The following is a 1,153,433-nucleotide window of genomic DNA, read 5'->3' on the forward strand; positions in this document are numbered from 1 at the left end:
ATCTCCTGTCAAAGGAGGGAAGAAGGTTGACGCCTGAACGAATTAAAATAATTTCTAGCATGTCTGTCCCAACTACACAGAAGGAAGTCAGAGCCTTGATAGGAATGGCTTCTTACAGTAGGCAGTGGATCCCGAACTTCTCGTTAACGATTAAACCAATGTTGGCTTTGACAAAGAAGGGCATTTCTTTGCCATTGCCGTGGAACTTGGAACACCAGCAAGCATTTGATCAGCTCAAGACTGCACTGTGTTCAGCACCAGTTTTGGGCACACCAAATTATCGAAGGCCTTTGTGTTGTATGTGCATGAACGTGATGGATGTGCTTTGGCTGTATTAACGCAGGAACATGGAGGGAAGAATAGGCCGTGCGGCTACTTTTCTTCCTCCCTTGATCCTGTTGCATGCGCTTTGCCAAGATGTTTGAGAGCTGTCGCTGCTAATGCTGCATCTGTAAAACAGAGCGAGGGTATGGTCCTAGGCCATGCTTTAACCCTGATGGTACCTCACTCTGTAGATGTTTTTTTAAACCAAACACAAACGCAACACCTCACCTCAGCACGATTAATGAGATACAAATTGATTTTGTTCACACCGCACATCAAAATTCAGAGGTGTTGTGTATTGAATCCGGCTGAACTTTTACTTTTCCCGCAAGATACTGATTGCAGTGACGAAGCGTCACATGACTGCCTTTACACCACAGAGCAAGAGACTAAAGGCAGAATCGATTTGAAGGATACTCCTTTCAATAACCCATAAGGGGAGCTGTTTTGTGATGATACATCCACGGCTGCTTATGCAATTACCATGCTAAGCACGATTGTGGAAACTAAAAGAATCACGCATAACTCTGCGCAGGCCGCAGAGATTATAGCATTGACTCGAGCTTGTGAACTTTCCGAAGGGCTTAGAGTAAATATACATACTGATAGCCAGTATGCTTTTGGGGCGGTTCACAACTTTGGTAGACTTTGGGCTGAACAAGATTTCTTGACCTCGCATGGAACTAGATCCAATATGGCTCCTTGATAGTATGGTTACTCTCAGCGCTTGCACTCCCCACTCAGTTAGTGATTATAAAATGCACAGCACATCAGAAAATCATAGATGATGTGGGTAAAGGGAACACTTTCGCTGACCAGATAGCCAAACAAACTGCTACTGATCTCTATTCAGAAATATATACTTCAAGTCACAAATGTTTGTACTATGGATTAGGGGATTGAATCTATAAAGAATATTCAATCTGATGCCACATTAGAAGAAACGAAGCAATGGGCTGAAGGTTTGGCAAGAATGGATGATGACGAGTGTTGGGTGGACAAGTTAGAAGGAAAATGGTTGCTGCCAGATGCGCACATTACAATGATGGTCGCAATGGCTCACTGGCCCACCCACATTTTTTTTTTTTATTTTATTTTACATTTATAAAGCGATCACACAGCCTGCAGGCATCGAGGCGCTGTTACAGGAATTGGTTGTTTTTCTTAGTTGCATATTTTTTTTTGTCTTAGTTACGTATTTATAACGCGCTTAAACACCCAGAGGTTTCTAAGCGCGGACCCGGGGATCGAACCTGTTGTTGCTTCGTGTCGTCTTGCTTCCAAGACGCGCACGCTGCCGCTGAGCTATCCTCCCGGGACAATCTGTGCACGGAAGGTTTCCAAAATGTTACAAAATGTCTGGGTGAATTATAAAATCTCCAAAAGAGCTGAACGTTTTGTTCAGAGTTGGATGATCTGTCTACAGCATAATATGGGAAAGTGCACTTCGACACCAAGGCATAGTTTTGGTCCACCTTCTGTCCCCTTTGAGGTCATCCACTTTGATTTCATTGAAATGGAGCGTTGCAATAATTACCAGTATGTATTGGTTGTTATTTGCACCTTTAGTAAATGCGTTGAAGCCTTTCCTGTTAAAGATGCCACAGCAATGACAACGGCGAAAACCATGCTTAAGGAACATTTTCCTAGGTTTGGTTTTCCAAGAGTCATCTGGTCGGACAATGGTCCACATTTTATCACTGCTGTAATTCTGCAGATATGCGTGGGACTACAGATCGATAAACGGTTCCATTCGGCTAGACATGCTCAAAGTGCTGGTTTGGTAGAGAGACACAATGGAATCTTGAAAAACAAACTTGCTAAAACGTGTGTCAGCAACAAACTGAAATGGCCAGACTCCTTACCGATCATGTTATTATCAATGAGGACAACCCCACAGACTAGGACTGGGCTCTCCCTTTTTGAGGTGGTTATGGGTAGGCCAGCTAACATTTGGAATCTACCTAAGCCTAAGGCCTTGCAGGACATTGAACATGTACTTATTTCTGATTACTGTGACCGGTTAACTAAAAATCTGTATTTGATTTATGAACAGGTGTGAGAAGCCCCCCCAGTCAAGTACGCGGGGCCAGGTCACAATATCCGGCCTGGTAGCTGGGTGCTGATCAAATCATTCGAAAGAGCATTCTGACTCACACCGCGCTGGAAGGGCCCTCATCAGGTCCTACTGGCCACACAGACAGCCGTACGATTGACAGGACGAAAGCACTGGATCCATGCTTCGCATGTCAAGAGGATTCCCTTCCCTTTGCCACACGATACAGAAGATACAGAAATTCCTACCTGCTCTGCTCCTGAAGATCACTCAGCATTGAGCAGCATCGAGAGTGCTATGGAGACTCTCCCTGAGCCTGTGGGGCCTGGGGAAACAGCCACTTCATCTCCACACTCTCCCACAGATCCTTTTTCACCATTGTTAGGTTCGATCACAAATCCACCACTTCCATCAGGAAGCAACGACACGTTGTTCGCAGATCACGCAGTACCAGGAGTCACAAGGTACGATCTGCATCCATGGAGCTAGATTTACTGCACAGTTCGCTGTGCCACCAGAAAAAAATAAATATCATCGTAGGGCTTGTCTTTTGGCCCTGTTCTTTTGCACATAAGGAATTCTGTTGACTAGGGTTAGGGAAGGACTAAGAAAAGGCACGATCAGGAGATCGCAGCAAATAAACTCTGGAGTATTTCGTTTGAAGAAACAATGCACGCAATCGCTCTCACTCGTACGGAACAAATAAGTGACTGTGTTACCGATCGTAACAATGGACAATCAAATGCATGGTCTCTTAAAACGTATTGTTGCCTTGTAATCATGTTAAGCGGCTTCACAATAGTAATTGCTTTGGGATTTTGGTATTTGGAAGAAGTACATCCGCTTGAAATTCTTTTGCCCACTGAAAATGTACCTACTGTTTCTACACTTTTCGTGCATCTATCTCCTAGAGACTCTCAGCACAGACAGAGTTACCACAATATTACACTACTATTCATAATGAATGCCACAAATGCCATTTTTAACAAGTCTAATTGTTGGGTCTGCTCTCATTTACCGCAACATGGAGATAAGGGGTTGGGCTAGTATATTCAGGGTACTATTTTTAGGCTGATGGAATGAGAGCATCTCGGGGAACTTTGATGGGACAAATTTGAACGATTTTGAGAAATGAGTTCTAACACCCCTGGGATGCTCGCTTTTTGCAAATAGGAGCAAGCTGAATGTTGCTTCTATTAGGCCTTCTGATAGACTTTCTCGTCCTTTTCAATCTTTGATCTCTTTCAAGATGGCTCCTATAGGCAATAGGAATGCCACGCCACCTTCCTATACTGTTACCCATAGCCCTGATTCAGTTTCTTTCTGCATACAGAGGAATGGTACTCAGTCAATGGGCGATTTCAAGGGTTGCACCAACGTTGCAAACTTGACCAGTGAGAACAGACCTTTGTATGTAGGCGAACCCGTCTATTTCGTTTGCGGTAATGCAGCTTTCCCATGGCTGCTTAGGGATTGGCAGGGAACCTGTTATTTAGGAATTCTGTTGCCCGGGATATTCATAGCAAGCACCATAAAAATCTCTAAGACTCGTCCAAGGCGGAACGAGAATGGCAATACTTCAGCACAAGTCCTGGGTGACGTAGCAAAATCCTTTGTACCATTTTGGGGGCAAATGTTAAACTCTGACGATATCAGAAGACTAGCGAGAGTACTGGAGAGGACCATCAAACAGACCACTGACATACTCTATAACATGACTTTAGGACAGAAAGCGATAAGGTTAGTGGCACTTCAGAACCGGATGGCATTAGACGTCATCCTGGCTGAGCGTGGTGGAGTATGTAAATTAGTGGGGTCCACTTGTTGCGTTTTCGTGCTAGATTCCTCCCCAACCATCTTTAAGGCTATAGAAAATCTGTCCGTTCTTAATTCAAAGGTGCATGTTCCCGAGGGAAACTGGTATCTTGGTGCTTGGTTCTGGGACTTCTTACGATCTTGGGGATGGAAGCTACTTTCAGTCTTGCTGATCATCTTGGGTATTCTGTTGTATGTCTGTTGCTGTATACAGTGTCTTCCTGGCATATGTTCGGTGTTAGGAGGATGTTGTGCACAGACAATGGGACCAGTAGGACACAAGGTACGTTCCCCGGAGAGAATGACAAATGAATTTGTGTTGAAAGAAATGTTGGTTTTATTATGGCGATCGATATCTCTGATGATTGTGATTCAGGGTGTATGGACATTGCGATGTGGAGTCTCTCGTAAAGTGACTAAAAGTAGTTTAGCGCTTGACTTAGGCCAAAAGGAGGGTTTGTTAAACAGGAAATCATATTGTGCCTCCTTTCTAATATATATTGGCCTAAGTCTAGTCGCTCTGTGAAGAAAACCGCATTGCAAAGTTCCAATTTTAGATCGACTTCGCTGCCATTTTAGGATCATCCACCATTTTGATTTCTGTTCATATGTAATTCTGTGTTCTAAAATGGTGGACTGTGTTTCCAACTTGTAACAAGCCTTTCTGACCTTTGTACCCAAGTTAATGGTTAGGCTGTCTGCGGGCCGAATGTTTAGACTAGGTAATGAGACCTTGTCCCGTACATGACTTGTGGTCCTAGGATTGACTGCACCAACAAGCCTCATCCACGAACATACATCAAAAACAATGTAATGCAAATGTTGAGCGTGGACACTGGCTGTGACACATTGTAAAGGGATAGGTGCTAAGGTTTACTGCTAAATCTGGGAATACACTTTGCCATTGTAACTTGTTTTAAATGTAAACCAAAGTAATCCATGAGCATATTATTGTATGAGTCATAAGTGAACTCGGCACAAACTCTAGACCACAGATTATTAACCTGCAGAGGGGCTGGACATTATTGCTGAAGTGTATAAAAATGGAAATGTCCAGATGTCTAGTATCTCTCACTCCTCACACTGAAGGGCTGGTATTCATTGTGATGTATTGAGGGTCAGATAGCTATCTATGTGTTTCTTTGCAACTGCACAGTAGAATAAAGATCTGTGAATCTTTATAAGCCTGTTTTTGGTGTATTTCCTTTTGTGGTACTCAGCCTCAATATTTCCTTTTTCTTTTACAATGTCCTTCTACTTGTGGTTACCCACTTAATCAGCAATTGTGATCCTGTGAAAGAAATGGCTACCTTGTGTCTAAAAATCATCTCCAATCTCAGCTGGTTTTGCCATGGCAAAATTGCACAGTGAGAACTCCAACTGCACCACAATTTTCCACTTCACAATCCAAAGAGCCCAGGCACCAACTTTTTGAACTCTACATTGGATATTCTTGACAGGCTATGTGAGAAGTGCACTGCTATCATAGACTACTGCAAAACTCGTAACAGAACATTCGTTGTAGCATTGTCCACACTGGGGCATGTCAGAATGTCTTCTACCTGTGATGACCTTTTGGGGAGGACACAAACTGGGTTTGATATCACAACACATACATGAGTGAAGGTCTCCCTCTGGTTTACATGCTTGAACTCAACCTGAACAACATGGCAAGGACACCTGCCTTGGTAGGTTGTGGATACAGCACTGTGATGAGTTGCCAGGTTTCAAATGTGTGTGGTGATCAACAGGCAGTTGGATTGAAAGTTAACATTGAAAATGTGCTAACTTCCTTTGTGGAGGGACATTTGAAAGTAAAAGTGGCTGCATTTCATCTAAATGTCTCTGGGAAGGGGGACTTGCATACTGCCTCGGAAGGAATAGGTGCAACAACGCTTTGCTGCAATGCTTGCCAAATCAATTGGAGAACACATGTAGGAGGCTGGAAGAACACCAACTAATCTAAACCTTGCAAGTTACACTGTGCAGGCAAAGCTAATTGAAGATGGTGTTATCAAAAGGCAGTACATCACTGACACATTTTGAAAGCTGTTCAATCAGTGTGGGTGAAGCCTGTGGAAAGGAGTATCTTTGAGACACCCTCAGGCATTTTGAATACAGATAGGTGATCAAAAGTTTTAGAAACCAGGCAGTCAGCCTAAGAGATTCCTGAAGTCTATCGATTGTGCACTTTACCCATGAAAAGGGACGATGACCTATTACATTATGTGTACACCAAGAAATAGACTTGGCACATGGCACTAGTGTGAGTTGCTTTAAATTGTTGTGCAGACCCTCACATACTAGCGAGCCATCCAAGAGTGTTGATGTTTTCCTTAAGCCCCCACCTGACCCTCTTTCCACAGCACTCCAGTGTACAAAATGGTCCTAATCCAGTACACTGTCAGCTTTGTTTGGGGGTTGAGGTCACTGCTACCTGTGGATCATACAGGAATGCCTTTCTGCTCCATCATGGCAGGAACAGGGAACTGCAACTTTACTTCCACATATTCCTCTACTTCCCCCCTCATTCCCTTTAGGTAGGTCCACAACCTGCTGCTGCAGTAGCAAGGTTAACCTAATGTAATGGGTGGAAACACCTTCCTCCTCTATGTCACTCACCCAGTCAAGAGCCATCCCAAACTCCTCTGCCTGGGTGATTGCTGCAGGCCACCCACTCCTCACACATGAGGCACATTACCTCCTGCTACACCAATGCTCTTGTGGGGAACTTTTCATGAGGCTTTGTCTCTCCTGCCTCATGGCAAGTGTCCACAAGAAACACTGCCTACCCTTTCTCTGTGCTTATTGTCACTGCTGGTGACTCCTGTGATGGCCCTGCCTTCTCTCCCACTCCAAGTCCCAAAAGCCTCCCACATTTTCTCAGCTTCCCCCATGGATTTAGATGATATGTGATGCTTAGTAGCATAGGCCCACGGACCAGTCTGCTCACAGAGCATGAGGTTCCCCCTCCTTGTCAATCATGGGGAAATCCTAATGCTCCATTCAGTAAGAACACTGTTTCTCCTCCTTCCTAGCATGCTTCCCCTCCCCCTTCCAGCATCAGAGGTGCACTATGACAGCAAAAAATGGCACCACTGATAAGCATGATCATGTGCTCCACCTGAGAGAGAAAGCAAATGATAGTAGACCCAAAACCAGAGTGAAATACAGCACAGCCCCAAATGACCCACAGCATGTGAACAAATAAGGTAGGAAAAAAATATATTTATTAAACGTCCATTATCAAAATCCATACATCTAACACTGAAGCTAACAACAAATGGGAACTCTTTAAAACTATAACTCAAATGAAAATACTACTCAATACTAATCTGGTGACTCTACTTCAAAACAATACAAATATGTACTTTTTGTAAGGGAACACAAAAGGGGAAATACTCAAGATAAAACAAATGCATTGTTTATTTGTATTAGATGGGGAACCTAATAAACACATTATCACACACTTAAAAAAAGACCGTAACACTTGTGTATGGGCATGTTATACATGTTTTATCATATCATATCATATAAAGGGTAAGACAAAAGGGCACACAAATGGGGCTTCAAAAGCCCACTAAACACCAAAAAACTGCATAAAGGACCAACAACAAACAGAAAAAAAATCTCTGAAGTCCGACTAAACACCCTCCAAGTGTACACCTCCCCTGTGCAATATCTTCTCTTGCAGCCTAGTAAAACAAAATAAAGGAACGGGAATAAGGATACTCCTTACATATGGAAATATGATTCCTCTGAAGAATTGTGTGCTTTGTTAGGGTGAAAGAACTTGGACCAATTTGACCAATCACCAAGTGAACCCTGATTGGCAAAAGAAACTCAATGAACTAACCTGTTAGTTGTCATGAGATCTGCCACTCCTGATTGGACAAGGAGTCATTATGCAAGACCATGAAGTCTGCTGCAAGTGTGTTGGGGATACATCTGTTACATAAATCATTCTTGTTCCCACGGTAGGGGCTATTCTTCACTAAATGATTTGTCTTGTACCAGAGATCATTTTTTGGGGCATTTTTTCAGACTTATTAGTTGCCCACGGTCCCCAATCTGCTCAACCGTGGGACCACAATTGGAATTGGTATGTTTCCCAAAAACCACTCCCCCACTGCCTAAAACTCAAGCCTACCAGTGCATTAACATGTTTCAAAACAGGTTTTAATGGCAGCGCGTTTCTCTGTGACAAATCAAATTCCGGGGTACCAGAGGCCAGGGTTGAATGTCGGTTTCTAAACCATCAATCAGCCCCACACATCTAATTCACCAGAATGGGGCTGAACAGATTGGAATAAACCACCATACAACGACAATGAACCTCCTTGTCCAATTTTGGTAACGTGGGTGGAACTGCAGGCTTACCTCCTTTAAAGGTTCTGGTTAGTTGCAACACAGCAACAATACAATTATCACCAAATGATAAAAGGAGTGTCCATTCAAATATCTATATTATTATTATCACAAAAGACAGTCTAACAACACTACAAAATACAACCCACCCTTTAAAGGAATGCAGAGGATAGGCATTTTCTAAGAAGGAAAAGGGATGCACTCTGGATACTGACAGGAGGATATTCGGTATGGTTAATAATCACAACAGTTTGTTAAGGTTTCTTGGTTTCAGCACAAAGGGGGCAAAGGGTCTCTAGGGGCCTTCTGGGAAGGACCAGGGCACAGAACCACAATGCACCTTTTCATGCTGGTATTCTCGGTGCTCATCAGGTTTGAGTGGGCTTCAGGGCGCTCTACAGGCTTCTGTGACAGAGTTTGAGGCCGGATTCAGCTGAGGGTATCAAGCGGCTGCAGAATGGTCTAGAGTGCAGCTCAAGATTATTAATTGTCTCAGAGCTGATTGGTGGTTCTGAAGCTCTGGTCGAGACATCTTGGGTGTCTTTAAGCGACTGCAACCTGACAACAGTCAGCGTTGCAGTTGGTTGTGGATCGAGGAACTCAACTGTCTAGAAAATGTCTTATAAGGCGGACAGTGTTAGATGCTCGTTGCAGCACTTCTCCCAGCTTCTTCCCAGCTGTGGAGTGTGTTCCAGGCAGCTGCTTTGTCCTTTGTTTCAGGTCCAGAGACCTTCTGTCACTTCCTATCCAGGAAGCTTGGTGCAGAGCGTAACGAAGCATGCTTTGTGCTGACTGGGGACCTGTTCTGGAGTGGCTAGAGGTCCTCTGAGTTCTTTTTCTACCTCTGTTCCGTTGGGAAGGTTTAGGGGAAGGATCTTCCACCCCTCTTTGGATAGCCTAGCTTTCCTTCACTGGCAGATGGAGTAAAGGAGACTGTACCTTGAACCAGGTTCCAAGGTTGAGCTCTTCTTTCTTACTTTTTGTGATGATTTCAGGTGATTCTTCAAAAGAGGGCCTCAGCCCTCTTTTAAAGCCAAATAGCCCACATTGATTGGTGTAGGCTAAGCCTACCTTAGTGTACAAATCCTGGAGTCTCTGACAACAATCTACTCAATGTGTGAGGTGATAACCAGAATGTTTTGCCTCATAAAACATAAAGGGATGAAAACAGGAAAAAGGTGTGCCCCAGAACTAATATGACAGAACATTTCAATTAACAGAAAGAGCTCTGGGCTCATTACCTTGTGCTATTAAGCCCCACCCATCTTCCTGTCTGTTGTGTTCAAAGAGTGTATTTGGTTAATGGTCCTCCCTGTGTGGTTCCTGTTAAAGTGGCAATTCTCCCCTAAAGCTGCTGAGAGACCAGGCTCTTTGGCTCCTGCAAATGACATTCCTGTACCTATGAAAGGGGTCCTCCTAGCATGGTGACCTACTGTAACAACAGACCCAGACATACCATTACTGCCATCAATACTGAGAGTTGGGAGCTGGCTTCAGGTTGACATAGTTATATGCAACGTTGTTGGGTTTCCTGTCTCCTTTGTTATCCTCTGCAGTCAGGCCCCATGTGGGCCTGTTTGAAATACCCCTAGTTGCTTTGATAACAGATGCCTAAAGCTGCAGGGCCTAACAAAGGAGCAGGGTGGTTCAATGAAGCCTTTGTCAGTTAATCAGGCTGACCATGGCAGGGGGACGGTTGGTCCTCTCCCTTCCTGGGGATGACATTGTGCACTCACTGGCTGTCATATTCCAACTAAATATAACAGGGCTGCCTGTGTCTGTAGATGTCTATGCTTTGTTGTGGTGGCAGCATAGAAAAATCAGTGTGGATTAGCCCCACACATTTTCTTGAGGTCGGTCTACCATCATTCCATTTAAAATACAAATTTCAACAAAGTGCTGGCGAGCACACGCCAACCACGCAGATGATCAAATTCTTCCCAATCTCTAAATTAGTTTTGATTATAAGAGCCACTGCAGGCTTTTGTATCTGAAGGGCACCTCACATCTCCAGTTAGCTATCAAAATCGGTGTCCTTTACTTATGAAAATTGAACAAACTGAAATAATAGCCCGTTCCCAATTCTTAAACTCTCCAGGTAATTTCTTTTTATTCTGTTACTTGTATATATCCTCCAAAATGGGGAACATATAGGTACAATCATACTCGCTGTTCCTTAACATATTTCTATAAGTATTTATATATCTCTCAGGTTGGTATTTTTACTAACCAGAGCTCAAAATATATGTGGTCAGTCAAGGACCTCAATTATAGACTGGACTCAAATGCTATTTTTTTTGTAACTTAAATAAACATATGTTAGCTTGGGAAAATTATGTTCTCTTACTAACAACATTTTGAATCTGTAGACATGATTCAGTTTGCATTGTTTTCACTGGGGTTCCCCTTATGTTTTCAGGCTCATCTCTGTTCTACACTCTTGGACGGGAAAACTCTATCCTTCTCTCCCTCTTCACTTTGGTGCTCCTCAGGAGCTTTTGTGTGGACCTCTTTTGTTTTCCCTTTAGACTATTCCTCACTCATCTTATAATTGCATCTTTTGATCTTACTGTCATTTCTATGCTGATGACTCCCAGATATGTTTCTCTTATCCTCACCCTTTTACCCCCTTTTGACTCCATCTTGGTTACTAGGCCTCACTGCGATAGTCCAAAATGCTTCTCTTCCCTTTTTCGCAACGGCCAGACGCACAGGGCACATGGCCCACACCATCGTTCCCACTCTGACTGAAAAACTCTGCAACTCCATTCTCACGCTGAAGCCGGAGGTACTTGCAACAAATAATAAATGTAACTCATCACTCTTCCTCTGAGATCACTGTCCTGCAGGTGAACCAGCATGAGCTAAGCACATAGCTCATTCTTCTCCACAAACGTGTCATTGCCCTCGCACCCTCGCCAGCGGAAACGTACTGCCATTGTGACCTTGTGCCCCTGCAAGGCATTCCTTTCATGTGCCAGACCGTTGACCACAGCATGATGCCCACCCAACAGATCCCCAACTAACATTAGACCCCTGCTGCAGTATATCGTTGTCTACCACTAACAAATGTCACATACCAGAGATTCTTATGAACACAGACCCTCACTTCAGCCAGTGTATTATGGTGGACAAGGCCCCTAACCTAAGGCCTCTATAATCTAATGTAACTGACATTATAGATGTACGTGTGACGTTTATAGAGACATGATTAGTTATTCAAAGACTTTGAACTATTGTTATTTAGTGCATACATTTTTGAGAATATATTATGTTAGCTTAGTTAGTGACCACCCTGCATCACAGCGACCTGACCTTCACCCATCCGGAGCACAGATGCCTGACGTCCATCCTCCCGCCAACCAGGCAACCAACCCAGAGGAAGAGATGCGGCCCATACCATGGGCCCCACATGGACTGTCCAATCCGGGACAAACATAGTACCCTATGTTAGTTGCGTCATTTGTCCTATAAAATGTATTGTAACAATAATTTTGGTCAGAGCGCTCTCAGAGATCTTTGAATGCCATTTACTTATATAAACCTTGCCTTGAACTCTCCCAGCCTGCTCTCTTTGCCTCATTCCCTGTCAGGGGTGTGTTAGTTTTATTCTTTTGCATGAGAAAGACGGGGTGGGCACAAACATTTGGTGACCCCGACGTGATTTGGAGAGGTACCTCGAGGCCTGCACCGTGCGGCGAGATCCGGGACCCCCCCAGCAAAACCATCACCTCTGCAGCCGACCAGCCTGTGCGCACTACAAGAAAGGGTCAAGGGTTCCTGGTTGATGAATACCCAACTGAAAAAGCTGCTCGCCGAGGCAGGCCATGGATTGGTTGGGGTGCGGACCTAACTGGGGTCCGACCGTGAACGGTGACCCTCGGATTACCTGACTGAACACTTGAGTGCCAGTTGCGAAGGTTCCTAAGGAAAGGGGGAAAATAAGGGAACAGGGGAACAGGTGATAGTGGGTTAAAGCCAAGAGTAGGGACTGTGTGAGTGATGCTGAGGCTTTTCTGATCTGTCCTTTATATAGCCATTAGGTTTTGTGAGAAGTATGAAGAAGAAGAGAAGAGGTATCCTAGCCCGAACGGGGTAGAAGAGGCGCCGCATAGCATTGTCTCGTCCAGTGCAGATAAATGAGTGACGATAAAGAGAAAATAGTATGGGTCTCATATATTGAGTAAACTCGGAGTAGTTATTTAGAATATTCTTTTTCTGTGTAAGCAAGAATTCTTGGGAAAGAGTAAGAGGGTGTAAGAGGTGGGGAGTGAATGAGAAGAGTAGGCAATAGGGAAGGATAAAAAGTGGGTAGTAACGGGAACAAGGGGGAGATAAAAATGCACAGCTAGTGCATGTTATGTGTTATATGTCTTTTTTGTTCATTGTTGTCACGTATGTCAATACGTTATATGTGATCCGTCAGTAAGGAGTTATATATGCAAAAGTGAAATGTTGGAATTGAAAATGCAATAATTGCAAAGGTGATTTTGAGTATTGATGCACAATAACTGTCAATAATTAAGACACGCTTAATATATTGTTGACCTGTAATAAGGGGAAAGGTGGTTGAAGGGTGTGAAATTGAGAGAAGATAACAACTATTGCACATGAGATTAGAGGGGAACCTCAGGTGCAAGGGCGTACACAAGCAAAGGGAGAAACATCGTCATGGGAGGAATAACACCATTTGCTCACATTTGCCAGCACCTCCCACAATATAGTGACAGGATACAAAAATGCCACGATCAATGGGTGACGGAGATAAAAGGGGACAGCGTGACACCAATTTAGCCAGAGGGAGGGTCGTTTGACAAAAGGGTGTTAGATTTAGTGTCCACACACTTATTGGCGAGATAAAAGGGAAAACAGTTGCAGAAAAGAAGGTAAATGTTGGACCTGTGGTGAATGTTCAAGGAAGTTACCCCTACAGCAGAGATAAATACAGAAAAAACAATTGAAAATCAGAAAACACAGGAAGAGGTAAGCTTAACACCAAAGGGTGAATGCACAACGACCACAGCTGAGAATGAGACAACCAAAATATACCCCTTAATGACAAGACCAGCAGTAAGATACAGTGAGCCCCTGTATATACCAGCGTGCCCCACCCAAACTCCCTCAAATGGAGCGGTAGCCACAGCGCCACCACCATACGACAAAGGAGGCCTTTATGGCCCAACAAGTGCGCCCCCAGCAAATTTAGCGCGATTAACCCGAGATTTATACTGCCAGTTAGCGCATGCACAGATGGAAATAACATGGCTAAGAGCACTGTGTGACAGGGGCCAAATGCTGCCGGGCGGAGGGGAGGTACCACCATTGTCCGTAGCAGATCTCACACCCCCTCTAAGTGTAACAGGGGAGTCAGCAACAGCCACACCAGGACCAGTGCAGTCCGTATTGTCTCAGGGAACACCCACATCATAGGGGCGAGAGAAAGAATGGAGATCGGGAGAATTCCTGTTCCATCTGAATGATAAACCAGTGAGAATCATACGCCCAGCCACCCCAGAAAGTCAGCGAGGAGAAGAACAAGAGGAGAATGACAAGAAAGAAGAAGAAATAAAGGAGGTGTGGGGTGATCTGAACGAATACGAGGAAGGAGTAGCAGCTGTAGGATCCCCACTGCCACATCATTTCGATGACGTAGATCCACGATCACCCCCATGATGGCAGGGTAGATTAAGGCGGTGAGTAGGGAATATGCTGGTAAGTAAGACAAAGAAAGGGACGGTAAGCAAAACAGGAAATAATCATAAGTTGCAGATGCCGTTGATACACAAAGGAGCAGGTAGGCCACACTGTATTCCGTGGGCCCAGATGGACAAAAACAACCTGTTGAAGCTCCTCCCCCCACTTGCGGGAGGAGCAGGGAAATGGATACATGCATTCGAGAAGAACACGGCAGGAGTACCGTTAGTGATAGGTGATGTAAATGTTTGCTAGTGTCCGCCGTGGGGGTCAGGCAGACGCTGTGTGGGAAAAGGCGGGGTCCCTGGGAGAAACAGTGAGTTTTGACTGCCACGATGGATCGCCCTTCAACAATGTTCGAGCACAAGTATGGGACGCATTGCGGCACACATTTCCAGATATTCCAAAATTTACATTTAGTAATGCAATGTACCATGGAGGAGAACGAGGATCCTACGCAATTCTTACTGAGGGTGCAAGACTTATGGAGAAGTGAAACTGGTACGCGTGGAACCAATCCACCGCCTTGTTCTATTTTGTAATCAAGAAAAGGCTCCCGAAGGAGATACAGAAGGCCTTGGACAAGATAGCTTCGATAGGAGCCAAGGGTTGGCCTGAAATTCAGAGCATAATTGTGCACCACTGTAGGAGGATCAAAGGAGATAGCACAAAAAAGGCTGGCAGACGAAGCGAAACTGGTACAGAATAAATTAGTGAAGGTTGCCCCCATAAACGCCAACGTAGCAACAGATAGAGAGAATGAAGGGGATGAAAGTGGGGGAAGCAGGCCACTCGGAACAGCAGTACTGTGGGCAGCAGGAGAACAAAGACCGTGGAATGGAGAGGAGCCACACAGAGGACCATAGTGGCAAGAAAGGCCGGCAAGAGGATGAGGTGGGTACAGTGGCCAGAGAGGAGGGTTCGGAGGAAAGGGGAATAGAGGATTTGGTGGCCAAGGGATGAGAGGAGGACAGCAAGGGTGATGTTGGAAATGTGGGAGATGGGGACACTATTCAAGAGATTGCAGAATGCGGCCCTCAGGGTATTTCCAAGGGCAACCGCCCGTGGACAATGAACAGGTATGGGGATGCCAACACCCAGGTAGCCCCTATGGATTACCAATGGGAGGGGGAGGACCACAAGACCAATGTCATAACAAACTCCAAATGCAGCAAAGACAACCACCCTCACAACCATATCACAGTGCATGCTTGCACCATTCCGTGGCGCCACAGTAGTTGGAGGCAATATTTTCTCAGTACCAGGACAAGAAAGTTACGCAGATTAGGACAGCCCACAGGGAGCACTTGCGTGTCCAGTCCTATCCACCACCCTACGTGCAGAAGAGGAACCACTAGTGAGGGTAGAGATAGGAAATACGCAGTTTATCTTCATGGTAGGCTCAGGAGCGGAAAAATCATGTCTTATGGAAGGGCGGTTTCCGCTCTTAGGCAGGAATTTGGAAACACAGGGGTTCTCTGGGGCTATTTTAAAAGTTCCTTACACCAAAGATCTTGATATAACTGTGGGGGGTAAAACAGTGCGCGCACCCTTAATGTACCTCGAAGACACGACAATCAACTTGCTGGGCAGAGATTTGCTAAGTAAATTGAACATGACCATTTTGTTTACCGAGCAGGGAATAGTGTGTTCCACCCCAGGAGTATGCCCAGTGAGAGCAATGTTAATGATTAGTACGATGATGAATAAAGTTGTGGTGCGACGGATACCGATTGATATAGACATGTTTATCTATGGCATCAAAGTGTTAGCCCGAGTAGTACCTGAGATAACGAGAAAAGATTGGAGAACACCATCAGACTTCATATTACGCCCAATTGTAAATATGGATGTCGTGCCAGGCACTATAATGTCCATAGACATCGAGGCAGTTCAGGTATCAAGCAAACGTATTGTGGTCATAGGCTTGGACACGCATGAGTGCGGGTGGATAACTGTGTTATGTATAGATCCAAACATAATGCTAAGAGACCTAACTGATGAAGGATTATTCACTGTCAGCGAAGATGATGGAGAGATAATAATGTAAATAAGCATACCGTGTGACATCATGATCCAGTACAGAGAGGTACACAACCCACTTATGGTTAGTGTCAATGCCCCACCAACAATATTTGAGGAAGACATGGCAAAAGTAGCACCAGAAATTTGGACCACAGGCCCACATGATGTAGGGTTACTACATGAAGTAACACCAATAAAGATAAAACTTAAACCAGGTGCCATACCGCCAAGAGTGAAACAGTACCCAATATCAAGAGAAGCAGAGGAAGGAATTAGAGAGACCATAAATGCACTCCTGAACCAAGGCATAATAGTGCCATCAAACTCCCCATGTAACACAGCCATCTTTCTAATTAAAAAAGCAAAAGGAGGGGCGTGGAGGATGATCCAAGATCTCCGCCCACTTAATGACGTCATTCAAAAAGAGTTCCCACTAGTACCTAACCTGGCCTCAATACTGTGCAGCATACCTAAAGAATCTACATGTTTTACTGTGGTTGACTTGAAGAATGCCTTCTTCTCTATACCACTTGACCCAGGATTGCAGTACCTCACAGCATTCACACTGGAAAATAACAGATATGAACATCACAGACTCCCACAGGGATATTGCCAGAGCCTTAGTATTTTTAACAGAGTATTACGTGAAGACATTGGAAATATAGATGTAGAGAGCACCATTATACAATACATAGACAATTTACTCGTCTGTAGCAAAACAGAAGAAAAGTGCAGAGAAGACTCTATAACACTGTTAAACGTGTTAGCTACCAAGGGGTACAAGGTTGATAAAGGGAAATTACAATATTGCCTTGCCGAAGTTGTATACCTCAGACAGTTGATATCGAAAGATGGAAAACGAATACTCCCTGATATGGCAGCGTAACATAATAATACCAAAAACAGTGAAGGACATGCAAACATTTCTTGGCATATGTAACTATTGCCGAGCATGGATCCTTGATTATGCAGCATACAAACGCCCGTTATTACAAGCATTAAAAGAAGTGCAAATTAGAGCCCCAATAAAATGGACACATGACATGATGGCTCAGTACTTCAGACTGAAAGACCTTATCGCAGAGGCCCCAGTCCTCGCAAACCCAGATTATGAGAGTGAATTTTTCTTGTTTTTGCACTGCAATGGAACACTGATGACCGCAGTGCTGACACAGAAAACATCATTAGGCCACAAACCATTGGCCTATTACAATGGAACACTGGACGCAGTGATGCAAGGTCACTTCGCATGTGAACAGGCCCTCGCAGCCGCGGCCTTGCCATTGAGAAAAGTGCCACAATTGTAATGAGATGTTCAGTAACGTTGTATGCAGAGCATTCATTATTTGCGATTCTTGAGCGGTCAAAATCAACACTGACAACACACAGAGCAACCGCGTATGAGATCATAATTTCAAGCCCCAACGAGCATGTGGTCAGGTGTAAAACAGTAAACCCAGCAACATTCATTACAGAACCATGTACAATGGAGGAAATGCAGGAACACGACTGTGCCACCTATGAGGGGGAGGATGATGATATTCCCAAAGCAAGTGAAAATGCCCTGAAGGAAGGAGAAATATATTTCATAGACGGTTCAGCATCAATAAACCCAGAAACAGGAGAAAAGCATGTAGGGATGACAGTAGTGCGAATGGAGGAAGATAGCTATGAAACAATCATCCAAAAGCGTCTCCCGTCGCATTACTCCGCAAAAGCGGCTGAACTAACGGCATTAATTGAAGCATTACATACAGCCAAAGGATGCACAGTGGCTATATACTCGGATTCAGCATACGCAACTACCACTGTCCATTCAGGACTATCGCGCTGGCGTAGAAGAGAGTTCAGACGAGCAGATGGCTCACCCGTACAGCACGCCACACTACTGAATGAATTAATAGATGCATTAGCAGAGCCATCGGTAATGGCAGTGGTGAAATGCGAAGCCCATACCAACAACACAGATGCAATCTCATTGGGAAACGCGGCAGCTGGCGCAGCAGTGAAGGAGGCCTTGTATTTTAATGTAACACCAGCGGTTGAGTGCATTGTTGAAACCGCCGCCGCAGAACCACTAGAAGAAGCATATAGTAACACGCCCATAACACAGCTAATAGAGTTACAGAGGAGAGCCCCACTGGAGGAACAAGAATTATGGAGCAAGCGGGGATGTAAACAATCGGCCACAGACCTCATTTGGAGGCAGGAGACAACGGAAAAGGTAGTGATGCCGGTAGAATTACTAGAATTAGCATTCCAACGGCTGCACTTTCCAGCCCATGTTGCGAAACAACACATCGCCGCAGACATCCAGGAACATTGGTTTGTCCCCAACCTACAGGAACATTTGTCAAAATTTATCATAGATTGTAAAACATGTCAAACATACAATTCAGAGATGACATTGAGGACATTGCAAGGTACTTTGCCACGGCCGTCAGGGCCATTCACGGAGCTCCACATAGACTACTCCGATATGGGAGAGAGATGTAATGGGGCGAGGTATCTAATTGTGGTAGTATGCCCTTTTTCAAGGTTGGTGGAAGCGGGTCCATGCCCCCACCCAGACACGAAGTGCGCAGCAAAGTTTCTAGTATGAGAAGTGTTGTCCCAGTGGGGAATATGTGATGTGATACGGTCAGACAATGGCACACACTTTGTGAATGACCTCTTCAAGGAAGTAACGTCACTTCTAGGGGTAAAGCACAAGCTGTGTTCCATTTATCATCCAACGGCTAATGGAGTGGTGGAGGAGATCAACGGTCTGCTCAAGAGTAAGCTATCAAAATTGTGTAATACATTGAAGAAAAACTGGGTGTATTGCTAGCCTCTAGCACTGTTCCAACTAAGAACGTAACCATGTAAGGACCACCATTTGAGTCCCCATGTAATTGTAACTGGGAGGCGAATACACACACCACTCTCCCCGATTTGGAGGGCATCAAATGCACACAGCGCTGCCACAGTGCTGGGGGAAGAATTTAAGGAATACTTGACTCAGATGACGCGCCCAGTACGCAGCATAGCGTGACACATAGCACCGCCTTTTACTGAAACTACGGCAACTGATACTACCATGCCAGCTCCAGATAGCCCAACTGGGCCGCTGATGCCAGGAGCACAGGTATATGTGAGGAGTTTTGTCAGGAGATGGAATTCACCAAGATTTCATGGCCCTTATGAAGTGATTTCCAGTACGCCCACTGCAGTGAAGGTAAAGGGACTGAAATATTGGGTGCACCTCTCAGATGTGAGGAGGGCACGCGATAGAACACTCTCTCAGAGCGAACAGGAATGTGCAAGTGGTACTACAAATGAGGTTGAGAAGCAATGACGAACTGATCAAGTAAGAAAAGGGAACTTTTAACGGACAAAAACAATGATGCATCCTCTGATTTGCCTTGCCCTACTTCTCTGTCCTTCTTCCTTTCACACTCTTTTCATTACTAAATCTTCCTCCTGCTATAAACATGCACAGTAAAAAAGAGGATATAAGTGAAGCGGATAACAGAAAAATGTATAGTAATAAATGCAGCAACCGTAAATAAACGTAATGAGTAAATATGATGTGTAAATATATATAAATTTACATATTATGGTGACTTAACAAATTTGGATCGTCCCTCCAGGTGACAAAATGGTCCAGCAAAGCGAACTCGCGGAGAACACGCTAATGTTAGATAGCAATAGGGATGCCATTAGGGCTAATAAGTTTAGTAATGTTGAATGTGTTTTGAAATGTGCTGCAGTTTTGCTTTCTGTGATGTTGTTCTTCATGGCCTGGTATCATACTCTCTTATCTCTGGTTAATGACATGCACAAAGGGGGGAGCGGGGCTAAGCTGATACGAGAAGGGTCAAGTCTAATATGGACTGGAGTAAAGACAATATGGGGAGAAACATATATCATTGGTATTAACAATACAGATGTAACACAAACTTCAGAGCGCACCCTTGACGATACAACAATTGTCTCCTTGTTACATCCTGGTATAAATATAAGTAATGATTATGAATTAAATGAATATGATGGCGACTACTATTGGCCGAGCAACATAGCCAACACAAGTATGCATGCACAGACAACCATAGAACCTACCTCATATTACGCTGCTGCTACTAACGAGTAAACACATGCCATATTAAATAGCAATGATACTGCATGGGCTGGAATTTTCCCAATACATTACCAAAAAGTGAGAAGCTACAAGGAGGGAGGGAAAAAAAGAGAAAAAAGGGGTGCGGGAAGGAAAAGATACGACATTTATCATGACCTGGGATTAGATGAAATAGGAGACCCCTGCCACCCTGATCAATCTAACAAATGGTATTCAGACATGAGTGCCACGGCAAAGCAAGCAACAAATGAAAGTGGCTATGTCTGTTCACTCATACCGCATGCATCAGGGACCCCCAAAATGTTGGTTCCACAGGAAGTGCCCTTGTCGGAGGCTCAATGCTTGATTCACTTAGTTCTGTGTAGGATAAAAAGCACCTTCCAGGCACACACCATAACTATGGAGAGGATGGAAAATGAGAGAACATGCACGAGCCGGCGTCACAGAGTAATTTGCCTCAGAGAGCCATTTCTTGTCATCAAAGGGACGAGGTATGCAGAGAACAAATGGCACGATGAAACTATCGAATGCAAAGCAGAAGCACTCGAGGACTATCTGAGGACACCTTCCAATGGATAAAGGAAGTGTGTTCCCCTATTTGGTCGCAACACATCACTAAACTAACATGGATCACAGCACTGGAAAAGCCTATAAAAATACAAAAAGAAGTACCGCATGAACTATGCTCTCATGGGGAAGGAAAAGTGAACATGGGTGAGGCAAGGGAATACAATAAGACAGTAATCATACCTGATATGAAGAAAGGCACTGCAGCCCTCATGGATATGTACCGGATTTGAGGCAAACAAGCCTACCTGCATCTACCTGCACCCTGGAAAGGTACTTGCGCCTTAGCCACCCTCCATATGGCCCTGATGGTAATACCCCAAAGTCATATCCAAGGAGCAGCAGGAGAATCAGCTGGCAAATTGGCAGCAGGGCAATCGGCTGAGCCATCGACAGTGCCCCAACAAGTAAAAACAGAACCTCCAGCCTACGAACTGTTGTCAGAACACGAGTTGAAAACATACTTATCACGAAGTAAAAGATCATCCATCTATATTTCGTCTGGATCATCAAAACTCCTTGCTGAGATCCCTCCGAAGTACAAGCTCTTCTCATCCGCAGACACATTTTTTGCATCGCTCCTAGAGCCAGGGCTCCAAGCACGAGCAAATGCCAAATGGTTACAAATAGTGTGCTGGAAGCTAATCCAACTGGCTAACGCAACTGAAGAAGGATTCAACGTTATAAAAATAGAGCTCCGTGCCTTGCGCCTAATGAAAATGCAAAACCGATATGTTCTAGATCTCCTCACAGCGATGGACAGTGGTGTTTGGCAAAAAATCGGGGGGGCGTGTTGCACATTCGTGCCATCTGAACATGCAGATAACGGGACACTCTTGCATGTGATAACAGCAGTTCACAACTTAGGAGAGAGGATGAGAACAGAGGGTGGAGCAGAAGAAGGCACATGGTTTGACAACATGTCCAGCTGGAAACCATCATGGGTAAATTTAATGATGAAAATACTCGTTCCTGTCAACGTCTTTGTGTTGCTGTTCTTCTGCGTGTGCCAATTAGGACTCCGGTGTTGTGCAAAAAGTATGCCTACCTCAACTATGATGATGGTAACAATGGGCCGACCGACAACGGTAGCAACTATGATAGATGCACAAATACAAACAGGGCAACATAACACTCCAAAATACAGGATGACTGCCATCTACAGGCAATATGGGGACAGGGTTGATAATTTATACCACACCACAATCAAGGAACCAACAGAATTGCAATGGTATAATGAAGTATGGGTAGACCTGGATGGGGATGGTGTTATTTACTTAACATGTACACCAGACGAATATGCAAGTAGAGGTAATAGCTTGAGAAGTGTATGCAGAGCATGGATGCCAATAAAAGGTACCTCAGCCTGGGAGGAAGAAGTTGCTGAAGCTGAGTACTACCAAAGGGAGAATGAAAGAAATAAAGTGTCATAATTCATTACTTTAGATGTAACGAAAGGGGGGAATGTGTGGCAGCGAGGGACCATCAGGCCCCTCGCGTCCTTTACTTTCCAGTACAAAACTCAGACCAAGTGCCTCCGGTGATGGGTTTGCCCCTCGCGATGGGTTCGCCCCTCGCCCATTGCAATGTCAACTCTGATTGACATTCTCGTAGATGCGACCACTGTGCAAGACAAAGGGCATCCATTTTTGTACCCCCTTTCGACTCCATCTTGGTGAGTAGGCCTCACTGCGATAGTACAAAACACTTCTCTTCCCTTTTTCGCAACGGCCAGACGCACAGGGCACATGGCCCCCACCATCGTTCCCACTCTGACTGGAAAACTCTGAAACTCCATTCTCACGCTGGAGCCGGAGGTTCTTGCAACAAATAATAAATGTAACACATCACTCTTCCTTTGAGATCGCTGTCCTGCATGTCAACCAGCATGAAATAAGCACATAGCTCATTCATTTCCAGAAACGTGTCCTTGCCCTCGCACCCTCGCCAGTGGAAACTTACTGCCATTGTAACCCTGTGCCCCTGCAAGGCATTCCTTTCATGTGCCAGACCGTTGACCACACCATGATGCCCACCCATGAGATCCCCAACTAACATTAGACCCCTGCTACAGTATATCGTTGTCTACCACTAATGTCACATACCAGAGATTCTTATAAACACAGACCCTCACTTCAACCAGTGTATTATGGTGGACAAGGCCCCTAACCTAAGGCCTCTATAATCCAATGTAACTGATAGTATAGATGCATGTGAGACGTTTATAGAGACATGATTAGTTATTCAAAGACTTCGAACAATTGTTATTTAGTGCATGCATTTTTGAGAATATATTATGTTAGCTTAGTTAGTGACCACCCTGCCTCACAGCGACCTGACCTTCATCCATCTGGAGCACAGATGCCTGACGTCCATCCTCCCGCCCACCAGACAACCAATCCAGAGGAAGAGATGTGGCCCACACCATGGGCCCCACATGGACTGTCCAATCCGGGACCAACATAGTACCCTATGTTAGTTGCGTCATTTGTCCTATAAAATGTATTGTAACATTAATTTTGGTCAGAGCGCTCTCAGAAGCAACAGAGATCTTTGAATGCCATTTACTTATATAAACCTTGCCTTGAACTCTCGCAGCCTGCTCTCTTTGCCTCATTCCCCGTCAGGGGTGTGTTAGTTTTATTCTTTTGCATGAGAATGACGGGGAGGGCACAAACACTATCATCATGCAAAACTGTCCTCTCTGCCCCTCGCTGCCAACTCCATTCATCCCACTGCTCTTTCTTTTCTTTCCCATCTTTGCCATTCTCCATTTCCACTTGTAGTCCGGCTGTCACTGTTAACCCTTCTGTTTCTTGTTCTGTTTACATCTCTAATACTGCTTGCACCTGTTGTGTCTATCTTAGTAGTATCTGCAAAGCTTGTTCTTACCTTTCTTCTAATGTTACTATCTTTCCTACTTCTGCTCCTCTCTCTTAGTTGGACTCCCTGCCACTCATCTCCCACTCCTCATTCTGTATTGAATTCTGCAATCTGCATTATTTTTATTCTCCCTCGGCCTAGCAATAAAGGTGCAAATTCAGCGCTGCCAAGGGGGGCGCTCCTATCAACTAAATAACTGATGGGTGGAAGCGGGGGCGAAGGGGAAAGGGCCTCCTGAGGGTGAGGACATCATTGACAGCTGTTCTGTGTAGCATATGTGTGGGTGTAGCCTGAGAAGTCTGTGGGGAAGAGTGGGATTGGGGGGAGGTATTGAGAGCGGCACGCATGAGTTAGTGATAAGGAGCAGGGGTAGTGGGTAGAAAATGTAGTATAGCACGGTGTGTGGGACCAACAGATACTTTTGAGTCCAGCAAGCTAGACACCTGGACACTCAATGGGAATTTGAAGGAAAGCGAGGTACATGGTTTTAAGTTACCCCTTGGCAGATGGTCATGTAAGTAGGGCTGGAGGGCGAGTAAACGAGCGACAGGCAACCAATAACAGGAGAGGTTTGCATGTCCCTAGTGTGCAAAAGGGTTGTGTGTCCTTGCTGATGTCTGTAGGCAACTCATTGGTTAGATGCCGTATTAATGTCTCCCCTGTGCCAATCTCTGGTTGTTTTGTGTGTTCAATGGGGGCTGACCAATGGCAGATTAATAAAGTTCCAGTGGTCAATACAATTGCATAATATTTTAAAACATAATTATGGGGTGGTGTGGGAAGGTTTATGACACCACAATGGGTGGTGCTGGACAATGGGGGCTGTATGCCTTAAGGGAATCACGTAGTCCCACCATTCAGCTTTTTTAAGGTGTTTCAAAAATGTTTAAAGTGTGTGTATGCAAATTGTGTCATTTCTGTTGACAGTTCAGTTCCACAGGGCTGTTTGAACTGTGCTTTCTCAGTTGTTTTCTGCACCTAAATAAATTGCATTTCTTCCTCCTTGGTGTACACCCGTTCTTGGGTTACTTTGTGTTCCCGTCATTACTTGCCTTGGAGGACCCCTACCACACTCTCATCCATCTATCACTCACCCACCCTCACAATCTGTTGACTCCCCTTTTAAGATTGTCTCCTTTCCCACTTTCTATGCGTTCATCCTGTTCCTTTTTCTCCTATCGACCTTTGCGCTCACTCCAATATCACTGTCAAATTCTTCTCTCTGCTCCCAAACCATGTCGTGGTCCATGTCACTTCTTCTTGCCCCAAAATCTTTAAATAATCTACCCCTCCTGCCAGCAGATCGACATCTTTTGCAAGCGTCTCAAATCTCATTGGCTGTTCATTCTTTCTGCCATGATCCTGCTGTGTATTTATCTACCTTGCCTTTGCTCCATTGTATTGTGTACTATAGTGTCATACTGTGCAACACGTTGGTGAAAGCTCTATGTAAATATCAATGAAATTACACATACAGTGTATGTTTTTAAATAAAACCCCAAATCACAGTTTTAACAGACTGCAATACAAATATTTGACCATGTGTAGGCACATCAGACAGTTAGTTGCTACTTCTTGTTATATTCCTGATTGTTATAATTAATTTCTCATTATGCTCTGAACCATCAAAGGCTCATCTGCGACATCGCTTTTCTGTAATTTCACTCCATTCGAATTAAATGCAAATGCGTACATTAGAACGTTCAGACACGTTTTGTCGCACAGGGCTTCCTTCTTCACAAATCCTACATCCGACCCAGCCACAAACCCTACAATCCACACAACCGTTTGCCTTGTTTGCAAAGCGCGCCATCTCCCTAAATGGGTTGTGATGCTGTGCAGTTCTGCCTGCGATCCGGGGAATCCGCCCAGGAAGCCAGTTGGCTCTTCTTCAAATTATCTACCAAATTGCAAACTAACAGATACATTTTGATAAAACGAGCCGCTCCTATTGATCCGTGGAGCCCGCCTGGCTCTGCGGATGCCTCTGCCTGCCATTCCCAGGGCTGCCAGGCGGCAGGCAGCCGCGCCCTTTCATCATCATAATGAGGCATTCCACCTGACACAAATGCAGAGTTGATTAACCTTAAAAGAGCTGAAACGGTTTGGCGCTAGTTAGCGCAGGCCCCCTGACATAGTATAACTCATGTTAACATGAGCGGCGGCGCACAACCCCAGCTCCTGTGCTCCCAGCGAGGCCGCCACGTCAGGCGCTAACACTCAAGCAGGGCGTTTTACGAGCCCATTCCAGGTAAATGTGCCATAAAAGCACAGGCTGCAGAGACTTATGGCCCCCGACTCCCCCAGAGGCTTCTTCATGTGCCCCAGCAGGTATACATACTGCTGCTGAAAGATGATGCAATGCTCACGCTGGACAGCCCTCTTCTGGCGCACCACAGGAGGGCGGATACATGCAGCCCTCGCCAAAATCAATAATTTCCCAAAGGTGGAGTTACCAGATCACTCCGCATCAGGATTTACAACATCAATGCAATGGATTTAACAGATATTCTCACGAAATCTTGCGAGGATAGCTCAGTGGCAACGTGCTCGCCTTGGAAGCAAACTGATACTTAGCAACAGGGGTTCGATCCCTGGTCTGCGCTGAGAAACCTGAGAGGAGTAAGCAAATAACTAATCATAACGTAAAACTAAAATAAAAGCAAGGCCATGCATAACTGGCGTGATAGAGTCATCTGGTAACCACACACAAAGCCTAGAACATTCATTATCCACATTAAAACTCCACCATCCAGAGTCAGCCTTGAGCACGAGATTAGGTGGGTGGGTCGAGGTAGCCTAGGAATGCGAGGAACATTCAGGCGTGCGTAGAACATGACATGATGTTTGTATACAAATGACACACTGGTAGCCAAGCACCCAGGACACTTATGTATGCAGCACCAGTCATCTTGTTTGAGAAGAGGGGGGGGGACAGCTCATCGATCACGTGTGAGTTTCCGAATGTTAGCCAAGGAATGTTTTAGCAACAATTATTCCAGGCAGTGGACTGAGCAGGATGCTTAGGAAAACAAAGATGAGTGCCCAGAACAAAAAAGAAAAAAGAGCTGTAGAGAGTAAACAGACACTGATGTGTCTGTACAGGATAGGCCGTCTCAGAAAACGACTGGAGCAAGGAAAGAAGTCTACCAAAAAAGAGACATACTGTTTCAGGAGAAAATGTGAAATGTGTCAAGTAGACTGTGCATAGAAATAAAACAAGCATTGTCAATGCCAATAGTTCTGAATTTTGTGTAGGCTTGGGAAATGCACTTGCCAGGCACTGTTGTAGTGGCAACTAACAAGCTATTGATGGCAGCAGGTGCTAAATGATGTGAGCACATGTGCATCTAAAAGCAGAGCCTGGCAAATGCCTAGTACCTATAGACACGCCAAAACTGTTGGCTTTGCCAATGCCTGTTTTTAACAGGACTACAGTGAAGGACATGCACAGTGATTATAAATAGATTGGCTGAAACCAGACCTGGCTAAGGCATTTTATTACACCAGTAGTGTGTTTACAACGCCAATTACATAATTTACTCTAATGACACTAACGCTGCCTCCGTTGAAAATTCTATCTCTCAATTTGGCTTCAAACAATGCATCAATGGGCCCACCCACAACAAGGGCAGAACTCTGGATTGGTTGGCAGATCTTAACTGTACACCACATTCCTTAATAATGAGACTAGTGCCTGGTCAGACCGCCACTGTATCTCCTTCACTGTAAAGGAGAGTGCTCACCCTAATACCAGCAAAGCCCTTGCCCCACAAACTATAGCCAGAAATAACCAGAACATAACATTAGATAACCTACAACCCCTACTACACCCTATCATGGACCTACCAAAGACCTTGATCTGGACCCATCTAAACTGGTTGACCTGTATAACGGTCCTCTAGAACAAGCCTTAAATAACATTGCCCCTATCAAACTAAGAAAGGCTAAACCTGCAGCTCACCTAAATAAACGGTTCATTGCCAATCTAAAAATCCTCTGCAATGCCAAAAGAACCGCTGAAGCTGCTTGGAGAAAATAACTCTCAACCCCTAACAAGGAAATGTTCGCGTCTGCCGCTACTATTTATAAAACTACCATCCTCAACACAAAAAAGGAACCTACAATGACAGAATAATAAATGCAAAATCGGGCATGAAAGAGCTCTTTAATATACTAAGGAAACTGGAGTCCACAGCATCACCAACAAAGATGCAGCCTGGTGTGCCAATATACAGAAGGCCTTATCTGACAAAATAACATTGCTACAAGCCAAAATAGAGACTACAAAGAATAGCTTTTCCTCAAGCATTAGCGCCAGTATCTCATCTGACCTCCATTCTCCGCCAAGCCTCCCTTTCTACTGAAAAACATTCTTGGCCTAAAACCCTCAAGGCGCCAGGGAGATATCTGACCCGCCTAAGTTATTAAGGAAGGAGCTAAAGATCTAGCCCCATCCATTGCCGCTCTGATTAATTCCTCCTTCAATAGCAGCTCGGTCCCTAACAATCTCAAGGAGGCATGGACCATCCCCTCCCCCACACCTTCTGTTCATCTGTTGTCCCTGCACGTGTTTGAACTACTCCCTAATATCCCCACCCCCTTCCTGGGTACTGCTCATCCAGGATGCATGATCTGTTTGAGGGGGGAGCAACAGTTGGGCAGTGATGACCTGTCCATTAACTGTTGTGTCCAACAGGGAGTTGGTGGATGGTGTATAGTCTGGACTGGGGGTGGCACAGCCTTATTTGCTTGGATTTCTGGGTTGCATGCCATGGTGTGTTGACCATTTTGGTTTGGTCATGATAAGTCAAGGAGTCTATTTAGCAGCTGGCCTTTGTTTCCCGGGTTTCTGTTCACCCTCACTCACTATTTTCCTACCTCACCGCAACCTGTGGTATTTTTCCATCATTGTGCCTCCCAGGCTCTCTGACCCTGCTGACTTTCCTTGTCATTCTCTTTCTGTCTTTCTCTCTTTGCCTCCTTCTCGCAGCCCTCACCCACTCTAATGGCACACATTTCTCTCCTAATCACCCCATCAGTTAAACTCCTCCTTGCTCCCTAATCCCCCTCTCTCTCCCTCTCTGTCTGTATCTCTCTCTCTCACCATCTCTCTCTCTGCTCTGCAGCTGTTCACTCTTCACTCTGTCTCCTCTTGCCCCCTTGCCCTTTTTCATCCTTCAGATCAGCTCCCCCACTTGTACTTCCACTCCGCAGACCTTCTCCTCTTCACTTGATGAACCCCCCCACAGAATCCAAGGGTGACCCAACGGCACATGTGACACCTGATGGTGGATGTTCTTGACTTGTATCATTGCAATTGATGGCCCAGCGTGTGCTCGCATCCCAGGGCATACTGACCTCTGTGTCCAGTGTGCATAGTGTGGTCTGGTGGTAGATTGTTTGCTTCACTGGCAGGTATGGCTGTGTCAATGAGTTCAGATTCAGTTTGATTCATTGGTGCTCAGACTCTTTGATGTGGCCATCCATTTTGTTGACACTGGGTGGGACATGGATGTCAACTTACCTTGTTACATAAGGGACACCTCCTGGCTGTCCTGTTTCTTTAGTTTGATGCCCTGTATGTCTTTGCAAGCAGAGAATGTTATTTCTTGTGAAATTCTGTAGATGTGAGCCAGGTGTCTACCTTGTGGAAGTAAGTTCAATGCACTCAGAGGGGCACAGGGTGTGGTGTCATTGGTGGGAGGGATGATGTTACTGTGTGGGGTATTCTTCATTGCATTGGACTCAGGTGAGCAGGTTCCTCTGAATGGGTACTGGGGAGACATGGTGATGGGAGGCTGGCGAGTCATTGCTTGCAGTTTTTACATGTGTCATGCCCGCTGTGCGACAGCCCGTGGACTCACCTTTTCCTGGTGTGAATATCCACACTGGCAGTCCACTCCTGGTGCTTCTGCTCTGTCTGCGGGTACGCTCTGTAAGGGATTTCAGTCAGGCACACACCCAGGTCTCGCCTAGCAATGTAGTGCGCAAATGAAACCCTTATTTTATTTTTGTCTATAAGTTCAATATTGTGAATGATATACAACTCAGATCACACCCTTCTCAAAATACCCCCCAGGTCACACTGAACCAGGAATCAGACTAATTTGCAAAGGTAAATATTCATTCATGTACTTATTTTAATATTCAAATCACACATAGGTTTACTATATATATATATATATATATATATATATATATATATATATGGGGCAGCAATCACCCAAAGGGTGACAATACAATTCAGAAATAAGCAAAGCAATTGAATCCACTTATAAGAAGGCAAAATAGAAAACAAAGGGAAAAAGAACAGTTTGTTTTGCACACAGATAGCGTTTAGGTTAATGTTCCCCCTGCAAAGTTTTGTTTAAATATAAATGAGCAGTCCTACACCAATGTGAGTAACCAGCAGGTATTCAGGATTGGAATACAATGTCTAGAGTTATAGGCAATCTTTCCTCCCTAAACAAGATAGGAAAACCATTTTGGCAAATGACACTTTGAAAATGACAGGTGAAAATGGCTCTGTGAAATACTGCAAATGGTCAAATGCTTAACTGGAGGTAAATTCTAAAGAAAGCAACTCTAAACAAGCCCTAACATACATGAGTTATAATATAAACAGCAATACACACTTCAGATCAGGATGGGATTGAAGAAGCACTTTGAAATGGGCAAAAGACACATGTAACTTTGACTAAAATTTCAAATTCACGGCAAACTTTTACTATGTGATATTGAAGAAAAACGGGTCAAATACACGTTTCTATCTTTAAAACTGAAGGAGTTACAGAGGTTTTAGTGAGAGGTGTTTTCGTAAAATAGGCACGAAAATAAAAACAGAAATGAGCTTTTGAAAATGACAGATAGGTTTGATTACACTATATTATGACTATGAAAAAGAGAATGCCATATATGGATCTTACAGTCACGTGATCAGCGTAACCCGTCCCGTTGTGGATTCTCTACTTCTCCCTGGGATTTACTTTAGTTATTCAGAATCACTTGGGAGTTATGGATTGGAACACAGGTGAGACAATCAGAGCAAGAAAGATTCTAACAATACTGGAGTTCTGAAATAAAGATGCGATGGGTTGAGATAGGCATAATACAATGCAAATATATTATGGGTCACTGTTCTTCCTATTGATATTTACAGAAGAAGTTATTATTTTGGACCGTCAGCTCTGGTTAATGAATTGGATCTGGTATACCCGCAGTAGGGCACCTCTAGCGGGATTGGATCAGCAAGGCAGTTCTGGTCAATTTGAACTGCACCTCAGCCTGGATTTGGAAGTGCCCCTTCTGGTTACTGGACACGGTAGATAACAGGATGCAAGTTTTCAGTGGGCAAGCCTTAATGGTAGCAAGCCAAGCTGAATCAGAATTAAATCCCTTCAAGTTTGGGATGTTTGCAATTGGATCAGGCTAGCAATAATGTTGCAATGCTAGGGTCTGGATTCTGCAAAGAAATCTGGAACTTTAAAAGAATTCTGGAGTCAGCTACAAGATATATAGTTCTGCAATAAGGTGCTGCGCGGACATCTGGATGGGTTCTGGAAGCAGTCTTCTGGAAGCAGTGTGTTTTGGAAGCAGTGTGCATTCTGGAAGCTGTCTTCTGGAAGCAGTGTCTATGTGTAGTGAAACTCATATATTTATACATTACAAAGTTGATGGTCTGGGCAGAACTTCAAAACACACCCCCATGGTTGTGAGTGGCTACAGGCATGTGCTTGGTCCTGGTTGGAAGTCTACACAGAGCTGTCATCTTATGACAGGATTTAGGAACTCCCACCTGGAAGTTTTACCCAAAACATACTTTTGCACAAATGTACATTTCTAACATTATGTACCCTCATAAGATTGGACACATATACTTTATATTCGATTGTCTACATTTGCATTCACTTTCCATCTTTGTGTCAGCTATATTGGTCATTCTATGGATTTTTATGAATTTTACCGATAACACTTTGGATGAATCATTTCTGATTTGATACATCTCGGGGCGCTTATCAGTGGATCGTGTACATACAATTATAAGTTTGCAACATTAATAGTTTTGCCACAATCAGACATTTTTCATAACTTTGGTTCCTTAAAAGGTACGAGTTTACAGAATGGAAAGACGATTTTCTATGAGTGAAAAAACGGCACTCACAGTAAACTAAACAGTATACAGTGTTGCGGGGATCTGGAAGGTGAACTCATGAAAATATCACCAACAAGACGCTTTCCATCGCCTGCACCCAATGTCACCCTTGGCATTCAGTGACAGCTCCCTTGCATGCTACAAACACACCATACCTCCCTAGATGGCCTATATCATCACCACCAGTCACTCCCAAAGTCTGTCACCAGCCAGGCAGCAACCTTACCCTGCCTGCCAGGACCACCCTAAGAAACCATGTCTGCAGATAGCCAGTGACACTTAAATGGCAGCAGCCTACTTAAACCCTTAATCCATTCAATGCATCGTTCTACTGGCTTCATGTCATTCATCCACATTCTAATCACTGTACTGATATGCGTTATTACCCAGAGTAATGGTACTCAACGTCTCGACCTCAGAAGGATGAAGGATCGAATCAGCCCTGTCAAGAGGCAAAGGTGTCCTGCAGACTGACCATGGATGTCTGAAGCAAAGGTTGAACTCGCTGAGCTACCATGAGTGTGCATGCCGCCAGCCAGTGGTGCATTGCATGTTTGCATCAAGTGTTCCTGTAACCTATACATGAACAACTTGTCTTTATGACCCAATAATGCATGTATGCAGCCTGATAGTGACTCATGCACGTATGAATCATATGATCCAGTAAAACCTGCGATGCAGCCTGACAATGACACCTTGTATATACGCACCAGGTATTCTCTTATGCAGCTTGCGATTGACCCCTTTTATGTTTGCATTCTGTGTTCCTGCAACCCATGCTGACATATGCAGTCATTTAGGTAGCACCAACTTGGAAGTATCTGATAGCTGTATGCCCCGCGTTTAAACAGGCCGTGCCACTAGTGTCCTCCTATATGAACACCCCAGTTCCATTAACTTCTGATATAGACAGTCACCCGCTCTCCACATCCAACATACAGCATATGCCAAGCATGAATCATGCTCCCAATGCTGCCAGAAAACTCACCTGTGTGCTCTAGTTCGTGCCCAGGCCTCCCTCCGCAGTGCCCGGGTGCATGGTGGTGTGCAGAGTGTACAGCAGGAGTACGAGGAGCAGTTCTGCTGACAGCCACAGCATTTTCCAGAGCCTCCTGGACTAAGGGGCCCACCTCACGTCCAGAACCCCATCCTCCTCATCTGCAGTATGGCCCAAAGAGGGGCTACTGCTGCCACGACAGCAGCAGCAAGAGGGAACCACCGCAGCGCAAGAGCGGACACAGCCTGCTGAATCCGAGAACAGCACAACTAGATTAGTGAGCAGCCAGTGTGTGGATGGTGTGGGGTGAGCACCTACAGCATTGGCAATGGCAATCCAAACACATCACTGCAAGTTCGAAAGAATAAAATATCACTGAAACATAAACACAAGTTGGTTAACTTGTAATTGAAGTACTTCACAAAATGTCGCTGAAATATACAAAGAAATCTGCTATATTGAAATAAAACAAGCCCCCGCAATGAAAATTACTTTATTTAAAAAAAGAGTATAGTCATATGATTCAATGTATCATTGTATTTGTAAGATGGATGGTATCTTCCCTATTCAAAGATGGCCTCTAGCGTTGCCTTGTTTACAGAGAGCTTCCACAGAGCTTCCAAGGAAGAGCTCACAGCTCAAAGAGTTCTGATATCGGCAGGAATGGGTGGGATTAGCCATAGGGATGAGCATGACTAGGGGCAGGGAATGGGGGGATTCAATATCTGAACAACTGTGTATCCCTCCTCAAATGCCATTCCCATTGAAAAGCATTACAGAACCTCATTCAAAGCCCATATTTGAAGCTCTTAGGTTAAAGCTCTTGTTTTAATGGCAATAGTTTCTGCTTAAAGGTAATGCTTTCAGCGCCACCTAACAGCCCAAACTAAACATGTAAAATAGGAAAGGAAGGACATAAAATATAATAGATTGGATAGGGTAAATTGATTTAGTAATAACACACTTAAAATCTAAGAATAAATAATCAACATTGTAAAAAGTTATGAATTCAAGAACAAATGTCTCTTATTCAGAAAGTTGCATCTTACAAGTGGTACAACAATGTCATCCTCGGATACCTCACGCACAAAAAAAGTTATCCAATTCACATGATAAAAATGCACTAACATTGAAATCGCCATTCATGGCTAGCGGATACAAAGAGTACTGTTTGTCAATCCAGAACATCTCCTGCTGTGACAGTTTGTTGGACATATCACCTCCCCTTAGTGGTGTGTGTACAACTGCTAAAACAACACATTTCAGCAGTGCTATATTGTGTCTGTCTTCATTGAAGTGTCTATAGGCAGGAGATTTAATATTGCATGTACAATTATTTAACTTTGTTTCCGTCCAACGTTCTTTGACTTTGCAAGATGTCTGTCCGATACAATAGCGGCCACATGCGCAACAGAAGCCATAAATTACTTTGCATGTCACAAGTTAAAAGTGTTGTAGTGTTATCCTGCGTCCTGTTTGAGGACTTCTTATAGAATCACCCTTTATGACGTTATTACAGTTAGGACAGCTCAAGCATAGAGCTGGGTCAGGCAGCAGTGTTGTGCCATGTTGGGAACCCTGTTCTGCTGCTGGTATTTTGTTTGTGACTGTGGATTTTTGATCCAGAGTCTTTCTATAGTTTCTGCACTTCCTGCTTTACATTCGAAGCGAAATAGCCTGCCGACTCGCGGAGCGACGCAGAGTGAGGCAGGAGTGTTGTGCTGTGTTTGTAACCCTGTTCTGCTGCTGGTATTTTGTTTGTGGCTATGGACTTGTGAACTGGAGTCTTTGTACAGTTTCTGCATTCCCCGCTTTACATTCACGGCTAAATAGCCTGCCCACTTGTGAAGCGACGCAGAGTGAGGCAGGAGTTTTGTGCTGTGTTGGTAACCCTGTTCTGCTGCTGGTATTTTGTTTGTGGCTATGGACTTGTGAACTGGAGTCTTTGTACAGTTTCTGCATTCCCCGCTTTATATTCACGGCTAAATAGCCTGCCCACTTGTGGAGCGACGCAGAGTGAGGCAGGAGTTTTGTGCTGGTTTCTTGGTTTCTGGTCCTGGGTCCTTGGATTTGCGGTATCTAATCCTCGCCTTTGCCTAGTAAATGCATTGCAAACTCATTGCGAGCTCACCCCACAAAAGGCATTCCATCACTTGGTGCACTTACCCCAGCTGCTATCGAAGGCGAGCGTCACCTGTGATTTCAAATTCTGTATCTGGTTGCAGCTTTTCTGAACTGGTTCTGCCCCTGGCCCAAGCGCTGCAGCGACCTCAATGTGCTCAGCTAAACATGGTTTTGCAGTTGCATACATTTTGTTCTTTCCCTCCCCCTTTCCTCCTCCTCCCTCGCCCCTCCTTTTATTCCCTTTCTTCTTTTGATTTAATCCTTTTATTTTACTTACCTTTCCGCTGCTAATCACCTTCTGCTGGCATGACGGGTAACATGCAAAACCGCGCTAAGGCTCCTGCTTGCCACATTAAGAAGCCCAACGGTCTGCGCACCGGAAAACTTAACGGCACAAGTATACCTCCTGTGGAGGGTGGTGGTCAGTGTGCCACTGCCAGGCTCCCGCAGTGGAGATATTGCCTGCACGGAAAGTTCCTATGGATGCCTACTTCCCTATCAAACAACCTGGGGCCCTGGCTGCACCGCCGTCACCATTGGATGACGGCAACCTTTCTTTGGACGATGATACTAGCTCTCATCCACTTGATTTGGACAACGATTCTTTGTTGCAACTGTGCTATGCCCTCCAAGGAAGCACTTTGCCCCCTTTGGCTGTTGGTGAACTTGGAATACTGGCTTCTCTTTGGAGGCAAGTAGCTGAACTATCTGATACTGCCCCCGGCTATGAACCGGGGTGGCAGCAGCAGCTATTCCAAATAAGGTTGGAGCTTTGGGCGTTCCCCTCCCTTCTTTTTCTCTACAGGTTCCTCTCCCACACCCTGCTCTCCCTCCCACTCTGTTGCCTTTACCAAGTATGCCGGCCAATCAGAGACTTTCTGCTAGCCCTGATTTGCTATATGAGTCTGGATCAGTGCACTCGGACTCAGCCCTTGATGCTTATAGCACACATGAAACTTCAGGAACTCTGCAAAGTAAGGGTGTATCACACTTTGCTGTAAATATCCTCTGAAACTCTTGGGGGCAATGCATGAGGTACTCAGAGTGCTGGGGCCAATGCTGTCAGTAATGCACGACTTACTAAACACTTACAACGTTGACATGCTGCAACCCACAAATTACGAGGAGCAATTAAAGTAAGATAACATCCGGCCAGCAACTGCACTTTCACCCTCGTCACTGATCCTGATTCCTGCAGAGACACAGGCTCACGACATCGAACCCTTAAATATGAGTGTCACAGAAGTGAGCTCTTCGACGTTTTCTCCTTCAAGAAAACAGCTTAGACTTGCCAAAAAAACTACAAGTAAAAGCCGTTAAGAAGGCTAAGTGAAAATCTGTTCCATCAGGCCAGAGTCTTTCTGTGGAACATCCACCTCTAAATTCTACCCTTTGCCCAGAAACCAACATCATGCCGAAGAAACAACGGAAAAAGATGGCACGACGCAAGAGAAGGTCAGCACAGATTGTGGGAACTTTGACAAGCTGGCTGGTGGTGGAGGCTCCAGCAAATTAATTAACCGTACCTGAAAAGCAACTTGCTCCTCCTCTTAGTGGCGTTAATATTTATAAACCTGAAAACAAGGTCATGGAGAGTAATGAAATTAGCTCTTCCCTTCCTGCCTTGCATGATCCTGGTACACAGCAAAGCCCTAGAAATGACCCACCACCTGTGCTGGATGCAAAAAAAGTTAAAATTGCTCCGGCGGTCCAATCCAAATGGTCTTGTCAAATTAATTGATCCACTTTACTGCCGCTGTTTAGCAGGATTCCCTCATTGAGGATTTTGAATTCTGGGGATTCTGATTTTGTCGAATCCCTCCAAAATCAGCGTAAAATAACTACGCACCTCCACTGTTGTCTGCCGGAGACTGCAGCTTTAATCCGGCTGCATCAGCCATCTTTGGTTCATTTGGGCTTTCTGCTAGACATTCCAGCGCAGGTAGAAGAGAGCCCTCCGTGCTGTACAGAGTGTAGGTGCACACGGGCAGGCGCAAAAACTTTTATTCCTCGAAGTCCCTCTCAAGATGCTGCTAAGTTTGATGATGCTCAAGAATGTAAATGGCTACAAAGAATGATTCCTCAAAAGAAAATGAACCAGTGAAATAACTCCATCCTATGCTGGAACACTAGGGGATTTAATCATTGGTTACACCAAGTGGGGTCTCGAGACATCCTTACCGCATGTGAAATCTTTGTGCTGCAGGAGACCTGGGTAACTTTTGATATTGACATAGATGGTTATTTTATTTTTCAAACCCCAGCAGCAAAGGGTGCGCACGGACAACCAGCCGGTGGCTTATTGATTGGAGTGAAAAACAACCTTATTCCAAGACTTGTCCAACTAGGCCCTCTGGGGGGGCAATATATTGGCTGTGGTAGTATTTCTTCGTGAAGGTGGAGGGCCACAAAAACATATGCTGGTAGTTATCATCTATGATCCGCCCTGGTCATTTACACCAGAGGTTTTGTTTGACGACTTGGACTTCTTACTGTCATCTTGAAACAATGCTTCACCTAATAGCTTGGTGGTTCTCTGTGGAGACTGGAACAACAAATGCGTGGACAAAGAAGGGAGTGAGGTACACGAAAATGTATTTGAGCACTGTGTTATGTTGAGTCTAAAATCCAAAGACAGGGGAAGCAGTGGTTGGACATCCTAAAATAATGAATCCTAACCGTATTAAATGGACACACTACCGGGGATCAACCTGGTTGTGCAAATTGGTCAGTTGGTTCAAGAGAGTCAACATTGGATTATATGGCTGGTTAAGCCTGTTTGCTGGAGTGTGTGGCATGTTTAAAAGTAACCCCCATTTACTATAGTGACCATGCAACTCTTATGCAGGTGGTTATGTCATCCGCTGATATTGTGGAGACACGGTTGTGTGGGGATGTGATCCCCAACCATGCTGGGAATAGAATCCACTGGAGCCAGAGCAAAATAGATAGGCTGTGTGACTTTGCCTTCCCTTTGGTGTTTGTGGATGGGTGTAGCCTTAGAGGTAATGATCCGGAGGCTATTGAAACTTGGATACATAGGCTAACCCACACAAATGCTAAGTGTGACACAAAACCTTGCCTGGTTGGGAGAGGTAGGGACATTATTCCCTTTAATATAAATATCCGAGATCCTAAGCGCAGGATGTGCAGGGAGATCAGAGCACTTAGAGCGCATGACCAGTGCCAGGGCTCGGTTTTCTGGGTGCGCCGGGCTATTTTCTGGGGAAAATTCTACACTTGGCTAAAACACTACTGGCTGACAAAACAGAGGGCTGTTTGGCAGCACTTTGTCCAGGTAGTGACAGCACGGGACAGCCAGGAAATATGGATAAACCTGACAACAGTTAGGAGTGGCAGGTTGTCCAGGATTAGAAATGCCATATCTGGTGCAGAATGGGCGGCATATGTTACTGCAAAGTTCTTTACTGATAAGGTATCAACTCCTGTTGTTTATTCCCATGAACCATGCATGGCATTTACCTTTGAGCCATGGGAGGTTGTCCGATGTCATCTTGAAACTTAAGTTTTCAAATGCTCCAGGTCCAAATGGATTGGCCAATACCGCCCTGAAGAAAGATCCTGCTAATTGGTCCCAGGTATTGTTGATCCTTTTTTCCTGAGTTTGTAGGCAACGTAGGATCCCATCCTCATGGCAACAGTCAGTTCTCATTCCGGTCAACAAAAAAGGGGACCGGTCTAATTTTAACAACTACGGACTGCTGTCCATGTTGGATGTGACTGGAAAAATCTTTGCATCCTTCGTATTAAAGGAACTACAAACCTGGCCCGTTAATAACAACATTCCTGCTTTCTTCTTTCTGCACTACAGAGGCTGTATTTTTCCGCTCCTGCAAACTGCACTCCACCTTCAAGCCCCCTGATTTTCTGCACATAATTAATCATCGGTAAACCCTGCAAGTTGTGCTTTTAAAGCACGTGTTGCGCTCATCACGAAATTCACACTAAATTGTGTTGGGCTGTGGGCATTATGAAGATTGCACATGAGCAATTGTTTTGAGCTGATTAAAAACCCATTTTCTGGGGTTTTCGCATTGGGCTTCTCCATTCCTCATTACCTTCCACATGTTTCTCAGCACTTTCAACATGGCCGATCTTGCCGAATTGCTGCTGCCTTTCTACTTGAACTGGCTCCCTCTCCCATTGGTTGCTGGGCCTAGATAGGCCAATCACAGCATCCAGGAGGCGGGAGCCAGACCACACAAATGCCCTTGTCTGCTCCCTGTCCACTTCAGTTACACCCCCTGAGCGCCTGTGATGTATTTGTGTATGTATTTGCCCTCTGATTTGACTTTGCATCTGTGTGTTGCTGCCGCCCTGCAATATGGGATAGGCACCATGTACTTGGCCACTGATTTGACTTTTGCATCTGTGTGCTACTGTCGCCCTGCAATATGGGGTAGGCACCAAGAATATTCCCATTGCTGGACTTTGACTTTCGCATCTATGTGATGCTGCCCCATGGGGTAGGCACTGTGTATTTGCCCACTGATTTTACTTTGCATCTGTGTGCTGCTGCCACCCTGCAATATGGGGTATGCACCATGTATTTTCCCACTGATTTGACTTTGCTTCTGTGTGTGCTGCTGCCCTGCAATATGGGGTAGGCACCATTTACTCGCCCACCGATTTGACTTTCACATCTGTGTGCTGCTGCCGCCCGGCAATATGGGGTAGGCACCATGTATTTGCTCAAAGATTTGACTTTCGCATCTGTATTCTGCTGCTGCCCTGCTACATGGGGTGGGCACCATGTATTTGCCTGCTGATTTGACTTTTGCATCTGTGTGCTTCCGCCGCCCTGCAATATGGGGTAGGCACCATGTATTTGCCCACTGATTTGACTTTGCATTTTTGTGCTTTTGCCGCCCTGCAACATGGGGTAGGCACCATGTATTTGCCCACTGATTTGACTTTGCATCTGTGTGTTGCTGCTGCCCTGCAACATGGGGCCAGGCTCAATGGATGTGATCACCATGTACTTTTCTTTTGCACTTTGCGTATGATGTATTAATTTTGCATGTTGCACGATGTTGTAATTCACCTCTTAAGCTTCCTTTTCTGTAACCCGAAGCACTGAAACAAATCTCTTAAGTGTAAGCGCCTAAATACCTCAGGGCTGTGCACGCTATGTAAATAAATAAATAAATACATACATAAACATCCTTGATCCTGCATAGACCAGTTTTTCGGCCTGGCTCTCGCAACTTCTCACACGATCAGAGTTTTAGACCAGCTCATCCATACTACGCAGAGTAGAAGGGATGTTACATTGTACATTGCTTTCATTGACTTCAGATGTGCTTTTGACCAGCTGACCGGTACCATAGTTCCTGGACTGGCAAACTTGTAATGAGGCCCATTGTCTACTTGATCATCTTTGAAGACATTAGAAATATTTACCTACCATAAGGATTTGGCTGTCTCAGTGTTCAGGGGATGGGAATAACCTTCATTGTAGGATACTATTCCTGATCACTTTTAGCATACAATGTGCCAAGATTGTTTTTTCTCCTCTGTGCTTACAGTTTTCGAAATAATATATTACCATAAGTTATGTATCAATCTTAAAGTCGGTGTGCTTTGAGGACCTGTTTTCTCCAGATATTCCATTAAGCCAACCTTGGTAGAATCTATATCTGTATAGGATTGATCTCCATTTGCTTCCACATGGCTTGAAGGGTGACCGTATAAATAACACCAAAAAGGCAAGTGAAAAGCATTGAATGGTTTTGATTTTGATCATACCAATGATGCATGGATGTTTTGTACATATGCAGACTACTCTGGGAAGGATCTACTGGTAATATTGCCGTTTTCCTGTGATGCCCGCATTTCTTGTCTTCATTCAAGGGTCTTGATAGATTACATGTGGTTCCTTGTAAAATGTATAGAAAGATGCCTAAACCGAAGATAGGCGGATGTGCTGGGTTTTCCATCTGTATTCAAGAAGATGATGCATAGGTTTTCAAATGTTGCCCTGAACACTGTAGTGGAAATAGAAATTAAGCATGATTATGATCATTTTGGCAGCAGGGTTCATAGCTCTTCCTTGCAAACTAAGAACAAGATCTGACTGATTAGAATTTGGTTCTGTTTGCTGTATGCAAATGTTTATTGTGCAATGGAAAACCTTATTGTATTCTTTAGAGGAACAGTTCACATATGACCTTTGTATCTGACCTGGCAGCCTCTGGCATACATGTCCTGTCATGCAGGACTTATTTGTCCGCCATTGCGTCCTACCTGTCACAGCTGTTGTTTTTCATTGGCTAATCCAGTCATCAAGAAATGTTATAACCCCTTTGAACCTATGGCTACTACTGAACTTAAGTACCTATCCTGGAAGGTGGCTTTTTTGATTGCGGTAACATCTGCAAGACGTTTGGTGAGCTTCAGGCTCTCTGTGGAACATCCGTTCCTACCTTTCCGTAATGATACAGTGGTGTCTCACACCCACCCTTTGTTCCTTCCGAAAGTGGTTTCGGAATTCCATTTAAACCAGTCTATATCTCTGCCGGTCTTCTTCCGGAATCCCGTCTCTGATGCTGAAAGGGCTCTGCCCAACTTATATGTCAGACGGGCTCTGAAGTTTCACCTCGATAGGACCAGCAAACTCAGACGCGCTTACCTTTTCGTCACATTTGGTGATCCAAATGGGAAAACCTGCCTCAAAGGGATCCATCTCCCGCTGGGTTGCTTCGTGTGTTTACGAGGCCTACAATGTTCAATGCCTTAAAACACCTAAAGGCATTCATGCACATCTCATTGATGCACAAACTCATTGGCCGAACCGCCTACTCCCAACTAAATGCTTTATCGAAGCCAACAATCTCCTAGACCCCGCACAATCAGGTTTCAGAGCCCATCACGGAACCGAAGCCACCCTAACCTCAATCTGGGATGACCTTAAAATGACGGCAGACTCCGCGGGATGCACTGCATTAATCCTTCTTGACCTATCTGCCGCCTTTGACACAATCAATCACTCAATCCTCCTAGACCACCTCCACTCCCTAGGAATTCGTGGAACCGCTCTTAAACGGATAGCTTCATTCCTCAAAGATAGGTACCAAATAACGATACTCTCCACCTATACCTCCCAAGCCCGACCAGTCGACACGGGAGTCCCACAAGGAGCATGCCTATCTGCCCTCCTGTTCAATCTCTACCTGATCACCCTCCCTCCAATAATTAGTTCACACAACACAACATCCTGTGTTACAACTACGCCGACGACCCTCAACTAATTCTAAAACTAATGAACTCAAATCCCAACTCCCAACTCCCGACCTGACTTGGCCTCCTGCCTCCTCGACAACTCTGGATGACCCAAAGCCACCTCTTGCTAAACCCCTCCAAAATGGAAATCATGGTATGTGGCAACTCCGAGCTCCTTCCGCATCCACTACCCTGGCCATCCGCCATGGGCAGCTCACCAACCCCCTGCAACTCAGTGAAAAATCTTGGATGCACCCTTGACTATGACCTAACACTCTTGCGTCAAGTCCACAACATCTCAAAATCCTGCCATTACCACCTTAAAACCCTTAGGCGTATCTTTCCATATCTCTACTTTCCGAACAGACTCTCCGCGGTCCAATCAATCGTTATATCAAGACTGGACTATGCAAACCCCCTATACCTCGGAATCCACGCGTACCAACTGAATAAACTTAAATGGGCACAAAATGCAGCAGCCAAAATGCTACTTGCGCTCGGCCCAAGAGACCACATCTCCCCAGCCCTGAAGACGCTCCACTGGCTTCCAGTAGCCCAAATGGTGACTTTCAAAACCATATGCATCGCCCATCGAGCACTGCATAAAACAGGACCTCAATATCTTCAAGACAAACTAAAACCCTACCACCCCCCCTCGCACCCTAAGATCAAGCTCAGCTGGCCTCCTAGTTATACCTAAGACAAACTCAGTCAGATTAGGCGGATCATCATTCTCAGCCTTGGCCCCCACCCTGTGGAACTCACTCCCACCCCACCCCCGCCAAACTGAGGATTTAACATCTTTACGCAAACTGCTGAAAACCTGGCTCTTCCCCTAAAACCAACCGGTACCAAACTAACCCAAACAGACAAACAGCATCTCAACGACACCAACCCAACAAACTACCTGATGCGATAAATTGACAGCCAACAACCCCAAATATACACTAGAAAGATAAATAGAATTAAACGAGTAAAGTAGGTCAAAATAGTGAAGTGGATAATAAGAATAAATCAACTGCTGAAAGGCACATAATGCATGAGGAGGGAACGAAGTGAATGGCGTGGATGAAATAGTTAGAATGGATGAAGCGTGTTGAACAGATGAATGCACTGAGTGAAGGAATGCATGAGTGGAAGAACAGATGACTATATCGATTGAATGAGTGTGTAAATCGAATGAGTATGTACATCGGATAAGTGTATAGAATGGATGAACATGTTAAGCGGTTGAGTGTGTAGAGTGGTTGAGTGTAAACAGATGAATGCACTGAGTGGAAGAATGCATGAGTGGAAGAACAGATGACTATATAGATCGAATGAGTGTGTAAATCGAATGAGTATGTAGATCGGATGAGGGTATAGAATGGATGAACATGTTATGCGGATGAGTTTATAGAGTGGTTGAGTGTAGAGCAGACGAGCGTGTATGGCGGATGAGTGCATAAACACAGAGAAGCGAATAGAGCGCAGGAGCGTGTAGAACTGAGGTATGCACAGACCGTATGAGCGTGTAGAGCGGATGAGTGTGTAGAGCGGATGAGTGTGTAGAGCAGATGAGTATGGAAGTGCAGATGCGTGTATAGAGTGTGCAAGTGTATAGAGTGGATGAGTGTAGAGAGCAAACAAATTTATAGAACAGGATTACTGCGTATTAGCGAATGACTCTAAGGGCCTGATGACTGCATATTAATGTTGAGTGCGGGGAGCGGATGAGTGCGGGGAGTGGATGAGTTGAATGCTTGGAAAGCACGAGTGCGGGGAGCGGATGAGTGCGGGGAGCGGATGAGTGCGGGGAGCGAATGAGTGCGGGGAGCAGATGAGTGCGGGGAGTGGTTGAATGCGGGGAACTGGTGACTGCGTAAGGCGAGTGAATGCGAAATGCAGGGGCAGACGTGGAGTGCATGAGTCCGTTGAGCAGACCAGAGTGTGTAGCAGACGGGGACGCACGGAATAAATAAAAGTCCATAGAACGGACAGGAGCGCATAGAACTGCGCGACGTAAATGGTATGGTCTGGAATGCAGGGAACGTTTGAAAGAGCATGTAACCCATCATATCACACCCCACACTTACTCTCTTCATTACACCACCACTCAACTAGAACACAGAGATACTATGATACCATTCGGTATAACTGTTCTCATACCAACATCTCCCGCTCACTCCCCATCATTCTAAGTAAATACTGCTGGTTACACACCCCCCAGCCAGGTGTTCTCCTCAGGCACTAACGCAGCCACAGTCGGTCTGGATAAATCCTGCCAGAACGAACACATACCCCTGATCTCAACCACCACACCTACCGCTAAGAAGCAGCTATTACACGAATACCACACCAGCTGCACACATAACCGGTGCGCACACGCGCCGTTAAATCTCCCTACTCTCTCTACTGTCCAGAACTTTGGTTCCCAAGGGCATTCAACCTACCAGCGCCTTCAGACCATACCAATGGTATATAAGGCGCTATATAAGTGCAAAATAACATAACATAACATAACATGTTCTTGTATTTATATGTGTATTCTGGGTATTTGGTTGACTTTGGTTAGGTGTGCTGTATGTATTGTCCTGTTTTGTGGAATGTGCTACATACAATCTCTTAATGTGGTATGGTCTACATTATAAGGTCACTTTAAAAAGTGGTGTACCTCTATCATTTGTCTATATCGCAACTGATCAATCGATGTACCAGCAGAATAAGTTGTTAAAGATGCAAAAGGTCAGAATCCATGATTTTGGTGAAAATGTCCTGCAGCATAGGAAACAACCACTACAGACAATGAAGTAAGAAACTCTGAACTCTGTGGGTTATACTAACTGGTATAGCTCCCAAATTTAGACAAGCATCATAGCAATGCTCAAGGAGTCACATGTGTAACTGTCAGCACAGCACTCCCTCACTTTGAAGGAACAGCCCTGGGGCATTTATCGCTCGCCTCCTCACCCCCTTGCCACCTAGGCTGCATCTGACAGATGCGGCCTGGGCACCCCAAATCCCACTCTACTTAAATTGGTGGTATTATCCATGTCCCTCCCAGCTACTGCATGGTTTGCCCGGCTCATCTGCCATATGCGGCCCGGGGATCTCCTCCTCACTACCAATGGACTGCCACTCCATTACTTTGAAGGGCTGCACCCGGAAAATGCGGCACAGCTGTGTTGGAAGCCCCACTCCCTCCTCTTCCCTCAACACATGCATGCTCATTAGCATGTGCGCCTTATCATATCTTAGATCCTTAGCATGAGGGGCTAAAGTAAAACAGTAATGTCTTCGCCTGCTGGTCAAAAGACTGAAGATGTTCAATTAGATCTTATTTTCAGGCTTTTGACTAGCAGATTTAGACAATCTTTTAAAAATATATGTTTTTTTAACTAAGAGGGGTGCACTAATTGCCTTATACAGCATGCCCTTGGGCCGACCCTGGAATTACGGCCCTCTACACTGTGTTAATGCCCTTGCTGCCCTTGTACCTTTATCTTAGGTTTCAGAGTCCATAGGTCGCAGTTCAGCCCAAGAGCTAGCTATATAAGTCTAAATTAACTTTTTTAAACGTGTATATCCTGTTTATCATGGATACTCATTATGTTTCCTTGCAGATGCTTTGGACTACAAGTCACTGCTAAAATGGCTAGGGTTCATGGGAGTTGATGTCCAAAATGTCTGAAATGTCATGTAATGAGTAACCATGCTATAAAGTATCAAGTGTGACAAGGATTATAATAACATTGCAGTCCCCACATTTGAACCGTTAGGGGTGATATAGGCCCAGAACTCTTGTTAAACACCTGGCGTTAGGGCTTTAATGATGTCTTCCCTGCCCATGACAAGTGGTACGGCCCTCAGGCAGTAAAATCATACCTATAAACAACACTCAGAGGTACACTCTCCTTGATTCATTGCATTGGAAAACGTCTACTGCATCACTAAAGGAGTTTCAGAGAGCAATGTAACAGAATCATTTTTTAATCGTGCAATGGTCAGTTCCTCTAATGCCGTGCTCAAATGTTTAAAGAAGATGAGCGCAATGACTCATCCCCCAGTGAGGAAGCCGGTACATCAATCCATGAGTCACCCATTGTGTTGTCATCTGATGACAACAAACCACAAGCAGACCAGTTCTAGTTACACATTCACCACAGTACATCAAAATGCAGGTCACCACCCCATTCCGCCGAGGGAAAAGCCTATCAACAATGCTGAAATTACGTGTTTTTGTCTTTTGGCTTTTCCAAAGAACCTTACAATACACTATGTCTGGATGCATGTCTAGAAATCTTCTCCATGTTGGAAACTTTTGGTACATCTCTGGTCATAACTTACAATTAACTGGTTCATGCCACAAAAAATCTGAAAATCAGATGAGCCAACCTGGAGATAAATACATGTATTATACACTAGTATATGTGAAGTAAGAGCATAGTATTAACTATTCAAGCTTTTGAAAATGACATACGTGCATAGAGGCACATGGCAGGATCATGCCATGCCCAACAACAATACGCTTGAACTATCACCTGCATAATACAATTCTGCATCATAGAGAAAAGCGTATATCACACAATATTTCCCATCAACATGTTTGTAATATCAGGTGACACACATGTTCCCTTTGCCCCAATAAAAGACCTGCTGCCTCCTCCAATAACATCTGGCTGATATGCTTCTTTATTTCCATTGCTGATAGGCCAAAAGAGAAACTAATGTAACCTCTCCCTTCTCTCCATGGAAACTGCAGTGTCCCTGTAGAACGTTTGTCTGAAGCAAGTGCATGGTGACATATGAGGATGTATTTATTACTCTTCTACGTGTTTCATGCTTTTAGTGTTGGTAGTACAAATGTTGTATAAACTTTATTCGAACTGTACAATGCAAGTCATTAAAGTAAAAAAAAATACAACGTACAGGCATTTAATTAACTTAGTTAAAATAAAACAGACATTACCTGAATCAAACATAGTGATCCCATGTACACCATGGTAGTGCCTTAACCTCACCTATGCACAGTCGCAGAACCCTTTGTACAAAGGTGTTCACAGTGGATGAAACCCAAGGTTCATGATAGGTTATTAAAAGGTTAAAAGTAGGATTGCATTTCCTAACATTACAATATATGAAACTTAGAACCAGATAATAAGAACAGAGTTTGCCATATTGGGGACATAAACCTAAACAATGTAAGCTTGGTTCCTCCTTGTTTGGGCAGAAAGGACAACAGATTTCGAATCTTACATCAAGATTCTTCCAATCGGCAACGCAAGAGTTTGAAGGAAGTACAATGAAGGGAAGCCTTTTTAAAGGCCAACGTTCAAACATGTACATATGGCCTGCCTAAAAAAGCCTAAATTCCTTAGTTGGAAAAAAGTAGATAATCTGTAATCATCAAAGTTAGGCAGCATCGATCTCTCTAAACCTTGCGGTGACACTTCGTTTTGAGATTGACTGTTTAATTTCCATTTTAGAATATCCAAAATTAATCAATGGGCCATAAATTAGTGGGTTGAACTGCAGCTAATGATTGTAAAACACATTTACAACAAGGGCTCTTCTCGAAAGAAGGCGAGAGGTAAGAAAGTCCAAATTATGTTTGACAATACTGCTTTGGAATTCAAGCGTCTTGAAATCCACATTTTAGGTAGTGCTCTGTACCAAGGCTAACAAAAGGGCAGAGTGGCTAACTCAATATATACTTTGTAGCCCGGGCACAATTTGGAAGGCCCCGTTTTGTCTGTCACAAATAGTTTTCAATCAACTGCAACTGCAAGTCTTCAAAGCCCCAGAGCTCAGTTCCATATATCCTTAAAGCCTTACTCTGGCTTGATAAATGCTCCTGAACATCGGGACTGATTGGCATCTGCAAGTTTTAATAACATCCTTTACTGCACCACACTTTGGGTCATCCATTTGGCTGCAGTGCTAACATGGTCAAGAACCCTCACATTTTCGGAAAAGGGTACTCCAAGATCGGAGAACGAGTCCTTCTCAGCCATCATTTCTCTGATTGTTTGGGGGGATGAAACTGATGTAGTAGCATTCACTGTTAGCCAAACTTTGCCCTAGAACTTATACCGTGCACATGTGCCCTTGCACCTGTGCAACGTTTCTGTAATTTGGCCCATGGAGGGTCATTAGCATTCTTATCATAATTTTCAGGAGACCCTGCTGAAGCAGCACCTCAACAGAGTTAAAACATGTTGAAAGATCAATTAAAGCCACAACATGGGTTACTGCTTAATATAAAAACATTTAGCAAGAATCAGATAATGGTTTAGGACCTGATTAGCGGTGCCCATTCCATCCCTAACAACAAGTTGAGAATCTGGCAAAATATCATTAGTCTCAACCCATTCAATTACATAAAACAGAAACATATGGGCAAATATTATTTACAAGCTATCTAAAAGAGAGTGTGCGTATATGAGGCGGGAAGGGCATGATTAATTTTGTTGTAAATTGTGAACAATAATACATCCTTCCAAGAGGAGGGAATATATTGAGAACTAGCACGGTGTTAAAAATAAAATATAAATGAACAGCCCAAATGTGTAGATCGTATTTAAATAGATAAGAGGGTACCCTGTCCAGGAATGGGGCTCCACCTCGCCATTGGAGATAAAATGCCTCAACCAGTACATAAGCCCATGACAAAATCACTTTAACATTGGTGGGTTCTTGTAAGGATATATAGGGGGATTTTACTGCCAGTATGCAGTATGCAGTATGGAAATGTAGCCAGGCCAAGTTTTTCAAACTGCAGGAATTATTTGTAAAATCAATTAGTCTGTGGACAGTATGCAATATCTAAATTCAGCCATTTCAAAATAAATGCACAATAGGTGCACAGCAGTTTTCAGTAACAGCCAGCAGGCCATTTTTTCAGAACATTTAGTAAAAAAAAACATGTTAGCACAGTGTGCTGTCATTTTAAATTGAAGAGGTACACAATTTTATAAATTAGATGTTTTCATGTGTGTGAATTGCATTAGAAATACAAAACTAATTAACCTCGTACTAACTGCCTTACTAATATATTATTAATATTATTATTAATATATTAATTTCAAGCACTCTAACATTATTAATGCAGTTTTGTGCACAATAAAATGCATTCTATGTTTTTACATGCACAGTTTGAAATTCACTTTATTTTCCATGAAGACACTCAGTTCATGTGAGCGTTTTTTCTTTTTTTTTTCGTGGAAAGCTCAAATATGCACCAGCAGGAAAGGAAAATGACACAGTTATTTTGCTGGGCTGAAGACTTCATTGTTCTAAACAAGTGAAGAAATAATGCAGCACATTCTTTTATTCTGATTGGTAGGAATTGGAGGTGGATGATCCACATCAATAGAGGGCTGACCTAGGGGTGATAGGCAGGAGGAGTTTTCTTAAGGAATAACCAGGGGGAAACATTCAGATTATGCTTGGACAGAGGTACAGACGGTGCTTCAAAAGAAATGCTTCTGGACTCTATGTGGGTGTGAGCGCTGGCTACAAACTACAAAGGAGTTCTTAGCACTGGGTCTGCAAAGCAGCAAGATAAGATCCTGACAATGAGAGTTTCAGACTTCACTGGCCTAGGTGAATTAGTGCCAAGTGAGGAAAAAGTATGAATGGAAGGTGACATAATTTGTTGGCAGTGCAGGTAGTTAAAAAAAATATTGCATGTTCATATTTCTCTATGTTTAAAGTGCCGAACACCAAATTGTTTTTTTTTTTGTTGCAATGTGCCTGTTTGTTTTCTGTTCTCGTTTATATTTTGTAGGTGATGCTGTGATATCATGTGGTAAGATGTATTTCTGTTAATAATTGTTATACAATGCAGAGTGTATAAAAAGAAACTAAGATGGGATTTTGGTGTCATTCCTGCATCTGTGAATCATTTCTATACAGGGGAATCACACAGGTTTGATGTTTATACCAGAGCGGTAAAGCATTTGCTAATGTATCACTGTAGCTAAAACAGCAAGCAAGGAAAAGTGAATGAATACCTGCAAGGTAGGAAGGTGTGTGTAGGTGTTGTGAGTGATTCCTTCTTTGCATGCTGAAAAGAAGGCAGCGTCAGATGAGACACATAGATTACTGGATGTACATAAACCAGTAATACCAGCCACAAACCATAGATGGCGTTCTGAATGAACTCATTGCGTTCTCTGAAAGGTGATAAGTTTGTGAGGGTTCTCTACAGGCAACCAAAAGACATTCTAATAGAGAGGAAAGATGTGTTTTATGATGGGGTTGTAGTATAAAAACCATGCTCATCACTATACCACAAAAATAAGGTAATTCTGAAAATACCACAAAGTAAGATACCACTAAAAATACCACCAACACAAGCTTATATTATATACTCACCAAAATAGAGTAATACTAAACTATCTCTAAATGTAAGGCCAGTTTACCACCAAAATATCACAGTAAGAACATACCACCAAATCCCGAATTTACCCCAATAAGACAAAACCTCCTACAAAATGGTGCGTTGGGCCTGTGGGAACAGACTGTAGAGCATCTACTGAGCATGGCAAGTGTGTTCTACACTGCCATACGTGCATTAAAGGGAACTCATTTTGTGATAGCAGTGTGACACTGAAAGTTAATCTCAGAATGTCTCAAATTGATGCCACATTCCCAGAGTTGGTGAAATATTTGGAGGGAAAATGATATGCACATGGAACATGGTAATCAAATAATGCCACAGAGTGGCATGACCATATCTATGGGGAAGTTCAGAAAGAACCACTGGACAACATTTTTGAAGAGGGTCGCATAATTCAGGTCTGTCTTCTAAGATTATTAAAGGCTGCTGACAAACCTGCAGAGAAAGACTGTTTGATACGGCTATGTTCAAAACACAGTTCATTTTAAATAGGTGTCTGTGAATGCAAGAAAATGATGGCAAGCTAATTAGCAGACTGAAAGTTGAATTAGATGGAGCTAGTGAACAGGAGAAAAAGTTAAGAGCAGAACTGGAGGTATGTCAAAAGGACATGCAATCAAAGTGTAAACAATTCGATACTCAATTGTCTCAAAGGAGAAAACTGAGGACAGTGAGCAAGAATTAAAACACTTGAAAGGATTGATAGGTCACATTAGACTAGATAAAGAAGGGGCTATTTTGGAGATGCAAGTTTTACAAAGACAGAATCCAGCTAAAGAAGGTGAGCTCCAGACTGTCGAACAAGAGATAGCTAAAATGTATCAAGAAAGGGACACGCGGGACAAAGAGTTTAATGAATGTCAAATGCAGATGAGTGATATGCAAAATGTGATTAATAAAATGAGTGATGGAAACACATACTTGCTTAAGGAGGGCGACCGACTTCTTAAAAAGTGCAAGGATTTGGAACAGCAGATATGCGATTTCAGGTCCCAAGACAAGCGACAGGGCACCACATTCAATGGGATTTAGGTGAATTCCATTTCTACATGGGGAGATGGCACCCCAGTGGCTGTGCCGGTGTCCTGGCTTGGTTGCAGCGCCTTTGGGAGGTTTGACTCACCCATTGGGGGTTACCACCAATCCCATACACCTGGGACAAGGGTTGAACCACAAAGTAATGCAATTCCAGATATAGCGCCAAGTAGCCCTATCAAGATAATGAAGTCAATCAAGGCCCTGATCAAACCATTCAAAAACGAAGGGGAGTGCTACATAGAGGACCACTTAGAAGCGGTGCACGATATATTTAAAGCCAGTAATACCAGCCACAAACCATAGATGGCATTCTGAATAAACTCATTAGGTTCTCTGTAATGTGATAGGTTTGGGGGCTCTCTACAGGCGACCAAAAGACATTCCAATAGAGAGGAAAGGTTTGTTTTATGATGGGGTTGTCGTATATAAATCATGCTCACCACTATACCACAAAAATAAGGTAATTCTGAAAATACCACGAAGTAAGATACCACTAAAATTACCACCAACACAAGCAAATATTATATTATCACCAAAATAGAGTAATACTGAACTATCTCTAAATGTAAGGCCAGTTCACCACCAGTTTACCTCCAAAATATCACAGTAAGAAAATACTGCCGAATACTGAATTTATCTCAATAAGACAAAACCTCCTACAGTCCTGAAAAATGTTCTGTTATGGAATTACCTCGGGAAACTGGTGTGTCAATTTTGCCATAGCTAGGTGGAAGCTGTGGATAACTTGCATATGTTTCCTTACTATTCCCTACCCAGACATCAGCTGGAATGGTACGGGCAAATTCATGTCAGGCACTCTGGGCACAGAGACATCATTTAAGGTTCGCCAGGGGTCCTCTGTGGTCTCCCATGCTACTCGTAAAAAAAAAAAGAAAACTTTTTTTAAAAAATTTTTTAATAATAGGTCCTGGCTATGGCCAGGACCATGTGGCTCTTTGCTTCTGGAGTGGCTAGATTTCTTGGCCGCTTAAAAAAAATAATAATAATAAGGGTTTGACAAATCTAACACTTTCAGCAGTGACCCTATATAAGAAAGAATAGGAGTACCAAATAATTTGTCTTTCTGGAATTCTATACAATAATTGCTAGACTCATTAAAGGTTAATTTCAAGCACACTCGAGGGGGTAAGTCACTGATTTAGTCTGTTCTTAAACACCTCGAATCAGCCTTTTATCCTTCTGAGGTCGATAAATGAGTACCAACACAGGCAGGGTGATATTGTGTATATATTTGTTCTATATAAAGCACTTAAGTGTAAGTGATATATCATTCTCATTTTACCTTGGGCATCTGCTTGCATTCACAGTCATTTGGTAATATTAGCCAATACACACTCATCTGAATGATACTTATGGAGATCCATTCTTGTATGAAATGTACATTACATTATAGTGATATTGTAACCATATTTTTTGTAGTGTCCTTAGGAACAATGGTATGTGATGACAATTCCTGTTTTGTCAAGGGGTGAACGGTTGTGTTCCATTGCTTCCCATGATATTATTTTGGGGTGGCGTCAACTGACATCACTTCCTGTGATATCATATGAGGTCAAGGGTCATGTGATGTCACTTCCGCTACCCCTGGCATTTTTGTGAAATGACATCCCTGTCCGGGCAAAGGACAAATATTGACCACCTACCAGAATTCTTTGCTGTCCTTTGCATGGGAAACATCTAAAAGTGTGCACCATACTGTGTCAGTAAGCACACGTTTTCTATTTTTAATCACACACCAGTATTCACACCTCGTCAGTGCTATATAGCTTCAATCCATTGCCTTTGATTTCAGTCCTGCCAATAAGTGATTTGTTTTTGCTGTCAAGTATGGTTGAACCAACCCATCTTGTGGGCACCTTCTTCCTAATTTTGATCTCAAAGAAAACTGAGAGACTGAAGAAACTTTCCAATCTCTTTATGACAATCTATCAGGTGGGGTCTATCTAGGGTCTCCACATTTACCAATATCTGTTGAAGAGTTCTGTGATCAAACACAACCTTTTCAAAGGTGTAGGATGCATTTATTGGATCCCAGGGTATGCAGCGCCTTTTGGAAATAACATACTCTTAACGTGATCCGGTTTGCATAGCTATTGACCCTTTTAATAGTAAATTTCAGTGGCCAGTGGTCACTCTCTGTTTCGGCTAAAAATGCAGCGCATTCGGCATCGGGAAAAAATGAGATCCCATAATGTGGAATATGGGTTGCAGGGGTGCCACCCAGCTCCCCTTGTTCGACATTATGGGTTTGGGGATTACGGGGGTGTCCCCCACTTCCATTTCATAGAAAGCGGGCACAATAAAGAAAAAGAAAAGAAAAAAGAAGAAGGGACCCTGCGACAGAAGTTCCGGTAGATGGAACTGACGTTGCAGGGAGAAGCAGGATGCAGGGACCAGAAAAAAAGTAAGTGGGGATATTTAGATATGGTTTAAGGGGATAAAGGGGTGATGGATAGAGGGAATAAGGGAATTAGAGATGTTCATTATTGTGAAATATCCCACTTTGCATTTTCAGCTGTGTTATGCGCCGCAAATTAATCACGTAGATCTGTCACTGTCAAGTCTATCAAAGATTATGAAATCAATCATATTGGGCCACATAGCAACAGGAATGAAAATATAATCGATAAGACTCTTACCTAGATGGTTCACAAAAGTCTGCTTGTCAGGTTGATCTGAGGGAGTACGGCCATTTACTGCTCTGAGGCCATGTTCAATCAACCATAGTCAAAGGTGCAAACATGTTTAGAAATTAATTTCATAATAAGTAGAAGCCATTGGAACTGGATTCAAATCCAAACTCCTTCAACACCTATTTGACTTGACCTTGTTGCATTTTACGTTTTTAATTTTGTTTATTTTTGGCAAATATAACAAAATATACATTATAGTGGCCTGGCCAAGATGGCTGATGGAGCGGAGCACTAAACACAGGATTTGAGCCACCATTCCCTAATCTAATAATAAGACCCCTGATCTGCACCGGGGACCTGAGGATACTCTGGTGCACCCCACTTGGTGAGCTAGTGAGGAGCAGAGCTGCACATACAGCCTAGACCGCCTGTGAGCTGACATGCCAAAGGAACTGGCTCTTGTCGCCTGGCATTGTGGCTAATATGGTGGAGTGGGAGAAGGAACCGCTGTGGGTCCTGAGACTGGGACTCAAGATGGCGGCGCAGACTCACTGCTGCAGCCTTATGGCCTGGTACAGCAGCAGCAGTCAGCCCAGACCGCCTGTGAGCTGACATGCCAAAGGAACTGGCTCAGGTCTAATGAGAGACCCAGCACTGATAAGAGTTTGAACTTGACAATTTCAAGTCACGCTTACCACTAGGGAGCCTAAAGGGCCACGCTGCATGATAAGCCCTGAGGTGAGATCCAGTACAGTCATGCATGCAGCGGGCCAGACTATACAGCGATGATGACCAGGGAGCCAGAGCGATGCGCTACAGACTGTTCCCTGACAGGGATTGCAGCACAGCTATTGGATCACTGGTGTGGAACATCCTGAGATGTACCTCTCCACAGGAGCATTTATACACAAGTAACATCTCCATAATTCACAAACACAAGTAGACTTTACAAATGAAGGCACAGTGAAAATTGTTTCAAAGGCAAGCCCCACAGCACACGCCAGGTCAAGGACACAGAGATGGGCTCCCCAGAAGACCCACCTTGCGACTGCAGCCCGCTTGCATAGGAGGAAGAGGCTAGGAGTTAGCCATCGCAGCCAGGAGTAACCGCCGGGTTGCTGATTTGGCAGCCCAGTAACAGGAATGTTGCATTTGAGCACTAAGCTACTGGTAAAGAGAGCTAAGCAGACAGAAGAGGTGGCCAGTATGGCAAAGTCAAATAAACATGTGAAGGAGTTGATGCTCAAAGCCTTTCTGCGATTCAGCCATGTGGCGAACAGACAAGAGCATGCAAGGAAGCTAGCTGAGGGCAAACAAATGGCTGACAATCCGTTCGCTCAGAGAATGAGGATATCCATCACTGAGCTCAAAAAGGACATCTCTACTCACCTCAGATTAGAGGTAGTTTCCTTTAAATATGAACTAACAAGAATGATAACGGTCAATAAACAGGAGATCGGGGAACTAGGAGACCAATTGTCAGCTAATGAAATGTCTAATACAAAGATGGAGACAGCCATTGCCCAGGGTAAAGAAGATCTGCAGTCCTTGAGAATCGCTCCCGTCGAGACAACTTGAGGATCAGATTTGTAAAAGAGGGAACAGAAGGATATGAAATCTGGAGCTGCATTCTTGAGCTGTTTTGGATGCTCGCCGACAATTCTACAAGTATCTGGATAAGGATTGATAGAGTTCACCAGGTGGGCATGAGGAGGAATCGAGATGATATGCCTAGGAATACCTTGGCCAAGCTGCAAGACTTCACAATGGAAGAAGCTCTATTTTGGGAGGCTACAAAATAGGATCCCATTGATTTTAAAGGCTCTCAGGTGCAAATATTGCAGGATGTCACAGAGCTCACCGGTTCGTTCCATGTGATAATATCTCCTCAAAAATGTCGTCATACAGGTTTTTCTGCAGCCATATTACCATATGGACCCCGCAGGGGACACCCTTAAACCCCCATATTTTTTTTTTAAAGGCACAGAGGAACAAAACCTGCAACCTCACTCCCATTTACCACATATATTGTCCCCACAAATAATGTGGCCTATTCCGTTTCCCGGTGACTATATGTATGGCAACATTATTTATGGGGATAATATTACCTGATACCAGCTCACTCTGACAAAGAGTAAAAGTATGAAGCCAATTATAGAGAAACTACCAGAGATGAATATCAGGTGCCAATGGACTAACCTATTTGGCCTCCAATATATGTGGAAGAAAAAGTGGTTAGGATATTCAAAGTGGAGGAGGACCTACTGGACCTTGCTGTGGCAGAGAACGCACAGGGGCATGGCTTCAAAAGCTCTAGTCAGAACAGAGAGTGGACAGCAGATGGAGAAGAAGGCAAAGGGCAGACTGCAGTGAGAAATCATGTTAACATAAGTTGTTAAATGTGCTGGACCACTTCATGACTGTTGTCTGATATAGGGCCAAGAGACTACTGGCCAGGACAAACTGAATGTGCCATCAATACTTGAGTACTTAACCTGCAATGAACCGTTTAAAGCCCTTGATGGGGGTGAGGAGGGTTTACCGACCTGTTCTGGTGCTGTTTACTGTTCTGAGTTATGCAATGGGACACTATGGGAGGGAGGGGATGGCTACATGGACGTTTTTGAATGCAATGGTGATTATTGGCTGTGTGAGGGAATGTGGAGAGTTCACTTGTTCTTTCTTTCTGGAAGGGTTTAGGGGCCGTTTGTGTTGGGGGGGCAAAGGGGGCCATCACACCATCGAAGAGAAGATCACTCTTGCAACAAGACACAATAGGTGAAATCCCCATGCATGGCCCAGCTAAATGACGGGCTCAGGCTCTGGTCAGGGAATGTAAGGGGGCAATACACTCCAGATAAAAGGTTTCAGTTTTTGAGTGGGTTGAAGAGGGAGGGAATGGATATTATGGCGCTATTGGAGACCCACTTGCATTTCCAAGACTAACCACAACTAAGTAGCAAGGCTTTCCCTATACAGGCTCATTTGCACACCTCCTCCAAAAGAGCTGGGGTGGCAGGTCTATTTCATGAGAGGCTCAATTCCACACTGCTGGATACTACAAGAGATAAGGAGGGGAGGTATGTGATGGCAATGGGCTTGTTTGGGGGTCAGGTGGTGATTGTTGCCTCAGTTCATGCACCAAATAGAGGGCAAGAGCAATTCCACCTTAATTTTCTGCAAACATTAGGTGGTATTAGGAAGAGGGAATGCCTCATACCTGAAGACTGGACATTAATAATGGACAGGAACAGGATAGGTCGTCTACATCTAAGGTTCCATTAGTGGGCACATTTTCAAATAACGTTAAAGAGGGCCTTTCTGAGGCAGGCCTGATAGACGCCTGGCCCCACATGCAAACAGGGGTCTGGGCCTACACCCACTACTCAGCAGTACACAAGTGCCATTCCCGCATAAATAATGTTTTCCTACTACCATCCTCACACTGTGATGTAGTTGATCTGGACATAAGAACTAGTACAATGTCTGACCAATCTGCCCTAGTATTGGAAGTATGGATAGAAGGGAAGAAGTCTGTCTGGCCCAAGTGGAGATTGAATGAGATAATACCACAGGACCCACTGGTGAGGGACAAGCTACAGAAGCATTTGCGTGATTATCTGGATATCAATTATCTGGTCGATAGCTCATGGAGAAAGCACAGGGATACCCTAAAAGCAATAGTGAGGGGAAGACTAATAGCATCTGCAGCAGCCCTCCACAAGATTAGGAAGCAGCAGGAGAAATAACTCCTGTCAGAGGTTGAGGATCTAGAACAACAGTAAAAAAACAAAGCAAAACAGGCTCACATGGAGGAAACATATGGCTAAGAGAGGGGACCTAGACACACATAAAGTAAACATGGCAGGCAGATTCTGCTACGGGTCAAACAGAGATTCTACGAGAAAGGGGGAAAGGCCAACAAGATCCTGGTTTATAGGTTGAAAGCTAGAGAAGACCAGCCTTCATTCAAAGGATTGTGGATGAACAGGAAATAGACAGGGGAGAAGCATACAGAGGGCTTCCCAGACATTTTAAAAGGGTTATATAATTAGAAAAGGATGCAGGTAAAATAGATTACCTGGCATCGGTGCAGCTCCCCAGTATTCAAGAGGCAAACAGGTAATGGCTGGAGAGGCCAATACAGGCCCAGAAAATAATGCAAGCTTTCAAAGGGATGGCTCCTGGTAAGAGCCCAGGAGCAGTGGACTCTCAATAGCCTTCGATAAAGCTATGGCACACAACCTGACTAAGCCGCTGTTCGCCTTATTAAATTAATTCCGGGAGGAAGGAATGGGGTTATCTACCTAAATGATGGAGGCTCAAGTGGTTCTTATACCTAAGCAGGGTAAGAATGTAACAAGATGAGCATCCCTTATTTTGTCTGTTTTGGATTATTGAAATACTTTATTTTCGGGTCAGCCTGCCTACCTTATTCATCGGTTTCAGGTCTTGCAGAATTCTGCAGCCAGGCTGGCCACTTTGACACCTCATTATTTCCACAGCACCCTGGTCCTCCGTCGCCTGCATTGGCTTCCTGTGGCCAAGTGGATTTCTTTGGAGTTCCTTTGCCTGGTTTGCCGTGCCTACTATGGGATTGGCACACAATATATACAGTGGACATTTTGTCACTACATTCCTGTGCAGGTCTTTCACTCAGTTCAGGCCTGCTTATTTGTGATCCCATGTGCCAAGTATGCACGCATTTGTAGCCAAGCTTTTTGTGTCATCGCTGTTAGGCTGTCTAATTCAATCATGCTCTCGCTTCGTACTACGAAAGATCATCTGTCTTTGAGGTGTTCCCTGAAAACAAATCTGTTTTAAATTTGCTCGCATCTGTCCTAGTGCTGCTTAGTGCCAAGATGCACTTTGGTGAATTTTTCACTCTATAAATACCCACAACAAACATAACATAACATAACATAACATAACATAACATAACATAACAGAACAGAACAGAACAGAACAGAACTTTACTAAATGTTGAAGCAAATACATATACTACAATTATCACAAATAGGCTATCCTTTTTATGCAAACAGGTGGGCTTTGTGTGCAATAGATCAACTGGAGGCAATATAAGGAAAGTGGAAGTGTTGGTGGTGAGAGCTAATAAATGCAAGGACCAGACTGTACTTATCTCCCTCTATGCCGAAAAGGCCTTTGATCAAGTGGATTGGTCCTTTATGAGGATGGTATTCATTAAAATTGGTCTGGGCCCGAAAATGATTGCCATGATCATGGCAAATGATACCTCACCTAAGGGCAGAATTTAAAGTAAACCGGGTGTTCAGGAACATGATCCACTTAGAAAGGGGAACAAGTCTAGGGTTGCCCAGTGTCCCCCCATCTTGTTTGCCTTAGTGTCAGAGAATTCACAGAAAGGATTTGCCAGTTGGACCAAATTAGGGGATTTGGGTAGGCAAGGGCGCAAATAAAATAAGCCTCTTTGCAGACAATGTGATTCTCTCACTCACAAATCCACCGGACTTAGTCACAGCTGTAATGGAGGAGGTACACGTTTTCAGAAATCGGAAATCTTACATTTTACGGCAACAGAAACCATACTTAAAGAGTTAGTCCAGATTGCTCCATTCAAACAGGTGGGGAATTTACTGTTCTATCTAGGAGTTAATATAACAAAGAAGGGGCACACCTGGAGGGAGACAATTACCCCCTCTCTTTACAGAGATCCAAAGGTACTTACTTAAATGGAAGGGTCTCTACCTCACATGGCTAGGAAGGTTATCGGCTCTCAAAATCAACATACTACCAAGACTTATATTTTGTTTAAGAATGTGTGGGAACGATGCTCAAACACATCCAACAAGCCATTTGTGATTTTTTATATGGGGGAGCAAAGTCTAGAATAGGTAGGAGAAGGATGATGGCTTCTAAGGCGATGGGGGGAGGGGAGAGGGGGTTAACTTGCCCTGATATACTAATCTACTACCTTGCTGCCCAGATAAAGATAGTGGTGGAATGGCAGCATCCAGTGATGGAGAAGCGGTGGTTATTTATAGAACAAGCAATTTTGGACCAACACCTCTGGAAACAACTGTGGCTTACCAGGCATAACAGAGCTAAGGGGCTAGAGAAAAACATCATTTCTAGAGGCACTATGAATGCAAGGGACATTGTGTTTAGCAGGGGGAACCTAGTGATGCTCCCTTCCACCTTAACGTCAATCCACGGAAATGAGGAGTTTATCCCGGCTCTCAGAGATAGCTGCTTTCAGAGGTGGCAGGGGGAAGTCAGTAGGAAGACAGCAGACATGGTACAGGGAGACGAGACAATCTCATTTGAAAACTTCAAGTGTAGAATTGACAGGGATTTTTTGAACGAATTTGGTTGGGAATTTTGTATATTTTAACTAAATAATAGGTGGGGGTGGGGTAAGGGTATTAGTTAAGGCAAAGGGGTCAGAGGGATCTGGGGCATCTCCACCGCATTATCAAAAAAAGTGAAAAAAAACAAAAAGTAATTTTTGTTTTCCTACCATTAAAATTCGGTAATTTCTCCTTTGGTTTTTGTATTTTCGGTTATTTCATGAACAACCCTTTAAACAATGCTTCCGGGTTGAAAGATTGTGAACGTTTCCAGTATCAACAGCTTAGGCACTGGATACAAGACCCTAGGATAAAGAAGGGAAACACAAGGCCACTCACATCCCTGGAGAAGGAGCTCCGAGTCAAAGAAGGCATGAGAGGGTTGATTGGAAGAGTCTACAAAGGTGAAGCAGATGTTTCAAAGGAGAAGTACTTACCATTCAAGTGTAAGTGGGAGGAAGAACTAGAAAGGCCCTTCTCACCAGAGGAGTGGCAGGGATGTCATTTCACCAAAATGCCTGGGGTAGCAGAAGTGACATCACAATGCCAGGCCCCCAAGAGTGACATCACAGGAAGTGATGTCATTTGAGTCCACCCATGTGACATATTATGTTATGTTACTTGGCATGTATATACTGCCTTATATATCATTGGTATGACCTCAACGCGCTGGTAGATTGAACGCCCTCGGGAACCACAGTTCAAGTCAGTAGAGAGAGAGAGTGTCATTTGGTGCGTGGGCGCACTGAATATGTGTGCAGCTGGTATGTTTGTTGCATGATAGCTGCTTCTTAGCGGTAGGTGTGGTGCTGAGGCAATCAGTTGGATGTGTTCAGTCTGGAGGGTGGACACCCAGACTGAGTTCTGGTTGCGTTAGGCCTGAGGAGATGCCTAAGCTAGCCGGAATGTTCTCAGCTAGCTTTGTTTTATTAGGATGATGAGGTGTTTGTGGGGTCATGTTAGTATGAGAACAGCAAGCCTGAATTTATCATATTCTAGTTGAGTGATGGTATATAGGAGAGAGTAAGCGTAGTAGTGTGATATGGTGGTTATTAGTAAAGCGCCTGAGACCAGGTACGAGAGCAGGACAGAGGGGCGTACATAGCGGCATATGTATATAAAGCGACAGGGTGGATAGGGGTAAACATGTGATACAGATAACATGGGGATACAGGTACAGAGCATACATAGGAGATACAGATATGTACCATCTGCTGCAGCATCCATACCATCTGCAGCATCCTCATCATCCGTACCATCCGTAGCATCCGTGCCATCCGTAGCATCCGCACAATCCATAGCATTCGCAGCATCCGCACCGTCCAAAGCGTCCGCACCATCCGAGGCGTCCGCACCATCCGAGGCATCAGCACCATCAGTAGTGTCTGCACCATCCGTAGCGTCAGCACCATCCGTTACATGCACTTCACCCGTTCCATGTACTCCATCGGTTCCATGTACTCCATCCGTTCCATCAGTTTCATTTGCTCCATCCGTTCCATTTGCTCAATCCGTCATTTGACCACGCCCCCATGTGACATCACAGGAAGAGGCATCATAAAGCATTATCCCTCAGTACACTAAATATAATATGGTTACAGTATCACTTTATTGTGACATTTCATACAAGAATGGATCATCATATGTAGCAGTGTATCAAGGCCCATGATGACATAGGAAGTGTATGAACCCAAATCCACTCGTAAAGTAGATCCGCCCTGTTATTACAACAGGACTACAGAGCGAAATTCCATTCTGGAGAGACAGGGGTGGATAGGCGGGTATAGGGATAGGGGAAAGACAGGATAACAGGGGAGAGGGAGAATACTTTACCAGAGAATATGCATTCTTCTAGTAGATGGCATCCACACTCTTCATGATTTTGCCACTTACCCCATTTTCTTGTGATTCGACAAGTTACCTTCAGTGTTGTGTTATACTGTTTGCAATTGTTTCATGGACTTCATTATTCCTGCACAAAACAGCCAGACGTCTCCGACTTTCATCTCCTTCATAACCTAGTGCTAAGTTTAAAATGGGTTTGATTAGTGCATTGGCAAATACTGCTACCTGATCATCTTCCTGTATCTCTTCAAAGTGCTTGCATAACTCAAGAGGAAAAAAAACATTCCAAGTTTTTGTTTCTATACATTACTACCATCGCACTCTCACACTTTCAAAAGAAGTATCATTTGTTTGTTTTGGGTACACATCCTATCATACAAGGTCTGCAGAAGCTTGATGTGAGAAAAGAGTGAGATTTCTAACATGTAAAGCATGTTCTTCTCACTGTGCGGCTCCTTTTACTGGTGTCATAGTTTTAACAGTAGAATCTATTGGAAGCAATTGCTAGCTTTGTGTAAGGTTCCCCAAAATGGCTGAATGGCTGAATGCTAACTGCGTAGTGCCTTTGATTTGCCCCTGTGAAATATGCATCTCTTCCATCATTTTGCTAGATCCCAGATGGTTAAAACAGCTGTAAAACCAGGCATGAAGTTCTGCACATATTGTAACCCTCAGGGCATGTTCATTTCTTTGGCAGGCAGAGACGGTGCACCGTTTGAAAGTAACGTTTTTAATTTTGATGCTGGCCTAGCATCAATGCAAAGAATTCCCAGGCACCTGTTCAATGCTGGCGTATTCCATAGGATTCAATGTTAATGCCCCCAGCTATGGCTATATGGTAGGGGCATTGATTTACTCTTGTTTGTACTGCAAAGTGCAAATAATGAAGGTAAAGCCGGGGCCACCCAGAGTTGCATTCATGCATTGGGCTTTGTAGTGCAAACAACACAAATTGCATGAAGGGGACTGCAGGGCACATAAGGGCACACATATTGGTTCCCCATATCAGAGTTATAAATTCTCCAGTCTTACTTTTGGAGGAACCCCAGAGATCTGGAATTATGCCTCAAACGTTGTTGGGGCTCCTCCAAGGTAAAGGCTGGGTCATGTTTCTTTTTTCTTGAAGTTGGGAGGTAGGCTTTTCACCACCGTGAAACCGTGGGTTTGTCATCCAAGGATTTTGGGGGAGTTGTGATGGATGCGTTGTAGGGGATAGAGGACCATGTGTATAGTCCTTTAGCCTCACCAGGAGAGGTGTCAAGTGAAGAAGACTGGAGAGGGGGGGGGGCTGTTAACTTCTATTGGCCATTAACCCATATGGGGTACCTGGAGGGGTCACTGCACGCTCAATGAGTTTGACACTTTATGGGGATGCTGCAGGGACCACTGACCTCTCACGCATGCAGGAGCAACTCCAGCCACCCCCTTCCATCACACAGGGGGGCGATCGCATGAAGCAGGATCCTTACCTGGCTGGGTAAATCTGCTCTGCACTGTTGGACACCTGCCACTGGTATGGTATCCCTGGAGGCGGTGGGCCTGGCATCTAGATACAGGGTGGCTAGATCCGGGGCAAGCGGGGCTAGCATCCCCCAGAGCAAGGCGCGCTGCCATGAAAGCATGGCGGGAGCACCGGGGGCCCAGCCCAGGGTGGATGGAGTCATGGAGAAGTACCCGCAGCTCTGGCGAGCTCCTTTCCTGCAGACAGCAGCCTCAGGCCCGGCTGAGGATAGGCAGGAAGAGGAAGAGTGTGCAGGTGAGGGCTGCAACTGCAAGCCAATACTGTAGCAATCAGAAGTGCTCCTGAGGCCGGCAGGGTGGCAACTGCCGCAATACTTCGGCCTGAGCAGGAAATGTGCCTGCTGCATGAGCAGCTGCAGCACCGAAACGATATGGGCAGGAGTTCTGCCCGATGCCGGCATGCACAGCCACGAGGAGACAGAAAAATATGTGTGCTGTGCTGCTGTGAGTGGACAAAATGGAGGAACCCTGCGCACACGGCCTTGTGTGCATGGTAGCTGTGGCCACGCCCCACAGGTCACAAGAGATTGACAGCGGTTGCCAGCCAATCAACAGAGGTCGCTCTTGTGGCCTCTGGTGACCCCTGAATGACGTCCCTGAGGAGTGGGGAGATGTATACCAAACAGCGCATCAGGGATCCATACCCACGCAGCATAGGGAACAGCAGATCATAATTGTGCAGTGCTGGTATTATACACCCTATAAAATACACAGATGTTCAGCTGTCTGAAATTATCAGGCCTATGGTGGGATAACAGAAGTGGTAATTCTTGAATTGGGAGTCCACCCTATAACATTTACACCAGCGTTCATCCTATTGGAAATACACAGTAGGGAAGAATGGAAAGGTTTAGGGGTACAAATCAGAGTGCTCCATGCCATGTTGTTAGCTGCTAAATTGTTGATAGCTTTGATGAGGGGCAGAAAGGACCCTCTCTCAATGGCCCAATGGCCGAACAGACTCTGGCAGCTACCTGCGATAGAGAAACCTGCGGCCCTGAACAGGGGCACATCAGCAGAATATGAAGCATAATGGGGAGTCCTGAATCATCACTTATCCTTGACAAGCCTGACTTGCTTTAAACTCAGAACTTTGAGGGTGATCTTTCAAATGGCCACCGATGGGCCTGCATGATGGTTCTGGTCTGGCAAGGGTCATGGAGTAAATCTCTAATGCTGGTGTGGAGGAGGGAAGGTAGGGGAGCATGGGATTTGTAATTTGTCCAATAAAAATAATCTTTAAGAAAACAAAATACAGGTCACAAGAGATTGACAGCGGTTGCCAGCCAATCAACAGAGGTCGCTCTTGTGGCCTCTGGTGACCCCTGAATGACGTCCCTGAGGAGTGGGGAGATGTATACCAAACAGCGCATCAGGGATCCATACCCACGCAGCATAGGGAACAGCAGATCATAATTGTGCAGTGCTTGTATTATACACCCTATAAAATACACAGATGTTCAGCTGTCTGAAATTATCAGGCCTATGGTGGGATAACAGAAGTGGTAATTCTTGAATTGGGAGTCCACCCTATAACATTTACACCAGCGTTCATCCTATTGGAAATACACAGTAGGGAAGAATGGAAAGGTTTAGGGGTACAAATCAGAGTGCTCCATGCCATGTTGTTAGCTGCTAAATTGTTGATAGCTTTGATGAGGGGCAGAAAGGACCCTCTCTCAATGGCCCAATGGCCGAACAGACTCTGGCAGCTACCTGCGATAGAGAAACCTGCGGCCCTGAACAGGGGCACATCAGCAGAATATGAAGCATCATGGGGAGTCCTGAATCATCACTTATCCTTGACAAGTCTGACTTGCTTTAAACTCAGAACTTTGAGGGTGATCTTTCAAATGGCCACCGATGGGCCTGCATGATGGTTCTGGTCTGGCAAGGGTCATAAACACAATGGAGTAAATCTCTAATGCTGGTGTGGAGGAGGGAAGGTAGGGGAGCATGGGATTTGTAATTTGTCCAATAAAAATAATCTTTAAGAAAACAAAATACATACATTCTGAAATATAAGGTTGAAGCTCATGTACGCATTGGTCAGAAATTAACCTCACACCTTTTTGGTCAAGGGGGAATGCTGCTGCATGTGCAACAAAGCTTAGTCCTAGAAGTAATTTCTCCATTGATCAAAGGGCACAGATCTTGAACCTATTGACATCCAACAGCTTTATTAATTGCCTCTTCGGAAACACATGTTTAAATACTACACAATTAATCCCTGGAGGAATAGTGGCAGCTGCATAGTGAGCGCTGCATTATATGACTGTATGCACAGGATGTTGGGAGCTATATACCAGGATGCAAAGCATGCTGGCTACTGTAACCCTGGGACTGAGCAGTAGGGCAATAAGCATGCTGGGTGCTACTACCCTGAAATTGAGAATTCACGCAAAATGTGTATAATATATGTATATATATACATAACAAACACATGATCTAAATCATATTATAACTAAGGGAGATTCAATCACTGCATGTATGTATGCATCAACAGTAATGAACTTATAAGGTTTTACTGCTCCATACCGTATGCATACATAATGCCATGTCCCAGCGTCTCTACGCACACACATATGAGACATCAAGCATCATTCATTCTTCTCATGTAGGTCGGTTTCATAGACCTTCACATTGCAACCACCGTTTGCTCTGGCCCATGCTGCACACATTCACACTATCGCCCAGTTAGGTGGTATCAAGGGCAGTTTAGCCTCCACAATCAATCATACTCGAATAACAGCCAGCAACATAGACAAGATAAACCCTCAGATGCAGCTCAGCCAAAACACTTTGCACTCAATCTCATTTAGATCATCAACGTGAGGAACATAACCTAAAATATAGGGCAAAAAGTCAAAATCTGCTTGACGGTCTCCAATTCATTGGCATTTCCCTTGCTAAACCCATTCACACCCCTGAGTTTCTAGGACGTCCAGGTTGTTAAACCTGACTGGCATGACTATCATTCTCAATTTAGGGGAGGGGAATTGATAAATATATTTCTGAGCTCTCTTCTAGGGAAAATATAACTCGGCAATGGAATGCAGTGATTTCTACCTCTCTAAGTATGTACGGCTATTTGCCCAGTCCCATTGTGCTGCACATTTCTTGAACGATTTCAATAGGGAACCCTGTCCTTCATTCCATATGGGAGTCCATTGGTTGAAAGAAACTATCATTTGCCTTTTTAAATTCCCTCAACCCTGAAGACATACCATCTTCCAGGGCTTTTTTAAGAATCATCAGCAACAAAGTATCTCCTTCCGCTGTCATGATTTTAATGTAGAGCTTACCCCTATTGGTCTTTAAACACAGGGCAAGTGATGTAAGCCTCAGCTCAATTCTGATGGCTTCAATCATAGTACTTTTTGTTAATCCCAGTATCTTCCGCCAGATAGCACCCGCAAGGGCTTTGGTCCAAGCATCGCAATTAGACACTAAGTCTTCCAGCGCATACAATATGGCTGCTACGAATTTCTGTTTATAGATCTCAATAGTTTTTTAAAAATTATTTGTATTATTTTAATTCATATATGGTGCAATACGCACATAGGCCTCATTGCGCAGAAATATAAACATGAAACAAAAACAGGAAGCATAACAAAACACACGGAGGAAATTATATACGATCCACAATCAGAAGGCATATTAAGAAAATGATTACAGTTTGACAAAAAAGAGGAAGATTACTGTGGCCACAGCCAATAACTACACAGTCTCTGTTAGTTTTCATACACCACTTGTCTAACTTAATCCTACGCACTAATTTCAGGTCCAGGCTCATGACAATCTCTGGTCCTGTTCTATCACAAAACCAGGCCATCACCATATTTCTAAGGGCCTCTCTGGGTTCGCCCTGGAAGATGGCATAACGTTGGTAAAATTAACATTTCATCAGTCCATAACTAATTTTCTCAATGTCTTGTCTGCAATATATGGCATATCGGATTTACAAAGGAGAGAAGTCCCAAATGGGCTAATGTTAGTTTTAATGCAAACTTTGAGGGTCACAGAGGATAAGGATGGGCCCAAGTCCATACCCTCACCATTTAGCCTTCCCTGACTATGTTCATCAGTTGGTGTAGCAGAAGACAATGGTAAAGAGATAGAATAGTGCTGCACTTCATTTTCAAGGGTCAACAGCTTCAGGATATTCAAGGCATAAGGCACAGTTTGGCTACTTTTGTCTTCAATTGCTGCATTTTCAAGGGCCAAAGAAAGGGCTCAGGATATTCAAGGCATCAGGCTCAGTTTGACTACTTTTATTCTCAATTACTGCACAGTCAGAGTCCTGCAAAGAAGTTTGGCACTCAACAGTAATCATATCAGTGGCCTCGATGTATCTGTCTGACAGAAATTATCTATCGAAATGGGGCTTATCAGTGTTGCAGCTTTGTCCCATAAGTCAAGCCATAAAGCAAAGTCATAATAGTTTCTGCATGAAAACAGATCGGCAGCAATTCTTTCCTTTGCTAGCTGCCTTTGGGCAGAAAACAATTCAGGTTTGGGAGAGTGATCCTTATTTGGTCCCAGACTTTCCATTCAGTGAGTACTGCTTTCCTCACAATTGTGGAACAAGTTTGAGATGGAATAACTATCCCTTAAACTGGCATCTCAATGCTGACACCCGGGACAGTAGATGGCTCAACCACCATTTGGCTTATGTTTCCCTGTTCCTCATCCTGCTTACTAGCCTGCTCTGATGATACTTCTCCGAAAGCAATCTCGGGGAAACTTAGCTGAGTGGTATGAGATGTTTTCTCCTGCAGGCACTAGCGGCTCGCACCTCTGTTAAATTAGTTTTTTGGGGAGTTATAAATTCACCCACAGTGACATGTCTGGTCTGGAACATGTCATAAGCATATGTGAAGGAAAATATAAAATGCCAACCCAATTGTAAGAGAGGAAGCTCTCTACTTAAAATAAAGCCTGCCTCCCCCAATGGTAAAGCATGAATATTTTAGGGCAGGGCAAGTGTATTATAGGCAGCTCGACACAGCAAGAAAAGCCTGCACTGCACTCACCATCAACAATACAATGCATCCCACCACAGATTAAAGGTGGGTTTCCGTATGCAGCATGGAAGAGAGTAGCAAGCTCCACCAATCCTCCTGCTGCCAAACTCCACACAGCACCCCCACAGCAAACCCAGCAAGGCAAAGTCTCAACAAACGACAAAGGGGAAAGCAGCCCCTCCAGACCGAAAAACTCTGTGAACGTCCTCTATACACACACGGCTAGAGGAAAGGACCTAGAGTCTACATCTGAATCAGGCAGCACCGCCAGCAAATGGCTGCCTCCGATGCAGATTGGCCCACTGACACTTTACCAAACAAACTATAACCTGCAGATCATTGGGCCCATTTCTTAATTAGCAGCATAGTAGATAATCCCTTCAATCTCAATTTCTGCAGCAGCCCCCCTCCCCTCTCTTCTCTTCAATATCAGACCCCAGATAGACAACGTTGCTGACTCTCTAAATGCTAACTACGCTCATGTGGATTGCTTGTCTTTGCCTCGTGGGTTTTCCAAAGCACATGAGCTTGGTTTTGTGCATATTGACCACCATCTTATTACAAGAAGTACATTGCATGCTATCAACCTGAGAATGAGAATTAGAGCAAGACGCATGCGGGACAATCTAACCATGAGTTTGGTAGGAAGGATAGTTGGTTCTTCGAAGGAAGTGGACCACACTGTTTCTATTACTTTCCCTAGTGCATTCTACCTCATGATCATAACACTGAGAGAAGTGAAACTCATACAGTTATAGGTCACCCCGAGGTCCCATAAACTGTCTATTCCCAAACAATCCTGATTATAATTATACATAACCGGAGAGACAACATTCTTTTGATGCATGTTTTATTTTATTGTGTATCTTTACAGAGTCTGCATACCAATAGAGACCTGAGGGATTGTTTATCAGGGATTGTTCATCAGAATTATCTGTGGTGGAGACAATGATGATATTGATGTGGAGGCAATAATGTTATTGATATATGATGAAAGCGAAACAAGCAGGCTATAACCATAAGTTATCTGACAAGTCTAGCTAATCCACTCCCATTAGGGATGTAAAGTCAATTCAGAAGCAAGAGTGAAGACCCACTTCCAAAACCTAATTTCATGCTTGATAGTCCTGGTCTAGGAGGCAACTTTGGATTGTTTGGTGCTTGGACTAAGAGAAGCATGATGTTGCACACTGAGACCCAGGTGCAGTGGGTCTTCAAGGTGTTACATTTTCAATTCCATATATAGCATAACAAAAGCTCACAATGTTTTACCTATAGAAAAAAATAGATTAAAATTGATTGACCTATCTTATATCTGCTTTGAGGCATGCCCGTGAAGGTCAACAGAAGACCACACTTCCTGGATGGGGAAACCACGGGACAAAGAGGAGAAAAAGAAAATGTTTTCATCCCACAAAAATGTATACTTCAAACACCAATGGGACATGTGAATGAAAGAGACATCAATCAGTGGATGAGCCTGAAGCCTCTAAAAGCCTGATAGAATTCTGGAGGCAGAAGAGAGAACATTCTGAGCCTATTATACTCTAAATGTTTCCTGTGAGACTGTACTGGAATTGATTCTTGAGATGCTAAAGGGTAAACCTCTGAATCCCTAAACATGGTTGATCCACCTGCATCAGCAAAGAACGCCATAACTGGAAGCACACTAGAACAGAGTTGAACCCACAACATGTTATGAAGCAAAAAGGGAGAAAACCCAAGATTAGTATTGAACTCTGAAATAGCAATGTATACTGAAGACGAAGCGAACCCCAAAAACCTTTATGAAGCCAAAAGGTACAACAACTCCAGTGAAGTCCCAAATTGGAGGAAACCTTAAAGAACGGGTGACCTCAATAGCTGTTGTGAAGTCAAAAGCATAGAGAACCCCACAACAGACGTCATTCCTGGAAAAGGGAAGCAAACCTGAAACTTAGTTTGACCTCAAAACTATTATGAATTGCAAAGATGGAACTAACGAAGATGAAGAGCTCGATCTCTTAGATCCCATTGAAAAAATGTCCAGTAAAAAACAACCGCCGAAACGCTTATTATCAAAACTCAAAACATTTACTTTACTCTTACACAGAACCTTTTCCTGCCGTCTCCTGAACACTTTTTCCTTTCAGACCAAGGTGAAGAAAACATTTTTTTTTCCACCAGATTAGAGAATTGTTGGTTTGTAAGATTAATTCACTCTCTGGCCCAGCTTTTTTTTTAAATAAAACCTTTAAAAATATCAGTTGACACATCATCATTTAGCCGGCATCGCTAAAGCAATCTTCTCTGCACAGTAATATATATGTCCCATTACCAACACAGGAGGGGTGGCAACTATTAAGTTACTAGAAAATGCAGGTCTTATGAGTGGTTACATGTGATTATAACTAACCAATACATAACGAAAACCACTTTATTCTAAACATTTATAATGAAAGAAATATTGTTTTGTTTTTATTTCGGGTTTCCCCCTAAGTTCCCCGTTTTGCTTAGTTAATAATCTCATCCCAACTCCACCCCACTCGTTTGAACCCCTAACCCCACCCCCCACATATATATTTTTAAAAAATCAACATTTTGTTTCCTTATAAATGTTTAGATCAAATTGCTGTTTGTTATTTTCAATGTGTTATAATCACTGCATACCATTATTAGCTAGTTTGTGCTGACGGATGGCGCTTATCCTACTGTCCAACATCTTCTAAGATGCATGCTCCTGAGCACCCACATTGGCCTGTTGATACCCTCCGCTCCCTTCCACAATGACATATAAACAAACTTTCAATGACATGCTGCATCCTCTACCTCACCAGCTGCATCTCCTCCTTCAACCACTTGCCATATGCGCTCCATTTTCCTTTTTCCTGCTTCTATTTTCTTTTATTCTTTTCTTTGATAGAATATGATGCATTCAGGCTGCGCATAGCTGTTTCCCAAAAGCTATTAGCAACCCAGATAGTAGGCCAGTGTGCTAATTCCCATAATGCAGTGTTTTGAAAGCCCTAAAAGCCAGTTATGGCACTTAGCCATCCCACAGAACGCAGCACTATCTCCTCAAAATGTCGACCAGGGTCACTATGCTTTGATGTTCAAATTCCCAATAGTTGAGTTTATGTAGCACATTGATGGTGAAATTAGGATTCAAAGAATGTAATTACACCCATGAAAAATGGTCACAAAGGCAGATATGTCATCCTAGCATTTCCAGCCATGACTTCCACTATCTGTATCAAGAACCCTCAACTTTTCCTTACCAACATTACCCCCCTAGAACTCCTGAGCAAACAGTGGCATCTATTATCTCAATATGGGTAATCATGTATGCTGCTCATATACTGCCGCAGATATTCAAACCTTTACTGTTCTACATGTCCTCATAACCAAGTCCACCATGATGCAAATGTGCTGCTGCCCACATATCTCTAAGATTATGTCGCTTGCAGTTACTTACAGTTTTACTTTTTCATAGCAGTGCCCTTTGCTGTTGAGACAAGGTTGCCTCCAAAGCGGCTGACATATCCAGATGTTGACTCCTGTTCTTTTCAACGCTAAATGTTCCCCTTCTTCCCTGTGTATCTAAATCACTTCCAATTAATACAACCCTTAAGCCCTGTGTGGGAGTGAGGGGTCGTTTGGGCCCCCCTTGCACATTCTTCATGTTATGGACCACTTGCTCGTGCAATAGCGGGTGGGACGCCTCCATCGTGTAATAGATTTTGTCTTATCGGGGTAAATTTGGGATTTGGCAGTATTTTTCTTACGTAAACATTTTGGTGGTAAATTGGCGGTAAACTTGCCTTACATTTAGAATGGGTTTGGTATCACTCTATTTTAGTGACTATATATTGTTAGCTTGTATTGGTGGTAATTTTAGTGGTATCTTACTTTGTGGTATTTTCAGAATTATCTTATTCCTCTGGTATAGTGGTGAGCATGTTTTTATATTTTATTTTTATACTACAACCCCATCATAATCAAACCTTTCCTTTCTATTAGAATGTCTTCTAGTCACCTGTAGAGAGCCCCCAGACTTATGACACTTCAGAGAACCCAATGAGTTTATTCAAGACGCCACATATGGTTTGTGGCTGGTATTACTGGCTTATGTACATCCATTAATCTATGTGCCTAATCTGGCAATCCTTCCCCTCCGCATGCAAGGAAGGAATCACTCATTACACTTACACACACACCTTCCTACCTTGTAGATATTTACTTACTTGCTCTTTTTTGCTATTTTAACTACAGTGGTAAATTGGTAAATGCACTACTGCACTGATATAAACATCACCTATGTGCCTCACATATATAAATGATTCATAGATGCATGTATGACACCAAAGTCTCTGTTTTTCCGTTTTTTTTTTGCACTTGCTATTACATGAAAGTCACAAACCGCAAAACATCTTACCACATGATATTTACAGCATCACCTGCAAGATATAAAAGAACAACCGAAACAAGCAGGTATTTTGCAAACACAAATTTATGTTCTCACACCTTGAACATAGAGAGAAAAATAAACATACAATTTTTTCTAACCTCCCTGCACTGCCAATAAATTCTAGCAACAAACGTACATCATTCTATTGTTTTCCTCACTTTGTACTAACTCACCAAGGTCGGTGAAATCTGAAATCCCTGCACGACCTTGCTGTCTTCGCAGACGCAGACCCCCAGTGCCAAACTACCTCGTATGTATAGGGAGCTGCCAGCTGATTACATTAGTAGCCAGCGCTCAAGCCACTTTGAGTTTAACAGATATGGCACCGTCCGTCTCCTGGTCCAAGCATGAACTGCCTCCTCCCTTCTCTTCATTTCTTAAGAAAACTCTCATTCAGCCCTCTGACGTGGCTTATCCACCTACAATCCCTACCAATCAGAACAACAAGAATGTCCTCTGTGCAGCCTTCGTTTTTCAAGACAATGACAACTTCATTTGTAAAGCAACTGTTTCATTTTCCTTCCTGCATTTTGCATAGTTCTGCTCTCCACAATACGAAGAAAAACAAATGCTAGTGTGCACTTCTTCATAGAAAAATGTATTTCAAATTGTGCCCATAAAACATAGACTGTATTTCATTGTGCACAGAAGACTGCATTATAATGTTAGAGATGTTGAAATTAGTACTTTAGTAGGGTTAGTGCAAGGTTAATCAGTAATGTATTCTAATGCAGTTTTCACACATGAAACATCCAATATAAAATTGTGCACCTCCTTATTTTAACCTGGCAGCGTACCATGCTAAAACATTTATTTTTTACTAAGTATTCTGAAAACTTGCCTGCTGGCTGTTACTGGCTATTACTGAAGTAATGCCTGCAGTTTGAAAAACTGAGCCTGGCTGTATTTCTCTGCTGTATACTGTATGCAGGCAATAACATGCTGTACATTGTCTGCTGGCAATAAAATCCCATATATGTCCTTACAATCGCCCTTATGCTAACATTAGCATAACTGGGGCTATTGTGGGATACACCTGGTGTCTGTTTTGTATGCCCTCGACTCCATCTTTAGACTAGGCCTCGCTCCAATAGTATGAAAATGTTTCTCTCTCCTTTGCAGTGCCGCGCACAGCGCACTCATGGCCCCCACCTTTTCCTCCTTGTCTGAAAGCTTCACAACTCCCTTTCTCACGGATGCGCCGGGGATACTTGAAACAAATAACAGAATGTATCATATCACCCTTCCTCTGTGATCACTGTCCTGTGTCTGAACCGGCTCGAACCATGCCTTGTAGCTCATCCATCTCTGCAAACCTGCCCCTGCTCCCTTGCCGCAACTGTTGGAAAAGGACTGTCAATGTAACCCTGTGCTCTCCTAAGGTATTCTCTTGATGTACCAGAAGTGTTACCCTGCTGGGCAGCCCACCCCACAGTGCCCTAATAAATCCAGACCTCTGTCTCAGTATATTGTGCCCTAAAACCAACACATGTCATTACAACTCCACACTTGCCTTGATAAGCTAAGAACCACCCAGTCGCCCAGGTTATCACAGAGGACAAACACTCTATGCCTTGTACCCCATAAATGTCCCAATGAAAGATGGTGTAATGACATGCATGCAATTTATAGGCTTTCTAGATTTATTCAAAGGTATACTAATGATTGTTGTTTATTATATATTGAATGTATTGTTTCTCATGCCAGCTTAGTTAGTCTCAACTCTATCTCGCCGTGACCTAACCCTCACCCCTCCCGGACACATGCAGCTGGACCTCGTGACACTCACCCTCCCGCCATCTGGGGAACCAATTCAGAAGAAGCAGCACCTACATCGATATATGTGTCTTTGCCTTCCAGCCAATCCCACACTGTTGTAGCAAACTATGTTAGTTCTGTCATCTATGACGCTGTTTTCCTTTATAATTCTCTGTAATTGTATTGTTTGCCAGAGCGCCCTCGAGGCATTAGAGTTCTCTGGATGCCAACTTTATATAAACAACTCTTCAAGAGGTGTAGAACACGTACTTGTGCTACTCATGTGTAGAGGGCAAGGCACAAGTCATACTTATCATCCCACCTAATCCTCCATCGTTCCTGCAGTAGAAAGTACATCAAGTCTCTCTTTTGCTATATTTTACAAGGCAAAGTTTAACTAACTCCTCCAAAAAAGAGGAATGCAGGTTAATGTATGTTTCCTGACATTCTAACAACTTAATTAAAGAGGGAAGCACTAAGTGCAGAGTAAGCCTGGAAGAACCTCCCCGAAAGTGTTGTAACAATATTTGTAGGTCACGTTTGAGGGTGCAACCCGACTGCCTACAACTCTTAAGCACCCTAATCTCTGCCGATGCCCCAATGTTCTGCAGACCTCCCTGTCCCAACATATATAAGTAGTTTTTTTTTTTCGAGTCTCCTGTGCAAAGGCACTGAAAATGGAAATATTAAGCTGCTCACTGCCATTCATTGGACTAAAGGATGGCAGTAGGGCCATTGTGAATTTTATAAGGCCCTGTTGTGGATGACAAAACTCCAGAACATTTTGAGAATTTAACAGGAACAACGCATACCCAAAACCGTGTGATTCTGTGAATTACTGAACATGTTAACCAGATGTATTGCAAAGCATTAAGAAAGGTGGGTAGAGGTGTGGATTCGATAACCAAATCATGTGCTAGTAATATAACTATGAATGCATTATAGGGTGCCCGGTCTTGCTTAAAGCCCTGTACAGACCATTGTTAAGTCTATGGAAGTCCTACCATTGATGCATAGATGTTAGCGATAGGTTAATACCTTTACTGTAACCTTCAATTACAGAGTATGCCTGCAAAGTCCTACCTGGTCTTCGGACTCACAGGAGCATCGTAGACACGTTTGTTGTGATGGCTGCTGATACCCATCCACCCCACTTACTTTACCACTAGCTGAGCTAATGTAGGCAACCAAATGAGTGCCGAAGAGAGGGATAAAGGTTGTGCTGAGGTTGTGTCTTGAGGTTGAATGGCTCTCCTGTTCTCCGTTTATTTTTATTATTTTTTTTTTTCTGTAGCTTCCCCTCTATGGTAAACTAAAGAAAAAGCTTATTGTCTCCCCTTCTCCCAGTCAATCCATGATATGTTATGATATGATAGTTATAACGCGCCTATGCACAAGTGTTTCATCCTGTCTACTATCATCCCCTTCAACCCTATGTGTACCTGCTATCAGGGGGTGCCGAAAACCAAACACCATCGTCTCGGCCAGCAATGACGTTAGTGAAATGAAACTCAACTGTTTCTTTTCCCCAATGTCATGTTAGTAGTTATTGTAACCTCAGAGATGAAATATGTTCTCTTTGATCCGGACAACGTGTATCTTGTCTAATCCAGAATACGAGTGCGTGCTCTGTATGGCCTTATGCTTTAATGTCTCATATTTTTCTTACTTTACAGTTACCGGCCCAATAAGTGTGGGCACTGACGTGGAAATGGCAGGCGGGACAGTACAACCCCCACCGGAGGTTAAACAGAACAACATCCTCTAGGTATGCGTGGGTGAGTGGAGAGTGGCATAGTACTTGTTCGGTAATCATGGTAAGAACACATTTGCTTCTTGTCTGGAAAGCAAATCCTCCACTGGATCTCAACAAAGCAAGACCCTAGGGGTAAGCGTGGGTGAGCAGAGCACATCATAGTACCGGTTCGATAAGTGTGGTACATACCATAATTGTCTTGTCTTTTCTTTCTTTACAGAGAGTGAACCCACCGTAGCGTGGTCAATGAGAGACCAGGAGGGAAACAGTTTGCGGTAAGTTCTTCTTTCCAGGCAGGCAATCTGGAATAACTGTCACTACGTGCCAGTGGGTGGGGCCTTACATGGGAATTTGCACGCATTCACATGAGATTTCAGTAGTCTCGCAAAATGTCTGAGGAACTGTCTCCCCAAATGCTGGACTTGCCTGACCCCGAGACAGAGTATTTCCTGTCATTCATTAACCAGTGGTGCATTTTTGCCGCACATTCAGACATATAGTTCTTCAGTCTGCATCTCCAGTGGGCCATGCAAATCTGGGGAAGGAAAATACCCCCTGCCTTGCATAGTCAATTGGACATATGCACTGGGGAAAATAAAGTTTTCACTTTGGCAGTTTTGGATGAGCCGCCACTGTAATGCCTCAATATAGACATAACTGATACAAAGGTGTTGACAATATTACTCTAATTTCCCTACACATCCATACATTGTTCCTCATAGCATTGCCAGTTATTCTAAAAACCCTTCCCTATTCAACTTAAGATACCGTTGTCCTATTGCCTTTTTTCAATGAGTATACTGGTGATTTTTGCCGCCGCTGATTCCTGTTTGATCACATGACACGTGTTTCCAATTCTGGCAAATGTTAATGTCACTGTAGGGATAGGCAACTTTTCTCCTGGGCCTACAATCTGTTCATTAGCCTTATGCTTATAATATGTAGTTCTAAGACTCCTATTAACGTGTATTCCTGATGAACAAAAGAGCGGCTTCACGCGTGCACACTTGGATTTAAGTCTGTGCTTTTTTTATATGAATGGCGTACACATTTAAAATGATGTGCACATCCTAACTTATCATGGTTGTATTCCATGTATGTGGATGGCTCCCGTTGTTATAAGGATGCCAGCGTTTTCCTTTGTTTTTCTAATTTCTTAAGGAAAGCCTGTAATGTTCATTGTCCTTGTCTATTTGTATATGTAGATCAGTGAAAATACTTTGTTAAAGGGGTGTTATGGTTACGTTGCGCTACTAAAAACCTATGAAATTCAGTGAACAAACTTTGTTAACGGGATGTTATGGTTCCAAGTAAAACCGAAAAACCCCTGAAATTCGCAAGTTATGGTAAGCTAAGCAACCATAACTCGCGCCACCACCGTGCACTGCTAAGACTACCACCCAGGACATCATAGATGACATCACAAATGTCATTGATGACATTACTGATGACAGCATATGTCTAGCTACCCCTTTTTAGTTTTACTAACATATCTAGGCCACATGGTTTTCTTCAGTACCAGTCAGGAACTAAACATTGAAAAGGTACTCTATTTGTAGACTTATCCTTCAAGTATGTTCTTACAGTAATTCCCTTAGGGTCCAATCACATGAAACATATACATAGGGGAAGACACAGGATTGAAATACAGCAATCCTTTCTGTGCATGAAGATAATCAGTAGAGTTATCAGCACTTTCTGATAGTTCTGTTGTTTTTTTATTACTGTACTTTCCCTGTATATGCTCATATTTGTATACATTGTACTCACACTACTTTCCTTAGGGTCCAGTCACATCATGTGATACATATACATTGGGTAAGTAGCAGCTTTGAAACAGAGCAATAATTTCTCTGCATTAAGATAATTAGTTAGGTTATGAACACTTTCTGCTACTACTGCTGCTTTTTTGCTTACTTCACTTTCCCTGTATAAACTCACATTTCTATGTGTTGTTGTCTCTTTTTGTTTTGTCTGTAATACTGCAGTTATGTAGTAAGTGGTTTTTATTAGCTACTTATCACATGTTTCACAGTACGCAAAACTTTAATAAGAAAGCAGTTATCATTGCTCTATTCAACATAGCAACATTATGAATATTGCACCTCCATCATGTATGCTGCACACAATGCCTATGTTTCTACATGAGTAGCTTAGTATACTGGATAGAACTTCATAATAGAATGATATTCATATCAATGCATTGCTTAATGCACTAATTAGCACATGATATTTATTCCAATGATCCTTGACACTTTTTTTGTCAACATTATAATAACAATCCCTTGTAGAGAATTTTCATGAAAAGTAAATGCACACGGGATGTCATAAGTGATGTCATCAATGACATTTGTGATGTCATCTTTGATGTCCTTGGCGGTAGTCTTAGCATTGCACGGTGGTGGCGTGAGTTATGGTTGCTTAGCTTACTATAACTGGCGAATTTCAGGGGTTTTTCAGTTTTACTTGCAACCATAACGTCCCGTTAACAAAGTTTTTTCACTGAATTTCATAGGTTTTTAGTAGCGCAACGTAACCATAACATCCCTTTAACAAAGTTTTTTCACTGAATTTCATAGGTCTTTAGTAGCGCAACTTAACCATAACGTCCCTATAACAATGTTTTTTTTACTGAATTTCATAGGTTTTTATTAGCGCAACTTAACCATAATGTCTGCAAACATCTGACTTCATTGCACACCTTCCGGAGAATCCCACATGACCATATGCTGGTGCACAGCATGATTACTTGTCCAAGAACCCGTACGCACTTCACAGTAACATCTGTGCTTCGTAGACAGTTTAGAACTACATTTTCTACTGATGTAGGAACTTGCAACTTCAACATTTCCCTTGCACAGCTCCAACACCTATTCGTACTCATCCATTAACAATCTAGTACACAGTACATACTTTTAGCAAAACTGCTATTTATGTTAAAATGATATCAGCTAAGGCCATCCCTCCTCCCCAAGAAACACCACCACTGCTGTAATTAAGGAGCATGAGAAACACTGCCCCCTACCTTAGAAATAACTCATGCGCAACATTTCACCCTTTCCACCTGCCCCTCCATATTATTGTTTGGTGCCTCTTCCCTCATTTCCCTCCCCACCTTTCGTTCGTAGCTCTCCTGCAAAAGAAAATCCATCCAAAAACAAAATAAATGTTCCTTTAGGAACCACCTTTCACAGTTAAAAAATAGAACTAAAAAAAATGCATAGACTCCATCTACTTTGTATTTCTCAGTAAAATGCATAGACACAATAAGATTTTTCAACATTTCCATTTGCATTTCGTGTTATAATAACGGTAATATCGTAGCGTTCATGTGCCGTTCCGGTGGATAACAGCCCAGTAGCCCAAGTTATCAGCCCAAGCGAAGCGAGGGTGGATAACGAGGTCTCTGGACCCTTACCCCCCATTTCAGCCCCTAAAATATGGGATGAACGCCATTAGCAGCCTAGGTTTCCAAAGCAGTAACCCGTGCTACTACAAAACAGGATTTTTCGTCCTATACCGGGCGTCCTGGTTTAGGAAGGAAAATCCTTTTCCAAAATGGCCACCATGGAAAGGGAAATGGCCAGAACCACAAAGGGCCCTATTCGCTTTCCATGGCAGCCTCCAAAAGGCAAAAAGAAATAACTCTGACCATATTAAAATAAGCACATTTTTTTGCCTTTCAAATCTATTCTAATTTCGAATACCTTTACCACAAAGCCACTCCCAGGTGGTCATGACCACTTTAATCCTATGTTTTGTCCCTTCTGGTCATGGGCAGTAGCCACATTCTCCGGATCATGACCTTATACTATGACCCCGACATTCTGGCCTCTGCCCATGGCTACAACCTAACCCTCAGGCACTAAAGGTATACCGCTATTTTTTTAGAAAACACAGCCTCATTTGCAAAACCATGCTTTTCAATCCTTGACAATGAGCTTTACACAAATTTGCTGGAAATCCACCCATGTTTTATTTTTTCAAAACTGTCAAAAGAATGCACAAATGATTCGTCATATATTCTGTGCACAAAATCCCAACAAACTTTATAAACTCATTCGAAAGCACATCAGAAATATTCTACCCATCATCATCACCCCTCACCTCCCCAAACATTATTTCATAAGTTTCACAAATGCAATGCTCAGAAAATATTATTGTGCCGAGGGTCAGACCATGTATTTTTGTACATACGTTGATCTATCGCAAACATTTCCAATTCACCTTACCTAATTTTTCCTCTTTTAGAAACATATGAAATCTGACAGCAGGGCGTGCCCATCATGTACTATTGTTAGCCATTGCTGCATCTGCCTAAGGTAAACTGGCCTGACGTCACTAAATCATATGCCCCGCCTCTGACCCTCAAATCACCAACCCTAGTGATATTCTACACCTTTCTCTGTAACGTTCCTCTTCAGCGTAGCCAAACGCGCTCATAATCACCTCCGTGACGTGACACATAACCCGAAAATCAACACACATCGACTAACAGCATAGCATGTCACAATGCAAAATATTAAACGGATCTTTAAAAGAAAACAATAACACTGTACAATTTGTAAAGTACTTTTTTTCACAATAAACTCTCAGAGAACATCGACTATTCCCATGTTCAATCAAATTGTAAATGTGTCTCTTCTCTCGTGATCCAAAATGTTAATCGTGAGGCACACATTGTTCTTTTTTCATACACAAAGTTTTCGTTTTCGATAAAGGAACCGCTTGGGTCACACAGTAAATTCCAGGGCTTCTGCATCAACGTGTGCCTAGACCACCATGAAAGATGTTATGTTAGTCCTAATCACTAGTGCAGCATGCGGGCACACAGGCCCTGGGCGATCGTCCCACAAAACAGTCATGGTGATCCAGCCGTTGACAACAACGTGCACCTGCCTATTGAAGAAGCCATCAGTTGGCATCTGGAATCGATGGCAATCGCAGTAAGGCAGCATGTAGCTATTTGGAAAACATAACAGAAAATATGTATCAATAACCAACCTTTATTACAGTATATCTATTGATTTCTTAATTTGGCATAGAGTTTAAAGTAGCAATTAGCACACACATCAAACAATCTGAAAAAAGACAAAAACAACCTGGAAACTGATACACAATTCAATATTGTCATACGTGACATTTTAAAGAAATAGTAGCGTTGAACCTGGGTGAATCTAGTGATAGTCTACATGCACATAGATTCTGCACTCCCCATAATCACATAAAAAAGACAACTACACAGAAATATAGTACTTGAGTTACATCGTCAAAATTAATCTGCAGATAATAATAAGTTAAAACTCGTTCCGGTGTACAGTTGTCAATTCAAACTTACAGTATATTCACCTTTTCCATTTTCTTGCCGTAACTCAGACCGTAATGCTCACTGTGCTCACACCAAAGAATGGCCATGAACTGATTTTACATGTTCCTTACACACTTTTGAAATGCATAACCTTATCAAATGTTCATTATTACAAACCTCCTCTCACTGCATTCCTAACGGAATATTCCCTTGCTCTCAAGGTCAAAAAACAATTGAACCTTATACTTTCTGTCCCAAGCATGGGCTTCCTGCCGCAACCAAAAAATCAAAGCTGGTGACATTCACTCAGAATCTAAATACATTCTCAACGCAATCATGAGAACTCGTACTCGCATGCACGTGCAGGACCGCTGTTTCCATCAAACACTGCAGGTGGTTGCCTCAGATGCCAGACTCTAGGGGGCACCAGTCTGACTCCAATATTATTTGAAATACATTGTAACACAGACACATTAGTCCTTCGCCTGTACTTTGCGCACATTATATTGTGCAACACCCCCAAATGTACCGAATGACTTTCGTGACAAAAAAACACATTTTTTTGCTTCTTGCTGCCACATCCCATCCCATCCTCATCAAACCTCACCTACCATGACAGTATTTGATACATTTAACAAGTGCAATGTTGTGTTTTTTTCTATGTGTTTGCAGCGATGTCCGCAGACACCAAAACACGGATGAAAGATGGCAGGAGCATCGGAACAATCTGACGCACTTCACGCTCTTCAACATCCAATGAGCGAACGCGTCACATGTCCGCGGACATGACGCGACCGATTAGCCAATCGTTATCTTGTCCACGGAGCAAACAGGGAAGTACTTTTTGATTGTTTAAAGAAAAACTACTGAATGGATTTTCACCAAATTTACAAAACACACTTTTGGGACCAAACCGCTGCTCCTGCCACAAATTTGGTTAAAATCTGTCCAGCGGTTTGAGCTGTAGCCATGCGCAAAGTTTTTCCCCCATTCAGTCTATGGGAGAAAAAGAAATTTTGGGACCCCCCTATAACTTTGCCCCCCTGGACCAAACCTCACCAAACCTTGCAAAAAAAATCAGAATGGGCCATATACATTTTTTGCAAAGTTTTGTGAGGATTCGTCCAGGGGAAACGAAGTTATAAGCCGCCCAAAAAGTGTTCTTCCTATGGGATTAGCAACTTAACCATAACTACACGGCCACTACCGTGGCCGTGTAATTCAGAGAATGTTATGTATATCGTTTCTTCAAGTAGAAAGGGAAACTTCCAGGCACATGCTATCTAGCAACTGTCTTTCTTTTATTTCCAATGTTAGCATGTGATAATTATCAATGGCTGCTATATGTGTTATTTTTGTACTGCAAATATGTACTAAGTATGTACTTATGTATGGAAACCAGGTATATTGATTAATTTTAGACATTTTGCGGGTAACACCATTTTGTACAGTGCCATTTATTTTCAATGCTCATGCGTATTTATTTGGTTGTGATGGTATTTTGCCTCCCATTTCTTATTGTGGCGTGGGAATACAATTCTAATAAGTATCTAAATGTGTTTCCCCGCATTCTGAGATGGTGTATGTGCTTTTCTTGGTCTTCTACACTATGACGCTATGTCGAGTTAAGGGTCTGTTATAACCTATGACTACTTTCCTTTGCAGACCATTACTGAGACTAAGGATTGAATCATTATCATCGCATTTATGTGAACATATACGTGGGTGGTTGGGTTGGGGTATTCATTATTGTGGGGGGGATGCGGAGAGGGCTGCAGGGGGTCTGCCCCACATCTATTTTTGCATACATTTGTTGTAAACAATTCAAAGTTTCCGCATTTGCAGTCATGCGTAGTTCCCTGGTATCTTATGCTCCATACCAGTGTAATGGCATTTATAATTGCGAACGTTCAATATGGGTAGCACCTTTTATTTCTCTTATGTGTCTATTTAGAATAACAGCATGTTACATCATTGTTTCTTAGTTGGTTACAGGCAATCGTAGAAAGGAGAAACTGAAGGATAGGAAGCAGTATCTACACGAATCTAACATTTCTGAGCTACATCGAGCCATTATTTCAGTGCACTGGGGTGAATCTGGGAGTTTCTGGTTCTCTTCTAGTCAATGCATAGTACCTGCTGTCTTCAGTGACAATAGCAGTTCCCACCTGCAGCAGCACCAGCCAGAACCACTGCACAGTGCATTTTAGAAACGCATATTAGCTCATATTTACCATCAAAGCATTGATCTGAAGATGTAATGGCATATTCTACGCTCAAATGTAAAGTAGAAGTGTTTTTGTTCATGTATTTTCTTACCTCTCATAACATTGATGGTGTTTGCATTATTGAAACATAGGATTTTCAGCAGCATAGATCTTCTTATGCCGCTTTTGTAGGTCCTGACTCCTTGGATTGAGTGGCCAGGTATTGCAGTCAAGGTACACATATTTTATACAGCTCTGGTTTTAATTGATGATGGTTTTGGCATGTATTTGTGTTTAATGCACACATAATTAATGATGGGCACATGATCATATCGATCACAAGAGCAGTGTTTTCTGCCCACACACCGATTGCATATTGCAGTTCGATGTTTAACTCCCGTCTTTGTTATTTCTGTAGGGTTGGTGAATGCCCCTTCTCCTGATTGTTGGGTCGCATATATGTTTGCTGCTTTTAAAAGGAAACAGCACAAACTTGCTCTTAGTACCATTCAAAGGGTGCCAATATTTCCTGTTAAGCTTTAGTGTCCTGCTGATGCCATTGTTCATTGTCCAATATACATTGTTGCAGTACTTAGCGTGTCATAAAGGGGATACAACCTGAATCAAACAAATCTTGAAATTGAGTGAAACAATCTTTAGTTTAAGTGCTGTTATTGTGTCGATGTAATGCAACAGAACTCCTGAAATGCGACAGATGCTGTGAGATACTTCACCTTAACTGTGAGGCCCACATTGCGCAGCCCATCACAGAGGACACCATGTTTGCGCTGCGCAGTTTTAATTTCACTTTCACAACGACTTGCACCTCAGCCACTAAGAAGACCTGAGCTGCGAGGACTGGGGCTTGCATTCTTGGGAGGGGCCACAGTGTGGAAAAGAGATGCATTCTGAAAATTATTTGAGTTTGGATCCACTTTTTTTCCTCTAGGGTTATAGGGACCACCCCCATTGTTGATACCTCTCCCCACTCCTCCAGCTGCAGTCGTTTTTTAATTGTAGCCAATTCAGACTGACCAAATCGCATTTACATGCATAAGCCACTGGGACCTCCACACCATCCTCACCCACGTTGACCCTGGTACTAAACCAGTATAAGGGTGCAAGGGTAGGAGGGAGGTACAGTAGGGCAGATTGATACCAGAATTGGAGCCACGTTGACCCGTGTTTGATCTACTTGCGTCAGAGTTTTCCTAGAGACCCCATAGTTTGTCTTACTGAACCCCCTCTATGCCCGCCCTTCCCTTGGGTACTTTCATTGACATTGTGGTCGGGCTTGATTTGTTCTTGCTGTTTCCATCAGTATGTTTTGCCCCCCCTCAATCCATATATAGCGGTCCCCAGGGACCCAAAGGGGCTGGTGGTGTCAGTTTTAACAGGTGGAGACTGGCTGGGAACCAATCTGGCGGGTGGTATGGTGCTCAAAATAATCATTGGGGCTTCTTGAATACCTTAGGTACCATTGGCCTGTTTTTTTGGGCTTTCCGTGCCCACAGGTGTACAGGATTTTTCCATGGGCATGGGCGTTTTGCAGAGCTGATCCCCAGGCATTGTTTGGCTAGCCAATGTCGTTGGTAGGTCCTCAGAATCCCATTGCACTGGTCTGCTTTGATCGTCCATGACCCTTTGGCAGAGTATTGGTCATAGTTAAGTACCGTAGTGGGCGTGGCATCATTAATGGCCTCCTTTCTGACATGGTCCCACCATGGGTCTAGGCTTACGGGGATGTTTGTATTTCCCAAGAACTGATGGATTTCACTGATGAGGCTATTTGCCTCCCCCACGGATCTTGCTGAGCTACTGGGCGTATTCCTTTCGGCATCTGATGGTGGACGGGGCAGGATGTATTATCCTCCTCACTGACTATATTTTCCATTTGTGGGAGGGTGGGGCATGTTGAACGGAATGATGGGCAGATTCACTAGCTGGGTGACTAGAAAGTTAGTGGACAATTAAGAGACAGACTTTGAGTTTTTCACAGTCTTTTGAAAGTCAGCTGCAATCCTGATATGGTCATATAATCAGAGTTTGATAACCAGCAGGGGCGTTGATATGGGGGAGGGTGGGTTGAGGGGGCTATAGCCCCGGGTCTTTTGGTTGTAACCCCGGATAGAAGCTCAGGTGCTACAACCAAAATGCTAGCTAGCCCCGAGTCCCGCCAGTCCCGATATTAGCTTAGCCCCTGATCTTTTCCAGACCTAGCAACACCCCTAATTGCTCCTCCCTCCTAAACTGCTCGCCTACTATGATCTCACTGGCACTCGCCTCTCTGCACGCTCTTTGTTGGCTCTCCTGGTTAGATGGTTAGCTTCCGTTTTGAACTGTGTCAACTCTCTGCAGGTTCAAGTGGTGCCCCACTCGCAGCCACCAAACACCCCGTGGGCAGAAACACCTGCACCCTTTAACCCCCACAGGCTTCTCCTTCGCAGGGGAGGGGAGGAAACTTTATGGCTAGTGGGTGTGGCTTGGAAAACGGCATCAGCAGTAACGCTGAAGTTGAAAGAAGGTTGCAGGTAAGCAGCACTTCCTCACACACTACGGGAAGAAACACCAGTGGACTTACCCCCCCTCCCCCTTGCAGGCTTCACCCTTGAGGGGAGGCCAGGTGACTTTATGGGTTAGTGGGCAGGCCTTGGAAAATGGTGCCGGCAGCAACGCTGAAGTTGAAAGAAGTTTTGAGGTAATCAGCACTTCCTCACACCCTATGGGCAGACACAGCCAGACCCTTGACCTCCTGTGGGCATTATAATTATATTTAATGATATGTTGTGATGTTACCCAAACAAAACTGCTCCTTTTTTAGTACTTTATAAGCCCACTTCTACATGTGCTGAACTTCAGTGTTTCACTGACTAAATTGCACTTATCTATATTTGCGTTGAACAGTCATTGCTTTTATTAAATTTCTGAACACCAAACAGTATTTTAGCTGCTATTACTACCTCTAACCTCACTGTCCCTTCACATGCTTTACGTTCCAAGATAGTTTGTATCTTTTAGTGGCTCACCCCTTACCGGTTAGCTGTGTGCACTGCTGATCCTGTTCATTTTGACATTAGTGCGCTATTATAATCTTCAGTAAAATGTCCTTTACATGAAATACTCCGGGTAAGGTGCTTGTGAATAAATAAAGGCATACATAAGTAATGGTCTTTTGTTTCATCTTGCTTCAATGCTGCCTGAGCTTTCCCTGATTCCTAGACACCCCACTGCTCCTTATATGAGTGGGTAGCTGCACAACACTTTGTAAGAGTAACAACAACCGATTTCACGCATGTTAAATGGGGCACAGCGTGACATCGGAATCAGAAGAAGATCATGCTGGCCTCAGATTCAACTAGGTTTCTCACACTCAAGTGAAGTTCCTAAACCATTTCTCCACCATGCATACACTCTTCTTCTGTTCATGTCTGCGTATTAACCCGTTGCCCCTAAACACATATTAAAGCAAGAATTATTTTCTCTTGTCAATTTGAAATGTTTACCTTTCACTTCTAACATTATATTTCGTACTGTGCATTGTGCATTTTGTGCAACATGCAAAGTATTACATACACTCACAGAGGATCACTGGGCCAAATGAGGCAACGGTGCCCTGAGACCTTCATCCATAAGAAACGTATATAAGTGCAACCAGCTGAGCATTTGAAGTCCCCCACACTGTCATACGTGTACCAGTACAGATGCGTGAGGATGAGGCTGCAAAACACAGATGTTGCTAAAAACAGCTACATCACAGAATGCAGGCACTCGCTTTGTAAACATGCCATATATACCCAGGGATGTCATTTGGGGGTCGCCAGGGGTGGCAGCCACAACCTCTGTGGTCTCCATTACTACCCCTGAATTAAAACAAAATGGAAGTTTCTGGGCAACCGAGTAGCACCCCGCCCACCCCACTGCATTGCCCAGATGTTTACATGGGGGCCCCGCCACACCAGGTCTTGGGGGGGCAGTCTAGACCTCACCCATCATGGTGAAGGCTGGGCCAGGGATTGCAGTGCAAGAAGGAAGCGTTCAGTAGGGGTTGGTGTTGACCGTCACAGGTGGCCTGTGTCACATGCCACATTCAGCTCCAACACCTTCTCCTCCAGCTTCCTTGCGGAACATATACAGGAACCAGGAAGTTCTCAAAGCTCCCTGGTTCCTGTTTGTGAGCAGGACGGAGGGGTTGATGATGGCCTGGAGTGGCAGACAGAAGCTGGAAAAACAAGTAATAAAGTTTTAAGATGTGATTTGTGTTTTGAATGTGCAAAGTGCATGTCAGATGTATATATGTATGTATGTATGTATGTGCTATGGAACATTGAGTGGTGGGTGACTGAGAGGAAATGTGATAGTGTGTGTGATTGCATTTTCTGGTTGGTTGTGTGACTGCGTGGAGAAGGCAGTCAGGGTGTATTTGAGAGAAGGTGTATCAGTGAGTAACTGGTGTGTGAATGAATATGAATGTGATAGTGTGTGTTTGAATGTTCTGGGTGGGTGTGTACCTATGTAGAGAATGCAGTGTGAGTGGATGTAAGAGTTGGTGTATGAGTGAGTGTCTGGTGGGTTAATGAGTATGCATGTGAAAGTCTGTTTTAATGTTCTGGATGGGGATGTGTCACTGGGGAGAAAGCAGTGTGAGTGTATGCAAGAGGTGTATGGGGGAGTGAATGGTGAGTGAGTAGGAATGTGAGTGTGTGTGTTTGAATGTTCTTTGTGGGTGGCTGCATTCCTGTGTGGAGAATGCAATGCAAGTGGATGTGAGAGGTTTATGGGGAGGGATTGATGAGCAAGTAGGAATGTGTGTGTGTGTGTGTGTGTGTGTGTGTGTGTACATGTTTGTGTGGGTGGGTGCCTGTGTGAGTGTATGTGAGAGAACATATATCGGTAAGTGACTGTGGGTGAATGGGTATGAATGTGTTTGTATGTGTGTTTGAATGTTCTGGGCGGATGGGTGCATGTGTGGTGAATGCAGTGCAAATGGAGATGTATGGGTTGATGAAAGAGAAGAACTGTGATAATGTGTGTGTTTGAATGTTCTGGGTGGGTGTGTGCCTGTGTGGAGAATGCAGTCAGAGTGGATGTAAGAGAAAGTGTACACTCGAGTGAGTGACTGCTGGGTGAATGAGTATGAATGTCATAGTGTGTGAATGTTCTGGGTGGGTGGGTGTGTGTCTGTGTATAGAATGCAGTTACAGTGGAAGTAAGAGAAGGTGTATGGGTCAGTGAGTGGTTGTTGAATGAGTAGGAATGTGATAGTTTGTGTTTGAATTATCTGGGTGAGTGGGTGCATTCCTGTGTGGAGAATGCAGTGCAGGTGGACACGAAATGTTTATTGGAGAATTAATTCGGAATGAGTAGGAATGTGAGTGTGTGTGTGTGTGTGTGTGTAAATGTTTGGCTGGGTGGGTGCCAGTGTGAGTGTATGTGAGAGAAGGGTGAGTAGCTGGTGGGTGAATGGGTATGAATGTGATTGTGTGTATGCATGTTCTGGGTGGGTGGGTGCATGCCTCTGTTGGTGAATGCAGTGTGAATAAATCTGATAGGTGGTGTTTGGTGCTTGAAAGGGGGTGACTGTGTGTGTGTGTGTGCTGCATGTGTGTATGTTTGTGTGGGGGAGCATGTGTCTAAGGCCCTGGGAGACTGGGGATCACTAGAACATGTTTGACACTTCCTTTATTGACTTTACATGTTTTACTGATATTTTCGGGCAAAGACTAGTTGACTTATTTCATTACCTGGCTAGACTGGCATTTTGATACAGCCCGTCTAGTCATTTCATACTGTACTTGACATGTATTACTTGGCATCTTTGATAAAGCAAGCATTATCAGTAGCATTACATCACTTGACTGACACTTTGTATATTTCTTACTGTAGAATGACTTTTTATTAACTGAGCATCTATGATGAAGCATGGATGATAAGTGTTCTTATGGGACTAGACAGGCTTACATTGGAACCATTTTGGGACATGTTTTCTTATCATGACATGTCACTTTTAATGGCCAAACCAGCAGGAGTAATTTCTTACATAGGAGCACATATTGGCAGAGCCAGCTTTGTGCCTAGTGCCAGTAATAATACTGTAAAAAAAAAATCTCAAAGCGAACATGAATATGTTCTTTTATGGGAATACAAGCATATGTTGATGCAGATTGCATGGAAATGTATGCGCACAGCCAGCATAAACATGTTTTTTATACTGGCATGTATTGCAGGTGCTGGCATGACAATGCATTGGAAAATGTGCATGTGCACTTTTGGTGACTTTCTTCTTTTGTACATTTTTCATGAGTTACCCTAAACCCCACAAAACTGATTGCAAACTGGCTGACCTGTTACCCTAATTTTCACAGAAAGTGTGCTGTGTAATGCACCATTTAGCCCATTATTCAAAGCATTTTCTTATGGGAGGGGGAACAATCCCCCGCACACCCCAAACAACATTTCGTTAGGTCGGTCCACCTTGCTATGCTCGGTCGCAATCCCATATTTGTGACAAATACTTTCACCCTCCAATAAAACAACTCACCAACCACCACTGGTGGCTGGTATATTTGGGGACCAGGCACCACCGTCCTACTCTCTACTCTAGGTGAAACATTTAGGCATTGATTAAAAAATCATATTTACTTCTTTCACTTGGAGTAGTGCAATCCAATGCAGAAGCATAATCCTCATGATCATTTCAAACACGGTGTGGTCCGTGCCGGTCCGGGGTGTGGTGTGCTTTGTGTTTTGTTAAGTAGTTTGGGGGGGGCACACTTTGTGCTATGCCACTTATTGGGCTCTGCTCACCTTGAACGTGTTCAAGTATGATGTGAATGGTTGAGAAGGGCCGTAATCTGGTCCAGGATCCTGCTCTGGCGCAACACTGTTTAAGAAAATAAATTCAGGACACAGAGTCCCATAAGTGAGATAGCGATGGAGTGACCTACCCCTTCCCACACAAACTCCTTATTTGAAAGGGCCTTGTGGAAGCTTCATTGATGGGCTTGTCCTGGGTGTTGGGGGGGTCATTGAATAATGCACCTCACACATAGAACTCAGAAAATTGTAGATGCATGGACCCCCAGTATTGATGGAAGTGCAGGAAAGTGCAGCCCCCCTCCCCGCACTTCACCCAAAAAAAATAAAAAATGTTGAAGACGAGTCATCTATCAAAGCCTAGGACACTAAGGTGTTCTTTTGGGCTCTGTGTTGTGGGGGACAAAATGTGGATGTTTGTCACATAACTTAAAGATAAATGCACACAAAGACAGATGGCCTCAGCCTTCACACGCACAATAGGATTCTTCTATCATAGTGATAGCTGACTCATAGATGTATTCATAACCAGGGAATTTTGTTGATATCAAATCCTGGTCAATGGTGTAATTTTCAAGCCTTGCTTGTGCAGCATTTTGCCTCTGGGTAAGTAGACAACATGTTTCTCCCTAGGTCAGTGCCTTTTTGGCTTGTATAACACATCAATGCCACAGATAATGAGGACTTCTGTGTCCATTGATCTATAGATCTTTCATACACTAGCTGCAGCCTGCGTTAGAGATTTTGGTTACCCTGTTCCAAGCACTTCATTATGTATGTTCTACATATAAGCTTCACGTCGAATCTGGAAAATGACTTTCCTCAAATGTGTGATCATGGACAAATCATGCCTCCCTCTGTGCCTCAGTTCTTAAATCTCTCTGAAATGAGATATCCTTGAAACAGAGGTGTTAGATGCATCTGAAGGATGATTGCCACCACTTCCTGTGATGTCACATGAGGGTGGGGTCAAATGACATCACATCCTCTGATGACATCAGATGTCAAGGGAAATGTGAATTCACTTCCGCTGAATATACCTGCTATTTCACCTTGATTTTTTAGAGTGGGGTGAAACCTGATAATTTGGAAGCCACAACAGTACATTTATTTATTTATGTATTAATGTTTACATTTATAAAGCCTGCTATGCCCTGAGGCACCAAGGCGATGTTCCATGATCGGTTACATGGAACCAAATCACTTACTTTCGCTTCAAGAAAAACAGTGATCCTAAGAAATGTGTTTCATGAGATTTGGTGAGACCACCAAACTGTGTACTGTATAATATTCAGAGTCACAATGAAATACAAGATAGAAAATTATGACAATGACACCGGAAGAAGGCATGGGCCAATAATAAAAACCGAAATTCATGCTCAAATTTAGTGTGTAATACCAACATGTATAGGGACAAATATACTGGTTACATCAACCACAGTGGGAAAAGATTTCAAGAAATGAAAATAAAACTTGTTGGCCCTCTTTAGGCATATTTGTTTATCCTGAGTGTTGTTTGAAACTATAAGCTAGGGAGAAATTGTGTTGTGTGCATATGAGACAATATTTTGCTAACATATGCATAAAATGGTGGAGACATGTGTCGGTGAAGTGTTTTAGAGTCTGGATTGGTGCAATCCTATTGTTGGTAGTATTAGAGAAGTGGGGTATGAATCCACTATAAATATACATTTTTATGAAAGCATTGAGAAATTGCATTGAACTGATTGGTTGGGTGCTGTACTGGAATGTGTAATTGAGAATGAGAATCACATTGTGACTTCAGACAGGAAAGTACAGGTCTCCCTATTTCAAACAATGGGGCTAATGTTTGAGGTCCACGTTGTGGACCTGTTAGGTTTACACTTTTGTGTAAGCAGGTCCCTGCTGTGTGATTTTTCTCATTTGCATGGCAGTGTGCAAAAGGGGGGTGCAAAAACGTGGTGTACCCACTTATATGTTACCCTTTTGCACTCTGCCATGCAAATTGATTAAAGGCATCCTGCCACAAACTCATGACAGGTAGTGTTTACAATTGATTCCTATGGAGTCTGCCTTCTTTGTGCTGGTTTAGAAATCAAGTGATCACCATATGGAGCCACAGCATTTGTTCCAGCATGAAAATACATTCTGGTGCAAATGTGTGGAGTATTTGTACGACAAAGAGGAAGGAGGTAGCAGAATTGTAACATACAATCTGCCCCTCCTCTCTGCCATAAACATGATTGAAAATGATATGAAACATGAATTCAAAGCATACAAGCCATACACATGACTTTTAGACATTTAACTTAAGTTCAGATTAGAGTAAAATGAGTTGCAATGTGTTCATCTTTGGTAACATGTCTTAGATCAGTGTGAACACAGCAAAGAAATGAAGGGTGAGCATGCATTGTCATCAGATGCCTTTGTACAGGAAGGTCCGATGCCCTCCCTATGGTGTTGACATCTCTGGATCAGGAAAGACATTCTGGAGACCAAGTATGAAAAGAGGCAAAGACTCAATCTGGATTTCAAAGGCTTCTTTATTCTTCAGGGAACAGCAAGTTAGGACACAGCAGTCACCATACTTCAGAACTCCAACAATTATCAACCAATCTCTGAATTCTGCCCCCTTATATGTATTTTGCATTTGGCACAGCTCTCTATTTCATGATGCAGTTTGCTCCTATTGGTTTAAACACTCAAAGACAAGCCTTTTCTAGGGTTGGTTGACTGAACTGTCACTCACCAAACACCCATGTCATACCTATGCATGCAAATAATTAAAATTGTGGGTGATACACTTGACCTTTACAATGAATCCTTTGAGATTAGCAGGCAGCACCACGCCTCCCTGTCACAGGACTCCAAGTATGGGCATCAGCTGTTTGCCCTCTCTGCAAACCCAAAAATTGTTGCTAGTTTGAAACAGCTGCATGCACTAATTGCTATCTTTACTTGAACACTACATGGCTCCCTCAGACCGTCACTGTCAAGATTACTGCCGACAAGTCCAGACAGTATGTTCTCTTCTTCTGAACCTTCAATGAACTGCTTATGACAGAATGATATAATTGTTTCTGACATGACTTGCAAAAGTCCACCATCTTAGAAATTGTCTGACTATGGCTGGTTATCACAAAATGGTGGACCAAAGTATTCTTGATCAGAACTTGGTACCTGCTCAGATTTTAATCTAGATTTTTAGTTCCTATGATAAACATGTACTACTTGACATACTCTCTACTGTGCAAGACATTTGGACCCCCAAAAATGTGTGTCGCCCTACAATGTGTTTTCTTGCCCCCTTAAGCCCTAAAAGTCTGATTTTTGCAAATTCAGAAGAGATCATCCTGAAAAGTTATCTGCTTTTGGTTTGAGGGGGTTGGTGTCTATCTCCAATATATTCAGTTTGAGGGGGAGGGGAGTTTACCTTCTGTACACTTCCACCTCTGGATTGTATTTAGAAACATACTCAATACAAACCACTACTCCCATATCCACCCTCTGCAATTTTAAGTCTACCTACAGATCTCTGTTCTAATCACCCTTTTCAGTGAGACAATGTATCTGAGAGGCATCCTAAAACATTTCTATGATGTCAGTACTAACACATTATATTCTCCTAATCTAAAGATGTATGTGTTCCTAGAGAATACCTGTGTTTACTTTTATTTGAGTTTATCTTCATTATCCAATTAACTTTAAACTAACTATATGCCAATTTTACAGCCATTATGAGAATTTGAGAGAGGGTCACGCTTTGAGGTAACTCACCAGCCCCTTTTTCACACATTGTTCATGTGTGGCATATACTCCACATTTTTTTTTCACTCCAATTTCACAACATTTCCTGATTCCCCATTGTCTTCCCCATTTGTATTATAACAAGTTCATTTGCTTTTTCTTCTTTATTCATTGTGTATTTCTTCCGCCCGCATCATCGTGGTTTGGACTTCATAGATTGTCTGTGTCTGGTTGTATTTTTCCATTTTTAGGGGTGCTTTGCAGCAAGTTCCTGGGTCTTTCAATGCATAGGCCACTTAGTCCATCATTTTTCTCACTTAGTATTTCTTTTATGACAAAGTACTTTAATAGTTGCAAGGAATGGGTGCATTCAGCCACTTCTTGGGGGATCAAAGGATAATTAAGTTTTTACAGGGAAATGGTCCGCTGTCACAAGTGGACAGCAGAAACATCTGTGTATGTGCATCTAATTAGGTCCCTCTACCTTTCTTTCCGCTCATAGGTTCAAATGCAGCTAATTCTCAGAGTATATCTGTCCACCTGTAATATAAAACTGTATGAGTTTCCTTTGAATAATCAATATGTCTCTATCATCAATACTTTTCTTTTCCACCCAACCATTTTAAACCCCTTTATGTGTTACCTTTAAATATTCCTTCCTTATAAATAATCCCCATTACTTTCAAACATCCCTGCCTTCTAAACAAACTACATCATATGTTTTTAACAGTTTCTTTCTCTGGGTACATATTTGCTTTCTCTTATGTGCACGCTGTCTAATGCCAGGACCTGGTGTGTTTTCAATAACACATTCACCTTTGTCTAGTAACTGCCCTCATTTTTCTATAGGTTTGTCCTTTTATCACAAAATTGTATGTTCCTGGAGAGGATTTTTTTTTTCCATTAACATCGACATTTTCATACTTAAGGATAAAAAATAATCAACAAATATAACAAGACTGGACATCTTTTTCTTCAGTCTTTTAGGTGCATCCGTAGCAGAAGAGGACAATTGCTGGTAGGGATCTCTGTTCTCTGTAGAAAATCAAAATAGAAACAAAAGTCATTTGGGGACTGGCAAGGGGGTCAGGTTTCTTCCAAATCATAAACCCTTTCTCCTTGATGCTAACAAAAAATGTTTGATATAATTATTTTGCACTACTTTCAGCCCATTTAACGTATAGGCTTTCTTTAACTTGTTGGTGCACATAAGAGCAAACTTGTTTATTGGACCTGTACAACCTTTAGGCATATACTTAGTCTTTTTCTCTGCTAAACTGAACGGTATTTGTCTGCTTAGCCGAACATGCTTCTTCTGCTTTGCTGCGTGTGCTTCCTCAGCTTTGCTGAACATGCTTCTACTGCTCAGCTGAATGTACTTCTACTTTCCTTTGCCATCTCCCTTTCGATCGCGTAGGACCCCAGTCATTTCCTTTCCGTGCTGGGTTTTCATCCTGTTTTCAGACACAATAGACACTTAGCTGCGCATCGTATCCTTTTTTACCGCACACTAATCTAGTCTACCCCTGTTTTGCTACAATCTGGCACTGATTCTTACTATGTGTCTTCACATTTTATCATGAAAATACATTGTTTTGTCTATCCTAAATGTTTCCTATCTGTTTGCCAAATCTACCCTTTTTGGCAACCTGCAACTATAGAACATGTAAAAAAATTACCAACTATTTTTATTTGACGTCATCTATGTCCTGAGGTGGCCATGCTTGCATCTATATGCTACTCTTATGCTCACACCTGTTTCACCTATATCGGGGAAAAAGGCTATATAATTGAAACACTATATGCCTAACTGCCTTTTCTTTTCTTTCTGTACTCCCCTGAGTATTCTTGCTCCTAATAATGATCAACGGTGTGTCCACACCCTGTGGTGTGAACCCATACTCAGCTCTTTTCTTCTCTCCCTATTTACTTGCACTAACCTTTGTTGTAATATACTGTTTCTTCCCTTATTAAGGCCATGCAGTCATCCCTCCTATGCTCAAGAAAGTTCCATGATCTGCATCTATAAAATGTAAACCAACACCATTAAATACATTTAAATTATGTTATTTTACGTACCCTTGTATGTTGTCTTGAATTGGCTCTGTACAACATTTTCCTTGTATGGTTAACCCAATTTTGGTCAACCATACCCATTGGTCCTTTATTAATCCCATCATTCCTTTTCATTGAAATGCACAACATTTTTCAGTTTTGGCCACCAACCTTCATTGGTGCCATTTATTATTATTTTAATTTTTTTTGATTTATTATTTTAATGGCCAATCACTCATTCATCCATTCATTTATTTATTCATTTTTCCTTTTATTCATTTTATTTATTTATTTCATCCAAATGACATCAATTTTGTCAATTTTGTAAACAGAGCTTCTTATTCCTATACTGTTTAAAGTGAATTATTTATTTTCATCTTCTCCTAATTCATTTTTCTGGATCCATGCCAAAAAGACCCATAATCCACCTGACATGTTGGCACTCTCACCAAGTCTTCCTAAAATTATACTAAATGCTGCTAAATTATTGCCATATGCAATAAGATGTTTACTTTTCTTTCTTTGTCTAGTGTGTGATGTTCTTAAAGAAAACACCACTTCATACTTCTTTAAGCCCTATCTAGATATGTCGTCAACAGTGACATCAATCAACCTAGATCCTTTTATGAGAACCATTACTGTCCTCAATGGCCTGCCCTTTGTTTGTCTATTTCCTTTGAACATTGCATTTTCTCTTATACTATGGCTGCTTCTAATTTCATAGGGTTCACCTGCCGCCAATCCATAAATATCCATTTTCTGAAAGTGAATTCATCAGATATTCTCACCACTTTCCTCCACTAGGCTACATAGCTATGTGCAACACTATGCTTATTTTATATCACAAAAACCTCTGGTTTCACCAAAAACACCTCACATGGCCTCTTGCCCTGTGCATACTACTATAAATTAATCTGCATTCAAATGGTGCATTCCAAAAAGTGGAACACTCTGTCCCTAATTCACTAAACAAAATCATCATGTTTAGGCTTTTATCATCCAATCCTTTCCTCAAAACATTGCCAGGTGCCTGTTGCAAATATAACAAAAATGTGTCATAACACACTCTCCTCCAGAGACTATTAATTCATCACTAGTCAAAAAAACTACATTTATAGTCTTCAACAAAACCCTCAATCTTCTGATATACAATGAACTCCTTTCTGCCTTTATTGCATAAACATGCAGTCCCAATGTTCATTAATAAAACAAAGATTTTTTTTCTCCCCTGCCATATCAATTCTCAGCACTTCGTGAAGCCTAGTGCCGCTAACAATTCTAAACACATCAGGCCGCTCGGTGAGCTGCTTTACCATAACTGTATGCATACCTCTGTTTCTAAAAAATGATTTCCTTTTTCCAAAATGGTACCTCCTATCCTGTGTGTCGCTACCTATTCTGTGTTTGCACATCACTAAATCTGCATGAGGCTTACTACAATTGGCCCCAGCAGTGAATCCATTTTACATCTTTTCTTGCTGCTGTGCCTGATGCACTCCCAGCGCTCATGTCTAATTTAATATCTGATCCTGGACAGTAAACCCTTCCTTCACTTGTGAGCTATTTACTATGGGGTGTGCTATCCCCCCTCTTTACTAAAAGGTTGCCTTTTTAGGTTGGTCTTCACCACGTCAGAGGCTCTGGCGTCCTTGGTCTAGGTAGGTCTAGGTACGACCGTCCCACTTCGGGATTACATGCACCAGTGCCCTACTCCCCTTGAAAGGTTTTCCCTTCTGGATCTGCCATCTCTTTTCTCCAATAAGTGTGACTTATCATCTTTCTAGTCTGTGTTTTAAATGAACTTCTCCACATTCAGGGCTCAATGCTTGAGGCAAAACAAGCCTCCTGTGTCTCCCCTTGAACGGTTTCTCCTTCTAGGTTTGTCATCTCTTTTCCCAAATAAGTGTGACTTATCATCTTTCTAGTCTCTGATTTAAATCAACGTGTCCACAGTCAAGGCTCTGTGCTTGAGGCAGAACAAGCCTCCTATGTTTAGATCTGTCCATCCTGCATTTTCTTGGCTTTCAGATGTGTGTACAATGTGCGCTTTGTCATATCTGCATGGGTGCAGGCTGCTGATTTGCAAAGCCTGCTGTGTTTGTGGTGCTTGTATCTGATGCACTGTCTGATCTCAGGTGAATCCGTCTCTACTTAGTAGACTATATGCTGGAGGATGAGCTGTCCCCCTTCTTGAGAAATGCCCATTCTGTACATACCTTTATATCGGACATGTTCGCTCTATATGCCCTGTCACACTACATGCCCAACATACAGGAGGGAATCTCCTGATTTGCCCATCCTACGTACTTGATTACTGCCTTGGCTATTCTGAAAAGTCTCCTCTTCCTTGGCCTACAAGCCATTTCATCCTCCAAAATTGGTCCCCTTGCTTTTTAGCATACACTCATCCCTTCCCTAATCCACCTGGCTTTTAATTATTTTCCCATGGCATGCCTACTGAATGCCGCATTCTCAACTTTTTTCTTTACCCGTCAACATTGCCTTTCCTACGGCATGTATTTTATCATAATTTTTTTTTTTTGGACTTAGCTTTGACTTTTGCAAGCTTTTATTCATTCTCTACAGAATGTGCGATAAGTAATGCATTCTTCTCCGGGGATATCACTATTACTCCCACTTGCTTCTCAAGCCTTCATAGCTATTTAAATAGCCTTTGACATACACTATAGTAAAATATAATTACTGTTCCCACTCTCGCTTTTTGTTATTGACAAAACATCTCAACATTTAAAAATAAACACACACTTTCTGTACTTTTTATCATTTTTAAAGGGGCCACCATATTCTTATTTTCTGTGTCAGCTATCATTTTATATGTAAAACAAAATCATTCTCTGTGTGTATGCGTGTGTGCAAGGATGCATTGTCTTTAGTGTACTAATCACCTATACTTCCATAAAATCATGTGTACATATGTCTGTGTGTGTGTGTGTGTTTGCATGCTTGCATCAGTATGATTTTGTGCTTGCATTTTCTCCCATGTCAGTGCATCTTCATGACTGCCTGCCCATGTTGGTACAGCTTGCAAGCACTTCCTTCAATGCTTACTGCTTCCTTAAGCTAAATAAAACCTTTTTCCATGTTTGTCATGTGTCCCAAAAATTCTCACTGTGCCTGGTTCAAATAACATTCACTAGTAAATTGGTCTGTTTTCTTTGCCGCAATCTGGACTCAAAATCATATTTTTGAATCTCAGATATCCTTGTGATCTCGGACATATTTATTTTTAAAATATTCTCTGAATGTCTCCATACTTCCCAAACATGATGTACAGTGAAGAAAACATTATTCTCTTGCTTGGCACATTTCCAGTGTACTCTGAATTTATTTGGTGAAAGTTTTTAAACTTGCATGTACTGCACCTATCTGCCTTTCTGTGATTTTTTGTATTTAATCGTCTGTCTCTTTTCTCTTCATGGCACATTCAAAACTCATCTTATTCAAATAAATAGATGCCTCATTCTCTTCTCATTTGCACATCTATTTGCCACACATAAAATCAGCAACTAAGTTACCACTTCTTAACATGTGCCCAATAATAAAAAAACATTCATCAATATTTCATCAGGATGACTTAGCCAATCTTGTTACACAAAGAAACAGATTCTATAATTCTCAAACAATGTCTCAGTGTGGACTTCCCTAACCTATACATGGCTTAACCGCTGTGCACATCAATTAATCACAGAAGCAAGAGGCTTTGAAACAAAATCTCAACCATATAACCCTTAACTCCTTTAAAATACCCACCACTTAAGGCGTTAAATTACTTCATACACTTCAATTCATAGACAAGGGCTTTCCTCAACATCTGTTTATTTCATCATTATTTATTGTCATTTCTTCTCAGCAAACTGGAAACTATTCCTGTGAATTAGCCTTTGGCATATATCAGCATATCTCTTAGTCCTTTAAGAAGGACACTGTAGCTCTATTCAAAATTAGCTTCAAAATCATTTATCTACTGTGCGCTTCTCTTGGCTGACTGCCAAACTACACATTTCATTTAAACAAAAATATCTCTTTTTCTGCACAAGTGATACCCTTAAGCCCTATATCACATCTCAGTTCTGTTCTCCAAGCAAGAAAAGAATGTACTGGCAAATATACAACCTTTTTTTCTTAATTATGCAGTTGGTTTTAAAAGAAAGACTCAGTCATTTTTCAACTCTTGTCAGCTTTTGTCTCGTCTTTGTTTGCACTGGAACATGTGCATTGTTTTTGTCATGTAAAGTTATTTAAGCATCTTAATCTGTCTTTTTTTTTGGAAATGCAACAATTAACCCCGTACTTACTACATTCTGGTTTTTATAAGGGTTCAAAGAGGACCACATTTTCTAACCTTATATAATATCTGTTTCATCACAATTTAAATAATACACAGAAGTGCATTCTCATCCTCAGCTCACTTTTGCATCCCTCTTTTTCCCCTATTGATCACTTTATTCTTTTGGATTGGTGCCAAGTTTCCTCAAATGAATAAACATATATTTTCTTGACTCTTTATCATAAAAATGCATGCAAAACATAACACATAACACACACTACATATAGACAAACTTGAAAGACTGGCCGGCCACATCAATCATCGCCTATGCTCCTCAAAGCTCTCTGCCAATGATTATCGTGGCTCTGAGCCCCTAAGAAATACCCTGATTGTGATGTGAATTGTTCTCTTTAGACAAGTCTTTAAACAAGTCTGTAGCCTATGCCATCCGCTAATGGGATTCTAGATACGACTCCTTCTGTTACGTGTTATGACGCAGGACTCTGGGCTTAATCTCTAACTGTCCCACTCTTTGTCTCACAGTTTCTTAATTGCTGGGCTCCTTTCCTCAAGGCAATTACTTAATAACTTGATGCCCATCGTCTCAAGTTAATTACCCCAACCCCTGTTACTTTTTCTAAACTACCGTATTACACTCTAAACTATGGATTATCCAAAATAATGAATAATGTTTTCTAAACACCCCCCAGCAATAGCCTTTCAAAAATGCTTAATGTTTCTAAAAGGGGTCCCCTAAACTTTTCTAAAAGTACCCCACAAAAATGGCCCCCCACAATTTTCCAAAGGGGGTCCCCCACAATTTTCCAAAGTGGGTACCCCAAAATAAATTCCTCCCTACCTCGGTCTACCCAATACAAGCCCCAATCCACAGGTGCCAAGGTGCCCTTCAATGCTATCAGTTCTGGGAGCACCCTCCCCTCAATGATGTGCAGGCATCTGCAGTTTGCCCCCGCATCTCTCTCTCTCTCCTAGTCCTGTCAGCATGTACCTTATATCTGGGTCCTTGATCGTAGAGCGAGGGTCCGATCATCAGGATCATCAGTCCTCAACTCAGGGCCCCATCTGGCGGTGCAAGATGTACATAAGGGTCCAACATCCTCTGTAGCGTCTTGGTTTGTTTTTTGAGTCTGAAATCAGCACTTTTCAGGTGGGATTCAAAACCCGGGATTTCTTTAGGAACCAAAATCACATCTAACTATGTAAATATGAAATATGCCCTGATTTGAAAAAGGCTCATGAGGAGCTGAAACATGTGTCATCAACAAGGGCTCTCCTTTGGGAGATTGGTGATCCATACTTATAAACCTTTGTGAACCATAACATTTGAACTTGAAATCAAACTAAACATCTGTGGCACAGTACATGTGTGAAAGCAACATACCTATGCTTTACCTCGGAGGTGCGGTAGTGGTTCCTCTGAACACCCTTTCACACACACGCAACACCTCTATACCAATTATTAAAGAGGTTGCGAGGCGGAAGTATTTGAAACCCCAAAAAATAACCCCCATCAATCATACTCCCTAGGGTCTTGACATCTCTGTATCAGGAAAGACATTCTGGAGACCAAGTATGAAAAGAGGTAAAGACTCAAACTCGATTTCAAAGGCTTCTTTATTCTTCAGGGTACAGCAAGGCAGGACACAACAGTCATCATACTTCAAGGCTCCAACAATTATCATCCTAGTTTTGAATTCTGCCCCCTGGTATATATTTTGCATTTGGCACAGCTCTCTATTTCATGATGCAGTTCACTCGTATTGGTTTAATCACTCAAAAGAAATGCCCTTTCCCCTTGTATTGTTGGTTGACTGAACTGTCACTCACCAAACACCCATGTCAAACCTACGATTGCAGCTAATTAATATTGTGTGCGATACACTTGACCTTTACAATGAATCCTTTGAAGTAGCAAGAGAGAACATTTCTGACATCAGCACCATGCCCCCCTGTCACAGGAGCCCAAGTATGGGAATAAACTGTGTGCCCTCTCTGTGAACCCAACAATTGTTGCTAGTTTGAAACAGCTGCATGCACTAATTGATATCCTTACGTGAACACTACATGGCTTGCCCGGACCGTCACTGTCAAGATTACAGCAGAGAAGTCCAGACAGTATGTTCTCTTCTTCTGAACCTTCAATGAACTGCTTATGACAGAATTATATAATTGTTTCTGACATGACCTGCAAACCTTTTCTTGATTAGAACTGCTCAGATTTGAATCTAGATTTTTTAGCAACTATGATGAACATGTACTACGTGACATACTCTCTACTGTGCAAGACATTCTGACCCCAAAAAATGTGTGTCGCCCTACAATGTGTTTTCTTACCACCTTAAGCCCTACAAGGCTGATTTTCACACACATGGAACTATTGATCATCCTGACCAGTTATCTGCATTTGGTTTGAGGGGGGTGGGGTCTATCTCCAATATATTCAGTTTGATGGGAAGAGGGGGTACGTTCTGTATACCATTCACTATGCTGACAATGATATTAGGAGCCACATACTTGATAGGTCTGCTCTTGCAATAGTTTCTAACCACATACAGAGTTAGCAATTAGGAGTAGCCCTTGAGCTTTGTGGTCCATTGTTACATGGTAGGTAGCTTGCTGTGTTTCTTCATGTAATCAGACAGTTCTAAGACTCTAGACATTTTCAAATTCTTGGGGTGAGCAGGAATTCAACACAATACTTATCATTTTGATTTTGAAGCATTTGTGTCTGCTTGCTCATCCCACACCCCTCCCTTCCTTGGACTAATTACTATATTGGATATGGCTGCATGGGCACAGGTGCATCATTTCAAGGACCATGTGATATCATCCTGCATGCAGACACTGGCAGGGACAGCAGTTTATCCTAGCACACTGACAGAAGAGCTACCCAGGCATGTGTCTTCGATATTCAGGTTATCTATATTTTCACCCCACAACCCATCATAACTTTTCAATGTGTCAAGATGTCCTCATTCTTTATAGCCAATGCAAGATTCATGTTATCTTACCAATGTGTGTCCATGTGTGCTTGCATGTGTGTATGTGTGAGTGTGTGAGAGAGAGAGAGATATGCTGTGTGATGGTCCATATAGTATTGCAGAGAGAAATGGCCTTATTCACAGAACAGGTTTCAACGGGATTGTGCCATTATAATACACTTCTGTGAATCAGACACACAGTGTTTTGGGGCATGCCAAGTGTGATGTTGTTTGTGGAATATAGCATATGTGAGGCTCAGAACGAGAGTGTGCATAGCCTGGCAAGCCTGAACAGACTGTGCTGAAGGTGTGACCTGTGGCCTGAGGATTTGTGCAGAGTTGGCCGACAGTTCACAGAGGGGGCTGAGAATGTACAGGGAAGGTCAAAGGTGCATAGCTAGGCTTCGACTGTTCAGATCAGTCTATTTGTGTGTAGAGCAAAGCTGGAGATGTCGAAAGTGTGCTTGAGTGCTTGGGGAGTTCAAAGTGCGCAGGCCGTATGTGTCAGTACCACTGTTTTGTTGGCTGATTAATGTTGATTTAAGCTCATATGACATCAGCTTCCAGGACCCAGTGGTGTACCAACAAACCAATCTAAATGTCTAATAATTTAGATGGTAGATAGCAACTTCAACGCATCTGCAAATGGCTGGAGACAAATCCGTTCAATAATTTCACTTGATATGGGCAACAATGCCCAGGGGAGCCCCTAGTTGCAGCTCCCATGTTGACAGCCTTATAACAAATCACACCACCTCTTTAATTCAGTATGTTTAATGTGGAATTCACATTGCACACCTTAAAGGCTGCCTTTACGGGAGCCCTCTGGTCATCATGTCCCTCAGACCGTGAGTGTCCAGCAGCATTATTATCACGTATGTTGCATGTTTACGCCGGTGTGTGTTACACCTTGCTGACAATGAGAGCCTAATAGCTTTTCAGTTGAAATTTGCAGCCGGATTCTAAAAACGTTTTGGGGCATAAGTGAGTAGATGAATGAGTGCATCTCAAGGGCCAATTCACAAGGGGTGTCTGAATGAGCGCATCACAGATACGCTCATTCAGATACTTCCCCCGCCCCCTTTGTGCATTTGCACAAATAAGGTGGCGTGCCTGGGTATATAAAAGTGCATTCCAAATTCACACGCGGGATTATTAAATACCCAGCAATTAGGGCCATGCCCTTTTGACTTTTGAAACAGGTGCAGGACGAGGCACGTATCATGGCAGGGTAATTTCTGACCCTGTCATTTTTCTTTTTTTACAAATGTGTCAGCCGTGGTTTAAACTGTGACTGTCACACATGCATTTCCATCCACCAAACAGGGACTGAAATGTTTATTTTTTTTACTCAAGCATTTCACCTATAGAGGTCAGGTACAGGTCATTTAACAGCCCATCTCTGTGACATGTATCCTAAACATGGACTGTAAGCATCTGGAATTACTGCCATGAACTGCATTAAACATCTGTTTCACAATCACAACGGTTATTTCACCAATAATAGCTTGTAAATCACTTCATGCTGATTTCTTCCCACTTCTAAGTGCTTTAATAACAGCATGCTCTCCACCGCAAAAGAATGAAGTACTGCTTTGGGGCATTAGTGAGACACATACTTGTGAAGTGAAGGCTTGCCCAATAAGTGAGGTAAACAGTTAACTTGTGAGCTATCCAGCAAGATGTACACGTGTTCGTAGATGCCATGGGCTAAATCATGCATGTGTGTAATAATTCCCCTGGTGACAAACATGCAAGTTAAATATTCCAATTATCTGCAATTGTAGCATAATTAAGCGTAGGTAATGAAGGTGTCTCTTGACTGTTTGATGAGTATGTTTCCATATATATAATAAAACTGGTGCTTAGTAACGTATGCAGCATCCTAAACCTCTAGTATGCCGTTGAATGACGCATGTTGATAAAGAAGAAATGCAGCTATGCAAACGATAATATAGCATTGCGTAAAGCCTGTCCTTTTATGCAAGGCATGAACACTGACACCCATCATCTGCACACCCATGACAATGCATATATCATTATGCAGCATTTTCAGAAACCTTTCCACTGATCCATCAGTTTCCCTCAGTAGATGTGTAACACAGCACATAGAGCCATGCGCGGCATTATTGAATGTGCATTCGAACTGCTATAATTATGGTTCCATTACCTGGATAACTCAGATGATGTGCCCTTATACACTCTGCCTCAATTGTGCAATTTCACTGTAGAGTGTTGCAATTTGCACACTATTGCGATTAGCTCCCTTCCCCCAAGCCCCCCATCCTCCTGTTGACATTCAGCCTTGGCTCCACCATACCCTGCTTCTGCAGGGGTAGCACACAGGGACGAGTAAACGAACATGAGGGGTCATATATTGGATACATTGTCTGAAGGCTTCTCCCTGGTTTGATGCAGGACACTGATATCTGGCCAATGTTTCTATGAGCAAGGTTGGCCTTGTCTTGTTGGCATCCTCTGGCATCCTGTGACATTGTAAAAATGCCACGCAAGATTGTTGCTGCGATGTGTCACAAGGTTGAGTGATCTCAACAAAGGGGCATTACAAACTTCCAAGTTAACAAAAAAAAAACATGTTTTTATGATGTATTAAACAGAACGAGGATGCTAATATGCATGTTCTTTTTGCTTTCATTCTGAAAATGGGAAAACATGTTTGTGAAAGGTTTAAATATGTTCTAGATCCAAAACACAATAATAAAATATTTATATATGTTTTTCAGGATGTTGTTTGTGCTGTTAACCACCTGTCAGCATAAGGGTCCTGGCTTGTTTCCCACTAGCTCTCATTTTCCTTTTCATCGTCTCAATGTAAGCTCGCTAATTAGGGGCCTTATGCTAACTACCTTTGTTTACTAACTATTCCTATGCCTCCTTGATGCTCTGATACATCCTCCCATCCCCTCCCATCTCTTTCACAAACCCTATAGACTTGAACGTTTCTCTCTATTCACCCTCTAAACTCCTTGCAAACTGCCTGTCCCTTTGTGCACTCCCTCCACCCCTACAAGTATGTATATTGTCTCTATCTCTCTACTCCTTTTCTCACAACCTCCACAGTTTGCAGTACCACTGAAAACCGTGACTCCTGCCATCACCTCATTCTCTGTGTACTCCTCTGCATTTCCCTTCATTCCCTTCTCCTAAGATCTTACTCCCTCGTAAACCTGCTCTGCTCTTGATGTATTCGCTCCCTCTGCATGGTTCTCCCCTCGCCCCCCTTCGCGAATAGAATTTCCTCTTCCTGCTCCTTTTCTCCTCCTTTCAACACAAACCGCCTTCTCTCCGGCAGCCTCCGTTTTCTCGAACAGCCCTCATACTCGCACGTTCTCCTTCTCCCAACACCCAAAACTGTGCTCTCTTTAGACTTCTTTATGTATGTTCCTGCCCCCTCCACCTGGGCCAGGTTCCCGTCAGAGTCTGCACTTGTTAGAAATGTGTTGTGTAAGTGTGGGATCGCACAGGGGTTAACACGTATTTTACTTCAGGTGTGTGTATTTGAGTAATACTGGTCTCCCATGTCCTGTGTAATATGTGTTCTATTTTTCTGCTCATTTCTACTGCGCTGGTAACTCGCATGTAGCTGTATAAAGCCAGTCTGTTGTTTTGGGTTCCACCATGGAGTCTGAATAAAATGGCCTGCATAGATTGTATTACTGTCAGTGATTCCTTCCTTACTAGGAGCATGAGAATGAAACATTGGGCCTCATTACGACCCTGGCGCTAAGTGTTTAACGGCGCCGTAAAAGGCGCCTGATTACGAGGTCCCTTTGCGGGACCCGGCCTTAACGGCTGGTTTTACCAGCCGTTAAAGTAGGGACCCACAGAGGTACCTTGGTGCTAAGTGCGGTACCCCAATTTGAGGTACCGTACTTAGCGTCTTCCCCATTCCCATTGAGCCCTATGGGGCAAAAATGGGAATGGGGAAGGGCCATGGAGGAAGGGGGAATTACCGCCCCGCCAACCTTGTAATGGAGAGGTAATTCCCCCTTTCTCCATGGCGGAGTCGGTAAGTTACCGGCATGGACCATGGTGCTATTAGCTCCATGGTCCTCCGCCTGGGTCGTAATGAGGCCCATTGTCACAAAGTCCAAAGTCCAAAGTCAATGGCACTGCAATATAATATCCAACTGCCAGTGTATCATAGTCCTATAGCTAACAAACCAGACGGGGTTCGCATGGCCACAGACACACATACATGTATGGGTGGCTCAGTGACTTCATTGCAGTTGTTTCTATGCCAGTGATACTAACTAAGCAATCAATGGAAACATTCTAATGTCATCATATAAAGGAATCCAATTGTCAACAGCATGGATAAGGTGCCAAAGGCAATGCAAAGTTAAATATAGGTATGGCAATATGACGAATGTGTATTTGTGAACTACAGTATCTGCAGAAAAAAGTACACATTCATATGTCCAACACCACGCATACATGCAACCAGACGCAACACAATTTTCGTGTATGCTACACAACAGTAATTTGCATGCAAACGACTGCTATATGTGAACATTTTAAAGCTAGTAATGAAGAAAAAAAAATACCCGCTTTTCTGACCCAACCACTTTGTTGACACTCTTATTTCACAAAAAATACACATCTATCAATAAAACACTTTATTTCGGCAAAGTTGCAATGAAGGTTAACATAAAATAATATTTTTTAAAAAACATACCCACAAGAGCAGAACTGTGGAGCGAAAATAAATAGGGAACGGGTCGACCATATACATTGCTTGTACTTCTTGAACAATGATGCAAACGAATAACAGCATTCATAAGGTTATTATGAAACAAACATACATGTGTTGACACAGATCTCATTGTTAACACATATGTTGCTGCATGCTTATAGTTTAATATTACAGACCTACGAGCATAATATTTCATATTTGATATTTCAGACCGGGTATTGCCCAACATGAGATTGTAACACATGAGTTATACTACTTTCAAAACGTAGACACGCCACGTGAAAGACGACGTCATTTAGTCACACGTGTGTAGTCCTCACATGGCACAGGCGTGCAGCATGTAGCTAGACACAACATGCAAATGAAGACATGGGCCTATGAGGGTGAGCCTTGTCTTCCATACCACATCCGGAGTACTCCAGTTATCCTCATCCATTGCCTTAAACTCGTTACCATCAATACATCCATGCACGTCCCCCACTTCTCCACCAGACTAGAATAAGCTATCACCTGCAACAACAGCAAAACACATGCTCCAGCCACCCTGCACTGCTTTGCCACTGACTGCTTTTGCTCCTTCATCCCTTGTTCCACACCACTGCTGACCATTACCGTCAGGAACCAAACACATTCCCACTTCAGAGGCTCCCCATTTGCTCTCAAGAACTACCCATTTCCCCTGGAGTGTCAGCAATTTCAGATCATTCCATTAGAACCCCTTGAAAACTCCTTTTATGCAGGTGACGGTGTATCTGCACATGGTTGGACATGTTAGCAATTTGAGATCCCGTATTTCTTATAGTGTTGTGGCATCCCATATACTGTCCCAAACAACCTACACATCACAGTTCAATATGTGTACACGACTTTGTTCATGTCTCTCTATGTAATGCTTTCAACAATGTCGCTTTTCTGACGTTCAACATGCGAAAACAATATTTCCGTTTGTAGTACTCTTCTTCTCCTTAATCAAATATATAGAAATACAAATACACGAGAATTCAGTACTTTGACCCATGCTGGCACTCGTAGCACATTCAAATATTGGCAAGGCCTACAAGGTAAGCGGGGCTTCCAGTGATAAGTGTGTTAGGGAAGGAAGTGGGGCGGCTCTGGGGGCCTGTTGATGTTATTCTGCTGGTCTTAATTATGTCTGGTACAGTGTCCTGTGTGTAAAGTGAGCTTACGCCGTGCATACGTGTCTTGCGTGCATACGTGTCTTGTTAATAAAGCGTGTTCAACATGAATTTTTATTCTGGCTCAGTCAAATTCTGCAGATTTAAAATGGTTTACTCGCGGCAGACCTGTGAGCTGTTGTCAAACAAATGTAAATGTCCGCCCGTCTTTCCCTATTAAAGATTTGTATTAAAATAAAAAATAAAAATAAAGCGTGTTCCTCGTTGGGCTGATTCTGAAGCGGTTCCAGGCTCATTCAACAGCAGAAGGAAAAGCGCAGATGTTGTTTTCAATGTGTAGTGTATTTGCTGGGGTTATTAGGAACTAAGTGAAGTGCAAGTAGGCCTCTAAATGACCCTGGGACACCTTGGGATAGGAATGCATTTATCTCGGAAAGGAAAGTGCGTGATAACGCATGATGGGAAACATTGGAGCGGGCGGCGGCGGCGGGAGAGTGGCGGTGCTGGAATCAGTGGAGTGGAATTTGAGCTGATTGACAGACCAGAGTAAATGTTCCTCTCGGTGTTTGCATACACTGCACTGAGCGATCACAGATATCCGAGCTGACATCTCTCATCTTCCACACACCTTAAGTGACAGCGGAGTCAATAAAACTTCTCTTCCATTTGTCCACATGTCTTACTCCCCTTAACGATCTCAGATATGAGGCCTGACGGTTCTCTGCTCTGCCTCGTGATGCAGGAATGTCTGGCGGATGTGTCCATCTTCCGACCTAATGATTGGAATGTCGAGCTCCTGCAGCTAACACTTGTACATCCAGTAGCACATGTGTCCCCGCATGGCATGCCTGCAGACAGCTACCTAGGTCCAAAAATGCATGTTTCATTTTTCTTCGGCTCTATATTGTCAAGGGTTTTGACCCATGTTGAATTATTAGACGGGTAGATGTGGGGATGAGCTGTCGCCGCCCATCATTCTATCCCAGAACAAAACTAAATCAATAGACTGGGTGGATGTGGGGATGAGCTGTCGCCGCCCATCATTCCATCCCAGAACCAGGAAAACCGCGCGGTTGTGCGCACACCAAAATGGTTGTCTAACCTGCCACCCACCAGTGCCAGCATGATGGACCGGAAGCGCCAGGGGTGAAAGGTGGTGTCAAAGGAAAAATAACAGGCCTGATAGCTTAAAAGCGCTTTAAAATCACCTTTGTTTCCCTGAATGCAAGCTCAAAATGCCTATTTTAAACATCACAAGATATCCAAAAATCTCAATGAACACCAGCAGACATTTGGCAGAATGTATTCTTGTGTGCATACAAAATCTGGGAAGATGAAGAGCCCAAAACAATGTTTATAACAAAACTGGCTGAGCTGTGGATGTCAGCAGCTTAAGTGAAATTGGACTAAAACCACTAAAATCGAAATGTTTAAATTAAATGAGTGACCTACTTTTGAGTGTCACATAGTTTGCAACTGTTAAATGTCATGGTTTTGAACTTAGAATCAGCATTCTAGCTACATGTGTAAAAATTGTAAGTTTGATTTAAACTGGGAACAAACAGGACATTTAGCTGAAGCTTGGTTTAAAGAAATTGAATTCTGCCTGACAACTACCCCCGACAGGAGTTGAACTGGCTCAACAACTCTTCCCAGGCCTGGCTGCATCCTGCTGCCCCCACCAAAAGGAGATCACACCTCTCTGATTGAATTAAGGGAGGGGTACCTGCAGACTGCAGGAAGTTGAACACAGCCCTGCCTGGGCTCAGGCAAATGTTATATTGGGGGGTCGTAAAATGGCTTCCTCTTGGGAGAAACTGGGAGGGGCAGTGCCTGTGAGAGCCAGCTGAGCTTGGGGGAAGTGGATAAACCAGTTATTCCACCATGTGATGTGGGCAGCCCCACCCCTTTTTGACCAGGGCATAATTTTAAAAAGATAGATAACTCATAGTGCGGACTGGTCAAAATTATATAAATAATATAATTATTCTTGGGATTTTTCCGTGCACATTTTAAGAGGTGTTAGGACCCTGTGGTGTATCCTGGGGGGTTGCTAGCGGAAAATAGGGTCTTACTCCAAATGTCTGCATGTCAAATATCTGACACTTCATCAATTAATGTCCATACTCCTTGCGCACATTTGTGTAATTTTTGGTAAATGTCCGATATTGGTAAACCGACCAGCTCGCAGGAACATGGGGCTTGAACAGAGACCTGTCTTAATTCATCTGTAATATGTACATGTAATGTCAACCACTTATGTATCTGGGAAATATGTATTTGAATCAAATATAGATTTGTGGGCAAATTGACCAGGGGAGGATCCTCTGGCCCATAAACAGACCTCATCATGATTACAATCCATTTCCTTCCCCCAATCATGGGAGAGGGGAGAATTGGGCCAATGACAAGTAGAGAGGGGCAGGCTCAGTTATGCCATGCACACACCCACTTTCTAAACACATAAAAGCAGACAGTGCAGGACAGGTAGAGACATTCACTTTCCACTTTTTTGCGGGACGCTTTGCCGGGAGACTTCAGACTTCACATCCAGAGATCCAGACTTCAAACCCATCAATCTCCAGAGAGCAGAAATTAACTCCAGAAATTGTAGCAGAGAGGCCTGAATCCACACGCTGAATCCTCTTCAGCAGGCCTCAACACCAACCAAACTATTCAACAGCCGGGTGAGCTGTTTGAATTTTTTGCCAATAATTTTTGCAAGAACCTGTAGCAGTATCCAGAAAGCAGTGCTATATCCGGAACCAGAGAAAACCACAAACCAGACCGTTGTGAGCAGAACCGGTGCTTGACAGACCCAGCGAGCAGAGCTGACCCAGATAGCCGGGACTTCAGAACCACCCGCCGGAAGTCCCGTCCAACCTGACCAGACCTTGACGGCTTATTTCAAAAATATAGTGTGAGTACTCACTTTGCCAAAACCAATCTCTTAGTTTAAAATAATCTAATCCAAACTATTTTAGCCTATTAGAACTGCCTCCTAGAATCGTGTCATTCTGTCATCTTTAAAACTGAAAACTGTCATCTGTCATTTTGAACTTTTATCTTAAAGCTAAGATTCTAGGCTTTCCAACGAACCTAGAACCGACTTGCTACTACTTATAGTGCCTCCGTAATTACGCTCTACGCGCGCGATTAAATTTGCCGCGATTTGACATTTGCACAATTTCAGCCACGTGTAAAAATCAGCAGCTCCCTGCTTTCCTTTGCTGTAATTCGTTTTAACCTGCTAGTAACTCATAGAGCATTGCTAAAGTGAGCCTGAAGTAATATAAACTAGATATCACCCACCCTGAACCTCTTGAGGGAATTAAAATCAATTTTAGCATCATTTCACTTCATTGCCACCACATTCAAAGCATTTTGGGCCTGTGTTTTAAAATCATACCTGTTTTTCTCTATGCTTGCTGGGGGGGAACTGAATTTCGTATTGTATTTGATTGCATTCCTGAGAACTGTGTGCTCTGCTTTCCATCTCCTTATATTGCATAAAGGGGGGAGTGAATTGTCAAGGAAAAGTGATTACATTGACATATCAAGTTTATTTTCTGTACTGCGTTTTCATTCATCATAGCATTGTCCTTGAAGCCATAAAAGCATTCTCAGCTACTTAATCCTCTCTATATCACTTCTAAGCCATCAAATAGAGTGTACCACTGTAACATTATCCATTGTTGATCACTATCATCTTCCCAAGTGTGCGATCAAACATTAATTTCTTATAAAAGTGTGATATATATATATATTGTTTACTTTTCAAATAAACCTTTTAAATTTGCAAAACAAACCTACTTCTTGGCTCAGCGGGGTTGTGGGGATTCTGAGAGAGGGGTGTTATACAAGGGTTCATCATCCAGATTATAACTTGCCATAAAAATATATAAATAAGGGCTTCCCTTGGGCATCCCTGACAAGGCACTGACTTAGTGGGATTGCTTGATTGGAGTCACTTACAAGGTGGGGGCTCGTAGCCGGGGATTCTGGATTAGACTGACCACTTGTGCAGCTTAATACAGTGTGCCAACTGACCGCATACACATATCCGGTTAGATCACCACGCTGCTTTACACTGTGAAAGCACTCCTCAAAGGAGCGCTCTAAGGAAACGGTCTGTTTTGCAAAATAAAATACAAACTCTGTAAGTCAGGAAGGAACTCAAATCTCCAGAATGACGACACTGGTAGACATCAAAATAGCTAGAGAGCACTTCTTACATAAGCTATTTGTAAGAGGTGAGTGGACTCATCAGGACCAAACGGTCTGGTTGCAGGCAATCGCGCAGCAGGTCACTGAAACAGGGTCAGATTTATGAAGAGATCAAGGTCCATTACATGTGGCCCTGAGTGAACTATATATGGCCCCTAAGGCCAAAGATGAACACGACAAGATGGTTAGGATAGCGGCATATTTGTATCTATATATGGGAGCCATGCAGGACAAATGTGCTGAAGGCCAAGATCTGGCAAATAGGCAACAGATGGCGTTAGAAAAGGCCCAATCTGACCTGGTCTCTTCTGAGCAGAGGCTGCACAGAAGCCAGGAGTCAGAAAACGAGAGTAGACAATACATAATTAAAATGAAGGAGGATATGGATATCCTGCAACAGGAAAAGGCTGACCAGGATACCAGAATTCTGGCTTTGCAGAAGGAGCACCAAGACAGTTTGGACTCCTTACTGCAGAGCCAGAAAAAGCTGGAGCAACCGATAGATTTCAACAGGGCATGCACAAAGCAGGTAGCCACCCTGCAAAGCCAATTGGATAGAGAAAAAGAGGAGAGCAATACACTGATTCTGAAAGATCTGGACACCCAGACAGAATTTCAGGAAGAGCGCCAGAAAGCTGGTGCCTTTCAAAGGCAGAGGGACGACCTGGCGGCACAGATGCAGGCTCTTAGTCAGGGAAGGGACACCTTAGGCCAGGAAGTCTGCCAATTAAAAGAAAAAATTGAAGAAAATCACCTGGCCCTCCAGGGGCTGGGTGACCTCCAAAAAGAGCATCACGACTGGCTAGAGCACACTAGGAGGGTGGAGGAGGCTCTGGCAAGAAAGGAGCAGGTCAGTAGGGATGGGACTCAGGAGGTAACCCTCCTGCAGCAGAGACTGGCCCAGTACTCCAGGACCAATCAGGAGGCACAGAGAGAAAATGAGGCTCTCTGTCAGCACAATGATAGGCTCCAGCAACAGGTAGCCATGCAGGAGAGACTGATAGAGTCTAGTAAGGCCTTAACTGAGGAACTGAAAGCGCAGGCTCTTGCATTGCAGCAGGGAGCAGGGGCTGACAGAGATGAAGTTCGCTGGGAAAGGGAAACACCTGAGCATAACCTCAGAAGCCCTAGTACCAGAGGCCTTCATCTCTCTCAGTCCCTGGACTCTGCCACCCCATGTCCCCTGGCGCACATGAGCACAGGGCCACAGGGATGGCAGATTACTATCCAGCCAAATGTATGGGGCTCATAGGCCAGTACCACCCAGGAATGGAGGGGTGGGCATCCAGGTATGGGCACCCAAGCGCAGTCCAATTTAGTGGGGAACCCCAGGAGAGTAGGCCCATTAAGGGCATCCTGAAAACCTCTGCCCAGTTAGGTCAGTGGGGGGGGTACCCATCAAATCCTGGCAGCAAGGAGGGATCTGAAGACTCCTCTGCGCGTTACAGGACACAGGAGACCAGGTCCCCACATTCTGCCAGCCATTCCCAGGCTCGCAGAATCCGGGAAAACCTGGAAGATCAGACGGGCACCTCTGGGAGCAGTGCTTCTGAATCAGAGGATGAATGGACCAGGGTTACCCGAACCAAAAAGGCCAATAAGGTGAAAAGGGCCTTGCTTAAGGACCCCTTAAAACAGATTAAAGCAATCAGGAGTGTCATCACGCCTTATCATAAGAACGCCAAGTATTCTGTTTGGGAACACTTGGAGCTCTATGAGCAAATGATGGAGACTTTCCATTTGAAGGACAGCAATAGCTGCATCCAGTACGTCAAATGGACATTCTCCCCTGATTACTCCAGTTTCTTTGCGGGGCTGGAGGACCAAAACCATTCAAGATGGTCCACATATAGGGCGGCCATCTTGAAACATTTTTCTGTACATAGAAATCTCCAAGAGGCTCGCAAGGCAGCCTACAATTTGCAATGTGGGGAGGATCAGGCCCCACAAGAATTCGTGCGAGAATTGAAGCGTGCCTTTGCGCAGACCACCAGAAGGGTGCGCATGGACAGCAGAGAATTCATCAACACATTTTTCCATGCTCTTCCCAAGTACATAATGACCCAGCTCGTGAGAGATTTTCACGAGGAAAGATCTTTAGACTGGGTCATTGATCAAGCCACGCATCTATGAGGTGCAGAAGCCCATAGAAAATAAAAGTAATGTGCAGAAAAACCCCAAAACCAACAGCACCCCTGCTGCTGCCAAGGTGGCAGAGGTAAAGGTTGCCCCCATTTTAGATTTGGAGATGGGGGGCCTAAAAACCTGCCTGCACCAAATAATTCACAGCCCAGAAGGCCCTCGGGCCAGTCACAGACAGGGAGTCAATTAGGTAGTCCCACAAATGGGGTCCCCCGCTCCCCTGACTATGTAAGTCCCCGCTACAAGGGAAAACGACCAATCCTGGCTTATGTGTGGACTCCTCCAGCCCAAGGGGGGGAATCCAGCCAAGCGCCTAACCCGGGGAACTTCCCACCTAACTTCCCCCAGGAGGGCAGAAATTCACTAAATCCTGGGCAGAACTTTTTCCCCAGGTATCCACCCAATTTCCAACCCCAAAACCATCCATCCTTCTTTCCCCAATTCCCTGAGCCCAGACAACCTAATCCGGGAGAGGGGAGGCCAAGGGTGGAGGGGTACCCAAATTTTCCCAATCCGGGGTATTACCAGAGAAGGGATAGCTACCCTTCCCGGGATCAGCCCAGGGGAGAAAATAGAGCCCTGTATCAGCCTGAGCGGGTTTCACAACTTGAGCGCCAGGTCCAAAATATGGCACGAGATCTGGGTCACATACTGAGGGCTCAACAGAACCCTCAGATGAGCATGCCACCGCAGAATACCCCAAACTCTGGGCCTGGTGCTCCAGAACAATGACGGGGGCAGCACCCCGATAACCCACCGGTTCCCAGGGAGGAGGCACAAGGGGAAGGGGGGTGTAAAGCCTTGGATAAAGCTTCCTTCCCAACTTGTAAATATCCCCTGGAAAACCAGGAACCAGAAACAAAATCTCCTGCCCCTGAAAGCCTGCCTCCCAAGGAGCAGAGGGGGGGTAGGAGAAACAAAGGACCCAAACAGACCCACTTTGTGGAGGAGGTACAGGTCTTCCAATTTGAGGGAGAGGGATCCTCAGAAGATCCTGGGAAAAGGATCTTCTCCTTCAGAGATGGGGGAACTCCTCCCAAGGAAAAATGGGTCCCAAGAGATTCCAATCCAGACTGGGGAGATGTGGGGATTGATCTTTAGCTACCCATCATTCTATCCCAGAACCAACAAAACCAAAATCCCATGGGTCAAACCCATCCTGATGACTGCCTCCAAAAAGGGGGGGGGGGCGGCCCAGAACCCGAAACCATTTCCAGTTGCCAACTTTTTCTTTCAGATTCCCTAGGCTCTCCACAGAATTCTGCCCAAATCTCTTCGCTAGCAATGTCCAAAACCAGAAAATTAGCCCACCAGTTGTCCAAAAATGTGCATTATCTGTGCCCCCTTGAGGAGAAGGAGGGAAGATACTATGCCCCGGTAAAAATACAGGGGCAGGGTACAATTTTGGCACTGGTGGACACTGGATCCCAAGCTACCCTTTTGTCCAAAAGGGCCTTTGATGAACTAAATGCAGGAAGGGGGGAGAATTACCGTATTCCTCTCACCTCTCTTCCTGGACAACTGCAGAACTTTGACGGGAAGGAAATTCCTGTCGAGGGGACTGCAGATTTGGACATCAAAATTGGGCGACACAAGGTGAAACACCCGGTCATAGTAGTGACTCCAGAGGGCACCCCTTGTTTACTAGGGAATGACCTCCTGAGAAAGTTGTCACCCCTAATAGATTGCGTGAACAAGGTCCTCTGGACCCAGACTAGCCGACCAATAAAATTAAAACAGAGTGTCAACCATGTTAGTTTAAATGGCACCTGCCACATGGTTGAACAAAAATCTGACCAAGTAGAATTTCACTTCCAGAACAACCAAATTCCAGACGTGACAGTAATAGCAGTAGGACAGACTGGAGATGGGGGGTCCTCTCTATTTCTGAAAATCAACCTTCCTTCCAGTTTAAGGTGGTATTCCACACTGGAAGGAAATACCCTGAAATTCTTTACCAATCCACAATCAGCCACTCTCACTCCTATAGTCCAGAAAGATGTGAAATCAGCTCAGAGCCTGGCTGATAGTATCCAAATTGGAGAGCAGTTGTTCATCCCTGTTCAGTTAAATGATGGGAAGGACTCTGTTCTCGCTCGAGTGTGTGTGAAAAACGGTAAGAGCTTCATCAGCAAATCCATGTTCTGCCAACTCCCAAAAGATTATGCAATTCCCACGTTCAAACTGATAGACAAATGGGAAATGGACCTGGAAGCACCCAAGTCCAAACATCTCCTGCCAAGCAGGTGTATGCTCAAAATCTCCATTGGCAACAAGAGCATAGTCCATAATTGTTGGGTCGTGCGAGACGTCACTGCTGCCTTTTACTTAGGTAGTGGCATTCTCAATCGCTTTGCCATTAATTTGGACCTAATAAACTTCAAAGCTTGGTCCCGGTTAGCGGATAATCCCATGGGCTTTAATGATTCAAAAAAAGCATTTAGGTCAGCTCAATTGCTAACTTATGCAGTTGAAATTCAGATTAAAGAGGAAGTCACCATCCCAGAAAGGACCCGACAATTCTCCCTGGAAGTGAAAGTTAAAAGAGGACAAAAATTGAAAAACCCTGATGCTTATATTCATCTAAATGCTTCTCTCCAACAGCAAGGATTAGGGATAAACCCAACACCATTAGTCAACATAGAACATGACACCATTCCAATAGAGGTGGATAACAGCGACTTACAGAGTATTACTCTAGCCGCAGGCACCATTATTGGAATGGCGGTTGATGACCGACATTGCTCTATTGATTTAGGAAATGAACGGTTAGGACCAATCCCCAAGGACTGCTTTGACAGTGACAGTGAGGACAATACAACACCAGACAGGATTTTCACTCGGCATGGGGGGGAACTTCCTGGTGTACACTTCTTGCCCTTATGGTAAGGAAGATTTGACTTGTGACTTCAGGAGGGATGAGGTGATTTTCCAGGTCCATGAGGGCTGCCTTTCCCACCTGAAGCCTCCAGTCCAAATCAGCACTCTGCCCAGGGACTTCTCCACCCAGCTGGAGGAGGCCACTGAGATAGCAAAACCAGAAGTCTTTCCAGGCTTCAGGCAGATGGTGGAGGAGAGAGTCAACCTGGCTGATGCCTGCGTGACTCTGGAACAGAAGCAAAAGTTGAAACAAGTTTTCTTGGATTTCCAAGATCTCTTTGCGGTAGACTCATATGACTGTGGCCGCACCGACATCCACACGACAACAATTCCCACGGACCCTGGAATGACTCCAGTGTTTGTGAAGCAATATCGTTTGCCCCTCGCATCCATGGAGTCCCTATCATCCGCCACCACCGCCGTAATTGGCGGCTTCTTCCACGTTGGTGACTGCAACCCGGACAAAAGGGTTTTTAGTCCTTCCTTTGTTTCTGGTCCGGACCCATTGGCCGGACGCAGGGCTGCCGGGTGTTATCTTCTCCCTCTACCCTGAAGTCGCTGCGTTTCAACCTCTCGCTGACTTCGCTCCAGCGCTCCTGGTTCCTCCGCTCCCCGGGGGCCCGCTTCATCCCTCCGCTTGCCTCTGCTTACGAAGCGGATCCTGGTGCTTTCTAGTTTCGCTCTCCTAGCGATACTATTTTCCTGTCTTTTCTCCTTCCTCTGCCGCTTCCTTCACGGTTCCCTTTCTCCCGCCGCTTCCCTCGCTTTTGCTGCCTCTGCGGCGTGCATTTTTCTTTTCTCCCTTCTCTACCCTGGCCGCTCTCTCTCTCTCTGCGGCAGTAAAGTTCTCGTGCTTCTCTTCCCGCTGCCTTCTTCCTTTTCTGGGATCTGTTCTCTGCCTTCTTCCTTTTCTGGGATCTGTTTTCTTTCCTTCACTGGGCCGTGTTCCTCGGTCCACGCAGTGCCTACTAGTCGCCTTTTCACAGCAGCCTGCTCCTTCTTCTTAGGACTGTCTCGCCTTCCTCCGGAGTACTTCTCGACCCTTCAGCTACCTGTCTCATCTTCGTTGGACTCCACCGTACCTGCATTTTGGACTGTGTCTTCTCCAGCCTTGTCTGCGTGGATTTTCCAGACTGCAACGATCACTCTGCATCCTCAAGGGTTTTTTCCCCGTGTGGGTTTTTCCCTTTTTCCGGCTTGTTTCCGGAAAAGGAGTCCCGGAACTGCTGTCCATTCAGCGGTAACTGTGGCTTCCTTCCGTGACAGGCAAGTGCCCCTAAAAAAGGAAAGAGACTACCTGAGTCGGCGGAACCTACAAGACACAGACAACTCAGGAAGTTCAGGTGAGGAGAGTGTGGAGGTAAAGGGGAGAGACGTGGTTCGACAGCAAGAACAGTCACAGTCCCTTACTTAAATAATTAAGAACATTGAGTCCCGGGGAATAATCCATCCAGTACACAGCACCTTCAATAATCCGGTGCTGGGAATATTGAAGCCAAACGGCCAGTGGAGAATCTGCGCCGACCTTAGGGAGCTCAACAAACGGGTCCATACTTCCCGATGGCCTCTGCCCTACATTGACCAAGGGCTGGTCCAGATTCAGGGGTCACAGGTATTCACAGCAATAGACCTGACCAATGGATACTGGACCGTGCCATGTCAGTAGGGAGGACCAATACAAACTGGCTTTTACCTTTGGGGGCCAGCAGTACACATGGACCCAAACTCCTTTCGGATACCTCAACTCCGGCAATGAATTCAACATTTTCCTACATAAGGCCATGCCCGACCTGGATGCGAGGGGTAACCTGGCTTATGTAGATGATGTCCTCATCAAAAGTTCATCTGTGGAAGAACACATAGTGGAGATCCGTTATGTTCTGACACAGTTGAGGGCCGCCGGAGCAAAACTTTCCTTTCAGAAAGTACAGTGGTGTAGAACCCGTGTTAATTTCTTGGGGCATGAGATTACTCCTCAGGGTCTCTCTCCCCAGGAAAAGAAAGTGGAAGCACTTCAGAAACTGAAGGATCCCACAACTCTGCGGGAACTAAGGAGCCTCCTTGGACTGACTAATCACAGCAGAAAGTTAATTGAAGGCTACGCATAGATCACTAGACCTCTGATTCATCTCTTGAAGGGGGGGGTCAAGTGGGAATGGGGTCCAGAACAATCCGAGGCAGTAAGACAACTCAAGAGAAGCCTCTCACAAGCGCCTTGCCTAGCTTACCCTGTCAGAAACAAGCAGTTCTTCTTGGAGACAGGGTTCTCTAATACGTGCTTGACGGCAGTATTATACCAAAAGCATGACAAGGTCAATAAAGTAATCTCCTACGCGAGCAAAACTTTATCCTCTGTGGAGGAAAAATTCAACGATTGTGAGAAGGCACTCCTGGCAACGGTGTGGGCATTGAAGAATTACCGCCCGTTCACCCAGGGGTAACACATCATAGTGGAGACTCCACACCAGCCTCTGCAATATCTCCAAAGTGACAGAATTCGGGCCGGAAATGTGAGTAATTCCTGAATTACTTCCTGGATTCTATCAATGCAAGGCTTTCCTGTGGAGGTCAGATATGGCCAAAACAAGAAGAATCCCCTCGCACAAGGTCTGGCTGACTTGCATGATTGTGCCAGAGAAAACTGTCTCGTGGACGAAAGTCTAAAAATCAAGGACAACATGGAGACATACCTTAATTCCACACACAAAGTCTTTGAAGAAGACATGTGCGAGGGAATGCCCACTGTCTATGTGGATGGATGCTCTTACCATGTTGACAATAACGGGGAAAAAGAACTCGTGGCCGGCGTAGGGAACGCATGGGTGAATGAGTCCCCAGGACCCTCCGCTGGATACAAAATTGGTCCCGAAGTAGTCAGGTGGCAGAATTGATGGCTGTGCATCAAGCCATCCTCACTGCTGTCCAACATCAACTCCACGAACTGGTCATAATCACAGATTCGGATTATGTACGGAACGGGTTCGTGGAGCACCTGGTTAACTGGAAAACCAGAGGCATGCTATGTGCTAATAACAAACCCTTGAAACATGGGAAGTTAATTCAAAACATTGATGATCTGGTCACCTCGAATGGGATGACCCTCTACTGGAAGAAGATCAAGGGTCATTCCAAAGAAGAGGGACCAGACAAAACTGGAAATGATTTAGCTGATCAGCTGGCCAAAACCGGGGCCATCCAAGGGGATCTAATAGAAATAGAGTCCCTGTTGGCGGAAATCCAGGTCTCTGCTATCACTAGGTCCCAGACAAATGCTCACAATGATCTTTCAACTGCACAATGGAGTAAGGAGACCCCTGATGCTAATTTGATTACAGCTCAGAAGGGGGATCCAATAATTGGTAAGTTTTACCAACACATTGAGGACCCTGAGAACTTTCCGCTGACGGATACCAATTACATTGGGAAAGAGGACCTAAGAGTGTTGATGAAATGTCCAAAAAGGTTCTGAATCCAAGACGGTTTGTTGGTAAGGAAATCCCAAGCTGGCCATGATCAGTGGGTGGTCCCTACCTCATTCCGAAGCCTGATGTTAAGTCACGCCCATGATGCGGCCACCGCCGATCATAGGGGGTTTCACACAACACTGGAAATCTTAAGAGAGGTTGCATACTGGCCACATATGGGGCAGGACCTCGACCAATACTTGAAGGGGTGTCTTGTGTGTGCACAATTTCAGCCATCATCCCTCACACACCGTGCGCCTCTCCAAAAGAGGGGGATGACACTGCCATGGTCAGATTTGCAAATCGATTTCGTAGGCCCTGTAATTCGCTCGTCTAGAGGAAACAAGTACATGTTGACCGTCACATGCTTGTTTACCAATTGGGTGGAATGTCTCCCGGCCCCAAACTGCAAGGCAGAAACAGCAGCGGCCCTGATGATTAACCCCATCTTTTCCCGTTTTGGTCTACCTCAAAGGATTGAGTCAGACAGAGGTAGCCATTTCACCAGTGAGGTAATGACGAAGATGGGGAGATGCTGGGGGTCAAAAGGAAGTTACATATTGCCTACCGGCCAGCTTCTTCGGGAGCAGTAGAGAGATACAACCGAACCTTTGTGAGCATCTTAAAAAAGTTTGTGGCAGATTCTGGGCCAAGTTGGGATATCCGACTACCTCTGGTCCTAATGGCCATCAGATCTACCCCTTCATCTGCAACTAAAATGTCAACATTTGAGTTGATGACTGGAAGCAAGATGGTGCTTCCCCAGCATTTGCTCTACAGAACCCAAGAGCAAACGTTGATAAATGCCTCCACAACTCATGAGTATGTGGAGAATTTAAGGAAACACCTTCAACATGCTTTTGCCTATGCTCAGCGGAATCTAGAAAGATCAGCTGAGAGCATGAAAACGCACTATGATTTGAAAACCACCAGGAAGGAATATGATGTGGGAGACCGGGTCTATCTATACAATTTCCAAAGGAACCAGGCCAAACAGCGAACATTTTTGCCTACATGGAAGGCACCGTTTGAAATTATAGACACGATCTCCCCTGTTGCCTACAAAATCTGCATCCCCAAAGGTAATTTGACGGAAGGGGAAGATAAGTGGGTCCATATTAATCAGCTGAAGTGTTGCCATCCCAGGCACACTCTGCAACAACTGGAGGAATCCACTGGAATCCCAGAGGGGGCCGCTCCAGAGTAATTCAGTTCCAACCCTAAAATATTCCACATATAGCATATAAAATTCTGTGATTCTTGAATATATATGTTCTTGTCTCCTAATTAAAAAAATAAAATGTATATGTTCATATCTTCTGATTTATAAAATGTATATGTGCGCCACACCATTAATAGTGGTGGAAAAATGTCTAGGAATGTGTATTGCCGCTTTGCTTTATCATCCTAGGAGAGATGAAACCATGGAGACTGACCAAGGAGAACGACCCAGGGACCGGGAGCAAAGATCCGAGGGGCCCGGGGTACCGCCCAATATTCCCATCAGGACCGGCGAGGAGAACCGATCGATCCAACCGGATGGAGGAAAAGATGCAGAACTGTGCCATCTACAGAATTGGGAGAAGATGATGCGGACATACCAGCGTGTGGATCAAAACATTCTTTGCACCCGACTCCCCCTCGACTCAAATTCAAAGTGCATTCGGGCGGGGGGGTTTGTCAAGGGTTTTGACCCATGTTGAATTATTAGACGGGGTAGATGTGGGGATGAGCTGTCGCCGCCCATCATTCTATCCCAGAACAAAACTAAATCAATAGACTGGGTGGATGTGGGGATGAGCTGTCGCCGCCCATCATTCCATCCCAGAACCAGGAAAACCGCGCGGTTGTGCGCACACCAAAATGGTTGTCTAACCTGCCACCCACCAGTGCCAGCATGATGGACCGGAAGCGCCAGGGGTGAAAGGTGGTGTCAAAGGAAAAATAACAGGCCTGTTAGCTTAAAAGCGCTTTAAAATCACCTTTGTTTCCCTGAATGCAAGCTCAAAATGCCTATTTTAAACATCACAAGATATTCAAAAATCTCAATGAACACCAGCAGACATTTGGCAGAATGTATTCTTGTGTGCATACAAAATCTGGGAAGATGAAGAGCCCAAAACAATGTTTATAACAAAACTGGCTGAGCTGTGGATGTCAGCAGCTTAAGTGAAATTGGACTAAAACCACTAGAATCGAAATGTTTAAATGAAATGAGTGACCTACCTTGGAGTGTCACATAGTTTGCAACTGTTAAATGTCATGGTTTTGAACTTAGAATCAGCATTCTAGCTGCATGTGTAAAAATTGTAAGTTTGATTTAAACTGGGAACAAACAGGACTTTTAGCTGAAGCTTGGCTTAAAGAAATTGAATTCCGCCTGACAACTACCCCCGACAGGAGTTGAACTGGCTCAACAACTCTTCCCAGGCCTGGCTGCATCCTGCTGCCCCCACCAAAAGGAGATCACACCTCTCTGATTGAATTAAGGGAGGGGTACCTGCAGACTGCAGGAAGTTGAACAAAGCCCTGTCCTGGGCTCAGGCAAATGTTATATTGGGGGGGGTCGTAAAATGGCTTACTCTTGGGAGAAACTGGGAGGGGCAGTGCCTGTGAGAGCCAGCTGAGCTTGGGGGAAGTGGATAAACCAGTTATTCCACCATGTGATGTGGGAAGCCACACCCCTTTTTGAGCAGGGCATAATTTTAAAAAGATAGATAACTCATAGTGCAGACTGGTCAAAATTATTTAAATAATATCATTTTTCTTGGGATTTTTCCGTGCACATTTTAAGAGGTGTTAGGACCCTGTGGTGTATTCTGGGCGGTTGCTAGCGGAAAATAGGGTCTTACTCCAAATGTCTGCATGTTAAAAATCTGACACTTCATCAATTAATGTCCATACTCCTTGCGCACATTTGTGTAATTTTTGGTAAATATCCGATATTGGTAAACCGACCAAAAAGCGCAAAATGTTGTCATTTCTTAATCCCAGCTCGCAGGAACATGGGGCTTGAACAGAGACCTGTCTTAATTCATCTGTAATATGCACATGTAATGTCAACCACTTGTGTATCTGGGAAATATGTATTTGAATCAAATATAGATTTGTGGGCAAATTGACCAGGGGAGGATCCTCTGACCCATAAACAGAACTCATCATGATGACAATCCATTTCCTTACCCCAATCATGGGAGAGGGGAGAATTGGGCCAATGACAAGTAAAGAGGGGCAGGCTCAGTTATGCCACGCACACACCCACTTTCTAAACACATAAAAGCAGACAGTGCAGGACAGGTAGAGACATTCACTTTCCACTTTCTTGCGGGACGCTTTGCCGGGAGACTTCAGGCTTCACATCCAGAGATCCACACTTCAAATCCATCAATCTCCAGAGAGCAGAAATTAACTCCAGAATTTGTAGCAGAGAGGCCTGAATCCACAAGCTGAATCCTCTTCAGCAGGCCTCAAAACCAACCAAACTATTCAACAGCCGGGCAAGCTGTTTGAATTTTTTGCCAAGAATTTTTGCAAGAACCTGTGGCAGTATCCAGAAAGCAGTGCTATATCCGGAACCAGATAGAACCACAATCCAGACCGTTGTGAGCAGAAACGGTGCTTGACAGACCCAGAGAGCAGAGCTGACCCAGATAGCCGGGACTTCAGAACCACCCGCCGGAAGTCCCGTCCAACTTGACCAGACCTTGACGGCTTATTTCAAAAATATAGTGTGAGTACTCACTGTGCCAAAACCAATCTCTTAGTTTAAAATAATCAAATCCAAACTATTTTAGCCTATTAGAACTGCCTCCTAGAATCGTGTCATTCTGTCATCTTTAAAACTGAAAACTGTCATCTGTCATTTTGAACTTTTAAATTTCAAATCCGAAAAACTACCTTCACAAAATTGTCCGTATTTCCGGAACCGTTTGTGCTAGGAGCAAAATTTAACTTTTATCTTAAAGCTAAGATTCTAGGCTTTCCAACGAACCTAGTCTCTACCATCGCGTAGTTGGCCACAGTTTTCTGTGTGAGCACCCACATGGTGCCGGAGACCTCTGTTGCAGGTTTTCCCCTCTTTCTCAATAGTTCCTTTAAACCTTTCAAAGTTCAGATTAGCTGCTTGCTACTTTTTGTTCAACTCAGTTCAGTTTCTTATCGACTCTTCCCTCTACTCACTGCCAGTGATGAACCGCTTGGCTTTCTTCTCCTTCGAGTCAAGGTTGGTACGATGGAGACAGTGTTTCTCCCCAGCTTGGTTATCAGAGGAGGATGGTCTTGTATACTATTGACATCTGCTGCAATTGACACTGATCTTTGTTTGCAGTCTTATGTTTCCGTCTGCAGAGGTTTCATGGGCCTTGATTGGAAAGGGCAAGGTCACTACTCTCCTTGCCACCCTCTCGGTATTCGTTGCCTTTCACCTCCTCTTGATCTGCCGTGCTGAATTAGCTCTCACATTGTGCAGTCTGCCTTCCTTGTCCTGTGCTCTTGTGCTCCACCTTTTATCCCTGTGTGAAAGGGAACAGGCCATCAGGTGTGTGTAATTCTGGTCAATTGACTGACTTTGTCTGACCCGTCTATTGGGACATTCCAGGTAAATGGCTCTGGTGTTAGTCTGTTGTCTTTTGTGTTGTGCGAAAAAGTTTGTGTCGGAAAAGAGGGGCAGTATTTTGGAATATCCTACATGGTAGAATGGGGAAAAAGGTGTTGAAAGAAGGGGTTTACTGTGTCTCACCCATTGGTGTCCCTCTCCCACTCCCCAAGGCTTCCCATCCAGGTGATCCTCCCTCACTGGTCCACCCCCAGGAACTGTATCCAATAGCGATAGCCATGTCCTGACCAACTGGATGACAATCCCCAGGGACTAGCTAGGGAAGACACCTTCAAGTTTCTCACACTTTCTGAATGGCAGGAGGTTGGGTGTATGGCAGAATGTAATGTGGAAAGTGTTCTAAAATGTGCTGTGGAAATATATGAAAGCTGTCTGCCTTTTCTGCATCAGTAACTAGTAGATCACTGCAAGGGTCTTGATGGTGAAGTATCTCAATTATCCATGGATTCTCCATCGTGGGAAGTGGTTAATCATGGATTGTCCTTGCTCTTTCTCATAGTTGTCCCACAGAACGATCTTTATCTGTCGGTGTAGACGAGCTACAGCACCCACTTTTTTAATGGTTCAGGGTCCCTTGGACATTCAAACATTTTGGGGGAGAACCCTGCTAGGCACCTAAACCATGTGGCACATGTTTCTCTCCCTGCTGTCCTCATTCAGGCAGCTAATTACACATGCTAGGTCCATGGTTGTGCACCTGTGCAGCCAATTGTTAGTGTTCTGTTGCATGGCTTCAGGGACAGCGTCTCTAGCCCCAATGACACTGACCATTCCTTTTTCAATGAAGGTGTGGAGTGGGCTGTGTCCTAAGCCCAGACCAAGCCACAAATTGTTGAATGTGGAAGCAGGCCATTATTCCCCTTCCCCTTTCTCCCGGTAGACCTCCTTTCACGTGCTGCTTTTATATAATGGGGCCATATTGTGAACAACGGTATTAAAATCACACACACATTCCCTAACCTTGCACCATGCCATTTTTCATAAATGTCTCTAATGACTTTCAACTATGAATTTAGCGCTTCTGCAAATTCTCTAAATTGGGCTGAAAGCTGTGCCTGGAACTTGTAGCAATATATTACGGAGACCACCCATAATTAAGGTGGCAGACAACATATCTGTTATTTTGATTTTGTTCAAGCTAGCCCTGTCTATAAATCATATAGATCCATGTAGATCCCTCCCCCTGTGCCACAATGAGTGGAGAACCAGGCCAGGGTAAAGAAAGAATATATATTTATTAACTAATAGGTCCCTTGAATATTTGCACTAAACGATTACACACACCAGCTTCAATACAAAACTCATGTTTTTCTGATTTTACTTTTGTCTCATGTACATGGAACACAGGCCAAATTAACAGTTCATCCTGTCCCACGAAAATCCCTGAATATGAAAACTAACCATATCTTGGAATATTACAAGATCATGAGCATTAGCATTCCTTAATAAGGTTTAGATTTAAAACAACTGCAAAATGTTTCTATATGTTTAGTTTCCCTGCACATTTGAAAATGCTAGCAGTTTTGAAATCACAACAGACTGTTGATACTAGTAAAAAATGGGCTGGGTCTTGCCCTCAAAACTTTTTAGAATGTTGCATTATGTTATGAACATCTTCAATGAGGCTGCAGCCTATTATTTAATGTTAAGGGTTATGAAATCAAGACCTCTGCTCTTTGTTGTTTCATGCAGAGTTGGAACTAACTTTGTATCGGACTACGCATATGGTCTGTGAGAAAGACTTGCTAATAGATATATGCTTCAACTCCACATGCAAATTATGGACAGGGTACGTTATTATGCTTTTTCACCCATATTTTCACATGTTTATTTATCAGGCACTTATTAGTTGCCTTTAAAATCTTGTTTCTAGGATTTGTTTGCTTGATAAAGACCAAACCGGTGAGTCTACTAGTGACGTTTTACATATTTGGTAACTTACACTTATAAGATATAGTATATGATGATACAACACTATATATTGTGAAGATTTATTTTGGGATCTTAAAGTACACTTTACTAGGGTGAATGTAATTGGTTATCCAACTATCTTTTCTTTACGTTATGAAGACTGAACATGGTGCATCACTACTTACTCACCATTTGTTACTTACCTTCCGGCATTATCATGATGGGATTGGCAAATATGGGGCATCCTTTTCACTATAATAAGATGTACATTCATATTACTTTGTTAACACACTTGAATTTCCGGGAACAGGGGAGTTCCACCAACTAACCTCAGAGATAGAATGCTGAGCATCTAATATAAATACCTATGTTTTTTGTTTTGTTTTGCTCGCTCCTGCAATACCTCTCTTGTGACACTTTCCAATGGGTATGTATTCATGATGATATTATTTGATTTCTGTGAATTATATATGTCACTCAACATTTGGGGGTGAATTCTAACCACATTTTTAATTGTTTTTGTTTTCATACCTGCTGTGTAAATATATGCTTCATTGGTTTGATTGGAATATGTTAAACATGTGTCCAATGTCAGCCTTGAGGACAAACTAAAGGGTGGAAACATGTATCGGCTGAAGAAACTTTTTGGGGACAATAAAACAATCTAAAACATGTGCATATTATGTCTGAAGCACTAAATTAATCTACTATATTGGATCATTAGATACCATTTGCATAGAGTGCTGATATCCAAGACCCAGCCCATTTTTTACTGTCAATTATATATTATGTCATTAGGGCCATATCCCCTTCTGTTGGATCATACCTGTATGACTGTTGATACTACTTTGGATTGATATAACCCTTCTGCCTTCTTCACTCCAAAGCAATAAACACATGTTCTTCTTTCAGGGTCACTTCTTATTCTCAGAAAAGATTGTGAATTTTTCAATTCGAAATTACCCTTGGTTTCATTTAACACATCACTTCTCTACCTGGCACCCAAAACCTTAACTTCAGTTACATTCAGCACCCCCCTGTTTAAAGGCGAGGTCTGGGTTTTCTCTTGTTCCATAAAGCCCAGAGTGATGTTAAAACTGGGTGTTCCCTTGCTCTACGTGGGATGGCGTCCCAGGGGGCCCAGAGCCATTCTCCCATAGTTACTGGGGCAAACAACCCATTCTCTGGAGCTACCCACGGCTTGCTTTTAGACTCCCTAATGTGATCTACTAGGACGCGTAGCAGGGCTGCAACATAATAACTGTGGATGTCCGGATAGGGGAGGCCCCCTTTCTCTTTTGCCAGGATAAGAGTTTTATATGCAATGCAAGGTTTGCTCTTGTCCCAAAGAAATGATAGCAGGGTTTCTTTGACTGTGTTCAGAAATGTGCTAGGGAGTGGGATCGGAAGAGATTGGAAAAGGAAAGGAGTTGTGGCAGGACATTCATTTTAATTGCCTTTAGTTTGCCAGCCCAGGAGTGGTTGAGCTTGCTCCATTGCCAATATCCTGTTGGATCACTGCCCATAGTATTTTGTAATTGGACTGGAACAGATCTTGAAGATGTCTTGTTTTCGTTATCCCTAGGCATTTCATGCTAGTATGCGACACTTGGAACCCCCATGTTTGTGGGGTAGCCACGGGGGGTGGGTCTGGGTTTTTGAGGGAGAGAATTATTGTTTTATTTCGGTTCATGTGAAAACCCAGATTAGGCACCATATTCCAGTATTTCACTCAGGAGGGCTTGGATCGATTGCTCAGGGTAGGTTACATAGGCCATTACATCATCTGCAAACAGCGCTAGTTTATACTTGACGTCATACCTATGGAAGCCTTTGATCCTGGCGTTCCACCTGAAGTTTTGGGGCAGCGACTCCATGACTAAAACATAGACCAGCGGAGAGAGGGGGCACCCCTGCCTAGTTCCCCTGGTCAGACTAAACTGCTGTGATGCAACCCCATTTACTACGACGTTGGCCCAAGTGTTCTGGTACAGAGCCTTGGCACCCCTGATCCATTCTGGGCCCAAACCCGCTTTATGTAGGATGTCCGACATGAACCCCCACTCCACCCGGTCAAAAGCCTTTTCTGCGTCGACTGAAATCAAAATGGGCTCTAATTCCGATGCCGGTATGGAGGCTATGAGGTCCAGGGTTTTACAGAAGTTATCCGAGCCCTGCTTTTCCGTGACGTACCCAGCCTGATCACTGTGTACCAATTGGTGAAGCACTCCGCTCATGTCATGGGCGCTACTCCCGAGGGGCCAGGACTGGCCCAGCACCCTCGGAAGCAGACCCGTCTTCCACTACTCCGGACCCAGCAGACCCCTGCAGGGGCCCTTTGGACCGTGTCCTGGCGCCTTTGGCGCCAGGCTCATGAAGGATTTCAGTCCCGGCGCCATAGGCGCCGGGCTCATATTGATAAACAGTGTAATAATGCTTGGGTGGACTTACCTGAGGCAGATCATGCTGCATATTTACCCAGAACAATCCAGTCTGGTTGAAGTCCCCAGCCATCAGGGCTGGGAGGAACTATTCCCTCCATTCAGGAACTCTTTTCTTACCTGGGTGGAACCGGTGGAAGAACACACACTGGAAGCACTTCTCTGCTATTTAAACCACACCCGATGGAAAACACGTGCTTCGCATTATTCTGCAGCAGCAGCAGGACGCTCACCGAGTCGGCTCCTGCATTCCAGGTCCAGAGTCATCTTCAGCTTCCGCGCAGCAACCTGTGGATGAAGAAAGACACAGAACAATACTTACCAGATCCCGGAATCCAGTCACCGGCAAAACCTGCAAAGAATAAACATAAGGTTAGAAAAATGCAACTCGCTCGCAGCCGCGCCCGCTTACCTGATCCATCCGTGATTGCAACGGAGCTAACCGCGGCCTTCTCTTCGGCAGCTTCTCTGCACCTGAAAGGCAAAGGACATAATTAAAAAGGGGTTCGGGTGAAGGCAGTCGCATTCATCTTAACTTACCAGTTTTTTGCACGCGCAGTAGCGGCTGCATCAACCTCAGCATCCCGGCACCTGAAAAACAGGAAAAAGACATTATTTGAGGTGCCATTAAAAGCGGCCAACGATCATTATACTTACGTGCATCGGCACGTGCAGTGGCAACGGATATAAAGCCTGCAGCATCCCGGCACCTGAAAACTAGAAAAAGGACATTATTAGAGGTGCCATTAAAAGCGGCCAACGAACATTATACTTACGTGCATCGGCACGTGCAGCGGCAACGGAAAACTACGCCCACAGCATCCCGAGGCCTGAAACAAAGGAAAAGGCACATTATTGAGGTGCCCATCTTTTAAAGCCTAAAGACTACAGTATACTTACAGGCATCCGCTCGTGCAGTAACGGCGGCATCGCTCTTCGGCATCCCAGCACCAGTGCCACAACTAAGGCCGCAAAAGACTTGAGCCTCAACACTGAACTCATCCAGTGACGTAACTGGAATCCACGCGCCCCTGCACCAGACGCAGGATGGATAGTTCAGCATTTATACACCTAAGGTGAGAGCTCGCCGAGACAAGTAGAAAGCTAGGCTGTGGGAGAAACTGGCGATTGGTGGGAGAAGAAATCCCATCAAACGGTGATTAACCCTTTTTCTTCGACCTGCAGAAAACTTACCCTGCAACTCAGACATTCGATAAGAGGAAGCCCAGTCCTGAGAGTCGTCCGAGCTCTACGCTTCTCAATTGAAGAAACGATAGCAGCCCAGCCGGGATCAGCGCCTCCGTGGGAATCAGGTGAGCGTTACAGAACACGAAGCAAATCAATAACCTCCTACCCAGGCGCTATGGAAACTTCTGACACAGACCAACTGGCCCAGTTATTAGGGGAATTAAGAGCTGAAGTTCATGCTGCCCGCCAGGAAACAAATGCCCTTAGGAGGGAATTGATAATATCAAAAGAACAAACTGATGATCTCGCCAGACAGTTATTACAGACACAAGCGGGGCAAACCCTGCTACCTAATTCAGGAGGGAGCTATATCCCAGCGGCTTCAGCCAATCCTGTTCAAATCAACCTACCCGGAAATGTGCCATTGGCACCGCCTGAACGCTTCTCTGGTGACCCTAAAAGGTTTGCGGTGTTTATAAATCAATGCCGATTGCACTTTCTTTGTAGACCTGCAGCCTTTCCGACTGACCAGACTAAGGTAGCCTTTGTGCTTTCGTATCTTAGCGGCAGTGCCGCTGATTGGTCGATCCCTCTGGTTACACAGGATGATCCGATCCTTCGTGATTTCCCGACCTTCCAGGCAAATATGGAAAGACTTTTTGCAAGGCATTCCCAGGGGCAGGCCCTGGACAACAAACTCCTTTCCCTACGACAGGGCAATCAAGATCCTTTGGCCTACATTGCATCATTCAATAGGCTAATCGTGGAAACCAGATGGCCTGAGGACAAAAGAATCACGCTTTTTCACAGGGGTTTGCGTGGCGAACTCAAAGACATCCTTGCCCAGGTAGTGAATCCTCCTCAGGATTGTTCAGAGTACATTGATTTGGTGGTCCAATTGGATCACAGACTACAAAACAGAAAGGCGGATCGATCCAGGTTTGAAACACGAGTGTTCCCTAAGCCTCAAAGTCACACCAAAGGAGTTGAAGCCATCAAACCTATGCAAATTGGGGTTGTAAAGGGTCCCTAACCCAGAAAGAACGCGACAAGAGACGACAAATGCAACTATGTCTCTATTGTGGAAATTCAGGACATTTTCTTCGAGATTGCCCGGTGAAACCACCTAAGAAGACAGTGGGAGCTTCTGATAAGAGTTCTGAAAAGCCTGAGCCGGGAAACAACCTCGCCCGACAAGTGTAGAGGTCCGCTTGCCGAGCGTAAAAACCAGTTCTTTGACCTCGCACTTCATAATGCCAATGGTCCTCGTAAACCCAGAGCAACCGGATCGTTTGCATGCAATTAAGGCATACATTGATAGCGGAGCAGTTGGAAATTATGTGGACCGCGAATTGGCTTCCAGGATGAATTTACCTCTTTGTCCAAAGGTGGTTAAAGATGTCACTACCACGGTGGATGGGACGGAAATCGCCTCCGGACCAGTGACCCATACCACTATTGAAGTGACGATACTAGGTCAAGACGGGCATCAGGAGGTAATTGTGTTCGACGTGATCAAGGCTCCTCAATTCCAAGTAATTCTAGGGATTCCTTGGTTGGAGAAACACAATCCTCAGATTGATTGGCGAGAAAAGACGATAAAGTTCCCAGAGTGCACACCAACTTGTTATCCACGACCCAACATTGGCCTAGCGTCAGTGACGGCTGACGGTCCACAATTACCTCTAGAGTATCGAGAGTTCCAAGATGTTTTTCAAAAGGAACAGGCTAACACCTTGCCACCCCACAGATCATACGATTGTCAGATAGATTAGCTACCCGGTGCAACTCCCCCTTGCAGTAGGATTTACGCCCTTACCGAGCCTGAGAACCTTCATCTGCGACAGTATTTAGACCAGTACCTGGCCAATGGCTTTATCCGTCCGTCGAAGTCCCCTGCATCCTCGGCTCTGTTCTTCGTACCAAAAAAAGAAGGTGACCTCAGAACCTGTATAGATTAACGTGCTCTGAACCAGATAACAGTAAAAAACCGGTACCGCTTACCTCTGATCCCGGAACTCCTTGACCAGGCAAAAAACGCCTGTATTTATACTAAGCTTGATCTCCGGGGAGCTTATCACTTGGTACGGGTCAAGGAAGGAGATGAATGGAAGACGGCCTTTCGCACTAAGTATGGGCTATTTGAATACCAAGTGATGCCCTTTGGACTATGCAATGCACCGGCCGCCTTCCAATATTTTATGAATGATGTCCAAAGAGAGCTCATTGATGTCTGCGTTGTCGTCTACATAGATGACATTCTTGTGTACTCATCTTCAGAAGCTGACCATCGAAATCATGTTAGGGCGGTCCTTGAAAAACTTCGCCAACATAAACTTTTTGCCAAGCTCGAAAAATGTGTTTTTCATGTCACTGAGGTCGAATTTTTGGGATTTTTTCTGACACCCAAAGGAGTCCACATGGACTCGAGAAAAGTAGACGCTATCCTCAAATGGCCGTCTCCTACTTCCGTGAAAGGCGTTCAAAGCATACTAGGCTTTGCCAATTTTTACCGTAGATTTATTCCAGAGTTTTCACGAGTGGTACAACCCATCACTGCCCTCTTAAAAAAAGAAAATGCTTTGAATGGTCCGCAGAAGCAGAACAAGCCTTCCAAGAGCTAAAGGCTAAATTCACCTCGGCGCCAATACTGAAACACCCACGCCCGGACCTCCCTTACATCGTTGAAACCGACGCCTCCAACTTAGCAATGGGAGCAGTCCTATCACAAAGAGATCCAGAGACTAACCAACTGCATCCTGTGGCATTCTGGTCTCGGAAGTTCTCGGCGCCTGATATCAACTACACCATCACAGACAAAGAGCTTCTAGCGATTAAATCTTGCCTTTAAGGCATGGCAGCATTATCTCCTCGGGGCCAGACACACCATCACATCGATCACCGATCATCGAAATCTGCAGTATCTGAAAACCCGCCAAGGCTCAATCCTCCAGACAGCTTCGCTGGGCTGTATTCTTTGCTGAATTTGACTTCGTGATCACTTATTGCCCCGGCAACAAGAACGGCAAAGCAGATGCTCTTTCCCAAATTGGAATGGGAGATAACGTTCCCAATCCAGAACCTGTACCAATAATTCCTGAACAAAAGATCGTGGGTCTGATTTCTTCACAATCCATTGAGGATATTGAAGAAAAAACTAAACAACTTGTAACCTCACCAGACTTACTGAACTGGTTACAAAAAGGAAAAGATTTCACCGTAAGCAATGACTTGCCTTATTTCCAAGGACGATTGTTCCTACCACACGTCGATTTACAAAGACAGGTAATCTCCTGCTATCATGATTCATTAATTGAGGGTCACCCTGGCATTACCAAAACCACAGAAAAGGTGAAGAGACACTTCTGGTGGCCTTTGTGGAGAAAAGACAGAAAGGAATTTGTGATGTCCTGCGGTGTGTGCGCTCAAAACAAGGGTCAGAAGAAGAGGCCGGCTGGTCTTCTGCAACCATTAGACATCCCACCGTATCCCTGGCATACCCTTTCCATGGACTTCATCACAGACTTACCCTCCTGTTCCGGGTACAACACCATTCTTGTTATTGTGGACCTGTTTTCTAAAATGGCCCACTTCATTCCGCTAAAAGGCTTACCTTCAGCATCAGTCCTAGCCAAAGTATTTCTTGAAAACATCGTCCGGCTACACGGCTTCCCGTCAGTACTAATCTCAGATAGGGGGAGCCAGTTTATTTCCCACTTTTGGCGTAGCTGTTGTCGATTAGCTCAAATCGATGTAAGACTTTCAACCAGCCATCATCCCCAGACCGACGGGCAAACCGAGAGAACAAACCAGACGCTCGAGCAATATTTACGGTGCATGCTACAACAGTCGGAGAGTAACTGGAAGGACATCCTTTGGATAACTGAATATGCTTACAACAATTCAGTTCATTCGGGTACCGGGAAGTGTCCCTTCTACATCTTGTATGGGATTCATCCTCGAACCTCCAACCTTGATCCACCTCAAGACCTTGGAACACCCGCCGTGGATCAATTGCACACCGTTATTACCCAAGCTTTTAAGGAAGCGACTGCACATCTACAACAAGCTAAAGAGAGGTACAAAAAAGGAGCAGATGAACACCGAAGCAATGCCCCTCAATACCAGGTTGGGGATCAAGTCTGGCTGTCCACCAAACATTTATCGCTTAAAGGGCCTCGCACCTTCAACCCCAAATACCTAGGACCATATCCAATTACGGCCATAATTAATCCAGTGGCCGTTAAATTAGAATTGCCAACCCATATGAGAATACATCCTGTATTTCACGTTTCTCTTTTGAAACCCATGCAACCTGGAACCAGATTGACCAATCCTCCAGAACCCATTCAAGTGAATGGGGAGCCCGAATTTGAAGTAAAAGACATTTTGGACTCTAAAATCATCAGATCGAAGCTATTCTACCTAATCGACTGGAAAGGCTACGTACCTCAGGAAAGGTCATGGGAACCCTATGACCACGTCCATGCTCCTTGTCTAGTCCAGAAATTTCACCGAACCTTTCCCGATAAACCAAAACCCCCGGGGAGGACAAGTTTGGGAGGGGCCTTGAGGGGGGGTGCTGTCATGGGCACTACTCCCGAGGGGCCAGGACTGGCCCAGCGCCCTCGGAAGCAGACCCGTCTTCCACTACTCCGGACCCAGCAGACCCCTACAGGGGCCCTTTGGACCGTGTCCTGGCACCTTTGGTGCCAGGCTCATGAAGGGTTTCAGTCCCGGCGCCATAGGCGCCGGGCTCATATTGATAAACGGTGTAATAATGCTTGGGTGGACTTACCTGAGGCAGACCATGCTGCATATTTACCCAGAACAATCCAGTCTGGTTGAAGTCCCCAGCCATCAGGGCTTGGAGGAAGTATTCCCTCCATTCAGGAACTCTTTTCTTACCTGGGTGGAACCGGTGGAAGAACACACACTGGAAGCACTTATCTGCTATTTAAACCACGCCCGATGGAAAACACGTGTTTCGCGTTATTCTGCAGCAGCAGCAGGACGCTCACCGAGTCGGCTCCTGCATTCCAGGTCCAGAGTCATCTTCAGCTTCCGCGCAGCAACCTGTGGATGAAGAAAGACACAGAACAATACTTACCAGATCCCGGAATCCAGTCAACGGCAAAACCTGCAAAGAATAAAAAAAATAAGGTTAGAAAAGTGCAACTCGCTCGCAGCCGCGCCCGCTTACCTGATCCATCCGTGATTGCAACAGAGCTAACCGCGGCCTTCTCTTCGGCAGCTTCTCTGCACCTGAAAGGCAAAGGACATAATTAAAAAGGGGTTCGGGTGAAGGCAGTCGCATTCATCTTAACTTACCAGTTTTTTGCATGCGCAGTAGCGGCCGCATCAACCTCAGCATCCCGGCACCTGAAAACTAGAAAAAGGACATTATTAGAGGTGCCATTAAAAGCGGCCAACGAACATTATACTTACGTGCATCGGCATGTGCAGCGACAACGGAAAACTACGCCCACAGCATCCCGAGGCCCGAAACAAAGGAAAAGGGACATTATTGAGGTTCCCATCTTTTAAAGCCTAAAGACTACAGTATACTTACAGGCATCCGCTCGTGCAGTAACGGCGGCATCGCTCTTCGGCATCCCAGCACCATTGCCACAACTAAGGCTGCAAAAGACTTCAGCCTCAACACTGAACTCATCCAGTGACGTAACTGGAATCCACGCACCCCTGCACCAGACGCAGGATGGAGAGCTCAGCATTTATACGCCTAAGGTGAGAGCTCGCCGAGACAAGTAGAAAGCTAGGCTTTGGGAGAAACTGGCGATTGGTGGGAGAAGAAATCCCATCAAACGGTGATTAACCCTTTTTCTTCCACCTGCAGAAAACTTACCCTGCAAGTCAGACATTCGATAAGAGGAAGCCCAGTTCTGAGAGTCGTCCGAGCTCTACACTTCTCAATTGAAGAAACGATAGCAGCCCAGCCGGGATCAGCGCCTCTGTGGGAATCAGGTGAGCGTTACAGCTCAATCGTTTGGCCAAAATGCTAGCATAGACCTTTGTGTCAACATTCAACAGCTAGATTGGCCTGCATGAGCCACAGTCCAAATTGTTTTTCCCTTCCTTGGGTATGACTATGATCCTTGCTTCTGTAAAGGAGGGCGGGGCAGTGCCAGACACCAGAATACTGTTAAAAAGGAGAGTAAGGAATGGGGTTAGGGCATCCTTGAATCTCTTGTAGAAGACATGGGTGAACCCGTCTGCTCTCAGTGCTGAGCTTGCTTTCAGGCACGAAATGACACGATCAACTTCTTCCGTGGTTACTGGGCCATTTAGCTGATCCCGGTCTGCACTCGATAGTGGTGGGAGCACTAATCTTGACATGTATTCGTCGGTGCTTTCAGGGGAGGAGGTGTATCTGAGGCATAGAGCTGCTCGAAGAATTGAGCAAATCGGGCTGTGATATCAGTGGGTTTTTTCAAAACTGAATTAGATGATGACCAAATTTTCGTGACTGCCCTGTCTGAGCATTTCTTTTGGAGTCTTGCCGCTAGCAATGTGTGGGCTTTATCTCCCTTCTCGAAATATTTCTGCTTAGCAAATCGCAGACTTGTCAATGCCTTGCCTTCCCATATATCTTTTAGTTCTCTTCTGAGGATTCTGATTTCCGCTCTGATCTCTGTTGAGTCCCCTTCCTCCTGTACAAAGGCCTGCTCTTTCTCCCGTATAAATTGTCTAACCTGGGTTTCCCTTAGTTGTTTCAATCTTTTGATCGAGGTGTCTTGAGCAATTATGAGACCTCTTATGGTGGCTTTTGCGGCTCCCAGACAGTGGGAGTTGCAATCTCGCTGGTATTGTTCCTTTTGAAGAAGTCGCGTATCTCCTCGACCAGGCCCTCCCAGAAAAGCTTGTCTTTGAACAGCGTATCGTTGTACGTCCACCGTTTGTCTACCGGTGTGCTGTGTCCTACGTCCAGGTTGACTGTGACCATATCATGGTCTGACGATCCTACCACCTCAATCGCAGCCTCTATGATCAGATGCTCCAGTCTACCTTACAACAATATGTAATCTATTCACATGAATGTTTGGTGTGGAGGTGAATAAAATGTGTAGACTTTTCTGTTAGGGTGTGTTGTATGCCAATCCTCTATTGGATGGTGAGCTGAAATCAGATGCTGGAAAGTCCAATTGTCGGGGGGGATTTAGCACCAGAGCGGTAAGAATGCCAATCTAGCGTTGGAACGATAGTTTGATTAAAGTATCCCTCACAGACAAGAGTGCCTACCCTCTTCCCCTCCAGCATCACCAGCAGGTTCCTGCAAAAATATAGTTGCTGAGTGTTTGGGCGTATACTGAGCACAATGTGATTGTGGTGGACCTCAATGAACCATGCACAAATGACTCACCCTGGTCTCTGCGTATGCAAGTAATTTTGAGTCCCAAGGAGGAACGATACAGTGTGCCTACTCCTCCCTTTTTTTGTGGCCCCAAGGCCCATAGCGACCCTCCTATGGTGCCCTCTTTTACCTCAAATTCCCCAATTTGTTTGAATTTTGTTTCCTGGACAAACAGAATATTGAGATTGGTTTGTTTAAAAAGTTTGCCTCAACATAGATCTTGTCCCTTCACATTGAGTGACCCTATTCTGATTGCATCAACCCCCATCATCACTCATATTGAAGCTTACTGCCTGTTTCCTGATGCATTGCATCAATGTCTGTTCCCTTGGCTTCTCGAAATGTGTGGTTGTGTCCTCTGTGGTCTGCATGGTTAGGTCAGGCCCTGACTTTCCCTCCCCCCTCCCAACTCCAAGAAAGATTAAAAGATAGTAAAGGAAGGAAAGAGATAGAAGTGGGTAAATACATTCACTCCGTAACTGCAGAGATGCCCCAGGTGTGAACATAGGACCCCTGGAACCTTTCAGCGAACAACCAATCTATGACTACTTAGCGTCAGCGAATGCTCAACATCAACTGTCTTTAGTGCCCAGCCCGGCTCTGGTTCTTGAATTCTTTTCGACCTGCGTTATCTTCTCTTCACATTTCTTGTAATGGGGTGTTTAGTCTCTGAAACGTTTTGCCGCCTTTGGTCTTGCTTTTTTGCCTCCGGTGGGCTTTTGTGCTGATTCTGATGATGATGGTGCCTCTTCTCCCTCGCCTGCATTTGGGTCTGCTTGTAAGCCATTGAGCACTCCATCAGCATCATCTCCCAAGGTAACCCTGTATTCTTCATTCTCATAGGTGAAGACCAGGGCAAACAGGTGATTCCATCGGTATCTCGTGCTCGTTTCACACAGCCATAACATGAGGGGGCAGCATGCTCTTCTCTGGGCCAAAGTAGTGGATGAAAGATCCTGCAAGACTTTGACTTTGGAATCTTCAAAATTAATTGAGTCCAGTTCTCTCGCCCTCTGGAGGATGTCCACTTATGCTTGTAGTGGTGGCATCTTGCTAGCACTGGTCGTGGCCCACCAGCTCGGTGGAGCCTCCAATTGGGGTGTAATCAGGGGGGAGGATGGAGGCTATGAGATCTTTAACTCTTCTTTCCAACGATGCAGGTGTCTCGCTAGGGGATTTTCTAAGGCCTTGTATTCTGATGTTCGCTCTTCTCTCTCTATTGTCTAAGTCATCAACCTTGGCTTCCAGGCCTTGGTTTTTCTGTTCCACTTCTTGAAATCGGCCCTCTGCACTCATCTCTGTAATATCCGCGGATTGCTGGTAGTTCTCCAACACCTCGACCTTGTCCTCTATTTTGTGAATCTTGTCCTGTAAGACACTGACCGTGATGGTCATGCTTGTTCTGAATGCTCGGATTACCCCAAGCTGGAGCCGGATGTCGGCTTTGGTGGATAGTTCTTGGTCTCCCCCTGGAATCAGGGAGTCCTCTTGGGAGGAGGGAGGAGCCATTGGTGCAATCTTCCTATGGAATTTCTGCAACTTTTGGACTAATGAGGCCGCATCACTGATCTGCATGCAGGGTGCACTCTTGGTTTCTCTGCCAGAGTGTTGATTGTTGCTCGTGTACCGAGGACCTGCCCCTCGCTGCTTCTTTCCTGTGTAAGACTGTGCCGTCTGTCCCTGGAGGAGACACACACCCTTGGATCGGTTTCCATTTTACCACTCTCTGTGTGGCCAATGATATTTGCGCCCCGCTCTCTGATAACAACTAGGGGCGTCGCTTCTCTTGCCTTTTATTAAGGAGGGTGGGTATGCTGCGGGCCCTTATTCTGGGTGACACTTTCGCCACTGGTCCTAAGGCGCGTCCCTTGTTATGAACGTAGGTGAGGGATTCACTTGCTGGTCCCCATGGGATTTGTAGAGGTGGTCGGCTAAGTGCCTCTTAAGCTTCCTCTGGCACCCGTTCACTTGAGTTATCTCATTTACCACTAGAGCGGAGGGTTGTTTGGCTTTGGAACAAGTACAATTGGTGCAGGTCCTTTTGTTTCAGACCAGGAGAGGTGGTTTTGGCCACCAACTGGTCCTCCTGTTGCGCGGGCCTGCCCTTTTCAGAGACCTCCTCCCGCAACATGAGCCGGAGGGCTACTGCTCGGTTGACACTCCACTGTTGAATGCAATGATACTCTCAGAAGGTCGGGGTGGCTGTCTCATGTCTTGTTTAGGGTGATATGAGTGCTTTTTTCCTGCACGCTGACTAACCACGTGCCCAGAATGAGGAGCGCGGGTGTGATGGGACCCTTGGATCTCTTCCAGAGCACTGATGGTGCTCGCAGACCAGTCTACTGTCAGTGGCCCTCCCGCTCTCTTTACCTGGCCTTTGTGTACACGGGCACGCATGGCTGTCCACTGAGGGTACTGGAGTCTGCTGGGCACCCTCTAGGCCGGCGCGACCCCCTGCTTTCCGACCAGACCTGATCAGGGGCCCTGCAGGTAGAGATTGTAGACAGTGTGCACCCAGGGGCCTCGTACACAGAGGCGCTGATGTCTGGTCAAGGTGACGGTGTCTTCCGGTCACTGCAGTCTTACGTACTCTGAGGCTCACTTCGTACAGCAGAGGGGCTCCGTTACCTTGACTGCCGGCAATCTTTTTTGCAATCCAATCCCAAGTTGGAGGGGCTCCGCTCTGAGCCTGCGCTGCCTCTTCCTTTCCAACTGCGAGCGGTTGTGGCGTTCAAGGGTCTCGGGAGGAGCGCGGCTGCTCAGGATCCACCTCCATGGGCCACCACTACAGCGGCTGCAGCTTCGGTCCTCGCTCTGAGATATCTGTTAGTGCAGGGGTTTGCCCCGACTCCCACAGCACACCGGGATCCCAGATGCGTACTGTTCTGTTTGCTTTGCTTTTGGCTGCTGCCGGTGTCGCTCAAGGCTTCTTCTGGGCACCACACTGCCCCCTCCGCTTCAGGCTGTCACCACGACTGGATGCGCACTGGGGTGCCGGCTCGTGCTGGAAATCACTTTGTTTGCAGCAGGTTCCACAAGGTCTTGGACGGCGACCGTGCTTTCCACTTTACTCTGTGCCTCTGCGGATTCCAGGGAGGGAGCGCTACTTCTGGCTCAACACCAATATCGCCAGTTGCAGAGTTCCACATAAAGTGTGTCCGATCCCGTTTAGACTCCCTTCCCTGGATGGCTCTTTCCTGGGCCCTCTCTTGCAGATCTGGATGCCCTCAGCCATCTTAGCTCAAAAACCGCTCTCTGCTGCCAGAGGCCTTCACACTGGCGGTGGTGGGAGCAGTTTTGCTGGCTGCGTGCTCTGGGTTAACCTTCTGCTCTATGGGCGATAAGTTTCGATTGCTTGCAGGCTGGGCATGCTTCAAAAATGTGCATTTAGCCGGGCGTTTCTAGGGGAGCTTGCCAATCAGGCTTCCATGCAGCCTGCACCCCCTGGTGGTCTCCTGTGATGTCATCTTTGATGTCCTGGGTGTTAGTCTTAGAAGTAATGGTAGTGAGGTTGAGTTATGGTTTGTTTATTTGTTTGTTTGTTTGTTTGTTTAATCATTTATAATGTGCACCGGACCCAAAGGTATCAGGGCGCAGCAGTTAAAAAATATGCAAAGCTTAAGTACAGGTGTTACAGGCGTAGACAAGGTAGTACAGATAACAGGCGTGGATACATCAAAATATACAGCCAGGATATTATATACAGTTTATATACAGAGTCTATTTCAAATAGATAGTGAGGGAGAAAGAGTGAGCCTAGGCAGGACTTACTGATCTATAGACTTGAGCCAGTTAGTGTAATTAAGTCTGAAATTCTGGTATGGTTGGACTTCTCTGATAGGGTGTGCAATGGAATTCCAGAGTTGGGCCGCTTTGACGGGGAAGATGCAACCCCCAACTTTGGATAGCTTAAATCTTGCGACGGAGAGGCAGTTGGTGAGAGATAGTTTGTTTTACTTGTTACCATAACGTCCCTTTAACAACATTTTTTCATTGAATTTCATAGGTTTTTATTAGTGCAACTTAACCATAACTTCTTTTTAACAAAGTTTTTTTAGTGAATTTCCTGGGTTTTTACTAGTGCATGCTATTTTCATACAACTTACTAATATCATATTTACCCAATTCAGCAATAATTGTGTTCAGTTTACAAAGTGTCACCTTAAAACTCTGACATTTCCCACCGTCTAGAATCATTTGTAACACTTCTATACACTTTGCAACTATTTCAACTGGTTTTGCATCCATAGATGTCTGTGAACATCTTACTTCATTGCGGACCTTTCGGACAGTGCCACATGACCATACGCTGGCGCGTGGCATGATGACGTGTCCGGGAACTGGTCCGCACTTCACAATAAGTTCTGTGCTTCACAGACAGTTCAGAACTGCATTTTCTACTGATCTAGGAACTTTCATCTTCAGCCTTTCCCTTGTACAGCTACTACACCTATCCCTACTCATTATCCATTAACAATCTAGTACACAGTACAGACTTTTAGCAAAACTGCTATTTATCTTAAAATGGCATCAGGTAATGCCATCCCTCCTCCCCAAGAGCCGCCACCACTGCTGTAATCAAGGAGCATGAGAAACACTGCCCCTACCTTAGAAATAACACACGCGCAACATTTTCCCCTGTCCACCTTCCCCTCCATATTAGTGTTTTGTTCCTCTACCCTCATTTCCCTCCCCACCTTTCGTTCTAAGCTCCCTTGCCAAAAAAACAAAAAAAAATACATCCAAAAACAACAAAAGACATTTCCTTTTAGAAACCACCTTGCACAGTTAAAAAATAGAACTTAAACAAAAAAAAAGTATAGACTCCAACTACTTTACATTTCTCAGTAAAGTAAATAGACTCAGTAAGATTTTCCAACATTTCCATTTTCACTTTGTGTTATACTAATGGAAATATTGTCGCATTCATCCCCTGTTCCAGGGACTGAAAAGCTGGATACCGGCCTGACAGTCCAATTTATCAGTCCAAGTGAAGCGAGGGTGGATAATTAGGTCTCCGGACCATTATCCCTCCATTCCAGCCCCTGTAATGGGGGATGAAGGCCATTAGCAACATAGGTTCCCAAAGCGGGAACCCAGGGTTCTAAAAAAAGGATTTTCCAAGATGGCCACCATGGAAAGGGAAGGCAAGTTCAATACAGGGCCCCTGTTTGATTCCCATGGCCGCCTGCAGAAGGCAAAAAGAGAACCCTACGACCATATTACCACAAGCATATTTCTTCCCTTTCAAACCTATCCAAATTTCGAATAACTTTACCACAAAACCAGTCCCATGTGGACATGGCCACTTTAACCCCATGTGTTGTCCCTCGTGGTGTTGGCCAGAAGCCAGATTGTCTTGGATCATGACCTTATTCCATGACCCGGACAATCTGGCCACTGCCCATGGCCACAGGCTACACCTCAGTCACCAAATGTATATCACTATTTTTTCTACCTACATTATGACACTTGTCAAAAAATAAAACACAGCCACATTTGCAAAACTATGCGTTCAGGTTCTTGCCAATGCTCCTTACACAAGTTTGCTCGAAATCCATTCATGTTTCATTTTTTCAAAAGTGTCAAATGTATGCACATACAATAATGATATAACCTAGACCCTACTTGACAAAATCCAGTCAGACTTTATGAAAACATGTATTTATAGATCTATAATGTTTTTGCAAACCTTTGTGTAGATTTCTCATATAGCACCACATTTATAAGCCTTTACAATATTTTGGGACCCCCCCCTCTAATTTTGCCCCTCTTGACAGAATCCCACCAAACTTTGCAAACTCATTTGGAATCAGGTCAGGAACATAATTGCAAAAATCATGCTGTTTCATTAAGTGGCTCCAAAGTTATAAGCGATCCAACAACTGCTTTTCACCAACCTTGTAATACAGAGGTGTCCGTGAACTTCACAGGACCGTTTGCTGACTTTTACAGCGCAAACCACCCTTTTTTTGCTTTTTGCAACCATATCCCATCCCATCCTCATCACCACTCACCTCCCCAGAGATTATTTGATAAGTTTAACAAGTGCAATGTTGTGTTTTTTCATATGTTTTTACTGCGATGTCCGCGGACAGCGGGCAAAGTCTGCGAATCCAAAATGGTGGGCGTTTCCAAAAATCTGATGGAATTTCACGCTTTTCACCATCCAATCAGTGGCCGCATCTGCTGTCCACCGACAGTACGTTGCCTTCTAAGCCAATCAGAGTCCCGTCCACGGAACGGGCAGGGAAATGAGTCCGCGGACCGGCCCCAGATATCACTAATTTGTTTGGAACTACTTTTTGGTAATTTAAAAAAAAAATACTAGACGATTTCCACCAAATTTACAGAAGCATGCTTTCGGTATGAAGCTGTTGCTCTTGCCTCATATTTGGTGAAAATCCGTCCAGCGATTTGGGCTGTAGGCTTGAGCAAACTTTTTCTCCATTCAGTCTATGGAAAAAAAATAGGGACCCTCCCCTATAACTTTGCCCCCCTGGACGAAACAAATATTCAGAGCGGGCCATGTACTTTTTTGGCAAAGTCTGGTGAGGATTCATCAACAGGGAGCGAAGTTATAAGCTGCCCAAAAGTGGTCTTCCTATGGGTTAAGCATAGCAACTTAACCATAACTACACGGCCGCTACCGCGGGATGCGTAATATATATATATATATTTATTATAGGGTGGTGGTCGGCACGCTATAGTTAAGGGGAGTCAGAGACACATAGAACCCTTCAAAATCCTATTGTTAATAACTGTAGATTTGAGTAACGTATTTGGATGAAATTTCGGAAGTGATTAAAAGTCTGAGGGCCTCCTCAGACTGAAAAATGTCATAAAGATTTGTTAAAAATTAAAATGTTTTTTAAGCGTCAACATTTTTTTTCTCCAAAAGTGCGACCTATTTACTATTCATTTTCCCATAGACAAAAAAAGTTCAATATTTGCCAAAGCGCACAGCCTAAACCACTGGACGGATTTCGACCATGTCTGTAACAACTTTGGAACGAAGCGTTGACTTGCGATCCATGAATGGTTTGGGGTTATTCCATGCTGTAGTTATTTTAAAATTTGATGGAGAAGGAGTTGTTCCCTTCCCCAAAAATTATAGTTATATCTCCCATGGTGCATTGCAGGATCATGGTTTTCAGAAATGAAATGACCACCATCTTTTTTTCACTCGATTCAAGAGATATTTGCAGCTATAGCGGAGGTTATAGGAAAATGAAACACAGTAAAAAGCTATGTTCAGGTTAAAAAACATAAAAATGCCATTGGGGCAGAGGTGGGTGGATGGCTAGAAAGCACTGAGTACAATTTGGTAGTTGGACGGGGTCCAGGGACTGGGTTTGCAACACACAGCTTTTGGTAGACTCGAATATAGCCAGCATCTGCTATCTGCGTCACAGAATTAGCGTGTGCTTTGGGGTGAAAAGGAGAGGTGAGAAGGCCATCTGGGGAGTGAGAGAAGCTGCCACAGATAAGTGGGGGACTTGATGATGAAGGAAGCAGGAGTGAAAAATCACTTACCAAGGCCGTAGTGACTCAATTGCCATTCAAGTCTCCCATTCATGCAGTAACCAGGACAGACTCTGTTTAGCATCAAAGTGTGGAAGCGCCAGTCTCCTCATGCCATGTTGTCTGATAAATGAGGTAAACTTACAAGACCGCTTAGAGGAAAGGGCCACTCTTTTTCTTGTTTTGAAGCTATGCAGTGTCAGTCCTGCTTAATCCATGGATGGCCGAACGAATGGGCATCTGAATTATTTACTTTTTTAAAACTCAATTCGGCAAAAGGCAATTGTTTGCCTTTTGCCGAATTGAATTCTGGTATTTGTAGTCTTCCAGTCACTAATACAAAAAATAGGTATTTTTACAGCAACAGTGGGTTTCACATCCCTGCAGTAACTGGACGAACCCTGCATGGTTTCAAAGTGAGGAAGGGGTCAGCCCACTAAGGCCATTTTGCCTAATATATGGGCCCCACACCCTTAAAAGAACACTTAGTGAAACATAGCCTAAAGGGGCTGGATCCTTCCTCGCTTTGGAACTAAGCAGGGTCAGTCCCGGTTACTGCATGGATGGCAGACAGTCTGTGGTCCTGAATGCCCTGTGATTTCTCTGTTTTAAATGTCTTATAACACACAACATCGCTTTTATACAAAACAGAAAAAATTAAATTACAAACTCACATTTATAAGGAAAACTGCTAACAGAGTTTGAGAGCACACTTAACCATTATGCTAAAATTATGTTTTTGTTTGGATTTTCACAAGTTTCATACCTAGCCTTTTAGCATTGAACACATTAAATTATAGGCTAGGTATGAAATGTATGCCCCAGGAAGCACCGAGCCATTGTGGTCTAGTTGTTAAATGCTGGGTCTTGAACTCTGGCACACCAGGGTTCAAGGCTGTATGATTTTTTAATTTAATTAATTAAATGTAATTAAAAGAAAAGCAACACATATAGGAGGTGGAGAGGTTTGTTCAGGTGATCTTACATAGCATGAGGTTATTTAGATGTGGCTGCAATATCAGCCACGTTCAAACATCCTTTGTGCACAAATAATGGGGCCGAAATGGCTTTTGCGCCGAAAAGGGCACACCGAAATGGGCACTGCAGCGGAATGCCCATACCAAATCGGCCCTGTGGCACAATTATGGTGCCGAAAAGGGGTGTACAGCGTGTAGAAAGCTGCTTAACCAAAGTGTGTGCTCCATGGCTTCACTGCGCATTGCCTAAAAACATTGTGAGTTATTAAAGTTTTAAATATCTCATAACACACGGCATCTGGACTATTTTTTTTAAATTGTGCTACTGTTAGTCGATGAAAGTTTTGCACCCGTTTTTGTTTGTTTGTCTGTTTGTTTATTTGGTATTGCGCGCCAAACCCATAGGTAGCCGGGCGCAGTAGAGGTCAAGACAGCTTAAGCTTGGTTACATAATGTGTACAAAGAAGCATATAATATACAAAACAATTTGAAAATAAGCTGCCAGGATAGTTACAGTGGCATACAGAAGGAAGCAGAGACATGCAGCAAAGACAGTAGTGCAAGGTACCGAGAAGGTAAGCTAACAGTCATTCGTTCGTAGCCATTTAATTATATTGAGTCTAAATTTAGGATATGGTTGTTCCTTTCTGAGGTCAAGCGGTAGTGCATTCCAGGTTTGTGCTGCAATAACTGGGAAGCTAGATCCTCCAGCTGTGACACGTTTGAATCTAGGTGTTTCCAGGGTATGGGCATTGGCTGTTCTCGTTGGGCATATGGACGATCTTCTATTTATCCTTTCAGCAAGGTAGGGTGGGGCCAAGTTGTTTAAACATTTGGAGGAAAGGGAGACTGTTTTTAGAAGTATCCTGTCAGATATTTCTAGGCAATGAACCTCCCTTATAGCATTAGAAATGTGATCTCTTCTGGGGATATTTAGGGCTGCTCTTAGGGCGTTATTTTGCATTCCTTGTATTTTGTCGATGATATTTTTGTTGGCGCCTGAATAGAGAGCGTTACCATAGTCTAATCTCAACATTGCAAGGGCATTGGCGAGGGTGATACAACTCGAGGTGGAGAGAAATGGTCTGCAGGCTCGGATAAGCTTACAGGTATAAGCTGTGGATGATGCAAGTGAGTTGGCTTGTTTCTTAAACCAGAGAGTAGCATCAAGATAGAAGCCGAGTGTTTTGACCACTGGCATCACCTTGATGAGATTGTTGTCGATATTGAAGGCGGTATAGTTAGGGCTGAGTTTTTTTATGTTGGTTTCAGAGCCTAGGATTAGTATCGCAGTTTTATCGTCATTCAGGCAGAGGCCATGAGATGCCATCCATGCCTGAATGAGGAGGTATACTTTGTTTACTAAGGTTGTGTCCTCCAAAAAGTTGCCCGAAAGGGAATGAGGATCTGGGTATCATCTGCATAGTTTGTGTAGGTGATACCCAGTCTGTCCAATTTGTCGAACAAAGGCTTAGTAAAGATGTTATGCATAGTCGGTGAGACACAGGATCCTTGGGGTACTCCACAGGAAATTTGAGTTGGGTCAGCAGCTGTTAGCGGGGAAAAGACTTGCATTGTCCTGTTGGCCAGGAAGGATTGGACCCAGGCTATAGCTTCCCCTGAGAAGTGCGCCACTGACCTAAGATGGTTGCATAAGACTGCATGATCCACTAGGTCGAACGCTGCAGAGAGGTCCAGGAGAAGTAGCATAGCTGTTTGACCCTTGTCCTTCAACTCATCAATTTGAGTCTTAAGGTCTAGCAGGGCAGTTTCAGTTCCGTGAAGTGGGCGGAAGCCAGACTGTCGTGATCCTAGTAGGTGATTAGCTTCTAGGTATTCCTGAATTTGAATATAAGCTACTCTATCAATAATTTTAAGTAGAAAGGGGACAGTGGTAATAGGTCTATAATTGGTAGGGATGGTAGGGTCTAATGTTTGTCTTTTAAGCATGGGGAGGACCCAGGATTCTTTGAGGTTATTAGGTACTGTATTGGTTTTAAAAGAGGTGTTTATGAGCTTGGAGATGAATGGGGCAAGGTCTCTAGCCGCATCCTTTATAATTTGCGGTTAGATGGTTTTAGGGAGAGAATGATTTTTTCCGTGTCCAGAATAGAGATGTCTTTAAAGGTAAATGGTGTAGTTGTGTTACACCCTATGTCGCCTATGTCGGGGGTTGGTTGTTGCTCAGAGGAGGGCAGAGAGGCTTTTTTAATTGCTATTTTCTGTTGGAGTGTGGTGATTTTGTTTAGGAGGGCTTTTTAAATTGCAGTGCACCATGGCTTGTCCTTCGGGACAGTGTCTGCCGGTGGAGTTGGGGCTTCCAGTTCGCGGAGGATAGAGAACAGTTCCTTAGTATTGGAGCTAGCTTTGGCAATTCTATCATTGAATATATATATTTTTGTGTTGGTTATTTCTTTTTTGTAGTATTTGGAGAGTTCTGTTAATTTAGCCTTATTGACAGTAGTCGGGGAGTGGTGCCAGATTGTTTGCAGTTTTCTTTTCTGTAGTCTTAACTCTTTAAGTTGAGGTGTGAACCATGTGTTGAGGTGAGATTTTTGTCTGGCTTTGCACATTTTTAGTGTGGCGGTGGAGTCCAAGGCTTGGGACATGGCAGTATTGAAGATTTCCACTAGAGATTTAGGGTCAGCATTATTGTTGATATTATTCAGAGAAGGGAGGAGGTGCGGTAGTAGTTTTTCTGCTGTGATGTCCTTTTTACTTCTTGTGGGGAGTGGGGGTGCCATTTCAATAGTTTTAGGACTAAGGAGGTCGAGTGTGGCTGAGAAAGTAATGAGGTGATGGTCAGACCATAATTGTGGTACATTATCTGTAATAATAATGTTACAGTTCGAGTCAGCCACCAATCCAAAGTTCTACCTTTGATGTGGGTCGGGGATAGGACTTTTTGTGCAAGTCCATAATCTTTGAGAAGTGCAGCTATGGCTTGGGTGTGTTTGTTTCCGGCCTTATTGCTACTTGCAACCATATCCCATCCCATCCTCATCACCCCTCACTTCCCCAGAGATTATTTGATAAGTTTGACAAGTGCAATGTTGTGTTTTTTAATAGGTTTTTACCGCGATGTCCGCGGACAGAGGACAAAGTTTGCTAATCCAAGATGATGGGCGTTTCCAAAAATCTGATGGAATTTCACGCTTTTCACCATCCAATCAATGGCCGTGTCTGCTGTCCACCGACAGTACGTTGCCTTCTAAGCCAATTAGAGTCCATTCCAAGGAACAAACAGGGAAATGATTCTGCAGACCGGCCCCAGATATCACTAATTTGTTTGGATGTACTTTTTGGTTGTTTTAAAAAAAGATACTGGACGATTTCCACCAAATTTACAAAAGCATGCTTTCGGGACGAAGCCCCCGCTCCTGCCTCAAATTTGGTGAAAATCCGTCCAGCGATTTGGACTGTAGGCCCATATATAGGATATATATATATATTAAACAAAAAAAAGGACTGAAATCCCGTCTGGGGCACAACGGCACTCCGGCACTGGTTGTACTGAAAAACTCCATCACTGCTCATCAAATCCACACACAGACCACATTTGCTGTGCAAACAGGAAGTCCTTTATTTATAAAAGTATATGGACAAGGAAGGCAGCAGCAGCATAGCTCAAGAAAAGAATGACGCGTTTCACCCTACACCCTACACGGGCTTCGTCTGGTATGTGTAATGGAGAAAGGACTGCATACTTATAGACATGTTGCTTTTTTCTGTGAGTCCATCTTTACTGTTTAGGACTTTTGCTTGTTAGTGTGGTATCTAACTTCCTTATAAGGTAAATTCCTTATAGAAACATGCAGCCATTTTGTAACGTTTTTAACAATACATTCATTTAGTTCAATGACTGTCGGTAAACAATGCAGTTGAATGGCAATCATTTTGCATATACAGTGAATTTCACAATTTGTTACAGGAATGAAATACTAAATGTAACAAAATAGCCGTGATTGCAATTTAAACACCTTTTAGAGCACAAGAGCACCTTTAATATATCTAATTTCATTATGCAAATACCTAATTTCAAGGATAAAATACATAAGAAAAAAATATGTTTTAAATTGTTTGACGGGATTTGTCATCAATATCTTTACATGACCTTATCTTGACACACTCATTTTTTCTTTCAGTGTTCCCTTTACACTCTATTTTCAAATGAAGTGCACAATGCCTCATTATCCCAAGTGTGTTGCAAGTATAATTAAGTGCTGTGTGCTTCTTGATGAAGTCCTTTGAATAAATCGAATCATCAGAGGATTCATATTAAAAACAAAGTATTATCATTGAAGGGCGTCTTTATAAACTGGTTATTATATCCCCGATATATACTTAACCGATGTAAAGTGCATGGTTTCTTTTTGTCCCAGTTGGACTACTAGCTAATAAGGTGCTGTATGCTATCAATGAAAACATTAAAAATCATTGAATAGATGACTTGTTGGAATTCTGTGTGTTTCCCTTGCGGGTGTCTCTACAAACTAACTGACCAACATTAATTTATACATTTAAAAGTCATTAAATAGATGAATTGTTGGAATGGGAGACTGTCTGATACCCTTGCGGGCGCCTCTATATCCCGCTTGGACTACTAACTAATAAAGTGCTATATGCTTTCAAAGAGAACATTAAAAATCATTGAATCGCAAATTATAATTGGAGACTATGTGTTACCCTTCTGACACCCCTGTAATTCGTTTGACTCTCATTGTCCCAAATCGATCACTTTATAATAAAGTGTTTGAAGTACTGAAAGTGCATAGTGCTTTGTAAACGGGTCACATATTAAGACCAAGGGATTGAACATAATAAGGTGCTTGAAGTACTTGAAGTGCATAGTGCATTGTAAACAGGTCACATATTAAGACCAAGGGTTTGAACATACTAGAAAGGAGGTCTCCAAAAGTGGATTTGCCATGTCAAGGAGAAACATGTTTGGTAAGCTGGTCATAGTTTTAAAATAACATCAAATCTATTCACATTGCTCGATGTTTCTGCGAAAGTCACAATTATTAAATTGTGGAACACTGTCATCCTGCAAATACAACATGAATTGTCTAAAAATGCACATTATTCTCTCCTATTTATAAGTGATAAAACAATAATTAAAAAAACATTTTATGAAAATCTTATGAAAAAAGGGGGAGCAGATGCTGCAGCTAGATGCATGGACGTCTAGTGTGTACGTAGTGTACATTTATACTGGGACCCTGAAGTTTTGCACAGAGAATACAAAAAATTGAAATGTCTAAGAGACTCACTGTCAAACCAAGGAGAAACAGAGTGTATACCAAATAAAAAATAGAAATTAAAAAGTGAAGAATAAGGAATAAAAGATAAATGTTACATATGCACTGCCTTTTTACGCTGAACAAATTACTCATAATGCATTTCATTCATCTTCTTAGGATCTTATTATGCGAATATTGTAAGATTCCTGTGTTCATGATTTCAAGATCCCAAAAATACATATAACTCTTCGTCACGATTGTGAGCTACGGGGAACTTGGTATGTAAGTCCACTATGTATCTTGATTCGATTTGTCTCAATTTTCATAACCGGTCCACACCTCTCAGGTGTACTTCCACTCAGTCAATGATAAAATATTTGAATGATCCAATGTCACTCTGTGAATGTCCTCAAAGTGTTTAGCCAGTGGAAAGGACATGTCACGATTCTTAATTGCACGTAAATGCTGTAAAATTCGTATCTTGGCTTCCAGTTTTGTGCTACCAATGTACCACAGATCACATGCACATGTGATTACATAGATGACAAATTGCATAACACATCTAAGTTCTTGTTTAATCTTGATTTCCTTTTTAGTCTGTGGATGTAGAAAAGCGTTGGTGTTCATTCCATATCGACACGCTTTGCATTTGGCACATGTGTTGAAACCTGATGGTCTTTTTGTTAACCAGGTACTTGTGCTCTGTATTTTAGGTAACTGAAACATACTCAAAGACAGTTTTGTTTGTATTGATGATGGCTTACTGTAGGTTATTGTGGCGTGGGACTGCAGATGTGGACTAATGTCATGATTTCGCTTCAACAGCTGCCAATGCTTATTCAGAATTTGTTTTGTTTCTTTTGCTCCAGAGTTAAAGGTGGTGATGAATCTAATAGTTGACTCTTCATTTTCTTGTTCTTTATTCTGCTCTCTAGGCAAGCTCTTTTTAGCTAGAATCATCTCACGACCTTTATTGCATCTACGATCGTATGCTTTGCTTATGATTCCTTTCTTATATCCTCGCAAAATGAATCTTGTTGCAGTCTTTTTCGCATTGCTCTCCAACACTTCATTCTCACTGCAATTCCCTTTAATCCGTAAAAACTCACCATATGGAATGCTGTTTTAATGTATTGTGGATGGCACTCGTCGCATGTAGAAGTGTATTGGTGCTTGTTTCTTTTCTATGTAACTCTGTAGTTATATTATTTCCAATAATTTTCACTTCAATGTCTAAATAGACTATTTCTGAATTATTCAAAATCTGTTAGTTTTGGTTCAAACTGTGAAAAAAAACTTGTCCATTCATTTGCCGTTCCATTCCAGATTATAAATAAATCATCAATGTATCTTTGCCACATAATTATTTTGTCTGTATGTTTCTTCTGGTTTTCATTGGAAAAAAGTGCGTCCTCCCACGCACCCATAAATAGATTCGCAAAGGTTGGGGCTACTGCTGTGCCCATTGCTGTTCCAGAGATTTGATTATAATACGTTGAATTAAACATAAAAGAATTGTGGGTCAGAATAAAGGACAACATGTCCAAAAGCATACTCGATAGCTTAGCGATCTGGTGGACAAACATCTTTTAACCGCTTCTATACCTTTGGAATGTGAAATGCAGGTATATAGGGAGACTACATCCAATGTAACCAAAAGGAAGTCCTGTTGCCAAGGAATGTGGGCAATTTGGTTCAGAAAAGCTGTAGTATCTTTGGTGAATGAGGGTAAAGTTTCCACAGAAGGGAACAGAAAATTGTCTACATATTTCAAGGTATTTTCTAGTAAGGAGTCTATTGATGCTACAATTGGTCTTCCAGGTGGTCGGGACATAGACTTGTGAATTTTGGGTATGAAATGTATGATTGGAGTCTTGGGATAGTTTTTGGTTAAAAATTGTTTCTCTTTGATTGTAATGAGATCCAAGTTGTACCATTTGTCCACCATAGTATCATACTGCACTTTATATTCAGGATACTGATCACAAGTTAATCTGACATAGCTACTGCTGTCTTTCAATTGTCTTTCTGCCTCTCTCTGATAATCCTTGGTGTTGAGGACTACAACATTGCCACCTTTATCTGATGATCTTATTATGATCGATTTATCTGCTTGTAAATGTTCCATGGCTGTGTGTTGTATTTTGGTTAGATTAAATTTCAATTTGATTGTTCCAGACCCAGCTGCCAATTTATTAAAGTCATCCACAACTAGGTCCTCAAATAGATCTATTGTGGGGCATAGGATATTTGAGGGATTGAATTTTCATTTATTTTTCATTCTACTTGGAGCAGCCATGCCAGTGTCAATTTCTGTTGGTAATTCTATCTGCCACTCATCTTGTGCTTCGAGGAGAGAAATGTAAGTAGTATCCTCTTGTCATAGCATTGTTACGTTTCTTATTGCTGGTATGTTACAGATTTTAAGATCTGAAGGATTTATCTTTTCACTTGGAGATTGTATATGATCCAAGTTAGCATGGAATTTTGTTTAATTGCGAAATGAAATAATAAAAATCAATTCTTGCTTGCGAGTAATCAAATTTGGCTGTAGGACAAAAAGAGAGGCCCTTTTCTAATACTTCATGTTCATGTTCGGTTAGATTTCTGTCTGACAGATTAATCACTTGCATTACATCTTTGACTGTGTGTTCTTCTTGTCCCGTTTTCCTCCTTTGGCCCAAGCACCCCTTGTTGTCCTCCTTTTCCTGGCATTGATTTCTGGAATTGTTTGCCTTTGTTTGAATTTTGCACTTGTGTTGTTTTGCCCACCTGATGTAATAGTCTAATTTCTTCTAAAAAATGTAACCTAATAGGGGTATCTTCATTGCTAGAAATTGAGACGTCTGTGGAAGTGCTGGTGCTTTCCTCTGTGTCCGATTCAGTAAGAATTGTGATTTCATCTTTAGCATCTAAAATTTCTTTTGAATAACTTTGCGGACATTATCATATTTTCTCGCAAAAGTATAGATTCGACCTGTAGCGTAATCTTCCTTATCTCTCAGGAATTTTCTCTGTTTCCGTTCTTTTATTTCTTCTTCATATTTGCCTGTATTTGTCTGCATTTGAATTTTGATATTGTCTGTATCCGGACCATTGTACACATTTTGTTCAAGTGCTTAAATTTCCTTAAGTGCTTTAGTTCTGTCACTTTTGGCATATTTGACTAAGATTGTCAGCATTTTAAAAGAACATTCACTTGTTGCTTCCCCCCATTCATTCAACATTGCAGGATCTGGGTCCTCATATGTTGGTATGGTGAAGATTCTAAGACCTCTAGGTATTCTCCGATTGTCCCGATAGTTTTGCATGGATTTTATTTCCCACCACTTGTTAGTTTCCGTTTTGTGTAATTTCTCTAATTTAAACATGTTCTATTGTATAGTTCCCATATGCTGTGGTTGTGCATTCTCTGCTTGTTTTGGCATAAGCTGTAAGGTTTCATTAAATAAAATAGACACTTCTGCATCTCTACTGCCTTCCTTGTATGTCATTTTTATGTGTTTGTATTGCTGAATAAACAGGCAAACACACACGGTGTCGAGGGATGATGACTGCATTTTTCTTCTTCTATACTTCAAATGTGACTACTGATACAGGGTAGTCCAATGTTTATGTTGGGAGGTAAAGAGTAGATTGCCACGTGTTATAAAAGCTTTTAAAACACACTATTTTTGCTTCGCCGTGTAATGTTAATGACAGACAGAAACTAATATAACTGTTTAGGTCAGGAAAACTGCTGCCTTACCTGTGTTGTTCGTGACCTCTGACCGGCAGTAAAAGTCCATCCCATGGCGAGTTTAAAGCTTAAGTTGCATTTTGGAAACAGGGCTGCGTGCGCTGCTGAAAGTTCTCCTTTCAAAAAGTGTCTGGCTGGGTCGCGTCACGCTCCTGCTGCAACTTGAAAGATTCCTCCAATGGAATCCACATGGGTGCTTGTTGTTAATATATATATATATATATATATATATATATATATATATATATATATATATATATATATGTATATGTATATATATATATATATATATATATATTAGGGTGGTGGTCGCCGCCCTATAGTTAAGGTGAGTCAGAGACACATAGAACCCTTCAAAATCCTATTGTTAATAACTATAGATTTGAGTAACGTATTTGGATGAAATTTCGAAGTGATTAAAAGTCTGAGGGCCCCCCCAGACTGCAAAGTGTCATAAAGATTTGTTAAAAAATAAAATGTTAAGCGTCAACATTTTTTCTTTCTCCAAAAGTGCAGCTTATTTCCCATTCATTTTCCCATAGTTAAAAAAAAGTTCAATATTAAAGCGCACAGCCTAAACCACTGGATGGATTTCGACCACGTCTGTAACAACTTGGGCACGAAGCATTGGCTTGCGATCCATGCATGGTTTAGGGTTATTCCATGCTGTAGTTAATTTAAAATTTGACAGAGAAGGAGTTGCCCCCTTCCCCAAAACATATAGTTATATCTCCCATGGTGCATTGCAGGATCATGGTTTTCAGAAATGAAATGACCGCCATCTTTTTTTTCTCTCGATGCAAGAGATATTTGGAGCTATTGCCGAGGTTATAGGAAAATGAAACACAGTAAAAAGCTGTTTGCAGGTTATAAAATATAAAAATGCCATCAGGGCAAAGGTGGGGGGATGGCTAGAAAGCACTGAGTGAAATTAGGTAGTTGGAGGGGGTTAAGGGACCAGGTTTGCAACACACAGCTTTTGGTAGCCTCGAATATAGCCAGCATCTGCTATCTGTGTCACAGAAGCAGTGTTTGCTTTGGGGTGAATGGAAGAGGGCAGGGGAGGTGAGGAGGCCATCTGGGGTGTGAAGGAAGCTGGCACAGATGAGCGGGGACTTGATGATGAAGGAAGCAGCAGTGAAAAATCACTTGCCAAGGCCGCAGTGACTCAATTGCCATTCAAGTCTCCCATTCATGCAGTAACTAGGACAGACTCTGTTTAGCTTCAAAGTGTGGAAGCGCCAGTCTCCTCATGCCATATTGTCTGATAAATGAGGTAAACTTACAAGACCGCTTAGAGGAAAGGGCCAGCCCTTTTCTTTCTTCGAAGCTAAGCAGCGTCAGTCCCGCTTAATCCATGGATGGGCGAAAGAATGGGCATCTGAATTATTTACTTTTTTAAAACGGTGCTACTGTCAGTCCTTCAAGGTTTTGCACTCAGAGACAATTGTTTGCATTTTGCCAAATTGAATTCTGGTATTTGCAGTCTCCCAGTCAATAATACAAAAAATAGGTATTTTTACTGCAACAGTGGGTTTCACATCCCTGCAGTATCTGGACGAACCCTGCATAGTTTCAAAGTGAGGAAGGGGTCAACCCACTTAGGCCATTTTGCCTAATATATGGGCCCCCCCCCTTAGAATACCACTTAGTGAAACATAGCCTAAGGGGGCTGGATTCTTCATTGCTTTAAAACTAAGCAGGGTCAGACCCGATTACTTCATGGATGGCAGACAGTCCGTGGTCTTGAATGCCCGGTTTCAAGGGTCTCATAACACACGTCATCGCCTTTTTACAAAACAGAAAAAAATTAAATAAAAAAATCACATTTATAATGAAAACTGCTATCAGAGTTTTAGAGAGCACTTACCCATTATGCTAAAATGATGTTGTTGTTTGGATTTTCACAAGTTTCATACCTAGCCTTTTAGCAATGGACACATTAAATTATAGGCTAGGTATGAAATGTATGCACCAAGCCATTGTGGTCTAGTTGTTAAATGCTGGGTCTCGAACTCTGGTACACCAGGGTTCAAGACTGTATGTTTTAAAAAAATTAATAAATAACGAATTAAATGTAATTTTAAAAAAAAGCAACACATGTGGGAGGTGGAGAGGTTTGTTCCGGTGATCTTACATAGCATGAGGGTATTTAGACGTGGCTGCAATATCAGCCACGTTCAAACATCCCTCGTGGCAAAATAATGGGGCAGAAATGGATTTTGCACTGAAAAGGGCACACCAAAATGGGCACTTCATCGGAATGCCCATGCCAAATCGGCCCATGCCAAAACGATGGTGCTGAAAAGGGGTGTACCACTTGGAGAACGCTGCTTAATCAAAGTGTGTGCTCCATGGCTTCACTGCGCATTGACTAAAAACATTGTGAGTTATCAAAGTTTTAAATATCTCATAACACACGGCATCCAGATTATTTTTTAAATTGTGTTACTGTTAGTCCTTGAAAGTTTTGCACTCAGAGAGCATTTTTTTGCCTTTTGCTGAATTGCATTCTAGTATTTGTAGTCTTACAGTCACAATGGTGGGACTAATACCACATTTGTGCACTTTTACATAAAATAGTTCTATACGGATTTATATATTTGAGTGACATTATGGTATGTGTACTTTTGAAGTTAGTTTTATAAAGCAGAGTATTTTTGAAAGACAGACTTGTTGGTGAGGAGGGAAAATTATAAGAAGGCAAGTGAGCCATGAGTATTTGCCCACAATGCGGCTAGAGAGTTTGCAATCCTGGACACTTGTGCAGTTATTTTCCCCTGATTGTGGTTGCAATTTAGGGCACCAGAAAAGTACATGGGTGGGTGGACAGCGTAACTTTTTTTCAGACGGCAGGTGCAACCCCTTAGGTTTTTTTGAGGTTGGTAAGCTTGCTTGGATACAAGGATTTTACTCAGTTTGTCATGTTCCCAGTGCAGACGCCTACTTACAAGGCCACAAGCACTTGTTTCATATTGGGATTTATTTTTCAAGGGAATATTTCATGGCGGATTGCTGGATTTAAAAAGTGAGCACCTTTTTATACTTTGCCAGCATATTTATTGAAAGATTTCCACTCTCAGGTTATATTTCTGGTGTTCATTACTTTTTTTTAAATGGCCAATGCTATTTTGTCTTGTGCATTTTCTTCAAAGGAGAAAGTCAATTGAACTACATTTGTATTTTCACTTTACAATATGAGGCCGCTTACTGTGCGTATATTCATGGGTGCCAGCTTTTGATTTTCGCTATTGGAGCAAAAGTTCCCGGGCATATGTTATTCTTGCAGCCAGTCAGTTTTTACCCTTTTCTGTGCTACCTAAATGCTGGTAGGTTGGGTTGTGCAATGTATCAAAACAGTCATCAAGTGTAAATATTCAAGGGTGCCAGATTTTGATTTTCAGTGCACATGGATGAAAGTTGTGACCACTGTTCATAACTGAAGGCCTTGACTAGTACCCATTCATGTATTAAAATATATTTGGCTATGCAAAATGACCATGGCTTAAGGTCATGCTTAATGCCAGTTACTGTTATAATGTAATCTGTGATGTCATCAGTGATGTGATCTATGATTTCATCATTGTGGTCATAGTCTGCACACCAAGGGGCACGAAGTTAAGGTGGCTTTAGATGAATTTCCAGGGTTTTGTCACATTAAGTTCTCACCTTAACGTCCCTGCAATAAAAGTTTATTCCTTGAATAACATGGCCCATGGTAGTGGCCGTGCAGTTATGGTTAAGTTGCTAGACCCATTGGAAGAGCACTTTTTCAGCTGCTTATAACTTCACTCCCCCTGGAGGAATCCTCACCAAACTTTGCAAAAAACAAATATATGGCCCAATCTGAATCTTTCTGCAGAGTTTGGTGAGGTTTGGTCGAGGGGAACAAAGTTATAGGGGGGTCCCAAAATGGATGTTTTTCCCATAGCACAAACTTCTGGATGGATTTTCACCACATTTGTGGCAGGAGTGCCGGGTTTGTCCCGAAAGCGTGCTTTTGTTAATTTGGTGTAAATCCATCCAGTAGTTTTTTTTTTTTATGACCAAAATGTAAGGAAAAAAAAGTAGTGATATCTATGTCCGCTCCGCGGTCACACTTCCCTGTTCGCTCTGCGGACAAGACACCGATTGGATAATCGGTTTGCATCATGTCCGTGGACACGTGACGTGTTGTCTGATTGGCTGAGATGGGCGTGAGGTGCGTCAAATTGTTTTGATGCACCCGCCATATTGGATGCGCGGACATGTACTGGAAGTGAGCATAAATCCAATTTTGGGAGTGTGTTGGTGTGTATGAGTGCTTGGAGAGGGTGGGGGAGTAAGAGATGGGTCAAATGCTGTATGTGTTTGGGTGGGAGAAGGCTGTGATGTGTTTGCGGTGTCCGCCTTGACCGTGGTTGTCCGCGGACATACTAACACTAGGACATACTAACACTGGACGGAGTACTGGCTATTTTACTTTAGTATGATGTTGTTTTTGGGTCGCTAGAAGAGCATTGGGTGAAGAGGGTATGTATTGAAGAGTTTGTACGTTGGTTGTAATTATTTTTTAGAATCGTAATTGAAGTGGATAGTTTTGAGGTTATGTATTATGTTATTGGGTTGTGGCCATTTGGTAGGTGTTTGTTTCTATGGGTGTGTCATGCTGCAGTGGTTGTGGCCAGGGCCTAGAGTCTTGGGTGCATGGCGAAGGCTGTAGGCCGTAGGCCATGCACCCAATACTCTAGGCCCTGGCCACAACCACCACAGAATAACTTTACAATGCTACCAAACATTTTGATAGTGGTATGTGAGCTGCTTAGGGGATATGCTTTCAAAAATGTGAGTATGAATTTCTGTGGTACTTGGAGATGGGAGAGTCTGAAATAAAGTAAGGGTTGCAAGGAAGGACCTGGTGCTTGTGTTGCAGACTGAAGGGAAGGGGTGAGATGTTGTATGTCTTGCTTTACAAGACTGTACATAGTTGTAGATGATGTGATAGATATAACTGCACCTTTGCATAGTTGAATGTTGTTGTGAAATCTAGACTGTATGTGCAACCAGCAAGAATGAGAGAGCCCATCTAGATTGGAAGAACAGTTGTAGAGGCAGTGGTGTTGTTTCAGCTGGGAGCCTTTGAAATTATCTTGGCTATCTGTGTGCATAAATAAAGATGCATGTACTCATCCTGGCTGTGTGTAATTTTATAACACACTAGAAAGCATGTTTCCATAATTATACTGTTATTTCTCACATCTTTAACATGAAATGACACTTTGTTAGATAGCTGTGTGTGTTGTGTCTGATTACTAATATAGTCATTTGTAAAGGAAGTTGAAATGATAGAATGTATGTGAAATATGCAGAATGTGTAGAAAGGAAATTGTATGTACATCATATGCACTATAATGCATTAAATGCTATCATGGTTAAATGTGGTTAAATACATGGCAGTGGTTACAGAAATGATAGAATGAATGAAGAAAATAACAATTTGCACATTGCAGTTATTAATATGGGAAAATACAAATGTGGAGAGCAGACAATTTTGCAAGTCACACTTCATCATAGCAGATGGGAGAAAGGACAGTAAGATTGTTTCACAGGTTGCACAGGGTAAATGGCAGTTACTCTGTTTACATGCATTTATACAAGAGATGTACATGTACCATACATGCCAATCCTCCTCGCCGAAAATACATCTTTGCCTAATGCATTCTAATGACACAAGTGCCGTCTCCCGATTTTGTCCCTTCCAGGTGGCTCAGAATGTTGTCATGTATGATGTACTGTGCAAAAAATAACCACACCTGTACTTTGTGCTCATGCATGTGGATGTGCATGAATCTGCAAGTAGAAATGTTGGAGAGTTTACTGGTAGTTGCTGTAGGTGCTTTGCAGTCACAGCGCAATGGCACTCGGAGTGATCAACAGTACATCTAAAGTGCTGAATTGTGATAATGGAGTTAGATGTAGAGGTCTTGCATGCGATTGGTGGATGCTTGTGTGACTGCTTAACAGTAGCCAATGAGGGAATGGTGCAGAGAGTGAAGTGGAAAGGGTAGAAAGGCTGCCCCAGTGTTACTTACGCGCTCCACGACTGTTTGCAGACAGGACATGCCACATCCGGGACTTCCGAGCATGAAATGGGTGTGTATTTTGAGGATTAGCCAATCAGGAGTTGAGGTTCTGCTTCATATTGAGAGAGGCTGTGTGTAGTGAAGATGGTGGAGATTGAGAAAGTCAGGGTGGTGGTGCTTGGAGATATGTTTGTGAATGGTTTGGAGCAGTATGCAAAATGTAGGAATGTGGGAAACAATTTTGATGTAAAAGGAGTGGAGGCGGTGTGGAGCACTGTGCCTGGTTTCAATTTGTAGGCAATGGCAGAAGTTTGCCAAATACGGCTAGTGTAAACAGTCCACATGTGGTTGTCTTGCACTGTGGTGCTTTGCATTTGGGCTGTGTCAGCGCCCCTACTTTGTTAAAAGATCTAGAAAACTTGGTTCAGGCAGTAATGAAACTAATTCCAAATGCCATGGTAATTTTTTCTGGTTTGGTACGTAGGGCAAATGGGACAATAGTTCTGTTTTTTTTCCTCAGCAAAATATTGGTAGGTGTTTAATCAACAGAAGCATGTTTGCTTTTATGCTTAGAGCTGGCCTGTTCTTTTGCAACAATGACACCATTGAGTCTGGTAATGTTGATTACCTTAAAGAAGATGGCATGTCTTTATCTTTTATGGGAAATGCCATGCTATTTTGGAACATAAGGGTGCTTTGGAGAAGGTAATGTGAAGATTTTTGGAGGGAAATAAGGAATAACAACCCCAGAAAATACAAAATAAAAGGTGTTTCTGAAGCATCTGCAAAAAAAAAAAAAAAAAGGTTCTTTTCAGAGCCAACCTCAAAGGGGAAAAGGTGCCCACTATTTCAATTTTAATTCCTCACGCTCATAATTTACAATATGTCCACGTACACTGCAGTTTGTCCACGGACAGCATGTATCACATACAGGAATTTTGAGGTTGAGTGGGATGCAAATGAGACGTAGCACAGCATGGGATTGGGCAATAGGGTTTACTGGATGTGATGTGTGAGCAGAGAGTTTGTTAGAGAGTCTTTTTCCTGATATGCGAGGAGATAGCTATGGCTGTGTGTTTCATAAAGCAGATTGTCTGGATTTTGGGAGATTCGTGGATAAATTGGTTGGAGGTGCATGCAGATCGCTGCAGAGTGACTGTATATCTTGGATTCCCTTATGTGGAAGTGCCCTGGCATGGAGTGCGTGGAATGAAGTCGCTGGATTTGGTACCTCTTTGTGCTACTTTGGTGAAACAGTGTCATCCAGACATTATTATTATTATTCATTGTGGAGGGAACAGTTTAGAGCATGTGTCTGGAATCTCTTTGCAATTTGCAAGGAAAGAAGGACTTGTGAAAGTCATGGACATGTATCCAAACTCCAGAGTAATTTTTTCCCGTATTGCGCAGAGACAAATGTGGCTGCGTTCTTCTTCATTTGCGCTACAAATGGAGGAAGCAAGGCACAATGTTAACAAGGCTGCTGTGCCTTTTTGAGGGATGTTGGTATGTCCTCTTTTCATAATGAAATCATTATGTTTCGTAGTACACACATTTTTCACAGAGGTTGAGTACATCTTACTTATGCCGGCAATCAGATTTTTCTGCGAAATATACAAAATGCTTTGCGACCTTTGTTGGAATTACAGCAATCCTTTTTGCAGTAGGTGTTGACCATTTGAAGTTTTCAAAACACAAAAAAACCCCACAAAAAGGCTATTTTCAGAGCCACCACTTCCTCCCAGCAAAACGTGAAATGGTTGTGACAGAGCAGCATCACAAATAATTTAGAGGTCCACGGACAGTCCGAGGACTTCTAAGAATGCACAGGGCCCTGCGCATTTCATTGACACTTCTCTTTTTGAATTGTGAAAGGCAGCTCTGAAAAGAGCCTTTTTGGGGGGGGTTGTTGTTTTATATTGTTTTTGTTTTTTTAAACATGACACCACAAGGAAAGGAAGGGAAAGGAGGGTAAGGAAGGGACACCAACCACAGGGATAAGAAAGGGCAGGTGGAGAGAGGAAGATGTAGGGTGGGCCTAATTCATGTGGGTAGAAGTTCTTATCATGCTCCTTAACCACAGTCTCGAAAGCACTTTGAAGGGTCTCCCACCTGCAGAGTACTGTGTGCAGTACATGCACAATACTGTGACCCTTGAAAGTTAAGGATCAACAGCATCATGTATGGCCTGCGAGGCAGCTGGAGGGATGTCCTGCCCCACAGGAGTGTCTCTTGTGGTGGCAGGAGCGGAAGTGGAGGATGCTGCAGGGGACCTCAACCTACTACGTTTATCGTAAGGTACAACCTTATGAATAGCCCTACTGTGGAACGATTTTAGGTGTTGCTTCATTGAGGTAGTACCATAGCTGTACACACCCGGTTTCCCATGACTCAGCACCATTTTGCACTGTTTGCAGGTCACCTTGTGTGCACATGCGTTTGGTACTCCATCAAAGGTGGTAAGTAACCCCCACACCCAAGATTCACAGTGAGCACTAGTAGTAGGGACTTCCATTACCTCATCCTCTTCATCACTCTCCTCTGTATCCTGATGCCTGTTCCCTCATGCAGGCCCTCTGGGGGGTGTTGGTGGTGGAGGGGATACTCCTGAGAAACCAGTAGCACCAGCAGCAGCTGCCATCAGGACAGCTGTTTCAAAGATGTCATCAATGATATTTGTGATGTCATCTTTGATGTCCTGGGTGTTAGTCTTAACAGTGCACGGTGGTGGCGAGAGTTACTGTTGCTTATCTTACCATAACTGGCAAATTTCAGGGGGTTTTCGATTTTATTTGTAACCATAACGTCCTTTTAACAACATTTTTTTACTGAATTTCATAGGTTTTTAGTAGTGCAACTTAACCATAATGTCCCTGTTTTTTTCATTGATATATATATATATATATATATATATATATATATATATATATATATATATATATATATATATATATACATACATATATATTACACAGCCACGGTAGTGGCTGTGTAGTTATTGTTAAGTTGCTAATCCAATAGGAAGAGCACTTTCTGGGCGGCTTATATAATATGATATGATATGATATGGCATTTGTAACGCGCCTATACACAAGTGTATACAACTTCGCTCCCCCTGGACGAATCCACACCAAACTTTGCAAAACATGTATATGACCCACTCTGAATTTATTTGTCAGGTTTGGTGAGGTTTGGTCCGGGGGGGGGCAAAGTTATACAGGGGTCCCAAAATTTATTTTTTTCCCATAGACTGAATGGGGAAAAAACTTTGCGCACACCTACATCCTACATTGTAGGCATTTCTTCTGTGTGGCATATTACAAACTTTGTGTGTAATGTTCTTTTTACCGTCCAGATGGGCAGGCCAGCATTGATATGCATGTAGACCACTACTCAGTTCTCCAAGGTTCAACGCTAATATTTCATTAAAATGTCATGTATGAGCAAATAGAATTGTAGTGTCAGTTTTCGTATCGCGTTTAGAGTTGATCATACTACATAGCAATGTTCTCGGAAGCAAATTGTAAAAAAGATAGGCTAGTGAGACATATTTCTATTATATTTCTGAAAAAGGTATATTTTGCCATTTTGCGATTGTCATAGATTCCAGATGCCAACTGACGGATTGTTTAATCAGCAGCTCCAGCTACTTATGAACAACTGGATGTGTGTGACAGTTTTGTGGGATGATTGGCAGGGGCAGAAATGATTTTACGCTGTACTAGATATTAGGTGCAACATAACATCCTTTACGGTGGTCTAGCCTCAAGTTGATGCACAAGCCCTGGAATTCACTGTGCGAACCAAGCACTTCTTTTATCCAAAACGAACACCTTGTGTATGGAAAAAGAACAACGCGTGACTCACGATAAACCTTTAGGATCACAAGCGAAGAAAGAAATTTCAAATTTGATTGAATATGGCAATAGTCGGATGTTGTCGGATAGTTTATTGTGAAATAAAAGTACTTTACACATTTTACAGTTTTGTTGTTTCTTTTTAAAGTACGGTTTGGTATTTAGAATTGTACCGTGCTGTGTGGTGAGAAGTTGTGTGTTGATTTTCGGTTTGTGCGTCACGTGGGTGATGACTGGGCACATTTGGGTATGCTGCTCAGGAACGTCATCGAGAAAGTCAGACAATATCACTCCGTTTGGTGATGTGAGGCTCAGGGGTGGGGCATATGATTTAGTGCTGTCAGGGCAGTTCATTTTCGGCCAGTGCTCTTCAAATTTATTTTGGCCGGGGACCCCCTGAGCAAAATTTGGGCAGGTTGGGTCACCCTAGAAATGCCAAAAGGACAGTATATATTGTGCTATGTCACCTGCTCCCATCACAGTTGCTGGGCTCCCTCATCCCACTCCTACCCATCACACACCCTGGGCTCCCCCCACTTTGCTCCCACCACTATCCCATGGTTCCCGCCCATTGTGCTCCCACCACAGTACATGGGTTCCCCCCATCCTGTTTCCAACACAGTCTGAGGGTCAGTTGCAGCTGGTGATTTCTTTAAGTGGAGGGGCATAACTATTCCCCTTCTACAATGGCGGTACGGTAGCAACGGTGCCGGTAGCTTACCGGCACCGTTGCTACTGTACCGCCATAGTAAAGGTTGTGCTCGCGGATGCCTGACAGCCTGCCAGGTCTGACCTGGCAGGCCGTGCGGCACCCACCACCCGCGACCACAGCTCGTCAGATGCACCGGCACCGTTATTAACGGTGCCGGTGCATCCAAACTCCACAATCCCATTGAGCCCTATGGGGCTGAAATGTGAATGGGGGATCTACCAGTACCGGCACCCCCGAAAGGGCAATTATCAGGTCCGCCTAACTCGGCATGACCCGGTAATTGCACATTTGCGGGTGCCAGATCCGGATGCAACTCTGGTGGCAGCCGTACCAGTTTTACCGGCACAGCTTCCACCAGGGTTGTAATGAGGCCCACTGTTTCACTAGTAACCAAGGGGGTGCTTTGTGTTAAAATTTAACTAAATTGTGATATATTCAGCAACAATGGTCAAAATTACTAACTGCATAGTTTAGTAACTCATCAAACTGGTCCACATTGGCCAAAATGATGGCCCATTTTGACTGGCCCACACTAGCATTTTACATTTGTGGTACAGGCATTGGAGGAGCTAAGGAGCCAGCCCAGTGAAACAGTGAGCACTACCTCAGCTGCTTTTTTCCAGCTGATGGAGTGCTCCTGGGCTAGCTGGACTGTCAAAGGTAAAATAGTTTCCCTTTGACAGTTCAGTTTAATTCCCCAGCCACACGTGCTCACTGAGCCATACAAGTGCTCGGGCGTTTTGCTTAGCCAGCATTGCATAGCTCATTGAAAATGCTGGCTGGGGCATTGCATGTCTGTATGTCCGAGGAGGAGCGCCTGCGCCTCCTCGCACATACGGACAGAGCAGCCTGGAGCAGGGTGTTTCAGCACCCACACGCAGGCCAATACAGAAGGTACGTTTATGTTCATTGTTTTTATTTAAACATGTGTATGGATGTGTGTATGCTTATGTTGTGAGTGAATGTATGGTGATGGATGCTTGTGTCAATGATAGAGTGATTGCTGTATGAATGTGTATTGAATAAGGTCATGATCCAGACAATCTGGCTGCTGGTTATGACCACAAGGGAGAAAACATAGGATTAAAGTGGCCATGTCTACCTGGGACTGGCTTTGTGGTAAAGTTATTGGAAATTAGCATAGATCTGAAAGGGAAGAAAAATGTGCTTGTGGTAATATGGTCATAGGGTTCTCTTTTTGCCTTCTGCAGGCTGCCATGGAAAGCGAAGAGGGCCCTGTATGCTTTTCTATGGTGGGCATGTTGTAAAAGGATTTTCCGTCCTATACTGGGATGCCACAGGCGTCCCGGTGTAGGGAGCAAACTCCTCTTTTTCAGCACCCCGGGTTCCGCTTTGGGAACCTAGGTTGCTATTGGCTTTCATCCCCCATTTCAGCGTCGGTCCGCGGACATACGCACATTCCACGGATATCAAAATAGCTAGCTGGGGGTTCAGCATGTTATATGTTACCTGTATATAAAGTAAGGGAATCCTAGTAAACATACATCAAATTCACAGTATGTATATGTATATTCAGTAAAAAACCTTTGTTAAAGGGACGTTATGTTTAAGTTGTGCTACGAAAAGCCTATGAAATTCAGTAAAAAAACTTTGTTAAAGGGACATTACAGTTCAAAGTAAAATCGAAACCCCTCTGAAATTCGCTATTTATGGTAAGGTAAGCAACCATAACTCGCTCCACCACTGTGCACTGCTAAGACTAACACCCAGGACATCAAAGATGACATCACAAATGTCATTGATGACATCACTGATGGCATCAGATGCCTGTCTCACTCCTTTTCCCTTTACTGACATAACTAGGCCAGTAACAGCCAGGAACTAACAATTCAAAAAGTACTATATTTGTAGACTTATACTTTAAATATGTTCTTACAGTAATTCACTTAGGGTCCACTCACAGCATATGAAACATATACAAAGGGGATAACACAGACTTGGAAGACAGCAATGCTAGCTATGTATGAAGATGATTAGTAAGGCTGTCAACACTGTCTTATAGTTCTGTTGTTTTTTTATTTCTGTACTTTCCCTGGGTATGCTCATATTTGTACACATTGCATTTACACTACTTTCCTTAGGGCCTAGTCACAATATGTGATATTTATACATAGGGAAGTAGTAGCTTTGAAGCAGAGCAATCATTTCTGTGCATGAAGATAATCAGTTAGGTTACTTCACTTTCCCTGTATATGCTCATATTTGTATGTGTTGTTGTATGTTTGTGTTTTGTGTGCAGTAATGCAATAATGTAGTAAGTGGGTTTTGTTAGGTATTTATTAAATGTTTTACAGTATGCAAAACTCTAATAAGAAAGCATTTATAATTGTAGTATTTAACATGGCAAGATTATTAACATTGCATCTCCATCATGTCTGCTGCACATTATGCCTATGTTACTACACGTCTACCCTCGTATATTGGAAAAAAACTTGATAATACAATGCTATTTGGATATATCTCATGAAATTCATTACAATGATCCTTGACACTTTTTTTTATTAACATTACAATAAGACTCCCTTGTACAGACTTTTTATGAAAGGTAAATGCACATGTGATGTCATCCGTGATGTCATCTTTGATGTCCTGGGTGTTAGTCTTAGCAGTGCACAGTGGTGGCGCGAGTTATGGTTGCTTACCTTACCATAACTAGCGAATTTCAGGGGGTTTTCGGTTTTGAACCATAACATCCCTTTAACAAAGTTTTATATATATATATATATATATAGTTTATTAAAACATGTAAACTATAATTAAAAGAAACACAAACATTAATAAACACCAACCAATGTGGAAAGAAAACAGAACATGCTAATCAGGCAAGCAACTTCAGCAATGCCACTGCTCAAAAGCATACGTCTTTCATGAAAATGAGTCAAAATGGGGCTGACAAGTCAATATGGTCCCAGAAAATGCACCAGAGGGACATGACCTCTTTTCAGTAACTTATTCTTTGTCGTAGGTAGTTCAACAGCATTGTACTCAGCTTCTCTGAGTTTTCCTTGAGGTCAAGCTCCGTTTAAGATGCTCTAGTTGGATTGATCCAGGCAGCGAGTCAGCGTCGAGATGCGGATCTGTGTAGTATGAGTCAGTGTTCGAGGCAATGCAGAGTGAAGGATCAAAATTTTTTGGATCTGAGGTTGAGTTGGTTCGAAACAATTCATCCGCTGGATTGAGTCAGTGCATGACCCAACAAATCTAATAGTTTGAATCAGTGATTGTGAGTTCCTGTTGGTTCCATGTGTTGCTTAGAGATTCCAAGGCGTTGGCAGTGGTGAGCTGCTGTTAAAATCGATCTGAGGATGAACACCACTGCTATGAGGTGGTTTTGTACTGGTTCAACGATGCCAGTTAGCAGTACCGTTGGTCCTATATCTTCACCTATATGGCAGAGAAGTCTGGATTGGACTAACCTCCCAACATGGATCCAAAGTTGTATTTTTCTTGGTGTCTAAAGATAATCAGGAATAAGTGGGAGGTCCCTTCTTTGAAAAGGTAAAATGTCACAAGGGCTATGACAAAGGCTAGCCTGCTGTAAGCCGTCTAATCCCTATTGCTGTACCAAATGACCATTGCATTATCACATAGTACCCAGGGTGCCTTTTTCTGCAAGAAAGGAAGAGAGGCCCAACAGAAAACCAAGGTGATGGAACTACTTCTCAGGTCAACCGTTCCCTCTGTGGATACTTTACCTATGCCCCCTTCATAAGGCTGTGGTTTCAAAGACCCTTTAGTGTGCAACAACCTATTGTTGGGCTAAACTTTGTTATGTGAGTGCCCCTTGAAGCTGGGTTCCCAGAAGACCTCTTAGTGAAAGCTGCTGTGTCCTGAGGGATGGTGTTACCCTTCTTCCTCCCAAGGAATCAAAGGAAGGCAGCTCCCGAAGAATGTCTCTCTAGCAGCAATGGAGGCAAACAGGATAGCCATGATTATACATCTCTTTGACATCACTGGCCTGGGCTCACAGATTTGACACCTGTATGATTTCCAGTTGTTTTGATTTTAATAATTGTCTGCTGATATCAGTCACCATACCATACCAGATATGGCATAGTTTATAGATTACACTGCTAGCACACTGATAAGCTAAACATTATTACATTTTTGATCAGAGGTGCAGAAGGTAAAATATCATCATTAACTAAAGTTACTTGAGATCACAGCAGCTGTCAGGAATGCACATGTAACTTTTGAACCTGCCCTGTGCTGCTGAAGAGCAACTGCTGCATTTTTCAGCAGACTGGTGCAGCAAAGACACAAGTATGTACTATGCTTTTAAAATGGAACCTTTTCTGAAAACGTTGTCTGTTTAAAATGCATCCCTTTGAGAAATAGAATTGCACAAATAATTGTATTGATTAATACAAATTAAAAAAAGAGAGCTTTCCCACCCTCTGCGGATTTAAATCTGCCACATGGACATTCTCATTTATCACATGAACCTTTAAATTCAATGATTGCCAGTATCCAAAACCACATTTGCTGGAGTGGTCAGACAGGGTTGTGAGCTTCAATACTCAGTCCTCTGCTTGCCACACACATCCAAAACAAAGAGTTAGAACATCAGTCATATCTCATTTTCTACATTGTCAAACTTTTCAAAAACTTCAAACTTTAATTGTGTATTTTTATCTTTGTCTTTGCTCATCAATCTAGGTAAATTGAAAAAAATAAAATAAAATCAGATGACAAAAGGGTGAGTGTAAATAGAAAGGAGATGTAAATAAGGACAAGGGCACGAGGGTTTCCTTTTGCTAATAAATGACAATACCTGGAGGCAAAGACTTAAAATTAAAGATGTTTGAAGAAAGGACTACTTCTAAAATTGCATAGGTCCATTTAAAGTACCTGATTAAACAGAAAAAAGTGGCAAGGATACTCCATTGAAAGCCTGTCACACAAAATCTTGTTTATCATCTAGGAATGGTTTCTGCATTCTTGGAGGTGTTCTCCTCCCATGAAAACCTCACTCATACTTTGCACCACTACACGCTCCACTAAACCACATTAATCTCTGTCTCTGTCCTATTTTCTTTTTTGGTATTTTCATTTTTGAAAACAAAGAGAAGGTAGTCCTTAGTAGATAATATTGAAGATTTATTTTTATATGAGTATACCAATGCTAATGTGGGTAGTCCTTTCATTATGTTTTTAACTGACTGATCACAAATTAAACTGAGCTAAAGATGGTGTGATACTTGCTTACTATTCCGTGTTCTTCATGTGGAAAATAAAACATACATATGCTGCTGATCATCCAGTGTAACACAATGCTGTACCGCCAACCAGAGGAGGCCACCTTTGGTTATCTGCGGTGATATAGTGCCTGATCTGGCTAATATGCCTGGAGGACAATTGTTTATCTATGTTATTCATCATCTAAAAATATGCTTTCTGCTCCAGCCAACAGGCCTTTCAGCAGCACCAGCAACATGAATTAGAACATCTACCATTCTCCCCATAGACTAATCGGTTTCTACTATTCAATAATCATAATATTATTACTATTTTTCGAGTATGGACCTAGCTTCTGAAAGCAATAGAGCACTTTAAAAGTCATAGAGGCAAGTGAACAGTAAGGGAAGCAGAGATGAGAGACAGTGGAGAGCTGGGGAGTGGGCAATTTATCAGCAAGGGCTCTACCAGCAATCAAGGGTGGAAACTGGGGGGAGCCAATCACCCAGTTTCTAGTTAGGTGGATGGTGTCTGGACTTTGTTGTTAGGTAGCAGCAATTCCTTAAACAGGAGGGTCATTAGCTACTTCCTGAAAAGTAGAAGCAGAGGGGTAAGTCTCATGTTACTAGGGAGGAGGGTCCAAAATCTAGAGGCATATAACATAACGTTTCTGAGCTTCTCAGTGAGGTAGCTAGGTTGCTTGAGGACAGCAGCCTTGTAGTTGATGCAGCAGGACTTGAAGGTGATTGTTTTGTGTGGTTGAATCCGGTATGAAAGGGACATGTTGTAGTGTAATCCTGTCTTGTCATTGGCCTAGGTGTTTGCTGTTAGAATGTTGGTGCATGAATGCAGCTCAGGAGAATGTTGAGTGGATCTGTGTGTGGATGTTCTGAGAGTGTCAGTTGGGAGCCTGAGCTGGGGATGGTTGGATGGCCAGTGGGTCCACTCCTTTGTTAGTTATATTTATACCCATCCATGTCCTGTCAGTGTCTATAAATTGATAACATTTGTTCTCAAGCTCCACCTTCAAATCCTGCACTATGTTGAGTGGTTAGAATGTAGACTCAATCCCAGATATTTTACACTTTTCTCCAATTGAATGTCTTTGTTATCAAGAGACCAATAAAGGTTAGATGTCTTTTTGAGTTGTTGTTCCAAACATAATTATGTTCGATTTAGTAGGATTGATCACCAAGTGATTTTCTTTGGCATACTCTTCAACAGCATTTATTAGACGCTGGAGATCTATACGAGTGTTATCTATCAGTGCTATATCATCCACATATGCCTGCAAAAAGAGCTTACACTTGTTTGTGATGGGAGAAACAAAGGTTGAGTGCTCTAGAAAAGCTGGCAGGTCTGCGAGATATAGGTTGAAAAGAAGAACGGCCAAGAGACATCATTGCCTTACCCCTTTGGGTGTAGATAACGACATGGTTAACTCGCTTGCTAGGTTAATTCTAACTTGGATTGATGTATGCTCATGGAGCACAATGATGATTTGCACCAGGCCCATTGGGATATGCCATGATTTGGTCCAAATTTTGACCTATTGATAAGGTAAAACACCTTTGACAAGCCAATTAAGGCAATGTAGGTGGGTGATGACATTTTTGGTTGAGATTGGGCTTTGAGAATATTAATCGTCAACCTGTTCAAAATGGTTGATCGCCCTTTCTGAAAAACCAACCTGAAATTTAGAAAGTATGTGGTTACTTGTGACCAATTTTGAAGAACTTGCTAAACTAACCTGGCAAAAGAGCTGACTGTCGCCATCCATTAAGGTGATTGGCCGATAGTTTGCAGGGTCAGATTGTTCTCCTTTTTTATAAATTGGGATTACAATAGCTTGTTTCCATGACGTACGTATATTTTTAGAGTCAATAATTGACTGCAAAAGTTTACTAAATATAAATGTCCAATTATGAGGTTCACAAGTGAATATTTATTTGGTTAATCCAATAGGGCCGGCTGCACGAGATTTGGATAGTTGTCTATTATTACCAAAATATTATGTTCTACAATATTTAGCGTTCATGGAATATTGTGGTCTGCATGTGTAATCAAGTTGTGTTATCTCCAATTCAAGTATCCCACACAACTGCTGGAATAGTAGTGGTTTGTTGGGCCATGTGAGATGAATTTCTATGATTAATGAAAGCCAAAAATGTTTTGAGTTGGTAAAAGGGTTGTGAGCATACACTGGCTTTCATGGATGTTACACAGAATTCTGCTACTGCAAAACCAGTGTTTGTTATTGTTTTTCAGTTAGGTCTTTATGATGGAGTAGGTATCTGGGGTCAGACACTCTGTTTTTAAGTCTCATAACTTTTGGTTGAGAATGTTTTTTTAAGTGATTTCATCAAAAGTATGGACATAGTTTTTTTTTTTCCTGCAGTAAATCTCGTGGGATGTAAGTCTCTTATAAATTCAACAAAAGTACCCAGAGAACAAAGCATCTCAAGATCACATTCACATTCATACTGTAGTATGAAATCCAGTTTGTTATTTAACTTACAACCTCTATATATAAAGTGGGTAGTGCAATTACCATATGCATTAACAACCAATTTTGCATCATATTTAGTTTTATAGACTTGAGAAACAAAAGAGAATGCAGTTTGCAAACATTATGATCACTATGCAACATTGGAACTACATTAAACCATAGGCTTGATGGAACAATTCTGGACTTGTACTCAAATAATCTGTTATGGAAGTGCTTTTCCCATTTGACCAAGTCCAGGCCGGCGGACAATCAGAATCAATGTTTCCATTAAAGATATTTAGATTCCAATCTGCAAATAGTTGGTCCCAGGTATCACCTTGACTATTCTTGGCCTTTGATATGGAAGAAAACCTGGCAAAGGGGGAGCTACATGCATTGAAGGCCGCTCCAATCAAAAGAAGATCATTAGGGAAACACATTTTCTATTCAGTCAGAGTGTCTGAAAAGTCTTCAAGAAATTGATTCACTTCACTAGGTGCAGGGTACCAGCATATATTGATTAATTGGAGACAATGGATCTTCGAGTGCCATCTAATTTGGCACCTAAATGCGAGGATACCAGGAATGTCTTTATTGAAACAGGACTTCAAAACCAACAGTATTGCGTAATGCGGGTAAAAAACCGCCTGAAGGGTGCCAGTGAATTGGACTTGTTGCTTGATGACGAATAACGGTAAATCCATCCAAGTACATATCACTCCGAGACCATGTTTCCTGAAGGAAGACAAAGTCAAAATCTTGAAAAATGGTCTGACTGATATATTTATGCCTGAATGCAAAGGGACCCCTCGTGTTCCAACTCAGTAAATTGATTTTTTCTTGTACCTATAGTTTGGTTTCTGTGACAGTGATGCGATTAAAGACTTCAGTTATTTTTTCAGGAAGTAAAGAAAGCAATTGTGTTTTGTCTTTAAGAATTTGATTTGTACTTGATTTTTTAGAAAAATGTCCTCCCAGAGCCGACACTTGACCGGTATGTGATGATGATGTCTGTGCATCCAGACTTGGACAGGATACAGAAGTTTGGCGAGAAACTTGGGTTAGCGGAGGAAGGGTCAAAAGTACCTCGATTCCTATAATTTTCTTTTGCACATGCTAGCAGTGCACTTGCTCCTTTGTTTGATTTTAAGATTATTCTCCACGATAGGATTGATTTTATCGTAAGGAATTGAAAGTCTCTTGATATTATTTGACGAGAATAAATAAAGTTCAGGGATCCATTTGGTATAGGATGACACATTACTGCGATTAAGTGCCATTTGACCTTATTTTAGGTTAACTTGTTTGGAGTCATAATTTGTTTTCTGCAAAGGGCTTGTACGATGCAACAAAATCTGAAATATTGGTAATCTTTAGAGGTATGTATACAGAATTGACATTAACCTCAACAGAATTTGTAGGCACAGTTTGCATATGAGAGGGGTCAGGTATTATAATAGCGCTTTAAATGTTCCCCATTTGTTTACGTTCAATTATTTTTGCAAACAATTGGGGCTAATTTCTAAGGTTTGTCTGGAATAAAACATTGACAGGCCGATTCATGGAATAAATGTGCGCCGAAAATCCCGGCGCAGAGGGGCCAATACGTGCGCTGCGCCGAAAATCAGCGCAAAGCGCAGGGAAACCAGCGCATGTCGATTCATGGAAGTCCCTGCGCAAGAAAAGCAGAGGACGTGCGCGGAAAAAACGCGCGGCGCAGGCCGGCGCACAGGTCAACCAACGTAGTGCGCCACGGGCACTGCGCCATCACTCCGAGCGCAGCGCACAGCTCTAAAGTAGGCGGGACACAGGGCGGGACACTCGGAATGGGGAATAAAATGGGGCACAACACTCGGAATGGGGAAGAATGTGGGCGGCACGGGGAAAGTTTAGGAGGCAAGTGCGCGGAACGCCCACACGCTCGCATACAACACGTATTCATGGAATAGAATAGGGCAAAAAAGCGCACGCTCAAAGCAGCGCACAGGCACAAACAGGCACAAACACGACCGCCACAAGAAAGCAGGCGGTAGCGTCTCTGCGCCTGCAAGAAATGTGCGCTAAAAGGTGCGCCAACAAATAGCACCTATATACAGACATGATCAATGTCCAATACTGTGGCCCTCCAGGACAAAAGACGTACAAAGGGGTACCCACAAACACACACACGCGCAGAGAGAAAAAATAAACGTGTGCGTGCATACCGGGGTGCGCGGTAAGTTGCACACGCGATATGGCCGGGTACGTGGATTTCAGGGGTGCGCGGGAAGTTCCACACGCGATATGGCCGGCTACGTGGATTACAGGGGTGCGCGGGAAGTTCCACACGCGATATGGCAGGGTACGTGGATTACAGGGGTGCGAGGGAAGTAGCACACGCGAAAAGGCCGGCTACGTGGATTTCAGGGGTGCGCGGGAAGTTGCACACGCGATATGGCCGGCTACGTGGATTACAGGGGTGCGCGGGAAGTTCCACACGCGATATGGCCGGCTACGTGGATTACAGGGGTGCGCGGGAAGTTCCACACGCGATATGGCAGGGTACGTGGATTACAGGGGTGCGAGGGAAGTAGCACACGCGAAAAGGCCGGCTACGTGGATTTCAGGGGTGCGCGGGAAGTTGCACACGCGATATGGCCGGCTACGTGGATTACAGGGGTGCGCGGGAAGTTCCACACGCGATATGGCAGGGTACGTGGATTACAGGGGTGCGAGGGAAGTAGCACACGCGAAAAGGCCGGCTACGTGGATTTCAGGGGTGCGCGGGAAGTTGCACACGCGATATGGCCGGCTACGTGGATTCCAGGGGTGCGCGGGAAGTTCCACACGCGATATGGCAGGGTACGTGGATTGCAGGGGTGCGCGGGAAGTTGCACACGCGAAAAGGCCGGCTACGTGGATTACAGGGGTGCGCGGGAAGTTCCACACGCGAAATGGCCGGCTACGTGGATTTCAGGGGTGCGCGGGAAGTTGCACACGCGATATGTCCGGCTACGTGGATTCCAGGGGTGCGCGTGAAGTTCCACACGCGATATGGCAGGGTACGTGGATTGCAGGGGTGCGCGGGAAGTTCCACACGCGAAAAGGCCGGCTACGTGGATTACAGGGGTGCGCGGGAAGTTCCACACGCGAAATGGCCGGCTACGTGGATTTCAGGGGTGCGCGGGAAGTTGCACACGCGATATGTCCGGCTACGTGGATTCCAGGGGTGCGCGTGAAGTTCCACACGCGATATGGCAGGGTACGTGGATTGCAGGGGTGCGCGGGAAGTTCCACACGCGATATGGCCGGCTACGTGGATTCCAGGGGTGCGCGGGAAGTTCCACACGCGATATGGCCGGCTACGTGGATTGCAGGGGTGCGCGTGAAGTTGCACACGCGAAATGGCTGTGTGCTCCCAGGCATTACCTGTACACCCTCCACGGCCCCTGCAGGCAGCACACACCACAGGGAACTACCCTGCACACCTGCTCATGTCTCCCACCACCCCCACCCCCCATCCACCAGGGACACCCTCCACCAGGCCCCCACCCATGTCTCCCACCACCCCCACCCCCAGCACTGTGGGGAACCTGCCAGCAGGCCCCCACCCATGTCCAACCCATGTCTCCCACCACCCCCAACCCCCATCCACCAGGGACACCCTCCACCAGGCCCCCACCCATGTCTCCCACCACCCCCACCCCCAGCACTGTGGGGAACCTGCCAGCAGGCCCCCACCCATGTCCAACCCATGTCTCCCACCACCCCCAACCCCCATCCACCAGGGACACCCTCCACCAGGCCCCCACCCATGTCTCCCACCACCCCCCACCCCCCATCCACCAGGGACACCCTACACCAGGCCCCCACCCATGTCTCCCACCACCCCCACCCCCAGCACTGTGGGGAACCTGCCAGCAGGCCCCCACCCATGTCCAACCCATGTCTCCCACCACCCCCAACCCCCCATCCACCAGGGACACCCTCCACCAGGCCCCCACCCATGTCTCCCACCACCCCCACCCCCAGCACTGTGGGGAACCTGCCAGCAGGCCCCCACCCATGTCCAACCCATGTCTCCCACCACCCCCAACCCCCATCCACCAGGGACACCCTCCACCAGGCCCCCACCCATGTCTCCCACCACCCCCCACCCCCCATCCACCAGGGACACCCTCCACCAGGCCCCCACCCATGTCTCCCACCACCCCCACCCCCAGAACTGTGGGGAACCTGCCAGCAGGCCCCCACCCATGTCCAACCCATGTCTCCCACCACCCCCAACCCCCATCCACCAGGGACACCCTCCACCAGGCCCCCACCCATGTCTCCCACCACCCCCACCCCCAGCACTGTGGGGAACCTGCCAGCAGGCCCCCACCCATGTCCAACCCATGTCTCCCACCACCCCCAACCCCCATCCACCAGGGACACCCTCCACCAGGCCCCCACCCATGTCTCCCACCACCCCCCACCCCCCATCCACCAGGGACACCCTCCACCAGGCCCCCACCCATGTCTCCCACCACCCCCACCCCCAGCACTGTGGGGAACCTGCCAGCAGGCCCCCACCCATGTCCAACCCATGTCTCCCACCACCCCCAACCCCCCATCCACCAGGGACACCCTCCACCAGGCCCCCACCCATGTCTCCCACCACCCCCACCCCCAGCACTGTGGGGAACCTGCCAGCAGGCCCCCACCCATGTCCAACCCATGTCTCCCACCACCCCCAACCCCCATCCACCAGGGACACCCTCCACCAGGCCCCCACCCATGTCTCCCACCACCCCCCACCCCCCATCCACCAGGGACACCCTCCACCAGGCCCCCACCTATGTCTCCCACCACCCCCCACCCCCCATCCACCAGGGACACCCTCCACCAGGCCCCCACCCATGTCTCCCACCACCCCACCCCCAGCACTGTGGGGAACCTGCCAGCAGGCCCCCACCCATGTCCAACCCATGTCTCCCACCACCCCCAACCCCCCATCCACCAGGGACACCCTCCACCAGGCCCCCACCCATGTCTCCCACCACCCCCACCCCCAGCACTGTGGGGAACCTGCCAGCAGGCCCCCACCCATGTCCAACCCATGTCTCCCACCACCCCCAACCCCCCATCCACCAGGGACACCCTCCACCAGGCCCCCACCCATGTCTCCCACCACCCCCACCCCCAGCACTGTGGGGAACCTGCCAGCAGGCCCCCACCCATGTCCAACCCATGTCTCCCACCACCCCCCACCCCCCATCCACCAGGGACACCCTCCACCAGGCCCCCACCCATGTCTCCCACCACCCCCCACCCCCCATCCACCAGGGACACCCTCCACCAGGCCCCCACCCATGTCTCCCACCACCCCCACCCCCAGCACTGTGGGGAACCTGCCAGCAGGCCCCCACCCATGTCCAACCCATGTCTCCCACCACCCCCAACCCCCCATCCACCAGGGGCACCCTCCACCAGGCCCCCACCCATGTATCCCACCACCCCCACCCCCAGCACTGTGGGGAACCTGCCAGCAGGCCCCCACCCATGTCCAACCCATGTCTCCCACCACCCCCAACCCCCATCCACCAGGGACACCCTCCACCAGGCCCCCACCCATGTCTCCCACCACCCCCACCCCCAGCACTGTGGGGAACCTGCCAGCAGGCCCCCACCCATGTCCAACCCATGTCTCCCACCACCCCCAACCCCCCATCCACCAGGGGCACCCTCCACCAGGCCCCCACCCATGTCTCCCACCACCCCCACCCCCAGCACTGTGGGGAACCTGCCAGCAGGCCCCCACCCATGTCCAACCCATGTCTCCCACCACCCCCAACCCCCATCCACCAGGGACACCCTCCACCAGGCCCCCACCCATGTCTCCCACCACCCCCACCCCCAGCACTGTGGGGAACCTGCCAGCAGGCCCCCACCCATGTCTCCCACCACCCCCAACCCCCCATCCACCAGGGACACCCTCCACCAGGCCCCCACCCATGTCTCCCACCACCCCCCACCCCCCATCCACCAGGGGCACCCTCCACCAGGCCCCCACCCATGTCCCCCTGGCCCCTGGTCCTGACGATACACAATAATGGCAGTAATGGCCAGCATACCCAGCACAAACACCCAGGCAAGGATTGCATGCACCCACATAGTGAATGCAATCACATGACACAACCCCAAAGGCAAGTATGCAAAAGAACACATGTCCGCCACACACACATACACAACGGGTGCAAGTGAATGTCAAAACCCATATCATGACATGTAAGAAACCAAAGAAAAAATGACACAAGTGTAAGATAATATAAAAATGTATTACAAAAAATATCAAGTAAACTAATACAACTATCTGGCAAAGCAAATAAAAGGTCCATGTCCGGGAACAAAAATGAGAAACCAAAAAACAAAGGATAGAAAAATCAATAGATTTTGTCCAAAGTAAACACATGTAGTATGAAATGAAAGAAAAACCATTACGACATGGTGTAAACAATATGAAAGTAAAAAAATGTACCTCCCAAAAAATAACAATATATACAGGATTGTTCAAGGGTCCATGAGCCCAACACCACTAATGAAACCTAATACTAACTAATTAAAAAAATATGTACAAAGAAGTGGCCATTGTCCAAGCGGTCCAAAATAATAAAAAGAAATAAAGGAAACCTAGCACTAACTAACTAAAAAACTATATACAAAGGCAGCGGGCTAGTCCTGCGGCTCACTTGGTGATGCTGGCCAGGGCATCCTCGAACTCCATGTCAATGTCCTGGAGGCGGGACTCAGTCCTGGCCCCGAGGTCTCGCAGGGACAACCCCATGTGCTCACCAAATTCCCTGCGAGCCTCCTCGAGGCACTCAGCCCGCCTCAATGCCTGATGCATGGAGATCTCCGCCCTGGCCATGGCGAGCCGCTCCTCTTCCGCCCGCTGCCGCTCCGCACCTATCCGCTGGCCAAACTCCTCCCACACGGAACACACTGCCATGCCAGGGTTGCCCTGCCCTCCGGCCGATGCCTGCCCCTCCGATCTTGATGGCCCTGAGCCATGATGCCTCCCACGTCGAGCCCGCTGCTGCCTCCGACGCCACTGCCTCTGCCAGCACGACGGCATCCAGGCTGATGGTAACCACCGACGCCGTCGTGCACGTGCCCTGCCCGATGATGCCGGCACATCTTCCATCTGCTGGGGTCCACTTGCTGTGTCGTCCACCCCTGCTGGACCTCCGACTCCCAACTGCGGCAGGGATGGGATCCCCACCGAGCTCGCTGCATTGGTCGGGGCAGGTCCACAGGGGGCCATGGTGGCATCTGGGCCGGAAGACGGCAAGGAGAACGACCGGTGGATAGCCTGCACAGAGGAGGAGAGGGCCGTCAGATTGGCCAACACATGCAGGAACCCCCCGAACATGGCCGATCCCAATTGGGCCACGTCGGCACGGTGCACTTCGTGATGACGTGCGTGCTCCTCCCGAGAAGCACGCACGGCATCACGAATCACAGCCGTGCGCATCGCGACCCCAATCAGGACCTGCTCCACGCGGCCAGGGGTTCCCACGGCCGCAGGTGGAGGGGAGTCAGTTGACATGGACATCCCCTCTACCTGCGGACGGGCCTGGGACGGGGCATCCCTGCTGGTGCATGGTGGTGCACTCACAGGGTCAGGGACAGCGACATGCACAGGCACCTCCACGGTGACCTGTGCTGCCTCCTGCCCCTGGCCCTGGACTGCACCACTTGCACCAGCAGGGATGCTCCCACCAGGCCCCATGTGTGCACCAGTGTCGGCCTCCTCCTCCTCTGTGCAAACCACCAACATGGATGGCTCCTCACCGTCTCCCGCCGTAGCAGGCCCCTGTGGGGGCTCACCCACCCCTTCCGCTGCAGCCGTGGGGGCATCCCCGCCGCCTTGCTCCACAGCGCCGTCTCCGCCCTCTTCTTCACTAGCCGCTGCGTAGAGGGAGACAAAGGACACAAGCATCAGGCTACTGTACAATGGTCCCCTAGACAGGAAGCAATAGCAGATGAGCACCCCTGTCAAAGTACACTTCCATCATGTCCCTCCACAACACATGGGTCAGTCCAGGCAAAACACACACAGTAACAGGCATGGTGCATGCCATGCACATTTCCATGCATGTCCAATTGACTCTTGAAACATTCAATGATATGTAACTCACATGCATCATGGCTCATGCATATCACATGCACACACTTCACCTCAGTCACATCCATCTGGCCCCAATCACACCGAACACAGGCAAAACAAGGGTAAGTTGGGTGCGTCACTGAATCTGTGCATTGTCACACACATGAGTCATGCATCCATGGCATGCACAAGTCACAGACATGCAGGTCAGGCACACAGACATGGCTACCATATATGTACCTGGCATCAGCACCCATCCTTCACCCCCATCCATGTCCAGGTACAGAGACTGGCATGCTCTCATGTCCCAAATCTGCATAGTGCTCCCCATGCCGCATTTCAACACATGCAACAACCATGTGGGTCACACATCACTGGTCGCACATGCATTACCATGATGTCCCAGCACACATACATGCATACATGGCCCATGGCACACATACAGGCAAGTATCATAGAACCAGCACACCGCAACATGCCCTGTCTCACACAGTGATGCTTGGACACTTACCGCTCAACTCCAGACGGGTCTCCCTCTCAAGGATCTGGGCGTGGAGCGCTGGGCGTACGCGTTCCAGGACCCTCTTCTGGATGGAACTCATGTGGCCCCGGCCCCCCTCCACGAGGCGCCGGGCCTTCACAAGGGTCCTGGACCTCAAGTCCTCCCAGCGCTTCTTGATCTTCAAGACGTTGCGGGTTGCCACCCCCTCCGCGTTGATGGCAACCACACAGTCGGCCCAGATCCTCTCCCGTCCTTCCTTGCTGGCGCGGGACGATCCAAAGAGGGCATCATACTGCCCCAGGACATGCTCCACCAGGACACCAACTTCGGTGGCAGTGGAGCTGGTGCCCCTCTGCCCCTCTGGCCTGGGGTTGCCACTGGTGCCAGATGTAGAAGTGCCCGACATGGCAACCCCAGAGGCAGGTGTGGGTGGGCAACTGGGTCCTGGGGCTGGGCTGTGGAGCGATGTAATCCCAGTTGGGAGTCTTCAGTTCCAGCAGGGGTGGACACAGCAAGTGGACCCCTGCAGATGGCTGATGTGCAGGCACCAAATGGCAGGGCACGGTGGCAGCAGACAGGCAGGCAGGCAGGCAGCAGCAGATAGCACGTGGGAGGCTGCTCAGGGCACTGGGGGGGCAGTAACTCGGCCTTCGGGGCAGGAGCGTGGTGTTCCGTGTGTTTTCGGGTGGCCAGCTTGATACGGAGTGATTTGGCACGTGAAATTCCTGCACGTCAGCGTGAAATCCGAGGAAAGGCCCTTAGCGCGTAAGTGCGTCAGCACGCATACGCGATTCTATTGGACCAGAGTCCCTCATCGCGTAAGCGTGTCTGACGTGATCCGCACGGGCGTTCCCCACTCAGCACGTGAAGACGGAGCACACGTGGAAATACTGCACGTCAGAGTGTCATCGCGTGTAATTGGCCAAAAGTGCGCGTACACGCCATTGGCCTATGTACGTGTATTTCATCGCGTGTAATTGGCCAAAAGTGCGCGTACACGCCATTGGCCTATGTACGTGTATTTCATCGCGTGTAATTGGCCAAAAGTGCGCGTACGCGCCATTGGCCTAAGTACGTGTATTTCAGGGGCGCGCGGCCACTTACACAAGCAAGTACGTCAGCGCACCTGTATGCCTGCTGCGTGGGAATTTCCACACGCGATTGGAGTGGGAACTCGATTCCAGGGGTGCGAGGCTCACACGCTCGCCTACAACACGCGCAAGGCATTAATTTGCGCACTTTTCAATAAACAAGCCAGATGCCAGGATGAACATACCGTTCCTAGCAGCAGTGGCAGTGGGCTACCAAAGGAGGAGGAGGAGGAGAGTCAGGGCCAGAATATTCACACCCAGAACCAGCCTATTCGGGATGCCTGATGACCAGGTGTATGGGAGGTACAGGTTTCCAGCACACATCATACTGGACCTGGTCAGTGAGTGGGAGGATGACCTCACATCACCCACCCTGTGCTCCCAAGCACTCAGCCCCCTGCAGAAGGTCCTGAATGTACTGCACTTCTTGGCCACTGGATCCTTTCAGCGGACAAGTGCCATAGTGGGTGGTGTGTCACAGGCCACGCAGTCACGCTGCCTACACCAGGTCTTGAACATCATCACTGCACGGCCATCAGTCCGCAGGCACATATATCTCCCCAGGACTCATGCAGAAAGGCGGACGTGCATCCAGGAATTCTACGGTGTGGCTCAATTCCCCAAAGTGCTTGGTGCAATTGACTGCACACATGTGGCTCTACGTCCACCCAGGGCAACAGAGCACATCTATAGAAACCGCAAGCACTGGCATTCCATCAACGTGCAAGTTGTATGCAATGCCAAGGGAATAATCACATCAGTATATGCCAACTATCCAGGGTGCACCCACGACAGCTTCATCTACAGAATGTCTACCCTATGCCGGGACCTAGAGGCTGGCCAGCATGGAGATACATGGATGCTTGGTGAGCATGAATGCCACTGCACATGCATGCATGTCAGATACTGGGTCATGACACAACACCACTAATGATACCCATCACCACCTCCGCAGGGGACAGTGCCTACCCTATCAGCCCCCACATGATGACCCCAATCCGGAACCCCACCACGCCACCCCAGGTAAGGTACAACACAGCCCACATTGCAACACGGGGCATAGTGGAGCGCACATTCGGAGTGCTGAAGTCACGCTTTCGCTCCCTTGACCGTTCTGGCGGGCAGCTGTTATATGCTCCCCGAATAGTGTGCAGGATCATAGTGGCAGCATGTGTCCTGCACAACGTTGCAACACGCCGGGGCCTGCCCGTGGACATGGTGGTGCCCCCACATCCACAACCACATGCACGCCCGCTGCGCATGGGAGGGGAAAGGGCACGGGGGGAGGCAGCCCGTACGCAACTGGTGGCCAACTTCTTCACCTAGGAATCACAGTGCTGGCTAGTGCACACTGCTCTGGCACATACCATCTGACAATCAATGATGACACTACCTGACAATGTCTGAAAATTACTTGACAATAAACAGTCAGATACACATCAGCCTGAGATTGTTAACATGGAAGTGTCAATATGTGTGCACCCCTAGCTACACATACACCAGCAATGCATCACAATGCAAAGACACAACTCCATCAATCTAATATGCATTGCCACAGGCGATTCACTACATGACAACATTGCCATGTCAACCATTCCCTTCACAGTCCCGCCACTGAGGACACCATGTCATGGTATGTGACAGCAAACAAACTGGCCATCACAACATGACACCAGTGTCACAAATAGCAGTGCCCCAAATGGAACATAGCCGCACTTGAGCAGCTAACCGCCCTGGAGCCACTACTACACACCTGTGTAAGAGTATTTTCAATCAAATTACACACCAACCCACCCTGAAGCCCACCCAAACAAGACACAATGCATGTAATCAATGGTAGTCTCATTACCTGATTCTGCTGGTATGTCCTCACCGTCCAGATGTACAGTGATGGCGCCATGCAAAAGTGTCAGTGCACATCTACCGACATGTAGTCTGACTCCAGAGAGTATGCCCTTGTGAAGATCTGTGTGAAATACCTGCAAAACATGAGCAACATATGTAAGTAGAGGCACATATCAAACCATCATGCATAGTTAGGTGCAACAAAAATGAACACTATGAATGTCTACACAGTATTGACTATGGACTGGCCAACAGCTCATGGGAGTCCAATGTCACCGTGTAATTTGCTGTCACTTGGGCACACCCTTTGCAAGCCCATGGAAACGGAAGCAGGAGGGGTGTGGATGTCTGCTACCCAAGCATCGAAACCAAACTCAGGACAAGCCTGCATGTGCCCAGCCACAATACAGTGTATGCCCAGGTACCCACACAAGGCAACACTCTTGCAAAATAAAAATAAAAATGAGAAAAAATGGCCATGAAAGGGCCGGCGGGGGGGGGGGGCCACCTATGAGGTCCGAGGACAGGATGCACGCCACAATCCACCTGTGTGGATCATGGGAAAGGAAAACACCCCATAGGCTCGTGGCCCACACGGCTACTCTGTTGTGGGAGATGAGTCGCTATGGCTCTGGCCAGACCCTGCAGCTGACTCTGGAGGTGGGGGAGCTGCCTCAGAAGATGGTGTGACAATGGGAGGCAGCCCACGCAAAGCACGAGTTTGCTCCTCCATGGCTGCAAGCAGGCGGGTCTGGTAGTTCTGGTTCTGGGTTATAATCTGCGGAGGTCCCCATGCAGTAACTCCCGGGATGACCTGACCTCCGCACGAGTTGCCTGCATCTCGGCCGAGAGCGTCCGTGTCAGACGCTCCAGCTGCTCCTCTGTCCTTCTATGGGATGAAGCCTCAAGCTCTAACAGGGTCGACCTGAGGTGACGGAGTTCTTCCCTCAGGCCTTCCCTGTGGCGCTGGGACTCCATGGAAAGTGATTCCCGCAGAGTCGCCAGTGCCGCCCGCCTGTCCATGTTGGACGCCAACATATCCTCCCTGTGTGCCTGGCAGATGGACTCTGTAGCCTGCTCCAGTCGCTCCATCAGCCTTTCTGGGGGGACAATGGAAGTGGCCACCCTATCCATGGCCTGTGCAATCATCTCGGATGATGCTGCCTGTTGGGTGGCCATACCGTAGATGGATTGCTCCCAAACGGTATTGCCAGGTGGCATACGGCCACCACGTTGACGGGCACCACACCTGCCTGGGGCAAGGCGGACTGCGCCTTGCTGTGCCGGCAAGGCCTCAGGCTGCAGGACTGCATTCCCTCTCTGATCTGCAGCCCCAGGAACAGGATCAGAGATTGGGTGGTGTGGCCCTGCATCCGTAACCACCGGAGGCTGATCTGCCGACACTGACATCCCCATTGAGGGCAATGGCCCGGCTGCAGGTGGGTCGGACAGAGGAGATTCTCTCCCAAGAACACTCACCTGCGACTGCACATAGGTGTCATCCTCCGAGTCTACACCTGAATACTGCTCGGGGGAGGAACCCCCAGAGACACCCCTCGACAGCACGGCCTGCAGCACTTGTGGGTTTTCACCCACAAACACACCACGTCCCTCACTTGTGGTAGGTCGGCCCGGGTTGCCCTCCTGGGACGGCTCCACCACCACATCCCCAGCATCAACAAGTGCTTCGTCCCCTGCAAAGACATGAAAGAGAAAAATGGAAACAGGCATTAGCACCATGGCATGCACCAAGGGCTGATGAACAACAGAGGCAGTAGTTCTATGACACATGTCCAACATGACTGGGAGACCTCCTATGCATTCACCATCACTGGGTCTGTAGGGGAGGCTCAGGGCATACAATGTACAGATTGGAGAGCAACGCCTGCTCACCTTGCTGCCTAGCACTGCCATCACACATTGGCCGGTGATTGCCATGTCAAAGGCACATGCCATCACACACATGGCATGTGACATAGCCACCAAGTGAAGAGGGAGAGGAGGGCTACTTTTTTGGATTTCAACCACTCTGGTCCTGACATTGCATCGTCACATCCATAAGTATACATGTTGTACATGGATCTGCTAGTCCAAATTGGCAACGATGCACAGTGCCTTGTCTACATCAACAAAATGCAGTAAACAATGTGATTCCACCTCCCCATCACCTGTAAAGGATTCATATTGCATTCGTGAAGCACCGGTCAAGTAATGTATGAAGGTACAGCGGAGCACTGAGGGGTGGTGGGGCAGAAGGGGATGCCAGTCAACAATCCTACTGGTGCTGGTGTCATTCATGTCACGCAAGTGCAGGGGTGGGTGGCACAATGAAGTGCAAGGGGAAGTGGCGGCTGGAAGTGCTGTACAAGGTAAGTAGGACTTGACGTCAAGGGCAGATGGTGTTAGGCGCAGACAAGTGCTGGGGGGGTGGCCTATAGGGGTACAGAGACAATCATGCAGTGCTGTGGGCTCGGAGGGGACAGGGGAGGTACACACTGCTTCTGGCTCGGCAAGGTCCTTTCAGATTTCTATGTGTCCTGCAGAGTTGTCACATGCCGCAGATATGTGCCCTTGGATTGGGGATCTCATCTTGGTGAAAAGGGTGAGGCGCTATTGCCTTTGGAGCATGTGGCAGGCCAGTTTGCCAGAGGATGGCCATGATGCAGGACATTCCCTCTCTGCCACCCGGCACCTGTGGTTTGGGTTCACAAGATCCGAGTCATGCCAGGACTCTGCATTGGCATGGGGCTTCAGACAGGTGGTCATGACCGTGGCAAAGACATCCAGTGTACCTGACATGGAGTGGAGCATGGAGTGGGCCCTGTCAGGATGGGAGTGAGCCTAAGGGGGAGCTGGATGGGGGGGAGATTTTGGCTGCATGAGCCTCGACTGACACACACTTCATGGGTCGGAATACCAAGAAGGTGTGTGACAGTGGTGAGGGTGGCTTTGCCTGTGGGGTGGTGAGGGTGAGCTGGGAGGAGAGGAGAATGTGATCACTCCAGGAGAGAGGAGTGCAGAGATGGACGGAGAGGGGAAAGTCAGATGAGATCAGAGCATCAAGAGTGTGCCCTGCAGAATGAGTAGGGACAGACGGGAGTCTAGAGGGTGAGAGGGAGTTGCTGAGGTCACAGAAAGGTCACGTGGGGGCGTCAACAAGCATGCAGGTGGATGTGTACAGCACCAAGGATGAGGATTTCTGTGTCTGGGGACATGAGTGAGGAGGAGAGGTGAGGACACTCAGAAAGGAAGTAGTACATTTGACCAGTTTTCCCAGACACAGTACGCACTGTTTGAGAATGTCAAGGTGTGGTGGAGAGAGACCTCACACAAGCCATTCCAGAGTGGAGTAGGTCTAAGTAGGAGTGACAGTGGCAGGAATACCCTCAGGGAAGCCAAGGGCACACCCCCCCTGCACAGTAGTGGCGGGCCAAGGAGAGGGTCAAGGATGCAGACAGAGCTGGCCGTCAGACATGTTTCCATGAGACCAAGGATGTCAAGGTGCATAACCTCATGTAAGTGACAGATATCGGAGGAATGCCTGATGCAGCCGCAGTGAAAGGAGTGTAATTGTGGAGGAGGTTGACAGCCTTGTAGGACTTACGGGGAGTGCTAGAGATCAGAGGTGCAGCATGTGTAGGAGTTGGAGTGGGAGGCGGAGAAGGTTCATGGGAGGGTGCAGGGAGGCAGTGCAGGATTGATGAGGAGAGAGGAGGGGGGACAGCAGGAGAGGTAAGGAAGTTGATGAGATGTGGGTAGCATTTCTCAAGGAGATTGAGGTTGGCCTAAGGGCCTTGGACCGAGACGCTCCCATTACCATGCACATCAATAGTGGCCTCTGAGGATTGGAAGGAGGCCAGGAGTACACCCCAACGGGTCCCACCAATGATGGTGGAAGAGGAGCAAGGAGAGAGGACAGGGACCATGTGAAGGGTCTATGGGACAGGCAAAGGCATGTATGAGCAGATGTCAGTGAGAGTTAGCTTAGAGTAGGCTCAGATGCACTGGTCAGCAATAGGGTGGGTCGCATTGGAGGGCAGGGTGCCCTCATTTGACTTTTGGCAAGCAGGTGTCGTGAGTAGGGCACGATGGTCTGAACTGTAGGAGTCATGGAAGATAGACCATGAAGAGCAGCATGGAGTGTGAGGGAATGGGGCTCGAAACCAGACGGTACCAAAGCCCACAGGTAGGAGGTGGATGTCAAGGCAACATCCACAGTATGACAGCATGTTGGTTGGCATTTATATACAGAGGACGCATTAGCATGTGGTATCATTGCATGTCAGGCATGTGAAGATGAAACTTTAATGGCTGGGGGAAAGGATAGGAATGGTATGTAAGACATCAGATGAATAGACAGGGGAGTATGAGCAACAATGTAGTGACAAAATGACAATTCAAGGGCAACTTCCATGGTGTCGGCCCATATGTGCACTGTTGCCAGTAGGGATAGTGCTGTGGCCAGATGGTGTTGCACTGAACATACTGGATGAGGCACATGGGTGCCACTATCAACTCTGCCACACACCCCCTTGACAGGCACCCAACATGAATGCTTCACACACACACCATGCACATGGATAATACACACATGCATGTGCACTCACCGGATGATGCCTCGTAATCAGGGAGGTCTCCCACACCTTGGAGTTGTCCCTCGGTGACGTAGGATCCAGCTACAGACTCGTGTGGTGTGAGTTCTATATCCTGTGCTGGGGACCCACCTCCAGTCACCAAGGTTGCGGCATGACTTGAGGCCAGCTTATCCTTTGCCCTGCGCTTAAGGTCATTCCAGCGCTTCTGGCAATCACTAGCTGTGCGCCTCACTACTCCAAGGGCACTTATTCTGTCAGCAATGGTCTGCCAGTGTGCCTGGCGTCTGGCATGTGTGGTCTTGGACCCTGCAACGATGACCATTTCCCTATCATGATCTGACACATACTGAACAAGTGCATTCAGTTCGGCGTCTGTGAAGCTTGGCTTCCTTGATGGGCCGGACTGTGCAGCCGTGCATGGGGCATCAGCCTGTGCCGGACGTGCACTCTTCCTCTTGCGCTTGGAAGGGGGTGGGGATCCAGAGTGTCCTACGCCGCTGTGGACACTAGGGGCAGGAGTCGTGGTGGACTCAGTACTGGGTGTGTGGGATTGCCCACTCAGCATTGGGAGTAGGTGCAGGCATTGGGGGTAGTGGGATGGGGTCAGGCCTGATCTGAGGTGCATGAACTAGGACCGACACAGTCTTGGCAGGGTGTATGAGAGGTGGGGTGGATGGAGCCACACCCTGGCTACGGGGGCCAGCAGATGACCTATCTGGCATAGATGCGCGTGCCCTGATGACACCAATGTGCACCGGTGCACGTGCAGTGGACCTGCTGACCTGGATGTCAGCGATGGGATCACCCTCGGACAGGTCTGGTGCCACAATGGCCTGGTCCGACAAGGGCTGATCAGGGTTGGTATCAGCCACATGACTCTCAACTGGGGGGGGGCATGGGTGTCCCTGACTGGTCCTCCAGACTGGGGGGGACAGGGGCACCCTGCAAGTCACAACCACGTCCCCTAGTGGATCCTCCACGGCCACCACGTGTGGCTCGGCCACCTTTGCCACCCTTACGGCTTGCACGCCTCCCAACCATGGCACTGATGGTATTGTGCGTATGGGAGTCGGTGTGCACAATTGTCCTGGGCAATTGGGTGTCAAAGGGGTTGGGTACCAGATGGTATTCGTACCCTAGTGCAGTGGCAAGGCTATATGACACCCCTGGGGAAAGATGACGGGTCACGCAACGCACAGGCACCCCAAAAAAGTTAAGGAACGTGCACAATACCCCTCCTAGACCACGTGTGCTGATGGAAAACCCTGCACTACGCTGTGGCATCCAGTAACACAATGAACGTATGCGTGTCACACGCAGCCTAGATTGACCTCTGAAGGGGTAGGCTACACACGGGGCAAGCACAGATGTTAGATACGTGCGTGACTCACCGTCTGCCAGGTAAAAGAGCGTGAAAAATGAGCGCTTTTGGTTGGCAACACCCCCGCCAAAAGAAGATGTGTACGCTGTCTGAGGAGACAGGACAACAGTAGAAGGGGACACTGTTTGAGGGAACAGGCCCAGGTAAACCAGTACAAGAGGAAAAAGAGAAAAAGCTGTCAGAGGTAACAGGGAGTACGAACTGGAAACGCCGTGAAGTAAATCGCGTGTGAAACGACAAGAAGTACAGAATTCACCCACTCGCTCTCCACGAAAAGCACGTACAAGGAAATGGTGTTCAACACTACCTTTTATACAGGCCCACACGTACAGCGTCACTTACGGCGTGTACGTGCTTGGCCCATGTTCACCAATCACACGCTTTGTCACTCCTGCGTATGGATCCTTTTTCACCAATCACACGCTTTGACACTCCTGCGTGTAGCTCACTTTTCACCAATCACACGCTTTGTCACTCCTGCGTGTAGATCCATTTTCACCAATCACACGCTTTGACACTGCACGTGCAGGTAACTATTGACGCACATATGCTGGTGACGGGTTTTCGCGCGATTCGCTGAGTGTGGGGTTTTCACGTGCAAAATCACTCCCTATCAGGCTGTCCACGCGTTCAAACACGAAAGACCAGGCTCCTGGCCAGGAGGCCAAATTTAAGTCCCCCAGAGCCCTGAGCACGCTCCCACCTGCCATCGGCTGCTGCCTGACTGCCTGCTGGCCACGTGCCCCACAGTGCTGGTGGGTGGGGGTGGTGGGAGACATGGGTGGGGGCCTGGTGGAGGGTGCCCCTGGTGGATGGGGGGTGGGGGTGGTGGGAGACATGGATGGGGGCCTGATGGCAGGTGCCCCTGCACTGCTGGGGGGTGGGGGTGGTGGGAGACATGGGTGGGGGCCTGGTGGAGGGTGCCCCTGGTGGATGGGGGTGCAGGGGGACATGAGCAGGTGTGCAGGGTAGTCCACTGTTTTGTGGGCTGCCTGCAGGGGCCGTGGAGGGTGTACAGGGTACACCTGTGAGGGCCCACCCAGCCTATTTGCATGTGATAATTCCCACGCACCCCTGTGATACACGTACCCTGGCCAATCGCGTGTTGAACTTCCCGCTACCCCTGTAATACACGCACCCTGGCTGTTCGCGTGTGATAATTCCCGCGTACCCCTGTGATACACGTTCCCTGGCCTATCGCGTGTTCTACTTCACGCGTCCCCCTGTAATACACGTTCCCTGGCCAATCGCGTGTTGAACTTCCCGCTACCCCTGTAATACACGCACCCTGGCTGTTCGCGTGTGATGATTCCCCCGTACCCCTGTAATTCACGTTCCCTGCCTAGTCGCGTGTAGTACTTCCCGCGTACTCCTGATTTGAAGATTGCCCACTTTTCTTTCCTTGTTTGCCTGCCCTGTGAAGTGGTCCAGGGTTAGCGCAGCCCTTAGCGATGATTTAGCGATTTTGATGGCTTTTCCTTGCGCGAGGGCGTTCTTGGGGGCGTTACTGGCGCTGCTGCAGGCTCGCTGCGATTCTCTGCGCCACGGCTGGTTTGGGAGCTTGAAATCCATGAATAAGCTGTGCGCGGAAATCTGTTTTAGCGCACGTGCCTGGCGCAGACTATCGCAGGCGCACGCTGTGCGCCAGCCGCGTGCGCTACTTGTGCGCTGGATTCTATGAATTAGCCTCTCAGATTTTTGATCGTCAGTTTGCGACACTGTGGTCGTTTTAGATATCTTGATATTGGAGTCGAGGCATGGCTTTGGTTCTGACATTGGATCTACTGGAATAGGTCCTTGAGTGACAGGGTTGACGCCAGATTTTGAGCCTTTTGCAATCTTAGGGCTTTTGTCAGTGTCCTTGCTTATGTTGCCTAGGGCTTTGAAAAAGTTTCTTTTCCATGCATTTTTCCGTTTCCCACTTTGTTGGCTCTGCTTAGATATTTGTGGTTGAGTGTCCTCATCACTTTTCTCTTGGGCACTCTTTTGCATTTTTTTCTTTGTCTTCTTTTTATTAGATGACTCCATCTCATGAGGCTGAAAGTCTTGCTCCGGTTCAGAAATTGAAGTGGCTTGAATAGCATTTTCGACTTGAGGCAGGCCCACTTTTGGTGGTGGGTGAGAAGTCAAGTAGGAAGTATTATGAAGTTGCTCAGGCTTACTCGAGGGTGGCACTTCAGTCTCGATATGTAGATCCACCCTCTGAGCTAAACTTATACATTCTTCCATCACTGAGGCAGAGAGTGGAGTTTCATCACCTCGCAATGACTCATGGGGAACTGGTTCTATTTGACCTATTATGCTGAGATTCGCAGTGTTTAAGGCCAAGAAGGAAGTTTTTATGTCAGACCTCATGAGATTGTTTTGAGTCGTAAGTGACTTTAGGTCATTTTTTATGTTTATCATGCATTCCATATGATCTTGTTCACTCATTTTGAACTGGTTTGCAATTCGTTCAAAGTGGTGGTGGAGAGCTCCTTTAGGACCGACCAGTGAAGAGTAGCTATTGCTCACTACCATAGTTAGTTTCATGACAGTTCCTGAGTCGGTATGGACTTCGTCTTTTAAAGATTTGAAAACGTGCACTAGGGAATTCAACACAAAGCTTAATGCAGTTAGTGTGGGATCTTGACATCGTAGTTGGTCATTGGGACATTTTTATCAGGTGAGTTTGTAGCTTGTCCCCGTCTCTTCTCAGTCTGCTTTCCCAAGACTGTTTTTGTAATAGGCATGGCTGAGGGGTGGGGATTTTCATTGTGTTGAATAGTTAATAGAATGGTCTGCATCATTGTTATGATGCAAAGTCTCATGTATATCACTGAAAGAATGATTGAGCCTGTTTGATTAATTTAAATGAGCTTTATGAGTAGGTTTTGTCGAATTGGATTTACTGAGCAAGAGATTGCTGTGTGTTCAAACTATGGGATCTTTGTTTTGTTTCAATCCAGTTATTAATGTGGTGTTTAATTGTTGAGGTCGAGGCAGTAAATTCCAGATTCTGATTTAGCATATTTTTGACTAAATGAGAGGAGGTTGATGGCAGTATTGAAGACTCCACCGTCTCAATTAAAGGCATTGCTAATGATATGCATCCAGGGATGACATTTTTGGGTCTATTTGTGTTGTATCTGGTGTCTATTATATCCTTTGATGGTCGAGAGCAATTGGTTAAAGCCATGTGATGATTATCACTGCATTCCAGATGGCTATCTATTTAAGGGGCTTTTAGGTCATCCCTGAAAAGAGTACTATGCCAGTTGTATATTTCTGTTGCGTTCAGTTTGCAATAAAAAAATAGGTAACACACGCTTGATAAGCCTACTAATAAAACACACGGTCAAAACGTGTAAGTCTGATGAACATGATCGCTCAGACGCGTTCGCAAAGTGATGCCGAGGCTTCAATCAAGAATGAAGGGGACCGAGTGAGACGCATTGATTTATGGACACAGGTCTCTTGATGGTCGTTCAAAGCTGGGGAGTTTTACAGTGCTGATGGTTCGTGCCCCTGCATTGAATAGAACAGACTCTGATGTGTGTCAGTTGTGAAGGCATATATTCAGTGGAAACTAAGGTTCCCATACAGCCTGGAATTATTTGAGAAAGAAAAAAGAACAAAACTCAGAGGCGATCTGGGAATACTCGGGAGTAGGAATTAAGCTCTGCCAAAACGAGGTTTTTCCTAGTACAAAGCTCAAGTCCAACCAGGATATTGTGCTTATCCTGGCATGGGGGATTTGAAAAGAGGTGTCCACCATCTGAAAAGAAATTGTCTGTCCTGAAGAAGGCCGTAAAAAGTATTGGTTGTAGAGACACTAGGGATAGTGTTTCATTCCCTAAAAATGGCCGAAACATGTCGACACTTGACAATAGACTAGTCAAATAATATAGTCTTGTTTCTGTAAACCGCTGAAGTGCTTACAGTGTTTTTCTACAAAGGCAACAAACCCCATAAAAAACATATGTGTTTTTAAGAAGTGAGCGAGAAGAATATGTTGATGTACCAAGATTAATGTTTACAGTGTTGATTTGTTCTCTCTCCCTGTTTTAATTGGTCTAAAATGGTCCTAACATTTAATAAACTAACGTAGACTTATTGAAGAATTGATTTTGTTGGTGTGTATTGATTGATTGGAATGGTTCTTTTTCCTTTTGTTCTTTGTCTTTTTGTATAAAGTTGTATGAACATGGCTTACTAAATTAAAAGGTGAAAGCCAATATCACAATAATTCTGTAGATCACCATGCCAGCCATGGTTGGATATAGAGTGGGGTAGCCAGTTGTTCTCAATTTTGTATTTGTCTGATGAGATGTGCTACAGGTGAGGGAAAAGAAAGAAAGACAAAATGTGTTTGCCGTGTACGTGGTGGAGGAATAGAATACATAGCAGCTACCGCAACTTCAATCAATGATCTCTTGCTCAAGGTTTATACTGAGATGTCACTCAGGGGCTCAAAGGCAGTTAATGCCTGGAGTCACCCCAGTGATGTGCTTTTTCATTTGAGTTTTGAGTCTGCTTGTAGATAAAGTGTGCCTCGTGCCGTCTGCAATGCGATTCCTCAGACAAGCACAGAGACACTGGGTCTTGTACCACAGTCAGTGTTCAAAGTCATACACCCACATTCATCCCGACTGATCCCGACAGACAATGACTCTTTTAAACGTGTTGTCCGAGCACTATCAGAAGTGCAAGCAGAGGGTTTCACATGCCAGTTGCGTCATGAGGAAGTACCGTGTGAAGTGCCGCTTGGCCGCTGAGGAGCTCTGATTCATGGAACACTGAAAAGCTTCAGTTTGGACACTTTGAATCTCCTGTGTGGACTGTTCCTTTAAAAAAGATTATGTGTTGTGTGTGGACAGGCCTCTTGCTGGTGACGCTTGGTGTTTCTCCTACATAGCGAGTACACATGCACACCCGTGCGTGTACACTCGTGAGGAAGTACCGTGTGAAGTGCCGCTTGGCCGCTGAGGAGCTCTGAGGAGCTCTGATTCGCGGAACACTGAATATCTTCAGTTTGGACACTTTGAATCTCCTGTGTGGACTGTTCCTTTGAACAAGGTGATTACTGCAGCAGGAGGGACAAGACAGGACTGTACGTGCTGCAAGCACAGTCATTGAAATTTATATTTGTATTTCTATTAGATTACGTGTTGCGTGTGTACATGCCTTTTGCCGGTGATGCTTGGTGTTTCCCTACATAGCGAGTATGCACGCGCACCCATGCGCGCACACTCGTGAGGAAGTACTGTGTGACGTGCCGCTTGGTCGCTTAGCCGCGAGGCAGCAGACAGCGGCCATACCTCTTATATACTGGTATTTTGGAAGTTTTTGTTTCCTCCAAAGATTAAGTGTGCAGAGACGTTTGTAAGCAGGTGTATGGCAGGTGTATGGCAGGTGTATGGCAGGTGTATGGCTCTCCCTCTTTACTCACTGAAATCCAATAGGCCTGAACATTTAAACTCATCTGTAATGACATCTACGATGTGGCATGTCTTACACGCTTGTCTCACAAATCCATCATGCTAACTCCTTTTAGTTCCCCCAACACTACGAAGCGCGGACACATTACCATTTTTTAAAATGTATCAGCCGGATGAAAATATTTGAGAGACCGCGAGTGGGCAACACATAAATACCGGTGCCTGCTTCCTAGCTTTGCCTTCTTGTATAGTAAGCTCAACACATAGGCGGTCCGTGGCTATGGCCCATCCAGTCGAGCCCCACTTTCTTTCAGACCACACCATCCTTCAATCTTCTGAAAGCAGGACGCCCACTAATACGGTGGCTGACTTGGTGTCCCCAGATCAGCACTCATCCCCTAGTTGAGTTGGCTCTGACATTTCCATATTCACGAGTCAATGCAAATCACCCATTTCTATATATAGTGAACACACCATTTGTCAATAAAAATGTTCAATAGACTCTTCCATTCGGTCAGTATCTTTATCCTATGCTCATCCAACCCCACGTCTTCGAAACAAACTTTAAATACTTTAAATACTGAAATGACCGACAACAATATAACCATTATTGTATTAGCACTAGCTGCGATTAACATGAGCCTTTTCAAACTTTTTGAAACATTAGATGCTAAAGTAGCAAAACAATCTGCCCGAATCAATTATCTTTCCCAATGGTTTGATTCTAACTGCAAAGGTCCACAAATGTTTAATAAGTGTGATTCTAACGTAGTGACTCCTTCTAGGGCTATGGTCTCTATCCCAGATACACACTTATCCTTAGTAAAAGAGCCAGCTGCGTCTTTTCCGACATTCTCTGGCATTATACGACCGGCCTGGACACTGTTACATGTCAATCTTTGCCAGAGCATAACGAATCATGGGTAAGCGTGGAGAATATTGCAACACATCCCGCAAAGCTCATGATCACTGATGCTCCTGCAGCACGGGACAAAGGGAATTCAGGTGAGACACGCACCAAAAAGACATAAAAAGGGCTACACAGTTTTAAAAATATGGCAGTCAGTAAAAATCCTAAGAACACTCTAAGTTCTTTCTTTCAAGCCATTACCGCGTCCTGAAAAAACATGACCATTCCAAAAAAAAAGGTGAAGCTCCAATTGTCTCTACAGGAAAAGGGGTAAATGTGCAAAATGTCATTCTTACTAAAAATTCTGTGGCTGGAACAATAGATTGCTCAAACCAAAGTTCTAATGGTTACGCTATGACACCCAAATCACCTCCTCGGTAAATGACCTACTCCAATTGATACAACAATCTGAGCGAAGTGATCCAGTGGTGACCACAAGTAAAGCAATTGAGCCAGCGGTTAATGTCAAAGTATTAACAACTAAATCTGTCGAATCACTAGACCGACAATGATGTTCTCAATGGAGAACTGAAGAAAAGCAGTAGATGTATATTTACAGAACTGACTAGTGACATGACCCGCCAAAATAGCTCAACAGACAACCATCCCTAGGGCACAACATGATACATTGGCACAGAGAAACAGCTTACACACGAGTCACATGAGAGTAGCTGGACACTTGGAAATCTTACTGACACAAAGACTAGCCAATAATCAAGAAGACCTTTTTGTAAATCCTATACAAGCGACCAATACAGTTAGCCAGCGAGTTGAAACTACCAAACCGCTGGCATTCGATCAGAGAACATTGGGTCATGCCCAGCCCTACAACTCTGCTTGTCATTCTCTAATCATGAAGTGCAGAGATGGTCCGTTTAAGCCGTATGACCTTAATAGGTGAAGAGTGCTTAATATCTTTAGCAATGCGGTAGAGCTGGAAGACATCACCTCGTAACAAATAGACCAGATTGAGTTTCTATCAGATACCGTCTCCTTGATTGTGAGGTTATGATCACTTCTGGTGTTGTATTAAACACCATTTGGAAGGCTAAAATGAGGTTGGTTGGGATGCGATTCCTAATTGCGCAAGACCCTGAATGGTCAGGAGTGAGAGCTGAGTATATGAGCTTTAAATCGAGCAACTATTCAGGGAGGTCTACAGAGATGCGCACATATGCTAGTGTACTACATCCAACTGTGACTTAACCATCAAACCAGATTAATCAGTACTCTTTTGCCATAGCCAGTTGGAAAACAAGAGGACATACGCACCTTCAGAAATCTATAAGCAATTTTACTACTAATTATGATGTAATAGCACTCCAAGAGACGTGGCTCACTCGGATTCCCACTTGGGATAATAATGAAGTTGCACATTTACCAGCGATTTCCGCTGAGAAAGGAAGACCCTCCTCTGGGCTCCTGGTGGCGGTCAACATGAGACAATGGATATTCCATCTCCCCGTGGGATTCAGTGAGTTCCTTTATCCAACTAGTGAAGATTGCCTGCCCCCAGCACAACATTGCATTGCTAAATCTATACCGTAATCTGGCGGACCTAGTAGATGAGGCATTTTACACAGGGATAGCACGATTATTAGATCTATTCCTTATGAGCCAGGACATAATAGTCACTATGCTAGTGGGCGATTTAAACTTAGACTGTTTGAACACAAAGCAAAGTTGTAAATTAAATGATGTCCATAGATGGACCTCCTTTATGACAGAAAGACATTTTCATATGGTCAACGGATCTGTTTCTGGTGACATCCCTCCACAAACAACGTGGCATAGAGAGTCTTCTAATAGCATTATTGATCACATTTATGTTGATTCAAAAAATAAATTGAAATTACAATCGTTCAAAATTATTATGCAACATCAAAGCGATCAAAACGTATTATCATTAAAAGCGTTGTGGACATCCAATATAGTTGACAGGCATAACCATTTGATGTGACAACAACTAGTAATGAACAATGCTAAGTCTCCCTTTTGTTGGTCTGAACCCAAACTAGCAGCATTTAGCCAAGTCATTAATGGCAATGCAAAGTTAGAGTCACCGGAACAATATTCTAATTTACTATTGTCGTTTAAAAACACGATCATCATTCCTAGAACAAGAGCATTTAGTCGTGCTCATGCATTTGATCCTGAGCTCAAGGCCAAAAGTGCTGAATATCGAACAGAAAGGAAGCTTATTCTTGCCTATCAAAAGCCACTTCAGTTAGCGGTACTCAAAACCTCAAAATACAGATACAAAAATTGGATAGGGGGGGGGGAAGCCCTGTTATTCCAAAATTATAGTGAAAATATGCTGAAAGCAATGGCTAATAAAAACGTGGCTGAAATGTGGGCTTTATTTAACAACCGCACATCCTATTTGCAAGCAGAAGCACAAACGAATAATGTGCAAGAACATCAATGGGTTTCCCATTACACAGATTTCTATTCTGATGTGAATTTTAATAAACTGACCTATATTCAACAATCAATCGCTATTTGGTATGTTGAGTGTTCGCTTGTCATTATTGAAGACTTGATTAAAAAAGCCAGCTCTTCCCGTATGGCAGGCCCTGATGGGCTTAACAACATGATATTCAAATCCAACTCCCATTTATGGGCGTCTATTTTGAATAAGATCTTCCACCAGACCTTTATCACTTGTCTCATACCTCTATCCTGGAAGACCTCCCTAATTATCCCAGTTTTTAAAAAAGGAGATTGCATGCTGCCACAAAATTATTGGACGATTGCGTTATTGAACGCGCCGGGCAGGGGCGTTGCTAGGTTTGTAAAAGATCCGGGGCTAGAGCCCATTGCAAGTTTGGACGTCACATAAACTACATGATATGAACGCACGCGCCGCATTGCGATTTCAAGCATTAATATTGCCAACTATACTGCTCAAAGTGCTCATACTCATTTGGGAGATTTGCCACTCCAAAACCTGAACATTTATCCAGCAGTGCTATGTAATACTTTGCAAGGTTAGATAAGACAAAGAAAAGCCTTTGGACAGGACAGCCAAAGACTTGGCGTGGATTGAGAAATTATATTTAAGCAGCAACTGGAGAGTTATCTGTTTGCTACATTAACCATACCATACATGTATTTATCCAATGTAGCGAGCGAGCGAGCGCAGTGAGCGAGCCTCAACTTGATCAGGGTGGTACAGCGGGAGCTTCTCTTCCCCCCACACCCCAACAAGAACATTTTTGTAAACAACGCTGTCAAAATCACACACATTTCAGCATGATTTTTCCAAAATAACCAGAAAAGTACATATGTTTCTTACTGATCTAAATGGCTGCCGAATACTGTACCGCTAATAAGCTGCAGCAAGCAGGTGCGGTAAAAATACCCAGTATAACATAACATAACTAAGAAATGAAAAGCATTTTCAATTTCCAACATACCTTTTTAACCAATTAAATGTGTGGCTTTATTGCATTTGCATTTGCATTTAGTTGCATTTGGTAGAAATGCAGTGTGGACAGAACATACTGCAGTAAAAATGAAAAATAAATTTCTAATTCCAACGGTTGTTAATAAATTTAAATTCAAAGATACATAATACAAAACAAATATGATCCTTTTCAATAACTGAACTGTAAATAGATACTGCATTGAGTTCCGATACAAACCAATTTAAACAAACCATGTGATATATGATTGAACAAACTGTGTAATATCACAATCTCAAATAGCTTCATTTAACATTTTGACGAGTTACAGTAATTGTGCCTCCTGTCCTCCTGCTCTCCCGTCCTCCTCATAGTACTTAGTATATGACAGCTAAATGCCTTTGTAAACTAAGGACAGTGCCGAGCCAGTAGGATTAAGGACTGCCTTTCATAATATGGCATTCTGTAGCCACTGTCCATTTACATAGGTGTAAAAACAACATGTAAGCAATGTTTCTGCCCTCTGCCTCTCCCTCTGGCACCACTGCTTTCCCCACGGTAGTTTCAGAACCTCTCACATCCCAGACTACATCCCCACCCTGTGACAAATCAGACTCTATAAGGCAAAAAGTTAAGCATTGGACTTGAACAGATTTCGGGGCTCTTTTTATTTTGTCTGCTAGATGAGGGGACAGTACTCCCCCCCTTTATCCCAGAAGTACTTGAATTAAATTTGTGATGAGAAGACTGTGGTACCACAGTGGAGAGATGTTGGGCAGTCAACAAAAACCCAACCCTTTTGAGGAGATCAAATGCTGCCCAACATAGATAATTCATACTGACTCTTCTGTTACTGTTTCGGAGTTCGAAGTTGTGAATGATGTTTATGGACATATTGTGGGCTGGCCCTCGTGACGACCAAAGTGTCATATTTCTTTCTGTATGTTCGATGAAATGCTAAGAGCTCATTGCCCACGTTGAGACTTTGGGAGGCTTGTAAGTCAGCATTCATTAAGGGTCAGTCTGAATGACTTCTGGCTGTCTGACAGGACCCCACTCCAAGGGACTTTCAAACAATATTTGTATATCTATAATAATCGTGTCTATTATAGCGTTACGTTCACATTGCTAATAAATGTGTAGTTATCACCAGGTTGCTTTGCTCTGGGTTGGGAAAAGGATGGCTGGCTGTTTCATGGTGCTACTATTTGGGGAGTTTAAGAAACACTGAACCTGATTCACAACATTTTTCTCAATGGGAAAATCCAATTGAAAAACGCTTTATGAACCAGGCCCAAGTATCCATTCCCTGAGCTACCGACTTGAAAATGTACATCATTTCTTGCTGTATTTATGTTTTGTTTATCTGACAGTTGGTTTCTTTCAATTTGACATCTCTGAAATAAGGGGATGGGGCAGGGGTGAATGTGCAGAGACCCCTATACCTGAGAGCAGAAAAATGACGCATAGGACATCTGCATGGTCTTCCACTGGTGTTCTTAACATAGGTAAATATTCCTAATATTTCCAGAGATTTGTCATTGCTATAAAAAGGAAATATAAAGAAGTGAGCAGCCCTTGCACAGCAGACGATGGAATGGGAAATTTAGTACATACGAAGATGATAATTGAATCTCCCTTAATCACTGGTGCACAGTTTCAAGTGCACTGAAACCTTTGGCATGTTTAGAGCATAAATGGTAACTTTGGGGACCACAAATGTACAGGGACATGAGACTGGAAATGTCCTGTGTAAGTAGATGGAATTTTATTCAACATCCCTGTGTATCATGTTCTATAAATTATGCAGCACAACTTGTGGGTATGTCACGCCCCACAGAACAAATAAGGTGCCAAAGCCCAAAGAGAACCAAGAGTCCAACATCTGATCATTCACCAACAGCATAGGTTTTTTGTCTAATGGGAGTTGGAGTCCTAGCTCTGCCTGATGCACGGATATGATGTTAAAGCCCGACAGAACAAATAAATAAATGGGAGGTGCGCTCCCAGCCTAAGAGTACTGCCTTGTGGCAGTTGTTGCTCTCCCACTCCGAGTCCTCAACATTTAAATAGGGCACAGAAGCCCAAAGGGGGAACCAAGAATCCAGAGTGAGCTGCCACATGTCATTTGTGGTTCTTTCATCAGAATTGCTCTCATTTTCTGTTTCAATGAAACAAGCCTGGCCAGAAATATATCCATTTTGCTTCCTTTCGGCCCTCCTGTCTAAATGCTGGTAGAAGACGCACAGAGAGGGCAGGGACGTTGGATGGAACATTGAAGGATTTTGTAGGCAGTGGTCGAAGTGTACTAGGTTCTGTACTGGCCTGCCACCGCTCACCACAAACCCCATAACAACGCCCCCCTCCCACGCTCAATCCAAACCGTCAAACACATGCGCCAGCTGTTTAAGGGAACTTTCAGTGCAGTGCATTGAAAGTGCAAGTTTCAACTTCTTCCTGCACTTTTATTTTAAAAACGAAATGATTCTCGAACAGTTTCTTTTTAAATAAAAAATATAGGAACAGTAAAACTTGAGAAAAAATAAGAAAGGTAGAGGAGCTTGCAATTGTTCCCACCCACTTCCACCACTGATTGTAGAGCTGCTTAAATGAAATACATTTCAAATAAAAATATTACTCCACAGATTAGTTTAATAGTTACACCAAATAAGCCAAAGTAAGTGTTGGAATATTTCAAGATTTCGTTTCAATTAATTTGATGTCCGAGATACAAATTTGGGGCGAGATTACAGGAATTGGTTTGGGTGCTGGGCAGCTGTGCAGTGATGCCAAAACACTCGTGTATAAGTGCGTCATAAATGCCATATCATATCATTTTGCTCTGACAATTGGACCGACAGACTGGTGAAACATGTTATCTTTCCACATCACTATTCTTTGTTATACTGGTCGGTCAGTGCAAGTGTCAGTTCAAAGCGTTTCTGCACCAGAGCTAGTATTGGGGCAAAACTGCCCAGCACCAAGAGGAATTACAAAACCTGCCGGACGTGGTGCAATGTAAGATCTTTGAGTAAAATTGCATTTCTGAATTGTTTCACTTCTACTTTGAATCTACCTTGCTTTTTCTCGCCAAATCGATTGGCTTGTGAGAAGCAGCACTTCCTACTGCAGGAACAAATTCGTCCCTACTTGAGCCAGGACAACCGTAGCACCAGCGAAAGACCTGAAGCAGAAGCTAAGATCGATATTTGCACCAAAATATATGTTGGACTTCCCCAAGGTGTCTTGGCAAAAGTTACAAACGCTCCAAAATAATACTGCAAGGATCGTCATAAATGCTATTTTGGAACTACAATTAAGTTAAAAAAGCACATGGATGCTCGCACCTTTGAAAATGCGTCACATTATTCATCCAGCTGACTGTAAACCTATGTGCAAAAATGCCCTCTCATTCCAATAATGTGCTCTGTCTTGTGCCGCCAAGGTTTACCATAACCTCTAACGCGGGTGCTGACGCATCCCCAAAAACTGTTTCCAACTCCTCGTTCATTCATATTTGAATGAATCGGTTGCTTGTTCGATTTTCCTAACATCTGTGCGCCCCATCCAGTTTGCATCCCCTACTGGCCTACTATGCTCTTGCATTGTACTGCTACACCACGCAACAGTCACTCACCACTATCCTGCCTTGTATTTTTAATATTGGCTATTAGGTGGCAGTGAAAGTGATGCCTATATGCCAAAACTATTGCCATGGGAAGCACAGATACCAGAGAGATAATGTGAGTAGGGACACACAGCTGGTGGGTGTTGTTTGACTATTTCCCCACTCATTGACCTCCCATGGCCATATAATTCCCCATGGTCATTCCGACCCATTACCAGCCCTTCCCTGCCCCAAACACATTCCCCTCAGATTTCTTTCAGATAAGCTCTGTGCATTCTGTGCAGCCGTCTGGAAGATAATGGCTTAATTGCAGCTATAAACCAGCACTGGCTGTGATAAAACTGTTGTTACCAAGTGTGCGTCCTGGCACTTGATTTATAAGTATTATGTATGTCCCTGTATCTGTTCCTTGCACTGAATTCCTGTTAAAAATCACGCATCGGAAAAGCCCACTGTGTTGGGTCTTGTGTGGGCATTATGTAGACATTGGCCAGGCAGTGCAATAATATGCCCAGGTACTAATACCATTTGCAGGTTCTTGCCATCTCATGGTCAGGTAGGTAGTGTCATTATGGCAGTGCCTGAGAATCCCCAAACTACACAAAAGCCAAAGCCATTGGCTTTGGCATGCTTTTTACACTCCCTTCAAAGAGTATCCACACAAGGTGGACGGACCTATTGGAATGCCAGCGGGTGCAATGTTACCGCTCACAGGAGGCATTCAAGCAGCAGAGCTTCCAGGTGGGCCAAATACCTACCTGTGCTTAATACCCCCTCGTGTGGCGACTGCCATTTCCTAATATAGCATTGCTGCTTCTCAAATAACATTTGAACAGCAAGTTCCAGAGCTATATCAATTGAACAACTGCTGTGGAGGGTATATTTTATTTTAATAGACAGCACATCCACATCAAAAGAAGCCCAGTCCAGTGGCGCTAAGTGCCTATAGTCTTTTACGCCACCCCAGGCACAGGAGATGGTAGCTGTGTTTACTTTCAGGGTAGTATTAAGCACTTCCAATAAAACACCCTTCGTAGACATTTCACCGCAGCACAGAGCTGCATTACACAAAATATAAACAAAGGCATTCATTAGCAAAGTGTGCAGATAAAGACATTAGCAGGTTCAACTGCCCTGCCAATAGTCCAAGTCACTGTTGCAGCCCAGCCAGTTCTTCTGGCTGCCGTGGTGGTAGTGCGCCGGGTTGGCATGGGAAAAGGTTGTTTGTTTACCACTCGGGAAATGTATCTGCAAAAAATACAATGATCAGCCCCAAATAATGCCCCTCCCGCAACTCATTGTCTATGGCGGCCACCAATGCGGACGTCTAGGGTTCCAGTGAGAATCTCCCCCTGGCCTGCTGGCTTGCTCAGAGCAGCTGTGCGAGGTCAGGGAATGGTACACACGTCCAGTGCAACATCCCCCAACATTCTAGACAATTTCCCTCCATTGAAAGGCACCTCTGCGCCTGCTCGTGGTACTCTGGTGAGCCTGTCCATATCGGATCCCCATGCGATGGAGGATCGCGTGTTGTCATTCATCCGCATTCCCATTTCCCACATTCCTTTCTTTGTAAACATCAAAGAAAAGTTAATTCTGCTGTCCCACAGACACCAATTCTGCCAGCCTGGCTGAAGAGTGATTATTAATTTCTGCTTCGGCGCAGAGCAAGCGGACGGGAAACTGGCCTTAATCCACTCCCCAATTCTATTGAGAAAGGTATGAAACAATTGCGAGGGAGGGAAGAAAAGAAGAGCTGCAGTCTGCAGACCAGTTGACACCTGGCCTGCAGGCAGATCTTCTTTCCTTCCCCCTAAATGGCACATTGGCATTTACGACCTACCTCCTAGGTGCCTGCGCATGGGTGGGTTTTAGCAGGCTCTTAAACTTGTAACACGGGGGCCCGGAGCGCCGAGGGTGGGTCACACAGACAGGTCATGGTGGCAGCTCGGAGGAGCTTGCAGAGCGGCTTGCACTGTCTGTGCACAGGCACGGCGGCACGGGCGTCTCTCACAGCTACTGGCTGCGCATGCGAGAGAGCTCAGGGCACGTGCATTTGAGGCCCGGGCGGTGGCTCCGTACAGTGCGCAAGTACAACCAGCCACAGACAGCAGCAGCAGCACGAGTAGATGCAGGCCAGCCCAGGAGGCAGCAACGTGTGTTTATTCCCATTTAATTTAAATGGAATGTAATCGCACGAACGTTGCTGCCTCCTGGACTGCATCTACCCGTACCGAGGATAAAGGATAATTCGAAGCTATTCCAGCGGGCACGTTCGGGGCTAGCCTTTGAATCTAGCCCCCTGATTTTCATCCGGGGCTATAATCAAAGGATCCAGGGCTATAGCCCCCTCAGCCCCCCCCTAGCGACGCCCCTGGCGCTGGGAAAAATCTTTGCGAAGTTAATCTTGCGAGATTTCAAATCATTGACCCTGACCAATCAATTGCACAATCCCCAACAAACGGGCTTTGTAGCAGAAATGGGCACCAATATTAATTTGTTGTGTTTAAATGCAATAAAATCACAATGTCAGACAATAAAACACTCTTTTTTTTGCGTTTGTAGATTTACATTCTGCATTTGATTCCATCTCGCACATGATTCTCATGTCAAAATTAGCTAGACATAATTGTCGGTCAACGTATGCTCTTCATTCAGATTTGTCATTTCGTATTCACTTGACATTAGATGGTTTATTGTCTGTCACTATACCCACAGTTTCGGGGCTCAAGCAAGGGTGCCTGCTTGAATCTGCAATCTTTAACTATTTCTTACATGATGTAAGACAGACATTCGTAGCAGTTTGCCCAGATTCGCCTAAATTCAATGGATGTCCTATTAAAACTTTAATGTATGCGGACGATTTAGTGCTCATATCCAAAATCCCAGTTGGCCTTAAAAAACGATTATCCGCCTTCAGTTCTTACATCGAACAAAATGAGTTAAAAATTAATACAAACAAAACCCAGATTGTAATCTATTCTCCCATCAAGATATGTCGTAATACATTTGTGTGGTCTATTAATAAAACAAAGTTAGCAATCGTTCCCAGTTATAACTATTTGGGTATGATTTTTGAAGGGTCGACCCATGCTAAAAGTCAGATGGAGAGTGTGGAGCACAAATTAGACACTGCTATTTTGCAAACCAAGATTATAATACATCACTATGGCAAATTTACGTTGAAAAGCCTTAGTGTACTGGAACCAGAAGGCCGCACCATGTCTATTATATGTACTGGAAACACAAGTGATCCTGGCAAATCATGTGATAGATAAACTTGAAGTGAAATTTTGGAGGAGGTCCTCCATCTACCTCAGTGGACACCTGGGACTTGGGTCCATTATGAATTGGGTCTTGTTTCTCTCCATGCTCTCTATCACTGGCAAATATGTTCTTTGTTTCAAAATTGTTTGATATCGACTGAGCGAAATGTCATCTTGAAGGTATGATCTTCTTATCTTTTTTCTACACAACATGTCTTTGTACATGCCTGGATGATGGAAGCGTATCGTGTACTGGCCAAATTACATGTCACAATTGAAATGTTGATATATAATCCAGTTAAAGCGAAGGGTAAAATCAATAGTACTGACTGGATTGAAACTAGAAAGTTATGTTTGCAATATTAAAACATTGATGTCCAGAGATTTCACCAAATGTGTTCGCACCATGGAGCAATATCACCATCAGCAGAGTATCAATCATTCATTCTACGCATGCGCTTTAACCTTGGGCCCACTAGGGATGCTTGGGCCACACGAAAGTTGATACCGAGTTATCAGAACTTTTGTCGCTTTTGTCAGAACATTGACTGCAAAGAAACTTTAGAACATCTAATCTCATCTTGCCTTGCTCTAGTTGGAGCTAGAATTACTAATTTCTCGAAATATTGTATATATATATATATGAGCTCCTTGAATGAACAGCAGCGATGGTCATATATTGTATGTTCTTCTTTTGTTCCGATAAAAATTGCTTTGATACATTTTTTAAAGATGTTAAAGTTAGATTTGTAAAAATGAACCATATCATGTTAAATGATGAATTTTATCATGTTCAGATGTGATTGATCTGTATTGTAAGATGTTGATATTTTTCAAAGTATTTATTTTTGTACAACTATTGAAAAGTTGATTCAATTCAGCGAAATCAATAAATAAAAAAAGTGCAGCAGAGGCTTTCACGTGACTGTTGAAGAGGAAAGATGTATGGTTACGATTTAAAGTTTCATGAGTAAGTGTAACAAAACGTACTTGCTTACTTGTGCTTACAAGCTTACAGACTCCACAAGCTCTGCAGCCGAAAACACAGCCAAACACTGCTGCACACTTCGCTACTCTTCGCGAAGTGAGTGTGTATTTGAAAGGCACAGAAGTCCAGCCCTCTTTAAAAGTGCAACTGCTCAGTATTTCGAAATGCAAAAAAAAAAAAAATGAATACCACAGCTCAACAGTGACGGTCCTCTCTAGTACACAGCCAAACACTTCTGCAATGCGAGGGTGTATTTGAAAGCATAGAGGTCCAGTCCTCTTTAAAGGTGCAGCTCCTCAGTATTTCTAAATGCAAAAAAAAAGTGAATAACACAACTCCACAGTGACGGTCCTCTCTAGTACACAGCCAAAAAAAATGTTCTATTAATTTCATAATGTCATACGTATACTTAATCAGGTCCTCGTTTAGTGAAGCTTCGGGATTTTTCTACAACGCTCCCCAGCACAATAAAAGCGGAATATAGAGTACATGCTACAAACGGGTCATCGTCAGCTATAGGTGCACAATATACATTCTAGCACTCACAGCGAGACCCAATATGAACACAAACAATATTTTGAGGGATTTATGTTGCTAACTAGAGTTTGTGTGGCATCCAAATTACACTCCTATTGAAACGGATTTAGCCTGGAAACTGTTCAACCTCAAATCAATACATTGGTTATCTATATTTCCTACAAATCGAGAAATTGCAATATCGGCCTGTATCCACTTCAGCGATTTATTGCTTAAGCTATCCTCCCGTGTGCGAGTGGAGGTAGACATGCACTAGGATGTTTCTGTAGCCAGTAAAGTGTCCTTTCATATATGTATTTGTTCTGGCTGATATGCATAATCCAATGTCCTCAAAGGCATATCCTGCAACTGTGCCGAGTAGAAATAATGTGTTCATGTCATCTAGAATTTGCACTAACAATTAGCTCTTCCTACTTGATTTTGAACAGGAAAGTATCCTATTTTCATGTAGAACATAGCAAAATCTTCATCTGTATACAATCAGACTCCCAATGCAGCAAACATACGTTTCAAGTACGTGGGTACCTTAGAGTTTAAACTTGACCAAATACGCTATTAACATTTAAGCAGCAAAGCCATGGTGTGCTGGTCTATATTCCTCTGGGGGAATCATTGATGGGGCTGTAATCCCTGCAGGAGCCTGCACTTCTCTGAATGATGGCTGCTTATAAGCAACACACAGCAGAGATGAAACAGGACTCCTCTTTGAAGCACTGACTTTCAGATACATTGTTCAAGGAGAGGAAAAGATTCAAAAATCGATGTCACAAAAAGGGGTCACGTGAGTTGAGAATGAAGAATTGTTCACATTAATCCTGTTGATGTCACAGCAGGTTTGTTTTAGCTCGATAGACCTTAGACTTTTATCTAAAACTGTCTCTCTTCAACTCCATCTTTTTCGGTTTCCCTTTGATCCCTGCATCCCTGATCCTCAAGCCTTCCCTCACATGTGCACCCAGTGGACTTGTGTCTTGCCAGATCACTGAAACGTTCCAGGATTCCATTTGTGCTGCACATTTGAAAGCCCAAGTTGTACAACAATGTGCGAGTTGCTATGGCTCTGACGTGCTCTTATGTCATGTGTGAATTGCACATTTGGCATAGTGCCATGCATGTTACAAAGCTCTTGTTTCAGCTGATAACACACATGGGCAATTTCATTTGTGGTGTTGAGGTATACTAGTTTTCTCACTCACATAGTGCATCGCAACAGGTTTGTACTGGCCCATACAAATATTTATACAAACAAAGGTACATCACAACACATACAAGTACATACCTGCTGCAATGATCAGCTAAAAATCAAACGACAAAGACTTGTGCTGAAATGTAAACCTTGCATTATTTCCAAAACATGAATGAGAATTATTTATATGAGTATGCCCATTCCAATGTGGGTAGTCACTTCATTATGTTTTTAACTGCCTGATCACAAATGAAACTAGGTTGAACATGGTGCGATACTTGCTTACTGTTCTGTGCAGCGCCTGATCTGGCTTATATGCCTGGAGGACAGTTACTTCTCTATGTCGTTCATCATCTGACAGATTCTTTCTGCTCCAGCCAACAGGAATATCAGCAGCGCCAGCAACAAGAATACGAACATCTACCAATCTCCCTATAAACTAAACAGTTTCAACTCTTCAAGAAGCATATTATTAGTACTATTATTAGTATGGACCTAACATGTGAAAGCAATATAGCGGCGCCTTATTAATCAGAAAGCGAAGTGAACAGAGAGGGAAGCACAGATGCAAGAGAGTGGGGAGGGGGCAATTTGCCAGCAATGGATCTACCAGCAATCAGGGGTCTTATCTTGGGGGAGGCGATCACCCAGTTTAAAGTTAGGTGGGGAGTGGAAGGAGTCTGGTCTTTGTTGTTAGGTAGCTGTAATTACTTAAATAGCCCGGTCTACTTCCTGAAATGGAGGAGCAAAGGGGTTAGTCTTGTATTGATGGGGAGTAGATTCCAGAGTCTAGGGGCATAGAGAGAAGACATTTTCAGAGCTTCTCAGTGCGGTAGCTTGGGTACTTCAGGGCAGTAGCCTTGTAGTTGATGCAGCAAAACTTTAAGGTGATACATGTGTGAAGCCGGAGTCAGCGCAGTTCGACAATGGCGTGGTGCTGGTATCACATTTTCGGAGTGCATTCATGAGTCATGCTGTAGCATGTAGGGCACATTTCAGGGGTGTCAGATTGGTCCCCAGACGGCCTTCCAGGAAGGCATTGCCACTGTCCAAGTCAAAGAAGATAAAGGCTTGGATAATAGATCTGAAATTGTTTGTTGAGATGAAGTGCTCGATTTTGTGGGGAACAAGCTGTGTGTGTCTTCCTTCATACATGTTCCCTGATGGAAAGGGGTTTGTCGATATAGAACCCAACAAACTTTGTGCAGGTGGTCAGCTGGTGTGTAAAGTCTTTGAGATCATCAGATCACAGCGATGAGCCAGAGCTAGATGTCAGGGTGTTCGGTTTGTTTGTCAGCAGGAGGAATTCCATCTTTGAGGAGCTGAGCTTTAGGTAAGCACTAGACATTCAAAACTAGATCAATGTTACTAAGGCCATGAGCCTGTGTAAGACTTCAATGGAGTATATATTGAGGTATAGCTGCATGTCATCTGCATATTGGTGGACGTCAATGTTGTGTGGTGCCAGGAGTGTTCCAATTGGTTCTGTGTAAAGGTTGATGATCAAGGGGATGGATGGATCCTTGCAGGACACCACTGTTGATGGATAGATTTGGCGATGTGGAGGAATCAATTTGGTCACATTCACAGTGGTTAACAAGGAAGGATTTGAACTAGCAAAGGACAGTCTTGTCGATCAACATTCAATAATGAAGAATATCTATGAGTGTCTGGTTGTAAACTGTCTCGAATGCTGCTGAGAGTTGAGGAGAAGCAAGAGCCAAGTATTGGCATAGTTGACAATGTTAAGGGCATCATCAATCTTGATGGTAGACGTTTCCTTGTTGCATCTGGGTCTGAAGCCAGATTGATAGATATGATGTTGGCATTGATGTGTTGCCTTGAGCACATATGTATAGCCTTATTTGGGAGCAGAGGTGTCCTTCGGAGAGGCACAGCGTGATTTTCAGAATGTTGTTTGTTCACACCCTGCCAGGTGCTTCGTAGATATGTATAAGTAACATTTGGCATTGGGAAGCCTCTAACCCCTGGCATTAAAGCAGTTATGGGCATCCCCTCTGCATTGTAACACAGAAAAGGGGCATATCGTGTTTGTATATTATGCAATCACACAGTTACATTGTGTAAAACCGTTTGTGGATTCAATTTGGGATTTTGCTGAGCTGCATCTACTAATTTAATAACCCCTGGCATACAATCACAACTCAAGATTCTTTGACAAGAACCAGGCTAGATTTGGATGTAAAACGCACATGTATTAACAAAAAAAAAGGAAATCCATGCCAGGGAAATCATCACAGTGAAATGTTTGTAGATTGGTAGCAAGTCATCAGATATAGCAATTGGCCTCCCTGTGAAAGTCTCACTTTAATGCAATGCACCTATGCAGGCATTCCAAGAATGAACTAAGTATATTTCTCAATATATCTAAAGATCTATTTCTAAATGTCTCAATACAATTCACATGTTTGTGCACGCTGCTTATGGGCTGATATAGCGCATGTTTCAATATGTGTGTCAGAAAATACTTTGCATTTATTTTCTCCAATATGAAGAAAAGTATTTGTCTCAGAGAAATATCACACAAAAACATACTTGTACTAGATATTTCAGATTAGCAATGTGTTTCCATATGCAATGTGATGTGATTGACATTTAGAATATACAGTTGAAGGATATACAGGCTGCGGTGTGTCACATCCCCATCTATAAGTATGTGTTTATGGATCTTTGTTGTCAATTTAGAACATGCAGAATATTGATCTATCCACACAGGGTATCTTTCCAAGAGGATGATTGTCTGAAAATACAACAACCATTCCCTAGTTTTCTTGGACGATGTATGCTTGTCTAATTCGGTCTCCTCTTACTTCCATCACAATATTATTGGTGATACTTTACTTTTTAGTGGAAATGATGTCAGTCTATATCACAGGTGCACGCACAACTTACAGCCCGCGGGCCAGTTGCGGCCCGCCATGCCATTTGTCCGGCCCACGAGGAACAAAGACTTTCCTATTGGAGGGCGGCCCGCAAGCAGCATCAGTTGCCCTCCATTAGGAAAGTCTTTGTTGTCTTCCGGCCGGACAAACACTGGCCCTCATTGGTTCAGTGCACACGAACCATGCAGCTCCTACGAGCCACGTAGTGCGTGTGTGCTGCACCAATGGATGCCGGAAGGCATTTCAGCCTTGTCACGCCCACGCCAGCCGTAGTACCAGAAGCCTCACCAGCGTTCCAGCACGTCTGGTAAGTACATGGTGGGGGGGATGTATGTTTGTCTTCTATGTTTGTGTGTGTGTGTGTGTGTGTGTGTGTCTGTCTGTCTCGGGTCCATCCTGACTGTGTTTTTTATTTTTGTATGTATGTTGAGATGCGGGGGTGAGGGGGTGTGTCGGGTCTGTATGGGTGTTTGTATTTGTATGTCTGCAGTGCATTTTGAGATGTGGGGGTGGGAGGTGTGTCGGGTCTGCATGGGTGTTTGTACTTGTATGTCTGCAGTGTATGTTGAGATGGGGGTGGAAGGTTGTCGGGTCTGTATGGGTGTTTGTATTTGTATGTCTGCAGTGCATTTTGAGATGTGGGGGTGGAAGGTGTGTCGGGTCTGCATGGGTGTTTGTACTTGTATGTCTGCAGTGTATGTTGAGATGGGGTGGTGGGTGTGTCGGGTCTGTATGGGTGTTTGTATTTGTATGTCTGCAGTGTATGTTGAGATGCGGGGGTGAAGGGGGGTGTGTCGAGTGTGTATGTGTGTTTGTATTTGAATGTCTGCAGTGTATGTTGAGATGCAGGGTTGTGGGGTTTGTCGGGTCTGTATGGGTGTTTGTATTTGTATGTCTGCACAGTGTATGTTGAGATGGGGGTGGGGGGCGTGTCGGGTCTGTATGGGTGTTTGTATTTGTATGTCTGCAGTGTATGTTGAGATGAGGGGGTGAGATGTGTGCTGGGTCTGTATTGGTGTTTGTAGTTGTATGTCTTCAGTGTATGTTGAGATGCAGGGTTGGGGGGTGTGTCGGGTCTGTATGGGTGTTTGTATTTGTATGTCTGCAGAGTATGTTGAGATGCAGGGTTGGGAGCGGTGTCGGGTGTGTATGGGTGTTTGTATTTGTATGTCTGCAGTGTATGTTGAGATGTGGGCGTGGGGGGTGTGTCGCGTCTGTATGGTTGTTTGTATTTGTATGTCTGCGCAGTGTATGTTGAGATGTGGGGGTGGGGGGGTGTCGGATCTGTATGGGTGTTTGTATTTGTATGTCTGCACAGTGTATCTTGAGATGAGGGGGTGGGAGGTGTCGGGTCAGTATGGGTGTTTGTATTTGTGTCTGCAGTCTATGTTGAGATGGGGGGTGGGGGGTGTGTTGGGTCTGTATGGGTGTTTGTATTTGTATGTCTGCACAGTGTATGTTGAGATGCAGGTTTGGGGGGGTGTCGGGTCTGTATGGGTGTTTGTATTTGTATGTCTGCGCAGTGTATGTTGAGATGAGGGGGTGGGGTGTTTGTTGGGTCTGTATGGGTGTTTGTAGTTGTATGTATGCAGTGTATGTTGAGATGCAGGTTTGGGGGGGTGTCGGGTCTCTATGGGTGTTTGTATTTATGTCTGTGCAGTGTATGTTGAGATTAGGGGGTGGGGGTGTGTTGGGTCTGTATGGGTGTTTGTAGTTGTATGTCTGCAGTGTATGTTGAGATGCAGGGTTGGGGGGTGTCGGGTCTGTATGGGTGTTTGTATTTGTATGTCTGCAGTGTATGTTGAGATGCAGGGTTGGGGGTGTGTTGGGTCTGTGTGGGTGTTTGTATTTGTATGTCTGCAGTGTATGTTGAGGTGTGGGGTGGGGGGTGTCGGGTGTGTATGGGTGTTTGTATTTGTATGTCTGCAGTGTATGTTGAGATGTGGTGGTTGGGGGGTGTCGGGTCTGTATGGGTGTTTGTATTTGTATGTCTGCGCAGTGTATGTTGAGATGTGGGGGTGGGGGGGGGGTGTCGGATCTGTATGGGTGTTTCTATTTGTATGTCTGCACAGTGTATGTTGAGATGGGGTGGTGGGGAGGTGTCGGGTCTGTATGGGTGTTTGTATTTGTATGTCTGTGCAGTGTATGTTGAGATGTGGGGGTGGGGGGTGTGTCGGGTCTGTATGGATGTTTGTATTTGTATGTCTGCGCAGTGTATGTTGAGATGTGGGGGTGGGGGGGTGTCGGATCTGTATGGGTGTTTGTATTTGTATGTCTGCACAGTGTATCTTGAGATGAGGTGGTGGGGGGTGTCGGGTCTGTATGGGTGTTTGTATTTGTGTCTGCAGTGTATGTTGAGATGGGGGGTGGGGGTGTGTTGGGTCTGTATGGGTGTTTGTATTTGTATGTCTGCACAGTGTATGTTGAGATGCAGGTTTGGGGGGGTGTCGGGTCTGTATGGGTGTTTGTATTTGTATGTCTGCACAGTCTATGTTGAGATGAGGGTTGGGGGTGTGTCGGGTTTGTATGGGTGTTTGTATTTGTATGTCTTCAGTGTATGTTGCGATGCAGGGTTTGGGGGTGTGTCGGGTCTGTATGGGTGTTAGTATTTGTATGCCCCAACAAGGGCGAAACATGTTTGGGGATGCTTGTGGTCTCGTGCAGAAGGGATGTGGCCTAGCAGTTCGGGCTGGACTGCCCCTTTTGGGGTGGGGCCAAGCCTGATTTGCATATGGTCTTTCCCTTCTGTAATGGCTTGGCAGGCGAAGAACGGTGGTCTGGAGGGTTGCCCAGAGCATTGCCAGTGGTTAAGATTAAGTCTAAACCTTCCAGCCATCACCTCTTTGTTTTTGCTATGTCACCCCGAGTGGGACGGGTATGCCCAGACGTGGGTCCCGTGCCTGCTGGGCCTAGAGATCCAAGCTACTCCTCACTGATGAGCCCCAACAAGGGCGAAACATGTTTGGGGATGCTTGTGGTCTCGTGCAGAAGGGATGTGGCCTAGCAGTTCGGGCTGGACTGCCCCTTTTGGGGTGGGGCCAAGCCTGATTTGCATATGGTCTTTCCCTTCTGTAATGGCTTGGCAGGCGAAGAACGGTGGTCTGGAGGGTTGCCCAGAGCATTGCCAGTGGTTAAGATTAAGTCTAAACCTTCCAGCCATCACCTCTTTGTTTTTGCTATGTCACCCCGAGTGGGACGGGTATGCCCAGACGTGGGTCCCGTGCCTGCTGGGCCTAGAGACCCAAGCTACTCCTCACTGATGAGCCCCAACAAGGGCGAAACATGTTTGGGGATGCTTGTGGTCTCGTGCAGAAGGGATGTGGCCTAGCAGTTCGGGCTGGACTGCCCCTTTTGGGGTGGGGCCAAGCCTGATTTGCATATGGTCTTTCCCTTCTGTAATGGCTTGGCAGGCGAAGAACGGTGGTCTGGAGGGTTGCCCAGAGCATTGCCAGTGGTTAAGATTAAGTCTAAACCTTCCAGCCATCACCTCTTTGTTTTTGCTATGTCACCCCGAGTGGGACGGGTATGCCCAGACGTGGGTCCCGTGCCTGCTGGGCCTAGAGACCCAAGCTACTCCTCACTGATGAGCCCCAACAAGGGCGAAACATGTTTGGGGATGCTTGTGGTCTCGTGCAGAAGGGATGTGGCCTAGCAGTTCGGGCTGGACTGCCCCTTTTGGGGTGGGGCCAAGCCTGATTTGCATATGGTCTTTCCCTTCTGTAATGGCTTGGCAGGCGAAGAACGGTGGTCTGGAGGGTTGCCCAGAGCATTGCCAGTGGTTAAGATTAAGTCTAAACCTTCCAGCCATCACCTCTTTGTTTTTGCTATGTCACCCCGAGTGGGACGGGTATGCCCAGACGTGGGTCCCGTGCCTGCTGGGCCTAGAGACCCAAGCTACTCCTCACTGATGAGCCCCAACAAGGGCGAAACATGTTTGGGGATGCTTGTGGTCTCGTGCAGAATGGATGTGGCCTAGCAGTTCGGGCTGGACTGCCCCTTTTGGGGTGGGGCCAAGCCTGATTTGCATATGGTCTTTCCCTTCTGTAATGGCTTGGCAGGCGAAGAACGGTGGTCTGGAGGGTTGCCCAGAGCATTGCCAGTGGTTAAGATTAAGTCTAAACCTTCCAGCCATCACCTCTTTGTTTTTGCTATGTCACCCCGAGTGGGACGGGTATGCCCAGACGTGGGTCCCGTGCCTGCTGGGCCTAGAGACCCAAGCTACTCCTCACTGATGAGCCCCAACAAGGGCGAAACATGTTTGGGGATGCTTGTGGTCTCGTGCAGAAGGGATGTGGCCTAGCAGTTCGGGCTGGACTGCCCCTTTTGGGGTGGGGCCAAGCCTGATTTGCATATGGTCTTTCCCTTCTGTAATGGCTTGGCAGGCGAAGAACGGTGGTCTGGAGGGTTGCCCAGAGCATTGCCAGTGGTTAAGATTAAGTCTAAACCTTCCAGCCATCACCTCTTTGTTTTTGCTATGTCACCCCGAGTGGGACGGGTATGCCCAGACGTGGGTCCCGTGCCTGCTGGGCCTAGAGACCCAAGCTACTCCTCACTGATGAGCCCCAACAAGGGCGAAACATGTTTGGGGATGCTTGTGGTCTCGTGCAGAAGGGATGTGGCCTAGCAGTTCGGGCTGGACTGCCCCTTTTGGGGTGGGGCCAAGCCTGATTTGCATATGGTCTTTCCCTTCTGTAATGGCTTGGCAGGCGAAGAACGGTGGTCTGGAGGGTTGCCCAGAGCATTGCCAGTGGTTAAGATTAAGTCTAAACCTTCCAGCCATCACCTCTTTGTTTTTGCTATGTCACCCCGAGTGGGACGGGTATGCCCAGACGTGGGTCCCGTGCCTGCTGGGCCTAGAGACCCAAGCTACTCCTCACTGATGAGCCCCAACAAGGGCGAAACATGTTTGGGGATGCTTGTGGTCTCGTGCAGAAGGGATGTGGCCTAGCAGTTCGGGCTGGACTGCCCCTTTTGGGGTGGGGCCAAGCCTGATTTGCATATGGTCTTTCCCTTCTGTAATGGCTTGGCAGGCGAAGAACGGTGGTCTGGAGGGTTGCCCAGAGCATTGCCAGTGGTTAAGATTAAGTCTAAACCTTCCAGCCATCACCTCTTTGTTTTTGCTATGTCACCCCGAGTGGGACGGGTATGCCCAGACGTGGGTCCGTGCCTGCTGGGCCTAGAGACCCAAGCTACTCCTCACTGATGAGCCCCAACAAGGGCGAAACATGTTTGGGGATGCTTGTGGTCTCGTGCAGAAGAGATGTGGCCTAGCAGTTCGGGCTGGATTGCCCCTTTTGGGGTGGGGCCAAGCCTGATTTGCATATGGTCTTTCCCTTCTGTAATGGCTTGGCAGGCGAAGAACGGTGGTCTGGAGGGTTGCCCAGAGCATTGCCAGTGGTTAAGATTAAGTCTAAACCTTCCAGCCATCACCTCTTTGTTTTTGCTATGTCACCCCGAGTGGGACGGGTATGCCCAGACGTGGGTCCCGTGCCTGCTGGGCCTAGAGACCCAAGCTACTCCTCACTGATGAGCCCCAACAAGGGCGAAACATGTTTGGGGATGCTTGTGGTCTCGTGCAGAAGGGATGTGGCCTAGCAGTTCGGGCTGGACTGCCCCTTTTGGGGTGGGGCCAAGCCTGATTTGCATATGGTCTTTCCCTTCTGTAATGGCTTGGCAGGCGAAGAACGGTGGTCTGGAGGGTTGCCCAGAGCATTGCCAGTGGTTAAGATTAAGTCTAAACCTTCCAGCCATCACCTCTTTGTTTTTGCAGTATTTGTATGTCTGCAGTGTATGTTGAGATGCAGGTTTGGGGGGGTGTCGGGTCTCTATGGGTGTTTGTATTTATGTCTGTGCAGTGTATGTTGAGATTAGGGGGTGGGGGTGTGTTGGGTCTGTATGGGTGTTTGTAGTTGTATGTCTGCAGTGTATGTTGATATGCAGGGTTGGGGGGTGTTGGGTCTGTGTGGGTGTTTGTATTTGTATGTCTGCAGTGTATGTTGAGGTGTGGGGTGGGGGGTGTCGGGTGTGTATGGGTGTTTGTATTTGTATGTCTGCAGTGTATGTTGAGATGTGGTGGTTGGGGGGTGTCGAGTCTGTATGGTTGTTTGTATTTGTATGTCTGCGCAGTGTATGTTGAGATGGGGTGGTGGGGAGGTGTTGGGTCTGTATGGGTGTTTGTATTTGTATGTCTGCGCAGTGTATGTTGAGATGTGGGGGTGGGGGGTGTGTCGGGTCTGTATGGGTGTTTGTATTTGTATGTCTGCACAGTGTATGTTGAGATGTGGGGGTGGGAGGGTGTCAGATCTGTATGGGTGTTTGTATTTGTATGTCTGCACAGTGTATCTTGAGATGAGGGGGTGAGGGGTGTCGGGTCTGTATGGGTGTTTGTATTTGTGTCTGCAGTGTATGTTGAGATGGGGGGTGGGGGGTGTGTTGGGTCTGTATGGGTGTTTGTATTTGTATGTCTGCACAGTGTATGTTGAGATGCAGGTTTGGGGGGGTGTCTGGTCTGTATGGGTGTTTGTATTTGTATGTCTGCGCAGTGTATGTTGAGATGAGGGGCTGGGGTGTGTGTTGGGTCTCTATGGGTGTTTGTAGTTGTATGTCTGCAGTGTATGTTGAGATGCAGGGTTGGGGGTGTGTCGGATTTGTATGGGTGTTTGTATTTGTATGTCTTCAGTGTATGTTGCGATGCAGGGTTTGGGGGTGTGTCGGGTCTGTATGGGTGTTTGTATTTGTATGTCTGCAGTGTATGTTGAGATGCAGGTTTGGGGGGTGTCGGGTCTCTATGGGTGTTTGTATTTATGTCTGTGCGGTGTATGTTAAGATTAGGGGTGGGGGTGTGTTGGGTCTGTATGGGTGTTTGTAGTTGTATGTCTGCAGTGTATGTTGAGATGCAGGGTTGGGGGGGTGTCGGGTCTGTATGGGTGTTTGTATTTGTATGTCTGCAGTGTATGTTGAGATGCAGGGTTGGGGGTGTGTTGAGTCTGTGTGGGTGTTTGTATTTGTATGTCTGCAGTGTATGTTGAGGTGTGGGGTGGGGGGTGTCGGGTGTGTATGGGTGTTTGTATTTGTATGTCTGCAGTGTATGTTGAGATGTGGTGGTTGGGGGTGTCGGGTCTGTATGGGTGTTTGTATTTGTATGTCTGCGCAGTGTATGTTGAGATGTGGGGGTGGGGGGTGTCGGATCTGTATGGGTGTTTGTATTTGTATGTCTGCACAGTGTATGTTGAGATGGGGTGGTGGGGAGGTGTCGGGTCTGTATGGGTGTTTGTATTTGTATGCCTGCAATGTATGTTGAGATTGGGGTGGGGGGTGTCGGGTCTGTATGGGTGTTTGTATTTGTATGTTTGTAGTGTATGTTGAGATGCAGGGGGGGGGGTGTGTGTCGGGTGTGTATGGGTGTTTGTATTTGTATGTCTGCAGTGTATGTTGAGATGCAGGGTTGGGGGGTGTATCGAGTCTGTATGGGTGTTTCTATTTATATGTCTGCGCAGTGTATGTTGAGATGGGGTGGGGAGTGTGTCGGGTCTGTATGGGTGTTTGTATTTGTATGTCTGCAGTGTATGTTGAGATACAGGTTTGGGGGGGTGTCGGGTCTGTATGGGTGTTTGTATTTGTATGTCTGTGCAGTGTATGTTGAGATGAGGTGGTGGTGGGTGTGTTGGGTCTGTATGGGTGTTTGTATTTGTATGTCTGCAGTGTATGTTGAGATGCAGGGTTGGGGGGTATGTCGGGTCAGTATGGGTGCTTGTATTTGTATATCTGCTCAGTGTATGTTGAGATGCAGGGTGGGGGTGCGTCGGGTCTGTATGGGTATTTGTATTTGTATGTCTGTGCAGTGCATGTTGAGATGGGGGATGGGGGGTGTGTCGGGTCTGTATGGGTGTTGTATTTGTATGTCTGTGCAGTGTATGTTGAGATGCTGTGGTGGGGGTTTGTGTCTGTATGGGGGCATAGTGTATTGGTGTATGCTTGTGAGTTTGTGTGCTTAGTTGGGGGATGATGGTTCGGGTCGGTATGGGTGCATGCTTGTGAGTTTGTGTGCTGAGTTGGGGGTGGTGGGGTTCGGGTCGGTATGGGTGCATAGTGTATTGGTGTATGCTTGTGAGTTTGTGTGCTGAGTTGGGGATCGGGGGGTTTGGAACGGTATGGGTGCGTAGTGTATTGGTGTATGCTTGTGAGTTTGTGTGCTGAGTTGGGGGGGGGGTTCGGGTAGGTATGGGTGCATAGTGTATTGGTGTATGCTTGCGAGTTTGTGTGCTGAGTTGGGGCGTCAGGGGGTTTGGGTCGGTATGGGTGCGTAGTGTATTGGTGTATGCTTGTGAGTTTGTGTTCTGAGTTGGGGGAGTGGGGGTTCGGGTCAGTATGGGTGCATAGTGTATTGGTGTATGCTTGCGAGTTTGTGTGCTGAGTTGGGGCGTCAGGGGGTTTGGGTCGGTATGGGTGCGTAGTGTATTGGTGTATGCTTGTGAGTTTGTGTTCTGAGTTGGGGGAGTGGGGGTTCGGGTCTGTATGGGTGCATGGGGTGGGGGCCATGGGGCATAGTGTTTGGTTGAGGAGTGGGGGCCATGGGGCATAGTGTTTGGTTTGGGGTCATGGGGCATAATGTTTGGTTGGGGGTGGGAGCCATGGGGCATAGTGTTTGCTTGAGGGGTGGGGGTCATGGAGCATAGTGTTTTTTTGGTTTGTGGGGGCCATGGGGCATAGTGTTTGCTTGAGGAATGGGGGCCATGGGGCATAGTGTTTGGTTGAGGGGTGGGGGTCATTGGGGCATAGGTTTTGGTTCGGGAGTGGGGGCCATGGGGCATAGTGCTTGGATGGGGGTGGGAGCCATGGGGCATAGTGTTTGGTTGAGGAGTGGGGGCCATGGGGCATAGTGTTTGGTTGGGGGTGGGAGCCATGGGGCATAGTGTTTGCTTGAGGGGTGGGGGTCATGGAGCATAGTGATTGGTTGGTGAGTGGGGGCCATGGAGGATAGTGTTTGGTTGGGGAGTGGGGGCCATGGGGCATAGTGTTTGGTTGGGGGCCATGGGCATAGTGTTTGGTTGGGGGTGGGGCCATGGGGCATAGTGTTTGGTTGGGGGCCATGGGGCATAGTGTTTGGTCGGGAAGTGGGGGCCATGGGGGATAGTGTTTGGTTGAGGGGTGGGCACCATGGGGCATAGTGTTTGCTTGAGGAGTGGGGGCCATGGGGCATAGTGTTTGGTTGAGGGGTGGGGATCATTGGGGCATAGTTTTTGGTTGGGGAGTGGGGTCCATGGGGCATAGTGCTTGTATGGGGCTGGGAGCCATGGGGCAAAGTGTTTGGTTGAGGAGTGTTGGCCATGGGGCATAGTGTTTGGTTGGGGGTTGGAGCCATGGGGCATAGTGTTTGCTTGAGGGGTGGGGGTCATGGAGCATAGTGTTTGGTTGGTGAGTGGGGGCCATGGGGCATAGTGTTTGCTTGACGAGTGGGGGCCATGGGGCATAGTTTTTGGTTGAGGAGTGGGGGTCATTGGGGCATAGTTCTTGGTTGGGGAGTGGGGGCCATGGGGCATAGTGTTTGGATGGGTGTGGGAGCCATGGGGCATAGTGTTTGGTTGATGAGTGGGGGCCATGGGGCATAGTGTTTGGTTGGGGGCCATGGAGCATAGTGTTTGGTTGGGGTGGGAGCCATGGGCCATAGTGTTTGCTTGAGCAGTGGGGGTCATGGAGCATAGTGTTTGGTTGGCGAGTGGGGGCCATGGGGCATAGTGTTTGGTCGAGGATAGGGGGCCATGGGGCATAGTGTTTGGTTGAGGGGTGGGGGTCATGGGGCATAGTGTTTGGTTGGGGAGTGGGGGCCATGGGCATAGTGTTTGGTTGAGGGGTGGGGTCATGGGGCATAGTGTTTGTTTGAGGGGTGGGGGCCATGGGGAATAGTGTTTGGTTGTGGTGTGCGGGCCATGGGGCATAGTGTTTGGTTGAGGGGTGGGGTCATGGGGCATAGTGTTAGGTTGAGGGGTGGGGGTCATGGGGAACAGTGTTTGGTTGAGGAGTGGGGGCCATGGGGTATAGTGTTTGGTTGGGGCCATGGGGCATAGTGTTTGGTTGGGGCCATGGGGGCCATGGGGCATAGTGTTTGATTGGTGAGTGGGGGCCATGGAGGATAGTGTTTGGTTGGGGAGTGGGGGCCATGGGGCATAGTGTTTGGTTGGGGGCCATGGGGCATTGTGTTTGGTTGGGGGTGGGGGGCATGGGGCATAGTGTTTGGTTGGGGGCCATGGGGCATAGTGTTTGGTCGGGGAGTGGGGGCCATGGGGCATAGTGTTTGCTTGAGTGGTGGTGGCCATGGGGCATGGTGTTTGGTTGGGGGTGGGAGCCATGGGGGATAGTGTCGGAGCCCAAGCGAGAACCCAATAATAAAGCTAAAACAGGTACAGTTAGGAGATGTACATCCTTTACTTTTTGTGGAAACCTGACTCAACGAAGGCCATACTCCTCTTGGCCAACCCAAACAGCAAAGTATAGCAGTCCAAAATAACGGAATGTCCAATCAAGGGTCAATAAAATATATATAATTAAACAGACGATATTCAATAACTAAATAGAAATAAATGATAACAATGGAAAATGTGTAGTACAAAATGTAAGTTTGAAATACAAATAAAAATCTTTACACCCCAAAAACCATTTCTTTTTCCATGTGTTTAATAAAAATTGGGGGTTGAAAAAGCCTCCTGCATTGCCACGCCCCGCCGCGCCTGCCGGCCCACCCACATTTACTTTTCGGCCCACTATAGCCATCATGTAAGGTACTGTCAGCCCTCTGTCAAAATGAGTTGTGCACCCCTGGTCTATATGGAGGTAGTGATTCAGCTAAGCACCCTTTCAACCCAATACAAATTACTTAAATGACAATGCGACAGATTATATTGTAGTTGTCATTTATATAGTACCTTTTTGCCATTGTGCTTAGAGAGGCTCAGCTTCACCTCACTGATGATGCCCAACAAGACTGAAACACGTGTATGGGTTTGCTGATGGTACTCTTGTTCAGAGAGGAATTGCCATAGCATTTCGGTGCTGGACTGCCCTTGTGGGCGGGACAAAGACTGATATGCAAATGGATATTTCCCATCTGTGAAGGTACAGTGAGCAAAAAGCAATGGCTGCAAACTCTCAATGTGGTTGATAACCACTGAACAGGTTATCATGCCTTGTTCTTTCGAGAGAGGGGCGCCTGCTATCTTTTTTGTATTTTTGAAAGGAACTTGGGGTTGGTCACCCTAGGTTACCTGGGGGCAACCAGACGTGGACTCCCTCCTCACTGTGCTTAGAGAGGCTCAGCTTCACCTCACTGATGATGCCCAACAAGGCTGAAACACGTGTATGGGGTTGCTGATGGTACTCTTGTTCAGAGAGGAATTGCATTTCGGTGCTGGACTGATCTTGTGGGCGGGACAAAGACTGATATGCATTTCGGTGCTGGACTGATCTTGTGGGCGGGACAAAGACTGATATGCAAATGGATATTTCCCATCTGTGAAGGTACAGTGAGCAAAAAGCAATGGCTGCGAACTCTCAATGTGGTTAATAACCATTGAACAGGTTATCATGCTTGTTCTTTCGAGAGAGGGGCGCCTGCTACCTTTTTTGTATTTGCCTTTTTGCCATTATATTAGTCACAATGCACTGGTGGTGGGAATGCCCTCAGTGACCAAAGTCCAGAGTGTTGGAGGTCATGGGTAGTATTATAATGCGCGTGTACAGTTGGCCAAATATGTCTTAGCAAGGTGGGCCAGGCTCCGGTAGAAAGCAATCCATGAGGTTAGGCATGTGGATGGATGCTGAGAGGAGCCAGGAGATGGCATGAGTGCTAGAGACTCGCTATTTGTCCAGCATACCTACATTTGTTGTAGGGCTTCACTGCATACTGATGTCAGAGGTGTTGAGGCATAGTCTGTGTGAGTGGGCATAACAATGATGTTACCAGCAAGACCATATTTGTCATAGTTGTTGCTGTATTATGATTTGTGCCGGTAGCAATGCCTTCAGCCAATGTCCACTGGAGTGGTGCATTATACATACCTAGAAGTTTGGGTGGAAATTTGTTGTATATGCGCCCAATAAGGTGGTGGCTTCCTCTATCGATGTTTGTGGCTGCGATAAAACAGGTAGTGACAGCAACAGTCTATGCTTCATAACTTGCAGCTAGTGAAGCATGGGCTATACTTACAGGCTCATCCAGCTGGAGAGCATGGCAGATCTTCCCAGAAGTTGTACGGCTACTAGACCTTCTTAATGGTTACCTTTTCCATTGGAGGTCAACCTTACAGTTCACCCAAGTGTGATTCTCACCTGTGCCTCAAGTTCTCCCAGTTCGATACCATACTAGTTCTTGAATTGCCTTCACAGATGAATGCACAAGAAACCCCCACCTGGCCTTCTGGTGTGAGACATGGCCATTGCACACAGTTCCTTCCATGACAATGCCCCACTGTACATCCCAATCTATCTGTCGCTGTCTGGTGGTGGATGCTCATATGTTTAGATTGGGAATTGGAAGGTTAGGGATGGGGTTCAGGATAATGTGGCAAATAGCCAAGTTTTGAGGACTGTTTTAAAGTAAATGTAGTCCTCAGTGTGAGGGATGTGCAGAGGCAGAGTGTTCCAGATAGTGAGTGCTAGGATAAAGAAAGCCAAGTTGCCCCTCAAGTAAAGTGGTAAGGGGAAATAGCAGGGAGGAGAGCCAAGTCCGAACAGAGGTGTCTGGGGTTTGTAGTGGATAATTTTTCTCTGTTGGAACTCTGGTCCTGTATTATAGAGGGCTGGATGTGTGATGCACATGACTTTGAAGGTCGCTGTTAGGCTGATAGGGAGTCAGTGTAGTACTCTGAGGGTGGGGTGATATGTTCTGGGTGAGAGGTCAAGGAGAAATCTATCAGTGAGTTGTGGATTCATCTGAGTTTCCTTAGCTGGAATGCTGGGACACCGATATAGAGGGAGTTGATGTAGTCTAGGCGGGAGGTGATGATGGCCAGTATTGAAGACACTCTTTGAGGATAGTAGAGATAGGGAATCATTTACTTTAGGATGCATCAGTGTAAGTGGCTCGTTCTGGATACAGAGTTGATGTGCTTGGAGAGTGATAGGTCGCCACCCATGGTGCATCAAAGATTTATAACTTAGTTGGCAGAGGTGGACTGGAAACCAAAAGAGGCCCTGGAAACGATTTTCAAAGTAGCCCCAAAGTATACATGTTCAGCAAGCCCAGCTCTTTTCCTATGGGAAAATGTGGAAATAAAAAAAGGTTACCACAAAAAAGAGGCCCAGGGTGCAGAGGCCTCCTGGGAAATCTCCAGAGTTGCCTATAGGACAGTCCACCCCTGTAAGTTGGAGAATGTAGGACAGCTCCCAAGGTTTGTGGCCATGGTATGGGTTGGGGAATGAGTACCATTTTACCACATAATAGGATTTCTGATTTGCCCGGGTTGAGGATAAGGTGGTTATCCAAGAGACAAGAGGAGAGGTTGGGGAGACTGGAGTCTTGGGAATTGTGAAAAAGATCTGGGCATTGTCTGCATAATTGTAGCAGGTATCATTGTGAGAGTGGATGAGACCTGGCAGTGGGCGTAGGTAGATGTTGAAGAGGAGGGGTGTAAGGGAGGCTCCCTGTAGGACCCATTTTGTGATGTTGGAGGGGCGGAAGCAAAAGGTGGAAGAATAATGATTTGCAAGTAATCAGAAATCAATGAGGATATCCAATTGAGGGCAGAATCTTTGATGCCTAGGGTGAGGAGCCTGTTCCTGAATATTGTGTGTCAATGGTGTCAAAGGCTGCTGAAAGTTTAGGGAGGCTGAGGGCAGTTATTTTGAGGTCATCCCAGTTAGAAAACTGTGAGGATTCCATTCGACAAATGGGTAGCCCCGACTGAGCTAAGCTTGACGGGGAGTCTATTAGCTCTGTGTAGAGGCCAATTTTGCTTATATGCAGCACAGTCAATTCGTTTAGCAAAAAAGCGGGTATTGGAGATTGGGCGACAGCTTCATGGCGAAAGTGGATTGAGTCTGGGTATTTTGAGTAGCGGTTTGACATGAGAGGTTTTGAACGACTCTAGAAAGGTGCCAGACGAGAGGGAGCTATTGATGATGGAGCAGGCAATGCTGCATGAGCAGGTAGAGGTAAGGTTCTTTTTTAGAATTGAAGGTTGGCATGGATCCCTAGCTGAGCTTGAGGGTCGAATAACTGCTAGTAGGTTGTGGAAATAGACTTGGGAAATAAGTGTGAATGAAGAGAAGGTTGGTAGGGAGGGGCAAGGGGAAATGGGGACGTTTTTCACCCTTTCACAAATCAGTGTCAGAGTACACCTGTGAAAACCACAGGGTTCAGTTATTTGCTATGATTTACAAAATGCTGTGTTCTCGACACTGGGATTTTGCTATCTGTTTTAGACTGCACAAACAGTGTAGTGAAAGGCAGAACAGTCTATTTTTCCTTATTTAAATGTAATCACTACCTACTTTGAATACGGTAAAAACAGGGTACATTTCATACTAACTAGCTACACAATCCTATGCCTATTCTGTTGTTGATAGTTTGTGAGCCAATGTGTGCTGTGCAAAGGAAAAACATCAAAGGCCTAATTTACAAAAATGTTTTAACATGGGAAATTCTCCTTGAAAACATGTTTGTTAATCAAGCCCTAAGTGTTCCACCAGAAATAAGATTTCACTTGGCTATAAATATAGTAAGAAAACAATGAAATGAGGCCCCTAGGGTAATTTCCCCCTCCCCAATTGACATGCTGTGATGCGTTCTTAGCAGATAAATGATTCTAAAATGCCTGTGTCTAATTACATTGGAGAATTGTCATACTAACTTCTGGATATTTTTTATTTAAATCATATAGCCAGCATAGACACTCAGAATTTTCAAATGATCTTCCAGTCAGGTAGGCCCAGTTTGGTCTTGTTCATCCACTTCTAGGAAATAAGGTCTGCCTCAGGACAAATCTGCTTAAGATTTCATCATGAACAAGGCACAATCACCTCCAGATAGTATCCAAGATTAGCATGTATCCATTTGAGATAGGTGAATCATATTTTGCAGCCATCACTATTCCAGTGCTCATCCCCAAATTCCCCATGTGTTTCTGCTTATATAATGTATCATATTTCCAAACTACATCATACTGTCAAAGCACTATTTGATTGGTGGAATCATCCCATTAACAGGCTGTGTTTGCTACAAGTCTCTCCCCTTCTCACCTGTTTCTGTTGTGTACAAGCGACCTTCTGGGATATCTTCTTCTTTACGGTCCGGGATTTATATAGTCCTGAACGCCGCTCTTCAGCGTCCAGCGTGAGAGTAGCGGTTCAGTTTCCAGGAGCGTTCACAAAGTCCAGGGTAATTCCAGAAAGTAAATAAAGAACGCTCGGAGGCACAGAGGACTGTGACTCGAGCGCGGAAGGTTTTCCAGGAGATTGGAGAGGGAAGGGAACAGGAGGGGTTTCAAGGAACTGGGAACAAGGAATGAAGCGAGTGCCCCAATCGAACTCCAGATAAGCACGTCTGACTACAGGTAGCGGTAGTGTTGAGATGCGCAGAGCCGCAGGGGCGTGCCTCTTTTGTAGGATGAGCAGCATGGAACGCATAGACTGATCAGGAGCATTCCGTTCCGGGCAGCCATGTTGGAAGGATAACTGCATGCAAACCCCTGCGAATCAGGGACCAGGAGGTCCAGAAAGGACGTAGACGACAGTTCATGAGAGTCTTTCCAATAGAAACCCATTATTTTTAATAGGTTGATCAGATTTCTGAATATGTGACAGGTTGAGGATGTACAATATGGGCAGATAATAATTCTCACAATATCATGTTTCTGGTCTGTAAGGAAAGAGGAGTCTCTCATGGTTAGCAAATATATTTTCTTTCGGCTCTCAGTCTTTTCATTGTGAAGTTAGGTTGAACATTGTGTTTACAAGTCCCAAATAGTTCTAATTTGAAATAGTCAAAATGCACACCTAGAAACCTTGTACTATCATAATGAGGCATGCGACCAGAGAGTTCTCAGAGGGGATATATGTCTGAAGGACATGGAAAAAAGATGGACCTTGCAGATTCTCGGTCAAAAGGGCTGCATCCACAAAGTGCAAAAGGATGAAGAATAAAATATGAATTATCTTCAATGCTAATATTCTGATTAATCATAAGACAAGTCCTTAGTAAATTGTGTGTTGTTCATTAATGCAAGGTTATCCCTCAAACATTGATATTTAATCTTTCTTTGACCTGTGTATTGGTAGTTGGGGTACACCAAGAAGTGGAAATGCTGCTTTGACATGTTTATCCCAAAGTAAACTATGCCCACCTTGCTTATTGAGGAAATCTGCCAAGGATTCTTCATGTTTCATCAAATGTAGAAAAGACCACAATTGTAGCAAATATACAGGTGGTTTAAAGCAAACACATTATTAGATAGCAGCACATTCCAGTTCAAGGTAGATCACTGCATTAGGGGCCATTTTGGTAGAACAAGAGCCTATTTGAGAAAGATATTCTATGTTATTCCTTGTAAGCACGATGTACTTTGGTCCTACATTCCTGCTCCATAGACATCTGCTCACCTGGTTTTCTTTTTGTAGACCTCACTGCTAGGCCTAATCAGTCTCTTCTTGCAGATGTAGGGGAAGTCACTATCCTCAGAGTCACATTTATGTTAGTGAAATTGTATTTGTTTTAATGTTCTCAATAAAATAAGGACCTCTCTTAAGTCTCAACTAATCAAGGAAAATAACTACCTCAATATATTTTCATTGATGAAAAGATGTTATGATTTATCTTAAAAGCTGTCCTTTTTGCAGACCATTGATTTAGTTTCAATTTGATTAATATCCATATCCTTGTTTTTGCACTATTTGATAACCTTTGCAAACTGGCGGCTTAGATTTCTTGGAGTTTGGAAAATCAAAACTGTCATCTGCAAAAAAGAGGATACCGATAATTTCTCCACCGACAGCAGCAACATCGAATAGATACGATGCAAGGTTGGTGGACATGACATTGATATAGGAACAAAACAGTGACAGAGCCAGGACACAACCCTGCCTAATGCATCTACTAAACTGAGAACACTTTACTTTCCTCCAAGTCTCCATATAACAGATGGTTTGTTTATAATATGTAACATTTGTTTAACATTCATTAAGGAACTCAAGATTTCCAAAGCTTTGAAAGTTCCCCAAAGATGTGATTCTGGGACATCATCAAATGCAGACTTGAGGTCTTAAAATATGACATATAACCCATGCTTTTTTAGAATTCCGTATTTTGGGATGACCAGGGACATTCTGAAACATTCTGATCAATGCCCTCAGTAGGTGTTAAAGATTATAGATGAGGATTAAAGTCACCAACAATTATCATAGTGTGCTTCACATTCCTCTCCCCTATTGCAGATTTTGTAAAGGCACCATCCTACTGATGTCATATTCTAAAAAGTAAAACAAAGCGAAAACGTTTGAAAGAATGATAGTCCCTTATAAGTTGTGTCATAGTGGCTGGAGCAGTGATTTTGCTTCCGTTTTCTTTATGATGTGATGTTTACCATTATTAAGTCAAAACATGTGTCCACTAAACATAATGATGTATATTGAATAAAATAAGATATGCAATACGTACTGCAAAGTAAATATACTGCTATTCGTGGTTGATGTTCTAATGCAGTGGTACTTTAAGTACGCCTGCATGACTCTGCCTGGCTTGCTGAAATTAGGTGCTTCAGCGAGGTGGATGGATCGTGAGTTAATGAGTTTTCCTACTGCACAAGACACAACCTTTGTGCAGTTTTACAAATTAAACAAGAATGCCATATCCTATATATAACAGTTTAATTAATGATGCATCTTATTAAAAACAAGCTTATCCCTGTAGCAGATATGAGCACTCGATCATTATAGTCGCACATGAAATATCCACACTTATTGAGTACAGCTGTTAGGGGAGGCAGTGGGCGGGAGGGTTCAGCTCATGTAAAAAATAACCTGGGACTTGCATAATGAGGATCTGGTCAATGGTGATAAAAGGAGCACAGCATTGGCAAAGGTGCTTCTGAGAACATGAACCTTTAACAGACAGTATGGGAAAGACAAGGTTATTTGTGTTTTTGTGTTGAGTTTCAGCTTCCTCTGCCTCTTGTGTCCTTTATGACACATTACATGATTCCACTGAGGGCAGGCAGATGTACATGTTTAAGCTATTGGTCATTATCCCCATTCTCTTTGGGCCAGGCCTGGTGAGAGTGCACCATCCCCAGAGACTTTGGAAGAAAGGAGAGTACATTCAAGCTTGCTTCAGAGACAGACTATGTATGCAATAACAGCCAAGAATCCAGCCCATGCCAAACGAGGGGAGGCGTGTTTGAATATCGACTGCTGGCTAGATATATCCATGGAAATGTTGAAATGCACCATGCCTTATTTCCCAAGATCAACAATTCCGGTAGAGCTTCTGGCTATTAATGCATTTGGGCAAATCATCAACTCCTGCCATAAACGCCTTCTTTCTGAATGGGAGTCCGTAATCCCCCCACATTATATCAAATATACCGGAATTTGCCTTTTTGCACTAAGTATCTCAGAGACTGGGCTGACTGTTTTCTGTCCAAGAAGGTGGACGTGTTTGGGGTACCATCTGACAGATTCTGGAATTCAATTATGATGACCAGACACCAAAAGTAAAAATTGCTCTTGGTAGGTGGCTAGGCTCAGGATCTCCCTGTGGGGAAGGATAGCCACCATTAAAATGAAGTGGGCACCGATGTTACTGCTTCTACTACCAAATAACATATTTAAGAATGTTGACTGAATGATTCAAGCCTCTGTTTCCGACAGTAACTCGTCTAAAGTGGCTCTTCTGGGATTAATGCGTTCTCAATGAGTGGGGGATGAAAAATGTGTGTACGTTTCACACCTTTTCTGTGAGATAGCTGTACACACGATCTAATGAAGATAAAGATCAATGGGTCACAGCAGATGCTTCAGACAGGAAACCTGCCCTCTTACGACCGGGAGCACTATTTATGATCATATCGCAATGAGGAATAGTGCATGCATCTGTAAACTTTGTTTTATAGTCACTGTTTGCAGAAAAGCTCTTAAAATGTGTATTCGTATTTATTTTGTTTATATAGCACTTTACGCCACAGAGCTTTACAGTATAACAACAAGAATACATGAAATATAATAAGAACAAGAAGCAAAGTACAAACATGAAACAAACCACTAAACCAATACATAGAACAATGTACCTAGGTAAGAGAATAAGAAAAGGATGGGGGAGGGAAGGGGAGGTGAGGGAGTTAAGAGGGGGGAATAAATTAAGTTGCAAGGGGAGTGGGTTACCTGTACGATTAAGCCTCCATTTGTCTGGCCCCATGCATTAGGATAAACCGAAAAATGCTGGTCTGGTCAAAATGATACTACAGGCTTTTCGCATGAACTTCGTCATCAGTGTTTCCTTTTCTACCACAGACAAGTCAAGCTTCATTTAAATACACATATAGATCCCGAAATTTCCAACAGCAGTTTAGGTAAGAATACAAAATTCACAAGACCATCATGTTAAACACTCGATGCTATATTGAGGGTACTCTACAAACACAAAAAGAGATGGTTTTGCACAAAACCTACAAACAGCTATAACTGCCACCACAAAGTCTTTGTACAATAGTATATTCTGTGGGGGAGTGTATGTCAAAAAGCCCCCCCAAACCAGTGGTAGAAGTGTACCGAAAAAAGTAGTGGAACTGTGGTCTCGGCAAGGGAGGGGATAGGCGGAAGAATATTGCAACCTGTTACAAGGTGTTGCAGCCGGGGCCTTCCAATAGTATAAGTGACTAGTAACTAAGGCCCTATTACAAATGCACACTTGCACAAGCACATGAATGGACAAATCCTCTATGTTGAATGGTGAATGGTTAATATGGTTGTAAAAAGTGGAAGAATGGTAAACAGAAAACAATGAAAGTAGTGGATCACCGCCCCCGACTTCGATCACTGCCCCAAACTGTGTGGAATGGGTCTGCTGGATAAAGATATAATCACCAGGATTAACAATTAATGTTTCCAAATGTCTTTACTACAGATGGAGGGTTTGAGTACTCAGTCTGACCCCTTTCCACTTTCCCTAACTTCTTTTTTCCTCTGCCCCTCTACACTTTGTCGTCACATTTTATTACTTCTACTTTTCTCTGTTTGTTTCTCCTCTTCTTCCCTTCACAGTTCTCACTCAAAGTTCTTGCCTCCTATTGTTCTATCATGTTCACTCTTCCTCTTTCCTCTCCCTTTCTATGTTTCTCTCTTTGTCACTTGCACACTTTGTCACTTTGTTCTCCCTCCACCAATCTTTTATCTTCGTTAACCTCCACCTCCAATTTTCTCTCTATTTCTAAAATCTGCTTTGCTTGTATCTTTATTAATTTTGCTCCTTCACATGTTCCTCATTCCTAACCAGTTCCTCTGCTCTTCTAGTGTAATAATAATAATAATAATAATGATAACAATACTAATTTAGCACTTATATAGAGTTTTATATTGTACTTTTGTCTCCTCCAATCCTCTACATTCTTCCTTCTATTTCCTCTCCTGTACCTCCTGCTCACACTCTAATCCCTCGTCCTCCTTCTCCTGTCTTTCCTCTCTCCCCTTAGTTGTGTTCTTCGCTGCTCCACATTCATCTCCAGCCATCTCTCTCACTTTCTCTCCTCGACATCCCCCTTTCTCTGTCACTCCTTCACCACTGCTCTTCTGACTCACTCTGCATCTGCTTCTCTGCCTATCCTCCTGTTCTTCTTGCTTTTTGTCATGCTCTATCATTCACCTGCCTCTCCATACTCCTTTTTGCCACATTTCCGCCAGCACCGCAGTGCACTTTTCCCTGCACTGAGTCAGGTCCAGCATACATAAATGCTAAAAGGACTTAGGCGTGTGCCATACAGATGTATGCATGCATGAATATATTTATTCATGTATGTGATGTATAAAGTGCTAACCTAAAAGGGAAGCAATAAAGTGCTGTGCCTACGGGATTTTGATGGTCATCATAATGGGCTAGTGGATTGTGCTGCAGCTCTGCTAGCTGACATTATCATGCCCTCACCTCCCACTTAGAGTTCATTCTCTGAATGGATTGTGCTACTGTTCCTTGTGGGGCCCACTGTTGTTTCCAATTAACATTTGGTTTGATTTCCAGTATCTGTCATGTTCATGACCAGGTGAACATACCATGCCTTCCTGGCATCATTGTGTAGTTTGCAGACACCTAATGTGCTAACCCCTTGAACCATGTTTTTTTTTTTTTCTTTCTACATCCGATTCATTTTCATGGTTCACAGTCTTCCCATACTGGCAAGGGATTGGTGATACAATTAAGGATACATACGAACGGGCAAGCCCGGTAGAGCTACTATACAACTATAAAACTCCTCTTGGGCCAGAATCAACACGCAGGTAGCGGTGACTGGTGCAGTTTCTAGTTGGAGAGGCGTAGATGTTTTCCCCAATTATTGAGCGTAATCAGGGAGGATGCACCAACCAAGGTGAATTTGGAGGAGGGTTCTCCCTCTTGGAAAGCTTTTAAAATAATGGTGGTGCATTTTACACCACACATTATGCCTAGACTTGCTGCACCAAAGTCGGCCATTATGTCTGTGTAAGAACAATAATCATACACGCTTTACCCTTGATGCCCAGCAAAAAATGCTATGCTACATAGACTGAATAGATGTCCCAATGGGCTGCACCAATGCAGGTCAGTATGGCTTTGTAAGATGCTCGTCAGGTTGGATAAAAAAAAATGCCATTCAGCACTAAGAAAACATATGTAGACTGGATACCCCATTGAAGGTCAGTCAAGCTATGTAATTACACTATTCATGTTTGCTTTACACTTAATGTTCAGTAAAAATGCCAAAGCACAGTAAAACATATATATATATATATATATATATATATATATATATATATATATATATATATATATATATATTCAGTGAAAAAAACTTTGTTAAAGGGACGTTATGGTTAAGTTGCGCTACTAAAAACCTATGAAATTCAGTGAAAAAAACGTTGTTAAAGGGACGTTATGGTTCCAAGTAAAACCGAAAAACCCTTGAAATTCGCCAGTTATGGTAAGCTAAGCAACCATAAGTCGCGCCACCACCGTGCTCTGCTAAGACTAACACCCAGGACATCAAAGATGACATCACAAATGTCATTGATGACATCACTGATGACATCACATGTCTGGCTCACTATTTTTTCTTTTGCTGACATATCTAGGCCACATGGTTTTCTTCAGTAACAGTCAGGAATTAAAAGTGGAAATGGTAGTATATTTGTAGACTTATCCTTCAAGTATGTTCTTACAATAATTCCCTTAGGATCCAGTCATATCATATGAAACATATACATAGGGGAAGACACAAGCTGGAAAGACAGCAATCCTTTCTGTGCATTAAAATAATCAGTAGAGTTGTCAGCACTTTCTGATAGTTCTGTTGTTTTTTTATTACTGTACTTTCCCTGTATATGCTCATATTTGTATATCTTGTATTCACACTACTTTCCTTAGAGACCAGGCACATCATGTGATATATATATATATAGGGTAAGTAGCAGCTTTGAAACAGAGCAATCATTTCTCTGCATAGAGGTAATCAGTTAGGTTATGAACACTTTTTGCTACTACTTCAATTTCCTTGTATATACTCATATTTGTATGTGGAGTTGTCGCTTTGTGTTTTATTATCTACTTATCACATGTTTCACAGTATGCAAAAGTCTAATAAGAAAACAGTTATCATTTCTCTATTCAACATGGCAAGCTTATGAATATTGCACCGCCATCATGTATGCTGCACACAATGCCTATGTTTCTACATGAGCACCTTAGTATACTGGATGGACTAAATAGCCCTTGATATTTATTCCAATGATCATTGACACTTTTTTAAAAATTAACATTACAATAAGAAACCCTTGTACAGACTTTTCATGAAAGGTAAATGCACATGTGATATCATCAGTGATGTCATCAATGACATTTGTGATGTCATCTTTGATGTCCTGGGTGTTAGTCTTAGCAGAGCACGGTGGTGGCGCGAGTTATGGTTGCTTAGCTTACCATAACTGGCGAATTTCAAGGGTTTTTCGGTTTTACTTGGAACCATAACGTCCCTTTAACAAAGTTTTTTTCACTGAATTACATAGGTTTTTAGTAGCGCAATTTAACCATAACGTCCCTTTAACAAAGTTTTTTTCACTGAATTTCATAGGTTTTTAGTAGCGCAACTTAACCATAACGTCCCTTTAACAAAGTTTTTTTCACTGAATTTCATAGGTTTTTAGTAGCAAAACTTAACAATAATGACTTTCACTTTATATACATGTCATATGGAACTGACTAGATCTCTTCTTATGAACTTGATGTCCGCGAAATTATTTAATGTTCGCGGACATGTTCGGAGAACAGTACCACTACCTAAAAACTTTGGGGGGGGGGGTAGGTTTGATTGTTATAGCATAATATAAGAACATTTAACAAATTCAAAAAGCAGCACACAAACACATTATCTATAGTAATACATAAGAAATGTAACCCATATATGTAACACACTAACCATTCATTTAAATACAATATGTTCTGAAATGGAATATACCACAAGAGCATAAATTGGCTTCCAACATAATTACCTCACAGACACAACAGAACTGAGAACAAGACCAGACCCACTGAATACATAGGACTTATCTTACCAGAAATAGTAAGTGTACTTCATGTTACTCATATATTTATAAACATTCTGTATTAGATTAAAAAATATATTATCTTTTCTTTTTTTTTCTCACAGAAATGTCTAGTACTCTGGAATGGCTAGAGGACAATTTCCCACATGAAGAAATGTCACAAGATAGTGAAACTAATGGTAAACACTTTATAATATAAACCATTTAAATATTATTATTTTGTATACATTTAACATATATATATATATTTTTGATACAGAGCATAACAAAATAGAAACTACCTCTGAAGAAGCTGTTATGGAAAACACGCTTGACAACATAAAAGAAAAAATTGATTTACTGTTGACCAATTTTAATAATTTAAAAACTTTTGTTGAAGATCATTTTAAAACAAAAACGTCATACCATTGCCCCACATGTACTTGTCCCTCCTCACCATATCCCAGTCAATTATCCCCAAACCCTCTCCATAATCCAAAACGTTTTGATGAGATTTCCATCCCTTCCTCACCTAATACCAATCATGTTGAAACCCCAAATTCTCCTGTTTTTGTTTCTGTTTCTGCCTCACCTTCTCTGTCATAAATTATTAATATATGTTAAATAAAGTTTAATTTTTATATTGTATTCTGAACAGTTTCTGTTTTTTTTTTAAAAACAATAAAAGTGTCCGCGGACAGTGCGAGTGTTCTGAAATGTTCGTACATAAACGAAAATGGAGGTGTCCTAAAGAACACCACACCTGTTCGTACTGTTCGCTAGCAAGTTGAAACTGTTCTAAGAACACACGTGGTGTCCTGAAATGTTCGTAAAGAAACAAAAATTAAAGTGTTCTAAAGAACACTATATCTGTCTTTAATCCTCGCTATCAACTTAAAACTGTCCTAAGAACACAATTGCTGTCCTGAAATGTTCCTAAATACACGAAAATGATGTGTCATGATCAATAGTACAACTGTTCGTAGTGTTCACTACCCAATTGAAAGTGTTCTAAGAACACAATTGGTGTCCTGAAATGTTCCTACATAAACTAAATTACACGTGTCCTGAAGAACACTATATCTGTCCTTACTGTTCGCTACCAAGTTTAAACTGTTCTAAGAACAGACGCGGTGTCCTGAAATATTTGTTTCACGTGTGACGCACTTTTAATTACTTCAGAACCCGAACAGTGTCCGTAGGACATCAATGCGCATGCGCTAACCAATCTACGTGCACTTGGTGTCCTGCGGACAGGCGCTTCCTTCGCAGACTAGTTCGCAAACAGATCATATGACCGCGCCCACGCTCATCGTGTGTCCTGAAATGCGGACACTGTTCGTGTCCCCGAACAATTTAAAAGTACATTTTCAGTTAATCCATAATATTTTTCAATAAAATCTCACCATGCCACAAGTCCCACATAGCAATTTTGACTTTCTATATACGTTTTGAAACTTTCCGATCATTTTTTTGTGTTCGATCTGTCCGTGCACAATGCGCATGTCCGCGGACCGCGCACAAGCACCCCTATAAAAGACCACGCCCAAGAGCTTATTCCCATTGTGTTTCTGGCTATTCTTCAGAACACAGTGATTTTTGCTGCCACCTGCAGACTACACCATCATCGACATGGCATCCTTGGCTGCTGAACTGCCACTTGGTGCTGCACCTGCTTCAGCACCACCACCACCCCCTCCACCACCACCACCTCCCCAAGGGCCTGAAGAGGGGAACAGGAGTGAGGATGCGGAGGAGGAAGAAGAGGATGATGAGAATGAGGTAGAGGAAATCCCTACTACCCGCACTAGGTGTGAGTCTTGGGTGTGGCGGTTATTTACCATTCATGGGAATGGTCCTAAGGCTCGTGCGAACCATGTTACCTGCAATGAGTGCAAAATGATACTCAGTCGCGGGAAGCACGGTAACTACAGCTTTGGGACCACTACTATGAAGCGACACCTGAGGTCATTTCACTCTGGGGCTATTCGCAGGTTGTACCTTGCGAAGAACGTAGCAGGTTGATTTCCTCTACTTCATCCTCTGTTTCTGATCCTGTCACCACAAGGGCCACCTCTGTGGGACAGCGTCTTTCTGAAGCTGCCTCACAGGCCATACAGAATGCTGATGACCCTTACCTTTCGAGGGTCACAGTTGTATGTATGTACTGTGACACAGTACTCTGCAGGGGGGAGCGACTCCGGAGTGCTTTTGAGACTATCGTCTCAGAGCACGAGAAGACCTGCTCACTACCCAAATAAAACCCACTCTACATCTTCCTCTCTTAGCTCGCCCTTTTTTTATCCCTGTGGTTGGTGTCCCCCCTTTACCCTCCTTTACCCTCCTCTCCTACTGTGTCGTGTCTGAAAAACCAAAAAAAATACAAAATTACAAAAATAAAAAAAAAAATAGGCTCTTTTCAGAGCTGCCTTTCCCAGTTAAAAAATAGAAGTGAAAATAAATGAAGCAGCGCTCTTTGTATTTTTTAGAAGTCCGCGAACAGTTCGCGAACATTAAAAAACTTCGGTTACTACTCCATCACAAACATTGTAATTTTCTCTGGAAAGAAGTGGTGGCTCTGAAAAGAGCCTTTGGGTGGTGTTTGTAAGTCAAAAATTGTAAATGCTTAACATCTACTTCAAAATCGTTGTTGTAATTCCAAAAAAGGTCGCAATGCATTTTGTACATTTCTCAGAAAAATCTGATTGCCAGCATAAGTAAGATGGACTCCATCTCTGTGATAAAAATGTATGTACTACAAAACATAATATTTTCATTGTGAAAAGAAGACATGCCAAAATCTCTTAGAAAGCCACAAACAGCCTTATTAACATTGCGCCTTGCTTTTTCCATTTGTGGACCAAATGAAGAAGAACAAAGCCACATTTGTCTCTGCGCAATCCGTGAAAATATCACTTGCGAATTAGGAAACATGTCCATAACCTTCCTCAGTCCTTCTTTCATAGCAAATTGCAAAAAAAATCCAGTCACATGCCCTAAACTGTTTCCTCCACAATGAATTACAATTATGTCTGGATGTTGCTCTGTCTCCAAAGTAGCACAGAGAGGTAGCAAATCCAACCACTTCATTCCACGTACTCCATGCCAGTGTACTTCCAAATGTGGGAATCCAAGATCTACAGCTACTCTACAGCTTTCTGCATGCACCTTCAACCAAAGTATCCACGAATCTCCTAAAATCCAAAACACACAGCCATAGCTATCTTTTGTTCTCTCAGCAAAAAGAGTATCTCAAAAAATCTCTCCTGGCACAACACACCCACCAAACTTTCCTGACCAATCCCTTTCAGTGCTTATTCTCATTTGCATGACTTCTGAACCCAAAAATCCCCGGATGTAACTCCCGATGTCCTGGAACTACCGCCATGTCCGCGGACATATCGTAACATGAACAGCCCTTCTACCATTTCCACTACACTCTCTCTGCCATTCCCTCATTGGATGTACCTCAAAAATCACATGACCATGCACCAATCACATTCAAGACCGCTACATCTAACTGCATCATCATAGATCAGCACTGCAAATGTACTCTGAATCTCTCTGAGTACAAGTGTCATATCATTGGCAAGCAGCATCTACCAGAAATACTGTACAAGTCTTCAGGATTTCTACTTGCAGCTCCACGCATATCCATATGCATGAACACAAACTTCAGGTATGCATATTTTCTGTATAGTACACGACATAGCTCTCAACCATTTTTGTTTTACAGGCGGGTGAAATCACCCGATTTTGTTTTTAGCGGGTGAGACGCCCATTGGAATGAATGGGCGTGCAGGAGGCTTGGCGGGTGAGTCTGCCCTTTACAAGGCGTGTGACACCCGCCAAAAGCGTGTGACTTGAGAGCTATGGTAGATGAACACATTTTCAAACAGACTTTTACCTTGTAAAATCTGTTAAATGAATTTACTGTACTTTTTTCAATTTCCTAAAATCAACTACCACTTATACAATTTTATACTTTTTACTTTCTTTAAACACACACACTCAAATCATGTTAAACTAACATTTTTAAATGAAATACATAGACTACATATATTCAAACAAAATTGCATGCAAACACAATCTATGTTTAAACCTTTATAAAAATACTTATACAATTTCATATTTTTTGTTTTTATTTATTTATTTACTTAATTACTTTAAATTAGACATGACATTGAGGCGCTATTACCTAGAACAGTTTACTTACAGAAATAGTGGTATTCACTAATATATTATACATTTCACAAGACATAGTAAAGATATTTTATTTTTGCTACAGTTAGTCATTCATTCAATACAATTTGTTCATTAAGAACATATCATATACACTGAACTGATGCAATGTATCTTATGTAAATAAATTCGTTTAATAGTTTTACAGAAGGCACTGAGGATTTCAATTAAAAAAATCAATATCTAAATTAAAAACAGTGCTATATACAAACAAAGTTACTAATTTGAAGCTTTCACAGTTGCAGTGAAGACCAGTTTCCTGAAAAGAAGCAGCCGAATTCGAAGAAGAAAGAAAAACTAAGAAGTTACCTGTTAATTTAAAAAAAAAAGTAAGTAAAATATCACCATATTTTATATATTATTAATCAAATATACTATAACATTAATTCCAGCTATTTTGGTTTCTTAAAATAGAGATTTTGTACCATTTTGTCCAAAAATGTCCATGTCATAAAGAGCGATTTACAACCAGAATGGCCCACAAATTTCTATTTTTGGACACACAAATTAGCCAACTGAACCACTACAATTTTCATATTATAGAACAAACAACTGTTTTAATTGTATACATTACATTTACTATTTGTACTTTTCCACACCACTAGCTTACATTTTTTGTCATCTGAACCCTCAGTTTTTCTACCCCTACTAGTTTTAGTTCCCAATGCACAATCACACACCATTACATACATCTTTATCATCTTACTCAAACACTCATGCACACAGCACACATACATTCCAGAACACCCCAACCCATATCTTCTTTATTTTTTTCAACAGACCCTAAAGAATGCCTACCAAAAGACAACTCCGTAGAAAGCAACGCAAAATTAGAGCAAATGAAAATAAAGGTGTCCAACATAATCATCCATCTCTAGCAGAATTTGTAAAAAAAAGTTGAAACAAAACAGCTAATACAATCATTTAGTGAAACACAAAAAGTTTCAAGTACAACAACTTCGCTTCCTCTATCAAAATGTAAAACAAACCAAAAAACAATTAACAGAAAATCACCTATCAGTACAGATAAAACTACTTCTTCAAATTTTAATATAGTGCAAAGTAAGCATACCAAGAAAAGTATTTTAGCCAAAATATACCATCACAAAGTCCTTCAAAATCTTATAAAAACAGGAGAGAAATCTGGTTCAAAGCTTAAAACCTATCGTAGGAAATTAATCTTAGAAGCATTGATGGACAGTGCAATTCTTCTCAAAAGAAATGTATTTATTTTACTGTTAAACAAAATGAAACCACTAACAAAACTAATAACTAAATTACAAAAAAGACTTCTCAATAAGCGAAATGTCAACAGAAAGAACTTCTTACGTAGCTGCGGAGGTGAATGGAATCACACTATGAGCACAGAACCATATTTTAATGAAGAAGCGTACAAACAAAAGCAAACGAATACAATTGCCATAAATAGCAGTGGTCGAGGTTATGAAAAAGTGAATAATACCATAATGGAACAAGAAGTAGTCCTTACAAAAATATGCCCTGAAAACATAGAATTACCCCTCCATTCAACTGAATCAGAACGTCTAGTGTACAAATGGCCATGCACGTCAATGTGTAACATTCCCAAACAATGTTTCAAATCTTTACACCAATTCCTCAATAAATATGTAAAAAGCAAAGACAAAATCAAAATTAAATTACTGCAAATATAGATACCTGTCCAGTGCGCAAGTACACAGGACTACAAGCACATTCATTGGCCTGCATTACATGACCTACTTGTAAAACCACTTTCCATGATATCAAAAGGATATCAACACATCATTCAACTATAAGAAATCTAGTCTATAAACTGTACTATGCTAAAAGTCCTGCTTTAGCACTAGCAAAGTTAAATAACATCCTTCTACATGGTACAGCAAAAGACCTACTTGAAGAAATTCACTATATCCAGAAAAAATATTTTGGAAGTGAAAGCCATTGACAGAATGAAATAGCTTTAAACCAATTAAGCAACAATTCTACACATGGCAACCTTTTGCTAAACACATACAAAAAAGAAATACTAAAATTTAAAACTACATCAGCTGAAGTACCAAACCATGTATGTGTATGTTGCCGTAGAATTTTTTATAAAAGTAACACAAAAACTGTGGACCTATCAAACAAAATAGAAGACAATGAAGATTCTAAATGGTTTGAATTAGCTCTCTACCTTCTAGCAGAAAACAAATAAGAAATAACTGAGCCCTTAATACTTTGCAGTTATTACACCACAAAACTTGACAACAACCAAACTCCTTCACGTTCTATCACAAATAATTTGGAATTATACCCAGTACCAAAACCTCTACAACAGCTTAATTTATATGAGAGCATCATAATTAAAACAGTACACCCATTTCAAGCAATAATACTCCTTCAACCAAAAACAGCAAAATTACCTCCCTCTGAATTGGTAAAAGGCATTCGTGGAAAAGTAGTTCATTTACCATTAAATCTAAAAGAAAATGTGCGTACTCTAGGAGTGCAACGTCCAATGCACCAATCTTTAATTATATTAGTAAATGGAGTACCTACAAAAGACAAAAAAAATATGGCAACAGCTGGTAGATTTATATAAAGTTAGACAAGCCTTCCAATATCTTAAAGAGAATAATGAATATTACAAAGAAATTAATAGTGAAGAAAACTTGAAAGATACAACTGAAATAATTCAAGAAACACAAGAAGCTGGTCAATTTGAGCTACTAGATCCTGCTACAATATCAAATACTTTAGACCAGTATACAATTCATCCTTTGCACTGTAATGACACCGTACAAGATGTACTGGAAAATTACCAAATGCGTCAAACAAAAGGATCGACAATCAGTATATGGGAAAAAAGTATAGAAGCAAGTGCTTTTCCTCTACTCTTTCCAACTGGCAAAGGAGGAAGATATGATGATAGACCTATTCAAATATCAGCTTCAGAATACCGCTCATTACGGATGTATTCTGAAGATCCCAGATTTAGACAAAATGTGGAATACATATTCCATCTACTCTTTGAAAGTGAACTAGCAACTTTATGTTACGGAGTTGCACACATATTAAAATCGGGATCACACTTTCAAAATATGACAGCTACACAATTATTAGAGAAAGTGCAACAAAAGGATGAGCTTTTACAATCAAATATTACAAATCTATTAGCAAATATGCGTGGTACTAAAGAGTACTGGTTTCGACATCATGGAGATGTACGTTGTATGATCAGAAACCTTGGCCCACGCACTTGGTTTGTTACATTAAGTTGTGCAGAATATGCATGGGAAGATTTACATGATTTCCTACGCATATCAAATAAAAACAAAACAAACATAGATATTCTAACACCTGGAGAACTTTGTTCTTTGGATCCTGTTAATGTTTCAAGATATTTTCACCATCGCTTCATTGCTATGCTACATTTTATTTGTAATAAAACTGTTCCTCCCCTTGGAGAAGTGCAACACTTCTTTTGGAGAAAAGAATACCAAGCTAGAGGATCACCACATATCCACATGCTTTTATGGATTAAAGATGCTCCTAAATATGGTCAAGACAGTGATGCCACTGTTTTACAGTTTATTGAAAAATATGTCACTTGTCAAATTCCATCAGAAGCCACAAATAGTGATCTTTGTGCATAAATTTTACAATTTCAAAGACACAAATGTGGAAAATATTGTCGTCGCAAATACAAAAACAAAGGCAAATACTACACCAAATGCCGATTTGGTTTACATAGACCAGTTACAAATACAGGTCAATTAAACAACCTCATGTCTTCAGTTAGACATACTGTTAAAGGAAAGTCACCTAAAAATACATATTACATAAAAAGAAAAGAAGAAGAAAAATATATCAATGATTATAATGCAATCATTGCCCACTTATGGAATGCAAACATAGATGTGCAGTACATTGCAGACAATTCTACTGCAGTTGCACGATATGTCACAGCATACTTAACTAATGCAGAAAAGACAGAGCTCCAAGACCTCTGGAATGACCTGTCATCAGATACAACAGTATCTCAGAAATTATACAGCTTGGGCATACAAATGCTCACCCATAGAGAATGTGGATCTTATTAAGCAGCTGATCGTTTAACTGGTACTTCATTGTATGGTAAATCTGAAAATATAGTATGGCTAAGTCTTGGTCCAGCTAAATCTAGAAAAAGAGTTCTAAAATCATATGAAGATATAGAAACAATAGCCAAACATGATCCCAACAGCCAAGACATTTTAAAAAACAATTTATTAGACACATACTACCCAAACAGAAGTAATACTTTGGAAAACATGTGTCTATACCAAATAGCCCAAAACTACATATACAAAAATAATATGAAACCCGATGAAAAAAAAGGTAAATATAGAGTGACAGACTGTGAAGGCAGCTTAGTTAACTCACTAAACCAAATTTAATTAATCATATCAAATTGTCATTGAAGACTCCTCAACATAAAGAAGTATATTACATGTCCCTGCTACAACTCTTCAAACCATGGAGAAAAGAAGAACAATTACTAGATAACTATGACTCATATGAGGATGCTTTCAAAGCAAATGAAAGCACTATAACTGATGTAAACTTTACACAGTACAAAACAATGTTGCACAATGAACAGCAACATGAAGAAGAACTCCAAGCTCAACTAGATAAGGATACTCCTGACAGTAGTCAACCTTCTGTAACAGGAAGCCAAGAACCACTGGGAGAACCACTAATAACAAATGAGGCAGAATTAGCTATGATAGAAGTAGAAAACACCATGTGTCAGTATGAAGATAAGGAAGACTTAACTATACTACAACCAAAACTAAACAATGAGCAAAGTAGCATTTTTCAAGAAGTAACAAAACAAATTGCACATGGTGTAAAACATGAAAATAAAGAATGTTCCTGCCATAATTATAAACCTATACTACTGTACGTCAGTGGTGAAGCTGGTTCTGGCAAAACATTCCTAATCAAAATCATTAGTAAGTTCCTTCAACAATTGACAAACAACAAACTGTCAGCTGTTGTCACTGCCCCCACAGGTTTAGCTGCCTACAACATAGGTGGTGTTACATTACACCGATTACTACTATTACCAGTAGAACACCAGAACAAATTAGACTATTACAAACTTTCTGCAGAAGCTGCAATGGAATTACGCAGAGTATTGAAACAAATGAAAATGCTACTAATAGATGAAGTGAGCATGGTCTCCAACCTGATGTTAGCTTTGATTCACCTCAGATTACAAGAAGTACTCAAAACAGACTATGAAGAGCTCTTTGCAGGAAAACACATTATTGTTTTTGGAGATCTGCTTCAATTAACACCAGTAAAAGGTGAACCTATTTTTAAAACATTAGGGCACAATCTCTGCCGTAAAACTGTTGGCAGCATTGGAAATGTCAAACTTTGGCAACATTTCCAATACAGAGAATTAACAGAAAACATGTGCCAATCTGCAGATCTCACTTATGCCAACATTTTAAAAAGTTTGAGAGTTGGTATACTTTCTAAAGAAGCAGAAGCAACATTGAAAACCCGGCACATTAACGCACTTTATGGCGATAATGCATGTGCTACAGATGTTATGGAACAATTAGCCCACAAAAATGTCAATTGTATGGCCTTAATGCCAACTCTTGCAAGCTGTTTCAAATTCAATGAAATCATGCTAAGTAAAGAAATGCAACCAATAATGGATATTAGCGCCACAGACAAACTAGATGTACATGGTATGAGACTACCCATGTGTGACCAAGCCACAAAAAGACTAAATAATTTAGAAAAATCAATCTCAAACACAGCAGGCTTAGAAAAGATGTTAAAATTATCCTTAAATTGCAGAGTAATGCTTAAACATAACCTTGAGGTGGACCAAGGACTAGTTAATGGAGCACTGGGTACAGTTGTTGGCTTTCAAACATACCCACGTGACAACAAAATTCAGTTTGTCAATATACTCTTTGACAAACTTTCAGAAGTAAAACGGATAGGACGCTCAACAGCTAGATTCCTTCTCTTCAAAGATATGTATGTACGCAGAGAAAGATTTTCTCTAACTCTTGCATACACAGTCACAATTCATAAATCACAAGGTCTTACCCTAGACAAAGAATGATAGATATTGGTAACACAGTCTTTAAAGAAGGCATGAGCTACGTAGCACTCTCACGCTTACGTACACTTGACGGTGTATTTCTAATCAACTTTGATGCAAGTAAAGTAAACGCTGATATTCCTTGCATTTTAGAATATAATAGACTTCGCTCACTATACACTCCCCATCTAAACACATATTCTGTTCCACAAAAACTAAAACGTTGTAAAAGAAAACGAAATCAAACTGAAATGCAACAGGACGTCACTGGAAATCCTCCAAAGAGAGTAAAAAAAACTAATACTCCATCAAGTACCACAAACAAAAAAGAATCAATTAGAGAAAGTAAACCAGGTACTTCTTTAAAGAAGGAAGACACACTCCAAAAAAAGCAGTTAGATACAGAACTACCTAGACCATTTAAATTCTCAAATATAGTTGGTGTAAGTTGCTATGCAAATGTAGCAATGAATATTCTATTTCAATTACCACCAATTGTTGACAACATTTACTCACACAGTACAAACCCATTGTGTTTGCAAATGTTAGTACTTCACAGAAATGCAGCAAACAATCCTGACAACACATATAGTGTTTTTGGAATAAGACGACAATTGGACTACTGTGCTGGAATGGTGAAATTCACTATAAACTCACAGGAAGATCCACAAGAATTTCTAATGTACTTACTACAAGTACTGGAAAACAAAAACATACCTATAAATGAAATCTTTCAGATTTCATACATGTGGAAACATACATGCACTCTCTGCAACAATGTGACACAAGAAGAAATCCCCAATGAACGCTTCATATATATATCAATACCAAATTGTGAATCCATTCCATTTCAGCAACTTGTACAAAATGCAAACCATGGTAGATTATGCTCTACCTGCAATTCAGATAATCGCTCCACGTTAGTAATATAAACACATAGTAAATATGTAATACTAATGCTTCTACGTTACAATGCAGATGGTACCAAAACAACTGCAAGCTGACTGGATTCACACATGGTCAAATATCACTTGGTAAGAAAACAACAATAGGTTTAATCTACCACGCAGGAGCCACAACCAATTCAGGGCACTACACTGCATACATAAAAAAGAAATGTGGATGGTTTGAATGTAATGATAGTACCATTACTCTAAAGCAGAGATTACCAGCAAATCTTACAAACGCTTATTTGATGTTCTTAAAACCAAAATTTGATAAATAAACTGTATTTAAACCTTTAAGTAAATTTGTGTTACAAAAATATAAACTGTTAGAATACTCCAAAACCTATCTAACTGCTCAAAGATTCTACAAAAACTAATCAGATAAATGAATACCACTAAATTAGACCAAAAAATACACAGTTAGAATACGCCAATTGGTATCTAACTTTCCCAAAATTATAAATGTGTGTTAAAGTAATATAAACTGTTAGAATACTCCAAAAGCTATCTGACACTCAAAGATTCTACAACAACTAATCAGATAAATGAATACCACTAAATTAGGCCAAAAAATACACAGTTAGAATACGCCAGTTGGTATCTAACTGTCCCAAAATTTAACAATATCCAAATAGGTAAATGAAAACCACTACAATATATTAAAAAAATAGACAGTTACAATACGCCAATTGGTATCTAACTGCTCCAAAATTTTATAATATCAAAACAAATGAAGAATCTGTTACTGTTCCGAAAGAAATACAACAAAGCAAAGTATAAAGCATTAGCCAGAAACAACAAGTGAACACTGAAAACAAACAAACAAATAAACTGTAGCATAACAGAAAAAGTTTTTTTTTAAATCCAACATGGATTTTTTTTTCTCCCACAGACCCAATGATTTTAGCAACAAATACAGAAACTGAGCAAATTGCACAGTACTCTGATTTGTACTCTACTAAATATGAGGGTCGAAAAAAAATAAAAGTATATTGCTTATACAATGTAATAAGTCATTACAAAATACTAATACTAACATGCTATTTTTTTTATCACAGAAATGAAGAAAAAAAACATGGACTCCCATTACTAGACCAAACAGTAAGTATTCAATAATAAAGACAAACATAGCAGCACATCACATCCATAGTATCTAATACCTTTGTTCCTTATACATTTGTTTTTCACCCAAAGTTATAAACAAATATGAATGTGATATGCTGCGGTGGTTGTTGCCAGGGCATAGAGTCTTGGGTGCATGGCCATTTGGCACCCAAGACTCTATGCCCTGGCAACAACCATCGCAGCATATCACATCCATAGAGTCAAACATTTCAACTATGATCTATGGGAAACTTTTAATGTCCGCGAACAATGTGAGTGTTCTTAGAACACTTTGAACTTTCCAGCGAACAATACGGACAACCATAGCAGCACATCACATCCATAGTATCTAATACCTTTGTTCCTTATACATTTGTTTTTCACCCAAAGTTATAAACAAATATGAATGTGATATGCTGCGGTGGTTGTTGCCAGGGCATAGAGTCTTGGGTGCATGGCCAAGACTCTATGCCCTGGCAACAACCACCGCAGCATATCACATCCATAGAGTCAAACATTTCAACTATGATCTATGGGAAACTTTTAATGTCCGCGAACAATGTGAGTGTTCTTAGAGCACTTTGAGCTTGCCAGCGAACAATACGGACACCGTTTTCAGGACACCCCCTACGAACATTTCAGAACAACGTGATAGTTCTTAGAGCACTTTCAACTTAACAACGAACAATACGGACACCGTCCTAAGGACACCCCCTACGAACATTCCAGGACACCGGGAGTGTTCTCAAAAACGTCTTCAGACCACCCCCATCTTGTTTATTTGCGAACAATTCAGGACACCGCAAGTGTTCTTAGGACACATTCAACTTGACAGAGAACAATACGGACAGCGTCCTCAGGACACCCCCTACGAACATTCCAGGACACCGGGAGTGTTCTCAAAAACGTCTTCAGAACACCCCCATCTTGTTTATTTGCGAACATTTCAGGACACCGCGAGTGTTCTTAGGACACATTCAACTTGACAAAGAACAATACGGACAGCGTCCTCAGGACACCCCCTACGAACACTCCCCGGACACCGGGAGTGTTCTTAGAAGCGTCTTCATAACACCCCCATTTTGTTTATTTGCAAACATTTCAGGACACCGCGTGTGTTCTTAGAACACATTCAACATGACAGAGAACAATACGGACAGCGTCCTCAGGACACCACCTACGAACACTCCCCGGACACCGAAAGTGTTCTTAGAACAGTTTCACTTTGCTTGCGAACAAAACGGACTCATTTTGACTCCTTAGAACACCCCCTAGTCAGTTTATTTAGAAATTTTCAGAACACCCGTGATTTCCGCAAACAAATCGAACACAAAAAGAACGTCTAACACATAAAAAACACAACTTTCATCCTATCTCACACACTCCCACCCTCCCCAAACACTCCTGCACACAAACACACTCTACAAAATACACATTTTGAACAAAGTTTCACCGCGCTGTCCGGGACGTCCGCGAATCCAATATGGTGGGCGCTACCAAAAAATCTGATGCGCTTCACGCTCCACGCCGTCCAATCAGCGAACACTTTGCATGTCCGCGAACATCACGCAAGACAATTGGCCAATCAGGACACTTTCCGCAGAGCGAACAGGGAAGTGTATCCGCAAACCGAACACAGATATCACTAATTTATTTTTACCTACTTTTTGGTCATTTAAAAAAAAAACTACTACACGAATTTTCACCAAATTTGCAAAAGCACGCTTTCGGGACCAAGCCGCTGCTCCTGGTCCAAATTTGGTGGAAATCCGTCCAGCGGTTTGGGCTGTAGACGCAAGCAAAAAATTTTTCCCATTCACTCTATGGAGAGTGACTATAATGTATACAAATATGAGCATATAGAGGGAATGTAGAGTAATAAAAATAAAACTATGACAAAGTACTGATACCATAATGATTATCTTCATGCACAGAAAGGATTCCTCTCTTTCAAGCCTGCATTCTTCCGCTACTTACATTTTTCATATATGATGTGACAGGAACCCAAGTCTACAAATATAGTACCTTTTCAATTTTTACTTCCTGACTGTTACTGTAGAAAACTATGTAGCTTTGATATGTCACTAAAGGATAAAAAGGGAGAGCCAGCCATGTGATGTCATCAGTTATGTCATCAATGACATTTGTGATGTCATCTTTGATGTCCTGGGTGTTAGTGTTAGCAGTGCACGGTGGCGCGAGTTATGGTTGCTTATGTTACCATAACTGCCGAATTTCAGGGTTTTTTCGGTTTTACTTGGAACCATAACGTCCCTTTAACAAAGTTTTTTCACTGAATTTCATAGGTTTTTAGTAGCACAACTTAACCATAACGTCCCTTTAACAAAGTTTTTTTCACTGAATTTCATAGGTTTTTAGTAACACAACTTAACCATAATATCCCTGACATGTAACATAGAACATACTAACCCCCTCGTAGTGATTTTCATGTCCGCGGACTACCGCCATGTCCGCGGACACATCGAAAATCTGAGCGTGGTGAATGTAAATTTAAATAGTGTGCCCCATTTCCCCTTTGAAGTTGGCTCTAAAAAGAGCCGTTTATTTTTTTTTTTTACAGATGCTTGACAGACACCTGTTATTTTATATTTTTTTTTCTTGTTTTTTTTTCTTACTTTACTCCTAAAATCTTCACATAACCTTCTCCAAAGCAACCCTTACATTCCAAAATAAAAATGCATTTCCAGTAAAAGATAAAGAAATGCCATCTTCTTTAAAATTAACAGCATTACTGGCATCAATATTCTCATTGTTACAGAAGAACATACCAGCTCTAAGCATGAAGGCACACATGCCTCGGTTGATGACACACCTAGCAATGTTTTGCTGAGGACAAAATACTGAACTATTGTCCCATATTGCCCTAGGTAGTAATCCAGAAAAAATTACTTTCGCATTTGGAAGGATCTTCACTACGGCTTGAACCAAGCATTCGAAATCAGCCAACAAAGTAGGGGCACTGATGTTGCCCAAATGGAAAGCACCATAGTGCAAAACTACCACATGCGGACTGTTCATCGTGGCCATATCCGCACAAACTTGTACAATTCCCTGTACATTGCAATCAGGCACAGTGCTCCACACCACCTCCACTCCTTTGACATCAAAGTTCTTTGCAACATGTCTGCATTCAGCGTACTTCTGTAAACCATGCACAAACATATCTCCGAGCACCAACACCCTGACTTTCTCCACTTCTGCCATCTTCACCACACACAGTCTCTTTCAACACAAATCCACAACCTCGACATCTGATTGGCTGATCCGTACAGTCTTCTTTCCATGTTGGATTTCCTGGAAAAACCCGGATTTACCACGCCCTGTCCACGAACAGCTGCAGTGTCTTCGGACGGCGTCCACTTTACTCTCTGTACCATTCCCTCATTGCATACAGCTAAGCAATCACACAATACGAATAACGTCCTCAGAACACACCCATTTTGTGAATTTTCCAACATTTCAGGACAATTATCATTTCATTATTCTACATATTAACATTACAAATATTATACTTTTATCTTGTACTCTGCACACAATGCTATTTTTCGCCATTAGCCGCTCAGTATACTACATAGAATCCCATAATACAATGCTATTTATTGATATAAATGCATCGTTCAAAGCACTAATAACGGTATGATATTTATTGCAATATCCTTGACACTTTTTTCGGAACATTATAATGAAAATCCCTAGTACACAAATTCCATGAAAAGTACATACACATGTGATGTCATCAGTGATTTCATCAATGACATTTGCGATGTCATCTTTGATGTCCTGGGTGTTAGTCTTAGCAGTGCATGGTGTTGGCTCGAGTTATTTTTCATAGCTTACCATAACTTGCTATTTTCAGGGGTCTTTCGGCTGTACTTAGAACCATAACGTCCTTTAAACAAACTTTTTTTAATATCACGCAAACAATATACAAACATGGCGTGCAAAAACCAACTTCTACAGATGGCTTTACACAGAATGTTGCAAAGTAAGAATTTATGCTCGTTCACAGTGAAGGTCAGCTGCTTCATTTTTTTCTCGGGCCCCGGAGAGGCTCACGAAGCAGACTATAAGGTTGTATTGTGTTTTGACCTTGACAGACAGAGATTGTGATGAAAGACTTCTCTTGAAGGAGTGTTGCTAAAACGTAAGAGAAGATAAAGATGACATTTCTGAAACAAAACCACTTTTACATTTTATATCTCTATGCGAAAAATCATTGGCACACGCAGAGTCGTATTTTCGGACTGCACCACTCGTAGACAATGGAAATTGCCATTGTACTGTAAGTAACCCTTTACATTACTTTATACCAAATATAATTACAATAGCGTAGCATTAAAGACCGCTGAAGTTGAACTTGTTCGTTGAAAGTGGCATAATGTTTTCTACCGCGTACTATCACCGCCAAATTGATCCCCTGTCGTTTAGAGGGATCTGAAAAAGGCAGACGACACAGAGTGGGTTAATAGAAATAATTTAACCGGTCTATAGGCGGTCAAGCGGTCTACTCGCTGTGCCACTTTACTGTAGCATGTCAAGTGGCACAGCGAGTACAGCGCTCGCTTTGACATCCGTGCACAGCTTGCTAACGCAAGTTCGAATCCCGACAAGCCCAAACTCAGCCTTTCATCTTTCCGTGGTCGATAAATGAGCACCACACACCGTAGTTAATAATAAGCAGCGCTTAGATACCTCACAGTTCTTAGCGCTATATGAATGGGAAAATATTATTATATTATTATTAACATACTCTGTTGCACTATCTGCGATAGCAAATAGTTTCACGCCCTAATAAATAAAATGATGATTTTTAATGAAGATCAGCTGGTGAGACTAATTTATGTTTTTTAAAACAGGTACGTGGCCCCGTTTTGTCTATGTCACGATTTACAGACTCCAGCGGATGGGGTCTTCAACTGCCAGGTGCAAGTCCAAATATGCAACTTCATGACCCTCACCATTTTATGGGACAATCGCCAAGGACCAATATGCCCTTACGCAGTACTAGCGGCTACAAACAACATACCAACCAATACGGTGGTCTAATGGCTCGTTGTTGGAGCAACCTTCCGATTATCAGAGAGACCATTTACTGCTTTTATCATAAACCAACAGCCTATCTACCACAAAGGAACAACGCGTGGCTCCAAATAAACTTTTGCTGATCGACAGCAGAGACAATAGCAAATCGCTGAATATTCACTAAACATTTCATGTGAAATAAATGTACTTTACCAAGTGTACAATCCTGCTGTTTACTTTTAAACCACAGTTTCATATTCCGAATTGTGGTGCACTGAGTTGTAACCTGATCTAACACTCTCTGTACCGCAAAGGAACATCGCGTGTCTCAACATGAACTTTTGCGGATCGACAACAAAGAAAAATGCAAATTGCTGAATATTCTCTAAACATTTGATGTCAAATAAATGTGCTTTACAACATTTACAATCTTGCTCTTTGCTTTTAAATCACATTTTCATATTCTGAATTGTGGCGCGCTGTGTTGTGACATAATGTGTGTTGTCTTCCGGGTTCTGTGTAAAGTCGCGTAGTACTGGAGACGACTGGGCGCCTTTCATTACGCACCCTGTAACGTCACGGAGAGAGGCAGGGAATATAAATGCTTTGATAATATCAGGCTTAGTGGCGGGAGATATGATTTAGTGTCGCAAAAGCAAGTCAGCCAGATCAATAGCGCCAGTCATAGGATTATCACATAATGTCGACGCACACCAGCCGGATTTATCATTTCTTTAGTGGACAAAAAGTCGGTTGACACCCCTAGGAAATTGTACTATTAGCGGACAAAAGGAGTGCTCTTAAAACACTTTCACTCTGACAACGAACAATACAAACAACGTTCTGAGAACACCCCCATTTTGTGTAATTGCAACCATTTGGGACACTGCGAGTGTTCTTAGAACACATTCAACTAGACAGATTACAATACGGACAGCGTCCTGAGGACACCCCCAGTTTGTGTATTTACGAACAATTAAGTACACCGCGAGTGTTCATAGTTCATTTTTACCTTCCTTGCAAACAAAAATGACACATACTCCGTCCTCTAAACACCCCACCATTTAGTTTATTTACAAAATGTCAGAACAGCCGTGTTCTCCGCGGACAAATCGAACGCAACAAAAACGTCTAGCACATAAAAAAACAAAGCATTGAACCTATCTCATACTCCCCCACCCTCCCCAAACACTCTTACACACCAACACACGGCACTAAATACAATTTTTTATCCACGTTTCACTGCGCTGTACGTGGTTGACTGCGAATACAAGATGGCGAGCGCCACAGAAAATCTGACGCGCGCCACGCCCCTCGCCGTCCAATCAGCGAACACGTTGCATGTCCGCGGACATGACGCAAGCCCACGGGCCAATCGGGGTGCTGTCCGCGGAGCGAACAGGGAAGTCCGTCCGCGAAGCGAACGCAGATATCACCAATTTTATTGCCTCACATTTTAGTTATTTTTAAAAAGAACTACTGGACAGATTTACACTAAATTTACAAAAGCACGCTTTTGGGACCAGGCCGCCACTCCTGCCGCAAATTTGGTGTAAATCCGTCCAGCGGTTCGGGCTGTAGCCGTGCGCAAAGTTTTTTCCCATTCAGTCTATGGGGAAAAAAAAAAGTTTTGGGACCCCCCCTATAACTTTGCCCCCTCTGGACAAATCCTCACCAAACTTTGCAAACAAATGCAGAGTGACGCAACTACTTTTTTTGCAAAGTTTGGTGAGGATCCGTCCAGGCAGAGCGAAGTTATAAGCCGCCCAAAAAGTGCTCTTCCTATGGAAACAGCAACTTAACCATAACTACATGGCCACTACCGTGGCCATGTAATATATATATATATATATATATTCAATGAAAAAACTTTGTTAAAGGGACGTTATGGTTAAGTTGCGCTACTAAAAACCTATGAAATTCAGTGACGTTATGGTTCCAAGTAAAACTGAAAAACCCATGAAATTCGCCAGTTATGGTAAGCTAAGCAACCATAACTCACGCCACCATGGTGCACTGCTAAGACTAACACCCAGGACATCAAAGATTACATCACAAATGTCATTGATGAGCACTTTTAATGTCCGCTGAGTGTTCTTTGAACAGTTTCAATTTACGAACAGTACGGACAGGCATAGCGTCCTCAGGACACCCCCATTTTGTTTATTTACGAGCATCCCAGGACCCATGATGTGTTCTTAGAACACCTTCTACTTACCTGCGAACAAAACCGATAGGCATACCGTCCTCAGGACACACCCGTTTAGTTTATTTTCGAACATTTTAGGACACCGCGTGTGTTCTTAGGACAGTTTCAGCTTGCTTGCGAACAATTCTAATAGGTCTAGCATCCTCAGAACACCCCCATTTTGTTTATTTACAAACATCCCGAGACACTTGATGTGTTCTTAGAACAATTTCGACTTGCTTGCGAACCGTGCGGACAGGCATACGATCCTTAGGACACCCCCATTTCGTTTATTTTTTAACATTTCAGGACACCGCGTGTGTTCTTAGAACAGTTTCAACTTGCCTGCGAACAGTACGGACAGGCATACCGTCCTCAGGACAACCCCATTTAGTTTATTGACGAACATCCCAGGACACATGATGTGTTCTTAGAACAGCTTCAACTTGCCTGCGATCAAAACAGACAGGCATACTGTCCAAAGGAGACAACCATAACGTCCCCTTAACAAAGTTTTTTCATTGAATTTCATAGGTTTTTATTAGTGCAACTTAACCATAACGTCCCTTTAACACATTTGTTTTTTACTGAATTTCATAGGTTTTTTTTAGTGCAACATAACCATAACGTCTTTTTCAATGGATGAAGACCACTAGCATCCTAGGTTTTCAAAGTGGGAACCCTGGGTGGTAATAAAAGATTTTTCTTCCCAAACCGGTACGCCTGCGGCGTACTGGTGTAGGAAGGAAAATCTTTTACCAAGATGGACACCATGGAAAGGGAAGGTGGGGTGTATAAAGATAACACAACAGGGCATCGACGGGGGGTGGGAGTGACTAGGAGAGAGACACGCAGCATGAGCGGGGGTGGGGGGAACAGGAGAGGGACACGGGGCATGAGCGGGGGTGGGGCGAACACAAGGAAGACACGGGGCATTAGCGGGGGTGAGGGGCAACAGGAGAGAGACACGGGGCATGAGCGGGGGGTGGGGGAACGGGAAGAAGACACGGGGCATGAGCGGGGGTGGGAGGGACAGGAGGGAGACACAGGACATGAGCGGGGGTGGGGGGATGGGAGAAAGACACAGGGCATGAGCGGGGGGTGGGGGGAACATGAGGAAGACATGGGGCATGAGCAGGGGATGGGGGGATGGGAGAAAGACACAGGGCATGAGCAAGGGGTGGGGGGAACGGGAGGAAGACACGGGGCATGAGCGGGGGGTGGGAGGGTACAGGAGGGAGACATGGGGCATGAATTGGGTGGGGGGAACAGGAGGTAGACATGGGGCATGAGCGGGGTTTGGGGGGATGGGAGAAAGACACAGGGCATGAACGGGGGTTGGGTAGGCACAGGGGAGACACGGGGCATGAGCAGGGGATGGGGGTACAGGAGGGAGACAAGGGGCATGAGCGGGGGGTGGGTGGAAACAGGAGAGAGACACAGGGCATGAGCGGGGGTGGGGGGCAACGGGAGGAAGACACGGGGCATGAGAGGGGGGGTGGGAGGGACAGGAGGGAGACACGGGAAATGAGCGGGGGTGGGGGGATGGGAGAAAGACACAGGGCATGAGCGGAGGGTGGGGGGAACATGAGGAAGACACGGAGCATGAGCAGGGGCGGGGGGATGGGAGAAAGACACAGGGCATGAGCAAGGGGTGGGGGGAACGGGAGGAAGACACGGGGCATGAGCGGGGGGTGGGGGGGTACAGGAGGGAGACATGGGGCATGAATGGGGTGGGGGGAACAGGAGGAAGACATGGAGCATGAGCGGGGTTTGGGGGGATGGGAGAAAGACACAGGGCATGAGCGGGGGTTGGGTGGGCATAGGGGAGACACGGGGCATGAGCAGGGGGTGGGGGGTACAGGAGGGAGACAAGGGGCATGAGCGGGGGGTGGGTGGAAACAGGAGAGGGACACGGGGCATGAGCGGGGGTGGGGGGCAATGGGAAGAAGACACGGGGCATGAGATGGGGGGTGGGAGGAACAGGAGGGAGACACGGGACATGAGCGGGGGCTGGGGGGATGGGAGAAAGACACGGGGCATGAGCGGGGAGTGGGGGGAACGGGAGGAAGACACGGGGCATGAGCAGGGGGTGGGGGGACGGGAGAAAGACACAGGGCATGAGTGGGGGGTGGGGGGAACAGGAGGAAGACATGGGGCATGAACGGGGGGTGGGGGTCCAGGAGGGAGACATGGGGCATGAACAGGGGTAGGGGGAACAAGAGGTAGACACGGGGCATGAGCGGGGGTTGGGGGGATTGGGAGAAAGACATGGGGCATGAGAGGGGGTGGGGGGGCACAGGGAAGACACGGGGCATGAGCGGGGGGTGGGGGTACAGGAGGGAGACATGGGGCATGAGCAGGTGGTGGGAGGGACAGGAGGGAGACACGGGGCATGAGCGGGGGGATGGGGGACAGGAGGGAGACACAGGGCATGAGCGGGGGGTGGCGGGACAGGAGGGAGACACGGGGCATAAGCGGGGGTGGTGGGGACAGGAGGGAGACACGGAGCATGAGCGGGGTGGGGGGAACAAGAGGTAGACTCAAGGCATAAGCGGGTGTTGGGGGGACGGGAGAAAGACACAGGGCATGAGCGGGGGTGGAGGGTATAGGAGGGAGACACGGGGCATGAGCACGGGGTGGGGGGACGGGAACAGAACACGGGGCATGAGCAGGGGGTGGAGGAGGTCACATGCACAACAAGGGGCATGAGCTGCAGGTGGAGGAGGACACAGGCACACCACGGGGCATGAGCGGGGGGTGGAGGGACATGGGCGCAACACGGGGCATGAGCAGGTGATGGGGGGACACAGGCACAACAAGGGGCATGAGCGGTGGTGGGGGGACACAAGCACAACAAGGGGCAAGAGCAGGGGGTGGCGGGGACACAAGCACAACAAGGGGCATGAGCGGGGGTGGGGGGGACATGAGCACAAACAGGGCATGCGCAGGGGGTGGGGGAGGACACAACACGGGGCATGAGTGGGGGGTGGGGGGGACACAAGCACAAAACGGGGCATGAGCGGGACATGGAGGAGGACACGGGACATGAGGGGAGGACACGGGCACAGCACGGGGCATGAGCGGGGGTTGGGGGGGACATGGGCACAACACGGGGCATGAGCGGGGGATGGGGGGACAAGGGGCATGAGCGAAGGGTGGGGGGACACAAGCACAACACGGGGCAAGAGCAGGGGGTGGCGGGGACACAAGCACAACAAGGGGCATGAGCGGGGGTGGGGGGGACACAAGCACAAACGGGGCATGATCAGGGGATGGGGGAGGACACAAGCACAACACGGGGCATGAGCGGGAGGTGGGGGACACAAGCATAAAACGGGGCATGAGCGGGACATGATGGAGGACCCCGGACATGAGCGGGGGTGGGGGAGGACACGGGCACAACAAGGGGCATGAGCAGGGTGTGGGGGGGACACAAGCACAACACGGGGCATGAGCGGGGGGTGGGGGGACACAGGCACATCAAGGGGCATGAGCAGGGGGTGGGGGGACACAAGCACAACACGGGGCAAGAGCAGGAGGTGGGGGAAGACGACACGGGCACAACACGGAGCATGAGCGGGGGTTGGGGGAGGGCACGGGCACGACACAGGGCATGAGTGGGGTGTGGGGGAGGACACAAGCACAACACGGGGCATGAGTGGGGATGGGGGGGACATGATCACAACAAGGGGCATGAGCGGGGAGTGGGGGGGTACGAGCAGAACACGGTGCATGAGGGGGAGTGGGGGGACATGACCACAACACGGGGCATGAGCAGGGGGTGGGAGGGACACAAGCACACCCGGGGCAAGAGCGGGGGGTGGGGGAGGACACGGGCACAACACGGGGCATGAGCGGGGGGTGGGCGAGGACACAAGCACAACACAAGCCATGAGTGGGGGGCGGGGGGGCACGGGCACAACACGGGGCATGAGCGGGGGTGGGGGGGTCACGGGCACAACATAGGGCATGAGCGGGGGGTGGGGGAGGACATGGCACAACACGGGGCATGAGCAGTGGTGGGGGGGACACGAGCACAAACGGGGCATGAGCCGGGGTGGGGGAGGACACGAGCACAACACGGGCATGAGCAGGAGGTGGGGGGTCACGAGCATAAAACAGGGCATGAGTGGGGGATGGGGGGACACAAGCACAACACGGCCATGAGCGGGGGTGGGGGGGACATGAGCACAACACAGGGCATGAGCGGGGGTGGGGGAGGACACGAGCACAACACAGGGCATGAGCGGGGGTGGGGAGGACACGAACATAAAATGGGGCATGAGCGGGGGGTGGGGGAGGACACAGGCACAACAAAAGGGCATGAGCGGGGGGTGGGGGAGGACACAGGCACAACAAGGGGCATGAGAGGGGGTTGGGTGGACATGAGCACAACACGGGGCATGAGAGGGGGTGGGGGGGACACAGGCACAAAAAGGGACATGAGCACAACACGGGGCAAGAGCAGGGGGTAGGGGAGGACACGGGCACAACACGGGGCATGAGCGAGGGTTGGGGGAGGACACGAGCACAACACTGAACATGAGCGGGGGAAACAAGCACAACACGGGGCATGAGCGGGGGTGGGGGGACACTGACACAAAAAGGGGCATGAGCGAGGGGAGAGGACACAAGCACTACAAGGGGCATGAGCGAGGGGTGGGGGCAAACGAGCACAAACGGGGCATGAGCGGGGGTGGGGGAGGACACAAGCACAACACGGGTCATGAGCGGGGGGTGGGGGAGGACACGTGCACAACACAAGGCTTGAGCCGGGTGTGGGGGAGGACACAAGTAGGGGACACGAGCACAACAAGGGGCATGAGCAGGGAGTGGGGGGACACGAGCAGAACACAGGGCATGAGGGGGAGTGGGGGGACATGAGCACAACGCGGGGCATGAGCGGGGGGTGGGTGGGACACAGGCACAACAAGGGGCATGAGCGGGGGGTGGGGGGACACAAGCACAACATGAGGCAAGAGCAGGGGGTGGGGGAGGACACGGGCACAACACGGGGCATGAGCGGGGGGTGGGGGAGGACACGGGCACAACACGGGGCATGAGCAGGGGTGGGGGAGGACACAAGCACAACAAGGGGCATGAGCGGGGGTTTGGGGGGACACGAGCACAAACGGGCATGAGCGGGGGTGGGGGAGGACAAAAGCACAACACGGGTCATGAGCGGGGGGTGGGGGAGGACACGGGCACAACACAGGGCTTGAGCGGGGTGTGGGGGAGGACACAAGCACAACATGGGGCATGAGTGGGGGGTGGGGTGACATGAGCACAGCAAGGGGCATGAGCAGGGAGTGGGGGTGGACACGAGCACAACACAGGCCTTGAGCAGGGTGTGGGGGAGGACACAAGCACAACATGGGTCATGAGTGGGGGGTGGGGGGACACAAGCACAACAAGGGGCATGAGCAGGGAGTGGGGGGACACGAGCAGAACACAGGGCATGAGGGGGAGTGGGGGGGAAATGAGCACAACAAGGGCATGAGCAGGGGGTGGGGGAGGACACAAGCACAACAAGAGGCATGAGCGGGGGTTTGGGGGGACACGAGCACAAACGGGGCATGAGAGGGGGGTGGGGGAGAACACAAGCACAACATGGGTCATGAGCGGGGGGTGGGGGAGGACACGGGCACAACACAGGCTTTGAGCAGGGTGTGGGGGAGGACACAAGCACAACATGGGGCATGAGTGGGGGGTGGGGGGACACAAGCAGAACACGGGGCATGAGGGGGAGTGGGGGGACATGAGCACAATGCTGGGCATGAGCAGGGGTGGGTGGTACACAAGCACACCACGGGGCATGAGCAGGGGTGGCAGAGGACACAAGCACAATACGGGCCATGAGCGCGGGGTGGGGGGGACACGGGCACAACACGAGGCATGAGCGGGTTGTGGGGGAGGACATGGGCACAATACGGGGCATGAGCGGCGGGTGGGGGGGACACAAGCACAACACGGGCCATGAGCGGGGGGTGGGGTGGACACAAGCACAAACAGGGCATGAGCGGGGTGTGGGGGAGGACACGAGCACAACACGGGGTATGAGCGGGAGTTGGGGGTGGACACGAGCACAACAAGGGGCATGAGCGGGGGCTGGGGGAGGACACGAGCACAACAAGGGGCATGAGCAGGGGGGTGGGGGAGGACACGAGCACAACAAGGGGCATAAGCAGGGGGTGGGGGAGGACACGGGCACAACAAGGGGCATGAGTGGGGGGTGGAGGGACACAAGCACAACAAGGGGCAAGAGCAGGGGGTGGGGGAGGACACGGGCACAACACGGGGCATGAGCAGGGGGTGGGGGAGGACAAGGGCACAACACGGGGCATGAGCGGGGGTGGGGGAGGACACGAGCACAACAAGGGGCATGTGCGGGGGGGTAGGGGAGGACACGGGCACAACACGGGCATGAGTGGGGGGTGGGGGAGGACACAAGCACAACAAGGGGCATGAGCGGGGGGGAGGACATGAGCACAACAAGGGGCATGAGCGGGGGTGGGGGAGACATGAGCACAAACGGGGCATGAGCGGGGGGTGGGGGAGGACACGAGCACAACTCAGGGCATGAGCGGGGTGTGGGGGAGCACAACACGGGGCATGAGTGGGGGGTGGGGGGACACAAGCACAACAAGGAGCATGAGCAGGGATTGGGGGACACAAGCAGAACACGAGCATGAGGGGGAGTGGGGGGACATGAGCACAACGCAGGGCATGAGCGGGGGTGGGTGGGACACGAGCACAACACGGGGCATGAGCGGGGGTTGGGGAGGACACGGGCACATCAAGAGGCATGAGAGGGTGTGGGTGGACACGAGCACAACACGGGGCATGAGCGTGGAGTGGGGTGGACACAAGCACAACACGGGGCATGAGCGGGGAGTGGGGGGGACACGGGCACAACAAGGGACATGAGCACAGCAAGGGGCAGGAGAAGGGGGTGGGAGAGGACACGGGCACAACACGGGGCATGAACGGGGGGTGGGGGAGGACACAGGCACAACACAGGGCATGAGCAGTTGTTGGGGGAGGACACGAGCACAGCACAGGGCAAGAGCAGGGGGTTGAGGGGGACACAAGCAGAACACAGGTCATGAGCAGGGGGTGGGGGAGGACACAAGCACAACAAGGGGCATGAGAGGGGGGTGGGAGAGGACACGGGCACAACACGGGGCATGAACGGGGGGTGGGGGAGGACACAGGCACAACACAGGGCATGAGGAGTTGTTGGGGGAGGACACGAGCACAGCACAGGGCAAGAGCAGGGGGTTGAGGGGGACACGAGCACAACACGGGGCATGAGCGTGGAGTGGGGTGGACACAAGCACAACACGGGCATGAGCGGGGAGTGGGGGGGACACGGGCACAACAAGGGACATGAGCACAACAAGGGGCAGGAGAAGGGGGTGGGAGAGGACACGGGCACAACACGGGGCATGAACGGGGGGTGGGGGAGGACACAGGCACAACACAGGGCATGAGCAGTTGTTGGGGGAGGACACGAGCACAGCACAGGGCAAGAGCAGGGGGTTGAGGGGGACACGAGCAGAACACAGGTCATGAGCAGGGGGTGGGGGAGGACACAAGCACAACAAGGGGCATGAGAGGGGCGTGGGGGAGGACACAGGCACAACACGGGGCATGAAAGGGGGGTGGGGGAGGACACAGGCACAACACAGGGCATGAGCAGTTGTTGGGGGAGGACACGAGCACAGCACAGGGCAAGAGCAGGGGGTTGAGGGGGACACGAGCAGAACACAGGTCATGAGCAGGGGGTGGGGGAGGACACAAGCACAACACGGGGCAGGGGGTGGGGGGGCCACAAGCACAACACAGGGCAAGAGCAGGGGTGGGGGAGGACACGGGCACAACACGGGGAATGAGCGGGGGTTCAGGGGGACACAAGCACAACAAGGGGCATGAGCGGAGAGTGGGGGGGACATGAGCAGAACACGGGGCATGAGGAGGGGTGGGGGGACATGAGCACAATACGGGGCATGCGCTGGCGGGTTGGAGGGACACGGGCACAACACCGGGCATGAGCGGGGGGGAGGACACAGACACATCAAGGGGCATGAGAGGGTGTGGGTGGACACGAGCACAACACGGGGCATGAGCGGGGAGTGGGGGGGACACGGGCACAACAAGGGACATGAGCACAACAAGGGGCAGGAGCCGGGGGTGGGAGAGGACACGGGCACAACACGGGGCATGAGCAGGGGGTGGGGGAGGACACAGGCACAACACAGGGCATCAGCAGGGGTTGGGGGAGGACACGAGCAAAGCACGGGGCAAGAGCAGGGGGTTGAGGTGGACACGAGCAGAACACAGATAATGAGCAGGGGGTGGGGGAAGACACAAGCACAACAAGGGGCATGAGAGGGGTGTGGGGGAGGACACGGGCACAACAAGGGGCATGAGCGGGGGGTGGAGGGACACAAGCACAACAAGGGGCAAGAGCAGGGGGTGGGGGAGGACACGGGCACAACACAGGGAATGAGCGGGGGGTGGGGGGGACACGAGCACAAACGGGGCATGAGCGGGGTGTGGGGGAGGACACGAGCACAACACGGGGCATAAGCGGGAGTTGGGGGTGGACACGAGCATAACAAGGGGCATGAGCGGGGGCTGGGGGAGGACACGAGCACAACAAGTGGCATGAGCAGGGGGGTGGGGGAGGACACGAGCACAACAAGGGGCATAAGCGGGGGGTGGGGGAGGACACGGGCACAACAAGGGGCATGAGCGGGGGGTGGAGGGACACAAGCACAACAAGGGGCAAGAGCAGGGGGTGGGGAGGACACGGGCACAACACGGGGCATGAGCGGGGGGGTGGGGGAGGACAAGGGCACAACACGGGGCATGAGCGGGGGACGGGGAGGGCACGAGCACAACAAGGGGCATGAGCGGGGGGTAGGGGAGGACACGGGCACAACACCGGGCGTGAGTGGGGGGTGGGGGAGGACACAAGCACAACAAGGGGCATGAGCGGGGGGAGGACACGAGCACAACATGGGGCATGAGTGGGGGGTGGGGTGACATGAGCACAGCAAGGGGCATGAGCAGGGAGTGGGGGTGGACACGAGCACAACACCGGCCTTGAGCAGGGTGTGGGGGAGGACACAAGCACAACATGGGTCATGAGTGGGGGGTGGGGGGACACAAGCACAACAAGGGGCATGAGCAGGGAGTGGGGGGACACGAGCAGAACACAGGGCATGAGGGGGAGTGGGGGGGAAATGAGCACAACAAGGGCATGAGCAGGGGGTGGGGGAGGACACAAGCACAACAAGAGGCATGAGCGGGGGTTTGGGGGGACACGAGCACAAACGGGGCATGAGAGGGGGGTGGGGGAGAACACAAGCACAACATGGGTCATGAGCGGGGGGTGGGGGAGGACACGGGCACAACACAGGCTTTGAGCAGGGTGTGGGGGAGGACACAAGCACAACATGGGGCATGAGTGGGGGGTGGGGGGACACAAGCAGAACACGGGGCATGAGGGGGAGTGGGGGGACATGAGCACAATGCTGGGCATGAGCAGGGGTGGGTGGTACACAAGCACACCACGGGGCATGAGCAGGGTTGGCAGAGGACACAAGCACAATACGGGCTATGAGCACGGGGTGGGGGGGACACGGGCACAACACGAGGCATGAGCGGGTTGTGGGGGAGGACATGGGCACAATACGGGGCATGAGCGGCGGGTGGGGGGGACACAAGCACAACACGGGCCATGAGCGGGGGGTGGGGTGGACACAAGCACAAACAGGGCATGAGCGGGGTGTGGGGGAGGACACGAGCACAACACGGGGTATGAGCGGGAGTTGGGGGTGGACACGAGCACAACAAGGGGCATGAGCGGGGGCTGGGGGAGGACACGAGCACAACAAGGGGCATGAGCAGGGGGGTGGGGGAGGACACGAGCACAACAAGGGGCATAAGCAGGGGGTGGGGGAGGACACGGGCACAACAAGGGGCATGAGTGGGGGGTGGAGGGACACAAGCACAACAAGGGGCAAGAGCAGGGGGTGGGGGAGGACACGGGCACAACACGCGGCATGAGCAGGGGGTGGGGGAGGACAAGGGCACAACACGGGGCATGAGCGGGGGTGGGGGAGGACACGAGCACAACAAGGGGCATGTGCGGGGGGGTAGGGGAGGACACGGGCACAACACGGGCATGAGTGGGGGGTGGGGGAGGGCACAAGCACAACAAGGGGCATGAGCAGGGGGGAGGACATGAGCACAACAAGGGGCATGAGCGGGGGTGGGGGAGACACGAGCACAAACGGGGCATGAGCGGGGTGTGGGGGAGCACAACACGGGGCATGAGTGGGGGGTGGGGGGACACAAGCACAACAAGGAGCATGAGCAGGGATTGGGGGACACAAGCAGAACACGAGCATGAGGGGGAGTGGGGGGACATGAGCACAACGCAGGGCATGAGCGGGGGTGGGTGGGACACGAGCACAACACGGGGCATGAGCGGGGGTTGGGGAGGACACGGGCACATTAAGAGGCATGAGAGGGTGTGGGTGGACACGAGCACAACACGGTGCATGAGCGTGGAGTGGGGTGGACACAAGCACAACACGGGGCATGAGCGGGGAGTGGGGGGGACACGGGCACAACAAGGGACATGAGCACAGCAAGGGGCAGGAGAAGGGGGTGGGAGAGGACACGGGCACAACACGGGGCATGAACGGGGGGTGGGGGAGGACACAGGCACAACACAGGGCATGAGCAGTTGTTGGGGGGGGACACGAGCACAGAACAGGGCAAGAGCAGGGGGTTGAGGGGGACACAAGCAGAACACAGGTCATGAGCAGGGGGTGGGGGAGGACACAAGCACAACAAGGGGCATGAGAGGGGGGTGGGAGAGGACACGGGCACAACACGGGGCATGAACGGGGGGTAGGGGAGGACACAGGCACAACACAGGGCATGAGCAGTTGTTGGGGGAGGACACGAGCACAGCACAGGGCAAGAGCAGGGGGTTGAGGGGGACACGAGCACAACACGGGGCATGAGCGTGGAGTGGGGTGGACACAAGCACAACACGGGCATGAGCGGGGAGTGGGGGGGACACGGGCACAACAAGGGACATGAGCACAACAAGGGGCAGGAGAAGGGGGTGGGAGAGGACACGGGCACAACACGGGGCATGAACGGGGGGTGGGGGAGGACACAGGCACAACACAGGGCATGAGCAGTTGTTGGGGGAGGACACGAGCACAGCACAGGGCAAGAGCAGGGGGTTGAGGGGGACACGAGCAGAACACAGGTCATGAGCAGGGGGTGGGGGAGGACACAAGCACAACAAGGGGCATGAGAGGGGCGTGGGGGAGGACACAGGCACAACACGGGGCATGAAAGGGGGGTGGGGGAGGACACAGGCACAACACAGGGCATGAGCAGTTGTTGGGGGAGGACACGAGCACAGCACAGGGCAAGAGCAGGGGGTTGAGGGGGACACGAGCAGAACACAGGTCATGAGCAGGGGGTGGGGGAGGACACAAGCACAACACGGGGCATGAGCAGGGGTTGGGGGGGCCACAAGCACAACACAGGGCAAGAGCAGGGGTGGGGGAGGACACGGGCACAACACGGGGAATGAGCGGGGGTTCAGGGGGACACAAGCACAACAAGGGGCATGAGCGGAGAGTGGGGGGGACATGAGCAGAACACGGGGCATGAGGAGGGGTGGGGGGACATGAGCACAATACGGGGCATGCGCTGGCGGGTTGGAGGGACACGGGCACAACACCGGGCATGAGCGGGGGGGAGGACACAGACACATCAAGGGGCATGAGAGGGTGTGGGTGGACACGAGCACAACACGGGGCATGAGCGGGGAGTGGGGGGGACACGGGCACAACAAGGGACATGAGCACAACAAGGGGCAGGAGCCGGGGGTGGGAGAGGACACGGGCACAACAGGGGGCATGAGCAGGGGGTGGGGGAGGACACAGGCACAACACAGGGCATCAGCAGGGGTTGGGGGAGGACACGAGCACAGCACGGGGCAAGAGCAGGGGGTTGAGGTGGACACGAGCAGAACACAGATAATGAGCAGGGGGTGGGGGAAGACACAAGCACAACAAGGGGCATGAGAGGGGTGTGGGGGAGGACACGGGCACAACAAGGGGCATGAGCGGGGGGTGGAGGGACACAAGCACAACAAGGGGCAAGAGCAGGGGGTGGGGGAGGACACGGGCACAACACGGGGAATGAGCGGGGGGTGGGGGGGACACGAGCACAAACGGGGCATGAGCGGGGTGTGGGGGAGGACACGAGCACAACACGGGGCATAAGCGGGAGTTGGGGGTGGACACGAGCACAACAAGGGGCATGAGCGGGGGCTGGGGGTGGACACGAGCACAACAAGTGGCATGAGCAGGGGGGTGGGGGAGGACACGAGCACAATAAGGGGCATAAGCGGGGGGTGGGGGAGGACACGGGCACAACAAGGGGCATGAGCGGGGGGTGGAGGGACACAAGCACAACAAGGGGCAAGAGCAGGGGGTGGGGGAGGACACGGGCACAACACGGGGCATGAGCGGGGGGGTGGGGGAGGACAAGGGCACAACACGGGGCATGAGCGGGGGTCGGGGAGGGCACGAGCACAACAAGGGGCATGAGCGGGGGGTAGGGGAGGACACGGGCACAACACCGGGCGTGAGTGGGGGGTGGGGGAGGACACAAGCACAACAAGGGGCATGAGCGGGGGGAGGACACGAGCACAACAAGGGGCTTGAGCGGGGGTGGGGGAGACACGAGCACAAACGGGGCATGAGCGGGGGGTGGGGGAGGACACGAGCACAACTCAGGGCATGAGCGGGGTGTGGGGGAGCACAACACGGGGCATGAGTGGGGTGTGGGGGACACAAGCACAACAAGGGGCATGAGCAGGGATTGGGGGACACAAGCAGAACACGAGCATGAGGGGTAGTGGGGGGACATGAGCACAACGCAGGGCATGAGCGGCATGAGCGGGGGTTGGGGAGGACACGGGCACATCAAGGGGCATGAGAGGGTGTGGGTGGACACGAGCACAACACAGTGCATGAGCGGGGAGTGGGGTGGGCACGAGCACAACACGGGGCATGAGCGGGGAGTGAGGGGGACACGGGCACAACAAGGGACATGAGCACAACAAGGGGCAGGAGCAGGGGGTGGGAGAGGACACGATCACAACACGGGGCATGAGCGGGGGGTGGGGGAGGACACAGGCACAACATGGGACATGAGTAGGGGTTGGGGGGACACAAGCGCAGCACGGGGCAAGAGCAGGGGGTTGAGGGGGACATGAGCAGAACACAGGTCATGAGCAGGAGGTGGGGGAGGACACAAGCACAACAAGGGGCATGAGAGGGGCGTGGGGGAGGACACAGGCACAACACGGGGCATGAGCGGAGGATGGGGGGACATGAGCACAACACGGGGCATGAGCGGGTGGTGGGGGGACATGGACACAACACGGGGCATGAGCAGGGGGTGGGGGGCCACAAGCACAACACAGGGCTAGAGCAGGGGTGGGGGAGGACACAGGCACAACACGGGGAATGAGCGGGGGGTCGGGGGGACACAAGCACAACAAGGGGCATGAGCGGAGAGTGGGGGGGACATGAGCAGAACACGGGGCATGAGGGAGGTGGGGGGACATGAGCACAATACGGGGCATGAGCTGGGGGTGGGAGGGACACGGGCACAACACGGGGCATGAGTGAGGGGTGGGGAGGACACGGGCACATCAAGGGGCATGAGAGGGTGTGGGTGGACACAAGCACAACACGGGGCATGAGCGGGGAGTGGGGGGGACATGGGCACAACAAGGGACATGAGCACAATACGGGGCATGAGCAGGGGGTGGGAGGGACACGGGCACAACACGGGGCATGAGCGGGGGGTGGGGGAGGACACTAGCACAACACGGGCATGGGCGGGGGTGGGGTGGACACGAGCACAAATGGGGCATGAGCAAGGGGTGGGGGAGGACATGGGCACAACAAGGGGCATGAGCTGGGGGTGAGGGGGACACAAGCACAACAAGGGGCATGAGCGGGGGGTGGGGGACAAAAGCATAAAACGGGGCATGAGTGGGGGGTGGGGGAGGACACAAGCATAAAACGGGGATGAGCAGGGGGGCGGACACAGGCTCAACACGGGGCATGAGCGGGAGGTGGGGGAGGACACAAGCACAACAAGGGGCATGAGCAGTGGTTGGGGAGGACACGAGCACAACAAGGGGCATGAGCGGTGGTGGGGGAGGACACCGGCACAACAAGGGACATAAGCGGGGGTGGGGGGACACAAGCACAAACGGGGCATGAGCGGGGGAGGGGAGGACACGAGCACAACACGGGGCATGAGCAGGGGGTGGGGGAGGACACGGGCACAACACGGGGCATGAGCGGATTGTGGGGGAGGACACAAGCACAACACGGGGCATGAGCAGGGGGTCGGGAGGACACGAGCACAAGAAGGGGCATGAGCGGGGAGTGGGGGGGGCACGAGCAGAACACGGGGCATGAGGGGGAGTGGGGGGGCACAAGCACAACAAGTGTCATGAGCGGGGAGTGGCTGGGACACGAGCACAAATGGGGCATGAGCGGGGGGTGGGGGAGGACACGAGCGCAACAGGGGCCATGAGCGGGGGTAGAGGGGACATGGGCACAACACGGGGCATGAGTGGGGTGTGGGGGAGTACATGGGCACAACACGGGGCATGAGTGGGGGGTGGGGGAGGACACGGGCACAACACGGGGCATGAGTGGGGGGTGCGGGAGGACACGGGCACAACACAGGGCATGAGCGGGGGTGGGGGAGGACACGAGCACAAACGGGCCATGAGTGGGGGGGACACAAGCATAAAATGGGGCATGAGCGGGGGTGGAGGGGACACGAGCATAAAACGGGGCATGAGCAGGGGTGGGGGAGGACACGGCGCAACACGGGGCATGAGCAGGGGGTGGGGGGACACGAGCACAAACGGGGCATGAGTGGGGGGGTGGAGGGACAAGAGGGAGACACGCAAGGCTGCTGGTGTCTTACTGTGCAGGCTGCAGATCCCGCTCTTCGGCCCTCCGCAGGCCTGATGAAAAGATAAACTAAGATGGCGGGCGTCTCTGAAAATAGACGCACCCCAAGCTTCAAAGCAGCCAATGCAAGAGCATGTCAGATGTCTGCGGACATCACGCAAGCCACTTGCCCAATCCCCGTTCTGTCCGCGGAGCGAACAGGGAAGTGTGTCCGCGAAGCGGACACAGATATCACTAATTTTTTTCAATTACATTTTTGTCATTTTTTATAAAAAATACTGGAGGATTTACACCAAATTTAAAAAAAGCACGTTTTCGGGACCAAGCCTCCGCTCCTACTGTAAATTTGGTGTAAATCCGTCCAGCGGTTTGGGTTGTAGGTGTGAGCAAAGTTTTTTCCCATTATGTCTATGGGAAAACAAAGTTTTGGGACCCCCCCTATAACTTTGCTCCCCCCTTTGACCAAACCTCACCAAACTTTGCAAGAAATTCAGAGTAGACCATATACGTTCTTTGTAAAGTTTGGTGAGGATTCGACCAGGAGGAACGAAGTTATAAGCTGCCCAAAAAGTGCTCTTCCTATGGAAACAGCAACTTAACCATACTACTGTGGCGATGTAATATATATATTACATGGCCACGGTAGTGGCCATGTAGTTATGGTTAAGTTGCTGTTTCCATAGGAAGAGCACTTTTTGGGTGGCTTATAACTTCGCTCTCCCTGGACGGATCCTCACCAAACTTTGCAAAAAAAGTAGTTGGGTCACTCTGGATTTTTTTGCAAAGTTTGGTGAGGATTCGTCCAGGGGGGGAAAAGTTATAGGGGGGTCCCAAAACATTTTTTTTCCCATAGACTGAATGGGAAAAAACTTTGCGCACTGCTACAGCCCGAACCGCTGGACGGATTTACACCAAATTTGCGGCAGGAGCGGCGGCCTGGTCCCAAAAGTGGCTTTTGTAAATTTGGTGTAAATCCGTCCAGTAGTTTTCTTAAAAATGACCAAAATGTAAGGCAAAAAAATTAGTGATATCTGCGTTCGCTTCGCGGACGGACTTCCCTGTTCGCTCCGCGGACCGCACCCCGATTGGCCCATGGGCTTGCGTCATGTCCGCAGACATGCGACGTGTTTGCTGATTGGACGGCGAGGGGTGTGGAGCGCGTCAGATTTTGTGTGGCGCCCGCCATTTTGTATTCGCAGTCGACCGCGTACAGCGCAGTGAAACGTGGATAAAAAATTGTATTTAGTGCCGTGTGTTGGTGTGTAAGAGTGTTTGGGGAGGGTTGGGGAGTATGAGATAGGTTCAATGCTTTGTTTTTTTATGTGCTAGACCTTTTTGTTGCGTTCAATTTGTCCGCGGAGAACACGGTTGTTCTGACATTTTGTAAATATACTAAATGGTGGGGTGTTTAACAGAGTATGTGTCATTTTTGTTCGCAAGGAAGGTAAAAATGAGCTATGAACACTCGCGGTGTACTTAATTGTTTGTAAATACACAAACTGGGGGTGTCCTCAGGACGCTGTCCGTATTGTAATCTGTCTAGTTGAATGTGTTCTAAGAACACTCGCAGTGTCCCGAAATGGTTGCAATTACACAAAATGGGGGTGTTCTGAGAACGTTGTTTGTATTGTTCGTTGTCAGGGTGAAAGTGTTTTAAGAGCACTCCTTTTGTTCGCTAATAGTACAATTTCCTAGGGGCGTCAACTGACTTTTTGTCCACTAAAGAAACGATAAATCCGGCTGGTGTGCGTCGACATTATGTGATAATCCTATGACTAGCGCTATTGACCTGGCTGACTTGCTTTTGCGACACTAAATCATATCTCCCGCCCCTAAGCCTGATATTATCAAAGCATTCATATTCCCCGCCTTTCTCCGTGACGTTACAGGGTGCGTAATCAAACGCGCCCAGTCGTCTCCAGTACTACGCGACTTTACACAGAACCCGGAAGACAACACACATTATGTCACAACACAGCGCGCCACAATTCAGAATATGAAAGTGTGATTTAAAAGCAAAGAGCAAGATTGTAAATGTTGTAAAGTACATTTATTTGCATCAAATGTTCAGAGAATATTCAGCAAATTGCATTTGTCTTTGTTGTCGATCCGCAAAAGTTCATGTTGAGACACGCGATATTCCTTTGCGGTACAGAGCGTGTTAGATTAGGTTACAACTCAGTGCGCCACAATTCGGAATATGAAACTGTGGTTTAAAAGTAAACAGCAGGATTGTACATATATTTCACATGAAATGTTTAGTGAATATTCAGCGATTTGCTATTGTCTCTGTTGTCGATCAGCAAAAGTTTATTTGGAGCCACGCGTTGTTCCTTTGCGGTAGATAGGCTGTTGGTTTATGATAAAAGCAGTAAATGGTCTCTCTGATAATCGGAAGGTTGCTACAACAACGAGCCATTAGACCACCGTATTGGTTGGTATGTTGTTTGTAGCCACTAGTACTGCGTAAGGGCATATTGGTCCTTGGCGATTGTCCCATAAAATGGTGAGGGTCATGAAGTTGCATATTTGGACTTGCACCTGGCAGTTGAAGACCCCATCCGCTGGAGTCTGTAAATCATGACATAGACAAAATGGGGCCACGTACCTGTTTTAAAAAACATAAATTAGTCTCACCAGCCGATCTTCATTAAAAATCATCATTTTATTTATTAGGGCGTGAAACTATTTGCTATCGAAGATAGTGCAACAGAGTATGTTAATAATAAAATAATAATATGTTCCCATTCATATAGCGCTAAGAACTGTGAAGTATGTAAGCGGTGCTTATTATTAACCACAGTGTGTGGTGCTCATTTATCGACCACGGAAGGATGAAAGGCTGAGTTTCGCCTTGCCGGGATTCGAACTTGCGTTAGCAAGCTGTGCACGGATGTCAAAGCGAGCGCTGTACTCGCTGTGCCACTTGACAGGCTACAATGAAGTGGCACAGCGAGTAGAGCGCTTGACCGCCTATAGACCGGTTAAATTATTTCTATTAACCCACTCTGTGTCGTCTGCTTTTTTCAGAGCCCTCTAAACGACAGGGGATCAATTCGGCGGTGATAGTGCGCGGTAGAAAACATTATGCTACTTTCAACGAACAAGTTCAACTTCAGCGGTCTTTAATGCTACGCTATTGTAATTATATTTGGTATAAAGTAATCTAAAGGGTTACTTACAGTACAATTCCAATTTCCATTGTCTACGAGTGGTGCAGTCCCAAAATACGACTCTGCGTGTGCCAACGATCTTTCGCATAGTGATATAATATGTAAAAGTGGTTTTGTTTCAGAAATGTCATCTTTATCTTCTCTTACGTTTTAGCAACACTCCTTCAAGAGAAGTCTTTCATCACAATCTCTGTCTGTCAAGGTCAAAACACAATAAAACCTTATAGTGTGCTTCGTGAGCCTCTCCGGGGCCCGAGAAAAAAATGGAAGCAGCTGACCTTCACTGTGAACGAGCATAAATTCTTACTTTGCAACATTCTGTGTAAAGCCATCTGTAGAAGTTGGTTTTTGCACGTCATGTTTGTATATTGTTTGCATGATATTAAAAAAAGTTTGTTTAAAGGACGTTATGGTTCTAAGTACAGCCGAAAGACCCCTGAAAATAGCAAGTTATGGTAAGCTATGAAAAATAACTCGCGCCAACACCATGCACTGCTAAGACTAACACCCAGGACATCAAAGATGACATCGCAAATGTCATTGACGAAATCACTGATGACCTCACATGTGTATGTACTTTTCATGGAATTTGTGTACTAGGGATTTTTATTATAATGTTCCGAAAAAAGTGTCAAGGATATTGCAATAAATATCATACTGTTATTAGTGCTTTGAACGATGCATTTATATCAATAAATGGCATTGTATTATGGGATTCTATGTAGTATACTGAGCTACTAATGGAGAAAGATAGCATTGTGTTCAGAGTACAAGATAAAAGTATAATATTTGTAATGTTAATATGTAGAATAATGAAATGATAATTGTCCTGAAATGTTGGAAAATTCACAAAATGGGGGTGTTCTAAGGACGTTATTCGTATTGTGTGATTGCTTAGCTGTATGCAATGAGGGAATGGTACAGAGAGTAAAGTGGACGCCGTCCATGGACACCGCGGCTGTTCGTGGACAGGGCGTGGTAAATCCGGGTTTTTCCAGGAAATCCAACATGGAAAGAAGACTGTACGGATCAGCCAATCAGATGTCGAGGTTGTGGATTTGTGTTGAAAGAGACTGTGTGTGGTGAAGATGGCAGAAGTGGAGAAAGTCAGGGTGTTGGTGCTCGGAGATATGTTTGTGCATGGTTTACAGCAGTACGCTGAATGCAGGCATGTTGCAAAGAACTTTGATGTCAAAGGAGTGGAGGTGTTTGTGCGGATATGGCCACGATGAACAGTCCGCATGTGGTAGTTTTGCACTATGGTGCTTTCCATTTGGGCAACGTCAGTGCCCCTACTTTGTTGGCTGATTTGGAACGCTTGGTTCAAGCCGTAATGAAGATCCTTCAAAATGCGAAAGTAATTTTTTCTGGATTACTACCTAGGGCAATATGGGACAATAGTTCAGTTTTTTGTCCTCAGCAAAACATTGCTAGGTGTGTCATCAACCGAGGCATGTGTGCCTTCATGCTTAGAGCTGGTATGTTCTTCTGTAACAATGAGAATATTGATGCCAGTAATGCTGTTAATTTTAAAGAAGATGGCATTTGTTTATCTATTACCGGAAATGCCTTTCTATTTTGGAATGTAAGGGTTGCTTTGGAGAAGGTTATGTGAAGATTTTAGGAGTAAAGTAAGAAAAAAAACCAAGAAAAAAAAATATAAAATAACAGGTGTCTGTCAAGCATCTGTAAAAAAAAAAACAGCTCTTTTCAGAGCCAACTTCAAAGGGGAAATGGGGCACACTATTTAAATTTACATTCACCACGCTCAGATTTTCGATGTGTCCGCGGACATGGCGGTAGTCCGCGGACATGAAAAGCACTACGAGGGGGTTAGTATGTTCTATGTTACATGTCAGGGATATTATGGTTAAGTTGTGCTACTAAAAACCTATGAAATTCAGTGAAAAAACTTTGTTAAAGGGACGTTATGCTTCCAAGTAAAACGGAAAAACCCTTGAAATTCGCCAGTTATGGTAACATAAGCAACCATAACTCGCGCCACCGTGCACTGCTAACACTAACACCCAGGACATCAAAGATGACATCACAAATGTCATTGATGACATAACTGATGACATCACATGGCTGGCTCTCCCTTTTTATCCTTTACTGACATATCGAAGCCACATAGTTTTCTACAGTAACAGTCAGGAAGTAAAAATTGAAAAGGTACTATATTTGTAGACTTGGGGTCCTGTCACATCATATGAAACATGTACATAGCGGAAGATACAGGCTTGAAAGAGAGCAATCCTTTCTGTGCATGAAGATAATTATTATGATTATCAGCACTTTGTCATAGTTTTATTTTTATTACTCTACCTTCCCTCTATATGCTCATATTTGTATACATTATACTCACTCTCCATAGAGTGAATGGGAAAAAAATATGTTTGCTTGCGTCTACAGCCCAAACCACTGGACGGATTTCCACCAAATTTGGACCAGGAGCAGCGGCTTGGTCCCGAAAGCGTGCTTTTGCAAATTTGGTGAAAATTTAAAATGACCAAAAAGTAGGTCAAAAAAAATTAGTGATATCTGTGTTCGGTTTGCGGATACACTTCCCTGTTCGCTCCGCGGAAAGTGTCCTGATTGGCCAATCGTCTTGCTTGATGTTTGCGGACATGCAAAGTGTTCGCTGATTGGACGGCGTGGAGCGTGAAGCGCGCAGATTTTTCGCTGACGTCCCCGGACAGCGCGGTGAAACTTTGTTCAAAATGTGTATTTTGTAGAGTGTCTTGGTGTGTAGGAGTGTTTGGGGAGGGTGGGAGTGTGTGAGATAGGATGAAAGTTGTGTTTTTTATGTGTTACACGTTCTTTTTGTGTTCGATTTGTTTGCGGACATCACGGGTGTTCTGAAATTTTCTAAATAAACTGACTAGTGGGTGTTCTAAGGAGTCAATATGTGTCCGTTTTGTTCGCAAACAAAGTGAAACTGTTCTAAGAACACTCGCGGTGTCCGGGGAATGTTCGTAGGGGGTGTCCTGAGGACGCTGTCCGTATTGTTCTTTGTCAAGTTGAATGTGTCCTAAGAACAGTCGCGGTGTCCTGAAATGTTCGCAAATAAACAAGATGGTGGTGTTCTGAAGACGCTTCTAAGAACACTCCCGGTATCCGGGGAGTGTTCGTAGGTGGTGTCCTGAGGACGCTGTCCGTATTGTTCTCTGTCAAGTTGAATGTGTTCTAAGAACACGCACGGTGCCCTGAAATGTTCGCAAATAAACAAAATGGGGGTGTTCTGAAGACGCTTCTAAGAACACTCGCGGTGTCCGGGGAGTGTTCGTAGAGGGTGTCCTGAGGACGCTGTCTGTATTGTTCTCTGTCAAGTTGAGTCTGTCCTAAGAACACTCGCGGTGTCCTAAAATGTTCGCAAATAAACAAAATGGGGGTGTTCTGAAGACGCTTCTAAGAACACTCGCGGTGTCCGGGGAATGTTCGTAGGGGGTGTCCTGAGGACGCTGTCCGTATTGTTCTTTGTCAAGTTGAATGTGTCCTAAGAACACTCGCGTAGTCCTGAAATGTTCGCAAATAAACAAGATGGTGGTGTTCTGAAGACGCTTCTAAGAACACTCCCGGTGTCCGGGGAGTGTTCGTAGGGGGTGTCCTGAGGACGCTGTCCGTATTGTTCTTTGTCAAGTTGAATGTGTCCTAAGAACACTCGCGGTGTCCTGAAATGTTCGCAAATAAACAAGATGGGGGTGTTCTGAAGACGTTTTTGAGAACACTCCCGGTGTCCTGGAATGTTCGTAGGGGGTTTCCTGAGGACGCTGTCCGTATTGTTCTCTGTCAAGTTGAATGTGTCCTAAGAACACTTGCGGCGTCCTGAAATGTTCGCAAATAAACAAGATGGGGGTGTTCTGAAGACGTTTTTGAGAACACTCCCGGTGTCCTGGAATGTTCGTCGGGGGTGTCCTTAGGACGCTGTCCGTATTGTTCGTTGTTAAGTTGAAAGTGTTCTAAGAACTATCGCGTTGTTCTGAAAAGTTCGTAGGGGGTGTCCTGAAAACGGTGTCCGTATTGTTCGCTGGAAAGTTCAAAGTGTTCTAAGAACACTCACATTGTTCGCAGACATTAAAAGTTTCCCATAGATCATAGTTGAAATGTTTTACTCTATGGATGTGATATGCTGCGATGGTTGTTGCCAGGGCATAGAGTCTTGGGTGCATGGCCAAATGGCCATGCACCCAAGACTCTATGCCCTGGCAACAACCACCGCAGCATATCACATTCATATTTGTTTATAACTTTGGGTGAAAAACAAATGTATAAGGAACAAAGGTATTAGATACTATGGATGTGATGTGCTGCTATGTTTGTCTTTATTATTGTATACTTACTGTTTGGTCTAGTAATGGGAGTCCATGTTTTTCTTCTTCATTTCTGTGATAAAAGAAAATAGTATGTTAGTATTAGTATTTTGTAATGACTTATTACATTGTATAAGCAATATACTTTTATTTTTTTTTCGACCCTCATATTTAGTAGAGTACAAATCAGAGTACTGTGCAATTTGCTCAGTTTCTGTATTTGTTGCTAAAATCATTGGGTCTGTGGGAGAAAAAAAAATCCATGTTGGATTTAAAAAAAAAACCTTTTTCTGTTATGCTACAGTTTATTTGTTTGTTTGTTTTCAGTGTTCACTTGTTGTTTCTGGTTAATGCTTTATACTTTGTTTTGTTGTATTTTTTTTTGGAACAGTAACAGATTCTTCATTTGTTTTGATATTATAAAATTTTGGAGCAGTTAGATACCAATTGGCGTATTCTAGCTGTCTATTTTTTTAATATATTTTAGTGTTTTTCATTTACCTATTTGGATATTGTTAAATTTTGGGACAGTTAGATACCAATTGGCGTATTCTAACTGTGTATTTTCTGGCCTAATTTAGTGGTATTCATTTATCCGATTAGTTGTTGTAGAATATTTGAGCTGTTAGATAGCTTTTGGAGTATTCTAACAGTTTATATTATTTTAACACACATTTATAATTTTGGGAAAGTTAGATACCAATTGGCGTATTCTAACTGTGTATTTTTTGGTCTAATTTAGTGGTATTCATTTATCTGATTAGTTGTAGAATCTTTCAGCAGTTAGATAGCTTTTGGAGTATTCTAACAATTTATATTTTTGTAACACAAATTTACTTAAAGGTTTAAATACAGTTTATTTATCAAATTTTGGTTTTAAGAACATCAAATAAGCGTTTGTAAGATTTGCTGGTAATCTCTGCTTTAGAGTAATGGTACTATCATTACATTCAAACCATCCACATTTCTTTTTTATGTATGCAGTGTAGTGCCCTGAATTGGTTGTGGCTCCTGCGTGGTAGATTATACCTATTGTTGTGAAGGTTTTCTTACCAAGTGATATTTGACCATGTGTGAATCCAGCCAGTTTACAGTTGTTTTTGGAACCATCTGCATTGTAACGTAGAAGCATTAGTATTACGTATTTACTATGTGTTTGTATTACTAACGTGGAGCGATTATCTGAATTGCAGGTAGAGCATAATCTACCATGGTTTGCATTTTGTACAAGTTGCTGAAATGGAATGGATTCACAATTTGGTATTGATATATATATGAAGCGTTCATTGGGGATTTCTTCTTGTGTCACATTGTTGCAGAGAGTGCATGTATGTTTCCACATGTATGAAATCTGAAAGATTTCATTTATAGGTATGTTTTTGTTTTCCAGTACTTGTAGTAAGTACATTAGAAATTCTTGTGAATCTTCCTGTGAGTTTATAGTGAATTTCACCATTCCAGCACAGTAGTCCAATTGTCGTCTTATTCCAAAAACAGTATATGTGTTGTCAGGATTGTTTGCTGCATTTCTGTGAAGTACTAACATTTGCAAACACAATGGGTCTGTACTGTGTGAGTAGATGTTGTCAACAATTGGTGGTAATTGAAATAGAATATTCATTGCTACATTTGCATAGCAACTTACACCAACTATATTTGAGAATTTAAATGGTCCAGGTAGTTCTGTATCTAACTGCTTTTTTTTGGAGTTTGTCTTCCCTCTTTAAAGAAGTACCTGGTTTACTTTCTCTAATTGATTCTTTTTTGTTTGTGGTACTTGATGAAGTATTAGTTTCTTTTACTCTCTTTGGAGGATTTGCAGTGACGTCCTGTTGCATTTCTGTTTGATTTAGTTTTCTTTTACAACGTTTTAGCTTTTGTGGAACAGAATATGTGTTTAGATGGGGAGTGTATAGTGAGCGAAGTCTATTATATTCTAAAATGCAAGGAATATCAGCGTTTACTTTACTTGCATCAAAGTTGATTAGAAATAGACCGTCAAGTGTGCGTAAGTGTGATAGTGCTACGTAGCTCATGCCTTCTTTAAAGAATGTGTTACCAATATCTATCATTGCTTTGTCTAGGGTAAGACCTTTTGATTTATGAATTGTGACTGCGTATGCAAGAGTTAAAGAAAATTGTTCTCTGCGTACATACATATCTTTGAAGAGAAGGAATCTAGCTGTTGAGCGTCCTATCCGTTTTACTTCTGAAAGTTTGTCAAAGAGTATATTGACAAATTGAATTTTGTTGTCACATGGGTATGTTTGAAAGCCAACCACTGTACCCAGTGCTCCATTAACTAGTCCTTGGTCCACGTCAAGGTTACGTTTAAGCATTACTCTGCAATTTAAGGATAATTTTAACATCTTTTCTAAGCCTGCTGTGTTTGAGATTGATTTTTCTAAATTATTTAGTCTTGTTGTGGCTTGGTCACACATGGGTAGTGTCATACCATGTACATCTAGTTTGTCTGTGGTGCTAATTTCCATTACTGGTTGCATTTCTTTACTTAGCATGATTTCATTGAATTTGAAACAGCTTGCAAGAGTTGGCATTAAGGCCATACAATTGACATTTTTGTGGGCTAATTGTTCCATAACATCTGTAGCCCATGCTACTGATTAGTAGAGTACAAATCAGAGTACTGTGCAATTTGCTCAGTTTCTGTATTTGTTGCTAAAATCATTGGGTCTGTGAGAGAAAAAAAATCCATGTTGGATTTAAAAAAAACCCTTTTTCTGTAATGCTACAGTTTATTTGTTTGTTTGTTTTCAGTGTTCACTTGTTGTTTCTGGTTAATGCTTTATACTTTGTTTTGTTGTATTTTTTTTTGGAACAGTAACAGATTCTTCATTTGTTTTGATATTATAAAATTTTGGAGCAGTTAGATACCAATTGGCGTATTCTAGCTGTCTATTTTTTTAATATATTTTAGTGGTTTTCATTTACCTATTTGGATATTGTTAAATTTTGGGACAGTTAGATACCAATTGGCGTATTCTAACTGTGTATTTTTTGGCCTAATTTAGTGGTATTCATTTATCTGATTAGTTGTTGTAGAATCTTTGAGCTGTTAGATAGCTTTTGGAGTATTCTAACAGTTTATATTATTTTAACACACATTTATAATTTTGGGAAAGTTAGATACCAATTGGCGTATTCTAACTGTGTATTTTTTGGTCTAATTTAGTGGTATTCATTTATCTGATTAGTTGTAGAATCTTTCAGCAGTTAGATAGCTTTTGGAGTATTCTAACAGTTTATATTTTTGTAACACAAATTTACTTAAAGGTTTAAATACAGTTTATTTATCAAATTTTGGTTTTAAGAACATCAAATAAGCGTTTGTAAGATTTGCTGGTAATCTCTGCTTTAGAGTAATGGTACTATCATTACATTCAAACCATCCACATTTCTTTTTTATGTATGCAGTGTAGTGCCCTGAATTGGTTGTGGCTCCTGCGTGGTAGATTATACCTATTGTTGTGAAGGTTTTCTTACCAAGTGATATTTGACCATGTGTGAATCCAGCCAGTTTACAGTTGTTTTTGGAACCATCTGCATTGTAACGTAGAAGCATTAGTATTACGTATTTACTATGTGTTTGTATTACTAACGTGGAGCGATTATCTGAATTGCAGGTAGAGCATAATCTACCATGGTTTGCATTTTGTACAAGTTGCTGAAATGGAATGGATTCACAATTTGGTATTGATATATATATGACGCGTTCATTGGGGATTTCTTCTTGTGTCACATTGTTGCAGAGAGTGCATGTATGTTTCCACATGTATGAAATCTGAAAGATTTCATTTATAGGTATGTTTTTGTTTTCCAGTACTTGTAGTAAGTACATTAGAAATTCTTGTGAATCTTCCTGTGAGTTTATAGTGAATTTCACCATTCCAGCACAGTAGTCCAATTGTCGTCTTATTCCAAAAACAGTATATGTGTTGTCAGGATTGTTTGCTGCATTTCTGTGAAGTACTAACATTTGCAAACACAATGGGTCTGTACTGTGTGAGTAAATGTTGTCAACAATTGGTGGTAATTGAAATAGAATATTCATTGCTACATTTGCATAGCAACTTACACCAACTATATTTGAGAATTTAAATGGTCCAGGTAGTTCTGTATCTAACTGCTTTTTTTTGGAGTTTGTCTTCCCTCTTTAAAGAAGTACCTGGTTTACTTTCTCTAATTGATTCTTTTTTGTTTGTGGTACTTGATGAAGTATTAGTTTCTTTTACTCTCTTTGGAGGATTTGCAGTGACGTCCTGTTGCATTTCTGTTTGATTTAGTTTTCTTTTACAACGTTTTAGCTTTTGTGGAACAGAATATGTGTTTAGATGGGGAGTGTATAGTGAGCGAAGTCTATTATATTCTAAAATGCAAGGAATATCAGCGTTTACCTTACTTGCATCAAAGTTGATTAGAAATAGACCGTCAAGTGTACGTAAGTGTGATAGTGCTACGCAGCTCATGCCTTCTTTAAAGAATGTGTTACCAATATCTATCATTGCTTTGTCTAGGGTAAGACCTTGTGATTTATGAATTGTGACTGCGTATGCAAGAGTTAAAGATATTCAGGCCGATTCATGGAATAATTAGCGCGGCGCAAGTGGGCAAAAACGTGCGAATCGCAGTGGAATAGCGAAAATCGCAGTGCAAGTGCGAAAATCGCACGAAAAGCAGCGCACGTCGATTCATGGAAGGCCGTGCGCGAGAAAACCAGCGGATGTGCGATAAAAAAGTGCGCGGCGCACGTTGGCGCACGTTGGCGCACAGGCCATCTAACAGCGTGCGCCAGGTCACAGCGAAAATCGCACAGGCCACAGCGAAATTCGCACATAGCGCGGCGCACGCAACAAAAGTAGGAGGAACACGGGCGTAACACTCGGAATGGGGAACAACTTGCCAAAACGTGGGCGTCACGGGGGAAGTACAGGGCACAAGTGCGCGGAACGCCCACACGCTCGCCTACAACACGTATTCATGGAATAGAATAGGGCAAAAAAGCGCACGCTCAAACCAGCGCACAGGCACAAACACGACCGCCACAAGAAAGGAGGCGGTAGCGTCTCTGCGGCTGTAAGAAATGTGCGCCAAAAGGTGCGCCAACAAATAGCACCTATATACTGCCATGATGAATGTCCCAAACTGTGGCCCTCCAGGAAAAATGACGTGCAAAGGGGTACCCACAAACACGGACACCCGCTGACAAAAAATACGTGTGCATATATACCGGGGTGCGCGGGAAGTGTCACACGCGATTTGCAGGGTACGTGCATCACAGGGGTTCGCGTGAAGTTATTCACGCGATCGGGCCTGGGGGAGCGGGCTACGTGTATTTCAGGGGTTCGCGTGAAGTTCCTTACGCGATCGGGCCTGGGGGAGCGAGCTACGTGTATCACAGGGGTTCGCGTGAAGTTCCTCACGCGATCGGGCCTGGGGGAGCGGGCTACGTGTATTACAGGGGTTCGCGTGAAGTTCCTCACGCGATCGGGCCTGGGGGAGCGGGCTACGTGTATTACAGGGGTTCGCGTGAAGTTCCTCACGCGATCGGGCCTGGGGGAGCGGGCTACGTGTATTACAGGGGTTCGCGGGCTATGTGTATTACAGGGGTGCGCGGGAAGTTCCACACGCGAATAGCCTGGGCGTGTGAATTTGAGGGGTGCGCGGGAAGTTCCACACGCGAATAGCCTGGGCGCGTGTATTTCAGGGGTGCGCGGGAAGTTCCACACGCGAATAGCCTGGGCCCGTGTATTTCAGGGGTGCGCGGGAAGTTCCACACGCGAATAGCCTGGGCGCGTGAATATGAGGGGTGCGCGGGAAGTTCCACACGCGAATAGCCTGGGTGCGTGTATTTCAGGGGTGCGTGGGAAGTTCCACACGCGAATAGCCTGGGCGCGTGTATTTCAGGGGTGCGCGGGAAGTTCCACACGCGAATAGCCTGGGTGCGTGTATTTCAGGGGAGCGCGGGGAGTTCCACACGCGAATAGCCTGGGTGCGTGTATTTCAGGGGTGCGCGGGAAGTTCCACACGCGAATAGCCTGGGCGCGTGTATTTCAGGGGTGCGCGGGAAGTTCCACACGCGAATAGCCTGGGCGCGTGTATTTCAGGGGTGCGCGGGAAGTTTTACACGCGATTTCTGCACGGTACGTGTATTTCAGGGGTGCCGGGGAGTCCCACATGTGATTTGACAGTGTGGGTCCTCCCAGGTGTACCCTGTACACCCTCCACGGCCCCTGCAGGCAGCCCACCCCACAGGGGACTACCCTGCATCCCTGGTCATGTCCCGCAGGCAGCCCACCCAACATGGGCATGCCCCCCAGCAAAGGCACATGTCTCCTTGAACTAATGAACACCAACACATGTCCCCTTGCACCCCCACCCCCCAGCACTGTGGGGCACCTGCCAGCAGGCCCCCACCCATGTCCAACTTTTGTCCCCCGCCCCCCCCACCCCCCAGCACTGTGGGGCACCTGCCAGTAGGCCCCCACCCATGTCTCCTATCACCCCCACCCCCCAGCCACCAGGGGCACCCTCCACCAGGCCCCCACTCATGTCACCCACCACCCCACCCCCCAGCCACCAGGGTCACCCTCCACCAGGCCCCCACTCATGTCTCCCACCACCCCCACCTCCCAACCACCAGGGGCACCCTCCACCAGGCCCCCACTCATGTCTACCACCACCCCCACACCCCCAGCCACCAGGGGCACCCTCCACCAGGCCCCCACTCATGTCTCCCACCACCCCCACACCCCAGCAGTGCAGGGGCACCCTCCACCAGGCCCCCACTCATGTCTACCACCACCCCCACACCCCCAGCCACCAGGGGCACCCTCCACCAGGCCCCCACTCATGTCACCCACCACCCCCACCTCCCAGCCACCAGGGTCACCCTCCACCAGGCCCCCACTCATGTCTACCACCACCCCCACACCCCAGCAGTGCAGGGGCAGCCTCCACCAGGCCCCCACTCATGTCACCCACCACCCCCACCCCCCAGCCACCAGGGGCACCCTCCACCAGGCCCCCACTCATGTCTACCACCACCCCCACACCCCAGCAGTGCAGGGGCACCCTCCACCAGGCCCCACTCATGTCTACCACCACCCCCACACCCCAGCAGTGCAGGGGCACCCTCCACCAGGCCCCACTCATGTCTCCCACCACCCCCACCCCCCAGCAGTGCAGGGGCACCCTCCACCAGGCCCCCACTCATGTCTCCCACCACCCCCACACCCCAGCAGTGCAGGGGCAGCCTCCACCAGGCCCCCACTCATGTCTCCCACCACCCCCAGCCCCCACCATCCAGGGGCACCCTCCACCAGGCCCCCACTCATGTCTCCCACCACCCCCACCCCCCAGCACTGTGGGGAACCTGCCAGCAGGCCCCCACACATGTCCCCCTGGCCCCAGGTCCTGACGATACACAATCATGGCAGTAATGGCCAGCATACCCAGCACAAACACCCAGGCAAGGATTGCATCCACCCACATAGTGAATGCAATCACATGACACAACCCCAATGCCAAGTATGCAAAAGAACACATGTCCGTCACACACACATACACAATGGGTGCAAGTGAATGTCAAAACCCATATCATGACATGTAACAAACCAATGAGAAAATAACACAAGTGTAAGAAAGTATTAAAAATGTATTAAATACCAAAAATAAGTGAACTTTTCAAACATACAACGATGTGGCTAAGTAAATAAATGGTCCATGACCAAGAACAAAAGTGATAAACAAAAAAACAAAGGAATAAAAAATTAAAATGAATTTGTCCAAAGCAATATCATGTCATAGGAAATCAATGAAAAACCATTACGTCATGGTGAAAACAATAAGAAATTAAAAAAATGTATCTCCCAAAAAAACAAACTATATACAGGAATGTTCCAGGGTCCATGAGCCCAACACCAAAAATGAAACCTACCACTAACTAAACACAAAAAAGTGGCCATTGTCCGAGCGGTCCAAAATAATAAAAATAAATAAAGGAAACCTAGCACTAACTAACTAAATAACTATATACAAAGGCAGCGGGCAAGTCCTGCGGCTCACTTGGTGATGTTGCTGGCCAGGGCATCATCGAACTCCATGTCGATGTCCTGGAGGCGGGACTCTGTCCTGGCCCCGAGGTCTCGCAGGGACAACCCCATGTCCACCTCAAACTCCCTGCGAGCTTCCTCGAGGCACTCAGCCCACCTCAATGCCCGACGCATGGAGAACTCCGCCCTGACCATGGCGAGCCGCTCCTCTTCCGCCCGCTGCCGCTCCGCACCTATCCGCTGGCCAAACTCCTCCCACACGGAACACACCACCATCCCAGGGTTGCCCTGCCGTCCGGCCGATGCCTGCCCCTCTGATCTTGATGGCCCCGAGCCATGATGCCTCCCACGTCGAGCCCGCTGCTGCCTCCGACGCCACTGCCTCTGCCAGCACGACGGCATCCAGGCTGATGGAAACCACCGACGCCGTCGTGCACGTGCCCTGCCCGATGATGCCGTCACATCTTCCATCTGCTGGGGTCCACTTGCTGTGTTGTCCACCCCTGCTGGACCTCCGACTCCCAACTGTGGCAGGGATGGGATCCCCACCGAGCTGGCTGCATTGGTCGGGGCAGGTCCACAGGGGGCCCTGGTGGCATCTGGGCCGGAAGACGGCAAGGAGAACGACCGGTGGATAGCCTGCACAGAGGAGGAGAGGGCCGTGAGATTGGCCAACACATGCAGGAAACCCCCGAACATGGCCGATCCCAATTGGGCCACGTCGGCACGGTGCACTTCGTGATGACGTGCGTGCTCCTCCCGGGAAGCACGCACGTCATCACGAATCACAGCCGTGCGCATCGCGACCCCAATCAGGACCTTCTCCACGCGGCCAGGGGTTACCACGTCCGCAGGTGGAGGGGAGTCAGGTGACATGGACATCCCCTCTACCTGCGGACGGGCCTGGGACGGGGCATCCCTGCTGGTGCATGGTGGTGCACTCACAGGGTCAGGGACAGTGACATGCACAGGCCCCTCCACGGTGACCTGTGCTGCCTCCTGCCCCTGGCCCTGGACTGCACCACTTGCACCAGCAGGGATGCTCCCACCAGGCCTCATGTGTGCACCAGTGTCGGCCTCCTCCTCCTCTGTGCAAACCACCAACCTGGATGGCTCCTCACCGTCTCCCGCCGTAGCAGGCCCCTGTGGGGGCTCACCCACCCCTTCCGCTGCAGCCGTGGGGGCATCCCCGCCGCCTTGCTCCACAGCGCCGTCTCCGCCCTCTTCTTCACTAGCCGCTGCGTAGAGGGAGACAAAGGACACAAGCATCAGGCTACTGTACAATGGTCCCCTAGACAGGAAGCAATAGCAGATGAGCACCACTGTCAAAGTACACTTCCATCATGTCCCTCCACAACACATGGGTCAGTCCAGGCAAAACACACACAGTAACAGGCATGGTGCATGCCATGGACATTTCCATGCATGTCCAATGGACTCTAGAAACATTCAATGATATGTAACTCACATGCATCATGGCTCATGCATATCACATGCACACACTTCACCTCAGTCACATCCATCTGGCCCCAAACACACTGAACACAGGCGAAACAAGGGTAAGTTGGGTGCGTCACTGAATCTGTGCATTGTCACACACATGTGTCATGCATCCATGGCATGCACAAGTCACAGACACGCAGGTCAGGCACACAGACATGGCTACCATATATGTACCTGGCATCAGCACCCATCCTTCACCCCCATCCATGTCCAGGTACAGAGACTGGCATGCTCTCATGTCCAAAATCTGCATAGGGCTCCCCATGCCGCATTTCAACACATGCAACAACCATGTGGGTCACACATCACTGGTCGCACATGCATTACCATGATGTCCCTGCACACATACATGCATACATGGCCCATGGCACACATACAGGCAAGTATCATAGAACCAGCACACCGCAACATGCCCTGTCTCACACAGTAATGCTTGGACACATACCGCTCAACTCCAGACGGGCCTCCCTCTCAAGGACCTGGGCGTGGAGCGCTGGGCGTACGCGTTCCAGGACCCTCTTCTGGATGGAACTCATGCGGCCCCGGCCCCCCTCCACGAGGCGCCGGGCCTTCACAAGGGTCCTGGACCTCAAGTCCTCCCAGCGCTTCTTGATCTTCTGGACGTTGCGGGTTGCCACCCCCTCCGCGTTGATGGCAACCACACAGTCGGCCCAGATCCTCTCCCGTCCTTCCTTGCTGGCGCGGGACGATCCAAAGAGGGCATCATACTGCCCCAGGACATGCTCCACCAGGACACCAACTTCGGTGGCAGTGAAGCTGGTGCCCCTCTGCCCCTCTGGCCTGGGGTTGCCACTGGTGCCAGATGTGGAAGTGCCCGACATGGCAACCCCAGAGGCAGGTGTGGGTGGGCAACTGGGTCCTGGGGCTGGGCTGTGGAGCGATGTAATCCCAGTTGGGAGTCTTCAGTTCCAGCAGGGGTGGACACAGCAACTGGACCCCTGCAGATGGCTGATGTGCAGGCACCAAATGGCAGGGCACGGTGGCAGCAGGCAGGCAGGCAGGCAGCAGCAGATAGCACGTGGGAGGCTGCTCGGGGCACTGGGGGGCAGTAACTCGGCCTTCTGGGCAGGAGCGTGGTGTTCCGTGTGTTTTCGGGTGGCCAGCTTGATACGGAGTGATTTGGCACGTGAAAATCCTGCACGTCAGCGTGAAATCCGAGGAAAGGCCCTTAGCGCGTAAGCGCGTCAGCACGCATACGCGATTCTATTGGACCAGAGTCCCTCAGCGCGTAAGCGCGTCTGACGTGACCCGCACGGGCGTTCCCCACTCAGCACGTGATGACGGAACACACGTGGAAATACTGCATGTCAGAGTGTCATCGCGTGATTGGCCTATGTACGTGTATTGCATTGCGTGTAATTGGACAAAAGTGCGCGTACACGCGATTGGCCTATGTACGTGTATTTAATGGGTGCGCGGCCACTTACACACGCAAGTACGTCAGCGAACCTGTATCCCGTGGTGCGTGTGAATTTCCACACGCTATTGGACTGGGAACTGGATTCCAGGGGTGCGCGGGTCACACGCTGTATCCCGTGGTGCGTGTGAATTTCCACACGCTATTGGACTGGGAACTGGATTCCAGGGGTGCGCGGGTCACACGCTGTATCCCGTGGTGCGTGTGAATTTCCACACGCTATTGGACTGGGAACTGGATTCCAGGGGTGCGCGGGTCACACGCTCGCCTAGAACACGCGCAAAGCATAAAATTGCGGACTTTAACAATAACAAGCTCAGACGCCAGGATGAACATACCGTTGCTAGCAGCAGTGGCAGTGGGCTACCAAAGGAGGAGGAGGAGGATAGTCAGGGCCAGAATATTCACACCCAGAACCAGCCTTTTCGGGATGCCTGATGACCAGGTGTATGGGAGGTACAGGTTTCCACCACACATCATACTGGACCTGGTGACTGAGTGGGAGGATGACCTCACATCACCCACCCTGTGCTCCCAAGCACTCAGCCCCCTGGAGAAGGTCCTCAATGTACTGCACTTCTTAGCCACTGGATCATTTCAGCGGACAAGTGCCATAGTGGGTGGGGTGTCACAGGCCACCCAGTCACGCTGCCTACACTAGGTCTTGAACATCATGACTGCACGCCCATCAGTCCGCAGGCACATATACCTGCCCAGAACACCTGCAGAAAGGCATGCTGCCGCCCTGGATTTTTACGCTGTGGCACGATTCCCCAAAGTGCTAGGTGCCATCGACTGCACCCATGTGGCTCTCCGTCCCCCCAGGGCATCTGAGCACATCTATAGGAACCGCAAGCACTGGCATTCCATCAACGTGCAGGTAGCATGTAATGCCAAGGGAATCATCACCTCAGTATATGCCAACTATCCCGGGTCCACCCACGACAGCTTCATTTACCGAATGTCCACCCTAAGCCGGGACCTAGAAGCTGGGCGGCATGGCGATACATGGCTGCTTGGTGAGTATGTATGCCACTGCACATGCATGCATGTTGGATACTGAGCAAGGTCACAACCCCACCAATGATACCAATCACCACCTCCACAGGGGACAGTGCCTACCCTTTCAGCCCCCACATGATGACGCCAATTCGGAACCCCACCACGCCACCCCAGGTAAGATATAACACAGCCCACATTACAACCAGGGGCATAGTGGAGCGCACATTCGGAGTGCTAAAGTCACGCTTTCGCTCCCTTGACCGTTCTGGCGGGCAGCTGTTATACGCTCCCCCAGTAGTGTGCAGGATCATAGTGGCAGCATGTGTCCTGCACAACGTTGCAACACGCCGGGGCCTGGCCGTGGACATTGTGGGATGTATTTACCCATGCATCCGAGCCATACCTCAAAACTGTGCAGTACTGACGTGGAAAACATCATGATGGCCAGAGCTTCCCAGAAAATGCACAGGGAAATGCATGAAGAATAGGCTGCCACTCATTTTTGCCGATGTTATGGGCACAGAAGGAAACTGCCTAAAACCACCATTGGACTACCCACACAGTAGTCTGAAACCATTGGGAATGGCAATGCTGATTGCCAAATGCAACCTAGAATTGTGGGGAATTCCTTTTCTTAAATCCCAAAAATGGGTGCAGTACCAGTACTCACCACTATCCAAAAGCCGGCAGTTTAAAACCACCCTGTGTTTCTCTGAAGGCAAGCCAAAGTGCCTATTTCAAACATTGCAATATGTGCAAAATATTCACTGAACACCAGCAGACATTTGGTAGAATGGAGTTTTGTGTGCCTACAAAATCTGGGAAATGAAGAGCCCAGAACAATGCTTATAACAAAACTGGCTGAGCTATGGAGTCAGCAGTTTAAGTTGCACTGGATTTAAAGACACTAAAATCGAAAATGTTTAGATTAAATGAGTGACCTATGTTTGGTGTCACATGCCTTTGTAACTGTTGAAATGTCATAGTTTTGCACTTAGAATCAGCATTCTAGCTGCATATGTAAAAATGTTTAGTTTCATTTGAATGCAGGAACTGGGGAACAAAAAGTGACATTTTATCTGAAACCTGGCTTAAGGAACTGAATTCTGCCTGGCAACTACCCCATCAGGAGTGAAACTTGAGTCACAGCTGTGTTCCCAGGCCTAGCTGCCCTTTTGCTGCTCACACTAAGGATATGCCATCTATCTGATAATTGAATTACCTGTGCTCTGCAGGAAAGTGAACAAAGCCCTGTCCTGGCTCAGGCAAAGGTTTTATTGGCAGGAGTCGTAAATGGTCGTAAAAAGTGGCTTCCTCCTGAGGAAAGGGGAGGGGCACTGCCTGTGAGAGCAAGCTGGCTTGGCAGAACTGGAAAAACCAGAAATTCAACCTTGTGCTGAGGGTAAACCACACCCCTTTGGAGCCAGAACATAACTTTAAAAAGATGAATAACTCATAGAGCGGACATGTGAAAATTTTATAAATGATACCATAATTCTTGTGATTTTTCTGCCCACAGTTTAAGAGGTTTTTAGAACCGGTGGTATGTTCAGGGGGGTGTCAGCGGAAAAGTGGGGATAACTCTAAATGTATGCATGTTAAAAATCTGAAACTTCATCAGTTAATGTCCGTACTCCCTGCGCACATGTATGTAAAGTTGGGTCAATGTCAGAAATTGCAAAATCAGTTAAAAAGTGAAATATGTGCCATTTCTGAATGCAAGCTCCCAGGAAGAGCAGAGTTTGAACAGGGGATACCTCCTGTAATGCATGATGGGTGCATATGATTTTAAAACAATATGTACCTCTGCAAATATGTATTTGTTTCAAATCTAGATTTGTGTGTAAGTTGACAGGAGGAGTGGACTTTCGGCAGGCTGTAAAATGACATCACTCTGACTCACAGTTCATTCCCCAATCAAATGATAAATGGAAGTTTGACCAATTAGAAGCTGAGAGAGAGGTAGGGTCAGTGATGCTAGAACACACCCACATTCTAAACACATAAAAGCAGACAGACAGGACAGATAGGGACTTTTCAATTCCATCTGCAGCGGGACGCTCTGCCGGAAAAATCCATACTTTACCTCCATCAAACCTCCAGAGAGCCAAACTAGAGACTTCAATCTATCCAGAACTAGAGACCCAGACCAGAGAACCAGAGAGAGCTGACCCAGATCACTGTGAAGTGCAGAGACCAGAGGCGAATTTAAAACCCTGACCAGATCCGTGATGAGGCCCATTTCACTCAAGAATATAGTGTGAGTACCTAGAAAACTGTGCAGAACCAATCTCCTAGTTAAAATAATATAATTCAATCCATTTTTAACCTAGGTAGAACTGCAGCTTAGCAATTGTGTTATCCTGCCATCATTTTTAAAGCTGAAAAAGTGTGCGTTTAAAATTTCAAATCTGAAAAACGACCTTTATTCAATCGCTCATATCTCCGCAACCGTTTGTGCTAGAGACTTGCAGTAACTTTTATTTGGAAGCTGAGATCCTAGGCTTTCCTAGGACCCCAAATAGATAGAGATAGTCCTTGTGGTTCCTCTGTAATAGCGCTCGGCGCATCCACGAATTTTGCCGCGATTTGCAAATTTCTTCACGTGTAAAAAGACAGCAGTTTTGCTTTTCCTTGCCAGAAATTCGTTTAACCTGCTAATCATTCCTGCCCCATTGCTAGTGTGAGCCTGGACTAATATTAACTAGATACCACTCACCCTGAACCTCTGAAAGGGAATTAAAAAGCATTTCCAGCATATTTCTCATCCATTGCTAGCACATATCAAAGCATTTGGGCCTGTGTTTTCAAAACTCCTATCTGTGTTTTCAAACTTCTGTAGTCTAAGCTTGCCGGGGTGAACTGAATCACATTTGATTGCATTTCTGAGAACTGTGTGTTTCCTTCCATTTCCTTGCCTTGCATCAAAGGGGGGGAGGGGATTGCCAGAGAAAAGTGATTACATTGTTTTGTTGAAATCATATTGAGTATTTCTATACTGCATTTCATTCATTCAACCTTGCATCCATTTGAACTCTATAAAGCATTTTGTACCACCTTCTTCTTTTGTTCCTATTTACCAGTGTGCTACCTTATCCATTTCATGTCAACTCCTTAGTGATTATCAAGAAGCGTGTTAGTGCCAGATTCTCCGTTGTTAATATTTATCATATCAGATTAAGTGTGCTATTCAATTATTAATTTATTATAAAGTGTGATCTATATATCTCTTGTTTAAATTATCAAATAAACCTTTTAACTTGTAAAACAGAACTACTTCTTGGCTCAGTGGGGTCAGGGGGATTCCAAGAGAGGGGTGTTATATAGGGGTAGTCATCCAGAACGCATGAACTGGACCTAAAGATATATCAATAAGGGTTTTCATTCAGTATTATAGACTAGGCGTTGACTTAGCTGTAGTGTTGAATTGAATCCTCTTACAAATTGGGGGCTCGAGCCGAGACGTTGGGTTAGATTTACCATTTGTGCAGCTTAATACAGTGTGCGAACTGACGGGATACATACATCCGGTCGGATCACCACGCTGCATTACGCTGTGAAGCATTCCTCAAAAGGGACACTCCAAGAAAAGTTCTGTTCTGCAAAAATAAAATACAAACTTCTGTAAGTCAGGACAGAGACCAATCTCTAGAATGACGACCTTAGTAGACATGAAAATAGCCAGAGAGCACCTCTTGCATAAGCTATTTGTGAGAGGTGAATGGACCGAACAGGGCCAGGATGTGTGGTTGCAGGCCATCACACAACAGGTCACTGAAACAGGGTCATATATATATAGAGATCAGGGTCCCTTACATGTGGCCCTGAGTGAACTATATATGGCTCCTAAAGCCAAAGAGGAACACAATAAGATTGCCAGGATAGCAGCATACCTGTACCTATATATGGGAGACATGCAGGATAGATGTGCTGAAAGCCAAAATCTGGCAAATAGGCAACAGATGGCATTACAGAAGGCCCAATCTGATCTGGACTCTTCTGAGCAGAGGCTGCAGAGGAGCCAGGAGGCAGAAAATGATAGTAGGCAATATATCATTAAAATAAAAGAGGATATGGGCATCCTACAACAGGAAAAGACAGACCAGGATACCCGATTTCTGGCCCTGCAGAAGGAGCACCAAGACAGTTTGGACTCCTTACTGCAGAACCAGAAAAAGCTGGAGCAACAGATCAATTTCAACAGGGCATGCACAGAGCAGGTAGCCACCCTGCAAATCCAACTAGACAGAGAGAAAGAGGAGAGCAATAAACTGATTCTGAAAGACCTGGATACCCAGGCAGAGTTTGATGAGGAGCGCCAAAAAGCTGGTGCCCTTCAACGGCAAAGGGACGACCTGGCGGCACAAATGCAGGCTCTTAGTCAGGAAAGAGACGCCATAGGCCAGGAAGTCTGCCACTTAAAAAAGGAAATTGAAGAAAATCACCTGGCCCTCCAGGGGCTGGGTGATCTCCAAAAAGAAAACCAGAACTTGGTAGAGCACACCAGAAGGGTGGAAGATGCTCTAGCAAGAAAGGAGCAGGCCAATAGGGACATTGCCCAGGAGGTAAACCTCCTGCAGCAAAGACTGGCCCAGTTCTCCAGGACCAACCAGGAAGCAAAGAGGGAGAATGAGGCCCTCTGTCAACACAATGATAGGCTCCAGCAACAGGTAGCGATGCAGGAGAAACTGATAGAGTCGAGTAAGGCCTTAACAGAGGAACTGAAGGCACAAATGCAGGCTCTTGCATTGCAACAGGGAGCAGGGGCGGATAGAGATGAGGTTCGCTGGGAAATGGAAACTCCGGAGCATAACCTCAGGAGCCCTAGTACCAGAGGCCCTCATACCTCTCAGTCCCTGGACTCTGCCACCCCCATGTCCCCTGGCGCACATGAGCACAGGGCCACAGGGATGGCAGATTACTATCCAGCTAAGAGTATGGGGCTCATAGGCCAGTACCACTCAGGAATGGAGGGGTGGGCATCCGGGTATGGGCACCCAAGTACAGTACAGTTCAGTGGGGAACCCCAGGAGAGTAGGCCCATTAAGGGCATCCTGAAAACCTCTGCCCAGTTAGGTCAGCGGAGGGGGTACCCATCAAATCCTGGCAGCAAGGAGGAATCTGAAGACTCCTCTGAACTGCGCAGGACACAGGAGACCAGGTCCCCACATTCTGCCAGCCATTCCCAGGCTCGCAGAATCCGGGAAAACCTGGAAGGTCAGACGGGAACCTCTGGGAGCAGTGCCTCTGAGTCCGAGGATGAATGGACAAGGGTTACCCGAACCAAAAAGGCCAATAAGGCAAAAAGGGCCTTGCTTAAGGACCCCTTAAAGCAGATTAAGGCGATCAGGAGCGTCATTACGCCTTACCATAAGAACGCTAAGTATTCTGTTTGGGAGCACTTAGAGTTGTTTGAACAAATGATGGAGACTTTCCATTTGAAGGACAGCCAAAGCTGTATTCAATATGTAAAGTGGACCTTCTCCCCGGAATACTCCAGTTTCTTTGCGGGGCTGGAGGACCAAAATCATTTAAGATGGTCCACCTATAAGGCGGCCATCCTGAAACATTTTTCTGTTCACAGAAATCCTCAAGAGGCTCGCAAGGCAGCCTACAATTTGCAATGTGGGGAGGATCAGGCCCCACAAGAATTTGTGCAGGAGTTAAAGCGTGCTTTTGCACAGACCACAAGAAGGGTGCGCACAGATAGTAGAGAGTTCATAAATACGTTTTTCCATGCCTTGCCCAAATACATCATGACCCAGCTCGTGAGGGATTTTCACGAGAAAAGATCCTTAGATTGGGTCATTGAACAGGCTACCCGGATCTATGAGGTGCAGAAACCGATAGATAGCAAAAGTAATGCCCAGAAAACCCCCAAAGCCAACAGCACCCCTGCTGCTGCCAAGGTGGCAGAGGTAAAGGTCACCCCCGTTTTGGATTTGGAGATGGGGGGGCCTAAAAACCTACCTGCACCTAATAATGCTAGGCCCAGAAGGTCTTCGGGCCAGTCACAGACAGGGAGCCAAGGAGGCAGCCCCACAAATGGGGTCCCTCACTCTCCTGATTATGTAAGTCCCCGTTACAAGGGAAATCGACCCATCCTGGGTTATGTGTGGACTCCTCCAGCCCAAGGGGGGGGATCCAGCCAAGCACCTAACCCAGGGAACTTCCCTCCAAACTTCCCACAGGAGGGCAGAAAATTACCAAACCCTGGGCAGAACTTTTTCCCCAGATATCCACCCGACTTTCAGCCCCAAAACCATCCATCCTTCTTTCCCCAATTCCCTGAGCCCAGACCACTGAATCCGGGAGAGGGGAGGCCAAGGGTGGAGGGGTACCCAAATCTTCCCAACCCGGGGTATTACCAGAGGAGGGACAGCTACCCTTCCCGGGATCAGCCCAGGGGAGAAAACAGGGCCCCGTATCAGCCTGAGCGGGTTTCCCAGTTAGAGCGCCAGGTTCAAAACATGGTGCGGGATCTGGGTCACATACTGAGGGCTCAGCAGAACCCTCAGATGGGCGTGCCGGCGCAGAACGCACCCAACTCTGGACCTGGTGCTCCAGAACAATGACGGGGGCAGCACCCCGATAACTCACCGGTTCCCAGGGAGGAGGCACAAAGGGAAGGGGGGTGTAAAGCCTTGGAGGAAGCTTCCTTCCTCACTTGTAAACAGCCCCTGGAAACCCAGGAACCGGAAACAAAATCTCTTGCCCCTGAAAGTCTGCCTCCTAAGGAGCAGAGGGGGGGTAGGAGAAACAAAAGACCCAAACAGACTCAATTTGAGGAGGAGGTACAGATCTTCCAATTTGAGGGAGAGGGATCCTCAGAGGATCCTGGGAAAAGGATCTTCTCCTTCAGAGAGGGGGGAACTCCTCCCAAAGAAAAATGGGTCCCTAGGGATGCAAATCCAGACTGGGGAGATGTGGAGACTGAGCTACCGCCGCCCACCATCTCATCCCAGAACCAACAGCAAGAAAATCCCCTGGTTCAAACCCATCCTGGTGACTGCCTCCAAAAAGGGGGGGGCGGCCCAGAACCGGAGCCAGGGGAACCCACAATGGCTCTGATCTCCAGTTGCCAACTTTTTCTTTCAGATTCCCAAGGCTCTCCACAGAATTCTGCCCAAATCTCTTCGCTAGCGATGTCCAAAACCAGAAAATTAGCCCACCAGTTGTCCAAAAATGTACATTATCTGTGCCCCCTTGAGGAGAAGGAGGGAAGATATTATGCCCCGGTACAAGTACAGGGACAGGGTACAATTTTGGCACTGGTGGACACTGGATCTCAAGCTACCCTTCTGTCCAGAAGGGCCTTTGATGAACTGAATGCAGGAAGGGGAGAGAATTACCAAATTCCTCTCACCTCTCTTCCTGGACAACTGCAGAACTTTGACGGGAAGGAAATTCCCGTCGAGGGGACGGCAGATTTGGACATTAAAATTGGGCGACATAAGTTGAAACACCCGGTCATAGTTGTGACCCCAGAGGGCACCCCTTGTTTACTAGGGAATGACCTCCTGAGAAGGTTGTCACCCCTAATAGATTGTGTAAACAAGGTCCTCTGGACCCAGACTAGCCGACCAATAAAATTAAAACAGAGTGTCAACCATGTTAGTTTAAACGGCACCTGCCACATGGTTGAACAAAAATCTGACCAAGTAGAATTTCACTTCCAGAATAGCCAAATTCCAGACGTGACAGTAATAGCAGTAGGACAACAGACTAGTGATGGGGGGTCCTCTCTATTTCTGAAAATCAACCTTCCTTCCAGTTTAAGGTGGTATTCCACGCTGGAAGGAAACACTCTGAAATTCTATACCAATCCACAATCTGAAACCCCCACTCCTATGGTCCAGAAAGATGTGAAATCAGCTCAGAGCCTGGCTGATATTCAGCAAATTGGAGAGCAGTTGTTCATCCCTGTTCAGTTAAATGATGGGAAGGACTCTGTTCTCGCTCGAGTGTGTGTGAACAACGGTAAGAGCTTCATCAGCGAAGCCATGTTCCGCCAACTCCCAAAAGATCCAGCCATTCCCACATTCAAACTGATAGACAAATGGGAAATGGACCTGGAAGCACCTAATTCCAAACATCTCCTGCTAAGCAGGTGTATGCTCAAAATCTCCATTGGCAACAAGAGCATAGTCCATAATTGTTGGGTCGTGCGAGACGTCACTGCCGCCTTTTACTTAGGCAGTGACATTCTCAATCGCTTTGCCATTAGTTTGGACCTAATAAACTTCAAAGCTTGGTCCCGATTAGCGGATAATCCCATGGGCTTTGATGATCCAGAAAAGGCATTTAGGTCAGCTCAATTGCTACCTTATGCAGTTGAAATTCAGATCAAAGAGGAAGTCACCATCCCCGAAAGGACTCGACAATTCTCCCTGGAAGTGAAAGTTAAAAGAGGACAACATTTGAAAAACCCTGATGCTTACATACATCTAAACGCTTCTCTCCAACAGCAAGGGTTAGGGGTAAACCCAACTCCATTAGTCAACATAGAACATGACACCATTCCAATAGAGGTGGATAACAGCGACTTAAAGAGTATTACTCTAGCCGCAGGCACCATTATTGGAATGGCGGTTGATGACCGACATTTCTCCATTGATCTTGTAAATGAACTGTTAGGACCAATCCCCAAGGACTGTGTTGACAGTGACAGTGAGGACAATACAACACCAGACAGGATTTTTACCCGGCATGGGGGGAACTTCCTGGTGTACACTTCCTGCCCCTATGGTAAGGAAGATGTGACGTGTGACTTCAGGAGGGATGAGGTGATTTTCCAGGTACATGAGGGCTGCCTTTCCCACCTGAAGCCTCCGGTCCAAATCAGCACTCTGACCAGGGACTTCTCCACCCAGCTGGAGGAGGCCGCGGAGATAGCCAAACCAGAAGTCTTTCCAGGCTTCAGGCAGATGGTGGAAGAGAGAGTCAACCTAGCTGATGCCTGTGTGACTCTGGAACAAAAGCAAAAGTTGAAACAAGTTTTCTTGGATTTCCAAGATCTCTTTGCGGTAGACTCGTATGACTGTGGTCGCACTGACATCCACACAACAACAATCCCCACGGACCCTGGCATGACTCCTGTGTTTGTGAAGCAATATCGTTTGCCTCTCGCATCAATGGAGTCCCTTACCGAAATAATTAAGAACCTTGAGTCCCGGGGAATAATCCGTCCCGTCCACAGCACCTTCAATAATCCGGTGCTGGGAATATTGAAGCCAAACGGCCAGTGGAGACTCTGCGCCGACCTTAGGGAGCTCAACAAACGGGTCCATACTTCCCGATGGCCTCTGCCCTACATTGACCAAGGGCTGGCCCAGATCCAGGGGTCACAGGTATTCACTGCAATAGACCTGACCAATGGATACTGGACTGTGCCTGTCAGTAGGGAGGACCAATACAAGCTGGCTTTTACCTTTGGGGGCCAGCAGTACACCTGGACCCGGACTCCCTTCGGATACCTCAACTCCGGCAATGAATTCAACATTTTTCTACACAAGGCCATGCCCGACTTGGGTGCAAGGGGTAACCTGGCTTATGTAGATGATGTCCTCATCAAAAGTTCATCTGTGGAGGAACATATAGCGGAGATCCGTTATGTTCTGACACAGTTGAGGGCCGCCGGAGCAAAACTTTCCTTTCAGAAAGCACAGTGGTGTAGAACCCGTGTTAATTTCTTGGGGCATGAGATTACTCCTCAGGGTCTTTGTCCCCAGGAAAAGAAAGTGGAAGCACTTCAGAAACTGAAAGACCCCACAACTCTGCGGGAACTAAGGAGCCTCCTTGGACTGACTAATTACAGCAGAAAGTTCATTGAGGGCTACGCAGAGATCACCAGACCCCTGATTCATCTCCTGAAGGGGGGGGTCAAGTGGGAATGGGGTCCAGAACAAGCCGAGGCAGTAAGACAACTCAAGAGAAGCCTCTCACAAGCGCCTTGCCTAGCTTACCCTGTCAGAAACAAGGAGTTCTTCCTGGAGACAGGGTTCTCTAATACGTGCTTGACGGCAGTATTATATCAAAAGCATGACAAGGTCAATAAAGTAATCTCCTATGCGAGCAAAACTTTATCCTCTGTGGAGGAAAAATTCAACGATTGTGAGAAGGCACTCCTGGCAACGGTGTGGGCATTGAAGAATTACCGCCCGTTTATCCAGGGGGAACACATCATAGTGGAGACTCCACACCAGCCTCTGCAATACCTCCAAAGTGACAGAATCCGGGCCGGAAATGTGAGTAATTCCCGGATTACTTCCTGGATTCTGTCAATGCAAGGCTTTCCTGTGGAGGTCAGATATGGCCAAAACAAGAAGAGTCCCCTCGCGCAAGGTCTGGCTGACTTGCATGATTGTGCCAGAGAAAACTGTCTCGAGGACGAAAGTCTAAAAATAAAGGACAACATGGAGGCATACCTTAATTCCCCCCACAAAGTCTTTGAAGAGGACAAGTGTGAGGGAATGCCCACTGTCTATGTGGATGGATGCTCTTACCATGTTGACAACAACGGGGAGAAAGAACTGGTGGCTGGCGTAGGGAATGCATGGGTGAATGAGTCCCCAGAACCCTCCGCTGGATACAAAATTGGTCCCCGAAGTAGTCAGGTGGCAGAATTGATGGCTGTGCATCAGGCCATCCTCACTGCTGTCCAGCATCAACTCCACGAACTGGTCATAATCACAGATTCGGATTATGTACGGAACGGGTTCGTGGAGCACCTGGTTAATTGGAAAACCAGAGGCATGTTATGTGCTAACAACAAACCCTTGAAACATGGGAAGTTGATCCAAAACATTGATGATCTGGTCACATCGAATGGGATGACCATCTATTGGAAGAAGATTAAGGGTCATTCCAAAGTAGAGGGACCAGACAAAACTGGAAATGACTTAGCTGATCAGCTGGCCAAAACCGGAGCCATCCAAGGGGATCTAATTGAGATTGAGTCCCTGTTGGGGGAAATCCAGGTCACTGCTATCACTAGGTCCCAGACAAATGCTCACAACGACCTTTCAATTGCACAATGGAGTAAGGAGACCCCTGATGCTGATTTGATTACTGCTCAGAAGGGGGATCCAATAATTGGTAAATTTTACCAGCACCTTGAGGACCCTGAGAACTTTCCCCTGACGGATACCGATTACATTGGGAAAGAGGACCTAAGAGTGTTGATGAAATGTCCAAAAATGTTCCGGATCCAAGACGGTTTGCTGGTAAGGAAATCCAAAGCTGGCCACGATCAGTGGGTGGTTCCTACCTCATTCCGAAGCCTGATGTTAAGTCAGGCCCATGATGCGGCCACCGCCGGTCATAGGGGGTTTCACACAACACTGGAAATCTTAAGAGAGGTTGCATGCTGGCCACACATGGGCCAGGACCTCAACCAATATTTGAAGGGTTGTCTTGTGTGTGCACAATTTCAGCCGACATCCCTCACACACCGGGCACCTTTACAAAAGCGGGGGATGACACTGCCATGGTCAGATTTACAAATCGACTTTGTAGGCCCTGTGATTCGCTCGGCTAGGGGGAATAAGTACATGTTGACTGTGACATGCTTGTTTACCAAGTGGGTGGAATGTCTCCCAGCCCCAAACTGCAAGGCAGAAACTGCAGCTGCCTTGATGATTAACCACATCTTTTCCCGTTTTGGTCTACCTCAAAGGATTGAGTCAGACAGAGATAGCCACTTCACCAGTGAAGTAATGACAAAGATGTGGGAGATACTGGGGGTCAAAAGGAAGTTGCATATTGCTTATCGGCCAGCTTCTTCTGGGGCAGTAGAGAGATATAACCGAACCATTGTGAGCATCTTAAAAAAGTTTGTGGCAGATTCTGGGCCAAGTTGGGATATCCGATTACCTCTGGTCCTAATGGCCATCAGATCTACCCCTTCATCTGCAACCAAAATGTCACCATTTGAGTTGATGACTGGGCGCAAGATGGTGCTTCCTCAGCATTTACTCTATAGGACCCAAGAGCAGACACTGATAAATGCCTCCACTACTCATGAGTATGTAGAGAATTTAAGGAAACACCTCCAACATGCTTTTGCTTATGCTCAGCGGAATCTAGAAAGATCAGCTGATAGCATGAAGACCCACTATGACCTGAAAACTTCCAGGAAGGAATATCAGGTGGGAGACCGGGTCTATCTATACAACTTCCAAAGGAACCAGGCCAAGCAGCGCAAATTTTTGCCTACATGGAAAGGACCCTTGGAGATCATCGACAAGATCTCCCCTGTGGCCTACAAAATCCACATCCCCAAAGGCCCTTTGGCAGCGGGGGAAGACAAATGGGTCCACATAAACCAGTTGAAATGTTGCCATCCCAGGCACACTCTGCAACAACTGGAGGAATCCTCTGGAATCCTAGCGGTTACTGTCTCAGACTAATTCAGTTCCAATCATAAAACATACCACATCTAGTCTCTAAAATATTGTGATTTGCATGAAACTGTCTGTTAGTTATACTGTTTTTTTTTTCAAAATAAGAATGTAATGTTTCGTTATGATGAAATGCATATGATGCCCCACTATCTCAACGGTGGTGGAAAAACGTCTATGAATAGGTATTGCCGCTCTTCCTTTGTCGTCCTAGGAGAAAGAAAACCTTGAGACGGGCCAAGGAGGACGATCCGGAGACCGGGAGCTGAGACGCAACGGGCTCGGGGTACCGCCCAATCTTCCCATCAGGACCGGCGAGGAGAACCGATCGATCAGTACCGGATGGAGAAGAAGATGCTGAACTGTGCCATCTATTGGAAGAAGATGAGGAAACATCCCAGGTCTTGCGAGTCCCATTCGTGAAATAGAATGGCCATCGCAAGAGGGGGGCTTGTGGGATGTATTTACCCATGCATCCGAGCCATACCTCAAAACTGTGCAGTACTGACGTGGAAAACATCATGATGGCCAGAGCTTCCCAGAAAATGCACAGGGAAATGCATGAAGAATAGGCTGCCACTCATTTTTGCCGATGTTATGGGCACAGAAGGAAACTGCCTAAAACCACCATTGGACTACCCACACAGTAGTCTGAAACCATTGGGAATGGCAATGCTGATTGCCAAATGCAACCTAGAATTGTGGGGAATTCCTTTTCTTAAATCCCAAAAATGGTGCAGTACCAGTACTCACCACTATCCAAAAGCCGGCAGTTTAAAACCACCCTGTGTTTCTCTGAAGGCAAGCCAAAGTGCCTATTTCAAACATTGCAATATGTGCAAAATATTCACTGAACACCAGCAGACATTTGGTAGAATGGAGTTTTGTGTGCCTACAAAATCTGGGAAATGAAGAGCCCAGAACAATGCTTATAACAAAACTGGCTGAGCTATGGAGTCAGCAGTTTAAGTTGCACTGGATTTAAAGACACTAAAATCGAAAATGTTTAGATTAAATGAGTGACCTATGTTTGGTGTCACATGCCTTTGTAACTGTTGAAATGTCATAGTTTTGCACTTAGAATCAGCATTCTAGCTGCATATGTAAAAATGTTTAGTTTCATTTGAATGCAGGAACTGGGGAACAAAAAGTGACATTTTATCTGAAACCTGGCTTAAGGAACTGAATTCTGCCTGGCAACTACCCCATCAGGAGTGAAACTTGAGTCACAGCTGTGTTCCCAGGCCTAGCTGCCCTTTTGCTGCTCACACTAAGGATATGCCATCTATCTGATAATTGAATTACCTGTGCTCTGCAGGAAAGTGAACAAAGCCCTGTCCTGGCTCAGGCAAAGGTTTTATTGGCAGGAGTCGTAAATGGTCGTAAAAAGTGGCTTCCTCCTGAGGAAAGGGGAGGGGCACTGCCTGTGAGAGCAAGCTGGCTTGGCAGAACTGGAAAAACCAGAAATTCAACCTTGTGCTGAGGGTAAACCACACCCCTTTGGAGCCAGAACATAACTTTAAAAAGATGAATAACTCATAGAGCGGACATGTGAAAATTTTATAAATGATACCATAATTCTTGTGATTTTTCTGCCCACAGTTTAAGAGGTTTTTAGAACCGGTGGTATGTTCAGGGGGGTGTCAGCGGAAAAGTGGGGATAACTCTAAATGTATGCATGTTAAAAATCTGAAACTTCATCAGTTAATGTCCGTACTCCCTGCGCACATGTATGTAAAGTTGGGTCAATGTCAGAAATTGCAAAATCAGTTAAAAAGTGAAATATGTGCCATTTCTGAATGCAAGCTCCCAGGAAGAGCAGAGTTTGAACAGGGGATACCTCCTGTAATGCATGATGGGTGCATATGATTTTAAAACAATATGTACCTCTGCAAATATGTATTTGTTTCAAATCTAGATTTGTGTGTAAGTTGACAGGAGGAGTGGACTTTCGGCAGGCTGTAAAATGACATCACTCTGACTCACAGTTCATTCCCCAATCAAATGATAAATGGAAGTTTGACCAATTAGAAGCTGAGAGAGAGGTAGGGTCAGTGATGCTAGAACACACCCACATTCTAAACACATAAAAGCAGACAGACAGGACAGATAGGGACTTTTCAATTCCATCTGCAGCGGGACGCTCTGCCGGAAAAATCCATACTTTACCTCCATCAAACCTCCAGAGAGCCAAACTAGAGACTTCAATCTATCCAGAACTAGAGACCCAGACCAGAGAACCAGAGAGAGCTGACCCAGATCACTGTGAAGTGCAGAGACCAGAGGCGAATTTAAAACCCTGACCAGATCCGTGATGAGGCCCATTTCACTCAAGAATATAGTGTGAGTACCTAGAAAACTGTGCAGAACCAATCTCCTAGTTAAAATAATATAATTCAATCCATTTTTAACCTAAGTAGAACTGCAGCTTAGCAATTGTGTTATCCTGCCATCATTTTTAAAGCTGAAAAAGTGTGCGTTTAAAATTTCAAATCTGAAAAACGACCTTTATTCAATCGCTCACATCTCCGCAACCGTTTGTGCTATAGACTTGCAGTAACTTTTATTTGGAAGCTGAGATCCTAGGCTTTCCTAGGACCCCAAAACGATAGAGATAGTCCTTGTGGTTCCTCTGTAATAGTGCTCGGCGCATCCACGAATTTTGCCGCGATTTGCAAATTTCTTCACGTGTAAAAAGACAGCAGTTTTGCTTTTCCTTGCCAGAAATTCGTTTAACCTGCTAATCATTCCTGCCCCATTGCTAGTGTGAGCCTGGACTAATATTAACTAGATACCACTCACCCTGAACCTCTGAAAGGGAATTAAAAAGCATTTCCAGCATATTTCTCATCCATTGCTAGCACATATCAAAGCATTTGGGCCTGTGTTTTCAAAACTCCTATCTGTGTTTTCAAACTTCTGTAGTCTAAGCTTGCCGGGGTGAACTGAATCACATTTGATTGCATTTCTGAGAACTGTGTGTTTCCTTCCATTTCCTTGCCGTGCATCAAAGGGGGGGAGGGGATTGCCAGAGAAAAGTGATTACGTTGTTTTGTTGAAATCATATTGAGTATTTCTATACTGCATTTCATTCATTCAACCTTGCATCCATTTGAACTCTATAAAGCATTTTGTACCACCTTCTTCTTTTGTTCCTATTTACCAGTGTGCTACCTTATCCATTTCATGTCAACTCCTTAGTGATTATCAAGAAGCGTGTTAGTGCCAGATTCTCCGTTGTTAATATTTATCATATCAGATTAAGTGTGCTATTCAATTATTAATTTATTATAAAGTGTGATCTATATATCTCTTGTTTAAATTATCAAATAAACCTTTTAACTTGTAAAACAGAACTACTTCTTGGCTCAGTGGGGTCAGGGGGATTCCAAGAGAGGGGTGTTATATAGGGGTAGTCATCCAGAACGCATGAACTGGACCTAAAGATATATCAATAAGGGTTTTCATTCAGTATTATAGACTAGGCGTTGACTTAGCTGTAGTGTTGAATTGAATCCTCTTACAACATGGTGGTGGCCCCACATCCCCAACCACATGCACAGCCGCTGCGCATGGGAGGGGAAAGGGCACGGGGGGAGGCAGCCCGTACACAGCTAGTGGCTAATTACTTCACATAGAAATCACACCCCTGTGGAGTGCACACTGCCCTGGCACATTCCATCTGACAATCAATGATGACTCAACCTGACACTGATCCTGAATGTCTGGAGAATGAACCGTGATAACCATGTCAGCCTGAGATTGTTCACCTGGAAGTGTCACAATGTGTGCATCCCTACCCACACAGACACCACCAATGCAGTTTTGTGAAGTTACACATTGAAGCAGCTAAAATGAATACCCACTTGCAAAATGCAACAAGAGGACAGTGCCATGTCAGCCAACCCAACCCCAGCACCGCCACACGACACACCGTGCCATGTCATGCTAATTGCAGGTAAACAAAGTAATCCCCACAACATGACACCAGTCTCACTATGTACAGTGGCACTATTAGAAACCTGCAACACCTGAAATGCTCACAGCAATGCCGGACCAACAACATACTTGAGCACGTAGTACCATTAACATGACATCACAAATGTTACATATTAGTAGTCTCACCACCTGGAAATGCCTGCACTCCCACCACTACCAACTGTGCAGTGTTGTCGCCATGTAGAATTGTAGGTGCACTGCTGCCAACATGGTCCCCATCTCCAGACTAGAGGTCCTTGTGTGGACATGAGGAAGGGACCTGCAAATTGGGAGGTAGACACAGAAGAAGAGTTACACATCAATGCAACATGCAGTGTACAACACAACAGCAATATGCACTATGAATGTATACACAGTATTGACTACAGACTGGCCACACAGCTCATGGGAGTCCAACGTCACTGTGTAATTCACTGTCACTTGGGCACACCCTTTGCAAGCCCATGGAAACGGGAAGCAGGAGGGGTGTGTGTGACTCAAACCCAAGCATCTGAACCAAATACATTACAAGCCTGCATGTGCCCAGCCACAATGCAGCGTATGCCCACAGGAACCACGGAAGCCAACAGATGGAAGCCAACAGATGGAAGCCAACAGATCGAAGCCAACAGATGGAAGCCAACGGATCGAAGCCAACAGATGGAAGCCAACAGATCGAAGCCAACGGATCGAAGCCAACAGATCGAAGCCAACAGATCGAAGCCAACAGATGGAAGCCAACGGATCGAAGCCAACAGATGGAAGCCAACAGATCGAAGCCAACAGATGGAAGCCAACAGATCGTCCCAAAAAAATTGGGAATAAAAGAAATCAAAATAAAAATAAAAATAAGAAACAATCAAAAATGGCCATTGATGGGCCCGGGGGGGTTGGGGAGGCCACCCAGGAGGTCCGAGGACAGGATGCACACCAGAACCCACCTGCGTGGATCCTGGGAAGATAAAACACTTCCATGGGCTCATGGCCCACACGGCTACCCTATTGTGGGAGTATCACTGCTGTCGCTATTATCACCCTGTGCAGCTGCATCCGGAGGTGGTTGCACTATGGGAGGCAGCCCACGCAAGGCCCTAGTCTGCTCCTCCATGGCTGCAAGCATGCGGGTGTGGTAGGTCTGGTTCTGGAGGATGAGTGTGCGGAGGTCCCCATGCAACAACTCACGGGATGCCCGGACCTCCGCCCTCGTTGCCTGCATCTCAGCTGAGAGTGTACGGGTGAGACGCTCCAGCTGCTGTTCTGTCCTTTGGTGTGTTGAAGCCTCAAGCTCAACAAGAGTCGTCCTGAGGTGAAGGAGCTCCTGCCTCAGGGCTTCCCTGTGGCCCTGGGACTCAATGGAGATGGCCTCCTGCAGAGTCGCCAGTGCCGCCCGCCTGTCCCTGTTGGACCCCAACATGTCCTCCCTGTGTGACTGGCAGATGGAGTCGGTTGCCTGCTCTAGTCGCTCCATCAGCCTTTCTGGGGGGACAATGGAAGTGGCCACCCTATCCATGGCCTGAGCCATCATCTCGGATGATGCAGCCTGTTGGGTAGCCATACCGTAAATGGATTGCTCCCATGCGGTATTGCCGGGTGGCGTACGGCCACCACGTCGGCGGGCACCACACCTGTCTGGGGCAAGGCGAACTGCGCCTTGCTGTGCCGGCACTGCCTGAGGCTGCAGGACTGCATTCCCCCTCTGATCTGCTGGCCCAGGAACAGGATCAGATGTCGTGGAGTGTGACCCTGCATCCGTAACCACCGAAGGCGTAGCTGCCAACACTGACATCCCCATGGAGGGTACTGACCCTGGTGCAGGTGGGTGAGACAGAACAGAATCCCTCCCTGGAACACTCACCTGCGACAGCACGTAGGTCTCATCCGAATCAACACCTGAGTACAGCTCGGGGGAGGTGCAGCCAGAGACACCCCTTGAGAGCACGACCTGCAGCACTTGTGGGTTCTCCCCCACCACCACACCACGTCCCTCACTGGTGGTTGGTCAGCCCTGGGACACCTCCTGGGTCTGCACCATCTCCACAACCCCAGCAGTATCAGGTGCGTCTTCCCCTGCAAAGACATGAAAACAAAGAAATGGAAACAGGCATTAGCACCATGGCACACATTGAGGGCTGAGAAGCAAGAGAACCAGTACTTGATTGACACATGTCCCACATGACTAAAACCCTCCCATGCATGCACCCTCACTGCGTATGAAGTGCAGGCAAATGGCACACACTGATGACACCAAGATGGAAGATGAACACATTTTCTGCATGCTGCCTGGCAGTGGCATCACACATTGGCCTGTGATTGGCAGGTGAAACACACATGCCATCACACAGATGGCATGTACCATTGCTATTGAGTGAAGATGGAGAGGAGGGCAGCACCTATTCATTCAGTCCAGTTCCCGCATGTAATAGCTTTTCTAATTCTAACAGGTCAGATTTTTCACCTGGAGCTGCCAGTCTGAAATGGTCAAATTGCACAGGGACATGTGTGTACAAATGATATCCAGGTAACAAAGTCACTCCACTTTACCATACCCATGTCAGACATGTGACTAGTGGACAGCGACATGCCTAGTGAAAGTGGTGGAATGCAAACATACTGACTGAATGAACAGTGAAAAAGAAGCAAATATGTTGTGTCAAGGTGACACTTCAAGGGCAACTGGCGTGCAGTTGTGCTAGATGTCTACTGTTGGCAGAAGAGATACTGCTATGGCCAAATGCAGCTGAGCAGGAAGGATTGCATGAAGCACATGGCTGACCCATACGACTCAGGCGCACACACTCTCACCTGGCACCCGAACAGAAGCCCTCCCACACACACCATGCACATGGATGACACACACATGCATGTGCACTCACCGGACAATGCCTCGTAATCAGCCAGATCTCCCACGCCTTGGATCTGTTCCTCCGTGACGTAGGTCCCAGCGACTGACTCATGTGGAGTGAGTTCCATGTCTACTACTGGAGACCCACCTCCAGTCACTAGAGTTGCGGCATGACTTGAGGCCAGCTTACTCTTTGCCCTGCGCTTTAGGTCATTCCAGCGCTTATAGCAATCATTGGCTGTGCGCCTCACCATTCCAAGGGCACTTACGATGTCCGCAACGGTCTGCCAGTGTGCCTGGCGTTGTGCAGGTGTGGTCTTGGATCCTGCAACAATGACCATCTCGTTGTCATGTCCGGACACATACTCGACAAGTGCATTCAGTTCGTCATCCGTGAAGCTGGGCTTCCTGGACGGGCCGGACTGTGTAGCCGTGTCTGGGGCATCAGCCTGTGCCGGACGAGCACTCTTCCTCTTCCGCTTGGAAGGTGGTGGTGATCCTGAGTGTCCTGCGCCGCTCTGGACACTAGGGGCAGGAGCCCTGGTGGACTCTGTATCAGGAGTGTGGGATTGCACACTCAGCATGGGAGTTGGTGCAGGCATTGGCTCTAGTGTGATGGTGTCAGGGGGAATGTCAGCAGCATGGACTAGGACCGACACTGTCCTGGCTGGGTGTGTGAGGGCTGGGGTGGATGGAGCCGCAGCTGCCCCTGCAGCCTCTCCGCCCTGCCTCCTTGGTGCAGCAGATGACCTTGCTGCCCCAGATCCACGTGCCATGATGGCATCAACGTGCACCAGCGCACGTGTCGTAGCCCTGCTGACCTGGAAGTCAGCCATGGAGTCAGCCAGGTCTGGTGCCACAATGGGCTGGTCCAACAAGGGCTGAGCATGGATGGTGTCAGCCACTTCAGCCTCAACGGGAGGGGGGGAGGGGGGGAGGGGGGGGGGTGATGGGTGCCCTTGACTGGTCCTCCACACATGGGGGGACAGGCTCACCCTGCAAGTTACGACCACGTCCCTTACCGGATCCACCACGGCCACCACTTGTGGCTCTTCCACCTTTGCCACCCTTACGGAATCCTCGCCTCCCAGCCATGGCACTGATATTAATGTGCGTATGGGAGTGGCTGTAGACAATTGTCCTGGGCAATTGGGGGTCAAAGGGGTTGGGTACCAGATGGTAATTGTACCCTAGTGCTCTAGCACGGCTGATTGTAACCCCTGGGGAAAGATGACGGGTCACGCAACGCACAGGAGGCCCAAAAAAGGGAGATGATGTGCACGCAACCCCTCCTAGACCACGTGTGCAGAAAGAAAAACCTGCACTACGCTGTGGCACCCAGAAACACAAGAATGAACGTATGCGTGTCACACGCAGCCTAGAATGACCTCTGAAGGGGTAGGCTACACACGGGGCAAGCACAGAAGTTGAATACGTGCGTGACTCACCGTCTGCCAGGTAAAAGAGCGTGAAAAATGAGCGCGTTTGGCTGGCTAAACCCCCGCCAAAAGAAGATGTGTACGCTGTCTGAGAAGACAGGACAACAGTAGAAGGGGACACTGTTTGAGGGAACAGGCCCAGGTAAACCAGTAACAGAGAAAAAAGAGAAAAAGCTGTCAGAGGTAACAGGGAATACGAACTGGAAACGCCGTGAAGTAAATCGCGTGTGAAACGACAAGAAGTACAGAATTCACCCACTCGCTCTCCACGAAAAGCACGTACAAGGAAATGGTGTTCTACATGTACCTTATATACTGGCCCACACATACAGCGTCACTTACGCGGCGTGTACGTTCACCAATCACACGCTTTGTCACTCCTGCGTGTAGATCCATTTTCACCAATCACACGCTTTGTCACTTCTGCGTGTAGATCCATTTTCACCAATCACACGCTTTGTCACTTCTGCGTGTAGATCCATTTTCACCAATCACACGCTTTGACACTGGGACGTGTCACGCAACAATTTCCTGCACGTGCAGGTGACTATAGGCGCGCATATGCTGTTGACGGGTTTACGCGCTAAGGGCCTTTGCTGACGTGTGGGATTTCACTCCCTATCAGGCTGTCCACGCGTTCACACATGAGAGACCACGCTCCTGGCCAGGAGGCCGAATTACTGCCCCCCAGAGCCCTGAGCACGCTCCCACCTGCCATCTGCTGCTGCCTGACTGCCGGCCACGTGCCCCACAGTGCTGGTGGGTGGGGGTGTTGGGAGGCATGGGTGGGGGCCTGGTGGAGGGTGCCCCTGCACTGCTGGGGGGTGGGGGTGGTGGGAGACATGGGTGGGGGCCTGGTGGAGGCTGCCCCTGCACTGCTGGGGGGTGGGGGTGCAGGGGGACATGGGTGGGGGCCTGGTGGAGGCTGCCCCTGCACTGCTGGGGGGTGGGGGTGGTGGGTGACATGGGTGGGGGCCTGGTGGAGGCTGCCCCTGGTGGCTGGGTGGGGTGGTGGGAGACATGGGTGGGGGCCTGGTGGAGGGTGCCCCTGGTGGCTGGGGGGTGGGGGTGGTGGGAGACATGGGTGGGGGCCTGGTGGAGGGTGCCCCTGCACTGATGGGGGGTGGGGGTGGTGGGTGACATGGGTGGGGGCCTGGTGGAGGGTGCCCCTGCACTGCTGGGGGGTGGGGGTGGTGGGTGACATGGGTGGGGGCCTGGTGGAGGCTGCCCCTGGTGGCTGGGGGGTGGGAGACATGGGTGGGGGCCTGGTGGAGGCTGCCCCTGCACTGCTGGGGGGTGGGGGTGCAGGGGGACATGGGTGGGGGCCTGGTGGAGGCTGCCCCTGCACTGCTGGGGGGTGGGGGTGGTGGGAGACATGGGTGGGGGCCTGGTGGAGGCTGCCCCTGGTGGCTGGGAGGTGGGGGTGGTGGGTGACATGAGTGGGGGCCTGGTGGAGGGTGCCCCTGGTGGCTGGGGTGTGGGGGTGGTGGTAGACATGAGTGGGGCCTGGTGGAGGGTGCCCCTGCACTGCTGGGGTGTGGGGGTGGTGGGAGACATGGGTGGGGGCCTGGTGGAGGCTGCCCCTGCACTGCTGGGGGGTGGGGGTGCAGGGGGACATGAGCAGGTGTGCAGGGTAGTCCCCTGTTTTGTGGGCTGCCTGCAGGGGCCGCCGAGGGTGTACAGGGAACACCTGTGAGGACCCACCCAGCCTAATCGCGTGTGTAACTTCCCACGCACCCCTGTAATACACGTACCAAGCCAAATCGCGTGTGAGAATTCCCGCGCACCCCTGAAATACACGTACCCTGCTGAAATCGCGTGTAAAACTTCCCGCGCACCCCTGAAATACACGCGCCCAGGCTATTCGCGTGTGGAACTTCCCGCGCACACCTGAAATACACGCGCCCAGGCTATTCGCGTGTGGAACTTCCCGCGCACCCCTGAAATACACGCGCCCAGGCTATTCGCGTGTGGAACTTCCCGCGCACCCCTGTAATACACGTACCTGGCCAAATCGCATGTGAGAATTTACGCGCACCCCTGTAATACACGTACCCAGCCGAATCGCGTGTAAAACTTCCCGCGTACCCCTGTAATACACGTACCCTGGCTAATCGCGTGTATAACTTCCCGCGTACCCCTGATATGCACGTTACCCGCTTTGCGTTCCTTGTTTGGCAGCCCTGTAAACTGGTCCAGGGTTAGCGCAGCCCTTTGCGATGATTTGGCGATTTTGATGGCTTTTCCTTGCGAGGGCGTTCTTGGGGGTGTTACTGGCGCTGCTGCAGGGTCGCTGCGATACTCTGCGCCACGGCTGGTTTGGGAGCCTAAAATCCATGAATACGCTGTGCGCGGAAATCGGTTTTTGCGCACGTGCCTGGCGCAGACAATCGCACGCGGACACTCTGCGCCAGCCGCTTGCGACACTTTTCTGCGAAATTCTATGAATTACCCTGATTGTTTTCTGCGTACATACATATCTTTGAAGAGAAGGAATCTAGCTGTTGAGCGTCCTATCCGTTTTACTTCTGAAAGTTTGTCAAAGAGTATATTGACAAATTGAATTTTGTTGTCACATGGGTATGTTTGAAAGCCAACCACTGTACCCAGTGCTCCATTAACTAGTCCTTGGTCCACGTCAAGGTTACGTTTAAGCATTACTCTGCAATTTAAGGATAATTTTAACATCTTTTCTAAGCTTGCTGTGTTTGAGATTGATTTTTCTAAATTATTTAGTCTTGTTGTGGCTTGGTCACACATGGGTAGTGTCATACCATGTACATCTAGTTTGTCTGTGGTGCTAATTTCCATTACTGGTTGCATTTCTTTACTTAGCATGATTTCATTGAATTTGAAACAGCTTGCAAGAGTTGGCATTAAGGCCATACAATTGACAATTTTGTGGGCTAATTGTTCCATAACATCTGTAGCACATGCATTATCGCCATAAAGTGCATTAATGTGCCGGGTTTTCAATGTTGCTTCTGCTTCTTTAGAAAGTATACCAACTCTCAAACTTTTTAAGATGTTGGCATAAGGTAGATCTGCAGATCGGCGCATGTTTTCTGTTAATTCTCTGTATTGGAAATGTTGCCAAAGGTTGACATTTCCAATGCTGCCAACAGTTTTACGGCAGAGTTTGTGCCCTAATGTTTTAAAAATATGTTCACCTTTTACTGGTGTTAATTGAAGCAGATCTCCAAAAACAATAATGTGTTTTCCTGCAAAGAGCTCTTCATAGTCTGTTTTGAGTACTTCTTGTAATCTGAGGTGAATCAAAGCTAACATCAGGTTGGAGACCATGCTCACTTCAACTATTAGTAGCATTTTCATTTGTTTCAATACTCTGCGTAATTCCATTGCAGCTTCTGCAGAAAGTTTGTAATAGTCTAATTTGTTCTGGTGTTCTACTGGTAATAGTAGTAATCGGTGTAATGTAACACCACCTATGTTGTAGGCAGCTAAACCTGACAGTTTGTTGTTTGTCAATTGTTGAAGGAACTTACTAATGATTTTGATTAGGAATGTTTTGCCAGAACCAGCTTAACCACTGATGTACAGTAGTATAGGTTTATAATTATGGCAGGAACATTCTTTATTTTCATGTTTTACACCATGTGCAATTTGTTTTGTTACTTCTTGAAAAATGCTGCTTTGCTCATTGTTTAGTTTTGATTGTAGTATAGTTAAGTCTTCCTTATCTTCATACTGACACATGGTGTTTTCTACTTCTATCATAGCTAATTCTGTCTCATTTGTTATTAGTGGTTCTCCCAGTGGTTCTTGGCTTCCTGTTACAGAAGGTTGACTACTGTCAGGAGTATCCTTATCTAGTTGAGCTTGGAGTTCTTCTTCATGTTGCTGTTCATTGTGCAACATTGTTTTGTACTGTGTAAAGTTTACATCAGTTATAGTGCTTTCATTTGCTTTGAAAGCATCCTCATATGAGTCATAGTTATCTAGTAATTGTTCTTCTTTTCTCCATGGTTTGAAGAGTTGTAGCAGGGACATGTAATATACTTCTTTATGTTGAGGAGTCTTCAATGACAATTTGATATGATTAATTAAATTTGGTTTAGTGAGTTTAACTAAGCTGCCTTCACAGTCTGTCACTCTATATTTACCTTTTTTTTCATCGGGTTTCATATTATTTTTGTATGTGTAGTTTTGGGCTATTTGGTATAGACACATGTTTTCCAACGTATTACTTCTGTTTGGGTAGTATGTGTCCAATAAATTGTTTTTTAAAATGTCTTGGCTGTTGGGATCATGTTTGGCTATTGTTTCTATATCTTAATATGATTTTAGAACTCTTTTTCTAGATTTAGCTGGACCAAGACTTAGCCACACTATATTTTCAGATTTACCATACAATGAAGTACCAGTTAAACGATCAGCTGCTTCATAAGATCCACATTCTCTATGGGTGAGCATTTTTATGCACAAGCTGTATAATTTTTGAGATACTGTTTTATCTGATGACAGGTCATTCCAGAGGTCTTGGAGCTCTGTCTTTTCTGCTTTAGTTAAGTATGCTGTGACATATCGTGCAACTGCAGTAGAATTGTCTGCAATGTACTGCACATCTATGTTTGCATTCCATAAGTGGGCAATGATTGCATTATAATCATTGATATATTTTTCTTCTTCTTTTCTTTTTATGTAATATGTATTTTTAGGTGACTTTCCTTTAACAGTATGTCTAACTGAAGACATGAGGTTGTTTACTTGACCTGTATTTGTAACTGGTCTAGGGAAACCAAATCGGCATTTGGTGTAGTATTTGCCTTTGTTTTTGTATTTGTGACGACAATATTTTCCACATTTGTGTCTTTGAAATTGTAAAATTTGTGCACAAAGATCACTATTTGTGGCTTCTGATGGAATTTGACAAGTGACATATTTTTCAATAAACTGTAAAACAGTGGCATCACTGTCTTGACCAAATTTAGGAGCATCTTTAATCCATAAAAGCATGTGGATATGTGGTCTCCTCTGGCTTGGTATTCTTTTCTCCAAAAGAAATGTTGCACTTCTCCAAGGGGAGGAACAGTTTTATTACAAATAAAATGTAGCATAACAATGAAGCGATGGTGAAAATATCTTGAAACATTAACAGGATCCAAAGAACAAAGTTCTCCAGGTGTTAGAATATCTATGTTTGTTTTATTTGATATGCGTAGGAAATCATGTAAATCTTCCCATGCATATTCTGCACAACTTAATGTAACAAACCAAGTGGGTGGGCCAAGGTTTCTGATCATACAACGTACATCTCCATGACGTCGAAACCAGTACTCTTTAGTACCACGCATATTTGCAAATAGATTTGTAATATTTGATTGTAAAACCTCATCCTTTTGTTGCAATTTCTCTAATAATTGTGTAGCTGTCATATTTTGAAAGTGTGATCCTGATTTTAATATGTGTGCAACTCTGTAACATAAAGTTGCTAGTTCACTTTCAAAGAGTAGGTGGAATATGTATTTCTCCATTTTTTTTTCTAAATCTGGCATCTTCAGAATACATCCGTAATGAGCGGTATTCTGAAGCTGATATTTGAATAGGTCTATCATCATGCCTTCCTCCTTTGCCAGTTGGAAAGAGTAGAGGAAAAGCACGTGCTTCTATACTTTTTTCCCATATACTGATTGGCGATCCTTTTGTTTGACGCATTTGGTAAGTTTCCAGTACATCTTGTACGGTGTCATTACAGTGCAAAGGATGAATTGTATACTGGTCTAAAGTATTTGATATTGTAGCAGGATCTAGTAGCTCAAATTGACCAGCTTCTTGTGTTTCTTGAATTATTTCAGTTGTATCTTTCAAGTTTTCTTCAATATTAATTTCTTTGTAATATGCATTATTCTCTTTAAGATATTGGAACGCTTGTCTAACTTTATATAAATCTACCAGCTGTTGCCATATTTTTTTGTCTTTTGTAGGTACTCCATTTACTAATATAATTAACGATTGCTGCATTGGACGTTGCACTCCTAGAGTATGCACATTTTCTTTTAGATTTAATGGTAAATAAACTACTTTTCCACGAATGCCTTTTACCAATTCAGAGGGAGGTAATTTTGCTGTTTTTGGTTGAAGGCGTATTATTGCTTGAAATGGGTGTACTGTTTGAATTATGATGCTCTCATATAAATTAAGTTGTTGTAGAGGTTTTGGTACTGGGTATAATTCCAAATAATTTGTGATAGAACGTGAAGGAGTTTGGTTGTTGTCAAGTTTTGTAGTGCAATAACTGCAAAGTATTAAGGGCTCAGTTATTTCATATTTGTTTTCTGCTAGAAGGTAGAGAGCTAATTCAAACCATTTAGAATCTTCATTGTCTTCTATTTTGTATGATAGGTCCACAGTTTTTGTGTTACTTTTATAAAAAATTCTACGGCAACATACACATACATGGTTTGGTACTTCAGCTGATGTAGTTTTAAATTTTAGTATTTCTTTTTTGTATGTGTTTAGCAAAAGGTTGCCATGTGTAGAATTGTTGCTTAATTGGTTTAAAGCTATTTCATTCTGTAAATGGCTTTCACTTCCAAAATATTTTTTCTGGATATAGTGAATTTCTTCAAGTAGGTCTTTTGCTGTACCATGTAGAAGGATGTTATTTAACTTTGCTAGTGCTAAAGCAGGACTTTTAGCATAGTACAGTTTATAGACTAGATTTCTTATAGTTGAATGATGTGTTGATATCCTTTTGATATCATGGAAAGTGGTTTTACAAGTAGGTCCTGTAATGCAGGCCAATGAATGTCCTTGTAGTCCTGTGTACTTGCGCACTGGACAGGTATCTATATTTTGCAGTAATTTAATTTTGATTTTGTCTTTGCTTTTTACATATTTATTGAGGAATTGCTGTAAAGATTTAAAACATTGTTTGGGAATGTTACACATTGACGTGCATGGCCATTTGTACACTAGACGTTCTGATTCAGTTGAATGGAGGGGTAATTCTAAGTTTTCAGGGCATATTTTTGTAAGGAGTACTTCTTGTTCCATTATGGTATTATTCACTTTTTCATAACCTCGACCACTGCTATTTATGGCAATTGTATTCGTTTGCTTTTGTTTGTACGTTTCTTCATTAAAATATGGTTCTGTACTCGTAGTGTGATTCCATTCACCTCCGCAGATACTTAAGAAGTTCTTTCTGTTGACATTTCGCTTATTGAGAAGTCTTTTTTGTAATTTAGTTATTAGTTTTGTTAGTAGTTTCATTTTGTTTAACAGTAAAATAAATACATTTCTTTTGAGAAGAATTGCACTGTCCATCAATGCTTCTAAGATTAATTTCCTACGATAGGTTTTAAGCTTTGAACCTGATTTCTCTCCTGTTTTTATAAGATTTTGAAGGACTTTGTGATGGTATTTTTTGGCTAAAATACTTTTCTTGGTATGCTTACTTTGCACTATACTAAAATTTGAAGAAGTAGTTTTATCTGTACTGATAGGTGATTTTCTGTTAATTGTTTTTTGGTTTGTTTTACATTTTGATAGAGGAAGCAAAGTTGTACTTGAAACTTCTTGTGTTTCACTAAATGATTGTATTAGCTGTTTTGTTTCAACTTTTTTTACAAATTCTGCTAGAGATGGATGCTTATGTTGGACACCTTTATTTTCATTTGCTCTAATTTTGCGTTGCTTTCTACGGAGTTGTCTTTTGGTAGGCATTCTTTAGGGTCTGTTGAAAAAAAAAGAAGATATGGGTTGGGGTGTTCTGGAATTTATGTGTGCTGTGTGCATGAGTGTTTGAGTAAGATGATAAAGATGTATGTAATGGTGTGTGATTGTGCATTGGGAACTAAAACTAGTAGGGGTAGGTATTCTTGAATTTATGTGTCACTAAACTGGGGTTCAGATGACAAAAAAAAGTAAGCTAGTGGTGTGGAAAAGTACAAATAGTAAATCTAATGTATACAATTAAAACAGTTGTTTGTTCTATAATATGAAAATTGTAGTGGTTCAGTTGGCTAATTTGTGTGTCCAAAAATAGAAATTTGTGGGCCATTCTGGTTGTAAATCGCTGTTTACGACATGGACATTTTTGGACAAAATGGTACAAAATCTCTATTTTAAGAAACCAAAATAGCTGGTATTAATGTTATAGTATATTTGATTAATAATATAAATAATATGGTGATATTTTACTTACTTTTCTTTTAAATTAACAGGTAACTTCTTAGTTTTTCTTTCTTCTTCGAATTCGGCTGCTTCTTTTCAGGAAACTGGTCTTCACTGCAACTGTGAAAGCTTCAAATTAGCTACTTTGTTTGTATATAGTACTGTTTTTAATTTAGATATTGATTTTTTTAATTGAAATCCTCAGTGCCTTCTGTAAAACCATTAAACTAATTTATTTACATAAGATACATTGCATCAGTTCAGTGCATATGATATGTTCTTAATGAACAAATTGTATTGAATGACTAACTGTAGCAAAAATAAAATATCTTTACTATGTCTTGTGAAATGTATAATATATTAGTGAATACCACTATTTCTGTAAGTAAACTGTTCTAGGTAACAGCGCCTCAATGTCATGTCTGATTTAAAGTAATAAAGTAAATAAATAAATAAAAACAAAAAATATGAAATTGTATAAGTATTTTTATAAAGGTGTAAACATAGATTGTGTTTGCATGCAATTTTGTTTGAATATATGTAGTCTATATATTTCATTTAAAAAATGTTAGTTTAACATGATTTGAGTGTGTGTGTGTATAAAGAAAGTAAAAAGTATAAAGGTGTATAAGTGGTAGTTGATTTTAGGAAATTGAAAAAAGTACAATAAATTCATTTTACAGATTTTACAAGGTAAAAGTCTGTTTGAAAATGTGTTCATCTACCATAGCTCTCAACTCACATGCTTTTGGCGGGTGTCACACGCCTTGTAAAGGGCAGACTCACCCGCCAAGCCTCCTGCATGCCCATTCATTCCAATGGGTGTCTCACCCGCTAAAAACAAAATCGGGTGATTTCACCCGCCTGTAAAACAAAAATGGTTGAGAGCTATGTCATGTACTATACAGAAAATATGCATACCTGAAGTTTGTGTTCATGCATATGGATATGCATGGAGCTGCAAGTAGAAATATTGAAGACTTGTACAGTATTTGTGGTAGATGCTGCTTGCCAATGATATGACACTTGTACTCAGAGAGATTCAGAGTACATTTGCAGTGCTGATCTATGATGATGCAGTTAGATGTAGAGGCCTTGAATGTGATTGGTGCATGGTCATGTGATTTTTGAGGTACATCCAATGAGGGAATGGCAGAGAGAGTGTATTGGAAATGGTAGAAGGGCTGTTCATGTTACGATATGTCCGCGTACATGGCGGTAGTTCCAGGACATCGGGAGTTACATCCGGGGATTTTTGGGTTCAGAAGTCATGCAAATGAGAATAAGCACTGAAAGGGATTGGTCAGGAAAGTTTGGTGGGTGTGTTGTGCCAGGAGAGATTTTCTGAGATACTCTTTTTGCTGAGAGAACAAAAGATAGCTATGGCTATGTGTTTCAGAAAACAGATTGTTTGGATTTTAGGAGATTTGTGGATACATTGGTTGAAGGTGCATGCAGAAAGCTGTGGAGTAGCTGTAGATCTTGGATTCCCACATGTGGAAGTACACTGGCATGGAGTACGTGGAATGAAGTGGTTGGATTTGCTACCTCTCTGTGCTACTTTGGAGACAGAGCAACATCCAGACATAATTGTAATTCATTGTGGAGGGAACAGTTTAGGGCATGTGACTGGATTTTTTTTGCAATTTGCTATGAAAGAAGGACTGAGGAAGGTTATGGACATGTTTCCTAATTCGCAAGTGATATTTTCACGGATTGCGCAGAGACAAATGTGGCTTCATTCTTCTTCATTTGGTCCACAAATGGAAAAAGCAAGGCGCAATGTTAATAAGGCTGTTTGTGGCTTTCTAAGAGATTTTGGCATGTCTTCTTTTCACAATGAAAATATTATGTTTTGTAGCACATACATTTTTCGCAGAGGTGGAGTCCATCTTACTTATGCTGGCAATCAGATTTTTCTGAGAAATGTACAAAATGCATTGCGACCTTTTTTGGAATTACAACAACGATTTTGAAGTAGATATTAAGCATTTACGATTTTTGAATTACAAACACCACCCAAAGGCTCTTTTCAGAGCCACCACTTCTTTCCAGAGAAAATTACAATGTTTGTGATGGAGTAGTAACACAATTTTTTTAATGTTCGCGAACTGTTCGCGGACTTCTAAAAAATACAAAGAGCCCTGCTTCATTTATTTTCACTTCTATTTTTTAACTGGGAAAGGCGGCTCTGAAAAGAGTCTTATTTTTTTTGATTTTTGTAATTTTGTATTTTTTTTGGTTTTTCAGATACAACACACTAGGAGAGGAGGGTAAAGGAGGGTAAAGGGGGGGACACCAACCACAGGGATAAGAAAGGGCGAGCTGAGAGAGGAAGAAGTAGAGTGGGTTTTATTTGGGTAGTGAGCAGGTCTTCTCGTGCTCTGAGACAATAGTCTCAAAAGCACTCCGAAGTCGCTCCCCCCTGCAGAGTACTGTGTCACAGTACATACATACAACTGTGACCCTTGAAAGGTAAGGGTCATCAGCATTCTGTATGGCCTGTGAAGCACTTGAGAAAGACGCTGTCCCACAGAGGTGGTCCTTGTGGTGACAGGATCAGAAACAGAGGATGAAGTAGAGGAAATCAACCTGCTACGTTCTTCGCAAGGTACAACACTGCGAATAGCCCCAGAGTGAAATGACCTCAGGTGTCGCTTCATAGTAGTGGTCCCAAAGCTGTAGTTACCGTGCTTCCCGCGACTGAGTATCATTTTGCACTCATTGCAGGTAACATGGTTCGCACAAGCCTTAGGACCATTCCCATGAATGGTAAATAACCGCCACACCCAAGACTCACGCCTAGTGCGGGTAGTAGGGATTTCCTCTACCTCATTCTCATCATCCTCTTCTTCCTCCTCCGCATCCTCAGTCCTGTTCCCCTCTTCAGGGCCTTGGGGAGGTGATGGTGGTGGAGGGGGTGGTGGTGGTGCTGAAGCAGGTGCAGCACCAAGTGGCAGTTCAGCAGCCAAGGATGCCATGTCGATGATGGTGTAGTCTGCAGGTGGCAGCAAAAATCACTGTGTTCTGAAGAATAGCCAGAAACACAATGGGAATAAGCTCTTGGGCGTGGTCTTTTATAGGGGTGCTTGTGCACGGTCCGCGGACATGCGCACTGTGCGTGGACAAATCGAACACAAAAAAAGGATCGGAAAGTTTCAAAAGGTATATAGAAACTCAAGATTGCTATGTGGGACTTGTGGCATGGTGAGATTTTATTGAAAAATATTATGGATTAACTGAAAATGTACTTTTAAATTGTTCGGGGACACAAACAGTGTCCGCATTTCAGGACACACGATGAGCGTGAGCGCGGTCATATGATATGTTTGCAAACTAGTCTGCGAAGGAAGCGCCTGTCTGCAGGACACCAAGTGCACGGAGATTGGTTAGCGCATGCGCATTGATGTCCTACGGACACTGTTCGGGTTCTGAAGTAATTAAAAGTGCGTCACACGTGAAACGAATATTTCAGGACACCGCGTGTGTTCTTAGAACAGTTTAAACTTGGTAGCGAACAGTAAGGACAGATATAGTGTTCTTCAGGACACGTGTAATTTAGTTTACGTACGAACATTTCAGGACACCAATTGTGTTCTTAGAACACTTTCAATTGGGTAGCGAACACTACGAACAGTTGTACTGTTGTTCAGGACACATCATTTTCGTTTATTTACGAACATTTCAGGACACCAATTGTGTTCTTAGGACAGTTTTAAGTTGATAGCGAACATTACGGACAGATATAGTGTTCTTTAGAACACTTTAATTTATGTTTCTTTATGAAGATTTCAGGACACTACGAGTGTTCTTAGAACATTTTCAACTTGCATGAGAACATTACAGACAGATGTAGTGTCCTCAGGAAAGTTACATTTTCGTTTCTTTACGAACATTTCCGAACAACCGCGGTGTCCGTGGACACCTAAATTGGTTTTATTACAAGGAACTGAAAGTAATTACAACACAATATAAGAAAAGTAACTTTATTTCATATATATATACAATTATGACTGGGAAGGTGGGGCAGAAATGGAAACAAAAACAGGAGAATTAGGGATTTCTAGATAACTGGGCTCAGGTGAAGAAGGGAAGGAAATGTCATTGAAACGCTTTGGTCCATAGACAGGGTTTGGGGTTAACTGCGTGGGATAGGGTGAGGGGGGACAAGTGCAGGTTGGACAATGGTGTGCTGTTGGGGGTTTCACATAATTTTCCACAAAGTTTTTCAAATCCATAAAATTTTGCATAAGGTCGTCCATTTTTTGATGAATCTGCTGTAGAGTGATATCCTCTGATTGTTGTTGTGAGATGCTTGGAATTTTTGTATGGTCTGTAATAAAAAAAAATGTATATGTTAAATGTATACAAAATAATATTTATTAATTGGTTTATATAGTAAAGTGTGTACCATTAGGTGGACTATTTTCTAACGTTTCCTCTCGTGGGAAATGCTCCTCTAGCCAGTCGAGAGTACTACACATTTCTGTGAGAAAACAAAAAAGTAATATGTTTTTTTTTTTTTCTAATATAGAAAGTTTATAAATATATGAGTAAAAAGAAGTGCACTTACTATGTCTGGTGAGATATGTAATCAGTAGTGTAAAATTCTGGTCTTGCTGTTGGCTGTGGAGCGTCTGTGAGGTAATTATGGTGGAAGCCACTTTATCTTCTTTTGGTATATTCCATTTTAAAACATATTGTATTTACATGAATGGGTAGTGTGTTACATATATGGGTAACATTTTTTAAGTATTACTACATATACTTTGTATGTGTGCTGCTTTGTGAATTTGTTAAATGTTCCTATGTTATGATCTAACTATTACACATCGTACCTCCCCAGAGTTTTTAGGTGGTGGTACTGTTCTCCGAACATGTCCGTGAACATTAAATAAGTTCGCGGACATCAAGTTCATAAGAAGAGATATAGTTAGTTCCATATGACATGTATATAAAGTCAAAGTCATTATTGTTAAGTTGTGCTACTAAAAATCTATGAAATTCAGTGAAAAAACTTTGTTAAAGGGACGTTATGGTTAAGTTGCGCTACTAAAAACCTATGAAATTCAGTGAAAAAAACTTTGTTAAAGGGACGTTATGGTTAAGTTGCGCTACTAAAAACCTATGAAATTCAGTGAAAAAACTTTGTTAAAGGGACGTTATGGTTCCAAGTAACATGCAACGTGTTCGCTTATTGGATGGTGAAGAGCGTGAAGCGCCTCAGATTTTCAGGAACGCCCGACATCTTGAATTCGCGGACGTCCACGGACAGCATGGTGAAACCTGGTGGAGAAATGCTATTTAGTAGAGTGTGTTGGTGTGTAAGACTGGAGAGGGTGGGGGAGTAAGAGATGGGTTTAATGTTGTATTTATTTAGGTGGTAGATCTCGTTGTTTTGTTCAATTTGTCCGCGGACAACACGGATGTCCTGACATTTTCTAAATAAATGGAATGGGGGTATTCTGAGGACACTTTGTCCATACGTATGGTTCGTAGGCAAGTTGAAACTGTTCTGGGAACACACGCGGTGTATTGATATGTTCGAAAATAAACAAAATGGGTGCGTCGTGAGGACGGTATGACTGTCTGTACTGTTCGGAAGCAATTGAAAACTGTCCTAAGAACACATGAAGTGTCCTGGGATGTTCGTCAATAAACAAAATTGGGGTGTCCTGAGGACGATGGATGTTCATCAATAAACAAAAATGGGGTTGTCCTGAGGACGGTATGACTGTTTGTTCTGTTCGCAAGCAAGCTGAAACTGTTCTAAGAACACTCGCAGTGTCCTGAAATGTTCGTAAATAAAGGAAATGGGAGTGGCCTGAGGACGCTGTCCGTATTGTTCGCTGGCAAGTTGAAATTGTTCTAATAACACATGATGTGCCCTGGGATGTTCGTAAATAAACAAAAGGGGGGTTTCCTGAGGACGGCATGCCTGTCCGTTTCGTTCGCAGGCAATTTGAAACTGTTCAAAGAATTCATCGTGTGTCCAGGGATGTTCGTCAATAAACAAAATGGGGGTGTCCTGAGGACGGTATGACTGTTCATACTGTTCACAAGCAAGCTGAAACTGTTCTAAGAACACTCGCGGTGTCCTGAAAGGTTCGTAAATAAACGAAATGGGAGTGTCCTGAGGACGCTGTCCGTATTGTTCGCTGGCAAGTTGAAAGTTTTCTAAGAACACTCATCATGTCCGCAGACATTAAAAGTGCCCATATGGCATAGTAAAAATGTATGACTCTATGGGTGTGATATGCTGCGGTGGTTGTGGCCAGGGCATAGAGTCTTGGGAGCATGGCCCTACGGCCATGCTCCCAAGACTCTATGCCCTGGCCACAACCACCGCAGCATATTAGACCAATAGTGGCTTATAACTTTGGGATCCAAGAACAAATTTATAAGCAACAAAGTTGTAAGCCACTATGGGTGTGATATGCTGTTGTGGTTGTGGGCAGGGCGTATAGTCTTGGGTGCATGGACAAAATCAAATGTATAAGCACCGAAGTTATAAGTCACTGTGGGTGTGATTTGCTGCGATGGTTGTACTTATTATAATATAGTTACTGTTTGGTTTAGTAACTGAAGTACATGTATTTCTTGTTCATTTCTGTGATAAAAGAAAAGATCATGTTTGTATTGGTATTTTGTAATGACTTATAACATTGAATAATAAACATTTTTTTTTTACCCTCATATTTAGTAGATTACAAACCAGAGTACTGTGCAATTTGCTCAGTTTCTGCGTTTGTTGCTAAAATAATTGGGTCTGTGGGAGAAAAAAAAAATCCATGTTGGATTAAAAATGAAGTATAAATTTCTTTTACTCTCTTTGGAGGATTTGCAGTGATATCCTGTTGCATTTCTGTTTGATTTAGTTTTCTTTTACAACGTTTTACTTTTTTTGGAACAGGATATGTTTTTAAATGGGGTGTATAGTGAACGAAGTCTATTGTATTCTAAAATGCAAGGAATATCAGCATTTACTTTACTTGCATCAAAGTTGATTAGAAATAGACCGTCAAGTGTACGTAAGCCTGATAGTGCTACGTAGCTCATGCCTTCTTTAAAGACTGTCAGGCCGATTCATGGAATAATTAGCGCGGCGCAAGTGGGCAAAAACGTGCGAATCGCAGTGGAATAGCGAAAATCGCAGTGCAAGTGCGAAAATCGCACGAAAAGCAGCGCACATCGATTCATGGAAGTCCGTGCGCGAGAAAACCAGCGAATGTGCGATAAAAAAGTGTGCGGCGCACGTTGGCGCACAGGCCATCTAACAGCGTGCGCCAGGTCACAGCGAAAATTGCACAGGCCACAGCGAAATTCGCACATAGCGCGGCGCACACAACAAAAGTAGGCGGAACACGGGCGTAACACTCGGAATGGGGAACAACTTGCCAAAACGTGGGCGTCACGGGGGAAGTACAGGGCACAAGTGCGCGGAACGCCCACACGCTCGCCTACAACACGTATTCATGGAATAGAATAGGGCAAAAAAGCGCACGCTCAAACCAGCGCACAGGCACAAACACAGGTGGTAGCGTCTCTGCGGCTGTAAGAAATGTGCGCCAAAAGGTGCGCCAACAAATAGCACCTACATACTGCCATGATGAATGTCCTATACTGTGGCCCTCCAGGACAAATGACGTGCAAACGGGTACCCACAAACACGGACACCCGCTGACAAAAAATACGTGTGCGTGTATACCGGGGTGCGCGGGAAGTCTCACATGCGATTTGGCCGGGTACGTGGATTTCAGGGGTGCGTGGGAAGTTCCACACGTGATTTCAGCAGGGTACGTGTATTTCAGGGGTGCGCGGGATGTTCCACACGCGATTTCATCAGGGTACGTGTATTTCAGGGGTGCGCAGGAATTTCCACACGCGATTCCAGCAGGGTACGTGTATTTCAGGGGTGCGCGGGAAGTTCCACACACGATTGGCCCAGTGCGAGCAGGGTACGTGTATTTCAGGGGTGCGCGGGAAGTTCCACACGCGATTTCAGCAAGGTATGTGTATTTCAGGGGTGCGCGGGAAGTTCCACACGCGATTTCAGCAGGGTACATGTATTTCAGGGGTGCGCGGGAAGTTCCACACGCGATTGGCCCAGTGCGAGCAAGGTATGTGTATTTCAGGGGTGCGCGGGAAGTTCCACACGCGATTTCAGCAAGGTATGTGTATTTCAGGGGTGCGCGGGAAGTTCCACACGCGATTTCAGCAGGGTACGTGTATTTCAGGGGTGCGCGGGAAGTTCCACACGCGATTGGCCCAGTGCGAGCAGGGTACGTATATTTCAGGGGTGCGCGGGAAGTTCCACACGCGATTTCAGCAAGGTATGTGTATTTCAGGGGTGCGCGGGAAGTTCCACACGCGATTTCAGCAGGGTACGTGTATTTCAGGGGTGCGCGGGAAGTTCCACATGCGATTGGCCAAGTGCGAGCAAGGTATGTGTATTTCAGGGGTGCGCGGGAAGTTCCACACGCGATTGGGCCAGTGCGCGGGAAGTTCCACATGTGATTTCAGCAGGGTACGTGTATTTCAGGGGTGCGCGGGAAGTTCCACACGCGATTTCAGCAAGGTATGTGTATTTCAGGGGTGCGCGGGAAGTTCCACATGCAATTTCAGCAGGGTACGTGTATTTCAGGGTTGCGCGGGAAGTTCCACACGCGATTGGGCCAGTGCGAGCAGGGTACGTGTATTTCAGGGGTGCGCAGGAATTTCCACACGCGATTATGGCAAGGTATGTGTATTTCAGGGGTGCGCGGGAAGTTCCACACACGATTTCAGCAGGGTATGTGTATTTCAGGGGTTCTGGGGAGTACCACACGTGAATTGGCCGTGTGGGCCCTCGCAGGTGTACGCTCCACAACCTCCACGGACCCTGCAGGCAGCCCACACCACGGGGGACTACCCTGCACCCATGCTCATGTCCCGCAGGCAGCCCATCCACCATGGGCATGCCCCCCAGCCAACCCACATGTCACCTTGCACTACTGATCAACAATGCATGTCTACCACCACCCCCACCCCCCTGCCACCATGGGCATCCTCCACCAGGCCCCCACTCATGTCTCCCACCACCCCCACCCCCCAGCCACCAGGGGCAGCCTCCACCAGGCCCCCACTCATGTCTCCCACCCCCCCCACGCCCCAGCCACCAGGGGCAGCCTCCACCAGGCCCCCACCCATGTCTCCCACCACCCCCACCCCCCAGCCATCATGGCCACCCTCCACCAGGCCCCCACTCATGTCCCCCTGCACCCCCACCGCCCAGCAGTGCAGGGGCAGCCTCCACCAGGCCCCCACACATGTCTACCACCACCCCCACCCCCCTGCCACCATGGCCACCCTCCACCAGGCCCCCACTCATGTCTACCATCACCCCCACCCCCCAGCATCCAGGGTCACCCTCCACCAGGCCCCCACTCATGTCTACCACCACCCCCACCCCCCAGCATCCAGGGTCACCCTCCACCAGGCCCCCACTCATGTCTCCCACCACCCTCACCCCCCTGCCACCATGGGCAGCCTCCACCAGGCCCCCACTCATGTCTACCACCACCCCCATCCCCCAGCATCCAGGGTCACCCTCCACCAGGCCCCCACTCATGTCTCCCACCACCCCCACCCCCCAGCCACCAGGGGCAGCCCCCACCAGGCCCCCACCCATGTCTCCTACCACCCCCACCCACCAGCAGTGCAGGGGCAGCCTCCACCAGGCCCCGACTCATGTCTACCACCACCCCCACCCCCCAGCATCCAGGGTCACCCTCCACCAGGCCCCCACTCATGTCTCCCACCACCCCCACCCCCCTGCCACCATGGGCAGCCTCCACCAGGCCCCCACTCATGTCTACCACCACCCCCACCCCCCAGCATCCAGGGTCACCCTCCACCAGGCCCCCACTCATGTCTCCCACCACCCCCACCCCCCTGCCACCATGGGCATCCTCCACCAGGCCCCCACTCATGTCTCCCACCACCCCCACCCCCCAGCCACCAGGGACAGCCTCCACCAGGCCCCCACCCATGTCTCCCACCACCCCCACCCCCCAGCCACCATGGCCACCCTCCACCAGGCCCCCACTCATGTCCCCCTGCACCCCCACCCCCCAGCAGTGCAGGGCAGCCTCCACCAGGCCCCCACTCATGTCTACCACCACCCCCACCCCCTGCCACCATGGCCACACTCCACCAGGTCCCCACTCATGTCTACCACCACCCCCACCCCCCAGCATCCAGGGTCACCCTCCACCAGGCCCCCACTCATGTCTCCCACCACCCCCACCCCCCTGCCACCATGGGCATCCTCCACCAGGCCCCCACTCATGTCTCCCACCACCCCCACCCCCCAGCAGTGCAGGGGCAGCCTCCACCAGGCCCCCACTCATGTCTACCACCACCCCCACCCCCCTGCCACCATGGGCATCCTCCACCAGGCCCCCACTCATGTCTACCACCACCCCCACCCCCCTGCCACCATGGCCACCCTCCACCAGGCCCCCACTCATGTCTACCACCACCCCCACCCCCCAGCATCCAGGGTCACCCTCCACCAGGCCCCCACTCATGTCTCCCATCACCCCCACCCCCCTGCCACCATGGGCATCCTCCACCAGGCCCCCACTCATGTCTCCCACCACCCACACCCCCCAGCAGTGCAGGGGCAGCCTCCACCAGGCCCCCACTCATTTCTCCCACCACCCCCACCCCCCTGCCACCATGGGCATCCTCCACTCATGTCTCCCACCACCCCCACCCCCCAGCAGTGCAGGGGCAGCCTCCACCAGGCCCCCACTCATGTCTCCCACCACCCCCACCCCCTGCCACCATGGGCATCCTCCACCAGGCCCCCTACTCATGTCCCCCTGCACCCCCACCCCCCTGCCACCATGGGCATCCTCCACCAGGCCCCCACTCATGTCTCCCACCACCCCCACCCCCCAGCCACCAGGGGCAGCCTCCAGCAGGCCCCCACTCATGTCCCCCTGAACCCCCACCCCCCAGCATCCACGGTCACCCTCCACCAGGCCCCCACTCATGTCTCCCACCACCCCCGCCCCCCTGCCACCATGGGCAGCCTCCACCAGGCCCCCACTCATGTCTACCACCACCCCCACCGCCCAGCATCCAGGGTCACCCTCCACCAGGCCCCCACTCATGTCTCCCACCACCCCCAACCCCCTTCCACCATGGGCAGCCTCCACCAGGCCCCCACTCATGTCTACCACCACCCCCACCCCCCAGCATCCAGGGTCACCCTCCACCAGGCCCCCACTCATGTCTCCCACCACCCCCATCCCCCAGCCACCAGGGGCAGCCCCCACCAGGCCCCCACCCATGTCTCCCACCACCCCCACCCACCAGCAGTGCAGGGGCAGCCTCCACCAGGCCCCAACTCATGTCTCCCACCACCCCCACCCCCCAGCCACCAGGGGCAGCCCCCACCAGGCCCCCACCCATGTCTCCCACCACCCCCACCCACCAGCAGCGCAGGGGCAGCCTCCACCAGGCCCCCACTCATGTATTCCACCACCCCCACCCCCCAGCCACCAGGGACAGCCCCCACCAGGCCCCCACCCATGTCTTCCACCACCCCCACCCCCCGGCAGTGCAGGAGCAGCCTCCACCAGGCCCCCACTCATGTCTCCCACCACCCCCACCCCCCTGCCACCATGGGCAGCCCCCACCAGGTCCTCACAATCCCCAATCATGTGCGTAATGGACAGCCTCCACAGCCAAAAAGCCCTACCAAGTAACCCATTCACCCACATGGAAATGGAAATCACATGTTACACCCCCAATGTTCATGAAGCTAATGAACCCATGTCCGTCACACACAATGGTTGCAATTGAATGGGAAAACACACAAAATGACATGCATGAAACCAATGAGATGATACCACACAGTGAAGTATGGAAACAAAATTGTATTGAAAAAAATAAAGAATGCTAAAGAAAGAAAACAAACTACAATGTGAATGAGAAAAAAAAAGCTGCATGTCCGTATAAAAACACAAAACTGGAAAACCGAATCCAAACAAATTTTGTCCAAAGTCAAATGTAAAAAAATCTCCATGCAATAAAGAACTATGTACAAAACTACCAAGGGTCCATGAGCCCAACTGAACAAAGGAAACCTACTAAAAAACCTACCTAAAAATCAACTATATACAAAAAGTGGAGCAGTGTCCGTCGACTCCAAATCATCATAAGAAAGAAAGGAAACCTAAAACTAAAGAACTATATACAAAGGCGTCGGGCAAGTCCAGCGGCTCACTCCGTGGTGTCCCGGGCCAGGGCATCATCGAACTCCTGTTCGATGTCCCGGAGGCGGTCCAGTTCCATGGCCCCGAGGGTCCGCAGGGACGACGCAGTGTCCTCCTCCAACCCCCTGCGGATTGCCTCGAGGCACTCGGCCCGCCTCAGGGCCCTCCGCATGGAGTTCTCCGCCCTGACCATTGTGAGCCGCGCCTCTTCCGCCCGCCGCCGCTCCGCACCTATGGCGTGGCCCAACCGCTGCCACACGGAAGACACTCTCTGTCCTGGGTCCCCCTGCCCTCCGGCCGATGCCTGCCCCTCCGATGTCGAAAGCCCCGAGCCTTCATGTCTCCCACCATCTTGCTGCTGCTGCTGCTCTGCCTCTGCCCGTGTACTGCCTCCTGCTGCCTGCAGATCCTCCGCCGGCTGGGGTGCACTTGTTGATGTGGCCCCCCCTGCTGGACCTCCGACTCCCGATTGTGGCAGGGATGCCTCCTCCACCAGCCTGGCCGCACCGTCAGAGGCAGCTCCACAGGGTACCCAGGTGACTGATGGGTGGGAAGATGGCACAGAGGACGACTGGCGCGTAGGGGGTCCAGTTGAGGAGGGGGTCGGAGCAAGCCCCATCAGACAGCAGAATCCGGCCTGGGTGACCTGTCCCAGCAGGCTGACGTGGTCAACGAGCCATTTGAGATGACGTGCAGTCTCTCCATGAAAAGACTGCAGGTCACCTCGCATGGCACGTTGACGCAACGCCACACCAGCCAGGACAGGCTCATCCCGGACCTGGATGGCCACGTCCACAGGCAGAGGAAGGCCAGTTGACGTCAGCTCATCCCCTGCCTGAAAACGGGTCTGGACGTAGGCATCCCTGATGGTGCAAGATGATGCAGGGACAGGATCGGGGACAGGATTGCACACAGGCACCTCCGCGGCCGCCTGTGCTGCCTCCGGTCCCTGGTCCTGCACTGCACCACTAGCACCAGTGGGATCCCCACCTCCAGACCCCGTCTCTGGTGCTTGCGCGGCCTCCTCCTCCACCAAACCCCCCACCAACCTGGATGACTCCGTGCCATCTTCCCCTGTTGGGCCCTGTGGGGTCCCAGCTGCCCCTTCTGCTGCCGAGGAGTCCAACTGCAACCTCCGCCTCTTGGACCTCCCCCCGGCAGCTGCGGCCTGGGACGCGGCACCGGACTCCTCACTCCCCGACGAGATGACAACACGGTAGGGGAGCCGGGCCTTGCATCTCCAGCTGGCGGTCGGATCCCCGCCGCTGTGCTCCACAGCACCTTCTCCGCCCTCTTCATCAGTTGACGCTGCAGACAGGGAGAAACAAAACACAGGCATCAGGGCACTGTACAATGGACACATACACGCATGACAGTTGCACATGAGTGGCATTGGCAAACCTCAGACATGTCATCACAATCCCCAACACACATGTCATTGCAACTGGCACACATGAGCCACACCACAGCCATATCGCAACTGCCACCACCATCCCTACACATGCAACAGCATCAGCAGCCAAAGGGGAGCCAGACATCACATGCAACACAGGAAGTGCACCACACATGTACACACATCACCACACTTGCATGCATGTCTACACCTCTGCCAAGTGTCGCACTGTTCAGACGGGCATCCATGTCACATCTGCCAATCAGGCTTCCACATACCGCTGTCACATGCATCCATGTTGCATCACTGTTGCACCCTTGACAAATACACACACATGCACATGTACACAGTGCTCATACATGCAGCCGAAAACAACATACATGCCTGACATCACGGACATGTCTACTTACATACACATTCATCCAAACATGTGTGCACGCACAACTGCATTTGCCATGCAAGCCCACACACACAAGCACCATCCATGTCTCACACATTACAGCCCTCGCATGTGTCAGCCCCACGGCCCTGTACACCCCCACCCATACTCGACCCCATACAAACAGATGTGCAACCGGCACAATGCCGAATAATCACCACACGCACTGCTCACAATCAGGATGCATGTACACTCACCGCTCGACTTCAGACGGGTCTGCTTCTCTAAGACCTGGACGTGGAGCGCTGGGGATATGCGTTCCAAGACCCCCATCTGTTCTTCCGACAAGTGGCCCCGGCGCCCCTTGGCATCCGCTGCCTTCAAGAGGCGCCGGGCCTTGTTCAGGGTCCTGGACCTGAAGTCCTCCCAGCGCTTCCTGACATGTTGTAAGTCCCGGACTGCCACCCCCTCCGCGTTGATGGCAGTCACGATGTCAGTCCAGATCCGAGTCCGTCCTTCCTTGTCGGCGCGGGAACTTCCGAAGAGGGCACCATACTGCCCCAGGACTTGCTCCACCAGGACACCAACTTCGGTGGCACTGAAGCTGGTGCCCCTCTGCCTCTCTGGCCGGGGGTTGTCAGTGGTCACAGATGGTGTTTGCCCCGACATGACAACCCCAGAGGCAGGAGTGGGTGGGCAACTGGGTCCTGGGGCTGGGCTGTGGAGCGATGGAATTCCAGTCGGGAGTCTTCGGTTCCAGCAGGGGTGGTCACAGCAACAGCACCCCTGGCTGATGTGCAGGCAGCAAATGGCAGTGCACGTGGGCAGCAGGCAGTCAGGCAGCAGCAGATGGCAGGTGGGAGCGTGCTCGGGGCTCTGGGGGGCAGTAGTTCGGCCTTCTGGGCAGGAGCGTGGTCTTCCGTGTGCTTACGCGTGGCCAGCTTGGTACGGAGTGATTTGGCACGTGAAAATCCTGCACGTCAGCGTGAAAACCGAGGAAAGGCCCTTAGCGCGTAAGCGCGTCAGCACGCATACGCAAATCTATTGGACCAAAGGCCCTCAGCGCGTAAGCGCGTCTGTGACGTGACCCGCACAGGTGTTTCCCACACAGCACGTGATGACAGAGCACACGTGGAAAGACTGCACGTCAGAGTGTCATCGCGTGTGATTGGTGGAAATGGCCCTACACGCAGAAGTGACAAAGCGTGTAATTGGTGGAAATGGCCCTACACGCATAAGTGACAAAGCGTGTAATTGGTGGAAATGGCCCTAGCGCGTACACGCCACGTAAGTGACGCTGGACGTGTGGGCCTGTATAAAAGGTACGCGTAGAACACCATTTCCTTGAACGTGCTTTTCGTGGAGAGCGAGTGGGTGAATTCTGTACTTCTTGTCGGTTCACACGCGATTTACTTCACAGCGTTTCAAGTTCGTATTCCCTGTTACCTCTGACAGATTTTTCTCTTTTTCCTCTTTTACTGGTTTACCTGGGCCTGTTCCCTCAAACAGTGTTCCCTTCTACTGTTGTCCTGTCTCCTCAGACAGCGTACAAATCTTCTTTTGACGGGGGTGTTGCCAACCAAACGCGCTCCTTTTTCACGCTCTTTTACCTGGCAGACGGTGAGTCACGCAAGTATCTAACATCTGTGCTCGCCCCGTGTGTAGTCTACCCCTTCAGAGGTCATTCTAGGCTGCGTGTGACACACATACGTTCATTCTTGTGTTACTGGGTGCCACAGCGTAGTGCAGGTTTTTCTTTCTGCACACGTGGTCTAGGAGGGGTTGCGTGCACGTCATCTCCCTTTTTTGGGGCTCCTGTGCGTAGCGTGACCCGTCATCTTTCCCCAGGGGTTACAATCAGCCTTGCAAGAGCACTAGGGTACAATTACCATCTGGTACCCAACCCCTTTGACCCCCAATTGCCCAGGACTATACTTTACAGCCACTCCCATACGCACATTAACATCAGTGCCATGGCTGGGAGGCGAGGATTCCGTAAGGGTGGCAAAGGTGGAAGAGCCACAAGTGGTGGCCGTGGTGGATCCGGTAGGGGACGTGGTCGTTACTTGCAGGGTGAGCCTGTCCCCCCATGTGTGGAGGACCAGTCAAGGGCACCCATAATCCCCCCCCTCCCGTTGAGGCTGATGTGGCTGACACCATCCATGCTCAGCCCTTGTTGGACCAGCCCATTGTGGCACCAGACCTGGCTGACTCCATGGCTGACTTCCAGGTCAGCAGGCCTATGACGCGTGCGCTGGTGCACGTTGATGTCACCATGCCACGTGCATCTGGGGCAGCAAGGTCATCTGCTGCACCAAGTAGGCAGGGCGGAGAGGCTGCAGGGGCAGCTGCGGCTCCATCCACCCCAGCCCTCACACACCCAGCCCGGACAGTGTCGGTCCTAGTCCATGCTGCTGACATTCCCCCTGACACCATCACACTAGAGCCAATGCCTGCACCAACTCCCATGCTGAGTGTGCAATCCCACACTCCTGATACAGAGTCCACCAGGGCTCCTGCCCCTAGTGTCCAGAGCGGCACAGGACACTCAGGATCAACACCACCTTCCAAGCGGAAGAGGAAGAGTGCTCGTCCGGCACAGGCTGATGCCCCAGACACGGCTACACAGTCCGGCCCGTCCAGGAAGCCCAGCTTCACGGATGACGAACTGAATGCACTTGTCGAGCATGTGTCAGCACATGACAACGAGATGGTCCTTGTTGCAGGATCCAAGACCACACCTGCACAACGCCAGGCACACTGGCAGACCGTTGCGGACATCGTAAGTGCCCTTGGAATCGTGAGGCGCACAGCCAATGATTGCTATAAGCGCTGGAATGACCTAAAGCGCAGGGCAAAGAGTAAGCTGGCCTCAAGTCATGCCGCAACTCTAGTGACTGGAGGTGGGTCTCCAGTAGTAGACATGGAACTCACTCCACATGAGTCAGTCGCTGGGACCTACGTCACGGAGGAACAGATCCAAGGCGTGGGAGATTTGGCTGATTACGAGGCATTGTCCGGTGAGTGCACATGCATGTGTGTGTCATCCATGTGCATGGTGTGTGTGAGGGCTTCTGTTTGTGTGACAGGTGAGAGTGTGTGCACCTGAGTCGTATGGGTCAGCCATGTGCTTCATGCAATACATCCTGCGCAGCTGCATTTGGCCATAGCAGTATCCCTTCTGCCAACAGTAGACATCTAGCCCAACTGCACGCCAGTTGCCCTTGAAGTGTCACCTTGCCACAACATTGTTGCTTAATTTTCCACTGATCATTTAGTCAGATTGTTTGCATTCCACCACTTTTACTAGGCATGTCGCAGTCCTCTAGTCACATGTCTGACATGGCTATGGTAAAGTGGAGTGACTTTGTTACCTGGATATCATTTGTTCAAACATGTCCCTGTGCAATTGCACCATTTTGGACTGGCAGCTCCAGGTGAAGAATCTGACCTGTTTGATTTAGAAAAGCTATTACATGCGGGAACTGGACTGAATGAATAGGTGCTGCCCTCCTCTCCATCTTCACTCAATAGCAATGGTACATGCCATCTGTGTGATGGCATGTGTGTTTCACCTGCCAATCACAGGCCAATGTGTGATGCCACTGCCAGGCAGCATGCAGAAAATGTGTTCATCTTCCATCTTGGTGTCATCAGTGTGTGCCATTTGCCTGCCCTTCATACGCAGTGAGGGTGCATGCATGGGAGGGTTTTAGTCATGTGGGACATGTGTCAAACAAGTACTGGTTCTCTTGCTTCTCAGCCCTCATTGTGTGCCATGGTGCTAATGCCTGTTTCCATTTCTTTGTTTTTATGTCTTTGCAGGGGAAGACGCACCTGATACTGCTGGGGTTGTGGAGATGGTGCAGACCCAGGAGGGGTCCGAGGGCCGACCAACCACCAGTGAGGGACGTGGTGTGGTGGTGGGTGAGAACCCACAAGTGCTGCAGGTCCTGCTCTCAAGGGGTGTCTCTGGCTGCACCTCCCCCGAGCTGTACTCAGGTGTTGATTCGGATGAGACCTACGTGCCATCGCAGGTGAGTGTTCCAGGGAGGGATTCTGCTCTGTCTCACCCACCTGCACCAGGGTCAGAACCCTCAATGGGGATGCCAGTGTTGGCAGCTACGCCTTTGGTGGTTACGGATGCATGGTCACACTCCGCGACATCTGATCCTGTTCCTGGGCCAGCAGATCAGAGGGGGAATGCAGTCCTGCAGCCTCAGGCAGTGCCGGCACAGCAAGGCGCAGTTCGCCTTGCCCCAGACAGGTGTGGTGCCCGCCGACGTGGTGGCCGTACGCCACCTGGCAATACTGCATGGGAGCAATCCATTTACGGTATGGCAACCCAACAGGCAGCATCATCCGAGATGATGGCTCAGGCCATGGATAGGGTGGCCACTTCCATTGTCCCCCCTGAAAGGCTGATGGAGCGACTAGAGCAGGCAACCGACTCCATCTGCCAGTCACACAGGGAGGACATGTTGGGGTCCAACAGGGACAGGCGGGCGGCACTGGCGACTCTGCAGGAGGCCATCTCCATTGAGTCCCAGGGCCACAGGGAAGCCCTGAGGCAGGAGCTCCTTCACCTCAGGACGACTCTTGTTGAGCTTGAGGCTTCAACACACCAAAGGACAGAACAGCAGCTGGAGCGTCTCACCCGTACGCTCTCAGCTGAGATGCAGGCAACGAGGGCGGAGGTCCGGGCATCACGTGAGTTGTTGCATGGGGACCTCCGCACACTCATCCTCCAGAACCAGACCTACCACACCCGCATGCTTGCAGCCATGGAGGAGCAAACTAGGGCCTTGCGTGGGCTGCCTCCCATAGTGCAACCACCTCTGGATGCAGCTGCACAGGGTGATAATAGCGACAGCAGTGATACTCCCACAATAGGGTAGCCGTGTGGGCCATGAGCCCATGGGGGTGTTTTTTTTTTCCCAGGATCCACGCAGGTGGGTTCTGGTGTGCATCCTGTCCTCGGACCTCCTGGGTGGCCTCCCCAACCCCCCCGGGCCCTCCAATGGACATTTTTTATTTTTTTATTTTTATTTTTATTTTTATTTCTTTTATTCCCAATTTTTTTGGGACGATTTGTTGGCTTCCGTGGTTCCTGTGGGCATACGCTGCATTGTGGCTGGGCACATGCAGGCTTGTCATGTATTTGGTTCAGATGCTTGGGTTTGAGTCACACACACCCCTCCTGCTTCCCGTTTCCATGGGCTTGCAAAGGGTGTGCCCAAGTGACAGTGAATTACACAGTGACGTTGTCTCCCATGAGCTGTGTGGGCAGTCTGTAGTCAATACTGTGTATACATTCCTAGTGCATATTGCTGTTGTGTTGTACACTGCATGTTGCATTGATGTGTAACTCATCTTCTGTGTCTACCTCCCAATTTGCAGGTCCCTTCCTCATGTCTACACAAGGACCTCTATTCTGGAGATGGGGTCCATGTTGGCAGCAGTGCACCTACAACTCTACATGGCGCCAACACTGCACAGTTGGTAGTGGTGGGAGTGCAGGCATTTCCAGGTGGTGAGACTACTAATATTAAACATTAGTGATGTCATGTTAATGCTAGTACGTGCTCAAGTTTGTTGTTGGTCCGGCATTACTGTGAGCATTTCAGGTTTTGTAAGTTTCTAATAGGGACACTGTACATTGTGACACTAGTGTCATGTTGTGGGGATTACTTTGTTTACCTGCAAATAGCATGACATGGCACGGTGTGTCGTGTGGCGGTGCTGGGGTTGGGTTGGCTGACATGGCACTGTCCTCTTGTTGCATTTTGCAAGTGGGTATTCATTTTAGCTGCTTGAATGTGTAACTTCACAAAACTGCATTGGTGGTGTCAGTGTGGGTAGGGATGCACACATTGTGACACTTCCAGGTGAACAATCTCAGGCTGATATGGTTTTCACGGTTCTTTCTCCAGACATTCAGGATCAGTGTCAGGTTGAGTCATCATTGATTGTCAGATGGAATGTGCCAGGGCAGTGTGCACTCCACAGGGGTGTGATTTCTATGTGAAGTAATTAGCCACTAGCTGTGTACGGGCTGCCTCCCCCCGTGCCCTTTCCCCTCCCATGCACAGCGGCTGTGCATGTGGTTGGGGATGCGGGGGCACCATCATGTCCACGGCCAGGCCCCGGCGTGTTGCAACGTTGTGCAGGACACATGCTGCCACTATGATCCTGCACACTACTGGGGGAGCGTACAACAGCTGCCCGCTAGAACGGTCAAGGGAGCGAAAGCGTGACTTCAGCACTCCGAATGTGCGCTCCACTATGCCCCGGGTTGTAATGTGGGCTGCGTTATATCTTACCTGGGGTGGCGTGGTGGGGTTCCGAATTGGCGTCATCATGTGGGGGCTGAGAGGGTAGGCACTGTCCCCTGTGGAGGTGGTGATTGGTATCATTGGTGGGGTTGTGACCTTGCTCAGTATCTGACATGCATGCATGTGCAGTGGCATTCATACTCACCAAGCAGCCATGTATCGCCATGCCGGCCAGCTTCTAGGTCCCGGCTTAGGGTGGACATTCGGTAAATGAAGCTGTCGTGGGTTGACCCGGGATAGTTTGCATATACTGAGGTGATGATTCCCTTGGCGTTACATACTACCTGCACGTTGATGGAATGCCAGTGCTTGCGGTTCCTATAGATGTGCTCAGATGCCCTGGGGGGACGTAGAGCCACATGGGTGCAGTCGATGGCACCTAGCACTTTGGGGAATCGTGCCACAGCGTAAAAATCCAGGGCGGCAGCATGCCTTTCTGCAGGGGTTCTGGGCAGGTATATGTGCCTGCGGACTGATGGGCGTGCAGTGATGATGTTCAAGACCTGGTGTAGGCAGCGTGACTGGGTGGCCTGTGATACACCACCCACAATGGCACTTGTCCGCTGAAATGATCCAGTGGCTAAGAAGTGCAGTACATTGAGGACCTTCTCCAGGGGGCTGAGTGCTTGGGAGCACAGGGTGGGTGATGTGAGGTCATCCTCCCACTCACTCACCAGGTCCAGTATGATGTGTGGTGGAAACCTGTACCTCCCATGCACCTGGTCATCAGGCATCCCGAAAAGGCTGGTTCTGGGTGTGAATATTCTGGCCCTGACTATCCTCCTCCTCCTCCTTTGGTAGGCCACGCCCACTGCTGCTAGGAACGGTATGTTCATCCTGGGTCTGAGCTTGTTATTTTGTTAGCGCGCAAATTAATGCGTTGCGCGTGTTGTAGGCGAGCGTGTGACCCGCGCACCCCTGAAATCCAGTACCCAGTCCAATAGCGTGTGGAAATTGCCACGCACACCGGGATACAGGTGCGCTGAGGTACTTGCGTGTGTAAGTGTCCGTGCACACCTGATATACACGTACATAGGCCAGTCGCGTGTACGCGCACTTTTGTCCAATTACACGCGATGAGACTCTGACGTGCTGTCCAATTACACGCGATGACACTCTGACGTGCAGTCTTTCCACGTGTGCTCTGTCATCACGTGCTGTGTGGGAAACACCCGTGCGGGTCACGTCACAGACGCGCTTACGCGCTGAGGGCCTTTGGTCCAATAGATTTGCGTATGCGTGCTGACGCGCTTACGCGCTAAGGGCCTTTCCTCGGTTTTCACGCTGACGTGCAGGATTTTCACGTGCCAAATCACTCCGTACCAAGCTGGCCACGGTAAGCACACGGAAGACCACGCTCCTGCCCAGAAGGCCGAACTACTGCCCCCCAGAGCCCCGAGCACGCTCCCACCTGCCATCTGCTGCTGCCTGACTGCCTGCTGCCCACGTGCACTGCCATTTGCTGCCTGCACATCAGCCAGGGGTGCTGTTGCTGTGACCACCCCTGCTGGAACCGAATACTCCCGACTAGAATTCCATCGCTCCACAGCCCAGCCCCAGGACCCAGTTGCCCACCCACTCCTGCCTCTGGGGTTGTCATGTCGGGGCAAACACCATCTGTGACCACTGACAACCCCCGGCCAGAGAGGCAGAGGGGCACCAGCTTCAGTGCCACCGAAGTTGGTGTCCTGGTGGAGCAAGGCCTGGGGCAGTATGATGCCCTCTTCGGAAGTTCCCGCGCCGACAAGGAAGGACGGACTCGGATCTGGACTGACATCGTGACTGCCATCAACGCGGAGGGGGTGGCAGTCCGGGACTTACAACATGTCAGGAAGCGCTGGGAGGACTTCAGGTCCAGGACCCTGAACAAGGCCTGGCGCCTCTTGAAGGCAGCGGATGCCAAGGGGCGCCGGGGCCACTTGTCGGAAGAACAGATGGGGGTCCTGGAACGCATATCCCCAGCGCTCCACGTCCAGGTCCTAGAGAAGCAGACCCGGTCTGGAGTCGAGCGGTGAGTGTACATGCATCCTGATTGTGAGCAGTGCGTGTGGTGATTATTCGGCATTGTGCCGGTTGCACATCTGTTTGTATGGGGTCGAGTATGGGTGGGGGTGTACAGGGCCGTGGGGCTGACACATGCGAGGGCTGTAATGTGTGAGACATGGATGGTGCTTGTGTGTGTGGGCTTGCATGGCAAATGCAGTTGTGCGTGCACACATGTTTGGATGAATGTGTATGTAAGTAGACATGTCCGTGATGTCAGGCATGTATGTTGTTTTCGGCTGCATGTATGAGCACTGTGTACATGTGCATGTGTGTGTATTTGTCAAGGGTGCAACAGTGATGCAACATGGATGCATGTGACAGCGGTATGTAGAAGCCTGATTGGCAGATGTGACATGGATGCCCGTCTGAACAGTGCGACACTTGGCAGAGGTGTAGACATGCATGCAAGTGTGGTGGTGTGTGTACATGTGTGGTGCACTTCCTGTGTTGCATGTGATGTCTGGCTCCCCTTTGGCTGCTGATGCTGTTGTATGTGTAGGGATGGTGGTTGCAGTTGCGATATGGCTGTGGTATGGCTCATGTGTGCCAGTTGCAATGACATGTGTGTTGGGGATTGTGATGACATGTCTGAGGTTTGCCAATGCCACTCATGTGCAACTGTCATGCGTGTATGTGTCCATTGTACAGTGCCCTGATGCCTGTGTTTTGTTTCTCCCTGTCTGCAGCGTCAACTGATGAAGAGGGCGGAGAAGGTGCTGTGGAGCACAGCAGCGGGGATCCGACCGCCAGCCGGAGACGCAAGGCCCGGCTCCCCTCCCGTGTTGTCATCTCGTCGGGGAGTGAGGAGTCCGGTGCCGCGTCCCAGGCCGCAGCTGCCGGGAGGAGGTCCAAGAGGCGGAGGTTGCAGTTGGACTCCTCGGCAGCAGAAGAGGCAGCTGGGACCCCACAGGGCCCAACAGGGGAAGATGGCACGGAGTCATCCAGGTTGGTGGGGGGTTTGGTGGAGGAGGAGGCCGCGCAAGCACCAGAGACGGGGTCTGGAGGTGGGGATCCCACTGGTGCTAGTGGTGCAGTGCAGGACCAGGGACAGGAGGGAGCACAGGCGGCCGCCGAGGTGCCTGTGTGCAATCCTGTCCCCGATCCTGTCCCTGCATCATCTTGCACCAGCAGGGATGCCTACGTCCAGACCCGTTTTCAGGCAGGGGATGAGCTGACGTCAACTGGCCTTCCTCTGCCTGCGGACGTGGCCATCCAGGTCCGGGTTGAGCCTGTCCTGGCTGGTGTGGCGTTGCGTCAACGGGCCATGCGAGGTGACCTGCAGTCTTTTAATGGAGAGACTGCACGTCATCTCGAATGGCTCGTTGACCACGTCAGCCTGCTGGGACAGGTCACCCAGGCCGGATTCCTCCGTCTGATGGGGCTTGCTCCGACCCCCTCCTCAACTGGACCCCCTACGCGCCAATCGTCCTCTGTGCCATCTTCCCACCCATCAGTCACCTGGGTGCCCTGTGGAGCTGCCTCTGACGGTGCGGCCAGGCTGGTGGAGGAGGCATCCCTGCCACAGTCGGGAGTCGGAGGTCCAGCAGGGGTGGCCACATCAACAAGTGCACCCCAGCCGGCGGAGGATGTGCAGGCAGCAGGAGGCAGTACACGGGCAGAGGCAGAGCAGCAGCAGCAGCAAGATGGTGGGAGACATGAAGGCTCGGGGCTTTCGACATCGGAGGGGCAGGCATCGGCCGGAGGGCAGGGGGACCCAGGACAGAGAGTGTCTTCTGTGTGGCAGCGGTTGGGCCACGCCATAGGTGCGGAGCGGCGGCGGGCGGAAGATGCGCGGCTCACAATGGTCAGGGCGGAGAACTCCATGCGGAGGGCCCTGAGGCGGGCCGAGTGCCTCGAGGCAATCCGCAGGGGGTTGGAGGAGGACACGGCGTCGTCCTTGCGGACCCTCGGGGCCATGGAACTGGACCGCCTCCGGGACATCGAATAGGAGTTCGATGATGCCCTGGCCCGGGACACCACGGAGTGAGCCGCTGGACTTGCCCGCCGCCTTTGTATATAGTTCTTTAGTTTTAGGTTTCCTTTCTTTCTTATTATGATTTGGAGTCGACGGACACTGCTCCACTTTTTGTATATACTTGATTTTTAGGTAGGTTTTTTAGTAGGTTTCCTTTGTTCAGTTGGGCTCATGGACCCTTGGTAGTTTTTTACATAGTTCTTTATTGCATGGAGATTTTTTTAATTTTGACTTTGGCCAAATATTTTTTGGATTCTGATTTCCAGTTTTGTGTTTTTATACGGACATGCAGGTTTTTTTTTATCATTCACATTGTAGTTTGTTTTCTTTCTTTAGCATTCTTTATTTTTTTCAATACAATTTTGTTTCCATACTTCACTGTGTTGTATCATCTCATTGGTTTCATGCATGTCATGTTGTGTGTTTTCCCATTCAATTGCAACCATTGTGTGTGACGGACATGGGTTCATTAGCTTCATGAACATTGGGGGTGTAACATGTGATTTCCATTTCCATGTGGGTGAATGGGTTACTTGGTAGGGCTTTTTGGCTGTGGAGGCTGTCCATTACGCACATGATTGGGGATTGTGAGGACCTGGTGGGGGCTGCCCATGGTGGCAGGGGGGTGGGGGTGGTGGGAGACATGAGTGGGGGCCTGGTGGAGGCTGTCCCTGCACTGCTGGTGGGTGGGGGTGGTGGGAGACATGGGTGGGGGCCTGGTGGAGGCTGCCCATGGTGGCAGGGGGGTGGGGGTGGTGGGAGACATGAGTGGGGGCCTGGTGGAGGCTGCCCCTGCACTGCTGGTGGGTGGGGGTGGTGGGAGACATGGGTGGGGGCCTGGTGGGGGCTGCCCCTGGTGGCTGGGGGGTGGGGGTGGTGGGAGACATGAGTGGGGGCCTGGTGGAGGCTGCCCATGGTGGCAGGGGGGTGGGGGTGGTGGGAGACATGAGTGGGGCCTGGTGGAGGGTGACCCTGGATGCTGGGGGGTGGGGGTGCAGGAGGACATGAGTGGGGGCCTGGTGGAGGCTGCCCATGGTGGCAGGGGGGTGGGGGTGGTGGAAGACATGAGTGGGGGCCTGGTGGAGGCTGCCCCTGCACTGCTGGTGGGTGGGGGTGGTGGGAGACATGGGTGGGGGCCTGGTGGGGGCTGCCCCTGGTGGCTGGGGGGTGGGGGTGGTGGGAGACATGGGTGGGGGCTGCCCCTGGTGGCTGGGGGGGGTGGGAGACATGAGTGGGGGCCTGGTGGAGGCTGCCCCTGCACTGCTGGTGGGTGGGGGTGGTGGGAGACATGGTTGGGGGCCTGGTGGGGGCTGCCCCTGGTGGCTGGGGGGTGGGGGTGATGGGAGACATGATTGGGGGCCTGGTGGAGGCTGCCCATGGTGGCAGGGGGGGTGGGGTGGTGGGAGACATGAGTGGGGCCCTGGTGGAGGCTGCCCCTGCACTGCTGGTGGGTGGGGGTGGTGGGAGACATGGGTGGGGGCCTGGTGGGGGCTGCCCCTGGTGGCTGGGGGTGGGGGTGGTGGGAGACATGATAGGGGGCCTGGTGGGGGCTGCCCATGGTGGCAGGGGGGTGGGGGTGGTGGGAGACATGTGTGGGGGCCTGGTGGAGGCTGCCCCTGCACTGCTGGTGGGTGGGGAGGGTGGGAGACATGGGTGGGGGCCTGGTGGTGGCTGCCCCTGGTGGCTGGGGGGTGGGGGTGGTGGGAGACATGAGTGGGGGCCTGGTGGGGGCTGCCCATGGTGGCAGGGGGGTGGGGGTGGTGGGAGACATGAGTGGGGGCCTGGTGGAGGCTGCCCCTGCACTGCTGGGGGCTGTGGGTGGTGGGAGACATGGGTGGGGGCCTGGTGGAGGCTGCCCCTGGTGGCTGGGGGGTGGGGGTGGTGGGAGACATGGGTGGGGGCTGCCCCTGGTGGCTGGGGGGTGGGGGTGGTGGGAGACATGAGTGGGGGCCCGGTGGGGGCTGCCCATGGTGGCAGAGGGATGGGGGTGGTGGGAGACATGAGTGGGGGCCTGGTGGAGGGTGACCCTGGATGCTGGGGGGTGGGGGTGGTGGTAGACATGAGTGGGGGCCTGGTGGAGGCTGCCCATGGTGGCAGGGGGGTGGGGGTGGTGGGAGGCATGAGTGGGGGCCTGGTGGAGGGTGACCCTGGATGCTGGGGGGTGGGGTGGTGGAAGACATGAGTAGGGGCCTGGTGGAGGCTGCCCATGGTGGCAGGGGGGTGGGGGTGGTGGGAGACATGAGTGGGGGCCTGTTGGAGGGTGACCCTGGATGCTGGGGGGTGGGGGTGGTGGGAGACATGAGTGGGGGTCTGGTGGGGGCTGCCCATGGTGGCAGGGGGTGGGGGTGGTGGGAGACATGTGTGGGGGCCTGGTGGAGGCTGCCCCTGCACTGCTGGTGGGTGGGGAGGGTGGGAGACATGGGTGGGGGCCTGGTGGGGGCTGCCCCTGGTGGCTGGGGGGTGGGGGTGGTGGGAGACATGAGTGGGACCCTGGTGGGGGCTGCCCATGGTGGCAGGGGGGTGGGGGTGGTGGGAGACATGAGTGGGGGCCTGGTGGAGGCTGCCCCTGCACTGCTGGAGGCTGGGGGTGGTGGGAGACATGGGTGGGGGCCTGGTGGAGGCTGCCCCTGGTGGCTGGGGGGTGGGGGTGGTGGGAGACATGGGTGGGGGCTGCCCCTGGTGGCTGGGGGGTGGGGGTGGTGGGAGACATGAGTGGGGGCCTGGTGGGGGCTGCCCATGGTGGCAGGGGGGTGGGGGTGGTGGGAGACATGAGTGGGGGCCTGGTGGAGGGTGACCCTGGATGCTGGGGGGTGGGGGTGGTGGTAGACATGAGTGGGGGCCTGGTGGAGGCTGCCCATGGTGGCAGGGGGGGTGGGGGTGGTGGGAGACATGAGTGGGGGCCTGGTGGAGGGTGACCCTGGATGCTGGGGGGTGGGGGTGCAGGGGGACATGAGTGGGGGCCTGGCGGAGGGTGGCCATGGTGGCAGGGGGGTGGTGGTGGTGGTAGACATGAGTTGGGGCCTGGTGGAGGCTGCCCCTGCACTGCTGGGGGGTGGGGGTGGTGGGAGACATGGGTGGGGGCCTGTTGGGGGCTGCCCCTGGTGGCTGGGGGGTGTGGGTGGTGGGAGAAATGAGTGGGGGCCTGTTGGGGGCTGCCCATGGTGGCAGGGGGTGGGGGTGGTGGTAGACATGAGTGGGGGCCTGGTGGAGGCTGCCCCTGCACTGCTGGGGGGTGGGGGTGGTGGGAGACATGAGTGGGGGACTGGTGGAGGCTGCCCCTGCTGGCAGGGGGGTGGTGGGAGACATGAGTGGGGGCCTGGTGGAGGCTGCCCATGGTGGCAGGGGGGGTGGGGGTGGTGGGAGACATGAGTGGGGGCCTGGTGGAGGGTGACCCTGGATGCTGGGGGGTGGGGGTGGTGGTAGACATGAGTGGGGGCCTGGTGGAGGCTGCCCATGGTGGCAGGGGGGTGGGGGTGGTGGGAGACATGAGTGGGGGCCTGGTGGAGGGTGACCCTGGATGCTGGGGGGTGGGGGTGGTGGTAGACATGAGTGGGGGCCTGGTGGAGGCTGCCCATGGTGGCAGGGGGGTGGGGGTGGTGGGAGACATGAGTGGGGGCCTGGTGGAGGGTGACCCTGGATGCTGGGGGGTGGGGGTGGTGGGAGACATGAGTGGGGGCCTGGTGGAGGCTGCCCATGGTGGCAGGGGGGTGGGGGTGGTGGGAGACATGAGTGGGGGCCTGGTGGAGGGTGACCCTGGATGCTGGGGGGTGGGGGTGGTGGTAGACATGAGTGGGGGCCTGGTGGAGGCTGCCCATGGTGGCAGGGGGGTGGGGGTGGTGGGAGACATGAGTGGGGGCCTGGTGGAGGGTGACCCTGGATGCTGGGGGGTGGGGGTGGTGGGAGACATGAGTGGGGGCCTGGTGGAGGCTGCCCATGGTGGCAGGGGGGTGGGGGTGGTGGGAGACATGAGTGGGGGCCTGGTGGAGGGTGACCCTGGATCCTGGGGGGTGGGGGTGGTGGGAGACATGAGTGGGGGCCTGGTGGAGGCTGCCCATGGTGGCAGGGGGGTGGGGGTGGTGGGAGACATGAGTGGGGGCCTGGTGGAGGGTGACCCTGGATGCTGGGGGGTGGGGGTGCAGGGGGACATGAGTAGGGGCCTGGTGGAGGGTGGCCATGGTGGCAGGGGGGTGGTGGTGGTGGTAGACATGAGTGGGGGCCTGGTGGAGGCTGCCCCTGCACTGCTGGGGGGTGGGGGTGGTGGGAGACATGGGTCGGGGCCTGGTGGGGGCTGCCCTGGTGGCTGGGGGTGTGGGTGGTGGGAGACATGAGTGGGGGCCTGGTGGAGGGTGACCCTGGATGCTGGGGGGTGGGGGTGGTGGGAGACATGAGTGGGGGCCTGGTGGAGGCTGCCCATGGTGGCAGGGGGGTGGGGGTGGTGGGAGACATGAGTGGGGGCTTGGTGGAGGGTGACCCTGGATGCTGGGGGGTGGGGGTGCAGGGGGACATGAGTGAGGGCCTGGTGGAGGCTGCCCATGGTGGTAGGGGGGTGGGGGTTATATGGAGACATGAGTGGGGGCCTGGTGGAGGCTGCCCCTGGTGGCTGGGGGGTGGGGGTGGTGGGAGACATGAGTGGGGGCCTGGTGGAGGATGCCCATGGTGGCAGGGGGGTGGGGGGGGTGGTAGACATGCATTGTTGATCAGTAGTGCAAGGTGACATGTGGGTTGGCTGGGGGGCATGCCCATGGTGGATGGGCTGCCTGCGCGACATGAGCATGGGTGCAGGGTAGTCCCCCGTGGTGTGGGCTGCCTGCAGGGTCCGTGGAGGTTGTGGAGCGTACACCTGGGAGGGCCCACACGGCCAATTCACGTGTGGTACTCCCCAGAACCCCTGAAATACACATACCCTGCTGAAATCGTGTGTGGAACTTCCCGCGCACCCCTGAAATACACATACCTTGCTGAAATCGCGTGTGGAAATTCCCGCGCACCCCTGAAATACACGTACCCTGCTCGCCCTGCCCAATCGCGTGTGGAACTTCCCTCGCACCCCTGAAATACACATACCTTGCTCGCACTGGGCCAATCGCGTGTGGAACTTCCAGCGCACCCCTGAAATACACGTACCCTGCTGAAATCGCGTGTGGAACTTCCTGCGCACCCCTGAAATACACATACCTTGCTGAAATCGCGTGTGGAACTTCCTGCGCACCCCTGAAATACACGTACCCTGCTCGCACTGGGCCAATCACGTGTGGAACTTCCCGCGCACCCCTGAAATATACATACCTTGCTCGCACTGGGCCAATTGCGTGTGGAACTTCCCGCGCACCCATGTAATACACGTCCCTGCTCGCACTGGCCCATTCGCGTGTGGAACTTCCCGCGCACCCCTGAAATGCACGTACCCTGCTGAAATCGCGTGTGCAACTTCCCGCGCACCCCTGAAATTCACGTACCCTGCTTGCACGGGGCCAGTCGCGTGTGGAACTTCCCGCGCACCCCTGAAATAGACGTTCCCCGCTTGGCGTTTGCTGTTTGCCAGGGTTAGCGCAGCCCTTTGCGATGATTTAGCGATTTGGATGGCTTTTCCTTGCGCGAGGGCGTTCTTGGGGGCGTTACTGGCGCTGCTGCAGGGTCGCTGCGATTCTCTGCACCACGGCTGGTTTGGAAGCCTGAAATCCATGAATACGCTGTGTGCGGAAATCAGTTTTAGCGCACGTGCCTGGCGCAGTCAATCGCACGCGGACACTCTGCGCCAGCCGCTTGCGACACTTTTCTGCGAAATTCTATGAATTACCCTGTTAGTCTTGTTGTGGCTTGCTCACACATGGGTAGTGTCATACCATGTACGTCTAGTTTGTCTGTGGCACTCATTTCCATTATTGGTTGCATTTCTTTATTTAACATTGTTTCATTGAATTTGAAACAGCTTGCAAGAGTTGGCATTAAGGCCATACAATTGACATTTTTGTGGGCTAATTGTTCCATAACATCTGTAGCACATACATTATCGCCATAAAGTGCTTGAATGTGCCGGGGTTTCAATATTGCTTGTGCTTATTGAGATAGTATAACAACTCTAATACTTTTTAAGATGTTGGCATAAGTGAGATCTGCAGATTGCCGCATATTTTGTGTTAATTCTCTGTATTGGAAATGTTGTCAAAGGTTGACATTTCCAATGCTGCCAACGGTTTTACGGCAGAGTTTGTGTCCTAATGTTTTAAAAATAGGCTCACCTTTTACAGGTGTCAATTGAAGAAGATCTCCGAAAACAATAATGTGTTTTCCTGCAAAGAGCTCTTCGTAGTTTGTTTTGAGTACTTCTTGTAGTCTGAGGTGACCCAAAGCCAACATTAGGTTGGACACCATGCTCACTTCATCTATTAGTAGCATTTTCATTTGTTTCAATACTCTGCGTAGTTCCATTACAGCTTCTGTAGAAAACTTGTAATAGTCTAATTTGTTTTTCTGTTCTACTGGCAGGAGTAGTAATCGGTGTAAAGTGACACCGCATATGTTGTAGGCAGCTAAACCTGTGGGGGCCGTGACAACAGCTGACAGTTTGTTGTTTGTCAATTGTTGAAGGAACTTATTGATGATTTTGATTAAGAATGTTTCTCCAGAACCAGCTTCACCACTGGCGTACAGTAGTATAGGTTTGTAATTTTGGCAGGTACATTCTTTGTTTTCATGTTGTACACCATGTGCAATTTCTTTTGTTACTTCTTGAAAAATGCTATGTTGTTCATTGTTTAGTTTTGATTGCAGTACAGTTAAGTCTTCTTTATCTTCATACTGACACATGGTATTTTCTACTTCTGTCATAGCTAATTATGCCTCATTTGTTATTAGTGGCTCTCCCAGTGGTTCTTGGCTTCCTGTTACAGAAGGTTGACTACTGTCAGGAGTGTCCTTATCTAGTTGGGCCTGGAGTTCTTCTTCATGTTGCTGTTCATTGTGCAATATTGTTTTGTACTGTGTAAAGTTTGCATCAGTTATAGTTCTTTCATTTGCTTTGAAAGCGTCTTCATATGAGTCATAGTTACCTGGTATTTCTTCTTCTTTTCTCCATGGTTTATAGAGTTGTAGCAGGGACATGTAATATAGTTCTTTATGTTGAGGAGTCTTTAATGACAATTTGATATGATTAATTAAATTTCGTTTGGTGAGTTTTACTAAGCTGCCTTCACAATTTGTCACTCTGTATTTACCTTTGTTTTCATCGGGTTTTATATTATTTTTGTATGTGAAGTTTTGGGCTATGTGGTATAGACACATGGTTTCCAACGTGTTACTTCTGTTTGGGTAGTATGTATCTAGTAAATTGTTTTTTAAAATGTCTTGGCTGTTGGGATCATGTTTGGCTATTGTTTCTATATCTTCGTATGATTTTAGAACTCTTTTAGATTTAGCAGGACCAAGAATTAGCCATATATGTTCAATTTTTCCACACAGAGCAGTACCAGTTAAATGATCTGCTGCTTCATAGGAGCCACATTCTCTATTGGAGAGCATTTTTATGCCCAAGCTGTATAATATCTGAGACAGTGTTTTGTCTGATAACAGGTCATTCCAGAGGTCTTGGAGCTCTGTTTTTTCTGCTTTTGTTAAATATGCTGTAACATATTGTAAAACTGCAGTGGAATTGTCTGCAATGTACTGAACTTCTATGTTTGCGTTCCATAAGTGGGCAATGATTGCATTGTAATCATTGATATATTTTTCTTCTTCTGTTCTTTTTATGTAATATGTATTTTTAGGTGATTTACCTTTAAGACTATGTCTAACTGAAGACATGAAGTTGTTCGCTTGACCTGTTTTTGTAACCAGTCTAGGGAAACCAAAGCAGCATTTGGTGTAGTATTTCCCTTTTATTTTGTATTTGCGATGACAATATTTGCCACATTTGTGTCTTTGAAATTGTAAAATGTGTGCATGAAGATCATTATTTGTTGCTTCTGATGGAATTTCACAAGTGATATATTTTTCAATAAACTGTAAAACAGTGGCATCACTGTCTTGACCGAATTTAGGAGCATCTTTAATCCATAAAAGCATGTGGATATGTGGTGCTCCTCTGACTTGGTATTCTTTTCTCCAAAAGAAGTGTTGCACTTCTCAGAGGGGAGGAGTAGTTTTATTACAAATAAAGTGTAGCATAGCAATGAAGCAATGGTAAAAATATCGTGAAACATTAACAGGTTCTAGAGAACAAAGTTCTCCAGGTGTTAGTATATCTATGTTTGTTTTGTTTTTGTTTGATATGCATAGGAAATCATGTAAATCTTCCCATGCATATTCTGCACAACTTAATGTAACAAACCAAGTGGGTGGTCCAAGGTTTCTTATCATACAACGTACATCTCCATGACGTTGAAACCAGTACTCTTTAGTACTACGCATATTTGCTAATAGATTTGTAATATTTCATTGTAATTGTAAAACCTCATCTTTTTGTTGCATTTTTTGTAATAATTGTGTAGCTGACATATTTTGAAAGTGGGATCCTGATTTTAATGTGTGTGCAACTCCGTAACATAAAGTTGATAGTTCCCTTTCAAAGAGTAGGTGGAATATGTATTCCACATTTTGTCTAAATCTGGGATCTTCAGAATACATCCGTAATGAGCGGTATTCTGATGCTGTTATTTGAATAGGTCTATCATCGTACCTTCCTCCTTTGCCAGTAGGAAAGAGTAGAGAAAAAGCACATGCTTCTATACTTTTTTCCATAAGCCGATTGGTGATCCTTTTGTTTGACGCATTTGGTACGTTTCTAGTGCATCATCTATGGTGTCATTAGATTGCAATGGGTGAATTGTATAATGGTCTAAAGTATTGGATATTGTAGCAGGATCTAGCAGGTCAAATTGACCAGCTTCTTGTGTCTCTTGAATTTTTTCGGTGGTATCCTTCACGTTTTCTTCAATATTAATTTCTTTGTAGTATTCATTATTGTCTTTTAGATATTGCAAGTCTTGTCTAACTTTATGTAAATCTACCAGTTGTTGCCAATTGTTTTGGTCTTTGTAGGTACACCATTTACTAAGCTAATTAAAGATTGCTCCATTGGACGTTGCACTCCAAGAGTGTGCACATTTTCTTTTAGATCTAATGGTAAATACCCTACTTTTCCCTGCATACCTTTCACTAACTCAGAGGGAGGTAATTTTGCTGTTTGTGGTTGAAGGCGTATTATTGCCTGAAAGGGGCGCACTGTTTGAATTATGATGCTCTCATATAAATAGAGTTGTTGTAGTGGGTTTGGTAGTGGAAACAATTCCAAATTATTTGTGATAGCACATGAAGGAGTTTGGTTGCTGTCAAGTTTTGTAGTGCAGTAACTGCAAAGTATTAAGGGGTCAGTTATTTCGTATTTGTTTTCTGCTATAAGGTAGCGAGCTAATTCAAACCATTTAGAATCTTCATTGTCTTCTATTTTGTATGTTAGGTCTACAGTTTTTGTGTTACTTTTATAAAAAGTTCTACGGTAACATACACACACATGGTTTGGTACTTCAGCAGTTTTTATTTTTTGTATGTGTGTAGTAGAAGGTGCCATGCATAGAATCGTTGCTACTTTGCTTTAAAGCTATTTCATTCTATAAGTGGCTTTCACTTCCAAGATATTTTTTCTGGATATAGTCGATTTCTTCAAGTAGGTCTTTGCTGTACCATGTAGAAGAATGCTATTTAAATTGGCTAGCGCTAAAGCAGGACTTTTAGCATAGAACAGGTTATAGACTAGATTTCTTATAGTTGAATGATGTGTTGAAAAAAACAGGATTTGTGCGCCATTCTGCCCGCAAATCCCTGTTTAACAAATGGGAATTTGTGGGCAGAATGGCGCATGCATCCCGTTATTTTCGCCGCAAATAATCCATGAATCAGGTGGTTTATGTTTGATTTACTTCTTTTTTTTATTTGTATTTGGTTACAAATCTTTACAAAACACAGTTCAAACAGTAAATAAAAGAATAAGTGTGAAAAGAGAAAAAAGAAGTTAAAAAATATGACAAAAGTTTAAATTACTATGTAACTTACCATAATTAAGAATCTCTTGCACAAATTAACTGAAATCTCCAAAGATAAATGTTCTCACAATTAAAACAACTAAGACAATTAAAATGATTGAATGGTATAAAAAAGTGACATAAATGGAGTCTGCCCAAGGAGCCTTACACCTAGCCAGACCACACTCAACAAGCTGATAAAGAGTGGCCAGGGAAGCACAAGAAACAACCACATTGAAATTGCAAAACCAAAAGGAAAAGATGACATTCATATGAAGGAACAACACAGTTACAATGGATCACAAGATTATGCTGGTTATTTCTAAAACCTGGACCATTGCTATTGTCAAGGCGCTGTCCTGGCCAGATATCGCTCTGTCCCAGAACCTGTCAGGCAAAAATCTATCTTTATTCACTCCAAAAGGGGCGAACAATAAAGACCTCACTGCCTAGGTACCTTCACACTCAATTAAAAGTTGATATAGTGATTGATTAGCCAGAACTTTACAGACAATGCACAGTGCAGTACTCCTGCACCCTTCCCCCTTTTAGACAAAACTTCCCCCGTGTGAACAATACTCAAGCACATTCTCAGAAGTTTCTGTCTAGTTTTCTAATCTGGAAACTTTATCAGGTATCTAGGAATGGTACCTACTTTTTTGTCAAACTTCTGGAATGAATTCAGGGGGGAGATGGCATGAATGTTGTCAATTGTTTTAATCCAGTCCGTTTCCTCCCAAGACTTCTTGTCCTTCAGGGGGTTCTGGATCAAATGTTACTCCTTACATGGCACTCCATTTTACACATAGAAGGTGAGGCGTAAACTTTGTACCCTAGATAAACCACTTCCTCTACTCTATGAATTACCTGGTCAGCCAATTTCCACTGAGAATATACAACCCTTTTGTGCGGGTGCCTAAAAACAAATATTTTGGACTTGATGTGGTTAATCGAAAGGCCATTCTCTATTGCGAACTCATTCAGTTTGTTCAGAAGGTGCTGTAGCCCTATTGCGGTGATATCTAACGGGACAGCGTCATCAGCATACGCCAACCAGTGAATTCTACCACTATTGATCACTGAACTTGACTATAGCTGAAGAACTCAGGAAATCACCCATGTCCGCCAAGTAAAGCTAAAAAAAAGGGGTGCATCCATGCAACCTTGACGTACTCCCCTTTCCACCTTAATGGATTCAGAAAGATGGACCATTAATATAGCCAGTCTCACTCTCATGGTGCCTCATTACACGGTAGGCGGTGAGCCATGGCGCTATTAGCGCCATGGCTCATGCTGGTAAAATACCGGCACCGCCTTGGCGGAAAGGGGATTTACCGCCCCATTCCAAGGTTGGAGGGGCGGTAAATCCCCATTCCCATTTCTGCCCCATAGGGCTCTATGGGACTGGGGAAGGCGCTAATTACGGCACCGCAATTTTGCGGTGCCGTAATTAGCTCCGAGGTCCCTTAGCGGGTTGGATTTTAACGCCTGCAAGAAGCAGGCGTTAAATCCTCCAACCCGCAAAGGGACCTCGTAGTACGGCGGTAAGGGTTAACGGTCACCGTTGCCATTAACGGTGACCGTTAACCCTTACCGCCGTCCGTGTAATGAGGCCCATAGTATTATCTTTATGGATTTCCACTAGCATAGACAATAGGTGTTCCGGAATACCCCCATGGTCGGACTGGGACAAGAAATAGGCCTGGTCACCCAAAGAAAGTGGTCCACCCCTCGCCTCAAAAAAGTGGCCCACCCCTTGACCTCTGATGACATCACCAGAAGTGATGTCATTTGACCCCACCCCAAAGTGACATCCCCGGAAGTCATAAAACACGACCTTTCACCACTTGACAAAACAGGAGGTTTCATCAAATAGCATTGTACCTAAGTACACTAAATGACTGTGAATCCAAGCAGGCGTCCAAGGCCAAACAATATGTTATTGTATAGCACTTATGCTTAAGCTCTTTTTTATAGAACAAATATGCATGCAATATCACCCAAACTGTGTTGTTACTCATTTATCAACCTAAGAAGGCTTTTTGAAAAAGAAAAAAAAAATAGAAAAAAAAATATTCTTGTCTTTTTTTTTCCAAACCATCCCAGGCATGGCTAGAAACCAGCCCCCACTCCTTAGGGAAGATTTTGGCCCGACCATTGGCCGAAAGGCCGAGGGGCCAATCCGACCCTAAATACCCCACACTCTCAACTTCCTTCATAACTGATCCCTGTTAACCTGTTCAAAGGCTTTGGAGAAGTCCACCTAGGCCCCATAAAGTTGGTGTGTACCCTTTCCCATGGTCTTTTCACTTCAGTTGTTCAGAGCTACCCCATTCAAAGTGGTCGATAAACCCCTTCTAAACCCTGTCTGATATTTTGAGAGAATGTTGGCAGTTTCCACCCACTCCTCCAATTCATCCAAGAGTATCCTCATGAATAACTTAATCTCAATGTCAGGGAGGGCGATCGGGTGATAATTAGCTGGTAACATCCGATTGCCCACCCTTGAACAAGAGTTTAATTATCGCTCACTTCCATAAAGATGGACAGCTTTGCCTCACATGTATCTCTCTGAACAACCATAAAAGCAGTTTCCCCCAAAGTGCTGGATTGATTTTCAACAGATGGTAGGTAAGAACATTTGGGCCCGCTGCCTTTGAAATGGATGACTTCAAAATCAGATCTACCAAGGATTGTTCATCTAATGGGAGCTTCCACATGACCCCCTTTGGTGACCTAAAAGTGGATACTCCATTGCTTTTAAAATTGGATGAAAAGAATTCTGTCAACTTCTGTTCAGGGGCCAGATTGCATTGGTTGGAGCTGAAGTTGGTCTCTAATTGATGCAAGACTGACCAGAAGTTTCTTGAGTCTTTATTGCACACCAACCTTAGCATCATCTCCCCATCCTGCTGAAGATGCCGCATCCTTCTGTCTAATGACCAAAACATATATTGTCGCCTAAGCACTCCAGATTATCTCTTAAAATCAGAGTAGTTAGCACACCATTGTTTTAGCTCTCTCACCTTCTTATTCAAGGCCTTCTTTTTTTGTCTAGAGGGTTTTTTGTATACGTGTTGATGAACCTGTTTCCTTCCCCCACCTCCAACACTCGGCGGACCAACCGACCAAACAAACTTCACAAACAAATCTGGCTGACAGTTTTGGTCCTGGATCATTTCTGGAATTTCCAGGAGTTTGTTGTTAAGGGTGGTTCCTTCACATTTATATTTGGGGAGGCAAACTCTGCTCTTTCTACTTAAAAGACACGGAGTGTGCTTTTCCGATGGGCTGGGCATTAAGCCCTGACATTTTAATTCCAATCTACAGTGGTCACTGCCTCCGTCCCCCTTAATACTCAAAGAAACATCCTTCGCAAATAATTTGGATGACATGAAAATGTAATCCAGAATTAAGCAGAAGGGGCCCCGATGCCAAGTTACACAAGCAGGAGTATCCCCCGACAAGGCCCCATTTGTGATTTGTAGCCTCCAAACCCCCAGGAAGTCCACCCATCTTTTCCCCTTATTCAAAACTCTCCTGCATTTCCCATTTCCCAATTCCTGCGAGAGTAAGATGCATTGGGTGTTTAGATCGCCCGCAATGATAAGGTAGGTTCCAACAAATAATAATTTTATTTTTTCCAAGAGAGTATTAAGGCTATCCAAAAAAATCCTGGAGGCTCGAGCAGGCGGGGTTCCAATATATGTTTATAATAATGAACTCAAAAATAGGCATCTGATTCTTCACAGTAGCCTTGCATGCCTGGATGGCCCTATCATCATTAAAGAACATAATAGTGTTTGCAATTATAAACATTTTAAATGCAATCAGCAACCCTCACGAGGGTCTGCCTTTAGCTTTTTGAGAGGCTGATTGATTGTAGATTGTAAAACCTTCAATTGCTACAGCATTCACAAGCCGTATTTCCTGGAACATAATTATGTCGGCTGTACTAAAAAGGTGCTCTTTCATTACTCTTGAATTGAACATATTGGGACCCCGCGTGTTCCAGCTGATCAAACACAATTCTGACTGACTAAAGAGACTGGGAGCCCACACTCAGTTTCTGCAAAACTTGAGTTAACATTTCCGGCAATAAACTGAGCGCATCATCTTGTGGGCCATGATCATTTACTTTTTGTCTCCTGGGAGACAAGTCAGTTCTCAAGTTTGCACTAGGGCCGCAGAATTTAGTACTATCCCCAGGGCGACCCTGTAAACGATTAGACCTTGTCCTAATAGTTCTTTGGCAGCCCCCAATATGGCCTCCTGGGCTTTTTTTTAATGAGAGGCCAATTTCCACCACATAAGGGTTCTTAATATTAGGGAATTGCCTGCATAAAATATCCTGTGAGTCAAACAGTATAAATTGGAAGAGTGACAGAATGTCTCCCCTGCTGAGTGACCTATAATTATTCGTTTTTGAGATTGTCATGAGCAAGACCTTTGGCATTGCGAAGACAGTTTGTAGATCTTCCTCACTATTCCCTTGAGCGACCTGTGTCACTAAATTTAGAAGCAATGGATTATGCTGTTTTTTCGCCACCCCGATGTCCTCGATTTACCAGTTCCATTGTGAATCATGTCTATCTTGGACTGCTTCCCCTGCCCTATTCTCACAACTTGCTCAGAGGATGTTTTCCTCAGCACTGTGTACAGCTGTTTCAAAAAGATTGGTGCTATTTTAATGTTCGAGACCTGTCCTTCAGCCATTATTACTCTGTCACCTGAATTTATAGCTGATGGTGCACATTTATTCAATAAAAATGTTGGAGCTAGTGGTAATTTGGAAGACAACGGGTCTGGCTGGGTCCCTAGTGAGGGTTGCATTTGCAGGGCATTATGAGACATCCGGGCCCCTCTCTGGGGGGCTTTTTTGATTGTCGGGAACTCATTTGCCAGACCCATCTTCTGAAAGTCAGTTTGGAGACCCACACTAGCCTTTGTGATCACCAGCTTCTCTTGTTCGATCCTTGTGGTTATTTGGGCCCCAGCTTTTTGTATTCGTTTCCCATCACTTTCTTTCCCTTCTTGTAGATGTCTTCCCTGTTCAAAGGCCCATTAGAGCTTGGAGTGTAAGAAGCTGCTACCACCCCTAGACGAGCTACTGAGGTAGAACTTGAGAGAGCTTTAAGGAAGGAATTTGTTCCTGGTTTTTTTTGTGTGTGTTTTGTTTCTTTGTATTTTGTAACTCTTTCCCATGTGACACTGAGGCTTTGTGCCTCCTCCTCCTTCTTGCTCCTCTTTTCCTTACCTTATGGCCTCCTCTTGGGCTGGAACTGTCTGTTTCATGTTGATCTTGGCCTATTACAGCCGACTCCTGGGATGGGCCATTTGGGGTCACATGACTGGGGATCTCATCTTCTTCCAATGATCCCTCTACAACATAAGCCAGTCATCTAAATTCCTCGAGGACTGACTTGGAGAAGGGGGTATCATCAAATGGCACGATTGTATCTGCCACTCTCTTCTCCTCCCCTTGTCCTGCTCCTGAGTTACGCAAGACATTTGTGAGGAACAATAATGTCTACAAAAGAAGATTGTTGGCTTCATCTTCAGATCTCCTTAACGTCAGGGCAATTTGAATTGATGAAATGTCCATTCCTTGTTTAGCTACCTCCAGCCATATGTCCTTTAAGGCCGGAACCACAACTGAGTTAATTGCATTGTTAAGACCCACCAGCAACAAATCGCAGCTTTCTATTTCCCTAAAAAATTCTAACAGAACCCCAGCTTGTGACTGTACTTCTGTGTTTAGTAATTGGAATACTGAGAACAGGGAATTCAAAACAAAGTTGAGCGCAGAAAGAGTGGCTTCACTTGATTGATATTCTATCTCCTTAGAAATGATATGATGTACTTTGGTAGCAACATTCCCCCTCTCATCGGCAGCATTCAGAGATTCCTCCTCTCCAGACAACTTGATCACACAGGAGATTTCACTAAGGTCCATGTTTTATTTCTCTCTTTCTCTTTGCAATAGAGTGGAAGTTTGGGTAAAGGAGTGTACTTCTTGATCATTAGCACTTTTACTGCTCCATCTCTCAAAATGGTCTTCAACTTTCCTCTGGATTTTCTTTGTAGTCCCTGTATATCCCAACCCCTTCTTCAAAGCTTGCCCAATGGAAGGTTGGCCTCTAACACCCTTTGTTCCTGTGAGGGGCATGTTAAGAGATAACTGCAAGGGATTCTGGTGGACTAAAGCCTGGACACGGTGGCTATAGATACTTTGTTGATTGTGTTCCAGATTTTGGGACTGCTGTGTTGGAATGCCACTGTGCTGCCCATTGGCGTATCCACCCACTCTGGGGATATGGTGTCATCCGGCAGTGTTTTACTGCGGAGTTTCATCTCTGATGATTCCCAGGTATCAGCCCTATTCCAGTCCAGAAGCAAGAACACTCTGCTCGACAATAGCCATGCAATACTCTGCCTCTCTCTCTGGGCAGGGACTATAAACACAAAGGATGCTCAAGTGCCTTCGGACTCTCTAATAAAACAGGTGCTGTGTATACCAAGAATACAATTTTAAATGTCACAGTACTACTCGGCCTTCCTCTGGCCACGTGGGCGAGTGAATCAGAAGAGAAGTCTCTAAAAATCACCCGATCGTTTAATTACTTTTGCCCGACTCGCCTCGCCATGGATACAAATCTGCCACACTAAGATAGTTTAAAACGTGTTGCCACCAAAGTGACAGGCGAGACTGTGCAAGACAGTGCGATGGATGGCCTCTGGATGTTCTAGATAGTCTGTGTAGACAGGAGGGACTCAAGATGATTTGGGGGGGAAGAGGATTGGACCAAAGCTCTCAGTCTTGGTCTTAGCCTGGAGTCCGAAAGCCTGGGATCCTCCGCTCACCTCCTGGTCTACTTAAATTCCCAAGTAAAGTCCCGATTGAAATCCCAGACTTCACTTACCACTTCACACACTTTTCAATGGGTGTCGACACAAGTATGCAAATGTCACGGTCCGGATTCCAAGTTCCAGATTCCCGATTCCGAGTCTCTCGACACTACACGAATCTCCACTTTCTTTGATTATTACTTTGAGTCTTCCGAGCTTCAAATCTCCAATGCCGAACCCTACGTGTTATCCATTGTCGATCTTGTTGATCCCACAGAACCCACAGAACATGGAGACACAAAGACTCAGCTGCAGACACTGCATCCGCTCTGCGGCGGGAAAGCCCTTTTAAAAGCAATGGAAAGTAAAACAAGACTGGAACACAGCTTCCAGCATCTACCAACAGAGTCTATTGACACAACTGACACAGAGACTCAGCTGCAGGCTCTGCGGTCGCTCTGCAGTGGGAACGCCAAACAAAACTGGAACACAACTTGCAACAGCTACCAACAGAGTCTACTGACACAACTGATACAGAGACTCAGCTACAGACTCTGTGGCTGCTCCGCAGTTGGAAAGCCTTATAAAAGGCAATGGCAATGAAAAGTAAAACAGGGCTGGAACACAGCTTCCAGCAGCTACCAACAGAGTCTACTGACAGAACGGACACAGAGACTCAGCTGCAGACTCCGCTGTTTGATTTACCCTTGATGCAAGTAAAAACCGAATGCCACAGTAACAGAACATGGCCAGACCCCCCAAACCTGATACCTACTTCCTCCCAAACATGCAAGCACACACTTGCATACAACATTCCCAAACATTCACCCACACACATATCTAGAATTCATACAATCTCATTTACCCACAAACACATAAATCATACATGCTCACATTCATACAGGCACTTCAACAACACACAATCATTCATTCGAGCACACACACATGAATATAGACATGCATACGTTTATTTTCTTGCCTGTAGTCCTAGGGTTAACTCCACTCCATCTCAGGCTCCCTTGATAATCTTCCAACTCCTTCTCAGCACAAGCTATAACCAGAAAGAGCATCCCAGGTCCTGCATATGCATGTTGGAGCTACAACTGATTCATCTCAATGACTCTGGATGTCTATATGTGTGTGTAGGCTTGCCCCCTGCCCACATTCAGGCTTTCGGCACCCAATTCTACATCCCCAATGGGCCAGGAAAGGCTAGGGAAGTAAAAGGGTCCCAGCCTTGCGCGGGACATTTACCATTCGTGTTGGGTTTCATTTTACAGTTGATGCACGGCCAGGAGTGCTCCCTCAGCCGCTTCCTGCAGTTTATGGGGTACTCAGTGTTTTCACTGCGCTGGCTTGGCTCGCCCATAATGGATTGTCGGTCAGTACCTATTACCTAATATGGATGACCAACCCGTGAAAGGGGAATGCAGTCCCTGTCCTCGTGATTCAACCCATATCTATCCCATAGCCACTAGCCTGTGAATTTGTCATCTATTTGATGTATTACGAAAAATAACGGCTTGGACCTTCTTATTCATGCAGATGATAGAACCTCCCACAGCCCCACACACTGGTAGCAGCTAGATTGCGCTATCGCAGAGATAGTGGAATAAACCTAAACTGCTGGCTGACAAACCACACGTATGCTCTTTGACAGTGCTGCGGGAACAACAAACAAAAATCCTTGGGAGATTGAATAAGGTCAAGTCAGATTAAACCCATTAAGAGAATGTGGGCCTAGTAGACGATTCGAAGGATCTATCTTTAAATGAAGAGAAACACTTGGAAAGATCTTAAAAGATCAGGTACAAATACTCAAAATGGCATTAGAAAAAAAAAAGAAATACATGAATTGTAAATAAAATGCCTTGTATTTTAAAAAAGATCTCCACTGAAACAAAAACAAAATACATCTATAATCAAATTGATTGTATTGGACAACTTAACATCGTGGTAAGATTATAAGTTAGAATTTGGGTTATTAACACAAGTGTTATGGCAAACATAAGGCAATCCTCATGTATTTCAGCCTGGCTTTTTGACATGGTAAATCTATTGCAGTGCTATGTGATGATACTGGTTTGTGCTTACTGCTGACATCATAGTGTCTCCTTTCGAGTTTTGGGGTGTGGCAAAACATGAGGTGTAATTCTCTTATCACCAGCACTTCTGAACCACCAATTTCCTGTTTTACCTTGAAGACCATAATTGGCCTCCAGCTTTATGCTGGAGGTAAATCCTCCACTTCAAGATAAAAAATGGACTGAATTAATGTTGCGGAATTACTGCTCCCGGTAATTACATCAAAATCCCCATTGAGTCCCATGTACTCCCACAATGGGGATTTGCACTGCCCTTCCACCAATCGAATTGTTTTTAGCTGTTACAATTTACAAATTTACAAATTCGAAATGAGGCCCTTTCCCTATCTGGTTATACATGAGCAATTTGTTAGTAAGGAAACTGGTTGTGAAACACCGGAAGATCCCCCCACGCCACACCAGCCTTGAGGACTGGAGGATTTAACTCCCCAAATCATCTGTTTGACAGTGGGTGGGCTAAAGACACAGGGGTGAGGAACACATGGTCAATGCGATATGTTTACCATTAAGTTCCTAGGCAATCCACGTAGGTGCTATGGTAGCAGGGCAGGTGTACAACATAGTAAGTCTACTGCTGCACTGTAATATGCATTTTTTTTAATGCTTTTGGTTATTTGTATTATCGTCCATATTTGTGTTATCCCAGATACTTGGAATACATGTTAATTTTCTTTTCATTAGAGAAGGTCTATGAAGGGTGATAGATCATTTTGCATGGATATCATGAAACTGTCATTACTACGTATATTTTTTTATATATATATGCCAACATTGTTCTTGGATAATGCTTAATCTTCTCTATCACTCTAGAGATCATACTACTTGTACTGATATTAATATATTAAGAAGTTTCATTTAAACACAAGTAGCTCGACATTGTAATTAAAAGCCATTGTAAACCGAGTTCAAAGTCTCTCAGCATTCATAAGGCTTTGGTTTTGAAGTTGTAAGAATCATAATAACATCCTGGTGATGCATTGTTCAAGTAATTACCATCTCCTTAGCACAGCAACATAAGTGGTTTTGCAGCCAAAGAAACATCAGAGACAAAAATTCGGAGAAAAGAACAACATAAAACAATCATTCATGTTGCTGGGAAAGAACTATGGATGAAACATTTTCTAATTATCATTGGGCATGTGCCAGTGAGTGGAATGGGCCAAATTACGACAGAGACAAATAACTATGAAAATTGCCATACAGCAGGTGGAAGAAAATAGCATGTGGGCAGGATTGATTGCCGTGGAAATCCGAAGAGGTAAACAGCAAGGCCAGCTTTTCATTGCGGTTTGTAAAGTTAGAGGTAGTTGAACATGTCTCAACAGAACTCTTCGGGAGGGAAGAAGAGTTGATTGAGGCATACCACCATGTCGTCGATGGGAGTCAACATATTTTTGCATGGTAATGTTTTTGTGGAATTGAGGGGATCATAGATCCAAAGGTCAGCAATAATGCTTATTGCTGAATGGAAAGGCTAGGCTGTTAGATGAAGATTACTGCTGGCGGTTGGAAATGACCCAGCAGTGTACTGTCACAAGCGGTGTGCAAAGCTGTCTATTCACATGAACACCTATTCTGTGCACGATGACTGTAACCGAAACAGGGACATCGCAGTCACGTTTTAGACCTACATTAACCTATCAGTCTGATCCCGGTCATTACAGCAATCTAGGCTAAATATATGCAAATATCTTCTATGAAACCAAATGAAGACCAGAACACGTGTTTCTGCCACATTGGTCCTCATCAATGTGATGCAGCTGCTGCTCTATGCACTAAGAGCAAAGGGTCCAAGTAGGATTCCACAAATAACATAGGGTGAAAGTCAAAGTGATTACAAAATAGCCATACATGTGATAAACCCTCTACTGAGAAAGATGTACAGCTAAAATAAAGTTTACTTTGGACGGTAAGTAACCCAGGCAAATATCATTAATGTTTTAGCCCTCTCTAGCAGACCAGAGAATCTACCCACTTGCATATATTTCGGATTGCACCCCTAGGAACTAACAAATCAACAATTCCATGTACATTTACCCTGAGAAAGAACTGATTCCTATACTCCAATGACAAGTAATGTCATTTCTAAGTCAACTCACTGCTCTTTGTGTCTACTGAGGTCGTTGTGCCTCATTGATATGAAAGTGGATGTGATATGTGCTATGGGGATGTCAGCTGCGGAGAAGGAGGGGGAACGGTGGCTTTTGGAAAAGCCATCTACAGATTGTATAATATTGTTTCATAGACCAACATTACTTCATAATACGATACTTCATAGTAGAATACATTGTGGGGAGACAATAGATAGACATATGAGGAGGGGTAGGGGGCATAGGAGTGTCGGAAAAGGTAATGGTTGGGCAAGTAGAGAGGAGAGTGGGGGTACTGGTTTGGGTCCTCGTTCAAAGAAAAACAAACATGGTACCCTACTGTGAAGTAAATGACCACAAAGCACTTTTGTCCAATACAACTAGGTTGAACCATAAAGAAATGGACACGGAAGTGTCAACTGGGTATTGGTAAACTACCGTGAATTCAAAACTACCTTTACAGTGAACTTTTAAATGTGTCATACGATTCAAATCCTTTTCAACTAAAACTCAAAATCGTACAAAAAATTCAAACATAAATTCAAGCAGCTGCAATAGGTAAGAGTAACTCCCGTCTCTATCTAGCTCAAATATTTGACAGATTTTTTTCTGTTTACACGTAATTCATGTTGTTTTCTTTTTGGTTTTGTGTACATGCATTCGGTTCTATTTAGAAGAAAACCAATTTTACATGATGTTTTCTTATTTTTTCTTTTTTATTTTTTTGCGTTTGGCTTTCAAAAAAATCAAACCTCTCACCACAAGCATCAATTTCAAAATGACATGTACATATTATCCTTAAATAGAACATCATATAATTGTAATTATAATTTTTATTTAAATAGTGCTACTTCCTGATTTGAATGGCCTTAAATTGCTTTGTGTTTGCAACGCCCTCGGAGGCCGAAGCCCAAGTGATGAGGACATTCTAAGGGGATGTTTAAGATGCTTGTGTGCATTTTGCTAAGAGCTAGGACTTATGTTGGCTGGCTTGGCTCTGTTAAGCATCCCAGGAGGTCAGGTACGTAGCTTGGGGTGAGTGACCAACTGTTAGTGTGTCACATTCGATGTGTTCCAGCTAGACCACATTGTTTTGTCGTAGGTTAATGCTGTATTCTACTGGAAGAGGTATTAATGCAGATCAGGTGTTTCGGTGCAAAAAATAATTGCCCCAGCCAGACCGGAATTGGTAGCTGCATTCTCGAGAGCATGGATGCATAGATGTGCCTGTGGCAGATGTCTACCTAGTGGTGTGTTTACACATACCTGAAGCTTGAAACAGGGCTTTCTTTGAAGTTGCATCTTCCTTCTGGTCTTCTGTAGGGAAGAGAAGGCTAGATACTCTAGTAGGCACTGGCTAGCTTTGTGCAGAAGCTGGAGCCATGAGCTATTTGTCTTCCAAGTTGCATAGTTTGGGCGAAGTAGGACCGTATGGGGCATGGTCTGCATTGTCTCTTTTAACTGGCTATTCCAATGTGATGCCTGTAGTCTATGGCCCTGCATATGGGCCGCCATTTGGTTTTGTGGTACAGCTCAAAGGGGTGGACACTTAGATCTGGTAATGCATAAACGTGGAAACCTTTAGTTAGAGGTACCACAGTAGTGGGTGAGGCCTCTAGATTACCACATATGGTCCGTGAACTCCATCTTGATGTGTCATATTTACTATCCCTGAGAGACGTTCTTGGTGCATCATATTTACTTCCCCTGAAAGTCCATCTAACTGCATCACGTTTCCATCCCTCCCAAAATCTATCTAACTGCATTACATTTCCTACCCTCGAGTTCCATCACAGTGCAATACATTTCCTACCACAAGAATTCCATCTAAGTGGGTCACATATCCTTCCCCCCCGAAGATCCATCTAAGTGCATCACATTTCCTACCCTCGAAGTCCGTCAAAGTGCATACATTTCCCTACCTTCAGATTTCCGTTTAAGTGCATCACATGTCCTACACGCGAAGCCCATCAAATTGCAATATTATTAAAACTCCAAGGATTTTATGTGAGTGCAACATTTTTCCCTACCCTCGATAGGATGTTCTTGCTCATTGTGGTTTCTCTGGAATGAAGGTCTGAGTAGTGACGGATGGCCCAGGGGATGACGGGCCGGGTTGCTATGGACTGCCTCAGCGAACACTGCCAGTGTACTTGGGGTATTGGTGGGTAAGAGTGTTGTTGTGCTTGGGAAGTAGGAGATTTGTGCAGAATATGCTGCAAATGCTGTTGGTATCCATGGAGAGTGGATTGTAGGTGAGTTGTTGTGTTAGGTTAGTGTTTCTGTGTGCCTATTGAGAGTGTGGGTGGGGTGCTACAGAGTGCCTCAGCAAACTCTGCCAGCATCCATGGGATATTTGTGGGTAGGGGTGTTCATGTGCTTGGGAAGGAAGAGTTTTTCACTGTTTGCCGTTTCTGAGTTTGGTCAGTGTTTCTGGGGACCTATTGAGAGTGTGGGGTGATGAGGATCTTAGGAGGGGGTAGTGAAAAGCTGGGTTTTGAGGGCCTTTCTGAAAGCTAGGTGATTGTCAAGATTGCGAATGTGCTGGGGTGGGGAGTTCCAGATGATTGGAGCTTGAACAGAGAGAGAGAGAACACACCAAGTCTAGATGAGTTGTACTGAGGGACTACTAGGAGGGATGCTGAGCTAGCTCTTATAGTCCTTAATGTGTGGTTGGGGGTAAGTTTGTTTTGAAGGAATTCAGCCCTGTTTTGTGGATGGCCCAGTGGGTAATGTACATGGCTTTGAATGTGGTGTGTCTGCCAATTGGGGGCCAATGTAGGGTTTTCAGTGTAGGTCTTATATGTTCTCTAGGATGTGGTTTGATGAGGAGTTTGTCAGCACCGCTGTGGATTCTCTGCCGTTTCCTTAGCTGAAACACAGGTGCGCCTACGTAAAGGCAGTTTGTGTAGTCTAAGCGGGAGAGGATGATGGAAATGATGTCAGAGACACAGTGAGGATAGGTCAGGTAAGGAAAGATGAGCCTAAGGAGGCATATGTGGAGGAAAAAGGATCTGACAACATGATGGATTTGTTTGGAGAGTGATAAATCTGTGTCCATTATGCATCCAAGGTTTTTCACTGAGGTGGATGTTGCCGGTGGGTGGTCTAAGAATTGTGGCCAGGGAATAGGTAGGGGGGAGGAGTGATGTTTTCCCACAGACCAGGATTAGAGTTTTCCTGGGATTAAGTATAAGGTGGTTATGTGTTATCCAGTAGTCAATGTCCGAGACAAACAGACAATAATAAAAATGATAAAATTCTGGAAAAATCAATTCATGGACATAATATTTATAAGTATATGATTGCTTTCAATAGCCGACTGTGGTTTAAACTGAGAAAGAGAGGAGAGATTCATTGCTGCACAATGATTTTTTTAAAATGTTTGTACCCACTATACTTTGCAAGCACCAGCGGGCCACAACAAGCAGCACCAGGGGTTCAGCAGCCATTCATGTGTGGTCTGCTTGGACACACCACCAACTTGAAGAACACAGTCCTAGCACGTACTAATCAGCAGCCTGCATGGTGATAAGAGGAAATAACATGTGCCGCTCATTTGTTTTCAAATGTTCTGTGTACCTTATCAGCATTGCGAGGGCACAACTTAGGCACCCAGAGCCTGATCCACTTCAAGCAATGATGTGTGTTGCTGACCAATCTGTCTGGCAATAGCCAGGACAGACCCCAAACAAGAAAAGGAACTGGCAGCACAAGCAACGTTGTGGAAGCATGTACACATGTATGTGCTAGGTTTTATATAGAGGGAACAGAAATGTGAAGTGAAAGATCATTGCACATTAACGGAATACAGAAGCAGGGTACAATGATATCAACGATATTAGAAGAATAGACCATAATGGTACACATTAAAGGACATGAAGAGTGTAACAATGCAGAGCTGGGACACACATAGGGAGGCAAGTGTGAATGCACACGTGATACATTCCAGTGTAAGTGAGTTCCTGTGAGCTTTACTTTTTTGTTTTCTTTTCAAGTGCATGTGGCTAAAAATAGCCTTTGGCATTAAGTATAAAAAGATCACATTAAATATATAAAAAACAACATATCAAGAAAATATAAAAGGATAGTAAAAGAACAAAAATAAAATCATAATGCATTTATCAATACACTTCAATGAAAACATAAAAATTGATACTATTTTTTTTTTTCAGTGGAAAAACGTTGTTAAAGGGATGTTATGGTTAAGTTGTGGTACTAAATACCTATGAAATTCAGTGAAAAAATCTTTGTTAAAGGGACCTCATGGTTCCACGTAAAACCCTTGAAATTCACCAGTTATGGTACGCTAAGCAACCATAACTCACGCCACCACCGTGCACTGCTAAGATTAACACCCAAGACATCAAAGATGACATCACAATTGTCACGCCTGTCCATAACTGTCTGAACACTGTCCATAGAACACCCACGCCCATGCGCAGAACCGTCCCTGTGCATTTGGTGTCCTGCGGACATCTGTCCTATTCGTGAACGTGTCCGCTAAGTCATCATGTGACCGAACACACGCTGAGCATGTGTCCGGATTTGAGGACACTGTCTGGGCCCCCGAACATTTAAAAAGTGCTTTTTTGAGCACTCCAAAGTATTTTACAGTAAAAGTTCACCATTGCACATGTCCCGGAAAATGTCCCTGCCAAACTACATACTATTTGGAACTTTTTGAGCCTTTTCTTGCTGTTTGAAGTTTTTGGGGATGGTGCGGGTATCCGTGAAACATGCCTCAGCACCCCTATAAACCCCAGAGCCGATCCTCATTCTGCTTTTGGATTTACAAGATTTACAACAGGACAATTGTGCAGGTTGCTGTTCTTGGTTCCTGCTTCCTGGTTCCTGGTTATTAACCTTCCAGATATGATATGATATGGCATTTGTAACGCGCCTATACACAAGTGTTTCAAGGCGCGACGAGGCGGGGGGGGAACAAGGGGAAGACAGACAACGATCCTACTAGGCCATTCAGATAGCGCAAGTGCAGGGGTGGGGGGAAGGGAAAAGTGCAAGGGGAAGGGGAGGGGGGGGGAGTGCAGTACAAGGTAAGTAGTGTAAACAAAATAATAAATAAGGCCAGCTGGTGGCAAGTGCAAGGTAGATGCAGAACAAGTGCTGGGAAGGAGGGCTGTAAGGATACAGTGACAGTCCCGCAGTGCAGGGGGGTGCCAGGGAGGCAGTGCAAGTGGAGAGTGGCTGGGTCCTGGACCGAGGTCACAGAGAGTGGCCCAGTTGCAGATTCAGAGCAGATTCAGTGAAGAATTAAAGCTGTTCAGCAGGGGAGAGGCAGAGAGAAAGCAGAAGCAAAGAGGAAGGTTTTGAGGTGCTTCCGGAACCGGAGGTGGTTCTCCTCAAGTTTCAGGGAGGCAGGAAGGCTGTTCCAGAGGGAGGCCCCTGCTGCAGAGAGAGATCTACCCCCAGCTCGTTGCTTCGAGAAGCGGCTGACCCTGAGGGAGTTGGAGACGGATGAGCGAAGGGCTCGGGAAGGAAGATATTTAGGAAGAGAGAGTTGAAGGTAATTGGGCCCCAGGCCCCAGAAGGCCTTGTGGACAATGCAGAGGGTTTTCAACTTAATCCTCGCAGCCACTGGGAGCCAGTGTAGAGATTTCAGTCCTGGAGAGATACGGTCCCTGGGCTTGAGGCCAAGGACAAGTCTCACAGTTCTGTTCTGGATGAGTTGCAGAGGGCGGAGAGTGGAGGCAGGCAGATTAAGATAGAGGCTGTTACAGTAATCCATCTTTGAGAGAACCAGGGCTCGGGAGACAGTGAGCTTCTGGGGGAAGGAGAGGAAGGGAAGAATACCTCTGAGGAGGTGCAGCTGGTAGTGTGACTTCTTAGAGACGTCTGATATATGAGGAGAGAAGGAGAGTGTGGAGTCGAAGATGACCCCGATGTTTTTTGCCTTGCAGGTAGGAGCAGGAAGGGGGCCAAGGGAGGCCGGCCAGAGAGCTGCAGGGAAGGAGGGAGTGGGTGTGCCGATAAGTAGAATCTCAGTCTTACTGGCATTAAGGCAAAGGTCATTGGCGGCACACCATTCCTGGATAGCAGACAGACAGTCAGAGATGAGGGAAGGAGAGGAGGAGGCCGAGGGTAGCCTGAAAATGAGCTGGGTATCATCCGCATAGCACTGGAAGTTGGGGCAGAGAGCGGCGATGCAGAGGGCAAGGAGTGCCAGATACTGGTTGAAAAGCCATGGAGAGAGGTTAGATCCCTGGGGAACACCACAGGAGGAGAAAAAGATGTCAGAGAGGAAGGACCCCAGTTGGACCTGGGAGGGTTGATTGGAAAGGAAAGAGGTCAGCCACGCCAGAGCCTGACCAGTGATACCCAGGTTATCACGGAGACGGTTGAGCAGATGGCATGGTTGACAGTGTCAAAGGCAGAGGAGAGATCGAGTAGAATGAGAACACACGGAGTGTTGGAATCGAGGTTCGAGAGCAGGTCCTCACAGATGTTCAGGAGAGCAGTTTCCGTGCTTCTGGCAGCTCTGAAGCCAGATTGATGGTCATGAAGACTACCAACAGATTCAGCGTGGAGGTTAAGCTGGGAGATGGCCAGTTTCTCCAGGAGCTTGCCCAGGAAGGGAGTAATGGAGATTGGGCGATAGTTAGCCGGGCAGGAAGGGTCGGAAGAGGGTTTCTTGAGGAGGGGGTGCACAAGGGAGTGCTTGAGGGGGGAAGGGAAGACTCCAGAGGCGAAAGAGTGGTTGCAAAAATCAGCCAGGGCAGGAGCCAGGGAGTCGATGTGGTCCTTGATGGTTTTGGAAGAACAGGGGTGAACCTGTTTAGACAAGACTTTCATAGATCGGACTTGTCTGGAAACCTCATCAGCAGAAAAAAGTGGAAAGGCAGAGAAGGAGGGAGGAGGGGTGGCTGCAGAAGGGTCAGAGCAAGAGCCGGGAAGAGAGGGAGGGAGGTGAAAGGAGGAGAGCGAGGACAGGATGACCTGAGTTTTTGAGATGAAGTGAGAGGCCAGTGCAGTGCAGATGGCCTGGGAGGGGACAGGAGAGGTAGAGACTGCAGCAGGGTTGGCCAACTCCTTGCAGATTTTAAAGATTTCGGCCGAGTTGTTTGATGCCTCAGAGATAAGGGCTCTCTTCTTGGTGAGAACGGAGAGCCGATATTGCCTTTGAAGCAGGCGGCAGGCCAGTTTGTCAGAGGATGAACATGAAGCACGCCATTTCCTCTCTGCCACCCTGCACTTGCGTTTTAGGGTGACGAGATCCGAGTCATACCAGGAGTTACATTTGGCTTTGGGCTTCAGGCGGATTCAAATGACGGGGGCAAGGATATCAAGAGTATTAGATATAGCAGAGTGGAGCATGGAGAGGGCTTTGTCAGGGTGGGAGTCAGCCGAAGATGGAGGCGGGGGCGAGAAGGTAGCAGCAAAAGCCTCAACTGACACGCGCTTCATGGGTCGGATGACCGAGAAGGTGGGTGGTAGTGAAGAGGGTGGCTTTGCCTGTGGGGTAGGGAGGGTGATGTGGGAGGATAGGAGAAAGTGATCACTCCAGGAGAGAGGAGTGGAGAGAGGGACGGAGAGGGGAAGGTCAGAGGAGATCAGAGCATCAAGAGTGTGCCCTGCAGAGTGAGTAGGCCCAGACGGGAGAATAGAGAGTGCGAGAGAGTCGCAGAGGTCACGAAAGAGACCAGTGGGGGGACAGGAGGCATCGAGGTGGATTTTGAAGTCACCAAGAAAGAGGAGTTGAGTGGTTGAGGACAGGAGTGAGGAGGAGAGGTCAGCCCACTCAGAGAGGAAGGAGGAAATTTGACCAGGTGGCCGATAGATAGTAGCCACGGTAAGGGAATGGCTAGGAGAGAGAGAGAGTCGGCAGACGAGACATTCAAAAGAGGAGTAGGTCTGCGTAGGAGTGACAGTGGCAGGAATCCACTCAGGGAAGATAAGGGCAACACCACCCCCTGCACGGTTGGGCCTGGGCACGGAGAGGATCCTGTAACCGTCAGGTAGGAGTGTGTCAAAGCTGGGGGCAGAGCTGGCAGTGAACCATGTCTCAGTGAGACCGAGTACGTCGAGGTCCAGTTCCTCAAGAAGGAGACAGATATCAGAGGAATGCTTGATGGAAGACCGAGAATTAAGAGTGGCAATGTGGAGAAGGTTGCCATCCTTGAAGAACTTCCGGGGAGGGGTACATATCAGAGGTACGCCCTGCAGAGGTGTTGGAGAAGGAGGTGAATAAGGAGCACGAGAGGGGGCAGGGAGGGAGGGTAGAGGCAAGGTAGCCGAGGACAGAGGAGGGGGGATGGCATCCCAAATTGCTTCTGCTGCTACTGCCTCGGCATCAGCACCCCCACCCCCTCACCCTCCACCACCACTACGCCCCCAAGGGCCTGCAGATGGGAACAGGTGTGAGGATGCAGAGGAGAGCGATGAATAGGATGAAGTGGATGAGGCAGTGGTAGTCCCTACTACGAGCACTCATCGTGAGTCTTGGGTGTGGTGGTTATTTACCACTGTTGATGGAAGGTCAAAAGCTGATGCGAGCAAGGTGATCTGCACTCAGTGCCGCATTATGCTCAGTCGTGGCAAGCCTGGTTCATATAGCTATGGTTCTACATCAATGAAGCAACACCTAAAGTCGTTCCGCGATGGGGCTATTCGTAAAGTTGTACCTCGTGATAAACTTAGTAGGTTGAGTTCCTCTGCAGCATCCTCCGTTTCTACTCCTGTCACCACAAAAGACATTCCTGTGGTACAGTGCATCCCTCCAGCTGCCTCACAGGCCATCCATGATGCTGTTGATCCTTACCTTTCAAAGATCACAATATTGTGCATGTACTGCGACACAATGCTCTGCAGGGTGGAGAACCTACAGAGCGCTTTCGAGACTGTGGTCAAGAAACATCAGAAGGAATATCTGTGACCTACTTCAATAAGGCCTACCAAACATCTTCCTCTCTCCAACTGTCCTTTCTTATCCCTGTGGTTGGTGTCCCTTCGTTACCCACCATTCTCCTCCTTTCCTTGTGTGTCATGTTTAAAAAAATAAAAAAATATATTTAAAAAAAGGCTCTTTTCAGAGCTGCCTTTCACAGTTTAAAAATAGAAGTGACCAATAACTACTGCAGGGCCCTCTGCATTTTTTAGAAGTCTGTGGACATGCATTTTGTGGGAGTACTGCCCTATCAGAACCATTGCACTTTTCTATAGGGGGAAGTTGTGGCTCTGAAAAGAGCGTTTTGTGGTGTTTTCTTGTGTTTCAAAAACTTCAAATGGTCAACACCTACTGCAAAATAGATTGCTGTGATTCCAAAAAAGATTGTGATTCATTTTGTATATTTCGCAGACAAATCTGATTGCTGGCATAAGTAAGATTTACTCCATCTCTGCGAAAAATATGTCTGCTACAAAACATAACGCTTTCATTCTGAAAAGAGGACATACCAACATCTCCCAAAAAGGCACAAATAGAGTTGGTAACATTGCGCCTTGCTTTCTCCATTTGTGGACCAAATGAAAAAGAAAGCAACCACATTTGTCTCTGCTCAATATGGGAAAACATTACTCTGGAATTTGGATACATGTCCACGACTTTCCCAAGTCCTTCTTTCATTGCAAATTGCAAAGAGATTCCAGAGACATATCCTAAACTGTTGCCTCCTCAATAAATAATAATAATAATGTCTGGATGACACTGTGTCAACAAATAAGCACAGAGCGGTACCAAATCCACCCATTTCATCCTACGCACTCCATGCCAGTGCACTTCCACGTGAGAAAATCCAAGTTGTTCAGCTACTCCACAGTGATCTGCATGCACCTCCAACCAATTTATCCAAGCAGCTCCCAAAATCCAGACAATCTGCTTTCTGAAACACACAGCCATTGCTATCTGCTGTTCCCTCAGGAAAAAGACCAACTGACAAACTCTCTCCTTACAGAACACACCAAGTAAACCTTCTTAACCAATCCCTTGCTCTGCTCATTCTCATTTGAACATCTCTCAACCCCAAAATCCCTGTATGTAGTATGCGCTGTCCGCGGACAACTGCACTGTACGCGGACAGATCGGAAATCTGAATGTGCGGAATGAAAATTTAAATAGTGTGCCCCATTTCCCCTTTGAGGTTGGCTCTGAAAATAACCTTTTTTTGTTTTTTTTGCAGATGCTTCAAAAACACCTTTTATTTTGTATTTTGTATTGTTTTTTTTTTCTTATTTTCCTCCAAAAATCTTCACATCTACTTCTCCAGAGCGACCCTTATGTTCCAAAACTACATGGCATTTCCCATAAAAGATAAAAAAAATGCCATCTTCTTTCAAATAAACAACATTATCAGAATCCATGTTCTCATTATTACAAAAGAAAATACCATCTCTAAGCATGAAAACAAATATGCCTTGGTTGATTGCACACCTAGCAATATTTGCTGAGGACAAAAAACAAAACTATTGTGCCATGCTGCCCTAGGTAACAAAGCAGAACAACTAACCTTGGCATTTGAAAGAACTTTCATGATTGCCTGAACCAAGTTTTGCAGATCTTGCAACAGCGTAGGGGCACTGACATAGCCCAAATTCACAGCACCACAGTGCAGGACAACTACATCTGGACTATTGAACCTAGCCGTATCCTGACAAACTACCAAAATTGCCTGCAAAAGAAAACCAACAAGGAAAAGTTGTCCCCTCTCACATCTAGCCAATTCTTTATAGCCCTCCTAAATTTATTGGGGGCATAAACGTGTTCCTTCCTTGTCTTGTACTGAATCAACACTGGATGTTAGACAAGGGGACTGCTAGGGAGCTCTTCACATGACTCTGCAAGTGGTTGTGGTCTATATCCTTTTCTACAGTTCATGCATATGCCACTATTTATTCAGTCTCTGTATTTGTTGGAAAGAAGAATGACCATATGCAACCAACTCTAATGAAAAAACAATTTATGTGGAAAAAAGAACTAAATTATATAGTACAAGTGTGTAGTGAACAATTTACAGTGACACATATATAAAAGGTAAAACAAAAGTAAAGCAAAATATAGCCATTTTGCACTTTAAATCCTTAGTGCTAAACAATCGATGTGCTAAGGAAAGAATAAGCATAAATCCGGCCTAAATATTTCCTGCAACATATTTTGTGTGACATACAGTCGAACAGAACAATTATTGGACATGTGTGAAATATCACATGAGTTCTGAGGATAGGTTTCCTCGAGATTTAGTTGTTTGAGCAAAGTGTTCTTAATAGTTCTCACAACTTCAGTGCTCAGGGTTGACTTTTTAGGGTCTGGAGCTTTGGACTTAAGGGATATCTCTGTATTAAGCCAACATGTTCATAAAAGATTCATTTAACACACTAGTGGCTGAAGAGAAAAGGTACATATTCTGTCCTCGGTCTTCATCTGTGTGTTGTTAAGTGGGTGCACGTTTCGGTGCTTTAAAGTACTTGCCCAGTACAAGGCACCTTCTTCAGGGCGTCCAATTGGTAGACCCTGTGTCGAGATCAGAAACAAAGAGAAATGTGGGGTTACCCCAGGTTTATGTAGCTGATAGTGCAGCATATGTTTAGCAATTTAAGCGCTCTGTGTACCGGCTATGCTCATGGTGTTGTCGGTATCATGATCCCAAGTCTTCTTGGGGAATCCAGGGAGGGTCGGGCACTCACAAAGGGCCTATGGCAGATGGCTTCTGTTAGCAGGCAGCACAGAACTTCCAGGTGTAGTCCTCAGAGCCTGTAGGGTATGGGGTGAAGCGACAAGGAGTAGAGAGAGTAAAAAGAGGGGTCAACTCTTGCCAAAAACCCTAAGGTGAGAAGGGTAATGGTTTAGAGTGCCGGGCGCGTGGTGTCTGTTTACCTTAATCCTGGCTGCTCAGTATATATCTGTGTTTCCGTGGTAACCGATGTGCCAACTTCCAGTGGCTATATTCGATTCCGGAGACGTGGCTCGGAAGCGGCCATTCCACTGATATGTTTTCTTTAGGACAGTTAAGGTGTCTGTCTGTGGAAAGAAAGCATATTACTGGTGTGTACATATGGGGATGTGAGCGAGATTGAAGTACTGCTCGTATCTCTCTCCCCTAGTCCTGTGTGTTGTGTGCGAGGGGACAGGGGCTGAGGCAATATTGCCGTCTCTTACCAGTGGAGGGAGCACCTGTAGTCTCTGTTCTCTGTCAGTGCCCGTGTCTCCTGTCTGTAGCTAGAGGGGCGCCGTGCAGGAGTCTTGTGTGCTCAAACGCCGCCGGGTAGTTATGGTGACCGTTGTTTAGGAGATGAATTCTCATTGGTCATTAGGTGTGTGTCTGGCTGCGGTGAAATGTGGCACCAATGGGGTGGTTATGTTGTTGCACCTTATCCTCGAATAGTCTTGTGATATGCGTAGGTTGACTGCCCTCATGGTCTCGCCCACATACTTCATTTCACAAGGGCACTGAATACAATATACCACACAATCGCTTTTGCAATTCGTGTGGTGTCGGAGATGCCATTCGCGTTGACCTATTTTGAATGATTTAATTTTTACCGTAAACTTGCATGATGTACAGTTATCACAAGAGTAATGACCTTGTAGTGGTCGTAGAACTCTTTGCGGTTGATGTCTCAGGTCAGGTTGAAATAGAGAGTGGACCAGGGACTCCTTCAGGTCCTTGCCTTCCACTGTTGATGGAAAGTCAAAAGCTGATGCGATCAAGGTGATCTGCACTCAGTGCCGCATGGTTCTCAGTCGTGGCAAGCCTGGTTCATATAGCTATGGTACTACATCAATGAAGCGACGCCTAAAGTCATTCCGCGATAGGGCTATTCGTAAAGTTGTACCTCGTGATAAACTTAGTAGGTTGAGTTCCTCTGCAGCATCCTCCGTTTCTACTCCTGTCACCACAAAAGACATTCCTGTGGTACAGTGCATCCCTCCAGCTGCCTCACAGGCCATCCATGATGCTGTTGATCCTTACCTTTCATAGGTCACAATATTGTGCATGTACTGCGACACAATGCTCTGCAGGGTGGAGAACCTAGGGAGTGCTTTTGAGACTGCGGTCAAGGAACATCAGAAGGAAGGTCTGTGACCTACTTCAATAAGGCCTACCAAATATCTTCTTCTCTCCAACTGTCCTTTCTTATCCCCGTGGTTGGTGTCCCTTCCTTAACCACCATTCTCCTCCTTTCCTTGTGTGTCATGTTTAAAAAAATAAAAAATATATTTAAAAAAAGGCTCTTTTCAGGGCTGCCTTTCACAGTTTAAAAATAGAAGTGACCAATAAATACTGCAGGGCCCTCTGCATTTTTTAGAAGTCTGTGGACATGCATTTTCTGGGAGTACTGCCCTATCAGAACCATTGCACTTTTCTATAGGGGGAAGTTGTGGCTCTGAAAAGAGCGTTTTGTGGTGTTTTCTTGTGTTTCAAAAACTTCAAATGGTCAACACCTTCTGCAAAATAGATTGCTGTGATTCCAAAAAAGATTGTGATGCATTTTGTATATTTCGCAGACAAATCTGATTGCAGGCATAAGTAAGATGGACTCCATCTCTGCGAAAAATGTGTCTGCTACAAAACATAATGCTTTCATTCTGAAAAGAGGACATACCAACATCTCTCAAAAAGGCACAAATAGACTTGTTAACCTTGCCCCTTGCTTTCTCCATTTGTGGACCAAATGAAAAAGAAAGCAACCACATTTGTCTCTGCTCAATATGGGAAAACATTACTCTGGAATTTGGATACATGTCCACGACTTTCCGAAGTCCTTCTTTCATTGCAAATTGCAAAGAGATTCCAGAGACATATCCTAAACTGTTGCCTCCTCAATAAATAATAATAATAATGCCTGGATGACACTGTGTCACCAAAGAAGCACAGAGAGGTACCAAATCCACCCACTTCATCTCACGCACTCCATGCCAGTGCACTTCCACATGAGAAAATCCAAGTTGTGCAGCTACTCCACAGCGATCTGCATGCACCTCCAACCAATTTATCCAAGCATCTCCCAAAATCCAGACAATCTGCTTTCTGAAACACACAGCCATAGCTATCTGCTGTTCTCTCAGGAAAAAGACCAACTGACAAACTCTCTCCTTACAGAACACACCAAGAAAACCTTCTTAACCAATCCCTTGCTCTGCTCATTCTCATTTGAATGTCTCTCAACCCCAAAATCCCTGTATGTAGTACGCGCTGTCCGTGGACAACCGCACTGTATGCGGACAGATCAAAAATCTGAATTTGCGGAATGAAAATTTAAATAGTGTGCCCCATTTCCCCTTTGAGGTTGGCTCTGAAAATAACCTTTTTTTGTTTTTTTTGCAGATGCTTCAAAAACACCTTTTATTTTGTATTTTTTATTGTTTTTTTCTTATTTTCCTCCAAAAATCTTCACATCTTCTTCTCCAAAGCGACCCTTATGTTCGAAAACAGCATGGCATTTCCCATAAAAGATAAAGAAATGCCATCTTCTTTCAAATAAACAACATTATCAGAATCCATGTTCTCATTGTTACAAAAGAACATACCATCTCTAAGCATGAAAACAAATATGCCTTGGTTGATTGCACACCTAGCAATATTTTGCTGAGGACAAAAAACAAAACTATTGTGCCATGCTGCCCTAGGTAACAAAGCAGAACAACTAACCTTGGCATATGAAAGAACTTTCATGATTGCCTGAACCAAGTTTTGCAGATCTTGCAATAGCGTAGGGACACTGACATAGCCCAAATTCACAGCACCACAGTGCAGGACAACTACATCTGGACTATTGAACCTAGCCGTATCCTGAAAAACTACCAAAATTGCCTGCAAAAGAAAACCAAGCACAGTACTTCACCCCACATCCACTCCTTTTACATCAAAATTATTTGCAACATTCCTACATTTAGCATACTGCTCCAAAATATCAACAAACATATCTCAGAGCACCAACACCCTGACTTTCTCCACCTCTGCCATCTTCACTACACACAGCCTCATTCAACCCAAACCACAACCTCAACATCTGATTGGCTGATCCCTACACTCACTTTTCCATGCTGGATTTGCTGAGAAAACCCAGATGTGGCACGCCCGGTCCGCTGACAGCCGCAGTGACAGCGGAGCACGTAACACTGGGGCAGCCCTTCTACCCTTTCCACTTCACTCTCTGCACCATTCCTTCATTGGCTACTGTTAAGCAGTCACACAATCATCCACCAATCACATCCAAAATCTCTATATCTAATTCTATCATCACAGATCACCATTTTAAATGTACAATTGATCACTCTCAGTACAATTCGGCTGTGACCGCAAAGGACCTAGGGCAACAACTACTATAAAACTCTGCAAGACTTCTACTTGCAGATTCATGCACATCCACATGCATGAACACAGACTACAGGTATGAATATTTTCTACACAGTACATGTACAGTTCTTCTAGGAATACAATACATCCCGGGAGCATAGCTCAGCGGCAACGTGCGTACCTTGGAAGCAAGACAATACAAAGCAACACAGGTTTGATCCCCGGGTCCTCGCATAGAAACCTCTGGGTCTTTAAGCATGATATAAATATGCAACTAAGATAAAATATTCATGCAACTATAAAACAAACAATTCCTGTAACAGCACCTCGATGCCCACGGGCTTTGTGAGTGCTTTAAAAATGTAAAATAAAATAAATAAAAATATAAATAGAGTAACACCCACTTACCCTGTAGAAACTGTAAAATGAATTTACTGTCATTTCTCCCATCTGCTATGATGAAGTGTCAATTGCAAACCTTTCTGCTCTCCAAATTTGTGTTTACAGACACACCTATCTAAAAAAATATTATTTCATATTATAAGATGGTAGAAATGATAGTATAATTATGAAAACAAAAAATAACAGTGTCTACATTAACAAAAGTGCTATAAACACCCATATTCACTAAGTTCATCCTTTTACAATTGCAGTGAAGACCACTCTACTGAAAAGCAGCAGTGTCTGAAGTACGAACCAAGACTTCCAAGAAACCTACTCTTTCCATACAAAAAAGTAAGTACAATATTAAAAAAATGTTCTAATTGTTACTCAGACACATTAGCATTTTAGTATTGTAGAACAAACAAGTGTATTAACCCTTTACCATTAGATGTAGTATTAGTGCTTCCCCTTTCCTAGTTCCATACTTTGTATTGTCATGTGAACCCAGTATAGTAACACACAAATACAAGAATAGCATTCCCAAATTGAAGTAGCTGCCCATTGCACAATCACACACCTCCACAATCATCCTTACTATCATACTCAGACACTCATGCACTAAGCATGTATACACTGCACAACAGCCCAACCCACACTTTCTTTTTTTTCTCCAACAGACCCCCAAAGAATCCCTACCAAAAACCAACTATGCAGAAAAGAACGCAGAAGTAGAGCAAACCAAAATAAAAGTGTCCAAAATAAGAATCCATCTCTAGCAGATTTTTTACAAAAAGTTCAAACAAAACAGCTAATACAGTCAATAAGTGAAACAAAACAAGCTTCCAATACAGAAACATTCCCCCCTCTATCAAAATGTAAAACGAAACAGAAAGTAATTAACACAAATCCATCTACCACTACTGCTACTGCTGCACCTATAAATTGTGATGTAGTGGCAAGTAAGCATACCAAAACAAATATTTTACAAAAAATGTTCCGCCACACAGTCCTTCAAAACCTTATAAAAACAGGAGAGAAATCAAGCACAACAATTAAAACCTACCGTGGAAAATGAATCCTAGAAGCTCTTATAGACAATGCAATCCTTCTCAAAAGTAAGCTATTTATTTTAGTTTTGAACAGAATGAAACCACTAACAAAACTAACTACTAAATTAAAAAAAAGAATTCTCAATAAACGGAATAACAACAAAAATAGCTTCTTAAACATCTCTGAAGGTGAATGGAGTCACACCGCGAACAAAGAACTATATTTTAATGGAGAAGCATATAAACAAAAGTAAACAAACCCAATTGCCTTACATAGCAGTGGCTGAGAGTATGACAAACTTAATAACACCATTATGGAACAAGAAACTCTGCTCACAAAAACATCCAGTCTACAAATGGCCGTGCACATCAATGTGTAACATTACCAAAAAATCTTTCAAATCTTTACTCCAGTTCCTCAATCAGTATGTAAAAAGCAAAGATAAATTCAAAATGAAACTACTACAAAATATGGATGCCTGTCCAGTGCGCAAATACACAGGACTACAAGGACATTCATTAGCCTGCATTTAAGGACCTATTTGCAAAAGCACCTTCCATCATATCAAAATGATATCAACACATCATTCAACTATGATAAATCTGTTCCAAAAACTGTACTATGCTAAAAGTCTTGCTTTAGCACTAGCCAATTTAAATAACAATCTTCTACATGATACAGCCAAACAACTACTCGAAGAAATAGAGCATATCCAGAAAAAAATATTTTGGAATTGAAAGCCACTTACAAAATACAATTGATGTAGAACAAACTAGCAACTACTGTACAAATAACAACCTTCTATTAAACACATACAAAAAAGAAATACTAAAGTTTAAAAGTACCTCTGCTTCAGTACCAAACCATGTGTGTGTGTGTTGCCGCAGGACTTCTTATAAAAGTACCACAAAAATTGTAGACATGACATACAAAATACAAGACAATGAAGATTCCAAATGGTTCCAATTAGCTCTCTACCTTATACCAGAAAACAAATACAACATTACTGACCCCTTAACAATTACTGTACTGCAAAACTTGACAACAACCAAACACCTTCACATGCTATCACAAATATCTTGGAATTATCACCACTATCAAAATCCCTCCAACAACTACATTTATATGAGAGCATCATAATTCAATCTGTGCACCCATGTCAAGCAATAATACGCCTGCAACCAAAAACAGCAAAATGTCCTCCCTTTGAATTATTGACAGGCATTTGTCACAAAGTAGTTTAATTACCATTAGATCTCAAAGAAAATGTACACACTCTAGGAGTGCAACGGCCAATAGATCAATCTTTAATTGTCTTAGTAAATGGCGTAGCTCCAAAAGACACACAAATTTGGCAACAACTCGTGGACTTACATAAAACTAGACAAGCCCTGCAATATCTAAAAAACAACAATAAATACTACAAAGAAATTAATATTGAAGAAAACCTGAGAGAAACCATTGAAATAATTCAAGAGTCACCAGAAACTTAATCCTGCTACAAAATCCAATATTTTAGACCATTATAAAATTCATCCATCACACTCTAAAGACACTATAGATGATGCACTGGAAACATACCAAATGCAACAAGCAAAAGGATCTCCAATCAGCAAAAAGTATAGAAGCATGGGCCTTTCCTCTACTCTTTCCTACTGGAAAAGGAGGACGGTACGGTGATAGACCCACACAAAGAACAGCATCAGAATATCGCTCTTTACAAATGTATTCTGACAACCCCAGATTAAGAAAAAAATGTGGAATACATATTATACCTTCTCTTTGAAAATGAACTAGCAACTCTATGCTACGGAGTTGAACACACATTAAAATAAGGTACCCATTTTCAAAATATATCAGCTACGCAATTATGTGCAAGAAAAAGATGAGGTTTTACAGTCAAGTATTACAAATCTTTTAGCAAACATGCATGGTACAAATGAATACTGGTTCCAATGTCATGGAGATGTACGCTGTATGATAAGAAACTTTGGCCCACCCACTTGGTTTGTTACATTAAGTTACGCAGAATATGCATTGGAAGATTTACATGATTTCCTACGCATAGCAAGCAAAACCAAAAGAAATAGATATAAAAACACCAGTAGAACTCTTCTCTATAGATCCTGTAAATGTATCAAGATATTTCCATCATCGCTTCATTGCTATGCTACACTTTATTTGTAATAAGACTGTTCCTCCCCTCAGAGAAGTTCAATACTTCTTTTGGAGAATATAATACCAAGCCAGAGGAGCACCACACATCCACATGCTATTATGGATTAAAGATGCTCCTAAATTTGGTCAGGACAGTGATGCCACTCTTTTGCAGTTCAACCAAAAATATGTCACTTGTGAAATCCCTTCACAAACAACACATAGTGACCTTCATGCACAAATTTTACAATTTCAAAGTCACAAATGTGGGAAATATTGGGGTCGCACATATAAAAAAAAAGGGAAATACTACACCAAATGCTGCTTTGGTTTCCCCAGACCAGTTTCAGCAACAAGTCAAGTAAACAACTTCATGTCTTCAGTCAGACATAGTGTCAAAGATAATTCACCTAAGAACACATATTACATAAAAAGAACAGAAGAATCAAAATACATCAATGATTACAATGCAATCATTGCCGTCGTTTGGAATGCAAATATTGATGTGCAGTACATTGCAGATAATTCCACTGCAGTTGCACTATATGTCACAGCCTACTTAACCAAAGCAGAGAAAACAGAGCTTCAGGACATCTGGGATGACATATCATCTAACAAAACACTATCACAGAAATTGTACAGATTAGGCATAAAAATGCTCTCTCATCGAGAGTGCGGCTGCTATGAAGCTGCAGACCGTTTATCTGGTACTGTCTTATATGGAAAATCTGACAATATAGTATGGCTAAGTCTTGGTCCTGCTAAATCTAGAAAAAGAGTTCTCAAATCATATCAGGACATAGAAACAATAGCCAAAAATGATCCCAACAGCCAAGACATTTTGAAAAACAATTTACTAGACACATACTACCCAAACAGGAGTATGATATGATATGATATGATTGGGCTCAATGGGAATGGGGATGGAGCTAATAATGGGCCCATTATTACCTCCTTGGTACCCTCGTGGGACCCGGAAAGGACGTCTAGTTTTACCAGATGTCTGTTCCGGGTCCCGCTAGGGGACCTCATAATCAAACAGCCCGTAATGACGGTGCCGGTCCCGTACCGGCACCGTTCATTACGGGACTGCCAGCCTCATAATGAGGCCTTATGAAGAGATCTTTGGAGGAAAACACATTATTGTTTTCAGAGATCTTCTTCAATTGACAATGGTGAAAGCAAACCTATTTTCAAAACCTTAGAGCACAAACTGTGCCATAAAACTCGTGGCAGCATAGGATATGTCAACCTTTGGCAACATTTTTAATACAGAGAATTAACAGAAAACATGCACTAGTCTGCCGACCTCACATATGCCAACCTTTTAAAAAGTATTAGCGTTGGTGTACTATCTCAAGAAGCACAATCAATATTAAAAACCAGGCACATCCATGCACTCTATGGCCATAACTCACTTGCTACTGACGTCATGGAACAATTAGCACACACAAATGTCAATTGTATGTCCTTGATGCCAACTCTTGCAAGCTGTTCAAAATTCAATGAAACAATGTTGAAAAAAGAAATGCAACTGATAATTGAAATTTGCTCCACAGATGAACTGGACATACATGGTATGACATTGCCCATGTGTCAACAAGCCACACAAAGACTAAATACCTTAGAAAACTCTATCTCAACACAGCTGATTTGGAGAAAATATTAAAATTATCTTTAAACTGTAGAGTAATGCCTAAAGGTAACCTTGACGTGAGCAGGGCTAGTTAATGGAGCACTTGGTACAGTTGTTGTCTTTAAAACATACCCATGTGACAACATTTAATTTGTCAATATTCTCTTTGACAAACTATCAGAAGTTAAAAGGATTGGACGCTGAACAGCCTGCTTCCTTCTTTTTGAAGATATGTATGTACACAGAGAACAATTTTTACTAACTCTAGCATACACAGTTACCATTCACAAATCACAAGGTCTTACCCTAGTTAAAGCATTAAAAGATATTGGTAGCAGAGGCTTTAAAGAAGACATGAGCTATGTAGCACTATCATGCTTACGTACAGTTGACGGGCTATTTCTATTAAACTTTATGCAAGTAAAGTAAATGCAGATATTCCTTGCATTCTAGAATACAATAGACTGTGTTCACTCCACATCCCCATCTAAAAACCTATCCTGTTCCATAAAAAGCAAAATTGTGTAAAAGAAAACTACTTCAAACTGAAACAATACAGGACATCACTGCAATTCCGCCATAGAAAAACAAATAAACTAATACTTCATCAAGTAGCACAACCAAAGAAGAATCTACTGGTCAAAGTAACTCAACTACTTCTTCAAAGAAGCAACACATACTCTGAACAATTGACTTCGACACAGAACTGCCAGGTCCATTCAGATTTTCAAATATAACTGCTGTAAATTGCTACGCAAATGTAGCAGTAAATATTCTATTCCAATTGCCACCAATTATTAAGAACATTTGCTTAAACAGTACAGACCAATTGTGTTTGCAAATGGTATCCCTTCATAGAAATGCAACCAACAATCCTGACAACACTTACAGTTTTCGTGGAATAAGACAAGAATTGGACTACTGTGCTGGAATTCTCAAATTCACTATAAACTCACAGGAAGATCCAAAGAATTTCTAATGTACTTACTACAAGTACTGGAAAACAAAAGCATACCTATGCATGAAATCTTCCAGATTACTTACATGTGGAAACATACATGCACTCTCTGCAACCATGTAGCACCGGAACAAGTCCCTAATGAACGCTTTGTGTATGTATCCATACCTAACTGTGCATCCATTCCATTTCAGCAACTTGTACAAAATACAAACCATGGCAAATTATGTAATACCTGTAATTCAGATAATCGCTCCACCTTACAAATACAGACACAGAGTAAATACGTAATAGTAATGCTTTTACGTTACAATGCAGATGGTACCAAAAATAACTATAAGCTGGCTGGATTCACACATGGTCAAGTCTCACTTGGTAAGAAAACCTTCACAGCAATAGGTATAATCTAGCACGCAAGAGCCAAAACTAATGCAGGTCACTACACTGCATATATAAAAAAAGAACTGTGATGGTTTGAATGTAATGATAGTACTATTACTCTAAATCAGAGATTGCCAGCAAATCTTGTAAATGCTTACTTAATATTCTTAAAACCAAAATGTCATACGTAATCTGTGTATGAACATAATCAAAACTTCAACTTCAAAACTGTGCACAGAGTACGCCAACATGTATCTAACTGCCCCAAGATGTTGCAACAAGCAACCAGATAAATTAATACCACTAAAATGTAACAGGAAATACACAGTTAGAACACACCAACAGGTATCTAACTGCCCCAAGATTCTGCAACAAGCAAACAGATAAATAAATACGACCAAAATCAAACAAGCAATATTCAGTTAGAATACGCCAACAGGTATTTAACTGCCCCAAGAAATCTGAAACAAGCAAACAGATGAATAAATACCACTAAAATCAAACAAGAAATATACATTTAGAATACACCAACAGGTATCTACTGCCCCAAAAAAACCTATAACAACCCAACAGATAGATGAATTGTATAAAAGTAGAAATAAACAATTAGAATATGGCAACAGGTATCTACAACGTTTTTTTCACATAATTTCATAGGTTTTTATTAGCGCAACTTAACCATAACGTCTATTTAACAAAGTTTTTTCACTGAATTTCATAGGTTTTTAGTAGCACAACTTAACAATAATAACTTTGGCTTTATGTACATGTATTATGGAACATACTGAACCCCTTCCACTGAATTTGATGTCCGCAAACTTTTTTGATGTCCGCGGACATGTTCAGACAACAGTACCACTACCTAAAAACTCTGGGGTGGTATGTTTAATTGTTATATCATAACATAGTAACATTTAAAAAATTCACAAAGTAGCACACATACATATTATATGTAGTAATACATAAAAAATGTAACCCATATATGTAACGCACTAACGATTCATTTAAATACAATATGCTCTAAAATGGAATATACCAAAAGAAGATAAATTGGCTTCCAACATAATTACCTCACAGACACTCCACAACTAAGAGCAAGACCAGACCTACATAGTACTCAGAACATATCTTACCTGAAATAGTAAGTGTACTTCATTTTACTCATATATTTATAAACGTTCTGTATTAGATTAAAAAAAATATATTATCTTTTTTTTCTCACAGAAATGTCCTTTTGTTGAGGATCATTTTAAAACAAAAACCTCATACCATTGTCCCACATGTACTTGTCCCCCCCTCACCATATCCCAGTCAATTATCCCCAAACCCTCTCCATAACCCAAAACGTTTTGATGAGACTTCCATCCCTTCTTCACCTGATACCAATCATGTTGAAACCCCTAATTCTCCTGTTTTTGTTTCCGTTTCTGCCTCACCTTCTCTGTCATAAATTGTTAATATATGTTAAATAAAGTTATTTTTTTTATATTGTGTTGTAATTAGTTTCAGTTTTTTTTTAAAAAAAACAATTTCTCCGCGGACAACGTGGTTGTTCTGAAATGTTCGTAAATAAATGAAAATGGAGAACACTATACCTGTCTGTAATGTTCGCTAGCAAGTTGAAACTGTTCTAGAACACACGCGATGTCCTGAAATGTTCGTAAATAAACAAAATGGGGGTGTCCTGAAGAACACTATACCTCTCCGTACTGTTCGCTAGCAAGTTGAACTGTTCTAGAACACACGCGATGTCCTGAAATATTCGTAAATAAACAAAATGGGGGTGTCCTGAAGAACACTATACCTGTCCGTATTGTTCGCTAGCAAGTTGAAACTGTTCTAAAAACACACGTGGTGTCCTGAAATGTTCTTAAATAAACTAAAATGGAGGTGTCCTGAAGAACACTATACCTGTCCGTAATGTTCGCTACCAAGTTGAAAGTGTTCAAAGAACACAAGCGGTGTCCTGAAATGTTCATAAATAAACGAAAATGGAGGTGTCCTGAAGAACAGTATACCTGTCCGTACTGTTCGCTAGCAAGTTGAAACTGATCTAGAACACACGCGATGTCCTGAAATGTTCATAAATAAACAAAATGGGGGTATCCTGAATAACACTATACCTGTCCATAATGTTCGCTACCAAGTTGAAAGTGTTCTAAGAACACAAGCGGTGTCCTGAAATGTTCGTAAATAAACGAAAATGGAGGTGTCCTGAAGAACACTATGCCTGTCCGTACTGTTCGCTAGCAAGTTTCAACTGTTCTAAGAACACACGCGATGTCCTGAAATGTTCGTAAATAAACGAAAATGGAGGTGTCCTGAAGAACACTATACCTCTCCGTACTGTTCGCCAGCAAGTTGAAACTGTTCTAGAACACACGCGATGTCCTGAAATGTTCGTAAATAAACAAAATGGGGGTGTCCTGAAGAACACTACACCTGTTCGTATTGTTCGCTAGCAAGTTGAAACTGTTCTAAAAACACATGTGGTGTCCTGAAATGTTCGTAAATAAACGAAAATGGACGTGTCCTGAAGAACACTATACCTGTCCATAATGTTCGCCACCAAGTTGAAAGTGTTCTAAGAACACAAGCGGTGTCCTGAAATGTTCGTAAATAAACGAAAATGGAGGTGTCCTGAAGAACAGTATACCTCTCTGTACTGTTCGCTTGCAAGTTGAAACTGTTCTAAGAACACACGCGATGTCCTGAAATGTTCGTAAATAAACGAAAATGGAGGTGTCCTGAAGAACACTATACCTCTCCGTACTGTTCGCCAGCAAGTTGAAACTGTTCTAGAACACACGCGATGTCCTGAAATGTTCGTAAATAAACAAAATGGGGGTGTCCTGAAGAACAGTATACCTCTCTGTACTGTTCGCTTGCAAGTTGAAACTGTTCTAAGAACACATGCGGTGTTCTGAAATGTTCATAAATAAACAAAAATGGAGGTGTCCTGAGGACGCTATGTCTGTCCGTATTGTTCGAAAGGAAGTTAAACTGTTCTAAGAATAAACAGTTGTCCGAAACTCTTCGTTTGACGCAATTTTAATTACTTCAGGACCCGAACAGTGTCCGTAGATCATCAAGGCGCATGCGCAAACCAATGTCCATGCATTTGGTGTCCTGCGGACAGCCGGTTCCTTCGCAAACATGTTCGTGAAGCGATCATGTGACCGCGCCCACTCTGATCGCGTCTTTTGAATGCGGACACTGTTCGTGTCCCCAAACAATTTAAGAGTACATTTTCAAGTAATCCACAATACTTCTCAATAAAAACTCACCATAGCACAAGTCCACATACTAATCCTGAGTTTCTACATACTTTTTGAAAACTTTTGAACCTTTTTTTGTGTTCAATCTGTCCACGGACAGCGCGCATGTCCGCGAACCGCGTACAAGCACCCCTATAAAAGACCACGCCCCAGAGCTTATTATCATTGTTTTTCTGGCTATTCTTCAGAACACAGCGATTTTTGCTGCCAACTGCAGATTACACCATCATCGAGATGGCATCCATGGCTGATCTACTGCCACCTGGTGCTGCACCTGCTTCAGCACCACCCCCACCCCCTCCACCATCACCACCTCCCCAAGGGCCTAAGGAGGGGAACAGGAGTTAGGATGCCGAGGAGGAAGAAGAGGATAACGACAATGAGGTAGTGGAAATCCCTACTACCCGCACTAGGCGTGAGACTTGGGTGTGGCGGTTATTTACCATTCATGGGAATGGTCCTAAGGCTCGTGCGAACCGAGTCACCTGCAATGAGTGCAAAATGGTACTCAGTCGCAGGAGGCATGGTTCGTACAGCTTTGGGACCACTACCATGAAGAGACACCTCAAGTCATTGCACTCTGGGGCCGTTCGCAAGGTTGTACCTTGCGAGGAGGGTAGTAGGTTGATTTCCTCTACTTCATCCTCCGTTTCTGATCCTGTCAGCACAAGGAATACCTCTGTGGGACAGTTTCTTCCTCAAGCTGCCTCACAGGCCATACATAATGCTGATGACACTTACCTTTTGAGGGTCACAGTTGTGTGTATGTACTGCGACACAGTACTCTGCAGGGGGGAGCGACTTTGTAGTGCTTTTGAGACTATCGTCTCAGAGCACGAGAAGACCTGCTCGCTACCCAAATAAAACCCACTCTACATCTTCCTCTCTCAGCTCGCCCTTTCTTATCCCTGTGGTTGGTTTCCCCCCCTTTCCCCTCCTTTCCCCTCCTCTCCTAGTGTGTCGTGTATAAAAAACCCAAAAAGAAATAAAATAACAAAAATAAAAATAAAATAGGGCTCTTTTCAGAGCCGCCTTTCACAGTAAAAAAAAGCAGTGAAAATAAATGAAGAAGGGCCCTTTGTACTTTTTAGAAGTCCGCGGACATCTAAAATTTTGGGGTGCTACACTATCATAACCATTGTAATTTTCTCTGGGAGGAAGTGGTGGCTCTGAAAAGAGCCGTTGGGAGGTGTTTGAGTTTCAAAAATTATAAATACTCAACACCTACTTCAAAATGGATGCTGTAATTCTAAATTCTAAAAAAGGTCACAATGCATTTTGTATGTTTCTTAGAAAAATCTGATTGCCAGCATAAGTTAGATGTCCTCCATCTCTGCGAAAAATATATGTACTATGAAACATAATATTTTCCCAAAGAAAAACATAATTATATTGCCAAAATCTCTTAGAAAGGCACAAACAGCCTTATTGACATTGCGCCTTGCTTTCTCCATTTGTGGACCAAATGAAGAAGAACGAAGCCACATTTGTCTCTGCGCAATCCGTGAAAAAATTACTTGAGAATTTGGAAACATGTCCATGACCTTCCCAAGTCCTTCTTTCATTGGAAATTGCAAAGAAATTCCAGATACATGTCCTAAACTGTTCCCTCCACAATGAATTATAATTATATCTGGATGTTGCTCTGTCTCCAAAGTAGCACAGAGAGGTAACAAGTCAACCACTTCATTCAATGTACTCCATGCCAGTGTACTTCCACACATGGAAATCCAAGATCTACAGCTACTCCACAGGTTTCTGCATGCACCTTCAACCAATGTATCCACGAGTCTCCCAAAATCCAAACAATCTGCTTTCTGAAACACACAGCCATAGCTATCTGTTCTTCTCTCATCAAAAAGAGTATCTGAGAAACTCTCTCCTGGCACAACACATCCACTAAACTTTCCTGACCAATCCCTTTCATTGCTCATTCTCATTTGCATGACTTCTGAACCCAAAAATCCCTGGATGTAACACCCGATGTCCGCGAACTACCGCCATGTCAGCGGACATATCGTAATTTGAACAGCACTTCTACCATTTCCACTTCACTCTCTGTGTCATTCCCTCATTGGATGTAGCTAAGAAGTCACATGACCATCCACCAATCACATTGAAGACCTCTACATCTAACTGCATCATCATAGATCAGCACTGCAAATATAATGTGAATCTCTCTGAGTACAAGTGTCATATCATTGGCAAGCACCATCTACAAGAAACTGTACAAGTCTCCAAGATTTCTACTTGCAGCTCTGTGCATATCCATATGCATGAACACAAACTACAGGTATCCATATTTTTTGTACAGTACATGAACACATTTTCTAACTGACTTTTAGCTTGCATAATCTGTAAAATGAATCTACTATCTTTTTTTCAATCTCCTAAAATCAACTTTCACTTACAAACCTTTATACTATTTAATTTCTTTACACACACACACACACACTCAAATCATGTTAAACTAACATTTTTTAATGAAATATATAGACTACATATAGTCAAACAAAATTGCATACACACTCTATATTCAAATCTCAAATAATAATACTTGTTCATTTACATATTTTTTTAAATGTTTTTATTTCTTTAATTACTTACATTTACATAGGACAAGCAGCCCATGACATTGAGGCACTATTACTTGGAAGAGCTTAGTTACAGGAATAATGGTGTTCAGTGCTACATTATGAATTTCACAAGACATAGTAAAGATATTTTGTTTGCTACAGTTAGTAATTGCAATACAATTTGTTCATTAAGAACATATCATATGTATTCAACTGGTGCGGCGTATCTTATGTAAATAGGATAGTTTTAATGGTTTTGAGGAAGGCGCTGAGGATGCCAATTAAAAATTAAAAACAGTACTATATACAAACAAAATTACTAATTTGTTTCTTTTACAATTGTAGTGAAGACCATTCTCCTGAAAAGAAGCAGCCGAATTTGAAGTACAAAGAACAACTAAGAAGTAACCTGCTCATTTTAGAAAAGAAGTAAGTAGAATATCACCATAATATTTGTATTATTACTCAAACACACTTTAAGGTTAATGCATGCTATTTCTGGGCCTAAAATTAGAGATGCTGCACCATTCTGTCCAAAAAACCCCATGTCTTAAACAGCGATTTACAGACAGAATGGCCCACAAATTCCAATTTTTCGACACACAAATTACCCAACTCAACTGCTAGAATTTATATGTTATAGAACATACAACTGTTTTAATTGAATAGCATTAGATATACTATGTATACTTCTCCACACCACTAGCTTACTTTTTTCTGTCCTCTGAACCCCAGTTTAGTAACACATTAATTCATTAATACCCATCCCTACTAGTTGTAGTTCCCAATGCACAATCACACACCATTACATACATCTTTATCATCTTACTCAAACACTCATGCACCCACCACACATACATTGCAGAACACCCCAACCCATACCTTCTTTATTTTTTTCAACAGACCCTAAAGAATGCCTACCAAAAATCAAGTCTGTAGAAAGCAACGCAGAAGTAGAGCAAATGAAAATAAAAGTGTCCAACATAAGCATCCATCTCTAGTACCATTTGTAAAAAAAAAGTTGAAACAAAATAGCTAAGACAGTCATTTAGTGAAACAAAAGAAGTTTCAAGTACAAAAACTTTGCCTCTTCTATCAAAATGTAAAGCAAACCAAAAAAAACAATTAACAGAAAATCAGCTATCACTACAGATAAAACTGCTTCTTTAAATCTTGATATAGTTCAAAGTAAGCATACCAAGAAAAGTATTTTATCCAAAAGGTTCCTTCACAAAGTCCTTCAAAATCTTATAAAAACAGGTTCAATGCTTAAAACCTATCTTAGGAAATGAATCTTAGAACCGTTGATAGACAGTGCAATTCTTCTCAAAAAGAAAGTTATTTATTTTAGTGTTAAACAAAATAAAACCACTAACAAAATTCATAACTAAATTACAAAAAAGACTTCTCAATAAAAGAAATGTCAACAGAAAGAACTTCTTAAGTATCTGCGGAGGTGAATGGAGCCACACTACAAGCACAGAACCATACTTTAATGAAGAAGCGTACAAACAAAAGCAAACAAATATAATTGTCATACATAGCAGTGGTCGAGGTTATGAAAAAGTTAATAATACCATAATGGAACAAGAAGTACTTCTTACAAAAATATGCCCTGAAAACTTAGAATTACCCCTCCATTCAACAGAATCAGAATGTCTAGTGTACAAATGCCCATGCACGTCAATGTGTAACATTCCCAAACAATGTTTCAAGTCTTTACACCAATTCCTTAATCAATATGTGAAAAGCAAAGACAAAATTAAACTACTGCAAAATATGGATACCTGTCCAGTACGCAAGTACACAGGACTACAAGGACATCCATTGGCCTGCATTACAGGACCTACTTGCAAAACCACCTTCCATGATATCAAAAGGATATCAACACATCATTCAGGTATAAGAAATCTAGTTTATAAACTGCACTATGGTAAAAGTCCTGCTTTAGGACTAGCCAATTTAAATAACATTCTTCTATATGGTACAGCAAAACACCTACTAGAAGAAATCGACTATATCCAGGAAAAAATATTTTGGAAGTGAAACCCACTTACAGAATGAAATAGCTGTAAACCAAATTAGTAACAATTCTACACATGGCAAACTTTTACTACACACATACAAAAAAGAAATACTAAAATTTAAAAGTACATCAGCTGAAATACCAAACCATGTGAGTTTATGTTGCTGCATAACTTTTTATAAAAGTAACACAAACACTGTACACCTATCATACAAAATAAAAGACAATGAAGATTCTAAATAGTTTGAATTAGCTCTCTACCTTATAGCAGAAAACAAATACGAAATAACTGAGCCCGTAATACTTTGTAGTTACTGCACTAAAAAACTTGACAACAACCAAACTCCTTCATGTGCTTTCACAAATAATATGGAATTATATCAGCTACCAAAACCACTACAACAACTTAATTTATATGAGAGTATCATAATTCAAACAGTGCACCCATTTCAAGCAATAATACGCCTTCAACCAAGAACTGCAAAATTACCTCCCTCTGAATTAGTGAAAGGTATTTGTGGAAAAGTAGTGTATTTACCATTAGATCTAAAAGAAAATGTGCACACACTAGGAGTGCAACGCCCAATGCAACAATCTTTAATTATCTTGGTAAATGGAGTACCTACAAAAGACAAAAAAAATGGCAACAGCTGGTAGATTTACATAAAGTAAGAGAAGCCTTGCGATATCATAAAGAGAATAATGAATATTACAAAGAAATTAATATTGAAGAAAACTTGAAGGATACAACTGAAATAATTCAAGAGACACAAGAAGCTGGTCAAATTGAGCTACTAGATCCTGCTACAATATCAAACACTTTAGACCATTATACAATTCATCGATTGCACTCCAATGACACCATAGAAGATGCACTGGAAACGTACCAAAAGCGTCAAACAAAAGGATCACCAATCAGCATATTGGAAAAAAGTATAGAAGCACGTGCTTTTCCTCTACTATTTCCTACTGGCAAAGGAGGAAGGTACCATGATAGACCTATTCAAATATCAGCATCAGAATACCGCTCATTATGGATGTATTCTGAAGATTCGGAATTTAGACAAAATGTGGAATACATATTCCACCTACTCTTTGAAAGTGAACTACCAACTTTATGTTACGGAGTTGCACACATATTAAAATCAGGATCACACTTTCAAAATATGACAGCTACACAATTATTACAAAAAGTGAAACAAAAGATGAGGTTTTACAATCAAATATTACAAATCTATTAGCAAATATGCGTGGTACTAAAGAGTACTGGTTTCAACATCATGGCGATGTATGCTGTATGATCAGAAACCTTGGCCCACCCACTTGGTTTGTTACATTAAGTTGTGCAGAATATGCATGGGAAGATTTACATGATTTCCTGCGCATATCAAACAAAAACAATACAAACATAGATATACTAACACCTGGTGAACTTTGTTCTCTATATCCTTTTATGGTTTCAAGATATTTTCACCATCGCTTCATAGCTATGCTACATTTTATTGTAATAAAACTGTTCCTCCCCTTGGAGAAGTGCAACACTTCTTTTGGGGAAAAGAATACCAAGCCAGAGGAGCACCACATATCCACATGCTTTTATGGATTAAAGATGCTCCTAAATTTGGTCAAGACAGGCCACTGTTTTACAGTTTATTGAAAAATATGTCACTTGTGAAATTCCATCGGGATCCAAAAATAGTGATCTTCATACACATTTTACAATATAAATACAATTTCAAAGACACAATTGTGGCACATATTGTCGTCGCAAAATAAAAAATAATGGGAAATACTACACCAAATGCCGATTTGGTTTCACTAAACCAGTTACAAATACAGGTCAAGTAAACAAGCTCATGTCTTCAGTTAGACATAGTGTTAAAGGTAAGTCACCTAAAAATACATATTACATAAAAAGAAAAGAAGAAAAAAATATATCAATGATTACAATGCAATCATTGCCCACTTATGGAATGCAAACATAAATGTGCAGTACATTGCAGACAATTCTACTGCAGTTGCACGATATGTCACAGCATACTTAACCAAAGCAGAAAAGACAGAGCTGCAAGACCTCTGGAATGACCTGTCATCAGATAAAACAGTAACTCAAAAAATTATACAGCTTGGGCATAAAAATGCTGTCCTATAGAGAATGTGGATCCTATGAAGCAGCTGATCATGTAACTGGTACTGCACTGTATGGAAAATCTGAAAATATAGTATGGCTAAGTCTTGGTCCAGCTAAATCTAGAAAAAGAGTTCTAAAATCATACAAAGATATAGAAACAATAGTCAAACATGATTCCAACAGCCAAGACATTTAAAAAAGTTATTTATTGGACACATACTACCCAGACAGGAGTACCACTTTGGAAACCATGTGTCTATACTACATAGCCCAAAACTACACATAAAAAATAATATAAAACCTGATGAAAGAAATGGTAAATACAGAGTGACAAACTGTGAAGGCAGCTTAGTAAAACTCACCAAACCAAATTTAATTAATCATATCAAATTGTCATTAAATACTCCTCAACATAAAGAAGTATATTAAATGTATCTGCTACAACTCTTTAAACCATGGAGAAAAGAAGAAGAAATACTAGATCAATTTACACCGATTACTACTCCTGCCAGTAGAACACCAAAACAAATTAGACTATTACAACATTTCTACAGAAGCTGCAATGGAACTACCCAGAGTGTTGAAACAAATGAAAATGCTACTAATAGATGAAGTGAGCATGTTGTGCAACCTTATGTTGGCTTTGAGTCACCTCAGTTTACAAGAAGTACTCAAAACAAACTATGAAGAGCTCTTTGCAGGACAACACATTATTGTTTTCGGAGATCTTCTTCAATTGACACCAGTAAAAGGTGAGCCTATTTTTAAAACATTAGGGCACAAACTCTGACGTAAAACTGTTGGCAGCATTGGAAATGTCAACCTTTGGCAACATTTCCAATGCAGAGAATTAACAGAAAATATGCGGCAATCTGCAGATCTCACTTATGCCAACATCTTAAAAAGTATCAGAGTTGGTATACTTTCTAAAGAAGCAGAAGCAATATTGAAAACCCGACACATTCATGTACTTTATGGTGATAATGCATGTGCTACAGATGTTATGGAACAATTAGCCCACAAAAATGTCAATTGTATGGCCTTAATGCCAACTCTTGCAAGCTGTTTAAAATTCAATGAAATAATGTTAAGTAAAGAAATGCAACCAATAATGGAAATTAGCGCCACAGACAAACTAGATGTACATGGTATGACACTACCCATGTGTGACCAATCCACAACACGACTAAATAGTTTAGAAAAATCAATCTCAAACACAGCAGTCTTGGAAAAGATATTAAAATTATCCTTAAATTGCAGAGTAATGCTTAAACGTAACCTTGATGTGGACCAAGGACTAGTTAATGGAGCACTGGGTACAGTTGTTGGCTTTCAAACATACCCACTTGACTACAAAATTCAGTGTATCAATATTCTCTTTGACAAACTTTCAGAATTAAAGAGGATAGGATGCTCAACAGCTCGTTTCCTTCTCTTCAAAGACATGTATGTACGCAGAGAACAATTTTCTCTAGCTCTTGCATACGCAGTCACCATTCATAAATCACAAGGTCTTACCCTAGACAAAGCAATGATAGACAATGGTAACACAGTCTTTAAAGAAGGCATGAGCTACGTAGCACTATCACGTTTACGTACACTTGACGGTCTATTTCTAATCAACTTTGATGCAAGTAAAGTAAACGCTGATATTGCTTGCATTTTAGAATACAATAGACTTTGCTCACTATACACCACCCATCTAAACACATATTCTGTACCACAAAAAGTAAAACGTTCTAAAAGAAAACTAAATCAAACTGAAATGCAACAGGATGTCACTGCAAATCCTCCAAAGAGAGTAAAAGAAACTAAAACTTCATCAAGTACCACAAACATAAAAGAACCCATTAGGGAAAGTAAACCAGGTACTTCATCAAAGAAGGAAGACAGACTAAAAAAAAATCAATCAGATACAGAACTACCTGGTCCATTTAAACTCTCAAATATAGTTGGAGTAAGTTGCTACGCAAACATAGCAATGAATATTCTATTTCAATTGCCACCAATTGTTGACAACATTTACTTACACAGTACAGACCAATTGTGTTTGCAAATGTTAGTACTTCACAGAAATGCAACATACAATCCTGACAACACATATAGTGTTTGTGGAGTGAGACAACAATTGGACTACTGTGCTGGAATAGTTAAATTCACTATAAACTCACAGGAAGATCCACAAGAATTTCTGATGTACTTACTACAAGTACTGGAAAATTAAAACATACCTAATCTTCCAGATTTCATATATGTGGAAACATACATGCACTCTCTGCAACAAAATGACACAAGAAGAAATCCCCAATGAACGCTTCATATATATATCAATACCTAATTGTGAATCCATTCCATTTCAGCAACTTGTACAAAATGCAAGCCATGGTATGATATGATATGGTATGATATTTTATTTGTATCACGCTCGTACACAAGTGTTTCAGAGCACGGCAAGGCAAGGGAGGGGAACAAGGGAGAACACAGCACAACATAAAAACTATCTTACTAGGCCCGGTCACATTGAGAATGTGCAAGTGCATGGGAGAGGGAAAAAGTGCATGGAAGGGGGAGAGTGGAAAGTGCAGAAGCCGAGGAGCACAGATAAATAAAATAAATAGAAAATTGAGGCAAACTGTTGTAGTGCAGCCAGCAAGTGGCAAGTGCTGTGTTTAAGGAAACAGACTGGGTAAGTCTGAATAAGTGCAGAAAAAGAAGAAAAATGGGGGAGTGCTGTATGGGTACAGATACAGTCCCCAGTGCAAGGGGTGGCCAGGATGCAGTGCAGGAAGGTGGCAGGGTGAGCAGGTACCTGGGCCAAGGGGACAGACGGTGGCCAGGTGCACAGTGCCAAGAGAGCAGATTGGCAGGGGAGAAGGGGAGCCAAGGCAGAAGCAAAGATGAAGGTTTTGAGGTGCTTCCGGAACTGGAGATGGTTCTCCTCAAGTTTGAGAGTGGCAGGGAGGCTGTTCCAGAGGGAGGCCCCAACCGAAGATAGAGATCTACCCCCAGCTCGTTTCTTTGAAAAACGACTGAACAGCATAATCTATGCAGGTAGTACATAGATTATGAACTACCTGCAATTCGGATAATCGCTCCACGTTAGTAATACAAACATATAGTAAATACGTAATACTAATGCTTCTACGTTACAATGCAGATGATACCAGAAGCAACTGCAAGCTGACTTGATTCACACATGGTCAAATATCACTTGGTAAGAAAACCTACACAACATTAGGTATAATCTATAACAATTCAGGGCACTACACTGCATATATAAAAAAGAAATGTGGATGGTTTGAATGTAATGATAGTACCATTACTCTAAAAGCAGAGATTACCAGCAAATCTTACAAACGCTTATTTAATGTTCTTAAAACAAAAATTTGTTAACTAAACTGTACTTAAACCTTAAGTAAACTTGTAGTAAAAAAATATAAACTGTTAAAATATTTCAAAAGCTAACTAACTGCCCAAAGATTCTACAACAACTAATCAGATAAATGAATACCACTAAATTAGAGCAAAAAATAGACAGTTAGAATATGCCAATTGGTATCTAACTGTCCCAAAATTTAACAATATCCAAACAGATAAATCAATACCACTAAAATATATAAAAAAAATAGACAGTTAGAATATGCTTACTGGTATCTAACTGCTCCAAAATGTTACAATATCCAAACAAATACATAATATGTTACTGCTCCAAAAAACTGCAACAAGCCAATGTATAAAGCATTAGCCAGAAACAACAAGTGAACACTGAAAACAAACAAACAAATAAACTGTAGCATAACAGAAAAAGGTTGTTTTTTTAATCCAACATGGATTTTTTTTCTCCCACAGACCCAATGATTTTATCAACAAACACAGAAACTGAGCAAATTGCACAGTACTCTGGTTTGTAATCTACTAAATATGAGTGTCCATAACAAAAATAAATATTGATTATACAATGTAATAAGTCATTACAAAATACTAATGCTAACATGCTATTTTCTTTTATCACAGAAATGATCAAGAAATACATGTACACCAGTTACTAAACCAAACAGTAAGTATATTATAATAAGTACAACCATCGCAGCATATAACACCCATAGTGGCTTATAACTTTGTTCCTTATAAATTAGTTTTTGACTCAAAGTTATAAGCAACTATGAGTTGCCAAATGGCCAAGCTCCCAAGACTCTATGCCCTGGCCACAACCATCGCAGCATATCACACCCATAGAGAAAAGATTTCAACTATGGCCTCTGGAAACTTTTAATGTCCGCGGATATTAAGAGTGTTCTTGGAACACTTTCAACTTGCCAGCGAACAATACGGACTGCGTCCTCAGAACACCCCCATTTTGTTTATTTGCGAACATTTCAGGACACTGCGAGTGTTATTAGAACACATTCAACTTGCCAGTGAACAATACGGACAGCATCTTCAGGACACCCCCTACGAACATTTCAGGACACCGCGAAAGTTCTTAGAACACTTTCAACTTGACAACGAACAATACGGACAGCGTCCTCAGAACACCCCCAATTTGCTTATTTGCGAACATTTCAGGACACCACGAGTGTTCTTAGAACACATTCAACTTGCCAGAGAACAATACTGACAGCGTCTTCAGGACACCCCCTACGAACATTTCAGGACACCGCGAGTGTTCTTAGAACACATTCAACTTGCCAGGGAACAATACGGACAGCGTCTTCAGGACACCGCCTACGAACATTTCAGGACACTGCGAGTGTTCTTGGAACACATTCAACTTGCCATCGAACAATACGGACAGCGTCCTCAGGACAACCCCATTTTGTTTATTTACAAACATTTCAGGACACCACGAGTGTTCTTAGAACACATTCAACTTGCCAAAGAACAATACAGACAGCGTCTTCAGGACACCCCCTACGAACATTTCAGGAAACGGCGAGTGTTCTTAGAACACTTTAAACTTGACAACGAACAATACGGACAGCGTCCTCAGGACAACCCCATTTTGTTTATTTTCGAACATTTCAGGACACCGTGAGTGTTCTTAGAACACATTCAACTTGCCAGAGAACAATACGGACATCGTCTTCATGACACCCCATATGAACATTTCAGGACACCGCGAGTGTTCTTAGAACACTTTAAACTTGACAATGAACAATACGGACAGCGTCTTCAGGACACCCCCTACGAACATTTCAGGACACCGCGAGTGTTCATAGAACAGTTTCAGCTTGCTTGCGAACAAAACGGACACATATTGCGTCCTCAGAACACCCCCCCATTTAGTTTAATTAGAACATTTCAGAACAGCCGTTTTGTCCACGGACAAATCGAACACAACAAGAGCGTCTACCACATAAAAAAACACAACATTTAATCTATCTCATACTCTCCCACTGTCCCCAAACACTCTTACACACCAACACACTCTACTAAATACAAATTATAAACCAAGTGTCACGCTCTGCGTCGTCCAATCAGCGACAACATTGCATGTCTGCGGACCTCATGCAAGCCAATTGGCCAATCCGGAAACTGTCCGCGGAGCAAACAGGGAAGTGTGTCCGCGGACTGAACACAGATATCACTAATTTTTTATGACCTACTTTTTGGTCATTTAAAAAAAAACTACTGGACGGGTTTTCACCAAATCTGCAAAAGCATGCTTTCGGGACCAAGCCGCTACTCCTCGTCGAAATTTGGTGAAAATCCGTTCAGTGGTTTGGGCTGTAGGCGCTAGCAAAGTTTTTTCCTCATTCAGTCTATGGGGAAAAAAAAGTTTTGGGACCCCCCTTATAACTTTGCCCCCCCTGGACGAATCATCACCAAACTGTGCAAAAAAAAATCAGAGTGGGCCATATACTTTATTTGCAAAGTTTGGTGAGGATTCTTTCAGGGGGAGCGAAGTTATAAGCCGCCCAAAAAGTGCTCTTCTTATGGAAACAGCAACTTAACCATAACTACATGGCCACTACCGTGGCCATGTAATACATATATATTCATACATATATTCAGTGAAAAAACTTTTGTCGGGGGAAATTCTGCCGGGGTCGGCCGGGCCGTCCGCAGACCTCCAGGCAGGGAGGTCCCAACTCCTCCCGTATATCCCAGTTGAGACAGAGTATGAGACACACACAAGGAGCAAGGTGACTCTGCTGTTTATTAGACAAAACGGCAGGGATGGGTCAAGGAGCGTACGCGTCCGTCCTGACACACACACAATCGTGGGGCTCGCAGGCCCTTTTTACTGCATTATGACGCGCTATTTGCGTCACTTCAGAAAGTTAACAAAAAACCTATTGCCACTCTTAATTGGTTGCTCGAGTGGTAGGGTTAGTATAGCACACATATAGAGGACAATGTTAGTGGACAAAGGGTAGTCAGGTGATATATCTGGGTTGTCCCTACAATTAGATACATGAAAATTGTTACATGAAGACTCCTGAGGATTGGTTAATATTACTGACGTCAGAGATAAGAGCCCCATGTTCTGATTGGTGCACCCGTGAGCTTCCCAGCCTGGGACCACCGTTGTTCCCAGCTCTCGGTGTACCTTCAATTGCAACAATGTTTCACTATGGGTATGTGCAGACAATGTGAGGATTTATTCATAGTTGGAAGGCTGGCCGCTCCCACTGTCGCAGATGTCCATTGAGCCTTTCAAGTGTATCTGCCTGTGTCTCGTAGCGAGGGATCCAGACGCCTTTTCTCTCCTGGGTTTGGCATCTCGTCAGGTTCGGCTTGGTCACGTGGGGAGGGACCGTGTTTGAGGCAGAATTCTGCACAATTAATATTGCTTTTCCACTGTGTGTCTGGTTTAATTTGCAGGTGTGACCTTAACGTTGGTGCGCGGAGTGCGAGGTTGCAACATCGTGCCTTTGATGCTTTGTTCTTGGAATGTGGGTTTGCAACATCGCAACCTTGGCTGGTTGTTTCACCGGGCCCCTTCTGCAGGATCAGCAACCAGACTCTTGCTTTGTTAATGTCCACGGGAGCTCTTGTTTGAGGCCTACTTGGGCCTGGTGCATAAGTGGTCCATTTGGTGCATAGGTGCTTTAAGTTATAGTAGCATATAGTTCCATGACCAGTATCGTGTCTTCATTATATTTCTTATCGTGGTAACTGGTTTCAAGAGAAGCGTGAGCAAGCTTTGTAGATGAGTTCATGACGCGTCTTGCGTTTCTGCATTCTGAAAGCCTATGTAAAAATAATAAAGATGCACGTCCGTGAATATGCCTGTCGCCTACGTCATAGCACTGAGTATATTCTTCGTGTAGATCGGTGTGGGAATGTCTAGTGTGTATATTTGTACAGATGTGCTTCCCGTTGTCTAGGTCGTCATGGCATCTCTAATGACGTGTAGATTTTAGTCTAGTTGCTGCAGGTGTCGGCATGGCCAGTGCGGGCTGTTGGGCAGGCAGATGGACACATCCGTATGTTCCTATACCAGGGTATTTGGTCATCTGGTAAATGGACAAACTCTTCTCTTGGCGGGTGTCTGGGTCGTGACCCTCTAGGCCAAGCGCGAGAGGTGAAGGACGGGAGCCTGGTCTTCCATTCTCCCACTTCAGTCGCCCCTCTGGTCGACTTGTCGACCACAAACATATCCTTCTCGTTATCTCCTCTTACTCGCCATATCTTAGTTATTCCTCCTAGATGTCCATAATGGTTTACATGATCTTCAAATGACCAATACATATATTCACAGGTTCCTCCAGGAGTACAGTATACCCATTTCCCTATGTAACTCCTGGGGTTTCTTGGGTTCTCGATCTTCACTGATGGTGGGTCTAGATGGTTGGTGATGATTTGGGTGCGCAGCTTCTCCCTCTCCTGTATTATCACACCTGCATGTTGGCCGTCATCTGCTGGCATCAGGGGGTGCATTCCCACCATTTTGAGCAACTCGTCAGTGGTGCGTGCCTTCCGGGCCTTCCAAAATCTAATTATGATCAGCGTAGCTCCAGCCAAAATAGTACAACCCACTATTATTTTCAGTCCATCTGACAGCCAGGATGGCATCCATGACCATAATATTGAAAACCAGCTCTTATCCTTGTTTACACCGTTACTTTCATCCATCATTTTGGAGTGCATCTGGGCCAATTGTGAAACTGCTTCCGTCAGTGTACCATTATCAGCATCGTTGGCAGGTATGAACGTGCAGCATGATTGTCCTATCTTTGCACAAACTCCTCCTTCCATTGCTGTGAGAAGGTCCAATACATATCTGTTCTGGAGTGCTACCATTCTTATAGCTCGCAGCTCCTCTTTTATTGCGTTAAACCCATTTACTGTAGAATTGATGGTCATCATTAGTTCCCATCTAGTTATTTGGAGCCATTTCGCGTTTGCGTAAGCCTGAAGTCCCGGGTGTATTATTGAGGAGAAGAACATTGCTGCTCTGCTGAATAGTCTGTGTTCTGGCGGTATGGAGGTTAGTTCCGTTTCCGACCTTCCCCACAGGTAATTTCCTGTCAGTGGCTCTCCTTGTCTTTTTCTTCTATTTAGGACAGTATCATTGCTGTTGGTCCTGTTCCCTTGCTTCTCCTGAAGTGGTGCAGATCTCTTTTTTCTCTTGTCCCCTTCATCCATTTTGGGAAAGTTCGCCACATTGACATGCTTCTTAGGTACCACTAGTGATGGTACATTGACGTGCACCATTGTGCACACACCATTCCACAGGGGGGGCAGTGTATGGTATGCCTTTTCTCCACAGGCCCAATAATGGTCCATTATTACTGCTGTTCCTGCTCCCCCCTCAGGTTACTCCGTCACACTTGCACAATTGGTGTTATATCCTACGTCCACCTCTCCTTTATGCTGGTAGCATACCTTGGGCGCAGTCAGCGGTAGTATTGTTATTGGGTCTTCATCTGTTTCTACCCACGTGAGCATTGGTACATACTTGATCCACGTCGTCCAACATCGGTGATTGTGGGCCTGGATAGTTGAGATAGTTTCTTTTGTTACCATGTTGCTGCCAATCACTCCTATCTCCCAGCTGTTGTCCAGATACACCTTTCCTGTTATCGTCACCAGCGGCCTCTCCCAACATCCTTGTTTACCCGGAACTTCGGTGGCGTACCAATCACATGGTAGATACTGCAGTGTTACTTTCTTTGTTTCTCCTTTTGCAGGGCCACTTGTTATGTATCTGAATGCTTCAGCATGTAAACTGCTCTTGTGGTAACTCAAATAGGTCTTGAGGAAGTTGTTTTCATATGGATATGAGTCTCGTGTTTTCCATGTCATGTGCACTACCGTCCCTTGAAATCTTCCTTTCGTTTGGAACAGTGCCAAGTATATTATGCATTGTGCTGTCTTTTCATCAATTTCTGTGGCAACAAATGTTCGTGAAGCACTCATGGCGTATGGTATTAATGAGCAAACGTAGCAGCTGTCCTCAGTTGTCTGCTTACCAATGCGGGTCATGTGTTGGTACCATATGTTGTTTGTGACGTGTGCTGAATCTTGTATAAAATTATCAATACCTTTATTGTCTGAGTATGTGCTGCGTTTAACTCTATTTTGCTTGGGTGCAAGGTTACTACTATCACCTGATGTAACACCTGTTGCAGCAGGGGACGGGGGTATATTAGGTTTAGGTGCAGCAATAAAATTAATAGCATAGCTGTACTTCCATACAGAAGCAGCCAAGAACCCGGTGATCATCAAAATCCCTATTACTTTTATTACATATGCTAATCTCACCGGCATTTTGCTCTTACCTTGCTGCAGTCCTGGCAGCGTATTCTTGTGACGTTAAAGTTGCCCGCCTGAAAATTCTCAAAATGCTTGTTATTAAATGTTAGTGTTTTGTTTCCTTTAAGCTCTCCCTATCAAATAGTCATTCAGTGCCCAGGCGAAGAGCTGTTCCCACGCTACTCTAAGTGATCTGTCTCTTAGGATCGGCAAGTATGGGCGGAGGTGGGGCATGGAATATTCTATGGCCAAGAGGAATGCTGTGTAGTAGACACGCACCCTTCTCCTTTTTAGGTACGTTGGCCTTTTTATTTCGTATACAAATTGGTGTGACAATTCTTCTGGGTAGTTATCGTCTGGGAGTACCATCTACACCTGGGCAGTGAACTTGTTAGTAAGCTATTTTCTTAACAATACAATAATACGCAGTTCCTGTATGTGCGAGAGAAAAAGAGAACATTCACGTGTTTACATGTGTATTTGTGAGGCAATGTCTTTCAGTTCAGTTATAACTATACTTGGGGGTCAATGGGCGGGGGTTTGGGCTCAGATGGCGGAAGTATTTTTACTCCTTGAGCGTGTGACCATGGGGTGGGCAGTATGGGGATCACCCCTTTCTTCGTCAGTTATTGTCTCCGGGGAAGTTGGGTAGTGACACGGTAAGGGAACAATTGGGTCGTTGTCTGTGGTAGAACTTCCTTCCTCTGTCGGGGATGTTGTTGCTGCTCTTCCACTGGACCTGTCGTTGGCGCTGGGGCGGGTCTGCAGTTTGTAGATCTTTACATCATGTAAGTGGTTCCAGGCACGCTTGTCTTTTAGTTTTACTGCTCTTGTTGATACATCCTCTACCAGATGGGGGCCAGTGAACCTCTTATCGTTCCACTTTCTATTGAAATTGCGAAGTAGCACGTGGTCACCTTTGGCAAGTTTGCACAAGTTCTCCTTTTCCAATTCGGTACTGGCGCCTTCTTCTTGATTGCTGGTAGACCCGCCCCGTGTGCGCTCGAGCTGCTGAGACACAAACACAACACTAGTAATCAAAGAAGACACATATTGATACATTTCATCACCTAACTCACTTGCTGAACTTTCGTGATCAGTGAATGCCCTTGACGTTGGCGTTAGGGGAAGGCGCATTTGACGTCCAGTAACCACCTCGTGAGGTGGTGGTCGGACCCTGGCCTATTCCTCAATTCAAATAGGGCTAATGGAAGGCAATACAATCAGCTTTTCTTTGTTGTTTGTTGTATTTTTGCAATTGCCTCCTTCAATAGGCCATTCAGGCGTTCACATACACCGTTAGCCTGTGGGTGGTATGCACATGCAAATTTATGTTTTATGCTCAGCAAGGATGTGATATGCTGGAACATTTCGTTTGCGAAATGTGGGCCGTTGTCTGACCTTAAGACCTCGCACACTCCCCACCTGGGGAAGACCTCCCTTACTAGGAATTTGGCTGCTCTAAATGCATCTGGGTGTGAACAGGGCCCTGCTTCAATCCATCTAGAGAATGGACATACTACTACAATCATATACCTATTACCTTGACATATGTTGATCATATCAACATAGTCAATGTGAAGGTGCCGAAAAGGTCCCTCTGGCCAGGGTATGGTACCTCTTATCACCTTTAGGGTATGACCGCCGTAAACTGCTGACATGTGAGACAATTGCTGATAAAATTTGACACATGAGAATTTAACTCGGGACAGAACCAATCTTCTCTAATTCGTGCTGCAATTATTTCCTTGCCTGTATGGGCTGGGTGATGTAATTGGCTCAGGGCGGTGTTTAAAAGTGCCAACGGTATTACAACTTTCCCAGTGCCACCCTGGCGCCATAATGCGTCGGTTGGTGACATTGTACATCCTCTTTTTACCCATATTTCTTTTTCGGCCATTGGTGCAGCCGCTTGTAGCTCCATAATCTGTGTGGCTGGAAGATGGGTGTACCCTTCTCTTATCAACATCTCCCTAGCCATTCCCCTCCCTCTCCCTCTCTGTGAGTCTGTGGGGTTCCATATCTCACCAAAGTATGCAGCATATTTCGCATGTGCGTCTGCTGCTGCATTCCCTTTTGAGACGTGATCTTCACCATTGGTGTGTGCGGTGCATTTTACTAGGGCTAGTTCTTGGGGGTCGTTTATTACTTCAATTAGTTCAGCCAATAAGAGGGCATGTTGCACTGGAGTGCCATCAGCTCTCCTAAACCCTCTTCTTCTCCATTTTGATAGCCCTGAGTGGACAGTGGATGTAACATATGCACTGTCGGAATATATGGTTACTCGTTTGTCAAAACTTTCCTTCAATGCCAATATTAGTGCAACCAGTTCCGCGGCTTGAGCAGAATAATGCTGTGGTAATTGTACACATTTCATAGCCCCACACACCGGCGCCTCCATCATTTTTACCACTGCTGCCCCAGTCCTCCTTATCCCATCTCCTTGATCAATAGTTGATGACCCATCAATAAACAAAAGCTCACCTCCCTCTAGTGCGTTTTCTTCAACTTTTCTAGTACACGAGTACATTTCAGTTATTTGGGTGCAGTCATGGGCGTAATCTCCCTCCTCAATTACTTTTGCTAGGAACCTTGCAGGGTTAACCGTGCTACATCTAACAATTGCTAGTTCAGCTCTAGACAAAATGATCTCATAACCTGATGCCCTCTGCGTTGTTAGTGTGGACTTAGGTTTATTCAATATTGCAAATAGTGCATGTTCCACAAACAGTGTAGTTGGACACCCCATGGTTATTGCTGATGCTTTTTCCACTGCAAAAGCAGCTGCAGCGAGACCTTGTTCGCAAGGGAAGTGACCTAACATCACAGGGTCTAAGTGACCGCTGTAAAATGCTACTGGTTTATAGCCCATGCTCGTTTTTTGGGACAATACTGCCTTCATCACTGCTGAGTCGCAATGTGAAAATATAAAAAAAATTGTCGCTCATAGTCTGGGGATGCCAGTACCGGAGCAGTTGATATTGCGTCTTTCAATTCATCAAAGGCCTCCCTCATTTCCATAGTCCACCTCAACTTTTTCTCCCCTTTATTTGTTTCTCTCAAACCCTCAAGCAGGGGTCCTATGTATGAACTGTAATCAAATACCCATGCTCTACAGTAGTTGCACAGCCCCAGAAATTGCTGCAGTTCTCTCACAGTCTGTGGCATTGGAGTGCTTGAAATGGCCTGTGCTCTTTGTGGTGCAATCTTTCTTCCATGTTGGGATATCAGTTGGCCAATGTAAAGTACCTGTTCCTGACAGTATTGTATCTTATTCATGTCTACCTTGTACCCTTTTTCAGCCAATATCGTCAACATTTTTAAGGAGTCCTCTCTGCATTTACTTTTGTTTGTACTGCAAATTATTATGCCATCCACATACTGTAACACTGTGCTTTCCATTTCAACATTACTCAAATCCATCTGTATTACTCTATTGAAAATTGAGGGTGATTCACAATACCCCTGTGGCAATCTGGTATGTTTCCACTTTGTATTTCGGTAAGTGAAGCTTGTCAAATCTTGTGAGTCTGGGTGTAATGGTATTGAGAAAAAAGCATTTTTAAGGTCAATCACTGTAAACCGTGATGCTTCTGCTGGAATGCCACACAATATTGTGGCCGGGTTTGCTGTTACTGGATACTCTGCTTCTACTATGTTATTCAAGGGCCTAAGGTCCTGTATGAAGCGCCAAGACCCCCCTTTAGCCTTGCGCACTGGGTACACAGCCGTGTTACAGGGTGACTCTGAGGGGATCAATATGCCATTGTTTATAAGGGCCGTTATGGTTTCATATATGCCCTCATCTGCCTCTTTTGACAGTGGGTACTGTTTCACTCTTGGTAGTATTGCACCTTTTTTCAATTTTATCCTTACACCCCCTATGCTTTTTATGCATCCCACGTCATAAGGGCTAGTAGTCCATAATGATTTGGGCACCCTTGACATATCCTCCTCAAAGAAGGGGACTGGGGTGCATGCGGGTGCCTCAAGTGCCATTGCAATTTTCTGTGCTACTTGTTTGTGAGCCACTCTTAGCCATATTCCTACACTCATCATGAACACCATTTCACCTTCCTCCTTTTCTTCTGAGAACAGCTCCTCATCTGACACCTGGGTCAGCCTACATCCTTCTGCTAGTGCTATCACTGCCCTCCATGCTCTCCCTTCTTTATCTTGGGCATGTACAGCAATATAATCAGCTGTTGCAATAATGCTCTCAATGTCCATTACAAACACCTTTCCTTCTGGTTCATTAACAGGTGTTTCTGGTCGGAACAGATAGGCTGCTGGCCTCCTCCATATCTTCCCTTCTATCCCTGGCATCCATGCAAACGCCATGTCTGTTCCATACTGGAATAGCTCGCCATCTACTGGCTCCGCCCTAATCGCTGTCTGTCCACAGTATGCTTGCATAATCTGTCGTGCTGCGAGCATGTTAATCCCTGGAGTAGAGCAAATTATGCCATCCTCTGTAAAGGAGATCGTCATATTCAACCTGTTCATTATGTCCCTCCCCAGTATATTCACTGGTGAGGCACTATAATATAAAAGTGGAACCGACAGATCATAATCTATAAAAGTGGAACCGACAGATCATAATCTCCAATAGATAAGGGAACGTTATCAGTAAAGGGAACCAACCCTTTAGCCCCAGAAAATCCTTGGGTGTTCATGGCTTCGCCTGACATCTTAAATTTACCTTCCCTTATGCAAGACCGGGTTGCCCCGGTGTCAACAAGGAATGATAATTTTTTGTCACCTATCGTTACCTCTATGCGTGGCTCCTCCGCACTATTAGGTGTTACTGACAGGATGGGACACACCAAGGCCGTCTGTGGGCTATCCTATTGTGGGTACAATGATTGGCCATTCCCTGTGTAAGGGTTATGTCCCAAGACCGTCACCCTACCCAATTTCGTTTGTTGAGTTTGGGGTTGCTGTGTTAGCGTTACTTGTTGTTGTGGCAGTGGCTGTTGTTGTGTTATTTGTTGTTGTTGTGGGTCACTTCCTTGTTGTAATGTCTGCTGTTGTTGTATGCCCTGCTGTTCTTGTGAGGTCCTAGGTTGTGCTTGTTCATTCCATGCTGGTGTTCCTGGCCTGACCCTACACGTACGTGACATGTGTCCTAATAACCCACAATTCCAACACACGGGTGGTTCCCTGCTTTGCCATGGGAAGCTCCCTGTGTTGTCCTGGTATACTGGTTGCCCTGTGGGGTAGGAATTTCTAAGTCCTCCCACCTGCTGTTGGGCATTATATCCGTATCCTCTCCCTCTCATAAATCCTCCTCTCCCCCTATTATAACTATAATACCCAGCTCCTTGCATTGGGTACCCTCCTCCCATGTTTGGTGCGTGTAATTGCAGTGGCGGGACTTGTTGTGTTATAGTCTGTGGAGGTGCTATTTGAGCAGGATCTTGTGCAGCCACTACTTGGGTGGGGCTTTGGGCCATTGGTGTGGGCGTAGTTATTAGTGCCCCTTCCATTGTGTATTTAGTAAGTTTTTTCTGTACTAGTTTAGCCTCTTCTGTTTTCCTGTCCTCTTCCTTTTGTTTCATTTTTCCTTGCCATGTCCTGCAGTGATGTACTATAGTCAGTTGTATTTCTGGCCATGGTTTTGCTTCCATTCCCACTACTTTCTTTAGTTGTTTCTGAACTCCTTCTGGGAGCCCTTGTACTAGTATATGATAAAATATGGCTGGTGTTTTGTCCCATTGTTCTCTAGTTTCCATGCGCCACTTCTCTTGGATATCCTGGATATAATCAACAGGATCCTCATTCTCACGCATCTTACAGGAAGTAATTGCTCCTATGTCTGATGTGTCTGGGTACTGTACTCTCAGTGCCTGCCATAGCGCATGTTTGCAGTTTGCAAATGGTGCCCCATCATGCGATGTGTTTGTTATTGTTACCCCATGGAATCCCGCTCTCTTCCAAATGTCATCCGCTCTATCCCCTAATATTGATATTAACAGGCCTTTTACATCTCCTACTGCTAGTTTCTGTCCTGCGGTGTGTTTTTCCATTTCATATATCCACTTACCCGCACCTCCACTTAGTGATGGGAGCCTACATTTTATATTTTCCTTATCCGTATGCTTCCAAGGGACGTACTGTGGTCTAACCCCTCCTCTCTCCAACAGTGGCATTAAGTTGTGTCTTGTGTCACCCTTTATGTTCCACAATATCGAGTCCTCACACCCCTCCTCTTCTTCCGGTTCCTTTACCTCTTCAATTCCGTCCTTATTACCCCTGCTCCTAACTCCTTCTCCATCCTTTCCCCTTTCGTCATTTCCTGTAGTTAATGTGGGCGTGTTTATTTGTCTGTCTTGCCTGCGACTAGGGAGGTCTCTAAGCCGACAGGCATAGGGTGTCAGTTCGTCCATGAAGGGCGCGAGCTTTATTCTGCGCAGCGAGCGTGCGGTGGTTGAGCATGTAGGGTGCGATGGGGGAGGGCGTGATGGAGATGGGGATGGTGTGTTTTCATGGGTTTGTCTTTCCACTAGTCCTTTCACTCCCTCCTCACTTCTCTCCAAGTCCTCCCTTCTCCTACTGATCCATGGCGAGTCTATGTTTGTTCGAGTGAGGTATAGCTTATCTAAGCTTTCCCTTTCACTCTTTCTTCCTTCTCTCTCCACTCCTTCTTCCTCCTCACTGCAAAAATCATTCATAAATGGCACCCCCCACTCTGCCTTTTTCCCTTTTATTGTTACTGTCTCTAAGTCTATTAGGTCTATTTCTCCTTTTCCTTTGTTATCAACTGCTCCCCCTAGTGCTGATGTTGTTGCTACTTCTCTACTTCTATATACATCCCCCCATCTTTCACTCTCCCTACTCCTCCCTTCTCTTTCCCCTTCACTTCTCTCCTCCATCTCCCTACTATTTTCCTCCCTCTTCCTTTTCAATTCCTCCATCACTTTGTTGCTCATCTGTTCCAATATTCTTTCATTCTCTTTCTTCCTTTCCCATTTCACTCTTTCTCTCTCTACTATACTTTCTATTATTTTCCCCTCTTCATATTTCTTAGCTGTCTCTGATAGTACCCTCCTCTTCCATATTGCCATTTCCTTTTCTCTTTCTTCTTCTTCCTTCTTCTTCTCTCTCAACACTACTCTTGATACCCTGTCTCACTTCAGAAAGTTAACAAAAAACCTATCGCCACTCTTAATTGGTTGCTCGAGTGGTAGGGTTAGTATAGCACACATATAGAGGACAATGTTAGTGGACAAAGGGTAGTCAGGTGATATATCTGGGTTGTCCCTACAATTAGATACATGAAAATTGTTACATGAAGACTCCTGAGGATTGGTTAATATTACTGACGTCAGAGATAAGAGCCCCATGTTCTGATTGGTGCACCCGTGAGCTTCCCAGCCTGGGACCACCGTTGTTCCCAGCTCTCGGTGTACCTGCGATTGCAACAATGTTTCACTATGGGTATGTGCAGACAATGTGAGGATTTATTCATAGTTGGAAGGCTGACCGCTCCCACTGTCGCAGATGTCCATTGAGCCTTTCAAGTGTATCTGCCTGTGTCTCGTAGCGAGGGATCCAGACGCCTTTTCTCTCCTGGGTTTGGCATCTCGTCAGGTTCGGCTTGGTCACGTGGGGAGGGACCGTGTTTGAGGCAGAATTCTGCACAATTAATATTGCTTTTCCACTGTGTGTCTGGTTTAATTTGCAGGTGTGACCTTAACGTTGGTGCGCGGAGTGCGAGGTTGCAACATCGTGCCTTTGATGCTTTGTTCTTGGAATGTGGGTTTGCAACATCGCGACCTTGGCTGGTTGTTTCACCGGGCCCCTTCTGCAGGATCAGCAACCAGACTCTTGCTTTGTTAATGTCCAGGGGAGCTCTTGTTTGAGGCCTACTTGGGCCTGGTGCATAAGTGGTCCATTTGGTGAATAGGTGCTTTAAGTTATAGTAGCATATAGTTCCATGACCAGTATCGTGTCTTCATTATATTTCTTATGGTGGTAGCTGGTTTCAAGAGAAGCGTGAGCAAGCTTTGTAGATGAGTTCATGACGCGTCTTGCGTTTCTGCATTCTGAAAGCCTATGTAAAAATAATAAAGATGCACGTCCGTGAATATGCCTGTCGCCTACGTCATAGCACTGAGTATATTCTTCGTGTAGATCGGTGTGGTAATGTCCAGTGTGTATATTTGTACAGATGTGCTTCCCGTTGTCTAGGTCGTCCTGGCATCTCTACAGACGTGTAGATTTTAGTCTAGTTGGTCCGTGCCGCAGGTGTCGGCATGGCCAGTGCGGGCTGTTGGGCAGGCAGATGGACACATCCGTATGTTCCTATACCAGGGTATTTGGTCATCTGGTAAATGGACAAACTCTTCTCGTGGCGGGTGTCTGGGTCGTGACCCTCTAGGCCAAGCGCGAGAGGTGAAGGACGGGAGCCTGGTCTTCCATTCTCCCACTTCACTTTGTTATGGGACCTTATGGTTAAGTTGCGCTACTAAAAACCTATGAAATTCAGTGAAAAAACTTTGTCAAAGGGACATTATGTTTCCAAGTAAAACTGAAAAACCCTTGAAATTCGCCAGTTATGGTCAGCTAAGCAACCATAACTCGCGCCACCACCATGCATTGCTAAGACTAACACCCAGGACATCAAAGATGACAGCACACATGTAATTGATGACATCACTGATGACATCACATGTGTATGTACTTTTCATGAAATATGTGTACAAGGGATTCTTATTATAATGTTGCGAAAAAAGTGTCAAGGATCATTGCAATAAATATCATACCCTAATTAGTGCATTGAACGATGCATTGATATAAATAGCATTCTATTATGGGGTTCTATCTAGTATACTAAGCTACTCATACAGAAACATAACATTGTGTGCAGTGTACAAGATGAAGCTATGATATTTGTAATGTTAATATATTGAATAATGAAATGATAATTCTTTTCTTAATAGATTGTTGTGTACTGTGAAATATGTAATAAGTAGCTAATAAAACACATGTATTACATAATTGCATTACTATAGACAAAACACAAAGACACAAGAACACATACCAACATGGGTATATACAGGGAAAGTGAAGTTAGCAAAAAAGCACAAGTAGTAGCAGAAACAATTCATAACTTAACTGATTATTTTCATGCAAATAAATGATTGCTCTGTTTCAAAGCTGCTATTTACCCTATGTATATGTATAACTTGATGTGATTGGACCCTAAAGAAAGTAGTGTGAGTACAATGTATACAAATATGACCATATATAGGTAAAGTAAAGCCATACAAAAAAAACAGAACTATCAGAAAGTGCTCATAAGTCTATTGATTATCTTTGTGCACAAAAAGGATTGCTGTCTTTCAAGCTTGTGTCTTCCCGTATGTATATGTTTCATATGATGTGACTGGGCTCTAAGGGAATTACTGTAAGAACCTACTTGAAGGATACGTCTACAAATAAAATTAGGGACTGACAAGGGCAGTCTGCAGTACCTGCATGCTGTGTTGATGCATGAGTGACTCTACCTGTTCTATTGTTGGAGGCGTGTGCTCGGAGGTGTGGATCTGAGCCCTCCACCCCTTTTCTTCCCAGTCTTCCGCGAAAGGGACTGACAAGGGCAGTCTGCAGTCCGCGGACCCGCGTGACTGCGTGACATTTTCAACAACTTTCAATAACTCTTAACAACGGAAACTCCGCCTTTCAACTCAATTCGTTTTGGTAAACCTTGGACGGAGCCCGCGGGCCGGTGCATGGCAGCCCAGGACGAGTCCGCAAAGCGGAAACTTGGTCTGGAGGAGCAGGAAAAGCGTTCGCTCAGAAGCACCAAATCCTGCCTGCTGAGCCATACCAAGGACTGTGCGATCTCGCCGGAAGGTGTGGAGCAGCCAGCAACCCAGAGACTCCAGCGCAATACCCGCACTAAGCACACGGGTAAATTGCCACATGTAATCATGCGACCAACCGAGCTCAACGAAGTAAGTGACTTCATGTTTCCCCCGATAGAATCTTTGGGCCTGGACTGTTCGCTGTCTCTCATGGCTGTTAAGACGGGACAGGACTTAACTATTTCTCAGCGAGCTTCTCCAGTGGTCGCTTGTCCCGCCACTCCCTGTACTCGCCCCTTACTTTTAACTAACCCTATGGTCCGAGGTCTGGATAGTGAGCTGGGCCGCCCTTCACCTTTGGAGTCGATTCCACCGTCCAGTTAGGTGGTGCAGGAGATTGAGTCTGGACTGTCTAAGACCCCCTCACGGGTTTCCGAGGGGGAGGGGACGCCGCCCAGTCTATCTGGTCCTTCTTCAGACCGTGTCTTGAGTCTCAGCGACAGGGAAATACCCCGGGCAGGACCCGCTGTGCTAACACTCCCGGGGGTGCAGGTCGTGATCATGATTCATAACACTGAGGGAGTGGAAGATCTAAAGTCACCCCCGGGATCGGATGTTCCCCAACCCTCTCCCCAGTTGTTTGATCCTGCATGTGAAGAGGGAATGGAGGAACATAGGGTGGTAGCGAGCACAGGGCCTGCTTTGGAAGAAGGTGGTGGCCAGGCTATTTTGACTCCTTCCCGGTCTGAAAGTCCAAAGTGAAGCCCTAGCCCCTTGATAACCCTGAAAACTTCACCAAGTGTTTCCCCCATTGCCTCACATGATACTGTCGCTTTACCAGTAAGTGGTAACCGGAACCATGGCAGCAGGCCAAAAACTGCGGGAGGCAGTCAAAAGATGATTTCCCGTAAGACGGTGAGGGCTAAAGCCCCGTATAAAAGAGGGAAGGTGGGATGTAAAAGACCAGCAAACCCTCACAGTGTGAAATCTATGTCAACACTGAAAGAGTTCTTTGGCAAAAAAATACGAATGGAAGGGGAAGGTTGTCAGGACGTATCAGATGCAGAGCTATTGGCCATAGTCGCAGATACCGCCACGCACCTTTCAATCTTGAACTTTCCTCTCAAGACGCCTTTTTTGACAGATAAAATTGCCAGTAAGCCATCGCAACTGATCCCCCGGGGGAGCCAGTGCCCTAAGATAACAAAGATGAGATCTGATGCCCCAACGGGGAGGAGCGTATTAGAGCCTATACTTTGTGGTGGAATTAGCGGTCCGCAGAGCATGAGGCCTATTGCACTCCAGCCGGACTCTGATGTAGTTCATCCGGGGAATGGGGTCCAGGGGAGGGTCACCCAGGTACCTGGTCTCATACCCTGTACGGACATGCAAGCAGGGGGATTAGGGCCACTTGGGGACCCAGGGGGGGTGATATCTTTGCCCCCGGACTTAGAGATCGGCTCCCCTGTGACAGCTAAAGCGGCCGTACCCATCCTTCTCAGGCCTTTTAATGCCAGCCTGGATTCGCGTACGGGGGCGGGTCTTCCCCATGACAAAAGTTTGGGGCACATCCAAAACTGTGGCTCCCCCTTCCCCCCAAGACATTTAAGTGAAATTGCATCCAGACCAGCGTTCGAAACCCCCTCTAAAAAAGTGGACCCTATGACCATTTTATCCACAGTTACTATCACGTTGGCCCCGTTTGGGAAACTATATGAAGCAATTAATGACACCCTAAAAGATCAAACCACTATGATTGCATACATGCACACTAAACTGAACTATTTAGAGGGGTTCATCTCCGCTTATCAACAGCATAGGGGGCGAAGACACGGGGTGCTTGAGTGCTGGAGTAGTGCAATCTCATTGGCCCGAGCAGCCACCCCCCAACCGGGTTCGGTAAATAGGCCTGCATGTGCCCAAGGCACACAAACGATTGAATGGCCTCGCCGGAGGGAATCCTCCTCGACGGACCCAGATTTTAAGCTCTTCCTTAAAGAGGAGCTAGCCGGACGGCCCCAGAACGTTTTCCCTCCCCTGCGAAGCGCACAGTGCAGATGGAGCGGTGCATAAAGGGGGATCAACCTCAGAATGGCCGACAAGTAAACCATCAAAGAAAAATGGATCGGTGGCCTTTGCCCTTCCAGAAAATGCAGCTATTCAACCTGCTGCAAAAGTAATAGACTTCTCTACAGTGAAAATTCCTTCTACTTTTGAAATCTTCCAACACAAAGGACAAAGTGAACCTGTCCGTAAACGTAAGAAGGACTTGAAACACAATTCCTCTAAACAACCCTCCCATACAGATAAGCCTGAGATCAGAGGGTCAAGTAACCGAGAAAAAGATACTCCACCAACGCAAAACCGTCAAGTGTTTAAACTAAAGCCTCCGGACAAGATGCGGTCGGCCCCTCTGAGTCCAGACAGGTCGCGAGAGGTCTCATATAGTTCAATTGACCTAATGAACATGAGTATATATACGGTCGAGGAATCTGAATCAGAAATTCTGCTGGCTTCCCAGCAAAAAAGAAAAAAAACAGAAAGTTGTGATAATAGAGAAGTAGAAGAACCGAAATCAAAGGCCCTGCTCCTTGACTCTCCCTCGACCTCGGCGCTGGCCCTAGGAAAAGGCAAATTTGCCTCAAAGAAGGCAAAGCAGGATGTGGGCCCCGGGGCAGGGTAAGGGGCAACAGGGGAGAAATCAAGGCGAAGGTCACCTCCGAGATACACAGCAAAGATCCAGCCCTCCCGGCGCGTAAATACCTTGGGCACAGCAAGATAGAAAAAAGGACAGGAGTCCTTCTGTGGACAAAACTAGATCCCATTATAGATCCATGGTGCACACTCCGAGGGGGCCTACAAGTAGGCGGGTCGACAGAGAAAACTGTTCAAATTGCTTCCCTCTGTCCACGCAAAGAAAAATGACGTCAAGAACATTCAAATTGCAAAGGACACAGGAAAAACAGGATATTTGAACATTGAACCGTAAGGCTTTATTCAAACTGTTCCAGGGGAGTCGTCTGTCCCAAATTGACATCACAAAAGATATAAACATCTTGGAACCTAATCCTAATGGAAGAAAAGACAGTTTGTTTCTACATATAGGGTCAAATCATATCCAAGAGCAAATCTGGAAAGCAAGAGGCAAACTGTACAACCTTGGTTTTGACCTGATAAATGCAGTAGAGGGTAAAACATTGCCCTTGTCTCCCCAGGAACGGGCTCTTCATCGCCCTTCAAGATCCCGGTTTAGACATCAGGAATTTGAACGGGGCTTTCCCCTTCATAGGAATACATCCAGGGATAAAGCTCACAGTGAAAATGTTGAAAACTGGACTTTTAGAAAAACTCACATCCCCAGTATTCGACGGGATGCGCACAGGAGAAGAAGCCCGGAGAGGTGTCACTCTCCGGTAGCACACTCTATCCCCAAGTCCGCTCGTAGAATTTTTCAAGGTGTGGATAAATCGGATGAGGCAACGAAGCAAGGTAGAAGCCCCGCAAGAGAAACAGTCCCCTGTGATGAGGGAACTAGACACAACAGGGGCTCCCCGAAATCTCATGTAAGAAGGCAGTAGCCACCAGATGGCCTTTTCTGCGACTCCTCTTGGAAGGAGTCGGTTTCCTTGGAAACCTCCGAGGTGATTTTGAAATTGGGCTCGTGGAACACCAGGGGATTTGCTCACGTAACCACTACATCAGACGTCAGTTTTGGGAGTTTCGACGCCCTATGTTTGCAAGAAACAAGGCTAACCGAGTCTCCTATGTTGGACAGATTTCAAATGGCTCATTCACCGGCCCACAAAGGTGAGAGGGCTAGGCCTAGATCTGGCCTTATTACTGCCATAAGAGTGGGATCCGGTTTGTCACTGTCTAAGGTACTTATGGCATTGGAATTCATTTTGGCGACGATACTGGAGTGGGAAAGGCCAGAAAGCCCCTCGGAGCCTAATCAATGTGCAGAGATCCTGCTGATCAACGCTTATTGGAACCCGAAGCGAGTGACAAACAACTATTTCCTCGCTCAAATCGAGTTCCTAATAGATGCTTTCTTGATTTCATCCAAGTCCAGCTACGTTATCATTGCTGGAGACCTGAACATCGATCTATCTCAGTGTTCCAATGCGCCCCAAAGCAGAAACAGGCTGTGGAACAATTTACTGAATTCAAGAGAGATGCATACCCTCAAGCAGTGGGATGCTGTGGTGACTGAAGTCATCCCCACTTGGGAGAGAGAGGACCAAGTGGCAACAATCGATTATATCCAGATTTCCTGGAGTCTATTGCCGGTGCTTACATCTTTTACAGTTAGCAGGACGCAGCATAGTGATCACAACTTGTTAACCTTCTCGTGGTACTCACGAAGAAGAGAGGCAGTTTACAGTACTCCGAACCTTGCAGTGAATCAGAGCGGCATAAGGCTAAGATTGCCAGAAGCAGCCATTACCAACCTTACCAAGCAATACAGGGAACGAAGTACGGTTCACCTCTCTAACCCGGCAAATTTAGCCGATTATTCACCTCTCCTGACAGTGTACCAACGGAAAAAAGGAGTGGTGAAACCGGGAAATAAGGCTCCACAACATGCATATAATGTACAGCTGGTGGCCCGAAGAAAGTGGGTCAGAAAATTACAACGGGAGGCTGCAAAATCAATCTCTATAAAAAAGAAGGAAGAAGCTATCACTGCAGCAAAATCCTACAAATGCTGGTTGAAATCATCAAAAGCACAGAGGACACAGGTAGACGCGGAAATCATGCTCTGCGCTATCTGTGGTCACAAGGCATGAGATTTCTGGTCACTAATAAAGGGCAACTCTAAAATAGTGAACCAGGCATTGCAAAACTCAATTGGTGAGAAAAAGTGGCTAGCTCATTTCGAAAATATCTATGGAGTCTTGGACAAGGAGAAAGAGAACTGGGTCCCAAGCCCAGGGGAAATGTGGGCAAACCATCTGGATCTGAATACAATCAAATGGAAAATAACCCATCTTAACGGGTCTAGGGCGGCAGGCCCGGATGGAATAACCAACTTTGACATAAAAAACAATATGGAATCCTGGGCCCTATTCATCAAGGAAGTCTTCGCAAATTGTGCCCAGTTCTCGACCATTCCAACGTCCTGGAAAAAAGCGATCATGGTACCCATTTTTAAAAAGGGAGCCAAAGACAACCCATCACACTACCGGCCAATCGCATTCCATAGGAAAACTTTTTGGTGCTTTAATCCTGGACAACTTCAACAACTGGATCTCCGCGACTGGCCTGTCGGATCCTTTTCAGGCTGGATTCGTGAAAAACGTCGGAACCATGGTTAACATCCTGGCGGTGAGCACATTTAAAGCTAAAGTGTTTGAGGGCAGCCCAAAAATGTATATGGCCTTCATTGATCTGGGTCAGGCCTTTGACCGGGTAGACAGGCAACGACTTTGGTCACAATTACAGCACCATGCCTGTCCCCCAAGGATCCTGGAGCCTATAAAGGCCCTATAAACCGGAACCACAATGTGTGTTCGGTTGAACAACCAAGGCCTTCTATCGTCCAGGATCAAGACGGGAAGAGGGGTAAAGCAGGGGTGCCCCTTAGCCCCCGCCTTATATAACGCATATACAGCAGATTATAAAGACTATGAAGCAAGAGTTTGTATGTTCCCCCCAACATTGGGAACCAGCAAAATTTCACATCTATTATATGCGGACGATATAAGACTTATGGATGTAACACCAATTGGCCTCCAGAGGCAGATAAATAACCTTGGCTTGTATCTTTAAGAGAACCAGCTCCTGATGAACCTGGAAAAAACTAATATCATGACTTTGGGTGGAAATGAAAGGAAGTTGGAGAAATTTTCTTGGTCGGTAAATAACACCCAAATTGAACTGGTGGATAACTTCAAATATCTGGGTGTTATCATTAACAAAAGCAGAAAGGAAACATTGATGCAGGAGAGTATCATGTCAAAAGCGAGATTGTTCATCTCACAATCTCGGGCTATGATAAACAAGTACGGCAAGTTCACTATGGCGTCAGTTCTGATCTTTTATAAGTCAAAAGTGATTCCAAGTCTCACTTATGGGGAAGAAGCCTTACCTAATCTTCCAGCATCCTTTTGGTTAAAACTAGAAGGTTTCTACTGGAGAAAGGTCCTCAATCTTCCTGACTCACTTCCAACTGTGTTAATAAGAAGGGAACTCTCACTACAATTTCTGGGCTCCATTGTGATTTGCAATGAAATAATTCTATTCCGAAAGATCCTACTCCCAGGACCCCCATTGATCTTGAAAGAAATCCAGCTGGAAATACAATCGGGGTCCTGTAAAATGTTAATGGAATGGGCAGTAAAGATCAATTCATTGTTGGAGGGGACTGGCAGCTCCAAAGAAGAATAAATCCATAACCCTTCTAAGGTCAAACAAAGCCTCCTAGAGAAAGATTGGATAGACACTTTGGAAAAAGCAGCAGCCTCAAAACTGATAAAAGATCTTCCTCCACAGCTGTCACAAGTGAATGAATTAAAATCTTATTTGACAAAAAGCCCAGACTCAAAACTTCGGGAGAACTTTTTAAGAATCCGTCTCAACATCCTTCACACAAGGGAAGTCCTGTCAAGAAGAAAATTGGTAGAGGATGCAGCCTGCAGATTTTGCAAAAAAACAGAGATGGTGGAAACTATAAGACACCTCTTGCTAAACTGCTTAGGGGTCACAGGCCCCCGTTTGACACACCTGGGGCACTTGTTTGAAAATCTGCATTTCTATGATGAAGAGGAATGGTGGTGTCAGCTTCTGAGTGGGGAAAAGACCACTTGGGTTGATACGGTGGTGGGCTTCTTCCGAGACATCGGCCTACTCGCATGAAGATCGTGATTGTCGGGCCAGGTCGAAAGAAAATGCTATCACCTTAACACCTCCTAGGGGGACTTCGATCTTGAATTTGAATTGAATAGGATTTTTCTTCTTCTCTTCTTCTCCTTCCTCTTCTCGGCTCTTTCTTTCTCCTTTCTTCTTCTTTTCTCCTCTTTTCTTTAATTGGCATTTGGTCTGGTCTGAATTTGGAGGCGAACTGGGAACGGGATGAGGAGAGAATGAGCGGGGGACCGAGAACAGTTAATGTGGGGATTTTTGTCTTCTTTTGTAAAAATTGTTTTATACAATTAAATCAAATAAAAAAAATAAAAAAATAAAAATACATTTGTAATTTCTGACTGTTACTGAAGAAAACCATGTGGCCTAGATATGTCAGCAAAAAAAAAAAGAGTGAGCCAGACATGTGATGTCATCAATGACATTTGTGATGTCATCTTTGATGTCCTGGGTGTTAGTCTTAGCAGTGCACGGTGGTGGCACGAGTTATGGTTGCTTAGCTTACCATAACTGGCGAATTTCAAGGGTTTTTTCGGTTTTACTTGGAACCATAACATCCCTTTGACAAAGTTTTTCACTGAATTTCATAGGTTTTTAGTAGTGCAACTTAACCATAACGTCCCTTTAACAAAGTTTTTTCATTGAATTTCATAGGTTTTTATTAGTCCAACTTAACCATAACGTCCCTGTAACACATTTATTTTTTTACTGAATTTTATAGGTTTTTATTAGTGCAACATCACCATAACATCCTTTTCAATAGATGAAAACCACTAGCATCTTAGGTCCTCAAAGTGTGAAACCTGGGTGGTAAAAAAAAAAGATTTGCCTTCCTTCACCGGGACGCCTGCGGCGTCCCGGTGTAGGAAGGAAAATCTTTTACCAAGATGGCCACCATGGAAAGGGAAGGCGGGGTGTATAAAGAGAACACAACAGGGCATGAGCGGGGTGTGTGGGGGTACAGGGGAGACACATGGGCATGAGCGGAGGTGAGAGGGAATAGGGCACAAACAGGGCATGAGCAGGGGGTGGGGGGGAGGAAGGAAACACAGGCATGAGCAGGGGTGGGGGGAATACGAGGGAGGCACTGGGCATGAGCGGGGGTGGAGAGGAACACGAGGGAGACACGGGGCATGAGCGGGGGGTGGGGGGAACAGGGGAGACACGGGGCATGAGCGGGGGGTAGGGGAAACAGGGCCACATGGGGCATGAGTGGGGGGTGGGAGGAACAGGGCACACATGGGGCAAGAGTGGGGGGTGGAAGGAACAGGGCACACACAGGCATGAGCAGGGGGTGGGGGAATAGGGCACTCACAGGGCATGAGCATGGGTGAGAGGGAAAGGAGAGAGAAAAGGGGTATGAGCGTTGGGGTGGGGGGAACATGAGGGAGACACAGGGCATGAGCGGGGGGTGGGGGTAACATGAAGGAAACACAGGGCATGAGCGGGGGGTGGGGGAACACGAGGGAGACACGGGGCATGAGTGGGGGGGAACACGAAGGAGACACGGGGCATGAGCGGGGGGTGGGGGCAACAGGAGACACACGGGGCATGAGTGGGGGGTGGGGGCAACAGGAGACACACGGGGCTTGAGCGGGGGGTGAGGGGGTACACGAGGGAGACATGGGGCATGAGCAGGGGTGGGGGGAACATGAGGGAGACACGGTGCATTAGCGACGGTTGGGGGAACAAGGCACACGGGGCATGAGCGGGGGTGGGAGGAACAGAGCACAAACGGGGCATGAGCAGAAGGTGGGGGAAAAGGAAGGAAACACGGGGCATGAGCGGGGGTGGGGGGAACACGAGAGAGACACGGGGCAAGAGCAGCGGGTGGGGGGGAACAGGGGAGACACGGGGCATGAGCAGGGGGTGGGGAGGAACATGAGGGAGACACAGGGTATGAGCGGAGGGTGGAGAGTAACACAAGGGAGACACAGGGCATGAGCGGGGGTGGAGAGGAACACGAGGGAGACACGGGGCATGAACGGGGGGTGAGGGGAGCAGGGGGGACACGGGGCATGAACGGGGGGTGGGGGAAACAGGGCACACACGGGGCATGAGCTGGGGGTGGGGGGAACAGGGCACACACGGGGCAAGAGTGGGGGGTGGGGGGAACAGGGCACACACAGACATGAGCAGGGGGTGGGGGAATAGGGCACTCACGGGGCATGAGGGGGGGTGGGGGAGAAAGGAAAGAGACAAGGGGCATGAGCGGGGGGTGGGGGGAACACAAGGGAGACACGGGGCATGAGCAGGGGTGGGGGGAAACATGAGGGAAACAAGGGGCATGAGCGGGGGGTGGGGGAACACGAGTGAGACACGGGGCATGAGAGGGGTGGGGGCAACAGGAGACACACGGGGCATGATCGGGGGGAGAGGGGGTACACGAGGGAGACACAGGGCATGAGTAGGGGGTGGGGGAACATGAAGGAGACACGGGGCATGAGCGGGGGTGGGGGCAACAGGAGACACACGGGGCATGAGCGGGGGTGAGGGGGTACACGAGGGAGACACGGGGCATGAGTGGGGGTTGGGGGGACCATGAGGGAGACACAGGGCATGAGCGGGGGTTGGGAGAACAGGGCACACGGGGCATGAGCGGGGGTGAGGGGAACAGGGCGCACAAGGGGAATGAGTGGGGGTGGGGGAACAGGGCACACATGGGGCATGAGCGGAGGGTCGGGGGAAAGGAGAGAGACACGGGGCATGAGCGGGTGGTGGGTGGAACACGAGGGGGACATGGGGCATGAGCGGGAGGGGGTAACACGAGGCATGAGCGGGGGTGGGGGAACACGAGGGAGACACGGGGCATGAGCAGGGGTGGGCGCAACAGGATACATGGGGCATCAGCGGGGTGTAGGGGGTAACATGAGAGAGACTCGGGGCATGAGTGGGGGTGGGGGGTAACACGAGGGAGACATGGGACATGAGCAGGGGGTGGGGGGTAACACGGGGCATGAGTGGGGGGTTGCGGGGAACACAAGGGAAACACGGAGCATGAGCGGGGGGTGGGGCTACCTGAGGGAAACACGGGGCATGAGCCGGAGGGTGGGGGTACAGGAGGGAAACACGGGACATGACCGGAGGGTGGGTGTTAGGCAGAAACCTGTGCAGTTCCCTCTGGGACCACTGCAAAAGATTTAGGACTACAGGCGTTGGCGGTGAACCCACTTGGTAGCAGTCTGCACCACACAGATTCACGTGGTAGCTGTGGCTGAGCAGTCAGACTTCTCTCAAGAAAAGTTGAGCAGTATGTGGAGTACACAAAATAGGGCAATTCTTCACAGCAAGACAAGCAAACACGCAACGAGGCTTAGTGTAAATATATTAAGGTATTTATTTATAACAAAATGTCTATGAAAAACACTAAGGCAAATCACGGCAAACAAATCAAAAACAATTACTCTACGGAGTAGACGATCAATCCCCCTAGCAATATCGACAACTCTAGGTTCTACTGGTACCACTTATTTTCAGACAGAGGTGTATACCTCAACCCAGATGACACTCGAATATTAGTTAGGACGGGAGAGAAAAAGATAGGCAGGTTACGAAATCAACACAGTTCGATCCTATCGGATAAAATGCAAGGCAGGAAGGCAAGAATCACAATAGATCGTAAAGTTCAGAGGCCAGGCCCACTCGGAGAGAGGCAAGGCGCGATGTCCCAAAAAGTCTCTAGTGGAGATGCATTCAAGTCTGTATTGCAAATTGTTATCGGTGGATTGAACAAGTTCAGAACAAAAGAATGAGAAAAGCTTGGAGGCGACCCAACGGAACGGAGAGGATTAAGACACCTCACTCGAACCGATCGAAAGGGAAGCCAGGCGGACACGGTACCTTGTTGTGGAGGGCAGCTCCGGCGGGGGCAGTTGTTCCTGGTGGTGGATGCACGTTGGTTCTTTGCCAAGAGTAGAGATGTAGAAAATTAAGTCCGGTGCACCACCAGGGAAGAGACCAGCCGCAGAGTGCTCCATCACAAGGCACCACATTTTGGTCGCCGTTCAGGGGTAGTGGCTATCCGGTTACCGAGGTGCTTCTGCATGGGCAATTCGACCAACGCGTCCTGAGGCGAATAAAAAGCAAAGGGGACTGGTTGTTCCCACCAGTCAGGGGAAGAGACGCTCCGGCAGGGAGATCTCCTCTGTCATCGGGAAGTGGTGAGTCGGTTCCGCAGGCCTCCACCGGAGGTGTCGTCGTGCAGGTCGGCTCAGCGTTACCCTCGTCGGATTCTTAGGTCCTGTGGCGACTTCTGAAGATCCAGTCCCAAAAGCCCTGCTTTTATGCAGAAAACCCCTATTCATTCAGCCTAGCTGTCAATCAACACATGCTAAGTGGTGAGCAGGAAGGCTCACCACCTGGGCCAATCACTCCAGAGTGCGACCGGAGTTGGCAAGGCAACTCGGTCCAGGGTGCTTAAACCCCCTCCAACACCCCTGTGGTAACCCAGACAGAATGGCACCACTTTGGAGGGTCTCTGTACAGAGCCTGCCAAAATTGGAACAAAGGGCTCGACCTTTGGTTTAGGAGTCACAGAGACGAACACAGACGCCATTTTACAAACCGAGTTCTGGCAGAAAACACCACTCGATAAACCTATTTAAGATAAGTAGATCGTTGGTACGTTAGAGATTAATGAGAAAAAAGTAAGTATCAATTTCCAACAATGGGACGAGTCCCATAGGGTTATGTTCGGGGACGAACAAAACAAATAGTTTCCACTGCCACCAGCCAAAACTCAACGAGGGGGGACGGGACAGTGCCCCCTCGAGTAACAGATCTATGAGTAATCGAATTACCCCTACTAGTACGTCCACAATAAGGTGGTTTGTACTAGTCCTGTTAGTAAATTTAGGTCTAGTAAAGCCAATGGTGACTTTACATGCCCGGGGAGACAGTAGTCATTCCCCGGGTATGGAGTCTATGGTGGGGGACCCGCTAGGGCGCCCCCGTGTTACGGCACGTAGGGTGCGGTGTAACACACATAGAAAAACATATGAGACCCTATGGAGTAAAAGACCCCATAGCCCATCGAACACATTGACATTTCAAAAGGAATTATACACATACCTGTCCAAGAGTGGAAGAAAAGAGTCTCACTCTTGGCAGGATGGAAAAAACAAACTCCAGAAATCCAGCAACGCTGTTGGGGGACTCACTAGGTTAAGAAATTCAGCCTAAACAGAGAATTCTCCCTAACAGTGGGGGGCAACAGGCGACATGGGGCATGAGCGGGGGTGGGGGGAAAGGAGGGAGACACGGGGCATGAGCGGGGGTGGGGGTAACACAAGGGAGACACGGGGCATGAGTGGGGGGTGGGGGGAACATGAGGGAGACACGGTGCATTAGCGACGGTGGGGGGAACAAGGCACACGGGGCATGAGCGGGGGTGGGAGGAACAGAGCACAAACGGGGCATGAGCAGAAGGTGGGGGAAAGGAAGGAAACACGGGGCATGAGCGGGGGTGGGGGGAACACGAGAGAGACACGGGGCAAGAGCAGTGGGTGGGGGGGAACAGGGGAGACACGGGGCATGAGCAGGGGGTGGGGAGGAACATGAGGGAGACACAGGGTATGAGCGGAGGGTGGAGAGTAACACAAGGGAGACACAGGGCATGAGCGGGGGGTGGAGAGGAACACGAGGGAGACACGGGGCATGAACGGGGGTGGGGGGACCAGGGGGGACACGGGGCATGAACGGGGGTGGGGGAAACAGGGCACACACGGGGCATGAGCTGGGGGTGGTGGGAACAGGGCACACACGGGGCAAGAGTGGGGAGTGGGGGGAACAGGGCACACACAGACATGAGCAGGGGGTGGGGGAATAGGGCACTCACGGGGCATGAGGGGGGTGGGGGAGAAAGGAGAGAGGCAAGGGGCATGAGCGGGGGGTGGGGGGAACACAAGGGAGACACGGGGCATGAGCAGGGGTGGGGGGAAACATGAGGGAAACAAGGGGCATGAGCGGGGGGTGGGGGAACACGAGTGAGACACGGGGCATGAGAGGGGTGGGGGCAAAAGGAGACACACGGGGCATGAGCGGGGGGAGAGGGGGTACACGAGGGAGACACAGGGCATGAGTAGGGGGTGGGGGAACACGAAGGAGACACGGGGCATGAGCGGGGGTGGGGGCAACAGGAGACACACGGGGCATGAGCGGGGGTGAGGGGGTACACGAGGGAGACACGGGGCATGTGTGGGGGTTGGGGGGACCATGAGGGAGACACAGGGCATGAGCGGGGGTTGGGAAAACAGGGCACACGGGGCATGAGCGGGGGTGAGGGGAACAGGGCGCACAAGGGGAATGAGTGGGGGTGGGGGAACAGGGCACACATGGGGCATGAGCGGAGGGTCGGGGGAAAGGAGAGAGACACGGGGCATGAGCGGGTGGTGGGTGGAACACGAGGGGGGCACGGGGCATGAGCGGGAGGGGGTAACACGAGGCATGAGCGGGGGTGGGGGAACACGAGGGAGACACGGGGCATGAGCAGGGGTGGGCGCAACAGGATACATGGGGCATCAGCGGGGTGTAGGGGGTAACATGAGAGAGACTCGGGGCATGAGTGGGGGTGGGGGTAACACGAGGGAGACATGGGACATGAGCAGGGGGTGGGGGGTAACACGGGGCATGAGTGGGGGGTTGCCGGGAACACAAGGGAAACACGGAGCATGAGCGGGGGGTGGGGCTACCTGAGGGAAACACGGAGCATGAGCCGGAGGGTGGGGGTACAGGAGGGAAACACGGGACATGACCGGAGGGTGGGTGTTAGGCAGAAAACCTGTGCAGTTCCCTCTGGGACCACTGCAAAAGATTTAGGACTACAGGCGTTGGCGGTGAACCTACTTGGTAGCAGTCTGCACCACACAGATTCACGTGGTAGCTGTGGCTGAGCAGTCAGACTTCTCTCAAGAAAAGTTGCCAACAGCAACGCTGTTGGGGGACTCACTAGGTTAGGAAATTCAGCCTAAACAGAGAATTCTCCCTAACAGTGGGGGGCAACAGGCGACATGGGGCATGAGCGGGGGTGGGGGGAAAGGAGGGAGACACGGGGCATGAGCGGGGGTGGGGGTAACACAAGGGAGACACGGGGCATGAGTGGGGGGTGGGAGGTAACAGGGGAGACAGGGCATGAGCCAGGGGATGGGGGGGTAACACGAGGGAGACACGGGGCATGAGCGGGGGGTGGGGGGTAACACAAGGGAGACAGGTCATGAGCCAGGGGTGGGGGGAATAGGGCACACGGGGCATGAGCGGGGGGTGGGGGGAACAGGGGAGACACGGTGCATGATCAGGAGTGGGGGGGAAAGGAGGGGGACACAGTGCATGAATGGGGGTTGGGGGGGAAGGAGAGGGACACGGGGCATGAGCGGGGGGTGGGGGGGAACAGGGGAGACACGGCGCATGAGCAGGGGTGGGGGAAAAGGAGGGGGACACGGGGCATGAGTGGGGGTGGGGGGGGTGGAGGGGGACATGGGGCATGAGCGGGGGGTCGGGGGGAGGAGGGGGACACAGGGCATGAGTCGGGGTTGGGGGGAGTAGAGAGAGATACGGGGCATGAGCGGGGGGTGGGGGGAAGGGGAGAGACACACGGGCATGAGTGGGGGATGGGGGGAAGGGGAGAGACACACGGGGCATGAGCAGGGGATGGGGGAGGGGAGAGACACACGGGGCATGAGCGGGGGATGGGGGAAGGGGAGAGACACACGGGGCATGAGCGGGGGTTGGGGTGGAAGGGGAGAGACACACGGGGCATGAGCGGGGGGTGGAGGGAAGGGCAGAGACACACGGGGCATGCGCGCAGGGTTGGGGGGAGGGGAGAGACACACGGGGCATGAGCAGGGGGTAGGGGGAAAGGAGGGAGACACAGGGCATGAGCGGGGGGTGGGGGCAAGGAGATAGAGACACAGGGCATGAGCGGGGGTTGGGGGGAAGGGGAGAGAGACACAGGGCATGAGCGGGGGTGGGGGGAAGGGGAGAGACACATGGGGCATGAGCGGTGGGTGGGGGAAGGGGAGAGACACACGAGGCATGAGAGGGGGGTGGGGGAATGGAGGGAGACACAGGGAATGAGCGGGGGTCGGGGGGAAGGGGAGAGACACACAGGGCATGAGTGGGGGGTGGGGGGAAGGGGATAGACACACGGTGCATGAGCAGGGGGTGGGGGTGAAGGGGAGAGACACACGGAGCATGAGCGGGGGGTCTGGGGGAAGGGGAGAGACACACGGGGCATGTGCGGGGGGTGGGGGGAAGGGGAGAGACACATGGGGCATGAGCAGGGGTGGAGGGAAAGGAGGGAGGCACGGGGCATGAGCGGGGAGTGTGGGGAGGGGAGAGACACACAGGGCATGTGCGGGGGTGGGGGAAGGAGGGAGACATGGGGCATGAGCCGGGGGTGGGGGGAAGGGGAGAGAGACACGGAGCATGAGCGGGGGGGTAGGGGAGAGAGACACGGGGCATGAGCTGGGGGTGGGGGGAAGGGGAGAGAGACACGGGGCATGAGCGGGGGTTGGGGGGAAGGGGAGAGAGACACGGGGCATGAGCTGGGGGTGGGGGAACAGTAGGGAGAAACGGACATGAGCGGGGGTGGGGGGGAAGGGGAGAGGGACACGGGCATGAGCGGGGCGTGGGGGGAAGGGGAGGGACACACGGGGCATGAGTGGGGGAGTGCGGAAGGGGAGAGACACACGGGGCATGAGCGGGGGGTGGGGGAAGGGGAGAGAGACACGGGCATGAGCGGGGGAGTGGGGGGAACAGTGGGGAGACACTGGGCATGAGCCGGGGGTGGGGGGGAAGGGGAGAGACACACGGGGCATGAGCGAGGGTGGGGGGAAGGGGAGAGACACACAGGGAATGTGCAGGGGGTGGGGGGAAGGGGAGAGACACACAGGGCATGAGCGGGGGGTGGGGGAAAGGAGGGAGATACGGGGCACGGGCAGGGAGTGGGAGTGGGAGGGAGGGGAGAGACACACGGGGCATGAGCGGGGGTGGGAGGAAGGAGGGAGACACGGGCATGAGCAGGGGGTGGGGGGAAGGGGAGAGACACACGGGGCATGAGCGGGGGATGGGGAAGGGGAGAGACACACGGGGCATGAGCAGGGGGTGGGGGGAAGGGGAGAGACACACGGGGCATGAGCGGGGAGTGGGAGGGAGGGGAGAGACACAGCTGGCATGAGCGGGGGGGGAAAGGAGGGAGACACGGGGCATGAGTAGGGGTGGGGGGGAAGGAGAGAGACACGGGGCATGAGCTGGGGTGGGGGGTAAGAGGGGAGACAGGGCATGGGTTGGGGGTGGGGTAGTAACACAAGGGAGACACTGGATATGAGTGGGGGTGGGGGGCTAACACAAGGGAGACAGGTCATGAGCCAGGGGTGGGGGGAATAGGGCACACGGGGCATGAGCGGGGGGTGGGGGAACAGGGGAGACACGGCGCATGAGCAGGGGTGGGGGGCAACAGGGGAGACACTGGGCATGAGAGGGGGTGGGGGAAGTGGAGAGAGACACAAGGCATGAGCAGGGGGTGGGGGGAACAGTAGGGAGACACAGGACATGAGCAGGGGTGGGGGAAGGGGAGAGACACATGGGGCATGAGCGGGGGGTAGAGGGAACAGTAGGGAGACACGGGGCATGAGCGGGGGGTGGGGGAAGGGGAGAGACACACGGGGCATGATCGGGGGGAAGTGGAGAGAGAGACGGGGCATGAGCGGGGGTGGGGGGAAGGGGAGAGAAACACGGGGCATGAGCGGGGGTGGGGGGAACAGTAGGGAGACACAGGGCATGAGCGCGGGGTGGGGGGAAGGGGTGAGAAACACAGGGCATGAGCGGGGTTGGGGGGAAGGGGAGAGACACACGGGACATGAGCGAGGGGTGGGGGAAGGGAATAGACACACGTGCATGAGCGGGGGGTAGGAGTGAAGGGGAGAGACACACGGAGCATGAGCAGGGGGTCGAGGGGAAGGGGAGAGACACACAGGGCGTGTGCGGGGGGTGGGGGGAAGGGGAGAGACACATGAGGCATGAGCGGGGTGGAGGGAAAGGAGGGAGACACGGGGCATGAGCGTGGAGTGGGGGGAGGGGAGAGACACACAGGGCATGCGTGGGGGTGGGGGAAGGAGGGCAACACAGGGCATGAGCCAGGGGTGGGGGGAAGGGGAGAGAGACACGGAGCACAAGCGGGGGTGGGGGGAAGGGGAGAGACACACGGGGCATGAGCGGGGGGTGGGGGGAAGGGGAGAGAGACATGGGGCATGAGCGGGGTGTGGAGGGAAAGGGGAGAGAGACACTGGGGCATGAGCAGGGGGTGGGGGAAGGGGAGAGAGACACGGGCATGTGCTGGGGGTGGGGGAACAGTAGGGAGACACGGGGCATGAGTGAGGGGTGGGGGGGAAGGGGAGAGAGAGACGGGCATGAGCGGGGCGTGGGGGGAAGGGTAGAGACACGGGGCATGAGTGGGGGGAGGGGGAAGGGGAGAGACACACAGGGCATGAGCGGGGGGTGGGGGAAGGGGAGAGAGACACGGGGCATGTGCAGGGGGTGGGGGGAAGGGGAGAGACACACTGGGCATGCGCCGGGGGTGGGGGGAAGGGGAGAGACACATGGGGCATGTGCAGGGGGTGGGGGGAAGGGGAGAGACACACAGGGCATGAGCAGGGGTGGGGAAAAGGAGGGAGACACAGGGCATGAACGGGGAGTGGGGGTAGGGGAGAGACACACAGGGCATGAGCGGGGGTGGGGGGTAAGAGGGGAGACAGGGCATCGGTTGGGGGTGGGCGAGTAACACAAGGGAGACACGGGACATGAGCGTTTGGTGAGGGGTAACAGGGGAGACAGGTCATGAGCGGTGGTGGGGTGCAACAGGGGAGACACAGGGCATGAGCGGGGGGTGGGGGGAACAGTAGGGAGACACGGGACATGAGCAGGGGGGAACAGTAGGGAGACACGGGGCATGAGCGGGGGATGGGGGAAGGGGAGAGACACACGGGGCATGAGCGGGGGGTGGGGGGAAGGGGAGAGACACACGGGACATAAGCGGGGGGTGGGGGGAAAGGAGGGAGACACGGGGCATGAGCGGAGGGTGGTGGGGAAGGGGAGAGGCACATTGGGCATGAGCGGCGGGTGGGTGGGAAGGTGATTGAGACACGGGGCATGAGCGGGGGGTGGGGGAAGGGGAGAGAGACACAGGGTGTGAACGGGGGTGGGGCGAAGGGGAGAGACACACGTGCATGTGCAGGGGGTGGGGGTAAGGGGAGAGACTCACAGGGCATGAGCGGGGGGTGGGGGAAAGGAGGGAGACACAGGGCATGAGCGGAGGGTGGTGGGGAAGGGGAGAGGCACATTGGGCATGAGCGGGGGATGGGGGAGAAGGGGAGAGAGACACGGGGCATGAGCAGGGGGTGGGGGGAAGGGGAGAGAGACACGGGGCATGAGCGGGGGTGGGGTGCAACAGGGGAGACACAGGGCATGAGCGGGGGGTGGGGGAACAGTAGGGAGACACGGGACATGAGCAGGGGGGAACAGTAGGGAGACACGGGGCATGAGCGGGGGATGGGGGAAGGGGAGAGACACACGGGGCATGAGCGGGGGGTGGGGGGAAGGGGAGAGACACACGGGACATAAGCGGGGGGTGGGGGGAAAGGAGGGAGACACGGGGCATGAGCGGAGGGTGGTGGGGAAGGGGAGAGGCACATTGGGCATGAGCGGCGGGTGGGTGGGAAGGTGATTGAGACACGGGGCATGAGCGGGGGGTGGGGGAAGGGGAGAGAGACACAGGGTGTGAACGGGGGTGGGGCGAAGGGGAGAGACACACGTGCATGTGCAGGGGGTGGGGGTAAGGGGAGAGACTCACAGGGCATGAGCGGGGGGTGGGGGAAAGGAGGGAGACACAGGGCATGAGCGGAGGGTGGTGGGGAAGGGGAGAGGCACATTGGGCATGAGCGGGGGATGGGGGAGAAGGGGAGAGAGACACGGGGCATGAGCAGGGGGTGGGGGGAAGGGGAGAGAGACACGGGGCATGAGCGGGGGTGGCGGCATGAGCGGGGGGTGGGGGAGAAGGGGAGAGAGACATGGGGCATGAGCAGGGGGTGGGGGGAAGGGGAGAGAGACACAGGGCATGAGCGGAGTGTGGTGGGGAAGGGGAGAGACACACGGGGAATGAGCGGCGGGTGGGGGGAAAGGGGAGAGACACACGGGGCATGTGCAGGGGGTGGGGGGAAGGGGAGAGACTCACAGGGCATGAGCGGGGGTGGGAGAAAGGAGGGAGACACGGGGCATGAGCGGGGAGTGGGGGGAGGGGAGAGAGACACAGGGCATGAGCGGGGGGCGGGGGGAAGCAGGGAGACATGGGGCAGAGCGGGGGGTGGGGGAAGCAGGGAGACATGGGGCTGAGCGGGGGATGGGGGGAAGGGGAGAGAGACACAGGGCATGAGCGGGGGGTGGGGGAAGGGGAGAGACACACGGGGCATGAGTGGGGGATGGGGGAAGGGGAGAGAGACACAGGGCATGAGCGGGGGGTGGGGAACAGTAGGGAGACACGCGGCATGAGCGGGGGGAGGGGGAAGGGGAGAGAGACACGGGCATGAGTGGGGGTGGGGGGAAGGGGAGAGAGACACGGGCATGAGCGGGGGTGGGGGGAAGGGGAGAGACACACATGGCATGAGCGGGGGTGGCGGGGAAGGGGAGAGACACACAGGGCATGAGCAAGGGGTGGGGGGAAGGGGAGAGACACACGGGGCATGAGCGGGGTTGGGGGGGAGGGGAGAGACACGGGGCATGAGCGGGGGTGGGGGAAAAGGAGGGAGATATGGGGCATGAGTAGGGGGTGGGGATGAAGGGGAGAGACATGGGGCATGAGCTGGGGTGGGGGTAACGGGAGACAGGGCATGGGTTGGGGGGTAACACAAGGGAGACACGGGACATGAGCGGTTGTGGGTGATAACACAAGGGAGACATGGGGCATGAGCGGGGGGTGGGGGGGTAACACAATGGAGACACGGGACATGAGCGGGGGGTGGGGGGGTAACAGAAGGAAGACACGGGGCAAGAGCATGGGGTGAGGGGGGAAGGGGAGAGACACACGGGGCATGAGCGGGGGGTGGGGGGGAAGTGGAGAGAGACATGGGGCATGAGCGGGGGGTGGGGGAACAGTAGCGCGACACGGGACATGAGCAGGGGTGGGGGGAAGGGCAGAGACACACAGGGCATGAGCAGGGGGTGGAGGGAACAGTAGGGAGGCATGGGGCATGAGCGGGGGTGGGGGGGAAGGGGAGAAACACACGGGACATGAGCGGGGGGTGGGGGGAATGGAGGGAGACATGGGGCATGAGCGGGGGGTGAGGCGGAAGGGGAGAGACACACATGGGGCATGAGCGGGGGGGAAGTGGAGAGAGACACGGGGCATGAGCGGGGTGGGGGGAACAGTAGGGAGACATGGGGCATGAGCAGGGGTGGGGGGAAGGGCAGAGACACACAGGGCATGAGCAGGGGGTGGAGAGAACAGTAGGGAGACATGGGGCATGAGCGGGGGGTGGGGGGGGAAGGGGAGAAACACACGGGACATGAGCGGGGGGTGGGGGGAATGGAGGGAGATATGGGGCATGAGCGGGGGGTGAGGCGGAAGGGGAGAGACACACATGGGGCATGAGCGGGGGGGAAGTGAAGAGAGACACGGGGCATGAGCGGGGGTGGGGGGAACAGTAGGGAGACACAGGACATGAGCGGGGGTGGGAGGAAGGGGAGAGACACACGGGGCATGAGCGGGGGGTGGGGGAACAGTAGGGAGACATGGGGCATGAGGGCAGGTTGGGGGGAAGGGGTGAGACACGTGGGGCATGAGCGGGGTGTGGGGGGAAGGGGAGAGACACACGGGACATTAGCGAGGGGTGGGGGAGGGGAGAGACACACGGGGCATAAGCGGGGAGTGGTGGGGAAAGTAGGGAGACACAGGGCATGAGCGGGGGGTGGGGGGAAGGGGAGAGACACACGGGGCATGAGCGGGGGGTGGGGGGAAGGGGGAGAGAGACACGGGGCATGAGCGGGGGGTGGGGGGAAGGGGAGAGAGACATGGGGCATGAGCGTGAGTTGCGGGAACAGTAGGGTGACACAGTGCATGAGCGGTGTGTGGGGGGAAGGGGAGAGACACACGGGGCAGGCGTGGGGGGTGGGGGGAAGGGTAGAGAGACACAGGGCATGAGAGGGGGGTGGGGGGAAGGGGAGCGACACACGGGGCATGAGCGGGGGGTGGGGGGAAGGTGAGAGACACACGGGGCATGAGCGGGGGGTGGGGGGAAGGGGAGAGAGACACAGGGCATGAGCCGGGTGTGGGAGGAAGTGGAGAGAGACACGGGGCATGAGCGGGGGTGGCAGGATCAGTAGGGAGACACAGGGCATGAGAGGGGTGTGGGGGAAGGGGAGAGACACACGGGGCACGCGTGGGGGGTGGGGGGAAGGGTAGAGAGAGACAGGGCATGAGTGGGGGGTGGGGGAAAGGGGTAAGACACATGGGGCATGAGCGGGGGGTGGGGGGGAAGGGGAGAGACACACATGGGGCATGAGCGGGGGGGAAGTGGAGAGAGACACGGGGCATGAGCGGGGGTGGGGGGAACAGTAGGGAGACACAGGACATGAGCGGGGGTGGGGGGAAGGGGAGAGACACACGGGGCATGAGCGGGGGGTGGGGGAACAGTAGGGAGACATGGGGCATGAGCGCAGGGTGGGGGGGAGGGGAGAAACACACGGGACATGAGCGGGGGGTGGGGGAATGGAGGGAGATATGGGGCATGAGCGGGGGGTGAGGCAGAAGGGGAGAGACACACATGGGGCATGAGCAGGGGGGAAGTGAAGAGAGACACGGGGCATGAGCGGGGGTGGGGGGAACAGTAGGGAGACACAGGACATGAGCGGGGGTGGGGGGAAGGGGAGAGACACACGGGGCATGAGCGGGGGGTGGGGGAACAGTAGGGAGACATGGGGCATGAGCGCAGGGTGTGGGGAAGGGGTGAGACACACGGGGCATGAGCGGGGGTAGGGGGAAGGGGAGAGACACAGGGGACATTAGCGAGGGGTGGGGGAGGGGAGAGACACACGGGGCATAAGCGGGGAGTGGTGGTGAAAGTAGGGAGACACAGGGCATGAGCGGGGGGTGGGGGGGAAGGGGAGAGACACACGGGGCATGAGCGGGGGGTGGGGGGAAGGGGAGAGAGACACGGGGCTTGAGCGGGGGGTGGGGGGAAGGGGAGAGAGACATGGGGCATGAGCGGGGGTGGCGGGAACAGTAGGGAGACACAGGGCATGAGCGGGGGGAAGGGGAGAGACACACGGGGCAGGCGTGGGGGGTGGGGGAAGGGTAGAGAGACACAGGGCATGAGAGGGGGGTGGGGGAAGGGGAGCGACACACGGGCATGAGCGGGGGGTGGGGGAAGGTGAGAGACACACGGGGCATGAGCGGGGGAAGGGGAGAGGACACACGGGGCATGACCGGGGGGTGGGGGGAAGGGGAGAGAGACAAAGGGCATGAGCGGGGTGTGGGAGGAAGTGGAGAGAGACACGGGGCATGAGCGGGGTGGCAGGATCAGTAGGGAGACACAGGGCATGAAGCGGGGTGTGGGGGGAAGGGAGAGACACACGGGGCAGGCGTGGGGGGAAGGGTAGAGAGACACAGGGCATGAGCGGGGGGTGGGGGAAAGGGGTGAGACACATGGGGCATGAGCGGGGGGTGGGGGGAAGGGTAGAGACACACGGGGCATGAGCGGGGGTTGGGGGGAAGGGGAGAGACATATGGGGCATGAGCGGGGGGTGTGGGGAAGGGGAGAGGCACACGGGTCATGAGCAGGGGGTGGGGGGAACAATAGGGAGACACGGGCATGAGTGGGGGGTGGGGGGGAAGGAGGGAGACACGGGACATGAGCGGGAGGAACGGGAAAGAGAAAGGGAGCATGAGCAGGGGGTGGGAGGAACACACGGAGAATCAGCGAGGGGAGGGAACATGGGAGACACGGGCCATGAGCAGGGGGTGGGGGGAACAAGAGAGAGACACGAGGGCCTGTGCCTCACCGCCTTTTCGTGGCCGATGCAGGTCCGACGCATGCCACATCTACACTGTGCAGGCAGCAGATCCCGCTCCGATAAACAGATAAACAAAGATGGCGGGCGTCTCTGAAAATAGACACACTCTTCACGGCAGCCAATAGAAAAGCACGTCAGATGTCCACGGACATCACGCAAGCTGCTTGCCCAATCACTGTCCTGTCCGCGGAGTGAACAGGGAAGTGTGTCTGCGAAGCGAACACAGATATCACTAATTTTTTCTGACCTACTTTTTGCTCATTTAAAAAAAACTACTGGATGGATTTTCACCACGCTTTCGGGACCAAGCCGCTGCTCCTGGTCCAAATTTGGTGAAAATCCGTCCAGCGGTTTGAGCTGTAGGCGCGAGCAAAGTTTTTTTCCCATTCAGTATATGGGGAAAAAAAAATGTGAGACCAACCCTATAACTTTGCCCCCCCCTGGACCAAACCTCACTAATCTTTGCAAAGAACTTCAGAGTGGGCCATATACTTTTTTTACAAAGATTGGTGTGGATTCGTCCAGGGGGAGCGAAGTTATAAGCTGTCCTAAAAGTGCTCTTCCTATGGAAACAGCAACTTAACCATAACTACATGACCACTACTGTGGCCATGTAATTCAGTAATAAAACGTTGTTAAAGGGACGTTATGGTTCCAAGTAAAACCGAAAATCCCCTGAAATTCGCTAGTTATGGTAAGCTAAGCAACCATAACTCAAGCCACCACCGTGCATTGCTAAGACTAACACCCAGGACATCAAATATGACATCACAAATGTCATTGATGACATCACTGATGACATCACATGTGCATTTACTTTTCATGAAAAGTCTGTACAAGGGATTCTTATTATAATGTTGACAAAACAAAGTACCAAGGATCATTGGAATAGATGTCATGAGCTATGTAGTGCATTGATATGATATGATATGATATGATAGTTTATTTATATAGCGCCTATACACAATGTGTTTCAAAGCGCTTCAAGGCAAGGGAGGGAACAAGGGAAAAAACAATGACATTCGTACAGGCCATGAACAGTAAGGATGTGAAATTAACTATCGTACTCGGCCTGGCGACATTTCAGATAGTGCAAGAGCTAAAACCTAGATAAGGAAGGGAGGGGGAGAGTGGGAAGGAAATGGAAACAGACTGGCAACTACTGTACTAGGCCTGACAACATTGACAACATTTCTGGTAGAGTCGGAAAAAAAACAAGAGGTGAGGGAGAGGGGTGCAGAAAGGTAGGGGAGGAACAAAACAAGCGACTATCATATTAGGCCTGACAACATTAGAAGAAAGTAAGGGGAGGAGATAGAAAAAGGGAGAAGGGAATGGAGGAGAGAACAGAGAGTTAGCAGTCAAAAGAGTGGAGAAGCAAGAGGAGAGAGTGAATGCAATTGCAGAAGTCAGTAGTAACACATAATGTTGCAAGCCAGGATACAAGATGAAGATGGGAACAGCATGATTCAGGGCCACCATGAGCACAAGATGCAAAAGAAGTTCAGCATGAGAGTTGAGAAAGGGTCACGCGCCATGAATGAATGAAGTCCATAAAAGTAAAATCCAGCATTGTCCACAAGAGGGTGATGGTGAAACCAGAATGTATCAGGACAGACTCCTGCAGAAGTAGGCTTGAGTGGGGTGAGGGGGAAGCAGGGTAGAAGAATCAAGCAAAACAGGCAACACCTGTGTGCGAGAATGGGGGGGCACAAGGGAACATCACGGGGGGACCAGAGGGAGTAGCACATGTTGGTGGTGAATGCCTACCTGCTGTCTGAGCAGGGGGTTGGGCCCTGGGTCCTCCTGGTCGAACAGGTCCAAACAGAAATTCCCCTTTTCTTCGTCTGCCCTTCACTTAGGACGCCCGGGCGAGAGATGCCCTTGATCTGATAGTTAGGAGCAGGAAGGAAGAGGCAGGGCTAAGAAGGTGGGTGGTGCTTGCTAAGTGGTGAAAAGGAGCATCAAACAGGAAGGCACCAGGTGGGCGGGGCTTGCTTAGTGGTGAAAAAGAGCAGCAAACAGGAAGGCACCAGGTGGGCGGAGCTTAGGCCTGGTGACCTAGATCCACTTGCACCTGCTCCCCATCTGCAAGGGAAAAGAGGCTGGAGGGTTCCTTAAGTAGGGAAAAGGAGCGGCAAACAGGAAGGCACCAGGTGGGTGGGGCTTGCTAAGTGGTGAAAAAGAGTGGCAAACAGGAAGGCACCAGGTGGGCGGGGCTTGCTAAGTGGTGAAAAAGAGCGGCAAACAGGAAGGGACCAGGTGGGCTGGGCTTAGGCCAGGTGACCTAGATCCACTTGCACCTGCTCACCATCTGCAAAGGAAAAGAGCCTGGAGGGCTCCTTAAGTAGGAAAAAAGAGCAGCAAACAGGAAGGCACCAGGTGGGCGGGGCTTGATATGTGGTGAAAAAGAGCGGCAGGCAGGAAGGCACCAGGTTAGCGGCGCTTAGGCCAGGTGACCTAGATCCACTTGCACCTGCTCCCCATCTGCAAAGAAAAAGAGGCTGGAGGGCTCCTTAAGTAGGGAAAAGGAGCAACAAACAGGAAGGCACCAGGCATTAAGCAATGCATTGATATACATAGCATTCTATTATGAAGTTCTTTACAGTATAATAAGCTATTGTAGGTACACTAAAAGCAATACATTTTTTTTAGACAGAAATGTGCAGTACTTTGGAATGGCTTGAATGGCTTGAAGAAAATGATACTAATGGTAAAAGCCTATATAACAAATTAATATTGATTATTTTATATGTAATTAACAATTTTTTTTAACAGACCATGAAAACAGTGAAAATAATATAGCAAAAGAGACATTATAAAATGCTCTGCAGAGCATCAAACAAAAAATGGATATGCTTATGGAAAATTTAAATTTTTTGAAACATTTTGTGGAGGGCCACATAAAAGAAAAAAATAAATATCATTGTCCCACATATACCTGTTCCCCCTCCATGTCCCAGTCAACTATCCCCAGACCCTCATTACCAAGAAAAAACATTATGATGAAACTTCCATCCCTTCATTCCCTCCCATTCATCCTCTCCAAACCCCTAATTCCCCTGTATTTGTGTCAGTTTCTGATTCCCCCTCTCTTTCATAAATGTTATATGTATATATAATAAAAACAAATATTATGTGTGTTTTAATTCAGTCCAAAACAAATATTATGTGTGTTTTAATTCAGTCCTCTGTGTGTTTCTTTTTTTAAAAAGGCAGTTAAGGTGTCCGCGGTCACCACGGGTGTCCGGAATGTCTGCAATTAACCAAAATGGAGGTGTCCTAAGGACACTATAGCTGTCCGTACTGTCCACAATCAAAATTAAACTGTTCTTAGAGCACACTCGGTGTCCGGAATGTCTGCAATTAACCAAAATGGATGTGTCCTAATGACACTATACCTGTCCGTACTGTCCACAATCAAGATGAAACTGATCTTAGAACACACCTGGTGTCCAGAATGTCGCAAATAGCCAATATGGAGGTGTCCTCAGGACACTACACCTGTCCGTACTGTCCGCAATCAAGATGGAACTGTTCTAAGAACACACTCAATGTCCGGGATGTCCGTAATTAACCAAAATGGAGGTGTCCTAAGGACACAATACTTGTTTGTACTGTTCGTAATTAAAATGGGAGTGTCCGTACTGTCCGTAGAACATCTACGCACATGCGCACCACACCCATTGGTCCTACGAACATCACAACTGTCCGTAGCTGTCCGTCGCACATGTGTCTCACTTTTAATTAGTTTGAGGACCGAGCACTGTCTGTAGAACACCCACGCGCATGCGCACAACTGTCCCTGCACATTTGGTGTCCTGCAGACAGCCGTCCCATTCGCAAACTTGTCCATGACATCATCATGTGACCGCACCCACGCTGAGCATGTGTCCTGAGTTGCGGACACTGTCCGTGTCACTGAACATTTCAAAAGTATGTTTTTGGGCAATCCAAAGTATTTTACAGTAAAAGTTCACCATTGCACATGTCCTAGAATTGCACATGTCCCAGACAATGTCCCTGGCGATCTACATACTTTTTGGAACTTTTTGAGCCTTTTTTTGGTGTTTGATCTGTCCGCGGACAGCGCGGCTGTCCACGGAGCATGCACCTGCACCCCTATAAAAGGCCACACCCTAGAGCTCATCCTCATTCTGTCTTTATACTATTGCAGATTGACCTGCTTTTGCTGTCTTTGCTGCTCTTGCTGTGATTGCTTCATCAAACCTGATGGCATCCATGGCTGCTGCTGCTCCTGTTGGTGCTACTTCTGCGTCAGCACCACCCCCACCCCCTCCATCACAACCGCCTCCCCAAGGGCCTCCAGGGGGGAACAGCCGTCAGGATGTAGAGGAGCTGGATGAAGAGGATGAAGAGGATGAGGTAGTGGAAGTCCCTACTACCAGCACTCACCATGAGTCTTGGGTATGGAGGTTGTTTAGCACTCTTGGTGGAGTGCCAAAAGCATTTGCAAACAATGAGTGCCACATGGTGCTGAGTTGTGGGAGGCCTGGTTCATACAGCTTTGGTAAGACATCAATGAAGCGACACCTAAGGTTGTTCCACGGTGGGGCTATTCGCAAGGTTGTCACCACAAGAGACACTCCTGTGGGACAGCGCATCCCTCCAGCTGCCTCAGAGGCCATTCATGATGCTGTTGACCCTTACCTTTCGAGGATCACAATATTGTCTATGTACTGCAATGCAGTACTCTGCAGAGGGTAGAATCTTTGGAGTGCTTTCAAGACTGTGTTCAAGGAGCACAAGAAGGTCTGCCCACTACCTGAATAAGGCCCACCCTACATCTTCCTCTCTCCACCTGCCCTCTCTTATCCCCATGGTTGGTGTCCCTTCCTTACCCTCCTTTCCCCTCCTTTCCTTGTGTGTCATGTTTAAAAAATATAAAACAACAAAAATCCAAAAAAAAGATCTTTTCAGAACCGTCATTCACAGTTTAAAAATAGAAGTGACAAATAAATACTGCTGGGCCCTGTGCATTTTTTAGGAGTTCTCGGACAGTATGCAGACATTTATTTTTTGGGGTTGCTGCCCTATCATAACCATTGCATGTTTCTATGGGAGGAAGTGGTGACTCTGAGAAGAGCCATTTGGTGCTGTTTTTTTGTGTTTGAAAAACTTAAAATAGTCAACACCTACTGCAAAATGGATTGCTGTAATTCCAAAAAATGTTGCAATGAATTTTGTACAGAAAAATCTGATTGCTAGCATAAGTAAAATGGACTCCATCTCTGCAAAAAATGTATGTGCTACGAAACATAATATTTTCATTGTGAAAAGAGGACATGCCAAAATCTCTTCAAAAAACAGCCTTATTGACATTGCGCCTCACTTTCTCCATTTGCGGACCAAATGAAGAAGAATGCAGCCACATTTGTCTCTGCGTAATACGAGAAAAAATTACTTGGGAATATGGAAACATATCCATGACCTTCCCAAGTTTTCTTTCATTGCAAATTGCAAAGAAATTCTAGACACATGTCCTAAACTGTTCCCTCCACAATGAATTATAAGTATGTCTGGATGATGCTGTGTCTCCAAAGTAGCACAGAGAGGTACCAAGTCCAGCAACTTCATTCCATACACTCCATGCCAGTGCACTTCCAAATGAGGGACTCCAAGATGTGCAGATACTCCACAGCGTTCTGCATGCACCTGCATGCACCTCCAACCAATGTATCCATGAGTCTCCGAAAATCCAGATAATCTGAAACACACAGTCATAGCTATCTGTTCTTTTCTCAGGAAAAAGACTTTCTGACAAACTCTCTCCTTACACAACACACTCAGTAAACTTTATTGACCAATCCCTTGCTCTTCTGTTTCTCATTTGCATGCCTCTCCAGCCCAAAATCCCGGTATGTAATACGCGGTGTCCGTGGACAACCGCCATCTCTGCGGACAATCGAAAATCTGAGCGTCATAAATTTAAATTTAAATAATGTGCCCCATTTCCCCTTTGAGGTTGGCTCTGAAAATAGCAGGTTGTTTTTTTTTGTTTTCTTGCAGATGCTTGAGAGACACCTGTTATTTTGTATTTTTGTTTCTTTTTTTCTTACTTTACTTGTGAAATCTTCACATAAGCTTCTCCAAAGCAACCCTTACATTCCAAAACAGCATGGCATTTCCCATAAAATATAAGAAATGCCATCTTCTTGAAAATAAACAGCATTACTGGAATCAATATTCTCATTATTACAGAACACATACCAGCTCTAAGCATGAAAGCAAACACGCATCGGTTGATTGCACACCTAGCAATGTTTTGCTGAGGACAAAAAACAGAACTACTGTCCCATATTGCCCTAGGTACTAAACCAGAAAAAAATAATGTTGGCATTTGTAAGGACATTAATTACTGCTTGAACGAAGTGTTCCAAATCTGCCAACAAAGTAGGGGCACTGACATAGCCCAAATGCAAAGCACCACAGTTCAAAACTACCCGAGAGGGACTGTTCATCCTACCCACATCTTCACAAACTTGTGCACTTCCCTGTACATTGCAATCAGGCACAGTCCTCCACGCCACCTTGCACGTTCTTTCATTGAGCATACTGCTGTAAACCATGCACAAACATATCTCCAACCACCAACACCCTGACTTTCTCCACCTCTGCCATCTTCACTACACACAGCCTCTTTCAACACAAATCCACAACCTTAACACCTGATTGGCTAATCCCCTTTCCATGTTGGATTTGCTGGAAAACCCTGGATGTAGCATGCCCTGTCCGTGGATAGCTGCGATTTCCGTGGAGCGCATAACTCTTAGACAGCCCTTCTACCATTTCCACTTCATTCTCTGTGCCATTCCCTCATTGGATACAGCTAAGCAGTCACACAATCATTCACCAATCACATCCAAGACCTCTACATCTAACTCCATCATCATAGTTCAGCACTTCAAATGTACTGTTGATCACACTGAGTACAAGTTTCATATCACGGGAAAGCACCGAATACAAAAACAACTGTACAAGTCCCCAAGTTTTTCACTTGCAGCTGCATGAATATCCACATGTATGAATACAAACTACAGGTATGCATATTTTATGCACAGTACATGTACAGCCGTTATAAATGCACATAAACAGAGCAACTACCACTTAACCTGTATAACCTATACAATTAACTTACTGTTATTTTTCCCATCTGCTATAGTCAACTGTCACTTCGAAACCTGTCTGATATCTAAATTCTTTTTTTACACACACAGCTATCTAAAAAAGTATAATTTAATATTAAAAGATGGGAGAAATAACAGTATAATTGTAGAAAAACACTTAGTAGTTTATTATAAAATTAGACACAGCCCGGATAAGTTCATGCATCTTTATACACTCACACAGATAGACACTATCATTAAAAATCTCCCAGCTGAAAAAAACACAACTGCCTGTAAATCACATCCTTCTGCTTTATTACCCACACCTTCAAAAATGCATACATTCCATGTTTTTCTATACATTTTCTGCCATTTACCCTATAAAAATAGCAAAATAAGTATGATTATTTCTTCTATCTCCTAACTTCCAATAACACAGCCTTAAGAAACCAAGTGATTTCATACGCTTAGTATTATACTCATTTGCAGAGCATGTTGAACTAACAGATTGTAATTACATTATAAAGGCTGCACATAGTCAAAGGAAACTGCATGCACACACTATGTTCAGTTATCAAACAACAATACTAGTACAAAAACATAAAAATCAACGTCTAAATTAACAACACTGCTATAAACACACAAAATTACTACCTTCTTTCTTTTACAATTGCAGTGAAGACCACTCTCCTGAAAAGCAGCAGCATCTGAAGTACAAACAACAACTCAGAAGAAACCTGATCATTCCAAACAAAAAAATTAAGTACAATACTACCATAATGTTCTAACTGTTACTCACACGCACTGTGGGTTTGATTCATGGAATTTGTGTGCCAAAAAAGCGGGGATTTGTGTACCATTCTGCCCGCAAATCCCCATTTGTTAAACAGGGATTTGCGGGCATAATGGCACACACATCCCCGTTTTTCAGCACACAAATTCCATAAATCAGCCCCTAGATTGTTAGTATTGCAGAACAAAAAACTGTTATAATTCTATACCATTAGATTTAGTATTAGTGCTTCTCCTCACCAGTAGCTTACTTACTTTGTATTGTCATCTGAACCCCAGTATAGTAACACACAAATACAAGAATAGCCTTCCCAATTCGTTGTAGCTGCCCATTGCACAATCACACACCTCCACATACATCTTTACCATCATACTCAGACACTCATGCACACAGCACACATACATTTCAGAACAGCCCAACCCATACCTTCTTTTTTTCCAACAGACCCCAAAGAATGCCTACCAAAAACCAAGTCTGTAGAAAGCAACGCAGAAGTAAAGCAAATTACAATAAAAGTGTCCAAAATAATCATCCATCTCTAGCAGAATTTGTACTAAAAGTTCAAATAAAAGATCTTATAGAGTCATTAAGTGAAACAGAACAAGTTTCCAGTACAAAAACGTTGCCTCCTCTTTCAAAATGTAAAACGAAACAGAAAGTGGTTAAAAAGAATTCAGCTACTGCTCCTATAAATCTTTATGTAGTGGCAAGTAACCATATCAAAAAAAAGTGTTTTACAAAAAATATTCCGCAACAGAGTCCTTCAGAATCTTATATAAACAGGAGAGTAATCATGCACAACCCTTAAAACCTACCATAGAAAATTAATCTTAGAATCTCTCGTAGATAGTGCAATCCTTCTCAAAACGAAGTTATTTATTTTAGCGTTAAACAGAATGAAACCACTAACAAAACTAACTACTAAACTACAAAAAATACTTCCCAATAAACGGAATATCAACAAAAATAACTTCTTAAATATCTGTGGAAGTGAATGGAGTCACACCACAAGCACAGAAACATATTTCAATGAAGAAGCATACAAACAAAAGCAAACCGACACAATTGCCATACATAGCAGTGGACAAGGGTATGAAAAACTTAGTAACACCATTATGGAACAAGAAACTCTGCTCACAAAGATATCCCCAGAAAACTCAGTATCACCTCTCCATTCTTCTGAACCAAAACGTACAGTCTGTAAATGGCTGTGCACATCAATGTGTAACATTGCCAAAAAATCTTTCTAATCTTTATGCCAGTTCCTCAATCAGTATGTGAAAGGCAAAGACAAATTCAAAATGAAACTTGTACAAAATATGGATACCTGTCCAGTGCGCAAATACAAAGGACTACAAGGGCATTCATTAGCCTGCATTTCAGGACCTAATTGCAAAAGCACATTCCATCATATCAAAATGATATCAAAGCATCCTTCAACTATAAGAAATCTAGTCCATAAACAGTACTATGCTAAAATCCTGCTTTAGCATTAAGCAATTTAAATAACAATCTTCTACATGGTACAGCCAAATGCCTACTCGAAGAAATAGAGCATATCCAGAGAAAATATTTTGGAAGTGAAAGCCACTTACAAAATGCAATAGCTTTACAACAGACAAACAATTCTACAAATGGCAACCTTCTACTACACACATACAAAACATATGTTTTCTTATTATTCCTTTATTTGTTATTTAGTTTATAAAAACGTTTACAAAGTCAAAGATAAAAAAATAAGATACAAAGAAAAAACTGTTTTGCATTCTTTCTTTTTGATTTTTAATATAAAAGCAAATCAACTTGTACTTCATTTACAGCAATATACCTTTCATAAAAAAGATTTTTTCAATAAAATTCATTAATACATCACATCATTTCATTTAGGTTAATTTACGTACATTTTTTTACGAAAGCTAGAACTCGTAGTCTCATAGACATTAATTCCCCATGTAGCATTTTTAGCCATAAGAGATCTCTCAATAGCCATACATTATGGATAAGTTCTCCAAAATACATTTCTCTTTGTATTAACAACTCCAGGCATTCAACCATTAAGTGATGTTATGTTTCTGACTCTTCCTTATCGTTGCAGAATCTACATATGCCATTATTTGTCCCACTTTGTTTTCTTAGGCATTTTATTTCATTTTTTAGAAGTACATTCATTCTAAATCTCATGAAACCGATTTTCATATTCTTAATTGGAAACTTCTTTAAATATGATTCTGGTTCTCCAACCCTTTTTCCTGCGGTTAATACGTGCACATACAGTCTTGAATTACAGATTATCAGCCACGTTTTTTTCCCAGTCCACTTCCATAAGTTTTTTCTTAACTAGGTTTGGATTTGTTTCCATCACTTCCATTTGCATACCTATGTCTTCAAGAATTATTTCACATTCGAGCCTTAGAGTTTTGATAAACCCCTCTTTATCATTCAATCTCCGCTGTTGGTAAGAGGTTCCTACTTTTGAAAAATCACATTTACTTAACAGACATAGTTTTTTTCCACTGTATTAGACTTACCAAAGATTGCAAGCCCATTTCATACCTAATTACCTCAAATGGAATACACTTTGGTAGAAAGTATAACATCGATCTCCAAATTCTGCTTTCAACCGATCTGTACACCGATTCCATTTCTAATGTCCAAGATTCTAGCCCATACATAATAGTTGGAAGTACTTTACTTCTATAAAATTCTCTGCAAGGATCCAGAGAAAACTTTACATATTTGTTATCCAACTTCTTCATTTGATTCATCATTCCTTTTACTTTAGAGTTTAAGTAATTAACCAAGAAGATCTTACCATGTTTTGCCACTACAGGGTAACCTAGGAATTGGAAGTTTTCTTTCACTGCTAATTCATTGTTTTCCGAGTTCCACACAAACTTCCTCTTTCTGTTCTTTGTTTCTCATTTTGTTACCTTGATTATCACTGTTTTGGATGAGCTAATTTTTAACTCATTTCCTGCCATGTACTTTCCAAATGTGATCAGTCTTTGGAGTCCCACTGGAGAGGTTTCTATAAGAAGGAAATCATCGGCATATCCTGCCAAACTAATTTTTAGGTTCTCAATTTTTGGTGGTAAAAAGGCATTTTCATACAGTGCCTTACCCACTCCTTCTACACACAAATTGTATAGGGTGGGCCCCAGAATATAACCCTGTCTGATTCCCTTGTCTGTTTTACATTCTTTTGATAGAAGGCCTTCTAAATTCAGTCTTACTTGGATTTTAGATTCATTGTGAAGAAAGATTATCAAACTCAACAGACCCTTTGGGAAAACCTTTCTATCCAACATATGCCATAACATGTTTCTATTTACACAATCAAAAGCTTTACTAAGGTCCATGGAAGCCACATAAATTGGGGTATCCCTGGATTTCCCTGTCTTATTCTGCAAACACTTTATCAATAGTCCTCCAAAGTCTGTACCTATGTGTTTTCGGAATCCTATTTGTCGATAGTCTAAGATGTTGTTCTCTTCAACCCACTTGTTGATTCTTTCAAGAACCATAGAGGCAAAGATTTTGGAGTCCACATCCATTATACAGATCATTCTATAATTTTCAGATTCTTCTCTGGAACCGCGTTTGATAATAGGTACCACAAAATGAACGTTTCCAAGTTTCCGGATTTGATTGCATTTCTATTATATCTCGGAATTGTACATACAATATCTTGGCCCATAGTTGAGGGGCTTGTTTAAGAACATTATTTGTTAATTTGTTGGGTCCAGGGGCCCTGGATGGATTAGCTCTCATAATCTTTGCCTATATTTGTTGTGTACTTACATCCAGATCCCTTTTTTCTACTTTGTTTGTATAAGTGTCTTTGAGGTAAACATTTGTTCAATGTACTTTAACCAAACATCCTCAGCTATTGGATTAGTCAAGCTACCCCAATTCCTTTCCTTTTTTTGGTTAATTAAATCCCAAAAGGCCCTGGGGCTTTTTCCTTGTAAGTGCTCTAACATCTTCCTGGGTTATTCTAAACTTCTCATACTTTAACCAATTTTTATATTTTTGCTTTAATTTCCTTATTGTTTCCTGTTTCTTCATGGAGATATCTGAGCTCTTTCTGATGTTCCTTATATCCCTTGCTAATCCAATATTTTTCCTCCTTATTTCAGTGTTATAGTTATGTTTATGCTTCATGTTGCATATGAGCTGATTTCTATTATTACCCTCCACACACCCAACCGTTGTTTGCAAATGTTCTGGGAACCCCTTTACTGAGTATCTCAACACCTTCTCTTCTAGTGTGCTGTCATTACATTCCTTTAACATGAACATATTAAATTTCAATATTTTTTTTTCCGACCACCTAACATGGTTGCCTCTGTTATTAATACATAAGTTCTGTAAGTTTCTTTGCTCCTTATTGCTGTTGTTATCATACCACTCTAGATCCAATAATAGCATAGCATGGTCACTAACACTTGTCTCTTTTACTTGAAATCTTTCCATACTTTCAAAGGTTCTAGTAGACATAAAAACAAAATCTATTTGTGACTTAGATCCTCTAGCTGACCATGTAGACCTTTCATTCTCAAGACATTTCAATCCCCGATTCGCCGCCCAATTTGTCCACATGCCTCCTTCCACTTTCTTTTTGATTTCTCTACACATGCATAGTTTGATAGAAAGCAATCCATACTTTCCATTCTTTCCAGGTTACAATTTGCATTAAAATCCCCAGCTAGTATAATTTCAACGTCCTCATTCTTAGAAAAGCATTCATACAATTTTTGATCTAATTTTACTAGAATTTATTGCGGGTTTGCCTCAAAGGATCTATAAACATTTATCATCAGCAGAACCTTCTTTGCATTCCTCTTTGCTGTTTGCCACCCCAGTTCCGAGTATTTCCTGTATATATTCCACTCTTCACACATTTGCAGTCCCTTTCCTACTTTAACTAACGTTGTTAATCCTCCCTTAGGTCTGCCCAATTTGCCTTGTGTGGCTAGTATACAACTCGACTGGAACCCATCCCATGGCAGTTTTTCTGTGGACCAGGTTTCCTGTATGTGTAATACATCAAATGTTTTTAATTCTGCACAGATGCTACTGTTGGCTAGCAAGTATTTGTTCCCCCTAGAGTTCCATCTAAAAAATCTGTAATATTCCAGTTGTTTTAAAGAGGTTGACTTAGCGCTCTTAATTGTGCAATGGAGTCTTCCAAGACTTCTGCTAACCGTTTCAGTTTTTGATTTTCCATTTTTTTTAGTAGGAATTCATCCTGCTTTTCTGATGTTATCTCATTACCCTGTCTTTCCGTTTTTCTTCTATTTTCCTCTTTTGGGTTTTCACAGAGACATACATCATAACCAAATTTGTGGAAGCTTTCTGCCTCCTTCATAATAATGTTCCTTACCAGAGGGGAGACTATAACAAGTCTTACATAATCGTACCTCCACCCATGATTAAAATCTACAAGTTGACTATCCGCAGAAGTGATTAGTCTTAATTCTGGAATTAGTTCAAAGAAGTCCATTATTGTCCCCCTATTTAGTGCGTGGGGACCTCCCTCTTCAAACAGATACTGAAGTATCTGACCTGTTCTCTCTGGGTATTTAGGTTGATGGAGTTTCCACCCATTCCCCTCCTCACTTTCATCTCCTTCCCTGTACCCCCTCCCACTGTTTTCTGTCTGGCTACCTTCCTTCAAATTTTCGTTGTTCCCTTCAGCCCTTCCTCTTCCTTTTTCCAAACTTATCCTCATCCACTCTTATTTCTGCTTCATCTTTTATTCCTCTTCCTTTTCCATATTTCTCTTCACTCCAGTTCTTTTCTTTCAAAGTTTCCCTTATTATGTCCCTGACATTTTCCTTTGAGGTCATTGTTTCTGTTTCCTTTCTTCAAACCACCTCTCCTTCTTTTTGCTTTCCCAAATCATCACTGATTTTTTTCACTCGACCTTTGGGGTAGTTATATTCCTCTAATTTATCATCCTCCTCACTAAGTTCCCAAATACTTTATCCACTTATTCTCTGAGGCGTTATTTGCAAAGAGTGTTGATTCTGTGGGATTTGTGCCACTTGTTTGAATATTTCAAACAGTGGTCTTCCTTCATTTGACTTTGCTGTCTTCTTTTCCATTTTTTTTGTTCTGTTTTAGGGCATCCTTTAGGCTACTCTCTGAGTTTCTATACTCCTGTTGATTGCTTTTTCCTACACCTGGTTCCTCATACATGTTCCTTTCCTCACCCTCCTCCACATTTTCTGCTATTGCCTGCTCTGCAGTTAAACCCTTATCTATGTTCCTCAGAAACTTACGAGATGATGATGACTTACCCATCTTCAATCCTGCGGCTTTTAGAACCCTTTGTTTTGTTTCCCTTTTTCCTGCATTTTTAGAGATTACAACCGTAGCTCTTCTTCACAATTGGTCTTTATGATTTCTTCTTCTTAATGTTCCTCTTCATTTGCTATCCTAGGTTCACCCTCCCCTATACCTTCAATTTCTTGATCATTTAACCCTGTTAACACCTTCTCTTTTCCTCTCTTTTTCCCATTTTTTTTTTTCCCTTTCTTGCTCATTTTTAGATTTACCTTGATCTCCACTACTCCGATTTTCCTTCCTTATTTTTTTCAGTATCTTTCTACACTGGCAGTGTTTCCTTTTTCTTGTTCAGCCCCCCCCCCCTTCTTTTCCAACTCTAGTTGCCCTTCTTCTATCACTTTACCCCTATTATTCCTTTTGAGAATATAGGTGGAGCGTCTGTCAAAGAGGAGTCTTGTTCATCTTCATTCAATGATCCTCCCCCTTGCTGTTCTTTCCCCATTTCTGATGTAACCTCTCCTTCCCCTTCATCTTCAAACAAGAGTTGTGATTGGCCTGATTCCACTTCTACAGTACCCCCATTTCCTCCTTACAGATTTTCTATAAATGTCACCATTTCATTGTCAGAACTACTGTCAGTCCTTTGTGGAAATGAAGAGTCTTCAGAATCTATAATATACTTATTATTTTCCCTTTGCACTGGTGTGGGTGGCAGGGGCATTGCTAGGGCCTTTGCAATAGTACTTCTTCTTGTGGTAAAAACTATGGGGCCTAACACACTTTCCTTCCTTACACAAATAACCCTTTTCCTCAAGCCTATACTTAAGACTATTTTTCTGCCTATGGTATCACGTTTTTCACCCCTAACAGCCTTCTGTGCCCTCTTTCCTTTCACCATTCACAAGGGTGCACTTTTCCTATCTTTTTTTTCCTTTTCCCAGGCACTCTTAACGTATCCAGCTTTTGCTGTCCCTAATCCATTCGTAGCCGTGTTTGTCTTAAATTCAATGCATGCATAGGCGATGACATATATTGCAATCCGTGAAATTCACATTCTCTTTGTATAAGCTGTTTGCATTTTATTTAGCGGGGCATGAGAGAGTAGTAAGCAGCTACCGTTTGTTTATGTAAAGTTTTCAATAGCTCTAAGGCTCATTATTACTTTCTTCACCACACAGACACAAATGGTCAGCATAGAGTCTTAAAGCAGTAGATGTACACTTTCTCCCACCTAGAGGCCCCAAAATGCAGCAAGGCTCCTAAAATGAGTCAGTTTGTCCTAGCATCAAAATGCATTACCAACCATTAGACACATGTCCATCAAACAATGCTTGTTATGCATTTCAACTCTCGGCAGTTCATACAGCATGACTGCTTTTTCTAGTTCTTACCACAATTCTCACTTTCCACCCCCACAATGCACCTTAATTTAGCAAAATCCATGTGCAGCTGACATAGCAACTGTGCAGCAGTCATTTGTTGACACTTAGTTTTCGGTAATTCCAAAGCTCCAAAATGCAACAGGGAGACACTCATAAATCAATTTGTCTAAGCATCTAACATTGTATTTCGATGTTCAGCATATCCTATCGCGTGGCAGCTCTCTTTCAACTTGTTCGAACAACAATCAACACGGGACACACCTGCGATGCACATTCCCTTAGTTCGTATGACGTGACGAAAAGCCGTACCCAGCTGTAATTTATTTACCAATTGATGTAGTGATTAGTACGCTTGTTACCGCTTTCTGCAATGCATCAGGTTGGACTTTCTGCAAATAGACGCCAAGTGACGGATATATGCTCAATGTCAAAATACCCATTTTGGTTATGAATGACAGTGAAACACAATTAACACACTTGTCATTAAGTTCCTAAAGTGTAGCTGTACCTTTGCCACTTTCTCCGTCTGACCACACAAATTTTTTTACAAATTGCACGATTAGAGCCGGCCCATTAGACTAGCCGCTCGTATTGCTATTCAACCTGTGTAACATTCATATATCTGCTGAATACCTCTGTGCTTCGTGTGGCCATCACGCCGGAGATTAGAGCTCGCAGAGGCTATAATAGTGCCAGGAGTGAGACACTAACTTGCGTCCCACTACCCGACAACTGCAGCCTCCTCTCCAGGCCCTCTTATGGAATTCTGGGAGCCGGTGGACGGGGCTTATCTGCAACAGAAGAAATAATGATTTTTAACTGCAAATAAGTGTGTAAATAAGTAAATATATTGTTTTAAAATACTATTAGTCCTTTGGTCAGCTGGAAAGCTCACCCTAACATGAGGAAGATGGTTTCAAAGTCAGTTTTTTCCACTGGTGTGCTCGGATCCCTGGTCCGTCCTCGATTCTCTCCCCAGGCTAACAGGCACTTCCTGGCACTTCCTTGGTGTGCACGCGCAGGTGAGCGCAGTCCTGCCCTCTTATGGAATTCTGGGAGCCGGTGGGCAGGGTTATCCTAACATGAGGAAGATGGTTTCAAAGTCAATTTTTTTCCACTGGTGTGCTCGGATCCCTGGTCCTGCCCGATTCTCTCCACAGGCTAACAAGCACTTCCGTGGAAGAAAAGAAATACTGACATTTAAAAGTACATCCACTGAAGTACCACATCATGTCTGTGTGTGTGTTCCTGCATAACTTTTTATAAAAGTAGCACAAAAACTGTAGACATAACATACAAAATAGAAGACAATGAATATTCCAAAAGGTTTGAATTAGCTCTCTACCTTATAGCAGAAAACAAATATGAAATAAATGACCCCTTAATATTTTGCAGTTACTGCACTGCAAAACTTGACAACAACCAAACTCCTTCACGTGCTATCACAAATAACTTGGAATTATTCCCACTACCAAAACGCTTGCAACAACTCAATTTATATGAGAGCATCATAATTCAAACAGTGCATCCATTTCAAGCAATAATACGCCTTCAACCAAAAACAGCAAAATTACCTCCCTCTGAATTAGTGAAAGGCATTTGTGGCAAAGTAGTTTGTTTACCATTAGAACTGAAAGAAAATGTACACACTCTGGTAGTGCAAGGTCCAATAGATCGTCTTAGTAAATGGTGTACCTATAAAACACAAATTTGGCTACAAATCGTAGACTTACATAAAGTTAGACAAGGCTTGAAATATCTAAAAGACAATAATGAAAACTACAAAGAAATGAATATTGAAGAAAAACTGAGGGAAACCACTGAAATAATTCAAGAGTCACCAGAAACTGGTCAATATGAACTTCTAGATCATGCTACAGTATCCAATATTTTAGACCATTATACAATTCATCCATTACACTCTAAAGACACCATAGATGATGCACTAGAAACATACCAAATGCGACAAACCAAAGGATCACCAATCAGCATATGGGAAAAAAGTATAGAAGCACATGCTTTTCTTCTACTCTTTCCTACTGGGAAAGGAGGAAGGTACAATGATAGACCCACTCAGATAACAGCATCAGAATACCGCTTGTTACAAATGTATTCTGAAGATGCCAGATTTAAACAAAATGTGGAATACATATTCCACCTACTCTTTGAAAGTGCTACGGAGTTGCACACACATTGAAATCAGGTACCCATTTTCAAAATATGTCAGCTACGCAATTACTACAAAAAATGCAAGAAATAGATGAGGTTCTACAATCAAGCATTGCAAATCTGTTAGCAAACATGCGTGGTACTAAAGAATACTGGTTCCGACGTCACAGAGATGTACGTTGTATGATAAGAAACCTTGGCCCACCCACTTGGTTTGTTACATTAAGTTGTGCAGAATATGCATGGGAAGATTTACATGATTTGCTATGCATATCAAACAAAATTAAAAACAAACATAATGTTATGGTATGCTAAATATACTAACACCTGGAGAACTTTGCTCTCTAGATCATGTTAATCTTTCAAGATATTTCCATCATCGCTTCTTGGCTATGCTGCACTTTATTGGTAATAAAACTGTTCCTCCCCTTGGAGAAGTGCAACACTTCTTTTGGAGAAAAGAATACCAAGCCAGAGGAGCACCACATATCCACATGGATTTATGGATTAAAGATGCTCCTAAATCTGTTCAAGTGATGCCACTGTTTTACAGTTTATCGAAAAATATGTCACTTGAGAAATTCCTTCACAAACAACAAATAGTGATGTTCAGCCGGAAACAACAAATAAACACTGAAAACAAAGAAAGAAATGTATTGTACCATAACAAAAACGTGTTTTTTTTAATCCAGCATGGAAATTTTTTCCCACAGACACAATGATTTAAAAAATCAAACACAGAAACTGAGCAAATTGCACAGTACAATGGTTTGTAAACTACGCAATATGAGGGTCGAACTAATGCAGACATGACTATTATGCAATGCAATAACTCATTATGAACTACCTACACTAACATGATCTTTTCTTTTATCACAGAAATTGGAAAAGAATGTCTGCTCTAGTTACCCAAGTCAATAAAAAAAATATATGCAATCACAAAAAATCAAACAGTAAGTATATAATAATTCAACTCACACATACTAATCCATAACACAACCATTGAAGGAAACATCTAACCATACACCACAATCCAAAATGTTTACTTCCATGGATATGTTATACTGCAGTGCTTATTACCAAACTCTATAATCTTAATTGCATGACGTAGCCAAAACTTCACATACAAACTATACAAATCAAACAGTACACAAACTTTAGATTTATGGATGTTTGATGGATGTTTGTTTGTATGGGTGTGAGATGCTGCAGTGGGTGTGGCCAGGGCCTACAGTATTGGGTGCAAGGCCGAATAGAATCAACCATTTTAACTGTGCTATATGGGCTACTTCTACAGGATATTAATTATAATCAATGCTGTACTAGCAACCCAAAACCATATCATATCATACTAAAGTAAAATAGCCAGAAGTGCATTTTTCATGTCTGCAGGCAGCCACAGTGACCGTGGACATGACAAACACATCAGGGGCACCTACCACCGAAACAAATAGAGCATTTGACCCATCTCTTACTCCCCCACCCTCCCCAAGCACTCTTACACACTGACACACTCCCCAAAGTTGTATTTTTTCCCTGTTCATCGCTGCACTGTCCGCAGATGTCCGCAGATCCAAGATGGAGGATGCATCAAAACATTATGGCACACCTCACACTTCAACCCAGCCAATCAGCGAACACATCTTATGTCCGCAGACATGATGCAATTGGTGTCCTGTCCGCGGAGCGAACAGTGAAATGTGTCCGCTGAGCGGACATAGATATCACAAATTATTTTAGACCTACTTTTTGGTCATTTAAAAAAAAAAAACTACTGGACGGATTTACATCAAAAGCATGCTTTAAGGCAAAATCAATCCAAATTGGAAAAAATGCTGCCGGGTCCACACCTTGGTTGCCAAAAAATATCTTCCTTTATTTTTCAGAATAGGGGAAATCGTAAAATACATCAAATATGGAAATCCTTTAAAAATTCAAAAAAAGACCAAAATACATGGGTCCTCCCAAGTGTAGCAATTAGCTTGCTGAGACGTTCACGCGTTCCGTGGCCAACTCGCCGCTTGTTCATATTCAGTGAAACAACGTTGTTAAAGGTACACCAATCAAAACCTATCAAATTCAGTGCAAAATCTTTGTTAAAGGGACGCTATAGTTAGTTTGCATTAATAAGAACTTATACATACTATGGTTAAAAGTAAAACCAAAAATCCCTAGAAATTGCCAGTTATGGTAAGCTAAGCTATCATAATTTGCTTCACCTCCATGCACTGCTAGGACTAACACTGATGACATCAAAGATAACATCACAAATGTCATTCATGACAGTTTGAAAAGTAAGACAATTAATACACATTGTTTACATGTACCTCAAACATATTTCTTTTCTTTGACTACATATAGGAAATGAAGACAAAGGCCCAGAAACAACAACTCCTCCACAAGTCCATGGGCACATAGAACAAGAAACAAACATTGTTAAAAATAAGTTAGACAGCCTGGATGCAAAATTGGAGCAATTGCTGAACACTTTTGCCAAATTAAAAGATTTTGTAAAGGGACATATCATGGAGAAAATAAAATATCAGTGCCCCACCTGCACCTGTAACCCTTCACCCTATTCCAGCCAACCATCTCCACAAATTCCATGTAAACAAGTAGTTTACAATGGCATCTTATAACCCGCCCCCCTGAAACCTGACCTGTGGAAAACCCTAATTCCCCTATTTATGGTTCCATTTCTGCTACCCCTTCCCTTTCTTAATCTGTGTATTTCTGTGTGTAAATAAAGTTCTATGTGTATATTGCTACTGTGTGTCTATGTGTTTTCTTTTTTAAAAGCCCTGTTTTCACTCCACGGAGTGTGTGACTGCACGGGATGTCTGCAATTAATCAAAATAGAGGTGTCCTAAGGACACCGCACCTGTCCTCAAAGTCTGAATTCAAAATGGAGGTGTCTGTGGTACTCCCTGCCTGTCCCCCTAACCGCAAACCTGTGACATACCTATAATTACTTTGCAGACTGTACCCCTGTCCTACGGACACCTGGGTGCAGGTGCATCACATTCCCTGTTTCCTACAGATAACGCTCCTGTCCGTCATGGCCGCAAAGTTATGGCATACTTTTAATTAGTTTGGGGACCCCTGCCCTGTCCAGAGAACACTTGGGTGCATGTGCATCACTTCCCCCGGGTCCTACGACCAAAAGGGGCCTCTCTGACATGTCCGCAAAGCCGTCATGTAATTTAATTATGTCACGGACCCCACCCATGCCTGGTGAACACCTGGCCACATAAGCATCTCTACCCCGGTCATACAAACAACGGGCCTCTCTGGCATATCTGCAAAGAGGTGATATACTTTAATTACTTTGAGAACCCCACCCTTGTCTGACGAACACCTGAGCGCATGCGCATCTCATCCCAAAACACCTACGAACACTGTGCCTGTTCGGAATTGTCCGCAGCATGTGTGTCGCACTTTTAATTAGTTCTTGGACCCCAAACCTGTCCGTTGGAAACCATTGCGCATGTTCCCAATGCAACCCATGCAATAGCTCTCCTATGGATAGCCGTCCCATTTGCAAATGTTCAATATGTCATCAAGTGACCGCACCCATGCTCAGCGTAGGTCCTTATTCACGAATAGTGTCCGGGCCCCCGAACACCCACACTATGCCCCTAACCATCTGGACACTTTCTGGAACTTTTTGAGCCCAGCTTGTGGTTCGAAGTGTCCGTGAAGCATGCAACTGTCCCCGAAGTTCTCCCCAGTACCCCTATGAAAGGCCACAACCCAGTTCTGCTCTTCATTCTGTTTTTGGATTTCCATAACAGAGCATGCAATGTCATTGCCATTGCTACTGCTGTATTGCTGATGCATTGCTACTGCTGAATTGTGTAACGCTCACCTGATTCCCGCAGAGGCGCCGGTCTTGACTGGGTGAATGCCGTATCTTCAAAGGTGATGTGTAACACACGGTTGGCTCTTTGGGCTGGACCTCTGTGCACTGTATGTCTGACTCGAAGAGTAAGATGTCTGCAGATAGAAAATATGGGATTAATGGACTGGGGTTATTGGGTGCCTCTCTCCTCTTCCCTTTCTCTTCTCCTGTAGAACCCCAAAGGTTAACGCCCTCACCTTAGGTAAGTGAACGCCGAGCTCTCCATCTGCCTCGGGGCAGGGTGCCGTAACCAGTTTCTTCACTGGATCAGGGTGCGGGCCTCTTGACCTCAGAGGACTGCTGTCCATCGTTAACTGCACGAACGGTAAGTTCTGGGCACTTCAAATGTCTTAAAAGTCTTTTGTAATGATATCTCTTGTTTTGCAGGGTTCCGGCGATGGCGGATGGCGGGCTGATGAGAGTTGAGGATCGAACCCGCGTGAGGAATAGAAGCGCCTGGAAGCACGTAAGTAAGCGCTTGTAGCCTGCTTCACGATGCGCACTGACTGTCCCTTTTATCTTGCAGGTACAAGTTCGGAGCTTTAGAGAAGCTGAAGGGTGCTGGAATACCCACTGGATTCGGCGTGGGAAGGAGTAATGGCACGTGAGTAATAAAGTTGCCCAATGTCTTTAAACGCACCTTCTTTTTTCTTTCAGATGCGGGATGCAGCGCCGAAGGCCTCCGGAGCGTGCGAAGAGCTGGTAAGCTTTTGTCTTTCAGATGCCGGAATGCAGTGCGAAGACCTCCGGAGCATGCGAAGAGTAGGTAAGCCTTTGTCTTTCAGATGCCGGAATGCAGCGCGAGGCGTTGGTGACAGCCGATGGACCAGGTAAGAGATGCGCTGCCACTGAAGACCGTAGTGCTAACCTGTTCTTTCTTTGTCTTTACAGGTGCTGCTGAAGACTGGATTCCAGGATGGTAAGCCTTTGTTCCCTTAGGCCCAGGATCAGAAGCAGAAGACACGATGAGCGTTCTGCTGCAGAGAATGCAGAATAACGCAAAGCAAGATTCATCCATCGGGTGTGGTTTAAATAGCCTCCTGTAGTGCTTAGGTGTCTCCTTCCACAGCCACGCCTAGGTAAGAAAAGAGTTCCTGCTTTCCAGAAGAGTTCCAGGGTTCTGAACCTAGGGAGTGGCTCCTGCCCCACCCAACAGGAAAAGTAGTCCCAAACAGAAGAGGATCAGGGGTTCAACTGGCAGGTAAGTAAGCAGCATGGTCTGCTGCAGGTAAGTCCACCCAAGCATTATGAGCCCGGCGCTTCCAGCGCTGGGACTGGGCATCTTTATGAGCCTGGTGCCACTGGCGCCAGGACAGGGTCCAAAAGGTCCCAATTGGGACTGGCTGGCACTCGGAACCGGGGTTATGGGTCTGCTTCCAAGGGAGTCGGGCAAGTCCTGATCTTTTGGAAGCAGAGATCATGACAGATTGCTGCTCAATCCACTTGCCTGCAATTGGCATTGGTGTTGCTAAATTTCCAGGACTACTGCTGCAGTTTGCTGTTTAGCGTATTGCTCTGGTCCTGCTGTTTTGCACATTCCTCTGTTCCTGGTTCCAGGCTACTTTTACTTGGATAATGTCATCCATGTCTACCTCTGCTGCTGCCTCTGCCTCAGCACCAACCCCACCCCCACCAACATCATCACCTGCCCAAGAGCATAGCAAGGGGAACAAGCGTGATGATGCAGAGTAAGAAACAGAGGACAAAGAGAATGAGGTAGTGGAACTCCCCATTAGCAGCAGCCAACATGATTCCTGGGTGAGGAAGCTCTTTACCACCGTTGGAAATAAGCCCAATGCTAGTGCGGCCAAGGTTCGCTACAGTGAGTGCCTGATGGTACTCAGTCATGACAAACCTAGGCTGTTCATTAATGGGACTACCTCCATGCAGTGACATCTGAGATCCAACCACAAAGCAGCAGTTTGTAGGGTTGTCCCGTTTGAACAGGGTAATAGGTTGAGTTCCATAGAGCATACTCGACATCTGCTCTTGTCACTACAAGAGGCACTCCCGTGGGGCAGCAGATCCATCCAACAGCCTCACAAGCCATACGCAAAGCAGTAGATCCTGGGTTGAAAGGGTTACATGTAGAGTCTTCTGAACTGATTGGTGGATAGATGTGTGACTGTTTGAAAGCAGATAATGAAGGAATGTTACAAACATAACAATAAAAAATGTAGAAGGGCTGTCTTGTTCGATGGAGTATGCGTGCAATCCAGGTTTTTTATTGTTGGATGGCTTGGAGAGGGGACTGCAGAGACCTTGGATAGTCATTAAGGTCAATGTATTCAGGTCCTTAGGATATTCTAGAGAAAAGTATTTGATTTTATATTATAACAAAGGGTGTCCTGCCCTGGTGTATTCTAAATGCATCAGTATTGCATGGTTTTGAATCTCAAGTTTTGCAGTATTTTAAATCACATATACCTTCCTAGAGTAACTCCTAATCTTTTCTAGTGTGAAGGAGTACATGACAATATGGGATCCTTCTTGTTTGTCCTTGTTTTATTTCGTTTTCATCTGTTGGGCATCTCTAAATAGGATGCTTAAAGGGTTTCTGATTCATAGTACAGTTGATAAATTAATCTTAGAACATCAACATATTGGAACCAGACATTGAACAAAAGCATTTTTGAACAAAACAATTGTACAAAAAACATTGAGAGTAAATCCTAGTGCCTTAACAAATATGAGTATAGTTAATTTGTTGATACCCCTGCAGAGTGGTGTGTTGCAGTATATACTGGGTATTGTTGTCTTGGAATGATATGGATCAACAGCCTCTTTTGTGCCTTGCAATGTAGCTGGTAGTATTTTGTGTCCCACAGGAGTAGCCTGTGTGGTGGCAGTACTGGTTGGGGAAGATGAGGTAAAGAAAGACAATCTACTACTTCCTGAGAATGGAACAGACTTTCTCCTAGCATCCCGGTGGTTAGATTTGGTGTGGAGTTGCATGGATGTGGTCCCATAGGAGTACTGCCCAGATTGTCCATGACTGAGTACAATGTTGCACTCATTGCATTTGACCTTGGTAGCCTTAGCCTTTAGCACACCCCCAACAGTGGAAAAGAACTGCAACACCCATGATTCTCAATGAGTCCTGGAGGTCGGCATTTCCTCAATCTCATTTTCCTGGTCCTCTTAACTCTTTTTCTGGATCATTGAACTTTTTCCCCCATTGTCTAGGCCCTCCAACTGGTGGCGGTGGTGGTGGTGGTGATGGCGGTGGTAACTCCTGGGAAGGAACAATGGCCATGGCTGATTCCACCTTTGAACTAAAATAGCAGTTTTTCTAATATTCTTCCAAGCATGTGCTTTCTCCTGGATTGCATATGGAAAATCATTAAGAATAGGTCTAGGAGCTGGCTGTAATAGAGTATATTTTCAGCTTGAAACTTCCTAGATCAGCTGAACATGTAGTTTCAAACTGTTCGCTAAGCATGGACCCATTCGTGGTCACGTGACTGACCACGAATGTGCGCAATTACATCAGCCGTTTGCGAATGTCGGTGAACATAAACGGTGCAAAAATTTGCAGAAAGTTCATACAAGTGTTAAAATGTTTCTATAATGTGGGCAATGGCACAGTTTTAAGGTCAAACTTTCTAGATCGGCCGAAAATGCTGCTATATTGGGGTAAGTATAATATTAGGAAGTTGTAGCAAATCAGAGTCCACTGGTAAAAACCCATGAAAGTCAGCAAAAAAACAGTGTTAAAGGGATGTTATGGTTAAATTACACTAATAAAAACATATGCAGGTCAGTTAAAAACATATGTTATGGTTACAAGTAAAACTAAAAAAAAAGAAATGTGCTTGTTATGGTAAACTAAGCAACCATAACTTGTGCTACCACTGCCCACTGCTAACACTAACACCCAAGACATCAAAGAAGACATCAGAAATGTCATTTATTACATCACTGATGACATCACATAGTTAGACCACTTGCTTTTGTTCACTGTCATATCGATGCCAGGTGGTTTTGTTCACTGACAGAATATTAAAATTCAAATGTTGCTATATATCTAGACATTAATCTTGTTGTTTGTTCTTAAAGTACCTTCCTTAGGGTTTACTATAAGCTCATGGTGCACATACATTGAGCAATAAACAGGCTTCAAACACACAATTAATTTGTATACATGAAGATGAGCTTTAATGTTATTGACATTTTCCTGTGATGTTGCCCTGTACCTGCCCCTGATTTTGATGCGTTGTGGGTCTTCATATGTATTGTTTGTGCTAACACAAGTGTGTAGTAAATCTTGAAATGTTAGCTATTTATTCCATGTTTAACATTACTCAAAACTCTGATACGGTAGCATTCTTTATTTTGCTATCCAAAATTACCAGATTAAGCATATTGTACTTCTATGGTTCATGCTGCAGCCATTGCCTATGTGTATGTATGATTATGTTCCTGTATTAACAAAACTCCAATATAATATTTTGTTTAGATGAGTACATTCTTCAATGCATTAATTACTTCTTAATAGGTCTCCTAATCAGACAGAGCCATTTTAGTTTTAGCCCCTAGAGAGTGGTGCATCTGCCCCTCTGACTGCTAACCATTTTTAGCCACTCCGTTTTCAGAAAGTAGCTTAAAACTTGTTTGTTTTCTTCTATGCTATAATTCCCTTTCTGCTGATACATTTGCAGCGCCCAACATGGAGAGACCACCTTATTAATGAAAACACACACCCTTGAAATCAGGGAGGACTATCTGGGAGAGTATTCCACAGGAAGACTGCAGATATGCTTGTAATGGTTCATCCACAGGTTCTGTGGCCAACTTTTCATTTCCTTTAATGCCGAATCTAGGGAGCTATGGCTAAAGCCTGTCCTAATTGAGGTAGGAGTTAAAACTGCTAAATCTCTGGTTTTGCCATGTGTGTGTGCATAGAAGATTTGTTTTCCTATTTGGAATTCCTGTATTGGGAATTCCTGGATATAGTGAACATGCTTTAAGAAACTGTAGTCTTCTAATTGTTATGTATTTTTAGAAATACCTAGACATATATTGGAATTATATTTTGGCTATTGCTATTGTCATAGTGATCATCATTGCTGCAAAGTTCACAAGTGTGATCAAATACTTATGTTGATGATGATTCTTTTCTGATAGATGTTTATTTATATTTAATTTGAATTATACTGATTCTGTCCAATATGTGACGATAGTTCTCACTGAATTAAGCCAATTTGAACCACAGATCAAATGAATCAACTATTTTAAGCCTCAGTTGAAATCAGTTTCGGAGGATCTTCATAGTAGCTCGACCTGCACAAAATAAGCAAATCAATCTGTTAATGATTCGAGCAATGATATGAGGCAAGAGCTTTAAGGCTTGCCAACCTCTAAATTAAATTAATCTAAACAGGTGCGAGCTTAGAAATAGACACCGCTTGAGATGAATCAACAGACACAAACTGGTATGCAGACGATGAGAACACTAGTAGATTCAAATGTATGTATTTATTTATTTATAGTGTGGCGGAGCCCGTGGGTTTTAGTTTAGATACTCACAGCCAGATAAAAAGAATAGCAAATACACACAGATATTTGAAAGTAGGCCCACTGCAATTTGGATACAGTGGCTTATAGATTGACACATTCCCTAAAAGCCAGCGACAGAGGCTATCTGACAAGATCATTGGCAAGAACAGTGGGAGAGACACTACTTGAAATTAACATAGACTTCTAGAAGATGGAGTAGAATTGCATTTACTGTTAGCTACATAGGACCTGATTCAAGCGTTTTCCAATGGGATCGATGGCCCTATTATAAAACACTACTGTGAATCAGGCCCATCATTTGCGGTGTAAACTAAAAGAGAGATTAAAAGAGATGGCAGCAAGTGAGTGAACATGATTGGGACAGATCACCAAAAGCAGAGAGTAACTGGCTGACAATTAAATTGCAGAAATTGATACGATGAGGGATACAAACATGTAACGCTTTGCATCCAATCACCTTGATTCACCATTCTTTAATTAACTTCAGTTGCCTCCATCACATAATCACACTTTTCAGTACATCACATGTGAGCAAGACACCGACACAAGGGGAGGGCTGGAATGTTTGAAATATTGAATTGCTTGTGGATGGGTTGCAGATGTTTTTTTTTTTTTGTTCTTGTAAATGTTGGCAGTGCAGAGGCCAGTGTTGCGCCCTTGAGGAGAGTCCAGTACTATAGTGAAGGTTAAAGGAAACTTAACATGTAAAATGAGTTAACGTATTCCTCCGAAACTTATGAACATCTCCAACAATGTTTACCAAATTTGACAATAACATGTCAATAACATGTTGACCACATGGAAGCATGCATGCCAAATTTGCTGAACTTTCCTTAACGTTTCCATGTAAACAAAATAATCTGTTGACAATTTTTTAGATCGCACGTCTCTGAACTGAACTAGCCCCTAGCTTGAACTGCTGCATGATACAAAACATGTTCTACTTTGGTCGAGGTATTCTTTTTAAATGTGTAAAAGATGGATTGTTTATTCAGATGTTCTCAGTAATTCCCATATGTAAAGAAATGTGATGTGCAAACACACATCTGCACACATACACAAATACTCTCAGACCATTCAAATACTATGAAGTAGTTTTGGGGGTTAGTTCTGGGTACAACCTCTTACGCTGGCGACCTCAATGTACCACCCAATGGGTCGTGTCGCATTGGTGTGGAAGTTTTGGGAGGGACCAATCCCCCCCCTCCCTGGTTACTTGAACTGTCTAGAGACCACACATTATCTGCTCCACCGAAGTCTTATAGTTTCCAGGAATAAGTTTCCTTTCTCCTGTTGTTAAGTTCAATTAAAGTTTATTGGTTGCAGTTGCCCATTTGGTTGTTTACAGCCTTTCAAGGGCATTTTTCAAAACAAAAAGAGTGTCTGGGCAAAGTATATACACGTCAGTCTTGACTAATATACCGTTGAAGATACCGTTTGTTAATACATCATGTATCATGACATGAAAATATGCAGAACAAAGTTGAGTACATTATCACAAAACACCAATGTAGACAAAAAGAAAAAGAAAAGAAAAGAAAAGAAAAGAAAGGGAAAAGAAAAGAGGCTGAAACACGTGTAAACAACCAGAAAGGAAATGTATTTCTGTAAACGATAAGACTTTGCTGGCACAGTTAATGTGTGGTCTCTAGACAGTCCATTCAAATACTACACCCAACACACAGATCACAAACACAGACACACCCACATGGACACCGCTTGCACACACACACACACACACACAGACATGCACATATCATACATAAACATCCGAAATACACATGCATACGAACAGCTATAAATGCTAAGCACACTACCTTTAAGAAAACAGTTCAAAGAGTTTAATTAATTGTTAAATGTAAAACAGTTACATTTAAAAACAATTTAAAAAAAACACTTTGAAAACCTTTGGTGATTTATAGAGTGCATAATATCAGAGCACACTAAATCACACATTCACTGACTGATCGTGTAAACAACTAAGTTGGTGAACAAAAACCCAGAAGTATATCAGAACACTTCAACTAACAAAACCACTGAGTAATCAATGCACATGGGAATTAAAACGAATACTATGCACTGTAAAACTCGCATATTATGTGGAATCTAAAAGAGGACATGGGCATATCCAAACATAGACCCATACATACTAGCATGAACTACACATGCATATATATCTGAGGGAAACAGTCAAAGATGCAACCTTTCAAAAACATACACCAGGAATGATTTGTCTGAATATCATAGAACAGGGGATTTCAACATGTGGCTTTCCAGGTGTTTTGGCCTACAACTCCCATGATCCATCACCATTAGCTATGCTGGCAAGGGTTGATGAGGGATGTAGTCCAAAACATCTGCAAAGTCAAAATGACCAGACCCCTGTTATAGTAGAGATCCTATAGTGTAATGCTAATTTACAGTTATTGGTGAGTACATAACAACGGATGCATAAACACACACACATGCACACACAAAGTCAGCATTGGCAAGCACACACCTGCAGAGATAAGCAAACACATGATCACAAAACACACACACATACACAAACACACAGCAACACCATTGGGACAGATACCCAGCAGCTCACAGACATGGATACGCATAGTCAAATGATTCATAGACATTCATTCAGCGGACATAAACTCAGCACAGGCATAGAGTTACACACACTTGGTGCTGAAAAGATACTCACAGGCAGTCCGACATCTTAGACACTGTGGCAAAGCTTGACCAGGGGTGTGCAAGGAAGAATACATTGTAGCCTGGGAGGAAGCGATTTGCAAGTGTATGAATCACCGACCATACCAATTGCATTTTAGTTATTTTGGGCAGACAAGATCCAATTTTGGCAGTAATGATTTTTTTAATGGCAAATTATCTTAATGAGCTCAATTTGGGTTTGGAAGGTACGTTGTTGTCCTTTTGTTTCTCTCGAGTATGTTGCAGTGTAAACTCCTTTGCATACTGCTGTTTCCAATAAAGTGAGGCCAGGTTTAGCATGGAGGTGGAAACAACAAAACAAATGGCCTGAGGAACCAAATAGATAACATTGTGCAAACGTCTGGTGAAGCCCCAAATACCGAAAAGCATGGACATTATATATAGAGGATGACATTACAGAGATATATACTGATCGATTTATCGGTGGCAGACATTCACACTGGCCAGGAAAATTCAACGAATATCAAGGGGCAATGAGGCTGAGAAGTGAAGACTTATAATTATGCTGACACCTGTCTATATACTGGCAGACACACAGGCATACTGATACATATATGTGTTGATAAGGACACATGCAGATAGAAACTGATGTGGATTTATGGATTCTAAGCTATATGGCCCACATGGCTAATGATACTAATCCACGGATGCTGAGATTAACACACAGATGGCATTATTACAGCGATGCTGACATCAGTATATGAATTCTGATATTGATGTGAATGTACCAATATGATAACACTGATACAAACTGCCACCACTACACAAAGCCAGACACAATACACACATACTGGCATTTAAGCTCAGATGCTGATTTTGATATACAGCTGCTCACTATTACCCACATGCGGTAGTCAGTTCATGTGCTTATGTTGGTGTATGATCTCAGACGTTCGAAAAAAGATGTTTGCCCAACTCTGACCCAAATGCTATAGCCTTACAGACCTCCGAAGGGGTCATTATCATAGAATAAAGACCCACCACCAAACCATACGTTGGGGAAGTGTAATTATCTGAACGATAAATACCACCCACCCCCACCCCCGCACCCCTCTTGGTATATAAGTTTTGATTGTGGAACAAATAATGTTACTTATGAACTGGGTAAAATAAAAAGGCAACTGAGTTAGTAAATGAAATGCGTTTTTATAGTGTTGACATACCATAGTAGTCTTCATACATTAAGCATTTAAACTGCAAACTCAGTTGAACGGAAACAGATTTAACGTAAGCATGCATTTGGTGTCAAGTAAAAGCAACAGTTTAAAAAAAAAAGAAATCAAAAGCATTTTTCAAAGTTTTAGAATTCCCTTTCATGTGTTAAAAAAAGATATCCACCGAGAGTGTCCTGTTGTTCGAAATCTTGCCTGGAAATTGCTTGTTTGTTTCATTGCCTGCTTTTGAAGAAAGAATGTTCAGAACACAGTCAATAGCAGTAATTCTTGACTGCACTCTAAACATTCTGATTGGCTGAGAGGAGGTCAATAATGATCTTCATGTGGTAATATTAATTATGCATGGATGTTAACAGTAATAGTGATGAAAATATGTACATGTATTTTTTTTCAATTTTTGATGGTGGTCTTAAATGTGTTAAATGTGTTATTTGAATGGAGGTGGCCACTTGCATTTACATGCAATTTTACCCCTTTCCATCTTACGCTCCATTTTCAAACCAATTTAAAATCACCTGGATAGTAAAAGCAATGCATAAGAAATGTATGGCTCACGTTTACTCTACGGATACCTCCAACACGAGCATCATTTTGCAGATCCCAGAGTGTAAAAGTGAGGCTTAAAACCATGACATGACAGTGAACTACACCTCCCTTTTACAAACCGGTGTCTTTTCAATTAGTTTGTTTGTTTGTTTGTTTGTTTGTTTATTTATTTGTATAGCGCACCTTACCCAGGGGCAACAGGGCGCAGGCAAAAGATAATTCGAAGCTTACAATGTTGCAGAAATATACACTTTGAGGTAGTCATAAAAATAATCAGAATTACAGGAATAAAAAATATACAAATCTTCATATATACAGAGTCAATATCTATGCAGGGGTAAATATACAGATATGTACAGGGCTGTTAGAGGTGGGTAAACCTAAAGGAATATTCAGGATTACAGAGTTAATAATGAATAAGAGGTATACAAGTCTTCAAACATTACAAGTCAATATCTATACAGGAGGTAAGTGTACAGAAGTGTGCGGGGCTGTTAGAGGCGAAGGCAGAGATACGAAAAAGAGTATCGCTATCTATACATAGGTGTAGGAAAGTGTAGCTAAATACAAGGGTTATTGGAGTTAAGGTGACTGAGGTGTCTTCTAAAGTGCGAGTATGGTTGGTCAGCTCTTAGGTTGTGAGGCAGAGAGTTCCAGAGCGTGGCAGCTTTCACCGGGAAACTGTTCCCACCAATAGTGGAGAGTTTGAATCTGGGGATTATCAGACGGTTGGAATTGATAGTTCTTGTTTGTCGGATGGAGGACTTTCTCTTTACCGTGTCCATCAGATAACTGGGGGCGGCATTGTTGAGGGCTTTATGGGTTAGGGAGGCCAACTTTAGTTTGATTTTGTTGTCTGTAGAGAGCCATTTCTGTTGGCGTCTAGTGGTTGAGATATGATCTCTCTTATTAATGCCGAGGGCAGCTCTCAAGGCATTGTTTTGTAGGATTTGGAGCCTGTGGATAATGGCTTTGTTGGCACCGCTATAGAGGGCATTACAATAATCAAGCCTAGATAGTATGAGTGCTCTTGCCAGGATCAGGCAGCTGTCATTGGATAGGAAAGGTCTACCTGCCCTTATTAATTTGCAAGTGTACGCAGTGGTAGATGCTAGTGAGTTAACCTGTTTAGTGAATGACATAGTGGCATCCAGATAAAAGCCAAGGGTTTTTACTTCCCTGGATACTCTGATGAGATTACCATCTATGTTGAAATCGGCATATTCAAGGCCTAGTTTATTGATATTAGCAGGGGTACCTAAGATGATGAGCTCTGTCTTGTCATCGTTCAAGCATAGACCATGAGATGCCATCCATGCCTGAATGATGAGATATACCCTATTCACCAACTCACTGTCCTTACTGTGACCCCCTGAAAGTGGGAGGAGAATCTGAGTGTCATCAGCATAATTAGTGTAGGTGACACCCAGAAGGTCCAGATCGTCGAACAGGGGTTTGGTGAAGATGTTATATAGGGTGGGGGAGACGCAAGAGCCCTGCGGGACTCCGCAAGTGATAGGAGAGGGGTCTGCTGCTGCTGAAGGGGAGAAGACTCTCATAGTTCTCTCACTCAGAAAGGATTCAATCCATTTGATAGCTTCTGGGGAGAAATGAGCAGCTGAGTCAAGGTGTCTGCAGAGGACCTTGTGGTCGACGAGGTCGAAAGCCGCGGAGAGGTCAAGTAAGAGGAGGAGTGTTGTCTTGCCCTTATCCCTCAGGTCATCAATTTGGGTTTTCAGATCGATGAGGGCTGTTTACGTGCCGTGTAGTGGGCGGAAACCTGATTGTCTGGCGCCTAGTAGCTTATGTAGTTCTAGGTATTTTTGAATCTGGACATAGGCAACTTTGTCCAAGATTTTCAGTAGGAAGGGTACAGTTGTGATGGGTCGGTAGTTGGTGGGGATGAGGGGATCGAGCGTCTGTTTTTTGAGGAGGGGGAGTACCCAAGATTGTTTTAAGTTGGAGGGGATACTGCCTGAGGAGAAGGAGGCGTTTATAAGTTTGGAGATAAAGGGTGACAGGTCTCTGGCTGCGTCCTTTATTATGTGTGCAGGGCAGATATCGCCTTTACAGTTTGATGGTTTAAGAGAGAGGATGATTTTCTCAACCTCAAGGGTGGTAGTTTTAGAGAAGGTGAATGAGTTAGTGTGTATACTTGGTGAGACTTTGGGCGGAGAAGTGGGAGGGTTAGAGAGGTTTAGGGAATCTTTTTTTAGATGAATTTTATTTTGTAAGGTGTTTATTTTATTTGCTAGTGCTTGTTGGATGTCTGTGCACCAGGTCTGGTTCTTGGTACAGGTGTCGGGTGTGGCTATGGGTGACTCAAGTTCCTTTAGTATGGAGAAGAGCTCCTTCATACTTGAGTTGGAGTTGGCAATGCATATGTTATAGGAATTCCGTTTGGCTAAACAAATTTCAGCTTTGTATTGACAAGAAATCGTGTCCAGGATGGCTTTCTTTTCACTGGAGGGGCATAATTTCCAATCAGTTTCACATTTGCGCTTTTTTAGACGGAGGACTTTGAGTTCGGGTGTGTACCATTTGTTTAAATGGGTTTTAGGCTTACTGGAGCGAAGTTTGAGTGGGGCAATTTTATCCATGGTAGTTAACATGATTTTATTATATTCGTGAACTAGTGTGTTGGGATCTAGATTGTCTGGCAATGCGTTTAGGGTTGGAAGGATAGCTGGGATGATTTTTTCTATTGAGATATTTTTCTTATTTCTAGTGAGGCAGGGTGGTGCCAGTGACACAGTTGTGGTAGGTGATCTAGAGGTCAATAGGTTAAATGAGACCAGCGAATGGTCGGTCCAAGGAAGTGGTGTGGTGGCGGAGATGACCGCTGAGCAATTGGCATCAGCAACCCAGTCTAGGGTTCTACCCTTCAGATGGGTGGGTAGGTTGACTTTTTGTGAGAGTCCGAGTGATGAGATCGTATTGGCTATGGTAGAGGCATGTATGTCTGCTGGGTCGTTGAACCCTAGATTAAGGTCCCCTAGTAGCAGTAGTTGTGAAGTGGTTTTCGCATTGTTAGAAATTAAGTTATGTAGATCTTCCTCGAAGGTTCCAAGTGGACCTGGTGGTCTGTAGATTAGGTGGATAGTGAGGGATTGGGTATTGTTTATGGGGAGTTTGGCGGTGAGGGATTCACACGATTGCAGGGTTTGGGTCGGGGCTAGTCTGAGAGCTAAACTTACTTTCGATATGATGGCGATGCCACCGCCCCGGTTACCTACCCGGTCCTGCCTAGATATAGTGTAGCCGTCTGGGATGGCTAGCATTAGAGATGGGCCTGCTGCATTGTGGAGCCACGTTTCAGTTAGAGCAATAAAGTCTAATTTGTCTTTGATAATTAGGTCTGCAATATCAAGGGCATGTGCAACCAGTGATCTGGTATTGAGGAGAGCTCCTTTGTAAGAATGTACATCAGTTTTTGCCGAGAAGTTTGTATGAATGATAGGTTTGGACTTGGTTGCGGGGATAGTGGAGCCTTTGGTAGAACTTTTGGCTGCGCATTTGGAATCAGACAGGAATCTTCGGGGCGGCTCATGAAGTTTAGAGAGTCTGGCGCGAAGTTTGTTGTTTCTTTGGGTGGTAGTGCAAGGGTGGGAGGCAAAAGTTGTAGGACCTGACTTGCAATGATATCTTAGGTAGGGAGGGTCAGGATAGTACCTAGTTGTGTAGGTGAGACTAGTACCTGGCTGGGGAGGGGGGGCTCCTGAGTCGGTATCCTGGATGGGAATGTCTAGGGATGCGGGCGTGGCCATTGTACAGAAGATGAGTAATAAAGTTAGCATTTTCTGCAGTACTGCGCTGGCGTTATGTGAGCAGAGTGGGAGTAGCAGAGTGGGTGTTATCTGAAAAAGGTGGCTTTGTAGATGGAATATGCGCGGGAATAGTGGTAGGCAGTAAATAAGCAAAGGGGTAACACCTAACTTCAAATAGCACAATTTGGCAAAAATGCAGTGGGGTAACACCTAGCTTCAAATAGCACAATTTGGCAAAAATGCAGTGGGGTAACACCTAGCTTCAAATAGCACAATTTGGCAAAAATGCAGTGGAGTAACATCTAGCTTCAAAAAGCACAATTTGGCAAGAATGCAGTGGGGTAACACCTAGCTTCAAATAGCACAATTTGGCAAAAATGCAGTGGGGTAACACCTAACTTCAAATAGCACAATTTGGCAAAAATGCAGTGGGGTAACATCTAGCTTCAAATAGCACAATTTGGCAAAAATGCAGTGGGGTAACACCTAGCTTCAAATAGCACAATTTGGCAAGAATGCAGTGGGGTAACACCTAGCTTCAAATATCACAATTTGGCAAAAATGCAGTGGGGTAACACCTAGCTTCAAATAGCACAATTTGGCAAGAATGCAGTGGGGTAACACCTAGCTTCAAATAGCACAATTTGGCAAAAATGCAGTGGGGTAACACCTTGCAGACCTGTGGTGCACATGGGTTATGCACTTTGGTTACTATTTCCTGGGGTGTCACGGACGCACATAGTGCTGGAGACAGTAGGTAACTGGGAGTAGTGCAGTGTTGTTGGCCGAAAGTTGCCTGGTATAAGATGGGCATAGGGTATGGCAGAGGGTAGAGTCGGGCATAGGCAGGCACAGAAACAGGTGGCAGGTGGTAACGTTGGCTTACCTGGAGCGGTGAGGGCAGAGTTCCTGGCCCCTGGCTCCTATGGCTCCGAACAGGCTCTCAACAGGCCTTTGTATGGCCTTCGTAGGGCCGCCGGCACATCCGCCTGCCGCCGGATGTAGTGAGCTGGATAAGCGAGGCTTAGCCTCGTTGTGGCGCCGCGATGCGCCCGGCATGCGGGGGTCAGGCAGGAAGTAGGACAAGGCCAGGCAGGCCTTCGTTGCAGCTTACCAGCTGTTATGTGTTCCAGCGATGGGGAAAGGGCTCCTGCCCTCTTCCCTTGGATGGGACGACGAAGTGGGGCCAGACAGGCTCTCAACAGGCCTTTGTATGGCCTTCGTAGGGCCGCCAGCACATCCGCCTGCCGGCGGATGTAGTGAGCTGGATAAGCGAGGCTTAGCCCCGTTGTGGCGCCGCGATGCGCCCGGCATGCGGGGGTCAGGCAGGAAGTAGGACAAGGCCAGGCAGGCCTTCGTTGCAGCTTACCATCTGTTACGTGTTCCAGCAATGGGGAAAGGGCTCCTGCCCTCTTCCCTTGGATGGGACGACGAAGTGGGGCCAGGCAGGCTCTCAACAGGCCTTTGTATGGCCTTCGTAGGGCCGCCGGCACATCCGCCTGCCGGCGGATGTAGTGAGCTGGATAAGCGAGGCTTAGCCTCGTTGTGGCGCCGCGATGCGCCCGGCATGCGGGGGTCAGGCAGGAAGTAGGACAAGGCCAGGCAGGCCTTCGTTGCAGCTTACCAGCTGTTACGTGTTCCAGCGATGGGGAAAGGGCTCCTGCCCTCTTCCCTTGGATGGGACGACGAAGTGGGGCCAGACAGGCTCTCAACAGGCCTTTGTATGGCCTTCGTAGGGCCGCCGGCACATCCGCCTGCCGGCGGATGTAGTGAGCTGGATAAGCGAGGCTTAGCCTCGTTGTGGCGCCGCGATGCGCCCGGCATGCGGGGGTCAGGCAGGAAGTAGGACAAGGCCAGGCAGGCCTCGTTGCAGCTTACCAGCTGTTACGTGTTCCAGCGATGGGGAAAGGGCTCCTGCCCTCTTCCCTTGGATGGGACGACGAAGTGGGGCCAGACAGGCTCTCAACAGGCCTTTGTATGGCCTTCGTAGGGCCGCCGGCACATCCGCCTGCCGGCGGATGTAGTGAGCTGGATAAGCGAGGCTTAGCCTCGTTGTGGCGCCGCGATGCGCCCGGCATGCGGGGGTCAGGCAGGAAGTAGGCAGAGTAGAGTGTGGGCAGAGTCAGGGACATGGAACAAATGGTATGTTTCTACATACATCCTTTGTAAATGCATTCCGCCGCGTACAAATGGCAGACAGCAGGTGAGAATTTGGTGAAAAGGTGATTTTGCCTGTACATTTTGTTATTGTACTCCATTTTCCAAAACTAAATGGTATTGATGGTGGAGTTCTCAATTAGCATATATTATAAAATAACAACTTACAGTTTACCTCTAAGGAGTTCATTTTGCTCCAATTCATAATTTGATGGCAGGGACATGGTGCATTTGCATTCCTCAGATGTAGCCATCGCCCAGCCGCCAAATTTTCAATCATTTGCACAATGGAGTGCAGAAGTGCCCTGCACTTTTGCACTCTGCCATGCAAAGTGGGTTAACACCATCCTACATGCTTGTGTGTCTGGTTTTGTTTACAAAGGATCCCTATGGGGTCTGCCTGCTTTATGCTATTAGGGATCTCCAGCATTTGCACTAGCATGAAAATCGATGCCAGTGTAAATGCTGGAGCATTTGTTAATGTTAAAGGACATCTGTACCACTCACTATCGCCACTGTATTGGTCCCCTGGTGCTATGCTAGATCTGAAAAGGAAAGGGGGTGGAGTGTGTTAGTAGGACCAAGTGGGAAAAGTGCAAGAGAGAAGTTGATATGCTGTTGTCAGCTTCAGTTTGGTAAACACTGTTCGCTAAGCTTAGCTGTGCTTTTCGGTTGGTGGCGGTTGTGTTCTGTTGTGCGAGGCTACGGGTGATTTGTTTTGTTGTTGCGGTGTACTGAAGTATGTGTAGTTTTGTGTGCTTTAGAGGAGTGGTTGTGTTTGGTTAGCGTTTGAGAGCTATATGCAGAGGGGTGAGATTTGTATTGGGTTGGTTAGTGGCATCGCTATCTAGATGCTCATTCTCACAGTTCTTTCCCAATCTGTTGTCTGTTAATTTCCACATTCTTTCTGATGTGGTGCATGAATATCTCCACAATTCTATCTAATGTGGCACAGGCTAATATTCACAATCCTGTCTAGGTGTGATGCAGGCTAATATTCACAGTCCTGTACAGATGTGACACAAGCTAATATTCACAATCCTGGCTAGATGTGAGGCAAGCTAATATTCACAATTCTATCTAAATGAGGCAAAGGCTAATATTCACAGTTCTTCTGGAGTGGCTAGAACAGTTACAGTACGGTTCATCTAGATGTTAGATATGATTAGGCCATACAGTTGACAGCTTAATGGATATATATGGGGTTGAAAGTTAGCAAAGGAAGATTGGTACATCATGCAGGCTTAAAGCTAATGGGTGGTGGGGAAGATAAGGTAGGAGAGATGTGGGCCAGTTTAGTGGGGCGCTGTGATTGATGTGCTCCCTGTCCCCACCACACCTACTTACTCTGTTGTTGCTGGTTGACGGGTGCTTGCAACCTGCTTCCTGTGCTGACACCTGCAGACACCATCTGGAGCTGCTTTTGATGTAGCTGCCCTTTGCCTTTGGGCACTTAGCCAAGGGGGCATCCGGGCAGATGGGCTGCCCTAATGTGATGTGTAACAAGGTGCAATGGGCCAATCAGGGTTGGGGGAGGATTTGGGTGGTGGGAAGAAGAGGCAAAGGCACCAGGAAAACAGGTCAGGAGGAGAGGGGAGCATGGGGGACAAAACAAGGAATTATAAAAATGAAAGTGCTTAAAAGCAGCATGTGTTGGCGCTTAGAGCACCTGCCTAAACCTATAGGCACCACAAAATGGGTAAAGAGGACAGGGAGCATGGGGTGTGGGGGCTAAAAACCAGCTATTATACAAATAAAAGTGCTTAAAGGCAGCACATGTTGGCGCTTAGGGTGTCTAGTCAAATGGTCGACAGACAAATGGTCGACAGACAAATGGTCGACACAATTTGGTCGACAGGACAAATGATCAAATTTTTTTTTTAGTTATATATATTTTTTAGGTTTTTGTTTAGGGAAAAAAAACGTGGTTTTAGAAAAAAAAACGGGGTGGGGAGGACCTGTCGACCTTTTGGTGTCAACCATTTGTCCTGTCGACCATTTAGATTCGACCATTTGACCTACAACTGGCGCTTAGAGCACCTGCCTCACCTTAAGCCTGTGGCCTAAGAGATGCAGTGGGTCGAGTGTTGCTGGTATAAGCCCTCGTTGATCGAACACACAGGGTTGGCCAATCAGGATCGGGGGAGGGTATGGTGACAGGAAGAAGAAGCAAAGGCACGTGGAAAATGGTCCGGAAGAGGGGGGAACACAGCGACAAATGAGGGATTTTTCAAATAAAAGTTCTTAAAAGCAGCACATGTTGCAGCAACTGCCTCAACTTAGAGGCACCAGGAAATTGGTCAGGAGAAGGAGGGAGCACGAGGACAAAAATGATGGATTAAACAAATAAACGTTTTTAAAGAAGACCATGTTGCCGCGTAGCGCACCTGTCTCACCTTAAACCTGGGACCTAAGAGGTGCAGTGAGCCGAAGGTTGCTGGTCTAAGAACTCGTTGATCAAACACACATGGGTGGCCAATCGGGGTCAGGGGGAGGGCAGGGTGGCAGGACGAAGAGGCAAAGGCACCAGGAAAATTGGAAGGAAGGTGGCGGAAATGAAATCTGCATTCTGCCCCTCCTCTCTGCCATACACATGACTGAAAATGGCCTGTGATGTTAATGAAAGGAGTAAAAGCCATAGTGAAGGCTTTAACTCCTTCGATTAATGTTACACCCGTGCGGAACATGAGCTCTAGAGGGGTTGCATACTTTGTAGATAGTTGTTTACTTTGAATTGCGTTGTACCATTTGAGCGAATGAACAAGGTTGAAATATGTGTAATGAGGTTGAGTAACAAGCATGCAAAAAGGGCATGTATAAAAACTTTATTCATGCTTTTTAATTCTATATGTTCATTTGTTTGTATTGTGAAGCTTGGCCATGGAATGGAAATGTAATTTCTGCCACCCAGATCCACTCCACCATAAACATCATCATGAATTGAGCCGGAATAACATTTACATGTTGGTGCAAATCAAATGGATTTCACTGTGATCTGCCTGATATCACACCAGCTACAAACATGTGGATTCCATAGGAATCCAGTGTAAAATTGCTGCCTGAGCTATGTAAATGTCATGTGACCATTGCATAATTGGCTTTATGAAGAACAAAAAATAAGTCATAGGGGCTCATGTTCCTGAAAATCGTAATTTGGCTGGGGGACGCGTTATGTTTACACTTAAACGTAAGCGAGTCCTTGTTGCCAAATTTGATCATTAGCACTGCGTGGTGCAAAAATAAAGTGTGAAATGCAGCATACAAGTGTACATTTTGCCCTTCACACTTGCACTTCGCAGTGCAAAGTGAGTAAAATCTGCCTAGTAAAATGCTGGCATGCCTGACATGCCAGACAGTGTTTACTTTTGTTTGTGATTGCCCTTTGCAATGCTCCCATGGCAAGCGGCGCTCACAATTGCATGTTGTGGATGCTTCATTCAACTACGAACACTGCTTACCATGTGCCCATTGGAAGCAGTGTTCACAAATGATATGAAACCCTCCCCAACATCCAAGCCATTCTCGCATGTCAGAGAGACTGTACAATGGAGCCCGATGGGGTCTGCCTACTTTATGCTGGTTCATAAAACTGGTTGGCCAGCATCTGCTCCAGCGTGAACATCCATGCCCATGAAGATGCTGGAGCATTTCTGGCGGGGAGGACGGAGGTGGCAGAAACACCAGTTGTGTTCTTCCTCTCCTCTCAGCCATACAAATGATTGAATATTAGTTATAATGTAAATTAATGGAGTAAAAGCCGTACGCAAGGCTTTTACGCCATTCATTTACACTACGTTCTCTTGAAACATGAGCTATAAATATCGATTTCATATTTGTAAACCTTCTATTTGCGTTTCATAGTGAGAGTGGTAAGAATTGCATGGCATATTCCTGTTGCATCTAAGTGAAAAAATAACAGGTCTCCACCATGCAACTGATGAGGACCTGGAAAATGACCACCTCTGTTTGTGTTGCCCAAATAAAAGCCATCTCCACCTTGTAGAAAACCTCACTAGTGGTTCATCCACCAAGCCAACATTCTCACTAGCCAGCTCAGTGCCTTACATTCCCCGGGCTAGGTATGAGGGTACTATTTCCGTTCATTCAGTCATCACTCTATTCACAGGCATAGCACACCCCTATCATTCATATGCACCAGAAATAACAACTCGCATGCCAGTCAATCCTTCCAAATACTCTAGTCTGCCCTCTGCCCAAAACTCCATTGATATCAACTGCTACGCTTCCCATTTCTATTTCTAGCCAAAAGTTCAATATTTATTCAGCTGATGAATGTCCTTTCTCTCAATCTGTTCAGAGACCAGGCACATGCCGAGCATATTCTCAAGCCTTCGGAGATGGCGGAGATGAATGGCACTAGCATTTGGACACAGAGACAAATGACGGCAGCATCTGGACACGTATAAATGATGATCTGGCTATCTGCAAGTCATTCTGGCAACATCTGGATCCAGAGACTATGAGGAAGGCCTGTGAACAACATCTGCATTAATAAAGGCGACGCAGAAACATCTGGGTGTAGAGCGGGGATAACAACAACAGCATCTGGATGAACTTAATTGGTATCAGTCAAATGTTGAATTAATTCACCAAGTTGGGAAACACAAATTCTGTCAATGAGCTCCGTTTTGACAATCCTATCTAGTTTTCACACCTGAGCCGAAAGCAAGAGTTGAACAATAGTAATATTTCTAGAGCAATTACCTGAAGTCCATACATCAAATTCCAGCAAACTTACCTTCCTGTTCCATAATACAATATGACTATTTTAGAGAATATATTAGAGCCAGTTCTTCCCCCCTTATCATAAAAATAAGCTTATGGATCAATCATGTATGAAGGAATGCATTATTAACACAGTCATTCCTCACCAGTCCTTTCATATTAGCATTACATAGAAGAAAAAAAAACTCTACAAGTTAATGAAGTTACAGTAAAATGGTAAGTGGAAAAGGAGTAAAATGCTTGGGAAAAGAATAAAGTGCGTGTTTATGCAAAGTGAAGTGCTTATACGACCTGTAGAAAAGTGTGCCTCGCCAACACCCAAATAAGAGCATTTTGCAGTAACTGATGGTCTTTACTACAGTGGCTTTAGTGCAGTTTCATGCAAGATGATGTAAATAACTATTTGTATCTCCTTGACTACCAAGAGGGAGACTGAGTGATGTTCCTTTACAACCGTTGATACAATTTGTGAAATCGGTGGGACATGGAAGTGTAACATGGAGCTGTTCAAGTAAGCATGCATTTTACTGCTGTCTGTTCCTGGGCTGTTGCCTTTATATGCGTCACCCACTTCATAGTAGTTCTAATCAGTACATTATTATGTCAATTGCTAAATTTAGATTTGTATAGTGCCTATATCCCATTAATATGGCCTCAACACACTTGTGGTGGGAACACCCTCGGGGGACCGAAGTGCAATGTGTGGGAAAATTGTCTGAAGGCTAGAATGCGTGTGTGCATTTGGCCAGGATACCGAGTTATGAGGGCTGGCCGGGCTCCAAAAAGCTACCTATGAGGTCAGGCACATGGATGGGTGCTGAGTGGGGAGGAGGCATTTGTGATAGCAAGAAAAACGAGTTAACTGTGCAGCAAGACTGAATATTGTCACAGGTCGTTGCTGCATTTTGATGGAAAGAGGCGTTGTGAGTTGTGTTTAAGCCTTGAATGAGTGTTAAGCCTTGAATGAGTGTTATGGGTCCCGCAAGACCGAATGTTGTCATAGTCATCACTGCTTTCTAATGAGTGTGGGTGGCTAGCCATCCCTATGGCTGTTGTCAGAGGTGTTGCTAGGGGGTGTCTGAGGGGGCTATAGCCCCTGGTCTTTTGGTTGTAGCCCCAGATAGAAGTTCATGGTCTACAGCCAAGAGACTAGCTAGCCCCGAGTCGCAACAGTCCCAATAGCCGTTTAGCCCCTGATCTTTTCCAGACCTAGCAATACTCCTGGCTGTTGTAGAACTCTCTGCCACACTACTGAGAGCGACCATCAATCTTTTGGTCTTTCATCAGTTGTTAAAAACCTGCCTGTTCTAATGGTCTTCTTGGCTATCAGCTGAATGTTCAAATCCTCAGTTTCTTTCTCGCCAAGATGCTTTGGCGAGCGTGCACTTTAGAAAAGCAATGAACATAACATAACATGGGCAATATGCAATAAAGAGGTACGTGCATACCTACCTTGTGGCTCGGACGGAGCCTAGTCTATGAAGTAGTTGTGTGATAAGGCCATCTAGAAGAGGTTGTGTTATCTCTAGGTCACATAGAACATGCTGGCCTAGTACATCTAAACGTAATAGACAGGATGACATCCTGGACCTCAGGACTCCAGTGCAAAGTCTTCTGGTTTATAATCCATCCCTATACATCTTTGACAGTAGACAGGAAACCAGCAAGGAACCTATAGGTGTGCAGTTGCAGTGGGGTTCAATAGATGTGGAGTACACTTGGTGGTGTGTGGGATGAGTGTGCAGGGTGGGCCTCCGTGACAATGGCAGGCACCTGCCTATAGGTGTGTGTACGTGTGTCATTTTAGTGTTTTGATGTGGTGTGTGAATTGAGTGTGCAGGACAGGACCTTTTCAATGGCATTTAGTTGGTTTACACGTGATTGTTAACCTAGTCCTCCTTCGGCCACTGATGATTTTATTTAAGCACATTCTACCCCCTTTAGATCATAGTTAAACAATGCCTAACTCATCTTCCATGTTGCCAGGAGAAACATGGCATCTATCTTTGTTATTACTGTATAAATATTTTTGAGCAAAAGTGTCAGGACCTTACTTAACTTACACAGGTGCTTTAGCAAACATGTTCTGAAGCTCGGCTCACATTTCCTGCATCTACTTTGTTGATATTTGGGCAGTGGAATATGATGTGCTAAGCTTTTCATTCCATTTCAGAGAAAATGTGCAGCTCATTGTACAGTAAATTATTGGTTAGACAACTATTTGTGGCATCACAAAATTGACAAAACCATTGTTACAGAAGAGAGAGAGAATGGGAGTTATGAACTGTGAATGTCTGGTTGGCATAGCAACGGGCAATGCTATTGCAAAAAACTTCCCAAAAACTCAAATCCATTTTTCAAACTCATCTGCCGTTTTACCCAATGAGATGTTCCCTAACAATATTTGGTCTAATCAGCAGTTTTATAAGGTGCAGGGCTTTCCCAGCTGCTCAGTGATTTCACAATGGGCTATTTTTCGCTATGTGGGCTATTTTTGTGCTACTTTTGACAGCAGATCTGTTGTTTTTGTCCTACTGAGGCTGCCGTTCTACACCCACCAACCCCATGCCCACTCTCTCTACCCCTACCACCACTTTCTCTACTCCCAACAACCCACCTCCCACTCTCTCTACCCTCACCCACCTCGGCCCCATTACGTGTGCTGATTGGATTTTGTTTGGGCTATGACAAGCCCTCCTGAAGCTGTTTTTTTCTTCATATGTTGGCTCTTAACCCCCTACCATTCCCCACCCAGACACTCAACCTAACTCCACCATGTCTACCACCACCCAAACCGCTCTATGCCTACACTCTCTAAGCCCACCCACACTAACCCACTCTCTCTACCTCCACCCACTCAACACATGTTCCATCTACCTGCTGTATCTCTACCCCCATCCTCTCTACCCTACCCACCCTATCCCCACCATCTCTATTCTCACCCGCCCTACCACCAACCTCTCTACCACCACCACCCTACACCATCCTACCCCCCACTCTTTCTACCCAAATCTAGAAACCCTAACCCTGTTTCCTCTTCCTCACCAACCATATCCTGACTATCTCTATCCCCACCATACCAACCTTCTCTCTCTCTCTACCCCCACCCACACTCCCTCCACTCTCTGTATATAAACCCACTCTACCTCCACTCTCTCTACCCCAGCCCATCTTACCCCTCTCTCTTTGCCCTATACCCTCTCTCTCTATGCCCACCCGGCATACCACTTCTTTCATTACCCCACCCACCCTACCTCCACTCTCTCTACTGCCACTCACCCAGTCCACCTCCATTCTCTCTAACCCACCAACTCACCCCATCTGCACTCTCTCTACTCCCATCCACCCTGCCCCCATTCTCTCAACCCCCACCTACCCACCCTATCTCCACTCACCAACACTATCTCCACTCACCCACCCTATCTCCACTCTCACTACCCCATCCACCCACCATATTTCCACTCTCTCTACTCCCATCCATCCACCGGACCTCCACTCCCTCTAGCCCCACTCTCTCCTTTACCTCACTCACCTACCATACCCTGACTCTCTCCACCCCAAGCGAACCACCATACCCAACTCTCTCTACCTGCACACACCTACCTAAACTCCATTCTCTCTGCCCCACACACCATAACTCCACTCTCTCCACACCATACAGTTTACCTCCACTCTCTCCACCTTCACCCACCATCCCTACCCCAACTCTCTATAAACCCACCCCCAACCCTACCTCAACACTCTCTACCCCCACCCACCAACCCCAACTTCCCTAACTTTACCTCCACTCACCCTACCTCGACTCTTTCTACCTCCACCCACCCTTACCTTCATTCACTCTACCCCCCCACTCACACCATCTCAACTCTCTCCGCCCCCACCAACACTGTCCCCACTTTCTCAACCCCCACCCACCTGCTCTATCTCCACTTTCACTACTCCCACCACTCACACTACCTCCACTCTCATCACCCACACCCACCCACCCAACCTCCACTCTCTCAACCTCCACTCACTCTTCCCCAACCACCTACCATACCCTAACTCTCTCTACCCACACGCACCCACCTACCTCCATTCTCTCTACCCCACACACCATACCTCCACTCTCCGTACCCCATCCAGACTACCTCCTCTCTCTAGAACTCCACCAACCATCGCTATCGCCACTCTCACTACCCCCATCACCCACACTACCTCCACTCTCTCTATCCACTGCACAAACCCTACCTTCTGGAACAAATGAACTTCCTGGGCACCAGTGGCTCAGGGATGAATATTGGTTTATAAACCATCAACCAGCACTACATCTCTAGTACACCACAAGGGATCCGAACAGATTGGATCCAAACGTAAAATGATAAACCTCCTTGTCCAATTTTGGTAACGTGGATGGAACGGCAGGCGCACATCTGCATATTCATGGATCGTTGGTTAGTGGAAACACAGAGAAAATACAATTATTACCCAATAATAAAATGAACTGTCTAGTCAAGGTTGTATAAAAAATATCTACTTTATTATTATTGCAACAGACAGTTCTAGCACATTACAAAATGCAACGCACCCTGTAAAAGAACACAGAGGACAGGCAGTTTCACAAAGTAAAGGGAAGGACTCTGGATACTGATAGGAGAGTAGTTGTTAAAGTAATCAATCTTAACTGTTCAAGGTTATTTGGTTCAGCAAGGGGTCATAAATGTCACTAGGGGCCTTCGGAGAAGGACCTAGGTGACAGAACCACAATGTACCTAGTGCTTGAGATGATCTTGATGCTTGACAGCATCAAGTCAGTTCCAGGATGCTTTGCAGCTCCTTTGACAGAGTTCAAGATGGGAGACAGCTGCGTGTATCAGGCGGCAGGAAGTTCGGCAAGTGAAGCTAGATGGACGGCTGCAGGCTGGCCTACACAGCTGTTCAGGGTCAAGAATTGTTGTCTCTGTGCTCGTTGGCAGATCTGGAATGCTAGTCAAGGCGTCTCAGACAGCGGTAGTGATTGCAGAGTGACAACAGTCAGTGGTGTAGTCAGTCGTGGTTCGAGGGCTCGACTGCCTCGAAAATGTCCTTAAAAGATGGACACTGGTTGATGATAGTTGTGGCACTCCTAACCTCTTTGCAGGGCTCAAGTTGTCCTTTAAGGTGGATGGCCCTAAGCTGAGGAGAGTGTTTGCAGGCAACAGCCTTGGCACTTCCCACCTAGGACGCTTACTGGCAGAACCTAGCAGGGTACAATGTGTGCTGGCTGGGTACCGGTACTTGAGATGCTGGATGGGTCATCTCAGTTTGGTATACCCCCCTGTTCATTGGGAGATGTTTAGGGGATGGATCTTGCTTCCCTTTTGGAAATCCTGGCCTTCCTTCACTGGCAAAAGATGTAAGCAGACTGGACCTTCAGCCGGGGTCCAAATGAGTCCTTCTTACTCCTTTTGAAGTTGTCGGATGATCTGCTAAGTGAAGGGCTCAGCCCTCTTTTAAAGCCAAATGGGCCCCAGTGATTTGTGCAGGGTAAGCCTACCTAATGAACCAATCTTGGGTCCCCACCAAAAATCTTCTGTTATGCGTGACGTCATAACCAGAGTGCTCTGCAACTGGAAAGGTAAGGGATGACAATGTGTACTACTAAGTCCCACCCATCTTCCTGTCTTTTGTGGCTCAAAGTGTCTCTCTGGTTAATTGAGCGATATGTCTCTTCTGATCAAAGTGCAGGTGTCTCTTGAAGTTTTTGGCCAGAACAGACTTTCTGTCTCCATCAATTCACATACTTCTTCCCTCTGAAAGGGGGTCTCCGTGCAGGCATTGCTTACTGTAAACAGTTGTCCCAGACATGCCATTCACTGCCCTTCATACAGAGGGGCAGGAGATAGCTTCCAGTTGATAGACTGCATATCAAAGAGGTGCTGTTTTTGCAGTCCCCTTTTGTCAATTCTGCCATCAGGCCTATCACAGGCCTGTTTCAATTAACTCAATCAGTATGGGCTTCCACCACCAGAACTTAGATGATACAGAGGATGGATCCATGGAGCCCTTGATATTTTATTTAGGCTGGCCATGGCCTTAGGAAGGTGTTGCCCTCCCCCTTCCTGAGGTGCATTGATGTACCCGTGGCTATCACATTCCAGTTAAGTGTGACAGGGAACACTGTGCCTGTAGGCTGTGTCCCCCTGGAGTACATATGACTATGTGTGTGTTGTGCAGTGAGCAGAGGCAAATGTGTGTGGATTAGCCCCACCATTTCCAAGGGTGATCTCCCATGTTTCATTATCATTGCAAAATTTCAAAAAAGCCCAGGCAAGCGCACACTCCCCTTGTGGATTGTCGAATTCCTCACATGCCCGCCAGCCTCAATATGTAAACCACCACCCTACTGAGGGTCTGGTTCGTCATCAAGGCAAAAATACCGGCTGAGGCCATCTGCATTTCCATGCTGGGAGCCTGGCCTGTGCTCAATGTCCATATGTAATCCCTGTAGGGATATGGCCCAATGTAAAAGCTTAGTGTTCTCCCCTTGCAAAGCCATTAACCTACGCAGATGCCCGTGGTCTGTCTGGATCGTAGAGTGAGACCCAAAGATGTAGGGTTCCTGCTTCTTTATGGCCCACACAACCACGTATGCCTCTATTTCTATGACAGCCCAGTTCCTTTCCCTTTTTGTCAACCGCATGCTAATGTAGATGACAGGTTGCTGTACCCCTTCAGAGTTCAGCTGCGTTAACATGGCTCCAATCCCAAAATCATAGGCGTCTGTCTGGATAATGAACTCTTGATCTGAGTCTGACACATTCAGAACTGGGGCCCTGCACAATCCATCTGTTAAATCCTGAAAAGAGGTTTGACAGGCGGGGGTCCAAGTTACCTTCTTTGGCAATTTCTTGGAGGTTACATCATTCAGGGTCATGAACGACCGGTCTTACCCAGTGAGACCTAAAACGGCTCTCATCTGCATTGGTGTGGTGGGGATGTCCCAATCCTTCACAGCATGTACCTTTACTTTGAGAGGTTGTTTCTGACCTCCACCAACCAGGCGGCCTAGGTACGTCACTATGCCCTGCTCTATATTGCAGTGTTTGTCCTTGATAGTCCGATGTGCGTTCTGCAGCACCTGAAGCACTTGTTTCTGGTGGTACAAAATTATCCTACCAGGTGTGCCTGAAGACAGAAATGTTGGCTAAATAGGCGACACTGAAGTTTTCAAGACCCGACAAAACCAGTTTAACCATCTGCTGAATAGTGGCACAGGCATTCTTCAATCCAAAGGGCATCACAGTGAACTGTAGAGGAGCAGCCAAATGCCTCTGCAGGAAGTCCTGCCTCCTTTGCGCCTATTTGCTGGAAGCCAGAGATCGTGCCATGTTTGACACCAGTAACTGCGACCATTCCGTGGAGAGGTTTTGAGAAATGCTATCCACTGAGAAAACTTTTTCTGATGTATCCCCGTAGAGATCAAAATCTCTTGGATGAAATCCCGGAAGAAATATGAGAATGAAAGAAAGAGAAGTTGGTGACATCACAAGAGATGAGCGTGACACACTGAGAAGAGTGGCTGAACAAGAAGATGTATAGTCTTTATTGAATCTGATGGCAAAGTAAAGAATCAAGTAAACTTTCATATGCATAATGAAGATTGCACGTGTGAGAAGCACTGCAGAAAATTCAAGCCATTTAATAACTGTACAGATGCAGCAACGCAAGTAGACCAAGTAATCAATTACGCTAGGTATACATAGTGATTAGACTGCAGGCAATGCCACCATTGTATAGAATCTGGACATCAGTGTCACAACTTTAGTAAGCTGAAAAGCCCAAGGGGAAGATGGCTGAAAACTGTGTTGCTGCAAGAAAGCAGCTGGAAATCACGAAAAGACAGAGAAGGCTGTCTGGCCTTGTGTCAAAGGCTGGAGCATCCAAGAACTGGTTATCTATTCCTGTAGATGGTGAACATGAGAAGCAACATCATATCTTGTCAAGATGCAAAGAAAGAACACCATGCCTGGCAAGTTCGTTCATTTCAGACAATTAAATACTAGAAAATGGGCTGAATTGCGGTCTCCTGTCACTAGAGCCAAGGAGGGAAATAGGATTTCCAGAAGCATGCTCACACTCCCTTACATTCTCAAAGGCAAAGATACATTGTAAGGCCAAGTTCAAAGGCAGTCTGCATGGCAGAAGGCATGGGTGATGAAAGATTCTGGGTTAATTGGGTGGGGAGACATGGTCAACTCCACCTCCTGGCACCTGGGATGATAGCTTACATGCTGCTAGTGAGCTAAATGTTCCAGAAGGGCACAAGCGTGCCAACCAATTGAAGAAGGCCATATAAGGAAGAGCCTCATAGCTTGGTAGTCTATGACATACTGTGTACTTAATAAATGTTGAAGGTGACATGCACTAGAGGTGGGCATACGTTGTCCACCTGACTGTAGAGACCCAATCACAACCCAATCCCCTATAGAAAGTATACTTAGATGGTCCCCTTGAGTCAACCACAATCTTGTGTAGGTTTTTCTTGTTTGCCAGGTAGCATGACATAATGTATGGCGAGTTCTGACTATATAAGTGTATTTTTTAATGACATTTTTCGAGTTGCGCAGAGTTTGAGCAGAATTAAATTATGTTGTGTGGCATCTGTTGATGTCCGTTGAAACACCTTGTTTTAGATAATGGATAATAAAACAGAAGCAACGACTTTAACTTCTACCTTTGTTAGTTTATTTGGTGTACATGCTACTCTGTATCACATCTACTGCACAATCTGCTACCTATTTAAGGGCCATAAGCTCATGTGGTAGCAGTGGTAGGATGGTCTAAGACCCATCGACTAAGTAACAGTATTTTGGACAATCGGACAGGAAAGTGGTCCGTTAAGAGGAAGAGACGATACCAAAGGCCTTGAGCCAACCGAGCGAATGGTGAGTAGGCTGAGGGTAATGGCAGACAGGGTTGTGGTAACTTTAAAAGTAACGAGAGTAATAAAACTACCGAGAGTAACGGAGTGACAGGAAATATTGTGCAGAGAGAAAGAGAGATAGCGCCCAGAAACCTGACTGAAGGGGGTCTAGGAGAGGTTGTCTCACATCGCAGTCGGGGTTAATAGGCTACTTATGGACAGGTACATATAAAGAGACAAGCTAAACTCTGTGATCACAGTATTTGTTATAAGGGCAGAGAGAAAAAAGGGTGATTACCAAGTTTTTAAGTGCAAAGTCGACTAGTCTGTGTATTTGATTGAAGAAAAGGTGTCAAGGAATGATATGTATTGTTAGAGAATCGAGATAAAGTTAAAAAAAAAAAGTTGTATTATCTGCCTAGGGAAGTGGTTGGTACCAATCCAGAGGTAGACAAAGATCATTGATAAATAAAGATCTGAGCGGCGATTGTTAAAGTGCTCATTTTTTTTGTTTTAATTTGGTGAAGGTACTTTATAAAGTCTGGTAAATATTAACAGTCAATTGCGACTCCTCACAATAGGAGACAATCCCCTGATGCATATATGTAAGACATTGGCAAAGCATATCCCCAAGCTCAAACAGTATATTGCGGAATGGGTGAAAACAGAGCAAATACATTGTTCATGCAATGGCTGCAAGGGTGATCACTGTCAAAAGCAGTACTGCAACACATGACCACATACTTGCTTGCTGCATTAACGAGGATGAAATTGGAGAAAAGGCTAACCATTTTAGACCTCTGGAAAATGAACCAGGAAGAGAGTGAAGATCCGCCACCCGAGTAGTGTATGCTTAACCAGTGTATGGAGGAAGGTGTCGAACCATCTTCTCCACTTGCCTCGCCTGAAGTGAAAGGCGCTAGTACTGAAGATTTAGGGCTGTATCCTTTAAAGGAACTGAAAGCGTCCACAGGGTATAGTAATCCGATATACAAACCGGTCGCTTATAACAGTGACGACAGTCCAGGAGAGAGTAAGAGAAATTAATTGATCTTTAAGATCACAAAAATCAAGGAAGAGAAAAGTTAGCAATCAAATGTATCATGAGAAATAGAATGAGAGATCAAGAGATGGAAAAGAGAGAAGGATAAAGCTGACAAGGTAACGCTTGTGCAGAATGAATGGATGGGAGGACAGATATTACTCAAGAAAGATGAGAATAATTAAGAGACAGAAGAATACAGAGGAGAAGAGGAAGAAAGGAGAGCAGAAGCAAGGAGAGGAGAACAAAGGCAGGAGGAGGAGAAGATGAGAAGGAAGGCGAGAAAGCAATGAGAACTGAATGTGGAATTAGAACGTAAGAGAGGACAGCAGGAGCTTGATATTAACTGCATTCAAATGGAGCTAATGTGGCAAAGCCCAGCAATACAATGGGACAACATAGAAAATGTCCTTCCGTTAAAGGGAGAAATGCCAGGGGCATCCAGAATAGCACTAGACATGGATCCTTTGATATTTTAATTAGGCTAGCCATGGCCGGAGGAAGGTGTTGCCTTCCCCCTTCCTGAGATGCTTTGATATACCTGTGGATGTCAAATTCCAAATAAATGTGACAGAGAGGACTGCACCTGTAGGCTGTGCCTCCAGAGTACAGATGACTATGTTTTTGTTGTGCGGTTAGCAGAGGAAAATGTGTGCAGATTAGCCCAACACATTGTTCTGAGGTTGATCTCTCATCATTCATTTTCATTACATAATTTCAAAAAAGCACAGGCGAGCACACACTCCCTGTGTGGATTGTCGAATTCATTAAAACAAAAGAAAGCCTGTTGTTTCCAACAGGGAACCCAGTTTGCACTCTTGTCGGACCTAAGTCCTGTGATGAATCTTTGTAATGAAGAACACGTCTACACCCTGAATTAAATATGTTAAATATTAAAAGTGGCAACATTAGTAGTAGGACATTAAATTGGCAAAAGTTCACAAAGGTGGAATTTAATGTTGTTATTGGGGTATTGAATCTACCCGCAATTATCATCAAAATATATGACCTAATGGTCAAAACATAAAAAGAGTGTAATGTACAATGTTCAAAATACAAACATATTTCCACAAATCAAAAGGTGATGTATAGTAAAGCAACACATATCAGAATAACAGTTACATTCACTGATATTCCAACTTTATGTTGATAAAAACATCAATTGCAGTGCTGCATGGCAAACAAACACCAACAATGTCCAAATGATCTCCAATTGTAACAGCAACTATTATGGCCAACACGTTTCAGAATCTGTGTCCATCTTCAGGGCATTTGAAGCTAAATGTTCCAAGTATGTTCAAAATACTGTGTACACCTGTCGCTATAACAGATGAATATACTTAGTGGGGTATTCTCTTCTGTCAAAACACGTATGTTTAGTAAATGAGGAAATAAAGTGATGGTACACTTACCTGTACAGCTGTACTTAAATATTATGTAGAACCTATATATAAGAAAGATAGTATGAGGTCAAGGTATACATGTAGGGAATCTTCTGCACAGTGGTAAAGACAACTACACCACATCAGTGATTTAGACCGATTTAAAGGATATTACAATCAAAATCACTACCCACCTGCCACGTAGGGGAAACTAACTAGGCAGTGATGTCACTTGGTAGTTGGCTGTAAGAGTTCGAGGGACTCAAATGTATCAGCTGTAAATTAACGGAAATCGTCACATGGAGTGACAACATCGAACTCCTAATCAATATTTAGATGCCAGTATATATGTCTGGTATGTATGTATCGAATGGCTCATATATATACATGCATGTTATGCATGAAATAAAATCCTACTGTAAATCTGAATATGCGTACCCTCGATCCAAGACCAGAGGGATAAAAACTCACTGTATGTCTAGGATGTGACCCTAATTTAGAAGCTTACATCGGCAAAAAATTGCTGCCTATTGTAACCAAGTAACATGGTAAGAGTCAGTACATACAAGGTGTGCTCCCCACTGTCTTCATTGTGAGCATGTCATACAAATCGCCACATCATATTGTTTCAGGCAGAGTATCCATACAAGATTCTCTTGTTGCCGTAAGCTGGATGGAGTATAACAAAATAATACTTCTTAGTCTTATTATGCGACTCACATGGTCATATCGTTTGAAGCGGAGTTAGAAAGAGGTTCTCCTGCTATTAAGAACTGACTGTATCACATTAACAGTAACCCGTGTCCTTACCAGTATGCTGCATGGTCGTACCCTGAGCCAGCTAACGGGAGGCGCTGCTGCTCAGAAGGACTGTGCTTATGCGTTGTCATGGGAATCAGACACTTGCGTCTATGTTTGACACTCACGTATGACACCATGTTGATGTGGGAAATGTACCACTCACGTTTCCTAAGCCCCTGTGCATCCCCACTCGTGTCGTGAAAAATTATCAATTCAATCTAACATTGTCTGATGTACGTGTGTGTACAGTGTGCAGACTCTATTACAGATCCATTTCTACGCTCATTGTCATGGCAATCTGTAATGTTATCTATAGTTTACAGGCCCCAGATATTGCCCATTAGCTGTACCTTCCGCACATAATATTGACAATTTTTGAACTACTGTTCCTTTCGGCCTACGAGTAGGTGCCCCCGATATACAACCCATTGTTATTTCTGGCACCACGTGAGACAAAAAATGTGTTTGTCGGCATGACAGGTAACAGAGTGTGGAGGCAACAGACCACGGTTGGTTATGGTACCTCTCGCCCGCTCCCTGTGCGTGCAGGTATTTGGTATGACACAGCATGCGTCCTAAGAAGTTATCATGATAATGTTCACAAGATAAAAGATCCCTGTAATCAATATATGGTGTACACTGTACAGTTTAGTTTTCCTCGCGGATCGGTAACACAATCTCACACTTGTTAAAAAAGGGTCTATTACACTGAAGAACAACTGTTCATCACAATTTTGTCTAGTACAGGCTGCTGTTGTACAATCAGACTGGAGAATTATCTCAGTCCAGTCGCTACTACCAACTCGTGTTTAAATTGCAACAACCACAAATCTATAATTCTCCACAGTGCTCACCTCGCAAGTTCATGTATTGATCCCACTCACAATATCTCAATCAGCTGTCGACAGTAGATTCATCTAGATGAAACACATGATATCACATTCACAATTCATGCCTCGTGGGCTCAAGGAGTCAAGCAGGTCAATCCACACAATCTCTCTGCAACAATTTCTTATGTAGATCACCCCCCCCCCCCCCGACTTCCTAATTTCACTTGTTCCAGAATCACACATTCCAATTGCGCCACTCTATGCCTTGCCTCAATGAAGTGTGTGGCAAATGGAGATTTAGAGTTCCTTGTTCTAATATTATAATTATGATCAGTCCGTCTCAGTTTAGCGTTACGCATTGTTATGCCCACACAATACTTTTAAGGCATATACCACATTTGTGGAATCGCATGTACAAGTAATGTTTTAAATGCATAGCTTTCCCTGAATGTGGGTGGGTAATGCTAGTACCTGTAATGATGTTGCCACAATGTTGGCAAGTGTGGCAAGGTTGCGTGCCCTTGCTGCTAATCTTCAGTGTTTGTTCTCGAGGTAATTCAGCTTTTATGAGGGTATTCCATAGCGCTTTGCTGTTCCTGTATGTCGGTGTCTGGGGAAATACATTCTGGAGTTGTGGGTCCAGTTGAAGCATAGAGCAATTTCTCTTGATTATTTTTTTTAATACAATTGCTTTGCAGTGAATGAGTCATCACGTACACCAATTGTACATCTGGTTTAGATGGTATAGGTTTCAACAATGTTTCCCTGTGCACTTCTTCCACCCGCTTGGCTATAGTGGAGATGGAAGAGGGATTATATCCTCTCTCAAGGAATTTGGTTTCTAGTTTTGCTGCTTGTCGTCTGTATTCCTTGATATCCGATATATTTCTTCTGTATCTTAAAAATGGACTCAGCAGTACACTCTCTATAGGGCGTTGAGGGTGGAAACTGGTAGCCAATAACAGGCTGTTTCTGTCTGTAGTCTTTGTGAATATTATTGTGTTCAGACGATCATTCTGATGATACATTTCAACATCTAAAAAGTTGATACTGGTATCGCTAGTTTGGGTCGTGAACTTAATCCGCTGATGCATATTGGTCATCATGCAAAAAAACTCCTCTATCTCCTCTGCTGAGCCAGTCCATATTCCAAGCACATAATCGATAAACCAGGCAAATGCTGATAAATAATGTAACCATCGAGGTGAGTTCAATACATATTCTGTCTCTCGGTACAACATGAATGCATTTGCATAGCTCGGTGCCATTGCTGCACCCATTCTTGTGCCAGATAGTTGCAAGAAAAATCTATCACCGAATTTGAAAAAGTTATTCATGAGAATCAGCAATGTAAGTACAAAAACGTTGTCTCCTAAAAATTTATCTGATTGGAGCAACAGCCATTCAACCGCTTCCAAACCTGTTCCATGGACAATATTGGTCTATAATGAGGTTACATCCATGGTAAACAGTGTGTCTCGGCCTTTAATCAACCATACATTCTTCAGCTGTGAAAGGAAAAGCATGGTATCTTTGAAATAAGTAGCGCTATTCTGTATTGGCGGTTGAATGACTTTGTCCAGGTACTTGGCCAGAGGTTCCAGAATACTACCTGTCACCACAAAGATAAGGCATTCAAGAGGTTTGTTCAGTCGCTTGTGTATCTTGGGGAGAATGTAAAAGACCGACATGATTGGATGTGTACTCGCCAAGAATTTGCGTTTCTTTAAAGTGATCACTCCTCTGTCCTCCGCCTCATCTAGGACTTCTTTTATGAAAGCACAAACTTTCTATCAGGGATCAAAGTCAATTGTCGAATTCCTCAAACCCCCCACCCATCTTACCCCACTCTCTCTACCCCCACCATACTCTCTTTACAACCCACTCTTCCAAACCTCTCTCATCCTTCCTCTCACACTGTTGCTTTATTCCTTATCCTCTCACTTTCAACCTTTCTCGCTCATATTTACTCGTGGTCCTCTTCAATGGCACCCACTCTCAATTGATTCCTCCCTTCCACTTTCATTCTCATCCTCTGCCACACCCATGGCCATTTAAACAACCTACTTTGAAACTTTGCACTCTCACTTGCACCCTGGTGCCTATAAATGCAAAATGCAAAGAACAGCACACTGTCCCAAAACTGTTGGCTTTGCCAATGCTTGTTTTATATATGGAAGATTCAAAGAGGGATTGAATTATCTCTTTTTGTTGACCCATTTTTTTCTTGGGTGTTTGTCAATGTTCTGGGGTATGGTTGCCATCTGAATGAGATGCTGTACACGTTGTGGCATTGGTGAAGAAGACTTTTTTTCACAACCACCCTTCCTTTCCCCCTGCTCCTCTTAATTCAGTCAACTTCCACCACTTTGGATCTGTGCATCATCTCCTCTCATGAAAAACAATTAGGCTATTTTGGGCTACTTTTGACTATTCGTCCTGAGGCTGCTTTGTTCTTCATGTGTTTTGCCCCTAACCCACTACCATCATGCACCCACACTCTCTTTAAAACCGTACCTTCACTCTCTCTACCTACGCTCTATTCCCCCACCCACCTACTCTACCCCAATTCTCTTCACCCCCACCCACCCTACCCCAACTCTCTCTACACCCAAGCACCCACCCTACCACCACTCTCTCCGCCACACCCACTGTACCTCAACTCTCTCTCCCCCATCCACCCTCCCTTCCTCCACTCTCTCTAGTCCTAACCCCAACCCTACTTCTACTCTCTCTACCCCAAGCCACCAACCCCAACTCCACTCTCTCTAGCCCCTCACACACCATACCTCCACTGTTTTGACCTCCCCACACACCCTACCTCCACACTCTACACCCACGCAACCAACCCCCACTCTCCTACCCCCTCACACATTGATGTTTTCTTACCCTCTCGCTCTCAACCTTTCATGCTCATATTTTCTCTTGCTCTTCATCGATGGGACATACTCTCAATTGTTTCCTCCTTTGCTCTATTCCCCTTCCATCTTCTTGCACACCCACACCTCTTAACACATCCTACTTTGAAACGTTGCACTCTCCTCCTTGCACCCTGGTGTCTATAATGCAAAATGCAAAGAACAGCACTAAACACCAAAACGATTGGCTTTTCCAATGCTTGTTTTATAAAAAGGAAACTTCAAAGAGAGATTAAATTATCTCTTTGCATCGTGACCCATTTTTTGGGGGGGCTTGTTAATGTTGTGAGCTATGGTTGTCATCTGAATGAGATGCTGAACACATTGTTGTGGCTTTGCTGGAGAAGACTTTTTTTTCTCAACCACCATTTCTTTCCTCCTGCTCCACTTTATTCAATCCGGATGTGCTTAAATGGATTTATTTATCCTCTGCTGAATACCTATACATGAACATTGGTCTTCAGCACCATCTCTTCCAGTTCCTTTAGAGCTCTAGGCTCCTTATTGTGCCCTGTGTACTTCCTCCACTCCCTATAAATCAAATGTTCTGCGGAGTGTGCTCATTTCTTGGCTGCATATTCCGCTGGGGCCTTTGGTCAGTAACCCTTGGTTACAGGGAGGCATGTGTATTGTTACCATGTGCAAGAAGGTTGTCAAAGGCCTCCCTATTAACTAAAGCCTTTTTGGTCAACTGCTTTTGGGAATCACCCATTTCTTGCTAGACAGTGAAAACATAATCTTACCAGCTCTGCTAGTCTTCCGTAGAGAGAGAGGCACTATTGAACAGTGTCCTCCTATTTACTTCTTCATTTCTTATATGTAAATTTGAAAAATGTGTTTCTTTTCTGGCATTCATAGATTCAGCAAGGGGCTATGACTCCGAAGAAATTGGGAAACCTTGAGCCATGCTAGAAGCACTTGTAAATGATAATGGTTGACTTGTATTGCTAAAATGTATCCACTAGGGCAGCATAACACAAGTCTGTTGACACATGGAAGGATTATGGGTGTTGAAGAGCTGGCGGTCTGGCCGACTCAATCTGGCAGTGCGCATCGGTGATTGTGAGCGAGCCAAGCGGATTAGTAGGATCAGCAGGCTTTGAGCTGACGCCACCTGAGAGCAGGTTGCCAAGACGGTGTAGGAGGAGGAGACATCTGTCTTTTGGGAGCAGGGACCGGTCGGTAGAGGCAGAGTTAGGTGAAACTTCTGCCGCTGCTTTAACGAGACGGATGGCAGATGGCAGAGACCTGTGCATGGACTTAATCAAGGTGCAGACTGTGTGTGTGCGGGGCGGGCATGGCCAAAGCACGGGCCCACTAGAGGGCGCTAGAGGAAGTGTTGGCGGCCTGCTAGGCTCCATGTTAAGAGCAGATCTGTGATAGATAGCAGATCTGGAAGCAATAGTTTTTTTTTTAAATACTTTTATTTTATTTTATAAAATCAAACAAACACACTACAACTGTTTCAAAACATGGAAAGCATCATATTCCAACACATTTTCAAACTCCCCAACTCCCCCCTCCCCCCTTAAACTAGAGCCGGTTCTCACATGTCGTTTATGGGAACATCATTGGGTGGCACAATACTTAGGCAGCCATCATCCGGGTCCTCTGTTTCGTTGTCACCCTGGTGAGGGTTTGCCAACGAGGCCACCAATTGCCGCCAGGCCAGCAAGGGCCCCACCTCCTCCTCACCCCCCCTAGTGACCGCTTCAAATCAGACTACGGATTCAGCTTCCGCCCACCTCAAGAGGTCTGTCCACCATAACTCCACCCTAGGTCTGTGGGCCGCCTTCCAGCCCATGGCAATCCTACGTTTGGCCAAGACATAAGCCAGGTCCTTTATCTTGCTTATGTGTTTCAAATGCCGGGGCCTGGGGAAAAGCCAAAGCATGCATGACCAGGCCGATTCCATATCCAGCACCAGCCCCCCGCCGGCTAGTTTCGTCTTCACCTCGTCCCAAAATCTATGCACCTCCGGGCAAGCCCAGAACATGTGTAGCAATCCCGCATTCACCTCCCCACACCTGGGGCATTGGTGCAAAGCTGATCCCCCAAACTTTGCAATCTGTCCGGGGGTTAAATAAGCCCTGTGGGTAACATACAGTTGAAGCTGTTGGAATCTCGCGTTCCGGAACACCTTTTTGTGTTACCTCTGAGCCCGTTCCCACTGCCCATCCGTCATGAGTCCTCCCACCTCCTCCTCCCAATCTTGTCTCAATTGGAGCAACTCCTTCCCTGCCCTTACTCGCAGGAGCTCATATATCCTCGATATTTCGTGCCCGCCCTCCGATACATCATACATGGTTTCCAGGGAGGCGTCTGGGTCTTCCGCTAGCACTGTCTCAGGCCATCTTTCTCTAGTCTTTTTCACAAGCCTAGTGTAGGTTATATATTGGCCACCATGTACTCCCGTCTCTTCCTGCAACCTCCGAAAGTCCACTGCCTCCCCTTCCAGCCATATGTCCCTGAGGGTGGCTAGGCCTACCTGTTCCCAGTATCTGCGGACCGATTCAAGTAGTTGGGGGTCGCTCCCGCACAGCGCTGCCAAAGGGGCCTTCTGGGAGTACGGCTCTGAGTCCCCCCCAATCTTCCATGTCCTGTGCCAGGTCTCCCAGCCCAGACTCAGTAGCCGCCCCTTGCCCACCAGTTTGTCTCTGCCCAACCACACCACTTCCATCAGAAAGTATGGGGCTGTATCTCCACGCAGGAGCCTGGCTTCCGCCGAGTCTTCAGCCGAGAGCCACCTGGCCACGTACTGCAGCTGCCCCGCCAGGTAATAGAATTCGAAATTAGGCAGGCCTATACCCCCCTGTCACACGGGTTCTGGAGCTTCCACAGAGCCACCCTATTCCTAGAGCTGCCCCACACAAAACCCCTACACATGCTGTGAAGTTTTGCGAATAGGCTCCTGGGTATCAGAAACAGGACGTTTACGAAGAAGTGCAAAAGTCTAGGCAGGACCACCATCTTGAGCAAGGCTGCCCTCCCCATCAGGGTCAGGGGAAATCTGGACCAGAATACCATGCTGTTCTTGATCCCCTCTATCGCCTTTTCCATGTTGTGCTTGTGTTCTGCCTCGACCTTGTGGTAAATATTTATTCCCAAATACCTAAATGTCACAGGCTGCCATGGTATTGGCAGGACAGGCAGCCTCTGCACCGGGACATTCCTATTTCTGCCCAAGGGGAACAGACTGGACTTTCCAGGGTTCACCGATATTCCCAAGAGGATGGTGTACCGTTCTATTACCTCTAGCACGTACTGTAGGTTTTCCTCTGGGTAGCGCAAATAAAGGAGCATATCATCCGCATATAATGATATCAGATGCTCTCCACTGGCAGTGTTTATGCCCACCTCCCCATATTGTTGTCACAGGCATTTTGCCAGCGGCTCAAATGCCAGTATATATAGCATGGGTGACCAGGGGCATCCCTGTCTGGTCCCCCTGCCTAGTTGCCAGGAATCTGAGACTATGGACCCTGTCTTGACCCTCGCCATCGGGGTGCTATAAAACAACTGGACCCATCTGAGGTTCAGGACCGCTTTCAGCCAGGGCCCAGTCGAAGGCCTTGACCGTGTCTAACGACACTATAGCCAGCTCGCCCGTGTCTTCCTCAGTTTGGTCTATGACATGGTGTAGCCTCCTGTGGTTATCGGTGATGTTCCTACCTGGAACATATCCCGTCTGATCTGGGTATATCAGTTTCTTAATCACCCTCTTCAGTCTATTAGCCAGCACCGCCATGAGTATTTTGCTGTCCTGGTTAAGCATGGACAACGGTCTTTAAGACCCGCGCTCCACGGCCGGTTTGCCTGGTTTCAGGAGTGGGATGATTACAGCCTCACGGAGGGACGACGGGAGTTCTCCCTGCTCATAGGCCTCATTGAAAGTAGCAAGCAGTGGCAGAAGCAACTCTTGCTGGTATGTTTTGTAGAACTCGCTGGGCAGCCCATCCGAACCCGGCGCCTTGCAAGTGGGCAAGATCCGAATCACTACCTCCAGCTCGTCCGAGGTGACGGTTGCGCCTAACTCAGAACGTTCTAGATCATCTAAGGTGGGCAGCTCAATGTCCCCTAATGTGTCCAGTATGTCTTGACCCATATCCTCCCCCGTGTCCACATACAGGTGTCTGTAAAACTTAAGGAATTCCTCATTTACCTCTTTCTGGGTGTTGCATATGCAACCTCCCTCGCCCTGAATCTCACTAATCACCGAGCGGGGGGTCTCACTCTTATACAGCCAAGCCAGCAGTCTGCCCGGCTTGTCGCCCCCTGCATGTATCCTCTCTGTATATTTCCTGTAGCTGAGTCTGCACAGTCTATCCCAGAGTGCGCTGCAGGACAACTGTAGCTCCTCTACTTTGGTTCTGTTATCATAAGCGGTGCTCTCGCCATGCGTGAGCTCCTCTAGCTCCCTTTCCGCATCCCGGAGCTCCCTTTCGACCCCCCCTGTAGGCCCTTAGCTTGGGAAATAGCTACCCCATGCACCACCACCTTAAACGCTTCCCACAGTGTGCACACAGAGCTTACGCTTCCCGTATTTGTATCAAAGTATTCTTCAATGGCATCCCTCAGGCCCTCCCGAAACCCCTCATCCTGTAGAGCCTCGGTCCTAAGTCTCCATGTAGGGATCCGCGGTCGTGGGGGCTGGTGTCTCCAGTCTACCACCAAGGGCGAGTGGTCCGACAGCACTCGGGCCTTGTATTCCACTCCTTCTATATCTCTCACTATCTCGGCAGTTACAAACACGTAGTCTAACCTTGTGTACAAATCATGTGGCGCTGTGTAGTGTGAGTACTGTCTATCCGTGGGATGTAGCCTTCTCCACGCATCCTCTAGGCCTAGGTCTTTCAGTAAGGTACTCAGCGCTTTAGCCGCCGGGGCCGTTTTTCCTGCCCTGTCCTTTGACCTGTCCATTCTGGGGTCTACGGTACAGTTAAAGTCCCCCCCCACACTACCGTACCCCATGCCAGGGGGCCAAGTTTACCGTAGAGGGTCCTAAAGTAAGCCGCTGTATCGTTATTGGATGCATACAAATTTATGATGTGCACTTCTCTGTTTTCCAAGAGACCCGTTACCACCACCATTCTACCCTCCGGGTCCACCGTAGAATCAAGCACCCGAAACGGCACGTGGGGCGCCACCCAGGTGACAACCCCTCTGGCATACGCCGAGTACGCCGCCCCCACAACAGTGCCCTTCCATTTCCTCCCGACCACCTCCAGCCTTTCCCTAGTGAGGTGGGTCTCTTGCAGCAGGGCTATGTCTACGCGCATCCTGTTTAAATACAACATCACTTTGTTACATTTAAGGTAGCTGTTGAGGCCCCGTACATTCCAGGTCACGATTCTGAGATTACCCGATGCCATCCGGTCGGTCTATCTCCATCCCGCCCCTTCCCATAATGTTCCCCACGTAGGGTCGTTTCCTGGCTCTTTCCCTTCTATTCACGAACAGTGCCCCCCTCCTTTCCCCAACCTCACACCACTGCACATAACTCCCCCCCTCCCCGCCAACCCCCAACAATAGCCCAGCTCCATCCCTGGATCTCAGGCCTACCCACGTCTGGACCCGTCTCGTGACCAAGTACAAGGACCCCGCGGGGTGTCACCAATCTAACAGTGACCTAACTAAATATACTACTATCGGGTGCAGAGGTTGCTCCCCAGGAGCTCCCAGTGTCTATTTAGGAGAAGTGAATTCAACGGGACCCGCCGGCAGATGCCGTGACTCCCTCTACACAAGCACAATATCAAACTATATTCCAGTCCCAATGACATAGCTATGGCCTCACGGGTGCCTCTGCCACATGCTACTTATCTCCAGCCGCTTCTGTCCGGGCATCCGATTCCTGAGGTCGACCTTGCATATCCAACCATTCCATCGCTTCGCTCGGCGACTCAAACAAGTGGGATCTGTTCTTATAAAACACCTTTAATATGGCGGGGTAAAGCAACATGTAGCGGTGGCCTGCTTCTCTAAGCATCCTCTTCACCGTTCCAAAGTTCATTCGACTCTGTTGTACGAGCAGCGTATAATCCAGATACGCCGTTATATTCGCTGTCCCCCTTTCTATCCTGCCTCCTTTCCGGAAAAATTCGAGAATCTTCTCGCGGTCACGATAGTTCAAGATCTTCGCGATCAACGGCCACGGGGGGGCTCCTGGGGGCGGTCTCCTGGTCAGGGCCCTGTGCGCCCTTTCGACCACGAACCCCTGGGTCAGCTCCCCGCTTGTAATCTCCTGCAAAAGCATGGTTTCAACAAAATCCGTGGGGTTCGATCCTTCCATTCCCTCCGGTACCCCCACTATGCAAATGTTGTTGCGCCTGGCGCACCCCTCTGCCTGCTCTGCTCTGTCCTCCAAATTGCCCACTCGTTGCACGAGGGCATGAAGCTCCTTGGCGTGTGTATTGCACGCCTCCGTGGTTGGGGCCAACTCCTTCTCCAGTTCCCCAGTATCGCTCCGCGATCGTTCACACATCCTGGCGCAACAGGTTCACCTCTTCTCGGTCTGCTCCTATCTTAAGGTTTAGGCCCTCTTGCAGCTCTTTCATGGCCAGGCCCAGCTTCGTCTCCCAGGCCACCTTCAAGTCGGCAATTGCTGCCAGCACCTCCTGGATAGTACCCGGTGGGTCTGTCTCCGCCGCAGGGGTTTCTTTGCTCTTGCCCCCTTCCGCGCCTGAGTCGACCTAGCGAAGGTCTCCATCGAGGGCTGTTTGATCCGGGGTCGCACCACCTTGGAGGACATCCTGCTGCGTCGGTTGGGCCCACTCGCCCAGCTGTATCCTCGCGGGATTCGCTCGCCGGCCTCTTCACAGCGAGGTTCCGCTGGACCGGGGTTCACTCTGCTAGCCCACCACGATCCAGGGCCTCTTCAGTGTGGGCTCGCCCTTATGTCCCTGCCTTCCGCCGGAGGCGCATGCGACCCATCTGTCTGGTTGGGCTTGCCCACGTTCCGACCAACTTCCTCAGCTCATCGGACCATTTATGGCCCTTTGTCCACAGGCGGCCATCTTGGGTGCTCCCCTTCCTTTGCGCGACCGCCACCTTCTTCAGAGTCTAGTTCCGTGGATATGCAGTCTCGCTGGTAGGGAGGGCACTCACCATGTGCCCCCACTTTCATACGCCTTTGGTTACACCGTGGGCTCAAAAGTCCGCCAAAAACCATCACTTCTTCCCAGGATCAGGATCGGATCATCGAGAGCTCCTCCAAGGAACGTCCTCTCACGTAGCCATCAAGCCATGCCCCCATCTGGAAGCAATAGTTGAAGCTAAGGAAATATTGGAGTACACTTGAGGACCCAGGCATGATGCAACCACCGCTCATATAATAGACCCTGAGTAAGGAGATAGTGCTCCTATGCAATAGCAGCAGAGATATAACTCCCCATGATACTACTGGAGTATACAAAGGGGGGGAGCTACCAGTGGACTGAGCTTGGGGGTATTATGACAAATTGATCTTGTGGTAAAATGTCAGGCAGTATGGGTCGCTTCACAAAAGCGAAACCTACGATTAGTAATGAGAGCCCCAGAGACCTGGTACCAACAGCCACCAACCAAGCTAGAGCAGCCTAATATTCAACACATTCTGGACTCAATGAGGATGGGATTTGCTGCAGTCAATGAGAAAATAGATGGAATGACAGCTAATATATCTGCAATCCACATGCAATTAGAGAAAGATGCTGAAAGAATAAATGCAGCAGAGGAGCACACCAGTACAACAGAGGATACAGGGATGGGAATTCGGGGCCACAGTATCCTTGTCAGTAAAAGATCTGAAATAATTGCCGGCAAAGTGTGATGACTTACAGTCCATATCCTGCAGGAATAACATTTGCATTATAGGAGTTCCAGAGCAGGAATTGAAACAAATGTAGAGCAGATAGTAGAAGTTCTCCTTAAACAGCTGTTGGGGAATCTTGAGCTGTCATCACTGCACTTCACGGTAGAGAGCACACAAAGCATTGGCAACGAAGCCCAACCCAGGAGATTACCCATGACTGATCATAGTAAGAATCCTGAATTACAGAGATAGGGATTCTCTCCTGAAGTTTGACAGAGAGATGAAAGAGTTAAGGCTTTGGGTGCAGGTCATCTGTCTATTCCTGGATTTCACAGTGACGGTTCAGCAGGAGCAATGATCGTTTCAGGGGGATTAAAAACGGTTGCATGGAAGAAACATAGAATATCATAATATGTACCCAGAAAGACCATGATTTCTGCATGAAAATAAGACCTTTTTATTCACTCTTCCTGAGTTGGCGTTTGCATTCTTTGAAGCCAAGATACCGGTTCAGAGACACCTGACTCAGAGAGCTTCCTCTTCAGAGTGACTGTGGTGCATCTCTACACCATGTGTTATTCATGTATCTATTTTTTTTCTGCAAACACAGGGTGTTTGTAACGTGACTTTATATGTACTTGACTTGTTTTTATTGATAGAGTTAGTAGCTGTTGAGTGCTGTTACAGTTAGCCCCAGTGCAATGGCAAATGGCAAATGTTCAGCTACGGGAGGGGATGCTTAGGAGGGGGAACACGCTGCTATTGTTGGGTGGGTAGTGAGGGAAGGGGAGACTGTGTGGGGGTGTTTGGTGGGAGAACATACAGTGCACTTGGTGGGATGTAGAGCTGTGGAATGCGCTACATACACAGTGTCTGCATATGTAATGAACCTAAGGCAGATGGCGCAATCGCATGATAGTAGCTGGGACATTAAATTCCTAAACTGGAATGTCCGATGGTTATGTAATCCTATCAAAGCCTGTAATATTGCATTTTATGCAAATAGATGGGGGCAAAAATCCTTTTTCTGCAGGAGGAACATGGGCATGTGCCAAAAACCAAGGCATTTGCTAAGAGTTGGGGGCAGCAAAGATATTACACCTCTTACTCGATGCGAGCTAGGGGGGTGTTGACAATGGTGCAGTGCTCTTTACCATCTTGGTGTGCCAGCTTCAGGAATGGTACTGAGGGCAGAGTCTCTCATAATTTTAAATGTCACTTTATACAATTTAAGGTTATTAACCATATGACTGTCCCCCATCACAAATCAAACTATAAAATGCAAATTGTGGGGGCAATTGCCCAAGATGTGGCTCAGAGAATGCAACTCCGATACATATGTTATAGTTTTGTCCTAAACTGACAAAATATTGGTCCAATGTATGTCAGACACTTCTCAAAATAGTGCAACAACAGATTACGCTGACACCACGTGACTGCATGCTGTGATACATGGGCACAATGCCTGAGATCAAGCACATGTTCTTAAATTTAGGACTGTTACTAGCCAAGAAAGGCATAGTAATCAAGTGGAAGCAGAAGATGCCCACCATGGAAGAGATCTGTATGAAGGATGTGCTATGAGCACTAAGGCAAATGAAATTGAAGAGGTGCATGTAACTCTAGTACTGACTAGGAGTCTCCCCAAGGACATATGGGGGCTCGTCCGGGTTCATTTTTGAGAGACTGCTAATCCTGAATCAGACATGGCAGATACAACTGATAATTAAACTACAGGATGTAGCATGTAAGGTCCATTAGGAACTATACAATATAGATGTGTCATACACTGCGCCGTACATTGTTTGCTGTATTGATGTCACCAAGTGCTCAAAGGTAAATAAAAAGTTTTTAAAAAAAAGAAAGGCCTTAGTGCAATGAAGGCATCAGATAGCTAAGGAGAAAGACAAGGCATGGGAAGGCAGACTGGAGCCAATACGTTGTATAATGGATGGAGTCATATGGCCAGTCGAGAGAGGTGCAGGCCTATACATTGATTGGGGAATGGAGCCTAGGAAAATGATACACTACAGAACTCGGCTCCAGCAGTCAAAGGGAAACAAAAGCTAGTCCTATTTAATATAGTCTATGTTCCTGTTGTAAGAGTCCAGAACCAGCACTGTCAAAGGGGGGCACATGTACCAGTTACGCAAGTAACGTGGTATCAAGAAGTAACGTGGTGGGTGACGTCAGGAGGGGTGACGTCATGGGGCGTGACAAAGGCACCATAGAAATAGCTTGCGAAAAAGATGACGGAGCTTGAAAAATACAAATCACACAGGGGAATGGACAGCAATGTTAGTAATTTGTTTAGTAATGGGGTAGAATATCCAGTGTGGGCATACGGTTGGGGTTCTGACGAATCAAATTCCAGGGTACCGGAGGTACAGGGTGAATATCAGTTTCTAAAATATCAATCAGCCCCACACCTCTAATACACCAGAGTGGATCCAAAAAGATCGGATTGAACAAGCAGACAATTAAAATGATAAGTCTCCTTGTTCAATTTTGTTAATGTTGATGGAACGGCAGGCTTATCTCATGTAAAGTTTGTGGCTCGTTGGGTATTTGTAACACAGCGAACATACAATTATCACCCAATGATAGAGTGAGTGTGCAATCAATGTTGTATACACATATCTACATTATTATTATGACAACAGACAGTTTAACAACACTATTAAATACAACCCACCCTGTATAGGAATGCAGATGACAGAAAGTTTCGAAAGAAGCAACAGGATGAACTCAGGATAATGACAGGAGGGTAGTCAGTTTGTTTAATAAACACAACAGCTTGTTAAGGTTTCTTGGCTCCAGCACAAAGCGAGATATGGTTTTAAAATGTCTCTAGGGGCCTTCTGGGAAGGACCAAAGGGACATTACTGAAATGCACCTTTTTTGTAGGTGTTCTTGGTATTTCATAGAGTTAAATCGGCTTCAGAATGCTTTTGAGGCTTCCACGACAGAGTTTGAGATGGGAGGGAGCACCAGGTATCAGATGGCAAGATGTTTTGGTGAGCAATGCTCGATGAATAGCTTCAGGCTGGCCTTCAATTTTACTCTGGTCAGGAATCATTGACTCAATGCTGATAAGCAGTTCTAAAGTACTGGTCGAGATGTCTCAGGTTTCTTTCAGTGACTGTGGATGCCACCCGTCAGAGTTGCAGTCGGTTGTGGATTGGGGAACTTGACTGGCTCAAGAATGCCCTTTAAGCAGGATGTTGGTAGATGCTTGTCGTTGTAGGTCTCCCTGCGTCTTTATGTCAGGGATTTGTGTCGTCCTTTAAGGTGGACAGTCCAAAGCTCGGGAGTATGTTTCAGGCAGCTGCCTTGTTCTTTGTTTTAGCCAGTTCGTTTGTGGGTGAAAACCTGTGGAAAACCAGTAGGTGACACCACACTCTTCCTACATGTCCTTCATATACGATGATATGAAGTTTATTACCCTGTAAGAAAAAACATCTGTGGGGAAACAAACACAGGAGCATATCACAATCAGATCATTTGCAAGCATGGAGGCTTTGATGTTCCTCAGAGTGAGAGTCTCAGGGTACCTAGTGGCATGCTCTACCACCACCAAGATGTATCTGTTCCCTGAGCATGTTTGGGGATCCAAACGACCCACAATGTCCATGCCTATTCTCTCGAAAGGCCACTCAACCACTGTTAGTGGAATTAAGTGGGCCATTGTCCAGGGGCCTCACCCTTAGCCTGCTCCTCTGCATACTTTTGCAGGCACACCAGAGTGAGACACTCTTTCTGGGCTTTAAACAAGTGAATTTGATCTGGGATCCCAGCTGATGTAAACTCATCCAGCTTGGGCAGGTCCTTCAGATAGGAAACTGCCTGATCCACCATATCAGGTTCCTGTTCTGTGCTAGGCAATGCTGAAGTCACTCAGACCCCTGCTTCCAAAGTAGGGTCCTCAGGGGTTACTAGCCCCTCTCCTGCAGGAGTAGGAAACCTAGCAGCCTGTGGAACTGGACTGGGGGCTACTGGCCACACCGGTCCCTCACACAAGCCCTCTCGAAGAAATCCAGCCCCACAAGGCTCTGAGATTTTTCAATCTGGCCCCCTCTTTGGCCTTTGACCTGGTGACTGCTGTGCCTATCTGGGGGTCAGGAAGATCATGACCCAAAACACATGTGACTGAGAGTGAGTCTTTCTCTGCTGCACAGCGCTGGGTAGTTTCACCCATTCAACTATACTCTACAATCACCAAGGTGCACTTACTCTGTCTGTTAAACCCATGGGGCCTCATTATAAGTTTGCTGGTCTGGTAGTAGCGGCGCCGGTAAGCTACCGCCCCGTTACTACCGGACCAGCAAACTACGAGTTCTGCTCGCGGGTGCCTTTTCGCCTGCCAGGTCTGACCTGGTGGGTATACCGGCACCCACGCGCAGAGCAAGTCGGATGCACTGGCACCATTCACGAATGGTGCCGGTGCATTCAGCTTCCCCATTCCCATTGAGGCCTATAGGGCTCAATGGGAATGGGGAAGAATATTTTCCGGCGCCCGTGAATCGGCAATTACTGGGTCCGTAATGACCCGGTAATTGCCCATTCGCGCGTACCTGAAAAAAAAAATGATACCAGCGGCAGCCGTGCCTGTTTTACATCATTGGTAAGACTTTGGAAAGGTTGTGCTCTGTGCCATCTCAAGATGCCATATCCTATCAGTAACCGGCAGTTTATCTATTTGTATATGGAACAGTGCCAAACAATGGCCATTAAGTGTTTTTTTAGTGAACAGCACAATAACGTAATTGTGGGGTTGGCGTGGGAAGGTTTGTGGTGTCACGGGGGGTGTTGATGTGATTTTGTTTGTTCCATGAAATGTTTTATCGAATGGAAGCCATGTAATGTAAGAAACCCTATAGGGGTTTGATGTATTCCTACCAATCAGCTCCTGTGACCTCTCCCCAAAATGGAATTAAAATGTTGTATGGTAATTTTGTAATTTGTGTATGAAAGTACCGCCACAGTGGGCGGCATTGAGAGCTCATTTCATTCATTTCAGTTCCACATGGCTGTCTGTACCATGTTTTCCAGCAGTTTGGGTCCAATAAATCTGTGTTACTTCTTAATACACTCCTTTTTAATTACCTGTTCCTTCCTGGGATTACTTTTGACAGAGGTCCACTGGTACACTGCTGTCAACCTGATTCAACCTGATTAGCTGGTACATCTCCTGTGGGTGCTAATTGAAGATGAATACTCTGGAGATATGTGTATATATCATTAAGACCCAGGTGATGGTTGTAAGACAAGGGAAGTCAAGACCCACTAAAAAATGTGTGTGTGTGTAAACAATAGCCCCTAACCATTGGTTTACAGCTTCTGCTACTATTGGGACTTGTCCCTATGAGTAATTGGTCATCGGCAAGCAAAGTGGGCAAAAGTAAGCTGGCAAGTAAGTTTCTCACAGCGTACAGTGATTTCATAAGCATTACCGTGGATGCACTGCTTGTCCATCACAGGATGCCTTTTCAGCACCTTTTCGGCACCTGTCAGTGTGGCTATGAATACATATCTTGCTGGACTATTAACATAGGCGAACATGCCTGATGTTAATTTTTGAGTAGGGTTGGGATGCGGAGACATTACGAACATAGCAGTTCACACACTGGCGTAACAGGGGCCCCCGCACACCCCGTGGTGCGGGGGCCCCCGCGACCACATGTTCTGGAAGGGGGCCCCACTTGGAGTAAAAAAAAGAAATTTAATTTTTTTACAATTTTCTTTTTTTTTTACATTTTCTTCTTGAATTCAATCTGCATTTCTAAAGAAATGATTTCTGTAACAGAAATAATTTCTTTATGAAGGCAGAGTGAATACAAAAAGTCTGGTGGCTACCCCCACCCCATCACATGAAGACCCTAGGCTGGAGGCCTCCATGTCATGGGGTGGGGGAAGCCCTATGACTTCAAAAATAAATAGTTTATTTTTGAAGTCACTTTGCCTTCATAAAGAAATTATTTCCGTTATGGTTCAGACCTTAACGGAAAGAATTTCTTTATGAAGTCAGAGTGACTTCAAAAAGAAACAATGGGCCTCATTACGAGCATGGCGGTAGCCGTGCCTGTATGGCAGGCACGGCTACTGCCCTGCTCGCTACCGGCCCTGCCTCCCGTGATTGGACAATAACTGGCCCATTACAAGATGAATGGGCTGGTAATTGCCCATTCGCGGGTGGCGGTATTGCCGGGCTCCCGATCCCCATTGAATGGGGTTGGGGAGCATGGTTGCGCCGGCACCGTTGATAACGGTGCCGGCACAATTACGAGTTATGCTTGCGGGTGCCGCACAGCTCCCCAGGTAAGACCTGGCGGGCTGTCAGGAACCCGCGAGCAGAACTCGTAATGCGGCTGGACGGTATGAACGGTGCCGGTGCCTTACCGGCACCGTTCATAAAGTCACCGCCAGGGTCCTAATGAGACCCATTGTATTTTTGAAATATTATGGCTCCCCTCAACCCATGACGTGTGCGTGTGTGAGTGTATGGTGAAAGGGTGCACACAAATGTATGGGTGGCTGGGTATGTGTGTGTGTGTGTACGGTGAAAGGATGCACACTTAAATGTATGGGTGGCTGCCTGGGTGTGCCTGTATGGTGAAAGTGTCCACACTTAAATGTATAGTTGACTGTCTGTGTGAGGGTATGGTGAAAGGGTGCACACTTAAATGTATAGGTGACTGCATGTGTGAGTGTATGGTGAAAGAGTGCACACAAATGTATGGGTGGCTGGGTGTGCCTGTACGTGAAAGGATGCACACTTAAATGTATGGGTAGTTGCCCGGGTGTGCCTGTATGGTGAAAGGGTGCACACTTAAATGTATGGGTAGGTGCCTGGGTGTGTGTGCCTGTGTGGTGAAAGGTTGCACACTTAAATGTATGGGTGGCTGCCTGGGTGTGCCTGTATGGTGAAAGGGCGCACACTTAAATGTATAGGTGGCTGCCTGGGTGTGCCTGTATGGTGAACGAGTGCACTCTTAAATGCATGGATGGCTGGGTGTGCATGTGTATATATGGTGAATGGTGTGTGTGCTTGTGTTCAGGGGTGCAACAAAACCTACATTTCAGGGGGCAAACTTTTCAAAAGTTGGGAGAGGTGCTAACTTCACGTGTGGTGGGGAGGAACAAACATATTTGTGCGGGGGCATCAAACTTCTTTACGCATTTTAATGAGACTATTCTAGTGCAGCTTCAATGTTACAAGCAGTTAACTCTCTCCTTTAGGTCTGAAAGCACCCACTTATGGGCTGCTGTGAGAATGACTGGTCTCCTGTTTCTGCTCTACCCTTCCAATCACTCCCCTGGCATGCAAGTACTAAACCCAGATCACAATTTCAATTGCTTAAATAATTTGGCATTTGAATGCAGGTACTAACAGTGAAATTATGTACATTAGCAATGGCTGGGCCGGGCCCTTGTTAGCGGCAAAACCCAGGTGCCTGTTAACATCTGTGTCCTTTTCTGTCCGGCAACTGCTCTGAAGGTCAGCCAGGTCAAATCAACATAGCCCACAATTTCAGTGTGTGGGGGGGTGCTGAAGCCCAGTCAGCTCAATGGTGTTGCACAACTACTTGTGTTTAATGCCTTGATTAATTATTGGTAATCTTCTTTACACCTAGCCCTATTCTTCCTCTTCCCAGTACTTGTGTATGAGGCAGTACATGTGTATGAGGCACTATACCTCATACACAGGTACTGGGATAAGGTAGAGGTACATGAAGGTAATCTTCATTACTCCTAGTCCCACTCTTCCTCCAGTACTTACCAGTGAGGCAAGGAGCCTCATACGTAAGCAATGGGACAAGGAAGAGGGACGTGGAGGTAATTCTGGGCCAATGAGCTGATTTTGGAGGTAAGGGTAGGGGATGGGAGGGAGAAGGGATGTGTGGGGGTGGGGTTGTGCAATAAATCATAATGGTCGTCCATGTCCATGATAAGCAGGCATGATATGTGGTATTAGTGGCTAGAGAGGCATTTTGGCGCAGCCAGTCTAGTAATTTCTCAGTTTGGCATGACTTTTTAAGTGGGCATTTCTGATAAGTGTAATTACCTGGCTAGAGTGGCATTTGGGTTCTGCCAGTCTAGCCATTTCTTACTGCGGCACTGTATATTTTTCTGGGCAGCTTTGATAAAATGATATGTTATGATAAGTCATATACAACGCACCTGTACACAAGTGTTTTTAGGCACGACAAGACAAGAGAAGAAAAACTGAGGGAGGACAAGACAAATGATATTGCTAAGCCTTGTGTCATTCAGATTTTGCAAGTGTGAGAATGAGAAGTGCAAGGGGAAAGGGAGGGGGGGAGTGCAAGGGAGAGGGGAGGGGAAAACATGGCAGCAATGCTCTGAGTAAGTGCTGCCAGGGCAGCGCGGCTCTGGGTAGTGCAAGGAGAACAAGAGACTGTAGGGTTACAGTTACGACCCCTAACTGCGTGGTAGACTTGGAGGCAGTGCAATGGAGACTAATCAAGAAAGAGCCTGGACGCAGTGAGACAGAGGGTAGCCAAGCAACCAGTTGGTACAGCGGACAAGTAGGTCAGCAGGGGAGGGAGAGAGAGAAAGCAGAGGAGAAGAGGAACGCTTTGAGCTGCTTCCGGAACTTCAGGTGGTCCGGCTCAAGTTTGGAGGGTCAGTGAGGCCATTTCAGAGGGGGGTGCCTGCAGGGGAGAAGGATCTACCCCCCCACTCTCTGCCTGGAGAAGTATCTAACCCTTAGGGCTTGAGAAGGAAGGTATTTTGGAATATAGCGTTGGATGTAGTGCGAATCCCAGCCCCAGAAAGCCTGTGGACAATGAAAAGGGTCTTGCACTTGATCCTTGCAGCCACCGAGAGCCAGTGGAGAGATTTCAGATTTCATGGCTGAAGAGTTAAATTCCCTGGGCTTGAGGCCAAGGATAAGTCTTGCAGTCTCGTTCTGGATTAGTTGCAGGGGAGGGGGACAGGGGAGAACAAAACAGCAATCATACTAGGCCCAGTGATATTGAGAACGCGCAAGTGCATGGGAGAGGGGGAGGGGAAATGTGCATGGAAGGAGGGAGAAGTGGAAAGTACGAAGCAGAGGAGAAACAGATAAATAACAATAAATAAATAATGAAGGCAACAAACAGTGGTAATGCAGCCAGCAAATTGCAAGTGCTAGGTTTAAGGCAGCAGACAGGGTAGGTCTGATAAGTGCAGGAAGAAAAAGGGGGGGCTGTATGGGTACAGATACAGACCCCAGTGCAAGGGGTGGCCCAGAGGTAGTGCGGGAGGGTGGCAGGGTGAGCAGGTACCTGGACCCGAAGGACAGAGGGTGGCCAGGTGCACAGTGCCAAGAGAGAACAGTTCAGCAGAGGATAGGGAAGGCAAAGGCAGAAGAAAAAGAGGAAGGTCCTGAGGTGCTTCCGGAACCGGAGATGGTTTTCCTCAAGTTTTAGAGTGGCAGGGAGGCTATTCCAGAGGGAGGCCCCAGCCAAAGACAGAGATCTACCCCAAGCTCGTTTCTTTGAAAAATGACTGACCCTGAGGGAGTCGGAGGTAGAAGAGCAAAGAGCTTGAGAGGGGAGGTATTTGCGGAGGGATAGCTGAAGGTATTTTGGACCCAGGCCCCAGAAAGCCTTGTGGACACTGCAGAGGGTTTTGAATTTAATCCTTGCATCCACTGGGTACCAGTGGAGCGATTTCAGAGCTGGAGAGATACAATGCCAGGGCTTGAGGCCAAGGACAAGTCTTGCATTCCTGTTCTGGATTAGTTGCAGAGGGCGGAGAGTAGAGGCAGGTAGATTTAGAAAGAGGCTGTTAAAATAGTCTAAGCTCGAGAGAACCAGAGTTTGGGATACCATGAGCTTCTGGGGGAAGGAGAGGAAAGGCAGAGTACCTCTGAGGAGGTGCAGTTGGAAATTTGACTTTTTAGAGACCTCAGAGATGTGGGCGGAGAAGGAAAGGGTGGAGTCAAAGATGGCACTGAGGTTCTTAGCCTCGAAGGTGGGGTAGGAGGAGGGCCAAGGGAGGACGGCCAGAGACTAAGGGGAAAGGATGGTGAAGGTGTGCTGATGAGGAGGATGTCTGTCTTGCTGGCCTTCAGACAAAGATCATTGGCGGAACACCAATCTTGAATGGCAGTTAGGCAATAAGAGAGAGGGAGAGGAGGTGGCAGAGGGCAGCCTGAAAATGAGTTGAGTGTCGTCAGCGGGATGGAACTTGTCTAGAAACCTTGTCAGGTGTTAGAGAGAAAGAGGAGGAGGAGAGGGAGAGATGGCCAAAGGGGGCCAAGAGAGGAAGAGGAAGAGGAGATAGGGGACAGGATGTCCTGAGTTTTAGCAGAGAAGTGAGAGGCCAAAGCCGTACAGAGGGCCTGTTGAGGGAACAGGAGAGGTAGAAACTGCAACAGGATTGGCCAGTTCTTTGCAGATTTGAAAGAGTTTGGCTGTGTTGTTAGAGGCTGTAGAGACGCAGGCTTGAATGTGTGCTCTCTTCTTGATGAGTCTTATTGCTTCGACTGGCATTTTGGTGCAACCAGTCTAGGTATGTCTTAATGTGGCCTGGCATGCTTTACAGTAATGTTATTATGTGTCTACACTGGTCTACATTGTGCAGCCAGTTGGACATGTTTTCATTGTTGCATGTCATTTTTTAATAGCAAAGCATTAATGCTCATGTGCACTGTTGGTGACTTACATGTTTTAGATTGCTGTTACCCTACACAACAATAGCAAACACTGTGGCTTTTTAGTCAATTTTTCTCAGAAAATGTGCTGTATATTGCATTAAAACACATATTTATATCGTGTGTGCGTATTGCATAAGTATGGTAATCTAGGGCGGCCCAGAGTGTGGCGCGACTCGTGATTTGTTGCCGAGTTGGGGGGGGGCCCTCAGCATGGCTTGCAGGGGGGGGCCCAAGAGCTTATGTTACACCACTGAGTTCACAAGCATGGTTTGTTATGGATCAACCTGTCCTCTTTAAGAGACGTGATTTCTCACCCCACCTTCTCGTTCTTTTTGCCCATTAAATATGTTTTGTTTACAGTACGCTGCCATGGGTTCTGAATGTCTCTTCGCTATTTGAACATGTGGAATAAATGAAGGCAACATACTTGAACTATGCTTGTACTTGTCAAATCACCATGGTGCACCAATCTCCTCTGAGGATGTACTACTCACAAGAAAAGCACTCTTCAGAGTCTAGCTTCATGCATGGAAAAAATGGCCACCCAACCATTACACTCATTACATACAAAACCTAGGTAAACAGTGTCTCATGCTTGTACTCTGAAGTCACTCTGTAATTGGCCCATTTCTTTTGTCTTTTTTTCTGTCCTTTTTGTTATTTCTCTTTAAGTGCAAAGTGGTTGAACCAAGTGTTATTGTAATCCGAGATACATGTTCTTAAAATATCCCTGAACATTTTTGCAGGTTCTAATGATCTGTGGGGGTCATGAGCTTGCCAACGACTGTCTGTGCCAAATGTGTGAGAATGTGTAATCCACTATGGCGGCACTAAGCAATGATCCCGCATGTTTTAGACAGTAATGTACTTTATTTTTCAGAACTATTGATATTATATAGCCTGCATAGAGCAGGATATTTTTTCCAGTAGTGTGTCACCGATCAGTTTATATTTATCATTCTCTATGTGTAATGTGACTTTTTTGAGGACCACAATGGGTTTAGAAAAACACAATTATTATGTCTCACAATAAATTGATTGATTGATGTTGTTGGTCAGTGAATTTAGCCATGAGTGATAATAGTATGTAGAAGGTGACACCGACAGAATTGATGACTTGTTAGGCCTGCCCGCTTGACATGAAGAACGGAAAAGAGAAAGGTTGGAAGGTTGAAAGGGAGAAGGTCCTACATTAGCATACCATCCATAGCCAAAAGTACTTTCTGAAACAGCAATATTGACCCACCCCACTAATGTTAATGTCACAGGACGATCTTGTGTGGGGAAATGTAAGAGGATGCCTGGCACCCTTTGTGTGATGTTTTGCCTCATTTGATTTGCGTTTGTTCTGCAACTCTAAATTGAAATGTTCAACCTATTGAATGATCTCAAACTTTAATCAGGCATCATCAGACATTCTGTAATCCATCTTTGCATTTGAAATTAGTGATGGCGTAATGGATAAAGAGAGCACAGAAGAACTTCTAAGAAAGTGGGGGTGTCTGCACATCTTTCATTTCGAGATAGTTGGTCCAATTGTGCTAATTTCAAAATCAAACTTGGGCTTTTAACAGAAGTGACTAAACAGGATGTGATTTTCAAGACAAGCAATGTTTGTGTTTTTCAATTCGCCTTTTTTTGCAACCACGCGGTCGCCATCAAAAACACGGCACCTGGTTCAGTGTAAAATATAAAAGTAGTCTGTTAGGAGAAAAAGTGATGGCCATATTAGAGATGGGTAGAGAATAGAGCATCAGATAATGGTTCCAGACACATTTGGTTCGTTACGACACCCATAATTAAATGGTCTTCTCAGTCCTATTGTCTTACTATTGTGTGTGCTGTTGTTTATTGTCAGTGTGCAGGGCCTCAGTATAGGTTTGCTAAGATTTCCCTTACAATACTGCAAGCTATACCTTCAGTTACCACATGTGATAAGCTGAGGGTCTCTGCAGAATTGGGACGTTATCCCTCTTCTGACAGTAAAATACACACATTTTCTGAAATGCAGCATTTCAGAGAATCTGCATGTCATGTATCAGCAACCAATCCATTTTCTTCCATTTCTTAGTGATCGAAATGGATGTGGTTCAGTAACAGATGCCACTGTCACTGTACCATGCAAAATAGTAAACAGAAGGTTATGTAAAGGGATGGGCATGTTGTCATTTGAAATGTGCACACTTACACAGCCTCAGAGGGTCTACGTGCACAAAAATGATTTACTCTGGCTGGGAATTTAAACATCTGTAATTCATCTTTTGGCATAAGGTATACATCGGAAGAATTCCTACACAATGCTCATAATTCACATGTTTCTCTGACATAATGCATGTTGTAAATAACTCAGGAGCTATCATCAGATGAGTGGTAAAAGAGTGAGTGGCAGTGTGAAGAATGCCACCTGTTTCCACCAACCCTAAAAAGCCTTTTTAAAAACTCCCAAACATGAAACAAGTGAAATGGTTCTCCCTCAGACTAAAATACTTACGAATAAAAGTCTGAAACTGGATAAAATCTAGAGAAAAAACAATCTGCATGCTAGCAAAATCACATACCATCAACAGCTACATCTAAACAGGGCTGAAGTATTTAAAGCAAAGAAAGCCCACTACTCCAAACGCATTGTGTTGCACATCACCCCAAAAAAGGGCAATGTATAAGATTATCAAACAATTCATAATCCGGACAGCCTGAAAAGCAATCCATCCTCCCACATGAGAGCTCTGTGACCAGATTGCTGTGCACTTCAACTAAAAGGCCGTCGACATGCAAAATCTCCTTAACAAGAAAGGACACCCCCACACGTCACCAACAACATCCAGCAACACCCCCCCCCCACTTCCTTCTCTTTATCGACTGTCTGCCTTCTGTCAAAAGAGGATCTACAATCTTTGCTAATTCATCATCAAATCTCCAGATGTAATGCACATATTCTTATCCCTCCTCAACTACTCCATCTGCAGCAGACGTATCCCAAATCACCTCAAATCAGCATACATCATACCTTTGCTTAACAGGCCCAGAGTTGACCTATATGACACAGACAGCTATTGTCCTTTCACAAACACCGTTATCATCAGGAAACCTCTGGAAAAATGCATATGTAGTCAACGCTGTGATTTAAAAAAAAACAAAAAACAAGCCACTTGATGAATGAGGCACAACAAAGATGTAGACATTCTAGTAGCACAGAATAATCTTTGTGGTCCATCTGGAATACTCTTATAAACAATGTGGATGAAAAGTCTGAGAGTGCGCTCCTCATCCTGCTGGAAATTCTATCTGTTTTATACATCATTAGTCACAAGATTGTCCTGAAAAGACGGAAAGATATTGGTATTAAATAAACAGCTCTAACACTGGATCACTTCCTTCTTCATGGGTGGAAGAGAAACCACTTTCTTGGGCCCCGACAATTCTGAGTCTCACCCACTTACCTGTGCAGTACCCCAATGATCCACACACTCACTTCTGCATTTCAGATCTAAATGACACCCCTACTACACCTCATCAATGGATCTGGTACCTTCTGATATAAGTATGCGGAAGACTCGCAAATAATCTATACCTTTTTGAACAGCATGCCACAAAACGCTCCAGACATTCAAAACTGCATTGCACAGCTGGAAGAATGAATGAATCAGAGTAGAACTCAACCCTAGAAAAAACAGAATTGATGCTCTGTGATCGCACAGGATATAACTCTACCACAATCCCTTGGCCCGACGAGATGGGCCCTTGTCCAAATGCATGAACCACAGTAATGAGTCTCAGAACCACAATGGATAAAACCCTCAGTCTTTATTCGCAGCTCAGAGCCATCATCAGAATCATGTTAGGCTGCATATTACCTTACTTAACATTCACAAACAGGACCCTGGCCATCATTTTTTCTAATTAGCACAACCTCTATTTCAGACTCCCAGATTACCAAATGAAGAAAGAGTTTGTTGGTATGCAGGTGCAATGTCCAAAACATGAAAATAGGTACAGACTGTGTAAATCCTAGTAGCATGGAGAGCCAGTCCTTTTCATGTCAGGATTGCAGCATGTGTTTAGCATTTCTATCCATGTGTGAATTACACTTAGTTTTGACACATTTTTACAGCGCATTATTCACAGCAAGAGATCCAGGGCATTTATATTTAGAGTTTAGGCTCATATCACTTCAAGGGTCTCTTAGCCAGCATCATTGAATTAGGTTGTGCCTTGTTTGTAGTTAAAAGAAATACATTGTGTTGTTTTTGTAGTTGGAAAAGGTTTTTTAAGTTGTCGAGTGCATGGCTGAAGTGCCAGATAATGCCAGCATTACATAGAAAATACATACATTTTTTATCAGCATGAGGACTATCTGCCACATCACTACAGTCCTGCCATTTTGAACTAGGCCCTGTATCTTTCTCACATTCAGGGTACTAGGCTGCATTTCTGAGCTTCGGTCCTGTTCACTTAATTCTACTTTATTCTTGCTTCCCCCTGCAAGCACCTAGATTGCAGAGGCCCTTGAACGAAGGGTGCAGCACCACACCAAGATGGGTTGTGGTTGCATGATTTAGCTGTTCCCAGATGCTTCAGGCAGGAGATAGGTAGCACAATGCTCCCAATGTTAGAAACATTTCATGGCAGTGAAGGCAAGACCTAGTCAGTGTATAGAACAAGTTTGTGGTTATATTGCCCCCATTGAGAGGTGCAGGCCTTTCCTAACCACTGACAACTGCATTACACTTGCAAGAGCCGCCCCACTTTCCAGGACTGACTACTGTAACTCCCTCTTTGCAGGTTCCAGCGCAGGGAACATAAACAAACTACAAACCATCCAGAATAATGCAGTAAGAGCAGCACTCAACATCCATAAAAAAGAACACATTTCCACAGCTAGACGGAATATCCACTGGCTCCTGTTCCAAGAACATATCATGTTCAAAACACTATCCCTAATCCACAAATGCTTATCTATCCAGGCAAATCACTAATACCCAATCCAACAGACACCTGGGCTGCCTACTCTCACCTTCTTGCCATTCCCAGATACAGACGTCAGAATGCAGGACGTAATAGTTTCTCATTGATTGCGGCCAAACAATGGAATGCCCTGCCTCTAGCGCTTGGAGCAGATCCATCCTTCTAGTCCTTCTCCAAAGTCCTCATAACCTGCCTTTTCTCCCAAGAAATCCAAATGAATTGAACGTGCACAACTTTAACTGCTTTTGGCCCTTTGTCTCAACTTAACACCTGTAAACAACCGCTTATGTTGTAATTAACTGCACTGTTATCTCATGTACACAATTTACTCTATTAACAAGTATGTCTCTAAACTACCTTTTATGCAACTTTGTAACTACCAATCTTATGTAATCTAGCTCCCAGATGCCCCTACGTTCTGTGCACTTTATAAATGTCAAAATACATAAAAATAATTCATGTAGGACCGTTGGATCTGCAGCTGACAGTGTAAATAGAGCAAGAAAATCAGAGAAATTAGTCCTCAAGAGCAGTACTTTAGCAGCATTTTTATGAAGCTACCTGGTTCCCAAGAGAGATATGGGAGGATGCGTACTGGGAAAGTAACATGTTTCAAAATCGGAATCTCATGAGGTGTTGCCAAATGTACAACTGTACAACTATACAAATGTACATCAAGGACTGAGAGATGCCAAGTCATCTGGCTTCATGGGACAATAGTATTGTGTCCATGCTGTTGCCACAGGGCACTGACTTCACTGTTCATACTCACTTCAGAATTGTGTCATCTCAGGGGGGCATGCACATGATGAACTTGTCCTGGCCAATGGGAAAAGGCCCTTGTAGCAACAGTAACATCAATAATGTTGTTGAATCAAAACCGAATATTATTTTCTGACTAGATAATTAGGTCATCCATAGGGGGCAGCATTTAAATAATCATTGTAAGGTCACTGACCAATGGGTTTGGGTTGTATAGGTTGTGTTTCAATTGTTGTATAGGGGCTAGGCAATGGGGTGAGTGGGATAAATATGCACTTGATATGTGTAACAAATTGTGTTTTGTGGTTTTGGTCTATAAAAACTATAATTTATCAGTTCTACGGAGCGGACTGACCCTTCCAGCCATATTTGCTTGCAATAAAATCCTATTTTTTGTTGCAAATCGTGAACTCCTTAGTGATTCCTTGGATTGTGTTTATATATCGGTTTTTACCTTAAATTTTCAAAATGTAGCATCAAGACTACTTCTCCACTGGCTACCCATGAAAAAGGGTTAATTTCGCTGATCATTCATACCATGGAGGGGGCCCTTCCTCCTACAGAAGTAATTTTCAACACTAAACACCCACCAGAACGTTTGGGTCCAGAAATGCTCCACTAGTCCTAGTGCTCAACTTCAACACAAAATGACAAGAGGGATCCTCTTTTTCAGTTCTGGCCACAAAAAAAGTGACCTTTAGTAATGAGCTCAAGACATGGATTATCAACCATCTACTTTGAAACAAATTAAAGATGATAGCAATAGACAAAAAACTGTGCACCAGAAATGTGGGCTAGTTTATGATAAGCAATAGCAAAACTCTTTGCAATACCATCTGTGGAAAAACAATTTGATTAATGGAACCGCTGCTGTATGACACTTGTTTGCACCAGAATCTCAGTGAAATCTACAACCAAGAGCCAGAAAGTGACAATACCCTAAGTTCCCATCTGCTCTCCACCTCCTCCCATACTTCAACTAGCTGCTCCATACTAGAACTTGGATCCTTTCACTTAGAAATGTCCTTCAGACGAATGACAAGGTCCAGTGTACTTAACATATTGAGACCCATTCCATCTTCTATCAAGACCCGTGCTGCCAATGTTTGAACTGTACAATCCATGGGCTGCCCATACGGGTAACTTGCCTGATCCATACCAACCACAAACAACATAGAGATGTGTATACTGGCAAACAGGTAATAGGTACTTCCAACCTGCAGCCATCAACACAAAGGTTTTCTGCATATGCCTTCCCACTATCTGACTGATACAACCTGCCCTCGTTCACACCAAGCCTTGCAGAGTGAGGCCAACATTATTGTCAGTAGGGCACTATGTAAGACCACTTTAAATTAAGTTACAATACACTACCACCTGACTCATAATGTGGGCCTTATTTAGTAAGACTGTCTGAATTATTTACTATCCATTCCAATAAAACATGTGTTATTATATTACTCATGAACATATCTTCCATCTATGCATAATAAGAGGGTTGTGCAAAACTTTCACCTAGAGGATTTCTTTGGCTTTGCCTAGGTAGAACTTTATTATTTTTGTTAAGGTTTGAGATACACGTACAGGGTTCATCCATACATGGGCAGCAACTGTTTCTTGACATTGCAATGGGACGATGCATGAGGCCCACATGCATAACAAAACAGAGACACATGTTGTATCAGTAATGCCAACTATCAGCACACATTATATCTAAGCCACAGGCTGAAATGTTTCCTTTTCCTTCCACTCTACAGCTGTGACAACAGTGGAAGGGGCCCCCGGGGAATGCTCTGATAGCAGTGAGGAGAGAGGACAACACCTGGCTGTCCAAAGCGTACCCACTGAGGAGTCGTGGAGGTTGACTGGGGGAACACATCTCACCCACAGAAGGGGAGCGCCATGCAGATTTGCCAGCAGCACACAGGTGAGTGGGTCTCCAAATCGTTCTGCATGCAGAGGAGGCAATGCCTTAGCTGCTGGTGGAGAACTGCATGCCCCTTGCACAGGTGGAGGTCTGCGAGGGTGACACCAGCAGCGTAGGCTCCATGTACATCATCTCCCTGCACCGTCACTCCCAACAAGGTGACTCATCCATGCCAAGCACAAGTGCCAGGGCGTAAGAGGCTGCTTCCCTTGGAGCCCACCCTCAGACTGCATCACCACCACTGCAGACTACAGGACCGACAGGAGTGGAGCAACCCTAGTGGGTGTGTGAGTTCCTCCTACAGCACTAGTGGCTCATGATCAACACTATAGCCAAGGTCAGGCTCAGCATAACATGGGAGCTCAAAATCGTTTCTAGATGCCTGGATTACATTGACCAAGCAGGCAAAGAGATACACAGGAAAACATTTGGGCTGAGTATGTCCTTTGGACACTGTGGTTGACACACAGCTAGGAGTGTCAAGGAGATTTGATGAGCTGCTGACAGTACATGGCACACACATGAGGACACCCAAGATGGTGGTCAGGGCTGTACAGGCCACTGATACCCTACCTTCTGTGCCACAACCTGCATGGATGCCAACCACTCGCAAGCGTGCCTCTTAGCCTGGAGGCAACCAATCCATTGGGGAGTGCGACAGCTTGACCTCCGTGGCATCTCAGGCTGAGACCCAGGCTAAGAGGTAATGTGGGAGGCCCAGGAAGGGTCCACCTAAACCCACCTCAGACACACCTCATTGCTCTCCTCTTCCACCCCACACACCATGCCTTCCGCATGTGCAACACAATCCTGAACACTCCCCCTGAACACTGCACCTCACATACACCCCTGTATATCCCCCACTGCCTCTTGTACAGCACTACACATTTGCATATGAGCATGTGTGTACAGCACAAAATAAATGATACTGAACCACATACACTTGTCTGTCATTACTTGAAATTTGCAAAGCCATGACCTGCCCATGTGTTGAGGGAAGCTGTGACTGTGTAAGTGGAGGTCTGGGGTAGAACACAATGGGCCTCATTACGACCTTCGCGGAATGGGTTAACCGGCTCTGCTAATGGAGGTGGACCCGTTAAACCTGTTCCGCGAAATTGCGAGGTCCCCTCGCGGGACCCGGTAAGGACGCCTGGTAAAACCAAGCGTCCTTACCGGTCCTGCGAGGGAAAGAGGAAGCTAACAAAGGGCCGGTTGTAATCGTTACCCATTCCCATTGAGTCCTATGGGGGCTCATATGGGAATGGGGAAGGTCCGGGCCCGGGTTCCCTGAGGGAGGAATTACCGGGCCCTCCGAACTAGGAATGGCCCGGTAATTCCCCATTCAGGGAACCCGGTAAACCTCGTAATGAGGCCCAATGTCTACACATTCCCACATCCACACACGTACATTGCCCATACAATATCACAACACACATCCACATGCTCAGACAATGTGCCCCTGAGATGCCCCTGAGATTTTCCAGCAGTTGGCATGTGTCCATTCAATACATCCACGCCTCAGTCTAGTGACATTGAATGCTGAGCAGCATTGCAGTCACATCCCCATACACACACATGCCTTACAGACATGGGCTGTTCAAACTCAATCTCACATGCAGGAGGGGCTCAACAACGTCCCTGTGAACCTCAAGTGAAATTTCCTCATGCAATCAAGCATGACATAGAGTCAACCGTCACATTTCACATATGCAATACGCACTGGTTACAGGACCATGATGTGTGTGCATAGATGGAGTTATAGGTCATGCCATATATAATATGGACTCATCCAACACATGTGGCAATGTAGTCACTCAAACATGCCTCAAGCACATACAGTTAGCATCATAAGGTGAGCAGATCGCACATACAGACATACAGCAGTCAATGGAAATGCCATATTTGCGAACATACATCAGCCTGTGTCACTTAGATATCAAGCACATGACATTCACAGTCAATGCAGACACACTCAGGCAGTACTTACAGTCAGCCCCCTGGAGGGATGCAATGTCAATCACTGCAGGCATTCAAACCAGTGGACCATGTCTGCTGCACGAGACAGATCATGTACAGGTGACATATGGTGGCTTGACTCATTGGTAGGTACACATGGCACGTGCAGAAACATTTGAGTTGCAGCGTATCACACAGGTGGCCATGACAGGGTCAGGCTGTCCCCAGCATCTGCACAGCTTGCCAAGGAAATGGTATTAACATGCCTGTTCTATGCGTGTGACATCAACGTTGCTCTCAGTAGAGGCAGGACATACATAGAGCTGGGACACAGACATTCCAACGCATGGTCATGTGCCCTTGGGCCTCTGCATGTGTGCATGTGACTATGCCACTGTCCTTGCATGGGAGTGTCTAGGCTCCCTCTATGCACCACTCTCAGCACACATGTGTAAGCTGCGAAAGCACCCAGCCAGATGTGGCACCATGGCAGCAGTGAGCATGGCAACCATAGGATTCCCATGTCACATAAAGGGAAACCGTGCCAGTGCATTTTGTTGACAGCTGAAATGGAAGGCAGCAGGAAATGACGTGCAGGAAAGGAAGCCACAGGCCCAGAGGAGAGAGCCTCCAGTCTGTGAACGAGGGTCACAAGGAGCTGGGGCAGGCAGGTCACCACCAAGTACACTGGGTGCAAAATGGGGTAGCAGAACACCGCCAGGCCCACTGGCACCAGTGCACCCTGCCGAGTGCAAAACCCCCACTGTTTCCTGTTGAGGACAAAGTGGCGAGTCCCACACAAAACTTCACCCAGGTCCGGACGAGGAGGAGGGGGAGGATCGATGCCTCTTCCCACATTGGTCCTGCTAGTGACCCCATAGCCCAGGATGACACCCCTGTGACAGAGCTGTGACCTACCCAGAGGACTCGGAAAAGGAGGAGCATGGTGGAGGTGGAAATGTCAGAGGTGGGGGCATGCATGGCCATGTAGTCCCCGTGGACATATGGTGGTTCTGTCTGGCGTGTCACATGCACCTCCTCCTGCTCCACCTGTCCCCCACCCATTGTCCATGTGTCCCCCACCCAGCTCCATGAGTGCAGCTCCCCTTCCTGGACTGACACATGCCCTTGTTTCCCTGTTAGGCATGTCCCCCTTCCGTAGTTGCCCCAGCACAAGCGCATGGGGAATGTATCCATACTGCAGCTCTGCAAGCAGCATGTCCGTGTCCTGTGACAGCTGTAGGAGGGGTCCCACATTGCCCATTGCTCCACCTGGTGCATAAGGGAGGATAGCTCAGTAGCAACGTGCTCACCTTGGAAGCAAAACGACACAGAGCAACACAGGTTCGATCCCGGGGTCCGTGCTTAGAAACCTCTGGGTATTAAGCTCGTTATAAATAACCTATCATATCATAACAGTGCTTGCTGCAGCTCACCCCCCAATGGAGGACACTGTCTCCACCCCTGCGACCATTGGCATTGCACCTTCAAGTGACCAGCTGCATGTCACCATGGCTCAGGTTCCGAAGCTAGGAGGTGGCAGTATCAACTTCTAACACAAGTTTCTGGGGTGGTCATGTATGAGGTGACAAGGAAGGTGAGAGAATAAGGGGATAGGTATTTGTAGAACCAGAGGGCTTTGAGGGAAGTGTAGAAAGGCACTATAGGGGAACTGAGGGCCATCAAGGATGCTGTCTGTGTCATCAAATGACATCTATAGCTGACGTGAACAGCCCCTCACCTAACAGGTCCCCTGCGCTCTCGGGCACTGGGAATCCTACTACATTCGGGGGTGGTCACTGGTACAAAGACTGGGCCCATTTTTCTCCAACTCAGAAACCCATTAAACAGGTTTCGCCTTTAACTGGATCGTACACCTAAAAACTAACCTCTCTGCATATCCTATATCCTATAACCTGGTCTGACCACTCACTTATCGAATTCAATATCTTTCTCAACCACACAACCAACACCCAGACCTCTACCCAATCATCATCACAGCACACAACAAACAGAAACTCACAAATGCTGTGCTTGTTATTGTAATTGGTTATTTATTACTTGCATTGTGAGTGTGTTGCCCCTGAGCTATCCAAACATCACATATCACCAACCAACCAAGCTGATCCACTATAACATGTGTAAGCCTACAACACCACTTATCTATAAAAACTAAATATGTTTGCCCCATATAAAACCTCAAACCCTAGTAATCCACAATGCCACAACAACTGTCTCACAGAGGAACTCCAATCCCTATGCAGGAATACAGACTCTTGCAACCAGTGGGGAAAGTACCCCTCCATAGAAAACAAAGATGCATTCATAACCTGTGGCAAAGCCTACAAAACAACCCTCACAACTACAGAAACAGCGTCTTACAATTTGAGGATTTCTGAAGCCAGATCCAATTCCAGAGATTTCTTTTTTTTAATTCTCAAAGAACTCGAAAGGCCTGCACTGCCTATTTCTCACGTGGAAAAAAAAAACAAAGCCTGGTGTACTGCTATCCATTTGACCCTCTATAACAAAACTCAGAAACAATGAGATAAACTAAAAAGCCAATCACACCCCTTATTTCTTGCCCTCACTCTAGCCGCTAGTCACCCCATCATCAACACCCCTTCCATCTCCTTTCTGTCACCCCAGATGATGTACTTAATACCATCAGAACTCTCCTACCAACTGCAAAGGTGACACCTGCCCAGCACATATTATTAAACTCTGTGCAGAAACACTTGGCCCGTCCATAGCTGACTTCATCAACTCCTCGTTTGGTGTTGTACCAACCATCATCAAAGCGGCCTCCGTGAATCCTCTCCTGAAGAAGCCATCTCTCATCGCTTCACTCCCTTCCCTCCCAACTAACTCCTGACAGTCCCATTCCTACTCAAAATATTAGGCTGCACCGCTTCCACTCCCACAACCTACTTGTTATACATCAATCGCGTTTTAGGCCCTGCCACAGCACCAAATCTGCCCTATTACACCAAATTCCACTTGCCCACACCCGTGAGTCAGGCAATCTCCCCTACTCTTCCTCCTCCACCTCTCAGCCGCATTTCACTTCGTCGACCATGATATCCTCTGCGAACACCTCAGAAAAACACTTCCTCTTTTCTCTGAAAGCTACCAACTGGATAAAATCATTCCTAAATGACTGTTCCGCCAGATTCGTCATAGGAGACAAATCCACTGACCCTATCCCAGTCCCCCACAGTGTCCCACAAGGTTGCTGCATTTCTCCCACACTTTCAATATGTACACCAAACCTCTATTCGATCATCTCAAGAACCTGAATATACCCTACACTAGCTTTGCTGATGACACCCCGATCCTCCAGACCCTCACAGGCACATCTCAAGAATCTCTAAACCCATGAGAAAAGGAGCTGGCATTGTGTGCATTTTTTAACAAAACTAGAGTTGCGATTGTCCAGCCAATCAACATTGGATGATTTAGAATAAATTGAGATGATGCCTGGGCAAGCTGCCATTAATGGTAGAGATCAAAAATGGATGTGCATGAGACAGGGAGAAACACATCCTCATCTTGACCACCATTCAGAGTTATTATACCATTATACCTTGAGAAAAGGTGTTTCAATCCTTAGAAGTAGGACTGACATTCCCTGAGTAAGGAAGCCAGTAGAAGCAACAAGTAACAGTTGCATAGAATCTTTGGAAGTTACATCCAAGTGTCCAAGAATCTACGGGAACACCGGTGCTCCATGAGGCCGAAATTCTATCGCCAGGTACAAACAAGTGGGAAAATATGCCCCTGGTGAATGCCCAGCATTTAGTTGCCTTGTTAGGACAGAAACTTGTACAAGTTGGGCTTTGAATGCAATTATCATGATTGACACATTCAAGTGGTGATAATCCATTGTTGATTGAGATACAGAGTTTCACTCCACACTGCATCAATTGTGTACATGTCTGCATTACATCAAGGGTTTATGCATTATTTTTAGTGTTTTAAGACAGTATTATGTGTGTGGAATATACAATAAAATTGAAATATGTATTTACCAGTGTCTTTTGAGTAATGGTCTATTGCCGTATAGGTCATTTTCTGTAAGAATTATTTGAGGCACACATCTTATAATAATACTAATAATAATGATATCTAGTTTTATATATAGTGCCTCGGGCCTGCAGGCATCTGAGCGCTGGGATAGCAGTTGATATTATTATCCCACATTGTGGTACTCAATTTATCGGCCTCGGAAGGATGAAAGGTTGAGTTGGCCCTTCCGGGATTCAAACCTGCATCATCAGGCTATGCACAGATGTAAGTAACGGGCGCTCAGCTTGTTTTGATATCTTACTTTATACCCTTTGTTTTGTATAAATAAACTATTCTCAAGACTCCATCTTGATTAGTCAAACATACACATCATACAAAATTGGATGGCCAACAAAAAACAATGCTTTAACAATGACAGAACTGAGTTACTCATTGTTGGCTCCCCTCACAGCTTGAAAAGACTAGACCCCCCATATGCCTCCTTCACCATCAATGGCAACCCCCATCCCGGTATCAAGCCATGTAAAAACACTTGGGGTTTATCTAGAAACAGAGCTCAACATGCACAAAAATATCAACTCACTCGCCTCCTCACCACATACACTACCAAGCTCATCAACCTTATCTGAACATTCCTGTCATCAGACAACTGCCTCACACTTGACAGAGCAATAATAGCCAGTAAATTGGACATTTGCTACAACCTACTCACAGGTGTCTCAGCCAAGCACATATCCAAACTCCAACTCCTTCAAAATAACACCCTCAGAGCTAAAGAGCACTGACCACATCACCCAAGCTAGAATAGATGCATATTGGCTACCCATCAAAGCATGTACTGAGTTCAAGACCCTCACAACCGCCCATTGCTGCATTCACAAAACAGCCCCTACATACCTATACTCTTGCCTGCACATAAAAACCTCCATATGCCATCCCCTTTTATTCTCTTCACTATCACTACTTACCCAAAACTTCAACAAAAAATTAGCAGGAGGATCGAGTTTCATGGTTGCATCCCCCAATCTCTGGAACTCACTGCCCCATCCATCAAAAGCTAGACTTCCTACCTAACCTTTAGGAAGCTACTTGGCTTTTCAATAAATACGAATGAACCGGTGCATATCACTGATCTTCTGTGAAGAACTAACCATCACAATATTTACTCTTTTTCACCAAACGACTTTGTGATATTTCTCTCTTGAAACTTGTACAGGCACGGTGATACCTTCATGTCTAGGTGCTTAACACATTAAATAAATAAATAAAATAGATATAATAAATAAAATCATCCACACAAAGATACAGCCAATTACAGTAAGCAAAAGGAATAAAAAGACATGCAAAATATCATCATACAATAAAAATTGTATATCAGCATACAATAAAAATGGTATCAGCCTATCCTTCGCCAACCTGGGGAAAGTGCGCAGCCTGTTCAGCCCACTAGTGCACTAATAACCTGTATTTTGTGGGACTATGCCCTATTTAAATAAGAACCCAGGGAAAATGTTACTGTCACCTCAGAACACATCAATAACGTGAGAGCATGTCTGTAATGTCTAAAACTGCTGTCCTTGTGTATGCTTAAAAACCATGTCTTCCTAATATCCTCAAAAATGGGGCAAAACAAGATAACATAAGCCAGATTCTGTGATGTCCCGCATACACAAAGATGACTTCCTCCCTCTTCCATCTACAAGAGCGTTGTGCTAGAGACAAAACATTGATCCTAGTTCTTGTTATTATAATCCGCTGTTGGTGATGGCTTACAAAAGTAACATAGCCTAGCAAACCACCCATAGGGCTAAAGGGGAGATATGTCCTTACCTATATACTAGTCATCATTTTGTTTTCCCTACTATCGGCGAAGAGTTGTTCAATTTTGAACTTCAGGGTTCTTTTGGAAATACTGTCCAACTATACAGAGTCCTTAAAACATATTTCCAGTCCAAGCCTGCGAAGCAAAGACTTCATGTATAAAAGCCAATCAATGTTGCCCCAACTACTATGCACCAACAGATTATCAATCAGGTCCCTAGATAAATTATTCTCCCTTCTGGTACAAATAGAAGAGTTTGAAACGTCACCCTATGTGTTGAATCACAGAAAACTAAAGGTGTAGCATAAATGCTAGACGTGTAGTCAATCCTTGTGCTGTATCATATATGCAAAGGGGTCCAATCCTCATTAGTGGACGGCGTCCACACATAGGGTGATGTTTCAAACTCTTCAACCTATTACTCTTCTCCTAGCTCTGCATCAGCAGCATCCTATTACATGCCTTGACAACGACCGTGAGGGTCGAAACACGTGTCGGCTGATTTTCAAGATACTTCTATTTTGATTTCACGATAAAGACTTTGTTGAATTTCAAGACTCTTCTATTTGATTTCACATTAAAGACTTACATAGTTCTCAAGATTTGAAGCCCAAGAATCATTTTCTCATGTTACAAGCTTCATTGATTTATGTTCAAACTGATTACTCAGGACCAGCGCATCTGATTCACCTTCAATCCAAATACTTACAATCAGATGCTTTTTGGGCACCAGGTATTTTTTTTTTTATTTAGCCTTAGTTTGTCAGGCAGGGACATTTTTGTTAGGTTAGGGATAGATAGGTGTTTTTCTCACCCCTTTTTATGTGATCAAATAGCAACTTGTAAGAAAACTACACATCTGGCTAGTGAACAGAGCAAAACTGTTCAAGGGAGTTGGTGTACCATAGAAAATCCTCACCAGGAGAGATGTTAATCAAGCTTATACACAAGAATACATAAAATCAAACTGATTAAATGGAGGGATATCTGGAAACTTTGAATACTAATTGTGAGATGTTCTTCACTAGTTGTGCATTTGAAATTCATACACAAAATGAGGAGAATTAAACTGAATAAACATCTTTTTTTTGTTGTATTCCTGTAAATATTATTTGACTGTGTATTGCACATATGAATGTAGATATGTTGGAATTATTGGGAATCGTACCAATGTAGCCCTTAACAAAGCCTACGATAATGAATGTAGACCAAAAAACAAGTATTGGCCAGTATTTGAGACATAGCAATTGACGTGAGATTATGATTTAAAATGAAACATCTTTAAATTGCAAAAAAAAATTGTTTTTGACATTTTGTAGAATGTTAGTATTCTATTTTGAGTTGTATCTATAGAAATATTTGAATAAGTGATGATGTGTTCAAGTTAATTCAATAACACTATTATCACTTAATCAGTGCAAGTGGGCAATTGTTATACTTATACAAGTTACAGGCAGCACAACATGTTTGCTTTCTATAGAATGGCATTTTACAAAGGCATTATGGGCAAAGCCAACATGAGTGTTCTTGCATGGAGGAGTGTGACAAATCAAATTCCGGGGCACCAGTGGTCCGGGATGAATATCGGTTTCTAAACCATCAATCAACCCCACACCTCTAGTACACCAGAAGGGATCCGAACATATTGGAATACAACTGAATTATAAGACCTCCTTGTCCAATTTTGGTAACGTGGACCGAAAAGGCAGGCTTATCTCTGCAAGGACGTGGATCATTGCAACACAGCAAAAAATGCTGATAAAAGGGACTGTCCAGTCATGGTTGTGTAAAAATATCGACTTTATTATTACTACAACAGACACTTTTAGCACAATACAATTACAAATCACACTGTAAAGGAACACAGAGGACAGATAATTTCACGAAGTAAAGGGATGCACTCTGGATACTGACAGGAGGGTAGTTGGTAAAGTAGTCAGTCTTATATTTCACGATTATTTGGTTTCAACACCAAAGGGGTGAAGGGGTGTAGCTATCTCTAGGAGCCTTCAGAGAAGAACCAGGGGGGCAGAATCACAATGTACCTGGTGCTGAAGAAGTTCTTGGTAATCTACAGCATAGAAGAAGTTCCAGGGTGCTTTGCAGCATTTGAGGCAGAGTTAGTGGCGGGAGACAGCTGCGGGTATCAGGCGGCAGGCAGTTTGGCAAGCGAGGCTGGACGTATGTCTGCAGGATGTTCGGCACGGCGGCTCAGGGCCAAGAATCATTGGCTCTGTGCTGGTTGGTGGTTCTGGAATGCTAGTCGATGGGTCTCGGACGGCTCTGGTGACTGTGGCATGACAACAGTCAGCGGTGCAGCTGGATTTGGTTTGACGACCCAACTGTCTCGGAATTGTCCTAAAAAAGATGGATGCTGGATGATGCTTGTGTGGCACTACTTATATCTTCCTCACAGGGATTGTGTCCTTTCAAGTCGGACGGCCCAAAGCTCAGGAGGGGGTTAGCAGGCAACAACCTTTTACTTTGTCCAGAGACTCTCCGGCAATTCCTACCTCGGAAGCTTGCTGTCAGAGCCTAGCAGGGCATGCTGTGTGCTGGCTGAATACTGGTTCTGGAGCAGCTGGATGGGTCCTCTGAGTCTGGGTTCTCCTTCTGTTCCCTGGGAGATGTTTAGGGGAGGGATCTTGCTTCCCTCCTGGAACTCCTGGCCTTCCTTCACTGGCGGAAGATATAAGGTAGACTGTGCCATCCGCTCAGGTCCAAATTAGTCCTTCTTCTTACTCCTTGCAAAGTTTTCAGATGATCTGCTAAGTGAGGGGTTCAGCCCTCTTTTATATCCAAATGGACTCCAGTGATTGGTGTAGGCTAAGTCTACCTTAATGAACCAATTCTGGGTCCCCACCAACTAACTTCTGTTATGCATGAGGTCAGGACTAAAGTGCTCTGTAACAGGACAGACAAGGGGGTGACAACATATACCTAAGTACCACCAATATCCCTGTCTGTTGTAGATCAAAGTGTCTCTCTGGTTAACTGGCCCTTTCTGTGACTCTTGATTAAAGCACAGGATTCCCTTGAAGTCTGTGCTGGGAGCAGACTTCCTATCTCCCTCAAAACACATACTTCTCCCCTCTGAAAGGGGTCGGCTCTGCAGGGTAAAGAGTGCCTATGGTAAGGAGTGGACCCAGACATGCAATCCACTGCCTTTCATACAGAGGAGAACTAGCTTTAAGTGTATACATTGCACACCAAAGCGGTGTTAGTCTTGCTTTCCTGTTGTCTTTCCGGCAACCAAGCCCACTCGTAGGCTTGCCTCAATTATCTCTCATTAGTAGGCACTGCTACCAGCTGGAGAACAAATAAATGCAGATCTATGGAGCCTTTGATATTTTAATTAGGCTGCTCATGACTGGAGAAAGGAGTGCATCCCCCTTCTTGGAATGCTTTGATGTACCCAGAGCTGTCATATTCCATGTCAATACGACAGGGGAAGGTGGCGCCTCTAGGCTGTGTCCTCCCAGAGTGCAGGCGACCATTGGTCTCCCATTATTCATTTTCATTTATCAAAAAATCAAAAAAGCCCAGGCGAGCACAAAATCTCTTGGTCAAATTCCTCACAGGGAGGGACATTTGTGAACGCAGCAAATATAGTTTGTCTTACTGCACATGGTGTTTTATACTGGTATTCAGGGCAGTGCCAGCCCAAGTGTTCTTATAGGGGCATCTGTGCTGCCACCAAAAGCATGCTTTATTGTTGGCATCAATTGCAAAACTAACATAGGTGTTTCTACGTTTCTACGTGGCCATACATGCCTACATTGGAGCAACCATTTTGGACATTTTTAATCAGGTTAAACATGGCAGCATATGCATACTTAGCAAAATAACGTGGACAGAGCTATCATCCTCCACAACTGCACCAGAGAGCATTGCTGATTCACAGATTTTCACAAGCCATGACAGAAAACCATGTTTGCATGCAGATCATATTGGATGCAGACCCCTCTTTTCCCCCTCATTTCTGATTCATTTCAGTTTTTCAGAACCAATCTGAAATGATACAGAAAATGCTCTCTGTTCAATGACAAATTGGCCTAATATTGAACATTGTTTCACTTCAACATTCCTTCATAGAACACATGACTTCAGATGGTTCCTTTGCCTCCAACCCAGCCCTATATCACTCAAACTACAATACCACACTTCTAAAACCATGGTGTGAAAGCATAGGAAATGCCACTGGACCACTGCAACGGTAGGAAAAGAAAACCGAAGAATGCATATGTGTACCAGTGGTCAAGGCACAGATTTCATACTCATAACCAGATTCTCGGTCATCCCCCTTTGCCCCCTCCTCCTCAACTCTCATTACCAAAGCTGGACAGCACCTTATGAATGTCATTCACCAGAGGCTACCATATTTATCAAATTGCTTGAAAGCAGGTCTCACTGAGATGCTTTCTGGCTGAAAGTAAACTCTAAATGGTTTACAAGTGGGAATCTGGGAAATGAGCTCTAATTTCATAAACCAGCAACCGTACTCGTCACTAGATGAGATGGTACGTGTAATCTCAAATATCTGTGCCCACCATAACTACCTATAGAGTGTATGGGGTAGGTCAGGAAAGCCGCAAATGAGCCAGCTTATCCCTTAGAACCAGCTGAAAATTGCAATGCGGACTCAATGGAATTCGACCCTCAATATGCAGGTGTATTTCAGAGAACAGTGCAAAGTAGTGACATACTGTTGCAATAGAGAGCACATCAACTAGACAGTGCCTACCTAACACCTACGCAGTGGTAAATGTTTGATAATATTTGTTCTTTGCTACAGGCATTTGAAGAGTCCGCTCGGTGGGTTAGCTTATATGCTACATCACCCAGCAAGGCGCTGCCACTGGTAGATCAGTTTCAATTAGATCTGGCCAACATAATACATGAACATGAACTGTCTGGAAATACAGAGGAAGGTCAACTGGTTACGAATCTGCTCTCAACCTCTGACATCATCTATGCATGTTGGGATGAAGGGAAATATGAAGTACCTCCTGACATCTTTTCTTCACCTATTGTTTTAAGTCAAGCTGGCAACTTTTAAAAGCATATGTGTGAGAATAAGGAACATGTAGGGTATATTCAGTTACACAATAATGTGCAAAACATCTGTACGGAAGCAGGAAAGAAACATTTTTAAGCATGCCTTGAAAAAGAAAAGAGAGGCAACTATCAAGGATCAATAAACAAGTGCAGTACTCCACTAATTCAAAGAGGTTGATCGGTGTGTGCTCACTGCTTCTCCAAAACTCCAGACAGTAATTCAGATGGCACTGAGTGCACTTTGGAGAGTAGACAAATGAAGAGGCTGTGAAACAGACTGCTCTCTCAGTCTGGCTTGCTGAGTTCATGCTTATTTTCTTGAAACATGCCAGCCAGATACTAGTAATCCCATCTTGGCAAGCTGCCATCCAGGTGATCGTTCAATTAGCTGTGGAAAGCATAATCTGCACCTTACCTAACGTGTAGCGTGATTGGTCTTTATATCTGCTGGGGTTATTGCCTCAACCCACAGGAAACAACTTAATGCTACACATATGAGAGAAGTTATTTTCAAGTAAATGAATCAAAGTCTTCTCAACAAAGATGATGCCAGGATCCAACACACAATAGAGGACTGAGATAAGATAGTGTATGAGTCAGCTACAGTCACATAATGGAGTGGCATGGCCAAAGATGGTGAAGACTTTGGCCCTAAATCACAGGAGTGTTTTATAATGGTGCAATCTCATAGGAAAACACTGTACATGTGTACAAATCAGGCCCTTGGACTCTGACAGAAGAGGTTGAGTGCATTGTACAGTCCATCTTCAGGTTTCCTTATCACTCAACATATTTTTATTTTATATTTCATTTAATTTACATGGCACTTTCCACCAAAAGCACCATGTCAAATAAAAAATACAATGATACAATCAGTGTGAATAATGTATATCCAAATTTAAAATCAGAAGTAGGGAGAAGACAGTTATTCAGTTATTAGAAAGAGCAGATAACAGATGAGTTTTAAGATTACACTGAAACATACAAAGAGAGGGAGGAGAACAAATAGGAAATGGAGCTGAGTGCTAGTGTGTGGGTGCAAGACGGGACAAATACAAAATGTATTTGATTCAATAAGCCAGTAGAGCCAATTTCTGAGTCCAAGTACTGCGTTGACAATCTCGAGCTTTGATTTCTTTTTATTGTGCTCCGCCATGCAGCATCTTCTACAAAGTGTTATATTATTGACTTTGTCAGTCTACTTTACACTAAAATGGACTCATTGGTGCTTATGCCTTGATCTGTTTGGATATACAAGCCAGCAGAGCCACTCTTTAAGTCCTATTACTATGCACACAAATTGGTGGTCCTATCGCAATGTATTCGGCTCTGCCAATTGGTAGAACCACTCTCTGATTGATAGTACCATACTCAAAAACTGGATGTTTTGTCTCTATTTCTTTGGCTCTACCAACCAGTACAGCCACTGATGGGTTATTTTCTGTGCCTCGTCTGTACCAGTGCACCATGTATCCCCTTGTACTACTCTCTTGTCCAGTCATTTCCATGGAATCCACCTCCAGCTTGAAAGCCAGCTCACATCGACAAACAGAATTACGGCCTTGCATGCAGAATGCCCTTGAATTACTCATAGCTAAGGCTTCATGTCTTCCACTTTTACTGATGTTCACACTTAAATGAAAGAGAAAAAGCATGTCCTTTTGGTGATGTGTGTCCCACTCTTAAACATAAAAACAAAACATAAATCATGATATCAAAAACATATTTAATTTTATTGTAATGTTCAACTCAATTCCAAAAAAACAACATAAAGTTATACAAATGGAAACAAAGCATTCACTAAACATAGAAAAATCTACATGCATGAACAACCAAATGCATATTTCAAGATTTTTTGCTGAACACATATGCCATGACAAATAGATGAAAAAGATTGGCCCAGTTGTGTTCTAATGCAGACAGCCCGACATGTTTACACCTGCTTTTCTTTTTCGTTTGAATATATGTGGAATACCTCCAATTGCAACTTGCTTAAAAAATATTTTTTTTAAACTGTCATTGCAGACACATGCAGAACGTATTCACACATATATGGAGAACTACTGATGGAATCATTGCAAAAATAACACCCATAAAACTGGGAGCCTTACTCAAAGATATGTGTCACCAGTTCTTCCAAATATCAAGAAGCCTTGCATTAATTCACAAACCAGTAGGAGTCAGTGCTTTTAGTTGTGGAAAAGTAACCTCGCTTGTTCATGTTGCCATTGGGTCAGGCTTTGTTGGACCAAACACACAGTGCCAGAGACATGGTTGAGCTCACTCAGAATTGGAAAACATGGTAATTTCATGCTAGAGTGTGACCTGAGACAAGCTGGATTAACATCTGACACTCGCTTGTGGCCACCATTACAGTTTCAGGGGGTTGCTGCACTGGGTGTGCCTGTGACAGATGATGCTCGCTCGTTGAATACAGTGTTGTGTCACTGGCTACAGTGCTTGTGCCATAGCAGGTTCCCAAGGCACTCTTACTTGGCTTACCTAGATGCACTGTCCTCTGGCAGAGGTTGCACATTACACTGCCTGGCTGGCCATGAACATTCCACTCTCCGGCATGCTTAAGTAATCCCACACCCAGAGGGAATGATGTTGTGGGTGAGGATGTGTCCTGATCTGATTTAATGCTTTTGCAGAATGACGGAATCTGCCTTGCCCCTGCAGCTGCCAAAACCTCCTCCTTGTGAGCCCTCTTTTCAGGGTTCGTCACTGGCCCCTCAGCCGGGTGCTCTTCGATCTAATGCAGCACCAAGACTTCCTGCTCTCCCCTCAGGCCTTTACCTCCCTGCCGCTCTGTGAAGACCCGGTCCTACTGCTCCTGGAGAACCTGCTCCTCCAAGGTCAATGTGCTCAACCACCATCTGCAGGTACTCCTTTGTTGACCCCTTGGTTGTACCACAACCTACCCCAGATTGCTAGTCACATTTTCCTTCTTGCCATGCTCTGTCTCGCCTCCTCATGCTCTGACGTCCCCTCCCAATCCTTATCTAGATATCCTCAACCACTGTCTCGCCATCCTCAGACTCTCTCTCCCAATCCTTAACCACAATTTACCCATTAAAAACCTTCCTCAATCTTGGCACTTAGGTTGAGTAGTCCAACTCCTCATCTCCCCACTGACACTCCATTCAAATAAAAAAGACTGTGGCATAAGGTCTCAATGTGCAACATACACATGTATATAGGATGCCTTATATTCTTAAGGTGTCAATTTGCAAAACACAAAAGTAAGTGACAAATACAAAGTGATGTCCACAAGGCTCAAACGATGGGAGAGATTTCTTAAAGCACACAAACAATAGTGAAGGTGACAGAGCACAGCACAGGAAGACATATTGGGTTGACACACATATGTGCCTTTACAAACACAGGAAAGGAAAGGTGTTTGGAAACTGTATTTGGTTTTCTACATGGTTGTGGTAACACAAAGGGAACAGGGATAAGCACAAGAGGATCATTTTATAAAATTGCAGAGGGAGCCCAAAGAACACACAAACGCAGACAGAAGGGGATTGAACAGGTATCAAGAAACACCAAAACTATTATTAACATCTAATAAGAACTATACAAACACTCATTGTGGTCTTTAATTAGATAGAAACACCTAAAAGTAATCATTTGTTTGCCCTATCCTCTTCACTCCGAACTTGACTGATAAACAATACTCACAAAGGAAGTGGATAGTAAGCTGGCCCTTTGAAAGGCCCTCACTCCAGTTTCAGAGTGGCACAGTGCCCCAGATTGCCTGTTTGAAATCCCCCCTAACGATTTGGCTCATGTAAATGAATGACAGGTGAACCCCACATTCAGTAGTAGGTTTCAACCCATTGGAAATCCCATGTCAATCACATGAGACAGGTTGAAAACACCCAGACCAACTTGACTTTACCACGGGGCACATCCTGGGAAGTTAGAGCACTGCTACTTTACTGATGTTGAAAGACTGCTTATAGACCTCTAAAATGTTCTCTTATATAGTTTGTTGTGCTATTCATGTTATGTTAGTCATCTTTTAAAGCAAATGTTTTAACTTAACTTAATCACACTTAAGATGTTCTTCATCATCAGTTTACTTTGTCTTCTCTCTTTCTCACTCTCTTTTTCTCTCTCTGTCTAAGATAGATACATTATACACCATGGGCAACAAGGATGTGGGAATTCGACGATGAGTAGACAGGTGACTTAAGCTGAATTTCAGGGGTTTTGTTGCATTATGTTTTCACCTTAACGTCCCCACAACTAATGTTTTTTCATTGAATTTCAAGGGTTTTGTTACAAGGTATTGCTCACCTTAACTTCCCTGCAACTAAAGGGTTTTCCTTGAATTTCAAGGTTTTTTTTATTCTATACACAAAGTTGCATATTTATAAATATTATTATTTGTAACCGCAGCTACAGCATCACCCAATGAATTGCAGGATTTTACGTGCAAACCAAACATGAGCAACAACTGTAGTGCTTTTATTCACAGCTAAAACACTGCCTCTGTTAACTGTGTAGCCACAGAAATAAACAAACAATTTGGAGTTTTGAATTACTGAAACTCCATATAAAAATAACAGTAGATATTGTAATATATTTTTGCAGTCTGTATTCAATTTTATCTATTATTGTAACTTAAAAGGCAACCCTTGAAAGGACCATTTTGGGGATGGCAAGAGAGCGATGGAATAGGGGATGAAAACACATAACAATGAAACATCTAACAGAGGGATTTAAAATAAAAAGCAACATATATATATATATATATATATATATATATATATATATATATATATATATATATTCAGTAAAAAAACTTTGTTAAAGGGATGTTATGGTTAAGTTGCGCTACTAAAAACCTATGAAATTCAGTAAAAAAACTTTGTTAAAGGGACGTTATGGTTAAGTTGCGCTACTAAAAACCTATGAAATTCAGTGAAAAAACGTTGTTAAAGGGACGTTATGGTTCAAAGTAAAACCGAAAAACCCCTGAAATTCGGCAGTTATGGTAAGATAAGCAACCATAACTCGCGCCGTCACCGTGCACTGCTAAGACTAACACCCAGGACATAGGGCTATGACTATGACGAGCACAGTGTGGAATAATAACAATTAATTTGGCACTGTTCTCGGTTTTCAGGTTCCAACTTTTGTTTCCTGTGTCTTTTAATTGTTTAAAATAGTTTTTTTATTGCTTTGTATATATTGTATTGTAACATGTGCATATGCTTTTTAAGTGTTATAGTACTTTTGTCATGGTATTACCATTGTGTGCATTTTGGACATTGTTAATGTTTACTAGGGATTAGACTCCTCGTTTGTTTGTAAAATAAAGCTACATCTGCCTCTGCACCACCCCCATCCCCTCCACCACCACCATTTCTCCAAGGGCCTGAAGAAGGGAACAAGAGTGAGGATACAGAGGAGGAAGAAGAGGATGACGAGAATGAGGTAGAGGAAATCCCTACTACCCGCCCTCGGCGTGAATCTTGGGTGTGGCGGTTGTTTACCGTTCATGGAAACGGTCCTAAGTCTCATGCGAACCGTGTCACCTGTAATGAGTGCAAAATGATACTCAGTCGCGGGAAGCATGGTTCGTATAGCTTTGGGACCACTACCATGAAGCGACACCTACGCTCATTCCACACTGGGGCCATTCGCAAGGTTGTACCTTGCGAGAAGCGTAGTAGGTTGATTGCCTCTACTTCATCCTCCGTTCCTGATCCTGTCACCACAAGGAACACCTCTGTGGGACAGCGTCTTCCTCAAGCTGCCTCACAGGCCATACAGAATTCTGATGACCCTTACCTTTCAAGGGTCACAGTTGTATGTGTGTACTGTGACACAGTACTCTGCAGGGGGGAATGACTTCGGAGTGCTTTTGAGACGATCGTCTCAGAGCACCAGAAGACTTGCTCACTACCCAAATAAAACCCACTCTACATCTTCCTCTCTCAGCTCGCCCTTTCTTATCCCTGTAGTTGGTGTCCCCCTCCCTTTACACTCCTTTCCCTCCTCTCCTAGTGTGTTGTGTATAAAAAAGAACAAAAAAAAACTCTTAGACTTTTCAGAGCCGCCTTTCACAGTTAAAAAATAGAAGTGAAGATACATAAAGCACAGCCATTTCCATTTCGTGAAAGCCCGTGGACGGTCCGCGAACAGAAAAACAATTGCATTGCTACCCTATTGAAACCAATGAATTGTTCTCTAACAGGAAGTGGTGGCTCTGAAAAGAGCCTTTGGGAGGTGTTTGAATGTAAAACATTTTAACTACGTAAGACGTACTTCAAAACGAATGCTGTATTTCTAAAAAAGGTCGCAATGCCTTTTGTACATTTCTCAGAAAAATCTGATTGCCAGCATAAGTAAGATGGACTCCATCTTTGCGAAAAATGTATGTACTACAAAACAAAATATTTTCATTGTTAAAAGAGGACATGCCAAAATCTCTTAGGAAGGCACAAACAGCCTTATTAACATTACGCCTTGCTTTCTCCATTTGTGGACCACATGAGAAAGAACGAAGCCACACTTGTCTCTGCGCAATCCATGAAAAAATTATTTTAGAGTTTGGAAACATGTCCATTATCTTCTGAAGTCATTCTTTCATTGCAAATTGCAAAGAAATTTCAGACGCATGTCCTAAACTGTTCCCTCCACAATTAATTAGAAATATGTCTGGATGTTCCTCTATCTTCAAAGTTGCATAGAGAGGTAGCAAATCCAACCACTTCATTCCACACACTCCATGCCAGTGCACTTCCACATGTGGGAATCCAAGATCTATAGATACTCCACAGCTTTCTGCATGCACCTTCAACCAATGAATCCACGAGTCTCCCAAAATCCATACAATCTGTGTTTTGAAACACACAGCCATAGCTATCTGTTCTTCTCTCTGCAAAAACAATATCTGAGAAAACCTCTCCTAGCACAACACACTCACTAAACTTTACTGACCAATCCCTTGCTTCATCCAATCTCATTTCCATACCTCCCCTCCCCAAATTCCCTGGATGTAATACACGGTGTCCTAGAACTATCGCCATGTCCGCGAACGTATCGTAACATGTACAGCCCTTCTACCATTTCAATTTCACTCTCTGTGCCATTCCCTCATTGGATGTAGCTAAGCAATCACATGACCATCCACCAATCAAATCCAATAACTCTACATGTAACTGCATCATCATAGAGCAGCACTACAAATGTATGGTGTATCTCTCGGAGAACAAGTCTCATACCATTGACAACCAAATCTACGAGAAATACTATACAAATCTCCAATATTTCTACTTGCAGCTTGGTCCATATCCATATACATGAACAGAAAGTACAGGTATGCATATTTTCTACACAGTACATGAACACATTTTCTAACCTACTTTTACCTTCTATAATCTGAAAAATGAATGGACGATCATTGTTTCATTGTCCAAAAATGAGCTGTCACTTACAAACCTTTATATCGTTTAATTTCTTCATACACACACACACACACACACACACATGCAAATACTATTAAACTAACATTTTTGAAATAAAATATATACATGACATATAATCACACAAAATAACATACACACTCTATGATCGAATCTCAAACAATAATATTTGTACAAACACATAATTGGTTTTAATTTTTTTCGTTTATATAAGTACTTACATACATTTATATAGGACAAGCAGACTATGACATTCACTCACTGTTACGTGCAAAAGCAGGCTATGACAATGACTCACTATTACGTGGAAAAGCTTAGTTACAAGAATAGTGGTATACGTTGGTAGATTATGAATTCCACAAACCATAGAAAAGATATTTTCTTTCCTACTCTTAGTCATAATATAGTTTTATTGGTTTTTAGGAAGGCGCTGAGCAATTCAATTTAAAAAAATCTATGTCTAAAATAAAAACAGTGCTATATAGCAACCAAATTACTAATTTCCTTCTTTTACAATTGCAGTGAAGCCCATTCTACTGAATAGAAGCAGCCGATTTTTATTTACAAAGAACAACTAAGAAGCAAACTACTCATTTTTGAAAAAAAAGTAAGTAGATTGTTACCATAATATTTGATTTATAACTCACATGCACTGTACGGTGCATTCATGATATTTCTGTGCCTAAAAATAGAGATTCTGCACCGTTCTGACCAAAAATCCACTCCCCCGTCTTAAACAGTGATCTCCTGTCATAATGGCCCTCAAATTCCTATTTTTCGGCACACAAATTACCCAACTCAGCCGCTAGAATGTAGATGTTGTAGAACAAACAACTGTTTTAATTGTATAGCTTTACCTATATTATTTATTCTTCTCCACACCACCGGCTTACTTTTTTCTGTCATCTGAACCACAGTTTAGTAACACATTAATTGAAGAATACCCATCCCTGGTAGTTCAACTTCCCAATTCACAATCACACACCATTACATACATCTTTATCATCTTACTCAAACAATCATGCACACAACACACATGCATTGCAGAAAACCCCAACCCATACCTTCTGTATTTTTTTCAACAGACGCTACAGAATGCCCACCAAAAAGCAACTCAGTAGAAAGGGATGCAGAAGTAGAGCAAATGAAAAGAAAAGTCTCCAACATAAACACCCATCTATAGCAGAATTTGTAAAAAACGTTGAAACACAACAGCTAATACAGTCATGTTGTGAAACAGAAGAAGTTTCTAGTGCAAAAACTTTGCCTCCTCTATCACAAAGTAAAACGACCCAAAAAACTATTAACATAAAATCACTACAAATAAAACGTCTTCTATAAATCTTGATAGAGTACAAAGTAAGCACACCAAGAAAAGTATATTAGCCAAAATGTTCCGTCACAAAGTCCTTCGAAATCTGATAAAAACAGGAGAGAAACCAGGTTCAACACTTCAAACCTATCGTAGGAAAGTAATCTTAGAAGCGTTGATAGACAGTGCAATTCTTCTCAAAAGAAACATATTTATTGTTGTGTTAAACAGAATTAAACCACTAACAAAACTAATAACTAAACTTCAAAAAAGACTTCTCAATAAACGAAATGTGAACAGAAATAACTTCTTAAATATCTGTGGAGGTGAATGGAGTCACACTACAAGCACAGAACCATACTTTAATGAAGAAGCGTACAAACAAAAGCAAACAAATACAATTGCCATACATAGCAGTGGTCGAGGTTATGAAAAAGTTAATAATACCATAATGGAACAACAAGTACTCCTTACAAAAATATGCACTGAAAACTTAGATTTACCTCTCCATTCGTCTGAATCAGAACATCTAATTTACACATGGCCATGCACGTCAATGTGTAACATTCCCAAAAAATGTTTCCAATCTTTACGCCTATTCCTCAATCAATATGTAAAAAGCAAAGACAAAATCAAAATTAAAATACTGCAAAGTATGGATGCTTGTCCAGTACGCAAGCACACAGGACTGAAAGGACATTCGTTGGCCTGCATATCAGGAGCTACTTGCAAAACAACCTTCCATGATATCAAAAGGATATCAACACATCATGCAAGTATAAGAAATCTAGTTTATAAACTGTAGTATGCAAAAAGTCCTGCTTTAGCACTAGCCAATTTAAATAACATTATTCTACATGGTACACCAAAAGACCTACTAGAAGAAATCGAGTATATACAGAAAAAATATTTTGGAAATGAAACCCACTTACAAGATGAAATAGCTGTCAACCAACTTCGTAACAAATCTGCACATGGCAACCTTTCACTACACACATACAAAAAAGAAATACTAAAATTTCAAAGCACTTCAGCTGAAGTACCAAACCACGTGTGTGTATGTTGCCGCAGTGTTATAAAAGTAACACAAAAACTATAGACCTTTCATACAAAATAGAAGACAATGAAGATTCTAAATGGCTTGAATTAGCTCTCTACCTTATAACAGAAAACAAATACGATATAACTGACCCCATAATACTTTGCAGTTACTGCACTACCAAACTTGACAACAACCAAATTCCTTCACGTTCTATCTCAAGTAACTTGGAATTACATCCACTACCAAAACTCCTTCAACAACTTAATTTATATGAGAGCATCATAATTCAAACAGTTCATCCATTTCAAGCAATAATACGACTTCAACCAAAAACTGCAAAATTACCTCCCTCTGAATTAGTGAAAGGTATTCGTGGAAAAGTAGTGTATTTACCATTAGATCTAAAAGAAAATGTGCACACTCTAGGAGTGCAACCTCCAATGCAACAATCTTTAATTATCTTGGTAAATGGAGTACCTACAAAAGACAAAAAAACAACTGGTAGATTTACATAAAATTAAAGAAGCCCTGCAATATCTCAAAGAGAATAATGATTATTACAAAGAAATTAATATCGAAGAAAACTTGAAAGATACAACTGAAATAATTCATGAGACACAAGAAACTGGTCAATTTGAGCTCCTAGATCCTGCTACAATAGCATACACTTTAGACCATTATACAATTCACCCACTGCACTCTAATGACACCATAGAAGATGCACTGGAAACGTACCAAATGCGTCAAACAAAAGGATCACCAATCAGCATATGGGAAAAAAGTATAGAAGCACATGCTTTTCCTCTACTCTTTCCTACTGGCAAAGGAGGAAGATACGATGATAGACCTGTTCAAATATCAGCATCAAAATACCGCTCCTTACGAATGTATTCTGAAGATCCCAGATTTCGACAAAATGTGGAATACATATTCCACCTACTCTTTGAAAGTGAACTAGCAACTTTACGTTACGGAGTTGCACACATATTAAAATCAGGATCACACTTTCAAAATATGACAGCCACACAATTATTGCAAAAAGTTCAACAAAAAGATGAAGTTTTACAGACAAATCTTACAAATTTATTAGCAAATATGCGATGTACTAAAGAATACTGGTTTCAACGCCATGGAGATGTACGTTGTATGATCAGAAACCTTGGCCCACCCACTTTGTTTCTTACATTAAGTTGCGCAGAATATGCATGGGAAGATTTACATGCTTTCCTACGCATATCAAACGAAAACAAAACAAACATAGATATACTAACACCAGGAGAACTTTGTTCTCAGGATCCTGTTAATGTTTCTAGATATTTTCACCATCGCTTCATTGCTATGCTACATTTTATTTGTAATAAAACTGTTCCTCCCTTTGGAGAAGTCCAACACTTCTTTTGGAGAAAAGAATACCAAGCCAGAGGAGCGACACATGTCCACATGCTTTTATGGATTAAAGATGCTCCTAAATTTGGTCAAGACAGTGATGCCACTGTTTTACAGTTTATTGAAAAATACGTCACTTGTGAAATTCCGTCAGAATCCACAAATAGCGATCTTCACGCAAAAATCTTACAATTCCAAAGACACAAATGTGGCAAATATTGTTGTCGCAAATACAAAAACAAAGGGAAATACTAAACCAAATGCCGATTTGGTTTCCGTAGACCAGTTACAAATACAGGTCCAGTGAACAACCTCATGTCTTCAGTTAGACATAGTGTTAAAGGTAATTCACCTAAAAATACATATTGCAGAAAAAGAAAAGAAGAATAAAAATATATCAATGATTACAATGCAATCATTGCCCTCTTGTGGAATGCAAACATAGATATGCAGTACATTGCAGACAATTCTACTGCATTTGCACGATATGTCACAGCATACTTAACCAAATCAGAAAAGACAGAGCTCCAAGACCTCTGGAATGACCTGTCATCAGATAAAACAGTGTCGCAGAAATTATACAGCTTGGGCATAAAAATGCTGTCCCATAGAGAATGTGGATCCTATGAAGCAGCTGATCAATTAACTGGTACTTCAATGTTTGGTAAATCTAAATATATATATATAATATCAAATATAGTATGGCTAAGCCTTGGTCCAGCTAAATCTAGAAAAAGAGTTCTAAAATCATACAAAGATATAGAAACAATAGCCAAACATGATCCCAACAGCCAAGACATTTTAAAAAACAATTTATTGGACACATACTACCCAAACAGGAGTACCACTTTCGAAACCATGTGTCTATATCACATAGCCCAAAACTACACATACAAAAATAATATAAAACCTGATGAGCAAAACTGTAAATACAAAGTGACAAACTGTGATGGCAGCTTAGTAAAACTCACCAAACCAAATTTGATTAATCATATCAAATTTTCATTAAAGACTCCTCAACATAAAGAAATATATTACATGTCCCTGATACAACTCTTCAAACCATGGAGAAAAGAAGAACAATTACTAGATAACTATGACTCATATGAGGATGCTTTCAAAGCCAATGAAACCAGTATAACGGATGTAAACTTTGCACAGTACAAAACAATGTTGCACAATGAACAGCAACATGAAGAGGAACTCCAGGCCCAACTAGATAAGGACCGTCCTGACAGTAGTCAACCTTCTGTCACCGGAAGCCAAGAACCACTGGGAGAACCACTAATAACAAATGAGCCAGAATTAGCTATGATAGAAGTAGAAAACACCATGTGTCACTATGAAGATAAAGAAGACTTAACTACACTACAATCAAAACTAAACAAAGAGCAACGTAGCATTTTTCAAGAAATAACAAAAGAAATTGCACATGGTGTGCAACATGAAAACAAAGAATGCACCTGCCAAAATTACAAACCTATACTATTGTATGTCAGTGGTGAAGCTGGTTCTGGCAAAACATTCCTAATCAAAATCATCAGTAAGTTCCTTCAACAATTGACAAGCAACAAACTGTCAGCTGTTGTCACTGCCCCCACAGGTTCAGCTGCCTACAACATAGGTGGTGTCACTTTACACCGATTACTTCTCCTGCCAGTAGAACACCAAAACAAGTTAGATTATTACAAACTTTCTGCAGAAGCTGCAATGGAAGTACGCAGAGTATTGAAACAAATGAAAATGCTACTAATAGATGAAGTGAGCATGGTGTCCAACGTAATGTTGGCTTTGATTCACCTCAGATTACAAGAAGTACTCAAAACAAACTATGAAGAGCTATTTACAGGAAAACACATCATTGTTTTCGGAGATCTTCTTCAATTGACACCTGTAAAAGGTGAGCCTATTTTTAAAACATTAGGACACAAACTCTGCCGTAAAACTGTTGGCAGCATTGGAAATGTCAACCTTTGGCAACATTTCCAATACAGAGAAGTAACAGAAAACATGCGCCAATCTGCAGATCTCACTTATGCCAACATCTTAAAAAGTATCAGAGTTGGTATACTTTCTAGAGAAGCAGAAGCAATATTGAAAACCCGGCACATTAATGCACTTTATGGTGATAATGCATGTGCTACAGATGTTATGGAACAATTAGCCCACAAAAATGTCAATTCTATGGCCTTAATGCCAACTCTTGCAATCTGTTTCAAATTCAATGATATAATGTTAAGCAAAGAAATGTAACCAATTATGGAAATTAGCTCCACAGACAAACTAGATGTACATGGAATGACACTACCCATGTGTGACCAAGCCACAGCAAGACTATAGTTTAGAAAAATTAATCTCAAACACAGCAGGCTTGGAAAAGATATTAAAATTATCATTAAAATGCAGAGTAATGCTTAAACGTAACCTGACGTGGACCAAGGACTAGTTAATGGAGCACTGGGTACAGTTGTTGGCTTTCAAACATACCCACGTGACAACAAAATTCAGTTTGTCAATATTCTCTTTGACAAACTTTCAGAAGTAAAAAGAATAGGACGCTCAACAGCTCGATTCCTTCTCTTCAAAGACATGTATGTACGCAGAGAACAATTTTCTCTAACTCTTGCATACGCAGTCACCATTCATAAATCAAAAGGTCTTACTCTAGACAAAGCAATGATAGACATTGGTAACACAGTCTTTAAAGAAGGCATGAGCTACGTAGCACTGTCACGCCTACGTACAATTGAAGGTCTATTTCTAATAAACTTTGATGCAAGTAAAGTAAACGCTGATATTCCTTGCATTTTAGAATACAATAGACTTCGTTCCCTATACACCCTCCATCTACAAACATATCCTGTTCCACAAAAAGGAAAATGTTCTAAAAGAAAACTAAATCAAACAGAAATGCAACAGGATGTCACTGCAAATCCTCCAAAGAGACTAAAAGAAACTAAAACTTCATCAAGTACCACAAGCAAAAAAGAATCAATTAGGGAAAGTAAACCAGGTACTCCAAAAAAAGCAGTTAGATACAGAACTACCTAGACCATTTAAATTCTCAAATATAGTTGGTGTAAATTGCTACGCAAATGTAGCAATGAATATTCTATTTCAATTACCACCAATTGTTGACAACATTTACTTACACAGTACAGACCCATTGTGTTTGCAAATGTTAGTACTTCACAGAAATGCAGCAAACAATCCTGACAACACGTATAGTGTTTTTGGAATAAGACGACAATTGGGCTACTGTGCTGGAATGGTGAAATTCACTATAAACTCGCAGGAAGATCCACAAGAATTTCTAAGGTACTTACTATTAGTACTGGAAAACAAAAACATACCTATAAATGAAATCTTCCAGATTTCATACATGTGGAAACATACATGCACTCTCTGCAACAATGTGACACAAGAACAAGTCCCCAATGAGCGCTTTGTCTATATATCAATACCTAATTGTGAATCTGTTCCATTTCAGCAACTTGTACAACATGCAAACCACGGTAGATTATGTTCTACCTGCAATTCGGATAATCGCTCCACGTTACTAATACAAACACATAGTAAATACGTAATACTAATGCTTCTACGTTACAATGCAGATGGCACGAAAAACAACTGCAAGCTGACTGGATTCACACATGGTCAAATTTCACTTGGTAGGAAAACCTTCACAACAATAGGTATAATCTACCACGCAGGAGCCACAACCAACTCAGGGCACTACACTGCATATATAAAAAAAAATGTGGATGGTTTGAATGTAATGATAGTACCGGTACTCTAAAGCAGAGATTACCAGCTAATCTTCCAAACGCGTATTTAATGTTCTTAAAACCAAAATTTGATAACTGAACTGTACTTAAACCTTAAGTACACTTGTAGTAAAAAAATATAAACTGTCACAATATTTCAAAACCTATCTTACAGCCCAAAGACTCTACAACAACTAATCAGATAAATTAATTCCACTCAAATAGAGCAAAAAATAGACAGTTAGAATACACCAATTGGTATCTAACTGTCCCAAAATTTACAAATATGCAAACAGATAAATCAATATCATGAAATTATATCAAAACATAAACAGTTAGAATACGCCTACTGGTATCTAACTGGGCCAAAATTTTACAATATCCAAACAAATACCTCATATCTTACTGCTCACAAAAACTGGAACAATCCAATGCATAAAGGATTAGGCAGAAAGAACAAGTAAACACGCAAAACAAACAAATAAATAAACTGTAGCATAACAGAAAAAGTTTTTTTTTTTTAATCCAACATGGATTTTCTTTCTCCTACAGGCCCAATGATTTTAGCAACAAACACAGAGTACTCTGGTTTGTAATCTACTAAATATGAGGGTCAATAAAAAGAAGAAAATATTGATTGTACAATGTAATAAGTCATCATAAAATACTAATACTAACATGCTATTTTCTTTTATTACAGAAATGAATAAGAAAAACATGGACTCCCGTTACTAAACCAAATAGTACGTATAACAAGATAAATACAACCACCGCAGCATATCACACCCATACAAGCTTATAACATTGTTCCTTATAAATTAGTTTTTGACCCAAAGTTAAAAGCCACTATGGGTATGATATGCTGCGGTGGTTGTGGCCAGGGCATACACTCTTGGGTGCATGGCCAAATGGCCATGCACCCAACATTCTATACCCTGGCCACAACCACCGCTGCATATCACACCCATAGATGCAAACATTGCAACCATTGTTATGTCCGCGGACAGGGGAAGGTCCTAGGACACATTCAACTTGCCAGAGGACAATACAAACAGTGTCCTCAGGACACCCCCATTTTCTTTATGTACGAACATTTCTGGACACCACGATTGTTCTTAAAACATGTTCACCTTGCCAACGAACAATACAGACAACGTCTCCAGGACACGCCCTGCAAACATTCCAAGACCCCATGAGTGTTCTTAGAACACTTTCAAGTTGACACCGAATCCATTCTGTTTATTTACGAACATTCCAGAACAGCTGTGTTGTCCGCAGACAAATCGAACACAACAAAATCAACAAAAGCATCTAGCACATAAATAAAATACAACTTTGAACCTATCTCATACTCCCCTATCCTCCCCAAAGACTTCTACACACCAACACACTCTACTAAATACACATTTTGAAAAAACTTTCACCGCGCTGTCCGCGGACGTCCGCAAATGCAAGATCGCGGGCACGACAGACAATCTGACGCACATCACGCACCACGCCGCCCAATCAGCGAACATGTTGCATGTCCGCGGACATGACACAAGCTGCTGGGCCAATCGGGGGGCTGTCCGCGGAGCGAACAGAGAAGTCCGTCCGCAAAGCGAACACAGATATCACTATTTTTTTTGCCTTACATTTTGGTCATTTTTTAAAAAAACTCCTGGACGGATTTACACCAAATTTGCAAAAGCACGCTTTCGGGACCAGGCCGCCGCTCCTGCCGTGAATTTGGTGTAAATCCATCCAGCGGTTCGGGCTGTAGCCGTGCGCAAAGTTTTTTCCCATTCAGTCTATGGGAAAAAAAAAGTTTTGGGACCACCCCTATAACTTTCCCCCGCCTTGACGAATCCTCACCAAACTTTGCAGACAACTTTAGGTTGGACCATATACTTTTTTTGCAAAGTTTGGTGAGGATTCGTCCAGGGGGAGCGAAGTTATAAGCCGCCCAGAAAGTGCTCTTCCTATGGAAACACCAACTTAACCATAACTACATGGCCGCTACCGCGGCCATGTAACATATATGTATTATTTTTAGAAAAAAGGGGGGAACTGCCACTTAAAACAAGAAATTAGATTTACAAGTAATCAGATATTCAACGATTAACTTCTACCATTCTACAATTATAGCTCCTCTATTGAATACACATTCAAGACATCAGGCTTAATTACAAGTTTGCCGGTCTGGGAAACAAGGGTGCTGGTAAACTCACCGGCTCCCTTGATTCTGGACCAGCAAACTACGAGTCTGCCTGCCAGAGCCATGTGCCCGATAGATATTACCCTGCTGGGCGCGGTGGCCATGGTAAGCAGACTGGTGACAAAAGTGCCCAACACCATTGGTAACGGTTCTGGCACTTCAGAGTCCCCACTCCCATACAATCCTATGGGACTATGGGAATGGGGTCTTACATTTTTACTGGCACCTCACTTCCTGGCCGCCGGACTCGTAATGAACGAGTGGCACCAGGAAGTCAGATGCCAGTAAATCATTATGAGTCCAGCGGCAACCCGCCGGTAACACTGGCAGCGTTACCGCCAGGCTGGTAATGAAGCCCATCATCTACACATTACTTACATCATGGAAAGATCGCAAGTTTGTAAAACAGGAGTCTGTACAGTTGATACCATTGCTGAAGTTGAAGCTTCATTTGCAGTTTGTAATATTGTTGCACTGGTGAATGGAAGTGCTGCAAGCGGTGCTGATGTCCGTCTGTGCAAATAATGGAACCCATGCATTTTTCTTGTATAATATTTGTGTGCTTTCCGATAGTTATTATCGATGTTATCCTAGTGGACTCACACTACATGTTTAATTATAATAGATATTACCAGACTTTCAGATGGAACATTGGAAGGCCCAACGTGTAGCATTTAGTTACAGAATGTCCAAAGTAACTCTTTTCAAGAAAAGTGTTTTTTGACTTTAAAGAAGCAACAACTGTCAGCAGTGATTTTCATCCCAGTTGCCTTCTTCCTCAGTGGCGATGGATTCAGAACCCAAATGATAACGTCATCACTTCTGGTCGGAACTTGTTGGAACTGTCCAATTAGGAAGGAATATGTAAAACAATAAAAATGACAACATGAAAAAGACAATGCATCAAAACATAAAGAAAGGGAATATTAAAAGGGCTACATCTTACTGTATTCATGCACAATGTTAGACATATTCAAATGTCCAACTGGTGACGAAAATATAAAATAACAAAAATGACAACTCTAAAAAGAGAATGGGCCTAATTACGGGTACGGAGGTAGCCATGGTGCTATTAGCGCTATGGCTGCCTCCATACCGCAATCCGGGCCCAGGTTCCTCGAATGAGGAATTACCGGGCCATCGCAACCTTGGCGGACCCGGTAATTCCCCGTCCGAGGAACCCGGACCCGGTCCATCCCCATTCCCATTCGAACCCCTATAGGGCTCAATGGGAATGGGGATGGAGCTAACAACGGGCCCGTTAGTGACGGGCCCGTTGTTAGCTCCCAGGTCCCCTCGCGGGACCCGGTAAGGACGCCGGGTTTTTGCAGGTGCCCATTGCGGGTCCCGCGAGGAGACCTTGTAATAGGGCGGAACGGGTTTACCGGCACCGGCACCTTTACCGGTGCCGGTAAACCCGTTCCGCCAACCTTATAATGAGGGCCAATGTCACTAAAAAAGAAGCCTCCCTTTGAACCTCTCCAGCATTTGTAATGACTCTTCAAATACAGTGCACCAGTGCTACCAGTGTTTGAAATCTCTGGCTGTTGCTACCACCACCTTTAATAGGTGGAGGTTGATTATGCACAACCACAGCTCACAGAACAGTAAAAAATATAAGACCACATATAAGTCAAAAAAGACTGCAGCCCATTATGGGCCAGACCATATCGTCCATTTTTCAATACACATCATCAACATCATCTCTGGACACATGCACCATATAACTCATCATAATTCATGTTTGCAATTTCTTTTACTTAAAAATGCCACATCTTCATGTTTTCTGACTCAATTTGACTTTTACTTTGCATAATTTCTCTTAAATGTTCATTATCCTTTTTAATTAATTGTACTTCTTTTCCAACATTAATGAACAGTAAATGCAATTGTTTTAATTCATCCAGGATTAGCTTTGTGTGTAGTTGTTGTAGTGCTTCTTCTTTCATCGTTGCCTTACTACAACAACTTCTTCTCCTGTTTGAAAATATTTCAAATATTGTAACACAATTGAAGATATAATACACTTTAAAAATAATTGTGTAGGTTGGGTAAACAATTTATAGAAGACAATTTGTATGTGTTTGATGACTAATGTTTCTTTCTTAAAATATTATTGTTAGTCTCATTTTACTTGTACATAAGAGTGATGTGTAGTTTTAGAAGATTGTGCTATTTTTAGGGTACATTTATTCTTGGATTAGATATTTCAAACATACAGCCCATTTTTGAAAGAGAGGGTTTTTATTGTTCATAATACTTAGACATTACCAGACAGAAAAACTGGAACATGTAAAGTAGACACTATTGTCAAAATCAACAGTTCATTAAGTATTGGTGACATCGCACTGGGGGAATCACCTACTCCAGGTGCAGCCAATTTCCATACACATAGCACCTGAGCCCCAAGCATTGTATTTTTTGTAGTGCTCATGCATTTTCCAACATGCATCATCCACATCATTTCAGGTCCTTGCCAATGCGCCTTACTTGACTTAGCCGGAAATTTGCCCATATTTTATATTTTCAAACTTTCAAACTTTACGTACCTACAATAGTCATATGACTTAGCCCCCACTTCACAAAATCCAATCAGACTTTGCACAGACATTCAAGGTTGGGTCTATTATCTTTCTGAAAACTTTTCCCCACATTTGTCAAATGGCAAAAACGTTATAAACCATCTAAACATGTTAAGACCCCCATTAATTTTACCTGCTCTTCAAAAAATCCCATTGAGCCCTAAGCATTTTATTTTTTGCAGTGTTCAACTATTTCCAATACACATCATCGACATCATTTCAGGAAACTTGAACCACATAATTGATCATAATCAATATCCCCACACTTTAACACAGAACATTAGATAGGCCACTTTTCACATACATAAAGAACTATAAAGCTCGTTTAAGGAACATATTTTTTGCTACACATACTTATGTCTGTTGTTATCAGCAGTGCATGCCGGGGAAGGAAATGATCATTCAATTGCCTATGCAATAAGTCTCCATAATGAACCCAGCCGAACCAAACAACCCCTGTAATTCACTGCAACTACCCTGCATTCTATTTCAGTGTCCACTGTACCATTATAATGCAACCAATGGTACCTTCTCATGGCCTGCAACCATGACAAGTCTCCAAATCCATGGAGCATAGGCATCAGCCATGCCACATTCCCCAATAAGCAAACCAGAGTACACATTTTCATTTGTCGAGGGTCAGGCCCACTAACCAGACACCAAATGTATATCACTAGTTTTTCTACTTACATTCTCACACTTTGGAAAAATAAAACACAATACATATTTCCAAAAACATGCCTGCAGGTCCTTGCTAATGCTTGTCTTATAAGTTTGTCGTAATCTTTCCATCAATTCAGGCTGTAACCACAAGCTAAATATGTTTCCCCATTCAAACCTGCTGCTTTGGCCATGCAACATGCGACAATAAGCAAATAACTGTACACATTTCCCCTTGCTAACACCCACACCCATTGCTCAGTACCAGAGTTCTATCACTGTGTTGTGTACTTGCTATTAAAAGAGAAAAAAAAACAGGACATATTTGCAAAACCATGCTTTCCAGTTCTTGCTGACCCCTCGTACATATTTGCTGCAATCCCATCCAGCCCTGCAACCTGTACCCACGAGCCGATTTCTTTTTCCCTTTCAAAAATATCCCAATTTCAAAAACCCTTGCAGCATAGCCGGTCCCTTGTGCACATGTCCACTTTGACCCCACTGGTCGTCCCTCCTAGTCATGGGCCATTATCCAGATTGTCCGGGTTAGGATCTTATGCCATGACCCAGACAATCTTGCACTGTCCTTGGCCTCATGCTATACCTCAATCACCACAAATATATCACAATTTGCTGTACCTACATTATGCCACTTGTCAAAAAGAAATCATGCGTTCAGGTCCTTGCACCACTTTGCTGGAAATCCTGTCAAACTGTACATCCATACAATAGTCATATGACTTAGCCCCCACTTCACAAAATCCATTCAGGCTTTGCACAAACATTCAAGGTTGGGTCTAACACATTTTATATCACTCCAAAAATCACTTTAAGTGATAAAAAAAAAATTTGTAGATAAAATCACATATCTACTGCTCTGTGATAAATATTTTATTTTGAAAACAATAAGCATAGTTCATGATTGTATACCTTGCACCTCACTAAAATTCAATTTCTTTCCTAACAAACAACTTTCAATAATTATTCCCACCACTTTTCTACATATAAAGCAGCCACACTTTATTGTTAACAATTACAGTAAAAAGCAAAACAAACCACAAAGCCCCATTATGAACATATTATCAAATCAAACTTTCAACACAACAATTAGCAGCAACTGATTAATCACAGGTAACATCAACTACACATGGTGAGTTCTGCAGGTAAAATGAGAAAAGTAGACAAAAAGGCGAGTTTCATACTTTTCAAAATCAAAACCACAAAAAGAGGACTATATTATAAGAAAACAAATAAAATGGCTGACATGTTCACTGCAACCTATCATAGTGAAGTACACATTAACAAATGTAACACTACCCAATTAGAAAAACCAAAACACATACACACCCTGCTCAGCATCAAAGGAAGCTGTGGATATTGAACGCAGCTATAAAGCTCACTTGCAGCTGCAGGTACACGCCCATTTTTCTGCAAGTCCCAAATCAAACTGAATTGGCCTTGAAACCTTCAAATCAAATAAGTGAACAACCACATACATTAAATAACATACACAAACACGCATCTGTACTGTATCATCCACATAAAACTATGATTATTGCAAAGAAAATGTATATTTACAGACACGGCTTTAAATATACTCACGGCTCCAGCCGCAACAAATGAAATGCGGAGTAGTATTGACACGCCTACACACACGCTTTTTTATATAGCTGCGGCTGCAATGGGGGAGGTGTCTACCCGTGACTAGCAATGCTGCACACAGGGCGGCTGTTCGTTGGCCGCGAATACTACCAATAGGACCATCCACCAATTACAAAGTACAATAAACACATCATAAATACCCTACTCACTCAAGCTATTAGAAATTCAAAGAAGGAATCATTTTCCTGGAAACAGACAGATACTGTAGATCTCATGGCTGCTTGCAAAACTGTGCGGCTCATTGGAGACAGTTGGCTGTTGGTTCCACGTTTTTCCAAAATTGTTAAATCTGAGAAGTACAGGGCACCCAGGCGTCATACTAATTCCTCACACCATCTTCATGTTTTCCAATCTTACTCATAGGCACAAACGGAGATGGACCACCAGATTTAAAGGATATGTTAATAAAGCAGTTTCAGCATTCATGAAAGACCACAAACAATTATGGATTTTGAAGAACAACATACAGTTCTACATGGCCAATTTCTATAGGCGTGACGGAGTACACCTAACCGACAAAGGAAATGCAGTGTTACTTGATAACATCAAAACAGTACTCCTGATATGCTAACTTTAACTTTCAGACTACTGTACAACTTGATCAGTACAGAACAACAATGCTAATGTACTTATATGAAATAACTCAAATATGACAAAAATATTTAAAAATAAACTATGTAGGCTAATATTCCACAGTCACACAATATAAAACCATAATTAAAAATACACTACCTAAAATACATTATATTGTACATCTAAAACTACACTACAATTCCTCCTTTTATATTAATATTGTTAAACTACTTTCTTCTATTTCTCTCAAAATATTCTGTAAACAAACATCCATAATAAAAAAAGACTCTCAAATACCTACCAAGATTTTTCACCACAGACAAGACTATACCTAAACAAAGACATTTCCAAAAAATATAAAACACTGACACCCCAAATTATATAGCTGCATACCGAACCACACGTACCAGTGGCTATGCGTAGTCTTTTGTAGCCTCCAATATAGCCGCAAATATTGTCAAAATGGCAGAAACAAAATTCTTCCCTGCCCACCCTGGCCCTCACCAATTGCCCCCTTCATCTGTGCCAACTCCTCCCACTCCCCAGACGACCTCCTCCCCTCCTCTGCTCTCTCCCTTTCACCCCAGAAAAGACGCTGCTTCTGTGAAACAGCTGCATCGAGATGTTGGCTATTCGCGGCTATAGCCGAGGCTATGAAAACTTTGCGCTGCAAACTCTGTCTCTACACCCCCTCCAACTCCCAAACTTCACTCAGTGCCCTCTGGCCATCCCCCCACCTCTACCCTGACTACATGTGTATGTCATTTGACCTAAAAATAGGTTTTCACTTTGTTTCATTGTCCCATAACTTCGGCTATAGCAGCGAACATCTCTCACATCGAGGGAAAAACAAGATGGCAGTAATTTCATTTCTGAAAACCATGATCCTGCAATGCACCATGGGAGATATAACTATAATTTTTGTGGGGACGGGGGCATCCCCTTCTTTGTCAAATTTTAAAATAACTACTGCATGGAATAACCCCTAACCACAAAAGGATTGCGAGTCAACGCTTTGTGCCCAAGTTGTTTCAGACCTGGTCGAAATCCATCCAGGGGTTTAGGCTGTGCGCTTGGGCATAAATTGCCCTTTTTTGTCAATGTGAAAATGAATGGGAAGTAGGCCGCAATTTGGAGAAAAAAAAATACTTTGACGCTTAATAACTTTTTATTTTTTTCTGTGGGTGGGGGCAGACTTTTAATCACTTTTGAAATTTCATCCAAATCCATTACTCAAATCTAAGGTTATTAGGAATATCATTTTGCGGGTTCCTATGTGTTTCTGACCCACCTTAAGTATAGGGCGCTATATATCGAATTATCAATGGACAGCTATCAGCTGCAGGGGTATGTACGGGTGAGTGGTTTCAAGTGATGTTTTATAGAGAACTACTGTACGGGCCCGTGCACACGGGCCAAAGTGCAGGTTTTCATTAAAAGGAGCACTATATATCCTAAGCCTACAGCTCCCTCTAGTGGTAAGAACAGGCAAAGCCATGCAAATTGACATTGGGCCTCATTTCGACCCAGGCGGTAATCGTCCGTCATTACCGCCATGGCGTAATGAGCGTTTACGCCGTGGGCCGATGGCGTAAAGAGCGCCACATTATGACCCATCGCGCACGAGCATTACGCCATGGCGGTAATGCAATTAACGCCATGGCGGAAAAGGCCCCTACCGGCATCGTAAAGCGAGCAAGGTGCACTTCCGCCACCGTAAGTAGCAGCCACCGTAAGTAGCGGCCACCGTAAGTAGCGGCCACCGAAATTTGCGGCGGCCGTAAAAAGCAGAACCGTAAATAGCGTCATAGCGCCGGAACGGGAAACAGCCCATCGGCCATCTTTAAAAACACAATCCATTGCCATCCTACCGAACAACACCAGACCCAACCCTGACACCTGTCCCAACCTATCACCCACCCATCCAAGTACCCGAAAATGCCTAAAGCTGTGAAAAAGGCATGTGACCGCCAGCGCCAGGAGAGATTCAGCCGGGAGGAACTCTGCATGCTTGCGGAGACCCTGCAAGACAACGCAGGTGTCGTTTTCTCCCCGGAAATGACCAGGACAGCGATAGGGAAGAAGAAGGCCATCTGGGCCCTGGTGGCTGAGCGCGTCAGCGCGGTGGGGACCGTACCCCGCACCCCACAGCAGTGCAGGAAGCGCTGGGATGACCTACGCATACGGGTCAGAGCCGTCATCTCAACAAACCGCAACCTTGCCCTGGGTACCAGTGGAGGGTCGGAATCCCCCCTAAAACTCCAACCGTGGGAGGAGATCTGTGCAACCACGATTGGCATGGAATCCATTGAAGGCGTCGGAGGGATGGAAAGGGGAGCTCCGACATCAGGCGATGAAGGTAGGTGCCTCAAACAAGACATGCCATAGTCACTGCAGTCCAATCATGTGTAGCACAAGGTTGCCCTAGAGTGTAAATGCAACACATATCAACACTGCCCATAGCCACATGCAAGCACCACCCTGTATACACTGCTGGCACCCGCATACCTGCATCCACATTCCACATTAAAAGGAGACAACCTGCATGGCACTGCCTGAAATCTGCCTCATCTACCGACCAGAATAATGTCAATCATTGTCATTCCAAAGTCCGCAGACCCATCAATAACGCCCTCCCTCCTTTGCTCCACCACAGGCACAGATTCACACCCAGAGGACCAGGACACCCCTGCGCCGAAGAGAGCCAAGAAGGTCATCAATAACGTCCCTGCACCCTCAACCTCAGCTGCAGTGAGGCAGACCCCACTACAAGCAGGTCCCACTGCAAGCATACCGGACGTCCCACCGGCAAGCACCCCTGTAGGCAGCAGGCCAGCAGCAGCTGCTCCACCTCTACCGACATTGCCTACCACAGAAGGCACGGGGTCAGCGGCCAGCAGCAACATCGGTGAGACAGCTGCAACAGCTGCATGTTCAGACTCAGACATGGAGCACGAGGTCAGAAGCCCCACTGACCTACTACATTCCCCCTGTTTCTCAGATGCCTGCCCCCATGAGGATCACACACAGGGGCACACAGAGGTAGAGGAGTGGCCTTCCACCCCATGCCCTGTCCACACTCCACAGGAGGGGAGCAGCCCCTCCATCACTCCACCAGCACTGGCCATGGGCCATCAGGGCCAGCAGTCCCTTGAGGACATCACAGAACGGCAGCATCAACTGTCCACGATGCTGAATGAGCATGCCGCGGAATGTGTGGGGGCTAGGTCTACCATTGAACAGGCCACGGAGACCCTAAGGGCCAAAGTAGCACAGAGCACTGCCACCCTGAGGGATGCCATGCAGGCCATGTCCAGGGACATCTGTGCGGAACTTGCCGGCTTGCGTCGTGCGCTCACTGAGCTCACCCACACCCTACAGGACGTGCATGCACAGGGGCAGCCAGGGACATCCTCCACTGCCATTTCTGCACAGAGCAGCCCCGTGCGACGTTCCGGACGTAACCTGCGCTCCACAGCCAGGGGTGCCCCGGGGGCCGGGAGAGGGGGCTTGTAACAGCCTGTGGCCACTGTCACAGGCATCTGTTGACACCTAGAGGGGGTGTGTTGGGGTGTGCAGGGGGGAGGTGGGAGGGGGTGTGTTGGGGTGTGCAGGGGGAGGTGGGAGGGGGTGTGTTGGGGTGTGGAGGGGGGAGTTGGGAGGGGGTGTGTTGGGGTGTGCAGGGGGGAGGTGGGAGGGGGTGTGTTGGGGTGTGCAGGGGGGAGGTGGGAGGGGGTGTGACCCGACATTTCATAGTTTCAATACACTTTTTTCTTTCAAAAAAAGTAATGTGTGGACATTTTCATTGCGTATGTGTGCTTTATTGGTGTACAGTCCACAGTGTACATGTCCCAGAGACACACAGTGCCCCAAGTGCAGTCTCCATGTGATAAACACCAGCCGTGTGTGCTAGAAGCAGTGGTCGATGATACTTTGGCGCATTGCACGCCCCTCCTGTGCATCGCCTCCTCCATGGGGTGCCGCCCCATCTGCACCCTCCTCATCCTCATCGTCAGGTGGTTGCTGTTCTGCGTCAGGGGGCAGGGGCACATTCCATCTGACGCACATATTGTGTAGCATGACACATGCCATGACGATCTTTGCCACCTTCTCATGGTCATACAGGAGTGCCCCACCAGACCTGCTGAGGCTTCGGAACCGTGCCTTCAATAGGCCGAATGTCTGCTCTATGACCACACGAGTACATGTATGTGCACGGTTGAAGTCCTCCTCGTGCTGGTTCTGCGGGTTCCGGACTGGTGTAAGGAGCCACCTCTTCAGGGGATAGCCTGCATCACCCGTATGTAGGCGAGAATGTATGTGCCAGTCATGTTGTCTGATCAGGAACATGATGTTCCACCATGGCTCGCATCCAACTGTTACTTTGGCTCACTTCTACATGCACTCATTGATTCACACAATGCAACCAGTATATGCTCATGGCTCCCATGGCCTGTTTTGCATGCCATCACCCAATGTATGCAGAGGGGTTGTGTGCATTGTGAGTGCCCATCCTCTGTCTCCGTTCTCTGTGTTACTCACAGCCAGGTGGAGTATGCATCACCCCCCCCTTTCAGCCAGGTGGAGTATGCATCACCCCCCCTTCTGCCAGGTGGAGTATGCATCATCCCCCCCCTTTCTGCCAGGTGGAGTATGCATCACCCCCCCCCTTTCTGCCAGGTGGAGTATGCATCACCCCCCCCTTTCTGCCAGGTGGAGTATGCATTATCCCCCCCCCTTTCTGCCAGGTGGAGTATGCATCATCCCCTCCCCTTTCTGCCAGGTGGAGTATGCATCACCCCCCCCTTTCTGCCAGGTGGAGTATGCATCATCCCCCCCTTTCTTCCAGGTGGAGTATGCATCACCCCCCCCTTTCTGCCAGGTGGAGTATGCATCATCCCCCCCTTTCTGCCAGGTGGAGTATGCATCATCCCCCCCCCCCTTTCTGCCAGGTGGCGTATGCATCACCCCCCCCTTTCTGCCAGGTGGAGTATGCATCATCCCCCCCTTTCTGCGAGGTGGAGTATGCATCATCCCCCCCCCTTTCTGCCAGGTGGAGTATGCATCATCCCCCCCCCCTTTCTGCCAGGTGGAGTATGCATCACCCCCCCCCTTTCTGCCAGGTGGAGTATGCATCACCCCCCCCCCCTTTCTGCCAGGTGGAGTATGCATCACCCCCCCCCTTTCTGCCAGGTGGAGTATGCATCATCCCCCCCCTTTCTGCCAGGTGGAGTATGCATCACCCCCCCCCTTTCTGCCAGGTGGAGTATGCATCACCCCCCCCCCTTTCTGCCAGGTGGAGTATGCATCGGTACGTCATTCACCTGCCCACTTCCATGACATTGGACTCACCGAGTAGCCAGGATCTTGGCCCTGCATGTCGCTCCATGTAGCGTGGTATTGTGGAGTTCCTCAGGACCATAGAATCATGGGTTGATCCGGGGAATCGGGCACAACAATGTGTGATGATCTTGTTGGAGTCACAGACCATTTGCACGTTGATTGAGTGGAACTGTTTCCGGTTGCGGTACGGTACCTCCATGGCACGTGGAACCACCAATTCCACATGGGTGCAGTCGATGGCACCAATGCAACCGGGTATGCCGGCTAGTGCATGGAAACCCACTTTGGTGTTTGCAATCTCCTGGGCTGTCCGTGGTAATGAGATGTGGTTGTCTGTGTGCTTGAGGAGGGCATCGAGCACTTGGATGAGTGTTCGTGAGAATAATGGTTGTGAAATGCCATGCAGGTGCCCCACTGTGTGCTGGTAGGTGCCTGTGGCCAGGAAGTGGAGTACAGACACTACCTTCAGTAGGGGGGGGATGGCGGTTGGACTTTCTATCATGCTGACAATGTCGTTGTGTGTCATGTCTACGATGGCGGTGATGGTGTCCCGGTCCAAACGGTACAGGGTGTGGATCTGCTCAGCAGTGAGGTTGAATGGATTGGCTCTGATGCGTGGGATTGGGGGCTGCCTGCGTGGTGGCACTGGCTGTGCTGGTGGGGCTTGCTGGGCCTGCCTTGCCCTCCTTCTCCTCCTGCGTCTCCTCTGTGCTGCCTGTTGTTGTTGTTGCTGTTGTAGCGCATGCATTGCTATTAGGTCCTCCAGCCCCAACATTGCTAGTCGTATTGGCATCATTGTGGAGTGTGACTGGGTGTGGGAAGGGGTGGGGTGTGCTCTTTTTGTACTTCCCTGAGTCTGTATTGCCTTCACCTGTGCTGTTTCTGTGCACCTGTGGCAGCTGCATTCACTTCACATGGCCCTTTACGGTTGGTTCGCGATGGCGTTATTTGCACCATGGCGGTAAGGTACTTAACGGGCTGGGTGATGGCGTTAGGTGCATGTCCGCTTGGGTCGACATTTGCGTACCTTTCCGCCATGGCGCTAAGTACGGTGTGGGCGGTCGCGTGCGCGCACCCTTAGCGTAGTTAGCGGCAGCGTTAACTACGATGCCGCTAATGGCATCGTAGTTAACGGTCACGGGTCATGATCGGACCTGGCGGAAAACGATGGCGGTAACCATTTACCGCCATCGTTTTTCACTTAGCGCCAGGGTCGTAATGAGGCCCATTGTATCTTTATACCCTAAGGCAGCAATTCCCTCTATCGGTGACAACAGGCAAAGCAGCAACATTGTACAAACATACATCTGGCATTTTAATATATTGTTAGATGAAAGCGAAGACTCTGATTTCTCTCAGCATTTCGGGGTGGAATACGCCCGAAACATGACGGCTATATGGTTGAGCTATAATGTTGGTATTTTATGTTAAGTCTGGCCATCATGCATCCCTTGTCCACTCCCTGCACTGCCCCAAGATCTAACATTGCTGACGGTGGAGCAGAGAGGCATAAACAAATATCTACAGCTCAGAGAAATGGTTAATAGCACCAAGTAAAACGATGCAGGGCCTACAGAACACTTATCCACACCACTCTCTCCTTTGCTTGCTGCCCAGAGAACAAAAGCAATACACTTTATGTCCTGCCATCCTCTCCTATCATGTTGCAGCATTTGCACCACCCACAAGAAGACAACTGTTACCTGGTATGCATTGCCTGCTTCCTCAACATCACGGCTCCCGCCCAGCTTGGCTCCCTGAAATGGTGGAAGAAACATGTTTTACAGTTTTGAGAGTGACAGCTTCTGTGGGGTCAAAAGCAGAGTTGTTTGTGTCAGTGCAGGGGCTGCAACTTTCATCAATGGATAGCAGCTCCCACATTTACCCCTGATGTGGCATCACCCATTTGGTAATGAGTTCTAGAAACATGTTCTGTGACTTCACAGTAGGAGGATATCATATTTGGAAAATAATTAATTGCTGATGGTTTCAGCTAGAAACTAGACACAACAGTGTATAATTTAAATCATTCCCTTGCTCTGTTACAGTTCATCGGTAGTTTTTTCAGCAAATTGCCTCCTTTAAGTTTGTTTGTTCATGCATGTTTCTTACATTTTTCCTCTCTGGCCCTATTTTTGCCGTCTTTAGTTATTTCTCATACCTCGCCTTGGAACACAACCTGGAGAATCTCTGCACTTTACTGATATTAGAAAAGCTGCCTGGCTCAGCGGTTCCTATTTCCTAATGTGACTAAAGCAACGTAGCATATAGCATCACCTAAACTCTCACCCCATGTGTGTATATCAGCCTTGTGTCACATGTTACCTTTTGGATACTTTCGTCGTGGACTCTGGGGGAACCTAATGTATCCTTATTATTATACATTAGTACCCCGATGAGAGACAATCAGAATGCAACAAGCATTCTGATTGGCTCTCGCCAGGCCCATACCCGGCTGGGAATCCCTACGTTGGGATTCCACAGCCTTTGTCCCAGGCGGGGGGCGTGGCAGCCCCTCAGCGAATGAGGAGGCTCGAAGCGGGGCCATCCCCGCTCTGAGCCTCCCCGCGGCTGAGAGGCTGCTTTGGCCCCCCGCCGGGAACTCGGGTCTTTTTTTTTTTCCCTTCCCTTCCTTCATCTCCCTCCCACCCGTCCCCCCCAACTTACATTCTTGTTCCTGCGTCCCCGGCAGGGGACGAGGGAAGCCTCCAGCCGTGTGGATACTCAGAGCGGGGCCATCCAACTTACATTCTTGTTCCTGCGTCCCCGGCAGGGGACGAGGGAAGCCTCCAGCCGTGTGGATACTCGGAGCAGGGCCATCCCCGCTCCGCGTCTCCATACGGCTGGGGGCTTCCCTCATCCCCCGCCGGGGACGCAGGTACTTTTTTTTATTATTTTTCCCCCATCCCACTCCCGCCCTCCCAACCCCACTTACCTTTTTTGATCCTTTTTCGGGAGCGGACGCGCTGGGAACACTTGTGTTCCCAGCGCATCCACTCCCGATGGGCGCCATGAAAAGGGAAAATGGACTCCGTTTTCCCTGTCCATGGCGGCGGCCATTTTCTTGGTCGTTTTTTTTTTTCTGTCCCAAAACGCTGCAGTGTTGAAACGCCGCAGAGTTTCGGGACAGAAAAAAACAGCTTTTAGTACCCCGGTCACGCTTCGCTCGGGTCCTTACCTATGGGCCCCGGGGCATTACCTGAGTCGGTAATGCCCCCGCCACTCGGGTTCTATTGCTTAATTAGCAACACTTGCTTCTCACACAACAGCTACATCTTTAAAAATGCCCATTTTAGAAATGACTTGAGGGCACTTTTAAACATATATCGTTGCCCTGACGTTCGTTCTCCCACATATACAAAACCACCATATCAGACAATTATTAGAAGTCTCCCACTGGCGTGCACCCACTGTTGTCAACCTTAATGCGATGATGAAGGAGGAATTGGTAACCAGAAACACTCGCCCACCATTTTCTCTAGTGACCCTCAAAACTCTGAAATCTTCACACACAACCCCGATTAAGGAGTTGAGAGTGGGATAAGAACAGCACTAACAGCTCCCCCACACCCACAATTCACCCGCCCCCCCTCCCTCGAAAAGCGCTCTTGTTTAAGGGAGGTGGCAGCTCACGTAGCACTGATGCCCCATCCACCTAACCATTCCCCTAACCATTCCCCATCACTCTTCTTGCCTTGTCAGGTTGTTTCAAATATAGCCAGGCAAATTATTTTTCAGAGAGAGGAACATAATCGGTGTTTCTGTGGGAAACGATGTGCGATTGATACTCATTCTGCTTCTGCAGCCCCTGAATGGGTGCCTTTGCCGAGCAGAGATAGGAGACATGAAGGTAAATTGATTTTTCAATTTTTTTTCAAGCTACTTATTTTATATCTGATAGCTCGGATTCTTGCAGGAATGACTGATTTTGACGCCCTTCGCCTGGCCTTTTAAAATGTCCTTTCTATTGATCAGGATTCAAGCTGTACGCGCTGCCTGGCATTCAGAACGCCTGCCCTCCCCTCCCCGTGCGATTCCGAGTTGTGGAGAAGGCCTCCTGCCTCAAACATATCATGGTCTTTCTAAAATGTCTTCAGATCCTCGGTTTGGCACCCATGTTTTTGAATATAATGCATTTTTTTATGCATTCATTTTATGTATTGCCTCTGATTTAAATCTTTTAAAACAAAATTATTACACACACACACACACACTCTAGCAGTGTCAATGAAATGTAAAATTATGATTAAAACAAAATCAGTGAAGACATATCATGAAAATACTATCACACACACTACAGCCACACGGGCATATGCATTTTATCGATTTTTGGAAATAATACGTTTTAAAGTGACATTAAGGGCCCGATTTATAGAAATGTGTGCAGAAATCTCGCAGGGGCCGCGCGCTGAGAGGAAACTGCTCGAGCCTGTATGCAGAATGAAAAATGCACACCTGCATAGTCATGGAATTTACTGCGCAAAGTAACCGTAATCGCAAGTTATGTCTGGAACGCCCCCGACACGCCCACACGCAAAGCATAAACAGCCAGTACAGCTACATTTTGCACGCACCCCTGGGCACAAATACATGCACCCTTCGAACAGTGCATGGGGTCCCCAACAAGCAGGCCTGCATCTTGGGGACCGTCAGTGGGGTCCCACATAACTGTATCCGGCTGCCCGACAACATGCGTATAAAAAAATCGGAACTCTGTAATTACTGCAGAAATCTGCGTGCCAACCCCCTGCGGATGGGCACCCCTAAGTTATATCGGCACCCCGGTTGAGTACACGCACCCGAAATCCAACATGCAGCCCCACCTCTACAATGTGAATACTACGCACTAGTGCATTTACGCCTGCCTTCAGGTGGCAGGTAGTAAGAAGGACTTGCGTGGCCATTTCCCGGCAGAAAGGTTGCGCGATTGAATCAATGAATACATCTTGTGACAAGCAATTGTGGGCATGTGAGGGACAGCCCTGCAGGCCGTCCCTCGCAATGCCATTTTTTGAGCAAGTTCTTCCCCATTTTTGGTGTATTGCCCCCTTACCAGCCATCTGAGCAAACCACGCCCATGCACAACGTGGAGTCTAGCACAAGGCCCTCGATGGCTCACAGAGATGTTCCGAGTTTGCGTGAACTCCACGAAGTTCAGTAAAAGTACTGCGCATTCAATTCCATGAGGGATTTGCGCGCAGAATGGCGCATAAGTACGCTATTTTCCACGCAAATAATACCATGAATCGGGCATTATGTGTTATCGATTGAAACCTTCTTCCCGCAGACACTCTTGGAAATCAATTTTCAGAAACATCTACCATGGAACGGTGGCAGCTTCAGAGTCTGAAATTCTGCAAAGTGTCCTTATTTTGGAAGCATATCCATTTACAATATGTCTTGGAACACAGAAATATTGCAATTCTCTGCATTTTTCTTAAGTATGCTTGCGCACTGGAAAACTCTCCAAATTACTTCTCTGTGAAGATGAAAGACAGGACCATTCTAATTTTTCCTCTCTATTCAGTCAGGGCTTTTATTAAAATAAAATGCAATTACCTGAAATAGCCCAATTTATAGTAATGTTTATTGACAGCAATTTGTGCCATTTCGTATGCTTTCTTCTATATTTTTCCTGCTGGAGTTGTAGCCGCTGTATGCTAATAGCATTACCCACTGAATCACGCAGTCATTGTGGGCCAGTTACTGACTGTTCCAAGCATTACGCGGCCTCACCTCCAGCTCCGCGAAACATCACTAAAGCGTTTCAAGTCAGGCTCATCATGGCCTCTCCGTTGGTCCGTTAATGAAGTTGTTTAATGTGTAAAAATTCTAGAGCTGTATTGCACCTTTTGTGAATCTATTACATGCACAATGTAGTCTGCAGTGAATGCAGTTATTTTGTAAATAAAAATATCATATTTAACATATGTGGGGCCTAATTCATGGAACTTTTAGCACAGTGCAAATTGACTTTGCGCTGGTGCAATAATAATAATGTTTTAAATACATGAAGGAATTACATCACCGGTGCCTGCATCTGGCCTGTTTTTGCTCAATTATATAAAATCATATTTATTAAAGGGGTCTACCACGTTAAACGTTATAATGAAGCATCCACAGCACAAAACACCACATGACAAAAAGAAAATCAAAGTTTTCAACGTGGCATACATACATTTAACTGCCAATAAACTTGCCTAAAAAATAGCACAGTGGGATATAAGGGACTAGTTTACGAAATTAGTTTCTTTGGGTATCACTGGCACATTCCTGACTTGGAGTAAGTGCGCAGTGTTGCACAAAATGATGCCTTTGTGAATAAATGGCTCTATACAGGAGAAACTCAGATACTCATTGTAACTTCTTTCTGCATTTTCTCGAAACAGCATTGAGTCCTATTCATAGAATCTGGCGCAGAAAAGGCACAGACGTGCGTGCCGAGAATGAGTGTGCATCAGCTCGACGGGGTGAAATGATTGCGCAACATGTATATTCATGGATTTCCAGAGGCATCAGTAGCCGTGGCGTAAGGAACAGCAAACTGTGCCAGTAACACCTGCAACACACCCCCACATGCAGTAAAAAGCAAGTGACATGCCTAACATGGCGCAAGCCTCCGTGGCATCTGTGAGTCAGCATACAGCCCCCCTAGCGAAATCGCATGTAAACACTGCACGATCCCCGCCTGCACCCAAGAGTAATTGCACATAAACACCTCACAATCCCTGGTTGCACCCCAACCGAATCGGGTGAAAACACAGCACGATCCCCCCCCGCACCGCAGCATAATAATGTGAAAATACCTCGCAATCCACAGCTGCACCCCAGCCAAATTGTGTGAAAACACTGTGTGATCCCCGGCTGCAATCCAGCGTAATTGTGTGAAAACACCTTGCAATCCCTGGCCGCACTCCAGCCAAATCACGTGAAACCACTGCACGATCCCCGTCCGCACCCCAGCATAATCGCGCGAAAACACATCAAAATCCCCAGCCGCACCCCAGCGTAATCGCGCAAAACACCTTGCAATCCACGGCCACACCCCAGCCAAATTGCGTGAAGACACTGCACGATCCCTGCCCGCACCCCAGCGTAATCGCACAAAAACATCCTCGCAATCCCTGGCCACACCCCAGCCAAATTGTGCGCCTGCACCTTGCAATCTGTGCCAACCAGCCTCTCCTGATGGTACACCCACACCCCACGCCACATCACCTGTCACCCCATCCTGCAGGCAGCCCCCTCCACATGGGATGTCCCCAGCCCAGCCCCCATCACCCATCACCCCACACTGCATTCAGCCCCCTCCACATGGGACACCCCAGTCCACATCACCTGTGACGCCACCCTGCAGGCATCCCTATCCACATGGGACACCCCCAGCCCAGCCCCCATCATTCATCATCCCAACCTGCAGTCAGGCCTCACCACATGGGACACCCCAGCCCCCATCACCCATGATGCCACCCTGCAGGCAGCCCCCTCCACATGCATGGGACACCCAACACCCACCCTGTAAGCAGCCCCCTCCACTTGGGACTCCCCAGACCCCATCACCCGTCAGCCCACCCTGCAAGCAGCACCCTCCACATGGGACATCCCAGCCCCCATCATCTGTCATCCCGCCCTGCAGGCAGCCCCCTCCACATGGGACATCCCAGCCCCATCACCCGTCACCCCACCCTGCAGGCATCCCCCTCACATGGGACACCCCAGGCCCATCACCTGTCACCCCACCCTGCAGGCAGCACCCTCCACATGGGAATCCCCAGCCCCCATCACCCATCCCTGCAGTCAGCACCCTCCACATGGGATACCCCCAGCCCAGCCCCATCACCCGTCACCCCACCCTGTAGGCAGCTCCCTCCACATGGGACTCCCCAGCCCCATCACCTGCCTCCTTGAGATGGTATGCCCTGAGTACAATAGCCTCCTACTTTGAGCCTGCTGCTGCCAAATTTCTTGGTGCCTTCTTCGTAAGGACACCCTCTGGGCTGATGACACCACCCGGGGGCCTCGGGCCTGTGCCCTGCTCCTGGGTCCCTCCTCTCCCTCCATTGCCATTGATCCTGTCATTCCCTGGATCAGCATGGTGACCACCTCGGCTGATCCAACATCGACTCCCAACTCAGGCAGGGATGTTATCTCCACCAGACAGGCCGACGTGGGTACCCGGGAGGATGACTGTCACACAGAGGATCAAGACGAGGAGGATGTTGCCTAAGTGTCCAGCCTACACATCCAATTCGAGACGAGGAATGCTACTAGCCAGTTCAGGAGACACCAGACGTCATTGTGATAATGTTTAAGGCCACGGTTTCAAGCCTGCATATTATCATGAATGACGGCTGTACGCCTCGCAATACTGGCTAGCAGGGATACCAATCTGTCTCAAATGGCAACATCCACAGGCAGTGGGATGTCGGTCTGGGTAGAAATAATCGACACCTGCGGATGGGTCCTGCCTGAGGCATGTCGGCAGATGCATACTAATGCGGGCGCTGGCCCAGGGACAGGATTTGGCACAGGCCCCTGCACAGTGACCTGCACTGTCTCATGCCCCTGGGTCATGACTGCACCAGTAACACCGACCTCAAAACCCCTGCTGAGCCCCATGGACTGGGCTAATATGGCCCTCTCCTGCTCCCCCGCCAAACTGGATGCCTCCCCAGCGTCTTCCGCAGTGGATGGCGCCTGTGTGTGCTCACTTGTCCCCCCCACTGCAGAGGAGTCCACATCCTCCTTCTCCCTTTTGGACCTCCCCTCAGCAGCTGTGGCTGATGGTTGAGATGTGGCACCAGTCTCCTCGCTCCTCGATGATGTTGTTTCCAGGGGGCGTGACTGGGCCTTGCGTCTCTGCCCAGTGGAGGCATCCCTGCTGCCTTGCTCCACAGCACTTTCTCTACCCTTTTCTTCCAATGCCGCTGTGGAAAAGGATACATAGACCACAAACAGGATACTCTACCGATGTGTGTTTGGCTCATAACATATGCACATGAAGTACACTGCCAAAGGTTACAACCATCATCACCCTCCACAACACGCAGGTACATGCAATGCACATACATACACATACGTGTCTGTCCTTCACAACAATCACATCCTTGGATATGGCACTGTCACCACCTACAAACTGGGCATATTACACACACATGCATCATGGGCCATACACATGACATGCACACGCATCACCTGACAGTCCTGAAGCAGTGCACTGAGCTATCACATCAGAGTCCCCTCAACATCAATCAGGCAATAAGACTAGGGCCCACATTGAAATGCACCAGTTACATCCATCCAGGAGTGATGGTCAGTCACACCTCAGACACATACACATGCACACCATGCCTGTTTATTATGTTGATGACACCACCCATGTGTCACATCTCTCCCATGGGCACCTCTCAGACACATGTAAGAAACCATGTGTGCGTTGTGATATGCCACAGTACAACACACATTGCAAAAGTGAGACAGCTGAAATTGCACATGGTTCATAGAACACATGTGGAGCACTGTCTGGGACATGCACACAGACATCCGTACAAGAGGCATACTTACTGTAAGGCCAAGGTGTACATTCCCACCATACATCAACATGCACATGCAATGTGGAGGCCGACAACACATGGATACTCACCTGACGACTCCAGCACTCGCTGACCTGGGTGTGCAGTGCCGGCTAAAACCTCTCCAGAACCCGCATATCGCTGGTGTTCAACCGGCCACGTCACCCCCCTTGGTTGGCACCAGCCTGGAGGAAACACTGGGCCTTGTTGTGGGTCCTGGATTTCAGGTCCTCCCAGCACTTGTGCACATGGTGGTAGTCATGGGATGCCACCCTCTCCGTATTGATGGCATCCACGATCTGGTCCCAGACCAGTTCATTCCTTCCTTGCCAACTTGCGTTGTGGCAGTGAAGAGGGCATCATATTGCCCCAGGACATGTTCCGCCAGGATGTCAACTTTCCTGGCTGCCATGCTGCCGTGGGGGTTGCCACTGTCACCGAAGATGTCTGTTCAGACATGGCAACCCCTGAGGCAGGTGTGGCTGGGCAAGGTGGTCCTAGGTCTCGGCTGTGGAGCAGTGGCAATATTCTGGTACATATGGAGTCTTCTGAATCAGCTAAGGTTGCCACAGGGCCGAGGACAGGAGCTGTGGCAATGGCTGAGCAGCAGGCATTCAAATTCCAGGGCAGGTGGGTAGCAGGCACACACAGTGGGCAGGCAAGAGCAGATGGCTTGTAAGAAGCAGCTCAGGGCAGTAGAAGGAAGGTAAAATGCCTTGTAGGCAGGACCACGTGGGTCTTCCGTGTTACTTGCATGGGCAGCCGGAAACAGTGTGACGGTTACTTTTTGTGTGCAAAATTAGCGCGCACGTGTGAAATCAGAGGAAAGGGCCTAATCACGTAAGTTACGTGACATGTGCTGGCCATTCGTCATTGGCATTCAGATTCAGGATAAAGGAGTGTGTAGGAGAACATTACACCGGATGTGCTATTTGGAGCGGACGGACATGTGGACTTCGTAGATTTTTTGGGTGCCACGCAATTTGTTCTCTACTGTGACATTGCGAAATTCTTATTTTGGTGGGGGACTTGGCTTTGTGTACAGCACATGTTATTTTTCTCAGGCTAACGGTGTGTCACGTACGTATTACTCATACTCTGGGTGCCCCTGTGTATCATGTACCCCATTGTTAACATCAAAGTGGCTTTTGCAGGCTTTGCGTATGTCCAGGGGGAAGGGATGGCACTACAAAACACCTGACCCCAGCACCCTGGGTCAGGAATCTGCAGGGTCAAATGCTCTCCCCTGCACCCATGTTGAGGGACCTGCAGGGCCAGTAACTGACCCAACATCAGTGGGTGATGGCATGGACCAGGCCACTAGTGGTCCAGCCCCTAATGCCCTGAGTGGTCCCAGCCACACAGGGTCTGCACCACCTTCCAAGAGGCAGAAGCGTGCAGAACTGGGAAAGGCTCAATCCCAAAGCATGGCAAAGGAGACAGCCACGTCAAGGAAGACAAGCTTCAATGATGAAGAACTCCAATTCCTTGTGTACTATGTAAACGACCACCACAGTGACATGTGTATGCAGCCAGGGAGCACACATACGCCTGCTCAGCATATGGTCCACGGGCAGCAAGTCATGGATGGCATCAACGCCTTGGAGAATGAGAGGCGCACCGCTCGTGAGGTCATGAAGAGGTGGAATACCCTCCACCATCGAACCAAATGGAAGCTGGTTGCCAACCTTGCTTCTGCTCTGGTGACTGGAGGTGGGTCACCACAGGAGCAGGAGCTCATGCCACATGTAGAGGCCATGAGTGAGTTGATTCATGTGGATCAGCTTCATGATGTGGGAGGCCTGCCAGATTACGAGGAAACATCCGGTGAGAGATGAAGCGTGTGCATACTGATTATGTGTATGTAGATTAATCAATGTGTATGATTGTGTCACACTTTTGACTCCATTTGTATGACTACCATGGGTGAACAATGTCAAAGTCTACTGACCCGTGCTTAGTGTACTGCAGAGTGCATATAAACCATGTGCTGCTGTGCTGCACATCGGTTGAACATGGTTTAGGGACAGTGGTCATCCACAACCGTCAGATACTAAAAGACATTTCCAGCATCCAAACACAATGTGGCATCTGGCTATGTACATCAGTGATGTTAGTGACTCAGTTATGCCAGTCAAGGGCTTGTGTCTGAAGCACGTGTTACACAAAATGCACTGCATGTTGTAGAAATGCCATCCGCACATGTCAATAGGTGGTTTCATGCTACCCATACCTTCCATGAACACTGTCAGCGTGCAGGACATTGTGCCTGTGCCATGAGTGACATAGCATTTTACTACACTGTGAAAATCCCTGCCGCAGCTATGGCACTGTGCCCCTTGTAAGATATTTGTCTGGAGTCTTCCAAGTTGACCTGTCACACTCAACAGACCCCCCATGGGTGCATGGCCCTGTCCTTCTTGTGTGTCACGGTCCCCTCTTCCTATCTCCCAGCACATGTCCTCACTCTCTCTACATCACACACCTGGGACACCACACACACACATGTCTGTTGGCAATGTCTGCAGTACTTCCATGGTCATGGACATTGGATGTTGTGGCAAGTCTTCCTACACCATTATTTCAGGGATTTTTGTACATAGTGTGTGAATGCAAATTATGGCCTGTTAACATGCATGTAAATGTGTTTCAGGACAGCATTGTGATGACAATGCATGTAATAAATGTAATTAACATGATTCTTCATGTCTTTTTGTGTCCATGTGCAGGTGATGAGCCACCAGATTCAGGGGACGAGGTAGAGGAGGAACAGGAGGCCGAGCCCCAACAGAGCAGCAGTGAGGGATGTGTTGTGGCAGCCCATGAGAATCCACTGGTGCTACAGTCCATTTGGAGCATGACTCAGTATGAGTCCATCTCCAATTATACTAGTGGCTCTGGTGGTGAACCAGACGTCCATTCCCCTATGCTGTTGCAGGTGAGTGCATCAAGTGATGGTGCTGATGAAGCCTGTGTGTCTGTAGGGGGTAATGTCCCCTCACAGGGCCAGTCAATGTTGCTACGTCTGTCTGTGGTGGTTATGTCTGCAAGTTCACGTTCCACTTTATTGGCTTCCAGTCCTGGGAAGGATGACCAAGGGTGCAATGCAGTCCTGCAGCCATAGACAGTGACTTCACATCAAGGGCCATGCTCCCTTGGGTCTGGCAGGCATGGGGCACGCACACATGCTGGACAGTGTGGGAGCCGCCAATATTACATGTTGCATAGCAACAGGTGCTTTCTATAAGATGTTGGCTCAGGGCATGGATAGGGTGACCAATTCCATGTTCTCCCGACAAACACAGGTAGAGCACCAGCTGCAGGCATTGGGGTCCACATGCCGCTCACACAGGCTGCACATGGAGGCCAGCAACAGGGGCCGACGGGCCAAACTGAGGTCTCTGCAGGCATCCCTGCTTGCAGAGGGTCAGGCAGACAGGGAAGTTACTGGCCCTAAGAGCTTCAATGGGAGTGCTAGTGGCAGCCTGCAGTACACAGTGCGACCAGCTGATGCTACTGTTGACTCATACCATCTTGGAGGAATTCCGTGCATCCCATGAGGTGTTTCATGCAAACCACTGATGCTTCATTGTGCAGATGCATTGATCTGGGTCCTGCTTGGCCACTGCCATGGAAGACCAGACCAGGGCAATACGTGGTGAACCTCGCTTTCCTCAACCACCTTTGCATTCTACACAGAAAGGTGGCGACAGCAGCAACAGCCCTCACAATCCATGATAGCCATGCTGTCCATGTACAGATGGAGGGAATTGTTTTTATCAACATCCACACATATGGGTGTTGGCATGCACCCTACCCCTCCCCACCCCTGGGTTGACCCCCATGCCTCCAGGCCAAGAAGAACATTTTTTTCCACCCCCCCAGCCAGATGTTGCAATGTCAATATTTGTTTTGCCCTTTCCTGGTGGTGGTCTTTGTTTTTTTTGTTGAATTTTTGCCCTTGAGGTGTACCATTAACTCCTCAGGGAATACACATGTGCAGTGGTGTACATACAGGAATGCCTAGTGAACTCATCTAGCATGTTTGCATTTGGGTGCACCTGTTGGCATGTACAGGTAATCATAGCATTGTTTTTCCTTGGCACATGTGTGCTGTGTCAATTATACTGCACAATGGGTGTTTTAATATGTTTTCCCATGTTGTACCAGTAATCTGTGATGTGGCGGTGACTGCTGTACCGGCTGAGACATCCTGCACCATTCGAAGTCCACACTCCTCATGCCCTCCCCCGGACAATGTTGTTCCTTTGACAAATTAGGAAACACACTTACTGGTGAAGGTCATGTGGGATTTCCAACATGCAGACACAGTTATTTGGTAAGCATTTGCACTGTCTTGCATGTTGGGCATGCTTCATTGTTGGTCAACTTTGCTGCATGTGCCGGTACTCCGGTACTCTTATATGTCCTTTGCGTGGTCACATGGCGTTGTGGCAATTTAATTGGAGCTCATGTCACTGTGTAAACTACCTATGTGGATACCTCAATGGGCGCACCAACTGTGCTGTGCAGTATGTCATTGTACATAGGTAAACCAGGCCATGGACTCTTTGATCTGTCATTTCCTTGTTATTCACTCTCTGTACCACTCTCTCTCTCCCTCTCTCTGGTTTGGGACACTGTACTCCTGCACATATCAATGTCAATTGGCATTTCTTTCTGGTGTCAACTCTGAGCATGTATGTGCGTGTGTTTCATGCTGGTACTCTGCATTGCATTCCATGTAGGTAGAGCATTTCCCGATGGCATGCATCGTATGCAAGGCAGATGAGTTCCATGGACAGTTGAGTGTATGGAATTTGCTGATACTTTGGTGGTTTTTGCATGGGAACGGGGCACTGTGTGTTTAGCCCTCACTCCCCAGCACCCCATGATGGATGTTTGTATTCCCCTAACCCCCCCCGTGATGGTTGTGTGTGTGCCCCTGACCCCTCTTACCACCCATGATGGCTGTGTGTGTTCCCCTCATCCCTCCTTGATGGCTCTGTGTGTTCCCCTCACCCCGCATTGCCCCCCATGATGGATTTTTGTGTTCCCCACACCCTCCCTTGCCTACTTTGATGACTGTGTGTGTTCCCCTCACCACCCTTCCCCCTCTGATGGCTGCGTGTGTTCCCCTCACCCTCCTTGCCCCACGTGATGTCTGTGTGTGTTCCACTCCCACCCCCTTGCACTCTGTGATGTTGTTTGTGCTCACACCCCCCTCTGGTCTCCCTTGATGGTGTGTTGTTACCCCCCCTTTTCTCCCCCTATCTGTTCTCTGGTACTTTGCTATCCATCCCTGCCTCCTGACTTGTATGATAGTTGCCTGTCTCTGCTCCCCCTCCTTGGTTCTTCTCCCTCCTCCTAACCCTCCCATCCAGCACTACTCTGAAAGTTTGTCTGGCCCAGTGCGTTGGTCGCTTGTTTTGTCCTACTCCTCATCCCTCAACCCTTATCCCTCCTCCCCTCCCCTGTTATGTTTCGGCACTACCTCAATTCTCATCAGGCATTGTAATGTAATTGCTTGTTTTGTCCCATTTTTGCATCCAATCCCCCCATCCCCCATCATCCTTATTGTTTCTTGCACTTGCACTATCTGAAATGTTGTCAGGCTGATTAAGATATTTTTTATTCACATTCTGATTTGTTTCAAGGAATTGTAGGAATGTAACTATATTCTCCCATGTTCACTCCCTCCTTGAATGAGCTTTTAAACATGTTGTTTATAGGCGCTAAACACATGAACAATCTATTCAATTCTCTCCCTCTTCCCTGCTAAGCAATCCCCCTGCTCTCTCACTCTCTCCATTCCCTTTGTCCTGGCTGCTTGATGACTGTCTGCTTGATGTGCCTCAAGGTCTCACACACCATTGTCAACCCCAGCAATTTTTGGGTCAGTTGCCTCCGTGACATGGACATCATCACTGCACTTGGGGAATGACCAGTGAGAGTTGCATCTCTCTGCACTTAGCCAAGCATCCACTGACTGGTTGTACTTGAACCACCCCTGAATTTGTTACCACCCTCTGAATACCACAACCCTCTGAACATCTGTGCACTTGCCCCTTCCGATTGCACCATGCAGGTTGAGTGTCTGTCTGTTCCACCCTGTTCTCCGTCCCTGCATGATGGCATATTGATGCACTTGTTACTGTTCCTGTCCAAAATATTATGGATCTCTATGAGCAGGTGTTATTTTTGAACTTGTTTCATGCATCGTTGAGTGCATTGAGACACCTGTATTATGAGTTGGATTATCTGTCTTCTTTGACATTACATACCATAGCACAGTCTGGTGATAATTTAACATGACATATGGCACGTTTTATGTGACAAACAGGCAAATGGATGTCTATTTTGGCATGGTGGTAGTGGCACAGTACCTCTTCTATGTGTTTCTTATGGAAACACAAAATGAAATTAGTTTTAGTTCTAAGGGATACACACAATGTTGTACTCCCAAGGACACATCCTCAGGGTGGTTTGGTGGGCCTCAGATCATTGGCCCTTTGTCATCATTGAATGCACCTGGAATGTGTCAAGACTGTGTGCACTCCACCAGGGTTGGATTTTATGTGACAAATGTAGCCATAAGCTGGGTACGGGCAGCCTCGCCACATGCCCTTTCACCTGCAATGCACAAGCGGCATGCATGTGGTTGCAGATGTGGGGGCACCACTATTAGGGAGAATTCTCAAAATGTGCAAATGTCCCTTACCTTTTGAGACCCCCAGCAACTTTGTTGGATTTCTAGGATTTTATTTTTTTACCTGGGAATAGTGTGAGCCTTTTTTTCCCACTCTTGCATGTATTCTGATGTGTGTTTTACTTTTGTCTTCTTTGGTTATGGAGTTTTAAAACAACTCTAGTGGCATCATCTTTTTCTGTGTGTCACACAGCACCTTCAGTGCAATGGCACAGGGCTGTCTTTCAGACTTCCCAAGGTTTAAATACCTTCTCTGAGACTGACTACCGTCTCCCAGAGCCTGTAAAGTTGAATCAACTTTACTAGTCTCTTTAAATTTACTGACCCTGCACACACTATCTTCCTATAGAGTTTTGGAGGGGTTGCTTAGCTTTCCCTGAGTCAAAACACTCATGTAACAGTAAAATGTTACCCTTTCCTACTTTAAATGGCTGGTGGCAGTGGTTTAGATCAAACTACCATGACTTTTCCCAACCGCTAACAATGGTAGCTAAAAATCGGGTCAGCCATGTTTTTGAATATGGCGCCCAAGACCTATTTCATCTTTTTGTGCCATTTATTTTAGGAAAGGTCCTTCTTGAGTTTGTCTTTGCCCTCCAATTCAGGTTTGGCCCCTTTGTTCATTGGCCTTTGGCGGGCTTCACTGATGAAGCCCTCCTCTGGCGCCTGAGTGTCTGGGGTGGACAGGATGTGACGGAGGTGCCCGAAACTCCCTGTGCTTAGTATCCTAGGGGACCTTAATGCACTCTGGCATGATTGGCTGGCTGGCTGTCAGGCAAGGAAAGCCACCCTGCTATGTGAGTGACTGCCGGGCTGGAATGAATGGGGGAAAACTGTTTAAAAGCAGGTCTCTGGGACTTGGAAAGCAGAGTCGACCACTGGAACGAAAGAACCAAAGACGAGCTCAAGGAAGTGGACTGCTGCAACTCCTGGATGACCGGTGAAGCCCTGCTGCAGGTCGGAATTGCCTGAAACTCCATTGACAGAGATGCCCTTCAAGGGTAACCTCTTCCCTTGAGTTTGGTGGGAACAACCAACTTGCAAGCCACCTGGACACCGTCCCCCTCTGGTCGAATTTTCATCAGAGTGCTATTGAAAACCGGATAGCCAGAGGGAAGGAAACCAACTTGTGGACTTTAAGGCTCACACACCTTAAACCGACATCTCATCCCTGGGCAGTGTAGGAACCGCCGGACGTCCTCCTTCTTGTCCCCATGACTGAAGCTCAGGAACAGCAAGATCTGCTTGAACTGCCACAAACAACTGCCTCAGCTACAGCTTTCTTCATTGACAAGATACTGTGCAAACACGGCCCGGAAATATTTTCGGCCATCAAGAAAGTGCATGAAACTTTCCTCAACTATGAAGCCTTTTCCTTCCCTAAACATCCGTCAAACTTTTTTGCCAAGCCAAATTCTTCTAAACTCTGTGGCAAAGACTTAATAGTTATTTTCCAGAACTCTGCTATCCTATACAAAAGACTCTGAACCATTGACTTTGACCCAGGCCTATTGAGAAGAATTGCTGGTTGTATTTAACTGAAACCCTTTGTCCTGCCTGCAAATGTATTTGGGCTGTCTATTCTTATAATCTTGTCTTTTTACTCCTTTAATAAGTATCTGAAGTGCCATTTCGCTCCCACTTCATCGGAACTAAACCTGTTCATTTACTTACCGTCTGTATTTTTGTTGTTTATTAATGTGTGATATTGAGCTGCTTATGCTTCTGTAATGTTTTCTAAATGACTGAGTAAATAAATGTATATTCTTTTACCAAGAAAACTTGGGTAAGTGTATATATGAATCACTGTATTAGTTGGTCCTTTATGTAACTTGTTCTACTGCTCACTTAAACTCTTGAGATAAGTCTGGCTGTTCAGCCATCACTACCACTTTACTGTGTAGTACAGGCTTGTACCAAAGGTATAATTGTGCTTACACGTGTAGCCCTAATTGCCTATAGTGTTCCCCAAGGGTACTGCAGGTGATTCCTCCTAACACTGGGGTACAGCGGTGAGGATAAAGTATACTTGTTACATTTAGACTGCTACTTTTACTTTTGTTCAAATAATCCTCCCAAGGCAAATCAACACTAGTAAAGCAATGGTTTTATCATGACTTATATGGAAAAGTACAGACAGGAGACCCTAGTGACTTTAGCTGTTGATCAATTGAGAGATATGTAGAAAGCTAGGAATCTCATTGTAAAAGGCAAAAAGGCAAAGGTTGAACTGATAGAAAAGTTGTTAGAATAACAAAGTCTGAGGAGTGGGTCTGAAACTCCCACACCTGCAGCAAATGTGGAAAATGTTGTTGAGGATGATAATATGTCAGAGCATAGCTCTAATATTGTGGATGAGTTAGATGAGGCAGGAGAGTCTCAGAATAAAGGCCCTGTCTTACCTCTACCTACTCATAGGCCTCAACCTTTGACCACAGGGACCCCATCAGATCCAAACTTATGTCCTGAATTTGTCTCTTTAAAATAAAATGAGACTGGAGTTAGAATTTAAAAGAATCGAAGCTCAAACTGAAAGCAAACATCAGGAACTTAGACTCAGAGAAATGGAAAGGAATCATGGACATGAAATGAAAAAGTTGTCTCTTGAAACTGATTCTCTCCGAGAGTCCTCTATGTCGTCCAGTCCTAAGAGGCCTTGCATGCCCAAAGATGCAGTAAGTATGTATGAGGTTAAGCTTGATATTTTGAATTTTTTTGCAGCTTTTGAATGTAACCATGGGATTCAAGACATTACAGGGAATCTGTTGATTCCTTGGCTTTTTTCTAGGCTACCTCCTGTTGCAACTGATGTGGTAATGGAGTTGCGGTATATAGACAGAAAGGAGTATGAAACTGTGAAGCTAGCTTTGATAGCTATATTTGGGAAGAACCCTTCTATGTATCTTAAGAGGTTTAGAACCCTCAAAAAGCATGATGGTACCCCATGGGCTGCCTGGTTAACCGAATGTTTGAAAAAATTAGATGGATGGGTTAAGGGTTACAGAGTGAACCCTTATACTATGAAGGTATGAGAACCCTTATACTTATGAAGGTATGAGAAATCTGTTTATGTTGGAATCTATTTATGGTGCCTAATCTCATGAGCTGAGACAGCATTTGGCTGACTCTAAGGAAATTGATCCAAATAATTTAGCAAGGGCTGCTGACTTGTGGTTTTCCAACAGGGCTACTCACAAGGATTCTGGGGTAACTCAGAAGAAGGATGAGGGGAAGCAGCACAAGAAAAATACCAACGAGAAGTTGAATGCCTCCAATCCAAAAGAAGGCCCCAAACATAACAAGTGTAAGACACAGGGAAAACCAAATCAGGCTAGAGTTCCTCCTGGTGACAAACAAAAAGGAAGTCAGAACAAACCCCATTCATAAAGACATTTGGTAAATGTTAGGCTTGTGGGTCAACTGACCATGTGAAAGGGGATACAAGGTGTAAGGGTAAACCTTCAGGGGTCCACACTGTCTCCTTAGCCTTCTCCCCAGTGGGTGAAGTACAAATGGCAAGTGGAATCTTTCACTTACTTGCTGAGGAACCCATGAAAGTTTCAGCCAGTGTGTCTTTAGTATCCCTGGGTCTATGGGAACAACAGAGCTTAGATGTGCATAACTCTATTCCAGACTAAGAGTATTACAAAGACAGTGTTCTTGTGAATGGTCAGGAGACCCCTGCCATCAGAGACAGTGGGGCCAGCATAACTGTAGTTGATTAATCATTTTTTCAAGGAAGAGGATGTTGCTAAGGCACCCACATTCCTAACTAAGCTTTCTGGAGCACTGTCCTGTCCGAATGCTTCCACAGTTACCAGCTCTCATCCAGTGCAATGACATGACTGTAAAGATACCTGTAAGTGTGCAGAGTGAAGTACCTGGGAGAGTCTTGTTGGGGAATAACTTAAAAAAAAACTCTTGGAGTTGTATTAAGCACCCCCAGGCCTCCCAGCAAAAGGAAACAATAGCAGACTAGAAAGGCCAGGGAGAGTACCTTAAGGGGCTCTCCAGAGGAGATTATAGAGGAAACTATAACACCCAGTCCACAGGACTTTCTAACTGCAATTTCTAAGAAGAAAGAGGAAAAGGGGCAAGCTAAAAATTCCAGGATGAAACCAGTCAGCTCTCATGTGCTACCAACCAGGACATCCTGATAGGACTGTCCAAAGTCACACATGTGACTCCTCCACCAGCCGAGGCTGAGTGTGTAGAACACCCTTGTGTGGTCGAATCAGCTGCTGAGGAATCAGAGCTGGAAGAGGACCTTGTTCCTGTTGGAGATCTGGATCCTGCTGACCATCCTGAGCTGCAGTCTTTACTGGCAGAAGGTAGATCATGTAGGGCAAACTTCAGCAGAGGTCAAAGAGCGTGTCCTACTCTTCAAGGTCTTCACCAACAGGCAGCTTCGCAGCTGGATGGGCAAGAGCCAAGGAAGCATAGTTTGTACTGGGAAGATGGCCTATTCTACAGTGAACCGACTGAGTTTATCCCAGGGGAGTATATTAGACTTGTAGTGCCTCTTGAAAACAGACTCCAATTCATACAGTTAGCCAATGAGATACTTTTGGCTGCTCACTTAAGTTTAAAGAAGACCAAGGAAAGGCCCTCTTTATACTTCTACTGGCCTAAATTGGGGTCTGCTGTAAATAAGTTCTGTAGGAGCTGTCACCCTTGCCAAATCTCTGGCAAGAGTGGAGCCAAGAATGTGGCACCCTTGGTGCCTCTCCCAGTGCTGGGAGTTCCTTTTAAGAGGGTAGGAATCAACATTGTTGGTCCCTTTGACCCTCCCACATCTTCAGGAAACAGGTTTATCCTGGTTGTAGTAGACCATGCTACTAGGTATCCTGAAGCTATGCCTATGAGGACTTTTACAGCTCAGGCTGTTGATAAGGCCCTACTTGGTATTTTTACCAGGTTAGGTTTTTCAAAGGAAGTTATCTCTCACAGGGGGTCCAATTTCATGTCCTACTACATGCAGGCCATGTGGAAAAATTGTGGAATATCTTACACATTCTCAACTGCCTACCATCCTCAGAATAATGGATTGGTAGATAGGTTCAACCATGCAATGAAGAGCATGATAGGTGGTTTAGAGGAACCCCTTAGATGAAAGTGGGACCTTCTACTGCCATGTCTTCTCTTTGCTTATAGAGAAGTCCCTCAGGAGCGAGTTGGATTTAGTCCCTTTGAACTTCTTTATGGCCATCCAATTAGAGGCCCCTTGGCCCTAATTAAGGAGGGGTTGGAGAGAGCTCCTTCCCTCAAGCCAGTGCGAATCACTGCCTATGTGATAGGTCTCCGAAGGAGAATGTCACACATGATGGCAGAAGCATCAGATAACTTCAGAAGCAGGTCAGGATCTGGTGAAGCATTGGCATGACCAGAAGGCCAACATGGTTGAGTTTTCTTAAGACCAGCTAGTTCTATTTATGGTACCTACAAGGCAGAGGGCCTTACAAGACAAATGGATAGGACCCTTCAAGGTTTTGGGGAAACTTGGAGAGGTCAACTATCTGGTGGACTTAGGCAATCCTAAGGAGGCTCACAGAGTCTTTCACACCAACCGTTTAAAAGCTTATGTCTCAAGACCAGAAGTGGGAGCTTTGCTTCTAGTTTCAGCTCAAGAGGAGGAGAGTGAACCTCTATCTGACCTACTCAGAGGCCAGACTTTAGATGAGAAAATAGAAGGAGTTAATCTTTCTTCTAACTTGACACCGGAACAACAGGAGGAGTGCAAGTTTCTGTCAAATCAGTTAATCTCCCTCTTTTCACTATCACCAGGCTTGACCCCTTGGGGCCAGCATGATATTCAAACTGGTGACTGTTTACCTGTTAAAAACAGATGTTACAAGATGTCAGATCATGTAAGATCCCACATAAAGGATGAGGTCAACAAGATGCTTGAACTTGGGGTAATAGAGCCCTTTACCAGTCCGTGGTCTAGTCCAGTTGTTCTAGTACCAAAGGCAGGATCCAAGGAGTTGAGATTCTGTGTGGACTATAGAGCTCTTAATGCAGTCACAAAGACTGATGCCCACCCTTTACCAAGAACAGATGAACTGGTGGATAAACTTGGTTCAGCCAAGTACCTCAGTACATTTGATCTCACTTCAGGCTATTGGCAAAAAGCACTGACAGACCATGCCAAGGAGAAAACTGCATGTTCAACCCTAGCAGGCTTCTACCAGTTTAAGGTAATGCCTTTTGGACTAAATAATGCACCTGCTATATTCCAAAGGATGGTTAAACAGGTTCTGAATGGGATGGAGGACTTCTGCATGGCATACTTGGATGACATTGCAGATTTCAGCCCTACTTGGAAAGAACATGATGATCACTTAGGATATGTTTTGCAGGCTCTTGACCAGGCTGATCTGACCATAAAGGCTAGTAGATGTCAAATTAGTCAGAATAAAGTGGTCTACCTTGGACATGAGGTAGGAGAAGGTGAAATTAGGCCATTACCTAGCAAAGTTAAACAAGCTATACAAAACTGGATCACCCCTACTGCTCAAACCCAAGTGAGAGCCTTCCTAGGCCTCACTGGGTACTATAGGAACTTCATTGAGAACTATGGAACCATAGCTTCTCCCTTGAATGTGATCTCCTCTCCCAAGTTCCCTAAAAAGGTCAGGTGGAATGAGGAGTGCACTCAAGCATTTGAAGGCCTAAAGAAAGCCCTTTGTCAAGCTCCAGTCCTAAGAGCTCCTTACTATAACCAAACATTCATTGTGCAAACAGATGCTTCAAATACAGGTATAGGTATAGGTGCAGTCCTTAGTCAACTGGATGAGCAAGTTAGGGAACACCCCAATTGCTTCATCAGCAGGAAGCTGAAGGAACCAGAAACAAGGTGGACAATCATTGAGTGTGAGTAATTTGCTTTTGTGTGGTCACTGAAGAAGTGTACACCATACTTGTATGGATCTACTTTTGTGATTCAGACTGACCACCAACCCATGAAATGGTTGTTTCAAATGAAAGGGGAAAACCCAAAACTACCAAGATGGTCAATCAGCCTGCAAGGATTTGATTTTACCATTGAACACAGGACTGGGTGTCACCACCAAAATGCTGATGGTCTCTCCTGGATGTTTGACCGACTGGAGTAAGGAGATTCATCCAGGAGTGGATTAAATCCTCCTGTCCCTTCGTCTGGGGGGGGAGGGACGAGTGTTAGGGAGAGTTCTCACATTGTACTAATTTTCCTTACCTTTTGAGACCCCCAGCAACTTTGTGGATTTCTAGGATTTTTTTTTTTTAACTTGGGAAGAGTGTGAGCCTTTTTTCCCACTCTTCCATGTATTTTGATGTGTGTTTTACTTTTGTGTTCTTTGGTTATGTAGTTTTAAAACAACTCCAGTGGCATCATCTTTTTCTGTGTGTCACACAGCACCTTCAGTGCAATGGCACAGGGCTGTCTTTCAGACTTCCCAAGGTTTAAATACCTTCTCTGAGACTGACTACCGTCTCCCAGAGCCTGTAAAGTTAAATCAACTTTACTAGTCTCTTTAAATGTACTGGCCCAGCAAACACTATCTTCCTATAGAGTGCTGGAGGGGTTGCATAGCTTCCCCTGAGTGAAAGCACTCATGTAACAGTAAAATGTAACCCTTTCCTACTTTAAATGGCTGGTGGCAGTGGTTTAGATCAAACTACCATGATTTTTCCCGACCGCTAACAATGGTAGCTAAAAATTGGGTCAAGTCCTATCTGTAAAAACAGACTCCGGTCTTCTTTTTTCACCATTTCTTTTAGGAAAGGTCCTTCTCGTGTTTGTCTCTGCATGCCAAACCAGGTTTGTCCCTTTGTGCATTGGCATTTGGTGGGCTTCAGTGCTGGTGGACAGGATGTGAGGGAGGGCCTGAAACTCCCTGTGCTTAGTCTTCTAGGAGACCTGAATGCATTCTGGCGTGATTGGCTGGCTGGCTGTCCGGCAAGAACAGCCACCCTGCTGTGTGAGTGACTGCCAGGCTGGAATGAATGGGAGAAAACTGTTTAAAAGCAGGTCTCTGGGACTTGGAAAGCAGGGTCGACCACTGGAACGAAAGAACCGAAGACGAGCTGAAGGAAGAGGACTGCTGCAACTCCTGGATGACTGGTGAAGCCCTCTAGCAGGTCTGAATTGCCTGAACCTCCATCGACAGAGAAGCCCTGCAAGGTTAACTTCTTCCCTTGAGTTTGGTGGGAACAACCAACTCGCATGCCACCTGGACACTGTCCTTATCTGGTCGAATTTTCATCAGAGTGCTGTTGAAACCTGGATAGCCAGAGGGAAGGAAACCAGCTTGTGGACCTTAAGGCACTCACACCTTAAACTGACGTCTTGCTATAACTTTTGGCCTCATCCCTGGGCAGTGCAGGGACCTCATGACGTCCTCCTTCTTGTCCCCACAACTGAAGCTCAGGAACAGTGAGATCTGTTGGGTATTTTGTGGATATTTGGGGCTTTGCGGTATTTTCTTACCGCCAAAATACCTTTAGCAATAATCACTCTCTGTATTCATATTGGGTCACAGATGACAATAATACATGGCATTATTTCAGAATTCAGACCTATTTAGATGATATGCGTGGTAGTTTGCGTGGTTGGTTGGTATAGTGGTTGGTTTATTTGTGGCCCCAATATCCAGCATCCCTTGTTTTTTATCTAGATTGTTCTTGATCACTAGAGAGACCTCAGGCCTACATTTTAGGGATACCACATTTTCAGTGTTAGTGTTGTGTGCCACCATGGGCTATTGTGGTATTTTTGTGGTAATTTCCACTACCTTATATATGGTAGGGAACTATGTCCACAGAGCCTCTCTTCCCGTTGACTCATGTACCTCCAACAGGCTATGCTACAGTCACTCACAACTGTCCATACTGAATAGAATCATGCACACATCTGCTTTAAAATGACAATTACACTGTTTAAAAATCTACCCACGTTTAAACCTTTCCCCATGCAAAATGAAAGAGAGAAATAATACAGACTAGCTATCTGTTTTCAAATATTTTTGTATTATAGAAATTTCTTTTAAACACAGTTTAACTTTTTTTACAGAAATAAATGAAATGGTACAACATTATTTGTGATAAAATGAACAGAGAGCTGCGAGAATATATTCAATTGGTAACATTAAATATGCTGATAAGAGACTGAGACTCCCTCTAATACACTGACTGAACAGCTTCGCGCACTTTCGCACAGCTCCCACTCGCTTCTGTAATTACCTTATCTGTTCAGCATGAGTGTTCTCCGGCTATTCTCTTTCTGAATTTGGCTCCCTTGAAGATCAACCCCAGTGAGAACAAGCGTCTGCTGTTCTCAAACCGGGGTTATTGCCTGGAACTCTCAGCTTTTGCAGCAGGAATGCCCCAGCCAGGAAAGAGATCCTTCTCCCAGCTCTGCCAGATGTCGCCTGTCTTCCCCCTCCTCCCAAGCTTCTCTAGCAAAGTTCTAATCACAGCCTCTAGCATGATACTTGCTATGACGCTGCTCCTATCAGAATCAATCATGTCATCTCCTCCCTCACTACACAATGTCTCACTTCTACAGTGGCAATTGTAACAAACTGATTTCCTGCTCCTTCGAGCTCTTTGCTTCCTGTAGTTATGTGGACAGAGCAGCAGAGAAAAAAAATGAATGTGCGTTTAAAAGTTCACTTTCAGAGTAGGCCTAATTCTGCAGTGGAGACACATTTTTATCAGTGGGTTATGTTAAATGACGTTTTATTAGTCAGGTTAGTTGTTAATAAGGTTAGTAATTAATTTCAAAATGTGTCTCTTGCAACATAGGCATTTCAGGTGAAAAATAGTGTGCATTTTAAATGGTGCAGATGTGTGCTTTTAACTGTAAAAATGGATTTGCATCTTATATGTAAAAATCGTTTTTTGACTGAATAGCCTGTCTTTACTTATATGTCCATGTTACTCTGGCAACACATATAGCAATGCACCACACCCATGTAGTGGTGCTGCATAAAAAAATGCTACCTGTGCAGTAGTGCTGTACTCTGTGCTGTAACACGCCAAATATCCTTACATACCCTCCTTTTGCTTTTAGAACTTGGCTACCATCCAAGCCAATTCCTAAAAACAACTTGTTCTTTTTCTTCTTTTAAAATGCATGTGTATTGGGATATCTTTCTCTTCCTGACGTAGCTACTAAAATCAGTAACATTTTCATTTTTACTGATAGCACAATCAACCATCCACCCATGATTAGCACCAGGACAGCCAAACCCACTATTGAGCGTTCCCCCCAGGTTCCCCAATTAAATCTTTCCACTTCTATTATCCCCAGATTACTAATTGTAATATTGTTTTTTCTCAAATTCATTTTTATAACATGTCTTTCTTTGTGATTCAATAAATATTCCACATCCGGATCTATTGGAAAAGTATCCCTTTGAAAAAAATCAATATTTTCCACTTGGCTTTCCCAAACAGCATTTGTTACATGAAACAATGTTAACCCCCCAATTGACACAATTGTATCCTTTGGAACCTGTAAATAAAAAACATTATATTTCACCTGTTTAACCACGTATGTTCCATGGTTTAAATGTACTACCGTCATGTTCTTTAAACAGGTGCTGACCAACCATTTACCTCTGACAATCTTAGCCTGTGCCAGTTCTTCACTCCCCCTATTGCTAATAATCACTTCACATCCTTCTGATATACTTGGGTCAGATTTCAAACCACAAATAGCATCTGTGGCATCAGGAACAAACGGTTTACCTAGACACATATAATTTTGTTCTTTAAGTTTGACACATGTTTCCAGGTTTGGTATAATAAACTTCAGGTTCCCATGACTGAAATGCCACCACTTCTGGAGTCTTAATCTTAATAAATGTGTCCTCTTGCCAAAATCCCACATTGTGTACCCACTTTGTTTGATAAATAAGTTCGGGAGTTACATATGGGATGCATAGCAAAAATCCGATCTCTAGTCTTTCCAAGTCCTCGTATAATGGCATTGCATTACCCATTTCAAATGCAATTTTTACCTGTGTCACATCAATTTCCCTCCTGGTCAATCTTTCTATCATTTGACGAATAATATCCTGCGAAACGAAATACAAGGGGTTATGTCCTTGAATCAATTGTGAAACTGCAGTTTGAACTTCTCTCATATAATTCGTTAATAGTCTATCAACAGGACTCATTATGTTCAATATTTCATTAAAAGTTCTGTCATGCTTAAGTATTATTTTAGTCGCCCGTTGCATCACATCCGCTTGTTCATTTAGAATGATTGCAGTTTCATTTATGAATCTTACTTGTTCATCCAGTCCCCCTCTAATCCCATCCAATGTTTTTTGTATTATTTCTAGGTCAATACTCAGTTGTTGTGCTTTAGTACTCAGTGTTCCTACCGAAATAGAATTGGCTGTTGATATTGTGGTACCTATTATGGCTCCAACTATAGACATTACCAATGATATCGCGAACATCACCGCACCTCTCTTTCCTCTCCTCTTCTTAATGTCTGCTGAATTCACAAATGTTTTCTCCAACTGCATTAATATATCTCTTATTGACTGCTTAGCGTCCTCTTTTCTTATTTCCAGCCACTCTTTAGTCTGTTCACTCTTAATTCCGGTATTGTTCAAATGTTTTTCAATCAAAATCTCAGGATTCAATGGTATGTAGATATTTTGGAAAATCATCCTTCTATCACTCATGATGAATCCTGCTGCCTCTTCCACCGCGATACCAGATGCTGGTCCAGGTTCAATGACAACCTGTGCTTCTGAATTCTTGAAGATCCCTCCAAATATCATAATCATTAACCATATCATTGGTATCATCTTCAATGCTGATCGCTTTGCAACCTTGGTCTTCACCCCTCTTTGGGGCTTTCCCGGAATCCGTCCACGTGGGCTCCAGGACTCCATCGTCTCCCATGGCCTCTGATCCCGGAACCTCCGACCAAATAATGTTAATTTTCTAAATCAAATAGAAAAGAAACAAATTAAGTACATAGCACAATACTAACTTCACCCTTTTGCCAAAAATAAAACATGCTTGGTAAAAACATTTCGTTTTTTTTTTTTTTTTTTTTAAATTAAACACAAGTTAAAAAGAAAACAAGCATATATAAAACAGCATTTAATATTTAATACATTTTCTCTCTGCACACCAACCATGAGCTTCCATTATATATATTTTTATTTATTTATTTATTTACTTATTTTATATTATATATATATTTACATATGTTACAGTGTTTATGTGCCATTATAACAATCAACTTTTTAACTTCTCTGTCACTGCCTCCTGATTGTACCCATTTATTTTCTCTTTTTGTGTTCAAGGAACTTTATCTGTTTCTACATGCTCAAGCTGCCTGATGTGATGTCTGGGATGGCATGGTTTGATTTGTTTTACATGGACGAACTGCTCTATTGCCGTTTCACCTTCATTTTTCAAAATTTTATAAACTACAGGAGAGACCTTATCTATGATTCGAAATGGCCCCTGCCAGGCTGCTAGAAATTTAGAATTTTTCTGTTTACTTTTTCCAAAATGAAACTTGTACACCTGATCCCCAACACTGTATTCTCTCACTGATGTTCTTTTATCATAGTAAGACTTTGCACTGTCAGCAGCTCTTTCCAGATTTCTCTGCACAAAAGCAAATGCATGTTGCAAATGCCTCCTCAGTTCATCAATATATTCATGAACTGTGGATGCACTCACAAGTGTTTGCTCATGTGTTCTGTATAGTATGTGTTGTGGTAATACCATTTTCCTACCTGTCAAGACCTCATGGGGGCTAACACCTGTTGCTTTGGCAGGAGTTGATCTGATTGCCATTAAAACCAAAGGTAATCGTAAATCGCAGCTGGAACCTGCTTCTGCCACAAATTTCTTTAAAATGTCCACAACAGACCTATTGCACCGTTCAACTCCACCTGAAGAAGCCCCCCGGTATGCAATATGTAGTTTTCTTTTCACACCCAGTATTTGCCATACCTTACTCATTAGAGTACTTGTGAAATGACTTCCTCGATCTGACTCAATTCTTTGTGGCAACCCAAACCTTGAGAACACATGGTTCAGCAACAATGTGGCTGCTGTTTGCGCACTACAATATGGTGCAGGAATGCATTCAATCCACTTTGACATCAAACATACCACACTTAAAATATAATGGTTTCCTCTGCTCGACCTTTTTAAAGGCCCTACATAGTCTATTTGCAGATCTGACCATGGAAGAGTTAGGCCTCTTTTCATTAATGGGGCTCTATGCATTGGTGAAGCAGGTTTAAATTGGGCGCATACTAGACATCCTCTAGTATATAATTCCACATCTTGGGACATATGTGGCCAGTAAGCATAATCTTTTAGTATTTCCAATGTTTTTTTAGAACCTCTAAGGCCTGCAGTTATGGCATCATGTGCATGGTGTAGCATTAGCCCTCTGAATGAAAGGGGTACCACCCACTGTATTTGTCCTGTTATGGACTCTCTAATCATGAGTCCATCCTGTAATCTAATTCGTGTTTTGTTCTTTAATAGCACCCTCAACTCTTCTTTTCCCATACAATCATTTTCTGTTAAATGATTTTGTTCAGGATCTATCAAATGATTATAATAGATTCCCAAAATTCGATCATTCTTTTGTGCCTCAATCAAATCTTGGTCTGGCGTGTCATGACTCCACTGTACCACTGGTTGATCTACCTCCTTTGGTGCTTTAGAACGTGTTACTGCATCAATTTGTATTTCACCCATTAAATAATCAATAGGTATCAATGCTCCCATCACAGCCCCAATCTTAGCCAGGTGGTCTGCCTTATCATTTCCCTCCTTATCCTCTCCTGGTGTTTTTAAATGCCCACAAATTTTTCTCCAGTATATTGTTAAATTATTCTCTGACACCAATTTGTCTATGGCTTGTATCGTGTTCCATGTTTAAGTGGCTTTTTGTTGTATGTAACCATGCCTCTTGCTTTCCAACCAGGCAAATACTCCACAAAGCTATTCCGTGCATAGTCAGAATCAGTCACCAGGGCAATTTCACTGAACTTTTTATCAACTGCAGTAGCAATTGCTTTATAAATGGCTGCCAATTCCGCCACCTGACTGCTCCTAGCTCCAATCCTCATCCCTATACTGGGGACGCCTTCACATTTCAACCAGACATTTCCTATTCCTGCCACTAATTGTTTATTACTGTCATTTTCAATGTGAAAAGCACAACCATCCACATATACAGTTGGCAAATCCTTGCATGTTTTTTCATCAAAAGCTTTGTGTGGTGATTGTTCAAATTCCTGCAAACTAGTTTCCACTTCCATTTCATTTGTTATTTGTTTAGCTGCGCAGTCATGTAAGTCAGCTAACCCTTCAGCAATTGGGTTCTTTTTATTTTGTCCATATCTCACTTCTACAGGAAAACCTTGTAATGCCAGCGTCCATGAAGTGATTCTGGACTGCGCTAGATTACCTGATCTAATTCTTTTACTCTCTAAAAATTGCAAAGGTTGATGATTTGTTTCAATATTCACCTTTTCTCCCTGAACAATGGGGTGGAAATGTTGTAGCGCCCACACAGTGGTTAATAGGGCCTTTTCACATTCATTAAATTTCATTTCAACTTGGGAAAATGCCTTACTTGCATAGGCAATGGTTTTGTGATTCAAATTGTGTTTTTGTGATAACAATGCTGACATACAATGTTCAGAAAAACCTATTTCTATAAAGAAATCCCTGTCCTTTATGGGATATGCTAAACATGGTGCCTTTACAAGACATTCCTTTAATTTAGACACTGCATCAGACTGCTCTTTTTCCCATTTCCAGGGAGTATTCAGTTTAAGCAGTTTAGTCAATGGTTGAGTGATTTCTGCATAATTGTCAATGAACTTTCTGTTATAGCCTGTCATCCCTAATAAACTTTTTACACCTTTCACATTTTTAGGATCTTTTAATCTTTGCATGGCCTCTATTTTCTTCTTTTGTGGATTTAGTCCATGTTCAGTCACTTCATGCCCTAGAAAGTTCACTTTTTTCTTGCACCATTGTGCTTTTTGTAAAGATACTTTGGCGCCTGCTTTCTGCAATTGGCCTAGCACATGTCTTATTTCATCAAAATGGCTTTTCAGGCCCTCAATTTTTATCAGGACATCGTCCACGTAAACTATTGTTCCTCTTTCCGCTGCATCCGGCATGGCCTTTCTCAAAAATATGCCAAATTCACTCCCACTATTGATGTACCCGAACAGAGCTCAAAGCCAGGCATATTGAGTCCTGTCAAATGTAGAGGAAAATAAATTCTGTATCTTCTCTGCCAATGGCACGCACCAATATCCAGAGGTGAGATCTAATGTGGTAAATACTTTTGAACCATGTACCTGAGCTAGGCCCTGATCAATGAATGGCAGTGGCCATCTAGATATTGGGAATTTTTAATTTAATTCTCTCAAGTCTGCACATAGCCGCCATTGACCATTTGGCTTTAACACACCTAAAATAGGTGTATTGGATGTGCTATGAATGGGCCTGATGATTCCCCACGATTCCAAATTTTTAATAATCACTGCCAATGATTCTAAACATGCCAGCGGTAGTCTATACTGGCGTACAAACACTGGACTTCTGCTACACCCTTCTGGTAGTGTGGCCACATGTAAATCAGTTAAACCACAATCATAAGCATCTTTTGCAAATACATCCTTAAACTCCATAAATATCTCCCTCAGATTGTTCCTCTCCTCATTGCTGTCACACGCATCCGCTAAGGAGATCTGCTCTTCTAACATTTTGGAAAATTCTGGAAAATCTTCTGGTAAGGGAAACTCGGCGCTTTCCTCTAACTGTGTGGCTGTGTCTTTTTGTAAAGCTGCCACTTTTAAATATTTTGGCATATCAGCTTCCACTTCAATGGGCTGATTTTCTGTTTCATTTTCATTTAAATTAAATATTATGCAATCCTCTTGATGGCAGCACACTGTCTCATTTGAATCATAAGGATACACAGAATGAATTTTAAATATTCCTTTGGGCTGAGAGTCCAGGTGTTCTGGCAACTCACCCTTGGCATCTACATACTTTTCAGGGATATTTCCAATCACCATGTTATTTAAATCTGCTGTATAATGTGATTTTTGTATGGCCATTCCTAGTGGGGAGTTTTCCTCTAAATGAATATCCTGACAACCTTTATTATTTACCATCATTTTTACAGATCCTTCACAAATATCTACCAATGGAATGTATCCATAATACAGGCCTTGCTGTTTTATGGATTCATTCAGGCATACAGATGCATCAGAGTCTTTCATCTGCTGTCCATTTTTGCATTTCAGTGTTATTGCAAACTGTTTTGTAAATGCAGGAATAATAGTATCTTTGCTCATTTGTAATTCGATTGCATAAGGAACCAGTTGTGCACAATGATAAGCCCTTCTTTTTTCTTCAAATTCAGGTGCCGGACCACCAAGGCGTGACCATATTTTTTGATTAAGGAAATCTAACACCATACACATTCTGTGCATGATGTCATTGCCCATGTAAAATTCATTTTGTGCTCCACTCACTATCCATACATTATGGTAAATTGTTTTCTGCCCAATGCTAATTTTAAGCATGCATCTGCCTGCAATTTGGTTTTCAAAGTCTGGATTGTCCAACCCAGAAACAGATTGGTTTTTAATCCTAAATTTCGGGATTTCTTCCCTCTCCATTTTTTATTTTTTGCAACAATTTCTCATTAATGAAACTCCTTTCATGTCCAAGCGCTAAAGTGGCTTTTATTGTTTTAAAATAGTCATTTATACCAACATGAACCCATGGTTGCTCATCTTCCATGTGTATTTCTGCCAGAGTGGTAATGTGTTTTTCTGAATCTGTTTTAGGAGCAATATTCTGTTTGCATGTTTTCTCTTTTAAATAAAAACGTAATGTGTGCTCATCTATGGCAGTCTGCCAATTTTTCCTTGGATCCAAGTATATTTGTACAGGTAGTTTTTCATTGTCGCTCTGCATTTTGTCTTAACGCATTAATATAACAGTGACACTAGGTATGCAACTATTCTGGAGATATACCTCCACAGCATCATTTGTTTTGGCAACGGTGTGACATTCATTTATGTTGCTGTTTTGTGATTTTAGTTTCTTAGGCCTCAATGGTTTTTTCGTTAAGGACCACAGCACTCCATTCACCCCATCTATGAGAGGAGACAATCTTTTCAGGCAATCTGTCCCCATCAGAAATGGAATTTCACAAATAGATGTGATCAATACCTCTTGTTTCATTCTGTGCTTTCCTATTTTTATGTCAACCTCAGTTACATCTATGATGGGCACCTCCTCCCCATTAAAGTTATGCACTGGACCTTGATTTTCCTTCACTGTGATTTGACTCTGTGGGGGTCTCCCTTCATTGATACTCTTTACCAGCTCCTTGGACATAATTGTGGCCTGCGCGCCAGTGTCAATCATAGCAAAGGTGTGGCATTTTTCTTCTACAGTGATGGGTGCATAATATCTGTCCTCAACTTCCTCTAATACACATAAGAAGTGTGAATTCTTACTGATTTCAGGCTCACCTTTCCCAGGCCTTTTTCACTTTTGGCTAAGCACATTGGTAAATGGAAAGACATCTTTCCCTCCTTTTTACCCATTTCTGCGCGAGAGACTTTATTCATTTCTCCATGATCAGAGGTTTTTTGGAGTGTGGCCACTGTTCGCCCATCCATCTGGGTAACATCAGAGACCACATTACAACCTTCCAACTGAACATGTGTAACAACATCATTCAGCAATTTGTCATTTTTTAATTCTGTGCATTTGTGATCATTTAGTGTGATACCAGCCCTTTCAGCCTCTTCAAAAATATGTGGCTCAAAGAACTCTTCAGGTGATTGACTTGTACCCTCCTTTTGAGTATTTCCTTTTTCTGCCTGTGTTTGGTCATTGTTTTGCTTGCCCAGGGAAGGAGCTATAGCATCCCCACTTACACCCTGTTCACTGGTATTCCCCATGCATGTGTCATTTTTCTTAAATCTGTCCCTTTGTTCTTTTGGAATTCCTAATGTTTCTTTTCATTTGTGCAAATCTTTACTGTTTTATTTAGCTCTAGGTTAAACCGTATCTCTTTTTTATAAGCATTTGCACTTTCTGTCACATGTTCATTTAACTTTCACTTTCATTTTTAATTCATTTGGCATCTCAGAGTCGTTATGCAAAATTATATCAGAGAAATCTGTCATTTTGGCACTGCAGTTATCATGAGTACTTAGTCACTTTTCGGAAGCCCCCCGTCATTGCTATGGCCATCAGCCCCCTCTTTGGAAGGTTGTTTTTGCGCTGTATAGAGCTTTCCTATTTGATCAGCTAACATTTTCACTTGGGCCTCAAGGCACTGGAACCTTTACATCTCTCTAGAATCCTCCTTCTGTGGCCTAGGTCGATATTGGTTGTTTTCCCCCTGATTGGATCTATTCTGATACCTCTCAGGTGATTGATGTCGTTGGGATGGTCTCTGAACTCTTGATTCATTTGTGGAGGGGAGCGGGGTGCACCCATCCTTTGATTATAGTCCCCTGGTGGGGAATCATTGTACTGACGTGGATTGTAGTTCATGTTTTGCCTCATGTCCTGTCTCTCAGATTGTGGGTACTGGCCCCTATGTTGATTTCCATTATCAGTAAATCGATCCACATATCGGGGTCTATCCTGATTACCATATATCATGGTGTTGGGATCAAATCTGCTCTGTGTCCCCAATGACTGGTAGGGACCATCATTTCTTTGATCTTGATTTTGTCTCTGGTTATTGTTCATACCTGCCATATCAGGCCGATATCCTACCCGGGGTCTGTCCCCTAAATACCTAGGGCTGATGTAGCTCTCCCTATTACTAGGATCATGTGATTGGAATATTGGTACAGGAAATGGCGACCTTTGTTGATTACCCCTTTGTTCTGGTGTCACATTATTTTTACCTTGGCTTTGAGCAGACTCAAGGGACATTTTGGCTGACCTGATTTCCATTACTGTGGCTGAGGGTTCTTTAGATTTAGGTCTAGTATCTTTCATTTTATCACTTTCTCTACCCTGACAATAGAGTACCTCATATAGTTTTGTGCTTTGATGTACAATCCATTCAAGGGACTTGTCACGGTCAAATTCACGGACTAATTGGGATATGATGTCTTTCTGTAGCCCATAGAAGTATGCAGTTTTAAACTCATTGGAATTTGGGTCAAAAGATACATCAAAGCGGTAAAATGCTCCTTTTAAGTCTTGTAAAAATTGGCGAGGGGATGTATTAGGTCCTGCAGTAATTGTGTAAGCGACTTTCTTTGCCTCCTGCAATGTCTGAAAAGGAGAAAAATGACGCCTAATTTCTTTTTCAAACTCCACCCAGGTCATATTCTGCTGTTCATTTAATCCCCTTATGATGCTGGCCGTCGGGGCATCTAAGGTTAAATGAAAATATTGTCAGTACTGTTCCTTAGGTATCTGGTGTGCTTTAAAAATGTCATGCACCGCTTCTAAATGATCCTCATTGCAGCATTCACCTCCCTTTTTAAATGGTTTGATCAGGGCTTTAATGGATTTCATTATTTTTATGGGGCTACTTGTTGCAATGCATGGAATTGCACTACTTTGTGATTCAATCCTGTTTTCAGGTGTATGAGATTGGTGGCTGCCCCCAATGGGAGTATCAAATCCCCCAAGGGCGCTGCAACCAAGTTCAGTCACCGGCCCAGTCACTGGAGCACTAGCTCTTTGGGCAGAACTAGAATTCACCTCCACTCCATTGAATGTGGTACCCTGCCGCCTCTCTTGGGACCTGGGAATGCACATTTGCTGTTCTAAATCATTACACTTTTTAAGGAGTCTGTTTGCTTCATTTTGCAAATAGTTGTTTTCATCACTCATTTTATTAATCACCTCCTGCATGTCGCAAATTTGCATTTGGCATTCATTGAACTCTTTATTTCTCTTGTCTCTTTCTTGAGTCATTTTAATCATTTCTTGTTCTGCACTCTGGAGATCACATTCTTTTTCACAATGTTCTTTTAGTAAAATCTGCATTTCTGAAACAACCTCATCTTTATCCTGTCTAATGTGGTCCACTAAGGCTTTTAAGTGTACCAATTCTTGCTCACTATCCTCAAATTGTTTTTTGCTTTTGGATAGCTGAGCATAAAAGTCTCTGCATTTTAATTGCATGTCTTTTTGGCATACATCCAATTCTGCTCTTAACATTTCCTGATTTTTACTTGCCCCATCTAATTCAGTCTTTAACCTGTTAATTAGCTGGGTATCATTTTCCTGCATTCGCAGGGACTTATTCAAAATAAACCATATGTTGAAGCATAGCCGTATTAAACAGTCTTTCTGTGCACTTTTATCGGCTGCATTCAATAATCTTGTAAGGCAGACCTGAATTATGCTGCCTTCTGCAAAAATATTGTCTAGTTTTTCTTTCTGCACCTCACCCTGAATGCGGTCACGCCATTCTAAGCTGCTGTTCGACGACCACGTCCCATGTGCAAACAACTTTGCCTCTAAATATTGCACTAGGTCTGAAAATGTGGTTTCCCTTTGTGACATTCTGAAATTCGTTTTTAGTGGCACACTGCTATAATAAAATGGGTTCCCTTTAATGTGCAAATGGCAGTGTGAGACACGCTTGCCACGCCCAGTAGGTACTCTATGATCACTTTCCCAGCCTGCAACGCACCATAAATATGTTGGGTATTTTGTGGATATTTGGGGCTTTGCGGTATTTTCTTACCGCCAAAATACCTTCAGCAATAATCACTCTCTGTATTCATATTGGGTCACACATGACAATAATACATTGCATTATTTCAGAATTCAGACCTATTTAGATGATATGCGTGGTAGTTTGCGTGGTTGGTTGGTATAGTGGTTGGTTTATTTGTGGCCCCAATATCCAACATCCCTTGTTTTTTATCTAGATTGTTCTTGATCACTAGAGAGACCTCAGGCCTACATTTTAGGGATACCACATTTTCAGTGTTAGTGTTCTGTGCCACCATGGGCTATAGTGGTATTTTTGTGGTAATTTCCACTACCTTATATACGGTAGGGAACTATGTCCAGAGAGTCTCCCTTCCCGTTTACTCATGTTCCTCCAACAGGCTATGCTACAAACAGTCACAACTGTCCATACTGAGTAGAATCATGCACACATCTGCTTTAAAATGACAATTGCACTGTTTAAAAATCTACCCACGTTTAAACCTTTCCCCATGCAAAATGAAAGAGAGAAATAATACACACTAGCTATCTGTTTTCAAATATTTTTGTATTATAGAAATTTCTTATAAACACAGTTTAACTTTTTTTACAGAAATAAATGAAATGGTACAACATTATTTGTGATAAAATGAACAGAGAGCTGCGAGAATATATTCAATTGGTAACATTAAATATGCTGATAAGAGACTGAGACTCCCTCTAATACACTGACTGAACAGCTTTGCGCACTTTCGCACAGCTCCCACTCGCTTCTGTAATTACCTTATCTGTTCAGCATGAGTTTTCTCCGGCTATTCTCTTTCTGAATTTGGCTCCCTTGAAGATCAACCCCAGTGAGAACAAGCGTCTGCCGTTCCCAAACTGGGGTTATTGCCTGGAACTCTCAGCTTTTGCAGCAGGAATGCCCCAGCCAGGAAAGAGATCCTTCTTCCAGCTCTGCCACATGTCGCCTGTCTTCCCCCTCCTCCCAAGCTTCTCCAGCAAAAGTTCTAATCACAGCCTCTAGCATGGTACTTGCTATGACGCTGCTCCTATCAGAATCAATCATGTCATCTCCTCCCTCACTACACAATGGCTCACTTCTACAGTGGCAATTGTAACAAACTGATTTCCTGCTCCTTCAAGCTCTTTGCTTCCTGTAGTTATGTGGACAGAGCAGCAGAGAAAAAAAATGAATGTGCGTTTAAAAGTTCACTTTCAGAGTAGGCCTAATTCTGCAGTGGAGACACATTTTTATTAGTGGGTTATGTTAAATGTAGTTTTATTAGTCAGGTTAGTTGTTAATAAGGTTCGTTATTAATTTTCAAATGTGTCTCTTGCAACATAGGCATTTCAGGTGAAAAATAGTGTGCATTTTGAATGTGCAGATGTGTGCTTTTAACTGTAAAAATGGATTTGTATCTTATATGTAAAAATCGTTTTTTGACTGAATAGCCTGTCTTTACTTATATGTCCATGTTACTCTGGCAACACATATAGCAATGCACCACACCCATGTAGTGGTGCTGCATAAAAAAAATGCTACCTGTGCAGTAGTGCTGTTCTCTGTGCTGTAATACGCCAAATATCCTTACAGACCTGCTCGAACTGCCAGGAACAACTGCCTCAGCTACACCTTTCTTCATTGACAAGGTACTGTACAAACGCGGTCCGGAAATATTTTCGGCCATCAAGAAAGTACGTGAAACATTCCTCAACTACGAAGGCTTGTCCTTCCCTAAACATTCGTCAAACTTTTTGCCTAGCCAAATTCTCCTACACTCCGTGGCAAAGACTTAACCATTATTTACCAGAACTGTGCTATCCTTTACAAACCATTGACTTTGACCCAGGCCTGTTGAGAAGAATTGCTAGTTGTATTTAACTGAAACCCTTTGCCCTGTCTACAAATCTATTTGGGCTGTCTATTCTTATAACCTTGTCTTTTTACTCCTTTAATAAGTATCTGGGGTGCCATTTTGCTCCTATTTCATTGGAGCTAAACGTGTTCATTTACTTAGCGGTTCTATATTTCTTGTTTATTAGTGTGTGATATTGAGCTGCTTATGCTAGTGTAATGTTTTCTAACTGACTGAGTAAATAAATGTATATTCTTTTACCAAGAAACCTTGAGTAAGTGTATATTTGAATCACTGTATTTGTTGGTCCTTTGTGTAACATGTTCTACTGCTACCTTAAGCTCTAGAGAAAAGTCTGGCTGCTCAGCCATCGCTACCACTTTACTGTGTACTACAGGCTTGTACCACAGGAGAAATTGTCCTTACACTTGTAGTCCTAATTGCCTGTAATGTTCCCCAAGGTTACTGCAGGTGATTCTGCCTCACAACCACCATGTCCACCAGTATGCCATGCCGTGTTGCAACATTGTGCAGGACACATGCTTGCACAATGATCCTGCACACTAACGGTGGTTCATATAGCAACTTGCCACTTGAGCACTCCGAATGTGCTCTCCAATATGCCCTGAGTTGTAATATGAGCTGTGTTGTATCTTACCTGTGTGGCAGGGTTCCGTATTGGCGTCATCATGTAGTTGCTCAGAGGGTAGGCATTGTCCCCTGTACAGGCGAGAAGTTTGTCATTGGTGCGTATTTGTGTGTGTATGACATGCATGCATGTGCACGGGCATTTATACTCACCAATGTGCCATGTGTTGCCATGCCTCCCTGTGATGCTGGAAATGCATCGGAGGGACAGGGCCTCCGTATCCTTGTCCTTAACTGCTTTTTATTGTGTGTTCTGTTGTGCTTTCTGCGCAGGAGTTCATGTGGGACTCCTGGCGGTGAAGCTCTCGCTCTTTTGGTTTGGTGAACAGACCCATGGCATACCCTTATGGCACCCATGGGTAGGGCTACAACCCTGTACCCCTAGTGTATGTTTTTGGGCACCTGTGTGTTACACTCACCTGGTATCCACAGGGACGCCACCCAGCCGGGTTACTCGCTGGTATGCTTCTCAGCTTTGCCCTGAAGTGGTCTGCGGAGAAGGTTCTGCCTGAAAATACAGGAGGACTGTGTTCAAGACTGACCGACTGGGGTAAGTATCCTCCCTCCACCCCGTATGCTTTCAGTCCCTCTGGCGCCCTCTCTTCACCTTGTGGTAGAATTAGGTGTGCTCTCCGTCCTGCCTTCTTTGCAGGGGCGTGTTGTCTTTCATGGGCGAGTGCGGTCCAGTTTCTTCACTGACGCCGGCCTGTTTGATATTGTTCAGGTAGGTCTTATTGCTGTTCTTTAGTTTTGTTGCTATCCTGCATGCCTTTCTTTGTTTAAAATGTCTCTTTTTTCTCCCTTAGGTATGCAGAGCTTCAGCGTGGCGAACTGGCTTGGTTGAGCCCTGCTGGTAAATGATGGCGCATTAAGAGCGCTATGATGCGGTAAGCGCTATACACAGTGCTGCAAAGTCTTGCCTTTGCTAACCTGTGTTTTCCTTCTTGTAGGTCGCGGTGTTCTTCAGCGCAAGTGCAATGTCCAGAGTGGTGCCAGCCGAGTGGAGTGGTGCCAGCCGAGAGGCGACTAGCCAGGTAAGCCTTTTGAGCAGTTCGTAATTTGTAAATGTCTCTACAGCTTTCTTTAATGTTGCCTCTATCTTCCTCTTTCCGGTCGTTCTGTCCGGGAGGCGTGCAGATTCGAGGAAGCTGTTCTCAGTAGCTGTGAGTGTTTAAAGATGAAGACTGCAGGTAAGATGCTGCTTTTTATTATGTTCCTTTGTCTCCTTGCAGGCTCTGCTTCTCCGAGGTTCGAGGGAATAGCTGGACATGGTGAGTGTCACGTTGCAAGCTTCAAAGTAACACGAAGCATGTTCTGCAGTCAGGGTGTGGTTTATATAGCCCAGGTAAAGTAGTACCAGGGAAAGTAGTTCCAGGCCTGCTACACCCAAAACACTAGACTGCATAGCTTGGTTCTTAGGAACCAAGCTATGTGGATGCCTCCATGTTGGCTGACAATACAATAAAGTAGTTCCCAAGCACATTGTTGTTCAAGGTGTATGAGCCTGGCGCCATAGGTGCGAGGACTGGCAACCATGAGGTCTTTTGAAGAGGATGCCAGGCTCTAGAGGTCCGAGTCCAGAGGGAGTTTTGGGCGAGGGTCGTGACACTGTGTGTGACCCACAGAGCAGGGTATGGGCTGGTGGCAACTCCGTGATGAAATGACTGGTGCCCTGAGCGTCCTCCATTTTGGGATGCCCAGGCCCTGTCATTGGAATTGGTAGATTCCTGGTGGAGGCAAAATGCACCCCCCCCGGCCTTTTGCCTTCCATCACCTGTTACCCTGATCTTCCCGAAGTCTCGGGAAGCCCTGCCTCTGTCCCTTCCCCCTGACACGCTGTTGGGTGGAAGTTCCGTATATGGTAGTGTGGGGAAGTGCCGACCAGACTGACTGGATCCTTCTCAATGACCGTATGTTGTGGGTACGCCTGTGGGTGGGACCTGGGTGAATGGAGTGTGTGACGAATATACATTCGATGTTGTGACTGTTTAGTATCTGGTGTTTGACACAATGGTTGAGACAGCCCTGCCCGAAACCGGTATGAATGCAGCTTGGAGTGTTGAATGGCTCGGTTCTTGTCCCAATACACATAACTTGTGAGTGTCTGGAGAGAAGAGAATGGCCTGAATACCTTGTGTGCCTGAATGGCTGCCTGCCTGCATGAATGCCCGTAGTCGTGATTGGATGCTTGAGTATGACCCAGCGGAATTAATGGGAGATCAACAGTATATCTGGGGACCTCTCACTGCTAGGAATCGTGTAGAGAAGCTGAAGTCCACTACGACAAGTAACTGGAGTGAAGCTTAACCTTGAGCCCTGCTGGACGAGAAGAATTGCTCTTGCTCTCCTTCGCAATCTGAAAGCTGATGTGCTTCAAGAACTGACCCAGAGAGGACCTGGTAAGGCACCCTCTTCCTAAGCTACGAGGGACCACCGTGCACAGCTGATATTTGCCTAAGATCCCTGGTAGACAGACCTTCGACAGGCTGCCGACCCGATACGGGGACTGCCGCGAAACTCCAAGGAAAAGGGCCCAGACTATTGTCCGTCACTGTCGTCGACCGCCGTCGCCGACTGGAGCTGCTGTGCTCCCGTTGCCTAAGAAACTTCATTGATCCAAGGACACTATTGTCCGCATCGTCGGCGCTGTATCCTGCTGGAGAAGGCCTGACCGTCGACGAGCCGATGAGCATCCACTGGTGGGTTTCCTGCCACTCAAAGACCACAGAGACGCCAACGACTCAGCGCCCTTGCTCAGCCACAGTTATTCAACTCTTTGTGGTCCAGAACTATCGACACCGAGGTACCCCGCACGCCTCTTCCTTGCAGGATGTTTACCCGGGTCCACGCTTAGAAACCTCTGGTTATTAAGCGCATTATAAATAACCCTTTACAGTTACTCCAGAAATGCATCCTCTCACTGCTTTCCATCTTTTGTAATGCAAACAGCTGCTAATGGGTGCTAATGAGTGAGGTAGCACCTTCCTGGCTCCAGTAAACCTCCCTTTATGGACAGACCACACATGTGCTAATCCCTGAAAGAGCCAGCATATTCATGTAATGACTGATCTTAAAATAAAAACCGGGTTAATAAACAGTGGTAGGGCGGTAAGGGGTTACCGGCACCCGTAAGGATGCCGGTACCAGTAACCCCCTACCGCCCTATTCCGAGGTCCCTTAGCGGGTCCCACCAGGAACGGCTGGTCTGACCGTTAAGGGACCTTGGAGCTAACAACAGGCCTGCAATTTGCGGGCTGGTTATTAGCACCTTCCCCATTCCAATTGAGCCCTATGGGGGCTCGAATGGGAATGGGAAATGGTATTTGGCATGAGGGCTTACCGGGTCCGCATAGGTCGGAATGTCCCGGTAACTCCCCATTCCGCCTACCCAGACCCGAGTTTAGAGGCAGCCATGGTGCAAACTCAGAATGACCCCCAATGTCTTTTTTTTGCCCTGGTTTCATAACTTAACAGTTGAACAGAGCTGTGTAAGGACTTCTGGCAATATATTAGCCAAGGAAGAGGCAAGAGAGATGACAAACATAGGATTTCAGTTGTGTTGGACTGTCCATCCCAAGTTCTCTTCACCTTCCTGCTGATGCCACAACCCAGGGATGTGAAGGAATGGTGCACCAAGCTTTTTGGGGCGGTTTGAGGAATCTGCATGCCACCTTCTTTTGTTTCTGCTCCTTGTTTCATTGTGAAGAACCCCGTGCAAGGTAGCAGCAACTCTCTGAAATCAAAACATTGTTGCGGCCTCAATACCTGGTAATTCCTGGTTGTTGGGAAATTGTATTTTGGCCTGTGGCTATGTGCCCTGTGTGAGATGCGTTTGGTGCTGGGTGGAGGCAGAAGGTTAGACCTCTGGGAGAAATGAGTAGGGATTCTGGTCCCTGCCTCAACACACTCCTGTCAAATGCCTTGCACTGCTCCTGAAAGGCAAAAGATCCAGCAGGCAGTTGAGCATAGCACATGAGCATGTGAGAGTGAGGTTTGAGGTGTCTTGCAGCCTGCTAATCAACATACTAAAGACGGTGAAATGGATGTGCACGATCCTCATATTTCAAGAAGTGCTTTCTCGGAATCAAATGTCCTGGTCCTAACGATAAGTATTTAGCATGTAGCTCATGGTAATGAGTGACCTTTACAGAATGTGCCCAGACCAATTCCTGCCTGAAAGGGGCCAATTGTAGGAATGCAAGGTTGTGGGTTATTGTATTATGAATGTGCTACTCCTCTGTTGTCCAGACTAACCATACCATTGCTAATATATCCTACACACACTACACTACACACAGAAAACAAAAATCCCTGATAGTAGACAGACACATGCTTGCCAGTTCACATATCGAAACAAATACAACTATGCTTAAGATTTCCTCTTAAGCCATAAAAACTCTCCCTCATATGTTGTAAATCTGTCAGATCTTGGGTTTCTAGCTATGGATACAAATCACCATGTCTCTCTCTGTCAAACATATAGGGCCTCATTATAACCCAGGCGGTACAGGGTTAACGACGCCGGTAAAGGTGCCGGCGCCGTCAACCCTGTATCACCTGATTACGAGGTCCCCTCGCGGGACCCGGTCTGCACATCTGGTTTCACCAGATGTGCAGACATGGTCCCGCGATTCGAGGAGGGAGCAAACAATGGGCCGCTCGTAATCGGCCCATTGTTTACTCCCTCTCCCATACCCATTCAGCCCTATGAGGGCTGAAATGGGAATGGGGAAGGCCTGGGTCCGGGTTCCTAAAAGGAGGAATTACCGGGCCCTCCGAACTCGGAATGGCCTAGTAATTCCTAATTCTGGGAACCCGGGCGCGATTTCGGCGGCAGCCATGCTGCCAATAGCAGCAGGGCTACCACCGAGATCGTAATGAGGCCCATAGTACCTCTCCCACTGTCGCACTCATGACCTCCCTCTTATAAAGGTATGTCATTAGGTTTCAATGCATATTTTGAAATACTACATATCACGCATTTAACAATGTCGTCCCTCATCAGTAACATGTTCTGATTGTGAGGTGATACAGTTCCAAAATATTGTGGGATACATTTACACACTCAGCAGAATTAACCTCCATCTCCAAGCTGCATTTCAGCAGTTACCAGCAGAATGGCTGTGCTGGCTCATTTGAGCACCATTGCCTCACATCAAAACTGCATTTTACAGCTACAAAATGATGACTGTGGTTTTGCTTTCAAGTTTCTTTCTGAACTGTATGCCCTTTGTTGATACCTTGCTTTGTAGTTGCTAGTGATATTATATCCCTGATACTGTGATAAATCATATTTACCTCCTTGATTCAACTGCACATTAATTGAATTATTTGCCATTTCCGAGTGTCATTTTATGCAATTGCAAACGTTTTTAAAATCTTTTGCCCTTTTTTTCATTATTTCATTTAGTTTTTACAAACTTTTCGAAATTTATAACTATAAGAACACATTGCGTGTGAGCGACAAAAAAGAAAAAAAAAACTTAGAATACAAAAAAAGTAAAATCTTAATAAGACATAGAAACTATATAAAAAAGAAAAAATAACAACATTTCCAATTCCACAGTTAGACTACTACTGAAACTCAGCATATTGGTTATATACATTCGTTTTTCAGCTATTCAAGATAGTACATGGCTCTACTTATTTAATATACTATTCACTCTTGTGTTTTTGCATTCCTTCACTTTCTTCTATCGATCAATAACATCATCTCTCTTTATGGCGGCTCCACGTCAGCTGATTCTATTGGATTGGTCTCTAAACATATTTGGATTTGGTCTAGGAATCTCATTGTGGCGATCCTTAGGGTTTTGCTCTCGCCAGTGTGTAGATGCCTCCACCATTCTTCTGCATTGTATGTCTTTTATTTTGTGAGAGAAGGTTGGATTTTGATTCTGTTTGCTGCGTAGTATCCCTAACTCGTTGCTGCGCCTTTCTATACAATCACAATTTTATTACTTGGAGTTTGGGGGAACATTGCAAGGGGAAATTTTAACTTGGGTGCTATCTACCCGAACAGAAAATGTGCTCCTATTCATTTGTGCTTTGCATATGTTTTTGTAGGACGTCAACCAAGTGTATTTCATTAGTTTACATTGTAATTATCACCCCATTGGTGATTGCTGCCCAATATTCAAACTGTGTGATTTTCTTTGAACTGAAAATAAATAAATATTGTATTCCCACCAACCGGCTTGGTTCATGGTCCACTGTGGCCAGGGATATTTGTAAAAGTGGTGTGATACAGGTTGCGTGCCAGCTCAATTCAAATTCCTTGAAAAAAAAGAAAAGGTATTCTAATTGATCGCTACATCTTAAGCCAAAGACAGGAATCCTGGTCTGGTGTGACGCCCAATTGTAATCCTTAACTATATTATCTTAGAGAGTTGAATGCGTTTATTTGTGCATGTTATGTCACACTACTCAGCCTTCAATGCAAATTTCAAATGTATCCAAATTCCGTTTTATTTGCACCAGTCTTCAGCGGTATACTTTACTCACAGTGAGGGGGTACATTTTAGAACAAAAAAAGTCTCATATAGAGTTGTATGGAATATGTATGCTATGTTACCGCAACTGAGATGTCTTTCTAAAAAAAAAAATTAAGTATCCATCTTAAATAGGCGTTTCTCTTCGTGTTGTCTTTTTTGCTGCATTTGAGTAAGGAAAGCATGTGTCTCTTTCTTCTTGTTAATTGTAAATGCATTGTTTCCCGAATGCACCGTCAGTGCTATTGACTTAAATATCTGCCCTTCAGCCCTTAGCATTTTCTTATTGGCCCATAACTTTATTTGTGTCCACTGGCATAGGAAGGCCCATGACCTTTTGTTTGAATGGAGACAGTATGAAAAGGTCACAGCACATACCGTACAGTTTATCTCTAAGGTTAATCAGTTGGGATTCCTTAGTACAATATGTCAAGAAGTAAACCATTATAAATTGTGTTTTCTGGTGTTTCATATCTCTATTTCACTGGTTGATCAATGTATATTCTGAACGTCTATGCATATTGCGATGTTCTTTCTAGATGCAAAGGAGTTTCCTGAAGCTGATCAAAAACAAATTACCTTAGACCACAAGCACCCCGACTTGTATTTCAGGTAAATCAAAAACAGAAAAAAAGGTTTCTTCTTGCATTTGGCCCTAAAAATACAGCTTCAGATAATCAATTCCCTTTTCTCTTTTCTTACTAACCAGTTCAGCATCGTTAGTCCCCACTTTCAAATACATTACCAAATGCCTAAAAAACCCTAACAGTATCTTGTGTAGCTCACATCATTATACATTTTAGCATAGTAGCACACTATTGAAGTGGAAAATGCATATTCTCCCTGTGATGTTTCCCATTTGCACATCATGCTTGATTGAGCAATAGCCCCCTTCTGAAAAAAAGGGGCAAGGGAACACAGTAGAGGCAACTGTGAACATGGTAGGCAGTAACAGTGGTTTATTGACCAGTTAATGCTGGGGTGATCAATATTTTCAATGTTATTCTCCAAAGAGACTGGAGAAGCCTGTACGTCTGAAGTGGTGCAGTTTGCAACTATTGAAAAGAAAGGGCAGCATTTAGGAAAAACAACCAACACATGTTTTGACCAAAGAAAGGGACTTTGTCAAGGTAAACAGGGTGGCCTGTGTGGTTCACCACGAGACATTGTCCTTCCGTCGAAGGACCTGTAAATGGCTTAGATAGAGGACCATGGATGGTCAGTTTTTGGGGCTGAATATAGGTGACACATGCCTCTTTAACAGGCACACTGTCATGGGCAGTTTACTGCAATTTGTCTTGCATGCTGCATGTGCTGGGGCTCAGGACAGTGCAGCATGTCAGTGCTTTACGAGTCTGGGCAACTTGAAAACCGTCTGATCGGTGTGTGGCCATGTGAAGCTGATGCACGGGGAGCCTGTCGGCATTCAGCGGTTGCGCTCTGCAACCCCATCCGAAAAAAGGGTCATAGACTGTCCTGCACGCAAAGTTATTTCCTTCAATAATTACAAACTAAAATGTTTTGACTTAATCCACTGAACACTGGAGCAATGGGTGATTGTTTGCTAAGAAACATGTAGCTCTATATTCCCTAATGCAGCCCTTACCTCAAAGGGCACAGGTTTTAGAGGCATTACAAATAATGCTCCATTTTGGACACTATGACCTGGCATTGATTATTTTATTTAGAATCACTTTTTGATTACTTATTGTATACTGGAGGGGATCCCCCTGTAGAACACGTGTTGGGAGATGAATTCTGATATGCACCCAGACAGAGTCAAGTTATATTCCACTGATGTCCGGGGTGGGTTTAAAGTAACTGCAAAGGAGGGAGGGTATATCAGATTTCCAAACATTTGTAGATGTATCCACTTCTAAGAACAGGTTATCATGCCATGTTCTTTCTGGAGAGGGATGACTGCTACCTTTTTGAAAATAAATACAAACATATTCCACCATTTACAGAATACAAGTCATTATTTTTGTCAACTTTATGTGAGATGCCTGGTGTGTGTCTGCAGTGTGAGTCACTTTATTTCCATTCTACACTCCCACCAGCAGCGCATTAGACTGGCACACTCCCAAATCCTCAATAGAATGCAATAGATCTTCTTTTGATCCTGATCAACACGCATAGTAGCTAAGTCTGTGTGTGCAAGGGGCGAGTTGCAGTTACCAAAGACTGCTGTTTGGCCCTGCCTACCAGTGTGCGGTCCCGCCAAAGCAGGAAGTGAAAGCGGATAAAATAAACCCCCAGGAACCCCAGCGGCGTTAAGCCCGAGTGTGCAAAGGGCGAGTTGCAGTCACCAAAGACTGCTTTACCGTGCCACTGAACTCTAGTAAGTGGATCCCTCACCCAAGGAAATGATCCCTTTGCGGCCAAGTACATCGAGAAGACAGCACTCCGAATCTGCCAGGGTTCCAACGGTTTCTAGAAACAAGATTTTCCAAGTAAGTGAAACTAGTGTAACAAAAATGATGACGAGATTGCAAAAAGGTTTGGGAGAAGGGAACTAAATGCCCAAAGATATGCAAAATGACAAGCAATCAGATTTAGAGACTCAGTGAGTGTCAGGCTAAAGAGTTACCCTGCCATCTCTCGAGCGCGACACATTCTGTCCAATAGTGACACTTCACAAATGTTCATAGTGGATCCAGGAGTAAAAATAACACTCCTTGATAAGATGGATGTGGAGAGTTGCAAAGCATTAGATTCTAACGACAAGCAAAATCCAACAGTCCAAAGATGAGACTCAATGGCAATGGCTGATAAACTATTGAAAGATTTGACTAAGATTAATCAAACCCTTTCATCTAACCAACTATCCAAAACACAACCACTGAGTTGTCATGATCAAATGAATACATCAAAAGACCAAAACTTAGAAAAGTGGAATGAATTGACATACCAAAGCCATTGTTATACAAAAGTACAAAGAGCGCCGATACAACCAATAAAGAAGAGAAACATTGCCTCAAGCTCTTAAATGGCATTATCATGTTCCCAAAAAAGAACTCAAAACTCAACACAAATGAATACAAAACATACAAATCAACGCAAAGAGCGCTCAGCGAAACATTTAAGTTCACAAGCGACAGCCAATAGTGAAGTCTCTTCCGATTCAGAGATAGAGACATCAACAGATTCTTCAATCATGTAAAGACAGTACCCGAAGATACGTAGAGAACCTTGCAGACGTAATAAAAACTTGACCTCGCCTAACCGTGATGATGAACGAACATGGTGCATGAACCGAATAGAACAAATAATCAATGAGTTGCGCCCCAACCTAACATCAGCGTTAGCCATTACAGTGGCCCCACTGATCAAACTATATGAACAATTGCATGAATCAAGCAAAGACCAAAATACGCTAATAGCCTTCATGAATTAAAAAACGGTGAATATGGAAATGGAAATACATGATACGAAGCAACAGGCAAAAAACAATGTCAAATCATATGAATTAATGTCCATGCTGCTGAAAGAACAATTGAAATCAAATGCTGAGGACAAAATATTATTGGCCAAGGTAGCGAAAGAAGCAGTTCAAATGCTACAAACTCAGTCTCAAACAGTAAGCAAACAAGCCTGAGTAGAGGCTGAGAAAGAACATACGGCAATCAGCAGTGAGGAGAATCAACTTGAACGTAGTAAGCTATGCGTTGAGTGACAAGAACTTGATGAGGGTATTAAAAGTACACCTCACACAACGCAAGACAAGAGAACAAAACAACACAAAAAAATTAATTCACCAGAGACTATAGAGCTCGAGACCGGCAAAACTCACGGAAACAAGATCAAAGAACAACGAGAATGAGAGTCAAGTGATAGATCTGTGGATTTGGTAGAAGACATGGATAGCCCCTTCTACCTCAACTAATGCACAATGACTAGAGTTAATGCCCGACACAAAGACGATCATAGATCAAGGTCCAAAAGAGGCACAAAGCGGAAACGTCCCTATTTTTAATAAGAACAGTGAGGAAGCAATCACAAAGCAAATCACAGAGGAAAAGAAAAAACCAAAAAACAAACACGGAAGTCTAAAAAAATTTACCAAAACTAAAAAATAATCAGACAAGATACTCCTGCAAATGTATACGAAATGTTGAGAACTTAAACGCCCTCTTGCAGTCAAACATAGTTAAGGAAGTGAGATGCAAACCACAAGAAAACACAATTGAGTGTGACAAACCAGAAGTTGAGACACTCAAGAAGAAGGTAAATGAAGGGGCGTCCCAGGAACAAATAGAAAAAGAAGACGGAGCAGTGATTGAACTATTGGTGAATCTGTCCACACATGAAGAGGACACTGCGAACGAAGACAGCTCTGATCATGACTTTATTGAAGAAGTAGAGCTTGAAGATGTGCAAACAAAAAAAACAAAAAAAAACATCTGGCAATGGGTGACAAGGTGGAAATCCATACCGGACCATCAACTGGATGCATTTGCAAGATAATCTAGCAAGAGAAAAAGGTTGCGCCGGAGATCTCAAATGCTGTACCTTTGCAACTGCCCGTGAGACGATTTACTATGATAGGCGAACGTTGGGCCTAACTGGAAAAATCAAAACAGCAAACTGCAAATGAAGAACTGCTCCTAACGAAGAACAAAGGAGAAACAGACTGGATAAGGAGAGAAGGCCAACAAACTAACAGTGCAGAAGGAGTAAACCATTCTAAACTAGACCCCGTTCAATGGAGGTCAGAGAGAGAAAACAGACGTGATCAAATACAACCGTCAAAGGCAACAATGGGGATGCCTTTTAAGAAAACAAAAACAAATGCAAATTATAGGCTGATGTTGGAAAGAGTTCTTTGTGGAAAGGATACCCTAATACTAAACAGGCAAAATGTTTTACAGTTGCTTAAACACATAACCCAACTTCACTCAATTGACACTTAAGACATCAAAACAGTCGAGTCTTTGAAAGAAGGAATAATGGATCGAGTGATATTACACATACACTCAAGGATAGTGAGAGACTTGATCTTGAACAACAAAACCGACTTAAACTCATTAGGTTTTAATGTCTGGGAAACAACAGACAAAAAGTCACCACAAAAGGAAAATGAGAAGAAAGACCTGCCAAGGGCACCCAAACCCATTATAAGAAAAGCCCAAGTTTATATACCCAAAGAGGAATGGACTGAGTTTAAAAAGAAGGAGAGAAACACCTGATATAAGACCAAATGAAACAAGTTAACAAGAACTGGTAGAAAAAACTGCCAATAGTGGCAGAAAAGAGGAGATTGAAATAACAATTATCCAAACAGAAAAAAACAGGCGAGGAGGACTCTGAGTGCGAGATCGAGGAACAAGAACATGCAGAAAGGGCGAGGTGGAATTGGTTAGCCGAAACACTAAACTGTAATGTAAAAAGATAATGCCAGAAAAGATCAAGGACTGAAGCGCCAACAGTGGGATCATGGAACACGCAAGGATTTTTTCACTTATATAACACACAACCAAATGAACTACTAGATATAGACATAATTTGTCTCCAGACATGGGTACTCACCAAACCCAGTGCAGGAAATTACGAGATAGCCCATAACCCAGCAATAAAACAATGCAAAGGAAGACCAAAGGCGGGACTATTAACGTTAATAAAAACCTGGAGAAACATAAGTTTAATCTCCTCGAGAAACCCATCCCTCTATGTTCAGGTTACACAGATAACTGTAAAACCCAATGGCGAAAATCCACCAAACAATCTTCACATAATCAACATCTACTGGCAGCACAGAGCCTCAGACGAATTGGACTTCCTTGACATGATATGTGAGGTAATTGATCAAATCAATGAGGAGGAAGAAAACACAGCAATCATTCTGTGTGGCAATCTGAATATGAATTGCCTCATAAATGACCAAGTGGTCAAGAAGAAAATAGTAAGGCAAAAAAAACAATACCCATTACCAAATAAACACTCCTTGGTCAGAAGAAATTGAAAAACGGAATATGATGCTTCTAAATGGAAACGTGTCTGGAGATATCCCTGCAAATTACACCTGGGAAAGAGGCGGCAGTAGATCGATGTTGGGTTACTTTTACATCTTTTCAAACTTACTGATTGCAGTGATTTCACTAAAGGTAACATCAATGAAACAAAGTGACAATAAATTGGTTACATTAGCCCTGAAGATGGCCCAAATTCAGATCCTGGAATCATGGAAAAACCAAATAAAAATAGGACCAGGGAGAAATAGGGTCCGGCTAGATGAGAGCAAAATCAATAAATGACAAACTTACTCAGTAAGGTGGGAAATTGCGTGATCCATGAACCGATTGAGTATGATGCCTTGTTAGAGGAGTACACAGAACTTCAAACTACAAAGAAGAAGCCGACATTTAAAACAGCAGCACATTTATGATGCAAAAATAGTCCCAAAATAACAAGAACTACGCAAAAAGATCAGAGCACGAAATAAAAACTAAAATGCAGATATTGGGGCCTGGCTAGCTTCCCATAAACATGAAATGTGGCAACAAGATGGCGAAAAAATTCTGAGCTTGATAACTTCAAGGGAAGTGAGCAGATTCTGGGCTATAATAAATAATATGGCGGCACCTCAAAGAGTGCTCCTGGCAAGCTCTGTTACTGAACAAAAGTGGATAGATCATTTTACAGAGCTCTTCAAAAAACAGTCACAAACAACAGAAGTGAAAGTACTTGAATTGACTGAAAGGACTATTAACATCACTAAAGAGGACATCCTGAGTAACATCAAAACACTGAGTTCCTCAAGAGCACCAGGCCCGGACGCCTCACAAACATACTTCTAAAAAAGTACCCAGAAGCTTGGGTGGATTTTTGCTACAACCTTTTCACAAACATCCAATCAGAGATGAGAGTACCTAACTGCTGGAAAACAGCAGTCGTAGTGCCGTTGTTTAGAAAAGGTGATCGAGCAGAACCAAAAAACTTCAGACCTATTGCATTGCTTGATGTTATTGGAAAGCTATTTGCCATCCAATTACTCAAACAGCTAGGAGCATGGATTATGTCAATTAAAGAATTTGAAGTTCGGCAAACAGGTTTTGTCAAAGGAGTCCGCTGTTCTCTAAATCTACTACTCCTAAATCAGATAAAAATGGAAGTGATTAAGAACAGGACAAAAGTGTATGTGGTGTTCCTAGACTTGGCTTACACCTTTCATTGCGTGGACCGAGAGTTGCTCTGGGCCAAGATGAGGGAAATAAATTGCCCTCACCATCTGTTGAAGGCAATAAAAGAATTATATTCAGAAACAACCATAAAAATCAGGATGAACGATGCAAGTACTCTATCTGCGCCAATAAAAACTGAAATCAGGGCTGCCCCTTAGGAGCAACCGTATTTAATCTATTCACAGCAGATGCCGCAAACGACCTGAATGGAGTCAGGTCCTTTCCTCCAAAGATGAATGGCCAAGAACTGGGACACATGCTGATGATATGGTTATTTTAGATCAAACACCAATCGGGCTGCAAAGAAAACAGACAGCGCTGAAAGGTTATACAGACAGAAATGGTCAAGTGATAAATGCAAAAAACGCGAGATTTTGGTGTTACCAAATCTAAGTGGTATAAAAAAAAAAAAGACACACAACTACAAATGGTCAATCCGAGGCACACCGATTGCATGTGTGAATCAAGTGAATCAAATTCAATACCTTGGTGCACCGATAAATACCAAATTAACTGATGGACCGATGGTACTAAAAATAAAGAGAAAATGCAAGATGTTGGGAGCCCAAGCTGTGACAATAAATCAAAATTATGGTAAATTCAGCCTAAAACCAGTAGTAGAATTTTACAGAGTGAAGGCAATCCCGGCTCTAACTTTTGGTGTGGAAACAATGCTGGGATGCTCTTTCAATACTTGGACATGGTGCGAGAACCTCTTCTGGTCAAAGGTATTTCAACTCCCTAGAGGTGCCCCAGTGGTCTGTCTGCGCTATGAGCTGGGTTTATTATCAATTAAGGCCAGAGTGCAGTGGAACACTTTAACCCTATACAGAAACATTTTGGGGGCAGATGAATTACCCCAATTAAAAATTCTAAGCACTTTAGTCCAAACACCAACGGTCACCATATTTACTCAGTGGAAAGCGAACTGTGAAAATCTGCTTCGACAACTTGGAACGAATGCTGAGACACTCCTGCAAAATCCAAATAAAGTAAAGAAGAAACTATGGGAACTAGATTGGTGCGAAACTGCAGATCAAAGGGTGAATTACAGGCAGATGAAAAATGCTCCACCAGAAGGAAGGGCGCTTAATAAACTCTCAAAATACCGCAAGAGATTTCCCTAGTCCATAAGAAGAAAAAGCTTCCTTAAGTTGCGCCTAAATTTGTTCTGCACTAAAGAAGTCCCACATTTCTGGAAGAAGACTGATGGAAATGAATGTGTGCTGTTTTTGTTCAAAAGAAGACGAAACTTTAAAACATCTGGTCTTGATTTGCACAGATCTACAGCAACTACAAACAACTCACCTAGAAAAAGTGAACAGTATAAAGACATGACAAAACATGAAGGACGTGTGGAGTTTGATGCACAAATGATCTAACAAACAATTGTTATTTGCCCTAACAGCATTCCTTTTTTTATAACATATTTTTATTGCATTTTCGTCCTATAATACAGAGACATTCAATATACAAACATATAACTTTGCATACAAGTGGTAGACCAGTGCGAACAGGTACTGCATGGATATATACATATATAGAAACACAGATAAAAGGAAAAATAAAAATGGAAATGAGATAACAATTGGCTCTTTCTTGCTTGTCTCATTCAGGTGGTGACAGGTGGTGGTGTTATACTCTGTAGCTGCGGCAGGGTTATGTACCGAGGTCTGTTAGTTTGTTCTGTACGTGTCTTACCGTGTTTGTTCCCATTTCCCACATATTTTGTCTGCCTTACCCGGGCAGCCTCTTGCTTGGTAGACTCGGCGTTCCATTAGGATGATAGCATCTACGTCTGATATCCATTGGTCATATTGCAGAGTAGTCTCTGAGCCCCACAGTTGCACAATGTTTCTTTTGGCTATTCCTGTGGATGTTGAGATTAGCAGCTTTCCGAAGCGAGACATGTCCCCTTCTTCTTCTATTCCCAGGAGAAGGAGTTTGGGGTCTGTTGGGATTGGTTGGCACATGACCCTTGAGAGTCGTTCACTACATTTATGCCAGAAGTGTTGTATTTGTGTACATTGCCATAGGATGTGGTAAAAGGTTCCTTCCTCTAGTTTGCAGCGTAAGCATTTGGGGTCGGTCGTTTTACCCCAGTTGTACAATGCTACTCGGGGATAGTATATTCTGTGAAGTATTTTCATCTGGATGAGCCTGGTTCTAGCCGAGATTGCAGTGTCTCTAGGATATATCAGGGTCGAGATCCATTCTTCAGGTAGTATTGGGCCCACGTCACTTTCCCATTTCAATTTCAGGCTCGACAGTTCTTTTGTGGCAAACGAGGAGATAGCATTATACAGGGTGGATGTGACCTTGTTTTTCACACTGTCTATGACTATGTTCCTTTCTATGGGTGTACACTCCGGCATGTCCGACAATTGGACCCTTTGTTCGGTGAGTGCATGTTGTAGTTGTCCATAGTGGTAGTTTTCGGTGGCTGGAAGACCATATGTGGCCGAGATCTCGTCAAACTGTATTATTTGATTATTTACATATATTTGCTGGATGGTTTGTATACCGACAGTTACCCAGTTTGTCCATTTAGGGAGATTACTGAGACTTGTAAGGTGGGCATTATTCCAGATGGGCTGGAGTGGGGTGATTTTGTTGTCCCAGCCTATGTGATTACGTACTTCCTTCCATATTTGGGCTGTGTGTGCTATTATCGTGCAATCAGGAGGGCGGTTCTGCCTGTTGTAGAGGCTTTCAATCGGGGACATATCATGTTGTGCAGCTATTTCGGCCTGTATATGGGGAAGTTTCGGGTTACCATGTAGTATGTCATTTACCGTCGCCATTTGCGTCGCCCAGTAATAGATTTGGATGTTCGGGAGTCCTATTACCCCCTCCCAGGCTGAACGTTGGAGGATTTTGAGAGCTATCCTTTGGTATTTCTCGCCCCACAAGAGTTTACATGTTATTCTGTCTATTTTTCGGAACTCTGCAGTGGGGATGTGGAGAGTATGCACAAGAACCGGGGTAGGGCCAGTTGTCATACCATGTAGTACCTGGCGTTTGTGGAGCCGATGGCGACGCGGACTCTAGTTTCGTTCCGTTCAGCCTCTGCTTAGCCACGCCCCCTTTTCCTGTGTTTTCTCTCTTCTGCCCTGATTCCATTGGTTGTGACGCTCCCCGACTCGGAGTCTTTACCAGCTCCTTCCGGGTCGGGGATGCGTCGCAACGCTTCCGGGTTTTCGTACCTACAGCGCCTTGCTTGCTGTTCCCGTTCGCCTCCCTTTTTTCCGTGCCTCCAGCACTTTCCCCTGAGAAGAAATCCGCAACTTTTCCTGGCGCCTCTCCTCCTGTTCTGGTTCCCCACTGAACCGGTCTTTTCTTTTTCTCCTTCCCCGTATATTTCTTGTACCCACCTTCTCCTTCTCCTTCCAGCCTCTTACCTCCCTTCCTCCCTTCTTCGTTCTACACTTTCCTTTCTTCCCTTTCCTGTTTCCTTGTTTTCTCATACTCTTCTTTTCGGGGTTTCTTCTCCCGCCTGTTTTCTGTGTACTTCTGCCCTTGCCCTACAGTGTACCAGATCCTTGCCTGTTCTCTGGACTGCCTCTTCTTGCCGTCTTGGATACCTGTCTATTTGCTTACTGTGTACCGGATTCCTGCCTGCCTTTTTGGACTGCCTTTGCTTACCGTTTGGGAAACCTTGAACTACTGCCTTTCCTGGGTACCTTTCCACGGAGTACCCCAGATCTCCTGTTCTACACACCTTTCCGGAGATTCTCAGTTGTACCACAACCAACGAACATTGTAGAATTCAGGGTTTTTTTGTGCCTCGTAGGCTTTTTCCCCTTCTGGGCGATTCCGGAGGGGAGCCCCCTGGTCTTCCTTATTGGAGACACGGTGGCTTCCTTTCGGGGTCGTCCCTATCTCCATAAAAAAAGGAACCTTCAAGGAGAAGAGAAAAGAAGGGTACCTGGAAAGAAGAAGAAGGTGAGGAGTTAGGGGAGGGGGTAACTTCAGAGTCTGATTCCTCTGACAAAGAGATCACCGATTCCGTTGACACCAGTATCTTGAAGAGCGCTGCCCTGCCTAGCAGTGTTAGTGGCAGCGCTTCCCAGTGGGTTACATCTTGGGCATATCTTTTAACCAATGGATGTAGGATTTGAGTCACGTAGCTATCCAGTCTATTTGCGATTAGGGCACCTAGATATCGAAACTGTGTGATTTCGATTTGGTATGGGGAGCCAAGTGGCGGTATGCAATCTACTCCTTTCACCGGAATGAGCACAGATTTTGGACCAGTTCACCCTGAGTCTGCTAAAGGCACTGTAGTTTATCAGTATTTGAGTGACTATAGGGCAGGAGATCGCCGGGTCGCCTAGATATACTAGGAGGTCATCTGCGTAAAGGGATATCTTGTCTTCCCAATCTGAGTTCCACCAGAACCAAGTCCACGTGGTTGTGCCCTGCAGAATGACTGCTAGCGGTTCTATTATTAATGCGAACAACATTGCAGAGAGCGTGCACCCTTGCCTGGTACACTTTCCCAGTTGGATGTTGCGCGAGGGCCACCCGTTCACTCTTACCTCTGCTAACGGATTGTTGTAAAGGAACTGTACCCACCTGATAAATGATTCACCAAATTGCATCTTTTGCATTATTGCCCACAAAGCCTCCCAATAAACCGAATCAAAGGCTTTATCAATGTCTATGGCTAATAGTGCCAATGATTGTTGTATGGCGGGTGCTCTCTCCAGCGCCAGGTGCAGCCTGCGAATATTCATTCTTGTTGATCTTTGAGGCATGAAGCCGCATTGATCCGCGTGGATCAGTGCTGTGATGACCGTTTGGATCCTATTAGCTAATATTTTGGCTAGTATTTTAGCTTCGCTGTTGATTAGGGATATGGGCCTGTAGGAGCTAAATTCATCTGGGGTTTGTCCTTTTTACGGATCACTATTATTGTGGCCTTGCAGAGGTCTGACAGGAGCCTGCCCATTGTTAGGGAGTGCTCAAACAGGTTGAGCAGGTGGGTGGATATGTCTAGATGATTTAATTTTTTCCACATGTGAAGTGGGAAACCATTGGGGCCTGGGGACTTGCCTGTTTGAAATTGGGTGATCGCTGCTGATATTTCATCCACTGTTATTTTGTTATCTAACATATTGGCTTGCTCCGTGGTGAGTGTTGGGAGATCGGTACTGCCCAGTATGGTGCTAGCTGCAGCGTCGGTGGGAGGTTTGTAGAGAAGTCAGCAAAGCGTTCCGCTTTCTCTGCATCGGAGGAGACTAGTTATGCATTCAGTGTCCTAATACTCTTCACCTTCTGTTGCCTCTTGTCGTGTCTTTCCAACCATGCAAGCATTTTGCCAGCTTTTTCCCCTGTTTCGTATAGGCGTGCCCTCATGGCATTGTGTGCTTTTTGGGTGCAGTCCAGAGATAGGTTATGCAGCTTTTTCTGCACCAATATTAGGGCTCTGTTCGTCTCCTGGGTGTCACTGGCGATGTGTTCTGATTCTCTGATCACAACTTCTCTTTCGGCTTCAATGATCAGTTCACGCTGTGCAGTTTTTTTGCTGACGTCCACAAGATGATTTCTCCTCGCAGGACTGGCATGTATTCCTCCCATAGTATATTAGGGTCATCAACCGAGCCTGCATGTATATCAAAGTAATGGAGGTGGCTGCCTCTATCTTCTCTTGTATATCTGGGAACCCCAGGTAGTAGGAGTTCAGCCTCCATGTGGGAGGAGGACGTGGCCTCTTTGTTTCCAGTTCAAATAATAATGGGGAGTGATCGGAGATTCCCCGTGGGAGGAAGGATGTGCTGCATGCTTTGTGAATATTCTGATTGGTAGGAAGAAATAGTCTATTCTGGACATTGAGGCGTATACTCCACAGTGGAAGGAATATTCACGTTCATCACTGTGTAAGTCTCGCCACGTATCTATCTTGCAGCCCCAGTGCAGACACAAAGGCGGCCAATTTGGTGGTGATGGCAGGGTTCCTGGCTCTCAAGTGCGTGTGGTCTAGGGCATTGTCCATGACTTCGTTGAAGTCCCCTCTTATTACCCATGTGTCTGTGGTATTTGCTGTTAGGATGGGGTACTATTGGTTAACAGAGTGTTAAGGAGGGATGGCGGGGAGTATACTGCCATGAGCGCCAGGGTTTGGTTCCAAAGCGTTGCCTGAATTTGTACATAGCAACCCCCTCTGTCCTGCGTTATTTGCGTGATCTCCAGTGGAAGTCTTTTATGAATCAATATAAGCACCCCTCTCGCTCCCATGGAGAAACCCGCATGTACCGCTGTGCGGTAATTGGATCTTTGGAACAATCTGCATGCGTTTCCCGCCAGGTGCGTTTCGTTCAGGAGAACTATATCCGGGGAGTGCCTGTTTAAGTGCTGCAGTACCAGTCTTCTTTCTATACTGGATCCTAGCCCATTCACAGAGTCCAGGCAGGTTACTTGGATCCTAGCCCATTCACGTTCCATGTCATGAGCGTTTGGCGCCTTTTGATTCAAGCAGTCTCAGGTGCCATCGTGTGTTTGGAATTTAGGTTCACGGGTGTGTTTCATAGGATGCAGTTGCGACGATATTACAGCATTTGCCCTGTTCACTCTGCTCATAGTGCCATTGTATGCTAAACATTGAGTAAAAACGTTAACTCCAACTCCCCCTCCCCATACTCCACCCCCAACTGAAGCATCTGTCGACCCAACATAAACTTCTAAACAGTTAAACTTTATCTCACATATGCCCACCCCGCGTTAGCCGGGTTCTGCAGTTTGGATATAGCTTAGAGCCGGGCAATATAGCACCCTCGTATGGTGCTTTGGGTTTGTTTCTTTGTCTGGGGGGGGGGCTGCTCAGCTGGCCGCCAGCCTTGATATGCATTGTACTTAAATTTGCAATGTGAAGCATGGGCTCTTTTGCGTTTAATTTGCAGTGGCTTGGCCATCTTGAGTGATGTTACATCTTTTTATTTGTTTCCTTGCTGCTGATTCTCCATTTGTTGTTGCTGCTGTGGGCCAAGGTCCGGTGGTCGCTCAGGGTGTGGTCTGTTGCGTTCCCCTCTCTTCTTCCCCTCAGAGCTCCATTCGCCATCTATATGCCTCTCGGCCCAACTCCACGCTTCCTTAGGGTCTGTGAAGTGCACCGTTGTGACGTTATGGAATATTTTGAGTTGGGCAGGGAAGATTAGCCCATATTTGACTCCCATTGATTGCAGGCGTTTTTTGAGTGGGTCAAATGATTGGTGTGCTTTCTGTACCTCCCTAGTAAAGTCAGGGAAGAAGGCGATTTTTGATCCATTATACGTGACTGTTCCTTTTGATCTTGCCAGCTGTAGTATCGTTTCTCTATCCCTGTAGTTTAGGAATCTTGGGATGACTGTGCGCGGCGGTGCACCTGGTGCGACTTTGCCTGTTGGGATGCGGTGGGCCCGCTCAATGGAGAAGAACCTGGAAAAGGACTGTGCGTCAAATGTGTCCGCAAGCCATTCTTCAAGAAATAATTCCATGCAAGCCCCTTCTGCCTTCTCGGGGAGGCCCAGTATGCGAATGTTGTTTCGCCTGGATCTGCCTTCACTATCATCCATTCTCGATTCCAGAATTTTGATACGTGCTAGCATGCCGGACATATGGTGGTTTACCCCTCGTAAGATGTCTTCGGTTTCTGAGATCCGTGCCTCTGCCTCCCCCGTGCATGAGGTCAGCTTTTGCAGGTCTTGTCTTAGTAGGGACACGTCTGCGCGAATACTGTCCATCTTTTTCTCCATAGACGTTCTAGAGCTGGCAATGGCACTCATTATGTCTCTGAGGGAGATATCATCCTCCGTGCAGTCTGTTTCGGTTGGCAGCAGCCGCTCTGGGGAGCGAGCCATTGGTGTGGTTGCATTTTGCTCAATTCTGCTTTGTGTCGAGGTTTTCCTGGGCTTATCTTTCCCCATTTTTTGTTATTTGGTATGGTGGCGTTGGAGGTTCGTGCCCTGCTTGGAGGGGGAAGGAGGTGACAGAGTGGATAGACAGATATTTCCAGGAGGCTGGGGGTAATTTCACTGGGCCTTGGTGCGGTGTGGATGGTGGTCTCTTGAATCTGTGACAGATATGTCTATAATATTCTGTTTCCGCCTTGTGACTAGGGTGACTACAGGACGCAAGGTTTCGCCTGGGGTTGCGTTAGGTGTGAACGTGCACTTACGTGGGCTTTAGTTGTTGTGGTCGCCTTGTTTTGTTCAGAGATGCAATGTGGTTCCCACTATGGTTGCAGGGCACACGTGCTGGTTGGTTACTTGTGACAATGGGTTATAGTGGGAGGAACCGCGCTGGTATGCCTTCAATGTATGTTGAGTTCCGTCTTGCACCCCACAATGTGGGGGGGTGAAGCAGCTTCTGCTGCCGTGGTGTGCTTTTGCTGTGAGCTGAAACAGTCTATTTGAAGCAGTTACGTGCAGTTGTTTGTGCGGTCTCCTGCTGTGGCACACCTGCCTGGTATATACAATTTGATGAGACTTGTCTGGCTGTCTATGGCTGACACCAGTAGGCCCTTTCAGGATGTGTGCACGTAGTATTGCGGCGTGTTGGTATTGTTGGACTGTCGCCCGAGTTTCAGGCCATCTCACCCTCCTCCTAGAGACCAGTATCGCCCGTGTAGGGCTTGGGGAGGGCCACCACCAGTGACGTGTTTTGTTTGCCCGTCTCTCGGGTCAGTAGCACGGTGCCTGTCCACAGCTGCAGAAGGGTTTGGTAGAAACGCTGGGTCCACTTTATCATACAGGATCATCAGGAGGGGGCAGGCAGTGTCTCACCTCCTTGGCACCAGCACCCACTTCCCGCTACCCCCCACTCCTTACCGCTGTGGTCATCCGTCGGGTGCGGGGCAACGGGATCAGTGTTCCAGGATTGATGGGGCCTCAGCAGGCGCTCTACGCTTTGCAGAGTGCCCGCGATCTTGTTGTGGGTCCTGGTGGTCTTTGTTGGCCCCCATTACTTGCTGCAGCAGTGCCACAGAAGCAGGTCGCGGCAGCCCCCCAGCCCTACCCGGCGCAAGAGGAAGAGTGCTGGCGGCGAGCTATATGTATTCACCAGCCACAGAGTCCAGGTGGTTCCTTCCCTACTTCTCCCCTCGGCTGGCACCCATGCTTTTGTGCCGCGCTCTTTGCCTACAGCATGTCCATGGTGACCATCTTGAGAGCTGTATGCTGTACAGAGGCAGCTTATCTTCAGGCTACAGATGAGTGGCTCCCGCTGCACCACAGCTTGTTCTGTGGGATTTACTTCTGGAGTCACGCTTCAGGCGTTCGCGGCTGTATCCCGTGCCTTTTCAGGGTCAGAGTTGCAGTGTTCGAATCCGGACGCTTGTATTTTATCTATTGTACATCATCCGAAGTTCAGCCGGGTGAGTGGGGAGGAGATCTGTGTGATAGTTTCATATCTGCCGACAGGTTCTTGCCAATGGGTTCACACTTATCAGTGCTGGCCTCAGCTTCGCTCCGGGACGCAGTCCCAGAATGTGCAATGCGCCCCGCATGCCTTGTGCGCTGTAGTATCTAAGAGGTCAGGTTTTGTTAGGCAACCGGGCTGGTAGTCACTGCCGCTCGTGCCCGGTTACGTATCAGAAGGATCCAGTTCTGCTTTGCTGTTGAAGTGGCATGGCGAAAGAGGCGCACGCCGGCCGGACCTTGCCTCCCGATCACCCAAACTGGGGTTAGTCGCTGCCGATAACTGAGAACTGGGTCAGGTCGCCTCTCTGTGGGACACAGGTTGCTGGCATTTGTTTGTGCCTGTGGCTTCCCCACTCAGCAGCACTTTCTTCTCCTCGCCTCAGTGCCGGTTGAACAGGCGCGGTCACAGGCGCCCGCGGCTGTGTTGCTTCAATTCGCCTATGCCGCTCCTCCCCGTCCCACAGACGCAGCAGCCATTTTGGGCATTCTCTGTCTTCGGACGCCGCTTTCCTCTGCAGAGTTTATCTCTCAGTCTGTGCTCCGGTTCAGTCCCCCATCTCAGCGTACCGTTACAGCAAGGTTCCGCTGCCCGTGGGTGTCGGTTTTTGGCAATAACAGCCCAGTTTCACAGTATAAAATCAGGACTTCGCTGGCGGCCCCGGTAGCTCTGAGGAATCACGTCCTCATCGTACGCTCGCTGGCCACACCCCTCTAACAGCATTCTTGGGAGAATTGGCGAAAAAACGGGAGGAGAATGACACTGTAATCTGATGGCATATTCTCGTTTTTTCGCCTCTCAGAGGATTTTGGAATCTTTTCCTTTCATTTTAAAAGTTTGTAATGAACTAATAAAAAAATAAAAAAATAACAAATAAATAGTAGTGTGCAGAGTTGTGTGATCTGATGGGGTTAGACCGCCTAATCTCCCATCACACATCTGTTTATGTCTGCAAGTGGGACCAGGCCATTTTTGACACCAACATCAGGATGATGGACTACTTTGATGAGTACAGAGGGAATGAGTCCCAGTCAGGAACATGTGCCAGATTTGTGCAAACAGGATTCTTGTAACAAGCACCATCTGATGTATCAGATTAATTTGGATAACATCTGGGAAGCGAGCGGGCCAGCTCCAAGCTCTGGCTCACACTGAGGAGAGGCTGCATCCTTGCCCGGACCCGCTTTATTAACATTCAACTGCGAATCACAGTGGGAGGAAGTTAATTGGTTATTTAATTAGAAGAGTAATAAATGTGATTTTTATGACATTCCTTAGGATAATCTTCTAAGTTCCCAGTACATAAAATGTTCACCTCGCTCTTCGAGTAGCTATAACAACGGGCCGCTCTGCCAGTCTCCAGCCTGGCACCATCGCCCGATGGTACATGTGGCACGGTCACAGCTTGGTAGCCTCCTTCAAAGCACACTAGACATCTATCATCCATTTGCAAAACCATTTGGGTTAAATTAGTGTAAGATTATTATTTATTTTTAAATGCAGTTTACATTTTTGTTTTGCAGTAATTATACATTTTTCAAGATGTTTCACTTTTGGTTGCAGGGGCTCTGCATGTGAAAGCAAAAGTGCTCCAACATTGTTAAATAGAGGGATATATGACGTCGAGCGTCGGCAATAAATTAATGTTTGCGGATAGTCTGGGTCATACCCTATTCACTGGGTCCGAGCCAAGTGGTATTTCCTCGCTGAGTGGCATTAAAAAGGGCATTCTCATCACTGTGCCCAAAGGACCATCTGGGGAATATAGTCGTTTCAACATAATTTAGTCTCTGTAAAGCTAATGCAGCTTCTACATTTGTCAAAGAAATCGGTGCTGCCAGGATTCCCTCAGCAAAGCTGTCAAGGAGCTCAAATGTGTTAAGAAATATCTTGGTATTTACCGTTTCTCGGGCAGAGCCTGGAGAGAGAGGCGCACAGGGAAAAGAGAGGAAGCAGGAGAGGGGAGGGAGGTGGATAGTTGTAGTGAGGTATTAGAAGAACGTGAAGGAGGACAGAAAGAGAGTGGGAGCAGAGAGAGAGGGGGGCAGAAAGGAAGGGAACGAGAAAGAGAGAGAAGAGACAGAGTTGACAGGGAAACAGGGAACTAAAAGAGAAGAGAGCCAGAGGGAAAGAAAGAGTAGAGAGTGTTTTGTGATAACAAAGAGGTGGCAAGCAACCAAAAGAGACAGGGAGGACAAGAGGTAGAATGGGTGACAGTAAGAGAGGTTATTGAGAGAAGAAAAGGATGACACAGATGAGAGAGCGAGAGAGAAAGCAGATTGAAGGATGTGAGATAGAAGGGGCAAAGTGAGAAGATAGGAAGAAAAGAGGAAGAAAGTGGGGTAGGGGAGAGAAAGAAGACAAAGTGTACACGCTGGGAAAGACAGAAGTGATCTGGCTAAACTGAAGATGGGAAGACAGAAGGTGACAAAACTGGCAGAGAAAAGGAACAATCTGTAGAGAAAGAACACGGACAGAATAACTGCACTTTTATGAGGTACAAGGATCTAGATCTAACCGGGATGATAGCTCAGCTGCAACGTGCTCGCCTTGGAAGCAAGACGACACAAAGCAACACAGGTTCGATCCCCGGGTCTGCGCAGAAACCTATGGTATTTAATATGCAACTAAAACAAAAAAACAATTACACAACTAAACAATTCCTGTAACAGCGCCTCGATGCCCGCGGTCTGTGTGAGTGCTTTAAAAATGCAAAATAATAAAATAGAAGATGCCACATAAACAGAGGTGTGGCCTAAAGGGAAGTGAAAAGAAAGAGAAGCGCCGAAGGTAGACGAAAAAGTCACTGGAACAGAAGAATATTAGTGAGAATGAGTCAGAAAAGGACAGCAGAGGGTTCAAGAAAAAAATAGACATCGAAAGACAGAGGGGGACAGTGCCTTCTCGAGGGGAGCGCCAGAGAGAGAGGACGGGCCTATGAAAGGGGACAGATATGGAGAGTGAGAGAGAGGGTGTGGATGTGACACTGGTGACAATATCCCTGGATGAAGGGAATGAAGGTCTCTTAGTTTGGTGCAAATGTGTCGGCAAGTTGCCTCATACTAGTTGGCCAGGAGCCCGTTGTGATCTGCCATGGTGCTGATTATGCTGCCCTGTCATGTGTGGAGGCACCATTAGCAAGTGCCAGGTTAGTACTTGAGGGAAGGCCAAGCACTGCTGTGTCTTTTGGTCTGTATTTCACGATGAAGGGGCTGCTTGCACTACTTGGTAGCACATGTGTCAAGGAAGTGGTTTTCATCTGACCTCACTTGTAATGGCCGGTGGGCCAATGTGCTGTCAGATTGACACGACTAGGAAGGAGCGGTACCATGTTATGGAGTGTCCCACGAGTGCAATGCAAACTGTATTCCCTAGTGATGAAGACATAGCATGAGGCACCATTGCAGATCCTGGCTTTGTGGTGTGGCTGTGCGTTTAGCATGTGCATGTGCCAACATATCCCTGCACGTTCAATGCAGGGTTTTATAGACCCTACCAGGGTGGGTGTAGTCAGTGAATGATGACGTGGGAACTCCATTTGTGGGCAGTGCATGCATGCTCAGAGTCTCATGATTATGCAGACTTATATCCAATGGTATAAAGTGTGAAGGACCTTCAGGGCGCCCAATTGCAGTCTCTACTCCTTGTTATTGCATTCCCACTCACAGAGCTAAAGTGCATTCTTCTGTTGCTATGCCGGCCAATCCAGTCCTTGTATCACACTAATCCTCCATCTAGCACCCGTGTGCTGTGGACATTGCTTTAAATGAGGCTGTCCTACCGGCCCCCAGTGCCTGCACTTTTTTTTTTTATCATTTGAGTACCTGATCTTCGAAACACCTGAAAGAGAGTACTAGTACTCAACTATTTTGCGAGGTGAGAAGATTTTCATTTTACTTTATCACAACTTAAAGGACTGAGCTTCGGCATCCTTTGCTGGGGAAAGAACCCCCCCCCCCCCTCTTTCCTCTCTCCACTCTCCACCACCCACAGTGACCATAATGTCTACTTCTGGGCCCACCCTGCACAACACAAGGAGGCACACACAAGCATCTACTGTGCTCTGGGCACACTAGGTCACTTCTTGCTAAGTGGCGTTCAGCTGTTTCCACTGGTGCCCTTTGATCAAGCAGGGATTGATTTGGAAAGCCTTGGAAATTAATTTTTAAGATGTTTCTTTGTTTTTAGCAGCGCCTATTCTAATATGTAAATCTGTAAGTAATTGGAGCTGTGTTGGAACGTTTTAGCCTGATCTCTAGTTACCTACATAATTGCTTATTGTGCAATGAAAGTGAGCAATAATAAAACTTCCCTTCTAAAGCTTAGTTTACAGATATGTCTGCTAGTTTGATACGAAAACAAGACATTCTCATTTAATATATGTATTCAAACTTTCTTAACAATGCACAACCACAATCTGGAGGATTTTTGTGAAAGGATGTCAAATACACTGTTATGCAAAAGTGTGCGCTCCATGGCACATCATTTATTCTCACTGGGCATTGTCTGCAAACGGTGTGCCTAAAAGGGACCTGTGGCCAAGTTGATGCGCAAAAACAGTCGGCGCCGAAAGCGCTAAACCAGAATATCTAGCTTCCTAGCTTGGTGAGTACCTGCTCTTCTTTTTTCCATTTAAAGCAGCTGCTGTGGGGCATGGTCGATGCCCCTATAGACCTTGATAAACAGAGCGGGGGGGGGGGGCTCCACCGTTCAGGTGCTTCTATACTGTTCGGGGGCTTCTATGTTACACCCAAAAGCCAGCATGTGTCTATGTGTGGCAAGGACATCATGGGTTACTCAACACATTTTTCAGGGCCACCTCGTTTGGTGAGTTATCATCACAAAACAGCATTACTCCCTCTATCCTATAGACACAGTTACTAAGCAAGCAGTACAGCCCCTGGAGCCTCGCTTCATGTGGTAAGATGGGCATATGGGGGAGTTTCATGCAGTCCCAGCTATGGTTCTCACATGTGGGATATTGCAGTTTGCAATATTGGAAAAATAATTATGGTCTGGGATTTCTGGCAAAACCTGAATAGACAGGTCCTTGGTCTGTCTCTGACAGCTTTCTAACAGCAGGCAGGGGATGCATTTCCAATGTATTATGCCAAATTCTGGACATACTGTAAGACTACTGGTTACCCAAAAGTGACCCAGTGCACCGGTGAGATCCACCCCTCGGTCTCAAAATCCCACCCTTGAAGCATATGTAGCAGTAGTGGACACAAGAACGCTTGAGTTGTTTACCAAGCCCCAGTTCAAGGTTCTTTAATCTTCAGGGTTGGGAGGGTTTATACCTTCACAACCCTCAAAGCTATGCAATATGAGGACCCACCCAGTGGTTAGTGATAGATCCAAGCATTAGCTTCATACACAGCCCTCATGTCCATACCTACCTGTCTGTGCTGCTTCCTAGCTGCCACTCACAGATTGTGCCCTGCATCCGTGAATAAGGGACCCCACACATTTGCCCCAGTCTATCCTAGACCATACTCTAAGCCAAAGATACTCCACTGTATGCAGCCAAGATATCTTGCCTTTTACATTTGGAGAATGTCAGACAGTATGGATACAGAAACAGCTGACAGATATTTATAGAGGCAAGGGAGATAAAGTAGTTGGAAACATACGTTTTCAAAAGTGGATGTCTGCATGCACTCGACTTTTCTTACATCTGTAAAAACCTTAAGTTATAACACCAAGGTGTTTTGTTTTACGCATTCGATGTAAGCACAATCGAAAGTGGTATTGCGGAAGGGGAATGCATGTGGAGATGTTATCCCAATTGGAGAGAAGGCCAAGGCATTAAGTTCAGTGGCCAAGGCAAAAAAGTTCAGTGGACAAAAAGGGACACGCGTGTGTGGCGCCCAAGTGCGTAGGAGAGGAAACAGAGCATAGGGTTGAGAAGCTCACAAAATGTGGACATGCTAGTACTGGACGGTGATGGTAGATTATGATTCTATTATAGACTGGACGAGAATCAAAGTTATTACAGTGACATATTCGGTCTGGATAGGGTTTGAGGGCCAGACCCAGGTGGCAGAACTTGAATGAAATGTCAACATTGTAGCAACAAGGCATATCTGCATAATATTTTTTCTACGAGTACATTTAGGAGGAGACTCAATTTCAGTGGGAATGGCAATTAGACTTGCAATCAAGAGTCCCTGTCATTATTGGATGGAATCCACAATGGTGAGATTGGTGGGATTGGACGAGAACTCTGACATCAATCTCAATGGGCCTGGAGAATGAGAAGGAAAACTGAGACGGCAATCGGTCCTGGGAATGGGTAGTGAGGGCTAGATAATCACTATTAGTGGCCGATTCATGGAACAAACGTGCGCCAAAAATCTTCGTGCAAGCAGGCGCAAGCAGGCGCAAGCGGAAAAAAACAGGCGCACGCGCACGCGTGCGATTCATGGAAGTCCCTGCGCGTGTACACCTCGGGATGTGCGCCAAACCCGTGCATGGCGCACAAGTCACTGCAACATCCCGAAAGGCGTGCGCGACGCGCACAGTGAAAGCGCACAACCTCGGCGCATACACCAGAAAGTGGGCGGGACACGGGGCGTAACGCGCGGAATGGGGAACAACGCGCGAAAATAAGGGCGTAACTGGGGATGTACTGCAGGGAAGCAGACGGAACGCCCACACGCACTCGAACCACACGTATTCATGGAATCGAATAGGGCAAAGCCACGCACAGCCAAAGACACGCACAAGCTGAAACATGTCCGCCACACGAAGGCAGGCGGTAGAGTCCCAGCGCATCACAAAAGTGGCAACATACAGCAATTGGGCCTGTGCGAGCGGGGTACGTGTATTTCGGGGGCACGCGGGAAGTTACACACGCGATTGAGCGGGGTACGTGTATTTCGGGGGTGCGCGGGAAGTCACACACGCGATTGAGCGGGGTACGTGTATTTCGGGGGCGCGCGGGAAGTTACACACGCGATTGAGCGGGGTATGTGTATTTCGGGGGTGCGCGGGAAGTTACACACGCGATTGAGCGGGGTACATGTATTTCTGGGGCGCGTGGGAAGTTACACACGCGATTGAGTGGGGTACGTGTATTTCGGGGGTGCGCGGGATGTCACACACGCGATTGAGCGGGGTACGTGTATTACAGGGGTGCGCGGGAAGTCACACACGTGATTGAGCGGGGTACGTGTATTTCGGGGGCGCGCGGGAAGTTACACACGCGATTGAGCGGGGTACGTGTATTTCGGGGGTGCGCGGGAAGTTACACACGCGATTGAGCGGGGTACGTGTATTCCAGGGGTGCGCGGGAAGTTTCACACGCGATCTCATCAGGGTACGTGTATTACAGGGGTGCGCCGGGAGCAGCACACGTGAATTGCACGTGTGGGTCCTCCCAGGTGTTCCCTCTACACCCTTCACGGCCCCTGCAGGTGGCTCACACCACAGGGGCCTACCCAGCACATGTCCTGCAGGCACCCCATCCACCATGGCCATGCCCACAAGCCAACCCACATGTCAACTTGCACTACTGCCCACCAACGCATGTCCCCCTGCACCCCCAGCCACCAGGGGCACCCACCACCAGGCCCCCACCCATGTCCAACTCATGTTCCCCACCACCCCCACCCACCAGCAGTGCAGGGGCACCCACCACCAGGCCCCCACCTATGTCTCCCAGCACCCCCACCCCCCAGCCACCAGGGGCAGCCTCCACCAGGCCCCCACCCATGTTTCCCACCACCCCCACCCCCCAGCACTGTGGGGCACCTGCCAGCAGGCCCCCACCCATGTCCAACTCATGTTCCCCACCACCCCCACCCCCCAGCACTGTGGGGCACCTGCCAGCAGGCCCCCACCCATGTCCAACTCATGTTCCCCACCACCCCCACCCCCCAGCACTGTGGGGCACCTGCCAGCAGGCCCCCACCCATGTCCAACTCATGTTCCCCACCACCCCCACCCCCCAGCAGTGCAGGGGCACCCACCACCAGGCCCCCACCCATGTCTCCCACCACCCCCACCCCCCAGCCACCAGGGGCAGCCTCCACCAGGCCCCCACCCATGTCTCCCACCACCCCCACCCCCCAGCAGTGCAGGGGCAGCCTCCACCAGGCCCCCACCCATGTCTCCCACCACCCCCACCCCCCAGCACTGTGGGACACCTGCCAGCAGGCCCCCACCCATGTCCAACTAATGTTCCCCACCACCCCCACCCCCAGCACTGTGGGGCACCTGCCAGCAGGCCCCCACCCATGTCCAACTCATGTTCCCCACCCCCCCACCCCCCAGCACTGTGGGGCACCTGCCAGCAGGCCCCCACCCATGTCCAACTCATGTTCCCCACCACCCCCACCCCCCAGCACTGTGGGGCACCTGCCAGCAGGCCCCCAACCATGTCCAACTCATGTCCCCCACCACCCCCACCCCCCAGCAGTGCAGGGGCACCCACCACCAGGCCCCCACCCATGTCTCCCACCACCCCCACCCCCCAGCAGTGCAGGGGCAGCCTCCACCAGGCCCCCACCCATGTCTCCCACCACCCCCACCCCCCAGCACTGTGGGGCACCTGCCAGCAGGCCCCCACCCATGTCCAACTCATGTTCCCCACCACCCCCACCCCACAGCACTGTGGGGCACCTGCCAGCAGGCCCCCACCCATGTCCAACTCATGTTCCCCACCACCCCCACCCCCCAGCACTGTGGGGCACCTGCCAGCAGGCCCCACCCATGTCTCCCACCACCCCCACCCCCCAGCCACCAGGGGCAGCCTCCACCAGGCCCCCACCCATGTCTCCCAGCACCCCCACCCCCCCAGTCACCAGGGGCAGCCTCCACCAGGCCCCCACCCATGTCTCCCAGCACCCCCACCACCCCAGCCACCAGGGGCAGCATCCACCAGGCCCCCACCCTTGTCGACCACCACCCCCACCCCCCAGCAGTGCAGGGGAAGCCTCCACCAGGCCCTCACCCATGTCTCCCACCACCCCCACCCCCCAGCAGTGCAGGGGCAGCCTCCACCAGGCCCCCACCCATGTCTCCCAGCACCCCCACCCCCCAGCCACCAGGGGCAGCCTCCACCAGGCCCCCACCCATGTCGACCACCACCCCCACCCCCCAGCAGTGCAGGGGCAGCCTCCACCAGGCCCCCACCCATGTCTCCCACCACCCCCACCCCCCCCAGTCACCAGGGGCAGCCTCCACCAGGCCCCCACCCATGTCTCCCAGCACCCACACCCCCCACTCCCCAGGGGCAGCCTCCACCAGGCCCCCACCCATGTCTCCCACCCCCCCCACCCCCCAGCAGTGCAGGGGCAGCCTCCACCAGGCCCCCACCCATGTCTCCCACCACCCCCACCCCCCAGCCACCAGGGGCAGCCTCCACCAGGCCCCCACCCATGTCTCCCAGCACCCCCATCCCCCAGCCACCAGGGGCAGCCTCCACCAGGCCCCCACCCATGTCTCCCACCACCCCCACCCCCCAGCAGTGCAGGGGCAGCCTCCACCAGGCCCCCACCCATGTCTCCCACCACCCCCACCCCCCAGCACTGTGGGGCACCTGCCAGCAGGCCCCCACCCATGTCCAACTCATGTTCCCCACCACCCCCACCCCCCAGCACTGTGGGGCACCTGCCAGCAGGCCCCACCCATGTCTCCCACAACCCCCACCCCCCAGCCACCAGGGGCAGCCTCCACCAGGCCCCCACCCATGTCTCCCACCACCCCCACCCCCCACTCCCCAGGGGCAGCCTCCACCAGGCCCCCACCCATGTCTCCCAGCACCCCCACCCCCCAGCCAAAAGGGGCAGCATCCACCAGGCCCCCACCCATGTCTCCCACCCCCCACTCCCTAGGGGCAGCCTCCACCAGTCCCCCACCCATGTCTCCCACCACCCCCACCCCCCCAGTCACCAGGGGCAGCCTCCACCAGGCCCCCACCCATGTCTCCCAGCACCCCCACACCCCAGCCACCAGGGGCAGCATCCACCAGGCCCCCACCCATGTCGACCACCACCCCCACCCCCCAGCACTGTGGGGCACCTGCCAGCAGGCCCCCACCAATGTCCAACTCATGTTCCCCACCACCCCCACCCCCCAGCAGTGCAGGGGCACCCACCACCAGGCCCCCACCCATGTCTCCCACCACCTCCACCCCCCAGCACTGTGGGGCACCTGCCAGCAGGCCCCCACCCATGTCCAACTCATGTTCCCCACCACCCCCACCCCCCAGCACTGTGGGGCACCTGCCAGCAGGCCCCCACCCATGTCCAACTCATGTTCCCCACCACCCCCACCCCCCAGCACTGTGGGGCACCTGCCAGCAGGCCCCCACCCATGTCTCCCACCACCCCCACCCCCCAGCACTGTGGGGCACCTGCCAGCAGGCCCCCACCCATGTCCAACTCATGTTCCCCACCACCCCCACCCCCCAGCACTGTGGGGCACCTGCCAGCAGACCCCCACCCATGTCTCCCACCACCCCCACCCCCCAGCACTGTGGGGCACCTGCCAGCAGGCCCCCACCCATGTCCAACTCATGTTCCCCACCACCCCCACCCCCCAGCACTGTGGGGCACCTGCCAGCAGGCCCCCACCCATGTCCAACTCATGTCCCCCACCACCCCCACCCCCCAGCACTGTGGGGCACCTGCCAACAGGCCCCCACCCATGTGCAACTCATGTTCCCCAGCCATCATGTCATCACAATCTAGACCCCTGGTCCCTATGGTCAGCCTCCAAATGCAAAACACCCACCTGAGTATTGCATCCACCCACTCATAATTTGCAATTACATCACAGAACACCAATTGCAAGTTCCGAAACAAACACATTTCCCTCACATACACCCAATGGGTGTCAATGAATCTCAAAACACATATCATGAAATGCATGAAACCAATGAGATACCACACATTGAAGTTCACCAGAAAAAATATATATTAAAGGAAACATGAATAGAATAAAAAATGAAGAAACAGAAACGTGAATGTACAAAAATGAAAAGAAGCATGTCCGTTAAAAAAAGCAAAACCAAAAATAAAATTCCAAAGTAATGTTTTCCAAAGTCAATGTCCACAAAACAAAATCCAATGGGAAATAAAAAAGAAAGCCATTGCTCCATGGTTAAAAAGTGAAAAAAAAATACAATCCAACTGTGAACTATGTACATGGGAACAAGCCAGGGTCCATTATCCCAACAAAATAAAGGAAACCTATCTAACTACACTAACTAATAAAATAAACTATATACAAAAATGTGGCCAATGTCCGAAAGGTCCAAATAAAATAAAAACAAAAATGAAACCTAACACTACCTACATAACTATGTACAAGGGCAGCGGGCTAGTTTCACGGCTCACTTGTGGATATCCCGGGCCAGGGCATCATCGAACTCCTCCTCAATGTCCCGGAGGCGGTCCTCCTCCATGGCCCAGAGGGTCCGCAGGCCGTCGACGTCTCCACCTCCAAACCCCTGCGGATTGCCTCGAGGCACTCGGCCCGCCTCAGGGCCCTCCGCATGGAGTTCTCCACCCTGACCATTGTGAGCCGTGCCTCTTCCGGTCGCTGCCGCTCCGCATCTATGGCGTGGCCCAACTGCTGCCACACGGAAGACACTCTCTGTCCTGGGTCCTCCTGCCCTCCGGCCGATGCCTGCCCCTCCGATGTTGAAGGCCCCGAGCCTTCATGGCTCCCACCACGTTGCTGCTGCTGCTGTGCCTCTGCCCGTGCACTGCCTCCTGCTGCCTGCACATCCTCCGCCGGCTGGGGTGCAGTCGTAGATGTGGCCACCCCTGCTGGACGTCTGACTCCCGACTGTGGCAGGGATGCCTCCTCCACCAGCCTGGCCGCACCGTCAGAGGCAGCTCCACTGGGCACCCAGGTGACTGATGGGTGGGAGGATGGCACAGAGGACGACTGGCGCGTAGGGGGTCCTGTTGAGGAGGGGGTCAGAGCAAGCCCCATCAGACGGAGGAATCCGGCCTGGGTGACCTGTCCCAGCAGGCTGACGTGGTCAACGAGCCATTCGAGATGACGTGCAGTCTCTTCATGAAAAGACTGCAGGTCACCTCGCATGGCCCGTTGGCGCAACGCCACACCAGCCAGGACAGGCTCAACATGGACCTGGATAGCCACGTCCGCAGGCAGAGGAAGGCCAGTTGACGTGAGCTCATCCCCTGCCTGAAAACGGGTCTGGACGTAGGCATCCCTGCTGGTGCAAGATGATTCAGGGACAGGATTGCACACAGGCACCTCCGCGGCGGCCTGTGCTGCCTCCTGTCCCTGGTCCTGCACTGCACCACTAGCACCAGTGGGATCCCCACCTCCAGACCCCGTCTCTGGTGCTTGCACGGCCTCCTCCTCCACCAAACCCCCCACCAACCTGGATGACTCCGTGCCATCTTCCCCTGTTGGGCCCTATGGGGTCCCAGCTGCCCCTTATGCTGCCGAGGAGTCCAACTCCAACCTCCACCTCTTGGACCTCCCCCCGGCAGCTGCGGCCTGGGACGCGGCACCGGACTCCTCACTCCCCGACGAGATGACAACATGGGAGGGGAGCCGGGCCTTGCGTCTCCGGCTGGCGGTGGGATCCCCGCCGCTGTGCTCCACAGCATCTTCTCCGCCCTCTTCATCAGTTGATGCTGCAGACAGGGAGAAACAAAACACAGGCATCAGGGCACTGTACAATGGACACATACACACATGACAGTTGTACATGAGTGGCATTGGCAAACCTCAGACATGTCATCACAATCCCCAACACACATGTCATTACAACTCGCACACATGAGCCATACCACAGCCATATCGCAACTGCCACCACCATCCATACACATACAACAGCATGAGCAGTCAAAGGTGAGCCAGACATCACATGCAACACAGGAAGTGCACCACACATGTACACACACCACCACACTTGCATGCATGTGTACACCTTTGCCAAGTGTCGCAGTGTTCAGACGGGCATCCATGTCACATCTGCCAATCAGGCTTCCACATACCGCTGTCACATGCATCCATGTTGCATCACTGTTGCACCCTTGTCAAATACACACACATGCAAATGTACACAGTGCTGATACATGCAGCCAAAAACAACATACATGCGTGACATCACAGACATGTCTACTTACATACACATTCATCCAAACACGTGTGCCCACACAACTGCATTTGGCATGCAAGCCTACACACACAAGCACCATCCATGTCTCACACATTACAGCCCTCGCATGTGTCAGCCCCACGGCCCTGTACACCCCCACCCATACTTGACCCCATACAAACAGATGTGCAACCTGCACAATACTGAATAATCACCACACGCACTGCTCACAATCAGGATGCATGTACACTCACCGCTCGACTCCAGACGGGTCTGCTTCTCAAGGACCTGGACGTGGAGCGCTGGGGATATGCGTTCCAGGACCCTCATCTGTTCTTCCGACAAGTGGCCCCGGCGCCCCTTGGCATCCGCTGCCTTCAAGAGGCGCCGGGCCTTGTTCAGGGTCCTGGACCTGAAGTCCTCCCAGCACTTCTTGACATGTTGTAAGTCGCGGACTGCCACCCCCTCCGCGTTGATGGCAGTCACGATGTCAGTCCAGATCCGAGTCCGTCCTTCCTTGTTGGCGCGGGAACTTCCGAAGAGGGCATCATACTGCCCCAGGACTTGCTCCACCAGGACACCAACTCCGGTGGCACTGAAGCTGGTGCCCCTCTGCCTCTCTGGCCGGGGGTTGTCAGTGGTCCCAGATGGTGTTTGCCCCGACATGACAACCCCAGAGGCAGGAGTGGGTGGGCAACTGGGTCCTGGGGCTGGGCTGTGGAGTGATGGAATCCCAGTCGGGAGTCTTCGGTTCCAGCAGGGGTGGTCACAGCAACAGCACCCCTGGCTGATGTGCAGGCAGCAAATGGCAGGGCACGTGGGCAGCAGGCAGTCAGGCAGCAGCAGATGGCAGGTGGGAGCGTGCTCGGGGCTCTGGGGGGCAGTAGTTCGGCCTTCTGGGCAGGAGCGTGGTCTTCCGTGTGCTTACGCGTGGCCAGCTTGATACGGAGTGATTTGGCACGTGAAAAATCTGCACGTCAGCGTGTAATTCGAGGAAAGGCCCTTAGCGATTGGGAAGATGACCTCACATCCCCCACCCTTTTCTCCCAAGCATTGAGCCCCTTGGAGAAGCTGCTCAATGTCCTGCATTTTTTGGCCACTGGGTCATTTCAGCGGACTACTGCCATAGTGGGGGGGGTCTCACAGGCCACGCAGTCACGCTGCCTACACCAGGTACTGGCAATCATGACAGCGCGCCCCTCAGTCCGCAGGCACATATACATGCCCAGAACACCCGCAGAAAGGCAGGCCGTTGTCCTGGATTTTTTCAGGGTGGCACACTTCCCCAAAGTGCTCGGTGCCATAGATTGCACCCATGTGGCCCTACATCCACCTAGGGCCATTGAGCACATCTACCGAAACCGCAAGCACTGGCATTCCATCAATGTACAGGTGGTATGTGATGCAAAGGGAATCATCACCTCTGTCTATGCAAACTACCCTGGCTCCACCCATGACAGTTTCATATACAGAATGTCCGCCCTGAGCCGGGCCCTGGAAGCTGGGCAGCATGGCGACACATGGCTCCTAGGTCAGTACAAATGCCCTTGCACATGCATGCAAGTCAAACACAGACAAATATCCAAACCCTAATAATCTCAACTATTATCACCTCCCCAGGGGACAGTGCCTACCCTCTGAGCAACCACATGATGACGCCAATCCGGAACCCCACCACACCACCCCAGGTAAGATACAACGCCGCCCATATTGCAACCAGGGGCATAGTGGAGCGCACATTTGGAGTGCTCAAGTCACGTTTCCGCTCCCTTGACCGCTCTGGTGGGCAACTACTCTATGCACCACCAGTAGTGTGCAGGATCATTGTGGCAGCATGTGTCCTGCACAATGTTGCAACACGCAGGGCGTCCCGGTGGACATGGTGGTTCCCCCACATCCCCAACCACAGGCACAGGCGCTGCCCATGGGAGGGGACAGGGCACGTGGCGAGGAAGCCCGGACCCAGCTTGTGGCCACATTTTTCACCTAAACTCCCACCCCTGCGGAGTGCACACAGGCCTGGCACATACCAGGTGACAATCGATGATGACAAAGAGACAGTCAACTGTCACAACCCTACCACCCTGAGATAGTTGCCATGGAAGTGCCACATTGTCTGCATCCCTAGCTACTTATGACATATGACATGATATGGGCCATATACAAGTATTCCAAGGCGCAATGAGGCAGGGAGGGGGGAACAAGGGAACACAGAGAACGGTACTACTAGGCCAGGTGTCATTGAGATCGTGCAAGTGCAGGGGTAGGGGGAATGGGAAAAGTGCAAGGGGAAGGGTGGGGGGGAGTCCAGTACAGGGGAAGTAGCCCAAAAAAATAATACATAGGTCGCCTGGTGGCAACTACAAAGGTAAGTGCAGACAAGTGCTGGGAAGGGAGGGCTGTAGGGATAGAGAGACAGTACTGCAGTGCAGGGGTTGCCAGGGAGGCAGTGCAAGTGGAGAGTGGCTGGGCCAGGGACCGAGGTCGGTGAGAGTGGCCCAGTTGCAGCTCCTGTGTAGTTCCAGTGGAGAATTCTGCAAGGGAGAGGCAGACAGTAAGCAGAAGCAAAGAGGAAGGACTTGAGGTGCTTCCAGAACTGGAGATGGTTCCCCTCAAGTTCAAGTCAGGCCGGAAGTCTGTTCCAGGGGGAGGGCCCTGCTGCAGAGAGAAATCTACCCCCAGCTAGTTGCTCTGAGAAGCGGATGACCCGGACATGCAAGGTGTACATCACACACACCTGCAAAACAGGCCATGGCCATCACTGTCATGTCACTCAAACCCTCCCAAACATCAACATGACATGGCAAGCAATACCCATACACCAATGCAGTAACGATAAGGTACACATTGCCATGTCCTAAATGTACAGTGGCATCGGACACTGCTGCCTGACCCGGAATGAGATGAAATGACAGACCAACAAAATCTCCCACCCAAAATAAGTCATTTCCAAATGCATCACAACAGTCGTAGACGTAACATCACAATGAATGCCTGTCTACATGCACATTATGCATTGCAAAATCAACACTGCAGCTCATGTGTGCAGTGTCCTACTCCTGCATCACACTGCTCAGCGCACAGCACAGTGAACAGCCATTGTGTGTGATGCACACCCTGAGCATCACATCTAAGTGACAGACCACGTCAAACATCAAATTAGGCATGTACTGGATCCATGATCGGTCACAGAACATGTGCTGCCGGGACACAGTGGGCACCAGAAGGCAAACAGTGTACACGTGGATATGCAAGGTTGGGAGTACATGTAGTGCATCAGAGTGCAAGTGTGTGGTTCTGCAAGGACATGCACTCCACATATGCATGTGCACTCAAGTGACCATCAGTGTTCCCTACACATCACATGTGAACATCCACCATGTGTACACCCCAGCATATCAAACCACAACTATCCCCTCGCACCTGAAATGAAAACACAACACATGAACAGGCATTGATCAGCAGAACACAACATGTACATAGGATACCACCATTACTATGTCAGAGTTCCCATCACACTGCAGGGCAAGGCAACTATCAACAACAACCCCCCCCCTCCCTCACAAATGACCATGACCCACTGAACAATGCACCTGGGTAATGGAGCCTCCCAACCTCAATTCCACCTGGCCACAGGATCACCTTTACCCTTCGTCACCATCTCCCACCTTGTGTGTAAAAAGATGCCTGAACCCTCAGAATCCACACTCATTTCCAAAATCACAAAATCCAAGGCATAAAAACAAACCCGAACACCCTCCATCCAGTAGATGACTTGACGTAGCAGTACCTCACAAAGGCCAAGTACTACCACAATGATGCAACAACCAAGGTAGCACAGCAAAACAATGTCACGACAGGATGTGAGACATGTGTGGTACATGACATAGGATGATGCACCATGAATGGATGTGTACTGTCACAGGTCCCCTGTGCAGGCGCGGGAGTGTCACGAAACAACCACCCCCACCATGTCCCGGGTGCCTGCAAGGTCAAACTCACACAGGCCCCTGAGACCCTGGTGGGGAATGAGGTTCAGGGATATGCAGTCGGGACAGGTGTTGACACACAGGATGACTGGAATGAGTGGCAGGAGAGGGGAGGAGGAATGACACATGAAACTAGGGAATGCACGAAAATGTACAACCTGCATGAACACATACACAATCCAAACAAACGTGGACATCATTGTCATGGCCTTCTGTAGTCCAGTCTCAGGAGTGGTACGAACCAACCACCCCCTCTAGGGTTTTGGCGCCTGCAAGTTCGGGGCGTACACAGGCATCCACAACCCCAGTGGGGAAAGAGGGTCAGGGAACGTTGCTTGGATAGGCACGGGAAGCAGGAACACCGGGTAGAGGGTACAGGTTTCAAAATTGCATAGGATCACGGGTGATTAGGGAGAAAAAAACATACCAAATTGAACCACACATACATCCATGCATCAGTACACTCCCCAGCAAGCCTATGCAGAGCAGTTCGTAAGAAAAACAACAAGACACTTAGCTCTGGTTTTGAGTGCTGGCCTCCTGCCTGCGCACTCTCAGGTCCGGTTACAGGAGCACTGCAATGCTGCAAAGAGAGCCACAGTCAACAACCTGTACGTGCCAATTACACAAAAAACACAACACCAAACATGCCCCATAGCAACAAACTACTCTACAAACAGACAATCTGTGGTTGATGCTTCGTACCCATATACAACATCACCCCTGTGACGGGTCTTACACAGTCAATGCAGGAAGGCAGCCGCTGGTGGGTGCGTGGCAAATGGAACACCAATGTGTCACAATTCACACAACATGCAATGTTCCCTGGGTAAGCAGACAGACCCATATAGCAAGCCATGACTACAGAGCAAGTTGCGTACCACCATGACCGAAACAAAGTTGGCAGTGCATTTATCATGAAGTACGTGGAAAAGACATGCACTGCACCCGAGTATGTCCCTTGCTGTATGTCCCTGTGAGCTGCCCCTTTCCATGTCTCGGAAGGCCACATGGTTGATACAAGTGCCTCAATGGACCTTGGTGTACCGGAGGGTATGTGCCACTGCCCCTGCATGTGTCCCAGACAACCCTACTATCAACAGCCATCAGTCCACAAACATATCTGAGCTGCATTGTGTTCTTCAACACCAATATTCGTCTAAGCTCACCCTCAGTGCTGTGACTAAGCCTGCATGTGCAACTCGCCTGGTGCAAGCTTTGCTGTGTCGTGGCCCCCCTGTGATGCTCACCTTGCCTGGAGTTCCTTGGAACATGTCAGCAGTTCTAGGATGTGGGTCTGCAATCACTGTGTCTCTTCTTGTGCACACATGTGCATGTGGGCACCAACAAACGGGTCCAGAATTACGTCGTCCAATGGGCCATGTCTGCTGGCAAAGGTGCTCTGGAGGCTCATCCCCCTGCAGAAAGGGCATGAAACACATGATTAATGCTTCTGTGTGTGTCTCATCAGGCATCTCATTACTTGACCATGTCAGAGAGTCACATCACAAATCACACCATCAGTCCGTCTTTCACCTCGAAAGTGTGGAACACTATCTACAGCATGAATTGCAACAAGCACATGTACAGGAAAGATATGAAACATACTACACAATGCATAGCAATCAATGTCAACATTAATCATGACACACCCCATCTAGCAAAAGCTGAACAGTGGACAATGACACCTAAATCATCCCCACTAGGGGTGTCAACACAAGTCACACAGCACCAGACATGCCACAGATATGACACTCCAAAGCCCTTGTGTAAAATGCTGTAACACCGAACCATCCTTGCGAGCCCATGGATAAGGGAGGCAGGAGTGGCATATGTGAGTCAAGGACCCCAAGCAGCAAACACATACACAAGACAACCATGAAGGGCCCAGCTGGAACAGACAGTGGATGCCTTCAAAAGCACCGCACCGTCACATGAAAGCACAATAGACTAGCAATTTTAAACTAACTCAACTATTAACTAATTACACTAACTATTGAAAACCTACATTACCTATTTAAACTAACTATCAAACAGAAACTTAACTAACTAAACTAAAAGAAAAATCAAAAATGGCCAAATACGACCCGGGGGGAGGGGAGGCACCCAGGATGGTGGAGGTACAGGGTGCTGCTCAACATCCACATGCGATGATGCTGAGCCAAAAAAAAATCCTCCATGGGCTCAACGCCTGCACAGCACGACCTATGTGGGAGATAGATGGTCGTCCGAGTCTGGCTCATCCTGGAAAGGAGGACGTGGCACAGTAGCCTGCCCATGCCTAGCCGCAGCTTGCCCCTCGTCGGCAGCAAGTCTGCCGGACGGGTGAGCCTGGTTCTGTGTGGCGATGTGACGTAGGTCTGCATGCAGAACCTCACGTGATACACGTGCTTCCTCTTGCAAGGTAGCACGTGTAACACAGAGTTCCTCCTGCAAGGCCTGGCTGGACAACCGCTGCACCTCCCGGCAAGCCTGTAGCTCAGCCGAGATGGTACGCTCAAGCTGTGCAAACCTCTCCTCTGCCTGCTGCCTCTGGGACATCATAAGGACACCCAGAGTGGATCTGAGGGAAGCATACTCCTCCCTCAGGGCATCCATGTGCGCCTCTGCGGGGGCAAGCAATTGCTTGACGCAGAGACATTTCAGCCTGGCGTGCCCTGTCTGAGGCCGCCATGCCCAGCCTGAGCGAGCGGGCCGTGGACCGTGCCGCCTGCTGCTGGAGAAGCACCTGCCTAGCAGTGGGGAGCACAGATCGGGCCACACGCTCCATGCTCTCAGCGATGTTCTCTATTGCTGCCCCCTGCCGTTCGGAATTGGCAGTCATGTCTTGCTCCCACTCAGTATACAGCGGTTGCGCGTGGTGACCGCGTTGCCGGGCTTGACCCCTGCGGGACCCAAGACCGGGGGTCCTCGCTGAGTTGGCACCGCCTGCGGCTGCACGACTACATGCCCCCGTCGACGTGACCCTGCGTCCCGATCCACCACGGGCGGAGGAACCAAGACTGTCTGATCCCTCAGTGCAGGTGTCGCAGACAGAGGAGTGTCCACATCAGAATCACTCACCCCTGACACATGGACTTGATGCTCATCCAACTCAACATGGGCGTCAGAGTCGTCATCATGGCTGGACTCATAGGCAGCCAGAGAAAAGATGGACTGCAGGGGTTTTCGTGGCCTACCACCCCACGACCCCCACTAGTGCGGGGTTGATGTGGTGTTACCAACCCTGTGTCTGGCATGACAACACCATCCTCCGCCTCCATTGCGTCATCACCTGAAAAATAGAGAGAAAAAGGTAAATACACATGTCAGAAGCACACGACACACACCGACAGCAAAGGCATCCGGCAGACATGTGACACACAACATATGACCTGGCATGCATGCTGGGTCTACTTTGAATAGCTTCTGTGATCAGACCTGTTGAAAGGTGGCAGTTTCCATGGAAGTGGGTCTATGCAGTGCAGAAAATGTGTACCCCACTCACTACCTACATGTACAAGCACTACATGGTGTGTGCCAGGAAATGTGAAGGCAGTGCAATGTCAAATTCAGACATCACGTGCATTGTGCATTCAATGTGTACCATGTCTAGAAGCCAAGCACCCCTCCACCCCAGTACCAAAGCAGGGATGCCTAGCATGGTATCAAAAGGCTGACCATACACCTGTGTATTGACAGGCAGTGTTGACTGGCATCAACAGCTTAATGTGATGCAAATTACAACACTGCAAATGATGCTGGGACAGTGGGCAGGACACATGATGGAAACTCCGGAGGCCGCCCACGTGTGAAGAAGACACAACAAGAGTTGGACAGAGTCATTGGCCATTGAACAGGCTGAGGCCTGTGAGCCACACAGATTGTCAGAGCCTAAACATTTGTGCAACGCAGGACTGAGCCACAGTTGACATGGGAAGGCTGATGAGATGGCAGGCAATGTATGTAACCAAGGACTTATATTACAGTGATCATCCAGTCAAGGACACATAGGGGCATGCGTGCAATGCACATGGAGCATGAATGGGCACTCATGTCCCTGCAGGACATCTGACCCATGCACAGTACAAGTGAGATACGATGCATCGAGTACTAAGGCTGTACCACACGGCATATGTCTGGCAGATTCTACGCTGGAAGTTAGCATCTACACAGGACACATGAACAAGAAAGTACACATTGGCAAGATTGAAGCAGACCAGTGCAAAGGTGGAACTGGGATGCAGAGTGGCGGAGGAGGGGCAAGGTAGCATGCCTACATGGAGTCCCGCATGCAGGCAGAGGAGACATGCATGACGGTAGCATTGCATTACTTACACATCAGAACCATGTACACGTCACATGTAGCAGCAATCATGCACAACACATCCCACAAGTGAAACACACACGTCCTCAACAAACACGCATCAACACTCACTGGACTGGGCATCAAAGTCCAGCATCTCTCCCACTCCTTCGACCAATTCAGGTGGTATGAACTCCGCAACGAGAGCCTCATGCGGAGTGAGTTCTTCCTCCTCTGGTGCAGGCCCACCACCAGTCACCAGAGTCAAGTTGTAATTTGAGGCACGCTTGGCCTTAGTGCTGCGCTTGATGTCATTCCAACGCTTTTTGCACTCCTGCGCCGTGCGCACCTCATGGCCGAATGAACTGACATGTTCCGCAACATGCTTCCAGTGGGTGTCACGTTGGGCAGCCGTAGTCTGACTATTGTCACCCACTAGCATGTCACGGCTGTGGCCCCGCACGTAGTCCATGAGGAAGTCCAGTCCAGTTCCTGCTTACAGAAAGGCTTCTTCCTCGACGTGCAGGAGGTCGTGGCTGTGTGTGGGGTCCCAGCCTGTGCTGCAGGTGCAACCTTCCTCCTCTTGGACTGTGGCGCAGACCCTGGCTGGCTAATGCCGCCCTGACCAGTATGGCTAGTGGGTTCGGTGGATTGAGCCAAGGGAGTGGCAGGTGGAGGGATGACCAAAGGCCTGACTTGTGTCAGTGGCAGCTGGGTGCCCACTAATGGACCCTGCGCAGCAACATCGGCTGTGGCAGGGTCATTGACCGCAACGGTCCTGGTTGGCAGACTCACAACCGGGGTGCTGTTGGGTGCATCTGCCCCTGCACTTGCCAACACCCGGCTGTTTGGGGCAGCAGATGACATGACTGCCCCAGGGACACGTGTCTTGGTCTGAGCAGCCCGGCCTGCCCCTATGGTTTCCCCCCTGGCCTGTTGGAGATCTACCAAGGGCTCTTCAAGCGCCAACGCAGCCTGCGCTGGCAGACCCTGAGCCTGGGTGGCGGTGTCCACAGCTGCACCTGCAGCTACCACTACCCTTGGGCCCGTGGCAGTCGATGGAACGGACTGCCGGGTCATATGGGTGCCAGTGCCAGATGCAGGAGCTGCATCCCCCGGAACCACAGAGGGTGGTGGCATGGCTGCACCGACACATGGCACAACATTGTGCTCAAGAGGCGCACCCCTGCCTCTTCCCCCTCTGTGGCTGCCCTGGACACCCTGGAGTCCCCCTACTCCCTAGTCACCACGGCCACGTCCCCGACCACGCCCGCACGAGGAGTACGCCCAGCTGAGGCGTCCCTCACCTTTGGTGGCCTCCCAACCATGGCACAGATGTAGTAGTGCTGGCACAGATGGAGTGGTGCCAATGGGAGGTGTACACCACAATTGACCTGGGCAATTGGGTTGAAGGGGGTGGGAATCAAGATGTTAACAGCCCCCCTGCACCTGCAAGGCTGTATGTGACCCCGGTGATGTGGTGACGGGTCACGCAACGCTCAGGCACCCCAAAACTGCAGTAAAACCGTGCATGCAACCCTGCAGCCTACGTGCGTGGATTCAACCTCCCGCAGTACGCGGTGGCACCCAGTAACACGAATAACGCGTACGCGTGGGACACGCAGGCTACCATGACATCGAAAATGGGTGCGATACACAGGGGCACCCGCAGTGGGAAAAAGAGCGTGTGCGACTCACCGTCTGACTAGCGCGATGCAGAAAAACACGCGTAGCCAATACCCCCGCCAAAAGAAGAGATACGTCCTTGATAGCTGTGAAGTTGTGATGGCGCGGGAAACAACAGGAAGCAGCAACACACGTCGGTCTCCACGAAAGGCACATACAGCGAACTGCTGGGCCCGCTCACCTTTAACCCGTGCTGAGGGAAACGCACGCGCGCGTCACGTCACTTACGCGCATGGGCCCTTTCCTCGTATTACATGCGGACGTGCAGTTTTCCACGCACGCTTACGCGCATGGGCCTTTTCCTCGTATTACACGCTGACGTGCAGTTTCCACGCGCGCTTACGCGCATGGGCCCTTTCCTCGTATTACACGCGGACGTGCAGTTTTTCACGCGCGCTGAAATGCCCATGCACGTCTGTACGCGTCACGTCACAGGGGCGCTTGCGCTTGAGGGGCCTTCTGTCCAATGAAAATGCGTATGTGTGCAGACGCGCTTACGCGCTAAGGGCCTGTCCTCGAATTACACGCTGACGTGCAGATTTTTCACGTGCCAAATCACTCCGTATCAAGCTGGCCACGCGTAAGCACACGGAAGACCACGCTCCTGCCCAGAAGGCCGAACTACTGCCCCCCAGAGCCCCGAGCACGCTCCCACCTGCCATCTGCTGCTGCCTGACTGCCTGCTGCCCACGTGCCCTGCCATTTGCTGCCTGCACATCAGCCAGTGGTGCTGTTGCTGTGACCACCCCTGCTGGAACCGAAGACTCCCGACTGGGATTCCATCGCTCCACAGCCCAGCCCCAGGACCCAGTTGCCCACCCACTCCTGCCTCTGGGGTTGTCATGTCGGGGCAAACACCATCTGGGACCACTGACAACCCCCGGCCAGAGAGGCAGAGGGGCACCAGATTCAGTGCCACCGAAGTTGGTGTCCTGGTGGAGCAAGTCCTGGGGCAGTATGATGCCCTCTTCGGAAGTTCCCGTGCCGACAAGGAAGGACGGACTCGGATTTGGACTGACATCGTGACTGCCATCAACGCGGAGGGGGTGGCAGTCCGCGACTTACAACATGTCAAGAAGCGCTGGGAGGACTTCAGGTCCACGACCCTGAACAAGGCCCGGCGCCTCTTGAAGGCAGCAGATGCCAAGGGGCGCCGGGGCCACTTGTCGGAAGAACAGATGAGGGTCCTGGAACGCATATCCCCAGCGCTCCATGTCCAGGTCCTTGAGAAGCAGACCCGTCTGGAGTCGAGCGGTGAGTGTACATGCATCCTGATTGTGAGCAGTGCGTGTGGTGATTATTCAGTAGTGTGCAGGTTGCACATCTGTTTGTATGGGGTCGAGTATGGGTGGGGGTGTACAGGGCCGTGGGGCTGACACATGCGAGGGCTGTAATGTGTGAGACATGGATGGTGCTTGTGTGTGTAGGCTTGCATGCCAAATGCAGTTGTGTGGGCACACATGTTTGGATGAATGTGTATGTAAGTAGACATGTCCGTGATGTCACGCATGTATGTTGTTTTTGGCTGCATGTATCAGCACTGTGTACATGTGCATGTGTGTGTATTTGACAAGGGTGCAACAGTGATGCAACATGGATGCATGTGACAGCGGTATGTGGAAGCCTGATTGGCAGATGTGACATGGATGCCCGTCTGAACACTGCAACACTTGGCAGAGGTGTACACATGCATGCAAGTGTGGTGGTGTGTGTACATGTGTGGTGCACTTCCTGTGTTGCATGTGATGTCTGGCTCACCTTTGGCTGTTCATGCTGTTGTATGTGTATGGATGGTGGTGGCAGTTGCGATATGGCTGTGGTATGGCTCATGTGTGCGAGTTGTAATGACATGTGTGTTGGGGATTGTGATGACATGTCTGAGGTTTGCCAATGCCACTCATGTACAACTGTCATGTGTGTATGTGTCCATTGTACAATGCCCTGATGCCTGTGTTTTGTTTCTCCTTGTCTGCAGCGTCAACTGATGAAGAGGGCGGAGAAGATGCTGTGGAGCACAGCAGCGGGGATCCCACCGCCAGCAGGAGACGCAAGGCCCGGCTCCCCTCCCATGTTGTCATCTCGTCGGGGAGTGAGGAGTCCAGTGCCGTGTCCCAGGCCGCAGCTGCCGGGGGGAGGTCCAAGAGGCAGAGGTTGGAGTTGGACTCCTCGGCAGCAGAAGGGGCAGCTGGGACCCCACAGGGCCCAACAGGGGAAGATGGCACAGAGTCATCCAGGTTGGTGGGGGGTTTGGTGGAGGAGGAGGCCGTGCAAGCACCAGAGACGGGGTCTGGAGGTGAGGATCCCACTGGTGCTAGTGGTGCAGTGCAGGACCAGGGACAGGAGGCAGCACAGGCTGCTGCGGAGGTGCCTGTGTGCAATCCTGTCCCTGATCCTGTCCCTGCATCATCTTGCACCAGCAGGCTTGCCTACGTCCAGACCCGTTTTCAGGCAGGGGATGAGCTCACGTCAACTGGCCTTCCTCTGCCTGCGGACGTGGCTATCCAGGTCTGGGTTGAGCCTGTCCTGGCTGGTGTGGCGTTGCGTCGACGGGCCATGCGAGGTGACCTGCAGTCTTTTCATGAAGAGACTGCAAGTCATCTCGAATGGCTCGTTGACCACGTCAGCCTCCTGGGACAGGTCACCCAGGCCGGATTCTTCCGTCTGATGGGGCTTGCTCCGACCCCCTCCTCAACTGGACCCCCTACGCGCCAGTCGTCCTCTGTGCCATCTTCCCACCCATCAGTCACCTGGTTGCCCTGTGGAGCTGCCTCTGACGGTGCGGCCAGGCTGGTGGAGGAGGCATCCCTGCCACAGTCGGGAGTCGGACGTCCAGCAGGGGTGGCCACATCAACGACTGCACCCCAGCCGGCGGAGGATGTGCAGGCAGCAGGAGGCAGTGCACGGACAGAGGCACAGCAGCAGCAGCAACGTGGTGGGAGCCATGAAGGCTCGGGGCCTTCAACATCGGAGGGGCAGGCATCGGCCGGAGGGCAGGAGGACCCAGGACAGAGAGTGTCTTGCGTGTGGCAGTGGTTGAACCACGCCATAGATGCGGAGCGGCAGCGGGCGGAGGAGGCACGGCTCACAATGGTCAGGGCGGAGAACTCCATGCGGAGGGCCCTGAGGCGGGCCGAGTGCCTCGAGGCAATCCGCAGGGGTTTGGAGGTGGAGACGTCGATGGCCCTGCGGACTCTCGGGGCCATGGAGGAGGACCGCCTCCGGGACATTGAGGAGTTCGATGATGCCCTGGACCGGGACATCCACAAGTGAGCCGTGAAACTAGCCCGCTGCCCTTGTACATAGTTATGTAGGTAGTGTTAGGTTTCATTTTTGTTTTTATTTTATTTGGACCTTTCGGACATTGGCCACATATTTGTATATAGTTTATTTTATTAGTTAGTGTAGTTAGATAGGTTTCCTTTATTTTGTTGGGATAATGGACCCTGGCTTGTTCCCATGTACATAGTTCACAGTTGGATTGTATTTTTTTTTCACTTTTTAACCATGGAGCAATGGCTTTCTTTTTTATTTCCCATTGGATTTTGTTTTGTGGACATTGACTTTGGACAACATTACTTTGGAATTTTATTTTTGGTTTTGCTTTTTTTAACGGACATGCTTCTTTTCATTTTTGTACATTCACGTTTCTGTTTCTTCATTTTTTATTCTATTTATGTTTCCTTTAATACATATTTTTTTTGGTGAACTTCAATGTGTGGTATCTCATTGGTTTCATGCATTTCATGATATGTGTTTTGAGATTCACTGACACCCATTGGGTGTATGTGAGGGAATTGTGTTTGTTTCGGAACTTGCAATTGGTGTTCTGTGATGTAATTGCAAATTATGAGTGGGTGGATGCAATACTCGGGTGGGTGTTTTGCATTTGGAGGCTGACCATAGGGACCAGGGATCTAGATTGTGATGACATGTTGGCTGGGGAACATGAGTTGGACATGGGTGGGGGCCTGCTGGCAGGTGCCCCACGGTGCTGGGGGGTGGGGGTGGTGGGGAACATGATTTGGACATGGGAGGGGGCCTGCTGGCAGGTGCCCCACAGTGCTGGGGGGTGGGGATGCTGGGAGACATGGGTGGGGGCCTGGTGGAGGCTGCCCCTGGAGGCTGGGGGGTGGGGGTGCTGGGAGAAATGGGTGGGGGCCTGGTGGTGGGTGCCCCTGCACTGCTGGGGGGTGGGGGTGGTAGGAGACATGGGTGGGGGCCTGGTGGAGGCTGCCCCTGGTGACTGGGGGGGTGGGGGTGGTGGGAGACATGGGTGGGGGCCTGGTGGAGGCTGCCCCTGGTGGCTGGGGGGTGGGGGTGGTGTGAGACATGGGTGGGGGCCTGGTGGAGGCTGCCCCTGCACTGCTGGGGGTTGGAGGTCGTGGGGAACATGTGTTGGACATGGGTGGAGCCTGCTGGCAGGTGCCCCACAGTGCTGGGGGGTGGGGGTGGGGGTGGTGGGAGACATGGGTGGGGGCCTGGTGGAGGCTGCCCCTGGTGACTGGGGGTGGGGGTGGTGGGAGACATGGGTGAGGGCCTGGTGGAGGCTGCCCCTGGTGGCAGGGGGTGGGGGTGCTGGGAGACATGGGTGGGGGCCTGGTGGTGGCTGCCCCTGCACTGCTGGGGGGTGGGGGTGGTGGGGAACATGCGTTGGACATGGGTGGGGGCCTGCTGGCAGGTGCCCCACAGTGCTGGGGGGTGGGGGTGGTGGGGAACATGAGTTGGACATGGGTGGGGGCCTGCTGGCAGGTGCCCCACAATGCTGGGGGGTGGGGGTGGTGGGGAACATGAGTTGGACATGGGTGGGGGCCTGCTGGCAGGTGCCCCACAGTGCTGGGGGTGGGGGTGGTGGGAGACATGGGTGGGGGCCTGGTGGAGGCTGCCCCTGGTGGCTGGGGGGTGAGGGTGGTGTGAGACATGGGTGGGGGCCTGGTGGAGGCTGCCCCTGCACTGCTGGGGGTTGGGGGTGGTGGAAGACATGGGTGGGGGCCTGGTGGAGGCTGCCCCTGCACTGCTGGGGGGTGGGGGTGGTGGGAGACATGGGTGGGGGCCTGGTGGAGGCTGCCCCTGGTGACTGGGGGGGTGGGGGTGGTGGGAGACATGGGTGGGGGCCTGGTGGAGGCTGCCCCTGGTGGCTGGGGGGTGGGGGTGCTGGGAGACATGGGTGGGGGCCTGGTGGTGGCTGCCCCTGCACTGCTGGGGGGTATGGGTGGTGGGGAACATGCATTGGACATGGGTGGGGCCTGCTGGCAGGTGCCCCACAGTGCTGGGGGCTGGGGGTGGTGGGGAACATGAGTTGGACATGGGTGGGGGCCTGCTGGCAGGTGCCCCACAGTGCTGGGGGGTGGGGGTGGTGGGAGGCATGGGTGGGGGCCTGGTGGAGGCTGCCCCTGCACTGCTGGGGGGAGGGGGTGGTGGGAGACATGGGTGGGGGCCTGGTGGTGGGTGCCCCTGCACTGCTGGGGGGTGGGGGTGGTGGTAGACATGGGTGGGGGGATGGTGGAGGCTGCCCCTGCACTGCTGGGGGGTGGGGGTGGTGGGGAACATGCGTTGGACATGGGTGGGGGCTTGCTGGCAGGTGCCCCACAGTGCTGGGGGGTGGGGGTGGTGGGGAACATGAGTTGGACATGGGTGGGAGCCTGCTGGCAGGTGCCCCACAGTGCTGGGGGGTGGGGGTGGTGGGAGACATGAGTTGGACATGGGTGGGGCCTGGTGGAGGCTGCCCCTGCACTGCTGGGGGGCGGTGGGAGACATGTGTGGGGGCCTGGTGGTGGGTGCCCCTGGTGGCTGGGGGGTGGGGGTGGTGGGAGACATGGGTGGGGCCTGGTGGTGGGTGCCCCTGCACTGCTGGGGGGTGGGGGTGCTGGGAGACATGGGTGGGGCCTGGTGGAGGGTGCCCCTGGTGACTGGGGGTGCATGGGGACATGCGTTGGTGGGCAGTAGTGCAAGTTGACATGTGGGTTGGCTGGGGGTCATGGCCATGGTGGATGGTGTGCCTGCAGGACATGTGCAGGGTAGGCCCCTGTGGTGTGAGCGACCTGCAGGGGCCGTGGAGGTTGTAGAGGGAACACCTGGGAGGACCTACACGTGCAATTCACGTGTGGTGCTCCCCGCGCAACCCTGTAATACACGTACCCTGATTGAATCGCGTGTGGAACTTCCCGCGCACCCCTGGAATACACGTACCCTGCTGAAATCGCGTGTGGCACTTCCTGCGCACCCCTGAGATATGCGTACCCTGCTCGCACGGGCCCAATCGCGTGTGGAAATTCCCGTGCACCCCTGAGATACGCGTACCCTGCGGAAATCGCGTGTGGCACTTCCCGCGCACCCCTGAGATACGCGTACCCCCAATCGCGTGTGGAAATTCCTGCGCACCCCTGAAATACACGTACCCTGCTGAAATCGCATGTGGCACTTCCTGCGCACCCCTGAGATACGCGTACCCCCAATCGCATGTGGAAATTCCCGCGCACCCCTGATATACACGTACCCTGCTGAAATCGCGTGTGGCACTTCCTGCGCACCCCTGAGATACGCGTACCCTGCTCGCACGGGCCCAATCGCGTGTGGAAACTCCCGCGCACCCCTGAGATACGCGTACCCTACGGAAATCACGTGTGGAACTTCCCGCGCACCCCTGAAATACGCGTACCCTGCTCGCACGGGGCCAATCGCGTGAGGTACTTCCCACGCACCCCAGTGATACACGTAGCCCGCTTGCCGTGCTGGTACAGGGTTAGGGCAGCCCTTTGCGCTGGATTGGGTATATTGATGGCTTTTCCCTGCGCGAGAGGTGTTCTTGGGGGCGTAACTGGCGCTGCTGCAGGGTCGCTGCGCCACTGTGCGCCACGGCTGGTTTTGGTGGCTGGAATCCATGAATACGCTGTGCGCGGAAATGGATTTTAGCGCACGCGGCTGGCGCAGGGATTCGCACGCGCACACTGTGCGCCAGCCGCGTGCGCCACTTGTGCGCTGAATTCTATGAATTACCCCCTTAGTGTCTTAGCATGTTGGGGCGATGTTTGGAATGCAATGAGAAGCGCGTAAGAGGATAGTCTGTAGTTTGTGGCATTCCCCAGCGAAAAGACTGTGGTAGGGTCAGCTCAGGTGAAACAACTGACGTGCGCTCCTTTCTGTGTTCACACGAGTTGGATCCAGCTAGAAACCGTCCTGTCTGTTGGGATTCTGTTCATCCCCAAGGCCTCTGCCTTCAGAACCCCTACTGTGTACTCTCAGGACATTCTTTGTGTATGCCTTCCATTTGCACGTGCCAGTGATGCTCACTAAAGGATGAACAACCTCCTATTTCGAATTATATTAACCTGTTTGCCAGACTTGTTATAGAACACATGCTTCAGTCCCGAGTTAGAATTTTGGACCAAGGTATCCTTTGGTGTACGTGCACTGTATAAATTACTGAAACATAAATATAAACATAAAAAGTGTCACTGGTTGAATCTTAAAGTCAGAAGATAGAAGACAGCCACTTTGTATATACTCATCGATTTTGGACGTGAAATGTGCACTAAGTTATTATGCCCATCTTGAACGTGCCCTGGCACTGAGAGTACATTTGTTGCAACCAGATTTCATTCTTCTTAAAATGTTTATCTGGATACGTTCATGTTGGATTTTATTTTTCTAATTACCTACAGATTTGCTATTGATGTGGCCATAATGTGTAATATGTTTATTTTTATAGTGCTGTATTGTTATCTGTTATGGAAACATTACATTCCCGAAATAAATAATTGCATACTTCTCTAAAAAAAAAAGGAGAGCCAAAGATATCTCAAGAACTCTTGTCTATGGCCCTCATTACGACCCTGGCGGAGGTCCATGGTGCAATTTGCACCATGGACCATGGCGCAGAGCTGCCAACTCCGCCATGGGGGTTGGCGGACTTACCACCCCATTCCGACCTTGGCGGGGCGGTAAGTCCCCAATCCCCATTTACCCTTCCCCATTCCCATTTTTGCCCCATAGGGTATAATGGGAGTGGGGAAGGCGTTATTTACGCCACCGTATATTACGGTGGCGTAATTAACAACAGGTCCCGTAGCGCCATGGATTTTTCCGCCCGGAAAAACCAGGCGTGAAAACCGCCATGGCGCTACAGGAACTCGTAGTAAGGCGGAAGGGTACGCCATGCATTACGCTGGCGTAATACCCCTTCCGCCAGGGTCGTAATGAGGGCCTATGTAAGTTACCTAGGAACAGGAGGTTTTGGGAGCACATGTAGAGTGCATTACGCCTCTATATTCTCTCGCTCTTCAATGCCCTGAGTGGCTTATAGTTAAGAATGCTAACTGGTGGCATGTGGGTGCAGGTACATGTGTCTACGCTGGTTTTCGCCAGGTTCTGCACGGAGGACTAGGTTAAATAACTCACGAACTGAATGTGGTGCACAAGGGCCTTGCCTGCTTCCCAAAGAAAGGATCAAACTATCACGTCTGGGAAATGACCCGTATTTGTATTTTGTTCTGCATTTTAGATTTTAGTTAGGCCAATAATGTGAACATTCTAGATGCATTCGATCACCGGGAGGAGGACGATACATAGAATTTGTAATCGCAGTTGATATAAAATGTCTGTCATATTCAGGAGAGTTAAGGGATGTTACCCAGATTTTTTAGCTATGGGTGTACTGGACACCACAAGCTTTTGACCATAAGTGATGCCATGGTATGGCAGTTTATTATAGCTCACCCTGCAGCCAGTTATATTCTCAAACGTTATATTGTTGGTGTGTGTGTGTGTGTGTGGGCGGAGGATTCAGAAGAAGGATCTGTTATGACACCAATGCTTGCCTTGTGCTTTACAAAAGGAGTCTTGGGAAAGTGGTGGTGGCAGAGAGAAGTAGGAGCACAGGAAAGGAGAGCGAAGGCGGAATTAATATCCAATCCAGAGGCAAGTCAGCTAATGGTTAACAGATCGGGATATGCAGAGGCATAGCGAGAGGAGTGTGGGTAAAGAGGACAGACAGATATGCAGATGAAGGGTGGAGAGTGGTAGACTACTTGCTGAAATGGGTTCCATGGCTCTGCTCTGTAGCTCTGTCCCTGACTGCCCTCCCCCTGTCCCATCAACAGTTTCTTTAGAGGTGGTCCCACTTCACTCCATCAGTCCCCACCTGATGCTCCATTGAATGGGGTCCCCACTCCTCCCCTTTTCTCCAGACCCAACTATCCACTCCATACTTACATCTCAGCATGCAACTGCTTCTTTATAAAGTACCTACCGGGTCTTACCTCGTCGCCTCTCCAAGCCGCACCACCTGCACACTCCATACCCACTCCCTAACAACCCACTCTCCACTCACCTTCTGAACCAAGCTCACCTGTGCTTCCTTTATGTAGCTGTTAAGGCCGACACACCACTGCTGAAGTCGTATTACACAGATAGGCTTTGGTGTTGCTAGGTCTGGAAAAGATCAGGGGCTAAGCTAATATCAGGACTGGCGGGACTCGGGGCTAGCTAGCATTTTGGTTGTAGCACCTGAGCTTCTATCCGGCCCCATCCTCTAGTAACGCCTCTGGCTGAAGGAACGTTAAGGATGAAAAATATTGAAACCACAGCAAATGACTAGTTATGGTTTCTAATAACACAACAATACTCAGTTATTCCCAAATTATCTCCCTTGGCATGACCAGTTGTGTTTGTGACATGAAAATTAGGACATTGAAATGCAAATGCATTGTATATGTATGTAATATGTTGCGTTGTCCCACAAAAGAAAATAAAATCTCAACCTAACCTAGGGCACCAGTGAATTTCTTCTTCTATATTTATTCTTCGCCACCTACAGGAACTGTGAGGAACTGCATGTTATTTTGAAATGTCATGAGCAGTGCATTGCTGTGGTCAGGACAAATGTACATTAGGAACCATAATTATGATTTTGATGTTGGTTTAATGTTTTGTGCTTCAACCTTGTCATACCTTTAACTAAAATTGTTTAAGTAAATATATATGAAATGTATTACAGGATAGATCTACACTGGCTAGCAGTTGAGGAGAGAATCACATTTAAGTCCCTCACCATGGTCCATCAATGCTTATACGGCAAAGCCCCAATTTATCTAAAGAAACAATTCAACTGGCATGATACAATTAGAAACCTAAGATCATCTAATAAAGGCCTTCTCTGAGCTACTCCAGCTAAAAAACAGAATGGTCTTGGCAAGGCCTTTCCGGGCAGAAGTATTCTCAAGTGGAACAAACTACCTGCAACACTGAAACAAGAATCTAACTATATACAATTCAGAAAGAAACTAAAGACCCTGCTATTCAAATAAACCCAACCAGCCTTAGAATTGACTGCTGTGTGTTCTTTGTTTGTCTCGTTCTATGTCCGTTCATGTCCTGTCTAATTGGAATGCGCTCTGATGCCTGCGGGATTTAGCGCTATATAAATAAATAAATAAATAAATAAATAAAAATAAAATTACAATGTTTTAACCACATCTGTACTTAACAGGGTGTTTGTCCTTGACGTCTGATTCTCTTTATCATATATGCTAAAATGACAAGCCATACCCAGTGACCATTTTTCCCAGGACATGGCCTTCACCCATAACCCACACAACTGCAAGCCATCCATTATGCACGCAGCTTTGCCCAGTGGACATGAACCAGCCACCTCCAAGGCACCCATTTTACCCATTGGTCTTAGTGTGTAATCTTGTAGCCAGTGCACGTTTTGCCTGGGTACCTCCAAGACTTCCAATGTGCCCACAAAACAGGGCCAGGGACCATGCCCAGTGGACACTATGCCCAAAGTATCTTTAAGAGCTTTAGTGACCTGCTATAGCCTTTAAACATGTCCTTTGGGAACTTTACACGCACCATCATCTTTGGCTCCAGGTCCTTAGGTCAATGCAGGTCTCCTCTAACCTACTTTATAGGCCCAGTGTCTGAATCTGGTCCATAGGAATGCACATACCTGATTCTAAATGTGCAGCCCAAGAGCTGAATTCAAGAACACGCTCAGACCAAGCTTCTGTTCTTTAGACCTGGCTCCAGATCTGCTTCTGGTCTGCATATGTGGGCCATTGTCTGTGGATGGTCCAGCCAAAAGAATGAATTTACATTTTCTGTGTGCTTGTTGCAGCAATAGTCGACCTCTTTAAGATTTTACCCATCGCTGTCAAGAATTGTGGTTTGTCAAAGAGAGATATAACCCTATTATAATGTCTGCTCTGTGGCACTTCTGAAATGTGTCCTGTAGGCTGCAGCAAGACTCATCCAAGGACACTGCAAATTCATTAAACACCATCCCAACCCTCATCGAACTGTGCTGGCCCCCGCTGAAAGCCCATATCATCTTTGTATCCTGCTGCATCATTTACAAGTCTGTCACCCTAAAGACTCCAAGTTACCTCACAGAGAAACGCAGTAGCTCCAGAGGCCTGGGACCCACCAGAAGCAAGGAAATGTGCAGACTGTAACTCTGAAGGTGCAGGAAGGGAAGAACCAGAAGACAAACCTTCCCTGTCTATGTTGCAAGACTCCGTTACCTCTTCCCTGTCAACATCAGATTTGCCCCATTGCTTCTACATTTCATGTTAAAGCTCAAGACCTTCCTCTTCAAGGAATGGCTCTTCCCAAACAAATAGGTCCGACACTGCAACCCACACTGTACCTGAGACTCATTGATCTGCTCTCCACTGTCTCCTCGCCTGGTTGCTTTCAGATGCCTGTCTGCCAATTGTCCACCATCACACTCTCCTGTTAGCTCCCCTCTCACCTTTTCTCTGCTCCACTTACTGTGTTCTTCCCCCTATGATTTCAAAGCTCTTTGTTGCTTCCCGAAGCAAGGTCTGTGGTCCATAAATACCCGAATAATAATAAACATTTACAGTCTAGCACAGACAATTGCAAAGGTCTACTTTCAGGAAGCCAGTCAAATTCCTTTTTAATGAAGGATTCTGCAGACTGAAAAGAACGAAAAAACTGGATTCTGGCATTTTTAGGGTCCTTCAAAAAAACCTGGAAACGATTTTTGCCAGACCAAGTGGGTTCAGATGACAGCTTCTCATGTCAGATTTGATTAAATCAATCCAGTGTTTGTTGATGTCGGCGAGAAAAATGAAATCCTCAACGGGAGTTTGTATATTAAATGTAACATTAGGGGCAGTTCCTATAACTCTACCTACTTTCAAAAGAATTGCACACAACTTTAAAAATATAAACAGAGTTGAGTCTTTTATCATTTTAAAAGGTTTTGTGCAGTTTTGATTTAAATTACCCGAAGTGGGATCTGACGCAGTGTTTAAATACCTCAGATACCACTGTGGGAATCTAGAAAATGAGGCCTTCAGTGTAAAGAAATTCCAACACACTACATTATACATTAATTCACACTAGAGCATTACTTCACAATAATCCCTTTGGCTATCGGCATTAGTCTTGAAACTGCGAGGCTGCCTCCACCAGGGGGCCCCAGAGAATGCCCATGGCGGTGTTGTAAGGCACATTTGAACGAGAGAAGGGTGGCAGCTTTTAACAGAAAATATAAGCAGTTTTTCCAGTGGGCGAGTCTCTGCCAGCATAATTTTATTACTCAAGGTCGGGTCGGCAATGTTTACAAACTACTGCCATAGACTGATGCACGTTTTCTGGTATTTTATGGACGATGTTTCGTGCGTTTGGCATACAAAAAGTCCTTTTTGTTTTGGCTTTCTCACAACAAAAACTAGATGTATGACCCAAAATGTCTTGGAATTTCAAAACTGTCGGCATACCCCCAGCCCCTACCTTGAATTGACGCACGCGTCAAACTTAAACAACTTCTGATGAGCATAGACATGAAATTTAAGCAATAGCTCTATGAGAGGAAGAGGAGAGCGTGGAGATGAACAATAAAACATACACTCAGCAGATGAGCAGGAGAGCATGGGGCTGTAGCATAAGCAATATCGATATGATAGTAATACGGGAGTTTGCAGGTAAATGGTGCATTCTATTCACGAGGGGGGAGAGAAGCTGGGGAAGGTATGCGAAAGACACAGCAGCAGAAGAGGAGCGGGTCAAGGTGGTGAATGAGAAAGCTGCAGTGAAATGCAGAAGAGTGAGGGGTACTGCAGATATGTGGTATGCAACTGAAGCTAGGGCATGGGGAGAGTGTGAGGCGAGGAGATGACTGATTGATATGTAAAATGCATTGGAAGGAAGAGAGAAGGTAAACGACTGTAAATAATAGAAGAACATCAATATGAAAATATGAAAAAGGGAAAGAGGAGAGTGTTTGGGCGGAGAGTATAAAAAGGTGTACAGAGTTATTGCACTGATTGAAAACGGTGTGGAAGGGAAAATCACTTTCAGGGTCACGTTTGTACAGGACAAGTCATGGTGAGCCCTTAAAGTACACAGCGAGCCCGCGCAGAGGATGGAACAGCCCACGTAGAGAGCGCTAAAGGGTCATCCAGCATAGTGGGGCGAGCCTCTGGCCCCCTTTGTCCAGCCACAAGCGGCATGCCCCTCGGATCTGGCCAAAACCGGCTGTGGGCCCGGGGATGCTTGAAGGGCCGGACTGTAAAGACTCTGCCTCTTTGCAGCCTGGATCAAAGACAAATGGATGCAGCACAAAGGTTGGGCACAAGATCAAGGAACACATCAGCTTCAGAAATTACAGTTATCCGTGGTGTTGATAGGAGGGCACGCTTGTGATCACCCTCGCTGGCTGCTCCTAACGAACCGGCTGGTGCCTCCTCGATGGTGGTGCAACTGAAAGCTGCTCTTCACGCCTTGGGAGTGACCATGATTCCGGTCGTTGGCCGGCTGGAGCTTCCATGGTGGCACGCCTGGGAATGTTTTTATCTCCTTTTATTGCATCCGTGATGCTGGCTTTTACCTGGCTGGCGCTTCCACAGTGCAGCTGGCTGCTGTTTTTTCTGCCGTTTACAAGGGAAGGGGGTGGTGGGGGTGCTTTGGTGGCAGGAGCAGCCACGATGAGGATTTGTCGGGATTCCCAAAGTCGACTGAGGGTGCTTTGTGTTTATGTGATGTTTGGAGTGGATTTGGTCCCTAGAGGATCTGTGATGGAATGAGTTATTTCAGGGTGTGCGTTGCCAGGCATCACAACTGCAACCCCTCAGATCTCCGTTGCTACCCCTGTGGTCTACCTTGCTACCCCTAAATGGAAGCTCCTGGGCTGTGGCCAGCTCCATGTGGCTCTTTGTTCTGGAGTGGCTGGTTTTCTTGCTCAGGTCTCTTAAAAGAAACAGGGGGTTCAACAAGTGCAACAATTAGAGCAGCAATCCTAAGTAAGAAAGACTCAGAATAACAAATCATTTGTCTTTCTGTAATTCTAAACAATAATTGCTAAACTCATTAAAAGTTTATTTCAGGAACACTTCAGCACACTTCAGGGGGTGAGTCAATCATTTAGACCTCAAATTCACAATGCAGAATAAAACTTCCAATTAGAATTTCGAGTAGAATAAGCATCCATTTCGAACTATGTGTGTTGCTTTTCGCAAATTGCAGTTATAGCATGTATTTTTCTTCCGTTGTCTCTGTTAAAATCATCACAAGACACTTGATCTTGGTGTCCTCGGTCACTTGACAAAATCATTGTGCCTAAAAGCTTGTGTTCAGTGAAGACATTTTTGACCATAGCAGATGAAGTGGCCCTTGATTTCATTGTGCCACAATCAATGCTTTGTTGCAATGTGTCTATCTTACCTATCTCCTTGGCATGCTGTTCAGAATGTTTGTTTGCATCTATGAGGTAACGTGTGCCCACAGTACGGGATGCCATGTGAGTGCGTGGCTTTCCCTGCGCTACTCTAAATTCTTTTATACACAGTTATGAACCCTCCCTATGGTATGCATTTTGCCAACCTCCGAAGCCTTAAAAAAGTAAATCCACGCAGGCTTAACATGTGACCAACTCTGCACCAGACCTGCAGTTGCACTGACCTGCTGTTAAATATCATCTCCCTTTTTAATGCGATCCACTACAGAGTGTAATTTCTTTCTGACTTTGAGAAGATTCAGACATGTAATTGCTCATTTTACTATAGCTGGTAAGGATGCTATAGCCTGTAAAATAGCTCAGTGGTTTGAGCACTCACTGCAGTCTCGGGAAGGCCAGCTCACCCTTTCATCTTTCTGAGGTTGATAAATGAGTACCAGCACAGGTTGGATGATACTGTATGCATATTTGTTCTATATGATGCATTTAAGCGTAAGTGCTATATAAAAACATATGATGATCATTTGGCCTTGGACATCTTCTTGCACTCACAGTAATTTTGTAATATGGGCGTATACACACTGATATTAATGATACATGTGGTGATCCATTCTTGAATGAAATGTATATCACATTACAGTGATATCGTAACCATATTGTTTGTAGTGTACTTAGGAACAATGCTATGTGATGCCACTTCCTGTTTTGTGAAGGGTTGAAAGGCTGTGTTCCATTGCTTCCCATGATGTCACTTGGAGGGGGGGGTCAAATGACATCACTTCCTGTCATCACAGGTCAAGGGTTCTGTGATGCCACTTTTACTACCGCTGTCACTGTGGTGCAAGAACGTCCCTGAGTCATTTACTCTTTGAAAGTAAGGAGTACTGGAGGATGGGTTTTATGCACGGCAGACAGCCATTGTATGGTAATGGCAGTGGGCTGTAGGGCGGCCGGATTGTTGTATGCACTTGTCATAGCCACAACAGGGCATTCGTCAAGACAAAGAAGCTTTGTTGGCGTTTTGAAATGGGAAGGGCAGCATGCTGTATGTTTGCCAGAGTGTGCTACGCTCGAGCAGGGGTTTGGAGGTGCATTGTGCAATGTGCCATCATACATGTGCCATAAAAGGAGGTCACGTTAGGCGAGACAGGTCACTGTACTCGCCTTCCATTTTCGGATGGCGGTAGGGCGATCTTAGAAGAACGAAGGTAGCAGAATACTCATATTAGATGAGTTGCTTACCGAGTTTGTGTATATGATCTGAAGTGATCTAGTAATGTATATTTATTTTGGTGGTGGTCCGGTTGGCCCACCTGACTAGCAAGGGCTTTGCATAGCCATCTGCTCGAGAGCGGGGTTGCGTCACCTGGCAGCCTCTGGGGGCCGGGGAGCTGCAGATTTGATCTGAATTGATCTCATAATTTAAATGTATTTTGGTGGGGTTTGGGCCGGCCCGCCCGACTAGTATGGTCTTTGCTTGGCGATCCGCTCCAGCGCTGGGTTGCGGCACCTGGCAACTTGTGCTCTGGGGAGCTGCAAGTGGGAGGCCCCAGCTGGACATCAATGGTGGGGATTGCCGTCTACATTTATGGCAAAATGTAAACACCATTGTGTACAAATGCAATGTCACCAACGTGCCTCTGAAAGCAACTGATTGAGGTATCGAGGCAGCAGCCTAGATTTGGGAACTAAGTGTAGCTGGGGGGCGGGGCTGCTCTGTGCAGGAGGTCCATCATTAGTGCTGCTGCATTTATGATCATCTTGCGGCTCCTCTCCATGTGGTAGCAGGGGTGGTGCTGGTTCAGGGGTCATTACTTACAGATTGTTCGGGGAGGTTTCCAGCTGCGAGCTCTGTGGTGTCATGGCGCATTGCGCTGTGCTCAGTATTGGTAAGGTGGGAGGTAAGAACCAGTTTCTTCTTCATCGGTTGGGGTGAGCTAGGAACAAAATCTTCTGGTTCAGACTTGCTGTTGCTTTAATAACATGAGTGTGCCTATATACTGCCACAAGCAAAAAAGTACTGGCGAGAGGAGGGAGCGACCCACTTCAGGTTTGTCTTGGGAGTGAGGACAGGATAACTGCAGGAGTTTTTTTGTAAGGTAATAGAGTTTGGAATAGGACGGAACGTTTCTTCATCACTTCGAGTGCTGTTGGGTTTTCAATGGAATGCACTGAGGATGGGAGGGTGCGAGACTTTCATAAGGATGGGTATGGGAACGGTCAGTTCAAGGGTTGGGAGACAACTAGCTGAATGTTTGTGCAGGGGTTTACCATTGGGGAGGTTGCAGGATCTCTACAAAGGGGTGAAACACATGAACGTTTTTCTGGATTGGGAAGTGCCTGAAGAGTGACTAGGATACGCGCAGTGGTTGAGAGCTAATTTCACTTCTGTCATTGTAGGTTGGTATTGGGATGTGCAGTCAAGGATGACCAGATATGTTCTCCAGCGGCGAGAGCAGCTCCAGCAGCAGGATGGGCCGGGATAATGACAAAGAGACCGAGCTCTAGGCGCTCTTCCAAAAGAAGATCCAAAGCAAGGAGCAGGTTGGGCAAACAAGGTGTTGGTGGATGAAGGTGAAGTGCCAACACAAGAAGGGGTTGCTCCTCCCTAGGTGGGTGGCACCATCATGATAGAGACACTCCCAGTAATAGAGGGGCCAGCAGATATATCTGCAAATAGAAAGAGTGCTGCTCAATAACCAACGTGTAAAGCCACGGCAGCAAATGAGCTGGTGAGACCACAGGTTTTGGAGGAACTCATCCCGCAAGCACTAGCAGGCTGCAGGGGAAGTGGCCTGGGGTTACAGATGGCCATGAATTGGGGAATGACATAGTAGTGGCCGCTTTGCAGGAGATGTTGAAAGTGATGAGGCACATTGCCCAGTTAGCAGATAAGTTGGGGGCAGGGCGTAGTGCAAGAGGCGTGTGGGAGGGGCCCCCTGAGCCTACCGCCATAATAGAGTCTGTGGTTGATCCCACTCCCTTGCTGTGACTGGGCCCTCAAATGGGTATGATATATATTATTTTTTAAATATCTTTATTTGTTTTCGTTTTTACAAACTTTAACAAAAATTTTAAATTTATAGTTAAAATCTTACAATTTCATTATTTACAATTTGCAAATCTTGGTTATGATATAATATGATATTTTATTTGTATTGAACCCGTACACAAGTGTTTCAAGGGTAGACAGCAGGGTGCTGCCCATGCAGCAGCCAGTCGCAGCAAGCACAGGTGATTTACGGGGACAGGAATGTGGAGGTAGCGGGAGAATGGCTGTGATGGAGGTTCCACAGGCCCCTCCCTTGCAGTCGGAGAGTGCAGTTACAGGTGGGACAGTGACCACCGTGCAATGCTGAGATTGGCAACAGTAAGGAGGGGCCGCATCTGGGGGCTGTTGGGGAAAAGGGATAGCTGCACACTTGTGACAAATAGCACCGTTTTATCTGGCAGGTCCACCCTGGCGTGGCATATCCCCAAATAGGTAAAGGAGGGAATTTGGGCAAGGGAATACCTTGATATTTTGTTCCCTGCTATGAGTGGAGATGGATGGGGATCATATAACATCAGTAAGGAGGACAAGAAGAAAATAACTAGGGCAGAGGAGACAGTAAGTAACTGGAATAAGGCTATTTCTTTACTGGCAGCGGTAATAATAGAAACATTTCCAGAGCTGTGGGCTGCCTTATGGAAATACAGGGACACGATACTGGAGGAACACAGGAGATATGGGACAACTGGATGGGTGGATTACGACTGGGATTTCAAGTCCAAAATGGCTCTGGTTCCCGAGATGACATGGGATCAGAAGGACATGGAGGTCTGGGTGGACTATATGGGCAGCAAAGACAGAGCAAGCTAGATGAGTATCGATGTAAGCAGTGGTCGAAGTGTAAGAAAAGAAGTAGTGGAATTATTTTCCCTGCTAGCCTGCTCGGCTCCTCACAAACCCCATTTCTCTGCCGCCTCCCACACACAATGCAAACCCCCAAACACCTTTGCCTGCTCTTTAAGAGAATGTTCAGTGCAGTGCACTGAAAGTGGAAGTTTCAACTTCTTCCTACACTGTTATTTTAAAACGAAACTGTTCCAGAACGGTTTCTTTTTAAAATAAAAGTATGGGAGCTGTAAAACGTAATTTAAAAAAGTAGAGGAGCACCGCTCTCACCCGCTCCCGCTCACTTCGACCACTGGATGTAAGTGAAGTTCCACAGGGGGCATGGTGCAGAAGATACGATCAAAAGCAAAGAAAGGATTGGTGGCCCTTTCAACAGGGAATCCATGCCCCAAGGAAGAAGAAATGTCCAAGGAGCGCACATTCTTGTACAATGGTTTTAGGGACGGATTCCACATCCCTTATGAAGGGCTGTAAATTGTAAGGACTGCTAAGAATTTATCTTAGGCCAAGAAGTTGCCTGATGTGGTAAGGGAAACGATCAGGAAGGAAAGGAGTTGGGCAGGGTTGCGGGCCCTTTCACTTCACTCCCTCTTCCCATTTGTTTTAGTGTCCCCAATGGGCGTTGTACCTAAGAAGGAACAAGGGAAGTACAGATTGATTAATTATTTGTCTTGTCCCAGTGGAGAGTCAGTTAATGACTGGTTGGACCCAGAGTATTGCTCAGTGACATATGCTTCATTTGATCAGATAATGGAACTGGTGGCTGAGATGGGCAAGGGGGCATTTCTGGCCAAGCTTGATAATTAATCCACATTTTGACTCCTGTCGGTGCACCAGAGAGCATTTACCTTATGGGTTTTCGGTGAGAGGACCAGTTCTATTTCAAAAGGTGAATGCCCATGGGCTTGTCGTTGTCTTGCACTTTCTTTGAGGTTTTTAGATGATTTTCTGAGTGGACAGCATGCAGGGAAGAGCAGGGAGGGGGTATTGTTCACCACCTTGACAATGTTCTCTTTGTGGGGAGAAGGGGCTCCAGAGATTGGTCATGTGCATTGGCCTCCTTCCACAGATTGATTGGCAGGATGAGGATCACTCTGGCACCTGAGAAGACACAGCGTCTGGCAGAAGGAGTCACGTTCCTGGGCATTGAAATAGAAACAGTCATAGGGGCCTGTAGGTTGCCCGCTGACAAGATAATGGGACTGCTCGCAAAGATTGATCATAACTTAGTTAGGGTCACGACCACGCTCGAGAAGATGCAGCAATTGTTGGGCAAGTTGAATTCTCTTCACATGGGTTATCCCTGCGGACAGAGTATTTGATAGGAGGTTAGCCAGGGCAACATCAGGGGTCACACAAAAGTATCATCACGTCAGGTTCATTTCAGGCCTGACTGAGGATCTGTGCAGATGGCGGACATTCCTACTAGGGTTTAACAGGATAAGGTTGTGGAGGGCCCCTTGGGCGACCAGCAGGGTGCTCCAAAAGTTCTCGAGTACATCAGAAAGGGACCAATTTGTGGTCATGCTAGGTCAGGAATGCTGTGCACAGAAGTGGCCAACAAAATGGCGGAAAAAGGTACGGACCAGGCACATAGAGCTGTTCCCGATCGTGGTAGCTTTCTTGCTGTGGCTACGTGAGCTGAGTAACAGGAGATTGTGTTTTTGGTCCGATAACAGGGCGGACGGGCAATCCATTAATTTACAGCCAGCATCATATCCGGTTGAACTTAGTTTGCTGAGAAAACCAGTGGAGATCTGCTTGTACCAGAATATTTAATTCAGGGCGCGGCATGTACAGGTAGGTGCTAATACTGCAGCTGATGCTCTTTCTGGTTTTCTGTGGCACAAGTTCTGATAGGCCCTTCCCGTGCTGTGGGAAGTGGGGGTGCAGTTTAAGAATTAATGGTGTCAGCTGGTGTCGTGGACCGGATGCTCTGGGACCTCAGGGAGAGATTGCTCATGCCAGGAGTTAGGTCCCGGTACCAGCGGTGCTATTGTAAGTTCCTAAGGACCCTATTCTCAACTTAGCGCAGTGAAGGTGCTAAACAGCACGTTTCACTGCACCAAAAGAGGACGCCCAGGCTCCACTACTATTCTCAAGTGGGACTGGGCTTCCTCGCAGAGCACAACAGTGATCTGTGAGGATTGCGCCTGTTTTTAGTTCTAACGGGAGCAATTCAATCTCAGCAGCATTTTTGTAAAAAATGACATATTCGTTATTTTACAAAAATGCTTCCGAGAACACAGATGAACACGTTCCTATACGCCAAAGTGAGCAGCTTCAACATTGCCGGATGTTGAAGCTGCTTGCATTGGTGTATAGGAAGGTGTTCATATACACACAGTGTATATGAACACTTTCATTTAAAGCGAGCAGCTTCAACGTTGTAGGATGCAATGTTGAAGCTGCTAGGTTTGGTGTAAATGAAAGTGTTCATACACAACACACAGGTGTATATGAACACTTTCATTTACACCAAACAAATCTTCTTGTGGCACTCCTCCAGTTTAACGGCACCAAAAGGTTACCACACATGGGTGCTAGTTTAGCGCACATATTAAACTGGCGGAGTGCCACAAGAATAGGCTTCCAAAAAGCCAGTTTATGAATGTGGCGGTTGCTAGGTTGGTTTCCAACCCATCCCATCAACCGCCACATGTATTCCAAAAGTGTCACATTTCTTCCGACTTTGGAGGAATGCGCCACCTTCAGAATAGGTCTTAAGTACCGAAAAGGTTGTTAAGCCTTTTAGCGTCCTTTTCGGTACTTAACACCTGGATGAGAATAGGGCCCTAAGTGTGTCGCATACACAGGGGTGTGCAGATGAATTGCTGGAAGAGCATGTGCAGGTATTTCTTGTATGGGCACATGAAGTGGTAAGGAGCAGGGCAACGGGTCATCTGGCTGCAATAGCTTTCTGCAGCAAGCTTCTGGGTAAGGGCGATCCCACCAAGACTTTTGTGGTGCAAGTTGTGCTAAAAGGATGGGGCATGATAGAGGGGCTTAGAAAGGATGGCTGCAAGGCAATGGTTCTGGGGTATTAGTTAAACTACTGAATGGGTTGCCCGCAGTGTCTTTTGATGCATACAAGGTAACACTGTTTAGGGCGGCCTTTGCTCTGGCCATTTTTGGGGCAGTTAGAGTTAGCGAGCTGTTCGCGACCAGCAAAGGCGACCGGTCAGGGAGGGCGCTGCTAGCAAAGGATTTGTGGTGTTCACAGACATTAGGATGAGCATAAGGTGGAGGAGATCCAAGACGGAGAAGGATGGAAAGGAGAAATTGGTTTCTTTATTTAGTTCCCCGAGCAAACAAATGTGCCCCACAGAGTTGCTTTCGCAGTACTTGAGTGGCAGAACAACATGGGTTGTGTGGTGGGGTACCTACTAGTGCATGGTGATGGGTCTCCATTTGCCATGTTTAAATTTTGCAAGGTTTTAGCGGCATTACTGCTTGAGGGTGTCTACACTAGTCAGGGTTGGTCCTCCCACAGCTTCAGAATAGGCACGGCTATGACTGCTTTCCAGCTAGGGATGGCTTAGTCAGCAATACAAAAGATGGGGAGGTGGGATTTGGCTACTACAAGTTATGCGTAATGCCTGGAGGGGTTTCACTGTCTCAAGAGTAGGTTGTCTTATGTTCTGGTCAAAGAGGATCATGGCTTGGAGGAGGGGAATATAATGTGTCCAGGACGACCTGCACTTTACCGCCAAAGATGTTTACTGTTTTGATGCCTGAGGATGTAAAAAGCAAAGCATTTTAACATGTCTCAATGTATCAGCAGGTGTGGCTGTTTGTCCCATGGGACATTCATTTGTGTCAAAGGCAGAGAAGAGAGCACAGTAATGATGGAGAGATGGCAGCATGGGTCTGAGGAACATGGAATTGGTCTGGCTGGGCACACCAGGCAATTAATGACATTCTTTGCTCCCCTTGGTTCGGAGATAGTTGCGGTGAATGCCGGCACCCGTCATTGTGGTATCGCACCAGGGGAGGAGTGATCTTGCCACCTTAGGGAATGGATGGCTAATAGCCCACATGCAGGAAGGCATCAGAAGTTTGGGTCAAATGCTGGCAGGCACAGAAATTATCTTGACTGAGATTGTGCCCTGGAAGGCGAGGCATCGTGCAGTTTCCACTCCTGCTATGGAATAATGCAGGAAAAGAGTCAATACGTGTTTGGAGAAATATATGAAAATAGAGGCCATGCATGTGCGAGAAGGACCTGTGCATTTTTCTAACGAGCGGTTTCACCTGTCAGATGATGGGTATTACATTTTCCTCCTGGACATCTTCACAGCTCTCAGCACGGCTGGCTGTGTGGGAGCTTTGGGGGTTACTTTGGGGCCACTCCCAAAGCGTGGTGGAGTTACTGGGTGTTCCTAGCTGGGGAGCAGTCATGCTGCAGATCCTACCACGAGCATTACCCGGTGGCTGCACGAGCCAGGCTGACGTTAGGCAGTCACTGACACCCTTACGGACAGTTGTGACTTCTTAACAATTGAATGCAGTGGTTCCGGGGTTATTCAATCCATGCAAGGTTGTGGGAGACTTAATGTCCTGGCAGTAAAAATAACCATAGTCTTTCAACTACTAAGAAATTAACTGGAAGTGATAGGGTCACTCAGAAGAACTTTAAACCGAAGTGCTGGTGCACCGGTTGTGGAATCCTGGGAATGGAAAAGCGCCACCCGGTGAGTGTTTTAGGCCAAGTACACTGATGAAGGCTTGGACCACCCATTAGGTTGACTCCAATAGAATGTGATCTGTTTTTCAAATAGAAATTTGTCCTGAATTTATTATGATGGTAATATTTGGTGTGTTGTGTTTGAAAGGGGCTTGGTAGCGTTTAGCCCTGCTAAGAGGATGGCCCATCAGACGCATTGGGCACTAGAGGGACAGCTAACATAGCAGGCCACCCTCCTTTCCCCGTGTGTCTGGCTGACTCACCTCTCCCAAGGTAGGCAAAAGGGGCATGCCCCGCGGTCTGGCCAAAACTGGCTCTGGGCCCGAGGGGTGCTTAAATGGCCAGACTGCAAAAACTCTGCCTCTTTGCAGACTGGAACACTGAACGGTTGAAGGCGCTCACTCCCCACATTACCAATAGAAACTCAGAGTAAAGGACACATCCCAGTAGGGAATTATACCAAGAGATTGGTTTTTGAGAATCAGCAAAGTTTATATAATATTCAGAATCCAGAGAACTCTGCTGCCCTGAGAGCGCTCTGGCAAACAATACAGATACAATATGTTTTAAAGGGTTACAACGTCATCAGTGATGATTTCTATACATGTTACAAGTTACAGTTTCATTGGTTGGAAACAGGGTGCACATAAGGTTCTTTATGGGCCGGGTCCACAGGATTGGCTAATGACTTGGCGGGAGGGTGGACATCATGTGGTTCAGCTGGGCCGGTCCGTGCGAGGTGAAGGTTGGGTCTGGTTGGAGAGGCAGCTGGTCCTCACTGACTAATCTACACACTTATTCTAGACATGCAATAAACAATGAGCAGCAATCCCGGGAGGATAGATCAGTGGCAAAGTGCTCGCCTTGGAAATAAGAAGACACAAAGCAACACAGGTTCGATCCCCGAGTCCATGCTTAGAAACCTCTGGGCATTAAGTGCGTTATAAATACGCAACTAAGACATATTCCTGTAACAGCGCCTCGATGCCGCGGGCTGTGTGAGTGCTTTAAAAATGCAAATAAATTAAATTAAAAATATACCTTTTACTAAATCTTAGAAGCCTATAAATTGTACACATGTGTTTGCATTGTCTCACTTTGGGGCCACTGGCGGGGTGGAGGGTGTGGGGGTCTTACCCCTGAGGTTACCTGTGGGGGTCAGGATTGATAGCTGTCAGGTCTGGCACATCAGAGCGGGAAGAGAATGGAGTGACACATGTTAGTTTAGGACAGAATATATTGTAACAGAGGTCTGGGTTTATTTGGGGTACTCAGGGGTGGGCAGCACAGCAGGGCCACACTTCTGTTACATCAAAAGAATACCTTTGGAGGGGCACAAGGTTAAACAAACAATCATTTTCCAACAGCGGGGGTCAGGGTTGCACAAACATGGTTGTGGAGATGGATGAACTACAAGTCATGGTTCGGCCGGTCACACACGGGACAGTGATCTCAGAGGAAGAATGAGAAGATACATGGTTTAATTGTAGCAGTTTGCCTCAGAGCATCCGTGAGAAAGGGACTTGGGAAGCGAAGGTGCAAGAGAAAGAGGTGGGGGCTGTCAGCGCTCGCTGTGTGCACAGCGCTGTGGAGGGGAGAGGAGACTTTGCACTGTCAGAATGTGGCCTAGTCAAAAGATAGAGTCGGGGGTACACAAAATGGAGTCCAGATGTGTCTTGCAATAGCCCCACCTTTGTTTATTCCAGGGCCTTATTCCCCATGGCTACAGAAGGGCAAAGAGGCATCCCCCATTAGTGCAAGAGCAAGTGGTCCCTTTTGCATAGAATGTATGGGGGGCCTAAACCGACACCCTCCTTCCTCACATTCCCCCCTTGCATTATATCTAAAGTAACAAACTACCTTTTAGTATTATTAACATTTGTGCAGTGCTCTGCCTCCAATACGGCCTTGTCCCAAGCAGGTGTTCTTTTTATTGGCATCCATGCCCTACACACACCCCGGAGGCTTTGGCCCCTTCTAGCATATTCCTCAGGTTTGCATGTCAAGTATATTCCCCCATCTCCATCCAGATCCACCCACACTTCCTTATACCATTGTAATTTCCAGGGCTCCTTAATTGTAGTGTGATACAAGTTGTCCACCCTGTCCCCTGAGTAACGATACACTGCAGTAATGCAATATTTGGAGTCGCCAGATTCCCCCGTCTGCATTTGTGCATCCTTCATAGTTTGTATCTTTGTCAGGTTTCCCATTCTTACCATCATCATTGTAGAACTTGCCATTGATTTTGCACAACATCGAACCCCTACTTGGCACACACAAAAAATGAGTAACAGAAAAACTATAAGTGGAACAAAAATGTTCATCATTATGCTGAACCAGGAAGGTATCTAGTTCAAAATGTCATCAAACCAGTTGCTATGTTCAATCCCACCTTCTTTCTTCATTCTTTCAAACAGCTTGTGCACTGCAGATATCACATGTGAAAAGGTCCCATTATCAGCGTTAGCAGAAGGTGCAAATGTACAGCATGCACTCCCGATTCTTGGGCAAACTCTGCCGTCCATTGCTGTGAGTAGGTCTAGGACATATCAGTTTTGAATGGTCATCAGCTGCAGGGCTCGAAGTTCCACCTTGATCATGTTGAACCCTTCTTCAGTGTCGTTGGCCAGATGAATCAGCTCCCAGCACACGATCTGCAGCCATTCGGCATTTATTTGTGCCTGGATGCCTGGTACTAGAAGGGAGGCAAAGAAAGTTTTTGCAGAATTGAAAAGTTTGTACTGATCAGGAATCTCTGCCATAGGTCTGAGGATTTGCTGGAGATATAATTTGATGACCTTCTTTTATGGGACACTCTTCAGACAGGATGTCATATGTGGAGGGCTCTTTGGTTGTGGGCTGGGGTGGCGGTGACATTTCGGTCGGCATCCTCCCCCATTGGACATGGCTCTCTGGGATCACATTCAAGGCTGAATGCAACGTGGCCATGGCGCAGGTACCTCTCCATGGTGGTGGGAGGTGCAGGTATGCTTGTTTGCCACACACCCAGTATGTGTCCATTAATGCTGCTGTGCCTTTTTTCATGTCTGGAAGAATAATTGTCTTATTGCAATGTGTGTCAGAGCCCATTAACACCCTCCCTTTGCCATGAAAAGAGTTCGTGTTGAATTGCTTTTTGTATCTTGATCGGCTTTTCAAGGGCTGTCACCCACGTTAGTTTGGCGATGTGTTGAGACCATGTTGGAGTACATGTTCGTTTGACTCATTGAAAGTTTTCCTCTGTCAGTCCTCGCAGTGCTTCAGCTTTGCATGTGATTGTCTCTTCGTGCCATTTTTTTTCCGTGAACATTGTCCCTTTGATGACAATGAAATGGCTCCTTTACACAGATTACTACTTGAAGTTGCCTGGCACAGGTTTTCTCGTTCTGTAGCATTTGTATTGTTACCGTGTGTGCCTGGAAGGTACTCCAAATCCTACATAAAGCTAGATGAACCAAACACTGGGCATCCAACAAACGTGTTTCTTGAGGTATGAGGTCTTTGGGCATGCCAGATACATGAGGTATTAAGGAGCAAACATAACAACTCTTGTTAGTTGACTGTTTAGCTGCGGCACTCATATCTGAATACCATTTATTCCATTGGTCAGGGTGGTGGGGGTCTTCTACTTCATCTAATACCAGGCCATGGTATGCACAACAACCCCTCAGGGCCACCCCCCTTTTCTGTCTTTTGCCCCCACCCCCAGACCATTGTGCATCTTTTTCAACTTTTGGTACCGTACAGGGACAATGACTGTCAGGCCTGATTGCTTTGTTCGCTATCACCCAGCCAAGATTGTGACATTGGATACGTTTGCATGGTTGGAACATAAGGTCTAAAGTGTATATTATCGCCATCTGAGGTAGGTTCTTCGGTTGAGCGCATATTTACATATGACGATCCCAGAATACCGAACATAGGGGAATCAACATTATACTCATTGGACACATTATCAACATCATAACCCATAGCAGCATATGTAAAAATAGGTGTTTTGACAGTTCGGTTTTTGTGCAGAGTGGTCAGATTGGCATTTAAAGAAGCATTGTGGGCCCACATTACCATTCCAAATGAGGCAAAATAACATTAAAGAGAAATTAATGGCCACAAAGTAGAGGCCACACTCATAACAATACGCTCTAGTAGTACTCATTTCTCCCCTATCACTATCTATGTTTGTAGTGTCGTTAGTGAGGGCCCTCCTTTCCGCCATATTTCCACCTGAAGGGGCAATATAAATGGGTTAAGTACACACAAGTAAATCAAATTCTGTTTCTCAACTTTGCATTTGTATTATTTATACATATCTTAAGGCACCTAACTGTGACAGAGAGAAGCAGATGTCGCTCAATAGTAAACACCAATTGCCACTACGTAAAGGGTGAACAGAGAGAGAGAGAGAGAGAGAGAGAGAGAGAGAGAGATTAATATATGTTTGCTGCATTTGTAAAAAAAGAACCTTGCCAAAAACGTTTGTTTCCTGGACTAACCTGCTACTGGCACTGCGAGTGTTTAGAAACTCTTGCCAGCTCGTTGCTACTTCCTGGAGGAGGAGGGGCCCACCGTTGGTCACGTGAGCTGTCACGTGACCTCATCTTACCTACAAAACCAGCCCCAGCCGCCCGAGCGGCGTGTTTGCTGCAGTTGTAAAAAAACGAACCTTGCCAAAAATGTTTGTTTCCTGGACTAACCTGCTACTGGCACTGCGAGTGTTTAGAAACTCTTGCCAGCTCGTTGCTACTTCCTGGAGGAGGAGGGGCCCATCGTTGGTCACGTGAGCTGTCACGTGACATCATCTTACCTACAAAACCAGCCCCAGCCACCCTTGCGGCGTTAAGCCCGACTGCGGAGTAAAGGGCATTGCATTTTATATGTAAAGAACTGTTTTGCTGCTGTTTGGCTCGGGTGGCTCAAAAGAAGGTAAATCGTACAGCTCACTAGTTATTAATTGAACTGTGGGGAGGAGAATCGGACTAAGGCTGCTCCTCAAGCCATCGGGCGTTCCCAAGGCGATACAATCAAAGTTGATATATTTGCAAGTTAGGAGAATTGTTATTTAACATAGGATTTTATTATAATTTATTCTGATATACACCGTAATTGTTTATCTTTAAGTTTTTACTCTTGCATAGCAGAACACCATGGTTATGGTGAAAAATACTTTGAAAACAGGCATGCCGAACTTGGTTCCGGGCCCTCTTACTGCTGTCTCTCGCCCTTCTTTAAAGCAGTCCATTTTGCCATTTGTTACCCCTACCTCTCCCAATTTTCAAAGTCAAGTAATGCGTGCTGCTACTGTCCGCTCTCAAACAATCTGTGAAAGGTCAATGGATAGAACGTTGTCTCCCCTTGTTGTACCTATGGTAATTACAACAGAAATTGGCACTGCGTCTTCACAAGCAACCAGTGTCATAGAGACCTTACTCTCAGCAATACCCCAATCTGCACAGCAAACATATATTCCACTTACCTGTTCCATCCCTATCGATCTACCTAGCACCATCTCAACCATGTACCATTCTGCTGAATGCGTTCCGCCTACAAGCAGTCATGCAGAAGTTACAGATACCACATTAGAGTCTGCATGTTTAGCGGGAGACATACATGATACCTTTCATCTCAATTCAAATAAACAGAAATATTGCTCTCCTGTTCATAAAACTCAGCCAATAAACAGTGCACAAAACATTGATTTACCTCAGGTACAAGTAACTTCAATATTACCCTTGGCACCCATCCAGTGCTCTGTAGCTGCACAGGTTAATCTACAGCAAGCGCATGAGCAATTACGAATATTGGGAGAGGTGGGCAAAGACACTATGGAATCCATGAATTTATCTCACAATTCTACCTGTCCTAGCACTGATGTACTATACATATGCTCAAATACAGGTGACTTAATCCAATTGCAGGAGGTCCAGTCACATAACAATACAGTAGTACCTGCTATCCCTGGACCCCCTTCACGCTCCAATCATTTGAATTCTGTTTCGTCCCGAGTACTAGACAAAACTCATAATCAAACCATTAACGAATCTCCATCTTTCATTGCGCCTACTCCACGGCGTACTAGATTTCATGAAGAGGGTCGTCCATCAGATTTTCTTATACACAAATCCCAAGATAAACGTAATTCATTTCCCGAGGCCCCGGCGCTTAATAACACACTGACTGCTATGAATACTGCTTTATTAACTATTGCAAAACTATACGAACTGTTAGATCACAAAGTTTCATACCAGACCAAACTTATTGAACAATTTTGTGTCAAAACCTCATGTCTTGGGACTGCGACTAGTATTAACAATGAAGAAATACAACCATTAACATCGCCTCCTAGTAAATCTAATATAGCAGGGGCTGACAACATGACGCAACAGTCACTCATTGAAATTGCACAATCACGATCTGTAGCACATGATTTGCCCAACAATTGTAATTCTACTCAATTTCAGCTAGATCTTGAAGAAATTCAGATAGTGTCTGAGTAAGATCCATCACAGCTCCCGAAAGTAACCACTGAAAAGCCAACAAACATATTTGATCTTTTCACGCAACCATCGGCAACTTTACCAAATAAAGTAATAGGAGCTCGTCGTTCAAGAAAAGATTGGAAAAGGATGAAGAGATCAAGTAAAAAAAAAAAACACTGTCCAAAATCCAAAGACACTGCACGTAAATATATCAAAATTCCTACTCGGCCAGAATCCCCTATAAATACACTTCCTGTTGGCGTTCCTGCGGCCAAGATTCCAACAGCGGCCACATACAAGCCACTTGATGATCTAGTGACCCTTGCGAAACAGACCGTTTTTCCGAACCCTATCCCACTCACTATGTTTCCAACTCCAGTTGCCAATGTCTCCACCGCAATGACTAAGCAGTGTGGTCTCATTGGCACCGCCGTATCTATACCTATAACATCTAATACTAGCTTGCAGCAAGAAACTGAATCTATCATGTCTCAATTGCGAGATGAAATAAGAGCTTCAATTCATGCTTATACTCTCCACTCGCTACCAACTCCCCAAATTATCTTGCCATCTCAAACCGTGGACCAACTGAAGGCATCATCTCTAATTATATGCCCCCCAAAGGACTTGAGTGAGCTACTATCTAATGACTTGACCTCCAACAAGGCCGAGAATAAGTCTGTTCTGTCCACCTCAATAGACCGGCCACAGGCGCAAGCAATCTCTGAGGCGACTTGTAATGGTGTCACCCACTTCCAAAATGAATCGAATCCTATATTCACAACCTCACCACAAGAGGTACAAGACTATATTAAATCATCCATCGACCAATATATGAACAAACTTAAATCCTGTGATAGAGACCATAGAATTCGCTTAGTGACTAATTTGCCCAAAATGTGCATTGCACCACAAGAATTTAACATTACAAACAAACAACAGGTCCACCAACAAAATCTAAATAGGACTAGTGATCCGCAAGCCCGCAAAGGAATAACAAACTTGCAAGATTTGCGCGTTCCAGGTAAACTGCGACTTCACTCCCTTAATTTAAAGTGTCGCGCATCACCATTTCCCAACTATGTTCTCAACAGGACAAGTATTTTGAATATTTGTTCTGATGTACCACAACTGAAAGAACTCTCTACCACTGACATCGATTTGGTGGAATTCACAAATTTAGACGACCTAGCGGAAGTTAGAATACATGTCCGCTCAGGTCTGGTGTTTGATTTACTTTGGCAAGCAAGGATGGTCTTCTTTGTTTGTTTGTTTGTTTGTTTGTTTATTCATTTTTTATGCGCGCCAGACCCAAGGGTAGCAGGGCGCAGTGGCAAGAGAATGCAAAGCTCACAGGTCATATCATAGCATAACATACAGTATAAAGTACAATAAGGTCCATGGAACACAGATAATTTCAAAATATACAAAATTCAAAAAAGGTCAATCAACTTACAGGTTACATCATGGCAAAATGTACAGTAGAAAAAAATGTAAGGTCATGGAACACAGATAATTACAAAATATACAGAGTTCAAAGTGAGGACAATCATGGTTGTAGGTGACATTGTTCAACTAAGGTCAGCTGAGGTCAGTCAAGGTGAGGAATTGGATGACATTTTTTCTAAAGCGAGGGTAGGGCAGGTCCACTCCCATGTCTTGTGGTAGTGAGTTCCAGATTTTTGCGGCCTTTACCGGAAAGCTATTTCCTCCGATCGTTTTGAGTCTAAAGTTTGGTATTGTCAGGCAATTAGAATTGACAGCTCTGGTCGGTCTGAGGGATGTTCTCCTGTGGAATTTGTCAATCAGATATTTGGGGGTGGAATTATTAAGGGCTTTGTGGGTCAGGGAGAACATCTCAAGTGTTATTTTGTTCTCAGTGGTCGACCAGTTGTGATAGCGTCTGGAGGCAGAGATATGGGATCTTTTTTGCCTAGTGCTGCTCTCAGGGCATTATTTTGTAATATTTGCAGTCTTTGAGTTATAGTTTTATTCGCTCCGGAGTAAAGAGCGTTGCAGTAGTCAATTCTAGAGAGTATTAAGGCTCTAGCCAGGATTAAGCAGCTCTTATTGGAAAGGAATGGTTTACCGGCTCTTATCAATTTGCACGTGTAAACCGTGGAGGAGGTAAGGGATTTTAGCTGTTTATCAAGGGATATGGTAGAATCAAGATAGAATCCCAGGGTTTTTACGTCCTTGGACACTTGGATGATATTCCCATCTATGTTAAATGAGGAAAATGCCTGACCTAGTTTTTTGATATTAGCTTGGGTGCCCAGGATAATAAACTCTGTCTTGTCATCGTTCAGACAGAGGCCATGAGTGGCCATCCATGCCTGGATGATAAGATATACCTTGTTCACCAATTCCGTGTCTTTGGCATGATCCCCAGAAAGCGGGAGGAGGATCTGTGTATCATCTGCATAGTTAGTGTAGGTGATATCGAGATGGTCCAAATCATCAAACAAGGGCTTGGTGAAGATATTGTTTAGAGTTGGGGAGACGCAGGAGCCCTGGGGGGACTCCGCATGAAATAAGGGTGGGATCTGCCGCTGCTGAAGGGGAGAAGACTCTCATCGTTCTTTCACTCAGAAATGACTCAATCCATCTGATGGCTTCCGGGGAGAAATGGGCGGCAGAATCCAGGTGACTACAGAGGACTTTATGATCCACCAAATCAAAGGTGGCTGAGAGGTCCAAGGGTAGCAAGAGTACTGTTCTCCCTTTGTCTGTCAGCTCGTCGACTTGGGATTTCAAGTCGATAAGGGCAGTTTCAGTTCCATGTAAGGGACGGAAGCCCGATTGTCTCTCTCCTAGGAGGTTGTGTAGTTCTAGATGCTTTTGAATTTGGTTCTTGAGAAGAAACGGTACCGTAGTAATGGGGCGGTAATTAGTAGGGATGAGGGGGGTCTAATGTCTGCTTTTTAAGGAGGGGGAGTACCCAAGACTGTTTAAGGTTGGCAGGGATGGTAGCTGGAGCAAAGGAAGCGTTAATCAGTTTAGTGATAAAAGGCGATAATTCTCTGGCAGCGTCTTTTATTAACTGTGCTGGGCAGAGGTCACCTTTACAATTAGATGGTTTAAGCGACAGGATAATTTTTTCTACTTCCAAGGTGGTCATTTTAGAGAAGTGGAAGGAATTACTGTGCGCCAATAAATTATTGGTGTTGGGCATTTTAGGCGAATCCTGAATTTTAAGTACTTCTTTTTTTTGCTGAATTTTATTTTGAAGAGTGATAATTTTATTTGTTAGGGCTTACTGGATATCTGTGCACCAAAGTTTGTCCTTGGTGCAGGCGTCCGGTGTGGCGATAGGAGACTCAAGTTCCTTTAGAATAGAAAAAAGCTCTGTCATACTGGAGTTGGAGTTGGCTATGCGATCATCATACAAGTTACGTTTTGCCTGGCAAACTTCTTTTTTGTAGAGTGAGGAGAGAGAAGTTAGTTTGGCTTTGATATGGGTTTTATTTTGTCTCAGGAATCCAAACCGAGTGCTCATAAAATTGAGAAATCACAAATTCCCATCTATCAGTCCCGACAAAATGATGCAACTAAAACTATATCTTTTTCCCAAGACTCAAGAATCTCAAGCGCACAAGACCGCGGTACACATTCATAACTAGAAAATAACATAGGCACAATCACCCTTCTTTGCTGGAACACTAGAGGTCATGCTCATTTTATTAATTCAATAGATGGCAATATGAACCAATACAACCTGCTGATTCTACAAGAAACATGGCTTACAGAGACCCCATGCTGGGCCTCACATGCAATTGTTTCAACATCTGCAACTAAGAAGTTAATAGGGCGCCCTTCTGGCGGTCTACTTATAGCCATTAAGCATGATTGCGGTTTTAGCATTACACAATATCCCTCTCCATCTCCCTACTTTCAGAACGTGAAATTGACTCGAGGTGAGTTGAATTTAGCCATTGTAAACATATATCAGAGTAGACAAAACTTATCTGTCGATTCCTTTTTTACCTGTCTATCTGCTCATCTTGACATTATAGCTGCCGATGCTAGCATTACATGTTCCATCATTCTCGGTGATTTAAATTTACACATCCTGCCATTTGATAATAACAAATATATGCCTGAAGAATTAATGTGGTCTAACATCATGCAAGAAAGAGGATTTATCATGGTTAATAACTCTGTGCCTGGTGATGTACCTGGCTGCTCGACTTGGGCGTATTTATCGCGACAGGCAACTCTAGACTACATTTATATCAGCAAAAATGATTTCCCCCAGATTGAATCTCTACATGTAGTACCCTCTCCTGCCAGCGATCACCATAAACTTATCATGCTGCTCAAAGTACCATCTGGTCAGCGTCCTGTCTATAAATCCACCCATTTATCCTCTTTATACGTGAATAATAGTGGTTCTCGCTTACAATGGAACCCTGAGAAATTAGTCCACTACAATCGTGCATTGATTAGTTGTTTCAATTCCCCAACTGATAATTCCCCCAAGTCCTATGTTAGCATGATGCAGCTCTTTAAGCAGACCAAATTGACAGATCATACTATCAGATATAAGCATCAACACACATATAACCCAAAAAAACTAAACTAAGACAAGACATACGCAATCTAAAGTTTGAACCCCTGGCCAATAGATCTGCGCTTAAAAGACAATTAAAAGCAATTTATAGATGCTGGTTAAAAAGTGAGAGAGCCCTCCACTATCAAAAGAACGGAGAAGAAATGTTGAAACAGATACTCACCAAATCAACTAGTGGTGTCTGGAATTGTTTGAACATTGCCATTTTTAAATCGCAAGCAGCTATACTTACATCTGCTGTAACCAATGATAAATGGCATGACCACTTTAATACCTTGTACCAATCTCCGTTCCCAGACTTTAATCTGAGTTCTCTGAATATGGTAACATCACATGCCTTCCCACTTGTATTTGCAGATATTCTTCTATGCATTAAAAATCTAAGTCGATCTAGAGCCATTGGCCCAAATGGCTTGCACAATGGCATGCTTAAGGATCACCCCTACGAGTGGTCCTCCATACTCACCACAATTTTCTCTCACATTTTTGCAAAGGGCAGTATACCGGATTCATGGAAACATTCTATCATAGTCCCCATTTTCAAGAAGGGCAATAGAGCAGACCCTTCAGCATACCGCCCTATTGCCCTCCTTGATTGTCCGGGTAAAATTTTCTCCCGCCTGGTATTGAAACAATTGAATATATGGTTGGATGTGTGCAAGTTGCGTGATCCATTTCAGACCGGATTTTTGCCAGGTTTAGGCACATCTGTCAATGTCATTACTCTGAACTCAATCATCCACCAAGCTCGCCAGCGAAAACAGGCATTATACATGGCGTTTATAGACTTTCGTATGGCCTTTGATGCCATACCTCGTGAAATATTATTCAAAAAACTTATGGACAGAGGTTGCCCCTGGCACGTCTTTTAGTGGATCATTCAACTACACAGTGGTACATCCATACAAATTAGATTGAACCATGAAGGCTTACGATCTGAGCCAATAATTACTGCACGTGGTTTAAAGCAAGGCTGTCTATTGGCATCGGCAATATTTAATTTCTTTATCTCGGACATAAGAGAGGACTTCGAAACTGCTATTACAGATTCGCCAAAAATCAACAACACCCACGTCAAACATCTGCTATATGCAGATGACATGTGCTTCTTTCAAAGACTGCGAATGGTCTTCGCATCCTATTGCAAATCTTAGATAAATATATAGCAGCAAATTGTCTAACTGTTAATATATCTAAAACTAAAGTCATACAATTTGGAACATCTAGACAATGTTGCACCAAACAACAATGGCCCCTTCAACTAACAACTGTAAGCATAGTGCCATCTTACATCTATTTAGGCACCCTTGTCACGCACAACTGCAGCTCAAATCCTGATGAATTGAGAATTAAGCAAAAAGTACTGACAGCGGTATCCCAGGCAAGTTTAATTAAAATTAAATACTGCAAATTTTCAATAAGTCCCATTATAACTTATTATAAGCAAAAATGTGTTCCAGTCATAATGTATGGTACGGAAGCTGCCCTAAAAAAATCATACCATCATTGGTCGCTACTTGAGGGTTGCTATTGGAAACGAGTGCTAGGTCTCTCGTTATCTCAGCCAATATGTATCGTAAGGCACAAATTGGGATTGTTGTCCCTATATGCCATGCACAAGTGAAAAATGTGTACTTTCTACAGAAAATGCCTGATGGCTGAGAACAAAAATGGCCTCATTAACATCATTGCAAGGTATCTTTTAACCTCAAAAGATATATTTCCTCTTACTTGGCGAACGCAGGCGCAGGAAATCATTACCAATGCAGGCATTTCTACATCTCTTTTGATAGCCAATCCAAACAAAGCCAAGGTGCGCTTATGGGAGTTTGATTGGATACAAACCAGAAGAGCGTGTAATCAATACCGCTCTTTTGCCAATAACCCATTTAACGTTAAATGTTATGGATCTACTGAAAAATATTTGATGATTTTTCCTGATTCTCGACTGTGAAATGATTTTCTGTGCTTTCGCTTAAATTTATGGCCGACTCACGAAATACTGCATAATCGTAAATTAATAACTGATGACGAGCTTCCATGTAGATTCTGCAGAATGCCCATCACTCCTTAAGCAGAGACTTTTGCATTTTAAACCTCTATTACAAGATTATGTCATAACAACAACTGAAAAATTGTGGGAGCTATTGTTTCATTCCAATACTCAGTTAATCAAATACGCTATTTTGAATTATCTTTACAGCTTAAAACTCCAAGACAAGAGATCAAATCATAGCAAATTGTGAACATATATAGCAAACTACTAATGAGGTTCTCGTTAATGGTTTGGTAACTTTTGTGATTTCATGTTAACAATCGTGAATGATATGATTTCTTCCTAAAAATGTCATCAACTATTGCATTTCCAATTGTTATTAATATCCTTGTGAATATTCTGAAATTCTTGTAAGTTATTGTTACAATTTCTCAATTATTCCTTCATCTTAATATTTTGTATTTTGCTAATTGTTTTAAAAGTATTATTTATGATATTTGTTGAAAAATCAAGTTTCTTGATTAAAACAACTTAATAATAAAATAATTGTTTTGTAGTTATGGTTAAGTTGCTGTTTCCATAGGAAGAGCACTTTTTGGGTGGCTTATAACTTCGCTCTCCCTGGACGGATCCTCACCAACCAAACTTTGCAAACAAAGTAGTTGGGTCACTCTGAATTTTTTTGCAAAGTTTGGTGAGGATTCGTCCAGGGGGGGCAAAGTTATAGGGGGGGTCCCAAAACTTTTTTTTCCCATAGACATAATGGGAAAAAAACTTTGCTCACGCCTGCAGCCCAAACCGCTGGATGGATTTACACCAAATTAGCGGCAGGAGCGGCGGCTTGGTCCCGAAAGCGTGCTTTGCTTTATTTGGTGTAAATCCGTCCAGTAGTTTCTTCGCGGACACACTTCCCTGTTCGCTCCGCGGACAGGACGGTGATTGGGCCAGCAGCTTGCGTGATGTCCGCGGACATCTGACGTGCTCTCTCAGTGGATGCGTGCAGTGCATCTGGCTTCAGAGACGCCCGCCATCTTTGTTCCTCGCATGAGAGGCTTTGTATCCCGCGTGCACAGTAAGTCCCCCACCCCCGCTCATGCCCGTGTCTGTCTCCTGTTCCTCCCACCTCTTGCCCCGTGTGTCTTTCTCCCTTACGCCCACCCCCCGCTCATGTCCGTGTTGTCTCTCCCCACCCGCCGCCCGCTCATGTCTGTGTTGTCTCTCCCCACCCGCCGCCCGCGAATGTCCGTGTTGTCTCTCCCCACCCGCCGCCCGCTCATGTCCGTGTTGTCTCTCCCCACCCGCCGCCCGCTCATGTCCGTGTTGTCTCTCCCCACCCGCCGCCCGCTCATGTCCGTGTTGTATCTCCCCAACCGCCGCCCACACCCGCTCATGTCCGTGTTGTTTCTCCCCACCAGCCGCCCGCTCATGTCCGTGTTGTCTCTCCCCACCCGCCGCCCACCCCCGCTCATGTCCGTATGTCTCTCAACAACCCGCTCATGTCCATGTGTCTCTCAAACTCCCGCCCTCCGCCCGCTCATGCCCCGTGTGTCTCTCCCCCTCCCGCCCACCCCCCGCTCATGCCCCGTGTGTCTCTCCCCCTCCCGCCCACCCCCCGCTCATGCCTCATGTGTCTCTCCCCCTCCCGCCCACCCCCCGCTCATGCCTCGTGTGTCTGTCTCCCCCCCTACCCCCGCTCTTGCCCCGTGTGTCTGTCTCCCTCCCCCCCACCCCCGCTCTTGCCCCGTGTGTGTTTCCCCCTCCCGCCCACCCCCGCTCTTGCAGCGTGTGTCTTTCCCCCTCCCGCCCACCCCCGCTCTTGCCCCGTGTGTCTTTCCCCCTCCCGCCCACCCCCGCTCTTGCCCCGTGTGTCTTTCCCCCTTCCGCCGACCCCCGCTCTTGCCCTGTGTGTCTTTCCCCCTCCCGCCCACCCCCGCTCTTGCCCCGCGTGTCTTTCCCCCTCCCGCCCACCCCCGCTCTTGCCTCGTGTGTCTTTACCCCTCCCGCCCACACCCGCTCTTGCCCTGTGTGTCTTTCCCCCTCCTGCCCACCACCGCTCTTGCTCCCTCATGCCCACCCCCGCTCTTGCCCCGTGTGTCTTTCCCCCTCCCTCCCACCCTCTGCTCTTGCCCCGTGTGTCTTTCCCCCTCCCGCCCACCCCCCGCTCTTGCCCCGTGTGTCTTCCCCCCTCCCGCCCACCCCCCGCTCTTGCCCCGTGTCTCTTTCCCCCTCCCGCCCACCCCTGCTCATGCCCCGTGTCTGTCTCCTGTTGCCCCCCACCTCCCGCTCCTGCCCCGTGTCTCTCTGTTGTTCCCCCCACCCCTGCTCATGCCCCGTGTCTCTCTCCTGTTGCCCCCCACAGCCCGCTCATGCCCCGTGTCTGTCTCCTGTTGCCCCCCGCTCATGCCCCGTGTCTGTCTCCTGTTGCCCTCCACCCCCCGCTCCTGCCCCGTGTCTCTTTGTTGTTCCCCCTACCCCCCGCTCCTGCCCCGTGTCTGTCTCCTGTTGCCCCCCACCCCCCGCTCCTGCCCCGTGTCTCTCTGTTGTTCCCCCCACCCCCCGCTCATGCCCCCTGTCTGTCTCCTGTTCCCCACACCCCCCGCTCATGCCCCGTGTCTGTCTCCTGTACCCCCCACCGCCCGCTCATGCCCCGTGTCTGTCTCCTGTTGCCCCCCACCCCCCGCTCATGCCCCGTGTCTGTCTCCTGTTGCCCCCCACCCCCCACTCATGCCCCGTGTCTGTCTCCTGTTGCCCCCCACCCCCCGCTCATGCCCTGTGTCTGTCTCCTGTTGCCCCCCACCCCCTGCTCATGCCCCGTGTCTGTCTCTGTTGTTCCCCCCACCCTCGCTCATGCCCCGTGTCTGTCTCCTGTTGCCCCCACCCCCCGCTCATGCCCCGTGTCTGTCTCCTGTACCCCCCCACCCCCGCTCATGCCCCATGTCTGTCTCCTGTACCCCCCCACCCCCGCTCTTGCCCCATGTGTCTGTCTCCCTCCCGCCCACCCCCCGCTCTTGCCCCGTGTGTCTTCCCCCCTCCCGCCCAGCCCCCGCTCTTGCCCCGTGTCTCTTTCCCCCTCCCGCCCACCCCCGCTCATGCCCCGTGTCTGTCTCCTGTTGCCCCCCACCTCCCGTTCCTGCCCCGTGTCTCTCTGTTGTTCCCCCCACCCCCTGCTCATGCCCCGTGTCTCTCTCCTATTGCCCCCCACTGCCCGCTCATGCCCTGTGTCTGTCTCCTGTTGCCCCCCCACCCCCCGCTCATGCCCCGTGTCTGTCTCCTGTTGCCCTCCACCCCCCGCTCCTGCCCCGTGTCTCTCTGTTGTTCCCCCCACCTCCCGCTCCTGCCCCGTGTCTGTCTCCTGTTGCCCCCCCACCCCCCGCTCCTGTCCCGTGTCTCTCTGTTGTTCCCCCCACCCCCCGCTCATGCCCCGTGTCTGTCTCCTGTTCCAAACACCCCCCGCTCATGCCCCGTGTCTGTCTCCTGTACCCCCACCACCCGCTCATGCCCCGTGTCTGTCTCCTGTTGCCCCCCACCCCCTGCTCATGCCCCGTGTCTGTCTCCTGTTGCCCTCCACCCCCCGCTCCTGCCCCGTGTCTCTCTGTTGTTCCCCCCACCCCCCGCTCATGCCCCGTGTCTCTCTCCTGTTGCCCCCCACCTCCGCTCATGCCCCGTGTCTGTCTCCTGTACCCCCCACTGCCTGCTCATGCCCCATGTCTGTCTCCTGTTGCCCCCCACCCCCTCTCATGCCCCGTGTCTGTCTCCTGTTCTCCCCACCCCCCGCTCATGCCCCGTGTCTGTCTCCTGTTGCCCTCATCCCCCGCTCATGCCCCGTGTCTGTCTCCTGTTGCCCCCCACCCCCCGCTCCTGCCCCGTGTCTCTCTCCTGTTTCCCTCCACCCCCCGCTCATGCCCCGTGTCTGTCTCTTTTGTTCCCCCCCACCCCCCGCTCATGCCCCGTGTCTGTCTCCTGTACCCCCCCACCCCCCCACTCATGCCCCATGTCTGTCTCCTGTTGCCCCCCTGCTCATGCCCCGTGTCTGTCTCCTGTTCCCCCCACCCGCTCATGTCCCGTGTCTCACTCCTGTTGCCCCCACCCCCCGCTCATGCCCCGTGTCTGTCTCCTGTACCCCCCCACCCCACCGCTCATGCCCCGTGTCTCTCTTCTGTTGCCCCCCACCCCCTGCTCATGCCCCGTGTTTGTCTCCTGTACCCCCTCCCACCACCCGCTCATGCCCCATGTCTCTCTCCTGTTGCCCCCCACTACCCCGCTCATGCCCCGTGTCTGTCTTCTGTACCCTCCACCCCCCGCTCATGCCCCGTGTCTGTCTCCTGTTCCCCCCACCCCCCGCTCATGCCCCATGTCTGTCTCCTCTTGCTCCCACCCATGCCCCGTGTCTGTCTCCTGTACCCCCCCACTCCGCGCTCATGCCCGTGTCTGTCTCCTGTTGCCCCCACACCCCAACTCATGCCCCGTGTCTGTCTACTGTTGCCCCCCTCCTCCTCGCTCATGCCCCGTGTCTGTCTCCTGTTCTCCCCACCCCCCGCTCATGCCCCGTGTCTGTCTCCTGTTCCTCCCGCCCCCCGCTCATGCCCCGTGTCTGTCTCCTGTTCCTCCCACTCCCGCTCATGCCCTGTGTCTGTCTCTTGTTGCCCCCCACCCCCCGCTCATGCCCCGTGTCTGTCTCCTGTTCCTCCCACTCCCGCTCATGCCCTGTGTCTGTCTCCTGTTGCCCTCCACCCCCCGCTCCTGCCCCGTGTCTCTCTGTTGTTCCCCCCACCTCCCGCTCCTGCCCCGTGTCTGTCTCCTGTTGCCCCCCACCCCCCGCTCCTGTCCTGTGTCTCTCTGTTGTTCCCCCCACCCCCTGCTCATGCCCCGTGTCTGTCTCCTGTTCCAAACACCCCCCGCTCATGCCCCGTGTCTGTCTCCTGTACCCCCACCACCCGCTCATGCCCCGTGTCTGTCTCCTGTTGCCCCCCACCCCCTGCTCATGCCCCGTGTCTGTCTCCTGTTGCCCTCCACCCCCCGCTCCTGCCCCGTGTCTCTCTGTTGTTCCCCCCACCCCCTGCTCATGCCCCGTGTCTCTCTCCTGTTGCCCCCCACCTCCGCTCATGCCCCGTGTCTGTCTCCTGTACCCCCCACTGCCTGCTCATGCCCCATGTCTGTCTCCTGTTGCCCCCCACCCCCTCTCATGCCCCGTGTTTGTCTCCTGTTCTCCCCACCCCCCGCTCATGCCCCGTGTCTGTCTCCTGTTGCCCTCACCCCCCGCTCATGCCCCGTGTCTGTCTCCTGTTGCCCTCCACCCCCCGCTCCTGCCCCATGTCTGTCTCCTGTTGCCCCCCACCCCCTCTCATGCCCCGTGTCTGTCTCCTGTTCTCCCCACCCCCCGCTCATGCCCCGTGTCTGTCTCCTGTTGCCCTCACCCCCCGCTCATGCCCCGTGTCTGTCTCCTGTTGCCCTCCACCCCCCGCTCCTGCCCCGTGTCTCTCTGTTGTTCCCCCCACCCCCTGCTCATGTCCCGTGTCTCTCTCCTGTTGCCCCCCACCTCCGCTCATGCCCCGTGTCTGTCTCCTGTACCCCCCACTGCCTGCTCATGCCCCATGTCTGTCTCCTGTTGCCCCCCACCCCCTCTCATGCCCCGTGTCTGTCTCCTGTTCTCCCCACCCCCCGCTCATGCCCCGTGTCTGTCTCCTGTTGCCCTCACCCCCCGTGCCCCGTGTCTGTCTCCTGCCTGCAACCGCTCCCACTCGTACGGAATAGATAAGAGACTTTTTGACCAGCTACGGAAATGAACTTTCAAATGCGTGGGCTCCGAAAACGTATTGTTGCTTAGTGATAATGTTTATTGGCTTTACAATAGTCATTGCCTTAGGAATTTGGTATCTGGAAGAAGTACATCCGCTCGAAAATGTGTTACCCACTGAAAATGTACCCACTGTCCCTATTCCTTTTGTACATCTGCATACTTTATCTCTGAGAGATTCTCAGCACAGACAGAGTTATCACAACAACACTCTATTACTCATCATGAACGCTACACATACCATTCTTAATAGGTCTAACTGTTGGGTTTGTTTGCATTTACCGCAACACGGGATAAGGGGCTGGGTTGGTATATTCATCCTTTACTTTTGACAACTGCTTGCTATGCTTCTCTTAGAGCGCTATTATTTGGCCGATGGAAACATAGCATCTCAGGGAATTTTGATGGGATGAATTTGAACGATTTTGAAAGACGTGTTCTGACGCCCCTGGGATGGTCACTTTTTGCGAATAGGAGCAATCCAAATGTTGCTTCTATTAGGCCTTCTGACAGACTGTCCCATCCTTTCCAATCTTTAATTTCTTTTAAGATGGCTCCTATAGGCAATAGGGATACCACGCCACATTCTTATGCTGTTAACCATAGCCCTGATTCAGTTTCTTTCTGCATACAGAAGAATGGTACACAGTCAATGGGTGATTTTAAAGGATGCGCCAACGTTATGAATTTGACTAGTGAGAACAGACCTTTGTATGTAGGCGAACCTGTCTACTTTGTTTACGGCAATGTAGCATTTCCATGGTTACCCAGGGATTGGCAGGGAACTTGTTTTTTAGGGATTCTGTTACCCGGGGTATTCATTGCTAGTACTATAGAAATTTCAAAGGCTCGTCCACGGCGGGACGAGAATGGCGATACTTCAGCACAAGTTCTGGGAGATGTAGCTAAATCCTTTGTGCCATTTTGCGGCAGATACTGAACTCAGAAGACATCAGGAGACTAGCGAGAGTACTGGAGAGGACCATCAACCGGACCACTCACATACTCTGTAATATGACGTTAGAACAGAAAGCAATAAGGTTAGCGGCATTTAGATATCATCCTGGCTGAACGTGGTGGGGTATGTAAATTAGTGGGGTCGCTTGCTGCGTTTTCGTGCCAGATTCCTCCTCAACGATTTTCAGAGCAATCCAAAATCTGCACGTCCATAGTTCAGAAGTGCATGTTCCCGAGGGAAATTGGGAATTTAGTGCTTGGTTTTGGGACCTCCTATGATCTTGGGGATGCAAGTTACTTTCGGTCTTGATGATTACTTTAGGTATTCTGTTGTTTCTTTTCTGCTGTATACAATGTCTTCCTGGTATATGTTCGATGGTAGGAGGATGTTGTGCACAAGCGATGAGTGCATTAGGGCACAAAGTATACGCCCCAGAGAAGATCTCCAATGAATTAGTACTGAAAGAAATCTTAGTATCCGACCTCATGGCAATTGATATTTCCGATAGTGATTCAGGATGTATGGACATTGAGACGTGGAGTTACTTGTAAAGTGACTAGAAGTAGTTTAGAGCTTGGCTTAGGCCAAAAAGAGGGTTTGTTAAACGGGATATCATATTATGCCTCCTTTATTGTATATATTGGCCTTAGCCCAGTCGCACTGCGAAGAAAACCGCGTTGGAAGGTTCTGACCTTAAATCGACCTAGCCGCCATTTTGGGAACAACCACCATTTTGATTTCCACCTCAAAGTCACTTTGTATTCTAAAATGGTGGACAGTGTTCTCCTGCTCGTAACCTTAGCTGTCCCGACCTTTACATAGGTTAATGCCTAAACTGCCTGTACGCTAAATGTTTGGGTCATGTAATAAGACCATGTCCTCTGTTTGACTTGAAGATCAAACGATTACTCGCGCCAACAAGTCTGATCCGCGGGCATACATTGAATACAATGTTGTTTAAATGCTGAATGTGAACACTTGTTGAACTACATTGTATTAAACATGTACCAAGGCTTAATGTCAAATTCTAAGACACACTGTTGCCATTGTGACTTGTTTTATAAACTAGAAGTAATCCACATGCACATAGTCAGTCTAACGAGGCGAACTCGACACAAACCCTAGTCCGAGAATGATTGACTTGCAGAGGGGCTGGACATTGTGATTGAGAATTGTATAAAAGATGTGAATATGTAGACGTCCAGTACCTCTCACTTCTCACACCGAAAGGGCTGGTATTCGTTGTGATGTACTCAGGGCCAGACAGCTATCTGATACTTTGTTTCTTTGTAAACTGTACAGTTATTTGAATAAAGATCTGAGAATCTTTATAAGCCTGTGTTTGGGTATTTCCTTTTGTGGTACTCAGCCTCGATATTTCTCTTTTTGCTTTTACACTTAGACCCTCCTGCCCCTCATTCAGTTACTTGTTTTTTCCTCTCTCTGAGCCCTTTGCCTTGCTGGTCCCCCTTTCCCTTGTCCGATCCTTCGTCTCCCCTTCCACATTGTGTTCCCTCACTCCCGCCTCCCAGCCCACCCACCATCGCTCATTGGCCGTCCCTCCAGCCATTACTGCCCCTCCCAGGGCAGCCCTCTGCCCGGCAGCCCTGTGACTCAGGGCCCTAAGGAAAAGGGTGGCTCCAACTGAGGTGGCTCCAAAAAGTGTCTGCAGGTGTCAGCAGGGGAAGCCAGTTGCCAGCTGTCAACCAGCAGCTACTAAGGAAGGTAGGAGTGGCCCAGGTTAGATTTAGAACCTCTCTCTACCCTGCTATCCAGTCCATATAGGAGACTCTCAAACGTACGTGTTTTTTCTCCTATTTTTAAAGTTGCATTGTGAAAGTATTTAACATTGCATTATGACGCCTAGGACTTTTCCCCCATGATTCAGGACTCTCAAACTCAGGTGTGTTTTCTCCTGTTTTTAAAGTTGCATTGTGAAGTATTTAAAATTACATTGTGAAACCTAGGCCTTTTCCGCACTATTCAGAGCTCTCAAACTTAGGTGTGTTTTTCTCCTGTTTTAAAGTCGCATTGCATAATTATTTAAATCTAAGCATCAGTCATATTGCCAAACTGTTAACTTGTCTTGTCTGCTCTGTCTTTCTCGTCTGCTTGCACCCACCCATGTGTCCTTCCCTAGTATTCTCCCCTTCCCACTCCCTTCCTCTTCACTCCTCTGTCTATCTACTCTATGGTGCTCTCTGTCTCTCCCATCTTTTCTAACTGCTTCTCTATTGACTATCCTGATCTTCACACTACATCTGGTAGGAAGGAGTTTAAAATGGAAATCCTGATCTCCAACCCAGGCCTCCCTACTGCTGACACCTATACCAGTGTCTCCTCCAGGCAATCTTTCACTGACATCCTCTTTTTCATTCCCTCGCCAGACCTATGGACTCTTCATATGGCTGCTGTGCTCTCTCCCTTCTTGTCCTCTGGCATTAATGATTGAACTCGGTGGGAGGCCCTCCTGATCTCCTTCCACTCCTCTAAGGTCATCATTAATGTCTACTTGAAGGGCCCAGTCTTGGTCCAAGGCCCTCAAGCCAACCTTCTCCTCTTTGATAGATGCTTCCCGTGATTCATAAATCTCCTTTCTTCTCCTGCTGTCCCCTCTCCCCCCTCCACGGCTTCCTCGCCTCCACCTGCTGTCTCCTCCATGGCTACCTTGCCCTCTCCTATTTCCTCTTCCGCCCCCCCTCAAGCTGCTTCTACACCTCTGCATGGCATACCTCTGATTTGTAACCCTCCCCGGAAGTCTTTCAAGGATGGCAACCTTCTCCATATTACCACTCTAAACTCTCGCTCTGCTGTCAAACACTCCTATCTCATCTGCCACCTCCTGGAGGAACTTGACCTCGATGTCCTCGTCTCACTGAGAGATGGTTCATGGCCAGCTCAGTCACAAGCTTTGACAATCTCCTCCCTGATGGCTACAAAATCCTCTCCGCTCCCTGATCCAAAAGTTCCATAGGGGGTGTAGCCCTGATCTTCCCTGCATGGATTCCTGCCTCTGTCATTCCTACACAGGTTTACTCCTCTTTTGAATTCCTCGTCTGCATGCTCTCTATCTCTCCTGGCCATCCCCTTACCATGGCTACCCTTTATCGGCCACCTGGTCAGATCTCCACCTTCCTCTCTCAATGGGCGGACCTCTCCTCTTCCCTCCTGGTCTCACCACTCAACTCCTCCTTCTTGGAGACTTCAACATACACCTGGGTGCTTCCTGTGCCTCCACTGGACTCTTTCTTGACCTTTGCGACTCTATCTCACTTTGATTTTCCCCTCTGGCCCGACTCCCTCTGAAGGGCACACTTTGGATGCTCTGATCTCTTCAGACCTCCCCCTTTACATCCCTCTCACCACTCACTTTCTCCTTTCAGCCCAAAGCCAAGTGCAACTCTTGGTATGACTAAGACCTTGTCACCCTTACACGCAAGTGGCGGGTGGCTGAGAGGAAATGGCCTGTTTCCTTTACATGCTCTGACAAACGGGCCTGCCGCGTGCTCCAAAGGTAATACCGGCTCTATGTCTGCACCAAGAAGAGAGCCCACATCCAAGCCTGCATCTCTGTGGCATCTAACAACTGTGCCAAACTCTTTAAAACCTGCAATGAGCTGGCAAATCCTGCTGCAGTCTCTACCTCTCCTGTCCTCTCCCAGGCCCTCTTCATGGCCCCGGCTTCTCACTTCATCTCTAAAACTCAGGACATCCTGTCCCCTCTCTCTTGCTCCCACCCTCCTCCCTCTACTCCCTGCTCTTCCTATGGCCCTTCTGCAGCCCCTCCTCCTCCCTCCTACTCTGCCTTTCCCCTGTTCTCCCCTGACAAGGGTTCTAGACAAGTCTGATCTATGAAGGTCTTGTCAAAACAGGTTCACCCCTGTTCCTCCAAAACCATCAAGGACCACATTGACACCCTGGCTCCTGCTCTGGCTGATTTCCTCAACCACTCCTTCTCCACTAGAGTCTTGCCCTCCCCCCTGAAGCACTCCCTTGTGCACCCTCTTCTTAAGAAACCCTCTGCCGACCCTTCCTGCCTGTCTAACTATCACCTGATCTCCATCACTCCCTTCCTGGGCATACTCCTGGAAAATCTTGCCATCTCTCATCTTACCCTTTACACTGAATCTGTTGGTTGTCTCCATGACCATAAGTCTGGCTTCAAGCTGTCAATAGCACGGAAACTGCTCTCCTGAACATCCGTGAAGACCTGCTCTACAACCGCGACTCCAACACCCCCTGTGTCCTCATCTTACTTGATCTCTCTTCTGCCTTTGGTCAACATGCCAACCTGCTCAACCGTCTCTGTGATAACTTGGGTGTCACTGATCAGGCCCTGGCTTGGCTGACCTCCTTTCTCTCCGATTGACCCTCACAGGTCCAATTTGAGTTCTTTCTCTCCTCTATCTCTATCTCTATCTCTATCTCTATCTCTATCTCTATCTCTACCAGTGGTGTTCCCCAGGTGTATAACCTCTCTCCATGGCTGTTCAACCAATACCTGGCACTTCTTGCCCACCTCATTTCCCCTCTCTGCCCCAACTTCCAGTTCTATGCGGATGGCACCCAACTCATTGTCAGGCTCCCTTCCACCACTTTTCTCCTTCTCTCATCTCAGACTGTCTTTCTGCTATCCAGGAGTGGTGTGCCGCCAATGATTTCTGCCTTAATGCCAGTAAGACTGAGATTCTCCTTATCGGCACACCTGCTCCCTACTTTCCTGTCACTCTCTGGCCACCTCCCTTGGCCCTCTTTCCGCTCCCACCTCTGAGGCTAGAAATCTCTGGGTCATCTTTGACTCCACACCTTCCTTCTCTCCTCACATCTCTGACATCTCTAAGAAGTCACACTACCAGCTGCAACTCCTCAGAGGTATTCTTCCTTTCCTCTCCTTCCCCCAGAAGCGCACTGCCTCCAGAGCTCTGGTTCTCTCTAGGTTGGTCTACTGCAACAGCCTCTTTATCAATCTGCCTGCCTCTACTCTCTGTCCTCTGCAACTCATCCAAAACAGGACTGTGAGACTTGTCCTTGTCCTCAAGCCCATGGATCATATCTCTCCAGGACTGAAATCTCTGCACTGGTTCCCAGTGGCATCGAAGATTAAGTTCAAAACCCTCTGCGTTGTCCACAAGGCCTTCTGGGGACTGGGACCTCAATACCTTCAACTCGCTCTTCCTAAATATCTTCCCTCTTGAGCTCTTCGTTCAACCACCTCCAACTCCCTCAGGGTCTGTCGTATCTCCAAGCAGCAAGTTGGTGGTAGATCTATTTCTTCTGCTGCGGCCTCCCTCTGGAACTTGAGGAGAACCACCTCCGGTTCCAGAAGCACCTCAAGACCTTCCTCTTTTCTCCTCAAGACCTTCTGTTTTCTCTCCTCCTCTCCCCTGCTGATCTCCTGACTGAATGTGAAACTGCAGTGGTTACCTGGCTACCTTCCGATCTCAGGCCCAAGCCCCCTCCCCACCAGTTGCGCACCTGCACTGCCCACTAGCAACCCTTACACTCGGGGACTCTTCTGTATCCCTACAGCCCCGACTAGCACTTCACAACTGAAGGCTGCACTTACCCTTGCACTTGACACCTGCTGGCCACACTTGTATTTATTTATTGTCTTTATTTATCTTACTCTTATCCTTTGTACTGCACTAACCCCTCCCCTCTGCACATTTCCTCTTCCCCCCTCCCCTGCACTTGCGCAATCTCAATGTCACCTGGCCTTGTAGGATTATTGCATTTTTCTTCCCTCTGTTTCCCCTCCCAGGCCTCGTTGCACATTGAAACACTTGTGTATAGGCGCGTTATAAATGCCATATCCCATCATATCATTTCATTATGATGGTAATATTTGGTATATTGTGTTGTGTTGGTGGGGGCCTCAGCAGGGGTTTATAACCTTTGTGTCAGTGACCCTGTTACACTGACCTGAGAGAGAGAGAGAGAGAGAGAGAGAGAGAGAGAGAGAGAGAGAGAGAGAGAGAGAGAGAGAGAGAGAGAGAGAGAGAGAGAAAGTGTGCGGGGGACAGACAGAGAGAGAGGGTGAGAGAGAGAGAGAGAGAGGGGGGGGGGGGTAGAACGAGTCAGGGCGTGCCTATGAGAGTGTCTCACTGCCCCAAGACTCTGAGAGTGGCAAGGACCGGACGTGACTGGCAGTCCTCTTCTGTCACAGCTGTCAGGTGCAAGAGGCTTGTGTGGCACCTGGAATGGACAGGTCCAGACAGGTCCAGACAGCACAGACCCTGACAGATATGCCAAGTGAAGGGGCATTTGCTGGGTGACATAACACAGCTCCGCTCCAATTGGTTCATGTTATCAGCTTATTGCAGTGAGCGTTTATTTTCCCATGCACCTAACCACTTCCCCCACCCCATTCATGGAGGTGAATTACAGCAATCCCCTTGCATAGTTCAGACAAACAGAGCGATGTCTGGTGCTGGCATTTGTAATCTGCTTGTCTCTGCCAAGGTCCCCGGAATCGCTGCTGCTGCTGCTGCCGTCTTCAACATCAAATCTTCCCCGTTAATTAATCTTCGCTCTCTGAGACTTTAATTAGTTGGTGACTCACTGCGTCCTTGTTTGTTATTAGCCACTGTTTTTCGGTGATATTTTATTTCTTGAAAAGAGAGCACACTTATTTTTTTATTGAACGTGACAATGGAGCCAAATAACTAATTGGCTAACCTTGCTATAATGTACGACGCTCGGGTACAGAGGTGACGGGTGAGTGGATGGGCAGTCACTATTGCTAGTTAAACCATAGTCTTATTTAGTGCACATCTGCTATCTCATTGTACGGCGTTTATTGTGGCATGCTAAATGTTGCTATGCTATGCTTAATTCTCTTCTCCTGCACTTTGCTATTTTGCATTAACATGCGCTCTGGGTTTTTTGTCAAGAGCTTAAGCAACCAGACATGCCTGAATTACTGACGTCCACATGGTGGGGGTGGGCGCATTACACATATGTTTAGACAGAACATAACTTGACATAACATAATGAAGGTCACATACAAGCCTCGGAAATCACGAGTACTGGACAATGACTAGAAGAAGCTATTGACTTAAGTGGACAGGGGTATCGCAGATGTTGTGGTAGGTATCCTCAGAAAAAAAAATGTCCGGAACACTCCAAAGGAGCTGCAGCATCACTGATACTTGTTCATACGGGGGATCACATATTTGTGTCATACTGGGTAAATGGGATCCACCTTAATGCTTCCTGGTGGTACTACATTAGAGGCTATTTGCATATCTGCTAAGCGACCCCATGTAACAAATACCATGCCTTGAGACAGTCCCAACAATAGTATGGTTTTCTGTGGGCAGGGTCTCTATGAGAACCAACCCAGGAAAGCTGCACAAAAATCGCATTTCGTCTCTAATGTTAGCCCTGGTTGAAGGTCAAGAGCTCATCTTTCATGTCCTTAATTTCTGTGATCTGCTCCTGTTTCTTGTCCTTCTCTAGTTCCTAATGCTGAATCCCTCTCAGAAGAGAAACTGTAACCTATTTCATCAATTGTGTCAACTTTTCAACTAGTTTAATGTTGTCAACTGCTGATTTGCAAACTTTTAAGCCAGGAAATCTGAACTTCAAACACACGTGTTCTTGATATGATATGATATTGCATTTATGACGCGCCTATGCGCGGTTGCCAGTCAAAGGATCGAATCTAAAGGGTCGACAGGTCAAAGGATCGACACCAAAGGGTCGACAGGTCAAAGAATCGATATTTTATTTTTTTTCACATATTTTTTTTTTTTTGGGGGGGTCCCTCAACCCCCTTTTTTTGCTAAAAACCACTTTTTTTCCCTAAACGAAAACCTAAAAAAATATATATAATTAAAAAAAACATTTGATCCTTTGACCTGTCGACCCTTTAGAGTCGATCCTTTGACTAGACACCCCTATACGCAAGTGTTTCAAGGTGAAACGAGGCAAGGGAGGGGGAACAAGGGGAATACAGACAATGATCCTACTAGGCCAGGTGTCATTCAGATCGTGCAAGTGCATGGGAAGGCGAAGGGGAGAAGTGCGGAGGGGAGGGGGATGAGGACAGTGCAGAACATGGGATAAGCACAATAAATAGAAGTACGCAACCAGAAGGAAACATGTGGGTGCTCTGAAGGTGGTGGTAGGGGGGGGGGGGCATTTTAAAAATGGTGTGAAAGGCCTGGAATATTTCTGTATTGATTGACTTGTGATGCATGCAATCCAAAGTGTTGCAATGGTTAGGTTTGATGGCGTGGTTTCGCTTATTGTTATTTTTGTGTTTCTGTTCATTATCACAACACCCCTTTTTTATACTCTTACTGAGGGGATAATAACTATATCACTTTAAGATCGGTATCACAAGAGGATAAGTTGTAGCAAAAGGACAAGTTGAAATGGAGTCCTTCTTGTTAAATCGGCTGAAGCGAGATTTTGGGTAAGAAGCAGAGGGTTCCTGGCCTGTAAAACACATGTCAACACACAGACACGCTTTGTTTCTGGGATGGCTTCTGTGGGGCTAAATACAAGGAAAACCGACAGACTCTAATATAATTTAATAGCAATGAATAAGGAAGTTTGAGATTGTTGATTTGGAGGGTGGTCAATAGTCCTATGAATTGTTAATGAACTTTGAATTGTGATAAATTGTTATGGTTTTATGAATTTCAATAAAAATGAAAATACAAAATGTGGGTGATGGGTCCTTACATTCTGTTATGAACTGCAATTGAATAAAATATTGCATAATTAATGGTAGCTATTTCTACCCAATGCACAAACTCCAATGAAGCTTCATTGATAGAGCCTCTGATATCTCAGAGCTTAAAACATTCTGAATAAGTGTAATTGTACCGTTAAACGAAACAGGTGAAGGCCATGCCTGATATGTAAATACATTGGCTAAAATCATCTCTTAGTCTTTGGAATTGTAATGGGTTCTGAACCAAAGAGGAGGACTGAGAGAGTGTGCATTGCATGTTTAGACTGGTATCATCTGATCTGCTATGCGACTAGGTTAGGCAGCTGTTTCTAAGCAGCAAAGATGGTCGAGGTGGTCCAAAGAAGGTCCTCCGTAAGCTTCACGATGCTGTAACACAAAGATCTCTTAGTCTAAATCAAACCCGGGAGTTTATTAGAATACTCGGTTCACTTTTGGGTAGCCAGGCTAGGCACTCCAGCTGTATGGTCTAGAAGGTGGAGGGTAAACTCAATTGCACCATTGAACATAGTTGCAACATCACCAAGTAATTAGGACTGCATGATACAAATAAAATAGAATAATTTCATCCAACTCTGCTTTATCAAACACACTCTTAACAATACAGGCCCAGGGTTATCTCCCTCCTCCCTGTTGTTCAGTCAGTAGTGGCGGATGACACATTCTCCTGAACACTAGATATTGATAAGTCTCCACTTCTAATCAGCCTGCAGCCCGGTGGCAGTCTAAAATTCCCTACACATGTCCCGGTCATGGCGTGTCCACTTCCACAGCGAGCCAGCTTAGTGTTATGCAAAGATAGTGAGTTTACAGTACAGATGTGTATGGTCTACAAAGTGATACTCAATGGAAAAGCCAGGTATTCAACATTTTAATGTAATTTTAGAATGATTTTTTGATACCGTTTGTAATAGGGTTTGAAAGAGTGAACATCGAAAGTGTGTGGTCTTTTCATCAGACTGTAACGAGCGTCATTGATTCACAAGCATTTCACAAAGCTGTACATACTAAGGGCTGAAGTCCATTCTAATATGTGTATATTTTCTCTCACATGGACAGTAATAAAGAAATGGGGATTTTTCAGGCAGTCCCAGTCAGGACCATTTAATTGGTGCCTGTACATTTTTTTGCTGCTGAATAGACTCCAGACAGCAGGGATTCTTTCATTATGAAGACAATGTTTAACATGTCCGGGCCACAGAGAACAATGTATTAGGCATCATTGTTTAATGGATCTTTCTAAAAAGTATCACCAGGTCCCAAAAACACACAAGATTTGACAAACCATAGAGTAGGCCTTTTTAAAGACTGGAGGTATTCAGATTTGCCTTTTTGTAGGGCCTCCCCTAGAATGACACTTCATGGTGGTGGTGCCATAAGACAATAATTATTTTCCAAAATAGGTACACAGAGATGACTCGCCCAGAAGAGCACCCAGAGGCAAGTCAGTATTTGGAGATATGATGAAATGATCTGTAATCAATACGTTGAGGGCTGTTCCTGCCTCAGCAACGAGGATGATAGTAGACCAGCACTATGATGGACTATTCCGCATTACTAACTTAGCAAACCAAAGTAGTGCATGCTACTCCGAAAGTCAACAATTTCCAGTCAAAAATGTTGTGCATGTTGTGACTAAATGTGCAGATGTATATCTATGTCCTTTCATATCTAAATTTGACTAATTTGTATTGGATGTCAGCAGTGTCATTAATAAAATAAAGGGTAGACCATTTGAGCCAGTCAGATTCAGATCTGGCTAGATATTGAGTCTTTGTATGCTGAGTTACCCCAGCAGGCAACATTAGATGTGATTAGTGAGGTTCTAGAGGACAGATCCAATGAAGATCCAGTGGCTAATGAGTTCATTATCTGGTGCGTTGAAATAGCACTTACTAAGGACTTTTTCAAATGTCAAGATCAGTTCTTTCAGCAGATAGAAGTAATGGCCATGGGTGCAGTCATGGCTCCCAATCCGGCTGATTTATATGTTAGTAAATGTGAACAGCTCAACATATATTGCAATGCCAACCCTTATAAGAACAATATACGTTCTTGGCTTCGCTATATTGATGACATTTTGATCATCAGGTCGGATTCTAAGGACTTGGCTTTTGAAAATGTATCAACTGGTTTAACCAACCGGAACAACATATCTCAAGTTTAGTCACTTGATGAGCCCTATTGAGGTTAATTTCTTGGATGTCACAATGTATAGCTCAGAAGGGTTTTATCAGTGTGTCCTTACCACAAAGTGACGGACAAGAATTCCCTTCTTCAGTACAAGAGCCACCATGACTAACATGTTAAGAACAATTTACCATTCAGGAAATGTTTGCATTTTAGATGCAATAGTAGCAGTAGACACCACTTTAAGTGCGAAGGCACACATTTGAGTATTAGGTTGAGAAAGAGAGGCTATCCTTAAAATTGGTCAAAGCGAGCATTGAATAACAATCGTTACTACTTAAGGAGAAACTGAAAAATAAGAACACCTTGAATAAATGTGTTTTTGTGAAAACATATATGACTATGTTGTATAAAAATAATATCTTGTATTACCGGAATTTGGAGAAAATGTTTTGATAACACACTGCCCCAACTCTTGGTAGCATACATATTAGGAACCTAGTGATCCATAACGCCATCATTGTTGGGTTGAATAAACCCTGCACCATTACTGACCTATGGGGATTGAGACCTGCTGTAGGACACCACTGATGTGGAGGTGGCTCAGTGTGTAACTTGACTCGTATGCCATTATCTGTGGACTTAGGTGTGCCAACATTGTGGATGTAGATGGATTTTACCAATTGCAACACTGCAAATGTTGTGTATATGATCAAATGCATGTGCAAGATGATTTATGTGGGCAAAACCAGTCGCAAATGCAGAACCCGTATTATTGAACATAGGAGTTTTAAAAAATCAGATCAAGATGGCACCATTAGTGAAACACTCTATTTGTAAAGGTCAAATTTTTACGGAATTTCAGTGGATGGTGCTGTTGAAAATGAAAGGTTGAAATCAGTTGATGTTTCATAAGAAGTTGTTAAAAGCTGAACACAAAATGATCTATATGGCAAGGAGTCTGTTACGTGCATCATTGAGAATATTCGGTGGCAGCATGAAAAGGTTGCTGCAGTAATCTGTTTGGTAGCTTGTCCTAATTGGTTCAATATGAGCAATGTGTTCTTTTGGCATTACAATCTCTACAAATTAAGTGCCCAACAAGAGGTGATTGTATGGACACTGCACTGGTTGCTTTGAGAATTGGTTTGTCATCACATTTATGGTGTGTAGTTGGGCTCACCTAGAGATGGTGTTTTTCCTGCAATGCGGTTCCCTGTTATAGATGGTAGGAGTTTATGAGGCCACAGCCAATTTGTTCTTTAATTCTTTGGGGTGCAGTGGTTATTATCTTTTGGCAATTTACATAATGGCTGAGCTATATGACAAATGGTGGTCTATATTATACGATAGATTAGTATCTAGTTTACATGCCCTGCTCTTTATTTTTAGAGTGGGCCAACTGTGTGAACCTTAGTTGACCTTGAAGTAGACACACTGAACGTGTTGACATAATTATGATGTTGTAACCATCCAGAATTTGAAAGAAGTACAGGTATGGTTTTGAATTTAGGTGTGGCATAAATTAACACATGACTTGTGTAAAAATGAACCTTGTGGTTCAAAGTAGTGCCTATGTGTAATTTTTTTTATTGGGTTTGTTTTTAGAAAGCAGAACCAGCTTCATGCAGCCCTTATTGCAACACAGTTATCTAAAATCGTTTGTATAGTGACAACAACAGAATTGTAGGACTGGGCTTCTTTTCATCAGTTTCTCATTGGAAGTGTTACTAATGAGTTTAGTAGAGATCATTGTGTGTTATCACCCCTGAAGAATGTCAAGCATTTATTGGGTATGACTTAAACATGTTGGATTTAGGCGTGAACATTATGAAGTTTGTTAAAATTGATACTCAATGCTCAGGAGTATGCCTGATTTTGTTTCAATTCAAGACAGAGGTAAAGGTTATTATTGGAACGTTCTATTTTGTAGATTGCAGGATCTCCTTTTCTATGCGTGGTTAGAAGTTTGGAAACTTCTAAAGTGTATATTCATATTGTGTACATGATGTTTTATTAAATTGTGATGTCCAATATATATATACATGTGTAATGCAATAGAAATGTGTGTGTATTTTGTGTGTGGATGTGTGAGTAGGCACTACTGCCTTTTTGTTTATATAGCATAAATTACCCTAAAAGTAGGCATTGGGGGTCATTACAACCCTGGCGTTAAGGGTTTACCGGCGCCGTAAAAGGTGTCGGCACGATTAAACCCTTAACGCCTGATTACGAGGTCCCTTTGTGGGACCCGGCCTTAATGGCTGGTTTTACCAGCCGTTAAAATAGGGTGCCGCAAAGGGACTTCGGTGCTAATTACGGTACCGCAATTTGCGGTACCGTACTTAGCGCCTTCCCCAGTCCCATTGAGCCCTATTGGGCGAAAATGGGAATGGGGGCGGGCCATGGTGAAATGGGGAAATACCGCCCTGCCAACCTTGGAATGGGGCAGTATTTTCCCATTCCACCATGGCGGGCTCGTTACAACACCGGCACCAACCATGGTGCTAATAGTGCCATGGTTTAGCGCCGGGGTTGTAATGAGGGCCATTGTCACCAAAAACTTCCAATTTGGGGATACCCAATCAAGATAAAATCTCTGGCAGGGCCCTGCATGGCTCTGGGGCATGATGAAACGTTTTCTATTTCCTGACATGGGTGGTAGTATGGTTGCAGAAGGGGGCCAGGCTGCAGTATATTGATAAATAAAGGTTGATTCACACATCCAAAATTGACTTATATAATATCATGACTCACTGAACATTTGGTTAGTGACTCGCAATATTCTACAGGTCACATTTGAAGGAGTTTATCCACCCATCCGGGTCCCCTTCATTTCCCAGAAATACAGTGCAGAAGCATGTCCCCAGGCATTGTATCTCCCCACACACAGGATTCTTCCTGGATGCATGGGGGATTTTGTGGTTTGCGAGATGGGCCACGGTGACAGTATATTGAAAAAAGAAGGCTGATTTGGACATGAAAAAATGACTGACACAATGGCATGGTCCACTGAACATTTGGTTAGTGACCAAAATTATTCTGCTGGTCACATTTCAAGGTGGTTTTCCACGCATCTTGGTCCCTTCATTTCCCAGACATACTTCCCTGTGGATGCACCTTTAACACCAATCACATTGGAAGGAGTATACTGCTTATAGGGCTCTACTTCTGGCCTACTGCCTGCTTGATTCCCGAGACACACAGTAGAGAAGCAGGTCCCTTGACCTTGCCATCACCCTCTCTCAGGGTTCTTCCCGCCTTTCCACATTCCAGGATTATTTCTCCATCCCTCCTTCTTTCTGCCTTCATGTGGCCACACCTCTGACTACACCCACCTTGGAAATAACAACTTCTGTGACACCCCTTGTCATTCTCCATTCCTAGCATCCTCAATGAAGCGGAACCTCATTCCGACCAATGTTCTGTTAGCAGTTTCTCACACTGGCGAGATCACCAGCCTCTTCTCGTACAACAACCTTCATCACTGAAACATGGCTTAACATGCCGCCCCATCTGTTCAACAAATTCCTTCGACCCTGGCTACATCATCCAACATGCGGACTGGCCAGCTAGGGCAGGAGGGGGAATGGCAACAGGAGCAATTGACCATGCTTCATCATCTCCGCTCCCAGTATAAGCTTTGTTGTATAACACGCCTGTCGAGGTGATTCTCCCGGGGCCGGCAGAGCTGCCCGCGGACCTCCGGGCTGGAGAGGCCCCAACTCCTCCCGTGTCCCCAAAAGGAGTATGAGACACACACAAGAAGCAAGGCGGTACTGCAGTTTATTATAATAACGGCAGGGATGAGTCTTGGTTCGTATGCATCCGACGGGACTCTCACTCGTAGTGGGGCGGGCAGGCCCTTTTTATGGCAGTATGATGCGCTACTCGCGTCACCTGGGAAAGTTAGCACAAAACCTATTGCCACTCTGGATTGGTTCCCCGAGTGGTAGGTTTGGTATAGGTAACATATGGAAAGAAATATTAGTGGATGGGGATGGGTCAGGTGGTACCCTTGGGTTGTCCCTTGCAGTTGTTACTTTAGAATTTTTACAGAGGGACCCTTGGTGATTGGTGTCAGTAATAAGCCCCCCTGTATTCTGATTGGTTCTCCCGCGTGCCCCCAAGCCTGGGACCATTGCCGTTCCCAGCTCGCGGTGTACCTGTCCCTAGCAACAATGTGCAACTATGTGTTTGTGCAGACAATGGACAGATCCGCTCATGGGCTTGTTGACAGGTCTTTCCCATCACTGTAGGTGTCCATCTTGCTGCTTCATTGTTGCAACCTGTGTCCCAGACGTGGGACCCTGGCGGCTTCCTGTCTCATGAGCTTGGCACCTTGTCAGTTCGGCTTGGTCACATGTGGAGAGACCGTAGCTGGAGCAGAATTATGAGCATTAGATTTGTATTTCGTCTCTGAGGGCTTGGCACTTACAGGTGTAACCTTGGCGCTGGGCTCACGGCATGCGAGTTGCAACATCGTGGCCTTGGCTGTGAGCTCTCGCTGGGGGTTCGTCCTGCATGTTCAGCACTTGCACTCTTGTTCTGAGAGGATTTTCATTGAGAGGCTCCTGCCTGGGGACTCTTGCTTGCGGCCTACTCAGGCCTAGTTCATGGGTGGCGGTACATAATCCATAGCATGGAGATCGCGGGGCGACAGAGTGTCACACGCAGCATTAGATATACATGGTGGTGTCGTCATAGGGATGGGTGGCGGAAGAAGCGTCAGCAATCATGTACACAAGCTCTTCCGCGTCTTGCGTTTCTGTGGTGCTGTAAAAAGGCCTATGTAAAAAAAAAATAACGATGCACGTCAGTGGGTGTGTCAGTCGCCTACGTCATAGCACTGAGTATGTTCTTCGTGTAGGTTGGTGTGTGAGTGACCAGTGTGCATGGTGGCACGTGTGTTCTCGTCTGTTGTCGTTATGGCATCTCTAACGATGTGGATACTTGTGGCTGTTGTTCTTAGTCGAGCTCAACCATGTCGCAGGCGTCGGCTTGAGCTTGGCGTGCTGGTGGGCATGCTCCTCTTATGTGTAAGTTTCTGAACCAGGGTATTTTATCATCTGGTAAATAGACTAACTCGTCTCGTGGGGGGTGTCTGGGCCGTGATACTCTAGGGCATGGTCTGGATGAGATTGGGGGGAGGGTCTTGTCCCATTCTCCCATTTCAGTCCCCCCTCTGGTTGACTTGTCGACCACAAACTCATCCTTTTCCTTATCTCCTTTCACTCTCCATACTTAAGTTTTTCCAGCCAAGTGCCCATAGTGGTTGACATTATCTTCAAATGACCAGTACATGTAAACACAGCCACCGCCAGGTTTGCAGTATACCCATCTTCCAACATATCTCCTTGGGTTTCTTGGGTTTTCCACCTTTACAGATGGCAGATCCATATGGTTGTTAAGGATCTGTTTGCGCAGCCTCTCTCTTTCCTTTATTATCATGTCTGTGTGCTTTCCATCATCGGCTGCCAGTAAGGCGTGCAAGCCTACCATCTCCATTATTTTGTCTGTTGTACGTGCTTTTCTAGCTTTCCAAAACTTTATCACGATCAACATAGCTGCAGCCAATATTATGCATCCTACTATTATCTGCAGCCCATCTGTTAGCCATGAAGGCATCCATGACCATAGGAACGAAAACCAGTTGCTGTCTTTCTCTACTCCTTTACTTTCTTCCACCATTTAGGAGTGCATCAGAGCAAGTTGTGATACTGCTTCAGTAAGTGTTCCATTGTGTGCGTCATTAGCAGGGGTGAATGTGCAACATGATTGCCCTATTTTTGCACAAACTCATCCTTCCATTGCCGTGAGAAGGTCCAGCACATACCTGTTTTGCAGTGCTACCATTCTTACCGCTCTCAGTTCTTCTTTTATTGTGTTGAATCCATTTACTGTCAAAATTATTGTCATCATCAGCTTGCATCTGGTGATCTGCAACCATTTTGCATTTGCATATGCCTGTAGTTCTTGGTGTATTATGGATGAGAAGAACATTGCTGCTCTGCTGAATAGTCTTTGTTCTGGTGGGATGAAGGTGAGAGCTGTTTCTGATCTTCCCCACAGGTAGTTTCCCGTCAGGTGTTCTCCTTGCCTTTTCACTCTTGGCAAAACGTTATTGTTGTTGTTCACATCCCCTTCTTCTACTTCTACTGATCTTTTCCTCCTCTTGTTTCCTTCGTCCATCTGGGGAAAGTTGGCCATGTTGACATGTTTCTGAGGCACAACCAGGGATGGCACATTGATGTGCACTATAGTGCATATTCCATTCCATGATGAAGGCAAGTTGTGGTACGCCTTATCGCCGCAGCCCCAATAGTGGTCCATTATGAATGCTGTGCTAGCACCCCCCTCTGGTATTTCTATCGTGTTATCACAGTTGGTGTTATATTCCACATCCACATCGCCGTTGTGTTGATAGCACAGTGCGGGTGTTGTGAGCGGTAGCATAGTTATAGGATCTTCGTCCTTCTCCAGCCATGTTAACACCAGTACATATTTTCCCCACATTGTCCAACATCTGTCGTTGTGCTCTTTTATGGTGGTAATATGTTCTCTTGTTACCATGTTGCTCCCAACCACTCCTATTTCCCACCCTTCATTCGTATATATTTTCCCAGTTATAGTTATTAGAGGTCTTTCCCAACACCCTTGTTCACCAGCAACTTCGTTTGCATACCAATCGCACGGCAGGTATTGTAACGTTACTTTCTTCGTTTCTCCTTTTTCGGGGCCATCTGTCATGTATCTGAAAGCTTCAGTATGGAGGCTTCTTTTGTGGTACATCAAATATGTTTTAATGAAATTATTTTCGTATGAATATGTATCCCTTGTTTTCCATTGAAGTGTCACCACTGTCCCTTGAAACCGTCCTTTTGTTTGGAAGAGTGCCAAATATATCAGGCATTCCACTGTCTTTGCTGGTACTTCAGTGGCTACAAATGTTCTTGATGTGCTCATAGCGTATGGGATCAACGAGCAAACATAGCAGTTGTCCTCAGTTGTCTGCTTAACAATTTTGGTCATGTGCTGATACCACATGTTGTTCGAGACGTGTGCTGAGTCTGTGATGTATGTGTCAATTCCCTTATCATCTCCGTATGTGCTGCATTTAACCCTGTGTTCCTTACTTCTGGTGTTACTTGTACCACATGACACATACCTGTTGCAGCTGTAGGAGGAGGTGAGTTAGTATGGGGTACAGCCAGCACATCAGAAGCATAGTGTTTCTGCCAGACAGATGCAGCCAATAGACCAGTGATAACCAACACACCTATTAACTTTACTACAATAGCTAATCTCATTGGAATTTTTGCTCTTACCTTTGCTGAGGTCCTGCAGCTTATTCTTGCGATGTTAAAGATACCCGTCTGAAAATTCTGAAAATGTGTGTTATTTTGTTGGTGTTTTTAATCAAGCTCTGCCTATCAGGTAGTCGTTTAGTGCCCAGGTGAAAAGCTGTTCCCACGCTAGTCTCAGTGACCTATTTCTCAGAGCTGGTAAGTGCTCTTGGAGATGTGGTAATTGTTGTTCTATGGCCAAAATGAACGTGTTGTAGTACACGTGTACCATTCTCTTATTTATATACTTTGGCCTCTTTATATGGTATACAAATGGATGTGACAGGGCCTCAGGGGTGTTATCATCTGTGGGTAGCATTTACTCCTGGGCAGAACACGACGTTAGTTACTTCACTTTCTAAACAATACAGTAATATGTGGTGCCTGCATGTGCGAGACAAAAAGGAGAGAGAGAACATACACATGTTTTTTGTGTGTGTGCAACATTCCAGTTTGTTATTCAATTTCCTTTATTCGGTGATGGCAGGGACGGGGCTGGGCGGGGCGGAGGTTTGTTTGCTTTGAGATATTGTGACCATGGGGTGGGCTATGGGTGATTATCCAAAGTCTATGGGTGTGTCTGTGGCTGGGGAGGGGTCAGGGGCAGTGTCACAATTGTCATTGTCTGTGGTTGCTGTGTCTTTGTCTGTTCTTGGTGTTGGTGTTGCTGATGCTGTTGTTTTTTCGGTGGCCCTGTCGTCAATGTGAGGGCGGGTCTGGCCTTTGTAGGGCTTGACGTTGTGGAGGTGGTTCCAGAACTTCTTGTCAACTATTTTAATTGCTTTGGGACCTACTGCTTCCACTAAGTGGGGCCCTGTAAACCTGGGGCCGTTCCACTTCCTGTTGAAGTTGCGGAGGAGAACGTAGTCTCCTTCCGTAATTGTGCACTGTTTTTGCTACTCTTGTTCCTCGTTTGTTCCTTCTGGTTGGGTGATTTTCGACCCACCCTGCATGCGCTCGAGCTGTTGAGAGATAAAAGCAACACTAGTAATCAAGGAAGACACGTATTGATACATTTCATCACAAAATACATTTGCAGAACTTTCGTGGTCAGTGAAGGCCTTTGATGTTGGCGTTAATGGAAGGCACATCTGACGTCCAGTCACCACCTCGTGGGGAGTGAGGTGGTGGTCGGATCCTGGCCTATTCCTCAGCTCAAACAGAGCCAGGGGAAGGCAGTACAACCAGCTTTTCTTAGTTGTCTGCTGTATCTTGGCTATTTCTTCTTTTAGTAGGCCGTTTTGGCTTAGCAGACACCGTTAGCCTGTGGGTGGTATGCGCATGCAAACTTATGTTTCATGCCAAGCATTGCAGTTATGTGCTCGAACATCTCATTAGCAAAGTGTGGGCCATTGTCTGACCGCAGCACTTCGCACACTCTACATCTTGGGAAGACTTCCCTCACCAAGAATTTGGCTGCTCTGAACGCATCCGCATGGGAGCAGGGTCCAGCCTCAATCCACCTTGAAAATGGGCACACCACTACAATCATGTATCTTTGTCCTTGACATACGCTGATCATGTCAACGTAGTCAATATGTAAGTGCAGGAAGGGTCCTTCAGGCCGAGGTTTAGTACCTTTTATCACTTGCAGCGTGTGACCGGCTGTAAACTGTTGGCACGTTAAGCAATTGCTGATAAATGCTGCAACATGTGAATTTAGCTCAGGACAAAACCAAGCTTCCTTTATCCGTGCTGCAATCACCTCCTTTCCTGTGTGCACTGGATGGTGTAGCTGAGCTAGGGCTGTTTTTAGTAATGCAAGGGGCATCACTACCTTTCCTGTATTGCTCTGACGCCACAATGCATCTGTAGGTGACATTGTGCATCCTCTTTTTACCCATAGTTCCTTTTCTGCCATAGGTGCTGCTGCCTGTAATTCTAGTATCTGCATTTCAGGGATGTGTGTATACCCATCTTTCATCAACATTTGTCTCTCTCCCATCCTCCCCCTATCCTTTTCTTTTTCTGGGGGGGGTCCACATTTCTCCAAAATACGCAGCATGCTTGGCATGTGCGTCTGCTGTTTCGTTACCTTTTGAGATAGGGTCATCCCCACTGGTGTGGGCCTGACACTTAACCAGAGCTATCTCTTTCAGGTCATTAATTACTTCAATTAGTTCTGCTAGTAATAGAGCCTGTTGTACTGGCGTACCATCTGCTCTTCTGAATCCTCTCCTCTGCCATTTTATTAATCCTGAGTGGACTGTTGATGTGACGTATGCACTGTCAGAGTATATTGTCACTCTTTTATCAAAACTCTCCCTTAATGCCAATATTAGGGCCACTAGCTCTGCGGCTTGTGCCGAATAATGTTGTGGTAGTTGGACACATTTTACTGGCACATCCATCCAGTCTTCCGTCAACCTAACCACTGCTGCTCCTGTCCTTCTAACACCATTGCTTTGGTCTATCGTCGATGACCCATCAATGTACATTATTTCCACCCCTGCTAGGGCATTGTCCTCAACTCTTCTTGTGCTGGAGTAAAGTTCAATGGCTTGTGTGCAGTCATGAGCATAGTCACAGTCCTCAACTACCTCAGCTATGAATCTTGCCGGGTTCACATTGCTGCACCTTACAATTGTCAATTCTGGCCTGGAAAGAATAATTTCATAACCTGAAGCTCTCTGGGTGGTCAGTGTGGATTTAGGCTTGTTCAAAAAGGCATAGAGGACATGTTCCACGAATAGTGTGGTCGGGCACCCCATTGTTATCGATGATGATTTTTCGACCGCAAAAGCTGCGGCAGCCAGGCTTTGTTCGCAAGGGAAGTGGCCTAATATTACAGGGTCCAAGTGTCCGCTGTAGAAGGCTACGGGCTTGTGGCCCATGCTTGTTTTCTGTGTCAGTACTGCCTTCATTACTGTTGAGTCACAATGTGAAAAAATGAAAAATTGGTGTTCATAGTTCGGAGTGGCTAGCACAGGTGCTGTAGATATAGCGTGTTTCAATTAATCAAACACCTCTTTCATTTCTCTTGTCTGCCCCAACTTTTTGTCCCCTTTTTGTGCATTTCTGAGGGCCTCAAGCAGGGGTCCTATGTAAGAACTTTAGTCAAAAACCCATGCCCTGCAATAGTTGCATAGGCCCAGTAATTGCTGTAGTTCTCTCACTGTCTGTGGTTGTGGTGTGTTGGTTATTGCTAGTGCTCTTTGTGGTGCGATGTTCCTTCCATGCTGAGAGATAAGTTGGCCAATGTACAGTACCTGTTCCTGACAGTACTGTAACTTTTCTTTGTTCACCTTGTACCCCTTCTCTGCCAACACTGGAGCATCTTTACTGAGTCTTCCCTAAATCTTTCTTCAGTGGTACTGCAAATGATGATGTCATCAACGTATTGCAGCACCGTGCTCTCCATTTCTATATTCCCTAAATCCATCTGTATTATTCTGTTGAAGATGGATGGTGACTCGCAGTACACTTGAGGCAGCCTTGAATGTTTCCATTGTGTGTTCCTGTATGTGAAGCTTGTGAGGTCTTGTGAATCTGGGTGTAGAGGTATCGAGAAAAAGGCGTTTTTGAGGTCAATTACGGAAAACCGTGATGCCTCAGCTGGTATTCTACATAGTATTGTGGCTGGGTCTGCTTCTACAATGTAATTCAAGGGCCTAAGGTCTTGGATGAAATGCCAAGACCCTCCTTTTTCTTTGCGCACTGGGTACATGGCTGTGTTACATGGTGACTCTGATTGTACTAATATGCCGTTGCTTATCAATGCTGTTATTGCTTCATATATGCCCTTGTCTGCCTCTTTTGATAGTGGCCATGCTTTACCCTAGGTAATATTTCTCCCTTTTTCAATTTTATTTTTACTCCTCCAATGCTCTTTATGCAGCCCACGTCATTTGGACTGGTGGTCCACAGTGATGCTGGTATTTTTGCCATGTCTTCCTCATAAAATGGTACTGGTGTGGATGCAGGAGCCTCCAGTGCCATTGCCATTTTTAGTGCCACTTGCTTGTATGTCATCCGTAGCCAGATGTCAAAACTCATCATAAACACCATCTCTCCTTCTTTATTGTCAGAGAAGAGCTCCTCATCAGACACCTATGTGAGCCTGCACCCCTCAGCCAGTGCTATTACTGCTCTCCAGGCCCTCCCCTCTCTGTCTTAGGCATGTACTGCGATGTAATCTGCAGTTGCCATGATGCTCTCGATGCTCAATGAAATTATCTTCCCCTCCGGTTCACTTGCCGGGGTCTCTGGTCTGAACAAGTATGCTGCTGGCCTCCTCCAGATCTTGCCCTCAATCCCAGGCATCCATGCAAATGCCATGTCTGTCCCATATTGAAATAGTTCTACATCTACAGGTTCAACCCGAGCCACTGTTTGGCTACAGTAAGCTTGCAATATTAGTCGGGCTGTGAGCATGTTTATTCCTGGCGTGGAGCAGATTATGCCATTCTCCGTGAAGGAAATTGTCATATTCAATCTGCTCATTATTTCCCTCCCAAGAATGTTTACTGGTGACTGCTTCGAATACAGGAGCGGGAGAGACATATCATGATCTCCTATAGATAAGGAGATGTTATCAGTGAAGGGAAACAACCCTCGAGCCCCAGAGAATCCTTGAGTGTGCATGGCCTCACCTGACAGTTTAAAATTACCCTCCCTTATGCAGGACCTAGTGGCCCCGGTGTCAACAAGGAAGGAACATTTTTTGTCACCTATCGCTACCTGTATGCGTGGTTCCTCCTCAGTGTTAGGTGTTACCGATAAGATGGGACAGATCAAAGACATCTGTGGGCAGTCCTATTGTGGATATAGTGACTGACCACTACCTGTGTAAGGGTTATTCCCCAATATGGTCACCTTCCCCAACTGTGTTTGTTGTAGTTGTGTACCAGTTGTTGACACCTGATTGTCTTGTATCTGGGTAAGCTGCTGCGTTGGTTGTACCTGGTGCTGTTGTGTTACTACTACCTGTAGTTGTGGCGGTTTGTATGCATGTACCTGTTGTTGCGGTACAGCGTGTGGTTTTGCCTGTGGTTGTGGTGCAGTATGCTTTTGTATCTGTTGCTGTGGTTGTTGTGTGGACGCTTGTTGTTGTGGGGTGCACTGTTGTGTTCCTTGCTGCTGTTGGTAAAATAGTTGCTCCACCATATGCCCTTGTTGCCCCGGCTCCCCCAAGCTGGTGGGGTGGGTCTCATTCTACATGTGCGCGACATGTGTTCCACCATTCCACAAACCCATCATGTTGGTGGCTCCCTGGCCTGCCATGGAAAGTTCCCTGTGTTATCCTGTTACCCTTGCTGCCCGTTTGAGTAGTATCCCTGGAATGTCCCCCCTTGTTGCTGTGCATGCTGGTCGTAGCCCCTTCCTCCCATCAGTCCGCCCCTCCCTCTGTAGTTGTTATAGTATCCATTTCCCATTACATGTATCCCCCTGCTGTGTTTTCCGTATAGGGTGGGGGCAGGGTCATTTGTTGTGTTATTATTTGCGCTGGCTGCTGAATTTGTGCTACATGTTGTTGTGTAGTACCTTGTGCAAATATGGCCTGAGTAGGTGCTGGTGTGGCTACCACGGGTGTTGTCAATAGTGCTCCCTCCATGGCGTATTTGGATAGCTTCCTCTTTACCAGTTTTGCCTCCTCTGTCTTCCTACCTTCTTCCTTTTGTTTCATCTTTTCCTGCCACATCCGACAGTGATGCACTATAGTTAGTTGTATTTCTGGCCAAGCTTTAACTTCCATCCCCACAATTTTCTTCAGCTGTTTCTGAACTGGTTCGGGGAGACCTTGTATTAGTATGTGGTAGAAAATTGCTAATGTTTTATCCCACGGCTCCCGAGTTTCCAAGCGCCACTTCTCCTGAATCTCCTGGATGTAATCAATAGGATCTTCATTATCACACATTTTGCGTGACGTAATTGCTCTTAGGTCTGATGTATCTGGATACTGAACTCTTAATGCCTGCAACAGCGCGTGCCGGAGTTGGCAAATGGTGCCCCATCATGCGACGTATCTGTTACTGTTACCCCTGGGAAGCCTGCCCTTCACCAGATGTCATCTGCAGCATCCCCTAATATTGATATTAGGAGCCCTTTCACGTCCCCCACCGCTAGTTTGTGTCCTGCAGTGTGTTTCGCCATTTCATATATCCATTTCCCAGCTCCCCCACTTAGGGAGGGGAGTCTGCACTTTATGTTTTCCTTGTTGGCATGCTTCCATGGGACATTTTTGTGGTCTGGCCCCTCCCCTTTCTAGGAGTGGCATTAAGTCCCCTCCCTTTGTTTCCCCTAATGCTCGTAGGGCTATATCAGTGTACTCATCCTCTTTCTCCGTGTCATGTGATCCTATCATTAGATCATTACAGTTATCTGTCCTGTCGTCCCCTTCATTCTCCCTCCCTCTTGTGTTACCCTCGTGTTTCACCGCGGGCCTGCTCGTCCTTTCTTCCTGTCTACATCCCGGGAGATCTCTGAGTCTGTCAACATATGGAGTGTGCTGTGGGCGTGGTGTTGGTGGGCGAGGTGGGCGCGGCGTTGGTGTTACTGAATGTGGCGTTCTCCCTGCTACTTCTCTTACCTGTTCTTCGCTCGTCTTTTCTTCCTCCCTTTTCCCGCATGCCCAAGGTGACTTGCAATTTACCTGTGTGATGTACAGTTTATCTAAGCTTTCCCTATTGCCATCTCCTCCATTCTTTCCCGAACATCCTTCCTCCTCGCTGCAAAACTCATCAAGGAAAGACAATCTCCAGTCTGCCAGTTTTCCCCCCACTGTAACCGTCTTTAAATTGATCAAGTTCCCTTCGTTATCTTCTCCTCTTTTAACAGTTGTTCCCTGTGTTGATGTTGTAGGTACCTCCGAGTCCTGGCGAGTGTAAGTTCTTACTCCATGCTCCATTCCCCTATCTCCTCTCTCCCTTCCCTCGTTAACCAATACTTCACCCCCTATTTCCTCTCTCTTCTTGTGTAATTCCTTCATTACTTCATTACTTACCTTCGCCAGTATCTTTTCGTCTTTTTCCCGTCTTCCCCAGTTTGCCCCTCCTATTTTCAATATGCTCTCTATTACTTTACCTTCTTCATATTTCCGGGCGCTTTCAGACAATATTTTCTTTTTCCACATTTCCATTTCCTTTTCCTCTTCCTCCTCCTTCCTTTTCATTTCCCGCTGCTCCATACGTGACACCCTCTCTGATATCGCTTTAATCCTTTCCGCTTCTTTCTTTCTCTCCTCCAATCTCTCCCTCATCCTCTCCTGCTCCTCCCTACTCTCTTTTCTTTCCTTCTTCCTCCCCCGTGTTTCTTGCTCGTACTGTCTAATCAGGTCACTTCGTACTTCTCTCAGCTCGGCCAACCTTTCCTCCGACATCTCTTCCTCTGCTTGTGACAGTCGCCCTTCCTCTGCATTACTCACCTCAGTTCCTGTCTGCGTTTTGTCCGTTTAATCCTCTTTCGGTTTCCTCCTCCCTTGTTAGTGTCCCTCGGAGCTTTAGGAGTACCTGTACTGCTATCCACTCATCTGGTCCTATGCTTGCAACGTGTTCTCCACTTTCCTTCCCTCCCCCTGTGCCGACCTGTATTGTGTTTAATCCTAACGTGCCCGCCGCTGCTGCCGCCCTCCTCTGGTAGCTATCATTAGGGGCATAAGGTGGAGGGCTGTACGCGGGGTTTGAATATCCCTCAGTAGCTGTTCATTGTGGCCTGGTGCCTTCTCTTAATTCCATCACTGGGTACAATCCTCCTTCCTCCTTCTTTACTACTTTCGCCAGAGGCGTATCGTCTGTCCCTTCCTTCTCCATATTTACTTCTGATACTGCAACCGATCCTCCTTCCTCCTTCATGCCCGCCTTCAGTCGTGGTGAATTGCTGCTCGCCATGCCCACGTCCCCTTCTTCTTCCTTCACCTCTTTACCTTCCTTTGTTTCTTTGCTCCCCTTCTCCTCTCTTGCCCCTTCCATAGTAAACATCCCTGTTGCTCCTGGCTTAGATCCCTGGAACATCCTCCACAAGTTAAATATCTCTACATGATGAGCTAATTTCTTCCCCTTGTACGTGTTATGTATGTATGTTAATAGCGAGTGTTGGACGTATGGGTCAAAACTGCCGTTAGGCGGCCATGGTGTCGTCATTTTGCTGTATGTTCCTTGTGTCCAGTCTATACTATACTTGATAAGCTTCTCCTTGTAAGGTGATATTGTCTTGCAAATATGTTGGAGGGGGGTATTTAGAGTGTTTCCCCACCCTCCGGACCCTGTTATGTCATACTTCAACTTTTTTCAGCAACCACCGTCTTTACCTGGCCCCGTAAATTGGGGACTTCCGACCGTCCGCTGAAAGGTAATACAATTGCTGATATACAGTTCTTTTCCTCTATTGTTTTTCCTTCTCTGATATCACTCGTATGGCCCCCTGCGGCCGCGGCGCACGTAGCCCTCTGCGGCTGCGTGCCCTGTGTGATGTGCTGATATAGCCGCCCCACCTCTTTTTTTTCCCAAACTTATCCCTCCTCTTTTCAACCACCTTGCTCAACATGACCGGCGTTCTCCGTGCGCAGCCACTTTTCCCCTTTTTGCCCTCCCCTTATCGAGGGTTGCCGGTGTTCTCCATGCGCGGCCTCCCCACCTCTTCTATGCCGCCCTTATCCAGATACTTATCCCCTGGCTACCCCTTGTTCAATACTGTGTGGCCGCGGTGTCATATGGAAGCCCTATGGTTGATGTCACCAACTTCAAACTATTACCGGTAAGAACCTCTTATAACATTAATGGAGCGCGCAATATGTTTTATACTTTTGCCCTCGTCGACCCCACAGCAGTCCTCTCGCTACGCCCGGAGCAAGGTACTCAAAAAAACTATAATCGGACTGCACACACTGCGTCACCTCGCATGGGATATGCCCCTCGCCAGGGGAGCTTAACCAGCCAATTATCCTCCGCACTTGGCAACAACCTAGCTACCACCTACGGGAAAATGTCATCTACCTAACGAGTTTTACACTCAATCAGTAGGGATCCTCGTTTATTCATTGATCAAAACGACAATTCATAGGAAAGCCGCACACCCCTTTTACAGGTGCCCACGATCTAGACAAATCAGTGCCTTCGAACAACCGCACGTGGTGCCTTTTGGCTCCACCCACCCTGCTCTGTGATGCGATAGAAGATGGCCTTCGTGCCTGACCCGCTACCGCTCACTCGTCTGTCAACACTTATCAATCAAATCCTTGCAACACGCCATAAAAACACCTCCCGCTGCCCTTATTACAATTCCTCCCCCCTCCCTCACAATGTCACATTGCTTGTTGGGTGTGTCATACTCACCAAGTTCCCTTGATGCGGGGCCACTCGACTGCGTGCACCCCACCAAGCGGCTCGCCACCTCCCCTTGTCTGGACCACGTCTGGACACTCGCCAACCGCGGGCAGATACTTCTCAATCGGCTCCCGAGGGCCAATATCCGGATTGCGCTGTCCGGTCTTCTCGCAGTTCTGCGATGGTCCTGTAGTCCTCTAAGGGGGCAACGGCAGAGGGGGCTGCGCTGCCGGGTTGCCTCGCCGCAAGGGCCTTGAACTTGTATTACCAGGCCAACGGACATCAACCGATCTCAGCAGTGCCTCCAACTTGTCGGGGTGATTCTCCTGGGCCGGGTAGAGCCGTTCGCGGACTTCCAGGCTGGGGAGGCCCCAACTCTTCCCGTGTCCCCAAAAGGAGTATGAGACACACACAAGAAGCAAGGCGGTACTGCTAATAACGGCAGGGATGAGTCTCGGTTCGTATCAACGGGACTCTCACTCGTAGTGTGGCTCGCAGGCCTTTTTTACGGCAGTATGACGGGCTACTTGCGTCACCTGGGAAAGTTAGCACAAAACCTATCGCCACTCTGGATTGGTTCCCCGAGTGGTAGGGTTAGTATAGGTAACATATGGAAAGAAATATTAGTGGATGAGGATGTGTCAGGTGGTACGCTTGGGTTTTCCCTTGCAGTTCTTACTTTAGAATTGTTACAGAGGGACCCTTGTGATTGGCTAAGACTAATGGCGTCAGTAATAAGCCCCCCTCTATTCTGATTGGTTCTCCCGCGAGCCCCCAAGCCTGGGACCATTGCCGTTCCCAGCTAGCGGTGTGCCTGTCACTAGCAACAATGTGCAACTATGTGTTTGTACAGACAATGGACAGGTCCGCTCATGGGCTTGTGGACAGGTCTTTCCCATCGCTGTAGGTGTTCATCTTGCCACTTTGTTGTTGCAACCTGAGTCCCAGACATGGGACCCTGGCGGCTTCCTGTCTCATGAGCTTGGCACCTTGTCAGTTCGGCTTGGTCACATGTGGAGAGACCGTAGCTGGAGCAGAATTATGAGCATTAGATTTGTATTTCGTCCCTGAGGGCATGGCACTTACAGGTGTAACCCTGGCACTGGGCTCGCGGCATGCGAGTTGCAACATCGTGGCCTTGGCTGTGAGCTCTCGCTGGGGGCTCGTCCTGCATGGTCAGCACTTGTACTCTTGATCTGAGAGGATTTTCATTGCGAGGCTCCTGCCTGGGGTATCTTGCTTGCGGCCTACTCGGGCCTAGTTCATGGGTGGCGGTACATAATCCATAGCATGGAGATCGCGGGGCGACAGAGTGTCACACGCAGCATTAGATATACATGGTGGTGTCGTCATAGCGATGGGTGGCGGAAGAAGCGTCAGCAAGCATGTACACGAGCTCTTCGGCGTCTTTCGTTTCTGCAGTGCTGACAAAAGGCCTATGTAAAAAAAAGAAATAACAACGATGCACATCAGTGGGTGTGTCAGTTACCTATGTCATAGCAATGAGTATGTTTTTCTTGTAGGTTGGTGTGTGAGTGACCAGTGTGCATGGTGGCACATGTGTTCTCGTCTGTTGGCTATTTCGTTATGGCATCTCCAACAATGTGGATACTTGTGGCTGTTGTTCTTAGTCAAGCTCATCCATGTCGCAGGCGTCAGCTTGAGCTTGGTGTGCTGGTGGGCATGCTCCTCTTATGTGTACTTTTCTGAACCAGGGTATTTTATCATCTGGTAAATAGACAAACTTGTCTCGTGGGGGTGTCTGGGTCGTGATCCTCTAGGCCATGGTCTGGATGAGATTGGGGGGAGGGTCTTGTCCCATTCTCCCACTTCACACCTGTTAGTTTCATTTATCAGACAAGGAATCCATCACCTTCTACCTCACCTACAGAACACCTAACAGGAGTGACTCTTTCATTGATGACATCTCCAACTTTCTTCCCACTGCCAAATAAGCACACATTAATAATGTCTTTCGATTGGATTTTTTGTCCCAAAGTCTCATGCCAACAACCACTCTCAAAGCGTGCTATTTCCATTGTCAAAATCTCTAGACCTTAAGCAAATTGTGGCCTCTATCATGTCCAACAAATACAAACCTAGAAATAGTCTTTTTATCATGCACACTCACTAACTGCACAGACACTATCCCACTGGAATGGTCTGACCACTCTGCCATACCACTGTTGGTCACCCACTCGACTCCAGCCCAGAAAGATCAGGCTATTCGCCGCCTCAGTCAGTGCTATTCGTTCATAACCTTCTCAGTCAAAGAGCTAGAAGGGAATGTCTTGGTTCTCCTATAATCATTCAATAACTTGGCAATACAATTGGTGGACTCTCATGCGCCCCATAAGCCAGCAATGCTTCCAACAAATTCTCAATCATTGCTCTTAAGAAATTCTGGCCGAAGGATGAAACCCCAGAGGTCTCACCAATCTCAAATCTCTCCACGCAAACTGTAGGATTCTGATCACTCAGACCAACGCTGCTTACTGCACCTGCAAAGCAGACTCTAACAGGAGCAAATCCCACTTTGAAGCAGTAATTCACTTTACCAAGTCCTCACCCAAGTCTATGTTGACATACATGTTCAATCCATTATCTATAACTCACTGTGATGGGCCTCATTTAAGCAGGTAATAAGTGACCAAGGAATCAACAATTTTTTCATTGGAAAATGAAGGCAAAACCCAGTAGATCACCAAAACATTCTCCCATGTTGTTAACCCCCCACGCCCTAGAAAATATGCTGCCCCTCTTAATCAAATTCTGAATCCTATACCAAACCTTGTAAACATACTTGCTTCCCACAATCCTACCTCATACTCCAGTGATATTATCCTGGCCTCCATCATTTAAACAGGTGAGTCACGCAAATCACTCCTCAGCATCATTATCTCCTCCCCACTGAAGGGTCATTCCTGAACACCCACAGGGTGGTCTCATTCAATCTCTTTTTTTTAAAATCTGACCCTAGACCCACTTCGCATGCCCAACTTCTGGCTCCCAAAAACATCTGATTTTTCTGCAAAATCTTGGAATAAGTAGTCGCTAAAAAACAGATCACCAGAATGAAAGAACTACAGCTCCTACATGAAAATCACTCAGGATTCTGGCCCCATTGCAGTATTGAGACAGCCATCATCTAGGAGGTGAAAGATGCCCTGCAGATAACGGATAATTGTGACTAAAGCATCCTCATCGTTCTTAAACACTTTTTCCTCCTTACCATCCTCGCTGACATAATTCACTTGTATTTTCCTGAATTGGTTTAACTCTTATCTCTTGGACAGACACCAGGACATCCTTTAAACATTGTGGTTTCAATCTGACTCCTAGTCTCCTGTGGGGAGCTCAAGACTCAATCCTCTCACCAATTCTCTTTAATCTTTTATCTGTGACTCTGTCCAACCTCCTCAAAGGTCTTGATGTAGCCAACCGTCATTACATTGTTGATACTCAGTTATGCATATGAGTAAGAATCCCAGAGGACATCAGTCACCTCCAGTTCAGGATTGCAACTACCTACCTCAATGTTACCACCCCAGGAGCAAATTCTGCCTCATTGGCCGTCGCCTAAAAACAACTCATCCAACATTTGCTCAATGATATGCGCTTAAGAGTATTTGATCACAATTCTGAGATTTAGCAACACGTTCACGCTTCTCAATCAATAGCCGGCTATCCTTACAGAAACACAAATCCAAGAAGATCCTCCAGCCGCAGGATTTCAGGACTTTAGTTCAGGCCCTTTTGATCTTGCTCATTCATGGAGACAGCCTCGGGATAAGACCCACAGACTCTCCCTTGGGTCCCCTCAAATAAGTCCTAAACACCACAGCAGGCCTCATTTTCAACACTACCTGACCAAAGACTAATGCAGACCGATGGCAACTCACAGTACTATGCTACCGTTAAAAGAAAACATCCCAAATACTGGCTACCCACACCCCATACATTGCTAGTCTGCAATGTAATCAATAAAACAAAATAAATTAAACAATATAATAAAATAAGGTCCATAATCACCTGCTACTAAAGCCATGAGGTGCAGAGGTGCGTTGGGGTATTAGACATCTCTCAACATTGACATTGACATTGTTAGTTGGCATTTGTGTGCATTCTTTTTGGTCAGTCCCTATATTTCATGCATTCAGTTAGCATGCTTCATTTCTGATATAATGAGCACTTCAAAATAAAAGACAAATGCAAATGCATACATGCTTTGTTATGTGACTTATTTTAGTCCAGGTGAAGTCAGGTGAATAATGTAGCTTCCCTTTTTTGAAATTGTTAACACAAATCGTGTACATTATTCCTGAATGCCAGTGCCACCACCAGCCCATTGCACAAGTCTAGCAAAAGATTGATTTACTCAGTCAGGAGTAGAGGCTATTGTATATTTTGGACATGTATCATCAAAATGCTATATGCTGCTCATCATGCCAAGTTGAACACAAAAATAATGGAGACACAACAAAGACTTTGACAGAGTTTCTTGCACACCACAGTTGAAAAATGAAAACAAAAAATAAGTGAAAGATTTCTGAGGCTTGATTTAGAGTCATGAATACCCTGACATAATGTACAGAATGATAGCTGCCAATTAACATTGGGTACTGAATTTTAACCAGAAGCACTTAGCTTACTGGCACTTGTAAGTCCATATTCATAACTGTAAAGGTGAAAGTCCAATTCTAATTAAACATATTTTGTTGGCTCAGAAAGTCAAAATTGTCCAACCAAATGTAACCTGAAAAATATGGGAACATAGCACAAGTGGAACGCACTGAATGGCTTAATGGTGTGGTCAGGAATAAAATCAGGATCAGGTTACTTCATGTGGCGAATTAGTGAGTCAGATGCGATACATATTACAGGGCCTGTGGTAGTGGCCCTGTAGCTATGGTTAAGTTGCTCAACCCATAGAAAGAGCAGTTTGTGGGCGGCTTATAAATTTGGTGCCATTCAACAAATCCTCACCAAACTTTACAAAGAGAGTACATGGTCACCTCTGAATGATTTTGTTAAGTCTTTTGGGGTTTTGTCAAGGGGGGCAAAGTTAGAGGGGCGGTTAGAAAACATGGGAAATCTGGATAGAGATACATTGAAAACTATTTTGCTCAATCCTACAGCCCAACTGCTGGACAGATTTGCACTAAATATGCATGATGAGCAGCAGCCTAGTATCAAAAGTGTGTTTTTGCAAATTTGGTGTAAATCCATCCAGTTGTTTTTTTTTTTTTTAAATGGGCAAAAAGTAGGTTGAAAAAAATGTGTGATATCTGAGTACAGTCCGCAGACTCATTTACTGATTCAGAGCCCATGCGCGCATCTGAGCTAATCAGGGGATGGCTGGTGTTCGCGGACAACAAATGCACACTCTTGAAAAACATGAGTTGCTTCAAACCTTTTGAAACGGTAACCATAATGAATCAGTAGACCAAAGCCTTTCTGCGGACAGCACAGCGATAACAAAGCTGGGAAAAACATTTGGGGTTATTTTGTGGCTGAAAGAGTGTCTGGGAAGGGTGGGGGAGTGGAAACATTTTAAAATAGAGCCATTTATATAGTTGGAAATGGCCATATGGGTGCTGCTGAGTCTGTGGTCAATTTTGCTGTCCGCAGTCGTACTATGAGCTGCAAACACTGACATGTGTCCGCGAATAACATTGAAACGGCAAGGTGTTCTGTGTCTTGGTATAATTATACATATTGTTCACAAGTAGATAGTGTGGCTATTATATTCTGTTTGGAAGAAATATACATATGTAAGTTGTTGATTAAGTATGTAAAGTGGTTATACCATGGGCTAAAGTGTATAGTCGTTGTCATTGCAGGGTTACACCATGGCTAAAGAGTACAGCTGTTATGATGGGCAGGGTTGAGATTCTTGGGGACATGGTTGTATATTTGTGGCATGCCCCCAATAATCCTACATGAATATCATCCGGGATTCTGCCCCGAGTGCAGTATCGCGAAAGCCATCATCTAGGAGTTGAAAGATTCCCTGCAGATCATGGATAATTATGACTAAAGCATCCTCATCCTTCTTGACCGCTTTTTCCTCCTCTCCATCCTTGTTGACCCAATTCACATGCACTTTCCTGAATTGGTTTAACTGTTATCCCTAAGACAGACACCAGTACATCCAATAAACACTGTGGTTTCAATCTGACTCCTAGTGTCCTGTGGGGGATCTCAAGGCTCCACCCTCTCACAAATTATCTTTAATCTTCTATCTGTGACTCTTTGCACCCTCCTCAAAGGTCTTGATATAGCCAACCATCATTACATTGGTGATACTCAATTATACATGTGAGTAAGTAGCCCAGAGGACATCAGTCACCTCCAGTTCTGGATGTCAAATACCTACCTCAATGTAACCACTCCAGGAGCACATTCGGCCTCATTGGCCGTCGCCTAAAAAACAACTCATCCAACAATTGCTCAATGATAAGCTCTAAAGAGGATTTGATCCACAATTCTTAGATATAGCAACACGTTCATGCTTCTCCATCAATAGCATACTATCCTTATAGAAACAAAAAGCCAAGAAGATCCAAACTGCCTATCTCCATATCTCCACCCTTCACAAAATCAAATTGTTCCTTCAGTCACAGGATTTACAGACCGTAGTGCAGGCCCTTGTGGTCTTGCACATTCATGGACACACCCTCTGGATGAAACCCACAGCCGCTCACTTAGCTCCCCTCAAAGCCATTCAAAACACCACAGCATGCCTCATTATCAATGAGTTACATTTTACCGAACTACCTGTCGTACACAAAGTACACTGGCTTCCTCTCCAGGCCAGCATTCTATTCAGGACTGCATGCATAATATTAAAAGCAGTCATATGCTGCAGAGCAACACAGCTGCTAGCCGAGCTCCACAAGTCAGGTGGCAAACACTCCTCACCCAGCAAATCAAGCAGATGGCTTGAATCACAAGTTACCCACAATCATTCTCTTGTCACAATTCTCCAAAGCTCTCAAAACATGTTTTTCAACACTACCTGACCAAAGATGAATGCATATGGATGGCAACTCACAGTACTATGCTACTGTTAAAAGATAGCATCCCAAATGCTGGCTACACACACCCAGTACAGTTCTACTCAGAAATGCAATCAATAAAACAAAATAAAATAATTATATAATAAAATGAAGTCATAATCACCTGCTACTAAAGCCATGAGGTGCAGGGGTGCGTTGGGGTATTAGACATCTCTCAACATTGACATTGACATTGTTAGTTGGCATTTGTGTGCATTCTTGTTGGTCAGTCCCTATATTTCATGCATTCAGTTAGCATGCTTCATTTCTGATATAATGAGCACTTCAAAATAAAAGACAAATGCAAATGCATACATGCTTTGTTATGTGACTTATTTTAGTCCAGGTGAAGTCAGGTGAATAATGTAGCTTCCCTTTTTTGAAATTGTTAACACAAATCGTGTACATTATTCCTGAATGCCAGTGCCACCATTAGCCCATTGCACAAGTCTAGCAAAAGATTGATTTACTCAGTCAGGAGTAGAGGCTATTGTATATTTTGGACATGTATCATCAAAATGCCATATGCTGCTCATCATGCCAAGTTGAACACAAAAATAATGGAGACACAACAAAGACTTTGACAGAGTTTCTTGCACACCACAGTTGAAAAATGAAAACAAAAATAAGTGAAAGATTTCTGAGGCTTGATTTAGAGTCATGAATACCCTGACATAATGTACAGAATGATAGCTGCCAATTAACATTGGGTACTGCATTTTAACCAGAAGCACTTAGCTTACTGGCACTTGTAAATCCATGTTCATAACTGTAAAGGTGAAAGTCCAATTCTAATTAAACATGTTTTGCTGGCTCATAAAGTCAAAATTGACCAACCAAATGCAACCTGAAAAATGTGGGAACATAGCACAAGTGGACCGCACTGAATGGCTTAATGGTCTGGTCAGAAATAAAATCAGTATCTGGTTACTTCATGTGGCGAATTAGTGAATCATATGTGGTATACATCACAGGGCCTGTGGTAGTTGCCCTGTAGCTATGGTTAAGTTGCTTAACCCAAAGCTAATGGGGCGGTCCCAAAAAAAGGGAAATCCAGATAGAGATACATTAAAACAAAATTTGGTCAGTCTGACAGCCCAAACTGCTGGACAGATTTGCACCAGATTTGCATGACAAGCAGCAGCCTAGTCTCTAAAGTGTGTTTTTTGCAAATTTGGTGTAAATCCATCCAGTAGTTTAAAAAAAAAAGAAAATCGGCAAAAAGTAGGTAGAAAAAAATGTGTCATATCTGAGTGCTGTCTGCTGACTCATTTCCTGATTCAGATCCCACCGACACCTCTGAGCCAATCAGGGTATGGGTTGGTGTTTGCGTGCAATAAATACACACTCTTGAAAAACGTGAGTTGCTTCAAACCTTTTGAAATGATCACCATAATGGATCCATGGACCGTGGCCTTAGTGTTCGGACAGTGCAGCGATAACAACTCTGGAAAATACATGTGGGGTTATTTGGTGGCTGAAAGAGTGCTTGGGAAGAGTGGGGGAGTGAAAAAACGTTGATATGGAGCCATTTGTATAGGTAGAAAATGACCATGTGGGTGCTGCCGAGTCGGTAGTCAATTTTACTGTCTGCAGTCGTATTATAAGCTGCAAACACAGACATGTGTCCGGGCACAACATTGAAACTGCAATGTGTTCTGTGTCTGGGTATATTTATACATATTGTACGAAAGTAAATAGTGTGAATATTATATTTCTGTTTGGAAGAGAAATACATATGTACCTTTTTAATTAAGTGTTTAAAGTGGTTCTACCATGGCTAAAGTGTATAGTTGTGGTCATGGCAAGGTTATACCATGGCTAAAGAGTATAGGTGTGATGATGGCCAGAGTTGAGATTGTTGGGGACATGGTTGTATATGTTTGGCATGCCCCCAATAATTTGGACACTGGCCATTGCTATGGTAATATACCATAGTGATTTTCTAATGAATGTAAACATTGTAAATTGAATAATGTGGTTAGCCCTAGGGCAGGCCTCCAATCATCTGGACACTGGCTATGGTCACAGTACTATGCACACAGTAATTATGCAATCCATATGCATATTGCATATTGATTCATGTGGTTATTGGGAGTTGGATATGGTGACAAGGGTATCATTTGTCCTCTTCTGTCTGTAAAAGAAAAGGAAAAAATAGTTAGTTTTAGAACATACTTTATGAAATACAATTAGTTACATTTGTTTATTTTATTTTGTTTTATTACACGCCAAAAACCAGGCCGCATCAGTGTGTGGAAACACAAAACACACAAGACACTACAAGTCATGAGACGTTGCCCTAATAAAGTGAACTATAAAGAGGCCAAACAATGCCTACTCGAACAGGGAGGTTTTCAGGCCTTTTTAAAAAGAGAGAAAATTACCTTTGAGATGCAAGTTCCAGGCAAAAGATGGTGTATAAGGAAAAGATGTTCCATTGGCTTGCAGCCGTTTAGGCCATGGGCAAAGATGTAACATATAGTTACTTGAATGTTGTATTTTAGCAGGTTAATAAATAGCTAGTCTTTCCTTTAGGTATTCTGGGGCTGCACATATTCTGCCTTATAAACAAAGATAGCCATTTTGAATTGAATTCTGGCTCTTCGAGGGATCCAGTGAAGAGACTCTCAAAATGCTGTGATATGCTTAACATGTGGTACTTGTTTTATGATATGAAATGCGTTGTTCTGTCCCACTTGAAGGTCGTGACTATTATTTGTAGAAGAGCCCCCCCAAAAAGCATTACAACAATCCATTATTGATGGGACAGTAGCCCTAGCCAAAGTTTTACAGTTCTTCTCTGAGATCAGTGGTCTGATTTTCCTCAAGAGTTTCAGGGCTGACATTACAGTCCAGGGTTTAGATCTTAATCTCAGTTTGTATCACACATCTGTCTAACAAGAAGGAGTTGTATCTAGGGTCCATTTTCGATCTCTGATATGGGGAGCCAAAAAGTAGAATTTCAGATTTAACATTGTTGAGGCACATCCAATGCTCAAACATACATTGTTTATCATTTTAAAAGTATCATTTAATCTAACAGAGTCCTGTTCATAATTGCCCTCCAATATCAGCAAACGCTGAGTATCATCAGCATAGTTGTTGAAACAAATATGTGTGACCTCCAATAAATCACACAGAGGTTTCATATGCAGATTAAACAAAGCTGTAGACAAGCAGGCCCCCTGTGGTACTCCGGAAAAGATGGTGGCATAGACTGACAGGGCCTCTCCCCAATGAATGACTGAGACCCTATTTGATAAGAATGAGTGAATCTCCTTTATAGCGTTTGGTGAACACTTACTCGTTTTGTCCAAAGATGTCAAAAGTGTGTTGTGATCCATTAAATCAAATGCCGCTGATAGGTCCAAAAGGATCAGTAACCCACACCCACCTGAGTCTACAATGCTCAGCATATCTGACTGCAGATCCAAAATTCCACTTCCAGCACTGTGACCAGGCCTAAATCCAGACTTTTTTTTATAGAGGATGTTATGTTCTAGAAAGTCCTGAAATTGTTTTGTGTCTACAGTATCCATAATTATAAAAAGTTTTTTTTGATAAGGGTGTAACTGTGACTCACTTGATGTTTCTAGAGACCGCTTCATCTCTGAAAGAGGAGTCTATGAATCGAGTAAGAAAAAGTCCAAATATAATAATATTTTCCAGGATTTTCTTGGAAGGGAGAGTATCCACGTGGGTAGGTTTTCACGTGGAACAACTGTTGTAGAGGTTTTTGGGTGTTCTGACCCACGTTTGGACTATTATGCTACAACATTTGGTGCTGTGGGCTTAGGAAATCCAAGATGGCCGAAAAAGCCCACACGTGCGCCAGAATCTATGAAAACCGCGCAGTTGTGCACACTAAAATGGTTGCCTAACTTGCCACCCACCAGTGCGAGCAGGATGGGCCAGGGTGCCATGAGTGAAATGTGTGCCAAAGGAAAAACCGCACTTTAAAATCACCTTTTGTTTCTCTGAATGCCAGCTCAAAATGCCTATTTGCAACACATCCAAAAATCTCACTGAACACCAGCGGACATCTGGCAGTATAAAGTATTGTGGGCATACAAAATCTGGAAAGAGGATGAAAAGTTATATTCTGAAGTGACTTGAAGGTTTATAACAAGACTGGCTGAGCTGTGGATTTCAGCAGTTTAAGTAAATTTGGACTGAAAGACACTAAAAATCTAAATGTTTAAAAGAAATGAGTGACCTACTTTTGAGTGTCACATAGGCTGAAATTGTTTAAATGTCATAGTTTTAAACTTAGAATCAGCATTCTAGCTGCATATGTAAACACATTGTTAGTTATTTGAATGCAGAAAACTGGGGAATAGAAACGACATGTGGCTAAAAACTGGCTTAAAGAGATTCCAATTTTGCCTGGCAACTACCCCCATCAGGAGTGAAACTTGATTCACAAGTAACTTCCCAGGCCTGGCTGTTTCCTGCTGGCCACACTAAGGATATGCCATCTCTCTGATAATTGAATTAAGGGGAGCCCCCACAGAATACAGGAGCTCTGAACAATGCAACCCCCTTCACCCAGGCAGATGGTTTATTGCAGATGTCGTAAAACAGCTTCCTCTTGGCAGAAGCTGGGAGGGGCAGGGTCTCTGAGCTTGGCAGAAACTGGAAAGACTGGTTTCTGTACCATGTGACCTGAAAAGACACACCCCTGTAGCCAGAATATGGTTTTAGAAAAAGATGGATCACTCATAGAGCGGACTTGTGAAAATTATTTAAATGATACCATAATTCTTGTGATTTTTCTGCCCACATTTTAAGACGTGTTAGGACCCGGTGGTATGTTCAGGGGGGTTTTAGCAGAAAAGAGGATATTACTCAAAATGTGTGCATGTTAAAAATCTGACACTTCATCAATTAATGTCCATACTCCTTGCGCACATGTGGGTAAATTTGGGTTAATGTCCGATATTGCGAAACCAGTTAAAAAGTGCAAATGTCGCCATTTCTGAATGCAAGCTCCCAGGAAGAGCAGATTTGGACAGGGTATACCTCCTGTGATGCATGATGGGTGCATGCAATTTCAAACCACCGTGTAGCTATGAAATATGTCTTTTGGGTCAAAATATAGATTGTGTGTAATTTGACAGGGGTGGGTTCTCTGTATCATGAACAGACCTCATCATGATGACACTTCATTTCATTCCCCAATCAGGGGAGAAATGAAAGCTTGGCCAATGATAAGTGGAGAGGGGTAGGGTCTAGGGATGCTGCACACACACCCATTTTCAAAACACATAAAAACAGACAGACAGGACAGATAGGGACCTTCAAATCCATTTGCTGCGGGACGCTCTGCCGGGGAAATCCATACTTTACCTCCATCAATCTCTAGAGAAAGCTGTGCAGAGAGATCCAGACTTCAAATCCATCAATCTCCAGAATCCAGAGAGGCTAGAGAGAGAGCTGACCCAGATCACTGTGAAGTGCAGAGACCAGACCAGAGTCCAGTCTAAAACCTGACCAGATCCGTGGCGAGGCCCATTCTAATTCAAGAATATAGTGTGAGTACGTAGTAGAACTGTGCAGAACCAATCTCTTAGTTAAAATAACATAATTCAATCCTATTTTAATCTAAGTAGAACTGTCTCCTAACTGTCACCTGTCATTTGTAAAGCTGTCACCTGTCATTTTCTAGTTGCTAGCTGTCACTTGTCTTTTTGAACTTTAAAATTTCAAATCTGAAAAACTACCTTTATTTAATCGCTCATATCTCCGTAACCGTTTGTGCTAGAGACTTGCAGTAACTTTCCTCTGAAAGCTGGGAATCGTGGCATTTCTACGAACCTAGAACCCTACCCCGTATAGTTTTGCCGCAATCGCGAGAAACGCACTCGCGAATTTACAGCGATTTGCAAATTTCTCAACGTTTGAAAACAGCAGTTTTCTTGCTTTCAGTTGCCAAAAATTCGTTTAACCTGCTAGTTACTCCTAGATCCTTGCTAAAGTAAGCCTGGAATAATATTAACTTGATACCACTCACCCTGAACCTCTAGAGGGAATTAAAAGCATTTTAGTATATTTTTCACTTCATTGCCAGCACATGTAAAAGCATTTTGGGCTTGTGTTTAAAACTCCGATCTGTAATCTAAGCTTGCTGGGGTGAACTGAATTACATTTGATTGCATTTCTGAGAACTGTGTGCTTTCCTTCCATTTCCTTGCATTGCATAAAGGGGGGAGGGGATTGCCAGAGAAAAGTGATTACATTGTTTTGTTGAACGCCTATTGAGTATTTTCTGTACTGCATTTTCATTCCACCTTGCATCCATTTGAAACCATAAAGTATTGTTGCTATCTTATCCATCCTATAACCACTCATCATTGATTATAAAGAAGTGTGCTAGTGCCAGACTATCCATTATTGATTACTGCTCAGATTCAGTGTGATATTCAATTATTAAATTATTATAAAGTGTGATAAATATATATCTATTGTTTAAATTATCAAATAAACCTTTTAACTTGCAAAACAGAACTACTTCTTGGCTCAGTGGGGTCAGGGTTATTCAAAGAGAGGGGTGTTATATAGGGGTAGTCATCCAGAACGCATGAACTGGACATAAAGATATATCAATAAGGGTTTCCATTCAGTATCCCAGATTAGGCATTGACTTAGCTGTATTGTTGAATTGAATCCTCTTACAAATTGGGGGCTCGGGCCGGACGTTTGGGTTAGATCTATCACTTGTGCAGATTAATACAGCGTGCCAGCTGACCAGATACACATATCCGGTCGGATCACCACGCTGTGTTACGCTGTAAAGCACTCCTCAAAGGAACGCTCTAAGAAAAAGGTCTGTTTTGCAAAAATAAAATACAAACTTCTGTAAGTCAGGACAGAGACCAATCTCTAGAATGACGACCTTAGTAGACATGAAAATAGCCAGAGAGCACTTCCTACATAAGTTATTTGTGAGAGGTGAGTGGACTCACCAGGACCGCATGGTCTGGTTGCAGGCCATCAGGCAACAGGTCACGGAAACAGGGTCAGATACATGGAGAGATCAGGGTCCCTTACATGTGGCCCTGAGTGAACTATTCATGGCTCCTAAAGCTAAGGATGAACAAGACAAGATGGTTAGGATAGCGGCATACCTGTACCTATATATGGGAGACATGCAGGATAAATGTACTGAAAGCCAAGATCTGGCGAATAAGCGACAGATGGCGTTAGAGAAGGTCCAATCTGACCTGGTCTCTTCTGAGCAGAGGCTGCAGGGGAGCCAGGAGTCAGAAAATGAGAGTAGACAGCACATCATTAAAATAAAGAAGGATATGGACATCCTGCAACAGGAAAAGGCTGACCAGGATACCAGGTTTCTGGCCTTGCAGAAGGAGTACGAAGAAGGTTTGGACTCCCTACTGCAGAGCCAGAAAAAGCTGGAGCAACAATTAGACTTTAACAGGGCATGCACGGAGCAGGTAGCCACCCTGCAAAGTCATCTAGATAGAGTGAAGGCAGAGAGAAACAAGCTGATTTTGAAAGACCTGGATACCCAGGCAGAATTTGACCAGGAGCGCCAGAAAGCTTGTGCCTTCCAAAGGCAAAGGGACGACCTGGCGGCACAGTTGCAGGCTCTTAGTCAGGAAAGGGATACCTTAGGCCAGGAAGTCTGCCGCTTAAAAAGGAAAATGGAAGAAAATCACCTGGCCCTCCAGGGACTGGGTGTCCTCCAAAAAGAACTTGTTAGAGCACACCAGGAAGGTGGAGGATGCTCTGGCAAGAAAGGAGCAGGCCAACAGGGATACAGCTCAGGAGGTAACCCTCCTGCAGCAAAGACTGGCCCAGTGCTCCAGGACCAATCAGGAAACGCAGAGAGAGAATGAGGCTCTCTGCCAGCACAATGATAGGCTCCAACAACAGGTAGCGATGCAGGAGAGACTGATAGAGTCTAGTAAGGCCTTAACTGAGGAACTGAAGGCGCAGGCTCTTGCATTGCAACAGGGAGCAGGGGCGGATAGAGATGAGGTTCGCTGGGAAAGAGAAACTCCTGAGCATAACCCCAGGAGCCCTAGTACCAGAGGCCTTTATTTCTCTCAGTCCCTGGACTCTGCCACCCCCATGTCCCCTGGCGCACATGAGCACAGGGCCACAGGGATGGCAGATTACTATCCAGCCAGAAGCATGGGGCTCATAGGCCAGTACCACCCAGGAATGGAGGGGCGGGCATCCGGGTCTGGGCACCCAAGCACGGTGCAATTTGATGGGGAACCCCAGGTGAGTAGGCCCATTAAGGGCACCCTGAAAACCTCTGCCCAGTTAGGTCAGTGGGGGGGGTACCCATCAAATCCTGGCAGCAAGGAGGGATCTGAAGACTCCTCTGAGCGGTACAGGACACAGGAGACCAGGTCCCCACATTCTGCCAGCCATTCCCAGGCTTGCAGAATCCGTGAAAACCTGGAAGAACAGACGGGAACCTCTGGGAGCAGTGCCTCTGAGTCAGAAGATGAATGGACAAGGGTTACCCGAACCAAAAAGGCCAATAAGGCAAAAAGGGCCTTGATTAAGGACCCATTGAAACAGATTAAGGCAATCAGGAGTGTCATCACGCCTTATCATAAGAACGCCAAGTACTCTGTTTGGGAACACTTGGAGCTCTATGAGCAAATGATGGAGACTTTTCATTTGAAGGACAGCCAAAGCTGTATCCAATATGTAAAGTGGACATTCTCCCCAGAGTACTCCAGTTTCTTTGCAGGGCTGGAGGACCAAAATCATTCCAGGTGGTCCACCTATAGGGCGGCCATATTAAAACATTTTTCTGTTCACAGAAATCCCCAAGAGGCTCGCAAGGCAGCCTACAATTTACAATGTGGGGAGGACCAGGCCCCACAAGAATTTGTGCAGGAGTTAAAGCGTGCTTTTGCACAGACCACAAGAAGGGTGCGCACGGATAGCAGAGAATTTATTAATACGTTTTTCCATGCCTTGCCCAAATACATAATGACCCAGCTCGTGAGGGATTTTCACGAGAAAATATCTTTAGACTGGGTCATTGAACAGGCGACCCGGATCTATGAGGTGCAGAAGCCAATAGAAAATAAAAATAATGCGCCCAAAAACCCCAAAGCCAACAACACCCCTGCTGCTGCCAAGGTGGCAGAGGTAAAGGTTACCCCTGTTTTAGAGTTGGAGTTGGGGGGGCCTAAAAACCTACCTGCACCTAATAATGCTAGGCCCAGAAGGCCCTCGGGCCAGGCACAGACAGGGAGCCAGGGAGGCAGCCCCACAAATGGGGTTCCTCGCTCTCCTGATTATGTAAGTCCCCGTTACAAGGGAAATCGACCCATCCTGGGTTATGTGTGGACTCCTCCAGCCCAAGGGGGGGGATCCAGCCAAGCACCTAACCCAGGGAACTTCCCTCCTAACTTCCCACCGGAGGGCAGAAATTCTCCAAATCCTGGGCAGAACTTCTTCCCCAGGTATCCACCCAATTTCCAGCCCCAAAATCCTCCACCCTTCTTTCCCCAATTCCCTGAGCCCAGACAACCGAATCCGGGAGAGGGGAGGCCAAGGGTGGAGGGGTATCCAAATCTTCCTAACCAGGGGTACTACCAAAGAAGGGTTAGCTACCCTTCACGGGATCAGCTCAGGGGAGAAAATAGGGCCCCGTATCAGCCTGAGCGGGTTTCCCAGTTAGAGCGCCAGGTTCAAAACATGGATGGGATCTGGGTCACATACTGAGGGCTCAGCAGAACCCTCAGATCGGCATACCGGCGCAGAACGCACCCAACTCTGGACCTGGTGCTCCAGAACAATGACGGGGGCAGCACCCCGATAATTCACCAGTTCCCAGGGAGGAGGCACAAAGGGAAGGGGGGTGTAAAGCCTTGGAGGAAGCTTCCTTCCTCACTTGTAAACAGCCCCTGGAAACCCAGGAACCGGAAACAAAATCTCTTGCCCCTGAAAGTCTGCCTCCTAAGGAGCAGAGGGGGGGTAGGAGAAACAAAAGACCCAAACAGACACATTTTGAGGAGGAGGTACAGATCTTCCAATTTGAGGGAGAGGGATCCTCAGAGGATCCTGGGAAAAGGATCTTCTCCTTCAGAGAGGGGGGAACTCCTCCCAAAGAAAATGGGTCCCTAGGGATGCAAATCCAGACTGGGGAGATGTGGAGACTGAGCTACCGCCGCCCACCATCTCATCCCAGAACCAACAGCAAGAAAATCCCCTGGTTCAAACCCATCCTGGTGACTGCCTCCAAAAAGGGGGGGGCGGCCCGGAACCGGGGCCAGGGGAACCCACAATAGCTCTGATCTCCAGTTGCCAAATTTTTCTTTCAGATTCCCAAGGCTCTCCACAGAATTCTGCCCAAATCTCTTCACTAGCAATGTCCAAAACCAGAAAGTTAGCCAACCAGTTGTCCAAAAATGCGCATTATCTGTGCCCCCTTGAGGAGAAGGAGGGAAGATACTATGCCCCGGTACAAGTACAGGGGCAGGGTACAATTTTAGCGCTGGTGGACACAGGATCTTAAGCTACCCTTCTGTCCAGAAGGGCCTTTGATGAACTGAATGCAGGAAGGGGAGGGAATTACCAAATTCCTCTCACCTCACTTCCTGGACAACTCCAGAACTTTAACGGGAAGGAAATTCCCGTTGAGGGGACTGCAGACTTGGACATTAAAATTGGGCGACACAAGTTGAAACACCCAGTCATAGTAGTGACTCCAGGGGGCACCCCTTGTTTACTAGGGAATGACCTCCTGAGAAGGTTGTCACCCCTAATAGCTTGCGTAAACAAGGTCCTCTGGACCCAGACTAGCCGACCAATAAAATTAAAACAGAGTGTCAACCATGTTAGTTTAAACGGCACCTGCCACATGGTTGAACAAAAATCTGACCAAGTAGAATTTCACTTCCGGAATAGCCAAATTCCAGACGTGACAGTAATAGCAGTAGGACAACAGACTGGTGATGGAGGGTCGTCTCTATTCCTGAAAATCAACCTTCCTTCCAGTCTAAAGTGGTACTCCACGCTGGAAGGAAACACTCTGAGATTCTATACTAATCCACAATCAGAAACTCCGACTCCTATAGTCCAGAAAGATATGAAATCAGCTCAGAGCCTGGCTGATATTCAGCAAATTGGAGAGCAGATGTTCATCCCTGTTCAGTTAAATGGTGGGAAGGACTCTGTTCTCGCTCGAGTGTGTGTGAACAACGGTACGAGCTTCATCAGCGAAGCCATGTTCCGCCAACTCTCAAAAGATCCAGCCATTCCCACCTTCAAACTGATAGACAAATGGGAAATGGACCTGGAAGCACCTAATTCCAAACATCTCCTGCCAAGCAGGTGTATGCTCAAAATCTCCATTGGCAACAAGAGCATAGTCCATAATTGTTGGGTCGTGCGAGACGTCACTGCCGCCTCCCTGACAATTCTCCCTGGAAGTGAAAGTTAAAAGAGGACAATATTTGCAAAACCCTGATGCTTACATACATCTAAATGCTTCTCTCCAACAGCAAGGGTTAGGGGTAAACCCAACACCATTAGTCAACATAGAACATGACACCATTCTAATAGAGGTGGATAACAGCGACTTAAAGAGTATTACTCTAGCCGCAGGCACCATTATTGGAATGGCGGTTGATGACCGACATTTTTCCATAGATTTAGGTAATGAACTGTTAGGGCCAATCCCCAAGGACTGCTTTGACAGTGACAGTGATGACAATACAACTCCAGACACGATTTTTACCCGGCATGGGGGGAACTTCCTGGTGTACACTTCGTGCCCTTATGGTAAGGAAGATGTGACTTGTGACTTCAGGAGGGATGAGGTGATTTTCCAGGTCCATGAGGGCTGCCTTTCCCACCTGAAGCCTCCAGTCCAAATCAGCACTCTGACCAGGGACTTCTCCACCCAGCTGGAGGAGGCCGTTGAGATAGCCAAACCAGAAGTCTTTCCAGGCTTCAGGCAGATGGTGGAAGAGAGAGTCAACCTAGCTGATGCCTGTGTGACTCTGGAACAGAAGCAAAAGTTGAAACAAGTTTTCTTGGATTTCCAAGATCTCTTTGCGGTAGACTCATATGACTGTGGTCGCACTGACATCCACACAACACCAATCCCCACGGACCCTGGCATGACTCCAGTGTTTGTGAAGCAATATCGTTTGCCTCTCGCATCCATGGAGTCCCTTACTGAAATAATTAAGAACCTTGAGTCCAGTGGAATAATCCGTCCCATCCACAGCACCTTCAATAATCCGGTGCTGGGAATATTGAAGCCAAACGGCCAGTGGAGACTCTGCGCTGACCTTAGGGAGCTCAACAAACGGGTCCATACTTCCTGATGGCCTCTGCCCTACATTGACCAAGGGCTGGCCCAGATCCAGGGGTCACAGGTATTCACTGCAATAGACCTGACCAATGGATACTGGACCGTTCCTGTCAGCAGGGAGGACCAATACAAACTGGCTTTTACCTTTGGGGGCCAGCAGTACACATGGACCCGGACTCCCTTCGGATACCTTAACTCCGGTAATGAGTTCAATATTTTCCTACATAAGGCCATGCCCGACCTGGGTGCGAGGGGTAACCTGGCTTATGTAGATGATGTCCTCATCAAAAGTTCATCTGTGGAGGAACACATAGCGGAGATCCGTTATGTTCTGACGCAGTTGAGGGCCGCCGGAGCAAAACTTTCCTTTCAGAAAGCACAGTGGTGTAGAACCCGTGTTAATTTCTTGGGGCATGAGATTACTCCTCAGGGTCTCTGTCCCCAGGAAAAGAAAGTGGAAGCACTTCAGAAACTGAAAGACCCCACAACTCTGCGGGAACTAAGGAGCCTCCTTGGACTGACTAATTACAGCAGAAAGTTCATTGAGGGCTACGCAGAGATCACCAGACCCCTGAGTCGTCTCCTGAAGGGGGGGGTCAAGTGGGAATGGGGTCCAGAACAATCCGAGGCAGTAAGACAACTCAAAAGAAGCCTCCCACAAGCGCCTTGCCTAGCTTACCCTGTCAGAAACAAGGAGTTCTTCCTGGAGACGGGGTTCTCTAATACGTGCTTGACGGCAGTATTATACCAAAAGCATGACAAGGTCAATAAAGTAATCTCTTATGCGAGCAAAACTTTATCCTCTGTGAAGGAAAAATTCAACGATTGTGAGAAGGCAATCCTGGCAACGGTGTGGGCATTGAAGAATTACCGCCCGTTTATCCAGGGGGAACACATCATAGTGGAGACTCCACACCAGCCTCTGCAATATCTCCAAAGTGACAGAATCCGGGCCGGAAATGTGAGTAATTCCCAAATTACTTCCTGGATTCTGTCAGTGCAAGGCTTTCCTGTGGAGGTCAGATATGGCCAAAACAAGAAGAGTCCCCTCGCGCAAGTTCTGGCTGACTTGCATGATTGTGCCAGAGAAAACTGTCTCGAAGACGAAAGTCTAAAAATCAAGGACAACACGGAGGCATACCTTAATTCCCCACACAAAGTCTTGGAAGAAGACAAGTGTGAGGGAATGCCCACTGTGTATGTGGATGGATGCTCTTACCATGTTGACAACGACGGGGAGAAAGAACTGGTGGCCGGCGTAGGGAATGCATGGGTGAATGAGTCCCCAGAACCCTCTGCTGGATACAAAATTGGTCCCCGAAGTAGTCAGGTGGCAGAATTGATGGCTGTGCATCAGGCCATCCTCACTGCTGTCCAGCATCAACTCCACAAACTGGTCATAATCACAGATTCGGATTATGTACGGAACGGGTTCGTGGAGCACCTGGTTAATTGGAAAACCAGAGGCATGTTATGTGCTAACAACAAACCCTTGAAACATGGGAAGTTGATCCAAAACATTGATGATCTGGTCACCTCGAATGAGATGACCATCTATTGGAAAAAGATCAAGGGTCATTCCAAAGTAGAGGGACCAGACAAAACTGGAAATGACTTAGCTGATCAGCTGGCCAAAACCCGGGCCATCCAAGGGGATCTAATTGAGATTGAGTCCCTGTTGGGGGAAATCCAGGTCACTGCTATCACTAGGTCCCAGACAAATGCTCACGACAACCTTTCAATTGCCCAATGGAGCAAGGAGACCCCTGATGCTGATTTGATTACCGCTCAGAAGGGGGATCCAATAATTGGGAAATTTTACCAGCACCTTGAGGACCCTGAGAACTTTCCCCTGACGGATACCGATTATATTGGGAAAGAGGACCTAAGAGTGTTGATGAAATGTCCAAAAATGTTCTGGATCCAAGACGGTTTGCTGGTAAGGAAATCCAAAGCTGGCCACGATCAGTGGGTGGTTCCTACCTCATTCCGAAGCCTGATGTTAAGTCACGCCCATGATGCGGCCACCGCAGGTCATAGGGGGTTTCACACAACATTGGAAATCTTAAGAGAGGTTGCATACTGGCCACACATGGGGCAGGACCTCGACCAATACTTGAAGGGGTGTCTTGTGTGTGCACAATTTCAGCCATCATCCCTCACGCACCGTGCACCCATCCAAAAGAGGAGGATGACACTGCCATGGTCAGATTTACAAATCGACTTTGTAGGTCCCGTGATTCGCTCTGCTAGGGGGAATAAGTACATGTTGACTGTGACATGCTTGTTTACCAAGTGGGTGGAATGTCTCCCAGCCCCAAATTGCAAGGCAGAAACCGAGGCTGCCCTGATGATTAACCACATCTTTTCCCGTTTTGGTCTACCTCAAAGGATTGAGTCAGAGAGGGGTAGCCACTTCACCAGTGAAGTAATGACAAAGATGTGGGAGATACTGGGGATCAAAAGGAAGTTGCATATTGCTTACCGGCCAGCTTCTTCTGGGGCAGTAGAGAGATATAACCGAACCATTGTGAGCATATTAAAGAAGTTTGTGGCAGATTCTGGGCCAAGTTGGGATATCCGATTACCTCTGGTACTAATGGCCATCAGATCTACCCCTTCATCTGCAACCAAAATGTCACCATTTGAGTTGATGACTGGGCGCAAGATGGTGCTTCCGCAGCATTTGCTCTATAGGACCCAAGAGCAGACACTGATAAATGCCTCCACTACTCATGAGTATGTGGAGAATTCAAGGAAACACCTCCAACATGCTTTTGCTTACGCTCAGCGGAATCTAGAAAGATCGGCTGATAGCATGAAGACCCACTATGACCTGAAGACTTCCAGGAAGGAATATCAGGTGGGGGACCGGGTCTATCTATACAACTTCCAAAGAAACCAGGCAAAACAGCGGAAATTCTTGCCTACATGGAAGGGACCCTTTGAGATCATCGACAAGATCTCCCTTGTGGCCTACAAGATCCGCATCCCCAAAGGCGGTTTGGCAGAGGGGGAAGACAAGTGGGTCCACATAAACCAGTTGAAATGTTGCCATCCCAGGCACACTCTGCAACAACTGGAGGAATCCTCTGGAATCCTAGCGGGTACTGTCTCAGACTAATTCAGTTCCAACCATAAAACATACCACATCTAGTCTCTAAAATATTGTGATTTGCATGAAACTGTCTCTTATACTGTACTGTACTGTTATACTGTTTTTTTTTTCAAAATAAGAATGTAATGTTTCGTTATGATGAAATGCATATGCTGCCCCACTTTCTCAACAGTGGTGGAAAAATGTCTATGAATAGGTATTGCCGCTCTTCCTTTGTCGTCCTAGGAGAAAGAAAACCTGGAGACGGGACAAGGAGGACGATCCGGAGACCGGGAGCAGAGACGCAAGGGGCCCGGTGTACCGCCCAATATTCCCATCAGGACCGGCGAGGAGAACCGATCGATCAGTACCGGATGGAGGAAAAGATGCTGAACTGTGCCATTTGCAGAATTGGAAGAAGATTATGCGGACATAGCAGGGCGTGGGTCAAAACCCTTGTGCACCCGACATCCACTCGACTCAATCCAAGTGCCGTCGGGCGGGGGGTTTGTTGGGTGTTCTGACCCACGTTTGGACTATTATGCTACAACATTTGGTGCTGTCGGCTTAGGAAATCCAAGATGGCCGAAAAAGCCCACATGTGCGCCAGAATCTATGAAAACCGCGCAGTTGTGCACACTAAAATGGTTGCCTAACTTTCCACCCACCAGTGCGAGCAGGATGGGCCGGGGTGCCATGAGTGAAATGTGTGCCAAAGGAAAAACCACACTTTAAAATCACCTTTTGTTTCTCTGAATGCCAGCTCAAAATGCCTATTTGCAGCACATCCAAAAATCTCACTGAACACCAGCGGACATCTGGCAGTATAAAGTATTGTGGGCATACAAAATCTGGAAAGAGGATGAAAAGTTATATTCTGAAGTGACTTGAAGGTTTATAACAAGACTGGCTGAGCTGTGGATTTCAGCAGTTTAAGTAAATTTGGACTGAAAGACACTAAAAATCTAAATGTTTAAAAGAAATGAGTGACCTACTTTTGAGTGTCACATAGGCTGAAATTGTTTAAATGTCATAGTTTTAAACTAGAATCAGCATTCTAGCTGCATATGTAAAATAATTGTTAGTTATTTGAATGAAAACTGGGGAACAGAAACGACATGTGGCTAAAAACTGGCTTAAAGAGATTCCAATTTTGCCTGGCAACTACCCCCATCAGGAGTGAAACTTGATTCACAAGTAACTTCCCAGGCCTGGCTGTTTCCTGCTGGCCACACTAAGGATATTCCATCTCTCTGATAATTGAATTAAGGGGAGCCCCCACAGAATACAGGAGCTCTGAACAATGCAACCCCCTTCACCCAGGCAGATGGTTTATTACAGATGTCGTAAAACAGCTTCCTCTTGGCAGAAGCTGGGAGGGGCAGGGTCTCTGAGCTTGGCAGAAACTGGAAAGACTGGTTTCTGTACCATGTGACCTGAAAAGACACACCCCTATAGCCAGAATATGGTTTTAGAAAGAGATGGATCATTCATAGAGCGGACTTGTGAAAATTATTTAAATGATACCATAATTCTTGTGATTTTTCTGCCCACATTTTAAGATGTGTTAGGAAAAGAGGATATTACTCAAAATGTGTGCATGTTAAAAAATCTGACACTTCATCAATTAATGTCCATACTCCGTGCGCACATGTGGGTAAATTTGGGTTAATGTCCGATAATGCGAAACCAGTTAAAAAGTGCAAATGTCGCCATTTCTGAATGCAAGCTCCCAGGAAGAGCAGATTTGGGCAGGGTATACCTCCTGTGATGCATGATGGGTGCATGTAATTTCAAACCACCATGTAGCTATGAAATATGTCTTTTGGGTCAAAATATAGATTGTGTGTAATTTGACAGGGGTGGGTTCTCTGTACCATAAACAGACCTCAACATGATGACACTTCATTTCATTCCCCAATCAGGGGAGAAATGAAAGCTTGGCCAATGATAAGTGGAGAGGGGTAGGGTCTAGGGATGCTGCACACACACCCATTTTCAAAACACATAAAAGCAGACAGACAGGACAGATAGGGACCTTCAAATCCATTTGCTGCGGGACGCTCTGCCGGGGAAATCCATACTTTACCTCCATCAATCTCTAGAGAAAGCTGTGCAGAGAGATCCAGACTTCAAATCCATAAATCTCCAGAATCCAGAGAGGCTAGAGAGAGAGCTGACCCAGATCACTGTGAAGTGCAGAGACCAGACCAGAGTCCAGTCTAAAACCTGACCAGATCCGTGGCAAGGCCCATTCTAATTCAAGAATATAGTGTGAGTACCTAGTAGAACTGTGCAGAACCAATCTCTTAGTTAAAATAATATAATTCAATCCTATTTTAATCTAAGTAGAACTGTCTCCTAACTGTCACCTGTCATTTGTAAAGCTGTCACCTGTCATTTTCTAGTTGCTGGCTGTCACTTGTCTTTTTGAACTTTAAAATTTCAAATCTGAAAAACTACCTTTATTTAATCGCTCATATCTCCGTAACCGTTTGTGCTAGAGACTTGCAGTAACTTTCCTCTGAAAGCTGGGGATCGTGGCTTTTCTACGAACCTAGAACCGCATTCCTACCCCCTAAAGTTTTGCCGCAATCGCGAAAAACGCACTCGCGAATTTACCGCGATTTGCAAATTTCTCAACGTGTCAAAACAGCAGTTTTCTTGCTTTCAGTTGCCAAAAATTCGTTTAACCTTCTAGTTACTCCTAGATCCTTGCTAAAGTGAGCCTGGAATAATATTAATTTGATACCACTCACCCTGAACCTCTAGAGGGAATTAAAAGCATTTTAGTATATTTTTCACTTCATTGCCAGCACATATAAAAGCATTTTGGGCTTGTGTTTAAAACTCTGATCTGTAATCTAAGCTTGCTGGGGTGAACTGAATTACATTTGATTGCATTTCTGAGAACTGTGTGCTTTCCTTCCATTTCCTTGCATTGCATAAAGGGGGGCGGGGATTGCCAGAGAAAAGTGATTACATTGTTTTGTTGAACGCCTATTGAGTATTTTCTGTACTGCATTTTCATTCCACCTTGCAACCATTTGAAACCATAAAGTATTGTTGCTATCTTATCCATCCTATAACCACTCATCATTGATTATAAAGAAGTGTGCTAGTGCCAGACTATCCATTATTGATTACTGCTCAGATTCAGTGTGATATTCAATTATTAAATTATTATAAAGTGTGATATATATATCTATTGTTTAAATTATCAAATAAACCTTTTAACTTGCAAAACAGAACTACTTCTTGGCTCAGTGGGGTCAGGGTTATTCAAAGAGAGGGGTGTTATATAGGGGTAGTCATCCAGAACGCATTAACTGGACATAAAGATATATCAATAAGGGTTTCCATTCAGTATCCCAGATTAGGCATTGACTTAGCTGTAGTGTTGAATTGAATCCTCTTACAAGGTCTTAATGTTATTTTGAGCCCCTAGAAATTTATCAACACTATATGTACACATATGATTAATTTGTAATGTGTGGCATGGTGGAACTGTGTAATTGAGGTGTATCCAGTATTTATAACATGTTTGAAGGGTCTTGTTGTGGCCAAGGTTGTGTCCAGATCGTTGGGGTTATGGCTGCAGAATATGTCTCACAGAAAGTGGATACTGGCTATTTTTAGATAGTACAAATAACAGCAAATAGGGTGAGTCATGTCTCATGATGGTGTAATGTGAGTGTTTGTGACATGATTGAACTATGCTGTGGGAATGGCCAGTGTTCAAATTATTTGGGCATTGCTGATGTTTCACACTTTCAGATGTTCAAAGCAATATTTCAAATTGCTTGAATAAAGGTGGAGTAGGCTTGTCTTCCATTACAATTTCTGTAACAGTGTCACACAGGTAAATGTAAAAAGGATAGAAGGTTTATCCTGTGTGATGACATCCGGAGAAGTCCACAATAGTCAGCAAATGTGCAAATGTGCATATGCAATCCGGGTCCATTATGATGCCTGGCATGGAAAGAGTACTGCGGAGACCGCAAACGTTTGCGACTGTTAACTGACCATGGAGGGAATAGCAAATCAGGTTTACTGTTTGTGGTAGAGGAGTTGGAGTGTACAGGAGCACAGGGTTCAGAAGTCTTTCATACATTGTTTGAACTGCTGAAGGCATGGCTCTGAACAAGAAGACTGTTTGGATGTTGAGAGATTTGTGGATTCATCGAGTTAAGGTTTATACAGATCACCTTAGCATCTCTGACAATCTTAAATTTGAAGGAGCGGTGGTGTTATTCTATGAAGTTTGTGCAATTAACTGGAGTGCATTACTGCTCTTGTGTGAAAATATGGTGTGTTTCAAACATCCAGAAATAAGTATATTGAATTGTGGAGGCAACAGTTTAGGATATGCTACTGGAAAATCCTTGCAGTTTACTATGATAGATAAGATTAAAAGGCCAGTGAAACTGTTTGCAGTTACAGAGATCATTTTTTCACTGATTACTCAAAGGCAAATGTGGAAAAGATAAATCTTCTTTTGTCCACAAATTGTAAATGCCAGGGGGAATGTTACTAAAGCTGTATGTGCTTTTTTGCAGGATATAGCAATGGCATCTTTTCACAATGAGAATATACAATATCATGGAGTGAACATTTTTCAAAGAGGTAGAGTACATCTAACTAATGTCTGTCTAATATTAAGAATGCTTTGAAACAGATTTTGTGAAAGAAATCAAAAAGAAAATACATGTCATAGTAGTAAAATAAAATACAAAACAAAAAAGTATCTAAAAAAAAGACTATTTAAGAGGCACCAGTATATTAAGGAAACAAGAAATAAAGTGGAGTTAAAATACCTCCTTTTTTATAAAGTGTAGTCCGCTTCCAATTTTACTGTCCACACACTAAATAGGGGCAGAAAAAGAACTGACATTATGGTGTTGGGTGATACAATTAGTATGGGAAGTGTAAAACCCTTGAGTATAGTTGAGACACTTACCATTCACATTACACTGTGTGTTTGTTTTTTGTATGATAGAGACATGTATGATTATTTCTGTTGTTTTTCTATATCTCTACTATTCAAAAGCTGCATTATTTCCATTAGCATTGAATACAATGCTAAAGAAAATGTTCGGAGAATTGTATACAATCTAACTACTTTACAGAAAAAATGTAAAGTAGATGGAATCTATAAGAATATGTTTTTTAGTTTGATTGTTTTAACTGAGAAAGGCAGTTCCCAATGGAGCATTTAGTTTTGATATTTAATATTTTATGTTTCTGGAGTTAGGGTGAGGTAAGAAGGTGGGGGAGGGAAGGGAAGGAAAGGGAAGGAGCACTAACCATCGATATGGATGGACAGGTGGACAGAGGAAGATGTTCGGCCTGATCTTAAATCATTTGTAGGGAGCAGTGCTTCTAATGCTCCTTCACAGCAGCCACAAAGGTGCCCCAAGCCTGCACGCCACTGCAGAAGACTGCATCGCACTACATACAGAGAGCTGTGGTCTATGAAATGAAAGGCTCAACAGACTTTTTTATGGCCTTTGAGGCAGCAGGAGGAATCCTCTGTCCCACAGCGGTAGATTGTGTGGGGCAGGAGCAGTGAAAAAGATGGGTTCAGGAGGTGAGTTTACTACCTAAGAAAGGAAAAGCCTATCTCAGGGCAAATGGGTGGAATGTGTGGGTGGAGGTAGTCAAAAAGGAGTCATTCCCATGCTGTCCACGATTGAGTGTGGCTTCACGCACAGTGCATTTATCACGGGCTGCTCTAGCCTTTGGCATCCTGCCCACTTGGTAAAAAAACACCACACCCATGATACCTTTTGAGGGTTCTATGTGATTTCATCGACAGACTTTTCATCGCGGGGTTTTTACCCCCCCAAAACCCCATCCATTTAATTATTTTAATATTCGCCTAGAGACACACCACATTTATTTAATTTTGAACCCCAAAGAAAGTTGATGTTTTTTTTTTCGAAAAAAAAAATCGCGGCAAAAAACCCTGCGATGAAAAGCCCGTCGATGAAATAACAGTATACCCTTTTGAGTGCCTGTGGTAGTAGGTACCTCCTCTACCTCATGTTCCTCTTCTCCTCCTCTGCTTCAGTGCTCCTGTTTCCCTGTCCATGTGATCCAGGTGGTGATGGCCCACAGTCTCCTGCAGTCTTGGTAGCAAGAAGCTCTCCTGGTCTGCCAGATTGAGAATGAGTAAAAGAAATTGGTGGGTGTCTTTGGAGCAACCGTCTATGGACCTTTTTACTGTCTGCAGACTCAGCAGTCTAAAAACTGGGGCTTGGAAAAGATTGGCTAGAAATTCAATTTCAAAACACCTGTAGACATGGACAGTGGTCACAGACAGGTCATCATGCCACATGGGCACGTTCACATGATGATGTTTGCGGCTGTCGTGGTGTTATTCACGTAAGTTGTAAAATGTTTAGAGAAGTGTTAAAAATGTTTGTAGCAGGTGGGGAATGGTAAACCTTCTAGAATGTCCAAAAATGTGGTTTCAACATGTCTGCGAAGCATGGACACTGGTCGCAGACACATCATTAGACTGCAGTGGCACTGTCACATGATGATGCACAAGACTGTCCGTGGCAACACTGTCACGTCTTCAATCCAAGACACATAAAGCCAACATAAGCATGTGTGGGAGCTTCCACGATGGAGCTAGGTGCTCACAGACTAATTAAAAGTGTGTCATGCTGTATCAGACATGTCCCAACTAGGCGGGACATCTGCGAAAGGTTACAAGACAGAGACAGGTCAATGCAGACATGGACATGTGCGAAGTCTGCAGACTATTAAGTGTCATTTTAAATAAATGGAGGGGGAATCAGTGCAAAACATTAATAGAGGAATTTGGGGGTTGTATATAGTCATGATCAGGTGAAGCAGGGAGAGAAGTGTCATCACAATTAATTGGCGGGAAAGGGAACAGGTACAAATAGGACAATGAAAATCAACATTTCTAATTACATGATTTTTAAATATGTCACAAGCTCTTTATAAATATTACTTAGTTCTTCTATTTGTAAAGACACGTAGGTCATTTGTTATCCCTACAAAGTATCCCCACCAAAAATATCGCCATCCATGGCCTTTTGTCTTGCCATAGGCAATATTTTTGGGGAGGATATTTTGTGGGAGAGGGGTTGCGGGGGTGTCCCCCTCACCTTTTAAAATAATGCAGGGGTTGTGGGTTGTCCCCCTTAGGGTCCATGGGTAAATATCGCTGCAAAAATGTAGAATTGTCATATTTGCTTATGAATAATATTTGTATAATGACTGATTACAATACACAAATAAACAAAGTCTACTTTCTATTTTGTGAACGATTGTTTTGTACTGCCTGATTGCTGTGTCTCAGTGTTTGTGAGGAGTCACAGTGAGCTGATGATATGAGGTGTACAGGTATTGTTTGTGTTTGGTATGCTACATAATAGTGAGTGCTGAATCACAAATTATGTTTTATATTTGTAAAGGTTTAATTGTGTAAAGATGGATTTTTGAGGTGTACTAATTATTGGTAATGTTGGTTTATGTATATGTTTTTGCAATTAGAAGGGAACAAAATATTGTGTAGTGCCATGTGTTTTGGGGTTAGGTTGATGCTACCTGGTCTCAGGCAAGTCTGCAGACTTCTATACTGTCCACAGATAGCGTGTTACATTGGAGGCAAGAGTGATTTCTAGGTGTAACCACTGAACATAGATATTAGGAACTTCTAGGAAATCGGGGTGCACTGGTAAAAACATGAAATTCAGTGAAAAAAGTATGCTGGAAGGAACTTTATGGTTACGTTGCACTGATATAAACCTATCAAATTAAGAGAAATATCTTTGTTAAAGGGACGTTATGGTTACAAGTAAAATCGTAAATCCCTATATATTCACCTGGTAAGCTATGCAACCATAACTTGTGCCACCGCCTTACACAGCTAAGACTAACACTCAGGACATGAGAATTTGACCATCCACTGGTCTTCAATGGAGAATTTGGTCGTGGGTTTGCCTGGGATTTTTTGAAATATTTAATTAAATTGAATGATGGTAGACTGACCCCTGGAAAATGTGTGTAGCTAATCCACACACAATTTCCTGTGCTCACCATACAACACTTGCATAGACATGTGTACTTCGGCAGGAAACCTCCTACACACACAGTCTGCTCATGTCATATTTAAATGTAATCTGATAGCCGAGGAAAACACAATACCATCCCAGAGAAGGGGAGACCACACTTCCCCCTGCCATGATCAGCCTGATTAACTTACACAGGCTTCATGGAACCACCCTGCTCTTTTGTTATGCCCTGCAGATGGTGGCAGTGATTATCATACCGACAGGGAGTACTTCAAGACGGCCCACATCATACCTGGCTGTAGATGATAACAAAAGAGACAGGAAACACAACAACCTTTCATATGTAACTATGTCACCTGATGCCAGCTCTCAGTATTGATGGCAGTGAACTTTAATGTCTGGGTCTGTTGTGACAGTAGGTCACCCTGCTAGGGGGACTCTATTCCTAAAATACAAGAATGTGGTTTGTAGGGGCCAGATAATCCGGTCTCTGAGCAGCTTCAAGAGAGACCTGCCACTTTAACAGGAACCTCACAGTGAGGACCATTAACCAGAGAGACTCTTCAAACACAATAGGCACGAAGATGGGGGAGACTTAGTAGCTCATGGCAGTGAGACCAGAGCTCTTTCTGCTGAGAGAACAGTTCTTCATATTAGTTCTGGGGCACACCTTGTTCCTTTTCTCACCCCTTTACCTTTCCTCTTGCAAAGCACTCTGGGTCTGGCCTCGAGCATACAGAAGATTGCTGGCAGGGACTCCAGGATTGGTTCACTAAACTAGGCTTAGCCCACACCAATAACTGTGGCCCACTTAGCTTTAAAAGAGTGCCGAGCACCTCTTTTGGCAGATCATCTGAAGACTTCACAAAAATTAGAACAGTAGAACTCAACCTTGGACCCTGGTCGAAGGTACAATCAGCCATACCTCTTCTGCCACTGAAGGAAGGCAAGGAAATCCAAAGAGGGAAGCAAAACCCTCCCCTAAACTTCTCAGAGGGAGCAGAGGGGGAAACAGAACTCTGAAGACCCTCCAGCCACTCCAAAACCAGTACCCATCCAGCACACAACATGCCCTGTTAGTCTCTTCAGCAAGCTTCATGGATAGGGAGTGCCAGAAGGTCTCTCAACCTAAAACCAAGGAGAAGGTAGCTGACTGACACACACTCCCTAGATTAGGCTGTTTACCTTAAAGGGGGACAGGAGCTCATTGAAGAAGCTGGGAGAAGTGCCTTGACAAGCATCTACTGCCGTCGGTCTTAAAGGACATTTTCAAGCCAGTCGTGTTCCTCAATCCACAACTGACTGCAATGCTGGCTGTTGTCAAGTTGCAGTCACTTAAAGAACCCTGAAATGTCTCGACCAGTGCTTCAGAACTGCTGAACTGCAAAGAGATGACAATTCCTGACCCAGAGCGCCAGCCTGCAGCCGTTCATCAAACTTTGCTTGCCTAACCGGCTTGGTGCCTGATACCCGCAACTGAATCCTGTCTCAAACTCTGTCACAGATTCCTGCAAAGTGCCCTGAAGCCAATTCGACCCTGTTGAGCACCAAGAACAGCACAAGGTACATTGTGGTTCTGTCACCCTGGTCCTTCACAGAAGGCCCCTAGAAAGATTTTAAGACCATTTTCCCCTTTGTGCTGAATCCAATAATCCTTAGGAAACTGTGGTGGTTATTAACCTTACTGACTACCCTCCTGTCAGTAGCCAGAGTGCATCAATTTTCTTTCTTGGAAACTGTCTGTTCTCTGCCTTCTTTTACAGGTTGCGTTGTTTTTCGTCGAGTTTGATTGACTATCTGATAATAATAAAGTAGATATTTTAATACAAACTTTACTGGGCACTCATGTTATCATTTGGTAATAATTGCATTTTTACTTTGTTGCAACTAACAAATGAGCCACAAACTTTAGAGGAGATACACCTGCAGTTTCATCCACGTTACAAAAATTGGACAATGAGGTTTATTATTTTAATTGTATGTTTGTTTTTTCCAAACTATTCAGATACATTCTGGTGAATTAGAGGTGTGGGCTGATTGATGGTGTAGACACGTATACCCCTGGACCACTGGCCCCACAATTTGATTAATCACACAGGACATAAAAAGTGAAATCACAAACGACACACTTGATGACATCACTGATGACAACACATAGTCCACCAATTCCACTGGAATGTTTCTGCAAAGGTTTTTTTTAGATTGTTGCTAGCAAAATATGGGGGGTGATTGGGAGACCTCTCATGAACTACTGTGTATATCACACAATGTACCTATTGCAACATAAACATTCTATTGAAGTGTTGTTGTTAATCCAGCAATATAGTAAACACACATATAGGCAATGGCTGCAGCATGGACCAATGAAGTAGAGTATTTTTATTCTGGTAATATTGGCAAGTAGAATCATAAATCCAAGGTTATCAGATTATTGACTAATGTTAAACTTGGAATGAATCAGTTAGCAATACAAGAAATACCACACATATGTGCTAGTACATGTACAAACAATACATGTAGAGAGCATCAATGGATACAAATCTGAGGCACAGCCAGGGACATTCTAGTAAGGAGGAAACAGACACCATAACCATGAAGTGACACTACAATTAGAGCTCATCATCATGTAGAAAAAATGAATTGTCCCTCTGGGCAGGTCAGACCCTAAAGTAAGTACCTTTAGAACAGATAAGGATAGGTTCTACATATACAGCACCCTTAGGGTATGTGTTTCATGTTTTCAGTGCAGTATGACCAGATCCCGTACTCTGATTAAAATGTGCAATGTCACTGAACCAAAATAACCGCTCCGGATGTGTGATGTCATCAGTGATTTCTTCAATGATGTCTTTTTTGATGTTATCTTTGATGTCCTGGGTGTTAGTCTTAGCAGTGCATGGCGGTGGCACAAGTTATGGTTGCATAGCTTACCATAACTGAAAAATTTCTTGGGATTTTTGAATTTACTTGTAACCATAACATCCCTTTAACATTTTTTTCTCGGAATTTGATAGGTTTTTATTAGTGCAACATAACCATAACTGAATATGTATTAAATGTACAGCATTTAGATGAGACAACGGAGCACGTAGCAATTTATGATAAATAACAGCCAACTGGGTCTGAATCTAGCTAATATATTGAACCGCTTGACTTAGCGTCTCTAAGTGTGCAATCCTTGGTGAGCCACGCAGAATTAGACTTCAGTGGCATCATTAAGAATAAGAGATGAGCCATTAGACAAGTGGGCTTAATTTTGTGAAATAAGATAAAGGGAGAATGCACTCTCGAGAGTCATTAGTACATAAGATACTCATGCTGCTTTCTATTTTAGAATGATATTGTGAGTTCTCAGAAAACTATGGCACTACATATTGAGAAAGTAACATGTTAAAATGGCCGACAGGTTTTCATACTTGTTTGAGGTTGATAACAAAGAGTCACATGACTCAGAAAATCGGCAGACTTGAGGGTGTGTAAAAACAAAAAACAACCTGCAATACATTTTTGCCTGAGGAAGTCGCCATGTTTATGATTGAAGGTGTGGCGTGATAGATAACGCTAAATACTACCTCCTCTGTTCTGTAAGTCCATTTTGGTTTTAAATGAACTTTAATTGCTGATTGTATGAGTTCATACAATTAAATATTTTTGCACTTTAATAGGCTGAGTGCTCTAACGTTCTTTGTTCAATTTTTAATTTACTAGTTTGCAACTAGTGTGAACAGCAAATAAGATTGAATAATTGCTCTAGTTTTTGTCAGTCTTTCCCACAACTGTAGTTAGTGTACTCGCTAGTAGTAGGCAAGTGCACCAAGTTTGTGGGAATTCCTTTCTTTTCATATTACACAGCCACATTAGTGGCTGTGTAGTTATGGTTAAGTTGCTGTTTCCATAGGAAGAGCACTTTTTGGGCGGCTTATAACTTTGCTCCCCCTGGAAGAATCAGCACCAAAGTTTGCAAAAAAAGGTATGTGGGCCACTCTGATTTCTTTCTGCAAAGTTTGGTGATGTTTGGTCCAGGGGGGGAATAGTTATAGGGGGGGTCCCAAAACGTCTTTTTTCCCATAGACTGAATGGGGGAAAAACTTTGCGCACGCCTACAGCCCAAACCGCCAGACGGATTTTCACAAAATTTGCGGCAGGAGCAGCAGCTTGGTCCTAAAAGCGTGCTTTTGTAAATTTGGTGAAAATCCCTCCAGTAGTTTTCTTTAATACGATGAAAAAGTAGGTCTAAAAAAATTTGTGATATCTATGTCCGCTCCGTGGTCACAATTCCCTGTTCGCTCCGCGGACAACATACTGATTGGCTAAGGGGCTGGCGTCATGACCACGGATACGCAACGTCTCCGCCGATTGGCTGCAGTGAGCCGTGTTCTGCATCAGTTTGTTTCGATGCGCCCAACATCCCGGATCTGCCGACAGCACGGCGGCGACCAGCGGCGAAATGCTATTTCGGAAACTGTTTTGGTGTGTCAGAGTGGTTGGGGAGGTTCAGAGAGTATGAGATGGGTGAAATACTGTATTTGTTTAGGTGGTAGGTGGTAATGATGTAATCCCTATTCCCGCCTTGTTCGGGATGTTTGTAAGTACACAAAATGAGGGGTCTCATAAGGATAGTACTTTAGTCCGTGCTGTGCGCAGGAAACTTGAAACTGTTCTAAGGACATGCGTGGTGTTAGCGAACATTGACATTGAGTACATGCCGTAGCTACATTTTTTGGTTCTATGGGTGTGCTATTGATTTATACGCCGCCATGGGTGTGACATGCTGCAATGGTTGTGGCCAGGGCCTAGTGTCTTGGGTGCATGGCCGTAATGTCCCTTTATGTTGTCATCAATGACATTTGTGATGTCATCTTTTATGCCCTGGGTGTTAGTCTTAGCAGTGCATGGTGGTGGCGCGAGTTATGGTTGTTTAGCTTACCATAACTGGCGAATTTCTGTTTTTTTTTCCGATTTTACTGGAAACCATAACGTCCCTTTATCAAAGTTTTTCTTTGAATTTCATAGGTTTTTATTAGTCCAATCTAACCATAGCGTTCCTTTAACAACATTTTTTCAGTGCATATCAAAGGTTCTGCTTTGGGAACCTAGGGTGCTAATGGCCTTGATCCCCCATTTCAGGGGCTGGAATGGGGGGATAATGGTCCAGAGACCTCGTTATCCACCCTTGCTTCACTTGGGCTGATAACTTGGACTGCTGGGCCAGTATCCACCGTTCCAGTCCCTGGAACGGAGGAGGAACGTCACAATATTCCAATTGCATAACACAAAATGCAAATGGAAATGTTGGAAAATCTAATTGAGTCTATGTAGTTTACTGAGAAATATAAAGTAGATGGAGTCTATGCATGTTTTTTTTAGTTCTATTTTTTAACTGTGAAAGATGGTTCCTAAAGGAATGTCTTTTGTTGTTTTTGGATGTATTTTTTTTGGCAGGAGAGCTGAGAATGAAAGGTGGGGAGGGAAATGAGGGAAGTGGAACCAAACACTAATATGGAGGGGTAGGTGGACAAGGGAAAATGTTGTGCGTGTGTTAATTCTAAGTTCTAATTAAAATGGCCGACAGGTTTTCATACTTGTTTGAGGTTGATAACAAAGAGTCACATGACTCAGAAAATCGGCAGACTTGAGGGTGTGTAAAAACAAAAAACAACCTGCAATACATTTTTGCCTGAGGAAGTCGCCATGTTTATGATTGAAGGTGTGGCGTGATAGATAACGCTAAATACTACCTCCTCTGTTCTGTAAGTCCATTTTGGTTTTAAATGAACTTTAATTGCTGATTGTATGAGTTCATACAATTAAATATTTTTGCACTTTAATAGGCTGAGTGCTCTAACGTTCTTTGTTCAATTTTTAATTTACTAGTTTGCAACTAGTGTGAACAGCAAATAAGATTGAATAATTGCTCTAGTTTTTGTCAGTCTTTCCCACAACTGTAGTTAGTGTACTCGCTAGTAGTAGGCAAGTGCACCAAGTTTGTGGGAATTCCTTTCTTTTCATATTACACAGCCACATTAGTGGCTGTGTAGTTATGGTTAAGTTGCTGTTTCCATAGGAAGAGCACTTTTTGGGCGGCTTATAACTTTGCTCCCCCTGGAAGAATCAGCACCAAAGTTTGCAAAAAAAGGTATGTGGGCCACTCTGATTTCTTTCTGCAAAGTTTGGTGATGTTTGGTCCAGGGGGGAAATAGTTATAGGGGGGGTCCCAAAACGTCTTTTTTCCCATAGACTGAATGGGGGAAAAACTTTGCGCACGCCTACAGCCCAAACCGCCAGACGGATTTTCACAAAATTTGCGGCAGGAGCAGCAGCTTGGTCCTAAAAGCGTGCTTTTGTAAATTTGGTGAAAATCCCTCCAGTAGTTTTCTTTAATACGATGAAAAAGTAGGTCTAAAAAAATTTGTGATATCTATGTCCGCTCCGCGGTCACAATTCCCTGTTCGCTCCGCGGACAACATACTGATTGGCTAAGGGGCTGGCGTCATGACCACGGATACGCAACGTCTCCGCCGATTGGCTGCAGTGAGCCGTGTTCTGCATCAGTTTGTTTCGATGCGCCCAACATCCCGGATCTGCCGACAGCACGGCGGCGACCAGCGGCGAAATGCTATTTCGGAAACTGTTTTGGTGTGTCAGAGTGGTTGGGGAGGTTCAGAGAGTATGAGATGGGTGAAATACTGTATTTGTTTAGGTGGTAGGTGGTAATGATGTAATCCCTATTCCCGCCTTGTTCGGGATGTTTGTAAGTACACAAAATGAGGGGTCTCATAAGGATAGTACTTTAGTCCGTGCTGTGCGCAGGAAACTTGAAACTGTTCTAAGGACATGCGTGGTGTTAGCGAACATTGACATTGAGTACATGCCGTAGCTACATTTTTTGGTTCTATGGGTGTGCTATTGATTTATACGCCGCCATGGGTGTGACATGCTGCAATGGTTGTGGCCAGGGCCTAGTGTCTTGGGTGCATGGCCGTAATGTCCCTTTATGTTGTCATCAATGACATTTGTGATGTCATCTTTTATGCCCTGGGTGTTAGTCTTAGCAGTGCATGGTGGTGGCGCGAGTTATGGTTGTTTAGCTTACCATAACTGGCGAATTTCTGTTTTTTTTTTCCGATTTTACTGGAAACCATAACGTCCCTTTATCAAAGTTTTTCTTTGAATTTCATAGGTTTTTATTAGTCCAATCTAACCATAGCGTTCCTTTAACAACATTTTTTCAGTGCATATCAAAGGTTCTGCTTTGGGAACCTAGGGTGCTAATGGCCTTGATCCCCCATTTCAGGGGCTGGAATGGGGGGATAATGGTCCAGAGACCTCGTTATCCACCCTTGCTTCACTTGGGCTGATAACTTGGACTGCTGGGCCAGTATCCACCGTTCCAGTCCCTGGAACGGAGGAGGAACGTCACAATATTCCAATTGCATAACACAAAATGCAAATGGAAATGTTGGAAAATCTAATTGAGTCTATGTAGTTTACTGAGAAATATAAAGTAGATGGAGTCTATACATGTTTTTTTTAGTTCTATTTTTTAACTGTGAAAGATGGTTCCTAAAGGAATGTCTTTTGTTGTTTTTGGATGTATTTTTTTTGGCAGGAGAGCTGAGAATGAAAGGTGGGGAGGGAAATGAGGGAAGTGGAACCAAACACTAATATGGAGGGGTAGGTGGACAAGGGAAAATGTTGTGCGTGTGTTAATTCTAAGGTAGGGGCAGTGTTTCTCATGCTCCTTGATTACAGCACTGGTGGTGGCTCTTGGGGAGGAGGGATGGCATTAGCTGATGCGATTTTAAGATAAATAGCAGTTTTGCTACAAGTATGTACTTCGTACTAGATTGTTAATGGATAATTAGTAGGACTAGGTGTTGGAGCTGTGCAAGGGAAATTTTGAAGTTGAAAGTTCCTAGATCAGTAGAAAATGCAGTTCTGAACTGTCCGCGAAGCAGAGATCTTATCGTGAAGTGCGGACGGGTTCCCGCACACGTCATCATGCTACGCGCCATTGTATGGTCATGTGGCACTGTCCGGAAGGTCCGCTATGAAGTCAGATGTTCGTAGACGTCTATGGATGCAAAACTAGTTGAAATAGTTGCACAAAGTGTATGGAAGTGTTAAAAATGATTCCAGACGGTGGGAAATGGCAGAGTTTTAAGGTGACACTTTGTAAATTGGACACAAACATTGCTATATTGGGTAAGTATGATATCAGTAAGGTGTAGGAAAATAGCATGAACTGGTAAAAACCTATGAAATTCACTGAAAAAACTTTGTTACCGGGGCGTTATGGTTACGTTGGACTAATAAAAACCTTTGAAATTCACTGAAAACACTTTGTTAAAGGGACGTTATGGTAATGTTGGTTATGGTGTCATCAATGGCATTTGTGATGTCATCTTTGATGCCCTGGGTGTTAGTCTTAGCAGTGCACTGTGGTGGCGCGAGTTATGGTTGTTTAGATCACCATAACTTGTGAATTTCTGTTTTTTTTCTCGATTTTACTGGAAACAGTAACGTCCCTTTAACAAAGTTTTTTCTTTGAATTTCATGGGTTTTTATTAGTCCAACCTAACCATAACGTCCCTTTAACAACATTTGTTCAGTGCATTTCAAAGGTTCCACTTTGGGAACCTAGAGTGCTAATGGCCTTGATCCCCCATTTCAGGGGCTGGAATGGGGGGATAATGGTCCAGAGACCTCGTTATCCACCCTTGCTTCACTTGGGCTGATAACTTGGACTGATGGGCCAGTATCCACCGTTCCAGTCCCTGGAACGGAGGAGGAGCGCCACAATATTCCCATTGCACAACACAAAATGCAAATGGAAATGTTGGAAAATCTTATTGAGTCTATGTACTTTACTGAGAAATATAAGGTAGATGGAGTCTACACATGTTTTTTTTTTAGTTCTATTTTTTAACTGTGAAAGATGGTTCCTAAAGGAATGTCTTTTGTTGTTTTTGGATATATTTTTTTTGGCAGGAGAGCTGAGAACAAAAGGTGGGGAGGGAAATGAGGGAAGTGGAACCAAACACTTATATGGAGGGGTAGGTGGACAAGGGAAAATGTTGCGCGTGTGTTAATTCTAAGGTAGGGGGCAGTGTTTCTCATGCTCCTTGATTACAGCAGTGGTGGTGGCTCTTGGGGAGGAGGGATGGCATTAGCTGATGCGATTTTAAGATAAATAGCAGTTTTGCTACAAGTATGTACTTTTTACTAGATTGTTAATGGACAATTAGTAGGACTAGGTGTTGGAGCTGTGCAAGGGACATTTTGAAGTTGAAAGTTCCTAGATCAGTAGAAAATGCAGTTCTGAACTGTCCGCGAAGCAGAGATCTTATCGTGAAGTGCGGGCGGGTTCCCGGACAGGTCATCATGCTACGCGCCATCGTATGGTCATGTGGCAATGTCCGGAAGGTCCGCTATGAAGTCAGTTGTTCGTAGACGTCTACGGATGCAAAACTAGTTGAAATAGTTTCACAAAGTGTATGGCAGTGTTAAAAATGATTCCAGACAGTGGGAAATGGCAGAGTTTTAAGGTGACACTTTGTAAATTGGACACAAACATTGCTATATTGGGTAAGTATGATATCAGTAAATTGTAGTAAAATTGCATGAACTGGTAAAAACCTATGAAATTCACTGAAAAAACGTTGTTAACGGGGCGTTATGGTTAAGTTGGACTAATAAATACCTATGAAATTCAATGAAAAAATGTTGTTAAACGGACGTTATGGTTAAGTTGCAGTAATAAAACATTTGAAATTCACTGAAAACACATTGTTAAAGGGACGTTATGGTTATGTTGGTTATGTTGTCATCAATGACATTTGTGATGTCATCTTTGATGCCCTCGGTGTTAGTATTAGCAGTGCACGGTGGTGGCGCGAGTTATGGTTGTTTAGCTTACCATAACTGGCAAATTTCTGTTTTTTTTCCGATTTTACTGGAAACCATAACGTCCCTTTAACAAAGTTTTTTCTTTGAATTACAAAGGTTTTTATTAGTTCAACTTAACCATAACGTCCCCTTAACAAAGTTTTTTCATTTAATTACATGGCCACGCTAGTGGCCATGTAGTTATGGTTAAGTTGCTGTTTCCATAGGAAGAGCACTTTTTGGGTGGCTTATAACTTTGCTCTCCCTGGACGGATCCTCACCAAACCTTGCAAAACAAGTAGTTGTGTCACTCTGAATTTGTTTGCAAAGTTTGGTGAGGATTCGTCCAGGGGGGGCAAATTTATAGGGGGGGTCCCAAAACTTTTTTTTTCCCATAGACATAATGAGAAAAAACTTTGCTCACGCCTACAGCCCAAACTGCTGGACGGATTTACACCAAATTAGCGGCAGGAGCGGTGGCTTGGTACCGAAAGCGTGCTTTGCTTTATTTGGTGTAAATCCGTCCAGTAGTTCTTAAAAAAATGACAAAAATGTAAGTGAAAAAAATTAGTGATATCTGTGTTCGCTTCGCGGACACACTTCCCTGTTCGCTCTGCGGACAGGACAGTGATTGAGCCAGCAGCTTGCGTGATGTCCGCGGACATCTGACGTGCTCTCTCATTGGATGCGTGGAAGCGTGCAGTGCGTCTGGCTTCAGAGACGCCCGCCATCTTTGTTCCTCGCATGAGAGGCTTTGTATCCCGCCTGCACAGTAAGTCCCCGACCCCCGCTCATGTCCGTGTTGTCTCTCCCCACCCGCCGCCCGCTCATGTCCGTGTTGTCTCTCCCCACCCGCCGCCCGCTCATGTCCGTGTTGTCTCTCCCCACCCGCCACCTGCTCATGTCCGTGTTGTCTCTCCCCACCCGCCGCCCGCTCATGTCCGTGTTGTCTCTCCCCACCCGCCGCCTGCTCATGTCCGTGTTGTCTCTCCCCACCCGCCGCCTGCTCATGTCCGTGTTGTCTCTCCCCACCCGCCGCCTGCTCATGTCCGTGTTGTCTCTCCCCACCCGCCGTCCACCCCCGCTCATGTCCGTGTTGTCTCTCCCCACCCGCCGCCCACCCCCGCTCATGCCCCGTGTGTCTTTGCCCCTCCCACCCGCCCCCGCTCTTGCCCCGTGTGTCTTTCCCCCTCCCGCCCACCCCTGCTCTTGCCCCGTGTGTCTTTCCCCCTCCCGCCAACCCCAGCTCTTGCCCCGTGTGTCTTTCCCCCTCCCGCCCACCCCGCTCTTGCCCCGTGTGTCTTTCCCGCTCTTGCCCCGTGTGTCTTTCCCGCTCTTGCCCCGTGTGTCTTTCCCGCTCTTGCCCCGTGTGTCTTTCCCGCTCTTGCCCCGTGTGTCTTTCCCCCTCCCGCCCACCCCCGCTCTTGCCCCGTGTGTCTTTCCCCCTCCCGCCCACCCCCGCTCTTGCCCCGTGTGTCTTTCCCCCTCCCGCCCACCCCCGCTCTTGCCCCGTGTGTCTTTCCCCCTCCCGCCCACCCCCGCTCTTGTCCCGTGTGTCTTTCCCCCTCCCGCCCACCCCCGCTCTTGCCCCGTGTGTCTTTCCCCCTCCCGCCCACCCCCGCTCTTGCCCCGTGTGTCTTTCCCCCTCCCGCCCACCCCCACTCTTGCCCCGTGTGTCTTTCCCCCTCCCGCCCACCCCCGCTCTTGCCCCGTGTGTCTTTCCCCCTCCCTCCCACCCCCGCTCTTGCCCCGTGTGTCTTTCCCCCTTCTCGCCCACCCCCGCTCTTGCCCCGTGTGTCTTTCCCCCTCCCGCCCACCCCCGCTCTTGCCCCGTGTGTCTTTCCCCCTCCTGCCCACCCCCGCTCTTGCCCCGTGTGTCTTTCCCCCTCCTGCCCACCCCCGCTCTTGCCCCGTGTGTCTTTCCCCCTCCCGCCCACCCCCGCTCTTGCCCCGTGTGTCTTTCCCCCTCCCGCCCACCCCCGCTCTTGCCCTGTGTGTCTTTCCCCCTCCTGCCCACCCCCGCTCTTGCCCCGTGTGTCTTTCCCCTCCCACCCACCCCCGCTCTTGCCCCGTGTGTCTTTCCCCCTCCCGCCCACCCCCGCTCTTGCCCCGTGTGTCTTCCCCCTCCCGCCCACCCCCGCTCTTGCCCCGTGTGTCTTCCCCCTCCCGCCCACCCCTGCTCTTGCCCCGTGTGTCTTTCCCCTCCCACCCACCCCCGCTCTTGCCCCGTGTGTCTTTCCCCCACCCGCCCACCCCCGCTCTTGCCCCGTGTGTCTTTCCCCCTCCCGCCCAACCCTGCTCTTGCCCCATGTGTCTTTCCCCCTCCCGCCAACCCCAGTTCTTGCCCCGTGTGTCTTTCCCCCTCCCGCCCACCCCCGCTCTTGCCCCGTGTGTCTTTCCCGCTCTTGCCCCGTGTGTCTTTCCCGCTCTTGCCCCGTGTGTCTTTCCCGCTCTTGCCCCTTGTGTCTTTCCCCCTCCCGCCTACCCCCGCTCTTGCCCCGTGTGTCTTTCCCCCTCCCGCCCACCCCCGCTCTTGCCCCGTGTGTCTTTCCCCCTCCCGCCCACCATCGCTCGTTCCCCGTGTGTCTTTCCTCCTCCCGCCCACCCCCGCTCTTGCCCCGTGTGTCTTTCCCCCTCCCGCCCACCCCCGCTCTTGCCCCGTGTGTCTGTCCCCCTCCCGCCCACCCCTGCTCTTGCCCCGTCTGTCTTTCCCCCTCTCGCCCACCCCCGCTCTTGCCCCGTGTGTCTTTCCCCCTCCCGCCCACCCCCGCTCTTGCCCCGAGTTTCTTTCCCCCTCCTGCCCACCCCCGCTCTTGCCCCGTGTGTCTTTCCCCCTCCTGCCCACCCCCGCTCTTGCCCTGTGTGGCTTTCCCCCTCCCGCCCACCCCCGCTCTTGCCCCCTATGTCTTTCCCCCTCCTGCCCACCCCCGCTCTTGCCCCGTGTGTCTTTCCCCCTCCCACCCACCCCCGCTCTTGCCCCGTGTGTCTTTCCCCTCCCACCCACCCCCGCTCTTGCCCCGTGTGTCTTTCCCCCTCCCACCCACCCCCGCTCTTGCCCCGTGTGTCTTCCCCCTCCCGCCCACCCCCGCTCTTGCTCCGTGTGTCTTCCCCCTCCCGCCCACCCCTGCTCTTGCCCCGTGTCTTCCCCCTCCCGCCCACCCCCGCTCTTGCCCCGTGTGTCTTCCCCCTCCCGCCCACCCCGGCTCTTGCCCCGTGTGTCTTTCCCCCTCCCGCCCACCCCCACTCTTGCCCCGTGTGTCTTTCCCCCTCCCGCCCACCCCCGCTCTTGCCCCGTGTGTCTTTCCCCCTCCCACCCACCCCGGCTCTTGCCCCGTGTGTCTTTCCCGCTCTTGCCCCGTGTGTCTTTCCCGCTCTTGCCCCGTGTGTCTTTCCCCCTCCCGCCCACCCCCGCTCTTGCCCCGTGTGTCTTTCCCCCCTCCCGCCCACCCCCGCTCTTGCCCCGTGTGTCTTTCCCCCTCCCGCCCATCCCTGCTCATGCCCCGTGTGTCTTTCCCGCTCCCACCCACCCCCGCTCTTGCCCCGTGTGTCTGTCCCCCTCCCGCCCACCCCTGGTCTTGCCCCGTCTGTCTTTCCCCCTCCCACCCACCCCCGCTCGCTCTTGCCCCGTGTGTCTTTCCCCCTCCCGCCCACCGCTCTTGCCCTGTGTGTCTTTCCCCCTCTCGCCCACCCCCGCTCTTGCCCTGTGTGTCTTTCCCCCTCCCGCCCATCCCTGCTCTTGCCCCGTGTGTCTTTCCCCCTCCCTCCCACCCCCGCTCTTGCCCCGTGTGTCTTTCCCCCTCCCGCCCACCCCCGCTCTTGCCCCGTGTGTCTTTCCCCCTCCCGCCCACCCCCGCTCTTGCCCCGTGTGTCTTTCCCCCTCCTGCCCACCCCCGCTCTTGCCCCGTGTGACTTTCCCCCTCCCGCCCACCCCTGCTCTTGCCCCGTGTGTCTTTCCCCCTCCTGCCCACCCCCGCTCTTGCCCCATGTGTCTTTCCCCCTCCCGCCCACCCCTCTCTTGCCCCGTGTGTCTTTCAACCTCCCGCCCACCCCCGCTCTTGCCCCGTGTATCTTTCCCCCTCCCGCCCACCCCGGCTCTTGCCCCGTGTGTCTTTCCCCCTCCCGCCCACCCCCGCTCTTGCCCCGTGTGTCTTCCCCCTCCCGCCCACCCGCGCTCTTGCCCCGTGTGTCTTTTCCCCTCCCGCCCACCCCCGCTCTTTCCCCGTGTGTCTTCCCCCTCCCGCGCACCCCCGCTCTTGCCCCGTGTGTCTTCCCCCCTCCCGCCCACCCCCGCTCTTGCCCCGTGTGTCTTTCCCCCCTCCCACCCACCCCCGCTCTTGCCCTGTGTGTCTTTCCCCCTCCCGCCCATCCCTGCTCTTGCCCCGTGTGTCTTTCCCCCTCCCACCCACCCCCGTTCTTGCCCCGTGTGTCTGTCCCCCTCCCGCCCACCCCTGCTCTTGCCCCGTCTGTCTTTCCCCCTCCCACCCACCCCCGCTCTTGCCCCGTGTGTCTTTCCCCCTCCCGCCCACCGCTCTTGCCCTGTGTGTCTTTCCCCCTCCCGCCCACCCCCGCTCTTGCCCTGTGTGTCTTTCCCCCTCCCGCCCATCCCTGCTCTTGCCCCGTGTGTCTTTCCCCCTCCCTCCCACCCCCGCTCTTGCCCCGTGTGTCTTTCCCCCTCTCGCCCACCCCCTCTCTTGCCCCGTGTGTCTTTCCCCCTCCTGCCCACCCCCGCTCTTGCCCCGTGTGTCTTTCCCCCTCCTTCCCACCCCCGCTCTTGCCCCGTGTGACTTTCCCCCTCCCGCCCACCCCTGCTCTTGCCCCGTGTGTCTTTCCCCCTCCCGCCCACCCCCGCTCTTGCCCCGTGTGTCTTTCCCCCTCCCGCCCACCCCTCTCTTGCCCCATGTGTCTTTCCAGCTACCGCCCACCCCCGCTCTTGCCCCGTGTATCTTTCCCCCTCCCGCCCACCGCGGCTCTTGCCCGTGTGTCTTTCCCCCTCCCGCCCACCCCCGCTCTTGCCCCGTGTGTCTTCCCCCTCCCGCCCACCCGCGCTCTTGCCCCGTGTGTCTTTTCCCCTCCCGCCCACCCCCGCTCTTTCCCCGTGTGTCTTCCCCCTCACGCCCACCCCCGCTCTTGCCCCGTGTGTCTTTCCCCCTCCCGCCCACCCCCGCTCTTGCCCCGTATGTCTTTCCCCCTCCCGCCCACCCCCGCTCTTGCCCCGTCTGTCTTTCCCTCTCCCGGCCACCCCTGCTCTTGCCCCGTGTGTCTTTCCCCCTCCCGCCCACCCCCGCTCAAGGGTAACATCTAAGTATAATTTCTTTTTCTTTGTAGATTGGGTTGTGATTGGGTCTCTGCAGTCAGGTAGACAACTTATGCCCACCCCTTGTGCAGGTCAACTTCATTAGTTATTAGATACATGATACACCATTGGCTATCAAACTATAAGGCCCTTCGGTATACAGCCTTCTTCAATTGGTTGGCACCCTTGTACTGAACCCAGGTACCCAGCACTAGCCCCTGTAAAATGAGGTAGCAATACTTTGAGATAGATGGGGTTGCAGAATGTACCCAAACATCAATAATCAGACTGACTAAGAAAGTTGGCAAAGTATGTCTGTTTTAATATCAATTGTCTGAAACAGGGAGTATAACGAACATCAACGAACATCCGCTCGATCTTCTCACTTAGGGAGTTTCATAAAAAACATAGCTTATGTAATAAAAACATGTCATCATTGACTTCAATCTACATGGCAAACTACAAAAACCTACTTGGGGAAAGGGATAGGCTTAGAGGGAACATCTAGGTATACGTTCCATACTTGTTTGGGAAAGTGATTGGGTCTCTAACATCAGGTGAGCAACTAAGCCCTCCTCTAATGCTAGTCACTATGAATGTCATCAAATACACAACATCCTATTGGTTATACAAAGTATAGCGCTCTCTTTCACGTGGCCCTCTATAATTGGTTGGCACCCTTGTACCCCTGTAATATTCCACAGACGCTAGCAGCATTCAGGCTGGAACCCAGGTGCTGGTTGGCTGGTCATGACAATAGCTTCCCACCTAATTAGCCTGCCATCTATCTTCACTTTTGCCGTCTGCCAGTCAATTAGCCTTTGAACATGGCCTTGGAAATGTTCCTTCATGCCTCAGAATAAAAGAGAGTATAGGCATACTTTGTCTCTTGGTTTCAATGTAGCTCAACTCAATATCTATTTTCATCTGACCATGTGACTAGAGATCATGTTTCAGAGGTTTTCTGTATTTCAAATACTATTAAATGATGAACCTCTGATGTCTTCAATGTTCTTGCACTTCACCTTGGACAGGAGTTTGTTCTTTTCTCCTGTTTTGTAGCTACTGCATGAACATCCAAGCTCATAGTGGCCTTGACTTCCTGGTGCTGGGACAGCTAAGCCTTTCTTGAATTTACCTCCGTCCTTGAGGAATTTTCCAACTGCGCCACACTGAAAAAGCCTTTCTATTCACTGGGGCCAAGCACTGCTAAAGTGCTTTGTGGAACATCCATATTTCATACATTCCTATGGATGTGCTTTATTGCATCACCACAATCTATTCATTACGTAGCCAGCCTTTAAGAATACTTTGTCTACTTGTGTTACTGCGTCTGTACAATTGTAAAATAACTTGGCATTTCCTTTGTTGTTTCTGTATCATGAGCATCTTCATCTGGAGCCCGAAAAGTTGCTCCTCTTTAACACCTCCTCCTTAGATCCTATAGAATGTTTATGATCTTCAGCCTCTTTTCTGGATGCGTCCGCTCTGCTTCGCAGGACGTCACCAATTTTCTCTCTTGCTCATTTTCACACTTCCTCCGGGATTTCATTCAAATGACCATCATATTGTCATGAGTATATGGATACAAAATGGGTACCTTACTTCCAGGATTCTTTTCGGTATAGGTAATTTCACTGGCACTGCACGTGTCTCACACTCTGGATCCCAAAATATAGGCATCATGGGGGCAGAGTTCTGAGTGGGGGTACATGACTCCACCTCTACAGTACCGTTCTGGAACATTTGTCTCACTAGCAGCATGTAAGCTGGTACTCCAGCTGCCGGCGGGTGGACTTGACCCTGTATCCCCAACCTATTAGCCCAAAATCTCTCATCACTCATGCCTTCTGCCATTCAGATTGTCTTTGAACTTATCCATGCAAAGTATCACTGCTCCTGAGAATAAAAGGGAGCATAGGCACATTCTTATCACAGTTCTGGTTTGAACGCCTAACTCCAATTTCCATCCAGGACTCAATTGAAAGGAAACTGTATTTCAGCCTATTTTTCAGAATTTAATTGTCTTGAATTAATAAACTTGGCACTCATGCTGTTCTTTCTTGCACATTAACAAGGGCTGTTTCAGCCTCTCACGTTCACTGTTCTTCAAGGATAGATAACCGGTTCTTGGCCACTCCATCCTTTGACTCCAGGCCAGACAGCTATTTCAGGCCTTTCCTCGATCTTCAGCTACTTTCTTACTGTGACACAGCCCTCAGATCCTTCTTTCTTCATGGGTTTGATCTTACTAAATATGTGACACTGATGTCCAGAATTTGATAAAATGGCGGCATCGCCTGCAGCCTATTCACACCATATAGCCAGCTTTTATGATCACTTTGTCTACTTGCGTTTCTGCACCTGTACAATTATTAAACGGCTTGAATTTTCTACAGTTCTCTTCACATGTGAACTCTTCATTCTGCATATGACCGTTTACTCGATTCTTTACTTCGTCATCAGATTCTATAAGGTCTCTGCATCTTCTTCTTTGACCATTCTCCTCAGTGCATCACACTCATTTCTTGTGATGTCACCAGCCTTTTTTCCTTTCATCTTCATATTCCTTTGGGGATCTCTTCCAAGAGGCTATCATTTCTACAAGGGTACATCACATAATGTTTTCTTAATGGATACCTTTTCTCAAAGACTCTCCGTGGAATAGGCACAATCACTGGTGTCATGCATGTTCTCAATTTCCGGTTTCCAACATATAGGCAGGTTGGGGGCGGGACTTCCTGCAGAGGCATGCAGCTGCACCTCAACACCGCTGCCCTTGAAACGTTTTCCTTTTCACCACATGGTCTGGCTGGGATCCAGGCAGGGTCGCAATTTATCACTGCAGTGACAAGACTCAGTGCTTTTAAGTCACTATGGTGGTGATGTCTGCAGTACATAATACCAATAACATTAGATACTGTAACATAACATAACTTCATTTCCAAACAGGTAACAAGAAGCACTACTTGGCAGTTGTATGGCTAGTCTGTGAATGTGTTTTTAATTAAAAATTAGGGGTTATTCAACTGGAAAATGAATATATTTCAATGTAAAAATAAGTTTTAAAAAGATAAGCATGGTATTGAACTACCACTTTACCTGTCTGGCCTACCCACCATATGTCTCCTCGGGTGCTGCCTATAATGTCCACATAGAATTAATGTATTACATTCAATTGGAGTAGGACATTTCCCTAAGAGCAGTGCCATGCATCAAACAACAAAGCAATGCATGGCTTACTGCAGAGACTAGGGCTCCTCACTGACCAAATTAACTCCAGTCAAAAAGGAAGTCTCTTCTAGTTGTTATCCGGCTAAAGTACATGTATGCAAATGTGTGACGCCAAAAAGTCACTGGTGCTTGGCCGAGGAGCCTAAAGTGCTAAAAATGGATTTACAGTTCAGTTCATCCAAACAATTGCTTAGATCAGATCAAATAGGTTGGAATAATGTTAGGCTGAATGACATGAGGATTCTAGCTGAATCATAGATTGCTCAATTCTCCTTGCTTGTGGTTCATATCAGTTCAAGTCATTTTGCAAATAACCTAGACAAGGAGAAATGAGTGTTGAACACGTCTCAATCACTTATTGATGAGTTGAAATGCTAAAATACAAGTTCCCAAGCAGGGCTGAACACTTTTCTTCTACAAACAGTTCATTTATTCTCTAAGAATGAGGAGTGGTAAGGGAGAGGGGTGAATACGGTTGGAGAGAAACAGGTATGAAGCTTTTAGCCTTATTAATGGCATTCAATACAAATAAAAACATAAAAAATTGAGTAATCCACTTAGACAATGGTTAACCTTAGACATGTAGAGGGCAGGAACAATGTAAATTAGCTAAATGGTCGGTGACCATTTTCTAAGTGGTTTCCTCAATTATTTTTTTATTTGTTTTAATAAATCCTCAAATAAGGCATGTTGGGCACAATTTCTTGCTTAGACAATACTTCGAAATAACCATCATTTTGACTATCGATCCGAATCACATGAAATTGATTTGATTTTGAATAATGGCATCAAAATAAATAGGTTTAAATAAAATACAAAAAAGTAAATGAAACACAAGTTAATTGAAAACAGTAAAAGCTGCCAAAGGATTGAATTGGGCACAGTCATCAGGTATGCTCTACTGGAATCACTAGGCTCTAAGATTGAGTCATTTAGAGTTTCAGCTCCAAATGGTTTGAATCATTTAAGCTGACCCTGAAGAGAGGTTTCTGTCTTATAATGGATTTTGGCATTGGAATCAACCTCTGTGTTACCAATGTGCTGGTTCTTAACATTCTTCTACTGAATTGTGCCCATATATGAGTTTCTGAAACTGCCCATGTGCCATCTTTTCCCTGTATGCAAAATTCATATATACTAAATGAATCCTGTTCGCATTTATGTCTGCAATGAGGGTTGCTGTTGTGTTTCTTATTGTTTCTTTCTCTTGTTGCATTCATGGCAAATGTGCTTTTGTTTAATAATGTGTTCTTTGCCTTGTCCTCCTTTTACACAATGTTAGGTGTGTCTCCTTCATGAACCCTTCTCTGCTGTATCAATCACCTGAACCCACCCCACACTCCCTCTTTCTTTGTGGTCTAATAACTTCCTCTCTGCGCCCTTTGGTGTACCCTGTCTGGCATCCCGCGGACTACTACCATAACCCCTTTGTCCACAGCTGACCACTTTCTCAAGTGCCGTTGTGCACATTGTTACAGAATTAAGGTGCCCAGCTCCATTGCATATATCAGTGGTAAAGCTTCGGACATCAGCATTCTGGTAAATTGATCTCCTAGGGGAATCTATATATATATATATTCAGTGAAAAAAACTTTGTTAAAGGGACGTTATGGTTAAGTTGCGCTACTAAAAACCTATGAAATTCAGTGAAAAATCTTTGTTAAACGGACGTTGTGGTTCCAAGTAAAACCGAAAAACCCTTGAAATTCGGCAGTTATGGTAAGCTAAGCAACCATAACTCGTGCCACCACCGTGCACTGCTAAGACTAACACCCAGGACATCAAAGATGACATCACAAATGTCATTGATGACATCACTGATGACATCACATGTCTGCCTCACTATTTTTTCTTTTGCTGACATATCTAGGCCACATGGTTTTCTTCAGTAACAGTCAGAAACTAAGAATTATATTTTATTTGTAGAAGTATCCTTCTAATAGGTTCTTACAGTAATTCTCTTAGAGTACAGTCACATCATATGAAACATATACATATGGGAAAACACAAGCTTGAAAGACAGCAATCCTTTTTGTGCATAAAGATAATCACTAGATTTATGAGCACTTTCTGATAGTTCTGTTGTTTTTTGTATGGCTGTACTTTCCCTGTGGGTCCAATCACATCAAGTGATACATATACATAGGGTAAATATTTTTTGTGTTTGATCTGTCCGCGCACAGTGTGCATAAAAGACCACGCCCAAGAGCTTATTCCCATTCTGTTTCTGGCTATTCTTCAGAACACAGTGATTTTTGCTGCCACCTGCAGACTACACCATCATCGACATGGCATCCTTGGCTGCTGAACTGCCACTTGGTGCTGCACCTGCTTCAGCACCACCACCACCCCCTCCACCACCACCACCTCCCCAAGGGCCTGAAGAGGGGAACAGGAGTGAGGATGCGGACGAGGAAGAAGAGGATGATGAGAATGAGGTAGAGGAAATCCCTACTACCCGCACTAGGCGTGAGTCTTGGGTGTGGCGGTTATTTACCATTCATGGGAATGGTCCTAAGGCTCGTGCGAACCATGTCACCTGCAATGAGTGCAAAATGATACTCAGTCGCAGGAAGCATGGTAACTACAGCTTTGGGACCACTATTATGAAGCGACACCTCAGGTCATTTCACTCTGGGGCTATTCGCAGGGTTGTACCTTTCCACTACACTCTCACTGCCATTCCCTCATTGGATGTACCTCAAAAATCACATGACCATCCACCAATCACATTCAAGACCTCTACATCTAACTGCATCACCATAGATCAGCACTGCAAATGTACTCTGAATCTCTCTGAGTACAAGTGTCATATCATTGGCAAGCAGCATCTACCAGAAATACTGTACAAGTCTTCAAGATTTCTACTTGCAGCTCCACACATATCCATATGCATGAACACAAACTTCAGGTATGCATATTTTCTGTATAGTACATGACATAGCTCTCAACCATTTTTGTTTTACAGGCGGGTGAAATCACCCGATTTTGTTTTTAGCGGGTGAGACGCCCATTGGAATGAATGGGCGTCCAGGAGTCTTGGCGGGTGAGTCTGCCCTTTACAAGGCGTGTGACACCTGCCAAAAGCGTGTGACTTGAGAGCTATGGTAGATGAACACATTTTCAAACAGACTTTTACCTTGTAAAATCTGTAAAATGAATTTACTGTACTTTTTTCAATTTCCTAAAATCAACTACCACTTATACACCTTTATACTTTTTACTTTCTTTAAATACACACACTCAAATCATGTTAAACTAACATTTTTTAAATGAAATATATAGACTACATATATTCAAACAAAATTGCATGCAAACACAATCTATGTTTAAACCTTTATAAAAATACTTATACAATTTCATATTTTTTGTTTTTATTTATTTATTGACTTAATTACTTTAAATTAGACATGACATTGAGGCGCTATTACCTAGGACAGTTTACTTACAGAAATAGTGGTATTCACTAATATATTATAAATTTCACAAGACATAGTAAAGATATTTTATTTTTGCTACAGTTAGTCATTCAATACAATTTGTTCATTAAGTACATATCATATACACTGAACTAATGCAATGTATCTTATGTAAATAAATTAGTTTAATGGTTTTACAGAAGGCACTGAGGATTTCAATTAAAAAAATCAATATCTAAATTAAAAACATTGCTATATACAAACAAAGTTACTAATTTGAAGCTTTTACAGTTGCAGTGAAGACCAGTTTCCTGAAAAGAAGCAGCCGAATTCGAAGAAGAAAGAAAAACTAAGAAGTTACCTGTTAATTTAAAAAAAAAGTAAGTAAAATATCACCATAATATTTATATTATTAATCGAATATACTATAACATTAATACCAGCTATTTTGGTTTCTTAAAATAGAGATTTAGTACCATTTTGTCCAAAAATGTCCATGTCGTAAACAGCGATTTACAACCAGAATGGCCCACAAACTTCTATTTTTGGACACACAAATTAGCCAACTGAACCACTACAATTTTCATATTATAGAACAAACAACTGTTTTAATTGTATACATTAGATTTACTATTTGTACTTTTCCACACCACTAGCTTACTACTACCCCAGTTTAGTGACACATAAATTCAAGAATACCTATCCCTACTAGTTTTAGTTCCCAATACACAATCACACACCATTACATACATCTTTATCATCTTACTCAAACACTCATGCACACAGCACACATACATTCCAGAACACCCCAACCCATATCTTCTTTATTTTTTTCAACAGACCCTAAAGAATGCCTACCAAAAAGACAACTCCGTAGAAAGCAACGCAAAATTAGAGCAAATGAAAATAAAGGAGTCCAACATAAGCATCCATCTCTAGCAGAATTTGTAAAAAAAGTTGAAACAAAACAGCTAATACAATCATTTAATGAAACACAAGAAGTTTCAAGTACAACAACTTCGCTTCCTCTATCAAAATGTAAAACAAACCAAAAAACAATTAACAGAAAATCAGCTAACAGTACAGATAAAACAACTTCTTCAAATTTTAATATAGTGCAAAATAAGCATACCAAGAAAAGTATTTTAGCCAAAATATACCGTCACAAAGTCCTTCAAAATCTTATAAAAACAGGAGAGAAATCAGGTTCAAAGCTTAAAACCTATCGTAGGAAATTAATCTTAGAAGCATTGATGGACAGAGCAATTCTTCTCAAAAGAAATGTATTTATTTTACTGTTAAACAAAATGAAACCACTAACAAAACTAATAACTAAACTACAAAAAAGACTTCTCAATAAGCGGAATTGTCAACAGAAAGAACTTCTTAAGTATCTGCGGAGGTGAATGGAATCACACTACGAGCACAGAACCATATTTTAATGAAGAATCGTACAAACAAAAGCAAACTAATACAATTGCCATAAATAGCAGTGGTCGAGGTTATGAAAAAGTGAATAATACCATAATGGAACAAGAAGTACTCCTTACAAAAATATGCCCTGAAAACTTAGAATTACCCCTCCATTCAACTGAATCAGAACGTCTCGTGTACAAATGGCCATGCACGTCAATGTGTAACATTCCCAAACAATGTTTCAAATCTTTACACCAATTCCTCAATAAATATGTAAAAAGCAAAGACAAAATCAAAATTAAATTACTGCAAAATATAGATACCTGTCCAGTGTGCAAGTACACAGGACTACAAGGACATTCATTGGCCTGCATTACAGGACCTACTTTTAAAACCACTTTCCATGATATCAAAAGGATATCAACACATCATTCAACTATACGAAATCTAGTCTATAAACTGTACTATGCTAAAAGTCCTGCTTTAGCACTAGCAAAGTTAAATAACATCCTTCTACATGGTACAGCAAAAGACCTACTTGAAGAAATTCACTATATCCAGAAAAAATATTTTGGAAGTGAAAGCCATGTACAGAATGAAATAGCTTTAAACCAATTAAGCAACAATTCTACATATGGCAACCTTTTGCTAAACACATACAAAAAAGAAATACTAAAATTTAAAAGTACATCAGCTGAAGTACCAAACCATGTATGTGTATGTTGCCGTAGAATATTTTATAAAAGTAACACAAAAACTGTGGACCTATCATACAAAATAGAAGACAATGAAGATTCTAAATGGTTTGAATTAGCTCTCTACCTTCTAGCAGAAAACAAATATGAAATAACTGAGCCCTTAATACTTTGCAGTTATTGCACCACAAAACTTGACAACAACCAAACTCCTTCACGTTCTATCACAAATAATTTGGAATTATACCCAGTACCAAAACCTATACAACAACTTAATTTATACGAGAGCATCATAATTCAAACAGTACACCCATTTCAAGCAATAATACGCCTTCAACAAAAAACATCAAAATTACCTCCCTCTGAATTGGTAAAAGGCATTTGTGGAAAAGTAGTTTATTTACCATTAAATCTAAAAGAAAATGTGCATACTCTAGGAGTGCAACGTCCAATGCACCAATCTTTAATTATATTAGTAAATGGAGTACCTACAAAAGACAAAAAAATATGGCAACAGCTGGTAGATTTATATAAAGTTAGACAAGCCTTCCAATATCTCAAATAGAATAATGAATATTACAAAGAAATTAATATTGAAGACAACTTGAAAGATACAACTGAAATAATTCAAGAAACACAAGAAGCTGGTCAATTTGAGCTACTAGATCCTGCTAAAATATCAAATACTTTAGACCAGTATAAAATTCATCCTTTACACTGTAATTACACCGTACAAGATGTACTGGAAACTTACCAAATGCGTCAAACAAAAGGATCACCAAACAGCATATGGGAAAAAAGTATAGAAGCACGTGCTTTTCCTCTACTCTTTCCTACTGGCAAAGGAGGCAGGTATGATGATAGACCTATTCAAATATCAGCATCAGAATACCGCTCATTACGGATGTATTCTGAAGATCCCAGATTTAGTCAAAATGCGGAATACATATTCCACCTACTCTTTGAAAGTGAACTAGCAACTTTATGTTACGGAGTTGCACACATATTAAAATCAGGATCACACTTTCAAAATATAACAGCTACACAATTATTAGAGAAAGTGCAACAAAAGGATGAGGTTTTACAATCAAATATTACTAATCTATTAGCAAATATGCGTGGTACTAAAGAGTACTGGTTTCAACATCATGGAGATGTACGTTGTATGATCAGAAACCTTGGCCCACCCACTTGGTTTGTTACATTAAGTTGTGCAGAATATGCGTGGGAAGATTTACATGATTTCCTACGCATACCAAATAAAAACAAAACAAACATAGATATTCTAACACATGGAGAACTTTGTTCTTTGGATCCTGTTAATGTTTCAAGATATTTTCACCATCGCTTCATTGCTATGCTACATTTTATTTGTAATAAAACTGTTCCTCCCCTTGGAGAAGTGCAACACTTCTTTTGGAGAAAAGAATACCAAGCCAGAGGAGCACCACATATCCACATGCTTTTATGGATTAAAGATGCTCCTAAATTTGGTCAAGACAGTGATGCCACTGTTTTACAGTTTATTGAAAAATATGTCACTTGTGAAATTCCATCAGAAGCCACAAATAGTGATCTTTGTGCACAAATTTTACAATTTCAAAGATACAAATGTGGAAAATATTGTTGTCGCAAATACAAAAACAAAGGCAAATACTACACCAAATGCCGATTTGGTTTCCCTAGACCAGTTACAAATACAGGTCAAGTAAACAACCTCATGTCTTCAGTTAGACATACTGTTAAAGGAAAGTCACCTAAAATATATATTACATAAAAAGAAAAGAAGAAGAAAAATATATCAATGATTATAATGCAATCATTGCCCACTTATGGAATGCAAACATAGATGTGCAGTACATTGCAGACAATTCTACTGCAGTTGCACGATATGTCACAGCATACTTAACTAAAGCAGAAAAGACAGAGCTCTAAGACCTCTGGAATGACCTGTCATCAGATAAAACAGTATCTCAGAAATTATACAGCTTGGGCATAAAAATGCTCACCCATAGAGAATGTGGTTCTTATGAAGCAGCTGATCGTTTAACTGGTACTTCATTGTATGGTAAATCTGAAAATATAGTATGGCTAAGTCTTGGTCCAGCTAAATCTAGAAAAAGAGTTCTAAAATCATATGAAGATATGGAAACAATAGCCAAACATGATCCCAACAGCCAAGACATTTTAAAAAAACAATTTATTGGACACATACTACCCAAACAGAAGTAATACTTTGGAAAACATGTGTCTATACCAAATAGCCCAAAACTACACATACAAAATTAATATGAAACCTGATGAAAAAAAAGGTAAATATAGAGTGACAAACTGTGAAGGCAGCTTAGTTAAACTCACTAAACCAAATTTAATTAATCATATCAAATTGTCACTGAAGACTCCTCAACATAAAGAAGTATATTACATGTCCCTGCTACAACTCTTCAAACCATGGAGAAAAGAAGAACAATTACTAGATAACTATGACTCATATGAGGATGCTTTCAAAGCAAATGAAAGCACTATAACTGATGTAAACTTTACACAGTACAAAACAATGTTGCACAATGAACAGCAACACGAAGAAGAACTCCAAGCCCAACTAGATAAGGATACTCCTGACAGTAGTCAACCTTCTGTAACAGGAAGCCAAGAACCACTGGGAGAACCACTAATAACAAATGAGGCAGAATTAGCTATGATAGAAGTAGAAAACACCATGTGTCAGTATGAAGATAAGGAAGACTTAACTATACTACAATCAAAACTAAACAATGAGCAAAGTAGCATTTTTCAAGAAGTAACAAAACAAATTGCACATGGTGTAAAACATGAAAATAAAGAATGTTCCTGCCATAATTATAAACCTATACTACTGTACGTCAGTGGTGAAGCTGGTTCTGGCAAAACATTCCTAATCAAAATCATTAGTAAGTTCCTTCAACAATTGACAAACAACACACTGTCAGCTGTTGTCACTGCCCCCACAGGTTTAGCTGCCTACAACATAGGTGGTGTTACATTACACCGATTACTACTATTACCAGTAGAACACCAGAACAAATTAGACTATTACAAACTTTCTGCAGAAGCTGCAATGGAATTACGCAGAGTATTGAAACAAATGAAAATGCTACTAATAGATGAAGTGAGCATGGTCTCCAACCTGATGTTAGCTTTGATTCACCTCAGATTACAAGAAGTACTCAAAACAGACTATGAAGAGCTCTTTGCAGGAAAACACATTATTGTTTTTGGAGATCTGCTTCAAATAACACCAGTAAAAGGTGAACCTATTTTTAAAACATTAGGGCACAAACTCTGCCGTAAAACTGTTGGCAGCATTGGAAATGTCAACCTTTGGCAACATTTCCAATACAGAGAATTAAAAGAAAACATGTGCCAATCTGCAGATCTCACTTATGCCAACATTTTAAAAAGTTTGAGAGTTGGTATACTTTCTAAAGAAGCAGAAGCAACATTGAAAACCCGGCACATTAATGCACTTTATGGCGATAATGCATGTGCTACAGATGTTATGGAACAATTAGCCCACAAAAATGTCAATTGTATGGCCTTAATGCCAACTCTTGCAAGCTGTTTCAAAGAGTAAAAGAAACTAATACTCCATCAAGTACCACAAACAAAAAAGAATCAATTAGAGAAAGTAAACCAGGTACTTCTTTAAAGAAGGAAGACAAACTCCTACCTGGACCATTTAAATTCTCAAATATAGTTGGTGTAAATTGCTATGCAAATGTAGCAATGAATATTCTATTTCAATTACCACCAATTGTTGACAACATTTACTCACACAGTACAAACCCATTGTGTTTGCAAATGTTAGTACTTCACAGAAATGCAGCAAACAATCCTGACAACACATATAGTGTTTTTGGAATAAGACGACAATTGGACTACTGTGCTGGAATGGTGACATTCACTATAAACTCACAGGAAGATCCACAAGAATTTCTAATGTACTTACTACAAGTACTGGAAAACAAAAACATACCTATAAATGAAATCTTTCAGATTTCATACATGTGGAAACATGCATGCACTCTCTGCAACAATGTGACACAAGAAGAAATCCCCAATGAACGCTTCATATATATATCAATACCAAATTGTGAATCCATTCCATTTCAGCAACTTGTACAAAATGCAAACCATGGTAGATTATGCTCTACCTGCAATTCAGATAATTGCTCCACGTTAGTAATTCAAACACATAGTAAATACGTAATACTAATGCTTCTACGTTACAATGCAGATGGTACCAAAAACAACTGCAAGCTGACTGGATTCACACATGGTCAAATATCACTTGGTAAGAAAACCTTCACAACAATAGGTATAATCTACCACGCAGGAGCCATAACCAATTCAGGGCACTACACTGCATACATAAAAAAGAAATGTGGATGGTTTGAATGTAATGATAGTACCATTACTCTAAAGCAGAGATTACCAGCAAATCTTACAAACGCTTATTTGATGTTCTTAAAACCAAAATTTGATAAATAAACTGTATTTAAACCTTTCAGTATATTTGTGTTACAAAAATATAAACTGTTAGAATACTCCAAAACCTATCTAACTGCTCAAAGATTCTACAACAACTAATCAGATAAATGAGTACCACTAAATTAGACAAAAAATACACAGTTAGAATACGCCAATTGGTATCTAACTGTCCCAAAATTATAAATGTGTGTTAAAGTAATATAAACTGTTACAATACTCCAAAAGCTATCTAACACTCAAAGATTCTACAACAACTAATCAGATAAATGAATACCACTAAATTAGGCCAAAAAATACACAGTTAGAATACGCCAATTGGTATCTAACTGTCCCAAAATTTAACAATATCCAAATAGGTAAATGAAAACCACTACTATATATTAAAAAAATAGACAGTTAGAATACGCCAAATGGTATCTAACTGCTCCAAAATTTTATAATATCAAAACAAATGAAGAATCTTTTACTGTTCCAAAAGAAATACAACAAAGCAAAGTATAAAGCATTAGCCAGAAACAACAAGTGAACACTGAAAACAAACAAACAAATAAACTGTAGCATAACAGAAAAAGGGTTTTTTTAAATCCAACATGGATTTTTTTTTCTCCCACAGACCCAATGATTTTAGCAACAAATACAGAAACTCATCAAATTGCACAGTACTCTGATTTGTACTCTACTAAATATGAGGGTCGAAAAAAAATAAAAGTATATTGCTTATACAATGTAATAAGTCATTACAAAATACTAATACTAACATGGTATTTTCTTTTATCACAGAAATGAAGAAAAAAAACATGGACTCCCATTACTAGACCAAACAGTAAGTATACAATAATAAGGACAACCATAGCAGCACATCACATTCATAGTATCTAATACCTTTGTTCCTTATACATTTGTTTTTCACCCAAACTTATTAGCAAATATGAATGTGATATGCTGCGGTGGTTGTTGCCAGGGCATAGAGTCTTGGGTGCATGGCCAAATGGCCATGCACCCAAGACTCTACTCTTCGATAGCAAATAGTTTCACGCCCTAATAAATAAAATGATGATTTTTAATGAAGATCGGCTAGTGAGACTAATTTATGTTTTTTAAAACAGGCACGTGGCCCCGTTTTGTCTATGTCACAATTTACAGACTCCAGCGGATGGGGTCTTCAACTGCCAGGTGCAAGTCCAAATATGCAACTTCATGACCCTCACCATTTTATGGGACAATCGCCAAGAACCAATATGCCCTTACGCAGTACTAGCGGCTACAAACAACATACCAACCAATACAGTGGTATAATGGCTCGTTGTTGGAGCAACCTTCCGATTATCAGAGAGACCATTTACTGCTTTTATCATAAACCAACAGCCTATCTACTGCAAAGGAACAACGCGCGGCTCCAAATAAACTTTTGCTGATCGGCAGCAGAGACAATAGCAAATTGCTGAATATTCACTAAACATTTCATGTGGAATAAATGTACTTTACCAATTGTACAATCCTGCTGTTTACTTTTAAACCACAGTTTCATATTCCGAATTGTGACACACTGAGTTGTATCCTGATCTAACACTCTCTGTACCGCAAAGGAACATCGCGTGTCTCAACATGAACTTTTGCGGATCGGCATCAAAGACAAATGCAAATTGCTGAATATTCTCTAAACATTTGATGTCAAATAAATGTACTTTACAACATTTACAATCTTGCTCTTTGATTTTAAATCACAGTTTCATATTCTGAATTGTGGCGCGCTGTGGTGTGACATAATGTGTGTTGTCTTCCGGGTTCTGTGTAAAGTCGCGTAGTACTGGAGACGACTGGGCGCGTTTCATTACGCACCCTGTAACGTCACAAAGAGAGGCGGGGAATATGAATGCTTTGATAATATCAGGCTTAGTGGTGGGAGATATGATTTAGTGTCGCAAAAGCAAGTCAGCCAGGTCAATAGCGCCAGTCATAGGATTATCACATAATGTCGACGCACACCAGCCGGATTTATTGTTTCTTTAGTGGACAAAAAGTCGGTTGACGCCCCTAGGAAATTGTACTATTAGCGGACAAAAGGAGTGCTCTTAAAACACTTTCACCCTCACAACGAACAATACAAACAACGTTCTCAGAACACCCCCATATTGTGTAATTGCAACCATTTCGGGACACTGCGAGTGTTCTTAGAACACATTCAATTGGACAAATTACAATACGGACAGCGTCCTGAGGACACCCCCAGTTTGTGTATTTACGAACAATTAAGTACACCGCGAGTGTTCATAGCTCATTTTTACCTTCCTTGCGAACAAAAATGACATATACTCCATCCTCTAAACACCCACCATTTAGTTTATTTACAAAATGTCAGAACAGCCGTGTTCTCCGCGAACAAATCGAACGCAACAAAAACGTCTAGCACATAAAAAAACAAAGCATTGAACCTATCTCGTACTCCCCCACACTCCCCAAACACTCTTACACACCAACACACGGCACTAAATACAATTTTTTATCCACGTTTCATTGCGCTGTACGCGGTCGACTGCGAATACAAGATGGCGGGCGCCACAGAAAATCTGACACGCTCCACGCCCCTCGCCGTCCAATCAGTGAACACGTCGCATGTCCGTGGACATGACGCAAGCCCACGGGCCAATCGGGGTGCTGTCCGCGGAGCGAACAGGGAAGTCCGTCCGCGAAGCGAACGCAGATATCACTAATTTTTTTGCCTTACATTTTAGTCATTTTTTAAAAAACTACTGGACGAATTTACACCAAATTTAGAAAAGCACGCTTTTGGGACCAGGCCGCCACTCCTGCCGCAAATTTGGTGTAAATCCGTACAGCGGTTCGGGCTGTAGCCCCTACAACTTTGCCCCCCCTGGATGAATCCTCACCAAACTTTGCAAAAAAATTCAGAGTGACCCAACTTTGCAAAGTTTGGTGAGGATCCGTCCAGGGAGAGCGAAGTTATAAGCCGCCCAAAAAGTGCTCTTCCTATGGAAACAGCAACTTAACCATAACTACAGGCCACTAATGTGGCCATGTAATTCAGTGAAAAAAAACACTTTGTTAAAGGGACACTACAGTTCCAAGTAAAACCAAAACAAAACTGAAATGTTCCAGTTATGGTAAGCTGAACAACCATAACTCATGCCACCACAGTGTACTGCTAAGACTAATACCCACTGATGACATCTCATGTGAATTTACTTTTCATGAAAAGTCTGTACAAGGGATTCTTATAGTAATGTTGATAAAACAGTGTGACGTATTATTGGAATAAATATCATGAAGTACGTAGTGCATTAAGTAATGCATTGATATGAATACCATTCTATTATTAGATTGTTTGCAGTATACTAAGCTTTTCTTGTACAAACATAGGCATTGTGTGCAACATACATGATGGAGGTGCAATATTAATAATTTTACCATGGTGAATAGTAAAATGATAAATGCTTTCTTACAACAGTTTTGCCTACTGTGAAACATTTAATAACTAGCTAATAAAACCCACTTACTACATGTTTGCATTATTGGAAACAAAACACAAATAAACAACAACACATACAAATATACTAGCCAATCTTCATACCCTAACTGATAAAATGTATGCACAGAAGTGATTGCTCTGCTTCAAAGCTACTTCTTCACTATGTATAACTATCATATAATGTGACTGGACCATAAGAAAAGTAGTATGCATACAATGTATACAAATATGAGCATATCCAGAGAAAGTAAAGCAATTTAAAAAAGCAGAACTATGAGAAAGTGTTGATAACCTTACTAATCATCTTCATATACAGAAAGCATTGCTGTCTTCCAAATCTGTGATTTTCCCATATGTATATCTTTCATATGCTATGTGGGAACCCCAAGTGAATTACTGTAAGAACATATTTGAAGTATAAGTCTACAAATATAGTCATTTTTGATTTTTTTGATCCTGACTGTTACTGGCCTAGATATGTCAGTAAAGGAAAAAAGAGGGTGCCAGACATGTGATGTCATCAGTGATGTCATCAATGACGTTTGTGATGTAATCTTTGATGTCCTGGGTGTTAGTCTTAGCAGTGCACGGTGGTGGCGTGAGTTATGGTTGCTTATCTTACCATAACTGGCGAATTTCAGGGAATTTTCGGTTTTACATGGAACCATAACCTCCCTTTAACAACATTTTTTTTTCACTGAATTTCATAGGTTTTTAATAGGGCAACTTAACCATAATGTCCCTGTAATACTTTTTTATTTTTTCTGAATTTCATAGGTTTTTGTAGCTAAACCTAACCATAATAGCCCTTTAACAAAGTTTTCTCACTGAATATAAATATAGATAACGTAAATTTGATAAATATTAACTAGGATTCCCTAAACTTACGTACATATAACATAGAAAATAGTAAACCCCTATCTGTGCTAGTGGATCTGATGTCTGCGGACTATGCACATGTCCACGGAGAGACGCGGTCACCATCAACACTATCCAAAAACTCAGGGGGTATCTTACATTATTGTATCATACAATAAAAACACCAAACATGTTTAAGGAATGGTTCGCCCAAAACACTTTATTGCAAAAAAAGATGGGCAATAATAAAAAAAATCGATTGCCACTTTTTTTTAAGTCCCTATGTAAAATTTTGAGAAAATGAAGCTCAAAATTTTAAAAAGGAAGCACATGGGGGCATCCATTTTGTGAAATGGATGCCTGCCTGTGCTTCCTTTTGCGGCACTAATGAAGGAAAAGCCAGCCAGCTGTAGTAAACAAAAGCTAGCACTGGGTGGCTTTTCTTTCATTGGTACCGGAACGCAGAGGACGCAGACCGGAGACTACAGGCAGAAAAGCTGCAGCTGCATCTCGGTAAGTGCTATTTATTTTTTTAAAAATAAGCACTAGCTGTGTTTTTTTTTCTGGGCTGGAGAAGCCCGGAAAAATTACAAATAAAACTGCAGCTTTAAAAACGCTGTATTTATGTGTATTTAGCTTCTGAAGCTACCGCACACATAAATACAACGTTATTGTGTTTGAAAACGCTGCGGTTTTTCTTTCCAAGTTTCTCAGGCTTCTCAGGAGAAACTTGGAAAGAAAAAGCCCGAAAGTCTGAAAGCCGAAAGCCCCAAATGGGAAAGCAGCTGTTGGCAGAAACACAACGCGGTTGCTTTCTGAAATGTTAAACGCTGCAGTGTTTCTGCCTCAAGCTGCTTTCGCATTTGGGGCTTTCGAGCTCCCCGTGGGGAGCCCGAGAGCCCCAAATGGGAAAACAGCTTTAGGCAGAAACACTGCGGCATGGAAACACAACCGTGTTGTGTTTCTGCTGCCTTGGCTTTCACTTTGGGTCTCCGGGACCACCGGAGACCCAAAGTGATAGCTACGGCAGCAGAAACACAACGCGGTTGTGTTTCAAAAACACTGCGGTTTTTCTTTCCAAGTTTCTCAGGCTCTTCCGAGCCTTTAAAAAGCACCACATAAATACATTACATTTAATAATGAATAAGAAGTGGAAACTTTATATGTAAGACACCAACCATCCACTGAAATAGCGTTTGCAATATAATTTAATATACCAAAACAAAATTAATATGCCTACACAGCAGTAACACCAAAATTGTGTAAGAAACGAGTAAGTACACTACATTTAATTCATATATTTATAAACTTTCTGTATTAGGTACACTAAAACTAATATTGATTTTTTTTTTCACACAGAAATGTCCAGTACTTTGGAATGGCTGGAATAAACTTTCCCACAAGATGAAATTAGTGAAGATGGTGATACTAATGGTAGACACAACATTTCTCTACATAATCCAATTAATAACCATTAGTTTATGTGTACTTAACACATTTCTATGTTTTAACAGACCATACAGAAACTACAAATAATATACAAAGAGAGACATTAGAAAATCCTCTGCAGCAAATGGAACTAAAAATGGATATGTTAATACAATTTCATTATTTTAAGACACTTTGTAGCGGACCAAAAAAATGTTTTAAAAATTAAATATCACTGTCCCACATGTACCTGTGTACCCTCTCCATGCCCCAGTCAATCATCCCCAAACCCTCCACAGAAAAACAAACATTACCATGAGTCTTCCATCCCTTACGCCCCTCCCATACATCATGTCCAAAACCCCTAATTCCCCAGTATTTGTTTCAGTTCCTGCTTCCCCCTCTCTTTCGTATTTTTTTATACTGTTATACAATAATACATTTTTAAGTGTGTTCTTACTATATGCCTGTGTCTTATTTTTTTTTTTATATAAAAGGCAGTTGGGGTATCTGCGGACAGCGCGGGCGTCCCGGATGTCCGCAATTAACCAGAATTGGGGTGTCCTAAGGACACTATAGCTGTTCGTACTGTTTGTAATTAAAAGGGTGGTGTCCTTAGAACACACAAGATGTCCGCCTGTCCACAATTAACCAAAATGGGGGTCTCCTAAGGACAATATACCTCTTTGTACTGTTTGTAATCAAAATGGCGGTGTCCTAAGAACAGACAAGATATCCGCCTGTCCGTAATTAACCAAAATGGGGGTGTTCTAAGAACACTATACCTGTTCGCACTGTCAGCAGCTAAAATGAGGGTGTCCGCAGGACACCAAATCCATCCGCATGTCTGTAACTATTCAAATTAGGGTGCCCTAAGAACACCCCCCTGTTCGGAATGTCCGCAAGCAGAATGAATATATCCGTAGAACACATATCTCGTCCCCTTGTCCGCAAAGTTTTGACGCACATTTATATTTTTCAGGGACTTCAGCACTGTTCGTAGAACACCCACGCTCATGCGCACCGCACCCTTGGGTCCTACGAATATTGTGCCTGTCCGTAACTGTCCACTGCATGTGTGTCGCACTTTTAATTAGTTCGGGGACACAAACACTGTCCATAGAAGACCCGCGTGCATGCGCACAACCGACCCCGTGCATTTGGTGTCTTGTGGACAGCCGTCCCATTCGCGAACATGTCCGCAACAACATCATGTGACCGCATCCACGCTGAGCTAGTGTCCTTATTTGCGGACATTGCCCGGGCCCCTGAACATTTAAAAAATGTTATTTTTAGCAATCCAAGATATTTTCCAGTAAATGCTCACTATTGCACATGTCCCAGACAATGACCCTGGCGATCTACATACTTTTTGGAACTTTTTGAGCCTTTCCTTGGTGTTCGATCTGTCCGTGGACAGAGCGGGTGTCTGCAGAGATCGCACCTGCACCCCGATAAAAGGCCACACCCCAGAGCTCATCCTCATTCTGTCTTTCTACTACTGCAGATTTACCTGCTTTTTCTGCTTTTGCTGCTCTTGCTGCTTTTGCTTCAGCTAACCTGATGGCAACCATGGTTGCTGCCGGTGCTACTGCTGTCTCAGCACCACCCCCAACCCCTCCACCACCACCACCTCCCCGCAGAGGCTTGCAGAGGGGAACAGGCATAAGGATGCAGTGGAGGATGCAGAGGATGAAGAGGATGAGGTAATGGAAGTCCCTACTACTAGCACTCATTGTGAGTCTTGGGTGTGGTGATTATTTACCACTCTTGATGGAAAGCCAAAAGCTTGTGTGACCAAGGTGATCTGCACTCAGTGCCACATGGTGCTGAGTCATGGCAAGCCTGATTCATATAGCTATGGTACTACATCAATGAAACAACACCTAAAGTCGTTCCACGGTGGGGCTATTTGTAAGGTTGTACCTTGTGATAAACGTAGTAGGTTGAGTTCCTTTGCAGCATTCTCCATTTCCGCTCCTGCCACCACAAAAGACACTCCTGTGGGACAGTGCATCTCTCCAGCTGCCTCGCAGGCCATTCATGATGCTGTTGACCTTACCTTTCGAGGGTCACAATATTGTGCATATACTGCAATGCAGTACTCTGCAGGGGGAGAATCTTCGGAGTGCTTTCGAGACTGCGGTCAAGGAGCATGAGAATGAGTGCCCACTACCTTAATAAGGCCCACCCTACATCATCCCCTCTCCACCTGCTCTTTCTTATCCCCGTGGTTGTTGTCCCTTGCTTACCCTCCTTTACTCTCCTATCCTTGTGTGTCGTGTTTAAAAAAAAACATATATATATAAAACAACAAAAACCATAAAAAGGCTCTTTTCAGAGCCGCCTTTCACAGTTCAAAAATAGAAGTGACAAATAAATAGTGGATGGCCCTGTGCAATTTTTATAAGTCTGCGGACAGTCCGCGAACATTTAATTTTTTTGGTGGTACTGCCCTATCAGAACCATTGCACTTTTCTATGGGAGGAAGTTGTGGCTCTGAAAAGACCCTTTTTGTGATTTATTTTTGTGTTTCAAAAACTTCAGATGGTTAACACCTACTGCAAAATGGATTGCTGTAATTCCAAAAAAGGTTGCAATGCGTTTTGTATATTTCGCTGAAAAATCTGCTTGCCGGCATAAGTAAGATGTGTCTGCGAAAAATGTGTGTACTACAAAACATAATGTTTTCATTCAGAAAAGAGATCATACCAACATCTCTGAAAAAGGCTGTTAACATTGCACCTTGCTTTCTCCATCTGTGGACCAAATGAAAAAGAACGCAGCCACATTTGTGTCTGCGCAATACAGGAACAAATTACTCTGGAGTTTGGATACATGTCCATGACTTTCACAAGTCCTTCTTTCATTGCAAATTGCAAAGAGATTCCAGAGACATGTCCTAAACTGTTCCCTCCACAATGAATAATAATAATGTCTGGATGAAGCTGTGTCACCAAAGTAGGACAGAGAGGTACCAAATGCAACCACTTCATTCCACGCACTCCATGCAAGTGCACTTCCACATGAGGGAATCCAAGATGTGCAGCCACTCCACAGCAATCTGCATGCACCTCCAACCAATTTATCCACAAATCTCCCAAAATCCAAACAATCTGCTTTCTGAAACACACAGCCATAGCTATCTGCTCTCCTCTCAGGAAAAATTCTTTCTGACAAACTCTCTCCTTACACAACACACCCAGTAAACCTTATTGACCAATCCCTTGCTCTGCTCTGCTCAGTCTCATTTGCATGCCTTTCAGCCTCAAATAACCCGTATGTAATACCCGTTGTCCACGGACAACCGTGGTGTCTGCGGATAAATCATAAAATCTGAAAGTGGGGATTTAAAATTGAAATAGTGTGCCCCATTTCTCCTTTGAAGTTTGGTCTGCCTAAGGGCCTTTTTTTTCTTCTTTGTGAAGATGCTTCAGAAACACGTTTTATTGTGTACTTTTATTTTGTTCTTATTATCCTCCAAAAATCTTCACATTAGCTTCTCCGAAGCAATCCCTATGTTCAAAAAGAGCATGGCATTTCCCATAAAAGTTAAAGACATGCCATTTTCTTTAAAATAAACAACATTACCAGAATCGATGTTCTCATTATTACAAAATAACATGCCAGCTCTAAGCATGAAAGCAAACATGCCTCAGTTCATTTCACACCTAGCAATATTTTGCTGAGGAGAGAAAACAGAACTATTGTCCAATATTGCCCTAGGTACTAAACCAGAAAAAATTACTTTGGCATTTGGAAGTATTTTCATTACTACCTGAACAAAGTGTTCCAGATCATCCAACAAAGTGGAGGCACTGACATAGCCCAAATGCAAAGCACCACAGTGCAAAACAACTACACGTGGACTGTTCACCCTGCCCATATCTCCACACACTTTTATAATTCCCTGCACATTGAAACCAGGCACAGTGTTCCACACCACCTCCACTCCTTTGACATCAAAATTGTTTGCCACATTCCTGCATTTAGCATACTGCTCCAATCCATGCACAAACATATCTCCAACCACCAACACCCAGACTGTGTCTACCTCTGCCATTTTCACTACACACAGCCTCTTTCAACACAAACCACAACCTCAACATCTGATTGGCTGATCCCTACAGTCCTATTTCCATGCCAGATATTTTGAGAAGTCCTGTATGTGGCATGCGTAACACTGGGACAGCCCTTCTACCCTTTCCACTTCACTCACTGCACCATTTCCTCATTGGCTACTGTTGAGCTGTCACACAAATATCCACCAATCACATCCAAGAACTCTACATCTAACTCCATCATCACAGATCAGCACTTTAGATGTACTGTTGAACACTCTCAGTACAATTGGGCTGTGACTGAAAAGGACCTACAGCAACAACTACTGTACAACTCCCAAGATTTCTACTTGCAAATTTATGTACATCCACATGCATGAACACTTACTACAGGTATAAATATGTTCTACACAGTACATATTCAGCTCTTCTAGGAATACATATAAACAGAGTAACTGCCACTTACCCTGTATAAACTGTAAAATGAATGTACTGTAATTTCTCCCATCTGCTATGATGAATTGACACTTGCAAACCTGTCTGCTCTCCAAATTTTTGTTTACACACACAACTATCTAAAAATGTTTTATTTCATATTAAAATATAGGAGAAATAACAGTATAATTATGTAAAAGGCTGTCTAGTGTTATCAAATCCTTCTTCTTTATTTCCCACACCTTCACAAATGCATACGTTGCATGCTTTTCTGTACAATCTCTGCCATTTACCTTGTAAAACTAGCAAAAAATGCATATGATTATTTCTTCTATCTCGTAACATCCAATAACATAGCCTTGAAAAAAACAAGTGTGCTCTATATGTTTATTATTATACTAATTTGTAAAACATGTTCAACTAACGGATTCTAAGTAAAATATACAGGATGCACATAGGCAAAGGAAAGTGAATGCGCATACTATGCTCAGTTATAAGAAAACAATGCTACTACAAATACCAAAAATAATTAGTGTGTACATTAACAAAAGTGCTATAAACACACATATTCACTAACTTCTTTCTTTTACAATTGCAGTGAAGACCACTCTCCCGAAAAGCAGCAGCGTCTGAAGTATGAACAGGAATTTAGAAGAAACAGACTCTTTCCATACAAAAAAGTAATTACAATACTAACATAATATTCTGTTAATCAAACACACTAACATTTTAGTATCGTAGAACAAAAAAGTCTATTAACCCTCTACCATTAGATTTAGTATTAGTGCTTCCTCTTTCCAACTGCATACGTTATGTTGTCATCTGAAGCCCAGTTTAGTAATACAAACATACAAGAATAGCCTTCCCAACTTGATGTAGCTGCCCATTGGACAATCACACACCTCCACAAACATCCATACCACCATACTCAGACACTCATACACAAAGCATGCATACACTGCACAACAGCCCAACCCACACTTTCTTTTTTTCTCCAACAGACCCCAAAGAATGCCTACCAAAAAGCAACTCTGTAGAAAGCAACAAAGAAGTAGAGCAAATCAAAATAAAAGTGTCCACAATAAGCATCCATCTCTCGCAGACTTTGTACAAAAAGTTCAAACAAGACAACTAATCAAGCAAAACAAAACCAAGCTTCCAGTACAGAAACTTTGCCTAATCTATCAAAATGTAAAACAGAACAGAAAGTGATTAACAAGACTTCAGCTACCACTACTGCTAATGCTGCACCTATAAATCTTGATGGTAGTGGCAAGTAACCATAACAAAGCATTTTATTTACAAAAAATGTTCTGCCACAGTGTCTTTCAGAACCATATAAAAACAGGAGAGAAATCATGCACAACCCTTAAAACCTACCATAGAAAAGTAATCCTAGAAGCTCCTAGAAGCTCTCATAGACAGTGCAATCCTTCTCAAAAGGAAGTTATGAATTTTAGTTTTAAGCAGAATAAAACCACTAACAAAACTAACTACTTAAATAAAAAAAAGACTTCTCACTAAATGGAATATCAACAAAAAATAGCTTGTAAAACATCTGTGGAGGTGAATTGAGTCACACCACGAGCACATAACCATATTTCAATGAAGAAGAATATAAACTAAAGCAAACAAACCCAATCGTCATACATAGCAGTGGACGAGGATATGAAAAACTTAATAACACCATTATGGAACAAGAAACTCTGCTTATGAAAAAATCCCAAGAAAACTCAATATCACCTCACCCTTCTACTGAACCAAAATGTCCAGTTACAAAATGTCTGTGCACATCAATGTGTAACATTGCCAAAAAATCTTTCAAATCTTTACGCCAGTTCCTCAATCAGTATGTAAAAAGCAAAGACTCATTCAAAATGAAACTACTACAAAATATGGATGCCTGTCCAGAGTGGAAATACACAGGACTACAAGGACATTCATTAGCCTGCATTTCAGGAACTATTTGCAAGAGCACCTTCCATCATATCAAAATGATATCAACATCCCATTCAACTATAAGAAATCTGGTCCATAAACTCTACTATGCTAAAAGTCCTGCTTTAGCACTAGCCAATTTAAATAATAATCTTCTACATGGTACAGCCAAACAACTACTCGAAGAAATAGAGCATATCCAGAGAAAATATTTTGGAAGTGAAAGCCACTTACTAAATGCAATAGCTTTACAACAAACTAGCAACTACTGTACAAATGGCAACCTTCTATTACACACATACAAAAAAGAAATACTCAAGTTTAAAAGTACATCCGCTGAAGTACCAAATCATGTGTGTATGTGTGTGTGTGTTGCTGCAGGACTTTTTTATAAAAGTAGCACAGAAACTGTATACATAACATACAAAATAGAAGACAATGAAGATTCCAAATGGTTCAAATTAGCTCTCTACCTTATAGCAGAAAACAAATTCAAAATTACTGACCCCTTAATACTTTGCAATTACTGCACTGCAAAACTTGACAACAACCAAACACCTTCACGTGCTATCAAGAAATAACTTGGCATTATTCCCACTACCAACACCCCTGCTGCAACTAAATTTATATGGGAGCATCGTAATTCAAAGAGTGCACCCATTTCAAGCAATAACACACCTTCAACCAAAAAGAGCAAAATTACCTTCTTGAATTAGTGAAAGACATTTGTGGCAAAGTAGTTTATTTACCATTAGATCTTAAAGAAAATGTACACACTCTAGGAGTGCAACGGCCAATATATCAATCTTGAATTGTCTTAGTAAATGGCGTACCTACAAAACACAAAATAATTTGAACTTGTGGACTTACATAAAGTTATACAAGCCCTGCAATATCGAAAAAAAATGAATACTACAATGAGATTAATATTGAAGAAAACCTGAGAGAAACCATTGAAATAATTCAAGAGTCACCAGAAACTGGTCAATTTCAACTTCTAAATCCTGCTACATAATCCAATATTTTAGACCATTATTCAATTCATCCTTTACACTCTAAAGCCACTATAGATGTCTCAGGTTTGGACTGTATGGTAACACCAGGTTTCCCGACCCCCTCCTCACCTGAACTGGTATGAGTTGTAGAGGATTCTTCCGATTTGTCTGAGGAGAGTCCTTTCCTTCTTTGTCGCCAAGTTTCGCTGATCTCCTTCTGGGTAATCCTTCCTTTCTGCTTGTAGTTGCAGGTATGGGCTCCACCGGAAGCCACTTTGCCAGAAACGTGGGTATATCTGGCAGCGGGGACCCCAGGGAGCCCACCCCAAACCAGGGAAAAAGCTTGTCGAAAAAACCCTGGCAAGTTGTAACGGCGTATACCAGCTGAAGACTTCAATTCCCAGGATGCACTGTGATGCGGATGCGAGTATTCGCAGGAGTTCGGCGAAATGGAACAGCAACAGTACAGCAAAGATTGTCAGGCAGAGAATCCAACAGAGGGAGAGGTCAGGCGAAGATAAGCAGAGCACAAGGCTAAATAAACAGGGAAGCACGGAACAGGTAGAAAGTACGAGGCACAGGGAACTACGTACTGGAAAGAAGTCAGAAGGAGGGAAGGGCAGCAAAGCCGGGAAAGGAGAAGGAAGGGATCCCGTCTGAAAGCGGGAAGAAAAAACAAACGCACCGGAGCGTTAGGAAAAACTTTCCCGTAGCACTGGAAAGTTGCAACGCATGCGCGTTAGCTTCTTCCGGGTTTATATAGGCTGGAAGACTAGAACGTGCCTGATGTTTACAAGGGCGGTGTCCGTCTACCATTTCCACCTTCTCCATACCCGCCAGGGTCGGCTGCTCATGACAGTATGATGCACTGGAAACGTACCAAATGCGACAAGCCAAAGGATCTCCAATCAGCATATGGAAAAAAAAGTATAGAAGAACGGCCCTTTCCTCTACTCCTTCCTATTGGAAAAGGAGGAAGGGACAATGATAGACCCGAACAGATAACAGCATCAGACTATCACTCTTTACGAATGCATTCTGGCAAGCCCAGATTCAGACAAAACGGGGAACACATATTCCATCTTCTCTTTGAAAGTGAACTAGCAACTCTATGCTACGGAGTTGCACACACATTAAAATCAGGTACCCATTTTCAAAATATGTCAGCTACGCAATTATTAGAAAAAAGTGCAAGAAAATGATGAGGTTTTACCATCAAGTATTACAAATCTTTTAGCAAACATGTGTGGTACAAAAGAATACTGGTTCCAATGTCACAGAGATGTACGCTGTATGATAACAAACCTTGGTCCACCCACTTGGTTTGTTACATTAAGTTGTACAGAATATGCATGGGAAGATTTGCACAATTTCATACGCATAGCAACCAAAAACAAAACAAACATAGATATAAAAACACCAGGAGAACTCTGCTCTCTAGATCCTGTTAATGTATCAAGATATTCGCATCATCGCTTCATTGCTATGCTACGCTTTATTTGTAATAAGACTGTTCCTCCCCTCATAGAAGTTCAACAATTCTTTAGGAGAAAAGAATACCAAGCCAGAGGAACACCCCACATACACATGCTATTATGGATTAAATATGCTCCTAAATCTGGTTAGGACATCCAAAAATATGTCACTTGTGAAATCCCATCACAAACAACACATGGTGACCTTCATGCACACATTTTACAATTTCAAAGACACAAATGTGGGAAATATTGTTGTCACAAATATAAAAACAAAGGGAAATACTACACCAAATGCCACTTTGGTTTCCCTAGACCAATTTCAACAACAGATCAAGTAAACAACGTCATGTCTTCAGTCAGACATAGTGCAAAGATAAACCACCTAAGAACACATATTACATAAAAAGAACAGAAGAATCAAAATACATCAATGATTACAATGCAATCATTGCCCTCCTATGGAATGCAAACATAGTTGTGCAGTATATTGCAAACAATTCCAAAGCAGTTGCACGATATGTCACAGCCTACTCAACCAAAGCAGAGAAAACAGAGCTTCTGGACCTCTGGGATGACATATCATCTGACAAAACACTATCACAAATATTGTACAGCTTAGGCATAACAATGTTCTCTCATACAGAATATGGCTGCTTTGAAGCTGCAGACTGTTTAACCGGTACTACCTTGTATTGAAAATCTGACAATATAGTATGGCTAAGTCTTGGTCATGCTAAATTTAGAAGAAGAGTTTTCAGATCATATGACGACATAGAAACACTAGCCAAAAATTATCGCAACAGACAAGACATTTTGAAAAACAATTTACTAGACACATACTACCCAAACAGGAGTACAAATTTAAAAACCATTTTTCTCTGCCACATAGTCCAAAACTACCACATACAAAAATAATATTAAACCAGACGAAAAGAAAGGTAGATACAGAGTAGCGGATTGTGAAGGCAGCTTAGTGAAACTTACCAAACACTGCTTAATTAATCATATTAAATTGTCATGAACAACTTCTCAACATAAGGAACTGTATTCCATGTCCCTGCTACAACTTTTTAAACCATGGAGAAAAGAAGAAGAGTTACTGGATACATGTGACTCCTATGAAGACACTTTCAAAGCAAATGAAAGCACTATAACATTTGTAAACTTTACACAGTACCAATCAATGTTGCACAATGAACCGCAACACAAAGAAGAACTCCGGGCCCAACTAGAAGTGGACACTCCAGACAGTAGTCAACCTTCTGTAACAGGAAGCCAAGAACCACTTGGACAGCCACTAATCACAAATTAGACAGCATAAACCATGACAGAAGTAGAGAACACCACATGCAACATGAAAATAAAAACTTTACCTGCCAAGACTACAAACCTATACTGCTATACATGCGTGGTCAAGCTGGGTCAGGCAAAACATTATTAATCAAAAAATCATCAGCAAGTTCCTCCAACAATTGTCAAACAACAAACTGTCAGCTGTTATAACTGCCCCCACAGGTTTAGCTGCCTAGAACATAGGTGGTGTCACTTTACACCTATTACTACTCCTTCCAGTAGAACACCCGAACAAATTAGACTAATTACAAACTTTCTACAGAACTTGCAAAGGAACTACACAAAGGGCCTCATTACACGGAAGGCGGTAATGGTTAACGGCCACCGTTAATGGTAACAGTGACCGTTAACCATTACCGCCTTACTACGAGGTCCCTTAGCGGGTTGGTGCTTTAACGCCTGCTTTTTGCAGGCGTTAAAAACCAACCCGCTAAGGGACCTCGGAGCTAATTACGGCACCGCAAAATTGCGGTGCCGTAATTAGCGCCTTCCCCATTCCCATAGAGCCCTATGGGGCAGAAATGGGAATGGGGAAGGGCAATGGCGGAAGGGGGATTTACCGCCCCACCAACCTTGGAATGGGGCGGTAAATCCCCTTTCGGCCAAGGCGGTGCCGGTATTTTACCGGCATGAGCCATGGCGCTAATAGCGCCATGGCTCACCGCCTTCCGTGTAATGAGGCCCAGAGTTTTGAAACAAATGAAAATGCTACTAATAGATGAGGTGAGCATGGTGTCCAACCTAATGTTGCCTTTGATTCACATCAGATTACAAGAGGTCCTCAAAACAGTCTACGAAAAGCTCTTTGGAGGAAAACACATTATTGTTTTCGGAGATCTTCAATTGACACCAGTGAAAGGTAAACCTATTTTTAAAACCTCAGGACACAGACTGTGCCATAAAACTCTTGGCAGCATATGAAATGTCAACCTTTGGCAACATTTCCAATACAGAGAATTAACAGAAAACATGCACCAGTCTGCAGACCTGACATGCGCCACCATTTTAAAAAAGGATTAGAGTTGGTATACTATCTGAACAAGCACAATCAATATTAAAAACCAGGCACATCCATGCACTCTATGGCCATAACTCATGTGCTACTGATGTCATGGAACAATTAGCACACAAAAATGTCAATTGTATGTCCTTAATGCCAACTCTTGCAAGCTGTTCAAAATTCAACAATGTTGAAAAAATAAATGCAACCAATAATTGAAATTTGTTCCAAACTGGACGTACATGGTATGACACTACTCATGTGTCAACAAGCCACAACAAGACTAAATACCTTAGAACACAGCTGGTTTGGAGAAAATATTAAATTTATCTTTAAACTGCAGAGTAATACTTAATTGTAACCTTGACGTGGAACAAGGACTAGTTAATGGAGCACTTAGTACAGTTGTTGGCTTTCAAACATACTCACGTGATAACAGCATTCAGTTTGTCAATATTCTCTTTGACAAACTATCAGAAGTTAAAAGGATAGGACACTCAACAGCCCGCTTACTTCTTTTCAAAGACATGTATGTACGCATGGAAACGTTTTCACTAACTCTAGCATACGCAGTTACCATTCACAAATCACAAAGTCTTACCCTAGATAAAGCATTGATAGATATTGGTAGCACAGTCTTTAAAGAAATTATGAGCTATGTAGCACTATCACGCTTACATACACTTGACAGGCTATTTCTAATAAACTTTGATGCAAGTAAAGTAAATGGTGATATTCCTTGCATTCTACAATACAATAGACTATGTTCACTCTACACCCCCATCTAAAAACCTATCCTGGTCCTCAAAAAGCAAAACGTTGTAAAAGAAAACTACTTCAAACTGAAACGATACAGGATCTCACTGCAATTCCTCCAACGAGAGTAAAAGAAGCTAATACTTCATTGAGTACCACAATCAAAGAAGAATCTACTGCTCAAAGTAACTCAACTACTTCTTCAAAGAAGCAACACACACTCCAAACAAATGACTTTGACACAGACCTGTCAGGTCCATTCAAATTTTCAAATACAAATGGTGTAAATTGCTACGCAAATGTAGCAATAAATATTCTATTTCAATTGCCACCAATTATTGACAACATTTCCTTACACAGTACAAACCAATTGTGTTTGAAATGTTAGTCCTTCATAGAAATGCAACCAACAATCCTGACAACACTTACAGTGTTCATGGAATAAGACAATAATTGGACTACTGTGCTGGAATGGTCAAATTCACTATAAACTCGCAAGAAGTTCCACACTCATTTCTAATGTACTTACTACGAGTACTGGAAAACAAAAACATACCTATAAATGACATTTTCCATATTTCATACATGTGGAAACATACATGCACTCTCTGTAGCAATGTGGCACAGGAAAAAGCCCCTAATGAACGTGTTGTGTATGTATCCATATCTAACTGTGAATCCATTCCATTTCAGCAGCTTGTAAAAAATGCAAACCATGGCATATTATGTACTACCTGCATTCAGATAATCACCCCACCTTACAAATACAGACACATAGGAAATACGTAATAGTAATGTTTTTACTACACTGCATATATCAAAAAGAATTGTGGATGCTTCGAATGTAATGATAGTACCGTTACTCTAAAGCAGAGATTACCAGCAAATCTTGTAAACGCTTACTTAATATTCTTGAAACCAAAATGTAATCTGTAATCTGTGTATGAACATAAGCAAAACTTCAACTTCAAAACTATGCACAGTTAGAATACGCCAACATGTATCTAACTGCCCCAAGATTCTGCAACAAGCAAACAGATAAATAAATACCACTAAAATGCAACAAGAAATAAACAGTTAGAATACAGCAACAGGTATCTAACTGCTCCGAGATTCTGCAACAAGCAAACAGATAAAGAAATACCACTAAAATCAAACAAGAAATATACAGTTTGAATACGCCAACAGGTATCTAACTGCTCCAAAAAATCTGCAACAACCTAACAGATAGATGAATAGCATAAAAGTATAAATAAACAATTAGAATACGCCAAAAGGTATCTAACTGCCCCAAAAATAAATCTGCAATAAGCCAACAGATAGAAGATTAGCAAGAAAAAAAGAAATACACACTAAAACGATGAGAGAACTATATTGTACCACAACATGGAAGTTTTTTTTTTAATCCAGCATGGAATGTTTTTTTTCCACAGACCCAATATTTTAGAAAACAAACACAGAAACTGAGCGCAGTACACTGGTTTGAACTATAGTACTTCTAAAGTACTAAATATGCGGGTCAGAAAAATACAGAAATGTCTATAATTCATTATGAACTACGTACACTAATATATGATCTTTTCTTTTATCACAGAGATCGAAAAAGAATGCCTGGTCCAATTACCAATGTCATGAAAAAACTCCATACAACAACAAAAAAGTCAAATAGTAAGTATATAATAAATGGACTCACAAACACAGATGCATAACACACACATTCAAGCAAACATCTAACCATACACCTCAATCCAAAATGTTTACTTCCATGGGTATCTTATGCCGCAGTCCTTGTTACAAACTCTACAATCTTAACTGCAAAGCCTAGCCAAAACTTCACATACAAACTCTACAAATCCAACAGTACACAGACTTTTGGGTTGTGGATACTTGATGGGTATTTGCTTATATGGGTGTGTAATGCTGCGGTGGCTGTGGCCAGGGCCTAGAGTCTTGGGTACATGGCATATGGCCCTAAGCCATGCACCCAAGACTCTAGGCCCTGGTTACAACCACCAGAGCATAACACACCCATGCTACCAAACATTTTGACTGTGGTATGTGGGCTGCTTATAGGGGATATTAATTACAAGCAATGCTCTACTAACAACCCAAAACCAACATCATACTAAAGTAAAATATCTAGTAGTGTGCCAGCATTTAGTATGTCCGCGGACAGCTGCAGTGACCGTGAACATTGCAAAAACATCAGGGGCACCTGTCACCTAAACAAATACATCATTTGACCAATCTCTTACTCCCGCACCCTACTGTAAGGACATGTATAGCATTTTGCAAAAATATAATAGCATTTTATTGCCAGCAGATAATAGTATTTTGTTTGCATGTAATATAGCATTATTTTTTTTGTTGCCATTTGCCAGTATAACATAGCATTATTGGTAGCATGCAAAGTTCAGTATTTACAACACAGCCAAGCCCAATTTAAAACTGCAGACATTCAGAGCACGCATAGAAACTTAGCGTGCTGCCAGGTCAAATAATGAAGTGCACCAATTTCTTTTGGATGCTTCATGCATGGAGGCTACATTAGAATAGACACAACTGACTAACATTATTTAACATTACTAAAATACTTATTCTAACCTATATAACATTAAAATGCAGTCTTCTATGCAAAATGAGGTGAAATCCATGTTTTGGTGCCACTGCTGAAATTCATTTTTAAATGCACCCTGGTGTTTTCTTCTGCTTGTGGAGAACAGAAAAATGCAGGCATCACGAAACAGAATGAAACAGTAACAGGGAGGACTAAAGCTTTCATTGTTCTGAAAATGAGGGCTGAGACAGAGCACATATTTTTTACTATGATTGGTGAAAATTATAGGCAGACAAGATACGTCAAAAGGGGACGATAGGAGCTTTCTTGGTAACAAGAAATGGGAGAAGAGTTAGTTCAGGCTGGGCTGAGAAGACTGACCGAGTTCAAAAGGGGTAGAGCGCTAGCTATGGGACATTGATAAACTGGCGCTCCCCACACAAGATTACAGGAGCATTTCGCTCTGACACTGGGTCTGCATTTGCGAACACAACAAGGTTGTGTGGAGGACTTCAAAGAAAGGCCGACCTTGATAAGGCAAGTGCCAGTGAGGACCAGATAAAGAATGCTGTATGCTTGGCTAAGATTTATGATAGTGTAGGCAAGTTAGGAAATCATTGAATGTTTATTTTACATTATTTTCAGAATGTGGGAACATTAATCCATGTTTAAAAAAAATTCTGATTGTTCTGTTTTGTTCTCTTGTATTGCATATGTTGCAGTAATTAACCCATGGTAAGACTTGATGACATGTAAACAAGAGTCAATAAAAATCAATGGGATTTTGTGTCATTCATGCATCTGTGAATTATTTTACATAAGTGATGTATACAGGGGAGGTTCATAAAAGTGTAGTAGTGCATTTGCCAATTTACCAATGCAAGTAAATAACAAACCAGAGAAAGCTAGTAGTAAACAGTTATAAAGCTGAGGTTTGCGTGCGGTTTGATGAATGTTTCCTTCCTTGCATGCTGATGGAAAAGTGTCTGATCTGATACATAGATTACTGGATCTAAATAAGCCAGTAATATATTATGGCACATAGATGACTGGATGTACATAAGCCAGTGATACCAGCCACAAACTGTAGGTGGCGCTCTGAATAAAATCATTGGGTTTTGATAAAGTGCATAAGTCTGGGACTCTCTACAAACAACTAGGAGGTATTCTAATAGAAAGGAAAGGTTTGTTTTATGATTGGGTTATAGTATAAAAAGAAAACCATGCTCACCGCTATATCACAGGAATAAATACCACAAAACAAAATACCACTAAAATTACCACCAATATAAGATAACAAGGTATGGTCACTAAAATAATGTGATGCCAAACCAAATCTAAATGCAAGACTAACTTACTGCCAAATTACCACCAATATTTTTACAGTAAGAAAATATCGCCAAATCCCAAATGTACCCCAATACAACAAAATATCTTACACTACCCAAGCACTCCTAGACACCAACACACTCCCTGAAATTGCATGTTTCCTCTGTTCGCCGCCGCGCTGTCCACGGATATCCGCAGATCCAAGATGGCGGGCACATTGAAACAATGTGACGCACCTCACGACTCATCCCAGCCAATCAGCGAACACATTGCTTGCCCGAGAACAAGACGAAAGCTGATTAACCAATCGATGTCCTGTCCACTGAGCGAACCGGGAAATGTGTGCGCGGAGCGGACATAGATATCACTAATTTCTTTAGACCTACTTTTTGGTTGCTTTCAAAAAAACTATTGGACGAATTTCCACCAAATGTACAAAAGCATGCTTTCGGGACCAAGCCACTGCTCCTGCCAATTTTGGTGAAATTCGTCCTGCGGTTTGAGCTGTAGGCGTGAGCAAAGTTTTTTCCCCTTTCACTCTATGGGGAAAAAAATAATGTTTGGACCCCCCTATAACTTTGCCCTCCCTGGACCAACCTCACCAAACTTTGCAAGGATATTCAGCGTGGGCCATATACTTTTTTTTTGTGCAAAGTTTGGTGAGGATTCGTCTAGGGGGAGCAAAGTTAGAAACCGCCCAAAAAGTTCTCTTCCTATGAGATGAGAAACTTAACCATAACTACATATCCGCTACCGCAGGCCATGTAATATATATATATATATATATATATATATATATATATATATATATATTGTTATGACTGCAGCAGACCCTCATATCATACCATCATTTTAACCAGTTTCCATGGCCCCAATAGCAATCATGTACCCATTCCTTTTTTAGATCCTGACTTTTTATTCAACATCATTGCATGCTAGGTCTTACAAAGATCCAGTTCGTTGTCAGACCAGCCAGCTCCTGCCTCATCCAGGCAGAGTGTTGGCTACTGTGGCCATCATCTATTTTAGTCTGGTGAGCATCTTTAAAGGGCTCACACAGTGGGTTGACTAGGGGCCAACTGACTGCGAAAGGTCACCTTCGGCGGACTCATGTTTACCCTGTTTCAAAGACCTTTAGATTGGACTAGGCCATGATGTTTATGTGTGAGCCATTCCAAAGGATTGGACTCTTTTCTGTGATGGTTTTTGTCAATGTTTATTGCAGATAAATCTAGAGTGTCATGTCAGTAAAGTGTTGCTTGTGAGAAGACTCATTATGTGGGTTTAGCAGAGAATTAGGATTTGCTGCAATCACTGGTATTATCCCTTGGAACCCCTGGCACTCGTATTGCATTCGTTCAGCCCACTTTTCCCCGAATGCTAATTAAGACAGGCTGCCTTTACCGATCAGTGTCACACTGAGATTAGTGCATGGACAACTGTATGTATGCTTCTGGAGACGTCGGAGTGGAAGATTCAATAGCGGTGAGGCGAGTAATTGAGACGGGGTTGGGTGGTGTGAGTTTGAGAAACTGGGTTAGGATGGGTGGATAGGTGATGCAGTGAGTAGTTTGGGGGTTCGCAGGAGTTGAGGGGTATCCACCTCATGAGAGAAGTGCCAAGGGGGGAGACCAATGTATTTTACCCACAGCTCTGAAGCCGGCCCTGGAAATGGGTTTTCGGCAAAAACTGTTTCCTTGAAAAAACACGTGCATTCATTGCAATCACATGTTTATGGATCTTAGGGTAAGCACTTCTGTGAACCAAAAGTAAAAAAGGGATGTTCAGAGCCCTGTCTGCTTTGAGTAATTCACAGCTGTGACCCTTTCCTAGTCCATCAGCATTTTAATATTGGCTGCTTAGATGATAGGGAATAGACAGGTATAGTGAAATCATCTTTCCAGCCTCAAAGCATCAGCAGGGCATTCCTCACAATGTGCGTACCTTCTCGAAAAAGAAGAAGTGCAGATGACTGACTTTGTGATCCAGCACTCCACACATCAATAGGATCCAGAGATGGAACCTATTCAGTTCTAGGCCTATACAGTGCACTTGGGCCAGATGGCGCGATGTAGGGAGAGAATAGCAGCATCTGCACATTTGAGATCATGCATATGGCCATCAGGTATGTCGGGGTGTGTTGGCATATGTGGGACACTGCTGAGAGGCAGGACATGCACATACAAGGCCCAATATATACAGACTCTTCTATATAGTGACCAGGTAAGTATATGTTAGTGAGACTGAGAGACCCTAAAGATGAGTTGCATGACCTGGCAAAGTGAGGCTATACCTTGTGTATTGTGCCTCTACCACAAATACGACACATTGATTTGTATTCACAGAGTGAACAGAGGATAGTACAGGGGCAACATGCTCGTCTTGAAAACAAGACCCTGCAGAGCAACAGAGGTTTGAATCTGTGATCCGCGCATAGAAACCAAACTCAGGTATTAAAAGTCTTTAAAAAAATAAATAAATACTAGGCCACATTTCAGGAGCATTTCGGCTACTTTTGACAATTGATGGTGGTGTGAGGCTGCACACATACTCAAATGTAACACACGACTGCAGAGCCCCAGAGGTAATCTCACTGTGCTTGTCAATCTTTATTTTTACATGTGCTCAAGGGCACACATCATCGGATTCTTCAACCTCAAGTTCCAAAAGCTAGTGGTCTATCCTCAAGCTGTGGTGTGTACTGTGGTGTGTACTAGCCATCCCAACCATGAGAAAACCTAAAACTCTCACCCGCAAGAATCTGATCTTGCTGCCAGAAAGCAATCCAAGTATTGATGAGCCATAGCAAATGCACTAAAGTTTCCCACAATCTCAGTACTCCCTTCAGTGACTAGTTTTCTCCATAACTAAATCAACTCTGTCAAATGTGACAACTTCCACTTCAATCTGCTACATACAATTGCACTCAGTGCTAAATTTGTTCCAGTGGTTGCCGGGGCTGAACACCGGCACATTTGACTAAGCACTGCACTTGTCAAACAGGATCAGTCTGATAAGATGCTTTTTCCCCTCTGGTGTCTCTCAACAATACACAATTACCAAGTTAAAGTTATTTCAAATTGTAAAAGAGAGTGTGAACTGAAGAGGGAAGCAGCAGTTGGTCACGGACTTGATGCTGTCATGGCAACATGCACAGTGGCAACTAACTTCAGTATGAGATCTCAGCGGAAGAGGAGCAGCAAAGTAGAACAGGAGCAGCACCAGACAGATTTACAAGCAAGTTCTGGTTGTCTAGTATAATAACAAAAAAAGTTGTCAATATGTTGTTTGCTTGCTGGTTTCACACAATGGCCCTCATTACAACACCGGCGCTAAACCATGGCGCTATTAGAACCATGGTTGCTGCCGGTATTGTAACAAGTCCGCCATGGTGAAATGGGGAAGTACCACCCCATTCCAAGATTGGCGGGGCGGTACTTCCCCATTTCACCATGGCCCTTCCCCATTCCCATTTTTGCCCCATAGGGCATAATGGGAATGGGGAAAGGCGGTAATTACAGTACCGCAAATTGCGGTACCATAATTATCACCAGGGTCCCTTTGCAGGTCCCTGCAATAACGGCTGGTTCCAGCCGCCATTATGGGAATTGGGCGTTAAGGGATTACCGGTACCTTAGCGCCAGGGTCGTAATGACCCCCAATGACATTGTAAATACCGTAGCTTATCCCCTCCATCCCGATAAAAGCGAGTATTTCACTCCAAGGAAGCCATGACACATTGCATTGGTTTTCTGATGATAAATAGTACATTATTTCTCACATTAATACTGAGTACTTACAAACCAGCCCACATTCTGCTGCACTCTTCATCTTTTTAGTGTATCACTTTGCTTCAGTTTTATTAATTGATTTCCATACAGTTAACCAATGCCAACTTTTAATACAATTCAAACCAACTACTAAAATCCAATTCCAATTTAAAATTAAATACACATTTTGGCATCAATAAAACATGAATAAATCATATAAAACCACAAATCTCTGTAAATATAAGAGTACGACAGGCCTATCTCAAGCTAATTCATCCAAGGTGATTTCTGTTTTTCTGCCAAAAAACAGTAAGACAAATAATACACGCGTCCTGATTGCCACACATGAACATACCCCACAAGTCATCTGGCGAAGAACGCCGCATAAAATCTGCTGCTTTTAAGACATTCAACCAAAGACTCTGCAGGAATGACAGAATACATACACACAAGGCATTGCTGACATTCCCTCAGTATGCAAGAGTATACTCCCATGATCTTATTGATCTGGACAATGTTAAATTTCAGTTTAACATAGTCCCAGACCAATGTGTTCCCCACAACATATAGGATATATCTCGGCATGGATTCCCAATGCTGTATATAGTCCAAGAACTTCTTACCTGTGGTATTTCGCCTGTTCTCTTTAATCTGTATATTTGTCCTTTTTTTCAACTCCTGGATGTCCTTTTTTTCAACTCCTGGACAGTCTCAGCATAGACTACACTAACTACGCTGATGATACTCAGGTTGTCATTTAACTCTCCGGCAACTATGAGAATGACCTCCTGAGTATCAATTACATCTATGGTTTCATTGAAAACTGGATGATAAACAACTCTGTGGCTCTTAACTGTAATAAAACTGAGCTTATGCTTGTTGGCTCTACCCAGCGTCTGCTAACATTAGACCCTAGATATTCTGCCTTTGATATTGCAGGATCCTCCATTAAGACGAGCCCATGGGTTAAGACCCTGGGCATCTATCTTGATTCTTCACTAAAGATGAAGAAGCATGCTAGTCAGGTGAAAGCCTCATGTGCCTACACTACTCATCTCATTAGGCAGATTAAACCTTTCCTAGCTGATACCATAGCTGCCTCGCTTGCAGTCACCCCTGCCAATTCTAATGTTGACTATGTGAACTGGTTTTTGGCTGGCACTTCTAAATCCAAATTGAAAATGCTTCAGATCACTCAGAACAATGTAGTGCATGCTGTTAGCGGCCTTTCCATAAGACAGCATGAGACCAAGGCCTGTATCGCTCTGCACTGACTTCCTGTTAACAACTGTGTAATTATAAGGTCCTACACCTCACTCACAAATGTCTTCATGAGAATGCACCAGCATACATTATGAACCAGATTAGACATGTTTGTCATGGTCGTTCAATCTGGTGTAACTCTATTCTGGCATCAGTATCGATTCCATGGCCCTGTACCTGTGGAATTTCCTTCCAGCTTCTCTCCGCCGTTGTGATTAACTATCTTCCTTTAAAAAAGCCCTCAGAATGTTTCTCTTCAACCATGGTGGTTAGATATACCTTTATTTCTATGCTTCCCGGGCCTTGACCTTTCTCTGCCTGCTTTTCTGTCTAGCTGCACTCAGAGCTCTTCGGGTGAGTTGCTCCTCATAATAGTTATATAACAATAACTATAACTGTGTTGCATATTTCTTGTGGCCAGATCAACAATTAGCTGTTCACGATTCTGCATGACCAGCCCAGCCTTCATACATGTTTTTATTTTGTTAGGAGTCCAACCCAAGACGAGATCAGCTATTTGGGGAATCCACTTGGCAAATGAGGACCAGATCTTAACTACATTGCTAGTTGGCTTAAATGTTGCCCTTGTCAGAATTACATCATACAGCAATGTGTTGTTTGGGGCGTTTTGCCAATTTACAAGCTAAAGGCAAACAACAAAGTTGAAATTTAACAAGAATTGGTACAATGTTAAATTCAAGGTAGAACATTTGGACTGCAGAGCGAGGAGGCAATCGCTGCATCTCTTTAGGATGGTGCACTCCAATTTGGTCAGGTCAGCAAGGTTAGTAAATATCCAGTTTTCAACCCCACATAAGATGATGGATAGTTCCTTAGCTGAGTACAAATGGGTTACAGCACCAATATAGTATCCACCACCCTTCCGAGCAAGGGAAACAATAGAGCTGGCTTCAATTGCAGCTTTTAGCTTCACCAGCTCTAGGTGCTTTAGCCTCCGCAGTTTGTTATCCTAATTAAAACCCAGATATGTATACTCTTAGATGATTTACACTGCCACCACATTCATCCATTCATTCCAACATGCCTTTTTTACAATCTTATTTGAAGGGCGAAAAACCATAATTTGTGTCTTATCAATATTCACTACTAAAGAATTATGGTCAGTGTAAATCTTTAGATGATGCAAGGTTGACTTTTAGCCCAGGTGGATATAGGTCCAAAAGGGCCAAGTCATCCGTTTAGCCAAGCTATTGCAATTGCGTATCACCTAAATTTGGTGGGACAGATGGTTAGCAATAGCATTTCCTAAGTCAGATGGATACAAATTAAACAGCATAGGTGCTAATGCAACCTTGTTTCAGGCCTTTCTGGGTCGGGATCTGTTGTGACGACCTACCGTGTTGGTCCAAATGGACCTTCACCCTAGTCTGATCATGCAACAAAATTATAATTTTTAGTAATCCAAGGGGAATATTCCAGACCCGCAATTTTCTCGACAACCTACATCTATCAACAGTATCGAATGCAGCACTAAATTTGATGTAGGCCACAGATATTGGTTATTTGCGTATCTTCCACACCTGCTGTGTGGTGGTAATCAAGAATAAAATGTTGATAGAGGGGTTATAGTATTTGAGAAATCCACTTTGGTGGAAAGGGATGATGTTAGTAGTTGACCCAATACTCAAGCTCAGGCAACAAGACATGAGCAAAGATTTTTGCCAAGGTCTCTAACATTGCTAATAAGCGATAGTTGTGCAGTCGTAATGCTTTCCCTTTTTTAAGATCAACAAATTTATACTATCCTGCTAGGAATAAGGGATAGATTGACTCACACTTATTCATCTCAAAAGCCAAAGCAGAGCCTCTGCCCATGCTGCAGTATCATTCTCGATTAACGTACTGCAAATCACATCTGCACTGGGGGCCCTGGAGAACTTACAAGCCATTATGATGGTGTAGATGACCTGTATTATGCTACAAAGTCTGGGCCTCTGTAATAAAGAGGCACACTTAAATGGAGGTGAGTAAGAGCTTTATTCGAGGCCCCCGGGGTAGTCACAGTGGAGGCACCAACTGGCGAGGCACTCTCAAATGGAATATACATGCACGAGGTTCTAAAGAGACTCGTGCATGTATTACCATAACATCTCCCCCACCTGAGGCAAAAAGAAAAAAGAAAAACAGGGGGGGGAAACAGGAAAGTGAAGGGGAAAAAAGGGGGGTCAAGTGGGAGAGGCAGAGGGAAGAGGGGTAAACTGGGGTACATTAGTAATAGACATAGTCATTGTTGAAGTTTTGGATGATTTTGCGGTTCCTTCTGGACATTCTTCCAGTGGGGACTCCTTGATGCATGGAGTGAGGTCTATCATTGTCCACATGTTCACGGAGGGATTCTCTTAGGGAATGTGAGGTGTGTTGTGATGGTCTGTCGGGACTGTTGTCCTTAGATATGCTGGTCTTTTGGATGTCTTTTGTTACTTTTATGAGATCATCTCCTGACCATCTCTTTCCATCATCGAGGATGACAGACTTCCCATGACAACTCACAACTCTCTGTGGAGGTCTGAAGATGGATTCACCCTTGAGAGTTTTGTTCGGTTCTTTGACACATACCCAGTCTCCTTCATGAACCATCAACTCTTTTACTCCATGTCTGGAGTCGTATTGTCTTTTGTATTTTGCTTGTTTTTCTCTTACTGTCTTTTGAAGTAGATCCATGTTCACCCTTGCTTCTCCCATGTATAAGAACATCCACGCCGGTCTAAATTGGTTGGTTGCAACCCTACCTCGCATGAGGGTGAAGGGCTCTATGTTTGTGGTGGTATGTGGGGTTGTTCTATACGCATGTAAAGCTTCTTTGAGGGTTTCTCTCCACGGGAGGTTGTTGGCCGTGGCCAGTTGAACTACGCTCTTCACGAGCCTGTTCATGCGTTCCACAAGTCTGTTGGAAATTGGATGGTACAAAGATGTTGTTATGTGGCTGATGGACCTTTTCTTGAGGAATTCCCCAAATTCCATAGACATGAACTGAGACCCATTGTCCGAAACCACTTCCTTGGGGTCTCCCTCCCTGTTGAAGATCTCTGTCAGGAAATCTGTGACCTTCTTTGAGGTCACATTGTCCTCAGCTATTCCCCATTCTGTCCATTTAGAGGTGTAATCGACAAGTACTATGATATATACTTTGACTGTTTCGAGGTTCTCGAATGGACCCATGATGTTGATTGCCAGTTTACACCACACATGTTTGGGAGGTTCAATAGGCTGTAAGGGGGTCTTTCTTAAGATCTTGGACTTGTCACTCATGGCACACGTGGAGCAATTTTTGACCAGTTCTTCTGCTTCTTTCCACATTCCTGGCCACCAATAGTTGTTTCTCAACTTGTTTTTCGTCAAGCTCCTTCCTAGGTGACCTTCGTGTGCCAGTTGGAGTACTTTTTTTCTGAGTTGGGTGGGTGGGATTACTCGATCGCCTCTGAAGATATGCTCATCGTCCATTGATAATTCTTCCTTGAAGGGAATGAAGGTAGTTAAAGCCTCTCCCGTTTCCACCCAGTCATTAGCTATCGCTTCCCTGATTTCTCACTGTTCCGGATCAGTATTGGCATTAATTTTCCATTCATCTCTCGAGATGGCAGGGTTTACGACAGCTATGATGTCTTCATCTGGAGATGCAATCTCAGTGTCGATGTTGGTCGATAATCTGGAAAGACAATCTGCTACTTGGTTTTGTGGACCAGGAGTATAGCATAGTCGGAGGTTGTATTGCATGATGTCGAGGAACCAACGTCTTATTCTCGGTGATATAAGGTGAGGGGTTTTGGACTGAAGGACATTTACTAGAGGTTTATGGTCTGTTTTCAGTATGACGGGTAAGCCCCAAATTAGGTTCCTGAAATGCTGAAGAATCCACCTCAGACCCAGAGCTTCTCTCTCAATGGTGGAATAGTTTAGTTCGGCTCCCCTCAGTACTCTCGATGTTCTTATCTTGTTGCTGTTCCAGGATACCACCCAGTCCGGTTTTACTTGCATCTACGGATATGATGGTTTTGGCTTTACAATTGAACATTCCTAAGGCTGGAGCTTGGTTAATTTGGAATTTGATTTCTTCGAATTTGTTCTTGCATTCAGTGGACCATATGAATTTGGCTGCCTTCTTCAAGATGTTCCTCATGTTTTTGGTCTTATCAGCATAGTTGTTTATAAACTTGGAGTAGTATTCTGTCATCCCGAGGAAACTCCTTAATTGGTCTTTACTTTGAGGCTCGGCGTTATTCATTATGGTGTCCATGAGTTTCCTCTTGGGGCTGATGCCGTTGGCGTCAATGGAATGGCCCAGGTATGAAACTCGGTCGCACTTTATGTTGCATTTCTCTAATTTGAGTGTGAGCCCACTTTTTTGTATGACCTGTAGGACACCCACAAGTTTTGCGTTGTGCTCTTCTTCTGTACTGGCTGATATGAGGATATCATCTTGGAAGCAGTGTATGCCATCAAGTCCTCCAAATAGATGTGACATGAGTCTCTGAAAGACTGCTGCGGCTGAAGCGAGTCCAAATGGCATTCTGTTAAACATGAATGCACCGAGAGGTGTGACAAAAGATGTTAGGTTCTTTGAGCTCTCTTCCAAAGCTATCTGGTGATAGGCTGAGGAGAGGTCCTGAGTTGTAAAGTATTTTGCAGGTTTCATGGTCGATAGGAGTTCAGATATATTGGGAAGTGGGTGTCTGTCAACCCATATGTTTTTGTTTAGGTCTCTCAAGTCGACGCACAGTCTTATGGAATCGTCCGTTTTATTTACTAAGACAATAGGGGCAAGCCATTCTGAACTCTCGATGGGCTGTATGATATTTTCATCGCAGAGGCGCTTAAGTTCTTTCTTCAACGCCTCTTTTGTTCCAAAGGGAATACTGCGGACTCGGTGGGCCACTGGGACAGCACCTCTTTTGAGGATTATTCTGTGTTGGAAACCTTTTAGGAGTCCAATCTTGTCGCAGAACACCTTGGGGAATTGTTTTGCTAGATTAGATTTGATGTCGATATCATTATTGAGCACACTCAGCACAGGGATTTCTTCTCCAGGGTGTATTCTTACACGAAGGGCGGCTTGTTCTTCCCATCCCACAACGGAGGAGCCATCTTTGGCTACAAAGAATTTGCAATATGTTTCTCTGTCATGGAACTTGAGGTTCACCCACACATATCCCATTATCTCGATGGGTTCTTCGCAGGTCATTTATCTTGCCAGAGAGTACACTCAAAAAGGTCTTGAGATCCACGATGGTGTAGGGGGAGCCAGTGTCTACCATTACGGGTAATGATATGCCGTTGATTTGCATTTTGACCCAGGGACTGTTGCTCTGTTGTTGGGATGTTACAGTGAGTATTTGTACCGTTTGTTGCATTGGACTGATAGATAACATGTCATTGTGCTCTTGGTTGCTTTCAATGACTCTCACAGAGGACGGTCTGATGGAAGGTCGCCTGGTGAGATCGCCATATCTGGTTGTCTTTCCCCGTGTGTTCTTGCAGACTTTGGCAAAGTGTCCAATCTGGCTGCACTTATAACACTCCATAGCGATGGCGGGGCATTCTTTGTCAGGATTTGCATGCTTGTACCATCCGCACCTCTGGCAGCGCGTTGGATTCTGGGAGTTGTATGGCCTCGCTCTGTTTGAGCCAAATTTCGAACCCCTTGATGGCGGAGCCTTTCTTACTGCTGCTACTAGAGGCTCGTAAGGTTCGGACTCAGGGGTGACACATTTGATCTCCACACTGGTCGTGTGGTCACGTCTTTCCCTCATGCATCGATCTCCCAATTCCATGCTCCTTGCTATCTCCGTGGCTTGGTCCAGGGTGGGATTTTTGGTGTGCCACAATTTTTGTTGGATGCGTGGATCAGCCACATTCAGCACCAATTGGTCTCTCAAATACTCATCACAGACACCTGTGAAACTGCAGGTTGACATAAGCGCCCTGAGGGACGCTATGTATGAATCAATAGACTCGCCTTTGAGCTGCTTTCTGGAAAAGAACCTGTATCTTTCCAGTACTACGTTGGTCTTGTTGCCAAAATGACTGGTGAGTTCGGCCAATGCTATGTCAAACTTGCGGTTGCCATCTCCACCCATGTTGCCGGGTTCGGGAAGGGTCCTGAAAAGTCTCAGTGCTTCTGCTCCTATACAGTTCAAAAGGGTCGCCTCCTTGAGGTCATCATTGAATTTGCTGCCCCCAATGGCTCTGAGGTAGACGTGGAATCCATCGATCCATTGTTCCCATGGGCAGGTTGGGCTCCCAGGGCATGGAAGAAACTTGGTGGGAGGCGGAACGCCCTGCATGGTGGTGTGCCTGATTCTAGGTTGTAAGTGGTGAGGAATGGCGTTGGGTGGCACCCGTTGCTGTAGTGATAGGCAGAGGTTTGCAGTACTGTTGGCAGTTAGCAAGGAGGCGCTGGGATACAGTCTTTATAGAATTGCTTGAATGGCAGGGTGGGACCCCATTCAGAGAATGCCCAGGTGTATCTGTACTGCAGAGTCTTTAGGCTTCAGTGATGGATGGTCCTTAGTACAGATTGTGACCTCACAATGGGCTGGGAGCGCAGGTTGGCTGGTTAGGGGAAGACCTGATGGAATGTTCAGTTGTGATGTCACAATGGACCAAGATAGTGAGTAATCAGTCCCGGAAGGTCAGGGTAGCCATTGAGAGAATGAAGACTGCTAATGCTGTGTGTGCGTTGCTGGGCAACAGCTAGCAGCTTTTGAAAATGATGCAGGGTTCTGCTCAGGGCAGCGGTGAGGGTTTCACACAAAAAAAAAAAAAAATGCCAGCAAAAGGAAAGCGCACGTTTCACCTCGTCCGTTTTACACAAAAAATGCCAAATGAAAGGAAAGTGTAAGTTTCACTTCGTCCTCCCCCCTCCTCTGACCTGATAGATGGACAGCTCCTGCTGTCTGAAGCACTTTTGGAGTAGGGCAGGAGTGCAATGTGCGCCGCTCTGAACTCCCAGCGGGGAGGAGCGGCACCCTTTACAGTGTAGAACTGAAGGTGGGGGGAAAGGATGTCGAGGCCTCTCTTGGCAGCGCCCGCAGCGGCCTGCCTGTCAGCTGTCAGCAGAAGTCGGCGGCAGCGGAAGGGGGGGGGCTGTGCTTGCAGTCAGGTGGCATGATACGCTCCCGGGGGCCTCGGGGTACGGTGCCTCGTCGCCATTGTAATAAAGAGGCACACTTGAATGGAGGTGAGTAAGAGCTTTATTCGAGGCCCCCGGGGTAGTCACAGTGGAGGCACCAACTGGCGAGGCACTCTCAAATGGAATATACATGCACGAGGTTCTAAAGAGACTCGTGCATGTATTACCATAACAGCCTCCTAATGCCCTCTGCCTCAGTGCCACTGGGTACACACTTACTTTCCAAAACACATCACAATAAGAGGAGCCCTTGGGAAGCTTAAAAGGATCCACACCATAGCTCTTCGTTGTTCTGTTATCCCTGCCGACCTCGTTAATATTTTCCTTTCCCAACAATAGCAACATCTGAACAACTGCCCTGGTGCCCTACTAAGCAAAATCTTTATGAATAAAATAGATGGCGTCCATCATTCAGTTTACAGTCAGCCTGACATGACTTTAATGTGATTATGTGCACGGATGCGTACAATGTCAAATAACGTGCGTATATGAATTCTTAAATGGCCAAGATCCCTAGTGTTTGCCACTTTGAAGCTATTGCCTTCCAACGTGTTACACGTACTATGTTTAATTAGGGAACATGGTCGTGTAACTTTAAGAATGACAGCATTCTGTTCACTGGCAACTGAAGGGACGCTAAAAAATGAATGAAATCTGCGAGTGAACAAAGCACATGTGTGCCCCTGTGTGCCCCTTAGTCAGTGGCAGAGCCTACCACAGGGGGCGTCCACTCTGGTGCAGAGTGCGCCCTGGCACCAAAAGCTGCCTCTGCTACTGTCCTTACCAGTCACAAGGGGCCTGAATTATGCTCAGCACGGTGCAGGGAAACATTTTACTGCCTTCATGACAGAGGCGACCCAAATGCACTACCATATGAACCTTTTTTGGTTTTGGCACATTTGGTGGCACTAGCGCTCCCTAATGCCCATAACATCGGTACTGTAAAAGAGACAGTAGAAAGGGGAGTCCAGGGCAGTCTATGGCACTGACATAGCAACTTGCCAATGCTTTGCGATGAAACGGAGTAAGCACCACCCGTGCCTTGATGTTTTCAAAGAAGGGCTGTGCTTCTGCCATTTTAGACAGAACTTTAATGAGTTCCTCAGTGCGGCTCCTTTTTGTGCACCACCCCCTATCGTTTTTCTTACTTTTTGACAGACTGCCTGCTTCCCAAGCTCTGCATGAGATCAGTAAATAATACGGTTTGGTTCGGAAGATCATCAGTTTTGCCCACTTTTCGAGCATTATATTATGCTGGCGTAAAATGGAAGATTTGTATTGCACCAGCACTAAGAGAAGTTGAAAAATACTGTTAAATCATCTCGTGTACTTGGGAAGCACTCTGGCACTCCTCTGATGCGCGTACTGAGTACTGATCAACTTGGTAGGTTCCTTTATGACTACACGCAAAATGTGTTATAAACCCACAATGCTGAACGGAGCATGCCACATGAACCAAGAGTGTCGATGGAACGTCTGTCGGACTGTTGCCGTTGCCGGGGAGCTGTGCGTTCTCTGAAGTAGGAGCAAAAGCACAGCACCCTCAAAAGGCAAAAAAAAAAAAGAAATTGGTGTCAGTTTCTTGGTTGTGATTGTCACACGGGTAAAGCACAGGGGCATAATTTCACCAAAATGCCTGGGGTAGCGGAAGTGACATCATATGACACTTGACCTCTGGTGACATCACAGGAAGTGATGTAATTTGACCCCACAATGAAGTGATATCACAAGAAGCGATGGAACACAACCTTTCTCCCCTTGGCAAAACAGGAAGTGGTATCACATATGTTCACAATTCGAACAATATGATTGCAATATCACTATAATGTGATATACATTTCATACACGAATGCATCACTATATGGATCGTTAAGATCAATTTGTATAGGCCCATATTACCAAATTACTGTGACTGCAAGCAGACCTCCATAGACAAATGATAATGATGTGTTATTATATTGCACTTACGCTTAAGCGCTTTATATAGAATACATGCAATATCACCCATCCTGTGTTGGTACTTATTCATCGACCTCTGAAGGATGAAAGGCTGAGTTGAGGTATTAAGAACAGACTGCATCAGTGACTCACCACCTGCAGTGTGCCTGAAATAAACCTTTAATAAATCTAGCAATTATTGTATAGAATTCCAGAAAGACAAATTATTTGGTATTCCTATTCTTTCTTACTTAGGATCACTGCTGAAAGTGTTAGACTTGTGGAAACCCTGTTTTTTTTGTCATTTTTTTAAATAAAATGCCTGACCAAAAAAGCCAGCCACTTCAGAAGCAAAGAGCCACGTGGTGCTGGCCGCAGCCCAAGAGCTTGCATTAAAAAAAAAAAGAATAACAAAAAAAAATCTGTTTTTCTTTTCGCTTTTTTGTAGAGGTAGCAAGAGAGACCCCTGGCGACCCCTAAATGACGTCCCTGGTAAAGCAGGAAAACAATTGTAAGGGTTCAGAGTGTAATACTTGAAAGAAGCTAGATAAAAGGAAAAACTATCAAGAGACAACCCCGCTTCTCAGCGTAGCACGGAGCAAAGAGGCTGCAGTACAAATAGGATAACAGTGTAGATGGGCCGGAGCTCGGTGAAATTGCAGATTGACTTCTAGTGCCGGAGCGTCTGCAGAGAGAGTGGTGGAGCTGGAGTGATGGCAGAGAGTGGCTCGCGGCGGGCATTTTGTGCAAAACTGCAATGCTTTTCACGGTCGACACAAGACTGAGAAACTCACCTCACAGGAGAGTATTTTGACTGACAATGTGAGTGCATGATTGGTCGATCCAATTTGTTTTTCTGGGATGCCTCTTTTTAAGAAGATAGATGTAAACGCACATGACAGCAGTGCCTCCACCAGAAAGACTTAAGACTGTGATGCAGCGTAATGTGGCTGATATGATAATTCGGCCGATAACATGAAAGCTGATAATACTGACAAAGGCACCCTGGAAAGAATAAGACAAGTTGAAGAACTTGTAAAAATATACTTAACTCATAAAAGTGAATCGCTTGGACCTGAACACAAATATGTAAGTGCAGCCTGTCTGTGAATAACACCTCGAGTTAGGCACCTATGAATTATGTTAAAACGTTTCCACCTATAGATTTAGGCTACTATCAGCAACAATAGCAAACTGGTTTATTGTCGAACATTCGAAACAATCAGCTAAAAAAGCACACAAATACGGCCTTACCCCACCACACACCCTAGCCCCTCTCTAAATCCCCACCTGACACCATGGATTCCCACCCACGCCCACCCCACCCCCTCTATGCTCGCTTTCCCTATCCCCTCTCATGCTTCCTCTCACACTCTCACTTTATGTGTTATCCTCTCATCCTTTCTCGCATATAATTGATCTTGCTCATCATCAGCACCCTCTATCAATGCCTTCCTCCATTGCTCTGTTCACCACCACATGCTATTGTACTTCTGCACATCCCCCTTTCAAACTTTGCATTCTCCTGTTTGCACTCTGGTGCCTATAAATGTATAATGCAAAGAACAACAGTAAACGCCAAAACGAGTGCCATTGCCAATGCTTGCTGTTTACTGGTAACACACCTTAAAGTACACTTACAGGATTTGCAAGCAATGTTGAAAGCCACGAACAAAACCATGGATACCATGACACGCTCACGCACTACAATACAGAATTGAATGAGCATGCATAAGCATGGTCACATTGCCTTTTGCTCACCCAAATGAATGATTTGCCGACAAGAGGCAGTGGAACATGTTTATTTTTTTTTCGCCACCGAGTATCGATCTGCATGAACGTGTAAACACGGCAGAGGAAATGGTAAACTGCAAGGCTCCTAGTAACTTTGCCAAACTACTGCACACTTTTGACGCCTAACATAACTCCTTGGTCATCCACACTTATTTAAGAAAATGCGTAGCCTGCAAGAGTTGTTGATTTTAGCTCACATTTTTTAATTCATGTTATATACTTGCAGAGTTACTTTCCCTTTATAAATGTCAGATCGCAAGTACCAGCATTGGAAGTGATGTGGACGTAGCCAGGATTGACTAAGCAGCCAACACCCTGACAACATGTTCTTCCTACAAGCCCTGCAACTGCTTGAAAGGCACACTGCAGAACAAGTCTCTGACAAACACACACGTTCAGTTTGCTCATACATGATGAGATTAATTCTGCAGTTTAAAAGGAAACTGTTTTTTTTTTCTTCCCATCGAGCAAGCAGTAGTCATGGAAATAGAATAGGCATCTCTGGGAAGCATATGATTTATGGGGGGGTTTGGCTTTAAAGTGCAGCAGTTCCGAGAAGTGAACCTCAAAACAGGTAGTTACCGAATGATAACCATTACAGTCCCACAAACTCACATTTAAATGTGACACAGGCCCTTGTGCCCTCCTCTCTTTGCTGACTTGAGGATGACAGTGTCCTTTCTCTGAAACCAGAAATTGAAGTAGGTGGGAACTAAAGGGTGCGACATTTCACTACATACTGGGAACATCTTCATTGCTCCCTTAGATTATGCCCTCTTGCAGCACGTTACTGAACGGCACGTGTGTGTGTTTCCATCTCCCCAGAGCCCCACCCCCCACACAGTTTACTGGCGATTCAAACCTGGGCCCTGTTGGGAGTCTTCTATTGTCACATACCACTGAGCTATCTTGCATACCTTAGCATCCTTTATTTATAATTCTGCAGCCTGCTTGGAGATGAAACCTGTTCACGAGCTGCCCACGCAAAGTGCAGTAATCAGCATTTGTCTTCTACATTAACACACAATGAACTTGGAATTGCTGCAGGCACAGCTGTACGTGCCTGCAGCAACTTAATGGGCAATGGTTATGAGTGTGGAGGTGTCGTCTATAGTATTTGGTTATGCCCATCTATAGTTGCAACAGTTTTGTGATTAGAAAGAGGTGCAATAATACACCATGCTGTGCTAGCTAATGGAGGAAATGAATGGTGGAAGTTTAAGAGGCATTTTCTTACTCTCTGTTTCAGTTTTGACAAAGTGGCAACAGTGTCGGGGCCTGGGGTATGGATTGGATGAAAGACGGGTCACAGATATTGTGTTTGTATTGGTGAAATACTGTGGTGGGTGAGTGGTTGGTGGCGAGAAGGTACACTTTGACCCCTCTCTAGAAATAATGGTATATGGGGGAAGGGGGCACTGCCAACCTGTGTGTACCCTTGACATATGTCTGAGGTAGTTCAACCCTTACATTCCTTGCCCACTCTAAAAAGTAGCCAAATTAGTGAGAATAGAATTAATTACAATTCTAGCATTCAATGACCTTCCAATGGTGCAGTTTTAAATTCATGAATTCAAAGGTGAGTCGATCAGCCATCACTCTGAAAATCCAAAGTTTTGCTTCCTTGAAATGATGGCTCTGTCAACATTCCCATTGCTTCCCTTATTCCAATGACACTTGGGCTCATCGTTGCTTACTCTTTGACCTCTGCAGGGCCGAAGACCAATGTGGCCATCCGATTTCCTTATGATATTAGCCCAACAAAACATATAAAAGCGGAAAGCATAGGTTCTAACATTTTATCAAAAGAATTACTATTTTGAGGCAGGAGTCTGGCCTAGAAGTGCGTTGAAAGAAATGCATTCAGTTTGCCTCTTTTCCAGAAAAATATGTTAAGGGAGACCCCTAAACCGACCAACGTTTTTTGTTCATTCAAGTGTAATGTATAATACTTGCTCAACTCATTTCCCTCTGGCCCAGGAGGATGACAGGTGGCTGCAAGCTTAAACATGGTTAAACTGTGAGCAAGATCAGTGAATCGCGTTACATGTGGGTGTGTCCAGCGGTGAGAGGTGCCAGCCGTGGGTTGGGACAGCCATGGGGGAGCTGGCACAATTGTTTGAGCCCTAGCCAGTGCTTTAAGTGGGCCGGGGCCTGCCGGGGCCGGGCCCCGGCAGTCTCCAAAAAGTGAGGCTGAGCCGGGGCCCTGCCGGGGCCCCCCAGCCCCACCACGCCATGGCAGGACGCATTATCCCGCGCAGCCGCAACGAGAGATGCGCCCGCCAGTTAAACGTCAGGCAAGCTGACAGAAGTGCCAGCCAGCCACAGCATCGCTGTCACTGGCTGGCACTTCCGTCAGTCTCTGTAACTTTCTCTGATGACCCCTCATCTGAGGGGCCATCAGAGGAAGCTACAGTGCCTTAGTTCCCCTCGCCAGGTCACTGACCCTCAGCGAACCCGCGGGCTCCATGATCTAATATGTAGATTAGATCACGGAGCCCGCGGGTTCGCAGAGAGTGAAAGACGCCTCGGGGTCAGTGCTCTGAGCAGACATCACTGAGCCCGAGGCGCCTTTCTCCTTTGGCAAGGATTTATAAAAGATGCCTTCAACTGTGTACGTTTAAGCCATCTTTTATACACGTAGAAATATTTCTATGTTTATAACAGATGGCTTGAATCGTACACAATTCAAAGCAACTTTTATAAAGCTTTGTCGACGGACAAAGCCACCTTGGGTTTTGTCCGTCCTAAACGCTTTATAAAAGATGCCTACGTTTCAAGACGTCTTTTATAAACATAGACATATGTTACAAATGTCTATGTTTATAAAATGCAGCTTGAATAGTACACAAACCATAGTAAGGTAAGCACACAAGTGTGCGTAACTTACTATGGTGTGTGCACTTTCAAGCCACCTTTTATAAACATAGAAATATGTAACATTGCTATGAATATAAAAGGAGGCTTGAAAAATACACAAACCATAGTAGTACGCAAACAAATATATAAATGCTCAAATACATTTATATATTTGTTTGCGCACCTTACTATGATTTGTGCACTTTTAGGCCACGCCCACAATGGAGGCCACGCCTCCAAACGAGAGCCCCCCCCTCAATTTCTTACCCCACTTAAAGCACTGGCCCTAGCATTTAATTATTTCCAAATTAAGCACTAGTGCCTGCCTCCTCAGAACCATTATTCTTCCAAGAATTGACTTCATCAAATCCCTGCATATAGGTCTCCCAAGGGCATCCAAAACAAAACTTCCACCCTCATATTTAACAATACACCCCAGAGGCATTCTTCAAAAGTGAAGTCTCAGCTTCATGGACCCTTCTCCATCACGTGCATAATTAAAAAAGTTAGGTCTAACCCAATACACATCCAACGTCTAACCTACCTTCAAAGTGACAGGTATCCTACTTCTCTTACTACCAGAGAAATATGGGCGGACGCAGATATGCATTTCAACCTTCCATCTACATTGTTTCCAGCTTTTCTCCAGCTTGGGAAGTCTTTTCTCGTTGTTCACAGCATTGTTCACAGGGAAGCCAGAGCTTTTAAAGCAAATACTCGGAACCTAAGCAGAGCGCCACAGAGTATCTGCTGTGTGTTTTGTGGTTTGTGAATGTGATTGCAAGCAGGGCCGGCCTTAGTGGCGGCAGTGCCCCGGGCAGAAAAAAAACCATGTGGCGCCCCTTGTCAATTGGGGCGGATTGGAGTGTGGGGGTACTGAAGACGCCAAATGTTTCTTTTCGGTGGTGGGAGAAGGCGCTCTTTTCAAATTAAATGCCCTTGCGGGAGCATTTAACAACAATGGGGTGTTCGGACACCCTATTAAGATGATTAGGGCACCCTATTGTTGTTAAATGCGCCCGCTCCTTCGAGCGCATTTCATTTGAAAAGGACACTTTTCCACCATGCCAACTCAGGGTAGCCCTTGAAAGGCTCCCAGAGCTGGTGCCCTGGGTGGCTATGGAGCCCAGGGCGGTCACCCTGCCCTAAGGCCGTCCCTGACTGCAAGCCTTTGCCTCTACCTCCCCAGTGCCGCACGATACGCGCCGGCTTGAATTTCTACGTGTTGATGTGACTCAAGGTAGGATTGCAAGCAATTCGCCTGGTAACTGGAACCTAATCAGAGGAAGGAGAGAGGTGTTACAATTTGAATGTAATCACACAAACTAAAGTGACAGCATTTTTTTCTCCCTTTTCTACTCTTTTCTTTTTTTAATCTAGCGAACCCATGCACAGAACCAACGACCAACCCTAGCACATGTTTCAGAAGGAAAGGAAAGATCAGGCCGGTTATGTGGACCGGTCTTTAAGGAGAAGCAGAGAGCATCCAGGAGAAAGAAATGCTCCCCTACCTAAAGCATTGGCTCAGGTAATTCTGTCTCCCATTGCAGGACAAGAAGTTACCCCCAGATCCATTGGCACAAGCACAGAAGCCAGATCGGTGATTCCAATCGGGGTGCTGGCCACAATTGACCACTCTCAAATGAATGGGCTGACGGATGTCAGCATTATAGAATATGTAGACGCAGCATTTTGCGGGAATGACCTTTGTGTAGCAGAGAGTGTGGTCCAACAAACGTGTGATGCTTCTTAAGCCTGCTCCCCAACCGACATGATTAATCTTGTTGACCTTGGTCAGGTAACTTATCATTAGTGATCCCTTCGGATGATGAAGGTAATCAAGAAGAAGGAGCTATTCACCATACTTGAAGGGAGGTCGATGATTGATGTAGGGTCACGTCTCCCACAGTTCCGGCCCTTAAGATGGTCCTCAGCTCTTTTTTCAGTCTATATGACAATATTTGGAACAAAGTAAAAGCTCATACCATCATGGTAAGTGCTATTGATCTAAAACTCGAAGACATGGAGTTAACTTCTAACTTACTCTTTCCCATTATTCCGTCCAACTGATTCCCTTTTGGTCCTGAATCAACCAAAAGAGTCGGCATTTAATGTTCTTAATACAACACCAGTTATTATTGTTGATGATTTAAAAGGAAATGTATGTGCTTTAACTTCCTTTAAAGTATTTAAAAATGATGTGTAGTTGAAAGCAGCAATTGATGATGAAATTATTGTTTAAGTAGAATTTGGCTCTGCCGAAGCTGGCCCAAATGTATTGGGTACAGGGCGGAGCTCGCAGGGAACTGATGATCCTCCTCCAAACGTGGTTTCCAAAACCAAAAACAACTTAAAAGAAGAAATGCGTCCTCTGGAAATATCTGAGAAATCTGACAATGACAGAATCTATGAATAGGTCTCAGTTTAAGAGTAAACAGGTGCCCTGAATTATGACTCCGGTTTTGGAGGAACATCCTTGTGATTTAAATACGAACTTTGTGGTACAATGTGATCTCAGCCCAAACCCTGGAACTACACCCAGAGGGATGATGGGCTCTAGGGTTACCAAGTTATCTTATCATTTAACTTTTGATAAAGTGACTCAAGCCGAAGTGAAGCACGTGATCTGTATGGTGAGCCATAGTTCAGGTAATCAAACCCCGTCGTATGAAAACTTAATTTCACCATTAAAAATACGTACATATACCAAGATGGGGGTACAAACAGCAGGTAAACCTCCTCCCGGGGTACAGGAGAGTGGTTTGGGAAATTTGATCACTATTGACCAAACTATGCAGTCCCAAACCTTTACCACGTCAACAGAAACAGACCCAACCCTTAGTGATGCCTGTGAGTTGATTGATTCATGTTCAGAGCAGTCAGCTGCTACAGGATTTGGTCCATCAGTGTTACCAAGCGCCTCAGTCTTGGGAGCAGGTCTTCTGACAAAGCTGTATGTCCCAGGTAACTTGAGAGTTCCTTACCCCATGGAAACAAATGGGAATAAACTCCCTCTCTTGACCCATAACGTACATGCAGATAGAAGGTACGGGATGAATATCACCAGTGGCACTTCGAATAGTAAGGAGTGGTACCAGCCATACAGTATTGTAAAGTATGCATGTGGTACTGATGTAAGGATACTGATATGGGCCAGTGTTTACAATTAAACAATTGGTAGAGATCAAGACTATCAAAAACCCAATGTAAATCAAATCCATCCTAAGTATAATATGTTTCTGATGACAAGCTTATTGGGTTATATTCATCTGGTTTGTCTGAACTGAAGTACTGTTCTAGCAATCTTTTCTGAGATCAAAACTTTAAGCGCATTATCTCGGTGGATATTGAGAGAATGCAATTCGCTGACATGAGGAAAATAGATCAGTGCATAGTACATTTAGGCTCAAAGGTGGTAGGCAATCAGATATATTCTGAACGCTTAAAATTGAATGGTGTTGGTTTTCCAACTGAATATTGGAATGAGTCAAGAGAGATCATGTAGTACCAGCCTTGTGGGGGAAGTTTAATAACTATATCCAATAAGGTTGGCTGTAGGAGGGGTTGGATCACTATCACACTATCATCCCAGCTGGTCAAACTGGTCAGAAGTTACAGCCACACAGTGGAGTAGGGCTGGACGATGGACGGGGTGGATGAAAAGGCTGTGTTGCCCTATAATGAGCCACGATAGATAGAGGAGAATTTAAGGGGGTGTATGCAGTTGGATTGCATTTCTGACAGAGTATTAACAAGCAACAACTTAGTAGAGGTGCAAGACTATTTAATCTATGTTTGAGAGTTAAAGTAATTTTCTTGGAACTCTAGAGGTAGAACCCACATGATGTCCAATCCCAATGCTCTAACCATTATTAGAGACTCCAACTGTGTGGCCCTCCAAGAAGCATGACTTTCCCAGGATGCAGAGACCATGTTACAAGTCCTCATTAAAAAGGACATGAGAGCTTTTTGGACTCTGATGAACTCGCAGAATAATAAGAAAACTAAAGTCAATTGAATGCAGTACCCACACTAGTATGGGTCACGTTTTTCGAAGAGCTATACACACCAATATTAGACAATGTCGCTCGTTCGATTGTGTTGGGTGACCCACAGTGGCTTCTGCCAATTGAAGTCGAAGAGGTGCTCAAAATGATCAAATGCTCTAAAATATCAAGTTCTCCTGGCGTGAACAGATTAACAAATAACACAATACAGGCTGACCAAGTTAAGTGGGTTAGTGCTCCTTCTGTTTTATTCAGGAGCATTGTTGCCCTCAGTAGCTTCCCGAAGTCTTGGGAGGACGCCTATGTTGTGCCAATTTTGAAGAGGGGTCTGAGGATCAAACCAAAAGATGATCATCCAATCTCTTTGATAGATGTGGATAGTAAGATCTTTGCATCCGTCTTACTTCAGCATTTGGAGGCATTGGCTCGTCTGCCCATAGATTACAAAAAAATCAGAGAGGGTTTAGAAAGGGCCTCTCAACCAATTTTAATGGCCTTGCTTTGAGAACAATTCAGAAATCGGTGTGCGCTGACTCGTTGTTAGGAAAGACTTCTCTTTACTGCACTTTTCCTTCCATCCTCATGGAACCCCCAAACGTTGTGCTTTTATTTTTTTATCTCACTTGCACATTTTGCAGTGCAGTGAAGCATTAAGCTTCACTGCACTGGCTTTTGCTCATATGTCATGGGGAAACTGACATGTCAACCAGGCTGTCGGTAATGGGAAACATTGTTTCTCTTAGTTGTGTTTCTGTGTTCCCACATTTGGATACTTTTGTATCACTTGTGGTAACATGTTATCATTGTACAATACAGCTTACACTGCAGTACAATGGGGTACATGTTTGTTTTGCTCTAGACTAAGACCAAGAGGATTTGTGGTGTGTTCTGTGCACTCCTCCTTCTCTGCACAGGCTCCCTTGCCTTCTGAGCCTGTCTCTGCCTCTGTAAGGCACCCCCCTTCCTTCCAGTACTGTCCCGGCTCCCATGTATGCCTTGGCTCCTTCACTATCCTCCACTTTCCCCCTGGCCCTCTTGCCAACCTCTGGGGGAACCACTATCCCCTGTGCCCCCTGATGAAGATCCTCAAAGATGGCAAACATCTCCACATTGCCACTCTAACACTTGCTCCGCCGTCAAACACTTGACCGACATCTGCAGCCTCCTTGTACTCATGGATCGTGATGTGCTTGCCATCACTGAAACTTGGTTTAAGGAGCGATTCATCACAAAATTTGACACACTCCTCCCTGAAGACTACAAAATTCTGTCTGCGCTCAGGCCTAAGAAGACAGGTGGGGGAGTGGCGCTTATCTTCCCAGAATGGATACCTGTGTCCATCATCCCTACTCAGGCCTATTCCTCTTTCAAGTGCCTAGTTTGCAGACTCTCACTATCCCCAAAATCTCTCATTATGGCCACCTTCTATCGGCCACCAGGTCAGTCCACTCTCTTCCTCTTGCAATGGGCTGACCTGGTCTCCTCCCTGCTCACATCTTCTTCTCAACTCCTCCTTATGGGTGATCTGAACATCCATCTGGACTCTCCTGACTCCTCAGGTCCTCCCCACTACCTTCGCGACTCTCTTGCCCTTTCCATCCTCCCCTCCCGCCCCACTCACACAGCGGGCAACACCTTGGATGCTCTCATCTCTACTGACATCCCTCTCTCTATCCCTCTCAGTACATCCTTCTCTTGGACTGACCACTCTCTTCTCTCTATACACCTGAAGCTCTCCTCTCCTCTTGCAGCAACACATCCGGTACAGCCACTGGGCTTCAAAGTCACCAGACCCATGAAAAAAGTGACAGTGGCTGTTTTTGACTCCTCCTACTCTCCTCCACCCATTCCTATGGCTGACTCCCACCCTGACACAGCCCTTGCTAACCTCAATCTCTCTATCTCCAACACCCTTGACACTCTTGCCCCTGTCATGAAGGTCTGGGTGAAGCCTTCCGAAAAGTGCATCTCTTGACACGACTCCAACCTGGCTTCTGTAAGATTAATTAACGTGTTTTGGGAACACAGAGCACAGCACCACTGCACAGGATCAATGTATAGCATGTTTTTTAAGTGCAGCGCCATTGCATGGGTTTGGTGCATTGCTATGATGCAATTGTTTCAAGATATGTGTTGCCAGTGCAACCTATGGACATGTAAATGAAGACAGGCTGCACAGGTAAAAAAACAATCCATTTGTCTCATTTTAAAAGCACACTTTTTTTCACATTCAAAATGCACACCATTTTATCACCTGAAATTCCTCTGTTGCAAGAGACACATTTGAGAATTAATAAACTAACCTCATTAACAAAACTAACCTGATCTTGCAGACTCGGAAAGTCATTTTAAACACGCATCCAGATTTTTTTTTCTCTGTGCTGCTTTGTCCGCAGTATTTGCAGGAAGCAAAGATTTGAATAAGCAGGAAATCAGTTTTGTTACAGTTGCTTACTGTAAAAGATTTCTATTGTGTGCAGGAGGAGGATAGGACATAGGGGATTCTTATTGGACAAGCATCATATTAGAGGCTGTAACCAAGTTTTCCTGTAGAATCTGCGGGAAGGAGAGAGGCAGAATACATTTTTACACAGCTCGGGGAAAGACTTGACTGGTGGCTGGGGAGTTCCTGATTGAAAAAGCAGATCCCAGCTGCACTGCTGAAGAGACTGGGAATTCCAGACATTGATCCCCGGTTTGAGTAACGGCAGATGCCTTTTCTCACTGGGGGTGCTTGAAGAGGGAATTGCCACATCCAGAAGGCGACCAGCAGAAGAATTTCACATGCTGAACAGGTAATTATACATTGCAAAGTACGGGGGCAGTGTGCATGAGTGCAAAACTATTCAGTCAGTGTAGAAGAAAGAATTCCAGTGTTTTATCAACAGGTTTAATGTTGCGACTGCTCTCGTCGACCTCTTCTCATTTTGTTACAGATAATGTTGACTGTGCTATTTCATTTATTTCTGTAAAAAGAGTAAGATCGTGTTTAAATGCAATTTTTATAATACACAAAAATATCTGAAAGCAGACGGGTAGTGTGTTTTATTTTCTCTTTCCTTTGTGCATTTACCATTACAGTGCCGATGATGTGGGGAGATGTTTAGACAGTGCAATTGTCATTTTTAAGGTAACTAAAAAAATAAGACTTGGCTGCAGCTGTGTGCACAATTTCATTCAGTATGAGCAATTATAAATAACTATGTGTGTGAAATAGCCTGCTGAAGGTAAATGAGTCAGCAGAAATAGAGACCCGGGACATAGTTCACTATTGTATATAAAATAGTGAGTGTTGTACCACATGTTAGCTCGCTGAGGTAAATAATTAAGTGAGAATTGCCCATGGTGGCACACTAAAAATGAAAATGTGGTATTTCTGAAAGGTAGGCCTGAGGTCTCTCTAGTGATCACACGAACAATCTAAACAAAAATAAGGGGTTCTGGATATTGGGGCTACAAATAAAACAAAGGAATTATGTTCACCAAAAATACCACCAACCACTCATACCAACCACGCATACCAACCACGCATACCAACCAAGCATATCAACTAAATATGTCTGTGTACTGAAATAATGCATATCCACCGTGTTATTATTATACCTAACCTAATCTGAGTACCAGTATTGATTGTTGCTAAATTATTTTGGCGGTAAGAAAATACCACCAGGCCCCAAATCTACACAAAATACCCAACATATTTATGGTGCGTTGCAGGCCGGGAAAGTGATCATAGAGCACCTACTAGGCGTGGCAAGCGTGTCTCACACTGCCATCTGTACATTAAAGGGAACCCATTTCATAATAGCAGTGTGCCACTAAAAACGAATTTCAGAATGTCTCAAATGGAAGCCACATTGCCAGAGCTAGTGCAATATTTAGAGGCAAAGTTATTTGCACATTGGAACGTGGTCATCGAACAATGCCACAGAATGGCACGACCATATTCATTGTGAAGTGCAGAAAGAAAAACTAGACAGTATTTTTGCAGCAGGCAGAATAATTCAGGTCTGCCTTCTGAGATTATTAAATGCAGCTGACAAACATGCAGAGAAAGACTGTTTAATACGGCTATGCGCCAAAATATGGTTTATTTTGAATAGGTCCCTGCGAATGCAAGAAAATTATACCCAGCTAATTAACAGGTTAAAGACTGATTTAGATGTGGCAAGTAAAAAAGAGGAGATGTTAAGAACAGAATTCGAAAGATGTCAGAAAGACATGCAATTAAAATGCAGAGATTTTGATATTCAGTTGTCCAAAAGCAAGAAACAGTTTGAAGACAGTGAGCAAGAATTGGTACACTTAAAAGCCTTAGTGGATCACATTAGACAGGATAAAGATGAGATTGTTTCAGAAATGCAGATTTTACAAAAAGAAAATTTTGAAAAGGAAAGTGATCTTCAAGGTGCAGAGCAAAAAATGGTTAAAATTATTTAAGAAAGAGACAAGAGAAACAAAGAATTCAATGAATGCCAAATGCAAATGTGCGACATGCAGGAGGCAATAAATAAAATGAGTGATGAAAACAACTATCTGCAAAATGAAGCACATAGGCTCCTTAAAAAGTGCAAAGACTTAGAACAGCAAATGTGCATTCCCAGGTCCCAGGAGAGGCGGCAGGGTACTACATTCAATGGAGTGGGGGTGAATTCTAGTTCTGCCCAAAGAGCTAGTGCTCCAGTGACTGGGCCGGTGACTGAACTTGGTTGCAGCGCCCTTGGGGGATTTGATACACCCATTGGGGGCAGCCACCAATCCCATACACCTGGAACCAGGATTGAGTCACCAAGTAGAGCAATTCCATGCATTGCAACAAGTAGCCCCATAAAAATAATGAAATCTATTAAAGCTCTGATCAAACCATTTAGAAAAGGAGGGGAATGCTGCATTGAGGATCACTTAGAAGCGGTTCATGACATTTTTAAAGCACTCCGATACCTAAGGAACAGTACAGACAATATTTTCATTTAACTTTAGATGCTCCGACGGCCAGCATCATAAGGGGATTAAATGAACAGCAGAATATAACATGGGTGGAGTTTGAAAAAGAAATTAGGCGTCATTTTCTCCTTTCCAGTCATTACAGTAGGCAAAGAAAGTTGCTTACACAATTACTGCTGAGCCTAATACATCCCCTCGCCAGTTTTTACAAGACTTAAAAAGAGCATTTTCGCGCTTTGATGTATCTTTTGACCCCAATTCTAATGAATTTAAAACCGCCTACTTCTATGAGCTACAGAAAGACATCATATCCCAATTGGTTTGTGAATTTGATTGTGAAAAGTCCCTTGAGTGGATTGTGCATCAAAGCACAAAACTATATGAGGTACTCTATTGTCAGGGTAGAGAAAGTGATAAAATGAAAGATACTAGAACTAAATCTAAAGAACCCTCAGCAACAGTGATGGAAGTCAGGTCAGCCAAAATGTCCCTTGAGTCTGCTCAAAGTCCAGGTAAAAATAATTTGGCACCTGAACAAAGGGTTAATCAACAAAGGTCATCACACTCTGAACCAATGTTTCAATCACATGATCCTAGTAATAGGGAGAGCTACATCAGTCCTAGGTATTTAGGAGATAGGCCCCGGGCAGGCTATCGGCTAGATATGTCAGATATGAACTATAATCAGAGACAAAATCAAGATCAAAGAAATGATGGTCCCTACCAGACATTGGGGACACAGAGCAAATTTGATCCCAACACCATGATATATGGTAATCAAGATAGACACCGATATGTGGATCGATTTGCTGATAATGGGAATCAACATAGGGGTCAGTACCCACAACATGAGAGACAGGGCATGAGACAGAACGTGAATTATACTAAACGTCAGTACAATGATTCCCCACCAGGGGACTACAACCAAAGGATGGGTGCACCCCGCTCCCCTTCACAAATGAATCAAGAGTTCAGAAACTATCCCAATAGAAATCACTCACCTGAGAGGTATCAGAATAGATCCAATCAGGGAGAAAGCAACCAATATCGATCTAGGCCACAGAGGGAGGATTCTAGAGAGATCAAAAGGTTCCAGTGCCTTGAGGCCCAAGTGAAAATGTTAGCTAAACAAATAGGGAAGCTTTGTACAGCACAAACACAGTCATCCAAGGAGGGGGCTGATGGCCATAGCAATGACCGGGGGGCTTCCTCTGAAAAGTGACTAAGTACTCATGATACCTACAGGGCCGAAAAGACAGATTGTTCTGATGTAATTTCGCATAATGACTCTGAGATGTCTAATGATTTAAAACTGAAAATGCCAGTAAATGAACATATAACATAAAGTGCAAATACTTCTAAAAGAGAGGTACAGTTTAACCTAGAGCTAAATAAAACATTGGAGATTTGTACAAATGAAATAAGAAAACCTGAAACTCCAAGAGAACAAAGAGACAGATTTAAGAAAAATGACATGCACGGGGAATACCAGTAAACAGGGAGTAAGTGGGGATGCTATGATTTCTTCCCTGGGCAGTCAAAACAATGGCCAAACACAGGCAGAAAAAAGAAATACGCCAAAGGAGGGTACATGCCAATCACCTGAAGAATTCTTTGAGCCACATATTTTTGAAGAGGCTGAAAGGGCTGGTACCACACTAAATGATCACAAATGCACAGAATTAAACAATGACAGATTGCTGAATGATGTTGTTACACATGTTCAGTTGGAGGGTTGTAATGTGGCCTCTGATGATACCTGGATGGATAGGTGAACAGTGGCCACACTGCAAAAAACCTCTGAACATGGAGAAATGAATAAAGTCTCTCGCGCAGAAATGGGTAAAAATGAGGGAAACATGTCTTTCCATTTACCAATGTGCTTAGCCAAAAGTGAAAAAGGCCTGAGAAAGGTGAGTCCTGAAATCAGTATGAATTCACACTTCTTATGTGTATTAGAGGAAGTTGAGGACAGGTATTATGCTCCCATCAATGTAGAAGAAAAATGCCAAACATTTGCAATGATTGACACTGGCGCACAGGCCACAATTATATCCAAGGAGCTGGTAAAGAGTATCAATGAAGGGAGATCCCCACAGAATCAGATCACAGTGAAGGAAAATCAAGGTCCAGTGCATAAATTTAATGGGGAGGAGGTGCCCATCATAGGTGTAACTGAGGTTGACATAAAAATAGGAAAGCACAGAATGAAACAAGAGGTATTGATCACATCTATTTGTGAAATTCCATTTCTGATGGGGACAGATTGCCTGAAAATATTGTCTCCTCTCATAGATGGGGTGAATGGAGTGCTGTGGTCCTTAACCAAAAAACCATTGAGACCTAAGAAACTAAAATCACAAAACAGCAACATAAATGAATGCCACACCGTTGCCAAAACAAATGATGCTGTGGAGATATATCTCCAGAATAGTTGCATTTCTAGTGTCACTTTATATTAATGTGTCAAGACAAAATGCAGAGCGATAATGAAAAACTACCTGTACAAATATACTTGGACCCAAGGAAAAATTGGCAGACCGCCATAGATGAGCACACATTACGTTTTTTTATTTAAAAGAAAAGATATGCAAACAAAATATTACTCCTAAAGCAGATTCAGAAAAACACATTACCACTCTTGCTGAAATACACATGGAAGATGAGCAACCATGGGTTCATGTTGGTATAAATGACTGTTTTAAAACAATAAAAGCCACTTTAGCGCTTGAACAGGAGAGGAGCTTCATTAATGAGAAATTGTTGCAAAAAATAATGGAGAGGGAGGAAATCACGAAATTTAGGATTAAAAATCAATATGTTTCTGGGTTGGACAGTCCAGACTTTGAAAACCGAATTGCAGGCAGATGCATGCTTAAAATTAGCATTGGGCAGAAAACAATTTACCATAATGTATGGATAGTGAGTGGAGCACAAAATGATTTTTACATGGGCAATGACATCATGCACAGAATGTGTATGGTGTTAGATTTCCTTAATCAAAAAATATGGTCACGCCTAAGTGGGCCGGCACCTGAATTTGAAGACAAAAGAAGGGCTTATCATTGTGCACAACTGGTTCCTTATGCAATCGAATACAATACAAATGAGGAAAGATACTATTATTCCTGCATTTACAAAACAGTTTGCAATAACACTGTAATGCAAAAATGGACTGCAGATGAAAGACTCTGATGCATTTGTGTGCCTGAATGAATCCATAAAACAGCAAGGCCTGGATTATGAATACATTCCATTGGTAGATATTGGTGAAGGGCCTGTAAGAATTATGGTAAATAATAAGGGTTGTCAAGATATTCACTTAGAGGAAAACTCCCCATTAGGAATGGCCATACAAAATAACATTATACTGCAGATCTAAATAACATGGTGATTGGAAATATCCCTGAAAAGTATGTAGATGCCAAGGGTGAGTTACCAGAATACCTGAACTCTCAGCCCAAAGGAATATTTAAAATTCATTCTGTGTACCCTTATGATTCAAGTGAGACAGTGTGCTGTTATCAAGAGAGTTGTATAACATTTGATTTAAATGAAAATGAAACAGAAAATCAGCCCATTGAAGTGGAAGCTGATATGCCAAAATATTTAAAAGTGGCAGCTTTACAAAAAGACACAGCCAAACAGTTAGAGGAAAGCGCTGAGATTCCCTTACCAGAAGACTTTCCAGAATTTTCCAAAATGGTAGAAGAGCAGATTTTTTCAGCGGATGCATGTGACAGCGATGAGGATAGAAACAATCTGAGGGAGATATTTATGGAGTTTAAGGATGTATTTGCAAAAGATGCTTATGATTGCGGTTTAACTGATTTACATGTGGCCACACTTCCGGAAGGGTGTAGCAGAAGTCCAGTATTTGTACGCCAGTATAGACTACCGCTGGCATGTTTAGAATCATTGGCAGAGATTATTAAAAATTTAGAATCGTGAGGAATCAACAGGCCTATTCATAGCACATCCAACACGCCCATTTTAGGTGTGTTAAAGCTAAATGGTCAATGGCGGATTTGTGCAGATTTGAGGGAGTTAAATAAAACAGTACCAGTGTCCAGATGGCCACTGCCATTCATTGATCAGGGCCTAGCTCAGGTACATGGTTCAAAAGTGTTTCCACATTAGATCTCACCTCTGGATATTGGTGCGTGCCATTGGCAGAGGAGATACAGAATTTGTATTCCTTTTCGTTTGATAAGACTCAATACGCCTGGCTTAGAACTCCGTTCGGGTACATCAATAGTGCGAGTGAATTTGGCATATTTTTGAGAAAGTCCATGCCTGATGCAGCGGAAAGAGGAACCATAGTTTATGTGGATGATGTCCTAATAAAAAATGAAAGCCTGAAAAGCCATTTTGATGAAATAAGACATGTGCTTGGTCAATTGCAGAAAGAAGGTGCCAAAGTATCTTTACAAAAAGCACAATGGTGCAAGAAAAAAGTAAACTTTCTAAACCATGAAGTGACTGAACATGGGCTAAATCCACAAAAGAAGAAAATAGAGGCCATCCAAAAACTAAAGGACCCTAAAAATGTGAAAGGGGTAAAAAGTTTACTAGGGATGACAGGCTATAACAGAAAGTTCATTGAAAATTATGCTGAAATCACTCAACCATTGACTAACTGCTTAAACTGAATACTCCCTGGAAATGGGAAAAAGAGCAGTCTGAGGCAGTGGCTAAATTGAAGGAATGTCTTGTAAAGGCACCATGTTTAGCATATCCCATAAAGGGTAGGGATTTCTTTATAGAAATAGGTTTCTCTGAACAATGTATGTCAGCAGTGTTATCACAAAAACACGATTTGAATCACAAAACCATTGCCTATGCAAGTAAGGCATTTTCCCAAGTTGAAATGAAATTCAATGAATGTGAAAAGGCCCTATTATCCACTGTGTGGATGCTACAACATTTCCGCCCCATTGTTCAGGGGGAAAAGGTGATTATTGAGACAAATCATCAACCTTTGCAGTTTTTAGAGAGTAAAAGAATTAGGTCAGGTAATCTAGCGCAGTCCAGAATCACTTCATGGATGCTGGCATTACAAGGTTTTCCTGTAGAAGTGAGATATGGACAAAATAAAAAGAGCCCAATTGCTCAAGGGTTAGCTGACTTACATGACTGTGCAGCTGAACAAGTATCAAACGAAATGGAAGTGGAACCTAGTTTGCAGGAATTTGAACAATCGCCACACAAAGCTTTTGATGAAAAAACATGCAAGGATTTGCCAAATGTATATGTGAATGGTTCTGCTTTTCACATTGAAAATGACAGTAGTAAACAATTAGTGTCAGGAATAGGAAATGTCTGGTTGAAATGTGAAGGCGTCCCCAGTATAGGGATGAGGATTGGAGCTAGGAGCAGTCAAGTGGCGGAATTGGCGGCCATTTATAAAGCAATTTGTACTGCAGTTGATAATAAATTCAGTGAAATTGTCCTGGTGACTGATTCTGACTATGCACGAAATAGCTTTGTGGAGTGTTTACCTGGCTGGAAAGCGAGAGGCACGATTACATACAACAAAAGACCACTTAAACATGGAAAAATGATACAAGCCATAGACAAATTGGTGTCAGAGAATGATTTAACAATATACTGGAGAAAAATTTGTGGGCATTTGAAAACACCCGGAGAGGATAAGGAGGGAAATGATAAGGCAGACCACCTAGCTAAAATTGGGTCTGTGATGGGAGAATTGCTACCTATTGATGATTTACTGGGTGAAATACAAATTGATGCAGTAACACGTTCTAAAGCACCAAAGGAGGTAGATCAACCAGTGCTACACTGGGGTCATAATACACCAGACCAAGATTTGATTGAGGCACAAAAGAATGATCGAATTTTGGGAATCTATTATAATCATTTGATAGATCCTGAACAAAACCCTTTAACAGAAAATGATTGTATGGGAAAAGAAGAGTTGAGGGTGCTATTAAAGAATAAAAAATGAATTAAACTACAGGATGGACTCATGATTAGAGAGTCCATAACAGGACAGATACAGTGGGTGGTACCCCTTTCATTCAGAGGGCTAATGCTACACCATGCACATGATGCCATAACTGCAGGCCACAGAGGTTCACAAAAAACATTGGAAATACTAAAAGATTATGCTTATTGGCCACATATGTCCCACGATGTGGAATTGTATACTAGAGGATGCCTAGTATGTGCCCAATTTAAACCTGCTTCACCAATGCACAGAGCTCCACTAATGAAAAGAGGCCTATCTCTTCCATGGTCAGATTTGCAAATAGACTATGTAGGGCCTTTAAAAAGGTTGAGCAGAGGAAACTATTATATTTTGAGAGTGGTATGTTTGATGTCGAAGTGGATTAAATGTATTTCTGCACCAGATTGTAGTGCGCAAACAGCAGCCCCATTGCTAGTGAATCATGTGTTCTCAAGGTTTGGGTTGCCACAAAGAATTGAGTCAGACAGAGGAAGTCATTTCACAAGTGCTCTAATGAGCAAGGTATTGCAAATACTGGGTGTGAAAAGGAAACTACATATCGCATATCGGGCGGCTTCTTCAGGTGGAGTTGAATGGGGTAATAGGTCTGTTGTGGACATGTTAAAGAAATTCATTATCAGAAGCAGGTTCCAGCTGGGATTTACGGTTACCTTTGGTTTTAATGGCAATCAGATCAACTCCTGCCAAAGCAACAGGTGTTAGCCCCCATGAGGTCTTGACAGGTAGGAAAATGGTGTTACCACAACACCTGCTATACAGAACACATGAGCAGACACTTGTGAGTGCATCCACAGTTCATGAGTACATTGATGAACTAAGGAAGCATTTACAACATGCATTTGCTTTTGTGCAGAGAAATCTGGAAAGGGCTGCTGACAGTGCTAAGACATACTACGATAAAAGAACATCAGTCAGAGAATACAGTGTATAAGTTTCATTTTGGAAAAAGTAAACAGAAAAATTCCAAGTTTCTAGCAGCCTGGCAGGGGCCATTTCGAATTATAGATAAGGTCTCTCCTGTAGTTTATAAAATTTTGAAGAATGAGGGTGAAACAACAATAGAGCAGTTTGTCCATGTAAATCAGATCAAGCCATGCCATCCCAGACAGGAGATCTGGCAGCTTGAGCATGTAGAAACAGATAAAGTCCCTTGAACACAAAAAGGTAAAATAAATAGGCACAATCAGGAGGCAGTGACAGAGAAGTTAAAAAGATGGTTGAAATGGTACATAAACACTGTAATATATGTAAACATATATAAAATATAGATAATAAAAAAAAATTCAAAAATAAAAATAAAAAATAAAAAAGAATGAAAGCTCATGGTTGGTGTGCAGAATGAAAATGTATTGAATATTGAATGTTGTTTTATGTATGCTTGTTTTCTTTTTAACCTGTGTTTAATTTCAGAAGAAAAAAAAAAGGGTGAAATGTTTTACAAAGCATGTTTTATTTTTGGCAAAAGGGTGAAGTTAGTATTGTACTATATACTTAATATTTTTCTTTTCTATTTGATTTAGAATATTAACATATTTGTACCGGAGGTCACGGGAGACGATGGAGTCCTAGAGTCCCCTGGATGAAGACCAAAAGATGCCTGCCTCCGGGTGGAGGTGAAGACAAAATAACCGGAATGCCAAAAGAGATGACCCCTATGGAAAAAGGATCCAAGAATGTCAAGATGAAAGAGTACCCGAATGAACCAAAAGAGGCAGACAAGTGTCCTGGCATATGGAGTTCCACGTATTTATTGTTTTAATTCATTATTTTAATTTGTTATGTTAATTATTTATTTAGTTGGTTGATTTAGTTTGTTGTTTTCAATTGATTTATAAAATTGCAACACTGGACTATGGACACTTCCATTGGGAAGGCAAATGTAGAACATTTTATAAGAACTGATGAACTCAGATGAATTTTAATATTATGTTGATTGAACAGTGGTTTTTCAATTTTTTCATTTTTGCACGTGACTATTAATTTTATTGGATTGACACATTTTGAAAAGAAGAAATGAAGCAAGTTGTTTTTTTAAAATTGGCTTGGACCGTAGCCAAGTTCTAAAAAAAAAGGAGGGTATATGTAAGATTAATTAGCGTGTTTTGGGAACACAGAGCACAGCACCACTGCACAGGATCACTGTTTAGCATGTTTTTGAAGTGCAGCGCCATTGCATGGGTTTGGTGCATTGCTATGATGCAATTGATTCAAGATATGTGTTGCCAGTGCAACCTATGGACATGTAAATGAAGACAGGCTATACAGGTAAAAAACAAACCATTTTCTCATTTTAAAAGCACACATTTTTTCACATTCAAAATGCACACCATTTTATCACCTGAAATTCCTCTGTTGCAAGAGACACATTTGAGAATTAATAAACTAACCTCATTAACAAAACTAACCTGATCTTAAGTTCTTAATAATATAATGTGTTCTCCACTGCAAAATGAGGCAGACTCGGAAAGTCATTTTAAACGTGCATCCAGATTTTTTTTTCTCTGTGCTGCTTTGTCCACAGTATTTGCAGGAAGCAAAGAGTCGAATAAGCAGGAAATCAGTTTTGTTACAGTTGCTTACTGTAAAGGATTTCTATTGCGTGAAGGAGGAGAATAGGACATAGGGGATTCCTATTGGGCACGCATCATATTAGAGGCTGTAACCAAGTTTTCCTGTAGAATCTGGGGGAAGGAGAGAGGCAGAATACATTTTTACACAGCTCGGGGAAAGACTTGACTGGTGGCTGGGGAGTTCCTGATTGAAAAAGCAGATCCCAGCTGCACTGCTGAAGAGACTGGGAATTCCAGACAATAATCCCCGGTTTGATTAACGGCAGATGCCGGTTCTCACTGGGGGTGCTTGAAGAGGGAATTGCCACATCCAGAAGGCGACCAGCCGAAGAATTTCACATGCTGAACAGATTAGGTAATTATACATTGCAAAGTACGGGGGCAGTGTGCATGAGTGTGAAACTATTCAGTCAGAGTAGAAGAAAGAATTCCAGTGTTTTATCAACAGGTTTAATGTTGCAACTGTTCTCGTCGCCCTCTTCTCATTTTGTTACAGATAATGTTGACTGTGCTATTTCATTTATTTCTGTAAAAAGAGTAAGATCGTGTTTAAATGCAATTTTTATAATACACAAAAATATCTGAAAGCAGACAGTTAGTGTGTTTTATTTTCTCTTTCCTTTGTGCATTTACCATTACAGTGCTGATGATGTAGGGAGATGTTTAGACAGTGCAATTATCATTTTTAAGGTAACTAAAATATTAGGACTTGGCTGCAGCTATGTGCACAATTTCATTCGGTATGAGCAATTATAAATAACTGTGTGTGTGAAATAGCCTGCTGAAGGTAAATGAGTTAGAAGAAATAGAGATCCGGGACATAGTTCTCTATTGTATATAAAATAGTGAGTGTTGTACCACATGTTAGCTCGCTATTGTAAATAATTCAGTGAGAATTGCCCATGGTGGCACACTAAAAATGAAAATGTGGTATTTCTGAAAGGTAGGCTTGAGGTCTCTCTAGTGATCACACGAACAATCTAAACAAAAATAAGGGGTTCTGGATATTGGGGCTACAAATAAAACAGAGGAATTATGCTCACCAGAAATACCACCAACCACGCATACCAACCACGCATACCAACCACGCATACCAACCACGCATACCAACCACGCATATCAATAAATATGTCTGTGTACTGAAATAATGTATATCCACCGTGTTATTATTATACCTAACCTAATCTAAGTACATGTAGTGATTGTTGCTAAATTATTTTGGCGGTAAGAAAATACTGCCAGGCCCCAAATCTACACAAAATACCCAACACTTCCCTTAAATGCAAGTGTAGGGCAGCTGAGAGGAAATGGAATACGTCGTGCGAACCATCTGACAAACTGGTCTGCCACCTCCTTCAAAGGCATTATCGACTCTCCATCATCCGCACCAAGAAAAGAGTCTTTATTCAAGCCCATATTTCTGCGGCATGAAACAACTGGGCCAAACTCTTCAAAGTCTTCAAGGAGCTGGCCAATCCTGCAGCTGCCTCCTCTTCTTTCACAGCCACCCAGGAACTTTACTCAGCCCTGGCTGTAACTTCACCACAAAATCACCAAACATCCTCTCCACCATCTCTTCCACACAACAGCATACACCAACAATGGAGCCTCCCTTGGCCCCTCTCCACATACCCTCTCTTCTCTCTCACCTGTTACACCAGATGAGTTTACCAGACAAGTCCAATCTATGAAGGCTTTGTCCAGAAAGGTGGACTCCTGCCCCTCCAAAACCATTAAAGATAATATTGACTCCCTCACCCCAGCCTTGGCTTATCTCTGTACTCTCTCTTTTTCCATGGGAATGTTCCCAACTGCCCTTAAGCACTCTCATGTGCACCCTATGCTCAAGAAACTCTCTGCCGACCCCCCATTTGGGAAAACTACCAGCCTATATCCATCACTCCTTTCCTGGGCAAACTCCTGGAGAAACTGGCTATCTATCAGCTGACTTGCTACACTGAATCTATTGGTTGCATCCATGGCCACCATTGTGGCTTTAGAGCATCCAGAAGCCTGGAAACTGTTCTTCTGAACACCCATGAAGACATGCTCTCAAATATTGACACTAACACCCCATCTATCCTCATTCTCATTGACCTCTCCTCTGCCTTCGACACAGTTACCCACAACATCCTGATCGCACATCTCAGTGATACCCTAGGAATCAAAGGTCAGGCTCTGGCATGGTTAACCTCCTTCCTCTCCGACTGGCCATCCCAGGTGGAACTCAGAGACTTTCACTTGACTATCACTCTACCTGCAGCATTCCCCAGGAATCTAACTTATACCCCCAGTTTTTCAACATCTATATGGCTGCCCTGGTATGAGTGATTGACACCTTCACCTCTAACTTCCATTGCTATGCGGATGACACACAACTATCTTTCAGACTACCCTCAGCAGCCTCCTCCTCCTCGCTCATATCTGACTGTCTTTCTACTGTTCAGTCATGGTGTGCTGCAAATTACTTTTGCCTCAATGCCACTATGACTGAGTTTGTTCGCATTGGGACCCCTGCTCCCACTTTCCTACTTTCATTCTTGTCTGCCTCCCCTGGCCCTGCACCTACACCCACCTGCAAAGCAAGAAACCTTGGAGGTCATTGTTGATTCCACTCTCTCCTTCTCCTCTCACATTTCAGAGATCTCTAAAAAGTCTAACTATCAGATACACCTCCTCAGAAGTACTCTACCTTTTCTCACCTTCCCCCAGAGGCTCACTGTCTCCAGAGCCCTGGGTCTCTCCAGGCTGGACTATTGCAACAGCCTCTTCCTCATCCTCACTTTTTCTTCCCTGTGCCCTCTGCAACTTATCCAGAACAGAACTGCAAGACTTATTCTTGCCTCAAGCCCAGGGACCGCATCTCTCCAGTGCTGAAATCCCTCCACTGGCTCCCTGTGCCTGCGAGGATCAAATGCAAGACCCTTTGCATTGTTCACAAGGCTTTCTAGGGACTGGCACCCACCTACCTCAACACTGCCTATCTAAATACTGTCCCTCACAAGCCCTTTGCTCATCTTCCTACAACCTTCTGCGAGTGAGCCGGTTCTCCCAGCAGAGATTTGGAGGGAGTTCCTTATGCTCAGCAGGGGCCTCTCTCTGGAATAGCCTCCCTGCCGCCCTGCGTTTTGAGCCGGATCTCCTGAAATTCCAGAAACTCCTCAAGACCTTCCTCTTCTCATCCTCCTTCTCTCTCCCTCTACCCTGCTAACCTAGTTCTCTTTCTTTCACTCTCTCCCTCCTATTCCTTACAGCATGCTGACTGGCCATCGGGGTACCTTAGAGTCTCACTGGTCCCTGGCACCCTCTTCAGTCCTTCTCACACTTGCCTCATGGCCCTACATCCCCACCAACACTCAATACACTGAGAAATTAGCCCAAGAGGGCTGCTCTCTCTGAACTTACCCCAGTCTCACCCGACCTGGTGCACTTGATACTCCCCTCCCTATGACACTTTGTGCACTTACTCGATCCGTACGCACCGCGATTGAAGATCGTTTGTCTGTCTCTCCATTGTCTTCACCCCTAATTGCACTGTTAAAACTGCAGAATCGCCATCAGGCCTATTTGAAACATTCCAAAATGTTAAATGTATTTTTTACGCACTTACTCTGCCTTTGCAGACTATTATCATCTCAGATGTTCAAGGGCTCTGAGGGACTGCTGTTTTTTCCTGTGCTCCTTAAGCACCTTGAAACACTTGCCTGTGTATAGGCGCTATATAAATAAAGAATACCAAGCTCTAGGTTTGCTAAAAGTATAAGCTGGTGGCAGCAGTGACCTTTTCCCACTTTTAGAGAATGTTTGCTTTAGCCTTACCATGTTTTCCATGTTTGGCTACTAACAGTGGCCACGTGCCAACCATGGCCGTGTCACAAGATTTTTCACTTGTCCTTTTGCGATCTTGTGCTTTAGCCTTCTTCATTGCCTGAGAGGCCATGAAAATCCTTATAAGACCAGTGCCCGGGAAAGCAAACGATTTGGCGGGCTATTGGAGGGCTGTATGAGGTTGCTGGCAGGATGTGGATTGGGACTGTCTGGTCCCAATCCACAAACTGGTTTCAGTGTGTCTGAGTGGTATGCATGAATGTTCTTGCCAGTGATTGGACCACTGCTCGGGTGTGTGTTTGGGCTGGTCCTGCTATTGGCTAGTGGGAGTTTCAACTCTTAGCTGGCTTTTAGGATAAGAAGAGGACCCCTGCACCAATTCTTCAGAGATCCTGGAGAAACCTGAAGGAGCCAAGTATCCTATACAGCTGTGAGACCCACAAAGAAACCTGAGACCCGACTGAAGGAGGTCTGGCAACCAACTTCTGCTGCTGTCATGGAGGAACCATGTCTTGTTCATAATCTTTAGCAGTCCTGCAAAGGAGCTGCAACCCTTGGAGTCGTGGACCAATCCATTCCTGATGTCTGCTCGGTGCCTTGCCAAAGGAAGCCTTTGGAAGTGCCCTGGAACCGTCCTGTGGTTGACCAGCTTCGATTGTGGGTTATTGTGCTGCCAGAATCAACATTCTGACTTTTGGCCTGAGACTTGGGGGATCCTCAGCTGGCCTACCTGGCTAACCTCTGCAAAATTTCTGGTTCCTAGCATTGAGAGGACATGAGATAGGAGGGAAAGTTTGACCATGGCTGCTGAGTCCCTTTGTGTCGCCCTTCTGTTGTGACCATTGTCTGAAATCGCTTATCAGACCTGAGTCCAGTCCTGGGAGGGTTCCTGAATTGAGTTTTTGAGTCCTTGCTACAGTGAAAGACACCAACTGGATATCACCGTGAACTTACAACCCCTGTGAATTGAGGACTGTGACTTTCCATGGGAAAATTAACTACAGAGCCTCTTCCTTTGTCCTGCCAAGTCTGGGGAAGAATCGGAGTACAGGGGGTCGGTTATAGAACTTCTAACCTACCCGTATACTCCCATTATAAGTCAATGGGCGTACAATAAACCTTGATTCTAACAATATTGGCTTTGCCATTGCTTCCTTGCACAAGACCTCTGAAAGATGGGGCTACTTTTGTTAGTTAGTTTTACTTGTACCCTAACCCTAAGAACTCTTCACTGGACCCCAGAGATCCTGCCTGCATATTTACCTGCCTCATAATGTCTGTGGACCTTTTACCTGAACTATTAGGCAAAAGGCCCCAGGCAAATTAGGGCTTGACAATTTTAGTTAAGGATCATCTCTGTGTACCTTGAGTGCATAATAATATTCTAACTTTTCCTTTTCAGGAGTTTCTGATATGTATTATACCCTATAACAAAGTGAATGTATAAATGTATGTAGTTTAATAGTGCTGTGTGATAATTCTACTTGCTAGTAGTCATTTTTCTATAGTGTGTTTTGTACATAAATAAATAACTGTATTTGTATACATTCTGTCTAAGTGTAACCTGTGATTCCCATTGTATGACCTCATTGTGGTCCCTTGATAAGTACACCACCTCTGAAGATCATATTCTAGGCCGCCTGTCAATGCTAGCTGAACTGGTTTGGCTATAGCTTCCCAGAGTTGTCCCTGTCACAATATAGGTTGGCCTTCTATACATCTGTCCGCCAGGCCAGAGTATAGAAAATCAGTCCTAACACTCGTCATGCAGGATATATTTTTCTTCAAAAGACCCAGTGGTCGAAGTGTGAGGGAGCAGTTGGGAGCGGTGCTCCTCTACTTTTTTTAATGACCTTTTACAGCTTCCATACTTTTTTTTTTTTTTTAAACGTTCCGGATTGGTTTCGTTTTAAAATAAAAGTGAAGGAAGAAGTTGAAACTTGCACTTTCAGTGTACTGTACTGAACGTTCCCTTAAACAGCAGGTTCAAGTGTTTGGGGGGGGGTGTATTGTGTGTGGGAGGGGTCGTGGCGATGGGGTTTGTAGGGTGCGGGGGCAGGCCAGCAGGGAACATAGCTCCACTACTTATTTTCGTACACTTCGACCACTAAAAAGACCACTTGGCAGCCTTTGACAGAGTTCATGTAGAAGACTCTGGCGGAAACTCAGTGAGTAGGGACCACTGATTGGGCTATTGAGACTTATAATGAGGTTATATGCAAACACAGGTATTATGGTGCGATTAAACAACACAGGCCTGCTATCAAGAAGAATAGAAACAAATTCAGGTTTAAGCCAGTGATGCGTTTTGGCACCCTGTCTTTTTCATATTTACGTTTCATATATCAATATTTTTTTTGCTTCCCATTGCCATTATTGCTCCAAAATTGGGTAATCTGAAAATCGCCTTGTTGGCTGATGATTTGCTGCTCTTTTACAATTCTTGGGTGGGTTTACAGCAGCTCTTATGTGCATTCTGTTCTTATGCAAATGAAAATGGGCTACTGACTAACCCATCCAAGACTAAGATCCTGGCATTGTCAAAGGACAGGAAACGCGGCCCACGGTCATGGGCATTCAAAAAATACAATGCTTAAAACCTCATTGTGTATGACCTATTTGGGATTTTATATTTCGGCCTAGCCAATGTGTTATAGTCTCCAGCAGGTTCTGACCTAAAGGGCAAAGGCATTATCCACGAAAATGGTAAAGGCTGACCGGAAATACTGTTGTTTTTCAGTCAAGCCCGTACTTAATATTTTGGAGGGGAAAGACGTTCCCAAATGAATTTATGGAATGGAACTTTACCTGGCTACCACCATAACATAGTGGGACTCATTAGAAGGATTAATGTGGCGTCAACAACTATACGAAATGCAGTAACAATCGCTGCAATAAGATTTAAACTAGGTCATCTATTCCCTTCGTTCTTGTGCCCAATGGAGACTACTATCACTTTTTCATAGTCTAATCTCCCCAATCTCTGATTCTCCATATGGAGAGATTACATTTTGCATGGACTATGTTCGACAGAATGGCGGGGCAATTAATTGTGTTTGTCATATAAGATCGACTTTTGAAGAAATTCTGGATGACTTGAATTTGGATTTAGAAACTCTTATGTAATGTGGATAGGGTTAAAAACACCTTTTATGGACATGTCTGGTGTAAGGAGGAACATTTCTGGTGGAGATGCTTGGGCAGTGAGACAATGGGCCTCATTACGACCCAGGCGTTAAGGGTTAACGCCGTCGTTAACCCTTAACGCCTATTCTGATTTTAACGGCTGCTTTTAGCAGCCGTTAAAATCCATGGCGCTAACCTGCCATGATGCTAATTACGCCACCTTAATTTACGGTGGCGTAATTAGCGCCTTCCCCACTCACATTATGCCCTATGGGGCAAAAATGGGAATGGGGAAGGGAAAATGGGAAATGGGGATTTACCGCCCCACTCACCTTGGAATGGGGCGATAAATCCGCCATCCACCATGGTGTAAACATAGTTTACACCATGGTGGTAAAGTTGGCGCAATTAGCGCCTGGGTTGTAATGACCCCCAATTTCTGATGAGCTGTGTTTGTCAGGTTTTATAAAAATCAATTGAGCTTAACATTTTAAGCTACATTTTCACAGACTGCTTTTTATAGGAACTGCTAGTCAGCGTACTGTATGAATCGCTATCAAATTTTACGTTGGAAGTACCTTGTTTGGCGCAATCCATGTTATTGGGCAACGGTCCGGACATTTAGGACGTTTTAGGAGTGTAGCGACTTTAAGGCTTTATTTATTGATGAACTGTGTGTCTTTTTTTCAGCCGATTGTTGTATAGTATGTTTTTTTTGCATAATGTTCTTACTTGTCCATTGTGAGTATAAGGCTAGAAAGTTTTTTTTTTTTTTAAACCAAATGCAATAAATGAAAATAAAATTACTTCCATCATCTGAAATGCCTGCTCTTGACAGTAGCACCAAGACATGCAAGTCTTCAAATTCCACAGGGCGACTATATCATATACGACTCCTTAACTGCATTGGATAACTGCTACTTGATGACTTTACTGGGAAAATATGATGCGACATATGGCATATTGGTGTAAGTACCGCCTTACGAGAAGCTGTGTCATGCACGTTGCGGCTATACCATACAAATAAAGGTTTACCTGGAATTGAAAGGCGTTACTGGATCTTTATAGGCTGCACTTGGAATATGATGGAAAGCCCTGCACATGTGCATTTGTGTTGACTATACGACTCATTTGCCAAAGTCAATATCCAAGTTGTTGTCATTTTTGCAAAACTGTCATTAGTTTGATTTTGCAGCTATCACTGTCCTAAAACTCCCGGGGCATAACATCTGCAGGCCGATTCATGGAATAAATGTGCGCCGAAAATCCCGGCGCAGAGGGGCCAATACGTGCGCTGCGCCGAAAATCAGCGCAAAGCGCAGGGAAACCAGCGCACGTCGATTCATGGAAGTCCCTGCGCAAGAAAAGCAGAGGACGTGCGCGGAAAAAACGCGCGGCGCAGGCCGGCGCACAGGTCAACCAACGTCGTGCGCCACGGCCACTGCGCCATCACTCCGAGCGCAGCGCACAGCTCTAAAGTAGGCGGGACACAGGGCGGGACACTCGGAATGGGGAATAAAATGGGGCACAACACTCGGAATGGGGAAGAATGTGGGCGGCACAGGGAAAGTTTAGGAGGCAAGTGCGCGGAACGCCCACACGCTCGCATACAACACGTATTCATGGAATAGAATAGGGCAAAAAAGCGCACGCTCAAAGCAGCGCACAGGCACAAACAGGCACAAACACGACCGCCACAAGAAAGCAGGCGGTAGCGTCTCTGCGCCTGCAAGAAATGTGCGCTAAAAGGTGCGCCAACAAATAGCACCTATATACAGACATGATCAATGTCCAATACTGTGGCCCTCCAGGACAAAAGACGTACAAAGGGGTACCCACAAACACACACACGGGCAGAGAGAAAAAATAAACGTGTGCGTGCATACCGGGGTGCGCGGTAAGTTGCACACGCGATATGGCCGGGTACGTGGATTTCAGGGGTGCGCGGGAAGTTCCACAAGCGATATGGCCGGCTACGTGGATTACAGGGGTGCGCGGGAAGTTCCACACGCGATATGGCAGGGTACGTGGATTACAGGGGTGCGAGGGAAGTAGCACACGCGAAAAGGCCGGCTACGTGGATTTCAGGGGTGCGCGGGAAGTTGCACACGCGATATGGCCGGCTACGTGGATTACAGGGGTGCGCGGGAAGTTCCACACGCGATATGGCCGGCTACGTGGATTACAGGGCTGCGCGGGAAGTTCCACACGCGATATGGCAGGGTACGTGGATTACAGGGGTGCGAGGGAAGTAGCACACGCGAAAAGGCCGGCTATGTGGATTGCAGGGGTGCGCGGGAAGTTGCACACGCGAAATGGCCGGCTACGTGGATTTCAGGGGTGCGCGGGAAGTTGCACACGCGATATGTCCGGCTACGTGGATTCCAGGGGTGCGCGTGAAGTTCCACACGCGATATGGCAGGGTACGTGGATTGCAGGGGTGCGCGGGAAGTTCCACACGCGAAAAGGCCGGCTACGTGGATTACAGGGGTGCGCGGGAAGTTCCACACGCGATATGGCCGGCTACGTGGATTTCAGTGGTGCGCGGGAAGTTGCACACGCGAAATGGCCGGCTACGTGGATTTCAGGGGTGCGCGGGAAGTTGCACACGCGATATGTCCGGCTACGTGGATTACAGGGGTGCGCGGGAAGTTCCACACGCGATATGGCCGGCTACGTGGATTACAGGGCTGCGCGGGAAGTTCCACACGCGATATGGCAGGGTACGTGGATTACAGGGGTGCGAGGGAAGTAGCACACGCGAAAAGGCCGGCTACGTGGATTTCAGGGGTGCGCGGGAAGTTGCACACGCGAAATGGCCGGCTACGTGGATTTCAGGGGTGCGCGGGAAGTTGCACACGCGATATGTCCGGCTACGTGGATTCCAGGGGTGCGCGTGAAGTTCCACACGCGAAATGGCCGGCTACGTGGATTTCAGTGGTGCGCGGGAAGTTGCACACGCGAAATGGCCGGCTACGTGGATTTCAGGGGTGCGCGGGAAGTTGCACACGCGATATGTCCGGCTACGTGGATTCCAGGGGTGCGCGTGAAGTTCCACACGCGATATGGCAGGGTACGTGGATTGCAGGGGTGCGCGGGAAGTTCCACACACGAAAAGGCCGGCTACGTGGATTACAGGGGTGCGCGGGAAGTTCCACACGCGAAATGGCCGGCTACGTGGATTTCAGGGGTGCGCGGGAAGTTGCACACGCGATATGTCCGGCTACGTGGATTCCAGGGGTGCGCGTGAAGTTCCACACGCGATATGGCAGGGTACGTGGATTGCAGGGGTGCGCGGGAAGTTCCACACGCGATATGGCCGGCTACGTGGATTCCAGGGGTGCGCGGGAAGTTCCACACGCGATATGGCCGGCTACGTGGATTCCAGGGGTGCGCGTGAAGTTCCACACGCGATATGGCCGGGTACGTGGATTGCAGGGGTGCGCGTGAAGTTGCACACGCGAAATGGCTGTGTGCTCCCAGGCATTACCTGTACACCCTCCACGGCCCCTGCAGGCAGCACACACCACAGGGAACTACCCTGCACACCTGCTCATGTCTCCCACCACCCCCACCCCCAGCACTGTGGGGAACCTGCCAGCAGGCCCCCACCCATGTCCAACCCATGTCTCCCACCACCCCCAACCCCCATCCACCAGGGACACCCTCCACCAGGCCCCCACCCATGTCTCCCACCACCCCCACCCCCCATCCACCAGGGACACCCTCCACCAGGCCCCCACCCATGTCTCCCACCACCCCCACCCCCAGCACTGTGGGGAACCTGCCAGCAGGCCCCCACCCATGTCCAACCCATGTCTCCCACCACCCCCCACCCCCCATCCACCAGGGACACCCTCCACCAGGCCCCCACCCATGTCTCCCACCACCCCCACCCCCAGCACTGTGGGGAACCTGCCAGCAGGCCCCCACCCATGTCCAACCCATGTCTCCCACCACCCCCAACCCCCATCCACCAGGGACACCCTCCACCAGGCCCCCACCCATGTCTCCCACCACCCCCACCCCCAGCACTGGGGGGAACCTGCCAGCAGGCCCCCACCCATGTCCAACCCATGTCTCCCACCACCCCCAACCCCCATCCACCAGGGACACCCTCCACCAGGCCCCCACCCATGTCTCCCACCACCCCCCACCCCCCATCCACCAGGGACACCCTCCACCAGGCCCCCACCCATGTCTCCCACCACCCCCACCCCCAGCACTGTGGGGAACCTGCCAGCAGGCCCCCACCCATGTCCAACCCATGTCTCCCACCACCCCCAACCCCCATCCACCAGGGACACCCTCCACCAGGCCCCCACCCATGTTTCCCACCACCCCCCACCCCCCATCCACCAGGGACACCCTCCACCAGGCCCCCACCCATGTCTCCCACCACCCCCACCCCCAGCACTGTGGGGAACCTGCCAGCAGGCCCCCACCCATGTCCAACCCATGTCTCCCACCACCCCCAACCCCCATCCACCAGGGACACCCTCCACCAGGCCCCCACCCATGTCTCCCACCACCCCCCACCCCCCATCCACCAGGGACACCCTCCACCAGGCCCCCACCCATGTCTCCCACCACCCCCACCCCCAGCACTGTGGGGAACCTGCCAGCAGGCCCCCACCCATGTCCAACCCATGTCTCCCACCACCCCCAACCCCCCATCCACCAGGGACACCCTCCACCAGGCCCCCACCCATGTCCCCCTGGCCCCTGGTCCTGACGATACACAATAATGGCAGTAATGGCCAGCATACCCAGCACAAACACCCAGGCAAGGATTGCATGCACCCACATAGTGAATGCAATCACATGACACAACCCCAAAGGCAAGTATGCAAAAGAACACATGTCCGCCACACACACATACACAACGGGTGCAAGTGAATGTCAAAACCCATATCATGACATGTAAGAAACCAAAGAAAAAATGACACAAGTGTAAGATAATATAAAAATGTATTACAAAAAATATCAAGTAAACTATTACAACTATCTGGCAAAGCAAATAAAAGGTCCATGTCCGGGAACAAAAATGAGAAACCAAAAAACAAAGGATAGAAAAATCAATAGATTTTGTCCAAAGTAAACACATGTAGTATGAAATGAAAGAAAAACCATTACGACATGGTGTAAACAATATGAAAGTAAAAAAATGTACCTCCCAAAAAATAACAATATATACAGGATTGTTCAAGGGTCCATGAGCCCAACACCACTAATGAAACCTAATACTAACTAATTAAAAAAATATGTACAAAGAAGTGGCCATTGTCCAAGCGGTCCAAAATAATAAAAAGAAATAAAGGAAACCTAGCACTAACTAACTAAAAAACTATATACAAAGGCAGCGGGCTAGTCCTGCGGCTCACTTGGTGATGCTGGCCAGGGCATCCTCGAACTCCATGTCAATGTCCTGGAGGCGGGACTCAGTCCTGGCCCCGAGGTCTCGCAGGGACAACCCCATGTGCTCACCAAATTCCCTGCGAGCCTCCTCGAGGCACTCAGCCCGCCTCAATGCCTGATGCATGGAGATCTCCGCCCTGGCCATGGCGAGCCGCTCCTCTTCCGCCCGCTGCCGCTCCGCACCTATCCGCTGGCCAAACTCCTCCCACACGGAACACACTGCCATGCCAGGGTTGCCCTGCCCTCCGGCCGATGCCTGCCCCTCCGATCTTGATGGCCCTGAGCCATGATGCCTCCCACGTCGAGCCCGCTGCTGCCTCCGACGCCACTGCCTCTGCCAGCACGACGGCATCCAGGCTGATGGTAACCACCGACGCCGTCGTGCACGTGCCCTGCCCGATGATGCCGGCACATCTTCCATCTGCTGGGGTCCACTTGCTGTGTCGTCCACCCCTGCTGGACCTCCGACTCCCAACTGCGGCAGGGATGGGATCCCCACCGAGCTCGCTGCATTGGTCGGGGCAGGTCCACAGGGGGCCATGGTGGCATCTGGGCCGGAAGACGGCAAGGAGAACGACCGGTGGATAGCCTGCACAGAGGAGGAGAGGGCCGTCAGATTGGCCAACAAATGCAGGAACCCCCCGAACATGGCCGATCCCAATTGGGCCACGTCGGCACGGTGCACTTCGTGATGACGTGCGTGCTCCTCCCGGGAAGCACGCACGGCATCACGAATCACAGCCGTGCGCATCGCGACCCCAATCAGGACCTGCTCCACGCGGCCAGGGGTTCCCACGGCCACAGGTGGAGGGGAGTCAGTTGACATGGACATCCCCTCTACCTGCGGACGGGCCTGGGACGGGGCATCCCTGCTGGTGCATGGTGGTGCACTCACAGGGTCAGGGACAGCGACATGCACAGGCACCTCCACGGTGACCTGTGCTGCCTCCTGCCCCTGGCCCTGGACTGCACCACTTGCACCAGCAGGGATGCTCCCACCAGGCCCCATGTGTGCACCAGTGTCGGCCTCCTCCTCCTCTGTGCAAACCACCAACATGGATGGCTCCTCACCGTCTCCCGCCGTAGCAGGCCCCTTTGGGGGCTCACCCACCCCTTCCGCTGCAGCCGTGGGGGCATCCCCGCCGCCTTGCTCCACAGCGCCGTCTCCGCCCTCTTCTTCACTAGCCGCTGCGTAGAGGGAGACAAAGGACACAAGCATCAGGCTACTGTACAATGGTCCCCTAGACAGGAAGCAATAGCAGATGAGCACCCCTGTCAAAGTACACTTCCATCATGTCCCTCCACAACACATGGGTCAGTCCAGGCAAAACACACACAGTAACAGGCATGGTGCATGCCATGCACATTTCCATGCATGTCCAATTGACTCTTGAAACATTCAATGATATGTAACTCACATGCATCATGGCTCATGCATATCACATGCACACACTTCACCTCAGTCACATCCATCTGGCCCCAATCACACCGAACACAGGCAAAACAAGGGTAAGTTGGGTGCGTCACTGAATCTGTGCATTGTCACACACATGAGTCATGCATCCATGGCATGCACAAGTCACAGACATGCAGGTCAGGCACACAGACATGGCTACCATATATGTACCTGGCATCAGCACCCATCCTTCACCCCCATCCATGTCCAGGTACAGAGACTGGCATGCTCTCATGTCCCAAATCTGCATAGTGCTCCCCATGCCGCATTTCAACACATGCAACAACCATGTGGGTCACACATCACTGGTCGCACATGCATTACCATGATGTCCCAGCACACATACATGCATACATGGCCCATGGCACACATACAGGCAAGTATCATAGAACCAGCACACCGCAACATGCCCTGTCTCACACAGTGATGCTTGGACACTTACCGCTCAACTCCAGACGGGTCTCCCTCTCAAGGATCTGGGCGTGGAGCGCTGGGCGTACGCGTTCCAGGACCCTCTTCTGGATGGAACTCATGTGGCCCCGGCCCCCCTCCACGAGGCGCCGGGCCTTCACAAGGGTCCTGGACCTCAAGTCCTCCCAGCGCTTCTTGATCTTCAAGACGTTGCGGGTTGCCACCCCCTCCGCGTTGATGGCAACCACACAGTTGGCCCAGATCCTCTCCCGTCCTTCCTTGCTGGCGCGGGACGATCCAAAGAGGGCATCATACTGCCCCAGGACATGCTCCACCAGGACACCAACTTCGGTGGCAGTGAAGCTGGTGCCCCTCTGCCCCTCTGGCCTGGGGTTGCCACTGGTGCCAGATGTAGAAGTGCCCGACATGGCAACCCCAGAGGCAGGTGTGGGTGGGCAACTGGGTCCTGGGGCTGGGCTGTGGAGCGATGTAATCCCAGTTGGGAGTCTTCAGTTCCAGCAGGGGTGGACACAGCAAGTGGACCCCTGCAGATGGCTGATGTGCAGGCACCAAATGGCAGGGCACGGTGGCAGCAGGCAGGCAGGCAGGCAGGCAGCAGCAGATAGCACGTGGGAGGCTGCTCAGGGCACTGGGGGGGCAGTAACTCGGCCTTCGGGGCAGGAGCGTGGTGTTCCGTGTGTTTTCGGGTGGCCAGCTTGATACGGAGTGATTTGGCACGTGAAATTCCTGCACGTCAGCGTGAAATCCGAGGAAAGGCCCTTAGCGCGTAAGTGCGTCAGCACGCATACGCGATTCTATTGGACCAGAGTCCCTCATCGCGTAAGCGCGTCTGACGTGATCCGCACGGGCGTTCCCCACTCAGCACGTGAAGACGGAGCACACGTGGAAATACTGCACGTCAGAGTGTCATCGCGTGTAATTGGCCAAAAGTGCGCGTACACGCCATTGGCCTATGTACGTGTATTTCATCGCGTGTAATTGGCCAAAAGTGCGCGTACGCGCCATTGGCCTAAGTACGTGTATTTCAGGGGCGCGCGGCCACTTACACAAGCAAGTACGTCAGCGCACCTGTATGCCTGCTGCGTGGGAATTTCCACACGCGATTGGAGTGGGAACTCGATTCCAGGGGTGCGAGGCTCACACGCTCGCCTACAACACGCGCAGGGCATTATTCTGCGCACTTTTCAATAAACAAGCCAGATGCCAGGATGAACATACCGTTCCTAGCAGCAGTGGCAGTGGGCTACCAAAGGAGGAGGAGGAGGAGAGTCAGGGCCAGAATATTCACACCCAGAACCAGCCTATTCGGGATGCCTGATGACCAGGTGTATGGGAGGTACAGGTTTCCAGCACACATCATACTGGACCTGGTCAGTGAGTGGGAGGATGACCTCACATCACCCACCCTGTGCTCCCAAGCACTCAGCCCCCTGCAGAAGGTCCTGAATGTACTGCACTTCTTGGCCACTGGATCCTTTCAGCGGACAAGTGCCATAGTGGGTGGTGTGTCACAGGCCACGCAGTCACGCTGCCTACACCAGGTCTTGAACATCATCACTGCACGGCCATCAGTCCGCAGGCACATATATCTCCCCAGGACTCATGCAGAAAGGCGGACGTGCATCCAGGAATTCTATGGTGTGGCTCAATTCCCCAAAGTGCTTGGTGCAATTGACTGCACACATGTGGCTCTACGTCCACCCAGGGCAACAGAGCACATCTATAGAAACCGCAAGCACTGGCATTCCATCAACGTGCAAGTTGTATGCAATGCCAAGGGAATCATCACATCAGTATATGCCAACTATCCAGGGTGCACCCACGACAGCTTCATCTACAGAATGTCTACCCTATGCCGGGACCTAGAGGCTGGCCAGCATGGAGATACATGGCTGCTTGGTGAGCATGAATGCCACTGCACATGCATGCATGTCAGATACTGGGTCATGACACAACACCACTAATGATACCCATCACCACCTCCGCAGGGGACAGTGCCTACCCTATCAGCCCCCACATGATGACCCCAATCCGGAACCCCACCACGCCACCCCAGGTAAGGTACAACACAGCCCACATTGCAACACAGGGCATAGTGGAGCGCACATTCGGAGTGCTGAAGTCACGCTTTCGCTCCCTTGACCGTTCTGGCGGGCAGCTGTTATATGCTCCCCGAATAGTGTGCAGGATCATAGTGGCAGCATGTGTCCTGCACAATGTTGCAACACGCCGGGGCCTGCCCGTGGACATGGTGGTGCCCCCACATCCACAACCACATGCACGCCCGCTGCGCATGGGAGGGGAAAGGGCACGGGGGGAGGCAGCCCGTACGCAACTGGTGGCCAACTTCTTCACCTAGGAATCACAGTGCTGGCTAGTGCACACTGCTCTGGCACATACCATCTGACAATCAATGATGACACTACCTGACAATGTCTGAAAATTACTTGACAATAAACAGTCAGATACACATCAGCCTGAGATTGTTAACATGGAAGTGTCAATATGTGTGCACCCCTAGCTACACATACACCAGCAATGCATCACAACGCAAAGACACAACTCCATCAATCTAATATGCATTGCCACAGGCGATTCACTACATGACAACATTGCCATGTCAACCATTCCCTTCACAGTCCCGCCACTGAGGACACCATGTCATGGTATGTGACAGCAAACAAACTGGCCATCACAACATGACACCAGTGTCACAAATAGCAGTGCCCCAAATGGAACATAGCCGCACTTGAGCAGCTAACCGCCCTGGAGCCACTACTACACACCTGTGTAAGAGTATTTTCAATCAAATTACACACCAACCCACCCTGAAGCCCACCCAAACAAGACACATTGCATGTAATCAATGGTAGTCTCATTACCTGATTCTGCTGGTATGTCCTCACCGTCCAGATGTACAGTGATGGCGCCATGCAAAAGTGTCAGTGCACATCTACCGACATGTAGTCTGACTCCAGAGAGTATGCCCTTGTGAAGATCTGTGTGAAATACCTGCAAAACATGAGCAACATATGTAAGTAGAGGCACATATCAAACCATCATGCATAGTTAGGTGCAACAACAATGAACACTATGAATGTCTACACAGTATTGACTATGGACTGGCCAACAGCTCATGGGAGTCCAATGTCACCGTGTAATTTGCTGTCACTTGGGCACACCCTTTGCAAGCCCATGGAAACGGAAGCAGGAGGGGTGTGGATGTCTGCTACCCAAGCATCGAAACCAAACTCAGGACAAGCCTGCATGTGCCCAGCCACAATACAGTGTATGCCCAGGTACCCACACAAGGCAACACTCTTGCAAAATAAAAATAAAAACGAGAAAAAATGGCCATGAAAGGGCCGGCGGGGGGGGGGGGGCACCTATGAGGTCCGAGGACAGGATGCACGCCACAATCCACCTGTGTGGATCATGGGAAAGGAAAACACCCCATAGGCTCGTGGCCCACACGGCTACTCTGTTGTGGGAGATGAGTCGCTATGGCTCTGGCCAGACCCTGCAGCTGACTCTGGAGGTGGGGGAGCTGCCTCAGAAGATGGTGTGACAATGGGAGGCAGCCCACGCAAAGCACGAGTTTGCTCCTCCATGGCTGCAAGCAGGCGGGTCTGGTAGTTCTGGTTCTGGGTTATAATCATGCGGAGGTCCCCATGCAGTAACTCCCGGGATGACCTGACCTCCGCACGAGTTGCCTGCATCTCGGCCGAGAGCGTCCGTGTCAGACGCTCCAGCTGCTCCTCTGTCCTTCTATGGGATGAAGCCTCAAGCTCTAACAGGGTCGACCTGAGGTGACGGAGTTCTTCCCTCAGGCCTTCCCTGTGGCGCTGGGACTCCATGGAAAGTGATTCCCGCAGAGTCGCCAGTGCCGCCCGCCTGTCCATGTTGGACGCCAACATATCCTCCCTGTGTGCCTGGCAGATGGACTCTGTAGCCTGCTCCAGTCGCTCCATCAGCCTTTCTGGGGGGACAATGGAAGTGGCCACCCTATCCATGGCCTGTGCAATCATCTCGGATGATGCTGCCTGTTGGGTGGCCATACCGTAGATGGATTGCTCCCAAACGGTATTGCCAGGTGGCATACGGCCACCACGTTGACGGGCACCACACCTGCCTGGGGCAAGGCGGACTGCGCCTTGCTGTGCCGGCAAGGCCTCAGGCTGCAGGACTGCATTCCCTCTCTGATCTGCAGCCCCAGGAACAGGATCAGAGATTGGGTGGTGTGGCCCTGCATCCGTAACCACCGGAGGCTGATCTGCCGACACTGACATCCCCATTGAGGGCAATGGCCCGGCTGCAGGTGGGTCGGACAGAGGAGATTCTCTCCCAAGAACACTCACCTGCGACTGCACATAGGTGTCATCCTCCGAGTCTACACCTGAATACTGCTCGGGGGAGGAACCCCCAGAGACACCCCTCGACAGCACGGCCTGCAGCACTTGTGGGTTTTCACCCACAAACACACCACGTCCCTCACTTGTGGTAGGTCGGCCCGGGTTGCCCTCCTGGGACGGCTCCACCACCACATCCCCAGCATCAACAAGTGCTTCGTCCCCTGCAAAGACATGAAAGAGAAAAATGGAAACAGGCATTAGCACCATGGCATGCACCAAGGGCTGATGAACAACAGAGGCAGTAGTTCTACGACACATGTCCAACATGACTGGGAGACCTCCTATGCATTCACCATCACTGGGTCTGTAGGGGAGGCTCAGGGCATACAATGTACAGATTGGAGAGCAACGCCTGCTCACCTTGCTGCCTAGCACTGCCATCACACATTGGCCGGTGATTGGCATGTCAAAGGCACATGCCATCACACACATGGCATGTGACATAGCCACCAAGTGAAGAGGGAGAGGAGGGCTACTTTTTTGGATTTCAACCACTCTGGTCCTGACATTGCATCGTCACATCCATAAGTATACATGTTGTACATGGATCTGCTAGTCCAAATTGGCAACGATGCACAGTGCCTTGTCTACATCAACAAAATGCAGTAAACAATGTGATTCCACCTCCCCATCACCTGTAAAGGATTCATATTGCATTCGTGAAGCACCGGTCAAGTAATGTATGAAGGTACAGCGGAGCACTGAGGGGTGGTGGGGCAGAAGGGGATGCCAGTCAACAATCCTACTGGTGCTGGTGTCATTCATGTCACGCAAGTGCAGGGGTGGGTGGCACAATGAAGTGCAAGGGGAAGTGGCGGCTGGAAGTGCTGTACAAGGTAAGTAGGACTTGACGTCAAGGGCAGATGGTGTTAGGCGCAGACAAGTGCTGGGGGGGTGGCCTATAGGGGTACAGAGACAATCATGCAGTGCTGTGGGCTCGGAGGGGACAGGGGAGGTACACACTGCTTCTGGCTCGGCAAGGTCCTTTCAGATTTCTATGTGTCCTGCAGAGTTGTCACATGCCGCAGATATGTGCCCTTGGATTGGGGATCTCATCTTGGTGAAAAGGGTGAGGCGCTATTGCCTTTGGAGCATGTGGCAGGCCAGTTTGCCAGAGGATGGCCATGATGCAGGACATTCCCTCTCTGCCACCCGGCACCTGTGGTTTGGGTTCACAAGATCCGAGTCATGCCAGGACTCTGCATTGGCATGGGGCTTCAGACAGGTGGTCATGACCGTGGCAAAGACATCCAGTGTACCTGACATGGAGTGGAGCATGGAGTGGGCCCTGTCAGGATGGGAGTGAGCCTAAGGGGGAGCTGGATGGGGGGGAGATTTTGGCTGCATGAGCCTCGACTGACACACACTTCATGGGTCGGAATACCAAGAAGGTGTGTGACAGTGGTGATGGTGGCTTTGCCTGTGGGGTGGTGAGGGTGAGCTGGGAGGAGAGGAGAATGTGATCACTCCAGGAGAGAGGAGTGCAGAGATGGACGGAGAGGGGAAAGTCAGATGAGATCAGAGCATCAAGAGTGTGCCCTGCAGAATGAGTAGGGACAGACGGGAGTCTAGAGGGTGAGGGGGAGTTGCTGAGGTCACAGAAAGGTCACGTGGGGGCGTCAACAAGCATGCAGGTGGATGCATACAGCACCAAGGATGAGGATTTCTGTGTCTGGGGACATGAGTGAGGAGGAGAGGTGAGGACACTCAGAAAGGAAGTAGTACATTTGACCAGTTTTCCCAGACACAGTACGCACTGTTTGAGAATGTCAAGGTGTGGTGGAGAGAGACCTCACACAAGCCATTCCAGAGTGGAGTAGGTCTAAGTAGGAGTGACAGTGGCAGGAATACCCTCAGGGAAGCCAAGGGCACACCCCCCCTGCACAGTAGTGGCGGGCCAAGGAGAGGGTCAAGGATGCAGACAGAGCTGGCCGTCAGACATGTTTCCATGAGACCAAGGATGTCAAGGTGCATAACCTCATGTAAGTGACAGATATCGGAGGAATGCCTGATGCAGCCGCAGTGAAAGGAGTGTAATTGTGGAGGAGGTTGACAGCCTTGGAGGACTTACGGGGAGTGCTAGAGATCAGAGGTGCAGCATGTGTAGGAGTTGGAGTGGGAGGCGGAGAAGGTTCATGGGAGGGTGCAGGGAGGCAGTGCAGGATTGATGAGGAGAGAGGAGGGGGGACAGCAGGAGAGGTAAGGAAGTTGATGAGATGTGGGTAGCATTTCTCAAGGAGATTGAGGTTGGCCTAAGGGACTTGGACTGAGACGCTCCCATTACCATGCACATCAATAGTGGCCTCTGAGGATTGGAAGGAGGCCAGGAGTACACCCCAACGGGTCCCACCAATGATGGTGGAAGAGGAGCAAGGAGAGAGGACAGGGACCATGTGAAGGGTCTATGGGACAGGCAAAGGCATGTATGAGCAGATGTCAGTGAGAGTTAGCTTAGAGTAGGCTCAGATGCACTGGTCAGCAATAGGGTGGGTCGCATTGGAGGGCAGGGTGCCCTCATTTGACTTTTGGCAAGCAGGTGTCGTGAGTAGGGCACGATGGTCTGAACTGTAGGAGTCATGGAAGATAGACCATGAAGAGCAGCATGGAGTGTGAGGGAATGGGGCTCGAAACCAGACGGTACCAAAGCCCACAGGTGGGAGGTGGATGTCAAGGCAACATCCACAGTATGACAGCATGTTGGTTGGCATTTATATAGAGAGGACGCATTAGCATGTGGTATCATTGCATGTCAGGCATGTGAAGATGAAACTTTAATGGCTGGGGGAAAGGATAGGAATGGTATGTAAGACATCAGATGAATAGACAGGGGAGTATGAGCAACAATGTAGTGACAAAATGACAATTCAAGGGCAACTTCCATGGTGTCGGCCCATATGTGCACTGTTGCCAGTAGGGATAGTGCTGTGGCCAGATGGTGTTGCACTGAACATACTGGATGAGGCACATGGGTGCCACTATCAACTCTGCCACACACCCCCTTGAAAGGCACCCAACATGAATGCTTCACACACACACCATGCACATGGATAATACACACATGCATGTGCACTCACCGGATGATGCCTCGTAATCAGGGAGGTCTCCCACACCTTGGAGTTGTCCCTCGGTGACGTAGGATCCAGCTACAGACTCGTGTGGTGTGAGTTCTATATCCTGTGCTGGGGACCCACCTCCAGTCACCAAGGTTGCGGCATGACTTGAGGCCAGCTTATCCTTTGCCCTGCGCTTAAGGTCATTCCAGCGCTTCTGGCAATCACTAGCTGTGCGCCTCACTACTCCAAGGGCACTTATTCTGTCAGCAATGGTCTGCCAGTGTGCCTGGCGTCTGGCATGTGTGGTCTTGGACCCTGCAACGATGACCATTTCCCTATCATGATCTGACACATACTGAACAAGTGCATTCAGTTCGGCGTCTGTGAAGCTTGGCTTCCTTGATGGGCCGGACTGTGCAGCCGTGCCTGGGGCATCAGCCTGTGCCGGACGTGCACTCTTCCTCTTGCGCTTGGAAGGGGGTGGGGATCCAGAGTGTCCTACGCCGCTGTGGACACTAGGGGCAGGAGTCGTGGTGGACTCAGTACTGGGTGTGTGGGATTGCCCACTCAGCATGGGAATAGGTGCAGGCATTGGGGGTAGTGGGATGGGGTCAGGCCTGATCTGAGGTGCATGAACTAGGACCGACACAGTCTTGGCAGGGTGTATGAGAGGTGGGGTGGATGGAGCCACACCCTGGCTACGGGGGCCAGCAGATGACCTATCTGGCATAGATGCGCGTGCCCTGATGACACCAATGTGCACCGGTGCACGTGCAGTGGACCTGCTGACCTGGATGTCAGCGATGGGATCACCCTCGGACAGGTCTGGTGCCACAATGGCCTGGTCCGACAAGGGCTGATCAGGGTTGGTATCAGCCACATGACTCTCAACTGGGGGGGGGGGGGCATGGGTGTCCCTGACTGGTCCTCCAGACTGGGGGGGACAGGGGCACCCTGCAAGTCACAACCACGTCCCCTAGTGGATCCTCCACGGCCACCACGTGTGGCTCGGCCACCTTTGCCACCCTTACGGCTTGCACGCCTCCCAACCATGGCACTGATGGTATTGTGCGTATGGGAGTCGGTGTGCACAATTGTCCTGGGCAATTGGGTGTCAAAGGGGTTGGGTACCAGATGGTATTCGTACCCTAGTGCAGTGGCAAGGCTATATGACACCCCTGGGGAAAGATGACGGGTCACGCAACGCACAGGCACCCCAAAAAAGTTAAGGAACGTGCACAATACCCCTCCTAGACCACGTGTGCTGATGGAAAACCCTGCACTACGCTGTGGCATCCAGTAACACAATGAACGTATGCGTGTCACACGCAGCCTAGATTGACCTCTGAAGGGGTAGGCTACACACGGGGCAAGCACAGATGTTAGATTCGTGCGTGACTCACCGTCTGCCAGGTAAAAGAGCGTGAAAAATGAGCTCTTTTGGTTGGCAACACCCCCGCCAAAAGAAGATGTGTACGCTGTCTGAGGAGACAGGACAACAGTAGAAGGGGACACTGTTTGAGGGAACAGGCCCAGGTAAACCAGTACAAGAGGAAAAAGAGAAAAAGCTGTCAGAGGTAACAGGGAGTACGAACTGGAAACGCCGTGAAGTAAATCGCGTGTGAAACGACAAGAAGTACAGAATTCACCCACTCGCTCTCCACGAAAAGCACGTACAAGGAAATGGTGTTCAACACTACCTTTTATACAGGCCCACACGTACAGCGTCACTTACGGCGTGTACGTGCTTGGCCCATGTTCACCAATCACACGCTTTGTCACTCCTGCGTGTGGATCCTTTTTCACCAATCACACGCTTTGACACTCCTGCGTGTAGCTCACTTTTCACCAATCACACGCTTTGTCACTCCTGCGTGTAGATCCATTTTCACCAATCACACGCTTTGACACTGCACGTGCAGGTAACTATTGACGCACATATGCTGGTGACGGGTTTTCGCGCGATTCGCTGAGTGTGGGGTTTTCACGTGCAAAATCACTCCCTATCAGGCTGTCCACGCGTTCAAACACGAAAGACAAGGCTCCTGGCCAGGAGGCCAAATTTAAGTCCCCCAGAGCCCTGAGCACGCTCCCACCTGCCATCGGCTGCTGCCTGACTGCCTGCTGGCCACGTGCCCCACAGTGCTGGTGGGTGGGGGTGGTGGGAGACATGGGTGGGGGCCTGGTGGAGGGTGCCCCTGGTGGATGGGGGGTGGGGGTGGTGGGAGACATGGATGGGGGCCTGATGGCAGGTGCCCCTGCACTGCTGGGGGGTGGGGGTGGTGGGAGACATGGGTGGGGGCCTGGTGGAGGGTGCCCCTGGTGGATGGGGGTGCAGGGGGACATGAGCAGGTGTGCAGGGTAGTCCACTGTTTTGTGGGCTGCCTGCAGGGGCCGTGGAGGGTGTACAGGGTACACCTGTGAGGGCCCACCCAGCCTATTCGCATGTGATAATTCCCACGCACCCCTGTGATACACGTACCCTGGCCAATCGCGTGTTGAACTTCCCGCTACCCCTGTAATACACGCACCCTGGCTGTTCGCGTGTGATAATTCCCGCGTACCCCTGCGATACACGTTCCCTGGCCTATCGCGTGTTCTACTTCACGCGTCCCCCTGTAATACACGTTCCCTGGCCAATCGCGTGTTGAACTTCCCGCTACCCCTGTAATACACGCACCCTGGCTGTTCGCGTGTGATAATTCCCGCGTACCCCTGTGATACACGTTCCCTGGCCTATCGCGTGTTCTACTTCACGCGTCCCCCTGTAATACACGTTCCCTGGCCAATCGCGTGTTGAACTTCCCGCTACCCCTGTAATACACGCACCCTGGCTGTTCGCGTGTGATAATTCCCGCGTACCCCTGTAATACACGTTCCCTGGCCTATCGCGTGTTCTACTTCACGGGTACCCCTGTAATACACGTACCCTGGCCAATCGCGTGTTGAACTTCCCACTACCCCTGTAATACACGCACCCTGGCTGTTCGCGTGTGATGATTCCCGCGTACCCCTGTAATTCACGTTCCCTGCCTAGTCGCGTGTAGTACTTCCCGCGTACTCCTGATTTGAAGATTGCCCGCTTTTCTTTCCTTGTTTGCCTGCCCTGTGAAGTGGTCCAGGGTTAGCGCAGCCCTTAGCGATGATTTAGCGATTTTGATGGCTTTTCCTTGCGCGAGGGCGTTCTTGGGGGCGTTACTGGCGCTGCTGCAGGCTCGCTGCGATTCTCTGCGCCACGGCTGGTTTGGGAGCTTGAAATCCATGAATACGCTGTGCGCGGAAATCTGTTTTAGCGCACGTGCCTGGCGCAGACTATCGCAGGCGCACGCTGTGCGCCAGCCGCGTGCGCTACTTGTGCGCTGGATTCTATGAATTAGCCTCCTGGTGTATTGGTAACATACGCCTTTGAGAAGGAATGCATTTATGCTGTAAATTGCAGATGCAAGTTGGGTTTGAATGGGTGCTCTGAAATGCTTCTGCAAGCTTGCTGCTGCAGCTAGATTGCACAGCGATAGGTAGTAAGTTTTGCAACGAGTATGGTAACGGGTGCACTTATGGCCCCGCCTCGGGTACTGGGTTTCTTACATACCCCTTGTGGGTCAGGAAATACTTGTCAAACATATTCAAGCATGAATGACCGTTTGTGAGGGTGGAAGTTACAAAGACCTACGAGTGTGTGTATGGTTTGTGTGTATGGGGTTGGTAATATGGTGGGTGATATGCGTTCCTATTAGTGCTTTTGAAACTTGCATCATGACCAGTGCATAGACCTACAGAGAGTGTAAAACAGTGACATGAATTAGGTGGCATTACTGGTCATTTCACGTTGCATTTGACACATGATGTCAGCGTATGCACATTTTAGGCTGCACCTTGCATCTCAGCTTTTTAAAGCACACTGCTAAGCTCATAATATGGCCCGCTGTGTTTTCCCAGGAGGCAAACCTAACTATGAAACAGGAGGTTGAGACGCAAGTTTGAAAACCATGTTAGATAGACATATACATATGTAGCCTACTTAAATCCAGGAACACCGATCAGAAGACCACTTGACAAACCCACACAACTTAATGGGTCTCATTCTCAAAAATTATTCTAGCACAAATGAAGGCATGCACTAACGTCTCATGCAAGTTCCTAAATTGTAGGAACATCAGGCACCTTCTTCACCTGTTAAACACAGCAAAGCCACTCTTGTCTTCTCTAAACTGGACTACTGAGCCATCATCCTCTTTGGTTCCAAGTATGCTTTCTTCCCTCTCAACAAGATCATTAACTTCACTAACAGGACTCTCTCTGAACTCCCTCTCTTCACACCTACTTCCTCCTACCATCACCAAGTGGGATGGCTGATGATGAAAAACAGGGCCAGATATAAAACGTCTTCTGCTGGTTCACAAATCTAGCCATGGTAAGGGACCACCATATTAATCCTCCTTTCAGACTCTATAAGCCTCCACTAATCTCTGTTCTGCCTCCCGGATTACCCTTGTGGCACTTTGCCCTCCCTGTGTTCCCTTTGCTTCTGCTCTTCCTCTCTTCTTGCTCCACTTGCATGGAATTCTCTTCCTGTGGACATCTGAGAAACAGTCCACACAGTTTTTTTGAAAAACAAACTAAAAGCCTACCTCCTCGCCCCTGAGTTACCCGCTTAACCTACCTTTCATGTGCCTTCTAGCAATCATGTTTTACTTGTCTCTTATCTGCCTCTGTCCCTCAATTTCCCTCCCTTCGCTGTAGCAGTTCATCCATCATGTTCACATCCGCAACACAGCTGACCGTACCGACCTGCATTTAAAAATGTTGAATGTTGGCTGTCCTATATGAATGTCTGTTTATGTATTATCCCTGGTGACTGTACCAAGTACTGCCAGCCACAGCCTAGTAAGAATGTCACTGAACTCACCCACTTATAAGAGGCTCACTGCTTCACATCAAATCTGATATCTTATCTATTGTAGGTTCTTTTTTGATCAAAAGAGAATTGTTCCTCCCTGAATATAAATATATTCTAAATGCATGTCAGAAAAAACTTCACCCCTATGCACAAAAATCATCAAAACAGCTAAAGACCATTTTGTTTGTGTAACAAGATTGGGTATCTTTCCATCCTTCTCTCTATGGCGCCTGGATGCCCCCGGGCTTTGGTGTCTTACAAGTAACTTAACATAACATGACATCAGAATGTATGCATCACCCATGTCCTTTTTTTAATGCTCTATTTTACCGCTTCAGTACAATTGTAAAAACAGGGCCGAAAAAGAGTTTTTTTGGCACATTTCCTGGCATACATATTGAGAAATAAAGTGGGATTTTCAATGCACAGAAAACAAAAGCATTCTCTAGCAACTATTTATCACAGGAGCAGGGGGTGTGCAGTTCATTAGAGGGCCTTCCAAATTTTTTTTGTTTTTTAAAAATACTGAAGCAGTGTCAAGCACTAAAGTGCATCCTCTGCGTTTTTCCCCTTGCGTAGTTCTTTCACAATCGTGCTAAAACATTCAAGTTTCAGTGTTCACCAGTGACATTCACAACTTTAAATTGTATAAGAGAATCATGAGACATGTTCTTAAAAGCTATGCTCATTGCAAAAGACAAATTGATTCTATACAAATACACAAATCACATTTCATAACATATTTTTCTGAGGTCTCATCTTACTCGATTCAGTAGATATGCACTGGATGAACAACATTTGCTGAAAGCATGGGGAGTTCTGGTAGCAAACGATTTTGTCCAAGAAGAATTAATCACATTTTTTGCAACATAATTTGCCACAAATATATGTGGGGTGTGGGTTTAGGCGAACAACTAATGTGGGGGTTTTAAGGCAGGATGTCCGGGTCACCCACACATATATTTGCAGCAAAATCGGCCAGTAAAAGAAATAAAACGATGACATCTTCTTTGATGAAAAGATTTCGATCAGATCAGATCGCACAGAACCTTGGCTCTATACACTGAGGCTGCCCACAGATTGCTCCAGGCAGTGAAGGGCTGCGGGAAGATTTGTAGCATATGTGTCTCTTACCTAGATTTGTGCCTAATTTGAACATTCTTAACTTGTTCGGCATGCGTTTAATGTCAGCGATCCGGAGCACACTGATTCGACAGCCAGAGCTGCAGGTGCATTGGAGCCCCTGCAGTTCTGCTGCCTGAAGAGAAGCTTGCCACGGTTATTTATTTTTATCCCACCTCCTCCCTTCCCCAGCCCCCTCCTCCTTCCAATGACACATTCAGCACGGATCTGCCTGCGCGTGACTCGCTTCTCTTCCCATCCCTTGGGACCAAGGAAGGAAATCTGCGTTTTCTTCTTCAGTCTCTGGGGGAGACGAGCAAAGTGTGTGAGAGGAAAATCTCGAATGCACTGTATTATATCTTAAGTCCAAACAGATAGCAGGGATAGAGTATAAGCAACTGCCATCCATCCATCACCCAGTGAACACAATGTACTGTGCAGGCATTCCATGAGTGAGTATGTCAGTCAAGGGAAGCTCTGTTCAGTGATTTGGTGTATATTCAGTCTCCGGGTAAATCCTCCACCTGGGGCAGTTGTTTAAGCAGACAACGATTTCGGGAACTGATAAACAAACTTTATCTAATTGTAGAATGGTCATGCAGGAACATCTGGAAGAATGGGTCAAGGTTGTGGATGTGAGCTTCGACCACTGTTATAAGCTCACCAAATTCTAGAAGCAAGACCAAATATCAGCATAACTCTAAAGAAGGCATTAGGGCAGCATAGACCAAGCACAGTGAGAACGTTGGAGAATGGAAGAGATATTTAAGAGATGTCACGCACTAAAAATATGTTTTTAAAGTATTTGATTTAAAGAATTGGACACATTGACTAAGACTATTTCAAACCACTGACTGCTTGTATATTTATTACTGTGTATGTATTTTGTAACTTTTTAGCCTCAAGTTTCGCATATGCTGTAACACTGCGCCGGGCTACCTTTGGGTTTGGTGCGCAATATAAGTGAATAAACAAACAAAATAGTTTTGAGGTTTTTGTTCAAGAAACAACATTTCATAAGTATCAAGATCATTAAATCAGTCACAGAATATCAAAATATCCAAAGAGAGCTTTTAGTATAGAACAGTGGGCATGATAAAACAAGTCCTATTGATACTTTGCACCCCTTCAGCAGTCCAATGGCCTGGTCAGTAATGTTTAACTTAGCCTTGTATGGTTTGGTGGCAGGTGTCTTCTGCTCTGCAGTAGAGTACTAGCATATTTCATGATGAAAAGTAGGCTGCCCATTGACCTCCCAGGAATCCCACTGTGTCAGGGAATCCAGGGGAGGAGAACATAGCATCCTTGAAAATCATGTTTATAGTTCCAAAAATAAACGTTGTTGCTCACAGGCAAACTACATCTCATACAGAAGCTCCAACCAAGTCCACAACAATTCTGGGTTTCAGAAATGTTGAAGAGTGTTGAATGTTTTATAACTCTGTAGGTTTTCTTAGAGGAAATTTCCAAGGACCGTATGGTAATTGTCTTAACCCATGACCTTTCCAATGTTCACTCAACTTAAAATATACACCTAACCATCTTGAGAATAGTTGTTCAAGAATCTATTCCAAAGGAGGTTTGTCTGAGTTGAATTAATAAATTCCAATGCCTGGAATCAGCTTCTCATGACACCTGGCTCAGTGATGAGTGATCACCTCCCCTTTCCCTCTGAAGTTGTTTGGTGAGTCACCAAAACAGTCTTTAATTGTAAGGATTGTCCATCTTGCAAGTGTGCAAAGACCTGTATTAGTACATAGAATAAATAATATGGGTGATTCCTTATTCAAAGGGGTACTCTGCTAACCAGTTCCCCCTTCATCTCACCTCCATTCCAAAAGCTTAGTGTACTTGTGGCCCGCTGCATCAGTAGCCTGATTCGCAGTACTTGCTATGCTCATGGCGCGGGGCAGGTTCAAAGGTCACAAGATGCCAGCTCGACCACCGCAGTGACAGCAAAGTCACTGCAGCACAAGGGAGGCATTTAAGCAATACCCCTGTACCAAAACTACAATGTTGATGAGTACCACATGCTTGTGACAGGGCAATCTGTAAGAATACGCTTTGCCTGAGATTAGGATTAGTGCATGGTGCTTCTTATAACCATTGCCGCCACAGCCCAATTAATATTGCATGTGTCAGCTCATTTGAGTCAACTCCGCTGTGGAAGGGAATGTGTATTCAAGTCAGATCGGTCGATACGGCCATACGGCAGGATAGAAACCCTGAGGACCCACCCTCAATTTGATTCTCTTTGGTGAGGTCTGGTAACACCATCCACCAGAGACAGCCACACAGCAGGCATCTGTCCTGGGACCAGGCATTAAAGGAGTACACCGATTCAGGAGGAGTAGCCTCACACTAGGGTGCTGCATGTCCAAAGGGCTTTGTTGTCAGTAGGAGGCAAGGGGGAACGAGTAAGATTGGCAGGAGTGCTCTGCACACTGAAAAAAGCCTTCCACCATCTTGTTTCTTGCTGTCTCTCTTCCCTTTCTTGTCTCCTCCACTTACTCTGGAGCAAAGCACTGTGAGCGTGATATCAACAGGTACAAGTCCACTACAGCAAGGAGCTGGGATAGGTACACTGGCTTCAACCAATCATCTGGGGACTTGTGCCATTAAAAGAAAGGGCCATCCTGAACATTCTCACCTGGATATCCTTTGACACAATTGCAATGTCCAGAGCCCTCCACCGTAGGTGAGGAATGATCAAGACAGAAGACAGATCTGTCCCCCTAACTACTCCCAGAGCATCACTGTGATGCTGGAAATACATCAGAGGGACAGGGCCTACGTATCCTTGTCCTTTAATGCTTTTTATTGTGTGTTCTGTCATGTTTTCTGTGAAGGAGTTGATGTGGGACTCCTGGCGGTGCAGCTCTCTTTTGGTTTGGTGTACAGACCCATGCAATACCCTTACGGCACCCATGGGTTGGGGTGCAACCCTGTGCCCCTAGTGTATGTTTTGGGCACCTGTGTGTGGTACACAGAGCAGGGTATGGGCTGGTGGCACCTCCATGCTGAATTTGACAGGTGCTCTGAGTATCCTCCATTTTGGGATACCCAGGCACTGCCATTGGAATCAGTTGATTCCTGATAGGAAACAAGATGGCCCCTGTGGCCTCTTTCTTTCTATTGCCTGTTTTCCCAAAGTCCTGGGAAGCCCTGACTCTGTCCCTTCCCCCTGACTGGCTGTGGGGTGGAAGTTCCATATGTGGTGTTGTTGTGAAGTCTAGGCCAGACTGGCTGGAGCCTTCCCAGTGACTGTATGTTGTGGGTACACCCTGTGGGTGGGACCTGGGTGAATGGAGTGTGTGACCAATATGCACTTCTTGTTGAGGATGTCTGGTTTCTGGTGTTTGACACAATTGGGGTCATTCTGAGTTTGAAGGCGGCCATGGTGCTATTAGCAACATGGCCGCAACCAAACTCGGGTCCGGGTCTGGGTAGGTGGAATGGGGACTTACCGAGACATTCCGACCGATCTGGACCCGGTAAGTCCCCATGCCAAATAACATTCCCCATTCCCATTGGAGCCCCCATAGGGCTCAATGGGAATTGGGAAGGTGCTTATAACGGGCCCACAAATAGCGGGCCCGTTATTTGCTCCCTGGTCCACTAACGGTATCCGCTAAGGATGTCTGGTCTGACCAGACGTTTCCAGCGGGTCTCGCTGGAGAACCTCAGAATAGGGAGGTACGGGGTTACTGGCATCCTTACCGGTGCCCATATCCCCTTACCACCCACATCAGAATGACCCCCAATGACTGAGGCAGCCCTGCACGAAATTGGAATGAATGCAGTGTGTAGTGTTGAATAGCTGGATACTTGTCCCAATACACATTCCTTGTTGTGAGTGACTGAGAGGGAGGAGAATGGCCTGAATGCACTGTATGCCTAATTGGCTGACTGACTGCATGAATGCCCTTCTGTATGATTGGTTGCTGAGTGTGACCCAGCAGTGTGGATGAGAGACAGAAAAGTATATCTGGGGACCTCTCACCACTGGAAATTGTTCAGAAGCTAAGTTGACACTTGAAGAGTAACTGGAACTGCTTATCCTTGATGCTCAGCTGGAAGAAGAAGAACTGCTGCTGCATTTGCTTCGACGCAATCCGAAAGCTGTCGAGTTCATCAAGGACTGATCCGATAGAGGACCTGGTTGGGCGCCCTCTTCCCATGCTCCGATAGACCATCGTGCACCAGCTGATCTTTGCCTAAGCTCCCTGGGAGACAGACCTATGACAGGCTGCCGACCGGAGAAGGTGACCGCCACAGAATCACAAGGAGAAGCACACAGAAACTGTTGTTCACCGCCGTCGGCGACCAGAGCCGCCGCGCTCCCATTGCCTAGGAACTTTCGATTCACGGACGCGCTCGTCCACACCACCACCCGCCTTATCTGGCCATAGAGGCCAGGCCATCGACGCGCCGAGGAGCATCCGCCGGTGGGTTTCCCGCCACCCAAAGACCACACAGATGCCAACGACTTGACGCCCTTGCTGGGCCACAGTTCTTCAAACTCTTTGCAGTCCTGAACTATCAACGTCGAGGTGCCCCGCACGCCTCATCCTTGCAGGACGTCTACGCTCCGTCGCCGACGATCACCGCTAGGAACGAAGCTGCCACTTCACCGTCGTAGTTCACCCTGTTCATCGCCTGTCGTTTGACGACCCGTGGCTCCTGCCTTAAAGGGAGTGCACTCAAGAAGGGCCGTCTATTTCCCGACGAGGAACTCTACAACACCATGTACTTTGGGGTTGTTGAACTATTGGAAAGATTCTTGTGAACACTATATGGACCGGGTTTGTGATATATCTTCTTTTTACAGGTTGCCCGGGTGGGGGGATCTCCACACAGAACTGTGTCTAGGTACACAGGGCCAGTATTCTGCCTATTGTTCTAACCAACTGCTTTCTTCTCATATCTATTATTGGTTTCCTTTACAAACTGATTTGTGTGACATTTAACCGTACAGTTGATGCACTTTAATGAAATCTAATAGTAATAGTGGTACCACGTAGAACTGTATATTTGCCATTATAGATAACCGAGTACAAAGTGAGTTATCATGATATTGTACATAACCTTGAATATGAATTATATGAAGAGTGTGTTTTAACTAATACAGTGTGCTGACATTCATTTGTGGGGCCTTGGGAGCTACACTGTACTTAAGAACAAGTCTGCATCACCTCCTGAGAAGCTAGGCCTTGAATGCTCGACTATGTTACCAATAATAGACAATCTTGGTTGGGGTCCTTTGTGCCTCTCCTCTACCATATAGAGAACAGACTACAGACCCCCCTCCCCTCCGGTTTTTACACTGGTGGCAGCTTGGGATGCTTATGGTTTTAAGAATCAGCGTATAACCGTGCCACTTACAAAATATCTGCACTTTGTTAAATTGAGGTTTAGGTGTGTACAAGATAACTGCATTACAAGCAATGGAGTCTATTGCAAATGGTAAATTGACTAGGATGAGCTTAGAGCGAGGCTCTCCAGAGTGCTTGTGAAGCCAGTGAGTAAGACTTTGTGGATAAGTCTAGGGCTGGGTTTATAGCTGCCCTTGTGGACTACCAGACTGATGGTGAAACTCTTGAAGGGGGATGCAACCAATGAGGACTGTGCCCCTGGGGTTGTTGCTGAATCTGATTCTGGGAATACCACCATTCCTGCTGCCTCTGTTCCGAACCCCAGCACTGCTCCTCAGAAGATGAAGATTGAACTATTAAAATTGGAGCTACAACGGGAACAGTTAGCCTTTCAATACAAAAAGTTGGCAACAGGAGCTGAGTTGAAGAAAGAGAAGTTGGCACAGCAAGTGATACCAAAGATAGGGACACTGAGCACCAACGAATCCAGCTAGAGAAAGCTAGAGTGGAGACTTCAGCTAAACCAATTGAGAGAGGCAGGCCCTCAGCCATCAAGTTTATGAAAGATTTGGTTGGTGTGTTTGTGGAGGGTTCTGATATCCTCCAATGGAATGAAATGTTTGAAATGGCCTGTGCAATTCATGATGTTGACAAAAGAGATTGGGCTAAGTGTTTGTTAAGCAGAGTGCCTCAAACTGGATATGACTGTATTCTGAAACTGAGTGTGGAAGAAAGGGGTCAGTATGAGTGCATGAAGTCTGCTTTCCTTGCCAAGTTTGGCAAGACACCTACCCAATACCTTAAAAGGCCAAAGAGACATACTAAACATTCTCACCTGGACATCCTTTGGGACAATTGCAATGTCCAGAGTCCTCCACTGTAGGTGAAGAATGATCTTTTCAAGACAGAAGACAGATCTGACTCCCTAACTACTCCCAGAGCATCTTTGTGATGCTGGAAATGCATCAGAGGTACAGGGCCTCCGTATCCTTGTCCTTTACTGCTTTTTATTGTGTTCTGTCGGGTTTTCCGTGAAGGAGTTAATGTGGGACTCCTGGCGGTGCAGCTCTCTTTTGGTTTGGTGTACAGACCCATGGGATACCCTTATGGCACCCAGGGGTTGGGGTGCAACCCTCTGCCCCTAGTGTATGTTTTTGGGCACCTATGTGTGGCCCACAGAGCAGGGTATGGGCTGGTGGCAGCTCCATGCTGAATTTGACAGGTGCTCTGAGTATCCTCCATTTTGGGATACCCAGGCCCTGCCATTGGAATCAGTTGATTCCTGATAGGAAACAAGGTGGCCCCAGTGGCCTCTTGCTTTCTATTGCCTGTTACATTGTTTTTCCAAAGTCCTGGGAAGCTCTGACTCTGTCCCTTCCCCCTGACTGGCTGTGGGGTGGAAGTTCCATACATGGTGTTGTTGTGAAGTCCAGGCCAGACTGGCTGGATCCTTCCCAGTAATGTATGTTGTGGGTAAACGCTGTGGGTGGGACCTGGGTGAATGGAGTGTGTGACCAATATGCACTTCATGTTGTGGATGTCTGGTTTCTGCTGTTTGACACAATTGGGGTCATTCTGAGTTTGGAGGCGGCCATGGTGCTATTAGCACCATGGCCACAACCAAACTTGGGTCCGGGTCCGGGTAGGCGGAATGGGGACTTACCGGGACATTCCGACCTATGCAGACCCGGTAAGTCCCCATGCCAAATACCATTCCCCATTCCCTTTCGAGCCCCCATAGGGCTCAATGGGAATGGGAAAGGCGCTAATAACGGGCACGCAAATAGCGGGCCCGTTATTTGCACCCTGGTCCACTAACGGGACCCGCTAAGGACGTCTGGTCTGACCAGACATTTCCAGCGGGTCCCGCTAGGAAACCTCGGAATAGGGTGGTATGGGGTTACCAGCATCCTTACCGGTTCCCCCTAACCCCTTACCACCCACCTCGGAATGACCCCCAATGACTGAGACAGCCCTTCCCGAAACTGGTATGAATGCAGTGTGTAGTGTTGAATGGCTGGATACTTGTCCCAAGGCACATTCCTTGTTGTGAGTGTCTGAGAGGGAGGAGGATGGCCTGAATTCACTGTATGCCTGATTGGCTGACTGACTGCATGAATGCCCTTCTGTATGATTGGCTAGTGAGTGTGACCCAGCAGTGTTGATGAGAGAGAGAATAGTATATCTGGGGTCCTCTCACCACTGGAAATTGTTCAGAAGCTGAGTTGACACTTGAAGAGTAACTGGAACTGCTTATCCTTGATGCTCAGCTGGAAGAAGAACTGCTGCTGCTTTTGCTTCGACCCGATCTGAAAGCTCTCGAGTTCATCAAGGACTGATCCGAGAGAGGACCTGGTTAGGCGCCCTCTTCCCATGCTCTGATAGACCATCGTGCACCAGCTGATATTTGCCAAAGCTCCCTTGTAGACATACCTATGAAAGGCTGCCGACCGGAGAAGGGGACCGCCACTGAATCACAAGGAGAAGTGCCCGGACACTGTTGTCCACTGCCGACGGCGACCAGAGCCACTGTGCTCCCGTTGCCTAAGAACGTTCAATTCATGGACGCGCTCATCCACACCGCCACCTGCCTTATCCGGCCAGAGAAGGTCAGGCCATCGACGCACCGAGGAGCATCCGCCGGTGGGTTTCCTGCCACCTAAAGACCCCACAGATGCCAATGACTTCACGCCCTTGCTGGGACACAGTTCTTTAAACTCTTTGCGGTCCTGAACTGTCAACATCGAGGTGCCCCGCACGCCTCATCCTTGCAGGACGTCTACTCTCCATCGCCGATGATCACCGCTAGGAACAAAGCTGCCACTTCACCACCGTAGTTCACCCTGTTCATCGCCCAACGTTTGACGACCCGTGGCTTCTGCCTTAAAGGAAGTGCACTCAATATGGGCTGTCTATTTCCCGACGAGGAACTCTACAACACCAGGTACTTTGGAGTTGCTGAACTATTGGAAAGATTCTTGTGAACAATATATGGACTGGGCTTGTGATATATATTCATTTTACAGGTTGCCCACGTGGGGGATCTCCACATAGAACTGTGTGTAGGTAAACGGGGCCAGTATTCTGCCTATTGTTCTAACCAATTTCTTTCCTCTCATATCTATTGTTGGTTTCCTTTACAAACTGATTTGTGTGACATTTAACCGTACAGTTGATTCACTTTAATGAGATCTAATAGTAATAGTGGTACCACGTAGAACTGTATATTTGCCATTATAGATAACAGAGTACAAAGTGAGTTATCATGATATTGCACATAACTTTGAATATTAATTATATAAAGAGTGTGTTTTAACTAATACAGTGTGCGGACATTCATTTGTGGGGCCTTGGGGACTACACTGTACTTAAGAACAAGTCTGCATCACCTCCTGAGAAGCTAGGCCTTGATTGCTTGATTATGTTGCCAATAATAGACAGTCTTGGCTGGGGTCCTTTGTGCCTCTCCTCTACCATATAGAGAACAGACTACAGACCCCCCTCCCCTCCGGTCTTTACACTGGTTGTAGCTTGGGATGCTTTTGATTTTAAGAATCAGCGTATAACCGTGCCATTTACAAAATATCTGCACTTTGTTAAATTGAGGTTTAGGTGTGTACAAGATAACTGCATTACAAGCAATGGAGTCTATTGCAAATGGTAAATTGACTAGGATGAGCTTAGAGCGAGGCTCTCCGGAGTGCTTGTGAAGCCAGGGAGTAAGACTTTGTGGATAAGTCTAGGGCTGGGTTTATAGCTGCCCTTGTGGACTACCAGACTGATGGTGAAACTCTTGAAGGGGGATGCAACCAATGAGGACTGTCCCCCTGGGGTTGTTGCTGAATCTGATTCTGGGAATACCACCATTCCTGCTACCTCTGTTCCGAACCCCAGCACTGCTCTTCAGAAGGTGAAGATTGAACTATTAAAATTGGAACTACAATGGGAACAGTTAGCCTTTCAATACAAAAAGTTGGCAACAGGAGCTGAGTGGAAGAAAGAGAAGTTGGCACAGCAAGTGATACCAAAGATAGGGACACTGAGCACCAAAGAATCCAGCTAGAGAAAGCTAGAATGCAGACTTCAGCTAAACCAATTGAGAGAGGCAGGTCCCCAGCCACCAAGTTTATGAAAGATTTGGTTGGTGTGTTTGTGGAGGGTTCTCATATCCTCCAATGGAATGAAACGTTTGAAATGGCCTGTGCAATTCATGATGTTGATAAAAGAGATTGGGCTAAGTGTTTGTTAAGCAGAGCGCCTCAACCTGGATATGACTGTATTCTGAAACTGAGTGTGGAAGAAAGGGGTCCGTATGAGAGCATGAAGTCTCCTTTCCTTGCCAAGTTTGGCAAGACACCTACCCAATACCTCAAAAGGCCAAAGAGACATACTGAACATTCTCAACTGGACATCCTTTGGGACAATTGCAATGTCCAGAGCCCTCCACTGTAGGTGAAGAATGATCTTTTCAAGACAGAAGACAGATCTGACCCCCTAACTACTCCCAGAGCATCATTGTGATGCTGGAAATGCATCAGAGGGACAGGGCCTCCGTATCCTTGTCCTTTACTGCTTTTTATTGTGTTCTGTCGGGTTTTCCCTGAAGGAGTTCATGTGGGACTCCTGGCGGTGCAACTCTCTTTTGGTTTGGTGTACAGACCCATGGGATACCCTTATGGCAACCATGGGTTGGGGTGCAACCCTCTGCCCCTAGTGTATGTATTTGGGCTCCTATGTGTGGCCCACAGAGCAGGGTATGGGCTGGTGGCAGCTCCATGCTGAATTTGACAGGTGCTCTGAGTATCCTCTATTTTGGGATACCCAGACCCTGCCATTGGAATCAGTTGATTCCTGATAGGAAACAAGGTGGCCCCTGTGGGATACCCTTGGGATACCCTTATGGCAACCATGGGTTGGGGTGCAACCCTCTGCCCCTAGTGTATGTTTTTGGGCTCCTAGGTGTGGCCCACAGAGCAGGGTATGGGCTGGTGGCAGCTCCATGCTGAATTTGACAGGTGCTCTGAGTATCCTCTATTTTGGGATACCCAGACCCTGCCATTGGAATCAGTTGATTCCTGATAGGAAACAAGGTGGCCCCTGTGGCCTCTTGCTTTCTATTGCCTGTTACATTGTTTTCCCAAAGTCCTGGGAAGCCCTGACTCTGTCCCTTCCCCCTGACTGGCTGTGGGGTGGAAGTTCCATACATTCTGTTGTTGTGAAGTCCAGGCCAGACTGGCTGGATCCTTCCCAGTGATGTATGTAGTGGGTAAACGCTGTGGGTGGGACCTGGGTGAATGGAGTGTGTGACCAATATGCACTTCATGTTGTGGATGTCTGGTTTCTGCTGTTTGACACAATTGGGGTCATTCTGAGTTTGGAGGCGGCCATGATGCTATTAGCAAACTTGGGTCCGGGTAGGCGGAATGGGAATTTACCAGGACATTCCGACCTATGCGGACCCGGTAAGTCCCCATGCCAAATATCATTCCCCATTCCCTTTCGAGCCCTCATAGGGCTCAATGGGAATGGGGAAGGCGCTAATAATGGGTCCGCAAATAGCGGGCCCGTTATTTGCACCCTGGTCCACTAACGGGACCCGCTAAGGACGTCTGGTCTGACCAGACATTTCCAGCGGGTCCCGCTAGGAAACCTCGGAATAGGGTGGTATGGGGTTACCGGAATCCTTACCGGTTCCCCTTAACCCCTTACCACCCACCTCGGAATGACCCCAATGACTGAGACAGCCCTTCCCGAAACTGGTATGAATGCAGTGTGTAGTGTTGAATGGCTGGATACTTGTCCCAATGCACATTCCTTGTTGTGAGTGTCTGAGAGGGAGGAGGATGGTCTGAATGCACTGTATGCCTGATTGGCTGATTCACTGCATGAATGCCCTTCTGTATGATTGGCTACTGAGTGTGACCCAGCAGGGTGGATGAGAGAGAGAATAGTATATCTGGGGTCCTCTCACCACTGGAAATTTTTCAGAAGCTGAGTTGACACTTGAAGAGTAACTGGAACTGCTTATCCTTGATGCTCAGCTGGAAGAAGAACTGCTGCTGCATTTGCTTCGACCCGATCCGAAAGCGGTAGAGTTCATCAAGGACTGATCCAAGAGAGGACCTGGTTAGGCGCCCTCTTCCCATGCTCTGATAAACCATCGTGCACCAGCTGATATTTTACAAAGCTCCCTTGTAGACAGACCTATGACAGGCTGCCGACCGGAGAATGGGACCGCCACGGAATCACAAGGAGAAGCGCCCGGACACTGTTGTCCACTGGCTTCGGCAACCAGAGCACTGTGCTCCCATTGCCTAAGAACATTCAATTCACAGACGCGCTCATCCACACCGCCACCTGCCTTATCCGGCCAGAGAAGGTCAGGCCATCGACGCGCCGAGGAGCATCCGTCGGTGGGTTTCCTGCCACCTAAAGACCACACAGATGCCATTGACTTGACGCCCTTGCTGGGACACAGTTCTTTAAACTCTTTGCGGTCCTGAACTATCAACATCGAGGTGCCCCACACGCCTCATCCTTGCAGGACGTCTACGCTCCATCGCCGATGATCACCGCTAGGAACAAAGCTGCCACTTCACCACCGTAGTTCAACCTGTTCATCGCCCAACGTTTGACGACCCGTGGCTTCTGCCTTAAAGGGAGTGCAATCAAGAAGGGCCGTCTATTTCCCGACGAGGAACTCCAGGTACTTTGGGGTTGCTGAACTATTGGAAAGATTCTTGTGAACAATATATGGACTGGGCTTGTGATATATATTCATTTTAAAGGTTGCACAGGTGGGGGGATCTCCACATAGAACTGTGTCTAGGTAAAAGGGGCCAGTATTCTGCCTATTGTTCTAACCAACTGCTTTCCTCTCATATCTATTGTTGGTTTCCTTTAAAAACTGATTTGTGTGACATTTAACCGTACAGTTGATTCACTTTAATGAGATCTAATAGTAATAGTGGTACCACGTAGAACTGTATATTTGCCATTATAGATAACCGAGTACAAATTGAGTTATCGTGATATTGTACATAACCTTGAATATTAATTATATAAAGAGTGTGTTTTAACTAATACAGTGTGCAGACATTTCTTTGGGGGGGCGTGGGGACTACACTGTACTTAAGAACAAGCCTGCATCACCTCCTGAGAAGGTAGGCCTTGATTGCTTGACTACATTACCAATATTAGAGAATCTTGGCTGGGGTCCTCTGTGCCTCTCCTCTACCAGATAGAGAGCAGAAGTACAGACTCCCCCTCCGGACTTTACACTGGTGGCAGCTTGGGATGCTTATGGTTTTAAGAATCAGTGTATAACCGTGCCACTTACAAAATATCTGCACTTTGTTAAATTGAGGTCTAATTGTGAACAAGACAACTGCATTACAAGCAATGGAGTCTATTGCAAATGGTAAATTGACTAGGATGTGCTTAGAGGCTCTCCACAGTGCTTGTGAAGCCAGTGAGTTAGACTTTGTGGATAAGTCTAGGGCTGAGTTTATAGCTGCCCTTGTGGACTACCAGACTGATGGTGAAACTCTTGAAGGGGGGATGCAACCAATGAGGACGGTGCCCCTGGGGTTGTTGCTGAATCTGATTCTGGGAATACTACCATTCCTGCTGCCTCTGTTCCGAACCCCAGCACTGCTCTTCAGGGGAAGCCCTGAAGATTGAACTTTTAAAATTGGAGCTACAACAGGAACAGTTAGCTTTTCAATACAAAAAGTTGTCAACAGAAGCTGAGTTGAAGAAAGAGAAGTTGTAACAGCAAGTGATACCAAAGATAGGGACACTGAGCACCAAATAATCCAGCTAGAGAAAGCTAGAGTGGAGACTTCAGCTAAACCAGTTGAGAGAGGCAGGTCCCCAGCCACCAAGTTTATGAAAGATTTGGTTGGTGTGTTTGTGGAGGGTTCTGATATCCTCCAATGGAATTAAACGTTTGAAATGGCCTGTGCAATTCATGATGTTGATAAAAGAGATGGGGCTAAGTGTTTGTTAAGCAGAGTGCCTCAGACTGGATATGACTGTATTCTGAAACTGAGTGTGGAAGAAAGGGGTCAGTATGAGTGCATGAAGTCTGCTTTGATTGCCAAGTTTGGCAAGACACCTGCCCAATACCTTAAAAGGTTCAGGGAATTCAAGAAGAGAGAGCATGTGTCTTGGGTTGACTGGGTGAGTGCTGTGCACATGAACATGATGGGGTGGATGGATGGTTACAAAGTGAAAACGTTTGTTGAATTGTCCCACCTGTTGTTTTTTGAGAATTTTACTGAAGCCTGGTCACCAGAGCTGCGTCAGTGTGTTGCTGACCATTGTAGGTACCCTTAAACTTCCCTAAGGACTCCAGTGGGAAGGACAAGGAAAAAGAAAAGGGGACCTATCAGAAAGCAGAGGAGGCCCAACAGCAATCACAGTTGGGTAAACCAAAACCTTCCTCTCCTAAGACCCAAAAAATATAGTGGGGATAAGTCATCTGTGGGTGGGAATAAGAGTAGTGGTCCACCTGCTGCAAAGCAGGCTCCCAGTGGTTTCAGTACCGTACCCCACATTCCTGGCACCTGTTGGGAATGTGGGGCTCTGGATCACAAGAAGGGGGACTCCAAGTGTAAAGTTAAGGCACTTGGAGTACAGGCTGTCAGCCTGTGCTACCTTTACTCCATGTCTGAGGTGGAGGCCACTGTCCTCCCCCCCTCTACAGGGATCACCTTCGGTGCTCCTGTAGAGATTTCCTTATTGTCACTTGGGGCCTGGGACCAGTACACAGAAGTACTGGCGACAATCCCACAGAACACCTGTAGGTTTTTGAGAAGTGTATTCTTGAATGGCAAGACTTCTACTGGCTTGAGAGACACTGGTGCAAGCATAACAGTGGTGGACATGACCCTGCTCAAGCCAGAGGATTATGTAGCTGCTCCTCTGAGAACCACCAGGTTAGCTGGTGGGCCTTCCAAATTATCACCTGTAGCCTTAGTCACACTCATGATTGGAGAAAAGACAACAAAGCTTCCTGTCCTGGTTCAGGACAATGTCCCTGCTAACATTCTGTTAGGTAATGATCTAGTGGTGTTGGGGTTGATCTCGGATGGTCTCCCTATGGCTGCTGCTGCAGTCACTAGGTCACATGTGACACAGGGTCTGGCTGCGAGTCAGGTACCCGAGCCAAAGGCAAGGCCTAAGGCAAGAAGACAAAAGAACAAGAAGGTTACCTCTGCAAAGGGGGCTCCTTCTCTTCCTGCTATTCCTACAGCACCCATTGGGATCCATGCTACGGACAGACTGGGTCCAGTGGAAAACCCAAACTCAACTCCTGAGGGAGAAGAGGCAGAAGTATCTCCTGTGGGAGAGGTTCTCAACCCGGAGTACCACCCCAACCTTCAATGCCTGCTGGCTGAAGGGGGACCCCCTGACAGAGGATCCAACTTCATGTCTAGTTACATGAAACCATATGGAAAGAGTGCAGGGTAACCTACAAGTTCCCCACCTCTTACCATCCCCAGACCAATGGTTTGGTTGAGAGATTTAATAAAACTCTCAAGGGCATGCTAGGCGCTTTGGAAGAGCCCCTAAGGAGGAAATGGGATCTCCTCTTGCCATGTCTGCTGTTCGCTTACAGAGAGGTACCTCAAGAGGGTGTTGGTTTCGGCCCCTTTGAGTTACCCTTTGGACATTCCGTGAGGGGGTCCCTTGCCTTGATCAGAGAAGGTTGGGAGGCCACCCTTCCAGGTCCTGCCAAGCAAGTGGGGGACTATGTGTTAGGCCTCAGATGGAGGATGACACAGATGATGGGTCAGGCGACAGCGAATCAAAAGGCCAGCCAGGAATTGAATAGGTACTGACATGACCTTACAGCCTTTCAAGTGGATTGGACTCCGGGACAGGAAATCCTTTTGATGGAGCCTACCAAGCCTAGAGCTTTGGCAGACAGGCAGACTGGACCCTTCAGGATCATCTCCAAGATGGGTGAAGTCAATTATCTGGTTGACATGGGACCCCCTGGTGTAGCCCCTCAGGTATTCCATGGTAACAGGCTCAAGCCTTTCCACAGGTGAGCAGAAGTCTCATGTCTCTTTCTAGCTTCAGAGCAAGAAGAGGATGAGAGTGACCCCCTTCCTGATTTGCTTCATAGCAACCCTAAGGATGGCTCAGTGGAGGGAGTACATCTCTCTCCAGATCTGACTACAGAGCAACAGAAGACCTGCAGGGCTTTGCTCCGGCAGTATGCCCCTCTGTTTTCACTGACACCAGGCCTTACACCGGGGTGTAGGCACACAATTGACATTGGTGACAGTGTGCCTGTCAAAAGCAGGTGCTACCGTATGTCAAATACCGTTAAGAACCACATACAGGCTGAGGTTGCCAAGATGTTGGACCTGGGTGTTATTCAACCCTCAACCAGTCCCTGGTCCAGTCCTGTGGTCCTTGTCCCCAAGGCAAGTTCCCAGGCAGGTACCAAGGATTGGAGGTTCTGTGAGGAATACAGAGGAGTCAATGCCATCACCAAAACTGATGCACACCCATTGCCTAGGGCTGATGGGCTTGTGGACACCATAGGTGCTGCCAAATTTGTGAGCACCTTTGACCTTAACTCAGGCTATTGGCAAATAGCTCTGACGGACCATGCCAAAAAAAAGACGGCATTCTCAACACCCGAGGGACTGTACCAGTTTAGGGTCATACCTTTTGGGTTGAAGAATGCCCCTGCCACCTTCCAGAGATTGGTCAATTATGCGCTCAGTGGGCTGGAGGCCTTTTGTTTGGCCTACTTAGATGACATTGTCGTCTACAGTTCCACATGGGAAGAGCATTTGTCACATCTAGATAAGGTTTTGCACGCCTTGAAAAGGGCTTACCTCAATATCAAGGCCACCAAGTGCCAGATAGCTCAGGGGAAAGTCACGTTTCTTGGTCATGAGGTAGGAGGGTGGTCAAATCCAACCTCTCCCCAGTAAAGTAGAGGATGTACAGGACTAGGAGACTCCCACTAGTCAAACCCAGGTGAGAGACTATTTGGGCCTTACTGGGTATTATTGCAATTTCATGGCAGACTATGGAACCATGGCTGCACCCCTGACTTCACCCAAACAGCCTAGGAAGGTTAATTGGACTGAAGACTGTCAGAGGGCCTTGGATGGCTTGAAAGAAAGTCTCTGTAGGGCACCTGTGTTGTGTGTGCCCGATTACAGCAAGCCCTTTATCGTTCAAACTGATGCCTGCGACACTGGATATGGAGTTGTCTTGTCCCAGTTAGGTGACAAAGGGAGGGAACATTTGATCATATTCATCAGTAGACAACTCAAGGGTAGAGAATTTAAGTGGGCTACTGTTGTGATTTATCTTTATTTTACAGGTTGCCCAGGTGGGGGGATCTCCACACAGAACTGTGTCTAGGTAAACGGGGCCAGTATTCTGCCTATTGTTCTAACCAACTGCTTTCCTCTTATATCTATTGTTGGTTTCCTTTACAAACTGATTTGTGTGACATTTAACCGTACAGTTGATGCACTTTAATGAGATCTAATAGTAATAGTGGTACCACGTAGAACTGTGTATTTGCCATTATAGATAACCAAGTACAAAGTGAGTTATCGTGATATTGTACATAACCTTGAATATTAATTATATAAAGACTGTGTTTTAACTAATACAGTGTGCAGACATTCCTTTGTGGGGGATTGGGGACTACACTGTACTTAGGATCCAGCCTGCATCACCTCCTGAGAAGCTAGGCCTTGATTGCTCGACTACGTTACCAATTATAGAGAATCTTGGCTGGGGTCCTCTGTGCCTCTCCTCTAACATATAGAGAGCAGAAGTACAGACCCCCCCTCTTTACAATCACACACCAACCTCTTCCAGTGGCTAAAGCCCGAATCAGCCTGGCTAACTGCGAAGCATTCTTGGGACCATTCCAACCTGCATTACTTGAACCACAGTCGTTCGACCACACAGAGCATCCTCATTCTCCCCTACTCAATGCCAGCTTGCTGCCAGGGCCTCCACGATCCTAAGTGCCTGAACTGAGCCTTATCAGCTTGGATCATCGTTTGACACCAAGTTTAATTTATCAGCCCACCAAGATCTCATTCCAGGTACTGTTGACACTGAACTGTACCCATGGTTCACTTGGGCCCTAGAGACTGGTTAGGTCACAATTGCTCCTGTTTTCAACCCAGTATCCTTTATATGGTAGTACCTTCCCTACCTTCCCTACCACCCCTGGAACTATACTTTCTCCAGTCTGTTGCATGTTCTCTGTTATTTCCTTTGGGATGGGTTTTGTATAGTAATCTCTTTTGTTCAATGTGCAGATGGTGTGTTTTTATTCAAGTTTTTTAATATTTTTATAGAACCTTGATTGGACATTCCCTTTAATTTGGAATGCTACTCTGTGTTGTTTGGGTCACTACTGGTTCACCTTCATACCACTCATGAGAGTATATCATTGTGTTTTTGTTTGCAGAAGTGTGCAGGATTGAAAGACCAAAGAAATATCGAGGCTTAGTACCACAAAATGAAATACACCAATCACGGGCTGAAAAGATACATGTATATTGTATTTCTGTACAGTCAAAGCAAAACAGATAGTTATCTGGCTCCCAACACCTCACAGTGTGTACCATCAGACCCTGTGAGGTGTGAGAGTGCTGGACATCTAAACACAGACATATTTATACTATTTTCAAAACACTGTCCAGCCTCTCTCCAAGCTAATAAGTCACTAGCTACAGTCTGTGCCCAATTCATATGACAAATATCACAATATTGTACAAGGGACTAAACACGTTTGCATGTCCATGAAGTTACAATGGTGCTGTTGGTTCTCTGATCCACGGTAAGCCTTGTTCCAAGGATCGCTATAATGCAGTTCAGCCAGACCACACAATCTAAGTTTGTTTCCATTGTCTCATTGTTTGTATAAGGATGAGGCTCCTGAGCGCAGAGAACACTTGGATGGCAGTTCATTCGAGTTACAAGGTGTTGGAATTGAAATAATATTATGCCGCCTATCGCAGTAATTGAATGTGTATTGGCCTACGCCAAGTTGTCTAAAATATCATGTAAATAGACTCCGCAGCAAGGTCTTGACCTTAACGAAAAGTAATGTAAGTCGCCATCTTGGATTTAGCCGCCATTTTAGGTTCTCTTGTAATGTGGAAGTCACCCTGAACATCAAAATGGAGGCCGAATGACATTCTGAGTAAGATTCTGGCCGTTGTGACCTCCGCACACATGAATAATTAATATGCCTGCAGGCCACTTGTCGGGGTCGCGAACTGAGACCTTGTCCTATTACTGACCTATGTGTAAATGAACAACTGTATCAGCGGAACTGATCAAAATGCATACATTATAGGATTGACCTGGCAAGGAACCCTAGGCCTGATCCCAAGAATAGTTAACCCGCGAGGGGGTTGGCCAAGGGCTGGATAAAGGATATAAAAGCACAAGTATTCCAATGTACGGTCTCTCTACTAATACATCGAACCCTTGTTGAAGTTCGTTACATTACTCTGAGAGCCGAATAGCTATCCGTTTGTCAATTGACTTTGGTAACTGTTGTAGCTTTTAAATAAAGCACTTGTATGTCCTTTGTAACCTGTGTTGGTGTGTTTCTAACCTGTGTTGGTGTGTTTCTTTTGGGCTTCCCAGCCTCATATCAATTTTTGTGTTTTCACAGTTGGCGCCCGGACAGGGACCCTCAAGATTGATGCCGGATCATTGAAGGTTGACGCAGACTATCGAATCAGGATTGGACGGTGTGATTCTGCGGGCCCGACCGAACGAGACGTGATACCTCGGCAGCGCTGCACGATCCGATCCTTGGACGATAGTCGTGAGGTCTGACACGGCATCTTTTCACTTGGAATCCAGAAAATTTACCCCTCTAAAGATTTTCATGTTTCTGAAGAATTTATTGAAAAATTGTTAAACGAACGCAGGCCCGGTGCCTCTGCGCCACCTCCGTATGATCCTTTCTTGGGCACTCTGCCGATTCCTGCTGTTGTTCCTGCTGTTATTCCTGTTCCCCCTGTACAACCTATTGTTCCCATTCCTCTAGTTGTTGTTCCTCCACCTATCGCACCGCCCCTTCCTCCTGCGCCGATAGTTGCACCTTCATTAAATTTACCTGCACCTCCGCTCCCGAGTGGTCCCGTATTGACTGAAGTTGACCAAGGTGCAGGATCAAACATCGTCACTCGTAATACTGTTTCTGCAGATAAGAAACAGGAATTGTTTGCATGGGCTAAGCACTGTATGGAGAAAGGTGATCAAGTTAATGTTTTTTCCACATTATCTAATTTGAACAGTTTTCCCGAGAAAAATGTTTTTATCGAAGGTTTGGGGACTCATTTATGTGTGATGTGGGGTAGATTACAAAATTCGGATCTTCCACAAGGGGTGAGAGATCTAAATGCTTTGGCACTTTCGAGGGACACAGAGCAGAAAGTATATGGTCATGTTGAAAGATTGTTTGAGTATAGGAAGGACTTTGAAAAGTCACGAGATCAGGATGACGAAGACGATAGTATGTATGTACAGAAACGGTTCCTTACGTGTCGTAGATCGGCACCTGAGGAAGTACGAATTTGTACCAAAGATGCGATTTGATGGATCTCGGATTCATCGATTCCGCCAGATGAAGTATATGACACGTATAGCCAGTATACAGTAGAAATGCAAAGAAAGGTAATTCAGGTAATGGTAAAGTACCTGCAAGAAGAATGTGTAAGAAAGAAGGTTAGTTGCCCCATAGAATTGTTGGGGATTTGTAAAAGGGCTTTTTCGCCCGACACTTCTTCGGCTGCCTTAGCGCTCGACCTGGCTCTGTTGCTTAGTAAGCGGCCGGAGGTACCTACATCTCAGTTGCCTATGAGAGAGGTTCCTCCGACCTTTGTCCCAAAGGTTGAGTTTCCCGCCAACGCTGGGACTGGTGCACCCGCTGTGGATATCCCTGCACATTATGTATCACAATTCGTTCACGTCCCGTTTTCACGACAGGAAGTGAACACTATTAGACAATCAGTTCCCGATATCAGGAAAAACCCAACAGGATTTTACAAAGAGATAGAGTCCGTCTTGCAGTCCTCTGTGTTCACCTTAAGTGATATTGACTTGCTATTCCCTGTACTCCTACCCGTAGATGTATGGAAGCAGGTTCGGACAATAGACGATGTGCCAGGGTTGGGAGATACGTAGGCTAATATGATTAGGATTGATGGGGAAAGACCAGCAGGTGAGAAAACACCACAGGTAATACTTACTTTGCCTGATAGAATTGTCGCAAAATTAAAAACTATAATTCCAGAGAAAATAATTATTTGGGACAAGCTTACGGCCTGTGTTCAAGGGAAAACTGAAGGCGCCACCGAATTCTTTAACAGATTCGAGCAGGTATTTTCTGACTTCAGTGGGCAGGATTTGGGTACAGAGTCTGGGAAAAGGTTGTTTGTGGACAAATTTGTACGTGGATTGTTGCCCGACATCCAGTCACAGATTATGTCATCTGAGAGCGCTTGGCAGGCAAAATCTCAATCTGAGGTTTTGCACATGGCTCAGTATTATGAGAACCGTGTTAATAATGAGAAGGAGAAAATAGAAAAGAGGAAAGGAGATTTGAAAACCAAAGTATTATTACAACAAATTGTTAGAAACCCCAGAGGAGGCACGACACAGACCAGAGGTCAGTATGTCCCAAAAGGAAATACTCCTTTGGGTCCTGTGAATATTAATCAATGTGCTTATTGCCGCCAGGAAGGTCATTGGCGAGCACAGTGCCCCGTCCTTCGACAAAGGTCAAACAATGCGTTTGGGAGTATGGGTAGACGGCCTAGGGGCCGCCCTGGAGCAGGGGGCCCTGATAGAGGTCAGTTTTTGCAAGATCCTCAGCAACCTTTTTCACTGGAAAATCAGACCTCGAGTGTGGACTCGAGGAACATATTTGATCACCCTTCTGCTGCCTACCTTTCTGAAGAGCTTCCTTCCGACGATACTCTATTTCATTAGGACTGCCTGAAGCAGGGTTTGGAACCTTCACCTATTCCCGTTAATCAGAAAGGCCCCTACGTTGAATTATTAGTAGGGAATAGGAAACACCAGTTTTTGATAGAGACTGGAGCATAGAAGTGCTCCATTGATCATTCTCGGGTTCCAAACATTCCACTGTCAGGGCAAACAAATGTTTCCGTAGGGTTTTCTGGTATACCAATTGTCTGTCCGGTTTCTTCACCGGTGTCTGTTTCTTTGGATCCCTTTACGGACCATTGCCCTTTTATTCTGACTTCAAACTGTGGAGAGAATTTGCTGGGGTTGAATTTGTTAAAGAAATTGAATGCAGTAATTCATTGTTCCCCTGATGGAGTATGGCTGACGGTTTCACCACAGCAACTTCCTAATTCTCAGTTTCTGATTCGACCTTTACCCCCTGAGTTTAGCATTGTCCCGGAATGTTTATGGGCGGTTGACGACAATGATGTCGGGGTACTACAGATTGAGCCTGTTAAAATAGTTTTGAAACATGGAGTTAAACTACCACGCATTCCGCAGTATAAAATATCAGTTGAAGGCGAGCGTGCTTTGAAATGCATTGTCTCCGATTTTGTGCATCATGGGGTGATCGAGGAGATTACAGGTAGTTTGTGTAACAGTCCGATCTTGCCTGTATATAAGAAAGGCGACAATGCTATCCCATACCGGTTCATAATTGATCTTCGTGCTATTAACAGAGTTGTCGCCCCACAATTTCCAATCGTGCCTGATGTAACGACGATATTGACTGTGATCCCTGATACGGCTACGCACTTCAGCGTTGTGGATTTAAAAAATGCTTTCTTTAGCATTCCTATACATAAGGAAAGTAGATATTTGTTTGTGTTCACCTTGGGGGGACTCTCATTTACATTTACTAGGGCACCTCAGGGGTATACTGAAAGTCCAAGCATTTATAGTAGAGCTTTGAAAGAGCAGCTCGACACCCTTGAATTGCCACCTACTTGTACACTGCTTCAATATGTTGATGATTTGCTCTTGGCTGCAGACTCTGAAAGTGCTTGTAAAAAAGGCACTATACTGTTTCTTGTTCATCTAGCCAAAAATGGTCATAAAGCTTCGCTCAAAAAATTTCAATATTGTTGTCAGGAGGTCGCCTATTTAGGCTACCTCCTGTCAAAGGAGGGGAGAAGATTGACACCTGAGAGAATAAAACACATTTCTGGCATGTCTGTTCCAAATACACAGAAGGAAGTCAGAGCCTTAATAGGTATGGCTTCTTACTGTAGGTTGTGGATCCCGAACTTTTCGTTAGTGATAAAACTGATGTTGGCTTTGACGAAGAAGGGCATTTCTCTGCCACTGCCATGGAAATCGGAACATCAACGATCATTTGAGCTTCTCAAAACCGCGTTATGCTCTGCACCGGTTCTGGCTACTCCAAATTATGACAAGGCCTTTGTGTTGTTTGTGCATGAATGTGATGGATGTGCTTTGGCTGTGTTAACACAGGAACACGGAGGGAAGAATAGGCCGTGCGGCTACTACTCCTCCGCCCTTGATCCTGTCGCATGCACTTTGCCAAGATGTTTGCGAGCTGTCGCTGCTGCTGCCGCGTCTGTACAACAGAGTGAGGGAATGGTCCTAGGCCATGATTTGATTTTGATGGTACCTCACTCTGTAGATATCCTATTGAACAAAACCCAAACGCAACACCTCACATCTGCACGGTTAACAAGGAATGAATTAATTCTGTTTGCCCCTCACATTCAAATTAAGAGGTGTTGTGTTCTTAATCCGGCTGAACTCTTACCTTTCCCGCAAAACACTGTTTGCGGTGACGAAGAATTACATGACTGCCTGTATACCACTGAACAAGAAACAAAAGGCAGGATAGATCTTATAGATACTCCTTTGGACAATGCAGAAGGGGAGCTGTTTTGTGATGGCTCCTGCTTCAAACTTTCAGATGGTACATCTACAGCTGCTTACGCAGTTACTACATTGAGTAAAGTTGTTGAAAATAAGAGAATTTTGCATAACTCCGCACAGGCCGCAGAGATTATAGCATTGACCCGAGCTTGTGAACTCTCCGAAGGGCGTATAGTAAATATATATACTGATAGCCAGTACGCCTTTGGGGTGGCTCACAACTTTGGGAGGCTCTGCTCGAAAAGAGGGTTCCTGACCTCACATGGGACCAAGATTCAGCATGACCCCTTGATAGTGCAATTGCTCTCGGCACTCTCGCTCCGTAGGCAGTTAGCGATCATGAAATGTGCAGCACATCGTAAGGTCATAGATGATGTGGGAAAAGGGAACGCTTTTGCAGACCTGATAGCCAGGCAAACGGCCACAGACCTTAGCACGGACATGTATGCTTTGAGGGAAATGAAAGATGCTTATATAATGGATGAAGGTATTGGGTCTGTGCGAGAAATTCAAACTGATGCCACAACAGAAGAATCTAAAAGGTGGGCCGAAGGAATGGGGAAACTAGATGATGATGGGTGTTGGGTGGATAAATCTGAAAGAAAATGGTTGCTCCCTGATTCATATGTACTGGCAATGGTTACGATGGCACACGGTCCTACACATGTGTGTGCTCAACAGATCACGAAAATGTTAGAACAAGTTTGGGTGAATAACAAGATTCTGGAGATTGCAAAATGTCATGTTCGGAACTGCATGATCTGCTTACAGCACAATGTGGGTAAGGGGACAGTGACTCCAAGGGGAAGCTTTGGGCCCCCTTCTGTTCCCTTCGAGGTCATTCACTTTGATTTTATTGAGATGGAACGGTGTAACAATCTGAAATATGTTCTTGTAATTATTTGTGCCTTTAGTAAATGGGTTGAGGCTTTCCCCGTTAAAGATGCTACCGCCATGACCACTGCAAAGATATTGGTAAAAGAATTCTTTCCTCGATTTGGGCTCCCAAGGGTAATTTGGTCAGACAATGGTCCTCATTTTGTTGCAGCAGTAATTTTGCAGATATGCACAGCATTACATATTGAGAAACGATTTCACTCAGCTAGACATCCTCAAAGTGCTGGGTTGGTGGAAAGACATAATGGTATCTTTAAGAATAAGCTTGCAAAAACATGTGCCGATACCAAACTCAAATGGCCAGATGCCTTACCTATTGTATTATTGGCTATGCGTACCACACCTCAAACTAAGACTGGGCTCTCTCCATTTGAGGTAGTGATGGGGAGACCTGCTAACATTTGGGGTCTCCCAAAACCTAAAGCCCTGAGAGAGGTGGAAAATGTATTGCTTGTAGACTACTGTAACCAGTTAACTAAAAACCTGTATTTCATTTATCACCAGGTTTACTCAGCTTTACCTGTACGGTTCAAGGGCCCAGGACACGATATACAGCCTGGAAGTTGGGTCCTAGTGAAGGGCTACGAAAGGTCTTCCTGTCTCGCTCCTCGTTGGAAGGGACCCTACCAGGTGCTGTTGGTCACTCGGACAACAGTGCGGGTGGCTGGGAAGAAGCACTGGATCCACGCGAAGCATGTCAAGAAACTTCCTCACCCGACGCCACACGTTACAGAAGAAGCAGAACCCCTTGCTGATGCTACAGTCTCTGATCTTGGAGTAGCAAACAGTGCTGTGAGTGCGTCGGAGATCTTCTCTGAGCCCGTGGAGCCCGGGGAACAGTCCATTTCGTCTCCGCACTCTTTTGAAAAATCACTTCCGGAAAACACTGTTTCAAGTTCTGCGACTTCCGTCGCCTGCGATACATCGCTTCCCTCAGGAAGTGACGACACCTTATTTTCGGATCAAACAATCTTGGGTACCACCAGGTACAACCTTCGACAAAGAAAATAGAACTACGGCACAGGTTTCCCGTGCATTTGGAAAAGAGAAGTGATTGAAGGTTTTCTTTTGTATAAGAAAGTTTCTGTTGACCAAAAGGAAAAAAAAGGGATTCTGCTGGCTAGGGTTGGGAAGGACTAAGAAATCGTGCGACCGTAGCGTCGCCAGCAACGAACATTGGGGTCGTCGATTGAGGAACTACAATGCCTGCCACCTCCACTGCTGCTCCCCGCACTAGACTTGTGAATAAGGGGGTGACCAACTTGGACAATGAACAATGTGCCTGGGCCCCGAAAACGTACTGCTGTGTTTTTATAATGATAATTGTTATTTTTGCAATTACTGCTGTAGGACTCTGGTACTTTGAAGAAATCTATCCTCTAAAACCTTTACTACCGACCGAGATTGTACCAACTGCTTTGACTCCCTCTGTACACCTTCACACTCTGTCCCCTAGAGACTCCCAACATAGACAAAAGTATCATAATAACACTCTAATGATAGTAATGAATGCAACGCATGCCATTTTTAATAAGAGTAATTGTTGGATCTGCACTCATTTACCGCAACATGGGAACAAGGGACTAGGATGGTATATTCACCCTTTACCTTTAACAACTGCTTGCTATGCCTCTCTTAGAGCACTATTCTTTGGCCGTTGGAATGATAGCATCTCAGGGAACTTCGATGGAACTAATTTGAATGATTTCGAGAAACGTGAATTAACTCCCCTGGAATGCTCGCTTTTTGCAAATAGAAGTAAACCTAATGTCGCTTCTATTAGGCCATCTGATAAACTATCTCTTCCTTTTCAAACTTTAATTTCCTTTAAAATGGCTCCGATAGGCAACAAGGACGCCGTGCCTCCTTCTTACTCTATAATTCATAGCCCTGATTTGGTCCCCTTTTGTGTACAAAGAAACGGCACTCGGCCAATGGGAGATTTTGAAGGTTGTATGAACATTGTAAATTTGACTGGAGAAAACAGGCCTCTGTATGTAGGGGGGCCTGTTTATTTTGTTTGTGGTAATTTAGCATTTCCCTGGTTGCCCAAGGATTGGCAGGGAACCTGTTATTTAGGAATCCTGTTATCCGGGGTATTTGTAGCTAGTACATTGGAGGTTTCTAAGGCTCGGGACAAGAACGGAGATACCCCTGGGCAAGTATTGGGAGATATAGCAGAATCAGTTGTGCCCTATTGGGGACAAATAACAAACTCTGAGAACATTAGGGGATTAGCTAGGGTACTGGAGAGAACGATCAACCGGACCACGGACATACTCTACAATATGACACTAGAACAAAAAGCAATAAGATTGGTAGCACTCCAAAATCGGATCGCATTAGATGTCATTCTGGCAGAACGAGGTGGACTATGCAAATTGGTGGGGTCCGCTTGCTGTGTTTTCAAACCAGATTCCTTGCCGACAATTTTTAAAGCAATACAGAACTTGCATATTCTTAGTTCTGAAGTACATATCCCTGTAGGAGATTGGAATCTTAGCACCTGGTTCTGGGATTCTTTACGATCTTGGGGTTGGAAGGTGCTTTCTGTTATTCTGGTTATTTTGGGGATCCTGCTATTCCTTTGTTGCTGTTTTCAATGTCTTCCGAGTATATGTGGAATGCTAGGGGGATGTTGTGCCCAAGCAGTGAGCACAATAGAGCATAGAATGTATGCCCCAGATACAGCATCCAAAGAGTTTGTGTAACAAGAGGTTCTGATGAACGACCTAATGGCTATAGATATTACAGACAATGATTCAGGATGTATGGACGACAATACATGGAGTTATTTGCAAAAGTATTAGAAATGATATTAGCACTTGGCATAAGCCAAAAGGAGGGTCTGTTGGAATTGAAATAATATTATGCCTCCTATCGCAGTAATTGAATGTGTATTTTTCCTACGCCAAGTTGTTTAAAATATCATGTAAATAGACTCCGCAGCAAGGTCTTGACCTTAACGAAAAGTAATGTAAGTCGCCATCTTGGATTTAGCCGCCATTTTAGGTTCTCTTGTAATGTGGAAGTCACCCTGAACATCAAAATGGAGGCCGAATGACATTCTGAGTAAGATTCTGGCCGTTGTGACCTCCGCACACACGAATAATTAATATGCCTGCAGGCCACTTGTCGGGGTCGCGAACTGAGACCTTGTCCTATTACTGACCTATGTGTAAATGAACAACTGTATCAGCGGAACTGATCAAAATGCATACATTATAGGATTGACCTGGCAAGGAACCCTAGGCCTGATCCCAAGAATAGTTAACCCGCGAGGGGGTTGGCCAAGGGCTGGATAAAGGATATAAAAGCACAAGTATTCCAATGTACGGTCTCTCTACTAATGCATCGAACCCTCGTTGAAGTTTGTTACGTTACTCTGAGAGCCGAATAGCTATCCGTTTGTCAAGTGACTTTGGTAACTGTTGTAGCTTTTAAATAAAGCACTTGTATGTCCTTTGTAACCTGTGTTGGTGTGTTTCTTTTGGGCTTCCCAGCCTCATATCAATTTTTATGTTTTCACAAAGGTTTCTTTACATTGGTCAAACCGTCTGCTCTCGATCAGCCTAAACATTAACAGAACTCAAAGGTCATTCAGCTTGGCTGCAAGTTGAAAACACAGTCCACCATTTTAGAGCATAGAAACAAGAGTTGAAATCAAAAATCAAAAAGCGGAAGATTTCAGATGCAGTTTTCTGTGTAACGCGAAAGAGCTTAGGCCAATATTCATAATAAGGAGGCACTATATGATTACGGTTTAACAGGATGGGGGGTCCATTTTACCCCTACTCATCCTTCTACTCCTGCGAGGCAGAGACCAATTTATCACATTAATGAAGGAATTGTGTCTCTGGGTTTACATTGATCATTAACTTGGCTTTTGTATTACAGAGAGCAGGCTATTCTAACAAGTCTACAGCTGGAGCGACTTGGTGAAGGTCGGAAATGTCCCCTAGCTTCAGAAATATATACATGTCTTGATAACTCAATTTCTATCATATTGTTATTGATAAAGCATGTTACAGCACATTTGTAATGCATTTCTCTAACCAATGGTCCACTCAGCCGGCACTATCGTCTTTCCATGTGAGTGCTGCATATAGTTGTGCCTAACATGCATGGTAAAAAAGACATTTTGTCATGCTGATATTCATTTAGCATGTCAAGTTTTGAAACAAATGACTTGAGTTCAGCAAAATGCACAACTTTGATTTAATTGAAGGCAGCAAACTTCAAACAGGATGTGCTTGAGGATGTCATTATCAAGAAGACATGATATTCCTGTTTATGGATGCTCCAAAGACACAATTCAAAGCCCAAATGAAACAAGAAGAGGAAGCCAAAGGTCCAAGATTATCAACTTGGATGGTGTTTGGGATATTTTGGAGAGTTTTGGAGTAGCGTTTTGTGTTTCTCGTTGGTCCATTTTGTAATATCTTGTAGTTTAATGTTTTTTTTTTTTTAAATAAGCAACCTTTTCCCCTTGTCTAAGTGTTTGTTTGATGTGGTGTATGTCTTGTGTTAGTGTTCTTTTATAAAACATGGACAACATTCGCCCTGTCTTCTTGTGCCTTTCCAGTTGTGTCTACCTGCAAAATATAACATACACCAAAACAAATTCCCCACCTCAATTTGCTTCTCCAGTTAGAGTGCAGGATGTCCAGGGGTGCAGGGGGGTAGGGGTGATGTGTGATCATCTTCGGGACTGGAATGGGATGAGTTTAGAATGGTGGGCCACTGAAAAAGCAGCGTGCATCCGCTGTAATGTAAACTGTTGGTGTTTTGGTGTGCATGGGCTGGTGCTTGTGTGCGAGGAACCGTCAAGGATAGTGGGGAGGGGTTGGGGATTCAGGAAGAGGAAGGGAATAGACACGTTTTTAGGGCCTTTCTCAATGTGAGGTGGTTGTCAACGCAGCAAATATGGAGATAGAGACAGTTCCAGGTGGTAGAATCTTGGATGGGGAAGGAGGAACCTCCCAATCTGTTGATACAGAGGAGAAGTGCTACGCCGGATCTGAGGGTCCGGCCGGGTTGGTAGCTTATGAGTTTATCCTGATGGAATTCAGGACCAGTGTTTTGGATGGCACTGTGAGTTTGTCGACCGACCAATAGGGAGCTTGTGTAGGACGCTGAGTGCAGAGCTGATGTATTCTCTAAATGGGAGGCCAATGAGGAGACTGGCTGTAGCATTTTGGATTCTTTGGAGTTTTGCAAGTATTAACACGGGTATGCCTAGATAAAGGAAATTTGCATAATCTAAGCTGGAGAGGATGATGGTGAGGATGGCACAGATATAATGTGTGAAGGTGATATACAGCAAGATTCAACTGAGGATGCATAGGTGGAAGAAGCAGGTTCTGATGTGTTGGGAGAGGGATAGATTTTACTCCAGCATGCATCCAAGGTTTTTCATTGAAGTAGACATTTGTGGAGCAGGCTACATGCTAGGGGATAGGTTGGGGAAGGAGAGAGGATTTACCACATACTAGGATTTCCAGGGTTCATGAGGAGGTTGGTAGTCATCATCCAGTGGTCAATATGAGAGAAGCCTGATGAGAGATCCGGACGGGTGGCACCTGGTGATTTGGGGATTTTGAGAATGACTTGAGTGTCATCTGCGTAGTTGAAACAGTTGAGGTTGTGGGCGCAGATGAGTGCAGGTTGTGGGCTAAGATAGATATGTAAGAGGTGGGAAGATAGGGATGCTCCATGTGTTACCCCTGGCAAGAGGTGGAGGTGAAAGGGGTGAGGAGCATGATTTGCAAGTGATTAGATATGAAGGAGTAGATCCATTTGAGAGCAGTGTCCTTGATCCCTAAGGAGTAGCCTGTATAGAGGTATAGTATGGTCAATTGTATAGCAGATGGCCAAGTTGTCAAGAAGGATGAGCACTGTGCATACTTCCATATCTGCTGTTATTTTGATGTCATCCCACATGGACACCAGGGAGCATGCAATTCCTCAGAGGGGCCTGAAGCCTGATTGGGCTGGGTCAAGAAGGTTGTTGGCTTCTTTGAAGGGGTAGACCTGTTGCATGCTGTTCCGTCCATTAGTTTGGACATGAAGCGGTTGTTGGAAATGGGCCGGTAGTACTGGGAATGGGAGCATGGGTGTTTTGAGGAGAGTTTTGATATAGCAGGTTTCAAAGGCTTCCGGTAAGATTCTCGAGGTGAGGCATTGGTTAAGGATTTACCGTGCAATGGTGCATGCTCAGGTTGAAGTTAGAATGTTCGTGAGGAGTGTGGGTGGGCATGGATCTCCAGGAGATCCTGATGGGCGGCTTTGCACTAGGAGCATTAGGAGCTCCCTGTGTGAGATGGGTGGAGAAAGAGGAGAAGGCTTGCAGCAGGAGATAATTGGGACAGGGGAGGTTAAATGGGCAGAGAGGGGGCAGAGCATCATTGCTATTTTAGAGAGTACGGCACTATGTCTATTGATAGAAAAGTTATGAACATTTTCAAACAAGGCATCACATAGGGATTGGGAGTTAAGTGGGGGAGGGGTTGAGCAACGTGGAAACTAGAATTCAGAGATGATTCTGTGCAGAATCTTGCTTGGGTTGTGAGAATTCAAGATTGTGTTCCCGTATACGTTTTTTTGTGGCTTTTCTAATTTCTGAATGTTAAGCCCTTGTTAGTCTTGCCAGGGAGTTTCTTTTTGTGTGGATGGGTTGGTTCTCCATGCCCGCTCCAGACAGTGCTTGAGAGTTTTGATACATTTTAGGTGGGTAGTCAACCATTTGGGGGGTCGGGCCAGATCTTTGATTGGTCAGTTTTGTTGGGGTACTTGTGTGAGGGCGCTGGAGATCCAGTAATCAAAGAGTTTGGTCGAAGGAGAGCCTTTTTAAAATGTCCAACAGTGTACTGCGTTCCTCCATGAATTTCTACTGCTGACTCTCATGTATTTTGTATTTTATTTAAATTCATGTAGCGCCTAACACCTAATCACTTTACAGAAGATTTTTCACACAGAACAGATAAACAAGTAGTTGTAATCAATGTTCATCATGAGGAAGAACGTAAATGGGATTTTAACTGGACAGTAAAAGGTAAAGGAAGTAATAGACTGAATAGAAAGAGGAAGCGAATTCCATGGTTTAGGGGCCAAGAGTGAGAAAGAGCAGAAGGATGACTCGGCACAAAGGCAATGAGGGATGGTCAGCAAGAATTGAGATTCAGAGTGCAATGAACAATTAGGATGATAGCAAAGGATCAAGGATTTCACATGGAAATGGGCCTTCTCATAAAAACATTTAAAAACAAGACAGGGAAAATGAAATTTGAGGAGAGAGATAAAATATGGCTATTGCAAGGCCTGGATGGGCTGGTAATGGATTCACATCAGGGTGAGAGAACAAATAAGGTGAACAAAAGAATTGAAAATGGATTGAAGTGGAGCAAGATGAGAAGCAGGTAGTCCGGGAAGGAGTGATGAGCAAGAGTCCAAACATGATAAATTAAAACTGGAGACAAGTAGCTTGGTAACGTTAAAATTTAGGAAAAAGCAGATTTGACGTATGTATAGAAATGTTAAGTACTAGCAACTGCATAGATACAACGAGGAAATTATAAAGAAGTATAGAAAATAATGCCAGGATCACAGGAAGAAGTTGAATTCATGAGAATGAGATGGGGGCAGGAAAATTGGAGGATAGTGGAATAGGGGAGGGGATGCAAGAATAGTTAAAACAAGATTGCATTTTTTACTGCATTTAAATGGCAAAAATTGCCTGTCATCTAATATTCGATGGAAGTAAGGCATTCTGAGAGGTGGAGATGCATAGACTCAGAAAAGGTAAGAAATGAAAAGAAAAATTGAGAATCATCTGCATAGAATTGGTTTGAGCAATATAAAGAAGAAATAATAGTGGAAATGGTGTGAAGAGGGCCACGTAGAGAAACCTGAGGAGCTCCAAAGTGAAGTGAATAGGAAGTAGAAGAGTAACCCGTGCATTTGACAGAATAGGAACGTCGAGAAAGATAAGAAAGAAACCAATAGAGAACAGAATCAGATATGCCTAAGGAAGAAAGTCTGTGAGAAAGAATAGATTGATCCATCTGATGCCACAGATAAGTTAATTAAGATCAGCAGACATCACAGTTTGCTATAGCGAGCAGAAAGAAGAGACTCTGTGACAGAAAGCATAACCATTTCCCTCAAATGGAAGGGGGGGGAGCTAGATTAGAGTGGAGGAAGAAGCGAGTAAGAGTTCAAAAAGGAAGAAACCTGAGCATAGACTATATTTGAGGATCTTTGAAATAAACTACAGATAAGAGACCGGATGGAAATTCAATAGAACCGAAGAGTCTAAAGAATATTTCGTTAGAACGGGTATGATGATTGCATGTTTGAAAATCTGGGGAAAGACTGCAGAAGAAACAGAAGATTTGAAAAGAAGAGTGATATTAGGAATAAGAAAAGGAATGATTTGTGGAATGAGACAAGGGAAATCAGAGGGTGCTGCAGTTGATGGGCACCGGTGACGAACATTGAGGTACCAGTGTCTATAAGTAAATCAAAGGAAGACATGGAGTGGAGAGGAGAAGCAGCTGAGTCAGAGGCCTCAATGGGACCGGAGAAGCAGAATTCACTAAGAGTGGACACATTAGATGTGAAATAGGAAGCAAAATCCGAGGCAGCGTGGATGGGTAGCATATGTTGTAAGTAATTCTGAAAAGTAATGCTATATAGCTAAAAGAACTAAACTGTTATAGATAGGGTGGACATATGATAAAGGTGAGAGGGTGTAAGGAGACTGTGTGCTTGATGTGTGCGAAGTTTGTAGAGCAAGAGGAAAAGTGCCGGAGTCAACCATGGTTGAGGGTGTCTATGAATGGGGGAAAAGAGTAGGAAAGCATATAGATTGTCTAGGGTATTTCGGAGAGCAGAAGAGAAAGAAGAAGAAGCAGTGTCATCAGAGAGGGAAGAAAACTCAGTAACAGAAGGCAGTCTGGAATGAAGTGATGAAGTAAAGACCAAGGAGTTAAATGAAGAAGATCATGGTGCTGATCCTATACTGATGATGGAGGAGGAGGCATAGAAGAGAGGGAAGAAACAAAACAGGAAAGAAGTAAATGAGTAGTAAAGTGAAGGTAAGTAGACTGTACTTATGAAATTGATAAATGGGAAGAAAAAAATAGGCCAAGAGAAGGGCATGAGCTCTGGGAAGGAGGAGTTAAAACTTGAAACAAATTATAAGAGTCAAATATTGAGAAAAAAGAAGAGGATCTGTGAACAGGAGAAAGACGTAGATTAAAGTCACCCAGCAAAATAAAAGGAGCGTCAGCAAGTAGAATGTAGTGAAGTAATGCATGAATGTCATCATAAAAGGAAGAGAGGAGCCCAGGAGGGAGATAAACTAGGAGGACGTTTAAAGGACGACAAGAAGAAAAAGAACAAAAATGATACTTGAAGTAGAGGAAACATGGTAAATACGAATTTGGGGGTATGAGTTGCCAAGAAGAGTGGAACAGAATGACAGTGCCACCATCCACAACTGTCATTCATGGATGGTGAGAAAATCGAGAAAGAGTAGTAGACAAAAGAGCGAGTGAAGCAGTATTAGAGGAGTAGAGCCATTTTTAGTGATACATAGGAACTGTAAATTAAGACAGAGAAAAAGTTATATAACAGAATGTGCCTTGTTACAGATAGATCAATTATTATTTAAAACAAGAGTCCAAGGTGACAAGCAGAGTGGGTGGGCCAAACAAGCAGAGTGCATGCTGCATCAAGATGGTACTGTCTCAGGGGCAGCAAGGGATCCAGGCGGTAAACCCGCCGCCACCGTTGTTTCCGGACCAGCAGATTATGAGGTCTGCAGGTGGGTGGTGTCACTCCCTCCAGGCTTGTCCTGGCGGGAGTAACGCCAACTGCCTGCATACGGAAATGGAAACACCGGGTCTGTCATAGAAGGAACCGGTGTTACCATGGTCCCCATTCCCATAGAATCCTATGGGACTCTATGAGAATGGGGAAAAACACAGTTACTGCCTCCAGAATTACTACCACCCAGGGTTGTAATACCCCGCTGTAACCGAGTGGTCCGGAGGCGGTAACTGTTTATGGGTCCGGTGGCCACCTACCAGTTTTTCTGGCACGGTTACCGCTGGATGCATAATGAGGCCCAATGTGTCTGCCCTACCAAGGACTGGAACCACTAATTTGTCCAAGTATAGTACTCACAAAACTGACAGTTCTGACTTTATGTATTTCACTCTACCAATCAGCTTAGCCACTGTCTAACTCCTAATATCATGTTAGGAAACTGGAGTTCTCTCTCACTCTAACCTCAATAAATCTCACTCCAGTATGCTTTGATTATTTTAATAGCCTTTTGTAAGAGGAGCAACCAAATATATGAGTAAACATCCCACCAGAGACATGTGCGGCAGGGGCTAAAGTTATATTGTGAATGCATATTCCTGGCTCTTCTCCTATTAACAGACTAACAAACTGGAGGATGTCCTCAATTAATTGGGCCTTTCCTACCAGTGGAGTCGCTCATGTTTTTTTCTAGAACTTTCCCAGATGTTCATGTCTCCTCTTTTACTACCTTTTTGCCAAGTTACATTCAAGATGTTGTAATGGTGCTGAAGCACGTGCCATTCAATAATATATTTTTTTTAAATGGCACCTCCATTGTAATTGCTGGGTTGCACCCAATATACTCTGCCCAGCCATAGAAAAGACTTTGGGACCCCACACACTCTGCTGCTGCATGTCTATTCCTAAGAACTACTTTCATGCTAGAGTCTCCTCCATCTGAAGAACAACATCAGAAAGCATCCTGGCAAGGATGTCTCCAAAGTAAGGACCCCCCCCACACTGATCCATGAATATATTTAAGAACAGCTTGCATGGCAGAGTCTCCTCCATCTGAAGAACACCATCGGAAAGCAGCAGCAAGGACCTTGAACCAGCCCAGAAGAGAAAAGTAAAGACAACCAAAGAACAACTAAAGAACCGTACACCAGCATTCCTTTGTCTGCCTTTCCTTTTGTGTGCCAGTTATTCTAACATAGAGCCTTTTTCTTTAATAATTTTAGGAAAACCATCCTAAACTAACCTTTGCCTTTCTGACCCTTCCCAACGCAACATCACGGCTCACCAAGATAATCTTGAACCCAGGTAAGTGGGGTTTGGAGACAGGTGAGGGGTAGGTCAGAAGAAAAGTAAAATGGTTTGTATGTATATTGTGAGCCTACGTACACCTGTCTCTCAATAAAGTGTGTGGTATTACCCCCCTGTAGACTTTTTGGAGGCAGTGCTGAGATATGGTAGACCCTGGTGTATCCTCATAGTGACTCCACCCAGTGTAGCTGTGAGTGGCAAATCCCATGGAGAGCAATCTGCAAAGGTGGGGGGTAATGTATCCCTTGGCCTAAGGGGCCCTGTTAGAATGGGCTATATGCTTGTCTCCTAAATTACCCTATAAATAAAGACACAGACACGGGGGGTGGGGTGTGTGTGTGTGTGTGTGTTGTGTGTGTGTGTGTGTGTTGTGTGTGTGTGTGTGTGTGTGTGTGAGATGGACTAGTTCATCCAGCCCACCAGAGGGCTGGATGGAATGTTAAAGAAAAAAGGAAAGAAAACATGCAGAACTCTGCTATCAAAGAATGGATTGGGCAGGGAAGAAAACAATCCAAGGACAGTTCAAAAAAAGATAGAGAGGAAACAGAGATCAGAGGGACAGGAATAAAAATGACTCCTTTGGGGCACACTGCCTTGAGCTACCTTGATGGACACAGAGTTTGTGAAGCACCAGCCGGCATCTGAGGAACCCCCCTTAAAGTGAGTCAGTGGCCGAGCTACATGGCAGCAGCAGTTTGGCCATCCCAGGGCCATGGCAGGTGTCGGACCACCCCGGGGGCAGACTGGACAGGCTCAGGCATGAACAAGATCCTGGACCTCATGCGTGGGGCTGTATGGGTCAAAGAAGAACAGCCCAGTCTGGACCATGTGAGTGAGCAGCCTGAACCAGGCAGCCCAGCCATGCCCCAATCAGCCCACATCATGGCCGGCGAGGTGGGCCCCTATTAAAAGTCCTCCAGGGCTGCATGTTTCAGGTGTGGCCCAAAATATGAAGAGCAGTAAAGTCCTGGACTGGCTCGCCGGCAAACCCTGGTTACGTTTTGATAGTGGCATGGGTCGCAGTGGTGATGTGGTTTCCCCCCCAAACCGCACTAATGGGGCTGCCCAAAGTTTCAACATAAGCAGAGAGAGCGGAAATTAGTATGAGTGGGCACCTCAACCTATGGTGCCCACCCTGAACATGGAAAAAGTTGTGGGAGCAGTAGTGACTGTGGGGCAGATCCCCCCTTTGTGCATGGAGCCGCCCCAGAAGCAACAATTGGAGAGCGGGCTGCACAGTGAGTGGGGGTGGACCCATGTGATATAAAAGGCCACCGCGAAGAAATGAGAGGGGCCAGGCATCCATACTTCATCAGAGGAAAGGCCCCCAGCTAGCCACAAAAGGAACAGTGCCAGAGCCAGCATGATAGACCCATGGAAGGTGCTGTGAAGGAGGTTATTGACTGCAGCAGTCACCCCATTGTGACAAAGTGTGCTATATGTTGTATATATGTTGTAAGTCAGTGCATATATAAATATGTATATTTTGAAACAAAAAACACTTCGTACAAAGTATGTGAGGCGCGGTGGGCTGCACTCCCAGAGCAGCTGGGGAATATAATATCCTTACAGCACAGATTAGAAAACAGCACAGTCGATTCCAGCAGGCACTTGTATTTTATTGATAGTGTGCTGAAAGGGAAAAAAAAACCTGTAAAAAAGGACAACGCATTTCACGTTGCTCTGACCCCTTGATCATGTGGTTAGAGTGAGACACAGATGATGGACTATAAGTATACATGTTACTCTATGGTTGATGCAGAGTGTTTACCATTCCATGTGAGCATTTAATTGCCATTTGTAAGTCGGCCATTATGGAAGGTCTTTGCCAGATAGCCGTATGCATTAACAACAGGATGTCAAGTCGAAATGCAACCTATAGCATACCAAACCAGAGAAAAATATATATAATGAGAGAATCTCGGGAAGAGAGGCATGTGCTTGCCTATGGGGTTCAGTGCACGTAGTAGCGTGCAACTGTAATATAAGCTGGGTGTTACTCTTAGTACAGCAATATGACATTACCACGTAGGGGCCATACCTTTACAAGTGTTATCTTGTTGGCTGGGTTCCCAATTGTTTGGCTAGTAATCCAAACTGATTGTAAAGATAGTAATAATGATAAAAACCCCATACTCGATACAACATGGCATTCTGGTCCATATACCGGCTGTCAATGTCATAGATATGTGTGCAGAAAATCACAAATGGAGGAAACGGGCTAAAACTTGATGTTAATACCTTAACGTTAATAAGAGCATATGGTACCTAGTACAAATAAGCATGTGCAAATAAGCAAAGTAATAAACCATGTAAAGTGCATTTTGCCTTGGGTATAGTACTATCAAAGTGCATAGTGCATTCAAGTATTTAACAGTAAAGTGCCTTGTGCATAGTACATTTTTTATCTCATGTAGCCTGCCTCTTACTGTTGTGTTGGGATGTTTTTTTAAAACTAAAATGTACACATTTCAACATATCTATGCATTTTAAACCATAGTTCGATGTTCCAATGGCGATAAACTTAAAAAGTCCCAAATAGCTCTGTGTCTCTAAACCAAATACATATTACCACTGATACAAAGCCATTTTGTTAAAAATTTGCAATTGAGGTAAGCAAAAATATTGGAAAATATTCCATTCACTTTGTGTATAAAGACAATCTGATAGACAAATACTTATAATGTTCCAAAATAACAATGCAATTATAGAGACAAAGCAGGTTAGAGACATCAAAGTAGAACAATAGGGCAAATATAACAGACAGTGGTAACCCCAAATGTTGTCAGGTACCTAAAAAGGTATACAGTTCTTCATTGAGGTTGTGCCCTCTGGGTTTTTTTGTTTCAAAGTCTAGGATGCTCTTAGTTTCTAGCTGTCTTAGTAAGAGCCCACAATTCCCTCCTTTGGGAGATTTGAGAATTGTGTATATACCAAAAAGGAAAAACAATCTGGTTTACCACCATGTTCCATTTGAAAACGTAATGCCACTGGGCAAGTAGGGTCAGCATTTTTTATTGCCCTGATGTGTTGGAGCACTCGTAATTTGAGTTTTCCTATTGTACTCCCTACTTACCATTTCTTACATGGACAGTTTAACACATACACTACAAATTCTGTCTCACAAGTTATGCGAGTCTTAATATCTATTTTCTTGTTAAGAACGGGATGTTGATAACTAGATATATTCGTAGCATATTGGCATGCCTTGCATTTCTGACATTTGTGAAACCCTGATGTTTTGGTTTTCAATCAGGTATTTTCGAGTGTATTATATATCGGGCTCATGAAACTAGGCACTAGCTTGTGTTTTAGCGAAGTGGATCTCCTGAACGTTATGTTTACTCTTTCACCTGATATTGTATTAAGATGCTCATCTAGCTTTAAGACGTGCCAATGTCTATGCATGATCTGCCGTATATGAGATGCTTCCTGGCCAAAGGACAAAATAAGCCTTGCATCACTGGTTTCTGAATTGTTGTGCAAGGTTGTGTTGTCTGTCAAGAGAGAAACATGGTCAATCTTTCTTGCTTTTAGGTATGCTCTTTCCAACACCTATTTTGGATATCCGCAATGTTTAAACCTGTGCGCCATCAAGGCACATTCAATATTGAAAGTTTCAATCTTTGACCAATAGTGACCTATGCGGACAAATTACCCATATGGAATGCTCCATTTCAGGACTCTGGGGTGGCTGCTGTTGGCATGTAGAGGAATATTTGAGCTGGTAGGCTTTCTGTATAGCTCTGTAACAAGTTCTCCTTGAGATACAACTACCTGAACATCCAGAAATTCGATGTTGGTCTTACTGTGACTCTCAGTGAAACTCAAGTTTAACTTGTTAAGATTCAATATTTTAACAACGTTTAGCCACTTAATGCTTGTGCCATCCCAGATGATGAAAAGATCATCAATATAGCGTAGCCATAAACAATTCTGGCTGTATATCTATTGTTACTGGGATACCACACCACAAACTTCTCCCACCAGCCCATGGCGAGGTTGGCATATCAGGGGGCAAACAGCGTGCCCATGGCAATACCTTGCAGTTTGATAAAAACCTCTGTGTTAAAAAGAAAACAGTTGTTGGTCAGGCAAAGATTAATTATCTCTAAAATCATTTTACTGTGTTGTAAATAATTCATAGATCTGATATCGAGAAAATGTTCACATACCCTTAGTCCATCTAAATGTTTTATCGACGTACAGAGGGAGACAACATCTAATGTGAGCAAATGTTCACATGTGTATGTATATTTGTATATGCATATGTATATATTTAAGTAAGACCTGCTAAGTAGGATATTATGTAGGGAATAGTTGTTTTAATGGGATTGCTAAGTAGAATGTTAAGTAGGTGTTGGACAATAAGCAGGAAAAGGGCTGTCTACCTCAGAAAAGTGCTCCATTATACATCTGTACTGTTGTATACATCTGTAAATCGCTCTGTTGCTTCTCTAAGCCAGGTCTGCGCTCAATAAATACCCAAATAATCATTCTAAAAGATTGGACCACACACAGAGGCAATCATCTGGCCTCACAATCCATGTGGGTGGTATCTGAAGTAAGTGAAGGAGTCTGTTGTGTCAGACTCACCCTATGGGTCCCCAAGATCCCTTCAAGGAAGGGTGAGCTGGCATATGATGTCCTGTCTGGTTGGTACTCATGCTAAGGGAAACTTTCCTCACTATGCAGAACCATCTAGAAATTGCTTGTGCATTAATAGGACCTAAAATTAACTACTGCAATTTGTTACTAAGTGGCAGAGGAGAGGTGGAGCCAAGTACCATGACCCAAAGCTCCTCCCACATGTTGCCTATATGTTGGGAGCCAGAGTGTGAGACACGTGCAATGCTAGTGAGAGTACCAATACCAAAGAGAATCCTAGAAGTAAGATTCCAATGGAGAAAGCCATACATGCATACACAACAATATGATGGCCATTTGAATGAAATCCCGGAAGAAGCGTGAAAGCTGATCAAAAGAGAAGATTGGTGTCGTCATGAACAATAGAGCTGATGCACCCTGAAGAGATGCAGAGATGAGAGAATGTAAACAAACTATAGGCACTCTAAATAGGAGGTGACAAATATGAACAAGATTTCGGGCTCGAGATGACGATGTGCATGCTACAGAAATAATGAAGAAGATATAAAGTCATTTTACAATTGTACAGAAACAGTAACGCTAGTAGCTGAAGTATTCTTAAAGGCTGGCTATTTAGTGAATAGATTGCTACAATGCACCAACGTATATGCATAGGAAACCTATGAACTATGGATGATTCACAACATATTTTAGCAGAGCTAAATCCAGTGAAAAGGAAGGTTTTCATTGTGTCATAGTTAGAAATAGGAAAACTTAACCATGCAGGTGAACCAATGAAGGGCTTGACAGACTCAACACAACACCTGTAAATATTCTTGGCAGGCCTTGGGCCTCAATGTTCAGAGCAGTGTTTACAGAAAGTGTGAAAGAACAAAACTCCTGTCTTAGGTGAGGAGTGAGATCATTGAGGGCGTCAAAGGTTCATCATTTAATAGTATTTTAAATGAAGAAAGACTCAAAAACATGGTCTGCAGTTCGTGGTTCGATGAAAATAGACACTGGGACGAGCTGTACGAAACTGAGAAGACATAGGGGGTCATTCCGAGTTGAGCAGTAAGGGATACTGGGCACCGGTAAGGGTGCCGGTAATTCCTTATCGCCCAATTCCAAGGTCCCTTAGCGGGAACCGTAAAGGACATGTGGTCTGACCACACGTCCTTTACGGGTCCCGCTAAGGGACCAGGGCACTAATAACGGACCTGCTATTCGCGGGCCCGTTATTAGCACATTCCCATTGAGCCCTATGGGGGCTCAAATGGGAATGGTGAATGGTTGGTTGAATGGGGACTTACCAGGTCCTCCAGGGTCGGAATGACCCGGAAAAACCCCATTCAACCAGACCGGACCCGGTACGGGAGGCAGCTTTGGCTACCGCCCAACTCGGAATTACCCCCATAGTATGCCTATACTCCCTCATATTCTCAAGTTCAGCGAACACTTTCAAGGCTAAGTTCACAGCTTAATTGACTGGCAGACTGCAAGGGCGATGATATATGAACAGGCTAATTGGTGGGAAGCTATGGTTATGACCAACCCACCAGCACCTGGATGTTAGCCTCCATGCTGCTTACATGTGTGGAATATTACAAAGGGGTACAAGGGTTCCAACCAATGATGGAGGGCCAAGTAGTAGAGAGCCCTATAGTTTGCACAATCAATAGAACGTTGTGTATTTGATGACGTTTGTAGTGACCTGCACTAAGGGACGGCTTAGTTGCCCCATCTGATGTTAGAGACCCAATCACCTTCCCAACAAGTAGGAAACCTATACCTAGATGTTCCCTTTAAGCCTATTACCTTCCCAAATAAGGTTTTGTAGTTTGCAACGTAGATTGACGTCAATGATGATGAGTTTTAAAAAATGTTGCTTTTTATGACATGCATTGAGTGTGAAGATCGAGCAAATTCGTTGATGTTAGTTGTAACTCCCTGTTTTAGATAATTGATATTAAAACAGTTACACTTTGCCAACCTCCTGAGTCAGTTTGTTTATTGATGTTTGATTATATTCTGCATCTCCATCCATCTCAAAGTATTGCTACCTCATCTTAAAGAGATGGGTCAGACATCCCAGTTCAGCACCTGGGAAAAAGAAACCTACAAAAACTACAAATAATGCAAAACATTGCTCTCCAAGCTGCACTAGACATTGGTAACTATGCCCAAGACCTTTCTATCAACCACTGATGCATCACCAAGGAAGCCCCCCCATGCCTGGCTGAATAAATCGTTACCCACACCTCGTCCAGACTGTTTAGAGCAGCCTACAAACACTTACTTATCATGATAAGTTACAACAGAAAAATAGCAAGAGGGGCAAGCTTGCCAGTCCTCGCCCCTGCTCTCTGGAATGACGTCCCTTCCTATCTACTAAAGGAACCTTCCTACAATTCCTTCAGAATGCAGCTCAAAACTTACCTCTTTAACTGACTCTGCTCTTTTCTCCTTTTTTCTTCTCTCTTTCTATAACCAGCACCTAGATGCCTATGGACTTTGTGCACCTCTGACAAATGCATTAAATAAATAAATAAATACATTAAAATAATTAAATAAATGTAGGACAGGGAATAGGAATATTTGGATTTTCAAGAATATTTGAATTTTCAAGCCTGTTTACACTGCATGTAGAAAATTATGAGGTTCAAATATAGAGGTTGCACATCAGAGAAGCAGTAGAAGTAGGGCACATTGTGATGGTGTTGGAAATTAAGTAGGGAATAAGGCAGTAGAGGTGTTAGCGTGAGGATGTGGCGGCATACCTGAGGCTTCCTAGTGAGATGGGACCACCCACTGAGGGCATCCTCTGGCCTCAAACTTCATGTCACTGGTACCTGAAGTTTGGGAGGTTTTCATTTTGCGTCGGATTCCCTATAGTGAAAGCCATCATGTTTTTTATGACAATCACCAATAGCGATCTCCACTATGTTTGAACACACAAAATAGCAGCATAAATCCAGTTGGACTTTCTGCTTGGGGAGTAAACTGAAATGGGAACTAGGGCTTGTCGTGGATTTTTCAAGCCTGTTTACTCCTCATGTAGCCATTTCTTTTTGGTTCCAGCATAGAGCTCTCACATCTTCTGTACACTATTCACTGTGAATCATAGATAGTGGATAAAGCCAGGAAATGTATAGAATCAAGCATGCTTATGACTGTTAGGCAGAATTATATGCAGTACCCTTTGGGAAGACCCCACACAATTAAGACTACACTTGCAAGTACAAATTCACCTTTGGTACAAGCCTGTACTACACAGTAAAGTGGTAGCGATGGCTGAGCAGCCAGACTTATCTCCAGTAAAGTGAGCAGTATCAGAAGTTACTCAAAGGACAGTAATTACTATGGTTGAAACAAACACTTGTAGAGGATGTCCCAAATAAAGGCTGCACTCCAGTCGCCCATTTTGAAGTACCAGGAACATTTACACCGAGATATGTGATGTATGATGAGTAAATAAACCAGCAGAGAGCCGCAGTAGGGCTCTGCCCAGTACCTATCAGAAGAGCAACACCTAATGAAGTCCCAATACCCAGAAAACCATGGACAATAAGGTATCCATTAAGAAAACCCTACCAGCAAATGAGACGAAATGAAGAATGCCTAAGTACTGTCCCAGAAGAAACCAAAAAGGTCTTAATGGAAGACAAATGGTGACATCACGAGGGGCCGGCCAGACTGATGTTCAGATAGAAGAAATGACGACCCGAAAATGACACGCGGAGACGAAACGCCATGAATAAAGATATCGTGAACTTAAAGTGCAAAAACGATGTTGAAATCTAAAGAAGTTCAAGCTGTAAGCAAGATGAAGAGATTCAACCAGCTAACACCTGTAAATATTCTTGGAACCGCAAGAAAGCTCTGAAAATAGTGTGGCTTGCTATGCTAAGTAGAAGAATAGTGCGGCAAGCGATATTATACATAATCTACCTCAAAACGAAACACAGTATTATAAGAGCGATTCCACTTTGCACGAAAAGCAGAATCAACTCAGGTTTCTAGAGGCCAAACAAGAAAAGATTAATATTCTTGCAAAATGTGAAGAGACGGCTGAATCGAAGCTCAGCAGATGCAACTCGTGCCAGGAGAGCCAAGGTTATACCAATAGAATGAAAGAACAGTAGCTACATATAATTGAAACTTAAGAACAGAACATCCTGTCTCTGAAAGGCCAAGATAAGGAGGCGTAGGCAGGTGGCAAGCTAAATAAGAATCAAATACACAAATTGAGAGAAACCAGACAAATTCACTGTGTGGGAAGCACGTGACTAGCCGAACAAGAAGAAGCACGGGTTCACACCTATGCTTTGCAGCCTCCCAAGTAGAGATATCAGACCTTTTCCAGATAGAAGATGCAGTTTCAAGGCCAACCACAGTGAAATAATTGACACACAGTTGCTGCAGCAATGATTGATTGTAACCTTAATTAAGCAAAGTGGAAAATTATGCATGGGATTGGTGCCAACCCAATCACGATGGACCAAATAATCTAGGGTGCTATAGCTAATAGAAACAATAGGACGTCATACTTTTAGTGATGTCTGCAGTAGTCATTTTGAAGGAAGGGCTTAGATGCCCGCTTGACAGTGTTTTAGCCAATCCCCTCACTCTGTTACCATATACAGATATAGTACCTATATTAAAGTATCCTTTCCCTAATCAATAGAATTGCATGTTAACTTTTGAGCGTTACATGTCAATTATGATGAGTTTTGAGTATAAATGTTGCAACTTGTATGAAGTTCGTTGGAGTTGAAGCGAGAAGGACGATCGCATCACTGCTGATTTCCATGACTCCCAGTTTTCTGTACTTGTCATTAAACTGACTCCCTTTGCCAAACCATTGAGTTGTCCTTTTGATTGGTGTTGGAGTAACAAATCTGCACCCGCATCCATCTCAAGGGTGCAGCTATCTCGTCTTAAAGTACTTCGGAGCAAACCTCGGCTCTGTGGGCCAGATGGGGGTCTCCGGAGTACACACTGACACAAGGTTTCTGAGTAAAAGAATATACATTTATTTACAGCATCAGTTATAAAACAGTTCACTAATATAAAGCAGCAGAAAATCACAATCTTAATACACCACACCCAATCAATTCCGGACAAGTTAAGCTCAAAATGAAGTGTGAGCAAAATGGCACACCAGCAATTTAAAAAGGGAGGGAAAGAACAAGGTTATCAAAAATCAACAACACCAACAAGTGATAGGTAGGGCAATCTAGAAAAGGCTTACTACAACTGGGATTCAAATCAATAGGCCTGGGCCAATGTTAATGTTTCAGAGTCTTTGCAGAGTATCACACAGTTCAGAGTAGTTTGCAGTTAAGTCTTTGCCAAGAGTTCAAAATGAAGTTGGTCGGAGGAAAAGTTATTGAAAAGACTTGAGAAGGACAAGACTTAAGAGGGGCAAAAGATTTAAAACACTTTCACCGCGGTCGGACGGAATGAACAACCAGATTTGAAGAGTACCTTAGATTCAGAAGAATGCTGTAGCTGAGACGATAGTTCCTGGTAGTTCCTGCAGGCTCACAGTTCCTGAAGCGACTGTCGGACTGACAAGAAGGAGGAAGACTGGAGGGTCCTGCGCTGCCCAGGGAAGAAGCCAGCAGCAGAGCAAAGCGACAAATAAATGTTGCGCTCCTTAAAAGCACAAAGTGACTTTCTCAAGCTGGCTATACGGTTTCCTGTGGCACAGCAAACTCAACCAGTTTGAAGAGGGAGATCCAGGGGCATTGTGAGCTAGTTGGTTCCACCAGGCTCAAGGGGAGAAGACTCCTTCCGGATCTCCTCTGTCGTCAAAGTTTCAGGCGATTCAGACCTGCAGCAGGGCTTCACCAGGATGTCCAGTAGTTGCAGCAGTCATCTTCCTTCAGCTCCTCGTTGGTTCTCTCATTCCAGTGGTGACTCTGCCTTCCAAGTCCCAGAGACCTGTTTTTAAGCAGTTTTCCCCCATTCACACAGCCTGGCTGTCAATCACACAGCAGGGTGGCTGTCCTGGCAGGACTGCCACCTAGCCAATCAAACTAGAGTGTGACTTCAATCTCCAAGGAGACCCTGTGCAGGAGGCCTAAAACCCCTCCCTCACATCCTGTCCACCCAGACACTCAGGCACCTAAGGAGGGCTTCTCTGCAGAAGCCCGCCAAAGGACGGCGAACAAAGGACCCAAACCTGGTTTTGCGCACAGAGTAAAACACGAGAAAGACCTTTACAAAAAGAAATGGTGAATAAACCAAACCGGAACCAAATAAAATTAAAAGGGGTCCAGTGGATAAAGTTTGAGGCTACCACCATAACCTCTAACATTACCGAGGCTATTTTCATAGCTTGCAGTAAAATACAAATGATAGATACCACTGCCAACAGCCACATTTTAGAGAAAGGGGAACAAAATAATGTTCCATGAGAAACAGGCAAAAAGCGATAACTATTAACCCTTTCCAGTACTCTATGGAAGATAGTTTGTACTGGGTCTGTATATTTAAAAAGACTAGTAAAGTCAATGGCAACTTTACATGATCTGGGAGACAGTAGTCAGTCCCAGAAAATGTAGTTTAAAGAGAGAAGTCTAAAAAGACAACCCTGTGTCACTGCACTAAAGGTGCTGTGTGACACACAGTAAATAGATGATGCCTATGGAGTAGGTGAGACTCCATTGTCCATGAGCACAGAAAAATGAACCACACATCAAAAACACATGTAAGAGTGGGAAAAAAAGGCTCACACTCTTACCAGTTGAAACAAATAAATCCTAGAAATCCAGCAAAGCTGCTGAGGGACTCAGTAGGTAAGGGAAATTAGCCATTCTGGAGAATTCTCCCTACCAATTACTTTATCTCCACACCCCATTGTCTCCTTGATTGCTTACATGTTGTTGGAGCTGCATGCTTTACTAAATAACCTGAGTCTGAGTTCTGAGTTCTGAGTTTCCAATCAGTGCTTGCTAGATGAGGAGAATGAGGTTGATGTAGGCCTTGCCTCTGATGTATAGTTATCAAAAGATTCTCCCACACCTAAACTGCAACACATTCTGATAGAGCCTGATGTAGGGGTACACATGGAAAATACATTTTTTATGGGTTTTCCTGTATCATCACTAATATGTAAATTATGCACTGCTAAGAGATGCAACCATGTCAGAATGTGTTCATCAGTGTATATCCTACTTTGTGCAGGAACCCATGTGGACCCTGCACACAGGACACAACCACAGAGGTTCATGTAATCGGGGGTCTTTTAGGCCACATTCTCCAGCTTACTTGCAATGTACCTGAATGTGGTGCATGCGGGAGAAAACATTTGGATGACATGGTGCTCATAGTAAAAATGGTGATCTATTCATTCATAGAACTCATTTGAGTTAGGCATGAGCACATCAGAATGAACAAAATAATGTGTCTTTTCCATCAAATTCTCGTTGTTAAGCATACCAGGTATAGAGATCTAATGAAAAAGAACAGCCTTATTGTTTTACCCAAATCCAGGCTCCATGGATCTGTCCCACGCTGTGCCATGTCCTGTGTTTTACCCGTAATGCAGGCTCCATGGATCTGTCCCACGCCGTACCATGTCTTTTTCCAATGGATGGAGACGGCAGGAGAAGGAACATGGCTACAGAATTACTTTGCAGGAGAAGAAACATGGCTACAGAATTACATTTGGTAAAATGGGTGCATTAGATAGCATGCAGCAGAGTTTAAGTTAACATGTTGTGTTTTAATTGTCATGTGAGGCCTGTGATAGGGGTGATATTTTGACACTATGATTGCAACATGAGCATTTATGAGAGAATGTACACTGGATAGGAGAGTGTGGTGTCATGGCCTTTGTTGAGAGACATATATTTGATGTGAGCAATGCTAGTTTTTTGAAGCAGCTGTGTTTAATGCATGTTCTTTCCACAGATTGACTTTTCAATGCAATAGGCAAAGTGGACTGATATAGTTATAGTACATGGCACAGAAAATGTGATAAATGGAACATGCTTACTAATTTTTTCCTTTGCAGGTGGGACTATAATTTTGATGAGAGCTAAGAAGCTTAGTTAGAGCTTTAAGATTTGTTACAGTTTTGCAGAAATGTTATTAATTTTAAGCAGTGTTCGCTTTTTGCAGTGTGGTGATCTGCATACAAGGTCTGGTGTTCAAAGGATTGGAGTGGTTGGACAAACCTGCAATGAGTACTAATGCAGGGGATCGGAATACATAATGGAGGTTGGTAAAAGCTGCGCAGTTTGGCAACATTGTGGACACATCTGCACGATGGAGGTGTTTGGACATGGTACGGCGTGGGACACATCCATGGAGCCTGGATTTGGGTAAAACAGTGAGATTCGTTGTTGGACCTAGTGTGCCTGGCTGGTGCATCGGGTATGAGGTGAGTGATAGAGTGTCAGAGCACACGTTGTGTGCCAGCCATGATGATGCGAGTCGGTGTGAATGGTTTATGTTGGTGTGTGTGGAGATGTGTTGTGTATGGCTTGCGCAGTTGTTGGAAGAGGGGCGATATGTTGTGTAACGCTTTGCTGCATGTGATGTGCAATGTAAAGGGAGGAGATGTGTTGTGTATGGCTTGGCTTTGCAGAAGGAATGTTGTGATGTCATGTGGAGTGTTTATGCCTGAGTGATGGAATGCATGGGTGAATGTTCTAACCTTGTCAGTTGTTCAGCCAGAGGCTGGTAATGCCGCATGTACCTGCTGAAGAATCAAACACAATTTCTGCATTAAAAGGCCACAATAAGTACTAAGCACAGGATGTTCTACCTCACTAAGTCGTTTTGGCTGTGGAGCGCACCATACATTTGCCGGCCTCCCCATTACGATCTCGTACGGGGAGAGCCCATTTTTAGCCTGTACAGACGTACTCATGCATGATAGTGCTATTGGTAATGCATCCACCCAACTCAGCTTGCTTCCTGCACAAATCTTGCTAATCTTTGATTTAAGAATCCCATTTTGCCTCTCCACAAGACCGGCAGAACTCGGATGCCTTGAACTATGGAATCTCTTATCAATCTGAAGACCAGCACATATCTGTAATACCACTGCGCCCACAAAATGTGGTCCATTATCGGACCATAGGACACGGGGCAAGCCAAATCTGGAAAAGTACTCCTTAAGCATTACTTTTGCCGTGCTCATTGCTGTGCAGTCCTTCAAGGGATATCCCTCACCCACTTACTGAATGCACAGATCACCACCAAGACATATTTTAAGTTTTGGCATCCCTCCATCTCTATGAAATCAAAATGGATCACCTCAAATGGCATAAAGGGTGGGCCAAAACTGCCTGTTGGAGTCACTGTTCCCTTTCCTACATTGTGATGCAAACATGTGATACAGTTCTGCACCAACCTCTCTGCATTTCTTTTTTATGTTTACATTATGCCATACTGTAGAAAGGTGTGGTATTATCTTTTTCACACAGATGTGAGTAGGGCTTTGGGCCATTGTGACCATTGCAGTCAGATACGAATTTGGCAACATCCAGTTTCTAGTTCCCTTGTCCACCAAACAACCCTCCAGATCCAACTCTGCAGATCCCTCTGCCCACCCCTGTATTTCATCAGCCGTTGCTTCGGCCTGCATTTCTTTGACAAGAAACTCAATTTTCTATCATACAGGGTACTTCCTCTGTCTGAACCGTCATCATTTTGGTATTTAAATCAGTGGCAGTTTGTTTCACAATTCTGTCTGCAAACGCGTTTCCCTCTCCTACTTTGTATGTTACCTTTTTGTGTGCCTCTCATTTCACTATTGCTAGGCGCTTTGGAAGGAGGGGTGCAGACATTAATTGTACAATCAAAGGGCCATGTTGAATTCTGGCGCCATGTGATGTCAAAAACCCTCTCTCAGCCCAGAGTTGACCAAAGTTATGAACCACTCCAAAAGCATACTGGCTATCAGTATATATATTCACATTCAAATTGTCAGAAATCTTGCAGGCTCTGGTTAATCCTATTATCTCTGCAGCCTGTGCCAAATTGTAGGGAATTCTTTTGCTTTCTACAACACTCTCTAGGGAAGTGATAGCATATGCGGCAGTTGCCATGCCATCTGGTAATTTAAAACATGAGCCGTCACAAAATAACTCTCCATCTGGCTCTTTCTGTGGGGTATCACTTAAATCAACTCTCCCCATGGTTTCTTCCTCAGTGACCATTAAGCAATCGTGGGGGGGTAATTCATCCTTCCCAATTTCTTTTATGGTTGGTGGCATTAATTCTGCAGGATTCAAAGCGCTACACCTCATAATTTGGATATGGGGCGCAAAAAAGATAATCTCATATCTTGTCAATCTAGCAGAGGTGAGGTGTTGCATCTCTGTCCTATTTAATAGAACGTCTATGGCATGTGGCACCATCTTAATTAAAGTGTGCCCCAATACCATCCCTTCCGTTTGTTTCACTGACGCAGCAGCCGCTGCGACAGATCGCAAACATCGTGGTAGTGCGCGCTACAGGGTCCAGCGCAGAAGAAAAATAGCCGCATGGCCTATTTCTGCCACCTTGTTCCTGTGTCAAAACCGCCAATGCACATCCTTCACTTTCACACACAAATATTCTAAAAATGTTCTCATAATTCGGCGTACCCAAAACTGGAGCCGAGCATAATGCAGTTTTTAATCCATCAAAACGCTTTCTGACATTCCTCATCCCACTGCAAAGGCATAATCGCATCCTTTCTAGTAAAATTCACCAATGGCTTCACAATTAATGCAAAATTACCAATCCATTGTCGGCAATATGAAGCCATGCCTATTATGGCTCTGACTCCTTTTTGTGTCTTTGGAATAGGCATACAAGAAATACTTTCTCTGCGTTCTGGCGTTAGTCTTCTCCCTCCTTCCGAAAGTAGTTAGCCCAAATAGGCCACCTCCTTTTGATTATATTGGAATTTCTTCAAACTAGCTTTATGGCCATGTGCCGATAGGTGTGACAGTAGTAATACAGTGCTTTCTTTACAAATCTCCTCTGTGTCTGCAGCTAGCAATAGATCGTCTATGTATTGCAAGAGTACACAAAGCACGGGTAATTCTAGCATGTCTAGCTGCTCTTTTAATGCTCTACTGTAGATACTTGGACTTTCCGTGTAACCTTGCGGAATCCGCATAAATGTAAATGATCGTCCTCCTAATGTGAACGTGAAAAAATATCTGCTGTCCTTGTCCACTGGAATACTGAAGAACGCGTTTTTCAAATCCACTACACTAAAATATTCTGCTGAAACAGGTATCATTGCCAATATTGTGGTGACATCTGGCACTAGAGGAAATTGCGGATCTACTACCTTGTTCAATGCGCGCAAATCAATTATAAAACGGTATGGTACCTCATTGCGTCCTTTTTTATAAACTGGAAGAATCGGGCTGTTGCATGTACTGCCTGTAATTTCCTTTATTACCCCTAATTTCACCAAATCTGTAACAATACTCTTCAATTCGTTCTCAACTTCAGCTGAAATTCTGTATTGGGGTATTCGCGGTAGGGTAACACCTTCTTTCAAAAGGATCTTTACTGGCTCTATCTTTAAACATCCTACATCATTGTCATGCATTGCCCATATAAATGTTGGTAGTTTACTTAGTTCCCCTGGTAATGTTTCGGACATCAATTCTGACACAGGGGCGTCGTGTGGCCAAATCGTTAGGAACACTCTGTCTACCGTGCAATGTATAACGGAACCTCATTTTTTCAACAAATTTAATCCCAAAAGTTCTCCCCAGAATTTTCTGTTAAAAGGAAAGGACAATGTTCAGTAAATGGTCCTATTGTAACTGGGACAGGTTTGGACACTGGATTTATGACTGGTGTACCTGCGAACCCTACAGAAACATTCTTTTGCCCTGACAGTGGTATATCCGGAACCAAGTGGTGGTCTATTGAACACTTCTGCGCTCCTGTGTCTACAAGAAAGCGGTGCTCCTCATTCCCGACTCTCATTTCTATGTAGGGTCCTCTCTGTTTCACGGGAATAGACATTGGTTCCGACCCCTGTCCTGGGCTGTCCTATTGGGGAAATAACACATCGTCTGATGTGTAATCATTACTGTTACTGTAATACGTGTTTGGCTGTGTATCGAAAACGTTCCCACTCTTTCCTCTATTTCACCCACTCTGGGTTCCATATTAGCGATTTTGCTGTCCCTGACTCTGGTTTGGAGCATTTTGGTTTTGGCCTTGGTTTTGATTACCTCTGTTATTGTGATGCTGCTGCATACTATTCCTATTTGGTCCATTCGCTCCTGGGTGTCCTCTATGCTGTCTCCTCTGACCAGACCCATTTCTATTCTGTAGATGCCGACATTGCGCTCACCAATGTCCTTCCTCCTTACAATACGCACACTGATTTGGTCCCACTGTTCCCCCATGCATATTCAAATTACTCCTTCCTTGTGCGTTCCCTCTCCCTCTATCGTGTCCTACTATTTGCTGCAGTAGTACCTGTGATCTCAATAGACATTCTTTCAAGTGTGCACCCATCTGTTTTAGCAACGATAATTCGTCCACCATCTCCTTCTGCCTCGGTGATGGTAACTACTGCTGTTTATTATGTGACCCCTTTTTCCCCTTCCAATGTCTTCCGATATCCTTACTCCTGTACCCAGGTGTAGTAAACATTTCGACATAATCATTATCTAATTCATCTCTAAGTTCAAAAAGTCCATATATATGTTCTCTCACTTCTTCATCCCTCACCCTACAGCGTGCTAATGCATTCAAATCTAACAATCGCTGCGGTGGTAATTTCCCAATTAACTGTTTCCATTTCTCCACCAAATATTCACCCATGCATTCCAACACTACCTGTCTTTCGTTGCTTCTTCGGAAGTCATACATCGAAGCCAATGTTGCCGTCCCATCATTCCCGTCTATATACATCTCTGCCTGTTGCTGCAATTCCACCTTCCTTTCTTTGCTGATCGCACTGCGAGTTACCCTTGTGCCTCTTGCCCCCGTGGTTTCAACTTCAACCGCGGGAGGAACGGACGGTACCAAGTCTGTGTCTAAGGCGGGAGGTGCGGATGGGACAATGGGAATAGGCAGTGTCTGTTGTGGGCCTGGTTGGCTAATAGGAAGTGTTACGTGCGCGGTCTGTGGCTGTGGGAGGGCTTGAGCTACCGGAGGGGGAGCTTGGGCTACGGGCATGGTCTGGGCAGTAACTACTGATGTGTCTGGCCTCACTTCTGATCTTGGGCCTTGTTTTGTATGTGTCAATATATTTTCTATTAATGCATCTGCTGTGTGTAATTCCTGTTGTGGATATATCTTTTCTATATTCAACTGGTCTCGCCTACCTGCCCTTCTTACACTCTCAGTCCACTCCTCCTCTTCTTTCTCTTCCGCTACTTCACATTTCGATTTATGCCTGCGCGCATGCTTCGCTATGCTTTGAAATCGGAGCATTGCTTACTTTCTCCAGTCTTTAATAGTCTCAAATGCTGCAGGACGCACTTTCTTTCTTATCAACACCTTTTCCAGGTTGTCTATCCTCGCTATCTCAAAACTACCATTAATCGGCCACTGATGGTCTTGTTGCTTTCTGGTTTGCCTATGCCAAGTCTCACAGAATATTATCGCACCCACTCCATACTTCACATACATCTCATACGCCGGCGTTCCCCCAGGTGGTACAATTTGGCCATCTTCCAAAGATTGTCTACCACAGCGGAAAAACCCTGCTAAGGTGGACAATACCCCAGGCATGTTTCAACCTTCCCCCTGGTTAATCAACCTTGCCTAGGGCATTTGTTTTTGCAAAGTCAACTCTCCACCAATATCAGAATTACTTTGAATCGGGGAATGACTCACCTGATAGATCAACTCGTCTGTATACTGACGCACCAAATGACGTTGTGTCTGCGTTTCTTGGCTTCCGCCTCGTTTCGGGACCCTCACCTCCTTGTTCTCTAGCCAGGCATGTCAATCAGGGATCAGATGTGTGCAGATCTGCAAAGGAGTCTCTCATCACATTTACAGGGTGCCCCGAACACCTCTTGATCCTGGCGCGATTGTCCCGTCCTCCCCGTTCTCCGCCTCACTCAATTACAATGTTATGCGATGGAACAAGTGGGGGAGGGTCCCTATTCGGGTGCCATCTTGAAAGGGCCCTTAGGGGTCCCTAATGTCTATGGAAACAAGTCGAGTCACCACACACGACAGATACGCCAGACACGAGGTTGTGTTCCCAAAGCTAGGGTTTATTGCAAAGCAAAAGTCTCAGTTGGCCAACTCGGTCTCACGCCCCGCGACATGTATCTCTAGACGTCGAGGGACGCAAGAGAGTGAATTAAGTACATCAGTTACATATATAGAAAATGCATATCAAACAATCAGCTATGACATGTTTAACACCCCCTTTTTATTAGATTTCTTTGAATTTGGTGTGATGATGGACATCTCCGACAACTATGACACCTTCAAAGATCTATTCCAGTAACAATTTGCAATTTGTGAGTGCGGAGGCATCTTTCAGTTGTTGAATAGAACACAGCGCTTCTGTTCTTGGAAGTGAGCTACATACGGGGGGGGGGGGGAGTTGCATTCCAAACCTTGCTATCTATTAGGTGCTATTCGTGTCCTGGGAGCCGGCACGCTCTAGCGGGCTCAGCAAAGGGGGGCCGTAAGAAAAGCATAATTCAAGCCTTTAGCTATATTATTCTAACATATTCTACCATATAACGAGACTGGCTGGAAGCTGCAAAATGATTAAATGCCCTGCAGCTCTGCTTCAAGGCTACATTCGGGAGGGAGCCGGGCATTCTTCCTGGCACTGCCTAAGTTTGTGTTTCAACAAACTCTTGTTATCCTCATGGCCCTGCCGCCTTGTCCTTTTTACGTACAGACAACGTTTTACAGTCGAGCAGTGTAAGCGGAAAATATACTGCGAAGCAATAGGAACAGAAAGCAATGAGCAATGGTTAGAAAACAAAATGGCGATTCTTGTTACATCAAAATGGCCGTTCATTGGCAAACTCGAAAACATATATTCTGTCATATCGTGCATGAGACGGTTGGCTCACGGCCACCAAAATACGTTTGCGGTCACAAAGTAGAGGTATCCATTTTTCTAGACTGATACAAAGGCTTTATACCTCAATATGCATTAGCTATGATGCCATCCTAGGTGGCAAACTTAAAACCTATTGAAGGGAAGGGTTGATTAAAGGAACATATGTAACTATAGTATCTTAAAGTATTAATAACTTCATTGGCTGCCCCTTATCTAGTAGACATACCTTGCATTACCTCTAAATAATTGTAATACTGATTATAACAGAATACATTGGCGGATTGGCCTCTGCAACTTTGTATATTAGGTTGAAACATGGACTCATATGATTGGTTTGCATTCTCTCCCAACCTTGGGCTTTCTGCTCATTAGCAGCATGTAACCAAAACTAAACCCAGGTGCAGAGACCAACATTAGACTACTACCCACTTGCTCTAATTAGTCCATCATCTCTCAACCGTCTTGTCACTTGGCCAAGGTTTCTCCTTTGTAGTAGACTTTACAGCCTGTTCCTTGCTCTGGGATCTTTGAGGGAGTGTGGGTACACACTTATCTTCATCCGGAGCTAAATGAATGGCCCTTGTTTTCACCCTTGGAGTCACATGTGAGGAGACTACAATTTGTTATTTTCAACCTCTTTTTTACTACTATTTGATTTAATTGTACTATGTGCTATTACTCCTCTTGACCTCTGGAGACTTGATCACTCCATCTCACATATGCTTTCCGCAGTTTTAATTATCCAATACTTGGCAAATGTCGATGTTTTCTTCTTAGTTTATTCTATTAGAAATAAGTGTCATGTCCATGACTTATCCTCTTGACTCCCTTTGTACCTTGCAACTATTCCTTGATCGACATCTTTGATCCCAAGCCAAGAGGCTCCTCTCCATTCTTCACACAAAGCTGTTTTTCCACCATCTCCCGTCTCTGCAGCCTAAGACTGTTTCTGAGGTAGCTCAGTGAGGTTCAATATGAGTCTGACATCCATCTTTTTCCCCATGGGCGATTTAATCACATTATAAGTTATATCGGAGCAAGCTTCTATATGTCTCCTTTACCTTGCATTTCCACGTATATACATTTAATTAGCCTCTTCTCACTTTGATACTCATGAGTTCTTCAGACTTGATTACATGTTTCTGGTGCTGCTTCAGTTACATCTTTTATTCTTTTGTATATTCATGGAAGTTTTCAGTGCGTCCAAGTGTCTTTACTTCAAAGTTTCACTCTGGAGCTGTTAGATTTTCTTTACAGTTCTTCAATGTTCATTGCGATATGTCGACATCCGTCTACTGTCTCAGTATGAGGGTACATTTGATACGGTTGTCTGAGTACATAACGTCTCTCGTACACTTGATGCGGCATTGGGACAATGCATGGCATAATACATACAACTCTCTCACTCTCATTCCAACATGACGGAGGTGAAGGGGCAGAACTTAACAATAACATGTTTGTCTGCTCCTCTACATCCTCCACTCTGGTGGAGACCTCGACTACTCCTCATCATCAATCTTCTTCATCTATACTGTCCATTTTGACTTCTTCGGGATCCAGACCTTTGTCACCCCCCCCTCAGGTCACCTGCAATCTTTATATGCTTATCCACACTCTAGGTCATGTGAGAACATTCACTGGTGGCTGGCAGAATACCCAACCTCCAATATTGTTCTGAGGATCCTTTAGGTGGTATAACTTCATTCCTGGTTGTGCCAGTAAACCTTCTTTTATGTTTTCACGGGTGGTGTCTTCAGTCTGTGGTGTGTGACCACCTTTCACTTCGATCATTATCTTCATTCCAATAGCTTTCTTTGCGGTTTTCTTGCATTGTCCTATAAATATGCTTATAGGACAGAATCCTAGCAATATCAACACTAGTATTACTCCAAGTAGTTTGAAGGCATTTATCATCCAGGTTGGAACCCATGAGAACAATGATGAAAACGAATCATCTTCATCTACCTTGTCAGCTTCTTCTTCCATTTTCGTATACTGGGTTGTCAACACAGTTATGGCCTCTGTCAGGGTTCCATTTTCTCCATCGTGGACAGGTGTAAATGTGCAGTAAGAATGCCCAATTTCTCTGTTAATGATAGATCTTGAAATGATGCCGGCAGAGGTTGATGAAAGGATCTTTACTATGAGATTATGAGGGCAGTGTTCTCCACAAGATCCTGAGGGGTGACTATTGGCAAGTAGCTTAAGGAATTCAGACTAGGAAACCTCGCCCAAAACCCCCTCTGGCAAACCCATTGGCCAGGTGGAGTCAGGACTCGTCCTCTAGAGCCTGGCATCCTCTTCAAAAGCCCTCATGAGGCTAGTCCTGGCGCCTATCGCGCAAGGCTCATAAACCATGAACAACAATGTATTGGGAACTACTTTGCTGTATTGTCAGTCAACATGGAGGCATCCACATAGCTTGGTTCATAAGAACCAAGCTATGCGGTGTAGTGTTTTGGGTGTGGCAGGCCTGGAACTACTTTCCCTGGTACTACTTTACCTGGGCTATATAAACCACTCCCTGACTGCAGAACATACTTTGTGTTACTTTGCAGCTTGCAACGTGACGCTCACCATGTCCAGCTATTCCTTCAAACCTCGGAGAAGCAGGATCTGCAAGGAGACAAAAGTCTTCATCTTTAAACACTCGCAGCTAATGAGAACAGCTTCCTCGAATCTGCACGCCTCCTGGACAGAACGACCTGAAAGAGGAAGATAGAGGCAACATTAAAGAAAGCTGTAGAGACATTTACAAATTACGAACTGCTCAAAAGGCTTACCTGGCTGGTCGCCTCTTGGCTGGCACCACTCCGGACATTCCACTCGCGCTGAAGAACATCGCAACCTAAAAGGAAGGAAAACACAGGTTAGCAAAGGCAAGACTTTGCAGCGCTGCGCATAGTGCTTACTTACCACATCATAGCGCTCTTAATGCACCATCATTTACCAGCGGGGCTCAACCAAGCCAGTTTGCCGCGCTGAAGCTCCGCATACCTATGGGAGAAAAAAGAGACATTTCAACCAAAGAAAAGCATGCAGGATAACAACAAAACTAAAGAACAGCAATAAGACCTACCTGAATAATATCAAACGGGCCGGCGTCAGTGAAGTAACTGGACCGCACTCGCCCATGAAAGACAACGCGCCCTTGCAAAGAAGGCAGGACGGTGAGCAGGCCTAATTCTTCCACAAGGTGAGGAGAGGGTGCCAGAGGGACTGAAAGCATATGGGGGTGGTGGGAGAAACTTACCCCGGTCGGTCAGTCTTGAACACAGTCCTCCTGTATTTTCAGGCAGAACCTTCCCCGCAGACCACATCAGGGCAAAGCTGAAAAGCATACCAGCGAGTAACCCAGCTGCGTGACGTCCCTGTGGATACAGGTGAGCATTACAGAGAGATGGAAGAGAAAAGCAGGTGGGTGTAGGGTGGGTCTGTGAGCCCAGTCATTGGTGCCAGTGTGTGGGGCAGGAATGCTGCTAATTTAAATCTGATGGTGCGGTTTCTTTCCACGACAATGATGTGGAAGTGGTCTGAGAGAGCATCACAGAGTTCTTGGGTGTGGGTTAGGGTGGAGGATGTGAAAAGTGGGTCCTTGTATTCTGAGATAATCTTGTGGAGTTCCCTGCTGGTGTTAGGAGCACTGGAGATTCTGTTTCAGTAGAAGGATTATTTATAGCCTTCTGAATTTCCACCCTGTAGTCTTTCATCGGTTGGGTATACTCATTTCTATTCTGAGGTGAAGGGTCAGACCTCCATCTGAATTCCAGTAGGTTGTTCTTGGTTTTGAGGAATTTGTGGGTTGTGGTGAACCATCTGTGGAAGGGGTCTGGTCTGATGGAGAAAGATCTGATAGTGGTGAGCAGTCTAAGAGCATTGGAGAGTCATTGATGAAAATGACTGACCGAAGCGGACCCTCCAGGGATGAGGGGGAGAGTAGGGAGGCAAGCAGTGAGTCAGCCAAGACCTGCATTACTTTGACTTTGTTCCATAGTGCAAAGCGGTTCAACACCCTTGGCCTATTCCTGGGAGAAGGGTCTGTATTGTCATGAGAGTGAAGAATATGGCACTGTGGTCAATCAAGATTAGTGGCAGGGGGAACGTGTAAAGATCAGTACAGAGAAACTGAGGATTGTGTCTAGTTTGTGGATTGGCAAGTGAGCAGGGACGTCATTTCACCAAAATGCCAGAGGTAGTGGAAGTGACATCACATGACCCTTGACCCCTGATGACATCACAGGAAGGGATGTCATTTGACCCCACCCTGAAGTTATATCGAGGGAAGCACTTGAACACGACCTTTCACCCGTTGAAAAAACAGGAAATGGCCTCACATAGCATTGTACACTACGAAAAATATGGTTACGATATCACGATAATGTGATGTACATTTCATACAAGAATGGATCGCCATATGTATCGTTAAGATCAGTGTGTATAGGCCCATATTACTAAATGACTGTAAATGCAAGAAGACACCCATGACCAAATGATAATGATGTGTTTTTATATAGCACTTACGCTTAAGCGCTTTAAATAGAAAAAAATATACACCCAATGTCACACAACCTGTGTTGGTACTCATTTATCGACCTCAGAAGGATGAAAGGCTGAGTTGAGGCATTTAAGAACAGACAAAATCAGTGACTCACCACTTGAAGAGTGCCTGAAATAAAACTGTAATGAGTCTAGCAATTATAGTATAGAATTCCAGAAAGACACATTATTTGGTATTCCTATTCTTTCTTATTTAGGGTCAGTGCTGAAAGTGTTAGACTTGTGGCACTCTTGTTCTGTTTTTCTTATTTTTTTAAGGGGCCTGAACAAGAAAGCCAGCTACCCCAGAAGTAAAGAGCCACATGGTGCTGGCCACAGCCCAGGAGCTTGCATTACAAAACAAAAAACAGAAAAAACAAAAACAACTTTATTTTTAGAGGTCACAAGGGAGACCACACAGGTTGCAAGGGAGACCTCAGAGGTCACAGTTGCGACCTCTGGTGACCCCTAAATGATGTCCCTGCAAGTGAGTGGGGCCTGTTACAGTTGATTCAGGTGGGGGCTTCCAGGTTGTCCAGGATTGCTTGTGTCATGGTGTTCTGCAGGATATCAAACCATATATTGAGATGATATCGGCTGAAAATGCTGACAAGAAAATGCTGAATATACATTTACTGCGCATTCAGCTGTTTGCAAAATAAGGACTCCCATTACACTGAACAAGGGGAGCAGGGGTTGTTGGGGTGTTCCTTGCTCCCTTTGTTCGGTGTATTGGGCTCAGGGTTTGCGGGCGTGTCCCGGCTTCCATTACATGGATAGGAAGAGACAATAAAGTTACAAAAAAGGAACAAAAAAAGAAAAAGAGGACCCTGATGTGCCAGTTCCGACCTACGTTAGTGTACGGGAATTGATGCTGTAGGGATAGAGGGGAGTCGGAGGCACACACAGAAGTGTGCGAACAAATGGTTAGTAAGGAGGCAAAGGGGAGGAGGGTGTAGGGATGCAAGCAAAAATGATCTATGTGATCACTGTGCCTTGCTGTTTTCGTAATCAGCATTTAATTTGTCAACATTTTCGGCGATGCAGTGATCACATAGATCCTATTGAGATCCACAAGCATGGTAAGGGAGGGGTGAGTAACCAGGATGGTCGCTATTGAGTCGCTGAGAGATTCTGCAAAGTTTATATTTTAGCCTGGGGGACTGTATATGAGAAAGAAGATGTGAGTAAGAGTAAGGGTGGTGGGAAATGCCACAAGGTGAGATTTGCAGTCTGTACTGCAGGATTGTTCCTCAGACTGTGAAATGGTGTGGGGGAGAATTGTAGAGGATGGCAATTCTGCCTGCTTTGCTGGTTCTGTTGGGTATTATAAAGGTAAAGGCTGGGGGAAAGGACTTGTTTACTTTGCATTTGGAATTTCCATTCCCACTAGTGTTCTGCATTCAATATCTGTATGACACAGACACATCAGAATGCACCGGATATATCCCACGTACACTGTATCCAGCAACAGATGCAGAAATGGATGTGCAATTTCCAGCAGATTCTCCACATTTACTGAAATAAGGTTCTCAATAGTAACATACAAGTTATGCACTCCCCACACAGTCCATGGCATGCACAGATTATTTACCCCGGCCAATATTCTATGTGTAGCAAGGGATGTTATAACTATGGGAATTTGGGTGCTGAGGGGACCGAGAGTAGAAACTAATAATGCAATGGAAAAATCCCTTCTGATACACAAAACACATTTGAACAAAAAGTAAAGAAAAAACATTTAGTTAACAGGAACAGAGAATACAAAATAAAAATGCTGAATTTAGTGATTCAAAAATAAAAATAAACATTCTCGTAGAAAATCTTGTAGGCCTCCTCAAGGACACTTGTAAGAGGGTCAAAAGTTCCAGGTTTGAGAATATTGTAGTGAAGTGGATCAAAAGAAATATTTTCAAAATGTGGGTGCATGGACTAAAGTGCACTGAAGTATCTCCTGAGGAGACCACTTATTTCGAGCCAAGCCTGCTTCAGGTCACCAAACGTTTGAGTATAGACTCAATAATATAACACAACATAACATGAATATGACCTATCTCCCATTCCCCACGTCAAACAAATTAAGTCACGCGCACACTCAAATCACACACACTACACATCACACACACACACAAACATACATACACATATGAATGCATATTCAAAATCTTGCAAACACACAGCACACCTGGCTTCAAGCTCTCGCACAGTCTCTCTGGAAGTCCAGTCCATGTGGCTGAATGTGACCAGCTCCCCATCATTGTGACTTAACTCATACTTTGGGGCTACTTCTAGGCGAATTAACACTTGCTTCATCTTTTTATTTGAGGCATGCCCAAAATCCTACTTAAAAACATGTGAAAACAAACCAAAGCATTGTATGGGTTGGTATCTGGTGTAGCTAGGGCCAGCAGCCACTCGAAGCTGAATGGCCTATATCCAGGTCTCATGTCACTCCCATCATGGCCTGTGGTCCCTGCACCCTGCAGACTGCACAGGCTCCAACCAAACCATTTGCTTCTGTGGTTCAAAACGTCTAGCCATAACATATCATTCTGGTGCAGGCAGTGAGGCTAGATGATTGACTGGTGTCTCCAGTAACTGATGGATGCACAGTGGAGTTCAATTTGGAATAGATTCCTAGGCCTACATCTGCTCAATGTGGATAGTAGATTTTCTACTGAAGGGACCGCTAGCAGTTGCCTTTCTGTCAGCTTCTCTGACAGTACCTTAAAGGGCCCCACAGTGAAACATGACTGGCATTCACTTCCCTCGTGTTTCACAGATGACTCGTTCAGAACGCAATGAGTTACATGAACTAATACACTTGCGCACCGAGAAGTACAGCAAAAGTACTGTTTGCTGTGGTGAACTCATGCCGGTTTTTGTGCCCAACAAGAGGTGACTGTGTGTGCCCCGTGTTACTTTGGAGACCATTATAACCACAAATCAGGACCAACACGACACGATAATAGACCACAGAAGGAGGTTTCAGCAAAAAGGGAGGTGGGGGTATGTGGTAATGTTCCTGAGAATGAAGAAAAACAGGACTGGAGATGGCTAGCCCTGACTCTGCGAGAGTCTATTGAGTCTCTTAAAAAACTAGGGAAGCCACTCTAGTTTATGAAAATCGTATCCAGAAACTTCTTAGCTGGAATTCAAGAGGTACGGTGAACCTCTTACACAACCTAACCTTAATGAGGGAATGGGCACAAAATGATATAGTGTTTATTCAAGAAATCTGGTCAAGGGTCCCCATGTGTTGGGAGGGTTTCACAGTATGTTCATTATGTGCACAAGGGGGAGTTAGAGGTCGACCGAAAGAAGGATTATTAATTGCTGTAAAGAATCACTTGAATCCCAAAAATATGGGTGAATGGGCTTTTGGTTATCATTTTCTGGTGGTGAGCTTTATGTCATTGTTTAACAATACGGTTACACCCTTTTTGTTGGCCAACATATACTGGAATCCGGCTGAACACTCGGACAGGCAATTATGGCTGGAATTATGTAATCTAGGATCTCTTTTGGAGAACTGGCTGCTTGTAAATGAAGGTAGACAGATTGGGATTGCGGGTGATCTTAATGCAGTTATTCAAGTGGACCCTTTAATTGGAGAGGTCTTGATTAACAATTGGGATGAAACTTCGCAATCAGTTGGGAATTCAAAATGTAGGGGGAGCATATGGTCGCACTTTTGTGAGGTCTGGGGTTTGGAAATACTGGTAAATCCTCTTCCAACATGGAAAGCTAGAGGATATCACTCGTCAATTGATTATATCATTTGTTCATTAGATTTGTTTAATCATTCGGGTAAATTGGATATCGTGGAGAATATCTTGAGTGATCATTGTATGCTAATTCTGCAGATTAATACAGTAGAATCTATTGATCCTAAAATGAGGTTTAATTATAATTTGAAAGTAAATTATACAGGAAAACGAATCATATGGACGGGGGAATAGTCGTGTAAATTTACTTCTTCCATGGCTGAAGATCTGGAGACATTTTCTGATCTAAAAAAGATATCGACCTACTCCGCCCTTAAATTTACAGATTATATTTATAGCTCCCTCTCAAAACTGGGGACTCGACGCAACAATGCTATCTTGAATATGAAAGGGAAATCCCATAATTTTGATGGGGAAGTCAGGGATAAAAAGCACAATATGAGGAAGGAGATTAGACAAATCAAGAAATCAGGGCTTACTTGTTTAATTATGATTGACAAAATAAAAAAAATCAAACAAATGTATAAAAATTGGTCCATACAACATCGGATAATTAGATGTCAGAGAAATGGGGAAACTATGTTATCTGCCTTGAGAGGAGCTAACTCAAGAAATTTCTGGCATTTAATAAATAATATGGATAAACCCCAGAAAGAGGTACTTCTGAACCCATAAATGAATCAATGTGGAGGGGACATTTTGCTAATCTGTATTGTGTTAATAAAGAGGCGGCATCTCCGATTTGGAAGTGTGAAGCGGAATGGCGTTTGAACTTTAGCACATGGGACATGAAAAATGTAATTGTCAAATCCAAAAATTCGGCGGCACCTGGTCCGAATAATTTATCTAACAAAATCCTTAAGTGTAATCCCGAATTATGGGAACAAATACTCTCTCTTTTGTTTACTAATATATTAACAACTAAAACTATTCCGTCATCCTGGAGGGTATCAATTATTATCCCTATCTTTAAAAAGGGCTCCTGTTTAAGTCCCACAAGCTACAGGCCAATTGCCATTGCCGATCCAGAATCGAAATTGTTCTCATCACTGGTTCTAGGAGATATCCAGAAATGGATAGATGAAAAACAGATACTGGACATGAGACAATTTGGTTTTGGGAAAAACATGGGTACTGAATGTGGGGGGCTAATTCTGAATAGTTTGAAGAAGGCGGATACTTCGGTTTTTGTAGCTTCAATGGACCTGAGTTCAGCTTTCGACCTGGTGGACAGGATCATTCTCTGGAAAAGACTAAGAGATCTAAACATGCCTGCAATTCTGTTAGATATAGTAAGGGCAATTTATTCCGAGACTGCTGTGAAAGTCAGATTAGACTCAGAGGGCATCCTGTCTGACGAATTTATTATACAAAACGGTTTGCGCCAGGGCTGTAGACTAGCACCCACATTATTCAACCTATATGTTAGTGGCACGAATCAGGCGCTCTTAAATAAAGGACTGGTGCCCCCCAGACTCTTGAATACGCATCTGGCCTGGCTAGCTTATGCGGATGACTTTCTCCTCATGACCATCTGTCAAGGTAGGACTGCAAAGAATGCTTACTGCCTTTCAGGACTTTATTGATTCTATAGCATTAAAAATGAATCCTACTAAAACAGTTATAGTCTGCCTAGGTAGGAAGAACAAAAAGACAAACTTGTTATCATGGTTATCGGGTACGACCCGACTTAAAGCATAGTCAGAGTTTAAATACCTTGGCTTTGTAATTGCCGGTGCAAACTCGAGACCTTTCCTCAGGACCCAATTGAAACTGATGGCGGATATTGCTATTAGGCAAATGCGTGCCCTGGATGCAAAATGTGGGAAATTCTCAATGACGCCTTTGAGAGAATACTATGCAAAAAAAGTTGTTCCTCGCTTAACATACGGAGCGGAATTTCATCCTGCAAGTTGTGAAGGAGAGTGATTACATATAGAAAGTTATATATGGAAATCAGTCATGTACCACTTACCAAAATGTATTCCTTACCATCTAATTAAATATGAATTGGGGCTAAACTCTTTGCAGGCACTGGTTACCTGGAAAATAATGTTGCTGTGGAGGAAGTGCAACTCAGTAGAGACTAACTCATTGTATACTCATGCGGGTTGGGATATGGGAAATCCTTTTATATCTTTGTTGAATGATGACATTTTAAAGAGTTTGAAGTTTTTGGTTATGTCAGCTACCTCTCTAATGAACAGCCCCTCAAGGGTGAAAGAAAGCATTTTGGGGTTCGATTGGATACAAACTAAAAATGCTATTCTAAACTCAACACTGTATCAACAAGTGTGTGCTTTAAACAGATGGCTTCTAGCAATAGAGACCTATTTAACTAAGTATCCAAATAAAACAATTTGTAATGATTTTATGCGTTATAGATTCAAAGTAATACCGACAAATCAGATTAATTCAATTAGACTGACTGTTCAAGGATCGTGGTCATGGTGCAGATTTTTCTGTATAGAAGGTATGGTTGAGGACCTGAAACATATACTTTTGGTCTGTCCTGCACTTAGGGAACATAGGGCCTCATTACGAGGTATGCCAGTAGCCATGCTGCTATTGGCGGCATGGCTGCCAGCAAAACCGCATCCGTGTCCGTGTCCTCGGAATGAGGACTTACCGGACCATTCCGAGTTCGGATGGCCCGGTAATTCCTCACTCGAGGACACGGTTCATCCCCATTCCCATTTCAGCCCCCATAGGGCTGAATGGGAATGGGAGAGGGAGTAAACAACGGGCCATTACGAGATGGCCCGTTGTTTGCTCCCTCTTCCCCTCGCGGGACCCGGTATGCACGCCTGGTTTTCCCAGGCGTGCTTAACGTGTCCCGCGAGGGGACCTCGTAATGTGGTGGAACGGGTTGAACGGTGCCGCAGCCTTTTACGGCGCTGTTTAACCCGTTCCGCCAGGGTCGTAATGAGCCACCTAGACTTCTGTACTTTGCTCAATATGTGCATAACACGGCGAATGTGGACAGAGAATTTATCTGGAACAAAATGCTGCACAGTTATGGCAATTTAAATATCAAGGTTGCAATATTTCTGAGAAAAATATGAATTTAACTTTTTTATCGTTTTTGTCTAGTGATGATATAGGTTTTTTATTTCTTGTTTATGTATTATGTAATTAATTTGGTCTCTGATTATTGGTATGTGTGAAATTACGCAAAAGACAAAGTATTGGTTGTATCTTTATGTGTGAACTTTGTAAAGGTTTTTATAAACCAAACCAAATAAAGAATTAATTAATTAATTAATTAATAAGTGAATACACTTGCCAATCAATATGCAGGTCCTCCTTCCTACACGCTTATGACAAGCAAAGACCCCCTGTGAACGTACACAAACGGAGTCACTTGGAAGGAACATCTTCCTACTCTGCTGGGGTCTCTGTAATGTGCCCACTTAGGCCCGTTGCCACGTCATTCTGAACCTGCTGGCAGGCTTCGACTGTAAGCAATAAAGTGACATTTCAAGGGAAATAGACAGAGCTTTGTGAAGATGAAGAAATCGCAGTGAATTCAACGGAAAAAGTAATATTCAATTCCTTTGCTCATAAATAGCTGTCCGCCCACATTCCTGCGTTATTGGACAGGAGGGAGATCCTCAGAACCCATGAAAGAAAGTGGTTTTCCTTCTTTGCGATATTAGTGTCGGGAGAAATGATTCATTCACAGATGAAATTGCAGTAGGTGACAGTCTTGGTCTGTAGGATTTAATTCACAGGGTGGTGCACAGCAGACGGAGAATGGAAGCACTACTAGATCTTAAAGAAACAAGAGTCAGAGACCGAGGCTGACATTACTATGAAGACTGCGTGCAGGGGGGGACACAGCAGCCACTGAGCTACTGGGTCACAGTACTCTTATTGTGGGCAGCACACTATATTTTGCTGTAATCATATTAGATTCTTAATGGAACACTCACAATGGTTGTTGTGAGGACTGGGAAGGTGTTCATGCAGACTCCCGGCCCTCACTGGCACTTTGTGATCTGGGATTAATCTGTGCCTGGGGTCCTCTCATGCAATTCAAGAGCTTTTATAAGACGGGTCTGCCCGCAGGGAAAGGGTTAACAGCAACGATAATATTAATAACAATGTGTTAATGTGCCCTGTGAGCTCTCTCGGTGCAGATGACACTGGCAGGCGGTCTCACTCAGCGGCCGTTTGCGTAGAGGCATTTGGCATTTAACACAACATAATCAACCCTCAGCAAACAGGTTATGAACTGTCCCTCAGTTGCTATTAGAGTTGGCATTTGCAAAGATCATTACGCCTGACATGCTGTTCATTGCACTGAATGTATAATGCGTTCTAAATGGAGATGTTCAATAGTGAGAGGTGCAAGAACATGCATCGAAAACATCATTGGTCCTGGAACAGACACGGAATTGCCTGGACATTGGGATTTCCTTTAGCAGGGACCCAGAGCATCCACGAGGCCCCAAAAGAGCCCTAACCAACATTTCCCCTGAGTAGAGTAAGAGCAGCAACCCCCCATGGCCAAGAAGTGTCTTTCACCTTGAGCTTACTCGCATGATACCCGTTATTAGGAAGCAAATATATCAAATGATCCTACTTGAGAATTGGATATGGGACTGGATGTCCTGTTGGGGCCTGAAATATAAAACAGTCTGGCAGCATGGCATCAGAGTCTGTTATCTTCAATGACCCCCACACAATGGCTCCCCTATGTCGTAAAAAACAGGTTTCTGCATCCATTTTGGGTGATGACAAACAGAGACAACAACCTACTGCCTCTTTATTGATCTGATTGCAACAACATGACCCGCACTCCACGGGGCTGATTCATGGAATTATTTGTGCCTAAAAGCGGAGATTTGTGCGCCATTCTGCCCACAAATCCCTGTTTAACAAATGGGAATTTGCGGCCAGAATGGCGCACAAATCCCCATTTTTCTGTGCAAAAATTCCATGAATCAGCCCTCAGGTCTCTCTGCCAAGCGGGTAATGCACCCCTCCACTCGCATCACTATTTGCACTCTCTTGGAGTTATCCATTGTTTGTACTGGACACAACTGGTTTAGCAAGTCACAGAGTCCTTAGCACGAATTCCTGCAAGACAGTACTTTTCAGTTTAGGCTCTGTTCATCCGCAAGTGGGTAGTAGAGAGCAAGCACTGCCCAAGCCAACTCAATAGAATATATACCTAAGCACAACCAAGACCCCTAAAATGAAATACAACACACACACATCGAAATTCCATTGGAGCGGGGAGTCCGGTATGAACCCAAATGAGTTTTTGTTTTGTTTGACATTTCCTCAATATGACCACAGAGGAAAAGCATTAAGAGCAGGCTTTCAACATGTTAACCTCATCCATATTCCCAGAGCAACACAATCTCCCAAAATTGGCCATGATCTAAAGCTTGCCACTGCCACAATCCCAAGAACTACGCGTTCAGAGAAAGTGGGCCTCATTACAACCCTGGCGTTAAGGGTTTAACGGCGCCGTACAAGGTGTCAGCGCTGTTGAACCCTTAACGCCTGATTCCGAGGTCCCTTTGCGGGACCCGACCTTAACAGCTGGTTTTTCCAGCCGTTAAAGTAGGGACCCGCAAAGGGACTTTGGTGCTAATAACGGTACCGCAATTTGCAGTGCCATTATTAGCACCTTCCCCATTCCCATTGAGCCCTATGGGGCAAAAATGGGAATGGGCAAGGGCCATGGCGGCATGGGGAATTACCACCCCACCAACCTCGGAATGGGGTGGTAATTCCCCATTCTGCCATGGCGGACACCGGCATGGACCATGGTGCTAATAGCACCATGGTCCTCCGCCTGGGTCGTAATGAGGCCCAGTATCTAAAGAATAAACACAGAGATTAATAAGTTGCAACTATATGTAAAAAATAATACAGAAACAGTGTGATCATAAGTCAAGAGCTGACTTGATTTGGAAAGAACATGCCTCAATAATAATAATACTACTACTACTACTATTACTACTACTAATAATAATAATAATAATAATAATAATAATAATAATAAGAAGAATAATAACAGCAAAATAAGGCCACTTCCCCCTATGAATACGGCAAATACACACACGCCATGCAGTAAAGAAAAGTAATAATGCCTAGCAGGATCCTAGAACAAGGCAAACACAACACATAACACCACCACACCATGGGCCTCATTACACGGTAGGCGGTGAGCCATGGCGCTATTAGTGCCATGGCTCATGCCGGTAAAATACCGGCACCACCTTGGTGGAAAGGGGATTTACCGCCCCATTCCAAGGTTGGAGGGGCGGTAAATCCCCCTTCGACCATTGCCCTTCCCCATTCCCATTTCTGCCCCATAGGGCTCTATGGGAATGGGGAAGGCGCTATTTACGGCACTGCAATTTTGCGGTGCCGTAATTAGCTCCGAGGTCCCTTTGCGGGTTGGATTTTAACGCCTGCAAAAAGCAGGCGTTAAATCCCCCAACCCGCAAAGGGACCTCGTAGTAAGGCGGTAAGGATTTACCGGTACCGGTATTTTACCGGTACCGGTAAATCCTTACCGCCATCCGTGTAATGAGGCCCCATGACCCTGGAATAGGGCAAGCTGTCAAACCGAGGTGTCATGAATACGCTTGCGTCCCCTTATAAGGATTTTCAAAAGGAATTCCGAGCATGAGCTGTGACATTATAGCATGCACCCAGCCTCCAGAAACCAAAGTATGCATTTGAGATTGGAGGTTGCTCATGTATTTTTTGTGCCGCCCCATTCCTAGGCCTGTAAAGGACCAGCAAACATTTGGCAATGATGGTGTCTGTGTGTCATTTATGCATGTAATATGTCAGAATAGACTAGTCTGCGCCCTGTCGTGAATTGAATGGGTCTCTGTCTCTGCCAAGCAGGACATTTGCAGATGATTTGTGAACTATCACTTGTCAGCATTGCTTACTCTACCGTTCCATCTGTCTATCGTATTGTTTCTCTTTATGTTGCTTCTGGTCATTTCAACAACTTTGTCTACCTACCTCGTTTTTCATTTGTATCTATTTTCTCTCCCTCTTCAAAAGGTCTAGGTAGTATATTCAACTACCTCTAGCTCAAACCTTTGGTGGGTACCCGGTGCAGACATTGGTGCTCCCTTAACTCACTCAGCTCAGATATGTCAGATTTCTCCGTTGTCACCCTGCTCACCATCACCTAGCACAACCGCAAATGGCCGACTTTCAATATAAAATGAGTGCCTAAATAACAACCATATAGTGTGCCTGCCCTGAAAGGCAGGTTTCATGGAGGCACATGTGCATGGGAAACTTCAAGGCTCAGACTGGCCTATAGGGCAATGGGCCCATGGCTGAACCAAAAAATTAAAACAGCTGGTTTGGGCCAGTTCTTTGGGTCACAGTGGGCCACAGTGGGCCATTTTTTTGGTCAATTTGGGTCATTTTCATTAGTTGATTAAATATGCAACAAGTAGTTTAACAAATGGGAATTTGCGGCCAGAATGGCGCACAAATCCCCATTTTTCTGTGCAAAAATTCCATGAATCAGCCCTCAGGTCTCTCTGCCAAGCGGTTCATGCACCCCTCCACTCGCATCACTATTTGCACTCTCTTGGAGTTATCCATTGTTTGTACTGGACACAACTGGTTTAGCAAGTCACAGAGTCCTTAGCACAAATTCCTGCAAGACAGTACTTTTCAGTTTAGGCTCTGTTCATCCACAAGTGGGTAGTAGAGAGCAAGCACTGCCCAAGCCAACTCAATAGAATATATACCAAAGCACAACCAAGACCCCTAAAAGGAAATACAACACACACACATCGAAAATCCATTGGAGCGGAGAGTCCGGTATGAACCCAAATGAGTTTTTGTTTTGTTTGACATTTCCTCAATTTGACCACAGAGGAAAAGCATTAAGAGCAGGCTTTCAACATGTTAACCTCATCCATATTCCCAGAGCAACACAATCTCCCAAAATTGGCCATGATCTAAAGCTTGCCACTGCCACAATCCCAAGAACTACGCGTTCAGAGAAAGTGGGCCTCAATACGACCCTGGCGTTAAGGGTTTAACGGCGCCGTAAAAGGTGTCGGCGCTGTTAAACCCTTAACGCCTGATTACAAGGTCCCTTTGTGGGACCCGACCTTAACAGCTGGTATTTCCAGCCGTTAAAGTAGGCGTTAAATCCCCCAACCCGCAAAGGGACCTCGTAGTAAGGCGGTAAGGATTTACCGGTACCGGTATTTTACCGGTACCGGTAAATCCTTACCGCCATCCTTGTAATGAGACCCCATGACCCTGGAATAGGGCAGGCTGTCAAACCGAGGTGTCATGAATACGCTTGCGTCCTCTTATAAGGATTTTCAAAAGGAATTCCGAGCATGAGCTGTGACATTATAGCATGCACCCAGCCTCCAGAAACCAAAGTATGCATTTGAGATTGGAGGTTGCTCATGTATTTTTTGTGCAGCCCCATTCCTAGGCCTGTAAAGGACCAGCAAACATTTGGCAATGATGGTGTCTGTGTGTCATTTATGCATGTAATATGTCAGAATAGACTAGTCTGCGCCCTGTCGTGAATTGAATGGGTCTCTGTCTCTGCCAAGCAGGACATTTGCAGATGATTTGTGAACTATCACTTGTCAGCATTGCTTACTCTACCGTTGCATCTGTCTATCTTATAGTTTCTCTTTATGTTGCTTCTGCTCATTTCAACAACTTTGTCTACCTTCCTCGTTTTTCATTTGTATCTATTTTCTCTCGCTCTTCAAAAGGTCTAGGTAGTATATTCAACTACCTCTAGCTCAAGCCTTTGGTGGGTACCCGGTGCAGACGTTGTTGCTCCCTTAACTCACTCAGCTCAGATATGTCAGATTTCTCCGTTGTCACCCTGCTCACCATCACCTAGCACAACCGCAAATGGCCGACTTTCAAAATAAAATGAGTGCCTAAATAACAACCATATAGTGTGCCTGCCCTGAAAGGCAGGTTTCATGGAGGCACATGTGCATGGGAAACTTCAAGGCTCAGACTGGCCTATAGGGCAATGGGCCATGGCTGAACCAAAAAATGAAAACAGCTGGTTTGGGCCAGTTCTTTGGTTCACAGTGGGCCACAGTGGGCCATTTTTTTTGTAAATTTGGGTCATTTTCATTAGTTGATTAAATATGCACCAAGTAGTTTAACAAATGGGAATTTGCCGCCAGAATGGCGCACAAATCCCCATTTTTCTGTGCAAAAATTCCATGAATCAGCCCTCAGGTCTCTCTGCCAAGCGGTTCATGCACCCCTCCACTCGCATCACTATTTGCACTCTCTTGGAGTTATCCATTGTTTGTACTGGACACAACTGGTTTAGCAAGTCACAGAGTCCTTAGCACGAATTCCTGCAAGACAGTACTTTTCAGTTTAGGCTCTGTTCATCCGCAAGTGGGTAGTAGAGAGCAAGCACTGACCAAGCCAACTCAATAGAATATATACCAAAGCACAACCAAGACCCCTACAATGAAATACAACACACACACATCGAAAATCCATTGGAGCGGAGAGTCCGGTATGAACCCAAATGAGTTTTTGTTTTGTTTGACATTTGCTCAATATGACCACAGAGGAAAAGCATTAAGAGCAGGCTTTCAACATGTTAACCTCATCCATATTCCCAGAGCAACACAATCTCCCAAAATTGGCCATGATCTAAAGCTTGCCACTGCCACAATCCCAAGAACTACGCGTTCAGAGAAAGTTGGCCTCATTACGACCCCGGCGTTAAGGGTTTAACGGCGCCGTAAAAGGTGTCGGCGGTGTTAAACCCTTAACGCCTGATTACGAGGTCCCTTTGCGGGACCCGACCTTAACAGCTGGTTTTTCCAGCCGTTAAAGTAGGGACCCGCAAAGGGACTTTGGTGCTAATAACGGTACCGCAATTTGCAGTACCGTTATTAGCACCTTCCGCATTCCCATTGAGCCCTATGGGCCAAAAATGGGATTTGGGAAGGGCCATGGCGGCATGGGGAATTACCGCCCCACCAACCTCGGAATGGGGTGGTAATTCCCCATTCTGCCATGGCGGACACCGGCATGGACCATGGTGCTATTAGCACCATGGTCCTCCGCCTGGGTCGTAATGAGGCCCAGTATCTAAAAAATAAACACAGAGATTAATAAGTTGCAACTATATTTAAAAAATAATACAGAAACAGTGTGATCATAAGTCAAGAGCTGACTTGATTTGGAAAGAAAATGCCTCAATAAAAATAATACTAATACTACTAATACTACTACTACTACTAATAATAATAATAATAATAATAATAAGAAGAAGAAGAAGAAGAAGAAGAAGAAGAAGAAGAAGAAGAAGAAGAAGAAGAAGAGCAAAATAAGGCCACTTCCCCCTATGAATACGGCAAATACGCGCACGCCATGCAGTAAAGAAAAGTAATAATGCCCAGCAGGATCTTAGAACAAGGCAAACACAACACATAATACCACCACACCATGGGCCTCATTACACGGTAGGCGGTGAGCCATGGCGCTATTAGCGCCATGGCTCATGCCGGTAAAATACCGGCACCGCCTTGGTGGAAAGGGGATTTACCGCCCCATTCCAAGGTTGGAGGGGCGGTAAATCCCCCTTCCATCATTGCCCTTCCCCATTCCCATTTCTGCCCCATAGGGCTCTATGGGAATGGGGAAGGCGCTAATTACGGCACCGCAATGTTGCGGTGCCGTAATTAGCTCCGAGGTCCCTTTGCGGGTTGGATTTTAACTCCTGCAAAAAGCAGGCGTTAAATCCCCCAACCCGCAAAGGGACCTCATAGTAAGGCGGTAAGGATTTACCGGTACCGGTATTTTACCGGTACCGGTAAATCCTTACCGCCATCCGTGTAATGAGGCCCCATGACCCTGGAATAGAGCAAGCTGTCAAACCGAGGTGTCATGAATACGCTTGCGTCCTCTTATAAGGATTTTCAAAAGGAATTCCGAGCATGAGCTGTGACATTATAGCATGCACCCAGGCTCCAGAAACTAAAGTATGCATTTGAGATTGGAGGTTGCTCATGTATTTTTTGTGCAGCCCCATTCCTAGGCCTGTAAAGGACCAGCAAACATTTGGCAATGATGGTGTCTGTGTGTCATTTTTTTTTTTTTTTTTTTTTTTTTATTTTTGTGTGTTGTTCATTTAGAACTTTACAAAAGGGGGATGAAGAAAAAAAAATAACTTTCACTGAAGTAACTTTCACTAAAGTAACTTTCACTGAAGTAGCCCAGAAAATGTCCAGTAATTTCACGAGAGGTGAGGCTGTTTGGACTCTATCCTCTGCATGGTGAGTTGCAGAATTTTGGTTGAGGCTAGTAACCAACAGTTTCGGTCCCCCCCAATCAGTCTGTTCCAACACGTTGCTTCGTCCCATCCATATTCTTCTGGGCTAAAGTGCTTTATGTAGGCTGATCTTAAGTCTAGGGTTGCTGGGCATGAGATCAATAGGTGTCTGATAGATTCGAGTTCGGCATTGCACAAACGGCATATATTTGAGTCGGAAAGACCTCGGATATTCAGGATCTCATTTGTTTCCAGTAGGTTTAGCCGCATTCTTAACATGTAATTTCTTGCTCTCCTGTTTGGAAATTTCCGGAGATATTTCATCGGCTCATTGAGTTTTGAATGCATGGTGGGGAGATGGAAGAGGAGTTTATTTTTATTGACTAGGTCTTGGGTCTGAATCCAGTCTAGTTCTTTCAATTTCTTGTAGACTCTCAGGGGGTTTGAAATGAGGTCAACTTCAGAGCACTTCACTGATTCTAAGGTGGACGAGATATTGTTTTTCCATGTTTTTAGCATTGTGACTTTGCCGCTTTGTAGTTCTGTGTTCAGTAGACCGACTATTTGGTCAGTGTCGGCCATAATGCATTTCCTGAATAACCTCAGAGAGTTTAGGATTACTGTTGCTCTTAGCGACAGAAGGCTGAGTTCCTGTCTAATTGCAGCAATGGATGTAGACTTTGGAAGATTTAATACTGATTTCCAGAACTTGCTCTCCAGTTTTTGCCAAGTTCTTTCTGGGATTGTTGGCATGGCCTCTGTTCCATAGGTAATTGAGGGGACAACTTTTTTCTTGTAGAAGTCTATTACGGGGATGCACGAAAATTTACCAAATTTTGTATCTATTGCTTTTGCTTGTGACGCTAGTTTCCCCAACTTTATTTCCAAAGCGAGCTGCATAGATGTTTCATTTTTTGAAGAGTCAATCTGGACGCCCAGGTATTTGTAGTCGGGCACCGACTCGATCTCTTTGCCCTCTAAGTACCATTTGAATTTTTTGGAGGATTTGTTGTTCTTCCGTCCTCCACCCAGAATCATTATTTTGGTTTTTTCTCGATTTATTTTTAGGTTGTTTTCGGCTGTGTAACTCAGGAGGCTTGTTAGTTGTCTCTGGAGGCCGATCTGGGTCTGATCCAGAAGGATTAGATCGTCAGCATACAAGAGGTAGCTTATTTTGGAGGATGCAAGGGACGGCGGAAACGTGTGTTCCAGGTCGACAGAATCGCCGTAATCTCCAAGGTATGCTAGGAACAAGGCGGGTGCTAACGGGCATCCCTGTTTTACCCCACGCCCGGTCCGGATTTCGTCTGACAGGTCGCCTCTTTGGGAGAGTCGAACCCTGAGGGAGGTATCCGTGTGGAGAGCTTTGATTGGTTGGAATATTTCTTGAGGGCAATTCCAGCTCTCCAGTTTGTCCCATAGGCGGTGTCTGTCGACGAGGTCGAAAGCCTGCGTTAGGTCGATGAAAGCGATGAAGATCCGTGATTTTTTTTCCCAGGCTTTGCTTTTTAGGGTGCTGATCGCTAAGATGTTTGCCGTCGTTCCAGTATTTTTCTTAAAACCCGATTGGTAGTTGTCGTTGCATGGGGCTTTTTCGGCCCAAGATTGGAAACGGTTCAGGAGTAGACTTCCGTAGACTTTACCTATGCAGTCCAACAGGGCAATAGGCCGATAGTTTCGGGGGTCTGTGATGTCTCCCTTTTTATAGATCGGGACGATGATAGCTTTTGTCCAGGATGGCGGCAAAGATTGCTGCTCTGAGCATTTCTGAAAGATTGAGGCTAGCAAGGTTGCCCATTCCGTGTAGTTGTTTTTCAGATCGATGTTTGAAATCCCATCTGGGCCCACAGCTCTGGAGATCTTCAGTTTTTTTATGTGGGCGCTAATTTCTTCTCGGTCATTTAGTTGAATCCAGGCTGTCTTCTGGGCTGTGTGTTCCCGACAGGTGATTTGAGCGGGAGCTTGAAAGACCGAGGAGAAGTGCGTGATCCATTTGTGCTCTGGCATGGCATTAATTATGGAGTTGTTCACTGAAGGCTCTGTGGCTTTCAACAAGGACCAGAATTCTTTTGCTTTGTTACCATTGATGGCTGTTAACATTTTTTCCGCGTCTTGTTGGTAAAGGCGGTAACGGTGTTCTTTCACCCATGATTTGTAAGTTAAGGTTGCCGCTTTTAATTTTTCTTTGTTAGACGGGTCGTTTCCTAATTGTCTTTTAAGTTTTCGCAACTCCCTTCGTTTGGTCACCAAAGTGGCATCATAGGCGTGTTTTGGGGGTGCGTGGACAGAGGTAAGCTGTTTGGAGTTCGTTCGGTGTTTTAACAGCAAAGGTACGTAGTCAAGGTTCTTTACGCCCTTGGGTCTGTCTTCCCCAGTGTAGTTTGCCAGGAGAGTTTTGACCGCGCGGGTCGACAGGTTTAGTCGGTTTCCGCGGGTGTTTGGTTCTACTTCCGTAGAATAGAGTTCAGGCGCCTTGTGGTAATTTGCCAGCGACATTGTCAGCTGATTGTGGTCGCTGGCTGTAGTCTGTCGGACTTCAAAGGATTGAACTTTATTCAAAAGCGGTCTGGATACATAGATATAATCTATGGTTGCTTTTAGTGGGCCTTGTTCCCAAGTTGGCAGACGGTTTTTGTTTGGGAAGGCGAAGTTCAGGTTTTCAAATTTCCTAGAGGACATCAAGGAAGACCATAGGAGACCTCTTTTCAGTGCTGTTGTAGTTTGCGAGGATGCATCCAGTGTTCGCAGTTCTCTAGGGCATTTGGCATTCAGGTCGCCGCAGATGATAATTGAGAAGACTTGACGTGTTGCTTGGATATCGTCAATCAGGTTTTCCATCATTAGGAGGTAAGACTGATGGTTTATTGCCGCCGGGTTCCAGTAAGTATTAATCACCACTATTTGCAGCGGTTTGCAGAGGGGCTTTTCAGACCATTCGCATAATACTGCTAGGATTGACAGATTTGCTTGGAGGGTTGACTTGAGGGTCCACCCGATTCCCTGTCGACAGGCCAGAAGAAGACCTGAAGTCGGCCGGCCTAGGGCTCCTTTGTTGGCTGGGGCCAGAATTATATCGAACCCATCCATAGCTGGATTTTTCCTGAGCCAGGTCTCTTGGAGGCAAATGATGTCAAATGAAGCTAAGTTTGCATCGCCCGTTGTGGTGAGATGTAAGTGACCTCTCGTGTTCCATGAGCAGAAGTTTAATGAAGGTATGAGCCGGCTGACGTTCCAATTTCCCTTTGGCTCTACTGGGATCCCTGCGAATTGCTATTTGGATTTGGACCCTTGTAATAGGGCCTTTGGGAGCCAGGCCCACAGCTCCTGTAGTTTTGCGGTTGATTTTTGGACTGTGGAGGCATTTTCTATTTGAGCTCTGAGTGTTGACCTGTTGGATTCCAACTTTGACTCAATCTTGGACGAATTTGAACGATCTCCTTTTGGATGATCCCGCTTCGGGGACAATTCTTCTGTGGACACGATTGACTTGTCGCGCCTAGGAGTGACGGGTTTTAGTTCTCGATGGCTCTCAGATGACTTTGAGAATGAATTTACCACTGTTCGGGTTAGCCCTGGGAGGCTTTGTGGCTCCACTTTTTGCTCTTGCCCCGCAGTTTTGGACTTTCGGGTCGATTTTTTTTTTCCTGGGTTGGTTTTTTCCGTGTTTTGCGGGTCTCTTTGCACAGTATAGCCTAGCGCAGCCAGGTCGCTTGTTGCATCCTCAATTTTTGACCTTATATACTTCGAAGTTAGATGAATATAGGCTTTTGCTCTTTTATTCGAATGATATGGATCTATGATTTTTAGATCTGAGGACTTGATCTTCCGGAGGGTCGGAATCAGGCTAAATAGCATGAGGATACCTCGTCTGTTCAGAATAATGTCATCGTCGTTTTCTGCGTGTTGTTCAAGCTTAATCGGGGCTTCCCCTGTAGGGTCCGGTCTTTTCCGATGTTGTTCGGTCCTTGAAGTAAAATGGGACCGCAAGTGTTGCCCCCTCTTTTCTAATTTTCTTGATTCTGAGTGTGTGTTTTCTTTGGACTTTTGATAGGGGTCCCGAAATTGTCGTGCATCCTGTGGGCTAAGTTGGTTGCTAGAGGTTAGCTTTTTCCGAGTTTGCCACTCGTGAACTGGAGGACATGTGAAAGACACCACTCTAGAGCTCGTTGGGCTACGAGAGGTGGCGGGTTTTCGACGATGGAGAAGTTTCCTGCGCTCTTCCAAGGTGAAGAAATGATACGGGGATTCCTCTTCAGACAGTTCTTTTGAGTTTTCTTTTTTTGCAATTTGATCAGTTTTTGTTGAAGTAGGCTGCTGCTTTAATGATTTGTGTGTTTTCTCATGTTTTTCGGGTGGTTGGTCTTCCATGTCATCAAGGTGTTGAGAGAGATTCATCAGAACCTCATCTTCTAGGAAGGTTTCTAGAGGTCTAAGAGAGACTTTTTGGATTTGTTGGGGTGCAGACGGACTTCGAGCCGAGGTTTTTGTTTTTTCTTTCTGTTTTGCTGACCCAGAGTTTAGTCGCAGTGTTAAGGATTGATGGTGTGTTTCAGACTTCCCTCCACTAGGGTTGGTTTTTTTTGTTTCCCGTCTCATGCCTGTAAACAAAGGATAAGGGAGATCAGACTCACTCGCTGGCTTTTTTGGTGGGGACGGTATGTTTGCTGTTTCTTCTGTGATATCAATCACCTCTTGATGTTCCGGGATCAAGAGACCAGCGGCCAGTTGGATATTGAGGAGAGTGCTAGGGGTTGAAATTAAATGATCGACTGGGGAAATTTGAACTCCCTGTTTAGTCCCTAATTCGGGTGAGGTGGGAAGGATTACCATTTCTTTGAAGCCGACTTCTATGGCTTGCTTTAAGATTTTAAATTTATCATCTAGGGCGGTTATGTAACCTTCCAGAAAGCTTAATTTCGTGAGCATTGTGGCTTGGATGGCTGAATTGTCTTTCAGATTTTCGTTAATGTTTTCGTACAATTTAGTAAACGGGTTCATTGCAATGGTGATAGCTGACATTATTGGGAGAAGATCTCTCTTGTGCTGCGATGCCGGCTCCGTTGTAGGACCCTGGGGAAAGGGGCTTTGTTTTGGAGCAGGCAAGAGTGTACTGGACTCATTTAGAATCCGTCTTACTGTAGGCGAAGAGGGAAGATCCGAAAGGCCACCACTGAAACGCCCAGATAAATGTAGGTTTGGGGGGAAGGCGGGCAATGAGCCCCCTTGCCTGTTGCGGGACGGTCGATCCTTAGTTTGGCTAATCGCAACAGCTTTGTTAGGGCGCGTATCAGACTCATGATCAAGTAGAGGGATAGGTTGCTTTCGTGGTTCAGAAGATGGGTCTTGCAAGGGCTGGGGCCCTGTCTGCTCTATGGTTTCGAGAGAGGTAGTTGGGTTAAGGAGGATTGACAGTGAGGGTTCTTCACTGGTTAACTGACTGGTTTTGCAAATGGCTGGTGTCAGATTTTCCTTAGGTAAGGCTGGAAGCGTCATGTCATCGGACCTTTCCGAGTGGACAGTAGCTTGGACTAGTTCCGTAGGATGTTTCGGTGTGGCGTTCCTCTTAGGTGTGGCCTGAGTACCCGGTGTTTGGTGTAAAAGCGGGACTGTTTTGTTTGCTGGTTTCGCCTGTGACGCTTGTTTTAAAGGAGATGCGGGTTGGATGTCATTTGCAAGATTTTGGTGTTGCACACAGGTATTTATCGGGACAAATATTTTTCTTGCTTTTTCTGGTGGTTGGCACGTTTTTATTGCCTCCAGTATTTCCTCATCGGTGAGGTCCGCTTGCCTCAGGTGCGTCTCTGGCGCAAAAGCATGGAAGAAGTCTGTTACGAGGGTGGCTACCGATGGTTTTGTTGGTTTCTGGCCCCGATGATTTTTTATTAATTGGCCATTTTTTTGGTTTTTTGACGTATATAGTTTGGTTGTACTTTTTTGAGTTTTTTTTGTCGTTTTTGAAGGGACTTTCTTCCAAGTGGAAATTTCGTTTCCTGTGTCCGGAGGATCCGTCTCATTTCTAGTGCGTTTTTTTTTTGTTTTTCAAGGCCTCCGGGGGCGCGGGCAGTGATTTCGGAGGCTCTTTCAGAGCTGGGACCTGCTCTTCATATCCTGTGTTGCCTGGGGCAGTGTGATCGACAACTGAGGCGCGAGAAAGAGTATTCAGAGACTTGCTATGGAGTACTTTGGGTTTTGATTTTGTTGGTGTCTTGCTGGCATGATTATCCTTGATTCTTTCATGACTTTCGGAGCTACTAGGCTCTGCTGAGGGGTCTTTTTGGCCATTTCGTGTTTGCCGAGGTGATTGAACGTCCTCTTCGGCGGTGAGTGTGACTCTTTGGCCATCCGGCCCTCCCCACTGTGCGACGCGTCCTGCCGCGGGGTTTGCGCTGGAAGTCGGCCTCGCCCCCAGAAAGACCTGCGGGTGCTCTGCCTCGCTTAGGGTCCTTTCCGGGGAGGCCGTTGCCAGGGCCTTTACCGCAGGAGCCGAACTTCGCTCGTCCTCCAGGACACTTTGCGGCATGCGATCCACGCTCCCCGCCCGAGCGAGCCCCTCCCCCCGCTCTCGGTTCTCGATCCTCCCTTCGGAGGCCATCGGGTCCCGAGGCTGTAGGGGTGGGGGTCGCGGGCAAGACCGCGGTTTGCAGCCTCTGTTTTCCGCCGTGGCCCGTGCAGGAGGTCGTTGGCGCGGGCTCAGGAGCATCGATGAGTCCCCCTCGGGATCCGAGCTCGGCGGGACCGGGGCCGGGAGGGCGTCCTCCAAGGTCCGCCGGAGCGGGTCCTCCGATTCTCCTGGGGCTAACTCATGGTGAGTAGTTTCTGTATTTGTAATTAAAGTACTGGGCCCGGATCTTTCTAAGGAATCCTGTTTCCAACGGGCATTCACAGATGAGCCTGTTTGAGTTTTTGAGTGTTTTTGAGAGTTTCCCGGCGTAAGATGGGATTGAACGCTGTGTTGTTGTGGGTTTTTTTCCACAGTGAGGCGTGTGTGCGCACTTCGAAGCTGGCGACCCTCTTGTACGGCCTTTGGGTCTCGGTCCGTGGTTTTGGCTATAAGGGTGGAATTTGCTGGTGGAGCCGCTGTTTCCATTGTTTCAGACGTGCACAGACTGCCACAGACTGCAACTCTACAGCCAACTCCGCGGCCGCTCCGCGGCTAGGTGGAGTTTTTGTAGGACCTCCCACGTATGCGAGTAGACACGGTAGAGAGACTCCTGTCTCTGAGGAAAAGGTTGGAGTGACTGCCACAGACTGCAACTCTACAGCCAACTCCGCGGCCGCTCCGCGGCTAGGTGGAGTTTTTGTAGGACCTCCCACGTATGCGAGTAGACACGGTAGAGAGACTCCTGTCTCTGAGGAAAAGGTTGGAGTGACTGCCACAGACTGCAACTCTACAGCCAACTCCGTGTCATTTATGCATGTAATATGTCAGAATAGACTAGTCTGCGCCCTGTCGTGAATTGAATGGGTCTCTGTCTCTGCCAAGCAGGACATTTGCAGATGATTTGTGAACTATCACTTGTCAGCATTGCTTACTCTACCGTTCCATCTGTCTATCCTATTGTTTCTCTTTATATTGCTTCTGGTCATTTCAACAACTTTGTCTACCTTCCTCGTTTTTCAATTGTATCTATTTTCTCTTGCTCTTCAAAAGGTCTAGGTAGTATATTCAACTACCTCTAGCTCAAACCTTTGGTGGGTACCCGGTGCAGACGTTGTTGCTCCCTTAGCTCACTCAGCACAAATATGTCAGATTTCTCCGTTGTCACCCTGCTCACCATCACCTAGCACAACCGCAAATGGCCGACTTTCAAAATAAAATGAGTGCCTAAATAACAACCATATAGTGTGCCTGCCCTGAAAGGCAGGTTTCATGGAGGCACATGTGCATGGGAAACTTCAAGGCTCAGACTGGCCTATAGGGCAATGGGCCCATGGCTGAACCAAAAAATTAAAACAGCTGGTTTGGGCCAGTTCTTTGGGTCACAGTGGGCCACAGTGGGCCATTTTTTTGGTCAATTTGGGTCATTTTCATTAGTTGATTAAATATGCACCAAGTAGTTTAACAAATGGGAATTTGCGGCCAGAATGGCGCACAAATCCCCATTTTTCTGTGCAAAAATTCCATGAATCAGCCCTCAGGTCTCTCTGCCAAGCGGTTCATGCACCCCTCCACTCGCATCACTATTTGCACTCTCTTGGAGTTATCCATTGTTTGTACTGGACACAACTGGTTTAGCAAGTCACAGAGTCCTTAGCACGAATTCCTGCAAGACAGTACTTTTCAGTTTAGGCTCTGTTCATCCGCAAATGGGTAGTAGAGAGCAAGCACTGCCCAAGCCAACTCAATAGAATATATACCAAAGCACAACCAAGACCCCTAAAAGGAAATACAACACTGACACATCGAAAATCCATTGGAGCGGAGAGTCCGGTATGAACCCAAATGAGTTTTTGTTTTGTTTGACATTTCCTCAATATGACCACATAGGAAAAGCATTAAGAGCAGACTTTCAACATGTTAACCTCATCCATATTCCCAGAGCAACACAATCTCCCAAAATTGGCCATGATCTAAAGCTTGCCACTGCCACAATCCCAAGAACTACGCATTCAGAGAAAGTGGGCCTCATTACGACCCTGGCGTTAAGGGTTTAACGGCGCCGTAAAAGGTGTTGGCGCTGTTAAACCCTTAACGCCTGATTACGAGGTCCCTTTGCGGGACCCGACCTTAACAGCTGGTTTTTCCAGCCGTTAAAGTAGGGACCCGCATAGGGACTTTGGTGCTAATAACGGAACCGCAGTTTGCAATACCGTTATTAGCACCTTCCCCATTCCCATTTAGCCCTATGGGGCAAAAATGGGAATGGGGAAGGGCCATGGCGGCATGGGGAATTACCGCCCCACCAACCTCGGAATGGGGTGGTAATTCCCCATTCTGCCATGGCGGACACCGGCATGGACCATGGTGCTAATAGCACCATGGTCCTCCGCCTGGGTCGTAATGAGGCCCAGTATCTAAAAAATAAACACAGAGATTAATAAGTTGCAACTATATTTAAAAAATAATACAGAAACAGTGTGATCATAAGTCAAGAGCTGACTTGATTTGGAAAGATCATGCCTCAATAATAATAATACTAATACTACTAATACTACTACTACTACTACTACTACTAATAATAATAATAATAATAATAATAATAATAATAATAATAATAATAATAATACCAGCAAAATAAGGCCACTTCCCCCTATGAATACGGCAAATACACGCACGCCATGCAGTAAAGAAAAGTAATGATGCCCAGCAGGATCTTAGAACAAGGCAAACACAACACATAACACCATCAAACCATGGGCCTCATTACACGGTAGGCGGTGAGCCATGGCGCTATTAGCGCCAAGGCTCATGCCGGTAAAATACCGACACCACCTTGGTGGAAAGGGTATTTACCGCCCCATTCCAAGGTTGGAGGGGTGGTAAATCCCACTTCCACCATTGCCCTTCCCCATTCCCATTTCTGCCCCATAGGTCTCTATGGGAATGGGGAAGGCGCTAATTACGGCACCGCAATTTTGCGGTGCCGTAATTACCTCCGAGGTCCCTTTGCGGGTTGGATTTTAACGCCTGCAAAAAGCAGGCGTTAAATCCCCCAACCCGCAAAGGGACCTCGTAGTAAGGCGGTAAGGATTTACCGGTACCGGTATTTTACCGGTACCGGTAAATCCTTACCGCCATCCGTGTAATGAGGCCCCATGACCCTGGAATAGGGCAAGCTGTCAAACCGAGGTGTCATGAATACGCTTGCGTCCCCTTATAAGGATTTTCAAAAGGAATTCCGAGCATGAGCTGTGACATTATAGCATGCACCCAGCCTCCAGAAACCAAAGTATGCATTTGAGATTGGAGGTTGCTCATGTATTTTTTGTGCCGCCCCATTCCTAGGCCTGTAAAGGACCAGCAAACATTTGGCAATGATGGTGTCTGTGTGTCATTTATGCATGTAATATGTCAGAATAGACTAGTCTGCGCCCTGTCGTGAATTGAATGGGTCTCTGTCTCTGCCAAGCAGGACATTTGCAGATGATTTGTGAACTATCACTTGTCAGCATTGCTTACTCTACCGTTCCATCTGTCTATCGTATTGTTTCTCTTTATGTTGCTTCTGCTCATTTCAACAACTTTGTCTACCTTCCTCGTTTTTCATTTGTATCTATTTTCTCTCGCTCTTCAAAAGGTCTAGGTAGTATATTCAACTACCTCTAGCTCAAACCTTTGGTGGGTACCCGGTGCAGACATTGTTGCTCCCTTAACTCACTCAGCACAGATATGTCAGATTTCTCCGTTGTCACCATGCTCACCATCACCTAGCACAACCGCAAATGGCCGACTTTCAAAATAAAATGAGTGCCTAAATAACAACCATATATAATAACCCTGAAAGGCAGGTTTCATGGAGGCACATGTGCATGGGAAACTTCAAGGCTCAGAATGGCCTATAGGGCAATGGGCCCATGGCTGAACCAAAAAATTAAAACAGCTGGTTTGGGCCAGTTCTTTGGGTCACAGTGGGCCATTTTTTTGGTCTATTTGGGTCATTATCATTAGTTGATTAAATATGCACCAAGTAGTTTAACAAATGGGAATTTGCGGCCAGAATGGCGCACAAATCCCCATTTTTCTGTGCAAAAATTCCATGAATCAGCCCTCAGGTCTCTCTGCCAAGCGGTTCATGCACCCCTCCACTCGCATCACTATTTGCACTCTCTTGGAGTTATCCATTGTTTGTACTGGACACAACTGGTTTAGCAAGTCACAAAGTCCTTAGCACGAATTCCTGCAAGACAGTACTTTTCAGTTTAGGCTCTGTTCATCCGCAAGTGGGTAGTAGAGAGCAAGCACTGCCCAAGACAACTCAATAGAATATATACCAAAGCACAACCAAGACCCCTAAAAGGAAATACAACACACACACATCGCAAATCCATTGGAGCGGAGAGTCCGGTATGAACCCAAATGAGTTTTTGTTTTGTTTGACATTTCCTCAATATGACCACAGAGGAAAAGCATTAAGAGCAGGCTTTCAACATGTTAACCTCATCCATATTCCCAGAGCAATACAATCTCCCAAAATTGGCCATGATCTAAAGCTTGCCACTGCCACAATCCCAAGAACTACGCGTTTAGAGAAAGTGGACCTCATTACCACCCTGGCGTTAAGGGTTTAACAGCGCCGTAAAAGGTGTCGTCGCTGTTAAACCCTTAACGCCTAATTACGAGGTCCCTTTGCGGGACCCGACCTTAACAGCTGGTTTTTCCAGCCGTTAAAGTAGGGACCCGCAAAGGGACTTTGGTGCTAATAACGGTACCGCAATTTGAAGTACCGTTATTAGCACCTTCCTCATTCCCATTGAGCCCTATCGGGCAAAAATGGGAATGGGGAAGGGCCATGGCGGCATGGGGAATTACCGCCCCACCAACCTCAGAATGGGGTGGTAATTCCCCATTCTGCCATGGCGGACACCGGCATGGACCATGGTGCTAATAGCTAATAGCACCATGGTCCTCCGCCTGGGTCGTAATGAGGCCCAGTATCTAAAAAATAAACACAGAGATTAATAAGTTGCAACTATATTTAAAAAATAATACAGAAACAGTGTGATCATAAGTCAAGAGCTGACTTGATTTGGAAAGAACATGCCTCAATAATAATAATACTAATACTACTAATACTACTACTACTAATAATAATAAGAAGAAGAAGAAGAAGAAGAAGAAGAAGAAGAAGAAGAAGAAGAAGAAGAAGAAGAAGAAGAAGAAGAAGAAGAATAACAGCAACATAAGGCCACTTCCCCCTATGAATACGGCAAATACACGCACGCCATGCAGTAAAGAAAAGTAATAATGCCTAGCAGGATCCTAGAACAAGGCAAACACAACACATAACACCACCACACCATGGGCCTCATTACACGGTAGGCGGTGAGCCATGGCGCTATTAGCGCCATGGCTCATGCCGGTAAAATACCGGCACCACCTTGGTGGAAAGGGTATTTACCGCCCCATTCCAAGGTTGGAGGGGCGGTAAATCCCCCTTCCACCATTGCCCTTCCCCATTCCCATTTCTGCCCCATAGGGCTCTATGGGAATGGGGAAGGCGCTATTTACGGCACCGCAATTTTGCGGTGCCGTAATTAGCTCCGAGGTCCCTTTGCGGGTTGGATTTTAACGCCTGCAAAAAGCAGGCGTTAAATCCCCCAACCCGCAAAGGGACCTCGTAGTAAGGCGGTAAGGATTTACCGGTACCGGTATTTTACCGGTACCGGTAAATCCTTACCGCCATCCTTGTAATGAGACCCCATGACCCTGGAATAGGGCAGGCTGTCAAACCGAGGTGTCATGAATACGCTTGCGTCTTCTTATAAGGATTTTCAAAAGGAATTCCGAGCATGAGCTGTGACATTATAGCATGCACCCAGCCTCCAGAAACCAAAGTATGCATTTGAGATTGGAGGTTGCTCATGTATTTTTTGTGCAGCCCCATTCCTAGGCCTGTAAAGGACCAGCAAACATTTGGCAATGATGGTGTCTGTGTGTCATTTATGCATGTAATATGTCAGAATAGACTAGTCTGCGCCCTGTCGTGAATTGAATGGGTCTCTGTCTCTGCCAAGCAGGACATTTGCAGATGATTTGTGAACTATCACTTGTCAGCATTGCTTACTCTACCGTTCCATCTGTCTATCGTATTGTTTCTCTTTATGTTGCTTCTGCTCATTTCAACAACGTTGTCTACCTTCCTCGTTTTTCATTTGTATCTATTTTCTCTCGCTCTTCAAAAGTTCTAGGTAGTATATTCAACTACCTCTAGCTCAAGCCTTTGGTGGGTACCCGGTGTAGACGTTGTTGCTCCCTTAACTCACTCAGCACAGATATGTCAGATTTCTCCGTTGTCACCCTGCTCACCATCACCCAGCACAACCGCAAATGGCCGACTTTCAAAATAAAATGAGTGCCTAAATAACAACCATATAGTGTGCCTGCCCTGAAAGGCAGGTTTCATGGAGGCACATGTGCATGGGAAACTTCAAGGCTCAGACTGGCCTATAGGGCAATGGGCCCATGGCTGAACCAAAAAATTAAAACAGCTGGTTTGGGCCAGTTCTTTGGGTCACAGTTGGCCACAGTGGGCCATTTTTCTGGTCAATTTGGGTCATTTTCATTAGTTGATTAAATATGCACCAAGTAGTTTTGACCAGCCTTGCTGAATACCTAGTCTTTAAATGTTACACTTTGCATCACACTTTATCCCCCCTTGGTTACTATTGAAACAGTGTCACAAAAGGAATTAATTGCCATTTGCAACTGTGGACCACTTTTTCATTGGTGCCCGAGACAATGTTTTGGCCCTCGCCGACCCTGGAAATATCCCCCATCTGATTCTCCTTACTCTTACCTCTCTTTTCACCATTTGACCGAACATTCACCCTGCAGCAGCTAGTAAATGAACACTGAGTCGAATTAGCTCTTTGTGTTAAGCTTACTTTGACCACATTCTTTGCAATCCTGGTCAGGCTCAATCATTTCTTTCATTACAATTATTGTCATAATGATCAGCACTGTATGAATCACAAATTCTAAGTCAGCATGTTTAAATACACACCGGCACACTATTTCACTGTGTGCTTTGGATAGTTAGGGCCTCATTACGACCCAGGTGCTAATAGATTAACGGTGCCGTAAAAGGCTGCGGCGCCGTTAACCTATTAGCGCCTAATTACGAGGTCCCTTTGCAGGACCCGACCTTAACGGCTGGTGTAGACCAGCCATTAAAGTAGGGACCCCCAAAGGGACCTTGGTGCTAATTACGGTGCCGCAATTTGCGGCACCGTACTTAGCGCCTACCCCATTCCCATTGAGCCCTATGGGGCAAAAATGGGAATGGGGAAGGGCCATGGAGGAAGGGAGAATTACCGCCCCGCCAACCTTGTAATGGGGTGGTAATTCCCCCTACCTCCATGGCGGAGTCGGTAACTTACCGGCATGGACCATGGTGCTAATAGCACCATGGTCTTCCGCCAGGGTCGTAATGATACCCTTAGTGTAATTAAGAATGGTAGAAGAATTAATTTGAAAAGAAAAAAAAACCCTAGCTGATGCCGCCCAGTGTCCTTCAGCACCCAGAGCTTTTCACCTTCTCGCTCTGCTCAGCCCCTGGCCGATTGATTGGCGCTAGTTTGTCCTGCCGCCTATCTCCAATGATCCATTCCTCCAATCCATCTCCTGATATGAGGGCCATAGCACTGGCAGCGGCAGCAACAGTTCATTATTCCTCCAGGAATGGCTCCATCACTCAGGCCCTAGCAGCGAAGGTCATAGCCCCTCCAAACAGAGGCAGCCGACTTTTCTCTGGTTCTTGTTCCTTCTCAGTCAATGCTTCGCTCACTGCTCGCCGCACTAATGGCACCATTACTGCTGCACGGCAGATTGTTTAACAGATGCTCTTGATAAATACCAAAGTGGTTGGAATTCTGCGGGAACTCAAGCGTGGCCTTATGAAAGCTGCGGTTACTGGTGATGGAACTGAATTGCTCACTAAGGCTTACAAAGCTGCCAACTACCGGGGCACAGAACGCAGGAGAGGGGCGACGAGGTCCTTCAGCAAACGGGTGATCACAACAAGGATTTAGCAATGCAAAAGAAACATGTTCTCTTGTCTGTTTTGCAGTGTAATGTCCACTCAACCGTCATGGAGAACATGTGAGGCAGGACCAAACTATCTAACTGCAAGAAAATCACCAGGACTCTTGACAGCTTTACTATCAAAAGAAATATGTCAGTGATGTCACCTCACTTTTTGACGGTATTACCAAAATCAATGTAACATTGGGACTCATGCAGCAGTGTGAGTTTCATCATGCCAGTATGACTTTTGATAGTCCATGTGGCAGTATGGTTGTGAACCAGCCAACTGGGTTGTGGATATCACTGATACTTGAGCATGCATTTCCAGAGATCTGAACTTTTCATTGCTTGCCAGTTCAGGAATGCATAGACGGCAAGACCTTGGCCTCATTACGAGTATGGCGGTAGGGGGTTAACGGCACCGGTAAGGATGCCGGTGCCATTAACCCCCTACCGCCGCATTCCAAGGTCCCTTAGTGGGTCCCACTAAGGCCGGCTGATTTTACCAGCCGCCCTTAGCGGGAGCCACTAAGGGACCAGGGAGCTAATAACGGGCCCGCTATGTGCGGGCCCGTTATTAGCTCCTTCCCCATTCCTATTGAGCCCTGTGGGGGCTCGAATGGGAATGGGGAATGGTTTTCAGAATGGGGACTGCCTGGTCCTCCAAGGTTGGAATGACTCGGTAAGTCCCCATTCCGACTACCCGGACCCGAACACAGGTTTGGAGGCAGCCATGGCGCTAATAGCACCATGGCTATCTCCAAACTCGTAATGAGTCCCCTTATCTTTTGTTCACAAAGTCAAAAACACGAACAACAACCTATGTTCTTTTTGGAGAAAAACATATGCAAGTGAATTCTGGGAGCAATCTCAGTCCGAACTTTGTTTCTAGAGGGCCACCATCAGTGGTCAATCTTTTTTTTCTTCTGCCAGCGCCCGCTTCACTTCCAATCTGCTATCTATCAGGAATTAACTTAATACTTTTATGTACCTCATCTAATCCCCTTTCCAGTCCTCAGCCACATTTCCTGTAGCACAAAAGGTGATTTGAAGGTGAAAGTTGTGCTTCATAGATGCATACAAAAATGAAAAAAAATAAAAATGAAATAGAAACACCTTTAGCAGTTTGCTTTAAACCAGTGCATGAGACGGTGGGCACCTCACAAAGACCTGTGACAGTCTGCTCATCACCAAACTATGCAACAGTGTACTTGTCAATGCCAGGTCATGTGATAGTTTACAAATCTAGAAATCACAAAACTCCTGTCTGGGTATGATTTTCAAAAATGCCTGTGCCAATGGAATGCCTGACACCTGTACTGCCCAGGCGTCTTGTTCAATGAACCCGCCCATGTTGCAGGTATTTTCCCTCAGATGTTCTGGGGTAGAACACTCCCATATCTAGCATGTGCCATCTGTGTTCATTGTCTCTTTCGTAGATGCTTTGGGAAATGTGTCATGTGAACATGTCCGGTTCATTGGACTTTGGGATTTGTCAGCCATGACTATTTTTAAAAATTATTATTATTATCAGTATTATTATTATTATTATTATTATTATTTTTGTTAGGGTATTAATTGAACATGGACCAAGCTTCGGGAAGCAACAACGCACTTTACAAACATAGGTGGAAGAACACAGCGAGGAAAGCAGTGAAAAAGGAGCAGGGAGCTAACAGAGGAGGGTGGGCAATTCGTAGAATGGGGAAAAGACAGTGGGGGTCATTACAACCCAGGCGCTAATTGCGCCAACTTTACCACCATGGTGTAAACTACGTTTACACCATGGTGGATGGCGGATTTACCGCCCCATTCCAAGGTGAGTGGGGCGGTAAATCCCCATTTCCCATTTTCCCTTCCCCATTCTCATTTTTGCCCCATAGGGCATAATGGGAGTGGGGAAGGCGCTAATTACGCCACCGTAAATTACGGTGGCGTAATTAGCATCATGGCAGGTTAGCGCCATGGATTTTAACGGCTGCTAAAAGCAGCCGTTAAAATCAGAATAGGCGTTAAGGGTTAACGACGGCATTAACCCTTAACGCCTGGTCGTAATGAGGCCCAGTGAGGAGTAGATCACTGAGTCTCATGTAGGGTGGGGAGTACAGGGTGTGTGCACCTAGCTGTTAAGGAGAAGCCATTCCTTGACGAGGAAGGTCTTGTGGGTCTCTTTTGGTGTAGTTACTTTTCAAGCAATAGGCTGGTCAACTTTCGCTTCTGTCCATGCTTCACCAGAAGAGAACTCCTATTCTTAGCATTCAGTGTCTTTCTCGATTGTCTTTATTTTCTGGTGCTGAATAAACAGAGTACTTCTATAACTAGCATTCAGACTTTTTTATTTTAAGTGTGTCTTCCTTGGATGCATGAGGAGTAGGGAACTCTTGCATCCAGCACAAACGTGTATTTCTCTCTAATCACATTCGGGGATGTTCTATGAACCAACTGGTGCCAAAGACAATCCGATAAAGCCTGTAAACATTTACCCTGGCAAGCCCAATGCTGAAGGAGGATCTGTTGAATGCTGGGAGAACATGGAATGTTTGTATTTTTTTTTTCTGAGCCATTAGAATACAATGTTAAACCAGTACATATTTTCTTTGTCAATTTCTGGATTTGGGATGAGTTTCTCAGGTTGTATCACTGTCACACAAGGATCTTTTGTGCTATTAATTCTGGGATGTATGCTTCTGTCTCCCAGCATGCTGAGTCATACAATGCTGCGGGAGTTGGAATTCAAGGTTCACGGTAGACAGCATTCCCACACAATGATTGTCACTTAGTGCTTTGGCGATTAAGGCTCATTTTACCAACCAGCCAAATAGCCATATGAAGATTATACATCACTTGGTGATGAGATTTAGGACTCCATTTCCCAGCAGGCTGTGGTGATCCACATTGAATGCGTCTCTATTCAATCTCATAGCTGGGAGTGAGTCTCGCAGCAGGTAACCTAATGTCATGACCCAAGTGGTGAACTATGGTAAGAGAGGACTCCACTCACAGCTTTGAAAAAGAAATTCAGTAGCAGTGATAGTTTAACAGGTACTGAACTAATGACACTACTGTCAGAGAGGTTAGGCTGTGTGCAGTGTTGAATATCAAGACTGGACAATACCTATGGATGGAACTGAGTATGTGACTAGAGATGATGGGAGCCTGTAGTTTAAATAGTCTGGGAATTCAACAATTATTAGTGTATCATTAAAAGACAATGGGCATGTGAAAAGCAGAATGTCAATAAAAAGCTAAGACAAACCACATGGGAGACATGATGATGTGTTGGCTGTGTGACTGTGACCACCCTGGACTTGCAAAGAGATCACCAAGTAATATGGTAGCCAGTGCTCCTACACAGAAACCCAGCTTTTTTATGGGGAAAGAGAGTTAAGGTGGCTTTTGTGTGTGCTGGGACTCATACAGCACTACCCATGGTAAAATGCAGGAACCACACTAAACTGATAGATATCACACAATGACACAAACTGTTCTAAGGAAATGGTGGGCTCGATTTAGGAGCCAGTGACTGGAACAATGGAACCTTAGTCCGGAGCCAAACATTGAGCCAAAAATGGACAAGCAGAGAAAGAGGGAAATGAACAAGATGGAAACACGTGTAAGCAGCAGAGTTACTCCTCACTCTGGAACTAACACTAACGGAAGGTGGATATTATATCAGTCTCTGGCACTAACGATTGTGCAGGAACTGATAATCTATCGTGGAGCAGGTTATTTGCAGTCAAAGGAAAGCAGAATGCTATCCCAATACCCGGATACTGGACATTGAGTATTTCTAAAAGCAACTGGAAAAGGATTATATTTATTGTTTATCCAATTCAATTGTATTACTTGTTTCCCCAATTATTATGACAGAAAAAGATATACATGGCAAGTGACTTACACTACTATTCTCATTGTGACTGTTATTGAAGATCGTTCACCTCTCTCTCCGACCTTCAACCTTTTTGTTTTACAAAGTGCACTTTAAACTTCTTTTCCACCATCAACCATCCACTGCGCCACTGCTCTCTTCCTCTGTCCTTCCCTCCCTCCGTCCCACTCCTCCTCCCCCAACAACAGGATCTTTCTGTTAGAGAACGTTGTCCGTGTGACTCTCCATCGTACTGTAATATTTCAGTTCTCGATACCCATTATCTCCATGTGCTCATGTCTGTTATGCCCCCTTCTCTTATTCTGTTGTCCAATCTGGACCCTCCTTCTTCCTCACTGCCACCATGTTTACATTCCATTGCTAGGTTGTGGTCCAATTATCATTCTGTGGTTCTCTCCATATGGTATAGTTCTCTAGCTTTTATTACACATTCATACTTACTCGGGGGTCTCTTTTTTTCCATGATTGTCCAATGCAGGTTCTCCATGCCAGATGTAAATGATGCTTCATATGCGTTGTTCTAAAGTATTGCTCCTCTATAGAGAAACTGTGAATCACAGCTTCATTGGGTTGATACCTCCCTTAGTTTTAGGGACACAATTCTACACATTTTTTTAAAAATTGAGCTGTGTACCCATCATTGCCTGGGGCGTGGCCCACCTTCATCTCTCTAAAATCTCTCTTTAGTTCGTATTCTGTAATTGGTTTCTGAAATGTTTTTATTTGTTCCAGGTCAATCTTTGGCACATCTAGATTATCTAAATGTTCACTAATATGTGGAGTAGAGTCTTGATTTTTGCTCATACATAGTTTTCCATAATACTGTGCAAAACACTCCACTATTTCACTTGTTCCCAGCTGCCCTGTACCAACCCTGTCTCTAATTGCATATATTTGTCTATCCACTCTCTGTTTTCTCAGTTTCCACACTAGAAGCATGTCCTCTCTATCTCCTGTTTCATAATACTTCTGCTTTAGGTAGAGCAGCTTACAATACATTTAATCTAACAATATTCCTTTGAACTCCTATCTCTTGTTAGTCATCAGTGTAACTTATGGTGAGTACTTCAGGCAATTTCTGCCTCTGCTATTTCCTTTGTCATCCTTTGCTTGCTAGCAATTTGAATCGTGTCCTTGTTATCACCTTCTGAGATTAATAGGCCCCTGAGCACTACCTTTACTGCATCCCACAGTAGACCCAAAGCTACCCCTCCACTCTCATTTACCCCAAAATAGGTTTCCACTACCTTCATAATTTTGTCTTTTATTAGTGGTCCTCATTAGGAGGTCATTGTATTGCACCCACTTCACCCCCTATCCTTCTTCGCAATTCCAGTCTTATCCCAGGTCATGGTCTGTCCATTGTACCGGGAGCACCCTAGTCTCTATAAGTAGATGTTTATTATGTGGTTCCACTAACAGTAAATATATCCTTGAATAGCTCAGGTGTGCCGGTGAGTGAACCCTATCGGACCCTTTGAGCATTTCCCCTGAGTCTACCCACCAGTATTTTTCCAAGACCATGCTAAATGGACTAGTTGCCTTTCCGAGTTAATTTATGCCATTCCGTTTGGATGTGAGTCTGTCTCTATTTGGATTTAATACCTGATTAATTCTCCCCTTATTTTTCTATGGCTCTCAGCACATTTGTTGTATTTCTCCATCAGTTGTGTTGCACATTCTTGTTTGTCTTAATTTGTGATGTAGCATGTAGCTGGTGTTTATAGTTCCTCTTTGTATCTACTGTTTATCATTAACAGCATATTGTCCAGTGCCTTCATGATTGTGAGCTTTTAGCTGTATTTCTTTTGTCCAGAGCTGCCCTGATCCCCCCTTCTTGGACTGCTGGGATGCTCAGAGCATTTGGCTGATCACTACTAGAGTCCTCTTCTGAGGTGAGTTTAGGGGCCTCATTACACGGATGGCGGTAAGGATTTACCGGTACCGGTAAAATACTGGTACCGGTAAATCCTTACCGCCTTACTACGAGGTCCCTTTGCGGGTTGGGGGATTTAACACCTGCTTTTTGCAGGCGTTAAAATCCAACCCGCAAAGGGACCTCGGAGCTAATTACGGCACCGCAAAATTGCGGTGCCGTAATTAGCACCTTCCCCATTCCCATAGAGCCCTATGGGGCAGAAATGGGGAAGGGCAATGGTGGAAGGGGGATTTACCGCCCCTCCAACCTTGGAATGGGGCGGTAAATCCCCTTTCCACCAAGGCGGTGCCGGTATTTTACCGGCATGAGCCATGGCGCTAATAGCGCCATGGCTCACCGCCTACCGTATAATGAGGCCCTAGGACTTTTAGAGGGGCTACATCTCAAACCTTATATTGCATATCACATTATTCATTGCGTATCCATTGCATGTTCTTTTCCCTTCCAGAAGGCCTGGCACTTTTTGTCCTTATCATCTTTTGTGTTTGGCTCTCATAGCCCTTTCTTCATTTGAATGTCCCCTCTTTATCTTAGATATTGTTTCATTACCCACCCCTATCTATGATCCCCCCTCCATACTCCCCTTCCTCTTCACTGTTTCCCTACATAACTCTAAACAGAGTTGGGTAGAGCTCCTGTTCTAGTCCTCTTAGCAGTACTGAGTCCACTTAATTGATCTCATGAATATTCACAAGAATTAGAGTATCCATGTCTTTAATGAAAATCTAGGTGTACCAGTCACTTGCTGTTTTTCAAATCATCTCCTGCCAATTCTTTTATCATCTTCACTTCCAGTCTCTTCAGTGACCCAACCCATCTGCCCTCACATCCCTCCTCCTTCCTGGACTATTAGTTGTTCCTACACCGTTCCCACAAGTGTTATCACAGCAGCTTAAATTCTTCTTTTGATTCTTTCCTCCAGTTTAGTGATTACCCCACATTAGTCAGTCTTGTCTATTACCTTCCTCTATTGGACCTGGCTGGAAATGATTAACATCTTGCCCTTCCTCCATCCTTCTTTTCTCACTGGCAGATATGCCAGCTTCATACATTGTATGGACCCTTGCATCCTTCCTCTGTTATTTTGCAGGTCTGTTCTGTTTTTAACCATTGGAGAGTATGGGGCCACTCTTCAACTCCACACATCAGATGTGGCTTCACGAGTATCCTTATGATCTGTTGTATGTCTTCTGAGTATCTCAGGACATGTCTTTGCACTCTCAGCTCAAAGGCCAAGGCAAAAGGGTACATCCAGCAATGCATTATTTGTTAATTTAAGAGCCATGTGATGAGCTATATACATTCTCTCTCTGGAATGCCAAATATCAGCGGATTATACATTTGTTTATGAATTTAAATGTCATCATGTTCAAATGCCAATTAACTGTTTTGTTTCTCTGAGTCTACCAGCCTTTACTCACATTTTAATTTAAGGATATCTGTAGATAATTGATTAATTTCTAGAGATTTCACTCTTTAAGCCACCTTTCCGATTGTGCCACTTAATTCTGCATTATTGACTGTAGCTGTAGCTCTGATCTGATGGCTTTCATTTCAGAGAGTATGGCTACGATATCCTGTTGTGTGCTGCATCTCCTTCCCCCACATTTTGTATGACTCCTTTGGCATTGCCAAATTAAGTTATCTGTGTCCCTGTGTCTATGCAGCTCCACTTCTAAGTGTTTCTCCTTCCACTGTGTGTTTAAATCCCCCCACTGCATACAGAGGTTTCCTTAGCTACCACATTGTATCCCCTTTACATTTCTATTCAGCTTCCTCTAATCTTCGGATTTGGTCCTCTCTTGTTACTGCTGTGTGAGGGAAGGCTACTTTGTCCCACTTATTTCAGGTGCACAAGCTTGTCAGGGATTCCAGCGCTTCTCACTAGTGAGGGTGATCTCCAGCTCACCTACCATCAGTCTTGCATGCATTTTGTTCCATCATGGAGCCTCTGGAGGAGGGGGGGGTGTCTCTGTCAGCCCACACCGCTGTCAGGGGGGGCCTGATCCAGCTTTTTCCATCAGGATCTCACTCATAGATTGGCACACAAAAAAACTACTTTCAGCCCACTGCCGCATGTCCTGCATTTCACCTCTCTCCCTCCCTGCTCCTTCCCTTGTGATGCTTCTCCTTTGAGTTTCCTCACCTTATTCCTGAGTCACTCCTTGCAATCTTGCCCTTGTGGGGGAGGGGCCATCCACTCTGTTCCACTCCGGATTCCCTGATGATATCTCTTCACACAAAATCTCCTCCATCGCTGGGGCTGTTGCACTGGTGGGATGAACCCTCGTGAGTCGGCTTCTCCAACTACTCTATAACTCATGTCCATCAGCCATGTTTGCCCCAGATGGCCCATGTACTACAGGCCTCTCTTCCGTTTTGACTCCATTAGGTTATCAAACATGGAGATAGGGGGGTGAATTATCACCCTTCTATGCCTTTTATCTCCCGCTTGTCGTTTTGCCACAACTTCGGGATTTTATATACTTACATCGGGGATACAGGCCAGCGTTGGAGAAGACTTGGTGGAGCTGCGCTAATGGGTGGCAACCCTTCACACATCCCCTTGAGGTTACTCCAGATAATTATTTTACAATACCTACACACTAGAAACATGACATTGATGTTGCTTGATGCTCTGAGGAACACACATGGATCAATACCACAGAAGTAATTGGATTTAATCAGAGATCAGTACAATGTAAACTAGACTTTAAACTGAAAAACAGGGAGATTTCAAATCAGTTTGTATCTCATAACCTCCCATTGTAGAATCACATTAGAAAAGCAAACTAATAGTGTCAAGGACTAGTTCAAAGCAAGAAAGGTCCAGTGGAATACCTTGTACCACAGTGGTTTTCTATCACGATTCACTCTAGCATGGACCCCCTGGACTGCATCATGTGACATGTAGGGACGTACTGCCCTAATTGTGGGCAGTCGTTAACAGTCGGGAGCAGGACCACATAGCGGTGGCAGGAATCTTGAGTGACATATGGGTCTAAAACGCCATTTCACTGCTGCTTGGTGTTGTATTCGGGTAAAGGAATGAGGCAAACATCGGGGAATGACTGGCCAGAAATATGGACTCCATTAGTCTTGGTAGTGGCCAGATAACTTTATAGAATTTTCTCTGAGGGAACCTGGAAACTAAAATGTGCAACTGGCCCCTGAAAAAGCGTGCAAGAAAATGAGTGAGCAGCTACACTCTCTGAAAAACCTGAGAACCTTAGTTTGTGCATGCACCTTAAATATATACCTCATATCCTTGAGTCGACAGATCCTTTGAAAAAAATGGACAACCTCTAATGGGATAAAAAGTACCAATGATCAATGCTTTTATGTCACACCCACATAACTTGAGTATGCCTTTGGTGTTTAACTTTTCGATTTGTTCTATGAAATATATTTTTATTCTTACAAAACAACACATATTTTATTTAAAAAACAATTCATATATACACATTCTGTGGCCCATACTTGAGCCTTCTTACAAATATATATCACAAACAATAACTTAATTTCAGTCTCAGACACAAACAACATGGTTGTACAAAATTGAGCTCTATGAATAACATAAATCTCCCCTCTTCGTGCAGTTTATAAAAATCCTAACAGAGTCCAGGATAACTTCAGATATTTGATTTTGTAGGACCTGTCCTTTATTTGCAGTGCCGATTGTTGTTGTATTTAAAGCTGACACAGTGTGTTTCAGCCATCTCATGAACCAACACTGTGGTTCCCCAAATGTGCAGTCTTCATCAGGACATGTTCAATTTCTGATACACAAATGTGTGTTTTATGTCTTTAGTAGTTGCTGGCCTCAATGGGGGTTTAGGGGGGAAGGGTTGCTGATAGCCCTCTTGTATGGATACAATCTGACAATATCAGGACCTAATGGATCTCTGCACTTAACAGGATAATCGCATAAACTCTCCAAGAGCTGATCTCTGCTTCTCGAGATAGAGATTTGAACTGGAATGCCTATCCAGTGGGTCAAAATCACCACTGAGGAGCTCATCGATGGTCTGCCCATCGCAGACTGAAAGCAGGCAGCCTGCTTGTTTGAGTTGCTAGGTAAATATAGCATCAATCAACACCGGCACCATTAATAACATTGCCGGTGCTTCCGTGAAAACTTTGTGGGTGGTTGCCGTTCCGCCCTGCAGGTCTGACCTTTTGGGCAGGATGGCATCCACCCGCAGAGTTGTGTGCCAGTCCGAAAACAACAGTGCCGGTAAGCTTACCAGCACCGTTGTTTCCGGACCAGCACACTTATGATTAGTTTCATTGGCCCTCATTACGACCTTGGCGGAGATCCATGGTGCTATTTGCACCATGGTCCATGGCGCTAAGCTGCCAACTCCGCCATGGTGGTTGGCGGACTTACCGCCCCATTCCGACCTTGGCGGGGCGGTAAATCCCCAATCCCCATTTACCCTTCCCCATTCCCATTTCTGCCCCATAGGGTATAATGGGAGTGGGGAAGGCGTTAATTACGCCACCGTAAATTACGGTGGCGTAATTAACAACAAGGTCCCTTAGCGCCAAAAGCAGGCGTTAAAATCACCATGGCGTTAAGGGAACTCGTACTCAGGCGGAAAGGGGCGCCATGGTTTACGCCGGCGTAAACCCCTTTCCGCCAGGGTCGTAATGAGGGCCATTGTGTTAAAGATTGCCATCTAGAGCACTGCTATGGATTTTGTAATATATGATGGGGTTGCACTGCTCTTTCAACCTGTCAAGAATGTGTACAGTTGAGTTTCAGTGTGTGGCCAATAAAGGAGAACAGTTTGCACCATTGCAACCATTGGTGCTCTTGCAGTTGGTACAGTGCATTTTATCATGGTAACTCTGATTGAAATAGGAGCTAATATGTTAAACCACACCATCCTTTTCTTTCACCGGCTAACAATTACATAAAAAGCTTCAGAATAGGTTATGAAAGACATGTACAAATGAGGGCATGTGCATTTTCTTGCCAATTTGAAAATTAAGAAACCTTTATCATTAGGCCTCCTCTTCTTCCATGTTCCCCTAGCTGTCAACTCTCCTGTGGATTCTACCTGAAAGGTTTCATGCACAAGGTTGCCTAGTGCCAATCTGAACACACATGTTTCTCCATGAGATACATTTAAGAACCCTCAGTATGCTGTGACAGCAATGTAATCAATTTCTGACCACTAATCCACATGGATAGCAGTTGACTTTCTACCAAACTGACTGTAATTGTGTCCTCTCCACTATTCCCATTACACAATATTGCCATTCTGGTACTGCTGTGATAGAAAAAAGATAGCCGTAAAATACATAGTGGTGATCGCTTGTTCCCATTAAATGCTGGAATGCTTGTTTTTTTGCAAACGTGCAGGGCAAGGCATATGGTGGTAAAATTACAGCACGTTTAGCATATGGCAGTCACTGGCCCTCATTACGACCCTGGCGTTGGACCATGGTGCTAATAGCACCATGGTCCATGCCTGTAACTTACCGACTCCGCCATGGCGGAATGGGGAATTACCGCCCCATTCCGAGGTTGGCGGGGCGGTAATTCCCCATGCCGCCATGGCCCTTCCCCATTCCCATTTTTGCCCCATAGGGCTCAATGGGAATGGGGAAGGCGCTAAGTACGGTGCCGCAAATTGCGGCACCGTACTTAGCACCAAGGTCCCTTTGTGGGTTGGTTTTTAATGCCTGCAAAAAGCAGGCGTTAAAATCTCCAACCCGCAAAGGGACCTCGTAATCAGGCGTTAAGGGTTTAACGGCGCCAACACCTTTTACGGTGCCGTTAACCCCTTAACGCCTGGGTTGTAATGAGGCCCACTGTCTATCAAGGGACATGTGAAATTTTTGACCACGTTTCCGTAACACTGTTCTGATACAATTGGGGGTGACTGCTAACATTGCTAGGTTATACAGGAAGAGTTTAGTGTCCTACTCGTATGCTGCTTGCTTGATGGCCTGCTCACCTCAGTTACTTTGACTTCTTCCCATGTCTGGGCATGGCGGCACTGTTTTTGGGACTGCATAGATGTCATATCCAAGTTGTTCTCTGCCTGTGAGGAATCAACTTCCGGGGCACCAGTGGTCCAGCAATGAATATTTGTTCCTAAACAAGCAATCATCCCCACACCTCTAGTACACCAGAAGGGATCGGAACAGATTGGAAACCTAAGTCAATTATAAACCTCCTTGTCCAATTTTGGTAACGTGAGTGGAATGGCAGGCTTATTTCCAACAGGTTGTGGATCGTTGGTTAGTTGCAACACAGAAAATATACAATTATTGTCCAATGATAAAAGGGCCTGTCCAGTCAAGATTGTATACAAATATCTAATGTATTATTATCACAACAGACTGGTCTAGCAGACTATACAACCCACCCTGTATAGGAATGCAGATGCCAGACAGTTTCAAAGAAGGAAATAGTATGCACTCTGGATACTGACAGGAGTGTAGTGGTATAGGAATTAATCACAATAGTTCCAGGATACTTGGTTACAACACAAATTGATCAATGGATCATAAAATGTCAGAGAAGGACAAGAGGGACAGAACCACAATGTACCTTGTGCTGTAGAAGTTCTGGTGCTCAACAGGGTGAAACAGGTTTCAGTGCGCTTTGCAGCTTCTTCAACAGAGTTGAAAATGGGAGACAGCTGCAGGTATCAGGCGGCAGACAGTTCGATGAGCAAGACTGGACCAACGGCAGCAGGCTGGCCTACACAGCGGCTCAGCGTTAAGAATCATGGGGCCTCATTACGACCCTGGAGGTAACCATGGCGCTACTAGCGCCATGGTTGCCTCCAAAACCTTACCGATACTGCCATGGTGAATGGAGCAATTACCGCCCCATTCCAAGGTTGGCGGGGGCGGTAATTCCCCATTCACCATGGCCCTTCCCCATTCCCATTTTAGTCCCCATAGGGCTCAATGGGAATGGGGAAGGTGGTAATAATGGTCCTGCAGATTGTGGTACTGTTATTACCTCTAAAGTCCCTTTGCGGGTCCCGTCCTTAACGGCCGGTTTTACCAGCCGTTAAGGGAGGACCCGCAAAGGGAACTCGTAATAGGGCGGTAAGGGATTACCGGTACCGGTGCCCTTACCAGTACCGGCAATCCCTTACCACCCGGGTCGTAATGAGGCCTATTGCCTCAGTAATGGTCAGTGGTTCTAAAGCACTGGTCAAGGCATATCAGATGGCTTTAGTGACTGCAGAGTAATAATCGATGCAGTCGGTTGCAGCTCAAGGGAGTCAACAGGCTCTAAAATGTACTTCACGGTGGTAGTCGGCAGATGCTTGTCAATGCACTACTTCTAACTTCTTCACTGGGCTTGTGTCAACCTTTAAGGCAGTAAGCCCAAAGCTGAGGAGTGTGTTGCAGGCAGCTGCCTTGTCCTTGGTATGGTTCAGAGACTCTCCGGCACTTCCCACCTAGGAAGCTTGCTGCAGAGCCTAACATGGCATGCTGTGTGCTGGCTGGGTACCAGTTCTGGAGCTGCTGGAAGGTCCTCTGGATTCGGTATTTCCCTCGGTTCACTGGGGGATGTTATGGGGAGGGTTCTTGCTTCCCTCGTTGAGGTCCTAGTGTTACTTCACTGACAGAAGATGTAAGGCAGACTGTACCTTCACCCAGGATCCAATGCTGAGTTCTTCTTACTACTCTGCAAAGTCTTCAGATGATCTGCCAAAAGAGGGGCTTGGCCCTCGTTTAAAGCCAAATGGGCCCCAGTGATTGGTGTAGGGTAAGCCTACCTTAATGAACCTCTCCTGGGACCCCACCAACAATTTCCTTTATGCATGAGTTCAGAAACAGAGTGCTTTGCAGCAGACAAGGTAAAGGGGCAAAAACATGTAATACTAAGTCCCATCCTTTTTCCTGTCTCTTGTGAATCGAAGGGTCAATGGAGCTCTCTGATTAAAGCGGCAGGTCTCCCTTGAAGTTGAGCTGAGACCAGATGTTCTGGCACCATCAATCCACATACTCGTACCATCTGAATGGTGTCCCTCTGTGGCAATGACTTCTGCAATACACTCAGTACCAGACATGACATTTCACTGTCCATTGATACTAAGGGCGGGAGCTGGCTTCAGGTTGACACAGTGCATATTAAAGGTTGTTGGAGTTTCCTGTCTCCTTTGATAACCTCTGCAGCCATGCTGCCTGTGGCCCTCTTCGAAGTACACTCTATGTGTATGTTAATTATGTTGATTGCTTCCACCATCTGCGGGACTAAACAAAACAACAGGGTGGATCCATGGAGCAGTGTTAGTTAATGAGGCTGGCCATGGCAGGAGGAAGGTTTGGCCCTCCCTCTTCTGAGATGAGATGGTGTAATCCTGGCTGTTATATCCCAACAAAATATGACAGGGGGGACAGTGCCTGTAGGCTGTGTCCACCCAGAGTACACAGGTCTGTGTGTACGCTGTGCGGTGAGCATAGGTAAATGTGTGTGGATTAGCTCCACCCATTTTCCCAAGGTTGATCTACCATCATTCAATTTTATATACAGTTTCAAAAAAGTCCAGTTAAGCGCACCCCCAGCGTGCAAATGGTCGAATTCCTCACACTGTCTTCCCTGAGAAAACCGTTTCCTGTCAGAGTGTTCAAGTGGCCAGATTATGTTGCTGTTTATTCTCTGTGAAGTACTGCAACACATTTGACTTATGCTGTGAGCTAACACACAGGTTACGTTCATGTGTTTGTGATGTGGCTGGAGATTGGGGTGATGGTGTATTTCAGGATGCCAGGTAATGATATGATGTGTTTTGTCTGTTTGATGGGAAGGATGTTTATCAAAGAGACTGTTTACAGGTAGGGGCACACTTATTTTAATGCTACAGTATTTAAAATTTGTCTCATCCCCCCTGCCTCCTTATTTTCATTACTTGTCAATAGCAATGCTTGTTTCCATCTGTACTCAGATTGAACATAATCTTTATCTAGATCATCATGCATCTCATCATCACAACTGCCTGACAAAATCAGCTGCAGAGAGGAGAAAGAGACTTTTTAAATCTATTCCTGCAGTTATAATAATGTATGTATTGATCTTCCCTGCTCTTTAGTAGATAAGATCTGAATACTTTCCCCTTCTGCCCCTGAGAAACTGATGGAACTTAAAGTACAACTTCCTCAGTTGGTCTTGGCACATGTTCATTGTTGTGGTGCTATAGCAGCACAATGTCCTGTACTAGCACATGTACCTCAGAGTGACTTGTGACAGGGGTGTGGAATTCTGGATGCATGATACATTCATTTATGCACATGCAATTCTGGAATCCCCAGTGAATCCATCAAGTTTAGCTGATGGGTGAAAACAGCACAAACACACATATCCCACTTCCTCTGGCTTGTTTGGGTGCTGACTTGTTCCAAATCTCTCTAAGGGTTTGTCAGCTTCCCTCATCCAAAATTGCTGCTGCTCCCACCCAGCAAAATTAGGCAAGTGTGCCTGTCCAGCATTCTTGGATTATCTCACTCCTCCTCCCAGGTGTCACCTGATGGCATCCACCTTATTCAAGAGATGAACATTGATTGTGGTTTTACCAGCCGCATCCCTGAATGTATGCTTCTCCCGCCCTTTAAAGTCAGGTGAGCATGACTCTATGACCACTGCCTTCAGGCATTCATGGTCTATGCCTATTCATTCTAGCAGGAGTCACCCGATCCAATATATCTTGTCAAGAGACAGACATTGGGCCTCATTCTAAGTCGGCTGGTCTGGTAAAAAAAAAAAAGTGGCTGTATTTATGGATACCAGCAGTTTACCAGACCGGCCAACTACAGGTTTTTCAAAGGGTCAACTGAGTTACCTCCTGCTAAAATCTGGAGGTACAGGAAGCACCCTACCGGCAAAAAAGCAGCCATTACTGGCACCGAGAATGCAGTTGCTTGTAATGACGGCAAATCCACCCATGGGTATTAACACCATCACTCCGGCGCCCGCAACATGGCAGCAATGCTGACGGACCAGGTGCTGGAAACAGTAACAACATTTCCCGGTATCCTGGTGGCTCTACCGCCGGGATACCAGCAATGTCAGAATGAGGAACATTGACTGATGTGCCACCCAGTGCACCCCTGACTCCCTGCTGCTCCATCTCAGTAACTGATGTTTCACCAAACTCCCCAAATCTGGCAATTGTGTTGTTCACTAACTCCCAATCACTAAATGTTTCACACAGGGCTGCATATGATAAAAAAAAAAACAGCAACCCTAAACCTCACTCTCTGACTCAGTCCCAGTCACTCACTACCTCTTGCTTATGTTCCTCCTACACAAACTTTGAATACACTGGGCCTCATTACACGGTATGCGGTAACCATGGCGCTAGTAGCGCCATGGTTGCCGCCGGTATTTTACCGTGTCCGCCTTGGTGGATGGTGGAATTACCGCCCCACTCCAAGGTGAGTGGGGGCGGTAATTCCCCATTCACCAAGGCACTTCCCTATTGCAATTTTTGCCCCCACAGGGCTCAATGGGAATGGGGAAGGCGTTAATTACGGTACCGCAAATTGCAGTACCGTAATTGGCACCAAGGTCCCTTTGCGGACCCGTTCCTTAACAGCTGGTAAGACCAGCCGTTGAGGTCGGGTCCCGCAAAGGGACCTCGTAGTAAGGCGGTAAGGGTTTACCGGTACCAGTGCCCTTACCGGTACCGGTAAACCCTTGCCGCATTCCGTGTAATGAGGCCCACTGTCTTAATATTCCAGGTTTTTCTCCAGCAACATTATCCTGCTTCTCTGAAAGGTAAGTGAGACTGAATCTCCAACTACATATGCCCCTTTAAGCCACATGGTGAACTTCAGAGAAGCTTTTCCAAAGGTTTGTCTGAGGGTCATAACATAATTGGGTCCTAAGCCGATATTACATTGTTCAGGTTTGCAGCAGGACAGATTTTTCAGACAGAGTGAAGAATAAACTGTACTTCAAATGGTAGCACACCTTCAACCAGATTGGAATTTAGCAGTTCTCAGAATGGCATGTAGTATATATCTTCCAAAGTTTGAATACAAACAAGATAAAGTATGTTAACTGTATTTTTATAGTTCATAGAGTTTGGACCAAGATATTTTGTATTTGTATTTTATTTGAGTTGTATTTAGAGATTTACACCAAATTACTGTAAATAGAATCCAACGGTACAATAGATGAGAATTAACAACTATAAACTGGCATATTAATCAGAGTAATGTAAATAATACTTGAGAGAGTCACGGTACAAAGAATACATTGTGAAAGTCCAAATGAAAGGGGAAGAGCATTCCAATGCAGGGGGCGAGGCGGGGGGAGTAGCAAAGAGAAAGAATGAAATTGTGACTGCGCACAGAGAGGGCAGAGGACAACAAGGCAAAATTGAAAACAAGAAAAAAGCACGCACGTAGGGTTATAGAATGAGATCAAAGAAGAGAGATAATCAGGCACACAACCATAGAGAGATTTAAAGACTAGACATTGAAAGTTACATTTGATACAGGACAGGAAAGAGAACCAGCTAGGAGTAGAAAGTGAAGATGAAATAGAGTTGCAGGAAGAAGTAAGCACATAGAGGCATTGAAAATAGATTTAAGAGGTGCAAGGCGAGTAAGAGGGAAGCCAAAGAGGGCAGAAGAACAGTAAAAAAAAAAGGTGAGAAGAGATTAGAGAAGATATCAAGTGTTTGGTGGCATTGAAGGTTAGGAATGCATGAGCTTTCCGGATATTATATAAATGAAAATGACAATTACGAGCAGATACAGCTGAAAGTCAAAATAACGTCCATGGTTGCGAGCTGTACGAGAAATAGATAATTGTGAGGGAGGAAATAAAACAAAGAAAGGAGATAGAGGAGCTAGAAAATGAGCTGACATCCAAAATTGGAATGCCAGGAGAATTGTGGAAAGTTTAGTGTGAATGTCAGTAGAGAACCATAAAAAAAAGAGAAGAAAAAGCTGGGTGTCATCAGCGTAAAAGTGGTCTGAGAGACAAGAAGAGGCGGTAACTTCAGCCAAGGGGAAAGTATAGAGAGAAAAAAGGCAGGGGCCAAGGACTGAGCTTTGAGGGACACCATGCATGAGTGAGACCATACTGGAGGAAGTCCCTGCCCAAGAAACTGAGAATGTCCTTTGGGATAGGTATGATTTAAACCAGAAATGGACAGATCTGGTAAAGGAGGAAAGGGAAGCCAACAAAAGAGAGTGGTCAACAGTGTCGAAAAAAACGGATCAATCAAGGAGATTGAGAAGAGATGAGAGTTAAGAGTAACAAGCCGATAAAAGAGTACCTAAAACAGAAAGAAGGGCAGTTTTGGTAGAGTGAAAAGGGCAAAAAGTTAAAAGGGCGAAACACAGTCTGAAAACGAGGAAGGATAGCATTATCAGAGATGAAAGTGGGGACTTGAGAATACACAATATGCTCAAGTAATTGAGAAAGATAAATTAGCAAGGAAATAGGGTGAAAATTAGAAGTTAAAGAAGGATCAGTTAAAGGTTTCTTCAAGATGGGAATAACTGAGGCATGCTTAAATGAGGATGGAAAGGTAGAGGTTCGAAGAAAGAAATTAAAGAAAGAAGTAAGGTAAGATACAAGAGTTGGATACATTTTATGAATAAACACTGAGGGTATAGGATCAGAAGGGGAAGAAGTAGCGTGGACTTGGACCAACAGAAGAGGTTTCAGAGTGAAACAGGAGATAGTTTATTTAGTGACTGAGGCAGGACGCCTCAAGAGTGGCTGAGGAACAGAGGACTTAATGACTGAGTGGAGGGAGACAACCTTTGAAGTAAAGAATAGTGCACAATCAGTAGCTGATGGTGTAGAATTAATAGAGTTATCACAGGTAGTGGGAGAGAGAAGGTGAGAGAGGGTTTGGAAAATAAGCCTAAGATGAGTTAATTGAGTATGCAGGAGATCAGAAAAATCAGAACGTTTAGCAAAAAGAAGGGCATCGTCATAGAGAGTATGGTAAGAGGAGTATGAATTATAAGTATATAGATTTCAGACAACACTTCTCAGTGTAGTGAAGAGGACAACGTATGGTGTGAATATGAGAGGAAAACCAAGGTTGCAGAGGTTTACAAGAGGGCTGAAAAACAGAAACTGGATAAAGAGTATCAAGCGACGAAGAAGGAGAGGAGGAGAGAGTAGATGCAGCATCATCTACAGTCAACATTCACAAAGGGCACAATCGTCAGCACACTCCCAGGAGGTCAAATTGCTTTCCTCCTCAATACATGGTCTCTCAACCCCATGCTCCCTAAATAACACCATCCCATGAGATTCCTACCATAGCTTTCCAGAGCCATGGAATGATTTGTCACTGCAACAGCACATCACTATATATAAACTTCTAAACCCCTTTCAATCAAGTTGCTGCCTCAGCCACATCACCATGACCACAGCACTACAAATACTGGATAAGATCCATATCATCACTGACAAAGGAATCATGACCATGCTAGTCCTCCTCAACCTCTCTCCAACTTTAAAAACTTTCAACAACACCATGGGCCTCATTACACGGTAGGCGGTAAGGGTTTACAGGTACCGGTATTTTACCGGTACCGGTAAATCCTTACCGCCTTACTATTAGGTCCCTTTGCGGGTTGGGGAATTTAACGCCTGCTTTTTGCAGGCGTTAAAAATCCAACCCTCAAAGGGACCAGGGTGCTAATTACGGTACCGCAATTTGCAGTACCGTAATTAGCGCCTTCCCCATTCCCATTATGCCCTATGGGGCAAAAATGGGAATGGGGAAGGGCAATGGAGGAAGGAGGAATTACCACCTTCCCAACCTTGGAATAGGGCGGTAATTCCCCTTTCCTCCAAGGCGGTACCGGTAAATTACCGGCATGAACCATGGCGCTAATAGCGCCATGGTTTACCGCCTACCGTGTAATGGGGCCCCATGACTCTAAACATCCTGTCCGAAAGTGTGAAACTCCGAATCTCTGCTATAAACTTGTTTACTTCCCTCCTCATTTTCAAATGCAAACATTGTCTCCATGACCACCAATTGATCAAACCTCATCCTAATCAAGTGCACAGTACCACAAGGATCCCCTAACTCCCCATCTGTTCGACCAATATATTGAATGCCTGTGACAGACTCTTAACAATCGCAAAATCAACTTTCACCAGTTCACAAACAACACACACATATACTTCAAGATCTCTTCACTCTCAGAACTCCATACCCTCAAACCCTGCCTTTCCACCATCACCACCTAAATGGCCACCCAGGTCCAGTAAGACTATGGTAATACAATTCTCATTGGACTCCCCAGCCATACAGATAACAGCAGCTGGACTCCTTCTATGCATACCCAAACACTTTCCATCACCTGAGTTCTCTCCCACCTCCACAGTAAAGCATAATCCAAAAAAATTCTGTCAAAGAACTCTGAAACATATACGTGTCCAACCGTCTCAAAACCCTATCTAAGCTACAAAATAAACTGAGACCCATCAACCATACAGACTAGCCAACCAAATGTCCTACACATTCTACTCTCCAAGCTAACCTGAAGAGATTTTTTTTTTTTTTTGTATTTTATGGTATATTTGCTAGGCACTTAAACAGCAAGTAAATTTTGTTTCAAATTGCTGACAGGGCAACAAAGAGGGAACATGGGATTGAGAAACAAATTCAAACACTGAGGATAAAGAAAGAACTACTAGGCCTTGTGAGCATTTAGAATGTGCAAGTGCAGGGAGAGAAGAGGAGAGGGAGTGGGGGAATAAGTGCTCATGCTCCTGAGTATGCAGCAGATGTAAGTGCCCAGTGGAGTAAGTGCTAGGGAGAGTTAAGTTGCCAATAAATAGGTACATTCAGGCCTATAGTGGCATAAGACAGTGGGTGCCGAAGCAAGTGCTGGGAGTGGGCAGGGCTGAAATGTGATTGAATGTGGGAGGCCATGGCCCAGAAGGACACATAAGGTCCCTGGTCACAAATCTCAGCAATTGTTGGATTAGCAAAGGAGGGAGGCGGTGAGGTGATAAGGAAAGTGTTGTGGAGCTTCTGATATGTGAGGAGATCCGGCTCGAGACGAAGAGGAAAGAGGAAGGGGAGGCTGTTCCATAAGAGAGAGCCAGATGAGTAATGAGATTAGCCACCAGCCCTCTGTTTAGCGGATTGCCTGAACCACAGAGAGTTGGTACCAGAGGAATGTAAGGGTCTGGAAGGAGCGTACTTAGTAAGAGCAAGTTGTAGATAGCATTTTCCCCGACCCCAGACAGCCTTATGGATGATGAAGAGGGATTTGAATTTGATCCTTGCAGTAACTGGGAACGAGTGGAGAGTTTTTCGACCAGGAAAGGTGTGGTCCCTGGGCTTGATGCCAAGGATAAGCCTTGCTGCTCTATTCTGGATTAGCTGGAAAGGTCGTAGAGTGCTCAAGGTTCGAGGAAAGGACCTCTTGTTCCAGCTGTCAAGCCGTGCTGCGTCTCCTCACAAGAACTCAACTCTGCAGCCGCTTCCGACAGCCTTCCGCTGATGATGATAATAATAATAATAATAATAATAATAATAATAATAATAATAATAATAATAATAGTGGATTGTTAATAATATGTGGTTATAACTTGTTCCATTTGTGGATTTCAATTCAGTGATATCATGATGTGTGTCATAAGATCTTATATGGGATTTTAGATCTGGTTTTGTACAAATGAACATGTACTTTATAACTGCTACCATGATACTTGCATACAATATTCCTTCCAACTACAGCACTTTATAGATATACGTTGCCTGTGTGCAAATGGCCGATTTGCACACAGAAACCACCTTCTTGGTAATTTAACAATGTTTCTTTGTTCTCAACCTATTTATGCCAGATCTGTACAAAACGGTTTCAATTAAGAGAATGTATAAACAGTTGATTTTTTAAATAACATTTTGTGAAATACCGCAATAATTCCGGAAACAAACCCCCACAAATGACTACAGGTTCAGATGTCCATATACGTGGGTTGTAGGAGGCTATGCTAGTCGTAGAGGAGATAGGCACCTGTCGCTGCAAGAGTTCTGTAGGCAGGAGAGTATCACTGGGCCGGGTGACCATGGCCTCCAAAGTCTTCTGAAGGCAACAACCTTACAGGCATTTCCACGAGAGGGTCATCTGCTTGGCTGGCATTGTTTGGGTAGTTTGGGATGTGTGGTGGGTGATTTTACGAGCCTATCTCACTAGTAAATCATGATTGGCAATTGATCAAGGGATTACATCGGAACGAGCACAGTTCAATCATTAAATATTTTGTTTGATCTCAATCTCAACATGTTCACTTTTTCATACCTGCTGACTAGGAGACTAATTGAATGTCTCCCCTCTGTCACTGCATCATCTACCCATCTGTGGGATTAACATGTGACACATACGTGGTATCCTCCTCCTGTTTATTCAAAGCCAGCAGGTCTAACAATGCACCATCTATTGGAGATATGGAAATATCTACGCCCCCGTCATGTCCACTGAGTTCTATTTGCCCAGTCACTAGCATGTGCACTCGCAAAGGGATCTAATTAATTGGTGCCCCAGACTACTGTGTTATTTACCTTACTATTCTGGCCATGGGGAAATCAAACTGTCCCTATGGGTATGGGACATACGGATGTAATACTTGCCTGTCTTGGCGTAAAATGGATGTTATTAAAATGTTATCTTAATTTTAAACCTTCAATTGTTTGGTGGGTCACCCAAGCACAAGTTGACACTGTTTTCATATTGTATGAAGAACTTTATTGAAGTGCGGAAAGGACCCGGGACAGCACCAGAAACGCAGTTTTGGCATTACAAATGGATAGTGTATTTTGTACTCTGCCTTATTGAGGATACACGGGTGCAGGGCACGATGGGGCGGTGTGCTTTAAACGTTTGCTAACACATTTTGGATTGGAAGAACAATTGGAGTTTTGCCCAGACTAGTGAAGAACTGGCACATTAATGGATTTCCAATACATTTGTGCCAAGGTTCATTCAGCACCAAATGAACACGTGGCACCCTGTGAATTCATGGTCCAATGTCCTCAGCCATGTTCAGTAAAGGGTACCATAAAAAAATAATAAAAAAATCATGGGGCTCTTGGCAGCCCGAAGGGAGCTCCTCCAAAGGTGAAAGGGGAAGTGAGAGAAATAAATGGAAATTCGTGAATAAGGTCTGAAATAGAAAAGACATTGGGAAAGCATTGTGATGAGACACACATGTAGGTGAGGAAGCCCAGAGTGCATGTATGGAAGAACAGTGTGATTGGAAGGAGGAATGGAAAGAAAAGAGGAGACGGGAACAAAGCAAATGAGTGAAAAAGAGACAGATGGCAGAATATATTTTGACGGATTCCATGGGAGGGGTAAGCAGGTAGTTGGAATGAAGAAGTTGAAAAAAAAAAGATAAGGGAGATAATGAAACAGAGAATGACATATGTGAGAACAAAATAAGGATACTATAGACGTGGAGCGAAATGCAAACATGGATATTGGGAACGAGGCGGCATAGAGATAGGAAATAATGTGGAAGCAGAATAATGGGGTGGGAGTAAAAGAGTAGAATTGCATTCCAAGTCAATAATGTTCATGCATAAATGTATATCGTGACTATTAACATTCTGTAAAATCAACTAGAGAGAAGAATGAAGGAAACACATGCAGGCATGGAGGGAGGGGAAGCGAGGTTTTGAAGAAAACGTGTGGATAAGAGTGACTAATGTCAAGTAAGGTGGGGGCAATCAATTTGTACTCTCCGAGACAATGAAGAAGTATGATCACCTGCTTGCTGCTGTTTCTGCACTTGCAAGGAGAAACAAGACAGAGCTGTGGCGGGGGAGGCTGCGGAGGCGCGACGAGAGGGATCTATTCAAATAGAGTAGAATCTCTCCACTTCATTTCTTCCCAGGCTCTTAAATGCACATCGAATGTACCTGAGACATATGTGATTTCCTGTTCAAATGAGCAGCTGCAAAAGAACAAAAAAATGATACTGCCTGCGTATGTTGGCTGTACTTGAGCGAGCAGAGTACAATGACTCTAGCGTAATCATTGTCCTCAAACGGCGGTAGCAGGGGCGTTGCTAGGTCTGTCAAAGATCCGGGGCTAAACTAATGTCGGGACCGTCAGGACTCGGGGCTAGGTAGACTTTTAGTTGTAGCCCCTAAGATTCTATCTGGGGTTACAACCAAAAGACCCGGGGATATATCCCCATTAGCCAGCCCCTAGCAACGCCTCTGGGCGGTAGACTGCATCACACATCATAATCGGTTCATCAATCTTTGGTATGTTCAGTTTAAGGTCCCTGTAGCGCAGTGGTCTTGAAACTTTTTAGGACTGGGCCCCCACTCTGCGCAAAATGCGGGCAGGCCGGGCACCCCCAAACATGCCATATGGATAGTAAATCCAAATGGCTATGAATTTTTACGTGCCATCACTGCACCCTACTCCCAGTATAGTTTCTGGGCTCCCCCACCTGCTCCCATCACAGTCTCTGGTCTCTTTCATCCTACTCCAACCCAGTCCATGGGTTCTCCCAACCCCATCACATGCCCTGGGCTATCCCCACGCTGCTCCGACCTCTATCCCATGGCTCCTGGCCATCCTGCTCTCACCACAGTCCGTGGGCTCCCGCACCCTGCTCCCAGCACAGTCCAGGGGCCTGTGGAGGCTGGTAAATTTTTTAAGTGATGGGGCATAAATATTTCCACCAGATATGCTATAGTGACCAAGCGTCGTGAGGGAGATCGAACAAATCAACAGGGGTTTGGTGTGGTTTCCCCAGGGAATTGTTTTAAATTAATGGGTTAAAATGTTGCCTTTTGGAGCATACTTTGAAAAAGAAACTGGGTAAACAGCCATACAGTTTGCAATTGGTGCTGGGGGTCCCATGGAACATGCATGCTATTTTGTACTGGACATCAAAGGTAGATGTCCAGTAAAAAAAAATACCATCCCTGTCCCCTCTGCCCCACAGTGCCTAACAAAATCTACTATGTGTGCATGCAAGACGTTGGGGAGTCGAGGGAGAAAGCATGATATTTTTGACTGGACATCTATGATAGATGTTGAGTAAATAAATACAATCCCTGGGCTCTGCAGTGCCTCTGAAGGAGAACTGATTTTGCTAGGTGGGTAGGGGGATTTTGCATTAAAGGCATTTTTAAAATGCCTTTGTTGTAAAACCTACCCTCATACTCCCCACTCGCAAAAATCAGCTCAACGGACCAAAACACACACACAGACACACACACACATACATTCACACTGCAATCACTCTTTCATTCACATGAGCACCCATCACCAAACAATTAATTACTCATAACACAAGCATTCACTCATCCATACACATATTTAAATAAAAAATAAATGAACATAAACTTAATTTCTGCCCCGGTCCTGAAGTTTCCTCCCCAATGCCCCAGCTCCTGCATCATGAAAAGAAATCGGGAAGCAAGAGCTTCCTTAATCCTGCACATGCATGCAGGGACCTGCGCATGGGTGCTGAAACACCCTGCTCCAGGCAGCTCTGTTTGTATGTGCAAGGAGGTGCAGGAGCTCCCCCTTGCACATACAGACATGCCATTTCCCAGTCAGCATTTCCAATGAGCTATGCAAGGCTGGCGAAGCAAAACGCCCGCAACCTTGTACGGCTCAGTGAGCCTGTGCTGCTGGTGAAATTAACTTTTAAAGGGAAACAGTGTTTTGACAGTTCAGCCAGCCCAGGAGCACTACCTCATCTGGAAAAAACAGCTGAGAGAGTGTTCAGTATTTCATATGGGCTGGCTCCTCGGAACCTCCATAATGGTGAGGGGGCCAATTGGTCGACACCCTATCACCCATTATGGATGAGCCACCAGCTCTGACTGGCATATAGGGCAATAGTGCAATGCCTGAACCAAAAATGCAAAATGCTTGTCTGGGCCATGTTTGGGGTCAAAATTAGCCACTTGTTTGGACAATGTGGACCAGTTTCAATTACTTCACTATGCAGCTCGTAGTTTTGACCATTCTTGTTCAATACATATTCTTTAAATATCACAACTTGCTTACATTTTAACAACATCCCCTTGGGTACTATTCAAACAGTCTGTTACTAACGGAATGAATTGCCATTTGCAACATTTGCAACTGTGGGACACTTTTTCATTGCTGCCGGAGACAGTGGGCCTCATTACGAGTCCGGCGGTAACCAGGCGTTAAAGCCGCCTGGTTACCGCCGGACTCGTATTACCATTCCGCCTCCGTGATTCCCGGAATTACCGGGGCATTACAATCCCGGTTTTCCGGGAATCACGGAGGCGGAATGGTGTTAATTCCCATTCCCATTGAGTCCTATGGGACTCTCGTAATGCTGCCGGTGTTTCCTCGTCCGCCTGCAGGCGGGCGGTGTTAAACCCGCCAGGTCAGACCTGGCGGGAACATCACCTCCCGCCTGCAGGAGTTGTGATCGCCCGGCATGGAAACAACGGTGGCGGCGGGTTTACCGCCGACTCGACAGATAATATCCTATGCAGCACGGGCGGCCTGCCCCGCGGTATAGTTCCTCTATTTAAAAAAAAAAAAACATTGTTTTGGTTTCAATTTCAGGCTGGGTCTCGTGCCTCCACTCCCCTACTGGGAATGTGGCCACGTGCGCTGTGGGGGCACACCTCACAGGTTGAAGACCTCTGCTGTAACATGTTGTCTGAAAGCATGTTCAGGAGAACAAAAAAAACATTAGTTCTAAATCAAGAGCTTATGCTGCTGTTTCCTGGATCTCTTTAAAAAACCTGACCTGCACCACATCCCAAAAAAAATATTTAAATTTTGGGGGGCGCTGTTGCGCACGATCAAGATGGCCGCCTGAAATGAGAGCTCCGGCCCGACAGAAATCCGAATTATATTTGAATCCCTTTTCGGAGCCACCAGCGGATAGCAGAATCGAGCAGAGGGTGCATCTTGACCCAGTCCACACCCGACTGAAATCCAGGGAGCGGCGGACTAAAATTCACAGAGATATTGGCTTTGGCAGGGTGAGCGGGAGAAGGCCCGGGAGTGTGCCACGAAGGACGTCAGGCTGATCTGCGCCCCGCGCCGCTGACGCTCTAGCCAGCGAGGCATAGAGAGGAGGAGCTGCTGTGCCAAGGTCACGGAGCTGGAGCGGTGAGCACTGCGGATCGACTGAGGTGGCCCCCCCTGGGTCCCGTGCACGTGGCTGTGCGGGCGAGTGTTGCTGGCTCTTGGGCCCTGCTCCAGACCGGCGGCGAGGTGTGTCCGGGGGAGCCCGGTGGGGCCCTGCCTTCGCAGTTATTGAGGTGATCCTGTTGGGCGAGAGCTGGTGCTCCCTGCCGCGATGCGGCGAGTGCTGAGAAGCGGGCCATCGTCAGACGGCGTGATATCCTTCCCCTGAGCCATGACCGAAGGAGCAAATCCATTTTCTGGCCTGTAGCCGGGACACGCCGCGCATGCTATATTTCCTGCAAGTTGGCAGTAGAGACGGTGCAGGGCTCGGTGCCGCTGAGATGATGAGTTGTGCGGCATTCAGCGGTTGGGGGGCAGGGTTCCTGAGGCCTTCCCCCGCGCTATAGGGCAGGACTGGATCTGGGAGCGCCACGCCGGGGCCCTGATTCGGATTCGAACATTACCTGGGATAATCAGCTCCTTTCTACATGGGAGGACACAGTCCATTGTAAGTGGGTGAATTAACAAGTGACCACAGGCGCCTGGACATTGATGGCTCCATGAAACACTATTTTTGTGGTATCCCGGCCTGAACAAGCCCACTCGACAGATAATATGCTATGCAGCACGGGCGGCCTGCCCCCGCGGTATAGTCCCACAGGATCCATAACCCCCGTCAGGCCGTGGTGGTGGCCCGGCTGGTGTGGCGGACATGGGTAACACGAGGAAACAGGGAAAAGCGGCAGAGGGGTCGCCGGGAAAAAGAAAGGCCGATGGACTCATACACCAGTAGCCAGGCAGTCGGCCATGAACCAGATCTGTCGACAACATCAACAGCTGAACCTGGCGTGGACAGCGGCGACAGGGTTGATCGCCTTACCACGATAGTGCAGAATGGCTTCCTGTCCCTAAATGTGAAGCTAGATGACATTGTCAACACTATAGGAGCACTGAAAACTAGAGTCGACAAGGAGAGCCTCAGAATCACTGAAGCTGACAACAGAATTGGTATAAACAAAGACACCATTGCACGACACGATCGTGACATAGCGCAGCTTAAAGCAGGCATGAACGCGTTGCAAAGTAAATGCGAGGACCTAGAATCCAGATCCCGAAGGAACAACATTCAGATTGTGGTGTTTCTGAAAAGTTTGGGAAAGGCGCAATGGAACAGCAAGTGGAAAACCTTCTTAAGACTCTTTTTGGGACAGAATCCTTTTCGAGCCAATTCCTGGTTGAGCGAGCGCATTGCACTCTGGCCCCCGTGCCGAAACCCGGAGCCCCGCAGCACACCATCATTGCTAGACTGTTGAATTACAGAGACAGAGATACAATACTTAGATAGGCAAGAGAAATTGGGACACTACAATATGAGGAGAACCGCTTACATGTTTATCCGGACTTTGCTGCGGGGGTACAGGCTAGCAGGCGATCATATGAGCCAGTCAAGCGGCTACTGAGGGCACGTCAGGTCCTATATGCACTAATATTCCCGGCCAAGATGCGAATCCATTATGGAGGGAGAGCACACTTTTTCGAGACCCCGGCCTCTGCTCTGGCGTATGTGGAAGCAACTATACCCCTACCACCTAGAGGCCGTGGGCCGGACCAGAACGGAAGATCACCTCCGGGAGGGGGAGACCGGGGCCCTGTTGACTGAACCTGGTTGTGCACATATCCTTTGTTGCTGCTTTGTTGATGTGTAAGGGAATTCTTCTCCCGCTGGGGGGCTCTGAGTAACGTTCGAAGCGGGTCGTGAGCCCGCCCTGGTGGCCTTGTGACAACAACGTGGCACCCACAGGAAAGTTCCTAAAAGGTTTAAGGGTACATCATCAAGTTGGGGCGGATGATGTGGGTGGAGGGTGGGGTTGGGGTTATTCGGGAAGTTACAGAATGTTATTGCTACCAGGGCATGTTAGGGATGTGGGGGGTGGATTGGTTTAATTTCAGTTCCAGGTTGGTTGAAATCAGGTCTGGCGGGTGCACAATGCGCCCACACCAGGTAAACTCAAGGTATGGTGGAAGCAATGGCACGGCTTGGATTCTATGTATGGGGGAACGGGTGACGGGGTGAAGATAACCCTATTGTCTTGGAATGTCTGGGGGCTAAACAACCCGATGAAAGCCAGGAAGGTAGGGATCTATGTCGCCAGGCACGGTCCTCAGATACTAATGCTCCAGGAGACGCATGCTCAGGGAGCGGTTAACCAAAGCATAATGGCTAAATGGGGCAGGCTACGTTATTATACAGAATATTCCTCACAATCCAGGGGGTCATAACACTCATACATCCTGCAGTAGGATTCCGTACTAAGGGAGACGAGGCAGATCCAATGGGAAGATATGTGCTGGTGTGGGGGGAAATGCCGGTAGACAAATAACCCTGGTTAACACCTATGGCCCTAACATAGATGACCCAGATTTCTATCTGAAAATACTCAACACTCTTAACAAGCACAACACAACAACTATTATATGGGGCGGCGATTTTAATGTTGCACTCAACCCCATGTTGGATAGGTCAACTAATGTGGTGAGGGCGCCCACGAAAACGTGGGTAACCCTGAACCAACTCCTTCCGCAGTTGTCACTGATAGATGCTTGGCGGGTGTTGCACCCAGATAATAGGCAATATACATACTACTCATCTGTGCATGACAGTGAATCGCGCATAGACTACTGGTTCATATCCTCGGAAATCTCAAATATGCTGCGACTCTGCACGATCCTCCCCCGCATGCTGTCCGATCACTCTCCGGTCTTACTAAGCCTCGTGTTCCAGGATGTTCCCAGACAGGCTAGGAGGTGGAGAATGCCAGGGGGATTGCTGGGAGATGCAAACGTGGCCAAGACACTACATGAGGAGATAACCAACTTCTTTGTAGACAACCTGGGGACGGTAGATCGGATATCCACGGTTTGGGAAACATTCAAGGTTTGGGTTAGAGGAATCCTTATGTCCAAATCAACGGGACTCTTGAAGTGGGTGCGACGGGACCTCAAGGTGGTGGAACGGGAACTGAAAGAACTGGAGGAGGTATACAGCCGCACTCATGATAGGGACACCCTTGCTGGAATTCATAAACTCCTTAGGAACTTTGACAATTTAGCCACGAGGGAGGTACAATACATCGGAGAGGGGAATAAGGCGGGAAAGATGCTGGCAATTGGAAACCAAAACATTGTTTTGGTTTCAATTTCAGGCTGGGTCTCGTGCCTCCACTCCCCTACTGGGAATGTGGCCACGTGCGCTGTGGGGGCACACCTCACAGGTTGAAGACCTCTGCTGTAACATGTTGTCTGAAAGCATGTTCAGGAGAACAAAAAAAACATTAGTTCTAAATCAAGAGCTTATGCTGCTGTTTCCTGGATCTCTTTAAAAAACCTGACCTGCACCACATCCCAAAAAAAATATTTAAATTTTGGGGGGCGCTGTTGCGCACGATCAAGATGGCCGCCTGAAATGAGAGCTCCGGCCCGACAGAAATCCGAATTATATTTGAATCCCTTTTCGGAGCCACCAGCGGATAGCAGAATCGAGCAGAGGGTGCATCTTGACCCAGTCCACACCCGACTGAAATCCAGGGAGCGGCGGACTAAAATTCACAGAGATATTGGCTTTGGCAGGGTGAGCGGGAGAAGGCCCGGGAGTGTGCCACGAAGGACGTCAGGCTGATCTGCGCCCCGCGCCGCTGACGCTCTAGCCAGCGAGGCATAGAGAGGAGGAGCTGCTGTGCCAAGGTCACGGAGCTGGAGCGGTGAGCACTGCGGATCGACTGAGGTGGCCCCCCCTGGGTCCCGTGCACGTGGCTGTGCGGGCGAGTGTTGCTGGCTCTTGGGCCCTGCTCCAGACCGGCGGCGAGGTGTGTCCGGGGGAGCCCGGTGGGGCCCTGCCTTCGCAGTTATTGAGGTGATCCTGTTGGGCGAGAGCTGGTGCTCCCTGCCGCGACGCGGCGAGTGCTGAGAAGCGGGCCATCGTCAGACGGCGTGATATCCTTCCCCTGAGCCATGACCGAAGGAGCAAATCCATTTTCTGGCCTGTAGCCGGGACACGCCGCGCATGCTATATTTCCTGCAAGTTGGCAGTAGAGACGGTGCAGGGCTCGGTGCCGCTGAGATGATGAGTTGTGCGGCATTCAGCGGTTGGGGGGCAGGGTTCCTGAGGCCTTCCCCCGCGCTATAGGGCAGGACTGGATCTGGGAGCGCCACGCCGGGGCCCTGATTCGGATTCGAACATTACCTGGGATAATCAGCTCCTTTCTACATGGGAGGACACAGTCCATTGTAAGTGGGTGAATTAACAAGTGACCACAGGCGCCTGGACATTGATGGCTCCATGAAACACTATTTTTGTGGTATCCCGGCCTGAACAAGCCCACTCGACAGATAATATGCTATGCAGCACGGGCGGCCTGCCCCCGCGGTATAGTCCCACAGGATCCATAACCCCCGTCAGGCCGTGGTGGTGGCCCGGCTGGTGTGGCGGACATGGGTAACACGAGGAAACAGGGAAAAGCGGCAGAGGGGTCGCCGGGAAAAAGAAAGGCCGATGGACTCATACACCAGTAGCCAGGCAGTCGGCCATGAACCAGATCTGTCGACAACATCAACAGCTGAACCTGGCGTGGACAGCGGCGACAGGGTTGATCGCCTTACCACGATAGTGCAGAATGGCTTCCTGTCCCTAAATGTGAAGCTAGATGACATTGTCAACACTATAGGAGCACTGAAAACTAGAGTCGACAAGGAGAGCCTCAGAATCACTGAAGCTGACAACAGAATTGGTATAAACAAAGACACCATTGCACGACACGATCGTGACATAGCGCAGCTTAAAGCAGGCATGAACGCGTTGCAAAGTAAATGTGAGGACCTAGAATCCAGATCCCGAAGGAACAACATTCAGATTGTGGTGTTTCTGAAAAGTTTGGGAAAGGCGCAATGGAACAGCAAGTGGAAAACCTTCTTAAGACTCTTTTTGGGACAGAATCCTTTTCGAGCCAATTCCTGGTTGAGCGAGCGCATTGCACTCTGGCCCCCGTGCCGAAACCCGGAGCCCCGCAGCACACCATCATCGCTAGACTGTTGAATTACAGAGACAGAGATACAATACTTAGATAGGCAAGAGAAATTGGGACACTACAATATGAGGAGAACCGCTTACATGTTTATCCGGACTTTGCTGCGGGGGTACAGGCTAGCAGGCGATCATATGAGCCAGTCAAGCGGCTACTGAGGGCACGTCAGGTCCTATATGCACTAATATTCCCGGCCAAGATGCGAATCCATTATGGAGGGAGAGCACACTTTTTCGAGACCCCGGCCTCTGCTCTGGCGTATGTGGAAGCAACTATACCCCTACCACCTAGAGGCCGTGGGCCGGACCAGAACGGAAGATCACCTCCGGGAGGGGGAGACCGGGGCCCTGTTGACTGAACCTGGTTGTGCACATATCCTTTGTTGCTGCTTTGTTGATGTGTAAGGGAATTCTTCTCCCGCTGGGGGGCTCTGAGTAACGTTCGAAGCGGGTCGTGAGCCCGCCCTGGTGGCCTTGTGACAACAACGTGGCACCCACAGGAAAGTTCCTAAAAGGTTTAAGGGTACATCATCAAGTTGGGGCGGATGATGTGGGTGGAGGGTGGGGTTGGGGTTATTCGGGAAGTTACAGAATGTTATTGCTACCAGGGCATGTTAGGGATGTGGGGGGTGGATTGGTTTAATTTCAGTTCCAGGTTGGTTGAAATCAGGTCTGGCGGGTGCACAATGCGCCCACACCAGGTAAACTCAAGGTATGGTGGAAGCAATGGCACGGCTTGGATTCTATGTATGGGGGAACGGGTGACGGGGTGAAGATAACCCTATTGTCTTGGAATGTCTGGGGGCTAAACAACCCGATGAAAGCCAGGAAGGTAGGGATCTATGTCGCCAGGCACGGTCCTCAGATACTAATGCTCCAGGAGACGCATGCTCAGGGAGCGGTTAACCAAAGCATAATGGCTAAATGGGGCAGGCTACGTTATTATACAGAATATTCCTCACAATCCAGGGGGTCATAACACTCATACATCCTGCAGTAGGATTCCGTACTAAGGGAGACGAGGCAGATCCAATGGGAAGATATGTGCTGGTGTGGGGGGAAATGCCGGTAGACAAATAACCCTGGTTAACACCTATGGCCCTAACATAGATGACCCAGATTTCTATCTGAAAATACTCAACACTCTTAACAAGCACAACACAACAACTATTATATGGGGCGGCGATTTTAATGTTGCACTCAACCCCATGTTGGATAGGTCAACTAATGTGGTGAGGGCGCCCACGAAAACGTGGGTAACCCTGAACCAACTCCTTCCGCAGTTGTCACTGATAGATGCTTGGCGGGTGTTGCACCCAGATAATAGGCAATATACATACTACTCATCTGTGCATGACAGTGAATCGCGCATAGACTACTGGTTCATATCCTCGGAAATCTCAAATATGCTGCGACTCTGCACGATCCTCCCCCGCATGCTGTCCGATCACTCTCCGGTCTTACTAAGCCTCGTGTTCCAGGATGTTCCCAGACAGGCTAGGAGGTGGAGAATGCCAGGGGGATTGCTGGGAGATGCAAACGTGGCCAAGACACTACATGAGGAGATAACCAACTTCTTTGTAGACAACCTGGGGACGGTAGATCGGATATCCACGGTTTGGGAAACATTCAAGGTTTGGGTTAGAGGAATCCTTATGTCCAAATCAACGGGACTCTTGAAGTGGGTGCGACGGGACCTCAAGGTGGTGGAACGGGAACTGAAAGAACTGGAGGAGGTATACAGCCGCACTCATGATAGGGACACCCTTGCTGGAATTCATAAACTCCTTAGGAACTTTGACAATTTAGCCACGAGGGAGGTACAATACATCGGAGAGGGGAATAAGGCGGGAAAGATGCTGGCCAACTTGATTAGGAATGAAACAAATAACGCCCCGATAGCCGCCATTCAAACAGCTCCAACTGTAATGGTAACAAGCGATAAAGGTATTAATGATGAATTTGTTGAATTCTACAAAGCACTGTATGCGAATAGAGACCGGAAAACCCCCACTGAGATAAAAGAATACCTGGCCTCACTGGGTCTTCCGATGCTCCCAGACAAAAATAGATTGGCTTTGGAGCTACCTGTCACAATAGAAGAAATCGCTGAAGCGATCAAGGATCTCACTTCGGGTAAAGCCCCGGGTTCTGATGGACTGGGGGCTGAATTCTATAAGGAGTTCCGTGGGGAACTGGCCCCTGTTCTACTCAGAACGTGGGAGGAGGCCCTTGAACAGCGCATATTGCCCCCTACAATGAGGGAAGCTATTATTACGGTGCTTCCCAAGCCCAGACGCCCGCCCCAGGATTTGTCCTCTTACAGACCCCTCTCGCTCATAAATACTGACGCAAAAATGTTTGCGAAGGTCATGGCCAATCGTATGTTACCCATTGTTCCAGCACTGGTCCACCCGGACCAAAACGGGTTCATTCAACAGAGGTCTACTGCGTTGAACCTCCGCAGGCTGTCTGGGATCATGGCACAAATTGATCCGGGCAGACAGGCGGTCGCGTTGTCCCTCGATGCCGAGAAGGCATTTGACTCGGTCTCATGGGAGTGCCTCTTCTCGGTGTTGGAGGCGTTCGGGGTGGGACCCAATTTTATTAGATATGTCCGTCTGCTCTATACAAAGCCCGGGGCTAGAGTCTTTACTAACAGAACCATGTCTGACATGTTCGAACTGGGGAGGGGCACAAGACAGGGGTGCCCGTTCTCACCAATCCTATTTGCTCTAACAATAGAGCCCATGGCTGCAGCAGTTAGATTGCGACACAAAGATAAAGGTATAGTCATGAAAGGCTCCAATCAGCTGATCTCACTTTATGCGGATGACACACTCTTATATATCCATGAACCCGACAAAAACCTTGCACCCACAATGGCAGATATACACAAATTTGATGATTACTCCGGTTACAACGTGAATAATACTAAATCAGAAATTTTCCCACTCACGCCTTGCACTAAATGCCCGGAAATGACGGATGGCCTTAAATGGTCAGAGGGATTAATTAGATATTTAGGCGTTCTGGTCTCCAGGAGCAGATAATCTTTATTTACTGACAACTATGAAGGGGCGCTACAGTCAATTAATGCGAAACTAGCGATATGGAGGCCCTGTCCTATCTCATTGCATGGCAGGATAGCAGAACTAAAAATGACCGTCCTTCCTAAGCTACTATATCTGTTTGTGAATATCCCGATATGGCCAGGCAGGGACTTCTTCTCCAGGCTGCGATCAATGGTGACCACATTTCTCTGGAACGGGAAGACTGCGAGAATGGGGTGGGAGAAAATGGTGGAACCATATAGTTCGGAGGCATAGCTGCCCCGGACTTTGAACTCTATTATCTAGTTGCACAGGCGCAATTCACGAGATATTGGTATGAGACGGCAGAAGATGCACCCCACGCATGGGTAGAGACACACACAGTTGCACCATCTGATGTGAGATCAATTATTTTCAACCCACGACATAGAGACATGTGTGAATATGATCCGGCGTCCTGCACTGTCCGGGCTTCGGGAGCAATATGTCAGAGACTTAAAATTGAAAAACCTTATAACCAGCAAATTCCCTTGTGGAACTTTCCCAGCATTCCTCCCACGTTTGATATGGACATGCAGGAAGCATGGGACCCTAACTGGGAAATGGTGGTAGGGGACATGTTCATAGAGGGGAAATTTGTTAGCTTAATAGATATTTTAAGGGCCTTGGGGAGAGGACCGCTTCGGACACTCCAGTATTACCGAATGAGATCAGCATTCCAGGCTAGGAGGCCCCTCTTTCCTGATGAGCCACTTTCACACTAATGTTTACAATTGATCACAACTCAGGGGGGTCTGGGAGTCTCCAAATTATATGCATCGGTGCAGGCCCACACCCCCACAACCAACAATGTGAAAGTAAAATGGGAAACAGATTTGCAGATGCCCATACCTGACGAGAATTGGGTGAAGTATTGTTCACTCACTAAAAAAGTTTCGTTCAATGCAGGACTACGCCAGATACAATTTAAAATTCTTAATAGGCTGCACTATACGCCGGCCACAGTGGCAAGGTTTTTGCCGGACTCCTCGAGCGAATGCCCTAAGTGCGGCACCCCACAAGCAGGGTCCTTCCACATGTATTGGGACTGCCCTGAGCTGCAGCGGTTCTGGGGGAGGGTGGCTGAGTTGCTGGCGGAAATCACACAAATATCCCTATTCCTGTCTCTACAGAAATACCTGTTTGGTGAGATTGGGAAGTGCTCTGAGAGAACTAGAAGACTCTTTAATATTTCTTGCGCAGTTGCTAAAAAATGTATCCTCCAGGCTTGGAAAAGCCCTACACCTCCGAGCATGAACACCTTTCTACGAGAATTGACATATGTGAATGAGAATGAGGAACAATATGTACTGACTCAGTCGAGAATGAGCCGACCGAAGGACATCTGGGGCCCGTTCAGGACATACTTATGTGAACTGCCGTCCGACAATGAAGAGCCTAATTGAATATGTAGCACCTGTGAAAATGCAAAATGTGCCACTGTATGATATTCTTGTTATGTTGTTGGAGCGAGTTTTGTACCTGCCACTACCTCAATAAAAAGATGTTTAAAAAAATATATATATTTAAATCTTAGCGACTTGTTATATTATTAGTTCTCTGGAAATAATCTATTTACTAAGATATGTATGTATCTATGTGCGTTGTTTTGCTATGGCCAGCATAGATCCAGAGCCAATCAATTTGTTAAACGTAACAATAGGAACATCGTTTCTGGGGACAGAACAAAGAACCATCATAGAGGTGCCCAACTCTCAAAATATAATTTTAGTGCAAATCTGAAATGTACAAGAAATGTGCCATATATGCACGAGAAAACACATGCCATAATTAACAGCACAAAGTGCAACATGGGGGTACAAGATTAGCAAAGTGGGACAAAGTGGTCCAAGAGGCTCAAAAAAGTATGTTCTCAAAAGCCTAGTTGCTCTAAAAAACGTTCATCACTATTTGGTACCAATTCACACTTAGGAAGTGCAGGGAATGTACTTGGGATTTTCTTTTGTTGTTGTTATAAGAGTGTTTCTTTTTTAAAGTGTGTTTTTAATAGATTTCTTCTGTTCTGTAATGTATTCACTTTGGCAATGTCTTGTTGTATAAATGTGCTTAGAGTTTTGAATAATGTGGTACGAAATGCACAATAAAAAAATTAAACAAAATAAAAAAATGTGGTGCACCTACAAACTGAGAAAGTGGCCTAAAAAGTGAACACATGAAATGATAATGTAAAGCAAGACCTACAATTGTAAATGACACACACACACCCTATTCCACATGTGTGCATGGAGAACATTTATAAACTGTAGTGTGGCCTTCTTGCCAGAAGGAAAGCATACATAAACCTAACAGAATGTACATTTGCAAATCATAATATATCATTTTATCAATATACGAACAGCATCGCAAAAGCATAACACTTCCAATTAGTATTGAAAACATCTCTGCTCATTACTCGCTCCTGTTTAACCATGTGCTTCAATGCTATTCCAGTGCTTTTGTTGGTCGATAGCCCATGCAAAGGTGTGAGAGACAGGAGATGTTACCATTCCTGAATTAATAGGACTGACATGCGCTAGATCTGAGTCCTATGAAATACTGCCATGGCTCTACTGTAGGACCTTGACAATAGACACATTTGCAAAAAGGTCAGCAGAAACATGGTCATGGCTGTTGTATGATGCCCATTGCTAGTGCAGCTTCATTACTAGCATGCTTCATCTCCATGCCCCTGCAATCTTTACATGGCCCCATAAGAGTTCATAATCCATTTCAGAAGTTGGATATGACTCTGTGACAGTTACAAATCAAAACAAAAGAGGCCTGAGTTGTGTTGGAATGCAAGTACAACGTCCCGACCGTGGAAAACGTTTTTGGCTGCATAAATTGCATTAGCAAAGAGAGCTGGTCATTTAGTGTTTGTATTTTGTCATTTAGTTTGACAGATCTGCGCATGTGTTATTGTAGTTAGTGTTGACACACAGTTAGAGAATATCACAGAGACTTAATGGAAGGAGGAGCAACACATGTAATGATTTTGCATATATATTTAGAGGTTAGGAGGGTTTAATAGTTTGTAGCTAGTAGTAATTGAAGTGGTGTTTTGGTCATAGTGAGGAGAGTTTAGAATGTGTATACTTTTAGCAATAAGGCAGGGTATGGATTTTGTTGTGAGAATATGAGGGCTGTGTCCTGCATGGGCAAGATGTCCCCCATTTTGGATTAGGCCTTGTTGGGAAAAGCAGTTTTTTGGTAGGGAGAGCATTAGGCCAGCTTTTGGAGAATTTTGTGTTGCTCATTTAATTTGAGTTTATGAACCCTTTCCCCCAGCAAATGATGCAACAGCCAAAGTTGAGGAAAGAAAGGAGACGTGCAGCACAGCTGGCAAGTTAATTGTGTCAGGTTGAGCAGCAGACAGAGCTGGGAACATAATGTTGCTTTCAATTGATTAGATTAGTGCTGCAGCTGTGAAGGACACATTTTATGAGGAGAGGGCCTGGTATTGGGCACTACCAGGACATAGAGCTCTGTTTTGAAGTACATCTGACACCCCCATTTACAAGTGGCTGTTCCATTTGAACTGTAGGTGTTTGAGCAAATAGAGTAGATACATATGAGACATTAATTCCAAGGAACAATGCCTCAACTGTTTTTTTTTATTTTTATAAACACCTAGTTCCCAAGAGAGATAGAGTAGGAGGCCTACTAGGGATGCACCATGTTCTCATATTGGAGTCACAAGAGGTGATGCCAACAGAATACTGCTGCAAGTTTGAAGAAGCTATTTTGGAGTGCCCAATTGTATGGTCTCGTGAAGAAGTTATTGTGAAAAGAAGGGCCCAGTGCCTTCCCTGGCATTGGCAACTATGGATCAGGCTCTGGAGGCAAGGCAAAGAGGTAGGGGAGTACCGAAACTGGCTTTCAATATCATCTTTATTCAGACATCAGGAAAACATCAGCACTGGGCACTTAAGATCAGCTCTTTTTATACTGTTCCAAGGCTGAAGTAACTTCATAATTAATTACAAAATACATTCGGATAGGGTCTGACAACTCAAGACAAACCCTTTTTTATTCGGGGTTGGTTGGCTTGACTGCCACTTATCAGTTCTACAAAACATGTCTGGGCATGTTTCACTTGGCTGGAATAGAGCATTGAACTTTCAATGAACTGCTATTAGAGAAGCATTTCATTATTTCAGCATTACTATGTGAAATTGTACCATCTTGTTTTTCGACAACCATTTTAAAATCTGCCTAATCTTGTCTCTATTCAACTACAAAATGGCTGACCGATCTGCTTTTAAGAAATGTACAATATGTGTGAAATAACTGAGATACCCTCAAATGCGTGAGGGATTCTGACCCTACAAAATATATGTTGGCCTACAATGTGCTTTTTGGCCTAGAAAGCACTATAATTCTGATTTTTGCAATACAGGAACTATTGATCTGCCTGACAAGTTATCTACATTCAGTTTGAGGGAGGGGGTCTCTAGCACCTCCTCTACAGTTCGCCCTCTGACTTGTATTTAGACACGTATGTAATACAAAGCCACTACACCCAATGCCCACCCTCTCCCATATTTAGTGTACCTACACATCTCTGCCCTAGTTACCCCCTCAGTACAGTGATCTTATCTACATATGGCAGGTATCATGAAACATGTTTAGAGAGTCAGTAATAACATATTGTATTCTCCTAGTCTATAAACATGCATATATCCCCAAAGAACACCTTTGTTTGCTTTTATCTGAATCCCACCTCTATTACCCAGTTAATTTTAACTAACTATGTATGTCAGATAATTATGGCCACTATGAGAATCGAGAAAAAATTATTCCATGAGGGAACCTGCCAGCCGATTCTCACAATTGTTCATGTGTAATTTTACTGCACACTTTATTCTTTACTCCCATTCCACAACATGTCCTTGTTCCCATTATCTTCCCCTTGCACATTCTTAGTGCCTTTCTTCTCTTCTCCATGCATCTTTCACTGACACATCTTCCACCTGATTCCTCTCGGTTTGGTATCCATGGACCATCTTAGTCTGGTTGAATTTGTCCTTTTTTGGGCTGCCTTGCAGCAAGTTCCTGGGCCCTTTAATTCTTAGGCCAATTAGTCCATTGTCCTTTATTTCACAAGAGTACTCAGACTCTTAGTTCATTTTTTCACAGTTCGAAAGTCAACAGGAGGGGGCACTTAGCTGGGGAATACAAGGATGGGGGAGTCTTTGATAAGAGCAATTCTCAAACACAGAGAATTAATTATGACTGGGCTTCTGGCTGGGTCCCTCAGCCTTTTATCTCTGCTCATAGGTTTGGATGCCACCAATTCTCTGAATATATAGGTCTCTCCTGTCCACCTGGAATATAAAACTAAATGAGTTTCCTTTGAAAAATAAAAATGTTTCTATCATCAGTACTTCCTCCTCAACCCCAACCCTTAAAAGGCTACGAGTGTGTGTCTTTCAAACATCCCTGCCTCCTAAACAATCTCTTCAGCGTTCTAATATACCAAAATGACTGATCTTCTTTTTATTTTCACTCATCTTTAATTTGAATTCAAATACATGCTGGCTGATGTCGGGAACTGGCATGTGATCTTGATGTATACAATAAACACATTCACCTATGTCTGATACTGCCCTTATTTTTTTCATGGGCTTTCATTTCTTTCAACAACTTATAAATCCTTTTAAAGGACACATTTTTCCTAAGGTCGACATTCTCAGACCAAGGAGTCAAAAATAACAAACGACAAACAAACAACATAACAGACAAAAACATTTAAAAAAAGGGATATCTTCTTGTGTTTTTCTCCTTCTGTCTTCTTGGTGCATCTGTAGCTGGACAGGACAATGCTGGTCTAGATGTTTGCTTTCTGTAGAAAAACGAAATAGAGGCAAAGTAAAAACTTGCTCTCTTCTGCTAATAAAAAAGAAGTTTATTAAGATAATTTCTCTGGTATTCTCAGCCTAGTGAATTATAGGGTATTTGTTTCTGGATCGTTGGTGCACATTTTAAAATAGTTTATTAGTGTATCACTCAGGCCTGTACTTGGCTTCTTCCTGCTTAGCTGAAAGGCTTTCTTTATTTCCTTGGAAGTCCTCCCTTTGTTTGCGTAGGACCGCGGTCATCTTCTCTTATTTGCTGTACCTTGATCCTGTTAAAATATAATAAACATATTTCACTGCACGCTGCTTATCGCTTAATGCTAGCCTACCCTTGTTATTTGAAATCCAGCACTATTCCTACTAAGTGCCTACTAGTTTTGACATAAGAAACACATTGTTTGCCTATTCTACACATTTCCTTTACTTCTGACAAATCTAGACTTTTGACATTTTGCTATTCATCAGAATTTAATAAAGGTTGCTCCACCTTCTATGTTCTGCGTCTTGCCGTTAGAGATGGCCATGCTTGTATATACATGTTATTCTATACTCACACCTGTTTGCGACTATCTTGGGAAAATGCTACATATTTGAAAATACTATCTCGCTTACTGCCTTTTTTTCTGTACACACCGGGGTCCTCTTACTCCTAATAATGATCAGCAGTGTGTCCACACACTGCAATGTGAACCAATACTCACCTCCTTCTTCTCTACCTCTACACTAAATCCATACTTTTGTCATAGTATAATGGCTCTTCGCTTGCTAGGGCTATGTAGACATTCCTCCTATGCACAAAAAGAACAATACAGGTGATCTGCAAAACAAATCACCACCATCACATACATTCTAATCTTTCACATACATTTTGATTCTTTGAATCAATTCTATAAAGAATTATCTTAAATAATAAGAATGATCTTGGCCCGTCATACTCCTTTGGTTGTTTATTAATCAGATTGTCTGTTTTACTAAAATAAACTCCATTTTTCAATTATGACCAGTAACCTCAATGGTGCTCTTTATTTTTCCAAATCTGAATTTTGTATTTATGTATGCTTCTTGCTCCTTTAATTTCCAATCATTCATTCATTCATTCATTCATTAATTCATTCAATCAATCAATCATTCATTCATTCATTTATGCATTCCTTTGTTCATTTTTATGTATTTATTTATTTTTATTTTTATTGGGCTCCCTAATGTTTGTCACCAAACCCACTGGTTTTTGAGTTTCTTACTCCTGTGCTGTTTAAGGTCAATCATTTATGCTCATCTTTCCCTAATTAGTCTAATCATAACACAAACATTCATATTTGTCATATTTATAATCCGTTGCATGCCTATATTTTTATTTCATTCCCCTATTAATTTTACTGGATCCATGCCATGAGGGCCTGTGGTCCACAGGACACTTGGCACTCTCTTCAAGCCTTTCTGACATTAGGCTGAATGCTACTACATTATTGCCACATGGTATAAGATGTTCACTTTTTCTTTTTTCAGTGTGTGATGCTCTGAAAGAAACACTACTTCATTATCTGTTGAATCTTGTCTAAAAATGTTGTGAAGAGTGAGATCAATCAACCTAGACACTTCGATGAAAATATTACTGTTCTCCATGGTCCATTCTTATTGTCCCTTCCTTTGAGCACGTTCATTTTCTGTCGCATTATTACTGCCTTTAATTTCATGGGGGTTATCTGTCCCCCCTCTTTATTCATAGTTATCAGCGGTTTAAACAACAGTTCATCAACTATTCTCATAATTTTCTACATTAAGCCAAATAACCATGTTTAACACAATGCTCACCTCACGACAGAAAAGACCTCTAGTTTTACCAAAAACACCTCGCAGAGCGCCACTTGACCTGTGCACCCCAGTATGAATTCACCTGTGTTTAAATGGTGCATCTCAGACGTGGAACACACTATCCCTTGAGCAACTAAATAAAATCATCATGTTAAGTTTTGTCATCCAATCCCTTACCAAGAACATTGATAGGTGCCTGTCGCAAATATAACAAATATCAGTCAAAGATCACTCATAACACACTCTCCTTCACAGATTGATGGCTCACAAATAAAAAGACATTCAACTTATAACTCCAAAAGAACCATCAATCTTCTGATAATTCCCATCATTAAAAACATTTTTCCTTCTTCATTCATGGACATGCAGTCCCTTTGTTTACCACAAAGATTTGTTTTCCCTCCTACTGCCACATTAACTCTTGGCACCTTTTGGGGCATAGCATCATTTAATAATTATGAACACATCAAGTCGACCTGTGAGCTGTGTGTACATGCATAAACCTGCTCCTGGAAAAAAGATTTCTTCCTACCATAATGGCACCTCCTATCCTCAGCTCACTGTACTTGCCCCTTCACTGCATCTGTTGTCTACTTTTTCTAGCTTCTGTAGTTGTTGCACTCTGATCACTTATGTCTGATATATTGTCTGATCCTGGGCAAAACCCTGTGTTAGCTTAGGAGCTATATACACGGGGATACATTGCACCCCCTCTTGAGAATTGTCCACCTTGTGCATATTTGTGGCTTCCATATGCACGCACAATGTGCCCTGTCAACCCATATATTTAATCTAGAGGAGAAGCTCTTCTGACTAGCCCCCTTTGCACATTTACCATTCTGCATATTCTGAAATCTATCTTGGTTTTTCTACAAACCACCTCTTCCTTTATTTCTCATTTTGCTACATCGTGCCATGAATCAATTCCCTCCTTTATTTACTTTGCGCTGATTATCCATCTGTGATGTAGCCCCTTGCTTACCACATTCCCAACATTCCTCCATTTATCAAAATATGCCTCAAAGAAAATACATTTCTTCTGAACTATCATTGCATCCTTGAGTTTTCCTAGCATTACTTTTCTTGCTAATTTTCCTCTTTCAGCAGCCTACAATATTGTGTGATAGTCAACTATCTTTACACATTACCTTGTTTTTACTCCCACAGGCTTTCCCGAGCATCTCCATACTTGCTCAACCGACCCCTGAGATAAAACTGTAGTGAAATACAATTACTGTTTTCACCCTTGCTTTTTGTACTGCAAGAATCTCAGTGTTCCTAAATATAAACAATGAAATCTCTATCCTTTATATTTCTTCAAAAAGGACCAGCTACTCTTATATTCCATGTCAGATATCATTCTAAATGTAAAACAAAAAGCATCTTGTGTGTGTGTGTGTGTTTTTAAATACATTATCTATAGTTCATTGATCGCCTATACTTCCATAAAATCACATGTACCTGTGTGCATGTATGAGAGCTTGCCTTTGTTTATGGATGTGTGTGCTTTTAGTCTCAGTGCGCTTTGCAAGCATTTCCTTCATTGCTTACTGCCTTCTTATGTGAAACACAAACAATTTCTGCATGCATGCCTCATGTTTCTAAAAAAAAGTGTTTTTTTATCTCATTTATCCTTTTCATCCCAATAGATATTCAATGTGCTTAGTTCCTTAACATCCACTAATATATTAGCTACTTTGTACTATTATTCACACTTATAATTACATTTTAAATCTCAGCACCCCTTTTCCTACTTGTGATCTTTGACACATGTGTTTTTCAATTTTTTCTCCAAAAGTCTTCATACATTATAGACATAATGCATGGTGCAGGAAACATTGTTCCCCTCCTTGGCACCCTTCCAATGTGCTCCAAATTTGTGATGCAAATCTTAAACATTCATGCACTGCACTCAATGCTTCTTCATTATATCGCAATACCGGTCTCACGCTGTCTCGCTCTATTCCCAACTCCCAGCATTTTCATCATTTTGGTTACCTAAAGCACCCTTCTGCTTTTCCATTTGGCAATCTGTCTTTTTTTTCATAGTGCACTGAATACCATTTCAATTAAACATTTTTTCCCTTCTTGTTCTCATCTGTGCAATTGCCCCATACATGTCCCAATAACCCATGTCTATTCTAAATGTCCCATTCCAATCTTAATAAGGGATGGCTATTTGCCACATATAAAATCAACAACTTATTGGCACTTATCAGTGTGTGCCCACACATAAAGCATCCATCATTATTCCATTAAATGACTAGCCAACTCCTTTACAATGGGAATAGGCTTGTGCAATTCTTAAACAGTATCTCCATGAGGCCCGGCCCCCAGGCTGACACATATTCAATAGCTGGGGATAGCCTTGAATACAAAAACCATAAATATTTCAAAACAAGGTCTCAACTATGTAGCTCTTCAGCCTAAAGCAACAACTTTTCAAAATACACACATTCATTTAGCCATTTAGGGGTTACATTGTTCCACATCCTCTCACTTTTAAAGCCAGTGCTTCTGTCAACATCTGATTTTTAACCGTACATTGCTGTTTTTCCTGCGCAAGTTATCTCAATAGTTGCTCAGAAATGCAACAACCTTGCTTTTTTCTAAAATCATAAACAACTCCCTTTAATTCTGCCAACTGATCTCTCAGTCCTTTGAACAAACACTGTGGCTGCTCTTCAGTGGCGTAAAAACATTATTTACTGCATGCGTTCTGCACTGGCCAGCTGCCAAGCTACACACACCACTTTAAGAAAATAACTCTATTTCTTCGAAATTATACTTTTAAGATGTACTGCATCTTATTAGCTCTGCTTTTCTAAGTAAGAAAGGAATGTGATGTAGGATGTGCGTTTCATCTTGATTTATGGTTCCTAAATGTTTTACCTTTGCAACTACGTAGCTAGCTACTTTAAAGCCAACTTAATATTTTTCATTTCTGTCATACATTTTTATCTCTGCTTCGTTTGTGTGAAGGGAAGCGCAGATTGAAATGGTTCAATGTTTTTTTTAGCTTTCTTAAGATGTTAATAGGGTAATTCATGGAAATTCGCACAAAAGTGCCAGCCGCGTGCGATAAAATCCATTTCAGCGCACAGCGTATTCATGGATTTTAGCCTCCAAAACCAGCCGTGGCACAGAGTGGCGCAGCGACCCTTCAGCAGCGCCAGTTACGCCCCCAAGAACGCCCTTGCGCAAGGAAAAGGCATCAAAATCCCCAATCCAGCACAAAGGTCTGCGACAACCCAAAACCAGTTTACCAGACTGCCAAACAGCAAACGCCAAGCAGGGAACGTGTATTACGGGTTTCGCGGTAACTTCCACACGCGAAAGGGCCTGTGCGAGCGGGTACATGTATAACTGGGGTTTGCGTGAAGTTTCACACGCGATTGGCCTGGGTACGTGTATTTCAGGGGTGCATGGGAAGTTTTACACGCGATTGGGCTGGGTATGTGTATTTCAGGGGTGAACGGGAAGTTTTACACGCGATCGGGCCTGGGGGAGCGGTGTACGTGTATTCCAGGGGTGCGCGAGAAGTTCTACACGCGATTGGCCTGGGTATGTGTATTTCAGGGGTGTGCGTGTGTTTTCACACGTGACTGGCCTAGGTACGTGTATTTCAGGGGTGCGCAGGTGTTTTCACACGCGATTGGACTGGGTACGTGTATTTCAGGGGTGCGCAGGAAGTTCTACACATGATTGGCCTGGGTACGTGTATTTCAGGGGTGCGCGTGTGTTTTCACACGTGACTGGCCTGGGTACGTGTATTTCAGGGGTGCGCGGGTGTTTCCACACGCGATTGGCCTGGGTACGTGTATTTCAGGGGTGCGCGGGAAGTTTCACATGCGATTTCAGCAGGGTACGTGTATTACTGGGGTGCGCGGGAAGTTTCACACGCGATTTCAGCAGGGTACATGTATTACTGGGGTGCGCAGGAAGTTTCACACGCGATTTCAGCAGGGTACGTGTATTACTAGCGTGCGCGGGAAGTTTTACATGCGATCAGGCCTGGGGGAGCGATGTACGTGTATAACTGGGGTTCGCGTGAAGTTTCACACGCGATTGGCTTGGGTACGTGTATTTCAAGGGTGCACGGGAAGTTTCACACGCGATTTCAGCAGGGTATGTGCATTTCGGGGGTGCCAGGGAGTCCTACACGTGATTTGGCAGAGTGGGTCCTCCTAGGTGTACCCTGTACACCCTCCACGGCCCCTGCAGGCAGCCCACACCACAGGGGACTACCCTGCATCCCTGGTCATGTCCCGCAGGCAGCCCACCCAACATGGGCATGCCCCCCCAGCAAAGGCACATATCTCCTTGCACTACTGATCACCAACTCATGTCCCCTTGCACCCCCAACCCCCAGCATTGCGGGGCACCTGCCAGCAGGCCCCCACTCATGTCCCACTCATGTCCCCCTGCAACCCCACCCCCAGCATTGAGGGGCACCTGCCAGCAGGCCCCCACTCATGGCCCACTCATGTCCCCCTTCACCCGCACCCCCCAGCATTGCAGGGCACCTGCCAGCAGGCCCCCACTCATGTCCCACTCATGTCCCCCTGCACTGCCACAGCGTAGTGCAGGTTTATTTTTCCAAGCACGTGGTCTAGGAGGGGTTGCGTGCACATTATCTCCCTTTTTTGGGGTGCCTGTGCGTTGCGTGACCCTTCATCTTCCCCCAGGGGTCACATACAGCCTTGCTAGAGCACATCTAGTACCCTACCCCTTTGACCCCCAATTGCCCAGGACAATAGTTTACTGCAATTCCCATCAGTGCCATGGTTGGGAGGCGAGCACGCGGTAAGGGTGGCAAAGGTGGATGAGCCTCAAGAGGTGGGCAAGGTGGATACGGTAGGGCACATGGCCGGGACTTGCAGGGTGCCCCTAGCCCCCCATGTGTGGGTGACCAGTCAGGGACAACCGTGCCCCCCCCTGGTTGAGGGTAACGTGGCTGACACCATCCCTGCTCAGCCCTTGTTGGACCAGCCCATTGTGGCACCAGACCTGGCACAGGGTGACTCCATGGCTGACTTCCAGGTCAGCAGGTCTAGGCCACATGTGGCGGTGCACGTTGGTGTCATCAGGCCACGTGGATCAGGGGCAGCTATGTCATCTGCTGCCCCGAGTAGGCAGGGTGGGGAGGCTGCAGGGGGAGCTGCGGCTCCATCCACCCCAGCTCTGAGTCTCCCAGCCAGGACAGTGTCGGTCCCAGTCCATCCTGCTGACGTTCTCCCTGACTACATCACACTTCAGCTAATGCCTGCACCAAGTCCCATGGTGAGTGTTCATTCCCACACTCCTAGTCCACAGTCCACCGGGGCTCCTGCCCCTAGTGTCCAGAGCGGCGTAGGACACACAGGATCCCCACCACCTTCCAAGCGGAAGAGGAAGAGTGCTCGTCCAGTACAGGCTGATGCCCCAGACACGGCTACACAGTCCGGCCCGCCAAGGAAGCCCAGCTTCAATCAGGCCGAACTTGATGCACTTGTGGAGTATGTGTCTGCACATGACAGCGAAATGGTGATTACTGCAGGATGCAAGACCACACCTGCACAATGTCTGGCACACTGGCAGACCATCACAGACATCATAAGTGCCCTTGGATTCGTGAGGCGCACAGCTAATGATTGCTACAAGCGCTGGAATGACCTGAAGCACAGGGCAAAGAAAAAGCTGGCCTCAAGTCATGCCGCTACTCTAGTGACTGGAGGTGGGTCTCCAGCAGAGGACATTGAACTCACTCCACATGAGTATGTTGCTGGGACCTACATCACGGAGGGACATATCCAAGGCATGGGAGACCTGCCAGATTACGAGGCATTGTCCGGTGAGTGCACATGCATGTGTGTGTCATCCATGTGCATGGTGTGTGTGTGAGGGCTTCTGATTCAGTGCCAGGTGAGGGTGTGTGTGCCTGAGTGGTTTGGGTCACCCATGTGCTTCATCCAATACATTCTGCGCACTAGGATTTGGGTATTGCAGTATCCCTTCTGGCAACAGTAGAAATTTAGCCCAACCTCACGCCAGTTGCCCTTGAAGTGTCATCTTGCCACAACATTGTTGCGTATTATTCTGTGTTCATTCAGGCTGATTGTTTGCATTCCACCACTTTCACTAGGCATTTCTCAGTCCTATTGTCACATGTGTGACATGGCTATGGTACATGCCATCTGTGTGATGGCATGTGTCATGTATGTGTATTGGACATGCCAATCACAGGCCAATGAGTGATGGCACTGCTAGCCAGAATGCAGCAAATGTATTGGTCTTCCATCTTGGTGTCATCAATGTGTGCCATTTGCCTCCCCTTCATACGCAGTGACGGTGCATGCACGGGAGGGTTATAGTCATGTGGGACATGTGTCAATGAAGTACTGTTTCTGTTGCTTCTCAGCCCTAATTGTGTGCCATGGTGCTAGTGCCTGTTACCATTTCTTTTCTTTCATGTCTTTGCAGGGGATGACGCACTTGATACTGCTGGGGTCGTGGAGATGGTGCATACCCAGGAGGGGTCCCAGGCCCGACCGGGCACCAGTGCGGGACGTGGTGTGGTGGTGGGTGAGAACCCACACTTGCTGCAGACCATTCTCTCAAGGGGTGTCTCTGGGTGCACCTCCCCGAGCTCTATTCAGGTGTCGATTCGGATGATGAGACCTATGTACCGTCGCAGGTAAGTGTTTCTGGGAGGGATTCTGTACTGTCCAACCCACCTGCACCAGGGGTAGAACCCTCAATGGGGATGTCAGTGTTGGTAGGTCTGCCTTTGGTGGTTACGGATGCAGGGTCACACCCCACAATATCTGATCCTGTTCCTGGCCCAGCAGATCAGAGGGAGAATGCAGTCCTGCAGCCTCAGGCAGTGCCGGCAGAGCAAGGCGCAGTCCGCCTTGCCCCAGACAGGTGTGGTGCCCGCCGATGCAGTGGCCGTACGCCACCTGGCAATACCGCATGGGAGCAATCCATATACGGTATGGCAAACCAACAGGCAGAATCATCTGAGATGATGGCTCAGGCCATGGATAGGGTGGCCACTTCCATTGTCCCCCAAGAAAGGCTGATGGAACAACTACAGCAGGCAACAGACTCCATTTGCCAGTCACACAGGGAGGACAAGTTGGCGTCCAACAGGGACAGATGGGCGGCACTGGAGACTCTGCGTGAAGCCATTTCTATTGAGTCCCAGGGCTACAGGGAAGCCCTGAGGGTGGAACTCCGTCAGCTCAGGGTGACTCTTGTTGAGCTTGAGGCTTCAACTGACACGAGGACAGAACAGCAGCTGGAGCGGCTCACACGTACGCTCTCAGCTGAGATGCAGGCAACTCGGGAGGAGGTCTGGGCATCCCGTGAGTTGTTGCATGGGGACCTCCGCACGATTATCTCCAGAACCAGACCTTCCACACCCGCATGCTTGCTGCCATGGAGGACCAGACTAGGGATTTGCGTGGGCTGCCTCCCATAGTACCACCACCTCCTGATGCAGCTGCAGAGGGTGAGGAAATCGACAGCAGCGATTCTCTCACAATAGGGTAGCCGTGCAGGCCATGAGCCCATGGAGGTGTTTTTTTTTCCCCAGAATCCACACAGGTGGGTTTTGGTGTGCACCCTGTCCTCGGACCTCCTGGGTGGCCTCCCCCACCCCCACTGGCCTATACATGGCCATTTTTGATTTTAGATTTTTGAATTTTGAATTTTGAATTTTGAATTTTGAATTTTGAATTTTGATTTTTGATTTTTGATTTTTGATTTTTTTTACAGTGTGTTGCCTTGTGTGGCTCCCGTGGGCATACGCTGTATTGTGGCTGGGCACATGCAGGCTTGTCCTGAATTTGGGTTAGATACTTGGGTTTGTGTGACACACACCCCTCCTGCTTCCTGTTTCCATGGGCTTGCAAAGGGTGTGCCCAAGTGACATTGACTTACACAGTGACGTTGGACTCCCATTTGATGTGTTGGAAGTCTGTAGTCAATACTGTGTATACATTCCTAGCGCATATTGTTGTTGTATTGTACACTGCATGGTGTATTGATATGTGCCTCTGCATCCATCTCATCCTCCTAATTTGCAGGTCCATTCCTCATGTCTTCACAAGGCGGTCTACTTTGGAAATGGAGTCCATGTTGTAAGCAGTGCACCTACACTTTTGCGTGGCGCTAACACTGTACAGTTGGAAGTGGTCGAAGTGCTGGCATTATCAGGTAGTGAGACTACCAATTTTTTAAATCCGTACTGTCATGTTTATGGTAGGTTTGAGGTTGTGTAGGTGATTTGTATTATTGCTAAATATTTGGTAATGTATGTTGTTGGTCCTGCATTACTGTGAGCATTTCATGTGTGGCCAGTTTCCATTAGGGACACTGTACTTTGTGACACTTGTGTCATGTTGTGGGGATTACTTTGTTTGCTCTCACATAGCATGACATGCCATGGTGTGTTGTGTGGCGGTGCCGGGGAGGGTTTGGGTGGCATGGCACTGTTCTCATGTTGTATTTTGCAAGTGGGTATTCATTTTTGCTGCATATAAGTGTGTCTTTTGATGACACTGCATTGGTGGTGTTTGTGTAGGTAGGGATGCACACATTGTGACACTTCCAGGTGAACAATCTCAGGCTGCTATGGTTCTGACAGTTGACTGTCCCTTCATTCATCATAATTGTCGGATTGAGTCATCATTGATTGTCAGATGGTATGTGCCAGGGCTGTGTGCACTCCACAGGGGTGTGATTTCAATGTGAAGTAATTAGCCACCAGCTGCGTACGGACTGCCTCACCCCGTGCCCTTTCCCCTCCCATGTGCAGCAGGCGTGCATGTGGTTGGGGATGTGGGGGCACCACCATGTCCACAGACAGGCCCCGGCGTGTTGCAACATTGTGCAGGACACATGCTGCCACTATGATCCTGCACACTGCTGGGGGAGCGTATAACAGCTGCCCGCCTAACGGTCAAGGGAGCGAAAGCGTGACTTGAGCACTCCGAATGTGCGCTCCACTATGCCCCGGGTTGCAATATGGGCTGTGTTGTATCTTACCTTGGGAGGCGTGATGGGGTTCCGAATTGGCGTCATCATGTGGGTGCTCAGAGGGTAGGCACTGTCCCCTGGGGAGGTGGTGATGGGTATCATTAGTGGGGTAGTGACATTGCTCTGTATCTGACATGCATGCTTGTGCTGTGGCATTTATACTCACAAAGAAGCCATGCATCGCCATGCCGCCCAGCTTCCATGTTCCGGTTTAGGGTTGACATCCTGTAAATGAAGCTGTGGTGGGTGGACCCTGGATAGTTGGCATATACTGAGGTGATGATGCCCTTGGCATCACATACTACCTGGACGTTGATGGAATGCCAGTGCTTGCGGTTCCTATAGATGTGCTCAGATGCCCTGGGGGGACGTAGAGCCACATGGGTGCAATCAATGGCACCTAGCACTTTGGGGAATTGTGCCACCGGGTAGAAATCCTGGATGACAGCCTGCCTTTCTGCAGGTGTTCTGGGCAGGTATATGTGCCTGCGGACTGATGGGCGTGCAGTGATGATGGCCAACACCTGGTGTAGGCACCGTGACTGTGTGGCCTGTGACACCCCCCCCCCACTATGGCACTTGACCGCTAAAATGATCCGGTAGCCAAGAAGTGCAGTATATTGAGGACCTTCTCCAGGGGGCTGAGTGCTTGGGAGCACAGGGTGGGTGATGTGAGGTCATCCTCCCACTCACTGACCAGGTTAAGTATTATGTGAGGTGGAAACCTGTGCCTCCCATACACCTGGTCATCAGGCATACCAAAAAGGCTGGTTCTGGGTGTAAAGATTCTAGCCCTCACTATCCTCCTCCTCCGCCTGCGGTATGCCACGGCCACTGCTGCTAGGAACGGTATATTCATCCTGGCGTCTGAGCTTGTTTGTTGTTTGCGCACACTTTTATGCTGCGCAGGTCGACGTACGCCTGCTTCCTGCGAGTCAACGTGCGCCTGGTTCATGCTGGCGTACGTGTTTCCGGATTGGACCGTCTTTTTTGGCGCGTTGTAGGGGACCGTGTAAATCTTCCCGCCCACCCCAGGAATACACGTAACACGCTCTTCGAGGCCCAGTCGCGTGTAAATCTTCCCGCCCACCCAAGGAATACACGTATCCTGCTGATATTGCGTGTGGAAGTTCACACGAACCCGTAATACACGTACCCTGCTGTAATCGCGTGTAAAACTACCCGCGCACCCCTGAAATACACGTGCCCAGGCCAATCGCACTGCTGGGGGGGTGGTAGTGCTGGGAGACATGAGTGGGGCCCTTGTGGGGGGTGCCCCTGACTGCTGGGGGGTGCAGGGGGACATGAGTGGGGGCCTGGTGGAGGGTGCCCCTGACTGCTGGGGGGTGGGGGACAGGGGGACATGAGTTGGACATGAGTGGGGGCCTGCTGGCAGGTGCCCCTGGATGCTGGGGGTGGGGGTGCAGGGGGACATGAGTGGGGGCCTGGTGGAGGGTGCCCCTGGATGCTGGGGGGTGGGGGTGCTGGGAGACATGAGTGGGGGCCTGGTGGAGGGTGCCCCTGACTGCTGGGGGTGGGGGTGCAGGGAGACATGAGTTGGACATGAGTGAGGGCCTGGTGGAGGGGTGGGTGTGCAGGGAGACATGAGTTGGACATGAGTGGGGGCCTGGTGGAGGGTGCCCCTGACTGCTGGGGGGTGCAGGGGGACTTGAGTGGGGGCCTGGTGGAGGGTGTCCCTGACTGCTGGGGGGTGGGGGGAGAGGGGGACATGAGTTGGACATGAGTGGGGGCCTGCTGGCAGGTGCCCCTGGATGCTGGGGGGTGGGGGTGCAGGGGGACATGAGTGGGGGCCTGGTGGAGGGTGCCCCTGGATGCTGGGGGGTGGGGGTGCTGGGAGACATGAGTGGGGGCCTGGTGGAGGGTGCCCCTGGATGATGGGGGGTGGGGGTGCTGGGAGACATGAGTTGGTGGGCAGTAGTGCAAGGTGACATGTGGGTTGGCTGAGGAGCATGGCCATGGTGGATGGGCTGCCTGCGGGACATGTGCAGGGGTGCAGGGTAGTCCCCTGTGGTGTGGGCTGCCTGCAGGGGCCGTGGAGGGTGTAGAGGGAACACCTGGGAGGACCCACGCGGCCAATTCATCTGTAGTACTCCCCTGCACCCCGAAATACACGTGGGCTGCTGGATTCGCGTGTGGAACTTCACGTGCACCCCGAAATACATGTACCCTGCTGATATCGCGTGTGGAAGTTCACGCGAACCCCATAATACACGTACCCTGCTGAAATTGTGTGTGAAACTTCACGGGCACCCCGGAATACACGTACCATGGACAATCGCGGGTGGAACTTCCCGCGCACCCCGAAATACACGCTATTTTTCACACAGCGGGTGTCCGTGTTTGTCGCGTACCCCTTTGCACCTCATTTGTCCTAGAGGGCCGCAGTATGGATCATTCATCATAGCTGTATATGGGTGCTTTTTGTTAGCGCACATTTTGGCGCACATTTATTTCAGGCGCAGGGACGCTACCGCCTGCTTTCTTGTGGCGGACTTGTTTGGCCCTGTGCGTGTCTTTGCCCGTGCGCTGGTTTGCCCTATTCGATTCGTAGGCAAGCGTGTGGGCGTTCCGCGCACTTGCCTCCTGTACTTCCCCCATGACGCCCATATTTTCACGCGTTGTTCCCCATTCCGAGTGTTACGCCCCGTGTTCGGCCTACTTTTGTTATGTGCGCCGCGCTATGTGCGATTTCGCTGTGGCCGTGGTGCACGTCGTTGGATGACCTGTGTGCCGGCGTGCGCCGCGCACTTTTTCATCGCACATCCAATATTTTTCTCGCGCACGGACTTCCATGAATCGATGTGCGCTGGTTTCCCTGCGATTTTCGCACTTGCACTGCGATTCGCACGTTTTGGCACCTCTGCGCCAGAATCTTCGGCACACATTAATTCCATGAACCGGCCAGTAAGTGTGTAAATACAAAAATGTAACCCTGTGACTCGCAGTGCCTGGTTCAAAGTGACTGCATTTTCTGGCTATTTTTTCATTATTTCGTCTAGTTTTTTTCTATTATTACATTTTAAATCATGCACATATGTGCACTCTCATCACAGCTTACTCTTACCTATCTTTTTCATTTTTACCTATCTTTTTTTGGCTGCTACACACCATCTACCTTAAATAAATATTGCATTTCTTAACCTGCTCCAATTATTAACACCACATTTCTGCACTTCAACATGTTTCAGTTTCACACATAACACATAATCAAATAGACAGACAACAACATGGACACACAAGCCAGCTTTCACATGTATCTTCTCCAGCGCTCATCGCTGCCTGCCCCTAAAATACCCCGATTGGGGTTTAAGTCATAATCTAACAGAGACCTGTCCACTGCACAGCCTACATTTAACGCACTTGGAGTGTATAATTACTTCTTCTAGATGCTTCTGAGCATAGGATTTATGAGCTTAATCTATTTTGTTCCTCATACTTCATATCAATATCTGTGATGCTCCTCTTCTCACATCATTAATCAACACCTCTATTTGACGCTCTTCGCCACTAACTAAACACTTAAGACAACCTCCGTTACATTTCTAAACTGCCATATTACATTTTAAACAATTGATTACCTTTAAATTACTTTTGGATTACTTTTAAATTTCCTCTAGATTACCTCCAAATTACTTCTAGATGATTTCTAAATTATTTCTATATTACTTCTAAATTATTTTTGGATTACTCCCAGATTACCTTTTAAAAACCCCTGATTACTCTTGGATTACTTTTAAAAGACCCCTCAATAACATATGTCTTTGATTCCCTCCCTCTCTACCCCAGTCCCCATATGAATACCAAAATACACAGGTGCCACAGTGCCGTGCTATCATCACCTTCTGACAGCCACAGGGGAACCACCCTGGCAAGGATGGGGGCACACTGTAGATTCATTAACTTACCCTGCCAATCTTACATGGGCCCATCTCTCAGTTCTATCAGCATGTGCCTCACTCTGGATTCTTGAACCTGGAAGAACAGTTTTCAAGCAGGGTTCCTTTTTAGTCAGCCGAGTGAAGTGGAGGGCCCAGTGCCCTCCCTGGCATTGGCAACTCTGAATCAGGCATGCAGAGTCTGGAGGCAAGACAAAGAGGCAGGTTCCTGGGCTGTCTTTCAACATCAGCTGTATTCAGATATCAGGAAAAGATCAGCACTGGGCTCTTAACATCAGCTCTGTTAAAACTGTTCCAAGGCTGATGTAACTTAATAATGTATTACACAATACATTCTGATTGGGTCTGACAACTCAAGACAAACCCTTTTTCATTCCAAGGTTGGTTGGCTTAGCTGCCACTCATCAGTTCCACAAAACATGTCTGGGCATGCCTCACTTGGCTGGCATAGAGCAGTGAACATTCAATGAACTGCTATTAGAGCAATATTTATTTATTTCAGCATCACTATGTAAAATTCCATCATCGTGTTTTCCGACAATCATTTAAAAATCTGTCTGACCATGTCTGAGTCTGAATGCTCGATTCAACTACAACATGGCTAACCAATCTGCCATAAGCAGTACTCAATGTTCAGCCTAGTTTGTCAATATTAACAATATAGGTGCAGTACTTGAGATTCCTAACTGTGTGAGGAATTCTGACCCTAAAAAATATATGTCACCCTAAACAATGTTTTGGCCTAGAAAATGCTGCAATTCTGATTTTTGCAATACTGGAACTATTGATCAGCCTGACAAGTTATCTAAATTCAAGTTGAGGGAGGGGGGTCTCTAACACCTCCTCTACAATTGTATTACCAGGCAGGGTTGTCCTCATTATTCAAACTTGCTTCCTGATTGGGTCCTCTCTGGGGTATCCACCTCACGAGTTGGCCAAAGTTACCTTGTCTGATAAGGAGATTCCATTGTTGCAAAAAAGTACCTGAATATAGTGGACCAATCCTATTACAGTGGTTTCTGTATTTGACATGATTTGCTCATGTTAATGCATTGTTTTCTGCTATAAAAGATGTAACCTGAAATAGGTGTGTTGAGTGTGGTTTCAGTTTTCAGTTCTACGGGACTGACTGACACTCCCGAATGTATTTGCATGTAACAATGCTGTTCTTTCTTGGAAACTGTGCACTTATTTTGACCCCTTGTGGAGTGGTTTTTTTATTGATCAGGTTTTGGGTTTACCTTACGGTTGTATGCATTGTGCATGGCCAAGAACCCATGCATGCATCACATAAATGCAGATATTCTCATGCAATCTTTGTCTAATTCCTCCATCATACCTCTGGCATTTCCAAGAACCATAGCTACAACTAGTAGAGATTGCTTGACAAAGGCAGCACATTACGGTGGGAGTGCTACACTGACAACTGTTATGTGCATGTACACATCCTGCAGAGTTAGAGGTTGTGTATGAATTGGGTTTTTCCTTGTGACAGAAACATTATCAAATTGCAATGATATTCAATACACTCATTATCCTCTCATGGCCTCATGGCAAATGCACAATCCAAGCAATGCTCTCTTGTTACTATTCTCCCTCTCGCCTTTGCAATTTACTGTGGAGCCTTGCTTGTTCCTGCCTGTTGCTGCAGTGGCTGGTCAGATGTTCACATATGCATGTATGTGTGTGTGTGTTTGTGTCTGTGTGTGTTCTACCCTACACGTCTTCATGCCTGTAGGGTAGCTGAGAGGAAGTGGAGGGCATCAGGCTCATCCTTCACCTGTTCCAAAGGGAATATAGACTCTCTGTCCTGTCCAAGAGCTTACATCCAAGTAAGTGTCTCTGTAGCCTCCAAAATCTCAGCCAAACATTTCAAAATCTGCAATGAGCTGGCCAATCTTGCTGCAGTCTCTGCCTCTTCTGTTCCCTCCAAGGTTGTTTGCATGGCACTGGCTTCTCATATAATTACTAAAACTCATGTCATCCTGTCCACTCTCTCCTCTTCTTCTTCCCTCTACCACTCCCGGACCCTCGCTGGCCGTCTCTCCTCCTCCTTTCTCCTCATACCCGTTTTTACTCCCGACGATGTTTCTAGATACGTTTGATCTATGGAAGTCTTGTCAAAGCCCCAGCTGTCATGACCTTATCCCCTCTAGCGGTCACGGGCCCTTAAGGACCTCATTTGGCTCGTCTCGGATGCCCTGGAGCCATTTGCAAGGACGCTTCCGCCCTGCTTGGCGTTCACTTACCTGTTCGGACTCGCCTTCGGCTACTTCGCAGCATCATCACCTGCAGCAATAGTAAGAAGGTTACTACTGGCGAATTCATCACGGCAAAACCCCACCCAAAGACATTGTTCCACCAGTCAAGACTCCCCTGAATACTTACCTGGATAAGAGTTGCAGCCGGCCTGAACGCCGGCTCTCGCCAGTGAAGTAACTCGGCGATACGGTGCCACATCGATGCGCCCCTGCCCAGCGTGGCAGAACGTCGAGCGCATCTTTATATTATACAAGGTGAGAGCCGTCACTGGGGGAAAACTACAGGGGGAACCCGAGTTGAGGGTCTCGAAGAAGGAGTAGTTTCTAAATCGCCTCTCTGTCTTCCAGTGTTACCTCTACCGATTCCAGGGGCAGGCAAAGGGGTCCGAAGAACTTCCCCGTTATCGAGAGGCACCCCCGTGGAGACACAAGATGAGCGTTACACCATCTCCCCCAGAACCATCAAGGACCACATTGACACCCTTGCTCCAGCCTTCTGATTTCAGCAATCACTGCATTCTTCCCTTCCCCTCTAAAACACTCCCTTGTGTACCCGCTCCTCAAGAAGCCCTCTGACAATCCTTCCTCTCTGGCAAACTACCACCCGATCTCTATCACTCCTTTCCTGGGAAATCTTCAGGAAAAGCTGCCCATCTCCCAGCTTACTCTCCATACTGTATCTTTTGGTAGAAGCCATGACCACCAGTCTGGCTTTAGAACAGCCAGAGCACAGAAACAGCTCTCCTGAACAACCATGAAGACTTGCTCTCTAATCTTGGAGCTAACCTTCCTTATGTCCTCATTCTCCTTGATCTATCCTCTGCATTCGATACGGTCAACCACGCCATCCTGATTAATCATCTCTCTGACAACCTGGGCATCACGGTTCAGGTCCTAGCCTGGTTGACCTCCTTTCTCTCTGATCGACCCTCCCAGGTCCAACTTGGGTCCTTTCTGTGTACCACCTCTCTCTCTACATGTGTTCCCCAGGGTTCTATCCGCTCACCCTGGCTCTTCAACCATTACTTGGCATCACTGGCTCACCTCATCTCTACCTTCAGTTCTAACTTTCAGTGTTATGCGGATGACACTCATCTCTCTTTCAGGCTACCCTCAGCCTCCTCTGCTCTCTCGCTCATACCAGACTGTCTATTCGCAATTCAGGAATGGCGTGCCTCCAGTGATCTCTGCCTTAATGCCACTAAGACTGGGATCCTTCTCATTAGGGCCCAAGCTCACGCTTTCCCTCTTTCACTCTGGCCACCCACTCTGGGCCTTCTACCTGACCCTTCCTGTGAGGCGAAGAACCTTGGGTCATCTTAACTCCACCATCTCCTTCTCTCCTCAAATCTCTGACATCTCTCAGAAGTCACACTACCAGCTGCACCTCCTCAGAGGTATTCTTCCTTTTCTCAATTCCCCCAGATGCTGATTGTCTCCAGAGCTCTGGTTCTCTCTAGGCTGGACTACTGTTACAACCTCTTTCTAAATCTGCCTGCCTCTACTCTTTGCCATTTGCAACTAATCCAGAACAGGGCTGCAAGACTTGTCCTTGGCCTCAAGACCTGGCATGGTATCTCTCCAGCCCTGAAATGCCTACATTGGTTCCCAGTAGCTGCAAGTTACAAGTACAAGACCCTCTGCATTGTCCACAACACTTCATGAGGCCAGGGCCCATACTACATCCAACTCTCTCTTCCTAAACATCTTCCTTCTCCAGCCAATCCACCTCCAACTCTCTGAGGGTCAGACACTTTTACAGGCAGAGAGTGGGGGTAGATCTCTGTCCTCAGCTTGGGCCTCCCTCTGGAACAGTCTCCCCCTCTCTCTCAAGCTTAAGCAGGACCACCTAAGGTTACTGAAGCAACTGAAGACCTTCCTCTTCCCTTCCATTTTCTCTCTCTCCCCTGCTGATGCTCCTGTCTGCTGCGCTAACCGGTTACCTGGGTACCCACTGAACCTCACGGGCACCAGGCTCCTGCACTACCTGTAGCCCCTTGCACAGCCTACGGGCCTCCGACTCACTTAGTAACCCTACAGTCCCCTGCCTCCCTGCACTTACTTGAGCCACCACTCTGGCAGCACTTAACACGTTTTTGCCAATGCACTCTTCCCCCCTCTGCATGGTACCTGCGCAATCTGAATGATATAAGGCCTAGTAAGATCGTTGGATTTGTCATGCTTCTATCGACCCTTCCTTTTATTATCGCGCCTAGTAAAACATGTGTACAGGCGTGTTATAAATGACTTATCATAAATAATATCATACCCAATTGCGTGTTTCACTGTATATTCAGCAGATGCTGCCTCAATTGTGGCTGGCTATTCCAGTGTTGCACTCAAGTCTCCACCATTGCTTCTAAGTTTGCCATGGCTGCTTTCCCCCTAGGCTGCATTTTGCAATATGGCCACCTCTTTTTCAGGTAATTGTCTTTTAGATGGCAGGCATCTTCAGGATTGGCACCCTCTACTGCTTCCAGTAAGAGGTTATTCTTCTCACCCATGGAGTTTCTTGGCACTCACATTGAACAATGCTGCTGCATGCTCCTACCTGAAAGACATGAGGACTTCCAACTCCAAATCTGAGAGGTATTATTTTCTACTGCACTTCCCTTTTTGCTTTTTGTTGCTCTTGTGGCATTTCTTCTCTCTCTCTGGTGAGTATATTTCCGACTGGGTGGCACTTCCAGTTATTCAAAATGCTTCTGTAAATTCACATTTTATGGTGCACTTCTGAGGCGCATTCGTTTTTGACACAATGTAATGCACATGAAACCATTTGTATCATAAACATGTGCATCTGACAAATGCTCTATAATCATTGTAACCACATCACATGCACCATAAGTTGTTCCCTTATTTGCACAGATTTTGAGTAACATTTTGAGAGATATTTTGCACACCATATTTTCGTTGATTGTCTTTGGACATCAAAGTGTCACACTGGTATGAACATTGTGCAAGAACATCTGTATACTGTCAAAGATCTCATTGAGATACACATATTTCTGAGAATCTGTCACTATGTGTGCCTCGTTCTTTAGCTGAGAAACATTTGGGCATGCCATCCTTGAATGTGTTGTCCCATAGGGTATGTAGGAACCCACAACTAGGGTGCTGGGCATGAAGAACTATTTGAGACGAAAAACCCTGTAGCAGTGTGTCTCCACTGCAGGAGGCTATGTTTTGGTCTCGTATGGCTCCAAGATGGGTGTGTGTGTGTGTTCTTTTACTGACAAGTGTGCAGGGAGGAAGGGGGGAAAGAGCCTTTTAATAATTATTTTGGGGTGAATTAAGGTGTCCCCTGTCACCCACCCCATTGAACTGAATCCCGGTTTCAGCTCGGAATGCCCCCGCCATTCTCCAATTTTGTAAATCTCTCAAAACACGGCTTTTTCAAAATCACCTGAACAAGGACAATTCCAATGGAGGCACATACCGACACACAGACCTCAACTCACAGTACTGTGCTACTGTTAAAAGAGCACAGTCCAAATGCTGGCTACCCACACTCTGTACAGCGCTCTGCTGCTCTCAAGCTAGGTGCACACTTTAAACAATAAAATAAATAAAACAAAAGTGTGGCAATCAAATTATTGGCACTTAATGTGCCCTTAGTGGCACAGCAGAAAACCATGGAACTATAGGGAGATATATAAAGCCCACTTTGACCATGTGCAGGGATATGTGCTTCTGTGCAAACAATTGTATGAACTTATTACTAAGATGTAGGGAATTAATTCATTGACTACCACTTTTCTGCTATGCTTTTATTCTGGCATCCCTGGCTAGTGACTTGCAAGACTTAGTGCTGAGCTAAGCACACTAGATTTTCCCACTGACCGTACAAGATGCACCAGACTTCAACATTGCATATGAAAGATTGACTAGGCCACATTAAAAATATACTATCACACAGGCCTTCGTAATTCTGCACCTTTATTAACTCATTTGAAAATGTGTGCAACATAATGAGACATTTACATGCATGGGGTATGAAATAAACATTAACAAAGCATCAATCTGGATATATCTTTTGTAATAGAAAGAAAAAACATAACATGGGGTTTCACATTTTCTCAACCACTTTGCATAGGGAAAGAAAAAATTCTACACTTTGCGGATCAGCGCAACCTCATTTGCCATTGCAGTGAGGCACGTGCACTTTAGAAAAAGCCCCAGTTGTATCAACAGGAGTGAGTCAGACTATGCAACTTGCAAACACACAGCTTTTGTAATTCATCAGAATATTTATATTTGCACTTGTATTAGCAGTAATGTAAACTCCCTTGAAAAAACTCCACCCACCACAAAGATCTGCCCATTAGCAAACTTTCCAGAAGACCTGCATTTTTTTTATCTGTAAACCTGGGAGCAAAACTGACAAACTTTTAGCACTCCTGCAGAACACCCCCCTTTCCAACAAGTTACTGTTTGTGCATGGGTGACTGAAGAATAACCGGCGTTAGCCCCTTCGTGACATAAACAGATTGATCCATTGGTTGCCCTGACTCATTGTTTCTTTCCTTTATTCTGAACTTATATCCCCCAGTGGTGCAATGCTGATTCTGTCTGCATGTCTGATGCCCTTTGTCTCAAGGGGAATCACTCAGTTTTTTACCCACACTCACAGTGAGGTCTCTCTGCACTTTCTCCCTCCTATCTCAGCAGTCCGGCTCAGCTCACTGCTCCCCGGGCCAACAGTCCCTCAAAACTCCTTGATTTGAGTTTTTATCTCTTTCCTCTTCTTTACTTTATCCTTTTCCAGCCAACCCCTTTCTCGCCTCTGCCTTTAGCTTTTAAGCTCTCTTTTCTTCACTTCCCAACTGCCTATATTTTCAAAAAGATCCATATTGTTTCACCCCCCATTTTCATGCACCTCAGTAACTTTCCAAACCTTCAGTCATTACCTTTATGCATCCCTTTTCTCCAGCCTGGATGAAATGTGCAACATGGCATTCTGAATCCCTTCTGGCTTTCCTGTTTGCATAATTTTTAAACTGGTGTCCAATACCTCTATTGAAGCCAGTGGCGCTGTTGAAATTAGGGAATGGTTGCAATGTGTGTACTAATTATCCCATCACTACACCATATTTCTGAGGCGGATGAGGATGGACTGGCACTCTCTCTTTAAATTGCCCTGTGGAGTTGTGGTGGGCTCACAGCGTGTGTGGGGAGAATTTGATTTATTTTCTGAGAGTGTCTACTGACAGGGCTGACTTGTTGGAGGGAGCACTGTCTGGTGATTGATGCTGATTGAGGAGCATCGGCAGGGACCATGACTGGTAGGAGGAGAACAAAATGGATTTATTTACACTTCATTTTCGAGCCATACAGAGTACTGTTGAGGGTGAGGAGCCCCCATTGTCTTCTCAGTCTCATATGGCATGGGGATTTCACAATGTCTTGAATAGGATTGTCACACACCATCAGAATATGCAAATGGTTAAGCTCTCAGTGAAATGATTGACTCCCACTCAGAGATGATGAAAAATTAAAGCTGAGAAATAAAATAGGGACTTCGCCAAAGGGAAAAAAGCCAGAAAGCCAATGAAGGTGGGCACCCTAAAACATGCAATTTTCCAATAGACCAAATGATGAGAACACACCCCGTCAGGAAAGGAGGCCAGGAGATGAATTACAAGGATAATAAACGTTATATAAAATAAAGGTAGCAAGAAAAGACCTTGACTGCCTGAGAGTGCTCTGCCAAGCAATACACGGGCAGCACATTATAAAGATAAAAATCGCCAGCAACTACAACATCACATAGAGTACAAATTTGGGGTGTGGATTGGAGGGGCCATGTGGCACAGTTTATTCCATAGTGGATGCCCGGCTGTGATTGGCCACTGCTTCCCAGTCACTCTAGTGGCATGTGGGTTAGCTGAGCACGTCTCCGCGGTCCGGGCAAGTATGAAGAATTCCTAGCTGTCTAAGCAAATACAACAGAAACTGATAATATGAAAATAATGGCAACCATAAAATCTTTGCACGGATGGGGGTACTTTGGAGAAACATGGCTTAATATATTGGCATTCCAATCTTGTATTCAGCCCTTCTTTGATACCGGGGCCCTGTACCTAGGTGTCTCCGCTTGTGGGTTTGATCTATTATTTATGTTCCCTGATGCCTCATAGCACAACCAGACATGTTGTGATTGGGATCAAATATATTACCATGTGGGATTAAGCCTATGGTGGGTGTTCTGCAATGGTCAGTGTAAGAGGTTCATGTGGGTATTGATATGAAACAGAGTGGAGGGTTAGGGACTGGTGGTCTTGTCCTGGCGGGGCGGGGATTGAAGGGGCATGGGCAGTTTTGCAGAGATGGATGGGCACATGTGTACATGCTTGCTTCTATCCCACGCTCTGTGGAGAGTATAATCTGGGGAAGTGATACTGGACAATTACAACAATAAATGATCGGACTTCCATGAGAACAAAGCTCACACGGAGCTGGCGGGGAAGGGGAGGTAGTGGTAACTTGGGCTCTGTGTGCAAGGAGCTGAGGATGGAGAGCTGGATTTTTCAGAGGGATGATATTTTGGCCTACTAAAAGATGGTGTCTGTTCTAATACAAACTGGCATCTATCAGCGGGGCTGTGGGTTATGTTATGCAGGGACATTTCTGTGTTATGTCATAAGGCAAGGTGCTGTGGGGCTGGGGTTCATTCCCCCTTTCCCCCTTTGGCTTGCACGTGATCTATTCACTGTGAGAATGCTGAGGGAGTTGGGATTGCCCTCACTCCCCCCAACATTCCCCTCTTTTGGTACTCCTAAAATAATGAATACCCTCCCTGTTTACATTCTTCAGCCCTTTTTACTGCTTCATTCCAGGTGGGGGTACCTTTTATGGGCATCCATGCTCTACACGCACTTCTTAACTCTCATATAATCTCATCTAAATACATCCCTCACCCCATCCAGGTCAACCCACACCTCCTTATAATTCTGGAGATCTTAGGGCTGTTTGATAGTACTGTGGTAGTAGTTGTTTACCTCATCCCCTGTGTGGTATATTTCTACCATACGATATTTGGACTCATCATTTTCACCAGTTTGCACTTGGGCCTCCCTATTTGTATTTCTGTTGCCAATTGTCACCATCATCATTGCACTGTTTGGCACTGCTTTTGTGCAACACCTGAGCCCTAACTTGAACACACAGAAAATCAGCATGAAAAACACAATGATGGGCACCAGCATCTTCATAATTGTTCCAAGCCAAGAGGGTACCCAGCTGAATGCCATGCTGCACCAGTCATCATTCTGTATTCCTCCTTCTTTTCTCATTTTCATGCCTAGTTCATGTATGGCTGCAATCACATGTGATAATGTCCCATTTTCAGCATCTGAAGAATGTACGAATATGCAACATGAACTCCCAATTTTCTTGCAAACACCACCCTCCATAGAAGTTCCGAAGCCCAGCACGTACCTGTTCTGTGTTGTCATTGGTCGAAGTGCTCTTAGTTCCACCTTGATGACATTGAACCAGTCTTCAGTATCATTTGCCAGTTGGATGAACTCCCAGCGAGCAATATAGAGTCAGTTTGCATTTGCTCTTGTCTGGATGCTGGGCACAAGTGATGCAAAGAATGTCCCTGCTGAGCTGAAAAGTTTGTATTCATCAGGGATTTGAGCAAGGAGTTCAGAGGATTCTGTTGACAGGTAGTTAGATGCACACTTCTTGTGGGACAGAGGTCACATTGTTGTTCTTTTTCCAGGAATATTTGAAAGATAGGGGGTTGCTCTTCCGTTGGTTGAAGTGCCTTTGGTTGCTCTTGAGTCACTGCTCCCCCCTATACATGCTCTTCCAGTATCACCAGCAGGGCAGATTGAAGTGTTACAAGCTACCAATAACCCCTCAATCATGGTGGGAGGTACAAGTATGCATGTTTGCCGCACCTCCAATAGTAGTTCATTAAGGCAGCAGTACCTTTTTAAAGGCCAGGGATGACGAGGGTTCTATTGCAGTGTGGGTTGGAACCCATGGGCACTTTGCCTTCTCCATAGAGTTCATAGCTTTCTTCCCGTTGGATCATGATTGGCTTTTCGAGGGATGTGACCCATGTCAGCTTTGTGATTTGATCTGTCCATATTTGTGTACAGGTTTGGTCCATCCATTCTAGTCTTTGATCAGACAGTCCACGCAATGCTTCAGACTTGCACATGTATGTTAATTCTAGCCATTTGTTTTCTGCAAAGCTCGTGCTCTCAATCTCCAGTAAAGCGTAGCAACTGCCATTAGATGCTCTTTTTCCTGTTCCACTCATATCAGATTACCAACTGTTAGACTGCCCAGGTGTTGAAGATCCTCAACCGTGTCTAATCCCAACCCATGGTAAGCATCATATCTACGTTGGCTTGCCTGTCTTTACCTCCTAATATTATGCAAGGTATATTGTGGTTGTCCTGTAAATGTTTTACATATTTTATCATTAGTACATAGCAATCCTGGGGCGTTTATGGCCTGTTCACTATACATCGGAAAAATACCATCATTTACTTTCATGTTAGTACTTGCAGGGTCTTGTCTATACATCATAGGGGGAGAAGAGGGAACTGATTGGGAGGTAGCTTGTGAAAGTGAAAACATAGTAGGTGGTGGTACCTTGACATTTCCACATTAGATATATCCTCAGTTTCAATACCTAAAAATATTTCATTCTTTGCAGTCACTTTGGTTATATTTTTGTGCAGGATTGTGATATTCAAAAGTGTTGTGTTATCCCATGTTAGTTTTACCTCTTCCCCCCTTCTTTTATTTGGGTCCCCCAGATAAAAGATGCAGACCTATATATGCCTAAAACAATTACTACTGTGGTAAATATTATTGCAACAGAATGTGCTCCACACTCATAACTATATGCTCTAGTAGTGCTAAGGGTATTCCTACTGCTATCTAACTGTTCACTTGCTGGTATTGACTCCATCATCATGGCACCTAAAAAGGATGATAAAACTGGGGTGGTTGTTAGATGGGATGAGTAGGAAACAAAGTTGAGCTTTTTTGAGACGGAGATAGAAGTAGTAAGAAAGAAAGTGAGAGAGAGAGAGGGTGGGAGAGAGAGAGACAATAAGACCACTACATTTTACATTGATATTATTTTAATGGTTTTTACTTTGATATATATATATATATATATATATATATATATATACATATATATATATATATATATATATATATATATATATATATATATATATATTCAGTGAAAACAACGTTGTTAAAGGGGCGGTATGGTTAAGTTGCGCTACTAAAAACCTATGAAAACCAGTAAAAAAACCTTGTTAAATTGACTTTATGGTTCGAAGGAAAACTGAAAAACCCCTGAAATTTGCAAGTTATGGTAAGCTAAGCAACCATAACTTGCGCCACCACCGTGCACTGCTAAGACTAACACTTAGGACATCAAAGATGACATCACAAATGTCATTGATGATTAGTATATGCCTGTGTCTTATTTTATTTTTTTAAAGGCAGTCAGGGTGTCCGCGGAGTGTGCTGCTGTCCGGGTTGTTCTCAATTAACCAACATGGGGGTGTCCTAAGGACAATATACCTGTTTGTACTGTTCTTAATTAAAATTAAGGTGTCCACAGAACACACAAGATGTCTGCCTGTCAATCACCCAGAATAGGGGTGTCCTATTAACACCCCCTCTGTTTGAAATGTCCGCAACCAGAATGAATATATCCATAGAACACATATCCCGTCTGCCTGTCCGCAAAGTTTTGACGCACACTTATTTTATTCGGGGAGTTCAACATTGTTCGTAGAACACCCGCGCACATGCGCATCACACACTTGGGTCCTACGAACATCGCGCCTCTCTGCAACTGTTTGCCACATGTGTGTCACACTTTTAATTAGTTTGGGGACCCGAAAACTGTCAGCAGAACACCTGCAAATGCGCACAACCGGCACTGCGCATTTGCTGTCCTGCGGACAGCCGTCCTATTTGCAAATGTGTCCGCGCGTCATCATGTGACCGCACCCACGCTGCGCATCTGTCCTTATTTACGGACACTGTCCGGGTCTCCAGACATTTAAAAAAGTGTTTTTTTGAGCAATCCAAGGTGTTTTACAGTAAAAGTTCACCATTGCACATTTCCCAGACAATGTCCCAACAAATCTACATACTTTTTGGAACTTTTTGAGCCCGTGCCTCGTGTTCGAAGTATTCGGGGATGGCGCGGGTGTCCATGAAGCGTGCCTCAGCACACCTATAAAAGGCTACACCCCAGAGCTGATCCTCATTCTGCTTTTGGATTTCCAAGATTTACAACAGGACAATTGTGCAAGTTGCAGTTCTTGGTTCCTAGTTCCTGGTTATTAACCTTCCAGATGGCATCCCAAATTGCTTCTGCTGCTACTGCCTCAGCATCAGCACCCCAACCCCTCCACCACCACCACGTCCCTAAGGGCCTGCAGACGGGAACAGGTGTGAGGATGCAGAGGAGACGGATGAAGAGGATGAGGTAGTAGAAGACCCTACTACTAGCACTCATCGTGAGTCTTGGGTGGGGTGGTTATTTACCACCATTATGGAAAGTCAAAAGCTCAAGCAAACAAGGTGATCTGTACTCAGTGCCACATGGTGCTGAGTCGTGGCAAGCCTGGTTCGTATAGCTTTGGTACTACATCAATGAAGCGACCCCTAAAGTCATTCCATGGTGGGACTATTCGTAAGGTTGAACCGTGCAATAAACATAGTAGGTTGAGTTCCTCTTCAGCATCCTCCGTTTCCACTCCTGTCACCACAAAAGACACTGCTGTGGGACAGTGCATCCTTCCAGCTGCCTCACAGGCCATCTATGATGCTGTTAACCCTTACCTTTTGAGGGTCACAATATTGTGCATGTCCTGCGACGCAGTAGTCTGCAGAGGGGAGAACTTTCGGACTGCTTTGAGACTGCGGTCACAGAGCATGAGAAGGTCTGTGAGCTACCTGAATAAGGCCCACTCTACATCTTCCTCTCTCCACCTGCCCTTTCTTATCCTCGTGGTTGGTGTTCCTTCCTTACCCTCCTTTCCCCTCCTTTCCTTATAAAACAACAAAAAAAAGTGTCTTTTCAGAGCCGCCTTTCACAGTTTAAAAACAGAAGTGATAAATAAATTAATAGTTCAGGGCCCTGTGCATTTTTTAGAAGTCTGCAGACATCTAAAATCTGTGCAGTGCTGCTCAGCCACAACCATTGCACTTTTCTCTGTGAGGAAGTTGGTGCCTCTGAAAAGAGCCTTTTTGTGGTCTTTTTTTGTGTTACCAAAACTTCAAATGGTCAACACATACTGCAAAATGTATTTCTCTAATTCCAAAAAAAGGTCTCAATGCATTTTGTATATTTCGCCGAAAAATCTGATTGCCAGCATAAGTAATATGTACTCCACCTATGCGAAACATGTGTGTGCTACAAAACAATTTTTTCATTCTGAAAAGAGGACAAACCAACATCTCTCAAAAAGGCACAAACAGCCTTGTTAAAATTGTGCCTTGCTTTCTCCATTTGTGGACCAAATGAAAAAGAATGCAGCCACATTTGACTCTGCGCAATACGGGGAAAAAATTACTCTGGAGTTTGGATACATGTTCATGACTTTCCCAAGTCCTTCTTTCATTGCAAATTGCAAAGAGATTCCAGACACATGTCCTAAACTGTTCCCTCCACAATGAATAATAATAATGTCTGGATGACGCTATGTCACCAAAGAAGCACAGAGAGGTACCAAATCCACCCACTTCATTATACGTACTCCATGCCAGTGCACTTCCAAATGAAAGAATCCAATATGTGCAGCCACTCCACAGCAATCTGCATTCACCTCCAACCAATTGATCCATGAATCTCCCAAAATCCAAACAATCTGCTTTCTGAAACACAAAGCCATAGCTATATGCTCTTCTATCAGTAAAAAGACCTACTGACAAACTCTCTCCTTACACAACACACCCAGTAAACCTTATTGACCGATCCCTTGTCTGCGGACAACCGCGCTGTCTGCGGGCTAATTGAAAAATCTGAGCGTGGGGGGATGAAAAATTAAATAGCGTGCCCCATTTCCCCTTTGAGGCTGGCTCGGAAAAGAGCCTTTTTTTTGTTTGTTTTTTTGCAGATGCTTCAGAAACACCTTTTATTTTCTATTTTGTTTTGTTCTTATTTTCCTTGAAAAATCTTCACATTAGCTTCTCCAAAGCAACCCTTATGTTCCAAAACAGCACAGCATTTCCCATAAAAGATAGAAAAATGCCATTTCCTTAAAGTAGTCCACATTACCAGACTCAATGTTGTCATTGTTGCAAAACATCATGCCCGATCTAGTCAAAAAAATGGAACATTCCTCGGTTCACTAAGCACCTAGCAACATTTTGCTGTGGACAAAAAACAAAACTAGTGTCCCATATTGCCCTTGGTGTCAACCCAGAAAAAATTACCTTGGCATTTGGAAGGACTTTCATTTTTGGCTGAACCAAATTTTGCAGATCTTGCAACAAAGTAGGGCCCCTAACATAGCCCAAATGGACAGCACCACAGTTTAGGACAACTACATGTGGACTATGAAACCTAGCCACATCCTGACAAACTACTAGAATTACCTGCAAATTCAAATCAGGCACAGTGCTCCACACCACATCCACTCCTCTTGTCTCAAAATGGTAAGCCACATTCCAAGATTGTTCATACTGCCCCAAACCATTCACAAACATATATCCAACCAGCAACACCCTGACTTTCTGCACCTCTGCCATCTTCACTACACACAGCCTCTCTCAATACAAAGCAGAGCCTCAATTCCTGATTGGCTAATCCTCAAAAACACTCCCACTTCATGCTCGCATGTCCTGTCTGCGAAAAGCTGTGCTGTCCGTGGAGCACATAAGTAACACTAAGGGCAGCCCTTCTACACTTTCCACTGCACTCTCTGTACCATTTCCTCATTGGCTACTGTTAAGCAGTCACACAATCATCCACCAATCACATCCAAGAACTCTACATCTAACTCTGTCATCACAGATCAGCACTTTAGATGTACTATTGATCACTCTCAGTGCAGCTTGACTGTTTCTGCAAAGGACCTACAGCAACAACTACTATAAAACTTCCCAAGATTTCCACTTGCAGATTCAAGCACATCCACATGCAAGAACATAGACTACAGGTATGAATATTTTCTACACAGTACATGTACACCTCTTCTAGAAATACAATACATCCCAGGAGCATAGCTCAGCGGCAAAGGGCACGCCTTGAAAGCAAGACGACACAAAGCAACACAGATTTGATCCCCGGGTCCGCGCTTAGAAACCTCGGGGTGTATAACAGTTGTTTTAAATACGCAACTAAAACAAAATAATTACGCAACTAAAAATCAAACAATTCCTGTAACAGCGCCTCGATGCCCGTGGGCTGTGAAAGCACTTTCAAAATGTAAAACAAAATAAATAAAAATATTAACGGAGTAAATGCCACTGACTCTGTATGAACTGTAAAATAAACTTACTGTCATATCTCCCATCTGCTATGATGAAGTGTCACTTCCAAACCTTTCAGCTCTCAACATTTTTCTTTACACACACACATATCTATAAAAATATTGTTTCATATTATAAGATGTAAAAATAACAGAATAGTTATGAAAAAGACTTTCCAGTGAGTTATAACATTACACACAGCCAAGATGAGTACATACAACTTCATTCAAGCACACACACAAAATATCAATAGAAAGGCTCCCAGATCAAAATACACCACTGCCTCTATATCAAATCCTTCTGTTTTATTACCCACACCTTCAGAAAGGCATACATTGAATGCTTTTATGTACAATTTCTGCCATTTACCGTGTATAAATAGCACAAAATGCATATGAATATTTCTTCTATCTTGTAACATCCATTAACATAACATTAAAAAAACAAGTGCGCTCTATACTTTTACTATTATACTAATTCGAAAAACATATTCAACTAACAGATTCTAAATAAAATATACAGGATGCACATAGGCAAAAAAAAGTGCAAAACAATGTCTAAATTAACAAAAGTGCTATAAACACACATAAGAACTTCTTTCTTTTAAACTTTCAGTGAACACCAGTCTCCTGAAAAGCAGCAGCATCTGAAGTACGAACAAGGACTTTGATCAAACCTATTCTTTCCATACAAAAAAGTAAGTACAAAACCAACATAATGTTCTAACTGTTAGTCAAACACACTAGCATTTTAGTTTTGTAAAAGAAACACATATATTAACCTTTTACCATTTGATGTAGTATTACTGCTTCCCCTTGCCAGCTACATACTTTATATTGTCATCTGAAGCCCAGTATAGTAACAGACAAATACAAGAATAACCTTTCCAACTTGATGTACCTGCCCATTGCACAATCACACACCTCCACAATCATACGTACCATCATACTCAGACACTCATGCACAAAGCATGCATACACTGCACAACAGCCCAACCCACACTTTCTTTTTTTCTCCAACAGACCCCAAAGAATGCATACAAAAAAGCATCTCTGTAGAAAGCAACGCAGAAGTAGAGTTAATCAAAATAAAAGTTTCCAAAATAAGCATCCATCTCTAGCAGATTGTGTACAAAAAGTTCAAACAAAACAGCTAATACAGTCATTAAGCGAAACAAAACAAGCTTCCAGTAAAGAAACCTTCCCTCCTCTATCAAAATGTAAAACCAAACAGAAAGTGATTAACAAGACTTCAACTTCCACTACTGGCAACACTGGACCTATAAATCTTCACGTAGGTGCAAGTAAGCATACCAAATTTGTTTTTTTACAAAAAATGTTCCGCCAGAAAGTCCTTCAGAACCTTTTAAAAACAGGAGAGAAATCATGGACAACCCTTGAAACCTACCGTAGAAAATGTATCCTAGAAGCTCTCGTAGACAGTGCAATCCTTCTCAAAAGGAAGTTATTTATTTTAGTTTTAAACAGGATGAAACCACTAACAAAACTAACTACTAAACTACAAAAAAGACTTCTCCTTAAACGGAATGTCACCAAAAATAGCTTCTTAAACATCTGTGGAGGTCAATGGAGTCACACCACGACCACAGAACCATATTTTAATGAAGAAGCATATAAACAAAAGCAAACAAACCCAATTGCCATATATAACAGTGGACGAGGGTATGAAAAACGAAATAACACCATTATGGAACAAGAAGCTCTGCTCACAAAAATATCCCCTGAAAACTCAGGATTACCTCCCCAATCTACTGAACCAAAACGTCCAGTCTACAAATGGCTGTGCATATCAATTTGCCAAAAAATCTTTCAAACCTTTAAGCCAGTTCCTCAATCAGTATATAAAAAGCAAAGACAATTCAAAATGAAACTACTACAAAATATGGATGCCTGTCCAGTCCGCAAATACACAGGACTACAAGGACATTCATTAGCCTGCATTTCAGGACCTATTTGCAAAAGCACCTTCCATCATATCAACATGATATCAACACATCATTCAACTATAATAAATCTAGTCCAAAAACTCTAATATGCTAAAAGTCCTGCTTTAGCAATAGCCAACATAAATAACAATCTTCAACATGGTACAGCCAAACAACTACTCGAAGAAATAGACCATATCCAGAGGACATATTTTGTAATTGAAAGCCACTTACAAAATGAAATAGATGTTTAACAAACTAGCAACTACTGTACAAATAGCAACCTTCTATTAAACACATACAAAAAAAATACTGCATTTAAAACTACCTCCGCTGAATGACCAAACCATGTCTGCGTGTGTTGCCGCAGGACTTCTTATAAAAGTACCACAAAAACTATAGACATAACATACAAAATAGAAGACAATGAAGATTCGAAATGGTTTCAATTAGCTCTCTACCTTATAGCAGAAAACAAATATGACATTACTGACCCCTCAATACTTTGCAATTACTGCACTGCAAAACTTGACAACAACCAAACGCCTTCACGTGCTATCACAAATAACTTGGAATTATTCCCACTACCAAAACCTCTGCAGCAGCTAAATTTATATGGGAGCATCATAATTGAAACAGTGCCCCCATTTCAAGCAATAATATGCCTCCAACCAAAAACAGCAAAATTACCGCCCTCTGAATTAGTCAAAGGCAATCACGGCAAAGTAGTTTATTTACCATTAAATCTCACAGAAAATGTACACACTCTAGGAGTGCAACGGCCAATAGATCAATCTTTAATTGTCTTATTAAATGGCACACCTACAAAAGACAAAAACATTTGGCAACAACTCGTGGACTTACATAAAGTTAGACAAGCCCTGCAAAAACCTGAGAGAAACCCTTGAAATAATTCAAGAGTCACCAGCAACCAGTCAATTTGAACATCTAAATCTTACGGCAGAATCCAAGATTTTAGACCATCATACAATTTATCCTTTACACTCTAAAGACGCTATAGATGATGCACTTGAAACCTACCAAATGTGACAAGCCAAAGGATCTCCAATCAGCATATCGGAAAAAAAGTATAAAAGCATGGGTCTTTCCGCAACTGTTTCCTACTGGAACAGGAGGGAGGTACAATGATAGACCCACACTGATAACAGCATTAGAATATCGCTCTCTACAAATGTATTCAGATGACCCCAGATTCAGACAAAACGTGGAATACATATTCCACCTTCTCTTTGAAAGTGAACTAGCAACTCTATGCTACGGAGTTGCACACACATTAAAATCAGGTACCCATTTTCAAAATATGTCAGCTACGCAATTATTACAAAAAGTGCAAGAAAAAGATGAGGTTTTACCTTCAAGTATTACAAATCTTTTAGCAAACATGTGTGGTACAAAAGAATATGGGTTCCAACTTCACAGAGATGTACACTGTTTGATAAGAAACCTTGGCCCACCAACTTGGTTTGTAACATTAAGTTGTGCAGAATATGCATGGGAAGATTTACATGATCTCCTACGCATAGCACACAAAAATAAAACAAACATAGATATAAAAACACCAGGAGAACTCTTCTCTCTAGATCATGTAAGTGTATCAAGATATTTCCATTATTGTTTCATTTCTGTGCTACACTTTATTTGTAATAAGACTGTTCCTCCCCTTGGAGAAGTTCAACACTTCTTATGGAGAAAATAATACCAAGCCAGAGGAGCACCACACATTCACATGCTATTATGGATTAAAGATGCTACTAAATTTGGTCAGGACAGTGATGCCACTGTTTTGCAGTTCATCCAAAAATATGTCACTTGTGAAATCTCTTCACAAAAAACACATAGTGACCTTCATGCACAAATTTTACAATTTCAAAGACACAAATGTGAGAAATATTGCCGTCGCAAATATAAAAAAAGGGAAATACTACACCAAATGCTACTTTGGTTTACCTAGAACAGTTTCAGCAACAGGGCAAGTAAACAAATTCATATCTTCACATAGTGTCAAAGGTAAATCACCTAAGAACACTTATTACATAAAAAGAACAGACAAATCAAAATACATCAATGATTACAATGCAATCATTGCCCTCCTATGGAATCCAAACATAGATGTGCAGTACATTGCAGACAATTCCACTGCATTTGCATGATATGTCACAGCCTACTTAACCAAAGCAGAGAAAACAGAGCTTCACGACCTCCGGGATTACATATCATCTGACAAAACACTATCACAGAAATTGTACAATTTAGGCATAACAATGCTCTCTCATAGAGAATGTGGCTGCCATGAAGCTGCTGACTGTTTAACCAGTACTGCCTTGTGTGAAAAATCTGACAATATAATATGGCTAAGTGTTGGTCCTGCTAAATTTAGAAAAAGAGTTCTCAAATCATATGAGGACATAGAATAAATAGCCAAAAATAATTCCAACAGCCAAGACATTTTGAAAAACAATTTGCTAGACACATACTACCCAAACAGGAGTACCACTTTGGAAACCATATGTCTCTACCACGTAGCCCAAAACCTCACATACAAAAATAATGTTAAACCAGATGAAAAGAAAGGTAGATACAGAGCAGTAAATTGTGAAGGCAGCTTAGTGAAACTTACTAAACACAGCTGAATGAATCATATCAAATTGTCATTAAAAACTCCTCAACACAAAGAACTGTATTACATGTCCCTGATACAACTTTTTAAACCATGGAGAAAAGAAGAAGAGTTACTGGATAGATATGACTCCGATGAAGATGCTTTGAAAGCAAATGAAAGCACTATAACAGACGTTAACTTTACACAGTACCAAACAATGTTGCACAATGAACAGCAACACAAAGAATAACTCCAGGCCCAACTACAAGTGGACACTCCCGACAGTAGTCAACCTTCTGTAACAGGAAGCCAAGAACCACTTGGACAGCCACTAATAGCAAATGAGGCAGAATTAGCCATGACAGAAGTAGAAAACACCATGTCAGTCAGAACAAGCAACAGAAGACTCTGCTGTACTGAAATCACAACTGAACAATGAGCAGTGTAGCATTTTCCAAGAAATAACAAAACAAATGGAACATGGTGTGGAACATGAAAATAAAAATGGTACCTGTAAAGACTACAAACCTATACTTCTTTACATGAGTGGTGAAGCTGGTTCAGGCAAAACATTCTTAATCAAAATCCTCAGCTAATTCCTTCAACAATTGACAAACAACAAACTTTCAGCTGTAACTGCCCCCAGTGGTTTAGCTGCCTACAACATAGGCAGTGTCACTTTACACTGATTACTACTCCATCCAGTAGAACACCAAAACAAATTTGACTTATTACAAACTTTCCACAGAAGCTGCAATGGAACTACGCAGAGTTTTCAAACAAATGAAAATGCTGCTAATAGATTAGGTGAGCATGGTCTCCAACCTAATGTTGGCTTTGATTCACCCCAGATTACAAGAGGTCCTCAAAACAGACTATGACTCTTTGGAGGAAAACACATTGTTGTTTCGGAGATCTTCTTCAATTGACACCAGTGAAAGCTGAACCTATTTTTAAAACCCTAGGGCCCAAACTGTGCCATAAAACTCTTGGCAGCATAGGAAATGTCAACCTTTGGCAACATTTCCAATACAGAGAATTAACTGAAACCATGCGCCAGTCTGCAGACCTCACATACGCCAACATTTTAAAAAGTATTAGAGTTGGTGTACTTTATCAAGAAGCACACTCAATATTAAAAACCAGGCACATCCATATACTCTATGTACATAACTCATGTGCTACTGATGTCATGCAACAATTAGCACACAAAAATGTCAATTGTATGTCCTTGATGCCAACTCTTGCAAGCTGTTCCAAATTCAATGAAACAATGTTGAAAAAATAAATGCAACCAATAATTGAAATTTGCTCCACAGATAAACTAGATGTACATGGTATGGCACTACACATGTATCAACAAGCCACAAAAAGACTAAATACCCTTGAAAACACTCTCTCCAACACAGCTGGTTTGGAGAAAATATTAAAATTATCTTTAAACTGTAGAGTAATGCTTAAACGTAACCTTGACGTGGAGCAAGGACTAGCTAATGGAGCACTTGGTACAGTTGTAGGCTTTCAAACACACCCACGTGACAACAACATTCAATGTGTCAATATTCTCTTTGACAAACTATCAGAAGTTAAAAGGATAGGCTGCTCAACAGCCCCCTTCCTTCTTTTCAAAGACATGTAGGTATGCAGAGGACAATTTTCACTAACTCTAGCATACGCAATGACCATTCATAAATCACAAGGTCTTACCCTAGATAAAACATTAATAGATATTGATAGTACAGTCTTTAAAGAAGGCATGCGCGACGTCGCACTAGCACGCTTACTTACACTTGATGGGCTATTTCTAATCAACTTTGATGCAAGTAAAGTAAATGCTGATGTTCTTTGCATTCTAGAATAGAATAGGCTGTGTTCACTCCACACCCCCCTTCTGAAAACCTGTCCTGTTACATAACAAGCAAAATGGTGTAAAAGAAAACTACTTCAAACTGAAACAATACAGGATGTCACTACAATTCCTCCAGAGGGGGAAAAAAACATATACCTCATCAAGTACCACAATCAAACAAGAATCTAGTGGTCAAAGTAACTCAACTAGTTCTTCAAAGAAGCCACACACACTCCAAACAAATGAATTCCACACAGAACTATCAGGTCCATTCAAATTTTCAAATGTAACTGCTGTAAATTGCTACGCAAATGTAGCAATAAATATTCTATTCCAATTGCCACCAATTATTGAGAACATTTACTTACATAGTACAGACCAATTGTGTTTGCAAATTTTAGTCCTTTATAGAAATGCAACCAACAATCCTGACAACACTTACAGTGTTCATGGAATAAGACAAGAATTGGACTACTGTGCTGGAATGGTCAAATTCACTATAAACTCACAAGAAGATCCACAAGAATGTCTAATGTACTTACTACAAGTACTGCAAAACAAAAGCATACATATAAATTAAATCTTCCAGATTTCATACATGTGGAAACATACATGCACTCTCTGCAGACCTGTGGCACAGGAACTAGTCCCTAATGAACACTTTGTGTATACATCCATACCTAACTGTGAATTCATTCCATTTCAGCAACTTGTACAAAATGCAAACCATGGCAGATTATGTACTACCTGCAATTCAGATAATCATTCCACCTTACACATACAGACACAGTAAATACGTAATAGTAATACTTTTACGTTACAATGCAGATGGTACCAAAAACAACTGTAAGCTGAATGGATTCACACATGGTCAAGTATCACTTGGTAAGAAATCCTTCACAACAATAGGTATAATCTACCATACAGGAGCCACACCAATGCAGGTTACCACACTCTGTATATAAACAAGAATTGTGGGTGGTTTGAACGTAATGATAGTACCATTACTCTAAAGCAGAGATTGCCAGCAAATCTTGTAAACACTTACTTAATATTCTTAAAACCAAAATGTAATACATAATCTGTGTAAGAACATAAGCAGAACTTCAACATCAAAACTGTGCACAGTTAGAGTACACCACCTGTATCTAACTGCCCCAAGATTCTGCAACAAACACATAAAGAAATACCACTAAAATCAAACAAGAAATATACAGTTAGAATACGCCAACAGGTACATAACTGCCCCAAAAAATGTGCAACAAGCCAACAGATGGAAGATAACCAAGCAACAAGAAATAAACAGTAAAACAATGAAAGGTATAATTTGTACCACAAAATACAAGTTTTTTTTTTTATCCAGCATGGATTTTCTTATCCCACAGACCCAATGATTTAGAAAACAAACACAGAAACTGAGTAAATTGTGCAGTACACTGGTTTGAACTACAGTACTTGTAAAGTACTCAATATGAAGGTAAAAAAAAACAGAAATGTCTATTTTGCAATGCAATAACTCATTATGAATTACCTGCTCTAACATATGATCTTTTCTTTTATCACACAGATCGAAAAGTGTGTCTGGTCCAGTTACCCATGTCATGAAAAAACTACATACAACCACAAACAACTCAACCAGTAAGTATCCAATAAATAAACTCAGAAACACTGCACTCCTTGTTACAAACTCTACAATCTTAACTGCATAACCTAGCCAAAACTTTACATAGAAACTCTTCAAATGAAACAGTACATAAACTTTTGGGTTGTGCATATTTGATGGGTGTTTGATTCTATGGGTGTGTTATGCTGCAGTGGTTGTGGCCAGGGCCTAGAGTCCTAGGTGCATGGCTGAAGTCCATCCTTCGGCCATGCACCCAAGACTCAAGGCCCTGGCCACAACCACCACAGCATAACACACATATACTACCAAACATTTTGACTGTGGTATGTGGGCTGCTTATAGATCATATTAATAATAATCAATGCTGTACTAACAACTCAAAACCAACATCATACTAAAGTAAATTAGCTAGCAGTGCATTCATTATGTCCGCGGACAGCTGCTACGACCGTGGTCATGGCAAACACATCAAGGGCACCTGCCACCTAAACAAATACAGTATTTGACAAATCTCTTACTCCTCAACCCTCCCCAATCACTTCTGCACACCAACACACTCCCCAAAATTGCATTTTGCCTATGTTCATCACCGCGAGCAGGGAAGTGTGTTCGCGGAGCGGACATAGACATCACTAATTGTTTTGCCTTATGTTTCGGGCATTAAAAAAAAAAACTACTGGACAGATTTACACCAAATTTACAAAAGCACGCTTTCAGGACTAAGCCGCCGTTCCTGCCGCAAATTTGGTGGTAATCCATCCAGCGGTTTGAGCTGTTGGCGTGCGCAAAGTTTTTTCCCATTATGTCTATGGGAAAAAAAATAAATTTGGGACCCCCCTATAACTTTGCCCCCCTGAACCAAACATCACTATAATTTGCAAAACAATTCAGAGTGGGCCATATACTTTTTTGCAAAGTTTGGTGAGGATTCGTCCAGGGGGAGCAATGTTAAAAGCTCCCCAAAAAGTGCTCTTCCTATGGGATTAGCAACTTAACTATAACTACACAGCCACTAACATGGCTGTGTAATATGTGTTTATCCCTCTTATTAGTTGCATTTACCTTGTATTACTGTTATGTTCAGTATCCTTTTATGGCACTTCATATTTTGTTTGATTGTTATCCAGTGTCTCAGGTGCCACTCTGTTGTGTGCTTTTCTCATATCTGAGAGGTGGATTCAGTACTGCAGTCCCTTCACCTTTGCAGCCAGGCGAGTACAGTATATCACCTTGCAAGGTCCATGGAATCTCGGCGAGTTACACTTCCTCACAAAGCACTGTACATTAACCAATTCACCAGGCATTACAGGTTGTGTGGGGCTGTCTGCTGCTGCAGTTGTTGTGTCAGTTTGACTTTCTCTTGTGAATGGCAGTCCAATTTGTTTTGCAATACATCATACATCATACTGCCCATGTGAGCTGGGTGAGGTATGCTTTGAACTCATCTCCTAAAACAGTTGCTGTCCTGTGTGCATCAGGCATTCTCCTTACTGGCGACAAAGATGTTTGTGTGTGTTGACCAGTTACTATTTTGTGGGCGGACAGGTGGTGGTTCTTGCTGGGTTGTTGTCATCAGTGAACAGTTCCTCATCTGTTAACTTGTGTCAGGGTATGTTTGGGTCAATGCATAGTACTGTGTGCCTCTCACATCCATGTGTGTCCATCCCTATGGACACTATTCTTTCTACACATACCTGTACTCCTTGTAAGTCTAGGGCAATATTGTGCCAGCAACAATCTCAGGGGCAGCTAAAGGTCAGAACACAACATCTGAGGGCACTCTCCATTCTTTCCTAGTCAGTTCAGGCACTGCTGTAGCCAAAACAATGATCCCGTACACAAACATATCGGGATCTACTGGTTCCCCTATCACCTTAAGTTCATTAGCCACAGTATGTATCAACAGCATTGCTCTGAGTGGACATATGCCAGGAGTGGAACAAACAATTCCTCTGTCAGTGAATGATATTTTCATATTCAGTTTGCTGAGTAAATCTCACCCTAGTAAATTAATAGGTGAACATTCATAGTAGAGTAGGGAGTTTCACGCTGTTTTCCCCCTATCTTGACATCCAAATTTTCTGTAAAAGGAACCGTGACTACATCCCCAGAGAATCCTTGCATTTCGAGATTTTTGCCAGATATTGGAAAATGACCTTCACTTATACATGATTTCTCCACCCCCGTGTCCACCATAAAGATGAACTGTTTGTTTCCTATCTCTGCCCCCACCAGTGGTTCCTCTTCTGAATTTAAGGTAGTGTATAGGACTGGACATGCAAGTGCTTTCTGTGGGCTGTCATACTCTGGGTGTGTATCTGTGCAGGGGCAGGATAAAATATTTTCTCTCAGTATGCACGCCCCTTGGTAGGGTGCCAACATGCCGTTTGGGGTGGTTGCAAAATAATTATTAGGACACTGGGCCATCTGGTTGGGGTGGTTTTGGTGCAATTGCATGTTATGTGGGGGGTGTTGGAGGGTGTTGTAGTCAGGTGGTGGTGGATGATGTGGCTTCTCATCTTGTTCGTAATTCCTTTAGGGGAGGCCTTATGGGCTACCCGGATGAGGGTGTCCGCATTGGGGTTGACTGTGATTGGGTTGGTTGTACTGATAGTTACCACCTTGCCAGCTGTGACATTCCCATGAAATGAGACCCCATCTACCACCTGGCCAACATTGCCCAGGACTCCCTCCCCTTGGCCCTTGTCCCCTGTATCTTCCTCCTCTCTGATCCCAGAATCCATTTTGTCCACTTGCAGTTCTTCCTTGCAACTGGGGTCCCATGTACTGCTGATCTCCTCCCCACTGCTCCTGCATGTGGTCTGCCCACATTGCAGCCATCCTGGCTTGGGTTGCTACAGTGGCGACTACCTACTCCCCTGGCATTTCTGTGGGCAGAGCTGCTGTGACGGCTGCAACCTTGAGCAGCTTTGTCTGTACTAATTTGGCTTCTTCAGCTAATCGTCTCTGAAATGTTTCTTTCTTCCTCTCTTTGATCCTCCTACAGTGGTGTACTATAATGCTCTGAATATCAGTCCAGCCTTTGGCTTCTATATCTGCTATTTTAACAAGGGCTTCCTGTGATTCTTTTGGGAGGCCTCACTTAATTATGAAGTAGAATAGGAAGGTAGACTGGTCCATGGCGGTGCCTGTCTCTGCGCACAACAACTCCTGCACCCGAAGAATGAACGGTGCAGCATCTTCCTCATCCCCCATAGTGCACTGCATTATGGAATGTAAATCAGGGGTATCTGGGAAGGTTCTCCGAAGGGCATCCCACATCTATGCTCTTACGTTTATGAACGATGCTCCATCATGAGTGTCATTACTTGTCGTCACACCCGGGAACCACTATTTCACCCACACTGAGTCTGCCTGATCACCTACCACAGATACCAAGAGAATTTAATATCTCCTATTGCTAGAGGCAGACCTACAGTGTTTTATTTTAAAAAGTGTAAATCCATTTTCCCATTCCCGCTGTGAGTGGGGGCAGGGATTTGAGGAGGTTGTTTTTATACATCTGTGCCCAGGATACATAGTGGGGTCATCCCGCTCCCTTATGGATAAGGGGCTCTGATTTTACCTTTCCTTTGTTCACCTTTGTTCCTTTCTTTTTTGCTAAGGCTATTCTTCCCATTCTATTCCGGTGCCTTTCTTCCCACCCCTTGCTTTCTTGATGGGGAGGCTCATTGCACCTGCTGTATCCCTCTTAAAGTCCCTTCTGCCACTTCATCAAAATCACCCCAGTACACTTTATCCTGTACCGAGGCCACTCCGTCATATCCAAGACAATCAGTCTGCCCATCTCACTCTTCTCTCGGACCGCCCTTATAGGTGCACTATCTACCCTAAAGAGGAAGTCCCCCGACTTCCATTAGTCTTCTGGTAGAAGAGTGGAGCTTTTTAGGGGCTGGGGCCCTCGCCCGCTGCTTGTGTTGCTTTGCATATAGCTTGCAAGCAGGCTAGCTCTGTTCACGTAGACATTAATGCTACCTCAAGATCTTGAGTACTTGGTCCAGTGGGGACTGGGGTGGTTCCCGATGGGTCATAAGGTGGATGTGGGCTGTGCTGGGTGCGGTTAAAGCACTGCCTGCAGATATATATGATGGATCTGTGTACCCCTCTGCTGGCCTCGTAAGCAATGGATATATATCCTTCCTCTTTGGAGCATATTCACTTTCCCACTTACTCAACACTCAACACTCACATCACCTCTACCCCTCCTGGGCCTTCCTCCACATGTCATAAAAACACTGAAAATAAAAAGCTTAAATAACAAGCCAAAACAACAACCACTACTTATTCCCAAGCCCACAAATAAGACTTGAATCATCATACATTAGTTTTCGTAAAAAACTCAACACATACTTGTTTAGATAAATTCTCCCTGAGTTAGCCTATGACCTCCTATCTGAAATCCTATGAATTTCGCTGTCTCATGACGTGTATGTTAATAGTTTCACTGTGTCTGTGTTGGCCTGCGGGCTCCGATGTGGTGTAAATATATACATAAAAACAAATAAATGGGACTCCTACTTTTGTCTCCTTATTTATCCTTATGCCACCTTACACCCCCTTTCAGAGCTAGGTTCCCGTATGTCCTCTTTATTTTCACCTTATTTCTCTTTATAAAAACGAATGGCCATAAAAAAAAAGAAGCGCTTCACTTCAAATTATCACACCATTCATTCACATCCAACACTTGCGTGTTCCCTTCAATCATTCTGCTATAAATTCCCCAAATTTCTCACTTCCTTGCAATTTATACTCATGTGCCCATCTTCTTCCAACAGCTTCCATTCCTGGTCTATCCACAACGTCAGGGCCCCTGCCTGTGGCTGCACCCGGCTAAGGCGATCAGTGGGGTATTTGCAAAGCCATTTGCAAAGCCATTTTTTGGGGGGACTGGTCAGCTGTAGGTGGGGACGGCCTTGCCGGAGAAGCCTTGGATGTCGCCGCAAATACGTGGGTCTCGAGGAATATCACAAAAAGGAGTCACCAAATGAAGGCGGGCACCCTAAGACACACAATTTTCCAATAGACTAAATAATAAGAACACACCCCATCAGGGAATGAAACCAAGAGATGAATTGCAAGGATAACACACTTTATATAAATAAAATCAGCAAGTGAAGAACTCTGCTGCCCGACAGCACTTTGCCAAACAATACACGGGCATCACATTATAAAGATAGAAATTGTCAGCAACTACGACATTACAAATTTGGGGGGTGGATTGGAGCGGCCATGTGGCACAATTGATTTCATAAAGGATGCCAGGCTGCGATTGGCAGCTGCTTCCCAGTCAGTCTGGTGGCACGTGGGTCAACTGGACTTGTCTCCGCGGTGAAGGTCAGGGAAAGTATGAAGCATTCCTAATTGTCTATGCTAATATAAGAGGAACTGATAATATGAGAATAATGCCAACAATAAAACCCTTGCATGTATGGGGGTACTTTGGAGAAACATGGCTTAATATATTGGCATTCCTACCTTGTATTCAGCCCTTGTTTGATACCGGGACCCTGCACCCAGTTGTCTCCCATTGGGGGTTTGATCTATTATTTATGTTCCCTGATGCCTCATAGCACAACCAGACATGTTGTGATTGGGGGCGAATATATTGCCATGCAGGATTAAGCCTATGGTGGGTGTTCTGGAATGGTCAGTGTAAGAGGGTCAGATGGGTATCGACATCTAACAGAGTGGAGGATTAGGGACTGGTGGTCCTTAGCCTGGTGGGGTGGCGGTTGAGCGGGAATGGACAGTTTTGTGGAGATGGCTGGGCACTTGTATGAGGCTTGCTTTGATCTCATGCTCTGCTGAGAGTGTAATATGGGAAAGTGATGCTGGACAATTGCAACAATGAATCATTGGACTTCGTGAGAACAAGGCGCGTGCAGACCTGGCGGGTAAGGGGTGTAGCAGTGACTCAGGCTCTGTGTGCGAGGGGCTGGGGATGGGAGAGCTGGATTTTGCAGCGGGATGATTTTTGGGCCTAGTAAAAGATGGCGTCTGGTCTAATACAAAATGGTGTCTATCGGCAGGGTTGTGGGTTATGTTATGCAGGTACATTTCTGTGTTATGTCATAAGGCAAGTAGCTGTGGGGGTCTCTCCCCTCTTGGCTTGCACGTGATCTATTCCTTGCAGGAATGGTGAGGATGGGTGGGATTTGACCCCCTCCTCCCCAACACCATTGAAGTCAAATTACTTATTACAGCGACTGGTTGATGGATCTTCCAAATCCAAATCTCAATGGGAAAACAGAGAATGTTTTTCTGATGTTGGGTGGAAACATCAATTAGATGGATAATCACCAAAGGAATGATTGGGTGAGAGTCGTAAGGCCTGCCATGATGCCTATAGGCAACAAGTTATGTCAGGCTCCTCAAGCAGTTGGTTATCTCCCCGGAGCAAAAATGTTTCTTGCTATCCTGTTAGTATCAGGTAAGCTATTCTAGCTAACATTTGCTTTCCAGATAAAAGCAAGATCAGACTAGAGGACATCATGATGGAGAAGACCATACTAATAGCATAGTACATTCTACCAGTCTGCAAGGGTTATATTGCTATTATTACCCCAGTTAATTTTGCTGGGGTACTAATAGTATATGTTTCTTCAGTTGAGAATTGGCGTGTTAACTGTTGCTCAACTGAATAGGGGAGAATTAAACCACACCTAGTCACTTCTCCTTTCTCCCTTACCATAGTGGCCTGTTCTTGAGTCATAGACGCGCCAGGAACAGTACTGTTCCTGGCACTGGCATGGGAAAAGGAAGCACAAGTAAAGTGGGGTCGGAGTGGGACGGGATTGGGTATGTGGAAAAGGTGGGTGGGGAAGTGGAAGGGAACGTGGGTGAAAGTGCACTTACCCGATTCCCGATATGAGAAGATAGCAGGCTTCTGCTGTCAGGAGGGTCAGAGTGGGGTCTGTACCGTGATGTAGAGCCCCCGTTTTGAGCCTTTTCATTGACTGTGAAGCCACCACACCCCCTCACTGGGTACTCATTTTCAACACAGGCAAGTTTACAAGACTACATTGAAGCCTTAGTTTCAATGTTTTATTTATGTCCACCAATGTTTCTAAACAGCATGGAGCAATTGTGTTTGTTGTATCGAGGACTGACAGGTTTGAGAAAATAGAGAACATACACAATGAAGTAGATGAGTGAGTACACTCACACTATTGTGTTTGATTGAAGTTTTGGCACTGATGAGAAGGAAGAGAGATAGTTGTTGCAAGAGATGGAGACTGTTTTGACGTGATAAGGCGGTTGAATTGAACACTCAGACAAATTATGTTTTCCGGAGATCACAACAAAGGACATGCTAACCACTCTGGGCTCAATGAAACCATCATCATGTGCAGAGAATATACTCCCTTCTAAAACAATATGCAAGAACACCGACATTTTCACACCATTGCTCACGAGAATGGTCAATACATCATTTTCGGGATCAAACAGTACCCAAGAATATATAAAGGGTGACTATCACTCCATTGGTAAAAGAAAGCTAATCTAGACCAACGAGAGCCAGGGAATTTAAGACCCATAACTGTAACTTCATATTAAAAGTAATGGATAAAGTCAAAACAGCACAACTGCAAGAATTTGTAGAGACAAATGAAATACTACATTACCAACAATTGGGTTTCCATCCTGCAAACAGCACTGAAACGGCGATGCTGGACATGCAGACTAAAATGTTGAGCATCATCGACAAGGGTAAGGCAGGCCTGTTAATCCAACTCGACCTAAGTGCTGTGTTTGATCTCCTAGACCAACAGTTACTGCAACATGCTCTGGATAAAATTGCCAACTGTTCCAAGGAGACCATTGGCTGGTTAACATCATTCCTTGCAGACCGAATCTCCAGAGTACAATGGGGTGATAAATTCTCACAAGAGTCAAACATCTTCTGTGGTGTCCCCCAGGGAGTTAGTCTCTCACAACTCCTCTTTGATCTATTTCTATGTCTCCTCTGTGAGGCCCTAGACAACATTAACACTTTTTTCACCAACTACACTGACGACACCCAGCTGGTTGTGGAATTAAGTAGGGAATATATGAAAGACAACAAAATAGTAAACAACCTCTATAACATAATTGAAAAGTGGATGGATCATAATTGGATGTGTTTGAATGGAAAAAAAAGACTGAGCTGATGATCTTCGGGTCTAATCAAGCCACGGTGAAATTTCCATCCGATTATGAATCATTTACGATAAAAGAGGATCACATGAAAGTGGTGAGCAGGGTTCAAACCCTGGGCATGACCTTGGAAGGTCAGATGCACAAGCCTCTTATGTCATTAAAAACTGCTCTTACTACTTGAGGTTGTTGAAAGCTATCAGACCTCTACTCAATGAATCCAACTGTGCCACCATAGCCAGAGCAATCATACTCTCTCACCTGGACTATGGCAATGCCCTGTTGCTGAGCGCAAGTAAACAATGCTTGACAAAATACCAACTTATTCAGAACAATGCGGTCCGAATAATCAAGCAAAAGGCAAGATCAGATCATATCAGTGATGCAAGATGGGAACTACACTGGCTAAGGTTGAAGACTGTGTCATGTTCAAATGCATGACACTTACACATAAGTGTTTGTACAGAAAAGCTCCGGCTTACCTTAAGTCCAAAGTTGTAGGCTACATTGCAACCCAAACGCTAAGATCCAAGGCTCAAGGGCTTATTGTAGTAAACCCACATAAGAAAACTGACGGTCTGGGCAGAGCCTTCCCAAACTGGTCTGCTTCCAATTGGAATAAACTGCCACTGAATCTGAGACTAGAACCCAATCACCTCAAATTCAGAAAGAACTTGAAAACCCTTTTATTCAAATGATTAAAGTAAACTAGCGTAGTATCTGTTCCTTCCTTGTTTTGGCTTGCCAAGTGTCCCGCCATCAGTGCAAATCAGTCCCAGTTTTCGAGTACTTGTCTCCATGTGGGGCCCTGATGCCCGCAGGCTTTCTGCACCTAATAAACACATTTTAAAAAAAATATAATAATAAAATAAAGGCACTACCCAAGATGAGGTAACTTATGTATTTGTTTGACAAGTCCTTTAATACAGCCACATAGTTCCCTTTGCGCCAACCACCCCCACAAATCGCTAGCTTGCCAATAATTTTAAACTACCCCATCATTCCTGAATAAAGATTGCAATCTCAGGCAGAGCTTTGCACTCGACCCTCAACCCCCGAAAACACAGTGATTAATGGAATAGTCAATAAACAGCATAACAGAAAAACACACATTGCACATTCCAAACCAGAAGAAATTAGAATAGGTACTGCATAAAACATATCTAGAATTGATTTGGTTTTCTGGGACTTTATTTACTGTGGCTCCCTTTTAGGGTGCACATTCAGAAGGAGCCCATCTGCATTATTCCCACATCTAATAAATATGCCTCACGCTGTAAATGCTTGTCCACTACATGACCTACAAAAGCCAAACTCAACAAATCTATGTCCACTTCTCATTCACATCCTCAAATCTGCTTTCATGTAGAACGTCTGATAGACAAAATGAATTCATTGAAATATTAACACTACAAACTGTTGAAGGCCATTGAACAATTAAACATGGCAGGCAAAGCTATCTCATAATCAAACAGATCATCCAACCAATCATCACACTTTGCCGCTTGACTGATGTTCCACCAGGTTCCATCAATCAGCTTTTTTACTCCTTAACCAAGCAAATGGAGCTACATCTGTACCCCAAGAAGAGTGGTTTAATTACACGATGACATAAGCTGTGTGGCTACAGTAACCCCCAAAATACTATCTTATTGAAATCACACCTTGACCACTGAAAATACAGATAGTGTTGACAGCAAGTCCAGTTGAAGGTACCCATAGTGTGGTTCATGCAAGAAACTCTCCATCTCAGCAGAAATGAATTTCACACAAGAATCACTAATACACATGTTAGTGATCAATCCTTTGAGTACATACCACATACAATTGTAACTACTGCCCCCATGTTGGGCTGTTGACCGGTCCTCATTTCAACCGACTTTGTAACATTGTATACTCAAGCAAGGGAATAACAGTGCACTGAAGGGTGCATGTGGAATGGCCCTATGAAGTCCACAACCACCTTTCCCATGAAACAATAGGGCATGATGGCACCATCATGATTGGTTAATGACTCACCATTATATGCTTGCCACCACACCTACCCCACAGTCCTTGACCTATCTTTCCATTTCTGGGCATCAAAAAATCAGTGCACAGATTGTGATTGGTGCCAGTCACCCCCTACAACTATTCATCAACCAGTTCTACCAGTGTATCATGGGCAATGACTGGTGTCAAACAATTCAGCTGACCTGTTCTCATATTCTTGCAATTTCTCTGTCTGTTTCATCTACCTGGGCCATACTGTCTTGACTAAAGATTTAATTTGCAACAATGCTCACTTATGAAACTGTCAGGTAGTTGTTCAGTGTCATACAGGAAGTCTACTCCACATCCTACAAATCACAGCTTGATTAAATGACATTTCATGAAAAGTAAATGCACATGTGATGTCATCAGTGATGTCATCAATGACATTTGTGATGTCATCTTTGATGTCGTGGGTGTTAGTCTTAGCAGTGCACAGTGGTGGTGCGAGTTATGGTTGCTTAGCTTACCATAACTGGCGAATTTCAGGGGGTTTTCGGTTTTACTTGGAACCATAACGTCCCTTTAACAAAGTTTTTTCACTGAATTTCATAGGTTTTTAGTAGCGCAACTTAACAATAATAACTCTGACTTTATGTACATGTAATATGGAACATATTGAACCCCCTCTACTGAATTTGATGTCCGCAAACTCTTTTAATGTCTGCGGACATGTTCGGACAACAGCACCACTACCCAAAAAGTCTGGGGGGTATGTTTAATTGTTATACCATAACATATGAACATTTTACAAATTCACAAACCAGCACGCATACACATTATATGTAGTAATAAATAAGAATTGTAACCCATATATATATATAAGACACTAACCATTCATTTAAATACAATATTTTCTAAAATGGAATATACCAAAAGAAGAAAGATAGGCTTCCAACATGATTACCTCACAGAAACTCCACAACTAAGAGCAACAGCAGATCTACAGACCACTCAGAACACACCTTACCTGAAATAGTAAGTGTACTGCATTTTACTCATATATATAAAAACGTTCTGGATTAGATATAAAAAAAATGATATTATGTTTTTTTTCTCACAGAAATGTCTAGTACTCTGGAGTGGCTAGAGGAGCATTTCCCACGTGAGGAAATGTCAGAAGATAGTGAATCTAATGGTAGACACTTTACTATATAAACCAATTAATTGATATTATTTTATATACATTTAACATATATATATTTTTTTGTTCAGATCATACAAAAACTGAAAATACTAAAGAAAAAGCTGTATTGAAATAAGACTCTTCAGCGCATAGAAGAAAAAATGGACCTACTCTTGGCAAATTTTAATAATTTAAAAAACTTTGTGGAGGATCACTTCAAACAAACAACTACATACCATTGTCCCACATGTACCTGTCCCCCCTCACCATATCCCAGTGAATTATCCCCAAACCCTCTCCATGAACCAAAATGTTTTGATGAGATTTCCATCCCTTCTTCACCTCATATAAATCCTATTGAAACCACCAATCCTCCTGTTTTTGTTTCAGTTTCTGCCTCACCTTCTCTGTCATAAATTTAACATACATGTAAAATAAAGTAAAATTATTATATTGTGTCCTAATTCGTTTCGTGTTTTTTTTTTTTTTAAAAGCAGTTGAGGTGTCCGCGGACAGCGCGGGTGTTCGGAATGTCCGTAAAGAAACAAAAATGAGGTGTCCTATGAACACTATACTTGTCCGTACTCTTCGCTAGCAAGTTGAAACTGTTCTAAGAACACACACGGTGTCCTGAAATGTTCATCAATGGACGAAATGGGGGTGTCCTGAGGACGCTGTCCATATTGTTCGGTGGTAAGATGAAAGTGTTGTTAGAACACATTTGTGTCCTGGGATGTTCGTAAATAAACAAAATGGGGGAGTCCTGAGGATATTATGCCTGACCGTATTGTTCGCAGGCAAGTTGAAACTGTTCAGAGAACGCAGGCTGTGTCCTAAAATGTTCGTAAAGAAGAAAATGGGAGTGTCCTGAGGACGCTATGCCTGTCCGTATTGTTCACAGGCAAGTTGAAACTGTTCTAAGAACACAGGCTGTGTCCTAAAATGTTCGTAAATAAAAGAAATGGTGGTGTCCTGAGGACACTATGCCTGTCCGTACTGCTCGTAGGCAGGTTGAAACTGTTCTAAGAACAAACGCCTGTCCGTTACTGTTCGTTTCAACTTGTGACACACTTTTAATCACTTCAGGACCCGAACAGTGTCCGTAGAACACCAACGCGCATGCGCAAAATAGTCTCAGTGCATTTGGTGTCCTGCGGACACCCGCTCCCTTCGCAAACATGTTCGTGAACCTATCATGTGACCGCGCCCACGATCAGTGTATGCTCTGATTGCGAACACTGTTTGTGTCCCCGAACAATTTAAAACTACGTTTTCAAGTAATCTACAATATTTTCAAATAAAAACTCACCATAGAACAAGTCCCACATAGTAATCCTGAGTTTCTACATACTTTTGGTGACCTTTTGAACCCTTTTTTCTGTTCGATCTGTCCGCGGACAGCGTGCATATTGTGAACTGTGCACACACACCCCTATAAAGGACGACGCCCTAGAGCTCATTCTCATCGTGTTTCTGGCTATCCTACAGAGCACAGCAAATTTTGCTGCCAATTTGGAGATTTTCAACGCCAAGCTGATGGCTTCCATGGCTCCACTCATGCCAACTGGTGCTGCATCTGCCTCAGCACCACCCGCACACCCTCCACCACCACCACCTCCCCAAGGGCCTGAAGAGGGGAAGAGGAGTGAGGATGCACAGGAGGATGAAGAGGATGACGAGAATGAGGTAGTGGAAGTCCCTACTACCAGCACTTGGCGTGAGTCTTGGGTGTGGCGGTTATTTACCATTCGTGGTAATGGTCCTAAGGCACGTGCGAACCAAGTCACAATGGGACTCAGTGGCGGGAGGCATGGTTCTTACAGCTTCGGGACAACTACCATGAAGCAACACCTAAAGTCATTCCACTCAGGGGCCATTCGCAAGGTTGTAACTTGCGAGGATAATAGCAGGTTGACTTTCTCTACTTCATCCTCTGTTTCCGATCCTGTCACCACAAGTAACACTCCTGTGGGACAGCGTATTCCTCAAGCTGCCTCACAGGCCATACGCAATGCTGATGACCTTTACCTTTCGAGGGTCAAAGTTGTGTGTATATACTGCAACGCAGTACTGTGCAGGGGGGAGAGACTTCGTAGTGCTTTTGAGACTATCGTCTCAGACAACGAGAAGGTCTGCTCACTACCCAAGTGAAACCCACTCTACATCTTCCTCTCTCAGCTCGCCCTTTCTTATCCCCGTGGTTGGTGTCCCCCCTTACCCTCTTTTCCCCTCCTCTCCTAGTGTGTCTTGTATAAAAAAACAAAAAAAAAATTGAAACAAAAATAAACAAAGGCTCTTTTCAGCCGCCTTTTACAGTTAAAAAGTAGAAGTGAAAATAAATGAAGAAGGTCCCTGTGTATTTTTTAGAAGTCCATGGACATCTAAAATGTTGGGGTGCTACCCTATCATAACCATTGCAGTTTTATCTGGGAGGAAGTGGTGGCTCTGAAAAGAGCCTTTTGGTGGTGTTTCTTTGTGTTTAAAAATTTGAAATGCTCAACACCTACTATCAAATGGATGCTGTAATTCCAAAAAAGGTCGCAATGCATTTTGTACATTTGTCAAAAAAATATGATTGCCAGCATAAGTAAGATGGACTCCATCTCTGCGAAAAATGTATGTAGTACGAAACATAATATTTTCATTGTGAAAAGAGGACATGCCAAAATCTCTTAGAAAGGCACAAACAGCCTTATTGACATTGTGCCTTGCTTTCTCCATTTGTGGACCAAATGAAGAAGAACAAAGCCCCATTTGTTTCTGCGCAATCCGTGAAAAAATTATTTGAGAATTTGGAAACATGTCCATGACCTTCACAAGTCCTTCTTGCATTGCAAATTGCAAAGAAATTCCAGTCACATGTCCTAAACTGTTCCCTCCATAATGAATTACAATTATGTCTGGATGTTGCTCTGTCTGCAAAGTAGCACAGAGAGGTAGCAAGTCCAACCACTTCATTCCACGTACTCCATGTCAGTGCACTTCCACATGTGTGAATCCAAGATCTACAGCTACTCCACAGCTTTCTGCATGCACCTTCAACCAATGTATCCACGAATCTCCCAAAATCCAAACAATCTGTTTTCTGAAACACACATCCATAGCTATCTGTTGTTCTCTCAGCAAAAAGAGTATCTGAGAAACTCTCTCCTGGCACAACACACCCACTAAACTTTCCTAACCAATCGCTTTCTCTGATCATTCTCATTTGCATGGCTCCCCAAACCAAAAATCCCCGGATGTAACACCTGATGTCCGCGAACTACCGCCATGTCCGCGGACATATCGTAACATGGACAGACCTTCTACCATTTCCTTTTCACTTTCTGTGCCATTCCCTCATTGGATATAGCTAAGAAGTCACATGAACATCCACCAATCACATCCAAGACCTCTACATCTAACTGCATCATCATAGATCAGCACTTTAAATGTACTGTTAATCTCTCTGACTACAAGTGTCATATCATTGGGAAGCACCTTCTACCAGAAATACTGTACAAGTCTCCAAGATTTCTACTTGTAGCTGCATGCATATCCATATGCATGAACACAAACTACAGGTATGCATATTTTCTATATAGTACATGTACAATTTTTATAGATTCATACAAACAGATTATCTGACTTTTAGCTTGTATAATCTACAAAATGAATTTACTGTCATTTTTTCCATCAACTAAAATCAACAGTTACTTCCAAACCTATCTGCTATTTAATTCTTTTTTACACACACATTTTCAAAGCATGTTGATCTAACCTATTTAAAGTACAATATGAAGAGTTAACATACTCAAACAAAATTGCATGCACACAGTATGTTCAAAAATCAAACAACAATACTTGTACAAAAATATAAACATTTATTTACTTATATGTATATACTGCGCAAGCAGCCATGGCATTGAGGCACTGTTACTTACAAGAGCTTAGTTACAGAAATAGTGGTATTCAGTGGTAAATTATGAATTCCACAAGGCATACAAATGATATTTTTGTTGGTACAGTTAGTCATTACAATACAGTTTATGCATTAAGAACATATGATATGTATTCAACTGGTGTGACGCATCTTATTTCATGATTTTGAGAAAGGCGCTGAGGGTCAATGTCAATTAAAAAAATCAATGTGTAAATTTACAAAAAATGCTATATACAAACAAAATTCCTTATTTGTTTCCTTAACAATTGCAGTGAAGACCATTCTCCTGAAAAGAAGCAGCCGAATATGAAGTACAAAGAACAACTAAGAAGAAACCTGCTCATTTCAGAAAAAAAGTAAAGTTAAATACCACCATATTATTTGTAATATTATTCAAACACACTGTAAGGTTAATTCATGCTATTTCTGTGTCTAAAAATAGAGATTGTGCACCATCCTGTCTACAAATCCCCATTTCTTAAACAGAGATCTACAGGCAGAATGACGCACAATTTCTTATTTTTCGACAGACAAATAACCCAACTCAACCCCTAGAATTTTGATATTGTAGAACAGACAACTGATTAAATTGTATACCATTAGATTTACTATTTCTACTTCTCCACACCACCAGCTTACTTTCTACAATGCACAATCACACACAATTACATACATCTTTATTATCTTACTCGCACCCGCGAAAAGTACAGCAAAGTACTGTTGGCTGTGTTGGCTTTTGACTGCTGCTGGACTCTGATGAAACGCTGAGCCTTTCAACTTTATCTGTGCTTTCAGGCGTTCAGTGCGAATCGGGTGCTTTCATTTCATTTGGCACTGGAGGACGTCTTTAACAGAGACACCTGGCCTGCCTGGACTTCTACAAAGGGAAAAGGAGGTGTGTTTTGTTTGGTGGACCTGCCCCCTGACCTATGACGCCTTTCCTGCCCTTTAAAAATCACGCAGCCTAGCGCACACGCGCTGCCCACCCGCGAAAAGTAAAGCAAAGTACTGTTGGCTGTGTTGGCTTTTGACTGCTGCTGGACTCTGATGAAACGCTGAGCCTTTCAACTTTATCTGTGCTTTCAGGCGTTCAGTGCGAATCGGGTGCTTTCATTTCATTTGGCACTGGAGGACGTCTTTAACAGAGACACCTGGCCTGCCTGGACTTCTACAAAGGGAAAAGGAGGTGACTGTGTGCTGACATTTACATTTATATAGAAGCATACTAGAATACTGTGGGCTTCTTGATGATCGTGTAATACGAAGCAGTTCACTTACAATTCCCTTCTTTGTTTTGATTTTTAAGGTGTGTTTTGTTTGATGGACCTGCCCCCTGACCTATGACGCCTTTCCTGCCCTTTAAAAATCACGCAGCCTAGCGCACACGCGCTGCGCACCCGCGAAAAGTACAGCAAAGTACTGTTGGCTGTTCGCTGGTGAGGCAGGTTTGGCTGGTTTGAGCGAATAGAAAATATATGTTTCCTTTGAAGTTTTTTAGGTTAACATGAGAAAGCAAGCGGTTCATACAACCTGTACTTTGAAGCTAGTGTGAAGACTTAGCTATACGTGGTGTTTTACAGTTTCACGTGATATTTTGGCTGTGACTCCCCCAGTCAGCCAATTCTTAACAAACCCTACATTGGGAGTAGTACACGCGTATTGTGGACGTGCATATGTGATAGGGCTATCAAAAGGGCTGTTACGGCTGCTTGAGCTGGTGAGTGGCGAGGGGTGAAACAACATTATATAAATTGACTTGTTTTGTGCTTTAACTGGTTGTATACGTGGCAAGCCTTGGTTGCTTTTAGTGAAGTGTTGTGAAGTCCCCACTAATTTGGAGAAATGTTTACCTTATGCACAGGCATGGCACCTAAAGGCGCTAGAAATGATGATTTTGACACTGCATTGGTTACTCCCAAACGTGCTAACAGCATCCCGAGCGCTCCTCGCAGGAACGTATCACGCGCCAGTTTGTTATCGAATATGCCGGATATTCGGAAATTTTACCAAGAAAGCCCATCCTTAAGTGTTTCAACAAAAGTGGTCTCTAATGCTGGGCAGGAAGTGCAAAACGTAACTGAAAAAGTGGAGGGTGAGGTAAATAGTGCAATAGACTTATGCTCCCCCTCGGATTCCCTGATGATGGCCTTCATTCAGAAGGATCTTTTGGGTGAATTTGTTGTGCCAGCTAAAACGGGACTGATTGTACCGCCCCCAGTAAAAGAAGTAACCACTGTACTGATACACATACCGGTAACTACCTGTCCACAAGATGGTACCAAAGGGGCGATGGGAGTGACTGTCGTGTGTGAGGAATCAGAGAATGGATGTGCTGATATGTGTATAGAGGAGACTATTGGGCCTCTTAATTCGAATATGAATAATCAGGACATACAATCTGGTGATTTGGATGAAGGAGACCATCTATCGCAATCACCAGTGATGTTTACTGACTCACAACATGAGTCCTCAGTACTATCAATTTCCTTTACGCATCCTATACCACGACAGGGCAGGACTAAAGAAAGAGACATAAATGAAGGTGGAGGGCAAGTTGCAACATTAGGGACAGAAATTACATTACAGGCCATGAATACTGCCCTTTTTACACTGGCCAAACTATATGAATCTTTAGACTCTCGTCTTACAGATCAAAACTTTTTATTGAAAGAATTGGTTGAATCAAGATTGATAAATGATCAACGGGAAGTAAGGAATGTCCCGCTGATACAAGTCGACAATAAACAAAATGAAATCATACAAACTCAAATAGTAGAGGTTGTGCGAGCGATAATGTGTTTAGATAAAGAAGATCAAGCCAATGAGGTAAAGGCAATCGTTACAAAACCAAAAAAGAAAAAATGTAAAGAACAAACAAATGGTTGTGCGATGCATCAAGAAAAAGGTGAGGAAATTCTAGAGATAAGTGATCAAAAAGAACAAAATAAGATACATTTTAATGTTCCAGAGCATAAGGTGGTCACATCAGAAATTCCAGTTTATAACATATTTTCTGCTCAGAATCTGCAGTTACATTCTAAAAAAACTGCTCAGAGGACTAAATCATTATCACAAAAGAAGGAAAAGAATCAGAAAATAACGAAGCTGCAGAAAAGTAAAAACTCCAGGCAATTCATAAAGTTATTAACCTTGCCTGATAAACGATTGCAGGATAAAAGTGCTGCAATTGTGAGAAAATATGCGGCAATAGCCAAAATAAAGGGACTATCAACACTACACACTCAGGTAGTGAAGGAGAAATCAGACACCTCTCAATCTGAACTAAAATATGCCCCGTTGGATAAATTGGTCCTAGAAATTGGTAAAATGAACGGGAAACAGGAGGTAGACAAAAGAACTGAGGCTAGAACTGGTGAGGTTGATCAATCTTCAGAAGTTGGATTACTCGCACTGCCTAGACCAGAGAAATATCTAACATTAGAAGAGCGCAGAGAAGAAATTGAAAAATCACTGCTGCAATATTTGATACAACCGGTAATGACCCCTAAATACATGGATGAAAACCCTCCAAAGTGGTTGAAAGAGGGGAGAATGAATGTGCCTGTGAATGCTCCGTCGAGTCATTTGGAATTGAATAGGGACGTTGTCGGCAGGCAAGTAGAGGTGAGGTTACCTCTGATCCCCTGTGCCCAGAACACTCCTGGCATTAATAGAACTTTTAATGGGAGAAACAGTGAAAAGAATGAGAGAATGAACGGCAGACATGGTAACTGTAATGAGCTGGCTCATGTAAGTTTGATAATGCAGTGCAGGGTGGGGGAGTTTGGGGTGCACGATCTAAATAGATCATCAGTTCTAAATATTCTGGGAAATGTTCCACGGCTACAAAGTGTGAAGTCATCAGATTTAGCTCAGATTGAATTCATTCATGAATATGATACAACGGTGGTTAAGATCTGGATGACATCAAATATGGTAAAGGATGCAATCTGGCAAGAAAGAATGGAAATTTATCAGATGGGTTTCATGCTACTAAATTTGGCTGAGAATACGCAGAGAAGTGAACTAACTCAACCAAAATCGTTCAACATGCCTGAAGGTAAACAATGGAAGCAAAATCTGGTCTCAGTCTCGTATTCCAATATGCCTGTCAAAATATCACGAGTAGTCACCTTTGCAGCTAATGAAGTAATGCAGAGGAGATGATAGCTAAATAACATCACAGAAAAACAACTTGTAAGGGCGGCATCTTGGAATACGAGAGGTAATGCTCATTTGTCCTCCTCGTCTTGGGTACAGTTGGAACAATATGATTTATTAATGCTCCAAGAAGTATGGTTGGAATCTGTGCCAGTCTGGGAAAACCATCAACTGGAATTGATCCCAGCGACTAGCAAAAATCGTGGTAGACCTAAAGGGGGTCTGTTGGTGGTACTCAAGACTGGTAATGGATGGAAGTTGATGCCGTGGCACTCCCCAAATAGGCATATTCAAGTTGTAAAATTTACGCATGGCAAGAAAAACATAGCCTGTGTAAATATCTACTGGAATCATTTGGATATTAAAGATAGTACCTTTTTAAATGATATGGGGGACTGTTTAGACTTAATAGCAAGAGATGCCACGATTAACCACACTATTGTGGCGGGTGATTTGAATATGAATTGTTTGGGAAGTGACACAGGAAAACTATCGGCAACTGCTAGGCAATGGAACTTGCTGATGAGTGAAAGAGGTCTAAATATGGTGAATGGTGCAATATCTGAAGACATTCCCCCTAAGTGTACTTGGCGAAGAGGCAAATCAACGTCGATAATTGATTACATCTTTGTTGATAATAATATGTTCAATATGCTGACTGAGCTCAAAGTTTTAGAGCTTAAACAGAGTGATCACAGCATATTGGCAATGAATTGGCAATGGAATGTCGATTTGATGGGGAAAGCCAAGGATTCATATCACAACTCCGTAGTGGTTTCTGCGAAGGGCAATCGTTTCAGATGGACTCCGCCTATGTTATCAGACCTACTGAAAATCATCTCATATCCAAAAGATATGTTGGAGCCAAACCTATTATATCAAGAGGGGAACTATCTTCCAGCTTTGCATTTATTCAAAAAGAAAAGTGTTAATGGGGGGCAGAATGATTATAAAACTCGTAGACACGTGAGTGATAATGAGGTGTCCTTAAGAAAAACGCAACTCAGGAAGGAGATACGTAGAATCAAGACATGGGATCCTGTACTACGTAAAGCAGCAATTATTAAATTGAAGAACTCATATAAAAATTGGCTAAAACAGCATCGAGCACATATGATTTCACAAGATGCAAAAATCATGCTATATTCATTGACAACTAAAAGTTCTGCTTTGATTTGGGGTTTTATAAAAAGTGTATATGTTCCTGTTCAATCTATTAGCCAAGTTAATGCTGTGCCGGAGGAAGTTTGGACAGAGTATTATTCATTTTTATATGCGAGTAGTGTTTGGGCTAAATATCCACCAGGTCAGGTTCCTAAGGGATTAGTACAACTAAAAATCATGGAGGAAGATATTTTATACTATATAAAGAAATTGAGCTCTTCAAGAGCAATCGGCCCAGATGGGCTTTCAAATTCCATGTTAAAAGACCATCCAGAAGCATGGGCTGCCATTCTGCATGTAATATTTGATTAAGTAATATACACAAACAAACTACCAACCTCTTGGCAGAAATTGATACTAATCCCTATCTATAAAAAAGGGGATAAAACTAATCCCAGAAATTATAGGCCGGTGGCATTATTGGATGCACCTGGGAAAGTGTTTGCCCGTTTTGTGTTGGAAGAATTTAACCAATGGACAGTAAAATCTGGAATTAACGATCCATTTCAGACGGGCTTTCGCCCGGGGCTGGGAACAGTAGTTAATCTACAGGTCCTTCATGCCATCAAAAAACACGAACTCCAGATGAATCAAAACCTATACATGGCGTTCATAGATTTTGAAACCGCCTTTGACTCTGCATCTAGGCCTCTGCTATTCAGGAAGTTAGAATTTAGGAGATGTCCAGAATATGTGAAACATTGGATTCAGGAGTTTCACACGAATACCTCAATTCAAGTGAGAACCTCACTTGATGGCACCCTAACTCGCAACATTCTTACCTTTAGAGGTTTGAAGCAGGGGTGCCGAATGGCCTCCTCCTTATTCAATTTCTATATAGCTAATATAGCTGAGGATTTTAAGACTGTGGTGGCGGACTCTCCACGGCTGGCTGCAAGTGTGATCCCCTGGTTGTTTTATGCAGATGATTTGGTTCTGCTGTCAAAAACAGCCAGGGGGTTACAGAGGCTGTTGGAAGTAGTAGGAACTTTTGTCAAGCAAAATGAATTGAGTATAAACTTGGCTAAGTCAAAGACTATAATGATTGAAAATAAGCACAAGAGAAAGACCGCTCATCTCTCCTGGTTGTTGCAAGCGCAGCGGTTAGAAGATGTTAAGGAATATAAATACCTTGGCCTCAATGTAAATACAACTGAGGCAGACACACCTTATTATAAGGAAATCAGACAGAAAATGAAAACAGCCACTGCCCAGGCTTCCTTATTGAATCATAAATATGGAATGTTTACATGGAAACCTATTATCATATTTTACTGCCAGAAAGCAGTACCAACAGTGACCTATGGTGCTGAAACGAGATCCTGGAGAGATGATAGGTTTTGGTCTGTGCTGGAGGGTACTTATTGGAAATCGATTTTGAAGCTGCCTAAATCGGTGTCAATACATCTAATTCGATATGAGTTTGGGTTGACATCACTCTACACAATATATATGTGGAAAATGTGCTGCATATATCGTAAATGTCTTATCTCAATAGTAGAAAACTCAATCATGTATATCTTGTCAACATATATTCTAACGACAGAGCACCATGCAATGGCATTGTGGAGGCGAATGGTTCGAGAATTTTTGATAAAAACTGATGTATCTGATAATATGTTGATCACTAATCCAGTGAAGGCAAAGACCAAAATTCTATTATGGGATTGGTGCAACACCTATGACCAATGCATAAATAGGAAACAAGGAAATGTGTATAAGGTGGAGATAAAAAAGTTAAGAACAGCTGAATCATACGTAATGAAATTCCCGGGTGCGAGACATAGAGACATGTTCTTGAGATTTAGGCTTAATATCTGGCATACGAGGGATGTATTAGCAAAATGGAAACTAATCCCTGAAAAGATGAGCTATTGTAGATTTTGTAAAATTACTGTAGTGAGGGAAACATTACATCATCTAATAGTCATCTGCCCCTCTCTAATTGAGAAAAGAACTGTGTTTTTTAGACCTCACTTCGAAGATTACACACTATTGTCGAGGAATCACTGGTGGTATTTATATAATACCAGACTGACCAAAGTTAGAATTGCAATAGTCAACTATCTATTGGCCTTGAAATTAACTGATGACAACAAATGATTCAATGTTTGATGTGATAGTTGAGTATGATCAATAAGCAAGAATGTGTTCAATCAATGCATTGGTCATATTAAATGTATTTAACTTTGCTCCCGTATAAGGGCGTCGGCTGCTGAAATAACGAAGAATAAATTGTATTGTAAGGGCAAAGAAGATAGGAAGGAATTCTCCTTTTACTTTTCTGTGGGTTGTATTGTAAATAGAGAGTTGAATGAAATTTTGTTAGTTAGTGTCATTAAGGATTTAGTTTGATTAGATATGATCTGAGGATCGATTATTAGTCGTTGGCCAAGGCGTTGGTTATGATTATGGTTATGTTTATGGTTCTCCTTTTTACCTTTGTAAGTTTTAATCTATGTTGTCATGTTATCAAGGTGGAATTGAATTGATATGTAATGCTTTAATTTTGTATTTTTATTCTGTATTTTTTATTGAAAAGTTGATTTATCAACTGTAACAATAAATAAAAATAAAAAAAAATAAAAAAATATCTTACTCACACACTCATTAGCACACAGCACACATACATTAAGAACACCCCAACACTTTATTTTTTTCAACAGACCCTAAAGAATGCCTACCAAAAATCAAGTCCGTAGAAAGCAACACAGAAGCAGAGCAAATGAAAATAGAAGTGTCCAAAACAAACATCCATCTCTAGCAGAATTTGTAAAAAAAAGTTAAAACAAAACAGCTAATACAGTCATTTAGTGAAACAAAACAAGCTTCAAGTACAGAAACATTGCCTCCTCTATCAAAATGTAAAACAAACCACAAAACAATTAACAAAAAATCAGCTACGACTACAGATAAAACTGCTCCTATAAATCTTGATATAGTGCAAACTAAGCATACCAAAAAAGGTATTTTAGCAAAAATATTCCGTCACAGAGTCCTTCTAAATCTTATAAAAACAGGAGAGAAATCAAACTCAACACTTAAAATCTATCGAAGGAAATTAATCTTAGGAGCATTGATAGACAGTGCAATACTTCTCAAAAGAAAGTTATTTATTTTAGTGTTAAACAAAATGAAACCACTAACAAAACTAATGACTAAATTACAAAAAAGACTTCTCTATAAATGAAATGTAAACAGAAATAACTTCTTAAGTATCTGTGGAGGTGAATGGAGTCACACTGCGAGCACAGAACCATACTTTAATGAAGAAGCATACTAACAAAAGCAAACAAATACAATTGCCATACATAGCAGTGGACGAGGTTATGAAAAAGTTAATAATACCATAATGGAACAAGAAATACTGCTTACAAAAATATCCCCAGAAAACTTAGAATTACCTCTACATTCAACTGAATCAGAACGTCTAGTATACAAATGGCCATGCACGTCAATGTGTAACATTCCCAAAGAATCTTTCAAGTCTTTAAGCCAATTCCTCAATCAATATGTGAAAGGCAAAGACAAAATCAAAAGTAAACTAATGGAAAATATGGATACCTGTCCAGTGTGTAAGTACACAGGACTACAAGGACATTCATTGGTCTGCATTTCAGGACCTACTTGCAAAACCACCTTCCATTATATCGAAATGATATCAACACATCATCAACTATAGGAAATCTAGTCTATAAACTGTACTATGCTAAAAGTCCTGCTTTAGCACTAGACAATTTAAATAACATTCTTCTACATGGTACAGCAAAAGACCTACTTGAAGAAATCGACTATATCCAGAAAAAATATTTTGGAAGTGAAAGCCACTTACAGAATAAAATAGCTTTACAACAAATTAGCAACAATTCTATGCATGGCAACCTTCTACTACACACATACAAAAAAGAAATACTGAAATTTAAAAGTAGATCTGCTGAAATACCAAACCATGTGTGTGTATGTTGCCGTAGAACTTTTTATAAAAGTAACACAAAAACTGTAGAAATAACATACAAAATAGAAGACAATGAAGATTCTAAATGGTTTGAATTAGCTCTCTACCTTATAGCAGAAAACAAATATGAAATAACTGACCCCTCAATACTTTGCAGTTGCTGCGCTACAAAACTTGACAACAACCAAACTCCTTCACATGCTATCACAAATAATTTGGAATTATGTCCACTACCAATACCCCTACAACAACTGAATTTATATGAAAGCATCATAATTCAAACAGTGCACCCATTTCAAGCAATAATATGCATTCAACCAAAAACAGCAAAATTACCTCCCTCTGAATTAGTGACAGGGATTCAGGGAAAAGTAGTGTATTTACCATTAGATCCAAAAGAATATGTGCACACTCTAGGAGTGCAACGTCCAATGGAGCAATCTTTAATTATCTTAGTAAATGGTGTACCTACAAAAGACAAAAACAATTGGCATACAACTGGTAGATTTACATAAAGTTAGACAAGCCTTGCAATATCTAAAAGGCAATAATGAATACTACAAAGAAAGTAATATTGAAGAAAACTTGAAGGACACCACTGAAATAATTCAGGCGACACAAGAAGCTGGTCAATTTGAGCTCCTAGATCCTGCTACAATATCCAATACGTTAGACCATTATACAATTCAATTCACCCTTTGCACTCTAATGACACCGTAGAAGAGGCACTAGAAAGGCACCAAATGCGTCAAACAAAAGGATCACCAATCAGCATATGGGAAAAAAGTATAGAAGCACGTGCTTTTCCTCTACTTTTTCCTACTGGCAGAGGAGGAAGGTACAATGATAGACCTATTCAAATAACAGCATCAGAATATTGCTCATTACGGATGTATTCTGAAGATCCCAGATTTAGAGAAAATGTAGAATACATATTCCACCTACTCTTTGAAAGTGGACTAGCAACTTTATGTTATGAAATTGCACACACATTAAAATCAGGATCCCACTTTCAAAATATGTCAGCTACACAATTATTACAAAAAGTGCAACAAAAGGATGAGGTTTTACAATCAAATATTACAAATCTATTAGCAAATATGTGTGGTACTAAAGAATACTGGTTTCGACATCATGGAGATGTACGTTGTATGATAAGAAACCTTGGACCACCCACTTCGGTTGTTACATTAAGTTGTGCAGAATATGCATGGGAAGATTTACATGATTTTCTACGCATATCAAACAAAAACAAAACAAACATAGATATACTAACACCTGGAGAACTAGATCTTGTTAATGTTTCACGATATTTTCACCATTGCTTCATTGCTATGCTACACTTTATTTGTAATAAAACTACTCCTCCCCTTGGAGAAGTGCAACACTTCTTTTGGAGAAAAGAATACCAAGCCAGAGGAGCACCACATATCCACATGCTTTTATGGATTAAAGATGCTCCTAAATTTGGTCAAGACAGTGACGCCACTGTTTTACAGTTTATTGAAAAATATGTCACTTGTCAAATTCCATCAGAAGCAACAAATAGTGATTTTCATGCACAAATTTTACAATTTCAAAGACACAAATGTGGCAAATATTGTTGTCGCAAATACAAAAACAAAGGGAAATACTACACCAAATGCCGCTTTGGTTTACCTAGACCGGTTACAAAAACAGGTCAAATGAACAACTTCATGTCTTCAGTTAGACATAGTGTTAAAGGTAAATCACCTAAAGATGCATATTACATAAAAAGAACAGAAGAAGAAAAATATATCAATGATTACAATGGAATCATTGCACACTTATGGAATGCAAACATAGATGTGCAGTACATTGCAGACAATTCCACTGCAGTTGCACAATATGTTACAGCATACTTAACCAAAGCTGAAAAAACAGAGCTACAAGACCTCTGGAATGACCTGTCATCAGACAAAACACTGTCTAAGAAATTATACAGTTTGGGCATAAAAATGCTCTCCCATAGAGAATGTGGCTCCTATGAAGCAGCAGATTGTTTAACTGGTACTGCTATGAATGGAAAATCAGAAAATATTGTATGGCTAAGTCTTGGTCCTGCTAAATCTAGAAAAAGAGTTATAAAATCATACGAAGTTGAAAGTGTTCTAAGAACTCTCGTGGTGTCCTGAAATGTTCACAGGGGGTGTCCTGAAAACGCTGTCCGTATTGTTCGTTGTCAAGTTGAAAGTGTTCTAAGAACTCTCGCGTTGTCCTGAAATGTTCGCACATAAACAAAATGGGGGTGTGTTCTAAGAACACATGCGTTGTCCTGAAACGTTCGTAGGGGGTGTCCTGAGGACGCTGTTCGTATTGTTCGTTGTCGAGTTGAAAGTGTTCTAAGAACTCTCACGGTGTCCTGAAATGTTCGTAGGGTGTGTCCTGAAGACACTGTCCGTATTGTTCGATGGCAAGATGAAAGTGTTCTAAGAACTTTCGCGTTGTCCTGAAATGTTCGTAGGGTGTGTTCTGAAGACGCTGTCCGCTGGCAAATTGAAAGTGTTCTAAGAACACTGGTAATGTCCGCGGACATTAAATGTTTCCATAGGCCATAGTCTATGGGTGTGATGTGCTGCGGTGGTTGTGGCCAGGCCATAGATTGTTGGGTGCATGGCCATTTGGCCATGCACCCAACACTCTATGCCCTGGCCACAACCACCGCAGCATCTCACATTTATAGTTGCTTATAACTTTGGGTCAAAAACAAATTTATAAGGAACAAAGTTATAAGATACTATGGGTGTGATATGCTTTGATGGTTGTGACCAGGGCATAGAGTGTATAATATACTTACTGTTTGGTTTAGTAACTGGAGTACATGTATTTCTTGTTAATTTCTGTGATAAAAGAAAATAGCATGTTAGTATTAGTATTTTATAATGACTTTTTACATTGTATAATCAACATTATTTTTTTGGGACCCTCATATTTAGTAGATTACAAACCAGAGTACTGTGCAATTTGCTCAGTTTATGTGTTTGTTGCTAAAATCATTGGGTCTGTGGGAGAAAAAAAATCCATGTTGGATTAAAAAAAAACTTTTTCTGTTATGCTGCAGTTTGTTTGTTTGTTTTCAGTGTTCATTTGTTGTTTCTGGCTAATGCTTTATACATTGGGTTGTTGCATTTTTTTGGGAGCAGTAACATATTATTTATTTGTTTGGATATTATAAAATTTTGGAGCAGTTAGATACCAGTAAGCGTATTCTAACTGTCTATTCTTTGATATATTTTAGTGGTATTGATTTATCTGTTTGGATATTGTTAAATTTTGGGACAGTTAGATACCAATTGGCGTATTCTAACTGTCTATTTTTGGATATATTTTAGTGGTATTGATTTATCTGTTTGGATATTGTTAAATTTTGGGACAGTTGGATACCAATTGGCGTATTCTAATTGTCTATTTTTTGCTCTAATTTAGTGGTATTCATTTATGTGATTAATTGTTGTAGAATCTTTGGGCAGTTAGATAGCTTTTGGAATATTCTAACAGTTTATATTTTTTACTACAGGTTTACTTGAGGTTTAAGTACAGTTTAGTTATCAAATTTTGGTTTTAAGAACATTAAATAAGCATTTGTAAGATTTGCTGGTAATCTCTGCTTTAGAGCAATGGTACTATCATTACATTGAAACCATCCACATTTCTTTTTTTATATATGCAGTGTAGTGCCCTGAATTGGTTGTGGCTCCTGCGTGGTAGATTATACCCATTGTTGTCAAGGTTTTCTTACCAAGTGATATTTGACCATGTGTGAATCCAGTCACCTTGCAGTTGTTTTTGGTAACATCTGCATTGTAACGTAGAAGCATTAGTATCACATATTTACTATGTGTTTGTATTACTAACGTGGAGCGATTATCTGAATTGCAGGTAGAACATAATCTACCATGGTTTGCATTTTGTACAAGTTGCTGAAATGGAATGGGTTCACAATTAGGTATTGATATATATATGAAGCGTTCATTGGGGATTTCTTCTTGTGTCACATTGTTGCAGAGAGTGCATGTATGTTTCCACATGTATGAAATCTGGAAGATTTCATTTATAGGTATGTTTTTGTTTTCCAGTACTTGTAGTAAGTACATTAGAAATTCTTGTGGATCTTCCTGTGAGTTTATAGTGAATTCACCATTCCAGCACAGTAGTCCAATTGTTGTCTTATTCCATAAACACTATACGTGTTGTCAGGATTGTTTGCTGCATTTCTGTGAAGTACTAACATTTGCAAACACAATGGGTCTTTACTGTGTAAGTAAATGTTGTCAACAATTGGTGGTAATTGAAATAGAATATTCATTGCTACATTTGCGTAGCAACTTGCACCAACTATATTTGAGAGTTTAAATGGACCAGGTAGTTCTGTATCTGACTGCTTTTTTTGGCGTTTGTCTTCCTTCTTTGACGAAGTACCTGGTTTACTTAGGTGCTATCCCACTGCATATTTGCCCAATTGTGCTATTTTGAACTTAGGTGCTATCCCACTGCATATTTGCCCAATTGTGCTATTTTGAACTTAGGTGCTATCCCACTGCATATTTGCCCAATTGTGCTATTTTGAACTTAGGTGCTATCCCACTGCATATTTGCCCAATTGTGCTATTTTGAACTTAGGTGCTATCCCACTGCATATTTGCCCAATTGTGCTACTTTGAACTTAGGTGCTATCCCACTGCATATTTGCCCAATTGTGCTACTTTGAATTTAGGTGCTATCTCACTGCATATTTGCCCAATTGTGCTACTTTGAACTTAGGTGCTATCCCACTGTATATTTGCCCAATTGTGCTACTTTGAACTTAGGTGCTATCCCACTGCACATTTGCCCAATTGTGCTACTTTGAACTTAGGTGCTACCCCACTGTATATTTGCCAATTTGTGCTATTTTGAACTTAGGTGGTACCCTTCTGTGCTGTGCCTGCTGACCTGTGCTATGCCTTACGGTCGTCAATAGGTGAAACCAGTTACTTCATGTATCCCAAGGTAGACTCTTGCGTTTAGGTGATACACTGCCACAGTTAGCTTATCTTTACCTGCCTTGTCTGCCACTACCTGTACATGTACCGCCTATGATAGCTACATTTAGCCTGCCCACTGAATGCTGAACTTAGCCTACCTATGATAATATGCTGTATTCAGCCCGCCTATGTTAGCTACATTTAGCCTGCCTATTGAAAGAGGTACTTGTCAACTGTACTGCCGATTGTACTCTAGTCAATTGCCACCATCCCAAACTTAGTCGCCATCTACTATACCTGAGTTAACTGCCTCATCCGCACAGACCCTAACCCTGATCAGGCCGGACTACACAGCCTACTCTAGTTCATTCTGCCACCCTCCACGGTGACGTCACAAGATGCAAACCTTACAAGCCACTTTAGCCCTTCTCACTTTAACAACATTCCTAGTCCACATACCCAGACTCACTCCCACCATTGAATACACTACCCCCCAACGCTCAGCTCACTCCCCGGCCATGACACAGACTCTACCTCAACCATTATTAAGTCAGAATGACCTAACTGAAGAACCTCAACAACTTAGAACCTTTGAATCTAAACCATGCAATACCATATCTAGAAATGCTAGACTCCGAGCCAGACTTGCAAAACTATATGAACCACGCGCCAGAACACTGACCACATCTAACCGTAGCAAACCCTCACATAATAAGGGCATAGAAAAACCACACAGCCCACACCCAAAGACACAAAATGCATGTATGCACACTCCTGCCACAACCCAGGAAAAGACATGCACACCCCCATCCACCAGCCCACTTCTAAAAGGTGCACTAGTTAATGCTAGGTCCTTGATTGCTCATGCCATTGAGATTGCTGATCTTATCCAGACTGAAAATTTTGACTTCCTGGCCATCACGGAATCCTGGCTACATGCCGCCGCAGGACCAGCCATTATGCTAGCAACCCCCAACGACTACACCATCCTAAGAGCAGATAGAAGCAAAGCCCGCGGAGGGGGCATAGCCCTTATTATTAAATCTAACCTATCCATCAGGCTAGTGCCCTCGAACAACACTAATTCATGCGAAAGCCTAACAGCTAAACTAGCTATTAACAACTCCCAAACCCTCACTATCCACCTTATCTATAGACCTCCAGGCCCTATTGGAACCTTTGAGGAGGACATTTCTACCGTCCTATTGCACAACCTAAAACAATCATCACAAGTCATCCTGCTAGGGGATCTTAACCTAGGCTTCAATGACCAAAATGACCCACAGGCAACTCGAATAGCCAACCTACTCTCTGAACTAGGCTTCTCACAAAAAGTACTTCACCCCACCCACAACAAGGGTAGAATACTCGATTGGGTGGCAGACCACAACTGCAATGCCTCCATCCTATCGATCTCCCCACTAATTTGGACAGACCATCTCCTTATAACTTTTGATCTAGAAACGATCAGACCCACTACCGCCTTAGTCCAGCCAGCACCATCCATCCCAACCAGAAATAAGAAAAACATCACCCCAGACAACCTACTCCCGCTCATCCTCCCCACACTTAATTCACTACCAGACAACCTGGACCCTGAAACACTAGTGTACGAGTACAACAAAGTCATGTCCTCTGCCTTGGACATAATTGCACCTCTCAAAGTGAGACGCAGCAAACCTAAAGCCCACCTCAACTCCTGGTACACCCCCTATCTAAAAACTCTTCGTACCATAAAAAGACAATGCGAGGTCGCATGGAAATTACAACCATCGGAAGAAAATAAAAGCACCCTGAGTGATATATCTACCCTCTACAAAAAGGAAATAATAGCAGCCAAACGGGAAACCTACAACCATAGAATAGCCCAAACCAACTCTAGCATGAAAGAACTCTTCATTATCCTAAAGGAAATAGAATCCCCCATCCCAGTGCCTGACAACTGTGTCAAAGATAAAACATGGTGCACCAACATTCAGCAAGCCCTAGCTAATAAAGTAACATCTCTCCAATCTAAAATTGCCACGAAAAAATCCTCGCTCAGTCTCGACACTAAACCCAAAACAGATATCACCCCTCCTAAAAATAGCACCAACTACCCTCGCTTCAAATTCTCAAAAGTATCTACTATTGAGACTGAAAAAATCATATTGTCACTCAAACCATCTAATTCCCAGGGGGATCAATGTCCTCCTCAACTGATAAAGGACGCAGCTAGAGACCTGGCTCCCTTTATCTCAAAACTCATTAACGCCTCATTCGCTACAGGGTCCATACCAAGCAACCTAAAAGAAACTTGGGTACTCCCTTTGCTCAAAAAACAGACACTAGACCCTGCCATACCCACAAACTACCACCCAATCACCACTGTGCCATTCCTCCTAAAAATCATAGACAAAGTGGCGTACTCACAAATACAGAAACACCTTGAAAACAACAATTTACTAGGAGTACGGCAGTCTGGCTTCCGTCCCCAGCATGGAACCAAAACTGCCCTCTTAGACCTAAAGGCGCAAATTGACGAGCTAAGGGATCAAGGCAAACCAGCCTTACTCCTCCTCCTGGATTTATCTGCCGCATTTGACCTTGTTGACCACAAGGTCCTCTGCAGGCACCTGGATACAGCCGCGCACTTCTCAGAAGAAGCCACAAAATGGATCCAATCCTTCCTCAATAACAGGACAATGAGAGTCTTCTCCACCACTGCGGCAGCAGACTCCATCCCCATTACATGTGGTGTGCCCCAAGGATCCTGTGTTTCGCCTACACTCTATAACATCTTCACTAAGCCACTTTTCGATAATCTGGACCTTCTTGGTATCACCTACACTAATTATGCAGATGATACTCAGATTCTCCTACCACTTAGCGATGATTACGACAAGGATTTGGCCTTGGTGAACAGAGTGTATCTCATCATCCAGGCATGGATGGCCACACACGGTCTATGCCTGAATGATGACAAAACTGAAATCATCATCCTGGGCACACCACCCACCCTAAAAAAACTGGGCCCCAACTACTCCTCCTTCAATATCGACAACAACCAAATCACAACCGCCCACGCGGTTAAAACTCTGGGTTTCTACCTGGACTCCACCCTTTCTTTCAACAAGCAGGTCAATGCGATGGCTTCAGCAACCGCCTATACCTGCAAATTGATAAGAGCAGGCAAACCCTTCCTATCAAACGATAGCTGCATCACACTCGCTAGAGCGCTCGTGTTATCAAAACTGGACTACTGCAACTCGCTCTATATTGGGGCTAACAAGGAAGTCATCAAAAGAATTCAAATTCTGCAAAACAATGCGCTTACTTGCATTCCCAGGAGAGCCCACATCTCCGCACTCAGACGAGCTAACAACTGGCTCTCTACTCAGGAGAAAATCCAACTAAAAGTTGCCTCTTTGGTCCACAAATGCCTTAACAACGCCGCACCGCAGTACCTCTCTGCCAGATTCACCAAACTAAAACCAACACGACTTACTAGATCTGCTAACTCCAATAACCTATCCATACCTAGAGTCAAACTGACTAAAGTCGGCGGCTGCAGCTTTAAGGTGCAAGCAGCTCAACTCTGGAACGTCCTACCATCGACCTTGAAGACTGACCAACCCTACCCCACCTTCCGACACAACCTTATAACGTGGATCAAAAATGCAGATACACTTTAGATCATCAACTGCCTGAACATATTCAAGCCTAGGAATCTCTGCCTAGGACCGTAAACACATGCTTTTACACTCCACATGCTGTATATTCCTGTATATTTTGTGTATACTCCTGTATATTTTGTTGTATATTATTCTTGTTGATCTATTTTTGCTATTTTTGCCATGTGATCTTGTAACAAAGTTTTGAGCTGTCGTATAAAATGTGCCCGGTTACCCTTGGGTCTGGTGCGCAATATAAGTAATAAAACAAACAAACTTTCCCTAATTGATTCTTTTTTGCTTGTGGTACTTGATGAAATATTACTTTCTTTTACTCTCTTTGGAGGATTTGCGGTGACATCCTGTTGTTTTTCTGTTTGATTTATTTTTCTTTTATAATGTTTTACTTTTTGTGGAACAGAATATGTGTTTAGATGGGGAGTGTATAGTGAGCAAAGTCTATTGTATTCTAAAATGCAAGGAATATCAGCGTTTATTTTACTTGCATCAAAGTTGATTAGAAATAGACCGTCAAGTGTTTATAAGCGTGATAGTGCTACGTAGCTCATGCCTTCTTTAAAAACTGTGTTACCAATATCTATCATTGCTTTGTCTAGGGTAAGACCTTGTGATTTATGAATCGTGACTGCGTATGCAAGAGTTAGAGAAAATTGTTCTCTGCTGAAGAGGGAAAATCGAGATCAAACCCCTGCCCCCTCACCCCAGGCGCATATACAGAAGAACAGCAGGAAGAACAAGGAGCGCACTTATCATTTGAACCAGGCCCCAGTACACCCATGGGTGACAAATATGCTGAAAGACACCCACTTCACCAACAGTGCAACTTCCATGCTGCATTAGAATCACTGCAGCAATATCAGAATCTACATACACAAGAATCCCTATTTAATGGCTTGCGAATGCCTATATGAATTAACATGGTCTAATTGCACAGTGTAAAGCCATGTTTCAGGAAAATTACAGCCACGTTCATTTCTCTCACTGAAAACTAGCTGCAGATGCCTTCACCAATACTCCTCGCAAACACACAAGCAGCCAAGGTCGCGCAGTCAGATAAGATTGCTTTCTGCAGACAAACATTTTTTAATTCTCCACGAATGCGACTAAGCCACGGCAAAGCACCAAAGCCCAGTGTGTTTTTTTTTCTTTTCTTTCTGGGAACAAAAGACATTTTTGCAAAGACTCGTACACCATTTGAAACATAATTGTAACAAGAATGGCTCAGCTCTGGCCAATGAACACAGAGCCCAGCGGTGAAATAACCTGTTTCAGCTAAAAACTGATGGGAACAGATTCATACTGCAACAATTTCACAGTTAGGTAATGGTCGGTGGCACAGCTAAACCAACCCACTGACGCAAAACTCTAATGTCCAATTATCAGGCTCTCTATAAGGGCTACATAGGTAACCTATTACTCAGCAGCCAATAGCAGGAGAAGATAGGTTTCTGGGAGCTGATCCAATTCTGTGAGGTCAGCCTGCAGTGTGATTACAAAGCTGGTTTGCAAGCCAGCCCCGGGGGAGACGGCGCCTGAACTCTCGATGTGCACGACGCTCTGCGTGTTTTTTTAATTTTTTGCTGCCCAGAAATAAACGCAGTTTGGAACATGTGGCTGCCTGCTGGGGTCTCTGTTGCATTTCTGTGGGCCATATGGGAGGTGTTGGGGTCTCCCATAGCTGGTGAGGGTATAGCTGCTGGCCCCCCACAGCCCTGGTGGGAGTCCAGCTTCTCCCCAACACTGCGTATATACATGTCTTTGAAGAGAAGGAATCGAGCTGTTGAGCGTCCTATGCTTTTAACTTCTGAAAGTTTGTCAAAGAGTATATTGCCAAACTGAATTTTGTTGTCACGTGGATATGTTTGAAAGCCAACAACTGTACCCAGTGCTCCATTAACTAGTCCTTGGTCCACGTCAAGGTTACGTTTAACCATTACTCTGCAATTTAAGGATAATTGTAATATCTTTTCTAAGCCTGCTGTGTTTGAGATTGATTTTTCTAAACTATTTAGTCTTGTTGTGGCTTGGTCACACATAGGTAGTGTCATACCATGTACATCTAGTTTGTCTGTGGCGCTAATTTCCATTATTGGTTGCATTTCTTTACTTAACATTATTTCATTGAATTTGAAACAGCTTGCAAGAGTTGGCATTAAGGCCATACAATTGACATTTTTGTGGGCTAATTGTTCCATAACATCTGCAGCACATGCATTATCGCCATAAAGTGCATTAATTTGCCAGGTTTTCAATATTGTTTCTGCTTCTTTAGAGAGTATACCAACTCTGATACTTTTTAAGATGTTGGCATAAGTGTGATCTGCAGATTGCCGCATGTTTTCTGTTAATTCTCTGTATTGGAAATGTTGCCAAAGGTTGACATTTCCAATGCTGCCAACAGTTTTACGGCAGAGTTTGTGTCCTAATGTTTTAAAAATAGGCTCACCTTTTACTGGTGTCAATTGAAGAAGATCTCCGAAAACAATAATGTGTTTTCCTGCAAAGAGCTTTTCATAGTTTGTTTTCAGTACTTCTTGTAATCTGAGGTGAATCAAAGCCAACATTAGGTTGGAGACCATGCTCATTTCATCTATTAGTAGCATTTTCATTTGTTTCAATACTCTGCGTAGTTCCATTGCAGCTTCTGCAGAAAGTTTGTAATAGTCTAATTTGTTCTGGTGTTCTACTGGCAATAGTATTAATTGGTGTAAAGTGACACCACCTATGTTGTAGGCAGCTAAACCTGTGGGGGCAGTGACAACAGCTGACAGTTTGTTGTTTGTCAATTGTTGAAGGAATTTACTGATGATTTTGATTAGGAATGTTTTGCCAGAACCAGCTTCACCACTGACGTACAGTAGTATAGGTTTATAATTATGGCAGGAACATTCTTTATGTTCATGTTGTACACCATGTGCAATTTGTTTTGTTACTTCTTCAAAAATGCTACACTGTTCGTTGTTTAGATTTGATTGTAGTATAGTTAAGTCTTCTTTATCTTCATACTGACACATGGTGTTTTCTACTTCTATCATAGCTAATTCTGCCTCATTTATTATTAGTGTATTAGTGGTTCTCCCAGTGTTCTTGGCTTCCTGTTACAGAAGGTTGACTACTGTCAGGAGTGTCTTTATCTAGTTGGGCCTGGAGTTCTTCTTCGTGTTGCTGGTCATTGTGCAACATTGTTTTGTATTGTGTAAATTTTACATCAGTTATAGTGCTTTCATTTGCTTTGAAAGAATCTTCATATGAGTCATAGTTTTCTAGAATTTCTTCTTCTTTTCTCCATGGTTTAAAGAGTTGTAGCAGGGACATGTAATATATTTCTTTATGTTGAGGAGTCTTCAATGACAATTTGATATGATTAATTAAATTTGGTTTAGTGAGTTTAACTAAGCTGCCTTCACAATTTGTCACTCTGTATTTACCTTTTTTTTCAGCAGGTTTTATATTATTTTTGTATGTGTAGTTTTGGGCTACGTGGTATAGACACATGGTTTCCAAAGTATTACTTCTGTTTTGGTATTATGTGTCCAATAAATTGTTTTTTTAAAATGTCTTGGCTGTTGGGATCATGTTTGGCTATTGTTTCTATATCTTCGTATGTTTTTAGAACTCTTTTTCTAGATTTAGCTGGACCAAGACTTAGCCATACTATATTTTCAGATTTACCAAACAATGCAGTACTAGTTAAACGATCAGCTGCTTCATATGATCCACATTCTCTATGGGAGAGCATTTTTATGCCCAAGCTGTATAATTTCTGAGACACTGTTTTATCTGATGACAGGTCATTCCAGAGGTCTTGGAGCTCTGTCTTTTCTGCTTTGGTTAAGTATGCTGTGACATATCTTGCAACTGCAGTAGAATTGTCTGCAATATACTGCACATATATGTTTGCATTCCATAAGTGGGCAATGAATGCATTATAATCATTGATATATTTTTCTTCTTCTTTTCTTTTTATGTAATATGTATTTTTAGTTGACTTACCTTAACACTATGTCTAATTGAAGACATGAGGTTGTTCACTTGACCTGTATTTGTAACTGGTCTAGGGAAAACCAAATCGGCATTTGGTGTAGTATTTCCCTTTGTTTTTGTATTTGCGACGACAATAATTTGCCACATTTATGTCTTTGAAATTGTAAAATGTGTGCATGAAGATCACTATTTGTGGATACTGATGTAATTTCACAAGTGACATATTTTTCAATAAACTGTAAAACAGTGGCATCACTGTCTTGACCAAATTTAGGAGCATCTTTAATCCATAAAAGCATGTGGATATGTGGTGCTCCTCTGGCTTGGTATTCTTTTCTCCAAAAGAAGTGTTGTACTTCTCCAAGGGGAGGAATAGTTTTATTACAAATAAAATGTAGCATAGCAATAAGGCGATGGTGAAAATATCTTGAAACATTAATAGGATCCAAAGAACAAAGTTCTCCTGGTGTTAGTATATCTATGTTTGTTTTGTTTTTATTTGATATGCGTAGGAAATCATGTAAATCTTCCCATGCATATTCTGCTCAACTTAATGTAACAAACCAAGTGGGTGGGCCAAATTTCTGATCATAGAACGTACATCTCCATGACGTCGAAACCATTACTCTTTAGTACCACGCATATTTGCTAATAGATTTGTAATATTTGATTCTAAAACCTCATCCTTTTGTTGCACTTTTTGTAATAATTGTGTAGCTGTCATATTTTGAAAGTGGGATCCTGATTTTAATATGTGTGCAACTCCGTTACATTAAGTTGCTAGTTCACTTTCAAAGAGTAGGTGGAATATGTATTCCACATTTTGTCTAAATATGGGATCTTCAGAATACATCCGTAATGAGCGGTATTCTGAAGCTAATATTTGAATAGATCTATCATCATACCTTCCTCCTTTGCCAGTAGGAAAGAGTAGAGGAAAAGCACGTGCTTCTATACTTTTTTCCCATATGCTGAATGGTGATCCTTTTGTTTGACACATTTGGTATGTTTCCAGTGCATCTTCTATGGTGTCATTAGAGTGCAAAGGATGAATTGTATAATGGTCTAAAGTATTTGATATTGTAGCAGGATCTAGTACCTCAAATTGACCAGCTTCTTGTGTTTCTTGAATTATTTCGGTTGTATCTTTCAAGTTTTCTTCAATATTAATTTCTTTGTAATATTCATTATTCTCTTTAAGATATTGCAAGGCTTGTCTAACTTTATGTAAATCTAACAGCTATTGCCATATTTGTTTATCTTTTGTAGGTACTCCATTTACTAAGATAATTAAAGATTGCTGCATTGGTAGTTACACTCCTAGAGTATGCACATTTTCTTTTCGATCTAATGGTAAATAAACTACTTTTCCACAAATGCCTTTTACCAATTCAGAGGGAGGTAATTTTACTGTTTTTGGTTGAAGGCGTATTATTGCTTGAAATGGGTGTACTGTTTGAATTATGATGCTCTCATATAAATTAAGTTGTTGTAGGGGTTTTGGTAGTGGGTATAATTCCAAATTATTTGTGATAGCACGTGAAGGAGTTTGGTTGTTGTCAAGTTTTGTAGTGCAGTAACTGCAAAGTATTAAGGGGTCACTTATTTCATATTTGTTTTCTGCTACAAGGTAGAGAGCCAATTCAAACCATTTAGAATCTTCATTGTCTTCTATTTTATATGATAGGTCTACAGTTTTCGTGTTACGTTTATAAAAAGTTCTGTCTGCGGCAATATACACATCCATGGTTTGGTACTTCAGCTGATGTACTTTTAAATTTTAGTATTTCTTTTTTGTATGTGTTTAGCAAAAGGATGCCATGTGTAGAATTGTTGCTAATTCGGTTTAAAGCTATTTCATTCTATAAATGGCTTTCACTTCCAAAATATTTTTTCTGTATATAGTCAATTTCTTGAAGTAGGTCTTCCGCTGTACCATATAGAAGAATGTTATATACATTTCCTAGTACTAAAGCAGGACTTTTAGCATAGTACAGTTTATAGACTAGATTTCTTATAGTTGAATGATGTGTTGATATTCTTTTGATATCATTGAAGGTGGTTTTACAAGTAGGTCCTGTAATGCATGCCAATGAATGTCCTTGTAGTCCTGTGTATTTATGCACTGGACAGGTATCCATATTTTGCAGTAGTTTAATTTTGATTTTGTATTTGCTTTTTACATATTGATTGAGGAATTGGTGTAAAGACTTGAAAAATTGTTTAGGAAAGTTATATATTGACGTTCATGGCCATTTGTACACTAGACGTTCTGATTCAGTTGAATGGAGAGGTCATTCTAAGTTTTCATGCCATATTTTTGTAAGGAGTACTTCTTGTTCCATTATGGTATTATTAACTTTTTCATAACCTCGACCACTGCTATGTATGGCAATTGTATTTGTTTGCTTTTGTTTGTACGCTTCTTCATTAAAGTATGGTTCTGTGCTCGTAGTGTGACTCCATTCACCTCCGCAGATACTTAAGAAGTTCTTTCTGTTGACATTTTGTTTATTGAGAAGTCTTTTTTGTAATTTAGTTATTAGTTTTGTTAGTGGTTTCATTTTGTTTAACACTAAAATAAATAACTTTCTTTTGAGAAGAACGCTTCTAAAATTAATTTCCTACGATAGGTTTTAAGTATTCAACCTGATTTCTCTCCTGTTTTTATAAGATTTTGAAGGACTTTGTGACGGAACATTTTGGTTAAAATACTTTTCTTGGTATGCTTACTTTGCACAATCTTAAAATTTAAAGAAGTAGTGTCGGGGGGAAATTCTGCCGGGGTCGGCCGGGCCGTCCACAGACTTCCGGGCAGGGAGGCCCCAACTCCTCCCGTATATCCCAAAAGAGATAGAGTATGAGACACACGCAAGAAGCAAGGTGACTCTGCTGTTTATTAGACAAAATGGCAGGGATGGGTCAAGGATCGTACGCGTCCGTCCTGACACACACACAATCGTGGGGCTCGCAGGCCCTTTTTACCTTAGTATGACGCGCTACTTGCGTCACCTTTGAAAGGTTAGCAAAAAACCTATTTCCACTCTGGATTGGTTACTCGAGTGGTAGGGTTAGTATAGCATACATATAGAGAACGATGTTAGTGGTTGAGGGTTAGTCAGGTGATATACTTGGGCTGTCCCTTCAATTTGATACATGAAAATTGTTACATGAAGACCTCTGAGGATTGGTCAATGTTAATGGCGTCAGTGATAAGAGCCCCATGTTCTGATTGGTCCGCTCGCGGCCTCCCAGTCTGAGACTATCGCTGTTCCCAGCTCGCGGTGCACCTGTCATTTGCAACAATGTTTTACTATGGGTAGGTGTAAACAATGTGAGGATTTATTCATATGTTGGGAGGTCGACTACTCCCACTGCTGCAGATGTCCAATGAGTCTTTTAATTGTATCTGCCTGTGTCTTGAAACGTGGGATTCAGGCGTCTCCTTCCTCCTGGGCTTGGCATCCTGTCAGGTTTGGCTTTGTCACGTGAGGTGGGACCGTGTTTGAGGCAAAATTCAGCACAATTAATATTGTTTTTCCCACTGTGTGTCTGATTTATCTTGCAGGTGCGACTTTGGCGTTGGCTTGCGGCGTGCGAGATTGCAACATCGTGCCCTTGGCGGTGTGCTTTCCCCGGGCTCATTCTGCAGGGTCAGCAACCGAGCTCTTGCTCATTCAATGTTCATGGAAGCTTTTGCTTGCGGCCTACTTGGGCCTGGTGCATAGGTGGAACCGTTTGATGCAGAGCGCTTTAGGTTACAATATCATATTGCTCTATCCTCAGTATCGTGTCTCCGTTATATTCTTCATTATGGTACATGGTTCTTAGAAGAAGCGTGAGCAAGCCTTTTTAGATAAGTTCATTATGCGTCTTGCGTTTCTGCATTTTGAGAGCCTATGTGGAAAATAATAAAGATGCACTTCCGTGGGTATGTCTGTCGCCTACGTCATAGCACTGAGTATGTTCTTCGTGTGGATTGGTGTGGGAGTGTCCAGTGTGCATGTTTGCACGGGTGTACTGACCGTTGGCTAGGTCGTCATGGCATCTCTAACGATGTGTTGATTTAGTCGAGTTGATCCATGCCGCAGGTGTCGGCATGGACAGGGCGGGCTGCTGAGCAGGTAGGTGGACACATCCGTATGTTCCTGTACCAGGGTGTTTGGTCGTCTGGTAGATGGGCAAACTCCTCTTGTGGCGGGTGTCTGGGCCGTGATCCTCTAGGCCAAGCGCGAGAGCTGAAGGGCGGGAGCCTGTTCTTCCATTCTCCCACTTCAGTCCCCCCTCTGGTCGACTTGTCGACCACAAACAAATCCTTTTCTTTATCTCCTCTTACTCTCCATATTTTAGTTATTCCTCCCAAATGTCCATAGTGGTTAACATGGTCTTCAAATGACCAATACATATATGCACAGGTTCCTCCAGGAGTGCAGTATACCCATTTCCCTATGTAGCTCCTTGGGTTTCTTGGGTTTTCGAGCTTCACAGATGGTGGGTCCAGGTGGTTGGTGATGATCTGGTTGCGCAACTTCTCTCTCTCTTTTATGATTGTGCCTGTGTGTTTGCCGTCATCTGTTGGCATCAAGAGGTGCATACCAACTATTTCGATCATCTCGTCTGTGATGCGTGCCTTCCGGGCCTTCCAAAATCTTATTATGATCAGTGTAGCTCCAGCCAAAATAGTACATCCAACTATAATCTTCAGTCCATCTGACAGCCAAGATGGCATCCATGACCATAATATTGAAAACCAGCTCTCATCCTTTTTCACACCTTTACTTTCATCCACCATTTTTGAGTGCATCTGGGCCAATTGTAAAACTGCTTCTGTCAGTGTACCATTGTCAGCATCGTTGGCAGGGATGAATGTGCAGCATGATTGTCCTATCTTAGCGCAAACTCCTCCTTCCATTGATGTGAGGAGGTCCAGTACATATCTGTTCTGTTGTGCTACCATCCTCACTGCTCGCAGTTCCTCTTTTATTGCGTTGAATCCATTTACTGTAGAGTTAATTGTCATCATTAGTTCCCATCTAGTTATCTGGAGCCATTTTGCGTTTGCGTAAGCCTGTAGTCCCGGATGTATTATTGAAGAGAAGAACATTGCTGCTCTGCTGAATAGTCTGTGTTCTGGCGGAATTGAAGTGAGTGCTGTTTCCGACCTTCTCCATAGGTAATTTCCTGTCAGAGGTTCTCCTTGTCTTTTCTTTCTATTCAGGACAGTATTATTGCCGTCGGTTTTGCTCTCTGGCCCCTTCTGAGGTTGTACAGATCTCTTCTTCCTTTTGTTCCCTTCATCCATTTTGGGGAAGTTCGCCATATTGACATGTTTCTGGGGTACCACAAGTGATGGTACATTAACGTGCACCATTGTGCATATACCATTCCACAGAGGGGGCAGTGTGTGGTATGCCTTTTTTCCACATGCCCAGTAATGGTCCATTACTACTGCTGTTCCTGCTCCCCACTCAGGTAACTCCATCACGCTTTCACAGTTGGTGTTGTATCCTACGTCCACCTCCCCTTTATGTTGGTAGCATACCTTAGGCGCAGTTAGCGGCAGTATTGTTATTGGGTCTTCATCCTTCTCCATCCACGTGAGCATGGGTACGTACTTGACCCAAGTCATCCAACATCTATGGTTGTGTCCATCAATAGTTGAAATATTTTCTCTTGTTACCATGTTGCTGCCAACCACTCCTATGTCCCATTTGTTGTTCATGTACACCTTCCCTGTTATTATCATCAGTGGTCTTTCCCAACATCCGTTCTTACCAGGGACTTCAGTGGCGTACCAATCACATGGTAGGTACTGTAGTGTTATTTTCTTTGTTTCTCCTTTTTCAGGACCACTTGTTATGTATTTGAATCCTTCAGCATGTAAACTGCTCTTGTGGTAACTCAAATAAGTCTTGAGGAAGTTGTTTTCATATGGATATGTATCTCGTGTTTTCCACACCAGTTGCACCTCTGTCCCTTGAAATCTTCCTTTCATCTGGAAAAGTGCCAGGTATATTATACATCGTGCTATTTTTTCATCTATCTCCGTGGCAACAAATGTTCGAGAAGCGCTCATGGCGTATGGGATTAATGAGCAAACGTAGCAGCTGTCTTCTGTTGTCTGTTTACCTATGTGGGTCATGTGTTGGTACCATATGTTGTTTGAGATGTGTGCTGAATCTTGTATGTAGTTGTCAATAACTTTATTATCTGAGTATGTGCTGCGTTTAACTCTATTTTCCTTGTGTGGGATTTTACTATTATCACCTGACGTAACACCTGTTGCAGCTGGCGGTCGGGGTGTATTAGGTTTGGGTACAGCAATAATATCGATAGCATAGCTGTACTGCCATACAGAGGCAGCCAAGAACCCGGTGATCATTAAAATCCCTATCAATTTTATTACAGATGCTAATTTCACTGGCATTTTGCTCTTACCTTGCTGCAGTCCGGCAGCTTATTCTTGCGACGATACAGTTGCCCGCCTGAAAATTCTTAATATGCTTGTTATTAGTGTCAGTTGTCGTTTTTAAGCTCTCCCTATCAAGTAGTCATTCAGTGCCCAGGCGAAGAGCTGTTCCCACGCCAATCTAAGCGATCTATCTCTTAGGGCAGGCAAGTATGGTTGGAGGTGGGGCATTGAATGTTCTATGGCCAAGAGGAATGCTGTGTAGTAGACACGTACCCTCCTTCTTTTCAGGTACGTTGGCCTTTTTATTTCATATACAAATTGGTGTGACAATTCTTCCAGGTAATTATCGTCTGAGGGTACCATCTACTCCTGGGCAGTGAATTGGTTAGTTATCTACTTTCTTAGCAGTACAATAATACGCTGTACCTGCATGTGCGAGAGAAAAGAAAGAGAACATTCAGGTGTTTACATGTGTATATGTGCAAGACAATGTCCTTCAGTTCAGTTATTACTACAGTGGGTAGGGGGTCAATGGGCAGAGGGTTTGGGGCTCAACTGGCGGAAGTCTCTTTACTCTTTAATCGTGTAACCATGGGGTGGGCGGTATGGGGATCACCCTTTTCTTTTCTAGTAGTTGTCTCTGGGGAATCTGAGGGGTGGCAGGGTATGGGGACACTTAGGCCGTTAGTTGTGGTAGAAGTCTCTTCCTCCGTTGGTGACGCTGTTGTTGTTCTTCCAGTGGCCCTGTCGGTGGTGCTGGGGCGGGTCTGGAGTTTGTAGATCTTTACGTCGTGTAGGTGGTTCCAGGCACGTTTGTCCTGTAGCTTTACTGCTCTCGTTGATACCTCCTCTACCAGATGGGGGCCAGTGAAGCGTGGGCTGTTCCACTTTCTGTTGAAATTGCGAAGTAGTACGTGGTCACCTTTAGCAACTTTGCACAGTCTTTCCTTTTCCAATTCTTTATCCGCGTCTTCTTGTTGATCGCTGTTAGACCCGCCCCGCGTGCGCTCGAGCTGTTGAGACACAAACACTACACTAGTAATCAAAGAAGACACATATTGGTACATTTCATCACCAAGGACATTTGCAGTACTCTCGTGGTCGGTAAATGCTCTTGATGTTGGCATTAGGGGAAGGCGCATTTGACGTCCGGTAACCACCTCTTGAGGGGTGAGGTGGTGGTTGGAACCTGGTCTATTCCTTAGCTCAAATAGGGCTAGTGGAAGGCAATACAACCAACTCTTCTTTGTTGTTTGCTGTATTTTTGCAATTGCCTCCTTTAATAGGCCATTCAGGCGTTCACATATACCGTTGGCCTGTGGGTGGTATGCACATGCAAATTTATGCTTGATGTTCAGTAAGGATGTGATGTGCTGGAACATTTCGTTTGCGAAATGTGGGCCATTATCTGACCGCAGTACCTTGAACACTCCCCACCTGGGGAAGACCTCCCTCACTAGGAATTTAGCTGCTCTGAATGCATCTGGGTGTGAACAGGGCCCTGCTTCAATCCACCTCGAGAATGGGCATACTACTACAATCATATACCTATTTCCTTGACATACGTTGATCATATCAACATAGTCAATATGGAGATGTCGGAAAGGTCCCTCTGGCCGGGGTATAGTACCTCTTATCACCTTCAGAGTGTGACCGGCTGTAAACTGTTGACATGTGAGACAATTGCTGATAAAATTTGACACATGAGAATTTAACTCGGGGCAGAACCAGTCTTCCCTATTTTGTGCTGCAATTACTTCCTTGCCTGTGTGGGCTGGGTGGTGTAGTTGGCTCAGAGCGGTGTTCAATAGTGCCAGTGGTATTACAATCTTTCCAGTGTCACCCTGGCGCCATAGTGCGTCAGTTGGTGACATTGTGGATCCTCTTTTTACCCATATTTCTTTTTCTGCCATTGGTGCAGCCGCTTGTAGCTCCATTATCTGTGTGGCTGGGAGATGGGTGTACCCTTCTCTTATCAACATCTCCTTAGCCATTCCCCTCCCTCTCCCTCTCTTTGACTCTGGGGGGTTCCATATCTCACCAAAATATGCAGCATACTTCGCATGTGCGTCTGCAGCTGCATTCCCTTTTGAAATGTGGTCTTCACCATTGGTGTGTGCGGTGCATTTGACCAACGCTAATTCTTGGGGGTCATTTATTGCTTCAATTAGTTCAGCCAATAGGAGGGCATGTTGCACTGGAGTGCCATCAGCTCTCCTAAACCCTCTTCTTCTCCATTTCGACAGCCCTGAGTGGACAGTGGACGTAACATATGCGCTGTCGGAATATATGGTCACTCGTTTGTCAAAGCTTTCCTTCAACGCCAAGATTAGTGCAATTAATTCTGCTGCTTGAGCGGAATAATGCTGTGGTAGTTGTACACATTTCATTGCCACACACACCGGTACCTCCATCATTTTTACCACTGCTGCCCCAGTCCTCCTTATACCATCCCTTTGGTCGATAGTTGATGACCCATCAATGAACAGGAGCTCACCTCCCTCTAGTGCGTTTTCTTCAATCTTTCTAGTACATGAGTACATTTCAGTTATTTGCGTACAATCGTGGGCATAATCTCCTTCCTCAATTACTTCTGCTAGGAACCTTGCAGGGTTGACCGTGCTACATCTAACAATTGATAGTTCAGCTCTGGATAAGATGATCTCATAACCTGATGCCCTTTGCGTGGTTAGGGTGGACTTAGGTTTATTCAATATTGCAAATAGTGCATGTTCCACAAACAGTGTAGTTGGGCACCCCATGGTGATTGCTGATGCTTTCTCTACCGCAAAAGCAGCTGCGGCGAGACCTTGTTCGCAAGGGAAATGACCTAACATCACAGGATCTAAGTGGCCACTGTAAAATGCTACTGGTTTGTAGCCCATGCTTGTTTTTTGAACCAACACTGCTTTCATTACTGCTGAGTCGCAATGTGAAAATATAAAGAATTGTCGCTCATAGTCTGGGGTTGCCAGTACCGGAGCAGTTGATATCGCATCTTTCAGTTCATCAAAAGCCTCTTTCATTTCCATTGTCCACCCCAACTTTTTCTCCCCTTTATTAGCTTCCTTTAACGCCTCAAGCAGGGGACCTATGTATGAGCTGTAATCAAATACCCATGCTCTACAGTAGTTGCACAGACCCAGGAACTGCTGCAGTTCCCTCACTGTTTGTGGCACTGGCGTTTTTGAAATGGCCTGTGCTCTTTGTGGTGCAATCTTTCTTCCATGTTGGGATATGAGCTGACCAATGTAAAGTACCTGTTCTTGACAGTACTGTAACTTTTCCATGTCTACCTTGTAAACTTTTTCAGCCAATATTGTCAGCATCTTTAATGAGTCCTCTCTGCATGTTCTTTCATTTGTACTGCAAATTATTATGTCGTCGACATACTGCAACACTGTGCTTTCCACTTCAATGTTACCCAAATCCATCTGTATTACTCTGTTGAAGATTGAGGGTGATTCGCAGTACCCTTGTGGCAATCTGGTGTGTTTCCACTTTGTGTTTCTGTAAGTGAAGCTTGTCAGATCTTGTGAGTCTGGGTGCAATGGTATTGAGAAAAAAGCATTTTTAAGGTCGATCACTGTAAATCGTGATGCTTCTGCTGGAATGCCACACAATATTGTGGCCGGGTTTGCGGCTATGGGGTATTCTGCTTCTACTATATTGTTCAAGGGCCTGAGATCCTGTATGAAGCGCCAAGACCCCCCTCTAGCCTTGCGCACTGGGTATACAGCTGTGTTACATGGTGATTCTGAGGGGACCAATATGCCATTATCTATAAGGGCTGTTATGGTTTCATATATGCCCTCATCTGCCTCTTTTGATAGTGGGTACTGTTTCACTCTGGGGAGTATTGCACCTTTTTTCAATTTTATCCTTACTCCCCCTATACTTTTTATGCACCCCACGTCATAGGGGCTAGTAGTCCATAATGATGTGGGTACTTTTGTCATATCCTCCTCAAAGAAGGGAACTGGGGTGGATGTGGGTGCCTCAAGTGCCATTGCAATTTTCTGTGCCACTTGTTTGTACGCCACTCTCAGCCATACCTCCACACTCATCATAAACACCATTTCACCTTCCTCCTTTTCTTCTGAGAACAGCTCCTCATCTGACACCTGGGTGAGTCTACATCCTTTAGCTAGTGCTATCACTGCCCTCAATGCTCTTCCTTCTCTGTCTTGGGCATGTACAGCAATGTAATCAGCTGTTGCTATAATGCTCTCAATGTCCACTGCAACCACCTTTCCTTCTGGTTCATTGACTGGTGTTTCTGGTCTGAACAAATAGGCTGCTGGCCTCCTCCAGATCTTTCCCTCTATCCCTGGCATCCATGCAATGCCATGTCTGTCCCGTACTGGAAGAGTTCGCCATCTACTGGCTCAGCCCTAATCGCTGTCTGTCCGCAGTATGCTTGCATAATCTGTCGTGCTGTGAGCATGTTAATTCCTGGAGTAGAGCAAATTATGCCGTCCTCCGTAAAGGAGATTGTCATATTCAACCTGTTCATAATGTCTCTCCCCAGTATATTTACTGGTGAGGCACTATAATATAAAAGTGGGACTGACATGTCATAATCTCCTATAGATAAGGGAATGTTATCAGTAAAAGGAACCAACCCTCTAGCCCCAGAGAATCCTTGGGTGTTCATGGCTTCGCCCGACATCTTAAATGTACCTTCCCTTATGCAAGACCGGGTCGCCCCGGTGTCAACAAGGAATGATAATTTTTTGTCACCTATCGTTACCTCTATGCGTGGTTCCTCCGCACTATTAGGTGTTACCGACAGGATGGGACACACCAAGGCCGTCTGTGGGCTGTCCTATTGGGGGTACAACTATTGACCATTTCCTGTGTAAGGGTTGTGTCCCATGTACCGTCACCCTACCCAGTTGTGTTTGTTGTGCTTGGGGTCGTTGTGTTATCGCTACCTGTTGTTGTGGCAGTGAATATGTCTGTGGCTGTTGTTGTGTTATTAGTTGTTGCTGTTCATTTACCTGTTGCAACGTCTGCTGTTGCTGTATGCCCTGCTGTTCCTGTGTGGGCCTTGGTTGTCCCTGTTCGCTCCATGATGGTGTTCCTGGTCTTACTCTACACGTGCGTGACATGTGCCCTACTAATCCACAACTCCAACACACCGGTGGTTCCCTACTCTGCCATGGAAAGCTTCCTGTGTTGTCCTGGTATACTGGTTGCCCGGTGGGGTAGGAATTTCTAAGTCCTCCCACCTGCTGTTGTGTGTTATATCCGTATCCTCTCCCTCTCATAATTCCTCCTCTTCCCCTGTTGTAATTATAATACCCAGCTCCTGGCATTGAGTATCCTCCTCCCATGTTGGTCGTGTATGGTTGGAGTGGCGGCACCTGTTGTGTTATAGTCTGTGAGGGTGGTATTTGGGAGGGATCTTGTGCAGCCACTACTTGTGTGGGGCTTTGGGTCATTGTTGTAGGTGTAGTTATTAGTGCCCCTTCCATTGTGTATTTAGTAAGTTTTTTCTGTACTAGTTTAGCCTCTTCCGTTTTCCTGTCCTCTTCCTTTTGTTTCATTTTTCCTTGCCATGTCCTGCAATGATGCACTATTGTCTGTTGTATTTCTGGCCATGGTTTTGCTTCCATTCCCACTACTTTCTTCAGTTGTTTCTGAACTCCTTCTGGGAGCCCTTGTACTAGTATATGATAAAATATTGCTGGTGTTTTGTCCCATTGTTCTCTAGTTTCAATGCGCCACTTTTCTTGGATTTCCTGGATATAATCAACAGGATCTTCGTTCTCACGCATCTTGCGTGAGGTAATTGCTCCTATGTCTGATGTGTCTGGGTACTGTACCCTCAGTGCCTGCCAAAGTGCATGTCTGCAGTTTGCGAATGGTGCCCCATCGTGCAATGTGTTTACTATTGTTACCCCAGGGAATCCCGCTCTCTTCCAAATGTCATCCGCTGCATCCCCTAATATCGATATTAGAAGGCCCTTTACATCTCCCACTGCCAGTTTCTGTCCTGCGGTGTGTTTTTCCATTTCATATATCCATTTACCCGCACCTCCACTTAATGATGGGAGCCTGCACTTTATATTCTCCTTGTCTGTATGCTTCCAAGGGACGTACTGTGGTCTAACCCCTCCCCTCTCCAGAAGTGGCATTAAGTTGTGTCTCGTTTTACCCCTTGGGTTCCATGAAATCGAGTCCTCACACCCCTCCTCTTCTTCCCTCTCTCCTACATCGTCAATTTCGTCCGTATTTCCCCTGCTCGTAACTCTTTCTTCTCCATCTTTTCCCCTTCTTCCATCATTTCCTGTATTTAAAGGATAGTTCCGGGACTTTTTTTTTATTGTCCCTACGGTTCGGCCATGTGTTTTTAAGCATAAATCGGTAGATCGTAGAAAACTTTCCTATGGACCTTACCCGACTTTTCGTCCATTAACGCACTCGAAATCAGCCGCCATTTTCTGATAATCCTATCATTTCCCCCCATCGACCTGGCTCACCTGCTTTTGCGGCACTAAATCAAATCCCCCGCCCCTGAGCCTGACATCAGCAGAAGCGTACCGCCCATTTCCCAACGCCAAAGCACGTTTCGTGTCAACAATCGCTGCGCCTCAGCTAATGAAGTGTCGCCATGGAAATGGCAGGACGCCTCTTTCCTCAATAAGTATAAACACACCGTTTCACAACACACAGCAGCAGATTTTCGATTCCATTCCTCTCTCTGTGTTACTTTGAGTATTCTGTGACTCGTTTCTGTGCTCTGGTCAGCTACCTTCGCCGCTTCTAGGCCTTGTGAACACCTGTACCATCTCTGTGAATTATTTTACTTTCTTTACCACACAATAGCTACAATAATGCCGTATATATACGAGCCCGAGTACACCGAGGAGGAACTACTGGAAAGGCAAGCACGCGAAAACGATGGGGATTCTGACGGCAGTTGGGAGGACCAGTCAACGGATGAAGAGCCTGGACCATGTCGCATGGACGGCGTCTCCACCTGGTGCACGTGCAATCGGTGCGAGCTAATGCCAACTGAGGAGGAGAACTGCTGCTGCCGTGAAAATTCCGGGTGCTTGGCCTACATTTCGGAAGGCGAGCCAAGTCCACAATGCATCACCGAGCTGCCAGAGTTCAGGGAAGCCTGCCTCTCACGGACCGTGTTGAGGATGATGATGGTGCTTATGCACGAACTTCGCGGCACTGTTCGTCCGCGTAATCCGAGTAACGAGTAAGTATACTCTGGTTGTGATGTCAGTGATGCCACTACTATTTCATGGTCGTCTCCCACATATAAAATTACATCTACATATCATTCGAATGCATGTAAATTGGTTCCATATTGTGCATTTTCTAGATAGAATTTTTTTCAAAGCAGAATGACATTTTTTACCTGAATCGACAGTGATAAGAAAGTTTTGTCATTTTAATACAGTTTGCATCTTTCATTTTCACAGGTGGTACAGGCTGGTGGCCTATCGTTGCTTCACTTGGTGGCTTCACGGGAGGCTCGGACACCGCGTTCGCAGAGTAATACCTGCCTGTGCGGTACTTGCCATTAGACAACATTTCCCCAGCGACAGTGGACAATACCGCGGATTTTCCCTGGATGTGCTGCAACCGGAACTTTACAATGTGTAATGTTTATTATTTATGTTCAATTGAAATTAAGATCTAAAATAAAACCCAACATATATTTTAACATATATTTTAACAATGGTTGTTTTGATTTTTTAAATGAATCTCTTGTGTCTCCATTGAATAGTCTTCCTGTGCCTTGTCTTGTCACACCACATGTCTCCGGCCAGCATCCTCCCTCACGCTGTCCGCCCACCTTCAATCCACATAACCGTTGAACCCATATGCAGCAGACATACATATGTTATTTTGCGGGTTGGCATCAAGCCTCCCGGCCTTGCCTCCTCCCCCAAAAATACTTACCACACCACTTTGTTTGTTTTGTTTTATTGATACAAAACATGGTTATAGGTAAATAATCAATATGGTTGATCATAATAAATCATCCTTTTGGGCACCGGGTACAGAGATGACCCCCTCTGGCCTGTGCCGCCTTGCCACCACAGGCCAGCCTGCTGCTGACTAACTGCCTAGGAATCCAGGGTCTCCAGGGTGAACTGCACCCATATATTCTCCTGGGAGGGTGAGGTATTTATAAACTCACCCCCCTGCCTTCCATGTACTAGATCCTGCAGCCTGCCTCTTACATGCAGTTAGATGGCCTCTCCTTGGTGAGGCCCTGCGGCAAACAAGTCTTGTTTGCACGACCACCGTCCCAATCCACCCCCCGCCCTATCAAAGGCAGTTTGCACCGGGGTACTTGTGCTGGCAAGTGGAGCTGTCAGGGAGCGATAAAGGCCAAGAGGTGCCAAAGACCATGTACACTTCAAAGTGGTCTATAGAGCATGGGTTGTTGTTCCCATGTCTACCTCCAGACCCCGTGTCTCCTGCCAAGCATTCCCCCTCACGCTGGACGCCCCCCTGCAATCCACATAAGTGTGTCTCCATTCACAAGTCTTCCTGTGTCTTGTCTGCACGACCACCGCCCAATCCACCCCCCCGCCCTATCAAAGGCAGTTCGCACCGGGGTACTTGTGCTGGCAAGTGGAGCTGTCAGGGAGCGATAAAGGCCAAGAGGTGCCAAAGACCATGTACACTTCAAAGTGGTCTATAGAGCATGGGTTGTTGTTCCCATGTCTACCTCCAGACCCCGTGTCTCCTGCCAAGCATCCCCCCTCACGCTGGACGGCCCCCTGCAAACCGCATAATGCCACGACATATACACGTCATTCATTCACAAACACACCCCTGTTTCGAATTCTTTATAACCCACGTCATATTTCTAATGAGAACTTCTTTGCGCTTTGCTAGTCAACCCGTGAAGGTGCTGGTTATCTGCTCTTCGTCTCTGTGAACTTCCGTGACCACTTCGAGGAAACTCGTCAGTTTGCAACCTGTGAACTGCTCCCTGTTCTACGACAAGAAACTACTCTGATCCCTGCATCTAACTGTTTGTTCGTCAAGGTAAGGCCATGTACCATAATCATTTTGCGTCCAATTTCTTTTCGTTCAAGACAGTACATGCAAGGAACTAGTCACATGTTCTGAGTTTAGTCAAATTATTTTTCTATTTTTTTAAAATTATTCAAAAACATATCCGCATGTGAATAACGTGTATAGTTCTAAGAAGCAAAAGGAACCTTTCATCGAACCTTTTATGTGTCATTTAATTTTTTAACACATCGGTATTCATAGAGAATTGTTGATCTTTACTTTTCAGAACTTTCCACAATGCCTGCCTGTTCCATTGGCAGTTGCCCTTCGAAGACCCATAATAAATCTGAAGGTACTATAATGCATGTTTTCCCTAAGACAATAGATCAGATAAGAGAATGGGTCCGATATTGTGGATATCCACCGTCTGAGCTTGAAAGTAGAGTCCTAGAAGTCTTTGCGGACAAGAGGGGTGATCGATACCGCATCTGCAGCAGGCACTTTAGCTCAGACATGTACTCCACATCATTGCTAATAAAGAAGAACACACCGCGAGCGAGGCGAAAATTGCTCTCAACCGCTATTCCCACTCTTTTCGTCCACATCCCTCCACTGGTGAGTCAAGTTTACGTATTTATCTCTCGGCCTTGCGGTAGTGTGTAGCATTAGCTAACAATAATTTCCCCATTTATGTATCCACTCAATATGAAGGCGGAAGATTCTCCATCCGTGTCGTTATTGCAGTCATCAGCCACTTCAAGCGCCTATCGGGTAATCTTACTTAGCTATTCTGCCACTGACTTGTTTTAGGCATGTAAATCAATAGTTTTAATTTATCGTGTAATTATTTTACCTAATGGTACACCCTTGTACTCGTCCTCTAGTCTTTGTTTTCAGTTATAATTATTGTTATCCAAAATAATGCAAGTACTGTCTTTCAGGGAGATGCTGAGGAGTCCAACGTATTGACGACAACCGTTGATGTCACTCAGATGCTCGAGGTACGTTTCCGGACAGTTCCATTGATGGAGATCATCAGATCTTGCATTCTTGTAGTGTGATTGTTACACACAATGTTTCTTTCGTTTTTAGCCATTGATATGTCCTTCTGTCGTCGCCCTCCTATGTGTCTTCTTTTTTCAATATTGTGTTCATTACTAATGAAAGTCCTATGTTTCAGGGAGTTGATGGAGCATTAGTCCCAGAAGAAGGGGGAGCATGCAGTTACGGGTCGGCGCAACAGCTTGCAGAAGTGTGCACCGCAGTTACATCGTCCCTTGATGTTCTTATGCATTTCGAGGTATGGATACTGACAGTTCGATCAAGCGAAATCATATGACGTGATTACATTCGCTATACTTCCTTCTTTATTAACGCAAGTACTATGTTTCAGGGAGATGACGGAGCTTCTTCTACAAGAACATCACCCCTAGTAGTTGATGCAGATCTCTGGGTGGTGACACTTCCAACGATCAAGCAAATCGAATCATATTTACATATCCATTATTTATTTTAGACAACTGATCTTTTGTGCAGGTCTATTTAGATGAGCCGTTGACGCCTGCACAAAGTTTATGTTCTTTTTAACAAAATAGAAAACCATACTAATGCAATTGCTGTGTTTCAGGGAGTTACTGAAGCATCATCTTCAATAATATCATCAATGGAAGTCTATGAGGAGCCCGAGGTATGGATCTTGACAGTTCCATCTAACTAGATCAACTATGCGTGAATAATTGTCGTTTGAATGTTCTACACAAAGCGTTCATTCGTGTTTTGCTATTGAGATGTACGTGGGTATTGGTCCCCAAGTACATTTTGTGTTTTCAATATTATTATACATACTAATGAAAGTTCTATGTTTCAGGGAGTCGATGGAGCGTCAGTGCGTGATGGATGTGCTTATCATGAAAATATAGTCGTTGCAGCGCAAGAGGAAGTGGAGACATGCACACACGAGTCGGAGCAACAGCGTCCTGATGTTGAAGTTCGAGGCAAGAAAGTTTCAAAGAAAAGAAAGCAAAAGAAGGTTAGTGTCCTGGTCACTATATTATGTTGTTTTTCACTGTTAATAGTTCAATACTGTAAGTTGTGTTTAAACTGAACATCCCTTTTCCAATCTGTCCTCTAGTTGCGAGTGGGTGTACGAATTAGATCTACACAGACAGTGAAGCGAACGAGAGATGTTGCTTGTCAAACCTTTTGGCAGGGACTTGAGACTGGACATGCATCGTGCCAATGGGAAGAATATGAAGTGATTGACAACGGAGCTATACCAACACCAGCCATTGATAGTGAATGTCCTCCTGGTAGTTCGGATGCAGTCGGAGATCAATTTACAGAATCCACACCCGCAAAAAGTAAGACCGCGAGAAAGTTGAAGAAATTGTTTTATTCACCCATCGCCGGAGAAGGAACAGATGTTGCAATGGAAGAGAATGAAGTGGACGACAATGAAACACCATCAATATCACTAAACATAGCGGAAGACGATATCAGAGATTCTACCTTTCATGTGAGTGACATGTCCTCAACGTTACAGGCCGAACCAGCTGGGATGCAGAGTGACAGTATAAGGAAAGAGGCCAAATTCATTGTATTCGATAGTTGTTTGATTGATATCATTATTCGGATGAAATGTGGGCATTCGGTTGGTGGAGAAGTATGTGGGGAGCCATTGATTAATGTGACTCGTGCAATTCGAGGCACTAACCTTAAAATACATGCCACCTTTACAAAATATCATCCTTTCTCATGGTCTGCACAACCCATGCTGGGACAACTGCCAGCAGGCAATCTACTTTGTGCAGCGGCTGCACTTTTTAGTGGTTCAAGTTTTAAAAAGTTAGAGTCTTTCTTTCAGTTTGTGGGAATCCATTTCATCGCGAAAACTCAGTTCTACAAATACCAAACCGATTATCTATTTCCAGCCATGAGCGAAGCTTGGAGAATGGAAAAAATGTGTATTGATAGTACATTCGCGGGCAAACGGTTCAGGCTAGCCGGTGATGGACAGTGCGACAGCCCAGGATTTTCAGCCAAGTACTGCACCTACCACTTTCAGGACATGGAAAGTAAGAAAATTGTGAGTTCGGTGGTCGTGCAGGTGTCACAAAGTACATCCTCAGTGGCCATGGAGAAAGTTGGCTTTGTAGCATCATTGCAAGAACTACAATTGCGGGGAATGGTGATCGACCTGATAGCCACGGACAGACACGTTTCAATTGCCAAGACAATGAGAGAAGAGTACAAAAATATAAATCACCAATTTGACGTATGGCATCTTGCAAAAACAATCAATAAAAAAATGTCGGCTGCAGGTAAAAAAAAAGATATGCAAGGTATTTCACAGTGGTCCAAGTCAATCAGCAACCATCTTTGGTGGAGCTCAAAAACATGTGAAGGGTCGTTGGAAATTCTACTGGAAAAATGGCAGTCAGTAATGCTACACTGTAGCAACGTTCACCGCTGGACCACAAACCAACATTTCCACAATTGTGAACATGGCCATTTGTCCACAGAGGAGGCACGGAAGAAGAAGTGGTTGATTCCTTCATCACCCACTCACAAAGCCATTGAAAAGATTGTATTTGATAAAACTATAACAAGAGATTTGAGGGGACTCACGGAATTCTGCCACACAGGAGATTTGGAGGTGTTCCACAATATGTGCCTAAAGTACAGGCCAAAACGATTGCATTTTGGCATGGAGGGCATGATAAATCGGACTCTTCTAGCGGTCTTGGCACATAACCATAATGTTGGCCGTCAACAAAGTAGGACGACCGGAACTTTAGGGACGATTCGCTACAATAAGGCCTTCACTAAAAGAAGTAAACAATGGGTGATCAAACCAGTGTTTGAGGATATGCAATATGAGTTTATTGAGAGACTTATTGTTGATGTCCTAGATAGGCACATACATGGAGTTGTGAACGAACCTGTGCAGGGGACAACTGCATTGCCACCCAACATTGCCTCTGTTCCATGTCCACCTAAAGCAGAGCTCATAGAGAAATACACATTGCGGTTTAAATGATTGTAATTTGATTGTCTGTTCTCTCGAGTCTCCTCATGTCGCAGGCCCATTGAATATGTGTAGCTATGTATTGTGTAAATAAAAGTGATTGCTCAGTGTACATGCAATGTGTCTCTCCACCCTTGTTCATTTGCGCATTAAATTAAACCAAACAGTAATATAAATCATTTTTCAAAAAATATAGAATGTCTCCGTATTTATGGTTCGCTGGGGCTGCAAATGCACGCAGACAAAATGCAAAGATGGAGTGTAAATTTCAAGTCCTGTGAGATGGCCTTACACTGAATGTAGCTAACTAGGAATGTGTGCTCGTTCAAAGTGAAGGTCAGCTGCTTTGATTTTTTGCTCGGGTGCCGGAATGGCCCACGACTCAGTATAAGGTTCTATTGTTATTTGACCTTGACAGGCCGGGACCATCCCGAAAGACTTCTTTTTGGGGGTGTGGGGCAATAACGTAAGAAACGATAATGAATATAATTTCAGAAACGAAAGCCATTTAATGTTCGTTCATTAGAAGAAATAACGTCGGCATAGAAGGAGTGGTATTTCGGGGCTGCCCTACGCACAGACACAATGGAAAATGCAAATATAATGTAAGTAACTCTTTAGATGAGTTTATACCGCAATTTAATTACTATACAGTAGCTTTAAAGACGGGATAAGTTGTACTTGTTCGTTCTATGTGGCATATTGTTTTGTACCGCGCACTATCTTGAGGAGAACCATCTCCTTTTTACGGAAGCACCTCAAAACCTTCCTCTTTGCTTCTGCTTTCTCTCTCCCTCTCCCCTGCTACAACTGGTCCACTGTCTGCGACCTCGGTCCTGGGCCCTTCCACTCTCCACCTGCACTGCCTCCCTGTCAACCCCTGCACTGGGGGACTGTCTCAGTATCCTACAGCCCCCCCTTGACGTATAATACCCAGTTGCACTGTCCTAGCTATGAAATAATTTCCCGACCTAATATATAAAATGAATAATTTTAATAAAGATCTGATGGTGAGACTAATTTCATTTTTTATGTTTTTAAAACAGGTACATCCTTCCTTATTGTATGTGTCACGAGTACCAGACACCGGCGGATGGCTTTTTCAACCGCCAGTTGCTTCTCCGCGTGAACAACGTTACCACCCTGACCATTTTATGGGACGATCGCCAAGTACAAGTATGCCCTTACGCGGTACTAACGGCTAGATGCAACATACAGACCGTTGTGGTGGCCTAGTGCCTCGTTGTTGGAACAGCCATGCGATTATCAGTGCGACCAAAGAGCTTATTTTATCGTAAACCAACACCCTGTGTACTGCACACGAACATCGCTTGCCTCAAGACGAACTATTTTGGAACGTGAGCAAAGAAAAATGCAAATCGCTGAATATTCCCTAAACATTTGATGTCCAATAAATGTACTTTGCCAAATGTACAATCATGCCGTTTGCTTTTAAACCACAGTTTCATATTCCGAATTGTGGCGCTGTATTGTGAGATGATCTAAGAACCTGTGTACAGCAAAGGAACATCGCGTGCCTCAAAACGAACTTTTTGGAACGTGAGCAAAGAAAAATGCAAATCGCTGAATATTCTCTAAATATTTGATGTCAAATAAATGTACTTTACCAAATTTACAATCTTGCGGTTTGATTTAAAAGTACAGTTTCATATTCCGAATTGTGGCGCGCTGTGTTGTGAGCTGATCTGTGTTGGTTTCCGGGTTCTGTGTGGAGTCGCGTGGAAGACGCCTGGGCGCGTTTGCCTACGCAGCACAGTAACGTCACGGGGAGAGGCGGGGAATATGAATGTTTTGATAAAGTCTGTTTCAGGGGCGTGATATATGATTTAGTGCCGCAAACACAGGTGAGCCAGGTCGATGGGGGGAAATGATAGGATTATCAGAAAATGGCAGCTGATTTCGAGTGTGTTAATGGACGAAAAGTCGGGTAAGGTCCATAGGAAAGTTTTCTACGATCTACCGATTTATGCTTAAAAACACATGGCCGAACCGTAGGGACAATAAAAAAAAAGTCCCGGAACTATCCTTTAATGTGGGCGTGTGTATTCGTCCTTCCTGCCTGCGTCTAGGGAGGTCTCTAAGCCGACATGCATAGGGTGTCAGTTCGTTTGTGAAGGGCGCAAGTTTGATTGTACGTAATGAGCGTGAGGTGGTTGAGCATGTAGGGTGGGATGGGAGAGGGTGTGATGGTGACGGTGTGGCTTCATGTGTCTGTCTTTCCGCTATTCCTTGCTCTTCCTCCTCACTTCTCTCCAATTCATCCTTTCTCCTACAGATCCATGGTGAGTCTGTATTGGTCCGGGTGGTGTATAGTTTATCTAGGCTTTCCCTTTCACTGTTTCTTCCTTCCTTCTCCATTCCTTCTTCTTCCTCACTACAAAAGTCATTTATAAACGGCACCCCCCACTCTGTCTTTTTCCCCTTGATTGTTACTGTTTTTAAGTCTATTAGGTCCGGTTCTCCCTTTTCTCCTTTACCAACAGCTCCCCTTTGCGCTGATGTTGTTGCTACTTCTGTGTCTCTATATACATACCCCCTTACTTCACTCTCCCTTCTCCTATCTTCTCTTTCCCCTTCATTTCTCTCCTCCATCTCTCTACCAATTTCTTCCCTTTTCCTTTTTAATTCCTCCATTACTTCACTACTCACCTTTTCCAATATCCTTTCATCCTCTTTCTTCCTTTCCCATCTCACCCTCTCCCTTTCTAATATACTCTCTATCACCCTCCCTTCTTCATATGTCTTAGTCGTTTCTGATAGTAATCTCTTCTTCCACATTGCCATTTCTTTTTCTTTCTCTTCTTCTTCCCTTTTTCTCTCTCGTAGCACTGCTCTTGATACCCTTTCTGCTGCTGCTTTTACCCTTTAAGCTTCTCTCCTTTGCTCCTCAGTTCGTTCCCTTATTTTTTCCACTTCGTTCTTACCTTCTTTCCTTTCCCTCGCTCTCTCTCTTTCCTCCCTCTCGAGCTGTTTGATCAGTTCATTCTGCTCATCCCTTAACTCTGCTAGTCGTTCCTCCAAAATCTCTTCCTTTTGTCGTAACAGCTCTTCCCCTCTCATTCCACTCTCCCTGGTATTATCCTTGTCTATTTTTCTTACTACCTCCTTCTCTTCTCCTGTTAATGAACCTCGTAATTTTAATAGTATCTGCGCAGCTACCCACTCATCATGTCCTATTTCCACAGTTTGTTCTTCTCCAGTCCTCTCCTCCCCTGCTGGCATCTTCCTATGAGCCACATATGGTGGCGGGCTGTATGCCGGGTTCGAGTACCCCTCAGCTGCCCTTAACTGTCCTCTTTCTATTTCTCCTAATTCTCTTAAAGGGTACAACACCCCTCCCTCTGTTTTCACTACCTTTGCTAGAAGTATATCGTTGCTCTGTTCCTTTTTTATTTCATTTTCTTTTGAGTTATTATTCTTTTCTCCTCCCTCTCCTCCGTTCCCCGTGTTCTTTGGGTCTTCACTCTCCTTTTTCCCGTCCTCTCCTTCCTCCTTAATCTCTTTTTCTTCCGGTATTTCCCCCACAGTGAACATTCCGTTTGGTCCTGGTCGGGACCCCTGGAACATCCTCCATAAGTTAAACACCTCCACGTGGTGTGTCAACTTCTTCCCTCTGTATGTATTATGCAGATGGTTTAATAGTGAATGTTGGGTATATGGATCGAAGCTACCATTAGGCGGCCATGGTGTTATCATTTTGTTGTCCGTCCCCTGTGTCCATTCTATGCTATACTTCATCAGTTTCTCCCTATGGGGTGACAGTGTTGTACATATGTGTTGTAGTGGGGTAGTGAGGGTGTTCCCCCACCCTCCCAATCCTGTCCCGTATGACATCGTAGCGCTTCACTTGTTATCCTTCCCCTATTTGGTAGCTATTACCTTACTAACACTTACAATACACAGCCTTATACCTTTACCTGGCCCCGTAAGTTTGGGGACTTGCGATAGTCCGCTAAGGAAAATTATTAAAATATAGTATTTACATTTGTATATTTTCTTCTTTCTTTCTTCCTTTACACAACACCCTTACGGCCCCCTGTGGCCGAGGCGCACGTAGCCCCCTGCGGCTGCGTACCCCTTGTGACGTTCTTATAAAGTCGTCCTATTTTCATTTGCTCCTCCTCCTTCTTCTACACTTGCCGTGGCCGGCGTTGTCCGTGCGCAGCCACGTCCCCCATTTCGCCTTTCCCCGATCAACTCATTACCGTTTATCTCCGTTTCCACTCCCTTACCACAGTTCTCTTACCCACCACTCTCAGAAAGAAAGATGCCTTGTGCTCGGGATATCCTATGAAAGCCCTACTGGTGACGTCACCGATCTCTTCGAACTACTGGTAAGTTCTTCATATATTCTTTAAGTCCAAAATACACTTGCAATCTACCCCCGTTAATCCTCACAGCTGTCTTCCTGTCACTCCTGGAACAAGGTAATCAATAATATAATCGGACTGCGCACGCTGCGTCGCCTCGCGTGTGATACGCCCCTCGACAGGAGGGCTTAACCAGCCAATTATCTTCCGTATTGGGCAACTAACTAGCTACCGCCTACAGGGAAACGTCATCTACCTATCGAGTTTCTTGCTCGAACAATAGGGATCCTCATCTACTCATTGATCAATAAATGCCAAATCGTAGGAAACCACACACACACACCCTTACACGTAATCGCGACCTAGGCCAATCAGTGTCTACGAGCGGCCGCACGTGATGTTTTCGTGCTCCACCTCCCTCTCTCGCGTAACGTAGCCGACTGCTCTCGCACTCCTTCGGCTACCATTCATTTCATTGCCTACACTAAATTGTCAAACCTTCGCCGCGCACCTGTACAACACCTCCCACCTCCCGTATTTAATTCCTCCCCCCTCCCTCACAATTTCACATTGCTTGTTGTGCGTGGCATGCTCACCAAGTTCTCTTGATGCGGGGCCGCTCGACTGCGTGCACCCCTCCAAGCGGCTCGCCACCTCCCCTCGTCTGGACCACGTCTGGACACTCGCCAACCGCGTGCGGGATACTTCTCAACCGGCTCCCGAAGGCCAATATCCGGATTGCGCTGTCCGGTCTTCTCGCAGTTCCGCGATGGTCCGGTAGTCCTCAGAAGGGGGCAACGGCAGAGGGGGCCGCGCCGCCAGGCCTCCTCCCAACGAGAGTACCTGGAAAAAAATAAAAATAAAAAAGCAGATCTTAAACAGATCTCAGCAGTGCCTCCAACTTGTCGGGGGGAAATTCTGCCGGGGTCGGCCGGGCCGTCCGCAGACCTCCGGGCAGGGAGGCCCCAACTCCTCCCGTATATCCCAAAAGAGATAGAGTATGAGACACACGCAAGAAGCAAGGTGACTCTGCTGTTTATTAGACAAAACGGCAGGGATGGGTCAAGGATTGTACGCGTCCGTCCTGACACACACACAATCGTGGGGCTCGCAGGCCCTTTTTACCTTAGTATGCCGCGCTACTTGCGTCACCTTAGAAAGGTTAGCAAAAAACCTATTTCCACTCTGGATTGGTTACTCGAGTGGTAGGGTTAGTATAGCATACATATAGAGAACGATGTTAGTGGTTGAGGGTTAGTCAGGTGATATACTTGGGCTGTCCCTTCAATTTGATACATGAAAATTGTTACATGAAGACCTCTGAGGATTGGTCAATGTTAATGGCGTCAGTGATAAGAGCCCCATGTTCTGATTGGTCCGCTCGCGAGCCTCCCAGTCTGAGACTATCGCTGTTCCCAGCTCGCGGTGCACCTTTCATTTGCAACAATGTTTTACTATGGGTAGGTGTAAACAATGTGAGGATTTATTCATATGTTGGGAGGTCGACTACTCCCACTGCTGCAGATGTCCAATGAGTCTTTTAATTGTATCTGCCTGTGTCTTGAAACGTGGGATTCAGGCGTCTCCTTCCTCCTGGGCTTGGCATCCTGTCAGGTTTGGCTTTGTCACGTGAGGTGGGACCGTGTTTGAGGCAAAATTCAGCACAATTAATATTGTTTTTCCCACTGTGTGCCTGGTTTATCTTGCAGGTGCGACCTTGGCGTTGGCTTGCGGCGTGCGAGATTGCAACATCGTGACCTTGGCGGTGTGCTTTCGCCGGGCTCATTCTGCAGGGTCAGCAACCGAGCTCTTGCTCATTCAATGTTCATGGAAGCTTTTACTTGCGGCCTACTTGGGCCTGGTGCATAGGTGGAACCGTTTGATGCAGAGCGCTTTAGGTTACGGTATCATATTGCTCTATCCTCAGTATCTTGTCTCCGTTATATTCTTCATTATGGTACATGGTTCTTAGAAGAAGCGTGAGCAAGCCTTTTTAGATAAGTTCATTATGCGTCTTGCGTTTCTGCATTTTGAGAGCATATGTGGAAAATAATAAAGATGCACGTCCGTGGGTATGTCTGTCGCCTACGTCATAGCACTGAGTATGTTCTTTGTGTGGATTGGTGTGGGAGTGTCCAGTGTGCATGTTTGCACGGGTGTACTGACCGTTGGCTAGGTCGTCATGGCATCTCTAACGATGTGTTGATTTAGTCGAGTTGATCCATGCCGCAGGTGTCGGCATGGACAGGGCGGGCTGCTGGGCAGGTAGGTGGGCACATCCGTATGTTCCTGTACCAGGGTGTTTGGTCGTTTGGTAGATGGGCAAACTCCTCTCGTGGCGGGTGTCTGGGCCGTGATCCTCTAGGCCAAGCGCGAGAGGGGAAGGGCGGGAGCCTGTTCTTCCATTCTCCCACTTCAGTAGTTTTATCTGTAGTGATAGCTGATTTTCTGTTCATTGTTTTTTGGCTTGTTTTACATTTTGATAGAGGAGGCAAAGTTTTTGTACTTGAAACTTCTTGTGTTTCACTAAATGACTGTATTGGCTGTTTTGTTTCAACTTTTTTTTTACAAATTCTGCTAGAGATGGATGCTTATGTTGGACACTTTTATTTTCATTTGTTCTACTTCTGCGTTGCTTTCTACGGACTTGACTTTTGGTAGGCATTCTTTAGGGTCTGTTGAAAAAAATAAAGAAGGTATGGGTTGGAGTGTTCTGCAATGTATGTGTGCTGTGAGCATGACTGTTTGAGTAAGATGATGTATGTAATGGTGTCTGATTGTGCATTGGGAACTGCAACTAGTAGGGATGTGTATTCTTCAATTAATATATTACTAAACTCAGGTTCAGATGACAGAAAAAAATAAGCTAGTGGTGTGGAGAAGTACACATAGTAAATCTAATGTATAAAATAAAAACAGTTGTTTGTTCTATAATATGAAAATTCTAGCGGTTGAGTTGGGTAATTTGTATGTCCAAAATTAGGAATTTGTGCGCCATTCTGGCTGTAAATCGCTGTTTAAGACATGGGGCTTTTTGGACAGAATGGTGCACAATCTCTATTTGTAGGCACAGAAATAGCATGAATTAACTTTACAGTATGTTTGAGTAATAATACAAATATTATGGTGATATTCTACTTACTTTTTTTCTGAAATGTGCAGTTTAATTCTTAGTTCTTCTTTGTTCTTGAAATTCGGCTGCTTCTTTTCAGGAGAATAATCTTCACTGCAATTGTAAAAGAAACAAATTAGTAATTTTGTTTGTATATAGCATTGTTTTTAATTTAGATATTGATTTTTTTAATTGAAATCCTCAGCGCCTTCCTTAAAACCTTAAAACTATCTTATTCACATAAGATACGTTGCACCAGTTCAATACATATGATATGTTCTTAATGAACACATTGTATTTCAATGAGTAACTGTAACAAACAAAATATCTTTAGTATGTCTTGTGAAATTCATAATGTACCACTGAATACCACCATTTCTGTAACTAAGCTGTTCTAGGTAATAGTGCCTTAATGTCATGCTTAAATTAAAGTAATCAAATAAATAAATAAAAAAAAATGTAATTGTATAAGTATTCTTTTTGAGATTGGAACACAGAGTGTGCATGCATGCAATTTTGTTTGAATATATGTAGTCTATACATTTCATTTAAAACATGTTAGTTTAACATTATTTGATAGTGTGTTTATAAAGAAAGTAAGTAGTATAAAAGTTTATTAGTGATAGTTGATTTTAGGAAATTGGAAAAAAGACAGTGGCCCTCATTACGACCCTGGCGGAAATCGAAAAACGATGGCGGAAATGCAATACCGCCATCGAATAGCGCTCGGTGCGATTATGACCCGTCACCGTAAAGTACGATGCCATTAGCGACACCGTAGTGAACGCCAACGCTAACTGCACCAAGTACGCGCACGCGCGCCATGCGAAACCGTAATTACCACCATGGCGCAACGGTACGCGAATTCTGACCCTAGCGGACATTTACCTAACGCCATCAAGCATGGCGGAAAGTACCATTCCGCCATGGTGAGAAGTACGGCATCGCGAACCAACCGTAAATGGCCCTACTGAGTGCCTGTACACCACTCCCTGGCCACATTGCACAACTCCTCGTAGGTGCAATGAATTCACACAATGCAACCAGTGAAATGTACAAGTCACCCATGCATGCCAACGAACAAATGAATGTAGGGGCTCCAAGTGCCTTGTGAGTGGCCATCCATATTTGCCATGGCACCATTGCCGTACTGATGCAGCACAGGCATTTAAAGGTTCAAGTACAGCAACATGAACTGAAATATGAGACAAACAAAAACAGGCCCCCCATCGCTTGACACCAGTGTAAGGCAACATTCAAAGCAGTATCCTGAGGGAGACTGCACCAGCCCTGTACTCCTGCCAGTAAACAAACCAACCATCAGCATAAGCATGTACCACACAAGTTGGCAGAGTGACTGAGCAGCCAGGCCCATCTCAAGAGGGGCCAATGGGAGCTGCAGGGCACAGATGGCACGAATACAGAAGCAATTCCAATGGACATGACCTCAGTCTCCCTCCAAGAAACGCACGCAAACACAGGCACCTGTGACCAGCCATATTCTGATAATCACATCATTCCACCAATCCACCTGGCTGACCGGCATCTGTTACACAAAAGCTAATCCCCCGCCCCTGAGCATGACATCATTAAAACAGTCATAATGGCAGCCCCTATCCCTGACCTCACTGGGCTTCGTAGGCAAACGCGCCCAGTACAGTACCACGCAACTATACTCAGAAGCCGGAACCCAATGCAGATCTTCTCACAATACATCGCTCCACAAATAGGAATATGCTACATTACTTGCAAAGAATAACGCTACAAGGTCAATATCAGAATAGAAATTTAATGCACAACAAAATCACCAAGTCCATACAGCCATTAGGTCATGAACTCCAAAATATATTTCATCATTGTGGGCTGCATCCGCAATAAATGACCAGCTTCATCTTGTGTGACGCCCTGTTCCTTCATGGTACACAGGGGCTACATTCACGTTCAAAAAGGCAACATGGAAGCGCCTACAACCGCAGGGCCGTCCCATTAGGTAGGCACTAGTCCAGCTGAAAGGTCCATATGTTGCTCCTAGCCACTAGTACTGCGTAAGGGCATGTGGCCCATTGGCGATCGTCCCATAAGATTGTAATGGTGCTCCACTGATTAACACGAAGCAGCAGGTGTCGGGAGTAAAAGCCATCTGCAGGAGTGGCATACAGATGGCAGCGGCAAAAGGGGAGGAGATACCTGTCACCCAAATGAAATGAAAAAGAATAGTATGGGCATCAGAACCTCATTTGAATTACGCACTTCAATGATCACACTAAATCTACAGCCATATGCATGCTAGGCCACTCAAAAGGATTATTCCCACCCAAAAATCACTTGCGAATCATAACTATATAAATCGAGGTGAAAACACTATTACAAACGAGTCTTTGTGTGCATGCGTCTGTTAAAACAGAATCCATTAGATGGGATTAGTAACGTGCATAGACACAAGTGTTTGAAGGCGCGTCGAGACAGGGAGGGTTCAACAAGGGCAGATAGACGATGGTCCCACTATGGCAGCTCTGCATCACATAGCGCAGGGGAAGGGGATAGATTCCAAAAAGCCATGTACATGGCAAACTCTCAATTAAATCATATGTCCATGCATCCATACATCATTCCCTCATCCCGGTATAAAAACGCCTGATTATTTACTCACATAACATTTGAAATTTCCATTGAGTCTGTGCGTAATGCAGTCTGCAAAATCCACTGTGCTCCAGGCCGGAATTCTAGTATTGTGAAGTAACATGTATTTGGGAACGTCCTGCCTTATCGTCCACTACGCTATTGCGCATCCCATACTATTCATATCAATCATTGCATTCTCGCCATGGCCCCTGTCCGAAGGACATTAAACAATAGAACGTTATATTTGCAGTCAGACCTGTGGGCGTCTCCTCGCCGCTAGCTGAAAACCGAAAGCGCTGTCCTTCGAATTCCTCATTTGCAACATCACGTCGAAAAGGCATCTGTGACCGCTCGAAATCACAAATTCATCCATGTAGTGCGGCAGTGTGTGAAAATGGCAACTGGCTTCACTCACAAATGGGACGGCCCGCCCGTCGGTGAACCTCGGTACAGTGCTGCATGAGGGTCCACCGTTAATCGAGTACTACATTCCACTGACCCTTCACAAGTTTGTTCGCGACTGCAAAGATAGTATGTGAAACAATGGGACCATAGCAGAATGAACATATTAACCAATATTTCACTGCCATCGGGATTAAATACATGATTGTAATAGCAAGATGCCATGCGTCAAATTGCAGCGTTGTGTGCGGGACGTGCTCGCCCAAAGGGGATTGCAGCTTGCACAGGTGGAATGAATCACCACAGGTGGAGGCTATACAGCCTGAAAACACATGAATTGCACACCCAACCCCCTCCCACAACCACACCCACTCCAAAATGCTACCGGCAGGACTAGCGATGTTGGCCCTGGGGGACTTGATAGCACTGCAAGTACTCCAACTTCAAGAAGAAGACGAACACCAACTACCACAACAACCGGCCGCACAGAGGAGACGCAGGAGGAGGAGGAGGGCAAGGCAGGGCCAGCAAGGCCCGCCAGCACAGCCACTACCACCACGCAGGCAGCCCGCAATCCCACGCCTCCGAGCTCATCCGTTCAACCTCACTGATGAGCAGATCCACACCCTCTACCGTTTGGACCGGGACACCATAACCGCCATTGTGGACATGACACAGGCTGACCTTGTCAGCATGATAGATAGCCCAACCGCCATCCCACCCGTACTGAAGGTGGTGTCTGTACTCCACTTCCTGGCCACAGGCACCTACCAGCACACAGTCGGACAGTTGCATGGCATTTCACAGCCACTGTTGTCACGGACACTATTGCAAGTGCTCGATGCCCTCCTGAAGCACGCAGACGACTACATCTCTCTACCACGCTCGGAGCAGGAAATTACGAACACAAAAGTGGGATTCCATGCACTTGCCGGCATACCGGGTTGCATTGGTGCCATCGACTGCACCCATGTGGAATTGGTTGTCCCACATGCCATGGAGGCCCAGTACCGCAACCGAAAACAATATCATTCTCTTAATGTACAAATGGTGTGTGACTCCAACAGGATCTTTACACATTGTTGTGCCCGATTTCCTGGATCAACCCATGATTCTATGGTCTTGAGGAACTCTACAATACCACGCTACATGGAGCGACACGCAGGGAACAGATCCTGGCTACTCGGTGAGTCTCATTTCATGCATGATAATGTGGGGTATGTGATGCGGCAATGATCTGGCAGGAAGGGGGGGGGATGCGTACGTAGCAATGTCATTCCACAAACATCCTTTATTGTCCACATACAGGTGATGCCGGGTATCCACTGAAGAGATGGCTCCTTACACCACTCCGGAACCCACAGAACCAGCTTGAGGAGGACTACAACCATGCCCACTCACGTACCCGTGTAGTTATAGAACAGGCATTCGGCCTACTGAAGGCTCGTTTCCGCTGCCTCAGCAGGTCTGGCGGGGCACTCCTGTACCGCCATGAGAAGGTTGCAAAGATGGTCATGGCATGTGTCATGCTACACAACATGTGCGTACGTAGAAATGTACCCATGCCCCCTGACGCAGAACTGCAAGCACCTGAAGATGGTCATGATGAGGGTGGGGATGTGGCAGCACCTGAAGGAGTCGGCGAGGCACAGGAGGGCCGTGAAATTCGTCAGATTCTCATAGATTCATGCTTCTAGCACTCACGCCTGGTGGCTGATACATGGACACGGGACTTGTGGCACTGTGTGTGTCTGGAACATGCACAATATGGACTGTACGCCTATAAAGGCCTGGTACACAAAGATCAATGTCCACACATCTCATTGGATGATTGTGAAATGTTTATAGCATATGTGAAATTATGTTACACACCCCATCGACCCGCCACCCAAGTAAGCCCAACACACCCCCTCCACCCTCCTACCTCCCCCCCGAACACCAGTGTCCGAAGATGCTCATTGTCAGTGGGCAGACGCTATTGCAAGCCCCCTCTCCGGGCATCAGGGGCACCCCTGCCTGTGGAGCGCAGGTTCCTCCCAGATCTACGTTGGGGGCTGCCCTGGACGGAACTTGCAACGGATGATGTCTCTGCCTGCTCACGTCCATGCATGTCCCTAAGGGTTTGTGAGAGCTCAGTGAGCACACGGCGCACAGCGGCAAGTTCAGCACATACGTCTTTGGACGTCGCATGCAGTTCCCCCCTCAGGCTCTCGGTGCTTCTCTCCATTGTACTCTCAGGCTCTCGGTGCTTCTCTCCATTTGTGCCCTTAGTGTCTCTGTACTTCTCTCCATTTCTGCCCTATGTGTCTCAGTAGATGTTACTATGGCTGACTTAGTACCCACACATTCATCAGCATGGTCCTTGAGGAGCGTGGCCAGTTGCTGCTGTTGCACGATCACCTGGTCGAGGGACTGTTGCCTCTGCTGTGCCATGGCCATTTGCGGTGGTGTCACAGAGGGGCTGATCACCTCATGTTGCCTTGCCACAGGGCTTGTGGGGGATGGCCAGTCGTCGTCTTGTGGGTGCCCCTGCGTGGTATCCTCATAGTGTACGGGATGAAACGAACAGGGGGATTGAGACAGGTCATGGATGAATCCTACATCGACATCACCGTTTTCTGTGTCGGAGCATGCTGCCATTAATGCAGTGTCACCTATGGTGCTGCTGCCACCAGAAGCAATGCCTTCTGTGGCATCCATTGGGGGGACCTGTGGTGGTGCTGTTGTGGGCATGCTGGCTGCTGGGGTGCCTGTTGAAGTCCCCTCCTGTGTGCTGCCACTTGATTTGTGCAGCTGCCTTGTCTTGATCCGTGCAGCTGAGGTGGAGGGTCTTTGGCCGTTGGTCTTGGCCCTCTTTGCAGGTGTGCTGTTAGGGGTGTCCTGGAGCTCGTCGTTTGGATCGGACCCTGTGGTGGAGTAAAGGAGGGCGAGCGTTATTGATGGGTCTGTGGAAATTGGAATGGCAATGTATCACATGCATTGGGGTGGTACCTGAGGGTGATTTGGGTCAGGGCCTTGGAGGTGGTTTCATTATTGTGTGGATTGAGGATGCAGTTGTTTTGCAGCCTGCAGTTAGGGTGTGCCTGCTGCACGTGTAGAGGGTGTTTTTTGGATTTGTAATTATTTATGTATTTAATGTGACTTTTAAAGTGCGCTATCAGGCCAATGTATGTGGACGTTCTCCTGGACATGTGTTTCTGTTGCACTATGTGGACACATGGTACTTCACATGATTGGACATTGTGGATTTAGCATTGTCTTCTTTGGCCCACCTACCTGATTCTTCGGATGTCTGCACTCCTTTCTCCATCCCTCCGACTCCCTCTATACTCTCCATTCCAATGGTGGAGGCACAGATTTCTTCCCAGGGGGTCAACTTGATGGGTGATTCCGATCCTCCCCCGGTGGCTGTGGCAATGTTACGGTTGGCGGATAGTATGCTCCGTACGCGTATCCGCAAGTCGTCCCATCGCTTTCTGCATTGCTGTGGGTTGCGGGGCGCGGTCCCCACCGCACTTACCCGCTGTGCCACCAGGGCCCATATGGCCTTCTTGTTCGCAAGTGCCGTCCTGGTCATTTGCGTCGAGAAGACGACGGCAGCATTCTCCTGGAGGGTCTCTGTGAGCACGGTGAGTTCCTCACGGGAGAAGTGGACCTGCCGCTTGCGGTCGCACGCTTTTTTCGCTACTTTTGCCATTTTTATTGTTTTCACTAGGCTGGATGACGGGTTGGGATGTGTCTCAGGGTAGTGTTTTTAATGGTTGTGTGGGAATTCTGATTTTATAGGTGTACGGCGTGCTGTTTCCCGTTCCGGGACCATGTTTTTACTTCCGTTTCTGTATATTTACGGTCACCGTATTTTCCGATTGCCGCTCATTACGGTGACCGCTATGATGGGTGGCGGAATTGCACCTAGGGCACCGTACGACGGCGGTGAGGGGCGTTTTGGGGACATTTCCGCCATCGCGGACTTTGCACTTCCGCCATGGCGTAGTGCTCGTGCCCGATGGGTCGGAATTAGCCGCACTTTACTCCGGCGTGCAATGGCGGAAACGCTATTTACGCTATGGCGGTCAGGTCGGTTACTTTCCGCCAGGGTCGTAATGAGGGCCAGTAGATTCATTTTACAGATTACACAAGCTAAAAGTCAGTTTGAAAATGTGTTCATTTATTGTACAGAAAATATGCATACCTGTAGTTTGTGTTCATGCATATGGATATGCATGGAGCTGCAAGTAGAAATCTTGGAGACTTGTGCAGTATTTCTTGTAGATGGTGCTTGCCAATGATATGACACTTGTACTCAGAGAGATTCACAGTACATTTGCAGTGCTGATCTATGATGATGCAGTTAGATGTAGAAGTCTTGAATGTGATTGGTGCATGGTCATGTGATTTCTTAGCTACATCCAATGAGGGAATGGCACAGAGAGTGAAGTGAAAATGGTAGAAGGGCTGTTCATGTTACGATATGTCCGCGGACATGGCGGTAGTTCACGGACATCGGGAGTTACATGCGGGGATTTTTGGGTTCAGAAGTCATGCAAATGAGAATGAGCAGTGAAAGGGATTAGTCAGGAAAGTTTAGTGGGTGTGTTGTGCCAGTAGAGAGTTTCTCAGATACTCTTTTTGCTGAGAGAACAACAGATAGCTGTGGCTGTGTGTTTCAGAAAACAGATTGTTTGGATTTTGGGAGATTCGTGGATACATTGGTTGAAGGTGCATGCAGAAAGCTGTGGAGTAGCTGTAGATCTTGGATTTCCACATGTGGAAGTACACTGTCATGGAGTACGTGGAATGAAGTGGTTGGACTTGCTACCTCTCTGTGCTACTTTGGAAACAAAGCAACATCCAGACATAATTGTAATTAATTGTGGACGGAACAGTTTAGGACATGTGTCTGGAATTTCTTTGCAATTTGCTATGAAAGAAGGACTTGGGAAAGTCATGGACATGTTTCCTAATTCTCAAGTAATATTTTCACGGATTGTGCAGAGACAAATATGGCTTCGTTCTTCTTCATTTGGTCCACAAATGGAAAAAGCAAGGCACAATGTTAATAAGGCCGTTTGTGCATGTCTAAGAGATTTTGGCATGTCCTCTTTTCACAATGAAAATATTAATTTTCGTAGTACATACATTTTTCGCAGAGATGGAGTCCATCTTACTTATGCTGGCAATCAGATTTTTCTGAGAAATGTACAAAATGCATTGCGACCTTTTTTAGAAATACAGCATCCATTTTGAAGTAGGTGTTAAGTACTTCTAATTTTTGACATCCAAACACCTCCCAAAGGCTATTTTCAGAGCCACCACTTCCTCCTAGAGAAAAATGCAATGGTAACAATAGGGTAGCACCCCAATTTTTTTTAATGTTTGCGAACTGTCCGCAGACTTTTTAGAAATACAAGGGGCCCTGCTTTATTTATCTACACTTCTATTTTTTAACTGTGAAAGGCGGCTATGAAAAGAGCCTTATTTTTTTTTATTTTTGTAATTTTGTATTTTTTTTTGGTTTTTAGGCATGACACACTAGGAGAGGAGGGGAAAGGAGGGTAAAGGGGAGACACCAACTACAGGGATAAGAAAGGGTGAGCTGAGAAAGGAAGATGTAGAGTGGGTTTTATTTGGGTAGTGAGCATGTCTTCTCGTGCTCTGAGACGATAGTCTCAAAAGCACTCCGAAGTCGCTCCCCCCCTGCAGAGTACTGTGTCACAGTACGTACATACAACTGTGACCCTCAAAAGGGAAGGGTCATCAGAATTCTGTATGGCCTGTGAGGCAGCTTGAGGAAGACGCTGTCCCACGGAGGTGGTCCTTGTGGTGACAGGATCAGAAACAGAGGATGAAGTAGAGGAAATCAACCTACTATGTTCTTTGCAAGGTACAACCTTGCGAAGAGCCCCAGAGTGAAATGACCTCAGGTGTCGCTTCATGGTCGTGGTCCCAGAGCTGTACGAACTGTGCTTCCCGCGACTGAGTATCATTTTGCACTCATTGCAGATAACACGGTTCGCACGAGCCTTAGGACCATTCCCATAAATGGAAAATAACCGCCACACCCAAGACTCATGTCTAGTGCGGTTAGTAGGGATTCCCTGTACCTCATTCTCATCATCCTCTTCTTCCTCCTCTGCATCCTCACTCCGGTTCAGGCCCTTGGGAAGGTGGTGGTGGTGGAGGGGGTGGGGGTGGTGCTGAAGCAGGTGCATCACCAGGTGGCAGTTCTGCAGCCAGGGATGCCATCTCGATGGTGGAATCAGCAACTTGCTGGAGAAATAGCTGTGCTTTGAAGAATAGCCAGAAACACAATGAGAATAAGCTCTAGGGCGTGGTCTTTTATAGGGGTGCTTGTACGCGGTTCACGGACATGCACGCTGTCCGCGGACAGATCGAACACAAAAAAAGAGTTCAAAAAGTTTCAAAAGATATGTAGAAACTCATGATTACTATGTGGGACTTGTGCCATGATGAGTTTTTATGGAAAAATATTGTGGATTACTCGAAAATGTACTTTTATATTGTTCGGGGACACGAACAGTGTCCGCATTCAGAGCACGCGATCAGCATGGGCGCGGTCACATGATCCCTTCGCGTACAGGTCCGCGAAGGAAGCTCCTGTCTGCAGGACACCAAATGCATGGACATTGGTTTGCGCTTGCGCTTTGATGTTCTACGGACAGTGTTCGGGTCCTGAATTAATTAAAAGTGCATCACACGTCAAACAAACATTTCTGGACATCGCGTTTGTTCTAGAACAGTTTGAACTTGCTAGCGAACAGTACGGACAGGTATAGTGTTCTTCAGGACACCTCCATTTTCGTTTATTTACGAACATTTCAGAACACCCACGCTGTCCGCGGACATCTTCATTGTTTTAAAAAAAAATAAAAATGGGAAGTAATTACAACACAATATAAAAATGTAACTTTATTTCACATATATTAATAATTTATGACAGAGAAGGTGAGGCAGAAACAGAAACAAAAACAGGAGAATTAGGGGTTTCAACATGATTGGTATCAGGTGAAGAAGGGATGGAAGTCTCATCAAAACTTTTGGATTATGGAGAGGGTTTGGGGATAATAGACTGGGATATGGTGAGGGGGGCAAGTACATGTGGGACAATGGTATGAGGTTTTTGTTTTAAAATGATCCTCAACAAAAGTTTTCAAATTATTAAAATTGCTCAATAATAAATCATTTTTTTCTTTTAAGCTGTCAAGCGTGTTTTACAGTTTCTTCAGACATATTTTCTATTTTGGTATGCTGTGTACAAAAAGAAACATATATGTTAAATATATATAAAATGATAACAATTAAATGGTTTATATTGTAAAGTGTGTACCATTAGCTTCACTATTTTCTGACATTTCATCATGTGGGAAGTGCTCCTCTAGCCATTCCAGAGTACTAGACATTTCTGTGAGAAAACAAATATAATATATTTTTTTTTAATCTAATACAGAAAGTTTATAAAGATATGAGTAATATAATGTACACTTACTATTTCAGGTAAGATATGTTCTGAGTACTCTGTAGGTCTGGTCTTGGTCTTAGTTGTGGAGTGTCTTTGGGGTAATTATGTTGGAAGCCTATTTATCTTCTCTTGGTATATTCCATTTTAGAATATATTGTATTTAAATGAATGGTTAGTGTGGTACATATATGGGTTACATTTCTTATGTATTACTACATATAATATGTATGTGTACTACTTTGTGAATTTTTTTATATGTTATCATGGTGTAATATAACAATTAAACATACTCCCCCCCAGACATTTTAGGTAGTGGTACTGTTGTCCGAATATGTCCGCGGACATTATATTCGGTAGAAGTGGTTCAGTATTTTCCATATTACATGTACATAAAGTCAAAGTTACTATTGTTAAGCTTTGCTACTAAAAACCTATGAAATTCAGTGAAAAAACGTTGTTAAAGGGACGTTATGGTTAAGTTGTGCTACTAAAAACCTATGAAATTCAGTGAAAAAACTTTGTTAAAGGGATGTTATGGTTCCAAGTAAAACCGAAAAACCCTTGAAATTCGCCAGTTATGGTAAGCTAAGCAACCATAACTCGCACCACCACCGTGCACTGCTAAGACTAACACCCAGGACATCAAAGATATATATATATCCAATATCAATCAAGGTTAGTCTGATAGACACATGCTGTTATTATTAATGCAATACACTTATGATTTGATATCCATATCTAAAGTGAACCCATTTCCCCCGGAAAATGGACACTCTGTTTCCACAGACTAAATGCACTTTCTGAGTTCACAAACTTTATTGAGCAGGTGCTCCATTGTGCTTTGCACCATAGACAACATCCCTAACCTATTATATGTCTTTGAAATGGTTACATATGCATATTGTTGAGACCAAAAGTATAAGCATCCTGAGTCACCATACACTATCTGTTGAAAACAGAAGCTTGCAGAAATGGGAAAATGTACAACACTTCTCTTTACTTTCTCAAAACAGGATTATTGTTCCTTCCACCAAATGTAAACCACACCTTTCTTCAGCACACAATTCCAATGTCCAGATTGTAGGGATCCAATACCCAATGATTTCAACCGCCAACCACAAAATACAACCTCCAGGCACTTTATAATTATATCAGTCATTTTCGGCCAAACATTCCAATTCCAGGCTAACATATAAAAAAATATATTTAAAAAAAAAACGTTTAGATGGAGAGACAATTTGGTTGAATCTGGTTGCATTACTTCATACACATTTCCCCAATTACTCAAGAACATTTTGGTTGAGTAGATAATATGCATAGCTAGAGATAAAGGACAATGAGGGGATGAGAGGGGAATGAGGGGTCTGAAGAGAGCTCATAAGCACAAATATAACTAGGCAAAAAAGCTGCAAGGATAAGATCATTGGGAACAATGAGGGAAATGAGAAGGGAAAATACCATGTGGGGGTTTGAATAGTTTAAGATGAAGTTTAAGATGAAGGAAAGGGGCGAGGAGAAGAGGGACTGAGAGCCCATACATAGAGTGAAGAGTGGACGTTGGAAGACTAAGTGAGATTTAAAACCAGTAGTTTAAGGAAGTCATGTATTAGAAAAAGAAGAGAAGAGGTGAGGAGAAGCGATCAAAGAGAAGATGAGACAATAAGGAAAAGGAATGTTGAGGGTGACATGGGAAAAGGAAGAAGATTGTATAAGATAAGAAATCAGATGAACAATGAAAACAGGTGAAAATTAGAGGAGCAGAATGAAGGCAGCACAGAGGAGTAAATGACCACTTCAGAGAAATAGGGAGATGAGTGGAACAAAATAGTTAGTAATACCAATGAAGGCAGTAGATGAAGAATAGATGAGGCAAGACAACCTGGTGAGCGAGAGGTGCAAGATAACTTAAAATGTTGACGCATTTCTTGTTCATTCACCAACGGAGGATAGAACAGGGGCAATGTGCAATGTGCTGGTCTTGGAAGCAGGACCACGCCGAGCAACATAGGTTTGAATTCCAGATCCATGCTTTGAAACTGAACTCAGAAACGTGTGTTATAAAAAAACAATCCAATAAATAAATGACATAGGTGAGGTAGGGCGGTGTGAGCAGAATAGTGATGAAAACAGATGTGGTAAGGAGAGGATATAATTTAGTAGGTAGGAAGGCTAGATTGCATGTGTGAGTGTTATCTTTGTATGCCAATGGTGAGCGATGACATATTTGGATTGCTGACTGTTGACATTTGGTACAGAGGAACATGTCTTTGGAAGCTTTGGTGACAGAATTGTGAGGCATTTAGAAATTCTTGAAAGAGGAGCAGTGTTAGGGAGAATTTGAATGTATGTGTCAATTCCCTTTAACCTGAGAGACCACCAGCTCTTTTGCTGGACTCAGGGCTTTTTAATTTTTACTTCTGAGTGAGTGGGACTTTTTCTCCCACTTTGTCATGTGTTCTTCTGTCTAGTGTTTTGTGTTTCCTATTGTTTAATTGAGTCTGGGAAACTCCATAGGTATCTGCTTTGTGCATGCTGACACAAAGCCCCTTTTGTGTAGTGCCACTGATAAGTCCTTTGGACTTCTCTAAATGTTTAAATACATTGGCTGATGGTAGCGGTTTCTTTTTTACTACCTGTGTGTCATGTATCTGCAGGCTGTTTTATCAGCTGCAGTGCAGCACCCAAGGGTGACCATTTTCCTTTCTTCTTTTTTCACCATTTCTTGTCAGTTAGTTCCTTTTGGGCCTTTACTCTTGTTTGAATTGGGGTTGAGTCCTGTGGGATATATTTTTGGGTTATAACGAATGTTGTAGTATTTTTATTATGGTGGTAAAGAGTAATATTTTATAGTGGTAGACTAACTTCAGAAAATTGCCTAGCATATTTTTACCAGGGTCACTCACTGTAACAAGGTACTGGACTTGATACACTCAGAATGGATCATGTTTGCCCCCTGCACACAGTATTGTATGTACAATACCGCAGTATGCTCTTGCGGCTGAATTGCAAAATCATAAACAACAAATTGAAACACTGCACGTTCATTCACTTTCTAGCTAGATATTTCACAGCAGCTACTTCCCTTTGGGATATTTCTAGTCATGCAAAAATGCACCAGAACACAATTGACTTTGTAATGTGTTGATTTAAGGTAGCAGGTTAACACACAATTTACACGTGGCAACAGTTATGTGCATGTCAGATTTAACAGTGTGAATGTATTACAATGAGCAAATAGCACTTTTCAAAAATAGAACAGGCTGTGACCAATCTTACCACATTCCCTCGGAAGCCTGGAATTTGACAAGAATTACACTTTGTAGAAAATAAGAGAACAAACCAATGGCAACAGTTCATTTTGAAATTGCATTCACTTTTAACATTGACAACACTAATCATGAAATGACCTATTTCCCTGACTAACTGACCGACAGGCAATCCAACCCTCCCACTGAACCTATATTTATCTAGAAATTGGCGAAATAATACTGGCTCAGCTCAATGTGAGAACATGGGTCGGCCACTTCAGAAAAGGACTGCTATGGCACCATGCAACTCGCCAACACTAAACTTTGTCCTCCACTCAGCCCACTGCAAATCACTGTCCCTCTCTGCACAGTGTCCCAGGTTGTCTTTCCTGACTACACCCACTCAAGCCCTTTTTATGACCTCTTGCTGCCAGTCAAGGGAGGTCCTGCCTCTTACAGATCATACCACTGAAAACCACATGATCCCATTGTGTATTTCCTGCCTTCTCCAACTGCATTTCTGAAGCTAAATGTTACATTTATTTTTGTCTTCTTCCTGCGCTACAGCACAGCGGAATTTCATGTCTTTCAACTGACTGCACAGAGCTCAGTTTACACAGAACTCCATTTTACAAAACATCATGCATTTTTCAAAACTTTCAGGAGACTGGTATGGACCATATATTAGTAAAGGGACATGTTACTAGGATTGGATTACCATGTTAATAAGTATTGATTTCAGTGCAAATTAGTCAATTGAAATATCATCCTAGAATAATATGCATGTTTAAGCATGTGCTTTGCATTTCTGAACTCTATGCATTTCACATCTCATGCATTGGCAAACACGTGCCTTGTGCATTTCTGCATTTCTGTCTTTCTGTTTAAGGCCCACACTGCGCATGCTAAACTAATTAGCCCCAATTATTCAGAGCCCCCAGCAATTTAGACCCCCCCAGCTCTCCTCCTACAGTCCTTTGTGCAATTTGCATTCGGCAGGATTCAGCCTGAAGCCTGCCCAGGCTCGAGTGCGTCTGGAAAGGCAGGAAGTGAGGGAGAGTCCTGAAACTTCCCTGTCCTTTGTCTCTAGGAGTGACTGAGTGAAAACAGTTCTGATTGGCAGGCAGGCTGCCCGGAAGGGCAGCAACCCTGCTGGGTGATTGAGCGCCTAGGGCTGTGAATGAATTGGAACTTGCGTATAAGGCAAGGTTTTTGGGTCTAGAAGCCGAGGGGGCCACTGGAGGACAACTTCCGATAAAGAAGGTATGAAGAGACACCAGCAACACCCCCCTGGACCGCAAAGTCCAGGGGGGTGTTGCAGCTGTTACAGCTGCAAGGCCCCGTGAAGCCTTGCAGCTGTGCTGACCCTATTTTCGTTTCAACTGAGAAGACCTGTAATGGATGACTTCTTCCCTTGGGCTAGTGTGACCAACTAGACTTATGACAAGCTTCATTTTGGTGCATCGCCCGACTTGCTGTGACTTTCCAAGGCTGCAGAATCCCAATGCCTGGGGACCCCTACCATCATCGAGTGCATTGTCTTCAGAAGTGCAAATCTGGCCAAAACTTTGTGGACATCCATAGGATTCTACAGAAGCATGAAATCTTCATCCAGAGTACCCTCACCAGAGTCCAGGAAGAAAAGATCAAGTAACTTCCAATTGGAGTTGTTTGTACTGCTTTTGCGCTGAGCAATAGGTGCCAAAACCACAAAGAGCCACTGAATCAAGGAGAATCCATTGCTGCCGAGTCCCTCTCTTGAGTGCTGCTGCATAAGCCCACCAGACATCCTCCCTTTCATCACAACTTCCAAGGAGCAGGAACAAGGGTCTGTTACATTGCAACAGGAAGTCATCCAGCTGTAACACATTCTTCAATTCATAGTTACTGTGGGGCTTGAGGTACATGCACCATTAGTCAATTGTGGTGCTTCCTAGATTTGGGGAGTACTATTTTAAACCCTTTTGAGTTGACCTCAACACACCCTTACTGTCCTTCCAGCGTGTGCTTCCTCAAGCTGGCTCCTCTTGAGATTCTATGATTTTCTACTGAACTACTGGCTATTTTATAACATTTTCTAAGAAGAGAGCATGAGAACTTTGAATTGGCCCAATGACTTTGGCTGTCCTGGCTCCCTAAATGCTGCCTTCTGAACCTATTGGCATTGGCAATGCTTGTTCCCTTTCATGTTTTAATTGTTGAACACTATTATTGCTGGGATAAATAACTGCCTACATCCCTCTGGGAGAATCTAACTGTTTTACTTCTTGCAAAGTATATTCTGATCTGACTTTTACTTTTCCCTCCTTAAGACTCAATAGGGTGGTCACAAATAAGAGTTATTAATGACATCACTCAGTGTGCTGGGATATGTTTAAAATAAGAAAAGTTTATTCACCTACTTCATTGCTCTTGTTGAACTGAATCCTAACGTTGGGATTAATGTTACTATTACTTGCTGCTTTTTAAAGATTGTCTAATTATCTTTGTGTGTATATAAATACATATGTATACTATAACTTTAAGTCTGTAAGTGTGTACTTGGATATGTGTAGTTACTAATTGCATTGCAGAGCTCTACAGCTCACATTACCTCCTTTAAGATAAGCCTGGTTGCTCAGTCACCCTACCAACTTGAGTAGTATAGGTCTATATTAAAAGGTGGATTACCTAAAAGCAAGAGATACGTGTTGTAAAGTCCCACATCAGTTGGACCCTACAAATTCTTACCTAACAGGTCGCGCAATAATGTCTCAGGACTAGGAGTTTTTCATTTCAAACATCTGCAGCTTCTTCCCCTTTTTTGGGAAAGGCACATGCTAAACATACAATTGCAGTTTCTCTCTTTTCTATGTTTGCGTGACTTACTGTAGGCAAGGCAGCCTTGCACGTGGGAGAATATATTATGTCTTTGGTGAGAATTAACAACCACGAGCAATGGGTGACTGATGGCAAGAAGACAGGTGCTCTGTTTGAGAACAGGGGTGCCTTTCGAAGCCCCACTTTTTCAATAGCCAGAATGGGCTGAGTGAGCATCTGTTCTAGAAGGTGGGACTTTCTCAAGTCATTTTCCAGTCTTGCAATGGACAATAAGTTTTCACCACTTTGCAAGCCCCGCCCACCTGGTGCCTTCCTGCTTGCCGCTCTTTTCCCTACTTAAGGAGCCCTCCAGCCTCTTTGCCGTTGCAGCTGGGGAGCAGGTGTAATTGGATCTAGGTCCCCTGGCCTAAGCCTCACCACCATCCAACCTGGTGCCTTCCTGGGTGCTGCTCTTTTTCACCACTTAGCAAGCCCTGCCCACCTGGTGTCTTCCTGCTTGCTGCTCTTTTCCCTACTTAAGGAGCCCTCCAGCCTCTTTTCCTTTGCAGCTGGGGAGCAGGTGTAAGTGGCTCTAGGTCATCTGGCCTAAGCACCACCTACCTTCTTAGCCCTGTCTCTTCCTTCCTGCTGTTAACTCTTAGATCAAGGACATCTCTCGCCCGGGCGTCCAAAGCGAAGGACAGTCAAAGAAAAGGGCAATTCCTGTTTGGACCTCTTCGGACCAGGAGGATCCAGGGTCTTACCCCCTGCTAAGACAGCAGGTAAGCATGCACCAACATGTGTTTACACCATCTGTCCTACAGGCCATCCCCACCCTCCCTGTCCCCCCGTGTAGTTCCCTTGTGCCGCCCCTTCCCGCACACAGGAGTCTGTCCTGATACATTCTGGTTTCACCATCACCGTCTTGTGGCCAATGCTGGATTTTACTTTTATGGACTTCATTGATTCATGGTGCGTCACGCTTTCTCAACTCTCATGCGGGACTTCCTTTGCATCTTGTACTCATGGTGGCCCTGAATCATGCTGTTCCCATCTTTCATGTTGTATCCTTATTTGCAACATTATGTGTTACTACTGACTTCAGCAATTGTATTTGTTCTCCTCTCTTGCTTCTCCACTCTTTTTGACTGCTTACTCGCTGTTCTCCCCTCCCCTCCCCCTTACTTTCTTCTATGCACTTACTCTATCAGAATTGTCCCTGGACCTAGTATGATAGCAACCTTGTCTGTCTCCTCTCTCCTCCCCTTACTGCCCCCCCCTCCAGCACTATCTGAAACGTTGTCAGGCCTAGTACGATAGTTGCTTGTTTTGTTCCTCCCCTCCCTTTCTGCACCCCTCTGCTCCACCTTTTGTTTTTCTCCGGCTCCACCAGAAATGTTGTCCGGCCTAGTACGGTAGTCGCCTGTCTGTTTCCATTTACTTCCCACTCTCCCCCGCCCTTCCTTATCTATGTCTTAGCTCTTGCACTATCTGAAATGTCGTCAGGCCGAGTATGATAGTTAATTTCACATCCATACTGTTCATGGCCTGTAAGAAAGTCATTGTATTTTCCCTTGTTCCCTCCCTTGCCTTGAAGCGCTTTGAAACACATTGGGCCTCATTCTGAGCTTGGAGGTAAGGGAAAAACGATGGCGGTAAAGGATTACCGGCATCGCTTTCCGCTACGGGCTATTCTGACCTGTCAGACTGCTATTTACGGCACCGTAAACTACGATGCCGTAATTATCGGTCTCGGGTCGCGCGCGCGCCCCACCATGCCGAAAGTAGCGGCATGGCATAAACCGGAGCTGATCATAAGTAAGGAGCACACGTAAATAATGGCCTCCTTAAGGCCGTAAAGTACCTTACCGGCATGGAGTACATACAGGCATCTCAGAGAAGGAGTAAAGAACCCTGAGCAGTGGTACCCAGAGCCACAGGTGCACACAATCAGCACAGGTGGAGGCAATTGAGTCTGCCACAGCAGAAAAGGAGCACACCCACACACCACACCAAGATGAGACCAATAGTGGTAGCAGTACATGAAGCAGGAGGCCCTGCCAGCAAGGGCCCAGCAACAAGCACCACACCAAGAACACCAGCCCCCCGCCCCCCACTGAGGAGACACAGGGGGAGAAGGAGGGGGAGACAGGCCCAGCATGCAGCACCAGTGCAACCTCCGTCACCACCCCAGCAGCCCCCATTCCAACGCAGCAGGTCCGGACCCTCAAGGAAACCCCTGAGCAGATACACACCCCCTATCAGCTTGAATGTGACGCCATCACCACCATATTTGGGCCGCGAAATAACAAGTTAAGTGAGCAGCATACAAATACACACCGCTATCCTGGCACAACTGAAGGTGTTGCCTGTGCCCCACACCCATGCCACAGGCACCTACCAGCACACAGTGGGGCCATGCATGGCATGTCACAACCGTCCATTACACGGACGCAGACACAAGTGCTGGATCACCTCCCCAAGCACACAAGGGGCTACAAATCCCTAACATGGACTACCCAGGAGATATATGACACAAAATTTGGCCCCCGTGCACTGGCAGGCATGCCAAATTACATGGGTGCCCCTGACAGCACCCACGTGGATTATGTGGACCAGCATGGCATGCAGGTGGTGGATCGCAACTGCAAGCAATACCATGCCCCCAACGTGCAGACGGAATGCAACACAAGCAAGAACATCACACATGGGTGAGCCCGACTTAAGGAACAACTCATGACTCAATGGGCCAGCTGAACTCCACGCTACCATGCCGCATGGGGTGACATGCAGGATGACGTGCCTGGCTGCTTGGTGAGTTGTCTGACTGTGTCATGCCAGTGCATTGGTGCCATGAGGTGGGTGCCTGCATGAACAAACTGGGTCGGAATGATGAAGCCAGTGCACAATGTTCACCCCACCAAACACCATGCCACAGAACCAGTGTAACGGCACATGAGTACAGATTCCCACATCGATGGAGTAAGGCACACACCAAAGACAACATTACCAACATCTGACAAGGCCAAATCCCACAACACATGCACCATCCATTGGCGGCCCTCACAACCGTAAGGGCATATAGGAAGACACACTGCTTATGCATCATGTGGCTGCCTCCAGCATGTCACCACACCAGACAGTCAGCCCTGGGAGTGGATTGAACTGAGGGCAGCAGGGATACCACACCACATCACTGGTTCGGCACACCCATAGGAGTGGTGGAATTCACCATAGTATGGATCAGAGCAGTATGATGAATATAAGCCACTGACTTCAGCCAACACACCCAACTACGGATTCACACAGTACACAGCACTTCATGGATATAACATCAAGACTGCTGCATGCATCAACAAAGCACGTACCATGAGATGTGCATGCCATTGTTCATGGACCATCTCATAGACGCGCCCCCCTACAGCATTCCATTGCACTGGACACATATTGTGGCCATGAATCGCCTGAATGCATCCATGGACATGTGCGTATGGGCATCAATGACCTGCTGCCATGTCAGACAAGTTCAGTTCTCCACCATGACAGACGAAACACTTAACTTAATTGGCTAGACATGCAGGTGTTGGGGGCTGTCCCTTGACACCATGGTACAGGACCCCATCAGAAACCCACAGAACAGGCCCAGGGAGCCCTGAAATACTGGCCATACCCGTGCATGCGTGCAGATGAAGCAGTCACCTGGCTTGCATAAGGCACATATGAGTTGCCGAAGCTGGACTGGTGGGGGACCCATCCACTGCAATGTGGTGTCCAAGACCCCATGTCATGTGTAAAGCTGGACAAAATGTGCATCCCTTGGAATGTGGCTCTGTCCCCTGACATGGGACTGCTAACACCAGATGAAGATGGTGTGAAGGAGGAAGAGGAAGGGGCAAGACAACATCATGGAGGCGGTGCACGGGAGGGAGATGTCGTGTGGCAAACATTGGTTGGACATAATAACCACAACAAAAGTCAGCAGAGGGCGGCATCAGATGGGCACACAGGGCACTGGGTGTGTGTATACTTGTAGACCATGCACTGTCAGACGTCATTATACACATGCTCAATGATGAATGTCCAATGGTGTATTGAAAATATAAATGGATGAGTGTGAACATTCCCTCCACCCCTCCCACTGACCTCCCCCCCAACTCCACAACAAACCCTCACCCCCCACCTACCTCCCACCCAACTCCACAACAAACCCTCACCCCCCACCCACCTCCGCCCAACTCCACAACAATCCTCCCCACCCACCTCCCCCCAACTCCACAACAAACCCTCACCCCCCACTCACCTCCCCCCAACTCCACAACAGTAGTCCTGTGTTCTCCATTAAGGGCACATGTGGCAGCAATGCCAATTAATCCATGCTCCCGGGGCCCAGGGGAGGCATGTCCCGGCGCCGCATGGAACGCAGAGTGTGTCGCGGCGGGCCTGCTGGGGTGGATCGGCTGGATGAGGGCATGTCCTCCTGCTGAGGCTGCAGATTGGTATTCGCAGCCTCAAGGGCATCTGAGATGCGTCCTACGACGGCACATAATCGGTTGCTGCTCTCTGTGACCGCCTGATGCATTTCCCTGAGCTCATCTAGCCACTCCATCCTGGCCTGGCGGTTGTCCTCCATGAACCCAGTGATGAGGGCAGTCAGCTGACTTGCATGTATTGATGCTTGTTCATCCCTGCAGGGTATTGGGCCGACATGCCCTGGCATGTCGTCGACTGGGGAACTGGGGCCAGGATCAGCGTCTCCCTGTGTATCGCGCACGTGCACTACGGCCAGGTGTTTCAGGCTCCCCAGAGTCACTGCACGATGCCTGGGGGACATTGCTGGGCTCCGGGGTGTGGACTGTGGGGTAGAACTCCTCCTCGGATGCCCCACAGATGGACAAGGGGCTGCGCACATTCTCCTGGGTTGCCGTAGCTGCCACCTCCCCAGCAATGCTGGACTCCTCCGACCCTGGTGTGGGCATTGTGGCAGGCGCTGATGCAGGGAGGGTTTGGGGTGGTGCATCCTCCACTGTCCTTTGGGGAGCCGGGGTGGCTGTTTTTGTCTGGGCTGGTATGCATCAGACCCTGCCTCTGCCCATGGAGGTGGTTGGACGGCTTGTCTCGGGCTCCCTGCTCTCATGCTCGGTGCCTGTGGGGGTAGAAGAGAGGGACAACATGAGTGATTGTTTGAGACGCTAATTACATTGATGGCTGCATTCACATTTCAGTCATTTGGGGTTTGTGGCCTTTTGGGCGTTGCAACAGCACTAGTACAAATGCATGTGTATGACATGGACGCAGGTGTCGGAGTGACTCATCCTGCCCTGGTAATGTGCAGTCTGGCTCGCACACTGCCGAGCCTGCTGAACAGTGTGCATAATGGGATGTGCAACTTAGTGCACTATGGTTGATGTGTGTTATGTACTTGCACTTGTCCCTTGATTGCGTGGCAGTTGGCTCTGCATTATTTGGATCGGGGGGAAGGTAGCATGACAAGATGCCTTTGACGGCCCATGGGGGAGTATACATCATGTAAATGCCATTGCCAGTGTTGTCTTTGGACACTCACCTCCATCAGTAGACGACGTTGCCCCGCACTCCATATCGCTGACGCCCTCTATCGATTCAGTCCCGATCAATGAGGCGCATGTCTCCTCCCATGGCTACAGTCTCATTGGGGAACTTGGGCCCCCTCCAGTCTGCAGTGCCAGACTCCGGTTGGTGGAGAGGAGGCTCCGCACCCGCACCCGCAAGTCATCCCACCGCTTGCGGCAGTCCTTGGGGTTGCGGGGGGTGGTGCCTACTGCACTCACCCTTTGCGCGGTTTGTGCCCAGATGTTTTTCTTCCGGATTATTGCCTCTCGACGCATGTTGGTGCTGAACACGACGTCAGCATGCTCCGCCAGGTTGTCCACCATTGCCTGAAGCTCTTCAGGGCTGAATCTCTTCTAGCGGAGCCGGTCCTCAGACTTCTTTGGGGCTTTAGGCATTGTTCCTGGGTGTGTGGTCTGTTGGGTATTTTGTGGATATTTGGGGCTTTGCAGTATTTTCTTACCGCCAAAATACCTTTAGCAATAATCACTCTCTGTATTCATATTGGGTCACACATAACAATAATACATTGCATTATTTCAGAATTCAGACCTATTTAGATGATGTACGTGGTAATTTGCGTGGTTGGTTTATTTGTGGCCCCAATATCCAACATCCCTTGTTTTTTATCTAGATTGTTCTTGATCACTAGAGAGACCTCAGGCCTACATTTTAGGGATACCACATTTTCAGTGTTAGTGTTGTGTGCCACCATGGGCTATTGTGGTATTTTTGTGGTAATTTCCACTACCTTATATACGGTATGGAACTATGTCCAGAGAATCTCTCTTCCCGTTGGCTCATGTACCTCCAACAGGCTATGCTATAAACAGTCACTCACAACTGTCCATACTGAAAATAATCATGCACACATCTGTTTTAAAATGACAATTGCACTGTTTAAAAATCTACCCACGTTTAAACCTTTTCCCATGCAAAATGAAAGAGAGAAATAATACACACTAGCTATCTGTTTTCAGATATTTTTGTATTATAGAAATTTCTTTTAAACACAGTTTAACTTTTTTTTACAGAAATAAATGAAATGGTACAACATTATTTGTGATAAAATGAACAGAGAGCTGCGAGAATATATTCAATTGGTAACATTAAATATGCTGATAAGTGACTGGGACTCCCTCGAATACACTGACTGAACAGTTTCGCACACTTTCGCACAGCTCCCACATGCTTCTGTAATTACCTTATCTGTTCAGCATGAGTTTTCTCCGGCTATTCTCTTTCTGAATTTGGCTCCCTTGAAGATTAACCCCAGTGAAAACAAGCATCTGCCGTTCTCAAACCGGGGTTATTGCCTAGAATTCTCAGCTTTTGCAGCAGGAATGCCTCAGCCAGGAAACAGGTCCTTCTCCCAGCTCTGCAAGATCTCGATTCTTCTCCCCCTCTCCTCAAGCTTCCCCAGCAAAACTCTAATCACAGCCTCTAGCATGATACTTGCTATGACGCTGCTCCAATCAGAATCAATCATGTCATCTCCTCCCTCACTACACAATGGCTCATTTCTACAGTAAAAATTGTAACAAACTGATTTCCTGTTCCTTCGAGCTCTTTGCTTCCTGTAGTTATGTGGACAGAGCACCAGAGAAAAAAAAAATGAATGTGCGTTTAAAAGTTCACTTTCAGAGTCGGCCTAATTCTGCAGTGGAGACACATTTTTATTAGTGGGTTATGTTAAATGAAGTTTTATTAGTCAGGTTATTTATTAATAAGGTTAGTTATTAATTTTCAAATGTGTCTCTTGCAACATAGGCATTTCAGGTGAAAAATAGTGTGCATTTTGAATGTGCACATGTGTGCTTTTAACTGTAAAAATAGATTTGCATCTTATATGTAAAAATCGTTTTTGACTGAATAGCCTGTCTTTACTTATATGTCCATGTTACTCTGGCAACACATATAGCAATGCACCACACCCATGTGGTGGTGCTGCATCAAAAAGAAAAATGCTACCTCTGCAGTAGTGCTGTACTCTGTGCTGTAACACGCCAAAAATCCTTACAGGTCCTTTCCCAGACTTCGGATTGCTCCCAAGGGTGCTGCCTAATGAGGATGGCAATGGATTGTGTTTTCAAAGATGGCCGCCGCGCTCCTTCCCGATCCTGTGCGATGACGTTATTTCCACTTCCGTTGTTTTGCTGTGACCGTAATTTACGGGATCCGTAAATTACGGTCACCGTTATTTACAGACACTGCTGCTTCCGTGGCGGTGTTAAGTACATCTCGCAGCATGCCGGTAGGGGGTTTTACGGGTCATTTAGCGGCATGCCGCTAGGTAATTTTCTGGCATGGAGGAAAGCGCGTGCCCGCGAGGTTGTAATGCGCCGCAATTAGCGGTCTGTCACCAGGCTGGTTTCTTAGTTTCTGCCATGCCGGAAAGTACCTGTACTTACCTCCAAGCTCGGAATGAGGGCCATTGTGTATAGGCACTATATAAATAAACTATCATATCATAACTGTGATTGTGGGTTGCAGTCGACCACACCTCTTTGTTTGATATCTGATAAACTAACTATGATGACTATAAATTAGCAACTTCATGTGATAGCGCTGGATTTCAAGTATTGTATTTCATGAGGGCCACACCGAGTCTCATGAACGAAATAAGTATTTGTCCTAAACTGTGCATGGGACTTGTGTTTTATGCAAACATAATCATGACACCCATGGGTGCTTCTATCTTTCTTCGGCACAGGTTTTTCAATTTGCAAGCACCCCATCATAACTGCCATCAATGGTGCTCATAACTGCCATCAACGATGTTCATGTCTTTCTGAGTTGTTGGTTCTTCAAAGTGATTCACAAGCTCCTCATCTTAAGGGTCACCAGAATTGTCCTGCCCTTCAAATGTGTGGTACTTTGAAGTGCTGTTGAAACATCTCATTGGAATATTTTTTCCGAGCAGTGGCTAGTGTTTCTTTGTCCCATAAGAGTTCATTTCATTAATATGCATGCATAGATTGTCTGTTCAGAGGTAAAAGCCACTCCACTCTCTGCCCACTCAGTACTGAATGTGGATTAGTAAGAGTACATATTATTATGAAGTCACATGTATTATAATATGTCCATTTGATAAAGGATGTCATGGCATCTCACTTTGTGATGAAGTCTTTAAGTCATGGGTTTAGACCTTAGGGCAGAGGTCTTCAAACGGTGGGGTGCACCCCCTATCCCCCAGCAAGGCACAGCTTCATTTCCTGTGGTGGGAGGGGGATGCCAGAGCCCAGACTGAAATGTGAAAATAAAAATTAAAATTGTTTAAATGGAGGAAATGGGTAGGGGTGGGTCACACGGGTCGGACTGGAGTATAACACTGTCTCAGGCACAAATGAAAAAGTGTCCCCCAGTTGCAAATGGCAATTAATTCCTTTAGAGACTGACTATTTGAATAGTACACAAAGAGTTGTTTTTTTGTTAAAATGTAAGCAAATTGTGATATTTAAAGAAAATGTATTCAGCTACAACGGTCATAACTAGTAGCTGCTTAGTGAAGTAAATCGGCCAACTGGCCCACATTGGGCAAAAAGTGGCCCATTGTGACTTGCCAACACTAGCATTTTGCATTTTTGGTATGAGCATTGTGCCATAGGCCAGTCCGAGCCTGGCGGCTCCTCCATAATGGGTGAGGGGATATCAACCCAGTGCCCCCCTCACCCATTATGGAGGAGCTGAGGAGCCAGCCCAGTGAAACACTGAGCACTCCCTCAGCTGCTTCCCTTTGACAGTTCAGTTCAGTTACCCAGCCGCACATGCTCACTGAGCCATGCAAGGCTGGTGGCGTTTTGCATCGCTAGCCTTGCATAGTTCATTGGAAATGCTGGCTGGGGCATGGCATGTCTGTATGTGTGAGGGGGAGTTCCTGCTCCTCCTTGCACTTACAGACAGAGCAGCCTGGAGCGGGGCATTTCAGCACCCACATGCAGGCCCCAGCAGAAGGTAAGTTTATGTTAATTTATTTTTTATTTAAATATGTGTATGGATGCGTGCATGCTTGTGTTGTGAGTGAGTGTATGGTGATGGGTACTTGTGTGAATGATAGAGTGATTGATGTGGGAGTGGGAGAGTGTGTGTGTGTGTGTGTGTGTGTGTGTGTGTGTGTGTGTGTGTGTGTGTGTGTGTGTGTGTGTGTGTGTGTGTGTGTGTGTGTGTGTGTGTGTGTGTGTGTGTGTGTGTGTGTGTGTGTGTGTGTGTGTGTGTGTGTGTGTGTGTGTGTGTGTGTGTGTGTGTGTGTGTGTGTGTGTGTGTGTGTGTGTGTGTGTGTGTGTGTGTGTGTGTGTGTGTGTGTGTGTGTGTGTGTGTGTGTGTGTGTTTTGGTCCATTGAGGTGATTTTGGTGAGTGGGTGGTAGAGGGGGAAGGAGGGTTGTACAACAAAGGCATTTTAAAAATGCCTTTGTTGCACAATCCCCTACCCACTTGCCGAAAAAAGCTCTCCTTCTGAGGCGCTATGAAGCCCAGGGGACAGGGATGGTATTTTCTTCCTGGATATCTATCATAGATGTCTGTTCAAATATACCATACTTCCCCACTGGGCCCCCCAGCGCCTTGCATAGACACATAATTATGTTGATTGTGTTAGGCACTGTGGGGCCCAGGGGACAGGGATGGTAACTTTTTACTGGACATCTATCATAGGTGTCCAGTAAACAATATGCCTGCTTAAAGTATGCTCTAACATGCAACATTTGAACCCATTATTTTAAAAATATTCACAGGGGGAAAACCTGCCGAACCCCCCTTGTTTGGTTTTGGCTCCCTTGCGATGCTCGGTCACTATGGCATATCTGGTTGAAATATTTATGCCCATCCACTTAAAAAAAATCACCAGCTGCCACTGGCCCTGGGACTGTGCTGAGAGCAGGGTGGGGGAGCCCAGAGACTGTGGTGAGAGCAGGATGGGCGGGGGCCATGGGATAGTGGTGGGAGCAGGTTTTGGTGAGCCCAGGCTCTGTGGTGGAGTGGGGAGAGCACAGGAACTGGGCTAGGAGTGGGATGAGGGAGTCCAGAGACTGTAATGGGAGCAGGCGAGGGTGCCCAGGGACTATACTGGGAGTAGGGTGTGTTGATGGCACGCATTATTTCATAGCCATTTGGATTTACTGTTCATTCGGCATTTTTGGGGGGCCTGGCCTGCCCGCATTTTGGTCGGTGGGGTCCAGTCCTAACAGGTTTGAAGAACACTGCCTTAGGGGTACTTAGCAGTCTCAGATTAGTCAGATATCAGTTGTATTGCAGAGGCCAGCTGGCTTCCAGTTTTGTTCCAGCCTATCCTAACCCTGAACTCAGGTACCGATGGCGTGCCCCACTCCTGCCTATTCAGAAGGTTAGTACCATGGTGCTCGTCTATACTTATTAGCGGGTGCTTAAATCACTGTATGGATACAGGGACATTCACCATTGGGTAAGAAGTGGCTCACAGATGGATACACATGGGCTCTAGGTAAAGCAGAGGAGTGTGAACAGCGGTTGTTGACAGGACGGAGGAAGACTCGTTGAGATAAAGCAAAGGCAGAACAGGTGGGGAATATGGGAATAGTAAATCCGCATATCTTGATTGAACCGGACAAGAGGAAGGGGAGTATAGGAGGCATACAGGGGATAGGTAAGGAGGTGAGATGAGGAATTAGGTTACCGAACTGATGAGGTGGAGGGCGGGGAAATGAAAAGGCAGAATAGTGTAATTGGAAGAAAAAGCGCCATACCAAGGATGAGGAAAGTGTTTAGGAACTGCTTTAAAGAAAGTGTAGGAGAGGGTGCAAAAGGGACACACCAGGGGATGGATAGATAGATACAGCGATTGAGAGACAGTGAGAAAGAGGGGGGGTGAACATATAGAGAGAATGATAGCATGAACATGTGAGTGAATATGACAGAGGAAGAAAGAGAGAGAGGGGGGATTGAGAGAGAGGAGCGATGTGCGTGCGTGTAAAATAGACAGCGGCAGAAAGAGACCGAGAAGGAGCACGTGGGGGAGAATGAAACAGAGTTAGAGAGATTCAGAGGAGAGCGAGAGAAAAATAGAGAGATGTCGAGAGAGGGACAGAGGGATAGAGAAAGGGAATGAGAGATTGACGCGGAAAGCATGAGCGAGTGCGTGTTTAAGAGTGAAAGCAAGGGAGAGAGAGAGAGAGAGAGACATAGAAGTAGAATGAGTGAAATAGAGTGCCAGATATTCAGAGTCAGAGGGCACAGGGAAGCACTGAAGACGTGGACCGGATGAAGTGAGAATGGTGGGGTGGGAGGTAGAGGGGGAAGCAGTCAGCAAAGTAGTAGGAGGGGGCGGTGGAGGTAATGGAGCGGCAGATGGCTCTCGCGTTCTCTCCCTGATTCTTCTTTAATTTGTTAGAATTAGAGCACGCGTTTCCCAAGGAAGCTGCAGAGCCCAGATGAAGGAATTAACACCTCAACCTAAGATCACAGCCTGTAAATGAGGTCTGTTAATCTCCTTTCCAGCGTCCTCGCTCTCACCAGCTGTGCCAAGCCCCCACAACAAGATTATCAAATACCAAGAATGATAAGACAGCCTCGGGCAGATGCCACCACTTACAGGAAGGCGTCTGTTTCTGCTTGGCACCAATATCTCTGCCATGATGACATATTTTGGAACATGCTCATGTTAGCAATTTCATACCGAATATTAAGCTGCAGATAGTAAAGGCAACGCATTGTTCACATCAGTGATGTTTTAATATATAAACCCCTAGTACATGGAAAGGGGAATCCTTACAGAAGCCCAGTAAGACAATCAGAAAAGTTTAGCTCAATAACTCCTTTTGCTTTCTAACGGTGACCGATTCCTCAAAACTTAAAATAATTCATTATTTTTGAGGTTATTCGTTTATAATCCGCAACAGCATCATCTCTCACCTGATAAATAATCAGGAATCCAGTAATTCTATTAACCCCCATGTCTTTTAGACCTGCATTTGCAACTATTAGCCTACAGGGTTAGGGCATGTCCCTATGCCATCTAAAACACTTTGAAACCAGGGGGTGTGGTTCGATTCTGATTTGTGTATGGATAAGGGGATGCACATGTTAACCAATAGTTTTGTTTTTCTTCCGGTTAGGAACCTTTAAAAGATTTTAAGATCATGTCACCTTTTCGTCTAGGGGACAACTGATGAACACCTTTGTAGTAAGTCCGTTTGTGTATTGTAATGGTGTGGATCTTCTAAAGAAGTGCCCGGCTTAATGATAATACATTCAACATGTGAATGCCAGATGATTACTGAACCTGGGTCCCCGCAATCCTTTCTCTTTTATGCTTAGAGAACTTCACTGGCTCCCAGTAACCTGCGTGTGGAGTTCAAAGCTATGTATCTGGTCCATAACACTTTTCACAATAAAAACTCCCTTTTTTAGAAGTCGGCTGTCGCAGTATAAACCAAACAGACAACATGCTTCTTAACATGTTTTTACCTGCCTACCTACTTGCCATAGTTGTGGGCCTATTCTTTTTTTAGAAATCGGCCAGAAGATGCAATGGCACTAGTGAATCAGTAGTTACAGTCCCCTGCCCAGCCATGGCAGATGTGAGCCACACTGACGTGAGATTCAGTTCCCTAACCAGCAAGGGGCTATTACCCACCCTTCCAGGGGCACAATGGCAGTGCACAATAGCCAAGTGTGATAAGCGACAGTTGTACACAAGGAGAAGTGGCACCAATACAATCAGTTAAACAGTGCTCATCAAAATTCAGGGTCGTTTTTATGTGTGATTCCGTACAACAACAAAACACATGGCATGGCAAATCAGTATCATAACACAACCAGGAGAACAACAGACTCCTATCACTTACTACCGATGAGATCCAGTTCAAAATGTGTGCCACACAAACAACAAAAAACAAGATTACTTACACACGAGTCCACACACTCGTTGCCTATAATGATTCAGGCAGAGCAATCAATTCTAGTACACAAAGTACACCGAAATCAGTATCACTTCCCAGGAGACAAAACCGTATTTCTAGAAAGATCGGTGTCAAAGCAAATTCTGAAGAACCACTATGTTAACTCAGCTCGGAGAACTAGTTACATTTCATAGCAAATCAGTACTCCAATAGAATATACAAAACAAAGTAGCATCACTCGAAAAGAATAAAACAGTGTCAACTGGCAAACCCTCGCCTACAGCAACTCAAAAAAGCATTCACACTTGAAACATGACACCTTACATCTAATGTAAATAAAGAATAAAACAAACAAAGAATAAAACAGTGTCAACTGGCAAACCCTCGCCTACAGCAACTCAAAACGGCATTCCCACTTGAAATATGGCACCTTACATCCAATGACTTACCAAACCACTTGCACACAAGAACCTCAGAATCCTCTAATCACCTGCATTCTGCAACATTTCCAATCATCTGCACAAGATGTAACCAACCTGTACCAGCGTTAAAGGTTCTATGATAAAGCTCAGCACTACCAACGTAAGGCCAGCAATCCAGAACAATCCTACAGAGACTGGCAAACTCAGCATGACTTTATTCTTCCCCTGAAATACACCACACATCAGAAGTATTATAATCACACAACCAGACTTCACTATCTCCCCACACGTGGTCTGCTAATATACCTTTTCACCTATCTTTAATTGATCTAGGATGCCATGGTTTGATTGGTGGTGTCAAAAACCTTGGTCAGCCACATGCAAGTTTGATTAACAGTCACGCACCTTTGCTTTTCTCTCTGAAGAATCTAAGGAAATGTTCCAAGAAAAAAAACACAAAAAATCAATGAACGGTATCTGCACATCACCTCTGCCACTCCCCAAAAACCTCAAAACATGCTCAAACTGAAGTTGATGATGATACTTTACTCTTGACTTTGTGGGGTTTAATGCCTATATTCACAGAGGAGAAAACTACTGTCTTCAAACTATAAACTACAAGAGAACATCTTTTTTAATGCTCACAGCATCACTACCTTAACCCATTCATTAATTAATTAATGTATTATTCTTTTCATTTATTCCTTCATTAACCCATACAGTCATTGTGCTTGCACTCAATGAGAAAAGCAATGTCACTAAACGTCATAGAGAACAAGCAATGTCATCAAAATATTTGAACCAATAAAAGACACCACTCTGATGCTTCTGTGTGACCAAGGAACTAATTTCACCACAAAACCAGAACAACAATCAAATGTGTTCAAATGCAAACCTGAACAATCAGACAGTGGTCCCTTTACTGCCAATGTCATCATTCAGCCACGAGGATAACTAATTGAACCAACTTGATGCCGTTGTGGGAAATAACACGAGGCACTTTGGAGATGAAACTGCACTGTCCCACAAAAGTAGAGCTAATGATTTACAACATTCAGCAGCGTCAGTGTCATCAAAACGCCAGATAAAATGATGCTTCTATGTTGTTGTTATGTTTGGTGTAACCATATTATTAAAAACAATGGTATAATCAGAAAGCCAGGAGAAGCCGAACCATGAAACACAACACCAACACACGCGCATAGAAATATTATGTCACTGCACTGAGACTCTTAGTATGCAATATATTTTATATTCATTTCACTTCAGCAGGAAGAACCCCACTCAAAAAAAAAAAAAAAAAACATTATGGTTTATTAATTCAAGATGTTTGTAATTCATAGACAACTGCAGAATTAACCGTCTTGCAACATCAACAAGGCAACCAAGACTCAGGCAAGGAGGTCAAATAGAGACCCTCCAAGAAAATGAACTGTTTTATAGCTTTCTTATAGGTTGTGAAGTGGGCATGCTGTTTTAGTGTGATTGGGAAATTGTTTCACAGCAGTATAACTTGGACATTAGTCCAATAATGAATGAGATCTTTTCACCAATCGTTTTCCTCTTTATTTATTTAATGGATTTATTTATTTTATAGATGTATTTATTTTGTCATTTGAAGAACACACTAAACCCTTAGGTATCAAGGTGCTGTCAAAGACATATGAGCACGATAATGCATGATATTAGCTTAATACCAGGAATCTTATCATACATATGATGGTAGTTTTACTAGGGAATGTCTCCAGCATTGCAATCTTGTGAGAAGAGCCAAGTTTTGAGTTGCTTGCAGGAGGTCCAATAGGAGTGTTCTCACCTTAAAGATAGTGGGAGGGCATTCCAGTTCTTGGCTGCAATCACCCGGAAGCTGAGGCCACCTGATCTTTGACGTTTGTATCTCGGAGTGGTGAGGCGGTGCATTTAGGTAGATGGGAGGGTCTGGAAGCTTGAGTTTTGTTGAATTTTGAGGACAGGTATTTGGGCGCAGTGTGAGTGATGCACTTATGGGTGATGGCTAAAGTGTTGAACAAAAAGCTTTCCTGGATAAGTAACAATGCACCTTTGTTCTGGCTGCAGATATATTATCCTTTTTTCAGGATGTTTAAGGCTGCTCTCAGGGCAATGTTTTGAATGATTTGCAGCTTCTTGATGTTACAGGCACTGGCGCCAGCAAAAAGAGAGTTGCAATAGTCAAGTCTCAACCCTATTAGTGCTCTTGCGATAGTGATGCAACTGTCTACAAAGAGAAAAGGGTTGCAAGCTGAACAGGAGCAGCTCAATCTTCTCATCGTTGAGGCAGAGTGAGAGGTATGACATCCACCCCTGGATGGTATGAACTACTACACTTAGAGTGTTGGTGTCCATAGTGAAGTCACCTAATATGGGTAAGAGAATCTGAATGTCGTCCACATAGTTCATGTAGGAGATACCCATGGAGTCAAGAAGGTCAAACAGTGGCTTTGTGAAGACATTGTAAAGGGTAGGGAAGACACATGATCCTTGTGGGATGCCACATGTTACTGGGATGGCTGGGCTGAGGTTGTAGGCTAGAATACTGTTCTTGTTCTGTTAGAGAGGAAGGATGAGATCCAGGTGGTTGCCTCTGCAGAGAAGTGGGCTGCTTTGGATAGGTGATTGCACAGGATTTGATGGTCAACCAGCTCAAAATCTGCTGAGAAGCTGCAACAATAAGAGGAGTGCCATCTTTCGCGCGTCTTTAAGCTCATCCAGTTGGGTCTTTACGTCAAGAAGAGCCGACCTAGTGCCATGGCCCGGTCGGAAACCGGTCTGACACAGGCACAGGAGGTTGTTGTATTAAAAGTATACCTAAATCTGTAGGTAGGCTGTTATGTTCAGAATATTTAGGAGGAATGGGACAGTTGTGATAGGGTGGTAGTTGGTAGAAATGTTATGATTGAGAGTATTTATTTATTAGAAGTGATAGGACCCAGGCATCTTTAAGACTAGCTAGAACTGAGTTGAATGAGAACGAGGAGTTGATAGCTGAGTATTTGAAGGGTGCAAGAGCTTCTGCACAATCTTTGATGGCTGAGGCGGGGCAAATATCCCCTTGGCATCTCGAGGGTTTACGACCTTTGATGATTTTAATTACCTCTGTCTCTGAGATAGGTTTGAAGCCCAAGAGCTGAATATCTATTCCAACTCATACAGATCAATCTTGATAAATCTGTGAAAATATTGTATTACCGTCTTTTACTTATCTGTCAGATAAATACTACTTATAAAGAAACTGTCTTAATGTTGGTAAATAATGTTCTCCTTAGAGTCGCTCTTGCAGCTTTAATGGCAACCTATAAAGTATGTAGGGACTTAGATAAGGAAGCTCTATTTGCACCAAAGGGAAGTACACTGTATCCACTTACTCAAAAAACACTTAAAGAGGATAGTTTGAGAGACAGATTTGTGAAATATGACAAATTGCGATAAAAGCGAAATCACAAAATATTGGGAAATAGTAATACTGAATGAATACCTACAAAATCTGATTTTTCATTGATGATTAAGAATCCTAATTTGTCCTAATTTTGATGAGGAAGATAATGATAATATGCTCAAATTGCTATTAAAACATGCAAATCAATGTCATACTAAAGCAGAACTTGAGATGACAGAATTAGAAGAATGAATACACAAAATCAACAGACTAGATATTATTAAGAAGAATTTCAATACATTAGATTACATTCTTTTGGAATTTCATGAAGAAATCCAATTTAAGAAATCCCAATTTAATTTTAGAGGCAATAGAGATTTTCAACTACATTGCATTTGCACATATCAACCAAAATACGATTCAAGAGGAGACTCAACAGGAAACACTGATTGGTATGCCACCTAGTCCAGATGCTGAAAGAACAAAAGGCTCTAATGAAACTATCACTGTATTAACAAAACATTTAAGAAATGACTTGCCTGAAATTAAAAGATTTATAAAAGGCAACAGGCTGCAAGTAACAGTTGGAGATTCTAGAAAAAAAAAATGTTGTTAGCACCCACACAACCAGTTACACAACAGGGTATCAGTACACAAGAAGAAGAGGAAAGAGAGGACAGGGATATGGAACACAGAAGAAAACATCAAAAAGGTATACTGACCAGGCTCCGAAGGCACAAAATGAATCAATACATTTGGAGAACACGATTGTGAATTTGTCTAACAGATGTTTGACTTCACTAGAAACAAATGTAATTCAGAAGGATTGACCTTTGCACCCACTACTCAATTCAAACGTATTGATGTGCATGTTTATATGTACACATTGGGCCTCATTACTAGATTGGATGTAGCCTTGCCGGTAAAATGGTAGTGCTACCGGCACCATTGTTGCCTTACTGCCATACTTGTAATGAGGCCCATTTTGTTGGAATCGAAATTTAAAGAAATGTTTTTGAAAAGTGAATATGGAGATGATACCTGAGAGTATTGTGGCAGCTGATGTGTCTACACATATGGTACACAATTTAAAACATATCAAAGTGTTGTTATTCTTGAAGGAACAAAATGAACCAAACATGCAAAAAATGTTGAATGATTTGGACATAGAACAAGGGATGAGTAGGGAGAATTGTATGCAAGTCAAATCAAAATATATTTAACATTACCAAAGTAAAATGTAATAGGCACATATTTTTGATGTTATGTATACTGATATCTATAAATTGGAAAAACAGCTCAAAAATTGGAAAAAGCGAGTCCTGTAAAACATACCTATACAAGAAAGAAATAATATTAAAAGCCTACAGCTGGACAATTCTATTGTAATAAAGCCTGCTGATAAATGGGGATATATTGAAGTACTGAACAGACAGGATTATATGCAAATGGGCCTTAATCATCTACAATAACCTGACAAATATCAAATGATCACAGCAAAACCCTGGAATAGGGTACGAGATTTGGCTTTCACAAAAATCAAAGTATGGTATAATGAAGGTACGATCAATAAGAAGGATAATGCACACATGCAAATTATATTTCCAAAAAGTCCTTTCATATACTGCTTACAGAAAATGCATAAACCTAATGAAAAAATACCAACAGGAAGGCCCATAGTTAATGGAATATGGTCATCTCTTGAAACAATTCCTGAGTTCATAGACAATTTCTAGAATCCTATGGTCATTGCATTGAAATCAGACACGCTGGACAGTATGCACATTTTACAAAGACAATCAGAATTTAAGTGGCAATACATTCATGCACAACAGAATGAGAACGTCATAAAATGGTGGCAATACATTGATGATGTGTTGTTAATCTGGGCAGGCACAGAACAGGACTAATTAGAATACAGAACATTCCTAAACAAGAAAAACAAAGAGATGGAATTCACTATGACATATAGTCGATCATTGATCTCTTTCCTTGATTTGGAAATTTCGATAATACACAATAAAATTGAAACTCTAAGATATAGAACACCTACGGAAGGAAAAACTACCATGAGAGCTGACAGTCTGCCTTATGGAAAATTCATCAGGGCAAAAATAAATTGTAGCTCCAATGAGATCTATTACAAGCAAACTGAAAGGTTATAATTGTGAAGTAATAAACAGGCTTTAGAAAAGGCTAGACAGAGACCCAGACCGGAATTGCTTTTTCCCAAACTTCACAGAAAAAATAATTGGGACTAATGTGAATTTGTAACTACTTAGTCTGCTCAGAGCTATTTGATGCACAAACTAGTGAAAAAACATTGGCACATTCTTATGACAGATATAAATGTTAAACAATTTATCAAACCATCTCCCAGGGTTGTGTACAGGAAAGTTCCTACGATTGTAAATTTAGTGGCAAATATTTGTTCTAGAACAGAATAAAGAACAGTCAGTAGACATGTATCTGTTAACAACCAAACCAATAGGGTTCTATAAATGCGGGGACTGTACAATTGTACATTTGCAGACAGCTGCAACACTTTTTCAGATCAATGCAATAATGACTTTGTGATTAATGAATGTAGTAACTGCAAGAGCACATTTGTCATATATGCTATCATATGTGAAGGCAGAAAAGTGTATATTGACAGTACCAAACGCCAATTGAAAATCACGATATATGAACACATCCGTGCAATTTAAAATAAAGGATGAAAAGTATCCATTGGCCATACATTGGAATTGTGAACATAAAGTGTTGCACATAGAAAATATCAGATTATGTGGATTGAAACACTTAGTACAGCATGAAAGAGGTGGTGAATTAGAAGATATTTTGAGACAAGAAGAAATCAGAATTAAATTTAAATTCTGAGCTACCACTGTTGGTCCTCATTTGGACCATGAACTGAATGCCTTTCTAGGGTAAGAACAGCGAAATACAAGGATGTTGACTTTTTCAGTTAATATTGTCAGTGATGATATATACAAGAAGATGAATGCTAATATCAGACATATATATGATACTAATAGACATGAAAATGAATTTCTGTGGATATAATGATGTTATTTGGAAGACACAGAGGAGAGGTGTGGTAACCATTATGCATCTGCTGCACCTTGAGCAACTAGGAGTCTTGCATTATTTAAGGTCATGCACACACCACTGGAAGGTTCACTACCATGGAAACGTGCATTTTCAAAGACAGAGGGTTTGATTTAATTATGTAGAAAAAACAGAAGAATGTAATTTCAGGCTAATGCGAATGGGATCGCCAATGTAGGCAAACACTATGGATTAAATATTCTATTCAAGATGGTGAGCGTTAATCCAGTAGGTGAAGTTAATTTAAACTACATGCATATTGGGTACTGGAATTACAACTATACAATAATAACAGAGTCCTTGTACTATTTTAGTAAACTTATTTATATATTTGAATGAAGGAAGAAACTCAAAAGGGATATTTAAAGTTATAATGTAGGCAATGGTAGGACCTTACTAGGCAGTAAGATCGGTAGAAGATGGCCACCAGGAGTAACACATAGAATGAAGACAGACTCTGCATCTAAAAAAGCAACACCTCAAGATGGCAGATGACTAAGGAAAACACTGATTCATGCCGAAAGTCTTTTCTGAAAGTGACAGGTATGAGGGGAGTGTGTACTGGAGGAGATGAACCTTTGGTAATTAGGGTGGCTACCAGTACCTACTAACCTAGTAATAATTGCTTGTAAGTGTTAGAGATATCAACACCTGCTTTGTGTGGAGAAACAAATCACGTGACACTGAATTTTGCATCTAAATGTGAGCTACATTGTTTTACCTTGAGATGTAAACATAATTGTTCATTTGAGCTTGGTATTAGTAATAGTACTATTATGGGATATAACAGGATCCACATTTGTTGTGCTATGGTTTGTGTGTTTACATGTGTATAAGAAAGCTGAACAAGAGTAATTCTTAACATCTAAGTAAGTAAGGCACAAAGGAAGCTAAGGTAAACAACTAGCAAGTGTTGGAAATAAAGAACTATGCGGTGAAAGATAATTGAATTTGTAGAGCTTTGCATATTCTTAAGGTGCATTGTAGAATATAAGGAAATAAATGACATGACAATGATTGTATGTAACAGGATATGATTTTGGCATAGAGCAGCAATGGATATGTAGGTAATTTAGGGATATAAGCAACAATAATTCAGGGTAAGTGAAATTAATTTAATATATTGACAGATAAATTGATATCCAAATGGAATTTATGCTGAATTGTAAAAATACATGAATTAGTATTTCACGTGTCTTTACAAACTATCAGACAGATATGTAAAAGTCTGTAATACAATATTTTTCATGGATTTATCAAGATTGATCTGTATGATCTGGCCATAAAGAAGCTCACTACCATTCACAGATGTTGATGTTGGATGCTAACCGAAAAACTTGTTTGAATTGACTCTTGTATTTGGATTGGAAGAAAACATTGGAGTTGAAGTGTAATTACCACTAGAACTGGCTTCAGCACTTGGATTTGAAGAATAAAATTGTGTCAAGCTCAAATCAGTACTGAAGCTTATTTACAGAACCAGTCTCTTATGCTATATGTTTATTAAAATACACGGTTATAAGGATACTATGTTGGGTTCATTTCAAGTAACGTGTTGAAAGGCATAACAGGATTTGGAATTAATTGTATTTTGTCTGTGATTAACTATACCTGGTTAGGACTTTAAAAAATGTGTTCAGCCTATTATAGAATTATTAATATCAGTAACTATTGATAGGAGTATTTAGTGTTGAAGGCATACATATATTTTTAATTATTGCACATTGCAAGAAAGACTACTTATAAGAAACCTGTTTTAGTGTTAATAAATAGATACTTTATATTCTTTCGATGAGGCGGTAAAGATTGCTTTGTTACATGTTGTCTGCTCATTCATCCATGTTGTTTCAGTTGTCTGTTTCTTAGAATGGAATGCTTTGAGAGCTGGAGTAAACCAGGCGTTGAGATGGGCCAGTCGTTATCTTTATGTAACCCAAAAGGCCCAAAGGTGTTGATAGTGTGAGCTAGGGCGAGATTGTAGGTTTCTACCATTGTGTATGGATAACTGAGGGCGACTTGAGCACCAGTAAGCTCATTTAGTGAGGGCAGGATGCGTTCTGGAGTGATGTTCCGGGGGTTTCGAGTTAGGGTGGCAGATAGTTGTGTAGGCATGGAGTAAGGATGTATCCCAATAGGAATACTAAAGGAGATGATGTTGTGATCTGACCAAGTGAACTGTGTATTTGAGATTAGGGATGTAACGGTACAACGGTATACCGTTAAAGATACCGTGAACCACTTAATTGAACAATAATAACCGTCACATTGTTTATACCAGTATACCGTTTATACCGTTAAGTGTGCTTTTCAATCTGATTTGGAAAGGCTGCAGTAAGCAAGTGCTGCACAGTCTTGGTCTTGCACTGTTGGATGTGCCGTCTGCCAAGTAGTTTCAGTTGGAGCAGTTTTTAATGTCATTCCATAAATCATACGTGCCTGGCATAAAATAAATATGTTAGCAATAGGAAGAATAAATACAGTGCCAAGAACGAAAAGGGTTTACTTTGGGATGGCGGTTTTGGGGTTTATATATTTATAATGGATAAAGTTTGCTAAACATATGACAATGGTGGATTACCCTGGTTCCATCATTGAATTTAATCATAATAAGAGAGAGAGAGAGAGAGAGAGAGAGAGAGAGAGAGAGAGAGAGAGAGAGAGAGAGAGAGTGTGTGTGGGTGGGTATGCGTACAAGCGTATACTACCATCAGCCTCCATTGATCTGTGGCATGCAGGTTATCAAGATGGCAACATTTCCATCTTCACCAGTAGCCAGTGGGGGAGCTAAAAGCCTAAATGACCAATTAAGAAAAGCTATTCAGTTTGCTTTGCCAGTCGCAGCAGGGCTAACCCCCTCCTCCTCTCCACACGTGTGTTTGGTGGAAGCAAGGGGTGGCATTTCAGTGGAAAGTATGTTGAAAAGCCCAATTCTGGCCCTGGGTGCCTGATTTTGTTTGCGATGATAAATCTGACAATTTATGACCTTTTAGAAAATATTTGTTAAGATTAATTAACATCACCTGCTATACCGCGATAACCATGATATACCGTCATTTGGCAAGAAGGTTATCATACCGTCATAAAACTAATACTGTGACACCCCTATTTGAGATGCTTGCAATGTTACAGTTATGTTCAGCTAGCCAATTTGGATTCGGTCTTTATTGTGTGTGGGACTCAGGACGCATTGTTTAAAGCCTAGCGCCTCAATGGTGTTGGCTAAAGCAAGGGCGTTAGGGTCAGAGCTGTCATTGTAGACAGAGTTAACATCGCCCGGGAAGATAATTTTAGAGGAAGGCTTGGCTTCTGCCGTGAGGAGTTCAGCAATATCATCTTTGAAAGACAGCAAAGGGCTTGAGGGTCGATTGATTATATGAACAGTTAGGGTTGTCGTGTGGTATTGCAACAATTGTATTGTCAGCAATTCACCTGATAGGAAGGGCAGATTATTAGCTTCAATGACATTTAAGGATTTTCTGGCTATAAAGGCCACCCCTTCTCTTTTAGCATGAAATCTATCTTCACAAAGTATTGAACAGTTATTGGGGACAGTTATATGGTACGAGTTCAGGCCCCACCCCAATATTCCCTCTATTCTTGCTATTCCCTGGTTTAGTTAATAATACTAATTCGCAAACAATGTGTTGCTTTGTGTTTTGTATTAGATTTTCAACTGCATTAATATTATTAAAACATTATCCGCTACCAGAGGCTCGTCAGAGGCTCTGTGTTGGGTGGTGAAGCACTTCTTTTATTCTGCAGGTTATGTTAGCAGTAAAAGTGTAAAGAGAACAGTAACTCAAAACCTGTGCGGTAAAAATAATCCAAGAGACCAAATGATCACTGCAACGGTTTTCAAGGCAACACACATGTTATTACATACAAAAAGGTCTCTCATGGTCCGTAGAACCGAAATGACAAAGAGATCAATACGTCACAAGAATTTAAAAGTTTACAAGTTATATACCTGAAAACTGCAAATCTGCATACATACGTTACAATGTTTTTCAACCACCCTCATTCACTACCACCTATAGAAAATGGCAATATCCTCCTATATCCCTCCTATATTCCCTGGACAGATTGGCCACATCTTATCTAAACCCTATCCCCTATTTACGTGGCCCACTACATCATCACTTAGCACTCTGTTTTTCTTTTCTCTTTATTATTTAAGCTGTTTGTTTTGGTTCCTTTTACGTTGTACGACTGATGTGTGAGACTGGGTGCTTTTTTCCTTATTTTGCAGCATTTCACTATTAATTTAAACAATTTTTCTTGCTTATTTTAATTTCATTGTTTTTTCCCCTTGTATGCCAATACAAATGCGGCAGAAAGTTGCCTGGCCTTTACTTCACACCGGGGCTCGATCCAGCAGTCAGTCTTTCATTTATTTCTTGCTTGCATGCACCAAGAAGCCGTCTCTCTTCTGTGGCTGCTAGCCTAGGTCCTTGGCGATTGGCTTCCGCGATAGCATGTGTATTTGTACACAGTGGTCTGGCCGGAGGCACCGCGGATGGGCGCAGTGGGTTCGCACTTTGCACGCCAAAGTCGCGCCAAAGTTAAGCCCCTCTGTGCCCGTCCGGGCTTCGGCCGGCATTGGGGTAGACTGCTGTGGATCCTACCTGTAGTACTGGCATCGCAGTACTACACTCGTAGCAAGTTATTGAAGCTTGCACCACCTTTGACAATGTTTCTTAGGGATTCACTATTCAGGATGAGTCACGCAGCTTGGGAGGCTCTCAATCAGTGCCATTGAATTGCTTACTTTTGAACACCTGCTCAGTGGTAGCACACTATGCACACTGCCATGATCTGAGAGATGATTACTCTCCGGACCTTGTGTGCACAACTGAGATTTAGATTGACGATACATCAGCCTCTGTTCTAGGGCATTTATTGTGACCTGAATATAGCATTCTGGACTCAGACCTGCCTCCCCCGACGAGGGGGGGGGCAATGCTCTTATATTCGAGTCTTGTTATGCTGGCTCTTCCATTGTCATCAGTCATCATATTAATATGGAAGCTATGCTAGTATGGCTTTCCTTTTCTTCTAACCCTTGTGTTCCCAATCATATCATTTACTGGTGGTCTATCGCCCTCTGGGTCATGAAACCCTATATCTGGATGCCTTTCCGGATGTTGCCGCAGATTTACGCCTGAGACATCTGCATCTTATTTTTTTGGGTGACTTTAATCTTAAGGTCAATGAGGTGGAGAACCTCATATTTCAAAGCTTTTTGTTCTCTATGAAAGAACTCTCCCTTACCCCAGCAGGTTCATGAACAGACCCATTTATTAGGTAACAACTTAGACCCGATCTTCTCATCAGATGCTGAGGTCACTCTTTTTGCGGCCTTTCAAATTGTGTGGTCTGATAATTGTGTTGTCCCCTTCATCTGTGGTATTAAGGGCCCGCCATCTGTCCTGCCAGACAAATTAGTCCAGAGGCGTGGATGGCATTCAATATTTAAATCTGACATGCTCTCTCTTATACATGCCCAACTTTCAGGGCTATCCCCTGTGGACATGAGCTATTTAACTAGTACTCCGATCATAGTTGCAGACAGCCTTGACCCGCTCAAGACAACGCAGGCAGATGGAGTGAAAGTGAAGGTGCACTTATACTCCCAGGGATACACTTGTTTTATCTCTGGTCACCTCCCAGTATAACTTTGCTATTTCATGTGCCAAATGTGTCTGCTTTGCATCTTGTATTGAAACCTCTGAGAATCACTCCAGGGAGCTTTTCAAGGTGGTCCATAATCTCTCCAGTACCTTACCTGTTCCTGTTACTTCTTCCCAGGCCCTTTGTAATTCCTTGTCCACATTTTTTAAGGACAAAATCAGTTTGATTCAGTTGAATATTGCTGCTACTCACCTTCCTCTTGAGGATGATATTGCCACATCTGAGCCTCCACCTGCCTCCACTTGGTCTGTGTTTCCTACTTTCTCTGTTTTGGAGGTGAACAATACAGTTATTAATCTCAGGTCATCATTCCCTCTTGATCCTATTCCTCTTCATCTTATTAAGGATTTCCTTGCTCATGCTGTTCATTTGCTGACATAAGGAATTAACACATCCCTTTCTGTGGTATTGATTCTGACGTGGGACCGAGAGGGTCCTGGTCTATGTCATGGACGACTTGGCCCATTACTCTGATTTTATTGGACCTGTCAGCCACCTATGACACCGTCTATCACGGAGTCCTGCTAGGCCGCTTTGCAGGGACCGGCCTCTCTGGCACGGTCCTGGATTGGTTCTCTTCTTTTCTCTCTTACCGTTATCATATTCTATCACTCCTCCTTTTTTATCTGCGGATATGGCTATATCCTATGGGGTTCCTCTAGGGTCCTTCATCGCCCCGGTCATCTTTAACATCTACGTTCAGCCTCTGAACAAACTGATATTCTCACACAGCTGCCTCTGGTATTCCTACGCTGTCAACGCTCAGATCCTCGTTCACCTGGAACATGCCACCTCTTAGTCAGCTGCCAGATTTCATGCCTGTCTGGAGTCTGTGGGACTAAGGATGAATTCTAACTGGCTTAGGCTTAATGTTGATAAGACCAGGGTTTTGGTGATGGTCACCCTCACACCTGCTTCTGTTTGGACACAGGCTTTCTGGCCTGTCTCTCAACCAGTCTCAATGGTCAAGGACCTTGGGATTAAACTCACTGCATCCTTGTCCATGGAGTCACAAGTTAGTTCTGTGTGCCAGTGGGGACATTTTCAGCTGAGGCTTTTTCTCTGGTTTATCCCTTATATCCCGGAGCATCTCTGTGCCTTTGTCATCTCTGCTCTGGTTACATCCTCATTGTACTATTGCAACTCTCTGTATTTAGGCCTACCTGCTTAAATATTTTATTGCCTGCAGGTCCTCCAGAATGCTTCTGCATGTCTGGCAACTTCTACTCCTCATGGCTATCACATTTCCCCTGTCCTCTGTAAACTCCATTGGCCACCATTGGCCAAACATATTAAATTCAAGGCCTTTTGCCTGGTTCACCAAGCGTTTTATTGCCAGATGGTGGAATATCTCATGGCGCAATTTTCACCCTACATCCCGAGTGGAGCTCTGCGGACACCTGACACTTGTTTACTGACTATTCCACTGGTCAGGTACAGCCGCATTGGTGGCCGCTCTTTCTCAGTGGCTGCAGCAGTTTTCTGGAATTCTCTAATTCTTTCTCTCAGAGCTACCCCTAATCATCTGGATTTTCACAAAGGTCTGAAAACGTTCCTTTTCTAGGCTATTTCGCTCACTGCTCTGTATGAAGTGCCAAGAAGCCCTTGGGCAAATGTTGAGCTTTACAAAATCAATTCCATTTCTATTGAATCCAGGCACAGGATTGGCTTGTGAGTATATTGGCACACTAATAAATTGTGACCGTCACGTGATGTGCAGCCCCAAAACCTGACATATTCAAAGTAAACTGGCAAGGCCAACTCTGCTTAGATAAGACACTAGTCCTACTCATCATACCAGATGCTGTGGAGCACATAAGCTGCACCCCATCCTTGTACTAAATGTATTGGCATCGGTGTCTAGTCAAATGGTCGACAGCCAAATGGTCGACAGACAAATGGTCGACACAATTTGGTCGACAGGACAAATGATCAAATCTTTTTTTTATTTATATATATATTTTTTAGGTTTTTGTTTAGGGAAAAAAGGGGTTTTTAGCAAAAAAAAGGGTGTTGGGGGGAACCCCCCAAAAAAAAAAATTGAAAAAACAAAAAACAAAAAAATGCGACCATTTGACCTGTCGACCTTTTTGTGTCGACCATTTGTCCTGTCGACCATTTTGATTCGACCAAATGACCTACAATCTTGGCATCAGCTCAGCTCCTCCTATCCCAAATCACAGAACGTTCCAGACATGGCTCCCCCTTATATCCATCAAACCCAGGGGTGTGACCAGGGCACCACTCTTGTGTCTGAATGTTAGGGATTTATTTGCTTTGGGTTATGCATCTACTTGTAATTCAAATGGGATGACTGCTCCTTGGGTGAGGGCAGTAGTGCTCTAAATCTTTGCTTGGCCTATTGGCATCGTAAAACCTCATGCCCTATTCTCCTGAATTTGTCCATCGAAGGGAGCATCCCTAGCTGGCCTCCTGACAGCTAACATTCCCTTCTGACCACATTTAGGTACTGCAGCTGGATAAAATTAACATTTTTCTGTGCACCGCAAGTGCCACTGATCTCGGATTCTCTCCTGAGGGACAGAGATAGATTTATATTGGGACTAAGCTAAACAGAGCCACAGCTCCAAATCAAGGCCTGTTTTTTATTCTGTTCATTGTGTACTAGGTCTTAAAATCTAATATGGCAGCACTGTTGCCATGTTACCACACTGACCTCACTCCTAACACAGTACTTTTCAGACTCCATCTTCTACTTACTTCAGCTCTTTCCTCGTATTTCACTGAAAAACACAACTTTGTAGACAACTACTAAACACATGGCCTATGATACTGCCCTATCTATTACCTCTGCAACTGCAACATTGATCTATTTGTTACTCCTTCTGTGCTGCTATATGTGGGTTTCTAATATGTGTCAAAACTAACCACAAGTGATACATGCACCTTCTTCTGTTCAAAACTTGCCCTGCTAACACTGTGGTATGTGCTATTATGTTTTCCTCAACCTGAACTGTTTTGCCTGGCTTCAAAGCTGTAAGTGCATCCCAACATTCTTCCCATTAGGTAATACTCCATGAACTAACCCTGCTGCCTTCTTTCTTCTATAATCATCTTTGGGTATGCATGCCCTACACACATGATGTAAATTCTCCTAACCCGGCATATTCTTCCAGAATAATCATCATAAAGCAACACACCTGTCTCATGCTAAGTCAACCCAGTGGTCTACCTAATTCTCTGGGTCAAGTGGGGGTGGGGTCAAGGTACACAGGGTCCAAATTCCTGCTCTACTCGCACCATCCTTGGTTTTACAACACCCCCCCCATACCATCTATTTGTCTAAGTGTATTTGTTTTTTGTGAGAGGAGGAGCACTACCTGTGGTTATTCACACCATCATTGTTGCACTCTTTGGCAGGGTCTTTGTACAACATCTCAGGATCATCTAATAGGAACAATAACACACAAGCATAAAAATCACAATGAGAACCAGTAACTTTACATCTATTTCCAACCACAACACGGGCCACAGAAACATCAAATCAAACCAGTCATCACAATAACTTCCTGCTTCGTTCTCCTTTGTACTCCTCAAATTATAAAGGGCCCTTATCGCATGGGTCAAGGACCCATTATCTGCATCAATTGGGTGGGGGGTGAATGCAACCTTGCACACACCACTTCCATAGCTGTGAGCAAATAGAGAACATATCTGTTCTGGAGGACCATGAGCATGATTTCCCTTAATTCATCTATATGGAATTAAGACCTTGTTCTGTCTTGTTCGCCAACTGAAGCAACTCCCATCTGGTTATCACCACCACTTGGCATTAGCTGCATTCTGGATACCTGGCACCTTTAGGGAGGTAAAACAAGTTGTGATTTTGGTAAACAATTTGAACTGGTTTGGGATCACCTTCAATTTATCAGATGAGTCTTTGGACAAGTAATTGGATCTTTTCTGGTGATAAAACCCTGGTAGGCGGTGGGCATGATTTTTTGGTGGGGGCTTAGTTGTTGCAGGGTGTGGCACATTTATAACCATCAGATGTGTATCAGGTACTACTAGATCCGCTGAGTTTAAGGGGGTCAATGAACATACGCCCCTCCATGATGGCGTATGGTGTAGGTATGTGTATTGTCCATACACCCAGTAGACATCCATTAACACTGCTGTGCCTTCAGTTAGGTCAGGGGTGAAAAGTCTCTTATTACAATTAATGTTCGTTCCTACAGGTGTAGTACCATTTCCTCAGAAGCAAAAAAGACTAATCCACTGACATCTGCACTTTTGCTGGCTCTTCACGTCATTCATATCAATTTTAGCATATTACTTCCTCATCTTCTGCCACAGTTCTGATTGATCTGTAACACTACATCCTCCTAAAACCCCAGTAAGCCCCCTGCTGCACAGCTCGTTACTTCTGTCAGCCATCTTTAATTTGAAAACAGCGCTCCATCCATTATGAGCAATGCTCTTATCTCGCAACCTGCTTCTACTTTCTTCTTGGCACATTCTTTATCATCTCTGTCCATTATTATTGCTTGGACCGTGTGCCCCTGCAAAAGACTTCAAATTCTGCAGAGGTCCAAGCTAAATAAGCATTGGGCTATAAGAAGAGACATTTCTTGAGGTATAAACAACTTGGGTGTGCCTGTCGCATGAGGTATCAAAGAGCATACATAGCAGCTCTCATTTGACCTTACCCTCCCCACCTCATGCATGTGATTATACCACATGTTGTCCATCTCGGGGTGGTGCACATCTGCCATGGTATCCAATATCACACCCTTTAACTGATTACATTCTATGACTATCTCAGTTTACCTCTTATTTGTGTCATCCTCAAATGTTCATCTGTGTCATTCCCATACCTCCTTTCTATGCCCCATGAATATAAAATAATGGCAAAGAAACAATATAGAAACTCCAAAAAGAAGACAACAGCTACAACATAACAGATATATTGCACAATGCTTCTAGTGTTGAACCTGTAGAGGGGTAAAAAAAAAAGAAAACATGCAGAAAAATCCAACCTTTTTGTTCCATTATAGGGACTGATCAGGTGTATATCATAAGAACATGTGCTGCAAGAAATACTCATTACTCAGTAACTGCTTCACTCTCGCAAGAAGTTGAAATGGTACCGGATGCTTTCCGAACATCAGATCATTGGACCAGGTACTGCAACTCCTTTACACAAAACAAGAATGTGGTAGCAAAGACCATCCGTAAATGGTCCATGAAGACCTTGTTCCTGGGATATGGTTGCATCCTTGGAAAGTTCAGTGGATCCTTTGCCAATGCCTCAGCTGTGTCATCTGTTCTAGGAGCAATCTGTCCAGAAAGGGCCTCATCATGAGTTGGGCAGTATTCCGGTGGTAAATCCACCAGAATACCACACCATACTTTTTTTTAACGAGTACATGGGAGTGCATAGGACTCTATGGGGCTTGTTGGGGGAATTAACGAAGCAGTAATTCCACTGTGATAATTCCACTGATTTTGCCAATTCTTCAGCAGAGAGTTGGAGGATTCACCTACAGCACGATGCTGGAGGTAAATCCTCCACTCCATGGCCATACTATTAGTATGGCAGAGTGGGATAATTGGCGGTAATTCCATTAGCACCAATTTTTTACCGCTCTGCCATACTTGTAATTAGTCCCCTTAAGATATTTATACTTTTGGTTTGCTCCCTCAAATACTGCTGAAACTCCTCCTCCAATGCTCCTACTTCCCAGTGAGCATCTGATGCTGTGTGTGTGTAGCTGTGAGAGGTGTATGCATACTATCTCCCCATCACTATCTCGTGCATGGACATGTGGAGATCTTTACTTAGCTGCATTCTCAGGCTAACTAATGCCAGAGGGAGGCAATGCAGCCAATTACTCCCTAACGTAGAGCACATTTTTGATAATTTAGCTTTTCAACAATCCTGTTGGCTTGAGAGTGGTAGATTGAGCACAGTTTATGCCATATCCATAACAGGGATGCAATTTCTTTAATCAACTCATTAAAAAAGTGAGTTCCATTATCAGACATTAGGACCTCACATATCCACCAGCAAGGAAAAACCTTACATACTAGAAATGATGTCGCTGATTTAGCATCTGGTTGTGGCAAGGCCCAGCATCATTCCAAAAGTAAAATGGTTAAACTACAACAACAAGGTAATAGTAATTACTGCGCCTGTTAGGCATGTCCACATAATCAATGTGGAGTTCGGGGAAGGGTCCAGATGGACAGGGCAATGTGCCGCAAGACGTCCTGAGAGTTTGTCCAGTACTAGAAAAATGACACATAGTGCAATTTGTCACAAATTTGTTGACATACACTTGCAGGTTAGGGAAAAAATAGTCCTCCTAACTGTCAGCTGCAATGTGCTGATTTGAAACACTCACTGGTTAATGCTGTTGCTCAAGAACAACCATGAGCAGTTACTGTGGCATTACTACTTTACCTGTAATGTTTTGCCTCCATAGCAAATCAGTCAGTGACAGTGAGCACCCCTTTTAACTTACATCTCTTTCTCTCTCTAGCGCACCTGGTCTTCTAACTCAATTATTTGTGTGAGCAGTATTGCACTGTAAGGAATTGCTTGCTGCAACTGTTGATTTGCCACATCAGGATATACAGTGACATCCGGGTCCTGCAAATATGCTGTTTATCTGCTGCATTATTGCCAAGTGAGGCAGGGTTTGTATTTTGTGTATGGGTGGCACATTTAACCACCACCAACAGTTTTAAGCGGGACAAGACATACTTGTATCTCTCTAACAAGGCCACATGTTGCACAGGCATACTATCTGAAATTGGGACGCCTCCAATGCATCAATTACTGCAATAAATTCTGCTGCCTGACCAAATAGTGTGTTGGTAACCTCTTTTTGACTGCAACCTCATATTCCCAGCCCACTAGATGCAACACTGCTGCACCTGTGTGTCTCTTTCCAGTCTACCGATCAATCGCCAATGACCCATCTACAAATGCATTCTCCCTTGCTTGTATTAAATCATCTTCAGGACCTTTGTATATAACACAAACATGGACTTCCTCACCTTGCTGAACAGGTATTGTAATAATCATGCAGGGGTTCACTGTGCAACAGTGGGTTCACATTGTGAATTGGCAAAATAACTTCATATGCCTAGGCCCTTTGTATCGACAGAATTGATTTAGATTGCTCAATAATTGTAAACACTGCATGCTCTACACATGACATCATTGAGCAACTCATAGTGATTGTTGAAGAGATTCTAATGGAAAAGGTTGCAGCAGCCACTGCCTGTTCTCAAGGACATTGACCCAGCATCAATGAATCTAATATGCCACTATAAAATACTAGGGGGTTGTGTCCTATGGATGTTTGCTGAGCCAAAACTGTGGTCATAACCTGACCTTTAGAATGTGGGAAAAAATACAATTTGTTCATGTAGTCTGGGAATGCTAGCACCGGTGCACTGCGTATGGCATTATCTTGTTGCTGGAAACATGTAATCATTTATCCTGTCCATGTGAGTGTTCCTTTTCTTTTCTGTGCGACCTTGAGTCCCTGTAGCAGAGGCTTCACAATGATATTATAGGTTATTCATAACGTGCTTCATACCAAGAGGTTTCCAAGCGCGGACCCGGGGATCGAACCTATGCTGCTCTGTATCGCCTTGCTTCAAGACGAGCATGTTGTCCCGGAGCTATCCTCCCGAGACCTTTGTGTAACTATAATGGTTGAAAAATATCGTAAATCAATGACAGTGAAGTGTGTGGCCTCAGTAGTATTTTTGAAAAGGACTATGTCGGTATTCGGTACTACTAGGAACGCTGCTTCTACAATGTTGTTCAATGGGTGTAAGCCCTATATCGCCCTCCAACTTGCCCCTTTTGCTTTTTGACCATGTATTTTGCCGTGTCGCATAGGGATTCTGAGGGTATGAAGATGCCTGATGCCAGACACCGCCATTGTCTCATGTATTCCCTCAAATGCTTCTGAAGACAATGGATACTGTTGCACTATGGTTAACACTGCTCCCTTCTTCAACTTGACATATACTGCTCCTTCAAATGCCCTACATCATGTGGGTTGTCAGTCCATAAAGAACTGGTGACACTTATCAAGTCCTCCTGTAGATATGCAGGCATAGATTTGGCAATGAGTATTGGACAAGATATATTCCTATGCTGGATCATAATCTGACATGCAATACAAACCTCCAGTATTATCTCGTCATCGCTATCAGCATCTTCAAACAGCCGTCCACCATCTTCAACAGCTGTCCATCGAACAACCCACTCAGTGATTGTGCCGGGTTGATACACAACATTTTCACTCCACTCATATCCTTCTTCATTAGTCCCTATTGAGGGACAGAGATAGATTTATATTGGGACTAAGCTAAACAGAGCCACAGCTCCAAATCAAGGCCTGTTTTTTATTCTGTTCATTGTGTACTAGGTCTTAAAATCTAATATGGCAGCACTGTTGTAGTCAGCAATCACCACCACCTTCATGTCTAGCATGATAATGGTACCAAGAGCATGGCCTTGGGGTATTGCTGATGAAAACATAAATTCAGACAGCATTATCCCTGGTTTGTTTCTGATGCCTCTTACCCAACTCAGTAACACAGTCAGTCCATACATAAACAAATCCAGGTGCAAAGGTATTCCCCTAGTGACGCTGTCACTGTACATTGCTCATGCTATTGTCAGGACCCTAGCATAACAAATTCCTACTGTGGAACATACTACTAATTGTTCTGTGAATGAGATTGTCATGTTTAACTTGCTTAGCAGGTCCCTGCCTAACAAGTTCACTGGTGTTTCAGATTAAAACAATAGCAGAGCTGACACCTATTTAGTGCCTACCTTGATAGTTAAGTCTTCTGGAATTGATTTTATTTCCCCAGAAAACTGAGCATGATTGTGTTGCATATCTGTCAACCATAAAAACACATGACTTGTTGCCTCCACACCTACCAGGGTTCCTTTTCCTTAACTTGCTTAGCAGGTCCCTGCCAAACAAGTTCACTGGATTTTGGGTGAAACCAACAGCAGAGCTAACACCTTTTTAATACCTACATTGATGGGTCAGTCTTCTGTAAATGGACCAATTTAATTTCCCCAGAGAACTCCTGCATGTCCATTACCTTTCCTGATAAGGGGAAGTGCTGGTCCTTTATGCATGACTTTGTTTCACCTGTGTCACCCATAAAAATGAATGACTTGTAGCCTTCACACCTACCTGAGGTTCCTCTCCTGGGTCAGCAGCAGGGCTCTCAGTGGGCTCTCCTAATCTGGATATGTGTTCCACCCTGGGGACAGGAAGGTGGTAAAACCCACCACACTTGCCCCTGTATACTACATCACAGTGCTATGTAGCAACGCATTTCTGTCCCATACTTGTGATAGTGGCTGTTATGTCTGCTGCTGCA

The sequence above is a fragment of the Ambystoma mexicanum genome, chromosome 8 (genome assembly GCF_040938575.1).
Source record: "Ambystoma mexicanum isolate Mex_15411 chromosome 8, UKY_AmexF1_1, whole genome shotgun sequence".
In the NCBI taxonomy this organism is placed as follows: Eukaryota; Metazoa; Chordata; class Amphibia; order Caudata; family Ambystomatidae; genus Ambystoma; species Ambystoma mexicanum.